Source organism: Sarcophilus harrisii, chromosome 1 (genome assembly GCF_902635505.1).
Source record: "Sarcophilus harrisii chromosome 1, mSarHar1.11, whole genome shotgun sequence".
Lineage (NCBI taxonomy): Eukaryota > Metazoa > Chordata > Mammalia > Dasyuromorphia > Dasyuridae > Sarcophilus > Sarcophilus harrisii.
This window is the reverse complement of record NC_045426.1, coordinates 583,084,645-584,118,961: the sequence shown is the minus strand read 5'-3', so window position 1 is coordinate 584,118,961 and position 1,034,317 is coordinate 583,084,645. Positions and strand designations below refer to the sequence as shown.

At 35.3% G+C, this 1,034,317-nt stretch overlaps 3 protein-coding genes across 8 annotated transcripts; 2 read left to right on the top strand and 1 right to left on the bottom strand.

The window, feature by feature from the left end:
- The first annotated feature begins 14,757 nt into the window (after positions 1–14,757).
- RRM2B (ribonucleotide reductase regulatory TP53 inducible subunit M2B) lies at positions 14,758–52,894 on the top strand. Of its 3 annotated transcripts, XM_012541744.3 has the most exons (10): positions 14,758–14,878; positions 22,374–22,529; positions 32,100–32,216; positions 32,608–32,741; positions 33,208–33,302; positions 37,518–37,651; positions 46,527–46,631; positions 47,307–47,420; positions 49,034–49,214; positions 50,904–52,894. In XM_012541744.3, the coding sequence occupies exons 1-9, from the start codon at positions 14,831–14,833 to the stop codon at positions 49,184–49,186; spliced, it is 1,056 nt and encodes a 351-aa protein (XP_012397198.1). In that variant the 5' UTR covers positions 14,758–14,830; the 3' UTR covers positions 49,187–49,214; positions 50,904–52,894. The 3 variants fall into 3 exon arrangements, with proteins under 3 accessions (XP_012397198.1, XP_031802926.1, XP_003760342.1); XM_031947066.1 differs by lacking the exon at positions 49,034–49,214; XM_003760294.4 differs by lacking the exon at positions 50,904–52,894 and having other exon boundaries at positions 49,034–50,180.
- A 244,923-nt stretch (positions 52,895–297,817) lies between these two features.
- On the top strand, positions 297,818–680,567 carry NCALD (neurocalcin delta). 2 transcript variants are annotated; one of them, XM_023496426.2, is made up of 6 exons: positions 297,818–297,851; positions 300,376–300,435; positions 453,197–453,277; positions 663,007–663,403; positions 674,274–674,379; positions 679,425–680,567. In XM_023496426.2, the coding sequence occupies exons 4-6, from the start codon at positions 663,026–663,028 to the stop codon at positions 679,520–679,522; spliced, it is 582 nt and encodes a 193-aa protein (XP_023352194.1). In that variant the 5' UTR covers positions 297,818–297,851; positions 300,376–300,435; positions 453,197–453,277; positions 663,007–663,025; the 3' UTR covers positions 679,523–680,567. The 2 variants fall into 2 exon arrangements, with proteins under 2 accessions (XP_023352194.1, XP_023352195.1); XM_023496427.2 differs by lacking the exons at positions 297,818–297,851; positions 300,376–300,435; positions 453,197–453,277 and adding an exon at positions 573,677–573,897.
- Positions 680,568–694,945: 14,378 nt separating this feature from the next.
- Positions 694,946–903,891, bottom strand: GRHL2 (grainyhead like transcription factor 2). 3 transcript variants are annotated; one of them, XM_003760308.4, is made up of 16 exons: positions 901,970–903,891; positions 846,015–846,210; positions 841,934–842,001; positions 834,326–834,719; positions 820,466–820,521; positions 818,434–818,590; positions 815,185–815,296; positions 778,420–778,514; positions 740,877–741,035; positions 725,149–725,236; positions 724,429–724,568; positions 719,897–719,928; positions 713,096–713,190; positions 706,619–706,704; positions 698,691–698,755; positions 694,946–697,395 (listed from the first exon to the last, which is right to left on the bottom strand). In XM_003760308.4, the coding sequence occupies exons 1-16, from the start codon at positions 902,410–902,412 to the stop codon at positions 697,281–697,283; spliced, it is 2,301 nt and encodes a 766-aa protein (XP_003760356.3). In that variant the 5' UTR covers positions 902,413–903,891; the 3' UTR covers positions 694,946–697,280. The 3 variants fall into 3 exon arrangements, with proteins under 3 accessions (XP_003760356.3, XP_023352193.2, XP_023352192.2); XM_023496425.2 differs by having other exon boundaries at positions 713,096–713,187; XM_023496424.2 differs by having other exon boundaries at positions 818,434–818,587.
- Positions 903,892–1,034,317: the final 130,426 nt, after the last annotated feature.

The following is a 1,034,317-nucleotide window of genomic DNA, read 5'->3' as shown; positions in this document are numbered from 1 at the left end:
GAAGTAATTCAGTCTACATTTTACAGTTAGCAGAGAATCCTGAATGGCATAGGCCAGAAAAGCCCGTACATTTTAAAAATTCAAGAAGGCATTTATTTCTGGCCCTTACATGAAATTGATATCTAGTCAATCATTCAATATTTATTCACTTAGACTACTTTAAGTAGAAATACTTTATGAAAACATATTTTAGTTAATAAGAGTGATTTTTTTTTTTTAATTTGGAAGCCCGAACATAATTCCATTCTTATAATATTAGAATTTTCATGTAATCGGCTATAGGATCTGTTTTGTTTTGTTTTTGTTTTTTTTCTTTTTTTAATTTCACTCTTTTTAAATGAGAATACTATGCTTATAATGTGAGAAAGTCACTTTACTTGTTTATAAGAAGAATAAAGGAGTTCAACTTTTTGCCTCCTTTGCAGTGCCCCTGTCCAGTTGAGAGAAATAATTAGTGTGACTTACTTTAAGCTGATAATTTGCCATCCTTTTCTTGCAACTTTATGGCACTTAATTGCAAAGGAGATCTTTATCAAATTCATTGCTTTTACTGGAAATACATATAATCTGCTGTGTTTATTTTTATAAAAATTGATCCAGAGTGATTTTATGAAAAGGGACACTTATTTGTGATTTTTGAATAAGTAGTGATTATATTGAGGGTAGGGTGGTAATCAATTTGATGGAAACTTAAGCTTTTTGACTAGAATTTGGTAGATAAAATTATGAGATTGGGCTTTTTTTTTTTTTTTTTTTAATCTCAAGTGAAAAAAATGAATTATCTAAAATAATCCACGATATCTACTAAGCCTTCCTAAAGCAAAAGTTTTGGTCAAAATGTACTAACAAAGGTTAACTTTAAGTGAAGTGTGAAAATTATTTATATTTAAATTTATTTAAAATGAAAGTTTCTTTGAGTCTCAGCTAAGCATATTTTAAAATAATGCGCTATTACTCTCTTTAAAAATGGTAAGTTATCAAAATAATCCATCTGTACAATATAGCTTGTTGGCACAGGTTTTATTGTGTATATCTTAGTTGTGTTATTGCAGGAGTATTTGGATCAGCAGTACTCCATAGCATTGTAAAAGTGCTAGATAAATATAAATTATTTTCCACTTTACATTCTAACTGGGAGCAATTCTTTAGATCCCTGTCCTCTGAAAGCCTAAGAAAAGGTGGAGATTTGTTTTGTTTTTTAATGAGAAAGAGGCAAGAATTTCTTCAGCTATGATCTTGGGTTTTTTTTTTTTTTTTTAATTGTTCTTCCCCTCCTGCCCCATACTTGTGGAATATAATTTATCAGTATGTAATTTCCTGCCATTAGTCTTGTCTACCTATATCCTATCCTAGGGAATATAGATGTGACATTCATTAAGTCTTGTGAATGTGTTTAGGTATACATCTTGATGTTTATTCTTTTAATGTAAGTACATTTAGTTTATTGCTGTTATGCACATGAGTTGAAATTATTTTAGTTGGTAATTATACTGAGCAAAATAGGTGAATATAAAAAAAGAATATACATAGGTTTGTTGTTCTAGTTATGTTGTTTACTGCACGAAAGTGCATGAAATGAAAATCATGGCCTTCAAGAGTTGTTTAAACATGGCATCTTTATAAAGGGAGCCCCTTGCTTTGGCATACTATGTGTCATTTTTCAAGATACAGTGGAAGAGAAAATTACTGGATTCTAATTACATCACTGAATATAGCAGCACCATATAATACAAAGCTCTTACTAGAAAAAATGTAAAAGCTTTATAAAAAATGAAGTCCGTGGTTAGAAATGTTAGAACTGTTTTCTACAGGATTGTAGAAAATAAAAACCACCACAAAGAATTACCTTATTTGAAATGGCAGTTTGATAAATTTCTGTTATAATTTGAAAAAGGGATTTTCTTGGGGCAGCTAGGTGGCTCAGTGGATAGAAGCACCAGCCCTAAGGTCGGGAAGACCTGAGTTCAGATTTGATCACAGACACTAGTTATATCACCCTGGGCAAATCACTTACCCCCAATTGCCTCAGCCAAAAAAAGAAAGAAAGAAAGAAAGAAAAAGGATTTTCTTATAATTCCTAAAGTTTTTACTAGGAAGATTTAGGACCAGAGAGGTGTATGGGGAATAATAATAATTATGTAGTTATTTATCAAAGCATACTCAAAACTCAACCCTAATTTCTGTACCAAATGCTTTTAAGTAGCAAGGACTGTTTATGATGAAAAAGTAATTTTCTGCTGAAATTTCCTCTTTCTGGTAAGTTTTGAAGGAATTTTCCAAAAGAATTGTATATTTTAATAATCAATTTGTTAAATCATGATTTTTCTTTTTTTGGAAGAATGTTGAATAGGACCTGCCGCTTAACAGGTAAGACAATTTTGTTTTCAGAACTGCTGGAGAACACTTCTCTGTGTTGAGCATTTTACTTGAGGTAAATGTCCAAATTTGTCAATGACCACAATGAAATAAGGCTGTTTCAGAAGCTTAAATGTATGTCTAATTTTTGGACAAGTTTATCTTAACCTTGCCTTGGATTCTGAAGGTTGACAAGTGTTATGAGTGTTTTTAGTCATAGCAGAGCATTTTGTAGATATAATGTGTGCTGCTGTTATGTAAAATGTCTATTTTAGAACATTGAGTGACATCATGAATATTTTCTTGACTTATGGAAGTACAGGTTAGTGATAACTGGGAGAATATTTATTAAAAAACACTGAATAGCAAGTTCATGACCTTATCAGTTTGAGGATTTGATTTCTTTGTTCCTTAAGTAAGCCAATTTTCCTTTTTTTTTTTTTTTTTTTTTTTTAATCCAGAGGTCTTTCAACTTGTGATCTTAAATTCAATTCACTTCTTTTTAGAGACTGTTGGAGGTGGAAGAGACTTTAGAGAACCAGTCTAATGAATTTTAGTTTGAACAACTATATCCATAAAATTGAATTATCATTTTCCCTTCTAAATCAGATTTTCCTCTCTCTCCACATTTTATAGAATGTGCTATAGCTTTCTCAGTCACCTCAGTAGCAACTCTAGCTCCACATAAAATCAGCTGTGGGACATTCTTTTTTTTTGTCTACTACCTAGTTTGTTTTTATCAGCTTTACTCTAAGACTGTTACTTTAGCTATCTAAGTAGCCTACCTCTTCAAGCCAGTTCCAGTTTCAAGATTTGTCAAGTTGAAAGGACTTGAGAGATCACTTGGTATGACCCTCTCATGTTCAGCTTCATCTGATTAATTTGATCATATCATATCAGGTCCTGTAATGATCTCTGAATTTATCCTTGATGATCTTCTCTACACTTACTTGACAGTCTTGTTCACGCCTATGTTTCCAACTGATATCTCTCTGTCTGCAACAATAAAATAATACTCCTGACTTTGACACTCTTCCAGCTAAAGACCTGCATTTCCAGTAGCTTGTGAAACAGATTTGATACCATCTAAATTCCAAATTCAACATGTCCAAAAACAGGTTTATCTTTGTCCCCAAACCTTCTGATAGCATTCTGCGTTCCATGTTCATAAACTTTGGCCTTAGCGCATTGATAAGGGGCTCAATAAATGTTGATTAATTGATTTTTCTCCCACATTTCTTTTTTTTTTTTTAATTCTCAATATACCTTGTTTTATGAATCATACTGGGAGAGAAAAATCAGATCAAAAAGGAAAAACTATGGGAAAGAAGAAAAGAACTGAGCCTAGCATGTGTTGATTTACGTTCAATCTCCACAGTTCTCTGTCTGGATACAGATGGCATTTTCTGTCCAAAGTTTATCACTGAATTGCTGAGAAGAACCAAGTCTGTCTTAGTTGATCATCACACAGTCTTGCCGTTACTATGCACAAAGTTTTCCTGGTTTTGCTTGTTTCACTCAGCATCAGTTCATGTATATCTTTCCAAGCCTTTTTAAAGTCAGCTTGTTTATAATTTTTTGTAGAATTATATTCTGTTGCCTTCATAGATTGCAACTTGTTCAGCCATTCCCCAATTGATGCACATTACTCATTTTCCATTTCTTTGCTACCACAAAAAGAGCTGCTACAAACATTTTTTGCACATGTAGGTGCTTTTCCCTCCTTTATGATTTCCTTGGGATACAGACCCAGTAATAGCTGAAAGGTGGTATCAGTTTTCAGTTCCCCCAACAATGCATTAGTGTCCCAGTTTGCCATATCCCCTTTAGCATTTATTGTTAGCTTTTTCTGTCATCTTAGCCAACTGAGAGGTGTTAGATGGTACCTCACAGGGTTGTTTTGATGTACATTAACCAACAGCGATTTAAGGCATTTTTTATGACTAGAAGTGACTTTCATCATCTGAAAATTACTCATATCCTATGACCATTTATCAGTTGGGGGATGATTTGTGTTGTTACAACAGAGTTCTTTGTAGATTTTAGAAATGACACCTTTATCAGAAACAGGGGCTGTAAAAATATTTTCCCAGCTTTGTACTTTTCTTTTAATCTTGTTTCTGTTGGTTTTGGTTTTGCAAAACCTTTTTAATTTAATGTAATCAAAGTTGTCCATTTTGCCTTTCATATTATTCTCTAGTTCTTCTATGGTCATAAATTCCTCTCTTTTCCAAAGATCTGATAAGGTAAATTATCCCTTGTTCTTCTAATTTTGCTGATGGTATCACTTTCTTTGCCTAAATCATGTACCCATTTTGATTTTATTTTAGCGTGGAGGGTGAGTTGTAAGTCTATGTTGAGTTTCTGACATTTTTCCCAGCAATTTCTGTGAAATAGTGAATTCTTATCCCAGAAGTGTGGAGTTGGGCTTATCAACACCCAATCTCCTTCATTTTTCCATTTCTTTGTATCATAATCATTTCTCCCTTTCTCTATTCCTTCTGTTGCCACTCCAGTACAACTGTACTTACCTGACATTTGTGATATGTAATATGACAATATTATATAATCTGGTAAGTCAACTTTCATGTGGTCCTCCTATTCAACCTTCATATTATTAACGTAATAAACTTATTTTTACACATAGATCTGGTCACTCCACTTATTTGTTTAAAAAAATTAATGTATCATTACTTTTGAATTAAAAAAATCAAATTTCTTTGCATGACACTTAAAATTTGTCTAACAACTTTCGTGCTTTATCATATTCATCTTTATAAGTTTTGTGGTCTAGACAAATTGGAATAATATCTTTCAAACATGCTTTTTACTTTCATCCCTCCATACTTTAATTCATTATATATAATTCATTCTATAAAATTACCTAAAATGCCATTCTTCGCCTTTAAAATTCCTCATCTTTCAAAGCCCTACTCATTACATCATAACTACAAATATTTTCCTGATCCCTTCTCATCTGTTTTTTCTTTAGACATTACCAAGTACCATTTCCTAATCAGTTGCATGTATTACATCTCCATGTAATGAGAGGCTTCTGCCTTTCCTTCTTCAACCACTCCCGCCCACCATTACTTTTCTCTACCCCTTAATTGAATTGTAAACAGTTAAAATACCTTATTGTCACTAGTATCCTAATTTGATCATGCCTCAGATAAACTTTGTATTTTAATAAATCTTATTATATATCTGTGTGCACACAGATGTTTAATAGTTTTTGTTTTGTTTTTTAAATAATTTTGTTATAGTCAGTCTCCACAAAAAGTCCTAATCCAGTGCCTCATTAAGTTGTGGAGGAAGATTTCTGGGTTCTCAAAAATTGTAATCTTTGACAAGCTCTGGCATGACAATACGCTGCTTTTAAATAGACTGCATTTTCAGTAGTAGTCTAATAAGGTAAGAAGCAATCAGTGAAAAAAAAATGCAAAAAGGAATCCCCACTGTATCTGCCTTTCACTTTTGTAGTAATAATGGCAGAAAGGGCAGGGTGTAGGGGGTGCTTAAATCAGATTTCTTTTGCAATAAATATTAGGTGTCAATTTGGAAGATCTTAAGCTTTACTGTATCCAGAAACTATGACAATTCTAAATATGAGATCCTTGTCCAATGACCAATGAGTAAACATACTATTTGAGGAACTGAATAATACTGCTTTTAAACATGGTCAATATAAATTAATTTATACTACAAAAGGAAGTTAAATGAAACAGTTTCACAGGTACTTCTTGGAAGTCAATCAACATTTATTAAGCACTATATTAAGGACCATGCCTAAGTGTGAAGAGGCAGGTCATTCTCCAAAAGCCCCCCCACAGCTGTGAATCATAACACCCCTGAAGGAATTGCAAATCAGTGTTTACTGATGCAGATGTTGCTTGTGGATTGGGAATGAAATAAGTGTGATGCACGAGGGAAGAGGAGAGAGGTCAGAGAACAGTAGCTGCCTCTCAGTCTCCTTGCATTATCATCATCCGTTCACACAACAGTTAAGGACTACACTTTTAAGTATGAAGGGGCAGTGGATTCTCCAAAAATCCCCACAACTGCGAATATAACACTTGAAGGAATTACAAATCAGCCTTTACTGTGGAGATGTTGCTTGTGAATTGATAATGAAATAAATTGGAGGGAAGAGAATGCAACTGCCTCTCAGGATGTATCATCATCTTCTCATATGAAGGGATCTGTTCTGCTATCAGAATCAGATCCACAGCAACCACTAGCAGGTTATTCCTGTAATACTATGTCCCGGAAACTGCCAAGTATGAAGAAATATTATTTTGGGTCTTCATTCAAGATAGCAAGACATTTCTTGGTATGTTCATCACTGAATTAATCTAGATAAAACATTTGCAAAAGGATTTTCATTAAAGGTAACTGCAGTTTATGTATTGTAGTGAAGTTTTTAATTGGCTGAATAGGTCTTCTGTATTCTAAGACTGACTTCATTGCAGATGTGAACATAGGGAAACAACAGGAAAGTTTTTTTTTTTTTTTCCATTAATTCCCTTGATATTCTTGATATTTCCCCTTTTGTTCTTCCAGATGAATTTTGTTATTTTTCCCAGCTCTGTAAATTAATTGTTTTTTTTTTTTTCCCAGCAATTTGGCATGGCATGTATTAGAATAAATTATTTATATAGAATTGTCATTTTTATTTACATTAGTTGTTGGAATTCTTTGTGAAAGTTTGAGAAAGGAACAGACAGCCTTTTCCCAAATAATATTCTAGAGCATATATTGTTGATTTGAATATTGCAAGAAATACAAGACCATAAATCTAGGCCCTTGTTATACAAGGGGCCTACATGATTAAATTTCTAAAATTCCTCATTTTGTAAAAGAAACAGTCTGGGGATAGGGGGGAGTGTGAGGGTGAGATTAACTTGCCAAATTTAAAAAGATAGTGTGCAATATATGACTGAGATGGAATTTAGAAGTCATATTCTCTGATTCCAAAATCTATTTTCTTTCCACTGTACCACAGTGCCTTTATTATCTGTTAAGCATTTGAAGAGCATTTGGTTGAACCAAAAGGTATAATGTTCTCTAATAAGGGGACCTCCATAAAATCCTAAAATATTATAAGCCTCATTCATTGAAAGATAGAACAAGATAATTTTGACTTGGTTCTAATTATTAATATCAGCATAAAATAGAGTGGTAAGTGCCGAAGATTTTTACCACCTCCAATCGGTTTTGTTTCAGTTCCAAATGGAAAAGGATTTCCAATAGATGATGAGATACCACAGATACTACTATTTTGATACTGATTATATCAAGCTTCCTAATATCACAAAATCTGGATGAAATCCATTATTTAAGAATTCAGCCTAACTTCCTAAATAGGAAGAAAGCAAATGAAGAATACTAATTGTCTAGCCTATGTCCAGAATTTGGATAGACATCTTGTAGAGGTCTTATCAATCAATACTTATATTTTGGATAAACAACAAATTTTATTGAGATATGCTAGATTGTATTTGGAGTATTTGTACAGTGCTTATAATATCTCTATATCCTGAAATAAAGGTCCATCTTCAATAAAGATTAAGTGATTAGTATGTGTCAGATTTTGTGCTTAGTGCTGAGGCAAAACAATTCCTGCCCTCATTTATTTTTAAATAACATTCTTCTAGTAATGTGGTGGTGTGGTTGTAAATCATAAAACAAGAGTCCCTGAAAAGTCAAAAGTTGTGGGTCACTAAAATGCAGTATAAGGTATGTAAGAGGCTACAACATATTACCAATAAGTAATTGTGCAAAAGTGGTATTGTAGATGAATTGAGTCATGCATGTAGCAAGTCAACTAAAGAGATAACCTTTAAGTTTCATTGGCTTCCTTTCATTTTCAAGAGATTTATTTGTTATAGGGTCTTCTGCATCCTGGGTAGACCCTCCCTGGAAGAGGGGATATGACCACGTGTTATACAGGATAAACAGTAGTGAATAAATTGTAATCTATACACAAATCCACAGAAATAATCAGCAAGTGTATTCAAGATTTTCCACAATCTAGTTTCAACTTTTTCCTTTCCACTCTTCATTTGTATTTGCCATGTGCACCTAAGCAAGGGCTTAACCATTTTGATTTCAGTCCATTTATAAAATTGGAAAACTGAATTGGATAATCTCCAAGGGTCCTTCTAAGTCCATGGCATTTATTAAACATCTTTGCCTTCAACAGCCCTTAACACTGCCTTTCCTCTGCTTCTCAGCTACCCATAGAAGTAGTCTCTTCTTTGAGCTCATGTTTGCCTCCAATTCTTCACACTTCTGAAATTATTGTGAATTGTTTATTATTATCACAATTCTACCTCCTACATCTTCCATCCTTTTTATTTATTTATTTATTTATTTTTGCTAAATCTGCTTTTTATCCTCAGCAATTTTATTTCTTAGTCCCTGTCCTTCAAGGTTATCAGTCAACTTTTTGGCTTAATTTCCTTTATATTGACCTTGTTTTTGACCAGAGGGGAGGGGGGTCTGGAGCCAGATTAAATGCACCTGACAGACCAGGCAGACTTATCTAAAGATAGTCAAATCAATATCTCTATAAAGGTTGGTTGAAGATAGCCAGAGGCTGGGGGGATAGACTATAGGGGCTGACAAAGAGTTCCTTCCTGAACAGTCTGGGAATTATCTGATAATAGCTTATTCTTCACTAAGGGAGGGAATAAATCTCATCACTTGGATCATTAATATTTTCTTTGCTATTTCAAAGTTGTTGAATGCTCTTGAAAGAAAGTCGAGTCTATAAGTAACTCAATCTGAGGCTTCCTCAATGGTATACAGCATTTTTATTTTCTAATTCACCATTAAATTTAGCAATTGTACAAGCTTCTTCTCAAGCCCCCAATTCTAGCTATACTTTATCTTTTTTTTTTTTTTCCCAAGAACAAATTTTATTCACCTAAAAAAATTGGAGAGAATTTTTTGGGAGAAAATTTTTGAATGAATGAATGAAAGGCATTTATTATATGTACTAATTATAGAAATACACAGGAAAATATCCCTTATTTATTTTTTATATTTTTTTTAAAAAATTACAGCTTTGGGTAATTTTTCAACATTGACCCTTGCAAAACCTTTTGTTCCAAATTTTTGCCTCCTTCCCCCTCACCCCCCGCCCCTAGATGTCGGGTAGTCCAATACATGTTAAATATGTTTAAAAAATGTTAAATCTAATATATGTATATATATTTATACAGTTATCTTGCTACGCAAGAAAACTCAGGTCTAGAAAGAAAGTAAAAAAAAAAACCTGAGAAGGAAAACAAAAATGAAAGCAGACAATAACAAAGAGTGGAAATGCTGTTGTGGTCCACACTCATTTCTCATAGTCCTCTCTCTGGGTGTAGCTGGTTCTCTTCATTACTGAACAATTGGAATTGGCCTGAATCATCTTTGTTGAAGAGAGCCATGTCCATCAGAATTGATCATCAGTATTGGTGTTGAAGTATATATAATGATTTCCTGGTTCTGCTCATTTCACTTAGCATCAATTCATGTCTCTCCAGGCCTCTCTGAAATCATCCTCTAGCTGCACTTTATCTTACCAGATATCTTGCTATCTAATTCACCAAGAAAATTGTGACTGTCCCTTATTTGTTTCCTCTAAGGTTCAAGTCTGATAGTCTGCAGATCAAAACCTGTGGATCCCTGTTGCCTATACAATAGAACAAATTCTTTAACCTGACATTTAAGTCCTCTACAGTTTGTTTGCAATTTACCTTTACACCTTTATTTTTTATCCCTTCATACACTATGATTCATACAAGAAGACTATCATCAGTCAGGGTTTTTCTTCATTCCTAAATCATTCTTCATTTTGTGAACATGTTCTCATCTTCAGTCTCTCAGAATCTTTTTCCTTAAGACTTACTTCACATACTTCCTATGAAGCCTTCTCTAATTCCTCCCAGCTAAAGAAGACACTTAAATTTTGTTTTGATGAATTCCCATCACTAATGAGATTATATTTCTGTGAACATGTTGCATTTTTTTTCATCCCATTCATACAAATATAAGAAGTTTGACAGTTGGGACTATTTCATTTTAATATTTGCATTATTTAATTTTATGTTTAGATGCTCTGAATAAAATACTTAATTTTTGTGGAATCAAACTGTAAGCAATTTTATTTTGGTTCAGGTTGCCCATAGTGCTTGCAGTAGTAGATACTACTATTGTTCAAGTAACAAGTACAAAGATGTAATTTAATGTGATTACTTCCTTTACTTATAAAAATACATTTAATTTTCCTGTGATACCTAATTTTCTTCTAATTTTTAGATATGTTGATATATTATGAAGATTGCATTTTCTTTGAAGGTAATTTCTTTAAATCTTAGCTGCTTTTATTAAGAATGACAGATTATTCTTTCAATCTTGTAATCACTGTCAAAATTGTTTTGGAATACATGTATTATTAAGGAATTATGTTAATATTCATTTTTCTTTTGGATATTAGAAATGAACTAAATTCATTTGTACTTAGGGAGTTCATTTCCCTAACTTAGGGAATGGAAAACCTGGTCCATATATATATTTCTTCCAAACAAGAAGATGATAGTTCTTTGTACTCTAGGAAAAAATCAGAAAGTAAAGGCAGCCGTGTATCTCACCCATATTCCTATCTCCAAGTAGGCTGTTATTAAGGTTTTTTCTTTGTATCTCTAACATTTAGCACAGTGCCTGGCACATAACAATGTTGAAGCATAAGACACACCCCAACAATGTTAAGGTCTCCAGGTTGTCACAAGTGTGGCGAAAGAATTTGCAAGTTTGTCTCCAGTTTGTCTCCAAGTTAAGGAGCAAAGATCTATTACATTGCTAACAGCAGGCTAAGTTCCAAAAGAATCTAGGAAAGAATCAGGAGCAAAAAGATAAATTTATAGGAAAAAGGTAGAAAGATCAGATGTTTCATGTCAACTGATAGGCTAATTTTCTGCCTTGGAGGTAAAATTGTAGTGTGCTCTTAGAGTTGAGGTGTGATCCTGGTATGCACCCCATTATTGAATTCTATGGCTTAAAATTTTCATTAATACTGACCAACTAGATTGTCATTTAACAGCCAGTATTGTTTGTGAAACGACAGCACTCCCAGGGCCAGGTGGTTTTAGGGTTATTGCTACATCCTCTCTAAGAGCTACATTAATCATTACCCCCTTCCTAAGCAATTGAGACACATTCATTTGAGGCAAAGGGAAGGTCTCATAATGCAACTACTTCGGGCTGATAAAGGATGCAGAGCTGGCCCTTCCTAGATGAGTCCAGACTGAGGGGGGGAGATGCATTAGTGGAATATGGTGGCAGAGGCACCCAGAGGGTACTGTCTCAGAATTAGGTACTCAGTGATTTTCAGGTTGAATAAGTAGTTGGAAACAAATGACCTGGAATGGGTAAAAAAACAAAGCTCACATGTTGTATGGGAGAAATTAACTTGGAAAAAATGGAGGATAATAACAAAAAAGCTAGGACGAGGAAAAAGAGGACATGGGCAAATTCACCCTTTTCTGTCTAGTACATTTCCAGTTTTTCTATAAGTCCTACAGAACAGTAGTTTTCAATCTTCTCTGGGTTCATAGGAATGTACAAGAAGGCCTGAGAGAGAAGAGGTAGCAGGAGTAGCCCTTTTAATTCTAGAAACATGAGTCCATTTGGTCCTTTCCATTTTATACCAAAGGGATTGCTACCTTGGGCTTCCAAGATTTCAGGTATACCACCAGCATCCAGATTTACTGGGGTGACAGTCTGAGCATTTGCATCTGCAGGTTGAGGGAGATGTTCATTGTTATATTCAGAAAAAGCCTTTCGGCTGGACTTGGGGGCGGGGTTAACAGCCCTTTCTGGATATACTTGGGCACAAACCTGGCACACCTGTCTAATGTTTCTCCTTGTGACCAGTGAAAATAGGTTTCACAAGAAGTGGAAGGCATTCCTTCCTAAGTGAGTAGCTTGATGTAGGCCAAAGAAGTTTCCAGTCTGGCCTCTGGGATTAGAAGCCAGCTGGAGGTGTTTGAAATCACTCACAAGGAGAAAGGGTGACCTTTCTTTGCTAAGGGCCTGTTCCTGGGACCCATAAGAGGGAATATAGGAGTTGGGGAATTAAAAATGCCATGGTCAGGGTCAAACAGGCAGCATCTGGTGGCTGAATCAGCAAGCCTGTTTCCTTTGGCCTGAAATGAATCCCCCTCTTGGTGTCCTTTACAAGACATAATAGAAAACTCTCTAGGTGCATGGATAACTTGCAGTAATTGTAGAATTTCCTCTGTATGTTAGGCTGCTAAAAATCCTGTCCATATAGCCCCATGAACATGCAAAACACGAAAGTCATTTTTGGAATCAATATAAATGTTCACTCTATTCCTTTCCTCAATCCTAAAGCTCTGGTGAGGGCGAGTTTGGCCCTCTGAGCAGAGGTTCCAGGGGGAGTGGCTTAGCCTCCAAACTGCTATTGAGACTCACCAGAATGACCTGCTTTCCTTTCCCTAATTTTCAAACTGGATCCATCAGTAAATTCCTGGATTGCCGAGGGGAATGTTGCTCAAGTCAGGTTGATTGGAATAAACAGAATCTAAAGCTTCCTCACAATTATGAAAGGGATTGAGTTTCTAGAATTCACAGTACTTTTGAGGTCAAACAGGAGACGTGATGAGCAAAGCAGTGGAGTAATGTAGTGATGGAATGATGAGTAGGCCAGTGCCAGGCCTGGAGCGAGAAAGACATTGGCATGAGTTCAAATATAGCTTTGAATACGAGCTTGTGTGACCCCGTGCAAGTCACTTTACCCTGTTTGCCTTAGCTCCTCATCAGTGAGATGAGCCCTGAGAAAGAAATGGCAAATCACTTCATCTTTGCCGAGTAAACTCCAAATGGGACCAAGAAGGGAGGAATAAATAAGACTTTTTAAAAAATGACTACAGCAAATTCTAGGTGCTAGTGTGTTAACAATGGAGCACCTTGAGAGAAGTGTGATCAGGTTTAAACTTAAAGGGAAATCACATATTGAAAAATTTTTTCCTTTACTCTGTAAACTTCTCTATTAAACCTTCTACAATGTACTTGTTGGCCTGGGGAAGAACTTGTACGGTAGACATCCATTCAAATCTTATGTAAGATTTTTCTTAAAACAAACATCTGCTTCGAACACCTGCCATAGAACCAGTTTTTGCCCAAATTTGACAACTCTTCACTACTCTGTATTTAGCTCCAAGACACTTCTGAAATATGTCATAATTGTTTCTATTATACTAAATTGTCTCTGTTGTGTTTTGTTATTTTTCTGATAGATCCCCAAGGTGGAGCATATAAGTAGATCTATCAAATTCTACTAGTTCTCTAGAGCTTGATTTTTAGTCACTGGTCTACTGACTTTACACATTAATCAATAAGTTTTTTTTTTTAAATAATATTCAATTTTAAATTGTATTTTCAGTTCCAAATTCTATCTTTGCCACTTCTGCATCCCCCCCCCCCACCGAGAAAGTAAGAATAACAAAACCATTACAAACATGCACAATCAAGCAAAACAAATCACCGAATTAGCCATGTCTGAAAAAAAAATTTTTAAAGAAAAAAATAGGAAATGCTCTTCAATCAGCACCCAGACTGACAGCAAGTTTAATCACAAGTCCTAAGATAAAAACCCGGCTCCAGCTCAGAGGGAGCCACATTCTAAAGAGAGAGACAGCAATAGGGGCAAAAAGTGGTTCCTTAGTCCTAAAGTTTTTCTAAATCATCCCAACCCAGGGAGAGACGAAGAGCTGCCCGAACCCCCACTTTCAGAAACAGGTCCAAGTGTGAAAATTGCCTTTCAGGGAGACTGGAGAGAGGTTTCAGGAGGGCGTCAACGTTAAGGACTTCCTGCCCCCCAGACAAATTCGTCTTTTTCCCCCACGAGAAACCCGGGGCCTCCAGGGGATAACGACTCGCAGCTCGACAGCTGCCAGCCCCAGACCGGGCCACACAACCTGCAGGCTAGGGCGGCCGTTGTGGTTCACCCCCGCCCCATCACTGGAAATGAACAAAACCGCAGACTTCTGCCAGCCTCCCTACTTCGGCCCCGGCTGCTTTGCATCTCCACCCCTCCGCGTTGGCCCAGGGGATAGTGGGCGAATTTCTTTTGAAGGCATGTGCGCATGTCTCATTTCCGTCCGGCTCCGAATAATTCTACTCCAGTTCTGAATAATACCAGTGTCCCGGGCCGGTACCGGCGGGGGAACTAGAAACCAGTGGGACCTACGGCAGCGCACTCGGGAGTCCCCGGGGACTGAGGGCGGGGCTAAGAAGGCGGGGCAGGGCCCAGACATGGGGAAGGGAAGAGTAGAAAAGGGCGTTCGGGGGCGGGGCCGAGCGCTGGTGGGTGGGGCCAGTCCCTGGGCCTCCTTTAGGAGTAGCGGCGCAGAGCGTTCGTGCGTCTCCTCTGGGTTCAGGCTCGCTCTGCTTCCGGGTGATGGGGGAGTCGGTAAGGCCGGCTGTAGCCGGGCCCCTGCAGGATGAGGTAAACGCTGTCTCCGGTCCGCCTACCTCTCTCTCTGCCCCGGGGGTAGGAAGGGAGCGCTTCCTGCTTCTCTTGGGCTCAGGCCTTTTCGTTTCTCTCTGGCCTGGAGCTCTTTGTTCTTCCCCGGGCTTCCCGGGGGGGGGCGGGGCGAGGAGGAGACGCTGGAAAATGTCGTCCGCCTCCTTCTCCCCGTGCGGCCCTCGAGGCTCCTCTACCGTGCTGTCATCTTGGGAACTTGAAGCCTTGGACCCCGAAACTGCGAGGACAGAAACGACCTTCCTCCCCCGGAGAAGGAACTTTTTGGCCCATTAAGCTCTTTAAATGCCGACCCTGGGAGGAAGTGGTGGCGGGTGGAGGGCGCCTCGGATTCTGGAAGACCCCGGGGAGCAGGGGGGAGCGGTGGTGCCGGTTCCTTCGGTCTGTGTGAGCCCGGGCAAGGCCTGCAGCCCGTCCTCCCCTGCCATTTCTAGCCTCTGGGGAACTTGGGGCAAACCACTTGGCTCCTCAGCCCCCGCGGGCCTTATTTATAGGGAATTGGAGTCCATCCGACCAAAGTAATGGGGATCTAAGCTAGCATCTCTGCTTTAGGAAAGGAAATCTCCCCGGGAGAACCTCCCGTGCTAGCCCTAGCCAATTGTTGCCCTCTGGGCATGCAAAGGCATGAATAAACAGGCCAGCTGTGGAGTTTTCAGTTTGGATGGGTTTGTTTTTGAAGCTGGGATGGGAGACCCTTTCTCCTCCAATTGAATCACATTCTTCCCCCTTTCCTCCAATTAGAGCACTCTCCCATTCCCTCAAATTAAAAAAAAAAAAAAAGAGAAAACTTAATAGCAAATATACACAAACGGAACAAATTCTCATGTTGGCCATGTCCCAAAACTTGCATCTCCTTCTATTTTTTCAGTCTGTCACTTCTGGCAGGAGGTGGGTATAAGTTCTGGTTTTGCTCATTTCACTCTGCGTCAATTCACAGAGATTTTGCTCTGTGGACAGCTAGACAGTTTCTTCTAACTCCATTTAATGAAAATGCTTGCTACCTGCTGGGTGAGAGGCAGGTTGGCCCAGTAAATAGGAGAGTCACCTGGAATCTGCATTCATGTCCTGCCTTTGACTGATCTGTAGGAGGTGACCCTGAGCAAGCCTTTTTGCTGTGCACTCAGACTACAAGACGTTTCCTCTTTAGGAGTTGTCCATCCCAGTGAAAATCCTTGTCTCTATAAATATGACAGGTACTAGGGATACAAAGAAGAATAAAATAGTCCCTGCCATTGAGAAATTTTCGTGTTAATTGATTTGTATTTCAAGATGAATTACTGATCAAAGAAATTAGAAGATTTGACAGTCACAGGATTTACTACTGGAATGTCCCTCAGTGCTATCTGTGCATTGCCAAAACTAGATTAAAGTATAATTGGGAGATGTTTTAACCAAATAAACTTTAAAAATTGCAACATAATATTAATTTGTGGTTTTCATAGGCAATATGTGGTTGACACCACTGATCTAAGTATCTTGCACCTAGCTGACGCTTAGTTAAGGTTTATTAAATTCACTCTCATTTTTTTTTTTTATTAATAAGGGTAGTGGGAGCTGATTTGTCCAAAATTGTCCAGTAGCTGATGACAGAGCTGAGATTTGAGATTGGATCCCTAAATGCCAAATTCTTTGCTTTTTGCATTACATATATGCTATGTTTTTATTACCATTATTATTATTATTTTTTTCTTATTATCCTTACCGCAAAGGAAAATTCAGGGAGGAAAGGCTAGATCTTGAATTTGATTTTTGATTGGACAGTTTGATTCTTTTAAAATCATTAGAAAACTTTTTTTTTTTTTTTTTTGGTATTTGTTGCTTTCATGTTATGGAAGAAAAGATCCAAAAAGTATTTGATTTAGTTGTAAGAAATGACTTCTATCTTGGTATTCTCACCATGCTTTTAGCTTATTTTATAAACATCTCTAAATCATGTATTGTACAAAGGAAGTAATCAGTAATTATGTAGCAGTTATTACTTAGGCATTGTGGGAAACACAGAAGAATTGGGAAATTGTAGAACCTTAGAGCTGGAAAGATCCTGTTGGTCTAGTTAAACCAGGTCAAAGGGATGCTAACATTATGGGCAAGAGATTTTTTAAAGCAAGAAGGGACTTAAAAGGTTATCTAGTCTCCCTGCTCTTACAGATAAGGAAACATCCAGAGAAGTTAAGCAGTCTGGCAAAATCACACAGTGTCAGGTTCAGAGGTTTTGATTATAGATATAGGAGAAGTCACATGAGTATACCATTTCAGAGGATTCTTTAACCCCACTTCTACACTTTTCCCACTGTCCTAGAAGAATACTTCCATTATTTTTTTTTCTGCTATCATTATTTAATACCTTTCATCCAAAGATAAGTTAGATTTGGGCCCAAAACTTGAAATTGATTACCTTAGCCATGTTTAGCCATGTATCCTTTTTAAAAGATGCTAAGTTTAAATTTATGGTTTTGATTCTGATTTTTATTTTTTAGTGTGTATGCCTTAATAAAAATGTGTTTTTTTTTTCTACTTTGGCTAAATACATGTGAATGAATACTTAGTTTCCAAAATCCAAAATAACTTTTTCTCATAATTTCCTTATTTTTATTAAAGATATGAACATTGTTCTATTCATTCAGTCTAAAAATCTATCATCCTTGATTCTTCCTTTTCCCTTGTTCCTTAAGTTTTATTAGTTCTTCCACCATAATGTTGGAAATTGTTTTCTTTTAATTTCCATTGTAGCTCAGATTGTACACTTCACTATGCCACTGTTATTAGTAACTGCCTGTTTTTCTAGAGTAAATACAAACTCCTTAGACTGGGCATTAAAGTCATCCACAATTTGGTTCTTTCTTGTCTTTCCTAGGCTTATTTATATTACTCTCCTTAATGTGCTAATTAAATTTCCAACTTCTCCAAGCAAACAGAAGTGAATACTTCTGTTCACACCACTCACTTTTGCCTTTTAAAATATTTTCATTCAAGGCTCAGCTTAGGTGGCACCTACTCCTCAAGCCTTCTCCAATTAATAGAATCACTGAATTTGAAAATTAGAAAGGACCTCTGTGGCCACTTGAATCTAAACTGTACTTGTAAAGGATTCCCACTATAACATCAATAAATAGTCATCTAGCTTTTGCTTAAACCAGCTAATTAAAATGTTTAATAATCCTGCTCAAGTCCAGATTTCAGGGGTGAACATTGTGCTGAAAACTGCCTGCCCCAATGATTTGAACCATCAACAACTACTCTTTGAATTCAGTTATCCATTCAGAACTTTCTATTTAGTCTACATCTCTCTCTTTTCCACAAGAATAATATGAGATATTTTATTAAAAGTTTTTCTAAAATCTAGGTAAACACTACCCATACCCATTCTCTTCATAAGCTAGTTTAGTAATCTTATTAAAAAAAATTAAATGAAATTAGTATAGCATAACTTGATCTTGATGAAGCCATGTGACCAGTCCCTCCTTTTTTAGATGTTTACCAACTATCTCTTTAAATGATCCATTCTAGAATTTTATGAGGAATTGAAATCTAGCTCTTTGGCATATAGTTTGCAGGTTCTTTTCTCTTTCTTGTTTTGAAAATCAAAACAGGAGTAGCTAGGTGATGCTGTGGATAGAGCACCAGCCCTGAAGTCAGGAGGACCTGAGTTCAAATCTGGACTCAGACACTTAACACTTCCTAGCTGTGTGACCTTGGGCAAGTCATTAACCCCAAGTTGCCTCAGCCCCCCCCCAAAAAAAAAATCACTGATAGAGTCTCATTAGTCACACATACTATTTGTTAATACATCTGTTCTAGAGCTATTCATGTTTTTACTCTTGTATTCATTTACCTAGGTACTTTTTGTACCATTCTAACAGACCATTAGATTGAAAAAAAAAATACTTGTTAAGCATTTACTATATAACAAACATTAGGGAATACCAATAGGAAATTAAAACAAAGATAATCTGTGCTTCTAGAAGCTCATTCTCTCAAACTGTATACATAGGAAGAGATCCATTTCAATAAGGTTGTAAAAGGCCTAGAAATCCTAAGTATTCCACAGAAAGGAGGATTGAACTCCTTAGTATGCCCCAAGGTTACTGTCTGGCCTGGGGAGTTGAAAGGGAATGACCTACAGCTACGGAGAATAAAGAAATAGGCCTAAGGGACATTGAAGTGGTGATTTGGGGTTCTAACTGGAGGAAACTTATAAGCAGAGATCACTACAACATGGACAAATGGAGGAGTGGTGGTGGATTCAAGGAAGCTGTCTAATGGAGCTATACCCTGGTCACCTCATTGGTCAGTTATTAAGCTAGGCATTGTGCTAAGCCTTGGGGATTCAAAAAAAGGCAACAATCTTCCCTGGAAGAGCTCAGAATCTAATGAAGAAGATAGTATAGAGAGAATAAATAGGGAATAATTGACAGAAAGAAGGTATAACAATTAAGAGAGATCAGGAAAGACTTCTTGTAGAAGGCAAGATTTCTGCTGAGACTTGAAGGAAGCTGGGAGATGGGAGACGGGAGAGAATTCTGGCCATGGAAGACAACCAGTGAAATGCCTGGAGCCAAGAGATAGTGTTTTGGTTGAGAAATAGCAAGGAGGCCAATTCTTCACTGAAGAATATATTGGATTTGTATTTGAATTGTATCAAATATTTGATCCTGGTGACATATTTTGAGTAGCAAGATAATATGGTCAGATTTGTGCCAAAAGAAAAAACATTTTGGCAGTTGAATGGAGGATAAACGACGGGGGAGAGACTTGAAACAATGAGGTCCACCAACAGGCTGTTGGAATAGTCCGTGTGTGAGGTGTCTATACCAGGGTTGTGGCGGGGTCAAAGGAGAGAAGGGGACAGGAGAGATGTTATAAAGATAAAATTGACTGGACTTGGCATCAGATGGGGTGTGCATTACCTAGGTTCTGAGTCTGGGGGACCACAAGGTGGAGGAGAGTTTGGGGAGAAAGTACTAAATTCTGTTTTGGACATGTTGAGCTTAAAATGCTTACAGGGCATTTAAGAGTTCCAATAGTCTGGTGGAGATGTGAAACTGGAAGTCAGAAGACTATTCTACCAATTCTCCCATTGTGTTCTAGTTATCACATTTTAAAAAGAATCAGGTATATTGGAGACTATAGAAGATATCAACCAAAATGGTTATAGAGAAGATTTTTTTTTGGGGGGGGGGACTATAAATTAAATTGAGGCCCCTTCCAGTTCTAAAATTCTGTGATTCTATTAGGTTATAAAATAAGTATTTGACGTTGTTGTATTTCAGGAATTTATACTCTCTTTACTCAGGTAGTATACATAAACATATAAAAGTTCAGACTGTGAATACACATAACTGATTTTCTTGAGCTTCAGCAGATGAATTTGGTGGCTGACTTCTGGGATAAAATATAATCAGTAATGAAATGATGATTAAATTTCAAACTCTGCCATAAATGGCAGAGATTTAAGCATAACTGTCCCTTCCTATTTGGGGATACTATAAAGGAAAGGGCCAGCTAGGATCAGCAGGATGCACGTAGCTGGTGAACAGAAGGTCTATGGGGTGAGCCCCCATTGCTAAATTAGGATTAGATATTTCAGTCCACTTTATGTGTTGCTATCCTCTTCAAGGCAAACATAATATTATTTATTGTATTACTTTTGACAAGGAACAGTATCTAGGAAAAGAATAAGTTCAAGTTAACTTTAGCTTAAGATTGCACTAAGACTTTGGGGACACCTTATATATTTGGTTTTTAACTTTTGATTAACCAAGCATTTGCTAGGGAATTAAGAATGTTAAGAGTTCACATTTTAATAGTACTTTGTGATTGAACGAGTACTTTCTTGGTAGCATTTGTTAAGTGGATAGCAACAGGAGAATGGCCATTGTACAAATTAGGAAACTGCGGCCTTTAAAGAATTAAGTCAACACTAGATATCTAGCAAGATTGTGTGCTAGGTACTGGAAATACAGAGGTAAAAAGTAGTCCTTGACTTCTAAGAGCTTAAGGCTTGTTTATATATATAGCTATAAACTATAGGACAGATTAGAGTGTGATAAATTACCTAGAAGGTTAGTATTTATGTGAGTGATTTGAAAAAAGAAGAGATTACTTTTGGACTGAGAGGGTTGGGGGAAGGAGGAAAAGATCAAGAAAAACTTAATGAGGTATTGTTATTATTTAAAAATTAATGTTCTAAGAAAATTATTGGTTTTTTAAAAGACTGAATTTTTAAATCATTAAAAAAAGATAACCAGCATACTAACTAATCAGTAATTATTTAGCATCTTTTATGTGATCAGTACTATGCTAGATATTAAAGAGGATATAAAAGTATCAGATGTGGTCCAACACCAATGATTTTTTAAATTTATTTTTAGTTAAATTTTTTTTCAATCAATAAAAATCCTCCTTAGGAGTTTACAGTTTAATTGGAAGAATAGCTCACATTGGGGAAGAAAACAAACAAACAGAATTAAGTGCTAAACTGTGTGATTCTGAGTAAAACAGGTGTGAGAAGATAAGAGATCTTGTGGAATGGAGGAAGTATGATTCGAATATGATTAAAATCACACTTAAAAGATACACTTTGTCTTTCCTCTTGTTTGTTTTTTGCCTCACGGTTATAGCCTAAGCCCTTTGCCCCATTCCCATCCTTGGTCCTCAAATTAGAGAGGTCTTGATAGGAGGAGTTAATGAAAGAAAGACATGTTAGCTAAGAGAGACTAGAAGGATAGACTCCTCTAAGACATCTTAAATACCTAGAGTTTCAAATTTACTCCATTTTCCTTGAGAATTTATAACCCTTTACCTGGATGCGGGGCCAGGTCGCTTAAGTTACTGATTGATGACAAAATCTGATAATACCTGAGACACTCTCTCAGAAGACTATCAATTTTCCAAATAGTATTGTTAGGGGAATATTTTAAAGTGAGAATTAGAAATTTTGAAACAATTATGGGAGACAGGAATCAATGTTCTAAAGCAGGATAAAATGGAGAACCTTATTCTGGGTCTTCTACTTTATCCTAAAATATTGTACATCTTTTCATTCTCTCTGAACTCTTTTATGAGTTATTTCTCCCCAATTAGGATGTGAGCTTCTTGAAAGCAAGGATTGTGTTCCCTTTTCTTTTTATATTTCCAATACTTCATATAGTGCTTGACATATGCTTTTTGATTCTTGTTTTTATTAACAAATAATACATTGCTCCAGGCCATTAATGCATTCAGTCTACTCTACTTCAAGAGGAACCAAGTGATATGTTGTAGGAGACCTTGCTAATTGTTCCCTGTGAAATCCATTAATCAGTCAAATATTTTTAAATGCCTACTGTGTGCTTTAGCACTGTGCTCAGTCCTGACTTAATTTACTCATCCCTAGTTTCCTAGTTGAGTTTAGAAATAATAAAAGGTAGGTGCCTGAAGTGCTTTTTAGAACAAAGTATTTGTGTTTCTTTTTTTAAAGAGATTATCACCAGATACTGCTGAAAATGGGTTGAAACCAAGTGAAGAACCACTTCTCAGAAAAAGTTCTCGTCGATTTGTCATATTTCCAATTCAGTATCCTGACATTTGGAAGATGTATAAACAGGCTCAGGCATCTTTCTGGACTGCTGAAGAGGTAAGTGCTTATAAGCCTTTCTACATGAGAGGTTAGGACAAGTTAAAAGTTCTTTACAATATCTCTTAACTTTAAAAAATATACTAAGAATAGACAGATGTTTATGCTAGCAGAATCTGACAAAAGAAAATGCCTTACTCTGCTTTTTAAGCATAAGCCACAAGAAACAATTTTTTTTTGATTTTCATTATTTTGGCCTTAACATTCCTGCTTAGAGAAGGGACCAAAAATGGACAGAGCCACCCCATAACTCTACAAATCTCTCTCACAAGCCATTTTGGAATTGTAGTATTTTTAGACAATAGAATTCACACTGGAATAAAAGTTACTTAACTCAAGGTAAAGTTCAGTTAATATTTTGCTTTATCAAATGGAACAATAGAAACCCTGAAAGAATAAGTTTACTAAAATCATGCAGTCCTACTTTGACTAAGGTTTTCTTCTTCCTAGCTGGTCAAAGATGAACTTGAGATATTTCCATTAATTGAAATAATCAGAGAAGTTACTACTTTATGTTACTGTGATCATCACCCAAATTCCTTCAAGGTAGATCAATCAGAACCCCCTTCCCCTTGCTTAGAACATTATTTTAGAACTGAAAAAGTCTGATACGATTTTTCTTTCTTATGTAAAAAACTTACAGATGAGGATAATTAAATTTTTTTTTTATATTTCTGAAAGAGAGAAGTGAAGGGACTTTAGTTTTTATGTGTATGCATATTTCTTTATAGGGGGAATAGTACATAGGATTTGAACTAGAAAGCTAGATGTTTTGGTTCTTATGCCCAACTGTGAATGCCTTAAACCTACTATAATATGAATTTTTACTTGTATCCTTGTTTATACATTAACTGTACTGAAGCAGCTGTGTAGGGGAAGTAAAATTATATCCTTATTATGTAATATAATGTAAATAGAGTTAAAGCTTGTCACACCTGACTACCCAACTGTTTGTGGGTTTTTTTTTTTAAGTTCATTACTTGAACTAAATGAACTGTGGTATTGAATTCTGCCCTGAGTTCACACACACCACTTTCCCTTTAAACAGCAACAAATGTAAGAGTAAAGAAATTTCATAATTCTATCTGTCAGTGTTAAAAACATATTCCTGATGTTTGGAATTCCTGAAATAGTACTCTAGTTATGGCATACTTATATGTGTTTTGTTATAGCAAATAATCATTACACTTTTAGCTTCTTCTAACAATGTATTTATAAAATATGTACTATTTTAAAAAATACATAGTATTGTAATTTAATCAGGTTCCTGTGATTTCAGTATTTTAATAGATCCATACTTTAATAATTTTGGGTACTCCCTTTAGTGCAGGGGTGGGGAATGTCTGGCCTGCAGGCTGTATGAGGCTCCCTATATCATTTGTCTGGACCTGCCAAGGTAACTGCAGGTAGCAATAACCCCCACTGCTTGAGTTCTTTAAGTTGATAATTTTGTATGGCCCATGAATGGTGTTATAAATATCTAAATGACTCTTGGCAGAAAAAAAGATCTTCATCCATGCTTCAGTGGTTCAGATTGTAGCTCATCTGTTCTCTATTCTTATATGACTAACATAGGTCCTCCAGTAAGTCTTTTATGGGATCTTCTCAAAACCTGTTGAAGGCCTTCACTTTAGATCTCCAGTCTTCACTTTAGATTGTATAGATGCTAATTAAACATATGAGTTGTCTTTTGGTTATCTCTTTCTCTTAATCTACCTCCTTTTATAGTCACATAGTCCTTTTGAGATTTTTTTAAAAAAATAACATTTCTCTTTTTCTTTCTTGGTAATATATTGTAGTCCATCTTGGTCATTTCAGTTGCCCTTTGAATTACCCAGAATTTTAAATATTTGGAAATTAATATTCCATGAATTGAAGCCACATAGCACACTGGAAAAATATTCTTGTTAAAAAGAGAAATCTTTGTTTTCAAGAGAATATCAGTCATTAAAACACTGTACTTTTCCAAAGTCAATCTAGCTTGCTTTCTTCTTTATCTTCAGTTCTGGACCTAGGCCATTGTCCCTGTGCACTCTATGTTTAAGATTTGATTCCTGATTGTCCAACTCTGTGGAATTTCCATCCTACTGCAAATCAATATATCCCTCTTGCATATCAATAAATCACATAATCTTTCTTGTCTGAGTAGTTAGATCGAACTCTATTGAATGGTTATGCATCTCATTTAAGAGGCTCTGCAGTGTTCTATGACTTGATACAATGTGCATGATAATAATCAAAAATAGGAACATTTGGAAGACTTCACCATCAATAGAAAATGCCTCTTTCATTTGGACTCTGTGCTGGACATTTTTCAGAATGATAGCAAAAACATTTTTGGTGAACTGATAGAAGTATTTAAAATATATTTTATGAAGAATTTACACAACTTTCTGTCTAAATCATCTTAACTTCCATTTAAATGATGTATATTAAAACTTGGCCCAACTTTTTCTTCAAAATTTGATCAATGGTATAGATTATGGAACTAAGAGTGCAGTTGTCCCTTCCATATTGAGATTTTTCCCATTTGCAGTTTTGATATATTGTAGGTCAGCATAAAAAATTAAATGGGAATATTGGGGGAGTTTTGTGGAAAGCACAGATAACATGTGAAACCAGTAAAAGGCACAAAAAAGTTTAGAAACTCAGAAATATATAAAATAAATGTATGGTATTACATGATATATCCTATGACCAAATATTTAATGCATATTTTACAATAAGGTGCTATGGACACCACACAAAAGAAAAATAATTCAAACTTCTCAAAGAACACCACAAAAACTTTATGCATATTTTATAGATTTCAGGAGGGTACCATGCTCCTACCCCATGATAACCATGTTTTTATGAGATCATTGTTCAATATTCAGAAAACGGGAATATTATTCAAATTGATATTCAGCACTTAGAGAAATTGTCTACTCCAAATGAATGAATGAAAAGTATTTATTAAATACGAACAATGTAACATGCACGAGGGATACAAAAACAAAAATAAAAAAAAGTTACTACCCTCAAGTAGCTTATTTTTTAATTGGGGATACAACATAGAAAAGGACCTGTTGGCCTTGTTGGTTCCTGTTGGAAATGTATTTTGGTTTGGAAAGTTACAAAGATAATGAATAGAAATATTTATTGAAAGGTTTTTGTTTGTTTTTTTAAAGGTAGGGTGTTAAGTCCAGAGTAGCTCCCTGAAGGCCCAGAATCAGCTAGAGTCAGGAGAAGTAAAAGTCCTTGGTCTTTAAGGGGAGAAGCAGGCAAACTACCAGGAGTTTAGCCAAAGATCTCTTCTCTATTCTGTAGTCCAGAATCTCCACCTTTCTCCTCATCCTGCTGCCAAGTGAGATCTCGCCTTTCTCACCCCACCCTCCAATCCTTGCCTATGATTATCTTAACCCCAAACATTGAGCTAGCACCCATGGTGAGAAGGTCCATTTTCCCAAACATATGCTAATAGAGTCATTGTCTTATATTGAATAGGTAATTAGCCTTAAGTGCTCTGTTGTCTGATTCAAGTATACCTTTTTTGGAGTTTCAGCCCTTTACATGTCCCCCTTTCTTTTGTTTTAGAACACAGGTGGTCACAAGTCCCTGACTTTTCAGGGAGGTGAGAACCCCCAAAAGGAGGTGATCATCTCCCCTCTCCTCACTTCTCAGGAAGAGAGATGAAAAACACCAAAAGGAAGTGAGGATTGCTAGCGGGTTTCTGGGCTGAAGGGTCTTTTTAGAAAAGGTATGCACAGACCCATCAGCATGGGGGGTATTACACAAGCACATAGCAATACAGCACAGGTTAGTGGTGATGACTCTCCCCACAGTCAGTGCAGGCTCGATGTGATGTTGTTATAGTGATATAACAAACAATATAAATCAACATGGTGTTGTAAAAGATTTCCAGAAGTCCTAGAAGGAGAGTATGTAAACAACAGTCACACATACGCCTTCTTCAGCAGCCAAGAGATAGTCCAAAACCAGTCTATTGTCCATGACTTCACATGTCAGGAAATCCAATGTTCCCTGCAAGTTTTTGAAGTCCTGCAACAGTCTTTTTATGTGTTAGGGAATCCAGTGATTCCTCTAGATTTTGAAGTCTTGCAACAGTCTTTATCATTTTTCAGAGAATCCAATGATTCCTGAGGGTTTTGAAGTCCTACAACAATCTTATCATGTCTCAGAGAATCCAATGATTCCTGAGGATTTTGAAGTCCAACAATTTTTGATCTCCATGAGTCAAACACCATAACTGCTAAGCTCTTTCTGTGGTGGGCAGTCAGCAACAGAACCACCTGATGTTTCTTGGTCTTCTCCTTCGTTTCAAGGGTCTGCTCTGTCTCTCTGTGATGGACAAGGCGAATACGGCTCGTTGGCACCTATCTGATTCCTTCTCCATCTGTAGAGATACAAGCAAACCCTCTCCCCCAAGCAGTTAACCTATCTGGTTTCTTCCACTCACCACTATCTGGGTTTCTCTATATCACCTGGTGATTATCTAAAGATAGTGGAGTTGCCAGTAGTGTGTAAAATCTTATACTGTGCACAAAAATGTGCAAAATGTTTAGAAGTATATATAGGTCCATTGTCTGTTTTTATTGCTTGTGGCACACCCATAATTGCAAATGCTTGGATAAGGAATTTAGTGACCACTCAGGCTGTCTCTTTTGCTGCTGGTATTGCAAAAGTGAATACTGAAAAGGTGTCTCCTACAACATGGATAAAAGACTGATGACCAAAAGATTTATAATGAGTCACATCCATTTGCCAAATTTCATTGGGTCTCAAACCACGAAGGTTCTTCCCTGGAGGGAGTGTAGGAGCATGGAAAGGAAGGCAAGCTGTACAGGTTTTTACTATGCTCCTAGCTTCCTCTCTTGTTATTCCAAATTGTAAATGTAAAGCTCGAACAGCCTGATGATATTTAAAATGAGATTCTTGGGCTTCTTGAAATAAAGGAGTATTGGCCAGCATATTTAGGGGCTTATCTGCCTTTGAATTACTATCAAAAAATAGGACCTGAAAGTCCACTATGAGAGTGGACATGCAAGATATAAATCTTACCTGGATGCTTTCTCACTTGCTCTTGAAGTTCCTTAAAGAGCTGATATATATAATATATATACATATATATATATATATATATATATATATATATATGAAGCTACAAATTTTATTGGGCTGGGGCAATTCTTTGTACCACACCTACTGAATAGACTGAATCAGATATTATATTTATATCTCCTGGATAAGAACTAAGAGTTAGAATGATTGCATACAATTCATTCTGTTGAGTGGACTGAAAAGGAGTTCTGACTACTCTCTTTATAGTTAAGTCACGAGAGTATACAGCACAAATATTATGTTTTGATGCATCTGTAAAGATAATTGGTCCTTTAAGAGGAATTTTAGAAACCTTTTCTTCAAGAATGCATTGCCAATTATGTAATAGTCTGGTTATCTTTAATGGAGACCCGTGTGTAAAATTTGGAGCTGGGGCCAATAAAATTTGCCACTCTGAGATGGTTTCACAGCATACATTAATTTGTGCATTGGTATAAAAGGTGTATATCTTGTCCCAGATAATTGTACTGCTCCCTTAATGGCCTTTAATAAAATTCTAACCACAAGCACTGGGTAAGGAGTAAGGCTTTGTTCTGGTTGTGCCGGGAGGTTCACCCACTCTATCACACTGTCTCCTTGATGAAGGACTCCTTGTGTAGCAAAAACTGATATTTCCAAGTGTTTTTGAGGGACTTTTTCAACCACATTGGATAAAGCCAGTTCATCTTCTCTCAAAGCCTCTTGAGCTTCTTTTGTAAACTGGTGTGGTGAGTTTAAAGCACTGTCTCCCCTTAAAATGTCATACAATGGTTGGTACAATAGGTAGTCAAGCCTAACACTGGTCGCATCCATTGGATATCTCCTATCAATTTCTGAAAGTCATTTAAGGTGTTTAGCTTCTCTGTTCTTAAGGACAGTTTTTGAATTGTAAGCACCTTAGGGTATACTTCATATCCTAAATATCGAAAAGGAGCATGTCTTTGAATTTTTCCTGGAGCTATGTGCAATTTGTAATTCCTTACTGTTTCTGTGGTCTTTTGTAGACATGCTTCTAACATTTGTTCCTCAGGTGCACATCCCAATATATCATCCATAATAGCATAACTTTTGGAAATGCTTTTCTTACTGGCGTAAAAGCAGCAGCAACATACATTTGACACATAGTAGGGCTGTTTTTCATTCCCTGTAGCAAAACTGTCCATTCATATCTTTTATAAGGCTCAGCTAAGTTAACACTGGGCACTGAAAAGTGGCCTTCTTCGTATCCTCCTTATCTAGAGGGATAGAATAGAAACAATCCTTAATGTCTATAATCCAAAGAGGCCATTCTCTAGGCAATTGAGTAGGAGATGGAAGTCCAGGCTGAAGAGTTCCCATAGTTTCCAATCTGTTCATTTACTTTTCTTAAATCAGTCAACATCCTCCATTTTCCATATTTCTTTCTTACAACAAATGCTGGGGAATTCCAAGGACTTAGAGAAGGTTCTAAGTGTCCTTGGTCAAGTTGCTCCTGTACTATATCTAATAAGGCCTGAATTTTATCACTACCTAAGGACCACTGTTCTATCCATACTGGGGTATCAGTTTTCCATTGGATAGGAACAGGTGAGAGTGTTGGCAGTACTTCAAGCAAAGTACTCGTTTGTAATCCTAATTGTTGTAAAATGTCTCTTCCCTACAGATTGATGAGGATTTTTTCAACTATAAAAGGAGTAAAAACTGTTTCGCCTTCAGACACCACCTCTCAAAGGGGTAGCACTAACTTCAGTTGCTATTGAACCTCCTATGCCAGACATTTAAATGTCTGCCCTAAACTTTGGCCAGTGACTGGGCCAATTGGCACCTCTAATGACTGTACAATCTGCACCTGCGTCTACCAACCCTTCTAATGGTATGCTATTTATATAGATAGTGAGCACAGGTCGTTCAGCTGTAATTGCTGCAGTCCAGAATATTTAATTCTGTTGCTTGGAGTCAGAATCTGGGCGACTATCACCAGTTTGCTTATTAGGAGTCTGTATCAGTAAACCTGATGCTACTACTTCTCCTGGTTGATAAGTCACACATTGTCTACTTGTATTAGAGACTGGGATATTATCTACACGTCCCCCAGTTTCCCACATCAGTGTATGGAGGGACATTGTTTTGTAAGTGCTCTCGAGAGGTGAAATGGTCAAGCCTACTGTGCCTGGAAGCAAGGGATCCATAGGCTAGAGAGGCACAGATTTCACCTTTCCAGGGGGTATCTCAGTTGTCCCAGCTGCATACAACTCTGTTCTCCCCAATCATAATCCCTTTCTCCCATCAGGTTGCTTCCTGGATGATTGATTGTATAATCCTTTCTCCCATCAGATTGCTTCTTGGCTGATTGGTCATGTCTGGGTATTGAACTTCTAAAGGCTCTCTGGGTGTAGTATCGGCTGCCATCGTTCCCCAAGTATTTTTTGTTTTGGGCCCGTCATCCCATTTCTTTGAATCAGTGTATGACAGCTGTCTGCAGACGTCCCACAAAATTAGCAAAGGGTTCATTTGGCCGTTGTGCTATTTTTGTGAAGGCCTCTCTGTCCTGTTTATCTGGGATAAAACCCCATGCTTTGATAGCAGCAACAGGCTCTGTACTAGGAGTTGAGAAGACAAAAAAAACCCCCCAAATATTCTAATCTATGCAACCAAAAGGGCATGCCTTCCTATTTGACTCTTAAAATCACTTGTATTTTAAGACTTTGGAGTAATTAGTAACACTCAGATTTTATCAGAATTTTTTTTCTTTTATGTGATTTTTATAAAGCTAGAACCTGAGTATTTTTTGTTTTCTTTTAAATTATATCTTAAGGGGCAGCTAGGTGGCGCAATGTATAAAGCACCAGCCTTGGAGTCAGGAGGACTCCAAGTTCAAATCTGGCCTCAGACACTTAACACTTCCTAGCTGTGTGACCCTGAAAAAGTCACTTAACCTGAATTGCCTTAGCAAAAAAATAAATAAAATAAAAATAAATTACATCTTAAAAGCTAAAGTTTTCTTTGGGAGCAAGCTTCATTTTTATAATGGAAGACAAAATATGATTCAATTTATCAGAGTTTACTTCCTGACTTACTCTTTATGAATCCCTATTCTACAAAATAAGATACACTTGTAATGTATTTTGAACACAAATAATTTTGTGCTTAACATGATTATGGGTTATTTATAAAACAGCACGTGGCAATGTAATAGTGTAAGTAAGTCATCAACTATTCCTATTATCAAAAACTAATTTGACTCTAGTATAGTACAGCAGGACCCACAAAAAGGATCATTACTGTATTTGCAATACTGTGAAGTCCTTATTAGATCTACCCATAATTTTAACTTCCATATTATTAGAGGTTTAAAAAAAAAAAGAAAGAAAAGAGAGATTTAAGGAAATTGGAGAATACAATTTGCTATCTGTTCACCATCATGTTAAACAATATGTAAATTAACAGTAGCTTTCTGCATGGTTATTATTCACTCTTTTCTTAAAATATCTTTGAAGACATCGTTCCTTTCCCAGATTGTAATGTGGCTAATTCCATTTTAATTGTTAAAATGCAGTTTTACCAAATAGTGTCCATCCTTCTTCCAGAAGAAGGGAGATTTTCTTTTTTTTCTTTTTTTTATTTAATAGCCTTTTATTTACAGGTTATATGTATGGGTAACTTTACAGCATTGACAATTGCCAAACCTCTTGTTTCAATTTTTCCCCTCTTTCCCCCCACCCCTTCCCCCAGATGGCTGGATGACCAGTACATGTTAAATATATTAAAATAGAAATTAGATACACAATAAGTATACATGACCAAACTGTTATTTTGCTGTACAAAAAGAATCAGACTCTGAGATATTGTACAATTAGCCTGTGAAGAAAATCAAAAATGCAGGTGGGCAAAAATATAGGGATTGGGAATTCAATGTAATGGTTTTTAGTCATCTCCCAGAGTTCTTTCGCTGGGCGTAGCTGGTTCAGTTCATTACTGCTCCATTGGAAATGATTTAGTTGATCTCATTGCTGAGGATGGCCAAGTCCATCAGAACTGGTCATCATATAGTATTGTTGTTGAAGTATATAATGATCTCTTGGCCCTGCTTGTTTCACTCAGCATCAGTTCATGTAAGTCTCTCCAGACCTTTCTGAAATCATCCTGTTGATCATTTCTTACAGAACAATAATATTCCATAATATTCATATACCACAATTTATTCAGCCATTCTCCAACTGATGGGCATCCACTCAGTTTCCAGTTTCTAGCCACTACAAAGAGGGCTGCCACAAACATTCGTGCACATACAGGTCCCTTTCAGAAGGGAGATTTTCATAAAATTTATTTACAATAGAAGTATGTCCTTATACATATTTTAAATGTGTAAATTTTAAATAAAAATTTCCCCTCTAACTCCTAAGGATGAATTGCAACTTGAGGTTTACCTTGTTTATTGGGAAACATTTTGACTTTGTCTAAGTTGAACTTTTGGAAACCTTTGAATTTCAGGTTGATTTATCAAAAGATCTTCCTCATTGGAACAAACTGAAATCAGATGAGAAATATTTCATCTCTCACATCTTGGCTTTTTTTGCAGCCAGTGATGGAATAGTCAATGAAAATTTGGTAAGAGTGATTTTCTTTGCTTTGATTAATAATCAGTAGCTGTTTGATAATGGTAGTAAAATATTTCATATTGATACTGAATATAGTATCTGGAAAGGTAAAGCTAGTAAAACTGAAGTTATGAGAAGGGGAAAGATCTTGAAATATTTAAGCAAAAGATACCTCTCCTTTATTTGACAAACATATTGTTGGACTGGCTATAATAACTGTTACTAATTAGAAATGCCTTTTAATTATAGCTATCACAAAAACCATCTTCTTAGTCTACCTGTGATAGGACAAGCTTAATAGAAAATATTCAGTTAATGATTTTGATATTCAATTTCTTATTGACTTGATAACTAATATTTTAAGGGTTCCCATTACATTTATATTTCCCGTTTTCCTTTAGGTGGAACGCTTTAGTCAGGAGGTTCAGATCCCAGAGGCTCGTTGTTTCTATGGCTTTCAAATTCTAATTGAAAACATTCATTCAGAGATGTACAGTTTGCTAATAGATACCTACATCAAGGACCCCCAAAAAAGGTACATCAGGATTTTCATCAGTCTTTTAAATTTATTTGTAGATATTTAACTACATTTGCATGTTTACAGTCAATCATTAAATATCATCTGATTTCCACTTAGACTAAGTGATATATTATCAGTCTTTTAGCCATTTGAATTTATGTATACTATGTTTTCTGTTCATTATGTGTATTTATCTTATGTTGAACATTCTGATCACTAAGTTTTAGAAAAAATGCTTAATGAAACTGTCCTATTTAGATATCTTTGATCACAAATACCTTGTCACATGATACCTATTTCATTTATCACTTTAAGGTTTGCTATGATTTTTACTTTTAGTTACTATTTTTGCAGGGCTGAAAAACTGTATTTGTATTGTTTATAGCTCAATAATTATTCTTGGTTGAGCTGTGAAAATTTTCTTTGATAAAGCTAGGTAGTAAAGTAAGAAATCATATTAGTTATTATTTTGGTTTTACAGGGAATTTTTATTCAATGCAATTGAAACGATGCCATGTGTTAAGAGGAAAGCAGATTGGGCCTTGCGATGGATAGCAGATAGAAAATCCACATTTGGTATGTTGCTTTATTTTATATATGTTCTAATTTGTCTCAGCCAATGTAAAACTATTCATTGCTGTATTTATCTCTTTAGATTGAGTCATTGTTAACTTCACTGGGTCTTAGAATTAATTATTGATCTCTGATATGATTATATTCCTTTAAACAAACAAAAATTATTCTGAATAATCAATGATATCTGGCTCAAGGAAAATGAGTGATTGCCTTAAATTTAGAATGGAAACATAAGATATGACAGCTAATTAGAAACTGAAGTAAACCTAATTTTAGTTGGTGTGTTAAGACACTAAAGGTTAAACAGGTATTAATGTAGACAGAAAGATAACTAAAAGTTAGTGTAACAGAATCTAATTGGGAATTTTCTAGTCAGCTACAACTTAAAACTGTTTTCAGTATTTTTTTTTTAACCTTTATTGACTCAAAGCAGATCAAAATTTCATTCTGCTGCACTGCTACAAATCATTAAACCATTTGTCTTCTTCAAAGAGACATTAGAGATCCCTATCCCTAACCCCAATCCAAGACATGGATCTCATCTATAACATCCTTAGCAATGGTGAATAATATCAGACTTAGACTTATCTTAGATGCTGGTAAATAGGGGGCAGATTTAGCACAAAGAAATAGAGGAAAGGTACCTCTTCTGTTTATTTTTGTTACAAAGTGAACTTTAAATGAAAACTGTCTGAAAAGCAAAAATATTGAATTGAATATTTATATGCAGGGAATATAAATAAAACAATGCCTACCTTCAAGAAGCTTACATTTTCTTAGGAAAAACAATATGTATATAAATAATTATATAAAACAACAATAACAACAGGATAATGGCATATGTTGGAATCCTTACAAAGTGATAAGCTAGCTACCCAAATCATATTAAAATGTAATTGAAAAATGTTTAAGTAAATAAATATATATAACAAAACAAAAATACAGTTAATTTGTAGTTTTCTAAGTCAATACCACACTGCCTCCATGACTTATAGATAGATAGATAGATAGATAGATAGATAGATAATAGATACATAGATACATAGATAGATGTCTTATAGATATTTGTTGAATGAAATTGAAGTGACTTACCCACCTTGGCCCATCTGCTAAATAAATTTTCTGATTTTCTGCCCTAATGTCCAGTTTTCTTTCTGCTATTTAAAAATGTTTCATTCCTGACTTACAAGTCACCAAGTTCTGTTTTTATTAATTTTCTTCCTTCAACCCATGTCTTCTATCTATCCCTTCTTTTTTTCCTCTGCCAACACACTAATCCAGGTCTTCATTACCTCATTCCTAGATTACTGGAAAAGCCTCCTCAAAGGTTTCCCTATCTGTTAGAATCTACCCACAAAGAAAGCTCTCACACCCTTTTCTCAGTCAGGATCAGAATATATTTGTGATTCTTCAGTCTCTTAATTCTCAACTGTGGTGTTTTTCTTCTTTTCTATAAAGAAAACAAAGGCTTGAAGACCTGTTGTTATAAAATATGTGAGAATGTGCCTCTCTGAACAAACCCAGGAACTATATATACAAAATTTTAAAAAAACTCTACAATACTCTAAACTCTAAAACTCTAAAATACAAATAAAATTGGATTTAAATAGTTTGAGAAAATTAATTGTTCTTGTATAGTCAGGGCCAACATAATAAAAATGATAATTTTACCCAAATTAATTTATATATTTGATGTCACTCCAATTAAAGTACCAAAATATTATTACGCTGAATTAGAAAAAAATAATAACAAAATTCATTTGGAAGAACAAAAGTCAAGAATATCAAAGGAAATAATTTTAAAAATTAAAAAGGAATGCAGTTTAGGAATACCAGATTTTAGACTATATTATAATGCAGTAATTATCAAAATTGTCTGGTACTAGCTAAGAAATACAAAGGTAGATCAATAGAATAGAGTAGGCATACAGTTTATAGAAGGAATTAAATGTTATAACCTTGTATTTGACAAGTGTAAAGACTTAAAATTTTAGGATAATAATTCATTATTTGGTAAAAATTGTTGCAAAACTGGAAATCAATTTGTCAAACTGGGCATAAACCAATTTCTTTTTTTTTTTTCTTGTTTATTTTATTTTTTTTTAATAGCCTGTTATTTACAGGATATATACATGGGTAACTTTACAGCATTAACAATTGCCAAACCTCTTGTTCCAATTTTTCACCTCTTACCCCCCCCCACCCCCTCCCCTAGATGGCAGGATGACCAGTAGATGTTAAATATATTAAAATATAAATTAGATACACAATAAGTATACCTGACCAAAACGTTATTTTGCTGTACAAAAAGAATCAGACTCTGAAATATTGGACAATTAGCTTGTGAAGGAAATCAAAAATGCAAGTGTGCATAAATATAGGGATTGGGAATTCAATGTAATGGTTATAATCATCTCCCAGAGTTCTTTTTCTGGGCATAGCTAGTTCAGTTCATTACTGCTCCATTAGAAATGATTTGGTTGATCTCGTTGCTGAGGATGGCCTGGTCCATCAGAACTGGTCATCATATAGTATTGTTGTTGAAGTATATAATGATCTCCTGGTCCTGCTCAATTCACTTAGCATCAGTTCGTGTAAGTCTCTCCAGGCCTTTCTGAAATTATCCTGTTGGTCATTTCTTACAGAACAGTAATATTCCATAATATTCATATACCACAATTTATTCAGCCATTCTCCAACTGATGGACATCCATTCAGCATAAACCAATTTCTTAAACCATTTATCAAGATATGGTCAAAATGGATACATGCCTAAATATAAAGAAAGATATTTCAAGAAAATTATAAGAACATGAAACATATTACTTATCAACTTAAGGATAGGGAAATTATTTATTAATAAAATAGAAATACAGAGCAAAGTGAGGTATAAAATGAATAAATAATTTAAATTACATTAAATTAAAAAGATTTTATACAAATAAAACAAATGTAGCCAAGATCAAAAAGAAATCAGAAAATTGGTAGGGGTATTTATAAACAGTTTCTCAGATAAAGATTTCAAATCTAAAATTTATAAAGGACTTTGTCAAATCTATAAGAATAAGGAGTCATTCCCCATTTAATAAGCAGTCAAAAGATATGAACAGGTACTTTTCCAATGAAGACGTCAAAACAATTTATAGTTATATGAAAAAATGCTCTAAATTATTAGAAAAATGCAAATTAAAACCACGTTGAGATAGCATTTTACATCTACCAGATTGGCTAAAATGGTAGAAGATGATAGTGACAAATTAGAGGGATGTGGGAAACATGGGACATAAATTCACTCTTGTTGGAATTTGAACTGATTCAACCAAATTGGGGAGCATTCTAGAATTATCTGCAAAGACTTTTCTAACTGCCTGTTGCCAAACCATTATTCAGTCTTTTTTTCCAAAGATGCTTAGGGAAAAAGAAAAGAGCTTAGGTATTCTATAATGTCTATAGCAATTCTCTTTGTGGTGGCAAAGAATTTGACACTGCAGGGATGCCCATCAGTTGGAGAATGGCTAAATAAGTATGAACACCATAAACAAGTGTTTTATAATTTTGGTTGAGTGTTACTGTGCTATAAGAAATAATGAGCTCAGTGATCTTAGAAAAACATGAAAAGATTTGTATGAAATAATGAAGAGTGAAATGAGAACCATGAGAACATTGCCTGTAAAAAGAATATATAACAGTAACAGCAATATTGTTTTAACAATGACTTTGAGCAAATAAGTTGTTATAAATATTCAAATTCACTATACAAATACTCAGATTGACTTTAAAAGATATAGGGAGAAAGATACAAACTTCATCCAGAGAAAGAACTGATAAATAGAAGTATGTATAAAATAATTTTACATATATATGTGTGTGATAGTGAGCAGGGGGATAGAAGGAAAAAAAGGAAAAAACATGATTACTTTGTTGTATTTTGAATGGAGTAGCAAATTGTATATAATAGCTTTGTAGTTTCATGTGCTGTCATCTTTTTTATTGTGCTATGTTACAGAAATGCTTGTATTATTCCATGAATTAAAAATAAAATAATTTTTTTAAAAAAGCCTCATGGCAAATACTTTTGGGTAAGATATATCTTCTTGTTCTATGTATTGGTTGATGTTTAATATCAGAAAATCTTTGAACAGGGTTTATTTCTGTTCTATTTTACAAGGAATTTGTGTTTTAGTCTGTTTAAAATGAATGCATATTATATAACAGGAGAAAGAGTGGTCGCTTTCGCTGCTGTAGAAGGGATTTTCTTCTCGGGTTCGTTTGCTGCTATATTTTGGCTTAAGAAGAGAGGTCTTATGCCTGGACTCACTTTTTCCAATGAACTCATCAGCAGAGATGAGGTAAGGTATAAATTAATTTTCTAATTGTGTTGTGTTGAATTATCGACAAAATTCATTTTTCATTTTTCCTTTGCTTTTCAAAAGGTAATGGTAACTCAGAATGAAAAAGAAAGATTCAAATGTTTTTGTTTTTTGTTTTTCCTAGGATAGTTATTCATCTTATACAAAGAAAAATGGTTCCCTGGACTAACTAATTTCCCTAAGATAACCTCCAAATATGGACCATTTGATAATTACTATCTCAATGTTACATGAGCCTCTCAATTACAATTAATAATAGAAAACCTAAAGTGACTTTTGATACTCTTGATATATTTTTAAGGTCATTTACATTATGTAAGAAAATCAGGGAAATGTCCAGGGAAATATTATTTAAAAACCTCTTTTAGTATATAGCAGATCCTTGGTATTTAAGAGAGTTTATGTTCTATTTCTGGTTTTTTTATTATTTACCAAATATTTTTATGCTTTTTTAAAAAAATTAATTTGAAAAAACAGTAAGAAAAAAAGAAAAACAGAAAAAGAAATACAAAACAAAATAAAGCAAAACAAAAGAAAACATTGTCATGTGTTCAGCAGAACATCAGGGAGTATTCAAAATATGTAACAACAAATTACCAGATCAAATAGATATATATATTAGTAGAAGAAATTATACTAATAAGTGTTCATTTTTTCTTTACTTCCTTATAAATTGTTCTTTGGTTCACTTTTGTGCACCTTATTTACTTTATTCATTTTTTCCCCCTTTCATTCCCACCACCATGCCCAAGCAAGCTACAGTTAAGAAAGCTATATTTATGTATACATATGTAGATATATACATACACTCCCCAACCCTGACATACACACATGTTTAAACTATTTCTGCTGCCTCTTTAATTAAATTCTGCTCTATAACTTGTTTTGTTATTACTTAACCTCCCCCCACCCAAGGTTCCCTCCGTCTTCTCATATTCTTTGCTTCCTCGTCTGCCCCTCTCTCTTCCCATATTTCTTTATAGATTTTGTAGGGTTCTATATCCTTCATGCAATGTATGTACTGTTGCCTATTGAACCCATTGTTAATGTGAGTAGGTTTTCAGAACTATGAGTCCTCCCCCCCCCCACCAATGCCTCTGTGTCTCTTCCTCTGCACCTTATTTGTATGATATAATTACTATTTTTACCTTGACTCTATCAATCTTTCTTTTGAGCTACCATATTGTTGATTTGAATCTTAACATATTTCCCATGTAAAATTGAATTTTAACATTTCCCCATACAAAAAAAAATTTGTCCATATTTAAATAGTTTGTCCATGTTAAGTTCCTTAAAATTGATATTTCATATTGATTCTTATATGTTAAATTTTCTGTTAAGTTCGGGTTTGGTTTATGAAAAGTTCTGAAAATCTGCAAGTTCGTAGAAGGTCCATTTTTTTCTCATTCAAAATTATAAATAATTTGATATTTTTTGGCCACAGGCCTAGTTCTTTTGATTGTCAGTAGATATGATTCTAGGACCTGTGATCTTTTATTGTATTTTGATAAGTCTTGTACAATTCTAATAGCTTCAGCATATTTGAATTGCTTTTTTCTTCTTTCCTGCAAAATTTTCTCTTTGATCTGGAGGTTTTGAAATTTAGCAATAATATTCCCGTGTGTTTTCCACAAAGGATCTCTGAGGTGATGATCAGTGGATTTTTTTTTTTTTTACTCTTTCTACTTTCCCCTCATGATCTGTCACTCCAGGACAATTTTCTTGGATTATTTCCTGCATTATTATGTCAAGGTTCTCTTTTTGGTCACAACTTTCAGGCAGTCCAATTATTTTTATATTTTCTCTTTATCTTTTCACCAGATTTGTCATTTTTCTTATAAGATGTTTTATATTCTGTTCTATTTTCTCATTCTTTATAATCTCTTTTGTTATTTCTTGGTCTCTTATAGTTTCGCTGGCTTCCCCTTTGTCCAATTCTAATTTTCAAAGAATTATTTTCATCTTTGAAACTTTGTACCTCCTTTTCTAGTTGGTTAACTTTTTTTTCCCATAATCTTATTGTTTTTTTTTAAATGGTTTAAAAAAATTTTTTTTTAGTTTTTCCTCAGTGTCTCTCATTTGATTTTTAAATTATTTTTTTGAGTCCTTCAATACATTCTCTCTGGGCAGGGAGCCATTTCACATTACTCTTTGGGATAGAAGCTTTTTTTTTACATCAGTGTCCTCCTCTGAAAATGAACTTTTTGTCTTCCCTGTTCCCATAGTAAGTTTCTATGGTGGGGTTCTTCCTTCTTTGCTGGTTCATTTTTTTTTTTTTTAATTAAATAAGAGGTATTAGTGTAAGCACTTCTAATTGAGGAGGGGGGTGGAATGATGCCTTAAGCTTCCCTTCAGTTCTCCACTCTGACCAGGAATTTCAAACCAAGAGTTCCCTGCTCCTGCAAGTGCCCACAGCCAGCAGCGTCCCTGCCTTCCTGCTTTTGTACTCATGGGTGTTTGGGTTCCTTTTCAACCAGGGCTGCGTCTCAGCAGCACAGGTAGGCCCTGCATTCCCAATCAGCCCAGGTTCCCTTAGTGTTCCCAGATTTAAGCCCAGACTGACAAACTGTCCCAGAGGTGAGTATCTCTGTGGGTTCCTATTAAGGCTTTAACCACACCTAGCTAGCCTGAGAGGTCCCCACTGGATGTTTCTGTGGAGCTAGCCCAGGGGTATCTGTATTTCAGATAGGTTAATCCCTAGCCCAGGGTCTTTCTTCAGATCCTCTTGGTTTGTATGAGGAGGATCCTCATTCTGTCCCAAGTTATCTTGATTTTTCATTCTGAGGTGTAAATTTGTTCTATTTGTGAGCTTGAAATTTACTAACCTATTCTGCCATCTTCCCAAAATTCTCCCTATGTTCTACATTTGGAATTATATGGAGTTGATGATAGTGGAAAAGAAATACATACATACGTCCTTTCCTCCCCTTTCTCTTTTCTACTTACTTTCTCTTAGTTATGGAAGAGAAATTAGATGTGAAGTTGCTAGATTAAACTAACCACAACTGAGAGACCCTGAGATTCTTAGCTTTTCAGATGAGACCTAATATTTTAAGTAGGAGATTCCATAGTTTGTCAGTCCTGAGCAAAAATGAGGCAATAATGCTTCTTTCCAGTGTCCAACTTTTTGTGGTGTTAGGATGCATTAAGAGAAGTAGTTCATTCCATTCAGAATGGAAATGATAATGTTCAGTCAGTTTTGGGCATCGAATTTTAGGAAGGCTATTAATAAACTGAAGAATATGTTATAGGGAGGGCAACTAAAGCTTAAGAACATTATCCAACCATTCTGGAGGTTGATGAAACCGGGGAAAGAGAATTGTAAGGAGTAAGTTATCAGAAGACTCAAACAGCAGAGGAAATGAGAAGACTTGGGAGAATACATTATGAGTGCTTAGCTATCTTTAAGGATTTGAAGTATTGTTTTATTTCACAAATTAAGAATAAAATAATTAACAACAAAAGCCTAATGGCATATACTTTTGTTTAGGATGTATCTTCCTGTTTTATGCCTTGTTTATCATCAGAAAATCATTGAACAGGGTTATTTCTGTTCTATCTTACAAAGAATTTGCATTTTAGACTTTTATATCACAGGAGAGAGTGGTTGCTCTTGCTGAATAGTGCTTGGTTTTGCTGCTGTAGAAGGGATTTTTTTTTTTCCTCACGTTACCTTTGTTTTGTTTGGCTTCAGAAAACAAATTTAGGAGCAATGGATAGACATTGTAAAGGGACCAACTTAGGAAAAACATTCCAATAATTCAAGTTCTCCAGAAACAGGTGAGCTTCCTCTAGTAGTAATTGGATCCCCTTTTCTTTGAGGCCCTTCTTTGTCTCCTTTGCTGGATCCTCCCCAGTTCATGCCCTCTTTTTTTCTGTTTTTTCCTTTTTTAAAAAGCTTTTTTTATTTTTAAAGCATATGCATAGGTAATATCCAATATTCATTCTTGCAAAAAAACTTATGTTTCAAATTTTTTTCTCCTTCCCTTTACCTCCTTCCCTAGATGGCAAGTAATCTAATATATGTTAAACATGTGCAGTTCTTAAATACATATTTCCACAGTTATCATTCTGTCATGCCTTCTTTCTATGTGTCTTTATGGTTCTGTCCTAAGCCTTATCTTTTCTCTATGTACCATTTTACTTGATCTTATCAGCTCCTGTGAACTTAATTAATGTTACTGTGTTGATAATTCTCACATCTTATCCAGTTTCTCTGCTAACCTTCTAATGTTGAATTTTTAGCTGTTTTTCAAACATCCTAAACCGAATGTGTCCAAAACAGAATTCATCATCATTTCCTCTAAATCTGCCACCTCTTACTTTTTCTGTTACTGTAAACACTGCATTATACTCTCAAGTCCATCAAGCTCATAACCCAGCTATCATCCTAGACTCTTCTCTCACCACCTGTGTTTAATCTGTTGCCACAGCCTGTTGATTTCACCTTTGAAACTTCTCTTGAAGACAGCCCCTTTTTTTCTTTTGATACTGTCATCAGCCTATTGCAATAACCTCGGGTGGGATCTCTCTTCCTCAAGTCTCTCCCCATGCCAGAGTGTTCTTCATTTAGCCTTCAAATTTTTCCTATTGTGTCAAATTCAGTAAGCTCCATTGACTCCCTGTCACTTCCAGGACCAAATCCGTTTGGCATTCAAAGGCTTTCATACCCTTGCCCTATCCTCACTCTACTGTTTGAGTCTTCTTACAGCTTATTCTCTGTCATTCTAATCTAGTGACACTGGTCTCCTTGTATTTTTTTCCCCTCATGTTCTCCTTTCTCAACTCTGCCTACTGGCTTCCTTACTCCCTTCAAGTCCCAACTAAAATTCCTTTATTCAGGAAGCCTTTACTTAACTTTTCTTAATTTTAATGCCTCCCTTCTTTTAGTTGTTTCCTGTTTATCCTTTAAGATAAGTAAAAATTGTAAAATGGTATGGGTGATATCTTTTGATTCATGCAAAAATTAGATTGAAGTGATCTAGATTTGCATGACATTTTCAGCCTCACTGTCCCAGAGTCATCATAGTCCAGTGTACAGCTCTGTATACCTTGGCAGGACACTTTCCAGGGCTGTACACAGTGATAATGAGATTGACGCACACATTGCTAGACAGGTTCAGTGTTTAGGAGGCTCTGAAGGAAAGTGTGAGAGAGAAGAGGTATTGGCTGCCTACCAGACTGAAAGTTTACAGAACCATTGTGCTGACCTCATTGTTATACGCCTGCAAGATCTGGGCCGTATGGCAGTGCCATGCCAAGAAACTGATTCACTTCCATTTTAATTGCTTCAGGAAAATTCTGGAGATCACTGGGCAGGATAAGACACCAGAGACTGAGGTCCTTTCTTGAACTAAGTTCCCAAGCATTCCAACTCCACAACAGAGAGGACAATTTAGTTGGGGTGGCCATATTATTTGAATGCCAAATGTATACTTGCAAAAAAGACTATTTTATGGAGAACTCAGACGGGACAAGCATTCACATGGTAGTTAGAAAAAGGGACCCAAGGACACTCTCAAAGTCTTCTTAAAATCTTTGGATTGGACCTCTCAGATTGGCCAAGATGTCAGAAAGAGATAATGATAAATGTTGAAGGTAATGTGGGAAAACTGGAACATTATCCAACCATTCTGGAGAGCAATTTGGAACTAAGCCCAAAGAATTATCAAACTGCATACCCTTTGATGCAGCAGTGCCTCTACTGGGTCTGTATCCCAAAGAGATCATTAAAAAGAGAAAAAGACCCACATGTGCAAAAATGTTTGTAGTGGCTCTTGTTGTAGTAACAAGGAAGTAGAAAGTGAGTGGTTGCCCATCAACTGAGGAATGGTTGAATAATTTATAATATATGAGTGTTATGGGATATTATTATTCTATAAGAAATGATCAGGATAATTATATAAATATGTACACATGTATTGGATTTAACATATACTTTAACATATTTAACATGTATTGGACTACCTACCATCTAAGGGAGGGGCTAGAAGGAAGGAGAGGAAAATTTGAAACAGAAGGTTTTGCCAAGGGTCAATGTTGAAAAATTACCCATGTATATGTTTTGTGAATAAAAAGCTATAATAATAATTTTTAAAAAATTATTAATAATAAAATATAAAAATTATAAATATAAAATATATACACAAATATATAATGTATATAAATATAAAAATAAAAATAATTTTAAAAAAGAAATGATCAGGAGGATGATTTCAGAGAGGCCTGGAGATACTTACATGAACTGATGCTTAGTGAAATGAGGAGATCATTATATGCAGCAGCAACAAGATTATACAATGTTCAATTCTGATGGTCTTGGCTCTTTTCAATAACGAGATGATTCAGGTCAGTTCAAATGATCTTATGATGGAGAGAGACATCTATACCCAGAGAGAGGACTGTGGGGACTAACTGTGGATCATGACATAATATTTTCACCTTTTTTGTTATTGTTTGTTTTTTTTATCTTTCTCATTTTTTCCCCCTTTTGATCTGATTTTTCTTGTGTAGCATGATAAATGTGTAAATATGTTTAGAAGAATTGCTTATGTTTAACCTATATTGGATTACTTCCCTTCTTGGGAGGGGCAGGGAGGGAAGGGAGGGAGTAAAATTTGAGACACAAGGTTTTGCAAGGGTGAATGTTGAAAATTATCTTTGCATGTATTTTGAAAAATAAAAAGTATTATTAAAAAAGATCTTTAGAATTGATTGTGTGACATGATCGACACTGGCATAGGATAGCCCAGCATGGAGTGCCCTCATCAGAGAAGGCGCTATGTTCTATAAGCAAAGCAGAATTGAAGTAGCGAAGAAATGCAAGATGTGCAAATTTAGAAAAACTACTCCAAATGTTCATGTCGACTGTGCACAACCTATGACAGAGCATTCTGAGCTCATGCTTATCTAATCAGCCAGTCAGCCACATTGTTACTTGACTCTAATGTAATGTTATTTTAATCATCTTTGAAAACAAAGGACAACCACTAAGCAATTTTGTATGTAGCTTGTTTGTACTTGTATGTTAGCATGTTATCTCCTCCATTAGATTGTGAGTTCCTTGAGGGCAGGGATTATCTTTTGCCTCTTTTGTATGTTTCGTGATAATCACAGTGGCTGGTACATATTAGGTGCTTTATAAATATTTATTGTCTAGCTGACTCAGATCTTTAGATTAAGGCTGAATGACCACTTTGGGTGTATGTTGTTGAGGAGATTATTGGTCAGGTATAGTTAGGCTAAATATCATCTAAGAATAGTTACGTTTCTCTCTTGCCCATCAGACATTTCGTGATGTGTTATTTTAGTCTCTCCTAAATGTCATGCCTCATATAAACCTTTTCCTTCAAATTTTCCTTTTTCATATCTTGGCCAAAACTCCTGTTTTTTGAATATTCAGATAAATGTAAACCTGATAGCTTAGTGTTTCTGTTTTTCTTATCTTAGTATGAATAATCCCCTAGTGATGAAATACATCTGGGAAATAATTTTTTTTTTGGAGGGAGTTAGCTTTCAAATGTTACTTGCCTCTTCTTGTCATTGCTTTTCCTGAGAATAAAATACATGGAATCAGCTTTGTAAAAGGACCCGTTAGCTTTCTTTATGTCTGGGTAGAACAAGGTATTTGTTTATAGTATAAAATCTTGTAATTGTATCAACATTTCTATTAATCCAAGCTGAAGGGAGGGAATGAGAGAACCTGAACAATACTAATGGTAAAAATGACTAAATTATGGGGAGAATCTGCTACCTATCTTTATTTCCCCAGCCCATTATCTTATCTTTCTTTAAGTATTTAATAAGTTAAATTACATAAGCCATACCCCCTTCAGTGATACCTTATGAAATTAAAACTGCAAGAAAGAAAACTTTTCTCAACTCTACCAATATTTGTTAATTGTAACATTCCCATTTCAGATTTTTCCCTCAAATGCACTACTTAACAAATGTATTCTTCACATTAGTATTGCTTTTGTCCTTTGTTCTCCAAGAGGACCATGGCATCAGGGAGGTGATGCCATGACATGCAAGTAAATGGGAGGGCTGTACAGGATCACCTGATTCATTTTCCCCTCCGGAACTATCTGGGTCCAGAGGCAAGATGCATATCAAGATGACTGGAGATGGCCCTGGATGAAATGGAAGACCTTGGCCTTTTTAAGCTAAGGTCTTCAACAAGTTTGACTAAGGTTGCACTCATTCAGTGATTAAGGCTAGGTTGCAATTGAGTCAAAGAATCTCTTCCTCTTTCACCTAGTTAACCTCAAGAAAATCTAAATAAATAAATGAATATGTTTAAGGAAAACCATATTGATGTAGAACTGTATTACTGTAGAATTTCAGGAACTTCTTGAAGGTGACTTTTACCTAACTATATATGAAAACATTATTGCAGAGCAAAGATTATTAAAAAAAAATTTCTGGAGGAATAGTTAAACTATTTAAGAGGACTATTTAATGACCCTAACTATCTTCACATACAAACAATAGATAATAAGTCTGCATTTTAAGCAACTCCTATAAGAACTTTGTAAGAAATCATTTTTGTAATCTTGTTCTAGTTATTTTATATAGCTTAAAAATAACAAAATTGCCATCATTGCAGGCTATTGTGTAGGTATTTTCATAAAATAAAACAGATCTTGCCTGGGTTTATGAAGTTTTACATGTTAGTATTGTCTCAATATTTATTCATCATTCTTTGTTCTTGTGTTTTTTTCTGTGTCCATAGAAATATTTCTGTTATATAGAGCTTTTTTTTTTTGGGGGGGGAAACCTTGTTCTATGTAACAAGCCCACACCATGTGAAAATAACTTTTGGAATATGATTTTTTCCCCCTTTGTTTTTCAGGGTCTTCATTGTGACTTTGCTTGTTTGATGTTTCATTACTTAGTGAATAAGCCTTCAGAAGAAAGAGTCAAGGAGATCATCATCCATGCTGTTGAAATAGAACAGGTAAACAGCAAAGTTTTTATCTCTTTTCACCATAAGGAAGAGCACTTCTTACGATACAGCATTAATAATTTGTCATTCTTATCCTGTATGCCTAATACTACTTTAATACGACAGTAGTAGAGCAATGCATTTTTGCAACTTTACATTAGAGCTGAATTTAATCTTGTAGGGTTTTTTCCTCCCTCTCCTTAATTATACTTCTCCCAAGTTCCCAATATCCTTTAATTTTCATTTTTAAAAATTTCTTTATGAACTTCCTCAGCTGCATATTTTTGTACTTCTTGTTCTTGACACCTTGTGTGACCAAAATCTCTGCAGATACTAGTTCATAATAACAAAAGGAGAATCCTAACAGAAGTAGTACAGGAAAAAGCAATTCCCTTTTCTGTCTATAGCATAAGTTCAATCAACCCGAAGATCATAGTAAAGTACTTTTTAAAAATATTATCGTTTTATAAGATAGCTACAAAATATTTTATCTTAGAAGAATAACAATACACCCAAAATAAGCTGAATAGATTCATTCTTTTATAGAAATGTCCATTGAATGATTTATTAAAATAATGGGCTTTCCTTTAAATGAGATCTGACTGGAACACTTTCTGATCAACACATAGCCAATTATTTAATGTTATGGATATCTAAGTGTGCCCCTCTTTTTGTTTTTTCACCTAGGAATTTTTAACTGATGCCTTACCAGTTGGCCTTATTGGCATTAATTGCACTTTGATGAAACAGTACATTGAGTTTGTAGCAGACAGATTACTTGTGGAGCTTGGATTCTCGAAGGTAAAGTATTTTTAAAAATTAAAAAACCCCCAACCAACTAACCAAACTATTAATTTGTAAAGTCTCTTAAGTGGTCTCTTAAGACTTTTACTTCACAATAGAAAAGGTAATAATGAATTGTGTTAGCCCCCCAAAATATGTGTGACAGATGCACAGATGTAATTTTTCCAAAATCTCCTATAATAACAGATGGAAATTCTCAACATAGAGCTATTCAGAGAAATTAATGTTGGTTTTAACAAGCACAATCCATATACTTAGTAATATATTTGCCTTTAGTTAACAAGGTTATCTTTTAGTAATTTCACTTGAATGAGTCAAACATGTGCGTGTTTTTGGATAACTTCTTACCTTAGGCAAATGTCACTGATCTTGAATTAATATATAACTCTCAAAATCACAGGTTTGTGTGAATATATATACCCATATTATTTGTTACAAGGGCCTAGTTTCAGTCAATATTTTTACACAAAGTCCTTAAGGTAGTCTTACTTAAGCCAACAAAATGATTATCTTCTATATAGACCGAACTACAAATAGTTTCCTTATCAACTAATTCTGATTTTGGACTTTGCTTCATTTTTGGTCTTCAGCCTCAATAGACATGAGGTGATTATAGAGGATCCTATTTAGTTGTCATTCCTTTGCAGTTTAAGCTTCTATTTGTCTAATTTGAAGCTTTGACATTTCATCAAAGAGACTGAGATGTCCTTTCTCAGAGTTGGCAACTCAATAGGTGTGCTCGAACCTTCCTTTGCAGCATTCACATCATATGTCTGTTTTATCTGTTATGGCTATGCTTGTCCTATCATTGTCACGGCATCACATAATCACATAATTCAGGAATTGGACAAGAACCCAGCGGCCAACTTCATCCACTGGGTAGACGAAGACTTCCAAAAGAGGGGCATATGTCCTATAGTTGTTGCTTTGACATAGTGGTCTCTTCTGATTGTCTCTTTCCATAAAATATTGCCGATATTGATAATTATTAGACCTTTTAGTTTCTGAGAATATGGGATCCTTTGTTAATTTTGCTGATAGTCATGGTAATGGAATGATTAAACAATCTGAATCATATCTGTAGCAAATTTGCATAAGCACCTATAAACTCTGGAGTTTTTTTTTTTTTTTTTTTAATTTGGTTGGCATTACATTTTGAGGTTTATCTTAAACTTAACTTGGCTTTTCATTTCTTGATGTGTCAGTGCGTCACTAGACACTGTACAACTGAGGTTGCAGAATTTAGTGCTTGGTTTTTATTCAACCTATATGTGCCTTCATTTTCCTGTTTTAGAGGAAGATCCTTTCATTTTTGTGCCATGTTTTAAGATGGTCAAGAGAGTTGAAGGGGGAGAAGAAAATTAAATAGTTTCTTGACTAAAAGCTACAGATTTTTTTTTTTTACAGATTTATTTATATAAAAATAAAAGCATGATAAGTTTTTTTAAGGTGAAAATTTTGTAGGCCAATGGTTTAATTTGCTGCATCTATCTCTACATGACAAAGTAGACATCAGTAATGGAAAGAGTCATGGCATATTAGAGCAGATTTCTTGAGAGATAAGATAATGCTTCTTCAGAATCTCTGATGCATTTTTTTTTCTTCTTCAGATTTTTCATTCAGATAATCCCTTTGATTTCATGGAAAATATTTCTCTGGAAGGGAAAACAAATTTTTTTGAAAAAAGGGTCTCAGAATATCAGCGTTTTGCAGTTATGGCAGAAACAACAGACAATGTCTTCACCTTGGATGCAGATTTTTAACCCAGTTTTCTAGATGTTCCTTCTGTTGGTAATGACAGTCTCTCCCTCCCCACTCCTTTTCAGTCTTACTTGTAAAACAAAAACAGAAACAAAACAAAACTCATATACAGTTTTAACAAAGAAAAAAGTGCTGTAATTTTTATTTTAAAAATTTGAATATGGCTTAGATACTTTTATTTGCAGTCATGGAGAAATAGGACAGCATACTAACATGTGCCTTAAGATAGATATTCTTAGTAATTCATGATTTACGGAGATGAGCTGGAAATAAGTGATCCAATAATGATGGGCAAGCAGAGCTGGGCACAACTAAAAATCATTTAGAAAACATCTCAAATAAATAGGTGATTCTATACAGGAATTGGGGTCAGAGCACTTGAGTTCAAATCCTACCTCAAATACTGTGACCCTGGGGAGGAGGAGTCACAACTTCTGCCTGTCTTGGTTTCTTTGTCCATAAAATGGGTAAAATAATGGCATTTATCTTTCTAGGTTGTTGTGAGAATAAAATGAGATTTATTAAGTACTTCACAAACCTTAAAGCAAACTATAAATGCTACTTGTTATTTTAAAATAGTATAGAAAAGATATGGAGTTAGGTCTAGTAAATCTGGAATATGTTAAATAAGAAGAGAGAGTTGTAGGATGGAAATGGGGAGATGAGATTCTTAGTAGGTAATATTAGAAGATATTTAAGATGCTGGTGAAATGCTACCTTCTCCCTGAAGCTTCCCTCATGTTTTCTTCCACAGTAACTATAAGTGATTATATATTATTTATGTGCATGGCTTGAATCTTTTCTAGATGTAAGCTCTTTGGGAGCAAAGACTTTGACATGTTTATCTTTGTGTCTTCCCCAGCACCTAACACGATGTCTTATACATGATAAATGTTCTTGATAAATCTTGATGTCCAAGCTAGCTTTCTGGAGGACCTTGGGACCAGCCTTGGTCTCAGCAGAAGAATAATTACCACAAGAATAGTCAGAAATAAAGTCCAAAGTCTTTATTGTCTTCAGTCTCCCAGTCTGTGCCAGCAGTGTCAGTCAGCTAGTCAGCAGTCTGTACATCCTGTCTCTGCTCTCTCATCAGTCTGACTCTGACTCTTAAATACTCTATGACAATTAAATCAATTCATTATACTGAATATAAGCCAATCATTACATCACTAGGAAACCAATTATCTCATCAATTCCACTGAGTTAATATCTTGTTGTAGGATTAACTCAATCATACTGAGCCTTAAGTATACCTTTTCAGAGTTCCTGCCCTCTACAATAAATCTTTTATAAATATTAAATGAGTTGTTGCTATTAGGACACCAAGTGAAATGGTGACCCTGTAAGAAGCAGTTTGAACAAAAAGCCTAAAAAGGAATGTTATCTGATGCTCAAAGAGAAAAAGATCTTCTTCCTCTAGTAACCAAAAGGGAGCCTGACAACTTCTTGGCTTGAATAGCATGTACTAAGTAAAGGAATAGCTCAGGGACTCATAAAATTCTTCAACCTAAACTTAGTGACTGGAAGCATCTGAATAGGAATACTTAATGCTTTTAAAACTGTTACAGTATAGACATAGTAGAAGAAACACTATTAGTGCATCTGAAACAAACTACCAAGAGAGAAGGAATGCCATGATGGAATTGGTGGAGAAGGACTGGTACCTTCAGTGGACCTTTGGGCGATAATCTTCTTCCTTCTCTCTCTCTTAACCTTCAGGTGGTAATGGCAAAGCGAAGTTAACCATGATCCATCTAGCATCAAGACAGGGGATATATCATCTTTTATTTCTTCTCATGAGTACTTTTTAAGTATCTGAAAAAACAAGTTGAATTTTGTCTGTGTTTGCACCTTTCAGAATTTGTTTTCAGACAAAATTCTTGATCTCTTGGTTTCTTAGGGGTCATCTGTAAAACTGATTTGTACTAGATTAGGGAAATTATTTAGCTGTTATTAGAAAGTAGAATTCATTCTTAGTTTTATTAAAATGTTGAAAGTGTTAATTTTATTAAATAAAGAAAAACTTTCAGCATCAGGTATGTTTTTTTCTGTTTAATTTATAGAGATGGTTCTTTGTATTTGTGGGACAGTTTGTATCATTTTATGTCAAATCTTTTGAGATCTGACTTTGTTTTGTCTTGTTCCATAGTTAAACTTAAGCAACATATATTTCTAGAATAATATTTTTAGTTTCTTCAGCAAAAATTTCAAGGGCACATATCTCCAAGATGAGATTTAATTTTAACCAGAAATAGTTTGCATGACTTTAAAATGAAGGAAGGAAAAGTTCTAAGTATTGAATTCGGATTCTTCTATTATGTTGGTGAATGCCTTATGTCAACCTTATTTATTTATAGCAGCAATAAACTACCAACGAGAGGGCAGGGAAATCTCATGCCGATTTTTAATATATTGGCTTTACAATAAGAAGCATTCTGTACTCCCTTTTCAGTACTCTACTTTGCATATATATATTTTATTATATTCATGTCATTTTATTCTCAGTTCTTAAGGAACTTCAATTCTACAACTTTCTGGAGTTAAAAAAAAGTTTATTTGTAGTTTACAATTTGTTATAGCTTAATTATTTTAAATTATGGTTATCGTTAAAACACATCTTATTATTTGATCCTATAAAATCTAGAATTATGGAAATGGGAGTTCTGCTTCAGGGAAAGATTTTGTTATGTTTATAAAATAAAAAGAATTTAAAATAACTTCCTACAATGTAGGAACCAGTTCAGTCATGACCTAATATTATGAGGTTTTTGCTGTTCTCATTTAATGATGTCTAATTCTTAATGTTTTGCACCCCTTTCACTTTTATTAGAGAAATATGATTGCTAAGAAAATGGCAGTTCACATACTGAAAAAAATTAATAATAATCAGAATTTAGAATTTTGTAGTATGACGTTACTGTCATAGCATTTTGAAATTTCTAATTTTAGGCTAAATGCCAATCACTAATTTTTTTAATGCTGTTAATGGGATGTACAACTTGCTACTACATGGTCATCAGTTTTCATGCAAGCCAAATTATCAGTATAGCTGCTATGCCATAAGTGTTTTAATTAAGGACAGTAAATTGGTGCCAGACTCAGGGACTCACACCAAAGCTGGCTGCCTTTCTTATAGGGACATTCAGGACCAACTGATTGATTCCCAAACAGGAACAGTAATATCTTGTTCTTCTAACCCTTTTAAAAAATAAGTATATATAGATTGCCTATAGATTTAAAGAAAGAAGGCAGGATTACTGAAGTCGTTACTATACTTGCTTTAGGAAAAGAGAGTTTCAACTTTAGTTCTATTGATTTAATCTTCTTTAAAGAAAAATGTATATTTAAATGCTGTGAAATATGTTGGTAGATTTTCTTAAATAAAACTATAGCAATTTTAGAATTTTTATTTAAATTGATGATGCTAATTTATGCTTTTGACTTTACTGTTTCATATAAAACTCTGTTTTTAATAATATCTGAGTTCAATCATTTTACAGTATTTAGAAGGTACTTCTTGTGTACAGAAAATACTCTATTGTGTACCTAAAACCCATGTTTTATTTTGTCTTTATATAAAACATTTTGTATTTGATCAGTCCAACTATTTATGTCCATAATTAAAGTTTTCCAAAGAATATGTTATGCTTTTTGGTCTGATTATTGTATAATTTAACATGATTGAAATAAACTGTATCCTAGCAACCTCAGTTTGTGTTGTTTTTAAATATTTATCTTCCTTAGGTCAACTTAGGTCAAGACCTTCTCTTTGCTGTTATTGTTGTTTTTGCTGAGGCAATCGTGGTTTAGTGCCCAAGGTCACACAGCTAGGAAGTGTTAAGTGTCTGAGTCCAGATTTGAACTCAGGTCTTCCTGACTTCAGGGCTGGTGGTGCTCTATCCACTGTTCCACCTAGCTGTCCTGACCGTCTCTTTTTCAAATGGAAGGGTTTTTCACAATTTCTCATTTGTATAGTCAGAAACACAGAACCTTAGATTCAAAAACACCTAAGAGACCAAGAAGAAGCCAGACCTCCAAAGTTGTAATCTAGAAACTGAAGTTGGAGAAACAAAAGCACATTCAAACACAAGAATGAAATACTGGACTGAGTAAAATGAGAAAAGCCCCAGTAGGTAAACTCAGAAGAAAGTTAATTTCAAAACAAGTCCAAGTTGAATCTCATAGAAAATATTCTGATCAAAAGGATAACAGAAGTATCTAAGAGAAAACAAAAAGGGGCCTTTTCTATCCTTTAATCGGTTATCTATTAGACATTACATCTTGTGTTTTTGATTTTATAAATTTATCTTGAGTTCCCTATTTTGGATATCTGGACTTTTATCAGTGATATTTGATGCAATTTTTTCCCTCAATCCTTCCTCTTCCAAATCTGTCTTTATTGATTGTTTTTTTTTTTTTTCTCATGCAAAAGCTTTTAATATTCCATTTTGCCAAGCTCTCTTTCAACAAGATGCAATCAGATATCATATTATCCCTGGTTAAATTGCAGGAATGTACCATCACACACTGCATTCAACACTCATTTCTTCAGTTATGACAATCACAGTTCTAACCAGCTACTTGTGTTCATGTAAAACCTGGTTTTCTGTGTATATCCGTGCCATACAATAGAGCCCTTGTTGGTAGCCTGCTGGGCAAAAGCTCTTATTCTACATATTTCATGGCAACACTGTTATGAGATTTGAAAACCTTGGATCGGGATGATCATTAACTCTTAGGCTAGTGAGGGCATTGGGATTCAACTCAGCCTTAGAATTCTGTATGTTTGGGACAAAAAGACCTACCCAAATTGATACTACAGAGATCACTCATAGAAAGCAGAATTATTTATTAGAATCTTGAGAAGCAGACCCCATCCTGGTTTGCCAGCAAAATTTCACAGCAGGATAGGGCCAGAGCCTTGAAAATGCTTACAGCTTTTATACATTTCAGATGAAGAACCTCCAAAATCCCACCCTCTGTATATTGTGATTGATCACATAAGTCTACTGTTCCCCTAGTTGGTCAATGGAATGCGGTAGACAAGGTGATACAAAGCTTCTTCGGCCATGTAATCCCTTCGTTGGACAATGGACTGCAGTCCAGGCCTTATCTAAACTCGTGTGACTCCAGAGAAGCGGAAACTGAGGCCTATAAGGCTTGATTTACTCTAGAATCTGTAAGTTCTTCACCTTTTCCCACACATGTATCCGCTAACTATGCTACCCTTGGACGAGGCACTTCTCTCTGCTTCTCTTTCCTTGCTGAAAAATGATGAACAAGGGTGGACTTGGTGACTTCCAAGATCCCTTTCAGTGATTCAGCTCTTCAAATTTTAATGCTGTGCAGGGGATCTTCAGGTCTTCCTCGTGGTGATTATCATAAGGCATGGTCATGGGTTTCTTTGTCTCAGGACAGATTTCTGGTACTTCTCTATGGGCAAATTTACCTTCATATCCTGACCATAGCAAGAGAGCTGGGTGGTGGTGGTGGGGAGGGATTGGAGAATCGCAGGATTTTGGTCCAAAATCTAGTTCACATTTGCTTACTAGATACCTTGAACAACTTGGCTGGGGACAGGTAGGTGGTGCAATTAATTGATAGAGCAGCCCTGGAATCAGGAGTACCCGAGTTAAAACCTGGCCTCAGATACTAGCTGTGTGATTTTGGGCAAATCAACTCTGAGTCAAAAATTGAGCTCTCTGTGTGTGTGTATAAAATGAAAGTAGCAATATTTACAATCACTTGTGAAGTTGTCAGGAAGCCACTTCTTTAATAAAAGTGGTTTTCTTTTCAAGGGAACAATAGCATTAGCCATCAAGAATTTTAAGAACTGGTTTGTGGAAAAGTATTTGACTTGTTTTATTGACTTAAAGGAAAAAACTAAATGCACCCTTGGTGGGAATTGCGGAGAAGCATATTTCAACTTAATATAAGTATAAAGACTTAGAGCTTTTCAGAATTGGAATAGACTGCCTCGTGGAGTAGCACATTCCCATTTCTAATTTTCAATCTTTTGATATCAGAGGGATATCCTGATGAAGGAAAGGATGCCAGTGATGTTGTAGGAAGAATTCCTCTTAACATATGGCTTGGATTATATTATCTCAAAGATCACTTCCAAATCTTGAGACTGTCTTCTTTTCCCTTGGCCTAAAGTTCCTAATGCTTTCAGCCAAGCCATGAATGACAGCTTTGAATTCCTTCTACAAGGTAGTAAACATAGGGCTTTTTATGTGTCAGGTACTGTATTAAACACTTGAATATAAAGAAACATAAAAACATGGCCCTGAACCCACATTCTAATGAGGGATATAGCATAAAAAATATGCAAATGAGATCTACAGAGTGAATCAATGATAATCACAGAAGGAAGATATTAAGTGGGATCTATGAAAGGTAGAATTTTAGTCAGGAAGGCTGAGTTGGAGATAAGAAGGGAGAATATTCCAAGCAAACTCTTGAAAATGTCTTCAAGGAGAAAAACCAGTGTCACTGAATTATAGAAAGGAGGAATAAGTTGGGAGTAAGGTCCCAGAAATCTAAAAACCAAATTAGATTTCATGTTTGATCCTGGAGATAATAGGGAACCTGTGGAATTTATTGAATAAGGTGGTGATATGGTCAGATCTGTGTGATCAGGAAATGGAGTGAGGACCACAAGGAGACCAGTTTCATTGGGGATCATTGTTATTGAATTGCAGAGTATAGGATTAAGAGAGTAATATGGTATAAGAAGACTGAAAAGGAAGGAGGAAGCTAGATTAGAAAGGGCTTTTAAAGCCAAAAGGAGTATTTTTATATCATCATGCTGAATGTGCTCTATTCATCTCAGTCCTTCCTGAAATATAGTGACTAGATTTAGATACACTTCTCCATGGGGACTAGGAGCCAAGTAAAGACTACCACCTCTTTTACTTACTTTATTGTATAGTTCTCCTAGTTCTTCGTGCTTCATAGGAAAGTGCTCTCTTATTCTCTTCTTATTTTATGAAGCACGAAGAACTAGGAGAACTATACAATAAAGTAAAAAAAAAAAAAAACAAAAAAACAGCTTTGAAAGGCTAGAGTTCTAATTAATGCAAGACATCACTATTCCCTATTTATCCTCTTAAACAGTTCAAGAAGAATGGATAGCAGAGCCTTGTAGTATCAAAGGCAGTATTTTCCTTATATGTGTGTCTCATTACCAATGTATCAGGGCCCATTATTGCTATAGATTACAAAATTGATAGATCATGTGCTTTTGTTTACTTTTATTTTAGCAATACATTTGATCAATTAATAGTATCCTTTGGCCAAGTAGGCAAGCACATTAATTGCATTTAAAACTGGTTTGATGACTATTGTTCTGTTGCTTTAGTCATGTCTAATTCTTTGTGACCCCATTTTGGGTTTCTTGGCAAAGATTAAACTAGAATAGTTGGCCATTTCCTTCTCCAGCTCATTTTACAGATGAGGAAACTAAAGCAGTTAAGTGAGTTGCCCAGGTTACACAGCTAATAAGTATCTGAAGCTGGATTTGGAAGACAAATTTTCCGGACTCTAGGTCTTCTGGCTCTTTAACCACTGAACTACCAAGCTGCTCCAACCTGTAGAATAGTCATTAATGGTTTACTATCAACTTGAAGGAGGTGTCTCATGGAGGGTCCCAGAGATCCGTGTTTGGTCCTGTCCTAGTTATTGTTTGAATAAACGATCTGATAATTCATTTATCAAATCTGCATATGACACAAAGCTAAGACAAATAGCTAACACATTAGATGATAGGATCAGAAGAGAGAAAAAGAACAGACATTGAGCCAAATCTAAATAAGATGAAACTTAAAAAGGATAACCAAAGTCTTACACTTGGTTTATAGCTTTAATTTCAAAGCACTTTACAAATATCATCTCATTTCTAGAATGATAAACAACCTTGAAAGGGAGATGCTGTTAATCATTTCACAAATAAGAAAACTTAGGCTTAGAAAAACTAACTACCTTGCTCAGGGTCCCTTAGCTACTAAGCATCCGAGTTTCTGAACTTGGGTCTTTGGGACTCCAGGCTCAGTGATACCTAATTACAAGGTTATAGTTGGCAGTGTACTTGAAAAAAATTTGAAGATTGAAGTGAATTGTAAGCTCAACGGGACTCAAGGACGTGATAGCTCAAAGATATATATATATATGTGTTCTTAGGTTCTATTAAGAAAGACACATATTCAAGATTACGGAGGTGATAATCCTGTTATTATCTGCTCTAATCAGACCATATCTGGAGTATTGCATTCACCCATGGGTGACAAATTTTAGAAAGAAAGATTGAAAGAACAACATGGATAGAATGCCAGGTCTGCAGTCAGGAACACTCATCTTCCTGAGTTTAAATCTGATCTCAGACACTTATTAGCTGTGTGACCTGAGCAAGTCACTTAACCCGTTTGCCTCAATTCTTTATCATTAAAATGAAGTGGAGCAGGAAATGACAAATTAATCCAGTATTTTTTTTGCCAAGAAAGCCCCAAAATGGGGTCATGAAAAGTCAGATGTGACTGAAAAATGCCTGAATGATATCAACAACCACAGTTCCAGGGAATGATGATCTAGATGGCAAGGGGGCTGAAAATCATACCATTCTAAAATCATTTGAAAGAACTAGGAATATTTAATCTAGAGAAGAAAAGACATTGGGGACATGTTAGCTTTGTTTTTGAAGAATTTTTCTCATAAAAGAAGAACTGCACCAGTTCTATTTGGTCCCAAAGGCAGAGTTGGAATTGATTGGTGAAAGTTGCAGGGAAGTAGCTGAATTTAAAAAAAAAACAAAAAAAAACTAACCATCACCACCAACAAAAAGCTAATAAAAAATGGAATGTCTTGGGAGGCATTGGTCCCCCTCCCTAGAGTTCTTCAAACAAAAGCTACATATTTGTCATTCTTTGTGCCTGGTTTCCATGTTCTTAGCTCCAAAATGTACCCCAAATTCCTAAGAATTAAATTTCCAATAACCCTGCTTTCACCAGGCATAGACTTACCCTTGGAGTAAACCTTGGAGCTCTGATTAGTGGCCTAAAAAGATTGGATTTTTCTACTGTCTGCCTTCAATATGGTAAACCACCTGGGATTAGGGGTTATCTAAAGAGGGAAAAACCATCTCAGGTTGGAAGTGGGTTCTATGTTAATGACTAGTTGGGTCCGGTGTGCCTTATGTTTCCCTGAATTGACTACTGTTCTCTCAAGTTCTTCATGTTTTTATGTTTAGGCCTGCTAATACCCAATAGGTGCTTCTCCCTTGCCCTCTCTGTGACATGACAAATACACATAAATTAAATAAGGCTAGCTCCAAGTTCATGGCACAAATTAGCTGTTTTGTGCTTCCTCCCCCATCCCTCCACTCTGAACTTCCATGGATACCTTTGGATCCCCCAGAAATAACCATGAACCCCGTCTTCCACCCTCGGTGTGTGGCACTCAAGTGGAGCTAACAAATGCAGAGATGAAAATAAGAATGCCGGCACCATGCTGGAAAGGAGATGAACTTTTATTTTTACTTCAAAATTTGCAGGAGTCATGATTCCTTTGAGACACAGTTCCAGGCCTAGAGCCAGGAAGACCTAAATTTAAATCCAGTCTCAGACATTTACTAGATGTGTGAGCCTAGGTGAATCACTTAATCTGTCTGCCTTAGTTTTCTCAGTTGTAAATTAGGGATGGTAATAATAAAACACCTATTTGGTAGAGTTCTTATGGAGATTCAGTGAGATAATAGTTGTAAAGTGCCTGACACATAGTAGTCACTTAATAAATGTTCCTCTCCCTCCCTCAACCCCAGTTGGTATAGCCATTGGTTCAGATCACATTCTCCTTATGATGGTTTTTGTGAGTCATTGTGCCTCCAAATAGTCATCTTATGACCAACCACGATGATTAATATCTCCAAATATAGCTAGTCTGGGCTTTGGACATTACATATGTGGTTGTTTCCCATCCTCCTTTATGGTAGGACCTACCAAAGCTTGAGTTCTGCTAGCACAGTTTTTGAAAATCCCAGGTCAGAGCCAAATACAATGATGAGATACCAGAAGACCTTATTGGGACTTTGGTTTCTTTGACCATTGCAATGGACAAGTGGAATCAACCCACCCCTAGGAGATATCCAGAGACCTTTAGATAAATAAGTATAAAAATCCAAATAGAGCCTTCACTTTAGTCTCTTTGCCTCTATTGACTTTTCCCAGTTTCTCAGAGGTGAGAAGAATGGACTGAGTTTCCTGAAATATCTGTTTCTAGAGCCAAGAATCAGATTATACACCTTAAAAAAACAAAATTGTATTCATGTATTTTGTTTTCACATTGCCTAAATTTCTACATACCTGTATGCATCTTCCTCCTTATCAGAGAGTCATCCTATAGAACAGATTTTTTTTTAAGAGGAAAGGGAAAAAACTGTAAAACTAATCAATGCATTGAAAACATCTGAAAATATATATATATGTAATGTTTCATATATGGGGGCTTCTTACTTCTGCAAAGGAGTAGAGAGAAATATTTTCTTATATCTTTTCTTTGGAGCCATGCCAGTTCTTTGTAATTTTGCAAAATCTATTTTTTAATTGCTTTTTGGTGGTTGATCTTACCATTCACGTGACTGTGGTAATTGTATGCATCATTTACTTGATTGTTTCATTTACTTTGTCTCACTTCATGAGCTTTGTAGTCATCATAGTCATTTCTAATAGCACAGTAATATTCCATTATATTGATATATCACAATTTGTTTAGCCATTCTCAAATCAATGGGCATGTACTTTGCTTTCAGTTCTTTGCTACAATAAAAAAATGCATCTATTAATATTTCTTTTTGTTGATAATCCCTCTAGTAGTTGAATCTCTGAGTCAAAGGATTGGAAATGGTAGTCAACTTTATTTGCATAATTCCAAATTGCTTTCCACTGTAACTGTACTAATTTATAACTCTGCCAACAACCTACTAATGTTCTTGGCTTTCCACAATCCCTCCAAGATCATTCCCATCTTTTGTCATCTTTGCCAATTTGGTAGGTATGAGGTAAAAGTCCAGCATTATTTTGATTTGCATTTCTTTTATAGTGATTTAGAGCATCATTTCGTGTGGTTGTTAATAATTTGCCATTCTTCTTTTGAGAACAATTTGTTCATATCCTTTATAAGTGGCCACTTTTATGTTCTCTCTCTAGCCAATGGGGAGAATGATTTTATATAGGGAAAAGAGGTTTTGTATAGAAGAAAGAATGTGCTGAAAATAGAATATAAATTTCTTGAGGGTGAGAACCTTTCTTTTTTGTTATTTTATTTTGATTTCCCTAGAATCTACTACAGTGCCTGGCATATAATAGATGCCTAATAAATATTTGTTGATTGTTTAACTGGAGTAGAGATCTGTATTCAAATCCTGCCTGTAACATTTGTAATTTATGTGATAGACAAGTCATTCAATTTGTCCCATTCCCAATCTCTTTATCTGTAAAATAAACTATAAAATAATAACAGTTGTACTTAATGATTGTTAATCAAATGATGTATGAAAACTACTTTGTAAAGACGAAAAAGACCTATAACTATAGAAATCTTCATAGCAGCTCATTTCATAGTAGCATGAAACTGGAACTGCTCACCTGTTGGGAAATGGCAAAGCAAATTATGGCATATGAATGTAATGAGATATTATTGTGCTATAAGAAATGACAAAACAAATGGTGTCAGAGAAACATGAGAAGAATGTATGACTAATGCAGAATTAAGTGAGTGTAACATCACACACACACACACATACACACACACACACACACACACACACACACACACACACAACTTGGAAAGCCTTTAGAACTCTGGCTAATGCAACAATAAGCCATGATACCAGAGGATTGGTACTGAAACATGCTACCTATTTTTTGACAGGTGATGGATTCAAATACAGAATGATACATACTTTTAAAAAATGGACATGAAATGTGCTTAAAACGATTGTACATGTATAACTTAAATGTTTTGCTGTTTTAGGGAGGGGTTGAAAAAGGGAGGAAGGGAAAAATAGTTTGGAACTCAAAATCTTATAAAAAGGCACGTTTAAAACTATCTTTACATATAATTGGAAAAATAAAATACCATTGAATTCAGAAAAACAAAACAACAACAACAACAAAAACATGAATATAATGCCAGAGAAACTGAGGCAAGATACAGATTAGAGAGTATTTAATAATTTATTTAAAAGGGAGAGATTTATTAGGACCAAATGGATCCATGGTTGGTCCCAGGGCTGAATGAGACTATCATCTCCAAGAATCCAGCAAACAATGTGAGTACTCAATGACCTATATACACATGGCTCAGACTCAGGGGATAGACTGAGGCAGGGGCAGAGTCAGGGTGCTGAGAGCGGGAACGGGACTCTGATAGGGTGGGGTGAGATGGGATGACATAGGAGATGGGATGACTTAATGGGGGGAGGAATCCCGGAGATGGAGAGAGGCATCTTGATAAGATGGTATCTGACATTCTGATAGCTTGGGATGGGGAGAGGCATTCTGATGTTCTAAAACATAAAATCTTATCCTTATCAAATATTCTGATTAAGAGGGAGGGGAGGTTTTGCAAGATTGAACAGACAATTATAAACTGAAGCAGAACAATTAGGGAAACTGAGTTAGGACTGGGTCAGGATAATGAGGGAAACTGAGTCAGGACAATAAAAGAGAACTGTGACATAACATGACTATGAGGAAATTTACTTTTCTTGACTATGCATATTTGTTGTGAAGTTTTCCCCCCCTAAATCTCTTTTCTTTTCTTTTCTTTTCTTTTTTTTTTTTTTTTTTTTTTTGTTCATTGTAGAGAGGGAGAAAGGAAGAAAAGCTTGTTTACTGGGAAAATGATAAAACTAAAAATGCTAAGTGCTTTCTAAATCTTGATGTTTATGATGATGATGATTAAAAAGACAGGAAAATAGACAAATGACTAATGACTTCTGACTAATGCAGAAGGAAATGATGACGGGACTGAAGACTGAATCCTGTTGGCAATTGGCAGCCTCTCAGAAATTAATAGGGATTAAGGACTGGGGAAGGACTGGGCAGAACTGGAAAGGACTGAGGACAGAATTCCCCCCACCCCAGCAGAGTTAATTTCAGCTAAATGTCCGGAGAGGACTACCCACAGCAGCTTGCCAGCTGCTACCAATTTACAACTCAAAGATACCAGTCCTATACATACCCAGCTATAGCCATCCCAAGCAGGCTCTTAATTATTTTTATAACTTCATTAGATCATGGAGTTCTTGCCTCACGCCAGGGTAATTTCATCTTCTGGGAAGCTTGCATCCATTTAGCCAGCAAAGCAAGGGAGGCCTTGGGCAAAGTGCTACACTATTGGATTTTGCAGTTTACTAGGTTTCTTCTAGGAGACAGATAAAATACAGCATTATTTCTTCACATTGCGAGATGAAAGGTTTCTTCTTGTTCATTACGTCCAATCCCTCAACTCCTTCCTGCTTCCATCAGCGAGGGGTTGTAAGGGTTCCCGACAGGTAGCATCTGTTCTGGGTGGTTGTGAACATTTGTAGCTTGCAGGTTTTCCTACATTCCTCCTCATGGTGGAGCACTTGAGCCAAGGAGACGGCGTTTTTTAGCGCGTAAGCTACGATATGGTTTCCTGTTCTTGAAGAACTCAGAAAACTTTCCACACCTGAATAAAGGGAATGCAGAGTTTGGTGGTGACTATAGCCAGAATGCAGCTTTTAGGTAAGCTTGAGGTAAGATTGCTTTAGTTGATATCTTCAAACACAATTGGAAATTTACTCTCAAAACTGGGCAAAAGAGCCTGGTTTAGAATGTACTTGTTGTAAATGATGGGAGAGTTAAGCCATCTAATGATGTTGATTATTTGTGAATGAAGGAACTTGCAAATTGGCTTTTGTCTTAAGTCCTGGCTACTCTGTCACTGAGAACCAGAGTCAGCCTATAATCTATAGTTGAGAGCATTGTGGTGCATTTGGTTCCTTCTCTACCATTCTACCTCCCAACTACTTGATACAATTACAGAAACTGAGGGGCAGATAACCAAAGAAATGAGATGTTACTATTGCTAATGGAGCATAAAGACATGACTACTCCCTAAAATGCCCTTTATACAATTGAAAGAGACAGAAGAGCCTTGTACTACCAAAGGCATCAGTTGTCTGGCCACATTTTCCATTTATGTGTGTCTCATTCCCAGTATAACAGCACTCATTATTCCTGTAGTCATGTGTATATTTATGGGAGATTATCCCCATATTTGTGGAGGGAGATGTTTTTTAGCTACTGTTCTTACTGAGCAAAATGGGAAACTGAGGACTTCTCAGAATAATCACTTAAAAATTCCAGATTTAGCACTAAGAACAGAGACTTTCCAAGAGAAAATATTTAAAAGATAACTGCTTAGAGAAGAATCTGATTATTTAATGACCTGAAGATATTCGAAAAGTCTTCAAACTGGCTAATCTCCATTTGTTGATTGAGAAAAGCCTGAAGTAAAACCAAGTCTCCTTAAACTATTTTAATTGATTATTAATCTTATAAGCAGAACAGATTCTTTCTTTCTTTTGGAACAAGTCTTACATAACCAAGACCCTAGTGCCACAAAAGCCCACTCATATTCCAGAGAGAAATAAAGGAATAAAGATCGTTTGCCAATGATTTTAGGAGGATTAACAAGTGGGTGGACGAATAGTTTCTGTGATTTTTTTTCTCACTAACCATTTAAATCATCTCAGAGCCTTTGTGAAGCCGACCCTCCTCTCTCTGGGACTCCAGTGAGAGAACAGTCCATTTCTCTCGAGATCCTAATAAAGCTTCTGTTCTTCACTTTGAGATATCTCTAAGTATTTTTGAATTGGGGTTTGCCATCCCACACATTACTATGCCTTTACTTTGAATCGATTATATCTACTGGCTTACTATTGAAGGCAGTCTCATTGGAAGGGGCTCAGGAGACATAGTTTTTATAATATAAATTACAAAGACCATTTGAGTTCTGGTAGTGGTCCTTGCCCTGACAAACTAATCAACTAACTTCCAAGTTTAAGTGTAAATAGTGAGAGTAGCTCCTAGAGGGAGCAGGAGGGGTTATACATATATTTATATCAGTTTTCAGAAATTTTAAAAGCATGTCATATATGTTATCTACTTCATATAGTAATCCTGTGAAATAAGTAGCAAAAGCATTATTATCCCCTTTTGTGATGATGAAACTAAGCAGGGAGGTCTTATATCATTACTTAGTATTTGTTGAGCATTCACTATGTGTAGAGTCTAATTATTACCTAATAATAATTTGATAAACATTCATTAAACACCTACTACAGTATATGCAAAATGCAGAACTAGGTTCTTGGGATACAAAGATAGATGACAGGAAGAACACAAAACAAGGGGGAAGTTATTATATAACACAATTTAACAATCAATCAACATGCACTTATTAAGCACCTATTGTATTCCAGGTGAGAATTAGGAAAACCTAGATTCAGGTCTCACCTCTGACTCTTGCTGACTAGTTGACTATAGTCAAATCATTTAACCTCTCAATGGCATCAGGAAACTCTAAATTGCAGAACAGATGAGGATCTGCTTTGATAAGTGAGTTCTCTATACCAATGAAGTTCTTATCAGAAGTTCTCTATCCCAGTGAAATTATAGATCTGGAATTACATCCTTTCCATACCTGGAGTATTCAAGACTCTCTGCTAAGTTCAGAGGATACCCTTCATCAGTAAGCCAATGAACATTCATTAAACATTTACTTTGTGCTTTCATTCTGCTAAGCACTGGTGATACAAAGAGAGATAGGTAAAAACATGATCTCTTTTCTCAAGAGTTCCCCTTCTCTTTTTTAATTATATATAATTATATACATAGATGTAATTTTAAAAATTGTAGCCTTTTATTTTCAAAATATATACATGGATAATTTTTGACATTCACCCTTACAAAACCTTGTGTTCTAATTTTTTCCCCTTCCTTTCCCCCACCCCCTCTCCTAGTCAGCAAGTGATCCAATATATGTTAGACATGTGCAATTCCTCTATACATATTTCCACAAATATTATGCTGCACAAGCAAAATGAAATCAAAAAGAGAAAAAAATGAGAAAGAAAACAAAATGCAAATAAACAATAACAACAAGAGTGAAAATACTATGTTGTGGTCCACATTCAGTTCCCACTGTCCTCTCTCTGGGTGCAGATGGCTCTCTTCCTCAGAAAACCATTGGAACTGGTTTGAATCATCTCATTGTTGAAGAGAGCCATGTCCATCAGAACTGATCATCGTGTGCTGTTGCCATGTACAATGATCTCCTGGTCCTGCTCATTTCACTCAGCATCAGTTCGTGTAAGACTCTCCAGGCCTCTCTGAAATCATCCTGCTGGTCGTTTCTTACAGAACAATAATATTCCATAAAAATCATATACCACAACTTATTCAGCCATTCTCCAACTGATGATGAAACTTCCAGTTTCTTGCCACTAAAAACAGGGCTACCACAAACATTTTTGTACATGTGGGTCCCTTTCCCTCTTTTAAGATCTCTTTAGGGTACAAGACCAGTAGAAACACTGCTGAATCAAAGAGTATGCAGAGTTTGATTAGTCTTTGATCAAAGTTCCAAATTGTTCTCCAGAGTGGTTGAATCAGTTCACAACTGCACCAACAATGTGAACATTAAAGTGTCCCAGTTTTCCCACATCCCCTCCAATATTCATTATCTTTTCCTGTCATTTTAGTCAATCTGAGAGGTGACTAGTGTTACCTCAGAGTTGTCTTAATTTGTATTTCCCTGATCAATAATGATTCAGAGAACCTTTTAATATGACTAGAAATGGTTTTAATTTCTTCATCTGAAAATTGCCTGTTCATATTTTTTGACCATTTATTAATTGGAGAATGGCTTGAATTCTTATAAATTTGAGTCAATTATATATTAGAAATGAAGTCTTTATCAAAACCCTTGAATATATAATTTTTTCTCCATTTATTGCTTCCCTTCTAGTTTTGTCTGCATTGGTTTTGTTTGTACAAAAACTTTTAAGCTTAATATAATTAAAGTTATCCATTTTGCATTCAGTAATGTACTCAAGTTCTTCTTTGGCCACAAATTCCTTCCTTCTCCACAGATCTGAGAGGTAAACTATCCTGTGTCTTCCTCTGATTAGCTTATATCATTTTTTTATATCTAAATTGTGAACCCATTTTGATCTTATCTTGGTCTAGGGTGTTAGATGTGGGTCAATGCCTAGTTATTTTCTCAGCAGTTTTTGTCAAATAGTGAGTTCTTATCCCAAAAGCTGGGGCCTTTGGGTTTGTCAAATACTAGATTATTATAACCATTGACAAGTGAACCAAACCTATTCCACTGATCAACTACTCAGTTTCTTAGGCAGTACCAAATGGTTTTGATGACTGCTGCTTTATAATATAGTTTTAAGTCTGGTACAGCTAGGCTGCCTTCATTTGCATTTTGTTTTATTAATTTCTTTGAAATTCTTAACCTTTTGTTCTTCCAGATGAATTTTATTATGATTTTTTTCCTTAGCTCTGAGAAGTAATTTCTTGGGAGTTTGATTGGTATGACACTGAATAAATAGATTAATTTAGGTAGTTTTGTTATTTATTTTATATTCATTTGCCCTACCCATGAGCATTTGATATTTTTCCAAGAGATTAGACCTGACTTTGTGTGGAAAGTGTTTTGTGGTTGTGTTCATATAGTTCTTGACTTTGCCTTGACAGATAGACTCCCGAATACTTTATATTATTTATAGTTATTTTAAATGAAATTTCTCTTTATATATCTTGCTGTTGGACTTTGTTGGCAATATATAAAAATGCTTATGATTTATGTGAATTGCAACTTTGCTAAAGTTGTAAATTGTTTCTAGTAGTTTTTAGTTGATTCTCTAGGATTTCTCTAAGTATACCATCATATCATCTGCAAAGAATAATAATTTGGTTTCCTCCTTATCCATTCTAATTCCTTTAATGGCTTTTTCTTCTCATTGCCAAAGCTAACAGTTCTAATATAATATTGAAAATGATAGTGGGCAACCTTGTTTCATCCTGTATGTCATTGGGAATGGTTCTAGTTTATCTTCATTATATCTGACATTTGCTGATGGCTTTAAATAGATGCTATTGATCATTTTAAGGAAAACTCCATTTATTCCTATACTTTCTAGTATTTTTAATAGAATGGATGTTGGATTTTGTCAAATGCTTTTTCTGCATCTATTGAGATAATTGTATGATTTTTTTTAGTTTGGTTATTGATATAGTCAATTATGCTATGGTTTTCCTAATATTGGACCAGCCATGCATTCCTGGTATAAATCCTACTTGGTCATGGTATATTATTCTGGGGATAACTTGCTGTAATCTCTTTGAAGAGCTCCCCTTTTCAATGGAAAGTTTGATCAGCTGTGTCTGACCCCATTTGAGATTTTCTTGGCAAAGATACTGAAGTGGTTTTTGCTATTTTCTTCTCCAGCTCATTTTACAGATGAGGAAACTGAGGCAAATAGGATTAAGTGACTTGGGATAAAAAGATAGATATATTTTGAGATAATGGATTCCTTTAGCTCTTGATTGGACTGATTTCATCAGAGCTATAGCTAGGAGATTTGTATCAGAGCAATAGCTAGGAGATTTTGTATCCAGGCCATAATGCCCAAGACAAATGACTCAAAAAGCTCTTTGAGCTGCTGGGGAGGGCTATAGGTAGAGGGAAGAAAGGTAACAAAATGCTCACCTGTGCTGGTGAGGCAGAGACACTTGGACCACCAGCATGAGGTTTCTGTTAGAGAGGCTACTATGTATGAAGGATGAGTGGAGAGCATAATTGCATTTTCCTCATAGGGTTGTTATGAGGATCAAATGAAATAAGATTTACAAAACACTTAGCATATAGTAGATACTATATAAATACTTATTCCTTTTTCCTGTCGTAATTAGTAAGAAAATAAACTTGAAACAAATTATTGGAATGAATTTAGAATAAAAGGCCATTTGAAATGCAAGAAATAGATACTGATGGTAACTGCTTTCCTCACACTACAGAGCAAAATATTGTATCAAGGTGGTACCACAGACATACCTTCTTTCCTCCCTACCTCCTTCCTTTCTTCTTTCTTCCCTCCCTCTCTTCCTTCCTTCCTGAAGGAGGCAAGCTTTAAAATAATTTCCAATTAAAATAAGTTCCAAATTCTTTCCCTCCTTTTGTCCCCTCTTCCACTTACTAAGAAGAGAAGAAACATGATATTCATTATTCAGATGAAATCATTCAAAATATGTTTCTGCATAAGCTATGTTATTAGGGAGGGATTATCTTTTTCCACTGTATCTTTGCTTATGTAATCCTTTTTGCATTTTTTTGTACTTTTCAAAAAACTAAATTCAAAGGAAATATTCTTGTGTAGTTTCAGATTTCTCTAGATGTATCCTTCCTTTCTTCTTCATCAGGATAAATTTGTGATTATATCAACAGAATTTTGTTGTGAAGAGCCTCCTTTCAGGTATGTGCTAGAAACACTTGAACTGACTTGCAAGAGCTGATTATTAAATTTTTAGCATGAGCATTTATACTTTGAAAATCAGCAAATGTTACAAATCAGGATTTGATTGTCAAGATTTAAGAAAGTGACGAAAATGTTAATAATGCAGTTTAAATTTTTGAGTCACTTGTTAAATATTTACCTGAACAGCCTTGCTCCCACTTGTCTTTAGATACCGTTACCTTTTTAATATTTGATTATGAACTTTTAGTTTTTTCTCAACTCTAAAGTAGATCTAATCAGAAAATCCCTTTCAAATAGAATTCTTGAAATGAATTTTTCTTTTTCCAGGAGAAATTTTTTTTTTAATCTTAAGCCATGATCCAAAAAAATGACTCCTGCTTTCCAATGCCATAAATATAACTAACTGTTTACTTCTAAAATAAATGAAATATTTCTAGTGCCTCCAAGGTCCTTCTGTTTATTCAGGAATTTTCAGAAACTAAAGATGAGTTCCAAGTTTCTTCTGGTGGTATTATTGCTTTTTATGCAAATCAGCATTCAATTGGTTATTTTTCTTTCTACTGTCACTTTTCTATTCTCCTCCAGTAGTTTAATATCCTTTGGTTTGATATATTAATACCGTAAGAGTTTAATGCAAGCATCATTTTATATCTATTCCCAGAATCTTTACTTCATGAGTCTAGGAGCTGGGAATACAAAGACAAAAACAGATATTGCAAACAGACATAAATAATCAGTTGGGTCTAAAAGAATTGAGAAGAAGGAGCATGGACTGCATTACCTTTGGAAAAGTACAAATTCCTTCTCCTTGAAACAAATACCTTTCTTTTTTTTTTTATTATTACAGCTTTTTATTTACAAGTTATATGCATGGGTAATTTTACAGCATTGACAAGTGCCAAACCTTTTGTTCCAATTTTTCCCTCCTTCCCCCCACCCCCTCCACTAGATGGCAGGATGACTAATATCTGTTAAATATATTAAAGTACAAATTAAATACAAAATAAGTTTACATGTCCAAACAGTTATTTTGTTGTACAAAAAGAATCGGACTCTGAACTATTGTACAATTAATTATCCTGTGAAGGAAATAAAAAAAAATGCAAGCAAGGCAAAAATATAGGGATTGGGAATTCAATGTAATGGTTCTTAGTCATCTCCCAGAGTTTTGTTTTTTTTTTTGGGTGTAGCTGGTTCAGTTCATTACTGCTCCATTGCAACTGATTTGGTTCATCTCATTGCTGAAGATGGCCAGGTCCATCAGAACTGGTCATCATATAGTATTGTTGTTGAAGTATATAATGATCTCCTGGTCCTGCTCATTTCACTCAGCATCAGTTCATGTAAGTCTCTCCAGGCCTTTCTGAAATCATCCTGTTGGCCATTTCTTACAGAACAATAATATTCCATAATATTCATATACCACAATTTATTCAGCCATTCTCCAATTGATGGGCATCCACTCAGTTTCCAGTTTCTGGCCACTACAAAGACTCCACAAACATTTTGGCACATACAGGTCCCTTTCCTTTCTTTAGTATCTCTTTGGGATATAAGCCCAATAATAACACTGCTGGATCAAAGGGTATGCACAGTTTGATAGCTTTTTGAAATGCCTTTCTTTTTAAAACCAATGTCGAACAAGTCTCCAAAGAATCAAATTTAAGGACCACCCAAAAACAATGGAAAGATATATGGTAGACAGTAATTAGCTTCAATGCATTACAAACAAGTAATTATTTAGGAGAAATCATAAGGAAAGTCATCAAAGGAAATGAGTAAAAGGAGAATGGGTTGCCTTTGTTCCTTAGCCCTTTAATGTCTCTTTCCTGGAGTCCAAATTATTTCCTGAGAAGTTGACCTTTTCAGCTCTTAGACAGAAGTTGCTGGTGTAAGGATTTCTGCATCAACTTTTGAGGGTTTTTTTTAAAAAGAGGCATTTGAGGTTAAGTGACTTGCCCAGGATCACACAGTAAGTGATAAGTATCTGAAACCAGATTTTATTTCAGGGCTGGTCTCTATCTCCCGCACCATCTAGTTGTCCCTTCTTAGAGGAAAAGATGACTATAGCCAGAAAGATGCTATAGCTGAAAGGATAAAGAAACCCTTAGTGATGCCCTCATTTACCAGATCTTGATGTGAATTGTTCTAGTGGTATGGGTCAGCATTGAATGTGAAATATCTGTTCAGCTGTCACATAAGGTGTCTTTATGTCCTAAGAAAGTATAATAGGTGATGGTGAATTGTTTTATGTTTTAAGTATTTGTTCTGAGTCTTTGGAATTTTCAACATTTCTTTTGTGGTGGAGAAAAGAAATAATTGTTCTATTCCTTTGTATATTGAATACCATTTCTAGGAAGGATTGTTAATTAGAGGAGGTTCTAGGCATGAGCCATGTTTAAACTTTATTTGAAAGATTTCCCTTGGAACTCTGGGGTAGGGAAAATAAAACAGAGTATGAAAAAATCCTTATCCTATCTTTGGAGTCAATCCTTCCAGAATTAAACCTAGTTCATGTTGATCCAGAGCTAAAGAACATTTTCTGTAAGGTCCTCTCTGGGTTATGGGTAAAAAATATACAATTGACTCTGAAGACAGACTGATCACGTGGGATAGCAAAGACCTCTATTAGACTGGTATTCTTAAAATGTCAGTCAGTCTCAAGGAAGATCAATGCATAGATCCTTTTTAGTGCTTTTATGGAAAGAAACAGACAAGTCATAAAGTATGAGCCGACACAGAGATTGTAATCTGCATCACTGAATGAAAATTTACAGGAATATGAAAGAAAGGCTCTTTTATGGGGTGGGAGAAGTGGAATATTGAGAAATGAGAATGACATGGAAATAAAGGTAATCAATGTAACTTTTTGAAGTTTGTTAAATTGTTAAATTAAAAGAGGAATGGGAAACAGAAAATTTCTCCCTTGAATCTAAAGGAAAAAAGCCTTTTTAGCAGAGCTAAAAAGGATATTTTACTTTAAAATTCTGTTTCTTGCAGTTTTCTTTGATCCCTTCTTTTAGAGAATCCAATATTTCATTCTTAATCTTTCCCCTCATTTTCCTCTCTTCCCCCAAGATCACTGTAATTTCCATTCTGATCACTGCCTTTTAAAATAAGCTAAATAGAAGATGCAATAATCCATTCCTTAGTACTTTACAGAGGCATTCAGAAATACTCATTCTCACAGTCAGCTTTGTCAGTCTGACATTGCTGGCTTTATCTGACAGAGGGAGTCAAAGTGCCATAGAGGAGGCAGAAGATATCCTTCCAGTCTTGCCCACAGCAGTCACTGTGTCAGAGGCACACTCCTGGACCCACGTCATGCTCATTTGGTTCAATAGCAGTAAGCCTTCCCAACTGGCTAATGGGCAGACTCTGCTTTCTTGTCTGTGACTGTCAAGGTTTTAATGAAGACCAAGAATGGAATTCCTCATTCTCAAGTCAGAATCTTTGTCATAAGGACATGAATGAAAGATTCATGTCTTAAATACAATGTACACTTAACAATTCATCCAGGGATGTGGCCAGGAACCAGTGATTTATAAATTGCTTTTCCTTGGGCAGGTAAGTTTGGACTGAACTAAATGTTTTATTGTATTAGGACTGAATGGCCAGTCTCACACTGTTAGAGAAAGAAAGATTAGTGATTTCAGTGTGAGAAACTTCCAATGGAATCATAGCATAGAATTAGAAGAGACCTAAGAAATCATCTATTCAAGCTCTCTTTTATAGATGAAGAAACTGAGGGTCCAAGAAGTCAAATGACCCAAGTCATGGTAGTAAGGAACAGAGCTAGCATTTAATCCAGACCCTATCTTTCCAAATACCATGTTTGTTCTACACTTCAATATTGCCTTTTCCCAGGCTACTGATTCATCCTCCACTCCCACTTTCTGCTTATTAACATGCTCAGACTTCCCCATCCTTAAAAAAGTCTTTGCTTGACCTTGGTACCTCTTCCCATTCACTGTGCAATTTCTGAAAATAATTGGCTATACCAGATTGACAGAAGAAATTTAGATACTTGCTGTGGGGAAGGAACTAAAATACAATTAGGCAGTGAATATCTCTGTCTAGTCTTCTAAAAGTAGCAAGGAAGAATAAGTCAGCATTATGACTAATAATTTAATTTTATCAGATCTCTTTCTCCTTAAGCAGTTATACAAGAGCCCTGAGCATGGAGTTAAGAATATGCATGTTGAATTAATGATTATTAGCAATATTTATATTAATGTATTTAGCAATATTTACTTAATATGCATATTATTATATGATAAGAGGACTATAAATGTATGCTCTCTATATATGATAGAGGACTATAAATGTATGCTCTATATACATAAATATTTATTTATACATAATATGTAAATTACATGCTTATATGGTAGGGGAGTAGACTTAGACTTTACTAGCAGCATGACCCTGGTCATTTATGTTCTCTTGGCTTCCTTTTATGCCTATTCAGACACTCACAAGGTTGCGAAGCTAAAATAATATGTACAGCATTTTACAAATCTTAACACATGATATGCATGCTAGCTATTATTATCATTGTTAGTCAACAATCATTTTTAAGTGTCTACTCCATGACAGGTTCAGAGATGCAAAAAATGTATCGGCCACAGTAATTCTGGATGGTTACAATCTGCTCATCTGGAGGGAGGGCACACTCACCAATGATCCTGGAAGGACTGAAATAGAGACACCAGAGGGCACTGCTGACTTATAGTCATTCGTTATAGTCATTCGTTAATATGGACAAGTGCTATTAATCCCAAACTGATCCTCAGCATTTATGCTTCCCTTCTAACACAAGATGTTATTTTGAGGGTAAGAAGAACATTCTACTTCACTCTCAGAAAGCTATTATTGTCTCTCTCCTTGGTTGCATATGTGGTGTGTAGTAATGCTTGTCTCCTTAGTCTAAGGTTGCAGCATCAATTTTTCCGGCCAGATTCTTGGTTCAGTCCCTATCCACTTAAGAAATTCTCTTTTGTCTAGTCTCTGTTGCATTTCAAGAGAAGTCACTCACACAGAATTATAATTAACTTTTTAAATCATACTATTAGAAAGGAGTAAAACAAATGTATGTTTATGCATATATACACACATAGATATATGTATGTATGTATATCTCTGCTAGAGTTGCTTTGCTATGGCCACACCTTCCAATTTATATATGTGTTCATTCTGATTACAGATAAGTCTTGCTGTTAAAATCTTATCTCACAAAAATGACTGGACAATTAGAGGTTGGACTGATTCTATTTTGTCCATCCCTTCTTCACCTTACCAAAGTTAGGCTAACTTGCCCAGCCAGACTACCTTATTCCTTCTTCTTGTAGGACCTTGCATTACCAGGTTAATGTCCTACAGGCTTCTTCCAAGATTCCCACAAGTTTCTTTCCCAGTTTCTTCCTTCTGCTTATGAGACGACTGATGTATTTCTTCCTTGTTCAGATACAGGTCAGAGAATGTTGAGTAAAGAGAAGAGAGGAGAGATAAGATTGGGTCTGTTAGATCTCCTCCCCCCCACATCCCTCTCAAAGGTTATGCCCTAGGTACCTCATTTATGTCATTGAGTTCCTTATTAACAAACAGGTAGCTCTAAGCTCAGATGGTTGTTAAAGGAAAATTTCTTGTTCGGGCATTTGCTCTGATTAACAAGGCAAAACAAAAGAGAATTAAAATAATTTGTAAAAAATACATCAAGTGGAGAGCAGTTTGGAACTATATCCTTTGATTCAGCAGTACCCCTACTGGATCTGTATCTGGATCATAGAAGAGAGAAAAAAGCCCCCACATGTGTAAAAATATTTGTAAAAGTTCTATTTATGGTGGCAAAGATTTGAAAAATGAGTGGATGTACATCATCGAGTGGGAATTGACTAAATAAGTGATGGTACATGAGTGTAATAGAATATTATTGTTCTATAAGAAAGGATGAGCAGGCTGACTTCAGAAAAGCCTAGAAAGACTTACATAGACTGATACTGAGTGAAACGAGCAGAACCAGGAAAATATTGTATACACCAGCATGATTGTGTGATGATCAATTATGATAGACCTAGCTCTTCTCAGCAATTCAGTGATCCAAGGAAATTCCAATAAACTTTGGATGGAAAATGTCATCTGCATCCAGAGACAGAACTATGGAGACTGAATTCTAATTGAAACATACTGTTTTCACTGATTTTTTTCCCCTTCTGTTTTTTTGTTTCTCATGATTTCCACCTTTTGTTTTGATTTTTCTTCCAACATGATTTATATGGAAATATGTAAAAAAATGAATATGCAATTATAACCTAGAAAATTAAATTTTAAAAAATAAGGTAATAACATGTTAATCTTAACTGGAGATCAGTTAGAAATTCAAAATAAAGCCAGCTTTTATTTATAACTTCCATAATGAGATAAAGATGTTTTAGATAGATCCATGTCAGTAAAAGTTGCATTTTAGCCTTTTCTCATTATCAGTACATGAAAGCTAGATACCTTATGTATAGCAGGTAACACAAAAGTTGCAAACCACAGCTCCTCCTCCAACAGAGCTCCTCCCTCAAGACTGGAAACAATGGGTCACTGAGTCAGCATAACTTTCAACAAGTGATAACAGTAATGCTTCATTGAAAACTTGACCTATATTCCACAATTTTCCATATGGTGCAACACAAATCCTCAGCACCTCACTCAAAGCATTTTAATAGATAGTTTAAACTAATTAGTAGATAAAATTAGTAGATTAGATTAGGAGATCAGATAAATAAAATTTAGTAGATAATTAATTCATCATTCACATCCTATTCCTAAAAATCTGAATTCATTATTCCTTTATACAGACTTTTCCTAGTTCTGTTGAAGTCCGCTTACTTTGACTCAAAAGCCCATCCTTATCATCAGCTATTCCTATTCCTATTTCCATTAGTTTGTAGCTATTTTGTTGTGGTGGTTAAAAGTAAGGAGATTAAGTTTGAATCTCCATTTGGAACAACTTAACTTTGATATCTTTCATTTTCTAAACTCCTAATCCTTATAAATAGTAACTTTGGCCACAAGGAACACCAGATGAAAGAAGTCATTAAGAATACATCAACACTATAGGAAAAATGTCATCTCTGCACATGGTCTACAGTCCATCTCCATCCCTATCAAATCAAATGCATTGCCAATGGTTTCTTGCATGGCCCTTTCCCTAATTTTGGTATTAGGAATTAGGTCTCAATGTATGTATTTTATAAACATATTACGTGTATAATATATGTATATGTACATTTACATATTGTATACATGTATATAAATTTTGCTAAGATGTTTATGGCATGCTTCCCACTACTATTTGCTGATTGCATCTGTCTTTCTCCCTGAAGGCATTTCAACTCAGCACTTATGTCCTAAAGCAACAACCATGAAAAGTATAATTTTGTCAGTTCAAATAATAAATTATTCAAGAATGACCTGCTGGACTAGTTCTGCTGTCTGCTTCCCACTCCTTTCTGTCTGTATATAAAGTCCCTTGTATTGGAGCAAAACTTGAATCACCAGGATCATCCATAGCTACTGTCACCCAGGTCCCAGAGAGAATTTGCTCACACACAAGAATTCCTCCTTCTTCGAAATTCCCAGGGCAGTTTCTTTCCACCTTTCCTATGTAATCTCATGACATCCTGAAGTAATACATTTATTTTTACCTCTCTCATTCTGCTCTACTAGTCTATAAGTTTTTTGAGAACAGAGGTGATGTCTTGTATCTAGTATAAGGAATTGCATGCAATAGGCACTGAGTAAATACTTATTAAACTGAACTGGTGAAGAGAAACTAAGTTTTCTTTTTTTAATTGAAGTTTTTTATTTTCAAAACATGCAAGGATAATTTTTCAACATTGGCCCTTGCAAAACCTTGTGTTCCAATTTTCTTCCCTTCCCTCCCACTCCCTCTCCTAGATGGCAAGTAATTCAATATATGTTAAATATGGTAAAAACATATATTAATCCAATATAGGCATACATATTTATACAATTATCTTGCTGCACAAGAAAAATCAGATCAAAAAGGAAAAAAATGAGAAAGAAAATAAAAATTCAAGCAAATAACAACAAAAAGAGTGAAAATGCTGTGTTGTGATCCACACTCACTTCCCACAGTCCTCTCTCTGGGTGTAGATGGCTCTCATCATCACAAGATCATTGGAACTGGCCTGAATCATCTCACTGTTGAAAAGAACCATGTCCATCAGAATTGATCATCGTATAATCTTGTTGTTGCCGTGTACAATGATCTCCTGCTTCTGCTCACTTAAGTTAGCATCAGTTCATTTAAGTCTCTCCAGGCCTCTCTGAAATCATTCTGCTAATTGTTTCTTATAGAATAATAATATTCCATATCATTCATATACAATAACTTATTCAGCCATTCTCCAACTGATAGACATTCACTCAAAAACTAATTTTTTTTTTTTAAGAAACTCTACCCTCTGCACCTTGGAAAAAGTGAGAGGAAGGAAAGACTCAAGTACTAAGTTCAATAATCCAGCTGAGATCACCCCATAATAATTCTTCTTATGATAAAGAATAATAAAGAGATTTCCTTTATGTGAAGGATTTATGATTGGTTCAAAGTATAGAGATGTCAATTAAAGCTATATTTTTCAGAATGAGGTCATAGAGAGCAAGAGGGACAATGGCTTTGGTCAGAACTTTGGGTGATAACTCATCACCCAAAATATCATTTGGGTGATATTTAGGAGATGCCAAGAAAACAATAAATTAGTAAGTGAGTCTTTGGGATAGTCAGAGAGGTGTGTATGTGTGTGGGGAAGAGAACACTGTCATTAGTATCCTGAAAAAAGATAAGTTGTCTAGGAGGAAAAGAGGAGGGAACCAACAGTGGTAAATGCTACACAAAGATAAACCAACAAGAGTCAATTCTATTCCATATCTGATTCTCACCAACACAAAGGAAATTATTGCTGGGTTAAAATTATAAGAACCTTGGGGGAAAAGTGAACACTTCATTTTAGAATATGTGATAAAGGAGGGGAAGATTAGGTACTTCTAATATGTACCATGGATATTGGGAGAGAAGATTCCAAAGTTTTCAGAGGAAGGATAGATAGGATGTCATATTTAAAAATTCTATAGAACATAGTCAGCACAGGAAATATGGTAAGTTCTCATGAGTGTAATTCTAAGGACACAGAGAAAAATAATTGTGATACTGAGGAAAAGGGGGAATAGTCTGAAGAGACTGATAGGTGTCTACAAGGAACTTTTGAACATTGTGTAAACACCTTTTTTTTTCTTTTCTTTGAATTATTTATTTATTGGATGAGGCAGTTGGAGTTAAGTAATTTGCTCAGGGTCAAATAGCTAGTGCTAATTGTCTGATGCTAGATTTGAACTTAGGTTTTCCTGATTCTAGGGCTGGTGCTCTATCCACTGCACCATCTAGATGCTTTAGGTTAATACTTTATAGAAAAATTATGTGATAATGGTTAAAAATTATCATCATGAGAAGGCATGGAGTAGGCTACAATCTACATTATTGGAGGTAGTATCCACATTAATGAGATTGTAGAACCATCAAAATATCAAAGCTTCGAAGGTTAGGATGGATTGGAGAAAAAAAAAGACTGGAGGCAGGGAGATCAGTTAAGTAGTTTTGACAATAATCCTGGAAGAAGTGACAAGCATCAAAATTAGAGTACAGCACCCCTCCTCTCTTTCCTGAATTGCTCAGCAGTGGAATTTACATTGAGAGGTATTGTTCCATTTAGAACATTTGTTCTAGTTATGCATTTCATTCCCATTTAAAAGTACATGACTGAGTATGCTTGTCACAGTGCCCAGGAAAAATGCAGTCTGTCACTTAGGCAGGAAAGACTTCATAAATCCATGAACTCTGAGTTTTGAATTAGACTCTTTGTTAACAGAATATTTTTCTGTTGTTTTTTAGTAAAAGAACTCCCAAGGATGACAATTCATTTGCTCTACAAACTCCTGAGAAATGTATTACAGTATGTGCCCCTTCTAAAAGCATGCAAATGAAATAGGGCCCTCAGAATTCATTTACACAGGTAATATTTCTGATGCATTCAGACAGATGTCTATTCATGTAAAGAACTGGGTTGTCAAAGTTTTGTAAATTTACTAGAAGGTGAAAAAGAAAAGGCTGATTTCTACAACAATGTTTCCATGTTGGGGAGTAGAGGTTTCCCCCTCCGTCTGGGTGATAATAGTGAAGAATTTTAGTTCATAAAATAAACATTTTTTATTTCTTCTTAATGAGCATAAAGATATCTGAAATATAAGGAACATTTCTCTTCTGCTTAAACTTTAGTTACTACTGAGTCTAATTAGTGAAAAATAATCATAATTTTAAATACTAGATCTAGTTTGGTTTTTCATGGCATGATCACTATGTGCCATGATTTTTTTGCCTTCCAGTCAAGACACTTACTTTATTTCTAATCCGTTGCTACTACATAAGTGTCAGTATGAATATATATGTATATATCTATATCTATGTATTTTATATGTGTATATATATATATATATACACACACACATACATGCACACACCCATATATAGACTTTTCTTTCTGTCTTTAACCTTCTTGAGGTATATGTCATATTACTAGCAGTAGAATCTCTAGGTAAAAGGATATGGACATTTTAATCACATTAAAATGACACATTTTGTGTGTCAGAATTCCAAATTGCTTTTCCAGGTTGCTCCAATTCATAGATCCATCAGTATTCATACACTAAACTTTCCTTAATATAGCCATCATTGACTAGTTTCATTTTGGTTATCTTTGTCAATTTCCTTGGTATGAGGTGAAGCTTCAAAGTTGTTTCCCTGTGCATTCTCTAATTTGTGTATTTGGAACAATCTTTCAACATGATTGTAAATAATTTATAATTCTTTTGAGAACTGTTTACATAATTTTATTGTTTACCCATTGTGAAATGGCTTTTTTTACTTAAAACTTACTACATATTTGTATTAATTTCCTATGCAGGCTATCAGACTCAAAATGCATTAAAATCACTCATCAGCTCATCAATAAGTCCAATCAACAAAACATTTCTAGCGAATTTGCAGCTACCTTATTTGAGCTTTCTGTGAAAATAAACTGCATTACCACAAGCTTCTCTAAGCACTCTATTTTAAAATTTAATGATTTTTTTAAGAGGAGGTTTAGGTAAGATTTTGGACAGTCTCCAATTCTTTTTCCTTTCTGTTGGCCCAGTTAGGTTCTCTGAGATTCTACTTATAATTAGGAAGTTGAGAGATTTAGGGATGTCTGCCCTTTCTATTTCTTGGGAATATACATTACTGATATATATCTACTGTCTCATGTTGCTATTCCAAGTTTTATCCAATCCTGAGTCCAGCTGACATACATAGTCCAAATGTGATCATTGCCCGAGATCTGTGCCAATTAAAAAGATTTGAGAAACATAGTTTCTGGGTAAGTTGATTATTTTATTAATAAGGACAGCAGTTATTAATAAAGGGATGGTAATTTGAATCTCTCTCTTAGACCAAAGACAGTCATGTTGGTAGGCTCATAGTTTATATACCTTTTGAAGAGTAGGTATTTGATGAAGGCCTGAGAGTGACATCATATCTGCCTTGGACAGAGAAACTATCTCTATACCAGACCACTTCCAGCCTTGGACTATTTACACAAAAGGATCCGTCTCCACTCAAGCTTTAGTAGAGCATAATGGACTAAATAAATGGACTAATTTAGACTAAATTTCTTGTAACTTTGGATGGGGTCAAACCAAGCTGAGAAGATCTCTCGTTATCAGTAATGTCCTTCAAGAGACTGAACTTTTGACTTATGATGAAAAAAAAAATGCTATCCATACTCAGAGAAAGAACTAATTGTGTCTGAATACAGATTGAAGCAGACTTTTTTTTTATTTTATTTTTCATGAAAGTTTTTTTTTGGGGGGAGGGAAAGTTCCTTTACAACATAACTTTTATAGAAATGTTTTGCATAGCTTCATGTGTACCTTCTTAATGGGAGTGGGGGTAGGAAAGAAGGGAGAGAATCTGGAACTCAAAGTTTTAAAAACAAATGTTTAAGAATTGTTTTAAATTTAACTGGGGAAAAATGTTAAATAAAAATATGCTGAACTTTTTAAAATCAAGAATTTGGAAGAAGGGGAAGGTTTTGAATCTCCCCAAAATATTGGTTATTAATGATAATTTCTCTTGATCTCTTTAATTTCTTATTCATAGATTAATAGAATCTTAGATTTAGACCTAGAAGGGATTATAAAGACAGGGCAATAAATGCTTCCCCCTCTCTCTAGGTGAGGACAAGGAGGAATTTCATGAGGAAACGGACAGCCAAAGACGTTAAGTTTTGTCTGAGGTCACATAGGTGGTAAGTATTGTTTCTTGTAAATAAACACTTTTAAGGCATTTTCATCAAGACATGCTCTTGTATATAATTTCTCTGTTAGAATTTTTCGAAATTATTAACACTTTTTGAATTGATGGACATGTTACATTTCTTTAAATGTGCATTTTGGATGTGATGTTGCAGGCAGTCAATTCCTTCACCTTGACCTAAAACAATCCTTGGAAAAAAATCACAAAATATGTGTTGATTTCAGAATTTCCAAACTCAATCTTACAATTGGAAATGTGTCTAGAGATTTATGGTTTCATACATTCAGAGCACAAAATGTTCTCATTGCAGGCTCATTTTTATCTTCTTTTTCTCATTAGTTCTCTTTATTGTCCTATTCTAGGCACAAGAACTGTCCATGGTAGTTCACTCTAGAAGCTGCACTTAGAAGTGGTTGGGTTAGGTCGGTTTAAATTATATGTTCATGGTGTTGTTTGTTTTATCTTTCTGCATTCTAACATGTCTTATATAGATTCCTACTTATGAGTCAATGTAGAGATTAGACAGAGCATAATGTAGGGATACTACAATAGTGTGGATTTAGAACTTATATTTTTCTTGTATTTTTAGGATTATTTCTAGGCTTAATGACTATTTGAAATATTATTGATCTCAGTAATAAAGCAGAAGTAAGGTTTTTATAAAAGTAAGGTTAAATATCATGTGCAGAGTGGTAAGGAGATGTGCTATGCAATTAAGGCATTGGAAATCTTTTATTATTTATCTTCTGAATTTGAAAAGGCATTTGTTCAATTCTCCCCTTTTCATTCACTGACCAGTGCTTATTAACTGCTATAAAGAATTTTCAGAATTCATCTGAGATACAGGATTGTGAAGATTTTGCATCCCATCATCCTAATGAGAACTTTGGGATTAATTTGTTCTAACAGTTTTTATCCACTCAGTACTCCTAAATCCTCTAAATTACCAGATTCAATCCTCTGCTCACTACTGTCATTCAGAACTACCACCTGTTTCAAGCAAAAATATCTTTTCTTTGGCTACCTCTCAATATATATTATCATTACCATCCAGTTCAGTCCTTTCTCTCCTCAGTCACCATTCTTCTGTGACTACTATTTTCACTATGTTCTCCTCAGGAACCTCTTTCATTCTTGTTCTCTTTCTCTTATACCACATTTCTTCTTGTGGCACTTATTGAAATGTGGCTTTATGTTGAAATATTATATCCTTTGCATCCCCTTCTTGAATTTCTCTTCTGCCCACTGATTCACAGAGTCAAGAGGAAGCAGGATACTACTTGTTCAACATATCTATTTCCAGACCCTTGATCTGCCATCATCACTCAATAAGTTCTCCTCTTTTGAAGTACATGTTGTTCAATGATATTGCTTAATCCCATTCTTTACCTCTTCCATGTCTACTTCACCATCTCTTCCCAACATATGCCACTTATTTCTTTTTTTATTATAGCTTTTTATTTACAAGATATATGCATGGGTAGTTTTTCAGCATTGACAATTGCAAAACCTTTTGTTCCAATTTTTCTTCTCCTCCCCACCCCCTTCCCCAGATGTCACTTACTTCTTTACATAGGAGAGACTAATTTGATCCTTGTAATAAATATCCTTGTGGATGTAAGGGGAAAACAAATATTTTTTCCATTTTCAGATAACAGTGCAGTCATATAGAATTGGAATTTTGATTCTAGAAAACATCAATTATCTTTTTATCTCATCGAGATTCTTTCATAATTTAACAAGTGTATTCCTAGAATCATAAAATCATAAAATTGAAAGAAACCTTAGAGATGCTTTAGTGCAAACTCCTCTCATAATTCAGGAATTAAAGTGGAAATAAAGTTGGATTTGGGGATGAGATGATTTGGATTCAAATCCCAATTCTGTAACGCATTACCTCTGTGAATTTGGGCAAGTCATTTAATCCTTTTAGGTCTAACTCTTTTTATCTATCAAATGAAGGGATTGGACTAGATGATCTTAAATGTTCAGTCAGATTATAAATATAAAACCCATGATCCTGTATATCTCACAGGTAATTATACACATTCTATTTGAACACTGCTGGTGACTAGAAATGCACAGGACAGTCTGCTCCTTTGTTGGACAGAGTCCCAGAAACTCAGAGCTAAAAGAGACTTCAGATGTCATAAAATCTAATTCAAATCTAAACAGAAATGTCTTTAAATAATCCCAACAAGTGGCCTTTACTGGAAGAGTGCCATCAGTTATAAGAAATATAACAATTACTTTCTGAGATAGACCTAATTAAAAAAATTCTTTCTCATAACGAGTTACTCTATAACTTCCATTCATTGATTATAGTTCTGTTAGAGCAGCTTAATCCCTCTTCCAAATGCTATTCTTCTAAATACTTGAAGATTGCTAACTATCACAGATCACATACTTGAAGTTGAAAGAGAACCTAAATGTCATTTAATCCAGCCCCCTCATTTTGCAGATGAGGCGACTGAGGTTCAGAACAGTTAAATTACTTGTTCAAAGCCACACAGAACTGTCAAAGCTGGGATGCAAATCCAGGTTCTCTGAAAACCTACAACTCTTTCTATCATATCATTATGTCCTTCCTAAGACTTCTCTTTTCTAGGTTCAATACCCTTAGATTCTTCAACTGTCCCTTCAGATCTTATATTATGCTGGTTACCCTTCCACAAATGTATTCTACTCTGCTAATTTCTCTATAACATGTCAAGCAGGGCTGGATGCAATATGGTCCAAGATAATAGACCATGGTACAACTATTACTTTTCTTGTTCCATACATAATCTTTCTATTAATGCTAACTAAAATTGCATTAACTTTTTTTTTGACTATCATGACACATTTCTGACATATAGAACTTGCTGTTAATGTAATTCCTAACATTTTAAAAAGTATTTGATATATCTGCTGTTACATTCACTTATAAAGATACCCCCATACATACATATAGTGGTTATCTCTTATTTTCTTTTAAAGCAATTCAGCAAAACCAGTTAACACATCAATCATGTTTGACAGTAGATACAATATTCCACACTGATAGTCTACCAAACTGTGGGAGGCAATTTCTCTTACTGTAGTTCACAAGTCCGCATTTGCATGCATCTTTTAAACAGTTAGTTTATAGACTTTATTAACTTCTAGCAAAGACATTTACTAAGATGGTATAGTAAGGATAAAACATTCCTTCTCCCAAAGGCTGGGATGCATTCTTCCACAAATAAATTCTATTCAATAATAGTGAAGCACATATGATAGGATATATATGTGACAAAGGGTAGCGTAGAACTACAGGTACTGTAAGTCTTTTTTTTCTTTGTAAAACCCTCAGAGAGCTCTTTTAGGGTGTGGCTCTCTATTAAATAAGCTGCTCATCTGGGCTGCCATGATATTCTCCTTTTTTGAGTCTATAGACACTGCTTTTCATCCCCACAAAGGGTCTTGATCCCTGAAGTGGCCTCCTCCCTCATATGATTATCTCTCCATAACCAAACTTATCTCTGGTATGTCTCTTTTCCTAACTGCATCTCTTTCTTGGTTCAGAAGTTCCAATGACATGACCATTTGGGGAGGGGTTGGGGAGAAGAAAGAAAGTCAGATTTTCAACTATTGGAAATTTGTTGCTCTCTATTCCCTCACCATGAAATTTGAACTAGTATTTCACATATAGAATCCCAAGATAAAAACCATAAGCATTTCTCAAAGACATTATCATGTGATAGAATAATTCAGAGTCAATCTCATGAAGTCCTTCTGAACTCTCTGGGAATTTTGCTAAATTATCAGTTAGGTAGTATAGAGAATAAGTTAACAAATTCTTGCTTTTACCTCCTAAAAGTAGCCAAGAACTTTTGGCTAACACACTCATCTCTTTTCCAGTGATAACCACAATAAAGATAAAGTTTCTATTCAGGTTCATATGACCCCATACCACTTGACGTGACAGATAATACCCTTGTTAGCTAAACTTTCAGCTCAACAAGCATAATTAAGTGATAGATGTACTAAGTGTTGGGAATACAAAAAAAGATAAAAAACAAGCCCTGCCCTAAAGGAGCTCACAATCAGGGAAAAAGTGCATACAAGATATCAATAGTATAATAGTTTGGCCATGAAATGTTCAATAATCAATTGGAGATGGGCTACTTGAGATCAAAAGACAGAGATTAGAGCTAGATAACCAAATTTGAGAATCAAAAATCATTTATATTATACTTGGACTCATTTTTTTCATCCTTTAGCTCACCCTGGTCTTTGGTATTCCTGCTATTATTACAGGACCATAACAATATTTTTCATTTATTCTTAACTCTGTGCCTATCTTTAACATTTTTAAAAAAATTGCTCATTAGAGTACTCCAGTGATGAATATGTAGCCATACTAGTTCCCTTTGATGCTTTACTCTTTTCCTTCCTTATCTCATTTACTTGTAATTGTGTTTCTTTTTGTGAATCCTATCACCCTTTCCTTCCCATCATTCCATATCTTTCCACATAAAATCTAGGAAGCATAAATGGCTAGCTACATTCAGTGTTCTGTTCCTTCCCCTTAAACTCTCTTCTCCCAAACTTCCTATTTCTGATTAAGGTACCACCATTCTTCTGGTCCCTTCTGTTCATAATGTTGATGCTATCCTCTATTTCATATTCTCATCATCCCATATTGCCCAACCTTGACATTTCTTCCTGCAGACAACTTTTGAATCTGACTCTTTCTAGTCATTCACACAACTACACCTTAGTTCAAGACCACACCATTTGTCAGCTAAATTTTTGCAGTAGCCTCCTACTTGATTCCCTGTCTCAAATTCATCCTTCCCACTGATAGTAGAGTAGTATTCCTCAAGAGCAGATCTGACCATATCACTGCCCTATTTTAAACTCCAGTGGTTCATGTTGTCTCTAGGAACAAATACAAATTTTTCTGCTTTGATTTTTAAAGCCTTTCACAGGCCCACATAGCTTTTCAGTCTTGTTGTATATCACTTCCTACTCTTTCTGATTCAACAAAATTTATGTTCTCTCTGTTTCTCACTCTTCCCATCTCTATGCTTTTGAATAGGTAGTGTTCCATGCCTAGAATACACTTCCTCCTTGCCTCCAACTCCCAGAAGAATCCCTTTCTACCTGCCACAGCCTGAGGACTATCTTCTATGTGAAGCTTTTCCTTGTATTTAACGATTTCCTATTCTCTTTACATTTATTTTCTATATACGTATGTAATTTTTTTGTCTCCCCATTAAAATGCTTTTTGAGAGTAGGAAGCATTTCGTTCTTTGTAATCTTTATCCCCAGAACCTAGCCCGGTGCCCAGATTAGAGTAGGCACTTGAAAAATGTTTGTTGATTGGTTCATCAGCTAATATAATTTGCTCCCAAGCCTCCCATCACTAGAATTTCACTCACTACTCCTTTCTTATTGCTCATGACTATATATTAGCAGTTTTTACTCTTGTTTCTTCCTTTACATCATACCTTCTAGGAAATGGAAATAGCCAGCAAGACAAATTAAATATATATCACTAATCCATTTGTAGGAGGATGAGACCTTTAACAAATATCTAGATCTATGAAATCCCCTTTCACTATGAGAGTTTTTCTTTGTGCCAGCTTTCCTGAGAAGTCACGTGTAACATTTTTGAAAGCTGAATATCTTCCTTCTTTCTCAAAATATAACTTCAGAGTCTGACTCAGATTATCCAAATAACTATGCCATTTATACCTCTTTCTTTGATGTTAGTTGGAAACTTTAGTTTCTTCTTCCATTGTGGAGAATCTTCTTGGAACATGTCAATTGACTGAGTTAACAAGTATCTTCTCGAGGCAGTTAAGTGACACAGTAGCTAGATCACTGAATTAGGTTTCAGGAAGACTTGTGTTCAAAGCCAGTCTTAGACACTTAGTAGCTACCTGTGTAACCAGAACTGAAACTATTACCTAAGTTTTGTAATCTGCCATCCAGTGTTCCTTCCATTATATTTTTCTGTAATTCTATACACAATTACAACTTTAAAGACATAATCCTCAGAGTATACCTCACAATCATCACCAGCAAATTACTACTGAATTCCTAGAGCATAGTTATCAAAATCAAGGACATAGGATGGGGGCTCTGTGAATCAGGAATTAAGTAGTTATTCCTAACACTGACAATGATGTCAGCCTCCCTCCCATTCTAAGGCTGCCCATAAAAAAACTAGGCTTGTGTTTAGACAAGTCTTCCAGACAGGGTGTCTCAAAAGTCTTTTAAGAAATTTAAAACTACACGAACACTTTGGGGATGCCCTGTATTCTACTTGCAGAGAACTATATATTGGAAGTAGTGAATGGAAGACCAGGTGAGAGCACTTTTTTCACTGTTCACTTTTGGTTTGTCAATTTTATTTTATTTTTAGTTCCCATTCTTTCTCTTCCCTTGCTACTTCCCCACCCATTGAGAAGTAAAGAAAAAATTAAAAATCCATTATAAACATGAAGTCATACAAAACAGATTTTCCCATTAGTGATGTTTCAGAAAAAAAAAAGAAAGAAAAAAATGTCAGAATCTATCAATTATCTATCTGGAGGTGGAGAACATGCTTCATTATGAGTCATTTGGAATTCTGGTCATTGTTGATCAGTTACCAAGTAAGTTCACTTCTTGGTTGAGGAGTTCTAGAGGAGATTTTCCTATGTGTTTGTATTTATACTTTCTTGTGTGTACTTTGCTGGAGAGCAGTAAAGGGCTGGAGGATGATCTATTTTACAACACCAATAATAACTGGGTCTTTAGCAATACCTTTTATCTAGGCTTTTCTGTATTCTCTTAGGTACCTCAAGAGCTAGAAGGAACCTTAAAGAATAACTAATCTAAATCATTTCTGAACAGGAAATTTCTCCCCAAAATCCCTGAGAGTTGATGGTCCAAACTATGACTAAAGCCTTTTGAGGGAGCGTATTCTACTTTTAGGAAATTCAAATAATTAGGAGTTTTCCTTATCAGGTTGGAATCTTCCTCTCTGAAATTTCTATTCCTTGATCCTACTTCCACATTCTGAGATGAAACAACACATATCTCATTGTTACAACAGCCTTTCATATACTTAAAGACAGTTATCATGTCAATTCTGCTTTTATTCAAATTGAACATACTCAGTTTTTTCAACCTCTATGGCTCCCATCTATCTTTTCAGATTTGTTTCAGATTGTTCCCCTCCATTTTCTCTCTGCTCCAATCAAACTGGGTGGCTTATGGTTCTCTGCCCAATTCCCTTAACCACTTTACCTCATAGAATCTCTGTCTTCCTTAAAATCATAGCTCAGATTTCACTTCTACACGAGGGCTTTCCTGATTCTCCTTGTTGTTAGTCCTCTCTTAGATGAAATGATTCAATAATACTTCAAAAATATTTTGTACTTATTGATTTATATACATGTCCTTTCTCCTTAATGAAACAGAAAGTTCCTTGAGGACAGTGATTGTTTTATTTTCTGTCCCCAACTCCAAGGATAATGTCTGGCACTTAGTAAGTGTTGTTGTTGTTTTAAATTATTTAATATTTCATTTTCTCCCAAATTACATGTTAAAAAAATAATGTTCATTTTTGGGAAACTTTGAGTTCCAAATTCTCTCCCTCTTCTAACCTCTCATTGAAAAGGCAAGTTATGTTATACATGTGCAATCATGCAAAACATATATTCATATTAATGTAGTAAATTAATATTTATGTAGTAAATTCATATCATGTAGTAAAAGAAAGCATAAACTAAAAAAACCCACCAAAATAAACAAGAAAAATAAAGAAAAAGTTTTAAAAATTTTCTTTGATCTTCATTCAGATGTCATCAGCTCTTTCTCTGAAAGTAAATAGCATTCTTTATAAGTCCTTTAGTATTGTCTTAGATAAGTCCCTTAGTATTGCTGAAAATTATTCATAGTTGATCATTTTACAATATTGCTGCTACTCTGTACAATGTTCTCCTGGTCCGGCTTCTTTCATTCTGCATCAAATCCTGTAAGTCTTTCCAAGTTTTTCTGAGAGCAACTGGTTTATTATTTCTTATAAGACAATAGTTTTCTGTCACAATCATATACCACAACATGTTCAGGCATTCTTCAATTGATGGGCATCTCTTCAACTTCCAATTGTTTGCCTCTTCAAAAAGAATTACTCTAAATATTTTGTACAAATATGTCCTTTTTTCTTTTTTTTTTTTAATCTCTTTGAAATACAAACCTAATAGTGATATTGCTGGGTCAAAGAGTGTGTATCATTTTATAGTCCTTTAGGCATAGTTCTAAGTTGTTTTCCAAAATGATTGAATCACAACTTCAACAAGAGTACATTAGTATCTCAATCTTCATAGATCTCCTCTAACATTTATCATTTTCCTTTTCTGTTATATTAGTCAATCTGATAGGTGTGAGGTATTATCTCAGAGTTGTTTTAATTTGGATTTCTCTAATAATGATTTAGAGCATTTTATAAGATTATAGATAGCTTTGTTTCATCTGAAAATAACCTGTTCATATCCTTTAACCATTTACCAACGGGAGAATAGCTCTTACTTTAATAAAATTGACTCAATTCTCTAATATGTTTGAGAAATAAGGCCTTTATTAGAGAAACATAAATTTTTTCACAGTTATGATAAGTGTACTCCTCCATTCTATTTCCCTGCCCCATTTATGCTACCTCTCTCCTTTCTTCTAGCCCATTCTCAAGTTTTGCTCTCTGACTACCACAGTGACCTGAGGGTTACTTTCCTTTCTATCAGCACCCTCCCATCCCCCTTTCCTCCTACTTTTTTGTAGGATAAGATAGATATCTATATCCAATTGATTGTATATGTTATTCCTTCTTTGAACCAATTCCTGCTACTTTCTCCTCTACTGTAAAAGCTCTTTCAGGCTTCTTTTAGATGAGATAATTTATTCCACTCTACCTCCTAATTTCCCCTTCTCTCCTTTTTCTCACCCCTAAATTTTATTTTTTAAAGATATTCCAATATATTCAATTCATACCCCTGCCCTCTGTTTATATATACTCCTAACTTCCCTAATAAAGAGAAAGTTCTTAGGAGTTACAAGAATCATCTTCCCATGTAGGAATATAAATAGTTTAACTGTATTGAATCCTTTATGATTTCTCTTGTCTATCTTTTTATGTTTCCTTTGAGTTTTGAATTTGAAAGTCACATTTTCTAATTCAGCTCTGTTTTTTTTTTTTTTTTAATCAGGAATGCTTGAAAGTCCTCTATTTCATTGAATCTTTATTTTTATGCTCAGTTTTTCTGGGTAGGTGATTATAGGTTGTAATCTTAGCTTCTTTGCCCTTCAGAATATCATATTTCAAGACCTCTGTTATCCTGACTATGGTTCTACAATATTTGGCTTGTTTCTTCCTAGCTGCTCGCAATATTTTCTCTTCAACCTGAGAACTCTGGAATTTTCATTTTGGAATCTCTTTCAGGAGGAGATCAGTGGATTCTTTTTATTTCTATTTTACCCTCTAGTTCTAGGATGTCAAGGTAGTTTCCCTTGAAAATTTTTTGAAAGATGATATCTAGGCTCCTTTTTTTATTCATGGCTTTCAAGTAGTCCAGTTATTCTTAAATTATATTTCCTGGATTTATTTTCCAGGTCATTTGTTTTTCCAAGAGATATTTAACATTTTCTTCTATTTTTTTCCTTGCTTTCAATTTTGTTTTATTGTTTCTTGATGACTCATGGAATCATTAAATTCCATTTACCCAGTTCTAGTTTTCATGAAGTTCTTTTTTTCAGTAAATTTTGTAATTTTTTCCAATTTGAGACATTTTTTCTCTCCAGTGGATTTTTGTGCTTCTTCTACCATTTGAGAAGATTTTTTCTATTTTTTTTTTAAAAAAAGTATTATTGTCTTCTTTACCAACTTCATGACTTTCTTGCATCACTCTTAATTTTATTCCCAATTTTTTGTACCTCTTTTATTTGCTTTTTAAAATCCTTTTTGAATTTTTTTTTGGGTGAGGCAGTTGAGGTTAAGTGACTTGCCCAGGGTCACCCAGCTAGGAAATGTTAAGTGTCTGAGATCAGATTTGAAGTCACGTCCTCCTGAGTTCAGAGCTGGTGCTCTATCCCCTGTGCCACCTATCTGCCCCTTTGAGATCTTTTAGGAATTATTTTTGGGCTTAAGACCAATTCACATTTTCCTTTGAGATGCTGGATGTAGTAATTTTCATTTTATGTTTTCTTCTAAGTTTGTGTTAATATTCCCTATTTCTATAATAACTTTCTATGGTCAATTTCTTTTTTTGTTGTTTGCTCATTTTCCCAGCCTATATTTTAACTTTTAACTTTATATATCAAAGGTATGCTCCCAGTGTGAAGGGGGAACTGTCCCAAATTTCAGGATTTTTGTGCAGGTGTTTTCAGAGCTAGTTTGGGGCTGCAAATTTTCAGCTCTTCTAAGATTGTGTGATAAGGAGAAAAGTGTTTATTACTATACTGGCCTGTAGTTTGTCTGTGAGTGACCACAAACAGTCCTTTCTGCCCTGGAACTGTGACCAGTATCATTGTGGTCACAGGCTCTAGTGTACTAGTATTCCTTCTTGCCTTTGGGACTATGATCCAGATCTGAGTATGGGCAATGCAACAATGAGTATTGCATCCAGTGCCCTTGTAATGTTGTTCTGACTTGTTGTCAGACTCCTCTCCATCTGTGGACCAAGAGTACCAAAAGCCACAGCTCCTGCAGTTGACTGAGTCACCTCCAAGGTTGGCTGCTTGTTTGCTGAGGTGCAGTCTGTACTGGTGCAGCCTGCATTTGGACTATGTTCTACTCTCACTCAGGTGCAAAAGAACTTTTCCGCTGACCTTCCCGAGTTGTCTTGGGCTGGAAGATTATTTCGCCCTGTCCTTTTGTACGTTCTACTGCTTCAGAATTCATTTTGAAGCATTATTTAAAGTTGTTTGGAAGAGGGATTTGGGAAAGCTCAGGAAAACCTCTGTTTTTTCTTCACATGTTGGCTCTACCTCTATAGTAGGTGTTTAATAAATGTCTGTTGAAATGAACTCAATTAAGAAAGAAGCATTTGTTAAGTATCTATTATGCTCTAGGCATAGTGGCCAAGACTATACATATTACAAGAGAGGAACCAAGTCCAAGGGAGCAGCTACGATTTCAAGGGGGATGTTTTTAGGTTGCCGTAGAGATAGAGTTTCACAGGAGAAGTCCCTAGCTTATGCAGCAGGTAAGATTACAAATTGCTACTAGTTAAATGGTCTCCATTAGGGTCTGAGATGAGATGATGGTCAAGGTGGTAGTTGTGGCTCAACCTGCTCAGTACATGCTATTTCCTCTATCCTTCCTTCCTCTCCCAACTGCCTCAGCTGGGCTAGTCTACCTACTATGTGGGAGGCAGAGGGTTGGCAGAGGATGCTATATGGATAGAAGTCTCATTCTCCAACCCTCTGCCATGGAGGCAGCTAAAGTTTCTTGTTTGAAACATTGAGCTCTGCACTAGTGACATGGTATCTGGTGACTCCTATAAACACATAAAATTGCCTTACTCAGGAACTCATTCCTCCTTAGAGATGATAAATCCTCTATATTATGTGGTCCCATACTAGCTTTCAGCTCTCTTTTCAAGAATTACATCCATGGGAGAAAGATAGACAAAAAGAAGTCTTGCTCTCAGAAGAGGGAGAATCAGAAAAAAAAGCAGATTTAGAATTACCAACATATATCCTTGCTCTTTATACCACATCTTTATTTTTATAAGAATACCATTTCTTGCATACCTGTGCTGCTGAGTCTCAGGACTTTGCTATCATGATGCTATCATTACATCTTCTTATCTTGGACTTTTCATCAGTGTCTGAGGTCTTCTCACACAAGGACACCCTTCTGCTCAAGCCCCTTTATTCCATTAATGAATTCTTTTCAGGGTTTCTATTTGGAAATGGGGCTCTGACTAGACCAACTTCATTCCCCTTCTGGTCCTCCAGACCCCACCACCATACCCTTGTAGCATTGCTTTCTCCCCAACTCCCTCCTTCTACTTTTTAGCTCCTCTTTTGGTTCTGATAGTGTTTAGTATGTGCTAAGCACTTTGCAATTTCATTTGATCTAACCCTATTATTGTTTCCTTTTTACAGATGAAAAACTAAAGCAAAAAAGGTAGCATGATGTGCCCAAGTAATATGTGTCTAAGGTCAGATATGAGCTTAGGCCTTGACTTTGGGTTCAGTACCCCCTAGATATCTGACACCTTGTAATCACTTAATAAATGCTTCATTGCCTTTTCTTACCTCTTGTTTGCATCAGATCAATCATTTGTGCCATTCAAAAATTACTGGGTTTAGGATATTTCCCTGAGCCAACTAACACAGTGATACCCCCTCAAAAAGCTTATATTCTATTTGGGAAAACCACATACACACATACACACACACACACACACACACACACACACACACACAAAGACAGACAAACACAAAGTAATTTAATACAAGATAGGGAATGAGATCCCTAGGATTTAGGGGAATCAGCAAAGTTTTCACAGGAGAAGGCAGATATCTTGTAGAAAGAGTGGGATTTGATGAACAGTGAGGAGAAAGGGAGGATCTATGTGGTTTGACTCTAGTCTTGACTTTGTTATTAATTAGCAATTTTGCCTTGGACAAACCATTTAATCTCTTTGTGATTCAGTTTCCTCCATAGTTTGTGATACCTTAATTCTGAAAGTTCCTTCTACCTCTGATCTTCTGGGATTCTATGCCTATTTCCATGTGATTGTAATCAATTAGTGATTCCAATGGCACATTCCCTACTGGTCTTAGGGACCTATTTGTCTCTTGGGTTTGTATGTTTTGAGAATTCCCAGTTAAAGCTTAACTTCTTTGCATCGAAATTGCTCTTTGGTTCCCTTTCTCCTTTTTTTGTACTAAACAGCAGAAACTCATACAATCATTGAGTTTGAAAGCTGGAAGAGACTTTCTATAAAATTAGGTGGCTCACTGGATAAAGTACTGCACTATAACCAGCAAAACCTCAGTTTAAATTCTCAGACACCTGCTAGTTAGCTGGATGATCTGGACAAGTCACTGAATCTCTGTCTGACTTAGTTTCCCCCTCTGGGAGTAGTAATAGCATCTACTTAGCAGAATTGCTGTGAGGCTAAAATGAAGCAATATTTTCAAAGTGCATTGCAAACTGTAAAACATTACATAAATGTTTGTTGTTTTCATCAGCCTAACCTCTATTTTAGGTTGCCAGAATTTGCCTCTCATTGTAACAGTCCTGAGGAATTCAATAATGCAATTCCCACTGAGAAAGAGATCACAAAGATTCACAAATAGGTATTTAAAGACTTGAGTGGGATGGGAAGACTGGGGAAAAGGGTCTCAGAAGCTTGCAGAGGCTTGGTGTCTGCCATTTTCCCTCTGGCTTTTCTATTGTATCTTTCTCTTCACAAGATAACTTCAAATTTTGAAAAGTGTTTTCCCGTCACACAAAGTAAGTTATTCCTGCTCTTTCCTGACCTATGGAAATCAAAGACATGGTCTCTCAGGACCAGCAATAGGGGCCACATTCAGGCAACTTAGGGTATAGGACCAAGCATCTAAGGGGAGATGAGAAAACGGTGTGGGATGGATTAAAAAAAAAAACCCCACAAAATCGTGAGTCAATTGAAAATACACGATTAAGTAATTAGCCATGCTATTTATGGAGAAAGCTGCTTCCAAGCACCCTCCCACACATTTGCTGATCTTTGGGAGAATTGCAGAGCTATTCTGGTGCTGGTTGAAGTAAGTGAGAGGAAGGGCCCTGAGGAGGAGGAGGAAAAAGGAGGAAAAGAAAAGGGAGAGTGAAAACTACTCCAGATGATCATTTTTCAGTCTTCATGAAAACAGGGGCCTCTGAATACTGAGAAACCTTTACTACATTATCATATGCTCCAATGAGTTTCAACATTCATCTTCTAATTACCCTTTTGTCTGCCAGGGGTAGGTAGGTAGCATGATACATAAAATATGACCTGAAATCAGGATTATCTGAATTCAAATCCAACCTCAGATATTTAGTAACTATGTGACTTCAATGCCTGAAATTCTCTCAATTATAAAATAAGGATAGCACCTACTTCCCAGTTTGTTGTGAAGATCAATTGAGATAATATTTGTAAATCACTTGATATAGTGCCTGGAAGTCATCAGATCCTTAATAAATTTTTGTTTCCTTCTTTCCTTCTGTCCCAGAGAGTGGTCTGTAGTTTGTCCCCAGGATAAGTTCACTTTTATCTCTTCTGCTGTTGACCCCCACTTACATGTTCTCTAACTTATTTTTTGTATATCTTCTCTTTGAATATATCTTCTTAATAAATAATGTGACAGAATTTGGTAATCTTTTCTGCTTCATAATAATGATATCTACTATTTTTACAGTGATTAAGATTTAAAGCACTCTACACATTCTCCTTTGAACTTTGCAACAACCCTAGGATGATTATTATCCCAATTTTATAGATGAGGAAACTGAGGCTGGAAGGTTAAGTGATGTATCTGAGGTAGGGTGCTAACTTAAGTCTTCCTGTTTCCTACCCTATCCACTGTAGTGCCCAGCTACTTTCAGAATTTACTGTCGCATCATACTGGTGACTCACATGGAACTTACAGTTCATTAAAATCTTCAGATGTTTTTCAGATCAATACCTATCTCATCATACATGCTTCATCTTTCACTTATAAAGCTGGAACCTAACTGTAAGACTTCAGCATTATCCCTACTGAATTTTGTTTTTATTAATTTCAGCCAAACACTGTCCAGGTGTCTACAAATTACTAAAAATATCAAATCTATTCTTAACTCACGAGTAATATAGAAGCAGGTGTCTAGTAATCCAGAGATGGCCCATGGACTGCCCTAGAAACCTGTCAAGACTTTTTGGATCCCATAATCCATTGTGTTAGTATCATTTGTTACTATTTTATATATACATATATATAAATATTAATATCATTGTACCAACTGTGTGTTATCTTCCAGTTTGATAAGCATACCATTTATGCCTTTAATCTAAGTCACTGACTGCGTAAAAATGCTCAGCAGCACAGGGCCAGCCACACGGATGTCCTTGGGGCACTCGTTTGCCAATCCCCCACCTCATTTCTGTTGGGACAGTCACAGCCGAGCCTTCGAGTCTGGCTGTCCTAACTGTTCCCAAGCCACTTACTTTTATTGTTGTCTATTCTATACTTATCCATCTTTTCCACAAGAAGGGCATGTGATTCTTTAGCCAATGCTTCATGAAAATCTGGCAAACTATCCTTTGTATTTCCCTGATCTACCAATCTAATAATGCTATCCCCAGAGGAAATATGACTTATCTGGCATGGCCAATTGCTGATGAAGTCATGTTGCCTCTTTATAGTCACTGTTTATTTTTCTAGATGCTCATTCACTGGCAATAAGTTATAGAATTTCCTTAGACATCAAAGTCAAGTTCACTGGCTTTAGAGTCTGCAGCATGTATTCTCTTCCTCTTTTGAAAATCAGGACAACATTTTGCCCTTCTGTAGTCTTATGTTGTCTTTCCTGTTCTCCAATGTCTTTTAAAGGAGACTGACCTTAAGTCACTCAGCAATCACATTTACCTCTTCTGGGTTAAGTGATTTAAAATAACAATCACCAACAATTATGTAGTTCTGTAGAGCTTGTAAAACACTTAACAATATTATCTTATTTTGTTCTCACACCAACCCTGGGAGGTAGATGCTATTCATATTTTCATTTTATAGATGAAGAAACTGAGTCACTTGCCCAGTGTCACTTATTTAGTAAGTATGTGAGGCAGGATTTGAACACAGGCCTTCCTGATTCCAGGTCCAGTGCTCCAGTCACAGCCTTGGTGTTCATTTATGATGAATTCATCAAGGGCAACAGGGAACTCTTTTACTATTTTCTTAACTTGGCAATCTACTCTGCTAACAGCCATTTTTGTTCCCATTATTTACAGTGTAAAGGTCATTTTTCTTGGCAGAGAGAACAAATTTTACTTCTCAAAAGGCTAGATTTTAAGACCTTTCATTTTAAAGAAGAGGAAGCTAGACCTAAGATAGCTAAAATTACTTTCCTAAGATCATATGGGTAGTAAGCAAAATAAAAATTGAGTAATTCAGTTTTTTCATTAACAGTTATTATCTTCTCATTTATCCAAAGCAGCAATTCTAGACCTTTAAAAAAATTCTTTCACTTCCACTATATCACCATCCCTAATCCTCCTGTTTGTTTCTTTTTTTTCAATAGTATTTTATTTTTCTAAATACATGCAGATAGTTTTCAACATTGCTTACGTTTTCTTAGTTTTTCTAGCTTTTCTTAGCTTAGCTTGTTCATTCTGAGGTTTAGCTGCCTGACATTTTTATGAGACTACTCCTACGTTCCAGCTCATCATCTAATCAGTTTTCAGACTAATCTTCCTGAAGCACAGATCTGCCACGTCACTGCCCTATTCAATAAACTCCAGGGGCTCCCTCTCACCTTAAGGGAAACATAAAAGCCTCTGTTTGGTTTTGAGGGAAGCCAGGAAGAGCTCAGGCAAAGACCTATCTACTCTCTGCCATCTTGGCTCTGTCCCCCCCTAAAAGTCTTTGTTTGGCGTTCAATGCTCTTCACAACCTGGACCCCTCTCCTACTTTTCTAGGCTTTTCACAGTTTACTGTCCCCATGTATTCTGAGAGACATAATGACACCGGCCTCCTAGCTGTTCCTCTCACAAGGCAATCATTTCCTAGCTCCAAGCATTTTCACTAGCTGTACTCCATGTCTGGACTATTCTCTCTCCTCATCTTCACTGTCTGGCTTTTCTAGTTTCCTTTAAGCCCCAGCTAAAATCTCACTTTTTTACAAGAAGGCTTTCTAGATCCTCCTTGTCAAGTTCTCTGTGTGGATACAAGTTTTTTTGTTTTGTTTTGTTTTGTTTTAATAGAAATTTTTCTTTTTTCCTCATGGCAATTGTTCTTTTTGCTTTCAGAACTTCAGAATTTCATTCTTAAGAATTTAACTATCCCTTCTGGGCCAACTTTTCTCACGCATTCTAGATTTTTTGAAATCATATGTCAAAGTGTTTAAAAGAAAAAAAGGTAAGATCCCATGTATTAAAAATTCAATGAAAAAGCAGCCTTCTACTATGATTCCCTGCTCAGATTTCTAGACTCATTCCCATGGTTATGTCTTCTTAGTATATCCTCTCTTTCTTACTATCTTGCTTCTTAAATAAATATAAACATATTTTTATAATAATTATATTATTTACAGAATAATATAAGGTAAATATAAATATAAATCCAGGATCATAAATAAATATCCAGGTCTATATTGTAGTCATGGTTTTCATCCTACTTAGTCTCAGTGATATCAGTGAAGCCAAATTTGCTTCTTTGAATTAAAACCTCTAGTTTTTTTGCTTGTTGCCTAAACTTCGGCCCTATGTGTATAGGCCTTTGAAGTCATGGGTTTTTATTTCTTGATCATTTTTTGAACTCTGTTCATGTAATTTTTTTTTTAGTATCTCAGCTTCTATTTTTTTCTTCACTTTAATTACTCTCTGATAGTGGTTTTTAAACTTTTTAGTCTTAGGACCCCTTTATACTCTTACACTTGAACTTCTCCTATCTCCAAAAGAGCTTTTGTTTATATGATTGCATCAATTTACATTTATCATATTAGAAATTAAAACTTCTTAGTATTATTATGAAAATAATTTTGACTGGGAGGATTTTTTTTTTTTTTTTTACTATATTTTGACTATAAGGAAAGCTAAATGCCACAGAATCAACACTTTCCAATTGTGATGCTAGAAAAGACTTTTGAGAGTGTCTTGGATAACAAGATCAAATCAGTCAATACTTTAAAAATAATTTAGATTACTCTCTGAAGAGAAAGGTATTAAAAAAGCTTTAATATTTTCACCATGTAGTGAGAAGATAGGGCTAATGCTGGGAAGGATTAAAGGCAAAAGAAGAAAGGGATGGCAAAGGATTAGAGGGGTAGATAGTATTATGGAAGCCACAAGCATGAACTGGGTCAGACTTCAGGAGATAGTGAAGGATAAATGGGTCTAACATCTATAGTTCATAGGGTAATGAAGAATCCAACAGCAACAAAAAAGGACTATCTATAAAGATCTTGAAGAACTTCAGGAGTCCCTATACTATATACCTTGAAGACCCCAGTTCTGTAGCATGGTACTTTTTTCCTTCTTTTTAAAAGGGTTTTTTCTAAACTAAAAGTTTTTAACATTCATTTTTGTAAGATTTTGAATTTCAAAATTTTTTTTCTCCCTTCCTCTTTTTCTTTTTTCTCCAAAACACCAAGCAATTTAATATAGGTATAATCGTTTAAACATATTTCCATATTAGTCATATTGTGAAAGAAAAATCAGAACAAAAGGGAAAAACCATGAGGAAGAGAAAGCAAACAAAAAACGTGATTCAGTACATATTCAGTCTCCAAAGTTCGTTGTCTGGATGCTGATGGCATTTTCCATTCCAAGCCTATTGGAGCTGCCTTGAATCACCACATTGTTGAGAAGAGTCAAGTCTATCACAGTTGATCATCACATAAATCTTACTGTTGCTGTGTACAATGTTCTCCTGGTTCTGTTCACTTCACTCAGCATCAATTCATGCAAGTTTTCCTGAAATCAGCCTGCTCAGTTTTTTTTTTCTTCAGATTTATGGCTTTTATTTTTATTTGACTTTGATACTTTTGAGGCACTGTGTTATACATAAAATATGACTAAGAGAATGTATTATTCATTTTATAAAAAAGACATAATTCCAAATATCAGGGTAATAGGATAGAATATTATGCATGGAGTACGATGATTACATTGGAAAATTATATAGTGCTTTGAAAGCTCAGAAAAAGAGCTCTTCTGTGTGTAGGATCAAGGTAGACTCCATGATGAGGTGTCAGGTAAGTCATGGTTAGAATAATAGGTTGGGATTTGCACATGATTTATTGAAAGTAACGTTAGACCAATTAGGTGGATATTAAAATAGTATAGGCAAGGAGTTTTGATATGGGTGATAGACAATGATTATGCTATTCATCCATGAAGAAGAAGAGATTTTGTGCAGAAACTGTATTTTTTTTTTATTATTAGCATTCTTTTTTTTGCATTTTTTTATTCAGCCAAATTTTAAGTTTCTCTTAACTTTTTGCCCTCCTATAGTATTAATCAGGATGTTTTTGTAAATCAAATACATCTGTAATGTCACTGACGTGAATAGTGACTCCCTTGATATGGATCTTTGTCTTGTACATTGTAATACTTTTTACATAAATCTTTAAAATGAGGGGTTTGGATTACACAATCTCTGCTTCATTTCAGTTCTGAGTCTATAATACTATAATTGTAAATCTTTCCAAGGTTGTCCAACCAATATGCTATTGGCATACCTTTATGCCTTCTAATATGTCCTAGATGTCTTTGCAGCACCCAATTATCTATCCATAATCTTTCCCATTTCATACAAATCTCAGTTCATATTTTTATGCCAATCCTTTTGCCCAAGACATCATGCATAATATAGATAACCTTTCTAATTCTCTCCATATTTAGATGAATGAAAAAACCTGAGAGAGAGTTTCTGGGTGAGGCTCATCATTTCTTATAGAAAAATAATAGTCCATTACATTCATATAGCATAACTTATTCAGCCTTTCTGCAATTGATGGCTCCACTTATTTTCCAGTTCCTTGTGGCACAGCATCTTGATGATATTCAATTTTCTTTTTCCACTATTTTTTGAATTTTGAAGTATATTTGTATATATTTGCAAGATACTTGCCAAACATTTTGCATACAGGCAGCTATCTCATAATTTCTCACCTAGTTACATTCCTCTGAGGAGTTACATCCCTCTCTCACTGACTCTTTCAGCTTCTTTTAATGTGTCATCTCCCCTCATTAGACTGTGAACTCTTTGAGGTCAGGAACTATCTTTTGCCTTTTATCATGTTTCCAGGGCTTAGCACAGTAAATGGTAAGCATTTAATACATGTGTATTGATTACTAATCTTTGTTAGGTTCACTCCCTCCCTGGCTAAGAGTCTATCATTCTTATATTTTAAATTGTGGCCTAGAAATACAAATCTCATTTTCACATATTATCTTGAGAAGTTATTCATTCCCAAGAAGACACAGAATTCACTTCTCCTTTTTATAGATGAGAAAACTGGGGCTTAAAGAGATGAAATGACTTGCCTGAGATCACACAGATAATAAATAACAGCTTGGAGAAGCTGTATTTGAACCCATTTCCTAAGGTTCCAAAACCTTCTTTATTTGACCAAATTCAACCATTTAAAAAAAACAGCTATTTGACAGAGTTCCATCTGATGACTGGAGGATAGGGAGGAATGGGTCAGACATTTCAACTCAATTATCTATAGACATTGCCTAAAATTAGAAAAACAAAACAAAACAAAACATTCCATTTTCCACTGGGAACAGACAGTGCTTTCAAGTGGCTCATCTGAAGGGCTAAGGTCAGCTGTTGCCTTGCTGTTTTTCTATTCACAGTCCTGTCTCTAACTTTTGGCCTCTGTCCGACTTCACAGCTACCCACACATAAATGTGGCTTTTGTCAATTTAATAAACCCTTCCTGTTAATCTTTCACCTTGAAATATGCACAAATCCTAATTCAGTGTCCTTTCTTCTTTGCAAGATATGGCTGAGTTTCTGGTTAAACCTAAATTTAATGTTTTATTGTTTAATGTTTCTTCCACTTTAGAATGTGTCACACCTGTTATCAGAAGAAACAGCATGATACAGAGAACAGACAAAATGCTCCACCTGGATTCAGGAAATCTGTCTTAGACACTTAAAAGCTGTGTATCCCTGGGCAATCTCTCTGAGACTCAGTTTCTTTATCTGTTAAATGGATAATAATAGCAACTACATGAAATTCTTGTGATGATGACAAAATGGCACAATATATATAAACCTTAAAGTATTGTATAAATATGAGCTATTATTAGGCTAGTTATATTTCCCAAACCCAAACTTGAAACACATGGTCTAATATGGCATTCTTCCCCTTCTGCTTTGTAAGTTTGTTCCTACTAAAATTTTTTACAGTTCTAACTTTTTAACATTTAGAGCTATCCAAAAAGTGGAAATAAACTGCTTTTTCTCTCATTGGTGCCTTCAAGGAAGGAAGGAAATAAAATATTTATTATGTGCCAGATATTGTACATTTGCTTTTAAAATAGTATCTCATTTGATCTTCACCACAATCCTGGGAGGTAGGTGCTATATCTCCATTTTATATATGATGAAACAGAGACAGGCAGGGTTATACAACTAATAAACTGTTTGAGGTGGGATTTGAAGTCAGACCTTCCTCAATCCATTTCCAGGACTTTATCCACCGGGCCACATCACTACCTTTAAGTATGATAAAGCAGAAAATTTTCTTGAATACTTTACAGAGACCTGTGTTTGAGTCTTAGCTTCGATACTTATAACCATGGATGTTCCCTTAGTGGTTCTGTATCTGAGTTTCTTTATCTATAAAATGGTTATAATACTTATATCATCTATGTTATCAGATTGTGGTGAAGAAAATATTTTGTAAACCACAAAAACATTTTAGCAACAGCTTTTTGGTTGTAGCAGAGGCTGGCCAATTCCTTGTTAGGGAGGGTTAGAGAAGGAGGTCAGGAGCAAGCCTCTGAACAATCCACTAATGTTGTTTTTGTGGTTAGGTATATAGCTAAGTAATAATCGATTGGAGTTAGGTTGAGAGAGGCCATGTAGAGAAAAATATGCTTCTCCTGAATGCAACAAGTAGGAAACACTTTGTCCTCTTGCTGGGGAGGAAGGACACAAGTGATAGTAAGTCATTATGAGTGTAGAGGACAGAGACTCTCTTTATCAGATATAAGTAAAATTCCTCCTAGAACCTCCAGGAGACATCTGGTGTGAACCAGGGATCAAGTACAAAAGAAGACATTCATGTGGCTACAAAGATGCAAGGAATCAAATTTGGGGAAAGTTGAATGGGTGCTTGCCCCCTTCTTTCCTCTGACCCTGTCATCATCCTTGTGCAAGCCCTCATCATCTTATACCTGGATTATTGCAGGAGCCTGCTGGAGTGTGTGCCTGCCTTAAGTTTCTCCCTACTGCAATCCATGCTCCGCTCAAAGTACCAAAGTGATCTTCCTACTGTATGTCACATTGGAGGAGTAGCTTTAATAGCAACATCCTCTTAGTTCCTGTCTGATTTTGGGATGAATGAAGCACTCCAAACTCATCAAACATTTAACAAGGAGGTTTACTTTGCCCCAAAACAGCCAGAACCTGCAATCAGGATACAAACTTATGGAGCATCTCTGGACATGGCTCATCACCATGTTTTAATGCATCTGGTTAGAAGATCCTTAGGAGGTGATGACTCAGTGGTCTTAAGCAACCATCTGATGTGTAAATGACTTTTTATGATCCTACATGACCAGGAAGCTGTGTCAGGGAAACTGAAATCAGTTTGGTTGGGGATAATCATGTCTTCTTTCAGATAAATCCTCCACGTGTTGTGGGTGGGAGAAAAGAAGTTGTTTTGGAAATGCTGGTCCTATCATACCATGTCAGTCCCTTTACTCAGTAAACTCCATTGTTCCCTATCACCTCTACAATGCAATATAAAACTCCCTACTTAGTGTTCAAAGCATTTCATAAGCCGCCCCAACTCCCCTTCCAGTATTATACTCCCTCTGCCCTCAGTAGTCTCATTCAACGCCACCAGCCTTCATGCTGTTTTTTGCACAAGAGACTCCATCCCCTGACTGTATTTTCACTAGCTGTCCCCCAGATCTGGAATGCTTTCCCTCCTCATTTCTGAAGGAAGACTGGCTTCCCTGGCTTTCATCTCAACTAAAAGCCCACCTTCAACAGGAAACCTTTCCTGGTCTTCCTTGACTCCAGTGCCTTCCCTCTGTCGGTTACTTCCCACTTGTCCTCCATATAGCTTGTTTGTACATAATTATTTGCAAGTTGTCTCCTCCATTTGACTAGGAAATCCGTGTGAGTAGGATTTATCTTTTGTCATTTTTTAATTACGTCCCCTATCTTTTTTTTTTTTTTTTGCATTCCTATCCTGGCACTTGTTGGGTGCCATTATTTATAAACATTAATAAATATTTATTGATTGTTCTTTCTCAATGGAAGCCTTCAAGAAGTTGGATGAGCATTTGTAGGGTACTTTATAATGTAGGTTCTTTTCCAGATATAAGTCAGACTGTATGGATACTGATGTTTCTTTTAACTCTAAAATTTTGTAATTCTATATTTGAGGTTGTAAGTTATAAAACACTCAAGGCTCTTTCAACATGGGCTAATAAAACAGAGCCAGTTCCCTGGAGAAGGAGGTTATTGCCATCTGCTGGAGAAGAATGGCAGAACTATAGAAAACTGAATAGGACTAGCAATGAAATAAACACTTGGGAGTAGTGGAGGAGAGTTGCCAGAATAAGAGCTGAGTTGATAGGGAAGAAAAGCATCTGAGAGCTTCAGGAAATAGATGCTGCAAAGAATGCCATACAGAGTCAGCACTGATTCAACTACCATCTGCTAAGAACCTAAAATTATCATAAACTTAGAGCTGAAAAAATCTTTAGACCTCCTCTCAGTGTGTTTACAACCTAACATCCTAGCTAGTTGTTTTCTCCCAAATAATATTACATCCTTCATTATAAATATTGCATATTTATACAATGGTGAGAGCTGCAGATTCATTCATTCAATAAACATTTATTAGGCACCTATTATGTTCTTGGCAATGTGCTAAGTGCTAGCGGAAACAATAGGTAAACAAATAAATACAAAGTAGGGATAAATAGGAAATAATTAAAAGAGGGAAAATGCTGGAATTAAAAGGGGGTATGGAAAACTTCTTATAAAAGGTGGGGTTTTACTTGGGACTTGAAGGAAGCAAAGGAAGGAACTCAGACATGGAAGACAGTCAGAGGAAATGCCTGGTGCTGAAAAATGGAATATCTTGTTCATGAAATAGTCAGGAGACCAATGCCATTGGACCAAAGAGTATGTATTAGGGAATAAGGTATCAGAAAACTAGAAAGATAGGAAGGATCTGGCTCATAAAGGGCTTTGAATGCCAAACTACATTTTGTATTTCGTCATGAAAGCAATAGGAAATCACTGGAATTTACTGAGTAGGAGAGAGTGGGTGACATGATTAGACCTGTTTTTAAGGAAAATCAATTTAGTGGCTGAATGAAAAATGAATTGGAGTGAGGAGAGACCAGCAGGCTATTGCAATAATCAAGGTGTGTATCTTGTACCTGTACCAGGATGGTAGGAATGTAGAGGAGAGAAAGGGGTATATCCAAGATATGCTGTAAAGGCGAAATTGATGTCTAGGCAATAGCTTGGCTATGGGGGTGAGAAATCCAAGATAATGAGTTCTGTTTTGTACATTTTGAATATGTCCACTGGACATCCAATTGGAGTTGTCCAAAAGGCAGGTAGAGATGTGAGATTGGAGGATAGCAGAGACATTGGGGCAGGAAATGTTGATTGGAGAGACATCAGCAAAATGATGATAATTAAATCCATGAGAAGTGATGAGATTATCAGGTGAAACAGTATAAAAGGAGAAGAGAAAAGGACCTAGGACAGAGCCCTGTGGACAACCACAGTTAGTGGGTATGACCTAGAAGAAAATCCAGCAAAGGAAACAGAGAAGGAGAGGTCAGACATAGAGAAGAGCCAGAAGAGAAAGCATACCAAATGTAGAGTATCAAAGAGAGTGTGATCAAGTGGCAAAAGCTGCAGAGTAGTCAAGGAGAAAAGCCATTGGTTTGGGCAACTAAGAGATTGCTAGTAACTTTAGAGAGAACAGTTTTGGTGAAAGAATGAGGTCAGAATCCAGATGATCGGGGGTTAAAAAGGGAATGCGAGGAGAGAAAGTGGAGACCCCTATTGTAGAGGACCTTTCTGAGGGGCTTAGTTACAAAGGACATAAAAGATAAAAGATGATAATTAGCAGGGACAGAAGGATCAAGTGAGGGTTGGTTTTTTTCAGGATGAGGAAGAAATCAGAATATTTATAGACAGTAGGAAATGAGCTAATAGAGAAGGAGAGTTTGAAAGAACGTGAAAGAGTGGGGTCAACAAAGGAGGCTATGTGTAGAAGGAGAAAGTATTGCTTGAACAAGTAGAGGGTTAACCTTGATAAGGAGTAAGGCCACTACATCAATTGAGAAAGGAGTAAAGGATAAAATTGTATAAGAAAGTTCCTGAATGATAGGAGATGAGGAAAAGGGGAAAAGATAAAGCTCATGGCAAATAGTCTCATTTTTTCCTCCATAAAATATCAGGCTGTGATCTCAGCTGAGAGGGGAGGGGGAGGGAAGCCACGGGAAGTTTGAGCATGAAAAAGTTTGGAAGAGCCGACATGGAGAGTGGGACATACCTCCTTGCTGACAAAGGAGGTATATTAGAATTGCCTATCAGCATTGAGAGCCCATTTGAGATTACGTGACATAAATATGTAGTGGATCCAGTCAGAACACATATAACACAGATTGGTACTGGTACATTTTTGTGAATAATTGTAATTTTTCTTCAGTCTGTGTCTCACTATCTTTTGTGACCTACATCTATTATATAATTATGATTTCGTTCCTTTATTTAATATTTGCCTAAATAAAAAAAGTTTCTGGGACATTTCTATGGTTTATTGTAGACAATTGATAGGATATTTGACATTCTGCCCAGAAACTCTATGGTCACTGTTATAAATTCTTTATACATTTCCCAAGCACTTTCACATATGTTATTATATTTGATTTGGAATTTTCTATCCATTAGGACAGTCATTGAATCCCCATTGTATTCAGAGAGCTGAATAGCAATCCAGATAATGTCTGATTACTTTTAGATGGAAGAAACAAATGAAAAAGAACCTAATCAATGGTTAACTTACTATAAATAAGATTGCCCTTACATTAAGTCTAGATAATAAAATTATTTGTATCATCATTCATAATTTATAAGAAAATGTTTATAAATAATAAATGAATAAAATGGATTCTAAATAGCAAATATATTAGATGTTTACTTTTTTTTTAACAGTTCTGCATATTAGAAACAATGTTGTAAAAAAATAGGAAACCTCATTCATGTTCCAATATAAAAAAAGTTATTATGATTACTACAGACATAATAATTTGCATTTAGACCTCTCTCCCCCCTCACTTCAGTTGCTCATTGTGTTTTTTCATACACACTGATGAGTAAGGGTATAAATAATGAATAGTCACTCTTTGCTCTCTAATCTATGGGGGTGCTGGAACACTAGAAGAGATGTCCTGTAATCTTTGGACTTCCTTCTCTGACCATCAGTGTCTTTCATGGTTTCTGACACAAATATGCCTGAGAGAATAGGGAAGTTTCAGAAAGTGTTGTCCAACTTGTCCTTGTGACATGAAATCATAATCATTTAATTTTTTGATTTTTCTCTCCATCCAAGGCATCAGGAATTATTTCCTAATTAACCTGATAACAGTTTTAGCCACTGGATGAAGGGATGCAGGGATGGTGTTTGGTAGGTTTGGGGATCATCAACACACATTGGTAGTTTTTAAAATGTAATTTGGTTACATTTTGCAGACAGTCAGCTCTGGAAGATGGACCAAGCCCCTGTAAATTCCATTTTCACCTTGTTTCTGGTGCCTCTTACAGAGTGATTGATTTTTTTTTGACTGTGTAATTCAAGGAAGGGGGGGAAGGGATGGGTTCAAATATTGATACTTGTGAGTGCTTTTTGAGTCTTTCCTGGAAGTTTCAGGATGTCTTTTTGGCCAGATCTCCTGGTCTGAGTAGACCAGGAAAGAGTAGAAATGACTAAAATTTTGTATTTTATTGCTATTTGTCATTTGTTTTGTTGGGTTTTTTTTTGCTGAGGGAATTGGGATTAAGTGACTTGCCCAGGGTCATATAGCTAGGAAGTGTTAAGTGTCTGAGGCCAGATTTGAACTTAGGTCCTCCTGATTTCAGGGCTGGTGCGCTATCCATTGTGTTACCTAACTACGCTGCTATTTTTCATTTAAAAAAATATTAGTGTATTGTTGTCTTTTGATTTTAGGTTTTCTTATCTTACTCAGACTGGAACAGCCACTCCTAGCCCAATTTCCTTATTGATCAAAAGAAAAGCTTGATTCTGCTCCATTTCTAATCTTAACAGGGCTTCAAATAGCCTGATAGACCTTTGCTCTTGGAGGTTTACTATACCTGGCACCTGTATGGCACCTGTATGATATCTAATCAGCTTAGCCAATTGCAGCTCAGAACTCCTGAGTTCAAGTGATCCATCAGTATATTAGTCTTAGCTTCTCTGGTAGCAGGAATTATAGACATGTGACACTACCACCATATTGGTCTATTTGTTATTTATTTATTTTAAAGCTTTTTATTTTCAAAACATGCAGAGATAATTTTCAAAATTCACCCTTGCAAAATCCCGTGTTCCAATTTTTTTCTCCTTCCTTTTCCCTGCCCCTTCCCTTAAATGGCAAGTAATCCAATATATATTAAACATGCAATTCTTCTATACATATTTCTACAATTATCATGCTGCACAAGAAAAATCAGATCAAAAACAAAAAAAAAAAGAAAAAGAAAACAAAATGCAGGTAAACAACAACAAAAATGGTGAAAATACAATATTGTGATCTACATTCAGTCCCCACAGGCCTCTCTCTGGTGCAGATGGCTCTCTCCATCACAAGATCATTGGAACTGGCCTGAATAACCTTATTGTTGAAAAGAGCCACGTCCATCAGAGTTGATCATTGTATAATTTTGCTGTTGTTGGGTACAATGTTCTCTTGGTTCTATTCACTTTACTTAGCATCAGTTCATGTAATTCTCCCCAGGTCTTTCTGAAATCATCCTGCTGATCGTTTCTTTTCTTTTCTTTTCTTTTCTTTTTTTTATTACAGCTTTTTATTGATAGAACATATGCATGGGTAATTTTTCAACATTGTCCCTTGCACTCACTTCTGTCCCAACTTTTCCCTTCCTACCCTCTACCCCCTCCCCTAGATGGCAGGCAGTCTCATACATGTTAAACATGTTTAAGTATATCTTAGATACAATATATGTGTACATATTTATACAGTTCTTTTGTACAAGAAAAATTGGATTCAGAAGGTAAAAATAACCTGGGAAGAAAAACAAAAATGCAAACAATTTACATTCATTTCCCAGTGTTCTTTCGCTGGGTGTAGCTGGTTCTGTTCATTACTGATCAGTTTGAATTGATTTGGATCCTCTCATTGTTGAAGAGGGCCACTTTCATCAGAATTGATCATCATACAGTATTGTTGTTGAAGTGTATAATGATCTCCTGGTTCTGCTCATTTCACTTAGCATCAGTTCATGTAAGTCTCTCCAGGACTCTCTTTATTCATCCTGCTGGTCATTTCTTACAGAACAATAATACTCCATAACATTCATATACCACAATTTATTCAGCCATTCTCCAATTGATGGGCATCCATTCAGTTTCCAGTTTCTGGGCACTACAAAAAGGGCTGTATAATCTTGTTTTGCTGGGTACAATGTTCTCTTGGGTCTACTCACTTTACTTTCATGTAATGTTCCCCAGGTCTTTCTGAAATCATCCTGCTGGTTCTACAGCATACAAGTCCCTTTCCCTTCTTTAGTATTTTTTTGGGATATAAGCCCAGTAGTAACACTGCTGGATCAAAGAGTATGCACAGTTTGATAACTTTTTGAGCATAATTCCAAATTGCTCTCCAGAATGGCTGGCTCCATTCACAACTTCACCAACAATGCATCAGTGTCCCAATTTTCCCACATCCCCTTCAACATTTGTCACTATCTTTTCCTGTCATCTTAGCCAATCTGACTGGTATGTAGTGGTATCTCAGAGTTGACTTAATTTGCATTTATCTGATCAATAGTGATTTGGAACATATTTTCATATGAGTAGAAATAGTTTCAGTTTCATCATCTGAAAATTGTCTGTTCATATCCTTTGACCATTTATCAGTTGGAGAATGGTTTGATTTCTTATAAATTAGAGTCAATTCTCTATATATTTTGGAAATGAGGCCTGTATCAGAACATTTAACTGTAAAAATGTTTTCCCAGTTTATTGCTTCCCTTCTAATCTTGTTTGCATTAGTTTTGTTTGTATAAAAGCTTTTTAATTTGATATAATCAAATATTTATATTTTGTGATCAATAATGATCTCTACTTCCTCTTTGGTCATAAATCCCTTCTTCTTCCACAAATCTGAGAGGTAAACTCTCCTAGTTCCTCTAATTTATTTGTAATTTCATTCTTTATGCCCAAATCATGAACCCATTTTGATCTTATCTTGGTGTACGGTGTTGTGTGGGTCCATACCTAGTTTCTGCCATATTAATTTACAGTTTTCCTAGCAGTTTTTGTCAAATAGTGAATTCTTATCCCAAAAGTTGGGATCTCTGGGTTTGTCAAACACTAGATTGCTATAGTTATTGATTATTTTGTCCTGTGAACCTAACTATTGCATTGATCAGCTAGTCTATTTCTTAGCCAATACCAAATGGTTTTAGTTTCTGCTGCTTTATAATATAGTTTTAGATCAGGTACAGCTAGGCCACCTTCATTTGATTTTTTTTTTTAAATTCTTAATCTTTTGTTCTTCATATGAATTTTGTTGTTATTTTTTCTAGGTCATTAAAATAGTTTCTTGGGAGTCTTATTGGTATAGTGCTAAATAAATAGATTAGTTTAGGTAGTATTGTCATCTTTATTATATTTGCTTGTCCTATCCAAGAGCACTTAATATTTTTCCAATTGTTTAAATTTGACTTTATTTGTGTGGAAAATGTTTTGTAGTTTTGCTCATATAATTCCTGACTTTCCTTTGGCAGATAGATTCCCAAATATTTTTTGCTATCAACAGTTATTTTGAATGGAATTTTTCTTTGTATCTCTTACTGTTGGATTTTGTTGGTGATGTATAAATATGCTGAGGATTTATATGGATTTATTTTGTATCCTGAAACTTTGCTAAAGTTGTGGATTATTTCTAATAGCTTTTTGGTAGAATCTCTGGAGTTCTCTAAGTATAGTTATATCATCTGCAAAGAATGATAATTTGGTTTCCTCATTACCTACTGTAATTCCTTTAATTTCTTTCTCAATTCTTATTGCTGAAACTAGCATTTCTAATACAATATTGAATAGCACTTTGTTTCACTCCTGATATTATTGGGAATGGTTCCAGTTTATCCCCATTACATATGATGCTTACTGATGGTTTTAAATAGATGCTCCTACTATTTTAAGGAAAAGTCCATTTATTCCTATGCTCTCAAGTATTCTTATTAGGAATGGGATCAATCAATCAAATTAATCAATCAATCAAATGCTTTTTATTTGGTTATCGATACAATTAATTATGCTAATAGTTTTCCTAATATTGAACCAGCCCTGCATTCCTGGTATAAATCCTACTTAGTCATGGTATATTATCCTGGGGATGATTTTCTGTAATCTTTTTGCTAATATTTTATTTAAGATTTTTGCATCAGTGTTCATTAGGGAGATTGGTCTATAATTTTCTTTCTCTGTTTTCAACCTATCTGGTTTAGGTATTAGTACCATGTCTGTGTCATAAAAGGAATTTGATAGTACTCCTTCAATCCCTATTTTTTAAAAATAGTTTATATAGCATTGGAGTAAAGTGTTCTTTAAATGTTTAGTAGAACAATAATATTCCATAACATTCATATACTATAATTTATTCAGCCATTCTCCAACTGATGGGCATCCATTCTGTTTCCAGTTTCTTGTCATTACAAAGAGGGCTGCCACAAACATTTTTGTACATGTGTGTCCCTTTCCCTCCTTTATGATCTCTTTGGGATACAGACCCAGTAGAGACACCACTGGGTTAAAGGACATACACAGTTTTATAGCCCTTTGAGCATAGTTCCAAATTGCTCTCCAGAATGGTTGATCAGCTCACAACTCCACAAACAATGCATCAGTGTCTCAGTTTCCCCATATTTCCTCCAACGTCCATCTTTATCTTTTCCTGTCCTCTAATCAATCTTAGTCAATCTGAGAGGTGTGTAGTAGTACCTCAGAGTATTGCACTTCTCTGACCAATATCTACTTGTTATTTTGTTGAAAGACAGAATAGTGCAATTATTAGGGAACTATCCTTGAATCCAGAAAGGCACAGGGTCAAGTCCTTCCTTTGACATATATTGGCTGAGTAGCCCCCAGAACTCTTAGTATGTGACCAGTGATGACAAACTTAAATAGAAATGAATCCCTGATGACATGTTGACTTAGAAAACCATAAATTACATTACCTATGTTTTATTATCTTTTTTATTTATTTTGTTAAACATTTCCCAATTACATTTTAATCTGTGGCAGCTGGTCTAAATCTTCTGGGTAACCTTTTAAGTCTATAAGTTGCCAAGAAGGTGACGACTTATATTGCCAGTCACTTTCCTCATTTGTGAGTTTTCTTTATTAATGAAACAATAAGCTTAGTCCCTTTCTCCTATCCTTATTATTTTGATATAGATCCATCCTAACAAATATATAAAGGAGTTCCTCACAAAAATATATAGATCCTAAAAGAATGAAATAAAACTGAATCAGAGAGTAGTGGTAGCTCCTTATTGTGTCACTTTCTGTTTTTGTAATGTTCTGTCTGTTAGTAGCAAGAAAAGCTCTGTGCTTTAATTATAATAATTTGATACCAACATTGAGGCATTTAACCTGAGTTTTGTTGTGATATGGTGTTGTCTTCATTGTCTTGTATAAATTATTCTTTGGGCTCTCTGTGATTAGAAATCAAAAAAAGCATACAACCTGTGTTCAGCCTGACTTTCCACTAACTACTCCTAATATCTGGCAACACTTTTCTTCCCATTCCCATTTCTTAAAATGCTGCTGCTGCTGCTGCTGATAATTAATATTTACGTAATACTTTCTATGTGCCAAACACTGTACTAAGCACTCTACATTGATTTTCTCATTTGAACTTTATAACAACCCTAAGAAATAGATGCTATTGTTATCCCATTTTTCAGATAAGAAAACTGAGGCAAGCAGAAGTTAAAGAATTCACCCATGAAAAAAAATCACCTATGGTCACATAGCTGGTAAGTATCTGAGACCTGATTTGAATTCAGGTTTTCCTGACCTAGGTCTAGACTTTTATCCACCATGGCATCTAGGAGTCCACATACTTTTTGCTCCCTACTGCCAACTTTCAGGCCCTTGTTCTGCCTTTATCATTCAACATTTCTTCTTTTGAAGTTATTGTTTCTGATCAAGCCACATTTTCTCAATCTTTTTTACTGACATCTATTGATCTCTAGAACAGGAGGTGACCTTTTCGATTATATCATCTAATTCAAAAGTCTTCCTCTTCATCCCCTCCCCTGTCAAAATCATTAAGTTTATAGATTCGCTAGAGAAGCTCAAATGTTTCTGCCTGTCACACAAGACTTTCTGCAATTTAGTGCCACCTTACTGTCTTAATGCAGTTTAAGTGAGATTCAGAATCTCAGGATACAGTAGAAGGAGGGGGGTGGTGGTACCACAAATAGAAAATGCAACAAAAGATGGAAGGTAACAGATAGAAAGTAAAGCAAGCAAACTTAATTGAGGGGAAATACCATACCAAGTATAGTCAGGGAGGATGAAAACAGGTTAGACCTTGTAGGATGGCCAATGGAGCAAGCCACCATAATTGGTGATGCCCTGTGAATTTTTAATAATTTTTTTATCTGGATTGAGCAGAATCAGACATTTTTGGGAAAGAACAGGGAGCCTACCTGTGTGCACGTCATATTTTCAAAAAACTGATACTTGTTCATATTGGGGGTGGGGGAAGAGAAAAGGGAAAATCATCTGGTGAATGTGGAGGCTAGATGATACTCAAACACTCAATCTGTGTCTTTATAAGGATTTTTTCCACATTATCCTTCCCCCCTACCCTGCCCATACCCTTGGTATGTTGTCCTTTCTTCTTTAGCCCAATGACTTTCTTTCTATTCTTTAAAGCCCAACCCAAAACCACCTAATCAAGGAAGCTTTCTCTCATTTATTACCCCACCTCATCTACAATAGCCCCCATACTTATATCCCAGGTAGCCCTTTGTTTTATACTTTTCTAAGGAGCTTATTATATAATAAAGTGTATTATAATACACTTCAAGTATTGGTACTGATGTCCTTCTTTCCACTTGTCTGTGAATACCAGGAGACCAGTGACTAGGTCTTTTTTAAACTTTACATCTCCCCAGGCACTTGGTCTAGGACTAATAGATACTTGGACATACTCAGTCTAGTGTCCTAGCCACATGACATTGAACAATCATTTAATCTTCTGAATCTCCGTTGAAATGAATCTAAAATAGAGACAAAATCATCTACCCTGTCTTGTTCAGAATTATTGTGAAAGTATAATTAGATACTGTTTGTGAAAGAGCTTTTTAACCTTGATTAAGACAATACAGGCCATGGAACCCATCAATCAATCAGACATTTATTAAGCACACACTGTATGTCAAAAACTGTGGTAGGTGCTAGGAATAAATTAGCAAATCCCTTCACTCTAAGAGCTTACAATCTAATGGAAGAGACAAAGACATAGGTAAGCATATGGAAAATAAATGCAGATACACACACACACAAATATATGGAAATTAAAGACAGATTGTTTAAGAGAGGAAGGAGAGCAGTTAAGAGGACAGGAAAAGTCTTCATGCATAAAGTCATGCTTTGAGCTTTGACGGTTTTGCATTAGAGGCATTAACATTTGCAGAGGATGTGGAGGTTGAGTAGCAGAGGGAGGTGGGCAGAGGATCAATGAAATTTTGTGGGCTGGTGGACATTTTTACAAGTCTGAATTAGGGGTTCTCAATCCTTTTATGTTATGTCTCCCTTTGACAGTCTGGTGAAGTCTACAGGCTCACTCAGAATGCATAAAATGCACAAAAATAAAGCAGGTAGAATTACAAAGAAAATTAATTATACTGAAACAGTTATAAAAATGCATGTTTGTTGTTTTTTTTAATAAATTCAAGGAGTCCAGGTTAGATGTGGTTGTCTGATTTTATATGGATCCTTGTTGTAATGAATAAAGGGATGGGACTCTGGCCAAGACAATTTGGCTGCTCTGCCATAGCTTACCCTGGCCAGACGTGTAGTTGCCAGCATTTGGGCACTAACCTAGAAATAGAATTCTACCTTGAGTGGGAGGGGGTAGAGGGTAAGGAAGGGCAAGATCAAAGGAAGAGGAGTCATCAGAAAGAGGATACTGAAAATTGAAGAGGGCCCAAAAAGAAAGTAGTGATATGGGCAAAGGGGTTGCTGGGTAAGAAGATGTGAGAATTCTGTCCATGGATCACAGATAATCTTTTTAATGTTCTGGCACAGCTTGGAGTAGTTTGAGACATATTAGGGAGTCATGTATCCCAGAAGTTCATTGATATTCTCTTATTAATCCATAAAAAATGCAAGGAATTTTTTTTTTTTAAGAAAAAGGTAATGCACTGAGAGAGAACAGCAATTATTCCCTTTCAAACTCATTTTTGACTCTGGGGCAATCAAAGAGAGTGGCAGATGCAGCTATAAAACAAAAGAGAAATTTTTTTAAAAATGAGATATTGAGTGTAACAATTGCTTATGTGTGTATTTTTCTCTTTCTTTTACTGCTCCAAGCTGGCACAAGCTTTTTTTTTCCCTGAAAAGAACTCTATCTTTATATAAATTATGTACAATTTACGGTCTCTTTAGTCTTAGAGCTTGAAAAATGGAGCCAGATCTAAGTAGCTGTTAATAAAAGCAGATCCTAGACATGAAAAGTGGTTTTCCCTAATCTTTTTTTGTTACTCTTCAAGGTATGAATTTACAGACTACTTTATTAATATCTGCAAGGTATGAGGAAACTCTTTTGCTCAGTGTAATAACCTAGTTTTCCCCTGACCCTCAGAGATCCAGCCATTCATTATTATACAATAGCATCATAGGGATATCCAGCCATTCTTTATTATACAATAGCATCACAGGGACAATATAAGTATACAGGGACAGTGCTACCATAGCACTTGTCTTCCAACTCAGTTTTAGTGCTGGTTAATGAGGGCACAACAGGTTAATAGATCCTGAGAACCAGCACAATATTACTAATACATAATAATAATAAAGCAAAGCTTCAATACTCTCAAAAACTATTAACAGTGGACTCAGGACCAGAAAGTATCTCTGGAGCTAGCTAGTCAAAACCCTTAATTTCACAAATAAGGAAACTGTGACTTAGGGAGGGGAAGGGTACAAAGGTAATAAGGGTCAGAGATAAGATTTGAACCCAAGTTCACTGACTCCAGAGCTGAGGTCAGCCTAATTGAGTGGTATGATTTTGATAAAGCTTGGACAATCTTTAAGGTCCTTTGGTAGCTTCAAGATTCTTTAATTCTATGAATTTATTAAAAAAAGAAAAAAAAGAAATCTCCCCTAGTTAAAAGTCATTGAGAAAACTCTTTTTGCGAAACTTTTAAATTAATGGTCCCTAATAAGAATCCTACCCACTCCTTGACAAAGAGGTAATTGACTCAAGATATGGAGTAAGGTATACATTTTAAAACATAGCCAATGTAGGAATTTGTTTTGCTTGATTGAATATTTATTATAAAAGCTTGGGCTTCTTCCCTCCCTTCTTTCCTTCCTTTCTTCTTCCCTCCGTCCTTCTCCTTCTCTCCTCCCTTTCCTTCCTTCCTTCCTTCTTTCCTTTTTTCCTTCCTTCCTTCCTTCCCCTCTCTTCCATCCTTCCGTCCTTCTTTTCTCCTTCCTTCCCTCCCTCCCTTCCTTCTTCCTTTCCTCCCTCCTTTCCTTCTTCCTTTCCTCCTCTTCCCTTCCTCACTTCTTTCCTTCCTTCCTTCCTTCCTTCTTTCCTTTCCTCCTTCTTTCCTTCCCTCCTTCCCCCTCCCTCCCTTCTTCTTTCCTTCCTTCCTTTCCCCCTTCCCTCCTTTCTTCCCTCCCTCCATTTCTTCTTCTTTTTTTATTAAAGCTTTTTAATTTACAAATTTACGAAATTACAAATACCCATATGCATGGGTAATTTTTCCAACACTGACTCTTGCAAAAACTTTTGTTCCAAATTTTCCCCTCCTTCCTCCCACTCCCTCCCCTAGCTGGCAGGTAATCTAATACATGTTAACTATGTTGAAATACATGTTAGATACAATATAAGTATACATATTTATACAGTTATCTTGTTGCATAAGAAAAATCAGATTAAGAAGGAAGAAAAAGAAAAACTGAGATTAAAAACATAATGCAAGCAAATAACAACAGAAAGAGTGAGAATGCTATGATGTATTCCACACTCAGTTCCCACAGTCCACTCTCTGGGTGTAAATGGCTTTCTTCATCATTGAGAAAGTGGAACTGATTTGTTCATAATATCATTCTTTAATCTAGATCATGAACCCATTTCAACCTTATCTTGATATACAATGTTAGGTGTTGGTCTATGCCTACTTTCTGGCTTACTAGTTTCTAATTTTCCCAGCAGTTTTTGTCAAATAGTGAATTCTTATGCCAAAAGCTGGGGCCTTTCCCACTTTTCTTCTTTTAAAAAATTTCTTAAAACAGAAGGATAGGAATAAAGTAATTTAAAAACAGAGACTTTTTAAAATTAAGAGAACTAAAGAAAGGCTAGAAAGACAGTCAGGCAGCTATGAAAACTATAAGCTAAACTTATTTTATATTTAAAAAGACAAGAAAGTTATATTGCCAAATATAACTAATAGTTTTCTGGTCCACTATGTGAAGAAATGATCATTTAAAAATTTACTATTTTTATTTTTCAATAGCAACTTTAAAAAAATCTGTTCACAGTACTACCCCTTCCCATTGAGTAAATAAAATTTTAAAATCAAGTCCCTCAAATATTTCTACAAAATGACAAAACAAATTCCTACGTTAGCCATGTCTGAAAATGTAATTTTATTTATTTATTTTTAGATGTAAAATCTGGGAGATGCTAATTTTATTTGTGCTTGTTAAGTTCAAAATAAACAAATTTAAATAAGATATAGGCATCCCTTCTATTCCTGCCCTACTAAGTGTAATATGCTGATTAGAAACAACAGAACCTGTTGTGATAACTGAGTCTGCCTTCAGAAGCATTTTTCTAAACATCTATTCTCATTGTACAGAATTATGTACAAAAGATATAGAAGCTTTAGGAGTTTGGACTGTGTCTCAGTATTCATTTGGAAAATCCTTTTTTAAGTAAGAGGCTAGGTGGTGCAACGTATAGAACACTGAACTCAGATTCAGAAAGATCTCACTTTTCTAGATCTCAGTTTCTAGGCTCAGTATCCATACTCTTGTAAATATGGATAATACTCCTTCTCCTGTACTTTACAAACTATAAAGTGCTCCATAAATGCAAGTGGTTTGTTTTCAAAGTTGACTCTGAAAGACTTCTTTTATTAAATTGAAGAAGCTTTGAAGCTTTAAGAGGAAATGGGAAAATTATGTAGGGAATACACAGCAAGGGAAGATGGAAAGAGTGCCAAGTCTAGAGGGGAAGACCAAAGTTTGAATCCTGGGTCCGTCATTTGTTAGCTGTGTGACCTTGGACAATGTATTTCACCTCTCCATGCCTCATTTTACCTCTCTGAAAAAATATGGATACTGAGCCTAGGTACTGAAGAGGGTGAGATGTCTCCAGCTTTGAGAGCTGTAACCACTCACACAGTCTGTGTTTATCCTAGAACAGGTCTGCAGTTCTAAGACACAAAGAAAGCAGGAAAAGGGGGGAAAAGGACCTAGGAAGTGATCCCTGAGGGTTATTCCACTCAATTCAATAAGATATTTTTTTTTTATGTAGAGCACTATGCAAGGTCCTCAGGTGGTGCATTTTTTTCTTTGTTCCTATGATGGTTTTTCCTTCAAGAAAAGCAGCAGGAAGAAGAGAAAGGCGATCTATATATTTTTAAATGTCTTGTTATCTCAGATAAATTATTAATGGAGTCAGCAAGGTAACTTTCGCTTATCACTTACTCTGCCTGAAAGGTAATCTAAGTAAAGCAGGCCACATTAAAAAGACACATTTTTAGAATCGAACTGAGTGCCTACCACATTTTAGCACTGTGCCAACTAGAGGAGATACAAATAACAGGTTCCATTGCCCCTGACCTTGAGGAATTTATGATTTAATTGGGAGGCAAGGCTATATGTATAATGTTTTGACTCATAAGCTTTTTCTCTCACATTTCCCTACATTGATGCAACACTCCAGCCAAACAGCCTATTTGCCATCTCTAACAAAGTTTATTCACAATACCCATAATACCCTGTTTAGAATTATGCTTAAAGAGTCAAGAGTCATAGTTTCTGGGCAATTTAATCATTTTATTGATGTCTAACATGTTCATTAATAAAAAAAAAAGATCAGTGACACTTTCAAATGCCAAAGACTCCTCATGGTATTGCTTTTGGAAGAGTGGGTGATCCTGAGAGTGGCAATCAATTCCAGTTGGTTAACAATTAATGAGAGAATGAATATTACACAGAGGGACTAGAATATATTCCAATAAGGGTCTCAAAGGTACATGACTTGGATCATACAAATGTTAGTTAAAGAGACTTACAATTTCCATGTCACCTGAATGACAAGAGGTAGAACCTATATTTTCCTAGACCTGTCTGCGCAAACACAATGAAGAGGAATCCATAGACTTTGCTCAAGATTTCCCACACAGGTTGACTTCTGGTTGAGGAGGAAGAAAAGGAAAAAACCTTGGCCCTAATTCAATAATTACTTGTTAAATATAAGAGAAATAATTGTTTCTCTTGGTGGGAAGTCTTCCTACCAAAGTATTATATGCTTTCCCATTTGGAGGTCTAGAGGACCCTTGCCTCTAACCAGTGCCTGTTGAAATCCTACTCATCTTTCAAGGTCTAGTTTCAATACCACAATTTCCTTGGAGCTTTCCCTGTCCCTTCAAGTTTGCTTTTTAAAATTTCCCTTCTGGGACTTCAAGAAGCATTTTATAACAGATATAATCATTAGACAAATTTCAGAAAAATCTGGAAAGATGGACTGATGCTGAGTAAAGTGAGCAGAACCAGGAGAACATTATACATAGTAATAGCAACATTTTGGGATGATCAGCTATGATAGACTTAGCTCTTTTCAGCCACCCAATGATCCAAGATAATTCCAAAAGACTCATGATAGAAAATGTCATCTACATCCAAAGAAAGAAGTATGGAGTCCATCTGCAAATTGAAGTATACTATTTTTCACTTTTTTGCTTTTTTCTTTCTCATGACTTTTTTCTTTTGTTATGATTCTTCTTTCACAACATAACTAATGTGGAAATATGCTTGTCATGATGGTACAGGTATAACCTATACCAGATTGCTTGCTGTCTTGGGAAAAAGAAGGGGAGGGAAGGAAGGAGAAAAATTTGGAACTCAAAATCTTATAAAAATGAATGTTGAAAACCATCTTTATATGTAACCAAAAAAAAATACTATGAAGTTGGGAAAAAATAGAGGTGCTCATAGAAATATTTCACAAGAGAATAAAATGGTATATGGGAAAGGCTGCATGGGTCTTGGACTCAGAAGGCAGTTTTGAGCCTAATTTCTGACTGGTCTATTTACTGGTGATAGAACCCTGAAAATGTTTAATTCTTCCCCAAATCTAAGTTCATAGAGTTACAGATTCAGAGGTGAAAGAGATCCTAAAGTTATTTGATAGATGAGGAAACTAACCCAGAAAGGTAAAAGTCATATGGGCAATAAAGTAAAAGATCCAGGCTTTCAACCCAGGGGTTCTGATACTAATGGTAGTGGTATTGCCTTGAACTTCTTCCTCATTTCTGTATTATATAAAGGCTTGTGAAAATCTTAAGTTATTATATAAATTACATTATTATTATTGTTATTATTTTAATATTATAATGGAAAGAACTACATAGGAGCCAGTAGACCTACCTTGTAGTCTGCAGTATGCTAGTAAATGTTTAACAACTGGGTCATTGGGGCGAGGGGAAGTACATATACCATAGTTCTAAGCTTAATTTGTATTAATATTTTCTCCATCATGTTCTTAATTCTAGATCAAGGCTTAAATTTTTTCTACTTGTGACTCCTTTTCACCCTAGAAATTTTTACACAATCTTGGGTTTATAGATATGTAAAATAGGTACACTAATCAAACATTTACTGATGATAAATCATAAAGAAATTTATTTTAAAACAATTCTTTGGCATACATATAATTTCACCATTTACTAAAGATGAAAGCAAATTTGCATACCAATGAGATGGATGTGTTTATTTTTACTCAAATTATTAAATCTTGGCAGAATATTTGATAGTGCAGGACAGAGCATTCAGAAATCTTTTACTGTTGCCAAATTTTCTGTGACCCCTACATTCAGTTACCCGACCCTGTATGAGATTGCAACCCCCAATTTAAGAGAATACAGTCTGGAAAATCAACAAAACAATAAGTCAAACTGATTTGTAGCGTTTGCCAATTTCTGAGATGCAAATGCTTAGACTGAAAATTTAATATTAGCTCTCAGGATCTAGTTGGAGCTAAGTTTCAACATACCCCTGGTTTTAGTTTGAGGCTATCACTTGCAAGTTGATAATCCATAAATATTTGTTAAGTTCCTATTATGTGCCAGACACTATGCTAAGCACTTGGGGTTATGAATATGAAAAAAAGAAACAAGAAACACTTCCTATCCTCAAGGAGTTTACAATGTAGGGGGGTAGACTACACACAAAGGAAATTGGGGGGTAGCCAGAAGGAAAAAGTTACCTAGGTCATGGTAAAGTCAGAGATGTCCGAAAATAGTGTAGTCAGGTGAGAAATGAGATGTTGAGCTGAGCTTTCTCCTTAAATGGAGATTTAGGAGTGCATGGCTCCATCTTCCAATAATAGGGGTAGGAGTAGTGATGAGGTCGAGATAAATAAATATATAAATAAATAAAATTTTGAACAATCTTTTGAGGTCTATTGTGTGAGTGTTATTATTTCCATTTTACAAATGAAGAAACCGGAGGTCAGAGAATTTAGTAACTTGCCCATATGCAGATTTGAGCAGCAGGAAGAATCATCTTCCTGAGTTCAAATCTGACCCTAAATACTTGCTAGCTATGTGACTCTGGGCAATCTACTTAATCCTGGTTGCCTCAATTTCTGTATCTCTAAAATGAGCTGGAGAAGGAAATGGCAAACTATTCCAGTGTCTCTACCAAGAAAGCCCCAAATAGGATTACAAAGAGCAGACATGACTGGAAGGACTGGACAACAACACGAGTCCTGACTCTAGGGCAACTGAGCTCTACTACACTCTGTAGGAGAAAATATCTCTGACAGGAAAGCCAATATAATATATTCTGGACACTTCACTTAAATACTTCTCTTGATTTCTATATGCCCTCATATTAAAGAGTTAAAGTTGTTAAGTGAAACTACAGACTATTTTGAACTCACTTCATAAAATAACAAGAACAAGCCTTAGCTAATAGTGTAATAAGTATTGCCAATTCCTGAGGGAGATTTCTCTGTGACTGCAATTGAAACTGACCTGACTATTCTTTTCCCTGAATTATTAGCATGCTAATTTTCCCAGATATTAGTGAGTAATCAGGCAAATTCTAAGGCTCATTGAATAAAAATCATTAGAGTACAATCAATAAACAGAAAAATTACTTGCTGAAATATTCTAAAGTCATTCACATCTTGTGGCTGGTCTGAGAATTCTCTTCTTACCACCTTTTTTTTTTTGGAGGGGGAAGTATGCTATCCTTGTTTACTCCTGCAGAGATTCAAATTACAAATATATCAAGTTAAAAAACTTGTGATTTGGATCCCTAATTTCTCCATAAAAATAATATTATACATAGTAATTAGGTTCCCAGGTTACCTCACAGAAAGTCCATTAGAACTAGTAGTTTCATTAGTCATAATAGCTAAAGAAGGCATCGGCTAGTGGACAATCTGTGTATGAATTTTGAATGTTGGGAAGAGAGGAGTGTTTGCTATATGACCTAGAGGCAGCAACTTTACATTTCTGTGCCTGATTTTACTCAGGAAGATGGTAATTACATATGATAATGTTATCTAGTTGCTTCTGATATAAAACTATATATGTATACATCATATATATGTACATATATGTATATATAAAAACTCTGGAGAGATAGATATACTAATACATTGTTGGTGGAATTGTGAAATGACTCAACAATTTTGGAAAATAATTTGGAAATATGCAAATAAAGTGTCTAAAATGCCTATATGCTTTCAACTTGAGACTCCATTAGGAAGTCATTGATAAGAAAATATTCCCCATATATTCCAAAATGTTTATAGCACCACTTTTTGTAAAAGCAAAGAATTGGAAATAAAAGGATGTCCATTAATTGGGGAATGACTAGACAGAATGTGATACTTGAATGTACATGAAGATTCCCATGTTGTAAGAAATAATGTGTATACTGTATGGATATGTATACATATATTGTATTTAACATATACTTTAACATATTTAACATGTATTGGTCTACGTACCATCTAGGGGAGGGGTAGGGGGAAGGAGGGGAAAAATTGGAACAAAAGGTTTTGAAATTGTCAGTGCTGAAAAATTACCCATGCATATATCTTGTAAATAAAAAGTTATAATAAGAAATAATGTGTGTAATGAACACAGAGAAGCAAGAAAGGGTTTATATGAACTGATGAAGAATGAAGTTTCAAGAAAACTATGTGCACAGTAATTACAACAATATAAATGGAAAGAACAATCACACACCAAAAATTCAAAAGTATATGCAACATATTTATAAAGATCCAGCAGGTTGTGAATAAAGAGATATGAGAAGACACCATCTCTTGGTGGAGGTGGGAGGTCCATGTATGTTATGCATTGCACATATTTAGGGACTTTTTCAATGTATTGGTCAGTTTTGCTGACTTCTGTTTTTTCTCTTAAAAAATCCCCACAATATTTTGCCATATGGGTTGGCTCTTTGGGAGGGGGAAAAGGAGAGAGACTTGGAATACTATATTGGTGTAAGAAACAGAAAATGTTAATAAAAACTTATTTAAAAACAATTTTGGCCCTTTGTCATTATTAGTGTGTTAAATAAATAATCAATAATTTATATACTTGGAAAGTAATGCAGATCACTTCTATCAAAAAACAGGATGCTGATTTCTAAAAACTCATAGACATACATGTAGCTAAATCAGGGCTTCCCAACTATTGTGTCATGGATAATAATTTTTAAAAGCATAAAATGTAATACATAGGATTAAAAAGAAAACCAATTATATTGAAATCATTATTAAAACTTTAAAAGTTTGTGGAACCCTGATTAAGAACTATGAGCTAAACTGTTTTCAGTTTGATTTTTCTTTAGAAAAAATATTTCACAGGACATTATCTGTTCATTTATTTTGAGATCTTCCTGAGATGCAATTTGCCAGTTTACAAAATGGCACCAAGTAGCTTGAATCTTTCTAAGTTGTAAGTACAGATTGAATGTGAGTAGTTATTGTTTGTGTTTATTAGTGCTATGAGGTAGATAATATAAGGATGATCATTCTCCCATTTTCTGGGTGAGAGAACTGTGGTTAGATAGGTTAAATGATTTGCCATTGGTTGTAGAGCTAGTGAGTCAAGATACAGTCAAGATACAAACTTTTGTCTTCTGCTGCCAACTCCAGTTCTTGATCCATCACACCACACTTTTTTTTTTTGATTGATATACAGATCCATTAAGAATTCCTTTAATCCATTTCTCTGCTTTTGGCATATTAGTGGGAAGAGTCCTGGAACATCTCTCTGCCATGCTAGCTTCCTTCTTCTATTGATGAATTCATTCTGGTGCTTCCATTTGGGGGATGAAAAGTTTTAGGCTGTTCATTTCTTTTCCTGTCTATGCTTCTGACTCTAAATTTTGATACCATGACTCAGTTTCCTTTTTATTCTGCAACCTCCCTCAGTGCTTAGGGCTTTCTCACTCTGCAACATTTCTCTATCATTATAACCTCTTTTCCAATTAATGAGTTCCTTCCAGGGCTTCCACTTTAGGAACCGGACAAAGTTGCCGTGCTACATTCCTCTCCCAGCTGAGACTATATACTCTTTGCCACCAGCCCCCAAACAAATACTTTCTCCTCCATACTCCTCTCCTCTTTTTCTATTGTCTTGTGTATTGTTCCATTAGGATGTAGGCTCCTTGAGGGTAGGACCTAGCTCTCTCTTTGCTTGTATTTGTATACCTACCCTCGGTAGAGTGCCAGGGTCCTAGGATATCTCCATCAAGTCTAAGAAGAGAAGGTAGTAAGTAAAAGATGGAAAGTAGTTTGACTTGCTTGACATATGATGCTTTTTGTTTCTTCTTCAGGTTGAGTTACTGTAAAGATTCTCTAATTAGTGAGTCAGTGCTTAACAAATACTGGATACTTGTGTGCCAATGGCTCCCAGTTTCTCCCTTTCATGATGACTTTGAGTCCTGAAGTAAAAACAGGACTAGTATCCTGGGGATACTTCTTTTCCCTCTACTGGGGACAGGATCCTAGGCTACCACCATCAAGATCTAAGGAGAGGAAGTGGTGAAAGGTGAAAGAAATATAGTTTGACTTGTACTGCACATGTTGCTTTTTGTTTCTTCTTCTGATTGGGTTACTTTTTAAGCAGACTTGCATTGTAAAGATTTTTCTTTAGTAAAAAAACATTTATTTAGTGCCTACTCTGTGCCAGGCATTATGTAAAATGGTGAGGATACAAAGAAGGGCAAAACCATTCTCTGCTATTAAGGAGCTCATAGTTTAATGGGGGAGATAACATGTAATCAACCACATGCAAACAAGCTATCTATATTTAAATTTATGAATATATTTATGTTTATGCTTATATATATGACAAATTATGGATAACCAACAGGAGAAAGGCAGTTGAATTAAATAACATTGGAAAAAGCTTCATGTAAAAGGTAGAATTTTAGCAGGAATTTGAAGCCAAGAAATCCAGGAGATTGAGATGAGGCAGTATGAAGTGAACAGTGCTTGGAGTTGGGAATGTCTTATGGGAGGAATACACTTTCTGCATTATTTGAAAAAGTAAAGGGATTAAAATGGACAACCTCTGAGATGTATTCCAATTATATAATTGATGATCTATGATAACTGCTTAATTTTGTAGATGAGAAGACTGAAGACCAAAGGTAGGTCCCAAAAGGTCCTAAAGGTAGGACTAAAGATGATTTGCTTAAAGTCAAATTTGCCAATTAGTAGGTGGCAGGGTTGGGACTGGAATATATAACTACTTATCAAATATTCACTATATGCAAGATAGTGTACTTATCACTGAAAAGACTAGGCAAATAGGTATTTAATTAAAGTTTGTTGACAGAATAAACAGCAATCTGCAATGTTTTTGGTAAAATCTAATTGTTAATAATGTGGTGATTTATTATTTGGTACAAACAATAATTTGATATGGCTTCATTTCATATGTACATGGGTTTCTTTTGATATGAGATCAATTCAAAATCTCTGAACTAAATCAGATGCAAATGAGCTTCTCTACCTTTAAGTTATTTTTCTGTCAATTGAATGTTTAATTTCATTCTGTAACATACTGATTTCACTGTTCTCTTTTACTGAATTTTTAATGTTTTGGTTTTACAGAATTTACATTATTCTGAGGAAATGTGTAAGAGTTGTGGCTCTTAAAGAGCACACTTCTATGACTTAGATAATACAGCAACTGTTGAGTTGGGAAAAGTTTCAAGGATCATTCAAGCCCCAAATGAAATAGGATCAGTTGCACCAAAAAAACAAAAGAAAGTGAAGTACAAACTAAAAACAATACCAAGAACTGACAAACTATTGCTGTCTAATCCCAAGAAAATGAAAAATACTTTCAGAGAGGACCATGAATTGGAGGGTATTATTGGTTACAGTGAGGTAGAGGTATCTTGAAATTGGAAGAGCATCAAGATTAGTTGTTGTTGTTCTAACCTTTGTCATAGGTAAGATCATACAAAGACAATCATTGAAATTTAGAAAAAGGCTATTTTTACTATCTCATTCATTTTTTTTTTTCATTTCAGGATATAACTAAAACAGTCTTAGAAGTTCAAGTTTCCCTACATAATTGAGACTTCTTAGATTGTAAAATATCTTCCCAACATTTTGGATGTTATGGAAGTTTTAAAATTTCTATGTGGCCTAGAAGTTAGTCAATAAATATTCATTAAGACCCTACTACATTCCAAGCACTATTGGGCTATAATGCTCAGCACTAGGGATACAAAGAAAGTAAAAAGACAGCCTCAAGGAGCTTATGGCCTAATGATGGAGATAGCATGTAAATATATATGACATATTGTAAATAATCAACAATGGGAAGTCAATGAAATTAAGAGACTTGGAAAAGTCATCCTGTAGAATGTGGGATTTTAACTAAGACCTGAAAGATGCCAGGAAAAGTCAGTAGGAAGATATGAGGAGGGAAGACCTGGAAGTCAGGACAAATATGACCTCTCATAAATATACTGATATACTGAGAAGTAAAATCATTCTAGGATGATAGAAATTCCTAAATGAAGATGAAATACTTAGGCTTTGACACTCATGATAAAAAATTAAGGAATTTGTACAAGAGCAACAGATTAACATGTTTCAATGACCTGATCATATATATATATATATATATATATATATATACACACACACACACATACACACACACACACACACCCTCCAATCCCCCATGCACACACATATATCTTTGCTGACTCTTTGCTTTAATTCTGCTCTTTAACTTGCCTTGCTATTATTTAACCTCCCCCTACTAGGATCCCTCCTTTGTCTTTTTCCCTCAGCCTTTACTTCCCCATCCACTCATCTCTCCCCCCATATTTCTTTATAGATTTTGGAGAGTGATATATCCTTTATGGTACATATGTAGTATTGCCTTTTTAACCCATTCCCAATGTGAGTAGGCTTTCAGAACTATGAGCCCTCCTCCTTCCTCTAATGCCTCTGTGTCTATTTTTCCTCAGTACCTCTTTTTACACACACACACACACACACACACACACACACACACACACTGGGCCTGGCATTCCTGATCAGCTCAGGTTCCCTCAGTCTTCCTGGACTCAACCCCTGATTCCATATCTGTCTAGGAGGTCAGAGTTTCTGTGGTTCCTGCTGAGGTTCCAGCCAAACCCCATTTGGTGTTCTAATGGAGCTAGTCCAGAGGTTGCGCTTCACACGGTTAATCCTGGCCTGGGATCTTTCTTCAGATCTTCTTGGATTGTACCAGGAGGACTCCTGTTATGCCCCAAGTCTTCTTGGTTTTTTGCCTATCTATGTTCACCTTGAGGAGAAAATTTGTTCTAATTGTGGGGGAAATCTGGAGAGCTTGAAATTCACCAACCTACTTCACCATCTTCCCAGAATCTTTCCAGAATTCCCTGGATTAGTTTTCTTAATTTTTTTCCCCTTTCTTTCCCCTCCCTCTGACTTATTACATTTCCCCTCAATTACATGTAAAAATAGTTTTCAACATTCATTTTTGTAGGATTTTGAATCCTAAATTTTTCTTCCTCCTTCTCTTCCCTTCTCCTTCCCTAATACAGCAAGCAATCTGATATAAGCTAATATGCACAATTTTGTTAAACATATTTCCATATTAGTTATGTCATGAAGAAAGAATCTGAATAAAAGGGAAAAAAACATGAGAAAGGAAAAAACCCAAAAAAGTAAAAATAGTATGCTTTGATCTGCATTTAGACTCCACAGCTTTTTCTTTGTCTGTGGATAGCATTTTTCATCATGAGTCTATTGGAATTGTTTTAGATCATTGTATTTCTGAGAAGAGCTAAGTCTGTCATAGTGGATCATCACATAATGTTGTTATTATTGTGGACAGAATTCTCCTGGTTCTGCTCAGTTCACTCAGCATCATGTTCATGTAAATCTTTCCAGGTTTTTCTAAAATCTGCCTGTTAATCATTTATTTCTTATGTAATAGAATTCCATTCTATTCACATACCACAATTTGTTCAGCCATTCCCCAGTTTATGGGTGTCAATTTTTTGCTACCACAAAAAGAACTGCTATAAATATTTTTGTACATGTGGGTCCTTTTTGATGGACTAATTTTCTAAGATATGTAATATGTTCAAAGGGCTAAGAAGGCTGGTTGGCTTCTGTAGTTTTTTTAAAGCCAATAACTGGACATTCTATGCTTCAGTGGAGAACATCTATATAATATCTCACATCCTATTACAACAAAACTCTAAATTCCTGAGTTATATGAGGATCTGAATCTATTTCTTGAAAGAAATGGATCCTGCACTAGGGCTTAGGCAAAAACTTTTCATCTCTGTACTATTAATTGTAGCAGAATTTTTATGTTTATGGGTGAGTCAATGATAGCAATTTTGACTCTGATTGGAAGTGTCAAAGTATCAAAGATGACATAAATTAGAGACAAATGAGGCTAGTGCTATGGTGTTTATTGAATTGGAAACCAGAGACTTGGGTTGGAAAGATTTTTGTATTGGAAACCTGTAGTTTAGGTTGATAATGCAGAATCTCTTCTTGGTGTAAAATAATAAGAATAACAATAAGCTAGTATTTATATAACATCTACTATGTGTTAGATGTTGTGCTAACCACTTTACATATATGTGGTCCTAATTGATAAAGTATAAATGACTTACCCAGGTTCACACAAGTAAGTGTCTGAAGTGAAATTTGAATTCAGATCTTCCTGACTCTAAGCCCTCACTCTATTCAATGTGCCACCTAGTTGCTGAGATTATAGTTCTGTGAAAATATCTAGGAGATAATACAATCTATGAGACATTTCAAAACTAATAATAATGCCTTTAATTTACAGAAGGGGAATTTTTTTTCAGAAGAGCTAAACTCTGTTTATACCCATCCCATTCATTTTAGTTGAACCTTCACATATAGCATGCTGTCTTACCCCAAATAGATGAGCAATTCATTTTCTCTAGTCACTGCATAGTAATTGCAGCATTTCTATTTAGTTACAAATGTCTAAGGTTCAATCCTATTATTCTTTAACATAATTGGAAAAATGTTATTCAAAAATTTTGAATAATGTATCAGTAGATTAGGAGATCTTTAGGAAACTAAGAACCCATATTTTGACATTTTGGGAAACACATTAAATATTTAAAAACCATGCTCAATGTAAGATATGTCGCAAAAGACAATGGCTTTTTTTCTTCAAAAAAAGATTAAAGCATAACTTAAAAATTAAAAAGTTCAGAAAGAGAAACAAGTACTCCAAAACTATTTTTTCTGTTATGTAGAATAACTGAGAAAAGGAAAATGATCTGAAGTTTCTGCCCCCCAAAATTGCCAAATCTGGCCTTTCAGGTTTCCCTTCTGCAGGCCACTCTGACTGAAGTGATGAGGGGCTCAGCTTAGTTATCCAATTCCTTCAGGCAGGAAATATCCCTTTTTTTCTACTGACTTTCTCAAATTCATCACTTCTTGGGAAGCTGATACCTCTCTCTTCTTTATAGGTGGCCAGCAAATCTACAGGAAGTCATTATGGACCAACCACCAGATAAACTGGAGCCATGCCTATAGAGCCATATTTGGAAGGCTAGCATAGGAACCATGAACGACAAATATGAGCTTGTGTCAAGTATGGAAACTGTCAGCTACAAAAAAGAGCTTGTCTCTCTTATTCTTTTCCAGAGATCATCATCTAATCATGCCCATAAAGAGCAATACTAATTGAGAAACTTTAACACTTCTGACATTTGTTAGCAAAAAGATATTAGAAAATTAGATGGAAAGGGAATGGAGAAAAGCTGAAAAAATTAGAAAAAAGGACTTATTTGTAAGCTTATGTACAAATTGACTCCTCCATTAGATTCTGAGCTCTTGGAGATATCCTTTTTAGTCTCTTACTCTAGATATTCTTCAGCAGTAGCCTTCCTAAAATGTGATTCCCCAAAGTGAAAACTATACTCCAAACCAGACCAATATGTAAATGAGCATTATCATTTCCCTAGTTCTGGACAAGATGCTTCTATAATTCAAACTAAGCTCCCATGAACTTTCTCAGATGCAATATCACATTGTTGACCAATACGAAACTCACAATCCCCTAAAACTACATGAATCTTTTTTTTTTCAGAAAATTGCTATCCATCCATTCCTTTCTCATCATCTATTTATAAAGTTGAATGTTTTTTAGAAGGTGACTTAGCAACAAGCTTGAGATGGACATACCAAGGCACAGATCCTTGGACTCCAGCAGAGAGTCATAACAAAGGGGAATTTGATGAGTCCTTTATAAATAGAGAAAAGGCCTTTAAATAACTAGGACCAATGAGGTACCCATTATGTATACCTCACTACTTTTGTATTTTAAGTCTGAAGTCACTCTTACCAAGGATCTTGTGTAGGGATGGGGGTAAATGAAGAATGTCCCTTCAGGTTTGGGGGAGTAATTTCTCTGTCATCTTATTAAATGCTTTTTCTAAGACTTATTGAAGATAATGGAAATACAGTGGTGGGGACTCATAAACAACACCATTAGAAGCTCTAGTTCCTAAGGGTGACTTCTGGAAATCTTTGGGATATAGTGATCACCTATTTTCTGGAGACTTGGTCCACCTATGCAAGTTAGAATTAGAGAAGTAACCCTAAAGGGGATACTGTACATATCCACGTATTCAGGTGATAGAAGCATTGATGTTGAATGAAAGAAACTATATAGACATGAAATATTAGAAATAGAAGGAACTTTAGAAAAAATAGATCTGTATTAAAGGATTTATGCAAGAAAATTATTTTGGAGATCATTTAATCCAGCCCATTCATTTTAGAAATGAAAAACTGAGGTCCCCAAAAGTTACCTGACTTGTTCAAAGTGACACAATTTGCAATTTTGCAAAGCTAGAATTTAAATCCAGATCCTTTTACTCTCTATCTAGCACTAACCTTTCCAGTGAACCATGCTACTTTCTATCTGGTTCTATCTCTTCATTTTGTAAACTATAGATGAAGAAATTGAGGTCCATAGCAAGTTAATAACAGAGCCAGGATTCATGCTAAAATTGCCTATCTCCTAGACCCATTGTACCACATTGATATTTGGAGGGTGACACATGATGGAAAACTGTTGTTGTTCAGTTATTTTCAGTCACATCTGAATCTTCGTAACCCAATTTGGGGTTTTCTTGGCAAAAATAATAGAGTAGTTTGCCATATTCTTCTTTAGCTTATTTTACAAATGAGGAAACTGAAGCAAACAGAATTACTTGAATTTGGGATGTAGTCAAAACAATAAGTAAGTGTCTTAGGTCAGATTTGAACCCAAGAATAGTCTTCCTAATTCCAGGCCTGGTTCTCTATCCCCTGTGCCACTTAACTCCCCCACAAGCTCTTCTCTCCCAACAAAGCACCTTTTGGTTGCCATTACAGACATATATTTTTGAATTATATAAACCAGGGGTGACAAATCATGTCTTTTCTTATGTTTTTAGGATAAATGATTGCTTGATGTCACTTGACCATCCTCACAGCCTTATGAAGAGGCAAAGATTTCTAGAAAATAAATTCCAACATTGGTTTCTGGGTACCTTAGTATACCAAACAGCATAGCAACACACACACAAACACACAAAAACTTTGATTAGAATTGTACCTGTTATGCATCCCTTCTCCTTCCCATTATTGGTGGGAAAGAAATAGGATAAAGTGCCATGAAAATCAAAGCAATCTTATAGATAAATGTTCTAAACTACAACTCTACATTGTTAAGAACAGGACTTCTCATGTCTCCAAGACTGAAAATGGTAGAGCCAATAGTGGTAGCAAATAGAAGAACCCTGCAAGTCTACCCCTAGCATCACTGGTTTCTGTACTCCAAATATAGGCTTGTTCATATGTCAGTGATGGTTAGAAACATTCGTGTGGTTCACAATCCCATTAGGGAAAAGACCAATACAGTAGCTAATGGAAACAGAGGGCCAGTGAGAGAGTTCATGAACCTTCTTATACCTTTCATTTTCTTGCTAAGAAGTATGGAGTTTTACATAAAGCTACATATGATGCTTGACCAAAATGCATGAAAATAAATATAACCAACCAAGCTTGCTTATTAACTCTTTACAATTGAATTATTAAATTCAATGAATAAGATATCACAATAATCACAACAATTTTTTATTTTCTTTCTTCAAGTCCCCATCTGGATTCTTTGTCTATTTGTTATCCTTCATTTTCCTTAATATGTGGTTATAATTAGTATGTACTATGTTTTCTATTTCTGTTTTTCTCACTGGGTATTATTTCATAAAGGGACATCTGGGTGGCAGAGTGAACAGAGTGTTGGTCCTGGAGTCATCTTCTTGAGTTGAAATCTGGCCACAGATGACCCAAATGGAGTCATGAAGAATCAGACATAATTGAAATTACTGAGCAACAACAACAGATATTTTGTAAAAGTATAACTACAAAATTTATTTTTGCATTTATTTTGTTCCTCAGTGTCTGGTATCTTATCCTGTCAGGTGTTCTTCAGGATATTCCTAGGACAATTCAAATGGAAATGATTAAATTTCCTGGCATGGTACTGGTATACTATCCAGGGTTCTACAGACATACAACAAATGAAGTCAACACAATACTTCAGTTTGGTAGCTAGTCTAATATCTCTCATGCACACACACACACGTGTGTGTGTGTATGTGTGTGTGTGTGTGTAAAACATGGTTGATTTGGAAATATATTTTGCATGTGTACATATGTATAACCTATATTAAACTTTCTTTCTCAAAGAGGGGGATAAGAAGAAAGGGAGATAATTTGTAATTCAAAATTTTTTAAATGCTAAAAAATTTTACATAAAATTGAAAAAAAAATAGCATCTTGAAAAAAAAAATCAGTGCTCATTACATTATGCCAGAAAAGGAAGGGCTATACTTAGGTAGAAGGGTGGCCTGGATAATTTTATAGGGGTAACAACCAGAGAAGAAAGAAATATTTGATTAGAATATCATTTCTTCTAGTTTATTGGAGTCAATATTGTATTCTTTGAGAAGAGTACAATAGTACTCTTCTCAATAGTGTCACAATTTAGTCCACTCATTGGTATGGACTAAGAGGTAGATAGTGTGTCTAGAACTGAATCTGAGTCTCAACAGAAACTCTCCAAAATTAGTAATAGGAGCACAGAAGAATAATTGAGAGATAATAGGAAGAAAATCTATTTGAGACATTACCAAGTTTAGGACTGGTTCCTTTGCCTGAACTAAGTCCCAAGGGAAAAAGAGGGAAATCTATATACATTATGCCAAGAAGATTAGAGCAGGAACATCTCCTGGTTCTCTAGAGACAGGAACCAGGGGAAATAACAGTGTCATAAGGAAGTCTATGAAAGTTATTATTTATCCAAAGGTTTCTGGGAACATTTGTTCTTTAGACTTGCCACACTCATGCAGAGATAATGGATCTTATTTGCCAGTGATAACAAAGGAATTTATATAACAAGAAAAGAGTTTCTAATTGTATTATAAACTACTTTCATTATTTTGGTATTTTTTCTGACTATATTTCATATATTTCAAAATACATTTTTATTATCATTTACAAAGTTACTGAGGTAACTAGAGGGCACAGTGGATAGGGTGCTGGACCAGGAGTCAGGAAGATTCATTTTCCTGAGTTCAAATTCAGCCTCAGAAACTTACTATCTGTGTGATCATAGGCAATTTACCTAATCCTGTTTGCCTCAGTTTCTCCAATTGTAAAATAGGCCGGAGGAGGAAATGGCAAACCACTCCAGCATTTCTTAAGAAAACGCTGAATGGGCTCATAAAGTGTTGGACCTGACTGAACCACCACCACAACAAAATTACTCTTATGTTTCTTTTAAACTTGCTTTGTTAAGAAAAAATGGCACATCTATTAAAGTTTCAAACACCATTCAAATGAAAAGAAATTGTTACAAACTGCTGAAGTCCTCTATCTAGTAGACACATGGAATAACTTCCTAAACAGAAGATGGTGAGGAAAGTAAACCATACAGATTTCTGATTTCTGGGCCTTTACATTTTTTAGACTATAGATCAAAAGAGAAATGCAGCATTTAAAATAACAATGATATGTCAAAGGTATATTTTGTGGTTTTAATTCCAATCTATAATCAACTATAGATAAAAGTTTGGTTCACTTATTTTCTATCAGGTTTTGAATCTTACCTTTGACATATGAGTCATGTACCAGGTCCACTGAGTTAATAAAATTACTTTAACCAGAGACTCTGTTGCTGTGGTAAAGGATGATCCAAAATGTCATTAATGAGACTGAGACAGTTACATGACTCTATAGTTGCACACTGTATTTCCAGAGACAGTCTATCTCAACCAAACATTTCTTCTTTCCACTAAAGTCTCAAATGGTTGCTAAGTTGTGAGGAAGGCAAATATACAATTGCTATGATACAAATCTATTCAATATCAGGGTTAAAGCCAATTAGAACAAAATAGAGAATTAATGCTATTTCCTTTTCTTAAGTTGAAGCTTCTGCCTCAATCATTGGAGAAAGGAAGGGAGACAAGGGCATATCCATTTACATGTCAGACCCTGTGCTGAGTGCTTTTTTCACATATTATTTCATTTGATCCTCATTACAACTCTGAGAGAAAGGTGCTATTGATGAGGCCTTCAATGTTGGGTGTAGTTAGCAGAGGAAATAATAAAAAAAAATTATTCCTGAGGCAGGCAGAGAGAAGGCACTGAATGAGATCAGTTTAGTACCTTGATCCCATCTTCTGGGGAGGTCTTCCAGTCAGAAATCCAAGTTATGTCAAATCTCTGAGGCTCATCCTCTGTAGGAGGTCCTGTCAGAAATCCCAGTTATGAGCCTGAAGTTATATTTTCCCTATAAAATCAACTTATTGGCCATCTCATGGTTACTGACTTCCTTTGGGACAGTCCACCATGGCACTCTGCCTTATGGTGTCTTTCTCCTTACTTTTCCCCATGCCATATGGTATCTCTCCTAACTCCACTATGCTTCTCAACCCCACTTCTCCTCCTTAGAGCTAACTAACTCTTTTATCTGCTAAGACCCTTTCAGGATTTAGCCTGCCAGCTAAGGGCTTGCCCCAGCCTCAGGGGGTGCCCCTTTCTACTGAGTGATTTTGAGTTCCCCTGAGGTACTTGTATTTCATATGTTCTCACTCTATTTCATATTTACCAATACTGGTGTCTATTTTATCCCTTCATTTTGTCTGTAACTTCTTCCCTAAATAAATCTACCTTTTGCCAAAGAGAATGGCTTTTCACATAAATATTCAGAAGGAAATAGTGTGATATAGAGCAAAGAATTATGGAGTCCAAAGACCTAACTAAATTCCAAACCTGGCTGTAACATTTGAGAACTTTGTAACTCTAGGCAAGTCTTAGAACCTCAATATCATCATCTGTAATATGCATATAATAATATTTATATCTCATAGGACTATAGTAAGTGAAGTGTTTTGTAATACTTAATAAACTATATAAGCATGAGTTACTAATTAATAAATAATTTTAAAATATCTACTGTATGCAGAGGATTCAAAATCTTTGAGACTTATTTATTATTCATTGTATTCAGTTAAATGAGTAATAATATGCTACTTATATTTCATAGGACTGTTATGAGTGAAATGTTTTTCTTTTTTTCTTTTCTTTTTTTCTCAATAATATTGTATTTTTCCAGTACATGTTTTTGTGTAACTTTGCTTCAAACTTTTCTTCTTCCTCCCTTACTTCTGCCCTTCCCAAAACAGCAAGCAATCTAATATAGGTTAAATATGTACAATTTAAACATTTCCCCATATTTGTTATGTTGCAAGAAAAATCAGACCAAAAGGTGAAAAAAAAAACCACAAGAAAAAAAGAAACAAACAAAAAGGTCAAAATACTATGTTTCCATCGACATTCAATCTCCATAGTTTTCTCTCTGGATGTAATTGGCATTTTCCATCCCAAGTCTATTGGAATTGCCTTGAATCACCTCATTGTTGAGAGGAGCTAAATCCATAAGTTGATCATTACATAATCCTGTTATTGATGTGTATAAAGTTGTCCTGGTTCTCTCACTGAGTGAAGTGTTTTTCAGAGGTTAATATATGAGTTATTATTTAACAGATAATTTAAAAATATCTATTATTTGCAGAGCAATATTTTAAATGTTGGGATGGGATAGAGGATTTAGGTAAGACGGGGTCTCTTCTTTCATGGGACCTTTAGCCTCACAGAAGGATTAGAGGCAGGAGAATAGGCATATGGGTGTATGGCATATTCTCACATACTGCTTTTGTCAATTAATAATTGTATGACCTTAGGCAAATTACTTTACCTCCCTGTGGCTCACTTTTCCCTGAGGTCCCTTGAAGACCCCTAGAATCCTATCTAGCTATGAATGTATGAATCCATGCCTACAAACAGAGATAATTCCCAAAAATATGGCATCTTTGGAATGTTAATACATAAGGTGCTTGGATAATATGACAATCATCTTACGCAATTTAATGGACTTGACTATACACTGAGATTCTAAAAAACTGGGATTCAGAAACTACTTTTTGTGTTCCAAGAAAGCTCCAAGAAAATGTTTCAGTTCAGAGTAATGGCATTATTCAATAGAATTTCAGAATTGTTCTGGAAAACCTTGAGAATCACCGGTCTTCCCAAAGGCAATAGATGCATGTTTAGAATTCATTGCTCACAAAGCAGGCCAATGGATGGAAAGGCTAGGCTTTACCCTCTTGCACCCACTGTTGTCACTACAGAAAAAAACAGTTTTACTCTTTGCCATAGAGAACAGTGGTCCTGTAGTCTGCATCAATTGCAAACCAAAAGCAGGAACATATGGATGTATGGGATAATCCACTGTAGTGAAAAGTTCCCTCTTCCTATATCATATGGCTTAGGGAGTTGTGTTTAGGGTAGCTGGGAATATTGAAGGTGGATTATAATAAAAAAAATTTCAGGTAGAATTGTAGACCTGGGAGGAGCTATAAAAATCCATGACTGGTGTAGGAGATGGAAGAGTTTTTTTTTTTTAAATGAATAGCATTTTCCCCCAATTACATTTAAAGACATTTTTAACATTTAATTTTTTTAAAAAAAGAGTTCCAAATTTTCTCCTTCCCTTTCTCTGTTCCCTTCTCCCTAAGAAGATAGGCAATTTGATATAAATTATACATATGCAGTCATGTAAAGCATATTTCCATATTAGTCATATTGTGAAAGAAGAAACAGACCATAAGAAAAAAAATGAAGAAAATAAAGTGAAAATAGTATGTTTTGATCTACAATTCTTTCTCTGAATGTGGATAGTATTTTCCAAATTAAATCCTTGATCAGTTCTTGGATCATGAGTCCATCATGAGTTTTGGATCATTGTATTGCTGAGAAGAGCTAAGTCATTCATAGTTGATCATTTTACTTTTACATTTACTATGTATAATGTTCTCCTGGTTCTGCTCAGTTCACTTTGCATCAGTTCATATAAGTCTCTCCAGATTTTTCCTGAAAGTATCCTGCTCATCATTTTTTGGAGTACAATAATATTGTATGAAAATTGTACAATACAACTTGTTTGGCCATTCTGCAGTTGATGGGCATCCCCTAAATTTCCAATTTTGGGCTACCACAAAAAGAGCTGTTATATACATTTTTTTTTAACATGTGGGTTCTTTTCCCCCTTAAATGATCTCTTTGGGATATAGACTAATAATAGTATTATTGTTGGATCAATGGCTATGTATAGTTCATTGCCCTTTGGGCATAGTTGGGAGATATAGTCTTTAACAGATCTTATGGTGGTGGAGAAAAGAGAGGTAGGGAAAGGTAAAGCGGGGAAGAAGAGGCGAGAGAGAAGCAAGAAATAAAAGGAGGAGAATAATTGAAGGGACAGTAAGGTATAAGGGAAAAGAAGTAAGGAATAAGAAGAAGAAAGGAAAGAGAGGGGACAAAGAAGGGGGAAAGGGAAAAGGAGGAGAGAGAGTAAGAAGGGAAGAAAGGAAACAGAAGGGAAAAATGAAGAAGGGGAGAAGAAAGGGTAGAGAGCATAGAGCGGAAGAATAGGAGGAGATTGTAGGTGAGAGAAAAATTTAGGAGATGCTAACTAATTAAGTTTAGGGTGTCTCAAGGAAATACAGTAATATGCTGTATTTTTCAGAATCACAGAAAAAGCACAGCAGGAAATTTCGGTGGGCAGGATCTAGAAATAATTATGAAGAATATACTTTCAATTTAAGGCCCAAAGGATGGAACTAGGTCCCAGAGGAAAAAGGACCCAGCTTCTCCAGGGACTTCAGAAGCTGAAAAGAGAGAGCTCAGCTCAGGGCAGATATTTCTTGAGACTAGAAGGACTGCTAGAAGTATTCTAGTTAAGAGAAATATGAGCTTGTGTCAATCAAACAGTCAACTAATATTTATTAAGCACTTGCTATGTACAAGGTACTGTGTTAGATGTTAGAGATATAAAGAAAGGAAAGTGACAATCCTTCCTCATATTTTAAAAGGGAGGCAGCATGCAAAGAGCTTTGTATAAAGAGGATATATATGGATAAATTGGAGATAATCTCAAAGGGAAAGCACTAAAATTAAGGAAGACTGGAATAAATATCTTGTAGAAAGTAGAACTTTAGCTGGGACATCTCCAAATCAAGAGGCAAAAGTTTTCATTCTTATAACTCAGTTGACAGCAGGTTAAATTTCAAAATGGGACTAGTGGAAAAAGCAGGGAACAGATATTTTTATAGAAAAAGATGAGAGAAAACCATCAGGTGCTTCATGTTACTGCTCTTAGAGATGGAATTGGGAAGTGATTAGATAAGGCATTTCATTATTGATATTCATTAGCTTCAGGATGTCATTGATATGTTAATTTTGTTGTTTATTGAAGGTGGAGTCAGGGTGTAGTTAGGTTAAGCATCTTATTTCAGGCATCCTATTATAGCTAGCCATGAAATGTAAACTAAACCAATATAGCCACAACCAGTATTCTTTTGGAGCCAACATTCTGGCCATAAATTTGGACAAGATAATCTAAAGGTAGAAATACTACATTTTCAAGACAAGACATTATCCTCAAGGTCATTATTTCCTGGAGCTAGACAGCCGGGTGGTTACAATCACATCAATCTCAATAGGTGCAGTCCAATTACCAAAGAGCTGTTGCCCCAGGAAGCCTTTTGGAAGTGTATTCTATTTGGTCCTCCCTAGGGCCAACAAGCTTTGCCACATCCCATCAACTGGTAGCCAATTCGATCCAGAAACATCATAAAAATTTGGTTCGTGAGAAGTTTACACAGGAAGACACTTCCTCCTTTGAGGAATAAATAACTTCAATCTCTTTTACTTCTTTTTGTGGAGAATGAATTTTTCCTGAATTTGGAGAAAGCTTTTGGGTGACTGTTGTTGTCAGAACCACTTCAAGTGGTAGACCGTAAAAGGCAAATACCAAATGGCAGCCTTTTCCATTTAAATCACCTTCACTTTGTTTTCTGAAAAACTTCAAGACCACATTTTAATGATTACCTTGTTCTTTGATTGTGTCAGAAAGTCAGCTGACCTTAAAAGTAGCCTAGGCAAAGGAAAAAGCCATATATATATATATATATATATATATATATATATATATATATGTATGTATATATTCATGGAGAACATTTGTCCCCCCCAAAATTAAGAAATTGTGTCCAAATATTGCAGTCAGTCAGTAAACATTTATCAAGTACTCATTATAGGCTAAGTACTAGGAATTATTGCTGTTGTTTTTGCTGCTATTATTTGGTCTTCTTTCTCAAAGAGTATCAATGATTTAAGAAGCTTGACTTGCAAGGGAATTAGCTTTAAGTGAGGCAGAGTTGCCTCACTCTATTCTCCAGAGTTTCTGGGTCCAGAGACAAGACATAGATCAGGGTGACTGGAGATGGAATGGAAGTCTTTGGCCTTTTTAAGCTAAGGCCTTTCCCTAGTCTCAGTTCCTTTGAGGCAAGACCTATTCAGTGATTAAGGCTAGTAAGAAATGAAGTTAAAAAAGACCTCTTTTTAAAATATTATCCTGTGTTATAGGGGCACTTACATTTTATTTTATTTTTATTTTTAATAGTATTTTATTTTTCCAAATACATGAAAACATAATTTTCACCATTCACCTTTGCAAAAACTTGTGTTCCAAATTTTTCTCTCTCCCACCCAAGATAGCAAGCAATCCAATATAGGTTAAACATGTGCAGTTTTTCTAAAAATATTTCCATAGTCATCAGCTGCACAAGAAAAATCAGATCAAAAAAGGAATAAAAAAAAGAGAAAGAAAAACAAACAAACAACAACAAAAGGTGAAAAAATTATGCTCTGTTCTATATTCAGTCTCCAAAGTTTTCTCTCTGGATTCAGATTCTACTTTCCATCCCAAGTCTATTAAAATTGCCTTGAATCACCTCATTGTTAAGAAGAACCAAGTCCATCAAGTTGGTAATAATCTTGTTATTACTGTGTGCAATGTTCTCTTCATTTTGCTAGCTTTACTTAGCATCAGTACAAGTGAGACTTAACAATCTTTTCTGAAATAAGTCTGCTCATTATTTCTTATAGAACAATAATATTCCATTACACTCATATACCATAACTCATTCAGCCATTCCCCTATCAATGGAGAGCCACTCAATTTCCAGTTCCTTGCCACTACAAAAAGGGCTGCTACAAACATTTTTGTAAATGTGGGTCTTTTCCCCTCTTTTATGACCTTTTTGGGATATAAACCCAGTAGAGACATTGCTGGATCAAAGGGTATTAGTTTGATAGCCCTTTGGGCATAGTTCCAAATTGCTCTCCACAATAGTTGGATCAAGAATGGCCTATTTTTCCTATTCAAAAAAATCAATCTTGTAGAGGAAGACCTTTAGGGTTTCTAGAACAGAAACAATTGTAATCAGAGTGTTTTAGTTTGTTTGTTTTTGGACTATACATGTATAATTGACAAAGGGACCCCAAAACTCACTGAAAACTCCTTCAAAGAGAAATTCTCCTTGAATCCTCCTCTGTGAGACCTACCCCAAGAAACCAAGATAAAGCTGTTTATCTTGATGGGACTAGTTGAAGTATTCAGTTTCAAGATTTTCTACCCCTATTGTTGGCTTAAAACCATTCCCAGTAAGTGGTCTCATCTAGGCAGGGGTGGGAGGGTGGAGGGTTGGGGAGGAGGGGCAGTGACAGCAGTGAGGGATTGAAACTGTCTCAGATTTCCTTATAAAAACGGCAATTTGGGGCTCAATCCTTGCAGAGGACCTAATATGCCAAGGAATCTCTCTTTCTGGCATAGCAAACCTCTGCCTGCTAGGATGATATTCTCTTTCAGCGTTATCCTCTCTTTATCCTCACCTATTTCCCTAACAAGACTTTATATCTTTCTGTTGGGACCTTGCCACTAAGGAATTCAGCCTTTCTATTCATGCATAGCAAAGGCTGACTTCCCAATGCCTATAATAAACTTCTTTTTATCAGGACCTTTGCACTGCCAGAAGGGGGGTTCCCCAAACTCCCTACCCATGTGTCAAATCCCAAGGGGATTTGGGGGAGCCAAACCTCTTCATTTGGTTCCCTGAAACCCAATCCTGCCACTAATCTCATCATTTAACTCCCTGACCACCAGGAACCCTAATCTCATCATTTGGTTCCCTGAATCTAATCTCATCAAAATCATGTTAAACATATTTCTATATTAGTGATGTTGTGAAAGAAGAATCTAAACAAAAGACAAATTCCTGAGAAAGAAAAAAAAAAAAATTAGGAGGAAATAGTATGCTTCTCTCTGCATTCAAAATCCATAGTTTTTTCTCTGGATGTGAATAGCATTTTCAATCATGAGTCTTTTGGAATTGCTTGAATCATTGCATTGCCCAGAACAACAAAATTATTCATGGTTGATCATCTTATAATGTTGCTGTTACTGTGCATAATGTTCTCCTGGTTCTGCTCACTTCATTCAGTATCAGTTCATGTAAGTGTTTCCAGGTTTTCCTGAAATCCCATCTGTTTATAGCAGTGGTTCTCAAACTTATGTTTTCAGTATTTTTTATACCATTAAAAATTATTGACTTTGTCCAAAAAGTTTTTCGTGGGTCATATTTATAGATATTTACCATGTTAGAAATAAAAACTAGTGTTGAATTTGTAGACCTTCTGAATAAGTTTCAAAAATCCCCCAGGATTCTCTGCTTTAAGAACCACTGTCTTATAGCATAATAGTATTCCATTCATATACCACAACTTGCTTAGCCATTCCCCAATAGATGGATATTTCTTTGTATATGTGGATCCTTTTCCCTTTTTAAAAAAATCTTTTTGCAACACAGACCCACTAGTGATATTGCTGGATCAAAGATTATGCACAGTTTTATAGCCCTTTGGCCATAGAAAAATGATTGCTATTTATACTTTAAGCCAACAAAATTCAAATAACAACCAATGGAAGTTTGGGTTGGGGCCCATTATTGGCCACTCAGTAAGACCAGAGTGATTTGGCAGATTTGAATCCTAATAATTTTATCAATGTTTGGTTTTCCAGAACCCTATTTCAAGAGACTTATACTCCTTGTAAGGTCCTTCTGAGATCTCAGTTTGTCTGAGACAATAACCATTCAGTGATTTAAGGTTGAGTAACCTTAATAGAATAGAATAACCTTAATAGAATAAAACAAGTCTCCTTTGCCTCTTCAAAAGGAAAAAGAAAAAAAAAAATCGGGAGAGAAAGACCCTCAGGATTTCTTGTTAAGAATATAAAGGTAAAAATCATTCTCTATCTTCAAAGAGCCTATATTCTAATGGAAGAAATGTAAATAATACAGATAATCTACAAAGTAATGAAACTGATCTAAAAGGGGAAGGAAGGGGTGGGAAACACCTCCTGCAGAAGATGGGGTTTGAATTGAGCTTTGAAGAAAACTAGGGAAAGAAAGAGGCAGAAGTGAGTGAGCATTCCAGGATAGCCAGCTCAAAGAAACAGATGAGCATCTTATTGGAAGAAGTAAGGTGCATAATCCAGTGCAGAGGTTTAAGGATAAAGTGACCTCTAGGTCACAGTAGAATAGGCTCTAATTCCTTTTCTTCTGGGGCCATCATCTCCTTCATGTCCCCAGAACCCTCAAGTTATTTATTGACTATCCAGAGTTATCCACTGCTATACTGAGAATCGTGGGTGACTATGCTATAGATCTTTTGTTCATCTCCACTCCTATCAAAAGTTTCTTGAGCAGTCTACCCTGAGCATTCCCATGGAGCTTCAATGACCTGACAAACAACATAATTTTAATAGGAGTATTAATGGGGGATAATGTATTATGACTCCCCATCTTTGCACTTAAACTAGCATTTGCAAGGATATCACCCAAAGGACCAAAATGTGGGAATTTCAGCACTGACAATTCAGTTAAATTCAAAGAGCACTTAGTATGAGTGAAGTACTATAAAGGCAGAAAGTTAGAAAGTGGAAGACAGCCTGCCTTTAAGAAATTTATATTCTTCTGGGGAGAGCACTTAATAGAAGCACTTAAATAAATAAATGAACAGAAGATAATTTGAGGAAGAAGGAAGTACTAAGGACTTGAGAAATGAGGAAAGGCTCCTCTAAGGAGGTTGCACAATACAGACCTTGTAAAGAGGGATCTGTTCCAGGAACAGGGAATGGTGTTGGAATGCTGAGTGTGGGGAACAGCAAGGTGGTGGGTTCTTGTAACCAGTACAATACATTGTAGAGTGGGGGGTGGAATTGGGGGTAGGGGAGTGTGACTGAGGATTTACCAATCACATATCATTAGAATTCACTCTCCAGGAGAGAATGTCACAGGATATGAATCCTACCAACAGGTTATTGAAAAGTCCAAACTGAACAATGGAAAGAGGACCAGTGAGACCAATAGAGTTACATTGAAAACCTTCAAATCCTAGGGAGTTCATGTACCAATCTCTCTTACATTCAAGCCTCCCACTAGATTGAAAACTCCTCCTATTAGATTGTAAACTACTTGAGGACAGGGGATGTTTTTTGCTTCTTTTTATATCTTCAACATTTTGCATGATGCTTAGTACATAAGTAGTAGGCCCTTAATAAGTATTTATTGAATGAATGAATGAATGAATGAAAATGAATCATCCTTGGTGCCTTCTAAAATCCTAGCCTCACCCCCAGCTGAATTTACCCTGGACACATAAAACGGAGACTGATTTGTGGGGAAAGACAGACCTTGGGACAAAGGTGCCTGGGACCAAGAAAGGAAGACTGATCTTAGTCTGGAATAGAGATGGCACATTGGAATGGGAAAGAGAGAGGTGAGACAGCCACAGTCAGTTCAGAAAAGGACCACAGAGCTCCAGGATTGTGTAGGGAACTGTTTTGAAGAAATAGGGGAACACAATGTCAGCATCCTAGGTCAGTTGTCCCACCATAATTACAGTTTTGAGAAACCAGTGCTGAGATACAGTAAGTAGGACAATTTGCCTGGAATATGAAGCATGGAAGAGTGCACAAAATGAGTGATATGTACTAAGGATCAGATGAGATAAACATATGAAAAATGCTTTGCAAACTTCAAAGCACTATATTACTAGCTATATACTATATACTAGCTATTAAGCCTGGAAAGGCAGGATGTAACTAGATTTTGATCAGCTTTAAATGTCAAAGAGGAACTTGTATCATAGTGATAGGGAGCTGAGTGACATGGTCAGGACTGTTTTGGGATGATAATTTTAGCAGCTGTGTGGAAGAATTGAAAAGGGCAAAAATTGAAAAGAGGATTAGATGTCAATTACAGTTGTCCAGGAGAGAGGTGATAAAATAAGACAGCGATCATGAGTGGAGGATCTTGTGGAGGAAGGATTGAAGAAACTTGGAGAAGGGGAGAAAGAGGTAGTGAAAGAGAGGGAGAAATACAGCATGACTCTTGGGTAAGGTAGAAGGACTGGCGTGTCTTTAATAGAAATAGAGAAATTTGGAAGAGAGACAGGCTAATGAATTCTATTTTCAGCATGGGGATTTCAAGATGCTTAGCAGATGTGTAGTTGGAGATGTCCAACAGGCAAGTAGGATGGGAAATCAGAGTTCAGGAAGGAGATTAAGACTGCATATACAGATTTGAAAGTCATCTGCATAGAATTAATCATTGACCTCTTGGGAGAAAGGGAGACCAGGAAACGTGAGAAAGTCTAGATAAGGGATTCATAACTTAAGAGTCTGTGAACTTAAAAAAAAGAGAGAGAATTGTCTTTTAATGTGATTGATTTCCTTTGAAAATCCTATGTATTTTATTTAATGCCTTTAACAAGATTTTTCTGAGAAAGGGTCCATAGGATTCTTGGATTATCAAAGGAGTCGATACCCTCCCCCGTCCCCCCCCAGAAAGTTAACTTCTGGGAGAGAGACAGAGAGAGAGAGAGAGAGAGAGAGAGAGAGAGACAAACACACACAGAGAGAGACACAGAGAGACACAGAGACAGAGACAGAGAGAGAAAGAGAGAGAGAGACCGACAGAGACAGAGACAGACAGAGACAGAGACAGAGAGAGACAGAGACAGAGACAGACAGGTATTTTTTACTCATCAGAGCATATAGAGCTCGAAGAGCTTTTAGAACTCCTCACTTTATAGACAAGGAAAACTGAGGCCTAGAAAGGAAGCAATGTGTTCAAGGTCACAGTAGCACTACTGTTCAAATAACTAAGTATTAGCAAGGGTGGCAAACTTTCCTTGATTATGATCTGAATTTCAGATGGCGCTAACCAGGCACCGGGCAAACTTGTTCTATTCCCCGTCGAGGGGAAGGTGACCACGGGAGAATTTAATTCCCTGCTCTCAGTTTCCCGTCTAGCCCTGGCTACATGGTGTCCTCAGCTCGCAGGTCTCCCGCCACTTCTCACCCCCAGAGGCGTCGAATGCTTGCGCCCTTCCAATGCGGCCCCTCCGGTCCCTGCGGACCCTCCAGCCACGGCCTGTCAGTCCCGGGCTGGGGCAGAAGATGTGGGCCTCTCTCGGCCCTTGAGAGCCCGAGCCCCGGACGGAGAGGGGTGCTGGGAGAGGGTCTGGTTGGCTGTTGGGAGGGGGCCCCGGCCGGGGCCTCGCGGGGAGGCAGGCGGGGGGAAGGCGCTGCTGCTGCTGCCGCCGCCGCCGCCTCTCTCCGGGGACACGGGCAGACGCCGGCAGCGACAGCGGGGGTGAGTCGCAGCGTTTCTCTCTTCGCGTCTCATTCTCTGCTTAGAGCGCCGGGGCAGAGCTGTGGCTGGGGCGGGTCTGGAGGGTTTGGGGGGAAGGGGCGGGGGGTAGCAGCGGCTGCAGCCGCCCCATTGTTCAGGGGTGTACAAGTAGGGGAGAAGCGCAGCATTTTAGAGAGGACCCTGGACCCCAGACCTACTCATCCGCAGCCACGATTATGCACTCACTTTCCCCCCGTTTTTTGTGGGGGGACAGGAGGAATGGAAGGGGAATGGGTATTGGCCAAGAAAGAGAAACTTTGAGGCGAGACGTGCAAAAGCGGAGTCAGGAAGGGACCTAGTGCTCAGAATCAACCTTTGGGGCGTAGCAGAGAGATCTCAAAGCCCTTGAAAGTAGGAGTGCATCTCTCAGGGGAGAAGGGGTCCAGGGCTCGGGCGCACAGCTGGTTTCCTTATCTCGGGAGCAGGAGCCTGAGGACAGTGGAAAGGGAAGGGGCGTCCTAATTCCCGTCCTGCCGTGGCTGAACGCGCACCACACCGCACCCAGTCGCCTTCCCCTTACGGCCCCCTATCAGGGGCCTGGCCGGGAGTGGGTGGCGCAGGGGAAATGTCAGAATTGGGGTGGGGGGGTGCTTTGGCTCGGGATGGAAAGGAGCTGGAGGGAGAGGCGGAGGAGGAAGTGTGCATTCTGAGCTTCTGATACAGGATTTGGAACGTTGGTTAGTAGTGCTCTTAGGGACCCCAGGGGAAGGGGCGTGTTGGGGAGTTGTGCATTTCATTGCACGCCGGTTTATTTTTAGGTGCTGGAGAAGCAGGATGTGTAAAGCGGGCTGTATCAGCCGAGAGGGTCAGGAGGTCTCTGTGTCCGCAGGAAATGGATTAGTTTCTTGCAGCAAATGAAAAAAAAAAATTAAGGGGCAAAAAGAAAGCCATTTGCAGTCAAAAGTTCCTTCTGTCTTCCCCGTTTACCTCAACGTGTTTGTGGCTGTTTCTTCTAGGGCTAAACTCTGGTTCCAGAGATGTGTTGAAGTGTTTTTCCTTCTCAGCAGTAATGTATATGTATTGTATAAATGAGGAGCAGCTCCTCCAGGGTTTGAAACACTTTGAAGGGAGTTACATCAGCTTGCTCAAAGTTTTCCCAGTTCAAGTTTAAAAAATAATGACGTCTAGCTGCATAGATACTGTCATTTATTAGTCCTTATTAGTATTTTTTACAAAACAAAACTGCTCTTCGTGTCTTTTTAGCCTGTTGATACATTTCCAGAAGTAGCTAGGAAAGGGATGAAGTGATGAAAAGACTAAATCAAAATCTTGAGGGAAGGGATTGATCAGAACTAAAATAACTTCCAATTATCTGTAAAAGATCCTCTCCCCTCCTTCTCTTTCCTTCCCCCCTCCTCCCCCCCCCCCCCCCCCCCCCCCCCATCTACATCTGGGTTTTCAGAATGTTAGGCAGTTTGGGTGCAGAAACTCTCAACACTGATAAAAGTGACTATCTCATCTGTAATTTAACTTAATTTGAAAGTCTTCCACAATGGTCGGGGACATGTAGAGATTAAGTAAATTGTTCAGGATTACTCAGCTGTTTCCTGTAACAGAACCAGGACCCAGATATGTCCTCCTGAGTCCCAGGATAGTTGCCCTCCTCTAACTACTACTACAGGAAGTTAGGTGGCATAATGCAGAGAGTATTGCTCCTGGAGTAAGAAAAATCAGAGTTCAAATCCCACCTCAGACACTTCTGAGCTATGTCAATTGCCTTAATTTTCCTCATCTGCAAAATGAGGGTAGTAGTAGCTCCTCCCTCCCAGGGTTACTATGAAAATCAAATGAGATATTTGTAAAAAGGACTTATCATAGCACCTATCAATAAGGCACTATGCAAATGTTAGTTATTAGTACTACTCCTGAAAAATAATATATTAAAATATGATTGATTAGTTTATAGCCATGCCAAGAGCAGAGAGATAGAAAAGGTGGCCCCTCCAAACCCATAATAGTAAGATTTTGTGATGCTTGTACAGCTTCTTTATTCAAAGAAGTATATGAGATGAAGAGATCTGCATATGAGTTCAGAAAGACCTGGCTTCAGATTCTGTCTCTGACACTATCTGTATGATCATGAGTTAGCTTTTCTAATTCTATCTTCTCATCTATAAAATAAGAAGATTGGGCTACCTGGCCTGAAAGATCTCTCCCACATTTAAATCTGGGATCTTGCAGTTTCAGGAATCAAAGTACATTAAAGAAAAAAAAAAGAAACTATTCTTTTTCCCCATAAAGAGGCAGCATGATGGAGGAAAAAAAGGAAGAGACAGCATTCAAACCTTCTGTGTCATTTACTAGCTATGTGACCTTGAACAAGTTCCTTGCCCTGTCCGAGCCTCAGTTTACTCCTTCATAAAAAAGGATGATGCTTCTAAGATACCCTTTTTCTTTAATTCCAGGATTCAAATATAATATTTATTGGAGCTCAGCTTTATATTAGCATACTCTGATTTGTATTATCATACTTTTTTTTATCATAGGTTTTGCTCCTGAGTAAGAAAATGCTAAACCCTCTCCCTCAAAGAGCCAATGTTTAAAATAACTTGTAAATATATGATTGGTTCTCAGTTCATAAAATCATAGATTTCCGAACTTGAAGGAATCAGCTAATCTCAAGCTCTCCAACTGTCAGAATGTTATTGCTTTTTCTCCTTCCTTCTTTAGAAGTCCAGTAATTTTCAAGCAATATTTCTTCAGAATTACTATTGCTATTGGAACAGTATATATTAATAGAGGTCTAGGAATAAGTGGGGGTAAAGACCAATATATATTAAAAAAAAAAAAAAAACACCTTTATAACCAATATCAAACATTGTGAACTTCATGAAAAATGAGAATCTAAAAATCCTAAGGAACTGAGAGTTTGTAATAAAATCATAATTTATTGCCCTTTTGAGGAATATTTCAGGGATATTCTGCTTATTATTTTTGTTTCAGGCTTATAGAGTTTCTCTGATTTCTTTCCTTCTCCTTCTTGCTTTCTCAGGCTCCTTTTTACCATAAAAGTGCCAAAGATTCACAGTCTGGAATCTGAGATTAGGCCACAGGGAAGTCCAGATCCAGCTGTTTGACAGAGCTTTTGGAATGGATTTAACTCAGGAAGCAGAAGTCAAGGTCACCAAATGCACTGGCTTTACAAATAGTATTTGGATTTCTGCCTTGCTGACTTTGGTCTGTTAAGAGGTTGTGCACTGATAATTTGGAGATCTTAGGGGATCTTAGAATGATTGAGAGTTTGTGGGGAGCTTTAGAGGATGTCTAGTTCAACTCCTTCATTATGCAGATGAGGAAATTGAGGCCCAGAGAGTGATTTCCCAAGGTCACACAGATTAAGCTGAGATTTAAATCAGGTTCCTCCTCAGTTCTTTTCACTGTCCTAGGTGCTGCTTAATAATGCCTTTGAGATATTTCAGTATCCTATCTAGCTCCTGATATGTTTCCAAGCATTCCAGTCCTGAGCATTCCTAGAAGTAATATGAATCCCTTCTGGAGGAGACAAATCTAGAACCAGATCTATTTGGAGCACTGATAAACATGAGTACTGCCTGTTTCTTCTATGGAGATGATATTCCCCCATTACCATGCTCTTCCGAAAGCATATGTAAAATATTGTGCTTATTTCTGTGTGGCACATTTTGGGAAGGATGTTGACAAACTGGAGAGTGTCCAGAGGAATACAATTGAGATAGAGAAGGGCCTTTGATTCATACCATTTGACTGAAGGAACTGAGATATTTAGCTGGGAGAAAAGAGAAAAATGTGTGTGGGGAGGACATACACAGCAATTTGCAGGTATTTGTAGAGCTGTTGGAATTGTTCTGCTTGGTCTTGGAGGATGAAAAGTGAAAGGTGAAGAGAGATGAATTTAGAATTCAGGAAAGGAAAAAATTTTCTAGTAATTAGAACTAGAACAATTTACTTCATGGAAATAATGGCATACTCCCTTTTCCCCCATTGGAGGTCTTCAAATAAAGTCTGGATATACACTTTCTGGGTATATTGTAAGAGTATTGTTTATTCAGTTTGGTTGGATTGAAGATGGGGTAGGGCTTGGAGCTTCTGTCTAATTCTGATATTATCATCGGAGTCTGCTTCATTATTCTTCTGCCTGACAACACTAGCCATGGTTACCAAGACCAAGGTCTTGAGAAAATAAAATTTTAATTGATTGTTGAGAAAATTTAGAAACTTCCCTAAAACAAAAATTCTGTGATTTGATTATAAAGTTGAAGATTGTAATATCTGAAATAATTTTAAATGAGACTTTATCTAGAACACCAGGTTCTCATTCTTTTAATTTCTAAGCAGAAAACAAAAAGAAAAATTGAAAGTATATTAAAATTCTGGCTGGTCAGAAAATGAAAGGAAGAAAACTTGACAGCTAGCTTAAATTCAATAAATCCCTTAACATTAAAAAAAAATCTTTTTAAAATTTTTTGTTTTTATTCATTTCAGAATATATCCCTTTCATAGTGAGTGTACCATCCCTTGCAACAAAAATAACAAGGGGTGGAATGGGGGAGAACAATTCATTCAAAGTGACAAACATTAACCAGATCTGACAGACTATGCAATGAATATGTATCTTTCAATTTGATAATTGAACTTTTCAGTTTAACAGAAACAACCCCAAATGCTCAGAGTAAGTAAAACGTTCTTGATAAAGGTCACCTTCTTCTGGGGTGGGGGAGAATTTCAAGTGAATAACCTGATATAATCAAAATATTATAGACTGTTAGACTTTCAAATTTTATATGTGAAGAAACTGAGGTCTAGAGTTGTAATTGCACAAGCTGTAGGAGCTGATAATTACCTTGCTTGAAAATTCCTTGTTCTGAGTGGAGATTATCACTTTTTTTTTTTTTTTTTTCAGCAGAATGACTTTGGAGATAAATGGGGATAAATGGATAGATGGATGCATGGTTTGATGAAAAGAGGTGTGCTGAGAAATAAGGCAATAACAATTCTAATTTTTTCCTCAATCCTTTTTATAGTACATTTAATGTCATTATCCTTAGTTTTCTTGAAGATATAGAATCACTTGTAACAGGGAAACAATTTAGTATGTTTAAATTCCAGGATCCAGAAAAAAAAAATGATAGAAAGGTGATTGCTAAAGGTTATTACCCAATAATGTGCCTTCTTCAATGTGTATATCTTTGTTGTTAACTCGAATCTTGGATTTGTGTTCTTAAGGCAAAGAGATGAATTGCTCTGGCTTATGATACTCAGCCTCCAGCTCAAATCCTTCTTTGTAAAAAAGAAAATCAGTTAAGCAAAAAACAACTGATACAGTTGCAACATTTTGCCTCTATAGTTTTCCATTTGTGTATCAAGAAGTAGGACATATATTTCATTGTTCTCTGGGATAAAGATTGATAGTACTGTTAATTATAATTTTACTTCCTTTGTGTGTTCTTTTCATTTATATCATACATATGTATTCATTATACATACACACATATATTTGTACATATACATCTATTTACATAGACACATATATGTATGCACACATTTTATATACAGCTCTATAATTATGTATGTATGTTTTCTTGATTCTTCTCACTTAGCTCCTCAATTGTCCACATTTCTCTTAATTCTTCATATTTGTTGTATCTAACTGCTCATTAATATTCTACTTCAGTTGAATGTCATAGTTTTTCTAGCCATTCTCTAATAGATGGACTTTTTAACATTGTTAGCATTTAAACCACTTTAAAGGTAGCATCCAAAATAATAGAGTCATTAAAACCAAGGAGAAAGAAAAGACTACATAAACATCTTCTTTCCTCTTTGTCTTCTTCATAAATGGATTATCTCTGTTAACAAGAGATCTCATGAAATAGGAGTAATGTGTACATGTTTGAAATATAAAAAACACAGCACATCAATAAAACTGAAAAAAAATCAAGTGGATTAAAACTGGTTGAAAAAACAAATGAATATATTAAATATGGTTTATGATAGCTTAAGATATAGTTGCTTGGTATAGGTTAATTGTAATGCTTATAATATTTACTATTGCATTCAGTGCTATCTCCTCACATGAATCATGGTAATGTTGTATAGTACTGAAGGAGGCAGAATAAACTTCTCTAGCCTTTTCTTTACCCCAACTTTCTCCAGTGTAGACTTTAGTTACTGCCTGGAAGGGAAGCAGGAGGATGGGGGCTAGAAACTTGGCCATTCTTCCCTCTTCAGAGGGAAAGGATAATAGTCTAGGATTCTATCTGCTTCCTTCAATATATTGGACTAAGAAGTATGGTTTTCAGGTTTAAGCTAAATGTCCTTTCAGTAATGAAAAGGAGGAAAGGAAAACTCAAGCTTTATATTTAAGGACACACACACACACACAGAAAATCAATCTCTCTCTCTCTTTCTCTCTCTCTCTCTCTCTCTCTCTCTCTCTCTCTCTCTCTTTCTCTCTTCTACCAAATACTAGCACAATAAGCTAAGGACAGGGATATGATGGAGGCTGCCAGTTCCTCTCTTGTTAGCTTCTCAGTCTTTCTTCATCAATTTGAAATAGAGCTGATGTTGTCCATCTTCTCTCTCAAAATTAAAACCAATTGCCTTGTCAGTGAGGGAGGAAAGAGTGGGAAGTGAATCTGAAATCCTCCAAAATTAAAAAAAAAAGAATGTTAAAATTATCTCTACATGTAATTGGGGAAATTAAAATATTAAATTATAGAAAAAGAAGCCAAAAGAGACTGAAGAGATACAAAAACCTGATGCTCTCTCCTTTCTTTGATTCTCATCAAATCCATCTCTCTATGTAAGCATGGGTCATTCGTCGCCACTTATGGGGAAAAGGTTTCATTTTAGACCTATAGGAGTCCAACTAGTTCTAAGGTTTGTAACTGTCTTTCCTTCTCTTCCTCCAAGAGCAAAAAAGCAAATCATAATAAAATAATAACTCCAATTTATATGGTGCCTTAAAATTTGCAAAACTCTTTCCTCTTGATAAGATAAGCAATACAAATATCTTTTCACCCATTTTACTGATTAAGAGGATCTGAAGAATTAAGTGGGAGGGCCAAATTAATTGACATGCCATTGTACTCACTACTATAGCTTTGATTCAGCAGAAGTAGAATGAAATGTTTCTTTCTTTTCAGGTATTCTGTGTAGATGGAAAAAGGAGATAATAAAACTCACATACTGCACCAAGACAATTCACCTTTCTCAGGCAATATTAAATATAAATATAAATACAATGTAACCTGAGTCTCAAAGCCTACTGGTATCGGATTTTTCATTAGTGGTGATCAATGCATAAAAAGAGAGATTTGATGAGAATCAAAGAAAAGCGAGAGCAATTTTACTAGCTCTTTCTCCTTCTTCATCCTCTATATCTTTCTTCTTTTTTCTTTTTTTATTTCTTTCTATTCTTCTATTTTTTCCTCTTGTCAGTGTTGTCATCGTCCTCCTCTTCCCTCTCTTCCTCCTCATCCTCTCTCCTCCTTCTCTCTCCTCTTTCCTCTCTCATCTTTCCTCTCTCCTCTCTCCTCCTGTCTCAATCAACAGACATATATTAAATGCCTGATTTGTGCTATGCTCTAGGGATACAAAGACGAAAATGAAGTGGTCCTTTCTTGACTTCAAAAAGCTTGCTTTTTTTGGGAGGGGAAGAATATCTGTGTGTAAGTATAAGATGTTCCAGTTAATCAAGAAACATTTTGGTGCCCACTATGTGCCAGACACTATATCAAGTCCTAGGTAGACAAAGAGAAGACAGTTTCTGTCCTCAAGGAGTTCATGCTCTATTGGGTGAGACTACAAGCAAACAAATATGTACAAACAAGCTATGTGTACAATAAAAAAAAAAATAATTACAATAGGGAAAGAACTAGGATTAAGAAGATTTGGGAAAGCTTCCTTAGAAGATAAGATTTTAGTTGGGACTTAAAAGAAGCCAAAGATGCCATTAGAGAGGAGAGAGAGGACATAATAGGCATAGAAACAGGTCAGAGGAAAAAAAAAAAAACTTTTGGGACATTGTGTGTTCATATAAAATAAACAGAGAATACTTTTCTTTTGGGGGGGTCAGGATGGCACTAATGGCTGATAGATCGAGGTTTTCTCTAGATGGTACCCTTTGAAACAGAATTTTGAAGTAAACAAAATAGCCTAAGGGGAGGTTAGGTGGGACAAAAAAAATGAAGACAGGATCAGATCCACTTTTTTCCATTTGTTTTCTTGTGCCTGACATTCTTTGACTTTAGTGACCATTTACATTCAGATGTGCCCTTGATACCTTCTTGTGCCCTATTGAATATCCTTGTCTGTCTCTTTGGTTGCCTGGGAGATCTTTTCAGGAGAATGTGTGCTGATCTTCTACTATTACAGTAAAGATAAAATAATTTATTTTTAGATCCTGCTAAACTTTTTGGTTTCTTTTTCAAGACAATCGATTTTTTTCCTCTAGCATTTGAAGATCAGACAAAATTAACTCTGATTGGATCTTGTGGAATTAATTTAATTAGGAGAAAAGATAGTCAACTAAGTAGTTTGATAGTAACATATTCAGAATTGGTGAATCTTTCATTTTAAGACTGAGCACAGGAGCTGCTCTTTCAAATGTCTATCCTAAATTCCACCAGATTAATTAATTAATTAATGCTCTTTCTCCTCATATTACCTTGTACATTATAATAGAAGATATAGCACAGCATTATGAAAAGAATCAGCCACCAACTTCTTAGTACCAGCTTTCACCTCTTCCACAAATTAAACTGTTTTTTTCCTTGAGGTATTTAAATCTCCCCTGAGCCAACTGATCTTTAAAGAGAGTCTCAGTATCTTTTAAGGAAAATTAGATTTACTTGCATGAGTGAAGGGCTTAAGGTATTGTTCCTACCACATCCATTCCCTGAGAGTCTCAAGATACTATCTTATTGCATTTATCCCTCCAACATCCCTGGGAAGAGTAATAATTAATAATTCCATTTTGTAGACATAGAAACTGAAGTTTCTTGGTTCACATATGTCAATGTTGAAATTTAAATTAAAATCCAGGTCTCTTGTTTTTTAATCTAGTATTAATTTGCTTAAGGCAGTGGAGTATAGTGGACAGGGAATTATAATCTGAAGAGACCTGGTTTCCTATCTTTAACATATTTAGCTCTTGGCTGTGGGCAAATCACTAAACTCCTCCGAACTTCAGTTTCCCCATCTGTAAAATGGGAGTAACAAAACTTGTAATGTGCTTCTTAAAAGGTTATTATGAGAAATAAATGAAGTCTTATATGTAAAGGTATTAGTGTTTAATTTTGGTAGTTTTTCACTTGGCTAATGCTATATAGCTAGGTGTTCTCATTCCCTTTATAATCACGAATCATTCTTTGTAACTAGTTCATTCTTTCCACAAGCATTTATTAGATGTGTGAATCATTTGTCTTAGAGTTTCACATCCCCTATTTTAAAAAAAGAAGGTAATACTTTTCCCTACTTAATTCATTGAGCTATTGATGGGGGGGGAGGGGAATGAGGGGAGAAACATTTTGTAAGCCTTTCAGGCCTATGGAAATGTAAGTTATTAATGAAATGATTGTATTTATTTCTTTTTGGACTGTTTTATTCAAGGTCTAAGAGGCTTTTGACAACTATGTATACATAATAAAAGACAAAAACTTAGAATGAGGGATTTTAGGTTCCAGATAAAAGTCTTGAAGCATTCTCAAATAACTTGTTTTGTTTCTGTTTTCTTATGCCTATTCATTTGGGAAACCAAGAGTGTATTGTAATTAAGGAAAAATTGTGACTTTTTTTAAACCAGAGAATCCCTACCTTCTATATGGATTTAAGAGTACTGCTTCTTCATGAGGAATTAAACAAAAGAAGTAGTTTCTAACCTTAAGTCAGATAGTTGTCTGGAATAATGGATTGGTTTATCCATAGACACAGGTAATTTAAAAGGCAGATCATGTTTATGGGATCTTTAACTGGCTACTTTCTCTCTCCTCCCAAACAGCTTGGCCCCTGGAAGCTAAGATTGAGGGGATTGACTTATTCTTCTCTTTTTTAAGCGATAAAGGCCTTTTTGTTGTTTGGAGAACATGGTTTAGATACATGAAGAAATTTTTTATTTCTACCATTTCTGCTTTTCTTACCATACTATTTCACTTAATAACTTAATTTTGAGCTATTTAGGTAGTAAAAGAAAGCACTTTCAGTAGGGGCTCTGAGCTACAATTTTGAGTAAATGCAAATCCATAGAGTACCTTGAACATGGGATTATGACTTTTTTTGTCAGGACACACATTTGAGGAAGTGTATTCCCCAGTGTCACATGTAAAACTTTTGTTTATGATGAAATTTTATGAGCTCCTAAAAGGCTTTGTATTCACAGTACCTAGAAGTGCTTAACTCATAGTAAATGCTTTATACATAATTATCAAATATGGGAATCACAGTATGCCTTCATTTCAATTTGTGGTGTGTTTTCCAGCTTGAAATGAATTGGCAGCCATAGAGTAATGGATTTGTAATAATGAGTTTTGAATTTAAATTCTATGTCTGTCACTTGTATAACCTTGAATAAGTTATTTTAATCTCCTCAGTTTCCTCATCTGTAAAAATGAAAGAGCTGAAATGGAAGATCTAAAGTCCTTTTAAGTTGCCAAATCTATGAAAGTTTTCACTTTGAATATATTTTCTCTGGTGATATTGAATAATGATCTATTTAGTTCAAAGAACATCAAGCAGCTGTTTAAATTTCTAGGAATTTGAATGATGTATCTTTTGAAAATAAAATTGGGCTCTAGTATCTAGGATATTGGCACTATGGGGTCCTCATTTACTTTTCTGCCGATATTTCTGCCTCACTTTTTTTCTTTTTGAATATTTTGATGACTGTCTTGGTCAACCAGAAATATAAAATAAACCTAGAAACTTTAAGATTTCTTTCATTGTAGATGTATTCGTAGTCTTAGCATGACAGTTATTTGTTTTTGCATTTATATACTGCATTTGACAATGCAAACAAAAGAATGAAGTGCCCATTATAATTTGTATACACTTGGATGTGAATATCCCCTGTTGCTGAACTTGACTATCTCTCTCCTTTCATGTCTTCCTATTACTTTTGCTTCTGGAATCTCCAATCCTATCCAAGATTGATAGCAATCTTGCCCCTCCTCCTATTCTCTCTCTCCTTCCTCCCTCTCTTCCTCTCCCCTCCTCTGCCCTCTTCTTTCTCTCTCTTTCTCTGTGTCTCTATCTCTTTCATTTTATCTCAGTGACAATTGGCAGAGATTGTGGTGATGGGACAGGAGAAAGAAGATGAGGAGACTTCTGCCCCATTTTTGTCCTCATTCATCCTCAGGACTGATCAAGCCAGAGAAAGACTTGCATTCTCCCTGTGGTTTTATCACTTAACTAGCCTTCTTCCCTCCTCCTTCAGTGCTTGGTCTTTATAGTCACAGAAGACATGAAAGGAAGACAAAGCATGACTGGTATGCCCCACCGCTTTTCTAGCTCATCAGCCTATTCAGAGGTATCTCCCTTCTTCACTCTTATTCACTCTTTATTTCTTTCTTCACCATAGTTGGACCCTTGTGTCAGGCAGGAAAGCCATTACCAGTGACTTGTGATTTAGAACTAGGGTAGTCTCTGCAGCTCTAGTTTGTCTGACAGAGAGTAAAAAAAGCTTTATTTTCACAGACATTTTATCAGGGCAAGATATATTCATGATTTTCCAAATGAGAATGATGAATGCTGATGAAATACTATACTCCATGGTAAGATATTATACTAAAGATGTAGTCAATATGACATAGTAGATAGAGAAATGGATTAAGTGTTGGGAAAACCTGGGCACAAACTCCATCTTACAAACTTAATACCTATGCAATTATGTACAGTCTTTGACTTCTTCAAGACTCAGTTTTTTGATCTATAAAATGGATTTAATAACTCTACCTCATGAGGATCAAATGAAATAAAGAAAGTAAAGTATTTTGCTCACCTTGAAACCTTATAAAATATTATTATTACCTGTGGAGACTGAGTTAGCACCCTGGATACCTTAGAATCAGCCAGAGTCAGGATAAACAAAAGTCCTTGGTCTTTTTTCTTCATCTTCATCTTCATCTTCATCTTCATCTTCTTCATCTCACTAGTAGAAGTGAATTGGATGGATGCAAGATTTCCACAACCTTCCTTTTCCACCTCCACCACCTAAGTGAATCTGGCTTGTCTTACTCCATTCCCTAATCCTTCCCACAATTCTCTGTATACACCAAAAGATTGAACCAGCACAGAATAGTGGGAAAGGCCATTTTCCAAGCAGATTCTAATAGAGTATTGTCCAATCAGTAGTTAGCCTTAAGTGCTGGGTTGTCCGACCTCAGTGCACCAACTCAAGCCCTTTCAGCCCTTTACAATTACCATTCATATAAAGTTTGTTATATTATGCGTTAGACTTTGGGAGGTTGCTCTTGGAACTAAGGTGCTTTTCTATGGGAAATGTGTTCCATGGTCCAAAGGACCAACTTTGTTGGAACACATTCCCAAATTAACTTTTGAAGTAAAAATGAAAATGAAGTAGGGGCTTCTGGGAAGATAAAAATGTAGCTTGTTTCTAAAGTGGATCATTTTAAGTCTACTCTTACAGACTCTTCCCAGAAGTACTAAAAGGGAATGCTTTCAGTCCATACTCTTTTAACTTTCTTCTCTATCAGCAAGAATAATTTATCCCCCTACTTAACATAGAGTAGGAAAAAAAACCCAATTCTCCCACTACCCAACAGCCGTATGTTTGAATTCTGCAAAGAAGGAAAAGAGAGACAGACACCAGAGTATGAGTTTTGTTGTTCAGATCTTGCCTTTAGCAAAAAAAGCAAAACTTCATATATTCAGCATTTTCTGATGGAAGAACCCTATTTTTTCCTATGGATGCTACGACCTGAGTTTTTACTTTCAGTGTTAATATCTTGGTCTTCTTGTTCTTCATAGGGAAATGCAAACAGAACTAAGGAGAAACCTTTCTGTCCTTTTTCCTTGCTCTGAAGTCTGAGGGAACATTCCAAAATATTGTGGGGGAGTTGATTTTATATCATCTTTCTTATCAGCAATAGCTTTAGAGACTGAAAGTTTGGCCTAGAAGTTCAAACAAGACTGATTGTTGGAGTAAAAGCAGGTTCTGAGCCAACAGATGGATCCTAAATTTTTCAGTGTGTGTTTCTGTGAGGCGAGGATAATAATCTTACTTAAATGAACTTGCTTCAAGGCTTGGTGCTTCTCTAATGAGTGTTGTGTGAAGATATTCATTTTTAGTTTTTTTATTCTTCAGGAACATTACCCTCCAAAGCCTTATTTTACCAAGTGTCTTTTCTGTCTGAAATGGTACCTAAGTCGGTTATCACTTAAACCAACTGAGAGTCTTGGATTTTATATAAAGTATTAGTAGTACCTGGTTTTGGGGACATGTTTGTATATTCTTTGTCCTTGGTGTTTGCTAGTATAACATGGATTTCAGGCCTGAGGCATTTTCTGAATTGTTGTTTAGGTGTAGTGACTCCTAATTTGGTAGAGAGAATAATGACTTCATCCACAGCATGACTATGTGGGAATGGAGTTGACACAGCAGCTTTGGATTGCAGAGACATTTTTCTTATTTTTCTTCTTTGAGAGAGAAACATGTTCCAGGCTGTCATTGAGGAAGAAACCTGAGTTACATTAGGAAAAAATGTTTTGGCTTTAGCTAATATCAAATGTCAAGAAATTTCAAACTAAGGAGGAGAAAACTACTGAATATTTAGGATTGTAGGCATAGGTTCAAGTTATGTAGCCCTATACAACTAAGTTTCTTTTCTTTCTTTTTTCTTTTTTTTCTTCTGAATTTGCTGGTTATTTTAGTCTTTTACAAACAAAGCTTTATTCAAGACAGGGAAGTGAGCTTCTATATTTGCTGGATACTTATCTTTACTATCTCCATTCTCTTCAATTGAACAAACTTTCATGGGCTTGTTATGAATATGGTAGGTGTCTTGAGAAGACAAAGGTAATAACTAGGTAATAATTTTCTTTTGCCTTCAAGGAATTTACAATTTAATACAAGAGAAGAACCTTACATAAATAACAACAATAATGGGCAGAATATGATCTTTGTTACTGGAGAAAAGCATCCTGATTAAGGACTTCACACTTATGAATCCTATTTCCTAATGGATAGGGCAGCAGTACATGACTTGGTCATTGTTCTTTTAGAACAACTGAGACACTGAAAAGGAGGAAAAGGATGTTGGTAAGGGTCCACCATTGACCAATAGGAAAGGGAACTACTCTAGGACATAGCAAATGCTATGCAAATGCTTATTCACTTCTCCTTAAGTTTGATCTGGATACCTGTATTTTGTTATTCAAAACTTTTTGTCTAATTGGGAGATGATGGGATATTCATTTTTCTGTCAGAGTGCTATGGTAGCCAGTAAGTAGCCTTTAAACAGTATTGGGGAATTTTTTTTTTAACATATGCCAAGGATTATATGAAAATTTATTTTAGTTTCATAAAAACATCCCATTTTCATTTATTCCTAGTTTCTCTAAATCAAGTTCCATTTGACTGATAGTCTAATGCCTTCCTCTGTTAATTACAATGGATCATCAAAAGGAAAAGTCTGGAAATGACTCATTTAGACTTAGAATTTGTTAGGTAACTGTGACAGCTCCACAAGGAGAAATATATTTTCCTTAATTCATGTTAGTGTAGACCAATGTCAGAAGCAAATATTCTTTGAGGTGTTTTTCTTTGAATGCTTGATGTCAATGAATCCTGGTATCTTCTCTCTAGGTTAATTCCTGAGTGATCTTGGACAAGCTATAATCTTCTCTGGGTCTCTGTTGAGGGAATTGGACTTTTAGAGCTCTAAATCTATGATTCATGGAACTCTGTGATCCCACTCTTAAAGTGTGTGTTGGGGAGCTCAGAATTCACTTTGTACAATGTTTCATCCTACAGATCCAACTCCCTAACTGGAGAACTGGTACATCTTGAAAAATGATTTATGAGTATTGTATTCTTATCAGGTGAATTCACCTAGTTGGTCTAAGCAACTGCAATAAAATTCTGGGCTGAGTCCCTATGCATGCAATATGTAGTGTTGTTTTATCTCTCTGTAGTCTCTGGTTGAAGATGAAATCCTGTTATTTTTGACTATGGCTGATAACTGATAATTATATATATATATATATATATATAATTATAAAAGACTTTAACATTTGCAAAGTATCTAATATTGAAATCTCATTTCAGCCCTACAACAATTCTGTGAGGTAGGAATAATAGGTTTTATTGCTTGTTGTCCAGTTATGTCCAACTCTTCATGATCCATCTGGGGTTTTCTTGGCAATGATACTGGAGTGGTTTGCCATTTCCTTCTCTAGCTCACTTTATAGATGAGGAAACTGATGCAAAAAAAATTAAGTGACTTGCCTAGGAACCCATGACTAATAAATATCTGAGGTAGGATTTGAACTCAGGTCTTGACCTGAATCCAGGTCAAGCATATTAGCCACTGCACCATCTAACTGCCCTGTACTATAGGCATTGCTACTTCTATTTTATATATGAGTAAACTTCAACTTGGGGAAGTTAAGTGACTCACCAATATTCACAACTCTAATATTATAGTGAGATTTGAACATAGTTCTTCATGATTCTAGTTCAACCCATTAATCATGATATCATACCATATTACACTGTTTTAGGTTTATGAATTAATTCTTTTGGGAAGTATTAACCATCTTTCCCAAGAAATGAGTGAACAAGAATATTAGAATTTTCAGAAATGTGAAAATTATGTTATTCTAGAATTCCTAAAATTGAATATCATTAATATTATGATTGCTACCAAAGGTCAAATAAGCCCAAGAACCACAGAAATAACAGTCTCCTGCTCTGTTCCCTTTTCCCCAAGGCCACTGGTTCTATTTCCATCCCAGGTCTCATAACCATCATGTACATGAGCATCTCCTGTGACTGTGATGTGACCTGCCAGCCAATAGCATCAACAACTAACATTTATATAGAACATTAATATTTGTAAAGTATTGTACAAACATCACCTAATTTCTCTCCTTATAACAATTCTGTGAAGTAGATACAATCATAGGAGAAAGAAATGTTTGCCAAGAAAATCCCCAATAGGGCTATGGAGAGTTGGATACTACTGAAAGGACCGAGCAACAGCAATAAAGGTGCTGTTATCACCTCCATTTTTCAGATGAGGAAAATGAAGCTCACAGAGAGGTTAGATGACTTGTTCAAGATCATATAGCTAGTGAGATAGGATTTGAACTGATCCAAAGCCTTTTCTTCTTCTACTACACCAACTAGCAGCCTCTGCAGGTGTTGCAAACCCAATTTCCTTTGCAGTCTTATTTGCAGTCTTATGAAACTATAAATGCAGAACAAAGTTCTCATTCCCAACGATTTTGGTATTTCCAATTTTGAATTTGAATTGAAGATTTTGAATTCCAATTTTTCTCCCCCCCCTCTCCTTTCCCTCTCCCCCAGATAATAAGTAATTTGATATAGATTATACATGTACAATTATTTTAATCATATTTTCTTATCAATCATGTTGTGAAAGAAAAATCAGAACAAAAGAGAAAAATCATGAGAAAGAAAAAACAAAAAAAGTGAAAATAGTATGCTTTGATCCATATTCAGCTTTCAGTTCTTTCACTGGATGTGGATGGCAGTTTCCATGACAATTTTTATTGCGATTGTCTTAGATCACTGTATTGCTAAGAAAATTAAGTTTATCATAGTTGATCATTGCACAATCTTCTTGTTACTGTGTATAATGTTCTCCTGGTTATGCTTATTTCATGCAGCATCAATTGACATAAATTTTTCCAGGCTTTTCTGAAATTTGCCTGCTCATCATTTCTTATAGAATTCCATTCCATTCATATATTACAACTTATTCAGCCATTCTCCAATTGATGGGCATCCACTCAAATTTCCAATTCATTGCCACCCCTTAAAAATTAAAAAAAAAAACTTTTGAAAGAGCTTGCTTTTAGATTATCATTTGGACTGAGATTGAACTAACTAATAAATAGTTCTAACAACAATATCAGTTGGCCCTTTGGACCTCCATATTTGCTTTTTTACTTTGTTTTAGTTTCTCCTGGTGGACAGATCTGTCTCTGATTATACTTACATTCTACAGTACTCTTGGATTGATTCCAGGACTTTGAGGATATTCTTGTTAGAGGAAACTAGATGACAAAGTGGGTAAAACGCTGACTTACAATGAAGAAGACTCAAATTCTAATCCCACTTCATACATTTAACTAGCAATATGATGTGGAGGAAATCATTTAACATCTCCAGACTTCAATTTCCTCATCTATAAGTGAAGATATTAATGATGAAGATTGAAATAATAATAATAACAACAACAACAACAACAACAACAACAACAACAACAACAACAACAACAACATATACCTTATAGCGTGGTTGTGGGGATCAAATAAGATAATATATGTAAACTGACTGGTAAATCTTAAAGTTCTATCTAACTGCTAGCTTCATTATTATTATAACCTTTTTATGGAGAGCTTCAGTAGCATTCATATGTGAGCCAGAGATACTTCAGGGCTCTGTACCACTAGGACTGTCTTATTTCTTCTTCCTTTCATCAATGAAAAGTGCTAGACCTCTCATAGCTTCATAGAATTGGGGCTGAAAGGGATCTTAGTTGTCTTCTAGGCCAATCCCTTCATTTAGTTGATAAGGAAACTGAAATCTGAACTTATCTTTGTCCACTGACCCCAGTTATCATTGCTGTTCGCCATATTGACTACTCTGGGTCTTCAGGGAGGACCGGCACCTCAGGTGTGAGGGCTTGGCAAGCCCTTTTAGAGCTGCTCATCCACTTTTGATGTTCACCTTTCACCCAAGTCTCACCTGTGGCTCCAAAAAGCTGTAGTGTGTGCAGTGGTCATACCCCAGGAAACTGTTCTGGCAGATTGGATAAGGTTGAGGATAACTGATGGGCCTCAGACCCATTGGGGAGGAAGGGGAGCATCTACCCCAAACATGTGAAAACTTCCCTGGCAGAATGGGTGGATAAGAACAGGTTATTCCAATAGTTATGAAAGCAGCTGAAGCAGGTGCTGTGGAGCTTAGAAATTAGTCGGACACTAAAAGATGCCAAAGTCATCCCCTGCATCCCAGACCCTCTCCAGCAGTCCTGATTTTTGTTTTGCCACTGGACTGCAATGACTCTGGGAAAGAGAGTGAGGCTGATGGGACTTTTTGCGGTTCTGCTTCACTTTAATCCAATTCATTCATGAGCCAAGAATCACCTTGAGATATCCTGGGTTTTTATCGAAAGAAAGAACAAACAACATCATTTACTTTTCTTTATATTTAAGAGAAGATGGAATTGCTGTTAATGTTGCTTAGTATTTTTACATTTCAGTTTGTGGCCCTCAAACTGCCTAGAAATGGATGTACTCCACTGCCAAGAGAGCCATTATGCAGCACAAATCTAAGATACTTTTGCATTTGATGCTTTCTTAGTTACATTTTCTGTAAAGATCATCTCTCTTGGCTTGGGTTTACATATATGTGTTTATTAACAATACATTTTTGTGTGGAAATCTTGAGCAAATTTCTCCCTAGTGATGCTAAATATTTGCTTTATCAGTTGGAATTTCTGAATACATCAACAATATTCTTACTATTGTAAAGGGCATGCAATTGAAGACAATTCCCTTCCTATTGGCTTCAGATGCAGAATTTGAATATGAAGGTAAGTTCATTTTGGGCTGTCTTCTTCTCAGTGATATGGACAAACTATTTTTTTCTTCTCCTTCTAGGGTAAAATAGTGAATAAATTGGCTGGTGAGCTGCGTCACTGGTCTACGTATGACCTGTGGTCTGCACCCAGCAGCCACTTCCTTTTCACATCTGCCAGATAACATCCTTCTGCATAATCTTTCATTTCTGACTCACAGCCCATCTTCTCCTGTATGTTTTCCCTGATTAAGTAGAAGAAGAAGATGCCCTATCAGGTTTAGCTTGTCTTCCGGCTTCTCTCTCACTTTTCAGTTCATGTTATCTGATCTAGGAGAAAGAATGTGGTGGTGCATCAAGAAGTATTTTTAGCTTGATCTCGGAGGACCCCCAGCCCTGTAGTTGATAATAGTACTTTTCTCCCAGGATTGTTGTGAGGATCAAATGAGATATTTACAAAACATTTAGCACAATCCCTAACATAGTAGGCTACTTCATTTTTCTGTTCTCATCTGTAAAATGAGGGGATTGGGTTGGATGGTGTGTTATGTTTCCTTCCAGCCATACATTTATAAACCTGTCATTGAAAGTGTGGAGGTTGAAGAGTGGGAGTGATTATTGAGAGAAAATGAAGAAAAGGTTTGGCACAGATGCAATGGGAGTTAAGATGGAGATGGTAGAGTGAAAAAAAAATTAGGCATCAGTAAGGGATCAACTGTAAAGTTAGGGAGTGGATGAAGTCAGCTTAATTGGGTAATTGTTTTTTCTTCCAGTGATGCTCAGTAAGTTCTAGGACAAAGAAATCACATGGTAAGACTTAGCCAGTGAGAAGCATTTATAGTTAAGAATGGCAGAAAGTATGTTGATGATTTGTCGCTTTTCTTCCTCATCAGATTTTTTTCTTTTTTCCTGTAGAATTTGAGTTTTGAAGTGTTCCATCCTTCCCAGACAGATTTCAATGGAACTTTAAACCATGGGGTCCTGCCTATTCTTTCTCTGAACACTCTGAAATGTGTCCTCTCTATCCAGGGGGTGTTTTCAAATCTGTTCAGCTTATCCCTCTTGTTATCATAAATTCCAAAATCCAATAGACTCTTCCTTCCAAGATATTATTATTTGAACTTTAGCCATGAATCATTTCTTGTTTATGAGACTCAAATGTGGAATAGTTACTCTTGTTGCTTTTTGAACCTTTGAAAGGATGAAATTGCTCTTAGAACAAGCTAAGAGATCATTATTTTGCTTTATTTATGACAGAGAGAGAATTAGACCCAATGCTTTGCTGAAATTAAACTATGTTATGCCTATGGTATTTTTCTGATTGGCCAAACAAGCAGTTCTGGACCCCGCTTAGGATCTAAGCTCCTTTTTTTTTTTTTTTTTTTTTTTTTAAATTATAGTAACTTTTTATTGACAGAATCCATGCCAGGGTAATTTTTTTTTTTTACAACATTATCCCTTGCACTCACTTCTGTTCGATTTTGCCCTCCACCCTCCACCCCTCCCTAGATGGCAAGCAGTCCTATATATGTTGAATATGTCCTAGTATATCCTAGATACAATGTATGTGCAGATCCAAACAGTTCTCTTGTTGCACAGGGAGAATTGGATTCAGAAGGTAGAAATAACCTGGGAAGAAAAACAAAAATGCAAACAGTTTACATTCATTTCCCAGGGTTTTTTCTTTGGGTGTAGCTGCTTCTATCCATCATTGATCAATTGAAACTGAATTAGGTCTCTTTGTCAAAGAAATCCACTTCCATCAGATTACATCTTCATACAGTATAGTTGTTGACGTATATAATGATCTCTTGGTTCTGCTCATTTCACTTAGCATCAGTTCATGTAATTCTTTCCAAGCTTCTCTGTATTCATCTTGCTGGTCATTTCTTACAGAACAATAATATTCCATAACATTCATATACCACAATTTACCCAACCATTCTCCAATTGATGGGCATCCACTCAGTTTCCAGCTTCTAGCCACTACAAACAGGGCTGCCACAAACATTTTGGCACATACTGGTCCCTTTCCCTTCTTTAGTATCTCCTTGGGGTATAAGCCCAGTAGAAACACTGCTGGATCAAAGGGTATGCACAGTTTGATAACTTTTTGGGCATAAGTGCTCTCCAGATTGGTTGGATTCGTTCACAGCTCCACCAACAATGTATCAGTGTCCCAGTTTTCCCGCATCCCTTCCAACACTCATCATTATTTTTTCCTGTCATCTTAGCCAATCTGATAGGTGTGTAATGGTATCTCAGAGTTGTCTTAATTTGCATTTCTCTGATTAATAATGATTTGGAGCACTCTTTCATATGAGTGGTAATGATTTCAATTTCATCATCTGAAAATTGTCTGTTCATATCCTTTGACCATTTATCAATTAGAGAATGGCTTGGTTTCTTATAAATTAGAGTCAGCTCTCTATATATTTTGGGAAATGAGGCCTTTATCAGAACCTTTAACTGTGAAGATGTTTTTCCCAGTTTTGTTGCTTCCCTTCTAATCTTGTTTACATTAGTTTTGTTTGTACAGAAGCTTTTTAATTTGATGTAATCAATATTTTCTATTTTGTGATCAATAATGGTCTCTAGTTCGTCTTTAGTCACAAATTTCTTCCTCTTCCACAAGTCTGAGAGATAAACTATCCTATATTCCTCCAATTTTTTTATAATCTCGTTCTTTATATCTAAATCATGGACCCATTTTGATCTTATCTTGGTATACGGTGTTAAGTGTGGGTCCATATCTAATTTCTGCCATGCTAATTTCCTAATTTCTAAGCTCCTTTAGGCAGAAACTATTTTGTCCTTCTTTGTAATCTACAACACTTAATATTGTGCTTGGTACATAGTAAGCCCTTAATAAATAATTGTTGCCTGATAAACTAGTTGTCTGAGGAAAGGGGTGGCTATATACAGATAGGTAGTGGTCCCATGATTTCGTGGCACTAGGAAATTTCCTCAATCTATTCATGTTGGCACCTTTTCTGAAATTTATAATCTTATACAGTTACCTCAAGCACTGCTATATTAAATGATTTGCCCAGAGTCACATAGCCAGTATGTGTCAGAAATAAGACTCGAAGCCATGCATTTCTTGCTCTGAGTCTTTTTCTCTTTCCACTATTTTGCACTGCCTTTCCATTGCCTGTATTGTGGCAGGAAATGCTTTGGGAACAAGTATGTGGAAGAGGAGGAAATAAATATTTATATTTTTATTGTTGAGTAATTTCAGTCATGTCTGACTCTTCATGACCACATTTGGGGTTTTCTAGTAAAGATATTGGAGTGTTTTTCCATTTCCTTCTCCTGTATACCACCTTGGTCTCTGGGGAGAATAGGCTCAAATTTAATGTGTTTCTATATAACATTTGCCCCACCAAATTCACTTCTGGAAGGAGAATGGCCAATGTATTCCTATATTCAATCATTTTTTAAAAGTTGCTTCTGATATTTTGTGTCCCCATTTAGAATTTTCTTGGCAAAGATACTGGAGTGGTTTGCCATCTCCTTCTCCAGCTCATTTTATAGATAAAGAAACTGAGGTTAACAGGGTGAAATGACTTGGCAGTGTCACAAAGCTAATAAATGTCTGAGCATGGATTTGAATTCAAATCTTGACTCCTGGCTTGGAATTCTGTCCACTGCACTACTTAGCTGCCCTGAATATTTATATAACACCTACTATATGCTAGGAACTATGCTAACTGCTTTGTAACAACAGCTTGGAAAATAGATAGTTATTATAATCTCCCTTTTACGGTTGAAGAAACCAAAGCAAATAAAAGTTAAGTCACTTGTCTGGAATCCTGTAACTAATAAGTATCCAAGGCTGGATTTAAATTCAGGTCTTCCTGATTTCAGGCCTAGCCCTCTACTCACCGAGCCACATACCTGCCAAAATGGAGTTTCTTCTTGACTGCAAGTTTTGAATTTTATGAGTCTCCCATAGATATGACTTTTATAAGACTTTCAAGGCTTAAGGAAATAAGAATATTTGAATAGATTGTAAAACACTATTTAAATGTGTCCTGGGTGACACACTTGAAATCCATGTCTTTAGTCTGCAAGATTCACTAAATTCTGGTTCCATAAACACACTATCTCTTCAGTGGCTGTGTCATGTTTTGCTAAGAGGAATTCCAACATCAGGCTAGGCTTTGTTTTGAGAAAGCTAATAAAAATTTCAAGGAAATCTGGGAAAATGGCTGAGTAGGTTGGTAAATTTCAAACTCTCCCGATCTCCCTCACAAATAGATCAAATTTGCACCTTAGGGCAAATATAGATTGGTTAAAAAATCAAGAAGACCGGGGCAGAACTTGGGTCCTCTTGAAACAATTTGAGAAGTTCCCAAGAAAGACTCTGGACCAGGGATTAACCCGTATGAAGTGCAAATACCTTGACCCCCTTGGGTGTATCTGGAGCCTCAGCAGGAACCACAGAGACTTTCACCTCCTGGACTGTTTGTGGAGTCGTGATCTGAGTCTGGGAAGAAGAGGAAACTCAGCTGATTGGGAACAAGGCTAGCTGTGCTGGAGGAACGTGGTCCTGGCTGAAAAGGAATCAGCACCAGAGGGCAGGGACTGCTGGCTGTGGGCACTTGCTGGAAGTTGGAGCTCTTGATTTGGGATTCCTGGTCAGAGGGGAGAGCTAAATGGAAGCTTAAGGTACCATCCCCCCACTCCATAATTAGTGGTGCTTATAGTAATATATCTTACATTTTTAAAAAAATGAATCAGCAAAGAAGAAAGAACCCAATCATAGAAACTTTTTATGGGAGCAAGGAAGATTGGGGTTCATCTTAGAGGAGGACACTAAAGTAAAAAAAAAGTTTTTACCCCAAAGAGTAACATAAAATGGCTCCCTGCCCAGAAAGAATTTATAGAAAAATTGAAAAAAATAATTTAAAAATGAAATCAGAAACATCGAGGAAAAAACTAATTAAAAAACTAAAAAAGAAAAATATGATTATGAAAAAAAAGTTAAAATAACCAGAAAAGGAGATACAAAATCTCAAAGATGAAAACAACCCTTTGAAAATTAGAACTGGGCAAGGGGAAGCCAGTGAAGCTATTAGAGACCCAGAAATAGCAAAATAGATTATAAAGAATGAAAAAATAGAACCAGAATGTGAAACATATAGGAAAAATGATAGATCTGGAGAACAGATCTAGAAGAGAAAATATAACAATAATTGGACTGCCTGAAAGTTGTGACTACCAAAAGGACTTTAACATAATAATGCAAGAAATCATGGAAGAAAATTGTCCTGTTGTGAGGGGAACTAGAAGAGGGGAAACTAGAAGAAATGAAAAAAATCCACCAATCATCATCTCAAAGAGATCCTTTCTGGAAAATACATAGGAACATTATTGCCAAATTTTGAAACTCGCAGGTCAAAGAGAAAAATTTGCAAGAAATAAGAAAAAAGCAATTCAAATACTGGCGCTACAATTAGAATTGTACAGGATTTAGCAGCAGTCACAATAAAAGACTGCAGGTCCTGCAATCATATCTACCAACAATCAAAAGAACTAGGCTGTAGCCAAAAATACCATATCCAACAAAATTATCTATAATATTGAATGAGAAAAAATGGACGTACAATGAATGAACTTGGAGATTTTCGGGACTTTCTATCAACCAAACCTGAACTTAATAGAAAATTTAACATATAACAGCCAATATCAAAGACAAATTTCAGAGAACTCAACATGGACAAATTGTTTATGTTTTTTTTTTTTACATGGGAAATATATAATATATGTTTAAGATTATTACCAACAATAGGGCAGCTCAAAAGAAAGATTCGGGCAGAGTTAAGATAAAAATAGTAATTATGTCATATAAATAGGTACAGAGGAAGAATAGAAACAGACAATAGAGGGGGAAGGAGGGCTTATGCTTCTGAAAATCTACTCACATCAAAACTACATATATACTACATAGGGTTTAGCACCCTCCAAAATCTACAAAGAAATAAATGGGGAGGGATGGGTGGTCAGGGAAGCAAAGGATTCAGGAAGACAAGGGAGGGAACTATGGATGGGAGGAGGTTAAGTAGTAACAAGGCAAGTTAGAAGCAGAATTAAAGTAAGGAATAGGATAGGAAAGATACATGTGTGTGTGTGTGTGGGGGGGGGTATGTGGGTGTATAGTATGTATATGTATATATCTACATATTATCCTCTTTTAACTAGAGCCTGATTGGGTGTTGTGGGTGGGATGAAAGGGGGGAAAAAGAATAGATTAAAAAAGGTACACAGCTCTACTAATATATATACTTTCATGAACTGGTTTTTATTATTATATATTTTGAATCCTCCCTGATGTTCTTCTGGGCACATGGCAATGTTCTCTTGTTTCATTTTATTCTGTATTTTTTTCTGTTTTCCTTTTTTTATTCTGTTTTTTTTTCCCTAAATTTATTTTATTTTAAAAAAGAATTTCATAATGGTTTGCTTATCACCATTACAAGAAATTAGACAGGTCCAGAGACAAAGTCCTGCAACCACTTGTTATTTTAAGTCTGGAGTCAGGCTTTATAAACGGATGTTCACAGAAGACAACTTATGTTTAAATTTTCTTTTACAAGCAGTGCCTCTTTTTAGTCCCCACTGTTCCTCCCACTCCTATACTTTTACATTCCTTCTCTTCTTACCAGGAAAAATTCACTTCTGTCAATTCTTGCTATTTAACTAATATGCTTTTTTTTCCTTTGAAAAATGGAGAAAGGAGTTGGAGTAAGGAGATAGGTTGTCAGTGCTGTGTTGATAAGTGTTTAATAACTGGATTTCTCCTGTAAAAAGTACTTACTACATACTTTCTTTCATTATTTTCTTAAACTTAAAGAATCAATAAATCAAGTCTTGATTTTGTAGCTTTTGCTGATTTCTGATGTATAAATACTCATACTGAAAATTTCACAATTGGTTCTGTTGGAGATCTCAACTTCAGCATTCCCTTGAATATAGTATCCCTAATTAAGAGTAAATTGTTATTGTTGATCTGAAATCTCTGGTGAGGAGTTTACCCATAGGCTGATTAATTATCAAAATCAACTCTAGGTTAGTAAAAATCAGAACTTTAATAGGATTTTATAGGATTAATAGGCATCTCTGATGATAAAGATTCATTTTCAGCCCCTTTAAAAGTTTACTTATTGCTTGGACTTGTGATGAGGATCTTATTTCCTAGAAAGATTGACCAAAAGGGAATGCTTATCTTAAGTATTTATCTCCTTGAAAATTTTACAGTTTTTCAGCCCAAGGAGATTTATGAAATACCTTTTGCAATTGATTTTTTTTTTTTAAATCAGGACCTCAGTTCACTGAAGTTTGTGCTATGGAAAGAATGAAGGATTTAGAGTTAGAGTTCTAATTTAGGCTCTGCCATTTATAGTCCATGTGACCTTGGGTACATCTATAAACTTCTCTTGGCCTCAGTTTACTCATCTGTAAAATAAGAGAATTGAAATAGATGACATTTAAGGAATCTTCAAGCTCTAAGATTACCTGGTATATGGTGGTTAAAAACCTATCCTGAGAGCCAGGCAAATCCAGATTCACTTCCACCTTTGACAAACACTAACTGTGATTCTTGGCAAATCATCTAGCATCAAACTAAATGTCAAACTAAAATGGAAACATAATCACTAAACCTTAGATAAGAGTTTTATTGTATACTCTAACATAGGGAGGAGTGTTATGATATTCAATTGTTTTCAGACATTTAGTTAGTTATATAAACCCAAGCTGCTACATAAGGTCTCTAAGGATACAAATTTACTAAGAAAACCACATTATCTGTGACATTATCTATGTTTTATTGTATTTTTACACACGTTAATGGGGACATTTGAGGAATCTCTGTGGTCAGGGTACATATACAAGGATAATGTGTATCCAGGACCACTCATACCAACAATACTGCAGGGTTGTTGTTATCCTACGATGATGTTGATTTTAGGGTTCAGCTTGGGGAGTTTCTGCTTTTACCTTCTGGGATTCATTACTTTAGAGCCATCTAAGCTCTATCTGCTATGGTACAGTGACTAGAGAGCCTCCATGATAAGCACAGGCTGATAGCTGTCTTAGTTTATTGTTAAAGTTGTGAGCCACCATATCCATTTGAAGATTCTGCCTAAAAGTTTAGTAAAAGAGCCTCCAAATTAACATTGAATCTTTAAACATTGAATCATTGAATCATGAGCCTTTTTCTCAGAAAATTGACTGACCAAGGGTTAGAACTTCTGTGTCCTTCTCATTTAATTACTCATGGCGATACAGTCCCTAAACCCACTCCATTATAACAGCGTAAAGCCCTAGTCTCTCTTTAGGTCCTCTGGTTTTACTGTACAAAGGAATGGGTGGAAGGAAAAACCAACAACAAAGGCTAGTTGGGACTGCAATAAGATTCAATCCTTGGTTCTCAGATTATTTGTTTTAAATTTCTATCTTTCATGTAGCCAGCAATAAGCCTTCCAGGTTTTGCTTTTCCTTGTATCAGCATTTGTTTGTAGTATTTTGGTGGGTGATATTTTAAGCAAGGATTAAGAAACCAATTAAGAAGTCAATCTGAGCTTTTAGAAGTTCATAATTTAAGATAGCTCACTGACACAGACAACCACAATGATCCTAAATGGGCACCTGAATCAATACTGTATATTAAATAATGTATTATTCAATATTTGAATACCTCAGCTATCTATCAGTGTGGGTATTCCTATTGATGCAACTCACAACCCACCTGCCTTTCTTATCCATGGCTTCCCATAAATCATCCACATGGCATTCACCTAATGAACTGAAGACTGGGCTTGGAATCAGGAAGACTCACTAGGTATGTGATCCTGGGTAAGTCACTTAAGCCTGTAAAATCATGTTTCTTGGAGGTTATTCTTTATAACACTTCTTGCTCATTATGTATTAATAATAGTTGTGACTGATTTGTATAGTGTTTTGTGGTTTACACAGCACTTTAAGTTAACTCATTTGATTCTCACAACTGCCTGTGGGTCATCCAGTTTTTAACATGAGGCAACAGCCTTAGAGGAGCAGTCACTTGTTGAAGGTGACAAAGCTAGTAAATAGGGGATACATTCATTTTGTTGACAGTTATGGAAGTCAGATGTTTACACCAAGGGGAAGAGAGTTGGCCTAGAAGGAATTCTTTATTTCTCTTCTATTATGTGAAGAAAGGTTTCCTGGGAAAATCAGTTTGTGAAATGGAAGCTATTTAATATGTCAAAGATGTCCCCACAGCTAAATTTATTTCTTAAAGTGTTATTCATTTACAATTCGAAGAAAACTCAGGAAGAGAACATTTTTTTTAGAACTGGTACTGATTATTTCTCATTCTTTTTGCCATCTTGGTCGTAGGGAGTAAACAATGCTGATAATTTGGTTGCATTAGCTTCTGAGTCACCATATAAACGATATTATTCTATTAGGAAAACACATTTCAAGAGTACATTTACACCTCATGCTCAAATCTTTCATTTTTCATTTTTCATCTGTAAAATGGGGATAATGATACTTATATTGTCTACTTCTTGGAATTGCTATGAGTGAAATGTTATATAAATGTGAATTATTATTATTAGGTGAGGAAAACAGGAAAAATCAAAGATAAATGTAAAAAGAACTTTAGGAGTTTGGTGAGCCATAGCAAAAAAAAAGATGATATCTAATCTTACTTATGTGTCCACAGAGCCACAGTTAAAAATCTTCATCCTGGGATAGATAGCAATAACTATGCCCAAGGCAAGCAGCTCAAAGCCCATATTCAGATGAGTGAAGAGGGAGAAAGAGGGAAAATGGGGGCGAGAACTCATACCAGATTCCCCTCTTATAGCTTCCTATTTTAGTGATTTATTCTCATGAAATAGGTCTTAAGCACTGTTGTTTCATAGCTTTGAAGTACTACAAGGTCTCTCCTGCTGAACGACCCCAAGGCCTGTCAGACTTTCTAAATTTATCACCTTGGTACCACTACACACCTTTTAGATTGACTAAGATGACAGGAAAAGATAATGATGAATGTTGGAGGGGATGCGGGAAAACTGGGACACTGATACATTGTTGGTAGAATTGTGAATGGATCCAACCATTCTGGAGAGTAATCTGGAACTATGCCATAAAGGCTATCAAACTGTGCATACCCTTTGGTCCAACAGGATCTCTGCTGGGTCTGTAACCCAAAGAGATCATGAAAAAGGACAAAGGATCCACATGTACAAAAATGTTTGTGCAGCCCTTTTTGTAGTGGCAAGGAACTGGAAACAAGAGTGGGTGCCCATCAGTTGGAGAATGGTTGGGTTAATTATGGTATATGAATATTATGGAATATTATTATTCTATAAGAAACGATCAGCAGGATGATTTCAGAGAGGCCTGGAGAGACTTACATGAACTGATGCTGAGTGAAGTGAGCAGAACCAGATCATTGTACACAGCAACAACAAGATTATGTAATGATCAGTTTTGACGGACGTGGTTCTTTTCAACAATGAAATGGTCCAGATCAGTTCTAATAGATTTGCAATGAAGAGAACCATCTGCATCCAGAAAATGAACTATGGAGACGAATGTGGATCACAACATTGTATTTTCACCTTTTTGTTGTTGTTTGCTTGTATTTTGTTTTCTTTCTCATTTCTTTCCCTTTTTTATCTGATTTTTCTTGTGCAGTATAATTGTGGAAATATGTATAGAAGAATTTCACATGTTTAACATATTCAATGATTGCTTGCTGTCTAGGGAACCTAGACAGATGGGGGTGAACCCTGAAACTGTCCTTGACTTTGGGGGTGAGACCTGAAACTCTCTTCTGACAGAGACCCACCTTTGGGGCAGTTAAGTGGTTTCATTAAGATTGGCCCAGGGCTACTCCTACTTAGCTCAAACTTAAGTGGTCTCATTTAGCTGGAGATCTGGACCTGATATCTCTATTGAACTGAAAACTGGCTCAGGATCACTCCCAATAAGTGGTCTTATTCAATGCGAATTCTAGGCGGGGGCCAGTGACAACATTGCATTCCACTGAAACTTCAGTCTCAGATTTCCTATTTAAAGGGCAATTTTGGGCTCATTTCTTTGCAGAGGCCTAAAAGAAGGACCACATCTTGTCAAAGAACCTCTCCTTGGCATAGCTGCCTGGCAGGACTCCTGCCTGCTGTGAAGACATTCTCTTCTCAGCATTAACTCCTCTTTATCTTTCTGCCAGGATTTCTACATCCCTTGTTTATCTCTCTGCCAGGACTTTGTTACTCAGAAGTCAGTCTTCCTAGCAAAAACTGACTCCTGCAGTGCCAACAATAAACTCCCCCCCCTTTTTTTTGCCACTTAAACTCTTTGGGTTCGTGAATTCTTTCATGTTGAACCTCTGCACCGACCAGGAGGGGTTTCCACAACTCTCTGCACTCCCACTAACTGCGTCAGTATGGGGAAGGTAGGGAGGGGGATTTGGTGCACCAGGTTTCATGGGGGTAAATGTTGAAGACTATTTTTGCATGTGCTTTGAAAATAAAAATTATTATTTATTTCAAATAAATCAATAAAATTCTCCCTTAAAAAAAATTAGCATCTTGAGTCAAAGCCCCAGTCCTTTGCCCTCATTATTATAGTATGTACCTACCAGCATGTGACATTCTTCTAGGCACAATACTAAAAAATCAAATGAATATATTTTGGGAGCTCAGATTCTTTTTTTTTTTAATAATAATAATAATAATAATAATAATAATAATAATAATAGCTTTTTAGTTTTCAAAACATATGCGTAGATAATTTCCAACATTTATCTTGCAAAGCGCTGTGTTCCAAATTTTTCTTTCCCCCTTCCCCTTTCTCCTCTCCTCTAGACAGCAAGTAACCCAATATAGGTTAAATATGTGCAATTCTTCTAAACCTATTTCCACATTTATCATGCCGCACAAGAAAAAAATCAAAAGGGGAAAAATGAGTAAGAAAAAAACAAGCAAGCAAACAACAACCATAAAAGGTGAAAATACTATCTGCAATCCACATTCAATCCCCACAATCCTCCTTCTGGGTGCAGATGACTCTCTCCATCACAAGTCTTTTGAAATTGGTCCGAATCACCTCACTGTTGAAAAGAGCCACATCCATCACAATTGATCATCACATAATCTTCTTGTTGCTGTGTACAATGTTCTCTTGGTTCTACTTCACTTAGCATCAGTTCATGTAAGTCTCTCCAGGGCTCTCTGAAATGACTCTGCTGATTGTTTCTCATAGAACAATAATATTTCATTAAATTCATGTACCATAACTTATTTAGCCATTTCCCCATTGATGGGCAACTACTCAGTTTCAAGTTCCTTGCCACTACAAAAAATGAGACTCTTTGCACATGTGGGTCCTTTTCCCTTTTTTATGATCTCTTTGAAATATAGACCCAGCAATGAGACTGCTGCTTTGATAGCCCTTTGGGCACAGTTTCAAATTGCTTTCCAGAATGGTTGGATCAGTTCACAACTCAACCAGCAATGTGTCAGTGTCCCAGTTTTCCCACATCCCCTACAATGAGATTGAATTCTTAACCAGCAAAGAAAACAGCATTGTTTGGTCTGGTGCTGTGAAATCTATGATTTTAGATACATGTCTCAAAATAATGATGGGGATTACCAATACTTAGAAAAATGTTCCTGTGAAATTGGGAACAGAGGTAGGAGCTAAGGAGTTTTGTAAGGCTTTTTTTTTTTTTTTTTTTTTGGTGATATTTATCCTTGAATATCTTTTATTTTATTTTTTTTGTTCCTAATAATAATTTGAGGAAAGAGGCCTGATCTGTGATTTCATTGGTTTAGAAAATTCCTGGCGAGTCCTCTTCTGGTAATGACCAGCTTTTGCTCCACAACTTGGAGTTTTAGAGTTACCTGGGAACTTTGGAGAAGTTAAGTGAGTTGCCAATATCCATTAGGTGGATAGAGATAACAATTAAATTTAAGATTTCATGGTTTAGTGATAGAGACCTTGCAGAAATCCTTCTACCAAGAGAGGCACCTCAGCACTTCTCTACATACTTAGAAAGTTGTTCAGAACTTTGAGATGTTGTTATTTATTTTTGGTTGCATAGACAAGATGTGTTGGAAACTTAAACTTAGATTTCCTCAAATCTGAGACCAGCTTTCTATCCACTCTTCCAAGCTGTCTTTTGTGCAAAAATAATTACTAACATTCATTCATTCATTTATATATTTATTAAAATGGTATTTTGTTTTTTCCAGTTACATGTAAAAAGAATTTTTAACATTAATTTAAAATAAGATTTTAAGTTACAATTTTTTCTCTCTCTTTTTTCCTCCCTCCTCCTTAAGACATAGGATATATGTTATATATTACACCTATTTATGTAACATTTTAAAGTTTGCAAATTTCTGTTCTTTCAACAACCCTATGAGCTAAGTAGTGAGTACTGAAGTTTTCCCCCACTTTACAAATGAACAAACTGAGGCTTAGAGAGTCGGAGTGAATTGCCTTTTGTCACATAGGTAGCATGTAGAATAAGATCTCATTCTTTACTCCTTTGACTAAAAAAAATCTAAAATTCTTTTTACCACATGATGTTGTTCTTACTCCCCAATGTTATGCCTTCAGAGAAAAGGGAATATAGAAGAGAGGACTGCCTTGTTGCATGGTAGGCATTTAATGAATGTTTGTTGATTTAATTTGGAAAAAGAATCAGTGGAGAGTATTTCACATATTGTTTTTGTTTGTTTATTTGTTTTGCCATCTGGTTATTCCAAAGCTTCTCCATGCTTTAAATAAAAATAGGAAGAAAATGAACAAAAAAACATTCTTAAGTGGTGATAACATCTGGTAGATGGCCTGGTTTGGACTGTGGTCTCAGTATTAATGAAAGGGATGACAATTGAAAGTGAATGTTTGAAGTTGAAAGTGAAAGCTTGAGAGCTTTCCCCTTCAACAGACTGCTCTGGTGGATTGACCTTGGCCTTTTCTATTAATAAGATTTAATTTGCACATCACATTTTAAAATGCCTTTGAAAGCCAGGGGTATTGTTGGGCATTGTTGAAGTATTGTTTTTATTTTCAAAGAAGCAGAGATGAATGCTAAAAGTGTGAAAGATTCCTTTGTTTATTGATCTAGAAGTTGAAGAACTGGCTGCCTGTGAAGGGGTTGACTAAGGGAATCATCACACCCTCCTCTGACCCTAAAATCCATTTTGAATTTATTGTGAAATATGGTCTAACATGTTGGTCTAATTTCTGTCTGCCTGCTTTCCCAGTAGTTCTTATCAAATAGAGAGGTTTTTTCCTAAGTTATTTGTTTTCAGGTTTATCAGACATTGAATTTCATGATTTCTGATTGTCTCTTGTCCAGTCTATTCCATTGATCTACTTCTCTATTTTGATTAATACCAAATGTTTTTGATGATTGCTGCTTTATTTTCCAGTCTGAGGTCTGAAAATGCAATTTCTTCTTTATTTATAACTTTTTCATTATTTTCCTTAATAGCTAGATCTTTTGGTCCTCCAAATAAATTCTGTTATTATTTTATGAAATTCTATAAAATATCTCTTTAGTAATTTGTGTAGTATTAAAAGTATAAATAAGCTTTGGTAGTATTGTCATTTTTATTACTTTGGCTCAGCCAATATAATAAATATGATATAAACTGAATATTTTTTCAATTATTTAAATTGTTCTTTATTTCTTTGAGGATTATTTTATAATTGAATCTATCCAAGAATCTGACTCAATGAAAATATTTTTCTGTCATTTCCTTTCTAATCTTAGATACATTAGTTTTATTTATGCAGAACTTTAAAATTTTAATATATTTTAAAATAAACATAATTAAACCTTTACATTTTATTTTCTATTTATTTTATCTTCCTTGATCTTCTTTATCCATTGTTTGCTGATGAATTCTTTCCCTATCTGTAGATCTGATAGTTTATTCCTTTGTTACTCTAATTTGTTTTTGATGGGATCTTTTAAATCTGTCACATATTCATTTGGAACCTATCTTGATACAGCTATCTCTTCCACATGGTGACTTTTTTCATAAGAAATTAAATGGGCATTTTGGGACAGTTTTTCAGAAGCCACAGATAACACATGAAGATGAGCAGACAACACAGGAAAAAGTTTAGAAACTCAGAAATGTGTAAAACATGTGTATAGCATTGTATAATGTCAATGTACTTTGCCTTTTAAAACCCTAATAATTTAGTCTTCTTCTCTTGGTATGAAGAGAGGGCCAAAAATTTTATGCAGATTTTCTAGATTACTGTGATGTAGAAGAGATAACTGAATAAGATGTGAGAAGTTCTGCCATACTGCTGTATCGTTTTCCCAGGAGGTTTTTTTTTTTTTCCCCAAATACTACCAGTTTTCACATTGCTGAAAACCAAATTACTAAGTTCATTTGTTGTATGCTTAATGTTATACTGAGATCTCTACTTTTTAACTAATATCAAATTGTTTTGATAATTATTCATAGTATAATTTGAGAGTACTTCTAAATCTTTTTTTTGTTCCCACTTTCCTTTCATTATTTCCCTTGTGATTCTTGATTTTTTTCTGTTGCATATGCCTCCAGATGAATTTTGTAAAACGATCCCAGGAAAGTTTAGTATGGAGCTGAATAAATAAATTAATTTGTATAGTATTGTCATTTTAATTTTATTATCTCAACCTACACAGGAACAATTGCCATTTCTCCAATTACTTAGATCTGTCTTCATTTCTGTAAACAGTGGTTTTATAGTTGTATTTATATGGTTCTTTTGTGCGCCTTGATAGGTGAATTGTCAAGTATTTTGAACATTCTGTAGTTTAAATAGAATCTCTATTTCTTCCTGCTGAATTTTATTGGTATTGTGCAGAAACACTGATGATTTTTATGGATATATTTTATATTCTTCAAGTTTGTGGAATTTATTATTTCAATTAATTTTTCAATTGACTTCTAGAGTTTTTTTTATTATTATAGCATTATCATATCATCTGCAAAAGTGATAATTTTGTTTTTTCTTTGCCTGTGCTTTTCTTTCCATTTCTTTTTCTTGTTTTATCTAGCACTCTAATAGAAATGGGTTACAATGGACATCCTTTTTTTTTTTTTCCTACCCTTGATCTTGTGGTACAGGATTCTAATTTATTCTTATTACATATGATATTGGCTCGATTTTAGATGTATGCCATTTTTCATACTAAGGAAAGTACCTTTTATTCATAGATTTTGTAGGAACAAGGAAGAGATTATCTTTGAGATTTATGGATAGGGAAGAATTCATCACAAAACAAAGGCTCGAGGAAATAGATTTTGATTACATAACAGTAAAATGTTTTTGTACAAGCAAATTTAACACAACTGGGATTAGAAGGGAAACAATAACTAGACTGCCATGTTTGCCATATGGGAGGGTGAAGAGATGAACACTCATTGTATTATATAAACAAAGGAGAAAGCCAGGCTAACTATAATCATATAAAAAAATGCTCCAGATTTCTACTAATTAGAGAAATGCAAACTAAAGCAATTCTGAACTTCAATTTCATACTATCAAATCATCAAAAATCTGGACATGGCTTTTTTCAACAATGAGATGATTCAGACCAGTTCTAATGATCTTGTGATGAAAAGAGCCATCTACACCCAGAGAGAGAACTATGGGAACTAAGTGTAGATCACAACATAGCATTTTCACACTTTTTGTGGTTGTTTGCTTGCATTTTGTTTTCTTTCTCTTTTGTTCAGCAAGATAATTGTATAAATATGTATGCATATATTGGATTTAATATATATTTTAACCATGTTTAACATTTATTGGATTACTTGCTATTTAGGGGAGGGGATGGGGAGAAGGGGGAAAAATTGGAACACAAGTTTTTTCAGTGGTTAATTTTGAAAAATTATTCATGCATATCTTTTGAAAATTAAAAAGCTTTAATAAAAATCATCAAAGATGGTTAAAAAGAAAAGAAAATGATAAATATTTGAGGAGCTTCAGGAAAACAAGCTTAATACATTGTTGCATTGACAATGTATGACACAAACAAACAAGCAAAATCTCTGAAAACTAAAAAAAAAAAGCAAACAAACAAACAAAAAAAACCCCAAAAGGGGTAACTGACTAGCACAGTGGATAGAATACCAGCCCTGGAGTCAGGAGGACCCGAGTTCAAATCTAGCCTCAGACATTTAAATTTAGTAGTTGGGTGATCCTTGGCAAGTCACTAAATCCCAATTGCTTCGGAAAACCCAACCCAACCAAACAAAAACAAAAAACTCTGAAAACTAGAAAAAAATGCCCATCAATTAAGAAATGGCTGAACAAACATAGTGCATGGATAAGATGGAAAACTGTTGCATTGTAAGAAGTGAGGAAAAAGACAATTTCAAAGAGATGTGGAAAGATTTATGGCCTGATGCAGAGAGAAGGGAACATAACCAGAAAAATAATTTATGCCATGACACCAATATTATAATGGATTAATGGGCAGAATAAAAGATGTTTTTTTTGTAGATGAACAATGTGGGAATATGTTTTGCTTGAGTGTGTTTATGTAATATAGTGATTCTTCATCCCTTTTCTCTCCCATGTGGCAAACATGGCAGTTTTTTACATACAAGACAAAGCCAACAAATAATTTATTAAGTGTCTATACAGGAATAGAGCTTCAATTGACCTTAGAAGTTGCCTAGTTTTTAGAACCATAGTTTTCTTCAGAGTTTAGCTCATGTTCCCCATTCTTGTTTCTGTCTCCCTTCAAATTCCCTTACCTAGACATGTTATCTCTTGACTCCCCTCTCTTTCCTCTTCTTCCTAGAGTAAAGTCACCTTGAGGGAAATAATTGGTGCATTTTATCTTTGAATCTTCAGCATTTAGCACAGTTCCTGACAGTTCCTTATAATTTATTGTTTAAGAAACACATTTAAAAAACAAAGACAAACAAAAGATAAAACTGAAGTAGATATATAATAAAAGACTTTTGTCAGTCAAGAAGCATTTATTAAGCTCTTACCATGGGTCAGGCCTGGATCAATACTAAGTTACAAAAAAAAACAAAACAAAAAAAAAAACACAAAACAACTTACATTCTAATGAGGTAAGGATGGGGAATGCAATATTTAAATAACCAAATACATACATTATATATATGAAATAGAAGGTAATATAAGGGTGTGTGTGTGTGTGAAGCACTAGAAACACTAGAGTTTGAATCCTGTCTTCCCTCAGATATTAACTAGCTGTGGGATCATGGACCAGTCACTTCAGTCTCTGAACCTCAGTTTCCTTAACTTTTAAATGAGGGAACTGTACTCAATGGGCTCTAAATTTCCTGATAGCTCTAAATCTGTTGTCCTGTAATCCCAGTAGTCCAATTTGGCTGGAATGTCAATTGAGTGAGATGATGTATGTAAAACAGTCTGGAAAAATAATTGGAGTCAGATTTTAAAGAGTTCAAAATACCAGACTTAGGCATCTGTAGGTATCCTTTGGTTTTAGTAAGCTGCACTAGGTCCCTGCTGTAGGTCAGGCTATAGGGATTGATATGGTTAGACCTAGCAGTTGTGAGGTGAGTAAATATTGAAATCCAATTGGATACTGTGAGCAGAAGGATTGGGGAAAGAGTAGATAGCATTGGTGAATATACAGGATGGTTCTTTGGTCACTTTGCTGTGACATATTTTTAAATGCCTGGCAAATAGTAGGCACTGCATAAATGTTACATGTAATAATACAATAATTTCTTCCATATGATGGGGTTTAGGAGTATAGAATCCCCGAGATCTAGAATATCCATGTAAAATTTTTTGGCTTTTCCTTCATATCAGAGAAGTCTGAACCCGGTTTGCCTCAGTTTCCTCATTTGTAAAATGAGCTGGAGAAGAAAAATCAAATCACTCCACTATCTCTGCCAAGAAATAAAATCAAAGAGAGTCAGATACGACTAAAAAACGATTGAAAAACAAAATGATATGGAAGGGTTATTCATATATGGAAATGGAGAAATAACAGGGGGATGGCAATGTGAATGTTGCATTAGTGCCCATAAAATGTCAAAAGGAATAGAGGAAGACCATAAAGTGTTAGTTAAAGCATTTATAAATGGGCATGAAGAAGAACTGGGCTGGAACTGAAGGTCTGCATTGGGATTACACGCTATTGGGGGTTTGACATATAATCTCTGGGATCAGGAAGCCATCAAAGTGCTGAAAAATGACTGAAGAACAACAACATGATATGACATGTGATAGATATTTTATTACTTAGCTTGGTAGCCTATCAACATCTTGACCTGTATGATTCTAGTTCATGTTCTCCTATAGATACCCAGTGGTACATATCTTTATTCATATCTATATATGATACTGGAGACCTCCCTCTTCTTTTTATATTTTGTGGATTCAGTGGACCTCTCATGCTGCCAACTGGAATCCCTTGATCATTCACATTGTGGGATTAGATACCCAGAGTGCTCATGTGTGATAAAAGCTCACTTTCACATAACACTTTTTACATAATAATTTTTTCTCCTCCCGTCAATTTTACTTTTTGTTTGTCTTTGTTTTTTAAATGTTTCTTGTAAGTAACAAATGGTAAGATTTCTTTTCTTATCTATTCTGTCATTCTTTTGTTTTATAGGATCTTTTAATCCATTCACATTTAAAGTTATGAGAATTAAGTTTATATTTTTCCTCCATCGATCTCTAATAAAATTTTCCAAATTATGCTATTTCCCCATCTTCTGATATAAACATAGTACTATCTTCCTTCAATTACTTTAATCTTTTTGAAAGTGGCCTCCTTCTCATTGGCACTTTTGCCCTCATCCTCTCATTTATTACTTCTTTCCTTTTAGGATTTTGTTAACTAATTCCCTTTCCTCTTTTGCCTTTTTGTGATTATATATTTCTTCCTCTTTATTTACTTATTTTTTTGCTGTCACTTAGTCAAGTAGATTCTCCGTTCTTCTTCCCCCCTTCAACTAGTCCTATTCAGTAGTTTTTAAATTTTCATTTTTTTGGTGTTCCCTTCCAAAAAGAATTTTTCTCATTGTCTTTATCCATTTTCTTTTTCTGTTTCTTCTAGACCTCATTCTCTAATTCATGACTTCATTGTATCTGACTCTTCATGGCTCCATTTGGAAGTAGTTTGTTTTTTCCTTCTCCAACTCATTTTACAGATGAGGAAATTGTGGCAAACAGGATTCAGTGACTTGTCCTGTGTCACACAGCTAATAAGTTCCTGAGGCTATATTTGAAATCAGAAAGATGAGTCTTCTCAACACCAGGACAGTCTCTCTACACATTGGGTCACCTACCTGCCCTTTAGTTATCTAATCTCTCTATTCTCTGTATTCTTCCTGCAATCAAAACTTCTAAGGTATCCATTCTAGATTTTTCTTTCTAAATAGCTTTTGCAACTGTCTTGTGGACCATGGATTCCCCTTTTCCTTTGTTCCTTAATCCTAGAACAGTGTCATATTCCTGCAGATAAGAGAGAAAATACTGTATCATGATAATACCACCCCACCATGATCCTCATCATGCAGCCAATCAAGGATCCAAACTTTCTTCCTTATTCCTTTTTCCTCATTATTTGTCTTAAAATTTCCCACTGAATACATATTCTTTTGTTCCTCTAGGTGCCAAGAGTTCCCAAGGGTTCCTACTCCCAAGTTTCCTGAGATAGGACAAGTAGATTCTTGAGGCACCAAATTACCCAGATCATACCATCTCCCTTCACAGACCTCACTTCATAGAGAATGCATCAATGTCCCATCATCCAAGCAAGGCTTCCTTCTTTTCTCCTTCTTTTTTCATCTTCCCTTCCCTTCCTCCTCAGTTACTCCACCATAGGTTTTTCTCTTACTAATAACACAGAGGTCACCTTCCCCTTGTTGTTAGGCTTTGATTTGATTCCTCTTTTATGTATATTACCATGTTTGTAATGTCCTATAATAAACACTGATTCACCTGTAGGCAGGGAGTAACTAAGTTCTATCCATAATGTCCTAGGGGTCCACTGTTTCACTGTGACTTCCACCTGACTTTTCCTTTCACTCTAGTCTCTTTATATACATTTACACTTCTGAATATTTGCATTCTTAATCTATTATTCTCTCTTTTGTTTTGAGACTTGTCATGGAACATTCCAGTTTTTCTCTTCTGCACATTATTTTTGCTGTATGGGCCATAAATTCTGTTGTTATAATTCTCATTCATAATTCTCATTTTTCTTTTGAACCACTCTGGAGGAGCAGGTTATATATTTTCTCATATTCCATAGGGTCTTCTGTTTCATTAAGTGTGGAATCATTTCTCTCTTTTTTGGTTGTATTTATTCACAGATGCCTGAACTCATTTACTAGATTTGGCAACCATATTTCTTTTTCCTGTTAATGATTTCCCTGTTGATTTATTTGCTTTTAGTCAAGGTCTTTGAGTTTTCTTGCTCCTGAGATTTTATTTCAATATTTTCCCCCTTAATTTCCCTATTACTCTGAGTTTCTGATTTGCTCCTCTCTGATGATGATTTCCTTGGTTGTTGAATCTCAAAGCACCTCAGCCTCCTCCTATTTTGGGGAATTCACAGTATGCCAGCTCTAAGTGAGTTTTACTTGGACAGAACTAGCTTCAGCCAGATGCTATGCATTTTTCCTTAGGCTTAGTAGAGTACTACATATTCACCACTCAAGCTGTGCCCCACATCAGTCCCATTCCCTCTGTCCTTCACTTCTTAGTCAAGAAGTTCTCTGAAAGTTCAGAGAGAGACCATGCTAATCCAAAGGTGCTGATTTTTGTGTCTCTGAAGTTATGGGTTTGGGAGGAGGTGAGGGGTGGGATGTGGTGTTGAGTGAGGGTGAAGGATGGGATATTGTGTTGAGTGATATATTTAATTCCAGACATGTGTCCTATTCTTTCTCTGTCTGTTCCTGGCTCTCCTGCAGAGATGTTTTGCAGCACAGATTCCTGCTGGTCATAGAGAAGGCTACACATAGAGTATAGCCCCAGTGGAATTCTATAATCCTAGTACACTCCATAATGAAATACTTTTGTGTCACTGGGTATTGGTCCTGACTCAAGTCGACTTCCACAGCCTGCCACTTGGATCTCCATGGCACTAGAAAAAAGAAAAGGAAACCAGATGTGTGCTTTTCTGTGGATTTGATACAGATCTGCTAATACAACTTTGATGGCTGTTGGTAGCTTGGGATGTGGCAGAAGAATGCTGAGTGAGATCAGTGTATGAGGTAGTTCATGGGTTGGTCTGTTTGCTTGTTTGTATTTTACCTTCAGCAACCCTGTATCATGGAGACAGCTAAAGTTTCTTTATCTTTGGCATATAACCAATCCTTTGGAAAACTTTGTGATGTTGAGGAGATCTGAAAAAATGTTTAAATCTCTATCTTGCATATCATGGGAGTGGGAAGCCTCACATATAGGCAGTTCTCACTAAGCAGACCATTCCACAGACCTCATTTATTTAATGAGAATTTGCCCTGGGATGTGGGAAAGGAAAGGACATGAGGAGGTCAGGGACAGAGAAACAAGAGCAGGAGGAGGAATGATATTCTGGGCCAGTCACTTAAGGACCTGACTAGAACCAAGAGAAAGAACATAGAGGAAAGTAGACATGTAGGGGTTGGAGAGGAAGGGCAGCTAGCAGTGGGTTGGGGGCAGACATTTGGTATGAAAGACACACAGACTAAATGAAGGTGATGGGGTGAGGGGAGGTGCTGGAATGGAGAATGGGGGGAAATGTGGGAGGGTGGATATGTAGAATGAGGCAAAGTTTTCCTATCTAGTAGGATGTATCAAGACAAGCTTCTGATCCTGCTGTTCTTGTGGTACACTCTCTGCAAGTCTGCAAATCAGTTCTTTTTTTTTTTTTTTTTTTTTACTTTGAGGGATATTTTGGGGGATTTTGTTTTGTTTTTGATTTTTTATTGGGGGTACTGGGAGGCTATGTAGTGTGAATTATGGGGCAGTTGTGGAAAGAGAGAGAGGACAGTATTATAAAGCTAACATTTCTTTCTTTTTTTTTTTTGGAGTGAGGATTTCTTTTAGAATTCTTTATGAATTTGTGTGATGCTTATTTATATAAAGTAAGAACTCTGTATAGTACTTTAGAAGTTAAAAAGCATTTTTACTTATGGCAACCCAGTGAATTAAATTATGTTTTATAGACTCAATTTTACATAGAAATCATACCTGAGTAGATAAGTGATTTGCTCAAAGCCACACAGGGAGGAAATATAAGGATAAGATTTAGGTTAATTTTTGTATTGCTACCTTTTGCTTTTTAAATCACTTACATTTCTCAATACAATACTCTTATTTCCTTTTCCCAGAGAGCCATTCCTTATGAAAAAGAATAAAAAAGTGTGTGTGTGTGTGTGTGTGTGTGTGTGTGTAAGACAACAAATCAATAATACTAGCCAATACATTATCCAAAGCTGATATTAGATATGGTGTTTTCCACACCTATAGTTTTCTACTTCTGCAAAGAAGGGAGGAAAATACTTTCTCATATCTCTTCTTTAGAACCAAGCTTGATCATTATTATTTTACAACGTTTAGTTTCAATTCCTTTATTGCTATTGTTCTTTCCAATTACATTGGAAGTAATCATATATGGTGTAGCTAGGTGGCACAGTAGATAGAACATAGAGTCTGGAGTCAGGAAAACTTTCTGAGTTCAAAATCTGACCTCAGACATTTATTAGATGTGTGACTCTGGGCAAATCACTTAACTCTGCCTCAGTTTCCTCATCTGTAAAATGAGCTGCAAAAGGAAATGACAAACCACTCCAGTGGCCAAGAAAACTCCAAATGTGACCACATAGAGTCAGACATAATTGAACAACAAAGTAATGCATATTGTTTTACTTGTTCTGTTTACTTCTTCCTATACTGGTTCATGTAAATCTTCCCATGTTTCTCTGTGTTCATTCAGTCAGTCAACAACCATTTACTGAGCTCCCTACTTCGTGTCAGTTTTTGTGCTAAGTGCTATTTATTCAAAGAAAAGACAGTCTGTGACCTCAAGGAACTTACATTTTAATGGGGGAGATAACATGCAGTAACTATGTACAAAAAAGCTATATATAGGATATGCTTATTCCTTAGGAAATAATCAACAGAAAACTGTTTTTGCCTTTCTTTGTATTCCTGAATGCTTGCTGACTAATTGTAGTTTTTGGCATGATTCTTTCCTGGGAATCCATTCTAGGTCTTGTTCACTTTCCAGTGAGGAAAAGTCTCTAGGGCAGGGATTCTTAATTTTTTTGTGTGTATCACAGACCCCTTGGCAGCCTAGAGAACCTAGGATCTTCTCCATATATTTTTAAATGCATAAAATAAAATGCATACAATTACAAAGGAAACAAGTACTATCAAAATACATATAGATTTTGTAAAAGTTCATGGACTTCAGATTTAAAAATCCCTGTCCTAGAGGTTGTCAGACATTAAGAAAATTCCCTACTTGGGAGATTGTAATGGATCACAAGTCTGTGTAATATATTCTGGACAGAACCACTAAGAAGTGGTTTAAAAACAACAACCCCAATGTAACTTCCAACTATAATTTTCTTTTGACTCTCAAACCCTCTATGTTAGATCTTTCTGAGTTTTAACGAACCCCAGAGAGGTAGAGACAATATGCACTTGTTTGTGATCTAGTCTACTGATGAAGTGAAACTTCCCAAAGGCTTTCCCTTTTCCCTGGTGGGAAACACCTGCTAGATCCCTTTCCCTGCCTGGCACAGAGCAAGCCCTTGAAAGCAGTTTTGGTGGAGGTCCCCTGAAGTTTCATGACTTTCATGACCAGCCCTGACAGAAGTGGAACAATAATATAGGCAGGAGCCAATTCTTCAAGTCAGCAGTGAAATATTTGGCTCTCCTTCCTGCTGAGCTGGGCTGTCTGAAAGAACACTGTGTAAGGGAGTATATTGTTTCTGGATAATCCTGTAGGTCATTTTTGAAGTGAAGTGCTTATAGGAAGCCATCAAGATGAACCCAATATTTAGACTAGAAAGGTCACCCCAAAGTGGTTTAAATAAAAGTATTTGCTTGGCACAGAATGGAAGAGTGGAAATCCTAAATTAGTAGCAGAATATTGTATATGTCCTTCATAGGTAGAATTTGGAAAAGAGATGAATAGTTTCTCTGGTAGGGTTTTTGGTTTTGTTTTGCTTAAAAATGTGGATGACAGATGGGCTCTATTTTTATTTAAGAAAAAACCACAAACTTTGAAAATCTGTAGTAGTATAGTAGACCTGGGTTTGTCAAATATTCCTCCCCCTTAATTGACAAGGTAGAGATTTGACAGTAGGAAAAAAAGAAGCCTTAGCATGATTTTCTGGTCCCAAAGTTTCCTGGGATGTGAGGTAATTGACTACTACCTTTGTGCCCTGATTTCTCACCTTCTGAGATACGGTTTAACTCCTGATGTCATGGTGAGCTTTTATTCAATGTTGTCAGATTGCTTTTGTGTGTTCAGATGTGTGAAGTGGAAATTGTACAATATCTTAATTACACATTACAAATAATATTCTCTTAAAGCTGTCAAATGGTTAGGAGTGGGAGGTGTGGGAGAAAAAGGACTATTAAAACAGCTCCAGTTGTTACTATAGTTAGTGACTTATTATTGTTATCCTAACCTTTTAAAGAGCTTTCATCAAGTTGTCATTAAAAAAAATCTCCTTTAGTGAAAATCATATTTATGGGTGGGCAAAGTAATTTTTTTTGCTTCTTTTTTTGGAACAGAGTTGGTAGATGGTGATGGAATTATCTTTCTGGTCAAGTTAATTAACACTTATTGTGCCAACATTTCACCAAGTACTGGGGACACAAACTAAAGCAAAAATAGTCCCTACTTTCAAGGAGCTTTCACTCTAATGGGGGAAACAATATGCAAAGAAGAGATTTACGGGGTAAATAGATGACTTCTCTGCAGTCCACTCAGAGATGCTATTTCACAATGGAAGTGTTAGGACAGTGAAAGGTTAACTTAGTAAAGAAGTGTCCTTGGCTGCTGACAGTAAGAGAGACACATACTCAACCGTACCTTTGTTTTTCCAATACCAAGAGACAAGTGGTTGTTGTCATTTCTGCTGGAAGAGGACCAAATTGGCATCCCTATGTAAAGGTCAAGATACAGTGTCAGATTATGGCTGGTCGACCAGTATGAGCTTGGAAGGCTTGGAAGGCCCAACTACAAGTTGGGCACAAATAGTCTTTATGAATGTTTGGAGTGGAGATGTCTTTAAATTGGTGCATCTCACATTTCTTTTGAGCTAATATTGCAAATACTGTGGAAGTAGAAGAACGGATGGGAGCCTAGATGCTCTGGGCTTCATCCATAAAACAAGAGGGTTGGAGCAGTTGATCCTGCCCTGTAACCATCTGGTTTTTCATTGTAGAATGAAGGAGTGAAACTAGATAACCTTTGAGATCTTTTTTGTTATCAATCTATGATACTCTGATCCCTAAGATCTCTCAGCTCCAAATTCTGTGATCTAATGTTCCTATGCCTAGTAAGTCAGTCTCTTAATTGGAAGCATTTTCTTTAAGGCCAGATATGGTACAAGCCAAAAAGGACAATCCTAGCGTTAGCTGATATTTTGCCAGTTTGCCAGACTTTGAGGGATCTTGCAAATTTTCCTTCTTTTTACCCTAACTTTATTTGGTTTTGATCAGGCCTTTCTAATGTCTTGTTAGTCCAAAGATCCTTTGAGGCCCCGTGATATTTGATTTCCCTTTTTTCAGTCTTTGAGATATTTGTAAACCACTTAGTACAGTACCTGCCACATGGTAGGCACTTAATAAATGTTGTTTCCTTTCTTTCCTTCTTAATCTTTCTTTTTTCTTTTCTTTAAAAAAATTTCCTTGCCCTGCCCTACCCTGCCCTACTCTGCCTTCCTCTCTTGGTCTGCCTCTGTACCATACCTTGGCATCTTAATTGAGTCTTTTTAATAGTAGTTGCACTAAAATACTGATTGGACAACTATTCCATATCACCGTCTTCCTCCTTCCTTTATTTGATCAACTGACCATTTTACAAATTCAGTCACAAGAAGGAATGGCTGGAAATGCGATTACTACTGGTAATGCTTTAAAATATATTCAGCATTTAAACTATATTATCTCATATGATCTTCAGAGTAACCCTATGAAGTAGGAAGGTAGTTTAAATATTATTATTCCCAATTTATAGATGGAAAAATTAAGAATCAGAGATTTGGTCCAAGGGCTCATAGCTAAGCAGTGGCAAGTAGTTGGATTTGGAATCATCATTGTATAATAAATATTTTATGATTTTTATTTGTCTCAGTCATGCCCTTTTCTTTCTGACCCCCTTTGGGATTTTCTTGTCAGAGATATTGGAATAGTTTGCCATTTCCTTCTCCAGTTCATTTAACAGATGAGAAAACTGAGTTTGTTCACTCATCTCTCAAGTGATAGGTACCCACTTCATTTCCAGTTTTATTAGCCAGTAAAAAATGATTGCTATAATATTTGGTGTCTTTGTCCTTAGTCATATATCACTCCTTGTGATCCCATTTGGGGTTTTCTTGGCAAAGATGTGGGAGTGGTTTGCTATTTCTTTCTCTAGCTTATTTAACATATGCGAAAACTGAGGCAAACAAGATTGAGTGACTTCCTCAGTCTGAGTGTCAAAGGCTTTATTTGAATTCAGGTTTTTTTTGACTCCAGACCTGGCTCTATCCACTGTGTCACCGAGCTGCCCTTCATTAATATATAGACCTGCAGGCCTTTTGATCCCAACTGTAGCATTTTCTATTAATAGCCTACTCTTGGTTACTTTAAAACCATCACCATTCTGTAGAACCCAAATAATTCATTTTGTTGTTGTTATTCAGTTGTTTCAGACATGTTTGATTCTTTGTAATGCCATTTGGAATTTTCTTGGAAAAAGATGCTGGAGAGGTTTGCCATTTTCTTCTCCAAATCATTTTCAGAGATTGAGACAAACATGATTATGTGACTTGCCCATAGTCACACAACTAGTGTCTGAGGCTAGATTTGCATTCAGGGAGATGAATCTTCCTGACTCCAGGTCTAACGCTCTATTCACTGTGATACTTAGCTGCTTACTCATGGTTTAGACAGGACTATAGAACATCAGTTTTCTAGTAATTAAGACAACTGACCAAGACTATTTGTATAAGTCCTTAGACAATATTATGGAACTACATACTGAGGGAGAAGTTACTAAGACCAGAGTCTGTGTTATTTTCCTTGTATGCATATGCCTGACATGCATACAAGCCCTATTTGGGCTAGTTCTTTTGTATATGCAAAGGAGGGGATAATGGAACTGACCTTTATCAGTCAGGTTATTGAGAATAATTCTCCCTCCCCCAGAGGTTTCAGGCAGCATAGCAATTAACTTTGATTCTGGGCCACCAGACCTGGCAGTTTTGTTTTGTTGTAGGTGCGTAGCCTTGAACAAATGTCTAACTGAACAAGGAAGCTGTTGAGAACATCCCTCAGGAAGTTGTGACTATCCCTTCTGCTGCAGCTGCACCTTACTATCATGGCTTTATTTAGGAATAATAAAAACAGTGGAATGAAGCTTAGCCAGTATTCCCTCGGCAGAATTTTGATGATACAATTTAAACTTATTTTATATGGATTTATTTTGTTTCCATAGCAGATATACCTCAGGCAAATAAGCTCTTTCCATTGCCCCTGGAATGTTTCCTAAGAACAGTTAAGCAAAATCATCTAATAGAGTAATTACAATCTGTAGTGCATGCCTCTTTCCCCTTTTATAGTTTATTGTTTGTTAGCAGAAAGATATGTACTTTGATTTCAGTAATTCAGTTCCAGAATCATCTATCGTATTTAATTTGGGTTTTAGTGGTGTCTGGGTTTTCAGTGTTATAGTCATTTGTGGCAATATTTTTTGGTCTGCTTTCCTTATTTCCTGTACGTTTTCCCATATCTGTCTGGATTCTTTACATTAATCATTTGGCGTAAAGCCAAAACTGAATTCCTATGTTCATCTATTCTGCAATTGTTGGACACATAGTTTGTGTCTAGCTTTTTACTGTTGCAGGTAATGTTTCTCTGTTTAGTTTTGTACATATGTGTGCTTTCTTGCCATCAGTCACCTCCTTGGGTGAGATTCTTCCTATGAATAGGATTTCAGGGTCAAAGATTATGAACAATTTAATACCTTTTCTGCTTGCACATTAGCAAACATTTTCAAGTCAACAAGCATAACTCGATTAAATGCTTCTTGCATAATTTCAAACTGTTTCAAATCATTTGATCTTACAAAACAATGTAATTTAAATAAAGAAAAAAATGTTAAAATGAGAAGATACACGTTATGTCTCTTAACAGTATTATATTTTTTGCTATTTTATGTTTTCATGTATTCCCAGTTTGATACATGCATGGTATTCTTGTCATGTACATTTAATGTGCCATGTGAATCAGCTGGAAGCTTCTTTCTCAGTATCTTGGTCATACTTCTACAAGGATAAGTGAGTGAAATATGGTCAAGATTAGATGTTTCAAACCATCTCTGAAGTGATAAGCAGTTTTCCTTGAAGGAGTAGTTGATATTATTCTGGCTCATGCCCAAACTTCTTCCCATTTGGAAGGAGGTCAGAAGAGTGTCATTTTGAGAGAGTCCTTAACTTAGCCAAAAACTTAATGATAAAAACCAGGGCAAAAGAAGATTATTGTCAGATTCCACAACTTGGAAAAGGGAATCCTTGTTTTAAAGAACCATGGATCTAAAGTAATGGGAAAATGAGAAATTTGAGAAATGAACAGAAGTAAAGAATTGGTCTTTTTTTTTTAAGTTGTCATTCCATCTTCTTACTATTCTCTTGGTTTCTTTCTCCCATTTTCTTGATATAAAATTCTTTTCTTCTTTTCTTTGTTTTCTTCTTTACTACAGGCAAAATCACTCAACCTGATTTTGAGAGAATTCAAGAAGGAGAGAGAAAGAGGGAGAGAGAGAGAGAGGTAGACAGAGAGAAACAGAGGCAGACAGACAGACAGACAGAGACAAAGAGATAGACAGAGATGAATAGACACAGAAACAGATAGACATACAGAAAGAGAGAGAGAAAGAGAGAGAGAGAGAGACAGAGAGACAGAGAGACAGAGAAATAGAAAGAGATGAACAGGAAGAAAGAGGGAGAAACAAAAAGAGAGAGACAGAAGCAGATAGAGACAGAAAAAATATATATGGAGACACACATATAGAGAGAGAAAAAGAGAGAAAGACAGAGAGAGACAGAGACAGAGACAGAGAAAGAGAGAGAGACACACAGACACAGACACAGACACAGACACAGAGACAGAGAATAAAAAAGATTAAGAATACACTAAGAGAATCAGAGAGAAGTAAGCAATAAAGGGGCTATTAAATGAGGATATATAACTGTTGAGATAGGAATTCTCAGGAAGATCACTACAATGTCAAAAAGGGTTTTGGACAATGTTAATCAGCTTTATAAAAGGAAATGAGCTCTTTAGAATCAAGGACACTAAAGCCAAAGCCAAGGGCAAGGAGAGCAGTAAAACATTGGGCATATGTCACCAGGCCAGATTTGCAAACTAAATAACCCAAATGGATGGGAATGCAGCTACAAAGACTATGTGAGACTAAAACCAGAAGTCATTTGGTTGCCAAGGCAAGGATAGAGAAAGTAGAGTGTGGATGGCAAAGCATGAAGAAAGAAAATACAATACAGGACCTTTGAGCTACTCTTGTCTTTTCTTGCCTGGCTACTGTGTTTTGGGTTGAATCCCTGCATACAAAGCCTTTTCCAGTGTTCTGGCAACTAGGTATGGAAAAAGCAACTTTTTTCCACCATAGACTTGAGAAACATTTCTTTAGAATGTATACCCAGGGAACTTTATTTTATTTTTAAGGCCAGTGAAGATTGAATACTCATTCACAAAAGATGTTATTTTTATTCTCAAACACACCAAGGAATTTGAAATAAATTTTAAAAATTCACATCTGAATTTTACTTTTAAACGTTTTAAAGTCATCTATGGCCCCCCTTCTCCCTTTCCAGTCTTCTTATACCTGACTTTCTTTTAAGTACTCTTCAATCTAGTCACAGTGGTTTTCCTTGTTGCTTCTCAAATAAGATATTACATCTCCTGACTCCAGGGATTTTCCCTGACTGTTCCTCATGCTTGGAATTTTTTGCATCTTCATCTCCTTTCTTTCTTCAAGGCCCCTCTAAATCCTACTTTCTACATGAAGCCTTTCCTGATTTCATTAATGCTAGTGTCTTCCCACTGTGATTACCTTCAATTTATCTTGTAGATTATCTTGGGTTATCTCCAATTTATCTGTTTATATCTTGTTTGTATACAGTTGTTTGCAAGTTATCTCCACCATTAGACTGAAACTATGAGAGGAGGGGCTGTTTTTTTTTTAAACCTCTATTAGTTTTTGAGGCCCTAACATGGTTCCTAGCACAGAATGGGCACTTATTAAATTCTTATAACTTGGTTTGAGTTTATAAACAAGCAAAATACTTTTTTGGAGTGGGGAAAAATATGAGGATATATCTGGCTGGACATGTCCCATACTCATGTGTGTATGCATGTATATGTGTGTGTGTATATATATATATATATATATATATATATATGTATAGACATATATATGTATATGTGTGTGAATATGTGTATATATGTTTTTGTAAAGTTAATATTTAGTTATATTGATTGCTTGCTTCATGAAGATTAGCCATCAAGTGATCATTTTCCTAGCAAATGAAGACCATTTGCTAAGATGTAGCAGGTTGTCTATATTGGTGGAAGAATTTACCAGTATAGATAAAGTCATGCATCCTTAAGGTATTGAAACAAGGAGAATCATTAAATCTCCCTAGAAGGGAAGGGAGCTTGTTTAAACATTATTGATGTGTAGGTTGGTAAAATCAGCCTGAGTTAAGATAAGCAAAAGTCCTCGGTCTTTATTCTTGGTCTTTAGAAGTAGAATTGAATTGGATGGAAGCAGAATCTCCATAACCTTCCTTCTTCCTTGTTTACCACCAAAGTGACTTTGGCTTGTCTTACTCCATCCCCTAGTCCCTCCTACAATTCTCTGTATACACACAATTATCGAGCCAGCACAGACTAGTGGGAAGGGCCATTTTCCAAGAATATGCTTATAGAGTATTGTCTAATCGGTAATTAGCCTTAAGTGCTCGGTTGTCTGGACCTCAGTGCGTAAATTCAAGAGTTTCAGCCCTCTACAAATTTTTATATGAAAATCTGAGATTTTGACAGATTGATTACTCTTACAAATAGACACACTGGCTACATAAAGTCTATCAACCAAAGTAGTGACATGCTTTATGTAGCCAATGTGCCTATTTGTAAGATTCTCTCTAGAATTTCCAAAATCTCACCTTTGACTAGCATTGAGTAAATGGAAAACTAGATCCAATACCTTCAGCCTCACTATCCCTATCCCTCTGTTGGAGCAAACAGTTTTTCTGCATTTTTAGCACTGCTGGAATGAAGCCTGGGAAGTTTTCAGTTGTGACCCTCGAAATTCCAGGGAAGTGGGCTATTTTTAGATCTGTGTTATACACTTGAAGACTGTGAGCAAAATGATTATTAAGGAAGCACAGGTCGCGGCTGGAGAGAGTGGGAGATAGCTGTGTCTTCAGTAGGAATCTACTTTTATCAGTTCATAGTAGTCAGTCATCTGGGGAAAGGGCAGATTCCAAGCCAAAAATGGCCCTCAGGGCAAGGAAAGCAAGGGCTATTGGGGCATTGACACCCATGTGTGCATTCCAGCTGCAGTGGGTCATTGCTGTTTCTTCCAGATTTCATTAGCCATATGGCTGCAAGAGTTTGTTTCTTAATCACTCGAGGTTCAGATGTTTCTGTTTTTCAGCAGAGTGAATGTGAATCCCTTTTAGGAAATTCACAGGCCAAGGATCCTAGATTTAGAACCAAAAAAGTTCATTTTTCAGATTAGTAAAGTGAGAGTTAGAGAGATGTTTACAGTCATACGTAGTTCTAGGCAGAAGTGTGATTAGAACCCAGATCAGTTGAATTCAATTAAATTCAACAAGCAAATTTATGAAGTATATGCCATATCTTGTGCTAGGCATTGGAGATACAAAGACAGAAAATCAAATGACCACTTTCTTTTTTTGCTGATGTGCATAGAAAATATACATAGATAAGCCAAAAAATTTTTGGGTGAGACATAAACAATTTGGGAAATTAGGAAAGGTCTCTTGTTCAAGGCAGTAGAAAATTAGTGTGAAGAAAAAAGGAGAAAGGGGCAAAACCAAAGATTTGCCTCTAGTCAGTAACAAAATAAAATTGTACATTGTGTGATTAGCCATGATTGACTTAGCTCTTCTCAGCCATGATCCAGATCCAAGACAATCCCAAAAGATTCAAGATGGAATACGCATCATCCACATCTAGAGAAAAAACTGATGAAGTCTGAATGAGGATTGAAGCATACCATTCTCACTTTATTTTGTGTATGTGGTTTTCCCCCCTTTGTTTTGTTTCTTCTTTTACAACATAACTAATGTGGAAATATGATTGCACATGTATAACATATATCAGATTGCTCACCATCCTGGGGAGGGGGAAAGAGAAAAATTTGAAATTCAAAATTTTTCAAAAAATTAATTTTGAAAAAAGTCTTAAAATGTAATTGGAAAAAATAAAATGCTATAAAAATATAGTTACATAGATTTATAATGTTATATAAATGTTATATAAATGATTTATAATGTTATATAAATGTTATATAAAAGTTTCTGCATTTTTAAAAACAAGATGCTGTAAATTTACAGTGACAACCTTTGATTGAAGGAATCTTCTCTTTTTGCACCTGGCAACTGACATGCCTTTATTTTCTATTGTCAACAACCGAGAAAATGAGAAAAGCTGCTAAAAGTAGAAAGAAATGAAATTATACAGATGTTGGCTGATTTTGGGGTTCTGATAGGCAGCAAACTTCTGAGCCCATCAAAGGGAGAAGCCAGAGGACAATAATCAAGGTGGTTCAGGAGAACTTCACAGATGGGTGAATCCTATTGGTCTACATAGAGGATTCAAAAGCTTTTCAATTGATTGGTTTCTGATTTTTTAGAGTGTAATTAGAAAAATTGTATCTTTATCAGTTTTTAGATAAGCACAAAGATGGACTACCTTTTCATTTTTAATAAAATTTTTGCAAGAAAACTATACTATTGTGTTGATAGAAGTCCAGAAATAAATGTGAGAGAATGAGGAAATGGTTTGATGAAGACCATACTTCTTAGTGGTATGTGATTTTTTGTGGCCTCTTCCATATATCTTCATCCTCATGCCATAGAACTAGAGTACATGTACATACACACACACACACACACACACACACACACATACACACATACACACACATGCACATACACACCTCATCCTTACCCTATAAGTAAGGAGATTCAGGCTAAATTTTTGGTGAGGAGATAAACTAATTCTATGTATGTGGCATAATGATAGAAACTGTGGGCGTGGAGTCAGGAAAATCCAAATTCAGATCAATACTTATTAGCTTTGTGATCCTGGCCAAGTCACTTAAAAAAAAAAAAATCTCTGCTTGACTCAGTTTCTCCAACTGTCATATGGGAATAATAATGGCTTCTGCATTCTGGGGTTTTTGTTATGAACAAATGACAAAATATTTGTAAAGCACTTAGCATAGTTCAGGGCACTTGTTCAGTCTTTCAATTGTGTCTGATCCTTTTTAACAAAAATCTGTAGTGGCTTGCCATTTCCTTCTTCAGTGTCTTCATTTTACAGATGAAAAACTGAGGCAATTAGGGGTTAAGCTACTTTTCCAGAGTCACAGCTAGTAAGTGTCTGAAGATGTATGTGAACTTAAATCTTCTGGACTCCAGGCCCATGCTCTATCCACTGTGCAACATTTTGGAATGGATTATAAAGCTGAGGAATTTGGGGCACTTAAAAAAGTGATAATACCAGAATTTAGTATAGAGTCCCTAAGAAGAAGATCTGCTGGAATAATCTAGTTTCTTTATTTTGTATATCAGCTTTACATGTATATCAGCTATAGTCAAAATATATGTAGATTTTATTGAATATATTGACAGTATCTATCATTCTATATATGAGATAAAGAAATGTAGACTTGATGCTAACACAAATTGAATTTTGTTCAGTTACTTTTTTAGTTGTGTCCAACTCTTCATATCTCCATTTGGGTATTTTTAGGCAAAGAGTGGTTTGCCATTTTCTTTTCTAGTTCAATTTGCAGATGAGGAAACTTGGGCAGACAGGGGTAAATGATTTGCCCAGGGTCACACATCTAGTAAGTGTCTTAGGCCAGGTCTGAACACAGGAAGATGCATCTTTCAGACTCCAGACCTGTACTCTATCCACCATCACACCTAGCTGCCCCATTAGATTGAAGAACCTTTCTTTAAAAAGGCTTTCTGTCACTACATCAATATCAACCTGGATATTTCTAGTGCTTTGTTACAGGAATTTGTTTTTAGCCCTGATACTTGTAACATTTTTTAATGAGATGAATGGAAATATGGAAGTATGCTTATCAAAATGTTTCTGGCAGCCCTTTTTGTAGTGGCCAGAAACTGGAAATTGAGTCTATGCCCAATCAGGTGGAGAATGGCTGAATAAGTTATGGTATATGAATGTTATGGAATATTATTGTTCTGTAAGAACTGACCAATAGGATGATTTCAGAAAGGCCTGGAGAGATTTATATGAACTGATGCTGAGTGAAATGAGCAGAACCAGGAGATCGTTATACATGGCAACAAAAAGACTATACGATGATCAGTTCTGATAGAAGTGGCTCTCTTCACAATGGGATGTATGCTTATCAGATTTGTATATGGCACAAGGTACAGTTAATTCTTGAATGATAGAATCAGGATTCAAAAGCTCATAACAGGCTGGAATATTGGCTGCATAATAGGCATAATAGGCTGCAAAGATTGCAGCATAAAATAGAATGAGGATCATCCTCACTGAATTTCAAGTAAGAGCTGCTAAATACAAGATGAAGAGAAAGGTAGCTTAACAGCATTTTGTATGAAGAAGACTGGGGTATTTTGCCTTCAAATTAAGCATGACTTAAGAATATGATATCTGGGGTATCCTTTTTAGTGTTATGCATCACATTTTAAGAGGAATGTTGAACATCTGAAGTGCATTCAGTAAAGGAGGACCAGGAGAGCCAAGGGTCTGAAAACAACCTAAGATGAAGAAGAGTTGATGGCACTGGGATGTCTAGGTTAGAGAAGAGGAGATTTTGGGAAATAATTCTAGATATTTCAAGTATTTGAAATGAAATGCTGTTATTGGAAAAGGAAATGCTATTATTGGAAAACTCTTTTATTGCTCTAGAGAGCTGAAAGACCAATGGCTAAAAGATCTACAGTATAAGATTTCTTCTCAAAAGCTCAAAAAATGAAAAAAATCTTAATAACTAAAGCTTCAAATAATGAAAAGGTAGTCTCTTTGCGTTCTAAATTCATGATCTCATAATTTTCTGAATGAGATAGTGAGCACTTTCATGGGTGAGTGTTCAAATAAAAACCAGACTGCCAGAGAGGCTGTAGAGGATATTTTCTTTTGTGGTTCAGTGGTCAGAGTAGATAACTTTGAAGAATTCTTTTGACATTGATTATTTGTTTCTCCTGGGTCTCCACAAAATTTGGGGTGATGAATAAAGTTCTATGAGACTAGGATCATGAGATTTAGTGTTGATTTCCTTAAAATGTATTGGAACCATTTTCCAGATTTGTACTGGGAAGTAAGGATTTGCTTTTTGGTGGCTCTCATATAAAAAATCAGCATGTGTGGGATCAATAGAAGAGGGATGAATCTTTCAGCCTTCTGACTTTCCAACCATTATAGAGGCAGGGAAACTATTCCCAAGTGAATCAATGCTATGTTCTTACTATCTTTTCTCTGCTCTGGCTAAGTAAATGCTCTTTCATTGTCCAATGGTTTATGATTGCCTTATTTAATAGCTAAGATGTATATAATGTATATAATACTTATTTTATCCTCGCAATAACTTAGGAGGTGATGCTATTATTATCTTCCCTCATTTACAGTTAAGGAAATGGAGGACTCACTCAGTCACACAGTTATTGTTTAAAACTAGATTTGAATTTAGGTATTCTTAGCTCCAGGACCAGTTCTCTAACCATTGTATCACTTGGCTGCTTCTAATTAACCACTTACCTTATGTCACACAGTTTTTATTATCTGAGCTCTCTGTTAAATTTTCTGAGCTCTCTGTTAAATTCTAATTTCCAAACAGAAATCTTGGTTTCACTTAGCACAGTGGCTCGTATATAGTAGGCAATTAATAAATACTTGTTCTCTTCTTCTTTCTTTTCTTTTAATGCTGCCTAAGATCATCTCAGTATTTTTGTCTTTCACATCAAAACTTTTATTCATATTGAACTTACTATCCACTAAACTCCTTAGACAAATTGCTGTTTACCCATTCCTTTTATAGTTGTAAAAAATCATCTTATTAGATTTTAAGTGAAAATTTGAGACTATTGAGATCCTCTTGGGTCCTGATTCTGTCATACAAATGTGAACCATCCCTTCCAGTCTTGGAGGGAAGAGAAAGAAATAATCATTTATATAGCACCTGCTACATGGCAGGTCTTATGCTAAGCACTTTAAAAAACAACAAATATTATTTCATTTGATCTTCACAAAAACTCTAGGAGATAATTATTATTATCATTCCCATGTTACATTTGAGGGAACTGAGGCAAACAGGAGTTAAATAAGTTACCTTGGGTCACACAACTAATGTCTGAAGTAACATTTGAATGCAGGTCTTCCTGACTTCAAACCTAGGGCTCTACTCCCTAGCTGCCTTTATATGATTTGCTAGTCTGATAAGTCTGTTCTCTTTGTGTTTATCCAAGAACATTTTATTTAGGAATTTTGTCCTATAAAGGAGCCTTTTTTAAAGCAGAAATTATTAAGCACCTATTATGTGCCAAGTATTTTGATAAGCACTTTACAAATATGATCTCAATGGATCCTCATAACAACGGTAGGAGGTAAAATGCTATTATTACTTTCATTTTACAGATAAGGAAACTGAGAGAGAGAGAGAGAGACGTCAAATGACTTGCTCAGAGTCACAAAGCTTGAAAGTGGTGCAAGATCATATTTGAACTCATGATTTCTTAATTCCAAAACCAGGGCTCTTTCCACTGTGCTACATAGCTGCATAATTTTAATCTTATTTGTTTCACCTAATAACAGCAACAGAAGGGGAAAAAAATCTCATTCCATAGACTCAGTTCTGTATACTTGTCTAAAAGTCTTATTTGAATTTGCGTTTGGGTGTTAATAAAAGATATGAAACCTCCATTAGCATGGAATGGATTTTATTTGAGCATTGGACTAGGAGCTAGATTTGTTTGTGTAATGCTTGAGAGGAGCTCCTCATGCAATAAAAATTACTTCAGTACTGAACTCATCAGCATCAAGAATGTGGATCTGTTTTCCCCAGTAAAAAAAGGCATTTCACACAGTAACATGTAAGGACAGAGAGCTTGGAAAAACATATCTTCAAAAAGTCATCTAATCCATTCTTGAAGAATTTTTTATTTCTGCCCTGGTTTGTTAAAGATGAACTATGGGTTTCATGGATTTTGTAGGAGTAGCAGTAATAGTTGTTTTTAAAGAATGGGTAAGATTGTCCTGTTTTTTATTGCTTGTCCAATATGTTGAAGTATCTTCTCTATATTCCTACAGTGTAGACTCTGTAGGTGAGGACACACTGTCAGTGGTTTTTAAGAAATTCAAACTTTTCACTGCTGTAAAATCACAAGGATAATATTGTAGTAAATCTGTACATATGGAGAAACTCCTATTCACAATGAATAGGAGTCAGAAAAATGGGTAACAGACTTATTAATTGTGTGACCTTGTTTGCTTTGGTTTTCTCATTGTAAAATGAGTTGGAGAAGGAAATGACAACCTACTCCAGTATCTTTGCCAAGAACCCCCCAAATAGGGCCACAAAGAGCAGGACACAAAAATGATTGAACAACAACAACATCTATGCAATGAGCATACATATATACCTATATATTTATACAGATTTATATGCCTAAAACATACACAGTACATATACACAGCTATGTATTAATTTATATATGTATCTTCATTGTATATGAATGCATATACAACATGTCATGTGTACATTATATAAAGATGTATATTATTTAATATAATTTTAAATATATTGTATGTATCACATGATATATCGCATGCAATATATTATATTCAATATATAATACAATAGAAATAATATGCCACATATAATGAATTATAAATTTTATGTAATATACATTATATCTCTAATAATGCTATATAATAATATATATCATTAATATGGATATATTGTTTTACATTGGTATATACTTTATGTCATTGTTGATGATTAGGTTGATGATAGATTGTAGATGGAAAGAAAGACAGAAAGATAAAGACAAAGAAAGAAAGAAAGAAAGGAAGAAAGAAAAAGAAAGATAGGAAGAAAGAAAGACTTTTAGGTAAAATGGAAGCCAGCAGTGATAAGATGACAATATAATAGAGTTAGATAACTGGTCAATGACTGCCTAAGAAACACTTTAGCTTGGGCAAGTAAGAAAGGGTTAGAGTTAGAAAATGAAGCTTGAATATGACTCTAAAGGGAAAGTTGAGTTCACAAATATCTCCTTCACTCTTTGATTTCATTCTGTATTCTGAAGGCATAGGCAGCATCCTATTCCAGTTTACCAGCAGGTTTGTGTTTCCTACTGTAGAATGGAGAGCATGTACACATTAATAAAATCATATCTGCAGGGAGGTATTGGGGTATAGCATTCCCCAGAATGAGATAAGGTTTCTGTAGATAATATGGCTCAGTTTGCCTGAAAGATGTACAATTAACTTTCTGAATCCAATTTCAATGATTCCAGAGAGCAATAATTACCATATTTATGGCATCAGGAATCAGTTCTGATGACTCAGAAAAATAACCTCTAATGGTACTTTAGTGGAAGAAGGCTACTTTCTTGGGCTATCCTAGTTATAAGACAGTAATGTCAAAGTTATCTTATGGAAGAAAAAAAAGATGAGATGCTTTAAGGATATGAAATTGTGATATATATTGGTGGTGGAAATGCAACTACAGAAATTGTGGTTATGTTCAATTATCTTCTCAGTCAGTTAATCAGTCAATGGGTATTTATTCAATCCCACTGTGGGCCATGCCTTGCACTGGGTATTAAGAATATAAATACAGAAACAACAGTCCCTGCCTTCAATGAGCTTATGTTCCATTAGAAGAAACATTCACATGTAAATAAATGCAAATGAATACATAATCAAGCACCTATAGAATCAGAAAAGGTCTCCTGCGGGAGCTGGAACTGGAATTGAGCTCCTTAGGAAGCTAGGAAGTTGGAAGTGAGGGGGATGTGTATTACAGGTGGGTGACTCAGACTGTGTAAAAGCCTGGAGACAGGAGATGTCATGTCATGTATGAGAAATGGCAAATGAACTAATTTGGCTAGACTGTTAGAAGAAGGGGCATAATACATAATAAACCTCAAGAGGAGGGCTGAAGTCAGATGATTAGGGGTTTTAAATGCCAAACAAAGGAATTTGTACTTTATTCTAGGGGCCACAGGAAACCACTGGAGCTTTTTTAAGCCAGATTGTAGTATGGTCACAGGATCATAGATTCTTAGCTAGAAGCAGTCTTAGAAGCCATTGGTTCTAATCCCACTTATCATTACAGATAAAGGATGTTAAGTGATTTACTTAGAATCACACAGATGATAAGTATCTGAAAGGATTTGAACTAGGTCTTTCTGATTTCAAGTTTATCATTTTGGCTATTGAGTGGGGAGACATGAAGTAGAAAAAACAATTATTATTATTATTATTAGTAGTAGTAGTAGTAAAGATGAGAGGTGATGAGGTCTTTAGCTAGGGTGATGCCTACAAACATACTAAGAAAGGGATGCATTCAAGAAATGTTGCTGAAGAACAAGACTTGGCAACCAACTGTATAGAATTATGTTAATAATGATAATACCTTTATATACAGCTTCTAGCACTTTACATATATTATCTTATTTGAGACTTACAATAATCTTTTGAGATGGATATTATTATTAATTATTAGATAATTATATGTAAAATAATTACATAACAATTTATTATAGTATGATTAATATTATTAATTTCTTCATTTTATAGATAGAACTGAGAGGTACAGAGATGGAGGTAGCAAAAATGAAGGGTAGAGATCGGGAACTTGGGTGACTCAAAGGATACTACTTAACCTTGAGTTGTACATTTAGGATAGACTCAAATACTCCTTTCTACTGAAAACCTTTACTGATTCCCCCCACCCATTACTGCCATTCTTTCTTACTACTTTGCATCTATTTTGTATATTGGCTGTTTTTTTAAAACATATGTATAGATGTATGTGGATATTATGTATGTTTTCGTCTTTCATGGAACTGAACTTTTTGAGAGTGGGAGTTGGTTTTGTTGTTGTTGTTGTTGTTGTTGGTTGTTTGTTTGTTTTTATATCTTCAATGCTTATCACAGTGCCTGTCACATTGGAGGGAAATAATTAATGTGTGTTTATTAAATAGTTGGTGAGATTCCAGGAGTGAATGAGATGGGTAGGGAGAAGAAAAGAGGAACAAATTAATGGAATATAGAGGTAGCCATATGGCTTCTGACCCAGCTTGCTGGCTTTTCTTTGTTTCAGCATCCTGACACTTTGATGACTTTTATAAACAGAAAGATTTTCTTCCACATATTGTTATCTTGTACATTGCATCTCTTAGAGGGATGGGTATAGTTGAAAATTCTCCTTACCTTTTCAGAGAAAAGAAACACTGGAAATAAATATTAGGAACAGTACTCTTCCTATTCAGTTGTGTTAATCAGCTGGGTCTCTTTTTCTTGTATGTAGATATGTATTTGAATTTAATGTTTCTTATTCTGAAATAGATGCTACTTCTTCTCTCTCCACTCCCTCTTCACCCCCTTCCACACAATAAGCTTCATATCTTAATCTGGAAGAAAAAAAAAACTTTACACAGATTTTGTTTCTTTAAAAAGTTTGAGTTTGTATTTCTAGCCATATGAAAAGATACTTCAAGTCATTATTAATCAGAGAAATGCAAATTAAGACAACTCTGAGATATCACTACACACCTCTCAGATTGGCTAGGATGACAGGAAAAGATAATGCTGAATGTGGGAGGGAATGTGGGAAAACTGGGACACTGATACATTGTTGGTGGAATTATGAATACATCCAGCCATTCTGGAGAATGATTTGGAACTATGCTCAAAAAGTTATCAAACTGTGCATACCTTTTGATCCAGCAGTGTTTCTACTGGGCTTATACCCCAAAGAGATACTAAAGAAGGGAAAGGGATCTGTATGTACATGAATGTTTGTGGCAGCCCTGTTTGTAGTGGCCAGAAACTGGAAACTGAGTAGATGCCCATCAATTGGAGAATGGCTGAATAAATTATGGTATATATTATATATATAATATTATAGAACATTATTGGTTCCGTAAGAAATGACCAGCAGGATGATTTCAGAAGGGCCTGGAGAGACTTACATGAACTGATGCTGAGTGAGATGAGCAGGACCAGAAGATCATTATATACTTCAACAACAATACTATATGGTGATCAATTCTGATGGACGTGGCTCTCTTCAATAATGAGATGAACCAAATCAGTTCAATTTGTTCAATAATGAATAGAATCAGCTACACCCAGCAAAAGAACTTTGGGAAATGAGTGTGAACCATTACAAAGCATTTCTAATCCCTCTATTTTTGTCTGCCTGCATTTTTGATTTCCTTCACAAGCTAATTGTACATTATGCTTTTGTAGTGATGGAGCAAAAAGAGCCTCAGGTGGCTTGAGCTATCCCAGGCCGGGGCAGGGATCAAGATCTCTTCCTAGTCCAAAAAAAAAAAAAAATAAAAATAAAGTCCAATAAATAAAAAACATTACTGCACCCTGTCTTCTTATTCATCTCACCTCTAAAGAGGTGCTTTAGACTGGGACCTGATAGGGAGCTCTGAAACCATCCTTCCTGGGAGCACATATCTGTGCTTATGAATCCAGCCCACAGCTGCTGAGGGAATTTTAAAGTTTTCAGTCCTTTAAATGGCTACTGCTCCTAGGCAGCCTGGATATTCTGCAAAGGCTAGGGAGAGGATGGGAAAGGAGGATGCTTCTGAACCAGATGTTCTCCCAGTTTTTTGGGAGCCAATCTTATGACCATTTTCTGGCCTAAAGTAAAGAAGGAACACTGGGAAAGCCAGAATCTAGCAAATTAAATGCCCTTTAGAAAGCCTGAGTAAGAGAGTGACAGCCCTCCCCAGAACCGACCGGAAGCATTGCTTGTGCAGCCAAGACTCAATTACCCAGGAGCTGATTATATCTGTGCCCTTTCTTCTCATTCTTTTCCCTACTGGCTTCGTGCTTTGGGGTCATTTTTGTGTTTATTAACATCTCCATGGGGATGAGCAGGCTCAAGGAATGGAAGGGAAAGCCAAATGACTAATATTGAAACTTGGTAGCAGATCTCCTTTGGTTGGAGAGGGAGAGTGGAAGCCAGTGATTGAAACATGGCCCTGAGGGGCTCCTTGAAGCTATTTTTCCTACCTTTTCAGAAGCATGAATACTTAATAATGCCTGTGGTTATAAACTGGGCTTCATTGAGAGCCAGAACAAAATGGAGGGGCAAAATGTTGTATTTAGTAGAGAGATAGCTTTGGAGGATGTGGTAGCTATACGACCCTGGGCAAGACATTAAAGCATTTCTCTAAGATTATAATTTATAGATAAATTGAAGTTCAGTGGAAGATGTCTGGATATTAGGAGTTGTCTAGAGCAAACAGGAACTTCTATATTTACTAATTGCCTACTACTATTGTCAAGACAATATGCTGGATGTGCTTAACTTGACTTAGCCTCAGTTTCCTCAGCTGTAAAATAGGAATAATAATAGCACGTATTCACATGCCTTGATTTGTGAGGATCAAATGAAATGATATAAGTAAAATGGTTAAGAAACCAAGGGCTAAGTAATATTAACTATTATTTTCTGTGTGCTCTTGCATTCATATCCAGGAATCTGGTTGGATAGGTCCTCAGAGAAAGAAACTTCATAATGAGCTGCAAGAGGAACATATTCAGAGAATAGATGCAAAGAGTTGTGTTCCCAAAGGGTACTGATTTGATGCCAGTAACAAATCATACCCTCAATCTCTGATTTCTCCTATTTTTGGTGACAGTCATTCTGAGCTTTTATTTTCGAGGCAGTGAAATTCTATGAAGAATGGCCCGATGGCTTTCTGGCAAACTGTGGGCCCAGATTTTATTCCCTGTTTTAACAATGGGTTTCCAGGCCCCTGCAGTCAGCCTTTCCTCTCCCCCCACCAGCCACCTGCCTCTTTCAGATTAACAAGGTAATATATCTGGGAAGCTTGAACAACCACCACAGGGAGAGGTGTTTCTGAGCATAGAGGAACAGTAACAAATGGAAGTGAATCAAAAGCTTTACTGATCCACCCAATTACAACCAAATGTGGTTTTTTAAATTAGCAGGTTGCAATCTCCTGAAAGAGCCTGGCATTTCTATTTAGGGCTGAGAGAACCGTGTTCCAACTGTTTCTTTCTCTCTCTCTTCCTTTTTCACCCTCCTAAAACCTCAGCAGTTTCTATTGCTTTTTTTTTTTTTTTTTCACTCTTATTTTCTTAGCCTGAGGTCTGATTTGTGCTGTTCCTTGTCTGAAGCCCATTTGATCTTGGGAGAGGGGATTATAGAGCATTATATAATTTAATATATCAGTTTTGTGTTGGACCCCAAGGTAAAGTAACTTTGCAGAGAACCCAGTGACCCCAGCATAGTATCTTGCATATATCAGGCCCCAATAAAGATCTACTGAGAGAGTTAAGAAAGGGGAAATAGTAGATTGATCTTTGAGGCATTTCTGGTCAACAGAGAATCAGGATTGCTTCTTAATTTCAAAGCTTCATCGTTAAGAAAAACTAAGATTTCATCAGTCTTTTCTTCTTTTTGTTTCTGACAAGTAATTATTTCAGTTTTTGCTTGGAGATCTCTAGTGATAGGAAATTCTGTTTATGAATAATATTAATAGGTAGGATACTACTCTGCAATTTTTACCTCATGCTAGAAGTTCCTATAATATCTTTACTTTAGATTCAAATGTTCTCCCTCCTTACTTTCTCCTATTGCATCATCTTGTTGCCTTTTCAGCTTTGGAACTCAAATCGTCTCTGCAGGGCCATGCATAAATTCTGGCTATCTTCCTTGTATTTGTAAATATAACTTTTTGATTTCAGTGACCTGTGATTTCAGTGATACTGGGAAAACTAAATGCCTATGAGAAAAATTCCTATAACATGCACATTTGCACTTGTTACATATTTTCTGCATTTAGAGATTGAGATGCATGCTGGGGCAACAGCCAAAGTTTGTAGGACTCAAGGCTTGAATGCTGATCTACACCTTCTTAGCAACAACAATAACAGGAATAACCCACAATAGTTGACATTATTGTAATGCTTTTAGATTTTCAAAGGACTCTACGTATATTATTTCATTTGGACCTCAAACAATCCTATGAGTTGAATACTACAGTATAAAATTCCTGTAGTACAGATGAAAAGACTGAGGATCACGAAGATTAAGGGACTTCCTTAGGAGGCCGCATCTAGAAAGTGGCAGAATTAGGATTTTAGTCCAGATCTCTCCTGACTCCAACCATAAGGTAACTGTGACTTAGAAATATTTCTCTTTTTTTCCCTCTTTAATGGAAAAATCCTGGCAGGAAGCCCAGAGATGAGAGCTCAATGGACCAAGGAAGTGGGTTTTTTTCTTTTTTTTCTTTTTAAAGGATTAGGAAGACATGAACATATTTTAATCAGACAGGAAGAAATGAATGGAAAGGGAAGGATTGAATATGTGTGAAAAAGAAAGGGTGATTGATGGAACAAAGCTGTGGTAGGGGTGGAAGTTGATTGCATTAAACATTCATTTTAGAGGCAGCTGCTGGTTCAGTGGATAGAACCTAGACTTGGAGACAGGAAGACCATAGTTCAAATCCTGCTTTAGACCCTTACTAGCTTTGTAATGGTGAGCAAATCACTTCCTTACCTTTAAAATGGGGATGATAGCACCTAACTCTCAGGGTTATTGTGAGGATCAAATAAAATAATATTTATAAAGCACTTATAATAGTGCCTGGCACACAGTAGGTGTTTGAAAAATGCTTGTTTCCTTCTTTTATCAAGCATCTTCTGTGTGCTAGGTGCTAGAAATGTAAAGAAAAACAGAACAGCCCTTTGTGATCCTCTGTCCCTGAAGCAATTCACATTCTCTCTGGGGAAAAATAACAAATGCAAGTAAATATAGAATATAGGTAAGGGAAAACTACCTTCTGGGAGGATCAGAGTAAGTCCTTACATGGGTGGTAACTGGCATCTGAGCTGCTCCTAAAAATCCCAAAAATGCAGAGACAAGGAGAGCAGGGATTACATTTATGGGAATAATTTGAAAGTATAGACAAAGGAGGTGGGCTGATATATTTGGGGAACAGCAGCCATCTTTGGTTGGAACATGAGAATGAATGAAGGAAAGTAAGATGGAACTAGCCTGGAAAGATAGGTTTAGGGTCTACTTATTATGAGCTATAATTGCCAGATGAGTTCCAAGCACTAGGGAGCCACTGATGGTTTTTGATTAGTTTAATGACATGGCCCAAGCCTATACTTCAGAAATTACCATTTGGCAGTTGTGTAGAGAATGGATTAGAGAGGGGAAGGGGCAGACCAATTGGAAAGGTATTGCAATAGCTCTTTGCCCAAAATATTCTTTGTCCTTTGTCCCAGTGATACCGGCCTCCTGGCCGTTCCACAAACAAGATGCTCCATCTCCCTGTTCTGGGCATTCTCTCTGGTTGCCTCTATGCTCAGAACACTTCCTTCACTCAGGAAACCTTGCCCAAACCTTAAGTCTAGTGTCTTCCATCTGTTAATAATCTCCTATTTGATTTCTTATAAATTTGAGTCAATTTTCTATATATTTTGGAAATGAGGCCTTTATCAGAACCTTTAACTCTAAAGGTGGTTTCCCACTTTATTGCTTCCCTTCTAATCTTGTCTCCATTAGTTTTATTTGTATAAAAACTTTTTAACTTGATATAATTAAATTTTTCTATTTTGTGATCAATAATGATCTCTAGTTCTTCTTTGTTCACAAATTTCTTCCTCCTCCACAGGTCTGAGAGGTAAACTATCCTATGCTCTTCTAATTTATTTATAATCTCATTTTTTATGCCTAGATTATGAACCCATTTTGATCTTATCTTGATGTATGGTATTAAGTGTGGGTAAATGCTTAATTTCTGCCATACTAATTTCCAATTTTCCCAGCAGTTTTTGTCAAATAGTGCATTTTTATTCCAAAAGTTGAGGTCTTTGGGTTTGTCAAACACTAGATTATTAAAGTTATTGACTATTTTGTCCTGTGAACTTAACCCATTCCACTGATCAACTAGTCTATTTCTTAGCCAATACCAAATGGTTTGGTGACCACTACTTTATAATATAGTTTTAGATCAGGTACAGCTAGGCCACCTTCATTTGATTTTTTTTCCCCATTAGTTTCCTTGAAATTTTGACCTTTTGTTCTTCCAGATGAATTTTGTTGTTTTTTTTCTAGGTTATTAAAATAGTTTCTTGGGAATCTGATTGGTGTAGCACTAAATAAATAGATTAGTTTAGGGATTATTGTTGTCTTTATTATATTTGCTTGACCTATCCAAGAGTACTTAATATTTTTCCAGTTGTTTACATCTGACTTTATTTGTGTGGAAAGTGTTTTGTAGTTTTGCTCATATAGTTCCTGACTTTCCCTTGGCAGATAGATTCCCAAATATTTTATACTATCGACAGTTATTTTAAATGGAATTTCTTTTTGTATCTCTTGCTATTGGATTTTGTTAGTGATGTATAAGATTGCTAATGATTTATGTGGATTTATTTATTGTATCCTGTAACTTTGCTAAAATTGTGGATTATTTCTAATAGCTTTTTAGTAGAATCGCTGGAGTTCTGGAAGTATACCATCATATCATCTGCGAAGAGTGATAATTTGGTTTCCTCATTTCCTCATTACCTCATAGAATTCGTTTAATATCTATTTTAACTTCTGATTCGATGACATCTAGGCAGTTCTCTTTGATGATTTCCTGAAAAATAGTGTCTAGGCTCTTTTTTTCATCATGTATTGCAGGGAATCCAGTAATCCTTAAATTGTCTCTCCTAGATCTATTTTCCAGGTCAGTTGTTTTCCCCATTAGGTATTTTACATTTTTTCTATTTTTTCATTTTTTTGGTTTTGCTTGATTGATTCTTGTTGCCTTATTGTGTCATTCATTTCCATTTGTTCATTTCTGAATTTTAGTGTGTTATTTTCTTCATTTACTTTTTACTTTTTTTTTTTACTTCTTTTTGTATATGTCCAATTGAATTTTTGAATGAATTGTTTTGTTCTATGGAATTTTTTTTTCCATTTCACAAATTCTGTTTTTTAGGGAGTTATTTTCTTTTTCTATTTCACAAATTTTGTTTTTTAAGAAGATATTTCCTTTTTCTTTTTCACAAATTCTGTTTTTCTGGGAGTTGCTTTCTTTTTCCAGTTTATCAAATCTATCTTTTAATGAGTTATATGCTTTTTCCATTTCACTGTTTCTTTTGTGTTGTCCTTTCCAGACTCTCTTGCAAGGCTTTCATTTCTAGCTCTCTTTTAAGATCCTTTCTGTTCTTCTAGGAGAGCCTTGTGTGATGGGGATCAGGTTATTTCACCCCTTGGAGCTTCATCTGGAGAAACTCTGCCTTAAGTCTCCTCAGGGTTTGAAATCTGTTCTTCTCTTTCACCATAAAAGCTGTCAATTGTTAGAGTCCTCTTTACTTTTTTACTCATTTTTTTAAAGTTGTTAAGGTCTGCCTTTAGGGTGGGAGAGGTTTTCCAAGTAATGGCAGCTGTGCTGGGTCAGTGCTGATTCACTCCTGATGCTAGCTCTGCTACATGGAATCATTAGCAATGCCCCAGGGCTCTGTGCTGTCTGCCCTCTGTGCTGTTTGTGGTCGGAGTCTGCTCAGGCACCCTGATACTGCACTACTCCTGGACTCTGAGCTGTCTGTGCTGGTGTTTGTGGCCAGCTGTCCCAGTCTCCCTGTCTCTCTCCCTCTTCCACTGAAACAGACCTCTGTTTCCTCCCACAAATTTCTGCCCTGGGACTCTGAGCTGCCTGGGTGCCCTGGCTGCCTTCCTTCCATTTCCAATTGAAACATCTTTTTTTTTTTTTTTTTTTTTTGGCGATCTTTGAAATTATCTTCTGCTGATAATTTGTTGCACTCTTAATATTTGTGGATTCTGCTGGTCCAGAGCTAATTCAGAGGCTGGATTTCATAGTTATTGTGAGGGCTGTAAAGAATGTCAGAGAGAAATGTGTGTTGTCTCTGCTATCTATCTAAGCTTTTTTTTTTTGTTATTAGTTTTAGATCATTTTAAAATCATTCTTTAATTATCTCTCCTTGATTTGTTTACCTTACATCATCTCTCCTTTATTCTACTCCATTCCCTTATTTTAACTCCATGTATATCTTTCTATTTCAAATATGTTTCTTGTAAATAAAATAGTGTTGGGTTCTAGTTTCTAATCCCTTCTGTTATCTTTTTCCATTTTTGGGTGAACTAATCAATTCACTTTCACATTTATAATTGCTATTAATTTCCCTTCATTCTATTCTCTTATAATTTTCTTTCTCGCTTTTTTAACCCTGTCTTCTAATCCAGTCTATATTGTTTCTCCCCATGTCCTTCTTTAATATTTTCTCTCTTTTACTATTCCCTATTTTCTCTTAACATCTTTCCCTTTTACTTCCCTATTGCATAAGAATTTCTGCACCTAATTATGTGTGTTTATGTATTCTTCCATCCTTGAACCAATTTAAATGAGAGTGAGGTTCAAGTGTTTCTTGTTTTCCCCTCTTCATTTTCACCTTCATTGTATAAACTTTTCTTTGCATATCTCACTTAGGTGAGATAATTTTCCCAATTCTTCTCTCTTCCTCCATTGTAGTGCCCCTCTGTTTCTCACCCCTCCATTCTTCTTTTATGATTGTACAATATAATGGAATTATACCTAAGTTCTCTGTCTCAGTAGACACACTTTAAAACTCATGCAGATGACAAAATTCTGAGATGTTACTTATATAATTTTCCCATTTAAGGATGTAAATTGTTGAGTCCCTTATGATTCCTTACTCATGTTTACCTTTTTATACTTCACTTAGATCTGGTGTTTAAATGTCAGATTTTTCTATCTAGTTTTTGTATTTTCATTAGGAATGCTTGAAAGTTCTCTATTTAATAAAATATTCATTTCTCCTCTGTAAGATAATACTGAGTTTTGCTAGATAGATACATTATTATTCATGGTTTTAAATTTATCTTCTTTCCTTCCTTCCATCTTTCCTTCCTTCCAAAATCACTTCTGATTCCCCTTAATGAAAGGATTGTACCAGGTTAGTGGCTGAGTCAAAGAAGAAAAGTGGGTATATATGAGAAATGTTACAAAGGTAAAATCTACCTGACTTGGTAATAAATTGGATATTGAGGATCACAATCCCCAATATATCCAATATTAAGGATACCTAGGTTAGGAGCTTGAATAACTAAATTATTTGCACTGCTCCCTTCCCCATTAGGCTGTGAGCTTTTTGACGTTTGTGATTGTTTTTGTTTTGCTTTTCTTCATATCCCCATTGCTTAGCATAGTCCCTGGCACACAGTAGCTGTTAAACATTTCTTATGGATCAGGTTAATTAGCTGCAGACTTGAATGTAGTTATGACTGAATGGGAGAAGTTTAAGACAACCTTGTACTGTATATATCTGGGTAGCTATTTGGGTAACTTTGCTGAAATAGTACTTATCTTTTTAAAAAGAGGCTTTGAAAATGCTTAAAGGGGTAAATTTACTATACTGTGCTATTTTTGAAGTGTTACCCTGACAGATTCATAGAATTTTAGAGGAATCACAGAATTATAGAACTCCTTAGAAATCATCCTATAGAGGATAATTCATCTTTATCTTACAGTTGAGGAAACTGAGGCATAGAGAAGCCAAATGATTTAATCCACTAGCCGTGTAACAACTGGCGAGTCACATTATAATAATAGTTAAAATTTATGTTGTGCTTTAAAGCTTACAAAGCAATTTATATATGCAGTCTAATTGGGTCCTCACAACAACTCTGGGAGGTTGTTACTATTATTGTCCTTATTTTTTATAAATTAATATTACTCAGAGCCACTTAACTAGCGTTTGAGGTGTCTGATCCTGAATTGAAACTCAGGTCTTTCTAGAGGCAGCTAAATAGTGCAGCACAGAGACCACTCGATTTTGAGACAGGGAGACCTGAATTCAAATTCAGCTTCTGATATTTACTAGCTATGTGACCTAGGACAAATCATTTAAACTCTTTTTGCCTCAATTTCCTCATCTGTAAAATGGCAACAATAATAATTTCTACCTCCCAGGTTTTTATGAGAATCTAATAAGATTATATATATAAAGCAACTAGCACAGTGCTTGACACACATGGTAGGGGCTTAATAAATGTCTTCCTTTCTGACTCAGATTTGCTTTCTAGCCTCAGGTTCTTAATTTTTAATATTGAGATATATCACTGGAATCCCCAAGTAGTGTGGGAAAAATCACTGAAAGTCTGCATTGAAAAATAGAAAGATGTGTTCAAATCCCAACTTTGACACATACTGACTGATCCTGGCAAATCACTTAATTTCTCAGTGGCCAGGGCAACTCTTTAAGACTATACTTTCTGGAGAGGGTACTAACCACATTGGTAGAGGGAGTTTTCCTATAGAGTTTCTTCTATATCAGTTAAATCACAGGCTCAGGTCCCTCTACTTCTCTGATTTCACAGAGTGCTTTGATGTTATTAAAATGTCATGATCAGAGGTGATGATGATGATGATAATGATAATGATGATGATATTATATGTCCAATGTCACAAAATCACAGAATTTTAGCATTGGAAGAGACTTCAGTGGCCACTGAGTCCAACTTATATCCCATCAAAAGAATCCCCATCCAACAGAATCAGCTACACCCAGAGAAGGAACACTGGGAAATGAGTGGGAACTGTTTGCATTTTTGTTTTTCTTCCCAGGTTATTTTTACCTTTTGAATCCAATTCTTCCTGTGCAACAAGAGAACTGTTCGGTTCTGCACACATATATTGTATCTAGGATATACTGTAACATGTGTATAGGACTGCCTGCCATCTAGGAGAGGGGGTGGAGGGAGGAAAGGGAAAAGTAGGAAAAGAAGTGAATGCAAGGGATAATGTTGTAAAAAAAAATTACCCATGCATATGTACTGTCAATAAAAAGTTATAATAAAAAAAAGAATCCCCATCCATTGGTAACTCCCATATACTCTTCTTACTTTTGTTCTATGAAATCAAGAAGAAGTTGTAGGAATAGGATTAGTACTCAAGTCCCTTAGCTTCCAGGCCAGTACTTCTACTTTTTACCATATTCTGTCTTCTAACTCCTTGCATTTTCACTGACTGTTCTCCATAACTGAATTGCTTTCCCTCCCCTCCTTTACTGGATTCCTTCAATTTCTAAGAAAAATCTCATCTTCTACTGGAAATCTTTGCCAACCTCTCAATTCTAGTGCCTTCTCTCTGATAATTATTTACTTCCTTTATATATAGCTTGTTCCTACATATTTGTTTACTTATAGTCATTAGATTGTAAGCTCCTTGAGGGTAGGGATTACCTTTTGTCTTTTTTTTTTTTTTTTGTATTTTCAATGCTTAGCCCAGTGCCTGGCACAAAGTAGGTGTTTAATAAGTGCTTGTTGGCTAACTCCATCTCAGAACCTCTGTAACAGAGGGGGAACAGGAAAAGGGATGGGTTGTCTGCTGCCATGTCACCACTGTTATTAAAAGGAAATATTCACTAGTATGGGAATTGCCTTTCTGACATTTTTGTTTTATGTCTAGAAGTGTTTAGAGCAAGGTCTTTAAAAAAGATGCAAAAAATAGGCACATCATCACTTTGTCTACCAATTTGTTGTTGAGTTGATTCTGCTTTTTCCAAAGTTTTGACTAGGCTCCACAACTAAAAATAATCTGCCTGTGTACGTGAAATTTTACCAGTGTAAATGGCTGCCTGGGTGTTTATATTTATCCTTGTCTGTGAAGATGCTGCCTACTCTAGGGGGCTCTGGTGCCTGTTTTGGCATGAGCATATTGTAGTAGGATGAGGAGTTGAGTAGGAAATTTGAATGCAAGGGTGGAATAAGATGTAGAATATTCAAATGACTGGGAAACATTAAGTGTAATATTTTTAGGACTGTTGAAAAACCAATAACAGAAAAAATTCATTTTTTTAAATTTAAAAAGCAGCACAGGAGAAAATGTCTTCCAGTCTCCCTGAAGACTTGAAAAAATGGCTTCAAAATTGCAAAGGCAGATTTGAGGTTTAATTTGTAGTTTATAGTCTTGCTTGTCAATAATAAGCATGGGGGTAAGTATTGAAGAGACTAAGGAATAGAGAATTCAAAAACAATTTTTATATCACTTCAAAAGCTAATAGTGAAAGAGAGAACATTCATTTTCCTGAAGCCAAACCCCAGATTTTCCTGTGTTTTTGTTATTGTTCAGTTTTTTTGGTCATGCCTTACTGTTTGTGACTCCATCACAAAACCATCTGGAGTTTTCTTGGCAGAGATATTGGAGTAATTTGCCATTTCTTTCACCTGCCCATTTTACAGATGAGGCAAATAAGATTAAATCCCTTGTCCAAAGTCACACAGCTAATGTGTCTGAGGTAGTCTTTAAATTCTAATCTTCCTGAATTCAATGCTCTATTAATTGTGCTATCTGGCTGTTCCTTCCTTTCCCCCCTAACATACACACACATATGTCTATGTAAGCATATTTTGTATTTATTTATTAATGCATATGCCATTTTGAGGGTAGGGACCGTATAATTTTTATCCTTGTGTGTCTCCAGTTCCACGCACATAGTGCATGAGAAATGTTTTTTGAATTGATTTGAATTGACCAGATATTCTAGGGGAGCCTTCTTCAGGTTAGAAGGACTTCATAACATAATATTTAGAGCCGTCCCAAAACAGAAAGGGCTTCTTCAGGGTGCTATTGTCACTGAAGACCTTCAGGATGATCACTTGCAGATGTTTATCAGGAACTTCCTTTTCCTTTCCCCTTCTCCTCTTTCTTTCTTTCTTTCTTTCTTTCTTTCTTTCTTTCTTTCTTTCTTTCTTTCTTCCTTCCTTCCTTCCTTCCTTCCTTCCTTCCTTCCTTCCTTCCTTCCTTCCTTCCTTCCTTTCTTTCTTTCTTCCTTCCTTTCTTCCTTCCTTCTTTCTTTCTTTCTTTCTTTCCTTCTTTCTTTCTTTCTTTCCTTCTTTCTTTCTTTCTTTCTTTCTTTCTTTCTTTCTTTCTTTCTTTCTTTCTTTCTTTCTTTCTTTCTTTCCTTCTTTCTTTCTTTCTTTCTTTCATTCTTTCTTTCTTTCTGACCACTGCGCCACCTAGTTGCCCCCTTTCAATTCTTTAGGGAAGAATGAATAGCATTGGATGAGCAGGCTCAAGTAGTTGTCCATTACATTCTCTTTTTCCCCAAACCCTACTTTGAATTTCTCAAGTTCTGCAGAGGGCCGTATCCTCTTTCTTATCTTATAGGTTCTCAGCCTCCTCCTTATCTCTAGCCTCTCTTAATTGAAATTGCTCTTTCCAAAGTTATCAGTGATTCCTTAATTATGAAATTTGAATCTTTTTCTTGATCTCTGAAGCATTTGGCACTGGTGACTTATTCTTTTCTCTCTATCTTGAATCTTCTTTCTGTATGTTTGTATTTGGTTGGTTATATTAGTTCCCATGGGTTTATTATTTGAGTGACTTTCAGAGGCAAGTACGTATCTATCATTCTACATATCATCTTACCTCTCCCAAACCTATCTGTCTGTGTCTATCTGTCCACAGGATTCTCAAGCTCAACATATCAGAACTTGTTATCTTTCCCCACAAATCCACCCCCTTCCAAACTTTCCTCTTTCTGTTGAGAATACCAAAATCCTTGTAGTCATTAGGGCTCTCAACCTTGACACACTTGACTCTTCACTTTCCCTCACACTATATATCCAATGAGATTCTAAGTTGTTTCTACCTCTATAGCATCTCTGATCATCCCCTTCTTTCCCCTCATACAACTATCACCCCAGGTACATTTAGAGCCCTATTTATCCACTAGCATCAATTCTCAATTGCTTGGACTATGGAAAAGTGAAAAGTTGCTCTTGTTGACAAAATCAAACCCTTCCTTCGTGTGACGAATGACCAGTTTTAACATTTTATCACATCTACTTTGGCAGGTTACTATTGTTTGTTGTAGATTCCAGTTAGCTCCTTAACAGGAGACAGATACATTGCTCTCTGTCAGAGCTCATTTTCAGGCTCTTAATTGTATTCCAGAAGTGGCAGAGAGGTACAGGTGTTTCAGGATTTCACTTTTAAAAGGCATTACTATTACATGGTAGTCTGATAGAATGAGGCTGATTTGGAACCATGAAGAGAAGAATGGTTATTCTATACTTTCTAGAGATTATTGGTCCAGGAAATGACCAGCTAGCAGGTTTTACTTATATTTCTACAGTTTCATCATTCAGCAAGCATGTGATCAAAGGAAATGCACTACACTGCAGGCTCCAAACATGGGCTCTGCAAAAATTGTTTGTGCCTTACAGATGTGTTTAGTATGACTCAGATTGACTCCAAGAATTTATGTCTAAGTTGCATTAAGTACAAAAAGGACACGCACTCCCATGCATCCAGATAGAAGGAAGACAGTATTTTCATTCCAAATCAACAGTTATCAGTTCATAAAATATTCATTATTTTTTTTTCAAATTTAACATTATCATACCATAGATGGGAGGAGGGGTCATGATGTCAGCATCACCAGTTATTTACTAAATGCTTACAGTCGGCAGAACACTGTGGCAGCAACATCTATTTGAAAGGACCTTGGGGAGCAATGGATTCAGTCTTTCCAGGCAGTCACTCTTGGGATATATATATATATTTTTAATGAGTGACGATTGAACATTAGACTGGCTGAATAAAAGGAGACAGTTTTGCTAGAGAGATTGATATTTAATGAGGACTTGTAAATGTATGGACTATGGATTTTTTGGGGGGGATGAGGAGAGGAGAAAATCTCTAGGTCGTCAAAGTCATCCAGATCCTTAGGATTGTAGCTCTATAGCTAGAAGTGACCTCAGAGACTTCTCTTTCAGTTTTTTCAGTTTACAGATGATAAAAACTGGGGCACAAATAGTAAATGATGGAGGTAAAATTTAAATTAAGTCTTCTGGCTCCAAAGCTAGGGCACATTCTGCTCTTCCTTGATGCCTCAAAACTGAATTCTGTAAATTGAGTATATAATTTTATCCTTAACAGTATCCATAAAATCTCAGTGAAGATGGTGATGTCAAAAGAATTGGAGAAATTATAGGATATTGTGAATTATTAGTAAGCTCTTGGTTCTATTTCTATACAGCTAAAGCATTCTCTATCTACCTTCTCCAGGAAGCACCTGTCTTATAGGGTTGTTGTTTGGAATGAATGGGATAATATGCATAAAGTACTTTGCTAAACTTAAAATCCTACAGAAATCTTAGCTATTATATGGCACATACAAAAATAACTGCAATGCAAGATGATATATGACAAATACGCAGGTATGAAGCAAGATCTCAGAAAATGCTAGTTAGGAAGACAGAAGTGCAGGATTATGGAATGGCAGAATAAAGGAACACTTTGTGAATGACTTGGCGTTTGATCTCAGTATTTTAAAGGATGGTTAAGACTTCAACAGGCAGAGATAGTGGGTGGCAGGCAGTCCAGACAGGCATGGGGTATGATTCCAGTAAAGGTAAAAAAGGAAGAAAGCACAGTGCAAAAACAGGAGAGAGGAAGCCAAAATTTGCCTCATTCTCACTCTACTCATGATCTCAGCTTTTTCCTTGGGGACCAAGTAGAACAAATCTAATCCTTCACACACACACACACACACACACACACACACACATTTAACAGATTTTTAATATGTGTCAAGAACTGTGCTAAGCATTTCACAAATGTTATCTCATTTGATCCTCGCAACAACTCTGGAGATAGGTACGATTATTATCCCCAATTTACAGATGAGGATATTCAGACAGACATTAAATGACTTGCTGAAAGTCACATAGCCAGAAAATTTCTGAAGCCAGCTTTGAACTGAGGTCTTCCTAATTCCAAATCCAAAGCTCTCCCCACTGAGCCTCTCTGATACCTCTGTTTAAGTATTTAAACGCTGATATCAAGTTCTTTTTGAGTCTTTTCTTTTCTACACCAATTCCATTTTGATTCCATCAATCTGTTCTCCTATGGCTTGGTTTCAGTTACCCTGGTCATCCTCCTTCTGATATGTTCCAGCTGGTCAAAGTCCTAACCAGACCCAGATCTGGTTATTCCAGTTGGGACCTGACCAGTGAAGAATAAGACACTACTCTCCCTTGTTGTGATGTGTTATCCTGCAGCTTCCTTTTGTGTATGGGTGGGATTAGATGGCCATTGAAGTCTCATCTAATTCTCAGATTCTGATTAAGTAATTCCAGCAGTTCTTTCATTGTAGATGGTTCATCTACACTTCTTTTAGTGCAAACAGTTATATTAGTTTTTTCTATCTATCCTGGTCCATTGTTGACATATATGAATCTTGTAATCCATATGCCTGGAGTGAGGGAGTGGCTCAGTGGATAGAGCACTAGCCCTAGAATCAGAAGGACCTGAGTTCAAATGTGGCCTCAGACACTTAATAACTGTGTGAACCTGGGCAAGTCACTTTACCCTATTTGCCTCAGTTTCCTCATCTGTAAAATGGACTGGAGAAAGAAATGGCAAACCACTCTAGTATCTTGAATTAGGATCTCCAGTTTATTTTATTTATTATTTAAATTGTACATTTACATGTAAAGATCTAAGAAGATAGTTCTTATTGCTGATTTTTATTGCTGATTCTCATCTTAGATGTTCCCTCCTGTGCATTTATTTTTCTCTTCAACTCATATGTATCTTATATTGTACCAGCTTTTCTTTGTGGTATCTGGCTTATCAGATTTGTGTGGGCAGTTTTTCTGTCTTCCTGACTTTTCAATATAAAAGATTTTTGATCAGATTAAAAAACTCAAGGCACATGTATGTGAGTATGCACATATATACATTTACATGTATGTATAAGAACATATGTGCATCTGTATACATACATACATTTATCAATTCTATTCCTAGCCATGAGATCAAAATTTTTAATCTTTGGCCCAGAAATCTAAATTCCATTCTCGGAATTCCTAAATATTCACCTCTTAAATTTATCATTCTTTCTGATGTCATTACTTTGAACCGGTAACTAAATATTTAAGGTGCCAGCTCTGCTTTTACTCTTCCATTTCTCCCCTATATTTTCATAATACTTAACAATGTCTTCTGATTTCTTTCTGAGGCATCATTTGTCCCAGAATGAATCACCAATTATAGATAGTGGATTTTGTTTTTGACAAGTTTCAAGAAGTTTTCTATTAATTTTTTATTAAATGCCTATTAAGTATAAGACTGTATGCTAGCCAATGGGGATGTAAAGATGAAAATGAGACAGGTCCTTTTCTTTAGAAGCTATCATTCTACTGCATACATGTTCAATTCTATTCTCTCATGTCCAAGATACCTACCCTCAGAACAGAGTTAATCTTCCCTGTTGTTCATCTAAGTACCTTCTTACCTCTTTTCTTTCTATTTCTGAATGACCTTGATCCAAATTACACTCCTTATCTACATCATTATTCCTTGGAGCAAAAGAATCTATTTCCTCTTGAGATGATCCAATCCCACTCTATCGTGAGCAACTCAGACCTATTAATGGCTCTAAATATTTGAGTCCTTCTTCCCTGCCTTCTCTGTGTCATATTCATCTTCCTAATACCCATTGGTAAAACTTAGAATTTCCTCTCTGCCTATTCATGCTTGTTTCTTCTTTGTTTTATTGTTATTTCTAGTAATCTTTTCAAAAGTTTTTTTTTTTTTTTTTTTTTTTTTTTTGTCCCTGATAATGTTGAGATTGGCGATTAGGTTTTTTTGATAGAGCTGAGTATCAGGTTTTGGAGATTTCTGATAGAAAAGGAAAACAAAAAATTAAGATCCCCATCGTCTCCTCTGGTCTCCATCTTTGTTATATAAATGTGCCCAGTATTTCTAAAGCACATCTTTCTCCTTCGATTGTGCAGAACTACCCCCTGGGCACTGCCCTTGATTTTCTGATCATGGATATAATAGGACAATGGAGATAATAGCAATGCTCAACAAAATCCATCCCATGTCTCAAGGCATAGATCTCTCCCCAACCTTCCAAGTGCCTTAGCCTCTTTTATGAACTCACTGCCTTGTTCAGGTTTCCAGAATAAGAGATAAGTGAGCTGGTCCCTCTAGGTTGCCCCTCCCTGCAAAGGCTAAGATAATAAAATCTATAGGATTTCCTTTGTGACTGGGGGAAAAACAATCCAACCCTTTGGCCAACCTGCCAAACTTGCTTTAGCCCAAGCACAAATAAACAAGGGCAGTAGATAGGTTTGGAATCATCTTTCTGAGTTCAAAGCTGGCTTCAGATTTATTAGCTATATGAACCTCTGCCCTCCCCCGCTATTTTCCTATCCCCTATAAGAATTCTTCATTGTGTACCTCTTTTATGTGAGATAATTTCCCACATTTTCCTTTCTCTTCTTCCTTTTCCTCTTTCTTGTCTATCCATTTTTTACATCATTCTAAATAATCTGCTCCTTCTCATGCCCTCTTTCTATATATAGAATTCTTTTCACTGCTTTAATAATGATATAGTTTTTATATATTACATGTATCATAATCTCATATAAAAAGGTAAACAGATCCTTTGTGATTTCTCTTTCATATTTACCTTTTTATGCTTCTCTTTTTTGAATATAAAAGTAAAAGTTACTATTCAGCTTTGATCTTTTCATCAGTAATGCTTGAAAATCCTCTATTACCTATTATTTCCCTTGAGAAATTTTACTCAATTTTATTGGATAGGCTATTTTTAGTTATAATCTCAACTCTTTTACCTTATAGAATATTGCATGCCAAACTTTCTGGTGGTTAAACATGGTAGCTGCTAAATCTTATATGATGCTGAGATTCCATACTATTTGAATAGTTTCTGTCTGGCTGCTTGAAATATTTTTTCTTTGATTTGGGCACTCTGGAATTGGGCTTTAACATTCCTGGGAGTTTTCTTTTGAGATCTTTTAGGAGGTGATTGGTAGATTCTTTTAAGTTCTATTTTGCCCTCTGGCTCTACTATGTCAAGGCAGCTTTCCATAATAATTTATTGAAATGTGATTCCTGAGTTCCTTTTGTGCTTGTGGCTTTCAGGTAGTTCAATAATTCATTTTTTTTTATTAAGGCTTTTTATTTACAAAACATATGCATGGGTAATTTTTCAACATTGATCCTTGCAAAACTTTCTGTTCCAAATTATCCCCTCCTTCCTCCCACTTCCTCCCTTAGATGGCAGGTAGTTCAATACATGTTAAATACGTTAAAATATGTGTTAAATCCAATATATGTATACAGTTTATACAGTTATCTTGCTGCACAAGAAAAATCAGATCAAGAAGGGAAAAAAAACTGAGAAAGAAAACAAAATGCAGGGAAATACAACAGAGTGAGAATTTTGTATTATGGTCCACATTCAGTTCCCACGGTCCTCTCTCTGGGTGTAGATGGCTTTCTTCATCATTGAGCAATTAATCTTATTGTTGAGGAGAGCCATGTCCATCAAAATTGATCATAATATAGTCTTCTTGTTGCTGTGTATAATGATCTCCTGGTTCTGCTCATTTCACTTAGCATCAGTTCATATAAGTCTCTCCAGGCCTTTCTGAAATCATCCTGTTGATCATTTCTTACAGAATAATAATATTTCATAATATCCATATACCATTAGTTCAATAATTCTTAAAGAACTCGGTGATTTTTTTTCAAGTCTGTTGTTTTTCTAATGAGATATTTCACATTTTCTTCTATTTTTCTTGTTGTTTGTTTCATGCTAGCTTATGGATTCATAAATTTCCACTTGCCCAATTCTAATTTCTAAAGAATTATTTTTCAGTGAGTTCTTGTACCTTTTTTTCCATTTGGCCAATTCTATTTTTTTTAAGATGCCATTTTCTTCAGCATTTTTTGTGCCTCTTTTATCAAGCTGTTAATTGTCTTTTCATAATATTTTCATTTGCTCTCTTATCTTTTCTAGATTTTTTTCTTTTTCATTATTCAATTATTCTCTAATTATTAGTTGAATGAGATTATTGAAAAATTATTGAAAATAATTTTTAGCTCTTTTAGGAACTCGTGTCCAATTTACATTTTTTTCTCTTTGAAGCTTTCCTTTTAGCCGTTTTGATTTCTTTGTCTTCTGAGTCTGTGTTTTGATCTTCCCTGTCACCATGATAATTTTTTATGGTTAAGTTCTTTTTGTTGTTATTGTTTGCTCATTTTTCCAAGTTATTTCTTGATTTTGAACTTTATATTAAAGTTAGGTTATACTCCTGGTGTGTGTGGAGAGGGGCATTGTCTCAAGCTTCTGGTTTTTTTATATTTCTGTTTTCAGAGGTAGTTCTGGAGCTTGAAAGTTTTTGGTGCTTCCAAGGTCATATAATTTGGGGAGAGGTGTGCTCATTGCTCTTCTGGTCTGCACTCTGGTCCTCATCCAGGAACGATCCCTGATCTCTTGGAATTGCAATCAGTAGTACTTCTCAGGGTCCTTGAGTCCCTTGGGACTAGAAGTGACACTGTTCTTCAGGGTCCTTGATCTCTTGTGACTAAAACCAATATAACTTCTTAGGTTTCTTGCTCCCTCTTTACTGAAAATGCTTCTCTCTGCCCTTGAATTTTACCCAGAAGTGGGTATAGGCAATAGATTTTCCAGACAGCATCTGATCCTGCATCCAGTGCTAACTAACACAAGAGTCCCCTTATTATCTCTTTCTGACCAGTTGTCAGATCCCTTTACTGTCTCTGGCTTGAGAGTTCCCAAAGCTGCTATTGTTTCCCTTCTCTTCTTCCCAAGCTCTCTTAAATCTTTTTCTTCTGCTGAAATTGGCCCTGATATCTATTTACAGTAGCTATTTGAACATGGGTAAATTATTTAACCTTGAAACCTCAGTTTCTTCATTTGAAAAAATGGAAATAAATAGTACTTATCTTGTAGGGCTATCCTGCAGCTCAAATGAGATTTTTGTGTAAAATACTTGACAAACCTTCAAGTGCTAGATGTCAATTTCTCCTCCTCCTCCTCTTCCTCCTCCTCCTCCTCCTCCTCCTCCTCCTCCTCCTCCTCCTCCTCCTCCTCTTCCTTCTCCTTCTTTCTTCTTCCTCCTTCTCTTCCTTCTCCTCCTTCTCCTCTTCTTCCTCCTCTTCCTCCTCTGTCTCTTCTTTTGGCATTTCTCATGATAACTCTTGTGGTGACTGTCTGTTTGCTAGTCAGTCAACAGTGTTTATTAAATATCCGCTATGTGCTAGGTATTATTATGTTCTACCTACTGCAGTAAGTAGCTATGGAGGGAATACAAGGACAAAAATGATATAATCTTTTTCCTCAAGAAGCTTGCATTTTTTGTTGGGATGATATATATCATTATGTAGATTATATATATTGATATATTGACATATAGATATATATATATATATATAAGTAAATATAAATTATACACAAAATAAATAAAAGATTATTTCAGTGGAGGAGAAAGGTACTAACAGCTGGGGAATTGAGGAAATACTTCTTGAAGGAGGTATTATTTGAATGGTTTTGGAAACTCAGAGTTGAAGGTCAGAGGGAATAATTCTAGGCATAAAGGATATGGAATATCTTATGTGAGGAACAACAAGAAAGTCAGTTTGGCTATATCATGGAGCTCATGAAGAGGTCATATCTGTTGACTGTGTCATGGGTTTAGTTGCTGGAAATTTTTGATCAAATCTATTTAATTTTATATCAGTTATTATTGTTGTCATTTTAAAATAGGCTTAATAATTTTTACAAGTTGTAATAGATAAAATGGATTATGATGACTTAATAGTACCAAATGTGAATTTGAGGGGGATGGTAATGATTAAGAAAGGAGATTCTGGCAAAGAGGAGTTGAGATTGAGAAAATAAAGTGAATTTTGAAGAGAGGGATGAGGGAAAGGAAAATGGTAGATTTCTAAAGTAGATTTCTACTTCCAAAGAGAAGTAGTTTAAAATCATTATAAAAACTGAAATAGTACGACGGAGGGACTAAAAGTAGAAATATATAATATTGATAAGAAACAAAAGGTTGATAAAGAACTGGATTTTAAAATTTTTAGTTGTAGAGTTACTTCTGTTGGTATGTTATTTTAAATTTCTTGACAGACAATTCTGTTACTTTAACCTTTTTCTGGGTATGGAGAAAGGTTATCTGGTAGCCACACAGGGCACTGATAAAGCTGAAAGTCAATATTCTTCCTTAATTTTCTCCTTATTCTCTTTATCAAAAAGCTTACTAGAATTCCAACTACATGAGGACAGGAGGTTTTATTTTTTCATATCTCTAGCACTTAGCACAATGCATTTTTATGAGATACTTATTAAATGTTTGTCAGCATTTTGTTTGTCTTAAATCAAATGTAACATCTTCACCAGTATATGAAAGTATTATATTCACTAGGAATGATAGAACTTGAATTTAGATGTAAATTTGGATCAAATAGAACCATAGGCTCAGAGAATTCAAAGACATCTCAGATACTCTTTAGTCCATTGCACATTGAACAAGAATATCCAGTCCCATTATGCCTAACAATTGGTCATTCTACCTCTTTTTGAAGACAATCCCTCCTGAAGAAGCACATTTTACTTTTGGAGAATTGATTTCTTGGAAGTTTTTTTTTTTTTTTTTCATAGAGATCTGAAATCTGCCTCTTATCAAGCTTTTCCCCATTGTTCCTACTTTGGCCATCTGTGACAAAGCAGAAAATCTCATCCTTCCATATGGTAGTCCTTTAAATATCTGAAAACATTCACCATATCCTCGATCACTTCCACTCCCTGCCTCTGCCCAAGTCCTTTCCTATTCATACTAAAGATCCTTATCTCCTATAGCAGGATTTCAAGATTGTTTACCAGCTGGGTCACACTTTTCTAAAATGTGGTATCTAGAACTGAACAGAAGAGCTCAGATATAATTATTTAATTCTGGAAGCTTTGCCTTTCCTACGGGAATAAGAGAAAGAAAAAAATTGCCTTGCCCTTAGTTTTTTCATTTTACTGCCTTGCTGTACTATTGTCTCATTATAATATGGGGGAAGGAATGCTGACTCTAGAATCAGAGGATTCTGCCTTTGGTATTTACCATCAATATACCTTTGGACAAGTCAGTCTCTCTGTTGCCCTCAATTTCTTCATCTGTAAAAGAAAGAACTTGGACATTATGATTGCCAGAGTCCTTTCCATAATTCTAAATATTGAATCTTAATGATCCTTAATTTGTGGTCCTCATTTCTCACTTGGCTACTTTACCACTTTAGGTCTTCTCTGACTGATCTCTCTATTATGAATAGGAAACTCATTAGTGGGATAACATAATTGGATAACATCTTATCAGCATTGGTATCCACATCATTACTATCCCGCCCTTCCCTCCCCTTCCCCCCCTCCCCATTGAACAGAGGGTGGGGCCATAAACTCAAAAACTGTTGTCAAAAATCATCCCCTGTCTGTACTACTCTGGGACTTCTTTGGCTAACTTTTCCACCATGACCCTATCTGGTTCTTTCTTTGATACCCTATTCTCAGTTTCCCACCCCCTACCTTTTAAGCTTCCTTTTGTGTTTTGTTTTTCCTCACTAGATTGTAGGTTTCTTAAGGGCAAAGTTTTCTTTCTTTCTTTCTCTCTCTCTCTCTCTCTTTCTTTCTTTTCTTTCAGATTAAACATAAAAGTATGTTGAGCAGATATTACTGATTGTTAAACATTTACCAGCACATCACTGTGATCAGGATCCTTCAATGAAATTTCTTGCAGAGATGGCCTGAATCCTACTTGCTTCTGAGCATTCCCTTGCTTCATTTTCTTGACCCTGAGTTACAATCAACCCCTTATTAATATCTAACTTATTGACCATAACTTCCCTGCTGAGATCCCTTTTCTTTTCTTTTAGTCTCAGCTTCTCAGCTTCTAAATTCTCAGTTTCTAAAAGGTGACTTTGATTATTGAACTTGACTTTGCCTGATCCATGTTCAGTCAGTAGATCTCTCTTTTCTTCTGATATTACTTCTGATATTACTGAGAATGGAAGGGATTAGATATTCAGCAAGACTTGCCATGTGCAACTGTGTGGTACCTCTGATTGATCTTGGGAAAAACCTATCTTTTGTTGCCAACTCCCATTGTTCATTGGAAGAGAGGAGTGAGGGAAAGTAGAGGGCTGGTAGATTCTAAAGAGAAGTAGTTTGGGGTAATCAAAGGATCATGCTATTGATATGGACCTAGAAGGGATCTCACAGACTTTATAATCCAACCAGATGAGAAAAAAATGGGGCCTGTGGAGATTAAGTAATTTTCTTAATTGGGATCACACAGAGGGAGGATTTGAACATAAAACCTTTCAGTCCAGAACTGATGTTCTTTCCACTACACTAAAGTTTTAACTGAATAATTACTATAGATGTCTCTTCAAATGTGCCATTTCACTCAGGCCCTTGTCTTCACCCTCAGCCTGCCAGAAAATTAGCTCCTAGAAGAAACTGGAAATTGAGTGGATGTCCATCAGTTAAAGAATGGTTGAATAAGTTGTGGTATATGAAGGTTATGAATTATTATTGTTCTATCAGAAATAATCAGCAGGATGATTTCAGAGTGGTCTGGAGAGACTTACATAAATTGATGCCAAGTGAAATGAGCAGAACCAGATCATTGTACATAGCAACAAGATTATACGATGATCAGTTCTGATGGATGTGGATCTCTTCAACAATGAGATGATTCAGACCAGTTCCAGTGGTCTTCTAATGAAGAAATCCATCTGCATTCAGAGAGGAGACAGTGGGAACTGAATATGTAGCACAACATAGAATTTTCACTCTTGTTGTTTGTTTACATTTTGTTTTCTTTCTCATTTTTTTCCTTTTTGATTTGATTTTTCTTGTGCAACATTTGTGGAAATTTGTATAGAAGAATTACACATATTTAATATATATATTAGATCACTTGTTGTCCAGGGGAGGTGGTGGGAGAAAGAGAGGGGAAAAATTAGAACACAAGGTTTTGTAAGAATGTGTATATATTTCAAAAATAAAAAAGCTTTAATTAAAAAAGAAAGTAAATTAGACCCTATTCCTGGAATTTCTTCAAAAGAAATTTTTTATTAAAGCTTTTTATTTTCAAAACATATATATGGATAATTTTTCAACATTGATCCTTGCAAAACTTTTTGTTCCAATTTCCCCTTCTTTCCCCCACCCCCTTTTCTAGATGCCAAGTAATTCAATATATCTTAACATGGCAAAAATATATGTTAAATCCAATATATGCATACATTTTTGTACAATTATCTTGCTGCACAAGAATAATCAGATCAAAAAGGGAAAAAAATTAGAAAAAAATAAAATGAAAGCAAACAACAAAAAGAGTAAAAAATGCTATGTTGTGATCCACACTCAGTTCCCACAGTCCTCTCTCTGGGTGTAGATGTTTCTCTTCAACATAAGATCATTGGAATTGGCCTGAATCATCTCATTGTTGAAGAGAACCATGTCCATCAGAATTGATCATCGTATTATATTGATGTTGCCATATACAATGATTTCTTGATTCTGCTCATTTCATTTAGCATCAGTTCATGTAAGTCTCTCCAATCCTTTCTGAGATCATCCTGCTGGTCATTTCTTATAGAACAATAATATTCCATAACATTCATATACCATAACTTATTCAACTATTCTCCAGTTGATGGGCATGCACTCAGTTTCCAGTTTCTTGTCACTACAAAAAGGGCTGCAACAAACAGTTTTGCACATGTGGGTCCCTTTCCCTCCTTCAAGATCTTTTTGGGATATAAGCCAGTAGAAATACTGCTCAGTCAAAGCACATGCACAGTTTGATAACTCTTTGGGCATAATTCCAAATTGTTCTCCAGAGTGGTTGGATCAGTTCATAATTCCACCAACAATGCAGTAGTATTTCAATTTTCATACATGCCCTCCTAACTTTTGTCATTATGTTTTCCTGGCATCTTAGCCACTTTGAGAGGTATGTAGTGGTACCTCAGAGTTGTCTTAATTTGCATTTCTCTGATCAATAGTGATTTAGAGCACCTTTTTATATGACTAGAAATGGTTTCAATTTCTTCATCTGAAAATTGTCTGTTCATAACCTTTGACCACTTATTAATTGGAGAATAGCTTGAATTATTATAAATTTGAGTCAATTCTCTATATATTTTAGAAATGAAACCTTTATTAGAACCTTTGAATGTAAAAATGTTTTCTCAGTTTATTGCTTCCTTTCTAATCTTGTCTGCATTAATTTTGTTTGTACAAAAACTTTTAACTTAATATATTAATATAATCAAAATTATCTATTTTCTATTCAATAATGAACTCGAGTTCTTTGGCCACAACTATCCTTTGTTCTTCTAATTTGCTTATAACTCTTTATGTCTAAATCATGAACCCAATTCGACCTTATCTTGGTATAGAGTGTTAGGTGTGGGTGAATGTCTACTTTCTGCCATACTAGTTTACAATTTTCCCAGTAATTTTTGTCATATAGTAAATTCTTATCCCAAAAGCTGGAGACTTTGGGTTTGTCAAGTACTAGATTACTATGGTCATTGACTATTTTATCCTGTGAACCTAATCAATTCCACTGATTGACTACTCTATCTCTTTTTCACCAGAACCATTTGGTTCTGAATGCTGCTGCTTTATAATATAGTTTTAGGTCTGGCACAGCTAGGCCACCTTCATTTGCATTTTTTTCATTAATTCCCTTGAAATTATTGCCCTTTTTTTCTTTCAAATGAACTTTGTTATTTTTTCTAGCTCTGAAGCAATTTCTTGGGAGTTTGATTGGTATGGCACTGAATAATTAGATGAATTTAGTTAGTATTGTCATTTTTATTATTTTATCTCAGCCTACCCATGAGCACTTGATATTTTCCCAAGAGATTAGATCTGACTTTATTTGTGTGGAAAATGTTTTGTAGTTGTATTCATATAGTTCCTGACTTACTTTGGCAGATATACTCCCAAATATTTTATATTATTGACAGTTATTTTAAATGGAATTTCTTTTTGTATTTCTTGCTGTTGGACTTTGTTGATAATATATAAAAATGCTTATGATTTATGTGGATTTATTTTGTATCCTGCAACTTTGCTAAAATTGTGAATTGTTTCTAGGAGTTTTTTAGTTGATTCTCTAGGGTTAAGTATACCATCATATCATCTGCAAAGAGTGATAATTTAGTTTTCTTATTACCTACTCTAATTCCTTTAATCTTTTTTATCCTTGAACTCTCCATGGACTTTGATAGGGCTACTTTATTGTTCTCTTGCTTACTTCCAGATACAATGCTGTATATGAATCCTTAGCCATGTTATTTTCCATTTTTTATTTGTGCTCTTAATGTTTTTTTAATTCTTAAATAGCTCAGTGCCTGTCATATAATATATGCTTAATAGAATATATCTACCTCTTTGTCATCTATCTATCTGTTTGTCTGTCTGTATATCTATCATCTATCTAAATTACCTGTTATCTATCAATCTAGTTATCTACATATCAGCTATCTGTTTCTAATTATCTGTTATCTATCTATGTTTGTCTATCAATCTGTCACCTATGTATCTATCCATGTCTGTCTATCTATCATCTGCCTACCTACCTATCTATCTATATACCTTTGTCATTTATATATCTGTCTATTTCTAATTGTTTATCTATCTGTCATCTATGTTTGTTGAGTAGTCTATTTATTTGTCATCTATCTATCTATCTATCTTTCTATCTATCATCTATTGCCTCATATGTTAAAAATAGAGTACCATAAAGAATTGATGTATTTCTTTGGATACAGGGCTCTGCTTTCCTTTCTAAAGTTTACTTCTCTTCCTCAAAGGGAAGTAACTTTCCTTGAAGTTGACTAGTGAGGAAAGGGCAGTTAGGCAGGCACATGAGGAAGTCAGCTCTTTTCCATGGATTCTAGACTGAACCAGATGCCCTTGAAAATAGAGAAAGGCACTGCTTGGCTTGTTTTACTATAATGAGAAACTAGCACTTTTCCTTTCATCTCTGATACAGACTAAGGCATGATGCTGACCTTTTCTGACAAGTGAGGATAAGAGCAGAGAAACTTGTTTGAGCATTTGGATTATAACTAGGAATCAAAGATGATAAGGCCAAAGAAAGTAAGGACAAGAGTAAGATAGGCTGGGGAGAGGAACAAATCAGATTTTGTCTCTATTGGTTATAAAGCTCCTCAGAATAGAAGTAGCAATTCTAGTGCTTGGGTAAAATATCACAAAAGCAAACTTAGGAAAAGTAGCACAAATGGTGGCCTCAAATAATTTATTAAGTCAAATTTGGTTAAGACCTCAGACTTTGAGACTCAAAAATTTGAGGAGCAGAAAGTGCAGAATACCTAAAGCTCCTGCTGAGACAGCTACTGTGCCAAGAAGAAAGCAGGGTTAGATAAAGATGAGCTTTTCTATCTTCCCGGTAGCCTTGCTGCAAAATTATCTGCCCATCATTTTTTGGGGGACCACCATTAATTCTCAGCTCTCTATGGCCACATAGCAGGATACAAATAATCTATTTTGGTTATAAACTCTTTCTGAAGCAAATAGTTCAACAAAACTGTTGAATGGTAGCAAAAGGGATCAGTAAATTTTATCTTCTTTTCAGAATCTTTTTCATCCTTATGTGAAAATGCTAATAGATAAAATGGCCACAAACTAAGAAAAATATAGAAAAAGAGAAGCCTAAGTGATAAATAGATGTCTATTATTCATGACTTTTATTAGGCCTCATGTTGTTACCTAGAAGTAACAATGACCCAATAGGAGAACTTTTTCTTATGTTGTCAAATTCTCAAGTATTAATTCTTCCAGTTGTCTCATAAAATCAAATCAATAAGTCAATAAGTATTTAAGTTTTATTATGTGCCAGACATTAGGCTGGGAATGCAAATAAAAACTAAAAGAAAGTCACTGTCCTCAAAGAGCTTACATTCTAATGAGAGAAGACAGTCCTGAAAAGGGAGTTGAAAAGCAATGGGCAGGACAGAAAGCACCCTCCTCGTGGCATGATGGTAAAGTTCAAAGAATGAAGGGTGACTAGTCTGGGCCTTCCTCAAAAAGGAGTTTCAAGACATATTTGCTATAATTTCTGAGATCTGTGATGTTTGTCATTGCAATATCAGAAAATTATCTTGAGCTGCCATCTGTGAAATAATTTTCCCCCCTTTATGTTTCGTAGCACATCATGGCACTGCTTTTGAGGGATTTATTATGTTATTTTGTCACTGATAAAAAAAATCAAAGAGGAAGTTGCATTTTGTTTCTGATGAGAAAGAAAAATCCTGATGCATCTAATTTTCTGAAAGGGGTGGAATACTGCCATTGGAAAAACTGTCTTTGCATCTCACAGAATTTTTCTCTTTGCATTTTATTCTATAATGTTTTCTTATGCTGTTGAGTAAAAGAATATCCCACTGGGCCCTGGTGAGTCTGCCTATAAACTCTGCTATCTGAGAAGCTGTGGCTAGAATACCTCTTTTCTTTGAGAGTTCTGTGCTACAGTAGCTAACTCAGTAAAGTGTCAACATTAATATGATGAACCCTTAGAAGAGAAGATACTGGGTCCCCTGAGAAGGGATAAGCAAGTCTGGATCAGAGATGAATAGGATTTAAGCTCCCATCCTTAGGAGGAAAGGAGAACCAGTCTTGGGAGTAGCCTTTATATTTCCAGTCTGGATTAATTAAGGAGATTTAATTTTAGAAGTTTTTAAAGAAAGAAAGGAAGAAATGAAGGTAGAGAAAGAGGGAAGGAAGGAGGGAGGGAAAAAGAAGAAAGGAAGGAAGAAAAGAAAGAATACGATATCTTGTTAATAGTATACTTTGATAGCTCTGTGATTGTCACCGATGCTCTCCCATAAACCCAATGTACTGGGGGACTTTTTTTTAGTTCTCTTGATCCTGTGAGACTACCAGTATGGAAATCAAACTGTACGTTGATTGCTGCTTCAGCTTGTCATATCATTCACTCAAATTAAAAAAAAAAGTTTTGGCGATACCCTTTGTCTTTGTTTTTTGTTTTTCTTAATCTGTATCAGATCTTAATCTGTAGAGATATACCATTCCCCTTTGCCAAAATTAATATGACCCACCCTTTCTGACAAGGAAAAGTGCTTAATCATATTAATAGGCAATCACAATGTCAGGAGACCTATGTGAAAACCAGGTTTATTACAAGAGAAATGCATTTAAAATGCAAAGAGTTCACAGTTCTTACAGAAGTTTACATATTTATGGCCACTGTAGGATCTGCTTACATGCAAAGCCTGGTACAGAGTGATTGGCACCTGTCGCCTCCCAAGGACACACAGGGACTCTAGCTTGGGTGCCAACAACAAATTGTGATTTAGAGGAAGGATCATCTTTGACACATTTTGGGTTCAAGGGATCCCATAATAATCCTTAACAGCTAAAAACTACTGATTAAGTGAAATCTCTTGCCTGTCCTCTGATATAAGGGAAGCATGTTTCCATGTCATCCTCTGGCACCATTATTGGTTTTTCAGTTATCCAGAGCTCAGTCTCCCCTTGATGGTCTTTTCCTTTACATTATTGTCGTCATTGCCTATATTGTTTTGCTGGGTTCATAATAATAATAATAATAGCTAACATTTATAACCTGCATACCATGTGCCAGGAATTATGCTCAGTACTTTACAATTATTACCTCATTTGATCTTCAAAAAAATCCTGGGAGGAATTTTATTATTCCCATTTTACAGATCAGGAACTAGGAAGTCTGAGGCCAGATTTAAACTCATTTTCTTGACTCCAGGTCCAGTATTCTCTCTATTGCCCCACTTAGCTGCCTAGCTGTGTCAGTTTATCAAATCAGATTGTTTCTCAGACTTCTTTATATTCATCATTTCTTACTTCATTTAATAATATAACATAAATAACTTTATATTATATTATGTGATATAACATGGAACATATAATGTATATAATATGATCTAATATGTAACATAAAACATAATTATGTAATATAATACAATATAATGCAATACATCATATAGTACAATGCAATGTGATGTTACAATATAGCATAATAATACCATAAAACACAATACAGTATAATAATATGATATGATATAATGATAGTTCTATTACCTATCATAGTCTATTCAACTTTTCCCTAATCTATACCATGCCTTTCCTTCCTCTCCCTCCTCATTAACGCATTTTCTTGCTGATAGTTAATAAGCATTTATTACTCCCATGTGCCAGAACTGGGTAGGATGTAAACTCAATGAGAGAAGGGTTTGCCATAGTGTCCCAGGACGTAGTACTGTGTCTTGAATATGTAAAGCCCATATTTATTGATTAATAAGTCCTTTTATGATACTTACCTGCACAATTCTTCTATTGTAACTTGTCACAATCTGTGCCCCCACTATGTTCCTTTTCAGTTCCCCATAGGTGAGAATCACCTTGTTTTTCTGAGGATGTAGTTTTTCATGACTCATGCCTTTATACCACCATCTGCAGAATACTGGGTTAAAATGATGGGTTTTTATTTTAGGGGGAGTCTCAAGATAATTTTAATCATTGATACAATGAAGTCATACTACATCATCTCATTTTGCATGTGTGTGTGTATGGACTGGATATAACATAGGTGCTACAGTTTACATTCAACTCATTTTAATTCAACAAATATTGATTAGGCATCTATTTATCAGGGAGAGATAAAATTTGGAGAAGACATAGGGTTTATAGGTTAGTAGGGGTGATGGGAGGTTAGGGGAGGATGACACATACACAGATATATGTTTGTGTATAATGTAAGTGCATTAATGACAACACTTCTTCTCCCCTAACCCTCCCACTACTATATCAAGCACTTAGAGGTTACACAGTCAATGTGTTAAAGGGTGAGATACCCTAACAGTGATGGGGGTCTCAAAGTCAGTGTCGTAGGTTTTGCAAAAGAATTCTCAGTCCCAGTCTCCAAGTGAGGTTTGACAAAAATGGGTTTATTTTCACTGAGAAACTCTTTCTCTCGGTGGGTCCCCTCCTGAATAGGAGATAGCAAAGATTGGAGTACAGAGTTCTGATTTTATTTAGCTTTCTATGGCTTGGAGCTAGGGAGCCATTTGAGCGACTAATTTCCAAATCATTAAGGGTGGTGATTGTTTCCCAGGCCAAAGTGATTCCCAGATCAATTGGAGGTGGGAGTTTCCCATGGGAACCAGATAGGAGGGTGGGGAAGGGTTGATTCAGGGTTTTTCCAACCCAGGCCCACCTCTCTAAAAATCAGGGAGACACAGTCCTATTGATAAGGTTTAGATTTAGGGAACCAAAATGAGATTAGGATTTCTGGTGGTCAGGGAAGTAAATGAAAAGGTCTAGTGGCAGGTTCGGGGTTCAGAAAACCAAATGGAGAGGTTTGGGTCCCCTGCAACTCCTTGGGATTTGGTGCAAGGATAGGGAATTTTGGGGACTCCCTTCTGGAGGCACAGAGGTTCTCTGTAAAAGAATTTACAGACCCAAAAACCTAGATTGATAAAAGAGGTTTATTATGGATATAGGAAGTAAGGTTAGAAATCCTGACAGAGAGGCATGAAGTTTGGTTAGGAAATAGGGAGAAAGGATGGCACTGGAAAGAGTATTCCAGTGGACATGCCATAGCATGGCATGTTTGGAACCTCTGCCAAGAGAGAGTTTTAGTTTAGCTCTTTTATAATAGGAGTTTTGACTACAAGCTGAAGGGGACTCATGGGTAAAGTCCCAAGTTGGCTCCTGCTGGGTTTCAGCTTGAGCTGGAATTTGAATTGAATTCAATGAGTTTTAGGACTGGGCCAATCCCACCCAAATAACAAGGATGAAACTGTTTGTTCCTTGGGGCAGGGTCCCTCACTGAGACAGAGTTGAAGGAGATTTTATTCTTTAAGGATTTTTAGAATTTTGGGGTCCCCTTTTAACTATTACATCAAATGGCTGAGGAAGAACTCACACTTAGATGTCTTTATCAAGTCTAGAGTCCTTTCTACTGGATACACTTGAACTGACTACATCAAATCTTTTAATCACTTTCACCATTGTCCCTTATCTTTATTGCCAAACTTGAACACAGTGCTCCTTAGGAGGAAAATTCCCTCTCTTGGACACAAAACTTGGTTTTTTAAAATAGTATCTTATTTTTCCAAATAAATGCAAAGACAGTTTTTAACTTTCACCTTTGCAAAACCTTGTGTTCCAAAATTTTCTCTTTCTCTCCCATTTTCCCAAGACAGAAAGCAATCTGATAGAGATTAAACATAAGCAGTTCTTCTAAATATATTTCCATATTTGTCATGCTGCACAAGAAAAATCAGATCAAAAGGGAAAAAAAATGAGAAAGAAAAAACAAACAAGAAAACAAAAAAGGTAGACATGAAACTTGAATACAGAGTCAAAAGTATTTAATTTTGCTCAAAGGAGTGCTGCTAAAGTGGGCATTAGGGTGAAAAAAGTAAGCCAGATAAGAAGTGGGGTTAAAATGGCAAAAGGTGACACATGTACAGATTTGTGTTTGTATGTAATATAAGATAAATATATGCTAAATGCATTAGTGAACCAAGGAACTGCATAGCCAAAAGAAAGCAACAGGAGGTTGATTTTATGGGAAGGGACAAAATGACACATGGTCTCTTCAAAACAGTTTGGGTGATAGACTGCAAGGGGTATGAGATTAGGAAGTAATAAGTTCTTATTATTTTATAATTAGATATTTTTATTTAGATAATTATATAATTATTTTATAATTAGAATTTTATAGAGTTTTGGTGTTAAATTTCTTTCTTTCTTTCTTTTTTTTTTTTTTTTTTTTTTTTGATAAAAACAGTATTTAGTTAAACACCAAACTCAATTTTAAATTTGGTTTCTCACTGGATTTAATTCTGCATTTTGATTTTTAAAAAGAGAATAAAATGAAAATGCTCACTCACACAAATATATGGCAGAAAATGGTAGGAGAATTTTATAAACTTTCTTGCTAAGATATGGAAATTCATTTTTAATTTTTAAGACACTATCAATTGATGAAAATTAATTGCTGATTATATTATAAAATGTTTACTTTTCTATTGGCTAATGAAAAACATTATATCAAATGGAAAATGTACATAAAATTTGGTTGCATATATTATTTTTTTTTTAAATGATGTTTATATACAAACTAATCTTTGTAAAAAAAATCTCTTCAGATGGTACTTTCTTTCTATTTTATCACAAGCATACTGGCTACATTCTCAGAGAAAGGCTACTGAATCACTTACTAGCAGTGCCAACAAATTTATTGGAAAATCCCCCAGGTAGAAGAATAGTAACATATAGGATAAGTTGAAATCATAAAATGGCCTTAATACTGCAATGAGATGCAATATAAGGTTTGTTTCTGTAGAATGTTTGTGATTGTACATGATGATTTTAAGATTTCTTGTAATATACATATCCAGCAATCATAGTATTCAGACAACCTGACTTTTTTATGGCGATAATTCAAATGCCAGTAACATCCTGATTACATGATTGCACAGTTGATGAGATATGATTATAAAGTGACATAGGAATATTAGATAATTGTTCTTTCACAGCGTACAGAATGCCAATGAGGGAATATGTATGAGCCTGACTATTCATTGGAATCAGTTTGTATTTGAATGTTAAGCCCTTGAGCAGTTTGGAAACAATTTGATGATAGACTGAGAAGTCACAAAAGCATACTGTATTTCATCAAAGATGATCAGTCATTTAATAAGCATTTAAGCAGCACTTTATTGTTGTTGTTTGTCTGTCCTTCATTCTCAAAGAGGACTATGACATCAGGAATATGATATCATGATGTGCAAGTAAATTGAATATGTGTGAGGAAGGGCTATGCAAAGTCACCAACCTCTTTCTCCTTCAGAGCCATCTAAATCCCATGGCTTGGTCCCAGGGCTGAATGAAACTGTCATCTCCAAGAATCCAGCCACGATGTCAGATAAATACAAAGATTCTTTTATGGGGTAACAAGAATGATGACATAATGGGGGAACACACCTGGGATGGGGATGACATAATGGGAAGAGGCACCAGAGAGGGACAGGCACCTGATATTCTAATTGGGATGGGGAGAGGCACCAGACATTCTGATGATGTCTAAGATAGGTCTTTCTCCTTATCTGGATCATCATGATTAGGAGGGAGGGGTGGTTTTGCAGGATTGACCAGAACAATTAGGAACTGAAGCAGAACAATTCAGGGAAACCAAGGCAGGACAATTTAGGGAAACTGAGTCAGGTCAATTAGAGAAACTGAGTCAGGACAATAAAAGAGAATTGTGGTACAACAGTAGCACTTAATCTCACTGACCTTTTGTCATGCTTAAAAGAGAAAATCTATATAAAAGCAATTTGTAAATCTTGGAGTGCTATCTAAATGTCTTCTAGTCTTTTTTATCCTTGGTTTATTGGCCTCTTGCATCTACAGTGTTGCTCCTAAAGCATGGTTGATCTATTTTTAAATGTTTTAGTTATAGCCAGACCGAAGCACCTCAGGTAATTTCTCTCATGTTAAGTGTCCAGAGGCCATCCAAGCTCTGTATTTTCTGTTCTTTCTTTTACTGAAATGATCTAGGAAATTGGGGATAGAAGGGAAAACCAACAATGTAAGTTACTTCTGCCAAGGGCCTTGGGTAGATGGGATGATTGTAACAGTTTGAGAGATGGAAGGAAGCAGCTTGATTTTTCTCTTTAGATAGACAAGAAGCCTGAGGTGACTGGGGAGGGGGAGGAGGGAATCAATGTTGTTATTCTATATGTTACATGGCTTTAAGTTGATTTAGAAGCCTCAATTCCAACTCCTTGAGGATAGAGATGGCTTACGGAATGAAATTAAATTAAATATATGTAGCAGTAAGAATAGTTCAGGAAGTAGAGTTTCTATCAATCAGAGCAGAAAGGGAATATAATTTCTGCTATGAAAGTTGTAACTTTCCTTAATAGCAGAAACTGGGTCCATGAAGGTTCTAGGCTTAGGCTTTAGAGCTACTGACTACATCTCTTCCTGAGGCCCTAGCTCTTTGTTAGTCAGGATTAGTACCAGAAAGCCCTTATATTTGACTTATTATTGGGCAAGCCAAATAACCTCTCTGAGCCTGTTTCCTCCTGTGTAAGAAGGGGATAAGAATTCTTTTAGCACTTACTTTGTAGAGTTATTTGTAGGCACAAATAATAATGTAAAATACTTTCTGAACATTAAAGCCCTACATGATTGCCCTTTATTCTTGTTATCATTTTTACTGTTATCATCCTTATGGCATCCTCATTCCAGAATATTATCTGCTAATTTAAGTTTTTTCCAAGTAGCTGTTCTCATCTATAAAATTTCATAAAAGATGATGTCATAATACCATCCTTCATTCCTATCTCTCCCACCCCCCCAACCCAATAATAAGTCAGTCAATCAGCATTTATTAGGTGCCTACTGTGTGTCAGGCAGTATGTAAGGCACTAGGGATTCAAGTATAAATAATGAAACAATTCTTTTTCACAAGGAGCTTACTTTTAAATGCAGAAGTACATTTAAAATATATAGGGCATAATTATAATTATAAAATTATATATGAATATATATAAGTTATGTATAAATATAAAGTTAAATATAAATATGAAGTTAATAAGTACAAATATATGCAAAATAGTTAAATACAAAGTACTTTGGAAGGGAAGATATTTTTTGGTTAGGGAGACTAAGAAAACTCCATATAAAAGACCATGCTTGAGCTACATATTAAAGGAAGAAAGGGTATCTGTGAGATTTTGGTGAGGAGAAAGGAATGCATTTCAGGTGGATGGGATGGGTAGTGCAAAGGCATGGAGAATAGAGATGGGATTTCTTGTGTGAAGAACAGAGCAAAATTCAATTGGCTTCATAATGCAACTTGACATCAACTTCATCCCTGCTCTCATCCCTTTCAATATAAGGATATCTCTCAGGGACATTTTCAGTATCTGTTCAAATGGAATATTGCTTAGTGCTTTAGAATTTATGAAGGGTGTTTGTTATAACAAACCCAGAAGATAGGTACAGCAAATAAGATTATTCCCATTTTTCAGTTAAGAAAATCAAGTATCATTAAATGATATGATGATAGTCACCACACCTCTAATAGGTTTGAAGCTGAGATATGATGATTTTCATTCCTAATTTGCAATCCTTTCTCTTTGCCACTGTTTCACTTTTTTCTCTCCATATACCATAGTTCCCAGTTCTCTCAACATTCAATCTCTCTTTCTGAAATCACTAGAATCATTTAATATTACAACTGGAAGAGACTTCAGAAATCATTTAGTCCAGCTCTTAAAGTGTGGTCCAGAGACCCTTGGAGATCCCTGTGACTCTTGGAGAGAGTATTTGAGGTCAAAATTATTTTTATAATAATATCTATAGCATAAAGTCATGCAAGCAAAACCCCTTTGGTAGTCCTCAATAATTTTAAAGAGTATATATGTGTCTTGGGATGAAAAAAGTTGAAAAGTACTAATCTTCATTTTACAAATGATTAAAGTGTGCTCTAGAGATGTAAAAGGAATTGCTTCAGGTTATTGAGCTCATTAATGGGGAAGTATGATTATTAACTCTGCTAATTCCCATTCTATTTCAAAACTTTCCCATTCTCATTCAATGAAATGAAGAGTGAGCCTTGAGGACAATTAGGAGACAATGTGTTATAGGAAGACCTATCATTGAAATAAAAGAAAAACTGTCCTACCCCAAAGAGTAATGTTAAATTGCTACTTACCCAGAAAGAATTTATAAAACAACACAAAAAAGACTTTAAAGATCAAATGAGAGAGATTGAGAAAAAAAAATAAAGAACCATCAAGAAAAAGAAGATTAAGAAAAGGAAGTCAACCATCTAGAAAAGAAAATTCAGCCTTTGAAAATTAGAATAGGGGAAGGGGAAGCCAGTGAAGCTATGTAACCAAGAAATAACAAAATTATTAAAGAATGAAAAGATAGAGAAAATGTTATGAAATTCATATAACAAGAGATCTAGAGATTAAGGAGAGAAAGCTTAAGAATAATTGAACTACCTTAAAGCTGTAAACCCCCCCCAAAAAAAAACCCTCCAATAATAATACTTTGACATAATAATTCAAGAAATAATCAAAGAAAATTGTTTTGAAGTGATAGAACAGGAGAGGAAAGTAGAAATAGAAAAAAATCCACTGATTACCACATCAAGGAGATCCTACAAGGAAAACATATGGGAATATTACTGCTAAATTTTGAAAAACCCAGATCTAAGAGAAAATTTTACAAGGAACAAGGAAAAAAACAATTAAAATATGTTGTAGATACAATTAGAGTTGCACAGGATTTTCAGAAGCTACTCAAAGATAACCGGTTCTGGAATATTATATATTGACAATCAAAAGAACTAGGCCTGCAGACAAAAATATCATATCCAGCAAAACTAAACATAATATTGAATAACAAAAGGACATTTAATGAATTCACAGTTTTCTATGATTGTCTCAACAAAATCTGAACTCAAAAGAAAATTTAAAATATAAGAGCCCAACATCAAAGACTAATTTCAAAGTACTCAGCAGGGACAAATTGATATAATAACATATATAGATATGTATGTGTATATATGTATATATAGATACCATGACAAGTAAATCATCCTCCAAAATCTATAAATAAGAGGGAAAGGAATAGGATAAGGTGGGGTACAGAAAGATATTATAGATTTAAGAAATGTAGATTAATGGGAGTGGAATAAAGAGGGGAGAGAAGATCAGGGAAGGATTCATGGGTGAGGGAAAATAAAGTAATAAGGTAAGTTAAGGAGTAGAACTAAAGTAGAAAAGTTAGCAGGGATAGAAAATAAGAAATATGTACAAATATGATAAGATGAGGAGTAGAATTTATTAGAAAAATAAATAGGGATAGTAATCATTAATCTTAGACAAAATCAAAATTAAAGATTAAATCGAGAGAAATCTATATTATATGTCAGTTATATTAATACTTTTAGATGCATGTTTATGTATGTGTGAATGCACGTATATGTATGTATGCATGCATGGAGGTGTATGTATATATGTACATAGATTATATATATATGTCTGTGTGTGAATATCTATTTATCTGTTCTATCTAGGTTTAACTGTGACCTGCTTGGGAAAGTGAGGGAGATGAAAGGAGGAAAGAGAATAAAGTAAAAAATGTGCAGCAGAGAACAAAAGAATAATCCACAACGAAGGAAAGAAAAGATGGACAGTTATGAATATAATGTCCTTTATTATTATATATATGCTTTCTTGAAATGGAAATTCATTGTTACATATTTTGAATCTTCCTTGATGCTCTGTTGGGGACATGACATTTTAAAAGATATTTTCCTTTTTCTGTCTTTTTTTTTCTATTTTTAAAAATTATTTTGTATTTAGTTTTAAATTTAAAAAAGAAATAACTGCAAAGTCTAACTGCAGATTGAAGCATACTATTTTCACTTTTTTTTGTTTTTTTTTCCCTTCCAGTTTTCCCCGTTTGTTCTGTTTCTTCTTTCATATTAGGACCAATATGGAAATATGTTTAACATGATTACACATATATAATCTAGAAAAAAAACCTATTTAAACTATGATCTCTTGAAGATCTTAATACAAATTCCTTCTCAATGGCTCACTAATTATATAATCCATGGCAAATTACTTACCTCTGTGGTTTTCAGATTCCTTACTTGGATGTTAAATGATGGAGTTGATCTTAGTGACTTTTAAGGTCCCTTTCTATGAAAACACTTGCAAATGACATTGTGATAATCGCTATAATCAACATTAGTATTTCCCACACCTTGATTTCTATGTATTATGCTACAAAATGTTTTGGGATGAAAAAAGAACAAAACATTCTGGTCAGTGGATGGGAGAGACTACTTATTATTTAATAAAATCAATAACATGATTTTATAATAATAAAATCAATAACAATAAGATTCATAATGTTATGAATTGTATTCTTTTTTAATCTTATGAGTAGAAATAGCCCAGCATCTGCATAGAGCATATAAATAGGTGCACAATTCTAGTAAAGCAGTAAGAGAATATATGGAGAGTAACAAGCACCAAATGAAGCTATTTCCCATCTTAGCAACTAATTGGACATATTAAGAAACTGGCAGACTCCATTATGCATGGCTGTCAACTCAGCAGGTGATTTTCCTAAATACTTTTCATGTTATTAGGAGATTTCTACCAAACAATAGATTATTTTAATGTAATTAATTAATTACTACTATATTCCAGATTTGTTTGAGCAATAAAAGTGAAAATAATGAGCAATTTTATATAGTTGTAGAGTATATTGACTTTTCTAGCAAATAGTTATTTTAAAGGAAGGCAATATTATTTCAGAATTAATCATATTCTTGATTATAGAATATAAGTTACTTGAGAGCAGGGATCCTCTTTCACTTCCCTCATTGTTTCTCCAGGACCTAGTACAGTATCAGTGAGCACATAGTAGGTACTTAATAAATGGTTATTGATTGCTTGAGGATGGTGAAGAGAGAACTTACTGGCTTTGGAGTCAGAAGACCTAGGGCTGAAGCTTACTATTTGAATGACCTTGATCATTTCATTGACCTCAGTTTCCTCAATTGTAAAATAAAGGATCTCAATAGTTCCTTCCAATTCTTCATCCTATGACTTAACATCATCTGCTTAGCCTGCCTCCATTCAATTTATCACTGTACAGCTCTTCCACCAGAGGGCAGACTGGCCAAAGAAGAAGGAAAAAAAAAGAAATTCATCATTTTGAGGCATTAATTTCTGAATCTTGAGTCAGTAGCACCACCCCTGTTTGGATGCTTTTCTGCATGATTGTCATATACGAGTATCAAAATTCTTCAAAACCTGGCTTCATTGTTCTAATTTATAGGAACTGTATCATTCAAAACTGGGCTTTCCCTAGCAATTATGTTGCCCAGTTGTCGCTTTTCTATTTTGCCATACCAATTCCACTTACTGAGCATTTATCCCACAGACCCTCACTATTGTGGACTTCATCCTGTTACCACTTCTAACTCTATGTTTGGATTTTGTAGAGGGAAAGTATCTACATGTCCTCTTATTCCTAGTTCTATTTCACTGGGTCCTCAGATATTTTGTGGGAGGGATAGAGAGATAAGCATTAGATTTGTTTCATTGATATAGGGAATTCTTAGATGAATAAATTTCCTTTACTAAGACAAGCTGATATCTTCTCTAAAGCTCATAATTTTAGAAAATTGCCTAGAGTATCGAGATATTAAATGACTTGCCCGATATCACTTAGTTTCTATAAGCAGGACCAAAAATTTCCCTTCTCTGAAACTGGCTCTCTAGCTACTACATCACACTTTATGGCAGACTGCTTTTTAAAAATAATTGTAATTTCTTTCTTTTCCTTCCCAGACTATGGGTTTGTCATTTTCTTTCTAAAGAAGAACAATCAGAAAATTAATTAATTAGGATTTGGTTCATTGTATTAAGTAAGGAACCTTATTTAATTAAAAAATATTGATAACCACACTTGAATGAATTTTTACAACAAAGATCCAAGGGCTCAATTAATATTTCAGTATTCCACCACTCAGATTTAAGATTCCTCAAATTGACAAATGATTATGATTGACAGTAAAAATATAAATAGAACTTTGATTCTTATAATTGTTTTTTCTCAATGTGGTCATGTGATGTGATTACATCTTCCAGGTTCTTTCATCTAATTCTACCTTTTAATTCATATAGGCAAGTAGAATATGGAAAAGGTAACAGGTAAATAAGCTTATTTTCTCTCAAATCTCTCACTTTTGCCACGCCTCCAAACTTAAGGTCTTTTTGTCCATCTTTAGTTAATACTTGTAGAATTGATGGAGATGGTTACTACCATCATCTATAATGCTTTGTCGTTTATTTAATGTTCCTAGAGACCATTCCAAACTTGAGGTTTGTCTACTTTAAACCTAGGTTTTTGCCCATCTTTAGCTAATATTTTTAGAATTAATGGAGATGGTTACTACCAGCATGCATAATGCTTTATCCTCTATTTAATGTACCTAGAGACCACTCCAAACTTGAGGTTTGTCTACTTTAAGCCTAGATTTTTGCCCATCTTTAGCTAATATTTTTAGAATTAATGGAGATGGTGACTACCAGCATGCATAATGCTTTATCCTCTATTTAATGTACCTAGAGACCACTCCAAACTTGAGGTTTGTCTACTTTAAGCCTAGATTTTTGCCCATCTTTAGCTAATATTTTTAGAATTGATGGAGATGGTTACTACCACCATCTGTAATGCTTTATCCTTCATTTAATACACCTAAAGATAACTTTCAAGTCATTTTTGACAGCGTCTTCATTGCCTAAAGCCACACTTAATTTTTACTTGATTTGCAATCCTAACCATATTTTCAGCCTGTGATAGCAATTCAGTTTTTGAGAATACAGATATTCTTGGGTTAGTTAAGGACAAGAAAGTTAGTGGCTTTTCAAGGAGAGGCTATAACTTTACAAGAGGAGCGTTTGGCTCTTCAAGGGGAGCCATTGACTTTATATAGGCTCTACAAAGGAACATCTTAGAGAAAACAGCAGAAAGAACAGAAAGCATCTTCAAGGAAATTGAGAAAGAAAAAAAATCCACACAAAATTTTTCATATCACAGAGCAGCTGCCAGAGCTTAAATTTCCAGTCAAACCTAAATTGGCTTTACAAATGTAAGTGAACATAGTGTCAAAGGATCTTTCTTTCTTTCTTTCTTTTCTTTTCTTCCTTCTTTCTTTCTTCTCTCTCTCTCCCCCTCCTTCCCTCCTTCCTTCTCTTCTTTCTTCCTTCTTTCCTTCCTTCCTTCTTTCCTCCCTCTCTCCCTTGTCTCTCCCTCTCAGCCCTCTGTTTCTCATGTTGATCTCTAAGATTTTCAGCAAAAAGTTGTAATAGGACTAAGTTGGTGTAATCATTGCAATTTAAATTCTTTGAGCCACATAACAATGCATTCCATAGAACTCTGGGAGATGACTAAGAACCATTACATCGAATTCCCAATCCCTATATTTGTGCCTGCCTGCATTTTTGATTTCCTTCACAGACTAATTGTACAATATTTTGGAGTCTGATTCTTTTTGTACAGCAAAATAATGGTTTGGACATGTATACTTATTTTGTATTTAATTTATACTCTAATATATTTAACATGTATTGGTCATCCTGCCATCTAGGGAAGGGGGTCGGGGGAAGAAGGGGAAAAATTGGAACAAAAAGTTTGGCAATTGTCAATGCTGTAAAATTACCCATGCATACAACTTATAAATAAAAAGCTATTAAAATTAAAACAAACAAACAAAAATAAAATCCCAATGCATTCTACTGCATAAGCATTGCAGACATGATTATTCCCATTTTACAGATTAAAAAGATTGAGGCTTGCAAAATTGAAGTCACATAGTCATCTAATTAACAAGTGTTAAAAGTCAAGCTAAATACTAATGCATGTCAGAAATATCTTCATGTTTTAGTGAATTGTGAGCTCCTAAAGGGTTAACAGGTAGCATGGCATAAAAAGAAGGAAAAAGGAATTTTTCTCAATTAATGCTAGCATAATGTCCAGAACTAGGGAGATGACCATTTTACTGTATTTTGCCTTCTCTAGTCTAAATCTAGAGCATTATTGCTGTCTTCTGTTTTGGGACCACAGGTAAGAAAGAAACTGTAAGGCAGAACTCATCCAGAAGAAGACTTCCAACACTAGCTTGCTCATTGACTAGGGGAGCAGGAAATGAAGGAATGGAGGACATTTGATGCAGGGAAGGTAAACTTAGGTAGGAGTAGGAGAATGGGGATCAACATGATGATTGTTTTCAATGCCAACATGTTCTGCTTAGTCCCAGAGGGCAGAACTAGGAACTAGAATGAGTAGAGAGTTAGACTTTGGTTTGTTATAAGAAAGAGTTTTCAAATAGTTAGGGTTGTCCAAAAATGTAATGGATTGCTTTAGGAGATAGTGAATTCCACATCAATGGAGAGATTCCAATGGAGTTTGGATGGCCTCTCGCTTGTCAAAATTTTTGTGGAGAAGATTACTGCTCAGGTGTGTATTGATCTGATAATCTATGAAATCCCTTTCATCTCTTAGATTCTTTTCTAAGTGTGGATCACCAAAGTGAAAACAGTTTTGATCTATTTTCTGATCTGACCAGGGCAGAGTATTGTTGTTTATCTTTCATTCTCAGAGAGGACCAATGAGATCACAAGTGAATTGGATTTAAGTGAGGCAGAGCTAGGTTAAGTCATCAGCCCCACTCTCCATAGTCATCAAAGTCCAGGACAGAGTATAGATTGGAATAGGTAGTAACTGAGACCCCTTCCAACTCTGAAATTCTGAGAATTTTTTTCCTTCTGCAAGTCTATAACTCCCTTCCTTCTAGACAGTATCATAATTCTTTTAATTCAGCCCAAGAAATTTTTATGACTGCCATGTCATACTAATGCTTCATAATGAGCTTTCCATCTGCTAAAACTCTTAGGTGTATGGTGCCTTCTCTACTTCATAAGCATTTCTGTTATAGACACTAATTATATTTTTTTTTTGTAAAAAATCAAATAGGCCTGAAAAGAACTGCTTTCCTGTTTCTAAGAACCCTTAAAAAGAATGAAATGGAGGAAGCAGCTAGGTAGCACACCAACCCTGAAGAAGGCTCAGGAGGACCTTAGTTCAAATGTGATCTCAGACACTTAATGCTCCCGAACTGTGTGCGCTATGCAACCCCAATTGCCTCAGCAAAAAAAAAAAAAAAAAAAAAAAAAAAAAAAAAAAAAAAAAAAGAAAAAAAAAGGAATGAGATGGAGAAGAAAGGAAGTACTCAAAAGAGAGTAAGATTTTAATATGCTATGAGAATATAAGGTGATGATGATAATAATAATAATAATAATAATAATAGACATATAGTGCTTTGAAGTTTGCAGGGCACTTTACAAATGTTATCTCATTTGATCTTCACAACAGCCCTGAGAAGCAGCTGCTATTATCATTCTCATTTTACAGATGAGAAAACTGAGGCAGAGAGAGAAAAAGCAGACCAAAAAAAACTTATGAAAAAATTTCAAAAAGTGAAAAATAATACTTATATCTGCATTTAGACTCCATCAATTCTTTCTCTGGAGGTGGATAGCATTTTTCATCACGGGTTCCTTAAAATTGTCTTGGATCATTGTATTGCTGATAATAGTAAATCATTCACAGTTGATCACCTATCACATTGCTGTTACTGGATACATGTTTTCTTGGTGCTGCTCACTTTACTTTGCATCAGTTTGTCTAAATTGGTTTTCAAAATTAAATCAAATAATCTTATACATTATATCTATTTAATAGGGTTGTTTTGAGAATCAGATGGTATATATATACATATAAATAAATGTTATATATGCAAAATTTATAAATATATAAAATCTACACCTGTAATTTCATCAATCTCTCTATATGATTAATCTATCTCATATCTCATCATATATATGATAAACACATATATGTGAATATATTATAGAATTGAAAGTGGAAGGAAACAAAGAATATCTAGTCATACATAATGCATTTTTTAAAATAAAAATGCTTGTATTTTCTCTTTTTGGTGAGACAATTGGGGTTCAATGACTTGCCTAGGATCATATAGCTATTAAGTGTTAGGTGCCTGGGGCCATATTTGAATTCAGGTCCTTCTGACATCAGGACTGATGCTCTCTCCATTGCACCATCTAGCTGCCCCAACATAATTTTTTTGCAAACATTATTTGCATTTATTTAATATTTTCCCCAGTTGCATGCAAAACAATTTTTTTGCTTTTTTTTTTTTTTTTTTTAAGATTTTTGTGTTCCAGGTTTTCTTCCTTAACCTCACCCACAATTAAGAAACCACATGTGAAGTAAAACATTTCCATAAAAATCAAGTTGTGAAAGAAAACATAATTCTCCCATCCTAATGGAAATAAAAACCCTCAAGAAAAATTAAATTAAAAATAGAGAAATAGAGAATGCTTCGATCTGTATTCTGACACAATCAAGTCCTTCTCTGGGTATGGATAAGATTTTTCATCTTAAGTCCTTCATGGTAGTTATGGATGATTGTACTACCGAGAATAACAAAATCATTTACAGCTTGTCATCCCCAAATGTTGCTATTACTTTGTGTGTGCGCGCGCGCGTGTGTGTGTGTGTGTGTGTGTGTGTACATGTAAGTTTCACTTTGTTTATCAAGGACTTTCCAAGACTTTTTTTCCCTGAGAGCTTCCTGCTCCTCATTTCCCAAAGAACAATTTTTCATTAGAGAACAAAAAATTTGAATTTTTTTTTACAATTATTATTGCTAATTGTATTTACCCCCATTTGTTCTCTCTCTTTTCACTCTCCCTCCTCAAACGTGTTTTGCTACCGACTACTGCTTCCCCCAATATGTCCCCTATTTTATCATCCTCCCCAACTCTTCTCTTATTCCTTTCCACTCCTATTTTCCTGCAGGCTAAGATAGATTTCTATATCCCGATTGAGTATGTATGCTATTTCCTATTAGAGCCAGTTTTGATGAGAATCAGGTTTACTCACTCATCTCCTCCTCCTCTTCCTTTCCCCCTCCACTGTAAAAGCTTTTTCTTGCCTCTTTTTTGTGACAGATAATTTGTACCATTCCACTTCTCCCTTTCCCTTTCTCCCAGTACATACCTCTCTTGCCCCTTAATTTTACCATTTTTTTAAAAAAGATATTATCCCTTCATATTCAACTCACACTTGTGTCCTCCTCCTAACTCCCATAATAATAACATTCTAACATGTTATAAATATCATCTTCCCATGTAGAAATGTAAACAGATAAACCCTATTAAGTCCCTTATGATACCACTTTCTGATTACCTTCCTATTCTTTTCCAGGGTACTGTATTTGAAAATCATATTTTCTATTCAGCTCTGGTATTTTAATCATGAATATTTAAAAATCTTCTATTTCATTGAATGACCACCTTTTCCCTTTAAAGGATTATACTAATTTTTGCTAAGTAGGTGATTCTCGGTTGTAATCCTAGCTCCATTGCTCTCCAGAATATCATATTCCAAACTCTCCAGACCTTTAATATGGAAGCTGCTAAATCTTGTGTTATCCTGACTAAGTCCACTATACTTGGTTCTTTCTGGATGCTTGCAATATTTTCTCCTTGACCTGGGAGTTCCAGAATTTGGCGCCTGAAAACACTGAAAAAAAACTCCTGGGAGTTTTTATTTTGGCATCTCTTTCAGGAGGTGATTGGTGGATTCTTTCAATTTCATTTCAATTTCTATTTTGCCCTCTTCTTCTGAATGTCAGGACAGTTTTCCTTGATAATTTCTTGAAAGATGATTTCCAGGTTCTCTTTTTGATCATGACTTTCAGGTAGATCAATACTTTTAAAATTATTTCTCCTGGATTTCCTGCATTTTCCAGGTCAATTGTTTTTCCAGTGAGATATTGACTTCAAGAACTCTTTTCTGTCCTGGAGCTGAAAGAAGTGCCCTGCCACTGCTGGCCAGAACTAATGGTCCTCTGATTGGGCAGCATCCCAGATTCTCACCTCATTGTTATTGACCCTCTCCACTGACCTTCCGAGTTCTTTCCTTTCAGGCTGAAAGCTCCAGAAATCTCCAGCACTGCTGCTGATTCAGAGATCCTCCTTCACTAATACTGGGGTCCAGGATGGAGCTGGGGCCTGTACTCAGATTGCATGCTGAGCTCCCACTCTGGTTCCACAGATCTTTCCTGTTAACCTTCTAAGTCCTCTTTGGGGTCTCTGGTCTGAGAGGTCTGGAAGCCACTAGTACTGCCATTGATACAGAGGTCGGGCTGAATCTGGATCTGGTCTAGGGTTGCATGCTGGGCTTCTACCCCAGTGTTACAGACCTTTTTAATGGAGCTTTTAAGTTGCCTTCAACTGGAAAATGTCTACTCTGTCTTTTGGGTATTCTGATGCTCTAAAATTTGTTTAGAGTCATTATTTCAAGGATTCCAAATCGATCAATCAATCCATCAATCAATCCACAAATGTTTACTAAGTGCCTACTATGTGCTAGGAATTGTGCTAAGTATTGGAGTTCATGGGGAAGAAAAATACATATAAAATGTTTATAACATGTTTTGTAACTGTCTAATATTATTGGTACTTAAAATGGATTGTGTATTTATCATTTTCTAATTGATGGTATGCATTAAAAAAATTATTTGCAAGGAATTCTTATTTCCTTGAGAGAGCTCTAAGTTCAGAAGTCAGTCAGTTAAACATTCATTTCAGACAAAGCAGTCCTTGAATTTCAAGTCCATGTTCACATGGAGCAATAGCTAATTATTTTTGTCCTGATCCTGACATCACAGTTTGATGTTGGAGTAATTGCTTAGTGTAATGATCAATGGTGTTATTTGAGGGAAGACTCAGCTGTTGTATGTAGCAGTCTGTCTCTTTTGCCTCTGCTAGTGTACAAGGCAAGAATCAGGCTGACCTTTTCTTGTGGATGACTATGTCTAAAGGGATGATGAAAACGGATGCCAGAGGCATTCATCACTTTTGCTCTCTTTGGAGGCTGGTCTCCAGTCAGAAGCTGACCACTATTTGTCACTCTCTCGGCATACTTCATTTTCCATCAGGGCTTTTTTTTGGTCATGTTTCTACAGCAACAGTATAAATTTGCAGTATAAATAACACTTCTTGCAATTAGTGAGGGAAGGAGCTGCTGTGAGCACCGCTCTAAAAACCCTGCAAGCAAAAGGAAACCCTTAGCACTATCTTGCTCCTGCTTCAAAAATCAATTTGACTTTGTAGGCTTTTGTGAATGAAATTTCATTAGCAGTGATTTTCTCCTTTTGTATCTTAGTAAATATTATGACTCCCCCAGAGGGATGGTTTTTGTTTGATAAGGAGATCAGTTACCTAATGAGAAACAGTTGATAAGACAGTAAAAAGGTAGAAGAATATTTATTTTAAAAGACTTTAATGTGCAGTATTTCTTAGTAGCATGCGCTGAGTCATTCCTTTTAATTCATCCTTGGAGTATCACAGAACTAGAGCTGAAAAGGGCTTCAGTAGACATCTAATTCAGCCCCTTTGCTTATTTTACAGATCGGGAAACTGAGTTTCAGAGAATTTAAGTGACTTGCTCAAATTTGCATAAGTTTTAAGCTTAAGATGTAGAATTGGCATATCCTTTGATCCAGCAGTTTCTCTACTGGGCTTATACCCCAAAGAGATACTAAAAAAGGGAAAGGGACCTGTATGAGCCAAAATGTTTGTGGCAGCCCTGTTTGTAGTGGCCAGAAGCTGGAAAATGAATGGATGCCCATCAATTGGAGAATGGTTGGGTAAACTGTGAAATATGAATGTTATGGAATATTATTGTTCTGTAAGAAATGACCAGCAGGATGAATACAGAGAGGATTGGCGAGACTTACATGAACTGATGCTGAGCAAAATGAGCAGAACCAGGAGATCATTATATACCTCAACAACGATACTGTATGAGGATGTATTCTGATGGAAGTGGATTTCTTCAACAAAGACAAGATCTAGCTCAGTTTCAATTGATCAAGGATGGACAGAAGCAGCTACACCTAAAGAAAGAACACTAGGAAATGATTGTAAACTGTTTGCATTTTTGTTCTTCTTCCCAGGTTATTTATACCTTCTAAATCCAATTCTCCCTGAGCAACAAGAAAACTGTTCGGTTCTGCACACATATATTGTATCCAAGATCTACTGTAATCTATTTAACATGTATAGGACTGCTTGCCATCTGGAGGAGGGGGGTGGAGGGAGGGAGGGGAAAAATCGGAACAGAAGTGAGTGCAAGAGATAATGTTGTAAAAATTACTCTGGCAGAGGTTCTGTCAATAAAAAGTTATTTAAAAAATAAATAAAAAAAATAAAGTAAAAAAAAAAAAGATGTAGAATTGGAACTTGAATCCTTTGACTCTAGAACCAATGTTTTTCTCTTTGTCTGTCTTGGTCTCAGTTGCTTTACAAACAAAATGAAGAAACTCAACTAGAAAATCCTTTAAGCCTTCTTTACAGATCTGAGATTCGAGCTCTGTAATTGTATGGTAGGTAACAAAAGGAACTTCCCATCCCCTTTTTCTTATTTTTTGAAGGTTATTTTAAGGCTCATTCATAATCAAAATAACAAAGTGTGTGTCTGTGAATGTAAAAGCATCCATATAGAAGAAGGAGTGGACTTGTTCTGGGTTGTTCTAGAGCTGCATTCTGGAGCTATGGTCTTCAAACATTTTTCATCCTACACTTTATGAAAAAAATCAAGTATCCATTCTCAATATTTTAAAATAATATGCATATACCATTGTAATAATATATTTATATGCATTATAAGATATGTGCAAATTAAATATCTAAAAGATGTGATTAAGATGAACAAATATTTTTATTTATTAATGGTACAACCCACTTGTGCCCAACTTTTATTTTTTTTTTTCATGGTAGCTACTATAATGTGGGATGGAAGGAATGAGGATAGGGGTTTAGGATTGAGTGAGCTATAACTTCCTGACTTCAGAGGATCACAGATCTGACTGCCCAGTAGCTCACATTGGCTGCAGGCAGGGAAGATAGAATAGGAAAGGGAGATGGTGTGGCTCTAAACTGGACTGCTCTTGTTAGTTCTAATATTTAATTTGTACATCCACAGTGGATTATCCAGAGCACTCCCTGGAATGTACATAGCATCCTTTTGGAGGATATTTTTCTATAGGATAGAAGTAGTGCCAATCGTTGGAAGCAACAGGAAGGTAGATTTTAATTCTTTGTAAAGGATCCTGTAACTATATCTACTTGTGATTATCTTTGGAAGTATTCAAGGATAAGCTTAAATACTTCTCTAAGGAATGTGGTAGAACGGATTCCTATTAACTTCCAAGTTTTTAATTTCATAAGTGTAACAGGATTATGGTCATCAACTTTACTCAATTTTAGGTTATCTTCAATCTGCTACTTGACTTGTTACCATATTCATTTTCATCATTTTGAGTTCTAGGATTAACCTGTCAAGGTTAATGTTATCTAATCTTTGAAGACCTACAAAGTGATCTGATATAGTTTCACAAGATATATTATTTGTCTGCCTGTCATTGTATACTTAGGAGAGTTTAAAAAAATCTTATATTTGATCCTCTACCAGAGGTTATAAAATGTGTATGGACTCCATAAAATAATTAACATTCTTTAATTGTTGGAGAAAGATGGTTATTAGCAGCTCTCCCCCCCCCCCCCATGGTTGTTAAGACTACTTTTCTTAAAGTAACCAATCATGTCTCTACCCTTAGTATACTGTCTACCCTATAACTAATTGTATTTTCTTTTCCACCTATCCAAATCTGTATTTGCCCAAAGTATATGAAAGCTGATAAGTTCTTCTTCAGAGTCTTTAACTATTGGGGGAGGCCATTTATTTGATACTGCCAATTTAATTAATAAAAATTTATCCTATTCTACTGTCTTTCAGTTTAACTTGTTTTCCAATATAACAATGATAATCCAGGAATATGTTTAGCTAGTTCCTTGTTAATTATCAAAATGATCAAATTATCAAATTGCAACATTTCTCACTAATTAACCAATTAAGCTTTTAACCCCCATCCCAGTTCATTGTTATTTAATAAATTAGAGCAACCTTCTTGCCCTTAAACAATTGCTTATATCTTCTTACATATAAAAATTATTAATATCTTAGGATTAAATAAATATTACTCAATATATGAATCATGTAATAAATATGAGAAATGTTATTATTTATAGTACTTTAGCTGTGAGAAAGACCATAGCCAATGTCATTTCTACACATTGTTGTAACCACAGAATATTTTTTTAAAAATATGCTCTCATCATTCAGTTCACTCAAGATACTAAATGAAAACTGTTTTCAGGAGTTATCTTTTCACAAGATAAAGGTTAAATATATCTTTTAGGAGATAAATTTTCTTCTTTCTGTCTCTATTTTTCTCTCAAATCACTAGCCTTAATAGTTACTTTCTAACCTTATTCCTCATGAAATTCTGTTTCTTAACTGTATGAATTTAACAGTTCTCCCAAGAATGACATTTTTCCCTATCTTTTTTTAAGTTCTAACTTCTCCAGTTTCTTTCAAATCTTTTTTCATTACCTCTTCTCAGTCTTTCATAAACTGCCTGTCCAACTGCAAACTGCACACAATTCCATCTGGCTCTTAAAGTTAAAACAATACTAACTATAGATTCTGTAGGAAAGGCTATTGTAAGTGATAGTATTTATTGAACACATATGCTATACTAGAAACTATGGACTATGTACAAGTATTAGAAAGGACTGCTACCCTCGAGGAGCTTATAGTTAAATAAGGATTTCTAAGACTCAATTCTGTAATTGTAACAAATGTTTAAAAATAATAAAAAAATACAAGGTGACATGTTGGAATTAAATGGTAAAATTTGACCTTGGGCAATTGATTTAACTTTGCTAAAGTTCAGTTTACTCATCTGTTCCCTTCCAGATTTAACATTCTGTGACCCTATAATTAAGTGCTGAATTATATGTTATAGAGTATAAATGCCCTAGGATCTCAGCTGACAGCAAAGGTTAATTTTGGAAAGTCCAAGTATCTTCAGAACTCTTATGTAGTATTTTGCTGTTCAGTGATTAATTTTCTATTTTAAGTCAATATTAATAATTTTTATTGAAGTTTACATAACCTAGCTAAGAAACTCACTGACTGAAAGCTGGAGAAGTGGCAGGTGGAGTATATTTTGTTGGATTTTTAAAAATATTCTATATATTTTATTTAGGTACTAAGTGGGGTCAGACTTTTATAGCTTTTCCCCCTCAGGCTGCTTTATATAGTTCCTAATATATCTCACTTTATAACTCATTTACATTCAACTTTAGCCTTCTGACAGATTAACTTCCAGATGGTAAGGGGAGGCAATAGTGAAATAGTGTAAAAAAGCTTCTGTGATTAGCAGCCAGGAGACCTCAGCTCTTTCTGCTCCTATCTAGCTGTGTGACATTGAGCAATTCACATCACTCTTCTTTGCCTCAAGTGCCTGTGTGAAATCTGTAAAATAAGTGAATTCTGTGAAAACTGAACAAGGAGATAAAGCTATTAATGATTTTAAAAATTAGATTGTTAAGGATATATGCTTTCTTCTAATCCAATTCCGAATTAGTGCTGGAATGGAGTAAAATGGAGAGAAACTAGAAGAAAAAGACTAGTTAGGAAGTTGTAAAAATCAAGGCAAGAGGTAATGAAGACTGATCTAAGGGAATGTCAGTGTGAGTGAGGAGAAAGGGTCAGGTGCTAAAGTTATTGTAGAAGTAGGAACTGCAAGATTTTGCATCTGATGAGAGTGGAGAGTTGATGATAATATCAAGGTTACACACCTGACAAATGGAAAGAATAATGGTAACTTCTACAGAAATAGGGACAATTGGAAGGGAGCAATCTTTAAGGAAAAGAAAATGGGCTCTATTTGGGAATTGTTGGGTTTGAGACATCTCAAGGACATTCAATTTGAAATGCTCGTTAGACATCTGGTGGTTTAGGGCTACAATTCAGTGGAGAGACTAAACTGATATAAATCTTTGAATCATCTACATAGAAATGGTAAGTAAGCCCAAAAAGAGAAAATATAAAGAGAAGAGAATAAGGCCTGAGACAATACCTTTGTTTGGGGTTATGATGTAGATGATGAGCTAGCAGAGGAAAATGCGTAGAAAGAAAAAGAACAAGGAGAGAGTGACACAGAACATAGGCTGCTGCATCTGAAATTAGGAAGACTTGAGTTCAAATTCTGTGTAACTCTGGGCAAATTATTTAAGCCTATTTGCTTTAGTTACCTTATCTGTAAAATGAAATGGAGAAAGAACTGTCAAATCACTCCAGAGTCTTTGCCAAAAAAATCCTAAATGGGGTCATGAAGAATTGGATATGATTGTAAAATCATTGAAAAACAAAATATCATGAAAATCAGAAGAAGAGAGGGCATGTGGGATGAGAAAGTGGCTGGTAAGCCATGTCAAAGGCAGCAAAAAGGCTCAAAAGAATGAATAGTGAGAAAAGACCATCAGCTTTGTCAATAAAATTATTTTGAGGGATTTTGGAAAGAATAGTTTCAGTTGGATGATGAGATCAGAAGCTAGATTGCAAAGGGGTGAAGAGTGAGTCAAAATAAAGGAATTGGAGGCAACATATGTAGACAGTTTTTTCCCTCCCTAAGATTTTGGTGGAGAAAGGGGGGAGAGACATAGGACTATAGTTACCTCAGTTACCTATAGTTACCACAGATGCTGTCAGCATCTCTTCTCAACTGTGGTTCTTGGAGATTTTTTCATGAATATAATTCCTGAATTTATTTCATCCCTCATTTCACATATTTTGTTTCTTTTCAATTAATATTACATATATCCCAGTACATATGCCATCAAGCCTCAGTGACAACAATGTGCTTAATCTTACTTCCTTACATTAGGAGGTAATTTCAATGTTCCTTGGTTTTGTGTATTTAAAGGTAAGAAATTTGAGGACTTAGGTTTTTGTTTTAGGTCCTTTTCAGGCTTTTTTTCCTACTGTGATCTGTGTGTTTAAAATGCCTTCTTGACTGTGATTTCTTTCTATGAAATCTAACTTGGTAAATACATGTGGGCAATTTTCTTCCTCCATCTTCCTTTTCTGCTTAAAGTCCTTTTGATTATGCTTACAAAACCTTAGATAAATACATTCTTACAAACTTTTGTTAGGTGTCAGGTTTTTAATATTTTTATATTTTAAGAAGTGGCCAAGAAATCTGTTTTAGGCAAATCATTTTAATCAGCTGTTTATTTCCCAAATCTATTTTTCTCTTCTGTATCCTTGGCTGAGCAAGGGCAAGAATAATAAAAACATTCTTTGTGCTCCATGGACTAATTTTTAAAAATTTTTTTGGGGGGTAAATTCCATTTTCAATTACATGTTAGTTTTCAACATTCATTTTAATAAGATTTTGCATTCCAGTTTTTCCCCTTACCCCAAACATGAAGCAATCTAATATAGGTTATGTAAACATATTTCCACATTAGTCATGTTGTGAAAGAAGAAACAGAACAAAAGGGAAAATCCACAAAACCCAAAAAGCAGAAAACAATAAAAAAAATGAAAAGAGTTTGCTTTCATTGCATTCAGACACCATCAGTTTTCTGAATTTAGATATATTTTCATCTGAAAATTATCTGTTTGTATTCTTTGATCATTTATCAATTGGAAAAAAGTTTTTTTCTTATAAATTTGACTTTCTATATATTTGAGAAATGAAATGAAACCTTTATCAGAAAAGCTTGCTGTAAGGACTTATGTTTCTTGTTTAAGACTTCTCAATTTTGCAGTGCCTTCCAGGATCTTTCTGGCAGTATTATTTGTACCCTTTTGAATCATCAGAAGTGGGTAGCAATATCTTTTGACATCTCTCTTTGGAGGATCTTGTTGTGTTTTAAATAAATGCTCTGGTAAAACAATAAATCATTCTTTTGGCTATCAGATTGACAAATACTCCCTCAATCTCTTCAGTAGGCTAACACATTTCTTCTACTCTCTTATTTAAAAAAATTAAAAATTAATATCTTATTTTCCTTAATTACTTGTAAAAACAATTTTAATACATTGTTTTGGGTAATTTTGAGTGCCATGTTAGTCATGTTGTAAAAAAAAACACAAGAAAAATAAAGAAAAATTATGCTTCAATCTGCATTCAGATTCCATCAGTTCTCACTTAAAGATGGATACAGTTTTTGTCATCAGTCCTTCATAATTGTCTTGGATAATTATATTGCTGAGAATAGTTAACTCATTTACAATCATCATGCAATATTGTGGTGTTGTCTATAGTGTTCTGGCTCCATTCATTTTACTTTGCACCAGTTCATGTAAGTCTTTGCAGATTTTTCTGAGAGCATCCTAATCCCCATTTTTATTGTATATTAGTATTCCATCACAATCATAGAAAACTTGTTCATCCATTTCCCAATTGATAGACATCTTCTCAATTCCCAATTCTTTGCCACCATAAAAGAGCTGCTGTAAATATTTTTTTATATATGAGTTCTTTTCCTTTTTGATTTTTATCTCTTGAGATACAGACCTAATAAAAGCATTGCTTGGTAAATATATTGGTAAATATGCATAGTTTTTATAGTTCTTTAGGCATAATTCCAAATGGTTCTGTAGAATCATTAAATCAGCATACTACTTCACCAACAGTGTATGTCTCAATTTTCCCACATCCCCTCCAACAATGACCAATTCAATGATCAAATGATCAAATGACAAATTCAATGATCAATTGAAGAATGATCCTTAATTGTGTAAATTTGACTCAGTTCTCTATTTATTTGAAAAATAAGGTCTTTATTAGAGAAACTTGTTGTAATTTTTTCATAGTTGTGATTACTATGTATTTTCTTCCATCCCATTTCTTTCCTATTTATCTTAGTCTCTCTTTTCTTTCACTGTGTCCATCCTCAAAAATAGTTTTTGCACTCCCTTCTATTAGCCTCCCTCCCCTCTTTATCTTCTTATCCTCCAATTTTCCTTTAGGACAATTGATTTCTATACCCAACTGCATGTGTATGTTATTTCCTCACTTAGTCAATTCCAGTGACAATAAGGTTCACACACTCCCACCTTCCACTTTCTCCCCCATCTTATTTTGCATTGTAAAAGCGCTTTGGTGACTCCTTCATGTCAGATAATTTACCCCATTCTAATTCTCTTTTCCCCTTCTCCCAGTGCATTCCTTTTTCTCACCCCTTAATTTTATTTTTAAAAATAATTATTTCGTCACATTCAACTGACACCCATGCCCTCTGTCTATGTATATTCCTTTTGACTACCCTAATAATGAGAAAATTTTTTAGAGTTTATTTTCCCCTTTAGGAATGTAAACAGTTTAGCCCTTATTGGATCCCTTATGATTTATCTCTCTTGTTTACCTTTGTATGTTTTTCTTGAGTTTTGTATTTGAAAGTCAGATATTCTATTCAGCTCTGACCTATTCATCAGAAATGCTTCAAAATTCTCTATTTTATTGAATTCCACCCCCATCCCATCCTCCCAGGCCCTCAAGGATTATACTCATTTTTACTGGGTAGAGGATTCTTGGTTGTAATCCTAATATCTTTACTCTTTATAGTATAATATTCCAAGACCTTTACTCTTTTATTATAGAAACTGCTGAATCTTGTGCAATCCTGTCTGTGGTTCCATGATATTTTAATTGTTTCTTTTTTGGTTGCTACTCTAAATTATCTTGGACTAGAAAATTGTCTTCTTCCATCATTTTGTAGGTCCTGCTCCTCCAGAATTTATTTTGAGGCATTATTTGAAGTTGTTTGCAGTGGTTTTGGTGACAGTTTAGGCAAATCCCTGCCTTTTTCTCTGCCATCTTCTCTCTATTCTCTTCTTGTGACCTATATTGGTTGATCTCTTACTTGGCAGTCTGTGAGTTAACTTTAATCATTTCTTGGCATTCTAAAGGTGTTTACAACATGGCCTCTTGCCATCCCCTTCACATACTATTGATCAGATGAGTTCAGATTTGTAAACTTAGCACAGTGCCTAATGTGTAGGAGATGATTATTTAATCCATGCTACTTTCCTTCCCTTTCCCTCAGGATGCTCTGTTTCCCATCTCCATGCTTTGGCACTGTTTTTTCCTCATACTTGGAACACTCTCTCTTTTCTTCTCCACTTTTTAGATTCTTTGACTTTCTTTCAAATAGCTGAAACTTCATCTTCTGCAAGAGGCCTTTTCAAGTTAACTTAGTGACTCATGTCACATTTCCCTATGAATATCCCCATGAATTCCCCTTTTAGAATTCCTATTTTCTTTCAAAGCTCAGATGTCATTCCCTCAATCTCTACATCAAACCTTTCCCAACACTCCTTTCCCCTAACTTAATTAGTGCCTTGCTCCCCAAATTATTTTGTATCTGTCTTGGACAAGCCTATTTAAATATCTTATATTTCCTGAGATAACATTAGCTTTTTGAAGGTAATCTCTTTCATTTTATCTTTAAGTCTTTGGTGCCTAATATATAGTAGGTGCTTAATAAATGTTTTTGATTAATTGGTAATTTGATTAAATTTGATTAAAAGTAATCTGATTAATTAATTAATAAGTAAATTTCACTTTATTTTTTAGGAGAGAGATGGGACATATAGAAATTTTGAGAGAAATAGTTTCAGGATAATTAATTATTTTATTAACTATTGCTAATGAAGAATTAATAAAAGGTTTGCCATTTGACTATCTCTCATGAAACAAAGACTCATCATAGGGGCTTCTTAATACTTATGTGTACATGGAATAGTGGATATTCCAAGCAGGTGTCAATCAACTTTGATTGATTAACAATGAATGAGAAGAATTAATATTATAATGAAAAGTGGACTGATTCTAATGAGATGCTGGGAAATGTGACTGATTAGTCACTCTGGCTTGTCTCAGTAGAACACAATGGGCTGGATTTCACCTAGATTAGATTTTCTTTGTAAGGTTTTCCTAGTTAGATGGCACAACAGCTCTACCTAACTAAAATGGTTTAGGGTTAGGGAGAGTAAATTTTTGAGTAAAGTCAGAGATCTCCTTGAAAGACTAGACTGTGAAAGATGATAAGGAAAAAGAAAAAGAAACCCTGGATCTTCCAATAATTGGTTATTTAATATAAGAGAGAAATAATAATTTCTCTCAAGAGACCAACCTACACTTTGAACATAGATAATAATCACTTGAAAATGCTAGCAATATACTAAACACAAGTTATCACAAAATTCACCTTACTTTCTATTCTTATTTTATTATTGAAGTGTTCAGGGTTATTATTATTTTTGTTTGCAAGGCAATCAGGGTTAAGTGATTTGTCCAGGGTCACACAGCTAGTAAGTGTGGAGTGTAAGGCCCAGTGCTCTCTGTATCTTTCAAATATTATCATTGTGATAGTGCATTTATTCAGTGCTTACTGTGCCAGGCATTATGCTCAAGAAAAGGTTGGATTATATTTGTTTACTAATTTAAACATATCTTTTTTTCCTTGGAAAGGCAGTCAGAGTTAAGTGTCTCATCCAGCATCACACACCCAATGTCTGAGGCTGGATTTGAACTTAGGTATTTCTGACTTCAGGACCTGTGCTTTATTCACTTTGCCCCCTCATTGTCCCTAAACATATCTTTTAGTACAGAAGTGCTTAAAGTTGAAGGGAAAGGGACCTGTATGTGCATGAATGTTTGTGGCAGCCCTTTTTGTAGTGGCTAACAACTGGAAACTGAATGGATGTCCATCAGTTGGAGAATGGCTGAATAAATTGTGGTATATGAATATTATGGAATATTACTGTTCTGTAAGAAATGACCAACAGGATAATTTCAGAAAGGCCTGGAGAGACTTACACGAACTGATGCTGAGTGAAATGATCAGGACCAGGAGATCATTATATACTTCAACAACAATACTATATGATGACCAGTTCTGATGGACCAGGCCATCCTCAGCAACGAGATCAACCAAATCATTTCCAATGGAGCAGTAATGAACTGAACCAGCTATGCCCAGAGAAAGAACTCTGGGAGATGACTAAAAACCATTACATTGAATTCCCAAGCCCTATATTTATGCACACCTGCATTTTTGATTTCCTTCACAAGCTAATTGTACAATATTTCAGAGTCTGATTCTTTTTGTACAGCAAAATAACGTTTTGGTCATGTATACTTATTGTGTATCTAATTTATATTTTAATATATTTAACATCTACTGGTCATCCTGCCATCTAGGGGAGGGGGTGGGGGGCGTAAGAGGTGAAAAATTGGAACAAGAGGTTTGGCAATTGTTAATGCTGTAAAGTTACCCATGCATATATCCTGTAAATAAAGGCTATTAAATAAAAAGAAAAAAAAAAAGAAGTGCTTAAAGTTAACAAGTATTTATTAAAAACCTGCTAGGTGTTAGGCATTGTGCTCAGCACTAGGGATATCAAAGAAAGGCAAAAAAGGGGGAAAACAGGAAAGAAGTATTTTCCCTCAAGTTGCTTACATTCTAAGGAGTGAGACAATGTGCCAACAATTATGTGCACCCAAGAATATTCAATGTCAATTGAATATTTGACATTGTAAAATATTTGTGAGTGATTACAATTAACTTAATTAGGACCTTGTTAACACTTTTATATGCTTTAATTGCCTCTTTACAGCTTTGTCCCATTTTATCATCTCTTAACAACTCAGTACCTAGAGATTACCTTTTCTATAATTTTCCATAACCACTCCCATCCTCCCTTCCCTTCTATTATTAACCTCTTACTCATGAGATTTACTTACCTGTTTTTGAGGACTTTTTTTTAATCAACTATTTCTCAGTTCTTTTCCTCCTTCTGATTGAGTCATTCTCTTTCAACTTTCCCTCATACTTTCTCAAAATTATATTCCTCTTCAAATTTACTTTTTGGCTCTCATAAATCCAAAGTTTTCCAAATCACTTTCTCAAATTCCTTTCTCTCTTATGCAGTTGGAAAGCTTTCTTTCCAACTCCTGTTCCCATTCAACTTTCTCCTTTAGAAGCTGGAAATCGAAATCTAGTTTTGGAATGTCATTTTGTCAAGAGGACCCACATTTTTCAATTTCTAATAATAATAGCTGAAAGAGATGTAGTACTTGAAGGTTTTTAAAGTGTTTTATGTGGAGAGGGTGTCTGAAGTTCTAGAGAAGTTTAAAGTTTCAGGATACTCTTTATTATCTTATTTGAGACACACTACTCCAGTGAGATAAGTATGCCATGTGTTTTTATTCCTATTTCTTTCTCTCTGATCTTTCTTACTTTCTGTTTTTTCTTTTCTTTGCTTTCTCTTCCCTCTTTATTTCTGCCTCTGTCTTTCTTTGTATTTGTCTCCATCTATCTGTCTCTGTCCCTATCTCTTTGTCTCTGTCTCTTTCTATCTCTATTTATCTGTCTGTCTATCTCTCTCAGAAAAGAATCTTTTTGTCTCTCAGGGAAATTGAATTTCAGGGCTTCCAGTCACTAACTAGTAAATGTCAGATGTAAGATGTAAACCCAGGGTTTTTGAGCTCCAAATCCAATAGGATAACATTACGGCTTGTAAAGTAAATGTTTCTGCTTGGGTTATTGACTTTTAAGCAGAGTTCAAAATCTTAAAGCAGAGATATCATTTCGTGATATCAACTACTATGATGAGGAGGCATTTGGTGGGTCTGGAATCTTCCTGATAATGATCATAATCATAATCATATAGTAGTTATGTCATTTGAGTTGTAAGCAGCTGTCTAGTCATTTCACTGTTCATGCAGACCACGAATGTGCCTTAGAATAGACCAAGGAGGCTGCAGACAATTTGAGGATTACTGGAAGAAAGAACAGTGTGTGGGAGCAAGAGAATGATAACAATAGCTGACATTTATATAGCGCTTTATGGTTAGAATGTGCTTTACATAAATTATCTCATCCTAATTCTAAGAAGATATTTTTATTTTGAAGATAAGAGGCCTGAATCTCAGGGACTGGACCTGTAATTTAATGACACAGGGAGATAAAATTCCTTCTATCAATGAAGGTCTGAGCCTTCTCTGTGACTTATAATCTTCCAGACTTACCTAGATCACTGAGAAGGTAAGTTCTCAGGGTCACTCATTATGTGTCAGAAGTCTTTTTGGCTCCAAGAATGGCAGTGTATCCACTATATCACACTAAAACTGTATCTTTATTTATTTATTTATTTTATTCATAAATTAGCATCTAATGATATGTGTGTATGTTATTCTCTGCCTTCCAACTCCAAATAAAATAAGCATCTAGGAGAGCAAGGTCTGTTTCATTTCATCTCTACTATCTCTAGCTACTGAACAGTGCTTGCTACATAGGAGGTGTTTTATTAATGCTCATGTCGTGTATAAATGAATGGACACAGCTGCTAAATGTTAGATAACATCTATAACCTTCACTTTGCTCATCTGTAAAATGAAGTAATGGATTAGATGGCTTTTAGGAAGCATTCCAGCTCTAATCTATGGTCCTATGAAAGCTCCTCTCTCCTCTCTCCCCATTCATTGTTCTTTTCCCTGTTCTGTACTGGCTCTTGAAAATGAGAGAAAAAGAAAGAGAGAGGGAGGGAGACAGGGAAGGAGATAGAGATAGAGAAACACACAGAGAGACAGAGGCACAGAAAGACAGAAAAAGCAAAAGAGAGAATAAAGAAAGAGAAGTGAGAAACAGGAAAGAGAAAAAGAGAGAAGAGAAAAAAGGAGAGGAGAGAAAGATAGAGAGAAAAGAGAAAGAAATAATAAATAGAGAAGAGAGAAGGAAAGAGACATATACACACATACAAAGATAGAGACACTAAGCGAAAAAGAAATAGACAGGCAGAAAGGGAAAAATTGAACAGAAAGAATTTCAGGGATTTTGAGAAGGGCACTTCCTTAACTGAAAGTAGGGAAGCAGAGAAAATGAATGGAGCTGGTCTCTGTGGTCATTTCCTTAATATTAGCATAGTGAAGAGCATCAGAAAAGCCTTCCCACGTCAGTTTTGTTAGTTATTTACTTGTGAAGAGGAAAGATAGCAACATCATTTGTGCTGATGTGGGGAAATCAGTATTTCTTGGGCTTTTGCTTTCCTTTTTGAAATGAACTCTCCTGTTTTTTTTGTGTGGGTAAAAAAAAGTTCCCTTTCTGGCTGTAGGAGGACATTACGTTTCTGAATTGCTACCAGCAATTTCTCTACCTTCTTCACTTAAGACAAACAAGTTCTTTATATAGAAACCAACAAGTGCACTTTAAAATAGTTCAGAAAATTTGAAAGGAAATATTTTTAAATTCTGTAGCAAAATTGTATAGTTTTTCCTTTTAACAATACCAGCTTTTAGTCATTGATCCACACCTAACACCATATAGCAAGAGAAAGAAGAAATGGGTTCATGATCTGGACATAAAAAAATATTATAAAGAAATTGGGAAGAACATAGGATAGTTTACCTCTCAGATCTGTGGAGGAGGAAAGAATTTGTGACCAAAGATGAACTAGAGATTATTATTGATCATAAAATAGACAATTTTGATTATATTTTTGTACAAACAAAACTAATGCAAACAAGATTAGAAAGGAAGCAATAAACTAGGAAAGCACTTTTACATTCAAAGGTTCTGATAAAGACCTCACTTCTAAAATATGTAGAGAACTGACTCAAATTTATAAGAATTCAAGCCATTCTCCAACTGATAAATGGTCAAAGAATATGAACAGACAATTTTCAGAAGAAATTGAAACTATTTGTAGTCATATGAAAAGGTGTTCCAAATCATTATTGTTCAGAGAAATGCAAATTAAGACAATTCTGAGATACCATTACACACCTGTCAGATTGGCTAAGATGACAGGAAAAGATAATGATGAATGTTGGAGGGGATGTGGGAAAACTGGGACATTGATACATTGTTGGTGGAATTGTGAATACATCCAGTCATTCTGGAGAACAATTTGGAACTATGCTCAAAAAGTTATCAGACTGTTCATACCCTTTGACCCAGCAGTGTTACTACTGGGCTTATATCCCAAAGAGATCTTAAAGGAGGGAAAGGTACCTGAAGTGCCAGAATGTTTGTGGCAGCCCGTTTCGTAGTGGCCAGAAACTGGAAACTGAGTGGATGCCCATCCATTGGAGAATGGCTGAATAAGTTGTATTATATGAATGTTATGGAATATTGTTGTTCCTAAGAAATGACCAGCAGGAGGATTTCAGAAAGGCCTGGAGAGACTTACATGAACTGATGCTGAGTGAAATGAACAGGACTAGGAGATCATTATACATGGCAACAAGAAGATTATACGATGATCAATTCTGATATATGTGGTTTTTCTCAACAATGAGATGATTCAGACAAGTAGAGAGAACTATGGGACCTAGGGACCACAACATAGCATCTTCACTCTTTCTGTTGTTGATTGCTTGCATTTCATTTTCTTTCTCATTTTTTTGATCTGATTTTTATTGTGCCGCAAGATAACTGTATAATTATGTATACATATATTGGATTTAACATATATTTTAACATAATTAACATGTATAGGACTATCTGCCATCTAGGGGAGAAGGTGGGGGCAAGGAGGGAAAATTTGGAACAGAAGGTTTTGCAGTGTTGAAAAATTACCCATGCAGATGTTTTGTTAATAAAAAGCTTTAATTAAAAAATTAAAAAAACCGAAACCAATACCAGTCTTTAATTAGGAAGTATTTTCTTTCTAGCTTATATTATCATAGTGCTTCATTGTTTTGAAGGAAGCCTCACTTGGATTGAATTGAATGGCTAGACTACATGTCTGTATGGCAAGTTTGCAGCAAGATCATGTGCATATCATCCCATTGTAAAGCAACTTCAAAGAGTATTTTTACACAGGTGTGTGTGTGTGTGTGTGTGTGTGTGTGTGTGCTGTTTCTTTGGGAACAGTAACTTTTTGTTTTCTTCAATGAGGAGTGTTGCTTATTTGTGAGCATTAATTCAAAGTGAAATGCTTAAAAATATTTATCTTGTTAGAATAAGCTGTATCTTTTAAATAACTCATTAAAAAAACCCTGGATTTTGAGATGACATACTAGTTTGCATTGTTTACCATGCTGTAGTGCTCTAAGAACATTATTTAAAAACAAAATAAACTTGGATTACATTTTTAAAAAATAGTTCAGAAAGAGAAGGCAAGAAAGGAAATAAAGTATTATGTTCCCAACAATTTATTTTTATTGTTAATTATGCAACCACTAGCAATGTTCCTGCTGCTTAAGAAGCAGCTATAAGGCTTTGGACTTTATGTAGCCTATTTTTTATAATAATTGTTTTATTAGATTTGTTTCAGGCTTCATATGAAAATCACAGGCACACCTGCCCTGCTGCAGAAAGATAATAACTTCTTTTATCAAGTCACTTGAAGCGAGTAAATCTTCTTTTTTTTTTTTTTTATGGTAAACAGGTATTTTATGTCGGGAGCAAGTATTTTGTATAGTTAGAAAATGTTTTCTATAATAAGCAATTTGTACTTTATGTAGCCAATAAGGATTTTGTAAAAGCAAGCAAAGATTTCAGAGCAAGCATTTTATGTAATAAGTATTTTATATAGTGTGAGAGGCAAAACAGAATTGTAGATTGAAGGCCAATCTCAGAGTCAAGAAGACTTGGATTCAAATTGTGTTATCCTGGGCAGGTCTGACTTTTCAGTGTTCCAGCAAACTCTCTAAATATAAAATTTGAAGACCAATTGCTGATCTGCATCTGTGAAGTGAATTTCTTCACTAAAAGTTCCCTAATTAATTAAGATGCCTTGTATGTGCTAGGTGCTGGCCCTAAAGGAGCTTACATTTTATTGGGGAAAACACCACTAATATATCTATATCTATATAGGTATATGCAAAATATAAAGAGATAAATACAAAGTAATTTGGATGGGAAAAAGGCATTAAAATGTGTGTGTTTGTGTGTGTGTATCTGAATATAGGAGATCAGTAAAGCCTTTATATAGAAGGTGATATTTACTCTGTCTACGTCAGTATAATCACAAGTTCATATCCCCTCCTCAAATTATACTGTTAGAAAACATTTTACAAAGGGAGCAAAAATATATATTAGTCAAACTCTTTGTCTAGAGAATATGTATTTTATATTATTTACTATATCCATGACTTCACTGATGTAGTTCCTCAATTTGTAAAATCACTGATTCTATGTTTACCTTCCTCTATAATCTTTTTTTCTATTTCTCTTTCTATTGTCTCACTAGACTTTCTAATGTCTCTCTAGAGTGGATGGACTCTACCCACATGCTAGAGATCTTACTTTTGTACTTTTCCTCTAGGAGTATATGGTATTAACAGTTGGTCTATGATCAGGATTAGTTCAGTGATTTTTTTTTGTCACGTTTATCTTTGATGATAGCTTTTAAGCTGCTTCTCATATACAAGTAAGTCACTGATGAAAAACTGCCATAGCCTGTATATAATGTGTCTTTCCACTGCCATTTAGGCAACTAACTTGTAATCTTGGTTTTTTCCAAGATTCTGTTGATCTATGATCCACAACAATAAAGATAACATTAAAGTGATGTGCTTTTGTAGCAATGAGCACATTCTGGGCAGTTTCCAAAATGTGATCTGATCTTTCTTAATCTCCTCTTATACTTGTTTTGGGATGCAGATTATTGTACTTCTACAATGCCTGTCCAAGATGTGTGTGAATATGCATGCTCATATCTGTATACCTACAAAGGGTATGTAAGGGTGGTGGAATATTATTGTATTGTAAGAAAGACAAGGGAAGGGCATAAGAGAAATCTGGGAAGACTTGCATGAACTGATGTAAAATGAAGTGAACAAAACTAGAACACTGCATATGATAATAACATTATAAAAAAGCAATTACAAAGTTATTACTAATTAATGAATTACACAAACACTATTTCAGAGGATTAGTAAGAACAGAAACTTCCCACTTCCCAATAATGAAGTGATGAAGTCGCTGTGCAATATTTACTCAGAGTGCAGAGTGAGACAACATGGGGATTTGCTTTTCTCGACCCTGCAGCTTTGTTATACAAGTTTTTTTCCAAAGCTTTATTTTTTTGTTTTGATTTTTAGGGTGGTATGGGAGATGGAAGAAAGGAGAGGAAGCCTAGTTAAAGTGAGGAAAAATTAAGAAAAGAAAGAGGGTTACTGAAGCATTTTTAAAAATTCATAGAAGAAAACAGAAAGATTGGTAAGAAATAACCAAGACAGCTTTGAAAATAGCATGTTGATGTCATTGTATACTTGAAAGGAAAAACAAGCTATATGTGGGACAGATTCACAGCAGCCTGCACAATCATTTTTTCCTCTATGCTTTCTTTGTAGAAATGTTCATCTTAATGGGTGTTTATTAGTTTTAGAATTTTTAAAAAATGAAATTAAAGAAATCACAGGTCCAGATTATTATCCTACCTAAATCCACACATATGCTTGCTGTATCTATGTAGTAATAAATCTCTATTTACCTTTATGCCTCTATCTACGATATTTCAATCTGTACCTTGTATCTTGTGTGGGATGTTCAGGGAAGATGAGCACTTTTGGTATGAGGACATGCTGGGCCCTTTTTAGGATCGCTCATCCATCTTTGTACCCAACTCTCATCTGTAGCTCCAAGAAACTATAATATGCTTAGAGGCCACACTTTGGTAAACTGATAAAATCATCCTGGTAAACAGGTTAACTCAGGTTGATGAGGGTGACTGAGGGGACCTCAAAGCTGTGGGGATGGGCAGATGAGAACAGTTTGTGCCAATGGTTATGAGTGAGCTGAAGCAGGCACTATTGATTAGATATTGAATATAGATACTGAAGATGTCAAGATTGCCCCCCAAGCCATCACCAGTCATCTTGCCACTGGACTTGATGACTCTGGAAGACAGAGTGAGATGACTTTGTGCAACTCTGCCTTACTTAAATCCAAATAATGTGCAAGTCATAACATCACCCATTAGCCATCTTTTTACCCCAAATATAATAACGTCACTGGTCCTCTTTGGAAACAAAGAGCAACAACAATCTGTATTGCTCTCCCTATATAAATATCAATGTATATATTTAATAATACACATAAATTATATGTTGACGGATTAATTCAATACCATAATCTGTGCTGCCTGTTTTTTTGTGTCCTTTTTTTCTGGGTTAATTTCTTAGAAGAAATTCTGTAATCTTCCAGTGGTTGATTATTGTAATGTCATTTGAAAATAGGGAAATTTGGAGCATCTTACCATTAATATGGAGTCTGTATTTTGGTATAGTAGATAGAGTACCAGGGTAACTAACTACCTTAGGCAAGTCTGTGTCTTCAAGTTTTATATTATGCTTGATGTGAGTGCTCAATAAATCACTGAACTCTTGTAATCAGTGTTGTTACATCTGTGTTAGAATCTTTTGTGTTATTTTATTGTATTCATAGAAGATTTCTTAGTTGAGTAGAACCTTCAAGTTATCATTTTGTTCTATAATAACAAATCCTATGCTTTAAAAATTAATAAACTTCAAATGAATAATAGATACAATTATTTTTTAAAAGCATCTTGAATCACAGTCTGAGAATTGGAAGAGATTGCTAAGGCTATCAAGTCCAACTCACATCTGAACAAAGAATTCCCACTACAGCATCTCTGACAACTAGAAGCTCAACTTGCTTAAAGATGTCTAGTAGGAGGGAATTTATTCTCTCTCAAGATAGCCTATTCCACTTTGGGGAGATAGAGACTAAAGGGGTTGAACTAGGAGATCAATTTGCTTGAAAACTGCAAAGGGAAAACTACCATTTCCTAAGACAGTCTGTTGCACTTTGGAACATCTTTTAATTGTTTGGAATTCCTCCACCCCACCGCCACTCTCTGACATTAAACCTAAATTTACCTCTCTGCAGCCTCCACCTGGTTCTGAATTGGTTCTTCCCTCTGGAGCCAAATAGAACAAGTCTAATCTTTTTTCTACATGACAGTTTTTTGGACAGTTGAATAGAAGAACTTTCCTGGCCTGCTTACTAATTCTTCTCTTCTCCAGACTAAACATTCCTACCTCCTTTGACTCATTCTCATATATGGCCTGCACTCCAAACCTCCTTGTTTTTTTCCATCTTATTTATTTAATTTCTAAAATGTGATGCCCAGAATTGGATACAGTATTCCATATGTGACCTGACAAGACAGAAGAGAGTGTTCAGAATATTCTTTCTTTGTTAATGCAGTTCAGAATAATATTAGCTCTTTTGGCTGCCATGTCATTCTGTTGATTGATGATTGAACTTGAGGTCCACTAAAACCATCAGATTTTTTCCACCAAAGGAATTATCTTCTTAGTGATTATTAGTTAATTAATTCTTAGTTAATTATCATGTCTGTCTGTATGGCAGAGGAATTAGAGATTCAATTCAACAAACATTTATTAAGCACCTACTATGTGTCAGAAACTGGATTAATACAAAAAGCTAAAAAACAGTCAAGATGATTTTTCTGTTTTTTTGATCTTTTGATTTTGATTACTAGTTTATACTTTTTCTGAGTGACAGTCTGTGTCTTTTATTTTTTGATTTCCTTTTTTTGGGGATTGGAACTTCTATAGTTGTGAACTATCTTTTACTTACCTGTAGTTTCATAGTCTCTTTTAATTTGACACTTATTTTGACTTTTGCTATATAAACAGTTGATGTAATTATACATAGAAGAATGATTATGAAATGACTGTTAAGCCACTAATTTCTGGTCATTATTTTCTATTTTGTTTCTGAATCTTAAGATCATAAAATTATAGAAATGAATCTGGAGTGGCTTAGAAGACCGTTCAAACCAATCCTTTCACTTTATAGTATAGAAATTTAGGAAAGGAAGATGAAAATAATAATAGTAAGAGAAAATGAGAGTTTTATTATATATTATTAAAAAGCAACTTCATGGGTTATTGTGATGTAAACTATTTACCATTGGTAGCAAATATTCTGTTGATTAATTTTTCTCCATTCAGCTTGGTACTAGAGTAGTTTTTGAATATATTATGTCCCTGAGATTATATATTTTTTATTTGTTTGAAGGAAAACAGGGTCAAACCAATAATAACTGTTTGAGGCCAGATTTAAACTCCAGGGCTAGCCTTCTGTGCCACCCAGATGTCTCTCAATACCTTTCTTAGCAGATACAACTTCCATTGGTATCTTCTCCAAGAACCTCGATACTTCAAAGAACAATGGCATAGAACTCATTATATTTTATATAAAGAATCAATAGTTTACGTAGTGAGCAAATTTATAGCTAGTGACACAGAAGGCAGCACAGAATTTACATAGTATTTTATATAATGAGCAAATATTTGATGCTATAAGCATATTGTATGATAAAATTGGGATTTGATATAGCAATAATTTATATGGTGATCAACTATTTTTGTATAGATATAACTATTTATGAAGACTGAAACAATTTATATATTAAAGATTTTCCATAAATATTTCATGTAGCTAAGTAGGTATTTTATAGAGAAAACAAATGTATTGAAAATATTATTTTACAAAGCACATATTTCCTATAGCAAACATATTTCATGGAATATGCTGACATTTTATAACAAGCAAGTATTTATGTGTAAAGCAATAAAAACAAGCAATGAAGGAAGCTTTTCTCTTAAGTGGGAAAATGGAGCAGCCTACATTTAAATAGTTAGAAACGAATATGGTCTGATCATCATTATGGGAACAGAAACCTTTTTTTTTGGAGTTATTATGGCACGCAGACTAAATGCTTAGTTTCCAAATGGAGAGAAAGAATGAATATGATACTGTGCTTTTTTCTTCTTTAGTAGGGGACATCCTGTGCTTGTTTGTTTGTTTTATCTTATGATTGCATGGTTCAATGGATTTGGAATTTCATCATTGAATAATGGTACAACATGCATCCCATGTGTCTTTGAATCTTATGTGACAGTAGTAGACATCCTCCTGTAAATCCTTCAAAGGTCGTCCATCCACTGTAGACTTCCTCCTAAATCTCTTAAAATTCTGTGAGCACCAGTCTTCCATGTTGTTTGATTAGCTGGCATCCTTTGCTTTTACCACATGCATGGTCAGCCTCCTTATCTGGTCATTCATGAATAGGAAGGCTGTTGGCAGGGGTATGCTGGTAAATGGGTGTGCATGCATGAATGCAATGCACTCATGACACATTTTAAAGTTGAAACCACATTATTAACATTTTCTCCATCTTCTTATAGGTAAACAATAAATTGAAACAATACAGCAGGCTCTGATTTGTATGTGACATTTACCTATTTCAAGGTGTCAATAATCACTAAAGCTAGCTAATTGAAACTGGCTTAATCTAGGCGTGCTGTGAAATTTAAGTGAGATAATGAACGTAAAGCATTTTGAAAATCTTAAAACAGGCAAGCTAGGAGTGCAGTGGATAGAATGCTGCCCTTGTGTCAGTAGAAACTGAGTTCAAATCTGATCTCAGACACTAAATGTGTGTTTCTGAGCAAGTCACTTAATCCTGATTGTCCCAAAATAAAAAAAAAACATTATATAGATGCCAGTTATTAGTAGTCTAAACTCATCAGTTCCCAAGTCTGGTGATGACTTTGTTTCATAAGCATTTGACCATCCTCCTACTGAGCTTAAGCAAGGTTTATAGAGCAATACAGGGGAGCTGTGGGAAATGTTTAACAACGGTGGGAAAAGGTATGTACCCCCATTTTCAAATTTATTAACACTTTATTAAGCCTAGACAGTCAACAAAGCAATAAATGACGCTCTGAGTTGTAACCACTGCTGATTTCCAAAGTGTGAATACTCACAATGAAAACTTAAAGATGGTTTTCATTTAGAGCTGGCAATAGCCCACTTCTAGATTGGATAGACTAAACAGGTTATTGTTTTTATTGTTGTTGTTGCTTTTACCTTTTTAGTTTATTGTTCTGAGGTGAGTGAATCTGTACTCCAGAAATAAACAAAAGTGATTTGTGTGTGATTAATAAATAACCATTTATTAAATACCTGCTGTGCAACAGGCATTGTATTAGTTTCTAGGGATACAAATACAAAACTGAAAGTCCTGCCCTTGTGGAAATTACATGCTTTAGGGACAAACAATTTCTAGCCATGTAAGTATATATGAAGTGTATAAATAATACATTATAATTTAATTTAAGTGGGGAGGTATTCACAGTTAGAAGAATCAACTTGGCTTAACGTTGTTGTTCAATTATGTCAGTCCTCATGACCTCCATTCTTAATGTGGAAGCTGACATTACTGAGAAATAATTTTTTCCTTTGGAATACTTATACATATGCTTTCATTAATCTGAATAACTGAGAGCTATAATTGTAATATTCCTTTAAAAAAACCACATTGGTATTTATATATATATACGGTAAGTTCCTATTTTTGTTCCCACTTTCATGCTTTTTAGCATGTTTAGGATATGGATGTTGTGAAGTACCAATTACATTTTTCCCTGGGATGTAGGAGTAGTATTTGTCTATTTTAAAATGTCAATAATAGTTTGATATCCAAGTGACTGCCTTGCTTGGATTTTAACCCTTTAGTAACTAGGAGAAAACGCATTATAATTAGAGAATATCTTTTTTTCCCCTCTGCCTTCTGAAAGGCTAAATCAGTTCTCAGCAAGCATTGTGGATGTTATAGTAAAGGAAATCTGTGCTTAATTATAAAATAAAAGCAAACAAACAGCCCAAAGCCTCTTCTTCTCTTTGTACTGAGGAAGCTGGTATTGATTTGCATTAATAGGAGCAGGAAGTTTATGTGTGGTTATCAAGTTGAATTTTTCCTCTGCCCCCTTCCACCATCACCACCTGGGGCACAGTGGAGAGTCCGGCAAATCCCCAGCTTTCATGCTACGCCATATTATTGGCTGCTTCTTCTGAGCTGAATTGGTTGCTGGGATGCAGGCCACCAGAGTTGCCTTAAAAAATTATAGCAATTTCACTGAATGAAGCTATAGGAACAGAAGGCTTATAAACAAAAGCAAAGATGTAGACAAGGAGACAAACAAAAAACCAAGAGGTAGAAGCCCTATGAGCTCATGTGAATTCTGTGCCTTTCTGACTTTACTGTATGTCAATAATTTCTAGCTTTTTTCGGTTCCTGTATATCCCGGCTTATAGTAGACCTGCCCCAATTCCATATGAAAGAAAATGAATTCTAGACATTATCATTTATGTGCTCATGAGAAAAAACCTTCTTCTGTTCCATATTCAGTATGCAAGGAATTACATTCTGTCCTATAATAATACCTAACATTTATAAATTATTTACTATATGTCAGATACTATGCTAAGCATTTTATAATTTTTTACCTTGTTTGATCCTCACAATAACTTTGAGAGATTTTTATTATTTCTATTTTACAGATTTGAAAACTGAGGTAGAGGTTAAGTGATTTGCCCAGGTTCACATAGCTAGTAATTATAATAATAATGTACTAAACTTTATGGCATAATTTACTGAATGTTCACAGAATCCTTCAACAAAGTTCTCTGGTGAATATGGACTCCTGCTATGTGTTATTAGGGAGGAGTGTTTAATGATTAATGGTATAGTGCTATCTAGTGCTTTCGTGTGGTTTCAACTATTTTTTAAATTATAGGTTTCAGTACCTTCTTCGGGTCCTGGGGACACTTCTCCTGTGGGGCAGTGGGCTAAGCAAAGCAAGGGTATTTAATTTATTTGATGCTTCAAGGTTTTCAGAGTCTTTACTTCCTCACTGTAACTATACTAGATGATAAATAAAATCCCACTCCACCGAAAAGAAAGCTGAACTTGTAGAGAGGTTAAGTAAGTTGTCTGATCACATGACTAATGAGTAATAGAGAACACCTTGTTCCCAGGTCTCCTGGCTCGATATCTACCATGCTTTCTACCAGATGGTGCTATCCTTGACCAGTGATTGAGCTGGGATACTCCGGTGTATCCAAATGCTCCTTAATGTAGAGAGGCACTTCCTCTGAGATCCCAAACCATCCTTACCGTCTCATCTCATGATGTGTTTTTCAGTCAATTCTCTGGGGAAACCTTCCCAAAGTTCTGGGTTCCTGTCTCTGTTTATTTTTAGTTACTTCAGTTTAAAAAGTGAAATCTTTTAAAAAAAGCTTTTAGAGGAATGTGTGCATTTGGGATTTAGGAGGTTAGGGGGGAGAGGATGGAAGATACTTTTGGAGAAGAGTGTGTTTGGATTGAGATTGGGGGTGGGGAATGGCATGAAGGGGCACTCAAAGGGGTGGGTGAAATGGGGGAGAAGATAACGTAACAGGATCTGGTAAAAAGAGAGGCTAAGAAAGAAAATAGTGAATAAAAATAAGATGGAGAGAAATTCACAAAAGGAATTATAACTTTGGATGGGAATGAGATGTTTATTGCAGCTCTCTTTGTGATGGCAAAGAACTAGAAATTGCAGGAAATTGCAGAAATATGTATAGAATAATTTTGCATATATACATATATATGTGTGTGTGTGTGTGTGCCTAATGATAGCTATCTCTAGATGGGGAATAAAGAAAGAAAAAAAGAAATTTATATGATAAATTTGTAGCATATTTGGAAGGACTAGAAAGTTGTACATGGCATATTTGTAGTTTCATATGCAATCATCTTTTTTATTGTACTGTGTTATGGAAACACTTGTTTGGTTCCATGAATTGAAAATAAAATAAATGAAAAAAAGACCAAACCTTGCAGGAATCTTTAGGTAAGTTTCCTTTCTCCTACCTATTCTATCTGATTATGGATTTTAGGCATTTGTTGGACATTTACTGAAATCAATATCCGGCTCCCATTTAACATAGTTTGTATCTCGTTTTCCCTTCTACCTCCTCCAGACATGAAAGAAATCAGAATTTCTTTGCTGCCAAGAAGAGAGAAATTGTTAGCAGCACCTTTTCTTTGTTAATTAATCTCTTCTTCCTTTGGACTCCTACACCTCTTCTTGTCTGTAGCATTCATTGGACACTTTAGTAGTCAATAGTTTGTTCCTTCATTCAGTGTTTAAGTTATACTTCCTTGTATTGTTATTTATCTTATGTCAAATAGGTTTCTCCTCAATAAACTCCCTGTGAATGAGAATCACATGTATACTCTCCTGTTCTCACAGTGCATAATATTATGGTATACATGTCATGCATGTGGATGTTTGTGGTGATGATTCAATGATCAAATAAAAAAGCTTCAGAGAACAGAAATCCCCAATTCTATCCATCTTGTAAGAGATGAAGAAACAATATGCAGGATAGAAAGGAGATAGTTAAGTATATGGAAATTTTAAAAAATATCTAAAAGTCATTTTCTAGAAGTGTTCAACAAGCATTTATTAAGCACCTACTATATTTCAGACATTGTTCTAGGCCCTGGGTATACAAGTACAAAGAATGAAAGTCCCTAATTATAAGGAGTTTATATTCTAATGGATGGATTATATTTGTCTAGAACAACTTTTGTTTTTTCAGTTTGTTTAAATTATATTTACTTAGAACTTTAAGTGTCTTAGACATTTTGATGATGTTAGGAATATCTACCAAATGGGAATGGAAATGTATTCTTTCTGTTTATAAATGTTTTTGGCTTTGTCTTTAAAGTCCGGATCTCTGACTTCCTTTTTACTGTTCTCCACTGGAAATCAGTTTTCTCTGCCAGAGAAGCCTACCTTTTCCGGAAAGATTTGGTATTAATAGTTTTCCCTGCAATGACTTACTCTTCCTTAGGATGTTCATTTTGTCTGTGTCTCTGATGGGATTTAAAATATATTTAGTGACCATTTTCAATTGAAGTGACATCACTATTAGTGTTGTTTTTTCCTTATAAGTACTGTACCTAATAGAGTAAGTACCCTCAAATTCATCTCTAAAGGAAAACAAAATGTAATTAGTCTTAATTAAGTGAGTGACTGGTTCATATCCAGGCCTTTTTTGTGTGTGTGTAATAATGACTTTTATGAAAATGCATTGTCTTCAAAGAGGATTTTAAAATTCACATAAAGAGACTCTTTAGATCTTGATCCCCTTTTGATAGTCTGCCTTTTGCCTTGGACATTTTAACTTTAATATTTTTACTTTGGGGAGAGCAGACTCAGATGCCCATGATACCTTTGAATATATCTGTTAGAGTAGCTGACTTAAGAATTGCATTTGAGTAAGATGACTTTTTCTGATTCTAAGCTCTATCCACTGTGCCACCTAAGTGTTATCCACCTAGAAATCCCTGTCAAAACATGTCATTAGGTTTCAGATTAAAGACTTTTATTCATTTGGGACTCATGATCCCACTCTTGAACAGGTCTGATTATTAGGAAATTTTTCCTTATATAGACTACAAACTTTCATTCATTGGACCTGATTCTACTCTGGAGTTAAGTTTAAGTCACATTTCATGTGATAACTTTTCAAATATGTAAAGGTGAAGATCATGCCCCCTGAGATTCCTCTTGTCTCTTAGGGAAAAAATCCATTCTTTTCAGTTGATCCTTATTTTCTATAAAGAGCTGTCTCTTTAAGACCCTCCTCAAGGTGTTCAGTAGTTAATGTTCTTTCTGAAGTATTTGACCTCCATTTGAACACAATGTTCTAGATATCCTCTAACCAGGGCAGGGTACAAGAGAGTTCTTACCTTCCTTGTTCTGGACAATGTATTTGGTTAATGGAACATGAAACTACAGAGTTATTTTGACTGCTGCATCAGTTACTCTGAGGTCTTATATTGAACTTATCTACTGTCAAACTCCCAGAGTCTTTTTCATATGGACCACTTTTACCCACATCTTCCTTTGTTTCCTGTTCATTTGATGGAATCCAGCTGTCATGACTTCTCATATATCCCCATATATGAGCTTTTTGTGCTTAAATTTTTCACAGTTGTAATGTGGGTTCTTGTCATAGCCAGTGGGCATTTTTTGAGAACATTATCTATGTTATGTGAGTTTAACTCCTTAGTTTGACCTTCAAGGCCCTTTACAATCTAAGACCCACCTATTCTCCTAGTTTTATCTATGGTTTCTCCAGTGATCCTTCTAGCCAAGGTAATCTTGGATTCTGTCCTAAAGTGAACTATCACACACCATAGGTTCTTTTGCCATAGGAAGGATATAGTGTTCCTGGGCAAATTGAGGAAGGTTTGAATCAGAATCCAAACAAGCATAAATCAAAGGGTCAGTATCAGGATTTCTTTGAAACATTAAATCCAAGAAATTGAAGTGAAAGTGATAAACTGGTTGTGGGGACAGAGAATCAGATCAGATAGATCAGCTTCTCCTTATATCTCCAGCACTTTGGAGTACTTAATAATGCCTGCTAATTGATTGGTCAGGATGCAAACTATATACTTGAATATTACATTGAAATTGCTGAAATATTAAAATGCTTTGCACCAAAATCTGTGGACCTAATTTCACATTGTTCTTCTGGTGTTTACGATATGTATGACTGGGCAAATCACTTAATCTCCTTCAACCTCATAGTTCCCTCAGTTGTAAAAGGAAAGTGTTAGACTAATTGGTTTCAAGGTCCCTTGTAGCTCAAACTTTTGAGCCTATGATCCAAATGTCTTGAAAAATTTAAGTGAATGTTTATGAAGAATATATGAGAATATTTGCATAAGACTCTCATGGGAGAAAAAAGGCTGGATGGGTTTCAAGAAGGGCTTTGTACTCATGGGGGGATTGTTCACAGTAGTAAGATCTTAGGTATATCAATATGTTGAAGGTTTGGAAAATAGTAAACTTGCTGAATTTTCACTTCCAAAGATCACATAGTAGAATTAGTTCAGTGAAGTGGATGCAATCCTGGATTTAGAGTAAGGAAGACTGATTTCATTTCAGATACTTACTAGCTGTGTGACTCTGTCAGAAATGTGCTAGTACCAGTTTGAGATGGTTAAATATTCAGAGAAATCTTCTATATCTTTTTTTTTTTTTGTTTGGTTGCTTCAGTCAAGTTTGACTCTTTGTGACCCTATTTGGGATTTTCTTAGCTAAGATCCTGGAGTGGTTTGCCAATTCCTTCTCCAACTCGTTTTACAGTTGAGAAAACTGTGGCAGAGTTTAAGTGACTTCCCTAGGGGCACACAGAGATCTGAAGTCAGATTTGAACTCAAATCTTCCCAATTCCAGATCTGGCGCTCGATCTATTCATGACATCATGACATTTAGTACTCTATCCAGTACTAAACAGGGAGACTAGCTATGACAACAAAAGGATTGTACTATGTCAATTGGTAGATAGTTCCCTTGTGGAGCGGAGTGTAGAATTCATGCCATTGATTTAAATCTAATTCATAACTTTATTGAATGTTTTACAATTTACATTTGTATTTTGTGCAAGACAGTCTCAAAAGTTGAAATCATGTATGCTGATTTACTCATGAACTTTAGTGTGTGTCTTTTTGTTACAAGGTTTGTTTACTTGCCATTCCCTCTTTTAGATTGCAAATTCTTTGAGCTTGAAGTTCATGCCTTCTCCAGTCTTAAATCCTTCACCTCTGTAGGATTAATTAAGGTCTTGCAAGATGGTTTCTCCAAAAGGGGATAGCAGGAAATCTCAGTGAATATTATTTTGCACCAGGACAGATGGTATCTAGTGAGAGAATTGGAAGCATGCAGAAGATAGTCAAAATAGTTCTTGAAAACAAATAGAGCAGTCTGATAATTGAAATAGGTCGACCCTGGAAGTAGCGAATGCCCAGTTGCTGGAGGTGGTCCAGAGGAGGCTGGATTAACAGTTGGCTGGGATTTTTTAAATGGGATTCTTCTTTTTTGGATTGGGAATGGATTATGAGGGGCCCTTCCAACTCCTAAAATCCCATGATTCTGAGATTACAGATTGCTTTAGATTGAATTGCATCTTTTTTTTGTTGTTGTTTTTAAAGAATTTAGAAGACATTTTGGCTTGGTCAAAGTACTGAAAATATGTCAATTCTAGGATGTTTCATTTTTAAACAGATAAATATTGCAATTAGAATTAGTATTTGTTTTCTTAACTTTTTTCCCTTCATTTTTCCTTTAAGTATACAAGTATAACATCTGGTATTTTTCTTCCTAAGGACTATGGGAAAAATTCAGCCTTGATTAGGACCAGCACTTGACAGATCTTCTAGTTGTAATAATCTGTCTCTGTATTTGTAATTGAAGGCAGTTGTTGACTAAAAACTGCTATTTCAGGAGCAAGACTGTTCAGTGTTATAGAAAAATACTCTGGCAAGGGAGCCTGCCTTTTAAGGTAATGGACATTCTTAAGATACTCCATGGACTAAATCAAAATATATGGAAATGGGTAAAATAGCTCTTTAAATCAGTATCTTCTGATAGGGGAATGTAGTAATAATACTTTTAGAGCACTAGAAAGATAAAAGCCTTTGAAAATTTATTTCCCCTTATCTGCCAAATATACAAACTAGTAGTGTTGACTGTTTTATGTTCCTCTATGCAAGACATTCCACTAGGCTATGATATAGAGCTTCCCTGTCCTCAGCTTGACCATCATAGGCTGGGAAGCCTTCTTTGGATTTCTTCCCAATCTGTTCCCTTCCCCACACTGAACTGAAAGCGATACTTTCTTTCTCAAAGCGTTTGCCATCATTTCTCTTTTCTATTAATTTTATGATTCATAAATCCATAGCTTCCAACTACAGGGATCTAGGAAGTCACTTGGCCCAATATACTCATTTTACAGATGAGGATCCATAGACACAGTTAAATGACTTACTCAAGATCACCCAATTAATATCAGAAATATATGGTAATATAGTTATAACATAGTAATTTGTGTCTTTTCTTCATTCTTTCCTATTAGAATGCAAACTCCTTATAAGTACTTTATGTGCCATGTTAAAATTGAAAGGCACTTTTAAAATCATCTAGTCCTGCTATCATTCTTTTACATGTGAATAATTTGAAATTAAGTGATTTGTTCAAGGTTACATGGTTAATATATGGCAGATCCAGGATTTTTTTTGTGTGTGTGTGAGACAATTGGGATTAAGTTAGAATAAGATGTTTTATCCACTGTGTCATCTAGCTGTCCCCGAGTTAGGATTCTAACTTATTTCTACTGTTGAATTTAGTGCTTAATCTATGTTTGTATATTTGTATGCCTAGCACAGAGTTTTATAATATTTTAAAAACTGGAGACATGATTTCATTGGGATGGGGAGCTCCCTTTACCAATCTTGATTGACGTCTAATTTGCAGATTGTCCAAGTGTCTTGGGACACTGAGAGGTTAAGTGATTTACCTAGAGACATTTAGTAAATATATATCTGAAGTGGAGTTGATTTATGAGTATGTTGGTAAATGTTTAACAACCAGCTCTCCTCCCTCACCCCATGTACCCATGACATAGTTTAAAGTTTAATCTGTATTAATAATTTTTATCCATCATTTAGAGTTAGGGTTAAGGTCACTTCTTAAGTTTAAACAATCAACAAAACAATAAAACAAGACCTGATTCATAGCATTTGTTGATTTTGAAGTGTATCATTAAGTTTTTATTATTAATAATACAAATCCATCATTTCTTATGTATAAACAATCAACAAAACAACAAAGCAGGATCTGCTTCACAGCATTTGTTTATTAAAGTATAGTTTTAATATCTGGCTGGACTTCTTCCTGACTCTGAAGCTGACTGTCCACTATGCCAAGCTAAGCACAATTAGTATATACTTAATAAAATAATCATGGAATAATTAGCTCAGAGTTATGAGGGAACTTCTAAGCTCTCCTAAGCTCTTCCAACACCTTCATTTTCCAGATGAGGAAACTGAGGCCCCAAAATATAAAGTGCCTGTGCAAGATCTCAGAGTAATAAGTAGCAAAGTTGGGACAGTTAGGTGGTGCCATAGTCCTTAGAGTACCAGGTCTGAAATAAAGAAGACTCATTTTCCTGAGTTCAGATCTGATCTCAGACCCTTACTAGCAGTGTAACTTGGGCAAGTCACTTAACCTTTTGTTGCCTCAGCTCTTCATTTAGAAAATGAGTTGGAGAGGCAAATAGCAAATCAAACCACTCTCGTAGTTTTACCAAGAAAACTCCAAATGTGGCTCTGAAAAGTCAGACATAACTGAAATATCTGAACAAGGAGCAAAGATATGATTTGAATCCTGGTCTTCTTTCTCCAAATCAAGTTCTTTTTGCTCTATGAACAAAACAACATTGGAATTGAATCTGACTTATTTTCACCCTCTAATTTTTATTCTTGTTAGAAGGTGAGGAGACTTCCTTGGTTAAACTAAGCATTTCCCAAAATATCCTGTCTAGCTTGTTCCAGAATGAAAAAAAAGTTTCTTCTGTAACATTTATTTTTGTTTTGCAAAATAGAATTTCTTCATAACTCAGCATGGTTCCCCCATCTCTGGTTTGAGAAGCTTTCACAGCACAGTGGGAAATCTCAAATAGTAGGCATTGCACAGTTTGAAGTCCTGATAATGGTTCATGTAATATGTGGAGGGCTTGTGAATGTGCTACCTCTTCAGGATTCAGGAGGAAAGGACACTTAAAAAAAATAACAGTGAGCCCCACTGACTCTATTATGAGTCAGTCTGGATGGCACTAGTGCCATTTTTATCAAAATAACTCTTTGTAAATGTCCTTAACTCTTGAAACTAAGAGCTGGCTGAGCCCAAGAGGGGGGTCCTTACTTTCGATATGAGGCTAAGATGTACTTGTGGACATCACTGGTAACCACTGATAAGCTGGAGCATATATAGGCAGGGGAGGATTAGAGAAAAGGAAAGAAGAAAAAATGGGAAGAAAAGAAAAGTAGGAAAGGAGAGGAGAGAAAACAAAATATCATATTATATTATATTTATTATAAGATATATAAAGCTTCAGTAGCAGATAAGATTAGAACTTAGGCTCCAGGGCCATGAGAATTAGACTATAAGGAAAGAGTAAGACTCTAATTTTCCTTAATAAAAGTTTACAAAGCGACTGACAATTAGCTAATTGTCTAATTCTCATGACCATATATTATTACTGTAAAAAGCCATAGTTTTTGACTATCTAGACCTTTATCATACAGGTGATATATCTACTTTTTAGCATGCTATCCAGATTTGCCATTGCTTTCTTTCCAAGAAGTAAGCATCTTTTAATTTCAGGGTTGCAATTGCCATCTGCAGTGATCTTTGAGCCCAAGAATATAAAATCTGACACTACTTCCATTTCTTCTCCATTTGCCAGGAAGTGATGGAACCAGTTGCCAAGATCTTAGTTTATTTTAATGGTAAGTTTCAAGCCAGATTTTGCACATTCCTCTTTCTTCTTTATCAAGAGGCTTTTTAATTTCTCTTTACTTTTTGCCATCAGAGGGGTATGATCTGCATATCTGAGATTGTTGATATTTCTATAGCAACCTTGATTTCAGCTTTTGATTCATTTAATCTGTCATTTTAAAAATGTGCTCTGTATATAAGTTAAATAAATAAGGTGACAATATGCAGCTTTGTTTACTTTCTTCTCTCATATGGGAGAGAATGGAGAGGTACATAGTGGGAGAGTTCCTCTCAGATTTTTCATTTAAATTAATATAAACTAAGATCTTGGCAACTGGTTCCCTGGTTCCAGGGAAATTGCAACCCTGAAATTAAAAGAGACCTCCATATAGTTGGAACAAATCAGGAAATACTGGGGTGTGACATTTAGCCAGTCCTAGCCACTGCACTATATTATCTCCTTGCCATCCTGTTGCCATGACAAAATGGCAAACAGCTTCAGTATTTTTGCCACGAAAATCCCATGGTCAGGACTAAAATGATTAAAGAGATGACATCAGAAGATAAACCTCTTAGGTCAGAAGGTGTCCAATATGCTAATGGAGAAGAGCAGAAGACAACTACAAGTAACTCCAGTACTAATAAGTAAGTAGGTGGAAGCTGAAAGGAAGCTCAGTGACAGATCCGTCTGGTGACAAAAGAAAAGCCTGATTACATAAAAATTACTATTGCATAGGAACCTGGAATATAAGATTTATGAACTAAAACTAAGCTGGATATGGTCAAACAGGAGATGGAGAGATTAAATATCAATATCTCAATTGAATTTATTTCAGGTGATCACTACATATAGTATAGTGGATAATAATTTCTTAGAACAAATGCAATAGCACTCATGGTTAATATAATGGTGAAAAAAGCAGTACGAGGGTATTATGATATCTGTTCAAATCCAAGCCAAACCACCCAACTTCACAGTAAGACAAGTCTATGTTCCAACCACTGATGCCAAAGAGACCAAAGTTGATCAGTTTTATAAAGATCTATAATATTTTCTAAAAATAACATCAAAAAAGATTGGGGGATTGGAATGCTAAAGTAGGAAATCAAAAGATAATTGCAATAGGTAATTTCACCTCAAAGTACAAAGTAAAGCAGAGCAAAGACTAATAGAGTTTTGACAAGGTAACTTAATAGTTATAGCAAAAAGTCTTTTTCAGCAACTCAAAAGATGACATAATGGAGAGCACCAGATAGTCAATACAGAAATCAGATTGATTGTATACTTTGTAGCCAGAGGTGGAAAAGCTCTATATAATCAGGTAAAACAAACCTAGAACTGACAGTAGCTCATATTATGAGCTTCTTATTATAAAATTCAGACTTAAATTGAAGAAAGTAGAGAAAATCATTAGACTGTATAAGTATGAACTGAATAACATTTCTGTCATTAAGGATTTCACAGTTGAATAGAGGATGACAAATGTGGGAGGAAGGCGCCTGAGAAGGGATCGAGGTTAAGTTCAAGAACAATATACCTGGGTGGGAAATACAGCAAAGTTTACCTTGGAAGCTCTCCTTAAATGAAAGATCTGAGAGGAACTACCCCACTATCTACCTCTTCACCCTCTCCTATTTCAGAGAAAAAAAAGGCTCTGGAGCCAGGGGTTCTGAGGAAGGATAAATTTCAGGGTTGATAGGATCTTGTAGAATGATGAGATTCTAGGGTGTGTAATAAATTCCCAAGAAGTATAGCTGGGTACAGAATTGAAGAGAAAGTTGTCTTGGGAGCCTTCCTTCAATGGAGAATCTGGGAGGAATTCTCTACTATCCACTCTTCACCCTCTCCAGTAGTTGGATAAGATCAAGTAACACTGGTGTGTGCTATCTAGCCAGTCCTAGCCACTGCACTCTACTATCTCCCTGCCATCCTGTTGCCATGGGCATCCTGTACCAGGAGTCAAAAAATGACTAATACACTTCTGCAAAGGAAGAATCAACAATTAATTACCCAGAGACTCAACTTATCCCCCACTTTGACTTCATCATTTTCTGGCTACTATGCCCCTTTATATGTTGTCTCCTCCTATTAGAATGTAAGCTTCTTAAGCGTATGGACCGTCTCTTATTACTATAGCACCCCTTCTGGCTTATTTCTCTAATATCTACTAATACTGATAGTAGAATCCCCAAAGGAATGATGACATCCCTAAGGGGAGATAACCTTGAAGAATTGGTATTATCTAGTTATTCACAAATCCCTATCTAATGTATTTTTCATTGACTATTAGCCCACATCTATTCCTAACTCTTGATTCACATGGTCCCCATTCTAGTTGACATATTCATTACCTTTGGCCTAGACTACTATAAGAGTCTCCTAATTTGTCTTCCTGTCTCTAGTATTTCTTATTTGCAGGCCACTCTTCATACAACTTCCAAACTGACATCCTTAAAACATAGTTCTGCTATGGGAAACATAGTTCATGCTATGGGAAAAATATCTTCTCTCTGAGTTCACATGGTAACTGCTGCTAAATATATATTCACTACAACACAGAAATTATAGAGGTAAAAATCTAGGTTTTATTATTAGATTCAAGCATAGGTTCAGGCCTCAAAAAAACCTGAACCATGATTAAGATTCTAAAAAGACTTATGATAAGCAAAATTGTGTCAGAGGGACAGAGAAATTATTCTTTTATATATTGCAATGTTGTACAGTACTCTTATGCCATAAAAGGTTATATATTTGTCGGTATAATTTTTGTCTCTCTGGATTCATTGTAATATAAGCACATTGAAATTAGCTACTGTTTTTCTTTTTGTCTTTTCATATCTAGCATAGTTTTTGCTATAAGCATATTTTGCTTATAGTAGTTGTTCAATGTGAATAAATTTGCAGTCAGTTAAACCAGTCTTTATGACATGAAAGACAGCATGATCCAATGAATACAGAGCCAACTTTGAAGTCAGTAATTAATACCTGACCCTGGAAAATCCCCTAAATTATGTGATGACGGAGGATCTCACTTCCTTTCAGGCAATTATCTTAAAAGTGTAAATTGCAAAAGGAATGCTGATCTGAGTTGGAAAAGGAAGTTTCTCAGTAATGAGATCTGTATATTAATAAAACCACACATACAAATTAGCCCTTAATTCTGTGCTGTTTTAGATTATTCACATTTGTCTTTCTAGCTGCTGGAAGACAGATATCATACCTTATGCCTTTTTATATCTTGCCACAAGGAGGAATGTCCTCCTCTTTCCCTGAGGCTGTCAAGACTCCATATGCAGTTCCTGGGTAGGAATAGCCTCCAGCAGAGGCCCTTCCCTGGCTTAAGCTGTCCTAACAGTACCTCTTCTTTACCTTTTTCCTGGCTGGACAGTTATTTCCATTCCTTTGGGAGAGACCCTAAAATCCCTGTTTAACTTCCACTTCCCAATGGATTCCTCCAGATGAACAACTTTGAGGAGCTCACATGGAAGAGCTAGAATCACCAAATAAAATTCTTCTGGTAAGGATCAACATCCCATCCTAAGGTCCTTTGGCCTTAACCTATCCTCTTCAGACCTCTGGATACAATCATCTGACTGAGGATGCACCCTAATGAGCCTGAATCTTGTCCTTTGCAATTATCATACAGTTTTAGGACTTCAAGGTCTTTTAGGTATGATAACACTTATTAAAATGTTATTAAATCTTTTGAATCTGTTAAGACCAGGCAATCATAGATAACTTTTTTTTTCCCCTATGGTGATATTACAGCACAATTTATCTGTTGAATTCTCAAGATATTTTGGAATTTTTATTTAAAGTTCAGTAATTTATCATGTGTTAGTTTATATTAAAGATGTCAAGCTTCTAATGTGTAATTCTGGCCACTTGATTATGTCTTTCTAAGTATTTGACGGGTGTTAAATTTTTGCAACCTGTAGTGAAATGGTGAACAGTTTCTTTTCCTTGCAAAATATGCTTTGATCGAGAAATCTCAGGTCTTTAAGAATGACCTTTCTGAAGTTTCAGGAAGCAGTTATATAGTCTTATGACATCACAAGCCCTCTCATTTCTATATACATTTTATATTGTAGTGTTAATCAGTTGACCTTTATTAATGATACGATACATGCTTGTTACTGTTATTATTATTTCATTCTTATCTTGTGTAATAGAGTTCATAAAGAAATGGTCCTGGGACAAGTCACCATCCTGATATATATATATATATATATATATATATGAATTATATATACACATACATACATATATATGTATATGTGTACACAGATAAACACAACATATATATGTGCATACACACATAATAATATTTTATAGTTTAAAAAAATAGGATATAAGACAATCATTTCCAGGATCCGCTACTCTCAAAATCTCTCTGTCTCTGTCTCTCTCTGTCTGTCTCTATTATATTAGCTTTGCTTATTCTTGAACAATTGATATTTTTTTAGTTGTTTATATTTGACTTTATTTGTGTGAAAAGTATTTTGTTATTATGTTAATAAAGTTCCTGGGTTTGTTTTGGCAGATAGACTCCAAATATTTTAAATTATTTACTTTTATTTTAACTGGAATTTCTCTCTATCTCTTGTTGCTGAGATTTGCTGGTAATATATAGAAATGCTGATGATTTATGTGGGTTTATTTTATATTCTGCAACTTTGCTAAAGTTGTTAATTGTTTCTCGTAGTTTTTTAGTTGATTCTCTAGGAATCTCCAAATATACCACCATATCATCTGCAAAGAGTGATAGTTTGGTTTCCTCAATGCTTGCTTTAATTCCTTCAATTTCTTTTTCTTCTCTTACTGTTAAAGCTAACATTTCTAGGACAATGTTGGAAAATAGTAGTGATAATGAACATTTTTATTTAATCCCTGATTTTATGGGAATATTTCTAACTTATCTCCATTACATATAATGATGGTTTTATATAGATGCTACTTATCACAAAATCTCTGTCAAGTCTTCATTCCTTTATAGGCCCTAGACTCTAGGAATTTTCTTTTTTTTCTTTTCTTTCTTTCTTTCTTTCTTTCTTTCTTTCTTTCTTTCTTTCTTTCTTTCTTTCTCTCTTTCTCTCTCTCTTTTTCTCTCTCTCTTTCTTTCTCTCTCTTTCCTTCCTTCCTTCTTTCTTTCTTTCTTTCTTTCTTTCTTTCTTTCTTTCTTTCTTTCTTTCTTTCTCTCTCTCTCTCTCTCTCTCTTTCTTTCTTTCTTTCTTTCTTTCTTTCTTTCTTTCTTTCTTTCTTTCTTTCTTTCTTTCTTTCTTTCTTTTTCTTTTTCTTTTTCTTTTTCTTTTTTACCACATTCTGACTCTTTCCCCAGTGTTTACCTTCCTCATTCCTTGAGGAATATGTGCTTGTATTTGTAATTCTTGCACTTAGCACAGTGTTTGTAGGCTTACCTTGACCCTGTAGACTAACTGAAAATGTCTTTTTCAGTAGCATGCATCATAGGGATGATATGTACCCCATTCCATTTCCACCAGATTTTGATCTCTTAATTATAATAATTAATATTTGTATAGTGCTTACTATGGGCCAGACACTACTAATGCTTTGTGAATTTTATCTCATTTTATCCTCACAATAACTTGGGAGTTAGATGTTATTATTATCTCTATTTTAAAGTTGAGGGAAGGTTACAAGCTAGGAAGTGTTTGAAGGTACAATTGAACTCAAGTTGTCCTGACTGCAGGAACAGAACTCTGCACGCTATAGCACTACTTCCTCTTCTGGGTCTCTATATTTGAGAGCTTTTTATTTCATGAAACATGGAGATTGAGGGTGTCTGATATGAGTACTGGATATGCTGACATTTATTGAAAATATTATTCATAAAATTTTATGGATCAATTATATATCAAGCCAATTGTGGCCAAAAGTTTCTTCTGTGATGATGGCCTGATTCCATGACTGAGTCCTTCAGATATTTGCCAGTCTCTATTGTTAATATGGTGACAGCTAAATGTTGTAGTGGAGAGAGTTTCAGGTCTGGAGTCAGGAAGACTCGTCTCCCTGAGTTTAAATCTCAGATACTTAGTACCTGTGTGATCCTGGGCAAGTAAGTTAACCTTGTTTGCCTCAGTTCCTCATCTGTTAAAAAGAACTGGAAAGGAATATGGAAAACCCCTCCAGTATCTTTGCCAAGAAACCCCAAATGGGGTCATAAAGAATTGGACATAACTGAAAAAAAAAAACTGAACACATTGTTAATATAGGGATTTATCATCTTTCAGTTTGTGAAAGCTAGCAAGCTTCTGTTGGGTAATTGTAACCACCAAATAATGTCTCCTAAGTATTTAATAGATGATAATTTTGACAACTTGTAGCACTTTGTATGTTTATGATTGTCTTTCTTTTGGTTGGCAATATTCTGTTCAGGAAAAGCAATCCCTGTACTAGTTCTTTGCATAATCCACACTTGGGACATTTTAAGGTAACTTTCCTATAATTTCTGGTGATAATAATCTGATTTTCGACCACCGTCACAAACCTTTCCATTTCTACCAACAAATCCACATTACTCAATCATTTGTTTAGTCTTTTGTTGACATATTGCTGATTGAGTTCATGGCACAATATCACCAATGAAAAACTCTTTAATTCTATCCCTTCTTTATGGTTGCTTGGCAATGGTGATATCTGCTTGTACCAAAACTAGATCTGTAGATTTTTGATCTGTTACACACATAGATCTCTAAGAATGTTTATCAATCCTCTTCTTCCTTTTTAGTGAATTAATACTTCTTCACTATAATTTCTTTATGCTGGAACATTGATGCATTGTTGGTGGAGTTGTGAACGAATCCAACCATTTTGGAGAGTAGTTTGGAACTATGCTCAAAAAGTTATCAAACTGTGCATACCCTTTGATCCAGCAGTGTTACTACTGGGATTATATCCCAAAGAGATTATAAAGAAGGGAAAGGGACCTGTATGTGCACGAATGTTTGTGGCAGCCCTTTTTGTAGTAGCTAGAAACTGGAAACTGAATGGATGCCCATCAGTTGGAGAATGGCTGAATAAACTGTGGTATATGAATATTATGGAATATTACTGTTCTATAAGAAATGACCAACAGGATGATTTCAGAAAGCCCTGGAGAGACTTACACGAACTGATGCTGAGTGAAATGAGCAGGACCAGGAGATCATTATATACTTCAACAACAATACTATATGATGACCAGTTCTGATGGACCTGGCCATCCTCAGCAACGAGATCAACCAAACCATTTCCAATGGAGCAGTAATGAACTGAACCAGCTACGTCCAGAGAAAGAACTCTGGGAGATGACTAAAAACCATTACATTGAATTCCCAATCCCTATATTTATGCCCACCTGCATTTTTGATTTCCTTCACAAGCTAATTGTACAATATTTCAGAGTCTGATTCTTTTTTATACAGCAAAATAATGTTTTGGTCATGTATACTTATTGTGTATCTAATTTATATTTTAACGTATTTAACATCTACTGGTCATCCTGGCATCTAGGGGGGGGGTGGGGGGGTAAGAGGTGAAAAATTGGAACAAGAGATTTGGCAATTGTTAACCCTGTAAAGTTACCCATGCATATAACCTGTAAATAAAAGGCTACTAAATAAAAAAAGAAAAAAAGAAAAAAAAGAAAAAAAATAATTTCTTTATGGTGTTAGGCCATATTTTTTGTTAGTATTATACAGGTTTTTGTTAAGATAATTTCTAAATCTGCTATAGTCTATTTTATAGATTGAATACTATACACTAAGAAGAACCATATTTCAATGTGTTGATGGCTTTAAATATTTTTCCCACTCAATTTTGACTTGAGGATGCCAATTATTTCTTATAACATTCAGCTGCAGCCTACTCCTTCATTTCTTTATGCATACTGTGACTTGCCTAGAGGAGAAGAAGGTTTTTGTAGGTATTACCTTATTCATTATTCAATGTAATCTCTGGATTCAAGCTTGATGCCTTCACTCTTTCTCTTTCCTTAGCATACATTAAAAAGTTGTATGAATATTGAATTCAGATGTCATTTTTGTATCATTGGAGAGAATCAGCAAGTAGTAGGAGCTATTTAATGTAATTTTTCAGTGCTGGCATATAATTTGATATAACCCATGCTTATCAAGTATTTAATAAAATGTGTTGATTTTCCTATCCTTAGTTATATCTAAGAGAATTAGAATGGATTTAAGAGTATACAGAACAAGAAGTGGTTTAAACTGTCTTCTTGAAAAAGCTTAAATATCAATTGTCTTGGCATCTTTATGTTTTAAATATAAACTAGTTTTGCACATGGATATTAAATACTAATGTGGAACTGAGAGGCTTTTTTTAATGATTGAAAAAATATAAATGAAGAAGATAGCTTCTTCAATAATTACTAAATTGATAGTAAGTTGCTTTGTATACTTTTAGGATGTTGCTGGCTTTTTGCTTTTTATACATCCTTTTTGCTAGCCAACATATAAAGGTTATTTTTAATAGAGCTTTTTAATTATTTAAACTACATTTTTTATATAAATTAGCCTAACTTTTATATTTCCATTTTTTATTAATGGACATGTGATTCCTTCTGTTGAGAAAGGTGGGACCTTATTATGTGAACAAGCTGATGAGCCTTGTTTGTAATTTGTGAAGCACTGTGAAGCATTTGGACCAATGATTATAGATTTTGTCTAGCTCTACTGCTTTCCACTTTACAGACATAAAGTTTCACTATCCTCCACTAAAGTTAATTGTTCTGTTGTATGTTTTATGAATGGTGAGCAGACTTTCTAGTTTTCAATTTATTTAACTTCCATTTATTTCTTGTGGCCAGGTCAATGGCCAGAAGATTTCTCAAGACTATAGTAAAGTTTTTGATTTATCTTGAATTGTTTTTGTTCTCTTTTGTTATCTTCTCTGGTACTTAGACTCCTTGTACCTCCTTTACTTAAGGGAATCTAAAATTTTGGATATGCTGTTGTTTTTCCAATTCATTTCATTTCATTTTTCTTGCCTTTAATTTTGCAATATAGCATTCATATTTTTTCCTATGCTCTAACAACCAGATCCTGATGTAATCTTATGATGCCTTTCTGCATATCTTTAAAGCTCTCTAAATTTACTTCTGAAAAGATATTATTTGCTGCTTGTCCTTATTCTTGATAGAGCCTCCTTTTTTCCTTAGATTCTTACTATAGCAATGGCTGTTACAAATAAGATTGTGTAGAAGTCCTGAAATGTTTTTCACATTATGTTAATGACTATAAGAGAATAATGTATTCATGATAGTTAAGACAGATATCAGCTTTTAAAAAATTACTTGGTTTTATTATGATACAATTTACTAGTTGAATTCATTCCATCAAACTTAAAAAAAAAAAGACCTTTTGAAATTCCTTACTTAAGTATGCTCATCTCCTTTTAAAAACTGTTTGAAATATTAATGTTCTTTTTGTCATTTGTCTTATTAGGTATAACTTCTGGAGCTTGCATTTTAACATTAAGATTTTCAAATTCTCTTCATATTTTAGCAGGTTCTAGATTTTACTTCTTATTAATCTAAACTCATTTAATCTTTTCATGATTTAGCTGTGTCTAGATTTACTTCTTATTTAATCTTGTTATTTTTTATGATTGTCTTTTACTTGCTTGGCTATCAGTAAAAAACTAATCCTTGCTCATAACTGATAAGATCTGTTTCTAATTTAGTTGAATTGTATTGGTACCTAATGAATATACATTAATTATATATGTCATCAGCCCCTTTTATACTCCTTCCTGGTTTGTCTGCTTTAGTGGTCAACATCTTTTGTGCAGAAGCATTTCTCCCTGTTCAAAATTGGGGGGCATTGGTATTTCTAAGTGTTCTGGTGTATCTTCTCCTGATACTAGATAATGAAGTCCTGCTATTTTCTTTGCTGTTTCTTCTGTGATAAGCTATTCATTGTGATTGTTTGTAGGGCCAGTTTGCAACCTTACTCTGCTCTTGTCATTTTATTAGACTCTGAGGAGAACTTGTATCACATTGATTAGGCTAATAACCTCAGCCTGAGCCCAAATGACAGAATTAATCAGAATTGTCCATGCTAAGCATTAGATTCCCTATTCTAGTTCAACAACCTATCTTTCTTTTCTCCTTCCAATCTTGATGCATATCCTGGGATTTCTAGTTATGCCATTGCTCCCATGGGGGTATTTTGAATTCTAATGCCTCCTTTGTTATCTTTGGCTTTCTTTTGCTGAGTGCATCTGGTCCGTCCTATTGAAGCAGAAATTCTTTTAAATATTCTATAGGAATTAGAAAATTGGTTTGGAATTGAGAAGTGGAGTTGATTTTAAGTATCCTATAATAATGCAAGCAAAACTAAGAGAAACCCAAATTTCTCATCATTAATTATTCTGTTTAATTCTAGTAATTGTTGATAAGCTAATTCATTTTTTTTTTAAACAGAGGAGCTCATTCTGCCTTGTGGAATCTACAGTTTGCTGAGATCTGGTTACCAATATACAGGTAAGTAATCATAGAAATTCCTTGCATTGATTTATCTTTTTTTTTTTTTTTTTTTTAAGAGCTCAAAATACTTCTAGATTTTTGCATTCATCTAGACCTCTTAAAGAGGCAGGCCTAATTATACCTAATTTTCAAATGGGGAAACAGATATAAAGCATTTTCTCATTTTTAGTGGTATATGGTAATTGAAGCCTGTCCTTCATTCACTGAACATACAATACTGCATCAAAAAGAAAATTGTTGATACTGATAGCTGGAGAGAAACTACAGGGATCCCCCTCAACTGGAGAATGGCTGAACATATTGAGGTTTATGGTTGTGATACAATATTACTGTGCTATAAGAAATGATGAGCTGGCTGATTTCAGAAAAACCTGGGAAAACTTAAGTGAACTGATGCTGAGTGAAGTGAGCAAAACCCGGAGAATATTGTATACAATAATAGTAAGATTATGTGATGAGCAACTTCAGCTCTTCTCAGAAGTAGTATGATCCAAGACAACTCCATAAGAATTGTATTCTTATACAGAATACAAATGGTGACAGAAAATGCTATTCACATCCAGAGAAAGAATTATAGAGCCTGAATGTAGATAGAAGCATACTATTTTCACTTTTTCCCCCTCTGATTTTTCTTTCACAACATGACTAATGTGCTAAAATGTTTAATATGATTGCATGTATATAACCTAAATTAGATTGCTTGCTGTCTTGGGGAGGGGAGAAGGTAGGATACAAATTTGGAACTCAAAAATTTTATAAAAATGAATCTATCTTTACATGTAATTGGAAAAAAATAAAAAATCTATTAAGTGCAAAGAGTTCAATGATCTTAGAAAGGCATGAAAAGACTTCCATGAAATGATGAAAAACAAAGTGGGAATAATCAAGAAAACTTGTATGTAGTAAAATACAATAATGTGATATTATTTTAATAATGACTTAGAGACTTCACATGTGGTTTCTTAATGGGGGCTGGAGGTGGGGATAAGGAAGAGAATCTGGAACTCAAAAGTTTTAAAACCAAATGAAAAAAATTGCTTGAAATGTAAATGGAAAAAATATTAAATAAATTAAGAATGGCTTTGAGTGACTGAGTTATTTTGACTATTATAAATAACCAAATTAACAATAAAGAGCATATGAAGAAAGATGCTATCCAGAAAAAAGAACTGATAAAGTGAAGTATGTATAGAATAATTTTATACATATATTCCTGTTTGTGTCTAATGATAACCACTTGTAAGGTGAAGGGGGAAAAGAGAAGGAAAAATTGAAAAGAAATTTACACATAATTCTTGTATTTTTGAAGAGGTAGCAAGTTATATGTAGTAGATTTGCAGTTTCATGTACAATCATATTTTAATTGTGCTATGTTATGGAAATACTCATTTTGTTCCATGAATTGAAAATAAAACAAATTTGCATTATAAAAAACTACAAGGAGTTGTTAAGTGAATGGGAAATGAGAAAATAGAGGCAATAATTTCAGATAAACTTTTCAAGCAATTTAATTGTGAAAGAGTGAAGAGATAATTTGAAGGGATGGCAGTGTCAATTGAAAACTTTTTAAGAATGAAGAAGAGCTAGGAATGCTTATTATATGTTCTTTGGAAGTCTGGAACCATCCAGATTATATGGTTATTAGGGATAATATTTTATTGATCTTTAAATTTATAATATAGTGGTCACTGTCAATATTGTACTGATTCTGCCATTATTCCTATGTTTCTCAGAATTACCTCATATTTGCCCTGCTTTTTTTTTTCTGGGGGGATGGGTTACAATGTTATTCCATTACTTATATGTATCACAATTGATTTGATTGTTTTCTTAATTGCTTGATATCCACTTTTTTCTTTTGTTACTAAAAAAGATTGCTATGCTGAATGTTTTGGTATTTGTGTGACCATTTTTCTATTTTTGGTGCTTTGTATGATTTTAAGGTCAAAAGATATCAATAGGTTCAAATTGTTTTGTCTTATTGTTGGATTGTTTCACAGTCCCACAGCATGGTATTGATTTCCTGTGTTCCCACTGTCCCTTCAACATTGACTATTTCTTCTTTTTTCATATTTGCCAATTTAGTGGATATGAGATGAAACTTCAAGACTGTTTTACTTTTCATTTCTGATCATATATAGCATGTTTCAAGAGGATTTAGACAATCTTGGGAACAGCTTGACTTTAACTGTCACCTTAAGAAATTTCTATCAGCTAAAGTAATAGTGATTTCCCATTTATTGGGGAAGAAAAAGGCAAAGAGAGAAAAAAAAATAAGCATTTTATAGCACTTATTGTGTTTTAGGTGCTATACTGAGTACTTTTTTTTTTTAATGTATATTATCTCATTTGGTCCTCACAACAATTCTCTAAGACAGATGCTATTGTTTCCTCATTTTACAGATGTGGAATCTAAAGTAAACAGAAGGTAGGTGACTTAGTCAGGGTCACATAGTAAGTGACTGAGGTTAGATTTGAATTCAGGTCTTTCTGATTCCAGGCCCAGAGTTCTATCCATTGTGCCACCAGCTGTCTCTACTGACCATAAACCCTCCAAACTTGAGAATGTATAATGCTGATGTATTTCTGAATTATGTTTTTAGTTCCTCTTACAAATTTCCTATATCCTGGTATATTCATGCCCTGAACATACGACTGAGTCACAGTGCAAGAATCAATTTTGTTCTAGTAGTTTCCTGTTAAGTCAGATATACTTTGGAAATAAAATGGACTAATAGATTCAGAAGATGTGGTATCTAGTCCCTGTTTCTCCACTTGTGTAAACCTCTTCTCACAATCTATTTGGATCATTTTCCTTGGTGGATATCAATTACTTTACTTTTGTGATGGATAGTGACGAGGTCTTGTATGGCTGGGTTTGGTTGGTAGAATTACCTTGAGGCAAACAGGGAAAGGCACTGACAGAGATCAATTTAACCTGATAGTCCCATCTTGCTGAGACTATCTCAGTCATGTTCCTGAGGTTAAATTTCCCTTAAAAAAAAGTCTGTCTATGACTTATGCCAGTGGTTCTCAAAGTATGGTCTAGAGAATCCTGGGGATCTCTAAAACCCTTTTAGAGGGTCGACAAATTCAAAAGTAGTTTTTATTTGCAATATGGTAAATGTCTATAAATATATTCCAGATAAACAAAAACTCTTTGGAGAGAGCCTCAATAATTTTTAATCGGATAAAGATACTGAAAACAAAAGTGTGAGAACCACTGACCTATGCCATCTTTGCTGAACTCATTGGGTCAATCCACTACAGCATTCTATCTCATAGCTTCTTTCCCTTCCCCCCTTCCCCATGTCATATGGTATCTTTCCTCTTATCCCCTCACTGTGCTCTCCTCTCAATCCCCACCATACCTTATGGTGTCTTACTCTTTTAGGGTAACTAAAGACATGCCCCAATCTCATGGAGTGTTTCCTTTCTCCTGGCTAATTGTGGGTTCCACTAGGGTACTTACTCTTTCCATCCTTAATTGTTAAAACTCCTTTCTTGCGAACTATATGTTTTCCCACTCTATTTCGTGTTTACCACTCCTGGTGTCTATTATATCTCTTCATTTTGTCTGTAACTTCTTCTAAATAAATCTACCTTTTGCCAAAAAAATGGCCACTGTGAATTCTTCACATGACCAAACCCATCTGGTTTACCACATCAGGTAGAATTGGTGAGAGGTGGGAAGAAGCAAGATTCTGGTCTTTTATCTTCTAAATTTTGGCACAGAAGATGCATAATTCCAGATACTCTTTAGGAAAGAAAGAGAGAGACTCTGAGAAACTGACATGACATAATGAGGTGTGGAGGTGCCAACTGCTCTACATAGTGGTTCCTTCCTAGTTTTTCTTCTGGGACTTTTCCCCAGAGACAATCGGGAATCATGTGTCTACTCTCTCTCAAGGCTGGAGGCCAGAAGGTCTACTCTCTCACCCAAAGTCTGATCAGCTCTGTCCCTCATACAGAAGAGAAACATTGATTTTCCAATCTCCACCAATGAGGAGAGTCTTATGCTAATAGATTTTGGTAAATGGACTTTGAGCAGAGGGTTACTCTAGCTTAAAGCAGCATATGAATAGAGTGGATAAGTGGATAGATAGAATGTTAAACCTATGGCAAAGAGGTCTGAGTTCTATTCCTGCCTCTGAAACTTTCTAGATATGTGCAACCCCTTTTCAAGCCCTATTTCCTCAGGGTAATACTGAATGTTACAAAAAGGAATAATATTTGTGTATTGACAAGCTCAGATATTTATTCTTCTTCCTTCAGCCTTAAAATATTTCTGCTCCCTTCTCCTCCCATCAAGAGTTCCTTTCTAAAATGAACAGGTAGAAATAAATAGGAACAAGTTCATGTTCAGCAACATAACCATATGTTGTATATTTGAAGTTTAGTTCAGTTTCAAGTTTTGCCCAATATTGCAATTCATCACCAGAAGGTTGGCCACTGTAACATGATAAATTTTTTTGGACACAGTGACTCATGAAGTAAGTAGGCATTGTGATACCTAAAATACCACACATAAAAAATTATTTTTAGGTAATTTCCTAAAGCAATTTAAAATATGACTGAAAAATTTTCCAAAATGTTACTTTGAATTTGTTTTCATTAGTTAGGGAGAAAATCATTTGTTATTTCCTACCCTATCAATAGGGAACATAGTTCCTTGTGGGCTACCCACAGGGATCTTTGCTTTTAGACTCTGCATTAGGCACATTTAATCTGCATAATAATGTTATCAGGTTTGTTTGTTTGTTTGTTTAGTCACATGGGCTTTAATAATGAACTTAAAAGTCATTCCAGGTCAGTGTATTTTGTAGGAATATTAACCTAAGTTAAAAAAGCACTTATAAAATAAAAGCTACTCAAAGAAGAAAGTGAAGGCCATTTTTTAATTGAACTATTCAGTTGAAAAAGTATGCAATGAACAGAGCTATACTGGCAAATTTGACACCTGGGGTTTAATAAAATAAATTGCTTTCTAAAAATCATTTTTAAAGACAAATTTAATTGAGGAATAGGTAAAAATTATGAGACACAAAGCCCTGTGGAGAAGAGGAGAAGAGACCCTGGGGACATTCCCTTATATAAGGGACAGCAGAGACCTCTTGATACCACAAACCCATTGCTACCACTCAGGTCAGGAGGAGTAGAGAGCAGAGTAAATCACTTAAAAGAGGAGCTTACTCATGGTGGGATGATTAAAAATTGAGGAAAGAGGATGATGTCTACTAATTTCCTATTTTTAACTAAGTATTTTTGCTAACCAGGGACAGCTAGGTATGGATATGCTATAGAAAAGTGATGCTATTTGTGTGGTCTAGATCCCTAGTGGTTATAAGAAAGTTATCAAGAATCCCCCATTAAATCGGCTGCAGGTTCTAGGAGTGAAAGAATTCACTCATTCCCAAAGATTAGTTGCAAAATGAAAGTTTATTGTTAGATAGAAATCAGTTTAACCAGAGACTGACTTCTATGATGGCAGATCTATGGAAAATGGAGTTTTGCACTGAGAATGCAGTTCTCAGTGAACAGAAAGTACTGGCAGCTGAGTGAGCCACCAAGGTCCATCTGTAAAAACTTTAGTTGATGGAAGCTTATTATATTGGTTGTCTTTGTGGGGCTTGGGAAGCCTGAGCAGATCAGAACCAATGGGGGCTGGGACAACTAGAGCAGATCAGAACCAGTGGGAGCTGGGACAGCCTGAGTTGGCTCAGATTCAGTGGGGGCTGGGACAAGCCCGGATATCCTATTGGAATTCAAAGGGATGCTTTTGATCAGGATGTGTGAATCAAAGGCCCTGGTATCCAGGAAAGACAACTTTGTCTGGGGAGGATATGCCTCAGCCAGGAGGGCCTGGGAATCTGAAAGGAATCACAGATCAATACGAAATAGTTTCTTAAAGGGACCACAACTCGCTTCAAAAGGAACTTTAATCAGTCCAATGTCAAAATTTCAATCCACCCATCCAGTCTTATACAGTAGTAGGTTGAATCCCTTAGACTATATTGTTAGCATATCTAAAAAGCCTACTCTGCTTCCTTAAGTCATTGTTTGCCTGGTCACATAGATGCTTATGCCAGTTTGTTCTCAGCTAAGTTTCTCTCTGGACCCTCCCTAACACTTCTCCAACTCCTCCCTAATTTTTCTCTAACTCCCAAGACCCTGCTCTTATTTCCCTCCCTCTCTTCTCCTACTTTAAAAGTCCACAACAGCAAAAGCATCTTGCTTAATCATATATAATCCAGCTTTGTTTAATCATATTTGATTTAGCCTGTGAGCCATTTCAGGATAATAAATGGCATCCTTTTTGGATATGATAAATATCTCTCATGTTGAGTTCTTCATATTTTGAACTGCTTTCCCACTTGGAACATGGGTACTTCATTTATATTATACTTCTTCAGATAGAGTACTGAGCCTGGAGTCAGGAAGACTTGAGTTCAGATTTGAACCCAGCAATTTACTAGCTCTTTGACCCTTGGACAAGCCATTTAACCCTTTTTGCCTCAATTTCCTTATCTGCAAAATAAGTTAGAGAAGGAAATGGAAAACCATTTCAGTATCTTTGCCAAGAAAGCCCCAGTTGGGTGACAATGAGTTGCAGAGGATTGAACAATAACAACAACAGCATTCTTGCTAACCAAATGCTAAACTCAATTGTGACTATGTGGTAGAAGTATAAATGGTAAAAAGTTGACCTATTAAATTGTAAGTTTCTTCAGGATTGGAACTGTTTTTGTTTTTATTCATATTTGTATCCCTAAAGTATCTTAGCACATAGTAGGCACTTAATAAATTACTGTTTATTTATAATAAAATGCTGTTTATTAATTGAGGGACTCATAGTGACTTCTAATTTGTGATGCCTTGAGACAGTTGTTTCACATTAGTTAGCCACTTCTTAATTATAGTAGAAAGAAAACATTTGCTATGTTTTTCAAGATGAGGTTGTTTTTGAAAGGTAATTTTTCATTGCCCTCAATTTTGCTGGAAGGTATTTCTGTTAATACAGATATAAATGACCTATTTGTTGCTAAAATAGAATGTAGATTCCTTGAGGACAGAGAATATTTCATTTTTGTCCTGGTACTTCTATTGACTGCTATAGTGCTTTATCACCAAATCAGGCACTTTAAAAAATTCTTGTTGAATTTGCAATAGAAAGTATACTTATTCGATTTGAAGTCAGAGAACCTGGGATCTAATTTTTGTTTTTCCTTTTTACTATCTTTATGGAAAAAAGTAAATAAACAATTATTATGTATTTACTATATGTCAGTCAGTGGCACTCTGCTAAGAATTTCACAAATTTCTCCTTTAATCTTCAGAATACCCGTATGGGGGTAGGAGATGCTTTTAAGAATACAAGACAGACTCTGACTAAGTCACCAGATGGGTGGGAAAGACTGCAAATGATATAAGAGCTGGGAAAAGTTGGAAATCAGAATGAGCTGGAGTGGGCAGGCAGGTGGTATAATGGATCGAGCACTGACCTGAGGTCAGAAAAGATTTAAGTTTAAATCTAGCCTCAGACACTTACTAGGTGTAGGACCCTGGCTATATCACTTAAACACATTTGCCTCAGATTGTAAACAATAAGGTAGAGAAGGAAATGCCAATCATTCCAGTGTCTTTGCCAAGAAAACCCCAAATTGTGTCATGAAGAGACAGACATGACTGAACAACAACAACCATGAGTTGGAGTAATGAAGGCTTCACGGTGGAAATGGACTGTGAGCTAGGAGGGATTGGCAGAAGTTGGGTCAGCAGTGAGGAGAGGAAGGGAGCTCTGGGTAGCTAATAATAACAAGAGCCCGTATTTATATAATATAGGTTTGCAAAGTGCTTTATATGCATTATTTCATTTAACCCTCATAGCAATGTTGTAAGGTATTTATTACAGATATTATTGTCTTCATTTTATAGAAAGAAAGCCCAGAACCTGAAGCCAGGAGTTTTATGTTTACTCAGACACTTACTATTGTGATCCTAGGCAATCATTTAACCTTTATTGACCTAAGTTTCTCCATCTGTAAAATGGGGATAATAATATCAACAATAGTAACAGTTACCTCCCAGAGTTATCGGCATTATTATTAGTATTGTTATCATTATTATTTGTTATAGGCCAGAATTCTGTACTTGAAACAAGGATTCTTACAAGGTGTTAAGTCAGTGGAATTGATAAGACAATGGTTATCTAGTTTAGCATGGTGCTTAATAGTTCTCTAGTTCAGTATGATTGACTTAATCTTATAACAAATAATGGTTTCCTAGTGATATAATGATTGGTTTATACTCAGTATACTGTGAATGATCTAATTATAAAAGAGCATATAAATTGGGACAAACTCAGCTAGGGTGGAACTCAGAGACACATTTTTTCCATTTCCCACCTTTGTAGTGGCTGGAGGCTGGAGCACAAGCCCTCGGACTCAGAGACAGATTCACTCTATCTCACACCACCCTGATGGCTGGCCTCCTGCATTTCCTTCACTGAGACCAAGCTAGCCTAGGCCCAGGCAAGGAGACAATAAAGAATTTGAACTTTAACACCTGGGTATTCTCGTGGTGATTACTGAAACAAAGGCTGGTCCAGAGACTTCCAGAACCAGAACATTATAATAATAATAATTATTATTATTAGTTTGAATGTACTTCCTCTTCATTTTATAGAATTTGTTGTTTACTTCAAAACACAGCTCTATTTTAGTAGACTGAAATCCAAAGAGGTTAATGATTGACTGGAGGTCATACATCTAGTAAATGTCAAAAACCCTGAATCCACGTTTTTTTTTGTTTTTTTTTTTTTTGTTGTTGTTGTTTGTTGTTGTTTTTTTGGTAACTCTGAGCAGAGTCCTCAACAACAGAGGGCATCATCAGCAAAGTATCCTATGTGGATGGGAATGTGAGATAAATTTTGAGGACTTCTTGGTACTTCTGAATCCTGGTCCCCTCAATTACTTTTTTCAATAGGTGTTCCTGTGAAATATATATATATATATATATATATATATATATATATATATATAAAATCAATATATTCCTACTGACCCTGGCCTGTAACTCTCCTCATTATTTTGTTATTACAGATGCCCGTCCTGAGGCAAACCTCAAAATTTTAGAATAACCAATTCTACAGCTCCTTTTAAGAGCATTTTTTTTGTCACTGGTCTTCCTGGCTTGGCTGACAGAAACCTGTGCCTTGTCTTGTTTTTTTTGAGAGTCCCTTAATTAGATAAGATGAAATCAGGGACTGTCCAAGCAGCTTCTTGCCAGATATTATTTTGTGGTAGAAAAGTCAAGTGACATTCAGGTTGGTTTCTCTAAATTTGATTATAAATCTTTCTTGCCTCTTTCATGCCTGTGCCAAGGGATTGGATAGCTCCGTCTCAGAAGAAGAAGAATTCTAAAGTTCTTCAATTGGCCTTTGCACAACCAGAATAATTTCACTGACATATTCACAACCTGGAAGTTACTGAAATATTTCTTTATTCCATTTGAAATGGGGTCTTCCAAGATCATTTGGACTTTTGCTTTTCTATTGAATTTTAAGACCCCCTTTTATTTTCCTATACTGCCTATAGACGCACATGCACATTCTCTCTCACACTCACATAAATACATCTAAAACAGAACTCAAACCTCTATATCCTCCAGATTTCCCAAATCTGTTTGACAACATTACTATCCTTTCAGTCACCCAAATTCACAACCTTTGAGTCATCCTTGAATCTTCTTTCCCTCATACATCCTATCTAATCAGTTGCCAAATCTTTACGTCTCTGAGAATTGCTCTCTTCTCTCTACTCATATAGTATCTCCCCTGGTTCAAGCCCTAATCACCTTTACTCTGGATTATTTTGGTAGCTTTTTAATTACTTTTCTTGCTTCCAGTTTCTTCCTTCTCTGATCCATCCAGCATATAACAATAACATTGATATTCTTTTTAAAAATAGTATTTTATTTCCCCCAAATACATATGAAAACAGTTTTGAACTTTATTTTTTAAAAAATTGAGTTACAGATTTTCTCCTTCTCTTTCCTGAAACAGTAAGCAATCTGATATTGGTTAAACATGTACAATCATGCAAAACATATTTCCATATTAGTCCCATTGTGAAAGAAAACACAAAACCCAAAGGAGAAAAGAGCCATAAAAAAGTGAAAAGTAGTTTGCATTCAGACTTCATTAGTTCTTTCTCAGGGGATGGATAGTATTTTTCATCTTGAGTCCTTTGGAATTATCTCAGATCATTGTATTGCCAAGAATAGCCAAATCATTCACAATGGGTCATAGTACAATATTTATGTTACTGTGTATAATGTTCTTTTACTTCTGCTCACTTCACTTTCCATCAGTTCATGTAAACTTTTCCAGGTTTTTCTAAAATCAGTTTCCTTTGTCATTTCTTATAGAGCAGTAGAATTACATTAATATACCACAAATTATTCACACATTTCTCAATTGATGGACATCCCCTTGATTTCCAATTCTTTTCCTCTATCAAATTGATACTATTAAAGTATCGATTTGATAATATCACTTCCCCACTCAGATATCTCTAATTTCGCTATTTGTCTCCAGGATAAAATACAAAACCCTTAACTTAGCATATAAATTTCACCAAACATGGCTTCCATCTATTGTTTCATTCTTATTTCATAGTCATCTCCTTCATATAATGCTCTATTCCAGTTAAACTGATCCTGTGCATGACACTGGATCTTTCAACTCTATGTTTTTCCATAGGTGGTCCCCCATGTTCAAATATACCTCCTCTTCATTTTATAGAATTTCTTGTTTATTTCAAAGCACAGCTCAAGTACTTCTTCCAATAGAAGGCTCTTCCAGAGATCTCTTGTCAAATTAATTAGTATGGTTTAAGTCTGACTATCCATCTAATTGTATTATGTTTTGTCCACATCTCCATCTTCTCTACCAGAATGGGAGGAAGTACTTTAGCAAAAAAAAATTGTTTTTTATAAAATCTAAGTGAACCATATCTACAGAATTCCCTTCTATTCCTGGTTTATATAAGATTACATTTTCAAAGGACTCATGCAGTCCTCTGTGAAATGTAGTCTATAGAAATTTTCTCAGTGAATTAAGTTCTCTAATTTCTGGGAAATGTGTAAAATGTCCTGGAAACATCTTCTCCCTTTCCCTCCCCACTCCCTAGTACATACATATATAGCACAGAATTATAGTATGTTTGAAGAAATGCAATTTTGAAATTTGCATCTTGTACATAATAATTGTTCCAGTGGAGACATTTCCAAGTACAGGGCTTTTGGAAGCTGCTTAAATAAGTAGATTAGACTGATTTGTTAACAGTATCTGTATAGATGAGGAGTATTCTAGATAATTTTCAAAATCTTTTCCAACCCTAAATCCTGTAATCCTAGGATAAATAATGGACTTAAATCCTTAATGTTGGATCTGTTTAGATTAAGCTAGCTTCCCATCCCCTTTACTGTCATTTTGTTTCTGCTATTAAATCCATGCTCATATTGGTCTGCAGAGCATGAGTTCCTATTGGTCTAATTTGCAAAAGTCTGACACAAAGTAACTCAACTAAGATTGTGATGTCATTTTGGTCCTCTGAGAATGAAGGACAGCAACCTAACCTAGCTGTTAATTCAATTCAACAAGTATTTGTTGACTATATTGATTCCTTGCAGGATATATAAGAAATACAAAATACATTTACTAATTATTCATAGATGGATTAATTTCCTTAACTTATTTATAGTTTAATAGAAATAAATTGAAACTGTCATTATAGCAATGCTATGATGATAAACATTCTTATCTCCATTTTACAAGTTAGAAAATTTTTCTCCTTCAAACTCTAGATCATGTTTCATTTCAAGGACCCAATTGTTTTAGTGTTAATTGATTCTCTCTTTTCTGAAGTTTTATGTTAATTATCTTCTTTACTCTTTTTTACATTTAAACATATGCTGCTTTGTATTAAAATTTAACAAAACATTCCCTGTTAAAGGACAAGAGACAAGAGGAAAATGATCAAATACTTTTGATCTTTTTAGACAAAACTGCAAGGTCGTTTGTCCAAGGACAGCAGATAGTTGTGACAGCAGATAGTTACAACAGTGGATGAAACCATCTGCTTTATGTCCTTGCATAGTTTGTTAATATTTTATTTTTCTTTCAATAGGAGTTGATGACTTTATACCATTAAGTCACTAGATAGTTGAGAGGATCTCCACATATTTTTAGTTTGTCAAGATGTTGCAAAATGATTATGATTTCTTTCCCCCTCTTCCGCACAGAAAGGGGGGACAAAAGAGATTGTAAGGGAGAAATGAATTGCTTTTATCTAACTTTGCTTGTATATGAGGAACAGCAGTGTCATTGTAGAGCGAGGGCTAGCCTTGGAGCCATGAAGCCCTTGATTTAATAGTTGCCTCTGAAACAATTTTTCTGAGTCATGTCACCATGGACAAATTAACTTAATTTTGGTGCTTCAGGAAAGTCTTTAAGGTTGTGAGTTCAGTTGTTGGCCTGCATGACTGGGAGAGACTTTCTGATGTGGTAGTAACCACCAGATATGGGATCTAGGGAATAATGACCTTACAAATGCAGCCCTTCGGGATGATATGATGCAGGCTTCAAGTTGTCTGTCTTAGAAAAGCTGCATTTCAGTCTTTAGATTACCTTGTACTAATTTACATTTTATGGCCAGGATGCTGGCTCCCAAAGAACATGATTGTCTCTGTCTTGTCTTAGTTTACTTTTTATGGCCAGCTATGATAGGGTGTCTAGTGTGAGATGCCTAATCTAACTACTCCCCAAGTTTATCTCTAAACCATAAAATTAGCATATTAGTGACATCCTGGGGTTAATGAGTAGCAGTAATGTTATTCTTAACATAACCATTCTACAATTTCACTCCTAAGACCAATGATATGAAGTCTCCCTTTTTCCTATAAAAACACCTTTTTGTCTCCTTTTTCTGTTAATTGGCTTTCTTCATCACAAGATTATTGGAACTGGCATCTCCTACTTCTGTTCATTTCACTCAGCATCAGTTCATGTAAGTCTCTCCAAGCCTTTCTTTAGTCATGTTGCTGGTCATTTCTTATAGAACAATAATATTCCATAACGTTCATATACCACAATTTATTCAGCCATTCTCCAATTGATGGACATCCACTCAGTTTCCAGTTTATATGAAAAGGGCTGCCACAACATTTTTGCACATGTTGGTCCCTTTCCCTCCTTTAAGATCTCTTTCGGATACAATCCCATAAGAAACACTGCTGGACCAAAGGATATGCACAGTTTGATAACTTTTTGAGCATAAGAAACCCCAAATTTTTGGGCTCAACTCTTGTACCCCAATTTTCCACATTGGTTTTTCCTTTTACTGATGATGTAGATCATGGGCCTAGACTCTCCTCACCATAAAAATAAAAAGAAAAATTGTATACCTGATTTGTTTCTCCATCAGATGACAAACTGTGGGAAGTTAAGAAGTTAAAGAACCCCCCCCCCCTCTCTCTGCAATTGGGGTTAAGAAGTGACTGGCCCAAGGTCACACAGCTAGGATGTATTAAATGTCTGACACCAAATTTGAACTCAGGTCCTCCTGACTTCAAGGTTGGTACTCTATTTACTGCACTGCCTAGCTGCCCTGACTCTCTCTTATTTTAAATATATATTGACATGTTTTTATTTATATTTATGTTTTATTCATAAAATTAACCTTTAATATATAAATAATATATTCTAAACCTATATTATTTATCTATGTTTTAAAATGTATATATGACTTGTTTTTTTCGGTGAGAGGGTAGGGATCCTGCCTTTTAAAAATCACATTTATGAAAATATGTGAATTTAGTATTTGTTGCATAAATTCAACTGTGTTTGTTCCAATTACCAAATTTCTTTGGAATAATTATGGTAAGGTCTTCCCAAAACACCAGGCAGAAATGAAACCTTCCATATGTTGATTGAGCTTTTTAGATTAGTCTGTGGTTTAAAAATCAAATGCTAACAACATTCCTCAGACAAAGAAACCTATACCTGAAACTGTTTATGCTGTTCACTAAATACAGGCAACCTTTTTAGAGATGCCTGTGTATGTGACTGATTTGGATTCTGTTATCTTTCCTTGCAAATGCAGAGTGAGCTGGGTATACTGCTTATTAGTTTGCATTATATTGGAAATAGGCTATACCCGGTTAATGAGTTTCTTTTGCCTTATAATGTCCCTCTTATAGACAAGCCCAGAGCCTTTCTGTCCTCCCATAAATATTCTTTTTTACAAGCAGAGAAAGCCAAGCATCAGATGGAGGCTAGGTGTTAGATTAAGAAATAAGTTCAAAGTTCAGGGTTAGAAGTAATTTAGCTGAGTTTCCTTTGCTTTTAGGTGAATTTGAATCAGAGGATTTTTTTTAAGAGCTAAAAGGGATGATGTAGGTCATTCAGCTGAATATTATTTTACAGATGTGGAAGCTGGAATTAGAGAGGGTGACTTATTTAAGCTCAAGATCCCTTGACCAGTAAGTAATAGAGGAACCTGGAAAGTTCCTCAGCACCTCCTCTCTCAGCTCCTTTAGCATGTTCTTCTAGGAACCTCCATTTTGGGGAAAGGTCCCAGACTAGATATCCCTCCTTCTTTACACAGCCATCATGCCCTCATCCACTCTTTCCCTCCATTCCAATTTTCAGCTCCCCTTTTGTATATTGTCTTCTTTTATCTCTTTTTTATTTTTCTGGTTATACATGTACATTAATTTTTTTAAATGCACATTTCTTTATGAATCATATTGGGAAATAAAAATCAGAACAAAAGGAAAAACCCATAGGAGGAAAAAAAAACAAGAAAAAGAAAAAAAAGTAAAAATAGCATGTGTTGATTTACAGTCAGTCTCATAGTTTTTTCTCTGGACGCAGATGGCATTTTCTTTCCAAAGTTTTTGGGATTGCCTTGGATCACTGAATCGCTGAGAAGAACCAAGTCTTTCATAGTTGATCCTCGCACAATCTTGCTCTTACTGTGTACAACATACTTGTGGTTCTGCTTGTTTCTCTCAGCATCTATTCACATAAATCCTACCAGGCGTTTTAAAAAACTTGTTCTTTTTTTTTAATAGACCAATAATATTCCATTACTTTGATATATCATAACTTCTCCAATTGATGGAAATTTACTCATTTTCCAATTCTTTACCACCAAAAAAAGAACTGCTACATTTTTGGCACACGTGGATCCCTTTCTCTACTTTATAATTTCCTTGGGATACAGACCTAGTAATAGCACACTGGAACAAAGTGTATGCACAGTTTTACAGCCCTTTGGGCATAGTTTAAAATGGTTGTATTGTTGCCTTCTTTTATTAAAATTTAAACTCCTTGAGAATGGGCACTTTCTTTTTCTTTATATTTATATCCCAAGCACTTAGCACAAAACCAGACATGTAGTATTTCACACATGATTGCCAACTGACTGACTGCCAGTGTTGGATTTACTGTACTAATTGGCCTCTAAAGGAATTCTTTCCTATATATGTATATGTGTAAACAAACACACAATTCACTTGCATATGTATATGTGCACATATATGTAAAAGTATACTGTGTGTATATATGCACATGTGTTTATTTGCATATATGCCCAGTATGTGTATTTATGTGTATATATATATGCACACTTTTCTATACATATATACTCTTATACATACAAATACAATACATACACACATATATTTTTACATGATAATAAGCCTATTTGTGTGTATATTTACAAAACAAGACAAAGTCATTTTCCAAGATATCCCTTCCCCTCTCCCAGGGACACCGCCTTTCCAGGAAAGCAATACAATTAAGTGAATTCTAATTTCCACAGGGACTTCACCTGACAAGGTTTGCCACATTCTGCTTCCACAGACCCCTTACTTCTTTCATGAGGAGGGAAAAGATCATCATTTGTTCTGTAGGTCTGTGATTTGCCAACTTAATGCATTCTTATTTAAAATTACCATATCTAACTCTGAGACTAATACCCCAAATTAAAATCTTGCTATTAGAATGGAAGACTGAATTAACTTTAATAACCACTCCTACAGAGGCTTATCTCTATCTTCTTTTGGCTTTTGTTTTTCCAGTCACAGCATGGCCACCCTTGTATTTGAATGACAGTCATTCATTTATGTACTTCTACAGTAAACATGTATATCTCAGGTTCTAGTGAGGGCTAATTTTCTTGGTGGCATTTTAAAATTTCTTAAATAGTGTCTTGGAACCAAATGGTTATAAAGAGCAGTATACCATGAGGTGGAAAAGAAACCACTGACTCAAGTCAGATGATCTGGGTTGAAATCCTACCCTGACACTCACCTCTGTGACCGTGGGCCAATAGTTTTGTTATTCAGACATTCAGTCACATCTGACTTTTCATGGACTACAGTAAGCCAATACTGTCCATGGGGTTTTCTTGACAAAGATCCTGGAGTCGTTTGCCATTTTCTTTTTCAGTGAATTAAGGCAAACAGGGTTAAGTGATTTGCACAGGATCACACAGCTAGGAAGTGTCTGAGGCCAGATTTGAACCTAGTTCTTCCTGCCTTTTGGGCTGGTGTTCTACCCACTAAGCCACCTTGCTGCCTTCAAGTAACTTTATCTCCTTATAAAATTAAAAGGTTGCAGATAAATACCTAGATTTATTTCCATGGCAATTAATAGGAAACATTTGGTACTGTGGGGATTGTGCATATCTTCTGAAGAAATAAGTGAAGGTGAACAAGGCAGATTCCCCTCAATAAAAGAGCTTTTCTCGTTTGCTTTGAAAGAGAAAGAGACCGAGAGGAGAAAAGAGAGGGGAGAGAGGGTGTGGGAGGGAGGGAGAGAGAAGAGAAGAGGTGGGAGGGAGAGAGGGGGAGAGAGACACAGAGAGAGAGACAAAGAGAGACAGAGAGATAAAGAGTGAAGGAGGGAGAAAAGAAAGGAGAGAGGGAGAAAGAGAGGAAAGAAAAGAAAAGAGAGAGACACAGAGAACAAGAAAGAAAGGACAGAGACAGAAATGGAGAAAGAGAGACAGTGAGACAGAGAACGCTTCCCTATACCTTCCATGAAGAGGGAAGAGTACATCATCATTTCTTTTCTAGGTTTGTGATTGGCTACCAATGCATTCTTGTTTAAAATGACCACATCTAACTCTGTGACCAATACTCCAAATTAAAAATCTCCCCCCCCCCCCCCAGGCAATTGGGGTTAAGTGACTTGTCCAGGATCACACAGCTAGGACCTGTTAAGTGACTGAGACCAGAATTGAACTCAGGTCCTCCTGACTTCAGGGCTGGTGTTCTATCCACTGTGCCGTCAAGCTGACCCCCAAATTAAAATCTTGATATTATAATGGAAAACTGAATTAACCTTAATTATCACTCCCACATTGCTTCCTCTAGCTTGAGAGAAGAGAGAGACACACACAGAGAAACAGAGACAGACAGAGAGAGAAGGGGGAGAGAGAGAGATAAAGAGATGGAGACAGAGATAAAGAGACAAAGACAGTGTGAGAAAGACAGAGAGATACAGGCAGAGAGAGTCAGAGAGACAGAGACAAAGATGAAGAGACAGAGAAACAAATAGAAATAGAGAGACAGAGACAAAGAGAGACAGAAAAACAGATAGAAACAGGCAGAGACAGGGAGAGAAATTTTGTGAATGTTTCATCTACTTTCTCACTTGCACCTGGTGTGTATCTCTACATCTGGCGTGTATATTCTAGTTTCTTATTTTGACTAAGTACAACAGGAATGTTGGCTACAAAGCTACCATATATACCATATGTCCTGAACTCTGGAGGATGACTCTTCCACCTGGCCCTGTGCTTCACACACAGTAGGCACACCATACCAGTGTTCTCTTGTTCCAACTCACTTTTACTTCTAGTTAAATTTCTTCTTTTTCTCCCTTTCTTGGGAAAGGATAAAAAGTGGAAATGGAAAAACACTCTTGCAAAAAAAAAAACAAAAAAAAAAAAAAAAAACTTGATTTAGTTGTTGAAATGACACTGAGTTAACTGAGCTCTCTCCCGTTTGCTCAGGTCAACCCTCCTAGGAGTGAAGAAAACCGTCGTTCAGCATGAACACAATTATAGCCTGCTTGCTTTCTTGGGGGCAGGCTTTTTTAGTTCTGAGGCACATCTTTGATCTTTCATTTCCATCTGTTTTTTTTTCTGGTTGAGAGCAACAGATCTCAGCTCTTTAGGGGTGAAGATCAACAGCCATCTACTTCAGGTTCTTTTCAACACAACAAGAAAGCTCTATAGTTTTCTTACAATGAAAAGGGACATGGTGACAGAAGTCTTTATTCAGTTTTAGAGCTGGGATACGTGGACTCTCCTAAGGGACATCCAACTACACTCAAAGGCCTGGACATGGGCTTCTCTGCTGTCAGGGACAAAGAGTGTATTTGCTCACAGTACGAGAAAAGAGAAAAGGAAAAGTCCATTAACTTGCTTCTAGAATCAGTTCTGTTCCCTTCTCAATGGATCAGGGATTCAGAGATGGAAAAGGTCTTAGTGTCATCCAGTCCAACCAAAGAGTGCTAGGTCTAACTTCAAACCCATTGTGCTCAAATCCCACTTCTGATGCTTATTCTGATGACTGATGGTTGTCCAGTTCCATTTAATCAATCAACATCAATGAGCTTTTACAAAAATATATTTACTCTGAAAATATAGCAAGAACAAAAGTACAAACGTTTCCTTCCCACATTTTCCTCAGCTGTGTGCGTGTATGTGCAAGACAGTTGGGATTAAGTGACTTGCTCAGGGTCATACAAGTAAGAACTATTAGTGTCTGAGACCAGATTTGAACTTGGGTTCTCCTGATTTCAGACCTATCCACTGCACATGCCCCTTTTTACAAATGGGCAAACTGAGAGAGAGGTTAAATATGCTAAGCAAGCATCTGAGGCAGCATGCAAACTCAGGTCTTCCAAATTCCAAGTCTAGCTCTCTCAGACTTCAAATCTAGCACTTTTCTGCTCCCCTGAGATGCCCTGTCCTTTGATTCAATTCAGCAAATAAATTAATTATCGGCTTTGCTCCAGCCACTTTGCTGCATTCTCTGGGCAGGAAAAGCACAGCATTTAAAAGATTGACATTGATAATGGATAGTAAAGGGCTAGACAGATAGTAAGCAGAGTGGCTGGAGGGGAGGACCTACCTCCAGTTGGAAAGACCTGAATTCCAGTCCTGTGGATTCATAATATTGTTCTATGATCCATAGTCAGTCACTTACCTTCTCAGGCTCCCAGGCATCAGCTTGCAGATAAGTTGCTGTTCTGCAGACAGGGTAGGAGTTCCCATAAGGGGGGCTCCCTACACTAATGAAATCATAGGTTAAGACCAAGAAAAATAAAAAGGATTTTTGAGTAATGGCAAATGAGTAATTCTTCAGTCATTTATTTGGTTTCCACTATGGAGTCTTAGAGAACACAGAAGAAAAAAAAACAACCTTTAGTACAGTTGAACAGAGCCCACCCTGGGGAGAAGCCGATAAAGCAGCCTACCCATCCTGTGGGCTGTACTTTCTAGGAAACTTGAAATTGAAAAAGGTCTGCTTTTAAAATATCCTCATCTCAAGTGGAGGAGGAAGTAGAACTTGGCAGTCATTTTCATTGTAATCTAAATAATACACCTTTTGTAGTGTTTATAAACCAGAGTCTGACTTCAAAATCTGGGTTGTGAACCCTATTTGTTCTTAATGGAGAATTATTCTAGTCAAGTACAGGCAATGGACTATTCAAGATTCTGAATTTAGGTTGATTCTTCCTCTTACGTTACTTAAATAACTGGAATATAATATAGAGACCTTCTGCTGATTCCATTTACCACCATTACCATTTTTCACATGCCCTGGATCCAGCCAATAAAGTCTTCAAATAACTCATTTGCCCCAATCTTATCGACAAGATCCTTGTAATCTGTGATTTCCCAGAGTAATTAGTGCTAAAGATATGGTGCAAAGAGGATGAATTTCCTTTATCCTATTCCTGATTTCCCCTAATTGTTAATGTCTTGAATATGCTTTCTAACTTGCTACCTCAGAGTCAGGCTGCTGTGTTTCTTCCTTGGGAGTCTTTGAGTTCCTGGGAGGTGTATGTGCATCTTTTCTCTAAAATATTGCCTTGAGCTCCTACTAGTTGTTTTTCCCCTATTGATAGCCAAGACTTACTAACTGATCCTCCAGTTCCATTTGACCTATTGCTCTCAATTAGTTTTTATAAAGAGGCATTTGCTTGGAAAATAGAGCGAGAACAAAGATACAAACTTTTTCCTTCCAACCTTTTGATGATGTTATATCCTTCCCTATCCTACTTTGGTTTCTGAGTGAGTGGTCTCAGACTTAGCACAGTTTCTACTTAGCAGTAGGTTCACCAAATGCACTCCAAATGCAGCATTAATACTTAATAAGTCCTCATTTCAACTAATACTGGACTGAAATCTGAAAACTCACTCCTAAAAGTCACTCCCCAAATATGGGATGGACTCCAACTCCTGGACTCCCAAGTTTAAGGACTTCCAAATTACTGGAAGCTTATTTTTTAACCTTTTAAAATTCAAAAGGTTAGAGCCTCCAGATTATTAAAATAAATGGTTAGTTGAAAAACTGAGTTCCATTTTCATGGAGCAATGTGTCAGCCTTGGAAGGAGAAGGTTCATCACTTTCCCTTCATAGCATTGTTTGTTTTTTTTTTTTTTTCCCCATGTGCTTCCAAGGAAGAAATATTAAGAACCAATCCAACTTCTGGTTTTACAATTCCAGTCAATGAATTCACTAGACCAGTTAGTTTCTTATTGCCATTAGAACAAAATCTTTAGCACAACTTTTAAAGACTTCTAGAATATAACTGCCCTCCCCATCATACCCCACTTTTCTAGTCTAATTTCATTTTTCTCCTCCAGGAATTCTTCTTTTTAATCAAATTATCTCTTACAAACTTAAAAATAAAATAGTTTTTTTATTTTCAAAATACATGCAAGATAGTTTTTAGCATTCACCCTTGCAAAAACTTGTGTTCCAAAATTTTCTCCCTTCCTTCTCCCACCCCCCCACCTCTAGACAGAATATATGTTAAACATGTACAATTCTTCTATACATATTTCTACATTTATCATGATGCACAAGAAAAATCAGATGAAAGAGAAAAAAATGAGAAGAAAAAAGGCAAACAAACAACAAAAAGATGAAAATATTATATTTGTCTCCACATTCAGTCTCCAAAGTCTCTTTCTGGATGCATATGGTTCTCTCCAACACAAGACCATTGAAATTGGCCGGAATTACTTCATTCACTCAAATTATCTTACCAGCTACAGATTTGTATAGAAGAAAGAACACAGCTTCAGATTCCAAAGATCTGGCTTCAAATCTTGCCTGTTATTAAATATATAATTTCTTACCCTTTCTGGATCTTTATAAATTAAAAGTGTATTAAATGGCCTCTAAATCTGTAAACTACTTCTTAGGAGCTTCTGTCAGCTTCTAATAAACCTGCTTCCACCATCTTAAAGTTCTCTGTGTGATGAGACTCAGAGAAAGTAGGCTAAAAATAGAATCCTTAGAGCAGTTTCAGTTGATAAACCTGAAAATGTTTTCTTTAGTGGTGTGTGTGTGTGTGTGTGTGTGTGTGTGTGTGTGTGTGTGTTTTCTGGGCAAAATGGCAGTGCCCCAGAGATTACCTTCCTGGGAAAAGAAATGCCCTTTCCTATTTTTTTCTTTCTATTTGCGTCTCTTTGATGGATGGTGACCTGAAGAACAGACACATGGCATTAAATGCATTTTGTGTGTTGTTCTGTGATGTTTTCAGATTCATCTTGGCTGTGGTATCCCTGTCCAATTTAACCCTGCCTTCCCTTACACAGCTGTTATTTCACTGGGCATAAATCCCTTTTCTCTCAGGAGATTCAGGAATAAATATTAAAACAAATAGGGAAATGAAGTCATTTTCTCCTAGCACCCTCAGACTTGAATCCTTGCTTTGCAATTCCCCAGGCTGGCCCAGGCTGGAAAAAGAGATTGGCTCTGTTCTGCTCTCAAACTCTATAGTAGCAGTATTTATCTGAGCAATGGTGAGGAACAGGCTCAGAGAAATGCTAATGGAAAGAGGGCAAAAGCAGATAACAGGATGTTTACTGTAGTGGACACAGCTTAAGGAGCTTAGAGTAAAGAGTTTTTAATGTATAATTTAATTGAGTTTTATTAAAATTTTGATCAAGGAAATCCGGAGATCAGACTTTAACTGGAAAAAATCACATATGACATCATAACTTTGTAGACATGGAACTGATATTCTAGACTCTTCATTTACTGTTTTTTAAATCTTGATCTGTAATTTCATTAGAAGGGGGAGGAGACTCATGATAAGAAAACTTTACATGAATGCTGATCCACTTAGGCTACAGTGGAGGCAGAAAGAGACCAAGGGACTGAGCCAGAGATACTCAGGCAATATATCTTAATAGAAAGACTTAAAATCACATCCTTCTTATTTACAAAGCTAGCTTTTCTCTGTATATCACATTTCCCCCACCTCATCTTATGAAAAGCTGTATTACATATTGAGTAGAGAGGTGGTTTCAGAGATAGGAAGTACTAGTTTCAAATCTTATGACATATCTTGTCTACTCTCCTGTCTTTGATGTCTCTCATCTGGCTCTCACTTGGGACTTCAAGAAGCTATGGGCATGTACATCTTGGGAAAACTGTCCTGGCAGATGGGCTAAATCAGGTTAAAATTAACTGATAGTCCTCAAACGTATTGATGATTTAGGTGATTGTCACCCCTAAGCATGTGAAGACTTCCTCTGATGAAATGGGAACATAGGAACAATTTGTTTAATGGCCCTGAATGTGGCTGAAGCAGGCTCTGTGGTGTGCCTAGAGTTGGTCAGATATCAAAGATTCCGAAGCCATTCACTGCACCCTGGACCAGCACTCGTAGTTTTGACTTTTGTCTTGCCACTGGACTTAGAAGGCTGATGATTTTTTGTAAATATTTTACTCAAGTCCAATTCACATGCAAGTCAAGATGTCACCACTGATGTCACTGCACCTCTTTGAAAACAAAGGATGAACAATCAGCTAACTACTGTGTTGATTGTGATCCAAGTTATTTAACCTCTGGATTCCATAGGTAGCACTCTAAGAAAAAAAAATTGCAGAGAAGGTGCCAATTTGCATTAGTAGAGAGAGTTTCTTCATCTGGGTGTTCCCTGTATCAGTGAAATCACAGTTCTAGTCCTTATCCTTATTGATAATATTAGACCTTGCATTTGAAAAGGAATACTAAGACATTCATTTATATGAAAGGCTATAACAAATCATGTAAACATTAACAGAAAGTATTTATTTTCATTGATGGTACTACCAAGTCTTGAAACCTGAATTACTTTTAACTTCTCTTCCCTCACTCACAAAATATGTATGTACTGAGTTACACCAATCCTTTTTTCCTGATATGTCATATAGCAGAAAGACCATTAGACTTGAAGGGAGAAGACTGATGTTCAAGAACTGTCCCATATTGGTTTTATGATCTTTAATATGTCATTTAATTTTTCTGTGCCTTGTTTTACATATATGTAAAATGGGGACAATAATACATGTATTACCTTTCTATTTCATAAGGAGTTTTAAGGGAATTGATATGTAAATCTTATAATGCTTTGAAAATCTAAAATAATGATGATGATTATGATGAAGAAAAAGGAAGAAGAAGAAGGAAGAAGGAAGTAGAAGAAGAAGAAGGAACAAGAAGAAGGAAGAGGGAGAAGGAAGAAGAAGAAAGGAAGGAAGAAAGAAAGAGAAAGAAAGAAAGAAATGGTAGAAGACTTGACCTCTGATATTTATTAGCTATATAATTTTGGGCAAGTGACTTACTTTCTCTGAATTCAGTTTTCTCTTCTTTAACGTGAACATAATGATCCTTTTATTATGAACCTCAGGGGTCAAATGAGGTAATTTATCATTACCAGAAGAACCAAATTATTTGTAATTAAAAAGTAGTGTGTTGTTTCATTTTTTTTTTCATATTGTTGTTTTATCTTTTATATCCATTGCCATGGCCTCTGCTCTAACTCAGGACTTTTTTTATCTTGTTCATATATGGTAGATTATTATTCCCATTTTAAAGTTGAGAAAACTGAGGCTTAAATATGTGACATATTGATATATTGAATAGAGAGGTGGCTTCAGAGATAGGAAGAACTAGGTTCAAATCTTATGATATATCCTGACTGCTCATCTGCAGCCTCTCCCATACTCTCACCTGAGACTCCATAAATAATGTCTATTCTACTAATTCTTCTAATGCTACCTCTTCCCAAGATATCTTGTAATTCCTCTTTTAGAGCGGCTTCAGGGACATTGAGCTAAGGACAAAAATATTTAATTCTTGTCTAGCAGGGGGAGAGCTCACTCCATGGTTTCTGGGATATTAGCAGAATAATATATAATGATAATAATAATATTCAAGAAAGTTTTCATTGACCATTTTTCCCAGTCTAAGTGATTTATTTACTTAATTAATGGCAGGTATTTTAGGAGCTATTAGTACATCAGAATGGTATTTATTGAGTCTTGATATTCTTTCTTGTATTTTGGCCAGGACCTACAATGACAAGAACCTGCTTGTGGAAGCCTTTGGATAAGCGGTAGATGGCAGATAGTAAATAGGACAGGACCCTCGGCTTCTATAAATTAGAGGAGTGCCATTTTTTAGAATATGTATGTAACTTAATTAATGAATCATGTAGATGGCTTGATATGATTCCAAGGGATTTTTTTTTTATGTTAAGCTTACAAATAAAGAATTGGGTTTTTTTCTAATCAATACCAAACAGAAACTCTACAGACTTTTTATGCTTCAATTTTAAACTTAGTATATTTTAAAACTATTTTTTTTCCTATAAGGACACAAAACAGCAGAAACTTTAAGTCTTGAAGTTTTTAGGTGAATGGGAAAACGTAGGCAATAAACTCAGGATCCCTTTAATTCATAATTTTCTTCCTGTATTTCAATTCAAAGGACCATATCTTTTATGGAACCAAGTGTCATAGCTGACATTTACTACTCCTGGAGAAATCAAGACCTCTTGGGTAATTAGTTTGTCATTGTTGCCTGCAGAGGGCTGTGTCAGCCTTCAGACTTATCAGGCAAGTGGCAGATGTAACATTCTGGGGCTACTCACCAGTCCATCACAGATCAATATGACGTGGTTTTTTCTATTAAAAATAGAATGTTGTCTGTTCTGTGCCAATGACAAGAAGATGATTCAGTGTGACCTATACCCTTTTAAAACACACACACACACACACACACACACACACACACATATTGCTCATCATGGAAAAATCACACACTTTGATGCTTAAAATAAGGGTACTGATGTCCAAAGCTATATTATAATCAAGCATCATTATAAAGAAAATTTATTTTAGATCATTCAAAAAGAAATCAAGGCTGTTAGAATAACAGTGACCTAGCACCAGAAACCATTTTTCATGGTTTATTTGTGTATCTGGTTTTTTCCCTAGATGAACAAGCAATAGACTTGGTTTCTAATCTTAGTTTTACCACTGAATTGTTGGTTGTTCAACATTCTTTTTCATGGAGGACCAAACACATCATGAGGTGATGTCTTGATTTGCTTGGGAATTGGATTTGAGGGCAGAGGTTGCACAAAGTCATCAACCTCACTCTCTCTTTCCAGGGTCATCAAAGTCTAGGAGTAAGACAAAAATCAAGATGACTAGCAATGGTTCAGGATGTAGTGGATGATACTGAGTCTTCAATGTCTCACTAAGATCTAAGCTTTCCACAACACCTGCTTCAGCCACCTTCATGGTCTTTGGAACAAATTTTTCTCAGCTGCCCATTCCATCATTCCCATGCTTGGGGTAACTATCCCTCTATTTCACTGAGAGCTGTGAATTATCCTCAATTTGGTTTAGTACCAAAGAACAAATCACCAAATATATGTGTTCCTGTTTTATTGTTTGGAAGTCATCCTCATAACACTCTCTATTGAGTTATAGTGAGGTAATATGTGTGAACATACTTTATGGTCCTTGAAAGAACATCTATTTAATAGGTATTGGTTGGTCCAACTTGGGGCTTACTGAGGTCCTAATTCAGTGTACACATCCCCTGCTGTTCTTTTCCGAAAGCCCTTTAATTTATTCTACTTGAACTCCTCTCAATGACCAAAACACGCCTTACAAATATTTGCCTCCAGACTCACTCAAGGCATTTCCCTCTGCTTAGAATTCTCCCCTCTCTTCTCTCATCCCTCATGCTAAAATCAAGCCCCATTTTCAAGACCCAGTGAAAATGTGGTAGAATAGGAAATATAAATTACTCTATAATCAGAAAACCTGGGTTCAAATACTGCCTCTTCATGACCTTGGTCAGTCCCTTAGTTTCTCTGAGCTTCAGTTTCTTCATCTTAAATAAAGAACTAAGTAGCCTCTAAAATATTACAACTCTAAATTTATAATCCTAAAATGCTGAGTCTACCTTAATCTTCCCAGTTGGAAGGAAATCTTATCTCCTTTCTGATTCCTATAGTTCCTGACATAGTATCACTCTCATGGCATTATTAACTCTTTTTAGTCATTTCAGTCATGTCTGACTTTTTGTTATCCCATTTGGAGTCTTCTTGGCAGAGATCCTGGAGAAATTTTTTTTTTGATTTCCTTCTCCAGCTAATTCTACAGATGAGGAAACTGAGGCAAATAGGATTAAGTGACTTGCCCAGGGTTACATAGCTAGTGAGTGAATTCAGAAAGATGAGTCTTCCTCACAAGAGGAGCTTACACATCTGCACACCTTCACACCCAGCGCCCTTTCTTCCTCTATTTAGATGGTTACTAACCTGTTTAAGAGCAGTCAGTCCCAAGCAGGTGAACGAGTAATGTGGTAGAAGGAATTACCCTTCTTTCAATCTTCAATGTGATTCTTTGGTTCTTTAGATATTTTCTTCAGTGCACTGAATGTTAGTCACTCAAAAATCATGTTTTAAGTATCTACAAGGTGCCCAGTACTGTGCTAAACATTGGGAATACAAAGAAAGATAAAAATAGACTGCTCTCAAGGAGCTCACATTCTAGTGGAAGATATATGTAAATAACTAAACACATTCAAGATATACAGACTAGATGGGAGGTAACTGGATTAATAGGGCAGCTAAATGGTGTTGTGGAGAGAGGGCTGAGTGCAGAACAAGGAAGACTCATCTTCCTGGGTTCAAATCTGGCTTCAGACATTTACTAGCTATGTGACTCTGGCAGACCTTGTTTGCCTCAGTTTCTTTATCTATAAAATGAGCCAGAGAAGGAAATGGCAAACCAGTATCTTTGCCAAGAAAACCCCGAATAGTGTCACATAAAGTTGTACATGACAGAAATGACTAAACAACAACATATTGTGTGAATACAAATGAATAATGCTTTTCTTTAATTCCAATCACTTATTCATTTATTCAGCATACATTTATCAAGTTCTTTACATTTCATTTTAAGAAATATGGACTTGAAGCAGCTAGATGGTATAATACATAGAGTTTTGGGTTTAAAGTCAGGAAAACTTTAGTTAAATGCTGCCTCAGACATTTATGTGCCAGCACTGTGCTAAGTGATAAGGATATAAAGAGAAGCAAATAAGACAGTTCCTGCCCTCAAGAAGCTTACATTCTAATAGGGGAAAACAACATTTAAAAAGGAGCAGTGGTCAAGGGGGAATGTTTCAGACAAGGAAGTTTTAGACAAATAGTATTTGGAGTTAGAAAGTAAATGACTGGCATGTTCTTCCTAAGAATAATAGGATTGATTTGATTATAATAATCATAGTTAAAATTTATATAGCGTTTACTATGTGTCAGATATTGTGCTAATTTAACATTTATCTTATTTGATATTCACAACAACCCTAGAAGGGAGGTGCTATTTTATCCCAATTTTACAGATGAGAAAACTGAGGCAAATAGATTTTAAAGTGACTTGTCACACAGCTAATAAGTATCTGAGACTTGATTTAAACTGAGATCATCTTGCCTCCACACCTACTTTTAACTATTGAATTATCTAACTGACTGGTCTACTCATAATTTGGGTTAGAAAGTGGAGGGGCAGAAGGTGAGAGTATTAGCTGGGAACCTGACTTCTGGATGGCACTGAAGATTGATGGTTGGGAGATTCCATGCTAGGCTACCAAGATGAATGCTCACCAAGGCCAGGGTCATAGGGGTGGGAACCTGGGTCCTCCTTGGGATTGTAGGCTGGAGAAGAGGCATTATGACATGGAGGTGAGTGGAAAGAAATATGGTAGGCTGGAGAGAGGGCATGATATGATGAATTCTTACCAATCAGAACTATTTCATAAGTGTACTTACTAGTCTTGCATTTTCTAACTTTTGTCACCTGTATGTGGCTCTTAATCTATTTCTAAACAGTCAAATGGAAAAATGTTTTTCTCTCAACGCTTTCCTAGAAATTTGCCTCTAACTAGGACTCAGACATTTTTCTCTCTCCTTTATCACCATCTGCTACTTTGAGTGCACTCCCTGTCATCCAGAGCCTTTATATGATGTTAGAATTTTCTGTTTTATTGGTTAGGTCCTCAGGCAGAGACAAGGGCTATTTTGACCCATGGTACAAGGTTAATTGTTGTTCAATTGTGTCTTTTTTTGTGATACTCCATAAGAAGAGAAAAGGACTTGCCATAACCATAAGCTTACCTTTGGCAACATGTGCTTTCTAAATTGAGAGTAGAGAAGTATTTTAAAGGAAGCTTTACTATAGAGGATGGCTAGAACAAGCCTGGGACCCTTTGTATTAGTCTGCATCTTCTGTAGAGATTCTCCAAGCAAGTATGAGTTGGGGGAAGTAGTCCTAGTAGAAGGAGCTACAATCTAAAGGGCCCAGGATTTTGGGGGGGGGTTATTTGCATTTGCAAGAACCACTGGAAAGAGTCTCTCTCTAGGATTCCCATCCTTAATTTATTCTAATTTTGCCTTCAGGTATCCCCTAGAGAAAAATGAGCATTTTTTGGTTTTCCTTTTGATAATGATTTAAGTCTTGTTTTCCAATGTGCTTCTTTAAAAGTCAGACTGATATCTTTTTGATAACCTTTGCTTTTTTGAATGCTTAAGTACTAATACCTGTTATATTATTGTAACTTAGTAGGATAGAAGCTAAGATCTGTACAGAATTTTACATTCCTGAAAAACTGTTGCTCATCACTTTGCTTGGAGTTCAACTTCTTAAACTATGGTTTGTGACCCCGTATGGGGTCTTGTAACTGAATGTGGGGGGTTTACAATATTATGATTTATTATCAGTAATTGATTCATATACAGATTTTATATATTTATATATCTGGAGTAATGTAAAAATTCCTCAGGCAAAAAGGGATTGCAAATGGAAAAAGTTTAAGGAGTCCTAACTCAGAGCACATTATGGCCAGCTAGCAATGGATACAGTACCAAGGCTGGAGACAGGAAGAGCTGAGTTTGGATTTAGCCTCAGACACTCCCTAGCTGTGTGATTTTGGGCAAGTCACTCAATATTTGTTTGCTTCAATTTTCTCAACTGTAAAATGGGGATAATAATAGCAATAACCCTCCCAGAGTTGTCTGAAGATGAAATGAGATAATTTTTATAAAGTGCTTAGCACAGTCATTGGCACATAAGTAGAATTTAATAAATTCTTATTTTTTTCTTCTCCTTCCTTTCTTCCAATGATAGTTTACATATACTAGGGTTTTTTTCTTTTTCTTTTTATGTATATCCAGGGCTGGGTCCTTTGTGTATAACACACAGCTTGCCTGATAGCCTTATGAACTCTAATTAGTACTAAAATCCTAGTAATCAATTGTAAGGATGTCATCTCTTTTTTTTAGGAACTCCCTACCTCTGATGCTTTTTGGTGGTTTTCCTTTTAAGTTAACTTGGTTTTTCCTTGTGAAGTGTGAATTAGGAAGACTACAAATTGTCCTAATTGTCCTAATGTCTTATAAGGAATTATTTGAAGAAATATCAGGGTATACCACAAAAATATTGTGGTAAAGGGACCCAGAGAAAATTTATATCTAGCTCTCCATTGTGGTAATCTTATTGGAGGGAGCTAAGTTGGGCAATGGATAGATTGCTTGTTGTACTTGGTATTAAATAAACCTTTAGTAAAATCTGACATCAGACAATTACTAGTTCTTTGACTCTGGACAAGTCTCTTAATTTCAAACTACCTCAGTTTCCTCAGCTGCAAAATATGTTTGTACTTATCTCCTAGTGTTGTTTGAGAGATATCTTAGCATGGTACTTAATAAATGCTTATTTTGTTTCTCATAGGAATGAAGGTCAGGAGGGTTAAAGCCCCTAAAGATCTGATGCCTACAAATGAATGCTGAAATTTGAAAAAATAAAAAGAGGGGAGATCTTTTCTTGGAAAGGTTCTGATGATAAAATACTTAGAACAGATAACTGAGGATAGAACTACTCAAAGGAGAATGATTTTTGGTCAGAAAGCATAGATCAAAGATGTTTAACAGAGGATCAAAGTCTGAGATAAGTGAGCAGATAGTATTGTTGCTGTTGAGTCATTTAGTCTCTGACTCTTCATTATTCCATTTTGGGGTTTTCTTGGTAAAAATAGTAGAATGGTTTCCTTCTCTAGATCATTTGACAGGTGATGAAACTGAAACAAACAGGGTTAAGTGACTTGCTTAGGGTCACATAGCTAATGACGTCAGATTTGAACTCTGGTCCTCCTGATACTAAGGCAGGCCTTCCATCCACTGCTCCAGCTACTTTTCCTGAACAGATAGCAAGAGAGCACTTAGCTTTCCTCAATGAGTTCAAATTACTGTATTTTAGCTGTATCCCAGGTTTTAGATGGAATTTGCAGATAATAATACTATCTAGCATTTATATTATGATTTAACATTTGCAAAGCACTTTACTAATATTACCTCATTTGATCCCCACCTTGAGAGGGAGGTATTATCATTATCTTAATTTTACAGATGAAAAAAATTAAGTGACTTTCTTATAGCCACAAAGCTAAGAAGTCTCTGAAGCTGAATTTGAATTCAGGTTTTCTTGACTCCAGGCCCAGGACTCTACCAACTGCCTTACCTAGTTGTGAAGATTAGTATTACTTGCAAGAATCATGGAAAATAAGGCTTATGCAAAAGAATTGGAAATGGATAAATGTTATCTTGTTTTATAAAAATGAGGTGGAAAATATAGGAATAGGAGGCAGAGATTGATTTCCATTTATGACAAAATGTTAATGACATTGTTAAAGGGATAGTTTGTGAACGCTAAGAGGAAAAAATCCCTGTTATGAGGCAGCATGGTTTCATCAAGAACAAATCATATCAGGATAATTTAATTTTCCTTTTTGGCACAGTTACTTGATTGGTAGGTCAGGAGATTGCCATAACATAGTGGGTTTCCAACATATTTACTGAGGGGGAGGGAAAAGAGTTCTTTCAAGGGCTTTGTGAATTTATCTGTCATTTCAAAACTAAGCAAACATATCTTCCATACGCTGAATGAATAATACCTACATATGTATTGCTGTTCTTCAAATATATGTAGATTATATTCTGATAGATTAAGTATAAATTCACTTACTGAATTCATAGTAGCTTTTTGTTATTTTGTGTTTTCTCAATTAATTCTAAAGTACAAGTACAATGTAATGGGGATTGGGGGAAGGTTTGACTTTTTTTAATAGTAAGAAAGTTAGGAATTATTGCCATAGACATAATTGGTAAGACATTCATGAGCACGTTTCATCAGTCTTGTGGACATGAGATTAAAGCTAGATTATACAGGTAAGAACATTCAGAACTGGATGAATAATTAGACCAAAAGAATATCTTTCATCAAAAAGTAAGTTTCTAATGGACAGCCCCAGGGATCTGTCCTTGGTCCTGTTCTTTTTCACAAAATTTATTAAATCCTTGAATGAAGTCTGGCATACTTAGCAGATTTATGAATGGCATGAAAACTGAGAGGAACAGATAATTCATTTTAAGACAGAATCAAGATGCAAAAGATTCTATAGATAGAACAATAAAATTAAATTTATACTTTGAAATTCTGATGGATCCATTATCTCACTCCTTTGGGCACTTCTACTGGTTTTGATTTAATCCTTTCTATATTTTTTTTCATTCTGTACTATTCTTGTCCTCTTATAATTCAGAGGACTTTAGTATCATAGATTTACTGGTCCCAAAGAGTTTATTTAATTCAAACTCCTCATTTTAAAAATAAAGAAACTGAGGCCCAATGAGATAGTTAATTGCTTAATCATATAAGTAGTGACTGGCAAAATCAAGATCCAAACCAGAATCCTCTTGATTCAAGTATAGAGCTCTTTCCACCAGATCACACTTTACTTAGGGGCATTCCTTTAGGTATTTAACATCTTATGGATAGCAGTGCAATAACTGGACCATCCATTTGTTATCCCTAATTTTTGTTATGATTAGATTGCTATCTCCCTTTTCTGGACATAGTCTTGATTGTTTTAGGTAGCTTCTTATGCATAAATCATAATTACCAATATTTCTGCAGCCTGCTCCTTTCTTAAATCTTTTAATCTCTCCATTGAACTTTGGGTCATTATTTTGACATTATGGTACTGCATGAGTCACACAGAGTAGCTTATAATTATAGAAAACACTGTATAATTTCCAAAAGGCAAAATGATCCATTCTCTTCCAGATCTCCTTTGGGCCTGTTTCATTTTGTATTTATAGTTTCTATCCAAGATATACATACTAATGAGTCAATTCAATAATTTTATACAATATGGAATTTCATCCATCTTTTCCTCATTGTGAATGGATGATGACTCCAATTTCTTTTTGAATGACCAGGTATTTAATTAAGAAGACTTGTAACATTCTGTGACTCAATATAAATAGTACTTTTTTTTTTTTTTTTACATTTTTCTATTTCTGTTCTTTCATTAGCATATGAAACTCCATGAGATGGAAATGTGCTCTACTGCTATAGACCAGCAGCTTGCCTATAATTTATAGTCTTAGAGAGATGCCTGGACTCTGAGATAGTAAGTGGCTTCAAGATAACACACCCATTATGTGTCAGTAGCAAGACTTTAATTCAAGTCTTTCTGACTCCAAAGACCAGCCATCCACTTTCCATATGGTATTTATTAGCATAATGCCCTCTGAAAATAGGAACATATTGGGGACATCTATTCAGGCAGGGTTTACATTAACATAATATGAAAGTACTTCATAAATATAACCACAGACACAACTTTGATCAATGAATCCTTTCATTATCTATACAAAAATGAAAGGGCACTGATTTACTAAAGATTTTCACCAATGTCATGGAGAATTCATGCAATTTTACAGGCATAAATGTGAAGTTCTATGTTCAATATGAATGAGATATGGATAGACACTAGTCTTTGTGGAGAAAATAAAGATCTGAGTGTTTCAGTGAATGAAAAGCTCAGGAGAAGTTAATGAAGAGACACAAAAGCCAAATAAGAAAATGAGATTGGCACAGTGGATAGAGTGTCAGCCCTAGAATCAGAAAGGCACAGACTCCCAAGTTCATATGTGATCACAGACATTTACTGGCTGTGTGACCCTGGACCAGTCACTTAACTTGTTTGCCTCAGTTTCCTCATCTGTAAAATGAGCTAGAGAAGGAAATGGCAAACTACTCCAGTATCTTTGCCAAGAAAACCTCAAATGGGGTCACAAGGAGTTGAACATGACTGAAAATGAGTGAACAACATCAATTTTCCAGAATTCCATTTCCCAAACTTCCTACCTTTTAAACATTAGACAAACCATTTAACCTCTCCAAACCTCAGTTTTCCTATAAAATGAGAATGATATTTGTAGTACCTAACACAAAAGGTTGTTTTGAACAAAATGAATCATGAATCTTAGTTATAGAAATATGCTATTAAATATAAATTTAGTCAGAGGATATTTGCTATTAATAAATTACTGACAGGATATGATTAGTGTTCCTTCTTTTAAAAAAGGCATTTCTAATTTCAGTTACTTTTAGCAATTCCTCCAGTAAATAGTTTCTGCTATCTGGGTTCTGGCATTGATTTGAATGTGTGACCTTTAATCTTTTATTTTTCAAGATATATTTCTTTTTTCTGGAGATTTGGACTGATTCATTGTTTCATTCCAAAACAGTATATGATGCAGTTTTTCATCTGAAATAGTATTTGGGGTTACAACTTGAACGCATCATTTGCAGTTTCAGAAAAAGAGCAAAATTTTATTTTTTCTTTGGTAGGACTTTGGCTAGGAGTTTCAGTGTGGTGTGGTGGATAGCCCACTGGGTTTGGAGTTCTAATCTTGCCTCAGTTGCTCATTAGTTACTATGTACTACTATCAACAAGTCAATTAACTTTTCTGAGTCTCAGCTTCTTCATATATAAAATGAAGATAATGCCAACACCAACTATTCCATAGGCAGGTAGCAAGGTTTCATTGAGGTCATGTATCTAAAGATTTAAAGTACCATAGAAATGTTGGTTATTCTCCTAAAAGCCAAGCATCTCCTAAGCTCAATATTCTTCTTTGGTAAGCAAAAGAAATTAGGAAGGAGCCCATATTTTAGAAAAGAATGGGATCTTAAAGATTATGCCCTCCACTCTCTCATTTTCATATGAATGGACCTTTGGCCTGGGCAAGGAAGACCTGACATAGCAGCTAGGTAGTATGGTAGAGAAGGAAGACCTGAATTAAAAAAAAAAATCATCTTACTATCTGTGTGACCTTCAAATGACCCCTCTACCCCGGTTTTCTCATCTGTAAAAATGGAAATAATAATCGTACCTACTTCCCAAAATTGCAGTGCTTTGCAAACTTAAAAGCAATATACAAAAGGTAGTTATTATTACCATTATTATTTAGGAATAGAAGAAACCTTGAGAGAAAGTGACAATATTATTGTTGATAGCCTAGGATAATCTGATAGTCAAGGAAAATGATAGACATATATTTAAGATTTCAGGATTTATCCAGGTATCCAAATAGATTCATCCAAATAGGATAAAAAACATAGAAGAAATGTCCACATAGAATTGAAGAGCATATCTAATTTCTCTAACAAAATTTAGAGCCTAGTATTCTACTTTATGTGCAAAAAATTCCATACAATCTTTGCTCCAATGAAAAGTGCTTATTGAAGAAAGACCCAAAGCCTGATGACTGTGGCATGAGGAAGAGTATTGAATTGGGAGTCAGAAGATTTGGCCTTTTTACTAATTAATTATAAGATTTTGATGAAGTTATTCATCCTAAGTGGCCCTCAGTTTCCTTATCTGTTAAATGAGGGTTTGGACCATAGACTGTTTCTGTGATTCTATGGGTGGAGGTACCGCAAGTCATAGTTTGTAACATCACTCTCATTTCTTATAAATAATTACCTACACCCCATAATTTCTGGGGATCCTGAAAACACCCTCCTGCTCTAAAGAATCACCTTCTCCTGAATTAAAATTCAATGGAGAGTAGTTAGGATTTTTGTATAGGACCTAGAATGCTAAACTTGAAGGCAAGTAGATTTGAGTTTGAATCTTGGCTAAGATCCATTAGTTATATGAGCCATGGTGATATGCTTACCTATATTTTCTCATCTGAAAAATGAGGAAGTAGAGTCCATTCCAGTCCTAAATTTATGATCCTATGACCTTTTTTTGGCATATTTTTCCCTATTAAAAACAACTGTACACATGAGAGTATTCATTATTCATTTATATTGTAGTAAATAATTTACCAAATAATAGTTATTAAATAACTGCTAGGTTTGCAGCTTCCAAATGCTGGCATATAGATACAACTTATTCATCTTTGGAGTTAATTTTAAGGAGAATAAACATATCTTTTTGCAGGATAAGTGAAGTTGGAGAGCTACTTGTTAGAAATGTAAAGAGGACTAGTGCTTCAGGTTGGTGTTGTTAACACACTAGAAACTTAAATCTTTTCCCTTTGATTTTGAGATTTTATTAGGTATAGAATACTGCTCTGGCCTGCTCTGTAATGGAAATTCTTATGTTCTCATGTTTTAAGTTGTCTCTGATATTTCATGACCCTCTTATACAAAAGCCATAGAATTCTGTGTTTATTGCTAGGAGGTTACAGAAAGGGGCAGTAGCTGATGCCTCAGATTGCATTCTGGACAGGGGGAAAAACACATTTAAAACCATAGAAATAATGATAAAAATTTGATGGGTGGAGTTGGCCTACAGCTTCACCATATCTTAGTTAAAATTTCTATAACTGTTTTTTGAAAAGTCAGGAATGGTTTTCAGTTTCCCTTGATTGCTTTTAAAGGAAATTGAACCCTGTCAGTAGATCAGAGTTGCAGAGTTGTGGGGGACATCAGACATCTGTTAATCCAAATCCCATCCAGATATTAAATTCTGTTGATATATTAGACAAGTGGTGCTTCAGCTTCTGCTCAAAGATCCCAGGTTCATTCCATTTTTAGACTGCTCTCATTGTTGGAAACTTTTCTTTATAACCAGCTGAAATTCATCTCTTGTAATGTTCACCCTCCTCTTAGTTCTCACCTTTGGGGCCAAGCAGGGTGAGTATAATCCCTTTTTAACAGTTCTTCAAATACTTGAAGATATTTCTATCATTCCTCCTTGTAAGCTTCCTCCTCACATCTTCTCTATTTCTGCTTGCATTTAGCTATTCACTCTTGCCAATATGAGAATATTGTAGTAGTCTGAGCTTTTCTTCTCCCAAGTAAGGAGCTTTGCATTCCTAAAGTCATATGCAAGACAACTCAAATCCCACTTTCATCAGGACATCTTTCTCAGTCTTCTCTCCCCCTCCGCCCCTGCCAGTGCCTTCTTTCTGATATTACTTCTCATTAACACTGTGTATACCATTGCTTACATGTTGCCTTGCTGGTTAGAATGTGAACTCCTTGAAAAGAGGGACTGATTTTTGCCCTTTTTTGTACCCAGTGCTGGAGTAGCTAAGTGGTACAGTAATTTGAGTGCAAGCCTTGGAGTCAGGACCTGACTTCAAATCCAGCTTCAGTATCTCTGCCAAGAAAACCCCAAATGAGGTCACAGAGAACTGGACAAGACTCACAAGACTCAACAGCAAAAATACCCAATGCTCAGCACAAGTAAACACTTAATAAATTGTTGTTTATTTATCCTTTGTTTTTGAAGAGGACCACGTCCACATAGGATTGGTGATTGACTGACTAATATAATAGTTTATGATCTATGTTTGATACTACATTCGGGAGGAGAGAGGATCTATTTGGAGAGGCTCTTGAGTTCCTCTCACTGATAGAAAGATGTATTGCCTTTATTCAAGATGGTACCAAAAGTGAAGAGGGAAGTCATTGGGCCCCCCAGAACAGAAGTTAAATCCAAGTCCTTGAAGGCCAAAAAGGTGGTGTTGAAGGGTGTCCATAGTCCCCCAAAAGAAGATCTGAACATCCGCCACCTTCCAGTGACCCAAGACACAAAGACCTTGAAGACAGCCTAGATACCCTCAGAAAAGTGTCCCTTGGTGAAACAAGCTTGGTCACTATGCCATTACTAAGCTTCCTTTGACCACTGAATCTGCTTTGAATAATTTGAGGACAATAACATCCTCTTCTTCATTGTGGATCAAGGCCAACAAGCATCACGTCAAGCAGGCAGGGAAGAAGCTTTAGGACATTGATATGGCCAAAGTCAACACACTGATCCGGAGAGAAGGCCTATGGCTGCCTTGTTCCAGACTACGATGCTCTAGATATTGCCAACAAAATTGGAAAATCATCTAAACTGTGTCCAGCTCTCTCACTTCACCTACAATAAAAAGTTTCCCAGTAAAAAAAGAAAAGAAAAGGAAAGAAAAAGTGCATACTTCTATAGCTGATTGAGTATCCAAGTTCAGAGGCAATATGGTACAGTGGAGAGTTCTGGAATGGGAGTCACAGCTATCTTGGATTTATTCCTAGCTAGATTGCCATCCCTTTGTGACTCTGAATAACTCCCTTAACTTCTCTGGGCCTTAGTTTCCCTATCTGTAAAGTGATCTGGATGAACTAAGAAAGGGATTTACCGACTTTTCCTGACACTCTTTTAAGTTTGATTTGCATCATTAAAATTGTTTCCATTTCTTTCTTAAATTTAGTTTATCAACAAAGTATAAAGTACAAATGATCATACTGAAAATTAACCATCTGCTTTCCAAAGCTGATCAGAACTAGTTCTATCACACCATATAATCTGAGGCCACTTTTCACTAGAAATCCAGGATTCTAAATTACAGTTTTTTTGAGTCATCTGGGAATGATCAAATTCAATCCATCTTAAATCCTGAACCAAGGTTCAAGCCAGCTTTATAATAACAGGAGGAACTTACCACCCCTTCCCCCACTCCATGTCAGCTATTTCATTTCCTTTCAAGATGATATCAGTTTCCCACTTCTTATAGAGCAGGGGAAACATTGGCTACACATATTACTACTTGGTGTTGTACAGACTTATATATATTTTTTCATGGTGTTACAAAACCATCTGCTGAGAGAAATGTGTGCCCTTATCACATTGCTCCTGCAGGAGGAAGTCAGTTTCAACAGCTCGAGTGCCTGGATTGATGATGATGATGATTGTGAGATGGTTTGGTTAAGTGGAAATTTTTAGCTTTAAAAACTTTATTTAGAAAGGTTAATTGAGTAATTAAAAACAGACAGGAACTGTCCAAAGAGCAAAGCAAAAACTATTCTAATAAACATGTAAACATGTCATGGCTTGTTGATTTCTTCCCCACCCCGCAGTTCGTGATTTGTAGAAGCCAATGTGATGTCTCCCTTAGGAGTTTCCAAAGGATGCCAGATTGGAAGCAGATTTCCAAGGTTAACTTTTGTTTTCATTGTTGTTCTTTCACTGTTCTATTATCAATCAAAACAAACTCACTACTCAGGTTTGCACAATCAGGCAAAGCTTGTCCCTGTGAGCCTTAGTTTCTCTGTAACAAAGTGAAGATAGAAATGCATTGCCATGCTGGTAGCTTGAGGCTAAACTAGTAGAATTTGATGTGCTTTCTTCCTGTCATTCTTCTCCAGGTTATGGTACAATATTTGGGGATTAGTGACTTTAGTCTCTTTTTTACTTGGGTTAGCCCAGGCAGAGGACATGTTCTGTTGATCCAGATTTCCCTTAAAAAAGGAATACCCCATTTGTCTTTTGGGACAAACCATGTTCATATAGGTAAGAAGGTACTTCCATTTTATATGGTACATATAATGGTACAATTCATTTTATAAACAACAATCAAATGGATATTCCTAAAGCATAGTTCTTATCATGTCATTCCCTTGCCAGTAGATAGTGTGTTGGCCCTGGAATCAACAAGATTCATCTTCCTGAGCTCAGATCTAGCCGCAGACACTTATTAGTTGTGTGACCCTGGGCAAGATACTTAACCCTATTTACCTCATCTATAAAATGAACTGGAGAAGGAATGACAAACCAGTCCATTATCTTTGGCAAGAAAACCCCATATAGGGTCACAGAGTCAGATAATACTAAAACAACTGAACAACAAATAGTACTATTATTATCCCTATTTTGCTGTTGAGAAAACTAAGGCAAATAGAGATTAAATCCGTGGTAGTAAATATCTATGCTTGAAAGCAGGAGCTTTGTTTTGGTCTTTGTATTCCTAGTGTCTAGTATACTGTATTTTAGGATCATACTTGTAGAGCTGGAAAGGTTATCAGAGTTGATCCATGAGGAAAATGAGGTATAATAATGTGCTCAGGATCACATATCACCCATTAGAAGAGGGATTAGGACCCAGGTTCTCTGACTCTAGGGTTAGTAGTCTTTCCACTGTAGCATGCTGCTTTCCTACAAGTGTTTAATAAATGTTCATTGAATTTGATTTGTGTCAGATTGGTGGCAGAGGAAGAGAAGGCCTAATAAATGGTTAGACCATAAAGGTATTGGAGAAGGGATTTGGCTTTGGGTGTTGCCCTGAGTCAATAAAATTTCTGTTTTCTCAATGAAATCAGAATATAGTCTAATCTATTCCTTCACAAATCAGTTCCTCTTTTCCCATCACAGATCCTGATTACTTTTCACCTGGAAAAGTGGCCTATCTACCTTACCTTCCTTCCACAAGTCTTCCTCTCCTCCCCCAACCAGCCTCCTTATCCCATTTAGCCTCTACTCTGGTCAGTAGCTCAAGTGGCTCCCTATTGCAGGATTCTTCCTCTTTCCCTCTTTCCCTTCCTCCTTCTACTTCCTTTACCCCTCCTTCCATCTTTCTCTCTTTCCTTTCTTCCTTTTCCTTCCTCCCTCCCTTCATCCTTCCTTTCCTTCCTTCCTTCCTTCCTTCCTTCCTTCCTTCCTTCCTTCCTTCCTTCTTTCCTTCCTTCCTTCCTTCCTCTTTCCCTTCCTTCCTTCCTTCCCTCCTTCCTTCTTTCCTTCATTCCTTCCTTTCCTCCCTCCTTCCTTCCTTCCCTCCCTCTCTCTCTCCCATCTTCCTTCCTTCCCTTCTTCTCTCCTTCCTTTCTTCCTTCCTTCCCTCCCTCTCCTTTCTTTCTTTTTTTCCTTCCTTCCTTCCTTCCTTCCTTCCTTCCTTCCTTCCCTCTTTCCTTCCTTCCTCCCATTGCCTTCCTCTGTCTACATAGGCATCATGCCATTACCTCTGCCCAAAGGAATATCAATTTTGATTACTAAAAACTCACAAGATATAACAAATGGTTCATGGATAAGATTTTATTTTTTAAGCCCATACCTTAAACCCAAATCCTTCTGCCTGTCATTGATTGGCCAACAATAGTTCCCAGCTCAAGCCTCATTTGGTCATTGTTTGGGCTCTGATGGCTCAGAGTAAGTATAAATTGCAGTTGTTTCTCTTTTCACCAGAAATCCCGATGGTCTTCCTCTTCCAGGTTGATTTTTTTTTAACTAGGCAAAAGACTGGACATTACATTTTGGTGCCCAACTTGGGGCTCAAACCCAGGACCCTGAGATTAAGAGTTGTCTTGTTCTAGGGATCTTCAGCCATCCTGAATTATAATCTTGCCCACTGGACCTAAGCGACTCTGGAAGAGAAAGTAAAGCTGGTGACTTTGTATACTCTGTTTCACTTAAATTCAATTCACTTGTAAGTCATAACACCTAGATGTCATGGTCCTCTTCAAGAAGGAAAGACAAACAATAACAATGCTTAGTACAGTATCTTACTTATAGTAAAAGTTTAAATAATTCCTGTTGATTGACAGCATTATTTATTGAGCAGATTTTAGACTATTGCAGGTATTTCTGCTTCATATCTCTTGAGTTATCCCCTCACTTTTTGGGGGGTTGTGGGTATTGTTCACAAATTAAAATCTTAGATTATTTACAAAGTAGGATCTGCCAAATGACTTTTGTTTTAACCTAATCTTGATAATTACAGAACTGTGCAAATTGTGTTTTCATAAGCCTAACTAGTGAGGAGAAATGTCTTATCACCAATGCTACATAATGGAACAGATTTCATCTTCAGATGAGTTTGTCATAGATCCCATTCAATGTAAGAACTTTTAGAAATGCAACCCTATAACAGAATCTTATCAGATTTTGAAGGAAAGTTGTTGAATAATTCTCCAGCATATGAGAAAGTTGACTGCATTCAGGAATATATGCCAAAAACTTCTCTTGGAAAAAAAGAAATGCTTGTTAAGATAAAAGTGTTCTAGTTACCAAAGGACCCATCATCAGTGAGGATTAAGTCATTTAAATGAACTAAGCAAGATGAAAATTTTCTCATGGTTATTTAATTGAAAGTTCATCTTACTTTGATATTAATGTTTCAATTCAACATCTCATGCAAGAGTTCTCTGGAGTGGGAGATAATCAGTTGGAGATAATTGAATTTGTTTAACTATTAGAAGAGTTAATTATGTTAAAAATAGCTAGTTTTTCAAATGAAATATTTTCTTCAGCTGAACTCTTTTTGTTTAGGAGAGAAAGACAAAAATTATTAAAGTAGAAATTTTTTCTTTTAGAAATAATAGAAATGAATATTTTAATTCAAAGAATTTTTTAGTTCAGTAAAACTGAAGAGACACTGAGCACAGTCATTAAATTGGATAACTAGAAAGAGACATCTCTGTCATTAATTATATGATCTTGAGTAAGTTACTCTCTGTCATTGGAGAAGTCACCGAATATCAAAATTTTTGAAGAATTGAAGTCAATAAAAAGATATATGGCATTACAGCATACTAACAATGAATGAATGAAAAATCATTTATTAAATGTTTTAGTTGTTGAGTTGTTTTTTAGTTGTGACTTCATGACTTCATGACTCCATTTGGAATTTTCTTGGCAAAGATACTGGAATTGTTTCCTTCTCCAGCTCATTTTCCAGCTGAAGAAATTGGCAAACAGGGTGAAATAGCTTGCTCAGAATCACACAACTAGTGTCTGAAACCATATTTGAATTCAGGAAGATGAAACTTCCCAATTCAAGCCCAGTACTCTATCCATTGTGCCATCTAGAATTAGAATTAAATGCTCATTATGTACTAGACACTGTATTAAACACTAGGGATACAGATACAAAAGAAAAAATATCTCTGACCCCCAAGGAAGACAGCACAAATGAAGGGAGTATGATTAGGAGGGGTGTTTTGATCTGAGGAGTCACAGGCACAATGAATGAAATTGTATGTCAATCAATTTACTTATTCTTTTCATCAAGGTTAGGATTGCTTTAATTATGGTTCTTATAGTAATAGGTGAAAAATGAGGATGCAGCAGAAAGGGTAGAACAATGCATATGTCATGGTAGGAAATGTAGCATGTAGCATGGTGGATCTGGGGACTTACCCAGTGAATGCTTACTGATAAGGAGCAGAAGACTCAAGGGTATTAGGGGTAATTCTAGGTCTGAGGAGGACAGAGTGAGAAGATATGGTGGGAAACTAATTGCTAGGTAGAGGAACACCTACCTATGGTGAAATCTCATTAGATCCAGAAGATATGGCTCCAGGGCAGGAGCTAATTAGAATGCCAGTTCAAGGTAATGAACCAGCTTTTGACAATTCCAGGCATGCACTATAACTCCTGCATGTTGATGGCTCCTGGACACAGTGTTTTGGACTCTCCTGATCTTTCAAAGCACATATTGTCATAGTTATCTTAAACCTCCTTAACTTAATGCAGGAAAAAGTAAACACAAAAAGACACAAAAGTCCTATTTTCATTGAGGAGCACCTAGGACCACTCCCCCTACATCATCACCATCCTCACTAGCCTCATAGCTACTGTTTGCATAGTGCTTTAAGGTTTGCAAAGGATTTTTCAGATAGACAATTTGATCTTTACAAAAGCTCTTGGAGGTAAATGCTATTATAATGCTCATTTTATAGAGAGGGAGATTGAAGTTAAATGACTTATTCAGCATCACACAAATAATTTCTAAGGTTGGATATGAATTCATCTTCCCTTCTCCAAGTCCAATGCTCTATCCATTGTACTACCAAGCAAAATAACAGCTAGAGAGGAAGATCCAAGTCAAAGGAAAAGATTTATTTGTTTTTAGTTAATGATTTGTAATGTACTTCAATTTCATCCATGTAGCCAATCAACAATTTGTCTTCTTACCTGTGTTTAATGACCAGAACCAGCTACAAAAGAGCTTGATTGGTATGTTCCAAATCTGGGAGCAGGGCACTTCCACAATATTCAATTAAATGGAAAATCCATGGAACAGCTGCATGAGTACACACATACACACACACACACGTGTATATATAAGTGTGTGTGTGTGTGTATATATATATATATATATATATATATATATATATATAATATGATATATATATATATATATATTTGGTGGATATCATGAATAGACATTGAACTGACCCACAAATTGAATAGGAGGATATATTGAATTTGTTTTGAAGTAATGCATAGTGCTTTACTGACTCTCAATATTTGCTCTAAAACAGTCATCATTTTAATATCAATACTCTTTCAATTATGCTGTTTGGTTTCCAGCCATGAAACAGTGAAGTCTCTAAAGAATTGAAATTCCAGGTCATTTCAAGGGCACCATAAACATATATGGTAAATATGAATACATTATAGCATATTATCAACATACAACATATTATCATTATGTGAGAGAAGTAGCATATGGCCAGAGAGAAAGATGACAACAAAAACAGTGGGCAAGACATACAGTAACAATAAGAAAAAAACAATAAATAGTTTATATGTTCCTTTGATATCTACCCAATATAAAGAGATCTAGGGATAAGCCCTTTGCATGTTTAGTGGACCCCTTGTGGAAGATTGTGAGACAAAAGGAATGGGACCCTTACCCCCTCCTCATTATTTATATAGCACTTTAAGGTTTACAAAGTACTTTATAAAACATACTGTCTTTACAACAGCCCCTAGGAAGTAGGGACTATTGTTATCCTTTGGGGGCGATTGAGGCAGATAGAGGTTTAATGAGTTGTCTAGGATCACACAATGTCTGAGGGTATTTTGAACTCTTATCTTCCTGATTCAAAGACTCTATCCATTGTGCCATCTAACTAGTTAGGGAAGTTCTTTCCCATTGCAGTCGGCAGTTGTGATTCTCTTTTCCTATAATACCAATACCGTGTGTACTATACAGAAGTATGGATATCAACTTTGAAGTCTATACGTCTATAATATGAACATTATACTCACCAAACTGAGGTGAGCTTTCAATTAAATAGCCCATCCCAGCCTTGCACCAAACAGATATATAGATCATCATGATGTCTCAGAGCATGTAACTAGCTATTTCTGCCCTTGAGGCAAATGGCACAAAATATAACCACTGGAGTTGCAGGAATGAAATAGTTCTGGAAAGGGCTTACATTTGGTGTGATCAGAATGAGCAAGTACACACCATTGTGTAGCTTCCTATTTTAACTCATTGATCCAAGTGCTAAACTCAGTTGTTTCTAGTCCATTGAGGGATCACAAGTGCTGAGAGTGTTCTTTAAATTTTGGCACCCTGGGGAAAACTCATGTGCCCCCTTCTCCCCCCTAGAAGCTATATCAGTACAACTGTCACACTTGAGATCATCCAAGAGAACGGTCTTGACTGCCTGGGCTGTGATAGGATCAGAATCAGTGATAGGACCATTGATCACCATAGAAAGCCTCCTTTTGTTAAATTGTGCATAAGTGATTTCAAAGCAGAGGAGCATTGGTAGAACGTGTGTGTGTGTAAATAAAATTCAAACAGAAGTTGCACGATATAGTTTGATATATCACACATCTATATGTACACCCAAATCTTCTTACATAAATGGAAAGAGATACATCAACCCTGTAATTTTGAAGATATTATCTGCCTGCCAGCATCCATTTCCCAGGTGATGCTGATAATGTAGATGTCTTAAAATAGCTAAAAACAAGTTGTTCTCATGAGGAACAGATTACCAGCGTGTCTATTGCTCATCATTGACAATCTTTGGCAGAGTGCATGGACTGTGTTGAGTTCAGGGACACTAAATTATAGCTTGTCATTCCTCTGAACCCCATGGAATTGAAGGAAAAACAATGCGATCTGCCCTTTAAATGAGCCAAGAATAGTCCTCAATATTTCCTGCGTTTCCCACCTAATGCAGTGGCATTTTCCAGTACCTGTTTTATCATGAGATGTTGTTGTGGTCCCAACTTCCCTTCTCTCATATAGGAGAGGGAATATGGCACAGACTGCTAGTTTGGGATGAAAAAGACCTGATTTCAAGTCCACACATTCTTACTGTGTGACCTTGGCCATTTGCTGAGCCCTTAAGTGTAGGCAGCTCTCTAAGATATGAGCTCCAGAGATGGGAGGGGGCTTGCATTGGTAGAGGGAGCTTTCTCATTGGAGAGTATGCTATAATAAAAATAATCACAGGTTCAGTCCTTATCCTAGTCTCTGTTAGATAAAAGAGGCAGTATGCTGTAATGAATGGTCCTGAAATTCTGAAAGGAAGACCTGGGTTCAAATGTTGCCTCTGACACATCCTAGCTGAGTGACCATGGACAAGTCAGTTTACCTTGGAATGCTCCAAGTAACAGCCAGGCTGTATTGATAAAGGAAGTTTCCACACCAGGAGTTACCCAAACCAATGCAATCATAGATCAGTGGTCCTCAAAGTGTAGTCCAAAGAATTGTTGGGGTCTCTGAAACCCTTTCAGAGGATCTACAAATTTAAAATTATTTTTTATTTCTAATATAGTAAATAGCTATAAATATAACCCAAGTGAACAAAAACTCTTTGAACAGATCCTCGATAGTTTTTTTAAACAACATGAAGATACTGAGAACAAAAGTTTGAGAACCACTGTCACAGATCCTCCCTCTGACCTCCTCCACTCCCATCCCCACAAAATGTTGAACAAATCTCTCTTTAGGTCTTCTTAGAACTGACTATAATAAGAATGATTCTCATAGGCATTGTTTCCCCCATTCCAAATGCATATCATAGGATCATTTAAATAAGAATGCATTAAGTACCTAATGTGTACCATTTATTCTAACTATTCCTCATACCCAGAATGCTTTCCCTCTACTCTAATTACTGATCTCTCTGGCTTCCAACTAAAATACCACTTCCTATAGGAAGTCGTCTCATTTTTAATTTCAGTGCCTTCCATATTTAATAATCTTCTATTTATCTTGTATACATTTATTTGCATATTGTTGCCCCCCATTAGATTGTAAGCTCCTTGAGGGCAGGCTCTATCTTTTGTGCATTTAGCACAGTACCTGGCCCATAGTAGGTCTTTAATAAATGTTTATTGAATTTAATTATTTGTGATGTTTAATTTATTAAGTACATATCATGTACCATTTATTAATTACCATGTGCTACGCATAGTGGATAGAGAGCTGGTCTTGGTGCCTGGAAGATCCAAATTAAATTTTTATCTCTTGTTATACCTTATGGATTCTGATGATGTGATCATTCAGAGTTCATGCACTGACCATGGGTCTAGATCCACCACCCTATTCTTGTCTTGTCTTATCCCTATGGACCATGCATGGGGAGAAGTACTAGATATCATAGATTATTAGCATCATACATAAATCAATAGCTGAAAGGACCTCAGAGACTGCCTAGTCCAATATTATTCTTTTACAGATGAAGAAATCTGAAGAAATTAAGGGATTCCCTCATTGTCATACAGAGAGTAAGTGACAGAGCCTGGATTTGATCCAGGTCTTGTGATTATACATTGAGAACTCTTTCCATTGTATCATGGTGCCTCCATATTAGGACCTGATTCTTTCAAACTTGGGTTCTTTTTGGAGAGACTAATGAAAGTGATTCAAAAATCTGGACTAGATTGTCTGGCAGCTGTGACTAATTTCCCTCATTAAGAGCCAATAATATTTGGACAATTGCCTTTAGTGCTCCCAGTGTGCCAAACCTCCCAAGATAAGGATGTCCTTTGTGGCATTTAGGCCAGTTGGGAAAATAGGTTAGAACTGCCAGAAAGACACATCACCAGAATGGTTCTTGGCTCATTCTCAATACCATTCATCTTTCCACTTGTTCCCTTTAGTTCCTCCTCATCTTATTATTTGAACTGTCAGACTCTAGATCCTTCCTACTCAGGTATTCTTTTACTAAAAGGAAAATATGAATTTTTCTCCATCTGTGAGTGAAGCAAGTGTGGTGGGGGACAGCTCTGACTCTGCCAAGTAACGGAGAGGTAAGTTAAGAAATTTCAAAAGTCTAAAATTTGTAGCAGGGAGAAAACCTTTGGCAAAGTTATTTTATGCATGAAAAACCGACCACAGAACTCATTTCAAATAGAACTCCTATGTATAATAGAGCTAGAGCCAGGAATGGGACCTGTTACTTTATTAGTATGGAGCAGAAGGGAAAGGGATCAAACATTTAGTAAGCCCCTACTATGTGCCAGGCACATCCTAATTAATTTACAAATATTATCTTACTTGAACTCTCTCTGATGTGGAAACTTAACTATAATGGTGGATATCTTCTCTTGTCCTGGAGCACTGCCAGATCCTTCTCTCCCAAGGTGAATTCTCCTGCAATTCTACAATTGATTTATGGGAGGGTGACCTGGGGGCTTTGGAGATAAAATGATTTGCCTAGGGTTACACAAATCTGTCAGAAATGGGCTACTAGGTTGGTTCTCTAATCATTATATTAACTGCTCTACCTAATAACAATAGTAATTACTACTTACATTTTTTACTGGGCTTCAAAGATTGCAAAGCACTTATCATCTCATTTTCTCACTTCCAAGTTACATTTCCTTCAGACTCCTTTGCTCTCTGGGAAGCCCTTATTAATAAAGGAGAGGCCAAACAAATCATTTAATGAATAGTTAAATCTTCAAAGCTAGCAAACATCCCACCATCTCCTGGAGACCATTATGTCAAATCTAGGTTAAGCATTAGCTTCTTCATTAGGCAAAGATAGCAAATTATCAGCGCTTCAGAGGAAATAATAAGAGCTATCCCTGGGGAGGCTTCCTTTAACGCAGACTAAGTTATGGAAATCAGCCTTCTTTGCTGCATTCCCTGAGAGTATGAACTTCCATGTAATTTGATTTCTCTAGACAATAACCTCTTTGTAGGCAATTTCTTATGAGTTTGACTCCCCCCCATTTTAAATGCCCATTTTATGTCTTAATTTGATTTCTAGGGGATATAGAAAAACAGATGTGAACATATTTTTCATTGCAAACCGGTTCAGTTGCTGTGCCCCTTAAAAGATGGTGATTTCCTATTTGTCAGGAAAACTTAGGTCAAGACTGCGTGGGATTTTTGGAAGGGAAAATATTCTCTCACCTAAAAGCATTTAAAATATCTGTCACCTTGGATACCTTTCATTTGTGGAAGATTCATAAGTATGGAAATTGATTTGAAGCTTCCAGCTTCTGAAAAACATTTTATAAGAAAAGAGATCCAAACATAGTAGACTTATTTCTATAGAAGAGATGTGAATAAAATTCCAGGAGGCTCCAGGGAGATACCAATCTGACCAAAACATAGTCACTTGGATTGTGGGTTTAGGCCTTTTCCCACTAGATGGCTTCTCTTGGATGAAGTTATTTGTGCATATAATTCAAGGGCGTTTTCATCAGCTATCTTGGAACAAAGGTAGGAACAAGAGAAAAAGATTTATGGAAGGCAAAAACATATTTTAGTGAGATCTCAAAGAAGGAGCTAAGATAATAAATAACACTCATATCAGGATTTTTTAAAAGCTTGTTGAGTTAAATTTATTTAATTTTCTGATTCTGCATTTACATTCATTAAAAAAAAACACTTTTCCTTATGAGTCATGTTGGAAGAGAAAAATCAGAACAAAAGAAAAAAAACCATGAGAGGAAAAAAAGACCAGAATAAAAAGGGGGAAAAAAATGAACATAGCAGGTATTGGCTTACATTCAGTTTCCATAATTTTCTCTCTGGATTGCAGATGACATTTTCCATAAAAAGTTTATTGGGATTGCCTTGGATCATTCAATCACTAAGAACCTCTGTCTTTCATAATTGATCATCACACAATCTTGCTATTATTGTGTGCAATATTTTCCTAGTTCTGCTTGTTTCATTCAGCATCAGTTCGTGTAAATCTTTCCAGATATTTCTAAAATCAGCTTGCTCGTCATTTTTATAAAACAATAATTCCATCACTTTCATATACCATAACATATTCATCCATTCCTTAATTGATGAGTATCTACTTATTTTGTTGAGTTAAATGGAATGAAAGCAAATCTGCTATATACTTCCTAACTGGATATCACATTATGTTCCTTTTTTTGCTCTTTCTTTGTAGCACATGTAAGTTTGGGATTGACTCTCCAAAATCCTTTATTAACACTGCTAGATTGGTCTCCATAGTTTGGCCACATCTCTATATATCTTCAGGATTCTAGGAGTTGTAGGATTGTTCTTTAATACTATAACTCTGAGCTCCCACCCACTATTTCTTTTTCTAGATCAGTTAACCAGTTAATATCAATATCATCTAAGTAATGTTTAGCACCCCAATATAATTCTTACCATTTATTTTAGTTTCAATTAATTTACCAATTAATGTCAATTAGCTTTTGCAAATGGATATTTGCTGAGAAAATATAGAAAGGACAGGAATACAAATATACTCTCCAAAACAAGGACACTGTCCCTCCATATCTCAGTTTCTCTAGAGTGTGGACTCAGATAAAATAGTGACTAGAAGACATTCAACCCATGAAATTCACTTCTGATTGTGATACAGTTGTATATTGCCTTCAGAGCCCACTGTCTCAACTGCTGAGTTAATTCAGTGCTGGGTTGATTCACTGGTGAGGTGTATCATGCAGATCACTCTCCAGGGCTGCTGCTTTGGGTTATCATTAGCTATGGTCTGTGTCATAGGTTCCTGTCACTGGACTCTGATAACTTTTTTAATCTTTTGAAATTAACAAGGATGTTCTATTCCTGATATTTGTTTATCTAGGATTAGAAAAGGCTAAACACAATAGATACAGGAAAAAATAAAAATACTACATGTTTAAGGCTATATGGTGACCAAGTGGAAGAGGGACTACTCATGTAGAATCTTGCAGAATTCCTTTCTCAGTGGGAGAGAGAAGAGAAAGAAGAGAGAGAAATAAGAGAACAGAAAAGAGAAAGAAGAAGGGGGAAAAAGAGATGAGAGAAACAGAGAAAAAAAGGCAGTGGTGGAATTGAGAAAGGAGGGAGAGAAAGAAATAGAGAGAAAATTTTGCCTATTTCTGTCTATAGTATGCACACCCAATTCCAATCCAATAGTTAATTATAAAATTTTCTTTATCACACAGTAAACCACCAGGAAACAACCATAGAATACCTGTGCATGCTCTGAATGGTAGGCTTCTCTAATGTGTTTCATCACATATTCCTGGAATCAGTCTCCCCAAATTTCCTCAGAGGCTGATATCAGACAGAAAAGATGATATATGTTTGAAAGGACTGGCTGGTTCCCTGTTGATCAGTCCCCTATTATACTTCCTTTCTCCATTTCCAATTAATCACATGTCAGTACTCAAAGGCTTGATCAGAGATACCGAAAGGCAGAGAGTCAGGAATGTAGTGGTAAGTGAGCCAGTCTTGGAATCAAAAAATCTTGGGGCTAATCTGACATATATTGTTGGGTTAGTTCATGTCAACTGACCTATGTCAATTCATCAGGAAATTCTACAAGACCATATATTGCAGAACAGTTGCTGATGTTCATTGGTAGAGGGCGTTTGCTTATCAGGAACATCATATACCTATAAAACTATAAGTTTAAGCCTTTCTGTTCCTATTTAAATGAAAGAACCAGGTCAACTCCTCTCAGACCTCACACGCTGCTTTCTTTTTAGATGTTAAATATGGTACTACTCTAAAGGAAAGTGAAAGGTAAAGGAAAAAGGGAAAGATATACCCAACTGAATGAAGAATTCCAGAGAATAGCAAAGAGACATAAAAAAGGTTTTCTTAAATAAGCAATGCAAACAAATAGAAGAAAACAATAAAATAAACAAGACAATGGATTTCTCCAAGAAAAGTGATATTAAGGGAATTTTTCATGCAAAAATGGGGCATGATAAAAGTTAAAAATTGTAGAGATTTAACAGAAGGTAGAGAGATTAAAAAAAAGTAGCAAGAATACACAAAAGAACTACATAAGTAGGATTTTAACATCACTATAATGGTATAGCCACTGATCTAGAGTCAGATACATTCAAGAATGAAGTCAAGTGGGCCTTAGGAAGAAATGCTAACAATGCTCTCCAGTATTAATGGAAGTGATGGAATTCTGGCTGAGATATTTAAAATACTAAAGGATGCTGCTGTTGTGTGAACCAAGAATTATCAGAAGTACACACTGGCTTTTAAAAAAGGCAGAACTGGAGAAAAAATTGCCAACATTCACCGAATTATGAGGAAAGCAAGGGAATTCCAGAAAAAAACAAAACAAAACATTTACTTCTGCTTCATTGACTACCATAAAGCTTTTGACTGTATAGTGCCCAACAAAATGTGTCAAGTCCTCAAAGAGATGGAAGTACAAGATCATTTTATTTTCTCCTGAGGAACTATATGTGAGCCAAGAAGCAATTGTTAGACCTGAACCTAAAACAACTGATTGATTAAAAATTGGAAAAGGGATATGGCAAAACTGTATATTGTCACATTATTTCTTTACCTTATATGCAGAGCACATCATTTGAAATGCCAGGATGGATGAATCAAAAGCTGGAATTAAAGTTTTTGGGAGAAATATTAACAATATCAGATATGCAGATCATACCACTCTGATGCAAGATGGTGAAGAGAATTAAAAAAAAATCTCTTGATGAGGGTGAAAGAGGAGACTGTAAAATGCAGCTTGAAGCTTAACATCAAAACAACAACAAATCCCTCTTGCAGCAAACTAAGATATGAGTAACTGGTATTATTACTTCCTGGGAAATACAGGGAGAAGAAAGGGAAGCAGTGTCAGATTTTGTATTCTTGGGTTCAGTGATCACTGTTATGGTCCAGAGGATCAGAAAGAGTCAGACATAACTGAACAATTGAACAACAGAAAGATATTACTCTGACAGCAGCGCAGCCTTGCTGCAGAAGAGACACACCAATACATCCTTGGCAAAGGGTAAATGTGACAGAAATGATAAAGGGTTCAAGGAATATCAATCAAGAGTTTTTTTTAAAAAGCAGAGATTCTGAATTGTAACAGCAGGTCACATTTTGGCCTCATTTGCTGTCATTGGAATCTGCTTGAGAACTCAAGAGCAGAGATTAGCTCAGAACTATTTTGATAATGCTTTCTTTATTCACTGAAGCTAAAAATATTCTGGTGGCTTGGTTGATGGAGAGCTTAAATTTAGGATTCTGGGGTCTAGTTCTGCCTCAGTGCTATTAGCTAGTTAGTCCCATGACCACATACTTAACATTTTTGAGCCTAATTTGATTTATCTGCAAAATGGGGATATTGTTATCTTCTCTACCTTTCTCACAGGCTGCCTGTGAAACTCAAAGGAGATAATATAAGGAAATATTTTGTGAACTGAAAATATAAGGCAGTATAATTATAAAAGAAAACTATTCTTTTCATCCTGTAGTTCACTTAGAATGGCCCTGGGACAAATTTCTATTCTGCTATTATTCTTTTATACTTAAGGTTCCGAGAATTATTGCATAGCATAAAATCATAGCTTTTTTATAGATGATTAAAAGTATCATACTGAAAGCTTGTCTTCTGGTAGACTCCTAGAAAGTGTAGAACTGTAGTAGCAGACAGGATGATGGGGAGCCCTTCTAAGCTCACCCCCATGCTGCTAACTCAATCCTTGATGAACACACTCATATCAACCTTCTCTCTGTTTGAAGTGCTGGAGGGCAGAATACCAGAATATTCTTGATGCTTTCTTTTAAGAAGGGCAGAAATGGAGCTCTTAGTTATGTCTATTTTGTTTCTGCTACTTTGCCTGCCTGCTTCTGCCTCCACAAGATGCCTTGCACGAGTACTCCCTGATACCTCTCTCTCATCCTTCTTCCTTTTGTGTATTATCTCTTTCTTTGGATCAAAAACTCATTGAGGGCAGGAACTATCTTTCTCTCTATTAATTTTATTCCCAGAGTTTAATACAGTGTCTGCCACATCACAGATGCTTAATAAATGTTGATTGATTTGGATTGGATTAGATGGAAGACACTTCATCCTGCTCCCAAGTGATTTTGATTTCTTCTGCTGGGACTCTTTATTTTGAAAGCTTTTTGCCCAGCACAACTTGTAGGTGAATATTATTTTTTAGGCCATTATGACATGTATTAAAAACAATATTTTTAACTTTTTATGGATCAGTGTTATATCAAGGCACTTATCATTCATTATTGTCTAATAGGATCTATTTGAATAAATCTTTTATACTTTATTTGGAGGGTGGAGTGTGTGGTCTTTATACACATTATGAATTTAACTGTAAGAGAAATAACTTGGCTTTTCTATAAGTGAAAGTGATGGTGAATAATTTTTACATTTTACCAGTTACCCAAGAAGGGTCTTTTCATCACAATAAAATTCTATATATGTGTATTTATGTGTGTGTGTGTGTGTATGTGTGTGTGTGTGTGGGTATCTATCTATACATACATATATATATATATATACAGTTTTTATATCCTTTAATTTTTTTCTTATCTGTCTCCTTTGTCTCCTTCCAGAGAGCCATGCCTTATAACAAAAAAATTTTTCTTAAAAAAGGAAGAGACAAAATCTGTTAAACTGCAACACATTGCAACAATCTGGCATTATGTACAATGTTCCACAATTGTGGATTCTCTCACTCTCACCCTGTAAAAGAGTAGAAGGAGGTATATTCGCATATCTCTTCTTGGGGGCCATGCTTGCTCTTTATTATTTTGTAACATTCATTTTCAGTTGTTTTATGGTTGTTTCCCCCATTATCCACTTTTATAGTTGTCATTGTTTATCTAGCTATAATGCCTTGACTTTGCATCACTTCATATCAGGTTTTCCATTATTTTCTGATTTATCATATTCTTTATTTTTTATAGCATAAGAGTATTCCTCAGTTCCTCAAACAAAATATATTGTTTCCTAGAATTTTGCCCTCAAAAAAGTGCTGCTATAAATAGTTTGATATAAATAGAGACTTTGTTTTTGTCAATGAACTTGTTGGGGTATATCTTAGCATAATTATACCCCTCTGGGTCAAAACATATGAACATTTTACTTACTTTATTTGAATAATTCTAGATTACTTTGCAGAATAGATGAATCAGTTCACAGATCCATGAGAAATACATTAGTGTGCCTGTCTTTCTACCATCTCTCTAGCACTACCTATTTTTATTTTTTTGTACTCATTGCCAGTTTTCTAGATATTAGCTAAAATCTTAGGATTTTGATTTATTATGAGTGATCATTATCAGTGATTATCATTCTTTCACTTAATTTTTAATATTTTGTGATTCTTTTGAAAATGGTTTGTTCATATCTTTTGACCATTTCTCTATTGGGAAATGGCTTTTGGTCACATATTCCTGTTAGTTTCTATATAACTTAGATTCCAAGCTCTTACCAGAGATTATTTAATACAAAATTTTTTTCTCTAGTTCCCTGTTTTAAGGAAGGTTCTTTTTATCTGAATAAGTAATATCATCTAAGGGAAATAGGAAGTGGGAGCTTCCTCCCCTCCCCACTAACCCATAGCATTTAGCATAGCAGGAAGATTATATTGTGAGTACAACAAAAGTGAGATTTAGCACATTAAATGAAAGAGGATACAGTTGAAACTGAGAACTAGCTTGGCACATTCAAAGTCAAAAGCAATGAAGATTCATGAATTTGGCAGAATCAAAGCTGCAGTAGATCCTCCCATAAAATTCCATATGTGAATGGCCTTTGATGGACCCGACTATAAAATAGAGAATTAATAATGTGATTAATAGGCAAAGTTGGAGTGCATGCTGTCAAGAAATGTGCTTTGCCAAACTCTTTTAAATCTCATTAATCTGATTGATAGCCCTTCTCTTAGGAACTGGAGCATGCTTTATAACTTCCTTCATTTTTTTTGTGTGATAATTATGTTTAAAATGGTTACTTGTGCCAAATAGTAAATGTTACCTAGCTGGAAGCCTTAAGAGGAAGCAGTGTACCCACCCTGGGATAACCAAACTTTTCTATCTTGCTAAAAGTCACCTTGTATAGGATAACGAATCTACCACCAGAATGTTGAGCAAGGTAGCAGAGGACCTGACTTCAGAAAGACGCTTTTTTTTTGTTCTTCAAATTCCATCCCTAGAGAAAAACTTCATTTGTCCCACCCTTGTCATGGTTCTTGATCATAGCACAAAAGCAAGCTTAAAGCCATCTAAGAAAAACAATAAATAAACATCACAAGGAAAATGTTTTTCAATTACTTAAAGTTTATAAAATATGGTACATAGTGAATGTTGGATAAAAATAGTTCAGAGCTAAAAATAGAAAAAAGACTAGCTCCTATTCGTTGAAAGAGATATAGAAGAAAAATCACATGGACAAAAAACATTAATTAGGCTATAAGATGCCTTTGGGAGGCCTATCCATTGGGTTAGCACATATAACTGGGACAATACCTGCAGATGGAAAGCCCATTGGATTTAGAATTAATAAATTAGTCATCTAATGACTATAAGGCGCTATGCTAGTAGTAGCTCACATTTAATGCTGACGGAATTCAGGACCATGTCTTTTCTGTGATAAAGTCTCATGCAGGCAAGTGATGTGTTCATCTTGGTCCTCAGCTGCTTCCCTCTCATGCAGGGAATATCCACACCACTAAATTACAAGTTGGTTATATGACTGGAGTAGATGGAGGGCTTTCATCTTTGCTCCTTTCTCTGTCATCGCCATAGTACGTGACCCCTGAGTTCAGAGAGAAAATGCCCTTTTAATTTGTGTGCAATGGTACTGACCCAGAGTGGGAAAGATATTTCCTTGTGCTGGATGGGTCTCAAAGTATGAGAATTTGGTGGACGTATGGACCAAAATGTACATATTGATTTACTTATTCTATCTAAAACAAAAAGATAACTTAAAAGTCTCTGGAGTTACTTGAAACAAAGGGGAACAATTTAATCATGAAGCTTCTCATCCAGCCCTCACTGGAAAATATCGGAATTTCAGCAACCTTCCATAGCAGCTACATTTGCTGGATAAACAACTAGAATGTTTAAGGCTCTAGTAGATATTATTTTGTCACTGAAATACGTAGGAAAGGGATGTAACTTCATAGTAGTGCATGCTATCACATCATATCTTCTCTCAGAGAGCTGTCAATTTGTTGTGGATTTTTTTTCTTCTTTTAAGTGCTTTGAAAAATTTTTCCATCATAGTCACTTATAGAGAATGAGAGAGAATGGGAAACTGAAAGAAGAGAGACTAAGTGTTTGGTAACTTGGCAACTTTTTGTGAATGATTTCTTCTTTTTACAAATATGATATCCAAACATCACTGAGAATAAACCAAATTAATATCCTTACTGTTTATAAATAATTCAAGCATCTTTGAGTTACAGAATCTCTGACCTAGAAGGTACCTTTAAGACTATTTAATTTGGACCCATGAAATGAGGGACTGGCCAATGAGGGTCCAGTTCTATAAGTTCAGGGAATCTTCATGGAGTTTTGGTGAGCCTGCTTCTAGATATGCATGACAATGTGTAATGCAGGGGCCTGGATCTCCATTTCAGAGAATACATAGTATCCTCTAAATAGTTCCTTTTAATAATAGCTAACATTTAAATGACATTTACTATGGAGAAGGGACTATGTAAAGTGCTTTACAATTATCTCATTTGATCCTCACCACAACCGTTGGAGAAGGTAGATGATTTTTATCATCTGTATTTTACAGACGAGAAAACTGAGGCTAATTAAATGCTATTATTCTTCCCATTTTAAAGATAAGGAAACTGACGCAAACAGGTTAAGTAATTTTTCCCAATTTTCCCAAGTGACAATTTCTGTGTCACTGGTAACACAGAATGAAATCAATTTTGAAGTAAAATCAATTTGGGGTTTTTTTCCCACAGCAGAAATGTGGTAAGATGGAGATGAGAGGGATTTGAGACAGAGATTAGGAGGCTTCTGGAATAGTCTAAAGATAAAAAGTTTACTCATGTTGAAATTTCCCAAATTTCACTTGGCTAAGGTGTCTGAGACTGGATTTGAACTCATCTTCCTGGTTTCAGATCTGGTGCTCTAATCACTGTGCCATCTAGCTACCTTTTGCTTACAACATGGTAAATAACAAGACTTTTAATTGATGGATGAGCTAGAATTGAATGTGAATGCAAAAGACACTAAATGTCCACATTCAACCAAAAAAAAAGAACCCTACTTATTCTACATGAAAAATAATACCTTTTGTAGAATATTCAGGAAATGATCATCCAGCTTTTTCTCAAAAACCTGAGAGCAATTCTAATAACTCAAAGGCATTCCGTTTTTGTATAGTTCTAATTATTTGAAAGGATCTAAAAAAAAATTAAACCAACCCCAAATTTGTTTCTCTGAGGCTTTTACTCCTTGATCCTCTTTCTGTTCTCCAGGACAGAGAAGAACAGAATGGGTTCATAATAGTCCATCAGATAGATACCTTTATGATATCTGTTATGGTCCTAAGTCTTTTCTTCTTCTGATTAAGCATCCCAAATAATATTCTAACAGTTTTCATATGGTATCAACCCATGAAGATCCCTTCACTATACTAGTTACCCTTGTGTGGATAATATTCAGCTTTCAATATCTTTCTTAAAATTTGGTGTCCAGGAGAGAACTCAGTACTCCACAAATGTTCTAATTGGAGCACAGTACAGTGAGAATATCATCTCCCTAATTCTGAAACAATAAATGAACAAGCTTTTATTAAGGACTGCTATGATATACCAGTCACTGTGCTAGATAGTAGATGTGGAAGACATATAGGGAAAGGTTCCTGCCCTCAGGACCCTTACATTCAAACTCAGGAAACAATGAGAACATATATAAGTAAATACAAACTATAGGCAAAAGAAGTGTGGGGAATATAACTGGGAAGGTCAGAGAGGCACTAGTAGCCAGAAGAAGGATTTGGAGGGCATCAGGAAAGATGGTTAAAAATGGATGCTTGAGATGAGCTCTGAAGGAAGCTGGAGATTCTGTTAAGCAAAGAGGAGGAAGGGGAGACATTTCTATCATGGATTACAATGTGAACAAAGAAACAGAGATAAGAGATGAAATGTGTGTGAGGAATGAATGACATTGGCTAGAATGTAGTATGTGGGAAGACGAGTAACCTGTAATGAGCCTGGAAAGTTAGAATGGAATCTAATTGTAAAGGATAAATAGGAAGTTTTATTTTATCCTGAAAACCATCTTACTCAGCAAGAGAGTGCCATGATCAAATCTGTGTTTTAGAAATATCACTTTGGTGTGTTACTACTTAAAATGAGGCATAAACTTCCAAGCACAAATGATTTCTTAGCAAAGCACAAATTTGCAAATAAATAAGGTCTCAACCTCTTCATCAATAGGTGAGGCTCCAAGGGGGAGCTTGTTTATCAAAAGGAAGAGCATCCACAGAAAAGGCAATATCATAGATAAGGAAAACAATACAATTGGCTAAAAGGCTTATAATGTTAACATGAGGAAAACTCCACAATTGGCTGGAGATCAGGGATATGGGGCTAGCCTTCCATCTTTTTGTTTATTGATCTTGACCACTTACAAGGTTAGTTAGTGATTTATGGATAACAAATACTTGAAAGGTAGAGATAAAAGATCAGACTTCTTTGAAGGACAACTCCTGGGATAGAGATAGCAGATTTCCTTGACGTTAAATAGACCATTGAGGTAGTCATCTCTGGGGATGAGGGGGAGGGGAAAAGGGAAGAGAGGGAATAAAAAAAGTTATATAACTGTTGTATATTTGGAGGGAATAACTTTCTGTTTGTTGCTATTGTTCTACATGATAGATTTGCCGTTTCATGTGTAATCATCTTTTTTTTAAAATTATACTGTTATGGAAATGCTTGTTTTGTTCCATGAATTGAAAATAAAACAAATCTTTTTTTAAAAAAAGAATAAAACAAGTCTTTAAAAAAAAAAAGAATAAATTGATTTCAAAGAAAAACTGAACTTCTAAATTTAAGTCAGAGACAATAAAACATGACTTAGGTAATTACAGAAATGTCACTGGTAACACAGAATGAAATCAATTTTTGAAGTAAAATCAATTTGGGTTTTTTTCCCCCAGCAGAACTGTGGTAAGATGGAGATGAGAGGATTTGAGGCAAAGAGATTAGGAGGCTACTGGAATAGTCTAAAGATAAAAAGTTTACTCAAGTTGAGCTTACAGTCTGGTCTATTATTTTTCTCAATTGAATTTGTTTCTAATCACACTTCCCTTATCTTATACTTCTTTCTAAAGCAGATTTCAACAACTAAGCAGAACCTTCTTTCAGGTACTTAGAAAAATGCATTTAGAGAAGATATGGCTCTTGTTCTTAAAGAGCTTATAGTAAAGGGAGCAGAACTAATCTATGGGAAAAAAACACCACCAGAAAATAATAAAGACACTAAAAAGAACTCCCCAAGTACTATATGAGATGTGAAGGGAAAAAGATCGTTACTGATTATGGAACAGGAAAAGATTCTATGGAGGAGATGTCATTTGACTTGGGCTTTACATTCCCTCTGAGAAGTGGGCATTAAGAATATACTAATCACAAAGTAATATTCTAGGCAGAAAGAATAATGTGAGTTAACTTATCAAAGTTAAGGACAGGATATAAGTGTTTTCTTTTGTTAATTAAAACTAATAGAATCAAGGAATTTAAGAGATTAATGCTACCTTAAATAGTATCTTCAAGCTTTATTTTACAGATGGAAAAAAGTGAGGCCCAAAGAACTTCATTGACTTGCTGGTACTTCAATCATCTTTCATCTCCCCTCTGAACCCATCACTTTCTATGTTCCTTCCTGCAGCACCCCTAGGCTGAGCCACATGATTTATATAGTTTTATTTTGCTTATTCATTGTTTCATTCATTTGCTTATTCATTGTTTCACAGATGTTAGTTTTATATCCACAAAGTTCTGTGGTCCTGTAAGCAGAGACCATTTCTTAAAGTTTTTAATTTGTTTGTTTTTTGTTTGCTAGAGCTTAGTTTGCTTTGAGAGAAATATCTTTCCCTAATTATATTTCCTGATCTGCTTTTTGTCTGATATAAACTGTTATGCCTTTCTTATTCCCCATCTAAATATTTTGTATTTTTACACAGGAAGCAATGGGTTATGGAGAGAACATGTGTTTTTATACATTTTCCTGATTCTTATGCCTTCTATCCAAAAGAGAATGCACGGGCTAGGACAAATAGATGGTGTCCTATCTCTGTTTCTATATCTTGGCCTTCTCCCTTCCCTGAAATACTTTCTCTCCTCACTTCAACCTCTTGTAATATCTTGTTTTCTTCAAGACTTTACTCAGGTGCAAACTTGCACCTGAAACCTTTACTAATCACTGCCTTACTTCCTTGAATAATCAAAGTCACATTTTAATGGGGGAGACAACAGGTATTGTAGGCTTCAACTGCAAATGAGATGGAAAGGCATCCTTATCCTTAGGGAACAGCAAAGCAGATGGTAATTTTCTTTAATGTTATTTCCATTAATAATAGCATAGATTATAAGCTCCTTGAGAGCGACTGTCTTTTGCCTCTTTTTGTATCCCTAGCACTTATCACAATGCCATAATAAGGACTTAATAAATGTTTATTGATTGATTGATATTTATTTCTGTTAGTGCCAAAGATTGCAGTGACAAACTTTTTTTTTTTTTTTTTTTTTTTGCCAGGGTGGGGAGATGTCCAGTAGTCATGGCTTCATTGAATGATTGATTGATAGTTACACATTCATTTATCTACATAAGGAAAATTTAAGAAAATCTTAATTTTTTTTAAATTTAAGATTAAATTAAAATCTTAATTTTATTTTAAATTAATAAAATTTAATTTTTATTAAATTTTTTTTAAAATTTTTTGGATGGATGCTTGAGATGAATTCTGAAGGAAGCTGGAGATTCTATTAAGCAAAGAGAAGGAGGGGAGGACATTTCTATCATGGATTACAGTGTATACAAGGGAACACTTGTTCTTTCTATTGGCACTTTCCTACAGTGGATAAGGTACAGAATTTGAATTAAAAAAGACATAATTTTGGATTCCAATTAAGACATTCCCTAGTTTTATAAAATTGGCCAAATCACTTAATCTTTGTAAGCCTCAGATTTCTCACTTGTAAATATTTGTAATACATTTCCCTTGAGGTTGTTGAAAGGAAAAAAAAAACTTTATAAAACTTAAATTTATTTGCTACAGTGACCTGTAATCTTGGACAAAAGAAAGATTTTCCAATCTTTTTTTTTTTTTTTAATTTGCTGTGGCAATTGGGGTTAAGTGACTTGCCCGGGGTCACACAGGAAGTGTTAAGCTTCTGAGATCAAATTTGAACTCAGGTCCTCCTGACTTCAGGGCTGGTGCTCTATTCACTGCACCACCTAGCTGTCCCTCCAGTCTATTTTTAAACTTTGTTTTCTGGATATTTTGTCTTGGTTGTGCTGTCATTTTCCTTAGAATTTGATATTTCCTGAAGCTTTCTGTATTGCATATGCTAGGTGGTCTCTGAGGTCCCTTTCAGATCTAGATCTATTGATCTAGGAGTTGTAATTCTAAGAGTCTCACCCATGATTTATGTCCTGAGAGTCTGTAGGTCTCATTGAAAAAAAAAGAACTAATGTGAACGCAATATAATATTACTGTGCTGTTAAAAAATCCCATGAATATAATATAGAGAAGCACAAAAAATTATACTAACTGATGCAGGATGAGGAAAATAATATTGTCCATAACAATGTAAATGGAAAATACAATAAATACAAATAAAAAATTGAAAATTAATGTTGCCAAATTACAAAGAGCAAAGATGGCTTGAAAAAATATTTGAAGATATCTGTTTTCATCCTCTTGCATAGATAAATGTCCACAGGTGTGGGAACATTTCATATATTGTCACTTTTAAAAATATATTTGTTTGGCTGATTTTTTTCCTCTTCCTCTTTTTTCTTTTTTTTTCCTTAAAAACTCTTTGTTATTTGAACTGTCTTTCTGGGAGGGGGAAATGGAAAGGAAAAAGCAAGAAAAAATAGACCAAGTGGGCTGTTGAACAGCTTTTGTGTAAATCTCTTCAGTCAGTTGCTCAAAGAATGTTTTGTGATGCCAACTGTGGACCATTTTTGGCTGCTCTGCTGCTTTACTACTTAGCTGCTCATTGCATATACCTCTGAATGCAACTGAGTGGAGTCTGGTTTTGGTTTGATTGGATTTCTTCAGAGTAAGATTGGTTCATACCTGAAATATTGTTCAGCATCCTCTCTAAGAAGGATAGAGAGTTCCCAATCTGATCTTCCACATGTCTATAAGGAAAGAGCCAGGCAAAGACCTTTGATGCAATAGAATATACGCTTTTTTGGTGAGGACTGTCTCACTTTTGTGACCGACCTTGCTAGCCCTATCTAGAACATATCAGGTGCCTAATAAGTATTTGCAGATTGAAAACAATCATCAATCAATCAACTAACAGTATTTAATTTCCTCCTACATTCCTAGTATGGTGCTAGGCCTGATGGAGGATAAAGAAGCAGCATAAAACATGGTCCTTGATATTAAAAGGAGCTGACTTTTAATAACTGACGAACATAACTACCATGATTAGAGATTAGATAAATGTGAAAATAGGGCAGTTAGGTGGCACAATGGATAAAGTGACAGGCCTACAATCAGGATAGCCTCATCTTCTTTAATTCAAATCTGGGCTCAGTTATGTACTAGCTCTGTGGTCCTAAGCTGGTCAGTTTACCCTGTTATTCCCTCATCTGTAAAATGAACTGGAGAAGAAATGTTGAACCATTCTAGTATCTTTGCCAAAAGACCCTAAAAGGAATTATGAAGAAGTGGACATGACTTAAAAATTACTGAACAACAACAACAGATGTGGAATTATCTAGTATTGACTGTGGGGGAAGGAGGAAAGGTAAACATTTTTAGAAAAAAAAGATCAGAATGGACAGAAAACACAACATCAAGCTTCATGTTAGAGGTAAATTAGAGCTGAATCTTGAAAAATGAGTAGGACTTGGATAATATAAGGTCATGGGATAATATTCAAGGTAGTAAGTATTGTATAGACAAAATAAATGGAGACAAATGAGTCCAACATCTGTGAGAAACTAAGACCTGTGTAATTAAAGTAGGGATTGGTTTGAAGAAAGTTGTAAGATAAAAAGAGTGTTGAGGGAAATGGTAGCAGCTTGCAGGCTTTATTGGAGAAAGGGGAAATACTGAAATGAAAACAGATTTTCTAAATTGTTTCCATTTTGCCAGACCTCTGCTTTGAGATTACTTATTCCCAAGCAATTTAAACAAAAATCAGGGAAAAAAAACTACTTAAAATTGTAATCATAAGGCAACCCATTGTGTTATAGACCACTGATAAGTGGCAAGCCTCACAAGTGTCCTTGCTTGATTGTTTCAGAACAAGAATTAGAAATTAGGTTATTCTAACAAAATAGAGTTAACTTCATTATCTCTTACTGCACTATTGTGATAAGCTTCCTAACTGACCTAGTCTTGAATTTCTGTGTTGGATTGGTTGGCATCTATAGCCTTACCTCTTTCTTCATTATCAGCTATAAGCGGGAAGGGGAGGAGGTAAATATATTTCCAGAGTACTGCACATAACTATTAGGTGGAATCAGGAAAGGCACTGGGGCTAAAGAAGGAGAATCAATATGGTCCTTGCCCTGATGAGTTTATATATAGATAGATAAATAAAAATACAAGATAGAAGAGTGATAGAAACAAAGGGAAGATCCAAATAAAAAGATCTTTGCCTTAATTTTTCCTTGTGAACATGGATATCTCTGTCCTTAGAAGGAAAGCTGAAAGATATTTCAGATATAAACCAATCTCCCTCTGTTCATTCATCAAGGTACAGTGGCAGTGAATGTTGAAAACTATCTTTGCGTATATTTTGAAAATAAAAGGCTATTCTTAAAAAAAATATACTCAAGAAGGAAAAAACAAGATTAATCCTAATGTTGTTACTCAATTTACTATAAATATATACATAAAAACTTAACAGTTAAAAAAAGATACAGTGGCCATAACATACAGAGATCCAATAAAACCACTTGCCAGTGTCTCCACTCACCAATCCTTCCTTTATACAATTACCAGCTCTTTTATTTATTAAGGCATGGCTTTGACTATGCTACTCTCTTCTTTAAAATTTTTCAATGGATCCCACTTTCCTCTCCTATAAAATCCAGATTTCTTAGGTTGGCAGTAATGATTGGATACCGTCTGGTTTTAGTCATGATTCACATTATTCTCTTTCATTCAACATCATCATACAAGTCAACACACTTTTACGAAGTGGCTACTAGTTTCAAGGTACTTCATGCTACATTGTAACACAGCTATCTCTTCTTTTCTTTTCTTTCTTTCTTTCTTTTTTCTTCTTCTTCTTCTTCTTCTTCTTCTTCCTTTTTTGCTGAGGCAATTGGGGTTAAGTGACTTATCCAAAGTCATATAGCTAAGGAGTGTTAAATGTCTGAGAACAGATTTGAATTCAGGTCTTCTGACTTCAGAGCTGGTGCTCTATCCATGGCACCATCTAGCTACCCCCAGAGCTCTCTCTTAACTGTGCATGCTTGCTTCCACCACTGCCTATTTATTTCATGCCTGGAATTCTAGGCAAGTTCCCTCAAACTTTACTTTTGAAAAATCTTCATCTTTCTTTAAGACTCAGCTCTGTTTACTTCATTCTCTATGAAGCCTTCCCAGAAACCCTAGCTGAAAATGGTATCTCCATCCTCAAATTTTCTCAGAGTATTGTATTTGGCTTTGCTCCTATTATCCCTACCATATATTTTATTTATCTATGTGTACACTCATCAGAATGGGAAGCATATTTATTCTCCTCCTCTAATCCTAGTGTCTTTCTTGGTGCTGCTTAATACCTATGTGCACTACTATGGAGACACATTTAGTCTCTCCCCTTCCCTCTTTTTATTTATTTATTTACTTAATATTTTTTCACTAGTTACATTAAAAACAATTTTTTAATATTTGTTTCTAAAATTTTTGAATTCTAAGTTTATTCCCTTATCTTCACCTACAATTAAGAAACCACTTGTGAAGTTTCCATAGAAGTCAAGTTATGGGGGAAAAAACAGATCTCCCACCCTAATGAAAATAAAAATCCTCAAGAAAAATTAAGGAAAGAGAGAGAGAGAGAGAGAGAGAGAGAAGGAGAAGGAGAAGGAGAAGGAGAAGGAGAAGGAGAAGGAGAAGGAGAAGGAGAAGGAATATGTTTCAGGCTATATTCAGACACAATCAATTCCTTCTTTGGATATGAATGGGATTTTTCATCATAAATCCTTCAGAGTAGTCTTGCATGATTGTACTACTGAGAATAGCAAAATCATTCTCAGCTGGTCATTCTCAAACATTGCTATTTACTTTGTATACAGTACATTTCACTTTGCTTGAGTTCATGGAGGACTTTCCAGGTTATTTTTTCTTCCTGAGAACATTCTGCTCATTATTTCCCATAGAACAATAATATTCCATCATAAATACACACCATAGTTTATTGAGCCATTCCCCAAATGATGGGCATCCCCTCAATTTCCTTTTTTTTTTTTTTTTTTTTTTTTTTGCCTTTAGAAGAGAACTGCTGTGAATATTTTTTGTAATATAGGTCATTTTCCTTTTTTATTTGAATCTCTCGGTATTCATGCCAAGTAGTAGTGTTGTTAGGATATGCGTGAATTTATAGCCTTTTGGGTGCAGATCACATCTTTTGATCATTTATCAATAGGGACATGGCTCATTTTTTTTTTTTATACATTTGCCTCAGTTCCCTCAATGTTTGAGAAATGAAACCTTATCAGAGAAATTGCTTTGAAAATTTTTTTACACTTACTATTTTTAACTATATTTCCCCCCCCCCCCCATTTATTCTTTCCTTTTATCCTGTCCCACCTTAAAAGTATTTTGGTACTAATCACTTCTTCCCCCAATATGCCCTCATTCTCTTTCCCATATCCCATTTTACTGCTGTTTTCCTACAGAATAAGATAAATTTTTATACCCCTGTTGAGTATGTACATTATTTCCTTTTTGAGCCAATTTTGATTAAACAAAGGTTCAATTTCTCATCCTCTACTCTCCTTCCCCTCTACTGTAAAAGCTTTTTATTGCCTCTTTTTTATGGCAGAGATAATTTGCTCCATTCCACTTCTCCCTTTCCCTTTCAGTACATTTCTCTCTCACCCCCTAATTTCATCATTTTTACAAAAGAAAAAGATATTTTCAATTCCCATTTAATTTATACCTGTGCCCTCTGCCTATATATACTCCTTCTACCTGCCATAATAATGAGAAAATTCTAATAAGTTACAAGTATCATCTTCTCAAGTAGAGATGTAAACAGATAAACCTTATTAAGTTGCTTATGATATATCTTTCCCAATTATTCCTTCCTGTATTTGAAAATCAAAATTTCCCTTCACTTCTAGTCTTTTCATCACAAATATTTGAAAAGCTTCTATTTCATTGAATGATTACCTTTTCCTCTGAAGGATTATACTCAGTTTTGCTGTGTAGATGATTCTTGGTTTTATCCTAGCTTTACTGCTCTCTGGAATATCATATTCCAAGCCCTCTGGTCCTCTAATGTAGAAGCTTCTAAGTCTTGAGTTATTTTGACTGTGGCTCCACTATACTTGAATTGTTTCTTTCTGGATACCTAGAATATTTTTCCATGACCTGGGAGTTCTGGAATAGTCTATACTATTTCTTGGAGTTTTTATTTGGGGATCTTTTTTAGGGGGTGATCAATGGATTCTTCCAATTTCTAACTTCTAGAACCCTTCTAGAACCAGGACAGTTTTCGATGATAATTTCTGAAAGATGATTTCCAGACTCATTTTTTGATCTGACTTTCAGGTAGACCAATAATTTTAAAATGATCTCTCCTGGATCTATTTTTCCAGGTCAGTTATTCTTCCAATGAGATATTTTACATTTTATTCCTATTTTTTTCATTTTTGGTTTTGCTTTATTGTATCTTGATTTCTCATGAAGTCATTAGCTTCCATTGCTCAGTTCTATTTTTTAAGGAGTTACTTTCCTCAGTGAGCTTTTGTCTCTCTTTTCCCAATTGACTAATTTTGCTTTTTAAGACATTCTTCTCCTCATTAGCTTTTTGCATTTCTTTTTTGTACCACTCTCAGTTCTTTTTCTAATTTTTCCTTTATCTCTCTTGATTATCAGAATTTCTTTTGAGCTCTTCCATGGCTTGAGTCCAATCCTTATTTTTTCTCAGAGGTTTTGAATGTAGGAACTTTGACTTTGTTATCTTTTGAATGCGTGTATTGATCTTCCTTGTCACCATAATCACTTTCAATGGTTAGAAACTTTTTTTGGCTGTTGTCAGCTCATTTTTCTAGCCTGTTATTCAGCTTTTAATACTTTGTTAACGTAGAAATTGTTTTAAGGGTGGAGGGTGCACTGTCCCAAGCTTCAGGGATTTTATGTAACTGTTTTCAGAGATTCTTCTAGGAATCTGACCTGGAGCTATTAGGAGTATTCTGTCTCACTGTACCTGTAAGAGCTAGTGGAATGAATGAACAGAATTCTGCTTTGTTGATGCTTGAGCCCTGAGATTGGGGCCAGGGCTGTACTGTCATAGCCTGCACTGGGAATGCACACTGGACTTGCACTCTGTTGCCACAGACCTCTTCACTGACTTTCTGAGTCCTTTCTAGTGTACCTGGAACTGAAAGATCCAGAAGCCTCCAGGACTGATGCTGGTTTAGAGGTCCTGCCTTGTTGACCCTGGGGTCCAGTGGAGTCTAGGCTTGGGATCAAGATGGGACAGGATCAGCACTTGGCTGGGGCTGCACTGTAATTATGTGCTAAGCTCCCATCCTGGTTCCACATACCTTTTCTGCTGACTTTCCATGTCCCCTTTCGTGTCTCTGAACTGATTCAGAGGTCTGGCTGGGGCTGGATCTGAGTCAAGGGCTGGGGCTGGGGCAGTGCTGGAATGGTCTACACCAGGATTGCACACTGGACTCCCATCCTGGTGTCATGGACATTTCCTGCTTGATCTTCTAAATTCTTTTTGGTTGGAAAATGTTAGTCCGTCTTTTAGGGTGTTCTGGTGCTCTAAAATTTGTTCAGAGTTACTATTTAAAGGCATTTGGACCAGTTTGGGGGAGAGGTTGGGCAAGTCCCTACCTTTACTCCACCATCTTGGCTCTGCCTCTCCCCCTTCCCTCTTATAACTGCTAATGAAGGAAGCCATAAGCATATGGATGCCAGCCAGTCTAAGACAGAAATTCAAGAGTAGGCAGATTCCTTGCCACCTCTCAAGAAAAGCAAGAAAAGCGACTCAGAGAAAAGCATTATTAAGGAGAAAGGAATAAATAGTTCTTAAAAGGTTACTATGTGCTAGGGGAAATGCTCAGTATTTTACAATTAATATTTCACTTGATCTTCACTACAACCCTTGGGAGATCGAAGCTGTCATTATCATTTTTTTACAGTTGAGGAAACCGAGGCAAGTAGCAATTAAGTGTTTTGCCTAGGATCACACAGTTAGTAGTTGTCAAATTTCTAAGGCCACATTTGAACTCAGATCCTCTTGACACTAGGACTGTGCTCTAACCATTGTGCAATTAGCTGCCCCACTTTTTTAATTTTTAATTTTAAATAATTATAATCGATTTATTGTAATCTGAGGGAGGTCTTCTGGAGGAGGCCCTGGAGGTCTAGGGCCTTACTCCATCCAATGTATCACCTATCTGCCTCTAATGAAACTCTAACTATGTGCTACAAACAGTGCTTGTTAAGATAGTTATCTGGAATAAGTGAAAACTTTCTCCTTCAAGTTTCTTTGAAACTGTCCTGCTTGACCCAAACACTGGAAAATATGTTCTGGATAATTTAAGCCTGAATAGATTAGCATTAGCAGGATCTGTTAAAAAAATTTTTTTTTAATTCAAATTCAATCAAGATAGCTATCTGAGCTTCCTGTTGAAGCTGTTCCTAGCTCCCAAAAAGAAATCAGGTAAATAGACTGTATGAGGGACTAAATATAGGTTGATTGAAGTTGGCCATTGAATAGAATGTCCACCTGAGAGAAGTAGGACAAGAGAACTGGCCTACCTGCTTAAATTTACAGATAAGGAAAATGATGATGTCAGAACAAACTAAACAGATATGGATTTATTTCCCTCTTCAATTGAATTCTGTCAATTTGTGTGTGTGTGTGTGCGTGTGTGTGTGTGTGTGTGTGTGTGTATGTGTTTTGTGTAGATGACATTTGGCTGTCTATAAATGAGGTAAGAGATGTCTGTCTACAGGTTCTCTGCTTTTAGTCCACAGGTTTAGCTATGAATAAACCAGCTTTGTTTATATTATACACTACTTTTTTCTTTTTAAAATCTGTGACCCAGGAGGCATTTTTCAAGGGTAGGTTTTATAGTTTCAGACTTCAGTGTTGCTGAGAAGTCTATGAATGGTCTTTGTCTATGTAAGTATATACAGCATGTACCAAATGTCCCAGTGGGAGTTTCAAGCTATTTAAGTTCAAAACTACCTTGAGACTTTTGGGACACTGTGTATGCTTGTGGGTTGAGATCTGAGCTTCTTATGGAACTAACAAATTGAATTCATTTCCTGCCTTTAGTATGTTGCAAAGTAAAGATAATAGTTCACATTTATATCATATTTTATAAACCACTGTCTCACAATAATCCTACTTATAAGTCTTATTTCCCACATTTCACAGATGAGAAAATTGAGGATAAGGGGATAAATGGCACAGTCTAAAACAGCAAGAAAGTGTCAGAGCTAAGATCAAAGATTTGAAGGTTTTCAAAATGCTTTGCATATGATCTTTATATCAAACCCGTAAAATAAGTTCTGGTTGCTTGTTGTTTTTTGTTCTTGAGGACCAAAATGACAGCATTATGTTGGGATCAAGGTACTTATATATATGTCCAGCTGTGACCAATCGGACAAAACAGATTTGGAAGACTCTACCAGGAGTCAGGCACAAACAGTCCATATAAACAGTTGGAGTGGAGATGTCTCTGAATTTGTGCATCTCATTTTTCTTTTGAGCTATTGCAGTTCTCCTTTGTCTTCTTTAATGCGGGCACAGGGTGCTAGGTAGTCTAGTGCCAGAGTCTCCCATGATAAATGCTAGTATTATCTCTATTACAGAGATGACATAAGTGAGTCTAAGAAAGTTTAAGTGACTTACTCAACATTTCACTGTGAGAAAGTTTCCTAACTCCAAGTCCAGCACTCTGCTACCTACACTGCCTGTCCTTTGTATATGGAAATATTCATGTTTGTTGATATTTAAATTCATAATAACAATAACAAAAAATAAGAAAAGTGGTAGGGAAGAGAGAATACTTAGAGATGGCCCAAAGAGTTCTCTCCTTCAGCTTCCATTGGAAGAATACCCACCATATGATTATTTGAGTTTTCCAAGGAAATACCAGTACCTCCCTTACATGTCTTAGCAGTTCAGTTTTTTTTTAATTAATTAACCATTTTTTTTTTATTTTGGGGACTCAGAAAGAAAAACTTTACCATATTACTTAATATCCACCTTTTCCACTACCTTCACTTTTTATCAAAGGCACTACCATCTTTTCATTCATCCAGGTCCCCAATTTTAGAATCTTCCTTGATGCTTCACTGACCACCACAATTACTTGTTCAATTGAACTGAATTGAAATAAAAAGCCTAAGGTGACATAGTTAAAGACAGACTCAGGTCTGGAATTCTGGACTCTTGACTTCCAGTAGTCTTTTCCTGTATCATGAGATAACAGGAAATATTGGCTCAAAAACCAGCAATTCCTCATCCAACTGGTCACTTAAATGTAGGGTGATGGTATATTTCATCTTTAAATGAGTTTCATTTTTTCCCTTGTAGCAAAACTGGGTCGATGACATCGTTTTTCATAGCCAGCTGCCTGTGGAGGGGGTTTGCAGCTAACTCTTCTGAAGGTCTATTATTATGTATAAAAAGCTTCCAGATTGCAATCTCCAGCAATTTTCTCTGCTGAGCTTTTTGTTCAGCCTAGTGCCCCATTCTCCCCACCCCCCTTTTTTTTTTCAGTCAATGGCCATTATGCTGTGAAATAGCAAGCATTCACCATAGTGAGCATCCAGTACTAAATGAACTGTTTATAGAATGTCATTGGAACCCTTAAAAATGTTCACTAACAGAGATCCTAATATCTTAGTAGATGGAATGATTCCCATTCTCTTTCCCCTCTTACCTCCCAAAATCATTTACATTATTACATTTTCCTTTGTAGCTTTCTCAGAGAACTTTATTGGTTATATTTAATTCAGAACTTAGATACAAGGCTGTTTTTACCTATTTAAAAAAACAACTTTGTGAAATTTTGGTATTTAAGCTTTTAGTAATTTGATCTTCCTGGATTATTTCTAAAATAGGCTGCTTTGTGCTGATTTCCATATATTATGTACTACAAGGTTTATAGGTTCACATTCTTGGAGTGGGAAGGGCCTTTAGGAATCTAGTCCAATCATTTCAATTTGTAGATGAGAAAATGGGGTCCCCTAAGGTTAATTGAATTCCACAAGATTCAAAAGATAGCAAACAGCAAAAATGGGTTATAAAATTAGTCTTCTCACTTCAAATCTGATATTATAGGGTATGAGTTTAATTAAAAGGATCCCAAATTTAAAGTTGGAAGAGACTGTCAAGGCCATCTAATCTAAAGCTTTCATTTCACACTTGGGTAAAAGGGGGACTAAAAGGGTTAAATGACTTGCCCACAGTTACATGGTTAGTAAGTGATAGTTACAGTACTTGAACCTAGAGGCTTTGTCTCAAAATCCAACACTTAGTCCATTTGAGTGTTTTTCAGTATGTTGTTGTTCAGTCATTTCAGTTTTTTTGTGACTCTATTCAGGATTTTCTTGGCAAAGATATAGAGTGATTTACCATTTCCTTTTCCAGCTTATTTTACAGATGAGGAAACCAAGGCAAATAGGATTAAATGATTTGCCCAGTGTTACACAGCTATTTTAGCTTAGGAAGATAAGTCTTTCTGACTCCAGGCCCTGAGCTCCATCCACCGTGTCACCTAACTTCTCAAATATATCATGAGATATTTAAAGTTGTTTGAATAAAAAGAATTGAAAAACCTGAAAGGATTGTGTGATTATGGCCATTACTCTAAGAACTTGTGGGGAAGAATAGCAGTCCCTTAGCTAAGAATGCCCTCCTGTGAATTTGTTTAGCCAGAAAATAAATAATGACTAGGTTCTAGTATAAAAACATAGTACATATAAAAACAAAATTCAGTGAGGAGATCCAAATGAGACTGGCAGTGACTATGGTAGGTAAGACTGCTCTGGGTACATTTAAACAAACAAAAAAATTAGTAAGAATGTTCTTCCTTGCTAATGGGTAAGCTAATTTCTCAAGTCCTCAAGTTACCTTTTTTCCCCCTATTCTATAACTTAGGAAAATCAAATTGTTTTTGGTTGAAAACAAATATCCTCCAGGTAGATAAATCTGTGTGCCAAATATATCCTGATTCATCTCACAATTACTGAAATAACAAAGCCCTAGAAATAGAGGGCATACTTTTTTGTGTTTCAGTTAGCATCATGATTCCAAGTTCATTTTTAATGCTTCCAAGCAGTTATGGAAAGAGGCAGTAACTATGGATTCCTAGAAAGTGGAAGTTGAAAGAAGGCCTTCTAGCCCAATCCATGCATGAAAGAAATTGCCACTAGTGTACACCTGATAAGTATACCGAATCTCTGCTTGCAGATCACCTCCAAGGAAGAGGAGCCCACCATATCTTGATACAGCACATTATTCTTTGGAGTGGCTCTGTAATGAAGTTTGTGGCATAATTTTTTTCCTGATACAGAATCTGAATTTTTCTCTTTTCAGTTTGGGCTCATATTCCCAATTCTACCTTTTGGGACCAAGTAGAAGTTTAAGATCTCTTCCGATGATAGTCTTAAAGTTGAACTAGTCTTCATGTGATGGACTTCACCATTTTGGTTGTCCTTTTTAGTGGACAGCTTATTAGTGGAGACAGAAGGCAGAGTTCAAATCCTTGCTCTGACAGTTAATTGTGTAACTTGGATATTCAAACTCAGTTTCTTCTTCTGTTACAAAAGGCTAACTATTGCATTACCTACCCTTCACAACTGTTTTTAACAATTGTCAACAGGCAATCACAACTTCACAAAATTTATGTTGAAACTTGGTTTATTAGAAGAGAAATGAACATGTATGTGGAACCTAAAGAATTTATAATTCACACAGAAGTTTGCATTTTTATGGCAGCAGGACAAAGAAAGAATGCCAGAATCTCCACCTAAAGGGGCTAGTATGGGGCGGGGAGGAACTGTAGTTAAGGTAGGAAAAGGACACAAGCCCTCTAGAAAGGGAGACACAAAATGATAGCAAAAGCCACATTCTTTTCCCTTGGGAATAGTGAGACCTTGTATTTATGATGATTTCCTTCTCTACAAGGGTCCCATCTGCACAAGCCTAATGCAGGCTATCTGGTGCCTGTTGCCTCCCAAGAACATGTAGGAAGTCCAGTTAGGAATGTGAACAATATGCATTATGTCAGCTGGTGGGGAGGGGGAAAGACCATTTTTGACATATTCAGGGCCTGCTGCATGTTCTGGATCCAGTATTTCTGGAAAATATGGCAACTCAAAAAGACAAGTTCATCCCTTAACATCCCTTAACAGGATCAAATGATATAATGTCAATCAAGTAACTATGTGTTATTAACATTGAAAAAAATTATTGATGATAGTGTAGGTCAACTCTTTGAATGAAATTTTCCATTTGAATATATTCTAATAATAATAACTGCCACAGTAATATGTGCTTCATCGCAAGGTGCTATATAACCACAAGCTGTTGTGATTAGTATATTGGTACATTTGCTATTTATTTCCTCGGCATTATGCTCTTTGCCTATGGAAAGCAGCATCTCATTTACCTTCATCTCTGTTTGGCTTTAGATTAGGGCTTTATGCTCTCAAAAGTATTAATTTTTCTTTTCATCACCCATCTGCTTAATAGTTATTTTCTCATTTCTGACAGGCTTGTTATGCTGACATGCCTGTATCTAAATAGAATGTCTATATTTGATTGCATTGTTTGCCATTTTGTGTTTTTCCCTATTTGTTTAATTAGAATTCAGAAAGCGCACAGAACCTGAGCCCTCTCAATAAATACTGTAATCAAAATCAGTTACAAAAATTGCTATAAGCCAACCTAAGCATTTATATCTGGCACCAAGATATAATAAGAAATCTTTTCTGTTCTAACAAGGTCTCACATATTTATTTACTTATTCTGATGCCTATAAATGATTTCATCATGTTGATTTGAATTCCCAATTTAATGTTTACATAAGGGTCTTAGCCCATCCATACTGTGTGAGAGGGCCAGTTCTGAAGTGAGAGAAACCTGGGTTCAAATCCTGCCTCTCAACATATTAGCTATGTTACCAAGAGTAGGTTACTTAGATTCTCAATTGTTCTAAGATACCCGTTAAGATACAAAATTACAGCCAAGTTGCCATACTGTATAAATGGAGGAAGTTTCCATACTGTAAGTTTACCATACTCATAAAATCACAAGTATAGCCCCCATAATTCTTTCAGAAGTACTGCGTGTAATATATACATATAGGTAGAGACATCCACAATTTATTTATAACTCCTTTGGAACTTTTCGGTTGCCCAATTCATTGATCCAATAAATATTCTCTATAAAGTATGAACTCTATGCTAAGCTTGTACTACTACACTAAGAATTCAAGTGGAGAAATCTAAAAAAAAAGTTTGCATGTGAAGATACACACACAAACAAGAATATATAGAATATTGTGTATTTATGTTTGTATTTTTGCATGTGCATTTATTCAGAATAGGGACTGGAACTATAATTTCACCAATATAGGGAACTTCCAGGTAAGGAATCTCCTTCTACCAAGGCAGGTAGGCATCTTCTCTCCAATTTAATCTAGAGAGTGGCCTGGAACAATGAGCCAAGTAACTTTTTTTGTGATCACATGGCCAGTTTATGTCAGAATCAGGACTTGAACTCAGGTTCCATGGATTCTAGCCATTTTGCCATACTGCTTTTCAGGCGTGTGTGTGTGTGTGTGTGTGTGTGTGTGTGTGTGTGTATAATAGTATCTATTTAGTACAACAGTATTTAGTTGTATGCATATACACATATATTCATACCTATTTATTTCTGCATGTCATTGTCTTCCTCTCTAAAATGAGTCAATGCTAAATTATATCTTCCATTCTATTAATCTCTCAATAAATACAGATAGGGTGAGACTATATTATTTTACACTGGTATGCCATCAGTTTATTTAAAGTAGACCAGGGGTTACTAAGGCATGAATCTCTGTTCCTATAGTTTTGGCTGTTGTGGAATCTGCTACATTTCTAAATACTCCATTTCATTAAGTAGTAAGTTAATTAGAAGATTGCCTGCAGAGTTTAACTTATGAAACCATTTACCCATTATTGGCACCTTGAATTCATTCATTTTTACATTCATTCATTCATTCAAAAATGCCCATGACATTATTTTTAGCTCTTGAAGATAGGGTGTTTTTGTCTGCCTTTCTCTCTTTCTGATTTAATTAAGGAGTTCTGAAGATACTACTATTGTCAGTGAGCTGTCTACGGAAGAGGACATCCTTGTGTTGTACTATTTTAGCCTAAGAGAACTACAGAATTTCCAGTTGGTTTCCACCATGTCTGTATATCATCAGGATCTTTTGATGACCTTTCAAATCATGCTTTGGGTTATTTGGGGTCTAACATTGTAGTATTGAAATCCTCATTTCTGAGTGAGATGAATCACCACCAGCTGTATTTAGATAAATCCATCTAGAAACTGGTTTCTGTTAGTCCTTTGTTTTGATGTACCCATTTTTCCTTCCTTCCCAAAGTTGCTCTGCATGGGAATTGCCTTCTGTTGTATATTTTTGTTTTGTTTTGTTTTAAACAGCATTTCAGAAAACTTCTCAGTAGGAATTGACCTTTCAAGACAGAACCTCTTTCCAGGGAGGTTATGACATTAACATCTGCAATTCATATCACCATCCATCCTATCATTTGTACTGAAACACCACATTTAATTTTTTTTTGTTAAGTTTTTCAGTTATGTTTGACTCTTGCTTAGGGTAATACAGCTAGTCTTTAAGCAAGATTTGTTCTCTGGTCTTCCTGACTCCAGGCCTTAGTACTCTAGGGATTGTGCCATCTAGCTCCAAGCTCTGAAGTGTCTTCCAGTTTAACTTGTGCCTTCTTAGTGGTTACTTATATATCCAACATTTCTCAATGGGAGCCTTTTGAGCCTAAGTGCTACTTTGAATGATGTCCAAGCTTTCCTCCCTTCTACCTTACCTGAACCTGGACCAGGTGCACAAAGAAGTTTATACTTCTTTTCATTCCCATAATACTTAGCATAGAGTACATCATCAATAAATCTTTGTTGATAGATTGATGGAGAGTGATACTACATAGAACAAGGACGATTTAATTTTTTTCATCAATGACTTAGATGATGGAAGAAAAAGTTTCCTTATCATAATAGCTCTCTTGCTGTGGATTGACTCTTCTATGGATGCTCTCTCTTCCATCATCCAAGTGATTCATATTATAGAGAAAAGGATTAGAATTTTAGAAGACTAAAAGAAAATTCAAATAATTTAAGGAAGTGAGTAGACTGAGAACCTGAAGTTTGGAAGAGAGGGCTATTGCTTGGGGAGAAAAATTCAAGATTAGGAATGATAGCATCTGTTTATAAACAACTGAGAATTTACTGACTTAGGGCTAAAGTGAACCCTGAAAGCCATTCAGTTCAGTCCTCTAATTTTATAGATGAGAAAACTGAGGCCTAGAGAAGTGAAGTGATTTGCTACTTACTGTAGTATCTAGAACTTGATAATTGACTTATTGTCCAATATCACCCAAAAAGTTAGTGACAGAGTTAGTGTTTGAACCCAGGTTCTCTGAGTCCAATTCCTGAGTTCTTTCCTATGCTAATTTCTATATTTGCATATTTTATTCATTTTTCCATTTATCAACTTTTGGGACCTTTCTGCAAGGAGAAAGTTGAGTACTCAAGCAGAATGAATCCCAGTCAATAAAACAGATGTAACATAAATTTAGGTATCTATTAACTCAATTAAACTTGGATCTCTACAAGCCACATGTTGACTTAAAACTCACAAATTAACATTATTTATATATATTATAGTTTAAAAAACATTTCCCAATTACATTTTAATCTGGTTAGAGAGAACTCAAGCTTTAATTTAGCAGTAAACTGTAACTGCCCACCAAGGCTACTGATTGCCAGGGCCATACATAACAATCTTCCCCAGATACACATGAACATGAGCCAATGTTAAAGTGCTAAAAAGCCTTTATTTATTGATAATCTCAGCAGGGGTTAGCAGGAAGTATGAGCAAGTTTATGTATGTCTCTGTGTCTCTCTCTCTCTGCATCTCTGAATCTCTCTATTTCTCTCTGCATCCTTTGCCTATGGACTCAAAACCGGCTATTTATATCTACTCTCGTCTGGAATTACCCTGTACCTAGCCCACTCAGCACTGTGTAGGTGGATCCGTAGAAGGGAGACACCTGGAGTCAGTGCTGCATCCTAAGAAAAGATCTAGCAAGAGGACCCATCCCTTGCCATCTCAAGGAACCTTTAACACCTATAAGACACAACTTCCTGCCTCAGAGGCCAAGCCCCTTTTTACCTCCTGAGTCCACCCTACCAGCTGACATGGCATACATGGCAATTCTCAGAAGGAAAGTCCCTAACAATAAACTATGAGTTTGAGATCTCTGACTTAAATGGGAAGAAGAGAAGAAATTCTAATTCAGAAAAAAACTTGCAAATCCATTAAAATGAAATTCAGAAAAAAACTTGCAAATCCATTAAAATGAAATTTTAAAATGAAGGGTACACAAATCATAAAGAAGAATATGCAAGCATTCATTCTTGTGGGTTGGTTAGAGTTAGATCTCTTGATGCAGAGTGCCATTTATAATAGCTTTTCTTTCAGAGCCACCAGGAAAAAGAGATAGAGAGGGGGAGGGCAAAAGGAAGGAGGAATTGTCTCTAGGTGATCCTTTGTGCATTGGAGAAAAGACAACTTTCCATTATTTCAGTTTTGTTGGGTTACAGGTAATATTATCATTTGTCTAATTAGAATCCCTATTGCCTGCTTCATACCTATTCTTGAAGACTGGATGCTTCTGTATTCCAAATTCCATTTTATATTTAACTGTCATTAGCTCCATTTTAAAGGACTAGCTAGATTAGAACTGGGAAGGTCTGGCCTTTTTAACATCAGAAAGCTGCATCCTCAATCTGGTTATATGGTCCATTGCAACTTCTTTTTTCTAAAACCTCTTATTTTAACTAGAATTTAGAAACATGTAATGATGCATGTAATCAGTACATTGATAATGACAATATTGGCTATTAAGGAGCCAAGGGTCTAATGTTCTTTAAAATAGTGACATATAAAGATAGAAGCAACAGTAAAAGAGTTTATATTTTACTTGAATGTTTTAACATGAGCATAAATGCACATAATCCTGTGAATAAGAATGAGAGCAGATGAAAAGGTCTAAGAATATGTTAGGAGGAGAGAGTACTAATTAATAGCTGTAAGCATCGAGAAGAATACTGAGATGATTTATGAACTGAGCTTTGGAGCAATATAAAGAATTTTAAAGGTGGAAATAAGGAAATAGTGAATTGCAGTCATGAGAAATGGCTTGTACCTGAGAACTCTGTATAGCAGCGGTAAATAATAATAATAGTAATGATAATGGTTACTATTTGCATAGTGTTTTAATGTATATAGAACACTTTACAAATATTATCTCATTTGATCCTCACAACAACCCTATTTACACATGGGGAAACCAATGCTTAGATAAGTAGGGTGACTTGCCCGGAATCACACAAATTAATTAGTATATGATGAAAGATTTAATCTGGGCCTTTCTGACTTCAGGTTTGGCATTGGATCCCCTGTGCTACCTTACTGACCCTCAGTAACACTTCATCTGAATTATTATTCTGATTTTCATTATGGCACAGAGGTGATCTATGAATTCATGTTCTGTTTTTTGATGTAGTTGTACTGGTTTTTTGTAATCCTTGCTTCCTTTTCTAGCTATTCACTAACCATTCCTTTAATAATATTTCATGGATTTATACCAGGAATCAAAGAAGTTTAATGATTTGTAGTTTGCAGACTCCATTCTCTTCCTAAAAAGAAAAAAACAACCCAGAAAACAGATTTAAAACACTTCACTATTGTTGACTTCATGTTCATCTTCTATCAGATGACTGAATTGGCCTGGCTGATCATTGAGGCACCTCTGAGCTTTATAACTGAGATTGACTAGATTGTTCCATGTTTGCAATAAAGAAGGAAATAGTAAGCCACTCCATTATCTTTTCCAAAATAAACAAACAAAAAAGTCCAAATGGGATTATGAAGAGTCAGACAAGGCTGAAAAGGCAGACCAAGAAGCAAAATGATCCTGAAGGTCAAATATTTGCAAAGAAAAGGCAGTGTGTAGGCTTGGTAGCTTTTCATGTGGTCTCCTCTAAAATAAAAGCATATTTGTGACATAACCTGTGAAGTGCTTAGTGATATTAGAGAATAAATTATGAAGACTGATCCCAGTGTGGGTTAAGCCTGCATTATAATTACTATTAAACTAGTAAAATCCAGCTCCTAGTTGTCTATGGAGAAAAAGGGCAAAAGTTAGTTAAACCTTCAGAGCCAATGGATGATGAATGTCCTAGTATCACTGATCCTTAGTTTCATCTTTTTTTCCCATCCATCCTTTTATCAGAATTTCAAAGAAGCCAGAATGGTTACTTTCCCTCCTACCCCTTTCCAACCTCCAACCGCTTTCCATCCTCCAACATATTTTCTTCTCTTCAGTTCCACTCTCCGAAGGAGGGAGAATCACCAGGGCTGATGTGGTAAAGAGGAAGGCAGGTAGAATAGAAACAAAGACTTTAGATAATCTATAAACTGTATAATCTGTCCCCCAGCCCTAATAATTAAACTTGTTAGCACAGCAGGGAAGGCAAAGCAGCTGCTCTGAAGAGGCGGAAGGGAGCAGGTGGGCCATTTAGCTAGATCAAAAAGTTGACATTACTGCCTACACAAAGGCAGTGCTTAAGCAGAGTTTTTAAGGTAGAAAGCAAGCACTGAATTTTCTGGTATGTTGGAACTTTTTTTTTTTTTAATTTGATAAAACCCTGTTGTTCCTGAGTAATTACAGGCAATGAGAAGAGAAGGTTTTAAGCCAGGTAGGAATAAGACACAAAGTGAAGTGTAACTGCAGTAATCTTGAGGTACCTAGACATTCCCCATTTTGGGGGGAAATGTGTTTGATCCACTGGTTCATTGACCCCTTTGGGAAAGTTGGTAATAGAGTGAGATAAACATCTCTGCTATTTATTACTTGGGTGCTCTCTCTCTGTGAAAAGATATTGATAGTCAGATGACACTCATTTATCAAAAGCTCTAGTATCCTATACATTGAGAGCACAATTCCTGTCCTTGAGGAGCTCACAATCCAGTGTGACAGACAGCATGCCAATAATTACATACAAGTGAACTATCTAGAAGTTATGTTGGATGAGGCAGCCTATGAGCTCCTTTTGGCTCTAAACCTTGATGCTATGATCCCCATAAGTGCAGTGGGTTCAAAGCCACACTAGAATGTGGGGATAAGCCACCACCTCAGTCTTAGAATATTCTTGGGTCAGAAGTAGATAGGTTTTCTCTATTTTCCATGCCTTATCTTGGTTTCTATTCAACTTTTACATTTAAAAATTTTTTTAAATAAGTTTTATTTTTATTTTATGAAATAAAACAAGCATTTGCATAACATAGTATGATAGAAAGATGATTGTACACATGTGTGTGTGTCTGTATATATAAAATTATCCTATACATACTTCTATTTATCAGTTCTTTCTCTGGATGCAGATGACATCTTTCTTCATTTGTCCTTTCTAATTGATTTGGATATTTATAATACACAATAATTTATTCACGCAAAGTCATTCTTAAAACAATATTGCTGTTACTACATGCAATATTCTCCTGGTGCTGATCAGTTCATTCTTCATTATTTCTTGCAAGTCTTTCTAAACTCATTGAGCTAATTTCTTAGAATGAGAAAAAATAAAAAAATAAAAGCAATTCAAAAAAATTATGAGTTCTACTTACTTAAGTTTCAATACTTTCATGCTAGAGCTGTCTTGTAACAGCTGGTCAAGGTACAGTTGAGTGGCAGAATGCATCCTGGAATCAATTATCTTTGCTTATATAATTGATTCCGATATGGTAAAATTTCATTAATTCAAAGCTGTCATTCTCAATTTGTGATAATTAGATTGGAAATGAAGTTTACATTTTTAACCATAATTATAATGATTTGCAAAATGAATTAGTAGAATAAATGAGAGGTTTTGAACTGGGGTCTGTGAACTTGTCTTTAAAAAAATATTTCATTATAATTGAGGTAACTAAGGGGCTCAGTGAACAAAGAGTTAGGCCTGGAGTCAGGAAGAGCTGAATTCCAATTCCACCTCAGGCACTTAGTGGGTTTGCTACGCTATGCAAATCCCTCTGCTTACTTCAGTTTCCTCAACTGTAAAATTGGGATAATAATAGCTCCCACCTCACAGGATTGTTGTGGGGATCAAATGAGATATTAGCAAAGTGCTTAGCACAGTAATGGCATGTAATAGGTATTATATAAATTCTAGCTACTATTGTTATTATTGTGTTTCCTTTGTCATCCTATGTGTTTTATTTTATACAATTAGAAACATTATTCTGAGAAGGGAATACATAGGCTTTACCAAATGGCTAAAAGGGGTGCATGGCACTCAAAAAAACTTCTTGGTATTAGAAGTATTGTTCATTTACTTAAAAGAACAAAATTTGAATGAAATCTTAAAATCTTAGAGTTGGAAGAGGCCTTAGTTGTCGTCTTGTTCAAACTCTACCCATCTACAACATTCTCATGAGTGATTATGTAAGTTGTGTTAAATACCTCCAGTTAAGATAAACTCACTGTCCTTTCTGTTTCTGAATGGTATTTATTGTCTGGATTTAAAAAAAAAAAGAGTTGTTTTCCTTTGCACTAATGACATTATTAAATATGTTAACTCCCCATTCTGTTGACTTCAATCTGTAGAAGTTCATGTAAGTTTTCCAAAACTTTCCAACTCTTCATGACCCCACTTGGGGTTTCCTTGGCAAAAAGAACTGGAAAGGTTTGCCATTTCCTTCTCCTCATTTTACAGATGAAGAAACTGAGGCAAATAGGGTTAAGTGACTTATCCAGGATCACACAGCTATTAAGTAAACAGTCATCTTCCTGACTACAGGGCTAGCAATTTTTTCTTTTGAACACAAAGAAATCTATCCATATTTTCTCTTGTAAAGAACTATATTATACCTTGTAGCCTCCACCAGCACCAGCACTACAAAAACCCACTCAGTGATCTAGAAATCTCAGAGAAATCATAAAGCTACTTTTTATTTACATCTTAAAGCAAAGACCCATCTCTTTGCCCCAGCCCTGGAGTAGCAGTAAGGGCTGAATCCCAGATGATTCTGATGAACCAATCCCATTCAGTTTATAAGGATACCCAGTGCCCTTCATACCCCACAAAGAGCATTCTCTCAGGACATAGGCACCAAGATTTTGAGTCCGAGATGCCCCACTGCTATTATTTACCTTCATTATAATGGCAGTGTGATCATTTGACCCATGTTTACCCAAGACTTGAGGGAATCTCCTTTTGTCTTCTTGGCAACAACCCTTTGGTGCTCATACCCCAGTGGATCAGCTCATCCTTTTACTGTTTGGGGCCCATTGTTGCTATATTATCCTTCTGGTTTGCTTCCCTCGAGTTAGTATCTGGTCAGTTAACTGGGTCATTCTATCCAGGTCCTATCCTGAATCTTCCTGTATTTATTGAGATAAGATGCTATGAAGAAGAAAGCTCATTTTTTTTCCCCCCACCATAAAAGGTAAAGAAGGCAAGATCACCTTCTTGGCCATCTCCATGCCATGTTTTCTCTATTGGGACCAGCATTTTCAACTCCTACCCACCTCAACTTTAAAATCTTAAACTCTGATTGATGAAACTTTTTCTTCACCCTGCCTGGAACTAGGCGAACTAGTCCCCTACTTTACCTCCTGACTTTTTCTATCATCTTCTCCTCAAGCTTCCCAAACTTTTGAGTTTACTTCTGTCTTCTCCTAATAGGATATGAGCTCTTTTAAGTCAGGGATTGGCTTGTTGACATATATATATTTGTTGTTGCTATTCCTAGAACTTAACAATGCCATATAAAGATTAGCTATTATTATTAAATCTGTCTCTGGATTGATCACTTGATTTTTCATTGACTCTACCTTTACTGACACTACTCTAAGGGGCAGCAAGGTTGCACAGTGGATAGAGCATTGTTCTGGGAGTCAGAAAGTCTCATCTTTCTGAATTAAAATCCAGCTCTATAGGAATTTGTTAGTTATGTGACTTTGGCAAATCACCTAATCCTGTTTGTTTTACTTTTTTCCTCTGTAAAATGGACTGGAGAAGGACATGGCAAAGCACTCTAGTATCTTTGGCAAGAAAATCTTAAAAGGGATCAGGAAAAGTTGGACATAACTGAAATGAGCGAACAAAATAATCAAGTGTAAAAAAAGCAACCAGCATATTGTTTTGTTTTGTTTATTTTTGAAATGTTTTGTGGGCTCTGTTGTTACACGTTTAAAAATGCTCTGTCAGATAAAATGGAAACAAAAAAGAAAATCCAAAATCAAACAGTTTTGGATAGCAGCAGGGACAGGTTTCTGATCTGTGGGCTTGTCAGGGAAAACTAGCCCTTTAGGGAACATACTAAAAAGTACCACCTGACATTCTTGAAACCTTAATAATCATTCTCCTTTACCTAACTCTGAAGCCTCTTTGGCTTTTCCTGGGAGACATTCAGCATTTGTTGCTGGATAGAGGAGACAAATGAATTTCAGGAAATTTGATGAAATGATTATAGGGATTCTAGGCTGACTCACCACTCAGTTTGGGCTGTCACTTGGTACACAAAATGTCAGCCATAAAACAAGCCCTTTCTGACTCAACATGAAGCACGATTCCATTTTTAAGTGGCTACCCATCAGTCCAAGATTGTACTCCCTGGTACCTTCATTCCAGGATACATTAGAGTGTGTGTGTGTGTGTGTGTGTGTGTGTGTGTGTGTGTGTGTGAGAGAGAGAGAGAGAGAGAGAGAGACAGACAGACAGACAGACAGACAGACAAACAGGGAGGGGGAAGAAGAGGAAGAAGAGAGACACCCAGAGACAGAGAGTCAGACAAAGAGACAGAGATAGACACCCCCACACATACACAAAGGAAAGATTGAGACGGAGACTGAGAAAGATAGAGAAAGAAAGAGAGGTTTTGTTTTTGTAACTGAAAATATTTTAGAAATTGTGTTCATGATAACATGAAACTTCTACTTTTCCAGAGATGGAAATAGAACTTTGTTAGTCTGATCTTAAGACCCAGGAGTGTGTTCATTCAAGTCAACAAAAAGAGGAAACATGCCCAGTTTAGTAAACGAACGAGAAATTATTTTTGGCACTGGAGATGTAAAGAAAAAACCCCAACCCCTACCCTTAAGGAGTTTACTTATGCATTTAGAGTTGTATACAAAATATGTACAAAGTAGATGTGAGATAATCTTAGATGAAAGACTAATGTAGCTGGGGATCAACAAATGGTCTTATGAAAAGACGTCCTTGGCCTAAATCTTGAAGGAAACTAGGAATTCTAGGGCGTTGAGATCATCATCATCCTTTTGTTCTTGTTATTGTCCAATCACCATGTGACTTAAATTTCTTTGATTTGGTTTCTTCATCTATGAAATAAAATGTTGTGCAAATAGGAACTGTAGTAACTAACCAAAAGGCTTATGCTTTTCATAATTAATGAGACTTTAGAAACATCTATTGACACATTTTTTTCCAGCCATATCTATGTACACATGGAATATTCCCGTTTGGTAATAATCTCTGGGAATATAATGGATAAACATGTAGATAATATACTTAATTAATAATATCGCTTTAAAATTTAAAAAGTATTTTATTAATGTTATTTTGTCCTCAAAACAACCCTAGGAGGTAGGTGCTATTATCATTCCTATTTTGTAGATAAGGAAAATGAGGTAGACTAAGTTGTCCAGAGTCATAGAGCTATTAAATGCCTGAGGTTGGATTTTAATTCATGTCTTCCTGATGTTTATGCCCACAACTCTATCCACCTACCTCCTCTTAGAAGCTGATATTAAATATTCATAGGCTCACACATTCTGAAGGGATGTTGCATCTAACCCAAACTCATCATTTTACAGATAAGGAACCTAAGGTACAGAAGTGACTTACCTGAGGCCATACTGTTAATAGGTATCAAAACCAGAACTTGAATCCAGTCTTTGTAAATATGGAAAATGTTCTTGACCTGAAGTCAGATTGTTTTTGAATCCCATCTCTGACTTTCTTCTTTTGCAGTTATGGACAAATTACTGAACCTTACTGAGACTGTTTTTTTCATCTGTACAACTGGAATAATGACATCTAACCTGTTTAATTCATAGAGCTGTTGTGAAAAAGTTACTGCTTTGAAACTCTGAATGCACTTTGGTAATTTGATTATGAACATCTTATGTAGTGTATATAAAATAGTCTATTAACCTTAAGCTGTATATAAATACAAGCTATTATTAAACACAAAGAAAAATTGCTTTCTCTTCAGGAGTAAAGTTTTGTTTACCAAGGATGGCACAACAGACTACCTACAGAATATGTTTTCTATAATTCTTTTTTACATAAAAAAGTAAGCATCTTACCTCCTCAGCCTAATGTTGGACATTAGCCTATGGTATTCTATTATCTCTAGTGTAGACTTCAGAATGATTGGTGATAGTGAGTGATGATAAAACATTTTATGTAGAATTGTTTCTTAATCTATAATGGCTTTTTGGGGACACAGGGAATGCCTTGTAGTTTTTATCTATTGTCATGGAGAAGAGACAGAGAGTGCACATAGCATTTTCTGAGATTTCCTCCACTTCTGTTAGAGGCATATAACTGCCACATTGTTGTAAGTATCCAAAAGGAGAAATGGACTAAAAGATAACTTCACAGAGATGTGTGAGTGGAAAGATGGGGATGCACATGTGGTCAAAAAATAGGGATAAATTATGGACAACTCATGCGCTCCACAGGTATCCTTATGAAGTATGCAAGTATGGATGAAAAAGCATATAATGAGCTATTAGTTTGTTCATTGTTAGAGTGCTGAGGATTCATATAAAAATGTCCCTCCTCTCAAGGAACTCACAGCAGGGGTCCTCAAACTACTTCCCACGGCCAGATGTGGCAGCTGAGGACGTTTATCCCCCTCACCCAGGGCTATGAAGTTTCTTTATTTAAAGGCCCACAAAACAAAGTTTTTGATTTTACTATAGTCTGGCCCTCCAACAGTCTGAGGGATAATGAACTGGCCCCCTATTTATAAAGTTTGAGGACCCCTGAAATACAGCATATCAAGAGAAAGCAAAGAAAGTCTTACCCTCTCTGCCTCTCAGTGGTCTTATAGGAAGATATATTATAAGGTCTAGAATGGGCAGAAAAGAATGCATTATCATCTATATTGTTGGAGGGAACATCTGCATTGTTGAGATCAATTTTTTTTCAGAGATCAATTTTTTTCAGAGATCAATTTAAATAAAAATCCAGAACATGTCTAAACAATTCAGTTGGTGACTTGAAAAGTAGTGCATAATATCTGGAATAAATGATTTTAGCTTCTTATGTTTTCCCCTTTTCCTGCCTGACTCATGGTAGAGAAGAGCTTCACTAAAAGAATTGGAGTGGAGAGGAGAGGTGATCCTGTACAATTTACAAAGTAGGTATTTCTTCACAAAGAATGAAGAGTTTCCTCTGTTGTAAAGTCCTCTTGTTTTGTCTAACTACTCTCCCCCTACAGTTTTGATGAAGCATTTTAGAAACCTTTTTTATGGTTTTTAAATGTTGAAATCAAATGAAACTCAAAAGCTTTGAAGATGGCAGCTAGTTTTTGTTTAATTTTTTTTGTTTTGTTTTGTTCTCTCCCCCCCCCCCCCCTCCAACCCTTCCCCCTCCAGTCAGTTATTATTTTTTTTGGTAGGGTGGTGGTCTGGCTTTTGTTTCTGTAGAACACATTGTTAACACCCTGTGGTTTTCTTTGTTGTATGCAGAGTTCTCAAGTAGACCAGCTGCCTCTCTTTATAACTCCTGTCACCAACTCGATATTTTCCATAGGAACTGGCTTCACGTTTATTTGGGAGAAGTGAACTTTCTTTTCAGGGTAGTCTGTATTCTTGTGGTCTATAGACTCTCTTCCTCTCTTCATTCTCTGAGTTCAGTGCCTGAATGTTAGCTACTTATCAGAATCGGATCAACCCAAACCAGTATGTTCTTTGGTGTAACAAGTTATGCAGGTTCAAAGTTCATATTATCAGCCTCTTTGCGCAATGCTGAGTTGCTGCATAAAACAGATAGCAGCAGATGAAGAGAGAGTGCACTCAGTCTTTTGTGTGCCATTGAGGTCCGGCTTAAAACACGAATTCCGCTATTTAAAATTTCAAAAAATGAGAGATGTAGTTTTTGGTTTTTGCCTTCTACACAGAAATGTTGAGATATATTTATGGAGTCAGAGGTTCATAAATTTGGATCTGGAAGGTACCTTAGTTTTACTCACTTTGCCTTAAGCATATTGAGGTATTTTTGTCAGGTACATTATAGATCAACTCAGCTTAGCAGTAAAACCATCTCTGCAAACAATAGTTTTACCAAGAAATTTTTATGAATAGTTCCTGAAATAGAAAGAGCAAATTGAATTTCATAGTTCCAGAGTTGTGAGTTATTTCTAACATAATAAGTTTTTTTAATTTAATTTTTTAAATAATGGCACTTTTCCATTTGTTTCTATCCAGTGTCTCCCACAGATATTTTGCACTACTGTGAAAGTATGAACCAGAGTTCTGTGTGGATTGTGATCTATTTATTGTTTCTATATTTGCTTCAATATGTGAATGTCTATAATATTTCTTTTGCCTTATTGCTAAGTGAATGGTTATGTTTAAGATATAAAAGTGTCATTGTTAAAATGGCTGAGCTTGTGTGAGTGGGAAACATATTGGTAGGAGTTCTAGACCCAAAGTTAGAACATATTCCCTCACAGTACAGTAATTCCTACAACTCTTAGAGTTTGAGTGTAAATATGTGAAATTTTCAAAGAGAGAATCCCACATATTTACTCTTGAAACCTCTCTTTGAATCTAGACCTGCCAAAGCAAGGATAGTTTGGAATCAAAAAGCCAGCCAGAGAGTGATTTGTTGTCCACTAATCCCTTTGGATTAGTGCTATATAACATAGGCGCCCATTCCTTACACCTATAACATGACCTTGAAAAATGTTTTATTTGTTTTTTTCCAGCATGGATCTTTATTTTCATGAGTGAAATGATTTAATCTGTCCATGAGAAATCTTAATCACATTAGATAAAGAAGCTGATGTTGAAAATTAATTTTAGTGGAGATTCTTGTATTTAAGGCGAGAGACCATTTTCATTAAACTCATTTGTCATACTTTTACTCCTTGTCCCCTAAAGGGCACAAGTTAGTGTGATGAAATGGAAAGAGTACTAGACTTGATATCAGAGGATCAGGGTTTGAATCCTAACTTTCTCTTACTATCTGTATGAGCTTTGATGATTTTCTGTGTCTCAGTTTCCCCATCTACAAGATAAAAGGTTTGGGTCCTTGGATATAATGTTAAAGATCCATTAATCTCTACAGCTATTGTTAAAGATCCATTAATCTCTACAGCTATTCCTATGCCCCAAATACATTATGAACAATCCTGTTTGCCATATTATCCAAAGAACTTAATGTATACAGGTATATTATTTTTTCATTTTGTTCCTAAATTTTTGCTGCCCTCTTTAATATTTGTAAGAACCATAGACATCAGTTGATATTAAAATCAGATGACTTTTCTTTAAATCCTCTGATAAAAGGAATATTCTTTGGGTTTAACCAGAACTTTAAATGTATGAATTTAGCAGCAATACATTGCTATTAAAATAGCAATTCATTCTGTTCCATTTATTATTATTCATGTTTCATTTAAGATCCTAACTGATGAGCTCATTTTAGGGGGGGAAGTTACTAATCTTCTTATTAGAAAATGTTTTTTTCTTATGCTGTAAGACCATTTCTAACTATTATTTATTTCATATGTTTTTCAAATTTCAGAGTTAGAACATTTTGAGCATTTTCTCCCCTACAAAAGCCACTTAGCAACAAATAGACTGAATTGTTGAAATTTATGAGCAGCCCATCCGTGCTGTCCAGCTTGACCCTTCATTCATCTAAAGACTGTGTTTTCTGCAGCAGCTGACCAATTAGGCCCCACACCATTTATTCTCTATATTGTGGTGTTTTATACTGTCCTTTGTCTGAACCTCAGGCCTGCCTAATTCTGGATTTGGATTATCTCCTGGTCTAGCAGCTGTTCTTATTGTGTGGTGTTTGCCCTCCTGGCTTCTAAAATCCAGCTATGTTTATAGTGTTGACATAAGCTATTAAAAATAAAAGCCTGTTGAGGGTACTGAAGGAGTGGTGGATGCTCAGGTAGAAGAAGAATCCTGTGAAGTCAGTCAGAGTTACCAAGTTTGGCTTTTAGAATCTTTGGTTGGAAGGGTTCTTTATGCATGGGGGTCCCTCACTATCCTCAGTAATTCATTACAAAGTTGACCTCCCCTTAGTGTCAGGAAGTTCTTTTTAATATCAGTCCCAATCCTTTCCTTTTGTAGTCTACAATAATTTCCTCTGACTCTCTTCTATTCTCGAGGGATCTTTAAATCAGTGATTATTACCATTATTTAAGAGGTGCTTGTGGATTTCATTTCCACCTGCAGTGTTCTGAATGCTCTTCTGAGTATTCTTACTTTAAATAGTAAAATGGAACAAAGTCTTTTGTGCTCAGGGAGTTAGGTAAGTTTTCAGAGAAGTGTAACTTCATCCTTGAGCTCCACTTTGCCTGGAAAATGTCCAAAAGCTTATGACAGCTCTTTTCATACCTTTTCCTGTAGGCAGTCTTTTATGTTGTCAGTTTATTTTCCTTTTCTAGTATGAATATTGGTGCCTTTGCATGCCTTCTTAACATTATGGGGTGGTGATTCAGTATTTTGATTTTTTTCTAACTTGGGCATATGATTTTACCAGCAGAGGTGGGTCACTGTCTCTATCAGCCCTTTCTCTGAAATTTTTAGTCCTACAGAGTTTACTGGGGACACCACGAGGTAAAATAACTTGCCTAAGAACCTACAGTGATTATATATCAAAGATGAGGCTTGAGTCTGGGTGTTTTAGGTCCCAAATGTCATTCTCTACCCAACTCACTATATTGTATGTATGTGTAAGTGATTTTAATTTCTTTGCCCAGTCCTATTTTGATTTTACCAATTCAGAATTTATGATCATTTGGTCATAGTTTAATTTTTTTGCTAATTAGGACCTTAAGTAGGTTGAGGCAATCAGGGTTTTGAGCCAGGAATCCATGGAATTCATTTCCTTCCTAGAGCATTCCAGAAGAGCAATACTGTCTGGTGAATGGACTGCCTCTTTTCAAGACTGTACGCAATTGGGGCAAACTGAATTCCTCGCCAAATGCCCCATACCCAAATAAATTTAACCTGAATGACAGAATTCCTAGTTAAAGCTTTAAAAGTTTTCTTATTTAATTTCATTTCCTATTAAAAGTTATTTTTTTAAAAAATGTTTTGCTAAGAAAATTGATACTTTAAACAAGAATGGGATTATTAGCAATGTTAAATCTACTTAATTTTGGGGGTAATCCAGCATCCTTTATAATATATTAAAATTGGAAGGTTGATAGGGCTCTGTAGTCAATCAATCACTCAATCAATAAACATTTATTAAACACTTATTACATGCAGGCACTGTGCAAAATATGGGAGATATGAAAAAAGGCAAAAGACAGTCCCTGCTTTTAAGGAATTTACTATTTAATGGGGGAGACAACACACAAATTCATACAAAGCAAGCTATATAAATAAATAATTTATTTAGGAATATTCTAAATAGGAATGACAACTAGGATAAGTTTATCCTAAACAGGATAAATAGGAAATAATTGAGAGTGGGAAGGTATTAAAATTAAGAGATTGGGGAAGACTTCCTATAGAAGGTGGAATTTTAGTTGGGATTTAAAGGGAGCCAGAGAGGTCAGTAGTTGGAGTGGAGGAGGGAGAGTATTTCTAGGCATGGGGCGTAATGACAGAAAATGCCCACAGCTAGGAGATGGAGAGTGTCTTATTCTTGGAACCATCTCATTTACCAATGAGGCACAAAGAAATGTAATTTTTTACTGGACTTACTTGACAGTTTCACACAGGAAATGACTGAGCTTTCAGTACTTGTGTCTTGGTCTTTTAATTCTAAGAATAGTGTTCATTATGTCATTATAGACATAACAATCCTTAATTATGACAGTACATTTAATAGACTGCCCAGGTGTAATTCCCCCCCCCCCCCAATTTATTGTCATGTTACTGGAACTTTTAAAAGTGTACTTTTAAAATGTCCTGTAATTCTGACATGTAACTGCCTTTAAAAGCTTTTCTTCAAGGGGCCTACATCAAAAGAGGTTTTTATCACAGTTCAAAACATTGTATTGAATTAACTTAAAACATTATTGTTATCAGAATAGAACACTAGTGGTATTTTATATACCACTAGTTTGGAAATTTCCTTTGTCTGTCCTTATTTCTGGCTTCTTGGAACTATTTTGCTGATAGTTGAATGAGAATAATCAGCTATTCCTGAGCTTAGTGACTTCCTTTATTAATATGATCTTACATTATAGCTGTGCTCTCATTCACTTTTATTTGGTTATGGAAATGTAGCAGGTCATCCCTGCCATTTATGAATGATTCTGGCAATGTTTTATAGAATTCTAAATCTACAATTGCTGGGAGGGATCTCAGAGGCTACATAGTCCAATATCCTCATTTTCCATATGAGAACTTGGATGCCTCACAGAAGTAAAGTGACTTATTCAAAATCACACGAGTAGCAAGTTCCTTAGTTGAGATTTCAATCCAGGACTTCTGCCAGAGCTATTATTACTATATCACACACACACACACAAAAAAGCTTGTTATGGTTAATTGTCACAAGGAACATGATGATTTCAATCACCATCATATAAAGGAGTACCTGATTTAACAAAGTAATTTAAAAACATTTTATGATTCACTATAATCTGTTTTTACCCAAATCCCTGACATTAATTAATTGTGTTGGAGAATGAAATCAATGATAAAGCAGTTTGGCAAGTCCTGCTTGACTGGTGGATTCAGGGTCATGTCCTCAGACTGACGTTTGTTATTCAGCCTATGAACGACTGATCTCTTCCACCCCAGGAAAGAGAATACACAGTAGTTTATTATCCATTAGGAAATTCCAGGGTATGAAATTACTTACTGACTATTCTTATTGGTACCAGAGAATTTTTGCCATGATTTTATTGTCAATAAAATAATAGCCTGTAATAGCCTAAAATGAAAAGAGTTGGAATTTTTTTTCTTTACATTTCTTACATTGTAGACTTACATTGAATTTTTCAAATACTTTTCAGGATTATAGTCTCTGAAATAAGAAAACAGTGCCACTTCAGAAATGAGAATGGGAAAGATATTAAAAGACTAAAGATAGACTGAATTTAACAACAATAACAAAAAGAGTATAAATTGGAAATTGTGGATTAAGTCAGCCTGATGATAAATTCTTTTTTTAGATCATATTAGTCATATTGTGAAAGAAAAATCAGGACAAAATGAAAGACAAAAATGAGAAAGAAAAAACAAGCAAAAAAAGATGAAAATCATTCAGTCTCCATAGTTCTTTCTCTGGATGCAGATGACATTTTTTTTCATTCCAAGTCTATTGAATTATATTGACAGAGAAGAACTAAGTCTATCATAATTAATCCCAATGATAAATTCTTAAGGAAAAAAATCTAGAATGTATTATTAGAAAGATTCAGTCATCACTTCATTTTCTTCTATATATATTATATGACTATATGTATGTATTTGTGCATTTTATATCTATTCTCCTACTAGTGGAATCACAATATCCACAGTGAACCTCAGTGAAACAAATATCCTCAGTGAACCTACATAAGATGAACTTAGATCTTAATACCATTATTGTTGTTTGTTCTTCATTATCAAAAAGAACCAATAACATCATGTGAGTGATGACTTGCAAGAAAATAATTAATCTTAGAAGGAAGATGAAGTAGGGTTAGAAACCAAAGTCTCCTATAAAAGAGACTCTTAAAGAAAGCCAGGAAAAGGAGGTAAAACAACAGAGCATTACAAACATAGTGAACAAAAGAGACACACCTTGTTTTTGGTTAGGTACTTACAGTAAAGATTCGAATTATTCCCTAATATTATTTTTGGATGTAGATGTAAATGTCCAGATGAATTGAGTAAAATGCTTCATAGTTTTTTTTTTTTAATTTTTTTTTTTTAGAACTTGATAAAATGACAGTGAAATTTATCTGGAAAAAAATCAGTTGATAAGAATACTGAGTTTTGTTTTTTTTTAAAGAAAACAACAATAATAGGTAGATTTGTGCTGCCAAATTTTAAAATGTAAATAAGTCTACAGCCTTCAAAATTAGGTGATATTTAGTAAAATACAAAATGAAAGAGATAACATGACAAGTTCAAAATACCTTTGTGTAGCACAACAGGAAAAGGAATCATTGCTTACTTACATTACTTACATTTGGGACAGTGGAACTGATTTTTATGCTTCACAAAACAGTCAATAAATTCCAAATGGACTAATGTGATTACAGGTCATATAGCCTTAGAGCTGGAAGGAAACTTAAAGGCTACCTTAAGCTCATCCTGTCATTTTTTGCAGATGTGGGAATTGAGATCTAAAGACAGATAATATTTATAAAATACTTTGAAAACAAAAGATCACACAAATTCCTATTATTACTGTTTTATCAAATTATTAAGTTTTAGGTCACATGGTGACAAGAATCAGTCAAAATTTGCCCCTTAATCTTTTGATTCCACTGATAGAAGGTAGAAACCAAGCAAGGACCATTAAGCAGCTTAAGAAAGGCAAACCAGCCCAGGTTAGAAATGTAAAAGGTCCAAGTTCCTGTGCCAATCACTACTGAGTAGTCACTGATCATCTAGCCCAGAAGAGATACAGCTACTAGCCTCAAAAAAACCTCAACAACAAACCCTCAAAATAACAGCAGAACATTGTTCTTAATATGCTGTTCAGGTGATTGTGAACAAAGATTTTGTTTGATAAGATTCTAGTTCCAGTACAATTTATTTGCTGAATTTTCAAGAATATTTTAGGGTTTGATTTTGTAGTATAGGATTTGTCATCTCAATTTACAAAGGATGTAAATCTTTTTTCTAAATTTCTTCTAGATTATAATTTTGGTTCTTTTACTGTATCTTATTAAATATTCGGTAGATACTACATTTTTGCAACCTCCTGTGACACACAGATAGACACATGTGAATATATATGTAGGTGCATGTATATATGTTTGTATACATGCATATATGTATGTAGATGTACACATGTGTATGTATAGATATAAATATGCACGTGTGTCTCTTGTGTGTATATGTAATATATATTTATGTCTATCTATCTGAGCTCCTTAAAGATAACTTCTTTATAACTTCTGTTAGCAATGTCCTGGTATTGAATTTATGGCATAAACTACTCTATTTCTTTAGCCAAAATCTGCATATCATCATTTGTTTGAAATGTCACTTTTTGACAATGTTTATTGATTATATGTGCATGTCTCCCATGAAAGATCTTTTGGTCCCTTTCTTGGATCTTAGACCTTTATAGATTCTATTTGGAGGTGAATGAGAATTGATTGCATTTGATAAGTTCAATCATGTATACTTATAGTCAGCATTGCTGTCAGCAATACCTATTGCTCTGTGAAGCATATCTGAAAGAGAAATATTTCTCTAATTTTTTTTTACCTGTTGTCATTACTATAATTATTTCTTTGCTCTCATCTTTTTCAGTGGGATTCATAAGGGAGTCCTCTTGGAATAAATCACCGTCCTGCTATTCTTTAACATTTAATATTATGGATTGTTGCATAGGTACATAAAATGACTGCTTTTTGAGGTCAATAATAATCTTAGGACAAAAACTCATCCTTTGTAGGATGCCCTAAAAATATTCTTCTTCCAATATTAGGAGTAGAAAGGACAACAGGAATGATACACACTTCATCTTCTTCCTATAGCAGGCATAAGAGATATAAATACAAAGAAATGAAAATGTTCTTAATCTCAGGGAGCTCAGATTCTATTGGGGGGGAGACAAAATATACACAAGTACACACAAGCACACACATACTTAAAATACACATAGAATGAATAAAAAATAATTACAAAGTGGTTAAATCAAAATAGTTTTAATCTCTTACCACATGCATCATTTATATACCACTCTAATGGTGACAAATGATTTTGCAAATATCTTTACAATTCTTGCATGCAGGTGCTATTAATACTCATATTTTATTATAAGAAAATGGAGACTGAAGATTATCACAAAACTGGTAAATATCTTAGATAGGGTTTGAGCTGAGACCATGAGTTTTTGCTCACGTTGCTTGAGGATAATAAGAAGTGGGACTGTGATAACTATTATACACATTTTTCTTAAGTTTTTATGGATCAATATTATGTCCAGATAATTGTGAGAAGCAGTTTGGCCTGTGATAACTGTTCATATCCAGTACAATTCACTGTTTGAGTTCTCCAGGATAAACTGAGGTCTGCATTTCCAAAATCTGGATTTTTTGTCATTTGGTCTGTAAAAGATAATGATTTTCTGATATAGAATTCTAACTTCCAGGCCTAATCTTCTTAGGGATATGGCTACATGCTAAAATTTCAAGGTATTTAGTGATGAGCTCCAGAGTTTCAATTATTTCTTTGCAATAATAATAATATCAGGATCTTCTGCATAATATGCTACCATTCCTCAAGTAAATAGGTAGGCAATCTACTGTCTTGTGGTCAACACCATCTTCTTTCTTATATTTGTAGGATCCTTAGGAAAAAATTAGCACCAGAGAGTAGCTTCCCCTGGACTCCTAAAATCAGTCCACATGACAGGAGAACTCTGCTGAACTCATCACTACTGTTCTGCACAGGGACCTTCAGCCCTGAGGCATGGAACCCATGTCAGTGGCAGAGGAATTCCAGCTGTCATGGAGTAATTCTCAGGACTCTTGGTTCTTCTTGAGCCTCAAACTATAATCAGTATTTTTGTTGTCATTTCAATATGGAAGTAGCTGTCAGAACTTAGCTTGAGATATGTGTCTTTTGCTGCCATATTCTGAGCACACGCTCTCTTGTACTCCGTGATATTGATTGATTTAAACACAGTGGATTAAGTGCCTTTTGGGTATAAGTATACACATGTATTTGTGTGTATGTTTGTATGTAGTGTATCGTATTGTTTGTGTATGTATCACAATGCATATTATACTCCATTTTTTATTATATGTATACCCATGCATGTTAATGTGTATTGTCACACATATGCTTATATTGCATTGCAGTCTATATATATGTTATGTGTGTGTCATATATAATATGTTCTCTGTATAGCATATATCCACACACATACACAAAGTATGTACCTGTGTCCCTACCTGTGTCTTTAGCACTCCTCTTGGTTCTGGGGACACAAAGCTTTCTGACACAGACTTTTCTCTCCAAAAGCTTACATTGTAATAGATAATGATGACAGTTAAGATCATTAAATGGTCCATGACAACAGGGGAGAACACAAATCACAGACTGCCTGCCTAAGAGATGATAAACCTGTTGCAGGGAAGACTCTGATTGTCCTGGTGATGAATGGCTCTGTCATTATCATGAGAATTAATTAAGTATTATCATTAATAATAAAACTCATGGTAGAAATGCAAACCAGAGAACAGAGAGAAAAGAAAAACTAAAATTGTTTGGCTGTTATACAATTGCTTGCCATGTATTTCTAATTACTGTGCAGCACAATAACAATTATGCATGTTGTTAAATGTTTCCAATGAACTTTGTTCTAAGTTACAAAAGTAAACTCTCTAAGTGTACACTTAGTCTGCACAGGTTGGGCCAAGAGACTCCTGTAGAGTGGGAGGCAGGAATATAAATAAAGTCAAGTGCAAGCAGCCTGAGCCAAGCCCTGCCCTGCCGTGGTTCGGCATCAGCAAAGCTGTCAGGGTTGAGAGAAAAGGAAGCCACAAGCACAGCTGCAGCAAGCTCCCTCATGAACTGCAACTGCTGTAACTGTCTTTCCCCTTTTCCATGTTGCCCAAATCAATTACCAGCCAGGAAATAAAAGCCAGTGGACTTTCAGGTCTCTGCCGGTGATCTCCTGGTTGAGAGAGGGTCCTTTTCTCTGCTGTGCCAGAGACTGCATCTTGCAGCTCTAGAGCTGTACATTTGTCATATTCACTGAAGCCTATGACCTGTGGAACATCCTCTCCCACAGCTGGCTGGGGTTTCCCTTCTTGCTTATTCTTTTGTGTAATTGTTATGTGTCCCTGGGCTCTGTCTAGCATGGGCTTGTTCCAAGGTAGATTGTCCTGTTTGTTTGTTTACCCAAAGTGGGATGATTTTCTGATAGAAATCTATCCATTTATATTCATGTATATTTGAAAGGAGGAGGAGGCTGGGGATTGGCCAAAGCTCAGTCAAATTAATGTGGGCTTGAGGTGGTTACAAAACTGTTGTGTTTAATAGTATATTTCTGGGATTTCTTGTTTTGTTGCTATGAAAAATCTAAATCTAGGGAAGTAGATCACAGAAATAAGAGTTGTCAGGGATCTCAGTGACCATCTGATATAAATTATGCTTGAAAAATGCAACAATATACTGACAAACGGCCATCCAGATCTACTGGCAGAGGGGAAATCCACCAACTACCAAGGCAGCCTGGACTATTTTTAGAGAGCTCAAATTGCTTGTTTTGAGTAAGTTTAACTTTTGGTGTTTATTCACCTACTTCTATCTTCTGAGGACAAGCTGAACAGCCAGTCTTCTACAATCTTTCTGCAACTTTAAAGCAGCCATTATGGCCCTCTTCCCTACCCCTAGTCTCTTCTCCACGCTAAATAACCCTAATTCCTTCAACAAATTCTCACTGGTCATGAAGTCAAGGCTCTTTGCCAAACTTGTTCCTCCCTTCTAGTTATTCCATCTTATCCATGTCTTTCATCACGTGTGATATCAAGAACTGAACATAAGATTGAACCTAATAGTTTAGTTTCACTAGAACAGGATAACAGGATTTTTACCTCCTGAATCCTTAGTGCTATAATGTAGTCTAATATGGAATTAGCCTTCTGGATTGCCATTCACACAATTGACTTTGTGGTCTCTTTCCAGTTTGTTGATCATTTGATTTTATCTTCACTTCACAACTTTAAAAAACAAGAGGGAAAATTGGTATTTAGCAGCTTCTGAGATATGTAATCCTATGGATAGAATACTGTGCCTTAAATCAAGAAGACTTCTCTTTCTAAGTTCAAACCAGATCTTTAACACTTACTAGCTGTAGAACCCTGGGAAAATCACTTAACTCTGTTTGCCTCAATTTTCTCATTAGTCAAATGAACTGGAAAAGAAAATAGCAAACTATTCCAGTATCATTGCCAAGAAAACCCCAAATAAGTTTATGAAGAATCAGACATGACTCAACTGAACTTGACTGAAACATTAGGAAGAGAGAGAGAGTTGGGGTTTGTTTATCATTCTGCTGTCCTCTATGGAGAAATAAAGGGATAGAGTACCTAATTAAAAAAAAAGAATAAAAAAGATTCTCTAGGTGAAAATCCTCTAGATTTTTAGATCATAAAAATTTAAATAACCTGAAATCTTTGCTCAAAAGCAAAGTAAACTAATAAAGAGCTTGCATGGTAATATGTGCAAAAGGAAGGGAAGAGGGTGATTGAGGAACATTTGCCTAAGAGCACGTTTTGATCAGTCAGCTTCTCATAACTAAGGAAACACTGCAGACTCATAATGAAGAAAGAAGACCAGAAAAGGGAAAAATTTAGTTGATTTGGAGGCAAGAAATTAGAAATGAACAATGCACAACTTCTTTAAAGACCTAAATCAAAAGATTCATGTGGTTCCTCTTGGACTGGGTATTTGAGATTTTGATCTCTTAGTTTAGGAACTCCCATCTTTGAATCATACTATTTAGCCCTTTCCCATGGAGGAAACAGAGCAAACATATAGAATATTTCCTCATGCTCCAAAATCCCTATAGGGATTATATCAAGATAAGCATTTATATATAATCATACAGGCTATTTGAGACTTGGAGAGTATGTTTTTGTGTCAGCCGTTGAAGTCAGTCTTTTCTAACCAATGGCCTAGCATAGGTCATGACTCAGGAGGTAAATTTATGAAAATGTGTCATATTGTGGTACATGCCATTAAGATTTATTGGTTTGTAATTTGGACAAATGATAAATACTTTAGATTAAGTTTTTCTGTAAAGTTTACATTTCCATTTTCAAGTAAAGCTTTTTGAGAAAGAAGCTCACTTTTTAAATGCTACTTGAAAGGTGGATAACTCATACTGAGCTTATTAAGATTAGGTTAATATCATTTCCTAATATAAAAAATTTTCATTTTTATGCAAAATTCACACAGGGGGTGTGAAGCTTGATGTTATATTTGATTATGCCATTTATTCTATAGTTGAGTCATGGCCTCCATTTCCTGATTAGGTGCCATCTGGAATCCTGGCACTATCACTTACTACTCATAAGCCTTTAGATAACTTAACCTCTCTCAGTTCCAATTTCTTATTTGTAAAAATAAAGGGTGAAACTAGATGGTTACTATGAAGCCTCCTAAGTTTAATTCTGTGTTCCTATATCACCTGACCCCTAGGATTTTTGTGAAGATGAACTGGGAAAATATATGCAAAGCATTTTGTAAACCTTTAAAAAAAATTTTTTTTATTAAAGCTTTTTATTTACAAAACATGCATGGGTCATTTTTCAACATTGACCCTTGCAAAGCCTTCTGTTCCAAATTATCCCCTCCTTTCCCTCACCCCCTCCCCTAGATGGCAGGTAGTCCAATGCATGTTAAATATATATGTATACATATTTATATAATCATCTTGCTGCACAAGAAAAATTGGATCAAGAAGGTAAAGAAAAAACTGGGAAAGAAAACAAAATGCAAGCAAACAACAATAGAAAGTGTGAGAATACTATGTTGTGTTAAACACTCAACTCCCATGGTCCTCTCTTTGGGTATAGATGGCTGTCTTCATCATTGAACAATTGGAATTGGTTTGAATTATCTCATTGTTGAAGACAGCCATGCCCATCAGAATTGACTGTTGTATAGTCTTGCTGTTGCTGTGTATAATGATCTCCTGGTTCTGCTCATTTCATTTAGCATCAGTTCATGTAAGTCTCTCCAAGCCTCTCTATATTCATCCTGCTGGTCATTTCTTACAGAACAATAATATTCCATAACATTCATATACCACAACTTACTCAGCCATTCTCCAATTGCATTTTGTAAACCTTAAAGCCCCTCATTAATGTTAGCTATTTGCTATAATCCTGTATATCTAAATCGGAAGTGAGAGTCACTGTGGAAAATCAGAGAGAGAGATTAATCCAAGGATAGGAAGCTACAATATCATAGTAGATGGAAATAAAAGGATCAAAGATCAGAAAAATCTATACATCTTACAGCAACTCATTCCTGGCCCTAACTGCGTAGGCAATGATATTTATGTTCTGATAATGAATGGTTATGTTATGTTACTGTCCTTGACAAAAACTCTGTTTTAGTCTCCCTCCAGTCCTGGTCTTGGGATAAGCTAGATAGTAACAACTCCATGAGCCTCAGAGATTTGGGGCATTTCTGGGCTCTCATGGAGTTTTTTATTTGCCCCAAGGTTATAGAATTGCCTCTGAAATCCTACTCAGATAATCATTAGGCAGAAGAAAAGACTACTTCCCTAGAAATTTTCCTTGCACTTAAATATTTTAAAAATGAATATAGATGATGCTTTTTCCCATGGTAAGATTGTATGGGAAGGTTGGAACCTATTAAAAGGCAAAACTCGACAGCAGAATTCTGTTGGTACAACTCAGTTCTCTGGGAGAAACTTTATCTATTATTTCTGATCTCTATTGTCTCAGCTTCCACCTTGGTTTTCCAAAGTCAAACTCAACTATTGAGTATACTTTTGCTCTATGATCTGCCCAATCTTGGTTCCTAGTTATGGTCTTCCTATGACTAATCAGGCTTCATGCCCATCTGTATTCAGAAACTACGTCTCCTGGTTCCCTGACCATTGTTGCTAATGTATGTGTGTGTATTTAGAAACACACACATATGTGTGTTGTGTGTGTATGTGTTATGAAGAGTTTTAAAAGTGAAACAGTATGGAACCAGAATTAAGCTAAAAAAGTCTGTAAACAGTCAGCTGATCAATAAATAGATATTAAAGACCTATAATATATGTATTATAGGTCTTTAATATCTATTTACATATATATGTATATATATATATATATATATATATATATATATATATATATATATATAAAGGATATATAAAGAGGCAAAAGTCAGTCTCTGCCCTCAAGGAACTCATAATCTTCTAGGGGAGATAACATGCAATATATATACCCAAAGCAAGCCATATGCAGGATACATAAGAGATAATAACATAGGGAAAGCATTGAAATTAAGAGGGGTTGGTGAAGGCTTCCTGTAGAATGTGAGATTTTAGTTGGTACTTAAAAAGAAATCAGGGTAGTCCAATAATCAGAGAAAAAGAGAGATGTCACAAAGACTATGAATTTACTCCTTTGCAGTGTTCTCATAGGAAAGTTTCTCAGCTCCCTCATTCAGAAGCACTTTATAGATATAGCTATATAAGTAGATATCCACAATGCACATACATACATATTTACATATAAACATATATTTTATACATATACATTAAAATATATGAAAATATATAAATGTTAAAATAACATAGATTTAAATTTTATTTACATTTAATTGAATTTTTTTTCAATTAATAAGCATTTATTTTCTCTCTTCCCCATCTACTTCCCCCAAAGAAAATAAAAAGAAAAAAAAATCTTGCAAAAATAGGAATTTGGACATTTAGTGTTTCTTAAAACTAATTCTAAGCATTTTAGTTATCTGGCTTCCATACTTACAATTTAGAAACAGCAGGTTAAATACACAAGGGTATATCTTCAAGTAACAGTCTTCTCAGAAGTGTATTTAATTAGTTTTTGTACCATTATTGTTTCAGAAAAATCTATGCAGACAAGAAAATACCTACCATGAAATCACAGATTTAGATCTGGAAGGACTGTGAAAGGCCATTTAATCCAAAAAAATTTGTCGTTGAGGATATTGAGATCTAGGGATTGAAGTGACTTGATCACAAACATAGGCACCCTCAGTGGCAGAATGGGTCTCAAATTTATATTGTTTGAGTCAATGCCCTTTTCATTATGTCTTTCCATTTCTTAGACTCAAGTATCTTCTAACACAAGGATCCTGTGTTTTGACCAGGAGTGGTAGCCAAGAAAAGCTGATCTAAATATAGTTCCAAATTCCAGTTCTAATGGGCTAGCTCTTGATTTAGGATCCCATAAAGGCTGCACTGACCTAGCCAACTTCTTGAGGTGTGCACTATTAATCTTCAAATGACTAATAGAGGAAATTCCCTGACCAACAAAAGCAGTCATATTACAGACAGCTATGAGAAGCTAATAATCTGAGAGTGGTAAGAAAAATATTAAATATAAGCTTCACAACTCAAAAAACATAGCAACCAGGAAAGTTTGGGGGAACATTGAATGTAGCTGTAAAGAGTCGTAATTGACATTTATTATGACATTCAAAATAATGAAAAAAAGGTCTATTTTGTAATCATTTTTATATTCCCTGTTTAAAAGGAGAAGGGAAGTAGGGAACCCAGTTTTACAAACTTTTTCAATCAAAAATCTAGACAGCAGAAAACATTCAAGAAAACAAGGTGACAGTGTCAAATACTTTAGTGAGATGAGGAAGGATCAGGGTAGAGAAAAAAAAAACCCTTAAAATTTGACTCTAAGACCTGTTTAAGATTCACTACTTTACTTAGTAGAATAGTAGAATGAAAAGAATAGTTAATTTGGAGTCATAGAAAGCTTGATTTCTTGCCACTATATGACCTGACTTGAAAGTTTCTATTTCCTTATCTGTAAGATTTATTAGGATGTAAACTTCTTAAAGGCAGGGACTGTCTCATTTTTATTTTGTATTCCCAATGCCAGTCTCAGTATGTAGAGTAAGCACTTCAGTCCTTGTTGAATTGTATTGAATCAAACCTTTAAAATAAAATGGTAGGATTAGCATTTTCTAAGGTCTTTCTTTTCTAAACCTGATCCTGAGAATATTTATGTTGAAAATGGAGAAAGGAGAGGTAGCTAAATGGTGCAGTAGATAGAGACCAGCTCAGGAGGACCCGAGTTAAAATCTAGCCTCAGACACTTAACACTTCCTAACTGTGTAACCCTGGGCAAGTCGCTTAACCCCAACTGCCTCAGCAAAAAAAGAAAAGAAAAGAAAATGAAGAAAGGAGAAAATTGCCTACATAAATCCACTAACCTGAATACCATGAAGACCATGGGAAATAGGGTATCCATAGAGTATATCAGCAATTCACAAGGAACAATAAGAAGACCATTGTCAATAATCACAATCTCAGATTGCTATAAAGCTAAAGTGTGGGAAATAAGGTGAACCGGAGACCTTTTCTCCCCCCAAAAAACCCAATTTGTTCTCATATATATTTGTAATTTGTATTCCCCAGTGCTCCCTCCTACCACTGAACAAAAATAAAATAAGACTCTCACCATAAATAAGCATAGTTTAGTAAGACAAATTCCTAAATTGGCTGCACTCAAAAATGTCTTTCTTTTCTGCATCCCAAGTTCACCATCTTTCTAGTAAGAAGTGAAAAATGTTATATATTCAGTCTTCTGGAGTTGTGGTTTATCATTGCATTTGTCAGAGTTATAAAATCTTTCAAGGCTGATTTCCTTTCTAATATTACCATTGTATAAATTGTTCTGACTCTTGGTTCACAGATGTCTTCCCGGTTTTTTTTCTGAACCTGTACATTTCATTTCTTATGGCACAATAATATTCCATTCATTCACCATAATTGGTTAGCCATTCTCCAATAAGAGAAAAGCCCCTCAGTTTCCCATTTTTGGTAATTATGAAAACAGCTGCTGTAAATATTTTCTTCTTGTTTTGATATCTTTGAGGTAGAGGTCTATTGTTTGTCCTTTCTTCTTAAAGAGGACCATGATCTCAGGGAAGTGATACTAAGACATGCAAGTAATTGGATTTAAGTGAAGGAGGGCTGTGCAAGGTCACCTGCCACACTTTCCCCTCCAGAGCCATCTGGGTCCAGAGGCAACGTATAGAACAGGACAACTGGAGATGGCCTTGGATGTATTGGAAGGTCTTGGCTTTTTTTAAGCTAAGGTCTTTAATAGATCTCACTTTGACTGACAATGTCCAATCAGTGATTAAGAGTAGGTAAGGATGTGGCAGAGAATGACCTCTTTTACCTAATCTGTCTGTCAGTCTGTCTGTTTAGAACCACATGGATGTATTTGTGTGTGTGTGTGTGTGTGTGTGTGTGTGTGTGTGTGTGTGTGTGTATAGAGTTAGCTAAATGACAGAAACCTTAGGGTTTCTAACAGTAGCTATTTGCATTAACTCTGAGCCAATAAGGGCCCAAATAATGACCAATTGGGGTTTGGCCTAGGGACTATTGTTGGCCAATATAGTTAGGTTAAAGGATGTATTCAGTTAATGGACTAGAAAATTATAACACAAAGATATAAATTCTTCCGCATCAATATCACTGAAACTTTGTGGAATAGAACTTATTTTTTATTTTAAAATATATTTTATTTCCCCCAATTACATATCAAAACAATCTTAAAAATTCAAAAAACAGTTCCATGTTCCAATTTCAATCCCTTCCTTCCCTTTCTCTCCTCTACCTCCAGCAATGGCAATAAGATTTAGATAGAACGGGAGGAAAATGACTAGAATATACCAATGGAAGGGCCACTACAAGGGATTAGGTAAAAGGGATATTGAAGAAGCAAAGAGGATGTGCTTTTCTGAGGAAATCCAAAACTCAATAAGGGTAAACATTTAAGTGAGAGTAAAGATATATAGAAAGAGAAACAAAAGTGTCATTATGGTGAGTGTATAGCAGAGACCACTTGACCACAAGTAGGAAATAATGTTGCAAACTGATCATAAACTTATCATGCAGGCATAATATTAGAATAATTAGAATTAATTTTCTGAAAATACAGAATGGGCAGTATCCTCACTTTCAAAAAAAATTGGTCTTTTCAAACTTGCAGATAAATTCTTTTTTGATCCCTGGAAAACTTCTAGAGATAATATCTAAAGAAATGGTTTCTGAGGACTAAGACAGTAAAGCAATGATTACTGTTAGACTGGTTTCATCAAGAACAATCTGACCCAATTTTTCTTTTTTCTTGAGTATGATAACTAAATTGGTAAATTAGGCAAATACCATACATGTAATAGACCTAGATTTTAGCAAGACATTTAACAAATTCTTATTTATTTTGGGATAGAAGATAGAGACATGTCAGCAGGGCTGCTTAAACTTTTCCCATTTATAACCCCTTTTTTGTCAGAAATTTTACATATAGTTATATAAAATAAGCACACAAATTAAACATTTACTAATAGTAAATCACATTTTTTTTCAACCTCCACATTCAGTTATAAGACCCTGTTTGGTATTATGACCTGTGGTTTAAGAAGTAGGGAGCTAGATAACACAATTAAATGAACTTGTAAATAGCTGAAAGACTGGATCAAAAGGGTCGTGATTCAGGAAAGGATGCCAAGTTTGAGAGACACAATGGAATGTCCTCAAGAGCAATTCTTGACACTATTTTATTCAGAATTTCTATTGGTGATTTGAAAAAAGGCATTGATGGCAGGCTTATCAAATTTATAGATGGCACAAACCTGGAACTTATAGCTGACATGTCAGATGACAGAGGCAAATTGTGAACATTATGTTTTTGGAAGATCATTGACAAAGAGGATGATGCAGGTACAAGCATATGCAAAGTTGTGAGGAGACAGCAAATTATGTTATAGAAAAATCAGTTGGAGGAACTGAGATGTTTAAGTGGAAAGTGCACGATCAGGAACATGATAGTTGTAAGCATTTGAACAGTTGTTATGTGAAAAGGGGATTAAAAGCTTTATATCTAGAGTGAGAGGGCAGAAGTCAGAAGCAATATTAGTATTAGTGTCAGAGTTCAAGATTCCTATTTAATGGAAAGAAAAACTTCCTAAGAATTCAAGCTGCCTGAAGTCAAAAGAAATTGCCTTGAGTGGTAGTGAGTTTCTTATCAGGGAAAGAGATTATGTGATTTCTGCATCCTATTTGACTATTCCATTATATATTTGTTGTTGTTCAGTTAATTATGTCAGACTTCGTGACCCCATTTGGGATTTTCTGAGCAAATGCACTAGAGTAGTTTGCCATTTCCTTCTCCATTTCATTTTACAGATGAGGAAATTGAGCAAAACAGAATTAAATAACTTGTCCAGGGTCACATATCTACTAAGTCTGAGGCTATACTTGAATTCAGGTCTTCCTGACTCATGACCTAGTACTCTACACTGCCCCACCTAACTGACCTCATTAGGTGGAGAGTGAGCTAAATGACATGTAAAAATACTACTCCTCTTAGTTTCTACCTTTTCTGATTCCTTAGTCCATTTTAGCCTATAGGCTCTAGGTTGTTAAGTACCAATTTGTGATGTCTGATTTAATAATAATAGCTAACATTTATAAAGTGCCTTAAGTTTTACAGATTGCTTTACAAATATTACAAATTGCTTTCCAAATATTTAATGATCAAAACTCTGGGAAGTAAGGACTCCATTTTACAGAGGAGAAAAATGAGATTGAGAGAAGTTAGTTAAGTGATTTGCTTAGGATGACACAGCTAATAAGTATCAGAAGTTGAATTTGAATTCAGATCTTTCTGATTCCAAACCTTCTTCTGTATCCACTATACCAGCCAGATGCCGCTATTATTATTATTAGTGTTACGAATCTATTAATCATTATTATAACTGGTGCTAGTCAAAGCATTTTTTACAAGATTATTCCTGCTTTATTTCTAGTGTGTAGTTGATGTCTCATTATCAATTAGGCCTTTTTTTTTTTATCATTCTTTAAGATAAATGAATATAGAAGGAACTGCAGTTTCTTCTATCTGGAAAACCTGGATCTCCAAAGCAAACTTTTTATTTAGCAGAGAAGTCCCAGCCAGGTAACTTTAGGCAATAGTATAACAAGGTCATCTTACTGGAAAGTATCAGAGGTTGTTCTTCTGGATGTCAAACCTGGCAATTTATCTAGTAGGCCATATTATTCTATTTTTCAATCTATGATCTCTGAGTGGAATAATGGCTCACTGTGGTTCTTCTTTTGTATTGTTATCACTATTCAGTCTAGTGCTGTTCCTGGATATTTGCTGGAGAAATAGCAAAGAACTGGGTCATATACAATTTCTTTCTACTGTCATCTTTGCCAGTCTTCTTATCCCTATTTCTCAAATTATTAAATCTACTTGGAAGGGACCCTATAAGTCCTCTAATAACCAGTTTTTTAAACTGTGGTTTGCAACACCATATGGGGTCTTATAACTGAATGTGGAAATTATGATGTTATGATTAGTGTGTTCAGCAAATATTATATACCTATATACCCAAGGTACATAAAATTTTCTCTGGTGAAGAGAGATTATGAGTGGAAAAAGTTTAAGAAGTCCTTATCTAATCTATAGTAACAGTTTGTAAGGATTCCAACAGTACCTATTTTGCATTTGAGAAAACTGAAGCTTTGATACATTGGATGACTTGCCCAAAGTCATACAGGTAATATGGCAGAGTAGCAAAGCCAAGTTTCAAACCTGGGTTTGAATGAATATTGAAATACTTACCTTTAAAAATTTTTTTATTTATTTAATATTTTTCTGCTGTTACATTCAAAAACAAAATTATTTTTTTACATTTGCTTTTAAAATTTTTGATTTCTAGGTTCTCTCCCTTATCCTTACCCACAATTTTTTACAGATTTAAAAATTTATTAAAATACATTTCTTTACGAATCATGTTAGGAGAGAAAAATCAAAACAAAAAGGAAAAACCACAGGAGAGAGAAAAAACAGAAAAAAGAAGTGAACATAGAGGGATAAAAACAGAAAAAAGAAGAGAACACAGCATGTATTGATTTACATTCAATCTTCACAGTTCTTTTTCTGTATTCAGATGGCATTTTCTATCCAAAGTTTATTGGGATTGTTTTGGATCACTGAACTGCTGAGAAGAACCAAGTCTGTCATAGTTGATCATTGCACATTCTTGCTGTTATTGTGTACAATGTGTTTCTGGTTCTGCTTGTTTCACTCAACATCAGTTCATATAAAACTTTCCAGACCTTTCAAAAATCAGCTTGTTCATCATTTTTTATAGAACAATAATATTTCATTACCTTCATATACCCACAACTTATTCAGCCATTCCCCAACTAATGGGCATCTACTCATTTTCCAATTCTTTGCTACCACAAAAAGAGTTGCTACAATCATTTTTGCACATATGGGTTCTTTTCCCTCTTTTATGATTTTCTTGGGATACAGATCCTGTAATGGTGCTGCTGAATCAAAGGGTATGCACAGTTTGATAGCTTTTTGGGCATAGTTTCAGATTGCTCTCCAGAATGATTGGACCATTTCACAGCTCCACCAAATACATTAATGTCCCAGTGTCCCCACATCTTCTTCCACATTTATCATTATCTTTTTGTGACATCTTAGCCAATCTGTGAGGTGGTGCCTAAGAATTGTTTTAATTTGTATTTCTCTAATCAATGGTGATTTAGAGCAATTTTTCATGTGATTATAGATGACTTTAATTTCATCAACTGAAATTTGTTCATATCTTTTGACTATTTATTAGTTGGGGAATGATTTGTATTATAAATTTGACACAGTTCTTTATATATTTTAGAAATGAGACCTTTATCAGAAACACTGGCTGTAAAATTATTCCCCATCTTTGTACTTTCCTTTTAATTTTGTTTCTGTTGGTTTTGTTTGTACAAAAACCTTTTAATTCAATGTAAGAAATATTTGTGCTTTTTTTGCTATTTTAGATTAATTTCATTTGACATCTTACTTTATAGTAAGATAATGGAAGAACAGGCACATTGGAAAAAGGGAGGAAGAAAAGCAAATCTTTTGATTGTTATTGTTCAGTTGTGTCTGTGACCTCATGGACCAACTACCATGAGAAAGATATTGGAGTGGTTTGCCATTTCCTTCTCCAGTTTTAGGCAGGGTCTCTTAACCAGAGGATGGATTTGAACTCTGATCTTTTTGTTCTGTGTACTGTGCCACCTAGCTTCCCCCAATCTTTTGTTAAAGAAGCACAAATGAAGGTAAGGCAGATATTTGGAATAAGAAAGGTCGCTGCTATTTAGTGTGTGGTAGGCATTGAATGTAAGCTAGTAATATTTAGAAGCAAAGTAGCAGCAGTGGTGTTGAAATCTACCCAATGCTTGCCAGCTGGAGAAGGCTCATTGGCATCACCCGTTCCTTGCACCTGTTTTAGTTCTTCTCAGTTGACCTAATTTCTTGCCTTTGCCAAAAAAAAAAAAAAAAAAAAAAAAATCAGATAGCATGGGGAAAAGCCTTGGAAGAAAGTCATTGTAAATCAAGGATTGCCATCACCTAGTTTCAGAGAGATTCCTTCAAAAGGGGGAGGGGTTGCTCATTGTCCTGCTTAGAGAGACCTCTGGATTTCTCTAGTGAACAAACAGAGCTGTGTAAGAATGTGTTTTCAGGCTAACTCAGTGCTAAAGCATTCCAGCATTAGACTGACCAGTTCAGAAGTCAGAAGTGGGTCAGCAGCCAGCCATTTCACATGAAATTTCAAAGTGTTAGTGTGATGCCTTCAGCAGCACTCCCACCCCTCATCTGATTTATGCAGTCTTTTCTTTCTTTTGTACTCTGATCTTAGAGACCCTTGAAACTCAGACTCCTTCGAACAGTTTAATCTGATTTTGTACCTTAAGAACTTTAGACCATCTCTAAAGTAGATCTGATATTATATAGCACCTTGGCCTGAGAGCCTCTAAATAACCTCCTATTCTTAATGAAACCCACATTCTGCTGTTTGGATAACAAACTCACTTTCAATCCTGCATCCTCTACATTCATCTTGGACATAAAAATTTCCTTCCATTTTGTGGCCAAGATTGGCAATCAAGACCATGTTACCTAACCACGGTCCTAAATTACTGTTCTGTTAGGAAAAGAGATCTTGGCTGAGGATCTTCACCTCCTTGAGAAAGGCAACATCCACCTTCAACTAAGTAGCAGGAAAATTCCCAACCATTAGTGTTAACAAATAAGATATTTCTGAGCTTTCTGAGTCATCTGTCTTTCCACCTGGTCATTTTTAGAGTTCCAGGCCAATGAAAATAAAATGATCCCTAAATACCAGATTTTAAATGCAGCCTCCTTTCCCATGGCTCTTGGGCTGTAGTTTAATTTGATTGAATCATGCTGTTCCTTTAAAATCCATTTCCAGCTCTTGGCACCAGTAGCCCCTGCAGCTTTTTGCTCCATAATGAAACCCATACAACATAACTTGCACATAACTCTTTTTAAAAAGATGTATATGCATGTTTATATATGTATATATCCAATACAGATGATAAATTTATTTTTGTCATTTTCTAATTATATTTACATTTTTTAAACAATCACTTCTTAACATTTGGGTTCCAAATTCTCTCCTTCCTGCCCCTCCCTCATCCTTTAGAAAGTATACAAAACATTTCCATAATAGCTATGTTGTGAAAGAAAACACACACACACACACACACACGAAAAATAAAGTTTAAAAAGCACGCTTCAATCTGTTCTCAGAGTTCACCAGTTCTTACTTTGCAGGTGGATAGCATTTTCCATCACAGGTCCTTTGGAATTGTCTTGGATCATTATCTTGATCAGAGTAGCTAAGTTTTTCGCAGTTGATCATCATTACAATACTACTGTTATTCCATGAGCTTTATTCAGTGAGCAAGACCCTAAGAGCTACCACAGTTACAAAAGATCCATAAATTCTCATAGTGCGTGAGGAGGTATGGTCATAACTTCAAAGGGAAGGCTTTGATTCTTTCATTTGTTGTGAGCTTTTCCCTTTTGGAAGGGCATTGAATTCCAAGGACAGAAAAGATGGTTTGTGGTTATTCTTTAAGTAATTTTTAGCTTTTCCTCAGCATCGTTTCAATGGATTTGTTCAGGATTTTCCAAGTACAGTTTTCTCTATTAATATTGTCCATTTTCTTCTTGACCAACTTTTAATTCAGTCCCTGCCTTAATTAAACCTATCATTAGGGTTACACATTTTAAACTGCATTGAAAATTATTATATTTTTTCAGCCTGTATCCCAGGTTGATGCTTTGGGAGGGAAATTTGGTCATCATAAAGCATTATATATGATATTATGTAGTGAGGAACAGTTACAAGATGAAAAAAGTACAGCCTAATTGACCAAATGAGGTTTTGTTTAGGTCTCATATAATCAGTCACTCTTCTTTGATCTTAACTGAGTTACTTTGTGCTCATTTAAGTTCAATTAAGCAAACATTTATTAAGGATACAATGTATTATGATACACTGTGTTAGGTACTGGTCAGTTCAACAAACACTAAAAGATAACAACATTTATAAACTCTTCCTGCTTCTTCACTTCCCTCATCCAATCAGTTATTTAGTTTTGTTGATAGTACGTCATCATTTTCCTTCTCTCTCTTCACATTACCATCATTTTTTTGTATAGGCTCTAGTCATCTCTCTCCTGGACTATTGAAACAACTCCTTAATTCTTTCCTCTCTCCATTTTGGAACTGACAAAGTAATTCTTTCCTTTATCCATTTTATAATCTGTTGACAAAGTAATATTCAGAAAACACATGCAACTCCAGCAGCTCTCCATAATCTCAAGGTTCAAAGACAAATTCCTTAGATTGGTTCTTCACAATCTGATTCCAATATACTTTCCAGACTATTTTCTATTACTTTCCCTTACCCACTCTATATTAAATTGCAAAATCAAGGAATTTGTCTAAAATCTCAGTAGCCTAAGGATGCCCATCAATTGGGGAATGACTAAATAAGCTATGGTATATTGTAGAGGGCCGGAACTCTGGAGAAGAATTGATGAGATGATGGTTCTCTAGTTCACACATACATAGTGTGCTGTAATGATGTAATCATACCAAGGTATTTAAGGGCTGAGAAGGACTGGAAATAGGACATTCCATTTTTGATCAGCCTCATGGTAGCTCTCCTGTCTTCATCACTTCTCCACTAAGACCAAGGACCTGAGATGATCCTAACGACCTTCAGAAAGCTAGCCCAAATATTACAATATATGATTGTGATGGAATATTGTTGTGCTTTAAGAAAATGATGAGCAAAATGACTTCAGAAAAACCTGGAAAGACTTATATTAACTGATGCAAAATGAAGTGAGTAGAACCAGGAGAATAATGGATAAAGTAACAACAATATTGTATGAAGAATTGTGAGTGACTTAGCTGTTATCAACAATAAATGATCCAAGACAATCCTAAAAAACTCATGAAGAAGCATGCTATTTGCTTTCAGAGAAAGAATTGCTATTGTTTGAATATAGTCTGGAGTGTGTTATTGTTTAATTTCATTCTTCTTTTATTTGTCTTCTTGTACAATATAACTAAAATTAAAATGTTTTACATGATTGCACATGTATAACCTATATCTGATTGCTATATTTGATGATGTATATATAACATATATACATATACATAAAATTTCAATACTTTCTTCTTTCATTCCAACTAAAATAATCTATTTATTCTTCTCCATATAAAATATTCTTTCTCCAATCTCTATACCTTTGGATAAACTATCTGCCATGTCTGGACAGCTCTCTCTCCTCAACCCTGCCAGTTATAATCTCTTGGAGGGTACTACCTTCTATATCAGGTTCTTCTCCTAATCTCCCCAATTGTTATTAGGCCTTCCTAGAATATTTTAATTTACCTTGCATTTTTACACTTATTTATCAGTGTACATATTGTCATTTGTAAATAGGATGTGTCCTTCTTGAAGGTGAGGAGATTTTTAGTTTTTGTCTTTGTCTCAAGCACCTAGGACAATATACTTGGTACATAGGTACTTAATCAGGAACACTTGGTGAGATTTATTGTTTGCTATGTACAAGACTTTGTGTTGGGAACTAGGGATGCAGAGCCACAAAAATAAAATAATCCCTTTCTTTTAAGAAGACCACATTTTACTGAGGACAAAGGTGGGAAACAGGAGTTGAAAGACTGAGTTTAGAAGGAACAGATAATAAGCCAATTTGGTTGTGATTTAGAATATAAAAAAAGAATAATGTGAGATACACAGCATGGTTTTGTGGATAGAGTGCTAATCCAGGAGGAAGAAAGACCTGGACTGTTACTTAAAAGCTGTATGGTCATGGAGCTACTTAGAAGCAGGATCTGTGTTTTGCCTTTGAGGTATTTAGTAAATGTTTATTGAGTAGCTGTTAAGTCAACTAGTGTGGAGCAAGCATAAGGACAGGGTATAAATACAAGAAAACCCCAGTTCAAATCTGATCTCAGATACTTACTACCTGTATGACTCTATGTAAGTCACTTAAACTCTATTTACTTCAGTTTCCTCAGCTTTAAAATGGGAATAATAATAGGTCTTATTTCCCCGTGGTTATTGTGAAGGTCAAATGAGATATTTTATTAAAGTGCTTCGTATAATACCTGGAATATATACTAAGTGCCATATAAATATTGATATTATTATCATCGTGTTATTATTATTATTATTATTATTATTATTAGTAGTAGTAGTAGTAGTAGCAGATAATTTTTAAGGTTATCCTAAAGCCATTTTTAAAAAAGCTTAGAAAGATAGGTTAGAGTCTTATTTGGAAGGCTGAATTGTTTGTATTTTTTAAAACACCTTAACTGATATCTTGCTTTAAATCACTACATTTCCCAATGTGTCTCTATCTCTCCCACTCCCCAAACCACCTCTTATGATAAAGAATAAGAAAAAAGAGCGTGGAATCATTAAGGAAAACTACCTTATAGGAAAGTTTTGACACTAAATTCAGTGTGTCGAACTTAGAGTTTCAAAGAAGTGGTTGGGGGAGGTGCTTTTTCAAATCTCTTCTTTTGGACCAAGTTTATATACTATCAAAGGTAGGATGGAGTCATTTTTTTTTTTTTTTTTAAGAAAAAGGATGATAGAGGGGAGACTGGAAAACAGTAAATCAGTTAGGACTGTTCTATTAAAGTAGTTCATAATAACTCTAGTACTAAATAGTTAGCTCATGGTAAGTACCCTGGCAAAATTTATACAGAATAATTTAAAAATTTCAAGGACAAAGAGGTAAGATTAGGAAACACTACCTGGAAGACATAGAACTTTAGCTAGGGAAAGGAAAAGAATAATTTTTAATAGTTGAAAAGTTAGAAGGAATCAGTTCTGGGCATGCCAGATGATAAGTACAAAGGAGCAGATTCTGGAAAAAGCCAAGACATTGTGGGGGAGAGTAGGGTAGCTTGGGTATCATAGAAAACAATGGCTCCTGAATCATAGGATCTAGACTCAAATCTACCTCTGATAATTATTAGTTGGAACAAATCATTTAACCTTCCCAGGCTTGGAGATAGAAATGAAATTAGAAGAACTCTTTCATAACTTCCAATATAATCCTCTTTGTATAATTCCATGTTGCTTTTTTAAAGTTATGATTTATTGTCTCTAAAGCTTAAAGAGACCTTGGGAAGAAATCATTCTATCCAACCTCAATTTTACAATTAAAAAACTGAGTCTATGCATATAAAAGTGTGAATTGACTTATAAAAATAGAGTTTATATTCAACTCTCAACAAATATAATCTTTGTGCAGAGAGAGGGACACAAAGCACTCTTCCATTTCTGGTTGCTACATTCAGATATAACTCCCATCATTTTGAATTCAGTCCTCAGATAAGGGAAAAATGGTAATAAGGTTTCTTTGAAAGTCATATTTACCTCAGTATTCCAATGAATAAATATTTACTGAATGAATAAATGAAGAAAAGGAACCAAACAGCTTCTCCTAGTGCCTTCTCCTATGTCCTTAGGACCAACCCAGTTTTTTTTTTTTTTATTTCAGCCATTATTTTGAATGAAAATTAACAAGGCAAGTTTTATTCTGTGGAGAGAAATAAGACTTAGTTTCTGACTGGTCAAAATTGACTTTGTAATAAAAAAAAATGACTTTTTAGTTATCTCAAGAAAATTCTATTTTAAAAAAAATTTGGCCAAGTGCATTTTCCTATAAAAATAGAATATATGAGCGTTTTATCTAATACTAATAAATAATAATTCTGGTCTTAACCTCTCAGTGTCCCAAAATAGTTTTTTAAAATTAGAATTATTTAACTGCATTGGAAGAGTCTGTTTCAATATTTGCAAAGAGACTATAGTAATATATTAAAAAGGATGTAAATTATGATGAGGTTGGATTTATACCAGAAATTTGGGGTCAGTTCAATATTAGGAAAACTATAAACATAATAGATTACATTAATAACAAAATCAATGAAATTATATATCTGCCATCTTCCATATTGACATATCTGTCAGTTGGTGAAAATTATTTTGACAAAATATAACACTTCTATTAAAACATTAAAAAGTATAGGAAACAAAAAGAATAGGAATAAATAACAAATAACATCCACTTAAAGTTAACAATGTAATGCTATAATGGAGAAATGCTAAGGGACTTTCTAATAAGACCAGGGGTAAAGTAAGGATACCCATTTGTCACTATTATTATTTAAGCTATAATGGACTGTCAACTACTTGATACAATTTTGAAATGGTTTCATTTTGTGACAACTAAACTAAGCTGACTTGTAACTTCTGACCTTGACTAAATGAAACCAGAATGAACCAGTTTCCTATCTTGTACTCTGTCAATTGTAAGCTGGATTTTGTGCCATACACATGTTTCAGTGCTCTTGTTTGTTATGTTTTGAATTTCATGGTTTTTAAGAATAGATATTATTCTAAGGAAACACACAAAAGTTTCAACTTTTAAAGAGCACATATAAGTGACTGTTAGAGATATTGCAGTCACTATTAGTTTGAGGAAATCTAGCATCTCAAGGATTACTTAATCCTATAATAAAAAAAGATTAATCACAAAGACAAGAAAAATAATATTGAAAATGAAGAAAAATGCCCCAAATTGACAAATAATTATTGTGAAACAGCAAATTTATGATTGGAAAATAAGCAAAACCTTTCAGAGGGACCTGGCAGCTCGAGAAGTTGTTTTTGACTCTGCAACAGTATAGAACAGGATTTTCAAAGTTAGAAGAGCAGCAAAAAGTCCAATTAAAAAACACAGAGAGAGAGAGACACACACAAAACCCAAAATCTACTAACTTTACAAAGAAAAAAATGTTATAGGTAAAACAACATGGTACTAGGTGGCAAAGTGGATAGAATATTGGTCCAGCAGATAAAAAGACCTGAGTTCAAATCCAGATTCAGACATTTATCAGCTATGTGACTGAGCAAGGTACTCAACCCCTGTTTGTCTAAAAAAAATCCTCCTGGATCACTGCCTTGTTGTATCTGAGGGGCCTTCACAGCTCAATGAAACTATGAACTATGTCATGTAGAGAATATGTGAGAACATATTCTCAAAATGAATAGATCATAATGAATATCACTTGACAAAAACCGTGAAGATTGAGAAGAGTCAAAAATATAGGGATACAACTGAGAGAGAACAATGTTAGAAAAATTAAGGGAGAGAATATTCATGATGAATTAACAGTGTGTCTTCTGCCTCCATCCTTGATTTCTCTAAGACTTAAAATCAAAACAAAACAAAACAAAAATCACTTTGAATTCATTTTTTACTTAAACGAGAAAGTTCTGAATGTCACTTTTCAAGTTTATAATAAGTTTATTGTTGAAAAAAGCAATCTTAAAGACAAAAAATTTATTTTAACTACTTCACAGAACTCTTTGATTTTTCCACTAAAAGAAAAATTACATTTCAAGGACTACAGTAGCTGTGTCTATTTCTGTTTTTCTCCCAAAAAGCAATTTAATACTCAAAGAAAATAATGCTTTGAAAAGCAGACAATCCATTAAGCTAGAGGTACTTTTTCTCTTTGACTATATAACATCAACAGATTCACAAACACTTATTAAGCACTTACTGTGTGCCAGGAAATGTTCTAAAAATGTTCCAAAAAAAAGCAAAAACTGCTTTGAAGTAGCTTCTTAAAGTATCTTATATTTTAATGGAAGAGACAACTTGTATTATTGAGAACATGCAAAATAAATATAGAATGGATAGGAGGTAACCTGGGGGAGGTGGCATTTATAGCTGGGGATAAAGTGCAAATGGTATAGAAGCTCCTTAAGGGAAGTCAGAAGTTGGGAGGGAGGGAATTCTAGGCATAAAGAGAGATGGTATTTCATACCTGAGACCACTGTGATTGGATTATCGAGTGTATAGAAGAAAGTAAAAATGTAAGAAAATTGGAAAGGTAGGAAAGAGTCAGGTTTTAAAAGAGCTTTGGATGCCAAATAAAACTATTTAATCTTGGAGGTAATATTGGAGTTTATTGAGTGGAGAAGTTAAATGATTAGACTTTTACTTTTGAAAAATCACTTTGACACCTGAATGGAAGATGACCTGGGGGCAGGGTAGAGATTTGACGTAAGGAGCCTGCCTAGAAAATTACTAGAATAATCTAGGCAAGAAATTATTAGGGCTCACACGGTTGTGTGAATAAAGAAAGAGGATATAAGTGAGAGACATCGTAGAGAAAGAAATGACAAACTTTTTCAGATAATTGGATATGAAGGTGAATGAGAGATTAGAGCTAGGATGACTATGAGGTTTTTACCTGGGTAATTGGAAGGAATGCGGTACCCTTGATAATAATAGGGAAGTTGGAGAAAGGGGGAAGGTTTGGAGGAAAAATGAGTTTTGCTTTAGACATGTTGAGTGTGAAGTGGCTATGGGACATCCAGTTTGAGCTGTCCAAAAGGCAGCTGTGTCTCATAAAAGAGACTGATAATCAGTTGATAATTTAACTCCTAGAAGTAGAGGAGATCTTCAAATGAGATAGTATAAAGAAACAAGAGAGAAAATTCTAAGCAACATAGCTTTGGACTTTACATTCCATAATTGACCAGGACTCAGATGAAGAACCAGGAAGAGGGACTGAAAATGTGTGATCAGACAGATGTGAGAAAGGTAGAAACTTTGAAATTGCATCAATTTGGCTTGCAGATCATACCAATTAAAGGAAAAGGGAAAGGGTTTTTCTTGCGTCAATGTTTGCCCTTTGTATAATATAAAATAACAGAGTTAATAGAAAGCTGGGTTTTGTCTATGCCTGACCATAGGAAGAGAGTTATCAATTCAATTTTGCCCCTTTCATGATGTGGAGTATATGGGGTATTCAGATAGAACTAATACCTATGGTGTGAGCTTGCCAAACTCATTTCAGACTACTTCTCTACCTATTACACAATTCTAATTTGTGACTTCAAGAAACTATAATAACATCACTATGGCCATACCTGGGTAAACCATCTAAGCAGATATACTAAACCCGGTTGATGGTAACTGACACACTTCAAGCCCAACAATGAGTTAGGGGATTGTCTACCCCAAGCAGTGCTTAAAAGGTTGGTCAGTCATCAAAGATGCCCAGCATCCCAGGTCATGACCAGTTTTGTTCTGTCACTGGACTTTGATCACTCTAGAAGATAAAGTGAGATTTACAACTTTTGCAATTCTGCCTCACTAAAATCTAATTTATACACAAGTCAAGATCTTCCATTGTCTACTGGACATTTTGCCCCATATTATGTTGACATCCCTCCTCTTTGAAAATAAGCATCAAGTAATAAAAGCAATTAGACTTTAGTTGAACATTATATTATATTATACATTGAGAACATTATATTATATATTAGAGAACATATAATATTAGAACATTCACTAATATTATATATTAGAGAGTATTAGAGAGAGAGAGAGAAATACGAAGAGGGAGAGAGAGAGAAATACGAAGAGGGAGAGGGAGAGACAGAGAGAGACAGAGACAGAGAGAGGGGGGGAGGGAGGGAGGGAAGGAGGGAAACACAGAGTGTGTGTACTGCTAACTGAGGAATCAGGAAAGACATGATGGAAGAAAGCCCCTGAGCTGTGTTTTGATGGAAGCTGGAGAGTGCAAGAGAAGATGAGGAGTGGACACATTCCATACGTGAGTGGCTAACACCTGTGTAAAGGAGTGGAGGTGGAAGATGGAAATTTTTTGTCTAGGAAACAGCTGATGAAATGGTTCCACCTAAGGAGAGAGGGTTCAGAGGGGAGCAATACACAAATAAAAATGGAAAGGTAGGTGGATGGCATATTGTGGAGGGCTTTCCATTCTTGGCAGAGGGATTTGTATTTTATTTTAGAGGTATTATGGAACAACTGAAAATTTATAAGAAGGGGTGTGACATGTTCAGATCTATGTTTTTAGAAGTATTGGTTTGCAAGAGAACATTGTGCACCACAAGAAGATGATTATGTGATGATCAACTGTGATATGGCTCTTTTCAACAATGAGGTGATTCAGGCTAGTTCCAATAGATTTGTGATGGAGAGAGCCATCTTCATCCAGAAAAGACTGTTGGAACTGAGTGTGGATCACAATACAGTATTTTCACCTTTTTTGTTGTTGTTTGCATGCCTTTTTTTCTCATTTTTTTCTCTTTTTGGTCTGATTTTTTCTTGTGTGGCATGATAAATGTGGAAATAGTTTTTTTTAAATAAAGTATTAGTTTGACAACTATAAAGAAAATGGATTAGAAAGTCAACAGACTAGAAATCTGGGAAACATAGGATACAGTTACGGTAATCCAGAAGAGAGAGTCTCCAATATAATGAAGGGTAACTAGAGTAGAAGCTATGTATAGAGGAAATAGCAGATGATGGAAGAGATGCTACATAAATATGTATAAGACTTGACACATTGATCCTGGAATCAGGAGGACCTGAGTTCAAATCGGGCCTCAGACACTTAATACATACTATCTGTGTGACCCTGGACAAGTCACTTAATCCCAAGTGCCTTGCAACAAAAAAGTTGAAGACTATTCAAAGTAGAATCTATAAGAATTTATGACCAATTGGATAGGTATAGTGATGGTGAGGGATTTGACTCTTGTCAAGGATGGTACCAAGATTACAGACCCAGATCATCTGCCGTCAACAGAATTAGGGAAGTTTTGGAGGCAGGTGGATTGTGAGTAAAATATAGTGAGTTCTGTTTTGAAGTTGGTAGACTTGAGCCACATTCAGATGGAAATATCCAGTAAGCAATATAGTTCAGAAGAGAGATTAAGTCTGGATATATAGATTTGGGGATCCTCTCCATAAGATGTCAATTTAACTTATGGGAGCTTCAGAATCTACCAAAGAAAAGAAAGTAGAGAAAAACCAAGAAGTGCCAGAAGAAAGCATTGGGAAATGATTAGTAATTGGGAGAAAGAAGAATGCTGAGAAGAATGTTCAGTTAGGCTGGTGAAGAACTGAAAGCAATGTTATGAAAGCCAAAAGGGAACCTGGTGTTCAAGAGAAGGAAAGGCAACATATCAAATAATTCAAAGAGGATGAGCAGAAGCAGAATATTGGCTGAAAAGACTATTGGATTTAGCATTAATAAGCAAGAATAAAAGGTAGCCAATATGCATTTTCTTCATTCAAATCAGTTGTCAGAATCTTTTCAAATTCAGTTTAAAAAATAGTCAAAAGGATTCCACCTTAAAAGTATTTAAAATATTCTACTTTTAAAAAGTATTCAGACCAGTAGTATTCCTTTGACCAGCAGGCATACTTTAATACCAAGTGATGATACTCCTGCTGACTCAGTGAAGCCATTTTGTGATCCATTTACTCTGCTCCAGATATGGAATCATTTAAAACACTGTAAGAATATAACTCCAGAACTAAACTAAATATTGGATTATTAAATATTGGATCTGGAAGAGGGACACATTTTAACCACTGTTTTTTTAAAAATATCACATAAATACGATTATATTCACAAGGAGTGGCATTCATCTACTTTAATTAGTCAATTAAACAGCTATTTTAATTAATTAAAAAGTAAAAGGAATTTGCCCTCCAAATGGAGACCTGGTCACACTATGGGTAAGGTCTAAGCCTCCAATTGGTCTAAAAGTCTCTGGAACATGAGAAATGTATGCAGCAGGAATCAAAAGGGCTTCATGCTTACTCATAGTTGCAACAAGCATAATTTCTTATCATAGTCCATCCTGGATGAAGTCAAATATAAAAGGAAAATGTGTGGGGTGACGTGGTTCTAACTAACCAATGCATTTGGCTCAGTGGTACCCAAGAAGGTATTGTAAGCACTAAAATGAGAGGGGATTAGCATTACAGAAAGACTCTGATGGAATAGTAAAACCTCTATCCACATTACAGATGGCCTTACAACTAGTATAAACATCAGGCAGGGGTGAGGCAGGGCTTCCTTCTTAGCCCCATAATTTTCTAAGTTAACATTGGAACTTGTAATTTGTGCCCTAAGAAGGATAGGACAAGGGCATGATTTGGACAGTAGGAAAATTAGTGTCCTAGCATTTCTAGACGAGTTGACCAAAGGGGATGATACTTTTGGCTTCCTAACCAAATTGCTAGACAACATAAGTAAAATTGCTTCATGGGCAAGACTACATTTTAATGGGTCTAAACATTCATTCTTTTTAATTACTGGTCAGAAGAAGCTACTTGCCATACATTTCCAGTGATAAAACCAGGAAATGTCAATACCATCTGAAGGAAATACCTATTCTTAACTTGGAATCTCCATGGTGTTCCACACTACTAATTCTGCCAAGAATGTGATAACTACCATTGTGGATAAGTCTGAATTGTCTTGAGGGGAAAATAGACACAGTAAATATTGTCATCCTGTGTCTCATTGAACCCTAAGAACAGTGTGGTCACAAAAGTTCCTCCAAAAACTTAATATAATTCAAAAAGATGCCAAGAAATGGCTTTCTTAAGGAGCCAGTATCGAGGTCTTGAATCTTCCCTATAAAATGGAGGATGCTACTATTTATAGCAGTAGATATCAGTCAGGTGACTTATTGGAATGAGACTTCTGGCATCAACTAATCTGGACAAAGTATCTCACCATTCTCTTACAGCCAAGGGGAGGAACAGAATGCAATATAACACTCAACTAGAAGATCTCATTATTTATTTTTAAATGGCTCTATTGAAAGAGAATTTTGATACAAGGGCACAGTAGCATCTAACATCTGGCCTCAGCTACAGGTAGCTTTCTGATGATTGCAAACTCAAATGTCGATTAAGAGGGGTCATATATCTATATATCTATATCTATCTGTCTGTCTGTCTATCTATTTATTCACAGAGCTAGATTGAACTGTATCTCTTTGAATAGAGTTAGACTCTGAATAGAATTGGCTCTGGAGATAAGTATTGTCATTGGTGTGAAGCATCAAATAAAATATTCCCCTATCCTACCAAATAAAACGTCCTCTGCCATTCTGGTCCTCAGTTAAGTGAGGCTGTTCCTTAACAGAGTAATGTTATTTTAAATAGACACGTTTAGAGCTATTAAAGTGACTGGGGAAAAACAAAACAAAACCAAGATTGGGATAAATTCAATAGTTTTAGGATGAAAGAGACCTTAAGATTAGATTTAATAATCTTGGACAATCAGAATTGTACCACCACTGTCATAGATATTACCTTATCCTTTGAAAAAATATTCTGCCTTTCAATGTGCCAGGGTTGTCAAGATTGAGAAATGTCAGCTAGTCTGTCAGCATCTGGCTTAGGAAGGTTGCAGAATATATTATAATATGTTGATTTTAGGGAGACTGGGATTGGGATAGCAAGTATGCTTGCCTGATGAAGAAACTGAAGATACAGTATAATTCTATAAGTTGTGGCAGGGATATACATACATACCCCCATATACACACATGCATATATGTCTGTCTGTCTGTGTGTGTGTGTATATATATATATATATATATATATACACACATGTACATATATGTGTATATTAGGCATTATTTAGAATGAGCTCTTGAGAAGGATATAGTGAGAAATTATTTTTAAAATTAACTTATATATAAGGTTCTATAATGTTTCCTTGTGGTATATTTATGATCAAATTATATATATGTGATATTTACTTCTTTAGATTTTATATAGTACTCTTTACATCATCAGATGTTTGATTATTTTTCCCTGTAAAATGTCATAGGTGATCAAAACTATTTTTAAGTCTGTTCACTTAAACATTAGTTGAATAAAGTGAAAATATCTTCATCTAATGCATCTGCCAGCATCTTTTCAAATTAAATGTCATTCACTTCTAGAGGCATTTATTCAGAGCTTGTACTGCACTAGGTGCAGGCAATACAAAGACAAAAATTAAATAGTTCCTGCCTCATAGAGTTTCCATTCTATTGAGGAAGTGAGAGAGGAGGGCAATATATACCCAGAGAAGTAAAAGTAAAATGAATATAGAGTAATTTGGGGGTAAAAAGACATTAACAACCAGGGAGTCAAGAAAGGCCTCTTCTAGGATACTGCAGTTGAAATCATTCTACTTAGGGATTCTGAGAGATGATATGAAAAAGGAAAGCATGAAGTCATAGAGGGGTTGGTTACACAAAATCACAGAGCAAGAAGCTAAAATGTTATATATGAGTATAAATGCCGGCTAATTTAGCTTAATCGTAGAAAGCAAGCAATGAGTTCAGTATAATCAGTCTAGAAGGTCAATTTAGAGTTAGGCTGTGAAAAGTTGCAAATGCTTAGCAGAGGAGGCTGTATTTTATTCTAGAGATGATAATCACTGAGAATCCCTAAAAGAGTAATAACATGGATGTACTTGAACTGTAAGAATTTCAGTTTAACATCAATATGGAGTGTGGTTTGGAGAGAACTGGGTGTAGAAAAGACAACATAGGGGATTTTAAAATACTTGAGGCAGGAGATGAAGAGGAACTGAATTGGGATAGTTGTGATATGAATAGAATGAAGGGACAGATCTGAGAGTGTTATAAAGGTAATCTACTAAAGCCTCCTCCTGGATATCCAGATGCATCTTTAAACATCAGCCTCCAATGACATATTTCAAAAAAGAACTTGTTAAAGAATTATTGGGAGCATTGTAACTTTACAGAAAGAGAAAAACATCTCAACAGAATGTTGTCTAATCTTTGAGACTAATATACTAGTAATGAGATTTTTTCCCTATGTATTTCCGAAAAATGAATGTAACTCATAGAAAGTTGGTTCATTAGCAAAGGAATGCAAAATATGGTAAACTGTGAATAATAACAATATAAATAATATCTTCCCCAGAACTCCTAATTATCATATCCTTCCACAGCCTTAATTTGTCTCTCATTCCTTTCTCCTTTCTCTAAACTTCAGCATTTCTTTTTTTTTTCCTTACTTTACCATCTCCAGCTTTTTTTTTTCCCCACCTAAGTCACCTAAGCTACAATCAGATACTGCTTCCCTGAGCTGTTTCTGCTTTCTCCTATTCTTCCAAGGTATTCAGACTACTGAGGACCTAATTACCTATGGCTTCTGGGTAAAACATCTCATTTAATAAATAAAGGTCAGAGCTTTTTTCTTCTCCTCTTGGTTTTTTTTTTTTCTCACAGCAGTTGAGTAGATGGGTTCTTTCTGAATTCAGAACAAGTCAGAGTAAATAAAAGTAACCTTTTCTGTTTTTGCAAGAAACTGTTAAGTGAAAACACAGAACAGAACATTAGCTTTTGCTTGAAGGTCACAGCACAGGGCCAATTGTGATCAGAGTTGTGACTGGAAGTAGGTACAGGCACTTTTCAAGTGGCAGTAGAAAATAGTGGCAATCAAATCCATTTTTCTTTTTGTCATAATTAGGTTTTGGCTAAGCATTTTGGGGAAGATAAGTTTCCTATAATGTTTTCACTGAGATCAACTTCAAATATGTCAGAGTATATACCTGGTGTATATCTCCATGTAGACATACATGGGTTTCATATGGGTAGATCCCAGGCAATTAAAAATCATATGAACAACCTTTTTTTTTTTTTTTTTTTGATCCAAAGAATAATGTTGAAACTCTTTTCATAAGTTATTATAAAGTGGAATCATTATCCATTAGGTTCAATAATCCAGTTTTTTCAGTGTTTCTTAAAGTTCTTACTTTGTACAGGTTTTGGGTGCTGGGGAAAACAAAAGATATTCTCTGTTGTCAAGAAGTTTATAGCTTCTCAGGGGAGATGATAAAGTGCTTGCTAATATTTGGGCCTTGGAACAGTTTCTTAGATGATGAATCAGGATCTTAGAACAGTCATTTTAGAAATACATCCTGGCCATCAATTGATATATGGCTGAGTGAGTTGCTGTATATGATTGTAATGATATTCTATTGGGCTATAAGAAATGATGAAGAGGTGGTTACAGAAAACCTGAAAAGACTTATATGAATTGATGCAAAATGAAGTGAACAGAACCAGAAAAACATTATATATAATAACAACAATAGTGTAATGATGACCAACGGTGAAAGACTTAGATATTCTGATCAATACAATGATCTGAGATAATTCCAAAGAACTCATGATGAAAAATATCATCTACCTCCAGAGAGAGAACTGATGAACTCTAAATGAATATTGATCCATATTGTTTTTCCACTTTTTTTCTTGACATTTTTTGCAACGTAGCTAATAAAGAAATATTTTCTGCATGAAGTTCACATGTATAATGGGTATTGCAATTCTTCTTAATTGGTGGGAGAGGGACTGGAGGAAGGGAGAAAATGTGGAACTTACAATTTAAAAATTGAATGTTAAAATGAATTTAAAAAATAAAAAGGCAAGAATAAGTTGTGGTATGTGATTGTGATATAATATTATTGTTCTGTGGAAAATGATAAGTAGGATGTTCTCAGAAAAACTGGAAAGTCCTCCATGAGTTCATACAAAGTGAAGTATCCTGTATATAAAATAACAATAACATTGTGGGATGATCAGCAGTGAATGACTTTGCTATTCTTAGCAATAAAATGATGCAAGACCACCCTGAAGGACTTATGGTGAAAAATGCTATCCATATCCAGAGAAAGAGATGATTGTGTTTGAATACAGATTCTTTTTTAATTTTTATTTTTCTTAAGGTTTCTTTTTTTTGGGGGGCAGAGATCTATGTTTTCTTTCTTCTCAATGTGGAAGGATAAGGAGGGAAGAAGGATGACAGTCTAGAACTCAAAGTTTTAAAAACAAATGTTAAAAATTTTTTATATATAATGGTAAAAATAAAATATTAATGAAAAACAAAAAAAGCAAATTATTAGGTGAAAAAGAAAGCAAGAAAAATGCATCCTGTACTATATGAATGGCTTTATCATCACAGACTCAGACATTCCAAGAATTACCTCTTAATACCAAAGGAAATCACAAGTATGGCTGTTCTTGTGATTTGTCCTTCATTCTCAAAGAAGATCAATGACATTATGAGAGTGAAGCTTTAGCTTGCTAACGATTTGGATTTAAGTGAGGCAAAAGTGAGCAAAGTCATCAGCCTCACTCTGTCTAAAGTCATCTGAATCCAGTGGCAACATAAGAGTCGAAATGATTGGTGATGGCTCAGCCAAGCATGGCTGTAGCATGACAAAATTCCAAAAGAAGGAAAGACAAAAAACCAAACCTCATTCCTTCCCAGTAGTGAATACACTGGGAAAGATAAACAGAGATATACTCTTATTGAGAAAACTTCAGCACCTGTTCTCTCCCCAATTCCCCTTTATATCCCTCCCAAGCATACCTGAATCTGACTCGTGTCTTAGTCTACCTGTTCTACCTGAGAGCAATGGGATGGGCAGCCAGCCAAACTAACTACCCGTTAGCAGCACGATTGCTCATAAAGTCTAGCAATTGGTCTCTTCAAATCTTCTCCAATTACAATGCTAATAATGTTTTTATTTTGATGGATCCCTGATTTCACTAGTGTAGCTATTCCCTGCAGACTACAACCTGACCAGACCTTTTTATTCTGAACAATTTTTATTTATATCTTTTCATAATGAATGAAGCTCTAATGGTGAAATAACTGGTACCAAAGTAGGTAGCAAGGGATCTGTCTTGGGAGAAGTGGGGTAGGGAGAAGGAAGGAACAAGCATTTATTAAACACCTACTAAGTTCCAGGTACTATATTAAATACTTTACAAATCTCATTTTATTTGATCCTCACAACAACTCTGAGGAATATATGCCATTATAATCTGCATTGTACCGTCAAGGAATTGAAGAGGGACAGAGGTTAAGTGATTTGCCCATGATCATTTGAGCTAATGTCTGAATTTGGATTTCACTCCAGGTCTAGCACTTTAGTCATTGTGCCACCTAGCTCCCTGAAGTGCCTGGTAGGAAGCCCAGGCAACACCTCCTAATTCGTATCATTTTGTTGTTGTTCACTCATCTCAGTTGTGTCTAACTCCTCATGAATGCATTTGGGGTTTTCTTGATATAAAGATACTAGAGTGGTTGCCATTTCCTTCTCCATCTTATCTTATAGATGGGGAAACTGAAGCAAACAGGATTAAGTGACTTGCTCAAGATCACACATCTAGTAAGCCAGATTTGAACCCATGATTTCTAATTCAAAGTTCTATCCACTAAACCACCTAGCTGCTCTCCATTCATATGAACAAAAAAGCCACCATTTATTTCAACTTCTTGAAGTTTTGATTATCCTTGGCAGTTCCCAAAGAAATGTTTTCTTTCACCTCCAGTTAATCAGATATCACATGATACTCATGTACTGTTTTTGGATTTGTGTGTGTGTGTGTGTGTGTGTGTATGTGTGTGTCTTAAACTTCTACCAGTTCTATAAAACAAGTAGCTCTTCTCACTCAGCACATAGATAACTGCTATTCCTGCTTCTGTTGAGAGCATCACTATTCTTCTAGTCACCCAGAGTCACAACCCAAGAGTCACCATTATTTTTTCCTTCCCTCTTACTCCTATATCCAATACAGTTGTTCCTGTCTTGTTTCAGTTTCACTAATTTCATTGCCTCTTCTGAATTTCTCTTCTCTTTTCTCTTCTCTTCCCTCCTTTCCCTTCTTCTCTCCTAATTGATTCTACCTCTACAACACCTTTCAAGTATGTTCCCTTGTCTCCACTCATGCTGCCACCATCCTAGTTTTAGTCCTTGTTACCTCTCTCCTAGACTATTCCAACAGCCTAGCCTCTTTCTTGTAATCTCATCTTCTAGTCTATCCCTTTCTAATATATCATCCATACAGCTACTAACATAACCTTTGTGAAGCAGAAGAATGTCTGAACAGATCAGATTTCCTACTCAGTGACTTCCTACTGCTGCTGTCGTTCAGGTGTGTCTGACTCTTTATGACCCTGTTTGGAGTTTTCTTGGCAAAGATACTGGAATGGTTCGTTATTTCCTTTTTGGTTCATCTTATAGATGAGGAATTGTGGCAAACGGGGTCACACAGTTTGTAAATATCTGATATCAGATTTGAACTCAAGTCTTAGATTCTAATCCGCTAGCATTTACTGTGTCCCTAGCTGCCCCAGTTTTCTCTTACCTCTCAGATAGAGTACAAATGCCTTAGCTTAGTGTTTAAGGCCCTTTACAGAGCTCTCCAGTCTATCTTTCTAGATTTACTGCCCATTATTCTTTCTGAGTTTATATTCCATTCCAAATGCTGTTTCCTCTACTTGATAGATACTACATCTCCTGTCTCCTGTAATACACAACCCTTTCACTTCTACCTCTATCTCTTAATCAAATTAACCAAAAGTTTATCTATTTTATTGATTTTTTTCCCCATAAAACCAGCTCTTCAATTTGGAACTATGCTCAAAAAGTTCTCAAACTGTGTTTCTACTGGGTTTATCCAAAGAGATCCTAAAGGAGGGAAAGGGACCTACATGTGCAAAAATGTTTGTGGCAGCCCTGTTTGTAGTGGCAAGAAACTGGAGACTGAGTGGATGCCCATCAGTTGAAGAATGGCTGAATAAATTATGGTATATGAATGCTATGGAATACTATTGTTCTGTAAGAAATGACCAACAGGATGATTTCAGGGAGGCCTGGAGACACCTACATGAATTGATGCTAAGTGAAATGAGCAGAACCAGGAGATTATCATACACAGCAATGAGAAGACTATATGACGATCAATTCTGACAGACATGGCTCTCTTCAAAAATGAGATGATTCAAACCAGTTCCAATTGTTCAGTAATGAAGAGAGTCACCTACACCCAGAGAGAACTATGGGAACTGAGTGTGGACCACAACGTAGCATTTTCACTCTTTCTGTTATTGTTTACTTGCATTTTTGTTTTCCTTTTCAGGTTTTTTCTTTCTTTCTAGGTCTGATTTTTCTGGTTCAGCAAGATAACTATATAAATATGCGTATATATGTATATTGAATTTAACATATACTTTAACATATTTAACATGTATTGGACTACCTGCCATCTAGGGGAGGGGGTAGGAGGAAGGAGGGGAAAATTTGGAACAGAAGATTTTGCAAGGGTCAATGTTGAAAAATTACCCATGCATATGTTTTGTAAATAAAAAGCTATAATAATAAATAATAAAAATAAAACCAGCTCTTAATCTTATTTACTGGTGAAATAATTTTCTTTCAATTTTATTAGTTTCTCCTTTGATTTTCAGAATTTCTAATTTGGTATTGAATTAGACTTTTAAATTTTGTTCCTTTCTAGCTTTTTAGCTATATGCCCAATTTATTAATCTCTTCTTTCTCTATTTTATTTGTCTCTACCTCTTAGGATTTCAAGTTTCCTTTAAAGTTGCTCATAAAGTCTGTATTGTATACTGTATATATTGTATACTTTAGAGCAGCTCTTCTTGACTTCCTTAATTATTAGATCTTATTTCCTCTTCTTCAAATTATACTGTTTACACAATGAGGAATGTAAACTCCCTGAGGGAAAGGGATTGTTTTTCATTTTGCTTTTATCTCTTCCTATGCCTAGTGTCTGGTATTTAGTAAATGCTCTCCTGGTTGACTTTAGGTGATGTCCCTCTCTTGACCGCCTAGTTTCTTCATCTGCAAAATGAGGACACTGAAAGTGCCCTGCAACCCTAGGTCTGTAGTCTCTTCCCTCCAACTAATAAAGGTCTGTTAGACTGAATCGGATGGATCTGCAGCTATCTACCTTCCTAGGATTTTTTATTTTGTGCTAAGGACTTTTTCATAGTGGGAAACAACCAAGTTCAATCACAGGTCAGGCTCATTCATGCAGTTATTGTACAGCTGGGGAATGAAGATTGATTCTGTCTTTATCTCTTGAGGGTGGGAATCTTGAAGAGAAGATTGTTGAACTGTTTCTGCCCTTGGTTTACCTACCCACACCACAAATTGAACTATAAAAAGACTAAGAACCGGCCAAGATACAATCCAGAAATGGGTTATGTGCTTTCCTGCATGTGTGGGTCCAGGAGGGAAAAAATAAAAGAGAAATATTTTGGTTTCCAGGGAACAATGCTAAAAGGGCAGTTCTGAAGGATTGGCAGTTATTTGTGAAAATGATGTGATTTTGGAAAGTTGGGCAGGCAACAGGGTGTTTGCAGTGGAGCATGAAAGGAGGAAAAACTGAGGCATAGATAGATATTAGGAAAAGAGTTTGCAAAATGTCATCAGATGCCAAAGCGGGGAGGATTGCTGGCAGAAGGAAAGGGATCATAGCAAATTGGAGCAGCCACCTGGTTTTCTGGTTTAACACTTGTCAGAGTTCTCATTGTTCTGTGTTATGTTGTCCTTACTTGAATCCTTGTTGAAATTGAGAGCTTTAAAAAAAAAAAAGGCTATATATCTTCCTTCTGTTGCCGTTTAAGCAGTGCTTCCCTGCTGTTCACAAGATTGGTCCCTCTCACTCTTTGTAGGGGGTCTTCCATTTCTGAGTATTTGGAGCTGTAGCAGGAGTTCTTTGGACTTCAGTGCTCCCCTGTGGAAACTGAGAGCTTTATAATGTTTCCTTAGGGAAAAAGAGAAAACAGTCAACTGGATCCTGTCGAAAGCACATAAATTGTCCACTTTCAATAATTAGGCATGATTGAGTGCCAGCTACGCAAACTTCACTTATAAAGATAGAAAGCCCATCCTCATTGCTTATCAGAACTGTCCTTCCCTTTCTTGTGCCTTTGAACAGACTGTTTTCTATTCTTACAATGTACTCCCTCCCTATTGACACATCTTAGCATCCTTGCTTTCTTCAAGATTTAACTTAATAATTTGGAATTATGCCCTAAGAGCCATCAAACTGTGCAAACCCTTTGATCCAGTAATACTGCTACCAGGCCTGCGTCCCAACGAGATCATAAAAAAGGGGAAGGGGCTTTCATGTACAAAAATATTTATAACAGCTTTTTTATGGTGGCAAAGAATGGGAAATTGAGGGGGAAATCCATCATTTAGGGAATGGCTGAACAAGCTGTGGTATCTCAATGTTGTGGAATACTGTTGTGCAGTTGGATTTCAGAAAAACCAGGAAAGACTTAAATGAACTGATGCTGAATGAAATGAGTGGAACCAGGAGAATGTTGTACAGAGCAACAGCTACATTGTATGATGATCTGCTATGATAGACTTGGCTCTTCTCAGCAATTCAATGATCCAAAACAATTCCGAAAGATGCAAGATAGAAAATGCTATCTATATCCAGATGCAGATGAAAACATGTTATTTTCACTTTTAGGGGATTTTCCCTTTTGGTTTGTTTCTTCTTTCACAACATGATTAATGTGGAAATATGTTTAACATGATTGCACATGTATACCCTATATCAGATTTCTTGCCATCTTGGGAAGAGGAAAGGAAAGGAAAGAGAGAGAAAAAAATTTGAGCTCAAAATTTTATAAAAATGAATATTGAAAACTATATATATAATTGGGAAAAAATAAAACACTGTTTATATTAAAAAAAGACAACTTAAGCACTACTTCCTACATGATAGCTTTTCTAGATCCTCCAGCTGCTTCTGCTCTTTCCAGTGAAATTATCTTTCATGCACAAGGTCCACTGTTCCTTTAGCACCCTTTATTATTAGTTTACCAATAAAAGGATAGAAAAATTTTTTGGTAAAGGGAAAAGTTTATAGTAATTATCAAATGAAATAAGATCACTGTTATAATGAAAATTTTGGTGCCTGATAGTAATAGGAAGAGGTCTTTGTTTAATAAAATAATAATTAGCGTTTATAGAATGTTTTAAAGTATATAAAGTGCTTTAAATATGTTAACTTATATGATTCTCACAACAGTCCTGTGAAATAAGTTAGTATTGTCCCTATGTTACAAATAAGAAAACTGAGGCTTAGAGGTTAAAGGTTAAAAGTTAAAAGTAACCTAGGTATTACATAACTAGTAGGTTTCTGAAGCAGGCTTTGAATTTAGGTCTTCTACCTCAAAGTTCTATTTTCTCCTCACTGTGCCATCTACTGCATCATTCACTAGAATAAATTGCTAATATATCTGTATGAAGAAAAACATAAAGACTAAATTTTTTGCAAATGATGTAGAATTATAAGTGAATTGCTTGTGTGGGAATAATTTGACATTTTAAACAAGCTGAAAAAGATCTTTATCTATTAAAAATGGAAAATATGAATGTAATAAAAAGTTTTAAGAACATAATAAAGTGGACAGCCATGTTGAAGCTTTTAGAGCTGCAAAGCATTGTCTAATATGTACTTTATTGGCATATGTATAGTTCTTTCTAAAGAGGATAATGAGAATTCACATAAACATTTAGAAATAAAGTGTATTTTTAAAAGGATTAAAAAGGGACAGCTAGGTGATGCAGTAGTTAGCCTAGAATCTGGAAAACTCATCTTCTTTAGTTCAAATTTGTGGGGGCTAAAGAGCTACTTTCTTCAGAGATGTGGATAATTAAAGGCAGTCATTGGACAGAATAATTGAGAGATTGCTGATTAGTCAGAGAAAGAAATGATTTCACTGGCGGAGAGCTCCAGTAATAGCTATTGTCTTTCAGTACTACCTAGGTTTGGAGAAAATTGGGAACTAGTTGGAGAATGTACCATCCTGATGCATAAATAACTGACTGCAAGAGCAGCTAGATGGCTCTGAAGTCAGGAGGACCTGAGTTCAAATTCAGTCTTAGAATTTAACACTTACTAGCTTTGTGACCCTGGGCAAGTCACTTAATCCTAATGGTCTCACCCAACAAACAAACAAACAAACAAATAGATGAATGAATGAATAACTGATTGGACTAGTTGCGTTGCCCAAGGTTTGTTAAACTTTGCAGTTATTTGACTTAAAGAGACCTGATAGAAAAATGTCTTTTTTTTAAGGCTCATGGAAAATTGAAGAGCCTGTAAATGCTTAAATCAATGTGTAAATAGAGAAAAAAAATTCCAGTTAAAACTTATAAAAAAAACCAATAATAGTCAAGCAGGGTGTATTCCTGTGTGGAGGAATAACATTGAAAGCTACACTCCAGAGTACAGTGGTTAGCACAGTGGTTTTCTTCCCTTGTAGACTTTCTTTAGACGTTCCTGTAAATTTGTATGTACTGTTGGAATAGGATGATCTGAGTTTATGTGTGTACTCTGATTTACATTTTTATATATTCTTCTGACTTAATGTGTTAGTGTCTATGTCATTTCTTTAGTTTTTTTTTTGTTTGTTTGTTTAATGGTTATGTTGGATATCTAAAAGTACTATTAATATAAGTCGTTAAGTGTGCAAATGGAACACAGCCATTTTACCTTAGGAAAGGCAGATTATATAGATTAAAAAAAACACATTGTATGGGGACTCCATAGCAAGAGTGATGAGTAGGGGAAATGTATTTCCCTTGAACAAGATTACCTCTATGAAAGGTAGAGGTAATAGATAGACCTTCCTGTCTCTAGGAACTTAGACCTGAAATGTTTTTAGTTTTGATACTCAGCAACTCCTCAGTGCCTCAGTTGTCTCTCTTCTCTCATTGAAAGGCTGGAAGATGGAGCAATGAATCAGACCTTTCCAGCTAACTCATTATTTCCCATCAGCTGCTCTACTTGGTTTCAACTCCACAAAAATCATGGTTCCCCTCTCTACCCTGCCCCTCAACCCTAACAGATACCCTCTGGTGACTCTCTGTCTTTCCAGATTCTCTTGTATATTCTCCCATTAGATCATAAGCTTCTTGAGGACAGGGATTATCTTTCTTTTTTTTACTTGCCTTCCTAGTACTTCACAGAGCCTGAGACATAATAGGCTCTTAATAAATGTTTCCTGCATATTGACTAGATCTGCTAGTATGAGAGCAGGTTGGAGTGAGAAGGCTTACCCTGGGAAAGGAATAGCTGGCGTGCCAACAGAAAAATATGGGACCCTTGAGACAGGGAGTTTGAGTGCACCTCACTATTATGATGACACTACTTCTGTTGCATTGATTGATTGATCTTTATCCTTCTTGTGGCATCACTATGTCAGGGTAAAGGTATAGTGTGTCTGACACCTGCTGATCAGAGCAATATGAACTTAGAAGACTCTACCAGTCACGCAGAAATAGTCCAACAATGCCAATCCTCCCATATTATGGGTCTTCAAAAATAGGAAAACAACTATTATTTTCTCCCTAAGACTTGTCCATGTGAAACATCCCCAGTTCCTTGGGTTTCATATGATACATTCTCCAGTTTTATTCCCCTTCCTGGTTGTCTGTGTTGGTTGGTTGTTGTCCATTCTCAAAGGGAACTATGTTGCGTTTAAGATGTCTCTAAGCAATTGATGATGTGGACAAAAGTTCAGAAGAGAGCCTGGAGTTGCATAGATATATCTTTGTGTCATCTACTTACAGATAATAACTAAACTTATGGGTTTTGATGAGATTAACAAGGGAGTTTATGTAAGAAAGAAAGATTAGGGAAGATCCACGTGGTTTGGTCAATGGGACAGCAGAACAATTGGAGAAATGGTAAAAAAAAAAAAAAAAAAAGTAAACAAACAAATAATCCCATAGAATAGAAAATAACCAGCAGAAATGAATCAATAGTATCAAGTGACAAGTTGAAAAGGATAGGGACTGAGAAAATGTTGCCAGACTTGGCATTTTAAGCAGTCTTTGGTAACTTTGAAAGAGTAATTTCAGTTGAGTAATGAGTTCAGGAACCAAATTGAAAAATGTTAAAGGGTGAATGAAAGTAACGGTAGTGAAGGCATCAAATATAAACTGTTTTTTTTTTCTGATTTGTCTGAATAAAGGAGAAAAGATAAACGACAATAGTACAAGGGGGTGGTAGATTCTAGAAAAAGGTTTTTTCCCCTCAAGATAGGAGAGAATTAGATATGTTTGAAGGCAGTAAAAAGAGAAATAAAATTCAGTCAATAAGTATTTATCAAGCTCCTATTATTTAATAGGTTCTGTATCAAGCATTGGACATGTAAAGAAAGTTTCTCCTCTCAAGAAACTACATTCCAATGAAGGAAAAAACTCACAAACACCTATGTTACAAACAAGTTATTTGCAGGATATATTGTAGATATAATCAGAGAAAAAAAATAAGATTAAGATAAGTAGAAAAGGCTTCTTTGATAGGGAAGGATTTTAGTTGGAATTTGAAGGAAGCCAGGGAAGCAAGGAAAAAAGAAGAGAAAGGAGAGCATTCCAGACATAGAGGACAGTCAGAGAAAATTTCTTGAGCTGGAAATGTAGTGTCATGTACAAGAAAGTAACAATCAAGCCAATGTCACTAGATCATAGGGTATGCAGAGAAGAGCAAGACTGAAGAAGACTGGAAAGGTTGGAAAGGGCCAAGTTATGAAAAATTTTACCAAGCCAAACCAAGGATTTGATATTTGATCTTGGAGAAAATAGGAAGCCACAGGAGTTTATTGAATAGTGTAGTGACATGATCACTCTGATAACTGAATAGACAATGGACTGGAGAAGGAAAAGATTTGAGGAAGAGACCAGACAGTAGATTATTGCACAGGTCCACCATGAGGTGATGAGAAACCAATAGGTAAGGAAAATTTAAAGATTAAGATAAAGAAAATATTAAGAGAGTTTAATCTTCTGGAAAAGACAAGAGAGGATGCAATCACGTGCACAGATAGATATTAGTCTTAGGCAGGAAATGGGTAACCAAAAGAGTGTGAAAGGATGCAAGGGATTTTGAGATAAAGAGGAAGGAAAAAGAAGGAACTCACATCAACTGACTTCAATTTCTCAGTAAAGAGGTGGGGTCCTTAACTGAGAGAGAGGAGAGGGAATTGTTGTGAGAGGCTTTGGGAGGAAGCCAAGGTTTTGAGAGGGAAACTAAGAGTTTGAATGGGTTCTGTAGGGAATGGGACTGGGAATCTACTAGGAAAGAACATTCAAAGGATATGCTCAGGTAATGTCGAGTCCTATTTGACTCCATTAATGAGGACTATTTTCTAGCATTGATGATACCTGCCTGTATAAAGAATAAAAGTTAATGTATTATTATTATATACTGTTATATAATCTTGATGAGATTTTTGCTCTGGCATAGATGATGTCTCTTTTAGCCTTGTTCTCCATTGTCACTTTAAGATCTCTCCTTTCTTCCACCACTCATAATCTTTCTTTCTTTGAAGCTCATCTTATTTACCACACAATTAAATTCCTGATAGCTATTATCTACAGATCCTCCAGTCATTTCTCTTCCTTCTTCAATGAGTTTGATATCTGGCTTACCAATTTTTCTCTCCTCTCCAACTACTACCCTCATGTTGATTCTCCCTTAAATACCCTAACCAGTCAGTCCCTCAACCTACTCTCTTCTGATGAAATACTACTCCATTCCACCTCCGCTACACACAAATATGGTCATACCTTTGATGTTGCCATTGTTCACAAATATATCACCTTTTTGTTCAAGAATTCTGAAATCTTATCTTACATATATCCCTCTGCTTTTCTTTATATAACTCTACTCTTCAACTGCATCATGACTAACAGTCCCTTGATCCCTCCATTCTCTCTATCGTACCATCTCTTCCCCATAAGCCACTCATTTCTCTTTTCACCATTTTGATCCCTGGTGAACTGATTCAACTCTGCACTGACTTGCTCTCTTGAATCTTCACCTTCCTTATTATATCACTGATTATACCCAGGGAAGTCTCAACCTTGAATTACTCCCATCATTTATCACTGTTGTGACTTCACATGTGCTGGTGAATGAAGGTGAAGAAAATCACCATTCTGACTTGGTCCACCACAAATTCATGTTGTATAATCTCAACTGGATCCTTCCCTCTGCTACGAAATCCTACTCTACTTCCCTTATCAATTCACTATCTCACTCTCCAGAGCAACTCTTTCATACTTTTCATCCTTTCTCAAACTTTTCATGGCTCCCTCTTCAACCCCAATCTCAGCTGAGAATTTCAATTTTACCAAAAAATGAGGCCATTTGTTATGAGCTCCCCTTTCTCCCCACTTCCTTATCTCTTATTACTCAGATGCCTTCTGTCATTATCTCCTTGTTCCCTTTTCACACATGATGAAATGGATTTACTCCTTACCAAGACTAACCCATTTCCTTGTTCAACTGATCCCACATCATCCTGTTTCCTCCAAAAGATTTCTATTTCTGTCATGCTCACTCTTTTAAGTTTTTATTTGTAATTTCTTCTTATCTACAGGCTCATTTCCTATTGCCTACAAACATGTTCATATTTCCCTCATCCTGAAAAAAAAACCCACCTCACTTTATCCTTCCATGTTTGCTATCATGCTAAATGTATTCTGTACTTTGTAGCTAAAGTCCTCTACAAAAGTCATTTACATAGCTGCCTCCACTTTGGGTCCTCTCACTCTGTTCTTTATCCCTGACAATCTGGCTTCCATCTTCATCATTATACACAAACTACTTTCTTCAAAGTTACTAATGGTCTCTTAGTTGTCAAATCCAATGTCCTTTTTTCAATCTTCATTCTCCTTGATTTTTTTCTTTTGCCTTTGTACTGTTGATCATTCTCTCTTCCTTGATTCTCTCTTCTCTCTAGGTTTTTGGGATATCACTCTCTCCTGGCTTTCCTCCTACCCATCTAATTGTTCCTTTTCTGTCTCCTTTGCTGTATTCTCCTCCAAATACCTCCCTCTAACCATAGGTATCCCTCAGGTTCTGTCTTGAACCCTCTCTTCTTTTCACTCAATATTGCTTCATTTGATAACTCATAAGCTCTCATTCAATCACAATCCCTATGCTGATGATTTTCTTTTTTCTTTTCTAAATTAGTCAATCAATAAATTAACTATTTTAGTTTTCAACATTAATTTTTTGTAAGATCTTGAGTTCCAAATTTTTTTCCTTCTCTCCCTTCCTTCCCCTTTTCTCAAGACAGCAAGCAATCTGATGTATGTTGTATGTGTGTAATCATTTTAAACATATTTCCATATTAGTCATGTTGTGAAAGAAAAATCAGAACTAAAGGGGAAAGTCACAAGAAAGAAAAAAAGTGACAAAAAAGATGTGAATAGAATGCTTTTATTTGCATTCAGTCTCTAGAGTTCTTTCTCAGGGTGTGGATGGTGGAATTGTCTTGATCACTGTATTGCTGAGAATATCTAAGCCGATCATAGTTGATTATCATACAATCTTGACAATATTATATCAATGTTCTACTAATTCTGCTTACTTCAACATCAGTTCAGGTAAATCTTTCTAATCTTTTCTGAAATCAGCCTGCACATCATTTCTTATAAAGCAATAATATTCCATTACATTTACATACCACAAGTTATTCTAAGTTGATGATTTTTAAATCTATTTTTCATGCCCCCAAGCTCTATACTGACCTCCGATCTTATATCTCTAATTACCTTTTAGACATTTGGAATTGGTTGTCCAGAAGATAGCTTAAATTTAATATATCTCAAGCAGAACTCAATAATTTTCCCCCTAAATCTCACCCCTCCTACCTTTCCTATTACTTTACAGGGCAACACCATCTTCCCTTTCCTTCAGGTGCTAGATTCCTCACTCTCCCCAAACTGTTGCCTACACCTGCATCATCACTTTGCAACATCTCTCTTAGACTATACTTTTCCTCATCCTAGTGCAAGCTCTCATTACTTCACATGTGCTGGTAGGTCAGCTTACCTCCAATCTTTTCTCTTCAGTTCTCCATTCAGTCACTATAGTCATTTTCCTAAAACACAGGTCTAATGGCTCCCTGGTTAACCTCCAGAAACAAATACGAAATGTTCTATTTGCCATTCAAAACTTTTTATAACCTAATCTGCTTCTATTTATTCAGATCCTCATCAAGGATATAACAGTGGTTCAATAGGATGCAATTCCCCTTAACCTCTACACAGTTTCCTATGGAATACACCTAAGCTAAAGGGTATGTTGACTCACATGAAAGTGGGTAGTCCTTCTAGGCTACTGGATCTTTATGTCTTTGGCATCTGAGAAGTTATATGAGTTGTTCAAGTCTTTATCCCTGAACCAGTTAGATTTTTAAGAGACATTTCTTTCCTATTTGTTTATGCATCTGTTCCCCCTTTTATGTAACAGAAAATTAGACAGCTACCAAATCCTTTTCCATTGTGACCTAGGAGGAGGTTTTACTTTCTCTAAAGAGACTAGATATACTATCCCTATTTCAATGAGAAAGTATACATGGAAAATGGAATGGAAACTGATACCATTTGAGCATCTCACAAGCAAGAGAGATGTACCACTATCATATTCATGGGCAAAAAGTAGTTTCTCATAAACAGGAAAGCAGAAAAGCAGATACCACAAGAGACAGATTATCTATCTGTCTATCTATCTCTGAATCCCCCCCAACACCTTTGACCTAACATAGACAAAGCTTTGAGATGAATATGAACTCAACTTTCTGTTCCTTGGGACAATTCTATTACAACTGGGACTATGCTCCTATACATAGATTAGTCAAGGAACAAAATGAGAGGATACTGCAATATAGGCAGAAGGGCCCTAAAATGGAGTTGAGAAGATCTGAGAGACCAACTTTAGAATTTTACATAGGGTCATCCTAGCCTAGGGTTCTCTCTAGCTAGGGCTATTGGCTCATGCAAGAGAGTTAAGAGTGAACCTTATTCCTAGGAGAGCAGCTATAGAGATGCCTGAGTTTTTCACAGATCAGTGTTCCTCCCTAACCACCAGCAGAAGGAACTGTTTCATGATTATTGAAACTATAGAATATAATCTCCTTGAGGACAGGACCAAACCTTATACTTTTTCTCTTTCTGTTCCTTAATCTAGCTGAATGCCTTATACATAATAGACAATTAATAAATATTATTAAAAATGAGACAAATGCTGTTTCTTGATAACAATTATTAGTCTTGCAGCATTGTCATGGGGGATGAGGTTGATATTGGGGTTGAAGATTTGTTAAGCATAAGTCTTTTAGTAGTAGATGCTTAGTTCAGAAATAGTGTACAGGAAGTTGGGGGTGGAGTTGGGGAAAGGAATAAAGCTCTGAGGCTGGAAGTAAAGCCACGGTTTCCTCTAGAGAGCCACACAGTGGGAGGAGAGAATCAACAGTCCTTTATGGGTGTGTTTGTATATTCATGTGCTTTCAAATATATGTATGTTAAAGGGAGAGAGGGGAAAGGGAGGGGGATTATGCCTTTCTCCTTGTCATTGAAACATAGTACTCCCTTGCTCTGTCTCCTCCACTCCCACCATACTCATTGCTGGCCAAGCAGTACTCATCAAGTTACTGATTCTCAGAAACCATCTACTCCAATATGTCCCTAAAACAAGATTCTCCTTTAAAATAACACAATAAGTGATTTCCAGTTCCCTCCTGGAGATTTCCAGAGATAGGAAACTCATTACAATACTAATCAGTCTTTGTGACTGCTCTAATTATAAGGAGGATTTTTTCCTTTTTATATTTTTTCCCTTAATAAATGCATTGTTTATTATATATCTAGAATAACTTTGTTAGTATCTTCATTTAAAATATTGGTGCAGATTGACAGAAAATAATGAAAATATTTCCAGTTATTTAGAAGTTTTTGTGAAAAAAAAGTTTTACTGTTTTATTTTTTCCTAATAGTATTTTATTTTTCCAAATACATGCAAAGATAGTTTTTAACATTCACCTTTGCAAAACCTTGTATTCTAAATTTTTTCCCTCCCTTTCTTCTTCTCCCTCCCAAGACATCAAACAATCCTTCCAAACATATTTCATATTCATCATGCTGCAAGAGAAAATTCAGATCAAAACTTTCCCTGACATTAAATCAACATCAGCCTTTCTGTAGCTTCCATGTACTGGTTGGTCCAAATTCATCCCTCTGGGATCAGACATCACAAATTTAATCTTTTTTACACATGAAACCTTTCACATCATTTAACTACAGCTCCAAATCTTCTCACTTGTTCATTGTTCAGATGTTAGCTGATAATTCCACCTTCTGCAAGAAGCCTATCTTAATCCCTATTAATGCTAATGCCTTCTTTTTGTTGAATACTTCCAGTATCCTACATATGGTTTGTTTATGAATACTAATTTACATGTTCTCTGCCTTTAAAAGTGATCATTTTTAGGCTTTAAAAGCTAGAAATTTTGTTTATCTTTGTATTTTCAGCATTTAGTAGAGAGCCTAGCACATAATGGGTGCTAAATTAGTGCTTATTGATTTGAATTGACTTGGCTAGACCTTAGCTTCCAAATTCTTTCACCATTAATTAAAGCAAAGCTAGGCAAAGTGTTTTTACACAACACTCACCATCAAGATGAAAATTTACCATTTTAGTCACTAATCCAAATGTTTCTTCCAGAAGTTTATAAAATAAATATTAAAATTTTTTTTAGCTAAGATGTTTATGTAAGCATGACAAGCAAGGAAATGATAAGGAATTTTTTCACCAATGATGGAGAAAGAGGAAATAGGATTAAATTGTAGTTGGTAAAAATGTCAGTCATCTGGGGAGAATGTCCTTATTAGAGACATAAGGTCATTTATGCTCTCACAGTAAATTGAAGAATCTTCTATGATTATCAAGGATGAGATGCGTTGTGCTAGCAGTGATAGTAGATGGCAAGCAACTCTGTGCTAATCCTTTTTTTTTTTTTTTTTAATTTCATCGTTCTCAGTCTTAATATCACTGTCCTTGACAGAAAACATACAGAATAATAATTCAGTAATCCTATCCTTTTTCTCATTATCCATTATTATCCTTAGTTGTTATATTATCTACCTTGTCTGTGATACGCTTTCTTTGCTCTTTCTCTTGTCTCTAACATAGCTTAAAAAGCTTTTTTTTTTTTATCACCTGCCTCAAACCATTTTCAGTTCTAACAATTCTGATGCTATTCTTAAAAAACCATGCCAGTCATTATTATAATGATGGTTATTATTAATTCTCAAATATCTTTCCTTGCTTTCATTTTCTCTATATGTCTTTTAAAAATAATCTAAGTTGTTCAGTGAGATATCCATGCAATCATGTCAGTCTCTAGAAAATGTTTCTTTTTCTCCTTTATAAGATTTGTTTTTCTTTGCGTCTTCAGAATTTCACAGAATTTCAAAATTTGAGAGTTAAAAGAAGCCTCAGCACATATCTCATGCAATCCATACACAAAAGATTTCATTCTCAAAAGCTTCTTTTTTGATATTGACTTTCTACTGTAGAGTAAAAAATAATTAATGGGACATAGGATCATAGATTTGGAGCTGGAAAAGACTTGTAAAGGCCATCCAATCCAGCCTCTTCATTCTATAGATGAGAACAATGAAACCTAGATACTTACCTGTCCTTTCCTTAATCTGCTTTCCTGAATCTAGGGTTCATGTCACACTACTCCTGGATTTAAACCTTCCTTGTCAGAAGTTCTAAGGTAGAGTGATCACTTCTCAGATGTCTTATTATTTCATTATTAGGAACCAGTTTCTCTTTATTAACAATTAAGTCCATAGCAGAAGTTTCCCTTGTGACTTCTTCCACTAATTTTTATTCCCCTTTTGCTATATTTTAAGAAAACAAAATAAGGGACCTGGAACCTGGCAGAGGGCCAAATCCCACCCTCACTGAGAAGGCATATGTGAAGTTATGCAAAACTTTTTCCATAAAAGTCAGACGGTGAAAGAAAACATAAATCTCCTCCTTCTTTCCCTCCAAATCAAGAAAAATAAAGTTTAAAAAGCATATTTTAATCTATATTCAAACACAATCAAATGTTTTTAGGGTATGAATATCATTTTCCATCATAAATCCTTTGGAATTATCTTGTATTACTATATTACTGAGAGCAGCAAAGTTATTCACAGCTGATCATTCAACATTGCTATTACTTCCTCATGGAGGTCTTTCAAGATTTTTCTGAGAGCATTTCCGATAGAACAATAATATTCCATCATAATCACACACCACATTTTATTCAGTCATTCCCCATTTGATGACATTGACTCAATTTCCAATTCTTTTCCCAGGGAAAAGAGCTGATATATTAGGTCCTTTTCTTTAAAAAAAAAATCTCTTTTGGGACGCATGCATCATAGTGGTATTGCATAATTTTACAGCTATTTGGTCATAGTTCCGAACTGCTTTGCAGAATGGCTGAATCAGTTCATAATTTTCACCAACAATGCATTAATGTCCAACATTGATCATTTCTCCCCCAGCCACCTGCCCCTTTCTTTAGTCATTTCAGGGTTAATTTTGGCTTCCTCTTGTTGATGCATTCTCTGGGAGTAGCTAGGTAGTACAGTGGATAGAATGTTGGACTTGGATCCAGGAAATTGAGTTCCAATTCTGCCTTGGACATTTATTAGCTGTGTAATCACAGACAATCCATATAACTGATGTCTGCTTCAGTTTCCTCATGTGTAAAATGGGGATAATAATAGTACCGATCTCCCAAAGTCATAGTGAGAAATCAAATAACACCTACAGTACAAGGCATTCTGCAAACCCTGAAGCATTTTGTAAATGCTAGCTATTATTAAATTGACATTTTAATTATTATTAAAATGGTAATAATTTATCTTCATTGCTCAGTAGGAAAGGAAAGAGGAAGCTGAGTTGAATAAGGTTGGAGGAAGATTCTCTTTTTAACTTGGTAAGAACTGGCAGCAAAAGAATTGCCATCAAGCCATACAATATATGTAGTCCTTCAAGTAGAGGAGTTCAGAACTAACAAATTGGGAAACTCCACCCAGAGATTTCCTGATATATTTGGAATGAGGGTAAGTGGTGAGGTGAAAGGAACTAGCATGACTACTTTTAACTTCCTGTGATGCTCTCCCAAGCCATTTAATATTTCCCTAATGGCTCTGCTTTTATTCATTTTCAGGCACAGATATATCCATATAGGTTCCCAGGTACACACAGGCTCTGACAGTGCTTGTTTGCTCTCTCACTCTATATATAACTCTTTCCTTGTCCAAAGCAGAGGTCAGGAAGCTGCCTTTCCATTTTGCAAATAGCATGGATGGGGGAAGGTGATTAACAAAGCAGGTTACTACCATGCAACTGAATTTTCTTTTTCTAAAAGAAGAGGAAGTTTGCTGCTGCACTGAAAGATAGCTATTTTCAGTGAACAGGAAAAGAAAGGAAGGAAGGAATAGACCATTTGGAAAGCAGGGAGGAGAGTTATATCAACTTAAGGAAGCTGTTCAGATAAGATGACTTTAGAAAATTTTAAGAGCATATATATATATATATATATATATATATATACACACACACACCCAATTGAAATTGGTTATGATCATAGATTTTAATACTTATTGAAAGATTGCATGTTAATCTACTTTTAATCTTACTTTGATATATTGGATTTGGGACAATATGAAACATTTGGAATACACACATGAGTTTCTCACTTGAGAGAAAATGCATATTTTTAAAGAGAGAGGGACCTTGCTTCCTTTCATCTCTACCTATTATAGCATCAGCTTCCAGAAAAGGTAACACATTTTAAATTTCATTCATGGCCTAGAGAGTAATTAATGTGTTTATAAAGTAATGGTCTTGAAATGTTTAGTTCTTTGATATCACTTTAGGACATAGCAGAAGGCACCTATGAGGAGGCAATTTTGATGATACGGAATATATATTACATTCAAAAATCAGGTGAACAATGGGCTAATGGTCAGACGTGCCAATGGATAGACCATCCCCACATCATAAGGTTCAGTGCAATTTAAACACATCATCATTGAATAGACCCTCCACCTTCCTATCTGCCTTCTCTTTCTTAGGTCTCTTTTGTTGGGTCATCTTCAATGAATTAATTAATTTATGCATGAATGAAAAAGGTCTTATTCAATACTTACTATGTATAAAGTCCTGTGGAATACCAGTAGAAAAGCAAGACAATCCTCACCATCAAGGAAATCACCCTAATTGGGGAGGGGAAAGACAGAGATTAGAAGGGCAAGAAAAAAATCAAGCATTCATTAAGCACCTGTTATGTGCTTTGTTAAGTGCTTTAGATATTCTGTATAAGAGGTTTCTGCTACAAGTCAGATGGAAAAGTCCTTGGTCCTTAGAAGGCAATGATCAAGCAAAATGGTAATTCATCTTCTTTAATGTTATTTTCACAGACAAATACACTTCCATTTCATCATATTATAGTCTCTAATTGGGATGATCTCATGGCTCTATCCTGGGCCCATTTTTCTCCTCTTTTTATATTCTCAGTGACCTCATCAGCTCCTCTGGGTTTAATTATCATTTTTTATGATGAGCTCAATGATCTCAGAAAAACTTGTACAAAGGCTTGCACAAAATGAAGAATGAAATGAGGAGAACTAAGAGAACATTGTATACAGTAACAATAATATTGTTTTAAGAATGACTTTGAGTGAATGAGTCATTTTGACTATTATAATCAAATTATCTAAAAGGTCATACAAAGAAAGATGCAATCTGTATCCAGAAAAAGAGCTGTTAAATAGATTGTGTATAGAATGGGTTTATATACATACACCCACACTTGTGTGTGTGTGTGTGTGTGTGTGTGTGTGTGTGTAGATATTTGTCTAATGGTGACAATGGGGGAAAGAAAAATTTTGTATAATAAATTTGTTATATTTGGAAGGAATAGCAAGTTGTGCATGATGGATTTGCAGTTTCATGTGCAGTTATCTTTTCAGGTGTATAGCAATACAGAAGGGCTTGTTTTGTTCCATTAAAATAAAATAAAATAAAAACTTATCATTCCCATGTTAATGAGTTCCTGATCAATATTTTCACCCAAAGCACAGGTGCAAAAGAAATGGTTCTAATTCTACTCAGACTCTTCCTCTTTGTTTAGTAAATTCCTACTCCCTCTTACTTTCCTATATACAATGTCATTGAATCTCTACCTATCAAAAGATAAACTATCCCTTCTTCTCAATTCACTAATCATTTTCTCAGCACCATTGATATCAACATCATTCCTCTTGTGACACACTCCAGTTCTGTTTGTCTCTTGCAACATGTCTTCTGTAATTCCCTTTCCATAATTAACAAAGTTCTCCCTGTCCCAGTGAGATTGAATGTGTTGCCATATTTTTCAATATGGTCACATCATTTCTCATGCTCCCCTACTTTACTCACTAGTCTACCATTATAACTCTCTTCTTTGACATTCTCTTTATTAAATTTTTCTTTCAGTCTAGATGCTGGTGGCTTTTATTTCCTCAGCCCTCCAGGTCTTTATTCTTCAGTCTTAAAAACATTATCTGGCTCAAAGTCTTCCTTGACACCATGACTCTTGCCTTTATATGAAAAGACTTCACCATAAACTTTGATCACTCAGTTCCTCGGTGTACTCAACTTCCATGGATATATTCGTCCATTCCATTTAGCTACATGCAAGGATGGTCATTTCCTTCATTTCATCACAAGCCAGTATTGTTCAACTTCTGCAATCAAAAACTCTGAAATTACTTTTTAATGATCACAATCTTTCCTCATTCTTTCTTTCTCTATGTCTGATGTATCCCAAATTATTCTTCCACCTCATTGTAGTTTCTATTTTCTTTATATTTTCTAAGGCTATGGCCACTGATTTGCCTTCATTTTTGTTTCTTTTTAATCTCATACTTTTAAAAAGTTCAGTTCCATACTGTCTTCTACTTTTAAGCATCATATTTTCATGTGCTATTTTCCATTCAAGCCATATTATACCCCAATCCTGGATTACTCCCAACATCTTCCTCCTCTGATCCTGCTCATATGCTACTGAATGGAACTGAAGAAAGCCAAGCAATATGTTGACTGGATCCAATACAAATTTATGTTATCTAATCTCAAACAAGTCCTCACTGTGTTGAGGAAAAAGTTTTATTCCTCCCTAATTGACTCTCTGTCCTACTCTCCATGATGATTATTGCAAACCTTCTCTTCTCTCTATATATCTCCCACATCACCTTCTATATTGACTCTTACATCTAAAGACCTTGCCTTACAGAGATCAGTCTCCACAGGCTCCTATTTTTCCTCCATTTCTTCATCTTACCAGTGCTTGACATCATCTCCCAGCCTTTCCTTTATTACTCCAGTCTCTGTTGAAGAAGATACCCTTTTGCTTGCCAAGGTCATCCTCTTACATGTATCCCTAATCCCATCCATTTTTTTTTTTGCCTTCTTTAGTAAATTTATTATCTCAGTCATCTCTTTAATCTTCATTCTTTCCTTTTGTTCTGACTCTTTCCCTGATACCTACAAATAAACTCAGATTTTTTCCCTCCTTGAAAAAATCCAAACAAAAACTCGCCTCCTTAGACCCTATTGTTCTCTCAAGTTATCATCTTGTATCTCTCTTTCTTTTCTCAACCAAACTCCTAGGGGAAAAAATACATATTCATACTCATTGTCTCCATTTTTTCTACACTTAAGTCTTCCAACGTTAGCTCCAAACCACTATTCATTGAACCACTTAAATGCCATATAGTCCATATTTCCATAGAGGCCATATAAATACAATTTCATAATTTTGCATTTGTGGACAATGAGACCTGGAGACTTTAGTTTTTTTTAATTTAATTTCTTCCTTTTCTTTCTTTCTCTTTATTTTTAAAAAATTAATAATAGCTTTTTATTTCAAAATACATGCAAAGATAATTTTCAACATTCACCCTTGCAAAACTTTGTGATCCAGAATTTTCTCCCTTACTCCCCTCCATCCTCTTCCCCTGGACAGCAAAAATCCTATATATATTAAACACGCGTGATTCTTCTAAACATATTTTCATATTTGTCATGTTGCACAAGAAAAATCAGATCAAAAGGGAAAATATGAAAAAGAAAAAAGCAAGAAAACAACAACAAAAAAGGTGAAAATACCATGTTGTGATCCACATTCAGTACCCATAGTCCTCTCTTAGGATAAAGATGACTCTCTCTATCACCTATTGGAATTGTCCTGTATCACCTCACTGTTGAAAGAGCCAAGTCCACCACAGTCATCACATAATCTTGTTATTGCTATGTACACTATGTACAATATTCTCTTGGTTCCACTCACTTAGTTTAGTATTAGTTCATGTAAGTCTCCCCGGGAAGCCTGGAGATTTTAAGTAACTTGTCTATATAGGTCAAAGACAGGTAGTAGAATGCTAGACCTGGAGTCAGGAAGACTCATCTTCCTTCAAGTCTCTTCTCAGACACTTTCTAAATGTGCTACCCTAAGTAAGTCAGTTTCCTCATTTGTAAAATGAACTAAACTAAAGAAGGAAATTGTGAACCATCTAGGAATCTTTGCCAAGAAAACCCCAAATGGGTAACAAAGAGTTGGACGTGACTGAAAATGACACACATACCAGGTTACCATCCTGAGTAAAAAGAAAGACAGTCTCTTCCCTCAAAAAGCTTACATTCTAATAGAAGAAAGCAACATAAAATGGTGCTTCAAGGAGTAGGAAGGAGAAACTGGAGATGAGTGATGTTTATTAAGTCCAAAGAGTGAGGAATGGTTGGCTTGGGTCCTTACCCAAAATGGAGTGTCTTGGAAAAATTCACTATTGGTACAAGAAAACCACAAGATCAGAGCTAGTATGTATCAGACATAGAACCTGAACGCAGGTCTTTCTAATTTCAAGTGTAGAAAAAAAAGACAACAAAACCAAAGAATGTGTGATTAGCACCCTAACTCCATTTGGCCTATGTGATTTGAATGACAAAAGCATGACATCAAAATATGCATGTCTTGAGATGAAAATTACAGATACTCCAGCCTCTGCCTTCTCTGCTGTTTGCAAAAATAAGTCCCACTGAGCTGAGAACGGTCAGATACTCTAAAAGAAAAATCCCCTCAGCCATACTTCTTGTCTTTGAAGGAGCTAGTCTAGTTTTTAATTGTATCATTTTTTTTCTCCTTCTGGTATTAGCTCAGTAATTTGAAGCAATCGAAGTCCTTATATGCCTTTGCAAATTCTCTGTCTCTGTCTCTTTCTCCCTTCTTTCTCTCTCTCCCTTCCTCCTTCCATTCTTCCATCTCTCTCTCCCTCTCTCCCTCTCTCCCCCTCTTTCCCTCTTTTTTCTTCCCCCCTTTCTCTTCTTTCCCTCTCTCTGTCTCTCTCTTTCCCTCCCTTTCTCTATGTCTCTCTGTGTTTCTCTGTCTGTCTCTTTCCTTCCTTCCCTCCCTCCCTTTCTATCTGTCTGTTTCTGTTTTTCTCTGTCTCTCTGTGTGTGTCTCTTTCTGTGTGTCTTTCTGTCTCTCTCCCTTCTTCCCTCTGTCTCTCTCCCTCTCTCTCTCTCTCTCTCCCTCTCTCTCTCTCTCTTCCTCTCTCTCCCCCCCCCTCTCTCTCTCTCTCTCTATCTCTATCTCTTTCTCTCTCATAGACACAAATAATTGTTGAGATTAATATATGTGGGTCTCTTGGCAAGAATTTTGCCTTTGGGGAAAAATAAATTTAAATAGGTCTTCATTTATTATTTTATTCGTTAGCTACAAGGGCACCTTCACATGAAGCTTTTTCACTGTGCTTCCTCTTACAGTTTATTTTGTATTTATTTTGTTCATATTTACTTAGTAGATAGAGAGCTGGCCTCAGGGCCAAGAAGACTAGGTTTCCAGTGCTTCCTTGACAAATACTGACTATGTGATTCTGGGAAAATTATTTAGCCTCTCAAAGATGTAGGCAGCTCACTAATGACTGTGAGTTGCAGAGAAGATACTTATCTGCAGTGTTAAAGAGACAGTCCTTACAGGAAGGTCTCTATGCTTGCAAAATCAGACTCAGTCTCCAGCCCTGTGTTTATAGTAATAAATAGCATTTATATGTAACTAGGTGATAATGGATAGATCAGTAGGTCTGGAGTCAGGAAAACCTGAGTTCAAATACAGCTTCAGATATGTACCAGCTGTGTGATCCTGGGAAAGTCACTCAATCTTGTGGGCCTCAGTTTCCTCATGTGTAAAATGAGCTGCAGAAGGAAATGCCAAACCATTCCAGTATCTTTGCCAAGAAAACCCCCACAAGGCTGTGTAGAGTCAGACTTGACTTGATTGAAACATGACTGAATAACTACAACATTCACATAACTCTCTAAAGCTTACAAAGTGCTTTGCATATATTATTTCCTTTTATCTTCACAATAGCATTGTAAAATAGATGCTATTACCATTCCTACTTAATAAGTGAGGAAAATGAGATAGACAAAGCTTAAATGGGTTATATAGCTAGTATCTGAAGTGAGATCAAACTCAGATCCTCCTAATCTCTAGTTTAGTTCTCTATCCACTATACACCAAACTGCCTCCTTATAGTTATTTGAATATGTTGAAATCCCCAATATAATATAACCTTTTCAAGGTCAGATGTTTTATATCTGTCTTTTTATCCCCAACAGCTTACACCCAAGTGTAGGGTCTAATCAATAATACCTCCTTCCCTTCTCTATTCTAATCAATAAAATTTCTGTTGATTGACTCCGATAAAGGACAGGGGGTGGGAGATACTAGTGATTAATATGCCATTCTTATAATCTAAGGACTTTTTTTGGGCATTTGTCTATTAGGTATTAAGCCCTATAATCATTTTGAAACTAAATTTTTATTTATTTGGCAGATCAGTATCCATTAATCTCTCATAGAAAAATGCACACTAGAACATTTAGAACTAAAATGTCAATTCTATTGGTATATGTGTGTGTGTGTGTGTATGTGCTTTTTATAGGTATATTTCCTGTTTCCTGTTTGCAGAGCCAAGTTAAAAAAAAAGTTATCACCCTTACCTCACCTTTTTGTTTCTCTGTCAAATGATCAAGTAGAAAATATTTATTGATTATGAGTGATTTTGATTTCAGGGTTGTCAAGCTGCCTGTTGTGAGATCCATCTTGACATTGGAGAAAGCTTTGCCTGCTGTAGACCTCTGGGCCCAAATCTTGTAAGTCTTCAGTTTTTTTCTTAATTCTTCTTTAAAATTGTCAGTTAAAAAATCTTTTACATCTTCGAAATTCAAAAAATGCTTTCTTATCACCTGTGGAGTGAAGGTGGGTTTTGTTTTTGGCTGTTTGGAGCAAGAGAGGGTTCCTTGCTTGACTTGATGTTTTGACATGGGGTTTCAATTTCCATTTTCAATCTTTGAGTACCATGAACGTGGCTGTTAGGAAGAGTCTCTCTTTACTCTCACCCCTGAAACTCCTCTCTAGTTCATACCTTTTCTACAAGAGTTTGCATGAGGTACAATTGATATTTGGAGCCACCATAGGCATATTTGTGGAATCCTTTGCCTACAGCAATGGTTCTTAACCTGAAGTCATGAACTTTCAAAAATATATATTTTGATAACTGAATTTCAGTATAACGGGTTTGTTTTTAATTCTCTATATTTTATTTTAAATTCTAAATGCTGAAATGTGGTTCATAGTCTTCAATGGACTGCAAAAGAGGTCCAAGTCATAAAAGGAAGGTTAAGAAATTTTTCTGCCTGGTTTTTTCCTGGATAAAAGGACTAACTAATTTGTTGTTAGTTGTCTACCTTTTTATTTTCCAAGTTACAAAAAAACTAAAAAGAAGTGGTGAAATTTTTACTTTCTTATTAAAATCTTTCTGAAATCTCTTACCAGAAATATTTAATTCTCTATCAATATAGGAACAATATTGATTCCTTGAAAGGGAAATATCATTCTAAGGGCCCATGCTTTCTGTATGTTTTTCTTGACAAAGATGCTGGAGTGGTGTCATTTCCTTCTCCAGGAGATTAAGAGAAATAGAAGATAAATGACTCGCCTAGAGTTACACAACTAATATGTGTATGAGACTGAATTTGAATTCAAATTGTCCTTACTGTAAGCCCCAAGTTCTATCTACTGAGCCACCTAGCTTTTAAGACATGGGGAGACAACCTATAAATAACTAGATGCATACAAGATATATAATAAGTGGAAGGTAATCTGAAAGGGAAAGGACAACTGGGGGGGAAAAGAAAGGCCTCCTGAAGAAGAAGGGATTGGAACTGAGTCTTAAAAGAATGAAATGAATATTTTAAATAAGAGGATTACTTGTCTTTTAAAGGACCATAAAAAGAAAACTAGTCTGTTTGGTTGGCTGACCACTTTGGGGAAATGCTCTAGCCTTTACCATCATTTTACCTGATTATCAGGAGATAAAGCCTTTGTAAAATGATTTATCTAATGAATAACTGGGCTAGACTTGTCGTACATGTGGAAAAATGAAATATTTGCTAAAAGTGAACATAAGCAAAAACCAAATGATGTATTCTTTTGTTACATTGACATTGGCAGTTGAGAGGGAGAAAGTTAACAGAAAAAGAAACTTTAACGGCTTAGCTTTTCTTCTATTTGGTCCTTCCTGGCCAGGTCTTTGTGGCTTCATTAAATATTTATTTGGGAACAACCTAGATTTTCCTTAATATAAGGTGTAGATTAAGCAATTCTGATGTAAATTTTGGAGGCCAAGTATTTGATAGGAAACCTATTTCAAAGTTATTAAACATCTGGATTTAAGTTATACACAAAATTCTGCTGTTAGTTGATTAGCTGACTCTTGCAATGTAATTGCAGTGTATACAAAGCTTTGGTCTCACTTCTGAATCCATATTGATTGGGAGCTTAAGAGGAAAGATAGATGGATTACACTTTAGAAGAGAACTAAGCTAAGCTTTAATTAGGAAGGACTACTTTAATCAAAAAAAATCAACAAAGCATTTATTAAGCACCTATTCCACATCAGGAACTAAGAGCTAGCAATACAAAATCAAAAATGAAAAACGACTTTTGGTCTCAAGGAGCTTAGATTACCTGAAGGAATAGATGACATAGCCTAAGTAATTATGAACCAGATATATTACAGATAATTTGTGGTATGGTTGGAGTAAGCTTTGGGGAAATCAAGAAAGACTCCATGTTCAAGGTAGGAGTTGAGATGAGCTTTGCAGGGAATTAGGGATTCTAAGAGGCAAAAGGGATTTGACTAAAATGAAATGAAAATGAAATAACTAAACTAGGGCCCTCCAGAATGCCCTCTCTTAGCTAACTCTCTTTGTCTCCTTTAGTGCCTTCAACAGTGTGGTACATACAGGTGGCATTTAATAAATGTTTGCTGTTGCTACAGTAATGTTCATATGTGTTTTAATTCTTTTAAATCTTGTTCCTTAGTATTTTATTTGCTTATTCTTCTCCTATAGGTTACAATGAGTCTGAAAAGCAATCTACTTTCAACTTATTTCTTTTTCATATTTGAACTGAGTTGTATATTTCTCAAAGTCCAATTTGCTAGCTTTACTTCTGCCAACTGGTCCATTAAATTAGGTAGAAAGGGAAAGGAGAAATGGCAGAGATAGTGGGGGGGAATACACTAGAATCAAAAAAGTAGCTAAATTTAATGTCTTGAGGTCCACAATTTAAAACCAGTATTAGGGATATGCTGTGGCCAGCTTGAACTGATACATGAAAGTCATTTACTAAATTTTCAGTGTAAGCATTTATACTTTGGAAATTAGTAAACACTACAAACCAGGACTCAATTTATTGTCTTGCTGACTATGTAAATTTAATAAAAGATTATTGAGAAAATATTTATAAAAATATGTAATTCTTTTCAGAGAGCCAGTTGTTAAAGATTTATCAGCACACCTCTGGGACCTTAGAGGTCATTACTCTCCCCCCTTCATTTTACAAATGAGCAAAAGCTTGGAAAGATTAAAAAACTTGCCAAAGATCACACAGGTAGCAAGTCACAGAACTGGGATTCAAAGTCTGATCTTCAAGTTTAAAAGCTGCAACTTTTGGGGCAGCTAGGTGGTGCAGTGGATAGAGCAACAGCCCTGAAGTCAGGAGGATCTGAGTTCAAATTTGGCCTCAGACACGAAACACTTCCTACCTGGGTGCCCCTAGGCAAGTCACTTAACCCCAATTGCCTCAGGAAAAAAAAAGCTACCTCTTGAAATGTTATTGAAAAGTGAACTGAGATCCAGAAATGTTAATTGTATGAGAACACAGGAGACTGTGTGGCCTTCAGTGAATAGTGTAAATTATAGAAATCTATCACCATAGTTGGCCAGTGGTAAATATTTAACTCTAAATTATGATATTAGGGGGAAAACATAATGCTTTTGATATTTGAGAATTAGAGGAGAAAGAATCCATTTTTGTCTCTCGGGGATGGATCAGAAGGTCCTGCCCCATGTAGGAAGATTTGAGAGCATTAAAGCAACCTTTGTTCTTGTTTTTGTTTAGTTGTTTCAGTCATGTCCAGCTATATAGTGAACCTATTTGATGTTTTCTTGGCCAAGACACTGTAATGATTTGCCAGTTTATTTTACAAATGAGGAAAGTAAGGCAAACTGGATTATGTGATTTGCCTAGGGTCACACAGATAGTAAATGTCTGAAGCTGGATTTGAACTCAGTCTGACTCCAGGCTTGGTGCTGTACCACTAAAGTGATGTAATAGTGGCCAATCACCGTTGTTGTGACCATGTGATCACTAAGGTTTTTCCCTAGTAACTAGGAGTAAGAACATTGCTTTATTTTTTTAGAAGAACCATCCAGGTTTTTTTTTTTTAATTGTTATTATTTTTTTTATGAAAGCTGTCTAAAACATATGCACAGATAATTTTTCAACATTGACCCTTGCATAACCTTGTGTTTCAGATTTTTCCCTTTTCCCTTTCCTCCTTCCCCCTTCTAGATAGCAAGCAATCCAATATATGTTATACATATTAAAATATATGTTAAATCCAATATGTGTAAACATATTTATACAATTTTCTTGCTGCACAAGAAAAATCAGATCCAAAAGGAAAGAAAATGAGTAAGAAAGCAAAATGCAAGCAAACAACAACAAAAAGAGTGAGAATGCTATGTTATGGTCCACATTCAGTTCCCACAGTCCTTTCTCTGGGTGTATATGGCTCTCTTCATCACAAGATCATTGGAATTGGCATCAGTCATCTCATTAAGAACATTGCTTTAAATTGTCAACTACAGGCAAAAGTAAACTGGGTCAACAATCTCCTTTTGCAGAGATCACTACTCTCTAGATGTCTATCTGACTTGTCTTTTAATAGGGACCTTAGCAATAGAAGTTTATAATATATAGCAGTTTCTAACTACCACTCATTCAGATTTGTCTTTTTATCCAAGAATATGAATTCTTTGGTGAAGGGAATTTCTCAGGAAGAAACTCATACATCAGTGCAGGTCTGAAGTTATTCTGCTACTAAGATTATTAGAAAGTTGCCTGGAAAAATAAGAGATAAAGTGACCTGACCAATATAAAACAGTCAATATAAGATGGAGCCAGTATTTGGACCTGAATCTTCCTGATTCACAGAAATTAGTCTTCTATCTAATATATAGCTGAATGATTTTCACCCTTTGAAATAGGTGGTATTAATATTAATATCCTCATCTTAACAGTTATTGAAACCAAGGTTCTATGATTTTCCCAGGTAGATGTAAGTTAATTTCAATTTAGGTAGATAAATAGATGAATGGGTGGATGGATGGAAGATTGGTAAGTAGGTAGATAGATGATTGGTAAGTAGATAGGTATAGATAGGGAGAGAGAAACAAAAACAGAGACAGACATACAGAAAGAGACACAGAGAGACAGAGAGAGATAGATAGATAGGTATAGATAGGAAAAAAGACAAAAACAGACACAGACAAAGGGGCAGAAAAAAATATGATTAGTAAGTAGATAGATAAAAGATTAATAGGTAAGTAGACATAGATAATAGATGATTGATAAATAGGTAGACAGAGAGATAATTAGGCAGATGATAGAAAAATAGATAGATGACTTTATTAATATGTCACTATACTAAGCTGTGGGGATACAAAAAAAGACAAAAGATATTTGGGTACAGTCATAATGAAGTCAATCCAAACTGTGACTGATGGGGAATGAAAAGCTCTCTGTGCTTCTGAGCCCTCTATGAATAGGAGCTTTGGGGGGAGATTAAATTTTTTTTGGTACTACCTTCCAATCCTCTAACTTCTGTCCTCTAAAGGACAGAGAAAACTGAAGGTTCTGATGAACTGATTTAATCTGTATAATGAGTTTTCTAGTGATGAGATTTTCCTAGTCAGAGGGAGCATGATGATGGTTTGTTAAAACCAAATAAGGTACTTGGTAAGAAATGAAAATTTCCTTCAACAGAGAACTCTTTATGTTCTCCTGCTGCTCTGATTACTCTTTATTTCTTTCCTGAATCCCTTATCCTCTTCTTTTAGACCATAAATTTCAGTATTTATACTCAATTCTTTTCTCTTTTCTATCTCATTCAAGTCTCAACAAGTCTTGCACTATCTACCCAGCTGACTCCCAAATCCAGATTTCCAAATGAATTTCTCTCTTGAGATCTGGTATAAATTTCCAGTGGTCTGGTTGCCATCACTTCAAAGTTAACATATAATGACTTTTACATTTTTGTCAATGGTAATGTCATTAGGAGAAAGGGAAAGGCAGGAGGAATTGGTTTCAGATTTTGATTTTGATATTGGATGTGTTTGGTTTGAGGTACCAATAAAACCTAGAGAATAGAAAGCTCAGAGCCATCTTGAATTTCTTTAACTAACAATCTTACCTCTAATATCAAATCAGTTACAAGTTCTTATTGATTTTGCTTCTTAACTGTTTTTAACTGACATTATTTAATTTCTAATACCATCACTTTAATTAGACTCTCATTAGTCATTTCTTGAATTACTTCTCCAGTTTTCTAGTTAACCTCCCTCTAATAGTGTTGCCATCTTAATATTTCTAAAACATAGCCCCAGTGACATTATTTTCAAATCATCAAAAGTTACTTCAATCAAAAAATTTTAATGGCTGTCTTTGGAATAAAGGTTCAAACTTCAAAACATATTAGTCAAAGCAGCTTCCCAAGTCATAAATGGTTTGTGATATGCATTGTGGAGAGGACTACCACACTGGGATCTCCCCTAAACTGATAAAATCATAGATACTTTTTATATTTTCAGCATAAAGATCAAAGGACTATAAGGACTTCATGAGAGCAAGTGATCACATATTTTGTAAGTCTGTAGAAACCTTAGAGATCATCCTGTCCAGAGAATCATAATCCTGGTGTTATAGACCCCTTTGGCAGTTTGGTAAATCTAATGGATTACTTCCCAAAATACTGTTTTTAAATGCATAAAATAAATTACATAGGATCACAAAATAAATTAATTAAATTAATATAGAGTTGCTAAAAAAAGAAAGGTCATGGGGTCCAAATTAAGAGTCTTTGATCTAATCCAGTGCTTTCATTTTTATCAATGAGGAAATCAATGAGGAAGATATAAATTCATTCATCTTCAAGGTCATACCTTGGAGTAAGTAGCAGAGCCGAAATGTGAACCTTGGGCATCTGAATACAAATCCAATACTACATTGTTCTCATTATTCAGTGTGGATAGTCCACTGACCTACATGACAGCTCTCTTAATAAACGATCTTAATAGGTGCTGTGGCCAAACAAAATCAATATACAAATGGCAAGTCTTCTTGTGATGATCCCTTAAGAATTTCAAAAGGCTTGTGCTCATACAGCAGGCTCCTTTTGCATTTGGCAAAACCCAGTTGTGTCTCCGTACTATGATGAAGCAACAGAATAAATCTGTCAATGAAGGAGAGTCCTTTTGTATAAAATAAGACTCAAGAATTCAGAATTAGTTAATGGTCTATTTGGTATTCTTTTTAATCTGCACTATGTATCAGTATATTCAGAGTTCAAGGCCCTGAACATTTGGTTTGAGGATAGAGGCAGAAACAATAAGAATCAATCATTCAATAATAAGTAATAAATTTATTAATATATCACTATGCTAAGCTGTGGGGATAGAAAAAAAGGCAAAAGCAGTCCCTGTTCTCAAGGAGCTTATGTTCTTCAAGGAGAGAAGAGGAGAGGAGAGAGAGACAAAGACAGAGACAAAGAGACAAAAGGATGAATGGATAGGTGGGTGGGTAGGTGGATGGATGGATAATGAATTGATGGAAGGAAGAATGAGTAGATAGACAAAAAGATAAACAGTCAGACAGACAGATAGATAGATAGACAGAAAGAAAAGTAGCCTTAAAAGAAAAGGCTTTACTAGTTGGGAGGGTGGAAATAGAGTAGGAAGTACTTTCTGTAAAAGGTGACACTTGAACAAGTCATGAAGGAAGCAGATTATTCTAAGAGGTAGAGGTTAGGAGAACATGGAAAATAGTAGGTTTAAGGCACAGAAATGGCAATTTGGTATAATTTAGTGCTGTGATTTGCTGTGTTTCCTCTGTAAAGAACTATGACAGAAGATGAATGCTTCCCCTCATTCCAGGAATTGTTGACCCCAGATTATAAACAGCCAAGTGTTGTTTGCAAGAGAGTAAACTCTAATAAATATAATGGAAATTTTTGTGAGTTGTATTTTTAATAAATTGGACATTTAAAAAGATGTATTGCTTTAGCCATTGTTTAGAATATATGCATTTAGCTGTAAAAGGATATATTCAGAGTCAGATATGGCTACAATTCTGAATGAAGTCTATGGGAAAAGTGTGTTTTTCAAAAATGTAAATGTTCTTTGTCAGACTGAAGTGAACATATTTTTTCTTTTGTGTATAAATTCTAAATTTGGTTTTGTACATAAATCACATTGGCCTATAGAGTTTTTCCTCTAATTCATTTCATCTTTTTCTTTCTAACTTTGGAAAAGTATATTTCAGACTTCGGATATTTTGGAATGCTCCAATCTATGCCCAAATATGAGAAATTTTATAGTCCAGGATTTGATAAATATACATTACTATTCTAATGGTACTAGGGGATAGTATTCAAATCCTGGTATAAATTAATTTTACTTAGTAAATGACAAATCAAATAAATATATTTCTATAATCTCTACCCCATAAAATTTTTAACAGCCCCACTAATTCAAAACAGGAAAATAATAAGAATATTCATCTTCCTGTTTTTTCTGCTATGAATGGTTAGACTAAAATCTTTGGAATGATTATGTATCCTTTTTTAGAAAGCACTGCAGTATTCTGGAAATTGATACAGTAAATACAATGCGATTTACAAACAGAAACATCTGGAAACTCTCATTGTCTATATGGAACTTTTCTCTCTCTTTTAAAATTAATTATTAATTTTTTTAGGTTATGCATGTACATTCAATTTTTATATATTTCCATATGACTCCAAGAACTAATGTTGGGAGAAAAAATTAGAGCAAAATAAAAAACTGTGACCAAAAAAAAAACACAAAAAAGAGTGAAAAGAGTATGTGTTGATCCACACTCAGTATCCATACTTCTTTCTCTAGATATGAATGGTGTTTTCCATTCAAAATTTATTGGAATTGCCTTGGATCACTGAATTGCTGAGAAGAACCAAGTCTTTCAGGGAGAGAGATAGCTAGTTTTGTATATTCTTGGAGATAGCTTTTGTTTGTCTAGTGTTTTTCTCAGAGCAAACAGTACGTAAAGCATCATCTAAGACTTCTCTGAAGAATCTATGATGAAAAATCCTATCCATACTTAGAGAAGAAACTGATTGTATCTGAATACAGATTGAAGCATTCTCTCCTTCTCTCTCTTTCCTTTTTTTTAACTTAATTTTTCTTGAGAGTTTTAATTTTCATTAGGGTGGGAGATCTATGTCTTTTTTTCACAACTTGATTTTTATAGAAATGTTTTGTATAATTTCACATGATTTCTTAATTGTGGGTGGGGATAAGGGAGAGAACCTGGAACTCAAAAAATTTAAAAACAAATGGTAAAAAATGTTTTGAATTGAACTGGGGAAAATATTAAATAAATAAAAACATAAAAATAAATAAATGTTTGTTGAATAGTGGTAGCAAGGTGAATAGAGAGCTGGACTTGGAGACAGGAAAACCTGAGTTCAAATTTGGGCTCAGATACTTACTAGCTCTGTGACCCCGGGCAAAATTCTTAACCCCCTGTCTCCCTCAGCTTTCTCAAGTGTAGAATAAAGATAATACTAGAACCTGGTTATCATGAGGATAAAATGAGATAATATTTATAAAACATTTTGCAAACATTAAAGCCATATAAATGCTAGCTATCATCATGATTATTATTATCAAGCTATTGTTTAAACTATAGGAAACTAGCAATCATTGTAGATTCTCAGAGTCAGAAGAAACCCTAGAGCCCATCTTGAACAAGAATCCTTTTCATACTGTCCTCGGGAAGTGATCATACAACCTTCCGTTGAAGAGCTCCAGGGAGGGAGAGCCATGACTTTCTGACAGCTCATTCCTCTGAAATAGCTCTGATTATTAAGAAGTTTTATCCTCCATCATGAAATCTGTTTCTGTGCAGCTTTCATACATTGATTCTGGTTATGACTTCTGACACAAAAAACGTCTAATTCCTTTTTTAGCAACCATTTATTTGCTCAATCAATAATTTTTTAAAAAGTGCTTACTATGTGCCAGACACAGTGCTTATCTTTTGGATACTTGAAAACAGTTATAATTAGTTCTCTGTCTCTACCCCACACTACTTGAGGTCCATACCATGTCTTTTTCAGGCTAACAATTCCCAGTTCCTGCAACAAATGCTCATATGATACATTCTTCAGTCCTCACCTTTTTGGTCTTCTTCTGGATACTTTCCAATGTATTTATGTATTTTCTAGAATGTGTCACTCAAAAGTGAACTAATATTCAATTTTGTTAATAGACTTTTCCTACTCAAATGAACTCATGATCTCATCAATGTGGGCCATCCTTCCAACAATACAGATGCTACAGCCTTGCCTGCATGTGTGACTTACCTATGTCCTCTGATAAGTTCACCTGAGGACAGTCGGCTGAACATGCTGATATCCTGATACCCTAAGTAAACTAGTGGATAACATAGTCTGTCCATGGTTCTTGCCACCTGATCAACCCATCTTCTATTCTAATCATATGCTCCTTTGATGGCAGAAATGCTGTGGAACTTCTTCCCAAATCCTTTTTTTCCTAAAGGACTGCAGTTGACTTACGTGGATGCTGCAACATATTCCATTGTTTCCCCCATGGTTGACATATAGCTCATTTCCTAATATTTTTACTGTTATACATCATTTCATTGTAAGTATCATCCCATTTTTATTCTTCAGAAATCTCTTGCTTCTGATGCTAAGCTTCTGTGATAAGGGTGTTGAGTCATAGTGATCCTTTCTATATTTTCCAGAAGTGTCTGATGTAAGATGAATGATGGAAGTGTTTTTAGTTTAATCCTTGAGTTACACTATAAGTAGTGACTCACCAAGCTTTAGCTGTGACCTTGTATTGAGAATATACCCAATTTTAGGCATAGAGTTCTCAATATGTCTGCATAAGCTTAAATCTGACCTTAGACACTTTCTAGCTGGGAAAATTACTTAATCTCTATCTTTTTCAGTTTTTTCATTAGTTAATAATAACATCTACTTCCCAGAGTTGTTGTAAGGATCAAATGCAATCACATTTGTAAAGCATTTAGCACAGTGCCTGGCATCCAGTAGGCATTTAATAAATGTTCAATCCCTCCCTTCATTCCTTTATCAATATAATTCTATAAATATTAAATCCTAAGTAAAAGTAACAAAAAAAGCAGAATTAGGAAATAAATCTTTGTGGGAGGAGGGGGGAAGAAGAGATTTTCAGGAAAACCTATATAATAAATGTATCAGTTGGGGAATTTCTGTTGTGAAAACTCCTTATACCAATTCCCCTAAAACTTATATTCTTAGAATATTAGGTAGGACGTCAAAAGTTTAAATAAATGGTCCATAATCACACAGCTATGGTGTTTCAGAGACAGAGCTAGAACTGTGGACTCCCTGGTTATAAAAGTCAATCCTCTATTTCCAGGCTCTTAACAATTGTTCTCCCACATAATTAGGTGTGCTTAAGGCTAATGGAGTGATTTACTTACCCAAAGATTATATAACACATAAACTTGAGAATTCACTTTTTAAAAATAATTTCACTATAGCATAGGAGTTTAAAATATCACTTAGGTAACCCAACAAATTATTTTTATTAAAGATACAATGCTGGAGCCTTTAACATTTCAGAAGTGGATGATTTAGGCAGCTGCAAAAATTAATCATCTCATAGTGGCAGGCTTAATGAATCCCATTCTTTCTTCATAAGAAAAAGAAAACAACATGGAGACAAAAGTATTGCTCTTGGATCCTCTAATTAACATTTTCATGTAACTTATTACAATGTATATTGGTCTAATGTTCTCCTAATATCTGTGGTTTAATCAAGAGTTTCTGGAAATGGGAAGAACATGTTCTTCTGTCACTGTAGTGCTGAAAAATGGCATTTTAAAATTACTTTAATCTTTTGATTAGATCTTCTAAAAAGGGCTGTACTTATGTTGTTGTATTTAGGAATACTTAGAATCCTTTCTCTTAAGTTTACTTGGACATGAAACTAATATTTGACAGGACTAAGATAATTTTAAAAATCTCCTTTTTTGTGTTCATTTCTGAGTGTAACAAAAACTCTTTAAGTGTCACATCTCAGCTGGCAGGCACAAGTGTGTGAGTAATGAGATTGTCACCTAATTCATTTTCTTTTTTTTTAATGTCTGATAGGAGAGTCCAGCCCTGTAAGCCTTTCATCTTCAAAATGTCATTGGCTAAAAATATGAAAATAGGCCCTTTTGTAAAAGGACTTGATTTTGTATACTTCTTCACACTGTTCCTGCATAACCCAGATGAACTAAGGGTGGTTCTACTTTCCCTATTTCCAAATAAAATGACATACACTGTACTGTACATGTAAAAAACAAATTTGCAAAGGAGACTCAAGCTGGTCTCTGAGATTGCATAAGCAATTATCACATTTTTGTGTGTGTGCACAAATGTAGTAACTATATGTGTAATTTTAGCAGATGGGTTTAAAAGATTAGCCTTAAATGGAATATAGACAGGAAAACTAAATATTGGAAAATGCCAATATTTTATAAAGATTTTGAATCAAGTAATGGTGGAATTATTATAATTCACTTCCTTTTTTTTTTTTTTTGGAATTTCAAAAGTTTTCAGTGATGCTTTTTGTCTTTGCCTTATGTAATTTTGGGAGGTAAATTTTATTATTTATTCTAAACCTAAGTACAAAATAATAAAAGAAAAAAATTGCCATGGACACAACAGAACATAAGAGAGGATTCAATAGAAAAATAATAAATTTCCATTTCAAGAAATCTTACATATTAAATGTTAACAGATTGTTTTCAAAGCTGCCCAGTTTTTCTTTGCTTCCTTGTAGGTTTTCTTTTGTTCTCTGCTGTGTACTTTTTACTTTATTTCCCCCTCCCCATATTCCCACTACTTCCCTATCTATCCTACCTAAAGAAAGCTACAATTAAGCACATATGTATTTATGTGTATATAAATATATATATATATATATATGTATACACTCATAATGTATATAAACATATATATATATATATATATATATATATATATATATATATATAGGCACATAGACACACATATATGCAAAAGGATACTGTATCTATTGTTACTTGTTGTTTTTTGTACTCTGAAAGTGGGTAGCATCTTTTTTCTTAAGTCCAAGTCTTCCCATGCTTTTCTAAATCAACCAGGTCATCATTTCCTACAGCCCAGCAATATTCCAATTTAATCACATCCTATTTGAGAAATTGTCTATGAAAATTTCCCTCATTTCCTGTGTTCCTTCTGTTCATTGTTGTATAGATTTTATTTATACAAGAAAATTTAATTTGAAATAATCAAAATTTTTCATTTTAAACTTAATGCTCTCATCTTATAATATAGTTTAAGGTTGGATACTGCTTAATCTGCTTCCTTTACATCTGGTTTCTTTAAAGTCCCTGACCTTTTTATCTTTCACATGAACTTTATTATTATTTTTCTGATTCACATAATTTTTTAGTAATTTAATTTAGATGATATTTAATAAATAGTTTGGCTAGGTAAAATTGTCATTTTTATTATATTGGTTTTACTTACATATGAACAGTAAATATTTCTTCAGTTATTTATATCTGACTTTATTTGTATAATAACTACCTTATGTTTAGATTCCTATAGTTCTTGTGTCTGTCTTGGCAGGAATCCTTTCAGCTACTTTATACTTAGTTATTTTAAATGGTCTAAAACAATAGTAAATAGCATTGCTGACACATAGGGTAGTTTACCCATTTTTCTCTTTTGATTAAATCTATTTTTAATTTTAATTTTGTTTGAGATCATGATTATTATATCTACTTTTTACATAATAAATTCTACTCCTGATCTTTATTTTATCTTTCTATATATCCCTTGTTTTTTGGTTGCATTTCCTGAAAGCAATATATTGTTGAATTAAAATTTTTAATCTGCTATCAGTTTTAATTTATGGGGAAATTTATCCCATTCTCATTTAAAATTATAATTCCTTGTGTTTTTTTCTTCCTTTCTAATTTTTTCACTTATCCTTCTCATCCTAGCTAAATTCACTTTCAAATAGATATTTTTCTCAACAATATCCAATGAAATGAAAGCTTGTTTCTTTTTACCTCCGATAAAAACTTCTAATCAGAACAAGATCTTGCTGCTCTTGGCCCAATGGCTCATTTTTCTTTTAGTATGTTCCCAAAACATTAGGTGAACCGCATAATGTGAACAAACTTTTGGGAGGAGCTAGATGAACTATATAGAACTGGAGCTAGAAGAAATATCAAAGATCTCTTTCATCGAACTCCTCTCATTTTACAGATTGGGAAACTAACTGATGTTCCCTACATCAGTTCAGTCATTTTTTGTCATGTCCAATGTTTTATGACCTTATTTGATTCACAGCTCAATTTCTCTGCTCCACAGGAGATGCTTCCATCCAAGTCTTCCTTTATATTTATTTCTTGTAAATTAAGGATTTTTTTTTTTACTGTAAGCTTGCCAATTATCAACAAATATGAAAATGTCAATATACAAAGAAGGACAGAAAAGAAATCATGCATTTTATGGAGTTCATTCTTTGTAAGAAAACTATATAATTTCTTATTTGTAACATAGAAGAATTTGACAATGCCCCTCAACATTATCCATTAGATTATCAACTACAGTTTTTTAAATTGATATCATTATGTTTTTTGCATTTTTTCTTTAAATAATTTCTTTAAATTTTTAAAAAATCTTCTCTCTTTTTCTATAACTCCTTTTTATTTTCCCTCAAATATTCAAATGAATCCTCAATCTCATGAGTTTGGGAGATTCTTTTAACAGAGCTGATCACAACACATTCATACCTTCTCAAGATTGCTTGTTGTTTCAATAATGCCTTCAGCAAGGATGCTGTAAATCATACATGGATGATTCTGATAAAGATTTTGTATTGATGGAAGAATATATGATTGGGTAGTTATTTGTATTTTCTTAGTCTTTTTTCTGTATTAACATAGTCTAAATTTTTTTCTACCTTTTTAGTATCTTACTCTCTTTCAGTCATCTTATATATTAACCTCTCAGTGTCCTCACAATTATATCACTCCCTAGTATTAATACCGTCTCTATATACTTGCCCTAGTCTGACTGGCTTTCCCAACTTTGTTCTGTTTGGTGCGATGTCTAATATATTTATAAACAGCTGAGGAATTGTGATGTTAAGGGCTGAGTGGAGTGGTTCTGTTATCCCTGATGAAGTTTGTTAAAATGCTTTCTGTAAATATTTTCCATTTTTCTTCTATTTATTGTTGTCTTCCTATTTTCTTCTATGAAAACCTATGAGATACCTTTACTTAATTGGATGCCATTCCAGGTTTTCTTTAAACTAGTTTTATTCTCCATTGCTCTTCTGTGTTTTGTGAGATGATAATTGCTCATAATTATATATTGCTCTTCTTGATCAGACTTTCCAGATGAGCTTATATAATATTCTAGATTAGATAAAGCATTTGTTAAGTACTTACTATGTACCAGAAATAGTGCTAAATTTTGATAATAAAAATACAAGCAAAAAGAAAATTCCTGACCTCAAACATTCTACACAGTGACACTGGCCTCCTGAATATTCCATGAACAAGATATTCCATATTTTTGTCTTTCATACCTGGAATGCTCCTCAACTTTATCTACTGACTTCTCTGGCTTTTAATTATATATTCTACAGTAAGTCTTTTCCAGTTCTTTCTAGTTCTATGTCTTCTTTTAATTATTTTCTGTTTTATTAACATTCCTGTATATGATTTGTTTTTATATAGTTTGAATATTTTCTCCCTCATTAGATTGTAAGCTCCATGAGGGTAAGTATTATCTTTTACCTTTTTGTATTCCCAGCACTTAGCATGATATCTAAGCCCATGCTTAAAAATATTTATTGATTAATTATTTGGTCTTTCCTTAGTCAACAAGCATTTACTAAATGCCTACCACATATTAGGCACTGTGCTAAATTTGGGGGATACAGAGAAAGATAAAAGACAAATAATCCTTACTTTCAAAGAGCTCACAATCTAGTGGGGGAGATAGTTTGCAAAGAATTATCTACAAACAAGAAATAGACAAGATAAATTGGAGGTAGTGTCAGAAGAAGGTGTGACTTTAGCTGAGATTTGAGGGAAGCCAGAAAAGTTAGAAGTTGTAGATGAGAAGGAATAGTATTTCAGACAAGGCAGACAGCCAATAAAAATGCCTGTACTTGAAAAATGAACTACCCTATGTGAGGAGTAACAAGATGGTTAGTGTCACTGGATTATAATGCATGTGATAAAGTATAAGGTGTAAGAAGAAGGGAGGAAGGAATCAGGTTACAAAAGGTTTTGAAAGTTAAATGAAGAATTACTTTTGATCCTGGAGGTGACAGGGTGGATTGGAGTTGTTCAAATGGAGGAAAGGTGACATGGCCATTTCTCCCTATTGGGTAAGTCAATCTAATGTTGGCTAAGAACCATTATGGGTTTTTTGTCTCCTTATTGTGGATTTAAATTTATATTGTTTAACCAGATGGATGAAATGATTATGGTTGCTGTCAATATCAGTTTTGTTATCTATTCCCTATTTTGAATTATTTGCTTAAATAATTTAGAGTTAAATTCAATTTAATTGTATTCTGAATCTTCCTTTAATATTATTTTTGCTTTGTACATCTTAGTATGATGAGCTAATGATCTGACAATACACAGATAGCTCTCTCAGAAATGACTCCCCACATCCCTAAAAAGTCTTTTTTTTTCTGACTATTAAAATAGATTCTATTTCATTTATTAGGCAGTTATATTATACAGTGAATAGAATGAATGGGCTTGAGCTTTAGAGCCCTATATAAATAGATTATTATGTTTTTTTAATGGGCCTTGTTTCAGAAAGAAAAATGTAGTACCAAAGAACTGCAAGCTTTCTCAAAGACCATTCTACTCTCTTCTCTTTATTCAACAGCAGCTGCCTTTAAAACCTGAAAATAGCCAGTTCACACACTGCACCCCAAAATGGAGTGATTCAGGGTCCCTTTAAGGAGAGAGTGTGATTCAGACTGAAAAATAATAGGAGGCAAAATAGGAATAATAGTAGCTGTGGACCTCTTTGCCCCTCTCCCTCCTTCTACTTCCCACCCAATTTTCATAAAAGTGAGCCCTAAGTATAGCTAATAGAAAAATTTTAAATACTATTTTAAAAATATGCTTGGCCCAAGATTGGGGCCAGACTCCCATTCTGGGATATTTGGGGGAGTTCCATTTTAATGTTAACATTGTGGTAGATGTTTTTTAATAGTACCTTTATTTCATGAAAATATTCCATTAGGTAACCAAATATCAGGGTATTTAATGTAGACTTTCCCTTTGGTTTTCCCCTTTCACTATACCATATTCTATCTCCATACATTTCTTGTCATTTCTGTAGAGCACAGGGCCAACTCCCAGAGCTGTAATTAGTGATGATCTGATATTGTGGTTCTGGAAACTTATTTGTTTCTGGTTTCACTGGAACATTGGGAGCCTCTAAAAGGTAAAAACAGGAAATATGGACCCTAGTAATTTGAGAGGGAGGGAGCTGTTTGTTTGAACTTAAAAAAATAAAGTGAATGTCAGATGTTATTCTAGTTTTCTGGTGAGTGGGAGAAAGGTTTCTAGGAATCTTTTATGTTCTAATCAAACCTGACAAAAATCCCATTGTCTAGGAGAGAAGAGATGCTAAAAAACTCATTATCTGATTCAGTGTTCATTCAGTAGCTGGACTAAATTAGTTTGGCACTCATCAGCCTGGTGAGCCTTCTCTCTTTTATGAGCTCACACAACTAGAGGGCTTTAAGATTTAAATAAGATTTTACTTACAATATCCCTATGAGGGAGGTAATAGGAATGCCGTGATTCCTATTATAGATGAGGTAACTGAGGTTTAGACAGGGGGAATGAAGAGCTCTGGTGGCCCTGTTAGCAAGGAATCGGACTAGACTCTTTTTAAGTCCCAGGTCCTTTGTACTGCACTGGTCACTTTGAGGTAGCTAGGTGGCTCAGTAGACAGATGGCTAGGCTTGGAGGTAGGAACTTCTGAGTTCAAATCCAGGCTCAGATTGTGTCTATGACCTTAGACAAATCATTTAGCTTCACTTGACTTCAGTTTCCGCATCTGTAAAATGAGGGTAACAATAACACTTATCTCCCAGAGGGTCTGGCACATAATAGACATTATGAAAATGTTAGTTATTATTACTATCTTCATTATTGATCTAAAAAGTGATTCTGGCTTCTAGCTGATGAATGATGGTAAGGATGCTGATAGAATATAGGAGCTCAGTAAAAGTATTTCTCAAACTTTCAGAATTGTTCAGTCTGATCTTCAAGGCAACATTTGAAGCATTTCTTAAATGGATATGACCATGGTCTCTGCTTACCTCTCTCTTTTGAAATGCTTCTCTGTGAAGAGTCCCTTTCCTGGGCAAAATACTCCTTGCTTCCCACTTTTTTACCCACCTATTGGGGGAAACATGTATTTGCTCAGATTAAATGAGGATTTATTCTGAGGAGCCTCATTCCTCTCCCTACTTTTGAGGAAAAATGCACACCACAAAAATAATAATGATTGACGTTTTCATAGCATTTCAAATTTTGCAAAGTGATATATTCATGTATTATCTCACTTTATCTTCTCAATAATCTTTTAAGTCAGAATCTGCAAGTATTTTTACCATCAGCACTACCACTATTACTACTACTAATAATCTATCTACCGCCTACTTACCTATCTAGCTAGCATTTACATAGTACTTTTAAAGTGTGCAAAACTCTTTGCATGTATTATCTTATTTGATCCTCTCAAAAACCTTGTGAGTTAGGTGCTGTTGACATCTATACTTTATAGATGAGAAATAAGGCCAAAAGAGAGGTTGAGTATCTGAGGTAGAATTTGAACTCTGTTCTTCCTAGCTCAAATTCTTGGAATTCAGGCTCTCTCCACTATTATTCTCTGCAAGGAAAAGACACTATTTGAAAGTTTCTTTCATTTTAGCATCCTTCTGGGTTTTAACCTAGCTCAGTTTTTTTGTCACTGGAAGGATGTCTTTTATTGATTTATGCTATAGCTCTGGAAAAAAAGGCTTAGGGGAAGAGGAGCAGAAAGTCATGGCTCCTGAAAAAGCTTAATACCTAGGGAAGCATCACAGATGCTGGAAGGGAAGAGGGAGCAACTTCTGCAGGCAATAACAATAGGAGGGGGGAAGCTAGGTGACCCAGTGGATAGAGCACCAGCCCTGAAGTCAGGAGGACCTGAGTAAAAATCTGGTCTCAGACACTTAACATTTCCTAGCTGTGTGACCTTGGGCAAGTCACATAATCCCAATTGCCTCAGGGGGGAAAAAAGAGCAATAGGAGGTAGAGTACTGCTAAAGCAACTACCAGAAAAGCATTGTCACTTGAAGGGGAAAATCTCTTCTTCTTGAAAAGATTAATAGTTGATCCTAAAGGGGTATGCAGATCTGGGAGAATAAATAAATGAATTAAAGAAAACCTTTTATTAAATAAATTATATGTCCATAGCCCTATGCTAAATCCTTTAGATATAAATAGAAAAAAACAAGCTAGTCTCTGTTCTTGAGGAATAAACATTTCAATGTCTCTGCATCCCAGAGTTTTGTTTCAGTATTTTTGTATCACTTTCCAGGTCCTAGGCTTTGACTTTGCTTTATTTTGTTCTGCAATTACTAATGAATGATGGGACCTAGTCTAGCTAATTGAATGTTTTGGAAAATAGCTCCATGCTGATTTCAATAATGGAAATAGAATTAAAAGGCTGAAGGGTGCTAGAAAAGAGAGAGATATTACAGTGGCAGAGAAATATAGAAGAAATGAGGATGGGCCATCAGTTGCCTCAGTAACCAAAAATGAGAGAAAGAAAGAGAGGATAGAGGAGAGGAAGGGAGGCATGTGAGGGAGGAAGAAAGGGAAAAAAGAGGAAGGAGTAAAATATGGAGAGAAAGAATGCAGAGGGAAGATAGAGAAGAAGGAAGAGGATTAGAACAATGGAATTGGAAAAGAGAATGAATATAATGAGCTAATAAAGAAATGATACCTCTATTAGAAGGAACTATTTTGAGTCCAGGGAGCAACATCTCACTTGAAGGATGCTTAAGTTCCATCATTACTGCTGGCTAATGCATGTTAAACTCTGAAAGGAGCATGCTATTCAAGAATCACTGTGCCACCCCCATCTTACTTGGTTTTTTCCCCTGTAGCTCTGTCTCACTTAGGGAGAGAAACATTTTTCAAAGTATAAATGGGTAAACTTTGAGCATACAATGGGGAATCTCAAGCTTATAGACTTTTAGCTAGAGTACAATTATTGAATATCTCCAGGAACCATCCAACACCATAACTTGAAAGATCTTTTAAGAAGCCAAGAGAATATCAAGTATCTCTCTATTTAGCTAATATTTTTCCTATCCTTCCTTCCTTCCTTCCCTCCTTTTTTCTTCTTTTCTCCTTTTCTTTCTTTTTTCCTTCCTTTCTTTTTTCCTTTTCTTTCCTTATTTCATTTTCTTTCTTTCTTTCTTAATTTCTTTCTCTCTCTCTCTTTCTTAATTCCTCTCTTTCTTTCTTTCTTTCTTTCTCTCTCTCTTTCTCTCTCTCTTACTTTCCTCTCTTTCTCTGTCTCCCTGTCTCTTTCTGTGTGTCTCTCTCTCTCTCTCTCTCTCTCTCTCTCTCTCTCTCTCTCTCTCTCTCTCTCTCTCTCTCTCTCTCATTTTCTTTTCTTCCTTGCAAAGATGCATGGGATGGTAGAGACCATCTGAGTCAATATCTCTCTTTGAAAACTAAAGAAATTAAAGCCCCAGGAGGTTAAGTGGCTTGTGAAGTTACTCCATTAGGTGGAGAGTTACTCCATTAGAAGATGCACTTAGGCCATCTGACTCCAGGGCAGGGGTTCTTTAGCGGGGTTCATATATATAGGGATCTCTTTATAGATTTCAGGATATCTGTGAGAATTTTTTAAAGTAATTTTATAAGGGTTGGTTCCCTTTGTAATGTTATGTATTTTATGTTATGCATTTAAGAACATTATCCTAAGAAAGAATCCATAGGCTTCTTCAGACTACCAGAGGGGGTAATGATTCCCAAAAGTTTAAAATCTCTTGCTCATAAGGTAAAGCTTTTTCACTTTCACATTGTCCCTATGTCACCCTTTCCCAAATAGAGGCAAATAATACCAATTCAAAAAAATTGTTAAGAATATTCTGTGTTCAGAGTTTTGTAGTACAATACAATGTATAAATGAGATATAGTTCTTGCCCTCACAGAACTTAAAATCTGATAACTATAATACAAAATAGAACCTGTAAAGTACATGAAAAAGGTTTGATCACAGTGCTTTAGAATGTCTGAGGGAAGATCTCTCATTTCTAGTCTGGAGACATGACTTCATGGCAGATGAGTCATTTGGTTTAATCTTTGAAGAAGGGATACAATTTCAACAAGCAGAAAATTTCAGTGGAGGAGAGGCTCTTTCAAAGCATAATGAATAGTCAGGAGAAAAGAATGGCAAATGGACCAAGTTTTCTGGTTTCCCATTAGTACATGATGTGCCTAGTGTACCTGGCCATCACTGTAGTTCAGTCTTCATCCCCTCTCATCTGTAAATAGTCCTCTAATTGATGTCTGCCTCAAGTCTTTTCTTGAGCACTAAGATCTTTCAAAACTCAATACACTCTAATGAGACTCTGATTCCTTTATAATTAAGTACAAACTTCTCTTTGACTTTTAAAGCTGTTTATAATCTGGCTCCAACTAACTTTTCTGTCCTTATTATACCCTCCTGCCCCATTCCCTTAACATATTCTTTGGTCTAGGAAAATATTGGCCTTTCCCCCACCTCATATTCAATGCACCATCCCCATTTCCTTGCCTTTGCTCTGGATATTCACCATCTCTGGAATGCAACTTCTCCTCACTCCTGACTCTTACAATCCCTTCTTTCCTCCATAACTTAATTCAGGTGCCAATTTTTGAACTAGACTTTTCTGATCCTACACTTGATTGTGACTTCTCATCCTTCAAAAATAATTACTTTGTGTTTATATTGTCTATCTTCTGTCTATGTTTCGATGTGTACATAGTATCTTGTTCCTAGGAATGAAAGTTCCTTGAAGTCAGGAGCTATTGATAGTCTTTGTATCTCTATTACTTAGCCTTAATCCACTGCCTGAGAGGTGCTTAATAAATCTTTGTTCATTAATTGATAATAATGTGATATAAGGTTAGGGTCCAGTATCAAACTGTGAAAGAATGCCATACTAACTGTGTGACTTAACCTGTTGCTGCTTTGGTTTCCTCATCTATAATATCCAGCATTATTGTGAAACTCTAATGAGATGATATCTATAACAGTACTCTACAAGCGTTAAAATGTTGATGTTTTAAATTCTGATCTAGGGGATCCTGTGTCTAGTAGTCTTGGAAAAGAAGAGCTGCTTTGCACATCTCTATTATCCTTGCATAGCTGTAAAGATGTTAATCTTATATTGACCAATTTACCAGACTTAGGTGACTTCTAAGAATAGTTGAGAAGAGTTCCAACCAACCTACTGTCTTACAGAGAAAGCATGCTCTGTTTCCTCCTCTTCCTTTTCCTTGTCTTCTGTTTCCCACCCAGATTTTCTCCCTCCCCTCTTGACTAGCTAAAGAGAGCGTAACTAAGAGAAGGAAAGTATCCTAATAATTGCTACCAGGGAAGGGTTTATCCTTGGAGCCTTCTAGACCTTTATCATTAATAGCATATCCCACTTTGGGGGTCTCACTGTCATTAACTTCCCAACCCTTTCCTTCAATGATCTCAAGGCTTAAATGAAGAACTAGAAACTCCTTCTCAGCAGGATCTAGAGGGATAACATGGTAGAAAGAGCATTTTATTTAGAACCACTAGAACTGGTCTTGAATTTTGACTTGGATATTGTGTTTTATATGACTTTGAGCAAATCACTTCTCATCAATAAAATGGGAAGAATAAAAATACTTCTGCTCCTCAGAGGGTTGTTGGGAGCAAACTGCTTTGTAAGCTTTAATGTATAACATATGTAAATGTTGACTGAATTGATCATATAACTTGGGAAGCTCTTCCTCCAACAGGTTAGAAATTATTTGATTTCCTTTAGTTTGACCTGTGTTGCCAATGGGACTCTAAACAAGGTCCCTTTGAAAGTGAAACCTAATAGGGTCTTAAAAAGAGGAATGAAGAGACATTTATTAAGAGATAGGAGATTATTTCAGAAGAAGTTCAGGTCAGTAAATGCATGGACTGAGAGGAAAAAGGGTCAGAAAAAAGACAGATTAAAAATTAAGAAAAAGATCTTTTGATCCCAATAGAGGCACACAGCACTGGATTTAATATGTGATATTTTTTGCCTTTTCTGCAATGAAGAGAATCTGAATTTAAATCCTGGAATTGTCACTTATTGCCTGTGTGATCTTGGCTGAATTACCTAAATCTCTTTGGGACTCAGTTTCCTCATCTGTCAAATGAAGAGATTAGACTAGATAAATTCCAAATCTCTGATTCTATGAAATGAAATGTTTTAGTTTAGAGAACAAAAAAGGAAAAAAATTAGAGATATTGAAGAAAAAAGATCATTAATACCATGTATTGTGATCAGGAGCCCAAATTTGGTCTCAGTTTTAGGTCTGTTCATTTGATTGGATACTCCTTTATTAGAGTGAGAGGTTCCCCAAACCAGAAGCTGCCATTGACTTTGTTGTAAGCTCCCTCAAGTACAAACAGATAGAGGTAGAGTAGACTTGGAATCTTAAAGTACTGAGTTCAAATCTATCCTCCAACCACTTACTAATAGTGTGACCCTGGGTTTGTTCCTTAATCTGTCTCATTTTCCTTATCTGTAAAATAGTGGAAGCATTAGAACCTATCCTAAGATTTCTGGGATGGTCAAATGGGATAACCTATATAAAGCACTTTGCATACTTTGGGATATATAAATCCAGACTATTATTACATTATCCTTATTGTTATAAGGAGATATAAAGTGAAGATATGATATAGCCCCTTCTCTTGTAGAGCTTAGTCTGGTAGTGCTATATGATGCATTTACAGATATATATATGTATATATATATATATATATACATATATATATCTGTAAATATATATATATATATATATATATATATATATAAATTCACAATCTAACATGGGAAATACATTTGAGAAACACAAAACAAAATGACAAGTGAGATTAGTGGGGAACAGTTACAATTTTAGTATCTAAAAATCAGGAGACCCAGAGCTTTAGAAATCTAGTTCTTTAGAGATAACAAAACCAAAAATATATATTTTACTATCTATTTCTTTTGATTCTGAACAGAACTGGAGGAAATAATGCAATGGTACTGAGTAGATCCACTCAAAAATTTCCATTAGCTAATTTCAACTTGTGGGATAGCTGGGTAGTATAATAGATAGAGCCCTGGGATTGGAATCAGGAAGATCTGAGTTCAAATCTAGCTTCAGACACTAGTTATATGACCCTGGGCAAGTCACTTAACTCTGATTTGGCTCAGTTTCTGAGTTTCTGTAAAATGGGGACACACTGAAGAAGAATATGGCAAACCATTAGTATACTTGCCAAGAAAACCCCATGGACAAAGTCCATGCGATCGCTGAGTCAGATGTGATTGAACGACAGCACTTTCAGATCACAGCATTAAGCCACCATTGTCCTTCCTACTGGATTCCAAATGTTCTCTCAACCTCTTTATTTTTCCCCACAGAAAAAAGAAAAAGAAAGCACTTAGTAGATTCCTCTAGTTCACCATTTTCAAATACATAAACTCAAACCTAAGGTTGAGACAGCAAGCTTTGTCATGCAAAAGTGTCTGTTATAACTGGTGTTCCTGTACTTATTTGTATAAGTCCCTAATACCCTCTCCTTTCCTAATTCTCTATAATGCTATTAGTAATTTCTAGAATTACTTAGAGCAATGGACACTGGAAGTTTTTGCTATAGCAATAGACCTAGAAGTTTCCTTCATCTATTTCCTTGAAGTTTATTCAGCTCTTTGCCAAGAAAGACATTTCCAACTAAATGCATCTTAATCCTGTTGAATTAAGGATTTACTTCACAGAAGTCCAGACTCCTGGAGTGAGCTGAATTTACTTTGATAAGGACTTGCAGCAGTGTTTTGTTTGTTTTTTTCTAATCTCCCCAAGACAGTCTAGGAGCTGGTATTTCTAATGTCTAACACCTACAGTAACTTCCTTATATCTGGCCACTCGAATGCTTTCTCTTCCTTACCACTTCCTCCCACTTCTTCTGGTTCTAAACATAATAAAATGATGGAGAAAATGTTAACAATGTATATTAAACTTAAAAGTGCATCTAACATACATCTTTCCCTTGGAGAACCTTTTTTAAAAAATTGCCAGTACATTCTTTAACTAATGGGAGTTTATGAAATCATCCAATGAAACAGTTCAGTGAAAAAAAAGAAAGAGGACCATGGACAGAGCCCTGGGGGACAATTAATGGTGGTGTAAGCTGGGCAAAGATCCAGCTTAGAAGAGTAAGGGGATTGGTCAAATAGATAGGAGGAGAAACAAGGGTGATCAGTATCACACTAGAAAGAAGTAGAAGATAATTGGCAGTGCTGAAGACTGCAGTGAGAAATGAGAATTGAGACAAATTCATTTGATTTGGCAATTATGAGATCATTGGTGACTTTGGAACTGTGAATTTAGGTTAACTTATATCTATATGAGTTTATATGGGAGTTTAAAAGAATGACAGCTTTATTTTTCTTACTTTTTAAAAAAAAACAAGGTTAATATGGAAATATGTTTTGCATTATTTTACACATATAATTGATATTAATCATACTGCTTGCCTTCTCAATGAGAAAGGGGTAGGAGGGAAAGAAAATTGGGAACTCAAAATTTTTTAAATTAATTTTTTAAAATAATAAATTTATTAATTTTTTTAAAGAAGAGAGTAAAAAGAAAGGAAGTAGAGGCATTAAGTGTAGGATTTTAGTGACAACAATGGAGTAGAGGGTGGGGTAAGGTGGAGAGATCCATGATGATAGCTAGCCAAGATTATCTGACCAAATGAGAATTTTTTATGTATGGGTATATTTGTCAGCAGCAGGGAAACAGCCAGTTGATAGTGAATGTTGAAGATGAGAGAAAATAAGAATAGTAGTGATAACAATATCTAGAGAAAATTTGAGGGAATGGGATCAAAGGAAGCTGTACTGACAGAACTTGCTTTAGGAAAGAGAAGGGCCATCTCTTCATTGGAGAGGAAAGTGAAGGAGGAGATATAAGAAAACATGTCTGAATGCTGTGACATTCAGACATGAATGTTATGTGACATCAGGGACACCAGTTATAACAGACACTTTTGCATGGCAAAGCTTGCTGTCTCAACCTTAGGTCTGGGTTTATGTATTTGAAAATGTTGAACTAGAGGAATCTACAAATACTTTCTCTTTCTTTTTTCTGTGAAATAAAAAAAGGTTGAGAGAACAATTGGAATCCAACAGGAAGGACAATGAGGACAGCCTCCAGAATTTGGTTCAATTCTTGGAGTCAATAATCAGTCAATGAGCATTTATTAAATGGCTACTATATCCTAAGACCTACTGATAATACAAAGAATGACCAAAAAAACCCAAAACAAAAACAAAACCCAAAACAAAATGCCTGTCTTTGAGGCACTCAGAAACTAGTGGTAAAAACCTAAAAATCCAGAAACTGCTGGTATTATACCAACCTGTATCAAGTGGGTCATTAACTATATTTCCCATATTTTACATAATTGTACATGTATAACCTGCCTTCTCAGGGAGGAAGGGGGGGGGGAGAGAAGAGAGAGAAAGCATAGAATTTTTAACATATATTATTGGAAAATTATTATTATTATAAACATTATTATAAAAAACTGCATTTCCCAGCCTTTTGCTGCTACCCCAAAGTCATTTTAGGAAAATGCCAAAGATTCACTTTCATGCAAAGCCAATAGGATACATTCACACACTCTTTTAGATACTGCTGTTGGGGTGTTTATTGTGGTTTTTCAATTTATTCCCAAAGCTAGAAGAGAAGACTCAGATACAACTTTTTTTTTTTTTTTTTCAGATCAATTTCTATCAGATGTCACCTAGATAAATTCTGAGGATTTTCAGAGACTTATTTCTTTCTCCTTATCCTTTGGGGAGGGTGGAGGGAATTTATTTTCTCTTTTCTCCTTAGCATATTGATGTCTAATGACAGGCAGATAGTGGTCATTTTTTTTTATACATGCATTCCCATCCCCATCCCTCAATTCAAATACCAAGTGAAGTCTTTGCATAGGGCCCAGCATTTCTGAGCTTTTGCTACAAAGTCCCAGAATACCAAGTTGAAAGCCCTGTACATAGGCAGGCAGACTAGCAGGCAAGCCATGAATCAAATATAGCAGCAGGTTTGTTTGCTTTTTCCAGAAATGCATTTATCACCTGGGACAGCTCTTGTGTTAAAGTGAGCTTGACAGATTATCATCACTCTCCCTCCCTCCCCACCCCTTGGCTAGTTGAGTAAGTGATTTAAGCTGCTGTTAATTTAGTACTTTTGAATAATCATCAGACCAAAAGCAATTAGGGGGTTTCTTAGTCTTCTTTTTCTCACTTTTCTTCACACAATCTCTTCTACTCACCCCCAACTCCACTTTTGTTGCTGCAGTTTTAAGTCAACAAAGTAATTGTGTTGGTGAGAACAGGTGGTTTTTAATGATGAAGATTCATTGTGATGAAGGTGATGAAGATGAAGAAACTGAGACTTAGAGAAATTATGGCACTTAGACCAAAGTTGCCCAGGTAGCCAGTAGCTAGGTCTCCTTATTAGCTGAGAAAATGGGCATTTTACTTGAGAAGAAACAATCAAATTCAGAGCCATGTGTGATGGAGAAAAAAATAAAATAAAATCATGTCTAGTGCTGGAAATAGAAACAACAAGAGACACAGAAGACTGAGGGAGGCACCCATGCTCTACACTCTTGGGCTCTCCCTGAATTTATATTGTACCCTTGTTGATTAGATATGATTTTCTGTCTTTAATTTCCTGAGTTTTTTGAACAGTAGTCTAATATAATATGCCGCCTGTTTCCTGGGAACAGAAAACACATGTAAATATTTGAGAAACTCAATATATAGTAATTTAGTTTGAAGGCTGGCAAATAAGACCAATGAAACCAGGCCCCCAGTGAGTTTTTGTTTTTCTCTGCCTCTGATTTGCCATGATTTAATGGGATTATTTGCTTCCCACCTAAAGTAATTTTGTATCCTGCATAGAATTCATGATTTGGCTTATTCAATGATCATTTTATTAAGTACTTACTTGTATTAGGTATGCAAATATATGTTTGTGTATCTGTATTATATAGACATATGTGTATATGTTTTTGGTTATTAGAACTAAAAAAATTAACATTTGATAAAATAATGTAAAGAAAGCAACATTTAAAAACAATGATTTGGCAAGGAACTAGAAACTGAATGGATGTCCCTCAGTTGGGGAATGGCTGAACAAATTATGGTATATGAATGTAATGGAATATTTTTGTTCTTTAAAAAACGATCAGCAGGATGATTTCAGAAAGGCCTGCAAAGACTTACATGAACTGATTCTAAGTGAACTGAGCAGAACAGCAACTAGAAGATTATTTGATGATAAACACTGATAGACTTGTCTCTTTTCAACAATGAGGTGATTCAGACCAATTCCAATACACTGTGATAGAGAGAGCCATCTGCATCCAGAATGAGGACTATGGGGACCAAATGTGGATCACAACTTAATATTATCACCTTTAAAAAATTTTTAAAAATAAACAACTATTGCCTCCAAATTTATATATGTATGTATACATTTATATATGTGTACATACACATGCACACATGATATATGCATATATAATATACATACACATTTATAGTGTATATCTCTGTGTATATACTTGTATTCATGTGCATGTACACATGTATATATATATATACACATATAGATATGCATACACATTTATAGGTATATATTTGTAGGTGTATATGCATGGGCATACACATTTACATGCTTATATATACACATATGTATGCATACATGTGCACACGTGTATATACAGCTATATGTATATTTGTGGACATAAATATATAGTTGGATGCATGCAGATTCTAGGGAAACTGGACACTTTCTCAGTATCCAATGGCCTCTGTCTTCCCTCACAATCCTTCTTTCTCCTTAATATATGCATTGAAAATGTTTTGACAGCTATACAGCTTTTCAAGTAACTTGTATTGTCAGTTTGCCAGGTATTGCAAATATGTATTACTCTTTGATATATGTGTATATATATATATATGTGTGTGTGTGTGTGCATGTATGTATCTAGATGTCTACACTTATCTGTATATCTGTACATGTGCACGTGTACATCTGTTTTATTATGCATGCAATAAAATGTACACACACAAGTTTTTATTCTTTATTTTAAAAAATATTTTATTGCTCTTTTAAAAAAATGTCACTACCAATTTCCATATACTTCTTTCTCCTGCTCTCAAATAAATATACTCAAACAACACAAATCAACATTGGACATTTATGAAAAAGTATATAGCTAATTCCTCATCTTCAATATACCATCTTTATGCTGAGAGACAAAAGACATGTTCACTTTTAGACTTCTGAGGTTATGATCAGTCACTGTATTGATTAAAGTTCTACCATCTTTAACATTGCTTTTCTTTACATTATTATGAGGGGGTCATTCCTAAATAGGAGGGAGTTTAGGAGATGATGCTGCAATTTTAGAAGCCAAATATAGAGACATTTATTAAGTGATGTTCAAAAGCTGGGAGTGAAATACAGTGGCTTATGGGAAGAGACTGTTACAGAGATTACCTTACACCAAAGTGGTACAAAGTTGGTTATCATGGTACAATGGCAGGGATCATCAAGGGCTCATTTTACTTTTTATTGGAGACCCATTCAGTAGTGTTTGGGTATTGGGTACATTCACCCCCAACAGTTTCTCCCCAAAAAATGAGTCCTTTGGGGTATGGGGCAATGGTGTCATCTTCTACATCTACTTTCTGCTGGGAAAGGGCAGAGAACAAAAATCCTTCCTATGGGATCCCAATGTAAGGGATCAGGAGTTGTTTGAATTAGCATCCAATGGATTCTGAATCAGATCCCCAAAGTTGGTCAATACAGAAACTAGTGCTGATCATTTGAAGATGAATTGACCAAAACCTAGATGAAAGCAAATCTAACAAGCAGGGGCTAGGAACATATCACTGGAAAGTGTGAGGCATTTGGCAGAGAAAATGACTAGTAGAGGGGAACTTCTATAAAGACATTCCTCTTTTTAGGGCCAATATTCTTTAATTTCCCAGAAGATAGAATATAATAGGTAGATCAGATGTCTTTAAAGAGATGGATATAGACTATGTTATCTGTATAGAGAGATCTAATACTCAGTTGATGAAGAAAACCCAGAAGTAATATTTAAGAGGAGAGGGGATGGAGTAGAGTCTCCAGAGATCTTCACTTGAGGTAGGACTGTAATCAAAAGTCCACTGAACAAAAAGCGTACTTGAGAACAAAAGGCCCACTTGATGATTAAAAGGGGGATGCCAAGCAAAGAGAATTGTCAAGATCCCCATGAAGGAGCTTGCTTTGGGGAGTTGAAGTTATATTTAACCTTAAAGCAGTTTTTAGGAAAAAAAAAAAAGTAACCAGCAAGACTAACAGCCACAAACCCTTACAGTCAAAAGCAGGGAGTTTGAAATAGAAAGACCTATACCCAAATGTAGTCATGAACAGTTGGAAATAACTGAAACCCCTAAAACATATGTAAATATACACCAGAATAAAAGATGTCATCAAAGATTTTTTTGATTAAAAAGAAAAGACAAGAAAAAGGGATGACAAAGAGACAACCATAGTGCTCTACTAATACCTTTGCAATGTCAGAAGAAAAGGAAGATGGCTCATAGCACATTGCGAGGATCCCATAGGGCAAATTTAGAGAAGATATGGATGAGAATAACTTAGGATCCACAAGAAAAAAATGAGTTCCAAATGTTGTAGAAAGAAATTTTAAAGTTGATGAAGTCACAGAATATTTGAATATTCAAATAACATTGAGTAGCTCTATATGTTATTTCTCCTTTCTTATTTCATCTTTTTCTTTTTTTTTCTTTTCCAATGACATTCATGAAATATCTCATTTTAATTGCTGTCAACTGCAATTTTAATTATAAGAAGGAACTCTGAAGAAGAAAGAAGGAAAAAACCACAGTTATTAAAAGGCTACTAGGTACCTGGTAGTATGTTACTTTACAATACTGATTCATTTGGTTCTCACAATATCCCTGAGAAGTAGTTGCTGTTATTTTCAATATTTTACAGATGAAGAAACTAAGAGAGAGAGAAGGGTTAAACGACTCACTTAGGCTCCCACAGTATCTGAGTTCAGATTTTAACTCAGTTTTCTTGAATCCAGGCCCAGTATTCTAACCATGACACCACCTAGTTGCCACTAGCATAAAAATAGCAGTGCCATGCTAATAAATGTTTGAAAATGAGATCCCAGAGGAAAAAAATGCAAGAAACACTTTTCCATTTTATTTTGCATCATTAACATATTCTCCATCACCATCTTAAGTCCACAAATAAACAAAACAATAAATCAAGCTCTGATTTCTAGTGTTTGCTGATTTCTAAATGCTTATGCTGAAAGTTTAATAATCACTTCTCTTAAACCAGACCACCTGCATATCTGGGTAATATAACAATAATCAATACATATAGAACTGATGCCCACAACTTCACAGATATAACACTTACTCATAAAAATTTAAGAACAATATTTTTAATAGCTACCATTATCCTAAGTATACATAGTCACTAAACTATATAGAATGAGAAACTTTCAAAATATAGAGACCTTTGGAAGAAATGTTTTAAATTATGGAGGAACAGGTCAAGGTAAGTGTCATCTTTTTCATATTATCTGCTAATGGAAAAGTTCCAAGCCATTTTTAGTGAGAATCTAGAGGAGATGAGCTTCTGTCCCTATTCTTACTCAGTTAGCAAAAGCAGGCATTATCCGCCTGCACAACAGCTCACAGAACATTTAGTAAACAACAGGATAATGACTTGTCCTTGGACAATTTCTATCTGAGGCCCATCAAAAAAAAACTGAAAAATGAGAAATCAGCAATAATAATAATGATGATAGTACTGACTGACATTTACATAGTACATTAAAGTTTGCAAAACACTTGAGTCTCACAACAGCATCATGAATAGGTGCTATTGGTATTATTTATCCTGGAAAATTATCAGGAAATTGAGGCTTAAGGATAAATGACTTCTCCTGGAATCACACAGTTAATGAGTGCTGAAGCTAGTATCTAAAATGTGATCATTGATCCAGAGTTGGGCCTGGAATCCAGAAACCCTAAATTTAAATGCATCCTCAGATATTTACTAACTAGACAAGTCACTTAATCATTTTCTGCCTCATTTTCTTCAATTGCAAAACAGGAGTAATGATATCACCTAACTTCCAGGATTGTTATGAGGACCAAATGATATAGTATAAGTAAAGGACCTAGCACAGTGCCTGGAGCACATTAAGTTCCCTTCCTTCTTTCAGTTGGAAGGGATCTCAAAGGTCATCTAGTTCAACCTGTCCATTTTCTAAATGAGGAAACAGATATAAAAGGGATGAAAGGATTTCCCAAAATAATACAGATGATAAGTAACATAGGTAGGCTTTGATTCCAGGTTCTATCATTCCAGATCCAGATGGTTTAGTTTTCCCCATTGTAATGCATTGCTGTTCAATAATTTTCACTTGTGTCCAACTCTTCAGTGACCTATTTGGTGTTTTCTTGGAAAAGATACAAGAATTGTTTGTCATTTTCTTCTCCAGCTCATTTTCCAGATGAACAAATTGAGGCAAACAGGGTAAATGATTTGTCCAGAGTCACATATCTATTAAGTGCCTGAGGTAAGATTTGAACTTTAAATGAGTCTTCCCAATTTCAGATTCAGAACTCTACTCACTGCACGATCTAACTGTCCTCTAAAAAAAATAAAATAAACCCACTAATGTACTCAGATACATCTTGATTTCCTACCCATTCTAATGATGATGCCTTTGTTCAAAATATCTTTGGAACTTATCTTTTGGAATTGCTTTTGGAACCAGCTTAAAAACTTCAGAAAAGTATCATTCTGTTACTGCCAACTCACATTCCAACTTTGCTTACCTAACATAGTGTAAACATTCCTTTTTGTGCAGTATAACTGAAGAATCGTGACTAACCAATGCATTTCTCTATTTTTGACTTTCCTTAGATGTTCTATGCTATTGTTATCTATAATATATTCCTGATCTTTTCTATTTCTTTAACCTACCACTTCTTAATCTAGTCATCCTTCGTAAATGAAGACCAGTCTGAAGTATCCCAGTGGGTCTCTTTTCTTACCTTCACATAGTATGTGGATTTCTGTCCTCTTGTAAAGGCATGATTTTGTCGTGGTTAGTATTTATTTCCAACTTAACCTTTTCTTCTTATTTTCTTTCCTGTCACATCCCTTTGTCATTCAAAAGATTTGCAATCAAGATAGTGTCATCTGCAGACATTAGTGTCTCAGTACGATACATGTTATTATTTCTTACACAGCCTTGCTCATGAGCAATCTGAATGTTTCTTCCTGTACTGAAATTAGCATGTGGAACATCCTGTGATTTTAAGGTTATTTGCATCTCAGATGGGGTTACTAAGCCAGTAGGAGATTGACTGTGTGGGCTGAAGGTGAGAAAGGACTGCTTTAATTCCATCATGGGCAGGATAAGATAATTTACCAAATGTCTTCTTTCAGTGATGTTGTTGGTATTGCCAATGTCTCCTCATTTTGGAGATTAATATTCTAGGCTGATCCACCGGTTTGGATAGATTTGTCTTCACTCTCTTTAGGTTGGGAGACTTTTTAGAAGTATGGTATTGTAGAAAGGACACTTTTTAAGGGGGAAAACAAAAGAGCAGTGCTAAAATCCTGATTCTGGTACTTTGAATTGAATTATTTTTAATCTTGTTCAACAATTTGTGATCCTTTTTGGATTTTCTTGACAAAGATACTGGAGTGATTTGACATTTCCTTCTCTAGCTCATTTTATAGATGAAGAAATTGAAGCCAATGTATTTATACAGCTAGTAAGTGTCAGAGGCTAGATTTCAATTCAGAAGATGAGACTTACTGACTCCACATCCAGTACTGTTCCACTGTGCACCTAGCTGCCTAATTATGGTGCTTATTAATCTTAGAGAACTCAATCTCTCTGAATTGCTCTCAAAAATGAAGAGGTTAGCCCTTTCTAGTCTTAAATATATTTTGTATGTGTGAGATTTCTTTAGGAATTTTGAGTTTGTGTCATGGGTTCAGTTTATAGAATTGTGAGTGTGATCCTAACAGGCTGAATACAGATAGCACCATATTCACAGTGACTTGCGAATTGGTCTTCATCATGATGACTTTCATCCAAAAGTCCTTCCTGTCCTTCCAAAGGAAAATAAAGGAAGAATACATTACTTAAAGGAAAAGAGCTATATTTATTCTCAGAGATTCTGACCCCATTCTTGCTTAATGATTGCTTAATAATAACTCACAATTATATAGCACTTTGAAGGTTTAAATAGTGATTTGCTCATAAAAAACCTGGTCAAGAAATAGGAGTAAGAGTATTATTTTATAACCATTTTGCAGACTAAGAAATTGTGGCTCTGAGAATTCGACCATACCATGATAATACGAAAATGTTTGAAATAGAATTCAAATCATCTTTCCTGAGCCCAGCTCCAATCTTCATGCTTCTTACTAAACAAGACTAGACTATAGTTAATTCTCATCATTCATGGTAATTGAGGAATTGAATTGAGGAAAAGTCAACTATAGGTCCTTAGTGAAATACAAAATTATGTTCTGTGAGTTTCTGGTCACAGCATTTACTTTTGTCACTTTCTGGAATGGTTTTACATACATATAGATGCATTTCTTTTTTTCTTTTTTTGAATATATCATGTTATTGATTCATTAACATTGAACTTATAACCAATAGCACTATAATTCATGCCTGAAAAAGCTGAAAGTTTTTTTTATCTAATACACATATTTCCTATGCAAGGTACATTGCAAACTTCTTGTGCCTAGAAATGTAGGGAAGACTCCATCTGTATTCAGGGACACACACACACAAACACACACATACACACGCTCCCTGTGGCAAGGTTTGAATTTGTGTTGTTTCAAGGGAAACAGAATAGTTATCACTAGCTTCTTTCCCCACATTCTTCTTCAAAGCAGATGTTCATTAGGGTCCAAGACTGCTCTGTTCTCCTCAGAGACAGAGGAAGTACCAGGCTAGAATCATGTCTTTCTGCTTCCTTAAATATTATTAGTCTGTGAAATATGATTAGTTTAAATCTAACTTCTGATCACTTTGTTGTACAGGAAGCAAAGGGAAACCTAAACTCTATATCCAACGCTTGATTCTTTCATCACATAATGTCAATGCCACAATAAACACACATATTGAATAATAAAGAAACCTATTTATCCAAATTGTAGCATAGCGGAAATCAGAGAAGGTCATAGGAGAATATATACTAGACAACAGAGTGAAGCAGCTGAGTAAGATAGCACAGCTCAACCAAGAGAAAGAGAAGAGAGAGAATGAGCTCTAAATTTCATCCAAGGAGAATATTCCTTAGTCTTTAGTGTAGCAAGCTAGGAGTAGAAACATGATAAAGACTGTTGGATTCTCTCCTATCTTCCTAAAGTCTTTTTCTTTAGCAACCTGAAGTGGCTTTGACCTCTTCCATCTTCCCTCTCAAAGCTGGAAGCCAGAAGCAACTTAATGCTTAAAAATGTCCTGAAGCTTGAGGAATCCTGAAGAAGACTGCAGAAGGCTGAAGTTGATCCACTAGCCAATATCACCCTGTCTCTCATGCAACAGGGCATCCATCTCCACAATAAGGAGAGAATCCCATACCAGTGGACTTTGGATCTGAAGTTACAGTAACACTAGACAGCATTTCAGCATTATTCTTGAGGAATCCATTTAAACAGTAAAATTCAGCAGCAGAAATATAAATGTAACACTAAATTGGCCAGGGTAAGGTGCCACAAGTATTGATTTGGGAATTCCAATACATTTTAGTGAGCAGGTGAATTGATAAATATGGAATCTATAAATAATGAGGATTATATGCATATATTTCTTCCTTTAAATTGCTTCTTTCCTTGCTTTTCCTCCAACTTCAAATCAATTTCCTCTCCCTTGAAAGTTATGTACAACAAACAGGAGGATTTCTGTACTTTATTGATGATATCAAAGAAGGAGGATTAATTAAAGTCAACTAACATTTTTTATTATTTTATTTTTTATTAAAGCCTTTTATTTACAAAATATATGCATGGGTAATTTTTCCAACATTGACTCTTGCAAAATCTTTTGTTCCAAAATTTCTCCCTCCTTCCCCTACTCCCTCCCCTAGCTGGCAGGTAATCCAATACATGTTAAATATGTTAAAATACATGTTAAATCCAATATAAGTATACATATTTATATAGGTATCTTACTGCACAAGAACAATCAGATCAAGAAGGAAGAAAAAGAAAAACTGAGAAAAAACAAAATGCAAGTAAATAACAACAGAGAGAGTGAGAATGCTATGCTGTGTTCCACCCTCTATTCCCATGGTTCTCTCTCTGGGTGTAGATGTATCTCTTTGTCACTGCACAAGTGGAACTGGTTTGAATCATCTCATTTTTGAAGAGAGCCGCTTCCATTAGAATTGATCATTGTATAGTCTTGTTGTTGCCAAGTACAGTGATCTCCTGCTTCAACTCATTTCACTTAGCATCAATTCATGTAGGTCTCTCCGAGCCTTTCTGAAATCATCCTGCTGGTTGTTTTTTATTCCATAATATTCATATATTATAATTTGTTCAGCCATTCTCCAATTGATGGGCATCCACTCAGTTTCCAGTTTCTGGCCACTACAAAAAAGGGCTACCACAAATATTTTTGCACATGTTGGTCCCTTTCCCTCCTTTAAGATCTCTTTGGGATATAATCTCAGTAGAAACATTGCTGGATTAAAGGGTATACACAGTTTGATAACTTTTTAAGCATAGTTCCAAACTGCTCTCCAGAATGGCTGGATCCATTCACAGTTCCACCAACAATATATCAGTGTCCCAGTTTTCCCACATTCCCTCAAACATTGGTCATTATTGTTTCCTGTCATTTTAGCCAAACTGACAGGTGTGTAGTGGTATCTCAGAGTTAGTCAATAAACATTTTTTGAGGATCAGCATTATATAAGCCATTTTATCTAGTCCTTGAGGAAAGCACATAATTAAATAAAGAGTTAAATACTATAATGGAAGGACATTTGGATTTCAAGTTAAAGTACCTAGTTTTGTATTCTGATGTTATAAAATTTACTAGCCTCTTTTAATTAACTAATCCCATGAGATTATCTCATACTCTTCATTTATTGATTCACTCATTCTTTCATTCTGAAAAGTCTAATACTTAACGTATACAGATAATCCTTTGAGAATTTGGAGGAGATTAAAAAGTTTAGATAAATTCGAATCCTGTTCTCATATACTTATTGTTCAGTCATTTCAATCCTTTCAAACTTTCATGATCTTATTTGGGGTTTTCTTGGCAAAGATACTGGAGTGGTTTACTATTTCCTTAACTAGTTCATTTTTCAGGTGAGGAAACTGAGGCAAACAGGATTAGGTGACTTGCCCAGGGTCACATAGCTAGTAAGTTTCTAAAGTCAAGTTTGAACTTAGGAAGATGAGTCTTCCTGACTTCAAGCCCAACATTCTATCCACTGTGCCATCTAGCTCATAGAACTGATCATCTCAAAGATGATAAGACTCAAACAGATGGCTGTGATATAGAGCTTATGTTATGATACATACATTAGAGATGTGGTGGAAAGAGCTATAGGAAATCTGAGGGGAGAAGTTCTTTTCAGCAAGGGGAGGACAGATAACAGATTTTAGAAGTAAAAATGTCATTAGAGGCATCTGGTCCCAACTAGAGGTTCAGAGAAATTAAATGACTTGCCTAAATTCATATAAGATAATGTCAAAAGTAGGGTTTTAACCCAAGTTCTTTACCTCGAAATTCAGTAACCTTTCCATTATAGCATGTTGACTTTCACGCAAGAGGTGGGATTTGAACTGAGTTTTAAAAGGTGGTTTGGTATTCAATAAATGAAGAGAACAAAGGAAGGCATCTCAGAAACAGAGAACAGTATTAACAAAGGTGCAGAGTTTGGAAAGTAAAGGATGTATTCAAGGTATTCAATTGGGCATGAGAATAAAATGTATGTAGGATGGTAACAGCAATAAGTGATATTATATAAGGTGTCACTAGATCATGAAAGGCCTGAAAAAGTATTTGTGAAGACATATATGAACAGATGTATGCAAAATAAAGTAAGCCAACCCAGAACACTTTATGCATTATGAAGAGCAAAAGCTTTGAAAAACTAAGAACTCTGATCAACAGAGTAACCAACCATAATTCAAGTGGACTGATAATGAAGCACACTGACCATCTCCTGATAAGGTGGTAATGGACTCATGGTTATAGGACTTTGAACTTTACTCAGTAGGAAGTTATTAATTATTTTTTTCATTAGAAGAACTAAGGCACTATGATGTACACTGAGGTACACTTTATCTCTGTATAGGTGATGAGCATATTTTTTCTTTAATTTCATTCTTTGATATGAACATATTTATGTTTTCATAGGTACATGGAAAGATTATAGGCCTATCTGAGTTCTAATTGGTTCATAGTTAAAACTAAGAGATAGAATAGTAGAATTAAATTAGGTAGATTAAAATAGGTAGAAATAAAAGCATTTAGGGTTACAATTAATGCTAGAATACAAGAACTTTTAACCCAGGGTGCCAAATTTTTGAGAATTCTGATAGCACTTCAGTACTACAGAAACAAACAAACAAACAAAAAAACACTTGGCACTTCTTAGCAAGAGTTAATTAAAATAGGAAGCTATCAGATGAGATTAACTCCTCCTCTTCCTGTTCTACTTTCCTACTCTGTACCTTGCCTCAATCATGCACCTCTCCTTAATTACAATGTAGACCCAGAAACAGAAAAGACCACACTAATAATAAAATAATAAAAGGCCACTCTTCTAATATCAGCCTTATATGAGCGTCCCAAGGTCTTTCTCTCTCTTCAAGGGATAGAGTTCCATCTGTCTCCACATCCACTCCTCCTTCAACTGAAAGTCTCTTTCATATACTTTCCCTTTAGTATTATCTATGGTGTTTGTCTCTGACATATTCTGGGAATGTTGTTCCTTTGTTTCAGTCGTGTCCAACTCTTTGTGATCCTATTTGGGGTTTTCTTGGCAAAGATATTGGAGTTTGCGGCCATTTCTTTTTTCAGCTTATTTTACAAATGAGGAAGATGAGGCAAACAGGGTTAAGTGACTTGCCCAGGGTCACAGAGCTAGTAAATGCCACATTTGAATTCAGGTATTCCTGACTCCAAGTCCAGTGCTCTAGCTACTGTACCACCTCGCTGTCCATTCTGGAAACAATACGTGGTAATGACTGAGAGACAGATTTTGTCTTGACAAAGAAAAACCCGTAACAATTTGAGCTACCACAGAATGGATAGTGGATGGATCTTTGTAATTAATTGAATAAAATTTACAGCTATACTTTGTAGCAAAAGATATCTCATTCCCTGGTTAATCTCAGAGTGTATCCTCTGTCATATCGGCATCTGAATCTCAATTTTTAACTTTTCTTTATAGACTTTAATAGGGGAAAATATACCTGTATCTATAGATATCTATATCAATATCTATTTACATTTATAGACCTATATATTTTTGCAGGTATTAATTTAAGATAGTTGCCCTTTATACCCTCCCCGCCCCAGTTCTATCTTCTTTTGATTTGTCATTCTGGTGGCTTTCTCTACACAAAGCATTCATAGGATTTATCTTAAACATCACTAACATAAAAGTTCTTTTAGGACAGGAAACATCTCCTCTAAATTTTGCATCTTCCTCAAAGCCTCCTACAATGTGGAGTACATAGCTAAGGTCTTTAAACATGAATTAATAAATGTTATGAGAGTCATTTGCAGGAACACTTTGGATTATATTTCTGAGGTTCCTTTAAGGTGTGAGACTTCATGATTCAGTGTAATTTTCACAAGGGTATATAACATGATCAATAATTGACTATGTTACCCTGGACAGGTTACTATGTATATTTTATCCCCCATAAAATTAGGATTATAATACCTGACAGACCTATCTCAGAAGATTTCTTTGAAGATCAAAGTACACCTGACACATAATTGGCATTTAAAATGTTTACTGACTGATAATATTGCACACAGAAATTACTTTAACAAGTATAAAATGCTCTCTAAGTGCCAAAAGAAGGCAATATTACTAATCCTGCCCACTGCAAATTGAGGACTTGAAAAATGTTGCTGTTTATAAATAATTTATTAGATGTGATCAGGGACCTTTCAAAAAGAATAAGATCAACATGCTTAACAAATGATCATCTTCTAAAAATAAAATAGAGGTAGGGATGGATGGGTATTTTGTAAATAATTCAACAGAATCTATAGATGTACTTTCTAGGAAGAAGTATTGTACACCCCAGTTTATTAAAGAATGTATTCCATATCACATCAGTATATGAATTTTGATTTGTAGCTTTTGCACTATAGACTTTCTCAGAAAAAAAAGAATCTTTTCCTCTCTCCCTCACCCCTCTCTGTAGATATATATATATATATATATATATACACATACACACACATGCACATATGTATGTGTATGTATGTATGTATATAATAATATTTAATATACAATGTATGTTTATATATATTTACATGTATATATACATATTATGTGTATATATAGATACTGATGTTAGATCATTGGTTTCACATCCCTAACACCCTAGTTCTGTCATCATTCATTTCTGTTATCAAGATGACTTCCTCTTTATGGCACCTACATGAAGCATTTATAAGACTTAATTCATTGTGCACATTCTCTAGGTATCTTCTGTGAGACAAGCAGAATGGATTTTATCCCACTTCATAGGTGAAAGGATAGAAAGGGAAGCAAAAGAATACATTCCACAATCTCACAGAATATTCTAGCCCTTAGTCCCACGATTTTCTATTATGTCTGGTTCCTTAAACCAAAAGAGTAAATGCAATATTTATCTTTGGTTCTTTTCTCCACAGCTAAATTTGAAAATGCAACTTATCTTAGTCACAGAATGAGGTAATATTCTTTTTTTTAAATAGTATTTTATTTTTCCAAATACACACAAAAATAGTTTTTAACATTCACCTTCACAAAACCTTGTGTTCAAAAATTTTCTCCCTCTCTCCCTCTTCCCCCCTCCCTGAGACAGCAAGCAATTCAATACAGTTTTAACATGTGCAGTTCTTCTAAATATATTTCCATATTCATCATTCTGTGCAAGAAAAATCAGATCAAATTGGAAAAGACATGAGAAAGGAGAAAAAATCAAGTAAACAAACAATAACAAAAAGGTGAAAATATTATTCTCTGATCCCCATTCTGTTTCCATAGTTTTCTCTCTGGATATAGATGACTCATTCTATTGGAATTGCTTTGAATCATGAGGTCAAATCGTGATGGACCTTTTTCCTCTTGCTCCTAAAATACCAACTGACTTAACCCATAGAATCCTACACTATTAGAGTTAGTAGTGACATTAGGATCATGTAGCTCATATGTTTGGCTTTTGGAATCCAAAGCCATTGCTCTTTGGGATCATTGATCTAATGCTAGAGGAGATCCCAGACATTATTTAGTTCAACTTTCATTTTACAGTTAAAGAAACTAAGGTCCATGGAAATTAAAAAGAATTTTCTAAAGTCACACAAGTGGTACATTTGCTGATGAAGAAACTCAGGCTTTAAATGGTTGAAGTAATTTATACAAGGTCACATACATAGTTAATCAGAGAACTAAGACTGTCAGTCAGATACTGCTCTTTCCTGTTAGAAGTGTGGAGGGATTATTTTTCTAGTATATTAAGACCCAATTACTAAATTAAAATTAAGGCTTTTTCAAAGACCAGCCCCTGTAGGCCACTCACTCTGACTCTGAAGAAATTGAACTGTATGGTAATTGGAGTCCTAGCTAGCTGTAGCTCAATGATCCCAAAGATCGATGTCTTTGGATCCCAAGAGCCAAAGGTCTGAGTTCCATGATCCTAATGTTACTAGTAGATCTAACACTGTAGGATTCTAAGAATTAAATCAGTTGGTATTTTAGGAGTACAAGAAAGAAGTTCCATCTGATAGATAAGATTACCGAAAGTCTCCCAGAGCAAACTCCTCCATCTTGGTCAGAACTCTACCCGAATAGAAGACCTTACTTCTATTTAGAGAGTAAATAGAATCTAATCTAGGTGAATTCCAGCTCTAAAACATCAAGTCTATGCCTTTGTAGCCCACCATTGTGGTTTAGAGTAACCCAGTTCATGAAGAAGAAAAACAACTGGAGTTGTCTGTGTAGAAATGGATTCCTTTATCCAGATTGCTGAAGCCAACTGAGTCTAATAATCAAGCTATGTTCTCAGCAGGAGAAGCTTAAGCCATTTTTTTTAGCCCATCTCCTCATTAGTATGTTTACCCTTTCATTAATTTTTCACCCATTAGGATTGACTTCTCCTGTCAGGGGCATTCCTTTACAAAAATATTTAAGGCATTTAATATTTCCACTAAGTGTTTTAGTTATAAAGAGAAACCCCTGACCATCAATTTATTGATTATAAGCTAGCTTAATTAATAAATTGATTATTAATTATCTCTCTCACACAAGAGTATTTTCTACCACAATCAGTGGCCAAAAAGTCTATCATTAAATGGACAAACATATTGTCCTTTTATATTTAAGATTTAGAAATTTAGAAATTCAGATAAAAGGACTGATTTGGGGAGGCAAGTGGATAAAACAGTACATAAAATAGTACATAGTACTGGGAGCACAAGCTGAGCACTGCTGAGTTGAGGAAACAAATTCTACATGAGTTAAGAAACATTGTAGCATTGCTAAATCAAATCTATCATCAAAGCATACACAAGGGATATGTGGGATTTGTTAGGAACATATCCATGTCTTGTTTATTGTAAGGAAGTAAAGGTTTTTAAAGCGAGAACCCACAGATTGATATATCTTTAGGAGAGTACCATGTTTGTGGATTTAAAAAATGTGGAAAGTTAGTGTTGCTCTGAGAAAACCACCTCTAATCACAGTTTGAAAACTGCAGATGTTTCTTCATTCTATAGATTGTATTTTCAAATAGAAATGAGATGAAATAGAGGAATCTGGACCCATTTAAAAATAAAATGTAAAGTACAGCTCCCTGGAGGCCTCAGGGTCAGCCAGAGTCAGGATGAATTAAAGTCCTTAGTCTTTAGGGGGAGAAGTGAAGGAGGCAGCCAAGCAGAATCCTCAATTCTGGAGTCTGGAGTCACCAACTTCTCTCCTCCAGGTCCTGCTGCCAAGTGACTCTGGCCCCTATTCCCCTGCCCTCTAATCCTTGCCTATGATTATCTTAACACCAAACATTCAGCAAGCACCAACCTTGAGAAGAGCCATTTATCCAAACATATGCTAATAGAATCATTGTCTCACATTGAATAGCTAATTAGCCTTAAGTGCTCGGTTGTCTGATTCAAGCACACCTTTTTGGAGGTTCAGCCCTCTACAAGAAAAGAACATGCCTTTTGCAGAAATTATAAAATGGCAGACGTATGACTTAGTAAAGAAAAGTTAAAGGAAAGAAATCAGTTCTTTGTACAGAATCCTTCAATTCTGTAACAAATCTTTGATCTCAAGCATATATATGAGTGATACTCCACCAGTGTCAATCATAAAACCATCCATGCTTTCCCTTCTTTTATATATCTTTTCCATATGAGAGGAGCTATTCATATGCTGGAGGGTTATCCAACCATCTATGATTACCACTGCTGTGTTTGGTCTGGCTTTTTCTTATTGCCCATTTTCACAACATGACCAGCCTACTTCCATTTCTGGCACATTTCAAATTAAAAGACCATAGATTTAGAGATCATTTTCTTCTCTATTTTACAGATAATGAAACTGAGTCCCAAAGAATAAGTAGTTTACATCAGATTACAGTAGAAAGTGTCAAAGCTAATACTTGAATTTAAGTCATCTGAGTTTAAACAGAGGACAGGTATTGTGACTTTTTAGACATTTCCTGGATTGTATTTTTAGTCATTCCTCACATTTCAGTGGTAATTGGAAATATGCTATAACCTCTGGTTTTGTTTCTCTACTATCCTTTGTGTTAGCTGCAATCCTGATTTTTTTTTAAAGATAATGATCTATTAAGATTATGATGATTATAAGATTGTGATTTTATAATCATCATAATCTTACTAGATCATCATCTTATTTTAAGATTTAAATTTTATTGTTTATTATTTAAATCTTAATTTAAAATTATGACATGGAAATATGATATTTTTAAGATTATGATATATATGCTTTTAAGGTTATGATATGCGCAATCATGAAACAGGGAGAATATTGGTGTTTAAAAAAAGATGAGCTTTTGTGTAAAGGAGCAGCTTGGGATCATTAAAAGCACATTGTCATTTCCCAAATATAATACAGTCTGTTCTGTTCTTCCTATGAAATTCTTGGCTCATTATTTATCTGCAGTGTCTATAATGAACTAACTCTGTGATCATACAACTTCCTATTACAGTCTGGACAATATGCCTTCTACATTCGTTTGTTTTTGCCTGCTTGGAATGTTTGGCTAATCCCTTTTGAGTGACCATGATTTCACTGAGGAGACCATAGGTTTTGATGTAAACATCTCAGTATCATCTGCAAACAGGAACATCTGAAAAATCTCACCACCTAGTAAAGAAGGCAGTTCCCTGTGGATATTGAACAAATATCAGGAGAAAAGGGAATTCAGAAGAAGTTGGTAAATCTTATCACCAAGGAAATGTTGATATTAGAAAAATAAAGTCATGATCTGCAGGTGTTTTCTAATTGCCTTCTTCCTGTTTAAGTCACAGAGGGTAAAGCCAGTTTCTTTCATTCTTCCCATGGATTGTTAGCTATCAGGAGGGCTTTGAAAACAAGGGGAGAGTGACAAAATATGTTAGTGATTTTTCTTTAAGGCTCTACATTGTAATGTTCTTGTTGGTTTTCTGGAGGTCTTGGAGCAGCCTTCTTTTCAATAGAATAATCACCACAAGAATAGCCAGGTGTTAAAGTCTAAATTCTTTATTTTCTCCTTCACAATCTAGTTTCTTTACCTGGGGCCCAAGCTAGTTTTCTTACAGCCTTTCAGACTGGCCTTAGTCTCAGTGGGGGAAGTGCAGGAGGACAGGCCAGATGATGAATCTGTCTCTCCTTGGCCCCGAGAGCTTGAGCCCCCACCTCCAACCTGCTTGCCTTCTCTGGTTCTGAGTCCCAGCTTATATGCTGTACACTGAGTATAAACCAATCATTATATCACTAGGAAACCATTATTTGTTGTAAGATTAAATCAACCATACTGAACTTAGAGAACTATTAATCACCATGCTAAACTAGATAACCATTGTCTTATCAATTTCACAACTTAGCACCTTGTAAGGATCCTTGTTTCAGAGTTCTGGCCCATAAGCCTACATAGATTAAAAAAAAAAAAAAAAGCTTTTAATAAGGGATTTTGATGATAAAGCTACTCTGAAGCATCAAGGGCCAGAGCCAGAGGTCCTTAAGAATCATAGCATCATAGAATTGCAAGACTGGAGGAGGTATCAGAGTCCAGTGAAAATCCAAAGCATGAATTCTATCTACCATTCCTTGAATAAAGAAATCATCTACCTAGTCTGCTTTTGAAGATCTCCAGGAAAGAGCTCACTGTACCTGAGGGACCCAGTACTTTCAAGTAGCTCTTCATAGGTTTAGATTAAATAGCGATTCATAACACTTTATGTACCTAGGTGATTATATTTATTTACACATATCTTGTTTTAAATTTTATTAAATTAGAGTAATAAATTCATTAATATTTATCATTAGGTTACTTTGAGTTTTTTTTTAAAAAGCATTATGGTATAAAATGTGGGCTGTTTTTTTGTTCAGTTTTATGAGCCTGAGGAAATTTTATTCAGTATTGCCCAAGCAGACATAAAAAGCTAGCCTTGAAAATTGAAAAGATAAATTTACAATGGAAATCATAACATCATAATTACATCTTTTTAAAACATTAACATACACATCTATTTTGTAGAATCAATATTCAACTTTGTAGAATCAAACTTCAAAAGTTGTGTGTAAATCATTTATTTAAATTGAATCATTTCCCCAACTAACTTCTACAAATATTTCTGTAATTCATTACTTTAATTTTGGGGTTATTTTCAGTTGTCAATAGCATCTCACATTTTTTTTAAATACTAAAGGTGAAGACCTATGAACATTTCACCAGTCTTGCTTGCTGCTGTGGAATACTTTTGAATACTGAATAATAGAGTTATTGGTTGTGTAAATAGTTCCTAGATTATTTGCTTCTCAAGGTTATTAAAACAGGTCCAATATTTGTTTTCTGCTTTACTCCCATAGGTTACTAGCATCATTCCTTGGATTTAGACATTATTATTAGTTGAATGAAAAATTGTCCCTAATTTAAGAGATCTTTTAGATTTGAGTTTTCTTCAAGCAACTTGACCTCTGCATTGGGATTTGTATTCTCTTCCCCCTCCCCATATATATATATATATATCATATGATATATTTATTTTGATTGTTTTGGCCTGCAGTCAGTGTTATGCAAACATAAATTCTTAAGCCTAGAATGGACTTCAGGGGTTACCTTGAGGTCCAGCCTAATACACAAATCCCTTCCAAAGCATCTTCAACAAAAAGTCATCACAGCTTTTCTAGATATCCTTCTGGAGCTGTCTCTTCCACTTTGAAACACCTCTAAGATCATAGAGCCTCAGGATGTGATAGGGACCTCAGAGGTCCTCCTGATTGAGTCAACTCATATCTATTTTTAAGTTCTTTTTTCAACACTCCCAAGGAGGCATCCAATTTTTCCTAAAAACTTTTAGAGATGAAGAATTCAAAATTTCCTGTGGTAGCCTATTTTATTTTTTTAGTCACTTCTTTCTGTTGCTAAGTTTTTTCTTTCAATCAGTCTGAAATCTGCCTCTCTGTAATTTCTCCATTATAATCTCTTTTTCTGTAACTTCCTAATATCCTCTTGATCCCAAATGGCCAAGCCAAAAAAAAAAAAAAAAAAAAAATCTCCCTAAGTCTTCTCTTTCTAGTGATGTGATCTTAAGGCCCTTGATTGAGTTCTTCTGGGCATACCTGAGTGCGTCATAACTTCAGAAAACTGTATTCATATTAATATTTAACCTTACATGTTAATTGATCCATCACTATCTAATTAGTAGAAGGGACTATAATTCATCCAAAATCTAGTATTCTGATTTTTTGGGAGGAATTCATTAAAAAGAAATGTTTCATGTGATGATGTCCTTTCAGCCATTGAAATCTTAGATTCTCACTACTCAGATTAGATTTGGACAGCTTTTCTATGGCTCTGGTGTTTTATATTGTCTTTCCGATCCACTGCTTCAGCTCTAATCACTTAACATTACATTTATGCAAAGTATTTTTTGTATCTATTTCTTTTATTACACTGTAATTGACATCTACCTCATCTTTATTTTCTTGTTTTGACTGGCTTTTTGTAGGGTGAAGCCTTGAAGTTACCTGCAGTTACATACACAAGACACATACCATGTGTAATGATGATTAATAAAGAGAACATTATCTTCATTTTTATGAATTTCATTAAGAAACGTATGGCATCATAATTAAGAACCCAGCATGTTAAATTTCCTTGTGTTTCTATAATGACATGTACAATACTAAAACAGTTTAAAGTGGGTGCACAAATTAGTTCTCACTGAGAATTGTCAGACTATTTTTAAAAGCCAAGCTTTCAAATCAACTTTTTAATTAAAATTGATGGAACCAAAAATTTAGTGGTATTATGGACAGAGCAATAGTCTTGGAATTGGGAAAACTCAGGTTGAAATCTTGCTTGTACTTTCCTTACTAGCTACGTCTGCATGGGCTGATCCCTCCAAATCTTAGTCATCTCATTTGTACAATGCAGACAATGATGTACATACTTCAAAGTATTATTGGGTGGTCAAATTATACATACATAAATATATACAATATATGCAATTATATGCAGAGAGAGAGAGAGGGAGGGAGGGAGGAAAGGAGGGAGGAAGGGAAAGAAACTAGGTGGAGCACTAGTTATACAGTGTACCTGAAGCCAGGAAGACATAAAATCAAATTCACATTGAGATACTTCCTAAGTATGTGACCCTGGGCAAGTCATTTAACTATTGTCTAAATTAGTTAACTTGATTTTAATAATACCTAGCTTGCATGGTTGTTGTATCAAATTAGATATTTGTAAACTCCTGGCACATGGCATTTAATAAATGCTTGTTCTCTTTTGTCATTATTGTTATTGCTATAATTAATATTTGCAACAAATTTTGCATTTATTTGGAAAATTTGGGCAGTGGATCAAAATTATATTTTCAGTTTTCTTTTTGAGATGCACAGAGAGAAGATTTAGAATTGCAACGTGTGAAAATGTTATTTACCGCTGCTTTTTTTTTAACATAATAAATAAACATAATAAATGGGAGCATCCTGCTCATCATTTCCCATAGAACAATAATATTCCATCATAATCACGATTTATTGTCATTCCTTAATTTATGGTTATTCCTTCAATTTCTAGTTTTTTGACTTGAGAAAAGAGCTGCTATAAATGTTTTTGTACATATAAATCCTTTTCCTTTAAAAAAAATTATTTTTCGATACATGCCTAGTAGTAGTATTGTTAGCTCAAAAATATGCATGAATTTTTAGCCTTTGGGCATAGATCATATCTTTTGATCATCTGTCATTTGAGGCATACTTTTTTTTTTAATTGTCTCAGTTCTCTCTATATTTGAGAAATGAGGCCTTATCAGAGAAATTTGCCTCAAAATTCTTATTGCAATTATTGCTGCTAATTGTATTTCCCCCTCATTTATTCTATTCTCTCTCTCCTTTTACTCTGTCCCTCCTCAGCAATGTTTTGCTTCTGATCACTTCCTTTCTTATCTCTCTTTTATCTCTCTTATATTCCCTCTCTTTTATCATCCCTTCTTCCCATATCCTATTCCCCTCCTACTTTCCTGCAGGGTAAGATAGATTTCCATACCCATATTGACTGTGTATCTTATTTCCTCTTTGAGTCAATTCTGATGAGAATAAGGTTCACTCACTCACTCACCCTCTCCTCCCAGTCTTCCTCTCCATCGTAAAAGCTTTTTCTTGCCTCTTTTTATATCAGATAATTTAAACCATTCCACTTCCCCCTTCTCCTTTCTCCCAGTACATTTCTTTCTCATCTCTTAATTTCATTTTTAAAGATATTATCCCTTCATATTCAATTCTAACCTGTGCCCTATGTCTATCTATGCTCCTTCTAACTGCCATACTAATGAGAAAGTTTAAATGAGTTATAAGTATCATCCTTCCATGTAGGAATGTAAACAGATAAACCTTATTAAATCCCTTATGATATCACTTTCTTGTTTACCTCCTTATGCTTCTCCAGAGTCCTCTATTTGAAAATCAAATTTTCTATTCAACTCTGATCTTTTTATCACAAATGCTTGGAAAATTCTCTATTTCATTGAATTTTCATTTTTTCCCCTGAAGGATTATACTTAGTTTTGCTAGGTAGGTAAATTTTGATTGTAATTCTAGCCCCATTGCTCTCTGGAATATCATATTTTAAGCCTTCTGGTTCTTTCATGTAGAAGCTGCTAAATCTTGTGTTATCCTGACTGTGGCTCCATTATATTTGAATTGTTTCTTCCTGGATACTTGCAATATGTTTTTCTTGATTTGGGAGTCCCAGAATTTAGCTATAATATTCCTGGGAGTTTTCATTTGGAGAGCTCTTTCAGAAGATGATTGGTGGATTCTTTCAATTTCTATTTTATCTTTTTGTCCTAAAATATCAGGATAGTTTTCCTTGATAATTTCTCGAAAGATGATGTCCAGGATCTTTATTCAATCATGAATTTCAGGTAGACCATTAATTTAAAATTTATCTCTCCTGGATCTATTTTCTAGTCCAGTTGTTTTTCCAATTAGGTATTTCATGCCCTCCTTCCATTTTTTCCATTTTGGGGGCTTTGCTTTATTATATCTTGATTTCTCATAAAGTCATTAGCTTCCATTTGCTCAATTCTAATTTTTAAGGAATTATTTTCCTCAGTGAACTTTTGTACATTCTTTCCTATTTGGCCAATTTTGTTTTTAAAGGCATTCTTCTCCTCAGCTTTTTGTATTTCTTTTTGCACCACTCTCTATTCTTTTCCTTAATTTTTTCTCTATCTCTCTTACTTGATATTTAAAATCCCTTTTGAGCTCTTCCATAGTCTAAAACCAATTTTTTATTTTTCTTGGAGGCTTTGAACATGTAGGAGTTTTGCCTGTTATCTTCTACTGAGTGTGTGTTTTTATCTTCCTTGTCACTATAGTAATTTTTTAAGGTCAGAAACTTTTTTTATTGTCTGTTTATTTTCTTAGCCTATTTAACTTTTAACTCTTTGTTAAAGTAGGACTGTGTTTCCAGGGTGGAGGGTGCACTATCCCAAGCTTCAAGAGTTTTGTGCAGTTGTTTTCAGAGATCCTTCTAGAGACGTGACTACAGGTCCTCTTTTCTGCCCCAAACTGTTGGGAGTGTCTCGGCTCCACTGTAGCTGCAAAATCTAGTGTGCTAAAACAACAGAGATCTTCCTCAGTAGTTGCCACCACTGCCACTGCCCATGCCCACTCTTGGTTTGCTAGTTTCCCAAGGCCCTCTCACCCTACTGACAAACCTGCTGATCTTCTAAGTTATCTTTAGTGTTTGGGCTGGGAGGTCTGGAAGCCACCAGTACTAGTGCTGAGGCAGAAATCCCTAAAACAGTTTCTGCTTTGCTAACATGGGTCTGGGGCTGAGACCAAGCAGTGTTGGCATGGTCTGCACTGGAACTGCATGCTGGGTCCCACCCTGCTGCCACAGACCTTTCCTGATGGCCTCCCTTTTTGTCTACAGCTAGAAAATGTTCTCCTCTTGTCTTTTGGGGGTGTTCTGATGCTCTAAAGTTTGTTTAATCATTATTTAAAGAAATTGAGAAGGGAGGAAGAGGTCAGGTGAGTTCCTGCCTTTATTCCATTATTTTGGCTACACTTCCAGTTCTCCTATTACTTAACCCAAACCCTCTTCTCTAAGGATCTTTTCTTTGTCCTCTTCTTCAACCATTTCCCCTTTCCCTTTTGTTTCTATCTGAATTAGAAGACTTTTATAGCCTTTGAAACATATGTGGAGAAGACAAGTGGGAGGGGTTTCTTTAACCTATTCCTGTTAATCTACATACCCTTTTATACTTTCCCCTTATCCTATTCACTCATTTTTTTCTTTTCTTTCTACTTTCCTTTTTCTTTCTTCCTTTTTCCCTTTCTTTTCCTTTTCCTTCCCTTCCTTCTTACTTCTCTTCTTTCCTTCCTTACTTCCTCCCTCCTTCCCTCATTATTCTAGCCTGTCAAGAAATTTGGAGATGGTAAATTGTTTTATCTAACCCTTCAAGCTTTGGATCATCTGACAAACATGTGATCTGTGTCTTCTTTTAAGCTATTTACAAAAATATTGAACATAAGACCAAAAAAGTACACTTATGATTTTCTTACCAATAAGTATCAACTTTGACTGCTTGAACAACACCTGGACTATTCTAACAGAATGCAGAATGCAGTTACAGAGGGTTGACTGTGACTGATTGGACCAATAGAATCTCAGAATGCTCCTATAAACATTTGGGGTAGCTTCTCTAACTGTGCATCTAGCATTTCTTTTGAGTTAATTCAATTCTGTTTTGTTCACAGAGCATAGCATCTTTTCTGATGAGGGCAAGCCAAACTGGGTGGAACTGTGTCAATATCTCCCATGTCATATAATCAAGTCTAAAATTCCTAAGAGAGATCTTGAGAGTATCCTTGGATTGCTTTTTCTGATTACCACATGAATACTTGCCATTTGTGAGTTCTCCATAAAATAGTCTTTTGGGTATAAATATCAGTAATTATTATTTTCAAACGTAGGCTGTTATCATTATTGATTTAAAATTGATTTTGTCATTGTTTAGATTCATGTTGTATAGGCAAAATCTTTTTCTTCATCAAAGGACATTCTTTTCCTATTTTGTGATTATAAGAATTTGTCTCAGAAATAGAATCAATAAAGAATCCTTAGAATTTCATGCTTAGGGTTGTAAAATTTGCTATTTTAGTTCATAGTAAAGTCACTGATGGTGTCATAGCAATGATCACAGCAAGTATATCTATGGACAATTAGACATTTATAATTCATAAGGTCAATATAAAATAGATGATCTAGAATTTAAACCTATATAAACAATTTGTACGCCACTTATAACCCAATAATCATGCATTATACATTTTCCAACAAAAAGAACAGGGAATTTCAGACCTTAGCCTATTACTTTAAAAAGGGAATATAATTCTTTTATAGTAATTAGTTTTAAAATGATACCTTAGCTATAATTCAATTAAATAGACATTTATTAAACATCTATTGAAGACAAGCATTGAGATAGAAGCTAGAGTTACAGAGATGAGAAATTAGATATTCCCTACCCTCAAGGAATTAGATGGGAAAAGACATAAAATAAAAAAGCTATTGAGAAGAATATGATAATGGCCAATGAATGGCCAAATTCCTTAAGAAAGTTTAGACATGAGAGATGATTTTCAACTGGGGTGAAGGCTTTCAATGGGAGGTGTTAGCTAAGATGAACCTTGAAGATAGAAAAAGATTTCAAAAGATTAAGGTAGGAAAGGATTGTATTTCAGTCACAGGGGAGGGTCCAAGAAAGAGCAAGATAGTAATAGGGGATGGAGACTAGTTTCTCTTTGGTAATAGGTGTAATATTTTACTGAGGAAACTGAAGCAAGCAGAATTCAATGATTTTCCCAGGATTAACAAGCTAGTAAATGTCTGAGGCTGCATTGGAACTTGGGTTTTTCTGATTTCAGATCCAGTGCTCTATCTACTCACTAAATTGACCCATTGCAAGTCTACATGGTAGAGAGAGTTTTTGCACTGGGTCCTCACACCATGGAAATCATATATTACAAATGTCATATTCCAGGCTATTAACTGTGCTAACTTCATGTATAATCAAAAAGTGAATTCCCCGGGTTTTGGCAGAAAATTAAAGAAGATAGTCTAACAGTAAAATTGACCTATTTATTTCATTTTGGTAGCTTGCTAATCCTGGGGAAATCATTGAACTCTGCTTGTTTCAGTTTCCTCGGGTGTAAAATGGAGATAATAGTAGCACTTATCTCCTATGGTTTTTGTGAGGATCAAATGAGATATTTGTAAAGCACTTAGCACAGTAACTAATATGCAATAGGTATTTAATAAATGTTTGTTCCCTCCATTTCCCCCCTGCTCTATAAGTAATAGTCTTAGAGGGTTTTTTTTCTGGGATACTGAAAAGTCAAGTGATTTTCCTATAGGAACAGTCAGTTTGTGTCAAACACAGGAATTGAATGTAAGTTTTCCTATTTTTAGATCTAGTTTTCTATTCACTTATCATGCTGTTCCTCGACAGTAGAAGAGGGACTCACATGTTTAGTGGTACCTGTAAGGCTATCATTGTGTGGGGTGCAAATGGAGGCAGACATTTCTAGATAGTGACATCTCCAACCCTTTCTCCCCTCACCCTTATCCAAGGATTATTTTCATTCCTGTCAAGAAGAGAAGTAGGAGTTTGGGACCAGAGGCCACTATTTTGCTCTCCTCAAGGAGAAAGGATACTATGCTAGAAGTATATCGAATGTATCAGCTTACATAAATATTATTTGTCTAAGGGGTATGATTGGGTTCTATCTAACTTTTGATTACTTTGTCATTTTGGGAGAAAAGGATGACCCTTCATTGAATATCCAAAGCTTGACTCCTTTTCCATCTAATATCAATTCCACATCAAAAATATATAAAAACTAGCAAAGAAAGTCATTTGTCCAAATCATAGCAAAACAGAGCAGAGAAGGTATACATATAAACAATACAGAATTAAGGAGCTCTCCTATTGGGAAGATGACTTTACTCAACCAAGAAAGAGTGTCTAGATCTCAGTTGAGGAGAAACTCCCCCAAATCTCTACTATATCAAGCCAGGACTGGAATCATGATAAAGATGGCCAGCTCCTCCATTCTCTGCCCATAATCTTTTCCTTCAACAACCCATACTGAAGTTAGCCTCTTCTATTTTTTCTCTCAAATCTGGAAGCCAGAAATGCCAGAAATTACTTGACCTCACCAAGACCTTCAAAGAGATCTTGAAAGGAATTCTTGCTTGGAGAGTTCCAAAAGGACCTGGCAAAAATTGAAGCCTTAGCCTCTCACTAGCTCTGCACTGGTCCTAACATAGGGCAGATCCTTCATGTCCATCAATAAGGGGAGAGACATAGATGTATGTATAGATATGGGCCTATATGGTAAAACCCAGAGTATATCCTATATCTATCTCTATCTAACTATATATAAATATCTTTATCTCTATATACACTCACACATATATATACAATACAATTTTATTATAATGACTACTAGTCATTATATATATATATATATATATATATATATAAGCAATATTACATATCAAAGAGGAAAGTTAATTAAGGAAGAGAATAGAAGACACAGAATTAAAGGTAAAAAATAGGGAAAAAAGGTAGATAGGAATGGTGATTCAGGAGTGAAAATGAATAATGTAGGAGTGTTCTCCAGGGTCAAGGACCACTCTTCCTTCCCTAGACTTCCAAAGTAGAACTGAAATTGGGACATTCCATGCCCCACTTGTTCAGCCCTAGCCCTGGATCCTGAGATCACCAATGGGATTTGGCTTATATTTCAGAATCAGTTTGACTAGTAGTTAGTTAAAGTCTTGTCTCCCCTGCCCCTCCACACTGGTGTGCAGGTGGTGCACTGAGGCACCATTCCTTCTCTTCAAGGTTGCAGGTGACTCGGGTCAATCCCAGCTATTTTCATTTAGATGCCTTGGAAAGACCACTTCTGGACAGCAGAATGCTTTTATTTCCTCTAAGCAAACAAGAAGGAAGCAAAAGACTTCATTTTTATTTCTTGTTATTCTTTCCACAGTTTTCCTTCTCTATCTTCCTCTTCCACTCCTTGCATTCCAGGAAAGACCAGAACAGATGTTATATCTCTCAAGCCTAAGCCTCTAAAGTTCAGTTGTTCTGATAAGTCCTTCTTGACCCCTTTTTGTTCTACCACATCTTGTGGGATGAACTCCATTCTACCCAAGTCATTTAAGAATCTTCCCAACTCTTGAGGCATAAAACCTTGGATCTGGAATGGGTTTTGTGTTTTGTTCTAACTTCACAATGGATTGTGGAAAAAAGGTTAAGTGAGATATTATGGACTCTTCACAGATGATGAATTGTCTCCTTAGAAGAGCAATGACAATTGAGCATTTCTTAGTTTGTTGCTGCATTTCCATTAACAAGGAGAATGAAAGTACCTAATTATTAAACATTAGTTGCTCTAAGATTTGTGCTGTATATCACCAGGCAAAGAGATCCAGGGAAATCCAGTCCAGGGCTAAAAAGAGATTTTTTGTTTCTTTTCTCCTTAAGATTATTTGCTTTTTCTCTTTTAAGAACTCCAAAGTAGTTATTAAGGAGTTATTAAAACTAAAAAGACATTTTAATTAATACAAACCTCATTTTTACATAAAGTCTTCAGCAGTAAGCATTTATTAAGCAACTACTATGTACCAGGGACTATAACTATCTCCTCCCCCAAAAAGGAAATAGCAGTCCCTACCTTCAAAGAATTTAGTCTCATGGTGGAGGAAAGATAATACTGTGAAGGAAGCTGAAAGGAGGCAAAGGAGACAAGGAAGAATGATGGGCAAGTCCAAAGGAGTATTTCCAAGTGATAAATGAAGAGATACTTATTTGGGAACCCTCCTTCTCCATCTCCATCTTCTGTAGTCAGAGGGAGAAGCACAAAAGGGTCAAAAATGAAGAGATATCTTTGGTTTCTGACTACTGAAATGTTTCATTCTCTCTGTCTGCCTCCTGAGCCCTGCCACAAAGAGAGCTCATTCTCAGACCTGCTCTCTTCCTCACCATCCCAGAGTGGTCCTCTTCCACTGTACACCGGAAGGGATGATGGATGACAATGTGATAACTATCATTGTCAGATTTTGTTCTCCATAACTGTTGCTGTCCAGGAAGTCCAGCAGTTAGCCTTGGCAGTTTTATTAGGGGAGCTTAGTCAAAATTGTCCTGTCATCATTGACCTCAGATGTTGCACAGGGCCTGCTCCCAGTTCTGTCGTAAAGTTATAAATATTGGGAAAAGGAATGGGCATGTTTACCACAAGGAAGAGAAGGTTGAGGGGTAACATGAAAGCTTGTCTTCAAATATTTAAAGGGACTCTTTATATTGAAAAGGCATTTATTCTGTTTGCCAAGGGCAACACCGGAAACATTGGGTGAAAGTTCTGCCGTATACCACTGGTACCTGGAGTGCTTGAGCCAGGTATTTCTTCATACCCATTAGCCCTTCCCCTCCTCCATAGGATTTATCCATAACTCCATGGATTTACCCCATTTATCAGCTCTTCCCAGAGGGAAAGAAAGGTCAATGGGAATCCTCCCAGAGCATGTACCCATGCTCTATCCATTATTTCACCCACCCACTGAAAGACCCATACAGGGGTAAAAGACAATTCAGTGAAATGAAAATGCTGTACAATGGTTTCAGGCTACCTGGGATTGCATCCTGACTGCCATTACTTAGTACTTTGGATAAGTCAGGATTGTGGGCTTAGAGTTAAAAGGGAATTTAAAGGGTATCCATTTGAAATCCTCATTTTAGAGTTCAGCTAACTGAGGATCTGAGAGGACAAAAGACTCACTCAATTTCATACAGCTAATAAGTAGTGGAGCCAAGATTTGAGCAAAGATCTCTGACCCCTTCTACTGTTGTTACTTAACCTTTCTTCATTTGTAAAATGGATGTAACACCTGAACTACTTGATCCACAGTGTTGTAAAGTTGTAATTCAAATAAAGAGCCCCTCAAATTGATTAGATTTGCACTATTCAAAATTACTAGAGAATTCCTGAAGCCATTTTGAACTGTCTTCTTAAAATACGCAGTATAAGTATTTACACTTCAGAAATTGGCAAAGTTCATAAATCAGGGCTTGGTTTATTATTTTGTTGATTAATTAGACTTAAGAAAGTGATAGAGAAAAATGTTAATAATTCAGATTAAGCTTTAAAGTATCTTTTTTTTTTAAATAGATAGCTAGTGGATGAATACTTGCCAACATACATGGTTATAACTATGTAAAATATGGTAACTGGTTTCAGACCAATAGAAATATGTAGGACAGATAGGGCCCATTTTAATATTCATGTTAATTGGGACCTGGCTAATAGAGATCAAATAATAATACCTGCTCTCCTATCTTCTATCTGTATGATCATAGCTAAATTACTTTAGCCTCTCTGAGAATTCATTATCTCATCTGTAAAGTGGGAGATAAAATATGAAGATAGGGTTGAAATCACTCTATTTCATTTAGTTCAGATTCCCTATTTCCTTCCATTGTTTACTAGATCTAGCAACTAGACTAGGAACACCTTCCTCAGTGTAATAAAAAGTCTGTTAACATTGGCTGAGGGGCTGGTTCCCTCTATGGAGTCTATATTAAATTTTGAACTTGAGAGAATTGGACTTTTCAACTTGTAGCAATCTAAAAGAGAAGGTTCCAGCCAATATCCTTGGATTCAACAGGAAGTATGTTTCTATTCTTTAATATGGTTTTACCTGATGAATCTGTTAGGACTGAATGGGATAAAATGATCTGGAACCACTTACACACAAAACATTCAGTATCTATATACCTACTTCACCAATTCTTGTGAGGACTGCACTTTTAAAACACTATGTAAATGCAATTTTTTTAAATGAAAAATTGATCAAAGTATAAATATTAACTAATAATATTTGAGAGATTCCTAATCAATGCAGAACAGTTGCCAGAATGAAGAAGCTGAAAGCCTTACATAGTAAACATTTAATTTCTTTTCCAAGAGAAAAGAGATGGAAGCTGTTAATTTATGATATAAGCCTATTTGCATGAGCTCAGGCTCTCAACAACTGTGGGCTCCTGCAAACTGCCTCAAATTCAAGGCATGCTTTGTGTCAGCATCTGTTGAAAATTAGGGATCATGAGCAATCATTGATATTTCTGTTTTATCATACCAAACCAAACATTAATTCAAAGTAAAAGTCATAATGTTAAATAGAATAATAAGCTAAATACACAAAGGCAAATGCATACACATACCCACACTCACACATACATGCAACACATTCACATACATAAAAGATGACACATTCTCCCATATACTTTTTCATCATCAATTTCTTATTGAAAAATAAGAAAATGGGAAAAAATAGAAAAAAAAATAAAGAAACTTTTGCATATAACTAAGATATCTTAACATTTCCAGGGCTATATGTATGGTTGTTAAAATTGTTCTCTACCTTCTAAACTGCTATTTGCTGATCTGGCTACACTATTTTTCAGCCTGGTAAGGTCATTTTTTTCTTCCACTGAGCTGCAAACTTTTTTATCTCTGCTGAGATGCATGCTGCTAAGGTCATCTATTGGGTTATTTTCTTTATTTTCTGTCCTGAGTTGTAGGCTTCTACTAATTCTCCACTAAGCTGCTGTCATCTACTGGTTCTCTATTGAATTACAGCTACTTATGGGACCCCTTCCCCTTAGGGAAGTGGTCATAATTCTTTTTTTTTTTTTTTTTTAACTATCTACCAGGGGTCCTCAAACTTTTAAAATAGGGGGCCAGTTTACTGTCCCTCAGACTGTTGAAGGACCAGATTATAGTAAAAACAAAAACTTTGTTTTGTGGGCCTTTAAATAAAGAAACTTCATAGCCCTGGGTGAGGGGGATAAATGTTCTCAGCTGCCGAATCTGGCCCGTAGTTTGAGGACCTCTGAATTTAACCTTGAGGTGCTATTCCAACTCCTTGTAAGTCAGACTCACAGCCATACTCAGATAGCCAGTAAAACCCTTAGATCATTTCTATCTTATAAACTGCCTTTTTTGGGGTGGGGGGGTTGGGGAGAGATAGTAGGGAGAACTCAGTAACAATTGCCATAGATCTACCTACTATTAAGGTTGAATGGAGAAAATTCTTTTCAACTTCTATTATGTCCCCATTACTAGTTTCAGAGCCATAAAAATTACCCAGATGCTTCATTTAGCAGGCATAAAGGATAGATGCAGACCTGGAGACTTCTGTCCTACATTTCTGATAGCATCAAAATTTCTGCTATCCTTATGAGTATGTGGATAAACATTGCAGATAGATTATGAGCTAATCCTGTAATTAAATAAAAGTAGGAGGTCAGTATGTGTTGTTTTTAGAAAACTACACTCTGCTTTCAATGATTTGCACATTGCTAACTACTGTTAATCCTGCCTCTTTAACACTAATACTGTGGTGTTGCTATATACTTAAGGCATGAACCATCATGATTTCATAAAAATTTAAATCACAACCCAAAGGTGATAAGCAAATTCCTAGTGGATTGAATAGGCAAATACCAGCATATTGTTAATATTAACTTTATATGCAAAGTAGCATTAAAGAAACAGTACTGGAAATTTTAAAGACTAGAAAAGGAACTAAAGCAGTCATAAAGCAAGAATGATGAACTAGGATATCTATCTCAGAGAACTTGCTAACTCTGAGAAACTAAGGGGAAGGAAGGACACAAACATTTATGAAATGCCTACTAGGTGCTGTATTAAGTGCCTTATATGTATTATCTCATTAGATCTTTACAACAATTTTGGGAAGTAGGAACTCTTATGTTCATTTTGTAATTGAGAAAACTGGGACAGACAGAGATGAAATAACTTGCCCAGAGTCACATGACTAGTGAATGTATAAGACTGTACATGAACTTAAGTGTTTCTGCCTTTAGGCCCAGCACTCTATCCACTGGGCCAAGTCTCCTAGTTTATTGTAGGCAGATGTTCTATATTGGATTTATGGGAAAACATGAACAAGAATTGCATGGGATTTTGGAATCACAGAATCTCTTGAAAATTGAAAAGGATCTCAGAGATTACTTAGTTCAATCTGATGAGAAGATGAGGAAGTTTACATGTGGGGGAGAATACAAGTGAAATCAAGGTCCAATCAAAGGCAAAATAGAACTTAACTTATTTCAGTAGCCCTTGAAGATTTACAAAGTACTTTTCTCCTACCAACCCATGGAGGGAGATAATGCAAATGATATTATCCCCATTGGGTATATGAGAGGTTGTCCCAAACTTGTCCTAAAGTTGTAGCCTAAGCTAGATAATCTTGAAGGCCTTTGTCAACTCTTTAATTCTATTATACAATATGTCCAGATTGCACAGTGATATGGGAGTGCATCTTTCTTGCTGGAATGTAGGAATCTCCTTGATGCAATTATTATCTTCATACCCTGACCTTGAGTTCAAGAAGTTTACATTTGAAATGGACATTGAAGATATATAAGAAGAGATATAATCTGAAAGGAAGATTTTTTGCTATTTTCTTGGCTTCTTTGCACAACTGGAGATTACTTGCAGCTAGGTGGTACAGTAGGTAGAGCCCTGGACTTGGAGTCAGGATGACTCATCTTCATGATTTCTTGTCTGGACTCAGACCTTTACTAGGTATATGATCCTGGCCAAGATATTTAGCCCTATTGCCTCATTCCTCATCTGTAAAATAAACTGGAGAAGGAAATGGCAAGCCACTCCAGTATCTTTCCAAGAAAACCCCCAAATGGGGTCAGCCATGACTACAACAAATCAAATAGCAACAACATCAACCATTGCAGTGTTGGTGATTATCTGAAGGATTTCCATGATCAGCCTATATACTAAATCAGTCTTTCCCAGTGATGATTCAGTCCAATCTAATCCAATATAACACACATGTTTTAAGTATCCACATTGTGTTAAGTTCTAGGGATATTAAAACAAAACTAGAAGAAATTCATATCCTCGATGAATATATATTCTCTTAGAACATGAGCTTTATGAGCTTTATAAACTTGGTTTAAAAAAATATTTTGATAAGTGCATTTCATCATGATTGGCTTCCTTTGTAATCCTATCCGTTTCATTTTTTGCAAATAAAAAAATTATTCTAGGATGATGTTCACAGACTTCACCAGATCACCAAAGGAGTCTCACACACACACACACACACACACACACATCACACATATGCAAAATTAAGAACCCACATCCTAGAGGGATGTACTTGATAAACAGATAAGTACCTCAGTGGTATTATGAAGGAAAGAGAACTATCAGGAACTTTTTCTCATAGGAAGTAGCATATAAACTGAACATTATAAAAATGTATAAATTTTAAGAGGCAAAGGTTAGGAGGACATGCATTTTAGGTATGGAGGATAGCTTCTACAAAGACAAAGGTGAGAGATAGAATGCTAAATTCAGATAATAAGTTAATTTGGTTGGGATATAGAATGTATAAAGAGGAGTAATGGACAGTAAATCTGGAAAGGGATCAAACTGGGAAGGACTAAGGAGTTTGTATTTTATCCAATGGATAATAAAAAACCACTGATGAGTGGATGACATAGATTTGTTCTTTAAAAAGATGCCACAATTCAGCCATCTCAGTGAAATAATTTCTACAATAGTCAAGCATTTCCAATAAAAGCATCCAAAATCATATATATTCCAGATGGAATTCTGTGTGCATTCAGCACATAAGAATTTAAGGTTTGACAAGTACATTGCTAATCAGCAATGGTGAGAAGTCAGATGTGGAAAAGTATTTAGAAATAAGAGTGTCTGTGAGAACATTTTTTTTCTTCCAGATTCCATTCAATGTCAGAGAACTTAATGATTTACACAATCATCACTACGATCGCCACCAGAAAAAAAAAATTAGTATTGTAGTCATTGTGTTCAGAGGCTATCTCTTTTTTAGCTCTTTATTTCATAGGATTTGTCGATTACAGCTATGAAGATATAGTCTGGTGGGTCTGTCTTACCCCAGCTCTCCTTTAATGCTTTTTGAAAGAGAATTAAACAGACTATAGAATGATGACTTCAGCCAATTTTAGAAAGAAGAGAAAGTAAGTGATGACTTCACTTCTTATACTAATCAACCAAAGCCTTCATAAATACAGGTCATATAGGGCTGTTATCAAACTGTATTTACTGAGAAATCATGGCATATATACCATGTCTATGTGGAGTAGGTTTAAGAAGAACTAGGTGAAAGTGATTCAAAGAAATTCATTTATCTTGGTTCTCCTCAGCTTGTTTCTCAAATGGTGGTAGAAATAATGATGTAGGATTTCCAGGAAATATTGTAAGAAACTTTTTTTTTCAATTCCAAATCATGATTTAATCAGCATGGGAAATTTTTCTGTCATTTAGATTAGTTAGTCCTCTATAATTTAGGTGTAAGAATGTTCCTTGATATATTTAGAATTTAAGAGACTTGCTCAGGGTCACACAAATAGTATATGTAAAAGGCTGGACTTGAACCCAGGTCTCTCTGATTCCAAAGCTAGTTGTGTAACCTTTATATCATACTGCCTATTATAAGAAACAAATTAATCATTGTAAAGAAAGTAGAGACTCAAGTTATATATTATTACATGATTTTTTTAGATTTTTAAAAAGATAGTTACTAAAATTCTTAATGCTCCCAGGTCATGCAACTATCAGGTCAACAATTTCAGGAAATGATTCTACAAACTGGAATTTGCCTTCCTCATTTTTTAGAGAAACAGATAAATTTGAAGGTCAAAACTATTGTCACATTTTCTTTCAATCCAAAAATAAAGCTAACAACAAGTTTAGAAAAACCTTGATTATAAATAAGACTAAGAATACTTAATGATAATAAAAAGAGGTCACAGTCTCCCATGGTGTTTTTCTTTATAGAGTTCATAGATAATCCAGTTATGGCCTTAGATCACTTCCTTTCTAAAAAATAATCTCCATTCACTTAGGATCATAGAGCATTGTCAGATCTATGGGGTAAGAGACATATATTAATATTGTTTAAACCACTTTCTGAAAAAGTTTAACCATGGAACTAGGAGAACCAAAGAGTTTAGACATCATTTTAGTTAATCTACATTAAAGGTATGAATGCCTTAGGCAACCTCTTTATAGTTTACCACCCTCAGTGTTTTGAGGTTATACCACCCTGGGGAAGGGGCACTTTTGGTTAGTATTAGGTTAATGAACTTGAATGGGAAAGAATTTTATTTTTTCAGCACATTTAGTTTTCCTTTTAATCTTGTACATTTTATTTTAGTCATTTAAGAATGTTGTTCTGAGAAGGGTTTCATTTGCTGCCAAAGAGGTCCATGATACATAAAGAATTAGATAGAGAAGGAGCATTCGAATTGAGCTTTGAAGGAAATTGATAACTCTAAAAAGTGAAGGGGAGGAGAGAGTACATTCCAGGCATAGAGCACAGCCAGGTCAGAAGCGTGGAGACAAGCAATGGAGTGTTGTATGTGAGGAATAGCAGGAAGGCAATTTGGCCTGATTGGAAGCTGTGTGAAAGGGAGTAATACATTATAACAGTACTAGAAGGGTAGATTAGTATTACATCATGAGGGACTTTCAAGGACAACCAGAAATCTGTACTTAATTTGAGAGACAATGGCATTTATTGAGCAGAGGAATGACATGATCAGTCTTTAAGAAAATCACTTTGTCACATAAGCAAAGGCAATGGAAACTGAGTCTTCCAGAGATTTCTACAAGAATCTCACCACTTCTTGGTATCTCATAAATCTGTTTTCTCTCACTCATAGTGTAAGGGAGAGGAGTAGAAGGATCTTTGGCTTTTAAATGACCCCAAATTGCTGCAAACACCTGCTCTATAATGATTACCAGAATAAAATCTTAGATTTCTTTTCCCCATCTGTCCAATTCCACAGGTATTTATTGAACATCTGCTATGTACCCTGTTGTCTTCACCCTGTCAATTTTGATTTACTTGATGCTACCAAAGTGTTTATTATTGAATAATTACTTGTAGTAATTAAGAACTCACTTTGTCAGCATAAATAATTAGGCTAAACAAGTAACTTAAAGGTCCCATAAATTGGGAGCAGACTATTAGAGATCCAGCCATTATTTAAGATGGTGGTCTTTTTTTAGTAAAGCTTTTTATTTTCAAATCGTATGCATGGATAATTTGACAATATTGACTCTTGCATAGCCCTGTGTTTCAGATTTTCTTCTCCTTCCCCTCACTCCCTCCCCTAGATGGCAAACAATTCAATATATGTTAAACATGTTAAAATATATGTTAAAATCCAATATGTATAAACATATTTATATAATTCTCTTGCTGCATAAGAGAAAACAGATAAAAAAGAAAGTAAAAGAGTAAGAAAACAAAATGCAAGTGAACAACAACAAAAAGAGTGAGAATGCTATGTTGTGATCCACGTTCAGTTCCTGTAGTCTTCTCTCTGGGTGTAGATGGCTCTCTTCATCACAAGATCATTGGGACTGGCATCAATCATCTCATTGTTGGAAAGAATCACGTTCATCAGAAGTGATTGTTGTATAATATTGATGTTGTCGTTGTACAATGATCTGGTCCTGCTCATTTCACTCAGCATCAGTTCGTGTAAGACTCTCCAGGCCTTTCTGAAATCGTCCTGCTGGTCATTTCTTACAGAACAATAGTATTCCATAACATTCATATGCCACAATTTATTTAGCCATTCTCCGGCTGATGGACATCCACTCCGTTTCCAAATTGCTCTCCAGAATGGCTGGATCCGTTCACAACTCCAACAATAATGTATCAGTGTCTCCTAATCAATATACTAGTTCATTCTCACTTAGGAGCACCAACCAGAGAGTAAACTCACACACACACACTCTCTCTCTCCTTTCTCTCTCTCTCTCTCTCTCTCTCTCTCTCTCTCTCTCTTTCTCTCTCTCTCTCTCTCTCTCTCTCTCTCTTTCTCTCTCATACACACACACACATTTCCCATTTCTCTCTCTTTTTCTCTCTGTCTTCCACTCTCTCCCTTCCTTTCTTTCTTTTGTCTCTCTCTGTATCTCAATCTATTTCTTTTTTCTCTCTCTTCATTTTGCAGAAAGAGAAGCTCAGGATGAGAATGAAAGAATACATTTTGACTCTTCCAAAATTTATGCTACTTCCAAATTTCCTTCTTTCTGTTGAAGGTATCATCCTTCCAGTCTCACAGATTTTCAATTCCCTCATTATCCTTGATTCTTCATTCAATCAAAATTACTTTCTTCAAAGTTATCAGTAAACAGTTACTAAATCTGGTCTACTTTTCTCTATCTCCATCTTTCTTGACCTTTCTGCAATACTGGCCACTATTGTTTACCCATTCCTGAATATCTACTTTTCTTTGGGTTTCCATATCAGTTCCTCTCTCTCTTGGTTCTTTTGGTTTTTTGACTACTACTTCTCAATCTCTTCTCATTATCAGTTTCCTTCCTCCCAAATATGGGTGTACTTCAAGGAACTATCCTCTTCTCTCTGTATACTCTATAATTTGATGACTTCATCATTTCTATGCTTGATATAAACATATCCACACTCACACCCACATCTACACATACATACATACATATACAAACACACACAAAGAGGAAGAAAGACAGAGAGACAAAGACAGAGAGACAGAAAAGAGAGACAGAGAGGGGAAGGAAGAAGAGAGAGAGGGATGGAGGGAGGATGGGAGGACGCATGTTTTGAACTGTTGCATATTTTGAACTGACTTTCTATAGGTATCTCAAACTCAACATGTCCTAAGTAGAATTCATTATGTTGTCATTCAAATCCTCTTCTTTCCCCAGCTTCATTATGTCTATTGAGGGTATCATCATCCTTCTGATCACTCAGGTTATCATCTTTGTCTCCTCATTGTTCTTCACCATCCCATATCCATTCAATTGTTAAATCTTAGCATTTTCTATACCCACAGCATCTTTTCTCCTTTCATTCTGCTCCATTCCTTGTTAAGGTACTCATCACCTCTTACCTGGATCATTGTAATAGTCTTCTAATTGTTTAGAGATCACTGATCCGAAGTACTTAATTTTAGGTATAGAATATTTTTATAAACTTAGTTTTATGCTTAATATGTGAATATATAATTTATTGATACATTTATTCTATAGATATAGTATATAACTATCATATATAAACTCCAAAATGTATAATGCATTGTTTTTGCTTAATATATAAACTTAGTTTTATATATAATCACAGAATCTTGAAGCTGGAGGAGAGCTTAGAAATCATATAACTACTTAAATGTTATTATTCTTCTAAAGAAACAGTATGAGCAAATTTCGAGACTGCAAAGGATCACATAACTTTTAAGTGACAGAAACAAGATTGGAATCTAGTTCTTTTGATTCTTACCTTGGTATTTATTCTCACCATGTAGCATTCTACATGGCTTATTCAGAGAAATACTTATCTACTTATGAAAAGGGTGATATAATAGAATACATATGTGTTTCTTGCCTTGCCAACAATAATAGCTAGCATTTATATGGTATTTTAAGATTTGCAAAGAGCTTTACAAATATTATCTCAATAGCCCTGCAATTTCCATTTTCAGAATGAACAGGAGATTAAATGATTTTCCCAGTCATTATGTTTCAAAGACAAGATTAATACCTACCATTCTGCTTTCAATTATTTAAAAAAAATTTTATACTGATTAAAAGACCCCAATAACAGACATCTATCTGTTAAATCAGAGGTGTCAACTATGAAGTTTGCAACACTCCTAAGTGTAGCTCCAACTTTGGAGTTCCTATTTGATTTTTATGTGTTGTTGTATTATGTGTGTGTGTGTGTGTGTGTGTGTGTGTGTGTGTGTGTATGTGTGGTTTCCTAAATCAAAATGTAATCTGTAGGAATCCTTATATATAATTTAGGCTTCCTATTTCTATTTGAGTTTGATATTAGGTTTTGAATCAGGTTGTTGAATAATGTAATAAGTTATCATGGGAAGGTATATAATTCTTTCTCTTAAAACAAGAATCCATTTTTATCTATTTAGAATGTTTTAATGAATTGGTGAGGCAATTTCCCACAGCATCTTAATGCCAGGACCCTATAACTTTTGCCACAGAAATGCTAGAGAGAATAAGAGAAGGCTGAGAAGTTGTGTAGGACGCAACTTCTTAAATTGTGGTTCACAATGCCATATGGAGTCTCATAACTGAATGTGAGGATCATGAAATTATGCTTTATTATCAGTAAATGTTTTATTTATATGCCTCTTTTATGTACCTATATGTCTAGAGTCACACAAAAATTTCTTGGGAGAAAAGGGATTGTGAGTAGAAAAAAATTAAGAAGCCCATATCTAGGGCACCTAGAATTGACCTTGTGATACAGTCCCCATACACACTTCTTTGATCTCTCCAAGTCTCCAGGAAATTTTAAGCAGGGGATAATATACAATATTTCCCCAGCGACACTCACAACATAAGGGATCCTAGTCTCTGTTACATTAAATCCTGTAATTCTCTGATATGACAAGGTTTCATTTAGTGCCTTTCTCTCTCTCTCTCTTTCTCTGTATCTCTCCCTCTTTTCCTCTTTTCTTCTCTCCCTTGCTCCCCTTCTCCTCCTCTTCTATAAACAAAAAATATATAAGCAACAAAATAATGGGCCAGCCTAAAATACCAAGTTTAGACTGTTCCTGCTTTTTGTCTGCTGTCTGCAGGCAGCCTCAAAGTGCTGATAGAGTCCCCGAGTCTTGGTGGGCTTTTACTCACATCGACTATTCTTGACCCTTTAGCTCGGTAACTCTGGCTTCATTACATAGAAAGAAGTAGAAAGTGAATTTTTAAGATTCCTGGGAGCTTTTCAGATCAATGATTTTGTATTTTTATACAATATTTAACAATGGTTGCAATTTTCCCACTTCCTTATTTTCCTTTTCCTCCCTTCTCTATCTTCCATATTGTGGTTTTGAGGTGATTAAGTATCTTTTTTTTTTTTTTTTTTTTTAAATGCCTGTCTTAGGGTCAAGAAATAAAAATCATATCTTTGTCTGCTGAATATAATTTCTTCTCTATTATAGGGAAAACTTCAAAAGTGAAATTAACATCTTGTTTAACAGATGACAAGGTGAGATGATCTACTCACTACTAATAGGAACATTCCCAAAGCCAGATCAAAGCACCTAATCCTTTAGTTAATTTTTAAAGCTGGTTGCTAGCTGAGAGCCCTGTATGTCCCTTTTGATAAATGCTCTCTGCAGCAGGCAGAATTCAGAGGAACCATAAAGACATTGCTGAAACAGCCATTGCAGCCCAGCAATTTTCAGCTTCATTTGTACAGGAATCATTTCAAGGGAAGGAAGGATGCAGTAAGTTTGTTCTTTATTCCAATTGATTACATTTTTCTCTTTAAGAAACTTGCTATGCAATTTGGAACTATGCTCAAAAAGTTATCAAACTCTGCATACCCTTTGATCCAGCAGTGTGTCTACTGGACTTATATCCCAAAAAGATCTTAAAGGAGGGAAAGGGACCAACATGTGCACCAATGTTTGTGGCAGCCCTTTTTTGTAGTGGCCAGAAACTGGAAACTGAGTGGATGCCCATCAATTGAAGAATGGCTGAATAAATTATGGTATATGAATGCTATGGAATATTATTGTTCTGTAAGAAATGACCAGCAGAATGATTTCAGAAAGGCCTGGAGAGACTTACATGAACTGATGCTGAGTGAAATGAGCAGAACCAGGAGATCACTGTACACAGCAACAACAAGACTGTACAATGATCAATTCTAATGGACATGGCTGGCTTGAAAAATGAGATGATTCAAACCAGTTCCACTTGTGCAGTGACAAAGAGAGCCATCTACACCCAAAGAGAGAACCATTGGAATAAAGGGTGGAATACAAGATAACATTCTCATTCTCTCTGTTGCTATTTGCTTGCATTTTGTTTTTTCTCAGTTTTTCTTTTTCTTCCTTCTTGATCTAATTTTTCTTGTGCAGCAAGATAACTGTATGAATATGTATACATATATTGTATTTAATATATATTTTAACATATTTAACATGTATTGGACTACCTGCCAGCTAGGGGAAGAGGGGAGGGGAGGAGCAAAAAATTTGGAATAAAAGTTTTTGCAAGGGTTAATGTTGGAAAAATTACCCATGTATATGTTTTGTAAATAAAAACCTTTAATTAAAAAAAAAAGACTAGGGTTGCATAAATTATAGCAGGAATCTGGGTTTTGTTTCATGGAGCCAAGGCATGAAAGTGACTTCTGTAATCCCTTTGGGAACTCAGATTCCCCCATTCTATCCTCATCTGGACTTTTTTTTTCTGTATTTGCTTACCAGAGACCAATACATGCTCTTGATAATGCAAGCTCATCTTATTGCTTACGTTTCTGGCCAATTGTCCGTAGTCACAAAGTTCACTTTATCAAGCCTCAACTGAATCACTGAGGTTAGTGCTGGTTGGAATAGGAGGAAAAATTCCATTAGTCTGAACTATGGCTTGATATGGTTATTCATGGCCTCATGAAAACCAGTGCAAAGACAAGACCAAAAACATAAGTGAGACATCATCTCCTCAATTGATTGCATATTCTAATGCCATCTGTGAATCTGGTGATGGTCAAGGACATGTAATCTATATGAAATTATCTTGGATTCTGTTTTAAGTCATTGATAGACATTATTAAGCACCAGTGTGAGATGCCTAATAGGTAGTTGGAGTTATGAGTTGAGATTAAAAGGGATGTTAAGGCTGGGTAAGTATATTTGAGTATCTTCAGCCTAAGGATGATAATTGTAATCCATGGAAGTTGATGAGATCACCAACTGAAAGAGTTTAAAGAAGGGGAAGAAACTAAAGGACAGAACCCTGGGGAACATCCATGACTAGTAGATGTGATCTGGATGAAGATCCAGCAATGGATATTAAGATGCAAAAGTCATATGGATAAGTGGAGGACCAGGGGAGAGAAGTATAATAAAGAGCTTGAAAGAAGAGAATTTCAAGGAGCAGATGGTGATCAACAGGTGTCAAATGCTTCAGAGAAAGATGAGCACAAGAAAAGGCCATTTGATTTGGCAATTAAAACATCATTGGTAACCTTGGAGATAGCAATTTTCATTAAATGAAGAAACAGGAAGCCAATTTTTTGGGTATTAAAAAGAGAATAAGAGAAAAAGAAATGAAAGCATCAATTCTAGAAAGCCTTCTCAAAAAATCTAGCCACCAAAAGAGGGGAGAGGTGAGATGATAGCTACTGGAGATTGACAGATAAAGTTAGAATGGGAAAAATAGGACTTTATTTGTAGGTAGTAGAGAAACATGTAGTAGACAAGGAGAAATTGAAGATAAATGATGCATTGGGGAAATGGAGAGGGAAATTTGCTAGACAAGATGGGATGGAATAAGGTTACTTGTACATATAAGGGACTTTGCCTCAGTAAAGAGAAGGGCCCCTTCTTCATGCGAGACAAAAGTGAAGGAGGAGTTAGTGGCAGTAGCTGTTTGGATTATGTAAAATGAGGAAGATGGAGAAGAGGGAGCTCTCAACAAATGACCTCAGTTTTTCAGTAAAATAAGAGGCAAAGTTTTCAGAAAAAAAGGACGAGGGGAGACCTAAGGAAGGTCTGAGTGATGATCCCATGTTGTGAATGGGATAATTCAGTTAATTAGGGTTGTTTCAAGTCATTTATTTACTCTATATTTGTAGGATTTGGGATAGGAATGGAGGAGGGGAGGGAGAGGATAACTTCAAATGCATTTGACTAAGTCTACTAAACATCATAGATAATTTATTGATCTTTGGTGTCTACTCATTTTGAAATTTTCCATTGAGAATGAATACTTTCATGTGAGCAGCAGCATGAAATGTAAAAAAAAGCATAAGCTTTCATGTCACTTGTTGAAGAAAATGCTATATTCTATATTTTTGTCACAAATTGCAGGACAAATTTTATAAATTAAATTTTAGGATTGTATCTTAGAGAAACAGAAATCCAAAGTGGCAAAGATATATCTTGTGCTTTAAAATTTCTCCAACCTAAATCATTGCCACTCACAGTTTATAATATTCTGCAATAAAAAGACAAAATTCTACAAGAAGATAAAATTTTAGCTTCAAAGTTCAGATAGACATTTTGATGCATCAAATAGAATATTGATGACAACTTTTGATGTCTCCTGGAGAATCATTTTTTTAAAACTACTGATACCCTCTTTAAGGATTTCCTTTAAGGAATCTCCTTTTTACCTGGTCAAAGATAAAATCAAGATATATTTGTCTTAATTGAATTAATCAAAGGGGCTCTTAGTCTGATCATTAAGTTAAGAAGTTTTGAGAAAGATTCTTTCTTGATCTACTTCTCTCCCTAGAGAAACTAATTAGGCTTTTAATATGAAGGATGTAAATAAAATTTCAATAGAGGATATATAAATGGCTATAATTAAGATATAGATATATAGATGTATATATGTGTTTATATGTATACATATGCAAATATACACATATGCATGTATATGGATATTATGTATGTATATATGTATATATACATATGTATGTATGTATGTATGTATATATAAGTGTATTTATAAAATAAGCACCAAGTTATCTCTGTTGGAAGTAGAAAAACACTAGCACATGGTGAAGGTGGAGTCAGGAAAGATCTTATGTAGATGGTGGTGCTTGAATTGAACCTTTCAGGAAACTAGGGTTTCTAAGAGGAGGTAATATGTTCAAAATATGGGGGACTTGGAATAGGGGGGTTAAAATCAATCCCAAGATATAGAGATCGGAGATGGAGTGTGAAGAACATTAAAAAAAAAACAAACCAATTTATTGGGAACAAAAAGTGAAATAAGGGAAAATAATGTACACTAAGACAGGAAAGGAAGTTTGGAACCAGGTTTTAAAGGGCTTTAAATGCCAAGCAGAAGAGTTTTTGTTATTTGACTTCAGAGGCAACGGGCCAGTGTTGCAGCTTTATCTTTCCAAGTGTTTCCCTTGTACAGGGAAGACAATATACATTCCCCAGTAGCACATCTGTTAAAACTTTACAATCTGGCTTCAGCCTCACTTTCTGAGTTACTTTTCTTCACCCCACTCCATGCCCAGACCAGCTAGTCCATCTTGGGGTAAGAGAGAAGGAAATAAGCATTTATTAAGGATCTCCTATGCGCCAACATATATGTATATATATAAGGACAATTAATTCATTTTTGTCTTTGTATATCCAGTGCCTAGGGCAATACTTAGCAGCTAGCTTATGTTATGGATAGAGTACTAGACATGGAGTAAGGAAATTATTTGGTTATTTCAGTCATGTTCAACTCTTTGTGACCTCATTTGAGGTTTTCTTGGCAAAGATACTGGAGTAGTTTATCAGCTAGGTAGCACAACAGATAGAGTACTGGGATAAGAAAAACCTGAGCTCAGCTCAGGTCCTTACTATTGTGTGACTCTGAGCACTAAGTCATTTATAACTTCTGACTTGGCTCAGGTTCTTCAGCAGTATGGTGGTATAATAAGAGCACTTACATTTCAAGATTGTTGTGAATATCAAAATGAAATAATATTTGTAAAGTACTTAACATTATTCTTATTGTTATCAAGATTATCATTGTTATAATGGAAGGAGAACTTTCTTTGAAGTAAAATACTTTGGATACATATCTCACCTTTGATACTTATTGAGCTGCATGACCATAGACACTTATTAATCTTCATGCTCTTCTTATATAAAAAAGGTGGGTTGCACTAGATAACCTTTGAGGTTCCTTATAATTTTAGATAATAGCCCTCTATTGATCCTTATATTAAATATCACTTTAGGATGTTTTTTTTTTTTTTCTGGCTTAATCCTCTTAAATATTCTCTTAAAAATTAAAAATAAATATCTTAAATTGCTCCTCAATGATGGTGAGTTTGTTTTTCAAATTTTACACTTGACCTCTCCAGATATCTATACAAATAACTCTCAAATGGATGAATCTGAATGAGCCCAGGTGAAGTTTTCTCAAAGAGTCTGTGAGAGAGAGTAGATCAGACTAGGATCTGATCCCTATTCCCAGAGGTCTGCAGATTAGGAAGATCAGGCCTTGGACCCAGGTTGCAGGAAGTCACATGATCTCAAAGCTTAAGGCAAGGAGGATCAGACCTTAGGTCCCAGCTTCAGGAAGGGGCAGAAGTGACATGACCCATTGGTCAATAATAGTTACTTCCTTTTAGTCTATCCAATGAAAAGGCTTGGGTCTTTTGCTATTTAACCAGATTTACTGTTTCCAGCTTGTCCAGTCTGGCACCTGGTGGGAGCTGGGATGGCTCCCAGGTGTGTATCTGGGCCTCTTTTTGCAGGGACTACATAAAAGCTTTCTCTTTGTACCTGAAGATGCCTCTGATTACTAATTTGGGGAAGGGGGTCTAGCACCTGCCCCACATAAATCTTTTCTCTTGAGCTTCAGTTCTATACAACCAGCTAGTTGTTGGACATATTCCTTTCACATTCTATCAAAATTTGGAATTCAACTTCTCCAAAATAGACTTCATCATTCAATGAACTCTCACCTCTTTCTGTTGGAGACATTGCTACCCTTTCAGTCAACTTGATTTAGGTATTCTTGGAGTTCTTCCTTGTTTCTTTTCCTGCCTCAAATATTTATTTATTATTATTATATTATTAGTTAGTTTCCAAGTCCTAAGTTTCCATTTTCATTACCTTTTACATATCTTTTCCATTGTCTCTACTTTTACTGCCATTAACATGGCTCATATTTTCATTTCCTCCTGCCTCAAGTCAAGCAGTGGCCTCCAGACTAGGCTCTATGCCTTGAAAGGAATGTAGTGGGTGTTAGTTAAATCCTTGTAGCCTACAGGGACATATTATTCATTTGCCCTGCAGATGCTTTCAATGAGCACAGGGAAAAGGAACTTAGATCCCAAATTGGATATTTAATTACAAAGAGCAGTTATTGTATCTCCTGTGTGTCTGTAGATCATAAAATATAAAAGATGAATAGCAGAATAGTCCCTTGTCCAGAATTATTTCTAGTTGAACTTCATGGGAAAAGAGGAGGATGAGATGGAAATAACAAGAATAAAATAAAAGAAGGATTTTTTAAAAATTTACTAATTCACAGGTGTCATTTACAAGTTCATGAATTATTAGAGATATAGAATTTCTAAAAATTCACTTGAAGTTCATAAGACTAAGATTTTTAGAGATAAGATGGGACTTAAAGATGGTTGGAAAACAAAAGAATAGATTTACAAGTAAAGAAACTGAGGCTCAATAGATGGTGTTATTTACCCAAAGTCACATATGGCCAGAATGCCAACTCAAGTTTAATGATTACAAATTTTGTTACTCATTAAACAACACTTCTGTAGAATATATTTTTTAATTCTTCTGTCTGCCTATTTCAGGCATATTATATGTTCATGTGTGTGTATGTATGTGTATGTATGTGTGTATGTGTATTTTCCTTAGAAGGACAGCAATAATATTATTAATAAAGCTTCCCATCATTTTGTCTGTGAATAAAACCAACCTGTCAGCTATGCAAAGAAAGATCTGTCTGCACATTTATTTTTCAACTGAGCAGCCAAAAGGCATTCTCTATTTTTCCACTTTTACTTTGAATAAATGAGCCTTGGACAGAATGTTGAAATGTTATGACTTAACTTATAAGGTATAGAAATCCTCTCCTTTCCTCTTTTAGCCCAATTAGTTTGCCTTTTTTTCTTTCCCTACTTATTCTATTGAAAAGAACATTGGTTTTCTGGGAAGAAAAACATTGACTATGAAAAGTGTGTATTGTGTGACTATGAAAAGTGTGTAGTGGGTTGCATGGATCCAAAAAAATCTTTGAAATTTTCCTTAAATAGATTTTTATCTTCTTCTAAATCAGGGAGATTGTCATTTCCAATTATGATTCCATGATAATGCATTAATACTATCAACCCAAACACAGTACCTTTGTGCTTCTAAGGTCTGTCTTAAAGATTAATTTTTATTTGAGAGGCCTTACAGTCTCACCAAACAGAAGAACTGGTCCAGACCACTCCATATTTGTTAGTAATGGTACTACTGATGAGATTAGATTTAGGGAACCAAAATGATGAGATTAGGGTTCCTGGTAGTCATGGAGTTAAATAATGAGGTTAGTAACAGGTTTGGGTTCAGGGAACCAAATGAAGAGGTTTGACTGCCCTAAATCCCCTTTAGGATTGGAGCAAGGTAGGGAGTTGTGGGAACCCCTTCTGGCCCGAGCAAAGGTCCTTCATAAAGAAATTTACAAACCCGAAAAGCTAGACTGATAAAAAGAAGTTTATTATAGGTATTTGGAAGTCAACCTATGCTATGCTATGCTATTCAGAAAGGCTGAATTTCTTAGTGGCAAGGTTCTGGCAGAGAAGTAAAGTTTCTAGTAGCGAGATCCCAACAGAGAGGTATAAAGTCTCATTAGGGAAATAGGTGAGGATAAAGAAAGGGAAAACACTCAAAGAGAATATTGTTTCAGTGGGCAGAAGTTTCCTTGGTATAGCATGGCAGAGCATGACATGTTGGGTCCTCTGCAAGGAGTTTAAAATTGGCTCTTTTTATAATAGAAGCCTTAGCTTCAAGCTGAGGCCTGCTCCTGATTGTGACTGGTCAGCTTGAGTTGGAATTTGAATCGAATTGAATGGGTCTTTCTAGGCTTGATCTTTAATTCAATGGGAAGCTTAATCAGTAGTGAGTGTTATCAATGGGGGTGGTACCTGTCTCTCAGGAAAAGAATGAAGCTGTTAGGATGTTTCCCTTAGGTGGGATCCCCTACAGAGGCCAGATTCAAGGAGAATCTGTCCTTCAAGGAGTTTTAGAGTGTTTAGATGTTCCCTTGTCAGTACTCCTAGTAGTTAAAGTAGTAGTTGTAGTAATAGCGATCATTTGAGAGAAATGGCTATTTCTTTCTTATGTTAATAACTAACTACTGAATTAAGATTAAACAATTTTCCACTTCCCTATCCAGAAACCTTGAGGAAAAATTTACCCAAAGAGTCTGAGAGAATTGGTAGATTCCTGTTCATTGTGTTTCCTTAGGCAAGTCTCTGTATTCCCTCTTTGATTTTATTAATGTCTCTGACCAAGATTTGGGTGATACAAGTCATCCTGAATACACAAGATTAAGGGCACAGCTCATTGTATTATTCATTATCTCACTAATTATTAACCAATCAGAATTTATTATCATCTTCAGGAACCCCCTAGCTTCCAAGGGCATATAAACTGTGATCCTAGCACCATAATTGGTCTTTGGCATTCAAGAGCATCATCGACTCTTTTATTAATAAAACAATTAATCATCCAGAAATTATGTCTTAAAATTTTTTAACATCACACATTTACATAGTACTTTAAGATTTGAAAAGCACATTGTATAATCGCATCTCATTTGATCCTTACCACAACTCTGTGAGAAATATATAATTATTATGCCATTTTACAAGGGAGGATATTATGACCCAGAGAAGTGATTTGCCCAGATCACACAACTAGCACGCCTGAGCAGTAGAGTTTGAACCAGATCTTCCTGTTGTCATAAGGATTTCTATTTCCCATGTAATGCTGCATCATGGTGATAAAGCTAGCGGGGTTATATCCTGTGAATGCCAGAATATTAGATGAGGGAGAACTGAGATACTCTTCTGCATGGATTCTAAAACTTGGCAGTCTCTGAGGGATGCTAGAAGCTAAAGAAAAAAAATCATGTCCTTGTCCTAAGTCCTCCAAAAGGCAGATGCAGGGAAGCCATCAATGAAACATCAGTAGTGTCTTTTTTGTTTCTTTTCTGGGTTCAGCTGCCTGGGAAAAAAAGCTCATTTAAAAAAATTAATTTTTGTAAGAATCCAAATCACAACACCAACATTGGACTGAGGGTGATTTCTCTTACACCAAGAAAAAGATGACTTAATGGTAAAGGATTCTGTCTTTGTCCATGTCTTGTATAAATTTATGTTTACTGCCCATGCCTCATACTATCACTGTAACTTTATTTTCAGGGAGAGCAAAGGAGAAAACAAGTACTTATTAAGTGCTTTTATATATTATATATATACATACATACATATATATATATATATATACATACATATATATATACTTTATCACCATCACCTTATCTCACCCCCATTCAGATACAGTGGCTGACTTGCTCTTCTTTACCTACAAAGCTGCTTTAGCAACTGTGCATTGAACTAGTTGTTCCCCTTCTTTGGTTTTCCTGACTTCCTTCAAGAATCAGATTAAGTCCCACCTTCTGCAGAAAACATTTCCTGCTCTCCAGATGTTAGTGCCTTCCCCTTTGAGATTCCCATCAACTTTGTAGAGATACTATATACATCTAATTATATATATGTTACTTCTCCCATCAGAACACGAGCTCCTTGAGATAAGGGAATATTTTTTACCTATCTTTGTATCCCTAGGGTTTACTCCAGGGGCTTGTATATGATAGATGTTTGATTAATGCTTGTTGATTGGTTACTCAGATGATTATTTTATTAAAGGGGGTGGGTACATTGTGCCTTCTTGGAACAGATTCCTTTTGCTACTTTGATTACACCCAATATGGAACACACTGAAAATAGGTTCTAGGGGCAGCTAAATGGCGCAGTGGATAGAGACTAGCCCTGAAATCAGGAGGAACTGAATTTAAATATGGCCTCAGACACTTGGCACAAACTATTTGTGTGACCATGGACAAATTATTTAACTTCAGTTGCCTTGTCAAGAAGGAAAGAGAGAAGAAGAGAGAAAGAGAGAGGGGAAGGGAGGAAGAAAGAAGAGAAGTAAGAAAAAAGGGAAGAAGGAAATTAAGAAAGAAAAAAAAGAAATTGGGAGGAAGAAAGGAAGAAAGGAAGGAAAGAAGGAAAAAGAAAGGAAGGAAGGAAGGAAGGAAGGAAGGAAGAAAAGAAGGAAAGAAGGAAGGAAGGAAGGAAGGAAGGAAGGAAGGAAGGAAGGAAGGAAAGATGGAAGAAAGAAAAAAAATTAGGTTCTAAAGCTCACCTGATGCATATTTCTGCACTCCTCTATTTCCCTCAGGTTTTGTGTGGGCCAGGTAAAACAAAGTTGTAAAAAGCATTTGACAGTTATGAAATCATACCCTCAAGGGAAAGGAGAAGAAAATAAACATTTATGAAGCACCTACTCCTTACTTACAAATATTGTCTTATACAATTCTTAACAATAACACTGAGGTAGGTGCAATAATTATCTCCATTTTACATATGAGGAAACTGAAGCAAACAGGTTAAGTGACTTGTCCAGGTTGCACAGCTAGTAAGTATCTGAAGACAATTTTGGTCAGAGGTCTTCCTTCTTCCAGACTTAGCATTCTGTCCATTGTGTCATGTAGCTATGGTTTGATTTTTAACTCTTTGAAATGAGGTTATGAGAATGTCAGAATTCAGCAGGAGAAGAAGGGTGCAATGAAAGGATCTTTGGCTCTATAGTCAGAGTTGAAATCCTGCTCTAATGCTCTATGATCTTGGGTAGCACATATGCCCCCTAGGCCTAGTTTCCTTGACTGTAAACTGAAAGGATTAGACTAGATGGTCTCTGTGATATGGTCCCTTTCTGCTCTTGATCTGTGATCATACCAGGAAGTTACAGCTATTTATGTCTGCGTCTATGTCTTAGAGCCAAATACTCCCCCATATGACTGCCATGTCCTGGAGCTGCTCCTGTTTAAGCCTTGTATTAAAAAAAGTAAACACCTTATCCAAGAGGAGCAAAACATTAATCTATAGCCATTTATTTTCATTATATTTGCTCAATGTCCACAGATAATAGGTAACTGACATGGGGCCAAGGACAGACAAGTTTTAATAAGGGAAAGGAAGTTAGGAAAAACTCCAATGCTTCACTGAAAGAAGAATAGTAGCACAAAAGAGGGAGGAATATAGCAACAGGAAGTAGAAAAGGCTCCAAGACAAACTTTTACTATATTCACAATTTTGCTTAGGGGATGTCCTGTTGAGTTGTTGTACTAGTACACTAATCTTTACAGCCACACCCAGGCATACAAATAGTTGTCACAACCTAAAAGCTTCAGACTTTTAGGAGGAGTAGAGAATTTATGCTTGGTGCAGAGAGAAAAGTCATATTGAAAAAATGGGATAATAAAAAATAAATTAATCAATGAATAAACAAATATAAAATATTTGCAGAATTTGAACTATTTTTTTCCCTAAAAGTGAAGAAGTTTTAAGGTGGCCTAATAAGAGCAATTAGAATGAAATTTCAGAGCAAAACAAATCTTTGTTTTTTAATGCATCACATGCAGTCAGAATAGGAAAAAATTATCATTCTAGGCCTTTCACTATCTGAACTTATTTATCTTTCCAGTCTTATGTTATATAATTGATTTCCATTAATTCTATATATATATTCAATGAAATCGTTCTAAATCCAGTCTTCTAAATGTGCAAAATCAGAGAATGTTATGTGGCAGTGAGGGCCTAATTCAATTAAATAACATGAACTTATAGTGAACTCAGTCACACTCCCCAAGGAACATGGAAGTAGGAGCAAAGAAAGCTGATAATGGGGGTGACACTGAGTTTAGTATTCACAGGCATGGACAGTGGAAGGACAAGATAGCAAAGGATTCAATTTGGAACATTGTGTGTGGTTAAACAATTCATCTGGAAGGTCAAAATTGAAGGGAAGAAAGTGAGACCCAAGGGGAGGAGGGGGAAGGGAGGAGAAAGGGAGACAAGACAGAGGGAGAAAAGAGAGAAAGAGGGAGTGAGAAAAAGGAAGGGAGAGAGACAAGGAGAGGGAGAAGGAGAGAGTAGAAGAGAAAGAGATGAATGGAGAGATGGGTAACTAGAGATAGATAATAGATTAGAGGGAGAGATAAAATGAGAGATAGAGAAAGAGCATTTATTAAGCATAATTGTATATATTATTTCTCTATTAGAATGTAAGCTTCTTGGGGATAGTATTTCATTCTTTTATTTTTTAATTTTTACATACATAATAATATTTATTATTTTTATTTACATACATAATAATATCATTTATATTTACACACATATTTATTTACATACATAATATCATTATTATTACAGGTATTTACTATGGTGACTGACACTTATTTTTTCAGTTAACAAATGCTCATCCATAAAAAAAGGATATCATGATCATAAGGAGACTTTTAGTCAGAGATGATGATAAATCTAAGGCAGGAGCTTCCCTATGAGGGACTGTAGTTAAAGGAAGATGTAGACCATGAGAACTGAAGATATTGTTGGGCTGGGAGATCCTATTTAAGAGAACAAGAAAATGTACATTGAAATTCCCAAGCATAAGGACAGAGGTTAAAGGTGGGGAGGAAGATGAAGAGCCAAGTGTTGACCTCCTTCAGAAAAGATGAATGACTTAGGGTATTGTCTATGAGATAATAGCAATCAGGATTCAGATGGATTGAGAGTTGAAAAGAGAAAAGATACCAGACATGCAGGACACCAGGTACAAAGAAATGGAAATAGAAGAAGGAATGTTATGTATGAAGAACAGCAAGAAGGCTGTTTTAGCTAGGTCATGAAAAGTAGAAAGTTGAATAGTGTAACAAATAGCTGTATGACTATATTAGGGCCAGTCTGGGGCTGTACAAACCAGAGGAGTTTTATTCTAGAAGCATTAAAGAGTCAAGGGAGTTTGTTGGGTAGAGGAATGTTATGGATAGACCTGTATTTAAGGAAAATTAGTGGATGGAAGGTGATTGGAGGGACTAGAGACTCAAGGCACCAAAGTAATGGTATATTGGGGTGTGATGAGAGTTTGAATTAATCTGGTGGCTTTACAATAAGAACATTATGTTAAAGATGGTGTTAAGGGAGAAGCATCAAGATTTAGCTATTGATTTAATATATGAGGTGAAGTTCCAGAACTGAGGAGTTGAGGATGTGTACCTGAGAGACCAAAAGAATGGTAGTGTCCTTAACAGAAATGAATCTTCAAAAAAGAATGAGTGTGAAGGGAAAGATAACGTTCTGTTTTCCTATATTGAAGATGAGACATATGTGGAACAACTGGTTTGAAATATCCAGTAGTAAGCCTTTGCTTGAATACCTTCATTGCTGAAAAACTATCCTTTTTATCACTTGGAAAGAGGGGTAAGAAAGATTTTCTTTTCATAGAGTTTGAAGTTTTCTTTTTGTAATTTCCACTCTTTTCTCTAAAGCCAGTGCTCTATCCCAGTGCCACCTAGCTGCCCAACCAGAGAAGAATATGCAGAACCATAATCTTATTCATCTTACTCATCATAATCTTCCAGTATTGCATGTTATCTCCTTACTTGTAAGGGACATTCAACTTTCCTGGTTTTCCAAAATTATGAAAGGAAGAAGGGAATTTCATTCCCTAGAAATCTTAAAAGGGTCGGAGAGGAAAGCTTGGATCTCTGATCATCTGTACTTGGTCATTTAGATGTCATTCTGATGTAAGGCACAAATTAATTTGAGAGAGGGAATTTTAAAAATTGAGCCAATAGGAAAAAGAAAGACTGTATCTTCATTATCTGCAAATGCCATTCATAGCAGCTATTTTTTTCTAATATGAATACTGCTTTCCATGAAAAATTGAAGGCTGGGCAAAAGGCAGATCAATTAATCAAATCTCTTTAGGAATCCCATGGCCTCTTTTAACCTGGGATTTTCACAGGTTTATATATTTTATGTCTTTCAGGTTAAGAAACTATTCCTGTGAATTGAGTTCTGCACACAGATTGTCAAGAGTTTTAAGATATTCTCTAGTTTCATGAAACCTGTGAGCTCAAAAGACCACAAAAATGCTATCATAGTAATTTGCTCAGAGATGAACATTTATATGAGTTAGAATGTATGTGCATTTTATCTTGGGAAACCACATAGATCGTTTTTCATAGACTTAAAGTAAATTAAAGATAGTTATTGCTAATAGCCTTGGTTAAGAAAATTTGTATGGTCAACTGGACTTAAAACCTTTTGGTCTACAAGAAGTGAAATTGTTCTATATCATTATGTACTTCATTATTTGAGAAATATTCTTCTGTGATATCATATGTATAGGTTCTTGCCTCACCAAATAGATTGTTTGCAACCCATATGTGAGGGTTATAGATTATGCATTAAAAAATCATTCTCCCTATTATTATTTTCTATGATAATCTATAAATCTATGTGTAATAGAAACTCATTAAATTTGTGGTGACTGACCAGTATCTGTGCAAGTTGAATAAATTTTATAACTTGGGTCAGTTTTCCAGGATACTGAAAAATGCTAGAGCTCTTTTAGGTATTTTGACTTAAATATGCTCATGGGGGAAAATGAAAAAAAAATGCTAGATGTTTAGTCAAAGAACAAGGGTCCAAATTCTGGCACTATTACAGCAGATCTTTCCAGTCTTCAGTTTCCTCAGTTATAAATTTGGATGGGTAGGCATTGAAGAGCTCAAAGTATCCTTCAAGGTCAGGAGAAAAATATGCATGTGATGGCTAATGTTTCACTCAAAGTTAATATAAAAATTAATAGCCTTACCTACTAGCTGTCCTATGTTTCTGGTAAATCAGCTATCAATTTAAAGCATATGTCAGATTGACACTTTGTGACTAATTTTTGGAGTACACTGTTGCCTGCTGTTCTTGCCTGGTAGTTTTAGCTATAGTTGAGATAGGCTGGTTAACATCAGAAGTTCATTTGAAAAAATACACATATATGCATGCCTGACAAACTAGCTGCCGCTGACCGGAGAGCTTGTTTTTATTAGAGCAGCTTATAATGTGCTCTGAAACTGTTGTCTATCTCTAACCATACTTAATATGGTCACAAACTCAGAATCCTAAGAGATGCTTCTTTAGTGAGAAGTTTTCTAAGTCTATCCCCAGGAATGTAAAAAAGCTTTTACTTTTGTAAGTAAAGTGAGGGGCTGGCAGGTTGATTTCAGACCAGGCAGGTGAAGAATGAGTCACCTATGTATGCAGATGGCCAATTGTGAATAATTTCCCCTGAGGTGTCAAGGATACACTCATCCACTGTATAAGGAATGGGGAGGTCAGGAACCCTCGATATTTATACTGGAAACCTTACTGTTTGTATGAGGAAATATCCTTATTAATCACTAGCCTGTCTGGTATTTACCAGGCCAGTGAAAGCAGGTGATGGCCTAAAATAATAAACATATTCTGTGCTTTGTATTTCATCTTTAGTAACATTAGGAGCCTAGCTCGTTGGGACAGCTTCAGGCTCTATTTCTGGGAAGGAGGGAGTGTAATAAGTCTCTATTAAGACAAATGATATTTAACTATGAATTAAAAAGAAATAGCATATGGGATCTCCTTGGACAATCATTGGCAAGTTTCAAAGGCAGCAGGTTACAGAAAGACCATTGGCTCTGAAGTGTGAGACCTGAATTCATATCTACTGGGCAAATCATTAACTTGTCTGAGCCTCTGTTTCCTTTTCTGTAAAAAGAAAGGGTTGGACTAAATGACCTCTAGAGTTCCTTGTGGGTCTGAATTGGGAAAGAGGTCTCTATATAGAAGAAAGAAGCTTTTTTCTGAAATCTGATAATCTGAGTGCAAAACTTGTCTCCTACTGCTCGTTACCTTTATGACTTTAGACAAGTCATTTATCCTCCCTACAATACTATAAAATGAGGACTTAGATTAAATGATGTCTGAGATTCCTTTGGGATCTGTATCTATGATCACTGACTGTCCTCCATGCCTACACAATTTTTTTCTTATTTCTGCTTCCCTGGCTTCTTTCATGTCCCAGTTAAAATCCCAACTTCTATCACAAGCTTTTCCCTATCCTCTTTATTAAGGTCCACATCTTTTCTAATCATCTCCAGTTTAGCCTGCATACAGCTTGTTTGTCTGTAATTATTTGCATTACATTCTGAGCACTTTGAGAACAAGGACTACCTTTTGCCTTTCTTTTGTATCCCTATCACATAGCACAGTGACAAGAATATAGTAGATGCTTAATTAATATCTATTAAGTGACTAACAAAAAGAGTTTGGGGCAGCCAGGTAGATAGAATACCTTGCCTAGCATCAGAAAGACTGCTTTCTGGGTTCAAATCTGGCCTCAGATACTTATTGGCTGTGTGACTCTGCATAGGTCATTTAACCCAGTTGGTCTCAGTTTCCTTATTTGTAAAATGAATTGAAGAGGGAAATAGCAATCTATTTCAATAATTTGCCAAGAAAACTTCAAATGGGGTCATGAAGTGTTGGACATGACTGAAAATGACTGAACAGCAACAACAAGAGTTTCAGGTGGGGCAAGTGCAGAATGAAAATGATTCACATTTAGATGAAAATGATCCAAGCTATACCTAGAAAGGATAGTCATGAGAAATAAGTGAAAAGGACTCATAAAAGATTTCTGTGGACATTGTAGGTTTTTTCCTAAAGATAGTAGCCCAAAATGGTTCTGTGGACAATGCAGGACAAGGTAGACAATGAGGAAGAGTATTAGAAATAAAATGAAAGGTAATGTAGCATAACAAATAGCTTGCCTCAAGTCAGGGAGACCAGAGTTCAAAATCTTATTTTTGACATATCCTATGTGGGTCAATCTGTTAAGAGATATTTATTAAGTTCCTACTGTGTACCAGATACATTGCCAAGAGCTAGGGAGATCCAAAGCAAGGAAAAAAAAAATAGTTCCTTTTCTCCAGGAGCTTACAGTCTAATAAAAGAGGCAGTATGAAAAAAAAAACCTATGGACAAATCTCTCTCTCTCTCTCTCTCTCTCTCTCTCTCTCTCTCTGTTTCTGTCTGTGTCTTTCTCACACATGCACACACACACACACACATACACACTAAAATGGAGGCAATTAATAGGAAAAAAAAAAGCAGTAGCATTAAATGGAACCCTGAACAAATCACTTAACTGCTCATTGCTCTGGAAAACTCTCTAATACAATGTACAATGTCAAGAGGGTGTCATTCTGTGTGATGACTGCATTAGCACCCAGGATACCTTAGAATCAGCCAGAGTCAGGATAAGCAAAAGTCCTTAGTCTTTATTCTTGGTCTTAAGGGGTAGAAGTGAAGGGGATGGAAGTAGGATCTCCGCAACTGCCTTCTTCCTCATCCATGGCCAAAGTGACTCTGGCTAGTCTTACTCCACACCCTAGTCCTTTCTACAATCCTCTGTATACACCCATCATTGAGCCAGCCCAGAATAGTGGGAAGGGCCATTTTCCAAGCATATGCCCATAGAATATTGTCCAATCGGTAGTTAGCCTCAAGTACTTGTCTGTCCTGACCTCAGTGCATTGACTCAAGAGTTTCAGCCCTCTACAAATCTGAATTCATAGAAAGACTATCTTCATACAACAGTTTCCTACAATAATGAAATCATCGATCCAGCCTCAACCTCTAGCTTTGTAATAGACTTCAATATGCCCCAAATCCAATACCAATAGCAATTTTTGCTACTACTCCTCAAGAAAGGAATAACAGAAGTAGAAAAGATCTAAAGAAAGGCAAGAAACAATAACTCAAGAGTTAAGGAAGCTTCTATCTTTTTAAAAATGGATCTACAGCCTAGGATAATGATGTATTAAAAAGGGGAAGAAAAAAGTTGATATACCCAGACATTTAAATGGACATTAACTTTTTCATCAAATTCCCAAGTCCTAGATTAAAGTGGCACCTATTGATAACAACTCAGATGTTATAAAATAAAAAGAGAGTTTTACTTGGAGTTTTTTACTTGAAGTCAACCAACAAACATTTGTTTCATACCACTGTGTGCCAGAAATAGTAGTAGGCATGCAAAACCAAAAAAAGGGCAAACCTGTTTTCAAGGAAATGAAATTCTAGTGGAGAAATAATGTATGCAATGAACTGATTAGAATTCTTATATCTTTTGAAATTATTTTCCTATAGTGTTGTTGCTACTAAATAAGTGATTTTTCTAGTTCTGCTCACTTCATACTTCATTGATGAAAGTTGTTATGTAAAAGATGACAGATTCAGGGTGTAGAATGGCACATTTTTTGAATATAGTCAATGACAGAATTTGTTTTGCTTGACTGCGTATTTGTTAAGAAGAATTTGTTTTCCTTTCCCCCCATGGGAGTAGACATTAGGAGGAAGAAATGTTGATTTCTATTAACTAAAAAATCCAATTTAATTTTAAAAAGAAACAACATGTTTGTATAAGTATGTATAAATAATAATAACAAATAATAAGTATGTATGAAACAACAAAGTTTTAAAAAGGTGATTAAAGGAGGAGATAGTAAGCTGGCTATGTCAGAAAAGACAATAGTACCCTCAGGAGCATTGTAGATGGTAACTCTTGAGCTGAGTTTTGAAAAATCCTAGGGATTTTAAGACAGAAATAAAAAGAAGGATATTTGAGGCAGAGAAGACCTTATAAATGCATAGAGATGGAAGATAGAATGTTTCACTGTTTATGAAAAAAGGCAAAAAGGACAGAAATGAGAGACTGTAGAATGTGACCCATGACTGTAGAATGTGTAACATGTATCCCATTCCATCAAGAGGTGTTTTTGGTTGAAAATAAAAAATAAGTTCAAAAAGAATTTAGGTAAATAAGTCAATGACATCATGAGATGCTAACAAGGAAATGTGAGGGATTTGGAGGTCATCTATACTTGGATGGCAAAAACAAAGAGGGCATCTGTATCTTTCTACTACATATCCCTATTTTGAAAGACAGAACATTACATAGAAATGGAATCCTAATCTCAGTGTGGCTATTCTTGATTTATGTTACAAATATAACAAAATATTATATGCCTATCCACCCCACCCCACCCCCAGTCCTTAGAAGCTTTACTTTCATACACAGCAAAGTAACAATGCAATCCAAAATTTATATAATCACATGCTTATCAAATAACAAGAGTCTAAGATTACCATCATGTGGCTGAGGATCTCAGACCAGATCCTTAAAGGAGGCTGGAAGTTTAGCTTAAAATGTTCTCTATAATCTGGCCCCTTTCTACATTTCCAGTCTTCTTATACCTTAATTCCTTCTTTATCTTCAATGATCCAGTGATGACTGATCTTCTTCCTGTTCTTTTCAGAAGGTACAACATCTTTTCAAGCATTTTCACTGTCTCTCCTCCATTCCTGGAACTCTGTCCCTTCTTATCACCACTTTTTGGCTTCTCTGGCTCCTTCAAGCCTCAATTTAAGTCTTACCTTCTACAAGAACCCTTCTTCCCTTCATCCTGTGAATTTCTCCAATTTCTCCTGTTTATATCTTATTTAGTAGTTTTCCTGTGGTGTCCCTTATTAAGCTATGAGCTTCTTGAGGACAGGGACTGTTTCCTTGTATCTCAGTGTTTAGCACAATTCCTGGCACTCTTAATAAATATTTGTTGATTCAACTTGGCTTAGTTTGACTGAGAGACATATCAGTTTGACTTGCGAACATAGTAACTGTGAAGAAGGTCACTTCTCCCCTGAGAAAATGGCACAATATTGTCAATTTTTAAAGTCTTATTAAGGGAATTATTCCATATATGACTTTTTAAAAATTATTTTATTTTTAATTTATGGAATAAAACAAGCATTTCCATAGTGTAATACAATGAAAAGATGATTGCATATGTATCTACAAATCTACGATTTACTATTCCTTTCAAATATACAAGAAAATTATCATGTAAATTTCTTTAACCTCCTTTTTTTTTCTTCCTTATTGCCCCCCCTGCCCTAGCAACGACTATCATTACATACAAATAGGTATATATAGATGTAAAATTATTCTATACCCACTTCTATTTATTGAATTCTTTCTCTGGATGTAGATAGCATCTTTCTTCATATATCCTTTATAATTATGTTGGATATTTATAAAAATCAAAATGACATATACTCAAACTCATTTTTAAAACAATATTGCTATTACTATATTCAGTGTCTCTTGGTTTTGTTCATTTTGCTCTTCATTATTTCATGAAATTCTTTCCATTTTTTCGAAAATCATTAATCTAACCATTTCTTTTAGTATAATAATATTCTATCACAATCATATACCACAATTTGTTCAACTGATGGGCATCCCTGCCATTTCTAGTTTTTTGCTGACTTTTTTCCTCCCTACCCTCCTCTCTTTTGAAGACAATAGGCAGTTTGATATGGCTTATACATGAACTCTCATGTAAAACTTATTTCCATATTTAGTTACAGTTGTAAAAGAAGAAACAGATCAAAAGAAAAAAAAAAAAACATGAGATAGGATAAACGAAGAGAAAAAGAACCAGGTCTACTGATGTCAGCCTTTGGGATCAGGCTATCTGGCATCTAACTTAGCTGGTTTACCAGGTAGCCTACACATAAAAGTTAAATTGTTGATGGTATAAATTTTTGCATATGATTAATTTATTTGATTGTTACAAATGTATCTATTATGTAAAAGTATCAGGTCACTTACTTATGCATCCTTTTTTTCTCCAGAGAATGCAGATTGAGCCAAAACTCATTTGCCATTTAGGGTATCATATATATATTAGCTCTAGTCAGAAGTTACTGGGAGATGCGGTCAGTTTGGGATCTCTTTAATTCTTAGATGGGCATCATGAAATAGCCGAAGATTTAGGATTAAGTAGGAGAAACAGTGAGACTCCAAAGTATCATGGCTAAGTCAATAAGAGGGCCAGACTTGGCACCAAAAAGACCTGGGTTCAAATTTTACCACTATCTCTTACTAGCAGTATGACTCTGAGTAAGTCACCTAATTGATGATGATGATGATAGCAGACATTTATGTGGCATTTATTATATGGCAGGCACTGTGCTAAACACTTTACAATTATTATCTCAACAACTCTAATCAATAAATGCTATCATCATCCCCATTATAAGGATGAGGAAACTAAGGTAAGGAAAGATTAAGTGACTTACCCAGGGTCACACAGTACATGTATGAGCTCAAATTTGAACTCGAGTCTTTCCAACTCCAGGCCTGGCACTCTAATTACTTTTTCACCTACCTGCACCTGAGCCTTAATTTCCTTAAAAGTTAAAAAAGAGGGAATTGGACTTGATGTTCACTTCCAGCTCCTACTCAGTGATGATATAATTACTGTCCACTACCTCTTCTTATCCAGATTCCCAGGATATCCCAGATCTAACATAAATCCTCAAAGATATTCCAGAAAAGGCTATTCTGAAAAGATGAAGGTGTTCCCATTTGATTTCCCCTTCAAGTACCATCTGATCCCGTTTGCTTATTTTCATAGTTCCATATTTGAATGCCTTGATTGTCCAACTAGATTTCAAGATCTTCAAAGGAAAAGCATTCCTTTTTTTTTTTTATTTTTTTTTATTTTTTTTTTTTATTTAATAGCCTTTTATTTACAGGATATATGCATGGGTAACTTTACAGCATTAACAATTGCCAAACCTCTTGTTCCAATTTTTCACCTCTTACCCCCACCCCCTCCCCTAGATGGCAGGATGACCAGTAGATGTTAAATATATTAAAATATAAATTAGATACACAATAAGTATACATGACCAAAACGTTATTTTGCTGTACAAAAAGAATCAGACTCTGAAATATTGTACAATTAGCTTGTGAAGGAAATCAAAAATGCAGGTGTGCATAAATATAGGGATTGGGAATTCAATGTAATGGTTTTTAGTCATCTCCCAGAGTTCTTTTTCTGGGCATAGCTGGTTCAGTTCATTACTGCTCCATGAAATGATTTGGTTGATCTCGTTGCTGAGGATGGCCTGGTCCATCAGAACTGGTCATCATCTAGTATTGTTGTTGAAGTATATAATGATCTCCTGGTCCTGCTCATTTCACTCAGCATCAGTTTGTGTAAGTCTCTCCAGGCCTTTCTGAAATTATCCTGTTGGTCATTTCTTACAGAACAGTAATATTCCATAATATTTATATACCACAATTTATTCAGCCATTCTCCAACTGATGGACATCCATTCAGTTTCCAGTTTTTAGCCACTACAAAAAGGGCTGCCACAAACATTCGTGCACATACAGGTCCCTTTCCCTTCTTTATAATCTCTTTGGGATATAATCCCAGTAGTAACACAAGCATTCCTTTTTTTTTTTTCCTTCCATTACCTGAAATTATAAGCTTTTAGGATCATGTATTCAAAGCTTAAAGAAACCTCAGGGTTTCTCAGGTCAATGCTTTCATTTAATTTTTTTCTCAATAGTATTTTGCTTTTCCAATACATGTAAACATAGTTTTCAACATTCATTTATATAAGACTTTGTGTTCCAAATTCTTCTCCCTCCTTCCTTACCTTCCACCTCCCCAATTCAGCAGGCAATCTAATATAGCTTAAATATGTGCAATCTTTTTAAACATATTTCCATATTTGTCATGTTATACAAGAAAAATCAGACCAAAAAGGAGAAAACCAGGAAAAAGAAAAAGCAAAAAAAATTACTATGCTTCAGTCTACATATAGTCTCCAGTCTCTTTGGATACGGATGGCATTTTCCATCCCAAGTATAATTGTCTTGAATTGCTGTATTGTTGAGAAGAGCCAAGTCCATCACAATTGATTATCACATAATCTTATAATTACTGTGTACAATGTTTTCCTAGTTCTGCTTGGTATCAGCTCATGTAAGTATTTCCAGCTTTTCTGAAATCAGCTTGCTCATTATTTCTTATAACATAATAATATTCCATTATATTCATATACTATAACTTATTCAGCCATTACTTAACTGATGGGCATCCACTCAATTTACAATTCTTTACTCACTACAAAAAGAGCTGCACATGTTATTTTTGCACATGTTATGTTTCACTTGATCTCTTTGGAATACAGACCTACTAGTGACACTGCTGGATCAAAGGATATGTAGTTTTATATTCCTTTTAGCATGGTTCCAAATTGCTCTCCATAATGTTTGGATCATTTCTTAACTCTACCAACAATGCATTAGTGTCCCAGTTTTCCCACATTCCTCCCAACATTAACCATTATCTTTTTTCTGTCATTTTAGCCAATCTGAGCTCTATGAATGATACCTCAGAGTTGTCTTAATTTGCATTTCTTTAATCAATAGTGATTCAGAGCATTTTGTCATATGTTTGTAGATGGCTTCAGTTTCTTCATCTGAAAAGTGTCTGTTCATATCCTTTGACCATTTATCAATTGGGGAATGGCTTGTTTATTACAAATTTGACTCAGTTCTCTATATATTTTAGAAATGACACTTTTATCAGAAACACTGGCTATAAAAATTCCCCCCAGCTTTCTGCTTCCCTCCTAAACTTGACTGCATTGGTTTTGTTTGTGCAAAACTTGGAAATTTATTGCAATTAAATTGCAGATTATTATTAATTGCAATCAATTGATTGCAATTAAATTGATGCAATCAAAATTGTTCATTTTGTGTTTCATAATATTTCCTAGTTCTTCTTTAGCCATAAATTCCTCCCTTCTCCACAGCTCTGACAGGTATACTATCTCTTAAGTACTAATTTGCTTATAGTATCTTTATGTCTAAATCATAAACTAATTTTAACCTTATCATGGTATAAGATGTGAGATGTTAGTCAATGCCTAGTTTCTGCCATACTGTTTTCCAAATTTACCAGCAATTTTTGTCAAATAGTGAGTTCTTATTCTAGAAGCTGGAACCTTTAGGTTTATCAAACTATAGTCATTGACTACTGTATCTTGTGTGCCTAACCTATTCCACTGGTTCACTGCTCTATTTCTTAGCCAGTACCAAATGGTTTTAATGAACATTGCTTTATAATATAATTTTAAGTCTAGTATGAACACCTTCATTTTAAAGGTAAAAAAGGAAGGTTTGTAGAACTGAAACCCAGAGAAAGTATGTGATATGCCCAAGGATAATACAGCTAGAAAGCATAGGAAGAGAAATTTGAACCCTTATGTCCAGATTTAATGCCCTTCCCATTATACATTAATAGCTCCTCTTAATTCCTTTGATAAACTCTTAATTATCTCATATAGAGCTAGGGATAATTGATAAATGTTTCTGGAACAAACAGTGAGACAACTTTCATATCCAAAAAAATTGTCAAGAAATGTGATTTGCAATGTTTGTAGTGGCAAGAAACTGGAAACTGAGAGGATGCTCATCAGGTGGGGAATGGCTGAATAAGTTATGGTATATGAATGCTATGGAATATTATTTTTCTATAAGAAATGATCAGCAGGATGATTTCAGAGATGCCTGGGAGAGACTTACATGAACTGATGCTAAGTGAAATGAGCAGAACCAGGAGATCATTGTACAGGGCAATAAATAACAAGATTATACGATGATCAATTCTGATGGACATGGCTCTCTTCAACAGTGAGATAATTAAGACCAATTCCAGTGATCTTGTGATGAAGACAGCCATCTACACCCAGAGAGAGGAATTGAGTGTGGATCATAACATAGCATTTTCACTCTCTTTATTGTTGTTTGCTTGCATTTTACTTTCTTTCTCGTTTTTTTCCTATTTGACTTGATTTTTCTTGGGCAGCAAGATAATTGTATAAATATGTATGTGTATATATTGGATTTAGTATATATCTCTACCATGTTTAACATATATTGGATTACTTGCCATTTAGGGGAGAGAAAACTGGAATACAAGGGTAAATGTTGAAAAATTATCCATGCATATGTTTTGAAAATAAAAAGCTTAAATTAAAAAAAGAAATGTGATTTGCCTGGTGATATTCCTTGTTATATACAAGTGTCTAATAAACCACTTATTTTCATTCTGGAAGACCCAGATTAGTTCTGAGTATAATATAGAATGGCATTTATATATGATAGGTTGTAAACCCTTGAGGGAAGGGACTGCTTGATTTTTGTCATTGTATTATCACCACCTAACACAGTGCCAACACATAATAATACTTTAGTAAATATCATCACTAAAATAATTTTCCTAAAACTCTGATCATATAATTCCCCCTCCCCACCTACCCCACTCACCAAGAAAACACAGGTACTCCATCAGCCAGCACCACATCATCCATATGTAAAAACATTAGTTACAGCAAATGGAGAAGTTTTGAATGCTGTGTATAAATTCACTTGGCAGTATACTTTCCAGGGTTGTATATACATTGACAATAAGGTTGACATACACATTACCAGAGCTCAGTGTTTGAAAGGCTCCGAAGGAAAATGTGGGAGAGAAGAGATACTAGATTGACTAACAAACTGAAGATCTACCTGATGAGTTATGGATCGTGGCAGGAATATGGGTTGGTCTCCTAGTTCTCCAAAACACCAAGTTATGGTGGGTTCACAGTGAGAAACACTACACAAAAGGCTATGATAAGAAAAGGCACTTTATTAAAGAGAGAAAGACACTAAGATGTTCACTTAGTGGGCAATATCAGAGAATTGCAAGGAGACATTTTCTCAAGCTTATTTATATACAGAAACAAAACAATTTGGTTTTTTGCATTCCAAAGGAACGTACTTGGGATGGGTTTGCATCCAAAAGGTGCATAGGTTTTACATCTGAAAGGGACATACTTGGGCTGGGTTTGCATCCAAAAAGGTGAGCATCTGAAAGGAACATTTTAATGCAGATGCTCTCCAGGGCGAGGCTGTATTGTCCTCATCATACCTAGCATTCAAAGACTTTCATAATCTAGTCTCCTCTTACCTTCCCAGTCTTCTTGCTTTTTACTTTCCAAAATATAATCCTCAATTCAATGACATGGGTCTTCTGGAAGTTGTGTGAACAAGACACTGCATCTCTCAGTTCTGGGCATTTTCTCTGTCTATTCCCCATACCGGAAGAGTTCTTCTGCTCTTTGAATAATGATCTTTCTGGCTTCCTTTAAATCCCAACTAAAATCCCATTTTCTACAGGAAGTCTTTCTAATCTCCCTTAATTCCAATAATTTCTCTTCATAAATTGTTTATAAATTATGTATGTATATATATATATATATATATGTGTGTGTGTGTATATGTATAAATACATATACATATATATGTATATAAATGGCATGTTCTCTCCCACGTTAGGTCGTAACCTCCTTGAGGAAAGAAACTGTCTTTTGCTTCTTTTTTGTATCCCCTGTGCTTAGCAGCACACAGCAAACAACTAATAAATGTTTATTGAATGAATGAATTACAGCAGGCTGGTCAAAATGACTTGCAAGTTCTAAGAATGTATGCTCTTTTTTTTTTTCCACAAAAAAGGAAATAAATTTAAATGATGACTGAAAACAGTCCATAACTGTCTCCACGGAAAAAGCCTATATTACATGTCTTTCTAATATATTCCAGTGTCTAATAATGCAAACAGTTGGGAAGATTGTTCCAAAATAGTCAATTTCCAGTGTCTTTTGTCTAAAATGAACAATAGTGTTCTTTCTAACTAAGTACTACATTGTATTTATTGCATTAACAGATCAGTTACTAATTGAATGTTTGGAAATGGTGGCCTGTTACATACAATAATAATAACAAAAAGGCTTTGTTCACAAAATATTCCCTAGCTGAAGGCATTCAGGGCTACATACGCATTTCAGTGATAGTGCTATATCTCCAAAAACTTACTACATAAAGCTTAATACCAATGAGAATGGCAAGAGTATCTGGTGGATACAAAAGGGCTGGCACTGCTCAATAACAATATCATTGTTAGAATTAGAATCAATTCCCGCTGCTTTTCAAAAGTTGGAAATGGAAGATATGGTGGATGGGCTGGAACTTGGGTCTTATGCTCCATTTATGAAGGAAATTCCCTGGCTCTGTCCTTCCTTCTCAAAGAGCTTAAGAAACCTGGCAGGCTAAATGAAGAGTTTTACAATGAAGAAAAATACTGATCACAGGGCTTCACCTGTTCTTTCTTGACAGCTCATCAAAAGCACAGCCAGAGTCCTCAGGACAAATTGCTCACATCAAATTTGTGCAATGAAATGCCAAACTTGTTTCTCTGCTTCAGGCTTTAGAAGGTAAAACTTCATATCCTTTCTGGCAACAGAGGAAGAAAAAAACTCCTTCCTTCTCTCTCCCTAATCCTCTAAGATGGATGGCCTTATCTTTGGCTTCCCCAGATAATTCCTTAACCACTGCCATGGGCATGCTTTTGAGTGAATACCAAATTCCAGAGCTGTTAAAAAAAAAAACGGCTAGAAATTCATGTGCAACAGACTTAACCCTGTGGTTTTTGCCCTGGAAGCAAGCAAAATCAATTGCCAAAACATTTAGTAGTAACTGGCCTTCTAGATTCTCCATCCCAAGCCTTTGTACCATTTTAAGTGGCTCTGAAGAGAAAAGGAAGTGGGTTGGGGATGGGGAGACATTTCTACAGCTCGAGTTCCCTTTTAAATGAACAGAAAATAAAAGAGATCACTGCAGAATCTTTCAAATACTTAAATACTAAGATTGAGATTACAGCAAAGGCCAGAGTTCGCAAAGTATAGGACAAAAACCTTTTCTGAAAATAGAAGGCTAGAGTGGAGTCCTGTTGCAAAGTTTGCCACTAACTCCTAGAATGTGGACTATTGGTAGGAAGGCAATCTGCTCCTACTACTTCTATTTTGAGTCTATGGCAAGTATTCCACTAAGAGTTTACTAAAGTCTGCTTATAAAATCCAGTTAAAATGCAATGGATTCTGAAAGCATTTTTTCATTTTTTCAGCCCAAAGTTACAGATGGATATTTTGGAATCCATCAGTCACCAAATGTCCACTGGCACTTTCTACATTTTTTTGTTGCCATAGATATAATGTTTCTACAGGTCTAAAGATAACTCTAGCAGTCAGAAGAATGTAAGCACCTAGAGAGCAGGGAACATTGAGTTTTGTCTTTGTATTCCCCAACCCCTAGAATGCTACATTGAATGAAGTAGTTAACATCTATGCATTCAGTAGTCATTTAATATATACTTATTGAATTCATTCATTTAAATTAGTGCCTGTGGTTCTGTTGTCAGGTACATAACTACCTCTGGTTAGAATTTTTTGGTTCCATTAATAATTTACAGATGGTAGCAGTCTCCATAGATTGATCCTTGTACAAGAACGCTCATGCATGGTTTGAATGGCATTTCATAGAATCATGTTTAGAAAAAGATCAACTAGTCCAATCCTCTACTTTTACAAATAAGGAAATAGACTCTTAGACGAATGAAGGCAAGAGTGTTTTCTGAATCATGATCCAATATTCTTTTCACTACAACATTGATTCCTGACTCCCATAGGACTACTGCCACTTGTTACTGAGGATCTATATCTTGGTTAAGGATTTCCTATTTTCTTGTCACTAATTGCTAATGTGTGTGGCATTCCTGTTAATGGTATAAGAGAATTTCAAATGGGTTATTTCTTTGAAATTATTTTTCCTCCTAATTAGATCCATTTTTATTATCACTGCTTAGGTCTTCTATTAGTTGGTAATGTCCTGAAACTCATAGTTTCATAGTTTCATAGTCAGACTGAACCAACCCGGACCCAACCCAGATGAAAGGGTGAAACTGTTTGTCCCTTGGGGCAGGGTCCCTTATTGAGGCAGAGTTGAAGGAAATTTTCTCCTTCAAGGATTTTCAGTGTTTCGGGGTCCCCTCTTCATTGGTTCAGTCTTTTTTTAATTGTGTCTGAGTCTCCATGATCTTATTTATAGTTTTCTTGGCAGAGATACCTCAGTGGTTTGCTATTTCTTTCTCCAGTTTATTTTGCAGATGAGGAAACTGAAGCAAACAGGATTAAGTGACTTTCCCAAAGTCATACAGCTAGTAAGGTTTGAGGCCAGATTTGAATTCAGGACAAGTTTTCTTGCTTAATAATCTATTCATTGTGCTACCTGCTGCTCATGTAACATTTATGTCTATATTCAAGAAATCATAGAATTTCAGACACAGAATAGAGCTTAGAGACTGCAAACTGAGCCCCAAACTGAATGAATATCCTCTATACATCACATCTAGCAAGGGGTCATCCAGCCTTCACTTGAAGCCCTCTAGTAAGATCTCAGCAGTCCATTCTACATGGGCATAGTTCTAATTGTTAGCAAGTTTTCCTTACATGATTCCACCTAGCTATACCTATTTCTGTGGGACTGTACCAAAGGCCTGCTTCTAAGTTGATATCAAACCATTATTGACTCTTCTCAAATCCAGAATACATCTTTAAGATCAATCCAAGGGATTTTGTGAAATGTTTTGATACAATCTAAGAAAACTATATCTGCACTATTTTCTCTCTTTTTAAAAAAATAATGTTGTTTATTTTTTCAAATATATGCATAGATAGTCTTCAATATTCACCCTTACAAAAGCTTTTATTCCAAATTTTTCTCCCTCTCCTTTCCTACATAGCAAGTAATCCAATATAGGTTAAACATGTACAATTCTTCTGAAAATATTTTCACTTTATCGTGCCACACAAGAAAAATCTGTCTGCACTATTCTCTTGATCTAGCTGTCTAATCTAAATCACCCAATAACTAATACATTGAGCCTAGATCCAGGAAGATCTGAATTAAAAATCTAGCCTTAGCAGTGTGACCGTGGGCAAGATATTTGACTTCTACCTATTTCCTCAAATGTAAAATGACGACAATAATAGCACATACCCCCCAAGTTTGTTGTGAGAATCAAATAAAATAATATTTGTAAAGTGTTTAGCGCAATGCCTGGCCTAGGGTAAGTCCCTAAAAATGCTTAGTTCTTTCACCTTTCTTGCCTCTGTCAAGAAAAGAAATGAGGTTAACTTGATAAGACACATTCTAGGCTAATAATGATAATAACAAACATTTATATAGCTCTTTAAGGTTTGCAAAGCATTTTACAATTATTATCTCATTTTCTCTTCACAATAACTTGGGAGAAAGGAGTGATTATCATCTCTATTTTCCAGATGAGAAAACAGAGGCTTTAAAAGGTCAAGTGACTTACAGTCTTACAGCTAGCTAATAAGTGCCTGAGTCTAGTTGAACTCAGACCTTCCTGACTCCAGGACAATGTTCTATCCACTGTGTCATCTAGCTGTCTTTCTTCATAGTTTTTCAGAGATCATCTTTTGTGATTCTGCTGTGTTTTCAATACCTTAGAATCTCATTCATATGACACTGAAATAAACTCATTAAGGGCAGCTAGGTTCTCTTTTACTATTTCAGATTTTATTTGGGGAACTAATTCCATATTTGCCCACTTAGTTTTGTCCTTTCCAATCCAAAGGTCATTTTCCTTGGCAGAGAAAATTGAAACAAACTATGAGTCAAATAATTCCTTCTTTCTGTGACCTGTTTGATCCACCCCAAAAACCCTCCTGTTTCCTCTTTGATCATCTGAAAAGCTAATCAAGAAACTACTTAAATGAAGTCTTCTTAAATACAAAATATGGCACGACATTTTTATATCCTGACAAGGTTTACAGAAAGCAATTGTGTTTTATTTCTTGAGTGCTTGGGGGTTGAGATGTCCTTGTTCCTTGTATGTAAATTGATCATGGAACACTAAAGTGAGGCTTCTTCTTCCATTAGTGACAAGCCCTTTTGGCTTAAATTGAGGCAATGGATTGTATTCATTAGCCAAGCTTTTGAGTGAATAAAGGGACATTTGAGCTTCTTCTCAAGGACATTTTCTTAAAGAGAAGTCCCATTTTTGAAAGTCATAGGATGAGAAATATCTGAAAATTAAACTGTGCAGTCATATTAGGAGTATGTAATCTTTTCTTTACCGAGTAAATCATTTTTTCCATGGTCTAAGGCTTCTTTAGCATATACAGTATTTCTGCCCAAACTGAGAAAGTTCATTTCTCAAGATCAGTGGGTGGCTGTTCTGTGCTCAGGTAAGAAAATTATATCTAGAAAAAGGATTCCAGGGACTCAGGTTCTACAAGGTAAGCAGACATTCCTATTGCTCTATGCTGCTAACTTCCTCCCACTGTTGTCAATGGCCATAAAGAAAAAAGAGAAAAATACCTGAATCCCCCCCCTACTCACACACACCCCAATCCCTCACTGGAAGTCTAAAATTTGCATAAGCCCTGAATCAGTCCCCAAACTGATTCTGTTTCTTCCCTGTTATTCTTTTAGATCATTGAGTGGGTGGCTCTTCCTGATTCTATGATCCATCACCTTTAATACAATCCCTGCCACTAGTGACCAATCAGGTGCTATCTCATCTCAACAACATGCATGTTTTTCAAGAAGAGTTCAGAGTATATACTGCACAAAAAGGGACCCAAACACTTGCCTCATACCATGGGAGGGAAAACTGGGGATTTCCCCAAGCACCTGTATTACATGTGTTACTTGCTTCATTATTTCAACTGTGCTTTCATCAGTAAGGCTACTCCTTCCTTTAGAGCAGAGTTCCACTTTCTACATGTGAGTGGATTATTTTACAAATTCTTTTGGATTGAAAAAAAGATGTTATTATTGCTAAGAATCATTTATATCATGTGTTAAGGTTTAGGGTTAGTATTCCAAGACTTTGGGCACACCCTGTATATTATATCATATGATTAACTGACAAACTCCTGAAGATCATAAGCAATGCAATTTACATCAGAATCAATAGGTTAAGTATCAATTGGCATATCATAAATATTAATATTAGAAGAAAACAATCTGTTTTCTGGACCACTTACAAATCCATTGCTGCTTCCACTGTTACTACCTGCTGCTGCTGCTTCTTCTCCTCTTCTTCTCTTTCTTCTCTTCCTCCTCTTTCTCCTTTTCTTCCTCCTCCTCCTTTTCCTTCTCCTTCTTCTTCTTTTCTTCCTCCTCCTCCTCCTTCTTCTTTTCTTTCTTCTCCTCCTCCTTCTCCTTCTCCTTCTCCCTGCTTCCTCTTTCTCTTCCTCCTCCTTCTACTATTACTTCTCTTATTTCTTCATCTTTTCTTCTTTTTTCCTCTCTCATTCTTTTTCTCCATCATTCTGTCTCTGCCCCTCTCCAGAACCATGTGGTCTTAGAAAATTGGCCTTGGGACAAGGAAGACCTGGGTTCATGTCCTGACTCTGACACAAAATGACTGTGTGACCCTGAGAAAGTCATTGAATTTCTTAGTGCTGTAGTTTTCTAAAACTATTTGCAAAGGAAATTCTCTATGCCAGCAGTTCTCAAAGCCTCAAGACTCTTTCAGCGGGTCCATAAATTCAAAACTTTTAAAAAATAATAATATTGAAATAAAAATAAATAAACAAAAACTCTTTGGGAGGGTCCAATTATTTTTAAGAGCATAAAGGGTTTGAGAATCACTGTCCTACACCAGTGACATTGCTATCTGGATCCTAACCCAGATAGATAAGAAAGATCAGAGATTTAGAACTAGACAACAGCTTAGAAGCCAACCCCTTCATTTTACAAGTGAAGAAAAAGAATCCAGAGAAGTGTTAAATGACTGACTCCATTGTCAGAACATTTTCAGCTATTTGATTAAGACTCGATGCTGTTATGTCATTAATGCTGACAAAGTTCACAAAATCTTGTCAATGAAAAATTAACATGAGAAGGTTTACAGAGTGCACCAGAGTGGAACTGTGTGTGTGTGTGTGTGTGTGTGTGTGTGTGTGTGTAGAGACTGAGTTTTTTTCTAAGGAATTATATCTGCGATGTCATTTCTTACCTAAGGCATATTTTATAAATAGTAATGCCATATGTTAGGTTCTTTATCATGAATGCCTGGGTTTAAAAACAACAATAACAACAACCTATCATATTTTAAAAACCTTCTTCAATTCTCATTTCGTTTCATGTATTCCCTGTGGTTGAACATTTTCCACTTCTTGGTAAATCACAATTAGGTACAGGGTGACATAGTGTATGCTGGTGACAAAAGAAATTTGTAGTCCACATGGCAAAGATCAGGCACATTGTTTAGGAAAGTCTGGGAGTAAGAGACAGTTAATCTTGATATTCATAATAAATTCAAACTCAACCTGGTTGTGTGTTATCCCAGCAGAGACCCCCTTCAGAATACATCCATTCCCTCAGCAAAAATTTCTATTCATCAACACACAGACCACTTTGGTGTAAACTGACATCAAGGGATTGTACCACCACTTGTTAGGAAATATAAAAACTGAAAATGATTGTTTTTGTTTTCTTCTATCTTGTTCCAACACCAAAATACAATTTGAAAAAGCAACAGCTTGTATTACTTCTAAGTCACAACATGAAATAATATTGTTATGGATTTTTTATTTTTAATTCAACAAGGAAACAATTTTCCATAATGTTTCTTAAAATTACCATTCAAGTCAACAATATTATTAATTGTCTACTGTGTGCTAATCTCTGGATTTATTAATGGGGGAAATAACATGCATACAACTCTGCACCCTATGAGACCCCATTTCTCCTTCCTAATTCTACAGTTTCCTTATCCTCCCTTTCCAAGTCTTGTTAGACTTTTTCTCATGACCTGTAATATGATGATCACAGTTAGTATACTCTTTATTCCATGACTTCCTAGCTCTCCCTCTACTACCATCACTCAACAACATTTTTTTCCTTTTAGGTTCATTCAAACTGTATTTATCACTCAGTCAAGATTCTGGAATCCAACTAACCTCCAGGATGTGCTTCTTCCTTCTTCCACAAGATCAGTGGCTGGCTCATAGCCACTGTATTCTCTCCCAACTCCTGCCCTCATAGTAAAGGATTTCAACATACATGCTGATAATTCTTCAAATATCTGACCTCCCAATTCTTCTTCAGTCTATTCATCTTCTATAACCTATTATTTCTCTCCACAAGAGATACACACAAAGATGATCATACCTTTTGCCATCACCCAAAAGTGTTCCACATTCAGGTTTGTGAACTTTGAAATTCCTTTATCTAATCATAAGTATCTTACCCTATGCCTCCCAAATCTAATACCTGTTGTTCATCCTTGTTGTGACCTCCAATCTTTCCGCCCCTCATTGCTTTCTAAGACTACCACTGGCATACTGGCTGTATACTTTTTCTCATTTTGATTTTTCTAGTTCAGTTCTACGCTGTCTTCTACTCTTTGGTCACTTTTACCTTTATCCATTTGAAGATCTTGCCTTGCCAAACCCCTTGTCTTGGATTACTATCACCATCTACTAGTTTTGCTCCTATTAATTTGCTCTTGAAACTAAAGAAAAATGACAAAAATCATGTGCCCATCTAACTACAAATTAGTGTTAACTAATCACAATTAGGCCCTTCTGTGGCAGAGCAATTCTTCTATACCTCCCCAATTGACTCACTCCCACTTACCACTTTTCAACTTTTCAAAACTTTTTCAACTCTCCTCAAACTCCCATGGTTCCCTCTCTCCTAAACATTTCAGCAAGAATCTTGCTTAATATTTCACTAAAAATTTTGAGGCCATTTGCAGGTATCTCCTCTTTTATCCTTGTCTCACACACACACAAAAATAACCTCTTCTTACCAAGGCAAACTTCTCTATGTGAACGTTATTCTATTCTATCCTATCTTCTCCTGCAGATTGCTCTCTTCATCATCCCCACCCTCTTACTTATCTTCAGTCTCTGCCCATTTATTGACAGCTTCCCTGCTGCCTATAAACACACCTACATCTCCCTTATCCTCAAAAAACTTTCATTTGATCTATCCAATTCCCACTAGCTATAGCTCTATAACTCTCTTTTTTGTGGTTAAACTCTTTGGGATCATCTACAATTTGGTTTTCTACTTTCTTTTTTCATTCTTAATTCTTTTCAGTGTGGATTCTGAAACTCATTGTTCAACTGAAACTGCTCTTTTCAGAGTTACAAATGATCCTTGATTGGAAAATCAAAAGTCCTTTCCCAAATTCTTATCCTCTGTGCAACTTTTGACATTGTCAATCACCTTCTTTTCCTTGATACTCTTATCTCTAGATTTTTGTGATATGGATCTATCCTGTTTGACTCTTTTTTCTGTCTCCTTTGCTGGGTCTTTGTCCAGGTGTGCCCATTAACTGTAGATGTTGCCCAAGGTTGCTACTGGTCCCTCTTCTATTCTCTATCTATACATTTTATTTGGTGATTTCATCTGCTCTCATGATTTCAGACATACTAGTATAGTCCCATTCTCCATCCTTACCAGCAATCTCACATTTCCAATTATCTAATTGACGTCTTATTGTTCCATAAGAAATGATGAGATGGTGGATTTCAGAAAAACCTGGAAAGACTTACATGAACTGATGCTGAGTGAAGTAAGTAGAACCAGGAGAACACTGTACACAGTAACAGTACAATTATTTGGATGATCAACTTTGATAGACTTAACCCCTTCTCAGCAATACAAGGATCTAAGAACTATTCCAAAAGATTCATGATAGAAAAGGCCACCAGAGAAAAAACTATGGAGACTGAATGGAGATCAAAGCATATACTATTTTCATGTTTTTGTGGTTTTTCCCTTTTGTTCTGATTCTTCTTTTACAACATGACTAATGAGGGGTGGGGTAGGAAATGATTTTCCTAAAACTTCCTAAACATAGGTCTAACCATGCATGTCACTTCCATTTTAAGTCAATTCTGGTATCTCCCTGTTGCCTCCAGGATCAAATATAAAATTCTCTGTTTGGCTTTTAAAGCTCTTCATCACCTGCCCAACTTCCCATCTTTCCAATCTCCTTATACTTTGTTCCTTTCAATGTACTGGTCCAATCCAGTGATATTGGCTCCTTAGTATTCCTCCTGACTCTGAGCATTTTCACTGGCTGTTCTTCATGTATGGAATTCTCTCTTTCCTCATCTGGCTCTTCTGGTTTCCTTCAAATCTCACCTAAAGTCCTGTCTTCTGCAAGAAGCCAGTCCCCATTCTCCTTAATCTTAGTGCTTTCTTTCTGCTTACTACCTCCAGTTTATTTGGTATGTACATATCTTATTTGGACCTAATTCTTTGTATGTTGTCTCCTGTATTATTAGACTGTGAGCTCCTAGAGAGTAGGAACTATTTTTCCCACTTTTTGTGTATGTAGCACCTAGAATATAGTAGGGACTTAACAAATCCTTATTGACCCACTAGTACCAATAAGAAAAATACAGGATACATCGGACATAATCTTACAGTAAAGGAAATAGTATGAAGAAAGACTGGGAAAGACTTCTGGCAGAAGGCAGGATATAAAATGGAATCTGCAGGAAGCCAGAAAAGCCAGGAAATAAGAAGGGAGATGATTCCAGGCACAGGAGATGACCAGTAAAAATTCCCAGTGTCAGGAAATAAAATATTGTATGACAGCAAAAGCATTGAAGTGAGTGTCACTGAATCATACATTGAGTAAGATGTAAAAAACAAAAAACAAAAAAAAAAATTGCAAAGATTGGAAAGGGCTAGATTATGAAAGGTTTTAAAAGCCAGGCAGACAATTTTATATTTATTCTGGAGACAATAGGGAGCCACTAATGTTTACTGAATAAGAGTAGTGACATAGTCTGATTTTAAATTAAGAAAGATCAGCATTCTAGTCATGAACTGTGGTAGAATTTCCAGTGGAGAAGTTCCCTCCACCACTTCAGAAGTAGCCCATCTATAAACCTGAGTCTGAGAAATGCCTGGGAGCCAAGGTCACATAACTAATACATAGCAGAGACAAGACAGGTGTTCCTGTTCCAAAGCTAACCCTCTATCCACTACTCTGCATTCCCATAATATTATATTAACTCATTTGAACTTAGCACTTAAAGGCTTCAAATATATCCTTGAAATTGTGGCCCATGAACTGCATTAATTCAATTACAGTAACAACACCTGCATGAAACATGTCTTTTGTCGTTGCCTCTCAACCACAATCCCTCTTAATAATATAAAATCAAATCCAAATATTTACCCTCACTTTCATTGCTGTGATGTGGACAGAGAAACATTATTCTCAGAAGCTGATCTGACATTGACCAGTTACAGAACATTATATCCTCTAGATGTTGCCAGGTTAGCTACTTCCACATGTTTGGAGAGAGTTTTTATGATTTTTTCTTAAAACTTTTTTATATAGTTGTTTTTTTTTTTATAATTCACATTTGCCAGATAATTGTGGCTGGTCATGATGATTCTGGAGTTAAAAATAAAGCTGTCTCAGATACTTACTGGACACGAGACCATGGGCAAATCATAACTTCTACCAACCTCAGTTTCCTCATTTGCAAAATGAGGATAATAGCACCTGACTCAGAAGACTGTTGTGAGGCTCAAATAAGATAATATATGTAAAGTGCTTTGCAATCTCAAATTATTTAAAAATGCTAGCTATTATTGTTGTTGTTATTATTACCATTTCTTATTATATCCTTCCTATTATCCTTCCCACAGAGTAATCTCTTATTATTACAAAGAGAGGAGAAAATAGTTGTGGGCAGGGGAAGTATAGTAAAATAAATGAACAGAATATTCCACAGTCCTCCAGCTCTGCAAAGAAAGAAGGAAGAGGGCACAGTTTTTCAAAGTTCATTTGGACTAGGTACTTCAGTAGAATGTCTTCTGATTGGATCATGTTAGTGGCAAGGAATGAAGAATAATATTTAGACATTCTCACTCCTTAGAGTAGAGAAATGGAAAAAGAAGATTTTGTCAAGTCAAATCTGCTCTGAAATTGAATTAATAAAGCATTTATTATGCATCTACTCTGTGTCAGGGACTGTACTAGATACTGGGAATACAAAAACTAAAGGAAACAAAAATAGTCTCTGAGTTCAAGGAACTTATATTCTCCTAAGGGGATGGGAAAAGACATATCACTTATCCAAATAAGGACACAATATAGCTTGAGGAGTTAGTCCTGGTGCTTAGGGAGATCAGAAAAGACTTTTTTTTCATTATTTTGGGTCTTTTAAATGTAAATAATATTTTATTTTTCCAATTACATGTAAAGATAATTTTCAGCATTCATTTTTATGATTTTGAGGTTCATATTTTTCTCCCTCCTTCCTTTTCCTCCCCCTCCCCAAATGGCAAACAATCTGATATAAATTATGTATGTACAATTGTATAAAACATTTCACATTAGTATTGTTGTGAAAGAAGAAACAGAACAAAAGGGGGAAATCCATTTTTTAAAAATTGAAAGGGTATGCTTTGAGGAAAAATTTCTTGAAAGTAGAATGTGGTCCCTGGATTGATCCTTAAAGGAAACTGAGGAAGAGAAGACTGAAGTCCAAAGATAGGGCATTCCAGGAACAAAGGATAACCTATCTTTCAAAAGAGAGCCTCCCAATTCCCATAGATTTGTTATGGAGAGAGCCATTTGCATCCAGAGAGAGGACTATGGTGACTGATCATAATATAATATTTTCATCTTTTTTGTTGTTTGCTTGATTGTTTTTTTCTTTCTCATTTGTCTCCTTTTGATGTGCTTTTTTATGCAGCATGATAAATGTGGAAATATGTTAAACGTATGTTTAACCTATATTGAATTCCCTGCTATCTAGGGGCGAAGGGGAGGGGAAGAGAGGAAGAAAGATTTGGAACACAAGGTTTTGCAAGGGTGAATATTAAAAAACTATTTTTGCATTATTTTGAAAAATTAAAAGCTATTAGTATAAAATAAATAAATTGAAAATTTTACACACACACACACACACACACACACACACACAGAGAGAGAGAGAGAGAGAGAGAGAGAGAGAGAGAGAGTGAGTCAGTCAGAGTCAGTCAGTTCCAACAAGATTGCTTAGCATAAAGGGTGGAAGAAATTAGTGATTTTCTTCCTTATTTATATCCCAATATACATTGCTTAAAGAGAAGCCCTAGTGGTTATTATGCCAATGGTCTCAAATGAGCAACCACTATTAATAGAATCACTTTTTAGTTCTAGTACTAGTAAAGCAGTCCTTGATCACTTAATCTCTCTGAATATCAGTTTCTTCTCAGGAAAATAATAATAATAATAATAAAGACTAAGAAGGAGGAGGAAGAGGAGGAGGAGGAGAACAAGAAGAGAAAGAGAAGGAGAAGGGAAGAGAAGGAAAAGAGGAGGAAGAGAAAGAGAAGAAGGAGGAGGAGGAGGAGGAGAAGAGAAAGAAAATTTATATAGTGTCTGCTATGTTACAGGCACATTAATCTATAAAATGAACTGGAGAAGGAGATGGCAAACCACTCTGGTATCTTTGCCAAGAAAATCCCAAATGGGGTCATGAAGAGTTGGATACTGAGCAGCAAGTAGACAACAAAAATGCACTAAGAATCGTGCTAAGTACTTTACAAAAAGTATCATATTTTATCCTCTTAGCAACCCATGAGAATCTAGTCATGGGAGAAAGCATCTATACTCACGAAATCACAGATCCTTGAAATGGTGAAATAAAAGAACAGAATATGAGCAGGACTGAGAGGTCATTTAGTCCAATCCCTTCATTTTATAAATGAGGATACTGAGACCCAGTTAGGAAGTATCCAAGTATTTAGTCATCTTGGAAAAACCATGATAACAAGCACATTTCTATGTGCTTCATTCATTAGATGGGATGTGGTTTATACTATTCTTAGATCACAGAGGAGAGTCCAAGTGACATGTTCAAAAGCAAGACCTCAAAAAGTCACACAGAGAATGTGTCAAAGGAATCATTTGAACCTAGATCCTCTGGGTCTAGAGCCATTGCTCCTTCTGCAGTGCTACTCCTTCTCCTTAGTTCAGCTATGAAATGTTAGCCCTTTCTGAACAGCCATAATGTGGGCTTCAAATGGGACTGATTATATCCTTATCCTCTGAGAGTCTATTTTCAGAGAAACTGCTATCTTAGATGTCTGATCATCCCACACCTGTGAGAATATATTATTACTCACTGGGAACCAAATTCTATTTGAAATTTCTGGTGCCAGAGGTTCTAAACAGACACCAAAAGGGCTGGCTTAGTATTTCCTTATAATGCTGCATTCATGGCAAATCATCTTCCACCTGATCTGCCTGGAACAATGGCTCTTTCAGCTGCCAGGCGGCAGTGAATAGGATACTCTGAATGGCATCTCTTTAGTATGGTTGTTCTTCTGAAATCACCATTATTTACAGGCTTTCTGGGCAGCTGGACAGTGAAACACATCTTCCTATCATTTTAGCCTTTTCCCACTTGGCAATCAGATTTATTTTTTTAAGTCATATGGTTTTTTTCCTTTAAAAAGAAAAAGGAAAACCAAAGGCAGCCAGAGTTGATTCCTACACACCTGCATTATTTATGCTTCCAGAAACACGAGACTAAAGACTGAAACTGTGATTGTGAATTGTAAGCAGGGGTAGTTGGGGGATGGTGCAAAGGGTCGAAGGAATTTCTTTAATGTCAGTGACATGAAATTCAAGTTATAGTTTGTAATGAAAATTTTCCAAAAAATGAAACCTTTAAAGTACCCACTAACTAGCTGTAAAATGATCATCCTCCTAATTAAATATCTTCCGTATTTTTCATAGTCTCTATGCCATGCCTATTTATTGCACTGATTAGTAAGAAAATATTCTGACTTTCAGCACCACCAACAAAGTAATTATACAAGGGAAACCTTTTCTAGTTTTTTAATCATTGTGGTAAGGATATAGTATTGCTGAGCATGAGACAAGAAAGATTGTATAGCCTTCCACTGAGTTGATCATTTTTGAGATGTACCATTTGAATGCAGTGGTTAAAATGGATAGAGTAAGCAGAAAAGGGTCATGAACTTGGGATCTTCCATCTTTATTTGTGTGTGTGTGTGTGTGTGTGTGTGTGTGTTTATATTCAGTGAAAGACATTAAATGTACTTGGAATTACATTGAACCAAAAGTGATGAGGACCAGAGATGCATCCTGAATGCTATCAATATTCCATATTGATAGGCAAATCTACACACTGACTCTTTACATATGCATACTACCAGGCTCAACATGGCCAATGAAAATTGGAATACCATGTGTTCAAAGGAAAAGAACATTAAAAATAGAAAACTTAAGGAAAATAGAATGCCTGTGCCATGGAGGAGAAAACATGATGTTGAGAGAGAGAACCCCAGGACAAGTGGTGAGGATAATTTTCTCAATCATGTTTAGTGACTAGTAGAATGTAAACTCCTTGAGGGTAGGTACTATGTTTAGATTTTTGTCTCTATAGCTCCAGAGCCTAGCATGGTACTTTGCATACAGTCTGTGCATAATAATTGGTTATGACTTGTATTTCATTGTTTGATACCTTTGCACATCAACTGTTAGGAATCAATCAAGTATTTTTCCATCTTGGTAAAGCCATGATAACAAGCACATTTCCATGGGTTTCTTCCCAACTTTATTCATTAGATGGGATATAGTTTGTACTATTTGTAGGTCACAGAGGAGAGTCCAGATGACTAATGTTTAAAAGTAAACCCCACTTTTTATTTTAACCAGATCTCTGGTAGTTAAATTTGCTTCTGATATTCTCCTGGCTTATTCCCCTATCCTGATCTCTGCAAATTTTTTATCCTCTTCATGGTAAATTTGGCCATTTCCTTTATCAATAGAAGAACTTTATATAACTGGAAGGAGCCTTGTGAGGCAATTTAGATCATTTCTCTGTTTTCAGGCAGGATCATTCTCAAAGCACAGCAGACAGGTGATAATAACTTGTCCCATGTTAAAATACCTTCAGAAAATGAGTTTTCTTTGTTGAACAACTTTCATTGTTAGAAAATCCTTCCCTATGAACTATAGTTCATTTTCCCATTCAAATCCAATAAGTTTATTTTTAATAGTATTTTATTTTTAAATTACATGTAAAGATAATTTTAACATATATATTTTTTAAAATTTTGAGTTAAAAATTTCCTCTTCTCCTTTCCCCTCCCTAACACAGCAAACAATTTGATATAGGTTATATATGTTCAATCATAGTAAAGGGTAAAACATATTTCCATATTAGTCATGCTGTGAAAGAAGAAACAGATCAAAAGAAAAAAAAGCCACCAAAAATAAAGTGAAAATAATATACTTTGATCTGCATTCATATTCCATCAATTACTTTCTCTGGATATGTATGGTGTTTTCCATCATAAGTCCTTTGAAATTGTCTTAGATCATTGTATTGCTGAAAAGAGCTAAGTCATTCATAGTTGATCATCATAGCATGTTGCTGTTATTATGTACAGTGTTCTGGTTCTTCTGATTTACTCAGCATCAGTTTTTGTAAATGTTTCCAGGTTTTTCTGAAATCTGCTTGCTTGTCATTTCTTATAGCACAAGAGCATTACATTACATTCATATAACACAACTGGTTCAGTCAGTTGGCTGAATTGATGACATCCCCTCAATTTCCACTTCTTTGCCACCACTAAAATAACTGCTATAAATATTCTTGTACATGTAGCCAATAGGCATTTATTAAGTTCCTACTTGTAAAAGGCACTGTGATTGAAAAATAAAACAAAATGAATCAATCAATCTTTGCCCTCAAGGAGTTTGTCTCTATAGTGAGTAGTAGGGAGAAAGAACATATTATAATAGAATTAATTATAAGGGCTACTGTAGTTTATCCTTGGTTCTTAAAGAGGACCATGACATTAGGGAGATGATTAAGGCTAGATATTAACTGAGGCAAAGAATCTCTTTCACTAGTTAAAAAAAAAAAAAAAAAAATCTAAATAAATAAATAAATCTGGAAGAAAAAGACCCTCAGGGTGTCTGGCCAAAGCCAAAATGGTTGCTGTTTACATTCAATATGAGTCAACCAGGACCCACACAACTACCAAATGGGGCTTGATGTGGAACCTATTGATGGCCAATTAATGAGAATCTGAGTGATTTTGGTTTAAGGCATAGAACTTAAGAAAGAAATCTCTTCTGTAAACCCCATCATATCTTGGGAAAGTTCAGAGATTCAAAAGAAAAAAAAAAGCTTTTAAGAGCATCTAGGTAAGGGTAGACCTTACCCTATGTGGACAAAAGGAAGGAAGGAAGGAAGGGAGGGAGGGAGGAAGAGAGGGGGGAAGGGAGGGAGGAAAGGAGAGAAAGAAGGAAGGGAGGGAAGAAGGAAGGGAGATGGGAGGGAGGAAAGAAGGAAGAAGGGAGGGAGGGAGGAAAAAAAGCAGGAGAAAGAAAGAAAGAAGAGGAAAAAGGGAGCAGAGGAGGAAGAAAAAGAAAGAAAGAGGAAGGAAAAAGAGAGGAAGAGAGAATGAAAGAGGAAGGAAGGAAAAAAGAAGGAGGAGGGAGCTAAAAAAAGGAAGGAAAGAAAGGAGGAAGAGAAGGGGGAATAAAGGAAAGAAGGCAGGAAGAAAAGAAGCAAGGAGAGAGAGAAGAAGGAAATAAAAATTTATTGAGCAACTATTGTGTGCCAGGTACTGTGCTAAGTGTTTTGCAGATGTGATTTGTTTGATCCTCACAATTCTGGGTGGTAGAAGCTATAATTATTTCCATTTTACAGTTGGGGAAACTGAGGTAGACATTGGTAAATGACTAATTCAGGTTTATACAGCTATGAAGTATCTAAGATCAAATAAAAAAGATTAGAGAAATTCCTGATTCTGGCACATAGTTGACAATAGGATGTGATGCAGAAAAATTTGTGCTATGTGATCTGTGCTGCTAAATGTGGCTGTGTGGAACCTTAATGCTATAAGTAGTGCTAAAAGCAACATTTTATGTTAGGACTTGTAAGAATGAGTAAAGGCAGACAAAGAAGAGAGTGTTGTTTCCACTTTACTATGGAAACATGTGATTCTAGACAATTTTTAACACTTGCCCTCCTCCATCTCCTACACAAATGTTTTACTCTGAATTCATAGATTCAGAAATTCTTGCCAATGATGCAGATCCCAATCTATCCATGTCTTCCCCAACCAGTAAGTCTTGTCGATGGTCTCCCATCAGATCCCCATAGAGAAGGCCCAATGAACTAGAAGCCTTCCATAATTGCTTCCAGCATCATGAGGATACCAGCCACCTGCCATCTTTGATTCTCAAAGTATGACCAGCCCATCTTCCTTATTTCTTATATAATTCTTTGATAGCTTTTTTTGCATGACAAGTGGGGATTAAGTGACTTGTCCAGGCAGCCCATTCCACTTTTCAATAATTCTAATTGTTAGGAAGATTTAAAAAATAATTACATCAAGCCCAAATCTGTCTCATTGCCACTTGAATGAAGGAGAAACATTTATTGAGCATTTATTACATGCCAATTATTGACCTGAAAGACCAAGGAAATAAGTACAAAAGAGTGACAGCATGTGCCCTCAAGGAGCTCAACATTCTAATGGGGAAATAACATATTCTAAAGAGTGATTGGTGGTTAGAGAAAGAAGTTTTACAGGGAGTCACCAGAATAGGGAAGGAGCATATGCCAGACAAGGAAGACATTAATGATAGGTAGAAGAATACTAGATTAAATATGAAATATGGTCTGACTTACTTGTTGGTCTGACACCGGCTAGATATACAGAGCTGCTTATCAATCAAGACAACTTTGTCCCAGGGTGGGAATCACAAAACTAAATGTATTCACTCTCCTCTGGAAAATGAGAACATTTAGCCCATCATGAGATCCCAAAGTGCTTCCTATTCCTGATGAGGGGGGAAGTGAGATAGCTGAAAGGTAGATGGCAAGAGGAGATGATTGAATGGATGTGAAGCAGGGTCTATAGTTTGGTCATCTGGGACCATCTAGATATGGTGAACTAGTTGAATCTACCTTAGCTTCCACTTATTATGGATATACTTTCCACACTCCAATTTTTCCCATCATGCTTTTGATATATTGAAAGTCAGCATAAGAAATTTGGGGAAGTTTTATAGAAGGTGCAGATGACATATGAAGGCCAGCAGATGACACAGAAAAAGTTTAGAAACTCAGAAATTTAGAAACCCAAATTTTATAATAAGGTACTGTAAATGTTCCATAAAGGAAAAAGAAAAAAAATCAGATTTTTTTTTTTTCTGGTACAGAGGGAGGATGAAAACAAATTTACCTGGATTTTCCACATCGTAGCTAATGGGGTGGAGGGTGCCATGCTCCTAACTTTACCTTTTCCTACTACCTTGAGAAATGGAAGGAATAACTGTACACCTTAGAGTGCTTGCTGAACCTGGAGTCAGGATGACCTGAGGTCAAAGTTTATCTCACATAATTTTTAGCTGCATGACTTTAGGCAATCATTTCACATCGTATGTTCGTTTGCCTAGTTGTAAAATGGACATTCTTCCCAGACTTATTGTGAGGATCAAATGAGATGCTTTTTGTAAAGATCTTAGCACAGTTACTGGCACATAGTAGACAGACATTTAATAAATACTTGTTTCCTTCCTTCCCCTGGGACCAAGCAGAGCAAGTCTAGCCTCCCTTCTTCCTGTTGTCTTTCCTTAAAAACAGTTGTCATATTTCCCTCTAAGTCTTCTCTTCTGCAAACTTGCACATCCTTCAACCTACCTTGATATGGATGACATGCTCTTAAGGACCTTCCTCTTTTAAAAATATTTCTAGAAATACTGTTTGATATTTTTTTCATGAACAGGTCAAGTCTTAAAACAAAATCTTCAGATTTAATAACTAAAATCTTATTAGTGGGTGAATAAGAATAATATCTCAATCAATCAATCAACTAACAAATATTAAATGCCTAATTTGTGCCAATAACTCTAGTAGGTGCTAAGGATACAATGGCAAAAATAAGGCTTTTGCTAGCTTCAGAGAATTTACCTTGGAAAAATTTCCAGCAAATGTCCAATTTTGCTATTCTATTTCTTTCCCCATTCACTCTTCTCTCTGTCAGTAATAGGGAACTGGACATTAAGCTAAGATTTTCTGTTGATGTTGCATTTAGTTAAAAATCATAAGATGCCCAAGTTGATAGTAACAAATATGAAGTTCTATGTTTTGAGTTTTATTAGAAGGAAGAGCACTAAAGTGTGTGCATTTTCACTGAATATGGTAAAGCAATTGAAGTATCATTAGTCATCTTTTGTAAGAAAAACAAACAAACTACTAACCCTACCACTAATTAGGCTGATTATATAACAACATTAGGCAGCTAGATATGTGGGTGTTGGTAGTGGATAAAATCCCTAAATCAGAAAAACCTGAGTTCAAATCCAGCCTAAGATAGACTTAGTAGTTATATGATCCTGGATAAGTCATCTGATCTCTGTCTGCCTGTAAAATGGGGCACCTACCTTCAAAAGTCTTAAAATGGTACAACAATGCTAGCTATTATTAAGCACCATCTACATGCCCACATGTGCAGAATATTCTGTTATGCACTGAGTAAAGCACAAAATCTAGATAGGACATTATCCCTGCCTTTGGGGAATTTACTGTCTAGTGGAGGAAAAAATATAATACCTACATTTCCATAAAAAGTGTGTAAGAGATCACTGGTTTAGAGTGGGAAAGGATCAGAAAAAGTACTGTAGTCCAATCCCTTCTTTCTATATAAATTGAAATTCAAGGAGATTAATTGATTTGGGCAAGGTCACATAGTTAAGAACCGTGTTTTCTTGATGACTTCAAATCCAGGACTAGTGTGTCCAATGGTACCAAAATGTTAAGTCAGATTTGAAAAGAGAAATATCAATAGCACTGTACTTATAACAGACTCCGTGATGACCAGGTTAGCACCCTGGATGCCTTAGAATCAGCCGGAGTCAGGATAACCAAAAGTCCTTGGTCTTTAGAGGTAGGATTGAATCGGATGGAAGCAGAATCTCCGTGACTTTCCTTCTTCATCTCACGCCCAGAAGTGACCCTGACTAGCTTTACTCTACCCCCTAGTCCCTCCTACAATTCTCTGTATACACCAATTATTGAGCCAGCACAGGATAGTGGGAAGGGCCATTTTCCAAGCATATATCCATAAGAGTATTGTCCAATCGGTAATTAGCCTTAAGTGCTCATTTGTCTGACCTCAGTGGATCGACTTAAGAGTTTTAGCCCTTTACAAGACTCAGTTTAAAATTCTTCCCCTCACACATATTAGTAATATAATCATGAACTTGTATGACGTGGGAAGTACTTGCACAGGACCTTGCAGCATGGAGTGCCTTTATCAGTGAAGGTGCTATAAGCAAAAGCACAATTGAATTAACTCAGAGGAAACATGAGATGTGCAAAGTAAGAGAAGCCACCCCAAATGTTCATAGGGACTATTTGTATTCAACCTGTGGCAGAGCGTTCAGAGCTTATATTAGTTTGATCAGACACACTAATTTGACTTTAACATAGTAATGACATTTTTGGCCTTCTTTGAAAATGCCCAAGCAATTATTGGTAAATCACTTACCTGCCTTCTGACTCACTATCCTCCTCTGTAAAATAGGGATCACAGCACCTACCTCAAAGTGTTATTTTGAGGCTTAAATAAGATAAAGTATGTAAAATGCTTCACAAAGCATAAAATGTCTATAAATGTCAAGCATTCATTATTACTAAAAGCCATAACTGAATGAAAGAAGATTTCCTAGAAGGGATGATATTTGCATTAGATTTTAAATGATAGGACAAGAAAAAAAAAAACAGTTGGAAAAAGGAAAAATGCTATTCTAAGCACTAACTAGTCTAGGGAATAACAAAAGGCAAAAATACAGACAGAAAGACACAAGACTTATTTAAGGGATAGAAGGAAGTATGAATAAAGCTGGATTATATATTAAAAGCTAGAAGGAATTCTGGGGCTATGTAGTATAATCCTTTTGCTTTACAAATGAGAATATGAAGCCCAACGTTAGGTTATTTATTTACCTAAAGTCATACAAGTAGTAAAAGGGCAGCTAGGTGGGGCAGCTCTGGGTCCTGAATCAGTTAAACCAGAGTTCAAATAGGGCCTCAGCCACTTATTAGCTGGGTGACCCTAGCCAAATCACTTATCCTGTTTGCCTCAGTTTCCTCATCTGTAAAATGAGCTGGAGAAGGAAATGGCAAACCACTCCAGTACCTTTGTTAAGAAAAACAGAGATGGGGGTCACAAAGATTCAAACATGATTGACAAAGACTGAACAGAAACAATACATAAAAGGGAGCTGAAAAGCTGGGGTGGCAAAGAATACAAGGTGGAGAAGTCGAAACAGTCCAGAAGAGAAATGAAGCATAACCATTCTAGGTCTTTTCCCAAAAGGGAAGCCTTCTCCCACCCCAGTCAGTATGGAAGAGGTACACCCCAGAGTGAGAAGACTGAGGGAAGTTACAGGGAGAGAAAGCAAAGGGTCAGATTGAACACATCTTTGAATGTTAAGGATAGGAACTTGAATTTCACTTGGTAGACAATGGGGAACAAAGCCATAGTCCTTTGTTTCCCTTGTAGTTTTCCTAGCTAACTATAGTATTGTGGCAAAAAATTTGAACTGGGAGAAAACTGATTCTAATCCTTGATTTCTAATTAAAGTGCTATCTTACTTGAAGCTGGACTCAGTTCGTTCATATCTTGGATCAAATCATTTCCAACCTTCCTTCTAGCTCTAATTTTTTTTTAAATTTTGGGAGTTCTTGGTTTAACCTCAGGTCATTCTACTCCTTATACAGAACACTCTGATTCCCTATTTATCATTGTTCTTTATAGCCACCAATGCTGATCTTTTAACGTCTAATCCTTTCTTCCTCCTAAGGGCCATAGTACTTTGACATTGTTTTGGGCAACCAGTTTTGGTTTGTTTGTTTTTGAACTTTTTTTTAATTTTAGGATGAAGGGCACTTGTTTTTATTAACATGTACTTGTTTCAGACAGTAGGATACTCTCAGCTGATCAGATAGCATATGCAAATTGGCTATGTAGACATATTGGAGCCATCTGTATCAACTCTGTCTGTGTTCCAAAAGCACCCTCATTCCCCATCCTCCCATCTACCCTCAGCCCTTCAGGAAAATTGCCATGATTTTCATACCTGAACAGAAGGCAGATCTGAATAATCCCCCTCCCCTCCCCCCCCCCCCCAGCAAGGTTGAAACACAAGAATTAAAGCAGTTTTTCTAAATCTTTCCATTGTCTGTCTTAGACTCCAAACATCTGGCAGCAGGTATTAAAAAAAAAAAAAAAAAAGAACAAAAGGAGAAGCACTGTGTTGTTCTGCCCCCTTAAATAATTTATTTGAAAACCTGAGACAAATCCAACCTGGCAGCTAGAGGGTGGGAAATTAATGAAAAGTGGACTGCTTACTAAAGTCTTGCATAAATGATATTGCACCCCAAAATAGCTATAACAGAGGAAGGAAACTTCTTGAATCAAGGTATATCATTTGTTCTTAATGGGGTACAGGAAGGAAGTGGGCAGAGTGATGCTAGCATAAAAGATTTCTGTGGCTGCCCAATTTGGTTAGTAGTCCCATTCCCTGAAGTGACAGTTTCTGACTCAGCAGAAGTTGGGTCACTTGCAGTAGCATTACTTAGTTTCCCCAGCTGCCTTTGTGCATCATGTCCCAAACAATTTTGTTTTAAAGAAAACCAGAACTGGGCATTTTGATTCTCCTTGCCCCACCCCAGAATGAAAAGATCCTTGGGGTTTTAACAAGTTTTCTTTCTCCCAAACTTGTTGATCTGTCATATATACTTATACACCATGTGTTCTCCTTTAAAACTCACTAAAATGTGGGTAGTTGGATGAGATGATTTCTAAGAAGGTCAAGGGACAGTGGGGTACAATGGAAGGAAAAATGGATCTGCAGTCTAACAACATGGATTTCAGTTCTCCTGGTTTTGTCTCTTGTGACCTTGGTTGATCTTGAAGAAATCATTTATGGATCTCAGTTTCTTCATTTGGGATATCTGGGGGTTGAATTTAGATGATATGTAAGGTCCCTTCCATCATTAAATTGCATTTATGAATCTGTAGGGTCCCTCTTGGGCAGGTAGGTGACTTAGTGGATAGGAGTTAGAAAGACTTGAGTTCAAATCTAGACCCAGACATTTATTGGCTGTGCAACTCTGGATGAGTCACTTGATCTCTATGTACCTTAATCCACTGGAGGAGGAAATAGCAAACCACTCCCATAAAATTTCCAAGAAAATTCCATGGAGAGTATGGTCCATGGGATCATGAAAAGCCAGACATAATTGAACAATAACAAGATTCTTTCTACTTCTAAATTCTGTGACCTGCTCAGAAAAACTTGACAAACATGTCAAGTTTGGAGGAAAGGGAAGAAGAGAGAGAAGGGAGGGAAAAAAGCAGAGAATTAAAGAAAAGAGATTTGTATTTTGTCAGGTTACACACATACACACACACACACACACACACACATTATGAAACAACTTTCAGTTACAAATTTTATGTGTAAGATAAATTTGGTGCTATGATCCTTGATGAAAAATAACATGTAATTTTCTTTCCTGCTTAACATTTCTTAATGTAACATATCCTAGAAATACATAGCTATCCTAGCAATTTAAATGCATATATATGATATATATTTTATCCAGTACCTAGCCAAATCAATCCTCTGTACACATAGTTGGTGTTTAATAAGTGGGGTTAAACTGAAGGTCCTCATCATGGGTTAACTTTCATTTTTTAAATACATACACAAAAGTCTCTTTCCCTTTCCTTCCTCCCATCTTACTCTCAAATACTGATAAACTGTAAAACCAAATGAGAAAGATAGGTGTGAGTAAAATTAATGCAAATACTGCATTATTCTTTTAATTCTTTTTAGATAATCTGATCTGACCATTTTTTCCCTGAGGCAATTTGTCCAGGGTCACACAGCTAGGAAGTGTTAAGTGTCTGAGAACAGATTTGAACTCAGGTGCTCCTGACTTCAGGGCTGGTGCTCTATCTACTGCGCCACCTAGCTGCCCCTATATCTGACAATTCTTGAAAGATGATCTCATGACAAGACTGTCTAAAAAAATTCAGTGTATAGAACAATTTTGCAATGTGTATGTATGTGACAGCAGTGGTGGCTACTTCATTCCTCTGCAAACATTTTATAAGATAGGAATACATTATCATCAGACTTCCTTCTCCTAGTTGGAAACTCAAAGCCACCTGCATTTTTTTCATCATTCCATGTAGCATATTCAAAAAAAATTAATAAGATCATAGCTTTGGAATTGGAAGAAATCATTCTTGTCTGGGTAACAATAACTAGCATTTCATATAGTACTTTAAGTTTTGCAAAATGCTTTATGGATGTTATATCATATGTTCCTCATATCAACTTTGGGAGGTAGGTACTATTATTGTCCTCATTTTACAGAGGAAGAAACTGAGGCAGACAACAGTTATGTGACTTGCCAAGGGTGACATAGCCAGTAAATGTATCTGGCTGGATATGAATTCAGACCTTCCTAACTTCAGGTCCAGTGTCCCATCCACTGCACCATCTAGAGACAAAACATTCTTCCTTCTTATCCCTTGAGTTCCAAGAGAAGGAATTTTGTATTCTTTTCTTCTTAATATTAAATTAATATTTTCTTCTTAATATTATCGATATTTTACTTGCACATCAATTTGGGTCAATTTCACTGTCTCTTTGGGCACTCTTTCCTTGGTTTCTTCTTTCATAAAACAATGAATGGGAAAGTGAGATAAATTTTCTAACGCACTTTACAAACCCTCAAAAAGCTTCATAAATGATACCTGTTATTATTACAACAAATTTAAAGCCATGACTAGAGCCTTTATATGACATCTCATTCAATTGCGTGGCATTATGGATGAAGAAGTCCAGGATCAAAAAGAAAATGTGACTTGCCCAGCATCACACAAGATACTAAGTGACTGAGGGAAGAGTCCCAGAGTCTTCGTGATTCAGAGAGAGAGAGAGACAGAGAGAGAAAGAGGCAGAGAAATAGAAAAGAGAGAGAGAGCCAGAGACAGAAAGAGCCAGAGACAGAAAGAGCGAGAACGAGAGAGAGAGAAAGGCAGAGAGAGAGAGAAAGGCAGAGACAGAGAGAGACAGAGACAGAGAGAGACAGAGGAAGACAGAGAGAGAGACAGACACACACACACAAACAGAGACAGAGAGAGACAGAGGCAGAAAGGCAGAGAGACAGAGAGGAGAGAGAGACACACACACACAGAAAGAGAGACAGAGAGAGACGGAGACAGAGAGAGACGGAGACAGAGAGAGGAGAGAAAGAGACAGAGACACACACACAGAGAAAGAGACAGAGGGAGAGAAAAAGACAGACAGAGAGAAAGATAAGACAGAGACTGTGACCGAAAGACAGAGGCAGAGAGACAGAGATTCAGAGTGAGTTCTGCTTTGAAAGTTTAGAGTTTCTTGTTCTGTTTTAGAAAGGGACACATGTTGCAGTCTGCTCAAGGAAAAGTTACAAGAAATCCACGAGTTACGACTTCTATTCGTTCAGGTTATCAGGAACTAGCTGCCAGCGATAGCTGTGCAAACGAGCGTGAGCGCACACTCTCTTACACACACACACACACACACACACACACACAGTGTGACAGATGACCTATTGAAATAATTTCAGAGCAGCTCCGTGGTTGCTACGACAACCAATGCTCTCTTGGCTTTCATCTGGCCATGTGACAGCGACTTTGACGTCAGCTGGAGGCTGAGTCTGTGGTTTAGTCCACCGAGCCAAAGACTTGTGAGAATCTGTTGGATGCTGGACTTATCTCCATTTGCTGCCGCTGCTGCTGTCTCTGCTGCTGCTGCCGCCGCCGCTGCAACCGTCGCCGCCGCCACAGCCGCCGCTGCCTTCCAGAGGTTGCCGGAGCATGGACTATTAAAGTCCTGCATTTCTTCCGTGTGAGGTAACCACTTTACTTTACATTCTAGACATATTTTTTAAAGCTTACTGTGGTGATGTTTCACCCCACACACCCCCCACCCCCGGCTGCTGCAAGTTTGTCTTGATGAGCAATTGAAGGAGTTTGTCTTGATGAGCAATTGAAGGAGTATCATTTTTTTTTTTAACCGTGAGACAATTTCCAGTGGCCAATAATATGTGCAGCCTCAGAGGCTCAGTTCCGTGGGGTAGGATGGTCTCAGCCAAATCATCCTTCCTGCTCCTGCATTTGCTCAAGGACCACACTGCCCCTCGGGGAGCAGCTGGTCCAACTTGGGCCAGATCGCCCTCTCCTGCATTCCAGCAGTCGTTTTCTCTGACATTGTTCGGGATTTCAAACTCCGACTCAGCCAGAACCGCAGCGTCTCTGGTTTGTTACTTTACCGACCGCTACCCTCCTTCGCCAGCTCCGGCGGAGGACACTTTGAAACTCGGTTTCTATTTTCGTTTGCAGGGTTCATAATTAGCAACAATGGGAACAGAGCGAAAGGAACACCAAACACAAACAAAAGTTTGTGTGTGCGTGCTTCCTTTTAAAATAAGGTCCCTTTCAGTGCACATTAGGTTTGGACAATAGGAGGGAGGGCCTTTATCAGTTCCTTAGCTGGTCTGTAAACTGGAGTGTGTGTGTGTGTGTGTGTGTGTGTGCATGTGTGTGCCCTGTACTGAGGATTGTCAACAGCTTCCTGTTAAAAAGTCACAATTGTGCCAAGGAAATGGTGCTGTGTATAACTGATGATGGGTGCCCAAGCATTTCCTTTCTTTTTTATCATGGAAGTGAAGAATCTTAATATTTCACTATCTCCCTACCCCCTTCAAAAAAAAAAGATTGGGGTAATAAATTCCAATTTCTTTTTTAAAAAGTAACATCGAGACTTTTTTGCCAAAGGGATTGGTAAAGCTATTTGGATCAAAAAAGAGAACTGATTCCTTATATAAGAAATGGATAGTTCTTATCCAAATCTAAATGTAAAAGTTTTTACTCAGATGTATTAATGTGAAGATCTATCCATTCAAGAATACATTGTACTTGACACCATCACAACTATAGCTTTTGGAAGGTAGAGGCAGAATTGATGATAGCTTATAAAAGTCCATTTCCTGATAACTTTCATTGCACCTGGGTACAGTCAATGGTTTAGGTTCCTTTTCCCCCCCATACTGTTGTTCCTTTCCCTTTGAACCTTGGTATTTCTTAGCAGTTCTGTAAGTGCCACAAGTAAATGATTTTTTTCAAGTTATGAGGGAAAAAAAAAACTGGTCTTGGGAATTCTTTAAAGTTGTGATTTTAGTGTTCACCTGACCTCAGAGTCTTTTAGCAATCCCACTTAATCTAATAGCATCATACCTAAATGCATTTTATGTTTCAAGGTTCGCATAAAATTTAAATGACTCATAATATGAAGAGAAAATGCTTCTCATCTATTTGTGTATGCTTTGTGAAATGTTAGATTTCACTGTGCCTGACTTGTTAGCTGGATTTTTAATGATATTCTGTGTTGTGAGAAATAGATTAATGATACTGAACTGTACTGATGAATGAGACACATTAGTATTTAGAGTAATTTTCACTGAGACTATGTTTGTATGTATTCATGCATATAATACATATATGCATATATAAAATACATGTGTGCATCATTACATAAATGTATATATGCCTACACGTACACAGCTAAGTGTAATGGCTAGAGAACCAGGACCCAAGTCAACAAAACTTATCTTTGTGAGTTCAAATTTGGCATCAGTGTGACCCTGAACAAGTCACTTAACCCTGTGGTCATGAAAAGTTGGACATAACTGAGCAATAACAAAATTATATGTGTGTGTGCGTGTATTCACATCACTCATTTGGTTTTAATATTAGCTCCAGACGAGGGTCAATCATGCAGGAACTTACAAATAGTATCAGGACATTCAAGCCTCATCTACAAAGACAATATATTATGAATTCACCATTTTTATAAATATAATAAACTATAAGTTAAACTCTTAATATTTGTAAAAATATATATTAATTGAAATGTTATACTGCAGTTCAGATTGGACCATTAATTTTGTCATTTAAAAACACAGTTAAAAATCCTATCATTGAAAAGGGTTTGCTTGATTTTTAGTGAGGGATTTAGATTGATTTGAATGAGAGAATTTTATTCTTCTGAATTTCAAGGATTCCAGATTGTTCTGAACTGTTGCTACTCTTTTCTTCATTTAGAGAGAAAATAAAATAATGAAGGAGTATGAATTTCAGAGGCATGAAATAAGAATACAGGAGAAGTTAATCAGTTTATCCTATGGATCAGTGAAAAAGTTTCTCTTGTTATGGACCAGCTACAAAGATATTTGTTGTTTTTTCTTGAGTCAAAAATAAGAACATTAGAGTTTAGAAAGCATATGAGAGATCATCCAGCCCATTTTTTTTATAGCAATGAAATATAGGTGTATCATGTTAGTGTCAAAAGTATTAGTTCAAAAGACATCAGATAATACCAGAGGCACTTCATAGAATTTCAAATCTCAATAGGCCCCTAGTGGTTATATTGTCCAACTTATATCTATCTAGGAATACTGTCTACTGATATCCCCAACATTCAGCCTTTGCTTGATCATTTCCTTGCATATATAAGTTGGTGAGAATGGTATGATTTATTCTGGAAACTGCTATGATTTAAACATTTGTATACAGCTAATTGAATTACATGTTGACAAAGCCAAAAGAGTTCATATAGCTCTTCTCCCTGCACTACCCTGTCATTTTCACCATTGCCAACATCCATTTTGATCCTCAGAGTTTATAATAACTTGCTCCCTCACATCTACTTGGAAATAAACTTGTGTGAATACAAGATTATTTTTTTTTAAAGTCCGCTCTTTTCTGAAACTCAGCCTTGCATACCTGTGGCTATTTGGAACGAAATACTCCTATTCAGTTGGATGGGCATTAAGAAGAACGGTGCTAATGTTTTAACTTAAGACAGTCGTTTTCAAAGTGTGGTCTGGAGAGTCCTTGGGGGAAGTAAGTGGCAAGGAGTCTCTGAAACCCTTTTAGAGAATCTACAAATTGAAAATTAGTTTTTATTTCTAATATGTTAAATATTTGTAAATATAATCTACATAAAAACTCTTTGGACAGATCCTCAATAATTTAAAAAATATAAAGATCCTGAGAACAAAAGTTTGAATACTACTGACTTAAAATATGAAAATCAATCCTGTAGTTGTATGTAATACACTCAAAAATATCTATAACTGTTCAAAGGATGCTGGTACCTACACAAACAATTCATCATGATAGGTGAAATCTGGACAGACAACATGAGAAAGGCCTCTTCTTTTCATTCCAATAAAACGAGAAATGAGCACTAAGGAGCTCAGTTGATAGCCCAGTTTTACATAACACACATTCATCTGATTAAACAGGTTAGCGGCCCTCAGTGCTCACTGGAATTTTACATACAACTCATCCAGAGACAACAATAGTGAAATTAATGGAAGTTGGGACTATGATTTATTTGTTTCAGTAGAATCTGAGGTTAGGACTGCATAGTTGCAGATAACAGAAAAATTCAAATAATGTTCAATATAATCCAAATCTTAATTCTTCCTCTTCCTCTATGTCCCTCCAAAACAATTTGTTTCAGTTATTGATAAGTCTAAGTAAGATGGAAGGGTTTCTTCTGAATTGTCTAGAGTCAATTCCATTGAATTCAGTTTATTAACTACCATTTATTAACAGTATTCTCTTTGAACTTATTGTCATAGCTTTGCACCTCTTTTCCCTACCTTATTCTGTGTGAATAGACAGCCTGAGTTTTTTATTTTTAAACTAACTACCCAACTTTTCAACTGGTTGGTCTTTGGTGAAGCCATCCTAAGCAGGGTGTCAGCCTTAACCCTCTTGATATAAGTACATGGAATGAGAGCTGTGACATTTTGCATAAGCTGTTATTTCAACTCCTTCCAGATACCTAACATTTGAGAATGGAAGCTTAGCAATTTCCCCCTGGAAAATTCCCTGGAGGATTGCAAGAGTGTTTCCTAAAATGGTTCTCATACTTTGGGGATAGAAAATCGCACCTGCTTAATGGGAAATGGATGTATTAGGAACCACTTGCTGAGGGAATTTGGGAAAGGGCTCAGAAGCTTGACTATTGTAATCCTGATTTTTAGTCCCTTACAGGACAAAGAGTCAGATTTAGGATAGGCAAAAGAGCATTTAATAATGGCACATGTCACACATTTCTTTTTAAGTAAAAACTGTGTGATTAAAAGTCAACTAGAAAATGTTTTGAAATAGAAGTACTCTCAGAACTCTTTCTAAAAGGTACCATGGAAAGACAGGGATCATCTCTGCCTGATATTCAATATTCATATAGATCTATGATCTTAGCAACCGGGAAGCTCTGCATGACTGATATTAATATTATATTCAAAATCTCCATAGTGTTAAGGCTTTCTCCCTCCCAAATGACATTATACATACATATCTGTATATATCTATCTACACATACATACATATATGTATGTAATATATACATGTATACACACATATATGAAGAACTATTTTTCTGGGTTTTTTTATCTTTTTATCTTCAATTCATATAACTTTACACATAGTAGGCATTTAGCATGTGCTTATTGAACTGATAAATTCAGAACTCAGGGGTAGTCAAGTCCTTTCCTTTAAAGACAATCTGCCCTTTTGGCTGTGCTGAATTTGAGCTGTTATTAGGACTTATGTCTTTTAAAAGCTTTTTAATAGCCCCCATTTAACACTGACCAGGATTTTTGCAGTTCTCTATGGTGCAGCAGGGTGAATAGAATTTGAAGGTAGAAAATGCCTAGGCTGGAAGTTACAGCATGGGAGGCAAGTGCACATTTTCCAGGAACTGCCTTGATCACCCCAGGAAATTTTTCCGTTCCCCATGACTTTTTGTTTTGGTGCAAGGATGACATTTTCTAGGGTGATTGGGATTTTACTTGCCTTCATGAGCTTAATTCCCATCCTTAGGGGGATAAATATTAAGCACTGTGTTTGCTATTTCTTGGCTCTTCTTTCGATTCTGTGACTCCCACAGCCTTTGGGATGATTCATGCTGCTAAAACCACGATCCAGACTCGGATGATTGGGTATTTACAACAGCTTTGCAGATAGATCAAAAAAGACCAGCCTACAAAAGTCATCCCACACCTGCTAGTGATGATGGGTTACATAGTGAACATTCATAGCCTGAGGTATTATCAATCAGCCCAGCAACAATTTTCTATTAACTAACTAGCTCTGTACTTTATGACACCAACCTGTTCTTTCAAATTTACCATGCTTTCCGAACATTACAAGCTGAATAATTGTATTAATAGGCATTAAGAAGTCTGAGGTTCTTGATTGGGGAAAAAGAGCCCATTAGTTTTGAAGAATCTATGTATAATCTTGGGGAAGTTAGTTAAGGTCTCAGGACATTCATTTCCTCATATAAAATGGATTCTTTAGACCAGATGTTTTCTAAATTCCCATCTTTTGAGTCTATGAAGTTTTATGATGAAATGGAGGATGAGTATGAATTTAGTAAACTATATTTTCAATTTTTTTTAAAATGTTACTTTTAAATTCAGATAACTTACATTTTAAACCCTGAAATTATAGGTTTGAAATTATAGCTGAATCAATAGATGGATAAATTTAAACAGAGAAGAGAGAATGAGAGGAAGGGAAGGAGAGAGGGAGGGAAAGACAGAGACAGAGATAGACACAAAGACAGACAGAGACAGAGAGAAAGAGAGAGAGAGACAGGAACGAGTGAATGAGAAAGAACATTTATTAAAGATATATAAAGCAAAATAAATATAAATAAGGAAAATAGTCCCTGCTCTTGAGGAACTTTTTTTCCTTTCCTCATTCTTTTTTTCCTTCCTTCCTTCCTCTTCTTCCTTCTCCTCCTCCTCTTCCTCCTCATCCTCCTCTTGTTCTTATTCTTCCTCGCCCCCCACTCTGTCTCTCTCTCTCTCTCTGTCTCTGTGTGTGTGTGTGTGTGTGTCTGAATCTCTGTTTTTGTCTGTCTCTGTATATCTGTATCTCTGTATCAATCTGTCCTTGTCTCTGTCTCTTGTCTCTGTGTATTAACCTATCTCAGTCTCTCTGTCTTTGTCTCTGTCTCTGTGTCTCTCTCTTCTATATTTACCTCAAAGAGTTCTCCTCAACACTTGGGGGACATAATCATTCCTCACCACCCCAGTCTCTGCCAAGGAGAGGGGCATTAGATTTACAGCTTAATTCAGTCCTCAAATAGCACAATCTTGCCAAGTAACCAGTTCAATGTCTGATCTCACCCCACCCCCCCCAAGTTTATGTCTTGGCACCCTGGCTTCTCAGGGTTTCCCTCTTGGGCTGGCAGCCACATATAGTCTGGAATCCTGTCTCTAGAGTTGCCAGGGCTGAAACTACTAAACTCCCAGATCCAGGGCTTCTGCTGCCTGCAAGCAAGTAGAATTGAAAAGAACAAACAAAAAGGACCAAAACCCCAAGCCTGAACCTCAAGGCCACATGGCTTAAAGGATGAGAGAGAGGGTACCTCTTTCAAGTGTAAGATACCAATGTTTCAGGTAGGTAAGATCCTCACCCCCTGGAAACAGCTGGAAAAAAAGAGAAAGGAGTTATTATTTTAATAGAGGAAGACATTACATAAAGCTAGTAAGGACTGTAGCATGATCTAGTGATGGTTGAAAAATGGTATGAAGGCCTGGCTCCAGGAAAGGTAAATAAAATTCACTTATCAGAGAACAGGGTGGTTCCAAATTTCCTGTGGGAAAGAGATAAGAAGGATATTTGGAATGGAAGCAGCATAGTATAGAGATGCACACAGTGTTTTTCTCATTAGAGATGTTTCAAGTTTTTAAAGGGCTAAAGAACAGCTCCAATCCCTTATAATCAGTCAGTCAACACACAGCAAGCATTTATTAAGTGCCCTTTGAGTGCCTCAGCACTGCAGTCTCTGTGATGAAAAATATTATGCCAATGGCCTTTTTGTGTTTAGTTAGTTGATATTTTTGGAAATCATTTATACAAAGGCCTTTTCCATTTACAGTCTTAACTTAGTGGAAAGTCCACTGAAGTGGGAATTATTAGCTCTATGTTCTAGTTCCAACTCTGTCACTAACTCATTGTGGAATTATGGACAATTCATTCACTTCTCTTAACCTCAGGGTCCTTTTTGTTAAAAGATGGACCTCTCTAATACCTCAGTAGCCTATATTTCAGCAATTTCTCTTTTACTAGAATTGAAACAACCAGAAAACAAAGATGATGACATTTTCCTTCAAGGACTTGCCTAGTGGTTAATGGAGGCTCATAAGGATAAGCCTGAGGCACTGTAGTAATCTAAAGTACTTTTTTGAATCTTCTATGAAAAATAAAATTAGGTTCTATATGGTCTTAGTTATCTCAGTATGTTCTAAGTAGCCCAAATTAGACTCATCGGACTAGCAGAATTCTGGAGTTACAAGGAAATTTAGAATCAATCTGTCTAATAATGGTCTAGATTTCACTTTGAAAAGCAAGCTGTTATTAAAATACGCAATGTTCATCTTTATAAACTTTTATCTCCTTTCCAACTCTAAAAGCTCAATCAATTCTCTTTTGGAAAATGGGTGCTGTTTTCTTTTTTTTCCTTTCCCAGGCCACAAAATTTTTTCATATACTATGACCAAAATGTTGGCATCCTAATAACTGGTAACATTCCTTAGTCCTTTAGGACTTTATGTATATTGCATTTCCTTCTCATAACTACCCTGGAAGGTAGATGCCATTATTATTCCTATTTTACAAACGAGAAACCCAAGGCAGATGTAAGTAATTTGTCCAGGATCATTCAGCTAATAAATGTCTAAGACAGAATTTGTTCTCAGATCTTCCTAGCCTCAGTTCGAACATTCAATACAATGTAACACCAAGCAGCTAGGACAAAGAAACTATTAACCATTTAGGAAATATTACTCTGCCAGCAAAAAAAAAAAAAAAAATCAGTTTGCTTTGGCAAAATAAAGAAATGCCTTATAAAAAACTCAAATAAAAATAGTCTCTTAGCCTCAATAAAGATTCTGGAAATCTTCAAAAGGAAAACTTACAGAAATTAGAGGCAGGTAAAGTGGTACAGTATATCATATTCCTCTTAAAATCAGGAATTCATATCCAGCCTCAGATATTTATTAGCTGTGTGATCCCAGGTAAGTCATTACCTTTGTCCCATTTTCTGCATCTGTAAAATAGGAATAACAACAGCACCTACCTCCCAGTGTTGTTGAGAGTATAAAATGGAGATATTTGTAAAGCAGTTTGTAGACCTTCAAGTGTTCATTTTTATAAACTTATAAATCCTTTGAATAACTAAATATTTTTTCTTACATGACAAGAGTAAGTTTTAAAAGCAGAAATGAAAAAAAAAACTCTCTGGTATCCTCTTTCTCTTGCAGAATTTCTATAATTAATAAAAGTAGCCAAAGAGTTGACCGTGGGGCCATGATGGTTGTATTCAAAGATCTGAAAGGCTATCATGTGGAAAAAAGATTAGCCCTGTTTAGCTTGACTCCAGAGAGCTGGGAGCAGGGGCTAGAAAATGCAAAGAGACAATTTTAGATTTACTGTCAGTAAAAACCTTCCTAAAAATCAGAGCTATCCAAGAATGAAATAGGCAGTCTCAAGATTCTTCAAGCAAAGGGCTGACTCTTCAACTGTTGGGTATGTTTAGGGGTATGCTGGTAAATGTTTAACAATCAGCTGTCCAGAAAAAAAGTATATAATACACATTTTCAAGTTTAATTTGCTTTATTAAAATTTACTCTATTGTTTTCTTAAATTGAAACAATTAACAAAATAATTAATCAAATCCCAATTCTTAGTATTTGCCATTTCCAAGGTGTAAATGATCACAATGAAAATTTAACAGCCAGTTTAAGTAGCTGTAGCACAGACTTGGGTATGTTTTAGTGTTATTTTTGTTATGGTATAGGTTAAGCTAGACATCCTCTAAGTCCCTTTTAACTAGTGAGATTCTGTGATTCCAAGCACCTACTTCTACTGGATTTTAGCCTTAGATCCTCATCTCCAAAACTGCTTAAGCAGCTTACATGCAAGTCTCAAGAAGTAGAAATTAGAGCTAATTATCCCCATACCACAAAAACTAAATATATACATACACACACACACACACACACACACACACACACACACAGGATAAGGGAGAAAATGGGAGTGAGTAGAAGGATTTGTTTTCATCCAATCTGGTTGCCTCTCCTCATCTTTATCCTTCATTCTGCCTATCTAGTCATCTCTATTTAGTGTTTGACTTATACAAATATTCTTACAGGATTGAGGCATGGTTTCCTTGGCAGGTAAAATCACAGCCCTAATGATTCTGGGATCAACATCTCAAACTCAACAAAAGTCATTGTAATATAGAGAGGGATGGTATTTTCAAAGTTAATTGTTCCAGCCTACTGTTATTCCTTGTTGTTGTTCTTCCTTCTTTCTTGAAGGGGACTAATGACATCACTTATCACAATGACAAGTGATATCTTGACTTGCAAATGAGTTAGATTTAATGAAGGCAGAGCTGCACAAAGTCATCAGCCTCACTCTCCCTTCTGGAATTGTTGGAATTCAGTAGTAAGACACATTGAAAACTCCTGTCAGTTTAATAATGTAGCTGACATTCTCATAGGGCACTAAGGTTTGTGAAGTATATATATATATATATATATATATATATATATATATATATATATATATATATATATATATATTATTTCCCTGTGTCACCCTATGAGATGGTTGCTTTTATTTTCGCCTTTTTATATATGGGAAAACTGAGGTTCAGGGTGTTAAATGACGGCCAGGGTCATGTAGCTGATAAATAATTGCAAGATCTGGACCTAGATCTTTCTGATTCCTCAAGCCCTGTGCTATCTATATAGCATCCCATTCTGCCTCTGAGATGAGAAAATTGAGACCCCAAAAGAAGAGGAGACAGGAAAGGGTTCACTGATTTGAAGTCATAGGCCGTGGGTTCTGGCTTACATGTCTTCTGATTTGGCAAATCATTTAACTTCTTTTGGTCTTAGTTTCTTCAACTATAAAATGGTCTGGATGATCCATCTCTGATTCTGTGATTTTATGTGATCAAGTGACTTGTTCAAGTTCATTCATTACTGAATGACAAATTAGGGTTTAGTCTTCCTCTAGTCTTTGACCACACCCCATCCTGGCCAGTCATGTTATAAATGCATGGTCTAGGTTCAATAGGATGGCACCAAGCAAGTTTAATGGGGATAGTTGCACACCAATCCATCCCTACTGCTGGGAAAAAAATACTTAAAGCATATTCCCTACTGAGAGCAGGAGAAGGGCTTCATCCTCAGATATGAAAAGCGGGACACTGATTCCGTAAGAACTAAATCTAAGTTGTTGAGAAGAGAGAAGAACATGATGCTTTTGATTATTTGTGCAGCCAGCTTCAGTCTCTTATCACAACCCCTTTCTTTTCTGAGTGGCAGTCTGATTACTGGGTTCTCACCAGCCTTGCCAGGTCAGTGAGCACAGATCCAATTAGGACAATTAGATTTCAGCAGAAACGCTGGTAGCTGTATTCTGTAGGTGTCAATCAAACGTCTGTTCCCTGCCTGCTCTGTGTGTTCCTGTGTTTGTGAGGGACTGTGTAATTAGAAATCCTTACTGGCCCTGGTTTTGGATTCATGTTACAGACTTTGCAAGTGCTTGCATAAAGTGCTACCGAGTGTTCATAACCCAGAAGTTGAAAGAGTGGTCAGAAACCTCAGATCCATAAACAGCCTCAAGGCTGTTGTGGTCAGCTTGTCATAGGTGATATATGAAAATCGTCAGTTAGAAAATCTTGACGCTCCCCCAAACCCACCAGCTCGCCACTTCCTTGATAATGTTCTGATATAAGATCTGTTGCCTTACAAGTGCTCCTCAGAGCCCTGTGGAACTTCTATTTTGAGTAGTCTGATAACCTTGCCTTCATTCCAGGGAATTTGGAAACACAATGATTCCTTAAAGCAGTTTTGAGGCAGCAAAATACAGTAGTAAATAGAAGATTAGACTTAAAGTTATGAAGACCTGAATTTAAATTGTGCTTTAAACACTTAATGGTTATGTGACTTTTGAGTAAGTCATTGAACCTCAATTATTTTCAATTTCTTCATTTGTAAAGCAGATATAATAATAGCACCTATCTCAAGGATGTTGTGAGGATGTTAAGAGATAGCATAAACAAAATGCTTTGTAAACCTTAAAATGCTATCTAAATGCTAATTATTATCAACTTTATTTCATTGAAGAACAAAGTATTTTACTAAAAAAAGACATTTTATAGAATTACAGATTTATTGTTGTTCAATTGTGTCCAACTGTTTTGTACCTCATTTGGCAAATATAATGAAGTATTTTGCCATTTCCTTCTCCAGCTCATTTTAAGATAAGGAAACTGAGGCTAATGGGAGTGAGTGGGATGCATTCCTATAATAAGTCTCAGAAGCCAGATTTGAGCTCACAAAAAGGAGTTCTTCTGATTTCAGGCTCTGTGCTCTCTTCACTACATCACTTAATTGCCCCAGTCAGGTACTTTAAGAAAATCATTTTGGTAGCTGAATGTGCAGGAATATGAGGTAGAGAGAGGTAAGATCAAAAACTTATTTCAACAGTCTAAGTGAGAAGTAAGGAGGGCATATACTAGGATGGTAGTCACTTAATTAGAGAGAGACACATGTGAAAAAATGTTATGATGGTAGAAAAGCCAAGATTTGGCAACGTGTTGGATGGGTGGATGGGTGAGAATAAGGAATGAAGGTTGATATCAAGTGGTGAGTCTGAATGACTGGAATGATAGGGGCAATGCTCCCAGCAATAATACGAATTTGAAAAAGGTAAAGTTTGGGATGGATGGAAAGATAATGAATTCAGTATGGAATAGTGCCAGACACATAGCATATGCTTAATAAACATTCATTCATTTGTTCATTAAATATGTTGACTTTAAGATACCTAAAGTACATCCATTTTGAGATGTCTCAAAGATAGAGACTAGAACTGGCTAAAATTACCTGAGAATGATCGGTATAGAGAGAATAATTGCGATTTTCTATAACTCTCACATATCAATTTTTTAAAAAAAATTTTCATGTAGTTCCTTCCTTTTTTGCCATGTTAGCTTTCCCCTTCATGTTTTGTCGAAACACAGCAGTCTCCCTGGTGTCTGTGGTCTTATGGTAATGTCACCTTGCTGACTGAGCACGCTTGTTAACAGGAAGAGTCGTTCCTCAACTGCCAAAGTAGAGACCCCACTCTGAAAGGAGTACACCACATCAGTGGCCCTAAGATTATATGACTAATCACTGCCTAGGTCCTGAGGAAGCCATAGAGTAGGGCAACTAGATCAGGAAATACATTGTAGTCCCCAGCAACCAAGTGATCATAGGCTTCTTGAGTCTAGGGTCTGTGTTTCATTTAATATTTTTTCTTACCTCCTAATATATAGCAGATACTTGGGTGACTGGTGCAGTGGATAGAGTGCCAAACTTGGAATCAGGAAGGCTCATCTTCTGAATTCAAATTTGACCTTAGGTACTGATTAGCTGTGTGAATTTGAACAAGTCATTTGACCCTGTTTACTTCATTTTCCTCATCTGAAAAATGAACTGGTGAAGGAAATGGCAAACCACTCCAGTAATCTTTTCCAAGAAAATCTCAATTGGATAGCATCATGAAGAGTCAGACATGACTGAACAAGAACAGTAACAAACAAAGATGCTTATTGAATGATTGAGTGAATGGACAACTGCAATGTACTCACGGAGTCTCCTGATTTTAATTTCAAATACAGAAAGTAGAGACTTAGAAATGTTTCGGGTTGCCTATGAAAGAGCCATATGTAGTTGTGGTCTGAGTCCAACATGTTATATTTCCACTCAATCTGTGTAGTTCATCTGGGAGATGAGGGTGAGAAAGAGCTTGTTCCATTCCTGTCCCAAACTGATCTGGGCAATTGTAGCAAGGTTTAAGGACTACTCAGCTACTTTGGCCTTGCGAGGCAGAGAAGGGCACAGAATCTGGCATCTAGTAGGCATTTAATGAATTTGTTTTGACTTGATGGAAATATCTCCCCATACAAAGCACCCTGGATGCTAAAGATGTGATTTCTTCTTCTGAAGCCAGGTTCTGAAGCCAAGAAAAGAATTCCTAGGCACCCAAATAATAGATAAACCTTTAAGTGCTATGCTTAACTTTGTAAAACCTCCATGTCACTAATTAGATACCTGGAAATATCATTTCTTTCCTTTGGTCTCAGCTGGCATTTTATTGCTCTTTAGCACTCTTACTAAGTTCTGTTTTGTATTCTAGTTTCATATATTTATTGTATTGGATTGCAAATGAGGTAATATATTAAAAGTACTTTATAAATCTTAAAAAGCCATATGTTAGCTTATTTTCCTGATTTCAAGTCTGGCCTCAGATACTTATTAACTGTGTAACTCTGAGCAAGTCATCTAACCTTATTTGCCTCCGTTTAATCATCTATAAAATGAGCTAAAGAAGGAAATTGCAAATCACTCCAGTATTTTTGCCAAGAAAACCCTTAATGGGATCATGAAGAAACAGATACAAATGAATGACTGAACAATAACTACAAAATAAGTGTGTGTATGTGTGTGTGTTGTATTTCTTTCCCTCTTCCCTCCCCCTTGTAAGAGCAAGAACAGTGTCTCAATGAACTCTGAATCAATCCATCAACATGCAATCAGACAATATTAAGCATATTTTATGTACCATACACTGTATTAAGTTCATAAAAAGAGGCAAAAGACATTCCATACCAGAAGGAGTTCATAGTGCATTGGGGAAGACAACAAATAACACATGTGCAAAAAAGGTATATACAGGATAAATAGGAAATAATTAACCAATAGAAAGTACTAGAATTGATAAGGATTGAGAAACATTTCCTATAAAAATGGGATTTTAATTGGCATTTAAAGGTAGTCAAGGAAATCAGGAAAAACTGAGAAGAGAGAGCATCTCAGGCATAGGAGACAGCCAGAGAACATGTCTGGAGCAAGAGGTGGCTTATCTTGTTCATAGAAGAGCAAGAAGCTGTTGTTACTGTATTGAGAGCATATACTGGGAAGCAAGATGTAAGAAGCCTGGAAAGATTGGAAAGGAATAGGTTATGAAGGTCTTTGAAACCCAATAATTGACTTTGGGGTAATAGGGAGCCACTGAAGTTTATTGAATGGGGGTAGTGGTGACACGGCAAAACGTTGTTTTAGAAAAATGATTTTGTCAGTTCATTACAGGATAGATTAGAGTGGGGAGAGACTTGAGGCAAGCAGATATGGCCATAGAATACTATAGTAGTCCAGAAGTGAGGTGATGGGGACTTGCTATATTAGAAGAGAGGAGACATATTCAAGACATGTTGAAAGTTGAAATCAAGAGGCTCTAGCAACAGATTGGATAAGAGGAGTGAGAGAGTGAGAAGTCTAGAATGACATAGGATTATCTGGGATGGCCAGATCTGACCTCATAAAGACATATCTTTCTGATACCAGGTCCAGTGTTCTACACACCACCTCTAAAGTACTGAAGATTAATGCCTTTTCTTTAGGAAGCACAACAAATCAAAAAAGATAAACAAAGAATGTTGTATGGATAACAATAAGAACAGCAACAACCCTGGTGATTCTTGGTCCCTGGACAAAGACAATAAGTGCTGTCAATTTGGTTTCTAAATACAGGTGTGTGTATTCTATATACTGATACAAGTAGGCCATTCACCTGGAACTTAAAATCTCAAAAAGTTGCCCCAGGAACTGATAGACTAAAACAATGGTTCTCCAAATATGTCCAGAGAATCCCAGGGGTCTCTGAAACTCTTTCAGAGGGTCTACAAATTCAAAATTAGTTTTTCTTTCTAATATAGTTAATATATATATATACATATATAAATATAACCCACATAAATAAAAATTCTTTGGACCAGCTCTTTAATCGATTGATTTTAATAGCATAAAAATTAATCAATTAAGGAGCTGGTCCAAATAAATTTTAATAATATAAAGATACAGAGAACAAAAATTTAAGGATCATTGAACTAAAAAACTTACCTTTAATTATATTTAGAACAATTCAGAAACAGCCCTGGAACCCAGGTCTGTCTATCCCTGAGGCTGATCATACTTCCTGACATTTGCCTAGTTATGCAAATGTTATTGTCCCCATTCTATAGATAAAGAAACTGAGAGTCTGAGAAATTACTTTTCCAAAGCCTTATATCAGATTTAAGAGCCAGAGCCAGAATTCAAATCCAGGGATCCTAAATCGAAGTCTATCTCTGTTCCTAAAGAGTTTATATCATCAAAGTACATAGCTAATACAGATTCATATATCCTTTATTTTCATTTCCACCAGAAATATGAACAGAAACCTTAAACTAGAAGGACACCTCCTATGATTTATCATTTAAAAGCATCTGTTAGTAACCAGGAAAACCACTTAACCACTCTTAATTTAGCACTTCTGTAAATTTAGATTTCCTTAAAACTTCGCATACTTAGCACTTAGTCCTGTGTCTGGCACATAGTAGGTACTTATGAAATGATTATTGACCTACACACTTGTATTTTTAGAAACCCAACTGACCTTTCCCAGGGTACCAGAAACCACTAAGGTTTGTTTTTGATGCTGTTCACAACATTCTTGCTTTTCTTTTTGGATTTATTTTTCCTAAGTGCTTCCTAGAGAAAGAATGCTAATAACAGCATTTAAGAGGAGGCAGGAGTATATTAGGCATTAAGTTTTTTAGATTTAGATTTTAGACCTTGAAGAAAGTTTTCTAGTATAACCTTTCATTTTGTGCATGAAGAAACTGAGACTATCAAGATAGTAAATGCTTTGTCCAAGGTCGTTATATTACAGATGCATAATTTGAACCCAGCTCCCCTGTCTGGAGCTATCACACTTACGGTTAGTAAGTAGCAGTCCTGGAATTTGAACCCAGGTCCCCTGATTCTAGCCAGAGCCAGAATTCTTTACACAGCATACTTACATCTACTCTACTTAAATTCCTTTCAAGCACTTTATTTATAGTTATTAGAGTTTTTGGCAATGTTAAATGGGATGATGTCTCAAATCTTTTTGCTTGTCATTAATAATAATGTTTTAAGTTTGCCTATTCAGTGCTCCAAGGCCATCTGAATCAGCCATTCATCATCACTTTGAAGCTGATTAGTATTAATTTCTTTTTGATAAGAGGAGAAAACAAAGGCTCCAGGAGGGGGCTGATTTAGCTCTAGGTTAAAGTGAGGCTCTTTTATGTAATCCTAAATCCAGCTAGAATGACTATTGTTATTCCTAAGGCAAATACCACAAGCTGGGCCTGGGTCAAGTGAGAATGAATGACACCTTCTCCAGAGATCTGGGCAGAGGAACAAGGGTATGACTGAATAGGCCACTAGTGAGGAGTTGGGAAGGGAAAAAAACATCTATTAAGTGCTTAGTATGTGCCAAACACTGCACTGAGCTCTGCAAGTATTGTCTCTTTTGATCCCCAATAACCCTGAGAAGTAGGCACTATTATTCTTCCCATTTAAAATTAAGAAACTGAGGCTAAATTTGGTGCATCAAGTCAAAGTCCTTTGGCTGTATTCTTCTTCACTGTAGCTTTGATTTTAAGCCCATTTGAAAATTGTGTCTGAGAGTAGGACACGTACATGGAGGGAGGGCAAAGAGAATGCATGCATACTTCATTAAATTCTGCAGCTTTTTTGTTCTTTCCATACATCCAACTTACTTGTTAAAAGTATAACTTGCAATATTTGGCATTTGTGTTACCTTGTTTATGTAGGACAGCATCCTACAGCCAAAGAGGATGCTCTTCAGAATGTCTTTATCTTTCACTGACTTATGCCCCAAAAGACTGTGCTCATATAATGTAATATGTTAAAGTGTTGTTCATTTCACTCCATGTTATTTACCTCCTTAGGTGGCTGTCCACATTGCCAGCCCTTAGTCACAGCTCTTCTTTAGTCCTTAGTTTAGTGGACTTGAGCTGTGTTTCATCCTGATTCTGAAGATGTTGGGGTCTTTCACAGACCTTGAGAGTTTATGCAGACCAGATTGTTTTTCTATCTTTAAAATGAATATCAAATTGTTTAATTTCTCAGTTAAAAAGTGCAAAACACATCCTTGTGTTATAGCTGCTCCATGTACAATATCCCCTGAGCACGTAAGAGAGATGGGCACTATCTTAATTATGCTATACAAAATCATAAAGGCAACTGTGCTGTCCAAGTGTTAATACAGAGCATGGGTTGGGAGAGTGAAAGAGAGCAGCAAGAAAATGAAGTCCAACTTCATTGGTGTCTTCAATTTTTCTATCATGATCTTCAACTTTTGAACAAGTTGTGTTGACAAAAGTTGGTTCCTAAGTTGCTTGGAACACGTAGCTCTATTTTTCATTGAAGCATCATGCTTGGTGGTTAGGATCCCAGACCAATGTGCAAAACCTTTTTTAACTTCTAATTTACCAAAAAGTATAGGACAGTATTAATAGATATATGGAATCTCTGACAGCTGCTGTTTCATTCTGCCTCTCCATCTGCCAGGGATTTGTAGGGCCCAAGAATTAACATTGTGTAGGCTCATTTCCATGCCCATACCACTCAAGACAGTGTGAAATCATAGACATCTTAGAATCTGTGAGCTTAAAGAATTGGTCAAGATCACCTAATTTAGCCCAATAATCATCAGATAAGGAAACTGAAAACAAAATTAGAAAGGATTTTATCTGAGTCATAGCTGTAACTGGGTTAGGCAATCAATGCATTATACAAAAGTGTCAAAATATACAGGGTATTGCTAGCACTTGTACTTCATCTGGTTAGAATTAGTAATTAACTTAAATATGAGAGTATCAGATGGCTCATTTTCTCTATCTACCAGCCCTCAGTCTGGGCCAGCTATACCCAGGTGAACTTCTTACTGACTAGGATCCACCATGCTCTCTTTCCCAGAACTGTCTTCTGCCACACTGTCCTCATTGTATCTTATACATAGAATTCTCACAGAATTTCATATCTTATAGAATTCCAGATCTACAGCTGAGAGAAATCTTAGAGGCTATGGTGAAGTTCAACAATCAGTATTTCATTTAGTTACCTATTATGTTCCAGGCACTGTACTAGCTCTTGGGATACAAAGATAAGGGAAAATGTTTCTTCTCTCTAGGAACTCAGTCCATTGGAAAAAACAATATGCAAACAACTATGTACAATTAAGTGTGTCCAAGATAAATTGGAAATAATCAAAAGAGGTTCTGCTTATTTCATTCTTCATTATTTTGTGAAAATCTTTCCATGTTTTTCTAAGATCCTTAAGCTCATCATTTCTTAGAGTATTCCAGTAAATTACTGGGGTTCGTTCATTCTCCATTTTAGAAAAAAAGGATACAAGTTTGGGAGTCAGGAATCTCATAATGTAGGTCTTGTTCTACCCCTGAGTTTATGGTGTGGTCTTGGCTAATTCACTGAAACTCCCTGTGCCTCTGTTTCCTCATTGGGCAAATAAGGAGGGTCATAATATCTATCCTCACAGGGATGTCGTGAGGATAAAAATGAACCAAGAAGTGTGAAAATGCCTTGAAAAAATTAAAAGTGTGATAATAATGGAAGGCACAATTCTTGTTACCACCTCCAATTGTGCCTTCTCGGGTCATTTTTTGCCTGGGCTTTTTTGGGGAGCTGGAGACTGAGAGTGAATATCCTACTGAGTCTGACATAGGAAATTACTGGATGTGAGGCAATAAGGGCTACTTCATGTCATTTGTAATTGCAGATGTTGCAAGTAAAACAAGAGAGGAAAAAATATGGGAGAGAAAGAATTGGAGATTCTCCTGATCTGTTTTTGGAGGAAGTAACATTTATTTTAATTCAGCATCTGATGAATTTTTAAGTGTTTTTCATCCATTCTTCATCCTTGCTGTAATTGAGCAATAAGGACTAGGTAATTGGTTATTTTAGAAATTGAAAATACCCTCCTTCCACCTCTTCTTTCCCTCCCTGCACATGCTTATTGACCCTCCCATACCCAAAGGCCAAAATAGGATTCAGAAAAAAGCCCTGGACTATATCGTAGTGCAGAAAAGCCTGAGGAAGCCTCTCACCACAGGCAGATATAAGACAGGGCCTGGTAATGGCTCTGCTGTTTGTCAAAATCATAAATTGTTGCTGCTTCCTCTGTGGTGGTTTCTTTCTCCTGCCTCACCCTCTAGACTTCCTGGGTGACTTATTGGAGGGGCAAAAAATAACCGGTCCTTCTGGGACCTGCATCAGGACTACTGCAGAACTGAAGAGAAAATGAAGGTCTTGGCTGTGCTTGCTTCTAAATTAATTTTATTTATGCAGATTAAATTTAAGGCCTGCATTACAGAAATTCCATATTATTTCTTTTATATATAGATGAAACAGAGTATATCCTATCAGAAATTTGAGTCTGGGAACCTTTTCTTAATTGATCATATTTACCTGTTAATAATTATGATAATAACATTTATATACATATATGTATTATATATCTGTATTAGAGAGAGAGAGAAAGAAAGGATAGAGACAGAGAGATAGAGATAAACAGAGAAAGACAGAGATGACAAAGAATCAGAGACATATAGAGAAAAGACACAAAAAACGGAGAGAGAGAAAAGATACAGGAGACAGAGAGAGATGGAGAGAAAGGAAGAGGGAGGAAGGTAGAGAAAAAGAAAAGAGCAAAAAGAGGAGAGAGAAGAGAAAGAGAAGAAAAAGAAGAGAGAAACAGGCAAAAGAGCAAGAAAAAGAAAGATAGAGAGGGAAAGAGAGAAGAAAAAAGAGAGAAAAGTGGAGAAGGAATAAATGGAGAGAGGGAGAGAAACAGTGAGAAAGGGAGGGAGAGGGGAAAAGTGAAATAAAAAGACTAAAAGAGGAGAGAGAAGAGAGTGAAAGAAAGCAAGAAAATAGAAGGGAAGGAAAAGAGAGAAGAGACAAAAAGAAGAGAGAAGAGGAGAGGGGAGAGGGAAAGAGTTGAGGGAAAAAGAAGAGGAAAAAAGAGAGAGGAAGAGAGACAAAAGAAAGAAAAGAGAAAAGGGGAAGGAAAAGAAAAAAAAAGAGGGAAGGAAAAAAGAGAGAAGAGAAAAAGAGAAAAGAGAGAAGGAAAGAGAAGAGAGAGAGACAGATACAGAAACCCACACAGACAAATTGATTCACCCAGGAAATTATGCTTCTTCTCACTTCATAGGATCATATTTGTAGAGCTGGAAAGGACAAAGATAATACAGGTTATGTGATCCAATTCCCTTGATTTATAAATTAGGAACCTGAGGCCTAGAAAGATTTGATGATTTGAAGGACACTGCATGGTCCAATGGATAGAGAATCAGCTTTGGAGTCAAAAGGAGCTGAATTCAAATGTGATGCCAGACACTTAACACTTTCTAGCTTGTATGTCCTCAGGGCAAGTTACATAGCCCCAATTGCCTTACAAAACAACAACAACAAAGAAACACACACATCAAAAAAAGAGGTTCAATGACTTGTCCAAGATCACAAAAATAATTTCATAGAAGGGGATTCAGGTCCTCTGATTCCACTACAGTGTTTTTTCCATGTATAACAGCTCTGGCAGAATTTGTTCAATTTTTTGGGCAAACGGCTGTTGATACTTTTGATTTAGCCTGACAAAGAACTGCAAAGTGTTGACAAAGGTACTTTCCCCACAGAAATGCTACAAGGAATAAAATTAATAAGCTTGGCATTTTCAATCATTTCCCCAGAATTAACTATTATTACTGTCAGAAAAAAAGGTGGATATTTTTGGAAAGATGAGCTTGAGTCTATATTAATTCTGGCAAATAATTTCTTGAATTAATCTCATTTCTTGATAAATATAAATGTACTTAGGAATGGTGATGATGGTTTCTGTGCTAACACAGTACAAATTCAGCTTTATAGTGGATTCAATATAAACAGCTGTTTTCGGTCAGAGAATACAAGAAGTCCAATGTCATAAAGATAGCAATAATAATTCTTTATATAATTCTTGAAACGTTACCCTTTCCCAAATGAAAGATCCCAAAACCTGGGATATCAAGATATAAGATTGATCTGCATCCATTCAAAATAGCTCATAAGCCCCCATCAATGGTTTATTTCTACTAATCAACCACAGGATACAATTAGTTCAAAGAAAAAAAGACAACAATGAAATAGCATAGTAAGAAAAATAACAATAAAACATGTTATTCAGTTGTTTTTCAGTCATGTTTGGTGCTTTATGATCCCATGTGGATTTTTCTTGGCAGGGATACTGGAGTGGTTTGCTATTTCCTTCTGTAGCTCATAAATGCAGTTCTTCTGTAGTTCATAAATGAGGAAACTGGGGCAAAAAGAGCTATGTGAGTTACCTAGAATCACATAGCTTACTTAATAAATGTCTAAGGCCAGCTTTGAACTCAAAAAGATGAGTTTCCTTGACTCTAGGCTTGTCACTCTATCCACTGTGTCACTTAGATGCCTGAAAATAAAACATCTCCTCCTCCAAAACTTGGAACGTATTTTCCCACAAACACAAATGTACATACACATCATCATCATCATCATCATCATCATCAATAGGGATCATATATGACAAATAAACATGAAAACACAATATGACCAAGGCATAAGCATGGAGGGCTAACTACTAAGATGCTGAGGTGTTCTGGATATTATCTTGATGTTCCTTTTGGTACTGCCCAGTGAACTGTGCTAGACTTGTATTTTCATGTCATTCACCCCCAAACCCCATCCCATATATGCACCCCCTCCTTTTTTTTCTCTAGAGCTTTACCAAGCATCCTAAGCAGAGATTCTACTTTCTTCAAAGCTAAACTAAAAGAGATTTGAATAGAATATATACAAATATAGGCTTCAGGAGTGTAAGGTTTTTGTTCTTGCAGTCTTAGTGTCTTGAATGTTTTAGGTGCTTAATAATGGTTGTTGAATGAATAAATAAATGAATAATTCTTGACCTTTTAAAGCAGAATACTCCTGCTGAGTCATAATGCTATAAAGAAAAAGCAAAGCTGCATACCTGCTCAGTGGAAGCTGTAGCAACATCCAACAGGTCTTTGAGAAAATCAAAGCTTGCTTTCTGAAATTTGTAATGATTTCCCCAGGAATCTCAGTCTTTTCTAGATTTTTAAAGTTGATAAACAGGGGATTCAAGATTTTGCTGGAAGTTCAGAAGTTCATTATGCTTTGTCTGTCAGAAAATAAAAAAATGCTGCCTAGTTTGATAACCACTACCTGTCCTTCTGTTTGCATTTAATTCTTGGATCCAGTTAATAATTGCTCTTTGATTACCATGTACCCATTTCCTGGACAGTCCCCCCATGAAGCATGTGGTGGAACTCAGACCCCTGAGCAAACAGTGCCAACCTCTCTACTTTGTTAATTAGGTTATCAGATTTTTTTTCATGTGGCTAATTTTGCTGCAGATTTCACAAGGCTTCTAAATGTGTGCTTGTAGACACAGAATGGCAGGTTCTTCCCCAACTTATTTCATAAGAACTAAAATTAGGCAAGCCCTTGACCTTCAATGTTATGAAGAAGATTAGCAATGCTTTTGTAGGTATATGCTGAAAACTTTCACAAATGCTCTAGCATAAAATAATGGAAATACTCAAGTCCTTTTGTTGGGTGGGTCCTTCAGTGTTTAATCTTGACAAGCTGATTTTTTTCCGGTTTATGAAAGAGAGTACATATTTCATTGCCTGAAAGATCTGTGATTTCCTCTATGTGACTATTCTCTCTACCTAAGGAGACTGTGACCCCACTGAAAGTCAGCCAGGTACCCCTTAGTATAAATAATGAATTCTGTAAAGATGTCACAGGTATTCAAAGTACTGTCTGAAATTATAATTATGTAAAATATAGTCATTGGCATCAGCACAATGGAAGTATATAGTGAAATTCAAATAATGCAATCATTTAATTCCTTATTTGTACTAATTGGGGCCTTGCTATAGACATTTTCTCTGAACAGAAAAATGAATCTTTGGGCTTTCAGGCAATGGGATCCTTGAAATTTAGGTGGCCTGGCCCATACCTGGAACTTTTCCAGTTAATAGGACCTTGAATTCTCCTGGCATTGAATTTGAGAATCTAGTTTACCCCAGAGCCATCACTGAGAATAACATCTGGGCAAATTACAATTATTTTCCCATTTATGGGATATAACAAACCATGACTAGAGCTCAAACAAGGTATTTGCCTATCTTAAATAATACCCTTGTCTTGTTTCTGACTGCTAGAGGCTTTGAATGATTCCCTAATGCCTTTGGGCAATAGAAATCTTTCTCTTTATGAAGCATCACAAAACATCATTTTATAGTTCTTCATTGCACTGATGATTTTTAATATAGTATATTACAGTTATTTGTACTTATGTTTTATCTCACTAATAATTGACATAACATTTTATGTACATTACCCCTAACAACTGTGTGATTATTTGGGGAATAATCTAGCAACATCTAGTAGAAATTGAATCTGGGTTCAATAATGTGGCTCAGTGGTTAAGAGAAAACTTGACTTCAAATACAGATTCAGATACTTAAACTAGTTTTTTTATAACAATACTTTTTTATTTTTCAAAATACATGTAAAGATAGTTTTCAACATTCACTTTTGCAAAACTTTGTGTTCCAAATTTTTCTCTCTTATTCTTTCCCCTCCCCTAGATAGCAAGTAATCCAATATAGGTTAAACATATGCAATTCTTCTAAACATATTTCCACATTTATCATGCTGCACAAGAAAAATCAGATCAAAAGGGGGAAAAATGAGAAAAAAATCAGGCAAACAAACAATAATTACAACAACAAAGCTGAAAATACTATGTTGTGATTTCACATTCAGTCTGCATAGTTCTCTGTCTGGATATAGAAGATTCTCTCCATCACAAGTCTATTGGAATTGGCCTGAATCACCTCATTGTTGAAAACAGTCAAGCCCATCATAAGTTGATCATCACATAACCTTCTTGTTATGTATGTGTCTTCTTGTTTCTACTCACTTCACTTAGTATCACTTCATGTAAGTCTCTCCAGGCCTTTCTGAAATGAGCCTGCTGGTTGCTTCTTATAGAACAATAATGTTCTATATTGAACTACTTGTCATCTAGGGAAGGGCATGGAGGAAGGGAGGGAAAATTGGAACATAGGATTTTGCAAAGGCTAATGCTGAAGAATTGTCTATGCATAGGTTTTGAAAAATAAAAAGCTTTAATAACAAAAGAACAATAATGTTCAATTACATTCATATACAATAACTTATTCAACCATTCCCTAACTGATGGACATATTTTCAGTTTCCAATTCTTTGTCACTACAAAAAAAAGGCTGCTACAAACATTTTTGAATTGCTCTTTTTTCCTTTTCAAAGGGTATGCACAGTTTGATAGCCATTTGGGCATAGTTCCAAATTACTCTCTAGAATGGAATCAATTCACAACTCCATCAACAATGTATTAATGTCCTAGTTTTTCCACATCCCCTTCAACATTTATCATTATTTCCTGTTGTCTTAGCCAATCTGAAAAGTGTGAAGTGAAACCTCAAAGTTATCTGTTCATTTCCTTTGACCATTTATCAACTGGAGAATAGTTTGTATTCTTATAAATTTGAGTCAATTTTCTATATATTTTAAGAATGAGGCCTTTATAAGAAACCTTGGATATAAACAGTTCTCCCTAGCTTTCTGTTTTCCTTCTAATCTTAGCTGCGTTGGTTTTGTTTGTATAAAACTTTTTAATTTGATATAGTCAAAATTATCCATTTTGTATATCTTAATATTTTCTAGTTTTTCTTTGACCAATTAATTCCTTCCTTCCTTCTTCACAGATCTGAGAATTAGACTATCCCTTGTTCTCCTAATTTGCTTTTAGAGATACTTACTAGTTATACAACCCTGGACTGAACTCTCCCAAGATATCTTGAGATTTACTGACTATATTTGTTTCTTAAGGATCATACCTTAAACCAAAACCATTCTGATTCTCCTAGATCTGAGGCCAAGTCCTATTTGGTCATTTTTGGGTCTTGATTGATTTAGACTGAATGTAAATAGCAATCATTTCTGCTTTGGCCAGAAACCCCGAGGAGAGTCTTCCCCTCCCAGATTAAATAATTTATTTATATATATATATTTGACTGTGAAAGATAAAAGAGGAGATTCTTTGTTTCAATTGTTACCTGGCCTTAATCACTGAATGGGTATTGGCTCAGTCAAACTGAGACCTATGAAGAAGACCTTAGCTTAAAAAGATCAAGGTCTCCCATTGCATCCAGGGCTATCTCCAATCAACCTGATCTATATCTGGCCACTGGACTCTGATGGCTCTGGAGGGGAAAGTAAGGCAGGCAATCTTGCACAGTCCTCCCTCACTTAAATCCAATTCACTTACATGTCATAGCATCATTTCCTGGCATCATAGTCCTCTTTGAAGGACAGTGACCCAGGACATGTAACTTAGTCTCTTACTGTCTTGTTTTCTTCATATGTAAACTGGGAATAATTTATAAGATCTTTTCCCAGACCTGTTGTGAGAATCAAATGAGATAATATTGGATTTAAATAAGGGTGCCATGGAGAATAGAATTTTGGGGAATATTTTTTCCATTTATGATAGGTCATTATATAGTATTCTCCTTCCTCTTCCTCATTCCCTCACTTATCTTATATATATATAGAGAGAGAGAGCTTACTTTGTATGTTTTTCTCTTTGCATGTTGTCTCCCTTAATAGATTATATGTTCTTTAAGGACAGGAACTGTCTTTTTTCTCTTTTTATAATTCCTAATACTTAGTAAAATATAGGTGCATAATAAATATTTGTTGAATTAATTGTTAATAATGTAGATTAACCTTTAAAATGTGGGTAGCTAGTTTTTTGAGACAGAATCTAGTTTTTAAACAGTTATCAACACTTTCCTATGCTAATTTGTAAATATTGTTTGAACTTATCAGGTATGCTCAGGGAATGAAATTATTACCAGATGAAGACCTGGAAACTGTAAACTAATAATAACAGACAAATATAGTAATAATATTAATAGTAACTGGTATTTATATAGCTCTTTAAAGTTTATAATCCATTATCTCAATTGAACATTATAATACTCCTGCATTAATTAAGATTATGAAAGCAAATATAACCATGTTATGTGAAAAACTCTTAGGTAACCCACAATAGTCTTTCTCTGTTCTTGGCAGAATTCAGTCAGTGGGAACAACAGTGCTAAAGAGTATTCAGTATAAAGATATAAGTAAATTGGGTTTGAGGAATTCTAGAAGGGATCCTGAATAATTTAATTATATTCTCATAGCGAGAGCAACATTGACATCATCAAATTAATTTTTTTAAGTTTTCTGCTAAAATTATCTTTCATTGTGTTTCTCATTAGCTCTTCTTATAAGTTAGAAGACATTAATTAGATAATCTGAATGCCTAAAATTTGACCATTTAGGAGGTAGATGATTTTAGGCACAACAGAGCCCTTTCCCAGTTGCTTTTAAGGAGAAAGCTTAGCTTGACCACCCATGTGTAATGCTTTGATCAATCAATCACTTAAACAACAAACATTTATTATCTACTGTGTGCCAGGTGCAATTCTAAGCAATGAAGATATAAAGATACAAAAATACAAATACCTTGCCCTCAGGTAGCTTACAGTCTATTGCAAGAAAACAATAGTTATGCATGTAAATAAATGTGAAGTATATACAAGATAATTTTTATAAAAGTAACTAAGTCCTTAAGGGTAGAAACTATAGAGAGAGCGGCAGGTAAGTAACATGGTGAATAATAACACTAAGCTTGGAGTCAGAAGACCTTGGTTCAAATTTGAACAGTGTTTTGGATTTGGAGTCAGGATGATCTGAATTTAAATCCAGTTTCACACATTTAATAGCTATTTGATTCTGAGTCAATTGCTTAAACTCTGCCTAACTCAATATCCTCAACTGTAAAGATGGGGATAATAATAGCACTTTTCTCACAAAGTTGTTATGAAAACCAAATGAGATAATAAATGGCAAAGGAATTTTAAATGCTTGTTTTCTCTCCTATAATTAAAAATCTAGAGCCAAAAATAGCCTCCTTACTTTTTAGATGAGTAGATTGATGAGATTTAGATGAGTAGGAAATTGACCAAGATCACATAGGTAATTAATGACAGAGGAGAGATTTGAACCCAGATCCTCTAACTCTAAAGCACTTATTGTTTTTTTTCCTATTGTACTGTGTTGAATACTTGCAAAGAAAATATAAAATAATTTGACCTTTTCAGGAGCTGGGGAAATTCTCTGGAGGGGGTTTCTACTTGAGCTGAGCTGTGAAAGGAATAGGGATTCTGAGAGGTAGAGATGAGGAGAGGAAGAATATCCCAACTTTAGGACTTTGTACAAATGCTTGAATGTAAAAGATGAAGTGCCAAATTGATGCAAAGCAAGTATATCAGTTTAACTGGAATTTAAAGGACATGAAGGGGATTTGTGAAATTAGTCTGGAAAGATAAATCAGACCTAGATTATGAAGGACTTTAGATACCCCAAAGAGATTCATAAGATGTGAAAAACTGTAAAATCAGACAATTAACTGCTACAGTGCTTCGAATAGGAGACCCAGCATGGAATCAGAAAGATAGAACACTGTGCTCAGAGTCAGATAGTTCTGGATCCAAATTCTCCAAAATAATTTAATTTAATAATTAGTTAAATTATATTATAAATTATTAATTAAGTAATAATTTAATTATATTTATATAAACCTTAGTTTTTCATCGGAAAAATAAATCAGCAAGCCTTTGTTAAGCATCCATCATTGGGAAGACATTGTGCCCCATGTGTATCTAGAGATACAAAGATGAACAGTTCATACCCTGAAGGTTACATTCTATCAGGTGACTCAGTATGTACTCACATAAATAGATCCAAAATTTATACAATGTAATTTTGTGCCTTTACCACAGCCTTTCATACCCAAAGTGAGAAAATCAAGAGAGACATTCATAGAGACCTTGGTGCTTGAGCTGAACTTTGATACAGATGTCTGTGATACAGATGTTATATTAACCTCTAGTACTTCCTTCACAGCTTTGTGAGAATCAAGTGCACCAATTTTTATAAAATGTTTTGCAGACTTTAACGAATAATATAAATATCAACTATTGTTATTTCTTGGCACTTTTCTTTAATTCTGAATGAAGGACAGATCTTTTCCCTCAGATAATAGCTTTAGTTAGAGGCAATTAGGTAGTAAAATGGATGAACCTTTGAACTTGGAAACTGAAAAACCTGAGTTCAAATCCTGAATTAGGTTCTTACTGAATCTTACTGGTTGTGTGAACCTGGGAAACTTCTGTCTGCTTAGTTTTTCTTATCTGTAAAATAAGGATAATAATAATCCGGTAGGTAGAGCACTAGATCTGAACTCAGGAAGAGCTGAGTTCAAATCCTACCTCAGATACTTTCTGGCTATTCCTGGGAAAGTAATTTTGCCTCTTTTCTTTTTAGTTTCCTCACCTGTAAAATCAGAATAATAATAGTACCTAGTTCCCAAAATTGTGAGAGCAAAAGAGATACTCTTTGCAAAGCACTTTGCAAACTTAAAGCACTATGTAGTTAGTAGTTAGTGTTATTAATTAGGGTCATTGGAGAGAGGAGCAGAATCAGAGTTCTTGTTCTGAAAGGGACCTGACATGCTCAATTTATAGATGTGAAAACTAACGTTCATAAAACATAAGCAGTTTACTCAAGGTCAAACAGATAAAAGGTGAGAGAGAAATATCAGGAACAGCTTTTTGTGGATAGGCATGAGCCTATCATTTAAGATTATAGCTGAGAGTGCAGCCTGTTAGCTGTTCTGAAGATGGATACTTATGCTTTCATGACAGTTTAAAGTACATTCATTTTTACTTTAAAATTGGAGCTAGAAAGCTGCTTATTTTTTGTTCCCTGATGGATGGGTTTTCACAATTGAGAGATGATTGCAAAGGCATCTCCCGAGAAATTTCAAAGACCTTCTCTTGGTTTTTAAGCCAAATTGCCAGATTTCTTTGTGCACACGAACTTTTATAAAGTTTATAATAAGAAGAATGAGAGAATGTCAGGGGGTGGGATGGTCCACAAAAATCATTCTTGTCACCTTAATGGGAATAGAAACTTTATAGAATTACTTAACATGTGCAGTATGTATTCAAAAGAGCTTCTGAGGAGTGGGAAAATCAAAATGGTCTCTATGGCTGATTATTGCACCTTGTGAGGGTTAATTAGGTTAATGCTACATTAAGAAGGAAAGAATAGAAAATGGATTAAAAATATTTACCCATATATAATTCATGAATTATCCTGCTGATTGGGTTAAATCCCACTGAGACCTTTTGTTTAAAATTACCTCTTAAAACAAAAACAAAAACTCATTTGACAAAAACTGCTGGGAAAACTGGAAAAGAGTATGGTAGAAACTAGGCATAGACCAACATCTCATACCATATGCCATGATAAGGTCAAAATGGTTACATGATTTACACATAAATGATGATACTATAAACAAATCAAGAGAGTATGTAATATTGTTCATCTGTCAGATTTATGGATAACAGAAGAATTTGGGACCAACAAAGATATAGAAAGCATTGAAAAATGCAAAATAGAAAATTTTGATTATATAAAATTAAAAACTTTTTGCACAAACAAAATCAATGCAATCAAAATTATAAGGAAAACAGAAAACCTGGGGGGGGGGGAGAGGAATTGAAGCAAATATCACTGATAAAGACCTCATTTGTCAAATATATAGAAAACTAAGTCAAGCTTATAAAAATACAAGTCATTCCCAAATTGATGAATGGTCAAAGGATATGAATAAGCAGTTTTCAGACAAAGACATTAAAACTATCTTTAGTCATTTGAAAAAATCATCTAAATTGCTTTGATCAGAGAAATTCAAATTCTTATAACTCTAAGTTACCACCTCATACCTATCAGGGTGGATAATATGGCACAAAAGGAAAATGGCGAATGTTGGAAAGGATATGAGAAATGTAGTATTGATGGAGTTGTGAACTGATTCAACAATTTTTCAGAGCAATCCAGAGCTATAGAACTGTGTACCTACCTTTTGATCCAACAATACCACTGGTAGGTATACATCCCCCCAAAAGTAAAAGGACCAGCTTAAATAAAATATTTATATCAGTTCTTTTTGTGGCGACTAAGAAACAGAAATCAAAAGAATGCTCATCATTTGGAAAATAGCCAAACAAACTGTGGTATATTATTGTGATGGAATATTATTATACTATAAGAAATGACAAGTGGGATGATTTCAGAAAAAACCTGGAAAGACTCACTTGAATTGATGCATAGTGAAATGAACAAAACCAGAAAAACATTATACACAGTAACAGCAATGTACAATGAAGAACTGTGAATAACTTAAATATTTTCAACAATATGATGATCTAAGACAATCCTGAAGAACTAATGATGAAGCATACTATCTGCTTCTAAAGAAATGACTGATATTGTTTGAATACTGACTGAAGCATCCTATTTTTCACTTCATTCTTTTTTCTTTTATTCACTTATTCATGTTTAAAATGACTAATATGGGGATATTTTACATAATTTTACCTGTATGATATGTCTGATTGCTTATTGTCTCAAGGAGGAGGTCGGAAAGGAAGGATTAGAATTTGGGGTTCAAAAATTTAAATGAAAATGTTTTAAAATACTACTTAATTTTGGAATGGAAAAATAAAATAGTAGAGATTTTTTTAAAATTACATTTAAGACTAATTTTGGCTTGGCTTGGCACTAATTGTATTGCTCTTTCTCGTGTTTTCTAATGTTTAAACTAACAGCTTATTGGTACTCTTGACCTGCTCTGCAGGGCCTATTTATAAAGGCTAGATCATCATCTTACATAGGAAAAAAAAAATGTCTTTAATGAATTGGGGATAGAGTAGTGAGTTGTTCCCTGCCTATTGGTTCCATGATAAGTGAAATAAAGATTGTCTGTGGTAAGAAAAAGGCTCCCTCTGTCACTGTTCAGGGTTCATAGTTTTCTTTTTCATTCATAAAGGAGTTTTGGTTCTGACTTATAAAGGGGAATTCTTGTTGTGACTTATATGCAACAGTCTTGATTCTGGGCACTCACAGATGAAACGGAGTAATCCCTGCCTTCAAAAGAATTTACATTCTATTGAAAAATCTGACATGTACATATACTAATATATAAAAATAAGGTAATTTTGGAAAGCAACTAGACATATCAGGAAGGACTTTATATAAAAAGTGGGGCTTGAATTGAATCTTAAAGGAAGTAAGAAATTCTATGAGATGGAATTAGTCAATGAATATTTATTAAGCACCTACCATGTTCCCTGGTACTGTGCTAAATGCTGGAGATGCAAAAAGAGGTAAAAGATAGTTTTGTCCACAAGAGATATATTGAGTTTGAAATGCCTATGGTACATCCACTTTGAAACAACTAAGAGGAAGTTGGTGGTGTAAAATTAGAGCTCAAGACAGAGACTGCATCTAGATGTATACATCTGAAAATCTGCATAGAGATAATAATTAAACCCAGAGAAGTTGCTGAGATCACCAATAGACTGTGTAAAAAGAAAACAATGGGCCTACATTGCATACATCTTTTGGATACATCATTTGGAAAATGATGCATACATCTTTAGCATACATCTGCCATTAAGGAACCATGTTATAGTTGATGATTCAACCAAAGAGTTGGAGAAGGAATAATCAGAAAGGTAGGAGGTAATAGGAGAGGTACGAGCTGGTAGTGTCATGAAAATCCAGAAAAAAAAAGAGAGCATTTGGGATGACAGCATGATTAACAGCGTTAAATACTGCAAAGAGATCAAGGAGGAAGAAGAGTGAGAAAAGACCAACTGATTTGGCAATCAAGAAATCCTTGGTAATATCCAAGAGGCCAATTTCAGTTGAGTGACGAGCTAAGAAGATACATTACAAAAGATGAAAAAGCGAGGGAGATGAGAATAAGTGAAATCAGTGACATTTTTTAAAGAGTTTGTCTAAAAAAAGTAAGAGAAATATGCAGCACTAATGTAAGGAAAATGGTAGAAGTGAAGTTTTTTTAAGCTGAGAGATTTTGGTATGTTGGTAGGAACCAATAATTAGGATGAGATTGAAGTAAATAGAAAGGAATGGTTGTGAGGAGGAAATCTGCTAGAGAAGATAAGAGGGAATGGAATGAAGGACATATACAGAGAAAAGATATATTTTATCCATGAATAAGTCCATATTTTTCTGCTTTATAGGATCATAGCTTTAGTACTAGTCCACCTATCTCATTTTAAAAATGGAAAAGAGATGGCCAGAGAATGAATTAGCTTAGTTTATACAGTGATAAATGGAAACTAATATCTTCTCTGTAGCTTTTGGGATACCATTCTGTCCTGGTTCTCCTCCTATGTATCAGATAACTCATTAGTCTCCTTTACTGGATTCTTATCCAGGTCATGCTCTCTAATCATAGGAGATCTATAGAGGGCCCATAGAGGTTCTAAGATCTCTTCTTTTCTCCTTTGTATTACTTCACCAGTGATCTCATCAGCTCCTATGGATTTAATTACTAAATCTATGTAGATGATTCTCAGTTCTACTTATCTTGCCCTAAGTTCTCTGATGACTTCCAGTTTTGCATCTCCAAGTGCCCTTCAGACATCTACAATAAAATAGATGATAGAATAGATAGATGGATAGATAGATAGATAGAATAGATTGTATATAATATAAACACAACATACCAAAACTGAAATCATTATCTTTCGCCTTAAAATTCCCTCTTCCCTACCTCTCCTGTTACTATAGGAGGCAATATCACTTTCCCAGTTCTTCAGGCTCACAATCTGAGTCATCCTGGATTCCTCACTATCTCTCACCCTTCACATGCAATCTGTTGCAAAATGCTGTTGGTTTCAATCTTTACATCTCTCCAGTCACTCCCTTCTTTCCTCTGATGCTGGCCCCACTCTAGTACAAGCTGTCATCATCTCACATCATCTCACACCTGGCTGTGAAATAGCCAGTTAGTTAGTGGATCTGCCTATCTCTAGTTTCTCCTCATTCTAATCTATCCTCCACTGAGCCACTAAAGTGAATTTTTCCTAAAACACAAGTGTAACCTTAGCACTTCCTCTGTCTCTCTGTCTCTTTCTTTCTCTGTCTCTGTCTCTCTTCTCTTTCTCTTCCTCCCCCTCTTTCTCTTTTTCTTCTTCGTCTTCCTCCTCCTCCTCCTCCTTCATCTTCTTCCTTCTTTCTTTTTTCTTCTTTCCCCTCCCCTCTCTCTTCTCCCTCTTCCTCTCCTCCAATGGCTCCCTATCATCTCCAGGATTACATAAAAAATGCTCTGTTTGACATTCAGATCCCTTTATAACCTCCTCTTGTTTCTAGTTTTCTTATATTTTACTCTCTCCTATATACTCCTTAATCCAGACACTGACATCCTAGATGTTCGATAAACAAAACATTTCATATCCTGATTCTGGGCATTTTCTCTCCTCATGCCTGGAATTCTCTCACTTTTTTATCTTTATTCACAATCTTCCCTGGCATCCTACAAGTCCCAGATAAAATCTTACCTTTTTTGAACTCTTTCCAAACCTTTCTTAATCCTAGTTTCTTTATTGATTATTTTTAATTTTTCTGGATATAGTTTGTTGTTTGTTTGCATGTTGTCTCCCCTTTTAGATTGTAAACTCCTTGAGAGCAGAAACTGTTTTTTGCCTTTCTTCACAAATACAGATAAGTACAGTGTAGAAGTTAACCACGTGGTAGGTGTTTAATAAATGTTTATTGACTGATTAAGAAAGAGGTTTGAAGCTATATTCTTTGAATCTAAATATAGTAGTCTTTCCACTGGTCCACATATCTTCCATCAATGGACTTTTTCTTAGATATAGCTGTGATCATAAATAATAAATGATAAACAGTGTGTCAGCCATGGAGTCAGAATAACCTGTGACCTTGGAAAAATTAATCACTTAACCTTTCAGTTCCCTAGACAGCTCCAGAAGATTTTAAGTTTTAAAAGAATTACTGACCTGCACTGGTAGGAATTCATTAATCAAAGAGCTCCCTGTTCCAATGAAATTATAAATAAAAATATTATTTCATTTTCTCCTTACATGAACCATGTGAAATAACATAGTAATGTAATTATGGTATAAAAATGTGAATCCTGTGAAATACAATAGCAATTTAATTGTGATATGATAATACTATTATTAATATATTTATAATTGTATATTATGATCAACTAATAGAACTATAACAATATTATTACTATTATAATTATAAAATAATTTATTATGCTGTCTTACTATTAATAGATAGTTATATTATCACTGATTAGTATGATTATAATATAATTATAATGTAATAATAATTATATAATAATATTATTACTACCATTTTACAGAGGAGGAAACTGAAGCTGAGAGTTTCTGTGACTTGTCTGGGACCACGTAGCTCACTTCCACACAAGGATCATGTAAATAATCCAAGCCTTCTCTAACTTGTTTTCATTATTTAGTTTAGTTGCCATTCTTATCTGGTAATTCTTATTCCCTCACAAAAGGTGGAATACCATTTTTAGTCCCCCAAAGGAAATACTAATGTAGCCATTCAGTGATTTTTGTGTGGGTAAGTGCTATTGTAGGATTCAACAAAGAACACCCAGTCCTTGGGAAGGGAGGGCAAGGGAAGGGAACTGGTATTTCTATAGCACCCACTATGTGCCAGGTATTGTACTAAGCTCTTTTACATTTATTACCTCCTTTGATAAAGTGCCTGGAGATTCTCTTATCTTAGTTGTTCTCACCCTCTTTCAGTATTCTACTCTTATAGCAAGTCATGGATGCTAATTAGTCTCTGTCTATTGAGATAGAAAAGATAGTTCTAAGTTCTAAATGGTGAAGTAGATAAAATACCAGGCCTGGAGCCAGTGAGTTCAAATCCAGCCTCAGATACTTACCAGCTGTGTGACCCTGTCCCTCACGATCCCTATTTGCCTTAGTTTCCTTATTGGAAAAATGAGCTGGAGAAGGAAATGATAAACCACTCCAGTATCTTTGCTTTTGCGACCCAAATGGAGTCACAAAAAGTTGGGCAAAAACTGAGCAACAATAATAAAATATACAGCTTAACAATCATAGTATACCTGGAACCAAGGAACTAACATTTCCTCTACTCTAGTATAATATAAGTTTCTTGAAGATAGGCACTGGTAAATTTTTTAATCTCCAGGTTCTTGCACATTGCAAGCATCAAATTAATGCTTTGTTAACACTTTATTGAATTGTTTAAAATCAGTATGTACATATAGACGTGATACCTGTAGGTATTTTTTATATACTGTTAGATTAGTTTTCTTCAGGACATGAAACTGGAGAAACAATTCTTGGACTACAGTAAAGCTACCCAGACACTTTCTCTGGACAGAGTGAATCTGTACTCAAGGTCATCAGATTGAGATGCACCACTAATATAGTAGATTAAGCTACTATACCTGCAAATGCTGATCTAATTTTGGAAACATTTTAGAATTAAGTAGGGTTTTCAGGCAAAATGAATTCCTTTCTAAATTCATCATATTTCCTGGGAAAGGTTTAATACTTGTCCTTCTCCCAGATAGATGAAAAGCATAAGGATGGTATCCTTTCTGATATCTAAAGAAATGAAAATAGAGCCTTCTAGGCAAAATAAATAGAACACTAAAGATTCTTCCTTGTAGACATGAACATCTGCTTTAACTTTCTACTGTCCTGGTGAGGTTCCCACAAAAAGCAAGTCTGGCAGCATATCATGGGATCTTTATCTAGGTCATACTCCAAATGATTGTCAGATTTATCCAGCACCAACCTCTCTCCTTACCTCCAACCTTACATTTCTAACTGCATAGTTAGACAATGTCTAACTATGACGATGTCCCATAGACATCATAGGTATGTCCAAAACAGAACTCTATCTTTCCTGTCAAACTGCTCCCTCTTCCTAATTTCCCTAGTTCTATTATGGTCACTACTATCCTCCCAATCACCCAGGATTTCAACTTAACTGCTACTGTCACTCTTGCTGCTCTCTAGCCAATCAACTGTCAAATCCTGTTGATTCTACTTTTACAACATCTCTTGTATATCTTTGTTCACCTTCCTGATGTGGATACTCATTGCCTCATGCTTGGACTACTACAATAGTCTGCTGTTGGGTATGTCTGACTCAAATCTCTCCCTGCTTCAATCAACGTTTTGTCCAGCTACCGAAACAATTTTCCTAAAGCACTAGTCAGACCATATAACTCCTCCATTCAATCCCTATTGTCACCAGGATCAATTGTAAAATCCTGTCTGACTTAAAAAGCTCTTCACAAACTGGCCCATTCCTATCTTCCCAGTCTTTTATATTCTCTGTGGTCCAGTGATACTTTCTTCTTTGCTCTTCCTTTCACAAAACATTCTTGTCTCCTCACTGTGTATTTTTTCTGACTGTCCCCCATGTCAGGAATTTTCTCCCTCCTCATCTCTCCCTTCTGGATTTCTCACTTCCTTCAAGTGTCAGCTAAAAATCTCATCTTCTGCAATAAGCTTTTCCAAATCCTCCTTAATAATAATGCTTTCCCTCTGAAATTTCTTCCAATATATTTTGTCTATATCTTATTTTTATATAGTTGTTTGTGTATTGTCTACCCCTTTAGTTTGAGAGTTTCTTTTTTCCCAACAGTATTCTGTTTTACAAAATACATGTTGTTGAAAACCATATACATTTTTGTAAATTTTGCATTCCAAATTTTTTCCTTCCCTCTTTTATCTCCCCCCTCTCTTAAGATAGCAAACAATCTGATATAGGTTAAACGTGTACAATTCTTTTAAACATATTTTCACATTTGTCAATATGGAGAAGAAAAATCAGATCAAAGGGGGAAAAACCCACAAGGAAGAAAAGAATAAGCAAACAAGTAACAACAATAAAAAGATGAAAATACTATGCTTTGATCCACATTCAGTCTCCATAATTCTCTCTCTGGATTTGAATGGCACTTTCCATCCCAAGTCTGTTGAGAATGCCTTAACTCACCTCATTGTTGAAAAGAGCCAAGTCCATCGCAGTTGATCATCACATGATCTTCTTGTTACAATGATCTCTTGGTTCTTCTCCCTTCATTCAGCATCAGTTTACTTAAGTTTTTCCAGATTTTTTCTAAAATCAGCCCACTCATCATTTCGTATAGAACAATAATTTCCCATTACATTCATATACCAAAACTTATTCAGCTATTCTCTAGCTGCACTCAATTTCTAGTTCTTGCCACTGCAAAAAGAGTTGCTACAAATATTTTTGCACATGAGGATTCTTTTCCCTGTTTTATGATATCTTTGGGATACAGATTCATAGATTGGGAGCTTCTTAGAAGTGGAAATGGATTTTTGCCCATTTTTTTTTTTTGTATCCTCAGTGCTTAGCAAAGTTCCTGACACATAGTAGGTGCTTATCTATGCTTGTGAACTTGAAGTCAGTTATGCTGAAGCCTCCTTACCATGAAATTTGTCATCATTTGTTCTACATAGGATCATAAGGAGGTACATTTAACCCGAGGGCAGCCTGGCATAGTGAAGTCATGAAGACCAGAATTCAAACTGCCTCTGAAACTTATTCATTTTGTGACCATGGATAAGTTGGTTAATCTATTTGTGCCTTAGGCAACTCTTAGACTTGATAACTATGTGGTAGACTGGCCTTGATCTCTGTGAAAACTGCTCCAGTGAAAGAAATCATGTTTAACTTCCTTATGACATAAAGTAGTTAAGGACTAGAGTACACTTGTATATAAATGACTACTGCTAATTAAAAAGGAGCCATCACTTCATTTAGAAAACAGTCCAGTGGGGCTGTTTAAGTAGTATATAGTTATAGTATACCTATACTTTAAGATTTTTCATGTAATTTTATTAAAGCAATTAAATGTATCTTTCACCATACTTATCATGAATTATCTACTAATCAGCCTATAGTAAGTATTTTGAACTAATAGCACTCCAGGATGGAGGTTTTCAGCTGGAACTTGAGCAAGCATCCCTCTCTCCTACCATCCTAAACTTACACTGTAGTTGTAGCCTGATTTTAATAGTGATCCCTATTAGCCTAAATGAAGTAGATTTTATTTAGCATATCTCACAAAATTACAGCATTTTAGAATTGGAAAGAACCTAAGAGGCAAGTGAATAAAAACCATACCTGAAAAAAAGACTCCTCTTTACAATTCACTGAGCAAGACGTCATTAGACTTTTAATCCAATGAAAATATCCAGTGTGGGTAAATACAGCCCTTCCTAATGCATCACCATTCCACTCTGGAATGCCTTTCAGTTTTTCAGTTTTTCCTGATACCAAGCCTAAATTCTTATGCGTGCAACTTATATGCATTTTCCCTAGCCCTTCTCTCTTGGGACAAACAAAATTAGTTTAATCTCTCTTCCATATGGCTAGCCTTCACATGCTGATGATGGCTAGCATGAAATGCACTGTAGTCTAGGGGACAGGATGCTGGAACTGGAATCAGGCGAGTCTGGGTTTAAGTCAGGCCTCACACATTTACAAGCTGTGTTTTCTGGGACTCGGTTAACTTTAAAGGTCACTCACAGCTTATATGCTTGTTTCTATGTGTCTCCTCTGACCCACTCCTGAATCTTCTCTTTTCCTGACTAAAAAAGTCCTCAGGTCCTTGAACCTTCCTCATAAGACAGAAATCTAAAGCTCTTTCATTATTATGGTTGCCAATCTCTAGGCATTTTCCAATGTATCAATGTCCTTTCTAAAATGTGGCCCCCAGAACTGAATACAATGGTCCAGATACAGTAGGACATAGTAGTATAGTAGAATAGATATAGTAGTATAAGTAGAATAGATATAGTAGGATATGTGTAGTAGGACAAGCATAATAGAACAGGTATAGTAGGACAAGTATAATAGGTTGAGCATAGTAGGACAGGTATAGTATAGTATACACTATACAAGTATAATAGGTATATTAGGATCAGCATAGAATATAGTAAGAGAAGTATGTAAGACAAATATATATTGAACAAGTATAGTAAAATAATAGGTATAGTAAGATAAGTATAGTTAGTAGGACAAATTAGTAGCAAAGTATAGTAGGTATAGTAGGACAGGTAGAGTAGATACTGTAGAACAAGATATTGTAAGACAAGTATAGTAGGACAAACAGAGTAGGACAGGTAAAACAAGTATAATAGGTATAGTAGAAGGCATAGTATAGTATAGTATAGTAGGACAGGTATAGTAGAGAAAGTATAGTAAGACAAGCATATAGGACAAGTATAGTAGGGCAGGTATGGTAGGAAAAGGACAAAAGAAGGATCTTCATTTCCATATTTTGCAAGCTTTACTTTTTTCAGTATAATCCAAAGCCACATTTGGGATTATTTTTGTTTGCTCACTTTTGGCTACTATATCATATTATTGATTTAAATCAAGAGCCAGTTGTTAAATTTTCAGTGTGAGCATGTACACCTCAGAAATCAGCAAACACTAAAATCAGAACTTGATTTAGTATGTTCTTGCTTGTCTATTTAGTTATCCTTTCCATATTGCAGGGGTTAGGGATGTGCTACCAGAAAATCCATGTAAAATTTTTTGGCCCTTCCTTCATACCAAAGAAGTCAGAATTATTATGGTATTAAAAGATAAAATGTGTTGATATCATATAATGAAACACATGTATTTTTAAGCTTTTCTGAGTTTCTAAACTTTTCTGTTATTTGCTAGTCTCCACATGTAATCTGTGGCTTCTGCAAAACTCACCCACTTTTCCATTTAATTTCTTATGCCAACAATGGAGAAAATCACTATGTGGAAGGGATAACTGTACTTAAGAAGGTGGTGGAGAAAACAATCATGGTGCAGATTAAACTTATAAGTGGTCATGCATAAATTTTTTTTTGAGAGCTAGCTAATAAATATTTACCAATCTATTAAAATCTCACTGCTTAGATTTTTTTTCTAGGCTCATTGTTAAAGATTTCTAACTATGTCTCACTCAAGTGAGTTTTTAAAACTCAATCATAAGACTTTATATTTATTCCTACTCAAATTTATATTATTATATTCAGACCAGTAGTCTAACTTTTCAGGATCTTTTTGGATCCTGACCCTATCTTCTAATAATTTAGTAATTCTTGAGCAAAAAGAAAATGGTATTAGTTTACCATGACATGTTGTTTTTAAAATTATGTTTTATTTTTAAATTAATTCAATGTCTAATTAAATTAGTTTTATCTTTTAATTAAATAGCATTTTTTGTCTCCCCAAAAGAAAGAAAAATAAAATCATCATCATAAATGAATACTCAAACAAAAAAATCCCCATATCAATCATATCCAAAAATGTGAATCTCCATTCTGCATAGTCCTTTATCTCTCTGTCAGGAATGGATAACATTCTCCCTCTAGAATCATGGTTGATCATTGTATTGATCAGATTTTGTTCAAAATTACTCAGTTTTACAATTATGTTGTTATAATAAAAATTGTTTTCCTGTTTCTGCTCACTCTGCATCAAATTATATCAGCCTTCACAGGTTTTTCTGAAACTGTCTATTTCATTATTTCTTATAGCACAATAGCATTTGATTCCATTCTTATGTCCTAAGTATTTAGTCATTTTCCAATAAATGGGCACTCCTTATTTTCCATTTCTTTACCATCATCAAAAATAACTGCTATATTACATATAAGACCTTTCCTCTTTCTTTGCTCCCTTGGAGTAAATAACTGATAATGGTTTCTTTAGAGTATGCATAGTTCAGTGATTTTCAAGGCACGATTTCAAATTGCTTTCCACATTGGCTAGGCCAATTTACATCCCTACCAGAAGTACATTAATATGTCCATTTTCCCACAGTTCTCCTCTACCATCTGTCATTTTCTTTTGTTATTAACTTTTAAAATGTGATATTTGTGAAGTAGATCCTCAGAATAGCTTTAATTTGAATTATAAATTTTTGAAGCATTTTTTTTTCAAATATATGTGTGTGTCTTTTTCACCCCTTGAGATCTGCCCTTTCATTCTTTGACTATCTGGGGAATTACACTCATTCTAAATTTAAATCCCTAGTTTAAAACAATCTAAGCATTGATATCTTTTTTTAGAAAAACTTATTGCAAAAAAATCCTCAGGTAACTGTTTCTCTTCTAATTTACCTATAATGATTTATTTCTGCAAGAACTTTAAAAAAATTGATGTATTCAAATTATCCCTTTTATCTTCTGTCAGCCTCTCTTCTTTATCCCTCATTAGTTCAACTCATTTCTTATCTATCAATCTGAAAGGTAATTTCTTCCTTATACCTCTAATTTTCTTATGGTAGGACCTTTTACATCTATGTAACATGACCTATTCTTAATGAATCTATAGCTTCATCATGATCCCCGGTTTCTTTTATTAGACTATGAACTCACCATTTCTTGACACTTTATTGTAATTTTGACCCTACTCTGATCCAGACTTGGGTTAAGTATTGCACAGAGGTAACCCTTTCCCCAACCCCTTCACCATCTCCAACTTTATTCTCCCAATATCATTATCTTCCATCTTTTAAGACAAATCCACATGTTCACATCTGGTCAGATGCTGTTCCCTTTATCAAAAGAGAAAGTGTGGGTGATGCTATAGTTCATATGGCATCTCTGCTGAGCCTCATGCTTTTCTTTCCTTCAATTGCCTGGCCCACAATCTCTAAAGACAGGTTTGTCAAGCTAAGTGATGAATACAGTGTCATAACAAACATTGTAAAAACAGTACTGATAAGCTAGATCAGGACAAACTGTGACATGGACAGTCAAGGGGAAGGGAAAAACTGTGATTATATATTCTTGGCATTGAAAGTTATAAGTAGATGAGATGACCCAAATAAAAATCCAGGAGGACACATATTCTCCTGTTCTAGACTAATTCTGGGAATGTTATCATTCTCTGTAGTAGTCATGTTAGGCAATAAAAACTAGAAAAAGTGCATTAGAGCCAAGGCTCTAAGTGGTATGTGGCCAACTTTTTTCTTACGCCTTACCATTCTGTCATTGTGAGATATAAGTGAGAGTGGCTGGTTGACAAGTTTATAAGGGTAATATTAGCAGTATTTTTTATACTAAATGATTATGTGGGATCCCTTAATCCCATAGTTGGAAGGATCTGTAAATATTATCTAATTCAAATCTCCCATTTTATAGCTGATAAAAAATGAAGCCCAGAGAAAGGGATATAAGAGTCCTACTAATAAAAGCTAACATTTCAATTTTTGCAATGTTTTACATGTTATTTGACTTAATTTTCACAGAAATCCTGTGAAATACATGCTATAATTATCCACATTTAATAATCTGAAAGAGGGGTATCCATAATTTGTGAGGCAGGATTTGAACTTGGGTCAGCAAACCACTCTAGTAACTTTGCCCAGAAAACCCCAAATTGGGTCATAAAGAATCCAACAGAATTTAAATGACTCAATAGCAGCTTATTGATTCCCAGTCTAATATATTCTAGCTTCTGTACCACCTTGCTGCTTCCTAGTTAGGAAAGGTGAGACAACTAGGTAGCGTCACAGTGCAACCATGATAATGAAAGAATTGTGGTCAGCTCTTCATGATCCCATTTGGAGTTTTTCTTGGCAAATATACTGGAGTGGTCTGCCATTTCCTTCTTCAGCTCATTTTACAGATGGGGAAACTAAAGCAATTCTAGGGTAAAGTGACTTGCTCAGAGGTATCTGAGGCCAGATTTAAACTCAGAAAGTTGAAGCTTCCTGAACAATTGGACAAGTTAGGAAATAAGAGCAGGAGCATTTGTCTTCCGGTCATCCTTTATGTAGTCCCTAAATTCCCTGCTCCTGCTCATCATTATGTATAACTCTTGACTATAAACTTGAACACTCAGCTGATGATGGGGTAATTATGCGTTTTGCAGTTTCTAAGAGAAGATGAGCAAAATGGCTCTTCATCAAGTATGCTGATGAAATTTTAACAACCAGCTCTCCCAGGACCCATTTTTAAATTCACTCTGCTTTAACATTTTTTCATCTCTTTCTTAAGTATAGGCAATCACAAAATAATAAACTGACTCTTAACAGCTGTTTATTTCCAAGATATAAATGTTCACATTAAAAATTTAGCCAAAAAAATAAAAAATTTAGCAATCAGCTACCTTAAACCTATGCAAGTCAACTCCAGAACACCCCTACTCAGAATCCCTAAAAATTCATTCTGTGTTGGTGGATGCATTCTGTTTGCTTTATTTAGGTAAGCGATGGACCAGAAGCAAGTTGCAGTCTGCCCCATGGGCATTGAACCTTGACATCGAGCTCATTTGCTAGCTCCCTAGGAATAAAGGCCAGTTGCCTTCCCATTGGTGCTGGTGTTTGCTTCTCTTGACCAGGGGAGCATTGCTTCCTCTCTTTTGCCTCTCAGCTGCTGATATTCCTTCCATTGAGCACTAGAAATTAGACCCTTTCTAAGTTTCTTCTGGGCTCACCACTGAACACTTTCTCTTGGAAAAAGAGGAAAAGTTCTATGGCCATTTGTGGTAAGTACTGTGTGATATTTATTGTTTTCTTGACAAATATTTGGACTTGGGGGATGTTGTGTGGGTGTGTTCATACATGTTTTTGTACATTTCGAAAATGGTTCCAGATTATGGACTAATGTGTCTGAGTGTTTTCCCTTTGAATGTTGGGTCAATGTCAAATAGTTAAGGATGATAATGAGAAGTCAATTTAATTGAGTTAAAATTTGATGAGGCAGTCTGGAAGACTGGGCAGTCATGCCCAGCTTCTTCTAGGAGCTCTTCAAAAGGCTGAGAATCCTTGAGTCCTTCATGAAGCCATTGAGTTGGGAGTAGTTACAATATAGAATGCCCAGATAGAGAATACCATAGATAGAATACTAAAATTCTTTTAGGTTTTTAAAGCACTTTTTGAATATTATCTCATTAATTTACTGGCAGGTAAATATTATTATCCCAAATTATAGAAGAGGAAATTGATGTTAACAAATTAAATGACTTGCCTGGGATCACATGACTTGGAAGTATCTGAGAGAGGTTTGGAAGTTGTCTTCCTTGCTACAAGTAAGGCAGCTAAGTGGCCCTCACTATGACCAGATTACTTAATTTCTCTCTACTTTAGTTCCCTCAACTTTAAAAATGAGCATAATAATAGTACCTACCTCTCAGGATTGCTGTGAAAATTAAAAGAGATAATATTTGTAAACGCAGTCTGTGGGATATAGTAGACACTTAATAAATGTTTGCTCCCCCTTCCAGTTCTGGGAAAGATTTCTTAAACTTTTTTCCACTCACAACCCCCCTTTTACCCAAGAAATTTTTGTGTGACCCTGGATATAAAGGTATATAAAACAATTTTACAAATTAAACATTTACTGATAATAAATCATAATTTTGTTACTTCCACATTCACTTACAAGACCTTGTATTGGATCAAGAACTACAGTTTAAGAAGCATTACATTACCACGTGGGTTATTGCATTTTGAAATGGAAAGTTGAAAAAAATAGGAAACTGGTTAGCTACTAGTGTTTATCATGGTGGGGCCTGCACATTTCTCACTTGTCTCTCTGGTCAGGTAGATGTATCTGAATTTATTGCCAATTGTAAACAAGGAGAAGTAGCTTTATATTGGACCCAGTGAAGCTCCTGCTATCATGGATTTGGTAATCAGCAAACAATCTCACCTGTCAGAGAAAGAATCTGTGTGAAAGCTTCTTAAGGTCAGGTGCTTATTACAGAAGCACAGATTTTAATTTTTTATGTATTTGATTGGCCTGGCATACTTCTCTCCTCCGTCAGGGAGGAGAACAGATCTCTTGCTGGATAAACAGGTCTTAGCTCTAGTACTGAAGTCTTCAGGTATCACTCTGAAGGAGCATTGGGCTTCATTGGACCTTCCTTGGAGATTTCAGTTTTAAATTTAGCTGCCAGCATGTGGTGGAAAGTTTTTTTAAAAATGGATACCCTTGATTTTAAAAAAGCTCATATCTCAATTTATGTTTGGGAAATATCAGGGCATATAGATAGTGCTGGGGAAAGGTTCTTTGTTTTTTCCCCCGTTTTCTTTTCTTTATTTTCTAAGTATACATTATACATGTACATTAATTTTTAATACACATTTCTTTATGAATCATGTTGGGGGAGAAAAATCAAAACAAAAGGAAAAATCACAAGAGAAAAAACAGAAGAAAAAAGAAAAAAGTGAAAATAGCATGTGTCAATTTACATTCAGTTTCCATGGAAGAAAGTTCTAAAGTGAATAGTGATGATATAAGGAGAAGGGGAGGAGAATAGAGGAAAGATACAGAAAGGAAGGATCCTGGGATATTGGAGAGAGATGGTTGATGAAAGGAAGCAGGCTAGTGAAGTGATGGGAAGCAGAAAATGTAGAAGTTATGCCATTCTAGAACTAAATCTGGTCTTCTACAGATACAACTTTCTTCCAATGAAGTAGCTGTTAATTTTAAAAATCATGTTTGTTTTTGCATATATTACCATTCCAATATGCCTCCTTCTTCACCTTTTCTTCCAAAGCCGTTCTTTATAATAAAGGATTTAAAAGAGAAAAAAAAAAGTTTAGCAAAACAAATTTATTAGAAAAATAAAAGTCTGAGAATAAATGCAGCTAGAGGGTGTAGTGGATACAGAGCTGGGCCCACCATCCTTAGGGACACCTGAATTCAAATCTAACCTCAAAAATGTATTACCTGTGGTGAACCTGGAGAAGTTATTTAACCCTGTTTGCCTTAGTTCCCTTATCTGGAAAATGAGCTAGAGAATGCAAACTACTCCAATATCTTTGCCAAGAAAACCCCAGATGGGGTCACAAATAATCAGACATGACTGAAATGAATGGACAACAATCTTTACCCATATTTCTTACCTTTCCAAAGAGCAGAGGGAGACATGGCTGTCAGAGAGACCAGTAGAGAGGGATTTATTGAAAAAGTTAGAAAAAAAAGTATTTGAATGAATTAAACAGCATTTCTGTAAGAAAGATAAACAAGATTTTTGTTTGTTTGTTATCGTTGTTGGTAATATTTGGAAGACATCTCTGGTCCCTTTTTTCAAGGTGATTACTATCACGAGGGTAGAATAGAATCCTCCTGGTTTTTTGCCTACTGTCGTCCATTAGCATTGTAGAAATTTGAAAGCATCTTGTCTGTGGGTCTGAAACAAATGGTTGGAGTAAAATGATTAATTAATAGTAAATCAGTCCACTGTAATGTTATTGAGCATCTGCCATGTGCAAAGCCTGTGACTCATTGATACACAACATCCTTGTGAAACAGAATTAGAGAATTGTCCGAAATACCGAGAGGGGAAATCACATGATCGGAGTCACCTAGTCAGTAAGTAAGGATTGAAATTTGACCTCAGATCTTCATGATACCAAGGTCAGCTTGCTTCATTCTTTGGGATTAGTCTTTGGGAGGGTCTTTAGATCACTGAATTGCTAATAATAGCTAAATCATTCACAGTTCTTCATAGTACAATATTGCTCTTACTCTGTACAATGTTCTCCTGGTTCTGTTCACTTCACTTCTGCATCAGGCTTTTCTAAAATTATCCTGCCTGTTATTTCTTATAGCACAATAATATTCCATTACAATCATATACCACAGCTTGTTTAGCCATTCCTCATTTGATAGGTATCCCTTCGATTTCCAATTCTTAACCACATCAAAAAGAGTTGTTATGAATATTTTCATCCAAATAAGTACTTTTCCCTTTTTTGTGTTTTTGAGATATAAACCTAGCAGAGTTTAAGAGTAAAACAAGACTAATTAACCCAATGACTTTTATCTAAACCTTATTCTTATTAAAGACAAACCTTATTCCTTCTGTAATCCTATTCCTGTCTAATTCACCCTTCATCTATCCCATTTCATGCTATCCTTTGGAATTCTTACTTTTAACAAACTTGTATCCGTGAACTTTTCCTCAAATATTCTTTCTTCCTCTTTGCTTTTACTGAGTAGGATGTTTTCTAAGAATATCACATCCCTTTCAACCTTCTCCATTCGTGGCTCTTCCTTCTCCAGCTCTCTTAAATTCAGAGCTGTTTAAACACTCATCCCTTGGCAAATATTTAACAAGATATATGAAAATACAATAAAATAGTAATGTTACATTTTAAAGTAAAATCATTATGCTGTCTGCTAGATTCTTTGTGTATAGATTAGTGACCTCTCTCACTATTTGAATTTGATACCACTTCTCTCAGAAGAAGCATATTCATATTTCTTACTCCTCAATATCATCCCCAAATCATTCTTTAACCTTTTTCTTCTAAGTCCATGAAATCCATTTATAATTCAGGGGTCCTCAAACTTTTTAAATAGGGGGCCAGTTCACTGTCCCTCAGACGGTTGGAGGGCCAGACTATAGTAAAAACAAAAACTTTGTTTTGTGGGCCTTTAAATAAAGAAACTTCATAGCCCTGGGTGAGGGGGATAATTGTCCTCAGCTGCCGCATCTGGCCCACCGCCATAGTTTGAGGACCCCTGAATATCATTCAATCCATATACTCGCTATTATAATTCAGCCTTCCAAGCACTTTCCTAGTTTTCCACTATCTAAATATGATGGAAAGAGTGCTAAACTTAAAGGCAAGAGAAATTTGTGTTTCAGAGTATTGTTATTATTTCACATTGGTTTTAACAGTTGGCTAATGGGTTTTTTCCTACCTTATCTCAGCCTCAATCCCTGAAGTCTTCAAAATCCATGTTGAAAAACATTCTAAAACTATGACCACAAAATCTATCAACCTGCTTAACTCAAGTGACTTGTTTTCTTAATTCAGTAACACATGGGCACAGTTTAGAGATTGCTGCCCCATGGAACATGAGGTAAAGAAAAAAAATATTAGTTGTTGCTTAGTCATTTCTGATTCTTTGTGACTTCATTTGGTATACCAAATGTCAAAATTAGTCCAGTCAATTCCATTCATCACCAAAAGTAGTGGATTGGACAATCAACAAGCACTTATTAAGCAGATGCTGTATTCTAGACATTGTATTTTATGAAGGAGTTACAAAGAAAAGCAAAAAACATGACCCCTGACCTCAAGGAGTTTACAATTTAATGAGGAAAAATGCAAATAATTATATATATATACACACACACATATATTTGGCAAAGATACTGGAATAGTTTGCCATTCTACAGCTCATTTTATAGATGAGGAAACTGAGGCAAACAAGGTTAAGTGATTTGCCCAGACTCACACAGCTAGTAAGTATCTTTGGCTAGATTTGAACTAGATCTTTCAAGCTTGTGCTCTATCCACTGAGCCACCTAGCTGCCTCCTAAAGCACTAACTAGAACTGTCAGGAAATGAATTGAGTTTCGCTGTAAGACAATGCATTAACAATTCAAGGTCTTTAGGCAGAGGCTGATGGATCATTTGTTGGAGATGGGCTCAGCACTTCTGAAATACTGTGATTCCTCTTTGCCCTGTCATATTTTGAATGTTCTGAGCAGTCTTAGACAGCCTCAGATTACTTTAGGAAGAAGTTCTTCTTATGTTTTTCTTACAGAACTCTGCTATAATTTGATGCTCATGTTTCATACTTTGCCTTTGCTTCTATCTTTAATTCTTGTCACTTAAAAAGTCTTCAACAATTCATGGCTCATCACTCATCAGAGTTATCAGTTGTCTTAGATAGTGCTTCTTTCCTCCTCACTAGAATTTTTTTCTTCTCTTCCCATACTCAGAAATTAATTCTTCTTTAATTCTAATTTAATTCTTCTGATCCCTCTTGGAATGACTTCTTTTGGAGAGTTTTAATCCGCGGAATCCTATTTTTTCTGATTCCTTTGGATTTTTCCCTCCCAAAATTAGGCATGGCAAATTATGCCTGACTTTTCTTCTCATCTATCACAAATGCTGTGATGGGCCCCCACATTCGTCTCATTTTACTTTAGCAACCAGTTTCTACTGATTTGTCAAAATCACTTCTGGAATAATAGATCTCCTTGTTGCTTCTTCTATCTTTTGAAGAAATAAATGATTTATCTCCAGTAACAATAATCATAGCTGTATTTTATATAACATTTTAAGGTTTGCAAAGTACTTTACATGTGTTGTCTTATTTGAGCTTCACAGCCTCCTATGAAATGGGTCCTAATGGTATTTAGAGTTCCATTTTACTGATGGGAAAACTGAGGCTTAGAAGAGTTAGGTGATTTGCTCAGTGACCACAGTGTCAGAGGTGGGATTTAAACCGAGTTTTTCATGATTCAGAGTCCAGCACATTGCTTACAAAGTGTTTCTATTTAAAAGTATCCTCATCTCAAACTCAGTGAGTCCAAAGCCTTGTTTATCTTCCTCTGCAAAACTCTTTCTTTTCTTATTTCCCTATTTCTGTCAGTAGTGTCATCATTCATTGCTATGTTCAAAACATTGGGGTTCTTTGATTCTCCCCCATCCATTACTTCTTATATTGGCTTTATATCCATTTGTATTCTCTACTTTCTTTGTTATTTCCCTAATACTGAACTTTTTTATGAGCCATCTATGTATTCTTCACAATAGCCCTTCTGGATTTCTCACTGTCTGATTTCTGTCCCACATGTTTTCTATTAGAATATATGCTCTTTTATGGCCAGGACTAATTTTCTTTTTGGCATTCTTAGTATCCCCAGTGCTTAGCACAATGCCTGATGCCTATGAGAACTTAATAAATGTTTACTGACTGTTGATTCCCCATTTCTGCACCTACACTCAGTTTGTTTCCTCTTTTTGAACTGCCCAGTCTTCCTTCCTTTCAAGCAGTTGAATTTCTACCCAGATTTTAAAGTCTAGCTCAAATGCCATCTACAGTAGAAAGGTATCCCATTTCCCCATCCATCTGCCCAAGTCAGGAAGAACATCCTGAAGTATTTTGCTTACACTTATCTCATTAATGATATTGTATTATATAGGGAATACCATGGTGTATGGAGAAAAAGGTGGCAAGTCTCCTCTGCTACATCCTATATAATTCTGGAAGATTCTCTCAGTGCCCCAAAGCAATCCTCAAAGACTAGAAGATACCAACCATTTAAAAGTGCAATCTGCCTTAATAGAGAGTCTTCAAGCTCCCCTATACCAATAAAATTATAGGTTCCATTACTACCCCTAAATACTATAGTTATCAGTATTATATACCTGTACTTTGGTCATTTTTCAGTTGTGTCTGACTCTTTATGACCTCATTTAGGGTTTTCTTGGCAAAGGTATTGCCATTCCCTTATTTTACCAACTTATTTTACAGATAAGAAAACTGAAGCAAATAGGTTTAAGTGACTTTCCCAGAGTCACACATCTAGTAAGTGTCTGAAACTAGATTTGAATTCAGGAACATGAGTCTTCTTGACTCCAGACTCAGGACTTTATGCATTGTACCACCTGGCTGCCCTATAACTGTGCTAGATAATAATAATACTAAGTAATATTTAGATAGTTATTTAAAATTTGCAAAGTACTTTCCATATCTCATGTCATCTCATCCTCATGACAATGCAGGTGCTATTATTATTCCTATTGTGCAGGTGGAAAAACTGAGACAAACAGAGGTAAAATGATTTCTCAGAATCACCCAGCTAATATGTATTTCAGGTAGAAAAAACTGAGACAAACAGAGGTAAAGTGACTTCTCGGAATCACCCAACTAATTTGTATTTCAAGTGGAAAAACTGAGACAAACATAAGTAAAGTGACTTGTCAGAGTCACCCAACTAATTTGTATCTCAGAATTTGGATGCAGTCTTCCTGACCCCAACTCCACTACTTTACTAATTTAGTAGGTCAGGGATAATTCCTTAACTAAACTGTATTTTGTCATGTATCTAAAAGTATAGTCTTCACATAGTAGACAATTAATGTTGTTGTTCAGTTGTGTAAAATTCTTCATGACTCCACTTTAGGGTTTTCTTGGCAAAGATACCAAAGTAATTTTCCACTTCCTCCATGGCATCCCATGCAGGAAGAACAGCATACACAAAGGTCCACATATGAGACTGAAAAATATATTTGGACGACAACGAGCAGATTATTTTGGCTAAAGCAGAGGATTAATGGGGGAGAAAAATAGAAGATAAGTTTAGAAAGGTAGGTTGAGACCAGAAGAGGGAGGTCTCTGAATTCTAGTCTAAGGATATAGGACACAGTCCTTTCAGCAGTGGATTCCCACTAGAGATTTTCCAGCTATCCCTTGTTTGCTACTATTTCAGCTTAAGAAGCATGGTGATCTTAGTGTAAATGGCCTTCGAAGGCCAGAGGATTTGGGAAACCATCCAGATCAGAACTCATTCCTCTAGGGACTTCAAAAACACAACCAGCCCAAGACTCCATGGTCTAACAATTGGAAGTACAAGTGTGAACTACAGATATTTTGGTTCCATTACTTAGCATCTCACTCCTTCTTCTACATACACACAACTGTGATCAGAGTGAGGAGCTGATCACTAAAACGAATTGCCTTCTCTCTTAGATAACATCCTATCTCCTCTACATATATCTACATTGTATCTGCCTAATTCATTACTGGTCATCCCTCCCATGTATGTGAGCTCCTTGAGAGCAGGGACTGTCTTTTTGCTTTTCATTTTGTCCTTAGTGTTCATTCCTATGCCTGACACATAGTAGGTGCTTAATAAATGCTAACTAACTTCCAAGTTTGTCTGTAGTAATTATATAAATATTAGGCACCTAATAATATTTGTTGTTGTTTGTCCTTCATTCTCAAAGAGAAAAATGGCATCAAGGAAGTGATGCCATGATGTGCAAGTGAATTGGACTTAAGTAAGGCAGGGCTGTGCAAGGTCACCTGCCTCACTTTCCCCTCCAGGGCCATCTGGGTCCAGGGGCCAGATATAGAATAGGACAACTGGGGTCCTGGAAGCAGTGGGAGACCTTGACCTTTTTAAGCTAAGGTCTTTCAAATCTCAGTTTGACTGAGGCAATGCCATTCAAGAGTAAGGGTAGGGGTAAATCAATGCAAAAAATGGCCTCTTTTGCCCAGTGAAAAATAAAATCCAGTCTGATAGGAGAAGACCTTCAGGATTTCTGGCCATAACAGAAAAAAACTGCAATTTACATTTATTAAATAAATGAATGAAATGCTTTGACTCCCTAATATAAATTGTGTTAGATTTGAAAGAACTCATGTCCATAGAGATCACAACTTCTGTTTGCCTACCAGAAGTGTCACTGTTTCTCAGTTCCAAATATGTAGTATATGATCTTTATTGGACTCTTTCTAGTGCTGTGAGTGTTCCCTTGAGCTATTGAAAAGCTTGAGAATAAATAATGAAAAATACTGTCCACCTCCAGAGGGAGACTGGTGAATTCTGAGTGCAGATTAAAACATACTTTTAATTTTTTTTTAATTTTCTCCTTTTTTTCCTATGTTTTCTTTTGCAATGTGACTAATGTGGAATCATGTTTTATATGTCTTCATTTGTAAAATCAATCTCAAATGGATTACCTTCTCGAGTAAAGGGAGTGAGTAGGATGGGAGAGAATTTGGAACTCAGAAATTTTTTAAAAAGAATGTTAAAAATGTTTACATGTAATTGGGAAATATTTAATGAAATAAGCTACATGGGGGGAAAACATTTGGGAATAGTCCTGTGATACAGTTAACTCAAGATGTGATATGATGATGAAAAAAGAGTCCACTAACTGAAGGAAGAGAAGGGCTTCCACTTTAAAGTCTTGATTAACTTTTTAAGGTTTACTGGTTTTATTTTAAATCTCTGAGACCTCCTATTTCAAAGCAAACCATGGGTTTTGCATTTTGCTCCATAGTGTCTGTTACCATGACAACAATCTTTAGAAAATTCTATTTTTTTTTTTACAATTGTTAATAGGAATAAAGGAGCCAGAGGTATAATTACTCCATTCCTATTCAGTTCCATGCAATTGCAGCTGGCAATCACATTTTTTCCACAGAGAAAAAAATATATATACATATATTTTTAACTAGGTATTACTTTTATACTTAGGATTATTTGAGAGGATTAAGAAAATCTACTTAGTCTAGGAAGCACTGGGGTAGAATTCACATATAATGGGTATATTGGATTAAAAGTCCGAGTTTATTTTTAATATTTAGTGACCAGAAATGTCATAACTGTATTTCAAGTAACCACAGAAAAAAATGTTATTGTTTCGGGTAATCATTTTCAAAGAGAGACTTAGAGGATTTCTAATCTAATGTGCTAAATACCGTGAGAACCGTAACATTTGTGTTCATAAATCATACACTGAAAATAAGGGAAAGAATTGTCTGGTAAAAACCCCAGAGGTGAGAGGGCTCAAGTGGCCTTTGAAAATAGGACTTCTGATTGAAGCTTCTTTTACTCTGGGGCATGGAGTCCCTGGGAATAAACAGAAACAATCGCCATGTCAATTATTTTCTAAGTAGGACTATTGTAATATGCTCTATTTACTGGGTTTCAACCACAGTATTGTTTCATTTGCTTTTATCTATTATCCTTTTCTGAGATAAGTCATAGCACAGTGAGTGTGCATGAATGAGTGCCAGATGTAAGAAGGGCTCCCTGAGGCACATACATGCATTTAAGAGGAGGGAGTTCCATTCAGGTGCTCTGCTAGTTCTTGTGGTGGCTTCATTATGCTGGAAAGGGGGGAGGGAAGGGGAAGAGGAAAAGAATGAAAAATGGCCTCGTTGGTATTTCTGGAAAAGGAACTGATTCTAGTGAGAGAGTTAGGAAGACTTGTATGACTCGAACTCACGAAAAGTGAAGAGAGCGTGTTCTTTGGACAATAGGTACGATGAATACTCTGCTAGAAATCATTGATTGGTTGTGGTCCTTCATTCCTGAAGAGGACCAAAATGACATCAATATGTCAGCATCAAGTTACAGTATGTCCAGCTGTGGCTGATCAGACCAATAGAAGCTCAGAATGCTCTGCCACGAGTTGGACACAGATAGTCTCTATGAATATTTGGGGTGGTTTTTCTAACTTTGCATTTCTTCTGAGCTAATTCAGTTCTGCTTTGCTGAAATAACAGCACCTTCTCTAATGAGGGTCATGCTGAGTGGTCCTGTGTCAGTATCTCCTATGTCATATAATCAATTCTAAAGTTCTTAAAAGAGACTTTGATTTTCTCCTTGTATTGCTTTTTCTGACCACCTTCCCTGGTGTGAGTTCTCCATAAAATAATCTTTTTGACATTTAAGTATCACATCTGGTATGTTTGGCATTCAAGAACTACACTAAAAAAGCAGCTGAACTCAGTTTAATTGCAAAAACCAACTTGATGTTTCTGAAAAGGTAATGTAACATATTTACCACATTTCCAGAGGTGGAGTGGTGGGGTAGATAATAAGGATTATGGGTGTGCCGTTCTGCATACACTTTCAGACCCAACAATTTCTATTGCTTTTATAACAATCACATAGCTTATTTAGCATGAAAGCACATTTACAAAGAGCTTACTGTGTGCAAGGCTTAACACCTGTGCTTAGCACTTTCTAATAATGATCACATCTGAATCTCACAACAAGCTTTAAGGTAGTTACTGTTATTATTTCCATTTTATTGATGGGGAAACTGAGGCCAATTGGCACTGTGCTAAACGCTTGATGTTGTTCAGTCATTCATTTGATCCAACTCTCTGTTACCACATGTGGGACTTTTCTTGGCAAAGATGCTGGAATGGTTTGCAATTTTCTTCTCCAAATCGTTTTACAGATGAAGAAACAGACAGAGTTAAGTGACTTGATTAGGGTCACATAACTAGTAAGTGCCTGAGGCCCGATTTTCTTTTTACTTTTTTCCCCCTCTCCCCAACTTTATTAAGACGTCACATGAGAAGTTAACCAAAACATTTCTATAAAAGTCATGTTATAAAAGAAAACAGATTTCCCCCCCCCCAAAAAAAACTCTCAAGAAAAATAAAACTAAAAAAACCAATCTTTAGTCTGTATTCAGACACAATTAGTTCTTTCTCTACATGGAGATAGTATTTTTCATCATAAGTCTTTGAGTAGTCTTAGATCATTATATTGCCGAGAATAGCCAAGTCATTTGCAGCTGATTATCCCACAGTTTTGCTATTACTATGTATACAATATGTTTCACTTTGCTTGAACTTTTAAAGGACTTTTCTGATTCTGCTAAGACTAGATTTGAACTCAGGAAAATGAATCCTTATTCCAAGCCCAATGCTTTCTATCCATTGGGCCACCTAGGTAATCCCATAATTATTTTTTCATTTAAATCTCACAACTCTTTGAGATAGCTGCTATTTCTGTCCCCATTTTGTATATGAGAGAAACTGAGGCAAATTAGTAAGTATCTAATGTTGGATTGAACTCAGGTCATTTGAGGTGCAGTGCTCTATTTGCTCTATATACTTTACCACCTAATTGCAGGTTTACTTAACTGGTTTTTCTTCTTACAAGGGAAAGTTCAGTGTATGTGTGTGTGCTGCCAAAGGCAGCAATAAAACATTCTAAACTGTTTTATTGGTGCCTTTTGTCTTCCATAAAACTTTTTTAAAAGGTCAAGTTAACTCCAGATGTTATAAGCTTTCCTGTAAAGTGAAATTCTGTGTACAAAGAAGCCTTGTAGGGGAGATCTGTCAGTAGAATAAGCCTCAATCAGTTGCCTCTGGTTCAAATCTAAATGGATCCTAAAAAGAAAAGCATTGCTTTCCCATATGTGAGAAGACTAAGTGATGCATCTCTGTATTTCCGTAGCATCCATTTTTGTTGAGAAAAGCCCTGATGGAAACTTTTGATGAGTATCTTGGCAAAAAACTCTTTTCTATCTATCTATTTATCTATCTTATCTATATACAACTCTATTTATCTACATATATCTATAGCTATCTACCTAAATCTGTCTGTCTATCTGTCTATCATGCCACAATGCTACTAGGTTACTAAGACAATGAGGTAATTTCAAAAAGAAAAAAATGAAAATAGGGTTGCCTCAGAGTAGATATCATATGAGAAGTTCTAACAAATCACTCAATTTAGGTAAATGCAACAATGTATTTCTTCTACTTACATAGGATCCTAGAAAGACTTTATTGAAATATCTCTCTTTCTCTCTCTCTCTCTCTCTCTCTCTCTCTCTCTCTCTCTCTCTCTCTCTCTCTCTCTCTCTCTCTCTCTCTCTCTCTCTCTCTCTCTGTCACATACACACACACACCACCCATTCTTTTCTAGAAGGGAGACTTTATGAGTTTTCTAGGGAGTCTCTGCTGTCCGTGGTGCCGATGCTCTCAGAGCCACTAGTGAGACTTTATTTAGAAGCATAATGGAATCAATTATGAAGTGTAAATTGGTTCTAAGTAGAAAACCCAATGACCTCATTTTCAGGGTAATTTAATTAACATTAAGAACTCTCTTTAATCAATCCAAGATTTGGGTACCAGACATGAGTATTCAAGAGCAATGAAACTGGCATGGAATGTTTTTGTTTTAGTTTGTTTTTATTGAAAAGCGTTAGTTTAAAGAAAATAAGAGTTGATGTGGGTTTTTAGGGGAGGAAAAAGGGGAGTTGTTCCTTGACCAGTGTTTTAATATTGTCAAGAAATCCCTACCTAATCACCCTAGAACATAAAGAGACAAAATAAAACTCATCTATGCTATACAAAGACAAAGTGTGCATTCAGACAGAATCTTAAGAAACATCAGTCCAGCCTGGACAGAAAACAATTATATCCCTTTAAGGAATCTTCATCAATACTATTCCCATTCCTTCTACTTAGGATCCACTTGGTCTTCTGTCTGTCTCTATCTCATCAAATTATTTTTGCATACCTCAATCTCTGATAAAGCCTTGGAATATCAAAAGGTCATTTCAAGGAGCCTTGCTTCAAGATAAGTTACTCCCCAAGCAACATTGAATTCAATTCTTCTCTACTGGGCCATTTTTCTGAAATATTCACAGTTACAGTCAGAAGAAGCATAAAGTGAGTCTCAATAAATATTGATTGATGGATTAATCTAAGAGGACAATACTTGGTTCAAACAATTAATATCAGAGACTTCTGTTTTGTTTTTATAGTTGTTGAACTGAAAAGCTCTATGCAACTATTACTTTAGAATATTCTATCCACTGAGGATTGAATTTGGAAACCTTAGGATCTGGATTAAAATATTGTCTCTGTCACATGTGTAACCTTGAATAAGGTCATTTGCCCACTCCTGTTCCCTTATCTATAATATGAAAAAACTCAATTAGATGACATTAAAGGTCACCGCCACCTTTAAAACTTGTGATCCTCAAATCTCCTTTCAAATCTTCAATAATCAATAAACATTATTAAGTACTTACTATATGCCAGATGTGGTGCTAAATGCTGGGGGCACAAATAAGAGAGAAGAAAGACACTCTCTGCCTTCAAGGAGCTTACAATGTAGTTGAGGAAGACAATACATAAAAAAGAGAAGACCCAAGGGGATCCAGCCATGGCATGATGTCTACTGAATCACACCAAGCAGAGTAGCTGATGGAAAGTGAAGAATCCTCTATTGAAAAAGACTTTGGAGGTTTTCATTTAATTGTGAGTTTTTATACTAGAAGCTGGGGATCTTTGGGTTTAACAAATACTAGATTGCTAAAGGCATTGACTATTGTGTCTTGTAACTCCACCCCCTGTCTTCCAATCAGAGGGAGAATCATTGAAACAAAGTTCATGATGAGATTCCTAATAGTGAGCTTATCCTAGGAGAAGCAGCAGAGCAGGTAATGGGAAATGAAGAGTTTCAAAGAGATTTCTATGGAAACTTAATTAAGGAAACTTTTGGCCAGATGGTCTTTAAATACAGATAGTCATAGTCTTTAGTTAGGTTTCTCCTCATAGCCTTTTAGATCTCATTTCTGTAGCACTTCTCAATTTACCAACAGCTACACTGCTTTTGGACTTCTATGGTATCTATCATACCTCTTCAGGTCCCTTCTCCCCCTTTACAACATTTTTGTGTATTATGTTCCCCCATTAGATTGGAAGCTCCTTGAGGGCAGGAATTGTATTTTCCTTTATATTTGTGTCCCTAGCACTTAACACTGTGCCTGACACATAATAGATGTTTAATAAACATTTATTGACTGATTGACTTTAAGATTTACAAGCTCTTTGCTTTTACTGTGAGGAAGGTAGGACGCATTATTATCCCTATTTATAAGTTAGGCAACTACAACTCAAAGGAGTTAAATCTCCCTATATACTCTCTAAAGGACACAGAACTAATAAGTGTCAAAACTGGGATTCAAAGCCAGGTTTCCTGACTCCAAGGCTACTCTTCTCTCAACTATACTATTCTATTTTTAGGATGGCTTTGATTAGATAATACCAACTTTCATTTAAACAGTACTTGGAACATTTTCTCAGTTGGTCCTCAGAACTACTCTATAAAGTAGATAATGAGCGTCATCATGGCCATTTTACTGATGAGAAAATTTAGGCTTAGAAAGGTTAAGAGATATCTCCAATGGTACAGAGGGAATAAGGAATAGTGCCAGCTTTCAAATCTAGATCCCAGAATCTTAGAGTTGGTAGCATTGGCATGTATTGGGTGTACTTCTCATCTTGTCTTAATTGTTTACTCCAACTCTTCCACTCACTGTCTATACATTGCACCCAGACTTAGACGTACTACTTATCAGTTGCGCTTTCCCTGAAGGCCAACAAGAAAATTATCATTATAAGACCAAGTTAGAAATCAGTAAGATTAATTCAGAATCTATTCCTTTTTTTGGAGGAAAACAGGAAAGAGAGTCTGAGAATTGATTCTGAATGACCTTAACTGACAGCAAGGAAGTAAGTGAATCTTGTATCTCTTTGTTTAACCTATAGAAAACCTACCTGTGTCATAAGGTTTCCCAGCATTCCATTAATGGTCTAAATGGAAGGGAAGGACTCCAGGGCATTTTCCATTAGTGACTCATTTTCAATAGATGAAAAGAGAACCAGAGAGAAATATAAGTATGGGGTCAGAAAGATCTTGTTTTTACCCCAAAAGACCAAGATTGAGCCACAGGATGAGTATGTATGTAGCAAATTGTAAGAATCTGCCTCTGTATTTTGTTCCTTAGTTCTTTGTGTATTATGGATGTCTGGATGTTGCTAATATATATATACCTATCTGATATGTTCTTCAGTTATGAAAACAACATATTAGCATGTTGTTGATGTCCAACATTCAGGAATTTATTTTGGATGTCTTTTTCTTATAAAACAGAGGGTTCTTAACAAAATCTCTGCCCAGGAGATCTTAGTCTCTGATACCGAGAGCTCACTTAGAGGTCCATGGATCCTAATCATTGCAAGATACATCCAAAGTTTTCTCTGGAAGCAGATGAGGGCAGTGACCATGTCTTACTCAAACTCTCTAGATAGTGCTCTGCATTCAGTGTTTGGGGTGTTCAGAGAGGACTAATACCAGTTTCATCTGAGGGCTTGCCAAGCCCTTTATAGGGCTGCTCAATTACTTTGGTGTCCACTAGTCTGCCAACTCTCACCTGTGGCTCCAAGAAGTTGTAGCATATATAACAGCCACAGTTAGGAAATTACAACTCATCCTCAGTAGTTTGGCTAAACCAGGGTGAGGGGAGCCAATAGGCTTCAAATTTAGGGGGATATTTAGCCCAAGTAGAAGACTTCCCCTGGGAAGATAGGTGGAAAAGAACAATTTATTCCATTGGTCATAAAAGCGGCTAAAATAGACATTGTGAAGTCCTTGGAAATCAGTCAGATATGGAAAATTCCAAGGTCATCCATTGCATTGCAGACCATCACCACTCGTCTTGATTTTTATTCTGCCACTGGACTTCAATGAGTGAGGAAGAGAAAATGAGGCTGACAATTTGTGCAACTCTGTCTCACTTAAATCCAGTTCACATACAAGTCAAGACATTGGTAGATCCTCTTCAGAAATGAAGACCTAACAAGAAACAACACAAAATAATAAATGGTGAATGAAACTTTGCAAGTTAGATAGATGTACGCATGCTTAAATGTATATAATCTCTCATTTGGAAATGCTTCCCAGATGAACATAGTATCCTGTGTTCATAGATCTAGAGTAAAGAGGGACATTGAAAACAATGTAGTCTGACCCCCTCATTTTACAGATAAGGAAACAGAGATCCAGAGAGTTGAAATAATGTGCCAAGAGGTAAGAAGAGGCAATCTATATGTCTGAGCTGACATGGAAGAACTTCTGTATTTATGGATAATCTGCCATATTTAGCATTATCTAAGTCAGAAATAAGAAAGGTTTTCTCTTTCCTCGGTCCCCATTCTATTTGTAGTTTTTATTTATTTAATGGACAGGAACATTTATTACAAAAGAATAAGTTTGCAAGTTTTAACAGAACATAACATTCTAAAGTTTCAACTTATTATTTCTGTATCTCACAAAGGATTAGGGAAATGCTTAATGTCCTTTTTCTGGGTTATAACAACTGTGGAGTTCAACCTGATAGACTTTATTGGTTCCCTTTATGTTCTTTCATTTAGCCTCAGATCCATTCTCCATGTCATAGTATCAAAGATCTAAAACTGAAGTGGACCTCAAAGGTCATATAGTCTAACCCTATTATTTTATAGATGAGGAAACTGAGGCTCAAGAAGGCTGTGACTGGTCCAGAGTCATTCAGATAGTGTCAGTTGCAGGACTGGAAACTTGGGTGCAGATTCTGATTGAGAGTTAGTGTTTTTTCTACTATCTACCAAGTAAATACCAGCTCAGAGAATTGATGGACTTCTCTATACCAATAAATGGTTGAACTGGGATTTGAATCCATATATTTTCCCCCCTTTTTTCAATAATAGTTTTTTTTTATTTTCAAAATATATATAAAGATAGTTTTCAATATTCACCCTTGCAAAACCTTGTGTTCCAAATTTTTCTTCCCCCACAGTAAGCAATCCAATATATGTTAAACATGTGCAATACTTTGATATGTATTTCCACAATTATCATGCTGCACAAGAAAAATCAGATCAAGGGACAGATAGGTGGTACAGTGAATAGAGCACAAGCCTTGAAGTCAAGAGGACCTGAATTCAAATCAGGTCTCAGACACTTAACATTTCCTGGCTATGTGACCCTGAGCAAGTCACTTAACCCCAATTGCCTCTGAAAAAAAAAAAAAAAAGGAAAAATCAGATCAAAAAAGAAAAAAAATGAGAAAGCAAAAAGAAAGCAAACAACAAAAAATTAAAAATACTATGTTGTGATTTACATTCTGTCTCCATGGTCCTCTTTCTGGATACAGATGGCTCTCTCCATCACAAGTCTATTGGAACTGACCTGAATCACTTATTGTTGAAAAGAGCCAGGTCCATCATAGTTGATAATTGCATAATCTTGTTGTTGCTATGGACAATGTTCTCTTGTGAACCTGTCTTTCCCCTCCAAATTCATTCTCCAGCAGAGATAAGCATAGACAAAATAAACAGCTGCCTATGGGCAGCTATCTGACGCAGTGAATAGAATATTGGGACAGAAGCCAGGAAGCTATTTTCCTGAGATCAAATCTGGCCTCAGACACTTATTAACTATGTGACCATCAAAGAGCAGACTAGAAATCCTTTATTGAGAAGAGAAAGCATGGAGCAGTGCTACAAGCTTTGAGCTGGCCATGGTAGTACTCCTTGATTGGTCAGTGACACGACCCCCAGAACTCACCGTCTCCAGGTGGCCATCCATTATCCTCTCACTTCTATGGCCTCTTCTCTCTAATAATCATTGTTGGTACTTTCTCTCCAACTTGAGCCATCTGTTATTTTCATCTTGCTGCTGTTTACTTTAAGTCAGAAATAAAGGAGTTAATTGAAGCCCTCCCAGACTTCCTCTTCCAGTCCCCTTCCTCATTGATTGTGGCCACTGAGAATCATAGCTTTTTTTGGTGGGGAAGGATGCTTCGTGCCGTTTGTGGCCTTTTATTAAAGGCAATGGAAACATATTTGATATGTACATGATTATGAGATGCTATATCTGATGTCTCCATTTCCTCATTTGGTTTATATTTCTAAGTGGGGATAGACCTTTTGGGACTGCTTAGAATCAGTTATCTTTATCTGAATTATTAACATTTTCCCCTTCACTTTCTTGATTTGTAGAGTTCCTTGTTCTTCTATACTTTCCTTCTAGATTTCCCCTTACGAACTATTCCAGCTGAACTGGCCTTGTTAGTCTGCTTTGTGGGTGACGATCCATCTCCTGCCCTGTGGCTAGGCTGACCACACGCAGTGCTCGGAATGCATCTTCTGCCACCTCTGAACACTTGGAATCCCTGGCTTCCCCTTAAGGCTCTGCTCAAACTTTACTTTCTAGTATCACCCCAGTGCTTAGTATCACACAAAAATTACTTGATATGAATTTTGTGTTCACTTCTTAGAGCACATTTTGTCTGCCCTTTTCAATACCTTCTCTTCAACACACACTCATACATCTCTAGTAGAATTCAAGCTTTTTTTAGTTTTTTTATTAAAGCTTTCTATTTTTCAAAACATGTGTGTGAACAGTTTTTCAACACTAGCCCTTGCAAAATCCTCTGTTCCAATTTCTCCTCTTCCCCCATATCCTCCCCTAGATGGCAAGTAGTCCAATATATGTTAAACATGGTAGAAATATATGTTAAATCCATTATATGCATACACATTTATACAATTATTGTTCCACACAAGAAAAAAAAGAGAAGTAAAATAAAATGTAAGCAAACAACAAAAGAGTGAAAATGCTATGTTGTCAACCACACTCAGTTTAAGGGTATAAATGGCTCTCTTTATCAGTGAACAATTGGAACTGGTTTGAATCATCTCATTGTTGAAAAGAGCCACATCTATCAGAATTGATCATCGTAGACTCTTATTGTTGCCATGTACAATGATCTCCTGATTGTGCTCAGTTCACTTAGCATCAGAGGATAAGTCTCTCCAGGCGTCTCTGAAATCATCCAGTTGATCATCTCTTACAGAACAATAATATTCCATAACATTCATGTACCATAATTTATTCACCCTTTCTCCAACTGATGTGTATCCATTCACTTTCCAGTTTCTTACTACTATAGAAAGGTCTGTGAATTCAAGTTTCTTGAAAAATGATACTATTTATTTTCATCGGTGCCATAGTCCAACCTTCCAAAGTTCTAAGTTGCAAATTAGATACCAATTTGCATTGGGAAAGAGAATTTACTCTTTCAATAAAAATACAAGTTTGATCCCCAACCCTACCCTCATACCTAGCACAGTCTACCCTAGAGTTAACACTTAAACAATGCTTATTTAATTCATTAAATCATAAACCTGGAAGAGATGTTAGAGCCCACTGAATCCAACCCCTTCATGTTGCATGATGAAGAAACGGAGGCATAGAGAATATAAAGCAACTTATCCAAGATGACACAAGAATATACAACAACTTTGTATAAATAAGTTATATTCAGGATAAAGTGGAGATAATCAACAGAGAGAAGGCATCAGAGTTAAGCGTTATCAAGAAAGGCTTCCTGGAGAAGGTGGGATATTAGTTGGGACTTGAAGGAAGCCAGAAGGCAAAGAAGAGGAAATAAATCACATTTTATCTTCCCAACAACTCTGTGAATTACATAGAAGCTGTATGTATCCTTATTTTACACATGGGGAAACTGAGGCAGACAAATGACATTTTCTGTGTCATATAGTAAGTGTTTGAAGCATAAGTAGAATTTGAACTGAGGTCCTCATTCTCTAAATACTGAACCATTTGCAAATGACAGAGCCAAGATTATCCCAGGTCTTTTGGCTATGTCTAATCCCTTTTTCACTGCAGTGCTTAAAACATATATTATATATATGTGTGTGTGTGTGTATGTGTGTGTGTACATGCATGTGTAAATATTTATGTATATAAAATATATGATATATAGATTGTGTTGTGTATGTATACATACATAGGTTTTTAATCTTATAATAATTTACATATTCCTGTGGCATGTAGGTACATGTTTAATAACTGGATCTCAAAAAAAAGTATGGGAGACCCGAACTTAAATTTAATCTGTATTATTAACATTTTCCTTTTCACTTTCTTAAGTCTAATTAATCAACAAATTAATAAATGAATTCCCAGTTTGTAGTGTTTGCTGATTTCTGAGGAAATTTAAAGGAAGCACACCCAACTTTTCTCTGTGAGAAGGCTTTTGTAATAAAGTAATTAAGGAGAACTTACAATACAGTGATTTCATCTGAAAGTATATGCAACATTCCACTTCTGAAGCCCTGTTCAATTATTTAAAAATTTGTTTTTCATTGGCAGAAATTTATTTTATGTTCTTTGCATCCCCTTTCCAAAGAGGAAATAAAAACAAATTTCTTGTAATGCATATTTAGTTAAGCACAACAATTCAGCATATGCTATCTTGTATTGTTATTTGGTGTTTACATGTTTGTTCTTTTGGCCAGACTGAGGCAGTCAGAAGGCTAGCATTTAAGGAGCTGCACCTGGAGTCAGCAACAACTGACTTCAAACTTAACCTCAGACCCTTGTAGCTGAGTGACCTTGGGTAAGACATTTAATGTCTATCTGCCTCAGTTTTGTCATCTATAAAATGAATAGCACCTCTCTTCTAATAGTGCTTTTCTCCCAAGGTTTTGAATAAAATTAAAATCTTCTTTGTAAAATACTGAGCACAATGCTTGGTATATAATAGGCACTTAATAAATGCTTATTTCCTTCCTTCCAAAAATGAGCTCCTTGGATCTTAGTACAGCATGGGGAGTACATGGCTATTGTTGAATCATTTACCATGTGGAGTTGAGTCATATGTCTTACTTTTCATGACCCCATTTGGGTTTTTCTTGGCCAAGATACTGGAGTGGTCACCATTTCCTTCTCCAACTCATCGTACAGATGAGGAAGCTAAGATAAACAGAATTAAGTGATACACCTAGGGTCACAAAGCTAGTAAATATCTGAGGCTGGATTCGAACTCAGGGAGATGGATTTTATCCATTCCAGACTTGTCATTCTGTCTACCGCACCACATAGTTGTCTATACTTGTCTTTTGAATTAGGGGAAATAGGAATCTTTTTTGGTAAAGACATTGCCTGTGCTCTTGCAAGCCTAGCTGAACAGTCTCCAAGTTTTTTCACCTCCCATAGTTTTTTTATTTGGACCAAGTTTTAAGTTTAAGTGATTTTCTGTTTTATGAACTTATTTCAGCATACATTTTTATAGATATCATATGAGTATCACATTATAGACACAATATGAGCATTGCCACATGGTGATTTAATCCACACATTATTGATTAATTAACTTAAGATTAATTAAATCCTAATTTAATATTCAAGTGTTCTTAATGCTTATAACTAAAGAAGCGAATCTGATTGAAACCACTGAACTGTTTAAAGCTAATAAGTGCTCTCAGAGCTTCATTAATTTTATTTCTTTAGTTCATTGAACCTCTCTGTGTAAGGTTTTCTGCTAGAAACTAGGGATGCAAGAACAAGAAAAACCAATAGTCTTTGTCACTGCCTTTAGCTTGTCGCCTACTGGAGAGATAGAACAGAGACACAGATACGTAAATACTGGATAATTAATTTGATAACAACTGGAGGGTTCCCTTCATAGAGGAAGTAGTGCTCGAATTGTGCATTAAAGGAAATATGAAGATCCTGATAGGTGAAGGGGGAAGAGGGAGTGTGTTCTAGTTGTGGGTACAGAATGTGCAAAGGCTTGGAGGTAGAGTGCAAAGGTCAGGGGATCATAAAAGTCCAGTTTGGCTAGAATGAAAAGTACTTAAAGAAAAGTAATGTGAAGTAAAACTAGAAAGATGGTGGTGCCAGATTGTAGAGTCCAAGTGCTAAATTGTTGAATTTAGAGTTTATCCTTAAGGTAGTAAGAAACCACTGAGGTTTAGAGTAAGACAGCAACATCTCAATGTCTTAAATGTAGTACAATTCTAATTTTGCAGAACTCTTCTTCCTGTGGAAACTTTTGGTCTTAACAGAAACAAAATGATCAATATAAAAGGTTTTTAACAATATTTTTATGTTTATTTTTTCCCCTTTTCTGAGACAGGGTCTCCCAAACTAAAAGAACAGAGATTATTCAAGGGTCCAGTCCCACTGATAACTGGTATAGAAACTCCAGCTTAGGCAAGTTCACCCCCTCTTTAGGTATTCTGATAACTCACCATTAACAGCCTCACTTTCAGAGACTCCCCATATTGGTACCCAATCAGCTTAGCCCAGTGTAGCTCAGAACATCAGAGTTCCAGCAATCCACGTGCCTCAATTTCCCCAATAGTAGGAATTGAAAGGGGGCTCAGCCATGCCTGATTTCTTATGTGTTTTATTAAACTTTTATGTCATAATTCATTCATAATGGGAATAATGAAGACAACTGCCAGGTTTGTCTCCTGTAATCATGTAATTATCTGATGCATATGTGTGTATGACAAGATAAGTAGATAAGTTATAATTAGATAAATTATAAATGTATATTTCAATTGGGGGTGGAAGTGACAAGCATTTATTAAGCATCTACTATGTGTCAGCCACTATGTCAAACTCTATAAATAATATCTCATTTGATAATTCATCATATTCTCTAGGAATCATACTAGTCCAAACCATTCCATAAAATCAGAATTTTGTAGTATAACTAAATGCATTTGAGAATATATATGTATGCATGCCCATATACATATATATCATATATATGTGTAACATATATACATATGTATATATATATTTGATATAATTTAGGTTAATTTACCTAAGGAGAATAGAGTAGTAAAAAGTATTTTGGACTAAGAATGTTGTTCTGGAGACCTACTTTCTCTTCTGTGCTTTTCATTTGATTCATTATATGACTTTGATTCAGCTACTTTCCATTTCTAAGCTTCAGTTTTCTCAACTATTAAATGAATATGTCTATTACCCCAGTGAAACTAAATTTCTTTTAAGGGACAAAGCCAATAGCCATCAAAAATCATAATTTCAGTGATTAACATGCTGCCAATTTGATGCTCATAGCTTCTGCTTTGGAAGGAAAGCCATATCTATGTCTCAGTGAAAATCAAGATTGAGAATAATTTATATTCGGTCCAAAAAACTCACTAGAGAATTCATATCCTTTTCAGAAAGAGCCACAGAGGCTTTCTTGGATAAACCTGCTATATTGACTATTAACAAAAATGTGTTGGGATAATTATTGAATACTACCCTATAAGCAAAAAAAAAAAAAAAAAAAAAAAAAAAAGACTCACTTAACAAAATAATTTTAAATTATTATTATTAGTCCTTAATTCTGATTCTCCCCATGATTTCCAGCAAAGGTCATCATAGATAGATTCTGACATAAAAGGTTCTAGGTTTCCTTGGTTGTAATCTCTTCCTCTAAGATAAACTAGAAAACTCCACTGAGTAGGATTCTCCAGGGGTGTTGATGAAAAAATGAAAATGTTTCAGAGACAAAGAAATCTATCACAATGCAAAAAGTCCATGGAATATTTGGGTTTTTTAGATGATGGTGATCATACTCTAATTTTAGGTGACTCTAAGGACTTAAGTAATTTTTCTTCTTTTTAACTTAAGCTGGTACTCTTATACTTGAACCTCACAGGAAGGTATTCTACAAGAACTGGAGAAAATAGCATAATGTAAAGGTTTTTTTTTTTTTTTCTTTCTCTTCCCTCCTTCCTTCTTCCTTCCTTCCTTCTTCCTTCCTTCCTCCTTCCTTCCTTCCTTCCTTCTTCCTCCCTCCCTCCCTCCCTCCTTTCTTTCTTTCTTTCTTTCTTTCTTTCTTTCTTTCTTTCTTTCTTTCTTTCTTTCTTTCTTTCTTTCTTTCTTTCTTTCTTTCTTTCTTTCTTCTTTCTTTCTTCTTTCTTTCTTTCTTTCTTTCTTTCTTTCTTTCTTTCTTTCTTTCTTTCTTTCTTTCTTTCTTTCTTTCCTTCCTTCCTTCCTTCCTTCCTTCCTTCCTTCCTTCCTTCCTTCCTTCCTTCCTTCCTTCCTTCCTTCCTTCCTTCCTTCCTTCCTTCCTTCCTTCCTTCTTTCTTTCCTTCTTTCCTTCTTTCCTTCTTTCCTTCTTTCCTGTACTTCATTTTAAATTCCATGTGGTCTTTGACTAGCATATTGTCCTATATATGTAACTTAACTGTTGGTATTGGATGACAAAAGGAATTATTAGAAGAAATGTCAGTGTAATTGGACGGGGAGATGGTAGGGGAGTTGTGAGGGGCAACATGGTTCAAGGACTGAATTCAGTCAGGATAGATTCAGTTGAATCCTTTTGGTGACACTTACTAGCTAAGGGGATAGATAGAGCATTGAATTCAGAGTCAGGTTAGAAACAATTAGAATCTTTCCTATAATACTTAGTAGTAGTTCTATAATTTCTCTGTACTGCTGACTCCTTGGTTCCAAGGCATAAATTATGAGGATAAAATAAAATAATGTAAGTAACATGTTTATAAAAATAAATGCACTATTAAATAATAATAGCTAGTATTTATAGAGGGCATTAAAATTTGCAAAATGTAAAATATCACATTTTTCCTCACAAAACCCTGGGAGGGAGATATTATTATCATCTTCATTTTCTAGATGAAGAAACTGAGACATACAGAGATTAAGTGGCTTGTCTATATTCACACAAACTTGTACATTGAGGACAAATTTGACCTTCCTGACTTTCAAGTTTAGCATATTAGCCACTGTATAATCTAGCTGCCTCAATTAAATATCAGTTAATTGTCAGCCATTATTCTTAGTGAGTGAAGGACAATGCAGCAGATTTAGAGTGTTGTTATTAATGTATAAATTCATCTCCTGATTTACCTTACTTCATTCATCAATTTATTCAAGTCTTCAAAACTTAATTAAAAAATATTGTTATTATAATGTAAATTGTTCTGATTCTGCTTACTTCACTCTGTGTGAATTCATAAATATCTTTCCATGTCTCTTTAAAATTTTCAGTTTTTTCATTTCTTACAGTACAATGGTAATACATCACATTCATGCACCACAATTTGTTCAGTTATTCTTCAATTGATAGGCAAACCTTGTTTCCATTTTTTTTTGCTACCACAAATAGAGCTATTAGACAAATAGCTTTGAAAGACTTTAAGAACTTTGATCAATGCAGTGATCATCTATGATTCCAGAGGACTGACAATGACGCATACTACTGCCTGTATCCTGACAAAGAGATAATAAATTCAGGATGCAAAATAAGGCCTGTATTTTTCATGTGACCAAAAAAGGAATTTTATTTTGCTTGATTATGTATACTTATTTAAAATGCATATACATATACAATATATATATATGTATATTTCTTTTTCTTTCCAGTAGGGAAAGAGGAAAAGAAAATACATTTGCTCATTAAAAAATTAAATTAAATTTAGGAAAGTATTTAGATCAAGCTAAGTTGAAAACATCAAGTGCCTCAAAGAAGTCCATGCTTCTTTTTAGTTAGATGCTTGTGGTACAATTAGATGTACTAAATTTGCAAAAAGGCAGGGTTAGACTTGGTGCTAAAAAGCAGACTTAGACTTTCTAGCAATCGAGAATAATCAGTCAACAAGCATATATTAAATGCTTAAGATGTGTCCAATTCTGTGTTAACAGCTATCCAAAAGAGAAATGAATGAGCTTCCTCGGGGATCAGAGGAAAGGGAGAAAGAAAAATGATTTCTCCTATATTGAACACCTTCATGTGTTCAAACAAAGACTAGTTTGATCATTGATTGTGGATATCTTGGAAGAAAGGATTTTCATTCAGATCCCATTTGGTGCTAGATGGTGTTTGAGGTCTCTTCTATCTCTGACCTTAAAATGAAGAAAGAAGAAATGGAAAAAATTATATGTTCTTTTTTATTTCCCGGAATACAAGTATGCAGAGAAAATCAAAAGCACAACTCTAAAACCATTACTAATATTAAATACTGACTTCTGAGAAAGGTCGGTCCCAGAGAGTGGTCTCAGTTATTCCATTTATTTTGCCTGAAAGCAACCTACATGGTTCAGTAGTTAGAACGCCAAGTCTAGTCAGAAAAACCTAAGATAAAATCCAGCCTCAGATACCTAATAGCTGTGTGACCTTGAGCAAGTTAAGTAACTTACATCACATTCATGTATCATAATTTGTTTTTCTTATTCTACTGGAGAAGGAATTAGCACAGTAAGTACTCCAGTATCTTTGCCAAGAAAACTCAATGGATAGCTTTGCTATGCTGTGGTTTATAGGTCACAAAAAGTCAAACACAACTGAACTGTACTTAACTAATGACTGAACAAATTGCATCTAAATGTGAGGAATATTATTGTGCTATAAGAAATTAAGTAATTGATTGCTTTAAAGAGACATGGAAAGACTAGCATGAATTGATACAGAGTGAAGTAAGCAGAATTAGAAGACTTTATACCACATCAGTATTATTGGAGCAGCTAGGTGATACAATGGATAGGGTACTGGCCTGGAATCAGGAAGGCCTAAATTCAAATCTAGCCTCAGGAACTATTTAGCTGTGTTACTCTGGGCAAGTCCCTTAACCCCTATTTACCTCAATTTCCTCATCTGTAAAATGAGTTGGAGAGAGTCACATACAACTGAAATGACTGAATAGCACAATCAATATTATCATATTTCTTATAGACAATTGCTTTCTGAAGGAGTGAATGCCTGAAGGAGTTATTCAAGTAGGCAACACCCAGAGGACGTTGGTCTTTGGAATAAAGCCCTCCCCCTTAATTCTGTTAGTTTATCATTCTTATTCAACTGCAAAAGGGGATTTACAGTAACAAAAGTCTTTATAAAGGTCCTCTCTTGCCCACCTTCTTGATAATTAGCTCTCAGAAGAGTCATTTCTTCTCAAGGCAGAGAGAATTTAGAATTTCCCATCAAACCACTTAGCAAATATTTGTTTTTAATATACTTGTTTATGATTCTGTATGAATCAGATAAATGTGACTGCATAGTAAAAAGGGATAACTGTTAAAAAAAAATAATTGAAGCAATCTTCAAATCTCTGTAGGACTCAAGTCTTTTTGCATTCAGACCAAGACTGTGTTAATGGTATTGTCACATAGACTATTCACTAATTGAATTGAATTGAAGTTCAATTGAAACTATATTTCCAGGTCTTATCCAAATAAATGCACTGGTCCCATCCAAAACTTCTTTAGTTTGGATCAGCTTGCTTTAAGGCCTACTAGGGAGAGCTCTTCCCTTTGAAGTTGGTCCCAGAATGATGGATACATTTTCAAAAGTCTTCAGGCAGAGGAAACTATTCAGTTCATTTCTACAAATTCCTTAAAGACTAGAATGGATTCCTTTTTTTTGAGTCATTTTTCCTCCAATTTCTGGCACATAGTAGATCCTGAGAGAAGGACCTATTAGATTGTGAGCTCCTTGAGGTCAGGAACTCTCTTTTGCTAGTGATTAGCACAGTACCTGGCACATAGTTGGCACCTAATAAATGCTTTTTGGCTGACAATTTAAGAATATTTCAAAGGATCAGACCGTCAATTTTTGAAGTGCATTTTTTATCCATAAAACAAAGAAAATAAAGATAGTAGAATGAAAAATTTTGTTTTAAAGTAAAATTATAATGTTTATTTTTAATTATATTCTAAGTACAATAAGAAATCATTAAAATTATAAACTAATTTTTCATCAATTCAGCACATGCTTTATGATTCTGTATGAATCAGTTAAATGTGACTACAGCACAGAGAGGGAGAACTGTTAAAAAAAATGTATTAAGTTCCAAATCTTCAAATCTCTGTAGGATTCCAGACCTTTGGCATTCAGAGCAAGATCCTGTTAATGATACTATTTCATAAACTACTCAACTAACTGTTGAGTTCCTTATAGTCCTTATCATGTTAAAAAGTACTTGTTGAGTGATCTTCTACTACCAAATAAGTATACATAGACACAAAGGTGTTGAGGCTGGAAAGAATGATACCCTACTTTTACTTAAGTTGTTTATAGACTACTAAAGAGAGGCAACTAGGTAGTGTAGTAGATAAAGCACTGGGCTTGGAATTAGGAAGTCCTGAGTTCAAATTTAGCTTCAGATACTTACTGGCTATGTGATCCTAAGTAAGTCACTTAACCCAGTTTGCCTCAGTTTCTCCCCTGTGAAGTGAGTGGAAAAGATAAACTATTCTAGAATCTTTGCCAAAACAAACAAACAACCAAAAAACCCAACTCAAATTGAATCACAAAGAATAGGATACAACTAAATAAAAAGACTACTCAGGATACTCTGTCATCTTTTGGTCTCCCTTTCAGTCATCATTTCCATTTTTTATACTCAGGTTGCTATTTGACTGGGCTAGAACCCAGATCTGGTTTGTTTTTTGATAGTTTTAAGTCATTCCTGCTAAGTAGTATGATAGATGGAGGTCTGGAGCTAGAATCAAAAAGACATGAGTCTGAGTTCTTCTGAATCAGGTACTTACTAGTTGTGTGGCCTTGGGACAATTCCATATTTTCTTGGTCACCTTCAGTTTCCTTATCTATAAAATGGAAACATTACCTGCAACACATTTCACAGTCATTAACAGATGAGATAATATATGCAGAGCATTTAAAATGTCCTAGTGCTGTATAGATGGAATTTCATTTATATTATATTCCATAATAATAATAACTCACATTTGTGTTGTGCTTTAAGATCAGCAGAGCAATTTTCCTCTATTGACTTTGTGAGGTAGGTAGAATAAATACTATTATGTCCATTTGCAATTGAGCAGCCAAAGACTTGGGGATCTTGGATGAACTTTTAGCATTGTGTAGTTGTGGAACCTGGCCTACAACCCAGTGATGACAATTCTAGTGAAAAATAAGCTCTAGCAAATCCAGTAAAGCTGAGTTTCATCTAAAAGATCAGGGGGATTTGCTCTTGGATATAGATTGAGCCTAGTCTCTAATGACTCTCAGTGGGATTTCTCACAGGCCACTTCTCTCTGAGACTCAGTCGCTTCACCTGTCGAATGAGGGGATTGAATTAGGAGATCTCTGCAGTCCCTTCCAACTTGAACACAGCATGTATGATTCTATGTTCTTGAAACAATATCTACAGCATCTAGTCTCATGAAGGGGCCATTAACACAGAAGTCTTCTAATCATCAACAAAAAGAGATTAGGGAGATAAATGAAATCCTCTTGTTTTTCTATTAGCTATTTTCTTTGCTGTGCAGCAAAATCATCCTGGTCAAATAATGCTGAGTTAAAGGAATGATTGACAGCTTGGGGACAACATTTAACACATGGGAGTGCTGGTTGGAAATACTGTCTGTAAATGCACAAATATCTGATCAACAATTAAGAAGTTACAGGCAAAGGTCACCTGCATCTCTCATTCCCATCTTTTTTTCATACTTTTGTCTCATTCTTTCTCTTACACCATATTACATACATATTTCTATTACACCATACATACACACAAGTAATTTAACTACTTGGTACTCTAAGAAACTGTGTAAAATTCTAAGTTTTAGAGAAGTTGCAAATCTGCATTGGTAAAGGGAGTTTCTCACCTGGGATTTCCATATACTAATCAAATCATACTGTCCCCTAAATAAGTAAATGTGTATATTTTGGGAGTAAAGACCAACCTTTTTTTTTTACTTATAGGTTGCAAAATCAAAATAGTTTGGAGACTCCTGCTCTAGAAGGAACCCTGGAGCCATAGAAAAGACAGAGAATGGGGCTCTACTAGGTCATTACATTGAGTTCAGATTTATTCTCTTCCATAGTTTATACTGTGTTCTATGCTCTGATCTGTGGATGCTGGTCCTTCATTCTCAAAGAGGACCAATGACATCACAAGGATAATAGCTTTTACTAAAGGGTCTCATGAGGAACACAAAAGCATGGTGTTGGCATGTGGTAGTTACTCGATAAATCTTGTCTGCCTTGGAGAATGAATTGATGGATTAATGTCCCCTTAGATGACATATGCTCAAACTGGAATTTCTCAGCAATTTTACCTTCTTTCTCCTTCCTCTCAATCTCACCAAAGGTATAGTTAATATAATATGTATGTTAATTATATTATACTATATTATATATTGTTACATTATATTAGATTATACTATATTATAACCATGCAATATAGTATAATATCATATAATATTCATTATATTTATTCATAGCCAGGTTTTTTTCCTAGCATTAACTGTTGGAAACTCTTGCCATGTCCAAAACAGACATCTGGCTTGCTACATCATTCTGTTCATCTTCATCTGAGATTCATGCTCCCGTAACATACTCTAAAGGACATAATTGTTTTGGAACATTTGATGATACAGACAGCAGGATGTGCAATGAATTCTAAAGAGTTTTGGATGTGTACTTACTGCTATTTCTATACTAGGTTGTTTTCTGAGTATGCGTGTTTTTTTAATCACTGCTAATATTCTGTTTTGATTCACTTTAGAAATATAGTGTTTAGCTTTGTATGTACAAATTTAAAAAACATAGTCATGCCTCTTTTAAAAAATAAATCTTGCTTGAGGGCCTAAAGACTGGCCCTCTTCAGCCTGGAATGCTTGCTTGCTGGCAGAACCGATCTTGACAACATTCCAAAGTCCTTGGAGACCCTACTACTATTCCAATAATTCTGAGCAAATCTAATGGATTTTCCACAGGCTCAGTTACAGAACATATTGATAAGACAGAAAAAAAAAGTCCTTCCAGCTGAGTAATTTTTTCATGCTAAAATGGCCTTTCATCCATTCCCACCCTGTTTTATCAGTAGAAGCACAAATGCAACTACCTATTATAGAGTTCACTATTAGAAACATTACCTCATAAAGAAGAAAAGCTATTTCAAAGAATTTATATTGAAAACTTATAGTAAGCAGGCAGCAAACACTATGAACTGAAATAAAGATATGGTTTGAAAAATCATACAATCCAATTACCAAGTCCATGATTTAAAAGGTCATCTTTGTGTAGCAAAGCCATTCTGTGTCTTAGAGAAGCTCCAGAGAAGTAATATCAATTATATTAAATTACCCCACTTTGAAATCTCTCTGGCCAAATGGGAACATTTTTCTGTTCAAAGTACATAATCATAATACTTATGTTTGCCTTTTCTTTCCTAATTTGTATCTAACTTTTCTCTTTGTGTGTAACTAGAGTTGTTTTATTTTATACTTTGTAATCTATAAACGTGTGTCTTCATAATATACAGGGTGTCTCAAAGTCTCAGTGCAGGTTTGTCTTAATAGATGAAACTTTCATGAAGACTCTTTGAGAACTTTGTATAATATAGACAGATATGCATTTACTTATTAACAATGGACTATGCCTGTTGTCCAAAGAATAGCTTAATTTACCATTTATGTAAAAATTGTAACCAAAAGATGATTTTTTTTGGCAATGAAGATGTATTTATATTGATATTGATATTGCTATAGCCAAAAATTAGAAGCAACTAATGGTACAGTGGAGAGAACTCTGAGCCTGGAATTAGGGAATTCTGAATTCAAATTCAGCCTCAATCACTTACTAGGAAAATCACTTAACCTCAGTTTCCTCATCTGTAAAATGAGGTGGAGAGGGAAATGGCAAATGACTCCATTATTTTTGCCAAGAAAATCCCAAATGGGGTCACAAGGAGTCAGACACAACCGAATAACTGAACAACATTATGCATATAATATATATATATATATATATATCACACACAAATGTATATACATATATACTCATATCTCCCCTATCACAACCCTTTGGGAGAAACATGTTCCAATCAGAAAAATTTGCTAAGACATTTTCAAAATTTTATTTAATCCATTTTGGGGCACACAGAAAAACCTCTATCTAACTTAGAAATTGATGAATTTTAAACTTCCTGTAAATGTTACATACCTAAGACAAGCCAATGCCCAAGTTATCCCAGGTTAACAAGTGATCCTCTTTGCCTGTGTCTTTTTTTTTTTTTTTTTTTTTTTTTTTTTTTTATAAATTTCTTCATTTAAAAACATTCCATGAGATGAAACTTCAAGTGGAATGTTGGGCAGCTGAAGTGCTAATGATCTGTCTAAACCAGTCTGAATGAACTAAAAGATCTCCTTGAACCATTCTCTCTCCAGGCTCATTTGAATCAAAGTTATTACCAAAATCTGTTTGCAGCCAATAGCATTTTGTGAAACTCAATTTAGGAGAATCAGAATCTCACTATCACTTTTATTAGTTCATTACCTCAGATGGTTACTAGATTGTCCAATGTAAGTAGTAGCCTTTGGCCTGCGAAAATCTAACTCTTGACTAGAAGGAAATATTCATAGAGCTTTTAGCATCCTGTGAGTCATCGCAAATATGAGGAGCACTAAACATCTCACTGAAAAAAAGAGAGAAACAAAGAAAACAAAGACAGAGACAAAGAGAGACATATACAGCGATATACATAGAAACAGAGAGAGAAAGGGAGAGACAGAGAAAGAAAAAGAGAGAGAAGGAAGGAAGGGAGGGAGGGAGGGAAGGGAGGGAAGGAAGGGAGGAAAGGGAGGGAGGGAGGAAAGGGAGGGAGGAAGGAAAGGAAGGGAAGAAGAAAAACATTCTAGTGGCTCGCTTCTCAACCTTAAACAGTCATTCTGGGTTGGTATTTTATTTTCTCTTTGTAACTGGAAAGTTGCTAAATACTTTAAATTCTTGATCATTATTGGCATGTTGTAGTTCATCATATTGTTTCTTTTCTTTTCTTCCTTTCTTTTGTATTTGTGGTTAAATTTTGCATTCATATTTGAACAGTAAGCTGATTATATGTGACCCATAATAAAATAGAAGGTCTGCTGCACCTGTCTTGGACTAATCTGCTCTGTAACAAGATGCCATAGCTTTAGTGTAGTTCGCTTCCAGAAACTCCAATGTGAACAAATATTCACTTTGTAAATGAATTCACTCAAATTTCTTTTAAATGATGAGATTTTTAATATGACTAGTTATTTTACATAAACTTTTCAGGAATTTTTTTTCCCACTCTGCTTACAATTTCATTCTTATATAGGAAGTGTTAAAGCACTCCTCCAATGCAGGTTAACACCTGGCCCAAAACTTCTAGTCATTATCCTGCCCCTGGTCACACAGCTAGGATGGACTCCAAGTCATTGAATAATCAATCAATCAACAAACATTTTTAAGTACCTCTTATGTGGCAAGCACTATGCTAGATGTTAGAAATATTAAGAAAAGTTAGAGCCCTCAAGAAGTTTACATTCTGTCAAATGAGACATAGGTATATATTATATACAAAATAAATACAAAGTATTTTTTTCTTTGATAAAATGGGGGTGTATGTGGAAAGAGAAATAGTATTTGGAGAAATCAGTAATGACCTCTTGTAGGAGATGATGGAAAAGGACATGGCAAACCACTTCAATATCTTTACCAAGCAAATCCCAAATGAAGTCAAGAAGAGTCAGACATGACTGAAATGACTACACAATGAATAACAGATGATATGTGAGCTAAGTTTTGAAGGAAACTCACGATTCTTAGAGGTAGAAATTTGGAGAGGCACAGTCTGTGCAAAAGGAAGTAGAATTTTGTAAAGATAGTAAAAACTATTCAGCCATATGTGGAAAAGAGATATATATTCTCAAGAAAAATATAATTCATACTGGAAATGTAGGTATAAAGAGCTTTAAGTGCTATTTGTTACTTCTAGGTAACAGGAGTAAGGTAAACCCACATAACATTAGTGTTATGGGCCAGAACTTGAAACAAGGTCCTAAGTCAGTGGAATTGATAGAGACAATGATTATTTAGCATAGTGCTTAACAGTTCTCTAGTTCAGTACATGTACTTAGTACTCACTATAGTTCTACAAGATTCACACCTTTAAGAGAGCATATATAAGAGAACTAGGAGTCTCAACCAGGATTCAGTTGGGGAGATTCAGAAGCCAAAGAAGGCAGGCAGGAGCAGAAGCTCTTGAAACCAAGGAGAGAGATAGGCCTCCAGAAAAACTACCCGAGCCCCAAGCGAAGGAGACAAGACTTTGAGGGAGACAATAAAGGATTTGAACTTTAATACCCGGCTACATTTGGGGTGATTGCTGAACTGAAATGAAGGCTGCTCCCAGAAGCCCCCCAAGAAACCTGCTCCCAGAGAACATTACATTTTAGAGAAGAATATTACACATTAGTTAATATTACATTAAATGTCATATGTGTATACAAATACATACAAATACATCTATACACCTATACGTATAGATATATAAAATTTTAAGGAAGGCTAGAGGAAATCTTGAGGGAGGGGGTTATTTTTGAGAATACCAGTTCCTGTGGTTCAGAATTCTAAAGAACAACTTACTCTGATTTTTTTAAAGTTTTATACACACACACACATTTATATTTACACAAATATAATTATGTGTCTGGCTCTCTAAGGAAGGGAATGTTTCTGTGTATCTATACATGCATGCCACACACATACTAAAGCATTATATATACTTTTGTGTCTCTGGATATTTCAACAAATGGTCAGATATTTTCAACAATTATACTAAATAATTTAAATAATTAGAACATCTTGCCTAGATGCTCTAGATAGTTTCTGGCTGTCACTGATATCTTATTTACTGTTGCTTAATAGTTAGGCACATTGTCATTATTATAATTGCTCAGGACATCAAGATCCTGTGTGGTTTTCTGAGTGGCACATAATGCCTGAGAGAATTTCTGTGGCACTCATCCTCATTAATATCCCAAGGGAATGGTGTAGATACTTACAACCTCTAATCTACTGAGTATTCTCAAATTCCTTTGGACATTTTTGATGGCTCCAGTGAGGAGGGTATGGTGTTAGAAAAAAGAAGTGATTTATGGTTGTTCTTTCACATATAAGCATGGTTGCCTTGGATTATTGTCAGATGTGACAGAGAGATAAATGTATAATAGCTGCTTTGCCTTGTCATCCCCTTTCCTTATTCCTTTAATTCTGTCTCCACTCCTTTCCTCCAAAAGGTTTCTCCTTTTATCATACCCTTTCTCCTCCTAATTTTCTTGTTACTATAAAAATAATTTCTTGGTACCTTCTTAAAAGTCACCTTTATCTCTAAATGAGAAAGCATAAATGGCGCAATCGATAGAGAACTGTTATTTGAAGTGAGTAGACCTGGGTTCAAATATTTCTTTTTCCACATATTGGCTATATAATTTTGCTGTAAATAACTTAAGCTCTTAATGCCCCTGGACAACTCTTCAAGATTCTAAGTTGCCAAGAGAAGCTGGTGGAGAGTAGTAGACAAATTTTCCCATGAGGAGCTTTTTATGAAAATCAGTGAATCACAGGACTGGTCACAAGCAAAGAAACAAAAAGGTCCAAATATATTCCTTACTCTCTACTTCTCAGAAAGCTATCTCTTATGACAAAGAATAAAAAACAGGGAAAATAACTTTGACCAAAAATAATCTGTATTTTTATGTAATATATATATTATATATATATATGTACATACATATATATATACATCTGTGTATATATCAGCTGAGTTTAAAAGTATATACAATGTTCCACATGCATAGTCCCTCACTTCTATAAAAAAGCAGGAACAAGACACATTTTCTAATCTCTTCTTGGAGACCAAGCATATTTATTTTAACTCTGTAGTTTAAAGTATGTGTGGGGAATTGTTTTTCTTTTTATTTACATTGTTTCAGGTAATTGCATATGCTGTTTTCTTGATTCTCTTTACTTCACTTTTCATCAGTTCATAGAATTCTTCCCATACTCCCCTATATCTTTTGTTAATAGCACAATAATATGCCACCATATTTAATTACTATCAGTTTATTTAGAAATAAATAGTGGATAGAGAACAGATGTAATGCTGGAATGAATAGTGGATAGTGCATAGTGGTGTAATGGATAGACAACAGGGTTTCCTCAGACACATACTGACTGCTCAGTTTGGGACTAGTCACATAACCTTTTAATGGTCTAAGGCTTTAAGCTACATTGGTAGATGAAGCTTCTTCACCTTATGGCAATGAAATAAGATCCTATCCAATTTGTTTAGTAATTCTGATTCTAATTGGCCACCAACAGGCCAATTAGACCAAGCCCCATTTGGTTATTTTTTGGGTCCCATTTGATTCAGATTTAATGTAAATAATAGTTATTTCTGAGTCTTCCCCTACTAGATTCATTCATTCATTTAGATTTTTTTTAAATCTAGGTGAAAGAGGAGATTCTTTATTTCAGTTGCTACTTAGACAGTCAGTAAATGGATGCAGCCTCAGTCAGACCTATTGAAGGCACTTAAAAAACCCAAGGTTTCCCATTTCCTCCACAGCCATCTTCAGTCATCCTGATCTATGTCTTGCCATTGGACCCAGATAGTTCTGCATGGGAAAGTGAGGCAGTTGTAAAGAATTAGAAATAAGTTAAATACCCATGAAGAGGTTGTGGTTGCTATCCACAATCTGTTCATGGGTATTTAACTTATTTCTAATTCTTTACAACTTTAAAATAAATATTGCTATATATAAACTTTCTATCTTTAATTTCCTTGAAATCTGTGCTTAGAAATGTGATCTCTGAGTCAAAAGAGATGTTGGTTATTTTCTTAATATCATTTCAAATTTCCTTTCAGAAGTTTGTCCAATTCACAGCTATATCAACAGATTTTTTTTAAGTAGATTGGTCTTTTTACAACCATTGTAACACAGACCTGTCTCTCTTTTGTCACCTTTGCAAATTTTATGGCTATGAGGTGAAGAATTATTTTGCTTTTTGCAATTCTCTTATTAATGATTTGGAAAACTCTTTCCTGCCAAATCAGAAAGCACTTGTTAAGTATTTACTTCGTGTTCGGTACTAAATTAAGTCCTGGGACTACAAGGAAAAACAAAAGTCTATCCTTTTTCTCAGGAAGGTTCAGCCTATTGGAAGAGACAACAATGAAAACAACTGTATGTAAACGATTTATTTTTAGACTAAATTGGAGATAATAGAGGAAAGGCACCAGCACTAAAGGTGGTCAGGAAAGGCTTGGAGTAGAAAGTGGGATTTTAGCTGAGACTGAAGGAAGCTTGGGAAGCCAGGAGCTCTGCATGAGGAGGGAGAGCAATCCAGGGATAGGGGACAGTCAGTGAAAAAATGCCTAGAGTTAGGAGATAGACTTTCTTTTTTCCCAGAACAGCAAGTGTTACTTGCTCACAGAATGCTTGGAAGGGAGTAAGGCAATGATCATTGAAAGTTTGTAGCTGATAATTGTTATATCCTTTGACCTCATATCTATCAAAGACCATTAATTCCAGCTTCTTTTTATCCACCAGCTTATTCCCTGGTGCCTACAAGAACAGCCAGATTTAGTAAATTTTAAATTTAACATTAGCAAATTTTTGGTAAATTTAGAATAATTTTACATATACATATATACATATGTGTGAATATGTGTGTGGACACATATATGTATATACATATATTTACATATCTTTATTTACAGATATTTACCTATTTATACCTAAAGGCAGCCATCTTTAGGGCTGGAGAGGGGGAAAAGAAGGAAAAAACTTTATTAATATTTATTATGTTATATATTATTACATACATGTTAATTATATATAAAATGTTATATTATAATATTGATTACATATAATTATATTATACAATATTAATAACTTTGTACACTTAAAGGGAATAGTACGTTGTACATAATAAATTTGCTGTTTTGTGTGCAATCATCTTTTTAAAAATTATACTGTCATGCTTATTTTATATCATTAATTTAAAATAAACAAATATAAAAAAAGAAGAAGACATGAATGTGGACTTGAAAAATGGTTGATTTCCCCTATTCTTAAAAAAATTCAGTTGATTCTACTATCCCTTCAAGTTATTGTTTTATTTCTCTTTTACTTTTTACAGCTCCAAATGCCTCTTTAAAAAAAAGTTTCATGTGATTCTTTTCTCTTCTTTCTCACCTGCCTCTCACATTCCCATCTTTTTCCATTCTGAGTTCTTTCCCCACTACCTATTAGGTTATACAAACTCCTTCATTAATCTAAACTTCTCACAGTGTGGGAAAAAAAGTAGGCACTTAATAAATGCTTGTTGACTGAGTCTCTGGGACCATTAGTGACCTCTTCATTGTCAATCCAATGTTTTTTACTTAATCCTCATAGTTTTTCTGCTTATTTTAATCCTGTTAACTACCTCCTTCCTTTTAGATATTTTATTTTCCTTGGCTGCTGGTAAAATTTCCCTGTTGGTAGGGCATTTATCTGTATGGCTAATCTTTGTCTCCTTTTTAGCAACACCTCCATTATTCCCTCTACTGAGTAGGGATTTTCTTTCCACCTAAAACTTCATATCCTCCTAATTTTCCTATTTCTGCTAGAAGCCCCACCATTCTTTCAGTCACTCAGGTTAGTCATCTAGGAGCTATCCTTGACCATTCTTTATTACTCTCTATTCACCCATATTCAATCTGGTGCCAAATCTTATTGATTCTACTTTCAGGGTTATTGTGGTGGCCTCCTTGATTGTTCTCCTTACTTCCAGTATGTATCTTCCTTTTTGAATCTAACCTCTATACAATTACCAAATTGATATTCTTCAAGGAGAAGTCTGATCATGACCAACCATGTCACTCTCCTAGTCAAGAACCTCTGGAGGTTTCCTATTTCTAAGTGGTTCACAATCTGCCTCCAGCCTCCTCTGTCTGGGCACCTTCTAATTATTATTAGAAGGTATTATTAGCATCCATTTTTCAGAGTTGTTGTGATTGATGTAATGTTACATTAATTCATAATAATAACAGTAAGAGTAACAACTAGCATCTGTATAGTGTTTATATAATGTGATATATTAAAATATTTAAGCATAGATTTAACTGGATGGTTTCTGAAGTCCCTACTGACTGGGAAATGCATTGAACTTTCTCTCCACTGACATTTACTGATCAGTTCCTTCTTCTGTATTTGTTACAGGTGACTTTTTTCTGGACTATATCATGGGGTGAAGTTGGATTTTACCATTTCATATCTTATAAAATATGCAAGATCCACTTCTCTCAATTCAGTCCATCGAGGCAATAAACATTTCATATTCCAGTTCTGATGCTTGTGTGATCCTGGGCAAGTTATTGAATACTTGTGGGTTTTCAATTTCTTTAGCTATAAAATGTAGGAGTTTGGACTAGATAACATGTAAAATCTTAAAACAGGAAGATAAACAATTTAAGCAAGATACTATAAGAATTCTTAAGACAGAGAGATTGTTTTGAGCTTCAGGAATTAGAGAAGGCTTTCTTAAGATGGCTATTGCCTGTGGTCTTAAAGGATGGCACTTATAATCAGAAGATCTGTTTTGAATCCCAGTTTTGCCATTTTTAATCATGAGCAAGAGTCTCAACTTCAATGTGCCTCAGTTTCCTCATCTTTAATTAATGTTAATTATTAACATGTAAATATAAAAATGCTTAACATGAAAACAGTAGTAACAAATAATTTTACAAAGCACTTTAAGGTTTGCAAAACTATACAAATGTATATATAGCATATATTGTGTATATATATATATATATATGTGTGTGTGTGTGTGTGTGTATGAGATTAGTGCTATTATTACTCCCATTTTGCAGATGAGGAGACAAGTATAATTTAAATGACTTGCCCAGAATCATACAGATAGTAAATGCCTGAGGCAGGATTTGAACTCAGGTTTTCTTGGTTTTAAGTCAGTACTGTATCCATTATGCTAACTTGCTATCCTCTATAAAAGAAGGAGGTTGAACCAGGTGATTTCTCAGGTCTCTTCTACCTACAGTAGGTCTGTACTTCTATAACATTTGAACTAGGGTTCCCCATTTGTACTCATATGGTTTAATCTTAGCTGTCGTTTAATCATTTTTCAGTCATGTCTAACTCTTCAAGATCCCATTTGGGATTTTCTTGACAAAGACTGCAATGATTTGTCATTTCCATTTCCCACTCATCTTTCAGACAAGGAAACGGAGGCAAATAGGGTTAATGTCATACTTGGGGTTACATAACTCAAGTGTCTACAGCCAGATTTGAACTTAGGAACATGGTTCTTCCTCAAAGTCCGACACTCTATTCACTGTACCACCTAATTGCAAAACCCAAGTCTTGAACTCAAATAGGTAGTTTCTTTCTATGGCTTCTCATCTAAACCTTGAGTTCTTCTGGGATGAGAGCAAAGAAGGAAGGAAGGGAAATACTTTTAAGACATCTTTTGAGTAGAATCCTTTAATGCCTCCATACACTTGTACAAGAGAGGCAGAAATCATATCTCAAAAAAAAAAAAATAGTAGGAAAGAAGAGGGAAGACTAGATTAAATATCCACAGAGATTTTTGTCATATAATCTGATAAAGTCCACATTCTTTGCTTGTTAGAAAAATGTGTGTCATTTTAGCATGAAATAATTCTAGATCTAATCACAAACTTATTTCCCAAGTCATATGTTCCATTCTCATAAGTTTTGTTGCTATAAGAGTCTTTCTTTACTAATGAATTTTTAAATGGTTTTTAAATACTATTTTTAAAGAAATAGTTCTACATAGTTCAGTCAAAGTGAAGGATTTAGTCAAAATGATGGGCAAATTGGAGATCAGTGTGGGCATTGTTCATTAAGGAGAATTACTTTTTAAAAGAGCTAAGTTCAGTTTGGTAGAAATAGTGTTTTGAGTTTCAAAGAAAACCTAATTATATCCTCTTTGAAGGCAGAAGATTTAAATATAAAATGGGTAATTTGCATTTTTTTAAAAAAAAACTATGATACTGATGTACCAATTAAAAAAGGCAGGGAGATTAAGAGAAACTATATTCTGATTTATTTCCCCAAAACAAACTCAAAATTCCTTTAATATTCCACAATTGGTGCTCTATTAATCTGTGAGCTATATCTTATCTAGGATTCAGAGGTGAAGTATGGATTCCCTGTTCTAGTCAACTTAGCACTGAAAGACAGTTTTAAATTCTAAGGAAAACAAATAAAGACATGTTTAGCTTGAAGGTAAACGAGTATTTTTCTAGGTCATAGAATCCCAGCATTGGAAAGGACTAAAGACATGTTTAGCTTGAAGGTAAAAGAGTATTTTTCTAGGTCATAGAATCCCAGCATTGGAAAGGACTTTAGAGACTATCTGTTCCAAATTAGAGCAACAACAAAAGATCCATTTTACAGAATTCGAATAAGTATTCAATCATCCTCTGAAGTGTAAATCTGCACTGAGGGAGATCCCACTCCTTCCTGGAGCAGTCCAATAAAGTCCACTTTTCAGTTCTACTACCCAGAAGTATGCAGGTAGATGGCGCCATAGTGTTTAGGATGCTGGGCAGGGAGTTAGAAGTCACATTTCTAAAGTCAAATCCAGCCTCAGACACTTTTTAGCTGTGTGATTTAGCAAAGGAGACAAACGAAGTAGTCAGAAGAATAAAAGAAATTCAATAAAGAGCAGTAGAGCAAAAATGTAGGGAAGAATGATATGAAGTAAGAGTTTCAAATACTATAGACAATTTAAACAGAATAGAGACTGGAAAAAAAGACAATGGATTTACTAGTTAAGAGACTTTTAATAAGGTCAAGGTGACATGGCAAATGACCAAGGAAAGGATTCTTGGAGAACAAAGTGGAATTTAAGCTAGTCCTTGAAAAAGAGATGGTTTTTTGTTTGTTTGTTTGTTTTGAGTCTATGTCTCTATTTCACCTGGGCTAGAAGTGCAGAGAGTATTCAGTCTCTATCCCAATATGAATCCCTACAGAAACTTTAACTTGGTCTGTTTTTCTGAGTTGGAATAATCTTCCCCCCCCCTCCCCGCCCTTAGGCAGCCTATTGGACTTCAGCTCCTCAGGATTCCTCATATTGGTACCAGCCTTGGTACAGACATCTATTGACTTTAGCTCTACCATAACTCAGAACTTCTAAATTCAGATGATCCACCAACCTTAGTCTTATTAGTACCAAGGATTATAGGTTTGTCCCTCCCACACTGGTTGACAGGAAGGATTTCAAAAGGCAAATATGGGTAATTCCCAGAGGTGGGCATCCCAGACATAGTAGAGATATAAAAACTAAAATGTATGGGACATGTTCATAGAACAGTGATCTAGTTTCACTGGAGCATGGAGTATATGAAGGAGAGTAGTATCAGATAAAGCTGAAAAGGATAGCTAGACCAGAGCTTCTTTTTTAAAAAATCATTTTTCCTCAGTTATTTATTTAAAAAAACTTTAACATTTTTTTTGTTTTGAGTTCCAGATTCTATCCCTCCCTCCCTTTCATCCTCTCTCTATGAAATGAATAGTATATGCAAGAATTTAAACCTTTTCTATATTTTTCATTTTGTGGAAGGAAGGAAGGAAGGAAGGAAGGAATTCTTCAGTCTGAATACAGATTCCATTAGTTCTTTCTCTGAATGTGGACAGCATTTTCTATCATCTGTGTTTTGGAACTGTCTTGGATCATTGTATTGCTGAGAGTAGCTAAATCCTTCACAGTTGTTCATCATACAATAATGCTTTTACTGTGAGTAGTATTCTCCTGGTTCTGCTCCCTTTAATTCTATATCAGGTCATGTAAATCTTTATGGATTTTTCTGAAATCATCCTGCTTGTCATTTCTTATAGCACAATATTATTCCACTACATTCATATACTTACATACATATACATACAACTTTTTTGTCATTCACCAATTGATGGACATACCCTCAATTTTTAAATCTTAGCTACCACAAAAAGGTACTATAAGTATTTTTGTACAAATGTATGAATTTTCCCTTTTTTGTATATTTTTGAGAAACAGACCTCCTACTGGCATTGTTGAATCAAAGGGTATCCACAATTTTAAAGTCCTTTGGGAATAATTCCAAATTGTTCTCCATAATGGTTGAATCAGTTCACAACTCTACCAATAGTTGCATTAAGTGGCCCAGTTTTCTCACATCACTTCCAACATTTATTATTTTCCTTTTTTGTCATGTGTGTGTGGGACATAAAAGGACCCTTACCCAAAATGACTACTCAGAGATCACTCAAAGTAGAAAGCAGAAAGATTGTTTGTTGAATTCTCATGAGGATGAGCAGTCCCACCACTATATAAGGGAAAGAGAAAGCTCAAGTTAAAAGGGCCAAAGAAGTAGTAAAGATACACAGCTTTTATGCAAGAGATTACATCACAAGTAAGAGAGCATTGAGAAGGAGGGGGGGCATCTAATTGATTGTTGCTATCTGGAAAGATTGGAATGGAACGTTTCTGTTTCCCCGAAATTACTTGATTTCTGGGAAACAGAAAATCAGGCCTTCAGGCTTTAGATAATCAAACAGACAGTAGTCAAGCTAATAGACTAAATATCGATCAATGTCAAACACTAATAAATGTCAGCAACTTAGGTTAAATAAATATAGGCCTGCACATATTGTATTTATGCAGGTCATAGGGAGACACAGAAATAATGAAAATAAAATACAGAAAAAGAGTTCACACATTACTGTAAGTTCTTCATCTTATCTCTCCATTCCACACAGTTATATTAACCAATCTGATAAGTATAAAATGGTACTTCAGAGTTGTTTTAAGTGGAATTTCCTTAATTTGTAATGATTCATAGCATTTTTAAAAATATAACTATAGATCGTTTTGATTTCTTTTTCTGAAAACTTTAGAATAGTGTTTCTTAACCTTTTTTTTGTCACGGACATCTTTGACAACCTGAAGAAAGCTATGTGTTTCTCAGTTATATTTTTAAATCCATAAAACAGAAATTCATAGTATTACAAAGGACATTATATTCAAATAAAGATTTTTTTCCTATCCCAACTTGATGAATATCCTGAAATCCCTAGATTATATTGGAGATATATGGACTCCATGTTAGGAAGTCCTGAGCAAGTGCTATATTGTGAAGGGCCCTGTATACCAAACTGGTGTTTGAACTTTATTGACAAAGTGACAGTAATAAGAGGCTATTTTAATTAACAAAACATATTTGCCTTTTTACAAAGTCCAGTCTTTAACATTCAACTTTTTCACTCAGTGACTTCAATTATTTCTCCTGATTTGATTTAGTTAACTGAATTTTAAATGGATATTCTCTGTTTGGCCCTTCCATAGTCTTGCTTATTGCATTCAGATGTTATTTGAATATTACCTTATTTGGAAATATTGTTAAAAAGTAATGAAGGGACAGGTGTTATTTTTTGTCATATTTTTCTCATCCTGGATTAAATATGAGCCGGTTGAGTGTTCTTCATTCTTATAAATTGATAGACCAGGGTTATCTTTTTTAGTGCATTGATAGCTCTTTAGCTTCACACTGTTCCCAAAGAGAATCCCAGAGATAATTCTTGGCAGGTCTTTGGTTAACCTTTTTAGATTAACATAACCTTCTGTTCCTTGAGCAAGACACTCCATTTTCTGACTTCTGGCATTTTCTCTGGCTGTCTCCCATGCTTGGAATGCTCTCTCTCTTCTCAAATCTGCCTCGTTGCTAAAATTTTGCCATCTATAGGAAACCTTTTCTAATATCCCTTAATACTAATTAGTAGTAATACAACAAAAAATACAACAAAATTCATCTTGAAGAACAAAAGGTCAAGAATTTCAAAGGAATTAATGAAAAGAAAAGCAAATAGAGGTGGCCTACCTCCCCTCTATCTCAAATTTAGTTTGCATATGCTATATTCATTGAATTCTGAATTTTTTAAGAGAAAGGACTATTTTTTTTTGCCTTTCTTTGTATCACTAACACCAAGTATAGTCTTGATATAAGCACTTATGTACTTAATGTTAATTGACTAAAACTTAAATGATCTAATTTTTCCCTTTCTCCATTTGCAGCTGAACTTCTGACACCAGGATGGGGAAACAGAACAGCAAACTACGCCCAGAGGTGATGCAGGATTTGCTGGAAAGCACAGACTTTACTGAACATGAGATCCAAGAATGGTATAAAGGCTTCTTGAGAGACTGCCCAAGTGGTCATTTATCCATGGAGGAATTTAAGAAAATATATGGGAACTTTTTTCCTTATGGGGACGCTTCCAAATTTGCAGAACATGTATTCCGCACTTTTGATGCAAATGGTGATGGAACAATAGACTTTAGAGAATTCATTATTGCTCTGAGTGTAACATCAAGAGGGAAACTGGAGCAGAAGCTGAAATGGGCCTTTAGCATGTATGACCTGGACGGGAATGGATACATCAGCAAGGCTGAAATGCTGGAAATTGTTCAGGTAGGTCTTTTTTTTTTAATCTATCTGCCCTCCTGAATTCTTGAACTTACACAACATCAGGAGCACCACAACCTAAATCATGTCCCAGATCAGAGGCAGAATGGAATAATCAAAGAGCAGGATTCAAATCTTGCCACACTTCCTAGCGGTGTGATCCTGTACAAGTCATTTAAACTAAACCTCAAGTTTTCTCATTTATAAAATGAGAAGGTTGGATTCAACAACCTCTGAGATCCCTTCCAGTTTTATAATACTAAAAGAAACAAGAACTATGAAGGTTTTTGAGATTTAAAATGTTTTGAGAAAGATCCTTTTATTTTCAGAAAGCTATGTTTAAGGGATAAGGGAGTATAGTAGCAGAGGAAATAGAGAGATGCTTATTACAAAATGTTTAAGGAAGCCAAATTCTTTCCTAAGTATCTGGGAACTCTAGCAGACACCAGAAGGTGAGGTAATGACATTGTAAAGCATCTCAGTCTAGCAGGAGATCTAGGAACATCACAAAGTTTTAGAGAGGAAAAAGTCTGCAAGAGAGGGAAGGTAATCAACAGTGATAAATATAGCAGAGATGTTAAGAAGGACAGATAAAAGAAAATCAACTCTGGCAATTGAGCAATCAGTCACAACTTTGCAAAGAGCATATTGAGTATTAAGGTCAGAAGTCAGACTGCAAAGGCTCACAATAATGTGAGGAGACTTAAAAGACAACTGAGTCCAAACTGTAGGCAAGAATTCTTTAGAAGATTAAAATCCAGCCTTAGGCACTTAATAGCTATATGACTTACTAGCTGTATGTAAGTCACTTAACCCCAATTGCCTTGCCAAAAAAAAAAATCACTTAGAAGAAATGGGATAGCCTTCGTAGAAAATAAAAGTAAGAAAAAGCAGTACTAGGGTATCATTTCAAAAATGATAGGATGATACCTGTTTCAAGCCATTCAACATCAAACTATTCAACACCAAAAGGCTGTGCTCTAGCCTTTGATGTCAAAGGTTAAAGTTATCTAACTCCCCTAATGTTACATTCATTGTAAGAGATTGAATGTTAAAGTAGGAAATCAAAAGATAAATATAATAACAGGCAAGCTTGGCCTTAGAGTACAAAATGAAGCAGTCCAGAGACGAATAGAGTTTTGTCAAGATAACTTGCAGGTGGTAACAAACACTCTTTTTCAATATCAAAATTAGATTGATTGTATACTCTGAAGCCAAAGGAGGAGAAGCTCTCTAAGTCAGTTAAAACAAGACCTTGAGATGACTATGGCTCATATCATAAGCTTCTTATTGCAAATTTCAGATGTAAATTGAAGAAAGTAGAAAAAAACATCAGACCATGCAAGAATGACCTAAATAATATCCTTTATGAAAATGAAGTAGAAGTAAAGAATAGATTTAGCTATTCAATCTGACAGAATGCCTAAAGAACTATGGAGAAAGATTTGTGATATTGTGCAGGAGACAGCAACAAAAACCATCCCAAAGAAAAAGAAGAGCAAGAAAGCAAATGGCTATCTGATGAGAAAAGAAGGAATGCAAAAGGAGAAAGGAGAAAGGGAAAGGCATAACCAGCTGAATACAGAATTCCAGAGAATAGCAAGGAGAGAGAAGAAGACTTTCTTAAATAAGCAATGTGAAGAAATAGAAGAAAACAATGGAATGGGAAAGATCAGGGATCTCTTCAACAAAATTTTTGTGATAAAAGACACAAATGGTATGGACTTAACAGAAGCAAAAGAGATTTTAAAAAAAGTGGCAAGAATATACACACACATAATAAAACAATGTACAAGAAAGATCTTAACATCACTGATAACCAGGATGATATAGTTACTGATCTGGAGCCACACATCCTGGAGAATGAAGTCAGGTGGACCTTAGAAATCATTGCTAAGACTAGAGAAAATAATTACTGACGATATGACTAGAGGAAGACTAACTAAGTCTAGAAAAATAGAGATGCCTGATGATATTCTTTCCATTTGGAGGGGATTTATTGGTGGATGGTTAAGGATTACCAATGAGTGTTATTGAAGTGTTTTCTAAAACTACATACGAAAAAAATATAATGAATGTCAGTAGGAAGCACAGATAAGATAAGCTTTGAAAAATATGATGAATTTATTATATATTTTACAAGAAAAGCAAGATGCTTATAATACAAAATCAACTGCCTGTGCAATCCTTCCTGTCCTACTTTGCATCTGGAAATGCTTGACTCATTTGCTGTTAGTGAAATTCAGATTTTTTTTAAAGAAAAATTAATTTTCTCTGCCCTTTAAAGGCTGAAGTTAAGACAATATAAAGCATTAGCTAATTTGCTTTTGGCAGAAGGAGCTTCAGAAGGTACCTGGATAATCAAAAATGTAATATCACTATTATATCATATACTTATACTAGGGTCGTGTTCCACCTTCCAAATTGCTTATCCAAGTTTCTTGTGATTAAGTTGTCTTTAGTATACCTGCATAATAATATCACCTCTCTGCTTCTGTTGATCTTCACCCAAATATACTCCACTATGTTTTCTTTCTCAGATTTCAGCACTTAGCACAATGCTTGACAAGTAGAAATACTTGACACACACTTTATACTTAACAAATAATAAATGCCTTTTTATTCATTCATTACTTTATTATTATTATTTTTATTTATGAAACATATGCATAGGTAATTTTTTCAACATTGATCCTTGCTAAACCTTCCGTTCCAAATTTTTCCCTCCTTCTCCACCATCCCCTCCTCTAGATGGCAGATAGTACAATACATGTTAAATACATTCATTACTATTTAAAATTTTATTTTATATTCAATTCACAGAACAAAACCAGCATTTTTGTTAACATACATAGCAAAAATGATTGCATATGAAATTTCAAATCTATTATGTACAATTTTCTATTTCCTCTAAATATGCAATAAAGCTATCGTATAAATTATATCCCCCCTTCCCTTCCTCCTAGAAATGACTCTTATTTGACACAAATAAGTGCATATATACACACATGTGAAATTATTTTATACATACTTCTATTTATTAGTTCTTTATATACAGAGAATGTCTTTCTTCATATTTCCTTTATTTTTAATTGTATATTTACATAGTCCAATTGACTTAGTTGCTCAAAGTTGTTTCTAAAATAATATTGCTTTCATTATACATGATGTTCTCTTGATTCTGCTTACTTTACTCTTCATTTCATGCAAGTCTTTCCAAGTCTATCTAAGACCATTGAGCTTGTCATTTCTTATAACACAATAGAATTCCATCACAACCACACTGTAACTAGTTCAGCTATTCTCTAATTAATGGGGATTTCTGAAATACATTCATTCTTATAGTATAGTACTACTTTAATCTTACAGTATAGTACTACTGCAACTCCATTTTTCCATTGAATAAGGTATATATACCCTTTCTAGAACTATAATCTAATCATATGCTCTATCCCACCCGAGTTTCAGTGACATCTAAGAAATAAAATTAATTTCCTTACATTAAGATCCCTTGTCACCTTGTTTGTTATACGTAGTCTATGAATTTATAAATCTGAGGACATGGATTTTTATTTCATTTGGATTTTGCTTCATGTAGATTACTAGTCATTTCTACTGTTGTTCTTTTGCCTACAGTATATTTATTCTCCATATTACCTAATTTGGTAAACATCCATAAGCAGTCTTCTGTTCCATTCCTTTTCAGTGTAAAACATGTTAATTAGATTAGAAAGATTCTAAGTAAGTATTTTACCAACCAGTTTAAGATATGTTTTATCTCTGATCAAAGGTTTGTAATGATCCAGAAAGCTAGATGGTATAAAAATACTAGACCAGATTCCTTGATGTCCACCTACATTCCTCAAGGATAACAGAATTCCTTGAAGGAAGAATAGAAAGTTGGCTAATTAGCAGGAGAACTGAACTTCTAAACTTACCTTCTAAGCAAAGAGAAAAAATGTGGCTTAAGCAATGGAGCAATATGGGGCAGTAATAAAGAATAGGATTACTTATAGAATAGAATCAATTATAAAATGATAGAGAATAAATTAAATTTTTTCACTATTGAGCATCAGAGCTGCCAGTTCACACCTGTTTCTTCACCCTACACAAGTTAGGGATCTCTTCTTGCTTATCCTTTAAGGGTGTCTGGTTTGCAATCCAAAGAAGTCTGGTCCATTATATAATTTTTCAGGTGAACTCTAACAATAAATATTTCTTAGTCTCAGGAGGGAAGGAAGGGGTTGTTGCTAGTGTTCCATTTCTAATTTCTTGCTAATTGTATTATCTCCCCAACCCTATAATGTTGCCAATTCTGTAATCAATTGAATTATTTCCCTCATTCATTTAGTTCTCTTCTTCATTCTGTTTATTAAAAGAAACTATGTGTTCTGTTCTGGGTCATTGGGCTAACTGAGGTAGCTCTTTATTGACAGGTTTGTGACCTGTTAATAAACTGATAAAGCTCAGAATTCTGTACCTCTGTTTGCTTTAATTAAATTTACATGAGACACCACCAAGTTCTAAGTCACAAATCTATGCTAAACCAAGGAGGGGATCTGCACCTAGGGATGGTGTTCAAGGAAAGAACTGGGTCACCACAGGGTCTAGGCTGTTTAGGAGGCTGTGAGAAAGATCAAAAGCTAACAGCAGCTCTAGAATTCAGACATCAGGAAAAAAACGAGGTCTCATCTCCAGCTTCTAACCCAGTCTAAAGCTTACAGAGAAATAGCCAAGATAGGAATCACAGACCAAAAGGAATCCTACAGTTCTGACACACTGAAGGAGAGCATATCAGCAGGTTGATAGCAGTTGTAGACGTCTAATAGCAGCTTACTAGAACTCCACACAAGGCAAACCCACAAGTTTACTGCTGAGACCCAAACCTAAGACTGAAATCAGACTTTTCCCTGGATCAGATTACTTTGGAAGCTCTGAAAATTTGTAGGTCCTCAACTTGAGCTGTCCCTAAGGGCTGGGAATAACCTAAGAAAGCAACAACAAGGTCATCCCAGACTTAACCTCAAGAAATATGCAGAACCCAACTCTAACATCAAGTCTTAATTTAAGAATTCAAAAAATAATTAATTTTTGTGTTTTTTCCCTTTTGCAAACTGTACATTTTTAATTAACTGTTTCTTCTCTTACAACATGACTATATGGAAATAGGTTTTACATTATTGCATATATATAATCTATATCAAATTGCTTACTGTCTCAGGGAGGGGGAGGGAAGGAAAGACAGAAGGAAATTTGGAACTCAAAATCTTATTAAAAATGAATGTTTAAAAATGTCTTTACATATCATTGGAAAAAGTAAATGCTATTAAAAAGGCTTTTAAAAAAGAAGTAGAATAGGAAGAAGATTAATGAAAATCATCTTACACAATCAGAACACACATATAGAAGTCTACATAAATAAGGAGAAAAGAGAGTGTATAGGAGAATAGGAATCTCACTTTTACCTGAAATAATCAAGAGGGAACACACACACACACACACACACACACACACACACACACACACAAAGTTGAGTATAGAAATATATTTCACTAAGTGAGGAAACAGGAGAAAAATGGAGAAGGGACATGGGAAATAAGAGGGAAGATAGATTAAGGGAGGGATTGCTATTTAGTCATTACAGTCACGTCTAATTCTTTGTGACCACCATTTGAGATTTTCTTGGCAGAAGTCCTGGAATCATTTGCCATTTCCTTCTCTAGATCATTTTATAGATGAGGAAACAGGCAAGCAAGGTAAGTGGCCTGCCCGGAGCCAAATAGGTTCTGGTTTGAGTCTAGATTTGAATTCAGGAAGGTGAGTCCTTCTGATTCTGATCCAGTTTCTGTTCTCTGCGCTTCCTAGCTCCATATTCAATAGTACTCTTGTATTTGACCAGATTTCTCAGGTTTCCTGATGTCCAGTGGCATACATCTGTCATTCATGTGGCCAGGGCTTAAGAAAGCTGTTGGCAGGAGCAATGGAATAAGGTGTCTGTCTGTCTATCTGTCTCTCTCTCTCTCTCTCTCTCTCTCTTTCTCTCTCTCTTTTTCTGTTTTTTTTCTCTCTCTCTCTCTGTCTCTCTCTCTCTCTGTGTATCTCTCTCTTTCTCTCTCTTTTTCTCTTTCTCTCTCTCTTTTTCTCTGTTTCTCTCTGTGTGTCTCTCTGTCTCTCTCTCTCTTTCTCTTTCTTTTTCTCTTTCTCTCTCTCTTTTTCTCTGTTTCTCTCTCTCTCTGTCTCTCTGTTTCTGTCTCTCTGTCTCTCTTTTTCTCTTTCTCTCTTTTTCTCTGTTTCTCTCTCTCTCTCTCTCTCTCTCTCTCTCTCTCTCTCTCTCTCTGTCTCTTTCTCTCTCTGTCTTTGTCTCTGTATGTGTATCTGTCTTTCTCTGTCTGTGTGTGTGTGTGTCTATGTGTCTGTCTCTATGATAAGGCAAGAGATTAGTGTTTAATTATAAAGGACAATAAGGTAGAAGTGCGCTTCTCAATTTGCTGGTTTTCAGAACTATTAGAAATTCTAATCTAAAGGAGCCCATTAGAGCCAATGCCTTTGATATGGTACCAATTTAATTCATTCATCAGAAAAAAGAAATGAAAACAATATGCTACCATTTAGAAAGCAGTGAGTCAGTAATGCAGAGAATCTTTCTGGTCCTTATTTGAACAGTTTTTGGCAGAATTTGGCAGAAATTCTTGTCCAAGAGTTAGTACAGTGGATGTTCCTAAAGCCAAAGTTGTGGATTAGCTCCCTTGATGAGATGGTTACTAACATGATGCAGGAATTCCTCTGGTTTGCCAGAAATGAGACTGTGCTTTCTGTCACTGAGCTCTGCTGTCTTAACAGATACAAAAATAATAGACAATGCTACCAAAATTGAGTGACTCCAAGTGAGATGGGCAGAGGTTAGACGGACTAGAGGAATGCCTCAGAGCAGAACCCTAAATCTGATGGGAAAGAATGTAAAGTCTTTATATCACTCAGTGATTAGAATGTAGTAGGTATTTAATAGGTGCTTAATGAGTCTAACTGAATTGGATTAAAATGAATTAAAAGTTCTTTGTAAACCACAAGGCTCATGCAGTTACAAGATATTTCCTCCCACCCCTCAACATATGGTGATCAGCTAGGCTTCTGTCAAAGAGAAAGACTGGGACTTGACTCTTAACTTTGGCTTGTTTATTTCATCAGTTTTGAACCATATTCATGTTGATTTGGCCTGGAATGCCTTTCGTGCTCAGTTTCAGGAGTCTGTTGCTTTGGGGATGAAAAAAACAGAAAACACAGGGAGAAATCGTGAAGGGCAGGGTACATGAAGATTCCCCTCCACATGCTTCAAGACTCAGTCTAAATCTGGCTGGACAGGGGTGAGTTAAACTGAGCAGAGAAGACCCCTATCACCCCACAGGGCTTCATTCACTCAGAGACAAGAATAGGATATTTCAAGTTTAATTAAAAACAGGATATCCGTGTTAGTCCTTTTTATTGGCATGGCTAAAAATAAAGTAGGGAAGCAGCTTGGCTCTCCCTTTCTCTCTGTGTCTCTCTATTTCTCTGTCTCTCTTCCCCCCTCTCCCATGCCTTTCTCCCTCCTTCCCTCTATCTTACCTTTCTTCTTTCTCTCTTTCTCTCTCTTCCTCCTTCTCCTCTTTCCCTCTCTCATTCCCTCCTCCTCCTTCTCTCTCCTTCTCCCTCTCTGTCTCTTTCTTTTCCTCCTTCATCCTTCTTTTATTATCTCTTTCTATCCCATTTTCCCTCTGTCCCCTTCTTGCTTTCTCTCGTTCCTTTCCTTTCTCTCCTCCTCTCCTTCTCCCTCACCCTCTCTTTCTTCCCCCTCACCTTTTTCCATTTCACTTTATTTTTTCCCTCCCTCCTTCCCTTGCTCTTTTCATGGTTTGATTCCATTAAAGTTGAAAAAAACCTGAGCTAATGAAAAGCATGATTTGTTTCATATTACTGCCTGGGGTTCTGTCCTTTCTTTTCTAGGATCTTGTAGCTATCACTTTTGAAGTCTTAATACAATTGTATCTCAATTATTTTCACTGTTAGAAGAAGAACAGAAGCTCAAATTATCCCCAAGTCATTTCTATTTGGTTTTGTAGAAAATAGTATGGACTCAAAAGGTTTCAAACTTGGAAGACTGGCTAAGTGGTGATGCCATTGACTGAAGGACTGAAGTTAGAAGGAGAAATGGATTTCTAGGACAAGATGATAAGCCTAATGTTGGGCATAAATTCCTACCTAGCCTCTACATCTTAGACCAAATGCTTTGCCATCCCTGAAACTTACCTTAACTTTTTGCTGAGCAATGTGGACTCCAAGCCCAAAAAGTACTACCATGTGTTTGTCTTATTCCTAATGAAAGTAATAGTAATGATAATAATAAAGATTGTAAGCTTCATTGTGAATCTCACTTGAATTTTATATCTTCCCAGGTACTTGGGGGTAGGTTCTGCAAAGAGCAGGCATTTAGGTTGGGTGAATTAAATTTGAATTGAGTTAAATTGGACTTTATTAATAGCAGCTAATTAAATTGAATTTGAGGTACTGATGGGATATTAACATGACTTGTACTATAGGGCTTGGCTATGAAAGCTTCATACTCAAAAATTCATCACATTTCTATTCCCATCCCTTTTTATCAATTGCAGTGAAGCTGATTTTTGTACCTGGATCCTATGATGTGAAATTTTAAGAACCCCAAATCCTAGAACTTAAATTAGATTTTCAGGAAAAACTCAAAGGCATTCGCTCTCTTTTTTTTTAATGGTATGACATATCTTTGAATATCTTTTTTTTTTATTTGACCTACCATAGACCAGTGCTTCTTAAACTTTTTCCAAGAAATGTTTATGCAACTCTGGTTGCATATAGGTATTTATGTAGGCATATAAAATAGTATATAGGTATATAAAATAGTTACACAAATAAAACAATTACTAATAATAAATCATATAGAAATTTATTTTAAAACAATTCTTTGGTATGCATATAATTTTGCAAATAAAATAAAATAATAATTTATGAATAATAAAAGCAAATTTCATACTAATGAGATGGATGTGCTTGTTTATTTTTCCATAAAATATTAATCTTTGTGAAAATTTGATACCTTTTATTGTTGTCAAATTTTTCACAGCCCCCACATTCAGTTACATGACCTCCTATAGAATTGAAACCTACAGTTTAAGAAGCTTTGCCATAGACTAAGAGGATGGAGAATGCCTAAATGCTACAGACCTCATCTGACCACCCAGGACATTTTTTTCCTCTGCTTTCCAGCCCTGTTCTAGGGGTAGGGGATAGAGATAGGGAGGCCATTGTCTCTTTAGATTTTCTTCCATTTTAAATAAAACCGACCCAGAGTGGAGGAGGGAAGCAAAAGTACTATTCAGTACTTAATCACAGAGCATTATTATTATAACACTGCCTAAAGAAAGAGCTCTCCTATTTGTGCTTCAAGTGCAACATCCACATCACCTCTGTCACTTCAGGAATCTGTGATCTATTGTTCCTTGATGAGAGACTGTCTGAATGTGAGAGCTGTGAATTAGTCTAACCATTTTGGAGAATAATTTGGAACTATGCCCAAAGGGCTATAAAACTGTGACTCAATAATACCATTATGACCCGTTGATCCAATAATATGACTATTAAATGTATAACCCTCTCCCCAAAATTCAAATTAAAATGAAAAGAATCTGTAGGTAAAAATATTTATAGTAGCTCTTTTTCGTATTGGTAAAGATTTGGACATTCATGGGATATCCATCAGTTGGGAAATGGTTGAACAAGTTGTATATAATTGTGATGGAATACTAATGTGCTGAAGAAATGAAGAAGTGAGTGGTTTCAGAAAAATATGAGAAGACTGCTAGAGTTCTCAAAGAATAAGTCTAAGATAAAAAGTAGTAGCTAGCATATATATGGTACATTAATATTCACAAAATTCTGCTGGAGAAATATATGAGCTGCGGCAAAGTGAAGTGAACAGAACCAGAACACTGTATATAATAACAGCAATGTTGTAGTGATAATCAACTGTGAAAGATACTACTTTGATCTATAAAATGATCCATCACAATTTCAAAGGACTCATGGTGAAAAATGCTATCCATCTTCAGAGAGAAGATGGATAAACTCTGCAGAATGAAGTATATTTTCTTTTGCTTTCTTTATTATTCTTGTGGTTTTTTTTCTTTCACAGCATGGCTATTGTGGAAATATATTTTTCATGGCTTTGTATGAAAATGGATATCATATTTCTTTCTTTCTCAATAGGTAGGATAAAGGGAGAGAATTTAGAACCAAAAAAAGCATTTTTAAAAGATTTTTAAAATTATTTACATATGTTATTTTCTTTGAATCCTACAACAACACTATGAAGGCAATAGTACATGTATAACCCCCCACCCTTTTCAAATGAGACTTAGTTTAGGTGATTTGACTATAGCCAATAAGTAGCATAAGCAGAATTTGAATCTAGTCCTCCTTACTCCAAGTCAAGCATTATCCTAAATCACATTTTCTGTCTAATTGGAAAAAAAAAACAATCTTTATCCTCATCTTAAATGTGGTTTGATATGACCTATACTACTATTCTCTACCCAATGGCTGCTTTCTTTCTATGACAGCAAAGCCTAAACTTAGGTAAAAATGAGAACACTCCTTTTCAGGGTAGGGAAAGAGTACAGGTATTTCAAGATTGACAAAGAAGTTTTCACAACCAAGGGTCAGGTAAATGGTTATATTAGTAATTTTCTGTGTTGAATTACATATAGTCAATCATCAAGCATTTACTAAGCATCTACAATGTGTTGAGCACTATGTTATGCAGAATACTTTCAATAAGCTTGCATTTTCTCTCCATTTTGTCAATTAGGCAATCTACAAAATGGTTTCTTCAGTAATGAAAATGCCTGAAGATGAATCAACACCAGAGAAAAGGACAGAGAAGATCTTTCGTCAGATGGATACCAACCGAGATGGTAGGTTCAAGATTGCAATTTGTTGACTCAATCCCAAGTGTGCCTACTGATAGCCTACTGATAGAGAGGATTGATTGGGTCCAACAGGAGAAATGGACCATGAATGTTTATGGCCAAACTTGAGGAATTTAAGACACAAACAAACCCCAAAGTAAACCAAAAACTGAATATGAAAGTCGAAAGGGCAGTCTTGATTCCCTAATTGCAATCATATATGTCCTTCCAGAAAGGACATTTTCTATCTGAATTTTAGAGTTAGAAGGGATTTGTATATAGGAAAAATGGAAAGGGGGAGAAGGCACTAACTTATTAAATATTCCTGTTATGCCTTCATCAAAGGGAGCCTTTTTTTTCTTTTACCTTTGGGGAGGTGTTCTATGTCTTGATTTTAGCCAATGATGATTACACGATGATGATTACTCAAATAAGTTGCTGGTTTTTCTCCTGATAAATGAACAGATTCATAGGGAAGAGCAGCTGAGTGGGCTTGTTGCTGAAAAGGGGTAGGTGGGAACAGAAAACCCATGATAAATCTCTTGGTTCTCTTTCTCCTAATCTGAGTCTGACCCTTAATCAAGAGATTTTTGGAGCAGATGATGCCTAACATGACTTACAGATCTTTCCCCCCTTCCTATGAGAAGTGCTCTATCAAAATCCAGCCCTCCACCCCACACATATACCATTCCATGATTGCTACAGTATGTGCCTTGATCTTTTCTAGGACACTACTTTGCTCTTGAAATTGCTATTCTTAGCTTTATTTTAGACTCAAATTTTATTCTACCTAATAAATTGTGCAGAATCAATAAAGATAACTAAACCAATAACTTCGTTCCTTGATACCTTAGCTTCTTAAAAATTAGATGATGCAATGGATAGAGTGCTGAACCTGGAGTTAGGAAAACTTGAATTCAAATGCAGTCTTAGTCACTTAATACCTTTGGCTCTAAACTGTGTGCCTCAGTTTTCTCATCTGTAAAATGGGAATAATAATAGCACCTACTTCCCAGGGTTGCTGTGAAAATCAAATGAGATAATTTTCTAAAGCATTTTACAAACCTATAAGTATTACATAAATGCTTGTTACCATTATTAATTTCAAAAAGGTTTGTAGTTTCCACTCTCAGACTATAACCTAGGAGTAGTTCAGATTTCTAGAAGGCCTTATCCTTTTAAGCACAGAATCATTAACATTATAGACCTAGAGAGGCATGAACTCAGAGACTATCATTTCACTGATGAAGAAATTTAGATTCAGGGGATCCAGGCAGTGAGACTTATAGATTGAGAACTTTAAGGGACCTTAGAAGCCATTTGTTGCATCCCCTTATTGTAGAGATGAGGAAACTGAAACCTAGAAAAGTTAAGAGCACACAGCTAGAAATAGCTGGTAAATAGCAGAGCCAGAATTTGGACCCAGCAAAGTGGATAGAGTGCCATGCCTGGAGTCAGAAAAACCTGGGTTCAAATCTGGGCTTAGACACTTATTAGCTGTGTAACTCTGGGCGTTAACCCTGTTTGCCTCCAAATGGAGTTAAGAAAAGTTGGACACCACTGAAAAGCAACTTAAGGACTACACTGATTCCAAATTCTCCACACTTTCCACTATAAGGAGCAGAGCAGATTGCATAATCCAGGTCCTCTCTCTCCAAATCTCTCACTCTGCTCTTTGGTACCTTTTGGAGAAGACTAGATCAGTCATGTCAAACTCAAGTAGAAATGGGAACCACCAATTCATACATAAGGACCTCTGCAGGCTGCATATTAATTGTAAAATGCAATGTCCTCCAAGTGTTGTTGTATTTTTACTATTTTGTTAAATATTTCCCAATTACATTTTGATCTTTTTGGGCTGCATCTGTTGCTGGGGATACGGGTCTGCCAGTCCCCAGTTTGATGCCTCTGGCTTAGATGAAAAGTTCCTTGTAATGAGACTGTTCGAGACTCATTTTTTTAGATTTTGAAGGGACCTGCATGCAGAAAAAAATGAAAACAAAAAGAGCATTGATTTATGAAACATCTCTCTTGTACATTCATCAAAGGGGGCCTTTTTTGCCCTTTTCTCTTTGGAGAGGTGTTCTGTGCCTTGAATTTGACTGAGTACATATTGATCAGTCAACTAAGCTGCCAGTCTATGTTTTTGCTTCTTCTCTTGGTTGATGAATAGACCCATAGGGAAGAGTACCTGGAAGGGTTTGGAGCTGAAATGGAGGTAGGAACAGAAAACCTAGATAACAACAATAAAAAAAATTCAAGAACAAAAAAAGACAAGGACTCTGATCAATATAAAAACAATTAGCCATAGTTTTAGAATTCTGATGATAAAAACATGCTATCCACTTTTAATGGAAAAATATCTTGAGACATGGCCAATGTGGGGATTTAGATTTTTTATTATGCATATATAAGGATTTAGTTTTTCTTTTTCTATTCTTTTTTTAAATGAAAGCAAAGACATAGGAGAGAGAGAAAATAAATGTGTGTTCATAAAAATGTTTTTTTAAATTAAAGAGGGACCCAGTTCATCCTTTTTTATACTTGAATTTTCTATTAGTTAAAATTATTCGGGTTGTTCGTGGAAAACAATTTTCTTTTTTTATTATAGCTTTTTATTTATAAAACACATGCATGGATAATTTTTCAACATGGACTTTGATGTCTTGAGTCATTCATTTCCATTTGTTCAGTTCTGATTTTTAACAAATTATTTTCTTCATTTACTCTTTTTTACTTCTTTTTATATTTGTCCAATTGAGTTTTTAAATGAGTAGTTTTGTTCTATGGAATGTTTTTTCCATTTCACAGAATTTTTGCGGAGTTATATTCTTTTTCTAATTCACAAATTCTGTTTTCCTGGGAGTTCTTTACCTTTTCCAATTCACATATTCTGTTTTTCAGGGAGTTGTTTTCTTTTTCTGATCTATCTTTTAATGAGTTATATGCCTTTTCCAAACCCTCTTGCAAAGCTTTCATTTCCTTTCCCCATTTTTCTTCTAGCTCTCTTTTAAGATCCTTTTAAATTTCTTCTAGGAGAGCCTTTTATGGTGGGGATCAGGTTATATCACCCTTTGGGCTTCATCTGGAGACAATCTGCTTTTAGTCTCCTCAGGGTTTGAGATCTGTTCTCTTTCACCAGAGAAGCTTTAGTCTATATGTCTATAGTCAGAGCTCCCTTTGCCTTTTTACTCATAAAAAAAAAAAAAAAGTTGGGATCTGCTTTTAGGGGACAGAAGTTCTAAGCTTCCTTTACAGACACCCAGAAATGGCTGTGCTGTGATCCCACTGAGTCATTCCTGGTATTGGGTGTGGCCACGTCCCATAAGACTCCAGTGCTTTTGGGTTCACTCTTTACCTTTTTTGTTTGTGTTGGAAGTTTTATAACTTCTCTGCTGATTTTTTGGCTTACAACCAGCGCAAAATAGCCAACACTGTGGTAAAGTCCTCCCTATAGATTCTCCACCCCGTAGAGACCACACCCCATGCCCCCGAGGCTCAGCATATGCTGACCTCCATGCTCTGTCTCCCTCCCTGAGCCTGGTCTTCTCCTGTGCCCCAGCCCGATCAAAACAGACATTTTCTGGCGCACTCCCAATATTCATGGATTCTACCTGTCCAGCACTATTTCAGAGGCTGAATTTTGTAATTAGTGTGAGGGTAATAGGAGAGCTCAAAAAGAAGTGTGTGTCCTCTCTGCCATCTTGGTTCTGCCCTGGACAAAGATTTTCCATGTATTTCCTTAACTGAGAAAATTACAGCATGAATTTTGGGTAAGGAATGAATAAAGATTAAGGTCTAGGGAAATTTTTAGTCCTTGACCCAACAACAAAAAGATTGCGGTTGTTCAGTAGTGTTTGACTCTTTGTTACCTCATTTGGAATTTTTCTAGCTAACAGACTAATTGGTTTGCCATTTCCTTCTCTAGCTCATTTTATAGATGAGGAAACTGAGGTAAACATGGTTAAGTGACTTAGCCAGGATTACACAGCTAGTTAGTATCAGAGAACAAATTTGAACTTAAGATGAGTCTTCCTGACTATAGGCCCTGCACTGTATCCATTGAATGACCTAGCTGCCTGTGCAAAAAGAAATTGCTTTACAAATCTCAAAGTGTGGTTTTTTTTCTTTTTTTTCCCCAGAGTATCCTTGCAGAATCTCAGCAATTACCAGATTTAAATCCCCATATTCACTGGAAGTATTTGTATATTAAATGCATAAATTATTTAATCCAGTCAACTTCTCAATATGCAATATTTTCTTATCTGAGCAGGAGAGAGGGACTAATGACTTTAAGAGCAAACCCACCATGGTGACCTTTGTCAAAAAGATCTTTTTTGTGTTTCCAGCAGCCCTAAAATTTCAGACTTGGCATCAGGAAGGCCAGGTCATTATTGAAAACTCATATAACAGCACCTCTAGGCATTGTTGTCTTCCCTATTCCTAGAATAGTTTTCCTCCTCTGCTTTGAATTTGGACCTTTCTGATTTCCCTAAGTCTCAACTAAAATTCCATGTTCTACAGGAAATCTTCCCCACCCCCTCTAAATTGTGGTGAATTTCCTTTGTTATTTTCTGTGTAGCCTGTGTATAGCTTGCTTTAATATGTTTATTTGCATGTTGTTTTCACCATTAGAGTTTAAGTTCCTTAAAGGCAGAAATTCTTTTCCTTTTTTTTTTTTTTAAAATGGGGGCAGTACCTCTAGGTTTAGCATACTTCTAGAAACACAATTGGTGATTTAATAAAAGTTTATTGATTACCTGATAGAACAGTGGGTGGGAATGTATAGCAAAGCTTCTTAAATCATGATGGGATTGTGTAACTGAATGTAGGGATTACAAAATTATGCTTTGTTATCAATAAATGTTTGATTTGTATACCTATTTCATATACCTATATACCCAGAGGTACATAAAAATTTCTGGGGCAAAAAAAGGAATCATGGGTGGAAAAGTTTAAGAAGCCCTGGCGTAAAAATACCAGGATGACTATGAGGTAAAATCTGTTAGAGAGCACACATTCTCATCTAATATTTTCTTCTTGTTTTCCAGGCAAACTTTCCCTGGAAGAATTTATTCGAGGAGCTAAAAGTGATCCCTCCATAGTGCGCCTCCTGCAATGTGACCCTAGCAGCGCAGGCCAATTCTGAACCCCATTTCCATTGTCTGGATGAATTCTATAGAGCTGCTTTTTTTTTTCCTTTTTTTCTTTTTTCTTTTTTTTTGCCAAACATTGGTGGTGATGTTGCCTCTGTATGGCCAGATATTCCTTCTTCTGTGACACCTTTTAGCTTCTTTTGTGGATGTGTTCATGGGAATGCCAATTGCTCTCATATGCTTGTCAAGAGCATGGACAATACTGTTCTACACAGATTTTGTGGTGTTTATTGTTTTGAGAGTTTTTTATTATTGTTGTTGTTATTTTGATTTAACATGTCTGTCCTTAAAACTAAGGATCATGGATGCCAGTTTAAAAAGTATATGACCCTGGAGCATCATGCCTGGGGGCTCTAAGAAATTTAAAAGGTATTTTAAAAAAATCAAAAAAAAAAAAGAGATTTAAAAAAAAAACTTCCCTGATGTCTATTGCTGAATATACTTAAGTGTTCCAAGTATAGATGTAGTTAAGGACTGTTCCCCAATAACAAGTTGTACCTTAGGCCCCATGTGTAGCCACTGAACAGGCCTGAACAATCAACCCATGATGGACCACTTCCAGTGTGGGCTGTAACTTCTAAGCTGTGAACATTACTAAGGATGAATGAGCAGAAAACAGGGGCAAGATGACTCAGCTGATTTAAAAAAACGAGTTTACACTAGTCGACATAGCTTTATTGAGGAAGTGAACAAAAAGCTCCCATAATCTCTTTCAAAACCAGGCCTATATTAGTCACTCTTTGTGTTAATAGACAAGAATGTTGTAAATATACAGTGATGGATGATGAAGACAAAACAGTATTCTGGAATGCTGACAAGAGATGCATGTATAATGAGACCTTGGGAAAAGGTGGTAGTGTTCTTCCAGTCTTGCTACAAAAGACTGTTTTTGTTTTTGTTTTTGTTTTGGTAGTTTATTGTGAGGTAAGCCAGCTCTAATGGATGTCTGATATCGTGTTTTGAAGTCATATATTCTGTCTGTACAGATGCACCAGTCAATAGGTGTATTTTATGTATTTAAAAAAAAAGAAAAAAAACTACCAAAAGGGCCCAGTTCTTCGTTTTATGTTTCCAAGTAAAGGACATTTAGGAAAGGGAAGGAATTTGGATTTAGCAGAGATGGGAAACTTGGGATATTACCAGGACCATAATCAATCAGAGTGGAAACCTAGTGCTTCTTTCATGCCTTGGAAAAGAAGAAAATGATAGATGCACATGTCCTTGGGATTTCCAGAGTCTTAGACCTAAAATCTGTGACACTTTCTGAGATGCTTATCTTCCCAGGTCAGGGATGTCCCTGAAAGGCAATCTCCAGTATCTTTGGCTCGGGCAATCACCTAATTCTTTCAGTAAAGTATCTGAAAGCACTGAAAAGGTTGGCAGAGGTAGTGATGGATGGGATAAGAACCTGGGAACTTTTGCCATTACCAAATACAACCAGAATCCTGATTTTGGTTTAGGAGTGATGCAAGTTCTCTACCCTTTTATGCAAACTACTAGTTAATTTAGATTTCAAATTAAGAATTTGAGTTTAACCCCAAGGCATTAAATATCAGTGAACAGCAAAGGAGGACTTCATTCTTCACACCGATTAACTGGTTAGTAGCTAGAGTTCTTGGGGAAAGACATCAAGCATGGCCCACCAAAGGGACAGGGTCCCAAGTCCAACACAGACTGCCTCTATACCAGAAAGCACAGAGGGCAAGCAGAGACATTGCATTTGGAAACATTAAGAAAAGCTATATCTAGGCAGCACAATGAGCACATAGAAATGAATGCCATCCTATATCATTAGCAATTCAAGAATCCATTCAAACCAGTAACCAAAAATAATATATATATATATATCCAAATTCATGCAGCTGGTGGAAATGGGCTGAAAAATCTCTGAATAAAATTTTCTCTGTATTGAGGGTATTTTAGCTAGATGGCTTTATATCCCATCTTGACCTCTTCAATGTGCCAGTCACTGTGTACTAAATATTGAAGATACAAAGAACAGTAAATAAAATAGTCCCCTGCTTCTAAGTTCACCACTGTCTAGTGGAGAGACAATATTCAAACAACTTTTTACAAATTAAAGAGAGGATAATTCAAAGATAATCTCAGAGGGAAAGCACTAAGATTAAAGAGAATCTGGAAATACTACCCTGAAGAAGATGGAAATTTAGCTGAGACTTGAGAATCTAGAAGTAAGAAGTAAGCCCCCCATCGGATGAAGGACAACAAAAGGAGAAGATAGGAGAGGAGTAATATGTTGTTATTTGTCTTTCATTCTCAAAGGACCAATAACTGGAAATGTGGGAAGGGGTCAGATTTGGAAGGACTTTAAAAGTCAAACAGAAGATTTTATGTTTCTATTCTTGTTAATTTGATTATACAATTTCCCCTTCTCCTTCATCCCAGACTAGAGATTAAGATCAAATTAGATAATGGGTTTTGGATTGTCTTCCACTCAGAAATCTCTAAAGGTTTTCTCTAGTCTAACTTTCTGTAAACTTTAAATCCTGTTGACAATTGAGCTTTATCTTTGAAAGGAAGTTCAATCCTGCCTCACCAGAGCCCTTCCCTGAGCTTTATTTTCATGATTTTGCAGAAGTTGATGTTTTTCTTTCCTTCTCCAAGAGGACCATGACATCAGTGAGGTGATGCCATGACATGCAAGTGAATTGGATTTGAGTGATGGAGGACTGTTTACTGTCATTTTCTCCTCCAGAGTCATCTGGACCAAGAGTATAGATCAGGATGACTGGAGATGGCCCTGGATGAAATGGGAAATTTTGGCCTTTTTAAGCTAAGGTCTTTAACAGTCTCAGTTTGATTGAGGCAACTGCCCAATCAGTGATTAGGGCTTCTCCAGAAGTACTTGTGGATCAGTAAATGTGTTTCTTTCTTTTAGTTTCTAGTTATTAATCAATGAATGTACTTGGCTCTTATAACTCTCCTTTCCAATTTCTTCCTATTCCTCTGACTCCTCTGAATCAGAAAAAAAAAGCTGGAGAAAGGTTCCTACGCTCTGTCAGAATCCAGAACCTCACCCCCCCTCCCCAGTACCTACTCCCTTCTACCCCCTGCCTATCAAGAACAGGGAGATAATATTCCTCCTATATCCTTTTGCCTTTCAAAGACCAGTTAAAGAAAATGGCCAAACTTCTAGTAAATAAATACAGAAAGGCTTGTTTTCTGCATAGAGTTGATCTAGTGCCCCGAGGATCTGACACACATTAGCTGAGAGCCTTTAGAGAAATCATTTGCCTCTTTGTATTCTAAGCAATCCTCTTCATAATCTAAGTTATAGAGAAAGTGCCAGCTTGCAATGGTAAAGGGTGATTCCTTTCTGAGAGTTCCCTGTATTAGTGAAATCATAGATTTAGTTCCTATTTATATCTCTGTTTCTACAGAGAACTCATTGGAAGGGGCTACCAAAAAACAGCTTCTACCTTCAATGTAGCTTTCAACTCTGGCCACAGCGACCCCAAGTGAGGGGTGTGAGGACATTGAGGGAGCAGGGACCACTCACCTCATTGTATACTGAACAGAAACCCTCAGAGAAGGGATGGGATTTGTTAAATGCCTTTGGCAATGCCCTTCACTCAATTGCCTCTTCTGTAAGAAAGACCTGTTTCTGTACAGAGATGTGCTAAGATGAGTAAAGCGCTTGTTGGGGAATGAATACCACTTGCCCTAGCTTCCATTATGGAGGACCCTTGGTAGCCTTGCCTGGTTTAAGAATTACAGAACCTAAAACTTCTTCTATTGTTTTTTTTTCTTGGAGAGGACATGATCAAATCAATTATTCTAAAGGACTTTAAAAGAGATGATTGAAAAGGTCTAGGTCGTGCCTCCTTGGCCACAGACTCTTACTAAATTGCAATTTTTTTTCTTCCAATGAAGCCCAGTGCTGGAGAGTATGGTACCTCAGCTGTACAGGACAGAAATAACTGGACATGTGGTGATTGTGGACACTCAACCAAATGTATCAAAATCATCTTCTCCCTTGCTTGCCACTGATTATTTCTGTTGTTCACATGGATTATATTTCTCCTTCTCCATCCCAGAAGCTACCAGTCAGTATTGTATGTAGTTTAATCCAATGCAAAGGGACTGTGTTAAAGGAACATCAGCATATTGAAGCCTAATAGATTTTGTTCAATATTTCTGCAAAATAACATTGAGTCCTGGAATCTCTGGAAAAGGAAAATGTCCAATCCAAAATAAAGATGATGTATGATGTTTGAGGGACTGGAATAAAATGGCTTACAACTTGAAGGACTCCAAAAGTGCTGTAGCTTTATTCATGAGGTGGGGAGAAGGGGGTAAAGGATGAGTCAAAGAGTGTCTCATCAGCATTATCTAACAGTTTATTTGCCACTAATGGATTCAACTAAACTGGTAGTTGTCGATCGTCTTACTGAATTGGCACTGCATCCATAGAAGATGTGTAAATCTCAGCTGGCAAGGATGCATTTTTGCAGTTAATAAAACCATCTAAAATCTGTGATCCAAAACCCATTCCCCCCTAACATTGGTACCTCCATCTTCCTGAGCAAAATGCTAATATTTCCACCAGAGGGTGAGAGGGATAAGTCAGTACCAGCCAGTTCACTACCTATGACCTACATGGAAGAGGAAGAATCATCTGGTTCTTATGAATTTGAGTGCTAACTCTATCTGCCTTTCTAAAAGAATGGATGGGGGGAGGCTGCACAGCACAGTGCTGACCTTGGAGTTACAAACACCTAGATTAAACTTTGCCTCTGATATTTAACTAGCTATGTGACTAAGGTCAAAGAATTTAGCTTCCCTGAACTTCAGATTTTTCATTTTTAAAATGGGTATGATAATACCCATAATACCTACCTCACAAGCTTGTTGTGACATTCAAAGGACACAATGCATGCAAAATTTATAGCAGCATATGAATGGCAATTATTATTTCCCACTCTGTGAGTAAATTCCCTTATCCTATTCATCTTTATTGCAAAGCTTCTATGTCTCCTCCCTTTCCAGGGCTTTTAGCAAATGCTAGCCCAGATATTTGATGCCAAAAATAAGACCTAAGCAAGGTCTTTTTTTTTTTTTGTCTGTGCAACATGCATTTGTGCATCACCACAAGGCTTCAGATATATTCCCATTCCATGGGAAAGGAATTTGGTGGAACCTTGTAGAATTCCCATCTTCAATCCAATCCAAGGCTGCTATTACTGAAATATCCAAGAAATTACTCATTGGGATATGTCCTTTAGCTACTTTTTCACAACTATAAAGAAGTCCATTCACTGAATCAATAGCAACTTCTCTTTTAGCTTTGTTTCTAGAATCACATAGCTTGATTATTGTGCAAACCTTATACTGGACTATCTCCCTCTAGCAGAAGAAAATTTTTATGTTAATATCAACGGAATGAAGAATTGAAGAACAAATGTTGGTGCATAGCTATAATCCCTGATGCCACAGGAAACTGAAACAAGTGGATAGCTTAAGTTTGATAATTCTGGGCTGCAGGGGAGCTAAAGTGAATCAGGCATCCACACTAAGTCCAGCTTCAATATGGTAAGCCCCTGTAGAGAGAGAACACCAAGTTGCCTAAAGAAGAGTAAATTGACACAGATCAGAGAACAGATCAAAGTTCTGTTGCTAATAAGTAATGGAATCAAGAGTGAAGGTCCCTACATTTCTACTTTTAGGCAAAATAGGGAGACTCACTTTCAAAAAATAAATGAATGAGTGAATAAACAATTGAATGAATGAATGGACAAGATATATATATATATATATATATATATATATATATATATATATATATTTTTTAAATGAATGAATGAATGTCAACAGAACCAAACTAATAGATATAGGAAGCTACAAGCCCAAGGCCTTGATCTGTGAGATGATGTCCAGATTCTCTGCTTCAAAAACAAAGGGTCACTTTTGATCTAATGAAGAACAGAGAGCCAAAAGAAGTTAATTTATAATGATGTCACCTAAGAAAGAAACATCTCATATCTGAGGTTATTATGTATTATATAACCTAATTAGTTTCTGCTGGAAATATATCTCTACCAATATCTTAATCATTTCTGTTATCTCCAGATCTGTAAAGAGGTGAGAGAGGGAAGGGGAGAGACAGACAGAGAAAGAAAGAGAGAAAGAAAAAAAGAGAGAGAAAGATGAGTTAGGCAAGAGAGGCAGAAAGAGACAGAGACAGAGAGACAGAAATTCAGACAGACAGAAACAGAGAAACAGAGAGAGACAGAGACAGAGAACAGAAGTTAAGTCCCTGCTCTATTAATTCCAAAGTTTGATAAATTCAGGTGAAAATATCATCACAACAAAAATCTCCAAATAGCAGAAAAATTTCCAAGTCTTCTAAGCCTCCACCAATGACTTACTTGTGTCAAACAATTTTCTCCACAACCAAATTGACAATAACAATCACAAATCACATTTCCACAGCATTGGAAGATAGATAAAGCCCTTTCCTTACAACAAAATAAAGAACTAGAACAGCCTCCTGGAGATTATTGTATTCAGAGTACAATTAGAATCTCAACACCTTTGAGTGAGATGGGGCTTAGAGATGATTCCTATCCAATCCAATCATTATGAGGACACAGACACAGAGAAGTTAAAAGATCACGCAGGTAGCTAGTAACAAAATGAGGAGAACCCAGATATTTAATTCAATAGTCCCAAACCACAGATTCAGAGACTCACAAGATTTTCATGGAATGTCCATATTTTCTATACCTTATTCATTTAAATGAATATCAAGGAAAAGTACTGATAAACATTTAACAATCAGCACTCTGGATGAATATACATGTATATACATGATACTTAAAATTTTTATTTGTGTCCTTTACATTTTCTCTATGCCTTCCTTATTTCTAGAATCTCACAATGATTAACAAAATGATAAAACTATGATTTATAGTGTTTGTTGACTTCTGAAGTATAAATACTCAGTAAAAATTTAACAACTGGCTCTGCCTTGAGCTATCTCTTGCACCTTTCCCTGTATGTATTTGGCTGTAGTTTCTCATTTCATGTCATTTTCACAACACAATTCTAGGAAATGGCTTTAGCTTGGTTAATCATAGGGCAATTAGGTGGTTCAGTAGATAAAATACTGGACCTGAAGTCAGAAAGACCTGGGTAAGATCTGTAGTCAGATACAAGTCACTTAATCCTTTTTGCTTCAGTTTTCTCATCTGTAAAATGGGAAGGAAATGGCAAACTATTCCAATAACTTTGCCAAGAAAACCCTCAAAATGGGAGTCATGAAGAGTCAGACATGACTGAACAACAATAAGAAAAATTTATGAAAAGACTTCAGAATTTCTGGAGCCAGTATATTAAATCAATTTCTGGCTTGTTACTTCTCTCTCATACCCTTTTCAAACAACAAGGAATGACTGTGTAATTAGTTTGAAGCTTTTCCCATGGTGTTTAGTATAATTTCAACCACCTGATAAGACTATAACCTCAAAAGAAAATAAATGGAAAAGAATGGTTGTAGGGTTGGGAAAGAGCTGGATCTGGATTTGTTGTAACAGATTCTGACTCTAATATTGATTCCCCAGGTGACCTTGGGGAGGCAATTAGGTGGCACCATAGTGCATAGAGTACCAAGCCTGGAGTCAGGAAGACTCATCTTCCTGAGTTCAAATCCATCCTCAGACACTTACTAGCTGTGTAACTCTGGACCACTCACTTAACTCTGCCTCAGTTTCCTCATTTGTAAAATGAGTTAGAGAAGGAAATGGCAAATTACTCCAGTATCTTTGTCAAGAAAATCCCAAATGGGTTCAACAAGTAATGGGGCCACCAAGGCTTGGACAAAATTGAAAAATAGCTGAACAACAATCAACAAAGATGATCTTGGATAAATTCCTTCATGTTTCCTGAACTCTGTTTGCCCACATGTTTTTTTTTTAAAAGACATTTGAATTGGATGGTCTTTGGGGTCACTTCTAACTCTTAGTTCTACAGTTTTATTATTTCTCCTCAAAATCCTATACTCTCATTGAGCTTAGATTTGGGAAATTCATTTTTTTAAACAATTAAAACAAACAGTAATATAGCAAAATATCACTGCTGGTGAGATCATATGATTCCAGGGAGAGTTTTGTTTGTACTGATAGAATTTTAGCCGTAGTACAGGCCACCTTCCTGACCCCAACCTCTGGAACATTATCATTTCACTTGATATTTTGATGTATCTTATTGATGTAGGTATCCCTTCCTATACAACCCACCTATAACAACATCATCTCTATCTCTCTGAATATATGCCAAGCAGGACTACCCAAGCCAATGGAGTACTTACTACCAAAAATAAAAGATATCTGATATTCTCACCCAGACAAAGACCATCCTATTTTTTCATGGAAATGATCCTCCAGGATGCCTCCCAGGTAGAACTGGAATTATTCCAAAAAAAGAAGCCTTTAATGTACTCTAGCATTTGAACAAATTATTAGGTTTCCTTATTCAAATGCACGGAAGTGATGACTTTGACCTAAATATTTTTCAGGACAGATTTTATCAATCTACTCCCTGGATGAAGGATTAGCCTTGTACTGCTTGGCCCAAAAGGCTATATTAGGAAAAATGGATCGAATTATAGAGAGCAGATTTTAGCTTACTATAAGAGAAAACTTTCTAATCAAGCAAAATCGGTCTGAATGAGAAACTTCCTCATTTTTCATTTGCCAGAGCTTTTCAGGCAAAGGCTGTATGACCCCTTCTATCTGCTGTAGAGGTAATTATTTTTCTGCTATGTGTTGGACTCAGTGGTTTCTAAAGTACCTATTGTATTAAAAGATTATAGGACCATATAAACATCTCAGTCTGGTATCTATTGAAGTCATATAGAGCTAAATGCTTCCTAATGATGTTGCAAGGGGAATTAGTAGCAAAATGTAGGTTTAATCAACTGAATGAATTACCTTTTTATTCTTATACTTGGGCTTGATGGTGCCATTAAGGAACCAAACATCTTGTATGTGTGTTGGAAGTCATGATCACATGAAACATTTATGATTTAGTGATGATGTTACCTAGATGATACTGATATATACTCACTGTCCTCTAACCTAAGGCATATATATATATATATATATACACACATATATATGTATATGTATAAGTATATATGTACGTATTATTGAAAGTAACATTACTGAGCCAAGATAGAGGCAACCCAGATGAATTCTCTCAACATTTCCCTTCAAAGAACAATAAAACAATACATCAAGTCACAGTTTGGACTGGCAGAGCCAACAAAAGGTTAGGATGAAACATTTTTCGGATCTAAAAATCTTAAGAGGTTAGCGGGAGAAGTTTGTGATAATAGGGTCTGGCACCGTCTGGAGTCCACATATCTGGTAACAGCAACAGTGGCTACAGCAGCAGAAGCAACTTCAGGAGCTCTCAACCCAGAAATGCTAAGAGGGTTAGACAGCTGCTCAGAAAAAGATACCAGGAGAACCTTTGCTGGCATTTGGTATAGCTAGCACTGATTGACAATTCTATTGCCTTATGTATTTCTGGGTCATCATTCCAGGGTAGAAAGAAGTGCTGGGGGTTGGTCACAAGATGGCAAGGGTCCTGATCACAATTCGAAGGAAAAGAGAGTGCTGATATTATGTTATAATCAACTATGACAGACTTCGCTCTTTTCAGCAATGCAATGATCCAAGAAAATTCCAATAGACTTGGGATGTAAAATATTATCTGCATGCAGAGATAAAACTATGGATACTAAATATGGATTGAGGCATAGTATTTTCACCATTTTTTGTTTGCTTTTTTTTCTTGTGGCTTATCTCCTTTTGATCTGATATTTTTGCAGCATATGACAAATATGGAAATATGTTTTATAACATATCAAATTGTTGTTTTGGAAAAGGGAGGATGTAAGGGAGGGAAGGATAAAATATTTGAAACACAAAATCTAACTAATATTAATGTTGAAAACTATATGTATTTGAAAAAATAAAATAATATTGAGGGGGGAAAAGGTTTAATTTTTTTTTAAAGGCACCTTTTAAATGAAAAACAAAAACACAAAAACACAAAAAGTGCTAGTACTTGTAGGTTGCAGGAAACCAGGATCTTTTTCTGGATAAGAAAGAGCGTAGCTCAGGAGAGCAGTGACCATACATCTCCTAAAATCTAACCACCATAGAAGCACCAAAAACTTGCAGACCTCTAGAACTAGCTCTGGAAATAGCTGCATGGGAAAAAGCTTCAATTTTAGGACAATGCCTTCCTGCTCTCAGCTGAGCAGAGCTCAATTTTAACATAAAGTTCAAAGTCAAAAAATAGACTGGAAAATAAGCAAACAACAACATAATAAGAATTTGACCAGAAAAATCTACTATAATGAAAGGGAAGACCAAGACTTAAATTAGAAAAAGACAAAAAAGTAAAAATAACTACAAGGAAAGGCTCAAAGAAAATTGCTAATTGAACCCCAGCCCAACTAGAATTCCTAGGAGATTTAACAAAAGAGATGAATGGTAGAGGAAAAATTGGGAAAAAGGAATGAGCAGTGACAAAAATTATGAAAAAAAGAATTAATAAACTAATAAACTAAAAAAAAAGAATTTTACCTCTTGGTAAAAGAGGTCCCTCTCCCCCCAAAAATGAAATCACCCTAAATAACAGAATTGGTTATTTGATTAAAAAAAGAGATACAAAATTTCCCTGAAGAAAAGAACTCCTTAAAAAACAAAAGAGGACAAATGGGAAAGGAAGTACAGAAATTCTCTGAACAAAAAATAACAGCAATAATAATAACAAAAACCTTTTTAAAAAATAAAATTGGCCAAAATGAAAGAGAGGTACAAAAGCTTATTGCAGGAAATAATTCCTTAAAAACTAGAATTGGACAAGTGAAAGAAAGATAATGACTCCATGAGATGTCAAGAAACAATAAAACAAAATCAAAAGAATGAAAAAAATAAAAGAAAATGTGAAGCATTTCATGAATGCTTCAAGAAAATAAATTAAGGAGAGATAATTTAAGAATTACTATATTATCTGAAAGCCATGACCGAAGAAAGAGCTTAAACATCATTTCAAATTTGAGATGTCAAAAAATATCAAAGAAAAATGCTCCAATATCTTAGATCCAAAAGGTAAAATAGAAATTAAAAGAATTAACCAATTATCTTATAAAAAAAGATCCTAAAATGAAAATTCACAGGAATATTATATCAATCTCCAGAGCTTTCAGGTCAAAAAGAAAATATTTTAAGCATCCGGAAAGAAAATATTAAAATACTATAAAGCCAAAGTCAAGATCACACAAAATTTATAAGACATTAAAGGAATGGAAGACTTGAACTATGATATTCCAGAAGGCAAAGGAATGACTACCAACCCACTACCTAATTATGCAAATTATAATCAATTACAATCAACAATAACCTACCAGCCAAACTGAGTATAAGCTTTCAGGGGAAAATGTATATTTAATTAAATAGCTTTCCTGGTGAAAAAAAACGGTGAACTAAAAAAAAAAAAATTGATATTCAAACATAATACTAAAGATAAACATAAAATGATAATCATAAAGAGTTAAAATTATTTATATACCTATGTGGGAAAATGAGACATGTAACTCCTAAGAACTTTATCATTATTAAGGCAATCAAAAATAGTTTACATAGAAAGAGGACATGAATGTGAGTGATTAGGTTGAAAGTATCTCCAACAAATAAAGGGGTGAAAAAGAGGGATGCACTGGGAGAAGGAGGAAGGGAGAAGTATAATGGAAAGTTTTCTCACATAAAAGAGGCATACTTTTACAGTGAAAGGAACAATCGATGGGGCATGAAATGCTCTACCCTTACTCTCTTTGGAATTGGCACAAAGAAGGAATTATATGTGTGTATGTTTTGTGTGAATATGTATGTATGTGTATATGTGTGTGTATAAATACACACACACACACACACACACACACACACACACACTTAGTTGTATATAAAAATGTAAAAAATGTAATCTACCCAGTAGGGAAATGGGGCAAATGAATAAGAACAAAAAGAGGATGATGATGAAAGGAAGGACAGGTTAAAGGAAACGGTGGTTAGAAATGAAATGGTCTTTTGAGGAGAGATGGGTTAAGAAAAGATAGAAGAAACAGATGAAATTGGGATAGAGAGAAATACACAGTAATAATAATTGTGAATATTAATGGGATGAGCTTAACCATAAAACAGAAGCAGATGGCAGAATGGATTGGAAACCAAAAATCCAACAATATGTTGTTTATAGGAGCCAAATTTGAAACAGAAAGATACACAAAAATAAAGGGCTGGAATGGGTTCCGATATACTTCAGATGAACTAAGAGGATAAGGTGGCAATTATGGTCTCAGAAAGTGAATGCAAAAATAGATGAGATTAAAGAGAATGATCAGGAAAGCTGCATTTGAGTAGAGTATGTCATGGACAATGAAATAATATCAAAAAAATATTTACAGCAAGTTTCTTTGATAAAGGCTTCATTTTTCAAATATTTATTGAGTTTATTTGAATCAAGTTTATAAAAATAAAAGCCATTACCAAACTGATTAATGATCAAAGTCAGTTTTTAGAAAAAGAAATCAAAGCTATTTAAAGTCGTATGAAAGCAAAATGAAGTGAGAAGAACCAGATCACTGTGCATAGTAACCACAAGGTTACTCTGATCAGTACAATGATCTAAGACAATTCAAAAGAACTCATGATGAAAAAATATTATCCACCTCCAAAAAGAAAACTGATGAACCCTAGGTACAAAATGAGATGTAATTTTCTTACTTTCTTTGCTTTGTTACTTTTTTGAAATATGACTATATGGTAATATATTTTCCATACTTTCACATGGATAATTGATATCATATTACTTGCCTTTTCAGTAGATAGTACTGAGAGAGGGAAAGAACATCCCAGAATATAAAAAGGATGTTAAATATAAATAAATAATAAATTGAAATATATTGTGTGAATATATCTATCTATATGTATGTATACATGTATATGAAAATGACATTTCTAAGGAAAGGTTTAGAGATGAATTTTAAGCTGGGGTTCAAAAGAGATAGAATATAAATGGTACAGAAGAGGAAGGGGCAGAAATATGCAAAATATCAATTAAAGACTTTTGGGATGTGAGTTTGCCTAGAGGGAAAAACAGCAAGAAATAATTCTAAATAGTTACTAGGGGAAAGTTGATAAACAGTTTAAAGTGCTGAGCTGTGGAGTTTTGATTTGTTTGAAAGACAAGGAGATACTGGGGGTTAACCAAATCACAGATTTAAAAGCAAAAAACATCCTAGAAGTGATCTAGTCCAACCCCCTTACTTTATAAATGAGAAAATTGAGGACCAGAGAGGTTAAGGTAGCTTGCCCAGTAGTTAAGAGTGCTGGGATTGAAGTTAGGAAGACTCATGTTCCTCAGTTTAAATCCAGCTTCAGACATTTACTAGCTGTAGGATTCTGAACAAGTCACTTAACTATTATTGCCTAAATTTCCTCATCTATAAAATGATCTGGAGAAGGAAATGGCAAATCACTTCAGTATCTTTACCCTCCCAAAAAATTCCAAATTGAGTCATGAAAAGTCAGACATGAAAGAAACAACACAACAATAACTCAGTGGGTAGTAAGCATCAAAGACAATGTCCCTGAGCAGAGAATTGATAGGATGATCTTTCCTTTTCAGAAACTTTATTCTAGCAACTGGGTTTCATTGGAAAACATTCTGGATTGAAGAGACAGTCCTGCTTTTCAAACCCAGTTCTGAAGTTTACTATTTTTGTGACTTTAGGTAAATCATTTAAACTTTCTCAGCCTCAGTTTCCTCATCATGAAAGAATTGGACTATATACCTTTGAAGGACCTTTCAAGGTCTTCCATCTATTATGCTATAATCTTTAAATAATGACAGAAAGAATATTTAGCAGGGTATCTCAGTATTCTAAGAAGGAGTATATTGTTGCTTAGACTAGGATGATCCTGGGAGGAATGGGGATGAAATGATAAAATTAAAAAGACCAATGTCTTTGAATTGAGAAGATGTGTTATCCAGTTAGAGGGGGAAAAAATAACATCTATATGATGAGATTATACATAAGTGAGTGGCAGAATCTAAGCTTCCTCCTCCCTGTCCTACTTTCTTCAGTGCCTTTTCTGTGTACACCATCAGGGAGGAAGCATTTAAAAGAAATTTCCTGATTGTGTCCATGCTGTGACCTGCCTCTGTGGGAAATCCAGGGGCAACTAAATACTCACTGCATAGGGCAGTCAATCTCCTGCCAATGGGCTGAAGAACCCAAGGCCTCACTGAAAGCACCAGACGCTTCTGTTCACTCTTACATTATGAATATTTATTTTTCTTCTTAAAAATGTACAAAAAATAAAATAACTGTATTTTTAGTTTATAGATTCCCCCTCTCCCATTTACAAAACTATTAAGTTACATAGGCTATTGGTGTGTTTTGTTTTATTTTTTTTTAACATGAAAGCAAATTGTACACAATGCTTCTTTTGCTTGCCATGAAGAAAGGGCCTTTCACAGAATTTGGCACAAACCCTCCTGTTTCTGTTGAGTTCGAGCAATTTTAAATAAAGGGAAGAATTTAAACATTCCATCCATTTCATCCACATCCTGCATCTCTGCAGAGGCTGATATGAAGGCATATGTGCCACCTGGGGGATGGCTCTGAAGGAAAATCAGATGGCATTTTCCCGACAGTCCCACTTCCAAACCAGCTGTGGCATAGGTTTAAATAGCTTAGCGTAAACAAGTAAAGCACTTATTTGAAGTGTCTCCATGGTCCGCGGATCAAAAACTTAATGTCTGTTTTAAAGTGACAAATAAGACAAGAAGAAGGGTCAAGTTCTTCTGTGTTTCTGGAGTGCATTTTGCCCATAAATTTCTGACACTTGGTAATTTATCAAAGCATTGCTAATGTGCTCCATAAAAGGCACATCAAAGCTAGTCCATGAGCTTTTCCTTCAGAGGAGGAAGCAGCAGAGAGTCTGCGGCATGGAGAAGAAGGAAAGGGATGTAGAATGGATGCAAGGAGGGAGGGAATTGGATGCTGATGGCTGCCTGCAGTAGGCTACAATGTCTAGGGAAGGAAATGGAACAAGCCCTCGGACCCACTCAGCACCCCTGAAGAGATACTGGTCACTATTTCTTTGGGGAATAAGTGATACAAATTTTTGCCCAAGAATAGTTACCATAAGGATATGGGCCACATCTCACCAACAGGAAATTATCACTAATACTTGCTAATGATTATACTGGCAGCAGGAGATGGTATTTGGGGAATTTTAGAACTGACTAGTCAAAGTCTTCACCACAAAATGGGAAAGGTGAATAGCAGGTAGATTCTATTTTTCCTAGAGGAAACTAGTCACTAAAGTGCCAGGAGTGGTTAGAACAAAGCTACTACTTCCCTGAGTTTGGGAACTATATCTTAATGCGGACAAGTTAGATGGATGTGAAGTAAAAATCACATCTTTTTTCATTTGGAGTTTTTTCAGCAATAAGTTTAGAAGTATTCAGGTCAAACCCATGAACATCATGGTGAGATGGACCAGGTGTGACATCAATCAGCTCCCTGTGTTGAGTGACACTGCGAAAAGTCACTTGGGAAAAAGGCGGATGTGATTTGACCTGTTGTATAAAAAAAAATTTGTTTAGGGTGTAATGGTACATTTGATCACAGTTTTATTTTCCTTCCTCTGGATGACCACAGAGAAAGAATAACAGATTTGCAAGAGAAACACAAGTGAATTACCACTTTATCTTCCTCCCTACCTACTCCCCATTTTTAGGCAACTTCTGGATTCTCTTCTATATTCTTCTAAGTAAGAGGGGCTTGGAGACTATCCAAGGGAGGAAACTTAAATGGGAGCAGATGATAGTCCAGAGTGGGTCTGGATGCAGATTTGGGGCAGCTCCATGGAGGGGTTAGATCTTCCTTGTGCTGATTTGCAATGCTCATTGCCAGCGCTTGAAATCCAGGGTGCCTTCCATTGAAGACCTCAAAGTGCTTTGTGTATGTCATCTAGTGGCAAGATATATTCTAGACAAAGGGGAAACTGAGGCAGGGGAAGACTAAGAAATTCATACTGGGACACAAAGCCCATTCTTCTCATTACAGGGACTCGATGCCCTGGACTCTCTGGCCAATCACAGAGAGCATGTTTATTGAAAAATGTGGTCAGATTCCTTTGCCGTTTTAAGAGATCATCTACAAAACATTTCTCTTCCTCTTCATTTCCCAGGAGCTCTCTCTCTAAGCCAGATCATTGTTTTTGGAAAGGACTCCCAAAGGAAAAGAGTGCAGCTCTGGAGGTACAGGGACCCTTTACACTTTCATTTATTTTCTTAGCATCTGATGCCAGTGGAAGGAGGCTGAGTTAAATTTAACCCTTGCAAGTGCCTATGTTAATTAGATCCAGTTATACCTAAGAGCTCATTGCAGTGGTCAGGCCCCAGCATGGGTAATTTAAATTTTTAAAAAATTAACCAATAAGGTACATGGAAAGCATGTTACAGTCTGGTCCAAATCCTGCAGTAACTTGATGGGATATAGAGTTGGTACCGAGAGGGACCCTCAGATGCTCACAGGGTTTTTGGCATCAGCATACTAGAAAGGCACAAGGAGCCCCTTTGATTTTTCTTGAGAGAAAACCAGTAGTAAGGGGACATGAAAGAACATAATCAGGGGATACATGCAACAGGTCCAATGAAAGGGAACATAGTAATAGAGGGGGAAAGGGAACTCCCTGAGAACAGGGAAAGAGACCCAGGGGAGGGGCTGTCTAGAGACTAGCCCTCTCCACTGGCAGCAAATTCTTAGGCTCACAGCCCAGGAACACTAGCTGACTTCAGGCCAGTCTGCTGCCCAACACTGTCCCTGGGGGAGGGGCAGGACGAAAACTCTTGAAGAAAAGTGAATTTCAGGGCATGCACCCCACCCCCCAAATACAGTGGCAGTAAACATGCCCACATACAGTAGGTAAAATATATTATTGCAATATTATAAACATTATATACAGATGCTAAAGAGGCATACTTTTCAGGTCACTTACAAATTACACGGTAGCTGAACATCTTTCTGTACAAGTCCCCATGGGCTACTTGCTGGGAGCTTCCAGAGGTATTTGACAAGATTGCCTTCCCCAGGACAATGACGGGGGGTTTCTCACTGATGAATGGGACTGTTGGACTCTCTGTTCCACCTGGGTTAGGTCTACCATGGAGTAGCCCACTTTGTCCGGCCATTTAATGGGGAAAGAGGAATAACTAAAACGTTCCAGCCTTCCCCAACTGAACCATTCAGATGCTTTTCCCTCAATGAGGAAGGCCCAAAGCTGTCTCATGCTGAAGATGCATCACTCCATACCCAGGAGTGATCTCTAGAGCCCAGACACTAGCTGGCTCTGGAGAGTGGTGGGCAATAAATAAGAGCCAAGGGGCTTTCCAGCTGGGGGTCTATCAGAAAACCAGGCCTCCCTCAGCTCTGCCCCAGCAACCTGATTAATGGGCCAAAGGCCCCACCACACTAAAAAGGGCATTTTTTTTCCTTTTTCCCCCTCCCCAAAGCAGTCTTGTAACAGCATTTCTCAGATAGGTGACTTGGGTCTGCAGGGTTCTTGGGGATGGAGTGGAGCATGTTTTTCTCTGGGAATGAAATGCAATGACAGTTCCTGCAGAGGGGGCTTGCAGGGTCAGTCAGATTTCCATCAGAGTGATCTTGAAGCCATCCACCATGCTCTCCATGTTAAGAATGAAGGTGTCCTCATTGGAATAGTGCTCGATGATGTTATCATCCATGTTCACCAAGATGCTGGAGAAAAGGGGGAGAGAATGGCAGCTGTGAGAGAATTCAAGAGCTCAGCACAAGGGGTGCAATTATGGAGATGTAAAATGACATCTTGATATCTTGAATCCATACCTGGCCTCTAAGAGAGGAGACAGGCTTTCTTTATGCTCTCAGGGCATAAAGAGCCACAATTAGGGTTTAGAAGCTTTAATATAGTCTGTCTTTTCTCTTAAAACAAGGATTGTTTAGTTTGTGGTCTGGGAATTAAAAAAAATATTGATAATTGTTATTTCAATGTAATAGCTTTTCTTTGTATTCTATTTTATGTATTTAAAAACATTATTCTGAAAAAGAGTCCATAGGACACCCAAAGGGAAGCCAGGAAAACCTGATTTCAAATATCACTTCAGATACTTACTAGCTACATGACCTTGGGCAACACTTAGCCTCTGCTTGCCTCAATTTCCTCAATTATAGCATGGAGGTAATAGCTCCTACCTCCCAAGGTTATTGAGAGGATAAAATATATAAATATTTATAAAACCCATAGAAGGCTTTACATAAATGATAGGCATAGTGATGGTGTCACAAAAAAGTTAAGAACTCTTATTTTAAAATCATTTAATAAATCCTTCCTTTTTCTCCTCTCTCGTTCCCTCTATCTCTCCTTCTCTCCCTCCCTCCTTCCTCCCTTCTTCTTTTCCTTCCTTCCTTCCTTGCTTCCTTCCTTCCTTCCTTCCTTCTTTCCTTCCTTCCTTCCTTCTTTTCCTTTTTTTCTCCTTCCCTCCCACCCTCCTTGCCTCCCTCTCAAGAGAAAGGTCCAGGAAGAATGTTTGGGATTTACTTTTTCATCCTACCTATCCTCTCACATGAGTAAAAATTATTAAATTTTTGGTGTGAGCAATTACACGTCAGAAATCAATAAACCCTACAAATCAGGCTTGATTTATTGTTTTAGTGATTGCCTAGATTGAAGGAAGTGATGAAGAAAAAGTTATTAATGCAGATTCATAGATTTATAGATTTATAGCTGAAAGAGCCCTTGGTAGCCATTAAATCAAACTTTTCATTGGTGAGCAAACTGAGGTACTGAATGATTAAGTGATGATTAAGTGATTTGCTCAGGATCACCTATACTAAGTGTCTGAGGACAGGATTTGAACTTGGATCAAAGTGACTTCAAGTGCAGTGTCTCAGGCAACCTTTCTAAATAATTTGAGGGTGTGTGCATGTGTGTGTGTGTGGGGGGGGTTGTTGTTGTTTTTGTTCGCTTGGTAGAAGAGAGAGATTTTATGAAAAGTGATCATATTTTTCCTTACCCTTTTTTGCTTTTCTTGTAAAGTTTAGTAATCTTCTCCACTGGCAACCCATATTTTTCAGATATCTGTAAACGCCAAAAAAAAAAAAAAAAAAAAAAAAGGCAGAAAATGAGTAAGTAGAGAAGAGATTGCAGTCCAAGATTAGGTGATATATTTAAGACCTTTTGATTTCTTTCCACTGGGATTTCTACTGAGATGTCAACATGCTCCATTAATGAGACATTTTCAAACAGCTCCACTTAGTGCAATTTAGCCCAGGGGCCGGAGAAAGTGAAACATTCAAATCACTCAACCAAGGTCTTTTGGGGAGCAAAGCCCAGGGCATTTTCTCAATCCCTTCTTCCAACAAGTCAAATTTTCAATTCATTTCATGTCAGGAAGAAGTTAAAAAAAATTCGAATGTCTTCTTTGGGCACTATTCACAAGCTGAAATGTCTCTTACCCTTGGCTAAGGTATAAAGGATTATATCCCCCATGACACCCCACTCCAGCCTCTGCCCCCAGCATTATTCAGATCTACTGTTTGATGTGACAATGAATAAGTCTTCACTCCCTAGAGGAGAAAAACTATTCTGAACACATCAGCATCTTGATTGATTTTAGTCCGGGAAGGGAATTTAGGGGAAAAACAGATTATTTTAGATTTTGAGCCAAAACAGACTTCAGAGTTTATCTAACACAACCTCATTTCATAGATGAGGAAACCAAGGCTCCCATCACCCAGGTGAAGCTCCCATTCCTCTGAAAACACAGTATCATTTCCATTACTAATTAAGGAGGTTATTGAAACTATAGTAATAACTATATCCCAAAGTACTTCAGCACTATTTTCTCTTCTTTTGCTGAAGTGGTCCTTCTTCAAAATATTATCCTTTCTTCTTGAGCCCCTGAACACATCCCCTCCTATTGCCTTTCTTTAAGACTATTCCCCTTCTCCCTAATTTTCAATATTCCTATGCCTGCTGAGACCTTCATTATTGCTTACAAACATGACCAAATATACCTTCTTTCGATCATTAAACAACCTTCACCTTTTCTTATCATCCTATAACTTTCTTCCATTCATATCCAAACTTTTAGGAAAAAAGCTATTCTTGTTGCCTCCATTGTTTATCTCACACTCACTTCTCAATCTCTGCAGTCTAGGTTCAACTTTGTTATTCAGCTGAAACTGTTCTCTCTACAATTATCAGTCCACAGATGGTAAATGACTACTTTTCCCTCTAGCAGCAAACCTGAGAGGTTTGAAGATTTCTAGTTCCAGGACTCATGAATCCCTGTGCTCCCTGAAGACTATCAATTAGCCATCCAGAGTTAATCAACTTTTAGAAAGTAGTATTTAATTTTAAAAAAAAGTATTTGTCACAGTCTCCCTACCCCAAAGCTAGGGGGGCATACTCTAGGCTGAAACTTAGATCAAGTTGTCTGTATCATTTTCTATATTCTTGTTACATAGTATATACTTAATAAATCTTTACTGAGTATTAATATTAAGTTGAAAAATTTTTCCCTCTCAAGAAGAGATCCAAATATAACTTTAGGACTTTTTCAACAACTTTGGTAAGCTGGTACCTTCATTAACAGCTGAGATATATCATTCAAAAAGTACCTAAAATTTGCATCTGAAACCTGAGGGGATGGAACTCTGTGATAGAAATAGTTTGACCAGTAGAATTTAGTTAATGAGATTTGTCACATTGTTATAATAGCATAAATGACATCATACGGGAGATGTACAATCAGAAAAGGAAGTAGTTCAGTCATACAGTAAGCAGAGATGACAGATTGTTGATACATATATAATGTGTTTTTTAATTTGTTAATTACCTATTTTATTTTTTAATCACATACATCTTTGTAGTTTTATTTTCTGCAGTTATTTCTTCTTTTAATCATTTTTTCTCAATAATATTTATTTTTTCCAAATACATATATAGTTTTAAATATTCATTTCTGAAAGATTTTGTGTTCTAAAATTTTTCTCTCTCCTCTCTTCCCTCCTTCCCTCCCCAAGACAGCAAGCAATCTGATATAAGTTAAATACGTACAATCCCTTTAAACATATTTCTATATTTGTCAAATACATGCGTAATGTTAAAAGACTAAAAAGAAGAAACATCTTGTTCATTAGCTTTACTGAAAGGAAGGCAGGAAGGCAGGAAGGGAAGAAGGCAGAAAGAATGAAGGAAAGAGGGAGGAAGAAGCATTTCTAAGTACTATGTGCCAATCACTACATTAAATGTTGGAGGATACAAAGATACAAACAGAAAAATTGAGCCAGTCTCTGCCCTGAAGGAATTCACACTATATTGGGGAAAACAACATCTAAAAAAAGTTCAATTATAGAGCAGATGAAAAAGCCTGGAAGGTCTAATGGTGAGGAAGTGGTATGGGTGGCAAGAGCCAAAGTCATTTGGTCCCATAATTAGGACAAAGAGTAGTGTCAGAGAGCTTCAAGGAGCAGAGGCAAAGCAGATAGTAAAGTCTGAAGAAGGTAGTGGCAGGACAAGTGGCAAGAAACATAATATGTCCATATATGGACAAGTAGATAAGAAAGTATGGATGGATCATAATCTGCACCTTGCAGAGAGCATATGCATTGATGAAGTCAAAAATCCATTTAAATATTGAAATTTAAATAATACTATTCATATTTTAAAATATGAATAACATTTCCATATGCTAGAAAAAATCTTTCCTAAGTCTGGGACAGATGCTAGACCTACTTGAGACTGCTCTCAATATGACATCCCACCACTACCACCATCCAATCACTACCATGGCAGCAGATATTATGAGGATCTTTCTTCTTTTATACAGGTGTAATCAAATTAACTATCTTCATTAAAACAAAATACTGATAGTCAAGGTTAATACATTCAAAGCAAACACAAAATGTGAGTTTGATGGTCAGTAATTTGATGTGAATATTTTACCAAGCAAGGACTATCCTCACTCATAGTAATGATTTAAAGCACAGTTCAGCCTCTTTTGAAATACCTTTAAATTACCTAGATATGCTCCAGATATTCAACATGGGAATTCTGTTCATTCCTTCAGCATTTCCACTCTCAGCAGTTAAAGATTCATAGACTTCAGGTTGTCAAATTTGCCCTATGGTCTATAATTGAAAATGGGTTGGTCTAACAGCTGAGGGTGCTATTTTGCTCTTTTGATATGGAGTTCTAATGTAAATTTCTAGCTCTTGGACTACTTGCATCCAATAATCAGATAAAAGCTATTGCTTAGGAGGGCCCATATTTCTTCCTAGTTTGTCAGCAGATATTTAGTGTTCATGGCTCCATGGGATTCTCTATAAAATCTCAAAGAAACTCTCCACTGTCCTCAGAAATCAGCAATAAGAGCTTAAATATCACCATCAATTCTACAGATCTGATCCTTTTCTAAATTTCAACCTGAGCAAAAACAGAATCTTTTGGGCAACACTAATAGTAATTATCATTATCTTTATTTTTGTTGTTATTCAATAACTTCAATCTTGTCAGAATCTTGTGATCTCATTTGTTTTTTGTTTGTTGGTTGGTTTTGACAAAGATATTGCAATGGTTTGCCATTTCCTTCTCCAGATCATTTTACAGAAGAGGAAACTGAAGCAAATATGGTTAAGTGACTTGCCCAGGATCACACAGCTACTAAGTGTCTGAGACCCAATTTGAACTCAGGAAGATGAATCTTCCTGACTTCAGGCTCCGCACTCTATCTATTGTACCATATTTAACATTTTAATATAAATTATGAAGTGATTATTGATAAGGTAAATTATCAAGAATTTATATAATCCAATAAAACAATTTCCTGGGAGCATGGTCTAGTAGACAGAGAAAGTCAGCCTTGGACTCAGGAATATCTAGGTTCAAGTCTCTTCTCTGACATAATGACTATGTGACCTTAAACAAGTCACTTAACTATTCAGTATTCTTATGCAGCTCTCTAAAACCATAAGATGCAAAGCAGATGCCATCTGCATTGACATAAAGAGTTTTTCATTATGAGTTCCCTATATCAAAGAAATTAGAGGTCTAAATGAATAATCTTTCTACCTTATAGTCCAAATGTACACCAAAAATCCAGACATTGATAGGACACTCAAAATATATAATGGGAAATTCATAGTGCAACACCATGTGTACATTGATCATACATTTAGAGCTATTAGGAAACCTTAGAAGTCATCTAGTCCAACCCATTCATTTTACAGATTATAAAACATAATCCCGGGTAGGTGAAGTGACTTACAATCTTAGATGTATAACTTTTGGCTTTAGAAGTCATTAAGAAGTCCTCTGTATCTGTTGGGTTAAGCCATATACCTATCCAAACATCTATCCATTTCCAGCCTCTAGGATAAGAATATCCAGAGTAAGGTACTCTGATGCCAGCCTAAACATGTGATGAAAATGTTTCTGAATGGAACAGGTCTCTAGGTTGGCTTTATTCAGTCCTTTTGCTTCTTAGGTGGAAGACTGAGACAGCATGGAGGAATAATAGAGAACCCCTAAGAAACAAATATTCTCTAATACATGCCACAGTGGTATCTGCTAACAAAAATGTTACTAGACAGTATTTTGTGAATTTCTTTGGAAATATGCCATTGTTATGAGCACCATCATGACTAAGTAGGAATTAATAAGTAGGACCAAAAATAATGAACATTATACCACAAAACCAAGACTACTGAACAAGATAAAAATCACATAAGTCTTGTGAGGTAGAGATTTTTCTTGATTGGTGTGGCTCTGTATTAAGAGAGTCAATATGATAGAAGGGAGAAATGTACTAGATTTAGAATCAGAGGTCCTAATTTTGAATGCTGATTCTGCTAGTTACTTAAGTCAGCATAGTATCATAGAAAAGATACAGTGGAACCAAGATTTGGAGAAGCAAAAAGAAATACAAAGGGCTTCCTCTCAAATTTCTATAAATAGATCTTGAGAAATGCATCAGAATACATCTGGATGGGGAAAACTCAGAAAAAGTCATAGCGAATCATTTTCCCAGCCCAGGTCAGTATAGGGAGATAGACAGAGAGGTCTATAGACACTGGGGAGGAAATTTAGACTGGACAAACATTCCAGCAGAGGAAGGAATTGTACAGTAGAACACAAGTAGGTCCCAGACCCTTAACTGGGCATTGTGACAAGAACAGATGCCAGTTTACAACTTTATCAATCACACAATATCCATTTCCAAGTTGCAAACCCAGAGTAGACTAAGGAAGGGATTTGTGTTGCCTAGGATGGGCATTGCAATTTCAGAAACAAGTAACAGAAGTGTGGCAGAGGAATAACCAAGACAAGAATCCCAGACCAAAGGAGAATCTGCAGTTTTGTGACTCTGAACTAGTTGCTTAGACTCAAAATTAGGTTAAGAACTTGATGAGCACTTTGCCCTGGATCAGACGACTTTAGGGACATTAAAATCTTGTAGGTCCCTATGTTAAACTGTTTTTGAAAGCCTGGAATAATAGAATAATCAATACCCTAAGGAAGAAGTTAAACAAACTCAGATCTTTCTTCAAGAAGTACACAGCGTTCAACCTCAGTATAAAGTATGAATTTAGAAAATAGGCTGGAAGAATGAGCAAACAACCAAACAAGAGAATTACATCATAAAAAGCTATCTATTATGGTGACAGGGAAGCTTAAAACGTAACCCAGAAGGAGAGAATGATTCTAAAACATTAATAACCAAACTTCAAAGAAAAACACTGCTTGGACACAAATTTAACTACAGTTACTGGAAGAAATGAAGCAAACTTTTTTTGAGTTGCATTTTTTTTTTCTGGTGAAGAATCAATTAAGGTTTATTGACTTGCCCAGGTTTCACAAAGCTAGGAAGTGTTAAATGTCTGAGGACACATTTGAACTCAGACTCTCCTGATTCCAGAGCCAGTGCTCTATCCACTGCATCATTTAGCTGATTTGCTTGAAGCTTGAATTGCAAATATCCTTATAAGTAAAATGGGAATACTAGAGGAAAAAATTGGAAAATAAATGAAAGAATTGGAAAGGGAATTAATATCTTATTTAACACATCAGATGCAAAATCTTGCCCAAGCAACAAATTCCCTAAAAATCAAAGTGGATGAAATAGAAGCCAATGATTCCATGAAAGAACAAAAATATTAAAATAAATTTAAAAGACTAGAAAAAATTAGATGAAAATGTAAGATATTATGATAGCAAAAACAACTGACCTAGAAAACATATTGAAGGAAAAATTTAAGAATTTATCTATCATAATCCTAGACATCATATATCAAGAAATCTTGAAAGAAAACTTCCTAGATTTCTTAGAACCTAAGGGCAAAGTAGAAATATAACTACCAATTACCTCCTGAAAGAAACTTCAAAATGAAAACTCCCAAGAATTAGGATATAAAATACAGATCTTCCAGGTCATCTAGAACTGACTTGTATTCTCTACAACACAATAGCAATTTTACTTTATTTTTAAATTGATGAATACCACAAAACATTTCCATATGTAAAATAGAATAGAAAAAGTAAATTATTACACATAAAAATGCAAACAGCTTACTTTTTAAAAAGCAAATAAAATTCAACATTTTTTGAAAGGTGCTCTGCTTTTCTGTGTTTTGCGTGAATAGTCACACTTCACAAAAATAACAAAAACAGCAGGATGTATAAAGATTATTTTTTTTAAAATCTTTAATATGATTACTTCAACAAGCATTTATTAAGCACCTACTAAGTGCCAATCACTGTGATTAGTGCTAAGGATTTAAAAAAAACAAACAAACAAAAAACCCTGTCCTTTAAAAGCTCATAAACACACTAATGATTATGACCCACTTTTCTTCTTTTTTATTGACCACTCTATGGTTAACTTCCCTATTTTCCTCAAATGTCAACTTCTCTTTCCATTAAAAAAGGATATAAAAATAAAAAATAAAACAAACATCTCCTCAAAAATCTTTAGTGATGTCACAAATAATGCCTTCCACAATCTGACATAGTTGATTTTCAAACCTTGCCACATCTTACTCCTGTCATGTATCCCAGATCTAGGCAGATTAATCTCTACACTCCAAACACACCCAAGTCTTTCCTGCCTTGATATCCTTGCTCACATTTTCTACTCTGCCTGAAATCTGCTCCCTCCCCTTCTTCACCTATTGAGTTCCTGCTTATTCTGAAAAGTCAACTCAGACAAAGACTGCATCCTTCCTGAAATCATCCTAAATCCTACCTTTGGGGCCAGATCTCCCAGAGTGCTTTGCAGCTCTTTAATGTCCTTAGCATGTGTTACAGTTCCTTTTGGATGTGTCAAGTTCTTACTAGTTTAGCACAGTGCTTATCACTGTATCCTACACTTAAAGAAACAAACAAATTGCATTTGTGATTTCATCGGGGTAGAAAGTAAGGAGTTCTCTCTATTAATAAAGATCTTCACCTACCTTGCAATTTGTAGACTTAGAGAGCTACTCAAGGCACTGAGAGATTAAATATAGCAAACGTGTCAGGAATGAGATGTGAACTTAAATCTTCCCAATTCCAAGGCCAGCTGGCTATTCACTATGGTACACTGTCTTGAATACAGATAGTAGCCCTATGAATAGTCTGCATTTAATTAAATACCTGTTGACATAAAACTAAAACTAAATGGTTCTCCTTTGGTCTTTTGTAAATGAGCATGTACAACTTCACAGGCTAGTCATATTTTGTATCCTAACATTGTCTCAATAGTCATATATTTGGGAACTGTTCATTCTTCCAGGTTTTCTCTTTCTCTCTATAAATGGGAAAAAGCAAAGCCTTTACAAAGCTTGATATTTCTGATAAAATAGTTTCCAAAAATTGCCAAAGCTGCATTTTGAGAAATGGTTTTAAGTTAAGAAAAATGTAATGAGGTTTCCTGGTTGTTGAAAAGAGCTCACTGCTTACCGCTTCCATTAGTCCTTTTACCGTGGGTGATTTTAACATCAAAGCATCAAACACATCATCTGTCTCTTTCCTCACGTACAAAAGTACTGCAAGAGAAGGGGAGAAGGGGAGAAAGTGATTAGATTTGCAAGGAAATGCTACAGATGAATGATTCCCACTAAACAGACCTTCAAATGTGGATTGTGAAGGAACGATGCCATTTAAGGTCCTGACCCCTCTTCCAGCCACCATTTTGCAAGAGCAAATAAAGCATTCATATAAAGTTTGTGCAGCAGGAATCATGGAAATAAATATTTAATGCCAAATAACCTAAGCATGTCTCATAGCATGAGCTCATGAAAGGCTGACATCTTGTTTTCTATGCTTTCAATACTTACTTAAGGGCAGGAACCTCTCACCCCAACCCCAATCCTGGCCCAGCACAGTGCTTTGCTTATATTCTAGAAATGGTACAGTATAATGGTAAAAGTAATTTCTGTTGTTGTTATTGTTCATTTACGTCTGACTCTTTATGACCCCATTTGTAGTTTTCTTGGCAAGGATACCTGAATGGTTTATCATTTCCTTCTCCTTTTCATCTTACAGATGAGAAAACTGAAGCAAAGAGTTAGGTGACTTGCCCAAAGTCCCATAGCTAGTAAGTGTCTGAGGCCATATTTGAACTAGGTCTTCCTGACTCCAGGCTCAGTGCTCTATCCTTTGCCCAACCCACCTGCCCAAAAGTACTACTCAATTATAAAATGAATGAGTTGGACTTAATGACATTACAGGTCACTTTCAATTCTAATACTGTATGATTGAACATTAACAGAAATGTGTTTTAAGGATTACTTGATCCTTATGATGATAATGATAATGGGCAGAGGAGGGGGGAGTTATGGTAATTAAGAAATAAGGCAGCATGACCTAGCAGAGAGAGTTGGCTTTGGAGTAAGCAAGACATGGATTCAAATGCTTCTAAAATTTACAGCCTGTATGACCTTGGGCAAGTTATTTATTTCTTGGTGCTCCAGATTGCTCTCTGTGGTATAGAGATAGTGACAAACATTGGTAGAGGGACTTCTCCTAATCCAGGAGACTCATCTGTCAATGAGATCACAGTTCCAGTCTTTATCCAATAATAAGTACAACAAGTATTCACATTTTCATGGAACTTTAGTATTTACAAAAGTTATTTCTTCACAACTCTATGAAATAGGAAATGAAATGTATCATTACTTCTAATTTGCAGATGAGGAGATTAAGGGTCAGAGAAATGAGAAGTCTTGTCAAGGTCATATAGTCAATAAATGACTGAGCAGGGTTTATTCAAATGCAGATCTGTCTCCTAAGCCCAGTTTTCCCCTCTAGATCATCCTGATTTTCCAAAATTATAATCTATGAAAATGCTTTGAAAGCAGTAAAGTACTGTATCATATAAGTTATTGTTATAAAACAGCTTTGTGGAATATGTGCTGACATATTCTGGGGTCATATATATTTTTCAGGATTGATATTAGTTTTGGTTAGAGTTTTCATGAAAGACTATACAGTTTTATCCACCACTTGTGCATTAATCATTAATTAAAACCTCACATTGCTCTTTGGCACAGAGACCCTAGGCAGGATCATGAGCTACATGAAATTGGGGTTCATTCCTAGGAAGCTTCCATATGTTCATTATAATTTTCCTATGTTCCCAATAAAGCTGGAATTAATATAATTTTTTTTCTTTTTGCATTAATCAATTGGCTTTATTATATTCATATTCACAGATTATTAGAGGTAGAAGACTATCACAATCAGATTCTAGTCCAAGCCCCCATTGTACAGATGAGAAAACTGAAGTCTACAAACTAAGCAATTTGGCCAAAATCAAACAGCTATTTAGTGGCAGAACTGGGTTTGGAACCTTAGTCTCCTCACACAGTTCAGGGTTCTCTCCACAATACCATATATTTCAATCCATCCTTCTATGTTTCAAATTCAGCAGTTACACTGTGGCTCAACTCTCCCAAGATTCTGGAGAATTTGATTTTCAGATAAAACTTACTGGTCCTAAATTTATTGCCTTTATTCTCTTCCCCAGTGATATGACTCATGCTTCCTATTTCAGAAGAAAGAAGAGGTGAAATTAAAAAAGAACAACAAAAAGTACAAAAATCAGTAGTATGTACAATTAAAAAAAACTGTTCAGGTCCTAATCCCAACTACAATGAGGACATCACTTTGAAAGTTATGAATGTCCCTAGACCTGTCATTAGAAAGGGGTAAAGGAATGAAAAGACTCAGAACTAATATATAAATTCCTAAGTCCCAACATATAAAAGACTAACTTTGGAAAATGGAAATTTACTTGAAATACAGATGGACCCTGCTTGCATTTTATTCTGTTTTATACAGGATACTATATAGGAATATTTTTGAATTACCATTAATGAAAATTTATTTTCTTCTTCAAACAGAAAAAAAATAAGACAAATTGCAATAGACAAATCACACTTTCCCTACCACCTCCATCACCAAATATACACAGATTAATCTCATCAACAAATATTTTAGGAATATCATTTCATTTATTCTAAAAAAAAGGATCTAAGTAATTATGGAAATATGTATAGAAGAATTACACATGTTTAACATATATTGGATTAGTTGCTGCTTAGGGGAAGGAGATGGGGAGAAGGAAGGAAGAAAAAATTTTTTTGGAACACAAGGTTTTTCAAGGACCAGTGTTGAAAACTATTTATGCATGTGTTTTGAAAATAAAAAGATTTATATAAAAAGATCTAAAAAGATTAATTAAACTAATGATTAGTGAATTAAATAAGGGGAGCCAAAGGAAACAAGTAGTTACTAAGCAACTACTATAAGCCAAGTACTGTGTTAAGGAGTTATCAAATATTATCTCATTTAATGTTCACAATAACTCTAGAAAGTAAATGCTGTTGTTATTCCCATATCACAGATGAAGAGACTAAGGCAAATAGAGATGACATAATTTGCTTAACGTCTAGCAAATGTGAGAGATCAGATTTTAATTCAAGTCATTCCAACTCTAGGTCCAACTCTTTATCCACTGCCTTGCCTAGATGCCAATTCACATTGAGTCACAGTTCACAAACTGTTAGGGGTGGATGGGAACCTTTATAATCACCTACTGGTCCAAATATGTCTGTTTTATAGATGAGAAAACTAAGGCCTTGATCAAAGGCTGAATTGTTATTGAAACAGAAGGAAATAAATACACATGTAGGTTATAGAAGGCATTTAATTAAATCACATGAGAAAATAACTTGAAAACTAGTTTTGAATAAATGGGAGGTAAAGTCATTATATGCCTATTGAAGGGAACATTTATGCTGATGCATTCCTTTGGGATTTATATGATTTCCTAAATCGTAACAGACCCACAAGGAAGGTTGTGGGCAACAGGAGAAAGGCAGTATCTTTTTGAGTCGAAGGATATGAATTCAAATTCTGACTTTCCTACATACTGCCTCAGTCACTTTAAGTTTTATTTCTCTCTCTTTTCTCACTGTAAAAAAAAATGAGGCAGTTGAACTAAGGTTTCTTCCAGCTTTAGATCTCTGATCCTAAGACAGAACACAGAAATGATGCCCTATCATAATGGACAAAGTTTCCTCTGTTTTGACCAGGGGTCTTTTAAAGCCTCAGCCTCTAACATGCCACTGTTAATACTATCTCTGGTGTCACTGTAAAGGGTTAAATGAAACATCCAATCATTGAATCTAATCATCCTGCTCAGTTGGCACAGAACCAAAGAGCAAGGTTGTTCAGATGTTCTCCTGCTGAGTGTGTTGACAGCTGAGCCTTGACATCCTGGGTCTATGAAGCTCTCCCTGCTGTTTTCTTAGGGAGCTAGGGCTTTATTAACTAGGGTTGTATGACAGGATAATAGCCATAATGACAATTCTAACAACAACAACAACATCAGGAAGAATCCCTCCATCATGGGACATTGGGCACCACAGGCAACTTCATCCTGCTCAGTGGGAAAGGATCCCAGTTGTCCTAGAAGGAACCATGCCTATAAGTAAGTATCAAGACAATGCTAACAATAGCTACAATTATGATAATAGTTCCTTTCAGAACTAATCTACACTCAAGAGTTTCCAAGGGGTAAACAACAGATAACTTCATGGAGCCTGGCCAGGGTAACTGCACATTTGCATGAGGAATGAGTGGCCAACCTGTTCGAGAGTAACAGTCAGACGGTGTTGCTGGCAACCAGCTGCTGGAATTTGTTCCTATCCATACTCCTCCCCTTCCTTCAAAACTTTTCTTGCTGTGAAAATATTTTTCTCCTGAGTGTTGGTTATGGTACCCACATCTGTGATGCTGAAGATTTAGGGTTTCAGTCTTTCTCTATCTCCATCACTTTGACAAAACATTTTAAAAATTGCATCAATACATAACACAAAGATGCTTTTTTACCCCTTTGTGTTTGTTTCAGGGTTTATACATGAATCTCTAGTGGGTCAAATGATGATGTAGGCCTCCCCTTTACAGAAAGAAGCACTGTATGGGGATGAATGCCATGGTTAAATTCCTGTGAGTGACCTTTATAATTACAATAGTATAACTTATTTTTATTAACAATAATTATCAAGTATTTGTTTTTTATTTTAGATATATTTGTTATTAGTACTAACTCATACCAGAGGGGATATAGGTTAAACAGGTCTGTATGACCTTTTTGGTAATCTAATGCCCCTCTCCTCCAATAGGTATGTTGCTCTGAGATTTTAACCAACTATACCATTAAAATGTATTATATTACATGAAGAAACAAACAAAGACCTTCTGATTGTAAAAGCTTAGGATAAAAAATGGCAGATTTCCCCCCTTAGGAACTGGAACAAACAGTAGGTCATGTTATGGCATTAGATTTTATGGATCATAGGCTTATGGAGACTGAAAGGGATCTTACAGATCATGAATATATAAAATGAGAAACTGAGATCCAGAGAGTTTAATGCTATATAGCAATAGAACTAGTTACAGAGCCAGGTTTAGGATCCACATATCTGGTTTTTTAGTCTAGAGCTATTCTTACAACATACTGATGTAAACATTTTCAGGAGTCTAAATAAAAGGTGCTCAGCTTGCCCAGTTCAGGAAAATCACAAGAAAAAGGGCTTGGTTTGTCTGTCAGCAAATCCCCCTAAATTTATCTAAACAGAATTGGGAAATTTAGAGAGAAAAGCTTTGCATGGGGGAATTTTTGAGCTTTCATTGTTAATCCCTTCACAGAACAGCAAAAAGGAGAAGTAAATTAAGCTATAAATAGCACCAGAGTTTGGATAGTTACTTTCCACAGTTGGAAAGAAATCACCAAAAGTTGAGTAGTTCTCTTTATTAAACATGCTGAATCACAAGGACATGGAGAGGTCACCTAGTCATGACTGCCTTAATGTCCTCATACTGGGTTTATCTATATGATTTTTTAAAAAGGCAAAAAATATCCTTCTGTAACTTCTTTTGAAAATCAGTTTCAGAACTGACCAGCTTCCATTGTCAGGAATGCTTCATTAAGACTAAGCTAAACCCCACCTGCTATAGTGGTTCCAGAAAATCTCTACAGCAAAGTTTCTTAAACTGGGGATCTCGTATGGAGTCTCATAACTGAATATGGATGTAGTGAAATTATGATTTATTATCAGTAAATGCTTGGTTTGAATTCCTACATTATATACCTATATCCTCGGGGTCATATAAAATTTACTCAGGTGAAAAGGGTCACAAGTAGAAAAAGTTTAAGAAGATTTGCTCCACAGAGGTTGTGATTCAATTCACAAATGACCACCCAAAAGTTGTAAGTTAAGAAACCAATATTCAAATACTATAGGCAGAGGTCAAAAAGCAAAGACCAAAAGTCAATAAGCAGAGACCATAACCCCAGTGGCAGGTTAAAGATATTTTGGTATCTTGGACTTGAGTGAGATTAGGCTTGCCTCCAGGGAAATCAGGTCCATGGGGTGACCTGCATATTGAATTATTACTAGAAGGAATAATCAAAAGCATTGTTATGGACATAGTTTGAAACTTTCCAATTTGCTTAAGCAACTTTGAGTCAGTCAGATCTATTTACAAATGATATTCAGGTCCCCTGAGACTGAATTTTTCCCCATGTTTAATACAGATGAATACTTTAAGTGTTTTTGTTGTTGTTGTTGTTGTTTTCATTTAAAAATAATTAGCAAGTTTAAAATCCTGTTGCTTCATATAGTACCATAGAATTTCCCTAGTGTAGATGTATGTGTAATGACAGTTTTATTATATTCTTGAACCTATTTTCCTTAGGTCATCCTATGTGGCCCAAGTGGTCAGTGTTTTACTAAGAACCAGACCCATAAATGACTGAAAAGACTGAGCTATGGTGAGTGTTGTTCCTGGTAAACTCAGATGGGTGAATGTGAACTGCTATAACCATAGTGACGATGATGGATCATGGTGTCTTTATCTGTCAAGTACCTCTCTTCATTCCTTCTTCTTTCATCTGCTTAGAAGGTGGTGGTCCAAACTCCTCCTCCATTGGCCGGAACATCCTTTTAACAAGGACACTGCTACTAGAAAAGAACATAAGCAATTTATTGATAAAACATACAGAGAATGATTAAACAAAAGCATTTGAAATGATAATATCCTAAGTAATAGGTTTGTTTTGGGATTTTTTGGTATCCCTCTCCATCTCCATCCAAGGATGAGGAGCAGGACTGCCAAAGGGATGAAAGTTTCATTTCTTTAACAAATGGCTGGTATGAAAAAAAAGGAATTCAATCCTCAGCCTTTTGGGAATTCTTGGGATCAGGCACAACTAAGAAAGAAGGTAGAACATGTTGAATGCAGGAGGGGAAGAGGACAATGAGGAGAAAGAAGAGCAGGGACATATACTAACTAGTAGAGAGTTGCCATTTTGTGCATAGCAGAAACACACGCCTATTGCAGCATTACATGTAGCTCAGAAGCCAGAGTAGAAAAGATTGCTCCCAGAATGGGGTCTTTTTGAACATTACTGGTACAAAGAAACCTACAAAAAGCAACAATCAAACCATGGTAGTAGAAGTGGAACACTAATGTAAATTATATCTAGGTATGCTCTAAAAAGTATTCTATTAGTATTAGGACTCAACAATGGTACATGGAAGGTCCTCAATAATATGAAATGATGGTGAATGATAATAATAGAAAAAGTCATTCTCTCACTTCTTAAGTAAGAAATTGAAAATTAAGGCTCAGAAAAAACATCAATGATAGATAATAATTTTCATTTATAGATAGCACATTAAAGTTCACTAGGTACTATGCTCTTAACAACTTATGAGATAGGTAATAATATGAATTCTCTTATTTCTATTTAATAGCTAAGGACAAGGCTCAAAGGTGGATTAAGAAATGACAAGAATAGCAAATATATAGACCCAAGATGTGAACCCAGTTTTCCTGACACAGGACCAGCATTCATTCCATGGTGCCTGTCACCAATATCAGAGAGCAGAAAACATCAGAAAGTCCTGATTGGATGAGGAAAGTTTGCCCCATTCTCACTAGCAGTCAGAAATATAGTCACAAGGACAGGCTTATTCCATCAAATAGTTTGAAATCAATCTGCAGAAGCCTAGTAAGTTACATAATTACCCTTTTAAGATATAGAAAATCCAGTCTTATGGTTATTAATGGTCAATCAATTTCTTGTTGCTAAATAGAAAATTTATTCCTTGATGCTTTTCTTTGCTGGTTGGGATCTCGACTTTTTAATAATTAAACCTGCTTTATACTTTCTTAGACCTGCTGATTTCTGATCAATTTTTCCAGATATAAATATACGGTTTTCCCACTATCTGGATTTTGCCAACTTGTTATTACAAGAACATCTTGAATTATTATTATGAATAATAGCATTTATATAGCATTTTAAGATTTACAAAAACTCTACATGTGTTACTGCATGTAATTCTCAAAGCAACCCTATGAGGTCAATGTTATTATTATCTCTATTTAGAGATAAGGGAATTGAAGCTGAAAAACATTAAGTGGTTTGCCCAAATTCACACAGCCAATAAATCTGAGGCAAGATTTTAACTGAGGACTTTCTAATTTCAAGTCCTCTCACCTTGATACCTCAATGTGCTTTTAATTTGTCATATCTTTAATCCTTCAAGATGCTTGCTAGACCTTCAAAATCTACTATCCTGGGCATCCCAAGGCATTGCTGCCTCCATTGTAAAGGTGCAAAAACTTAGGATCTGAGAATTTTAGGGTCTTATCAATTAAGAACATAGTTAAGTCAGCAAATAATCCAGGATACAGTTCAAGCTCAGTCTTAGATGATTTTATGATTTCTGTGATTCCAAAAAGTATTGTTGGTTTTATAGCCTTACAATGTTTTCCCACTGTGCTCATGATGAAAGAGGTTAGGCTTAATAAAATTTTAATATTTTGCATCGTGGCTTGCTGGTTCTTAATTTTAGTTTTTCAAAAGAAAATGTAATTCTAGGATTAAGGGGATGCCACAGACACTTTTACAACTGGATTTCAGCAAGGCATTTGGCAAAGGCTCAGATTATGTCCTTATATACAAGAGAAGACAAATATAGACTAGATGATAGTATATTTTAGTGGATTTGAAGCTGACTGAATGACTGAGCCCAAATAGTAACCATTATAGATTAATGCCAATCTGGAGAAAAGTATACCATAGAGTGCCATAGGAATCTGACTTCATTTCATTCAACAATTTTTTTCAATGATTTTCAGGAAGGCTGAGATGGCATGCTTATCAAATTTGTGGATAACAGAAATTCAGGAATCATAGCTTACCATATTGGATAACAAAGTCAGAATCCCAAAAGATCTCAGTAATAAGTCAAATCTTATAAGATAAAATTTAATTGTAATGAGTCTTATGATCTTTTTTTTTAAGAAGCAACCATACAAGTAGAAAATGAAGGAATTATGACTGGATGACAGTGTGGTGGAGAGCTAGGTTGTTTTAGTTTTTGGTGAGTTATAAGCTCAACATGATTAGTAGTGTGACCTGGAAGTCTAATATCATACCAGGCTATGAGGAAGGGTATAATATTTCTGTCGAATAACTGAGGAGATACAGTATTGCTGTACTTAGCCTTGATTAGATCACATCATAAGAACTGTGTTTAGTCTGACATTCTAATTTGAGAATGACACTGAGAATCTAGAGCATATCCAAAGGCAGGAAATCTGGATGTGATGGGGAGGTAGTGAAGACCATGCTATTAGTAGTGTAAGCTCCCTATGCAGTCAGATTTTTTTTCTTTTTCCACTCTTTTCCTTTTGCTTATTTTTTTCTACTCCCCTTCTTCTCTAATGTGGTAGAGGTATTCTGTAATGGCTCAAAAGAGTTAATCTATCTTCTCCATGAGTAACTTAATACCCAGATGGAATTTCTGCATTTTGGAGAACCTAGCTCATTAAACTTAGTAGGGCAAAAAAGCTAAGGCTGGGATTCTGTAGGAAAAGTCAAACTGAGCATTTCCTGTATTATTTCAAAAAGCACCTAACAATCCTTGGTGATTTTATTAGGGTATGGGTGACTGGTTGCCAGTTGCTTTCCACTCCCATGTCCCCTTGAATTTCCTTTTTTAATTGCATTCATTATTGCTGAAGCATCTGTGTGAACAGCATTTTCAGTGATGAGAGAGTCCCTACGTTATGACAGTGCCTCACTAGGAGGTCTCTCGGGGAAAGACTTGAGTGTTCTGGTATGGGAATCTCATATCACCAGCTGGAAGTAAGGCTGGGTGTTAATGCAAATCATAAAATGACATGCTATAATTCATGGAGATTGGTGACAGTATAAAACATAGCATTTTGTTCTCATTTTAATGATAGTATTGTTGCGTTTAACAAGGAAAGTCAAATATAGAGAATTTGTTAGGAAAGCTGATTTCAATACCTTTAAAATAAATGTTCTGCTCAAGCCAGCAAAGGCCTGGGTTTTGAAAGATTAATTCTTCAGGTGGCCACCAGACTGATCCAATTGTAAATGTCAATAGAGAATCCCCAACATTCTAAGAATTGAGCAAGAAAAGTCCCAAGTCTCTGAGATTTGAGACGTGATATTTGAGTAAATCATTGAACCTCTCAATGAAGGAGAATAAAGTTAACCCCATGGTGTGGAAATAAAAGAGAATCATGTTTGATGTCCACTTTTCTGATTTACTGATATGAGCTGCTTGATCAGCCTCTGGACATTTTTTATGAGGAAGTTTGGTATAATAGAAAGAAGTGTGGGACTTGGAGGCAAGGGAAACCTGGGATCAAATCCAACTTCTTCTATTTTTTAGCTGTGTAACCATAGGAAAATCACTTAACTTCTCAGATCCTGTTTCCTCATTTGTAAAATGGGTATGATCATAATTTTTAGCATCCAACTCCTTAGGTTGCTTTAAGTATTAGTGAGAAAATGTAAAATGTCAAATATCTATAGAGCACATTAGCATGTGCAGAAGAATGTGGATGGAGATTAAAACTAAATATGTAAAGCACCTTAGCATCTAATAAAAATAGGGTGAAAGCAACCAGGAAACTCCAGGGTGACATAGAAAAAGTGGTTGATATATCTGAAAATGGTCTGATGTTCTGAAGCACAAATTTCAGAGATAGGTTTGTATCCCTCATGCCTAGCACAGTATGTAGCACAGAGAAGGCATTTAATAAATGTTTATTAATTAATGAGAGATAAGACTAGGGGCTGGGGGAAAAGAATAGATGTATTCACAAAGAATCCTGAGTTTATTTCTCAGAGTACTGAGAGTGAGGCAATAGTAAAAAAGAATATCCTCTAGGTCCAGACCTAAGATTTCATTGGATCATTTAATTTCTCATGAGCAAATCCAACACAGATCTGCAACTTATATTCTTTTAAAGTTTTTTAGGAAAGAGGATTACTGAAAGGTTAAATTATTTGTCTGAGGACTCACAAGCCAATAGATAGAAAAGACAGGACTTGAACTCAGATCTTCCCATACCTATTATGGCTCCTAGATCCTATTCTCCATTGTTTTCTGCATCAAGGGTGTTAACAGTACTAATCACACTTTGCTATTAAAACTAATCATAAATAATGGGTAAACAGATAAGTGGATAGAAAATATAGATACCAAACAGATAAACTTGGATATAGATTATTGATGAAAGCCCTAGAGGTAAATAGCTAGAGGTCTGTGTACAAATCTTGACTTTGTAACTAACTAGATGTGTGATTTTAGTCATGTCACTTAACTCCAGTGAACCTCAATTTCTTCATCTGAAAATAAGAATAATCATATCTGTCCCAAAACTCAAACTCAATTTCAATTCCAAAATTATAAGTTGGATAAAGTCATGTGGGGAAAGACAAGGAAAATGAGGTAGAGATTTAGTTAGCATAAGGTTATTATGGGCTGAAATGTGATGGAGCTACTGAAAGCATTAGAATTAATGGATATTTCTTTTCTAGATCACAGAAACCAGAAGTACTGTACCTAGTTTTGGTTATCACGTTTGAAGAGAGGTATTGACAATTAGCCACAGTAGGAAGGTAATCAGGGTGATAAGGAGTATGCAAATCTCCTCTTAGAAGACTCCAGTTACAGATGTTCGTCCCCAAAGAGAGAAGGCTTAGGGTACTTAGGATAGTTTTTTGCAAATATTTAAAAGTTGTCTGGCAGAAGAGTGATTAAGCTGATGGTTTGTGGATTAAAAGGGCAAAATGAGGACAGGAAAGGTGAGAAGAGAGACAGACAGATAGACAGACAAATACAGAGACATAGAGACACAGGGACAGAGAGAGAGATAAATGAAACAGACAGCAAGAGAAAGACAGAGATGAGAGATAGAGATAAGAAAGATACATGAAAGAGCAAGAGAAATGAGACACACAAACACACATACACACACAGAGAAACAGAGAGACAGAGACAGAGAAAGAAAGAAAGAAATATTGTATTGTGGCTATACATAAGAAAGAACTTTCTCACATTTATAGGTCACCAGTATTATAATGTGCTGACACATGAGGAAGTGATCTCCACTCCTATCAGTGGAAATCATCATGCAAGATGCTAGATGATCAGAGATGCAGAAATGATTCCTCTAAAGTCCCTTCCAACTTTTAAGCTTCTATGGTTCTAAGAAATGAAATAATGAAGACTATGGTACTTGGAAAGTATAAAATGCTATATAAATGCTATAATGGTAATAAATGATAATAATAAAATCTGGAATTCTTTGTTACCACTACTTGCTTTTTCCTCTCTTCAAAAAAAAAAAAAAAAAAAAAAGTGAAGCTCCTTCCACTCTCTTACTGACTTCCTGGAAACAGTCATCAATGAAAGTCTAGAATCTCCTAAAAGGGCAAAGAACTAAGTTCACTTGCCCAGGATCTTGGCAGAAAGAGAAGAGTTTCTCTGCTTTTGTTGCCTTTGTAGAACAGAAAATTAAACTATGGCATGGGTGAAATAGACAGGTACCTTTGTTTTTTAGTGACAAATAAAAATACTTAAGACTATTTCCACTCTCTAACTTTACTTTATCCTCTTTTCTACTTCACCCACAATTCACTAATTAATATCCCTGAAATGGAGGGTGCTTATATGTGAGAGAGATGTTAAAGATAATCTAATGACTATTTGCATTTTAAGAAGTATTATTCATAAAGTACTTGGCATTCTGATTGTGCAGGAATGACAAATGCTTATCCCATGCTCAAATAAAGTAGGGTGGATGAGCTTAGATGAGCAGAAGATCCAAGTGATTCCCTTCCTTCCTGTCTTCCTTTGGTACCATGAAGTGTCAGTCATAAGCAACTTGAGGCCAGGGATTGTATTTTTTTTTTCATCTTTTTGATTCAGCACCTAGCACAGTGCCTTGCACCAAATAAATAATTGATGAAATCTACAATGTAATCTAAATACCATTCAGAACAATCACATTCTCTGCTGCCTCTTCATTTTCCTTTAAGATTCTATTTGAAGAAGAAAGGCTGAGAAATTAGATCATCCAGGATAAAACAATAACAACACCACAATAACCCCAAGTTAGAGAGGAAAATAAGAAATATAAGAGTCAGAAGAGGAAAGGCTTGCCTCCCAAATGGTCATTAGTATCAACTCCATCAAAACTGGGAATCAAAAGCAAGAGTTGGAGAGTTTCCATCCCCTGCTAGAAATACACAGATGGAGCATTTTCACTGGCATGAACTAATTGTCCCTTATTTCCCTCCAAGCTTTGAAATGAAAGAACTAAATGTCTTACCCTTCTCGTTCATCATCAGTGTTGTAGTATGCCTGCAGAAAAAAAAAAAAAAAACAGGTTTACTTTACCCCAGCCCTATTATCCCAACTGAAAGAACATCATTCAGAGAAGAGAGATGAAAATATGTTGTGTGAACCTCAATCTTCCCTAAAATTCTCTCTCTTCCCCTTTCTCATAAAAGGCAAAACTTAAGCATAGCATGTATACATGTTTTTCTTTAAATATAAATCTAAACAGAACGATAATAATTACCCTCCCCCTGAAAAAAATTATATCTTAATGAAAAAACATTTAAAACCTAAATATTTTATACTGTACAGAATTATTTTAAATGGATTATCTCAAACTATCTTTTCTTATAGGGTTTATCCAAAGTAGTTCTGGTTATGTTACCTAGAATTCTAAACAAATATTGTTTCAGATCTACTCTAGTCCAGATATTACTTGCTTTGTTAGGAGACTTTTTACAGAACAAGGTCTGTAAGCCACAAAAAATGGTAAAGTGAAGAGACTTTGGGTAAGTGTCTGTATACTCTGTGAGTAATGTATTTAAAAATCAATACCTGAAGGAATTGACTTCTGTATCAGCTGTGATTTGGGGTGAAAATGAAAACATGGACAGAAGGAGGGGCATATCCCCTGGACCCAGAGCATCAACTGCTGGCTTCTTAGATTATTCCTCAAGGAGAACAGAGGTTCCTGACATTCCTCAACAAGAAAAGCCCAAAGTCAGTTGCATTTGAATTGAGCAAGTTGACACTTGCACATGGTCTTCCTAATCACCAAGGAGACCTTCTAGATTAGGTTTGAGGGAAAATCAATTTTATTATGATGCTCATGAAAAAACAAGCAGAGTAGAAATGTCAGTGTATCATTAAAAAATTATGACAAATACTCAGATGGTTTTGTTTGCCTTTGTTGAGATTCTCTTTGTGAAGCAGAAATTATCATATGTGCCACAGATACTTGAGCTTTCAGGACCAAATAAATTAATGAAAACAAGACTACTTTACACATCCACTTCCTAATGATCTGTGATCCTTTTAACTGAGATATGACAAGATGCTTGCACAGGTCATCCACTTCTCATCTGATACCCAATCTACTTGTCAACTAAATCTACTTGAATTCTAGAATGCTTAAGTCACTGCTCCCTCATCAGCATTCTGGAAAGGGAAAGTCAGTGGTGGTTTGGAAACAAATCTTAATAATGGCTAGCAAGCCTAGAAGTTGTTCCATAACAAAACCTCAGATATCTTGAAGCTTTAGGGAATAAATTATTCATGATGATATTTTCCCCAGATAACTAAAGGTTATCCCTTTAAATGCTAGACTTTTTAAAATTTAACTTTTATTTTTTAACTGTTATCTTTTATAAACGTACACTATTCTTTCCTACCATCTTAAATAGGGCACATGGAACATAATTTAACTTTTTCTTGATGATTCAAGTTCCTTCTAATAAGCCTGGATCATTTTAATGAATCAAATAGGGCAATGAAGTGATCCCTAACAACAGAAAAGCTCCTGATATGAGCTTGCCTTGTGGCAGGGGATGATAGATTATCCTCTGTCATAAATGTACAGTCAAATAACTTACTAGGTAAAAACTCAACAATAAACAGACAACCTGTCCATCTCTATGCAAAATAAATTTGTAAATAAGAGAAACATCCTTTTCCAAAAGAGTCTTCTCACTCTACAAAAAAAAGTTATAATTGTCTATTTATCCTAATTATTCATGTTCTTAGATTTGTCAATTTTAAAACATTATCTGTGAATACTGCACTAAAGATCACAGGTACCTCCTAGTCATATTCACCAACTTTGTTCATGGAGTGTGAAAGGGAAACACTTGTCACCACTCTAATAATACCTGCTTGGGAGAAGATTAATTATAGAGACTGATCATTCTTTATCATTACCTGATAGCAAGTTGCAAACATGACACCAAGCCAAAACTTTCTCTAAAATTTTTGGTCACTTCTAATTCCCACTGTTCTCTTCTTCCTCTTCTTTCCTCCTATTTGCTTCTTTTATATTTCTTGTCTTCTATCATTCTTCCTATGGTTCTTAATTTTCATAAAAAGGTTGGTCTTCTATTGACATCACCAATTATATGCTCATGGCTTACATTTAAATAATAGACTATATAATATCTCTATATAGACTATAAACAATATTTTATAAATATTATAGCAGTATATACTATAGTGAAGTATATACATGTATACTATACTACTAATATATTGCTAATCTGCTATAAGCTATTATATACTATATAAACTATAGATTATATAATCTTCTGTAAACTATAATCTATAGGCTATTACCAACTATTGATTATTATATGTTTTATATATATGTTATACTATATAATATTTGTTATACATATTGCTCATATAATATTATAAATAATGTATGTTAGTATATTATTATATTATAATATATACCATTTTATATATACTATATAAAATAGAATCTGTGATATATAATATATACTATACTATAGAAAGTATATACAATTTTAATAATATACTACTAACCTATTATAGATTATAATATATAAACTGTAATTTGTAATCTACAGACTATATTTTATGTGTGTGTATATACGTGTGTGTGTGTGTGTGTGTGTGTGTGTGTGTATGTGTATGTGATATAGGCTACATAATATAACAATTTATTTTTCTGACTGTTTCCTGTTTTGTTAGTTTGTGCTTATGTGCCCAAGATCAGTTCTTTCACTACCACAGTTCTTCACCTCCCTGCTCCTTTCCCAGTTGCTTCTAGGGTCTAGGCTTCTTTTGGAAGCCTGAGGGTTGAAGAAAGTTGGTCTCAAGAGAATTGATGTGTTATGACTTTGTGGGTTTAGTCTAAAGAACCACAGCTTTAGTATCTGTGATCACTAAAATATTCTAAAGCTATTGCTGTCTCATCTTCTCAGAACTTTGATTACATTGGGTTTAGGGAAATCAAAAGAGGTAGCAGCTACAGCATTGCTTTGATGTAGAGGACCGATAGGCATAAGGGGTCATGTTTAGCCAAAATGTTCTGCTTTCCTTCTATCCCCAAATTCTTAATAATGGTCCCAAAACTATATCTTCTCCAATCATACTCTTGACCTACACATAAAAAATAAATTGTCTTTCTTCCTTTTACAATGCTTTATGACTTTTTAAATTACAAAGGTAAGTTGTCAAGGTAAAAGCTAGTATTTAGGGTTTTAACAGGAAACCAGAACTGTTAGTAAATAATAATAATGACAATTTCCCCACAATTGTTCCCTGTCTTAGACAGCATGAAGTGAGATTTTGTGATGGCAAAAAGATTGCAAACATGGACAGTCATTCTTTGTTTTAGTGTATAATATACTTCTGTCCTATACAGAGTCATGTAACTGAATTTAAACAATACTTAAGATAGGTTTAGAAAAACTCAAGAATGATTAAAAAAATTTTTTTAATGATTTATTTAAAAATACTGAATTCTTTTGTACCATTCAAACATTTTCCCTGATTAATAAATGAGCACCTGACTGGTGATGATGAAATGGATGATGATGAAAATGATAAATGATGAAGATGGTGAATGATGAAAATAGAAGCAAAAGTTTTGTTTCAACCTGGCTCTTTGCTTCTGAAAGACTGATACTTCTCTTTTCATGAGCCAACTCTAAACCTCTTCACTCCATTTCTAAATTCTCACTCACAAGGTTACCGTGTCATATAACTTAAAATGAGGTTTGGTGTGAGGATTATTTTGTTAAAGGCCCAGTATGAACTGTTGTGCTCCTATATTTGATTTAAAGGGCTCTTTATAATTGAATCTTCACTAATATCAGCTTGGTAAGGAAGAATTATGTTTCTAAAACATTTGGAAGACATATCCAGAAGACAAAGAATCGTTAAAAAAAAATAGTACACATTAACTCCTTCTTTCTCATTAAAATGAATTTTTTTTCTCATTAAAATTATTCCATTAGTCTGTGTTTCTTATAGTAACTATCTGTTTGACACTTTGGATTCTGACCCACTTACTTATGAGAAGAGCAGGAATTAATGAATGAAAAAACAAATGGAGAAATGTTCAGATTTCCATACTGAACTTGTAGGCTACTTCCTTAGTGTGCTAAGTTGGAAGGCTGTGGTCATGTCTTCACTTCTTATCACTAGGTGGCATTCTATGGCATCAAGCCAGTTCAGCAAGGATCAGAAAGTTTGTTTTTTTTAATCCTCCCAAAAGTCTTCAAACATTTTTATCTTTCATTGTTCTGTCTATTCTTATCCTTAATAGAGTAATTTCTATTCTTATGCTCTTCCTCTCTTCCCTTCCTCATTTAAAAGGAAAAATTTACTTTCAGTAAACAGAACTATGTCCTTTTATCAAGTTTGGTACTTTAAAATAAACAAACAAACAAAAAACAAAACAAAAAACAAATCCCCAAACAAAAACCAATATATTGTTATAGTTGATTTCCGCTATCTTCAGGTTTTGTGACTAATAACCTACGGATCTCAGATGCATCGTACCTGCCCAGTCCTCTGTAAGTTTCCAAAATGAACATCTGGTATGAAGAGAACAGGCTGAGAATCCAAGTCTGTCATTGTCTTGAAGTAGGTGATATCACTCTTTTTTTGTAATGGTATTGCTGTCAATTTCCCATCAGTGGCTGAACAGAATTGCAAAACTATTAGTAATTGAAGTTTATATTTGATTTAGAAATCCCAACCACAGCCCTAGCCCTAGATAAAACTTATTAACTTCCTGCAGAAAAAAAATGCTTCTCCAAAAAGTAATATGGATTAAGACAAATATGAGGTACCCATTTATCCATCCTATGTAGATTATGTCTTTAACAGGGATGAGGTAGTCAGTAGGTGGCTAAGATCTAAAAAAATTCAAGACACCCCTAGTATATATATATGGCTTTTTCTAATATAGACTCTTTTTTCAGCATCTTAATGATTATAATTCTCATTACATATATTATCTGATTTGAGCATCAGAACAACTCTTTGAAGTAAATGGCAAGTTAAAATTGTCTCCATTTTACAAGGAAAGAAACTGCAGCTCTGAGATAATAAGTAATTTTCCCACTACCCTATCAGCAAGTGTCATATGCAAAATCTGAACCTAAGTCTTCTTAATCCCAACATATTCATTATATCACACAGTCTCCCTTAGCCTTCCTTTCCTTAATGAGGTCCTAGTCCTTAATGGCAAATACCAAGTTTTCCAGTCAAACTCACAGTTGTTGCACTGCGTTTGTGCTGCTTGGCCTTTTCCTTTCTTTCTGTTCTGCTTCCTTTCTTCATCACGAATTTTTCTTTCTGCTCCCTGTCAGTGAAAACAAACACAAACAATTCCAGGCATGTGAACAAAACACCCAGAGCTATCATCTCCATTACAAGTCATGGTGAATGTGAAACAAGCCAGAGGAAAGAGAGACACAGAGGAGTCCATCCCATGTCCATTATTCAGGAGGGTCCAGGGTTTCAACTAGAAAAGCTTTATGACATATTAATGATCCTTGGAAATAAGAAAATTAATTTGTAGACCACATTCCTGACCTCTGCATCATATTGACACTCATCTTCTTATTGGGAGCCACCCCATCCTTTCTCTTTTATTTTGTTTTCTTTTTTTGTGCTTTGCAATTTGGAATCCACCCAGAGAAATAGGTTCAGTTTCATAACCCACTGGACAATGATTTGTATGAAATGTATTCGTCTTAAATTATGTTTTAGTTACTGGTAAATGTAAGTAATGCCAGTAACTAAAACATAATTTAAGACAAATACAGATAGCAGATTAACAGAAACGATAAAAGAAGCAGTGGGTATCAAGTATCACACTTGTTTTTAAGTGGCCTATAAACATTATATTAACTGATGGTACTCTAAATATAGGCTGTCTAATGACAAGTGAGTTAACGGAATTGTAAAGGAAACAAATTACATTAGTATTGATATTTTTGATATAAATGAAACATGAAAGTACAAGGAAGTTTCACATGGCTCACAGATTTCCCTCGGTACATCAAATAAAGAAGTTGGCAGTGGTAGTTACTCAGGCAACAAGAAATAATTTTACAGGATACTTGGTTATTAAGAACATAAGCAAAAAAAACCAACATAAAGATAACTGAAGTTTATAACCTAATACAGAGAAGAATACATGGAAATTCTACAAAGAATTGAATAACTTCCTTAAAATTCAGCCAGCATACATTTTAATGTTTAGTCACTTCATTGCAAAGCTAGGCAAGTATATGGAAGTACAATGAAACTATGATTCAGAAACAAGAAATAAAAACCAAAGTTTTATTGATTTTACAAACATCAAGACCCTATACATTAAGAATAAGAAAAGCATAGGGGTTGGATATGATAAACACTAAATGATATCACAAATATTTAACTGGCTATGTCTGAATAGATAGGAAATGAATGGTTACTAACGTGGGAATCCTTCCTGAAACAGCTATCTATATCAGGTTGGATCATTAATTTTGGAGCAAAGATCAAAATCGTCATATATTAGAAGAAAAAATAAACATGAGAAGATATAACTAATATAATTTTAAAAGCCTGAATGTGACATATTTAAATGAGTTTTCAACACAGGAAATATCCAGTCAATAAAAGAGCATGCATCAATGTGGATTAAATCATTACCTATTGAAATTCAGCATATATAAAGCAATTGATACAATGAGGAGGCCAAAAGAATTCTGAACCTATCTCAATCAAGAAACACTTTATTTCTTTGGCAATATAAGGCAGCCAAAGGCAACACCAATGATAAATGTAAAGTCATTTGCAAAATCTGATGGGAGAATTGTTAGAAGCAAAGTCTTACAAAAAACAAAACAATTAGTTTATAATCTTATTGAGAAAATAAGATAATCCTCAGAATATTTAAGGATGACACTAGAAAGACAATAAATGGATGCAAAATGGAAATAACTTAATAAAATTTCTATAATGAGCCATTATCTATATCAATGATAATAGAACCACCCATCTGAACTCTAATTCTTTGTCATTGGAGGGATTTTCCATATGAGAAGGTTTTAGAGCAGTTTTATTTATATATTTACACACACACACACACACACACATACACACACACACACCTGGATCTTTGACTTAATCACTATAGGAAATTCCTAGTGAAAAATTGTATTCTTTAATACATTCCTACAACTCATCTGTGATTTATAAAGTTTGGGTGATTTGTCTGTGGTTACCTAGCTAATATGTGCCAGGGCAGGTTTTGATAAAAACAGGTCTTTCTGATTCCAAAGGCAGCTCTCTATCCAATCTACCATATGGCTTGTTGAATAAATAAATGAAACAATATCGGGAATCATAGACTTGTAAAACTATAAGAGACCTGAGGGAAATAAGAGCCAAGAATTGAGTCACCACAGCATTTCACAATAACAGTGAGTATTTTGGGGGACATACCTAAATTACATAATTGTGCTTTATTCTTCCTCGTCCCAAACATTCAGATTTTACTTTCACGACAACAATTGGAAAAAAAAGATATACATTTTCAGATAGAACCAGTCAAATAGTAGTTTACTCTCAAGCCTGCCTTTGCTCACTTAAGGGAAGGCCAATGACATCTGAGTTAAAACAGGCTTAAAAACAGCAGAGGTACATGGATAGTCTTCCATTTCCCCCACTCCAGTCTTTTCAAATATCCTTTAAGACAATTCTATTAACCTATATAACAACTAACTTGAACTTTAATGATTTAACACTACCAAATCTATTAAATAAATACATATTAGGCTACTATTTGCCATGAATTAGAGATGAAAAGATAAAAATGGAAAGAGGCCTCAAGGAGTTTGCATTCTTTTGGAATTTAAACCAATGACACTTTTCCTCTTGTTTTTCTTTCCTCATAACTAGAAAAATGCATCTTGTTCAATGTATGAAATGGTTCCCAGATCTAAAATTTTGCATATCAAATTTTGTCTTAGAAATTTTTAATCTAAGACAATCTCCCTTTTACAGGTAAAGAAATTGAAAATCAAAGATGCTAATAGTATGAGTATGAGTGTATATTTAAAAGAAGCCCCAAGAAAGTAGAGAGAAATAAGGGAAAATGGCTTTAAGAAATGAAAATGAGATGGGGCTTTGAACCATGAGTAAAATTAGAAAACTCATCACATGTGTAAATAGTTTGATACTTTAAAATTAGGGTTATTATTGATTTACACAATTTCTTTTTGTGGCTAGAGGGATCTGTTGTATACAATAAATGTCAGTAAAGTTCTTGAAAAAATTAACATGATATTATTAATGCTTGAAAGACTGGAAATTCATATAGAGACATAAGAGAGACAGCACTATGTCCTTAAACATGTATTCCCAAAAAAATTGTTTCCACCACTTTTGTGCTGAAAATAGCAACAAAAAAATGAAAGCATCTCCACTCTTTCAGAGTCTTTTATTATAAGACTAGCAGAGAATGCTTGTGGCAGCCCTGTTGTAGTGGCTAGAAACTGGAAAATGAATGGATGCCCATCCATTGGAGAATGGTTGGGTAAATTGTGGTATATGAATGTTATGGAATATTATTGTTTTGTAAGAAATGACCAACAGGATGAGTACAGAGAGGCTTGGAGAGACTTAGATGAACTGATGCTAAGTGAAATGAGCAGAACCAGGAAATCATTATATATTTCAACAATGATACTGTATGAGGATGTATTCTGATGGAAGTGGATTTCTTCGACAAAGAGAAAATCTAACTCAGTTTCAATTGATCAATGATGAACAGAAGCAGCTACACTCAAAGAAAGAATACTGGGAAATGAATGTAAACTGGTTGCATTTTTGTTTTTCTTCCCGAGTTATTTTTACCTTCTGAATCCAATTCTTCCTGTGCAACAAGGGAACTGTTCAGTTCAGCACACATATATTGTATCTAGGATATATTGTGACATATTTAACATGTATAGGACTGCTTGCCATCTGAGGCAGGGGGGGAGGGGTGGAGGGAGGGAGGGGAAAAGTCAGAACAGAAGTGAGTGCAAGGGATAATGTTGTAAAAAATTACCCAGGCATAAGTTCTGTCAATAAAAAGTTATAATTATTAAAAAAATAAGACTAGGTGAATTAAAAGAAAAAGAAGAGCCAAGTTATTAAGTTCATAAATATTACCATAATTAATTATCCTGAGAACATAAACAATAGTCTCCAGAAAAAAAATCAAGGTTACTTATTTGCTCCATCTTTGGTAAAATGCCAATGCTGACACATGTTTGATGGTTCTCTTAATACAACTCTCATCTTCTATCTAAGTCTGCGTTTTTACTTATATATTTTTCTAAATCACAACCTGGACAATGAAAGAGATATATGAGAACATTTTATTTGCAAGCAAAGTCTTGTTCTGCATTATAAGTGGAGAAAGAAAGTCTGAAATGTATCTGGCTTGATAATTTATATGTAAATGATATAGTTAAATCTTTTTTCCCCTTTGTTAACTAATTTCAATTCAATTTGATTCAAAAAATTTTTATAAAGTACTTACTCTGTGCCAGCCACTGAGCTAGGTGCTGTGGATTCAAAGACAAAAGTCAAAGTCAATGTTCTCAAGGCACGTATAGGGAAGAAGCAACAAGTATACAGATAAGCACACATAAAATCAATATGAAGCAATCTGATTAAAAGAAATGGGAAAGGGGTCTATTAGGAAATCAGGAAAGGTCTCTAGGGACAGCTAGGTGGTGCAGTGTATAGAGCACTGGACTTAGAATCAGGAAGACTCATCTTAATGAGTTCAAATCTTGTCACCCTGGACAAGTCACTTAGCACTGTTTGCCTCAGTTTCCTCATCTGTAAAATGAACAGGAGAAGGAAATGGCAAATCACTTCAGTATCTTTGCCAAGAAAACTTCAAATAGTGGGTCATGAAGAGGTGGACATGTCTGAAAGAACTGAATAACAATATGAGGCAGAACTGAAGCTGAGTTTTGAAGGGAACCTGGGAATCCAAGATGAGCCCAGGAAGATTTCAGATATCAGAATAGCCCCTGCCAAGGTGTGAAGGTTGGAGAGAACATAAATAAGTCAATGTAACTGGAAAGTAGAGTGTGTGAGGGGAAATGATATATAATCAGTCTAGGAACATAGTTTGGAATTATATTGTGAAGGACTCTAAATGTCAAGAGGAATTTTCTTTAGTTCTAGCACTAACAGGAAGTCCCTGAAATTTCTTGAGAGAAGGACTGATATGGTGAGGCTTATGTTTCAATAATCAGTCTGGCAACCATGTAGAGTATGAATTAGGAGAGAGGCTGTTCCCAGGCTGTCTGTCTAGGGGGCTTTTGAAGTAGTCCAAATGAAAGCTTGAATTGGAATAATTCGGTATATAAGAGACTTCGTAAGAGTTGTAATCCATTCACTCAACAGCCCTTGCCCCTCTACAAGATAAAAACAAAATTCCAAAAATCTTTTAAAAAATAAAACTACCTGTTTACATCAAAGGGGACTTAATAGTGTCCTTATACATATATATATATATATGTAGATTGTTTATATATACATATATGTACATACTTACAGATTTCTATTACATATATTATATGTGTAATAATATATACTACACATATATGTATATATTACATATAGATAGAAAATTCTCCATTCCTTACTCACCACTACTATTGGATATTACTTAATCTGAACAACTTAATCTGGATATTAACCAAACATCCTTGGTTTTAGATTTTATTTTAGTTCCCTTTTTTACTCATTTGGAAGTTTCTGACTTCTCAATCCTAAAAAGAAAGATGCTAAGTTTTGGACATGATAATGCAAAGGAATGTTGGATTGGGTCATTTCAAAATTTCTTTTTTTGTAGGATTACATGGCATATATTATAAAAGCAAATTGTGAAATGAAGTTTCTTTTAAAAAATTTCTTTTTCAATTGTCCTTAAAGAACAGAAGCACATATCTCTTTCATGTGAGTACAATTTGCTATAAATACCAAATACATTTATCTGAAAATAGCTCTCCCACTCCAAAATTCACTCTAGAAGGTGGGAATACTTTTTGCTATAATTCCTTTTTTCACCTCTTGAGAGGTGAGAGCTTTTTTCCTTGCTTGTTAAATGAGTATTCTGTTTGCCTAGATTTATTTTGAGAAAAAATTTCAACTTGTATGTAGTATATACCTACTAGTTGCTGTAATTACATATCTCTTATCCTTGGGTGACTATGAAATTGATTCAAATACATTTTTTTTATTCTGAAGACATATTTGTTTGCTCTAAGTAACAGTATCAAATGTATAAGATTTTTAAAAGATAAAAAGTATGCAAGAGCCTTATGATGGGAATCTGCTGGTAAACAAGAAATCAAAATGAAGTTTTGAAAACAGGGGGAAATTCAATTTTCCTTAGATACAACAAAATGTAGAAAACCAGCAACTTTAAAATAGAAAAAAAAAAGCATTCTGACTTTTCTGCTGCTGCAAATAACTATAAATGGACTTTCTTTTTTTAGACTTTTGAGTTTAAGGAGTCACTAAACAACAACATTTTGACAAAACCCCACTGCCTCTTCAGCAGTGTAAAGAAACAACTACATAGGTCTTAATTGACTTAGAGCTAGGGAAGTCCTTATTCCATGGCAATAGAGGAAGAGGAAAACTCAGCTTCCTTCAGTTCTGCCTCTATTGTCTTCTTTACTATTGTGCCTTCTACCTTGAAACTCTGTATCATACAATAAGCAAGTCAAAAAGATCATTTGCCTTTTTTTGGGGGGGGGGGAGATTCAGGATTCCTCTCTGTTCCTGGTTTTCACAGTTATGATGATTACATATGTAATGTAATTGCTCATAATGAAAGAAGAGGAAAAATATTTTACTATGTTTAGGGAACTTAATGCCCTATATAATATCAATTTGGGTAATATAGGTTCTTTCTTCTTCCAAGGGTGGTGTCTCTTACTTTTCAGTAATTTTTCCTCTTAAAATGTCTAAGTGAATGAAAAGACAATGATTTGTATATTTAAATCACCATTTCTATGTGAAAGTTCTCTGATGGGATGGTTCCAGAAAAACCTGGAAAGTCTTACAAGGACAGATATAAAGTGAAGGAAGCAGATCCAGGAGAACATTGTAAACAGTAACAGCTAATGACTTAATTATGCTCAACACAACAAGATAATCCCAAAAGACTCGCGATGAAAAATGCTATCCACCATCAGAAAAATAACTGATGGTATCTGGATATAGACCAAAGCATATTATTTTTCAGCTTCTTTTTTTCTTTTTGGTTCTAGTTTTCTTATACAAAATGACCAATATGGAAATATGTTTTATATGATTGCACATGTGTAACCTCTTTCAGATTGCTTATCATCTCACAAAGGGGAGAAGGGATGAAGGAAGGGATAGAATTTGGAAATCAAAACTTTAAAAAATATGAATGGTAAAAATCATTTCTACATGAAACTGGGGGAAAATAAAATATTAAAAAAATTATCTGAGGCAAGGATATATAATTATGGTTCTATAATGATTATTTAACCCAGTCAGGGATAAGTTACCCATGGAATTTCTGACAAGAGAAAATCAATTACTATTATACATCAATGAGTAGAGGGAGCTGTACAAAAGCCAAAGTTTCTTTGTTTTCCCCTCCTATGCCCTTGCAAGAGATTTATTCAATTATTTGCTTCCATGTGGCCAGAAGGAAAAATGAAGAAGGAATAATGACCTAAGTTGACTGTTGTTGATGCTGCTAATGTCACCAATGTTACTGAGACACCGTTGCCCGAGATGGGGCAGATCCTGGAAAGCTGTGGTGACTGAAATGGAAAACCTGAAATGCAGTTGAGACCAAGGCACCATGATGACAAGACAGAGCAACAAGTATAGACAAAGACAAAGTAGGATGGGATGGGTGACTGCAGAATCTGGTAAAATGAGGTCAGAAAATAAATCCCAACCCCCCAGTGATTCTTTCACTTCCTTTGCAGAAACCCCAATTCTCCCTTCTTCCTAATTTTACTATTACTGTTGAAGAAACTACTATTTTCCATCTCATCTAGGATCAAAAACTTAGGGGTCATCCTGGACTTTTCTTCATCTCCTTCTTTCTTACCCCTGCCCTTCCCACCTACACCTCTCCCCCCTCCTCCCGCCTCAATCACACTGTATACACTGATACACTAAACACATTAACAGTTTCTGTTGCAACTGAGTGACTAAAGATAGGATGAAACAATGTTTAGCAATTTCAATGTAGTGCCACCTGCTGGCAAAATGTTGTACTATGTCCATTCCTGATTAATTCATTAATAAGTAATAATATACATCTATACAGATTTGTAGAAAAAAGGGACACCATATGGGTATGGCATTCCACTATTATTGAAGTACTTTGAATGGGACCTAGTTCATCCACCAATTCTAATATACCAATCAACAGACACTATGTTCAAGGTATTGTGCTCTGCAATGGGAAACAGAGAAAGGTAGCATAAACTCTGTACTTTTCTTGGACACGTAATCTTTTCCAGTCTAAAACAGCAGGAACAACAAATAATCCAGAAGCAATCCTGATCTAGCTTTTATATTCCACATCTGATTTAGTTACAGGGCACTTATAGAAGTGACTTTGCTGATTATTTCAGAGTATATTTGTAAACACACACACACACACCTGCATATATATGATGCAAGAGGCAATAGTAAATAAAAATCCATTTAATTTTAGCCATTTGTGGAAATCCATCTAAAATATATCTTTTAAAAGCAGGTCCTTCCCTTAACAATTTAACCTTTACTTGTAACTTAAGGCATCATTAAAAGCGTCAATGATTTACTGCTCATAGCTGTAGCTTCAAACATTGTTAAAATGGATCAGATATAAACCGGAATTTTCTTTCTGATAAGGGTTGTTCCCCTCTCCTGACTATAAATAAATAAACAAATAACAAAATAAATGAATGAATGAATGAAAGAGCATGCACAGAAGTGAAACGAAGTTCAGAAGAAACCCAGATAAACAAGACAGCTTTGAAAGTAGCACTAAATTTATTGTATTTTATATAAAGCATACTGTACATAAAAGATTTGCATGTTCATATATAATCCTCTTGATACTCCTTTCCTGCTTGATTTGGCATAATTTTGCATGTTCATTACATTCAGAATAAAAATACAATTTAAAATGTTTTACAAAAAAGGAAAAAAAAATCCCTGATAGCACATTTTTTTTAATCCCCCTTTTTTTCATTCAAGTGAATGAAGGGTATGCATTTAGGAAATGGAACACGGGCCTCATTCTGCACATTTAACTATGGAAGTGAATGCTCTAGAAGCTATTTGGCAAGAGGCTTTCCTTCCCCCAACAAAGTCTTCTTTATTGTCTGTGTCTGAAGGCCTGAACCACAATTTCTGGGTCACTGATGCTATAACAACCTCTCTATCAGCCTCAAACAGCACTAAGCTCTCATTTATAGACTCTGTTCATGAGGTGTGGAAGAGTCCTTCACCATTTTGAAAAATAGGCATAAATCTATTTTGAGGATGCCCTTCTTTGTACAACAAATTTTTCATTGTGATTGTCTGAAGGACCCTTTGCAAAAGTAAGACTAGCTTTGATTTTCTATGAGTTACCTCTGCTATTTGATTTCTAACATAATTCTATGCACAAACTGTATTTGAGTCTACATACCTCTTTAATGTGAAAAGGAAATTTAAATGATCATGTAATGGATGTCTGAGAAATGAACTTTCTCCTTTCTACATAAGTATCTCCTACTGGCTATAATAATATTTGATTTAGACTACTAAATAGCCTAAATCAACGAGGCAACACTGTCAGAAAGTTGGTGAAAATGGGACTAGACACAAATTTTGCTCCCTTAAGAATGAGGTTGATAATAGGTTAATGATAAGAGAATTTTGTTATGCTTTGTTAAAACTGGGGATATAAAAAATTCTTCTACTTTAAGTGCAAAATATGATAGAACCCAGATGAAAATAATTTATCTGTCTATCCAGTCAACATTTGGTATTCTGGAACTGATAAGCAAAGGATGTCTTTGAATGAGCTGTCATTATATTTTCTAATCACGAAATCTTTTATTAAATTGTATCATATCTTGAAGGGCAATTAAGTAAAAATCTAACCTTAAATTCTGATGCTGCCTACTATTTCTAGGGTCATATAAATTCATCTATTGCCATTTAAGGTCCTTCCCACACTGGCTCCAAATTACCTTTCCAGTCTTTTTATAGAATTTTCCCTTTTTTGAACTCTATGGTCCAGCCAAATTGATGTTCCTCATCCATCTAACACTGCTTCCCATCCCTATTCCTTTGCAGAAGCTACTCTCCACATATGGAATAAAATCCCTTTTTACTTCTATCTCTTAGAATATGTCCCTTCAAAGCTCAGACAGAGGGTTCCCCTCTGATACCTTTAGCAGCCTCTCACCATCAATGACATTATATTTTGTGCGCGCGCACACACACACACACACACACACACACTCATATGCTTGCTTCTCATTAAATGTAAGTTCCCTAAAGCCAGGACTGTTTCATTATTGTCTTGGTGCTGAATTACTTCATTAATACTTAAGATAGATGTATATAAACCTAGGAGTATTTGATTCACAGGTACCATGAATTTTATGCTGCTAATGAAACTGCCAGAAATTTATTTGGCTGTTCACAAATTAAGTTTTCTTTAAAAAAAAAAAAAAGGCACAAAGTTTTTTTTGAAAATTTTGGAGTTAATGATTGTTTTTCCATGGGTTAATAATAATAGTTTGACATTTAAATAGTACTTTAAAATTTATAAATGATTTACATATTTATTCCATCTAGATTTCTGCTACTGTATCATTTATTTGACTTGACTGGAAAAGAAGCATGGCCTTTGCCAAAGAAAGAAGAGTGATTCTGGAGTTGGTAGATTGGAGTTCAAATAACATCTAGGGTCACATAGTTAATATGTTAGAGAGAAGATCTGAATCCAGCTGAAGGTCTTCTTCAATAATATTCTATGTACCATGTCACACATATTTACTGACACCTACCATCTAAGTGATCTTGACCAATTTCTATGTCCACAATAAGCCCCAATTTCCAATTTTTATTTATTAAAATAAAAATAAGAGAATTAGACCTGCCAATGTCTTTTCATTTGTGGCTTTCAAATCTTATTCTCTGGTTTAAAAAAAAAAAGATTACTCTTCAGAAAATATACCCATCTTAGTCAAGTGCACCCGACTCATAAAAAATATTTTGCTTTTTCAATTAACAATGAGTCAGAAATAAGGGGATATTTTTATTTTTGAGGCACCATGAATAGAATGTTAGTCCTGAAATTAGTCAGACTGACTTCAAATGTGGCTTCAAACATTTACTAGCTGTTTGATCCTAGAGAAGTTACTTAATCTCTAATTGCCTCACCTACGTCACAGGGTTTATATGACAAGTAAGCTCTTAGCTTACACATGGCTAGCACATAAGAGGTGCTATGTAAAATGCTTACTCTCTTCTCAGTCATCTCCATATCTCTCCAGCAAAGTTAAAGTCACATATCCCCTTAAAAGAGGCACACATTTATCTAGGTGGTCTTGATAAGGGAGAAGAGGAGGGGGTTATTTCTACTAAGGAGCTTGTAGTATGCCTTATGATTAACAAGGAGGGGATATGTTAAGGAATGTTTGTTAATTTATCTTAATATGATAGTGTGAGACCAAGAAGAAAGAGGCTACTGAGAAACCTCTACTAAGGTTTGAGATAATAATAGGGAAATCCTGTTGACAAATTATAGGAAGTAGGTAGTGAATGGGCCAGAGATTGCTTGATTCTTGGTAACATAGAAGCCCTGGTAGCTTACACACACACACACACACACACACACACACACACACACACACTGTCCATAATGTAAAGTCCTGTGGCATAGGGATGCAGGCTTGTCATCATTACCTTCTGCTCCCCTTCCTCCATTTTCATTCATTTCATTTAGCTGGCTATGAATACCAAACTCACCCCTTTCTCTATGACCAGAGAACATTTTAAATTCGTCTAGGTCTCCAAGTAGGAGACACACCCTAAAGTAGTCCCAGGCCCTATTGGATACCCTAAGATAAAGGTACTCTAGTTTAGCCATATTTACTTGCCCAGTAATTTGATAATGCCTCCTAACATTGAAAACAATTTAAAAGCTGAATTGGCCACTATTAGAGGTAGAGAAGTCAACCTTTTTCCATGATCAGTGATATATACAAGTACAGTCCCTATGTACAAGATTCACAAGTACTCCTGATGTTTAAAGTTCTGGACCTCTGAGCACCAGGTAAGTGAAGCATTGTCATAGCTTTAGAATTCTAAATAGAATCTGTTTCAGCCTTTTTTTTTTCTTTAAATCACACTCACTTCTCATTCTTAAATGCCTAAAAATAAATCCTTTCTTAAAATGAGATTTTTTATTAGGAGACAATCTCAAATGTCCATGTGGGTGCTATTTGCCTTCCTAGATGACATCTATACATTTCTGATCATCTCTAAGTGATTTTGAGAACTAGACTAACTAGTCAAACCATAATTTAAAGTCCTTAAAGCAATGTTTTATCACCTTAATGACCAAATAAAAATGTTGTATAATTAATAAAATTCCTCCTGCACAGTTGGAAATAAAGACATTTTAAAATTGCTGAATTACCCATACCAAATTCAATGAGGTTAATTTATAATCAAAATTATCTCTAATCAGATCAACCCTTTCAAGCCCAGACTTTGAGAAAATTAGACAAGATAAAAAGAGTTTAGCCCAGAATCTGGAATCCTATCATGGCTAATTATTGAGGGGCCACTTGTTGACACAATGAATAGAGCACTGTGTCTGGAGTCAGGAAGATTTGAGCACAAACACAGGCTTAGACACTTATTAGCTGTGTGACTTTGGGCAGGGTCACTTAATTTCTCTTTTCCTCAATTTCCTCATCTCTAAAATGGGGATAATATGTAGCATTTCCCAGAATTCTTGTGAAGGTCAAATGAAACAATTGTACCATGTCTGGCACAGTGTCTGACACACAGTATCCAACATATAACTGTTAGCGATCATTATTTTTATTTCTAATAAATGTTTTCAGGTGCTATCTGTTTTGGGTCCAGAATGATTGGCTTATGAACTCTTCATTCCTCTGTCCCTTTCCATGGCTGTTATTTTGAGTTCCTGTAGCTCCATGTTGAGCCCTCTAGGTACTTGCCACTATTCTAGACTGCCTTTAGCAGGTACTCTCTAGAACACTTTACTACCTGGCTCCCTCCAGCATGGAGCTTCTATCCAGGAACCTTGGTCACTGTCTATTTAACAACTTTGATCCCCACCCTCCTATCTTCTACCTCCTACCTGTCACTGTCTAGATATCCTTTCTCCTCTCAGTCTCCATGTTCGGTCTCTGAGTTTTAAAGACTGAGTCCAAGATTGCAGCCTGGGTTTATAAACTAGTTATGAATCAATCAAATATTCTCAATCTATTATCAAATTGAGCTGTCACGTTTAGGAAAGGACATCCATTTCATCAAGGAGTTAAGATTATCAAGGGAACTGATATATTACTAATGGTACAACAAAGTATTCATTGATAGAAGAAATGTAGACATTCAATCCTTTTTTAAGGAGTTTAATACCCAAACCAAAGCATTGCCAGAGTACAATACACTATCTATAAATAGTAATAATAATTATAAAATAGTATCTATAGGATAGTGATAATAACTGGCATTTCTGCCAAGTTATAAGATTTATAAGGTACTTTTTCCATCTTCGTGGTATTTCCTATATTATCTCATTTGACTCTCATAGCAATTTTATTAGGTCTATATTATAAATATTATTATTCTCACCGTGCAGATGAGAAGGCAACTAGGTGGTATGGTGGACAGACTGTCAAACCTCGAGTCAGGAAGATTCATCTTCATGAGTTCAAATCGATCCTCATATACTTACCAACTATGAGATCCTGGGCAAATTATTTAATACTATTTGCCTCAATTTCCTCAGCTATATAATGAGTTGAAAAAGGAAATGGCAAACCTCCAGTATTTTTGCCAAGAAAACCCCAAATAGGATCACAAAGAATCAGACAAGACTGAAAGAACTGAACAGTCACAGCACTTAAGAAAATGAAAATTTTGAAGGCTTAAGAAACTTGACTAGGATCATTAAGTTAATTAATGTTTGAAGCAGGATTCAAATCTGTTTTCCTGACTAAAGAACAATACATGAACACATTAGAATATTTAGAGTTACTGTCCCACTCGAGCATTCCCTGGTCCCAGCTAGAAGTACGTCTTCTCCAATCCCCTGCATTTGGACATTTTATCATTTAAAGAAAAAAAAACAAAAAACTAAGGAGGCATGGTATCTTTTCAACTATCTAAAGGGTTGTTAAGTGGAAGAGGAAAAAGACTTATTCTGCTTTGTGTGACCATGGGATTCCATTAGAAAAGACTCATTTACTTAAAAACCACAAACTAGTGTTTGGGATATTTAAGTGACTGAAGCACATCGGATTTGCAGATGACACAAAGCTGAAAGAATAGCTAGTACAAAGTTTGATAGAATCAAGATCCCAAAATGATGTCAGAACACAAAGAATTTGGATCTAATTGAATAAGATGAATTGAATATGAGTAAATTTAAAGTTGACACAGGTTCACAAAAGTAGTTTCATAAGCGTAGGTGTGTAGAGAGAGTCAGTATTTATCATATCATGCTTTCATTCTTGACCCAGTTCTATATATACTTATGCTCACAAGTATATCACTGGGGAGGTTAGATATCAATTCAAATGAAAAAAATCTCTACTTTTAAGTGGACTGCCAGGTCAATTTAAGGTAATAGTATGATATGGCAGCCAAGGAAGCTAATGGAATAATAATAATAACTAATATTTATACAGTGCTTTAAATTTTGCAAATTATTTTATACAGCATCTCATTTGACCTTCACAACAATCTGGGAGGTAAATGGTATTATTATTTTCATTTTAGAGATGAGTAAACTGAGGCCAAAAGTGACATTTCCCAAGGTCACAAAGCTAATGTCTGAGACTGGATTTGAACTAAGGTCTTCTTGATTCCAGCACTCTAATTATCTAGGACAATGATAGCACTTCTGAAATCTACTCTGGTCAGACCACATGTGGAGTAATGTGTTTAGTCCTTGGTGTCACATTTAGGAAGCACATAGATTAGTCAGAGAACCTCGAGAAGACAATTAGAATAGTTAAGGACCATGAGTTCATGCTGCATTAGGGTCAGTCAAAGGAATTGTGAACATTTTATCATTTGAAAAAAAAAAATAGAGGGGGCAGGATAACATTACAAATCTCATATGAGAGAGGGAATAGACTTGTCCTGCTTTGTGCCAGAGAGTAAGAAGACTAGTAGAAAAGAGGCAGAATTTTCAAAAAAGCAAATTTAAATTTTACCTAAGAAGAAAATGCGTAAACAATTAGAGGTACTTCTGAGTGGTATGAGCTTCCTGAGGAGGGCTTCTGCTCTTTTAATCTAAAGGCTTCTATGTACAGACTGGATAACCAATCATAAGATAGGAGACAGGAAGGATTCTTGTTCAAGCACAGACAAGTTAGCTTAATTGGCCTCTGATGAACCTCTCAGCTCCTATACTGGGTGAGTCTGTGGTTGAATAGAAGCCAGTCATTAATGGAGCTACAATAGTGACTGACCAAGAAATCAGTTGATCAGTGAGGGTCTTTATTACCACATCCTGACATTTTGTAAAGTAGTAAGCAACAGCAAAGCCTATTGTCACAGAAGGACTGTCTGGGAGATTACTTTGACACCAACCTCTCAGGGGTAATAGGAAGGGAGCGGAAATTCCATCATGAGTAATATTTACATGCAAAGATTTCTCCTGTCAGATTGTTATCTCCACTCACCTTGTCACAGAAGACCTTGATCTGGCAGTAAGCTCTGTGAATGGGTTTATTGCTTCGATTGTTGTAACTGTACGTGTCGATCTGAATCATCAAAGGAAGCCCTTTCACTCCTTTTTGGGAGGAGAAGTCTGTACTTAGGCAATTCACAGTGATGAAAATCTGAGGGAGAAAGAGAAAAAGAAAGAAAGGGAGAAAGAGAGAGAAAGAATGCATAATGAGAGAGCACAAGTTACCACAAAAATACATACATATCTAGCCTAAACTCAAAATGCCAGACAAACCTATGAGAGGCAGTATGTCAAAGCAAGACCTGAGTTCAAAACCCCACCACAGAACTAATAGCTGTGTCATCCTGGGCAAGTCACTTAACCTTTCTTTGCCTCAGTTTCTTCATCTGTAAAATGAGGGTGTTATTATACTCAACATCTAAGATCCCTTCTGTCACCTCCCTCCAAAGGGTTTAGAAAAAGATAATAGGAAATCTCTGAACTTGAAAGAAAAAACCCTTATATCTTTACTCTCATTAACCTCTAACTGACATTTAGTATTTCCTTCAATTATTTAAAAATACTATTTTGAGAAAGGATACATGGCTTCACCAGATTTCCAAAGGAGTCCAAGGAAAATAAAAAGATTAAGAACTCCTATTCTAAATCTATTATTCTATGAATATACTGTATCCTAATTTGTTTAACCTGATCAAAAACAATGTCTGACATTTACATAGCTTATTTATTGACATTTATTAAGGCACCTATTATGTGATTAGGTAAAAATTAGATACTATAATTATTACTTTATCCATTTGATACATGAGGTTATAACTTAAGAGAAAAGAAATATTGTGACTTGTCTAGGGCCATAAACTCAGAGCCATGATTAGAGCCCAAGTCTCCCGAGACTCCAGAATCACTGTTATCATGCTGTCTCTCTTAATAGGACAAGATGACTTATATTTTTAAAAAGTTAATGCTCTAAAATAAAAAAAAAATTTGCAAAGGTCCCCCTACTTCTCCCATTTTGAGTCTTTAAGCTGGAAACAATATTAAAAAAATTCAATCTAAGATTGTCTTTTACATTATATCAGCAAGTTCATATTCATGGAGCTTTGAGGGGGAGAAAGAAGGGAGAAAAATAAGAAAGAAGTTATTTGTTTTCTTTAAAAGCACCACAAATTATATTTTCTTTCACAAATGGATTCCAGTCCCAGTTTTGTGACCTTGAGCAATGATCTTAAGTAAAATAATCTATTCTCAGAATATTATTTTGGTATAGACAAGGGTTTTTAACCCCTTTTTCTATTATGGATCTCTTTGACAATCCATTTTCATTTTACATATGAGGAAACTGAGATAAACAAGGTTCAGTGACTTAGCTAATAAGTATCTGAGGTCACATTTGAACTCATGAAGTCTCTTCCTGATTCCAAGCCCAGTGCTCTATCTACTTCACCACATAGCTATCCCCAAGGAAGACTATGGACTCCTTTTCAGAATAAAAATTTTAAATGAATAAAAATACCCATGTTCACAAAAGAAATCACTTCTATTGAAAAGCAGTTATCAAAATATTAAAGCACACAACACCACCAGCAACAATAATCCCCATTAACAATTCTTAATGGAAAGGCAAAAAATACTGGATTTGGAATCAAAGAACCTGGGTTCAAATCTCATCTCTGCCATCTAATGACTAGTCATTGTGGCCAAATTATTTTGCTTCTCTAAGCCTCATCAGTTTTATCACTTGTAATATGAGGACATCCAATGACAAGATGTCACTTCTGCCTCTAAAACTAAGATCTAGAAAATGATGATATTGGTGACATGGATTTTTAAGATATTTTTTCCATATCTTGATTCTATAAATAAACCTTTAACTTACTAGCTTAGCTTTATTTAGTTGGATCCTATTTCCTATTTTCTTTGTTATAAATAATCATGGAGAAAAAATGTAAAGGCATTATAAGTATTGTCATAATTAATAATAATAATGTCATGTTTTCATTTCTTAACAGTAAACTACTGATATTATTTTAGCTTATAACTTGAAAATAAAGAAACATATTCTGTTAATATGTGTTACATAATGGGCAAATATCACCTATATCAAATTACTTACTGTCTCAGAGAGAAAGGAGACGAGAGAGAAAGAGACAGAGACAGACAGAAACAGAGACAGAGTGAGAGAAGAAAAAAAGAGACAGAGAAACAGAAACAGTGAGAGAGAAGGAGGTGGGGAATAGTCCCTATCTTCAAAAGGCTTATATTCTAATAGGGGAAACAACATGCAAATAAATAGGTACATATAAGATATACAAGACACATGCACAGGAGACAGAAATGAACCAGAGTGGGGAGGGCTTTAATTGCTGAGTGAACCAGGGAAAAAAGTATACTTGAGATGATTCTTAAAGAAAGTTGAGATTCCAAAGGTAGCGGTTAAAAGGAGTTGTAATGAATAGAGAACTGAATTTTGAGTCAGGAAGATGAGTGGATTTTATGATTCTGGACAAGTTATTTAAAATTTAATTTTTTAGTTTTCCTCAACTGCAAAATAGAAGAGTTAGACTTAATGATTTTAAGGCCCCTTTCATTTCACTAGTCTATGATTCCATAGCTTTATGAATATGTTTCAGGCAGGGGAGCACAAAGTCTAGAAATGGACCTCTGTGTGCAAGCAACAGAATAAAGGCTAGTGTGGCTGATTCATATAGAATATGGAGAAGAGTACAGTGTTAGAACAAACAAAAATAACCTATGATTGAAAGAAAACAGATTGTAAAGAGCTTTAAAGTATCATACAAAGGATTCTATATTTGATCCTTGAGATAAAAGGGAATCACTGGAGTTCCTTGAGTAAGAGGGGTGATATAGGAGACAAACTTGAGGTAAATCATTTTTTGGCAATAGTCGTTATAAATCTGTTTCACTTATATTCAACTTTTTGTGACTCCATGTGGTTTTCTTGGCAAAGATACTAAAGTGTTTTGCTCTTTCTTTTTCCTATTCATTTTACATATGAGAAAACTGAGGCCAGAAGGGTTAAAAAAAAAAAAAAAACTTGCCCAGAGTTCATAGACCTAGTAAATATCAAAGATTATATTTGAACTCAGGTCTTTCCAACTCCAGGTTTGATTCTCTATCTGCTGTGCCACCTAGCTGCCCTATTTTAGCAGCAGTATAGAAGATATATTGGAGTAGAGAGAAACTTGAAGCAAAAAGACAGATTAGAAGACTTTTAGAGAAATAGTGTTATAAATAAAAAATGGGGAATGATACCCATATCAGTCACTGTTGTACCCAGAGTCCAGGTTCTGCTGCTACTTCAGTTCACACTATTATTACCACAGTGCTCAATAGAAAAGTTAAAGGATGCTAAAGAACAGTAAAACAAATATTAAGGAAATTAACACAATCTGAAGCCAGAACACAAACCCAAAAAGCCATCGGCAAAAAAAGTGGGAGTTATTCAAAGGGAAAGGTAGATGCTGGTACAGATGGGAATGACTGCAAAAAGCAGAGACACTACAAGAAATGGTTCAGAAAGCTTAAGAAACTGAAGTTGCCAACTGAATTGTATTAATTTTTGTTAATTGTACTTCTAGCAATGATACAATTTGAAATATCTTTATCAAGTCTTGTCAAAATGCAGAATTTTGCTTCTCTTTTTGTCTAAGTTATGCTGTTAGCAGAGAGAACACTTACTTTGAGAACAAAGAATATGTGTCGCTAATAGGATGACTCAGAAGTATCCATTATCATTTTCTGTTGAAATGGACAGTAATTTCTTCCCTTCTAGTTCTTGAGAAGATTTCTTCTGGACACCAGGAAAAGATTCCCTGACCCTCCCACATATATGCATAATCAGATGTACTCGTTTGATTACTGATGCCCCCAAATGGCTGGTGGGGATAGAAGTTACCTACTTCTATCTAAAATTAGCTTGTACTTCTTCTCTAATATCATCATAAATTTATTTCTTAGAACTTCTCAGGACCTGCCCTCATTTCCTTCCCTTTTTTCATATACTGCATCATCACATTGGGTCCCCTACCCCCAATTAATTCTGTGGGATATTACAGTCTTTTAGGCAATCTGGAGTTAAGTAACAGAGCTGAGATGACTTTACCAAAAAAAGTGACAGCTCCTTTCTCTGATTTGGGGGATTCTGAACAAGAATTTCTTCAAAGTTAAAATAGACTTATGAAAAATTATTAAACAATATGTGCTAAATGTAAAAATGCCCAACTTTACTCCAAAATAAATCAAATCAGATAATATGTGCAAAGCAGTAAATAGAATGCCTGGCACATAGTAGGCTCTATATAAATGTTTATTCCCTTCTCCCCTCCCTTCCCCTTCCTTTCCCTTTTCTGCTTAACTTATAAAATGAAGATTTTTTCACTGTTTTATAATCACTTTATATTTTGGGTAGTCCATGGAAGAAAGGAGTTTGAAAGTTATTGTATACTGTTGCTAATAATAATCTATGTCTGCCTGAATTATTGTGATTGTTTAGGAAAAGAATTTTCAATAAACCTGAATATAGTTTGAGGGTTGGGAGGCGGATGACTATTGTAATCATCCAGGCAAGAAGTGATGAATGCATAATTTAGGATGGTGGTTTTGTGAGCTGAGAGAATGGGACATATAAAAGAGACATTGTAAAGATAGTAATGACAAGAGTTGGCAGTCTACTAGATCTGTGAAATAAATAAGAGTAAGGAGGTGGGGGTATCACTAAGGTTATATACCTGAGTTGCAGCAAGGATGGTTAAGAACCTCAGTGACTAAGAAGGTGGTAGTGGCCTCAACAATAATAGAGAAATTCAACAGATTGTAGAGTTTAGATTCTAGAAATTTGTATACTATATTTACTAAAAAACGAATTATGCTTGCAACAGAAATGAGTATAGTCCTAACAAAATGGGAATGTTTGGGGGGAAAACAATTTTAACTATATTACAAGTAAATTTAAATGTTAAAAAAATAGGAACTAAATGGTGAAGAAATTTAATTTGCAAAGTTATCAGGTATGACATGTGCCCATTTGAACTCCGAGCTGGAATCCCAGAGCATGTCTCTGGGGAAAACCTTTGTTCATGATTAACAGAAAAACATCAGAAGCAAGCAAAATGTACTTGATCTCTTCTGTCAAGGCTTTGATTCTTCATAAATCAAGAAATCCTTTCAATCAACAAATTGAATATCTGCATCTATTTTCTAACTAAGGTCAGATGTTCAAAAGCTCAGATGCAGAGGATATTTTCATGTAATAGAGTCCATCTGTCTTTTCATTTTGTTTTCAGAGAAAACCAATTGGTTGTTTCAACACTAAACCCAATGGCTTATTGGGGGAAAGGCAAAATATATGGTGAGCATCAGGCTGACCAAGTTATGACAATATCTATCTTATAGCAAATAACATAATTCAGAATTTCTCTAACTGGGTTTATAATGCACGAGAGCACATTGGGAGGTTTCAAAGGCAAAAGCTAGTTAGAATCCTAAGTGTCACAGCTATGATTTAATTAATACAGAGCTGGCCTCAGCAAGAATACCTGGGTTTAAGTTTTGGCTATGACACAGACTGGCCATGCTAAGAAGTCAAGTCAATATGTTTATGATGGAATATTCTTGTTCCATGGGAAATGATGAGCATGATGTTGTCAAGGAAAAAAAAAAACCTAGAAAATCCTCTACCACTTTAAGCAAAGGGAAATGTACTGTATACAAAATAATACCAATGTTCTGGGATGATCATTTATAAATGACTTTGCTATTCTCAGTAGTACAAACTGAAGGACTTTATGATGAAAAATCCTTTTCCAGAGAAGGAACTGATTGTCTGAATATAGACTGAAGCATTCTTTCTTTTTTTAATTTAATTTTTCTTGAGGGTTTTTAGGGTGGGAGATTTATGTTCTTTTTCACAACTTGACTTTTATAGTAATGTTTTGCATAACTTCACATATGGTTTTTTAATTTGGGTATGGATAGAAGAGAGAACCTAGAACTCAAAAATTCAAAAAATAAATGTTTAAAAAATTGTTTTGAATGTAATTGGGAGAAAATATTAAATAAATAAATACAAAAAAGAAGGAAGAAGTCAATAAGCATTGCCTAAGTGCATATTACGTGCCAGACATTGTACTAAGACCTGAGGATACAAAGAAAGGTATTTTCTTTTCTCAGTATCTTGGGTCAGTGACCCCAAGGGGCCATTTCAAGACCATAAGAATTGTATGAGCTTTCTGACCCTTGAACACCTAACCACCATATCAGTGCCCCTTTCCCCTTGATGAGTTCCTTCTAGAAATCTTCATTTTGAAGACACAACCAGACAAGACTTGCTTTACTTCCCTCTATGTGTGCTCCAAATCACTAGACTTCACGACCAAATCTTCTCATGGATACCTTCTCCCAATCCATCTTTTCATCTCCCTCTTTTGTGTTATCTTTCTGCATCAGGATGTAAACTTCTTGATAATCTTTCTTTTTGCCTTTATTTGTATTCCCAGGATTTAACACAGTGTTTGACATGTAATAAACAATAAATGCTTGTTGCGAACTGATGCTGAGTGAAATGAGCAGGATCAGGAGATCATTATATACTTCAACAACAATATTATATAATCATCAATTCTGATGGACCTGGACATCTTCAGCAATAAGATGAACCAAATCAGTTCTAATGGAGCAGTAATGAACTGAACCAGCTACACCCAATGAAAGAACTCTGGGAGATGACTAAGAACCATTACATCGAATTCCCAATCCCTATATTTTTGCCCGCCTTCATTTTTCATTTCCTTCACAAGCTATCTGTACACTATTTCGGAGTCTGATTCTTTTTGTACAGAAAAATAATGGTTTGGTCATGTACACTTATTCTGTATTTAATTTATACTCTAATATATTTAACATGTATTGGTTATCCTGCCATCTAGAGGAAGGGGTGGCGGGAAGGAGAGGAAAAATTGGAACAAAAGGTTGACAATTGTCAATGCTGTAAAATTACCCATGCATATAACTTGTAAATAAAAAAAAAACTATTAAAATTTTAAAAAATAAATAAATGCTTGTTGCCTATCTGCCTGCCATAGCATGACCAATAGGAGTTCTCACTTCTGCCATAAGCAACAACCTCTTTGCCAATTAGCATACCAAACTCTCTCCTTCTGTCCCTTCTCAGTTGCTGTTCCAGTTCTTATACTCTCTCCTTCTCCACCAGTTCCCAGCTAATTCAAAGTCAATTATAACCTAAACATATCTAAGGTACCTATACCAGCAGCTGTATGGGACAAAGTCTCTTGGCCACAGTGTGCCCCATACTCTGTGTCTCAAATCATTTCATGGTTGTAGCCTGGCAACCCCTCAGAAGAAGGGTTTGTGTGTCAGGGTAATACTTAGTAATAACCATGCTCCTCACTCCCCCACCTCCTAACCTTCACCCTCTTTTCTTTTCAATGGGAAGGAGTAAGCCACACTGAATAAATATCCACAGATAAGTACCAATCTTCATTAAAAGATCTTATCACACTGGCTTTCCCAAACACATCCATCTTCTTAACTTCCCTATTTCTATATGAAACACCCACATACATACAGTATCTAAGCTCAAAATCTTGGTATTAGTCTCTTCTCATTTTGTTTCTCCCATATATCTCAACTATTGCCCAGTACTTAGTGCAGTGTTTGAATGTAGTAGGCCAGGCTTAAAAATGTTTGTTGATTGATTGCTTATTGCCAAATCTTGTTTCTGTTTTAAAATCTTTTACATCTGTCCCTTTTCTCCATTCATACCCCCATAACCCAGTTTTTGAAACTAGACCATAACAGGCTCCTAATTGGCTTCCTTGTCTTTCAAGTCTCCCATTCCAATTGATTCTCTACATAGCTGCCAATGCAGTTTTCCTAAGTTCAGACCTGAGCACATTATAGCCTTTCTTAATAAATTCCAGTGACCCCCTATTACCGCTAGAATCAGTTATTATTTCACCTTTTGCTTAGCCTTTTAAAAATTCTCTTTTTTGTGTAAGTTACAAGAATTATTTTCACAGAAAGGCATTCCCATAAATTAGCAAATGGGCACATACTAGAGATGCAGGATCATCATGTTTTAATGATGGGGTGCACATCTTTTAAAAGTCAGGGGATCAATAGCACTAGCAACTCTGTATGACAAGTTGCAAAACGAATAATTTCTGCATTGGCAGAAATTACCTCACTGGAAATTTCCTCTGTCAGTGTAATCACAGATAAAACTTTAATGAAGAATCCTACAGTATTTCCCAGGTCTTTTCCATCCATACAATACTTGTGAACTTATGTCACATTTGCTTCCATCCATCCATCTTTCTAGAGCACTATCTATACTGATAATATGAGAAATTATGGTACAGGAATTGGAAAGTGAGTATCAGATCTGATACCATCTTTTGCTTATTGTTGATGAGACTGGGCTGGGGTGAGGAAGCCAGAAAAGAAACATCACCACAAACAAGAAATGGTGGAATGGATAGTTTCTGAGAAAATTTGCGTGAATGATGCAGAGTAAAGTGGAGCCAGAAGAACAATCACAGTAACAATATGGAAAAAACAACAACTGGAAAGACTCTGCTCAATGCAATGACAAGCTGCATTGTCTAAATGCAGGACTAAAGATGACTGCTCCTCTGAAAATTAGCTGAATCAGTCCAGTGATACTTGTTTTCTCTTAAATACTGAGAGGACAGTAGAGTTAAAGGGAATTAAAATGCAGAATGAAATATATATTTCCAGACATGACCAATATGGGTTTATTTGATTATGCATATTTGTGCATCTTTTTCTTTTTGTGTATTCAGTGGGAAAGGGGAGAAAATAAATTGTTAATTGAAAAATAAATAATTTAAAATTTTAATAAAATGTTAAAATATATATAATAAAATTTACTAAAAAGAAAACATTTTAAAAATCTGTTAGCCTCACTGAAATTTTTATTAATCTTCAAAATTAGTGTTTTACTATTATTAAAATTAAAAGGTCATAATTAGCAATAGCCCAGCAATGTCAGAATAAGCAGAACTAGTGGAAAAAGTAAAGTACTCCTAACCATCCATGGTATTAAATGCTACTGAAATTTTCAGTGGTCCTAATTTTCTTAGGACTAATCTAATTTATATTGAGACTTATTCTTCTTGGCCCATGTTAATTTGCTTAGCTGTAATTTGTTGCTAGCTCTGCCCTTCTGTGAAAATTTTATTTTAGGGAGAAATCAGTTCATCACTTGGGAGGGTGAAATAATTGATAGAACAGCATATCAACAGACCACCAGTGATGAGTGAAGGCTCTAATTGCAAACAACTCAGATGAGCCAACTCTCGTTTAACCCTGTTAGAATGCCTTATGAGGTAACAGTCAGCAACTGCCTTCTTTCATCAATGAGAAGATGGAAAATTAAGATTCTAAGTTACTCAGGCCTCTGCTATTTTAGCAGCAATCATAAAACACATGTGATTGACTGGCAAAATTGAGATTTCAAGTGAATATGTAGAGATGTACAAAGTACTAGGCCTTTGGTGTAGTCATCAAGTTATTTTTTTTTACTTCTGTCTGACTTTTTATGATCCCATTTGGCATTTTCTTGTGAGAGATAATGGAATTTCTTTATCCATCTCATTTTTTTTAATAGATGAGGCATTAAAGCAAAGAAGATTAAATGACTTGCCCAGGATGACAAGGCTAGAAAAAGTCTAAGGGCAAATTTGAACTCATAAAGATGAGTTGTAAATCAAATGTTCTATTCACTGGGCCACCTTGCTGACCCAGGGCCTCTCTGGTAGATACTTAATAAATCAATGTATTTGGTGATTGCCCCATAACTGAGGAGAGGTTTAAAGAAATCTCTAATCAGTTTGGGTTCCTCCTCAATTGACATGACAAGATTTCTGTGCATTAAGTTTCCTTTGGAGGCAAGTTAAGGAAGGATCTTTTTTTTTTAATGGTGTGATTTGAGCATACTCATTAGCACCATATTCATTGGGTTCCAAAGACTGGACAAACCATGATGTTTGATTGAATAACAATCAGACAACCTCTCCCAGGTCTATAAAAGCTCTTGGCTATTGCAGTGTACCCACTCATACTCTTTTCTCTCATCCTGCAATATTTTGTTTCTAACCTTCAGAAAATGGACAACACAATAGTGTGGGCTGGGTCCATGTATACCATTTCTCTTTTTTTTTTTTTATTTAATAGCCTTTTATTTACAGGATTTATACATGGGTAACTTTACAGCATTAACAATTGCCAAACCTCTTGTTCCAATTTTTCACCTCTTACCCCCCCCACCCCCTCCCCTAGATGGCAGGATGACCAGTAGATGTTAAATATATTAAAATATAACTTAGATACACAATAAGTATACATGACCAAAACATTATTTTGCTGTACAAAAAGAATCAGACTCTGAATTATTGTACAGTTAGCTTGTGAAGGAAATCAAAAATGCAGGTGTGCATAAATATAGGGATTGGGAATTCAATGTAATGGTTTTTAGTCATCTCCCAGAGTTATTTTTCTGGGCATAGCTAGTTCAGTTCATTACTGCTCCATTAGAAATGATTTGGTTGGTCTCGTTGCTGAGGATGGCCTGATCCATCAGAACTGGTCATCATCTAGTATTGTTGTTGAAGTATATAATGATCTCCTGGTCCTGCTCATTTCACTCAGCATCAGTTCGTGTAAGTCTCTCCAGGCCTTTCTGAAATCATCCTGTTGGTCATTTCTTACAGAACAGTAATATTCCATAATTTTCATATACCACAATTTATTCAGCCATTCTCCAACTGATGGACATCCATTCAGTTTCCAGTTTCTAGCCACTACAAAAAGGGCTGCCACAAACATTCGTGCACATACAGGTCCCTTTCCCTTCTTTATAATCTCTTTGGGATATAATCCCAGTAGTAACACTGCTGGATCAAAGGGTATGCACAGTTTGATAACTTTTTGAGCATAGTTCCAAACTACTCTCCAAAATGGTTGGATTCGTTCACAACTCCACCAACAATGCATCAATGTCCCAGTTTTCCCGCATCCCCTCCAACAATCATCATTATTTTTTCCTGTCATCTTAGCCAATCTGACAGGTGTGTAGTGGTATCTTAGAGTTGTCTTAATTTCCATTTCTCTGATTAATAATGACTTGGAGCATCTTTTCATATGACTAGAAATAGTTTCAATTTCTTCATCTGAGAATTGTCTGTTCATATCCTTTGACCATTTTTCAATTGGAGAATGGCTTGATTTTTTATAAATTAGAGTTAATTCTCTATATATTTTGGAAATGAGGCCTTTATCAGAACCTTTGACTGTAAAAATATTTTCCCAGTTTATTGCTTCTTGTCTGCATTAGTTTTGTTTGTACAAAAACTTTTCAGTTTGTATACCATTTCTCTTAAGAGAAAAATGGATTTCCTGTTGTAATGTGTCCCTTGGAGAAAGATAATAAATCAACAAGGTTCCTGTATAGGATTTTACCTAGAAAGCAAATCTACTATGATACTCAGGTTTGATTCAGGTTTGATGGGAAAAACAATTCAGGTTTGGTGGGAAAGGGGTTTGTTTGTTCAGCAGCTCTCAAAGTATGTACATCTTTGTCTAAACTACTAAACTACTACAAGTCTTAAGAGAATTTATACAGGACTTTGTGGGAAAGTGAGATTCATTTGAATTACAAAGTGCTGTCCCAATAACAACCCCAATTTCAGTTTCTTTCCAAAGAGTCCTCTTAGGTCACTTGCTCCCCCTTACCAATTATCTCCTCACCCCTACCTTTTTTGCCCTAGAGGAACTTCTACCATTTTTGTGCTGATCTCCTGCTCCCAGAACATATTTTTTTTTTATTCCCTCCTCAAAGGTCACCTCCTTTACAATCTCCTCTCCAATTGTTTATCACCCCACCTCCAAACTGGATATTCATGAACTATGATCTAAAGAATTCTTTCATTGCTCTTGGATAGATTGTCAGTCTACTCCCCTATAGCCAGTAACTTTCAGAATAAAATTGTCCCTTCTCACCCACTCTACTCTGTTGTTTCCCCCATTAGAATACAGGGAGTTTTTTTTAATATCTCCAGCACTTAGCAAAGTGACAAATTACAAGAGATTAATACATGCTTGTTTTCTAATTTAATTATTATAAGTCTCACTTTCCTCCAAAATGCAGTTTGAGTCAAGAGTTTTCTTCTAATGAGATAAAAGTTCTTCCATATTACCTATTAAGTAGTCATGATGAAGATGAGAAATTATTCAAATTTGGGAAAATCTAGAGATTAGCCTTATTTTTGTAACCATCCAGGGCAAGGAGTAGGCTTTTGGGGATTTGTAATTCTTCCTATCTGGGGAGAAAAGAAACTAATGAAGGTGGGGATTGGGGGGAGCAGAGCAGAGGCCATATAAGATAGAGAGGCCTTTCTTAATAAAATGTTAGATGCTAAGATTGTAGCCCATTGTTAAAAACTCTGCTCTGTAATTGGAGGGACAAATATGAGTCATTTTATAAGAGTAAAATTACTATAAATCTGAGTCCTGTAGCATAAATTTACTTCACAGATATGAACCAAGGGTGCATTTTCAAGATCTCCAGAAAGTAAAACCCCTATAGTAGGAAATGAGCCAAAGAGAGAAGAAGCTCTCCTTTGGATCAGACTATCAAACCCCAAGAATAAATCCAGTTCATATGAATAGGGACTTGGAGGGGTACCTAAGGGAAAAGAAGGGTGAGAATGAACACGTGCAATTTGATTCTATCACTTGGGTTATAATGGGAAGTAATTTAACTTCAACAGTGACAGAGAGGATGAAATAGTGTCTACTGATTCAAGTTGGGAGAAGAGGATCAATTTCCCCCCCAAGTATGGAAACCTTCAAAGATTGTCCTTTCAATGTTGTAATGACTGCTCCTCATAGAAGCAGGTGAATTAGTCTAGCAATACTTGTTTTCCCTTAAATACAGAGATTGTCAAGTTAACAGTCCCAAAAGGTCATTTGTGTAAAATGTATCATAGGGGAGAGGAGGGGGCTGGAGGAGAGAGTAAGGCTTTGCACAACTCTGCCTCATTTAAATCTAATTCATTGCAAGTCAAGACATCATCTCCCTGATGTCAGTGGTTCTCTGTGAGAACAAAGGACAAACAGAACTTATAACAACAGTCAGCTCTGATAAACTATATTGATGGGGGGGGGGAGTTGGCTGTGGATTTCATAAATAAAGAAATTATGGAAAACCAGAAAAAATGGACTTTACATGAAGATCCAGCTTCAAGTTATGTTCCTATTACCTTAGTAACTCTGTGACCTTGAGAAAAATTACTTCAACTCAAAATTCCTTTGCCTATGAAATGGCATTTTTGTATCTCCAAATCTCTTGGCATAGTTTTTTGCAAAAAGAAGAGACAATGTAGATATTTCTTGAATGAACAAGTGTTGAATACTTCTAAGAACAAGTGACAATATGCAAAAGTTCTTATGATCTAAGTAAGCAAGCAAAAGCCAAAAAAAAAAAAAAAGGCATTTAAAAAAATACCTGAAGGCCACTGAAACTCATCAAAAAACAATGTTTAAGAGGATACAAGCTTCAAGTAGGGGTGGGATTCATCAAAATCAAAGGAATTTGGTATCAAATAAGGTTTAAATCCTGGGTCTCCTCCTCTCAGTTTCCTCTAAAATGCAGAGTTTGAGCCAGGAGTTTCTGAGGTCCTTCTGTGCTTTTAAGAACTCCTAGGACATTTCCAATTTGATTCTATGGTTTTATGAATATTAGCACTATCTATCTCACAAAATCTAATAATATCCACATAGTCTGTCTAGTTAGTGAGATCAAATTGCATGGTGATTTATAACTGTGTAGCCCATTATAGATGTGAACTATTATTTTGATAAAGAACTTTGCTTACTGGTGGCAGCTGGATTATAGGCAGTCAGACGTATAGGCTTAGGTTTTTTCCACTTGCTGATATCAGCCTCACTCTACAGGGCCTGGTAGAGTTCTAGTGGATATTTCCTAAACCATTATAATTCACAGTTGGCTCCCTGATTTATCCATATATCAAATTAGGCATCCATTCTGATACACAGAGAAGGAAGTTAATTGTGTACTCCTCACCTCGAAGCTTAAACTGCAGGACATAGGGCAATTGATCATAAATATTTACTAAGACTACTTTTCTGAGAGAGGCACAGAAAAGCATACTTAGTGAAAATATACCATGAGAGGAAATGCAGCCTTAAAGGCACTATAAAAATCAGTCAAGCTAGAAGATGGTCTTTAAAGGTCAAACCAAAAGCATTTGGGAATCTACCCTGAGACCCTTGGGGTAGAACAAAGGACCCTAGTGGAAAGATTGAAGTAAAAGTGAGGGTCCTCAGTATGTACTGAATTGATTATAGCACCTACATTTTATATAGAGTAAATAAGCCTGAATCTGAGTTTAGCCTCTCCAAGATTGTAAGGGGAGGGGTGAAGTGGCAAAAGTTAAATGGTGTAGAGCTGGGTAATTAATGGCACTCCTGGCACTGGTTCTCCCTGCTGACTTGCCTGCCTGACCTTCCAGCACAGTATGATATTAGTCCTTGATGGTATCAGAATCTTGGTGAGCCAAACCTACAACCAAATGGTTAAACGTTAACTGAAGCCAGAAGGTGGGGGATGGGGAGACAGGTAAGATACTAAGTTAAACCAGGACTTAGAAAACCAATTAAAAAGGATTCTGCTACATCTCACAACCCTAGCTGAATCCTTCACTCCCTATGCAGCTGGCAAATCTTTTGAAAATGTATCTAGTATGTTAAAAATTGTCTTTACATGTAATTGGAAAAAAATTAAATAGTACTTAAAAAGGGAAAAAAAGAATTGTATCTAACCAAGTCTTACAGTTTTTTTAAAAAGAGCATCAAGTTTACAGAGTACCAGCCCTGAAGTCAGGAGGATCTGAGTTGAACTCATACACTTAACACTCACTAGCTGTGTGATAATGGGCCAATCACTTAACTCCAATCGCCTTCCCCCCCTCCAAAAAAAAAAGCTCATTAAGTTAATTGAAGTCAGGGGGCAAATACCCAAATCCACATGCCTTCAATGGTCCTCCTCCAACAATTTCAGTCTGGGACTCCCTATATCTACTTGAGCTCTCTGAATGTCAGTCAGTTATGAGTGTGTAAAGAATGAAATATGAGTCTGTCACCTAAAAGTTTTTAAATCACGCTTGTAGGATCAATTCAAATCCACTATTATTTTCCTGTATTCTCACCACTATATCCCTGCCTTGTAGGTGACATATTCATAGAGAGGTGTCAATTGTGACAGATGAAATATACAATTTATTTTTAATACTGTTGAAGATTTCTCCAGCTAGAAACATTGTTTCTATAAGCACAAAAATAGATGTTTCCAAAACTCTTCTCCTATGAAAATTGCCTTTTACATCTCCTTTGAGTTCTAAATCTATGATCCCATCTGCTTACAAAAATGATATAAATGTTTTAAGGCATTATTTGAATGAAAGTTTCAAAAACTGAAGAATTTAGTTAGTAAATCATATATGTGTTTAAAAGATAGGATAGTATAATGATGAGAGAGCTAAACTCAGGGTTAAAAGTCTTGGTTCAAGACCAGTTTTTGATATATAATATGTGAGATTGAACAAGACATTTTATCTTTCATTGTGTCATGTATGTCTTCAAAGCTAAATTTTGCAACAATTGTTTTCACAGGTAGAGAAATTCTCCACTTATAAGTTTCCTATAGTAATGAGTTCAGTCTAAACCAAAAATAAACCTTCCCCAAAAAACCTTTTTATTTTTAAGAATATGACAAATAGACTAAGGGAATGCACAATAATACACTGGTGCCTATAATTTTCCAACATATGGAAAACTGTTTTGCAATTAAATTAAGACAAAAATGGACAAAAGTATTGGATAGTTGGGATCAAGCCCTGGATAGCTGTCTGGGTTTTCACAAGTCACTGAATCTTAATATGCCCATCTCTAAAATGTTTTGCTGCCTCTCTGTCTTTTTCTCTATCCAATTTCAGTCAAGCACCAAAATAGTTACATCTTATGATTCACCATCTATTAGAATAATATCATCATTAAACCCCAAAATTTGGAAATTACATTCTCTCTGCCCATTGCCTCCTAACCTTTCACCTCTCCCAGACATATTATTGTGACCTTCATTTCATTTGACCCATCTATATTCTGCCAATCTGCATCCCTTATTTTGGCTTCCCTTACCTTCGTGTCCAACATTGAATCAATCCATAGTTATGTCACTTTAATGTCTCAGGAGATAAAATCATTTACTGCTCCAACCTACTATTTCTAAATGGGAAATCTTCAGTGTTAGGTAATCCCCATCATCTGATATTTTTGCTCCTGCTCCAGGTCTCTTCTAAGTGGTGATAGAAAAAGTCACGATTTCTAACTACTTTCTCCCCACTACCACACTTACACTGAGCAGGGTGTTCTTTGTTGTCTAACAATACTCTTTCTCTACCTTTTTCAGCTCTTTATTTCATATGGCAAAGTTTTTCCAAAATTTTTCTTCTTCCCTCTTATCTTCTTCTTTTCCTCCAACTATTACCAACAATTTATCTCCATATTTATTAGCAGGTATCTCAGCTTCTTATTAAGACCACCCAGTGTGAAGGAACTCTTTTCACAATCCCTCCTCCATTTACTAATACTTTTTTTTTTAGCATCATCTTTTCCTCCTCTTTCTTTATTGTCATTGTTATATGACACATCCCCCACTATCCACTTAAACTAAACCCTCTGCCCATATCCTTAATCTCAAACCTTCTTGTCTTTTTTAGAACCTTACCTTCCAAATAATCCCTTCTTCCTCATGCATATCCAGTAACTTTTTTCCCCCAATGGTTTCTTTCCATTTGCCTACAACCTGCTTAAGTCTCACCAATCCTTTAAAAGCCCTGATAACTATCTTACATCTTTTCTCCCTTTTACTGTTAAAACTTTTTTGAAGATTTTATCTATATAAGCTCACTATTTTAAGGAGGTAAGATCAATAACACATTAACAAATCAGGCTTCGTAAGCAGTTCTGTTCTAACATAGAAAACATTTCTTCAATTTTCACTTTTCTAAGTCCTTTGTATTTCTGGCTTACCCAACCATTATACTGAATTTGCTTTCTCAAAGGTCACCAATGATCTCCAAAATAACTACTACAATGACCTTTTTTAAATGTTCATGCTCCTTTTCTTTGTAGCATTTAGCACTGTTGACACTACATCTTTCTTTGGTTTCAGAAATCTTCTACTAACTACTAACTATTCTACTAATTCTTCCCTTCATCATTTCTCTCTGTTTTCCTCTTCCTCTTCCCTATTAAGGTTGTGCTCCCTCTCATTCCTTTCTCTTAGAAATTCTTTGCATTGTTATTAGTTCAGCTATCACTTCCTTGTAGATGGCTTCTAAATCTAAATTTTTTTAGCAGGAACCTGTCTATTTCAAAATCTGCTAGCTGAAATTCTGAGCTTTTTTTAATATTTGGCTCAAACACTACCTCTCCCAGAAGAATTTCCTAATGACCCTACTTCATCCAACTTGAAAATTTTTTTTCCTTCCTTGGACATCATACACTGCTCTGTTTGTTAAAAACAAAAACAAAAACAAAAATCCTCTTTATTCAGTCAACTTTGTAATATCTGGATATATATCATATTTTCTTACTATACTATAAGCTCTGTGAGGAAAAGAACCATTTTGTATTTAACTTTTCTATAGCCTTCAGGCACAATGTTCTGAACACATTAATAATGGCTCATATTTACAAGGCATTATTTTATTTAGGAAACACTTTCCTTATAACTAACATGTGAGGTAGACCATATATTATTATCTCTATTTTAAAGATGGGGAAAAGATAAAATAATATGTCAAAGGTCACACAACACTAATTTATATAGCCAAATCTTGATTCCAAACCTTCTGACTCCAATTCCATCTTTCACTTCATAGAACTGTTCTAACTTAAGTAGGTATTTATAAAGTAAAAATAAAATAAACATAGTTAGTGCTTAGTCAATATTTGATGATTTGAATTAGAGATTGAGATACAAATAGACCTAGAGTTGTTGGGAATTTCAGAGACTACTTGGTTCAACCTTTGTTTTATAGCTGAGGAGACCCCAATCCAGACTGAGGAGACCCCAGTCCAGACCCCAGTGTCCGTTTCCTCAACTGTAAAGTGAGGTAGAGTAGAAAATGGGAAATCACTATCTTCGCAAAGAAAACCTCATAAAGAATTGGGCATGACTAAAAATGGCTAAACAATAAGCAACATTAGGAGTGCTAGCCACTACAGGTATGTACATTTTTTAAGAATAGCAATACCATGTTGATGAAATGAGAAGACTAAAGATAAAGGCACATAAGAAACACATTTCCTATTTCTCTAATATAAAATAAAATATATAATATGATCCCAAAATATATAATGAGGCCATTTATTCACTTCCCACCAGCTGTACTTCTTGGTCTAGACTCTACCATACATAATTCTCATCATTCTGTGAGATTGCATTTTGGTATTTACCCTTCATTAATCCTCTCAATGACCCTGCCTCTCTTATTTGAAGGGCTGCTCAAAGAACTTCTAAAGATTCTATTTAAAGGGGACTCTGAGGTTGTCTTCATTTTCTACCAGTTGCATTTTGGATTGGATTATATCATGCCCCTGACTCAGGCACCTTCTTTCAGGCACTCTCTTTTTCACTTTCCTTTTGTATGCTATCTTCTCTGATTAGATTGTAATTTCTGGTGAAGGCAGAAACTATCTAGTGCTTAGCACATAGTAAATACTTAATAAATGTTTGACCAACTTTTTTTATTCCTCGAGCAGCATAAATGTTCATATTTTTGCAGACCACTTATGAGCTACTACTCAAATAATATCATGTTCTAATAATTCATCCAGAGATTTCCCCAATACTAGATGATTATGTGAGTTTTGAAAATTCCTCTGAGAAGGGTTATAGCATCTGTAGGGGAGTTCTATACCCAGTAGGAACAAAATAAATGCTCTTTACTAACTGAATCCAAATATATGTGTATATATTTCACTCAATGTAAGCTTATATTGAATAAGGATGGCTTCATTGTTTCCACTAGTAACCCCAGAGTCTGGCACACAGTAGCAATTTGTAAACACTGACTAATTGAACATACAAGGTGTCCCAAAACTTTCAATGTGGATTTAAAGCTGAATCGCTTAAAACTACATTAAGACTTTTGACAATCAGTATGTGTGTATGTACACACACACACACACACGTACACACACTTAATTTTCATGTAGTACTACCATTCAGCCAGGAGGGGCCGACACAAGCCCCTAGCAAACCATGTACTAACAAATCTTTTAAGCGCTTTGTATATTTAAGTCTTGAGACTGAAATCAAACATGAACCACAAAAATTTAGCACGTTATATACATTTTTTAAATCAATTTTTACTTTCTCTTTCTTCTTTTCCATTTTAGGAATGACAAAAATTTCAGGAAGAAGCTCTCCACATATTTATGTATGTGTAGAAATCTGAATACATATTTCATATGAACACAGATTGCATTAGTATTAGTATGGAAGAGGCTTGGTGAATGTACACAAGCAATTCCAGTGCTGCCACAAAGATAATTACGATACTGATTTAAATTTACAATGTTTTAGTTTTTACAAAAGATCCCAGAGACATTATCTTTTTTAAGCCTCACACCAACCTCCAGAGGCAGAATATACAAGTATTATTATTCCTATTACAAACCACTAATACCTACTGGGAGGGTAAGTGGATTGCCCAAAGTCACAAAATTAACCAAGTGGTAGAATCAGAATTTGAAACCAGTTTTCTTGACTCAACTATAATAATGATCTTGCACAAAAAGGAGCATGGGCAAGTCATTTAACCCCATTAAGATTCTGCTATCAAATACAGATAGTAATAGCACCTATATCACAGGGAAGTTGTAATGATCATATAAGATAACCTATGTTAAAGGGCTTTGAAATTCTTATAAAGTACTATATAAAAGTTGTGATAGAATACTATTGTGCTATAAGAAATGAGCTCAATAACCTTAGAAAAACATAGAAAGAATTATATGAAATAGTGAAGTGAAATGAGCAGAACAAGAGAACACTTTATATAATAACAACAATATTGTTTTAAGAATGACTTTTAGTGAGTAAATTATTTTGACTATCATAAATATTCAAAGTAATTATGAAGCACATAGGAAGTTGTGGAGATATTAAGTGACTTTCCAATAATCACATAGCTAGTAAATGCTCAGTAAAGAGAGAGCTTCCTAACTTTAAGTCAGTCACTTTGCCCTAACCACACACTAGACCTTTAAGCTTTCAGGAATGCCGCAAAAAAAGATTCTGACATTGGGTAAGAGATTGAAGAAATGACATCGGAAAGTGCCTTCTAATGCAAGACTCCTTTTCTGAATCATGTGCTAGGTACTTGGCTCATTATAAGAACAAGTGAGATGAAGATGTAGGAAGAAGTCAGATGAAGACATAAGCTATTCTTAAGGAGATAAAGACACACTGCAAGTAAAGGGAACAGAATAAAGTCTGTAAATTACATAAAAGAGATACAAAGAATCTAGTCAATGTTTTGGTTTAGGAAATATATGAAATCCCAGACTATGTCATCATTTCTCTCCCCAAAACCAACAAGGCAAGCATGTCAGATCAAAGGTCTTACGTCGGAATCAGGTGGTGAGCCATGGAAACCCCACGTTCTGACAGAAGTTCAAGCTCTTGTTCTCCTCTGTAAGATGACTTCTGAGATCATTCCTTCCATATAAGGCTTAAGTCCAGCTTAATAGCTTCTCTTGCTATCCATTACCACATAAAACCTGAACAAAGGCATGACTTTGTTTTAAGTCCAATACCAGCAGGCTCCAGCAAATGTTTACATTTCCCTTCTGAAGCTTCCTTAACCCATACCACACCCTAGCAACTACATAAAATACCATTTACCCTGACTCCCTATTGTATGCTTCCAGAGTACTCTGGGTGGCTTTTAAACTTTAAGACACTTTTTAGAAGCATTTGTCTCCCATTTCAGTCTCTTTGCTTCTAATTCATAATTTTAATCCAGACATTTTATAGGTTAGTGTGGTACAAAGAAAAGAACAATGGATTTAAATTCAAAGGTAAAAATCTTTCCTCAGAAAATCATTTAACTTCTCTAGATCCTAGTTTCCTTTTTTTTTTTAATTTTAAAGGGAACTAGATCCTCATTCTAAGTTTTTATTATTCAATTGTATCAGCTTCTTGATGGACCCTATTTGAGGTTTTCTTGGCAAACATACTGGAGTAATTTGCCCTTTCTTTCCCCAGTTCATTTTACAGATGAGGAAACTGAGGCAGACAGGATCAAGTGATTTGTGCAGGGTCATATAACTAATAAGTGAAGCCAGATTTGAACTCATGAAGATGAGACTTCCTGATTCCTAGCTCAGGGCTCTATCCGCTGCACCAATTCTACCTAAGCTACTTTTAAAATAACGAGAAACTAGAAGTTGTGGTGCATCACATAGTCACTTTTATAGTGAAAAGTCAAAATCTAAATTTCTGTCTAGGATAAATTCAGGCTGACCCACATGAGATGATTTAAGTTATGTTTCATGACATAAAGTAAAGCTTCTCAATCACTGCATCATTGAAGATATCAAAACCAAGAACAAATGCCAAAGGCATCTAAAAGGAGAGTTCTCTAATAGGGTTTGTGAGTTTCAGAACTGTTAAGTATATAGCTCTCCCATTTCATCCATGGCCATTTTCAGTCATCTTGATCTATATCTTGCCACTGGAGCCAGATGGCTCTGGAAGGGAAAGTGAAATAGGTAATTTTGAACAGCCCTACTTCACGTAAATCCAATTCATGGCATCACCTCCCTGATATAATGGTACTCTTCGAGAAGGAAGGACAAACAACAATGAGGTGGAAACAACAAACCTTAGTACCTAGTTAGCAATGATGATTTGTTAGTGTTGATTAGGTGTTTCCTTTTGTTCAAACTCATTCCAACTCCAAGCTTAGATTCCTTTCCCTGACTTCATCCTATTCCCAACCTTTAGACAAGGAAGGTGAGTAAAGGAAATTTTCTCCTTACAAATGACTTTCTAAAAAATTATCTCCATGCTGTTGATACTCAGTTTAATTTTTCCACCCTAAGATTTCATTAAAATTTCAGATATATCTTCAACTGCTTTTCAGATCTTCCAAACTGGATTCCCATAGATATATTAATCTGAACATGTCCAAAAACTGAACTCATTATCTTTCCCCTCAAGCTCTTCCTTTTTCCTTACTTTCCTGTGATTGTTGAGGGTACTATAAACGTCCTAGAGATCCAAGTGTATAATCTGGATATTATTCTTGACTCCATTCTCTCTCAAATCCCCACTTTCTCCATCCTACTCAGCTATCAGAGTGATCTTTCTAAAATTTAGGTCTGATCTCACTACTAAATATACTCTAGTGGCTTCCTATCACCTTCAAAATCAAATGCTGTCACTTCTGTTTGAAATTCAAATCATTTATAACATCAATCCCAAACAAACACATCTTTCCAGTATTCTTATACCTTTACATCTCTCCACATATCCTCACCCTGTCTTCCTTGTTATTTCTTACTTAAGACATTCCATTTCCCAACTAAGGACATTTTTACTGACTGTCCTCCATACCTGAAACACCTTCCCTCTTCTTTTTTGCCTCTTGGATTCTCTGGCTTCCTTCATGTCCCATTAAAATCCTGTCTTCTAAAGGAAGTCTTGCTCAATCCCTAATCCCCAGTGCCTTTTCTCTTTTGAGTAGCTTCCATTTATACTCTATACACCTTGTTTGTACATACTTGTTTGCATGTTTTTCTGTGGAACCATGCTGTGTTCCCCCAGATTGTAAGCTCTTTAAGAAAAAAAGATTGTCTTTTGCCTTTTTTATATCCCCAATGCTTGCCACAAGATTTGGCATATAATAGGTACTTAATAAATGCTTTTTTACTCCACTCACTCTTGTGTCCATAAGCCTGGGCTTTCTTGAGTCCTCAAACACACCCTAAATGAATGTCTTAAAATAATGATTAGAGGGAGAATTTGGCCTTTGGACCTGTTTGTTTTTCTGATTCCAAGGCCAGCATTTCATTCCAACACGCAATCCTAGGTAAGTCACAATTTTTCAATGTCTCAGACAACTCTCTATTATTATAAGTTGCAGAAAAAGCACTGATTTGCATTATTCTAAAGAGTTCTTCACTTTTCACCAATGTTCCCTACTGGTGAAATCAGAGATTGAGTAAATATATGTGTATGTAAATTAGGATATAGAATATAAATATGTGTAGGTATACATAAAACTATATACATAATTTGTATGTGTATATATATATGTGAGTGTGTAAATACAGATTTATATATATCTTATATATATATATATATATATATATATATGTTGTTATATATGTGTATATGTGTGTGTATGTGTGTGTGTGTGTGTGTGTTTCTCCTGATAAGAACATAAATTCTTGGAGGACAGGAGCAGTTTCATTTTTGATTCTCTATTCTTAAAGCTTAATATAGTACAAACAAATAGAAGATTCTTAATACATGTTTTTTGATTGACCAACTGATTATCTCATGGTTCATTTTATAATTCAAATCCAGGTCAGAATTTCCAGTTATGCTCTGAATGAGTGTATGTGGTTTAAATAACCTTCATTTTCCTCTTTTTATAATGAATTTTAAAAAATATTTTAAAATATAATTAACAAACCTCATCCTTTGTTTTCCTCTCTCTAGATTCATATTCATTTCAACTGTCAAATAGAACTATTGTACTTTAATTACTTTTATTCAGAACTAACTCAAGATCAGATATTGACTTGATATACACTGGCAAACAAGGAACTTTTTTTTGCGTAATAAAGGAACTTCTAAAAGTTATATGGAAATTCAATCATATTTTAAACATACTAAGACAGTCTCACTACTTAAAGAAAACCAAATTTTAAAAATCCTTCATAAAACTAACAGACACATATACAGTGGTATAGAGCAAAGCACAGATGACCTGACTTCTTCTGGTCAACTACTTGTTCTAAATTCCATTTTTGAACATTTGAGCAATGATAACATCCATAGACATTTCTCAGCTGTCTAGGTGTGTTGAACTTAGAGGTCCTTAGAGAATGATGAAGCCATTCTATTATTGATAATTAATCAGGAAGACTCAGTGGACCTCAAAAAAGGAGTGACCCAGCTTTATTTGCCTCTTCTTTTCCTAGTGTAAATCATGTTAATACTATTTGGGTCCAAAATTGGAAGGTTAAGAGAACATGGTTCTTCCTTTCATTCTGGCATTCTGGCACATAATTCCACATGGCAGGCAGAATATAGGGACTCGGGAATCTTTGAATCTAAGCTGCTGGCTGCCTTTTATTTGCTTTATGTTTTTTTTTCTCATCTGAGTATAAGTAACCAAACAATAATCCTAGATGATCAGTTTTTGAGTCCATGAATCTGACCAAGAGGTCCTGGGTTTATTAATTGGAATTGACTGCTAGAAGGGGAATTTCTGCATTGGAGAATATACCCCTGACAGGAAAAGTTTGACCTCTGGACTACTAGAAGATATGGAATTGGAAGAAATTCTACAATAATGAATCCCAGAAAAATGTAAAAATACTATTCAAGTATCCTATAAAATGTTTCATGTTTGTATTATGTTAAATATAAGCCACTGGGAAAGGTGTAACAGTAGTTATAAGCTACTGAATCTTGCTTATAAGTTTTTCCATCAAAACATTCTTGTGGGTCTTGGATTTGTTAAGCATTTCTTTTGCATGTGTGAAGAAATGAATAGCTGTCCTATAATTGGTTCTTATTGCACACTGAATGATTTTCAGCTTCACCCTTTTAGGGAGACTCTAGACATGGGCCAAACATAAACTTTCAATAATTTATCTTCAAGGTACAAAGATAAAGATGTAAAGGAGCCAAAGAATGAGAAAAGGTATATAGCCTTTCCTTCAAGATCCCCCATGGTTGAATATAGTCAATATATGCATAGGTCCAGAATAGAAGTATTCCTGTGGTACATCAGGTGAGCTTACAGTGCATCAGCCCCTTGGTTCTGGCATAGGTTATTATTGATCAAATGTATTCATATAATACTAAAGCATCAGCTTGAAAATTGGGGTGTTGAGATATGGATAGATATAGATATATCTATATCTATAATATATGCATGATTTTTCATAAAATAACTTGTGTGTCCTTGGCAGACTTTGCCCTCTCTAACTTTCATTCCATAGCATTAAAAAAGAAAAGGCACCTGAAAGAAATAGGTGTGTAAAATAGGTGCATATAATTGCATAGAGCTGGAGGTAGAAAAGGAGGATTAGAATATCAGGTACAAATGAAGAGAGGACAAAGATGGCCTTAAATTAGTATTTTAAATTTCTCTGCCTGTTTGTTATTCTGAATTGGGGACTTAAAGGAACACAAAAATGTCACTTACAGGATCATAACCTTATAGTAGTAAAGAGATGGAGAGAGAGAAGAATCACAGCAAGGAAAGAGACAAAGGGCAGGTTTTGGAGTGACAAACTGATTTTAAGTCTAAATGTAAAGGAAGAGAACAGATTCTTTCATAAAAGTGATTATGCATATAAAACAAAACTTCTTCCCCAAATACACACTCTGCTGACAGGGAGAGTGGAAGCAGTGCCCATTACAAACACCTGCCCCTTCCTGTTGGCTAAACTAGAGGCATGATACATGATGGGGAGGGTGTTCTTGGCTCGCTTGACTGACAACAGCTGTTATTCCAACAAGCAGAAGCATTCCTGCAGAGGCAACATGCTGTTAATCATTGTTTGCAGCAAACAAGCAAAGAATAGGAATAAGAGTGAACTGTGCTGGCTAAAGAGATGTGGCTTCCTGAATATTTACATATTTTCTTGCCTGTTGGCTCCCTTCAACAATCATTTAGTAACAACCTACTATGTGAAAAACATGTGCCAGATGTGAGGGAAGGAACAGAGATTAATAAATCATCATTCTTGATCCCAAGGAGGTCACACAAAAGAAACATTTAACAAACCAAAAGCCCACAAATATGCAGGTTCTGTAGAAGCCTAGGAGACCAGAAGCCAAGATTTGAAGGCTTTTAGCTGAGTCCTCATACCTTATTTGCCATATGGGATCAGGCTTAATGGCGCCTCTTATCTTGCCACTGGACTTTGATGACTGGAGGAGAAAGTAAGTGATGCTGACAACTTTGTGCAGCTCTTCCTTATTTAAATCCAATTCACACACAAGTCAAAACATCACCCCATGATATCATTGGTCTTCTTCAAGAACAAAGGAATAATAACAACAACAATAACAACCAGAGTGGAAAGGAGAGCCATTTCTCTTTATTCCTCCAATGATAGACTAAAATTGCATTAACATAATCAAACGCTACTACAGTTAAGAAGAGAATAGGCAACTTGTCGGTCACTCTCTTTTAGAGATCCACCAAATCCTCCTTATTAGTAGGCAATAAGGGAATTGCTTCATCATTCCCTAAGAGCCTGAGTTATTCTTTATACATGTAGGCAGACTTTCTCTGGGGGGAGGGAAGGAAGAAATCATAACATATTTTGGTCTAAAAAGACAAAACATTGCAACAAATATCTGGTGTGTCAATGTCATTTGCTAAATTAGTTTTTCAAAAAGGATGAAGTCATATCACTCTTCTGTGCTAAATGACAGAACTGAAGTAGATTCTCCATTCCAGTTCCATTATATATCTTTTAAATTTTTTTTAAAAAATTTATCTATTTTTAATTATTTATATTTATTCATTTTGAACATAAATATAAAAAAGATAAAAAAGAACATTTCATGAACAGAGCATGACATGAAAACAGGCTTCAATATAAAACTATGAATTTCCACTTCACAATTTTTATTTTTTTAAAAACTATGTAATAAATACCAGACATTTTCAAAGTTAGGCCACTTTTCTGTGCTTCCTTGTTTTCTTTTATTTTCTGCAATGTACTTTTAATTTTTTTCTCCATGTTTTATACACACACACATTTTTCTTCCTATTGAAATGTGTCAGAGCTGTACTTCCATACCAGATAGAAATGTCTGACAGGAAACTACTTCTACTTTGGAAAAACAAATAAACAGATAAATATGGATGATACTTAGAGAAATCTATTATGTTTTCAATTGCAATTTTTTTCCCATCGGTATCATTCATTTTAAAACTTATTTTCATCCATATCCAAGTGAAAGTTGCCCATCTTATAAACACAATACAATAGAAACAGTGCTAAAAGCAAAGGAACCATTTTCCAAAGAAGGCCCAAAGCTCACAGGAAATCAGACTGAAAATAAACACATTATCCAATAAAATAACAATATGACAATCTGCAAAGTTTTGCTTATTGTTTGAAGCTTGTATTTCAATTAGTAAATGATATTCCTTAAAAATCAGTGATTCCAATTGCTTCAAATTTTGCCTTTAGCTTCCCTATGTGTGGCAAATTTAATATGAGGGGACAATAATTTCTTCATAGTCACTAGTCCAAGGCTTTGTTCCATCGGAAAAAAAAAAAAAAAACTTTTGTTTCACCTTTGCCCTCACAAATACCTTCTCAATTATGACATATGCTAAAAAAAAGAGGCAAAGCTTTATCATTCTTAGTTCTTGTTTCAGATTTACTCTAGAATATCTCAAAAGAAGATAAGGTTAGCACCTTTGGAAGTATGCCTCAAAGGAGTTTTTCATCAAAATGTTTAAGCCAAATAATGTGGTATAGTATAATTCAGAAGTATTCACATTCTGTAATCTAGCCTTTCTGTTTATAAATGATGATGAAATTCACACAGAAATAGTTCACTTACTCTAAATACCACCAATGCTAATAGCATTGTGATTTTACACACACAAACACACATCTCACACACACACACACACACACACACACACACACACACAAATGCACAAAGTTTTCCAATTAGGCTATAGATTCCTTATTTAACTCTCAGCCTCCAATTTTAAATATACCTTACAGTCTAAAAGGATAAGGAAAATTGTCAGAAACACTGGAAAAAAGTATGACTAGGTGATGTTCAAGTGAGTAATTTTTCACTATGATTTGCATTGAGAAGAAGGATATCAAGAAGGACATTCTGATTATTCAAACACAAACTATTGTGAAACATTTCAAACTTTGTAACCCCAGAGCCCAGCACATTGCCAGGCATGGAGTCAGTACTTAATACAATTTTGATGATTGATTGACTGATGAGGAAGAAAAGAGGAAGTTATCTAAACAGAAACAGGAAATCCACTGCCAAGTTCTTATTAGAAGATAGTATGTACAGGAGACATAAAAAGACTGAATGAAGTAAGAAGAAAATAGGATGACTAGGGTTAAACATCCAGCCTCACACAATGGCTATAAGATCTTGAGCTAAAAGTTACTTAACCTCCCTAATGCAGATCTGCATTGGAAGAGTGGAAATTTTTCCTTGGGAGCTACTTATACCAATAAAATGACAGTTCTGGTAATAATAATGATGACAACAACAACAATAACAATAACAATAGTATGCATACAGACTATGTGAAATGCTGGAAATAACATTAGCCTTTGAATTCCAAAGACCTGGATTCAAATCCTGTTTCTGATATTCCCTGAATAGTCAATAACTTCATATTTGTTGTTAAGTCACTTCAGTTGTGTCCAGCCCTTTGTGACAATATTTGGAGTTTTCTTGGCAAAAATATTGGAGTAGTTTGCCATTTCCTTCTCCAGCTTATTTTAATAGATGAGAAAACTGAGGCAAACAGTGTTAAGTGACTTGCCCAAAGTCACACAACTAGTACGTGTCTGAGTAAAACATATTTGAACTCGGGAAGATGAGTGTTCCTGACTCCAGGCCCACCACTCTATTCACTATACCACCTAGCTGCCCCTTAAGTCCATATGCCTCAGGCAAATTTACTTAAGTCATGTATGTTGCTGATCAGCATTGATAGAGGGAATCCTTGCCCTAGGAGAGTCCCATACTAAATGAAATCCCAGTTCTCTGAATGAGTCACATTCTTATAGTTATTAAAATTTTACAAGGTACTTTCCTTACAACAGTCCTATGTTGTGGTTAGTGACTATATTAGTGTCCCCATTTTGCAAATAAAGTGACTGAAACTCAGAAGGATTAAGTTCCCTGGCTGGTATTTGTGACCTAGAGACAGTAAATGATCCTAAGTCATCTGACTCTGAGAGTTAAACCTCTTAAACTGCCTTTTTGATCAGAATGGCATAATCATAAAGAAAGACATCAGGAAGGTGAAAATTAAATGAAATTTAAATGAAGATTGAATGAAAAAATATTTATAAAGAACACAGCACAATGCTTGGCACATAGTAGGTGTTACATGAATGCTTATTCCCTTCCCTCTCCTCATAAAACTTAGTAAGCACTGAGGTTTGAATTCAGGTGCTAATAACAGAAATTTTTTAAAGATATGTTGAACTATGAACCAAGAGAGAATTCCAGATGCCCAACACTGGATAAATCTAGCAACGGTCTACTGAGACAGCAAATACACAAGCCTGCAGGTCTGTTGCTCAGACCCAAATATAAGTCAGGAACTTAGAGAACTCAGACTAGAGTGGAGCGGTGGGAGGTAGAGAGAGGGAAGTCAGGATCAGACATTACCCTAGATCAGACCCCTTTGAGTACACTGAAAGCTTATAGGTTCCTAGCCTAAGTGGTACCTGAGATCCTAGAATAACTCAGCATTTAACAGCCCAAGAAAACAGGAACAGAACTAGCCCAGATATTTACACCTGGTTCTTATATCAAGCCCAAAGTCAGGAAGTAGATTGAAAGAATAAGTAAAAATAATTATAATAATTCTACTATAAAGAGTTATTTTGGTGATTAACATCTCAAACATAAAAGAAGAAAATGATTCCAAAATATTTATAAACAAAGCTTTAAAGTGAGTTTTCAATTAGTATTCCTTGAAGACATGAAGCAAAAGTTTTTTTTTAAACTTTAAAAAAATTTTTTTAAATGAAATGAGAGTACTAGAAGGAAGAAATGAAAAAGAAATGAGAGTATAGAAGAGAGAACTGGAAAGAGAATTGTTTAGAATAAAACTTTGCCCAGAAACAAAGTCATAAAATTAGAATAAATGAAAGGGGATCTAATGATTCCATGAAACCTAAGATATTAAAAATAAATTCAAGACTGAAAAAAATGCAAGAAAATATAAGGTATCTCATGATTTTAAAAAAATTTGACTTTGAAAGCAGAGGAGAGCTAATTTAAAATTTCTTGAAATCTGTTTTCCTTGATTAGACATGTTTGCAACATGGGTTTTATTTTTCTTTCTTTCTAATTTGGGTTTGAGGTAGAATTTTACTTATTGGAAAAAAAATTAATTAAAAAATAGTATAAACCCCTCTGAATGTCTTTCCTGATCCTCACACTTTCACTGACTTCCCTGTCTTAGATTACTTTTTATTTATACTGAATATATTTTATATGTAAATAGTTATTTGGTTGTTGTCTTCCCTCTTAGAAGGTGGGCTCCTTTAAGGATGGAGGTTTTTTTTGTTTTTTTTTTTTTTGGTCTTTTATGACCAATGCTTAATCAATGCTTGTACTTGCTTGCCTGATTCTACCACTGGACATTTTCAAGTAGAAGTTGAAAGGAACACCCACTATGGGTGATGTTGTAGACAAAATTCATGTCCCAGGCAGGAATTAACTTTGATGTCTTTTTAAAAATTATCTTCTAATTTAATTTTTTAAACTTTGATGTCTTCTGGAGTACCTTTCAATTCTAAGCTTCTATAATCTGTCAGCCCGGGAAACACCAGATAAACATATTAGCTTTGTCATTTATTGCCTTCAAGCAAGTTAGTTTTCCTCTCTGAGTCTCAATTTCTTCATCTACCAAAGAAGGAAGCTACACTGGATAGCCTCTAAGATCCCTCCCAGTTCTATGAGACTATGATCCCATAAACTTGAGAATGAAAAAAGAAAACATTGCTTAAAATTGCATTTTGATACTTGAAAAATCTCAGTGATAAAGGAACATATTAGTGAAGTTTTGGTGCATTATCATTTGATAAAGGCAACCTAGAGGACCAAGATGGAGAGGAAATAAAAGGCATTCCTGGAAAGATGATTTTTTCAATCTGGGGCAGCTTATCAATCATGGGAAGGGTGGGGCATGGGACCAAATTGAGGGGAAAAACTGATATAGAATTACTTTGAAAGAACACAAAGAAGGTGCTTGTTCCTTGAATTTTGTGAAAAAAAAATCCTAAGAAGCATCTTACTGCTCTGGTAATGTCTCCTCTTTTGGTATTCTATCTGGGTTGTATAAGAGAGGTCTTTGTAGCACTGAGGTTAGTTTAATCTTGAAATTATTGTGAAGAGAGTAAATGACATTGGGTAGAAACAATGGGTCCAGTTTTAAGAATATCCTTAGAAATCCGGAAGAAAGGAGAGTCTGTAATTAGGGTTTGAAGCTCCCCTGCTCTCCAAAATGATGTCATTTTCAAGTGAAAAGGGAGCCTTCAGTGAGAGGAATCTGAGCCTGCTAGTCTTTAATAGCTCAATAGGGTCTTGTGTGAAGAATTCCCTGCCTTTGGTATTAATGAGCAGTCAACAACTTTATTTATTCATTTTTTTATGTGAGCTTGTTTAAGGGGGACAATGAAATAAAAGTTTTTTTAAAGTACGGCTTTAAGTAAGCTGAAGAAAGCTTTTCCTGGAATCATAGAACTGCAGAAATGAAGTTCTACAGGTGGGAAGCACGCCTTCTTTTTACTATTCCTTGACTACTTTGCACATGGAATCTGCTTGATAATGTTTAGTGAACTCAATCATGATCTCTGAGGTTCGACTCTAAAGCTCTAGAGTTCCATATTCCTTCCAATTCCACAGTTCCATGATTTATGATTTCAATAGGCAATCTTGCCCTAGCCCCCTCACTTTACAGATGAGAAAACAGTGGTCCAGAGAGGTTCTGTATTTTGCCCAAGGTCACTTAGCTAGGAGTAATAATAATATTTTTGGCATATAAAACTTGAAGATTTTCAATATACTCTCCTCAAAATAATACTTTGAGGAGGGGAATTTTACAGAAAAGGAAACTTAGACTTATAGAGATCAAATGACTTGTCTTTAATCACATAGGCCCACTGTAACATCTGGCACATTTTTTATTCTTGTTCAGTCATTTCTAATTATGTATGATTCTCTGTGACCTCATTTGGGGTTTTGTGGGCAGAGATAACTGGAATGGTTTGCCATTTCCTTCTCTAACTTATTTTACAGCTGATGAAACTGAGCCAAACAGAGTTAAGTGACTTGTCCAAGGTCACACAGCTGGCAAGTATCTGAGACTAGATTTAAACTCAGGAAGATGAGTCTTCCTGACTCCAGGTCTGGTACTAAAAACACTGCACCACTTAGCTGCCCTCTAGCATGTACAAGGCACCTAATGATTTTTTGAAAGAATTGAATAAATAAAATATTGAAGACTGAACGTCATATCCAAATCTTCTTCACTTCAAGTTCATTATTCCTTTCATTACACGAAATGTAATTTTGTGCTGCCTCTCATATTGAAATTAGTGTTGTCCTCAAAACAGATACTTTTGGAGGCTAACCATTCATTCAAATATTATTTTCATTACTCGCAGAATTTCTGAAATTCTTATATGGAAACTATCTCCAGAGCCATGAAATAATAATAGTCTCATTGCATTCTAGTCACACTTAGTGTGGGGGTTAAGGAAAGAAAGAAAGAAAGGCTGACTTTAAATATTTAAAGTTACTTATTTAATTTCTCAAAAACTATTTTATTGCTACTGTTGTCTTTACCACAAGTCATTTCCCACTTTCCACCCACACCTAGATTTTAGCCAAAATTCTTTTTTGCAGTTTGATCCTTTTTATTTAAATAGTTATCATTTATATAGTACTTTGGTGTTCACAAAATACTTTTAAAATATAATTTTATTTGATCCACACAATAACTGGGAGGTCAATGCTATTACTATCCCCATTTTATAGGTGAGAAAACTGAGGAAAACAGAGGTCAATTGACTAGACCAGGATTACATATCTCGTAAATGTCTAGTTACATTTCCCTCACTCCAAGTCCAAGTATAAGAAATATTCCAACTCAACTAATGAAATGAGGGGAATGAGGGAAGGTGCAAATGGTATTGGAACAAGTGAGCAAGGAGGCTATGTCACTGAGGACAGTCAGATTTCTGTAATTAGCTAGAAAAGATTTAGCACAAAGAGAAAGCTGCTGTCTATGGAACAGGCATTCCAGAGGGCACAACACAGAAGAGCAAGGCAACACTTGGTTGGAACTTCAGGGTTAGAAGGTTGAGGGAGATGGGAATAAGGAATTATATGGTAAAAGATGGGGAATGGGCTTTGTATGATGATGTCTTAAGGTTCAGAATCATTGGGAAATAAAGATCTCCATATGACTTCCAATCATGGAAAACTATCATCTCAGAATATCTAAAATTATATATAACCTCAAAGGGCAATGGAAAAACACATGATGAACATAAACAGGCCACAAAATATCAGCCATGGCTTGCAAATGAAAAAAGTCTAAAAGCTTTTATATGACTAACTCATCTTCATTTTTTTTTAATCACATATATAATGAGAATGGCATATAGACTATCCCAAACTGATATTCCCAAAATAGTAAAAGAATGAAAGTCTTATGTAGATCTTCTAAGAGGGGGAGGGGGTTATGAGAAAACATGGGCAGGACTCATATGGGATGAGCAAGCTTAGAATGGATGCCATCTATATCAGACATAATGAATATGTATATGATATGTAATATAACTATCAAAAGATAGTCAGAACCAACAGTTTTCTTTTTAACTCAACCCTCATTGTCTTAATCACTCTGGAGGGAGGACCTAATGGACATATGCCATTGTAAATATTGAATAAAGCTTCAGTAAGTGGCATTTTAACAAATTTTTGCTTCTTCTCAGAGGAACTCAAGGCACTTATATTCAGATGTTAGCAATGGAATTAGAAAAGGAAACAAATGACTCTAGGGGAAAGTACTGCAATATTAAAATCACACCCAATTCTAATATAAGGAAGGGAGATTTTCCATCTGCTTCCTGCATTTCTATAAATCTATTTTCTTTCTACTTCCAGATTGTATTTTTTATAGAATTCATACTATGAAGTCAGTAACATTTTAAGGGAAAGACTTTAGCTCTGCTAATCTCCTTAATGAAACAGATTTAATTTTTAGGCCCTTTTAGGAGTTTGAAGAAAAGTTTTCTGTAGCCTTTTATTATGTATTGATTCAAAGATTCCTTGCAACTTCATGCATCAAGTAACAGTGACTATGAATGGATAAAACAAGCACACTCACTGATCAGAATCAGGATAAGCAAAGAAACAAACTACATAAACCTTCCTCCACTGTCATATACCAAAACATATGGGCACATAAACTTGTTTTCTGTGAATAATAAGTTGCATAAGACTGAAACAAGAAAAATGAACATAATTTTCTGAAGGCTTCTAAATGGAATGCCCACCCCTCCCTCAACTGCAAGAGGAACAAGTCAGAACTAACTACAAACTAAAAAGTAATTTTCAACCATTTGTCCTATTCAATTTTCCCCTCCTCCACTTTTTATTTTTCAATTTGGTGAATAGAAACTAACAAATATGGCTGTCTTCTAATACTATCAATTCAGTTTTAAAAATAAAAACTATATGCCACTAGTTCCTTTAAATAATATTAAACTTGATGCGCAGAGACTCTTCATCCAAATCCAAATCCAAATCCAAAGATTAACTCCAAACTCTATTATAATTTTCAAATTTCATAAACCAAATTGAATAGGGAATCCTTGAAGTATTTATAACATTATACTTCTTTTTTTTAACTCAGAAAATTTTGCCAGTTCTGCCTAGATATTACAAGTATCCTTGACTTTGCAGAGTGTCATGACTCTAAAGGGAAAAAAAAATATTGTAAAAATCAGATTTTTTTAAAACACTGGAAAAGCTAGTCATTTGCATAAACCCTTGACTCTGTGAAATAAAAAATTTACAAATATAAATTTATAATGATGAGATTTCAGTTCAAATCCCAACTTTGGCATTTACTGCTTCTGTGAATTTGGATAATAGCTAATATTTACTATGTAAACATAGTAAATGAAACATTTACTATGTTTCAAACATTATGCTAAGTGCTTTACAATTGTTATTATCCTGTTTGATCCTCATAACAAAACTAAGATGTAGGTGTTAATTATTATCCCATCTCATAGATAAGAAAACTGAGGCAAAAATTAAGTGACTTATCCAGGATCCTACAGCTAATAAGTCTCTGAGGCCAGATTTGAATTCAGCCCTTTCTGACTCCAGGCCTGGCACTTTATCCACTGTGTCACCTAGCTGCAAGTCATCTCATCTCTCCTGGCTTTAATTTTCTTCTCTGTAATAAAAGAGGGATAGACTAGATATAAGTCTCTCACAATTCTTTCTATTTTAAACTATCCATTCTCTATGATTTATCTATCCTCTGATTTTTGCCACCATGCATTAGTCTTTTCTTTCCTCCCCATAGTCCCTTTCCCCACTAGTGAACCTCCATTTTGGAGAAATCTCCAGACCTATGAGATCCAATTCTCCAGGCTTTGCTACCATGTCCCTACTCCACCTTCTTCCCACTTTCCAGCTCCCTTTTTTGTTTTACCTTTTCCTATTATGTAATATGTTATATTATATATATAATATAATAATATATATTAATCTCCTTGAGGATACAAATTATCTTCCTCTTTCCTCAATGCCTCATACTCCTTTAATACTAACCCTTCTGGACCTTTTTTTCAAGGACATACCAAGATAAATAGTATAGTATGCTAGCAGAGAGTTCACGCTAATGCCTTTTGGGCCATAGAAGAACTAAAAAGAATTTGTATGGAAAGAGGTAAGTAAAATAAATAGCAAGGGTACTATAGACACACTTTTCCTATGCTATTCTTTTGCCTGGGATCTACTCTGTAACTGCACTACAAAATGTGCTTTGCATTAGAGTAAGTGCCTAATGAATGTTTACTGAAATAGGAACATTCAGTCACTGGAATAACTCAGCATATTTCTCCAGGTGCTGCTATGACTTATTTTGGGGGTTGCCTTTCCTGAGCCTAAAGCCATCTTCTATACACAATGAAATAAAATACTCTGCAATTCATGTTTTTTGATGTCATGCCCTCAAAATTCCAATTCTTCTTCTCTCAAATATATTTCTCTCCTTTATAAACAATACCATATTGAATCAGTTATTAAGCTGTTCTCATTTGTTTTAAGACAATTCTCCCTACAAAAGATTGATTATTTAACATTTTTATAGAAATTATACAAGTAACCAAATTTAGGTGTCACTCAGCACCCAATGACAGTCTATAGAATGGTTAGGAATTTGGAATTGTGAACATTTGGGTGAGGGAGAACAGAAAGAATAAATATAATTGAATATGATTATGAAATGTACAATTTTCATGAAATCCTGGAAGGATTTTCAGGTACCACACAGTTCACTCCCTTAACTAAACTGTCAGACTTAGCTAATATGTTGGTTAGTTTTATTGAACTGCTTTTTTTCTTACAAGAAAATGGCTATTTGGGGATGGAGAAATATTTGTAATTAAAAATTAAAAGACATAATTTTTTAAATTAAAAAGAATAATATTTTAACATATAAAAAAAGAACAAAGAAAAAATACTAGCACTCAAGAAAAAAAGAAAAGTATTAAATGAGCAATGAGAAAATAATCAGCTGAGTTCTCTCCTGGACATAGGGTACACCATCACATCCTGTGGAGGGAAGAAAATCTGCCCATCTTCTTCCTCCTTCCCCCTGCCCCCAGGTTCTTTGTGTCTTAATCAAGTAAAGTAACACTCTTCCATAGCTGTCAAATTATACATATTTTGGTTAAATTATTCCTCTGGAAAAATGCCCACAGGGCATTGTATCCTGCTACCAGAAGAATGCTCTGCAATATAGTTAGACAACCCTGCCCCAGCTTGAGGCCCCCCATAAAGCCTCGAGACTTGGGGAAATCTGGGATGTGGATCTGCTCTGATAGAGGAAGCAGATTTCCTGTTCCACTTCCAGCATCCTCCAAATAAGGAAGGAAATGAATTACTGAGTTCTGAAAGGAATAACAATGAGCCTGTTTTCCTATTCTGTTGGAAGACTCTCACCCCATTGGTCCTTTGTAATAACAACATTGCAGTCACCTTGTCAAGGAAAGAAAAGAAACTTTTGAATTCCTATGAAAGAATGAGCCCAGTTTAATCAACCCCTGCTAGTCTTGACACTTTTACTTACTTTTGCCTCTTCGTTGACATCCCAGGTGAAAGAAACAGCATTGTATGCAATTTCTTCAATGTTTCCAATTGTATTAAAACTTTCCTTGTAGTCAGCTGTAAAACACACACAAAAAAATTAAACAAAATTTGAAGAAATGCTTTATATAATTGAATTCTGTATCACTCTTCCACTGACTAGAACAAACTTTGCTTGTTCTTCCATCTCTATGGCAACAGGAAAAGGATTTTTTTTTCCTTGCTGATATTCCATTATTGCTACAAAAATGAAAAACACATTGCACTATTAAGGATAATAAATGCAAGCAAAGCAATATTCTTAGCCAATTTTCATAAGTTTTGTTTCTTCACTCTAAGTTTTTATTATGATCTATGAAGATTTTTTTTTCTATTCTTCTTGACCTTGAATTTTCCTCCTAGCTACCCACTCATGCTGCAACTCCCACTTTCTTACAAGCCCCATATGGATTTCTTGACTAAACCAACTCTTGTAGAACTATAGACTCAGTGCCAGAAAGGGTCTTAAAAATCATCCATCCCAAGTTTCAGATAAGAAAACAGAGATTCAGATTGTTTTGGAGATTTGCCTAAATCTAAAATCATCCAGCTTAGATAATGGAAGAACTGAGATTTCAATCCACTCTCCTGCTCCCCAATCTAACACTATCTCCAACAGTATCCTGCTTCTCCCACCAAAATTTGTGTTAACTATAAATACCATATGCATCATATGAGAATAAAGCTTCCCTGACCACAATAATCTCTCAATAATATCTTTAATATATTATAACTATGTCCTACTATAATATTATTCAATGACAACTTGATTTCTATGATCCTAAGACATCATTTTATTTAACACTGTATTGTCATGGAATCAGTGAAAACACTGAATGGGAGAAACCAAAGGATTTAAGAAGTTAGAAGAAAATGGCATGTAAGTACACTATACTTAGATTCAGGAAGATAAAGTTTCAAATCAAAGTTTAATTATGTGTTCTATACAAATTCCTGAATCTTCCATTTGTAAAATAGGGATAATCATTTGATCCTGTTGTAAGAATCAAATGAAATGATGTAAAAAAGCCTTTTGTAAACTGTAAAATATCATCTAACTGGAAGTTCTTATAATTATTGCCATTACTAAAAAATTATAGAGAAAGAAAATATTTAAGATTAGATGAGATATATCTCAGCAAAGGAAGACAACCTTTTGCTCATCTGTGACTTGGAGAATTAGAACACAAAAACCTTTCAATTTAACTATAAAATAAATCATTGCTTTTGATATCTTCTATCCTTGAGTGGCTAGATTCAGCATCCAGGCACATTTTCCCTGAGACCAGAACTTTAAGGTTCTCCAGGGAGCAATATTTAATTTCAAGAAAGCAGTTGCTGAATTTTACCACTGTTTGGTTTTGCAGAGATCAAACCCATTCCTTTTTTTTATTTTATTTGCAACTTTTTTATACTATCATAGCAAAGAACTAAAACATTGTTAAGGCCAAAATATAAGATAGTATTCCAGGGTCATTTTAAGCAAGGAAGCAAATAGCAAAGTTTTAAATGAGGATAAAAAACAATATGGGTGAGTTCAACATTCATGAGGGATATCATAATGCTTACTTAGTATGTTGGGGTTTTCTTTTTCTGAGTTGCTCACCCTGAAATATTCTCCCCTTTTCCTTTTAAATAACTATTGCTCTAAATCTAGGACAAATACAGGAGAGAAGTTAAACATAAAAACCGTTTTATAGAAAGGATAGTTACTACAAGGGTCATCCATTGTGTTACTGAAAGGTTGCCCATTAATTAGAATTCAGATGCTAATGTGAAAAAGAAAATACAACTTAATAACACTTAAATTTTCTTCTATAACTTTCCAAAGTTCACATATATTGGCTTCTTTGATCCTCAAAGTAATTTTCTGATAGATAAAGCAGATATTTTGATAATCATTTTACAAATTAAAAAACTGAGGCAACATATTACATATTATATTCTTTATTACATAGATTACATAGATTCTTTATTGGAAACATCTCTTTTTTTTTTCATTCTCCCTTCTGCCGCCATCCCCATGCAGTTTCTTATTGCTTCACACCTGTATTATTTATTGCATCAAATTTCTAATTGCCCTTTCTGATTATAATCTCTCTTCTTTTCAATAAACTCTGCCAGATTAATCATGTTTAAACACTACTGTCATCACAGAACTCCTCAGCTCAAAAAACTAGCTTTCCTGCTGCCCATCCTATCATGTCTAAATTTGACTTTGAACCCCTCTGTATAATGTTATGTCTCCCACTATGCTCAAGCATAGTTTTTCCTCTCCAGGAACAAAAGTGTTTTACAATCCTACAATTAGATCATTTCTTTTCCTGTATTTATTCAAATTGATCGCCTAACTGGTTCTTAGGCCAAATATATATACTTCCAAAATGCCCCAGTCCTTGCCAGTCTTCGAAGTTCACCTTATCCCATCACCTCCTTGAAATCTTTCTTGGTTCTCTCTTTCTCTGAACTTGTATAACTCATATAATCCATTCTCCACAATTTTATATTTAATTATGTATCCTATCTTGTAGCAGTCACTAATCATTTCATATGCAATTATCCTTGTCTCTGGCTAGACTGCAAATTCTTTGGAGGCAAAATCTCATTAAGTACTTATACTTCCACATCATCCATAACAACCAGCAGCAAATACTTGTCAAGTCAAGTCAACCAGCATTTTCTTTGTACCTACAATGTGCCAGGCACTGGGCTAACCTCCAGAGATACATAGAAAGGCAAATGTATTCCTAATTCTCAAGAAGCTCATGTTCAAATGAGGGTTAAACATGTAAACAACTATGTACATGCCCATTATTTTGGTGATGATTCTGGTTGCCTTGGGAAATTGAGCCAACTCATTCAGAGAATCATGTAAAATGACCTGCAGGTATCTTTTGGGGATGAAAACATAGTTCAGAGTCCATCATCCAAAAAGTGTTGGGTGGATTTTATTTGTTCCTAAACTCAGTACTTTACAGAAAGGCATTGTGGTAGCCTTAGAGCCAGAGTAAATTAGAGTTAATCTCAGAGTATAGATATCAGCATTGAGGAAGATTGGGAATGTTTATTGTTGAAGGTTGTAGCCATCTCTGGGATGGGGGAGGGGAGGAGAAGGAACAGGGAGGGAAGAAAAAAAAAGAAATTTACATGATAATGTTGGACTTTAGCTAAAATTCAAAGGAAGACAGAAATCAGGAAGATGGGGGTGGGAGTGGAGGCAATTATTTTTGTCTTAGAGAACAGCTAATGGAAATAGAATAGAGAAATAGAAAGAGCAAGGGAGGGCAGTGGGTCTTAAAGTCACTAGATCAGAAAATACATGGAGGCAGTAAGAGGTTAAAAAGACCAGAAAGCTGAAAAAGTACTAGGTTATGAAGGGCTTTAAAAGCTAAACAGAGGATTTTATATTTGATCATGGAGATAACAAAGAATCATTGGAATTGACTGAATAAGAGTGGTTGATGCAGATATATGTGGGAATGACATGGTCAGTGTTTCAGGACTGATCTATTACTTTGGTATTGAGTGGAGGGATGGACTGGAGTGAGGAGAGTGGAGAGATCCACTGGGGATCTCCACTGGAGGTGGAGAGATCAATTAGAAAACTATTGCAGCAATCCAAATAGGAAGTGAAGATGGCCTGTACTTGCTGGCTGATTACAATTACTTTGCCTGAGTTGAACAACTACTCAGTGAGACATACAAGTTGTACCCAAGCTCTCCTAATTCCTAGTTCAGCACTCATCCCATTATATCACATTTGCTCTCAGTGTTTATTGGCTGTGAGATTGCATAGTATATTACAAAGATAAAAAGGTGTGGTAGATGGGGCACTGGAGTCTGGAAGAGTCTGGTGAATTATTTGTTTCCGAGCTCAGGACCTTGTAGAGAGGGAGTGGATAAAGAGTTTGTTTTAAAGCCAGGAAAATTTGGGGTCAGGCACTGCCTCTAACACATCTTGGCTGTGCAATATAAATCACTTAAATCCTCAGTACCCTGGTAGCTGTCTAAAGCTATAAATGGCAAAGAAGGTGTTAACCTGTATCGACAAAGGAAGCTTTACACTGGGAGAGTCCATCACTAATAAAATCACAGGTCTGGTCCTTATTCTTATCATTACATTGTAGTTACTCAAAATGAAAATCCATCTGTAATATCTCTGCTTAAGCATGTGGGCTTGAACATTGTTCCTGAAACTTATTCGCATTAGTATAATGTTTTGCTTCTTGGAAGAATTTTGTGTCATGCAAAAAAAGTGATAATTTTACAGGGCACTATCTCCTCCAAAAATCTTTGCATTTTGGCTTCTGATTTCACTATTCAACTGAAGCTGTTCTCCCCAAGTTAGCTTTGATTTTTTTATTGGAAAATTTTATGCTCTTTAATTCACTGTTATCCAAGCATAATGCCAGGCACAGGGTGGGTGTTTAATAAAATGCTTGTTGATTAATTTATTTAAAAAATTAAATAGAACTAAGTTTACTATTTATTTCTAGGGTCCCATTCTTATAATTTTCCATTAAAAGAAGTTTCTATACTTCTAAGTTGCTCTTACTCAAACTAATCAGGAACTTGCAGAGAACTCAAATCGAAGAAGGACAGTGAGCTAACTTTTCTCTGAATCAAAACACTTCAGCAGCACTAAAAGCTTATAGATTCCCAACCTGAGATAGTCTCTGAGAATCTGTATTAACACAACACACAATATCCGAAGAAAGAAACAGCAGGATCAACTCAGACATTCCTTCTAGAAGCATGTATATAGAACCTGACACTAACATTAATTCTAAAGTCACAAAATAGATTGGAAGAATGAGAAAACAATAAACAAAAAAGAACTTCACTATAAAAACATATTTTAATGATAGGAACACTTAAGACATAAATCCAAAAGGAAAGAATGACTCTCAAACATCTACAAGCAAAACTTCAAAGTAAAAGACAGTTTGGATACAAATTTAACTAGCGTTCCTGGAAGAGATGAAATAAAAGCTTTAAAAAAGAATTAAAAATATTTTTATAAATGCAATGAAGACACTCAGGGGGAAATGGAAAAGAAATGAGAGCTATGGAAGAAAAAATTGGAAAGAGAACTAATAGTTTGACACAAGGGGTACATACCCTTGCCCAAGAAACAAACTCCCTGAAAAGTGTAACGGATCAAATTGAAGCTAATGACTCCATGGAACAGCAAAAAATATTCAGACAAAGGCAAAATACTAAAAAACATAGAAGAAAAGTGTAAAATATCAGATAGCAAAAACAACTGAGCTGAAAAACAGATCAAAGGGGAAAATTAGAATCATTGGACTACTTGAAACTCATGAGAGAGAGAGAGAGAGAGAGAGAGAGAGAGAGAGAGAGAACGCCTAGACATTTGATTGCAAGAAATCTTAAAAGAAAAATGCCCAAGCCCTCTTTGTAGTGGCTAGAAACTGAAAACTGAGTGGATGCCCATCAATTGGAGAATGGCTGAATAAATTGTGGTATATAAATATTATGGAATATTATTGTTCAGTAAGAAATGACCAACAGGATGATTTCAGAAAGGCCTGGAGAGACTTACACGAAGTGATGCTGAGTGAAACGAGCAGGACCAGGAGATCATTATATACTTCAACAACAATATTATATAATCATCAATTCTGATGGACCTGGACATCTTCAGCAATGAGATCAACCAAATCATTTCCAATGGAGCAGTAATGAACTGAACCAGTATGCCCAGTGAAAGAACTCTGGGAGACGACTAAAAACCATTACATTGAATTCCCAGTCCATATATTTTTGCCCACCTGCATTTTGGATTTCTTCACAGGCTAATTGTACAATATTTCAGAGTCCGATTCTTTTTGTACAGCAAAATAACGTTTTGGTCATGTATACTTATTGTATATCTAATTTATACTTTAATGTATTTAACATCTACTGATCATCCTGCCATCTGGGGGAGGGAGTGGGGGAAGGAGGGGAAAAATTGGAATAAGAGGTTTGGCAATTGTCAATGGTATAAAGTTACCCATACATCTAACCTGTAAATAAAAGGCTATTAAATTTTAAAAAAAAGAAAGAAAGAAAGAAAGAAAAATGCCCAGATATCTTAGAATTATAAGGGGAAAATAGAATCCACAACCATCTCCTGAAAGAAGCCCCCCAAATGAATATACACACAGGTACAATATAACCAGAATCTAGAACTTCCAGTTCAAAGACAAGGTACTGTAAGCATCCAGAAAGGAAGTCTTCAAGGACCAAAAAGCCACAGTCAGCATCACACATGATTTAACAGTCACAATTTTGAAGAGAAGGACAGCTTGGAATACAATATTCCAGAAGACAAAGTACATATGTTTACAACCAAAAAGAATCTTATCCAATAATCTTACATGGGGAAAATAAAATTTTAACATAACATGGTACTTCCAAGAATTTCTTTTGAAAAGACCAGCTGCATAGAAACTTTGAGGGCAAATATAGGAGTTAAAAAGAAACATGAAAAACACGAACATGGATAAAATAATATCTTACAGTAATATCCTAAACAAGGATAAACAAATTATATCCTAATATAGGTAGATGATGTATGTGCCATCTTAACATTGTCAGGGGTAAAAGAAGGAGTCTAATTTAGACAGAGACTAAGAGTGTTTTATTACATTTTGATGATTTTTTTTTCAAAAAAGAATGGAAAAGGAGGGTAAGAAGAATATACTATGAGGAAGTAAGAGGAAGAAATATTAAAGGAAATTATCTCACATAATTGTGATGTATAAGTAGAAGTCCATACAAACAAATAAGGAAGAAGTCGAGGAACAGGCTGACACTTAAACCTCACTCTCATATGAACTCCTCAAAGTGGAGAAAAATATACAATCAGATGGTTATACTTCATCAACAGGGAAATGAGAGAAGGCAGAAAGGAGAATAAGTAGAGTAGATTAAGCTATGGATTAGCCCTAAACAAAATTAGCTAACAAAAATTATATTAAAATATTTAGTTCTTCTTAAAGAAGAAAAGAATTATCTGAAGTCATAGCCCATCAAATGTGGAATGGCTGTACAAGTTATGGTTTATAAATGTGATGCAATATTATTTTGCTATAAGAAATGGTTGAGGATTATTTCAGAGAAACCTAGGGAAAGGTATGAACTAATGTGGAGTGAAGTAAATGGAACCAGGAGAATAGTTTATGTGATGACAATGAAGGATAAAGAGAAATAATTTTGAAAGATTTAGGAAATCTGTTCAGCATAATGACCAACCATGATCCCACAGAACTATTGATAAAACATGGTACCAGCCTTCCTAATAGAAGTAAAAAAAAATATCAGAGTGCAGAATGAGACATATATAAGAGAGAGAGAGAGGGAGACATAAATATATAGATAGATATAGCAGGGATTTTTTTTTGCTTGACTGTATACATATATATGTGTGTAGGTGTATGTTCTAATATCAGAAGATGACAAATGGATTACCTCTGAACCTTATTGACATCAGAGGTAACAGAGAAAGTCAAAGTTAAACAGAAGACCCAGGAGTAGTTCTATTACGTTTTGAAGATCTAAACAGAAGAACTTCACACACACACACACACACACACACACACACACACACACACACACACACTTTATATCTATATCTATGTGTTACAGGTTTTGTTTTTCTTTCATTGTCAATTTGGAAGAAGCAGATCTTTTGCTAATGGAAAAAAGTTTTTACTAAGGTGCTGATGATCAACAATAAATTACTGTGTTGCCCCTCTGAGGGATATGTGCATTTTAATGTGGAGGGAGTGAGAGTAAGGCCTCCATTCAAATTTTTATCAAAAAGTTGAATCAAAGCAGAAATAGTAGATTTTATTTACTCATGATTCAAAGATGGAGAAAGAGCCAATATGAAACAAAAGAATCGGGAATGATTGAATGTAAGAGAGATAAATGTAAAATCCTGGATTTGGTTTCAAAAATATCAGTTGCACAGATATGAGAGTCTTTGTTAGTAAAACTTAAAAAGGAAAAAAAATATGGGTTCTGATATATTATAAAATCAACTTTGAATAAGAATTTTGACGTAGTAAAGAAAAAAAGTTAATGTGATTTTAGACTACATGGGGTTTTGATTGTATACAGAGTAAAGGAGGTAACAGTCCTCCTATAACATATCCTACTAAGACTATATATCTATTCATTTCCTCCTTTATATGAGAAGATGTGTTCCTGAAAAATTATGTGTAAACTTATATTTTGCTAATGTTCAAAATGTATGAGGGAACACAACACCAAATTCTTTTATGAAATGAAGGATCCTTTTGTAATGCAAAATATTATTCTATAGTTTGTTTTTTAAGTTCAGATTTTTATATATTGAGTTTTTTAAAGAACTAGTTATACATGGATATGTAATTCTGAAATGGCTTAAAGGAAAGGTTAATTCCTGTGCTTTAATTAAGTGTAGCATGAAATGTTCTTTGTAAATTATTTATAAGTAATGCTGGCTTTCAATTCTTTTTTGTATATCTTGTTGGAGATTTAGAAGAGGAGTATAATTATAATAAAATTATTTTCCCTTCTGAAGGGATTCTGTCTGGACTAGTGGAGCAAAGTGCTTGGAATGCTTAAAATGGCTTAGGGCTCTGTTAATAATTCAGTGAGCATACTCCACAACTCAGTGAGATGCTTCCCAATTAGCCAGACTGAGGAGAGTTTATGTATTATAGTCTAAATGCAGAAATCTCTTCTTTTCCAGAGTTAAGATCCATCTACAAATGGTCAGATGAGCCCCATCTAGATTCATCTGAACAATTTCAAATGACTTAAAATCATTAGAATGATGAGCTTTAACTTGAGATAAACAGATTAATAAGACTTTTACAGAAGTGGATTTTGTTGATTTTCTCCTCTGCTTTTTAAAGTCATAAGAGCAGTGTCCAAAGCCTGAAATATCTCACAAGTAACTTGAAATTGATTATTTTAATCCTAAAACTTATCATATTGTCAAAGGTAATCTGATACTGATATAGCTAATAGCTTTTTTTTTTTTAAATATGCTTCTCTGGGCAGCTACCTGGCACAGTAGATAGAATCCAGGGACTGGAGTCAGGAAGATCTGAATTCAAATCTGACCTCAGAGTATTAGAAATATGTGACCCTGGACAAGTCACTTAATCCTCTTTGTTTCATTTTCCTCATCTATAAAATGAGGTAGAGAAGGAAATGGCGAACTATTCCACTATCTCTACCAAGAAAACCCCAAAAGGGGTCATGAAAAGTCAAATAACTATGACTCAACAACAATAACATCTTTATGCTTTTTACCTGAATACCAAATCCTGCTTTTGAATTGGGTGACTGTATGTTTGGAATCCAAGAGTAGGACTATACATTTATCCCTGCTCCATTTTATATTGTTAGGCTTCCCAAAGCCCATAGGAATTCTGGCATATATTGGCTGTACCTCTCAGCTTTGTGTCATCAGTAAACTTAGTAACTCTAAGATATACCACTATATTTTTCCCTTCTCATGTCTAAAGAAGAGACTGAACTGATAGTATAAAAGGTACCAATTTGGTGTGTTATTGAACACAATATGCACTATGCCAACAGGATGTCAATTTAAGTAAACTGGAATGGATTTGAAATGAGATCTTTTGTTTCGTGCTTGTTCCTATACATCTTGATTGTTGAAATTTAATTCTAAATCTGTTTGTCCCTGATTCATCCATTTTATTTGGGCATTCCTCAAAGACGGTACTTCTGGAAATAATTTATAGTGATAAAGGCAAGAAATTTCTCAAACTGGAAAGCATACCCCATGGATTCAACAACAAATGCAGTTCACATTCTAATGAAAAACAAAAGTACCTTTCCATTTATCCCATCCTTCATTTCTTGATTTGACTACAATTGACCTTAGGGGCATAAGGTATGGAAGAGAGGATGGGAATGAAATGGCTCAGAAGATTATAAAGCATAGTAAATCTACTTTACCCAATAAGCCCAATCTGTAACAAAAATTTAATCCCCAATAAGTATTCTCAACTATCTTGGTTGCTTCCAGGTTATCTCTAACTGCAAACCATTTTCCTCAGTAGAATTCAGATACTAAGTCACATAGACTTTAAGAATTTTAGTAATGGAAGATATTTTAATATCTAGCAAAATATAAATAGGAATAGCTGAATACACATAAAGGGCATTATAGTAATAGATACTTATTTGATTGATGTATAGAATATCTTTTGTCCTATATGTTGTTTTGATTTATTGAAATGACTTTCTTTCATATAAAGGATGTAGTCAGGTACCTAGGTAGTGGAGTAGATAAAATGCTAAGGCTAAAGTCAGGAAAACTCACCTTCTTGAGTTCAAACCTGGCCTGAGACACTTACCAGCTGTGGGATCATGGACAAATCACTTAACCCTGTTTGGCTCAATTCCTAATATGCAAAATGAACTGGACAGTGTCACTACTGGGTCTGCATCTCAAAGAGATCATAAAAGAGGGGAAAGGACCCACACATCTGCAAAAATGTTTGTAGCATCCCTTTCTATAGTGGCAAGGAACTGGAAATTGAGTGGATGTCCAACACGTGGGGAATGGCTGAATAAGTTATGGTATATGAATGTAATGGAATATTATTGTTCTCTAAGAAATGATGAGCAGGCTGATGTGAGAAAAGCCTGGAAATAATTACACAAACTGATGCTGAGTGAAGTGAGCAGAACCAAGAGAACGTTGTATATAGTTACAACAAAATCATATGATTAACTGTGATAGACTTGACTAGACTCTTCTCAACAATGTAATGATTCAAGCCATTTCCAATAGCCTTGGGATGGAAAATGTCATCCGCATCCTGAGAGAGAATATGGAGACTGAATGTGGATAAAAACATATTATTTCACCTTTTTGTTTGTTTGCTTTTTTCTTTCTTGTGTTTTTTTTTCCTTTTGGTCTGATTATTCTTGTACAACATGACAAATATAAAAGGATTGTATATGTTCAACCTATATCAGACGGCTTGCTGTCTTGGGAGGGGAGAAGGTAAAGCAGAGAGGGAGAAAAACTTGGAACATAAAAATCTTATAAAAATGAATGTTGGAAGCTATATGTACGTATATTAGGATAAATAAAACACTATTGAAGAAAAAAATAAAATAAAATGAGCTGGAAAAGGAAACTGAACCACTCCAAGAACTTTACCAAGAAAACTCCAAATGGGATCACATCTAGTCAGACATAACTGAAAAACAACTCAATAATAACAAATAGATGTAGTGAAATGATTTAGAATGAGAAGACCTGGGCTTTCCTTCCTACTCTACCATTTGTAGTTGTGTGCCTATGGTCAACTCATGTAACTTCCCTGAGCCTAAGTTGACTTCCCTATAAAATAGAGGCATTAATTATGCAGATAAAGGATATTTAAATGACTTGTCAACATGCAAGGAATTAATTATAGATCTGGGATTTGAATCCAGGTCCTCTGATTTCTGGTTCAACATTCTTTCCTCTACACTTTACTCTCCTTCACAACCCTGTGAATTTAAACTTATGGAATATATATTCCACTTACATTTCTAGTTGCTTTTTTCCAAAAAAATCAAAGCTTTATGGGTTTATTAATCTGTGTACTATGAAATTATATATAATTATATGTAGTCTTAAATCATTTCCATGTCTTTTCCTAGGACATGATTGCTTTTATTATTTTCAAGTAATTACAATGAAATATATTGAAAATATAGTTACATCACCATTATCCAAACTTGCTAATTATATATGACAAAAATTAATCCTGTATTAATATTAGTGGTATTATTAACAATAATAAAATATATGTTATACATATAGTAGATGTCAACAAATGATATATTAATATTAGTGATATTAATATCAACAACAATAATATATTATATTTTTGGTCACTGACAAACCATGAGGTTAGTTAATAGTCCAGCTTTTTAAACTGTGATTCACAACCCCATATAGGGTCTTATAACTGAATATGGGGATCATAAAATTATGATTTACTATCAGTAATACTTATTTTATTTCTCAATTTTCTTTATTTTTTCTTTCTTTTTTTGGTGAGGCAATTGGGATTAAGTGAATTGCTTGGGGTCACATATATACCTATTTTACATACATATATATCCAGGATGACATAAAAAAATTTTGGAAAAAAGGAGTCATGAATGGGAAAAGTTTACGAAGCCCTGAGTGCTTAAAAGGTTCCTTTCAAATATCTGTCTTTTCAACAGCAGAAAAAATAAAGAACAGCCTTACATTTCTGGAGAATGTTCAAAGTGTTTTGTTTTTTTTTTAAGTTTTTTTTCTGACTGGCTCTACCTTATTTTGGCCTTTATAACCTTAAGGTGTTTAAGCATATTTTGGGAAAACTTTTTCTTGGCAAGTTTTAGGCTTTGTAAACAACAAAAAGAAATTTAGAATTTGCATAATTTCATGCCTGAGTGTGTTGCTGGCATTTAAATTCTTTGTGTTGAAAGCTTTAATGAGAAGACTTGTAATAACTGCTATAAGAATAAATCTGTAATTTTAATCAATATATTTCATCATGGTTCCAGAATCTAATAAGATACAGATAACAGACCATAAAGACACTATGGACCCCATTAATTATAATCTATTTAAAGATAATTGGACCAAGACCTGTCAAAAAATGAACTTAAATGGGACTAGTGAAAGAAATAAAAGTATTTTCCATGTGATTGAGAGTAATGAGACAACTTATCTAAAGTACGTTTAAAGTATTATGAAGAAGAAATAATATGTGAATATTTCTCTGAAGAAAAAATTATGTTTACAGAAAGTGAATGATAATGAAAAAATTAAAAAATACATTTTAAGAACTAGAAAATTATCCCACTGGATCATTCTAGCTAATGAATTTTTTCATCAAAAAATGATCATTTGCAATGTTCTAAGCCAACAAACTTCTGAAAGACACTTTACTACTTTGTCAGAGAGAAACTTAACAAATTATAAAACCATAAGCCTATGAAGAGCACAAGACCTCATTTGGGAAGATTTGAGAGAGATATAAAATAAAAAGAAAAAAAAACATAAAATAACATGAATTTCTGTTTTCTATGTTCTAATATAACATATATTTGAAAACCTGGTATTCACCCCAAATCCCCTTCCTTATTTTTTTGCATCCAAACTGCTTTAACATTTTAAAAGATAAGTTTTTCAGTATAAGCATTCACCAATACAATTTGCATTCTGTTCTTCCACTATTCTCCAACTTAGTACCTGATTTTTAGGTACTAAAAACTTTATCAATCTGGTGCCAATCTAAGCCTTGGAAAACAAAGCTAAACTAAACCTGGGTAAGTCAATATACCATCCACCACTTGTTCTATACTGGAAATCTTTCCAACGTGTTAGAACCTGACAAAGCTTGTACTCTACCTTCAACAGCCCAACTTTATAGTTATAACACCATGGATGATGAGAGGCTTCATTCTAAAAAAAGTAGCAAAAATTTGGTGATACTGCTATTTTTAAATTGTCCTCCCATTAGTTTTTATAAGAGCAAATAGGTGGTACAGTGAATAGAACACCACCCTTAAAGTCAGGACGGTCTGAGTTAAAATCCAGTCTCAGACACTTACTAGATGTGTGACTCTAGGTAAGTCACTGAACTCTGAGTTTGCCTCAGTTTCCACATTTGTAAAAGAGTGGAGAAAATGACAAATCATTCCAGTATCTTTGTCAAGAAAACCCTAAATGTGGTCAAGATTGAAATTTCTGAATAACAACATTTTCTTTTTCCACATGATAAATTTGTCTTTTTGATGTAGATAATTTCCTAAAGATGGAGGATGCTCTGTTGGGGGAACTCCCCTTACAAAGGCAAATTCTATGTTATATATATATATATATATATATATGTGTGTGTGTGTGTGTGTGTGTGTTATATATATATATATAATATATATATGTATATATTATATATATATATATATATATGTCTTAAGATGGTGGCAAACTCAAGTAGAAATGGGAACCACTATTACAGAACCTTCTAGGTCACATATTGACAATTTAAAATATAATGTTCTCTATTTTATTATAGTTTTATCTATTGTATTAAATATTTCCCAATTACATTTTAATCTTGTTTGGTCATATATTTGATACTCTGCTTAATAGTAAGTAGACAATACCTTGGGAGATAGTTCTGATCACAAGTACATGCTATTCACTATATTGAGAGTTCTAAACCTTTTTTTGTGACATGCCCTTTTGGTAGTTGAGTGGAACCAATAAATCTTTTCTCAGAATAACATTTTTAAGTAATTGAAGAAAATGTTAAATTTCAATTGGACCTTGAGAAAAATAAAGATGTAACTTTTTTCCCAATCCAAGATCACTGACCCCATTCATGGATCCTTTAAGAGTCTATGAACTCCAAGTTAAGAATCCCTGCCTTCCAACATGTTGCTTCTAATTTTCTTACATTTGTGAAATTGGCTCACCAAAGAAGGCCACAATACATTTTTTTTGCTGAGACAATTTGGGCTAAGTGACTTTTCCAGGGTCACACAGCTAGAAAGTGTTAAATATGTGAGACCACATTTGAACTCAGGTCCTCTTGACTTCAGGACTAGTGTTCTATCCACTGCACCAACTAGCTGCCCCCACAATACATTTTTTAAAAGAAAAAAAGAATCAATAAAATCCAATTATCCTGTTCATATTCAATAGGACACTATCAACAATGGTTCTCTTTTCCGCTTCCTTTTCTTATGCTTGTCCTGAGATATTGACTGACCATTGCCTCCCCAAAAAGCTCTCCTGTGCAAGAGAATTCTGAATATAATAGAAGTTGGGATGGCACTAATAGCACAACCATTGGAATCATATACTCTCCAACTTCACTCCTCTCTGCCCTGAAATATTCTGGATATCTCTTCCTCTTAGGGTATCATGCTCTGCCAAAGTTTGGTAGCCAAGCATACTTGAGTCTCAATGGTATAGAGAAGACATCAGGGAGTAATTCTCCTCAACATGTTCTGTTCTTCAATTAAATCTGGATATACTGAGATACACACACACACACACACACACACACACACACACACACATATATATAGGTTGATGAAGCTGAATTGTGTTTTTCCTCTTAAACTAATTAATTTTTAAGAACTGCATAGGTTTTTACTACTTCTTAAAAGAAATCACTGTTGCAACCTGTTCAGAGTTGACTGTGTAAATGTTTCCTCAACCAAATGAGAAGAAAAGGAATTTTTCCTTGTAATGGCCATAATATTTCTCCATAAATCAGGACATGCTTTACATTATGCACAAATGTGATAACAGGGGGTGGGGAAAAGGTGATGAAATTTAGGGAGAGCAACAAACTTGCTATTTGGTAGTTCCTGGCCATCCTTCAGATTCTCCATCAAGTTCAGTCCTGTACAGATAGTAGCGATAAGCCTCTTTTTCTAATTTGGTTGTGACTCACTACTATGAGTTATCAGTTAGTCTACAATGTTTTGTTTTGTTTTTTGAAATGTCAGGGACCTTCAAGAGTTTCCGTTTTTAATCATGAATTGTCATTAATCACTTCCAGTGCCAATATCCTAGGATTCTATTAGTACATTTTTTCTCTGAAAAAAGGCACAGAAATCATCTAAGAAAGAAAAATGTGAACATCTAATTCCTAGATGTTTTTTCCCCCCAAAGAAAAGCCTAATTTTCTTAAATCTAAAGAGCAGGAAAGCTATTGTAACTCTGGGAAGGGTTAACTGGTTCTCTGGGGACTATTATTTTGGGGGAGAAAATGTAGATAACATGCTGGAGAAAGAATGTCTGGTCCTCTTAGGGAAAGTGCAGAAGACTTACAGGCTTTCTTCAGCTGACATGAGGTCAGTGGTACCTTTTGTAAGGGAGGGGGGGGCTCCTTGAGTGTAACAACACAGTGTTAGGACTGATAATTGTACAGAATGCAGTAGAATAACCTAATCAATAACCTCCCAGATGAGATCATGGAGGAAAAGTGGGTATAAAAGCAAATTAACTCATAATCACAGTTCCTTTCATGGGACTGAAAGAGTAGATACAATAAGAAGAGAACATGGACAGAATTTTTTACAATGAACCTAACTGCTTGTCAATATGTAAAGGTTTAGAGAATCACAGATTTAGAGGGAACTTAGATGCCACCTAATTCAACCCCAAAATTTTATAGATGAGGAAAGTGAGATACAGAAAGATGTGATTAAGAATCACAAATCATAGGGGCTATCTAACCCAACCCCTTAAAATTACAGATAGGATGAAAAAATTAGAGCCAGTGACTTATGACACTTGTCCAAAGTGATTCACATAAAAATTGGCAGATCCAGAAGTCAAACTGGGGATTTTTTTTACTCTAAAAACAGTACTCCTTCTATTAATATTGGTATTTTAAAAGTGTTCAATCCCAGAAAAAGAAAAATAATGGAAAATAAACTTAAACTATTAATCCTTATGTTATAATGTAATAATAGCTTTTCAGGACAGGAAAACTTTGCTTTAAAACAGCTAGAATTTATAGAGTACTTCCAGATGGACTATTGGCATCCATTAAGATAGGGCAGAATTTATTTGTGTCTACACTAATCTGCCTTCAAAGGAAAACAATTTTCCCAAAGATAAGCTGCTTTATAATTTTACCTTTATAACATCACTGGGAAATAAATGCCATTATCATTACTATTTCTACTTTACAAAAAGAAATTGAGGCTGACCAAATTTAAATGGCCTACCCAGGGTCATACAGTAAGTGTCTGAGACTGGATTTGAACTCAATTATTCCTAACTCCAGATCCATGCTTTATCCAGGGATTTATTATAGGGCAATAAAGAAAATTCCATAATTTCATTGTGTTAACTATACTAGTACTATATTACTATAGAAAAAAATATGATCATTATTAGACTAATATATCCTAATTCAGAGGAAGATTATTATGAGCCCAAAACAAAAATGATTATGTGAATCCTTTACCCAATTAAAAATAAATTAAATTCAGAAAGTACATTAGTGAAGGATTACATAATGTTATTTGTTATAAGAGTAACAAGTTTCCCTTTTAGATGTGGCTTATAAATGAGTTGCAATGTATTAGAATAAATTTTAATAGATTTTTTTAAAAATCAAAAAGTGTGATTTTCAACAGTTTGCACTCATTTACGTTTTCAATTAGTTTCTAATTCTTGATCAATTCAGTAGAGGGAGGACATATGAATATGCTATAAAATAATGCATCTTTGTGGTTTTTATAATAACTCATACTTAAATAGGAATCTATATGCATTACCTTATCTTAAACTCTCAAGAATATTGTAAAGCAGATGTTACAATTATTCTTATCCACATTTTGCTGATGAGGAAACTAAAGCTCAGAGTGATTAAGTCTTTTACTTATAGTAGCAAATATTAAGACAAGAATTTGAAATCTTGTCTCTTTGAATAAACATCCCAATACTTTATCCATCATACCATGATTCTTCTCAGGCATTGTTAAATTAGTTTCCTTTTATAAATGATAACAGGTTACTATGTAGTGCACTTGCATACAAGTGTAGCGCACTTTCTATGTAGTGTGGAAAGAATCAGGTTCTATCTAACTCCAAAGTCAGGTAGACCTGAGTGCAAATGTGGCCTCAGACTCTTACTAGCTGGGTATACCTAGATAAGTCACTTAAGCCTCATTTCAGTTTAACATGGGGGAACAGTGGAGAAGGAAATGGCAAACCACTCTACTGACTTTGCCAAGAAAACCACATGAATAGAAGTCACATAAACTTGGACCGATCAAAACAATCACATAAAAAAAGTGGGATCTTATTTATCAGTCTTATTTGAAAAATAAAATTTAAAAAGAAAGCTATCTGAAGGAAATGGTTTTTGATTTATCTACTTATTTCACCCCCCCCTTCTATTAGCATGGATAAGAAAAAGTTAGCTTGACCTCAAGATTATTTGGGCCTTTTTTTTAATAAGCTAGAAAATGGCAAATTCTTTAGAAGATGCTGTATACTTCATATGAGGTGGCTGATTAATGAATCATGTCTTTGGGATTCACAGTACTTACATTAGAAGCAAAATCCTTATGATTCAAGGGATCAGGGAACAAATGGACACAACTGAAAAGAATTCCACAAAGGGTGAAAATATGGTTTTTCCTCTGGTGATGTCCCTTTTGGATGGCACTCAACTTCATTATAACTCCATGCTATGCTGTTGTATAAATTTAACATGTGGTATAATCCTGAAATGAATTTTCTGACGTTGAAGACTTAAGCAGGAGGTTCTTTTCTAATCCAGTGTGACTGGACCAGAGAAGTGGCATCCATTTAAGACAGGACCATATTTTTTTGTCTTCTACTAATGTCTTCTACTTTGTCTACTAATGTCTTCAAAGGAAAATAGAATATTCCCAAAGATATGTCGATGGCAGGCCTAGCTAAAGGAAGCCCAGAAGTTTGTGGAGAAATAGAATCTCAAATCTTATCTCATTTTCAAACTCTCAGGAACAAGCTGGCTTCTGAAGTGCAAGGTAATAGAGAAAGAAAATCATTAAGTAACTAAAATAAACCAATTAAACTTGGTCTCTCAACTGAAAACCAAGGAAAGGGTAAGAGGATCTGACTCACCTTTATCTTTTTTGGCCTCTCTCTACCCCTAGTAAGATCAGAATATTTTTTTTGTTGTTATTGTAAGCTAGGGTATATGAACTTGATTTTTTTTTAAAAAAAGTTTAATTATATAAAATGTCACTGATTTCCTTCATAATCCAAAGAAATTTTATTTGATGCATTTAAAAAACATTATGCTGAGGAGGGGTCCAAAGGCTTCAACAGACTGTCATAGAAGCTCATGTCATACAAAAAAAGAAAAATCTGAGAATTTCTGTTGTAGCAAAAGGACTCAGTTTCTCCTATCTATCTACTTGCCTACCTATTTATTTATTTATCTGTGGATCTACTGATCTATTATTAGTTCAGTAAATGCATTCTTCTGGTTTCAATAAGGGGGGGGTGGGGAACGACAAGAAGACAGACAGAGTCAGAGGACAGAGAGATAGAGAGAGTTAGAGAGCCAGAGTCATATACAGAGGCAAAGAGAGAAAGGGAGAAAAAATGTGAGATTTAAATCATGTCATCTATCAAAATGGGTTATAGAAAAAGGAAAGATTTCTTGGGTTTACAGGATAGATCTAGAGAAAATTTGATCATGTCTATTTCTATCATCTCAACCTGGACTAAAAATGTAGCAAATCAAAGAAATCTTAGGACCTGTAGTTTGGAGAAACAGAGGAAATAGGTGAAGAGGTGATTCCACAAAGTTGTTCTTAAAAATATATATATTATATGTGTATATACATATATGTATATGTGTATATGTATGTATATATGTGTATATATATGCATATTATATATATATATATATATATATATATATATATATGGAGAGAGAGAGAAAGAAAAGTGTAATTTCAAATATTTGTTCTGTACCCTGAAATCACCTTAATGTTTCAACTATTCCTAGGTTCAGTTACCTAGTTGCAAGCCCTGATAAAAAAGAAAATTATCAGGTATTAAAGAAAGGTGAACATTATTGAGGTTTTCAAAGTGACTATTCAGAATTGAAATGTTGATGAAAAAAGAGACCATACATATTTGTTAGATACATTTAATTAGAAGGGATCTCAAGTCCAAGACTCTCATTTGACAGAGGAAGAAACTAAAGCTAACAGAACTCAAGTGACTTACGTAGAGAGATAGCACTGCTAAATGTCTGAGAGAAAATATGAATCCATGCCTTCCTGACTCTCAATTCCAGTACTTCATCTACTACCCAAGCTGACTTTCACATAAAAGTAAATAATTTTATGTGGGTAACCAACATAGAGAAGTTAAAACCTAGGTACACTTTCCTACAAAACAAATACAAATTTGAATACCCTGTAAATAGCAATATATTCTTCCTCAAACTGGTGCTTAAAAAATGAAGCCCTGTTATTAACACAGTGTCTTATTATATAGAGGTTTTCACTTTTAAAGCCAAGTCAAACATAAATGTATTCTCAGTGGCTGCTTGACAATGGAAGTTGCAAAGAAATGTTGCTAAGGCTACAAGAGGTGGTAAAGATGGCTGACCCAGAATGGGTAATTGGGATGCTCCTAATTTGACTTCCAGGGGAATTTGGAAAAATAACAACAATGATAGCACAGGATTTGAAGTAGAAAGGACATAAAAACTCATCTAATTCAAACTTGGCATTTCACAAAGAAACTGAGGGACAGAGAGTTGAAGTATTGATTAACCCCAAATTATACACAAACAGTAGTCTATATAGCAAGTACAAGTAGCAGACCTCAGGCCATTTGATTCTATTAATCAAGCATTTATTAAGTATTTATAATATATATCAGGCATTGTGCTCCAGATGCTTGGAATACAACTACAAAAATAAAATTTTTGCCCTCTGGCAGGTTACAATCTATCCAGTGTTCTTGCTTTTGTATCCCTCAAATAGTCATCACTACCTAAAGTGTTACAAAGATTCTTAGATGCAGGAGGAGGGACATTCAACTGTGGGTTTTGTTCAGAATTCCTCCCTCACATCAATGAGCCTCAATAACCAATTCTATTGTATAAAGACCAGAGACCATATCCTACCCCTTTAAAACCTAGGCTAACATAGGTGAGCTTTTATGTAACCTAGACTGGAAGGAAGCCACACTGCCACTTGCAAGTCAGCTTCAAACCTTGCCATGGTGTGCATACCCTAATCCCACCCATTTCCACACAAGCTCCCCTATATGAATTCCATGAGGGCAGGGGCTATCTTACTTACTTATATTTGTATCCCTTGTGCTTAGTATAATGCCTGCTTTAAAAAAGTAATATCCTATCTCCTTCCTTCCCTTGAAACTTTATCTAAGTTGTTAGTTTTGTTTTGTTTTTAAAGCATTGAAATGGTCTGTGAGACTCAATTGGCTCAGGCTCTAGATACTGATACCAATTCCTGAGGGCCCGAGTACAAAAAAGCCACAAGGAATTTTAGGTGCTTTTTGATAGTTGCTTGGTTGACAACAATAATAGGAAGAGGAGTTATACTTAGCTGAATCAACTTAGGGTGTCCTCAGTGTGTATCCTTCCTGAAAATTCTCTTGATATGGCTAAACAAATCTAGGAATAACCCTACCATGAAGGATACACATCTCATACTTGATACTCTTATCTCCCAAGCTCCCATTGGATGGTTTTCCAATTAAATAAAATCAATTACGAAGATATCACTGATGCTTAAAAAGGAAATATTTACTAAAGGCTGCCATTTAAGCACAACTAATCATACAACTTACTGAAAAGAAGGCTAAAGCAAGAGCAATCAAAATATAAATTATCCACTCAAAAACCTGGATTACATTCTCCCTTAAATGTATAGTTTTCACAAAGGCAGACTGACCACAAGCTTAAGAGAAACCTAGCAGTAACGAACATCAATAGAGATGATGCATAGTTGTAGCCTGAAGGTTATGAGATCTGATGATCTTTTTTAGTTAACAATCTAAAAGTGTCTTCTGGTCCTCTTTCGAGGTTCGAGGTTCTGGTTAGACAAATTTACTTCTATGTTACTTTACATTTCTCAGAAGCCCTCAAAACTGTTTTAGTCTTTTTTTTTGCATAAAAATGACATTTTTTCTGTCCCTTTCAGTAACTAAAAGTTACATATTAAAAAGTGTCTTGGATTTCAAAGAATACTTACTAGATAGCACATTTCAAGGCACAAATTAGTATATTTAAGTACAGCTTTTTCTTAGCACTCTTTACTTTATATTCTCTCTCCAATTTCATTCACTCCCATGCCATCAACTATTTCAAACATGTGTATGATTCCAAAATCTATGTCTCCAAAATGAACACAAAACAACTATATCCCCAGCTTTGACCTCGTTTGAGCTTGACCCATATTTTTAATTACTTAAAGGATAACTTTACCTAGTCATTCTCAAAAATCAACGTTTATGAAATCCTAAACTTGTTCCCCTTCGATATTTTTACTTTTATTGTTCTCAGGATTGGTTTATTTTATGTTTCTTATCCTATACCTTTTGTTTATAACTAATCAGTTACCAAGCCCCTTCAGTGTTATATTTATATCATCTCTTGAATTGTCCCATCCTTCATACTCCCATTTTTGTTACTCTTATAAAGGTCTTTATCACTAGATTCCTGCACAGTTTCACTAGCCTCAAAATATGTATTCACTTTTATTTAATTTATAAGTGAATTCAATCACTGGAAATATTATTTGGTATAGCCAAGGTAATTTTAGGGGGAGGGAGAGATCATATGAGCATCTGAGGGAATCCTGATGGGTAGGTCCTGATTGGAGTGTTGAGGCAAATTAGTAATTCTGCAAAGCTAGAATGAGGAGGGAGGTTGTGCCAAGCATAGGGAGCAGGCTAGACAAAAGTATTCAGACAGGAGATGGAATGCCAAGTATGAAAAAATAGAGCTGACCATTTTGGCTTGAAATAGAGGTATGGAAGAAAAGAATGTGTGATAAGCCTAGAAAAAGTAGGCCACAAGCAACTTTTTTTCCCTTTTATTTTGTTTTTTCTCAATTACATGTAAATTTTTTAAAAAATATTCATTTTTAAAGTTTTGAATTCCAAATTCTCTCCCTCCCTATATCCTTTCCCCTTAAGAAGGTAAGCAATATGATATAGATTATACCATGGAAGTCATACAAAATATATTTTCATATTAGCTATGTTCCCCCACAAAAAAGGGAAAAAAAGTTTAAAAAATATACACATTGATCTGCATTCAGACTCCATCACTTCTTTTTTTGGAGATGGATAGTATTTTTCATCATAAGTTCTTCAGAACTGTCTTGGATCATTGAATTTTTGAGAATTGTTAGTCATTCAGAGTTGATCATCACACGATTTTGGGGTTACTGTACACATTGTTCTTCTTCTTCTCACTTCACAACAGTTCATATAAGTCTTCTCAGGTTTTCCTGAAAGCATTGTACTCATTTCTTATAGCACAAAAGTATATATCACAACTCGTTTAACCATTCCTCAATTGAAGGGCATCCCTCAATTTCCTTTCTTTGCCAACAAAAAAAAGAGCTGCTACAAATATTTTTGTACACATAGATTTTTTCCCTTTGATTTCTGGGATATGGATGTAGTAGTGGTATTGTTGGATCAAAGGGTATACAAAGTTTTATAGCCCTTTGGGCATAATTCCAACTTGTTCTCTAGCAGTTCACAACTCCACCAAAAATGTATTAGTGTCTCAGTTTTTCCACATTCCCTTCAATATTTATCACTTCCCTTCCTAGCTGTGTGACCCTGGGCAAGTCACTTAACACCAGTTGCCTCAGCAAAAAAAAAATATATATATATATATATATATATATATATATATATATATATATATAATTTCCCTTTTCTTTCAGATTAGACAATTTGATAGGTTGATAGTTATTTTACTCTAATCAATAATGATCTCAAGATTTTTTTAAAATATAGTGTTAATTTCTTCATCTAAAACCTGCCAATTTTTATCCTTTGATCATTTATCAACTGGGGATTGACTCATATTCTCATAAATTTGACTCAGTTCTCCACATATTTGAGAATTGAGTCTTTATCCAAGAAACACCGTGTAAAAATCCCTTCCCAGTTTCCTGAATTCTTCTTTATCTTGGCATCATTGGTTTTATTTGTACAATGCTTTTTTTATTTAATGTAATCAAAATTATCTATTTTATATTCTATAATTTTCTCTATCTCTTGTTTAGTCTTCCCATATTCATAGGTCTTACAAGTAAAATTTTCCATGCTCCCCTAACTTGCTTATGATTTCACCTTTTATATCTAAATCACATACTCATTTTGACCATATCTTAATATATGGTGTAAAATATTTTCCGCCAAACTTTTTTCTGGTTTTCCCCACATTTTTGGTCAAAAAGTAAGTTCTTGTCCCAGAAGTTTGAACCATTGTTTACCAAATGCTAAATTACGACAGTCATCTAATATAATGTTTTATGTACTTTATCTTATTCACTGATCCACTATTCTATTTCTTAGGTCGTACCAGATTTTTTTTTTTATAATTACCATTTTGCAATATAATTTGGGATCTGATATGGCTAGGCCATTTTTCTTCACTTTTTTTTTCATTGATTCCCTTGATATTCTTGACTTTTTGTTCTTTTGGATGAATTTGGTTATGATTTTTTCTAACTGTGTAAAATAATTCTGTAGTAATTTAATTGCTATGAGACTGAATAAATAAATTAATTTTTCATTTTTATTGTATTGGCTCAGTCTACCCATAAACCATTAATATTTCTTCAGTTTTTTTTTTTTAAATCTGACTTTATTTGTGTGAAAAGTATTTTGTAATTGTGTTCATGTAGCTTCTGAGTTTTCCTTAGTAGGTAGATTCCCAAGTATTTTATGCTGTCTATATTCATTTAAGTAGAATTTCTCTATCTCTTCTTTCTGGACTTAGTTGACAATATAATAAAGATGCTAATTATTTATGCAGATTTATTTTTTAATCTTGTTAATTATTCAACTAGTTTTTTGGTACATTGTCTAGGATTCTCCAATATAACACCTTATTATCTGCAAAGAGTGATAGTTTTGTTTCCTCATTGCTTATTCTAATTCCTTTAATTTCTTTTTCTCCTCTTATTTCTATAGCCAAGATTTCTAGTACAATATTGAATAGTAATGATGATCTTTGCATTACCCCAGATTTTATTGGGAAGGCTTCTAGCTTTCTCCATTACAGATAATACTTGCTTACGATTTTAGGTACATACTACAAAGCATTTTAAGGAAAGGCCCTTTTATTCCTATACACTTTTTAGGAATGGGTGTTATATTTTTTCAAGAACTTTTTCCACATATATTGAGATAATCATGTGATTTTTCTTGGTTTTGTTATTGATATGGTCAACTATGCTGATATTTTTCCTAATATTGAACCAGCCCTACATTCCTGGGATAAAAATCACCTGATCATAGTGTATAATTGTGATATATTATTGTAATCTTTTTGTTACATTTTATTAAATTTTGCATCTATATTCATTAAGTAAATATAATTTTATTTATCTGTTTTTTTACTCTTCCCAATTCAGGTATCAAAGTCATATTTATGTCATAAAAGAATCTGGTGAATCTACTTTTTTGCCTATTTTTCCAAATGATTTAAATAGTATAGGAAATAGTTCTTTAAATGTCTGTTAGAATTTCCTTGTGAATTCGTCTGATAACTTTTTTTTTTCTTAGGGAACTCACTGAGTTCAATTTCTTATTCAATTTCTTTCTCTAAAATAGGATTATTTAAGTATTCCATTTCCTCTTCTGTTAATCTGAGCAACAGATTATTAACAGACAATATTTTTGTAAACATTCTTCCATTTCACCTGGATTTTAAGATTTATTGGCATATAATTGGACAAAATAGCTCCAAATAATTACTTTAATTTCATCTTCATTGGTGGTAAATTCACTCCCTTTTATTTTTGATAACTGTTAATTTGGTTTTCTTCTCTCTTTTTTTAAAGTAACATTAACCAATGGTTTACCTGTTGTGTTTTTTTTTTCCTATGAAACTAGCTGTTATTTTTATTTATTAGTTCAAAGGGATTTTTTTTTTTATTTTCAACTTTGTTAATCTTGTTTGGATTTTCAGGATTTCTAATTGTTAACTTGGTGGTTTGAAATTTGTTCTTTTAATAGTTATATTTTTTAAATTAATTCCTAATTCATTGATCTGTTTTTTCTCTATTTTATTGATACATCTGTTTAGAGATATACATTTTCCCCTATATACTTTTACTAAATACTACACAAATTTGGCATATTGTCTATTGTCATTCTCTTTAATGAAATTATTGTTTCAATTTTGATCCACTCATTCTTTATTTTAGATTGCTTAGTTTCTAGTTTATTTTTAATCTCCATTTCCACAGCCCTTTATTGGATGTACTGTTTTCGTTTATTTTTCTGATTTAGTTCTGAGGTTTTTAATGCTCTCATATATAGTTCATTTTTGTGAAGATGCCATGTACAGCTTTTTTTTTTTTAATTCTTTTTTCTACTGTATAATTTTCTCCAAAGGTCTATGATAACTAATGTTTATAAATTCTGTTCATCTCCTTAACTTTATTTTTGATTATTTTATAGTTATATTTTTAAGAATATAGATGCTATGCCATTTGATGCAAATATGTTTAAAGTATTGCCAAAATGTAATTTTCCTACTTGTTTAAAAAAAAATAAATCTATCTTTGCTTTTGTTGTGTCTGAGATCATGATTGCTACCCTCTCCTTTTTTTAAAACCTCAACTGAAGTATAATAGATTCCACTCTCACTTCTTATTTTTATTATCTGTGTCTCTGTGTTTCAAGTGGGTTTCTTGTAAACAACATAATTAAGGATTCTGGCTTTTAATTCATTCTGCTCTCTACATCTATTTTATGAGAGAGTTCATACCATTTGTGTTCACTATTATAATTACAAATTGCCTATTTCTCTCCATCTTATTTTTTCCATTCATCCTTCTCTCACTCTTTTTACTCTATCCCTCCTCAAAAGTCTGTTTTGCTGCTCTGTTAATCCTTCCTCCCTTCTATAATGCCCCCTCCCTTTTTTATCCTTTCCTACTTCCCTGTTGGGTTAAGATGGATTCCTGTACCCAATTGAATGTATGTTATTCTGTCTTTAAACCAATTTCAGCAAGAGAAATCTTCAAACTTTGCCCATCTCTACCTTCATCTTTCCCTCCACTGTAAAAGTTTATCTTTTCATGACTCTTTTATATGATATAATTTTCCCATTCTAACTTTTCTCTCTCCCTTCTCCTAGTATATCCCTCTTTTTCCTTATTTTTATATTTTTGAAATCATCTCATCATAGTCAACTTAAACCCATGCCCTCTTAAAATGTAAACAATTTCACTTTATTGAATCCTTTATGTTTCTTCTTTCATTTTTACCTTTTTATTTTGCCCTTGAAACTTATATCCAAAAGTCAATGAATTTTTATTCAGTTCTGGCCTTTTCATCATTAACAGTTTTCATCTTTCTTCATTTCATTAATATCTTTTCCCCCTGAAAAATGATTGGTATTGTTTGATAGATTATTCTTGGCTATAATCCTAGCTCCTTTGTCTTCTGGAATATCATATTCCAGATACTCTTATCCTTTAACGTAGAAACTGCTAATCTTGTGTGCTCCTCCTTATGGCTCCACAATATATTTGAATTGTTTCTTTCTGGCTGTTTGCAATTTTTTCTCCTTGATCTAGAAGCTTTAGAATTTAGCTCTAATATTCCTGGGAGTTTTCATTTTGAAATTTCTTTTGGAGATAAATGGTGGATTTTTTTCAACTTCTATTTTGCCTTCTGGTGCTAGGATATCAAAGCAACTGATTGATAATTTCTTGAAACATAAAATCTCTGCTCTTGCTTTGAATATAATTTTTAGATAGTCCAATGATTCTTAAGTTACATCTCCTCAATCCATTTTCAAGATCAGTTATTTTTTCAATAAGATATTTCACAACTTCTATTTTTACATTCTTTTGATGTTGTTTTTATTGAGTTTTTTTGATGTCTTATGGAATCATTAACTTCCATTTGCTGAATTCTAATATTTAAGGAACTGTATTCTTCAGTAAACTTTTGAATTTCTTGAATTGGGCCAATTCTATTTTTAAAGGAATTCTTTTTAGTGAATTTTGACATCTTTTCCATTTGGTCAATTCTGCTTTCTATGGAGTTCTCTATGGAGTTAGTAGTGGATTTTTGAGTGCTTTTCACCATTTAGCCAATTTTAAAGTGTTTTTTTCCCTAGTATTTTTGGTGCCTCTTTTACCAAATTATTGACTCTCTTTTGATAACTTTCTTGCATCACTCCCATTTTTTTCCTGGATTTTTCTCTCTCTTTCTTATTTGTTGTAGAAATTATGTTTTAGCTCTCCCAAGAATTCTTGTTGGACTTGTGTCCAATTCACATTGTTTCCCCTTTGATGCTTTGTGGATAGCTGTTTTAACATCATTTTCTTAGTCTAAGTTTGTATCTTGATCCCTATCATCATAAAAATTCTTCATGGTCAGGTTCTTTTTTATTATTGTTCTTTTTCCAAACCTATTTCTTGACTTTTAATTTAATGTTAAAGTTAGGCTGTCCTTCTGGAGTAGACGGGGCACTGTCCCAAGCTTTAAATTTTTTGTACAAGTGTTTTCCAACCTAATTCTGGGGCTCTGGTTTTCAGGGTCCTGAAGATCATATAATTTAAGGTAAGGTATAGTCACATTATAGGTCTGTGCTCTGGTCTTTACTTAAGAAGGAACCTTGATTCTTAACGACAAGTGCTGGCACTCATGGCCCTAGAAATGTGATCAGGTCTCTTGTTCTCTAGCAGCCACAAATGCTAATGCTCCTTTCTGCCTTGGAACTAAGACCAGTATCCTTTTGAGCAATAAGAAGTGCTCCTCTCTGCCCTGGAACTATGTAACTCAGAGTCCAGTTTCTCTATATCCACAAGTGTTGCATTCCTTTTAACCCCAGAAATGTGACTCAGGTCCTTATTCTCTTACTCCTTTCTTTTTTGGAATTGAAAACAGTGCCCTTGCTCTGTTGTAAGTAATGACAAGCACTCTTCTCTCCCCAGACCTGCAGTCAAAATCACCAGTACTCTTCTTCACCCTGGGACTGCAACCCCAAACCATGACTAGGCAATGCAATAGGGTCATGAATCTAGCACCAACAAAGAATCCACTGTAATCTTTCTCTAACGAGTTGGCATACTCCCTTACAACTCTGTGAGTTGAGCTCTAGAAACTCCCAGCACCTCTGATTTAGCCAGCTCCAAAACCTACTGCTAGTTTTGACAGGATAGAGACTGCACTGCATTCTCAGGCTGACCACCACTCCAGTGTGATAGATCTTTCTTTTTTTTTCTTTTTGTGGGGAAATTGAAGCTAAGTGACCAGCCCAGGGTCACACAGCTAGGAAGTGTCAAGTTATCTGAGGCTTGATTTGAACTTAGGTCCTCCTGATTCCAGGTTCAGTGTTCTATCCACCTGGTTGACCCTTGATGGACTTTAATTAATGACTCCTATGTTGTCTTGCCCTAGAAAATTGTTTTATTCCAACCTTTTGTTGCTTTTGCAGCTCCAGAATTTGATTTAAGACATTATTTTAAAGTTGTTTGAAGGAGAAATTGGGAGAGTTCAATTGAGTTCCTGATGCTACTCCACCACCTTGGCTCTGCCTCTACAAGCAGATTTTAAGAAGTGTTAGGTCAAGGAAAAGAGCCTGTATTTTAACTTTATGGAAAAGGAAGACAGGGGAACTATTTGAGCAGGGGAGTACAAATGTATTTCAGAAATACCAATTTGGCAGTTGTGCTGAAGCTGGGTTTGAGAAAGAAGAGACTGAAAACAGGGAAACTAATTGGAAGATTATTGCAGTCATCTAGGCTAAAGGTGATATAAAAGTCTGTGGTAGTACAATTGGAAGAGAAAAATTGCACAAAGACAATCTTTAGAGGTGGCATTTACAAGACTTGGCAATTAACTAGATAAAGAAAGCTGGGGGAGAGGGAAGGATGTTTCCTTGGTTGTGAATGGAGTTGAATAAAATCATCTCAACCAACACAGGAAAGTTGGGAAGAAGGGAGTATTGATTTATAGAGAAAATAATGAGATAGTCAATTCACTAGCATTTATTAAGTACCTACTATATACATATCTCATGTGGTAAGTTTAAAAGATATAAAACTACAAATGGATGTTTTTTGTTTTTGTTTTTTACATCAAGGAGTTAATTCACAGCTGTTCATGACCTTGGACTCAAGCTCTAACTCAATGGACCCCCAGCCAAATAGTAAATCAGTGGTAATCCTGTTTTTAAAAAATAAAATCATGGAACAGGGGTAGAGGAGAGGGTAGTGAGAGATGAGAATGGGGAGACTAGATATGAAAGCCTGTGAAGTCAGTATAAATGTTCTGGTGTTAGGAAAATAAACCCTGTAATAATATAAATGTTGAACCAACAGACATGTAGTTGAGATTCATTCACTTTTTGACTTATTTGGAAACAATCCATGTTCCCATTTAATTGCTTCTCTTATTTTCTTGAGTAATAATTACAATGTTGTATTTTCAAATAAAAAAGACTTGTGCCTCTGTTCTACAAAAGTTTATTGGTTCTTCAACAGGTTAAGGCAAATAGTCACAAATTCTTTGTTTAATTAGCATGCACTAGGAGCTGTAGTAAGAAGAGTTCTAAACTATATGCCCAAAGATACAAGTTTTATTTCTCTTTCTAAAAAGTTCTATGACCTTGAATCTCTCTCACTTTCTCTTCCGTAAAATGAAGAAGCTATACTCAAAATTTTCTGTAAAATTATAAAAATAGTTATCATGGAGAAGAATTTTTTTTAGTGAGTAGATATATATTTTGAACTGAAAGAATTTTTTAAAAGACCATTTTTCTTCTCACAATTTTTCAGATTACACAAGAAAAATAGAATTCATTCTAACCATCATATTCATAGTCTACCTCCAAAATTACAATTGTTAAATCCAGAGGTCTTTTTGAAGTCCATCTGATGCTGTTGTTGTTTTTCACTCATTTTTCAGTTGTATCTGAATCTTTATGACTCAATTTCCTTCTCTAGCTCATTTTGTAGTTGAGCAAACTGAGGCAAAAAGAGTTAAGTGACTTGTCCAGGATTGCATAGCTAGTAAGTGTCTAATGCTAAATTTGAACTCAGGTTTTCCTGACTCCAGGCCTGGTGTTCTATCCACTGTGCCATCTAGCTTTCCCACACTCTCTGTTATGCCATAGTTATTGTTTACATGTCTTTTCTTCCCCCATTGAATTGTAAGTTTCTTGAGACTAAGGTCTGAGCAGTAACTTTCACTGAATCCTGATTGTGTAACATAGTACCTTTAACAGAATAGATCATTTAATAAATGTATGTTAAATTAAATTGAATTGATATGGATACAAATTGTATCTTTAAACTCCTGTCTTTATTTAAAATATGATGCAATCAATCCATTTTCGATAAAAGTTTTCAGCAACTTTTTTGTACTAGCAATGATGTGAATATTGCTTCAAAGGGACTTACAAGAGCACATGGATATTTCAGTAAAAATCCATAGCCAATACTGAATAAGAAAAAAAAAAGAGCAAATCCCCTATTAAGGGAGAAGTTATATTCTTTTTGAATTCAAAGAATAGCACATTGTAAATCTAAGTAATAGATCTGCTTCTTCTCCTTTATCCTCAGTTTTCTGACCTACAACATAGGTTAATAAGTATTTTTAAACAATAACTCCCTCATTATTCTTGTGAATTCACAAATAAATGAACTCTTATCCTGTGCCTTAAGTGGAGAAAAATCAACTTAAGACACTTGTTGAATCCTACACTTTTCCCAAAATACCAGCTGACATTAAGTGTTTAAAACAATATGAAAAGGAGCTTCAAAGGATCCTTCAAGCAACAGCACACTTATTAAGCACCTACTATGAGCTCAACATTAAGTTAAGCACGTGGAATACAAAGATAAGCAAAAGAAACTTCCTCCTCTGATGGAGTTCACAGTATGATGGGAGAGATAATGTGCAAACAATTATGTACAGACAAGACACAGTGCATGTAGGAAAAGTTGAAAATAGAAGGAATGCATTAGCATTTAGGGAGGTTGAGAAAGGTATCTTGCAGGAGGTGGTGAGATTTTGGTTAAAAATCTAAAGAAAACTAGGGAAGGCAGGAAATAGAGATGCTCATGAAGTTCAGACCCTACTATATAAGCAAATATAACTGGGACTCTATTACAATAAGCTCTAGATGAGCCTTTTCAGTAGAGAAAGAGAAAGAATTCATTAACATGAAATTCATTGTTTTTTTGTGCTTTATGAATTAGGTTCTATATGTCAAAGGGTCCCTTATTACTCCCAAATTATATTCACAGAGATGGAAGAGTAAACTCAGACTAAACTGTCTTTGAATAGCCACAAAGAACTCAAAACCAAAGATTTTATTTTCAACTGCAAAGAAAAGTAGAGCATAAAGACTTAATATGACTTGCCAGGATGGTGGTCTTCCCTGCACTCATTCTCATAGTGAAATAGTCCATATGAGTAAACTCATTTATATAATTGAGAAGAAACTATTTTATTAGAGATCATGTGTTTTTAAAAAGGTTAAGAAAGAGAAAAAAACCAAAGATTAGATACCCAGCTTTAACTAAATATCTAAAGAGAGAAATAATAAAAAGGTAAAAAATGCATCAAAATATTCAAACCAACACTTTGTATGGCAGAGGAGGGAAAAATTTCACAATTAGAAACAAAACTGGTGTCCATCAGTTGAGAAATGTCCAAAGTATGGTACCTAAGCATAATATGCTGGGGGGGGGGGGGAATGATGCAAAAAAAACTTGGGAAGTATAAATTCAACAAGTATTTACTAAGAATCTAGTATGTGTCTGGGACAAAAAAAAATGAAAACAAACAAACAAAAAAAGCCTAACCTGAAAACAGAACAAAAAGAACAGTATAAACAATGGCTACATGAAGACAGCTTTAAGAAGCTGAACCACATTGAACAACTAGGTGGTGCAGTTTACAGAATACCAGACCTAAAAAGAACTGAATTCAAATTTGACCTCAGACACTATCTGGATAACCCTGGTTGCTTCAGTTTCTTCATTTTGTCAAATGAGTTGTAGAAGGAAATGGCAAAGTCCCCCAGTATCTTTGCAAAAACAAAACAAAACAAACCCAAATGAGGTCACAAAGAGTTGGATACAACTAAACAATAAACAAATTAAAAGCAATGACCTAACTTGTCCCCTAATGATAGAACATTTGGTAGACTGTGGGGGACCAGAGGGACAGAATGTTTTATGTGCAAAGGCTATTTTTCTCCATATATAGAGTATACTTGTTGCTTATCTCAATCTCTTATAATATCTTGCTTTCTTCAAGGTTCAGTTCACTTACCACTACTTCTTTCAGGAAGTTATTCCTAACCTTCCTTAGAAAAGTTCTCTCTCTTTTAAAAAAAAAAAATCATCCTGCATTTCCTCATCTGTTTACTTGTTTTCTACCAGAAGCAAATTTCTTTAGAGCCAGAAAATTTTGTTTTTATATGTTGCTTTCTCATCAGGAAAGGACTATGGGAGAGGGGAGGACAGAACATTAAAAAAGTCACAAATAAAATTTTTAAAAAGAATCCAACTTCAAGTGGGGATAAAACAAGAAGAATTAGCAAAAATTGTAAAATGAACAGTCACATCAATAGTAGCATGGTAATGTCTGTAGCATTCCAGCTCAGTAAATTGAAGAAAAAAATAGTTTAACCATAGCATCAAATAACTTTTTTTCCCTCCTTATTTTAAGGAATGATCAAGATGAGAATTGTAGATGGCAGATTTGTCCTACATTCATTGATATTCCCAGGTCTTTCTGTTATGAACAGTTTTTAAAAATGAAAAAGTTTCTTGGGAAAATGGGTCCCAAAGAGAGAATGATGCCATCAGAGAGCTAAATAAGAGTCCTCAGATGAGATACATAACAATCAAGTTTTCACAAGTTCTTGTAGGACTGACAACATAGCTGCTCTAGAATCATAGGATCTTGGAGCATATACTATGGAGAAGGCTGGTTACGATTAACTTCTTATTAACAAGGTTAAACCCATAAAACCTTTGTTCTGAGTTGTAAATATCTCCATTGACACCACATTTTCACTCTGTTGTGGAACTCAGGAATAGCTGACCTCATCTTGGCAGAGTTCACAGGTAGTTATCGCCTAGTTAACACCTCACTGCAAATAAATTAATGACAGAGACACCTTGAACTTAGCTTTTAAAAGAGCAAAACAGACAAATGTGAAGAAAGACACAAGGAAGGAAAGAGAGAGGAGCTATATTCAAAGAAAGGAGCTGGTGGGAATGGGGAATGAGTGGGGAGTGAGAAATGGGAAGTGGGGAGTGGAGAGTGGGGAGTGGAAATTGAGCTGTGACCTAGCTAAGTCCAAAGTCCATCACAAAGAAATTCTTGGTAATAGAAATGGCAAGTAAAAAAGTTAAAATAATAAAGTAGTAAAGACATTCTTAGATAAGGAAATACCTGAACTAAGAAGAAGTTAGAGGGAAGGCACATCAAGGAAGAGCCATGAAGTGAAGGAATAAACTAGGACCTTACACTTCATATATTGTGAGTTATGTACATTATTTGGCTCCAAGGGGAAAGGGATGAACTGTTTAGTTACTCCCAAACATTTCCTTCATCCAAAGGTCCTCAAGTCTAGAAAATTGCATATATTGCTGGGGGAAATGAAGGATCTCTAGAAAAATAACTGTTTACTATTTACAAGCTCAAGATGAGTCCTTCTATGTTAATTGATATAGAATACATCAATGTCTTTTCATGTTTTCATGTTTCTTAAGCTAGATGCTCTCTTGGGAAATGAATCTTTTTGGGGGGGATTGGGTGGGATTTAAACATAAGCCAACTTCTAATGTACCTGAGGTCACAAGCCAAAAAGAAAAAAAAGTGATGAATAAGAAGCCCCAATTAGTTCATATAAACCCACAGCTATAGTCCTGGGCTATGGGCAGTGAGATTATAATTTAAGAGTTAAAAGGAACTTTAGATTTCATCTAGTCCAACAAGGAAACCGAAACCCAGAATTAGGGAAATCACTTATCCAAAATCACACAGCTTCTTGTGTGGAGGCAGAATAGAGACCAGTTCATAGGTCTTGACTTCTACTTCAGGATTCTCTTCATAATATGACACCACCTTATCAAACAAAGCAGACAGAGCCAGCAAACAGTGCTTGAGTCATGAGCAAGCTGAATATCGTCCTTGAATCACGAAGGCCTGGAAATCCCTAACTCTTGTTACTTACTAGCCATTTCACTATAGACAAGTAATAATAACCAATCTAACCTCATTTCTTTTCTGTACAAATGAGATTAGATGATCTATAAAGTTGTTCCAAACTAAAAAGTCCATGAGGCATCATTATGTAGAAGAAATCATGCTAGATTTAGCAACAGGAAAATTTGGGTTAGAATTTGATTGTTGATACTGAGCCTCATTTTCCTCATCTGTAAAATGGAGATAAATAACCTCAGCTGAGGTGGTGCTTTAAAGTTTGCAAAGCAAATGGCCTTCATTAACATGTGATGTAATATTGATGGTCCTACTCACAAGGGTAGGAGGCACAAATGAAATGGCCACATAAATGTCAAATAGGATTATTGTCCACAAGCAAAAGTTAATGTGGAGAGGATGTTCTTAAGTTTTCTATTACTTACAATTCATTTTTGGCTCTTTTCTTATGCTTTTTTTTAATCCAGAGAAAAATTGGAATTTAGTGACTTGCCTAGGGTCACACAACTGGTAAACATCTAAAGCTACATTTGAGCTGATTCCTTCTGATTTCAGGGTCAGTGCTCTAATCCACTGTGCCACGTAGGTGCCTTACTTTGTATTTTTTGAAAGTTTGACTTTCCATTGTAATGGTTGGTTAATTTATTTTAATTTTATTTTAATTTATATTTTCATTTAAACATTTATTGGCTCTTGAATTTTATCACATCTCTTAGTCATCCATGCCAAAAATAAAAAATAAAACAAAAAAATATATAGACAGTGAGGTTATAGAGAAAACAGAAGCACCACAATCTAACACATAAAAGATAATCAAGATATAAGACCCCAGAAGAGCTAATCAGATTCTGGAGGAAAGACATGAGTTACAGCAGGAACTTATTAAGCTAGGGTCCATGAACTTGTTTTTAAAAATATCTTCCATTAATAACATTAACAATAAATGTTATTTCTATAATACCTTAAGGTTTTATAAATATCATCTCATTTTATCCTCACAACAACCTTGGGAAGTAGGTATTATTATTCCCATTTTTCAGATGAGGAAAATAAGGCAAGGATTAAATGATTTAATCTTAGTAACATTTCAATGTAATTGATTTCCTTTGTAATCATATGTGTTTCATTTTATGTATTTAAATAAAGTCAAATCTACAAGCATTTATTGAGTGCTTTCTATGTGTTAGGCACTATGCTAATTTTTTTTTTTTTTTTTTTGAAAAGGAACATATAGATTTTACCAGATTGCCAAAGAAAGTACTCTACATCATAACTATCCCCAAACTGTGACACCTTCTGTTTTACTGGGTCACATACAATGGGTTCTCAAAGTGTGGTTTGAAAGTCCCTGGGAGTACCCAAGACCCTTCCAGGGGATCCATAAGGTCAAAATCATTTGCATAATACCAAGATATTTTAATTTCCAATACTGCAAGTAGTGATAGGTACAAGTCATATAAAGACAAGCTCTTTGTGATTCTCAATTTTTAGGAGCATAAAGCTGTACTGAAATCAAAAAGTTTGAGAACTGCTACTTTGCATTAATAAGTGATTGTGAATTTTCCTCACAAGGGAATAAAAATGCTTCCTTCTTTCAGATTTCTGAACTGTCAGTGTTTGTTACCTGTTGGTATTCATCCTAACTTCATTATTACAGCTCTCTATTTATCAAAGCCACTTGAAGAACCATCACCTACTTACCAATGTCAAGTACCCTCTGCTTAGCTGTATGTTGCCGAGAGTGCCAGTATTTCCAGTACTTCAACTGCTCGTCTCGATTCTTATCTTCACTGAAAACAACCATTACCACACTCTGTCAAGTCAAAGAATGATAGAAATTACTTCTTCTACAGGTGGGAAAAAAGAAAAGAAGGAAGGGAGGGAGGGAAGGAGGGAGGGAAGAAGGAAGGGAGGGAGGGAAGGAAGCAAAGAAGGAAGGAGGGAAGGAGGGAAGGAAGGAAGGAAGGAGGGAAGGAGGGAAGCAAGGAAGGAAGGAAGGAAGGAAGGAAGGAAGGAAGGAAGGAAGGAAGGAAGGAAGGAAGGAAAGAAAGAAAAAGTTCTAAAAGGAACTGGAAATTTCATTTATCACTAAAGTCATAAACAACTTGGATTACCTGAATACATCTTAACCCAAAGAATCATAGACTATCAGTATTGAAAGGGAATTTAGAAATCATCCAGTCCCACCTTTTCATTTTACAGGTAAGGAAATTGTGAAGTCGCTGAAGTTCTATATGATGAACTATATCCCATAACATATTTTTAAAAAATAATCCCTTCTTTAGAGCATAGTGGCAAAAATATAGCTTCTGCTATAGTTTTTATTTACTAATAGAGAAATCATCTGATATCTAGTCAGCAATACCATGTTCCCTCTATCTCTTGAAATTACTTTAACTACACTTTGAATTCCCTTATTTTTACATATGTTGTAGTCCCTCCTCCCCAGTAGACTATAAATGCTCTAAAAGCAAGGTCTTTTTTGCCTTTGTAACCCCAGCCCTTGGTAAAGTCTTTCCCTGGAGTAGGCACTTCTAAAATGTTTGTTGGATTCAAAAGCTGAGTTTTCTTTCATGCATTATGGTTTTTCTAACTGTGCTGAAAGGATATACCATTTAATATTTTCTCCCAAGTTTCCATTTGAACTCTGGCCCAATTTCAATCTATTTTTGTACAATAGGAAATACTGTACAAGGAAACAGATTGCTCTGACTAAAGGTTTGTATTAGTTAGGAAAGCTTGCTACGTTAACACAATTTAAAAATAAACATTACTCCAGCTCGAAGGCAGAGCCTATTAAACTTAAAAGAAAACAGAAAAATTACAAAGAGAAGTCAACATGTGGTAGGTTATTCAATTTATGAGCCTGCCAAGCTTCTTGTTTTCCCTTTGCATCTCAAAACTCTGTTCTTTACACATAAAAGTTTACTGTGTGGTGTTTCTGTTTCTGGCTGTTCCCAAGTTAAAGTCTCATTGCAAACAAAAACTCTTCTACTAAATGAATAAAGTAATATCAATAATCTTGTATTGCTGATCTAGAAATGTATTTGAATTCCTTACCCAATCTGAGGATTTTTTTAAAAAAGATATCTGAAATTTTTCTTTAGTTATAAATGTTACCCTACACTTTTGACTGGATTTTATAGTCCAAATTAGGTTAAATGTGATCCTAAGGGAAATATTGCCAGTGATTGAGGAAAATATCCATTCTTTTCCTCTTTACCATTGTATCAGATACAAGTAGTAACTGTTAGATTTGTCATCTTTCAGCCAAGAAATAAATAGTACATTCTGAATATAAACTTGAGAGTAGGTACTATATTCTTTTTTTTTTCTCTACTTCTTCAATGCCTAACATAGTAGGCACTTAAATAAATGTGAACTGGATTGAACTGAACTGAAATCCTAATGTAATATTTTATATAGAACATTTTTCTCCTTGTCAAAATATAGCCCACTATATTCAATTAAACTTTAATCTGAAAATAGGAGGTAAAAGAAATCAAAGAGTCAAGATTAATACTGGGGAAAATGAGTAATAGTACCCTCCACAAAAGGAGAAAGTTTGGTAGAAGAAATGATTTGGGAAAGATTGTGAGTTTAGTTTGGACATGTTGGGTTTAAAATATCTCTGGGACAATCAGTTTGAAATGTCTAATTGGCAACTGGTAGTGTGGGATTGAAATGGGGGTGGGGTGGGAAAAAGAGAAGGGGACAGATATATAGATCTATGAGTCATCTGCATAGTGATGATAATTAAACCCATGGAAGCAGATGAGTTATCCATGAGGGGGTGTATAGAGATAAAAGAAGGCACAGGACCAAAGAACATCCACTGTGCTGTATAAAGTAGATAGGTGCTTAATAAAAGCATTTGATTTTTGATTTGATTTTTTTGGATTCGATTAGATTACCCAGAGAGAAGTTGAATAAAATAATATGGAGAGGAAATGGTCAAATTAGTAACCTTTCCTAATTTCTCACACTAAAATAAAGCAATTAAATACAATTATGACATTCAAGTTTGTGCCTTGTATCAAGAAAAACAGAATAAACTTTTCCCCTTTTTAAAAATAATGCAATGATTGGATTTTCATGGGTATTTTTTATTTTAGATAAACTCATTCTATAGCTATTTGTATTATAGTAATTTAGATATTAGCTATAAGCATGTAATAGTGTTCTTTTATTCCAATGATTCTTCCAATGACAGGTTAAAGGTATGAATAAGATAGAATTGGGAGGCAGTAATTAGTCACGACTGATAAAGATGAATAACGATTTTACCAGAAATCCTGAAGATTTTTTGCAACTTTCTTGGTAGGGGGAGATTTGATACAATATTCCTTTTCAGTACGAAAAGACTATCAGTCATTTACCTTTTTGGCAGCATTGTGGATTCTAGAAGTTGGTAGTGTTCCAGTGTGAGGCTTAAACTCAAATTACATTTTTTACTGAAAGGACTGAAATCCCCCAAATAATTCAGACATATTTGAATCCCATCTCTTGAAAAGGGACTGAGGCCATGAAACTTTTAGATGGAACTCCAAGTTCCCAAATATATTGACTAAATCATACCCTCCCTTTCTGAATCTAGTAGCAGTTCTTTCATGCTCCCAAATAGGTTTCAACTTTACAGCTACACACCTAATAAATTAAGATTAGTTGATAAGAAGCTATGCAATTCATATCTGACTAATGAAGCAGGGAAAGTCCCTCTGATATATTCTAAAACTATGTATGTTGTAGATCATAGTCCTTCCTTGGAGTTATTTTGGCACCTGACTAGAATGATAAGCCAAAATCCTCAGTTTTCCTTTTATTCAAGGAAAAAAAGAAAACAAAAAATTAAAGCAATGCTCCCCCCCCAAAAAAAAAACACATTAAACAATTCATCTCTGACTTTTAGATATCTGATTTCTTTGTCTTTAATATGAGAAATATTCATACCCTGACTTTACTGATGGGATGTCTGAAGCACTTGTTGTCTCCTGTCTCACTCAGAGTGATGGCATAGAATTGTCCTTTGTTTAAATAGGTCATGGGTCCCTCTCCTTGCTTCTGACGAAGGGATTTGGTAGCTTCCAAAGTATACTGAAATGTGCTACTGAGGAAAAGGGGAAAAAAAAGAATAACAATTAGTATTCCCACCTCCATTTTGTTAATGTTCATTTTTGGCACTTAATGAATATAACATCCCTTCTTATGAATATTGACTTGAATTTGTTTAAATTTGACCCTAAAAGTCAATGGGAAAGAAGATGCCACTTTAGGATGGAAAAGGACAAAGGTCATTTCTAATACTGTATATATTTCTTTTTTAATTCCCAATAGGAACTTATCTGGCAAATTTTGTTGTTGTTGTTAGAAAGAAAGTCCATAATATACCTGGTTGCTTGTGCATGCCTCTGGTCCATGGGGAATGCAGACTACATCACATGACCAATATGATACAATATCTAAGCTTCTTTAAATTTCACTAAGCTCATAAAATATAGGTATGTCCCACTTTAAGATAATACAATATACAAATATAAAAACTTAGAAAATAGATACAGTAGAAGATAACTTTTCCTATTATAAATTAATTGTTCACAAAACATTTTTTTCACAAAAGAAATCATGACAGGGTTTCTTCAAAGAACCAACTTTTCTAAGGCATTTGAAATACTGTGTTTATATTAAAAATTATTTATAGCACTTTCAGGAAGATATATATTTTATTAAGTGAAATATATTAAGGTAGTCTTTTTGAAGTATTTTTTCTGCATTGTAAGCTAAGTGTAAGTTGAAATTTTCTGCCTTAATCTTTTCAATGGGGCCATCTGATTTTTTAGTTCTTTATTTCATGTAGGCTTAAAAAAGCCAGGCAAAGAGGTGACTTTCAAAGTTAACTCTTAAATTGCCTTCTTGGGACAATAAAATCTTAAACCAAAGTTCATAATAAAGAGAAATCCAAAATAAATTTCTAAGAACATTAAAGAACAAAGAATATGGTTATTAAATGTGCCTAGTAGAGTGACTGGTACATAAGGCATTTAACAAAAAATTGTTTATTAATTGACATGTCATGAAATCAAGGAGCTCTCATTCCAGTAAAAGGGCAGTTAGGTGGCACAGTGTATGGAGTGTAGTGCCTGAAGTCAGAAAAATCTGAGTTCAAATCCAGTCTCAGACACAATATGACCCTTTGTATCTATTTCCTCATTTGTAAAAGAGAGGAGGGACAGCTAGATGGTATAATGGATATAATATTAAGTCTAGAGTCGGGAGTTCAAATCTGGCTTTAGACACTTCCTAACTGTATGACCCTGGGCAAGTCACAAGACCCAATTTATCTTAGTTTCTCATTTATAAAATGAGTTGCAAAAGGAAATAGCAAACCACGACAGTATCTTTGCAAGAAAATCCCAAAAAGTGGTCAAGATAAATTAAACACGACTGAATATGACTAAATGGTAGAATGTAAGCTTCTTGAGGACAAGAATTATTTTTATTTTTGTCTTCATATCATGGCACCAGGTACAGATTAGACACAATCAACACTTACTTAATTGAGAGGATTTAATTTTGTTGCAATGAATTGAAATGAACACATAATTTTTTCCTGAGAAAACAAGAACATGGTATCATCATAGAATGACAGAATTGTAGAAATGAAGGTGAACTTGAAGATTTTGTTTTCCAACTCCATCATTTTACAGGATCATAAAACTGAGTCCCTGGAATGAAGGGACTTGCTCCAGATCACACAGCCAGCTGAAACTAGAACCCATGTCTCCTGACTTCATTGATCAGCACTCTTCCCATTCCATTTGAAAAATGATTAAAGTAATTGCCCATTTTAATATTAGACATAGTATGCATTTTAGTCAACATTTCATCAGATGATTAGAAATTATTTTGTTTCCACTAAATGTCCTATTTTAATCTTAATCAGTTTGTTAAACAGTTCCTGTTAGCTCATCTCTCATCAACCTACCTTGCTGTTTGTTCATAAATGTATTCTTCAGCCCCCACTGAAGCACTCCGATATTTCTGAAAAATTTAGAAATGTTTAAAAATTTAAGTAAATAGATAAGCAACATTATAAGCAAACCTCAGGTTAAAATAAAATTCTTTCAAAATATTCCCAATTGTGATAGTCCCAGGAAGAAATTTTTAAAGTTGTGTGGATCTCTTTCAAGTGTAGAGGAAAAGGTGCCATTTGTACATGGAATTTGCATACAAGCTTTGACAGATTTCTCCATTTTGTGCAAGCTTCTCCAAGTATAATGGTCTAATTAGACACATTTAATTTTTCTTAAACCAAATTCTCACTTATTTTGGAAAGGAATATTCCTATGCCACTGTAAATTGAGACCCAAAATTCACTAAATCCTGGCAATCTTATTCATGATTCATCATACCTCAGACAGGCAAATTCTTAGAAGTGATTTATTCTCTTCACACTTTTATTTCTTCTATTCTATTCCTTTCTGCAACCAATCTACAACCAATTCAGGCCCTCATTTTTTCTCTACTGTATTAAAGCAATAGCCTTCTAGCTAGTTTCCATGTCTCATCACTCTCTCTGCTCCAAATTATAAATATACAGCTATGAGAATGCTCTTCTGATCACATCATTCCTGTGCTCCCAAAATCCCTATTGTTAACTAAATGAGATCTCAAGCTCCTTTCCTAGCATTCAAGGTTCACCACACTCTGGCTCTAACTTCTCTATCCAACATATTTTGTACTGCTTATTTCAGTCAAATTGGCTTACTCATCATCTCCTAATGTCATCTTTCTTTTCTGCTTCTTGTTCATGCCATTGCTTAGATATGGAATACCTTTCCTTCTCTCCCAAATGTCTCTCTGCAAAATTTATTGCATCCTACCTAGCTTAGAGAATAGCTACAAGAATGTACTTTATAAACTACAAAATGCTACATAATTCTAAGACATAAAAAAAATTGATCATTTTTTCATGTCTGGACCTGAATACTTCTTTCAAGAATTTTTTTATTTATGACAAATATTCTATCATATCCCATCCTATCCAACCCCACTCATAGATACCAAAGTAGACTCACATGCCTGAAAATTTTCTTTCACATAAGTCATCAATTCCACAAAAATGTATAAATGTCTATTATGTGCATGATTCCATGTTAGGATACCAAATATGTTTTTAAATGACAAAGTCCCTGCACTAAACAGAACTTTTGTATTCTACTTGGGGTGGAAAGGATATGCCATGTATACAAGTGAACAGAATGTCCCCAAGGTCTTACTACAATTTTAAGCTTTAATAGTTTTTTGGGACACCTCATTCATAAAACGGAATTTGACACCCCATAGCACATAAGATGGAATTTGAATTCAAAGCTTTCTATTGCTACCTCTTCTGTGCCTTTTATCATATTCTAATTCATATTGTAATACAAATTATTATATATAGTCATATCTCCAAAGCCAGATTATAAGCTATTTTAGATCAGAGATACCATTTTAAAAAAATTTTTCAATAGTATCTTACTTTTCCAAATACATATAAAGATAGTTTTCAATATTCATTTTTGAAAGACTTTGTGTTCCAAATTTTTCTCCCTCTCTCCCTAACCTTCCCTCCCCAAGACAGCAAGTAATATGATATAGGTTAAATATGTATAATTCTTTTAAACATATTTTTCATTTTTATCATGACATGCAAGAAAAATCAGACAAAAAGGAAAAAAAACATTAGAAACAAACAAAAAGGTGAAAATACTATACTCCAGTTCATATTCAGTCCCCACAGTTCTCCCTCTGGATGCAGATAGCATTTTGAAATTGCCTTGAATCATCACATTGTTGAGAAGAGCCAAGAATGACATTCATTTCTGCATGGCTAGTCCTTAACAGAGCCCTTCTCTGCAATTAGCAAGGACATAAATCTTGAATCAATAAGAATATGACAGAGTTATGAAATTTCCAAAGACCTAAATTAAAATCATTCCACTGATGCTTAATACCTATGTAACATTGGGGGCAAGTTAGTTTTCCTCCTCAATCTCAATTTCCTCATCTATTAAAAGAGGGAATAAGAGTTAATCTAAATAAGCTTTGATAACTTTTTTACCTGTAGATCAATGACACTATGTTCTCTGAAATCACATTTCACTCCCCCCCCAGAAAAATGAGAGCTCACATTTATAGAGTATTTTAAGAATTACAGAATACTTTCCTTGTAATGATTCTACAAGTATTAACACCTTTATTTTACAAAAAAGGTAACAGAAATTTAGAGAATTGAAATAATCTGCTTATGGCCACACTGGTAGTTGGACACCAATCTCCAAACTGAGTGCTTTTATTAATTATATAACTGATCTTTCTAATAATTTACAAAAAGCTTAACCTTCACACTTGCACTTTAGAATAATTCTAATGCCCTTTCTCTGTTATCTCCAACTTACCCTGCATATATCTTGCTTGTAGGTACGCACATACACACACACACAGAGACACATATATACACACTGTATATATGTCTAATGTATATATACTTTGTATATCGTCTCCCCATTATACTTTTTGAGATTTACTTGAAAGCAGAGGCAGTTTTTTGTCTTTCTTTGTACTCCCAGTGACTAACATAGTGGTACATAGTAGTGCATAACAAATATTAAGAAATGCTTTTTTAGATTGAACTGAATAAATTCATAACCTCAGATGACAATAGGTAGCATGTATAAATTAGTTTACATACACTAACTCTTTTGATTCTCAGAACAACTCAATGAGTTAGATACTATTTTTACAGATGAGGAAGCTGAGAACAAGTAATTAAAGCTATTGTCCTAGATCATATACCTAGCAAGAGTCTAAGGCATAATTTTTTTTTTCTCTAAGGCAACTGGGGTTAAGTTTCTTGCCCAGAGTCACACAACTAGGAAGTGTTAAATGTCTGAGGCCACATTTGAATTCAGGTCCTCTTGACTTCAGGGCTGGTGCTCTATCCCTTGTGCTACCTAGCTGCCCCTAAGGCATAAAATTTTAACTCCAAACTTCTTGACACAAAATCCATCCATGGTGCCAAGTTGGAAGCAAAGCTGTGCTAGAGTAAGCTGAATTTACTTAAGAGAGCTAATTATTACATTTTCCATGTGAACCTCAGTATTGATAAATGCTAAAATCAGGGCTTGATTTATGATTTTGCCAATTGTCTTAGACTGAAAAAAATAACATGGAAAATGATAATAATGCAGATTAAACTTTTAAAATGTGTCATGCATCCTTGTTGCATGCTTGTTAAATATTTTACCAGTATGTCACTGGAAGGGATATCAATGGCTAAGTCAACTAAAAGTAAACAAAAATCCCTTATATAACATAAGAGTACTTATCCAGTCTTTGCTAGAAAATCTCTAGTGAGGGGAAGTGGATCACTTCTGTGGATTGCCCATTCCACTCTGAAATAGATTTAGTACCATATTTTCTCTTACATAGAACCTAAATCAACCTATATGAAACATCCAATTGCTCCTAGTTTGGGACTAAGCAAAAATACTTAATTATATTATCATCTAACTCACATGATTTTCCACAGGAATAACATGAGAGGACAGAGAACTTTGGAGAATGAATGTGGATCAAAGCATATTTCACCTTTTGTTGTTTGTTTCCTTGTTGGGTTTTTTTTTCTTTTTTATGTTTTTTCCCTTTTGGTCATATTTTTCTTTTGCAGCATAATGGAAATATGTTTAGAAGAACTGTACATGTTTAACGTATAACCAATTGCTTGCTGTCTTGGGGAGGGAAGGAAGAAGATAAATTTGGAACACAAGGTTTTGCAAAGGCGAAGGTTGAAAGTTACCTTTGCATGTATTTGGAAAAATAAAATACTATTTTAAAAAAAGTATGACATGAGAGATTTGGGGTTGCTAAAATCTAATTAAACTATATCCATGCTATTTTTCTGATATACCATTTTAGTAACCCCAACAAAACAAAGGAAGCAAGGGTATGATCTGACCAACTTGATGCTGGTGATAAGTGTTTGGACAAATGCAAGTTTCTTGAGGGCAAGAACTATTTGTCACTTTTCCCCTCTTATTCCCACTGGCTAGCATAGTACCTTACAAACAACAATAAAAAGAGTATTTATATGTCATTTTAAAGTTTGCAATGAGTTTTACATTATCCTCTCATTTTTATCCTCCCCAAAATCCTGGTAGTATTATAATTTTTCTTTTATAAATGAAGAAACTGAAGCATACAGAAGTTAAATGACTTCTTCAGGATCACAGAGCTAGAAAATGTCTTAGGCACAATTCAAAGTAGAGTCTTCTTGATCCCAGGATTGATGCACTATCTACTACCCACTCACTGATTCTTTTTTTTTTTTTTAACTGTAACTTTTTATTTACAAGCTATATGCATGGGTAATTTTTCAGCATTGACCCTTGCAAAACCTTTTGTTCCAATTTTTCCCCTTCTTCCCCCCATCTCCTCCCCGAGATAGCAGGTAGACCCATATATGTTAAATATGTTAAGATACATGTTAAATACAATATATGTTTATATATCCATACAGCTATTTGCTGCACAAGAAAAATCGAACTTAGACATAAGGTAAAAATAACCTGAGAAGGAAAGCAAAAATGTAAGCAGACAAAAACAGCCACTCACTGATTCTAAAAGAGGGAAAACAACTTTCCAGGTATGGGAAACATGGTTCACCAATCTCATTTCAATCTTAGCCTTAATGCTCTAATGCTCAGAATACTATTCTTAGATTTGAACAGTCTCCTCCCCAGCCAACTCTTCCTTTAAGGGAGTTATCCACCCCATACTACTAGATTTTTAAATCTTCAGTTCTGAAAGGACTCCTTTCATGCACACATACACACACACACACACACACACACACACACACACACATTCTACAGGACGTGACAAAGTCTTCTCAACCAATTCAATCACATTTCCTGTAGATCACCAATATTGAGGACATCTAAATTGATAAAAGGTTATCAAGAAAACCCAAAATGAGATTAGGAAGAGTAGATTAGAAATCAGGATTAAAAGGACTCTGACAACAAAAGCAACAATAATGAAGTTTCTCACCTGGTTATAGAATCAGGGTCTAGCATCCTGTCTCTTACTTTAAATAGGAATGGAATGATTGTCTAGGATGACTCCATCTTTCTATGTAGATAGACAGATGAAACCCTGAGCTTCATTTTCTCTTCTTTTCTCGGACTTTGTCTCCTAGTTTATGTTATAACATTGTAACCATTCTTTATGGCAGAATTCCTTAATCTTTTCTATTATAGGCCAGTTTAACAATCTGATAAAGTCTACAAACTCCACAGAAAAATATTTTAAGTGTACAAAATAAATTGGATTAAAAGAAAATAAATTATGTTGAAATAAAATAATTTCAAAGTATGTTTTAAAAACAAGTTTACAGATTGTCCCCCTTAGAGTAGCTTCAATCTTTGGTATCTTGGTATCTTGGGAATATATGAGTTTGAATCTTATCAGACATTTAATAGCTGTGTAACCTTAGACAAATTATATGAACTCTCTTGGCCTTAGTTCCTTACATTTAAAATAAAGACAATAATAGCATACACCATGCAAAGTTGTGATGATCTGTGTATCTGTGTGTAGTAGTTGTTGCTGTTAAATAGTTTCGGTCATGTTCAACTTTTCATGACCATGTGGTCACACAGTAAGTTTCTGAGGTGGAATTTGAACTCGGGTTTTCCTGATTCCAGAAATAGCACTTAATTCACTATGCCAACTAGCTGCTACATGCTTATATACATTTCATAAACATTAAAGTCATTTATGATTTAGATGGTAGTGGTAGTGGTGGTAGTAGTAGTAGTAGTAGCAGCAGCAGCAGCAATAATAGTAATATTGTTATTATACATGGTCACTTTTCCTCCTGCCTTTTCCCCTTTTTTTTCTATAAATTTAAAATACTTTCTATCAGATTTCAAGACTCCAGGCAAGTATATTTTTACTAGCCAATCCATTTTTGGATACATGCCATCCTTAAGCAAAAGTTTGTTATTACTATATTGTATGTTGTGATTTAGAAATCCAAAATCTAATTTTCAGATCCTATTTTCATTTTTAAAAATTGAAATTTATTTTTATCCTGAATTTAAACCCTAAATAAAATAGACACTTCCATATACATAGTAGAACAACAAAAAAAAAATAATGTGGAAATGGAACTGTGAATATCATTGCTTTTAAAATAAAATATATAATGAATTTAACCTATACCCTTCAAAACCTGAGAAATCATCTTCTGGATCTCTTATTCACTTTTTATGATCAATTCTTCTGGACTTAGTGACTTGAAAAACAATTCACGCTCATAAACCCTAAATTAGAATTTGTTTTATAGAATCCTGAAGATTGATGCCACCTTCTTTGTCCCTCCTGTTTTTAGGTCTTTCTACATGTTATTACTCCTTAGCTTCTTTGAAAAATGAACAAAGGAGAAATGCATCTAATATCCAACAAAGACAGGCTTTCCTTCTTTGCATTAGTCACTTCATTGTACTGTATTATTATGGAGTAGGGGGAATGATATGAACTTGAGGAAAGCATATTCATTCCATCTGTCAGTTACAATTTACCTGAGTTTGGATACAGAAACAATCATAGCAAGTGTAGATAGCTTAATAAATACACTAAATAGAAAATCTTTTTAAAAATTATGAATTTTTGATTATCCAAAAGACCTGGCACATAAAAGTGTTCAATAAATGCTACTAACTGCAATAAAAAAATATGGATTTTCTTGACAAAATGGAAAGGGTTTTGGCCACTAAAGATAAGTTATTTTAGGGAAACCTCACTTATCAATTAATAAATAAAATGTCTTCTGCACATACTATGTGCCCACTATTATGCTAGAAGATAATTAGAGGAAAGTCAAATTTGAATTTGTGAAATGCTGACCCAAAGGATATTGGTTCAGGAAACACAAGTTTATTATTGTTACATCCATACAATATCTCCAACTAGGTTGATACATTTTTTTAAAAATTCATTCAAAACAGTCACTTTATTAAAATGTCTTATGAGAAATATTTGAACACATAATGCTTATTCATAGGATATAATTTTCATGTAAGCAGGTGTTTTTACTATAATAATGTTAGCTGATAATTATATGAAATGTTAATGTTTGCAAAATACATTACAACTCTGATCTCAATTGACTCTCATAATCTTCCTGTGAAGTAGGTATTCCGGTTATTTTTACCCCCATTTTACCAAAAAAAAAAAAAAAAAAAAAAATTGAATCTCAGAGAGATTGTGTCATCGGAGGCAGAATTTGGATTTGGAATTTTAGGACTCTAATTTTAGCTTCTTATCCATTATACCACATTGTTGCTTTAAATATTTTAACACTGTTCTATAAGTTTGTTTACATTGGTCATTTGTACTGTTTGTTAGAACAAACAGGTAAGCAACATCAATTTCAATTACTGAAAATTCTAATTTAGTGAAATCTGCAAAAATTCATTCTTATTTTTTTTAAAGAAATACTATTACAAATAATAGTAATGTCTGGAATTTAATAAAAGCTTCTTTCCAAAAAACTTTAATTCTTGCAATAGTCTAATAATAGGTTAATAGGAGTACATGAATAGCCCAAAACCATATGAAAAAAAAAAAACCCAAATTAAAAAAAAAAAAAAAAAAAACTTGAGATCTTCCTAAATCACAAAATAATATACTAATGAAGCCTAGTTACCAGTCTATTATTTATTGTTATTGAATTTATTGAGAAGAAATATATTAGATTTTTTCCAGAATTCAAAACATTAACAAAAGCTTTGACTCAGGTTCTGAGAGAAAAATACATTGCAATCTGAATTTAAAAAAGAAAAAAGAGAGGGTGCCCTAAATATCTGGGCTTTCCTCTTGACTTTTAAGCTTTTTTCAAAATTGTTGTTTGCATAATGCATTTACATAGCTTTAAGGTTTACAAAGCACTTAACATATTGTCTTATTTGATCCTGCCATCAACCAGGCTATATGACCCCAGACATGTCATTTTACTCCTGCCTGCCTCAGTTTTCTTATCTGTTCCATTTTATAGATGAAGAAATTGAGGTAGGCAGGGGTTAAATGACTTGCCCAGAGTTACACTGTCACAAAAGCATTTAAGGCAGGATTCAAACTCAGACCTTCTTTCTAGCTTTCCTGCTTCTTTTCAAAATTCAGCTCAGATAAATCTCACCTTCTGCAGCGCTTTCTCTAAAAACTAACATTTTCCCTTTCAGCTACCTTCCATTTACTTTGTATATATGTTGTGTGTACATAGTTGCTCTCTTTGCAACAGAGTTCCTTAAGGACAGGGTCTGAATTTTTGTCTTTGAATCCCAAGAACTTAGTGCCTAGAAACTAACAAGCAATTAGTATATACTTGCTAACTCACACTATTGTTTGAGGTAGATTGGAAGGGTAGAGCAATTATTTATCTCTCACTTAAAATAACATGAGCAGAAGCCCTTTTTTGAGGTCTCCCTTGATAGAAGACATAGGCTGGTAGCCAGTGTCCGTTTATGACAGGCTGCCATTAAAAAGCACTGACTTTACTGAATTGACTAATAATAACAAATAAAGTGTAACTTGAGGAAAAGACATACTAATAAAACATTTATGCAGGCCCATAAATTCTTCCTTGCCAATCAATTTACAAGGAGATACAAGAAAGTTTTGGTGCAATACAGGGTTCTTTCTACATTTAAGATCCTCCATAATTTGGCTTCACCTACTTTTATAATTTTATAATTTTATTTCCTATTATTCCCCAATCCACATACTCTATGTTCTAGTAAAATTGTACCACTTGTCAGTCCATTTTGGATCATACATTCTCTTACATTTGTATATACCTTGGACCTAGAATTCACTCTACCTTCATTTCAAACTATCCTCTCTTTCTATAAAGATTAATACAGATATATTTTTGGACATGACCAATGTTTTGCTTGATTATGTTTATTTGTTACAAAGATTTTTCTTTCCTTTTTCTTTTCAGTGAAGGAGGACATGAGAATGCTTAACTGAAAAACAAATTACTCAACAAAATAAAGGATAATTTATGAATTGGAATATTGAAGCCTTTTTTGATTTCCCTGCCCCTATCACAGCTGAAACTATGTTCTCTCACCCTGGATATTCCTAGTGTGGGAAATCTTTAAATCTCTCCTATGCCACTTGTTTGTTTTTTAGTTGTGTCCAAGTCTTAGTGACTCCATTTGGAGTTTCCTTGGTAATTCTTAGATTGGTTTGCCGTTTCCTTCTCCAGCTAATTTTATAGATGAGGAAACTGAGGTAGATAAGGTTAAGTGACTTGCCCAGAATCACACTGTCACCAAGTATCTAAGGCTAGATTTGAATTTAGAAAGATGAATCATCATGATACCCTGATCAGTGCTTTATCCATTGTGCCATATAAGTACCCCATCCCTATTTTATTTCTTTTTTTTTTCATATTTATTGCTGGAAAGCCACATTGAACAGAGCCATGTCCATTCATCATATAACCTTCTTGTTGCTGTGTACAGTGTTCTCTTGGTTCTACTCACTTCACTTGGCATCAATTCATGTAAGTCTCTCTAGAACGCTCTGAAATCATCCTGCAGATTGTTTCTTATAGAACAACAATATACCCTAACATTCAGGTACCATATTCAGCCATTCCCCAATTGATAGGCATCCATTCAATTTTCAGTTCCTTGGCAGTACAAAAAGGACTGCTACAAACATTTTTGCACATATGGGTCCTTTTCCCTTTTTTTATGATCTCTTCCCACAACACATTTTAAACCAATTGTGGCTATATTGGCTAATCCATGCTTGGAATGCACTCTACTTCTAGCTCTTGAACTCCTTAGAAATTCTCCCCTGATTCAATTCTGTATGTGTATATACACATACATAGATACATATATACACATATAATATGTCTAGGTGTATATTACACATATATACATATGCATACACACATGCTATTTCTCACAAGATTGTAAAAATACAATGATTTTGCTGCCCTCCTGGGATATTCATTTCTCACTGAAAGATTCAGAGGTATGCAAATACGAATTTTCTCTTTGTGATGACCTTGCATAGGGTTTGTGGTGCATATGTTTTGAAAATAAAAAGCTAAAAAAAAAAAAAGAAGAAGGTGGGAATTTAGCTGAGACTTAAAGGAAGCCAAGAAGGCCAGGAGACTAAAGTGAAGAGGAAGAATATTCCAAGCATGGGGAGAACCAAGTTAAAATTGCCCACACAGGTATTATGGCTTAAAGCTAAGTTCTGAAGGCAGATCTTCTAAGTCAGGAATTCTATGAAATATATTACACTGTTTGTTCTTTTTTTTTTTTTTTTTGAATGTATGAACTTTTTCCCTAAGCTGAGAACAGCAATTGGATTTTTAAACTTCACTATATTTCTCCCTCTAACCATTGTCCATGTCTAGCACAGTGTGTTTAGGTACTTTATTAGGTAGTTTGATAATGGTTGCCTTTTTTCTTACTGGAGAGAAGGTCAGTAAAGGATCAAATTTTCTCATAAATTGTGCCTGCATCATGTTGCCATCTGAAATATTTGAAGCTTATGTGATTATTTATGTTCCACTGTTACTGGTTTGTTAAAAGTTATTAGTTTGACGCTACAGAGAAATAACCCTCCCATTTACCTATCCAGGCTTAGCAGAGAGCCAGGGAGATCCAGTCTCCCTTGTATATATAGACTGAGGCATGCTGCATTTAGCAGTAGTCTCCAAACAATTCAATAATCCACTAGTAAATGTAATAGGTTTCAGTCAAGGATTTATACTACAGGGATTTCCTTAACAACATTATACAGAGGTCACCTAATCATATGACCAGCTGGCAGTACTATAACAAAAGATTATAACTAGAATACATTTAAAAAAAAACTCCCATCAAAATAAAATGCAGCAGGCAAGCTAAAGTCGAATGCAAATACTGATTTTAGCTGCAAAGATTAAATCCCACATTGCAGTTAAACCAAAAACATTGGTGCTGAACCCAAACCCGGTCAAAGAATTTCTTTACTCCCCTTTCTCCACTTTGAAATAAAAAAAAAATACAATTACCTCTTTTCAGAGGACTTTTATCTGCAACACAAATACAGCTGATAACACACCATCTAGATATCATAACCATTCCATTGCCATTGGACCACGTGCTCAAGTCCTTTTGAAAGGCAGTGTGGGAAAGTGGTTAGAAAAAAAACTGAACTCTGAGACAGTGTTCCACTGCTGCCTTCACTAACCAGTAGATTATGTCACCTTGAGTTTAATCTTTTTCAAGCCTGTTTCCTCACTTATAAAGGGAAGATATTCATAGTTGTACTACCCAGAGATAGTGTGGTGGCCCAGTAGACAAATGGTTGGGCATGGAGACAGAAAAATCTGTGTTCTAATCTGATGTCAGGCACATGTAATATCACACTAATGTATTATTACATCTGGGCAAATAATTCCACTGCCATCCGCCTCAGTTTTCTCAAATGTAAAATGAGGATAAGAACAACATGTACCTTTCATGGGTGAAATGAAAATCAGATGAAAGAATGTTTGTTTAAAAAAAAAGTGCTCAGCACAGTGCCCAACACATAGTAGATGCTTATTCCCTTCCCCTACCTCACAGGGCTATTCTGACCCTCAAATTAAATAATGTATGTTAAATCATCGTAACTTCAAATTATATAAAAGCCAGCTATTATTAATATGCAAGAACCAAATGAAAAGATTCATCTAGGGTCTAAAAATATTGAATATCTAATAGAAGTAAGGGTCTGTTTCTGTTTATCACTTTTCTCATAGAAACATCTGCTACAGTAGAATATGTATTAGATGTGAAATCAGAGGAGTTGGATTCAAATTCCAGTTCTTACTACTTCTGTGATCTCTGGCAAATTATTCAATCTCTATGGACTTCAGTTTCCTCATCTGTAAAGTGGCTGATACAGATGATCACAGAAGTAAATCCAGCTCTCAAACTATGATTTCTTTTATTTATTGACAATCAACATTTATTAAGTGTTTATCAACATTAGTTGAGTCAATCAACCAAGTAGGCATTTATTAAACACTTACAATGTGCCAAATACTGTATTTTGTGTCAAGGATACAATGATAAAAATAGGAAAATTACATTCTAATATACTGAATGTCCATAATGACTGAAACCAGCACAGTCTCTTCATTAAAAATTTTTTTTCAATAAGTACTATTGAAAACATCAGGCAGAAAAATAATTTTAAGTACATTATGTTAAAATTAGGTTAAGAATCTCCACAAGAAGGAGAGGTAATAATTCCCAGGATAGAGAATGAAGTCACTGAATTCTAGCTTTACTATATATGCATACAGTGGCCATTCATGACCATCCTCATGCAAAAAGAATTTCTTTGGGCAAATCAATGGACAGGAACAGCCAGAAGAGAACCTTGGGGTATGTGGGGCATGACCTATGAAGTCTCTGCATGTACTCATTCAGAAGTAACTTTTGCACAAGCAGATCTGCCTCCCACATCTTGTTACCCCTATATTGCATGCATCTTCTGGAATTAATAAAAAATTAACAAGTACCACCTTATACACCTGAGTTACTACAAATAAGAACATTCAAAGGTTCAATTTTATGCATATTAACTCAATCTTGTCTTCTTATTCAAATAGTAAAACAATATGGGAGTTTTATAAAAAGTTTATAAAACTTTTGAATACAAAATAGAGAAAAGGGTAAAAGTCTCTCTAGTTGAAAAAGGTAAAAAATCTCTCTAGTTGCTTCTGTGAGTAGAAATGACCACCCTGCTACATTGTATCTCCCCTCTGCCTAAAAGTTTAGGTAAATATCTGCTAGAGTTTAAGACTTATGCTGTTAGTCTTAAGCTAAGGTTGGAAAATCACAGAAATACTCTCACAGTAAATTAATCTTTAGAATTGGAATGGGAAATTCTGGCAAATTCATTTGGTGTTAGGGTGTCAGGGGTACAAAGGTAACCTGTTCTTCAATTCTCAGCCCCCAGCCTCCAATCCTTCAGGAGGAGAATGCAAGAAAAATAAGGCGACATGTGTCTTGCATAGGGAATGGGAGGAAAGGTGATGAATATTAGAGTATTAAGAGCCCTATGATAATAGGAGATAGGCCACAAGAAGAAACATAGGTCTCTAGAAGAAGGGTTGAGGAGAAGAGAGAATAGAGATTCAAGGTTAGCAACAGACCTCATGGGACCTTGAACTGGCAGGGCTCCAAGGCACACCCCAATCATGTTGTTCTTCAAATTGTCCTAATATTAATCATAACCTTGGTGGTCTTAAAAGCAATAATTTTTTTTCTGAACTTTAAAGATATCTATTTGATTTACTTGATAAGCACAATCAAATACAAGTCAAAAACCAGGTAGATAGCAACCTTAATTCAAGCAACATTTGGAATGCTTAATAGCAAACTATAAAAGATAACACAGATTTCATATAATAGTCCTAACCTTAAAAATGAGTATTTCTCATTTCCATAAATAATATATCTAAATTTAAAAGCTAAAAATCCAAATTAATTTTTAAAAAATGAATGGACTAAGATTCCAGAAATAAAAAAAAAAAAACAATCTCTCTCAAATACACACACACACACACACACACACACACACACACATACACATACACATCAAGTTTATTCCAATACTGAAAAATGCAAAATACTCAGTTAATTGTGTACCTACCATTTGCCTTTTGAAAACCTAAACTGGATGTCCACTAATCAGAAATTCATTTACTAACTTGTGATTGACTCACCTCTGGAGCTCCATCTTTGAAAGTCTCACTGTAAGTGCTGTCTGGTGTGCTTCGCTGGTCATCCTTGAGATAGTTGGCATGGGGAGCCATGTTAGGTACTTCATATTGATTTTGCTCAAAGATGACACCACGGGGCTCCTCACTTTCTCCTCTGGGGTAGTGCACAGATGGGGCCATGAAGACTGGTGTAAACTCTTCAGCTTTCACCACAACTACTCCTGCCACACAGCCTGCTGAACCCTCAGACACATTTGCACTGTATTGTTCCCTTTTTAAAGTCTCCAGGTGATCTTGATTCAAAGAAAGATTAACTGGAACAGTCTTTAAAACCTGTACTCGGTTTTCTCCTCCTCCACTGAGGTTGTTCTGGGCTTCACTAGTCCCAAGGCAGTTTCTGTTCATGCCAAACCCAGAAAAAGAGGGGAAATGGGGGGGGGAGGGTGGCAAATAAAGAAGGAAAACATAGTGAGTGACTCATTTTTTTAAAAAGGATTTTTTTTCTTTTTCTAAAGATACCACTTAGATGAAAAAAAGTTGATAGTTGGGCACAAATTTTTTTAGCTAAACCAAGGAAACAATTATGGATGATTAGGGAAGCCTGAGAGTAAAGTAGTTCCCAAAGTTTGGAGAGATGACACAATAAAGCTTGATTCAGGAAGAGTCTCAAAGATCTCACATATAATAGATATCAGGCAGAGGGAAGGAGCTGATGAAAGAAACGACTATAATGTGAGTATGAAGGACAGGCTAATGGGAAATTTAGGAAGCAAAGAGATAACTGGGAAAAACTGTTGGAGTCAACTACATTATAACCACTAAAGAACTTTTATTTCCCAGTGAACTACCCATGAATGTTGAGAGTCAGGAGCAGCAAATTGATGTTTTATGAGACTGAGCCAGGTAAAGTGCCATCTACTTCATAAAGACTTTCCCAGTCCTCTAACTATAAGGCATTTTTCCCTCCCTGTATTTCTCACAGCACATTTTCTTATCACTCCTATACTCCACCCACATCCTAAGCTATATTATACTTATTTGCATTCCTGTCTTACTGACCTTAATAGATTTAAATACCTTGAGGTCTAAGAGATGTGTTTATTTATCCTCAGCATGACATCCCCAGCTCAATAAAATCCAGTGCTTCCTTTTTAATTCCAGGAGCAAATATAAAATCCTCTTTGGCTTTTAAAGTCTTTCATTCATAATGTAGCCCCTTTCTACCTTTGTAGTTTTCTTCTGCTTTGCTCCCTTCCACATTCTCTACAATCCACAACAATGGTCTTCTTGTTCCATACTGCATGCTTCATACTGACTTTTAAATCTTCTTCTTTCTCAATTCTACCTCCTGGTTTCCTGGCCTTCTTCAAAATTCAATTCAAATTGTACCTTTTGCAAGATGGATCTTTCTCATTTATACCTTTCCACTTATTTTATCTTCTCTCTGATAGTCCATCTCATTTACACTGCTTATATCATGTGTGTACAAAATTGTCTGAACTCTTAACAAACATTTATTAAGCAACTACTTTTGTACTAGGCACTGTCCTAGGTGAAGAAAATACAAAGAGGCAAAAGATAGTCTCTGCCCCTATAGGAGCTCACAGTCTAATGGAGGAGACAATAAAGCTTCCTGTAGAAGATGTGATTTTAATTGGAACCTAAAGAAAGCCATGGAAACCATGGCAGAGATGAGGAGAGAGAGGCAGGGAAATAGGTAGAGAAAATTTCAAGAACAAAGAAAGAGATTGTCTTGTTCATAAAACAGTAAGGAGGCCAGTGTCATTGGTAGTGTAGAGCATGAGGTATAAGAAATCTGATGAGAAAGTAGTAATAAGATTTTAGGTTCTAAAGGTTTTTGAACACCAAGAAGAGGATTTTGTATTTGATCCTGGAGATAATAGGGAGCCACCAGAGTTTCCTGAATAGAGGAGGTGATTGACTGAATAAAGGATGTATTAGAATATAGAATGAATTAAGACTTGAGTTCTTTGAGGATATGGATTGTGGGTTTTGTCTATCTTTGTGTCCCAGACACCGAGAATAATGATAGCACATAATAGGAGCTTTATAAATGTTTGTGGACTGAATGACTAACCCAAGTCAAGTGGGTACTGGTTTTGACTCCTGTCTCTTGACACTTACTAGCTGTATAACTCTGGTCAAGGACTATAAGTCTGATTTTTTTTTTTTTTTTATTCATTTTATAGAGTCCATGTGGTATAGAGAATAAGGAGCTAGTCAATTCTGACGGATTGGCTGGCCTGATGCTGTGCATGTCTCAGGGTTCTAAGGCAGAAATTCACAATCTTTGGTCCCAGGATCCAAATTTTACACTTTAAAAAATTATTGAAGACCCTCCCAAAAAGCTTTTATTTGTGTAAATATTTTATCTATCAATATTTACTGTATTAGAAATTAAAGTATCTTAATATTATTTAATTTTTTTTTATTTGCAGACTCTTGGAAAGGTCTTAAGAACCCCCAAAGCTCCCCAGACAACATTTTGAGAACTATGCCCTAAGACATTAAGTTTCAGAGAAGGTGTAATTCAGCATTGATAGAGGAAATGATTCTTCAGATATCTCCATTTCAATTAAATTGTGCCTCACAAGGAGGTTCATCCTGATTGTGAAAAATATTCTTAATGGAATCTCCATTATATGAGTGCCTTTGAGAGTTGACTAAAACTCCCCTACTTCCCCCAATCTACCTCCCACCCCTATGGTTTTTGGAAATAAAAGGCACTTAAGGGTTCTTTGGTCCCACTATCAAGTAAAAGGAAAGGAAGAGGAAGGAAAAGGGGAAAGAAGGGAAAAAGTAATTCAAAAGGCTCAGTCCCATTAGAACTCCCACAACATACTATAATGTCTCTGAAAATAATCAAGCTTCTTCACTAATGTGACTTACTAAAGCTGTGACTACATAGCACACATAGTGAAGATGTGGAAATGCACATGTCTAACTTGATCAACAGAGACAGTCAAATGGGATAACTGGAGCCAAAAGCCTCAAGGAACTGCCTACTCTGATGAAATTAAGAACAGACCTGCCCAACCTCCACTTTCACATGTACCATGTAGAAACAAGCCCTAATTGGATTTGCCCAAACATTCACCACAATTGACCATCTTTTCCACAAACTATACGAGGGCCCAGATGAAGCTAACCTTCACTTTCTCCACTCACATATCCCAGACTCCCCAGTTCTATTGAAATCCTAAAAGTGCTGTCTCTTTGGCTTCAGTTTGTGTGAAGTTTGCTTTGACATTCCAAATTTGTCTAATGCCAGAATTCTCCATAAAGAAAAATCAAAAATTTTAAAATCTATTTAAGTAGCAAAAATCCAGAGAAATAGAAACTGCTGTGCTCAGTTATAGCTGCCTTCAAAAAAGATTAGACTAACTAATTTTATAAATCTAAACCAGGAAGCTGCAAGAAGACATTTGAAATTTATTAGAACTAAGGAGATTATTTAAACACATTGACTCAACCTGGGATAGAATTAAAAATTTACCTAAACATCATACAAGTAAAAGAAACCAAACACTGGGGAGATGGGGGAGGTTTAAGAGTAAAGAGAATGAAAGTTAGCTTGCCAACTGGGTAATGACTGAACAAATAATGGTAGATAAATGCAATTGTGTTATATCATAGAAATGATAAATAAGAAGAAATTAGAAAAACTTGTGGAGACTTTCATGAACCAATGCAGAGCCAAAACAATTTACATGCTGTCCACAGTAATATAAAGAAAAATAATAATGGAAAGACTTCAGAATTCTGATAGATGTGGTACCTGAATTATAACTTCCAGGATTTGATGATGAATTATGTCTCCTGCCTATCTGTAAAGGGTTGATGGGAAATTAAGTGCAGAATAAAGCATGCATTCAGAACTAATCAACACAAGGATATCTTTGGATTAACTACTTTTTGGTCATAAGAAAGAATTCAGTTGTTTCAGGGAAAGGAGATATTTGGAAGTAAAAGTGATGTTTTAAAAAGGGGGAAGTCAATTAAATATTTAAAATAAATTAACATTAGAAATAGCATATTATATCTACTATTTTCAAAAAATGGAACTATATTGCTCCAATTTCCTATTATTTTAACCAAAGGAGATCTTAATATGCAAATAGTTACAATATAGCAAAATCTTATTATAACACTACTCATTATTGAATGGACTTATCTTTAGTTGACAAAGCACTTTTCATCCATTAATTCATTTGAGTCATACAACAATTCTGTAACATAGAGATTATTGTTCTAATATTATACTATTATTACATTATATATTATATATTGCACCTATTTTACAGATGTGAAAATTGAAGCTTGGAGAGTTTGACTTGTTCATGGGCACATAGCTTATGAGTGTTAAAGATGGAATATGAACCTAAGTTTCTTCTGGCACAAAATCCAACATGCTCACTAGTCTTATGATATGCCTTGCTTCGATAGGGGCAAACTATATTCTCAAAAAAAAAATAAAGAGCTATACCAAAGTCCATTATAATAAGAATTATGTCACTTTAAACCCCTTTGGACATCATTTTTCCTCATCTGTAAAATGAAGGTTTGAATGAGGTATCCTGTGAGGTCCCTTTCAATTTAGGATAGTAAAATATTATATTGGGTAATATATAGTATTTCTGTACTAAGCACTTTCCGATTATTATCTCACTTGATCCTCAATAACTATTCAAGATGGGTATTTCACTTTACACATGAGACAACTAAGTCAAACATGGCTTAAGTGACTTGACCAGAGTCAAATAGCTAGAATGTGTTTGAGGTCAAATTTGAACTCAGATTTTCCTGACTCCAGGGTTGGCATTCTGTCCACTGAGCCACCTAGCCATGAGTCTTTGAAGTGCCAAATAAAATAGTATTGGTCTCATCCTCCAATACCAGTATTAAAAGGTTTCCTTTGTAATTTTCCAAATAACACTTACAATTGAATTGATGACACGGATATGCTTTTAAAAGATATCTGAGAAGTTAGGGATGCATAAAATCACCTCTCTTCCTCCTTAGTATTGACATACCTTGGTGTTGCTATGGTGCTTTATGATTTATAGAATCCTTCCCTGAAGATCATTTCATTTGATTCCCATTTTACAGAAAAGGAAACTAACAAAGAAGTTCTAGAAAGATTAAATATTTTGCTAGTGATAGAATTGGTACACAAATTCATGACCTCTGGCTTAATCTCCTTAGGCTCTTCCTACTGCTTCACAATTAGGACTTATAAAACATATCCTTAATGTGTTTTACATTCCTACACATGTATATAACCTATGTCAATTGCTTGCTTTCTCAGTGATGAGGGAGGGGAGGGAGGGAGGGAAATGATTTGAAAAAAAGAATGTTAGAATTATTTGTATATGTAATTGGGAAAAAATAAAATATTAAATTAAAAAGAAGCATAATAATGTATTAATCTTTCCCCAAAATGTATCTCTTTTCTAAACCTTACAATGCTAATTCTAAATGTAGGTTTTAGCAGATTGTGGCTCATTTAGTACAGGATCAATAAATATAGATAGATTGGTAGAAAACATCACAAACCTTGACCCTGACATGATACTCATATATAAGATAGAGAAGGTGATTTGTCTTCACTGAGAACGCATGGCCACATAGAATTTCCAAATGGGGCAAAAGAGTTAGATTCACAGAATGTATAACACAACAAGTAAGATAATTCAGTAGGGCAGAACAGGCATTCTGTATCCCAATAGCTAAGTTTTGGTGGGAAGGGGTCTTATGTATTATTAAGAGAACTGCTATCTGTAGAAGTGAAAATATTATGGAGATGTTATATTGGGATCAGAACGGCTTCTAGCCAAAACTGTGAAATAAGTGAAGTTTGTCTTTGGTATCACTCCATCCTAATTCAATGCTCACTACCTGCTTATCTTTCCTTCCTCAGAGGCCCAAAGTGCCCTCCCAGGTTTCTAAGAAGTCCCATATGCCCAGACACTGAAGTGTCTCATAAAACCTGGACAGTAATGGAACATTAAATATCTTCAACCTACTTTCTCTCCTCTTCATGACAGGATCAGAGATTTAACACAGGAAGGGACTTTAAAGACTATTTAATCCAATCTTCTAACTTTAATGATGAGGAAACTGAGATACAGAAAGGTGAATTGATTTTCTTGAGACCAATCAGTCATAAAGCTGAGGCTTGAACCCAACCCATCTGATTCCAAATGCAATATTCTTCCTTAAGTTGTGTCCTCTTCCTTCGGGGTCTTCCTCTTGTAATAAAATATAATTGAGATAATCTAATCTCAGTTGATATGTCATCCCTCTTAGGACTGAAGCTAAGGCTGGTAATCTCATATGACAGGAAAGGGAGGACAATATTGTGGGTCAAGAAAGTCTTTCATTACCTTTCTCCACTTAAATGGGCAGTTCTGTTCCCAAATGAAAAAGAAAAATAAAGGAGAACAAAACTCCAATCTCTATTCTTTTCTCAAGAGTTTTTTTCCCATTGAATACTGCTCTTTTCAATTAATATGGATCAAAAGTTCCTATAAGAGTATTAGGAAGAGCATTGGACAAAAACAGAAGTTGAGAGCTGAGCTCTGCCTCTGACTTGCTGTATCACCTAGTGCAACATCCTTCATCCTCTTTTATTGCCTTAGTTTCCTCATCGGTAAAATGAAGCTAGTACATTATATGTACAAAAAATATTTATAGTTCTTTTTCTTGTGGCAAAAAATTAAAGAGTAAGAGAGTACCTATACGTTCAGCCAATGGCTGAAACATGAATATGTTTATGAATATGTATATGAATGAATAGAATGGAATATTATTGTAAGAAGTAATGAAAGGAATGTGTTCAGAGAAAATAGGAAAACTTGTGTAAACTGATGTAGAGGGAAAGGAGCAAAATTAGAAGCACAATTTGTATAATAATAACAATACTGTAAAGATGAACAATTCTGAAAGACTGAAATATGCTGATCAACCCAATAACCAATCATGATTCCAGAAGATCCATGATCAAACATGTTACCTACAAAGAGATAATGAACTCAGGGCTAATGTATATATTTTTTGGCCTGAACAATTCTGCAATTACTTTTGCCTGACTTTGTATATTTGTTTTGTTGTTGTTCAGTCATTTTTCTTCCATGTCTGACTCTTTGTGATCCCATTTTGAGATTTTCTGGGTAAAAATACTGAAGGAGTTTGCCATTTCCTTCTCCAGTTTATTCTATAGATAAGGAATTGAGGCAAATAGTTAAATGAATTGCCCAGAGTCACACAACTAATAAATGTCTGAGGCCAGATTTGAACACGGGAAGATGAATTTTCCTGATTCTAGGTGCTACTATTTGGGGGATAGGGGAAGAAGGTTAGGAGAGGTGAAAGGGAAAAAATATATTTTTGTTAATTAAAAATGTTTAAGATAGCTTTTTAAAAATTTTTTTTTAGAATTAGGAGAGTAGATTAAATGATCTCTAAGTCCCTTCTAGGTCTGAAATTCTACTTTTGAGAATTTCTAAACTCGGGAAGTATATATGTTTATAATATATTACATATAATATAACGTAGAGAATATCTTATTATAATAAGATAATTCCTTACCTTTTATCTTGATCTTCTTGATTGTCTGTAGTTTTGCAAACAGTCAGCAACCTTTTATCTCGAGGAACCTGCAAACAGTATCATCCAGAGATAACATGTGACATGGAATACTAAGTACAATCTAGCAAGGAAAAAACTAAACTTTCTTTAAACCAAAATGTCTCAACCATATGTCAGGCTGACTTTTTAGGGGCAGTGCTATAAGATACAGTAGTGCTATCTGTGTCACTAAAAGAAATGGTAAGACCAATAGTCAGATTCGCAGCTCAAGGATCTGCTACTTGCAGTCATAGGTAGCTTTGCTTAGGCCTGGATTCTCTCTCCTGTTAACCTCCTCTCACATCCCCTTGACTACTTCAGAATGGAAAAGATAAGAAAGGGGAAAGTGCATATTAAATTTGGGTGGCTCATTTGTATTTGACACACTTGGAATTTTTTTTTTTTTTTTTTTTGCTGAGGCAATTAGGATTAAGTGACTTGCTTAGGGTCACACAGCTAGGTGTTAAGTGTTTGAGATCAGATTTGAACTTAGGTCCTCCTGCTGACTTCAGGGCTGGTGTTCTATCCACTGCACCACCTAGCAGCCCCCACACTTGGAATTTTTATTAGAGTACCTATCCAGGAACATATATGCATCCTCTCTTCCCTACTGTTTGAATTCAGAAGGGACCATTTCATGTACCTGTGTTACTTATGTATCTTCCCCACAATTTCCAGGATATTGCTTTACACATAATAGGTACTCTATAAATCCCTTTAGATTGACAGACAGATTTTTGGAGTGGAGGGAGATTCAAAACATCATGGTTTAGCATAAGCCAAACATAAAAATCTTTTCTAGACAGGTAGACCAAATATCTGACTCACAAAGCTAATTGTAGTTGCCTGACCTAGAATTTAATACCTACAGTTTTGATCAATCTTTCATTTATAATCATATACACATAAAAATAAATAAACATACATATATCAAATATTTAAAATGTGTTTGTGTGTGTGATCTGCAGGTACAGTCACAAAGAAAACAAGTAGTTATGATATACCCAATTTGTAGTAGAAGGCATACCAGATTTGGAGACAGAAGTTTGAACTTTAAATTCCACCTCTACTATTTACTAAATGACCTCAAAAAATGATTTTAATAAATACAGAGATCTGGATGAGATGACAATAAGCAGCTTTCATAGCTGGCTGAATGGCCCAAATCAGCATAGTTGCTAATGGCTTAATGTCAATGTAGCATAAAGTCTACAGAGAAATACCCCCAGATTTTGTACTTGGTAAAGAGAAAGTCCTCAAAATAGAACAGTGGGGTGGATTGCAATGCCCAGAGCTGTTATATAGGTTTCTAATTAAGGAGAGCCTGGCCCATGCCCAGTAGGAAAGGGAAAAAGACTTGCGTATGCTGATATAGTGGGGATTCTGAGTTTATTTTGAAGTGTCAAAGAATTGGAATCTGGAGGTTGGAGGGGACATACTCCTCAGTTTGGGGAATAACTAAACAAATTATGGAATATAAATGTGATGGAATACTACTGTACTATAAGAAATGAGGGGAATGGTTTCAGAGAAATTTTTAAAGATTTCTTTGAACTGATGCAGAGTGAGATGAGCAAAACCAGGAGAATAATTTTTACAAAGACAATAATATTGTAAAGACAAACTACTTTGAAAGACTTAGAAATTAATTAACATGACTAGCCATGACTCTAGAGAATTTGGATGAAACATGCTACCTACCTTCTGATAGAGAAGTTAAGAACTTAAGAAAGAGGCTAAAAAGTGACTTTTTTATGGCCAGTGTAAAAATTTGTTTTGTTTGACTACATATGTTTGTAACAGGGTTTTGTTTTTCTTTATTTCTCAATTTTGAGAGAAAGGGAAAAATATCTGCTAATTGAAAAATATTAATTAATTAATTAATTTGTTGATCATTTTAAATCACTGCACAACGTTTCTTCCCTTGCATTTTAAAGAAACCTAAAGTAGTATTTCATGTGAATAATTAGAATGTGTAAAAGTCAGTGCTAACAAAAAAGCAAAATACATAAAAGTCAATGCTAACAAAAAAAAAGCAATAATAAAATTTCCACAATTAATATGTGGAAATTTATTAAGTTGGTACATAATGTTTTCGTGTGTCTTGTAGGATTTATTGTCTCTGTCTGAACTGAAAGTTAAGCATTTTATGATCATTTCCATTTTAGATAAACAATATGTTCTTTTCCCTGGCAAAAACTCAGAGGTCATAGAATTAATTGGTGCCATTCCTTAAGAATTCCTTATGATTCTTCTCAAATCAACATTTTAAGGAATCATTTCTCTTTTTAGAGGGCAACTAGGTGACACAGTAGAGAACTGAGCTTGGCTGTGTGACCCTGGGTAAGTCACTAAATTCTGTTTGCCTCAATTTCCTCATTTATCAAATAAGCTGGAAAAGGAAATGGCAAAGCACTTTAGTATCTTTGTCAAGAAAACTTGAAATGGAGTTAAAAAGAGTAGACACAACTGAAATGATTGAACATACATATATTCTCTTTTCAGAAATAAGTTGCAATCAGAGATGTAATCAGATTGCTTCTGCTTTGAAAATGCAGAGGATACAGTTTTTGAAAAGCTGAATGGCAAAAATAAGGCTTAGATCAATAACTTAAATGTTATATTCCACAACAAATGCAAAATGGACATATGTATTCTGATTATTAGAAATTGTTACACATATATACTAGCAGAGAAGTCATATATTTTCACAACTATGGATTAGAGATTAATTCTTACCCAAGCCTTAAATAAGATAATAAATTAAAAATACAACATCTGCTATTTTTTCCCACCTTGATGCCTTTGTACATGTGGTCTCCCAATGGATGAAATGCAATATTTCTTCTCCTCTACTACTTTCTTCAAAATTTGGAACTATTTGGCACCATTTCCTATGGAAAGGTTTTCTGATTCTCCATTCTTGTTGGTGTTCTCTCCCTTGAGTTATTATGTATTATGTATTAGTTTACATGTTGTATCTATGCAATGTTATTACATTATAACTGTTATAATGTTATAATGTGTTATATCAATATATTGAATTGATATTATATAAATGTTATAATGTGTATATTATATCAATATATTGAAAGTTCCATGAGATCAAACACTATTTTTCTATTTGCATGCTCAGACTTCTAGTTTTAACAGGCACTAGACTTGACTTAGGGACGTTTAACCCAGAAAAGAGAAAACTTGAGGAGATTATGATAGTTAATTTTGAATGTCACATAGAAGAGGGATCAGACATGTTCTGGAACTAAGATCAATGGGCAGAGTATTTCAAAAATCATATAGAGGTTATTGAAAGGAAAATAGAGCTTTCCAAGAGGAAAAGGGGCAATCTTGGATTTTTTTTTACTAGAGTCTTTCAAGCAAAAGCTGGATAACTACTTGTCAGTAGCATACCCTCTTCCTCTCCTAAAAGTTTATATGACATATTTATTAAAGGCAATTTTTTAAAAAATTGAATTAAAAAAAATTAATTACATCTTTGTTGTGAAAGTTTTCTGAAATGACAAAGAAAGAATCATAGAATCATGGACCTAGAGCTGGACCTCAGAGGCTTTCTTGTCCAAATGCTTCTTTTTTAAAAAGGGGGAAACAATTCTAAATAAATTAAGGGCCTTCCCCAAAGACAAATCGATAATAAATATCAAAGATGGGGTTCTCTGTCTCCAGAACCAGTACTCTTTCCACTGTAACTATGTTGCTTACACACCTTGCAATTTCACAAATCAAAGTTGGGGATCATTGTGCCACATCAAAACCCTGAAAATAGAAGTTCACCAGGAAGAAAATAAGGAAAAGAAGGAAGGAAGGAAGGAAGGAAGGAAGGAAGGAAGGAAGGAAGGAAGGAAGGAAGGAAGGAAGGAAGGAAGGAAGGAAGGAAAAGAGAAAATAAAGCTTACATCTCTAAATTGTGGTGTTCAGCCCAGAGTGATGAGTACTCAAGGAAGCAGGAGAGAAAAGGTGAATGTAATTTTTTTTGTAGTAAAAAAGTAGAAACAAATTGAGGAATAAGAAATATGTTATCTACCTTATAATAATCATACAGTAAGCCCAAAGCAGCAGCACTGTCCTCATCTCCATTGATACTCATCATTGCCTTGGTGGCAGCAGTCAGGGGATTTTCAAGGTAGGATTTCCAGGCTTCATCTTCACTGGTGTAGGCCCGGCGGGTGTGGAATGGTGTGTCATTTGGCATCGGCACTAAAGCAACGAGTCGTTTATTACTGTAAAACATAAGGTGTGTGATCATCATTCATGGAAATTTTTCTTTTTTCTTCTGAGCTTCATATATCTCATTGAATTCATAGTCCTCCATTAGTCATGGAATAGGAAAATTATGCAACATAAAACTCACTATTACCACTGAATAAAAAAAAAAAAACAACAGTAAGAGCTTTATTGACTGATTAATTGACTGGCTTTCCCTATCTCACAAAGATTGAAAAAAAAAAAGCAGCCACCCATGGGTCTATTGCAATATTAACCAGCATAGAAGCTTTGATCTGCTCTGTTCTTACAAACTGTGCCAGTTTGTTCCTCCATAGGCAATCTGATGGCCCTCCATACCAAGGGGTTCACCATACTGGTGCTAAACTCAGCTCTACTTAGCTCTGCTAAAACTCAGAATTCCTGAGTTCAATGGATCCACCAGCCTTATTGTCCCTCAATAACAGAGTACAAACTTATACCACTATGCCCAGCAAGAAGATATTTAAATATATATATTCCTTTCTTATAAGGAATAGCTCCAGGGGAGGGGGAAAAACAGGGAATAAGGAGAAAATTTAAGCTACATAAAAACATAAAAAAAGAATAAAAACTTGAATAAAAAAGAAAAGAAAGAGCAAATGATCTGTCTTTTAAAAATTGGTTAGCAATCTTTTAACAGCAGTATATAAAAATATCAGTGTTACTATGTAAAAGAGCAGGTTTCACTTAACTTCATTTTCCCTGAGTTATTAAAAATATTCACTACATTATATGTAACATCCCTCACTTCCTTCAAGTGTCAATTAAAACCCAATCTTTTGCAAAAAATCTTTTCTAGACCTCCTTAATCTTAGTACCCTTCCTTATACCATCCCCAATTTATCCTGTATCTATCTTGTCTAAACATAGTCACTTATGTTATATCCCTCATTAGACTGAGCTTCCTGAAATCAAGGTCTATTTTGGCTTCTGCATCTCCAGTTTTTAGTATGTATATCTAGTATATAATAGGAGCTTAATCAATATTCGATGTATTAAATTGGTAAATAAAACCTTTATTAAAAGCAGGGTTTCATATCTATTCTAATTTAGACTAGAAATCTGTAATAAACTATGCACCAAATTCAAATCTTTTGATTTACACAAAATAAAACCATTTTGCAAATGCTTAGAAACACATAATAGTAGGGAACAAATGGATTGAGATAGGTTTTCTAAGGATTTTTAATGTTTTTAGTTCATGAACCAGATTGTATTTTAGCTCTCCAGTTATCTTTTTAAATTGGACATCAGTAGAAATAGAAAAGGTGGTTTGGTGGAGAAATTTTTACAATGAGAGAGAAGTTATAAATCACCACATATATAAATGGTCTCAATTTGACTCATTAAAAAAAAAAAAAATCTGTGGCAAATAATAGAATCTTACTGCATTTAATCTCTTCTGATTCCTGTAAGTCTATGAAGTAGTTCCTTAACCTCCAGCACTAGTGAACTACAACGGATTTCTGCTGTTGCTCAATCATATATAAACCACAGGTTAAGTGCATTAGGGAAGTAGTGAATAGAAAATTAGGGCATCCAGTGTACTTTATATTTACACAGTGTGAGGTAAGAGAAATTTGTCACTCACATTGGCCAATTGGGCAACACAGGCTCGTGTGAAGTGGAGATGGACAATGGAGATTTTTTTCCCATAAGGATAGACAGACAAGGATTTCTCTTTTGGTTAAATGAACATTGGTGTAGATAACATCACATGTTATGAGGGTCTCATAACAATAGTTTCCTAGCCCTGAAATTTCAGCTACCAAATAAAAGACAGATGTAGATGGAAAGTTCGTTGGCACTCCAATCCCTCTGCTGTTTTATTTGTTCAGTGAAATGGAACTGAAAAAGAACAATAACACATTGTATTTCAGGAACACTTGTTAGCAACATAGTTCACATGACAGGCATATGGGACACTTTTCTTGACCTATCTATGTGACTATCAACTATTAAGGAACTTCTTCTGCATCACAAATGGTGGAACTTCTCAGTCACAAATGACTTTGTAAAAAGCTCCTCCCTTCCCTCTTTTTTTTTTTTTTTTTGGATAGTTGTTGGGCCTTTTAAAATGTAGTGATTTATAAGCTGATTCTCTCCTAAGAAACTGGTAAAGTGTCAAGAAATGGCAAGGTCTTTGCTAAGCCCTTGTTTGATGAAAAATACCAAGGTAGAAAAAATATCCAGACAACACATTTTCTTCATTTGCCTTTGTTTTGTTCATGTGTCTTTTGATTACATGATTATGTAGAAAATATAGAAACTATAAGACTTCCCTGTAAGGAGGTCTCTGAGACTCTACAAGAAGAATGGTATTTTGCTTACAGAGCATACCTCCACACTCTGTCTCTCCGTGTAATGGTTTTTCAATTTATGTTATTGAATTTCTTTAGTTTCAAGTACTACTTCCTCTTAAATGATTGTTCATGTTCTAAATATTCCTTTTCCACCCCCTCTGAGTTTATAAATCTCCTAGACCACTTCAACACTTGCTTTTTCTCCTTCTTCACTCCTTCCTCTCTACTAAGGATCTCTCATATCTTACAACCTTCTTTAGTCAAGTCAACAGATACCCATTAAGTACTTCCTATATGACCAGGCCCTCTGCTTGGTGCTGAGGACACAAATTCAAGCAAATTGTGTGACAGTCCCTATTCTTAAAGATCTTACATTCTTTTGTTTTTTATTACTTATTTGATTTTTTTAAAATTTCATCATTTTATTTTTACTTTGGAATAAAATAAGATAGCAATATCCTTCATATGTCCTTTGTAGTTAATTCAGGTATTTTTAATAGACAAAAAAGATAAAGTGCCAGGCCTGGAGTGAAGAAATTCATCTTTTTGAGTTCAAATCCAGCCTCAAACATTAAATGATTATGTGACCTTGGGCAAGTTCTTTAACCCTGTTTGCCTCAGTTTTCTCATCTGTAAAATGAGCTGAAGGAAATGATAAAGCACTCCAATATCTTTGCCAAGAAAACACAAATAGGAACATGAAGAATAAGACATAACTGAAAGTGACTGAACAACAACAACAACAACAGAAAATAAAAATAAGGAAAGGTAAGAGGAGATAAATACAAAATCTTATCATAGCCCTATAAGAATAGCATCAGAAATACTAATGCTCAGAAGGAAATGAGACTTCTGTAGAAAACAAAGATTTCTAAATATGGTGTATTGTTTGTTGGTCATTTTGCTATATTAGTAAAAAAGGAGTTCAAAGAAAAGACATAAATGCTACTTGAAGTAGATAAGATGATTTTAACTAATAAGAAAGAAAAAGCAGAATTCTTCAGCTCTTATTTTGCTATTTTATTACCAAGAAGAATGCTTGCCCTGAAAGCAATAATGCAAAAAATATTTAGCAAGGAGTTGATACCCAAGGATATAAAGAGAGTAAGAAAGCACTTAATTGCCAAGAGGAATTCAAATCATCTGGTCCAAAAAAGGGCATCACAGAAGACATGTATAAATGGATCATCTCATGTGTTAAAGAACAATTAATATCTATGCTATAAAAATTATTCTCATTACTATAAGGCACTCTAACAAACTCCTTTTATGAGACATATATGTATATATATATATATATATATATATATATATATATTAATAAAGAAACTGTGGAAAGAAAAGTAGGGGAAAAGACTTACAGAGTAATGTCACTAATGAATATAGATGTAAACATTTTAAATAAAAAGAGGAATCCTACAGAAACACATTCATAAAATAATTCACTACCACCAAGGTGTATTCATGCTAGTTATACAAGGTTGACTCAGTATTAGAAAAATAACCATCTTAAGGAATCACCTAAATAATAAACATTACAAAAATCACATGATTATTTTAGAATATTTAAAATAATTTAGAAAAACATAGACTTCATTTATTTTTCTCTAAAAAAGCATAAATATGTTGTTCACTCATTTCAGTCATGTCCAATTCTTTGTAGCCCAAGTTGGGTTTTCTTGGTAATGATACTGAAGAGGTTTGCAATTTCCTTCTCCCTGTCATTTTACAGATGAGGAAACTAAGGCAAACAGGGTTAAGTAACTTGTCCGGGGTAACACAGCTAGTAAATGTCTGAGGCCAGATTTCAAATCAGAAAAGTGAGTCTTCCTGATTCTAAACCTAATCTATACAATGGACCACTTAAACATCTTCTAAATGAATATGGAAAGGCCCTTTCTTAAGAGGATCAAAAGTATATATTAAAAACAAAGAGCTAATATTATTTGCAATGAAGAAATAATAGATACTTTGCAAAAAGGAATAAAATAATGCTGTCTCCACTCCTCACCATTATTTGATATATTCCTAGTCAAGAGAACAAGATTAAAAGTATAAACTATAGCAAGGAAAGAATAAAATTATTCATCTTTGTAGATGACATGATAAATACTATGGAAACCCCAGATAATCAGCAAGGAAGCTAAAGTAATTGCAATAGAATCATATCAGAATACAAAATATATCCAAAATAATCATCAACCTACCTATTGTTATTACAAGAACCAGGAAGAAATAATAGTAAAAGAAATCATCTAAAGTAATTATCAAACGTTAAGAAGATAATCAACTAAAATACATGTAAGGCTTATACAAATATAAATACAAAATATTCCTTACAGAAATAGAGACAAATAATGGGAGAAATATTTTATTAATGATTAGACTATACCCATATGTTAGAGTGAACATATTACTCATATTAGTTTACAAATTTGGAGTTGCATAAGTCAAATAACAAAAAGAGCACTTTGTATAAACAAAACAAACAAAATCAAAATTCATTTAGTAATTCCCAAAGGGCTAGACTTGAAAAGGATATAGTGCAAAAAATACAATAGCAGATAATAGCAAACCCCAAATATTTGATATTCATTCAAAACAAAACGATCAGTGGAAAAGACATTATTACATATATTGTAATAATAAGCAATAAACAAAGTAAAAGCAGCCCAACAACACACATTAATGGGTAAAGGAGTCCATTTTGACAAAAATAGCTTGGAAAATCAGAAGACAGTTTGACAGAAATTAGAACCAAGGGAATAGACTGTCATGGAGAGAGAGAGAGAGGGAGAGAGAGAGAAAGAGAGAGAGAGAGAGAGAGGAGGAGGAGGAGGAGGAGGAGGAAGGAGAAGGAGAAGGAGAAGGAGAAGGAGAAGGAGAAGGAGAAGGAGAAGGAGAAGGAGAAGGAGAAGGAGAAGGAGAAGGAGAAGGAGAAGGAGAAGGAGAAGGAGAAGGAGAAGGAGAAGGAGAAGGAGAAGGAGAAGGAGAAGGAGAAGAGGAGAAGGAGAAGGAGAAGGAGAAGGAGAAGGAGAAGGAGAAGGAGAAGGAGAAGAAGAAGAAGAAGAAGAAGAAGAAGAAGAAGAAGAAGAAGAAAGAACAAGAAGAACAAGAAGGAATGGGAGGGGGAGAGGGAAAGGGAGAGGGAGAGGAAAAGGGAAAGGGAGAGGAAGAGGAAAAGGAAAAGGGAGAGGGAGAGGGAAAGGGTGAGGGAGAGAGAGAGGAAGAAAAAGAAAAGGGAGAGGGAGGAAAGAAGGATAGAGAGGGAGAGGGAGAGAAAGAGGGAGGGGGGAGGGAAAACAAACCTCAAACACAAAGTGAATACTAGATCATAATATGAAAGACCACATCATTAAAAAATAAATTAAAAGATATTTAGAAAAAGAATGGTTCACACTTAATGGCTAGAAAGTGAATTCTTAACCAAAAGAATGTTCACAGTCAATAATCAACAAGTATTTGTTAAAATACCTTCTATGTGCTTGGTACTAGAGTTAGAAGTAGAAATAATGAAATGCTCCCCACTGGCAATGATCTTCTATTCTAATGGGGGGACAAATACATGAAAAATATATACAGTGTAAACATAAATGGAATAAATACAAATAAATACATGTGTATATATAAAAGAAATACATATTAGGTCATCAGAGAAAGAGGACACTAGCACCTAGGGAATCAAGAATGGCTTCATACAGATAACACATAGGCTGAAACTTAGAAGGATTCTGTAAGGCAAAAGTAAGACATACTAAGCACGAGGGACCACCAATGTAAAGACACACAAATAGGAGATAGAATGTTCTACATGAAGAACAAAAAGAAGACCAGTTAGGTATCCCATAGCATAACAGAAGAAAAAAAAATCCAGTGGACTTAGAAAGATGGATTGGAGGCAGGTTCTGTGGGTTTTAAAACTAAGCATAGGAATCCATTGGAATTGGTTGAGTAGAGGAGTCAAAATTGGCACTTAACGAAAATTATTTTGGCAGCAGTGTGTAGGATGGAATAAAAGATCATTTCAATTATATGAAATTTGAAAGTTTTTTCATGAAAAAATTCAATCTTTTTATACAATTTTCCTCCACACATTCTATGCATCAGACAAACTAGACTACTTTTTCTGCTGAAAAGAATCTATTCTCTTCTGATGTTTATACCTTTCTTCACAATGTTTCAAATGACTTCCTTCCCTACTCTTCTTTGTCAAATTTCTCTCCATACTTTAAAAACTAATTGAAATGTCACTTCCTCTTCAGTTCCCCATTGGCAAAAAAAAAAAAAAAAAAAAAAAAAAAAAAAAAAAAAAAAAAATCCTTAAAATTCACCTAGTATTTTATTTGACAACACTGCAATGGACTTATGTAGTACCATTACTTTGACAAGTCTGCTTATGTGTTAGAGCTCATAAAGTATACATTTTGTGATGGTTCCATGAGAGCAGAAACTATTTCTAATGTAAACATTTTATCTCACAGGTTCTACTAGCTTGTGCTCTACAAAAGGTAATAAAAAGTCAGTTAAGTTGTACAATGGATAGAATGAGTGGCCTAGAGACAGGAAAATGAAAGTTCAAATCCTGCTTACTACTTTTACTAGTTGTATGATCCTGAACAATTCAGAATCAGGATCAGGAACAAATACCTTCAGATTTTTCATCTGTAAAATAGGAATAATATTAGAACCTACTTTCTAGGGTTGTTGTAAGGAGTAAAAAAAAAAGAAATTTGTAAAATGCTTCAAAAATTTTAAAGTATTTTTAAATGCTAGCTATTACAATTGTTGTTGGTTTTCAGTGAAAAACAAATGAAGAAAAAGATGAAAACATTGTAGTGGGAAAAAATGCCAAGAACATCTGATTCTGAGAACTCCCTCAAGTGCAGCAATTTGTACAAAGATGTTCTGTTAGAAAGAACAATGGAATTTTTAAAACAAGACAAATTGATGATGAGTAAATTTATAAAAATTTTTAAAATATAAAGTAATCCCTAAAGACTCGCCAATAAAATGTTAAAATTCAGGGAAGTAAGGATAGGGAAGACTACAAAGTTTTATACTGTATCTCTTTCATATTTCCCTCTTACTGTCAAGAGCACTGCCATCTTCTCAGTCACTCAAAACTGTACCCTCAGAGTAATCCATAACTCCACACTTGTATTCATTCCACAAATAAAATCTGAAGTCTCTTTCCTAGTTTTCTTGTTTGCATCATCACATCATCTCTCCTATATATTACCTACCCTCCTTTCAATAAAGTTGCCATCTTGATGTAGGATCTCATCATCTTACATCTGAACTGTTCCAATAGTATTCTGGTTGTTCTCTCTTTTTCAAGCCTCTCCCTATTCCAATTCATCCTGAAGTCAACCACCAAAATAATTCCCTAAAAGCAACGATTTGACCATGTCCCCCCACCCACACACACACACCCCTTCATTTAATAAATTCCAGGGGTTCCCTAATATCTGCAAGTCAAATATAAAATTCTATTTGGATTTTGAAGCCCCACACAACTTGGTTTCTTCCTACCTTTCCAGTCTTCTTACGCAGTATTCTCTGACACATATTTTATATATTTTATATTTATTTATTTTGGCTTTCTTGCTATTTCTACTCCATTTAGAGACATTTCCATTCTAAATGTTCACATGGACTATTTATAGCAGACCTGTGGCAGAACCTTCTGAGCTGGTGGGATCAATCACAGTCAGACACATCATATCTAGCCCCAACATGATGATGTCATTTAGGTACTCTTTAAGTACAAAAAAACCAGCACTGTCCCCCTTGGCTGGAGTGCACTTCTTTATCTCTTGGCTTCCTTCAATACTCCATTCAAATCCCACTTTCTGTAAAAGGCCTTTCCCATTTCTTCCCACTCTATTTCCAGAATGCCTTACCTTAGCTTATATGTATCTTGTGTGTGTATATATTTATTTGCATATTGTTTTCCCTTTTGGAATACAGGGTTTAGAATCTTTTTTAGATATAGGCTTTGTTTTGGCCTTTCTTTCTATCCCCACCCCTTAGTACAGTGCCTGGAATATAGTAGGCATTTAATAAATTCTTGCTAACCCATCAAAACACCATGTCCTTTTTCTTTTTCTAAGTTTCTGAAATCTGGTTCTCATCTTTCTGGGTTTTTTCCACCTTCTCTTTCTCCTCCTGACTTCCTCTCTCTGTCTTTATTCTCTTTGCCTATTCCACTCTATTTTTACTCTGGTAAACAAAATCAGCTAATAGTGCAATGGAAAGAGTGCTTGGGTTCAAATCTGGCCCCAGACACTTATTGTGTGATCCTAGACAAGTTATTAATCCCTGTTTGCCTCAGTTTTTTACCTGTAAAATGAGCTGGAGAAGGAAATGGCAAAACACTCTAGCTAATATATTTGCCAAACAAACCCTAAATGGGGTCATAAAGAGATGGACATGACTGAAATGAATAAACAACAACAGTCCAGACAAGAGATGACAAAGACCTAAATTAGGTGGTTATTATGAAAATAAAGAGAAAGGAATGTATATGAGATGCTATGAAGCTAGAAACAAGATATGGAAACTAATTGGAAATACTGGGTGAATGAGAACAAGAGTCAAATATGATGCTGAGGTTATGAATTTGGGTTATTGGAAGGATAGTAGTATCCTTCTACTTTGATGGGAGTGATAATAATCAATTATTATCAAGTGGTAATAATGGGGAGGTTTAGGAAAAGAGTCGGAGGTAAAGAGAGAATGAGTCATATTCTGGACATGTTGAGTTTGAAATGCCTATGAATCATCCATTTGAAAACATTCAAAAAGTTACATAAAGAGACAAGCCCCAAATATATAAATCTGGGAGACATCTGCATAGAAAAGATAATTGAATCTCTAGTAGCTAAGGAGATAACAAAATGACAATGTGCAGACAAAAGAGAAGAGTTACAAATGGAATTTTCTGACAGTGGGAATACACTTGTATTAATTTTTGGTATTACATTAGGATGATGTACTTAAGAGATCATAATGATAAAATAATATTTTTATAATTTAATAGATGTTTGGTCTGCTATCTTCTGTATGATTATAGAATTATATCAGAAGGCAAAGAAAGTAAGAATATTTCAGCGTGGGGTGGAGAGGAATTGGAATAGAATAAGGAAAACCAAAAAAAAATGGGGAGAAAGGAAATAAAAGAATGAGTAAGGGGGTGAGAAATGACAGTAGATCTTCCAAACTCATAATCATTTACTTAGAAAATGTTTTTAGATACTTACCTAGATATCTAAGGCTGCTGGATAAGCTGATTGATTCCAAGTAAATCAAGATTTTGATCTTTATGCCGTAGTATGGATTTGGAAATCAAGCCATTTGATTCAAATAGCTAGCCTTGGTTCTAATCTCCAGACTTAATACTTTGGATAACTTACCTATAATTTCTTTGAGCCTCACTTTCCATATCTGTATATTAGAGTTTTGAACTACATAATTTCTAAGGCCTTTCTAATATTAAATCTGAGGGTCATATGAATTTATTTAGGCTAAAGGAAGATATTCCTCTCACTCCAACTCTAATAGCTTGCTGTTCAATGGCTAACTCTTTCACAATGTTCCCATAGTGAATGATCTATTATCTTGAACAATTTCAGTAATGAAAGAAAACAAAGAATTTCAAAACAAGTTCATTCTACAGGTGTACTGTTTAAAAAGTGTCATTTAGTTTTTTTCTTGTGTTATACTTTCCAATATAAATAAATACAAACAGGGAGGTCATTATATTATAATTATCATTTCCCATACACTGAGAAGCCAGCAATTAGCTAGCAAGGCAAACCCAATTGTAGGCTTGATCTAAAATATTTCTGGGCACTTCTCCCTCAACTTCCTTTGCACATGTAAGGGATTACTGGTTTGGAATACTACAGATGTCAGATTTTTAAAATTATATTGGTTAGTTTTATTAAATTCCTTTTTTTTCTTTTTTATTCTTTGTTATAAAGAACAGCTCTTTAGGAAGGGGAATGGGAGGGATACATTGGAAAAGAAAGGTGATTTTCTTTAAAAAAAAAAAAAAAAGAGCACCAGTAAAATGCTAATAAAAACAAAAATAAAATTTAAAAATACTTTCCATTTGATAAATGTTTACTTGATTTTTCTTGTGAAGGAAAAACTGCCTACTCATTCTTGCTATCTACTGGATTCAATTCATTTGAAGTCCACAACTCACTGATATCAAATTACTTTAATATTATAGGTCATAAATATCTTCTTGCAGGACAAATCTAAGTGATCCTGGATAATGCTAAACAAATATTGAATGAATGAATGTTCATAAGCCTCTCTAAATTAGCTAATCAATTTTTAAAACAGCAGGGGAGGGGAAGAGTAGTAGAGAGTAAAAAGGAAGAAACCTGAAAAAACAGTTTCAACCATTCTTTTCATCTTGTTTGATGACTAAAAAATTTTTTTACTATTATTTTCTCTTTCTGTGTATAACTTACAGTTTTATTCATGGATTATAATCTCTCTGGAGCACAACACTGTTGACAGATGTTTTCTAATGAAAATGAAGCAGTCTTTCTGGTTATAATGAGCAAGAGTGTTGGGAGTTATGGGAGAAAAAAAGAATATTCAGAGTTGTTTTTACCAAAGTTAGAAAAAGTCATTGAAGTTATCATCTTTCCATCTATATTTGGTGTGCTAGAAAGAGCATTGGACTTAGAATTAGACTCAGGAAGACCTAAGTACAAATTCCTGATAACATACATGTAATATAATTCACTAAGTTCAGCTTTCTTATCTGTAAAGCAGGCATAATAATATAATGTACTATCTATTTGACAATATGAGGAATTCAGAGGAATTTGGGAATATTTATATGGACTTATACAGTCCAAAATGAGCAAAATGAGGAGAATAATATACACAATGACTACAACAATGCAAAGAAAAAGCCAATAAAAAGAAGATGAACATTGAGTAATGGGGGAAAACTAAATAAAGTGATAATGAGGCAAAAAAAAAAAAGTCAAGAAAAGAAATCAATGAAACATTAACAACTATACTAAGAAGAGCATAAGGAAGTTCAGAAGGGGTCATAATAATTTTGTTCTTATCATGTTAAATTTAACATACAATTCAAAAACTATACTATAAATTTACATTTTCATGTATAATCTTTTCTGTTTTTCATTTTATATTGAAATGTTGGTTGGTACTTGTTAAATTCATAATAATAACTAAAGTCTTAGAAAAGAGACAATAAAACATGTCTTCCCTGTTATCAGAGAAATAAAGAACTACAAAAAGTAACATACTATGTTTCTGTTTGATGATCTTTAATTTTGCTAAAAGATTGTCCTCCCAGAAAGAAGGCTTCATCCTGATGGAGAATAACTTCAATATAAAGACAGAAAACAAGCACACACACAAAAAAAGAATTAATATAATAATCCTGATCACACTAACTTTTTCTCTTAGGAAAAAAATGATGGCTACCATGTAGTTCAGAAGAGTGTTTAAGTCATGGAGTCTCAGTTCTTACACCCTTTTCCTTTAGATCACTCACCTGAAACTTATACATGGGAAAGGAAAGGAACAAAACAGATGTATACAACTGGCACAGTACAAGGAAATTACTTTAAGACTTGAAATGACCCACAAACAGCTACATTTCATTGCACCAATATCACCATCTTGTTAAAAAGCATTATTTAATGTCTAGTAAGATGACACTATTTGAGTAGAAATACAAAAAAGAACTTTACAGATTGCCTTCTAAGAATTTATGCAATAATCTAAGATAAATACTGACATAGATAAATATATAAAGAATATTCTAATTACAAAGAAAATCCATACTAAAACTTAGACCATTTCCTTAGTACTCATTTCTTCCGTAAGCCCTTGCCAACTGGCTTTTGTCCCCTATGTTCTAATGAAACTATGTTTTTCAAGATCACACTGACCACTTCTCCAAATCCAGTAACCTTTCCTCATTCTTCATCTCCTTAATATTTACTGCATTTAAGAATTTTGATTAGCCCCCTCCTTTGGGAAATGTGCTCATTTTGCTCCCATGACATTGCATGTATCTTAGTTCTCCATCTATTTTCTGATTCTTTTCTCCTCCCCCTTCCTAAATTGTGGGCATCCCTTCATGTTTAGTCATTGATCTCTCTGTTCTCTCACTACACATCACTAAACAGCAAGAGCTATGATAATTCATATATATCTTAACAGTTGCCAAATCTTTGTATCTCTAGATAGTCATCTGACTGTTTCTCTAAGAAACTGTGGGGCCTTTTTTCACACCTACTATAAGAAGACTAATTCCCCAAAGAATCAATTACTCTCAGCAAATCCTCCCAGAGCTAACAGGGCTAATTAACAAAATTGCTTAATAAGCAAATTCAATTACAATTTATATTTTTAAAAAATATGAAATACACAGAATTCCCTATGTCATAAAATAGTTTTACCCCCCTATTAAGACTTTTAGTATTATTGAGGAATTTAGAGGGGGAAAGTCTTATTTTATTTTAATTCATTTATTGTTTTCATTATTTTTCCCTTTATTTTTGTTTTTTTTTTTACTTTATTGTTATTTTTCCCTTATCACATTTATTTTATTTTGAAAAGGCAATGTTTCTAGTCATCAAGATAAAGTTTCCTACCATTTCTGCCAATGCTTTGGGAGAAGTACAAAAGCCAGGGACCTGAAACAGTGCCATGAAAATGATAATTGTTCCTCTGTCTATTGGGTTCATCTACTTCCTGTTTGGGTGGTTCATACCAATTGCCAAATGCTTGCTATTTTTGATGTTTAATATTGCCCCAAAGCAGATAAATTTGCTTTTTCAAAATCCAAAAACTTATAATCCACAACATAAGACCTTTTTAAATGAAAAGAGCTTTGAATATATACTAATTTTTTGCAGACAATGGTAAGACAACAAAAGAGGATAAAAATATGTTTTAAAAACAACTAATACTATCCTGCTATTATTAAAAATACTTTTAATTAACAACATAGAAATTATATGCATGTATATGCTCTTAAGCAACTTGACTAAAAAGACAGATAAGAGTTGGGGTCTATGGATTATTCCCACCTCATTTAAAATAATACCTTTGTTACATGAGAATACTTCTATACTTGAATCAATTAATCAGGGTGTATAAATAAGATGTAGTTTTCCCCAAATAGCCAATGAGGGAATTGTTTTGTTTGAATATGCATTTTTGAAAAATTAAAACTTTAATTTTAAGAAGATAAATGCTAGACTTAGGAGTCAGAAGAGACTTGAGTCTGAATCTTGCTTCTAATATTTGCTACTTGTGTGTGATTAAGAAAATAACAAAGTGTTGCTGAAGCTGTGAAATCATCCAACCATTCTGGAGAGCAATTTGGAACTGGAACTAAGCCCAAAAGGCTATCAAACTATGCATACCCCTTGATCCAATAGTGTCTCTAATAGGTCTATATCTCATATAGATCATAAAAGAAGGAAAAGGACTCACATATGAAAAATGTTGTAGTAGCCCTTTTTGTGGTGGCAAGGAACTAAAAATTGAGTGGATGCCCATCAGTTGGGGAATGGCTGAATAAGTTATGGTAAATGAATATAATGGAATATTATTGTTCTATAAGAAATGATGAGTAGACTGATTTCAGAAAATCTGGAAAAGACTTACACAAATTGATACTAAGTGAAGTGAGCAAAACCAAGATAACATTGTACACAATAACAACAAGATTATGTGATAATTAACTCTAATATACTTGACTTTTCATCAGTGAGGTGATTCAAGGCAATTGCAATAAACTTGGGATAGAAAGTACCATCTACATGCAGAGAGAGAACCGGAGACTGGATGTGTATCAAATAATAGTGTTTTTATTTTTTTGCTGTTGTTTGCTCTTGAACTAATTTTTCTTGCACAAGATGATGAATATGGAAATATGTTTAGAAGAATGACACATGTTAACCTATATCAGATTCCTTGCTGTCTTAGAGAGAGGAGAGAGAAAGGAGAGAAGGAGGAAAAAATGGAACACAAGGTTTTGTAAAGGCGAGTGTTGAAAATTATCTTTTCATGTATTTGGGAAAATAAAATGCTATTGGAAAATATCAGAGAATAAATAGTTTAAAAGGAAAGAAAGAAAGAAAAATACCTGTCTTTGATAAACTCCAGTGAGCACACACAGATAAACTAGATTCACAAATATGAAAAGAACTAGCAGTAATGATTAATGAGCTTCAATCAGTGATCTTTGAGAAATGAAAAATAGGAGAGATTGTTGTTTTTCATCCTTCATTTTTGAAGAAGACCAATAGTACAAGATTAAGTAACGGAAATTATCTTTCTTGAGGGTTTCGTTTAAGTGGGAAGATCTATGTTTTCTTTCACAACATCACTTTTATGGAAATATTTTGCATAACTTCATACATGTTTTCTTAATAGGATCTGGGGGTGGGGATAAGGGAGAGAATCTAGAATTCAAAGTTTTAAAAACAAATGTGAAATGTTTTAAATGTAACTGTGAAAATAAAAATATTTTTAAATGGCATCCAGTCAAAAAACAAAAATGAGGAGATAAAGCTAGTGAGTCTGTTTCCAAAATGAGGAGAAACAAATATAAAGTGTATTAGTCAAATTTACAAAAAACGTAAGTCATGCCCCAATTGATAAATGATCAAAAGATATAAACTATGCCCAAAGGGCTATAAAATCATGCATATTCTTTGCCCTAACAATACTACTACTAGATATGAATCCCAAAAGAATTTTTTAAAGGATCTATATAATATTTATAGCAGCTCTCTTCTCAGGACAAAAAAAAACATGGAAATTGAGGGAATGTTCATCAAGTGGGGAGTGGCTGAATAAATTATGGTATGTGATTATGAGCAGGATGGTCTCAGAAAAACTTGAAAAATCCTACATGAACTCAAGCAAAGTGAAATGCACTCTGTACAAAGTAATAGCAATATTCTGGGATATCAGCTGTGAATGACTGATAGTCTCAGCAGTATGATGATCCATGACTACTCTGAGGAATTATGATAAAAAAATTCTATTCATACCCAGAGAAAGAACTGATTATGATATAGATTGAAACATTCATTTTCTCTCTCTCTCTCTCTCTCTCTCTCTCTCTCTCTCTCTCTCTCTCTCTGTGTGTGTGTGTCTGTGTCTGTGTGTGTCTCTCTGTCTCTCTGTCTCTCTCTTCTCACTTTCTCTCTTGTCTCTTTTAACTTTCTCGAGGATATTTTTTGAGGGAGATCTATGTTTTCTTTCATAACATGACTTTTATAGAAATGTTTTGCTTAACTTCATATGTGCTTTCTTAATAGGAGCTGGAGGTGAAGATAAGGGAAAGAATCTAGAATTCAAAGTTTTAAAAACAAATGTAAAAAATGTTTTAAATGTAACTCGAAAAATAATTTTTTTTAAATGGCATTCAGGCAAAAAACAAAAGTGAGGAGAGAAAGCTGGTGAGTCTGACTTTAAGTCCTGGCAAAATTCTGAAAATAATTTTAAAGAAATGGTCAGCAAATGTCAAGAAAACCAGTGGGTATAACAAAAAATAAGTATGGTTTCATAATAGGCAATGCTAGACTAGCCAAATTTCCTTTTTGACAAGGTTAATAGTCTAGAGTGCAGGAATGATATAACTACAGTTTCCTTGAATTTAGTTATTCTCATATACAAGAGATATAATCAATACAACAGTTAGGTGAATTTGAAACTAGTTAAATGCCTGGATCCAAAGAGTAATGTTTAATGGTTTAATGTCAGCATGGAAGGAAGATTCTAGTCATGTGTCCCATGGCTATTTGATTAGCCCTATCCTGTTTAATAATTTTTACCTTAGAAAAAGGCAAGGATGACTTACTAATAGACTTTGCAGATGACACAAAACTGGGAAAAATAACTGACACATTGGATAGTATGGTAAGGATCTAAAAAGATCTAGCAATTTAGAACCTGGCCTAATGAATTAAGATGAAATTGAATAGTGATACATTTGTGATGTTTTTTTTAATCCACATCACAATTATAAGGAGTAAAGTGGCTAGAAAGCTGTGCATCTGAAAATAGAAATAAATTTTTTATAAACTAGAAGCTCAATTCAAGTTAATACTGTAATAAGATGACCCTTCTTCCCAACAATAATTGATTCATTAATTACTGAGTGGCATATTATCCAGATTAGGAATAATATAGGTTCACTCAACACTACATTGGTCAGATCAAATCTAAAATATGTTCAGTTCTGGATGCCATATTTTAGAAAGAACAGTGATAAGCTGGAAAGAAGCCAAAGGAAGAAAATCAGGATGGTTAAGGGCTGTGAAATCATGTCATATGATTATAACCAAAAGGCCATCAAATTGTGCATTCACTTTGATCCAGCAATACCACAAATAGGTCTGTATCCCAAAGAGATCACAAAAAAAGAGAAAGGAACCATATGTACAAAAGTATTTATAGCAGTTCTTTTTGTGATGGCAAAGAACTGAAAAGCAAGGGGATGCCCATCAATTTGGGAATGAATGAACAAATTGTGTTATGATTGTGATGGAATACTGTTGTGCTATATGAAATGATGAGCAAGCAGATGCCAGAAAAGCCTAGAAAGACTTCCATGAACTGATACAAAGTGAATTGAACAGCACCAGGAAAACATTGTTCAGAGTAACAACAACAACATTATGCAATGATCAAATATAAATAACTTAGCTCTTCTCAGCAATATAATGATCCAAGATAATTCCAAAGACTCATGATGGAAAATGCTATTCTCATCCGGAGAAAAGACAAATTTAGTCTAAATGAACATTGAAGCATACTATTATCACATTTTTTTTCTTTTGGTCTGTTTCTTCTTTCACAAAATGATAAATATGGAAATATGTTTTTCATGATTGTGCATATATAACCTATATAAAATTGTTTACTGTTTAGAGGAGAAAATATACAACTCAAAAATGTTTCTTAAAAGAATGTTTAAAATTGACTTTACATGTAATTGGAAAAATAAAATAATATTTGTTTTTAAAAAATGAGATCATATCATACAAGGACAGATTAAGAAATATTCAGTAGTGGATATGGAGTTGGACTTTGAGTCAAGAAGACCTATGTTCAAATCTTGTTTCAGACACTTACTGTGTGATTCTGAGCAAGTCACTTAACCTATGGGTCTTAGCCTCCTCATCTGTAAAATGAAAATATTCTCTCTCTCTTCTAAAGCTACCACACAATGAATTTGGGGTCATATAATAGAAATGTTAAGGCAGATAATGCTTGTTCAAGTATTTAAAGAGCTGCCAGGTTTTCTTGTACTTTTTCTAAAGAAAAACAACTAGAAGAAATGTTTTTAATATTCAGAGAAGTAAATTTAGGACCACCAGTTGCTAGCATCTTCCCCTGCAGAATCACCTTGAATTTGCTTTGTATGCTTTATAAATGTCTCTTTAATAGAATGTAATATCCCTGAGAACAAAAACATTACTGACTTGTATGCTTGTAGATTGAGATCTAAAATCAGAATGTCAAGAAAAAACTATATTCAAAAACAGCAGCCAATCTTCCTAGAGGCATCTTGCAGTTAGCAGTGATCTTTCCTATTAGAATTTCAGCTTTTAAAGTAGTTAATCTAGCAGTGAAGAAAGTCTCTCAATTGGAGACTAATGAAGCATTTATCCCAGCTCAGGTTAATGTCACAGGGTAATTATCACAATTTAAATGCCAAGGGTGTTAATCATTTTACTGCTGATTATCATCAGTAATCTCTTTCTGATGTGCTTGCTAGGGGTAAACCACAAAAAGGACATAGGCATGTTCTCTGTTGGAACGTGGACAGGAACTTTATTCCAAATTCACCCTTATGCCTGGCAGATAGTCCTTGATAATTATAACCTTTTGCCCTTGATTTTGTCTTAAAACAAGGTAAACAACTGAGAGAGACTTCTCCCAATGTGCATAAACAAGCCCCAGAGCACTGGTTCCCCATTTATAACTTTTCCTTTGTCATCTTTATCACAGAAAGCTGATATTAGTGATTGTCACTTTCAAGAATCTTTCTTTTAACGATTAGCAGAATGATTTCAAAAAGACTGGAGAAACTTATATGAACTGATGCTAAGTGAAGTGAATAGAATCAAGAGAACATTGTACACAGCAATAAGATTATATGATGATCAATTCTGTTGGATGTGGCTCTTTTCAACATTGAGGTGATTCAGGCCAGTTCGGATAGACTTGTGATGGAGTCTATTCCTAGAGAAAAGACTGTGGGGACTGATTATGGATCACATAGTATTTTTACCTTTTTTGTTGTTTGCTTCCTTTTTCCCTTTTTGATCTGATTTTTCTTGTGCAGCATGATAAATTGAAAATATGTGTGGAAGAATTGCACATATTTAACATATATTGTATTACTTGCTGTCTGGAGGAGGGGGGCAGAGGGAAAGGAGGGAGAAAAATTTGGAACATAAGGTTTTGCAAGAGTGAATGTTGAAAACTATATTTGTTTTCTTTCTCAGTTTTTTTCCCTTCTTGATCCGATTTTTCTTGTGCAGCAAGATAACTATATAAATATGTACACATATATTGGATTTAACACATGCTTTAACATATTTAACATGTATTAGAATATCTGCCATCTAGAGGAGGGGATAGGGGAAAGGGGAGGATAATTTGGAACAAAAGGCTTTTCAAGGTTCAATGGTGAAAAATTACCCATGCATATGTTTTGTAAATAAAAAACTTTAATAAAGTTTAAAAAAAGAAAAAATATTTTTGCATGTATTCTGAAAACAAAATGCCATTTTTTTAAAAACTATAACTGGGGAAATATTAAATAAATAAAAATTTTTTAAAAAGAAAAAATAATCTTTTAAAGGACACAAGACAGATACAATTATAGCAATACAGCAAAGCTATTTCTTCTAAGAGGGCAAGTAAATCTCTGCTTCTGCTCATATTTACTCTCTTTCACGCTCCATTCCTGAAGAAGAAGGGAATAAGATAATAATGAGAGAGAAATATGAAAAGAGAGGTAACTGAAAGAGGTAAGACAAGAGAAATTTTAGGAAAGATGTAACAATATAGAGCAAAGGACCAAAACTATACAAAAATGAGATTCAATTCAACAGAAATATATATATATAACACCTACTATGAGCAAGATAGGCAGATAGGCAGCACAGTAGATAGTATGCGAAGCCTGAAATCAGGCATACCTGAGTTCAAATTCAGTCTCAGACACTGCGATCTTAGGCAAGTTACTTAACCCTGTTTCCCTCAGATTCCTCAACTATAAAATGAGCTGAAGAAAGAAATAGAGAAAGAAAGATACTCCAGTATCTATGACCAAAAAAAAAAATGGAATCAGAAAGAGTTGGAAATGACTGAACAACAACAATTTGCTAAACACAATACCAGGCACTAGAGACACAAAAATAAAATTGAATAGTTCTTGTTTTAAGGTAATTTATATTACATCTAGCCCTCTTTCTGCTATACCCCCTCAAATGTCACTGAAAGCTTGTGAAACATTCCTACAAGTCTACATAGAGGGAGAAGTAGTGATGTCAGTGACCAGAAGATACTGAATTTGTTAGCATTCCTTTCCCACCCCAACAAATCTTAAAGCCTTTAGATTATTTTATTCAATCAGTCATTTCATTAAAGAACTCCTCTAATAGAGTAAAGGTAAAAGGCTGGAGCAAAATCTATTATGCTTCAGGTGAAGTCAAAAAAGCAGGGGTAGCCATCCTTATCTCAGATCAAGCAAAAGCAAAAATTGATCTAATTAAAAGAGATAAGGAAGGAAACTACATCCTGCTAAAGGGTAGCATAAACAACGAAGCAATATCATATTAAACATATATGCACCAAGTGGTGGCACTCAACTTCCTAAAGGAGAAGTTAAGAGATTGCAAGAAGAAATAGACAACAAAACTGTAATAGTAGGAGATCTCAACCTTGCACCTCAGAATTAGACAAATCAAACCACAAAACAAATAAGAAAGAAATTAAAGAAGTAAATAGAATATTAGAAAAATTAGGTATGTTGATCTTTGAGAAAATTGAATGGAGATAGAAGGGAATATACTTTCTTCTCAGCAGTTCATGGAACCTATTCAAAATTGACCATATATTAGGACATAAAGACCTCAAAATTAAATGCAAGAAAGCAGAAATAGTAAATGCTTTCTTCAGATCATGATGCAATAAAACTACATTCAACAAAAAGTTAGGGAAATAGACCAAAAAGTAATTGAAACTAAACAATCTCATCTTAAAGAATGATCGGTGAAGCAGCAAATTATAGATACAATTAATAATTTCACTCAAGATAATGACAATGATGAGACATCATACCAAAATTTGTAGGATGTAGCCAAAGCGTAATAAGAGGGAATTTTATATCCTTAGAGGCTTACTTGAATAAAACAGAGAAAGAAAAAGATTAATGAATATGGGCTTAAACTAAAAAACTAAAAAGACCAAATTAAAAATCCCAATCAAATACTAAATTGGAAATTCTAAAATTAAAAGGAGAAATAAAATATTGAAAGTAAAAAAAACTATTGAACTAATTAATAAAACTAAGAGTTGGTTCTATGAAAAGCCAATAAAATAGATAAGCCTTTGGTAAATCTGATTAGAAAAAGGAGGGTGGAAAATGAAATTAGTAGTCTTAAAATGAAAAGGAGAACTTTCCACCAATGAAGAGGAAATTAGAGAAATAATAAGGAGTTATTTTGCTCAACTTTATGCCAATAAATTTGATAACCTAAGTGAAATGGATGACTACCTCCAAAAATACAGACTTCCTAGACTAACAGAGGAGGAAGTAAATTGTCTTGAATAGTCCCATTTCAGAAAAAGAAATAGAACAGGCAATTAAACAACTCCCTAAGAAAAATCCCCAGGACCAGATGGATTTACATGTGAATTTTACCAAACATTTAAAGAACAATTGGCCCCAATGCTATATAAATTATTTGATAAAATAGGAATGAAGGAGTCCTACCAAATTCCTTCTATGATACAGACATGGTACTGATACCTAAACCAGGTAGGCTGAAAACAGAGAAAGAAAATTATAGACCAATCTCCCTAATGAATATTGATGCTAAAATCTTAAAAAGATATTAGCAAAAAGACTACAGAAAATCATCTCCAAGATAATACACTATGATCAAGTAGGATTTATACCAGGAATGCAGGGCTGGTTCAATATTAGAAAACTATCATATAATTGGCCATGTTAATAACCAAATTAACAAAAACCATATGATCATCTCAATAGATGCAGAAAAAGCATTTGATAAAATCCAACATCCATTCCTATGAAAAACACTTGAGAGTATAGGAATAAATGGACTTTTCCTCAAAATAATCAGCAGCATCTATTTAAAACCATCAGTAAGCATCATATGTAATGGAGACAAACTGCAACCATTCCCAATAAGATCTGGAGTGAAACAAGGTTGCCCACTATCACCATTACTATTTAATATTGTATTAGAAATGCTAGCTATAGCAATAAGAGCTGAGAAAGAGATTAAAGGAATAAGAATAGGCAATGAGGAAGCCAAATTATCACCTTTGCCGATGACATGATGGTATACTTAGAGAACCCCAGAGATTCTGCTAAAAGTTATTAGAAATAATCCACAACTTTAGCAAAGTTGCTGTTATAAAATAAACCCACATAAGTCATCAGCATTCTTATATATCACTAACAAAATCCAACAGTCAGAGTTACAAAGAGAAATTCCATTTAAAGTAACTACTGATAATATAAAATATTTAGGAATCTATCTGCCAAGGGAAAATCAGAAACTTTATGAGCAAAATTACAGACCACTTTTCACACAAATTAAGTCTGATCTAACCAATTGGAAAAATATTAAATGCTCTTGGATAGGACGAGCAAATATAATAAAGATGACAATATTACCTAAACTAATCTATTTATTTAGCGCTATACCAATCAGACTCCCAAAAATCTATTTTAATGACGTAGAAAAAATAACAACAAAGTTCATATGGAAAAACAAAAGGTCAAGAATTTCAAGGAATTAATGAAAAAAATCAAATGATGGTGGCTTAGCTGTACCAGATCTAAAATTATATTATAGAGCATCAGTTACCAAAACTATTTGGTATTGGCTAAGGAATAGATTAGTTGATCAGTGGAATAGATTAGGTTCAAGGGATAAAACAGTCAACAAATATATCAACCTAGTCTTTGACAAACCCAAAGATCCCAGCTTTTGGGATAAGAACTTACTGTTTGATAAAATTGCTGGGAAAAATTGGAAACTAATATGGCAGAAACTAGGCATTGATCCATACTTAACGCCAGACACCAAGATAAGGTCAAAATGGGTTCATGACCTAGGCATAAAGAATGAAATTATTAATAAATTAGAGGAACACAGGAAAGTTTACCTCTCAGACCTGTGGAAGGGGAAGGTCTTATGACCAAAGCAGAACTAGAGATCATTACTGATCACAAAATAGAAAATTTCGATTATACCAAACTGAAAAGTTTTTGTACAAACAAAACTAATGCAGACAAGATTAGAAGGGAAGCAATAAACTGGGAAAATATTTTACAGTCAAAGGTTCTGATAAAGGCCTCATTTCCAAAATATATAGAGAATTAACTCTAATTTATAAAAATCAAGCCATTCTCCAATTGAAAATGGTCAAAGGATATGAACACACAATTCTCAGATGAAGAAATTGAAACTATTTCTAGTCATATGAAAGATGCTCCAAGTCATTATTGATCAGAGAAATGCAAATTAAGACAACTCTAAGATACCACTACACACCTGTCAGATTGGCTAAGATGACAGGAAAAATAATGATGATTGTTGGAGGGGATGCGGGAAAACTGGGACATTGATGCATTGTTGGTGGAGTTGTGAACGAATCCAACCATTTTGAGAGTAGTTTGGAACTATGCTCAAAAAGTTATCAAACTGTGCATACCCTTTGATCCAGCAGTGTTACTACTGGGATTATATCCCAAAGAGATTATAAAGAAGGAAAGGGACCTGTATGTGTACGAATGTTTGTGGCAGCCCTTTTGTAGTGGCTAAAAACTGGAAACTGAATGGATGTCCATCAGTTGGAGAATGGTTGAATAAATTGTGGTATATGAAAATTATGGAATATTACTGTTCTGTAAGAAATGGCCAACAGGATAATTTCAGAAAGGCCTGAGAGACTTTACATGAACTGATGCTGAGTGAAATGAGCAGGACCAGGAGATCATTATATACTTCAACAACAATACTATATGATGACCAGTTCTGATGGATCAGGCCATCCTCAGCAACGAGATCAACCAAATCATTTCTAATGGAGCAGTAATGAACTGAACTAGCTATGCCCAGAAAAGAACTCTGGGAGATGACTAAAACCATTACATTGAATTCCAATCCCTATATTTATGCACACCTGCATTTTGATTTCCTTCACAAGCTAATTGTACAATATTTCAGAGTCTGATTCTTTTCTACAGCAAAATAACGTCTTTGGTCGGGTATACTTATTGTGTATCTAATTTATATTTTAATATATTTAACATCTACTGGTCATCCTGCATCTAGGGGGTAAAGGTGAAAAATTGGAACAAGAGGTTTGGCAATTGTTAACCCTGTAAAGTTACCCATGTATATATCATGTAAATAAAAGGCTATTAAATTTAAAAAAAAAAAAAAAAAGAGAAAAAAAAAAGAACTCCTCTAAAAATGAATGTACACTAAGAAAGGTGGCAGGGACCATGATATTTCTCTTGAGTGACAGACTACTAGATTCCCTTTTAATGTACTGGGTCATTCAGGTCACTACTACCTTTAGTATGAAATATCAAAGTTTACCTTTAGTAGAACTTTGACAAGCCTCAAGGATTTCCTATGCTGAATTTATTTAAAATTTCATTTCATTTAATTCTTTCCTTCCTACTACTACTCCCACATCCATCAAGAAAAATAAGGAAAATTGGTTATAAATATTTATAAAGTCAAGGAAAATAAATTCTTATATTAGCCATGTTCAAGAAAAAAATGTTTCAATCTATATTCTAGGTCTATTACCTTTATCTAAAGGTAGGCACTCTGGAAGTATGGTTGGATATTGTGTTGAACAGATTTTCTAAGTCTTTCAAAGCTGTTGCTTTTTTTTAAAAAACAATACTGTTGTTATTGTAAATATTGTTCTCCTGATTTTGCTCATTTCACTTTGCATCAGTTCATACAAATTTTTTCTGAAACCATTCCCTTCACTATCTCTTATAGTACAATAGTGTTCTGTCACATTAAGGATAAATTGACAGTCCTCAAACCTATTAGTTAATTAGGGGGATGTCTACCCCAAGCACGTGAAGATTTTTCCTGATGGAATGAGTCTTTCCAATATCCATAAAGGTGGCTGAAGCAGCCACTTTGGAGCACTTAGAGTCAAGGTCATCTGCTACATCTTGAGCCAGTCATCTTGACTTTTATCCTTCAGTGACTCAGGAACATGGAATGAGGTTGACAACTTTTGCAACTCTGTCTCACATAAATCCCATTCACTCACAAGTCATCACTTGTGATATTACTGGTTCTCTTAAAAATTAAAGGACGAGAGACAGCTAGATGGCCTATCAATTGAGCATCTACTCATTTTCCAAATTCTTGAGCAAAGTATACTTCATTTTAATATGACTTTCTACTGTCAGTGTCATATCTTCAAACTATGATGAGAAGGGTCAAGATTTGAAAAGAGGAAGAAAGGTCAATATGAAGTGACACTGTGTCTCTCTCTGACAACGGAGTATGGAATACTTAACAATGGGAATTGATTATGACAGTATGAACAATTGTGAAGACCGTGTATTTTTAAATCAGCAGGAGTCAGGAATTCAGGTTAGGGGAAAATCGTCAATCTTTATTCTCAGTGAAGAAGGATCGGAGGTGGAAGAGAATTGGCGATAGCAATGTGTGCAGCTGAGTCAAGAAGCTAGCTAGACCCGCAGCCACATGACCAGCAGCTAGGAGAATGGAACCCAGGCCCAATCTCTCCCAGCTTCTCTTCCCGTTCCTCTCTCTGCCTCCACCCACCAAAATCGTCATTTCCTGTACAACACATCAAGACTTGCACAGAGAGTGGGCAGGGACCATTCTTTATCCAATCATGTATATTAATAGAGTATAGTCCAATTACTATTTAGCCTCATGTACTTGGGACCTCAGTGCATCAACTCAAACCTCAGCCCATTACAAACAATGACTTGAGCATCTGAAAATGAAAAATATGCAGGGATGTACCTGGAAGAAGTGTTCTCTCCATTACTAAAAATGCTAAAAAAAAAAAAAAAAAAAGATGAAATGCAGCTCTTCAAAACTACCAGGAGCTGAACTAGATCTAAAAAGAGTTGCAGAATAATTAGTATTCTCATCACCAACCCAATGGCTTACATGTAGAAGCAACTTGATGTTTGTTGATTGAATTTTCAATGACTGATTGATAAGTCATTTAATTTCTCTCTCTCCCTCTTTCTCCTTCTCTCTCTCTCTCTCTCTCTCTCTCTCTCTCTCTCTCTCTCTCTCTCTCTCTTCCCCTCTCTCTTCCTTCCTCCCTCCCTCCCTCTCTCATACACTCAAACATATACACATTCACACACAATCTTAGAGATGGATGGGGCTTATATCTAAATAAGAATCCTCTTTACACCATTTCCTACTTGTTTTAGCCAGTCTTTATTTGAAGACTTCCAGTGAAGGGGATCCCATTGTCTCAAAGAGGCAGGAACAGACAGACAACAAACATTTAATAAGTCTTTATTGTGTTTCAGGCAACCCAGACCAGTTTGGAATAATTTTATTCCAAAAGTTTAAAAGTTCTTTCTTTCACCAAATCTAAATCTTTCTTTTTAGAACTTTTTGTACTATGCAAGCCATTCTCCAATTGATAAATAGTCAAAGGATATGAACAAATAATTTTCAGATGAAGAAATTAAAGCCATTTCTAATCATATGAAAAAGTGCACTGAATCACTATTGATCAATACAATTCTGAGGTAGCACTACACACTTCTCAGATTGGTTATGATGACAGGAAAAGGTAACTGGAAATGTTAGAGAAGATATGGTGGATTGGATAAATTCACAACCAACAAACAGGTACATCCGCCAACTGTTGGTTGGTTGTGAATTTATCCAATCTTTCTGGAGAGCAATTTGGAACTATGCTCAAAGGTCTATCAAACCATACATACCCTTTGATCCAGCAGTGTCTCCACTGTGTTTGTATCCCAAAGAGATCAAAAAAAAAAGAGAGAAAGGGACCCACATGTGCAAAAATGTTTGTAGCAGCTCTTTTCATAGTGGCAAGGAACTGGAAACTGAGTGGATGCCCATTAGCTGGGGAATGGCTGAATAAGTTATGGTATATGAATGTTATGGAATATTATATATCCATCATCAGCAGGATGATTTCAGGAAGACCTAGGGAGAATTACATGAACTGATGCTAAGTGAAGTGAATAGAACCAAGAGAACACTGTGATGATCAACTGTGACGGACTTGGTTCTTTTCAACAATGAGGTGATTCAGGCCAGTTCCAATAGACTTGTGATGAAGAGAGCTATCTGCATCCAGAAAGAGGACTATGGAGATTGAATATGGACCACAACAAAATATTTTCCTCTTTTTTGTCATTGCACTTTTTTCCTCGTTTTTTTTTTCCTTTTTGATCTGATTTTTCTTGTGCAGTATGATAAATGTGGAAATATGTTTAGAAGAGTTGCACATGTTTAACCTATACTGAATTATTTGCTGTCTAGGGGAGAGGGGAAGAAGAGAGGGAGGAAGAAAAATTTGGAACACAAGTTTTGTGAATGTTGAAAACTATCTTTGAATGTATTTTGAAAATTACAAAAATTACAAAAATTTTTAAAAAATTCTTGTTCTATACCTTGAGTCCAAACTGAGCAAGTCTGATCTCTCCTTTTGAGAGCTCTTCAAATGCCTAAACAACTCTTTAGTCCTTGAAGTCTTCTCTTACAGATTAAACATCCCTAGGTTAAGCACTTCAACTATTTCTCAAATGGCATAGGCTTGAAGCCTTTCATTATCCTTCTTAGCTGTAAGTCTATGTTCTTGTTATTTTCATGGAGAAGTATTAAACTGCAAATACAGGACTTAATTTCTGTCATTTAAAAAACACTACTACACAAATCCTGAAGTCCAAATGTTGTCACATAACAGTGCTCTTCTTATCCAGAGCAAGTATACTTTCTACTGTCAGTGTCATATCTTCAAACTATGATGAGAAGGGTCAAGATTTGAAAAGAGGAAGAAAGGTCAATATGAAGTGGCACTGTGTCTCTGACAACAGAGTATGGAATACTTAACAATGGGAATTGATTATGACAGTGTGAACAATGATTTGAGCATCCTCCTGAAAATGAAAAATACGCAGGGATATACTTGGAAGAAGTGTTCTCTCCATTACTAAAAATGCTTTAAAAAAAAAAATGAAATGCAGCTCTTCAAAACTACCAGGAGCTGAACTAGATCTAAAAAGAGTTGCAGAAATTCAATCAAAAATGAAAGAAATATTTCATAAAAATACCACCCAAGCTGATTTAGGCATTAAGCAGATAAGCCTGTAAGGAGAAGAGGCTACTCTATCATCACTTGGGAGATGACTTTATTTAACAAAAACATAGAGAGAATCAATAACACAAAAAGTTCATGGATGACTGAAAATCATTCAATAGGATTCTCTTTGAAATGCTTTTATCCTTGTGATTCTTTTTCCAGGGAGCCTAGGTTTTTTCACATTTACTTTTTGAAAAGTGCAAAGATCTTTTCAAATAAGTAGAAGTGCAGTGATCAAACATAATTTCAGGGAACTAATGATGAAATATGTTATCCAACTCTGAACAAATAGCTGACAGATCCAAAATGAATAAAAGAACAAGCCATTTTTAAAAACAGACAATGTGGGAGTTTGTTTTTCTTGACTATGCATATTTGTTGAAAAGATTTTATTTTTCTTTTTTCTCCCTCTCAACATAGTGGGAAGGTGGAAGCAAGAGAAAATAATTTCTTTTTTTGTTTGTTTTTTGTTAAAGCTTTTTATTTCTCAAAACATATGCCTGGATAATTTTTCAACATTAATCCTTGCAAAACCTTGTGTTCCAATTTCCTCCCCTTTTCCCACCCCCTTCCCTAGATGGCAAGTAGTCCAATGTATGTTAAACATGGTAGAAATATATGTTAAATCCAATATATGCATATATGTTTATACAATTATCTTGCTGCAACAAGAAAAATCAAATCAAACTGGGAAAAATGGGAAAGAAAATAAAATGCAAGCAAACAATAACAAAAAGAGTGAAAATGCTATGTTGTGAACCACACTCAGTTTCCATAGTCCTCTTTTTTGGGTATAGATGGCTTTCTTCATTACAAGATCATTGGAACTGGTCTCAATCATCTCACTACTGGAAAGAACCACATCCATCAGAATTTATCATCATATAATCTTGTTGTTGACATGTACAATGATCTCCTGGTTCTGCTCATTTCACTTAGCATCAGTTCATGTAACTCTCTTTAGGCCTCTCTGAAATCATGCTGCTGATCATTTCTTACAGAACAGTAATATTCCATAACATTTATATACCATAACTTATTCAGTCATTCTCCAACTGATGGGCATCCACTCAGTTTCCAGTTTCTTGCCACTACAAAGAGGGCTGCCACGAACATTTTTGCACATACAGATCCTTTTCCCTTCTTTAATATCTATCTCTTTGGGATATAAGCCCAGTAGAAACACTGCTGAATCAAAAGGTACAAACAGTTTGATAATTCTTTGGGTATAGTAATGCTCTCCAGAATGGTTGGCTCCATTCACAATTCCACCAACAATGTATTAGTGTTCCAGTTCCCACATACCCTCCAACATTCATCATTATCTTTTCCTGTCATCTTAGCCAATCTGAGAAGTGTGAAGTGGTATCTCAGAGTGGTCTTAATTTGTATTTTTCTGATCAATAGTAATTTAGATCACCTTTTCATATGACTAGAAATGGTTTCAATTTTATCCAAAAATTTTCTATTCATATTCCTTGACCATTTGTCATTTGGAGAATGGCTTGAAGAGAAAATAATTTCTTAACAAAAAAGTATCTTAACTACTATATCAAATAAATCATCATTTACAAATATTTCCACTTAACAGAAAGCATATATTTTTGCTAAAAACAGCTCAGCTGACTCTGTTAAGCTATTTATTAAGACTAATGAAAGGGAAGAAAGGGGTGGATATTAGAGAGAGAAATTCGCTAAGGAAAAGGATTGTAAAGAAGATGAGAGAATATATGCAATGTAAATACAATCTACCTAATAGGCGAATTTTGTAATATTTATGAAAAATTTCCCAGAAAATTATACCATTCTAAACAATGGCTTCAGTCCCACATCCATTTCCTCTAGAAATACTTCTAAGAAAATTAATTTTAGAGGCCAAATGTGGGCAGCTGGGGGAAAGCAATTAGTAAAGGGGGAATTTAATCTCTTCAACAGTAAAATGTTAGTTACAAAAATTATTTTCCATATTTTTCTATATTTTGTCTGTTGTACCTTTCTAATTTCATCCTCAAATACCCTTGAAATGACTTAATTTTACTGAGCTCTATCAAGGCTTTCTTTTTAAATATCTTCTGTCTCCATTCTTCATTGTTTTATGAGGCAATGTTATTCATAACTTTATAGGATAATAATCTTATAGAGACAGTGTTGGCTTAGAAGATAGAAAACTGACCTTGGCCCAAGAAGACTTCACTGTGTGACCCAAGGTTAGTCATTTATTCTCTCTGTAATTTAGAAAACTCTAAGAAATATAAAATGCAGAGAAAATGCTCAACTCCTATCAAACTGTAGCTGATCTAGAAGGTATATTGCTTTCCTCTTTAAAAAATCCAACCTTAACCCACATTGTATTTTCTGTCTAATTTCCTTTTTTCCCTCCATCTATTTCTTTTGAAATCCTATCAGTCCTTTACATGAACTGATGCTGAGTGAAATGAGCAGGACCAGGAAATCATTGTATACTTCAACAACAATACTATATGATGACCAGTTCTGATGGACCTGGCCATCCTCAGCAAGGAGATCAACCAAATCATTTCCAATGGAGCAGTAATGAACTGAACTAGCTACGCCCAGAGAAAGAATTCTGGGTGATGACTAAAAACCATTACATTGAACTCCCAATCCCTATATTTATGCCCACCTGCATTTTTTATTTCCTTCACAAGCTAATTGTACAATATTTCAGAGTCTGATTCTTTTTGTACAGCAAAATAACGGTTTGGTCATGTATACTTATTGAGTATCTAATTTATATTTTAATATATTTAACATCTACTGGTCATCCTGCCATCTGGGGGAGGGGGTGGGGAGGTAAGAGGTGAAAAATTGGAACAAGAGGTTTGGCAATTGTTAATGCTGTAAAGTTACCCATGCATATAACCTGTAAATAAAAGGCTATTAAATTAAAAAAAAAAGAAAAGAAGAAAAAGAAAATGCTCAACTCCATTAATTGATTAAAAAAAAAGAAGTTTCCTCATAGGATCACAGATCTAGGGCTGAAGGGGACCTCTGAAATATCTAATCCAAAGAGGTCATTTTACAGAGGAAAAAACTGTAGCCCAGGGATGTCGTGGCTACCTTGGGGTCAAACAGAGAATAAGCATAGGGATGAGAATTTGCACATGAATCTTCAGACTCCATAGTCTCTTTCCATTGTATGTGTTTGCCTCCCAATATCATCATTCTCTGTGAGATTTTATAAACCAGTTAATACTCTAAACTGATGGTATCTTTGGCTGACATATATCTCTGGTTAACATATAAGAATCTGTGGTTGAAGAAAGTTCTCCCTTATGTACAGAAATTCTAAATGGAAAATTAAGTTGTTGCCAAAAGAGTTAAACTGGAGAGAGAGAAAGAGCAGTCTAAATCATTTTTGATGAATTGCCAAATTAGTTTAATTATTCCAAGTTTTTCCCCAAAACAAAGAGCCAACTTTTTAACACCAATAAACTTCCCCATGTATTGTACAGCTGTGAATAATGGAACAATACAGTCTCGAAAGAAAGGAAGTTGATAATGAACTAAAGAGCAATGAAGAGGCACACAATATATGTGATATATATATAGCTTGTGTCAATAGAGCAAGCCATAATACATGAAAAAACAAGTAATTACAAAGAAGTAGTGTTAATGATGTCATCAACAACGTGCACAACTGAAAAAGAAAGACAGGTTGGGCACATGTCAATCATAAAGAATTTTGAAAAATCAGTATTATATGACATGGTTCTCTGGCAGGATTTAGGGGAAAGGATACAAGGGGAAATTTAAGTGATATAAAAACAAAAGATATTAGTATACATTATTTTTTAAAAAGTGATAGATAAACTAATGCATAGCCTATGAATTCCACTGTTATCCCAATGTCAACAAAATGAAAGAAAGACACACACATATACACAATCTATTGAGTGGTATCCTTGTGGCAGACTAATAGAGAATTTATACAAGAGTTGTACAATATACAGAGGAATGGATGAACTCAGATCTGTGTCACTGAAGGGAATACTTGCATTGATAAAATCACAGATCTACTGAAGTACAGAGGTATAAAAATGTTTTAACATCACCTGCTAGGCGGTTCAGTGAATAAAATACTAGACCTAGAATGAGGAAGACCTGAATTCAAATACAACCTCAGGCATTCACTTGCCGGGTGACCCTGAGCATTAATTTTACCTCTGCCTGTCTGAATTTCCTTATTTTAAATGGGAAAAATGATAGTATATATTTCTCAAGGTATAATGGGATAGTGTATATCTTAACAAACTATATAAATGCTAGATATTATTATTTACATGACATATCTATAAAAATTCAAAAAATATATATCCTTCCATGAATGTGGTCTACTAAAGAATGGAGTATTAATCTGCATTGTTGGAGTACCCACAGAAATGAAATATTGTATCCTTTTAAGTATGGAAGTTTTCATAACCAGACACAGAACTTTACTAAAAGAGACTAAGTCAATAGAGAAGAATCAATATTTCCTGGCCATCCAATCCCACATGCATTGGGTAGCCAAAACATAGCTAGTGACTTACCCTTTTTTCACTGTGGTTGCAATAGCTTTCAGAATTTATGTGGCTTTGCTTGGTTACTTTAAAAAAAAAAAAAAGTGATGCAATTACACAGTGCCAAAGCAGTAAAGTGGAAGATTCAGGTACATTCCATCTTCCCAGCTGTTTTACTTTATGTGACTACACTCTTAAACTTAGATGCTTGATCAGCCTCAAAAATCCTGCAGAGCAAGTAAATTCATAGGAAAATCCCCTGAGGCTCACTGCCTTCCATAAAATGGGTTGGTAAGACTGTTGATACAGAAGTGACAGTGTGAGGTTGGTGGTGGAATGAGTCCTATACATAGAGTCACTGGACCAGAGTTCAGATATCCACATCTCCTACTTACTATCTGTATAAACTTAGTGACCTTTAATCCACTTACACTGGACCTTCCAGCTCCTGTACTCCTAATAGCCTCCTCCTTTACCATAAGGATCTTTTCCAAGACTTCTGTTACCAAATTAGAATATCCAGATTCAAGTCTTAATCCCTAATCATCAACCAATTCTACCACTCCACCTCTGTTTTAGAGGTGCCAAGAACAAATGAAACCCATTCTAGCTTCCCTATAAGTTCATGGTATAAGTCAAATCTCAGATGTCACTTTTGATTTTAGATATCAGGTTTCTACTGTCCCTTCTTCTGCCCAAGATGTTAGAAGTATGTGCTGAATAAACCTGCTCATTTGATCTATTCCCTTTCTTCTCATGTCTTGCTAATGTCTAAAGAGTTTAGTAGAAATTTCCCAGGACATACCTGAGCTCTGTCTCTGTAGCTAGGAAGTTCTCCCTGATCCCACCCACCAATCTTCTAAACCAGCCGGGAGGGGTGAGAAACTTCTCTGAACCTCAATATTTCAGCCAGTAAATCAAGGAAGTTGCACTGGGTTATCTGAATTCATGATCTCAAAATTTGTCCTGGTAGTTCCTGATATTATGATTATTAGTAGTAATCTCTGGTGAGTTTACATCCAATTAAATCCATATGCATAGGATTTATCTGAATGACACTCAAATATTATTTCAAACTCCTTGGATGGACATCTTTGCTTCATAAAAAGGTTCAGTAAGAAGGAGGAGGAAAAGAAAAAAAGAAAAAAGAGAAGAGTGATTTATGCACAGATACAAAACTAATGTCAAGATCTGACCCAAAATGTGCCTTATAAGTGAATATTTGATACCATAAGCCAATAGAGTGAGAATGGATGCCAACCTCAGAAGGTAATAATATTCTATGGCAGTATTCATATTATTGCTGACCCAATAAATAGGAAGTATGAAGTTTTGTTAAGAATAGTCTACGTATATGAGAAGAGAGGAGGGAGGAAAGGATAGAGGAAAGAGAAAGGATGAGGGAAGGAAGGGAAAAAGAGGGAAGAGGAAGAAAAGGAAAAAGAGAAAGAGGGCAAAAGGAATGAAATGAAGAAAAAAGAAGGAAAGAAGAAAGGAAGGGAAGAAGGAAAGGAGGAAGGAAGGGAGGGAGGGAGGAATAAAGAAAGGGAGGGAAGAAGAAAAGATGAAAGGAAGGAAGGAAAGATGAAAGGAAGGATGAAAGGAAGGAAGGAAGGGAAGGAGGGAGGGAGGGAGAAAGGAAAGGAACAGAAGGGAAGGGAAGGGAAGGGAAGGAAGTGAAGGGAAAGGGAGGGAAAGGAAGGGAAGAGGAGGAGAGGGGAGGGGAGGAGAGGAGAGGAAAGAGGAGGGAAGGGAAGGGAAAGGAAGGAAAGGAGAGGGGGGGAGAGAAGAGGAGGGGAGGGGAGGGGAGAAAACAATTTTTTTAAAGTAGCATATTGTATATTTATTATCTTCCAAAAAGTCTACCCATCTATATTATATTTATCATAGAATAGCATTTACCAAAATATATTCAATGAAACACTGATATTCCACATGATGAGAGTTCCACAAGAACATTAAGATAATGATAAATGTTGGAGGGCATATGGAAAAACTGGATTCAAATGCTTTGTTGATGGAGTTGTAAAATGATTCAACATTCTGGAGAACAATTTGGAACTATAAGCAAAAGGCTAAAAAATACTGGATCCCTTTGATCCAGCAGCCTCAATACTGGGTTGATATTCCAAAGAGATCATAAAAGAGGAAAAAGGACCTACATATGCAAAAATGTTTGTAGCAGCTCTTTTTGTAGGGGCAAGGAACTGGAAATTTGTTGATGCCCATCAGTTGAGGGATGGCTGAATAAGTTATAGGATATCAAGGTCATGAAATATTATTGTTCTATAAGAAATGATGAGCAGACTGATTTCAGAAAAACCTGGACTTACATGAACTGATGCTGAGTGAAGTGAGCATAACTAAAAGAACATTGTATGTTCTAATCACGATAAGATTATGTGATGATCAACTATGATTAAGTTAGCTCTTCTCAGAAATCCAAGACAATTGCAATAGACTTGGGATGGAAAATGCCATCTAAATCAAGAAAGAAAACTGTGGAGACTGAATGTGGATCAAAGCATAGTATTTTCACCTTTTTGTGTTTGTTAATTGGCTTTTTCTTTCTCATGGTTTTTCCTTTTTGGTCTGATTTTTCTTGAATAATATAACTAATATGAAAGTATATGTAAAAGGACTGTATTGTATAACCTATATCATATTGCTTGATGTCTTGGGGGGGGGAGTAGATAAGGCAGAGAGAAAACTAGACTCAAAAATGAGAGGAAAGAAATAACAGAAACAATAAATACAATTCTCAGAAGCAAAGGTGGATTTCTGTTATACCAGATTGAAATGCCTGTGGATTGATGTTTGTTGACAGCCAGTTTAAGTTCACATCTCTGATTTATTTAATAATCTGTATTCTCATGTGATAAATCACCTTGTGAGTATGTGGATGGGAGGTGGAAAGTATTGTAGAAGATAGAATTATTACTTGACTCAACCTACTCTCACCATTATGCTTGTAACTAAACACAAAAAGTATTGGGAAAAAGACATTGGAAAAGAAGATAGATGTGGTTTATAATAAACCCAGAAGTCATCTAAAATTGCATCATTTGATGCAATAGTTTCAACCTCCTACTCCCAATATTTTTTTAATGTGAGAAGCCAATAAGAATCAGAACTTGAATTAAAAGCTATCTTTCTTGAATGCTAGTATTCTTTTTTTGCCACTCCCCAATCCAAAATGCATGGCAAAATTGGCACAGGCATTGTTCCCCAGGGTTCCTTCCAGACCTCACTCAGCAACTTCTGCTTTCATGTTCTTCCTACCTGTCTATACCATTCTCTTCTAATCCTTAACAATGTCTGTTCTCTATCAATCTCCTAGTTACTCTTTCCTCTCTTCATGTAAAATACTTTAAAATTTTGAAATGCTGCATAAATTTCAGTTTTTAGAATGGTTTTAGGATAGCACAGCAGATAGAGTGCTAGACCTGGGGTCAGGAAGATTCATCTTCCTGAGTTAAAATCTAGCCTTTAGACTGCTCTAACTATGTGTCTTAACCCTTTAACTTAACCACTTAAACTTATGTGTCTCCAATTCCTCATCAGTAAAAGGAACTTGAAAAGGAAATGCAAACCAAGAAAACCCCAAATGGAGTGAGAGAGTCAAACGCCACTGAAAATGACTGAACAACAGATTTTTATTTTGGTACCTGGCCCACAGTTTTCTTTTTCTTTATCAATCCCTCCACTCAGTAGACTATATCAAAGTAAAGGAGTGGTAAGCACTTTTAGTTTGGTTATTGATATAGTCAAATATGCTAATAGTTTTCCTAATATTGAACCAGCCCTTCATTCCTGGCATAAATCCTACTTGGTCATAGTGAATTATCCTGGGGATGACTTTCTGTAATCTCTTTGCTAATATTTTATTTAAGATTTTTGCATCAATATTCATTAGTGAAATTGGTCTATAATTTTCTTTCTCTATTTTTACCCTATCTGGTTTAAGTGTCAGTACCATATCTGAATGTCATAAAAGGAATTTGGTAGAATCCTTCTTTCCCTATTTTTTCAAAGAGTTTATATAGTATTGGAATTAATTGTTCTTTAAATCTTTGGTAGAATTCACATGTAAATCTATCTGGTCCTGGAGATTTTTATTTAGGGATTTGATTAATAACTTATTCTATTTCTTTTTTTAAAATGGGACTGCTTAGATCATTTATTTCCTCTTCTATTAACCTAGGCAATCTATATTTTTGTAGTTATTTCTCCATTTCACTTAGATTATCAAATTTATTTACATATAGTTGGACAAAATAAGTAGTAGACATTTTTTAAAACTGTTTCACTATTTTCCTTTTTCAGCCTGTTCTCCTGGACTTGGAAAAGGGGATTTTTATATCTAAAAGAGGAATTGAATGAGGAAAGAGAAACCAAGAGTCTGGATAATGAGCAAACAAAGTAATAAGCTCCTGATTCATCAATAATCACAGAATCTTAATATCTGGAAGCAACTTCTAAAACTATTGAGGTCCACTTGTACATGAATAAAAGTTTCCTCAGCCATAACCAAAAGAAAAAAAATTTTGCACAGCTGGTCTTCTCTTGAAGACTTCTAAGGAAGATCCAACTCTTTCCCAAGGCTACTCTTTCCACTTTGGTATATCTCCAAACATTGCCTTTAGTGAGGATGTTTTACATTAATCTAAAATCTGCATCCCTTTAACATTCTCCTGCCACTTGCTCTACTCTCTCTACTACAACAGGCTTAATCCTTCTTCCAGATAAAATCTATACTTGAAAATAGTTATTGTGTCCACCGTGAATTTTTTCTTCTTCAGTCTAAATATTCTGCATCTTTCAAACAATCCTCATATGAGATGGTATTGAGGCACTCCCCCCCCCCCTTATTGCTTTCTTCTGGACACTTTCCAGTTTAGTAAATGTGGCAGCCAGAACAGAACACAATTCTCTAGGTGTGGTTTGACCAGGGCAAAGTGAAACAAGCTTACCATCGCCTTTGTTCTGAACACTATGTTACTCTTAATGCAACTTAAGATCACAGTAGGTTGGTATTTTTTGTTTTTGTTTTTCTTTGTGTTTTTTTTTTCTTTTTGTTCCCCTTGTACATTTTAACTCATATTGTAGCTACAATCCACTAAAACCTTCCAAATCGTGGAATAGGAGAAAATAATGGATTTGTTATCAGGTCTAAATTCCAATCTTGGTTCTGGCTTTTACTATCTCCTGTGAACAGGGAAGATGTCAACTCCCCAAGCCTCAGTTTCTTCATCTGTTGAATGAACAGGGTGTATCCCTAAGGCTACTTCCTACTCTAAGTTTACTAATCTTTTGATCTGTTTTCAAATACAGCCATGTCTCCCTAACAGGAACCTCTAAAGATATTCCTTGAACTCTAAATATTGGGCTCGGGCCCAATATTCTAATCTGAGAACTCAAGGTTAACCAAGGTAGTAAGTAGCAGAGATAGAAGTTAAATTCAGGTCTTTTGGATTCTGTAACTCATGCAGATCCACATATCATGCTGCTTATCAATAGTTTGTTTTATTTAGGGCAAAAATTCTATTTTTGTTTAAAACAATACAATAATGATGGCTACATGAATAGTTATGTTTCCTCCTAATTTAATTCTCAAAAATTCAGAAAGTTGAATGCTGAGTCCAAATCATGACTTTCACTAGCGAAGGAAGAAGGGTGTGAATCAGGTACTGTTCTCTCACAGTACGAGCTGATGTCTTGGAAAAACAGAAAATTGACATTCTGAGATAACAAGAGAATTCACTAGATAGTATTAAAGTTTGAAGCCCTGAATTCAAATCCTGACCTAGTTACTAGCTGTATAACTCTGGACAAGTCACTTAACCTCTATTTGCCTCACTGTCTTCATCTGTAAAATGAAGATAATAATAGCACACATCTCATAGAGTTCTAGGAAGGATCAAATATATGCCAAATGTTGGCAAACCTTAAAGCACTACATACATGGTGAATTTATCCATACCTACCTCTAACTCCAATCCTACTTTTCTCTAATATGTGTCTTTTGAAGCTTTAGATTTGTTCCAGTGGGAAAGGTTAGTCTGAAGCCTATATAGGTAGGATAGATTAAAAAAAAAAAAAACCTAGAGTTCTCCTGGATCAAGGAAAAAATGGTTTTACCATCTATGTATGCATCTTCCTTTCTTATTCTTTTTCACAAGAACAAGGATGTAAGAATCAGTAGGAAGACTGGGCCCAAAGCTTTCTAGATAGCTTCAAAAATCTAATTTGTATTGTATCATGACTTCAATAAAACCATCACTTCTACACCTACTTAAAATAAAGAGCAGGATTAATTTGTCCCTTCTCCCCCCAAAAATCACCAGACTGATCCCAGTCCTCACCCTCCAATGTTTTCTGGGTTTATTTTTCTTTTGAAATCCATCCAAGGAAGATTAGACTCTAATAAATCTAAAGTTGAGGTTTTAGACTGTTATTCTTTTAAATCTGAGACGTAAGGGAGCAAGAATAAACTTTATCGAAAGAAATCATTACTCTCACATTTGAACACATATTTAAAGAGGGAATGTTCTTTCCATGTGTTATATAGGTGCTCGGTGTTACAGATTGTCATTACATTGCATCTCTGTCCCTGCAGGGGATTTTTATTCTTTAATTCCAGATTCTTTTTCTATCATGAGGTTTCTGACAACATCTAGGCTGATTTTCAATGCCAGGTCTTTAGTGGGCTCCAATTGTGTGCTTTTGTACCCCTAGTATGTACTTTACTATGGATTTTTTTTTAATGACTTCATATACACAAGTAATTGGCAGAGATATTGAAGTAGTTTGCCATTTCCTTCTCCAGCTCACTTTACAGATAAGGAAATTGAAACAGAGTTAAGTGACTTGTCTAGCTAATAAACTAGCAATTGTTTGAAGCTGGATTTGAATTCAGCTTTTCCTAATTCTAGGCCTGACACTATGCACTGCCCCATATACACTTATAACGCCATTCAACATGCCTACATCAAATCAAGTAATAAAATACTAGCAAGGTTTATAAACTAAGAGACACAAACTCAAGTGTGACTTGATTTGTGCTCTAGCTTATAGGTTTAGCAGCATGTCACTTAACTCTTCCTTCAAGGTAGATAAGCCTACATAATATAAAAACTATTTTTCCTTAAACTTCACAGACAATCTGCCTTATGCCTTCCAATCATCTTCATCTTTTCCAATTCCCAACCAAGCAAAGTTAGATTGCTTTCTAAAAGAATTTCATCTTAGCTCTATGATGAATTTTTTTTTAAAAAAGGAAGAACACAAGGTCAGTTTTGCAAGAAAGGTAGCTAAAGTACATATCAGACTAATGAGTAGAATAGAGTGGAATGGAATGCTAAATTTTCGTTTCTAAGCCATTCTCCAGATTGAAATGCTATGAGTTTTTGGAAACTCCCACACATATTCTAATTAAAAAAAATAATTGGTTTCCCAAATTGCATTCCTTGTATACAAATTATAGAATAGCATATAGAATATAGAATGAGCTGAGACAAAAAAATTGAGACGTATTCTAGATAGATTAGGCTGAGTGGAATTTAACCTGGCCAACCAAACAATACCCCTAAATTACACATTTCAAAAGGAAAAGGGCAAAAATCTTTTTTTTTTCCTTGAGTCAAAAAAAATCTAGAACAATAGAATAAATCAGGGTTTAGATTGGTATGTAATATGTGTCCATATTTTTAATGCTCCCTGAGCTGAATATCTTTTTTTTTTTTAAAGCTAACATCAAAAATATAATGAAGATGGGTAAGAAATTACTTCCTATACAATTGACATAATTGCTACTTTGGCCATTCTGAGTCATGTACCAAATTCCACCTTGAAGAGGTACTTTTCAGTGGGTAGGGCCCACTGTCTTAGATATCTGTTGCCCTCCAAGTAAACAGTAAGACAATATTGTACTGGACAAGGAAATTTTATCCTGAACATAGTAAATGATCCCTTGAGTTTTGCAGTATAATAACAAGTGAAATTGTGGATACTATTCTTTTCCATTGAATTTTCTAATCCCTTTTCTGAAAACCTGAAAAAGCAAGTTTACCTCACTAATATCCACTAATAATAATCACTGATATTAAGGTTTCCTCAAAAGATGTCAAATTAAAAATAATTTAAGGACTTCCTTTCAACTATTTAAGATTTGCAGCTTTCACAATTATATTCAACATTCCCTACACTCCTTGCATTGCCTCACTTTTAATTGCAGGTGAAGAGAATCAACCTTAAGCAGTCCACTTCCCAGGCTCTCCAAAGACAATAATTTGCCAACTTTTTTCATCTGATTTTGTTGCTTGTTCTATGAACTCACCCTGGCCTGTCCCAAGAACCTCTTCTGTTTAAACAATTTATTTTGTTTTCTATTTTTCTTATGTACTTCCATCTGGCCCTCTTAGTTTCTCTGAAATGCCAATGGAAATTGTATCATGAAGACTGACATGTTTTAGATTTTCAGTTTGTAATAGGAATCATAGTTTATAGAGTTAGATTGGAAGGGATCTTAGAAGACTTTTAAACTTTTTTTAAGTTATTTTACAGATGAGGAGGGAGAAACTTAGGAAGGTTACGTGACTTGCCCACAGGCTAATCAGTATCTAAATCAGAATCTGAATTTAGGACATCTTTTCCAGCTCTATCACTTTATCCACTGAACCACCTAACCATTCCAAAAGATCAAAGAATCATTTAGAAAGAAATCTTGCAGACCTAAAGACAATCGATCATCTTTATTTTAGATTCTCCTGACACCAGGAGAGGTTAACTGAGGCAGTTAGTAGTAGAACTGGGATCTGAACAGAGATCCCAGGAGCCTAAACTGAACATTCCAAGTTCAATACTTTTCTTACTGCATTACGATTCATAAAGTAGGAGAGGAATCAGAGAGAGGAATCTCTGATAAAATCATGGATTATCTAACTTGACCTAGGTTTATCCCCTCAGTCATTTTCAATCTCATTTTGCTTTTTATGACCCCAATTGGGGTTTTCTTGACAAAGATACTGGATTTGCCATTTCCTTCTCCAGCTCATTTTACAGATGAGGAAACTGAGGCAAATAGGGTTAAGCGACTTGCCCAGGATTACCCAGTTCATAAGTGCCTGAGATCAGATTGGAACTCAAGAAAATGTCTTCCTAATTTCAGGCCCAGCACTTTATCCACTGTATCACCTAGCTGCCTCTAGTTTAAGCAATGAAAAAACTGGACCCCTAAGGCAAATTGAATTGTCCACTACCTAAGGTTCTCCTAACTCCTCACTCTTATGTGTGAGAAGGGCTTGCTATATTATGCTGACTCATGCTTGCTGATATTCTCTCAAATAGGCTACAAGTGATATTGCTGATCAAGGTTTCAAGATGAAAAAAAAAAAAAAGAATGTATCTGATCTTGTGTTAAGTATTCAACTTGTCTTGCAAAAAAAATCAACAATGAGCTACTCTTTTTTTCTTCTTTGAAAATGGTGCATGTATGAAGTATAAAAAGCAAGTGTTTAATAAAACTTATGGAACTCAAAATAAAATGTTTTAATTGGGAATTAGGAAAGGTAGAACACATTGGATAAGAAAAGCATCTGTATCAACCATTTTTACCTAAATAAAATAGCTGTGTTTTAATAAAATTATTTTAATAAGATTACTATGATAGCCATCTCCAGAGTGGGCAAGGGGAAGGAAGAAAAAAAAAGAAAGAAATTTACAAGCTAACTTTATTATATATTTAAAAGGAATACCATGTTGTGCATACTAGATTTGCAGTTTAATTTGTAATCATCTTTTTAAAAAAACTTTTGTTATGGAAATAATTTTTTAAAAATATCAACTACAAGAAAAAAAAGACAGAGTATATCATATCATTTTCATACTTTTTTTAAATGCCCAGTTCTCTTTATCCTTTAGAGAAAAAAGGTCTGACAGCCAGAGGCAGAAAGCAGAGGGGTTGCATTCTTTACCTTAAGACTAGCCACAAGCTAAAACCATGAGGTTATCAAGGCAAGCTCACTTATCCTAAGTATAGCCTGACTCCTGATACAGAATTTGGGAAGAAAAGCCAGGTACATTTCTTCATCCATATCAAACACATAGATCTAAACTTTTGTAACCTATCAATCAGATGATTCAAGACTTTGAAGAATAATTAACCCCTCCTTCTCCAAGCAATTTCTGGCTGACCAGGGCCTAAGAAGGAGATGGAGGGCAGATAATTAGGGACAGATACGGTACAAACCCCTCTGGGGTTACAAGGAGAAGTGCTTAAAAATCAAGACAGCACAAGATTCTCCTTTCCTTTTTCTTTTTTGGAACCTAAGACAGGCTATAGGCTGGAGTCATAGAATTCTGATCTAAAACTAGAAGTTATTGGATCCAATCCTTTTATTTTACAGATGAAAAAACAAAAGAGCCAGAGAGATTAAGTTTATCAATCATTAAACATTTAAGTGCCCACTATGTGCCAGACATTGTGCTAAGCCCTGGAGATACAAAGAAAGGCAAAAAGTTGTCCCTGTGGCTCCTTGTCTAATAGAGGTGATAACATGCAAACAACTATAAACCAACAAGATACACAGGATAAATTGGAGCTAATCAATAGGAGAAATAAAAGACAGTTTTAGCTAAGTGAAAGCTATGTGAAAGAGATGAAGAAGGGAAATATTCCATGCAAGGAAGACAATCAGTCAATGGAAATGGAGAAAGTTGTTTGAAGAACAAGAAGAATACTGGTGTCACTAAATCGGAGTATGTAGAAGGGATAGGGGAATGCATGGTAGAAAACTGGAAAGGTGGGGGTGGATTGGGGATCAGAGATTATAAAAGAAGATATAAAAGGAAGATTATTTAAAAATCTGAATGGCTGATTTTATAGTTGAGCCTATATAGGAACCATTGTTGGGGAAGAAGTGGGAAAAGTGATATTGTCAGACTTGATCTTTAGGAAGACCTAGTTGAAAGGAGGATGAATTGGAGAAAAGATAATAGACAGGCCACAAGATGTGAGGTGATGTTTTAAAAAGAGGGTTTGATGTTGTGAAGGTAAAAATCAATAAACCTTGGCCACAGATTGGATATGGTGAATGAGAGTAAGGAGTCCAGGATGTCACCTATGGTACAATCCTGGGAGACTGGTATCCTTAATGGTAATAGGGAAGTTAATAGCAGGAGGAGGAGGTGGGATAATGAGTTCAATTTTGGACATATTAAATTTAAGATGTCTACAAAACTCCAATTTGCGATGTTCAAGAGGCAGTTAGAAATGTGAAACTGGAAATCAATAGGTCTTTGTTTTTGCTTAATAACATTTTTTTAAGTTGTGTCCAACTCTTGATGGAATTCCACTTGGGGTTTTCTTGGCAAAAATACTGAAGTCATTTGCCATTTCCTTCTCTAGATCATTTGATAGATGAGGAAACTGAGGATAACAGGGTTAAATGATTGGCCCAGGGTCCCTAGCTAGTGAGTGTCTGAGTAGAAATTTGAATTCAGGTCTTCCTGACTTCAGAGCTGACATTCTGTTCACTGTATCACCTAGCTTCCTTAACAGCAAGTCAGGACTGGAAAAATAAATTTCAAACTTATCAGCTTGGAGATAATTGAACTGATGAGATCATCAGGTGACAATACAGAAGGAGGACAGAGGGGTTCAGGATAGAACCTAAGGTTCCTCCTTGCTTCAGATTCATAAGTATACAATTAAAGTTCTGGATGAAACCTAGAGGGAGGCCCCAGGGTATAATGGAAAGATTATTAGGTTTAGGTCCCTACTCTGCTAGTACAATTAATAAGACCCTCTAGGAAGTCTCAATTATCTTTTCCATAAAAAGAGAGAGTTGGACTAAAGGATCTCTAAAGCACCTAATGCCTCTAAATTGATGATCCCACAAAGTACTTATAAAAGAGAGAAACCCCCAGGTCCTGCTTTCCTTTTCTACTCCGGGGGTAAGTAGGAATTCGCACTTGTAAAGAAAGCATTTCCAGGGAAAAGAATTCGAAGGAACTTTACTTTAAAAGTGCAGTCTTCCGAAGGTCATTTCCATGTGCATCACAAAGTAAAATAAAACACTTTATATCCAACAGGCTGAAATTCTTTCTACTCAATACCCATTCAAATGCAGTAACATCTCCATACTCCTACTCTCCAACCAAACCAACATGCATAGAAATCCACTGAAATGTGCTTCCTACAGAATTCTGAAAATACTGCAGCAGATTCCAAGAGTCCGTTACCATGTGCAGGATTTATGCAGACACTGTGAATTCAGCAAGCCCTGAGAAATAACTGCTCTCTATATATACTTCATGGAAATACAATGTATATTTTTAAAGAAGGAAAAAAGGCTAAACTTTTGCCCACCCCCCTCCCCTTTTCCTTACTAGCAAAAAAGAATACATCATTTTCTTAGCCTTCTCCCTGGTCTTCAAACGTTCACACAATCCATATCTTTAGTTAATTCACAAATGCTAGAAGAAGGGTAAAAATCTCACCAAAGGTTACCATGCAAGATATTAACTTTTTTCTTCTTTTGATGAAAAGGTTTTCATTATAAATTTTAAATTCACGATTAACACAAATACACTAAATAATAATAAAATTGTAACAAATTAAGAATGACACATTTGCTCTGTGGTTTCCCAAATCATCTACATACTCATGAAACTCGTTTCAATTACTTTTAAAAATATAGTTGGAATCCCTTCAGAGTTGACCTTATTCAGTTAGGCTGTCTTTGTGTCATGGTGTATTTCTCTAATCATTTCTTTGTAGTCTTCATATTTGCCTTTTTTATGGCATCTAGATATCCCATTATATTATTATACTATACTTTATTCAACTATTTCCCCAATATTTGAACAGAGTTTGTTTCCAGTTTTTCACTAATACAAATAAAGCAATTCTGTTTATATAGATTTGTTTTTCTTTTTTTTAACATAAAAAATATCTTCTTGATGGCAACTCCTATGATCCAATGGCATTCCAGTCCATCTCAGTTTTGTTTTTTTGTTTTTTGTTTTTTTGTTTTTTTACCATTTTTATCAGTAAGAATCCTAAAGCTAAGCTAATTCCCCAATGGGGAAGAAAATATAATTTTAATCGAGCAAGAAAAAAGTCAACATCAGAAGTAGTGAGGATAAGTTCTAGTCTAGAAAAAGTAATGTATCTAATAGGGACACTATTCCTCTTAGACACTAAGGTATCCACTCAGGAACACTGAGACTGGAGAGAAGCCTTCTAGGTAGCAAAATGAAGTCAACTGAGGGACTCCAGTGTAGGTGTTATTGTTGCCAAGCAACCAGGTAGGCCTCCAGGGTGTGTGGCTAGAATTCCTATGGAGCCTGTCTCTGCTTGCTCAAGAATTCTTACTGGGACATACTTGCCAAATCTATGGGAACCTTCTCTCAGTTTAGACCTAGTGTTTTTAGAACCCGTAAAATTCCCATAATCCCCTTGAAAAGAAATAGAATATTTACAACCATTTATTATGTAGAAAGACTTCCTTTATTTAATTTAAAATTTGCCATTCCAGACTTTGAGAAAAAAAAGAAAATGTTTCCTTTGGAAGTTTAAATTCAACTTTGAGCCTAGCCATCTCTTGCTGAATCATACAACATCTAGTTTGGAGAGCCGGGATTGACTTATGAAGAGTCTTTAAGATGAATCACCCTCAAAAGCCAAAACAGGAAAGAGTACAGTACCTCAGGTGAAACATGGAGATGAGAACAGATTTTGAATTTATAGGCAGACATCAACAGGGTTCTACAAAATGTAATCCTCTCTCACCCCCATGCAAACAACACATTTTCACTCAAGTACTTTGGGGGGAAGGGAAGAGTTAGTTCAAATGCTTGACATCACAAAAGCTACCCTAAAAACTTGTTTCCTATTTTTTATCCTGTTAGGAATATCTCCAAAAGAAAAAAGCTCAGCTGGTATCATATCTCACCCAACTCCTTTTCTAATCTTTCAAATTGCTGGTGCCTCCCATCCTTGTAAAATTACTTAGAAGGATTTTTGTTGTTTGCCACCTAGAATGTAATCTCTTTGAGGGCAGGAACTGTTTGATCTTTGTTTCAATTTTTTTGGGGGAGGAAGGGTCAGTTTTATGTTAGGTGTACAGCAAGTGTTTAATAAATATTGATTGTAAACCTAAGAACTGAAGCAACTGTTTGAATTATCTAAGTCCCTCCCTCCCAAAGGAAAGTGGATTTCTATTGATTTTATATTATATTCTCAGGTAGCTAGGAGACATGGTAGAGTTTTAGACTTTAAGTCAAGAAGACCTGAGTTCAAATCTTGCCTTAAAATCAGCTTTGTGACCCCTGACAAATTTTACTTCTGGCTCCATTTCTTCATCTGTAAAATGGGGATAATAACACCTAAGTCACAAGATTGTTGTGCTTTGCAAAACTTAAAGTACTATATAAATGTTAGATATCATTATTAGTAAACCCTTTGCTTATGTAGACAGCAAACATTGGCTTATGAGTGGAATACTCTGTATTCTGTATTTCACATCCCATTTGGGCTGAATGGTACTAAAGGACCCTCACCTATCTACCCACCTATTCAAATCCATGCTTATCCACAGGTTTAGAGAATGACAAACAACATCCTCTTACTGGGCAAAAGAACTGAACTGAAACCACCGAGTCATTTAATTAGGAGCAGAGACCAGGCAGGAACTGATTATTTTTGACAGAGAATGGTATCATTGTCCTCAGATTACAAAATGGTATCTTGATGAGATGAATGAAATAGCAGCCTTTAGAAATATGAACAGCTAGCTTTCTTGTATAATGTGAGACAGCAGAGGACTGGGCTGGCAGTCTAACTTTAGCACAGCTTTCTCCAATGTGTAAGCTCCAAGCTTGAAACTTGAGCCTGAGCCTTTGCTGCAGCCCTGGCAGTGAGACATTCAGGTGACATCACTCAGGAATCAGTTTTTTAGGGAAACTCTTTTGGGATTAGGTGACTTGTTTGAAAGACCCTTCCTCTTCTAGAGAGGACACTTTAATATCACCTGTAAGGAAGAAGGATTGAAGAAGCTTCTTTGGGATGGGTATAATAATAAATTTGAGAGTCTTGAGAGATCCTATGATCTAGACAGTGAGTCCTTTCAGGCATTTCTGATTCTTCATGACTTCATTTGGGGTTTTCTTTGCAAATATATGGGAGTAGTTTGTTATTTCCTTCCCAGCTCATTTGACAGATGGGAAAGATGAGGCCAAAAGTTAAGTGACTTTTCCAGTCTCACACAGCTAGTAAATATCTGAGATTGGATTTGAACTCAAGAAAATGGATATTCCCAACTCCTAGCCCAGTGCTCTATCCACTGGGTCACCTCCTGCCTCAATCTGGAAGAATTCAAACACAAATTAAATATACCAAATTAAATATCCAATTGTAGACATATCTCTGAAGAATTATGAACTAATCATTTGAAACATTCAAGTAAAATTCAGGGCAAATTAATTAACCTTTCAGTTTCCTCATCTGGAAATAGATTTTAAGCCTTAATTTCTTTGTTTCAAGAAAGAAATGTGTATGCTACAAAGTTTTATATAAATATGAATCACATATCAGTTTAAAGTGATTTAGACTTCTTGCTATTTTTGCAGTCAGTCAACAATTATTTAATGAGCATCTTATATATGCTAGATACTATGTTAAGCACTAAAAATACAAAAAAAAGTCAAAAAAAGTCACTGCTCTCAAAGTGGGAGTAACCACACAAAGAAGTGTATACAAATAAACTACACAGAGGATAAATTGTAGATAATGTCAGAGGGAAGGCATAAAGATTAAGGACTGAAAGGCTTCTGACAGAAGACAGGAGTTTTAGATGAAATGTGAAGGAAGGGGTGGGAAAGACAATCAGAAAACAAAGATGAGGAGTGAGAAAATTCTAGCTAGGCATGAGGCATATTGAGGGCAAAGTCCTAAAGTTGTAAGACTGAAGTTTCATGGGAGAAAATAGTTAAGTAAAGGATGTTCTCAAGTAGGGAAAGACTGGGCAGAAGACCAACCAGAAGAACTAGTGAAATAAACCATGTGTAAAGTGAAGGCCTGCACTAACATGGTGGCAGGGTGAGAGAAGAAAGAGGGAGAGTATTAAATGAATATTGTAAAGGTTGAAATGGCAGGGCTTGGTAACCAATTGAATGTGAAAGTTGAGAGTGACCCTTAGAGTGCAATCTTGGGTGACAAAGAGAATAACGGCAATCTTGACAGTAATAAAGTCAGGAAGAGGGAAGGAGTAGGATGGGAGAAGAGGAATTCAGTTTGGGGAAGGTTAAATTTAAGATATCTACCAGATATTAAGCTGGAGATATGCTAAGGCAATGAAAGACGTGATATAGGGGGTCAAGTTAGTTAGGGATAATATGAGATTCATCTGCTTAGAGATATGGTATATGTTTTACCTTTATGTTTACTTTATATATCCATGAGTGTACTTCAATGCAGAGGCAATTAAGGGCAATTAACCAAATCACATTATTTATATAAAGTCTTTCTTCTAGGAAGCTGGGAACTCTTTGGAAATACTATCTTGGTCTTGGTTATTTGACCAATGGAACTGTTAGGGTGGGGAGAAAAACAGAAAGATTTATTTGACAAGAGTCTAATTTTAAGCTATTTTGATATGGAATAAGATATGGGTAAGAATAAATTTAGTTAAGAATTATTTGGAGAAGGGGACAAGTTCTATGGTTCCCATTTCTGGTTCCATTGAGTGTCTTTAATCTCTTTATTTTTGGTTTGTTTTGTTTTTTCTTAGGTTAGCCGGAAATATAGTTTATTCCATTCTTCAAGGAAACCAGTGTCTAGATATTAATTGGAACTTAGAATGAGTCTGACAGAAAAAAGGCTATTTAGGCTAACATTTTATACATTGAATATTTTACAATCTTTTGTCAAGATCTTAGGCAGGTAAGTAGTACAAGAGAGAATAGATGCTGGAAGTGGATGAAGAAAACTCATCTTTTTGAGTTCAAATCTAGCCTAAGACACTAGTTGTATGATCTTAGAGATGTCACGTAAACCTGTTTACCTCAGTTTACTCATCTGTAAAATGAATTGGAGAAAGAAATGGCAAACCACTTCAGTATGTTTGCCAAGAAAACCCCAAATGGGATCACAAAGAGGTGAACACTGCTGAATAAAGTCTGAACAATCTGAAATCTGTAAAGTGCTTTGCAAACTAGAAAGTGGGATATTTTTATATTATTATTATTATCATTATGGCAATTGATATCTTTATGACTACATGGCATTTCTCTTTTATAAAAAGAATATTATATAAGTTTCACTAACAGTTACTTTGATTTTCTTAGGAGAGGGGTAAGATATGATGAATTATTTAATATTTATTGTTTCAAAAACTATGTACAATAATACTAACACACATAGTACTTTGGGAGTTGCAAAATACTTAGATGTTATCTGTTTAGAATAATTGCACATGTTTAACCTATTTTGAATTACTTGTTGCCTAGGAGGGGGAAGGAAGGAGGAAAGGGAGAAAAATTTGGAACAAAAAGTTTTGCAGAGGGGAATGTTGAAAACTATCTTTTGCTTGTATTTTGAAAAATTTTTTAAAACTATAATTATTTTTTAAGTTATCTCATTTTTTCCCTCACAACAACCCTGGGAGTTAGATATTAGTATTATTCCCATTTTGCAGATGAGGAAACTGAGGCAGATTAAGATTAAGTGGCTTATCTAAGGTTACACATATGAAGTAGTTGAGGCCAAATTGGAATTTATACTCTAGACTCCACGAATATTTTACAATCCTAAAAATCATCTTCTTGAGTTCAAATCCAATCTCAGACATTTACTAGCTGTGTGATTCTGGACAAGTCACTTAACTTTTGGCCTCAGTTTTCCCATTTGTCAAATGAGCTGGGAAGGAAATGACAAACTACTCCCATATATTTGCAAATACTAAATGTATAACAATCAAATGAAAATAATTTTTTTCTTTAATTAAGGACTTGAAATTTTACAATCCTAAAAATCATGTTTATATGAAATAACATCAAGATTACCAATTTGGGTTATTTTTTAAAATACATAATAACTGATGCTAAAAATATGCTGAATAATTAAAAGTAATTATACTTACTTATAAACTATGATGTAAAATCATCACATTATATAAACTGATGGTGCTATAACACTTTGTACCATTCGTATGATAAAAATATGGGCATACTCAGATCATGGTTGAGAAGTTAAAAAAAAAAAGATGCTCTTTAGAAATTACAGACTATAATTATTAAAGCTATTCACAGACAAAACAGCCTTGTTCTTCTACTAGAGGGCAAACTTCCAGAAGGCAGGAACTTTTCTTTGTGTTTCTGCATTCCCAGACTCATTAATATGGTGCCTTCCTCAAAGAAAGTATTCAACAAACATCTGGTGAATTAAAAATTCTTTTTACTAGCAAGTTTAATATTTTGCTATATTTTATTTCTTAAATTTACAATAATGAGTGTTTACAAATATGTGTAAAGATGAAAATTAAGAAACTGAACAGAAAAATACTTTGAAAGAGTCAGGGCACATACAAGCAAGGATGTACCATGGATGTAAAACATGAAACATTTTTTGGTCAGGAATTGTTATTTTATTGGTGTAAAGTAAAAGTGTCAAACATCATCCCAATTAAATTAAAATGTAATTGGGAAATATTTAACAAAATAAATCAATAGAACAAAATACTGTTAATATGTGGTTTTCTAAGTCAATATGTGGCAGGCAGGGATCCTTATGTACATATAGGTTAATAGCCACTATTTGTATTTGAGTTTGACACTGCTGGTGTAGGGAACTCCCAGTGAGTAAACTCCCCTAATGAATGCAGATTGGTAACTGTTGGACAATTTATGGCCTTACAAAGTTGCCTAGGGCACTGATAAACCGAGTGACCTGCTCAAGGTCACATAGCTAGAGACCAGACCTGAAATTAGGTCTTCCTGACTCCAAGACCAGATCTTTATTCACTAAATTCCACTAGCAACTTCTGAGAACACATCCTTTTCTTTTTTTCTTTTTTTTTTAATTGAAGAGTTTCTAGTCATAAATGTTTATGTATATACACTAGTTTGGATCCAGAGTTGGCTTTTTGTTTTGTTTTGTTGTGTATTTGTTTCTGTTGATGTTTACTCATTTTATAAACTAAACTTGATCACCCAAAGGGCAAAGGAGAAGACTGGTGGGCATGACCAGGCTAGAATCATTCAGGGGGAACCCTTGTAAATAAGATTATGGGAGAAGAGAGTATGAGCCGCCCACAAAGCAAGAGTAATGAATGATAAAAAAAAAATTAAGTAGAATGGTATTCATGCTATGTCAGATCAGGAGGAGTACAGTCCCCATCTCAATACGTGGATTTTCCTCTCCTGCTCCACTAGATTTTACAGTAGAAAATAAATATGATTTGAATATAATGGATGTACATGGATGGATTTCAAACTGATAATATTCACATAAATTAGGAGATCTTTTATATAGAGGCAGTAGAAAATGTTTGGAAATATACAAAAACATAATGTCCTCAAAAATACTGTTTTATTAGTGACAGCATCAGCACAGCAGAGTATAAAAACAGAACATTTCAATCTGAAGTTTACAACCAAAGTTACTTAAATGCAACTTTCCTAACTGGAAGGGTCAACTGTGGTATTCAAAGACTTTCACAGATTATAGCAAATATCAATCAATCAACAGGCATTTATTAAGGGTCTGCTTTTCAAAGGTGATTCAGTTTCTTTCTCAAGGAGCTTAATCCTACAACAGAGTTACAGATACAGAACTTCTCTATCAAGGAGGGCTAACACCTTTTCAGCAACTTAGCCTCAGAGACTCCTGTGGAGAAAGAAATTAAATGCTTCACTGACAGTCATCCAGGAGTATCAGAGACAAGACCTGATCCACATTTTCCTGGTTATGAAACTGGCTCCCTATCCTGTACACCATTCAATAGCCTGCGGCCTTGTACATAAGGACTGGGCCTGGAGTCAGGAAGGTCTGACTTCAAATCTAACCTCAAACACTTACTAACTGTGTGACCCTGGTCAAGTCACTTTGCATGTCCTCAATTTTAAAATGAAGGTAATAATAGCACCTACCTCCTAAGGCTGTTGTAAGGATGAATTGAGAAAATATTTGCACATAACAGGGGTTATGGCATATTCCACCCTTCCCATGATGTCTCTCAAAGTGTAATACACAGTTGAGATATAGAGGAAGTGGCAAAGGGAAAAAGAAACCCTACTAATTGGGAAATCAGTGAAACCCTAATGAAGGAAGAAAATAGAACTGGTTAGAGCCTATGTACTGGTTCTAAAACTGTCCCTCTCACCAAAGGTATACAGGCCTACTTTGAAGCATTCTCCATTTAAGAGAGAAAGAAACAGAGACAAAGACATAAAGACAGGAAGAGATACATTATCAAGAAAAATTACTTTGCTGTTGAAAAAAAGTTTTTTTCTCAATAATTCCAGTTTAGAAACACATTCATAACATGGTTTATTGCTTTGTCTTCATGCAATATTGTTTGCACAATTAATTTTCTCCAGACAGAAAAGAATTAGAAATTATCACCCTACCAAGTCCCTGCAACAGCCCTACACATAGTATGTGCTTAATAAAAGTATGCTGAATTAATTTAAATCCCACTGAAAACTAAAATATTAAAACATTCTGCAAAGCCAATCAATTTGTTTTGAATAGTAAACAAAATGTCCTTGTTGGAACTGAATATAATTTGTTGAAATAAGTCAAAATGTTTTCATTAAATTTCTGTGACTCACACTAAATAACAAATAAAACCAAGTTGCTAGGCGAAATGGTCTTCATACCACATAAATAAAAGAACTACAATACAATAAAACACTAAAGTTGGATACAGCAGACGTCAAAAATCCTACCCTCCTACCACAAATTGGTAAACATTTTATATACATATGTGCATACACACAGACACAGACTCAGACACACACACACACACACACACACACGGCATTTTGATCCCGGACTAGAAGTTTTGAAATCCAGGAAAAACTACATTCATCTGCATGAAACTGGTATTTCCCTAAAGGCTGCTAAGAAAGAACTAATTTCAGACCAGACCCATTCCAATACATATATACCAATCTACACCCCCACAATTTACCTGCAGCTACAATAACTTGCAGTCTTTGGTGCCCAATATATTTGTGCTATAAATTTAATAAATATTATCATTTATTCAGTGCCTGTGGTTCACGTCAGAGACGACGATTAACAACTACAAGACTGCACATATGTCCTAAGGTGAGGTCACCATTGCTCTAGAAAGTCCTGGCTCAAACTCTTTCAACTCTCTCCTTCGGAAGTCTCTCCACACCCCCGCCCAACCTCACCTCCCTCCAGGGTCCCTAAGCAAGAGTGGGGCCCCTGGCAAATTCTTCCAAAGAGGTGCAGGCAGCTGGCGGCCTCCAGGCGCTAAGCTGCTTGGCCCCTTAATGACACAATCAGGAAGGTCTCTGCTTCGGCCACAACACAGGGGTAAAGTTACCAGCGAAAGCAAAAGGAAAAAAAAAAAGGCACCGCGACGCTTTTCCAATTGGATGAAGATCTTTCTAAGTTGGGGACGCAGTGGGGAGGGGAGAGCTGCCACCCAAGCCAATGAAATGTACCTGCACCAACCCCCAGCTCCCTTTCTTTCCAGCTTCCCCCTCCCCCTTCCCATCACAAAGCCTGAAGAGAGGGCGGGGAACAAGCTGGCTAGGGAGAGGCTGCAGCGACCAGCAGCGCGCACTAGTCTGTGTGTGCTGGGCCATCGACCGCACAGGAACCCAACTGGAAGCCCCCGGGACTTTTTAGCTACAGTCTTCAGTTAGTTACAGGCTGTCTTAAACACCCCCACCCCTACCCCGCCAGCGGCCCCACCCTCGAGGTGTCACAAGAGCCATTTCTTTATTCTTTTTCTGCAAAGCAGACGTGCGTTTCAACTGCAGGTTTTAAAGGATATTTATTGTTCTCTCCTTGATAATAATACACCTGATTCACTTCCTTCGGGTCTTCCAATTCTCTAAAGCGGATTTCTATTTGTACAGGCATGAAGGACTTTCATGAAAATAAAAATTGAATTAAAAGAACAACGCAAGCACCTGGTTTTTTAAAGGCCTCCTAATCTATAATCAAAAGGTAGCAGGGACTTAAGTTGAGCAGCAGGTAGTTTTGTGGTAGAAGTTGGACCGCAGGGACATTTGGGGAAGGAGGTTTGGGGGAAATACTTTGCTTTAGTGATTTCGTGTTGACAAGACGTTTAGGGAAATAGGAGTCAGTGCCATCGGCCACTGCTGGGAAGCAGGTTCTTGTCCGGAATCAATGCCTCCCACTTTTGAAAGGCCCCATTCCCAGGGCACAAAGCAGAGAGGGAAATCATAAAGGGAATTGGGGCGGCGGTGGGGGTGGCGGGGCGGGGGGAGGAGGTGGAGAGAGGAAGATTTAGAAGTGGGGGAGGAGATGGCGCCATCCAGTAGCACCCCCTGGGGGGAGGTTGGTCTCCCCAAACTGCTGGCGGCTTCGGAGAGATTTCGGAGAGTGCACGCACTCACGCACGCGGGCTCACGGTCACAAAGCACACACGTACACACACACATACACACATACTCGGGGTGAGGGGAAGATGGCCGTTAGTGCTTCAATATAAAAGCTCTTTGTTGCTCTCACACAAAAGCGAAGAACCTCTTTTTGTGGCAGGGCCTTCAGGCAAATCGAGGAACCTCAGCTGAACTTTCAAAGGGAAAAAGGGCCCCCCAAAAAAGTTTTCGGGGAGGGGGCGAGGAAGGTTTATCAAGTCAGGGAAAAGACCATTGTCCCACCACTAAAAACCCTGCAAATGTCTATAACTATTTTTAAGGGAATGGAAAATATTCGTTTTTAGAGAAAAGCAAAAAACTAATTTCGTGAGCAAGGCCCAAAGGAGTTCTTAACTTTCCTATATTCTTGTGGCTTTTTTTTTTTTTTAAATCTTTTTCCCCCTCATTAGGGAAGAAAACACAATCCGAAATGGTCCGGAGGCACACAAGAGGGGAAAAAAACCAAATATAACAACACACAACAAAAGCCCCAAACGACAAACCAGTTGCCATCAGCCCAGAGTAGTAGGAGCGGCGGCAGCGGCGGCGGCGGCAGCAGCAGCGTGTGATCCACTTACTTGTCCGACTCTTGTGACATGTTTGATCCAATGAACTCTCTCCCCTTTTCCTGGTGCCTCAGTCTCTGGCGAAACTGGACTTTCAAGTCTGTGCAGGTGAAGGTGTGTGCGAGCGCCCGAGATGGCAGAACAAGAGGTACAGGTAATTCTGCTTTTCCGTTCCCCCTCAACCACTCTCGCTCGCTCGCTCCCTCACCTAGCCGGAAAGGTGGGATAAGGAGCGGGCCCCCCTCACATGTGGCAAGAGCTCGGAGGCGGCGGGGTGCTGCTAGGTTCTCCTCGCTGGTGGCAAAGGGGAGGCACAGAGCGGGAGAAAAGTGGCGGACTTGGGCGGCCACAGGTAACTTTCTCGCTAGGAGCCGAATTCTTTCACTAAAGGGTACAAGTCTGAGGGACGAGCTGCACGCTGATTGGCTGCGGAAAGCCCTCAGGTGAGCTACCATTGGCAGATACGCGCTCAGGTAAGGCCCCTCTCCAAGAGCAGGTAACTCTCCAAAGTTTACCTGAGCAGTAGCAGCAGCCGCAGCCGCAGCCGCAGCCAGGGCGGCAGGGGCAGCGCCGGGCTCTGGAGCAACTTCAGGAATACCTGATTGGGTCGGGGCGTTTCAAGTCTCCTTCATGCTACATTTCCCTTGTTCCTTAAGGCCGTGGAAGAAAACAGCCAGCACCTGCAGACTCGTGGAATTGTCGGTCAAACTAAAGACAAAGAAAGTTAATAATACTGAATTCAGGTATCCTAGGTCAGCTCTGAGCAAAAGAGCAGACAATTCACAGGGGAGTTACTTTAAGGCCACATTTAGAGAGCTGGTTGACAGAGGCAGAAAACAGGGAAGGGGAGAAGATACTTTATTCTTTCAAAAAAAAAAAAAAAGACGAAAAAAAACTAAACAAGGAAAAATATTTACTTTCTGCACAACTTTGTCTTGAAGAGAAGAGACCAAGAAGATTATGGAACTAAACGTGTGCATCATATTATTCTTGGCTTTGATCAACTTGAGATGGAGTGGAAATATTGTTAGACATCAGTGTGGGCCCCTGAGTGAAGACTTGGATTCCAGTACAGCAACCACTACCAGATCTGGGTTCCCCAAAGCCTCTCCACAGCACCCCAGCACCTTGTTGTCATTTGATGTTTCCCAGGGAGACATCAACATTTACATTGTAATTCAATAGAAGCAGCCACTACAAAGGTGCTTTATCCCTTCAGCTTAGTAAGGTTGCTATGGTAACAGTTAAGGATGAAACTACATTTTTCATAGCAAGATTTCTAGAAGCGGGAAATAACTTTGTACAACAAATACGTAGTGCACTACTGTATATTGTTAAAATGTGACACCTTTCATATGGACTTCTTTGTAGGTGGCTTGGGTGGTCCAGCAGGAAGAACTCAGCCAAAAAAACATGGAATATCTCTAGATAAGTATGAAGAGCATTAGAAAATTCATCCTTTTATTTCAGGCTGTAGTCAAAGCTTGTTTAAGAAATTATAATTTTATTTTATCCTTCTGGATGATATAGTCCTTGGAAAATACATTATGGACATTGAAATAGGACTTCATCCTACGAAGAAATATAGATTTACATATAACATTCTAAATACTTTGACTAAATTGTTTATGTCAAACATAGTGATGCACCCAAACAAGACTTTATGACAGGCAAACTTTATTTCAGTAAACTATAATAGATGGTCAAGCTTTCTTTCCCTTCCTGTCTCTGATGTTTCTGCCCTGCTAACATTCAGCTGGTTTTCAGGAGATTCATTGTATTTCTTATCCAATTATTATCATTTTCAGCTAGCCCTATGTAATCTGAATAAATGGAGGAAAATCAAAATGACTTGTTGAAATTGAAAATTCAAAAATTTAATGCTATCGAATAAATTAAACTTTCTCTGTTACTAAGTAATTTGAAAGTTAATAGTAAGTACTAAAAGTGAGTGTTTATTTAGATTTTGTCTGTATTTGGTAGTCCATACGAAGACAAAGATAGTAAACCATTAGTGGATCTGCATAATCCCCAATCTAAACAATCTAGAGTTTGAATTACATTCAGTTAGGTTTCATTTCTGAGAATTTTGCAATTGTTAAGAGGTGATTTCCAATTTATCCCAAGGAAGTGGGGGAGGGGAGAGGGAATGAGAGGGAAAGAAATAACTACTTATTCTTAATCTGAAACAATTTAAATGAAGCAGATTTGTTCCAGTGGGATGCAACAGGTAGAGTTGTGAATGGGCTGGAGAGAGTGGATGCTATGGCAATGTATTTGCAAACATTGTTCAGATCTCATTGAAAAAGTAAGATTTAGGTTTGCTGACCACACGTGCCCTTCGAAACAAATAACTGAACAGCAGTTTATGTTGAGAATATTCCCCAAAGAATGACTAAGGAAGCAGATCAACATATTATAATCATTAAATTTTGTATAGTTTTCTTCACTTAATGGAAGAGAGGCAATGCTGTTTTGCAAAGAATGCTATAAAACAAATTTATGGAAAATGAATCCTAATTTTTCATCAATTTCAATGATAAAATCAAAGATAGATTCCATTAAAAAAAAAAAAAAAGGTTAGAATCATACTTAAGGCTGTAGCAAACCAAACCTTTGAAGATTAAGGGGAAAGAGTATTTTTTAATAAAACATTTAGAAAAAAAAACAACAGTACTCAAAATATTGACCATCAAATAAATCACATTTTTTTTTAAAAATAATAAGAGCAATGTGTGAGACTCAAAGAAAATGGAATTCTAACCCCAGTTTTGCCATTACTTTGTTCCATGATCAAGTTCAATAAATGTCATCTCTCCCAGATGAAATCTCTACATCTGTAAAAATGAAGGAGAATGGGCTAAAAATGATGTTCTCTAAGTATCACTCCACTATTAATTAGACTACCATTTCCCATTGTTGAACTGAAAAACAATACTCCTTGTTGCCTCTATGATCAAATAGAAATATAAATCAAATGTAACTATCTTTCTTTGTCCTTTAAAACTCTTTCCAACCTGACTACTTCCAAAATGTACTCTATATAGTCCAGTCATACTGGTCTACTTGCTGTACTTCATACACAATGCCTCATCTACCATTTCTCAGCTTTTGCACATTACCAATACCTGAAATAGTCTCCCTCTTCATTTCTAATTCTTAGAATCTTTGGCTTCCTTCAAGACTCAGCTCAAGCCATCTTCTGTAGGAGGTTTCCCAGTTGTTAGTTCCTTCACTTCTAAGGTTGTCTCCTATCTACTCTGCATGTATCTTATCTACATATGTGTTTTTCTTCAGCCGTATCTGACTCTTCCCATTTCGGTTTTGGTTTTTTTGTTTGTTTGTTTGGCAAAGATATTGGAATGGTTTGTCATTTCTTTCTCTAGCTCATTTTATAGATGAGGGAATGAGACAAACAGGATTAAGTGACTTGCCCAGGCTCACACAGCTAGTGTCTGATGTCAGATTTGAACTCAGGAAGCTGAGTCTTCCTGACTCCATGCCTATCACTCTATGCATGGAGCCACCTCACTGCCCTATATATATGTTGTCACCCTACATTTGAATGTAAGTTCCCTGTGGGCAGAAACTTTTTTTTTCTTTTCTGCCCTCAATATAGTACCTGATATGTAATAAGGCCTTGATTAATTATTGTTGATTGACAAATGAATCAATATTTTGGTCAACTTGATCATCAGCTTCATGTCATCTTTATACTTCTAACTTAATATTTAATACATGGACTCCAAGTTTCATCTCTTGAATCTTCTGATTCTTTGAGACATCTTCACCCATTAACATTTGGGGACACAAGACAAGATTTCTTCGGAAAGAAGAAGATACTAAAAGAATGAAGCTCATCTTGGAAACTGAAGCTCATTGTAAAAACCTATGCTTATAGAATCATCAATTTCAAATGGAACCTTAGATATCATTTAGCCTAATCCTCTCGTTTTAGAGATAAGGAAACTGAGACCCAGAGAGGTTAATGGACTCACCCAAAGTCACTAGAACAACCAGAATGGTGAAGAACCTCAGGTCTATGTTGAAAGAAAATCAGTTTTTAGCCTGGAGAGAAGTAAGACTAAGAATGGGAAAATGATGATTACATTCAAATATTTGTGAAAGAGAGATTTTACATGTGTTCTTTTTGTCCCCAAAAGGGAGAACCAGAGAGAAATGAGTAAAATTTACAAGGAGATAGATTTAGGTTTGATATATGAAAATCCTAAGAGCAGAAAGAGTTATCCAAAAGAGGAATTCCTGGGGAGGCAATAAGGCCCCCCTAATTGGAGATCTTTAATTAAAGGCCATTTAGGTGATAAAGCTGATAGAGCACTAGACTTGAAATCAGGAAATCCTGAGTTTAATTCTCAATCATCATCTGTGTGACCCAGGGGAATTTAGTAAACATTCTGACTCAATTACTTCCTCTGTAAAATGGGGGTACTAATAGGACTACCTCACATAATTGTTGGGAGGAATAAATAAGATAATTCTGTGATTTATTCAAGTAGTACATGGCAAAGCCAGTTTCTGAACCATATTCTGCCTTTCAAGCCAGTGCTCATTCCACTATATAACATATATAAGAGCCTTCAACCACTAGCTCCAAACTTCCTCGACATTATCTTTGCACACACTTTGGGTTTGTCTGGCAATCAATTACAACCAATGGTCATCTGCAAATTAGAAGATTATACCAACAGTGACTACTTCATTCTGTACCCAATCTAATGGTTTGCAGACCTAATTTGTGGTTGAAGAACTCATTAGGAGCTTTTTTTAACACTTCAAAACAGTACTTATTGAACCTGTCAAAGATCACCATTCACTTGGCAGGTGTGGTTAGAGTGTGACAATTCAGGCATTTAAGATGATAGGATATGACAACTGGTCTCATAGCACCCCCAATTAAACATGCATACAATGTAATGTTCTTTGGACTGAATCTATAATTTTGAGTTGGGAATTTTGTTAATTGGTTCTTAAATAAGGAAGGGACATTTCCATTATTGTTTCCTATGATCTAGTCCTGTTCAAGCTCTAAATAATAAATGTGTCTCATATGAGTTTATATTTAATCCCAATGGTTTTTCAGAGATTAGGAAAAAGGAGACAATTGATGTAGCATCTAGACAAAAAAGTCAAGATAAACTGGATTGCAGAGCAAGTCCAACAAGTCTTGTCTGCTGCTGCAACTTTTGCCACTCATTCTCAAGGATAGAAGATTACTCTCACAGAGCTGTTTCTGAATCCACTATCCAAACTGATTATTTGAAGACACTTCATTACAATGAAGATATATTTCACTATATAGCAGCATATTCACAAAAAAACAAAACCTAAAATTAAGTCCACATAACGGTTTCTCTTTTTAAAATGTCTGGTAGATTTGAAAACTTCACTGAGTTATTAAAATGACCATTTCCTTGTTTTGAGTAGCCTTTGGTTTTCATAGATACTTGGAGCTACCTGTTGCATCAACAGCTTCTCATTCTCCTTTGACACTTTAAAATAACTGGAATCCATCTGGTTGATATTAGGTATTTTCTTCAGAACAGCCAATATTTCATTTGCTTGGGTTTACTAGTGTTAAACAACAACAAAAATAAACAAATAAATTAACATCTTTGATATCAGATTGTATTCCACACTGATGCTACTCTTTTTCAATCCCTTTATACAAGGTGCAATTAGAATCTGATCTCCTCAAGAGGAGGAAGTAAGTGTCTTTTGCCTTTTGTGTGTGTGTGTGTGTGTGTGTACTTTCAGTGCTTAGCACAATGCCTGACACATAGAAGGCACTTAATAAATGTTTACTGAAATGACTGTCATCCAGTATTTATTTGTATTCCCAAGACTGGGAAATTGTGGAAGCAGAAATCCCGGTTGTTTTCTTGAGCATTTCCATCAACCTCACCTTTTATTGTTGTTGTTCATCCATTTCAGTTGAATCCAACTCTTCATGACTGAGGTTGGGGTTTTTTTAGCAAAGATAATGAATTGGTCTGGAGAGCAATCTGGAATTATGCCCAAAAAGTTATCAAAAGTTATCAAACTGTGCATACCCTTTGATCCAGCAGTGTTTCTACTGGGCTTATACCCCAAGGAAATACTAAAGAAGGGAAAGGGACAAGTATGTGCCAAAATGTTTGTGGCAGCCCTGTTTGTAGTGGCTAGAAGCTGGAAACTGAGTGGATGCCCATCAATTGGAGAATGGTTGATTAAATTGTGGTATATGAATGTTATGGAATATTATTGTTCTGTAAGAAATGACCAGAAAGATGAATACAGAGAAGCTTGGAGAGAATTACATGAACTGATGCTAAGTGAAATGAGTAGAACCAAGAGATCATTATATACGTCAACGACGATACTGTATGAAGATGTAATCTGATGGAAGTGGATTTCTTTGACAAAGAGACCTAATTCAGTTTCAACTGATCAATGATGGACAGAAGCAGCTACACCCAAAGAAAAAACACTGGGAAATGAATGTAAACTGTTTGCATTTTTGTTTTTCTTCCTGGGTTATTTCTACCTTGTGAATCCAATTCTTCCTGTACAACAAGAAAACTGTTTGGATCTACACACATACATTGTATCTAGGATACACTAGGACATATTCAACATATATAGGACTGCTTGCCATCTAGGGGAGGGGGTGGAGGGTGGGAGGGAAAAATTGGAACAGAAGTGAGTGCAAGGGATAATGTTGTAAAAAAAAAAAAATTACCCTGGCATGGATTCTGTTAATAAAAAGTTACTATAAAAAAAAAAAAGATAATGAATTGGTTTGCCAATTCCTTCCGCAGCTCATTTGACAAACAAGGAAACTAAAGCAAACATGATTAAATGACTTGTCTAAGGTAATACAGTCAGTAAACATCTGAGAACAGATTTGAACTCAAGATGAGTCATTCTGATTCCAGGATTAGTCACTCTATGCTGTCACTTAGATGTGCATTAAGATTAGCCAAATTCCCCAACAATGGAGCTCCAGACCCCCATGTTCGACTAGTCTAAGGTAATGTTTGTTGTGAAACTCTTTTTCTGGTCAACCACTAAGCTTAAGAAAGATAATAGAAAAATAATCAGCCCTCTTCTTTACTAAACTCTATGTTTTCCAATACATGCTGCACATTGCTCCGTGAATAATATTGAACAATATATAGTTTATATAACAATTTGCAGTTATAAAGGGCTTCACTGAAAGTGCTCTGTATGAGATACATAGTCAATAAATCTTCATGTACTTTTTAGATAGGAAGATGAGGTCTTCTGAGCTCAAATATGTATAAAGTTCTCTCTTCTTCACTGAGCCATCTTGTTACAATAAAGGTTTCTTCATGTGTTGTCTCCAATTATATGAATTTGGGACAATTCATATAATGAATCCTTCTTGAGGAGCAGGAACTACTTCTCTTTTTATCTGAATCCCTGTCACTTATCACAATGATTGACACGTAATGGTTCTTAAATGTTTTTTCATTCAGTCACTGCAGGCTGCCATCATCATTATTAGTAAATTAGGGAGCCTAGATAGGTGCAAACTATGAGTGTGGAAAGTTGCATAAAGCATCAAACAAGATCACTAGGTTGCTTGGTTTTGTTGGACTGTTTTTCTTTATTATCAGGGATGGGTAATTTGAGGGAAGGAGATCATATTCAGGAATAACTGTAATATAAAAACAAAAAACATTTTTAAAATTATAATTGCAATAAATCCCTATTAAAAATAGGGAACCAAATTTCAAATTCCTCAAATAGATTTTCAGGGTCCTTCATAATTTGACTTCATTCATAAAAGAAGTCTATCTTTATCTCCTACTCAGCAAATTGAATCCTAGGCTACATAGAGAGATCTCTTTCTCCACTTTCCTGTGAATGGGCCATGATTATTCTCATCCTCTCTCCCATAAATATACTGCCTTCCATGACGCTTTTCATTGCCTGCCTGAATATTGCTTATCCTTCAAAGCTCATCTGCTCCCAGAAATTTTTCTCAATATCATCATTCAGAATGGATCTTTCCCTTCTCTGATAGCCAGGATTTCTGCCTCCACACACATTTTCTAGTCTTAGGAATACAAATGCAAAGTATTATTCAGTCAACAAATATTTATTAAGTGACTTCTATGTGTCAGATATGGTGGTAAGCACTGAGAATACAAAAAAAAGACACTCTATAAAATAGATTATTAGTAATATTCATTTCAACCCAGTCTTAATGGGCATAATAAATTACTTCATTATTCTGTGTCTGCCATGAATTCCCAGCTAGTTTCTTGAAAGTAGGGAATTCATCTAAAATTCTCTTCCTGCTTTAAGATTTGAAGTTCTTCCCAGAAATTGTAGCAGTAGAATGAAGTTTTAAAGCATTGTCAGAAATGCATTAGGTTAAAGGGGGAGGAAGGACATTCCAGGAATAGGGAACAGTGTGAACAAAAGGCTCAGAGGTATGTGTCTGAGATGTAGGGAACTTTGGATGGAATGTAGTATATTTGGAGGGAAAGAATAATAATGTGATGGGAGTAATAATGTTGACTATTAACTAGTTTCCGAGTCCTTGTTTACATTTTCCTATTGTCCAGTTCAATAGGACCATGGTCATTCCACTCCTCATGTTATGGTAGGAAATGTTTAGTTGCAGCAGGTAGATGACTAGAGTGATAGATTGGGATTCAGGAAGACTTATCTTCCTGAGTTCAAGCCTAGCCTCAGACACTTACTTGCTGTGTGATCTTGGACAAGCCACTTACCCCTGTTTGCCTCAGTTTTCTCATCATTAAAGTGATTGAAGAAGGAAATGTGAAACCATTCCAGTGTCTCTGCCAAGAAAACCCAAAATTGGGTCATGAAGAGTCATACTAGAAGGAATGCAAGGAATCAAATGGGAAAGAGAGGAGCATTCTAAGAATAAGGAAGAGTATGAACAACAACCCAGAAATATGTGCTTGAGGAGTAGGGAAATTTGGGTGGAGTGAAGTATAAATAAGTGGAGAAACAGATTTCAAGAGGCACTGAATGTAAGGGAGAAGAATTTACACTATATGTATTTGGTAGTACTAAATAATAATATTGATTAATGAGTAGTTTCTCAATCTTTGTTTTCATTTTCCTACTGTCAAGTTCAACAGGATATGCTCATCCCACTCCTGTAGTGTATCCCGAGGAAGATGACCAGAATAGGGAAGGTTCTGGAGATCATGACATATGAAGAACCACTGAGGGAATTAGGATATTAGTCTGAAGAAGAAAAGATGATTATCATTGGATATTTTAAGGACTAAGATATAAAAGAAAGATTAGAACTGGCCACAAAAACAGAACTAGGAATAAAGGTTGAGACCATATGGTGTAATATTTTGGCTTTATATAAGGAAAAACTTATTAGAGCTGTCCAGGAAGGAAAGAAGGAAGGGAGGGAGGGAAGGAGGAAGTTAGAGAAGAAAGGAAGGAAGAAAGAAAGGAAGGAAGGAAGTTAAAGAAGGAAGGAAGGAAGAGGGAATTAAGGAAAGAAGGAAGGAAAGAAGGGAGGGAGGGAGGAAGTTAGAGAAGGAAGAAAGGAAAGAAAGAGGGAATTAAGGAAGAAAGGAAGGAAGGAAGGAAAGAAAAAAGAGGAAAGGGAGAGAGCAAGGGAAGGAAGGAAGGAAAGAAGGAAGGGAGAGAGGGAGTTAAGGAAGTAAAAAAAGGAAAAGTAAAAAGGAAGAAAGGAACAAGCAAGCATTTATTAATTGCTTATTATGTGATATGTTCTGTGCTTAAGCACTTAACAGATATTCTCATTTGATCCTTACCTTTGCAAATCCCCTTTATTTAATCCTTCTATTCCCCCTAATTTTTGTGCTATATTCTTGAAAAGGCCATAATAAGTGCCTCCACTTTCTCTGCTCTCACTTTCTTCTTATCCCTTACAATTCAGCTTCCAATATTATCTCTTAGTTGTCCATCACAATGGCCTTTTCTCAGTCTTCTTTTGCCTTGACTTTTCCATCAATTTATATTTGATACTCTCTTTTCTCTTGGTTTTCTGATACCACTCTTCTCCTTGTTCTTTCCTTCTTAGTTTCCATTACTATATCTTCACTTTTTAGCTCTAGGTGTCCCTTAGGGTTTTGGATCCTCATCTCTTCTCACCCATACTACTTCACTTGGTGATCTCACCAGGTCCTATGAATTTAAGTACCATTACTAAGCTGATGAGTCTGCAATCTGCCTATGCATCTTCAAACTCTCTGCTGACTTCTAATCTCATATGTCCAACCACCTTTCAGGAATATTGAACTGAATGTCCAGTAAATTCAACATGTTCAAAATAGAACTCATTAACTTTCCCCCTACACCCTCCCCTCCTCCTAACTTCCTATTACTGTGGAGATCAACACTATTCTCTCAGTTCCTCAGATTCACAACCTAGCAGTCATTCTGGATTTCTCACTGTCTCTTTCTCCTACATCCAGACTGCTGCCAAGGCTTATTTATTTCACCTTTGCAACATCTCTGAAATATACCTCTTTCTGTTCTCTGACATTGCTACAATGATGATGCAAACCCTTATCATGTCATTCCTGGATTATTATAATAATAGTCCAATGGTAGATCAGTTTACTTCAAGTCTCTCCCCTTTCCAATCTATTCTCCATTTAGCCACTAAAATTATTTTTGAAAAAATGCAAATCTAATCATATTACCCCCTACTCAATACATTCCAATGACTCTTAGTGAGTTAATGTCACTTCAGATGAAAGTTGTGGTCAAAAGGGTTCCAGTAAATGTCCTTAGACCTGAGATTTTTAACATTATTCTTAAAGCTTTAGATAATGGAATAGAGGCCATATTTGTCAGATTTGCAAATGACACAAAGCCTGGAGAGCTAGAATGCAAGTTGAAAAAAAAAATCTGGATTCCAGAAGATTTTGACAGACTAGACTGATAAGCCACATTTCATTAAATGCAATTTAATAGAGTATCAACACAGATGCAGAATGCCGCCACATTGTTTCATTATTCTATCTTTCTCTTATTCTCCAAATGCAAAAAGGAGGCAAATTATCAAAATGAGGCTGCTCATTAGGAACATTAGAAAGTAAACGTGATTTTCCCCATATTATCATTGGGAAAAGACATTTTACTAGGGTAGACTGAGCTGCCATCATTAAGAGAAACAGTCTAAGATATGATGATGTCAAGTCAAGTCTAAAGGTGATGCCTGATTGCTAGTAAAAGATTTGATGGCAAGCTCAAATTCAAGATCATTTGACAAAAGAAAATCGAAGGTTATGAGAAAAGTACCATATTGTACCACCTTAAACTTTGTTTTCAAAAGTTGCTCCAAATATTTGTGTTTAATAAAGGTTTTTTTTAAAAATACTTAAATTCAATAAATAAATAAATTCTAATAACTTTTCTTTTACCACTAGGATCAAATATAAAATGCTCTGTTTAGCCTTCAAGGTTTTTCATAACTTAGTTCCAGGTTTTTTCTCTCTAACCTTTCCAAGTCTTTTCATATCTTACTCCCCAATACATTCTCTTTGATCTAGTGAAACTGGCCCTTTGGCTGTTACATCACCAAGATAATCTATCTCTGGACATTTTCTCTGTCTGTCCCCTATTCATGGAATGCTTTTATTCCTTGGCTCTGACTACAATCTCCTTAGCTTCCTTTGAATCCCAATTAAAACCTCACCCTTTTCGGGAAGCCTGCACTAAACCCTCTTAATTTCAATGTTTTCCCTCTTTTAAATATTTCCTGTTTATCTGATACATAACTTGTTTGTACTTATATGTATGTGCCTTCTTTCCTCCTTTAGATTGTGATCTCTTGGATATCAGCCTGTCTTTTGTTTCTTCTTTTTTATCCCCCAGGGTTTAGCACATCACCTAGTACGTAGTAGGCATTTAATTAACATTTATTGACTGATTTAGGCGCTTAAAAACCTAAAATATAGGTACTTTTATTATCCCCATTTTACAATTGATTTTAAGTGACTTTTCCAGGGTTGTACAGGACTTCCTCAGACCAGGTCTAGTCCTCTATATCCACCAAGGTATCATTCCAAATGTGGAAAGAACTGTCCAGGGATTTAATAGTTTTGCCTTCCCTGGAGGTCATAGGATTATAGATCTAAATCTAAAAGGAATCTCAAGGGTCATCTAATCCAGCCCCTCTTTTTAAAGGTGAGGAAACAGGCCCAGGAAGGGCCAATATATTAACTAGAAAGAATCAGAAATAGGTGAATCTAAATTAGCTGAGTTAAGAACCAGCAATATTTTTGGAGTACCATGCTGCTTTCCAGGGAAGGCTAGATCACCACTTGGGCATACTACATACTCTTATTCAGCTATGAGCCAAAAGAAAGGACTCTTGGGGGTCCTTTCTAACTCTGAGAATATGATTCCCCAGAAAACCAAGGATCCCCTTTGTAAGCTGGTAATAATATGATGATGATAACTAGCACCTATTCTGTGCCAGGCGATGTGCTAAGCACTTTCTCAATATTATCTCATTAATCCCCAACAACCCTATGAAGTAAGGACCATTGTTATCCCTATTTTATGGTTAAGGAAACTGAAGTTAATAGAAATTAGGTGCTTGACGAAGCTCACATACAACCTGTAAGTGTCTGAGGCTGGATTTCAATTCGGCTCTCTAAATGTTCCACAGCTAACTCAAAGCTTATGTCTTTGAGTTAAGATCAATAAAACAAGCATTTATTCATCATTTTTTGCGTACAAAATTTTTTTTTACAGTTTCATTAAAGTGTTTTAGTAGTCCCTGATGATCTTGAATATCTGAAGAATACAATTTGCTGGAATGGCTCGTCAGGATTCAACTGAAGGGCTACATTCTCCAGAAGATCTCTCCTAGCCCCCTGGAAAAGATGCTAGGGCCTTTCCATCACTTTTCCTCCTCCAAAATTCACTTGTATTTATTTTATAGGTAAGTGGTATAGTGTATTAAGTGCTAGGCCTAGAATTAGGAAGACCTGAGTTCAAATTCAGCCTCAGACACTTATTAGGCAAGACACTTAATTTCTCTTCGTTTCTTCAACTATAAAATGGATATGATGATATTATCTACCTCAAAGGATATTTGTGATCATCAAATGAGATAATTTTAAAGTACCTAGCAAATAATTGATATTATATAAACGCTTAGTCCCTTCTCTCCTCCTTCATTTTGGTGTATATGCACATGCTAATTCCCTCTTTTCAGCTATATTAAACATAGATATGCATACATTTTTCCCTAAATGTTAAACATTTATCAATACACTCTTGTACTGTTTGAGTGCAGCAAAAGAAAGGAGAAAGTTAACATAATGGAACTCTCATCACACAAGCAGCTTGGTGATTGAAGGTAGGTAGGTAGATAGACAGACAGACAGACAGACAGATAGATAGATAGAGGGATGGGTGAATGGATAGATGGATGGATGGAAGGACAGATAGAGAAACAAGTTGGTATTTCCATAGTGCTTTGGGGTTTACAAAGTGTTTTTATCCATTGTCTGTCTTTCTACTTGTATTTGTATTCCCAGCACTACCAAACAAACTGTATTTTCTAGTAAAATAATAAATGCTGGTTGGTTGACTGATTCTGTAGGATATAAGTTCTTTGAGGGCAGGGATTGTTTTTTTAGTCTTTGTATCTCCAGTGCCCAGCATAATATAGGTACTTAATTTAAGTGATCATAGATTGATAGACTGGTTGGTTGTTATTCAGTTGTGTCTGACTTCTTTTGAAGTTTTCTTGGCAAAGAAACAGGCATAGTTTGTCATTTCCTTCTCTGTCTCATGTTACAAATAAGGAAACTGAGGCTAACCGGGTTAAGTGACTTGCTTGAATATCACGCAGCTAGTAAATGTCTGAGGCCAGATTTGAAACAGAAAGAGGAATATTCCAGACTCCAGGCCCAATGCTCCCTCCACTGCACCATCTATTTGCTCTGATTAAGTGATAGGATAGGTTGAATCTATTGGTGTTCTAGGAGTTTCTAGGAACTCCTTGACTAAGGAAATCTAACTATTATAAGGGTTAAGAGAAGTCTGTGTGGAGGGAGCACACACTCCAATGAATCATGAACCTCTGGAGGTATCAAAGCTCAATTACCACATATATGGAACTCTACTAGTTACTTTGGACCACTCATTTTAAACCATATAAAAATATGCCTTACCTATAATTTAAGTATTTCACATATGTGTGACTTGAATCCCCATACAAGTTTCTTTAGGAATAGAGAAGCGCTACAATTCTTGTATATTCTTCACAGTTCCTGATTGTGTTTATTGACTGGCCAAATAACCAACATAATCCCTGGAAGAAGTTCTCAATTTGTTCAGTCCCTCAACAAGCATTTATTAAACACTTAATTATTTGAAGTACCAGGAAAACAAGGTGGATAGAGTGAAGACTCCTCCTCTTCGTGAGTCTAAATCCTGGCCTCAGATGCTTATTAGCAAGTATGATCCTATGTAAAGTCATTTAACCCTGTTTGCCACAGATTCCTCTTCTGAGCTGGAGAAGGAAATGGGCAAACTATCCCTGTATCTTTACCAAGAAAACTCCAATAGGCTCACAAAGAGTCTGAAAAAACTTAGTAACAATTCAGAATAATCTTATGGTTTTGAGGTCCTTTTAGGAAAGAAACTTCTTGCTTTTCTTTGTAGCTCCAGTGCTTACTGAAGTGCCTGAAACATAGTAAATGATAGGTGATTAATAAATATTTATTAACTTCTTGACTATGTACTAGACACTCTAAGCATTGCTAATCCAAAAAAGACAATTGACAGTCTCTCTTCTCAAGAACCTTATAATCTAATGGGAAAACAACATACAAACAAAAGTAAAAACATACTTGGAATAAATTGGAAAAAATTCTAAAGGGAAGTCACTAGTATTAAGGGAACTTGGGCAAAGCTTCCTATAGATGACAAGATTTTATCTGGGACTTGAAGGAAGCCAGGAAAGCTAAGAAGGTAGGGATGAGGAGAGGGAATATACCACGCATGAGAAACAATCATGGAAAATTCCTGTAGTGAAGTTTTATGTCTGTAAATGATGAATATTATTTTTCAGAAGAGTCTTTGAAGGCACTCCACTTGGAAAATATAAAGAACAACAACAAAAATTATATGCACATACAAATACACACACAAAAAATGACTCTCTAATCTATAAATAAGAGCGAATTTAGCACACAACAACAAAATGCCAAAACGAAGTAGGGAGATGGAGTATGAGGAACAGCCAGTAGGCTTTTGTCACTAGATCACAGAGTATATGGGGGAGAGTAAGGTGTAAGAAGACTGGAAAGGCAGGAGGAAGCCAGATAGTGAAGGGTTTTAAAAACCAAACAGGATTTTATATTTGATCTGGGCAGTGACAAGAAGTCATTGATGTTTATTCGTTTTGTTGAATTGAATTTAAAAATACAAAAGACGTGAAAGACATAATATCTATCCTTATATAACTCATTAATTATGCTCATTAGCAACAGAGATATTTTGAGTTTCATTATTTTAGGTAATTTCTACACAAAGGAAAACTTGGGAAAATGGATAAAGAGCTAACCTCAGAATCATGAAGGCTTCTAGCCCAGCCCAAGACAAATGCTGCTGTGTGGCCATGAATAAGTCATTGAAATGCCCCTTATGCATACCCCCAGGCAAATCTCTGAGAATACAGATTTCAACTCTGCATAAATAGCAAGAGTTCAGTAATAAGGAATCCCCTATATTAAAGAAATCACTGGGCCAGATTAAAAGAAAACGTCTATGCATATAAAATAATTTTTGTCCTTGTCCAGTTAAGTCATATCTGACCTTTCATGACCCCATTGGAGTTTTCTTGGCAAGAATACTAGAGTGGTTTGCATTTCCTTCTCCAGGTCATTTTACAGATAAGGAACTGAGGCAGACAAAGGTTAAATAAGTTGCCCAGGGTAACACAGCTAGTGAGTATCTGAGACCAGATTTGAATTTAGGTCCTCCTAAATCCAGGCCTGTGACTATCTACTTAGCTCATCTAGATTCCCCCAAGAAACAATATAAAAAATACAAGGAAATACAATTAATCTTTATTTAATTTAATAATATTTTACTTTTCCAAATACATGCAAAGATAGTTTTTCAACATTCACCTTTGTAAAACCTTGTATTCCAAATTTTTCTCCCTCCTCACAAGCTAGCAAGCAATCTGATATAAATTAAACATGTACAATTCTTCTAAACGCATTTCTATATTCATCATGCTGCACAAGAAAAATCAGACCAAAAAGGAAAAAACCATGAGAAAGAAAAAAAGAAAACAGATAACAACAAAGGTGAAAATCCTATGCTTTGATCCACATTCGGTCTCCACAGTTCTCTCTCTGGATGTGGATGGTGCTTTCCATCCCAAGTCTATTAGAATTGTTTGAATCACCACATTGTTGAAAAGAGCCAAGTCCATCACATTTGACCATCACATAACCTTGTTACTTTGTATAACTTTCTCTTGGTTCTGCTTGCTTCATTCTGCATAGTTCATGTAAATCTTTCCAGGCTTTTCTGAAATCATCCAACTGATTGTTTCTTATAAAACAATAATATTCCATGACATTCATATCCCATAACTTATTCAGCCATTCACCTACTGATAGCATCCACTCAGTTTTTAGACACACTTAGGTAACAGAACGTATAGAGCACTGAATTTTGATCTAATCTAGCTACGTTTATTACCTGTATGAACCAAGGAAAGTCACTTAACTTCTCTCTGTTTTAGTTTCATCATCTGTAAAATGGAACTGATGATACCATCTAGCCCATAGGTTTATTGTTAGGATAAGATAATAGCCTGGTTGTAAAGCACTCTGCCTAAAAGCACAATAAAATGCTAGCTATTATGATTAAGTGCTTACTATACGCTGCATAAATTAAAAATAATGTTATAGGAGGGGGAAAGTGCTTATATACGTAAATGCAGCGGAATTAGGCAGTATGGTAAAGTCAAATGGCTTGGGTTCAGCAGCTAGGGAGCATATGGATAGAGCATGCTGGGTCTGGAGTCAGGAAGCTCTGAGTTCAAATCCATTACTCTAAGCATTGAGAATACAAAGAAAGTCTCCTTTTCTCAAGAAGCTTATAGTCTAATGGAAGAGACAACATACAAACAAATGTAGATAAGAGAGATAAATGGGATAAATTGAAAAAATTTTTAGAGGGAAGTCACTAGCATTGAGGGAACTCAGGAAAGGCTTCCTATGAATGGTAAGGGTTGTAGTGAGGATCAAATGAGAAAACATTTGTAATACTAAGAGTATAGTGTCCAATATATATTAAGTACTATATAAATGTTAGTCATTATTTAGCCTCTGTGAGCCTGTTTCACATCTATGTGATAAGGAGGTTGGACTAAAATGACCTTTGAAGTCCTTCCAGATCTAGATTCATATCCTAAGAGGAAAGTTTAGCACTGGGTTTAGGAGAAGTAATGGATTTAAATTGGAGAGGGAAAGGGGAAGGATAGACCATCGATGCCAATCAGCAATGTATTATTACTCTTCAAGCTTTTTAGTCCTTAGACTACAACGTACCTTAATTTTAGATATTAGCAAATTAGGACTCGGGGATTTAAATTTGAGGTCTCACAAGCAAAGTTGGATTTAATGCCTTTTTATTCCAAATCTGGTGACAGTGTTAATTGGTTCATAGCTGGAAGGTACCTTAGAGGCTACTAAGTTCAACTACCCCCCACCTTTTACAGATGAGGAAACTGAGGCTGAGTTTGGATTTTTATGTATCTGTTTTATCATCTCTGCGTTGCTTAGAGGTACTAAGACTAGACAAGTGAACTGCTTGGTTCCAGAGGGAGCAGAGCAAGAAAATGCAGAGACACATAGAAGTCTGATGTAAGGAAAAACAGCACAACACAGATTTATCCACAAAGAGGTTGGATCAATGGTGTAAAAGGGATTCTTTTATAAATATGGGTTAACCTAGATGACCACAGTGGTCCAACACTGGAATTATTTACTCTAAGATGGATTAGCGTTATTACTCTCATTCTAAAGAAGTGGAAACTAAGAGAGAAGAAAGTATTGGTTCATACGCACATTAGAAATTAATTAGAATAAAGACAGAACAAAATTAGAAGCCGGAGATCAGAAATCAGGCCATAGAGGAACAGAATGTTTCCTTGGAAGCATTTAATAAGGCAGATGTATTATTTAGTTTTTCTTAAAAAAAAAAAAAAAAAAAAAAGCCATCCTGAAAAAAATTCTCATAAATCTAAATTAATTACAACTTCCTCACCTGTTTGAAAGCTTTTTATTTTTGCAAGGCAGAGTTAAGTCATTTGCCTAGAGTCACATAGCTAATAAGTGCCAAGTGTTTGAATCTGAATTTGAACTTAGGTCTCCCTGATCTCAGGGCCAGCACTCTATCCATTGGGGCATCTAAATGCCTCCCCCCACCCCCATTTGAAAGCCTTTAATGATTCTAATGAAAGCTTTTTAATGATTTTAATGAAAGTGAAGTCATGACTGAAATGGACTCTAGAAGCTATCCATTCTGACGCCTTAATTTTAGATATTAGCAAACTAGGACTCAGGGATTTAAATTTGAGGTCTCACAAGCAAAGTTGGAATTAATGCCTTTTTATTCCAAATCTGATGACAGTGTTAATTGGTTCATAAATTTTGAGCTGGAAGGTACCTTAGAGGCTACTGAATCCAACTACCCACCACCATTTTACAGATGAGGAAACTGAGGCTGAGTTAAGGGACTTGCCCAGGGTCACATAACTAGTATAGTTATCCCACTACTACACATACTACCTAGCTTCTCTACCATCTAACTCTAAAATGTAGTCTCATCTCAGACTGCGCACCTATATCAACCTTTCTATTCTAGGCTTACTTATGGTCAAAAACATTCTCTGGTTTGGGGGTCCCAGTGAGATCCATAAGTCTGCTTTTTGATAAGCTGTTTCCTCCATCTAACGAGCATCTAATTTCTCTCCTCTTCTGTACCCCTGCCTTGCCCTTGCTGGAATACTCTATGCTAGAATCTTCCACAATGAAAATTCCTCTACCTGGAAACTTCCAATGATCATATCTGAGTTTCTAACACAAACACACCCCAAGCTCACAATCTAATGGGGGAACAACATGCAAATAAGTATATAATAAGGTGACTAGGAAATAATTAACAGAGAGAAATCACTGGAATGAAGAGGCATTGGGGAAGACTTCGGAGACATATTGATACTGTTTTATAATCTACCTCCCTAGTGATTGCTGAATATGAAAACTATTCTGATATCTGACACCTGTGGCTTCAGTCAAACTGAAACCTGCTGAAGACCTTAGTTTAAAAAGGCCAAGGTCAACCATTTCATCCAGGGCCATTTCAGTTATTTTGATTTATGTCTTGCCACCAGACCCAGATAGCTCTGGAGGGGAAAGTGAGGCAGATGATTTTGCAAAGCCCTCCCTCACTTCAATCCAATTCAGTTTTGCATGTCATCGCATCACCTCCCTGATGTCGTGGTCCTCTATGAGAAAGAAGGCAATACAATCTTCCTAGTCCCTTGGGTTCTCAATTTAGCCATCATCCTTAATCCTGCAGTCTGTCTCTTTGTCTGTCTGTCTCTCTCATACACATACACAGAGCCAATCTGTTGTCACATTCTTTTGTTTTCTCCTCTGTAACATCTTTTTGCTGACATGGAAATCACTCTAGTGAAGGACCTTAATCACCTCGCACCTAATCACCTCACACCTAAACTATTACAAAAGCCTGCTGGTGGGTTGACATAGGTTAAGTTCACAAGACAAAATAGTCAATAACTATAGCAATCTGGTGTTTGACAAACCCAAAGATCCCAACTTTTGGGATAAGAATTCATTATTTGACAAAAACTTCTGGGAAAACTGGAAATTAGTATGGCAGAAACTAGGCATTGACCCACACTTAACACCAAATACCAAGAGAAGATCAAAATGGGTCCATGATTTAGACATAAAGAATGAGGTCATAAATAAATAAGAGGAACATAGGATAGTTTACCTCTCAGACTTGTGGAAGAAGAAAGAATTTGTGACCAAAGAAGAACTAGAGATCATTATTGATCACAAAATAGAAAATTTTGATTACATCAAATTAAAAAGCCTTTGTACAAACAAAACTAATGCAAACAAAATTAGAAGAGAAGCAACAAACTGAGAAAACATTTTTACAGTTAAAGGTTCTGATAAAGGCCTCATTTCCAAAATATATAGAGAATTGACTAAAATTTATAAGAAATCAAGCCATTCTCCAATTGATAAATGGTCAAAGGATATGAACAGACAATTCTCAGATAATGAAATTGAAACTATTTCCACTCATATGAAAGAATGTTCCAAATCACTATTGATCAGAGAAATGCAAATTAAGACAACTCTGAGATACCACTACACACCTGTTAGATTGGCTAAGATGACAGGAAAAAATAATGATGAATGTTGGAGGGGATGCGGGAAAATTGAGACATTGATGCATTGTTGGTGGAATTGTGAATGAATCCCACCATTCTGGAGAGCAATCTGGAATTATGCCCAAAAAATTATCAAACCCTTTGATCCAACAGTGCTACTACTGGGCTTATACCCCAAAGAGATACTAAAGAAGGGAAAGGGACCTATATGTGCCAAAATGTTTGTGGCAGCCCTTTTTGTAGTGGCTAGAAACTGGAAAATGAATGGATGCCCATCAATTGGAGAATGTTTGGGTAAATTGTGGTATATGAATGTTATGGAATATTATTGTTCTGTAAGAAATGACCAGCAGGATGAATACAGAGAGGTTTGGAGAGACTTACATGAACTGATTCTGAGTGAAATGAGCAGAACCAGGAGATCATTATACACTTTAACAACAATACTGTATGAGGATGTATTCTGATGGAAATGGATATCTTCGACAAAGAAAAGATCTAATTCAGTTCCAATTGATCAATGATGGACAGAATCAGCTACACCCAGAGAAGGAATACTGGGAAATGAGTGTAAACTATTTGCATTTTTGTTTTTCTTCCCAGGTTATTTTTACCTTCTGAATCCAATTCTTCCTGTGCAACAAGAGAACTGTTTGCACACATATATTGTATCTAGGATATACTATAACATATTTAACGTGTATAAGACTGCTTGCCATTTAGGGGAGGGGGTGGAGGGAGGAAGGGAAAAATCAGAACGGAAGTGAGTGCAAGGGATAATGTAAAAAATTACCCATGCATATGTCAATAAAAAGTTATAATTATTTAAACAAAATAAAATAAATAATGACAAAAAAGAAAAAAAGAAAAAAAAGAACACAAGGTTTTGCAAGGGCTAATGTTGAAGAATCTTCCATGTATGTTTTGAAAAATAAAAAGCTTTAATTTTAAAAAATTTAAAAATAAAACAAACAAAAAAAAATCCTCTCTTCTATAGAAATTCTTCCCCCATCCTTCCCAATTATATGACCTTGCCTCTGTTAATTATTTTCTGATTATCCTGTATATATATTGCTTTGCATATATTTGCATATATTTGTTTTCATATTACCTCCCCATTAGATTGCAAGCTCCTTGAGAGCAGGCACTGTCTTTGCCTCTCTTCATCATAGGACCAGTATGTATTTAGTAAATGTTTATTAACTGATTAATCTGATTAAAAGTCACAGCTTTTCTATCATTTTTACCCTTTTAATAAGTAACATTCCTTTCTCCCTTTAAGATAATAGCACTGAGCCCAAGCATCTTTGGTGTCACTCTATAGAAATTCTATAAGAGTAACTATAGTCACTCTATAGACTATAGTCTATAGTCACTCTATAGACTAAAAAAAGAGTCCTTTCCTTCATAAAGGTTCATGACCTGCATCTAAGTAGTGCCCAGAAAGTTGAACTCCTTTCCTCCTATGCACACATACCTAAGCCTGGCTTCAAAAACCAGGAAAAAGGAAAACAACAATGATCATATCAACATTTGGGGTCGTCACTATTTAAAAAATAGCGACACAAAATAATACAGTTGAAAGAATGGAACTAGCTTGAGTTAGAACACCAACTTGGTTGGGTCATCCTCTTGAGGACTCAGTTTCATCTCTTGGAAAAAAATGAGGGGATGCTAAACTTCTAAATTTGGTCAGTATTAAATCTATAAAAAAGAGTAACAATAAGGACCAGATTGATCATTTCATTAATATAAGGAATTCTCAGGAGAAGAAACCTCCTCTATCATTGTAGCTTATAATCTTAAAAGAGTTACCTAAAAGGGTCAAGAAGTTTGGTGACTTGACCAGGTCACCTAGTCAGTAGCTATCAGAGAATAGACTTAAAGCTATGTCTCTATTTACTGTGGAAGTTTGCCCATGAAGAAGTAGAAGGAAGAAGAAGAGGAGGAGGAGGGAGAGGAGGAGGAGGAGGAGGAAGACATAGAATAGGGAGGTTTGAGAAGAGCTAATCTCTTACAGAAATATCTTGCTTTTTAAAATCTCTCACCAGAGATGATAATAGCAGGAATTCAAATAGAAGAAATAAACTACAGAAACAGTTCCTAGTTATAAGGATTTCTCCTTGTTTTCCTTTCATTGTTATTATATCCTTCCTGTAATTAATGTATATTCCAAACTAAAGCTGTCTATAATTCTATGACATATAAAGTTTAGTATTAATCCTTTGGTTTAAAAGAGGGTTTAAGATTTCAATGTAAGAAAGAATGAGAAATAACATTTTTAAGAGAAATTGGGTTTGTAATTCTGACTACACTAACATCTATGTTCCTATGTAATGGGTGGATTATAAATCTTTAAGTGACTTAATTCTCCTAAAATTTATTAAACAAATATAGGTTCTAAAAATATGTGTCTGATAGTTTGAGTTGTCAAGAACCTTGTGAACTATGTAGGTGTGTTTGTATCTGTTCATGACATGTCAAATTAGTTATAATAAGAGTATTCGGAATCAGATTCTGTCTTTTAAAGTGGTTAGAATATTTGCATTAATCACTTATTTGTTAAATTTGCTTTATAATGTATAACATTCTCTCTCTCTCATATATATATATATATGTATATGTGTATATATATATATATAACCTTAACTTGATCTATATCTTGCCATTGGATTCAGATGGCTTTATTTTTTTTCTTTTTTTTTTTTACATTAATTTTTTTTTTATTTAATAGCCTTTTATTTACAGGATGTATGCATGGGTAACTTTACAGCATTAACAATTGCCAAACCTCTTGTTCCAATTTTTTACCTCTTACCCCACCACCCCCTCCCCTAGATGGCAGGATGACCAGTAGATGTTAAATATATTAAAATATAAATTAGATAAACAATAAGTATACATGACCAAAACGTTATTTTGCTGTACAAAAAGAATCAGACTCTGAAATATTGTACAATTAGCTTGTGAAGGAAATCAAAAATGCAGGTGTGCATAAATATAGGGATTGGGAATTCAATGTAATGGTTTTTAGTCAGATGGCTTTAGAGGGGAAAGTGAAGCAGGTGACTTTACATAGCCCTCTCTCCCTCACTTAAATCCAATTCACTTGCATGTCATGGCATCACCTCCTTGATGTCATCCAAGAACAAAGGACTAATAACAACAACAACATACATATATGATATAGAGATAAAAATAAGTGGATATAGACAGTCAGATAGATAGATAGATAGATAGATAGATGGAAGGGGAATAATTCCAAATTGTTCTCCAGAATGGCCAGATCAATTCACAGTTCTGCCAACTGTACATTAATGTGCCTATTTTCCCACAGTACCATCAACATTCATCATTTTCATTTTTTTGTAATCTTTGCCAATCTGTTGGATATGAGTTAGAATCTTAGAGTAGTTTTAATTTGAACTTATATAGAGGTATGCATAGTATGATTTCACACACATATATGTATACATGTAGATATGTACATATATGTACAAATTTGATTTCATTTCAAGATGAGATAAATGTATTATTAGTATTACTTAACTGTTTTACTTTGTTATAAGGGACTTTTCGTGAACTGCTAGATAAATGTAATTAAAAACCAGACACAGGAACAATGAAACTGGGGGAAAAAACCCAAAAAATGTCCCAATGAGGTTTCTATGTTGGTTTTTCAACTCCAATAGCTCTCTAATTCTTTCTGTATAGGAATGAAACTATTCCATGTTAGATTCATGTGTGTACTCTGGGAATCCTTTAGTTTTCTCCATACTGCTAGGAAAAACTTAGACTAGAGTCAAAAACAAATTCTTCTGAATCAGAGGTAAGTATGGAATTGGAGCCTAATTCTCTTATAAAGAAGACAATTAACCACAAAGCAATGAATCTAAGGCAAATAATGAGAATTGGCAAAGGTTGAAGGTTGCCAATCCCTGTGACTTTAGTAGTACCAGGCTAACCTGAGTGCTAGGAAAATAGTATTTGATATGTGTGTTCTTTCTTGCTTAGAAGAGCCCTAGAGGAGGGGAATATTAGAAATCCAAACCACATCATGAGTTTGAATTAGAAAGAAGTTCTCTCTTTTACCTAATTCCTTCCATGGCAACAAACTTGCAGGCAAGAAGCTTTCCTCTTTAGATAAAGGTAATTTCTTTTCTTTTTTTCTTTCTTTTTTTAGAAGCTTTAGTCAATTTAGATAACAGCTGGACTTGACAAAAGAATAATAACTAATACAAATATAGAATTTTCAGTTTTGCAAAGTATTTTACACATATAATACTATTTTGACTCTTCCAACAATAGATATATAGATCTGTATCACAACATTTATTATCCTGATTTTAAAGATGAGGAGAGTGAGAGCCAGGATGGGTTAAATAACTCACCCAGACTTAGAGAATAACTAATGTGGCATTCAAATTCTTTTACCTGTGACCAGCACAACATCCACAATGCCTTGGTACCTCTCAAATACAAACAGAAGAAATCTTTGCTGGAGGTCACACAGATCTTAAGATAACAAATCGGGGAAAGAAAATGAATGATTGAAAATAAGTCATAGGTGGTATTACAATTGAGAAGAGGCAATTAGGGGAAGAGGCAATTAAGGGAATATAAATAACTTGCTATCACATCTATTTACTTTTTCATTTCTACAAAATCTTTGTAGTAATGTTCTTAGCATATGTTGAAGATATTATTGATAAAAAAATTATCATCAAGGAACACACAGATTTCAGCAATTTCTTCCATCAGATCTTCATAATTACCATTGTTGAATGAAAAATTCAGAGAATACAAAATACAAAAAAGGTAAAAAGGCATTTCACTTGGTAGATGAAAATCAACATTAAAGGTTTACTTCCAACAAAGTGTCTCTTATGAATATATTAAAATCATAGTATAGTCCCTCATAGATGAGGCCTCAAAGATTCAAATATTTTCTGATTATTTGTATCAACTGAAACCTAAAACAGGAGACATATATTTATGAAAAGTTTGTTATTTTAATGGAGGGTGTCTGACACATAATCTGAGAACAATTTCTTATAGATTATGATATCCACCTGATGCTTCTGTTCCTGATTACATTATGCTAATTGAGTCAAGTTCCAGATACCTATATAGTAAACAATTGATAAATGCCTATTTCCTTCATCTTTTCAGAATACTGTAGTCTTCTATAACTCAAAGGAATTCTATCTAACCATACATAAAGGAAAAAGCAAATGGATAAAGAATGCCTAATGATTGAATTATGATATTGATGAATAATTCATTGTATTGATCTCTCAATATAAAAATTTTGGATTAATGTCATAGATGGTCATTGAGTTTGTTCCAGAATTAAACAAGAAGAACAAAGTGGGTGGAACTGATTTGGGAGAAATTGTACAGTTAAACAAAAATCTATCTTTTTAACACCAATCTACATACCTATGAAAAATTGGACATTGTAATTTCTAAAAAATCTAAATTACTAGTGAACTAAAAGTCAATGGAAATAGTTATAGGCCTATGAAGCAGTGTGTCACTAATGGTGATACATATTTGTGAGAAAGATTGTAAATGGCATTTTCAGGAAATGTAGGAATGGAAAAAGAGATAGACTGGCCATATGACAAAAGGGAAGGATAACATATAGAGGGATAATTTCAGTGTTACTCTTCTCCAAAATGTTAAAAGATCTAGAGAAAAGTCAGGGAGGACCTATAAAAGATATGGAAAAGAATCATGAGTAATGAAGTCATAATGCCCATTGAAGGGAGTACCAATGTGGGAATGTAAATCCACTAAAATATAAAGAACCAATGTTAAAGTAGAACTCTATGGTATTATAAGAGTCTTAAATAGCTAATTTATTTATACTATATTTTTATTAAAGTTTTTTTTTTATTTTCAAAACATATGCATGGATAATTTTACAATGACCCTTGCAAAACTTTCTGTTCCAAAATTTTCCCTCCTCCCCACCCCCTCTTCTAGATGGCAAGTAATCCAATATATATTAAACATTATACTATATTCTAAAGGAATTGGTTTACAAAAATATTGTTGCCCATTTGTACAGCTTTACTACTTAACCAATTTTTGCACGTTATTCCATTTTACTTAATGACCATTTATTAAGGACTTAACTTTGTCTCAGGTACTCTGCTAAAGAAAGAGTGGTGATTGAGGAGATGATGATAACAATCGTAGTAATGATTGTAATTGTAATAATAATAACTACACCATACTTTATCAATGTTTTAAGGTTTACAAAGTGTTTACAAACATTACATTCTCACACAAAAAGGTAAAAACAATTATTACCCCCATTTTACAAATGAGGAAACTGAAACTGAGAGGTTAAGTAACTTTCCTAGAGTCATACAGCTAATAAATGTGCAAAACTGGATTGAATCAGGGTCCAGTACTCTATTCACCCTTCTAATAGCTCCTTGAGAGAGGAATTGTTAGCATAATTAACCTCATTCTCTAGATGAAGAAAAAGACAGAACTAAAGCTAGAATTCAGATCTTCTAACTTCAGGTCCAGCATAACTGGCATAGTCTTAGATGATAAATGCCAGATAAACAATTCCAGTTCCTGTATTTTCCCTGGATGTGTCTATTTTTAACATGTGACTTATGTATTAGGAGATGGCTTAACATTTTTTCTGAAAGAAAAAATAAGCCCTTTCTGCTGATTGCTCAAACTCTAAAAACTGCAGGGAAAAGCAAACTTTTTCTAGGAATTTACTTTGTTCAATAAAACAAGCAAATTTATAGATTTTTTTTTAAAGTTGATATTTTAAGTTGATATTAGTTAAGCCTCAATTTCCTTCCAGCACTTTAAATTTATTATTTTAAATCACTGAATTAGGTTATTTTTATACACACACACACACACACACACACACACACACACATACCCCTTGCTTCTGGGTCATTCAGCAAAGACAGAATGGTCTGTCACCTAGCTGAGATAGTTTGGTGCCCAGGAGTGTTGGATTCTTGGATGGCAAGTTTTGTACAAACTATGGAATGGGAACGTGGTATATTTGTGATGTTGATACGGTATTGTAGCCATGCCTAAGCAATGCATTATTTTTCATTAATAGATGACTTTTGTATTGTTGATTTGCTATTTATCACAAATTATTTTTATTGATGTGTGATATATTATTGAGTTGTGCTTCTTGCATACATTTTTATTATAATCCCTATGTATTATCCAATGTATAACTGCAAAATTTTAAATTGTTAAAACAGATATATAATTTGTTTGATTTCATTTTTCTTGCAAACCTTTTGTATTGCTAATTTGTTATGATCACATGTTAGGTTTTTAGTCAGTGATGTTTTTGTTAATGACATATTTTGATTGTGATATATTGGTGACTGATTCCATATACGACTATCATCTTTAGTTATAAATATTTTTTCTGAAAAATACAGTTTTAAATCTGTTACTAGTTTAATCTTCAACATATATTAATACATTCAAGGCTGTAAAGCTTGCATTTGATGATTCAAATCTAAAAACCAATTTTCACAATTTGGCATTTAATTTTAAATTTAAATATACATTTCAGGAAATTCAGTTGGATTTAATGTAGCCAATGGTGGGGATAACCATTTTCCCAAATAAGCCTCTTAAGTAGTAATTCCATAGATTTTTTTTTTTTTTTTTTTTTTGTTCAGCTAAAACTTCTATCCTAGCTCCTCCATGAAGTCTTTTTAATCAAGGTACTTCCCAGCACTTTGCAGTTTTTTCAGTCCAGAGAACATGAAGGATGAAATCTAAACAAAAGCTTATTTACTTTTTTCACACTTCAGGAACCAGAGTAAATTCAGTCCAAAAAGCCCTAGGGGAAAGAAGAAGAAGAAGAAAAGAGTGACCTTTCATTCAGCTCAATTGAAATTAGCAAAGAGGGCTTTATTTACACTGTACATTATCATCCTAATTAAAAAGGTAAGGCAATACATTGATAATGATAGATAATTGCTCTCCAGAGTGGGTATTGCTGAGATATGGTAATCAAATTGTTGTTTGGGACTATTTAGATGTTAATAGGTAGGATTCTTTGAGCAGGCCATTTTTTTTTTTTTTAACCAAAGGTAGCTGCATTCAGGTGGAATGAGTTTCTGAACCTATCCTCAACAGCATTGCATTGACTGTGCCTATAAAGTTTTTCCCTTCTGTTACTATTTTTCAAAAGATGTTGCTGAATGAGAAAGGGCACCATATTCTCTCCTCTTCATTTCCCCTGTCTCAAAGTTCTCCTCCTCGATCAGTTTTTTAATAAATGTTATTGATATCTTTTGTCTTTACATGATCAAAATCCCTCCCAGCATCCACCAGCTCCCAGAAAGCCATTCTATATAACATTTTTAAGAAAAGAAAAGAAAAAAAAAACAATTAGAATATCGAGTCTGAATGTGTGTGATGTTTTATACTCAGGAACTTTCTATCTCTACAAAGAAGTGGGAAAGGCAATTTCTCATATCTGAAAAGATGTCTGAAAAAATCCCTAATGGTTTTAAAGGGTTAAAGGTCTAAATACAAACTGTATTTTTGGACAAATATGCCACCCAATATGGCTTTAGCTTCAGCCCTCTGAAAGACTTTCTATTGATTCTTATTTTTTTTTCTCCCTGTTGTCTTTTGTGTTAATGTAATGTAATGTCATTAGATTTGAGTTTTCTACTTCGTTGAACACGCAGATCCTACCTCTGTTGTCTTATTTTTCAGACTTAGTTTTAACTCCCCAAATACTTAGTCTCCATCTATCTTTGCACAGGCTGTCTCCCAAGTTTGAAATCCATTCCCTTCCCTCTTCTCCCCTCTGCTGTCTTAGAATGCCTATTTTTCTTCAAAGCTCACCTTCTACCGAAGACCTTTCCATCATTTATTGATGTCTCTTCTTCCTCAGATTACCTTGTATTTATTTTATATACACTTATATTTGTACAGGTAGTCTCCCTCTTAGAACATAAACACCTCGAGAGCAGGACTGTTTCACTTATGGCTTTGTATCTCCAATGGCTATTTCAGTTCCTGATCCATAATAGGTGCTCAATAATGATTCCTGGTCATGACTTTAAAAAAAAAAAAAAAAAACAACAACTTTTTTTTTAACTGAAAGGTTGGATTGGCTTTCCTTTTTTTTTTTTTTTTTTTTTAACAGAAAGACTGGGATCAATAATTTCAGAAATGACCAGAGTCTTAATGGATTTCACAGGTTCTAAACAAACTACAACATCCCCCTACCCTCTTCTTGATCCCAGACTTGGCTAAAAGTGGGGCTGCTGGGAAGGCCATGATGGGTACACATCATGGGAGTGGAGAGAAGGGGACACAATCCAATGGTCTGCCTCTGCCTTAATCTCATTGTCTTCTGCCCTATAGGCTGCAACCAGCTCCTATTTCCAGGGAATGTCTGAGGTAAAGGATAGAGAAGGAGAAACAGAAAAGAGGAAGGGGAAAATTGGAGAATGATATTGGCAAGAGGAGAGGAATATAGTCCCACCACAAAGGCAGAAAGATAGCCCTGCTTCTATCCCCAGGAGGAAATTTCTGCTTAATTGGGCAATATATACACACATATACATATATCTTCACATATGCACATACTTTCATATATACATACATATATACAATATATCTATATATACACATACCATGTGCACATATATGTATGTGTGTGTATATATGTATTGTGTTATACACACATATAAAATCTTCACAGGTCTAACTAAAATGAATGTCACAATGCATAAGAGGAGAATCAAAATGGGTAGAAGAGAAAGTGAGTATGGAAATCTAGGCACTTTTTATTTCTCACTTCACCTCTAGAATTCCAGATTTCATGACAGACTGGAATCAAGAGGACCATAGTTTGAGTACAAGCTTGGCCAAATCACTTGAGTGTCCTGGGCTGTATTTTGCTCACATGTAAAATGATGGGGTTGGACTTCAGGAGTTCTTAACTTGGGATCTTTGAACTATTTTTTAAAAATTGATAACTGTATTTTAATGGAGTTGGTTTTCTCTGTGATCTTACATGATTTATTTTATACATTTAGAAACATTGTATTGTATTGTAAATAGTAACATTAATATTATAACAACAGTTGACTGTGATTCAATCACTCTGCTTAATACAATGATCCAAAACAATTCCAAAGGATTCATGATGAAAAATGCTATCCATCTCCAAAGAGTTCTGAGGGGCTCTGAGTGTAATTTAAAATATACCTTTTTTGTTTTCTTTAATTTCTTTGTGCTTTTTTCCTTGTAATATGGCTAGTATGGAAATAAGTGTGCATGACTTCCCATGTATAATTGATATCCTATTACTTGTCTTCTCATTGGGTGAGGAAGGAACTCGAAAGGGGAAAAGTATTTGGAATTTAAAATTTTAAATTAATGTTAAAAATAAATAAAACCCGGGGCAGCTAGTTGGTGCACTAGATAGAGCACCGGCCCTGAAGTCAGGAGGACCTGAGTTCAAATGTGACCTCAGACACTTAATACTTCCTAGCTTGTGTGACCCTAGGTAAGTCACTTAACCTCAATTGCCTCAGCAAAAATAAATAGATAGACAAATAAATTTTTAAAAATCCTTCTGAGAAGAGATCTATACATAGCCTTCACCAGCCTGCCAAAGGGGTCTTCAATTGGGGGGGGGGGTAAGAATCTTAGAACTAGATGATTGGTTTCTAAAGTTCAAAATCTTATGTTCTTTTGTTGCCAAGAAATTAGGCCTTATCTATAGGTTTAGGATTAGGGGGGGAAAGGATTTGGGGAGTGGAGGTGGGGTTGTTGAGGACCACTTTTAGGAAACCAAACATTTTCAGTCTATAGAATTATTCATAGGAAAGTGTTTTTCTTGCCTTAACAATTATCTCCTTCCTCTTTTTTCCTTCCCCTTCCCCTCTCCTTCCTTCCTCTCTCCTCATCTGCTTTTCTCCCTTCCCCTCTCCCCCATCCTTTCTTTCGCCTCTTCTTTTCTCCTTTGGCAGCACTAAATTCGGAATTAGCAAGATTTTGATTTAACTTCTAACCCAGACATTTTCTTGTTGTATGATTTTAGGAGTCACCTAAATTATTTTGCCTCCAATTAATTCTCGGCGAATAAAATGGACTCAATACCTGTAGCACTTATCTTAAAGTTATTGTAAGGATCAAATGAGATTATATATATTCTTTACATACCTTAAAATGCTATACAATGACAGTTGTTATTTTTAAAAATCATTACTCTTGGATGAAAAGTATATAGAAATGGTTCATTATTGCAGAATATCCCAGAAATAGGTAGGATTTGTAAGAAATTGGACAGTACAGAATCAAATAACCAGGTTATAAAAGTAAGTACTGAATTACATTAGAGAGGTCAGAATCTTTGTGAAAACACATATAAAAGAGGTCTGCTAAAATGTTAACTGCAGAGAGCTATGCAAATGAATAGAGAGCAAACAAAATTAAAAGGGACCAAGAGGAAAAAAAGGCTGAGCAATCTTCCTATCACTTATCTCAATCTACTCTCTTCTCATGGATTTCCACCTTAGAGAAAAGTGGAGACTCCCTGCTTTAGATGCTATCTCAGATGAAGGCCTGGGGGAGGGGAAAACCACCTTTCATATAAGCTTACATCCTATTGAATATCTTGTGCAGGCAAAACTCAGTTTAAAAAGATCTTTATAAAGGAAATGAGAACCACTTCATTTCACTTGTCATCACATTTTGATTGGAAATATTTCACTTGCTCGATTTTATAAGAGCAGTAACTATTTCTACCCTACTGTTTAGTTTTCTAGAAGGTGAATTAGGTATTGAAAAAAGTCAGTGGACTCTGGGGGATTCCTGAAGATTCACCATAATTTCATTCCTGTATTTCTGTCCGGTAGAGTTGCTTAATTGTTGTCAGTCAACAAGCATTTATTAAGTATCTACTCTGAAACAGGCAGTCTACTAAGCCCCTGGGGCTATAAAGAAATGTTTAAAAGAGAAAAAAAATATATGTAGGAAATGATGAGCTGGTAGGTTTAGGAAAAAATACAGAAAGACAGCCTTATGAGGACACTATACACCTTCAGAAAAACCGAGGACAAATGGAAATAAATATAATATATGTGTATAGATGTGTATGATTACAGATATCTGTGTATATGGTATGTATGTGTGTATGTATAGCTATCTATATCCATCTCTCTGAGTTTAATTATAGTCTTCTGTGGGGGATAGAAGGTGGGAAGAAAAGGGGGAAATAAAGTAAAAAGTGCACCACAGAGAACAATAGAAAAACCTATAAGGACGCTAAAGATGGACAGCTCTGAGAACAATGGGTAGAATTTATGATTTAAACTTTCTTGAAATGGAAATTTATTGCTGTTTCTTTTTAATCCTGTCATGTTCTGCTGTGCACATGGCAATGGTTTTTCTTCTTTTCTTTTTTTGTATTTAAGTTTAAAATTAAAAAAAAAAAAAAAAGAAAAGATAATCTATGCACTCAAACTTACCCAAAACAGAGAAAAACATTCAGTCTTTGTTCTCAAGGTGAGACCTCTCAAGCTCTCAAGGTTTACTAATCTAATGGGAGAAGATTAAATTGAGAACTGAAAGAAGTTTTAGAAGTCACCTAGTTAGACCTTTTCATTTTACTATTTAGAAAACAGACTCAGAGAAGTTAAGTATGCAGAGTACTTGGTACATAGTGTTCAGTTATAGCCAAATCTTCATAATCCTGTGGACCATAGCACACCAATATTGTCTGGGATTTTTCTTGGGAAAGGTACTGGAACCATTTGTCATTTCTTTTTCCACTGGATTGAGGTAGAGTTTAAATGATTTGTCCAGGATCATATAGATGTTGGGTGCAATTTGAACTCAGGTCTTCCTGACTCCAGGTCCTGTCTTATTTTGGTGCTTAATCAATGCTTGTTTACTTAAGTGTTTTTTGTAATAACAGAGGTAATACTGGTTGAGGTGAGATTTGAACTAGGGTTCTAGGACTCCAGGTTCTCTTTCTATAATCTCATATTGTTTACCATTTTTTCCTATTCATTATCATAAGGGTTTTTCCACATAAAAACTTCCTTCCTTCCTTCCTTCTTTCCTTCCTTCCTTCCTTTCTTCCTTCCTTCCTTCCTTCCTTCCTTCCTTCCTTCCTTCCTTCCTTTCTTTTTTCTTTCTTTCTTCCTTTCATTCTTTCTCTTCATTCTCTTCATTCTTTCTTTTCCTTCTTCTCTCTCTTCCTTCCTTCTCTTTCCTTCCTTTCTTTTACTTCTTTTTTCCTTTCTTTCTCTCTTTCTTTTCTTTCTTCTTCCTTCCTTCCTTCCTTCCTTCCTTCCTTCCTTCCTTTCTTCCTCTCCTCCACCATTCTCGATTAAATTATCTTCACCTTCTTTATTGTTGTCATCTAGATAGAAAGAGAAGTAGCTAGGTAGCACTGTGGATAGTGTGCTGGGCCTAGCATCAGAAAAATATCTTCCTGATTTTAAACATGGCCCAAAACACTTACTGGCTATATGATCCTGGGCAAGTCATTTCCCCTGTTTGCCTCAGTTTCCTCATAAGTCCAATTAACTAGACAAAAAGACAAGGAAAATGGCAAACCACTCCAATGTCTTTTTCAAGAAAACCCCAAATGGGGCAAAAAGAGTCAATTACCACTGAAAATGACTGAACAATAATAAAAGCTACAAAAAATGAGTTGCTCATCTTTCTTGCCTGTCAAATTGGGTAGAGAACATGACTTTCTTCATTAGCTGGTCTATGGCAAGAGGGAATCCTGCCTTAGAAAATGTAGCTGTTTCTAGGATCTCCTCCTCAATCTTGGGGAAGATGGGATCTTGCCTGAGGTTGGACAAGCCTTCTAACTGGAGGTCTACACATTTTAGATCTTGTGGTTGGTTGTTTATTTTGGGGAGGAAAGGGTGATTAAAAGCAGTCTTGCTCATTCTCATTCCAGAGCCACCATCTCCAGTGGAGCACATTTGAGGATGTTTTGTTTTGATCTTGCTTCCTTCGGATCTTTTTCCCACTTCCATAAACCTTGGATGATAAAGAAAAATACTGCTCTTGTTATGGGGGTAGGAGGAAAGAGAGAAGAAAGAAATAATTAAAAAAAAAAAAAAAAAAACAAAAAAACCTTGGGTGCTTGAATGGCTGCTTGTTGATTCTGTGAACATGGGCAGGAGGAGCTTACATTCTGAGCTTTTTCTTTTTCTTTCTTCACCTCTTGCATCTTAGCAATTTCCCCCAGGGTGGGTAGATTGACTCTCTTAGACTTTCATTTTTGACTGAACTTTACCTTTTGATAACAAAATCTGCCTTGGGAAGGGCTGTGTGTGTGTGTATGTACGTGTGTGCCTGATTTTTCACTTGGAGGGAAGCTGAGTGCCTTAGAGTCTGCATGCCTTAGCAAGCCAATGTGGGAAGCGGTGGCCGGCTGGGAGCTGTGTATGTTGAAATCAGGTAGCTTGCCAGTGCCACCTCACTGTGAATTAGACGGGCACAAGCCAACATACATATAAAAGCATGTCATTCCTCCCCCTCCCTCCGCCTCTTTACCTGCATTTAGAGCTTGTGAAATATGTGGATGAAGACTGGCATACAGGAGTCTCTTTATGCACTTGAATAAATAGCACAAGAGAAGAGCAGCAAGGCCCACTCCCTGTCTTTGCTAAGATGCCAAAATCCTGTTGAGAAAGGACCACCTATTGAGTGAGAAATTCTTGTTTATAGCCAGATGAGCTGCTGGGTTGCTTGATTAGTTTGCCAATTTGAGGATGTCCTGGCCAGTGAGGGCCTATTACTCAGACCTACTTAACAATTGGAGGGTAGGGGACAAGAGAGTGTGAGATAAGAGAAGGGAGGCTATTATTTATGCAGTAGTTGGGCCTTAAAGTTTGCAGAGCACTTTACAAATATTATCTCATTTGATCCTGATGACATCCTTATGAGATGATGGTTGTTGCTGTTCAATCATGTCTGACTCTTTGTGACTCCATTTGGGGTTTTCTTGGCAAAGACACTGGAGAGGTTTGTCTTCTCCTCTCCCAGTTCATTTGACAGATGAGGAAACTGAGGCAAACATGGTTAAATGACTTACTCAGCGTATTCTTCTTCAGTCATGTCAGACTATTCAAGACCATTTTGGGGGTTTTCTTGGCAAAGATACTGGAGTGATTTATCATTTCCTTCTCCAGCTCATTTGACAGATGAGGAAACTGAGGCAAGCAGAGTTAAGTGACTTGCCTAGGATAACACAGTTACTAAGTATCTAAAGTCTAACTTGAACTCAGGTCTTCTGGACTTCAGATTGGGCACTCTATCCACTTGTCACCAAGCTACCTTGTGAAGTAGATATCATTATCCCTATTTTACAGATGGAGAAACTGAAAGAGGTAGAATGTCTTGCTCCAGGGTCCTGCAGATAGTAAGAACCTAAGGCCAAACTAGAACTCAGATTTTCCTACTCCCAGTCCAGTACTCTAGACACTACTACCTAAATATTTTAAAATTTTGTTCCAATATATAGAAAGACAGAATTAAATTATTTTAAAAATCAAATACCTATTATATAAAGCAATACTATAAAGATTAGCAGTAGATTCTTAAGCACTTCATAAAAATAACATTGCTTTCCCTTTGAGAAATAATTAAAAATTGTATATCTGAAGATATATATCTTCTCTGTATATATCTGGTGTATACCTAGTTATTTACATACTGTTTCCCCATTAGAAGTCCTTGAGGGCTGAGACCAAGTTTTTGCTTTTATTTGTATTTCCATTGCTTAGCACAATGTCTGGCACATAGTGGATCTTTTAATAAATTGATGTTGTTGATGATTTGATGATGATGTAGTGGAAAGACCTCTGTCCAGGAGATTAGAAGAGAACTGAGTTAATATTTTGCCTCCTACCCTAGCTGGGTGACTGTAGATAATGACTTAATCACTCAATATGCATTTATTAAATACTTTGTATGCTCTATGAACTTGAGGACACAAAAACAAAAATGCAAATAAAAATACAAGTACGACATAATTGATTTACCTCTCTGTGTCTCCATTCCACAAAATAGGGGATCAGCTGTAAAGTTCTCTTATTTAAAACTCCATATAATCTGACTTGTTCCTACCTTTCTAGTCATCTTATACCTTACTTTACTCTACATACTCTACCATCTAATTATATTGACCTACTTGCCTCCAAGCAGACACCTTTGCCGAGAATGCTCTGGAATGCTTTTCATGGATGGCCAATGTGGAATGGAACCATTTTGGGAGCAAGAGGAGAAGGACAAAGTAGAACAGAGCTGGAAGGGACCCTAGAGGTCTTCCAGGCTAATTTCCTCCTTTTATAGATGACCTAAAATAATGCAGAGATTTGCTGTATAGTACCATATTTATTCCCCACTGGGAGTTGGGAAGATCTTAAATATGGATGATTCATAAGTCATCCAATTTCCTTCTACCTCAGTTTCCTCATTTAGAACAAAATGGAGGAAACAGTGGAACCTACTTCACTGGGCTGTTGTGAGGATCAAATGAGATAATTTCTGTAAAATATTTTAACACTATGCCAATGTTAATTATAATAATGTGACTTGCTCAAGGTCATATAGTATCAGAGGTAGAAGGTGAATTCAGATTCTTTGACTTAAAGGCGAATGTTCTTTCCATTGTATCTTGTTCTTTCCCTATGAGTTAGTTCATCTTTTTTTTTTCTCCTTTTAAGTAATATTTTTCTTCCAATTATATGTAAAGACAATTGTTAGCATTGAGTTGGTTCATGTAATTGCCAGAGCACATATCCTGTTCTAGGAGACATGAGAAGCAGAGCTAGAAAAGAGAACTTTTCTCCTCTGTGGAATCCTTAACAGCTGTTTTTGTAGGATATAGTTATTACAGTAGTTTCGTAAGGGTAGTTGTCAATTCCAGAGGAAGTTCACTGCCATGAACACAATTTTAAGGAAGATTCTGAAATACTACCTCATAATTCCAACATTCATTGCAACATCCATCCATCCATTCCTTCATTCATACATTCAAACATTTATCTCGTGACTACTACTTACTTGGAAGCCTGTGCTGGATTGGGACAGAAAGACAAGCTTTGTCTTCATCAAGTCTACATTCTATTGGCATCTGGAAGGTCAGATGCAACATGAAACATGGAAGTGTAATGAAAAAGTGGTACAAAATGAGAGAGAGAGAGAGAGAGAGAGAGAGAGAGAGCACAAACACCCATGTGCTTAAGAAAGCCTTCTTCAGGAGGTAGCACCTGAGCAAGGCTTTGAAGGAAGAAAGGTACTTCTGGGGATGGAGTTGAGTGACACAATCAATAAACATTTATTGCTGCCCACTATGTGACAGGCATTTTGCTAAGTGCAAGGAATACAAAGAAAGGCAAAGGGCAATCACTGCCCTCAAGGAGCTTGTAGTTCACTGGGGAAAAATATGTACACACCTATGTATAAGAAAGCTATAGACTAGAATTGAGGACAGAATGATTCCAAATGTAAGGACTCACTCTCTACTCAGCACTAAGTAAGTAGTAGCCCCAGACGGTTGTTCCATAACATTTTCTCATGTATCCCTTCAGTTAACATACTGGAAAAGTTTCACATTTCACTTTTTGCCATACAAAAGCACTTGTATGAATCTAATGGAAATTCTATTGGAATATTCTATTGGAGTTCATTTTATGTTGTCAGTGTTTACACAGCTGCAGGTGTGGGTGTGACCACATGCTCCTCTGCATTTGTCTGCACCAAAGTCATTCCCTGAACCATTTCTTTCAGATTTTCCTTACTATCAACATCCATTGGGTGGATGCTGATCTACCAGGGGGCCAAGTACAGGATGGATTTCCAAAATGATTATCTCTTTGAAAGGGAAACAAACGTTAGGTATTCCATGAAATGAACAATAGTTATTGACCATCCTTGTTTTTATAGACTGGATGTGTAGGAGAAGGGTATAACCTATATTTGGATCAACAACCTCCTTGCTTTTTGATGATCAAGGAGGGGTTCATCACACAATTCACAGGATAAAATTCAGCAGAATAGAGAAGGAAATTTTCATAAGTTATTTAGATGTCACTGGAGAAACTATTCCCCTCAGCACTATAATAATAAAGGCTAGCATTTGTAGAACAATTTATACATATTATCTCATCTGATCTTCACAACAATCTTCTGAAGTTATGGTTTGATAATTTTCAGTCATGTCTGACTTCATGACCCCATAACATGACACTCTCTTCTCTCTTCTACTATCATTCACAGTCTGTCCAAGTTTACATTTGTCCTTTCTATGACATTATCTATCTATCGCACCCTCTGCCATCTCCTTTTCCTTTCAATCTCATCAGAGGCTTTTTTTTTCCCCTCTTTTTAAAAATTTTTTTAAATTTTAAAATTTTTTTTATTTTACATGACTAAACCATTATTTTGCTGTACAAATAGAATCAGACTTTGAAATATTGTACAATTAGCTTGTGAAGGAAATCAAAAATGCAGGTGGGCATAAATATAGAGATTGGGAATTCAATGTAATGGTTTTTAGTCATCTCCCAGAGTTCTTTCGCTGGGCGTAGCTAGTTCAATTCATTACTGCTCCATTGGAAATGATTTGGTTGATCTCATTGCTGAGGATGGCCAGGTCCAATCAGAACTGGTCATCTAGTATTGTTGTTGAAGTATACAATGATCTCTTGACCCTGCTCGTTTCACTCAGCATCAGTTCGTGTAAGTCTCTCCAGGCCTTTATCAGAGGCTTTTCTAATGAGTTATTATGTGGACAAAACTTTAGCTTCATTTCTTTTGACTTTCCAGTGAATAGTCTGAGTTAAATTAATTAAAGCAAAAACTTTAATCACTTTTAAACCCAAAAGGAATATTAAAGGGATCATCTTAACCAACTCCATTGTTTTAGAGATGAGAAGAATGAAGTACAAACTTGTGGTAAGTTGTGGCTGGCTATTCAGTACTGGAATTGGGATTCGAATGAAAAAATGGAAAGAACAATGTCTCTACAAAGTCCTGAATTCAAAACCTGCCTCTGATATAACATTGAGCAAGTAGTTCACCCTGGGCCCCACCTTCATTAATTGTAAAATGAGGGGTCTGTTAAGTTAAATTAGATTGTATTATAGTAATTGTTGTATTGTAATCATATTATAGTGTTATAATTAATTGTATTAGATTAGATAGCTCAGATCTTTAGATCTATCTCCCTAGATCTCTAGAGCTTTGACCCAGGTCCCTTTCTTAGAGCCATTCTTTTTTCCTAATTGTTTTAAAATAATTTGAAAATGGAACGGGCTAAGTAGTGTGTTTCCAATCATGAGAGGTGTTCAAGCAAAAGCTAGATTTCCACTTGTTAAGGATGCTTTCGTTAGATGCTGAGTTAGGATTTGCTGCAGCTGTTACACTTTGCACTCGGCTCTTCTCTGTAGCTTCACACAAGTTAACGGGAGAGAGAACCAGTTCCTCAGTACTAGGTATTGTGAAAGTCTGTTGTCACAACTCTATGGGACCCGCTGGAAAAAGGGGGAAAAGTCAAACTGAAAGTGGGTGTGTCCACACTTGATGGCAATAAGAGCTATTTCGACAGCTATTTCGATGAGTCCAGGGGTGGGGCTCTCCTGGGCTTCCCCATCAAGTATCTAGAATTCAGCCATAGTGGTGGTGAGAATTTAAACAATTCTTACAGCTGCCAGCCCTTCCTGGAGTCAAGGGAAAGTATGGACATCTGTATCTGTGCTCCTTGAGAGGAATGACAGTGAGCTGAAGTCACCTAGTCATTTTTCTCAGCTGTAAAGGAGGGGCAGGGTAAAATGTCACATTGCATACTATAAAACCTATGGACACCACAGGCTTCCAAGGAAATAAAGAAGGAAGCAGCCCCTCCCTCCCCACTGAACTGTCAGAGTCCAGGGCTCCCATAACTACTTGGGCTATATTTTTTTTCCCTGCAAAAGTCACATGTTTCAGTTCTGTTTGCCAAGAGGCACTCTGGCATAAGGAAAAAGGATTCACTTGAAGTTGGAGTTAGGGAATCTGGAACTGAATCTGGATTCTGCAACTATGTGAGACCTTCAAATTTTTCAACCTCACTTTCCTCATCTAAAATGAGGTGTTTGAATATCTGAACTCTTCACAAACTGAACCTCAATTTACCTTTTCAATTTTCTTACACATTAGTCTCCATTCATAGATTCTATGGTGCCCCCAACTGACTGTTTCTCATGCATGATGCTCCACTTTCCACCTCAGAGCTTTTTGCAATGTTTGTACCTCATATGTCCAATGCTCTCACTCTCCACTTCTTACTCATCTTCCTCCTAATTTCCTTCATGACTGAATTAATGCACTCCTTCTAGATGAAGTCTTTCCTGACTTCTGCAGCCCTTCAATTGCTAATGTCTCCCTGAAATTAAAATGTATGGACATGCACTGCTTTGTATACATCTTTGTATTTTCTAGTAGTTAGCATACTTTCTATCAAATGATAAGCACTTAATAAATGCTTGTTGATGGGATTGCTACCTATTAACTAGGAAGATCTTCATTCAAATATAACTTCAGATGTACTAACTGTGTGACCCTGGACAAGTCACTTAATTAGATTTGCCTCAGTTTCTCATCTGTAAGATGAGCTGGAGAAGAAAATAGCAAATCATTCCAGTGTCTTTGCCAAGAAAACCCCAAATGGGGGTCACAAAGAGTGGGGTATGATTGAAAACAAATGAATAAACACAATGACAATTTCTGTGCTTTCCTTCTTTTAATTACTTCCTGTTTATCCCATATATATAGCTAATTTGTACAAATTTGTTTGCATAAGGTTGTGAGTGCCTCCAGGAGGGGACTGTCTTTTTTTTTTTTTTTTTTTTTTTTTTTTTTTAATAGTGGATTTTAGTGATGTGGATTTGAATTTTCACATTGTCACTTAGGGAAAGAGAGAGTGAAACCGTGATTTCATGCGGGGTAGGGAGCTACTGGAGAGGGACTACCTCTACTGGGGCAGGTTGATACCTTCTGCAATATATAATCCTAGGGAGCTCCCTGGAGCACTGAGATGTAAAATAACTTATCCAGGGTCTCACAAACAATATGTGTCTAGAGGCAGAGTTTGAATCCAGGACTTCTTGGCTCCATTCATTTCCTATATTGCTACTTGGTATCATCAAATATTAACTGGAAATATAAATCATATATTTCCACTGAGCCTACAGTTTAAAGTATTCCATTGGTAATTCTTTTTTTTTTTTTTTTTTTTTTTTTTTTGAGCAGAAGCCAAATACTCTCAATCTTGTGTGACTTCTGGAAAGCTGCCTAATTTCTCTGCCTCAATTTTCTCATCTGATGGACTTAAACTAGATGACTTCTAAAATTCCTTTCTACTCCTTTGATCGTAAGAGATGTGGCTTGTAAGAATTAAAATCTTCCTCTCTCCCTAGTTTACATTTTTCAAAAAGGCTAGACATTGGGTCTATTTACTTAGAGAATTATTGAGCATTGCAGTAACCATATTCATGAGCAATCTTTAAGAGTCCTTTCATCTTTAAAATTCAGTGATTGAAAGATCTTCTAAAGAACTGAATACTATGATAAATCCTGGTTTAATTTCAGTGCAAAATAAAAATAATGTTGTTTAGTTGTGTCCGGTTCTTTGTGACCTCTTTTGGGATTTTCTTGGTGAAGATACCTGAGTGGTTTGTTATTTCTTTCTCCAGCTCATTTTATAGATGAGTAAATTGAGGCAAATAGGGTTAAGTGACTTGTTCCATAACTCTACTTGGAGTTTTCTTGGCAAAGATTTTGGAGTGGTTTACCATTTCCTTCTCTGACTCATTTTACAGATGAAAAAACTGAGATAAGCAGTGTTGATGATTCCCCCAGGGTCACATAGGCCAGGATCACATAGCTACTAAGTATCTGAGGCCAGATTTCAACTCAGGAATATGGATTTTCCTGGATACACTGTGCCACCTAGTTGCCCCCAAATATAAAATAATACAATAGTGAAAACAATAGTAGCAGTATTTGAGATGGGGGAGGGGAAGAGATCTATACCTGTGATTTCATTCCCAACATGAAACATTCTTTCCCTTACTCCTTCCTTTAAGTCTCAACAAAAATTCCATTGTTTACAGAAGTCTTTCTCAAAAGATCTAGATTTCTGTGCTTTCCTTATTTTAATTACTTCCTGTTTATCCCATATATAGCTAATTTGTACAAATTTGTTTGCATAAGATTGTGAGTGCCTCCAGGAGGGGACTGTTTTTTTTTTATTATAGGTTTTAATTTATAGATATATGCATGGGTAATTTTTCAGCATTGACAATTGCAAAACCTTTTGCTTCAATTTTTCCCCTCTTTACCCTACCCCCTCCCCTAGATGGCAGATTGACCAATACATGTTAAATATGTTAAAATATAAGTTAAATACAATATATGTATACATGTTCAAACAGTTATTTTACTGGACAAAAAGAGTCGGACTTTGAAATAGTGTACAATTAGCCTGTGAAGGAAATCAAAAATGCAGGCGGACAAAAATAGAGGGATTGGGAATTCTATGTAGTGGTTCACACTCATTCCCAGAGTTCTTTTGCTGGGTGTAGCTAGTTCTATTCATTACTGAACAATTGGAACTGATTTGTTTCCTCTCATTGTTGAAGAGGGCCATGTCCATCAGACTTGATCATCATATAGTATTGTTGTTGAAGTATATAATGATCTCTTGGTCCTGCTCATTTCACTCAGCATCAGTTCATGTAAGTCTCTCCAGGCCTTTCTGAAATCATCCTGCTGGTCATTTCTTACCGAACAATAATATTCCATAGCATTCATATACCACAACTTATTCAGCCATTCTCCACTTGATGGGCATCCACTAAGTTTCCAGTTTCTGGCCAGGGCTGCCACAAACATTCTTGCACATACAGCAGGCGACTGTCTTTTTAAGATTTCATTCCCTATCCCTTAGCTTAGTGCCTAGTTCATAGTAGGTGCTTAATAAATGTTTATTGATTGACTAATATGATTGATCAATTCATCTGCAACTTGTAGGTTTAGAGAGTTGCCTAAAACATTGAGAGTAATTTAGGTTTTGTATAAATAGTTTAACTTCTTTGTCTCAATATGTAGCTTCTTTTGATTATAAAATCAAATCAGCATATATTTATTTAGTGGCCTTCTGTTATGTGCTTGGAACAGATAGAATGACCCAGAGCAAGAAGAAAGTCAGTTGAGAGTTGAGTAATTTGTTCATTTGTCATTAAGGGTCGGTTTGTCTTCTTGACTTTGAGGTCAGTTCTTTCTTCCACCAAATCAGTACTGATTCTCTTGGTATTAAGGATATTTTACATTTATAGAGTACTTTAACTTCCAAAGTTTTCCCATCTCTTACTGCATTTGTCCTCAAATATCTCAGTGAGGTGGTTAAGTGACTTAGTCACTTCCCCAAGGTCACACAAATTTAAGTCAGTGCTTGAACAAAGAATAAATCTGTCCTCGAAGAGACTCCTTTTCTGAACTCTATTAAATTTCATAGTTTCCTTGGAACCAACATCTGCTCTGGGGTACATAGTGCATATAAGTTGTGGGTGTGTGCAAGCCTGTGTGTGTGAGTGTGAGTGCCTAAACATTCTCAGCTAGCAATAGTAAATTTCTGTTTATACTCTAGAGAGAAGCTTAATTATCCTTGGAATTTTTCTGCTGGAGTTGTTTGGGCGTAGACTTCAGCTCCCTGTTTACACAACATTCTCTCCTCCTAGCCTGAGGGGAGAATGGGGCTAGTCCAGGAGACCCAGGCCAAAGAACTCCCCCTGTTTTAAGCACTTTCGAGCATGATTTCTTTCTCTCCACTCTTTCCCCTCCTCCAATTCTCTGGACTGGCTGTATTGACATAACTCCTGCTGTCTGAGTCGCCAAAACCATGGCAGATAGGGCCTAAGCATTTTCCCCCTCCCCTTTCTTATGCTATGAGAGCCTGGCTCTCTTGCTCTGGGTCATTCTTTCGGTTCCAAGCACATAGAGGAAGGCCACTAAATAAATACCTGCTGACTTGATTTTATGGTGAAAAAAGGAAGCTCCAAATTGAGACAAAGAAGTTAGATTATTTACACAGAATTTAAACCTCCTGAATTTTTCAAGAATAGGTACTATAGTTTCCTGCTAGGTTCAGCTTTTTTTTTTTTTTTTAGTCTACCTGAGGCCTTTCCTAACCTGCTCCAATTGCTAATATCTCCTTTTATTAATTAATTTTGGGGGGGGGAGAGAAGTAAAAGGAGGGAACCCAAACTATTATTTTATTAGTGTAGGGAATTCCCAATGAGGAAGGACCCTTTACTTGTGCAGACCCTCTCCAACTCAGTCAGAGGCACTGAAAAGTTAATGACTTCACCAGGTTCACACATTTTGGTTAAGATCCAGGTCTTTGTGACTTTAAGGTCAAATTCTTTCTGTTCACAATTAGATTGTGAGCTTCTCCAAGGAGGGGACTGACTGTCTTGTGCCTCTTTTTAAGGTTTGATTTCCCCACCCCTTATCTTAGTGCCTAGTACATAGTAGGTGCTTAATAAATGTTTACCTATTGACAGATATATAAGAGGTCAATTCATCTGCATTTTATAGGCTTAGAGAGAGGGTGAGTAATTTGCTCTTCCTCCTTTTTTTCCTTTATTTTTTGGAGGTGGGGGGAGTATATTTTATTTTTGGATTTTCAAACAAACCTTCGATTTCATTGATGCTGGGAATTTCTTTGAGTATAAATAAGCTCTTTGAAGGGATAATCTTTTCCCTCTTTTCCTATCTTCATCTATAAGCAGATGCCAGACACATAGTAGATGATTGGATAAATGTTTATTGATTGATTGAACAGCAGCTACTCAGCAACTGGGCTATGTAGTCTTCCAGACTCTGAAACCACATCTATGTTAACCTCTATAGCATGTTGTCTCTCATTTATTTTGTACCCATATTTCTGAAACTATGTGTTTTCTCACCAACCGTTGTTAAAGTTCATTCATTTCAGTTGTGAATTCTTTTGACTTCATTTGTTTTTGTTCGTTCATTTGTTTATTTTGGCAAAGACACTAGAGTGGTTTGTCATTTCCTTCTCCAATTCATTTTACAAATGAGGAAACTGAGGCAAACAGGGTTACATGACTTGTCCAAGGTCACACATGTCTGAGGTCATATTTGAACTCAGGAAGATGAGTGTTCCTGACTTCCAGTTCAGTGTTCCAATCACTTAACTGTCTAATTGAGTTTTATCCATATAGAATATAAACTCTTTGAGAGCTATTCCTGCTTCCCCTCTGTCATTGTTTCCCTCTTGTGTCTAGCACAGTATTCTCATTAGCAGGCCTTAATCAAGGTTTGCTATTTGATTATAGGGATAGCTAGCTTAACAGATAGACAAGAAAAGTGATCTTGCAGGAATTAGGGAACTCTTAAGGAAATATTTTGATAACTATGTGTGTTTTTCAATGTAATTATTTTCAATATTCTATATAATTATTTTTCCTTTGTTAGCCAGCAGATGAATATTAAGTGACTTTACTGTGCCAGGAACTGCTAAACGTTGAAGATGCAAAGAAAGGCAAAGTCAGTGTCTACTTTTAAGGAGTTTACTTATAGGAGAGAGGGTAGACAATACACAAAAGGCAGCTAAAAAGCAAGGATTTGGGAGGAGGGAGATGATGAAGTCAAGAAGTTATGTAGGAAATAGAGATGGCTGGCCTGGGGGCCCTTCTGGGAGCCTCCTTAAATGGAGGTTCTGGTAGAAGCTTTGGATTCTCTACCTTCCAATGAGAGAAAAGGTCCTGTGGAGGTGTGAGTTCCAGGGCTGAAGTGATTTTGAAGGATGAAGAGCTTCTAGAGGCCCACAGCTAGATGGAAAAGAAAGCATTTGTGATGTCTATGTATTTTATTTTATGCATTTTAGAACATTCTTATGAGCAAGAGTCCATAGACTTCACCAAATTGCTAAAAAAAAAAAGGTCCATGATAAAAAAATAAAATGATGATGAACTCCTGGACTAGTGAAAAGCTCATGGTCTTCAGTCTCACAACATCTTTGTTCAAGTCCTGGTTCTACCATTTTCGAATAACACATTTCATGTCCCTGGCTTTCATTTCCTTATCTGTAAAATGGTAGATGTGACTTTGGGGATCACTCTGTTACCCATGAGAAGGGCATGGTTTTTTTGCACTAGGTACATCCTTTTCTCCTACCTGACTTCCTGTCTATCTCCATCAACTCCTTTCTGCCTGGGATTTCATTGGTATAAAGAACTCTCTGTGAGGAAAACTCCTTTTTGCCAAGTAGATCAGCATCTACATAGGAGGTTGCCTGGAGAATTGCAAAGTTAATGACATACCCAGTTATACAGACATTATATAATTGAGATAAGATTTGAACTCAAGTCTTCCTAAATTTAGGATCAACTCTGTTCAACCACTGTGATAATCTCTGTTTCTGTTTCAATTTCAGTTTCTTTCTCTGCCTCTGTCTCTTTCTTTCTTTGCGTGTCTCTGTCTCTCTGTCTGTCTCTCTGGGTGTCTCTTTGTTTCTCTCTCTTTTCTTCCTGCCTCTGTCTCTTTCTATTTCTCTCTCCCTTCTCTCTCTGTCTCTGTTTCTCTTTCTTTTTCCTGTCTCTGTCTCTGTCTCTGTCTCTCTCTCTCTCTCTCTGTCTCTCTCTCTCTCTCTCTCTCTCTCTCTCTCACACACACACACACACACACACACACACACACACACTTCATAATGGTGTAGGGAATTCCCAATGAGTGACTCTTTTCTAGAATCTTCTATACTTTGAAATTTCTTCACTCCAGTTTTCACAAATTACTTAAGCCCTATTGATTCTCTGTACTATTAGAGATGTACTGAAGAAAGAATCTACTCTTTCCTAAGCACATAGTTAGTCACCCTGGTATGGAAATAATGAAGATTGACTTGCCCAGGATCACACAGCTAGCAAGTGTTTGAGGATCTATTTGAATTCAGATTTTCTTGACTCAAACACTAGCACTCTATCCACTGTGCCATCTAGCTTTTCCATTCCCTATTCCTTTTGCATACTCTACATTCTAGTGTAGTAGCTTGCTAACTGCTCTTCATTTTTCACATGCTGTTTTCTGCCTCCATGCATTGACATAGACCATTCCCTATGCCTGGAATGCACTTGCCCCTCATGGGTACTTACCAAAATCCTTCAAGACTCACTTTAGATGCAATTTCCTCTATAAAGCCTTTCTAGTTTTCCCCCAGCTACAAAGCTCTCTCCTTTCTCAGACTTTCTCGGTGCATTTTTGTTTACATTTCTCTTGTTCCTCCATCATCTCTGTATTATATCTAGCATTGTAGGATGAGAGAAGGGAAGCTAGTGGGGACCATAGAGAACAATGAATCTAGCTCCTCATTTTGCAAATAATACTTTTTTTATTTTTCAAAACATATGCAAAGATAATTTTCAACATTCACCCTTGCTCCAAATTTATCTCCTTCCCTGCCTGCCTCCTACCTATCCTAGACAGCTAGTAATTCAATATAGGTTAAACATGTTTAATTCTTCTAAACATATTTCCACATTTATCATGCTGCACAAGAAAAATCAGAACAAAAGGGGAAAAAATGAGAAAGAAAAAAAAAAAGCAAACAATAACAACAACAACAACAAAAGGTGAAAATATTATGTTGTGATCCACACTTAGACTCTACAGTTTTCTCTCTGGATGCAGATGACTCTCTCCATCACAAACCTATTGGAATTGGCCTGAACCACCTCATTGTTGAAGAGCCAAGTCCAACCTAGTTGATCTTCACATAATCTTGTTGTTACTGTGTACAATGTTCTCTTGGTTCTACTCACTTCACTTCACATCATTTCATATAAGTCTTTCCAGGTCTTTCTGAAATCATCCTCCTGATTGTCCACTAAAGGTTTTTGAATGAGGGCATTACACAGCTAGTATTGTGCACTAGGAAGATTATTTGACAGGCATACAGAGGGTAGTTCATAGAGGATAAAGACAGGAAGTTGAGGCACTGAAATGTTAAGTGATTGCCTAAGTTCACATAACTAGCAAATGCTTAAAACAAAATTTTAACGCTAATCTTCCTGGCTTCAAGTCCAGCACTGTTTCCTATATTTCCCTGTATTAATGAATGACATATATGTATGTGTATATAAATACACATATATGTGTAGACACAACATACGTATATTTGTGTGTATGTATGGTATGTATCTTTAACCTCGTTCTGTCTTCTCGGTTTTGGTCATTTGTCAACAATTGCATATTGTCTTTTCATTATGGAGCAGGAAATGGCACAAATATATTTTAAAATTCATATGAGGAAAGATTATGTCTGGATCTAAAGAAATAACTGATAAATAGAAATATACATAGAAAAATTTTACATATATATACACACACATATATATATCCATCCAATTTGTATGATGTTATCCCTATTAAAGACAAGGGAAGGAGATAAAAATTTATATGTCACCTACTATGTGCCAGACATTGTGTTGAGCACTTTTTACAAGTATTAGCTCAATTGAGCTCCACAACAACACTTTAAGGTAAATGTTATTATTATTTCCACTTTTATAATGAAGGAAACTGAGCTAAACAGAAGTTCAGTTGTTGTTCATAACTATGAAAACAAAATAAATGCCGATTCATTTCTCACAATCTTCACACATACCCCTTTTAAAAATAATTTGGTTTCCACATCCTTTTCTAACTCCTTAAATTTGGCTAATACTTTTAACATCCCACTTCATAAAAAGTCTATTAATCTCTGCACAGATCTTATCCAGGATGGATAATTAACCCCTCAGGGATTTGTCCAGAATCAAAAGGCTAATAAATGATCTGAGACTGGATTTGAACTCAGATCTTCCTGACTTCAGGTCCAATGCTCTAGCCACTGTACCAGCAGCCACTTTATTAACCAGTGATTCCAAGAACAAATTTGGAAGAGAGTACATTCTTGGTCTGCTGTACAAAGACACAAAGGCAAAGTGAAAGGCTGTGTACAAGTAACTCAAATGGCTAGAACAAAGAGCTTCTGAGGAAGGGTAATATGAAATCAATTTGGGAAGATAAGTTGAAGATCTTATTTGCTAGAAGGAAGATTTGCATTTGTTTCATGTGGACAATAAAGAACAAAAGTGATCATATTCTACCCACTTCTGCTGACATTCTGCCCGTATCTGTTGAATCCTAAAACTGGAAGGGGCATTAGAAATGATTTAGCTTAATCCCCTCATTTACAGATCAGGAAACTGAGGTTAAGGGACTTTCCTAGAGTCATGCAAAAGTTGGGATTTAAACTCAGGTCCTGTGACTAACTCTGTCTTTGGTGTTCCAAGTCCAGCAGTCTTTCTACTGAACTATGGTGTTTCCATAAATCAACAACCTGATGAAGAAACTGAAGTGGGAGAAGAGGGGGACTGAAGAGATCTATTCATGGTCACATAGATAGTACTAGTAGCAGAGCGAGGATTTGAACTCCTTTACTAATTCTAGAAAGAAGATATTTAGAGTGGGTTGGGGTTTTGGGGATTTTGGGGGGGGTTGAGTGGGAGAGGAAAGATACAACTTATAACCCTTGCATCTGGAAAAAAATGCACATAGTTTACTGTACATGAAAACAAGAGAACATGCAGAGAGGTCCCTACAGCCTTCCTTGTCTAATTGTGTGATTATAAGCATTTGCATGGATGTGTGTACATCTGCAGTTTACGGGGGTAGATGGGGTGAGGAGCTATGTTCATAGCTGCCAGACAGAAGGATTGTTTGAACTAGGCTGGTTGGCAGTACCAACATAGTGAACTTGAAAAGAAAGATAAATATACAGTCACTGTTCAAAGCTTCAGGTGTTATAGATGCTAATTGGGAAAGTCGCTCAGTGATACCTGATGATGTGTAGGAATTTCATTCCCAGAGGATTAGTAGCTAATTCTCACTGGAACTATGCTTCTAGGTATGCCTACTTAATGAAAATTGAAATTGAACAGAGCTGTTTTGGTTAATCAAGCTCCACTGTCATTGTTAAGAGAAATTCTATACTGTATAGAGAAAGTATTTCCCCACCAAATACCCTAAAATGGAGCATTGATAACCTTTTCTCTCCATCTTCTTATTTCTTCATTTACACACACAGACAGTTAATTCCTGGATCAGTTGCATAAGTTATTTTACATTTATCATTTCTACATTACAGGAGTTAGGAGTACAGTGCTCCTGTGACGTGGAAAATCTTCATAAAATTATTTAGTCCTCCCTTTATACCAGAAAAGAAATCTGATTTTTTTCCTTAATGAGTTGTTTATAGTAATAAAAAATAAAATATATTGGTATTAAACAATATTATGTGTATATTTTATACAATTCTGAGTATCTAAATTTTTTCTGTCATCTATTGGCCTTTGCATGTCTTCTGGAACTTCTACAAAACTCTTACAAAGTTATCATTTCTGAAACCATGAGGAAAACTGAGATGTCAAAGAGATAACTATATTTCTATCATATTCCCTGCTCAAAGTCTTTTCTTGAACTAATAGAAACATCTCCTCTAATATTTTTGCTTCTCTTTGAAAATGAAGGATGAACAAAAACAATAACAGAGTTCATTCATTCAGTCAGCATGGATTTATTAAATGCTTACTATGTGACAGGCACTTATATTTAGAAGCTTCTCAGTTCTAGTTTATGCAGGTTCTCAACATCATTGGCTGGACCCAGTGGGATTCAGTTTATCTGCCATTAATGACTTTAATGACTCAGACTGTCCCTTGGGAAACTGATATTTCTAAAATACAGATCTGACCATATATGTTATTCCACTGATCAATAATATCCATTGGCCCCCTACAACTTTTAAAAAACAAACATATGTTGCACATATTTTTGGACATTCTTAATGCACTGATCAGTTGTGCTGGCTCTCTCCTCACCTCTTTTCTCCTCCTCCTCTTCCTCCTTTTCTTTCTCCTCCTCCTCTTTTTCCTCTTCCTCCTCTTCTTCTTCCTCCTCCTCCTCCTTCTTCTTTCTTCTTCTTTTTCTTTTTTCTTCTATTAGGTAATTGGGATTATGTGACTTATCATAGTTTCACAGCTAATAAGTGTTAGTATCTGAGGTCCCTTTGAACTCAGGTCCTCCTGACTCTGAGGCTGGTGTTCTATCAGTTGTGCCATCAAGCTGCTTCCACTGCCCCTGCTCCACCCCCTTTCTTAAAAAGAAAAACACATATGAGAAGAATCTTGGGAATATGGATCTGTATATCAGTACAAATTGACTTGACATAAACTCTTTTATATACTATATTCCACCTTTGATCTCTAGGTTTTTGAACCTTTAGCTGTTCCCAGTGTGCTCCCTCCTAATTTCTTCCTTTTAGATTTTTTATTTTGCTCAAGATTCAGTTTTTATGATCTTCTATATGAAGTTCTTTCCAAATTTATCTCGCTATTAATTCCATTCCCTATTATATTACCTTATATCTTATATCACACAAAATATGCACACACACATGTATACACAGATGTGCACATATGAAATTATATATGTGTACACACACACCATACATATATATGTCTATATCTATGTAATTTCCCCCAGCAGAATTTAAGATCCTTGAGGGTAGAGACATATATTTGTCTTTGTGTCTCAAATATTTAATATAGTACTTAACAAACAGACAAGTAGTGGGTTTTCTAAATGGTGAAGTAGATGGAGTGCTGAATCCAAAGTCAGGAATACCATAGTTCAAATCTAGCCTCAGACACTAGCAGTGTGACCCTGGGGCAGCCATTTAGCCTTTTTGCTTCAGTTTCCTCATTTGAAAATGAACTGGAGAAGGAAAAGGCAAACCTCTCCAATATTTTTGCCAAGAAAACTCTAAATGGGGTCACAGAGTCAAACATGACTAAAATGACTGAACAACAACACCCATCTCAAGCCCCCAGAGTTATAAACATGATGGGAATGTAGCTTCGTCCCAGGCAGCCAACACCCAGTGGGGCATGTTTCTTCCCTGAGGCAGACTCATATTTTCTTCACTGTGACTGCTATCTCCATGCCTTGTTTCCTGGTTCTCTGGTGGGATGAGGCACAACTGTTTATTATCACTATGGCTGGATTCTTTGGGGAATGAGTTGCCCACTCTAAAAATGACTGCATTGGGGTAAATTATGGGTCTGCAAGCCCTCTTAAAAGTAACTTTTTATCATCTGGAATTCTGAAATTTGCCTAGTCTTTTTGTTCTATTTATTCTCTAGACTTTCTTCTCACCCTCTTCTGAATATTTGTATCTTTCTACTCATTTACCTTATTTTCTGCCATTGCCCACCCTGACTGTGTTCTTTATTTCTCATTTATGGAAAAACAGATTGGGGTGGGGAGAGAAAAATCAAATTTTATTTAAAAATTTTTGTATTCATAAGTTTAATGATGAGAATCTGAATAGTATAGTGTAAATAAATAACCAGTCTGCAACTAGCCATATGGGTGGGGAGAGAAAAATCAAATTTTATTTAAAAATTTTTGTATTCATAAGTTTAATGATGAGAATCTGAATAGTATAGTGTAAATAAATAACCAGTCTTGAACAAGCCATATGACAATGTGAAAGTCTCTTTACCTCTCAGTCCCCATGTAGTTCTCTAAAATCATAGATTGTAGACTAATTGTCAATCTGAGGAATTGGCAGGGGAATTCCTGATGTATTTCAGGTGGCAGCAAGGACTTTCTGCTTCTAATAAAAGTTCCTTCTACTTTCTTCCATATTTTTTAACTTTTAATTTTGAGTAAAATCTCAAGCTCTAAAATCTTATAATTTTGTAATAAGGCTTTAAATCTGCATTGATATAACTAATACTGAGATATATTATTGGGTTCAAATCTTCCTTATCCCCCCAACCACCTTCCCACCAAAAAAAAAAAAAAAAAAAAAAAGACAGAACAGGAAGGAGAGCTCTAGGGCATTTGAAAAGTGCAAGAGAGTGCTCCATGAAGGAGGAGAAAGGATGGAGAAAGCAGCGTAGGTAAACTAAAGATGAACCTTTTCTATTTCACAATTTTGCCTCAGGCTGTACCTGTTAAAAAGATTCTTGTGTTATTCTCCTCAGCCCTTCAATCCCTGGTGATCTGGAAAAAGTCCCTAGTCTGAGGACGCCTTAACTAGGCTGTCTTTTTTAGATGGTAAAGATTACAAGTTCTGTCTGGGTGTTTAACAAATATTCTCCTGCTTTGGATAGTATAGTCTTCCCTCCACCCCCACCCCCACCCCCACCCCCCACTTCTTTTTCCTTTTCATTCTTTTAAAAATTTTTTTCTTTTTCTTTTTATTGTTCAGGTAAATCTTTCTCCTTTCCATCCCCATCTCCCCACCCAGGTTAGTCATCATGGGGAAAGTCTTACAACTGATGTTATGGACACCCGGATTTTTAGATGAGGAAACTGTGACCCAGAGAGATAATTAAATTGATAAGGATCATACAGGTTTTCTAGTCATGTCATGTCATGTCAAAGGCCAACATGTTGCTTCAGTTTTGGGAATGGAATGAAATGATATATCTGAAGACCACTGAACTTTTAACAAGCAAAACAAAAACAAACAAAAAAGGAGGTTTACTTAATAGCATGGTAAAAGATGTTCAGCAAGGATACAGCATTGGTTCAGTTGTGCACAACTTCCAGCTTCTGCATTGGCTATCACATCAGGCCTATTTAGCAAGGAATATCAAGTCCAAGGAGATCCAATGTAGACAACCAGGAAACCTCAACAATAGTTTAAACCTGGGTCCCCTGTGCCAATTAAAGAGGCATTTCATTGTCTTTTAATGAAAAACCTAGCACAGATAGCATGGGGTATCACACAAGACAGGAACTGAGGGAGAGGGAAGAGCCAAAAATCATAGGATCATAAATTTAGATCCGGAAAGAACCTTACAAGATATTGAATCCAACTCTTAATTTTAAATATAATGAAATTGAAGTTCAGAGAGCTTAAGGGATTTACCTAGGTAATAAATAAGAGAATCAGGATTTGAATTCAGGTGTGCTAAGGTCCTATAGATTTTTTTTTCCCCTACTGTCATGCCAGAAGATTGGGTATGTAGTGATTTTTTTCAAGCCTTTATTCAATTCCTAGGCTTGTTACCCCAGAGAATTATGGGTCTTTAATTATTGGTCTCTAGTTTCTTCTTTTGTTTGGGGAAACCACATGGATAAACCTTAATAAATATGTGGATGGACATTGGCTGAATATATAATATGATGCTTATTTTTTCCCTTTCAACATCCTTAATGATCCTTTGCTCTTAATGAAATTATATATATCAAGACAAAAGCAAGGGTATGTGGAAATTCTCTTTTTCATGCCAGAGTATATTACAAATAAGGGCATGGAAATAAAGGAAAGAATTGATAAGTATGAAGACAAGGGGAAAGAAGAGCATCCTGTAAGCTTAAATCGCTACTATGTGTTCTTCACTATCCTGGGCTAAAGAAAGAGCCCCCATTTTACATCCATTAATCATATACATCAATGTATTTTCCATGAATAGAAAATACAAGAATTACTCAACCAACTGAGAGTTTTCTCTTGGATTATTTACATTTTGGTACAATTACTCAAAAATCTTTGGTATCTCAGGTACAGTTGTATAATGGGGGGGGGGATATTTCCAAAGATAATTGCTGTTTTTAAAAATTTATAATTTCTGAAATAACAATGACATACTAGGCTTGCTATGAAAACAAAAACCAGTGTAGAACATCCCCATCGTCATAGGAAAAAACCAAACCCAAATAACAAAAACAAACCTGAGAACTGAGTAACTCTACTTCCAAGAGTCTGGTTGGATTCTTTTGGAAGGAGGGGCTATGATCACAGTTTCTTCCCTCCTGCAGAAATTAGTGGATTCCTACCAGAGAGATCCCAGATGATTTCAAAAAGGTCCCATTCACTAGTTTTCTCCCAGAAAGAAGAAAGGGCCAATAAAAGAGAGTTTCTGACATTAAAAGTCTGATTCCATCCTTTTTACAAGTTAAATTAGGAGCACAGATGAAATGGAGATCAAGCAATCCAATTGCATACATCAGCTCTTCCTTGACAAAACTAGGCAGAATCAAATGTTTCAATTTGGGAAGGAATGATACCTTGCCAAAAGTATGCTCATTATAAACAACATCATAAGCTGAATGGAATGTTGAAAGATGATTAGCAATTTGGCTTTTTTTCTTTTTAACATTTGTGGTGACACTAGATGACTTAGAAATGTCTTCACATAAATTGCTTACCTTGGACAATTCACATATCTATCAATCAATTAATATATTAAATGTCTAGTATGTGTCAGATAATATGCCAGTTGCTGGGGAAAACATATGTATATACCGAATACCTACAAGGAAATATATTTAGCATAGGGAAAGAAAGAAATGCTAGTAGTTTGGGGAAATAAGGGAAGGCTTTATACAGAAGAAAGTGCTTGAGCCAGCTATTGAAGGAAGTTGTTGTTTAGTCATTTTTCAGTCTCTTAGCAAAAATACTGAAGGGGTTTGCCATTTCCTTCTCCAATTCATTTTACAGATGAAGAAATTGAGGCAAACAAGGTTAGGTGACTTGCTCAGGGTCACACAATTTGTGTCTGAGATGAAATCTGAACTCAGGAAGACGACTCTTCCTGACTCCAGGCCCAATATCCCATCCACTGTACCACATGGCTGCCCAATGACCATCAGTGCAAACTAATAGAGATAGAGTGCTCTATATGAGGAAAACCAAGAAAGCCAGTTTGACTGGATCAGGGAATGCAAGGAGAAGAGTAAGGAAGCTGGAAGAGTAGGTTGGGGACAGGTTTGTGAGGGATTTTTAAAGTCCCTGCACTCCAGGAACTTACTTCTTTTTTTTAATAGCTTTTTATTTACAAGATATATGCATGGGTAATTTTTCAGCATTGACAATTGCAAAACCTTTTGTTCCGACTTTTCCCCTCCTTCCCCCCATCCCTTCCCTCAGATGGCAGGTTGACCAATACATGTTAAATATGTTAAAGTATAAGTTAAATACAATATATGTATACATGTTCAAACAATTATTTTGCTGTACAAAAAGAGTGGACTTTGAAATAGTGTACAATTAGCTTATGAAGGAAATAAAAAATGCAGGTGGACAAAAATAGAGGGATTGGAATTCTATGTAGTGGTTCACACTCATTTTCCAGAGTTCTTTCGCTGGGTGTAGCTGGTTCTATTCATTACTGAACAGTTGGAACTGATTTGTTTCATCTCATTGCTGAAGAGAGACACGTCCATCAGAAATGATCATCATATAGTATTGTTGTTGAAGTGTATAATAATCTCTTGGTCCTGCTCATTTCACTCAGCATCATTTCATGTAAGTCTCTCCAGGCCTTTCTGAAATCATCCTATTGGACGTTTCTTACCGAACAATAATATTCCATAACATTCATATACCACAAGTTATTCACCATTCTCCAATTGATGGGCATCCACTCAGTTTCCAATTTCTGGCCACTACAAAGAAGGCTGCCACAAACATTCATGCACATACAGGTCCCTTTCCCTTCTTTAAAATCTCTTTGGGATATAAGCCCGGTAGTAACACTGCTGGATCAAAGGGTATGCACAGTTTCTTACTTCTTAAAAAGTTTTCCTATCAGTTAACCTGAGTACAAAGGATTTTCTGGGTAAGTAACTCCAGTTTTTGATTGTGCTCTATCCTTAATTACTTCTTTGCTTTAAAGAATACCCAGCTTCAATGTTGTGCTGGTAAATGTTTTACAACTTGTTCTTACTCCCCCAAAAAGTTGCAAATGGAACATTAAGCATTATAAATTCTACCACTTAAGTCTATACAATCAACAAAACAATCAATCCAGCTCTGAGTTGGAGAGCTTATATTTCTGAAGTGTAAATGCTCACACAGAAATTGAGCAATTGAGCTTTTTAGTGGCTCCAGCAGACAAACGCTTGCTTAGTTAGTTTCCTGAAAACACTATCCAAATACTATTTCCTCCATGGTTTTTCCTGGTTATTCACTTTATCCCATTTAGTGTTCAAAAGAAGGGACACCTTCAAAAACTACTTTGGCTATAATTGGTATTTACTTATCTGTGAACATACTCTATAAAGAGAACACAAGTTTCTAGAGGGCAGGGATTATGGTTACAAAGACAAAAATGAAAAAGATTTCCTTTCTCACCCTAACTTTCTCTCTGAATTCCCATAGCATTTAATTCTTTACAATCAGTCAGTCAATAGTCAATAAACTTTATTAAATGCCTACTATATGCCAGGCATATATCAAAGAAAGGCCAAAGACAAACTTATACATGACTGCATATTGCCTTAGACTCCTTTCTAATTTTATTCTCTTTCTCCTCATCCATCTAGCCAAGAAGTCATAAGGTTGGGACCTTCTTTTTTTCTATTCCCTTGAAATATGTAACAGGATGACAAATGCTTAGGAGCTCAGTGTTTCCATATTCATCTAATCTGGTCACCCTGAAATAGTGCTACAGAAATATATTATTTTAATATGAATTATAAACAAGACTCAGTAACAATTTGAGCATGTGGAAGTTTTCATAATGAACTGACTTCTTTTCACCAAGAAGTTTAATATTTATGTTTAGGTGTCCTATTTTGAAACATACCCCCAATGGCACACACTAATTTTCTTTTCTCCATTTTCAGTGGCAAAGTGAGCATCCATTTGTTATGCACATCTGTCTCATCATTTCCTTCATGTAGGGGTTTCTTTTGAAAGGAGAATACAATAGATCCTCTTCATGTTTTCAGTACTTCAGGATTAAAAAAAGTTACCTTTAAAATAATTTCTTAACAATTTATTTTCTGGTTTTGCATTTATTTTCAGATGAACTTCATATCTTATTATCATATATTCCCATGAAACACCATTACCTTTTACAGGTTAAAAACTTGGATGCAATTCAATTGTTCCACTCAACAGCTAATTGATTCAGGTAGTTTTCTGACATTCAAGTTAAAACACATTGCTTCCATAAACATGAGTAATGCTTTCCATTCTGGGGATGTGGCCATCACATTCTTAAGGTATCAGCCCTAAAGCAGAGGTTGAGTTTTTCTCATGAGTTTACTGTTCTTTTTCAGGGAACATCTGTGAGTGAAGATTTTGCTTTTTCTGCTTTTTTTTTTCACTCATTCTCTCACTCATGTGATGTTTTGATTTCATTTCCAAGTTTTAATTCTGTATTCTTATACCCAAGAGAGTCTTTGAGAGCAATAACACTGTTTTTATTCCTCATTCTCAATCTCATTTTGTTTTTTCTAATTTCTGCTTGTTGATATATCATTCATTCACAATTGAGGTCTACAAGGTGTTCTAATGTTCTAAACATTTGGTTCAATCTTTAAATTCTTTCCTACTTTGAAGAAAAACCAAAGCCCTAAATACATGGCAACTATGGCAATTCCTATAAAGTCTAGCAGAGAGGTGAAGACCCCAACACTGGGAACCTCCTCCAGTCCTTGGCTATTGTGATTTGCCTGGGTAACTGTAGAGAATATTTGACTTTTCAGGAAGTAAAACAGGCTTCCCGTTTTCACAGTCATTGACTTATCAGAACTACCTTTGATATTCTGGAGGATAAATCTAATTTTGGTTTCTGCATAGAATTTCTCCAAAAAGGGGAACATAAAATACATTTATTCACACACAAAAAATCAAGGATAACCATAAGAGAATTATTACATGTATTAACATATCAATTTAGGTAGCATTCAGTATCTTAATTTTTTATTATGGGAATTGCATTCAAGCCTTGATGGGCATAAAATAATGTTTTCAAGGTTTCTACTTAGCCATGTTACATTTCACTTGCATTGATATTATCTAATTAAAACAGCTAAGTTTGATTACAGCAATACTAATTCTTTTCTTGGTGACAATCCATTCCTGTCACTATTTAGGCACTGTCTACTTCATGCTGCTTAAGTATCAGGGAAGAAGACAGCATCTCTAGGCCATTTTGGTGCTCACAAAATAAATGCTAAAGAAAGAAATCACATGAGAGAGGGAAAGGAGCCTGCTATAAACCAAGTTAGTTGAGTCTGTACTTCACATGGGGAATGATAGTCTCTGCTACTATTATGTTGGAGCAGAAAAGGATTATCTCTATTACTAGAATCACATCTTATCACCTATTGAGCTACTTTTTTTTTTTATTGCATCTTCTACTAAGTGTGGCACACTGTGTCAATAGTTCTTTCACTTCAGCAGTCAGGAAATGATTAGCAGATGAGTCATACATCAGAAGATGACCTTCCCCAAATCCTCATGGTCAACATGAATAATTCCCAATATTCAGGAATAGAGAAAAAGAGAAAAGACAAAAAGAATTATCAGATATGTTGTTGTTCAGGCATTTTTCAGTTGTATTCAGCTCTTTGTGACCCCATTTGGGGTTTTCCTGGCAAAGATACTGGAATGGTTTGCCATTTCCTCCTCCAGCTCATTTTACATATTAGGAAACTGAGGCAAACAGAATTTTTTTTTAATTTAATAGCCTTTTATTTACAGGATATATACATGGGTAACTTTACAGCATTAACAATTGCCAAACCTCTTGTTCCAATTTTTCACCTCTTTACCCCCCCCACCCCCTCCCCTAAATGGCAGGATGACCAGTAGATGTTAAATATATTAAAATATAACTTAGATACACAATAAGTATACATGACCAAAACATTATTTTGCTGTACAAAAAGAATCAGACTCTGAATTATTATACAATTAGCTTGTGAAGGAAGTCAAAAATGCAGGTGTGCATAAATATAGGGATTGGGAATTCAATGTAATGGTTTTTAGTCATCTCCCAGAGTTCTTTTTCTGGGTATAGCTAGTTCAGTTCATTACTGCTCCATTAGAAATGATTTGGTTGATCTCGTTGCTGAGGATGGCCTGATCCATCAGAACTGGTCATCATCTAGTATTGTTGTTGAAGTATATAATGATCTCCTGGTCCTGATCATTTCACTCAGCATCAGTTCGTGTAAGTCTCTCCAGGCCTTTCTGAAATCATCCTGTTGGTCATTTCTTACAGAACAGTAATATTCCATAATTTTCATATACCACAATTTATTCAGCCATTCTCCAACTGATGGACATCCATTCAGTTTCCAGTTTCTAGCCACTACAAAAAGGGCGAGGCAAACAGAATTAAATGACTTACACAGCGTCATATAGCTAGCAAGTGTCTGAGACCAGATTTGAATTCAGGAAGAAGAGTCTTCGTGACTCCAGGTATACCACTCTATGCATTGTGCCACTTGTATAGCAGATAGATAGAAGTCTACCAGATATACTTCTCTTCAAATGTAGTTATTTCATGCTTTTTTAGTGCTTTAGGATTAAGCTAAGTACAATGTTTACTCTCATTCTAGTTGAGAGTAAGGCACTGGACCAGCTGGGTTTTTGTTTTTTTTTTGAAGTCCCTTTTAACTCAAAGATATATAATTTGTGATTAGAGATGGTGAATTGGGGAAGAGGTGAGTAGGTATGGATAAAGTTCTCAGAAATAATAGTTCTAACAAAGAATCAGAAATACCCAAGCCATATGTTGGGGGAAAATCCATTATCCCCAGTTTTTATCAGTAATTGCTCTAATTTCTATCTCTTAGAAATCCATTTTTCTTTGTCCTTTTCAGTCAAGCTAAGTTGCTTTCTTTCAGGGTACTTTTTTTTCTTTACCTCCTCTCTAAGTAGACATATCAATCCTTGGTTCTCTGGATAGATGGATTGATTTATTCCTTTGTCCTATATCAAACTCAAACTCCCTTTTCTGATAAAGGTAGTTCTCGTGGCTTTTGCCTTGACCATATTTACATTCCTTTCAGCCTTCTTTTATTCTTCCCTACTCCTTCAGGTTCCTTTTCCTAGCCTCAAGTCTGTGCCTTCTTTAATGCTACTTGAATGCCACTCCCTACAGTTCTATGTTTGGAAAAGACTTACTTCATTCACATGCCAATCCCCTTTGAACCTTTGGTCTTCTCTGAAAATTACTGCTTGTTCCTATACTAAAGAAACAGGTAAGAGAGAGAAAAAGAGAGAGAAAGGGAGAGAGAGAGAGAAAGAGAGAGAGAGAGAGAGAGAGAGAGAGAGAGAGAGAGAGAGAGAGAGAAGAGACTGAGTCAGAAAGACACAGAGACAGATCCAGGGAGAGACAGAGAGAAGATAGTACACAGACAGTAAACTGTAGGGCTTGGGAGGGAAAGGTGACTCTCAGCTGGACTTTTCAAAGTTCTTACAGATTGAAACTATAGTTTGCTTTGGGATTCTTAGGGCTTTGGCAGAGGTCTGCCAATATATGGATTATTCATACCTGAGACTAGATTAGAAGAAGAATATTTTAAGAATACCTTTGAAAATCAGAATTCTGTAGGCTCAAGCAACAGAGTCCATGGCTCAGCAAAGAAGCTGTATAAGCAGGTAGTTAAAGCAGGTAGTTAATAATAGCGGATCTAAATTGTAGCAGGTATGGAATTCAAGAGAACAATATTCCATTGACCTGAAGAGATAATGCTGTGTTTATGTTTCTGCCATAGTCAATCAGCAAGTATGATGCTGGTGTATTTGCTAAAATAAAAAGAATAATGGGCAGAGGAACTTCTTTCTACTATTCAATTTATGATGGGAGGGTAAATGGAGTGTTTCTTGGAAAAGTGAGCCAAAAGATCCAAGAAGGAAAAAATACATTAGTATTTTATATTTCCAAATACATGTAAAGATAATTTTCAACATTCATTTTTTAAAAACTTTGTGTTCTAATTTTTTTCCTCCTTACTTTACCTTCCCTCTTCCCAAGATAGCAAACAATCTGATATAGGGTAAACATGTGCAATCCTTTTCAATATATTTCTATATTTGTCATGTTGTGTAAGAAAAATCAGACCAAAAGGGAAAAAAATACAAGAAAGAAAAAAAAAACAAATGAAAAGGTGAAAATTCTATGCTTGGATTCACATTCAATCTCCTTAGTTCTCATTCTGAATGTGATTGAAATTTTCCATTCCAAATTTATTAGAATTGCCTTGAATCACTTCATTGTTGAAAAGAGTCAAATACATCACAGTTGATCATCACATAATTTTGTTGTTATTGTGTACAATGTTCCCTTGGTTCTGTTTACTTCACTCAGTATCATTCTTTCTAAGCTTTTTTGAAATCAGCTTGCTCATCATTTCTTATAGAACAATAATATTGCCTTTCCTTCATATACCATATCTTATTCAACCATTCCTCAGCTGATGGGATTCATTCAATTTCTAGTTCCTTAACATTATAAAAAGGTCTGCTGCAAACATTTTTTCACATATGGCTCCTTTTCCCTTTTTATGATCTCTTTGAGATACAGACCCAGTAAAGACATCGCTGGATCAAAGGGTATACATAGTTTGATAGCCCTTTGGGCATAGTTCCAAGTTGTTCTCTAAAATGGTTGGATCAATTCACAACTCCACCAACTATGTATTAGTGTTCCAGTTTTCCCACAGCCACTCTAACATTTATTCATTATCTTTTCCTATCATCTTAACCAATCTGAGAGGTATGTAATAGTACCTCAGAGTTGTCTTAATTTGTTTTTCTCTGATCAATAGTGATTCAGTGTATTTTTTCATATAACTAGAAATGGGTTTAATTTTTTTGTCAGAAAATTATCCATATCCTTTGACCATTTCTCGATTGGAGAATGACTTGTCAGTTCTCTATATATTTTAGATATGAGGTCTTTATCAGAAATATTGGCTATAAAACTCCCCTCCTCCCCCCCGGCTTTCTGCTTCCTTTCTAATTTTGGCTGCATTGTCTTTGTTGTGTAAAGCCTCTTTAATTTAATGTAGTAAAAATTATTCATTTTGCATTTCATAATATTCTCTAGTTTTTCTTTGGCCATAAATTCTTCCCTTCTCCACAGAGCTGACAGGTAGACTATCCCTTGCTATACGAATTTGCTCATAATATAATCCTTTATGTCTAAATCATAATCCCATTTTGACCTTGTCTTGGTATAGGGTATTAGATAATGAGCAATGCCTAGTTTTTGCCACACTGTTTTCCAATTTTCCCAGCCATTTTGGTCAAATAATGAGTTCTTATCACAGAAACTAGAGTCTTTGGGTCTATCAAATACTGGATTACTATGGTTATTGATGATTGTGTGTTGTGTACCTAACTTATTCCATTGATTGACCACTCTATTTCTTAGTCAGTACCAAATTGTTTTGATGACTGCTGCTTTATAATATAGTTTAAAACAAAGAAAAGAAAAAATACCCTAAAGAGACTAAGAGGTGAAGAAGTTAAAAAGCAAAGTCTAGAACTGTTAAAATGATGGTGCTGAACTAGATGGTTTCTTCCAGTTCTAATAATCTATGAATATTAAATAACAAGAGTAAAGAGAGTTTGCATTCAGAAAATACTTTGACATTTCCTTAGTATGATCTTTTGAGCTTTGTATAGAAATAGGTGATCCTTAAGCAGTCAATCAAGACACCTATTTATTTCTTTATCCATTTATTTATTTATTTAAGGATTAGAATCTTTATTTAAACTTTAATTAAATTCAATTGAATAAATGTTTATTGAACAACTAGTATTTGTTTTTATAGTTATTATAGTGGGTTTTTATTTTTTTTACTATATTAGAGACTGAGGAATTTTTTTAAAAAATTCCTTTTCATTGAAAATGGGGCAGTCATTAACAATTATAAACTTCTCAAGACACAAAAATGAAGAGAATGAAGACCATACAGGAAATTGAATTTGTTTCCCATACAATGTTTTAAAGACATGCATATATTTGTACACACACATATATGTTAGGAAAGGAAGAAAAGAGTAATATAGAAGGAGTCAGAATATGTACTTTAGCTTGAAGACACTCATTTATTAAGTACCTATTACATGCTAGATAGATAGATAGATAGATTGGGGGCTAGAGAAGCATAACTTTATTTCCCATTAAGACTTGATTGAATGTTTTTTTTTTCAATAGTACTTTATTTTTTTCCCAAGTATGTGTCAAGACAAGTTTTAGCAATCATGTTTATACAATTTTGAGTTCCAATTTTTCTTTCTCCCTTCCTCTCTCCCCATTTCTCCTCCCAAAATGGAAGGCAACTGTTTGTAGTGGCTAGAAGCTGGAAAATGAATGGATGCCCATCAATTGGAGAATGGCTGAGTAAATTGTGGTATATGAATGTTATGGAATATTATTGTTCTGTAAGAAATGACCAGCAGGATGAATACAGAGAGGATTGGAGAGACTTACATGCACTGATGCTGAGTGAAATGAGCAGAACCAGGAGATCATTATATACCCCAACAATGATACTGTATGAGGATATATTCTGATGGAAGTGGATTTCTTCGATAAAGAGAAGATCTAACTCAGTTACAATTGATCAAGGATGGACGGAAGCAGCTACACCCAAAGAAAGAACACTGGGAAATGAATGTAAACTGTTTGCATTTTTGTTTTTCCTTCCGGGTTATTTATACCTTCTGAATCCAATTCTCCCTGAGCAACAAGAGAACTGTTTGGTTCTGCACACATATATTGTATCTAAGATATACTGTAACCTCTTTAACATGTATAGGACTGCTTGCCATCTGGGGGAGGGGGTGGAGGGAGGGAGGGGAAAAATCGGAACAGAAGTGAGTGCAAGGGATAATGTTGTAAAAAATTACCCTGGCATGGGTTCTGGCAATAAAAAGTTATTTTAAAAAATTGAAGGCAATTTGATATGTTATACAAGTGCTATCATGTAAAATCTATCGCCATATTAGTCACAGTTGTAAAAGAAAAAATAGATCAAAAGAAAAAAACACAAAAAAGAATAAAGTATGTGAAAAAATTTGCTTCAATCTTCATTGAGATACCAGTTCTTTATGCCCAAAAGGTTATCAAGATGTACATGCCCTTTGATTTAACAATGTCTCTACTGGGTTTATTCCAAAGAGATCATAAAAAAGGGAAAAGGACCCACATCTGCAAAAATGCTTGTAGCAACTTTTTTTGTGTGGTAGCAAAAAGCTGGAAACTGAATGGATCCTCACCAGTTGGGGAATGGCTAAATAAGTTATGTTATATGAATGTAATAGAATATTATTGTTCTATAAGAAATGATCAGCAAGATAATTTCAGAAAGGCCTGGAGAGACTTACGTGAACTGATACTAAGTGAAGCAAGTAGTAGCAGGAGAACATTTTACACAGCAACAACACCACCATGTGATGATCAGCTCTGATGGAGTTGGCTCTTTTTAACAATGAGGTGATCAGGCCAATTCCAAGACTTGTGATGGAGACATCTGAATCCAGAAAGAGGACAATAGGGACTGAATGTATATCACAACATAGTATTTTCACTTTTTTGTTGTTGTTTGCCTGCTTTTTTCCCTCATTTTTTTCCTTTTTGATCTGATTTTTTTCTTGTACAACATGATAAATGTGGAAATATGCTTAGAAGAATTTCATGTTTTAAGCTATATTGGATTACTTACTGTCTAGGGGAGGGGAATGAGAGGAACATAAGGTTTTGCAAGGGTAAATGTTGAAACTATCTTTGCAAGTATTTTGAAAATAAAAGGTTATTAAAATATTTTAAAAGATCTTTATCTGGATGTGGATAGCATTTTACTTTGTGATTCTTTTGTATTTGCCTTGGATTGCTGTGTTGCTGAGAAGAGCAAAGTTATTCATCATTGATTATCACACAATATTGCGATACTATGTACAAATATTTTCCTTTTTCTGCTCATTCTACTTTGTGTCAATTTGTATAAATCTTTCCAGATTTTTCTGAAATCTGCTTGTTTATTGTTTCATATTGCACAATAATATTCCATTACATTCCTACCCCACAGCTTGTTTAGCTGTTCCCTAAATGATGGGCATCTCCTGAATTTTCAATATTTTGTTACCACAAAAAGAGTTTATATAAATACTTTAGCACATTTTTTGGTGATCTCTTTGGAATATAGCCCTAGTAGTGTTATTGCTATATTAAAGGGTATATATAGTTTGGTTGCCCTTTGGGCATACTTCCTAATTGCTCTCCAGAATTGTTGGATAAGTTCACAACTCCCCCAACAAAGTATTGATGTCCATCAGAATTGATCATCATATAATCTTGTTCAATGTTTTCTTGGTTTTACTCACTTCACTTAGCATCAGTTCATGGAAGTCTCTCCGGGCCTTTCTGAAATTATCCTTCTGATTGTTTCTTATAGAACAATAATATTCCATAATGTTCACATACCATAACTTATTCACCATTCCCCAGCTAATGAGCATTCATTCAGTTTCCAGTTCCTTGCCACTACAAAATGGGCTGTTACAAACATTTTTGCACATGTATGTCTTTTCCCTTTTTTTATGAATTCTTTGGAATACAGATTCAGTAGGGACAATATCGGATCAAAGGGAATACATAGTTTGATAGCCCTTTGGGCATAGTTCCAAATTGTTCTCCAAAATCGTTGCATCAACTCACAATTCCACCAACAATACATTAGAGTCCCAGTTTTCCCACATCCCCTTCAACATTTATCATTGTCTTTTCCTGTCATCTTAGTCAATCTGAGAGGTTTGTAGTGGTATCTCAGAGTTGTCTTAATTTGCATTTCTCTGATCAATAGGGATTTGGAACAGTCTTTCATATGAGTGGTAATAGTTTTAATTTCATCATCTGAAGAATAGACAATTTTCAGATGAAGAAATTAAAACCATTTCTAGTCATATGGAAAGTTTGTTAAATTTTTTTTAGCTCAGTAATTTCTTGACATTTTGATTGGTATGGCACTGAATAAATAGATTAATTTAGATAGAATTGCAATTTTTATTATATTAGCCCAGCCTACCCATGAGAACTTGATATTTTTCCATTTGTTTATATCTGACTTTATTTGTGTGGAAAGTGTTTTGTAATTGTGTTCATATAGTTCCTGACCTTGTCCTGGCAGATTTGACTCCCAAATATTTTATATTATCTACAGTTATTTAAAATGGCTTTTTTGTATGTCTTACTGCTGGACTTTGTTGATAACATACAGAAATGATAGTGATTTATGTGGATTTATTTTGTGTCCTGCAACTTTGTCCACTTTTTATTTCTAGTAGTTTTTAGTTGGTTCTCTAGGATTCTCCAAGTATACTATTGAATCATCTGGAAAGAGTGATAATTTTGTTTTGTCATTATCTACTTTAATTCCTTCAATTTCTTTTTCTTCTCTTATTGATAAAACTAATATTTCTAATACAACATTGAATAGTAATGGTGATAGTAGGCAACTTTGTTTCATCCCTGATTTTATTGAGACTGCTTCTACCTTATCCTCATTATATATGATACTTGCTGATTGTTTTAAATAGATGTACTTATCATTTTTAAGGAAAACTCCATTTATTTTTATGCTCGCTAGTGTTTTTTAATAAGGAATAAGTGTTGGATTTTGTCAAATGCTTTTTCTGTATCTATTGAGATAATCATACAATTTCTGTTAGTTTGGGTATTGATATAATCAATTATGCTATTTTTTTCATAATATTGATCCTAATATTCCTAATATTGAAATAGCCCTGCATTCCTGGTATAAATCCTACTTGATCATGGTGTATTATCCTGGTGATAACTTGTTATAATCTCTTTGTTAATATTTTATTTAAGAATTTTACATCAATATTCATTAGGGAAATTGGTTTGTAATTTTCATTCCCTGGTTTGACTCTACCTGATTTAGGTATCAGCACCAAATTTGTGTCATAAAAGGAATTTGGCAGGACTCCTTCTTTCCCTATTTTTACAAATAATTTGCATAGTTTTGGAATTAATTGTTTTTTAAATGTTTGGTAAAATTCACTTGCACATCCATTTGGCTCCAGAGTTCATTAGCTTTTTGTATTTCTTTTTGCACCACCCTCAATTCTTTTCCTAATTTTTCTTCTATCTCTGTTACTTGATTTTCAAAATCATTTTTGAGCTCTTCCATAGCCTGGGACTAATTCTTTTTTTTTTTTTTTCTTGGAAGCTTTGAATGTAGGAACTTTGGATTTGTTATCTTCTTCTGAGTGTGTGTTTTGATGTTCTTTGTCACCGTAGTACCTTTTTCCATTCAAAATCTTTTTCTGTTGTCTTCTCATTTTCCTACCTTTCACCTCTTTGTTAAAGTAGGGCTCTGTTTTGAGGGTGGAGGATGCACTGTCCCAAACTTCAAGAGTTTTGTATAACTGTTTTCAGAATCATTTTAGGGATGTGACCACAATCCCTCTTTTCTGCCCCAGAACTGTTAGGAGTATACTCACCCCACTGTAATTGTGAGATCTAATGTGCTGAAGATACAAAATCCTGCTTTGCTGCTACTTGAAGCCAGGATTGCACTTGCACTGTCTGTGCTGGGATTTTGTGCTAGATTCCTACCCTGTTGCACCAGATCTTTTCTGTTGACCTTCCAAGTCCTCTTTGGTATCTCTGGGCTTAGAGGTATGGAAGCCACAAGGACTGCCCCTTATTTAGAAGTCCTTTCCTGCTTTGCTGGCCTGGAGCCAGACTGAGGCCTATAAACTGGACTCCCATCCTGGTGTCACAAACCTTTTCTGCTGACCTTCTAAGTTGTCTTTACCTAGAAAAAGTTCTACCCATCTAAAATTTGTTTAGAATCATTATTTAAAAGAATTTGGAGTGGTTTGGAGGAGAAATGAGTCAGGTTCCTACCTTTATTCCAATATTTTGACTCTGCCTCTTATCATGTACCCATTTTGATCTTATTTTGATATAAGATGTGAGATGTTGGTCTATACCTAATTTTTGTTTTATTGTTTTTCAGTTTCCCCAGCAGTTTTTGTCAAATAATGAATTCTTATCATCATTGACTACTATGTCTTATATACCTAATCTATTCCACTGATCCACCACTGTATTTCTTAGCTAATATCAGATAGTTTTGATGATTACTACTTTATAATATAACTTGATTTCTGGTATTGTTAGATTACCTTCCTTTGTATTTTTTCCCATTAATTCCCTTGATTATCTTTTGATTACCATTTATTCTTCCAGATGAATTTTGTTATTTTTTCCTAGCTCTATCAAATAATTTTTCTTAGTTTGATTAATCTAGCATTTGAATAAATAAATTAGTTTAGGCAGAATTTTCATTTTTCTTATAATGACTTGGAATGCCCATGAATAACTGATATTTTCCTAGTCCTTTAGATCTGACTTTATTTGTGTGAAAAACCATTTTGTAATTGTGTTCACATACTTCTTGTGTGTCTTGTCAGATAGACTCCCAAGTATTTCATACTGTCTATGGTTATTTAAAATGTAATTTCCCTTCTATCCCTTGCTGTGAGGCTTTCTTGTAATGTATAGAAATGGTGATAATTGATGTGGTTTATTTTATATCCTGTTACTTCACTAAATTTGTTGATCATTTCAAGTAGATTTTTTTTAGTTTATTCTTTAAGGTTTTCTAGGGTTATCATTATTATCATGTCATATGCAAAGAGTGATAGTTTTGTTTTTTTCATCATCTATTCTAATGCCTTCAAATTCTTTTTTTTTCTCTTATTGCCATAGCTAACATTTCTAGTAGTATATTGAATAATAGTGGTGAAGATGGGCAACCTTACTTCACCCTTGATCTCATTGAAAAGGCTTCTAGCTTATCCCTATTATATATAATTTTTGCTGATGGTTTTAGATAGATACTTCTTATCATTTTAGGGAATACTTCCTTTATTCATATGTTCTCTAGTGTTTTTTATCAGGAATGGATGTTAAAGTTTTTTTTTTTAGCATCTATTAAGGTATTCATATGATTTCTATTATTTTGCTATTGATTTTATCATTGATTTGGTCAATTATGTTGATAGTTTTCCTAATATTGAATCAACATTGAAATTTTGGTACAAATCTCACCTGATAATAGTGTGATATATTGCTGTTATTTCCTTGACAGTATTGGTCTAAATTTTTCTTTCTCTGTTTTGGTTCTTCCTGGTTTAGGTATCAGCACCATATTTGTGTCATCAAAGGAGTATGGCAGGATTCCTTTTGTACATATTTTTTGGAAATAGTTTATATAGTATTGGAATTAGTTGTTCTTTAAATATTTGGTAGAATTTCCTTGTGAACCCTGGGGCCCTGGAGATTTTTTCCTACAGAGTTCCTTAATGACTTGTTCAATTTCGTTTTCTAAATTTAGGCATTCTGTTTACTGATTTGTTAATCCAGGTAACATATTTTCACAAATATTCATCAAATTTGCTCAAATAGTCAGATTAATTGGCAGATAGTTGAGCAAAATATTTCCTATTGATTGTTTTAATTTCTTTTTCATTTCATCCTTTTTTTTTTTTGATAATGGATATTTAGTTTTCTTCTTTCTTTTTTTTTTTTAAATCAAATTAACCAATGGCTTATATATTTTGTTGGCTTCCCCTCCTGCTCCCCATAAAACTAGCTTCTAAATTTATTGATTGAATCATTTGTCTATGGTACTTTTCAGCAAAATGTAGTTTTCTTCCTTGTATCTTTTTATTCAGTATATTTTTGTTTTTACTTTGTCAGAGATTGGGATTGCTATTTCTGGTGTTTTTTTTTTTTTAACTTCAGCTGAAGCATAATAGATTCTGCTCCAGTTCCTTCTCTTTACTCTGTATGTCTCTCTGCTTCAAGTATGTTTCTTATAAGATAGATTGTAGGATTATTGATAAAATAATATTGTATGATTTTGGTTTTTGATCCATTCTGCTAGCTGCTTCCATTTTATGGGAGAGTTCATCTCATTTACATTCACAGCTGTGATTACTAATTGTGTTTTTTCTTTCCATCCTATTTTCCCTCCTCTTTATTCTCTCTCTTCTTTCACCCTTTCCCTTCTCACCTGAGTTTTGCTGTTATCTACCATTTCCCCTTGTCTGCTCTCCCTTCTGTCGGTCTCTTCCCCCTCCCTTTACATAATCTTTTCTCTTCCTACTTCCCTGTTGAGTAATATATAATTCTAAATTCAACTTATTCTGTATATTATTCCTTCTTTGAAAAAAAAATAAATAAAATAAAAAAAAAATATTATTCCTTCTTTGAACCAATACTGATGGGAGTAAGGTTTAAGAGATACCCATTGCTCCCCCTCTCCTCTTTTCCTTCCCTGTAATAGATCTTTTTATCCTCTTCATATGAAATATTTTGTCCCATTCTAACTCTCCCTTTCTTCTGTACCCAGTGTATTCCTATTTTTCATCCCTTAATTAATTTTTATGTCATTCCCTCAAATTTACGTTATACCTGTACCTTCTGTTTATATATATTCCTTCTATAATCACTATTAATGATACAATTTTAAAGAATTACAAATGTCATATTTCCATGTAGGAAATAGTTTGATTCTATTGAATCCCTTAAGTTTTCTTTTCCTTATTTTTTTTAAAAACTGTTTATGCTTCTCTTGGATCTCAATATTGAAAATCAATTTTTTGGTTTAATCCTGGATTTCTTTTGAAACTTGAAATTCTTCTATTTCAATGAGTGAACTTTTTTTTTCTCTTGATATACTATGCATGCTTCATTTCATCAGGCAATTCTTGGTTGTAGTCCTAAGTATTTTGCCTTCTGGAATGTCATGTTTTATGATCTTTTAATGCTGAAATCACTAAGTCCTATGTAATCCTGATTTCTGTTCTTTAATAGATGAATTGTTTCTTTCTGGCCACTTACACTATTTTTTTCCTTTACTTGATATTTTTTGGCTATAATTTTTCTCAGTTTTTATGTGGTGATTTCTTTCCTAAGCTGATCAGTTTATTCTTTCAATGCCTATTTTTACCCTCTGGTTCTAAATATCAGGGCAGTTTTCTTCAATAATTTATTGAAATATTGAAAAATGTTGTCTAGGTCTTCCTTTTGCTTATGTCTTTCAGGTAGTCCAAGGATTCTGATATTTTTCTCTTCAATTTATTTTTCCAGGTCAGTTGTTTTTCCCACGAAATATTTTTCATTTTCTTCTATTTTTTCATTTTTTTTGAATTTGTTTGATTGATACTTGATATCTCAAAGAAGCATTAACTTCTATTTGCCATATTCTAATTTTGAAAAGTTGTTTTCTGATAAGGGACAGGTCAATTCTTCGAGAACTTCCACAGCTGTGGATTATAACATCTGAAGGAGCTGCAAGGCAGCCTTTCCTGACACAGGTGTTACAGACTGGGAATGAAATAAATTGGAGGCAGAGGGAATAGCAGAGAGGTCAGACAACGCAAAGGCCTCTTAATCAGAAAGGTCAGAGAACAGCAACTGACTCTCAGTCTTCTTATATCATCTTTTCACAAGAGAAGATGCATTCTGGGTTGGACCTCCAAGCAGCCACTGTCAGGCTGACCTCCCAGGTCAGCAGTTCTCCTATGTATTCCAAAAGTTTTTCCTCAGTTAGATTATGTACTTTTTTTATTTGGCCAATTGTACTTTTAAGAATTTTTTCTTCAAAAAAATTTTTTTTGTATATCCTTTTCTATTCAGCAAGCTCTAACTTTAAGAAGTTGTTTTCTTTTTCAAACCTTTTTACTATATTTTCTATAAATTTCTTGCATAATTCTCATTTCTTTTCCTGATTTTTCTCTTTTTTTGATTTGTAAAGCTCCTTTTTGAACTCTTTCTGGGCTTGAGACCACTTCCTATTTTTCTTTGGGTTTTTGCTTTGTTTCACGTTGTTGTCCTTTTCTGAGTTTGTGTCTTGACTTCCCAGTCACCATAATAATTATCTATGATCAAATTCTTTTTTGTTGTTTTTTTTCTCATCCTTTTTGGGGCCTTTTTCCTTTCTTTGAAATTTGAGCTCTGCTTTCAGGGAGAAAAGGCACTGCCTCGGGCTGCTGTTAGGGGCTGTAGGCCCTGGCTGTTTACTTGCAGCATGATATTGCCCTGAGGTCACGAGGAAGTTTTGTGTCTGGTGCTCTGTTGAATGGGTGGGGTAGAGATTGGTTGCCACTGCTGAAGACTGTGGGGGTCTGGCAGTTTCTCTGATACTGAACAGGGATTCTATTGCTGGTATTTGATGTGTGCTGAGGCCAATGGGATGTTTCTATATTTCTGAGAATACATTGAAATACCTATGGATTCTCAGAGCTGTAGTTTGCCCATTCCCCAGGCTATGCTGAAGCACCTGGCTGAGGGGTCTTGGTGTTGGTATTCACATATTCCATTGAACTGGGATGCGGGAAAGGTTTGCTTAAGTAGGGTTTGCTAAGATGCTTTCTCTCTTAGACTGGGATCTCTTTTTATCCAAGTGAGACAGATCTTTCCTGACAATCTTCCAAGTTTCTTTGGCTCAAAATTTGTTTCACCCTAGCTTTTTACTGGTTTTGCTATTCCTGGATTTGTTTTGGGGTGCTATTTTATAATTGTTTGGAAATAAATGCAGAAGAGTTACTGCATTTTGCTGCTTACTTTGCCATCTTAGCTTCTGGAAGTGAACTTCTTGAATATAAACTTGTGAAAATTAAGGTTAGGAAAAAGAGAAGTAACCCTGGAGTAGAGAAATATTATAAAATTTCAGGATAGCTAGAGGAAGTGAATAATGGATTCCAGAACTCATCTCAAAGCTGGCATTGAGGCAAAAAAAAAAAAATTGGTTATACAGACATCCAGGCATCTATCAGACATCTATCTATTTGTTAAAAGCAGAGGAACTGAAACATTATTGACTTGGCTTTATAGATAATTTTATCTATAAAGAAGATATCTTCTATTTTGGATCTGATTTTAACAAATATGGAGGACCTGATGAAGTAGAAATGAGGTTCTGTGAATTGATCAAATCTCTCATGGCATCTTGGTGAAAGTTAATTGTATAGTTATATGGATTTTGAAATGGTTGACTAATTGGATTAAATGAATGCTAATCTAGGAATTTCTATCAACCATAAATGAAATATCACATGTTTATCCTTTGTTCTATTCTGCTAAATATTTTAATCAATTTAGATGATAGCATTTATCCTTTAACACATCTTCATTTTAGTACCTTAAAACCTTAGATTATATTGTCCTCTATGGTGGAAACATTCTCCTTATTCACTGTGGAATTACTACCTATTGTTTAAAATCCAAAATTATTGATATTCAGGGGATTTTTCCCCCCTGTTAACATTGTTTGTTTTTGTGATCAGCTCTGTCTCTTGTTTGGTTAAGAAATTTTCCACTAGCCAAAGTTATATTGTCTCTTTTCCATTTTTTATGATATAATTTTTAATATTTAAATAGAATATTCATTTTGAACTTACTATAACTGCTGGCCTAAAACAAATTTCTGCCAAAGTATTTCTCAGTTTTTCCGTAAGTTTTGCCAAATCAGGAGTTCTTCTCTCAAGTAATTTATGTTGTGTGTGTGTGTGTGTGTGTGTGTGTGTGTGTGTGTGTGTATATATATATATATATATATATATATATATATATATATAATGCTGTGATACTCAATTTTTCTAACTCTTCATTATCTAGTCTTTTCTACTTAATTTACTAAGAATAATGCCCTTTAAAATAATCAATCATAATGTAATGAATTAAGAGTATATAATGATATAGACACTTCTATTTCTTAAAATAATTTCCTTTGTTAGTGATGTTATAAGTTTCTGAATAACACGAGAAATGTATAATGAAAGTAGTTCAAGATAATTTAGTAACAAGAATCTTAATTCCCAAATATTCAATTTAGGATTTCTTGACATTAGTTCCTTAGATTTCTATTTACTTAATTACCAATTAGGTGGTTAGGGGAAGGTGGGGAAGATATGGCTAGACAGATGCTTTAGGAAGATCATTTTGGCAACTGAATAGGAGGGAGACTAGAATGGGGAGAGACTTGAGGTTGGAAATCCCTTGGAACAGTCCAGGGATGAAATAACAAAGGTCTACATCACAGTGCTGGCTAAGTGAGCAAAAAGGAGCTATACATACAGAGATATGTATATATCCTTTTTGTGTGTGTGTGCACATGCATGCACATATTTTCATATATATAGATCACTTTTGTATATATAATCCATATATACATACGCATATATGTACATGTATATTTCCAAGTCCAGTGGTAAGATTTGAGACACCTCAGATACAATAGATGGTCTTGGTGTCTTTGTTGCCTAACCCAAATTCTAAGTACTCCACAGGGTCTGCTTCAGACATCTTGAGAAAATGGTGGTACTCTTGACAGTAATAGAATCTGGAAGAAAATAATGACTGGGGGAGATGAGTGCAGTTAGTTACATGATAGATAAAAGATGTCTAAGGTAGTGTCAGTGGATAGAAAGACTGAACTGAGAGTAAACTCACTAAGAAAATATCCTGGGCAGTGGTAGTCCTAATTTACAGTTACCAGACTATGTGAATAATAAATGTGGATTGAATGAATCCACAAAAAAGAAAAGTAATTTAGTGATAATGGTGGTTGTTATTTCTTCTCTTTTGAAAAGGATCATGACATCAGGGAGATGATGCCATGACATGCAAGTGAATTGGATTTAAGTAAGGAAGAGCTATGTCAGGTCATCAGCCTCACTTTCCCTTCCAGAGCCATCTAGGTACAGTGGCAAGATATATATCATAAGACAGAAATGGCCCTGGATAAAAAGGGAGACCTTGGCCTTTTCAAGCTAAGGCTTTCAACCTTAGATCTCAGTTTGGTTGAGGCAATGCCTATTCGTTGATTAAGGCTAGATTACGGCAGAGAATGGTCTCGTTTTGCTAGTCAAAAAAAATCATTCTGGGAGAGGAAGACTCTGAGGGTTTCTGCCCCAAACGGAAATAATTGCTATTTACATTAACTTTGAATCAATCAGGGCCTAAACAGTGAGCAAATAGGGTTTGGCCTGTAATCTATTTTTGGCCAATCAAACCAGACCCGGAATGATTTGGGTCTAAGGCATGGTCCTGATAATGGTAGAACATATTCTAAAAATGGAAATAGGTAGCAAGGAGTATTTCACCTTCTCCACTTCAGCATGAGACTGAGTAAGAGGGAAAAGAGCAGTCATTACTGAAGAGGATGGCCAGGGATCTGGTGTCATTTGAAGCTAGCTAGGTCTTGGAAGTGTCAGAAGATAAAAAGAACAAGAGAAGACATAGCATAAAATGAAAGGTCATTTCTTATGGAACAGGAATTCTAGAAAGCACAATGGAAGTAGCAGAAAAATTTAAAGAAGGGAAAGGGATGAAGGGAATGCCGAGGTGGATGGTGATAAATGTGGGATTAGAAAGAAGGCTTATTTTTTTTGGTATTTGAGATTCAATATTTCTAGGAGAGGAGAAGGAGGAAAGGGCAAGAATATGCTAAGCACTGGGGAAAAAAGTTCAGGTGGAGGATTAGGGATGGACATTGAGGAAGAATAAGTGATTAGAAGTTTTACATTTGAGGTTTCAATTCCTGACTTCTCTGTAATGTGTGTGACTGTGTCTCAGAAGGCATCTGAAAGTCTGATTTCACAAAAAGCATGAATAGAATGTAAAAAAAAAAAAAAAAAAAAAAAGTTCACAGGTAAAAACTGTTGGATCCTGGGGCTGAATGGGGAAAGAAAGGACCTGGCAGGCCTGACACAGGTGTGGTCCTTTCTGAGAAGTTATGATTTTGATGAGACAATTGGTGGTATGTCCCAGGCTATCTCTCAGCAACCATAAATGGGACCACTAAGCCAAGGACTGTTGTGGACCAGAAGCCTGGCCAAGCGGCAGGAGCATCAGTGTCCTGGGCTTGCCTTATAGCAACAGTGTGGAACTTGGTGATTTTTGTGGCCAGTAAATGTTTGATAGATGAATAACTGAATGAACGAATATTTCTATTTGCAATGAAGTTTCATTTTTTTAAATTGAATGTTATCATGACTTCCTTACAAAGATCGCTCTATAGCAAGACAATAAGAACAATTTAAGCACTGACAAGAGGTGGTAATAGTGCAGTAGATAAAAAGCTAATCTCGGTAAGAGCTCCTCTGATACATACTTGCTATATGAAACTGGTTAAATCATTTAATTGCTTAGTGCCATAGGCAATTCTCTAAGGCTAAAGTACAGAGAAAATACTGACTTATAGGAGTATAGAAGGGGAGCTTCCTCATCCTAGAGCTCCCTGTATCAATGAAATCACAATTCTAGTTCCCCCCCCATTTGTCTGTCACAAATGATGATGGTGATTCCTTTGTAATAATAGGTTGTATAGATACACTCCAGAGGGTAATTTTGCTGTCATGTGCATGGAATTTTGAGTTATTTTTTCACAAGACCTTCATCCCCTGTGTACTGGGACGAATTAAGAAAATGAGGTGTGTGTGTATGTATGTGGGGGTGGGGGGGAGGGAGAGAGGGAGGTGGTCCATTTATTCTACATGTCCATGAAGGAGCAATCAAAAGAAAACGGACTTTAAAGAAGGAAAAATTGTATTGGAATATAAGAATTTTTGATTGTCAGAATAAGAATGATGAAGGAGCTCTTCAAAGAAGAGAGAAGAAAAAATAAAATGTCTTTATTTTAGGAATATTCTGGAAAACTGGAAATTCTGTTATAGATAAGTATGTAAAATAATCAGAAGAGAAACTGACCAGGAGGATAAAATGGCATATGAAAGTGAATAAAAGCAAAACAACAAAAAAAGAAAAAATAATGGAAATAAGGATTTATTATTTATAAAAATCATTATATGACCAGTTAAATGTTTGTGATAATAATAGAAGTTGTTTGGTAGAAAGAGAATTATAAATTATATATAATGTATCAATGTATTAAAAAAAATTTTAAATTGTAGTCTCTGTCCAAATCTTTCAGAAGAGAATCGAGAGTTTTTAATTAAATTCAATAAACAAGATCCTGGAGAACTGAGGCAAAAATGAAATCATTCCTACACTCCAGCAGCTAGCTTTCTACTAGGTATATACATATAAACAAAAATGTAACATAAATGTAAAGTATATACAAAGTTGTTTTGAGAGGAAAGTGTTAGTAACAAGATGTTCTCCTGGGGATATGCTTTGAAGGAAGTAAGGATTCTTTGAGGGGGAGGTGATCACCTAAGTGTATTCCTGACTTGTGCAGGAATGACTTGTGCACTGCTGTGCAAAAACTAGAGTTTGGAGAGGAAAGTACCTATTCTTTAATCCTGGATAGTTTACTTGCACCGGAAGGCAAAAAGTTGAACTGAATAATCTCTCTGATCCTTTTACCATTCTGTATTTATGTGTATACCTCAAAAAGTTAGTTATTCTTCTTCATTTGTAGCTCAGAACTAAGGAGTCTTTGTTAATTAATAGCATTTACTATTGGATGCTGAACAAGGCAGTGTTCAGATTGCACTCGACCTCCTTGGGAACCTCTTTTGCATCATTCTACACTTTTTGCTTTTCCTTGCAATTTTCTGAACAAACCTGTCAGATTTCAGGACTTCATCATCACCAAAGCCGGATTTGGAGATTCTCTTGTCAGGAGCAGGCCCATCCTGTTTGACTGTATCAAACAAGCCTGAACTAGATGAACTGAACAGGAAGTGCCAGTTTTACCTCTTCAGAGAGATCTGAGGCTCTTTGTAGAATAACTTGTTCAGCCACAGGAGGAGAAGGGGGGAAAAAAAAACACACACACATTTACTCAGTCAAAGTTCCATCAGACATGATGTTGCAGGACCTGCTTTGGGGATAACTGTATGTTGCTGAGATGATTGAAATTCCATTATTTGGAGCAGTTTTTTGAACAGCTTCTCCAAAGTGACCAGCCCACAAATAATTTGACTAGTTCATACTTTTTTGCCTTAACCCCCCACATATGCTCCATTGTAAGAAATCCCATGGGGTTCTAATAAAACTCCTTTACTCACATATAATTATCAGTGTTGCAAAACAATCCCCTAAAATCTACAAAACAGAGCTCATTAAACATGGAAGAAGAGCCAAGGTAAAAAGAAAAAAAATAAGAGATTAATGGGTGTGAGCCAAATATAAGTGTCAGCTTTGTTTTAATCTGTCCTGGGTTAGAAGAGTTATGGTTGTTTTATTTGGTGCCAGAGAGGAGAAAAAAAGAGGCAAGAATGGCAATTGAAAAGAAATGGATTAATGCAGGATATAAGGAAAAAACTTTTAAAGAGCTATTCCAAAATTGATTCAGATTCTTGGAGAGGTAGAGATATAGTTTCTCCTAGAGATGTCCTGGAGCTGGCTTGACTGGGAGGATAGTGGGAAAAAGTCTCAAAGTGTAAAAGAGTATTCATGTTATCGTTATTTGGTCATATCTGATTCTTTGGATTTTGAAGGACTTTTTTGGCAAAGATATCTGAGTGGTTTGCCATTTTCTTGTCCAGCTCATTAGACAACTTAAAAAAGATTAAATGACTTGCCCAGGATCACACAGACAGGAAGTGTCTAAAGTCAGATTTGAATTCAGAGAAATGAATCTGGCTCCAGACCTACCACCCTAGTCTATGTACCACCTGTCTCACCTCTAATGACTTCTTATAAGTAATTTTTTTTTCTTTTGAGACCTTAGTTTCCTTATCATATGAAGAGATTGGATTAGATAGTTGGTCTCTAAAGTACCCTGCAGTTATTTAGGTATTAAGATAAGCAGAAAAAAAAATTTGTAACCAGTACCCTATTTTAAATATCTTTTCTTTTTCCCTTTTTATTTTAAATAAGAAACTCAATCATCAGTAAACACGCATATCAATATGCAAAGAACAAAAACAAGAACGGTATACCAGACTGTAAGCTTCTGTTTTTTAGACCATCTCCAGGCTTCCTTACACATCCAGGGGAAATTCCCCTTCCCATCAAAAGAAGACAGATTTAGAGAAGTTAGGGAATGAGTTTCATCTCAGGGGGCCAGCTGCAATAACCGGGCTCTAGGCCCACTACTTTGCCATAGGAGATACAGGAGAAAAAGCACACTATCTTCCCTCCAGTTAAAAAGTCATGGTCAGGAATTAAATCAGTCTTTAGTTAAAATAATCGCTAAAACTTAGAAGAGGTCAAAGGTTGGCAGGTTTAGGATTTCGTGGGAACATGCGCTTGTTTGGGCCTGGCCCAAGCGCTGAGTTGACCTGTTTGACAGGTAACAATTAGAGAGTAATAGCTTGCTGGGCTGGAATGTGGCGCTGAGGCCCCGTGGAGGATCTGGTTTACCTGTTCGGCAGGTGTGGGCTGCAGAGCCCAGATAGGTATGTGCACGCACAGCATTCCAGAGAATCGGTTTTCTCTTAAAGATGCAGTGATGACTGCAGGGCATGAAAGGGCTGGGTTTAGCCCTGGCTAGAAGCCGTTAGCTATTTGCAAGGTAAAGAAGGAAATATATATATTTGTATATGGACATATATATATATATATATATATGTATATAGATACATAGATAAATATAGATATAGTGATATGGAGATAATCAAGAAAAAAAACTACAGATGTTCGACTATTTCTTTCCTTCTTCCTAATGAGTGCTTCTTATCTGAGGGATTGAGGAAAAAATGGAATAGCTGCATGCAAGACTGAAGGTACTTGAGCTGAAAATCACCTTTTTGTTTTGTTGCTTTTTGTCTCCCTTTCTAAAGAAAACAGTTGCTGGATAATAATTCAGTACAGGCTATTCAAAAGGCTGGACCTGCTTGTATCTATCAGTGAAAATATCTTTGCAAGACTATATAAAGATTTAAAGTGTGCTGAGGATTATTTCTCCTCAAATTCAAAACTGGTACATCTTTATGCTTTGGAAGTAGAAGGTGGATTTTAAAGCCAGAAAATATTGTTTTGGTAAAATGATACCTTGGCAGTTAAAGAAGCTGCCAATGGATCTGCCCCTGTTGTAGATGTTGGGAGATACAGATGCTATTCCATATGTGTATGCTTTCTTGATACACAGCATCTGAATGGTTTACCTACATCAGTCAAATTATGATAGTTCCCATGTTATTTACATCTTTGTTGGCAAATTCAAAGAGGAAATGAAAAGGAAACTGGAAGTTGCTAAAATTAGCCTTTGACAAATACTGAAATTGGGAAGAATAATATATCACTAAAGGTATTTTTAAAAATTTGCTAGTGATCCTATGAAATAAAATCTCTTCATTTACCATGTTAGATTTCTAAAGGAAATGACTCTTTCTCCATTCACATGGTTCCATTTCTCTGCCAGTAACCATTCAAGGTGCACCAAATAGAGTTTTTTTTTCCATTTTTCTTTTTCCTTTCAGGACCATAAAATGTTATCCTAAAGTTATTTCTACAACAATCTAGCACCAGGAGAAATACTATGTTATATCTCATTGAATGGTGGCCTTGGAGTCAAAAAGACTTAAGTTCAATCCTGCCATGGGCACTTACTAGCTATTTGATACCTCTTACACCCTACCCCCCTCCCAAAGAAGTTAATTTCCTTGGGCTTCAGATTTCTGATATAGAAGCTGAGAAAGATTTATTTAATAATCTCTAGGTCCTTTTCAGGTTTAAGTTAAGGATCCTATTTGGAGTGACAGTGTAACTTTCCTAATAAGGAAAGAAATAGAATTATGAACAAGTGATTACCTTGAAGATGAATTACCATTTACAGCACTAGTTGTACTTTCACTCATACTTTCTGATTTACTAGTCATATGGTAGGAGGATTAGATTACTCTTTGCTTTCCATTGCCTTTTCCATGCTCTTCTTCTACCACACTCATTCAGTAAACTCTCCTTTGAGGTTCATTCAAACTATATATTTATCTCCCAATCTCTGGGTGATAAAAGGCTCGGGGAGCTGATGTCTACAGACCTGAAGGATATTCTCCTTTCTTTATCAGTGTACATAGTGCCTGAATCATGGTCTTTTTCTCCTCCCCAAATACTTGAGAGAATGCCAATATTCATACTGATATTCCCTCTAACACCTTAAATTTCCAATTTTTCAACTTATTCATTTCCTATGACTTACTCCTTTACTACAGCTATGTACAGAGACCATTGATCATACTATTGATCTTGTAGTTACTTACAAGCATTTCACATCCATATCTTTGATATTCCTTTATCTGATCACAATCTGTTGTTATTCTCCTTTTCCCTATGCCTTACAATTCTAAATTTTGTTCTTCATTTTCACTACAGTCAACTCTCAGTTCTTTCCCACATCATCACTTGTACCCTGACCCTGTTCTTTCTTCTTCCCCATGGGAAAAGATCCCTTGATCCTTTTTCTTATCAAAGATCTTGCTCTGCCAAACCTCAGCCTTTGTCCATTGCTCCTAGTCAAGTGCTATAGAAGGGGAATAGAGAAAATCAAAGAATTACTGGCTGGATTCATTATAAATTTGTTTCATGGGCCCTCCCTGTAGCAAGGATTTTATAACTCCTTATTGATTTACTTCAGCTTTTCCAAATCTTAATTCCTCCTTCATACTTTTCATAGCTCTCTTCTTCTTTTACTAAGAACCTTGCCTCATATGTCACTGGAAAAAAAATTGAAGTTTTTGCCAAGATCTCTCTCATTATCCCATTCTTAATCTCACATAAGATGATTTTTACCACTATCTCCTCCACTTCTGTTTTACATGAAGAGGAGGTCCTTCTCCTTGCAAAGGCTAATAATAACTCTATGCCCAAGTGATGCTTTTTCATCCCAACAGATTGGTACCTTCTATCATGCCTACTTTTTCACTAATCTTCAAATGTTCTCTTTATATTGGTAGTTTCCCTGCTGCCTACAAACATGCTCAAATTCCTCAATGCTCAAAATACCTTCTCTTGATCCATTCATCCCCTCTAGCTATCATCTAATATTTCTTTCTTTTTAGAATTAAACTACTTATGACAATCATCTCCAATAAATAAGTTCCTCTGCTTCCTTTCTTTTTGCAGTCTGGCTTCTGACCTTATCATTCCACTGAACATATCCTTATCAAAGTTACCAATTTTATTGGCCTGTTTTCACTCTTTGTTCTTTTTGAACCAAATCACCCTTTCCCACTTGATACTCTATTCTCTTTATGTTTTTGTTTCATTGCTCTTTTCTTGTTCTTCTCCAATTACTCCTCTGTCTCCTTTGCTGAATATTCATTTGTTATACTTGCTAATTGTGGGAATTTGTCCTGAGTCATCTTCTCTTTCTTCAATTTCACTTGGTGATCTTATCAGCTCCCATCATTTCAAATATCACCTCTATGCTAATGACTTTTAGATCTACTTGTCCAACTGTAATCTTTCTCCTGACTTCCAGTCTTAAATGTCCACCTTCCTGTTAGACATCTCAAAGTTTATGTTGCATTGATAATTTGAACACAGAATGCCTAAAACTGAATTCATATTTCCCTGAAAATATTCCCTTCCCTATTACTCTTGGAGGTTCTCCCCAAGGCACTCAGACTGATAACCTAGGGATCAACCTTGACTCCTCACTCTTTCCTCTCCCATAACCAATCAGTGTTATTGTCTACTTTCATAAATCTCTTGTAGCATCTCTGCAGGCATCAAGATGGCACAGTGAATAAGTCTGAAGTCAGTAAAAATTTGAGTTCAAATCCAGCCTCAGACACTTAGTAGCTATGTGATTTTTAAGTAAGTGACTTCTGGAAACTTGCCTCAGTTTCCTCAACAGTAAAATGGGAATAATAATGTTTCCTTCTCAAGGTATGTTTTAGTGTGTTTGGAGGAATTGGGGAAACCACCAGTATAAAGTGGAAAAGTAGGGATGATAGAGGGGACAATCTGTTGAGATGGAATAGCTCAGGATCAAATGGAATATTTATAAAGTACTATGTACAGTGTCTGGCACTTAGTAAGTGCTGTAGAAATATTGGGCAGTTAGGTAGCTCAGTGGATAGAATGTCAGGTACAGAGTCAGGAAGACTCATTTCCAAGTTCAAATTTGGTCTCAGACATATGTAAATGTCAATTAACTATCATTTATTTTGTGCCTACCATGTGCTAAAACATTGTATTAGAGAATATAAAGAAAGGTCTTTTTTTTTTTAAAGAATTCAGTCTAGTAGGGAAGATAGCTTATCAACAACTTTGTACAAACAAGATATACACAGGATAAAAAAAATTACTGAAAGTTACTAAGTTTGTTGCTGTTTCATTCATGTCTGAATCTTCATAACCCCATTTTGAATTTTCTTGGCAAAGATACTGGAGTGGTTTGCCATTTCCTTCTCCAACTTATTTTATATATGAGAAAACTTAGATTAGCAGGGTTAAATGATTTGCCCAGCATCACACTGTTAGTACCTGAGGCTAGATTTGAACTTATGTGTTCCTGATTCCAGGCCCACTTCATCATTCATCTGTTAATAGTTTAACAACAGCTAACTTTAGGAAAAAATGTCAATAGATAATGTCACTTAATTTTTATACTTGGAAATTGGGAAGATTGTTCTGTGCTGACTCATATGTCAAAAGAGCCATACTGATCTTAATTTAAGATGACACAATTCTGAATTTCATTTGTATTTGTTTTCATTTCTACCTGCAATTTTATTGCAGTATTACTGGAATCACTCCCATTAGGATTCTTCTCTCCCAATGCAGATGAGCACCTGTTCTGCAATTTACTATTTTAGATATATGCTTTATTTCCTCACCAAGAAACTAAATGACTTGTCCAGGGTGACATAGTCCATGTGTATCAACAATGGACCTTGAACCCAGATCTTTCTGGTTCCAAGGTCAACTCTTTATCCTTTATACCACATAGACTTTTTTTACTTTGTGCATTTTATTTCCCCCCTACTAAACAGTATTTTATATTTTCCAATTACATGTGAAGATAGTTTTTAACACTTAGTTTTGAGATTTTTATTTTCATTTTTCTTCTCCCTCTCTCTTTCCTCTTTTTCTTCCTCAAGACAGCAAACAATCTAATATAGGTTATATGTGTACAATCAGATCAAACAAATTTCCACATTTGTCATTTTGTGAAAGAAGAATCAAAACGAGAGAAACCATGAGGAAGAAAAAACAATAAAAGTCAAAATAACATGAGTCTAAGTGCAGATTGAAGCACCCTGTGTTATTTTTGCTTATCATGAGTGTTACAAAGTAAGATGATCAAGTATTTCAAAAAAATGCAAAATAAAGTTCAGAGACTACTTCTAGTGACAACTAAGTGACACAATGGATAAAGAATTGGAACTGGAGTCAGAAAGACATGAATTCAAATGCAGTATCAGACACTAGCTATATGACCCTCAGAAAGTCTCAACCTCTGCTTACCTCAGTTTCCTCACCTATAAAATGTGGATAATAATAGCATATATCTTCTAGGATTATTGTGATGATATTTGTCAAGTATTTCATACAGTTCTTGGCACATAGTAGGTGCTTTTATAATGGATGTTTCATCCTTCATAGCTTATAGTTTTTTTGGTTACATTTGTAGAAAGGAAATTAATATTGATATGCTTCACTTCTTCAAGAAATTTGTTTTTTAATTGATCACTGAAAAATAAAGTCACACTTAGGATACTAATGATCAAATTAATGATTTTAGATGGTTTAAAAACTGTATGATTTTTAGTACCCTCTACTCCATTTTCTTTCTTTAGTTTTTTTTTTTTATTTTAATAGTATTTTATTTTTCCAAATACATGTAAGGATAGTTTTCAACATTCACCTTTGCAAAACCTTGCATTCCATATTTTTTCCTTCTCCTCCTTCTTTACTCTCTCCCATTCAGTAAGCAATTCAATATAGGTTAAACCTGGGCAATTCTTCTTAACATATTAACATATCGTATATATGACAATACTATGCAAAAAAAAAAAAAATCGGATCAAAAGGGGAAAAAAACAAGGAAGGAAAAAACCAAGCAAACAAACAACAACAAAAATACTATGCTTTGATCCACACATTCAGTCTCCATAATTCTTTTTCTGGATGTGGATGATACTTTCCACCATAAGTGTATTGGAACTGCCTTAATTTACCTCATTGTTGAAAAGAACCAAGGTCATCATACTTGATCATCATGTAATTTTGTTGTTACTGTGTACGATGTTTTCTTGGTTCTACTCACTTGACTTAGTATTAGTTCATGTAAGTCTTTCTAGATGTTTTTGAAATCAGCCTGCTCATTATTTCTTATAGAATAATAACATTCCATTACATTCATATGCCATAACTTATTCAGCCATCCCCCAACTGATGAGCATCCACTCAATTTCCAGTTCCTTGCCACTACACAAAGGGCTGCTAAAACATTTTTGCACATGTGTCCTTTCCCCCTCTTTTATTATCTCTTTGGGATATAGACTCAATAGAGACACTGCTGGATCAAAGGCATGCACAATTTGATAGCTCTTTGGATATAGTTCCAAATTGTTCTCCAGAATGGTTGGATAATTTCACAACTCCACCAATGCATTAGTGTCCCATTTTTTGCACATTCCCTCCAACATTCATCATTATCTTTTTTCTGTCATCCTAGCCAATCTAAGAGGTGTGAAATAGTACCTCAGAGTTGTCTTAATTTGCATTTCTCTAATTAATAGTGATTTAGAGAACTTTTTCATGTAATTAGAAATGGCTTTTATTTCTTCATCTGAAAATTGTTCATATCCTTTGATCATTTGTCAATTGGTGAATGACATATAGAAAATTGACTGAAATTTATGAGAATACATTTTAGAAATGAGGCTTTTATCAGAAATACTGACTGTAAAAAATTTTTCCCCAGCATTCTGTTTTTCTTATCTTAGCTACATTGATTTTGTTTGTGCAAAACCTTTTTAATATAATGTAATCAAAATTATCCATTTTGCATTTCATAATGTTTTTTAGTTTTTCTTTGGCTATAAATTTCTCCCTTCTCCACAGATCTGAGAGGTAGACTGTCCCTTGCTCTACTAAATTTGCTTATAGTATCACCTTTTATGTCTAAATCACGAACCCATTTTGACCTTATCTTGGTATAGGGTGTTAGATGTTGGTCAATGAGTAGTTTCTCTTCTGTCTCATTTTCTACTATTTTTTCATCACCACCATAGAAGTGAAAAGTATCTGTACACATTATATTTTAATTTGTTTCATAAGTTCAATGGTAAAATAATTCCTCACCCATTTTCCATTACTAATGCCGAGAGTCTTGACGTATGGTTTTAAGGGTCCTTAGAAAGTATATATAGCATTTCATTGAGATCATGCTTTAATCTTTTACAGCATAGTATATAACCTGCTGAAGCTTATTATACTCTTATAGCAAAGCCTCAAAGAATCTGTGGTCATCTTGATACTATAATGAAGCATTAGAGTAAGACTTTTTTTTTTTTTTTTTTTTTTTTTTTTTTTTTTTTTTTTTAAGATCAGTCTAGTAACTTTGTAAAAGAAAACTAGGTTAATTGGGAATAACTTGTTCTTGATGAACCCATGTTAACTCCTGATGATCATCATTCTTAATGGTAATCTACATGATCATCAACTATCCTTGTAATGATTTGTAATCTCTTTGTGTATGTATCTGAGCAACCTCTTACATGCTATCATGTAACCATACCAAATCTCTATCTTCTCTCTGTTTTTGGCTTACTTCCTTATTTGTTTCTTTCCAAATGCAAAGGTAGTCGGGTAAGTATGCTCTAGAACAGTGATTTCCAACATTTTTTCTTCCATGAAGCCCTTTCAACAACAAAAATATACTATGAACTTCTATATTCTTTTAGTTTTATTAACTGTTCAAAGCAATGATAACTTTTGTCCCCAAAAGTTTCAAATTAAAATTTACATTAGTTATAAAATAAAAAAATGCCAAATACAAAAACTCTAAATATAAAAATATAAAACCAATTATATAAAATAATTATGAATATTTTATGTGGAATATTTTGTAAGAACTAAAAACAGTCCTCCAAAATTTTATATGTTTACAATTGCCTATAAAACTTCATATTCAATTTATTTGATAAATTTGAACAATTATAAAATAATTTAAGATTTTATAAATCAAGAGTCTAGAATATTTCAGAAACTTTCTAATTGGTTCAGCTCCTACCCTGTAGTAAGCTGAGAAATATCTCATTTCCCATAAGCTAGTTTTCCTTTTATCACTCCCAAACCATGAACTCATAGGTATAGTCAAAATCACTGTTAATGGTCCTGTAATTTATTAGCAATGTCAAATAATAAAGAAATTTTGATAACCATTTATGTAAGATATAGAAGGTTATAATGGGTCTCGGGGCTAGAGGTCACTTTGAGCTTTGGATGAGGGGAAAGACCTACTGATTGGATTTGACTCTAATGGGTACTTTTATGTGTTTGGCTTGATTTTAGCTCCATTCCACTCCTTTGCTATTCACCTCTCTTCCCTCTTCTTGCTTTCTGTTTTGCCCTGTGTATATTTTGCTCTGACATCTCTACCTCCTCTCCTGTATCCCAAAACTTGGGTATAAGTGTCTTCCTTAAAGCCACCAAAACACTAAAGAAACAGCTCTCCTGAATGTCTTCAAATGACACAACCCAAGAATTCTCAATAATCTCAGTGTCTCTGTGATCCCATTAAAAGTATCTTGTACACAGCTGACTTTGCACGCACACACACACACACACACACACACACACATATATATATATATATATATATATATATATATATATATATATATTTGCATGTTGTTTCTCCTCTTAGATTGTAAGCTCCTTTAAATCAGGGACTATTATTTTACTTTTCTTCATATATTCAATGCTTAACATAGTAGACATTTAATAAATGTGTATTGATTACTTGACATTGGTATCCAGCATCTCAGTTATCCTGAGTCTTAGCACCTTGGGACTACATTCACATTTTAGAATTTTGTCAGTAATCTAAGTTAAGCTCAAAGGTTTATGGTTTGAAATATCTAATTTCTTTCCCCTTTTGATAAAGATCATATTTGCTTTTCTTATTTGAGATACTTCTCTATTATTTTCCTCAAAACCAGTTAACATTAATTCATCAATTACATCAATGGGTTCTTTCAGGACTTTGGGAGATAATTCATCTGATTTTGGTAACCTTGTAAGCATCAATGTGGCATTTTGCTGTCTTCTCACTTATCATAGCTTTCAATTTCTTTAATAAAATTTTTGTTATGCCCAACCCACAAAGTATTCTCCTTGGTACAGAAAAACATAAGGAAAAAAAAAAAGAATTGTATAGTTTTACCTTCTTTCTCTCATTTGTTTTCATTATCACATCTATTCCAAGCAATATTATATTATTTCCCTCATCTCCCTCTTGTTCCTAGAATCACTTGAAACAGATGGAGTAGAGATTTTCCACATGGGGGGGATTATACCATTGTTGAGGTTCTTTCCCATTGTAATATGCTGTGATTCTTAATACAGACTTCAATCCCTTAAGTACCTTCTAGCTTCTGTAATTCTATGAAATTGCTGATTATGGTACCTTGCATCTAGGACATGGCTTACTACATGTTTATTGAATTTATTGTTGAGTCCAAGATCTCTGAGGAGGTTTCCAGGTAGAATAATACCAGATAGGAGAAGGATCTTTTAAGTTGATCTACTAAACTAGACTTGTTATTTAATCTGTGTAGCACTTGGCTTGTTTATATCTGATTTGTACCCTGAGAAGTTTTTCCTTAAACTGTAGTAACATAGCAACTGTGTGCTCTAATCAGATGACCAAAGAATATGTGACTGTCAGCCCCTTGCTCCTGAGGAAGAATTCAGGAAGTAAGAGGAGAGTTTCCTTTGGAGTTCCAAGTCTCAATTAACAGCAGACAAGGCAGAGAATTACCTGTTTTACCACAACCTCACAGAAGTCATGGGTCATGTGATTTAAAAAGCAAGCCCAGTGATGAACAGTGGGAAAAGTACTGGATTTGAAGTTGGAAGTCTAGAGTTCAAATGCTATCTCTGCCTCTTATTACCTGCACTGTCTTGGGTAAGTTATTTCACTTCTGGGCCTCAGTTTCCTCATCTGTAATATGAGAAGATTGGGCTAGATGACATCTAAAGTTCTTTCCAGCATTAAATCTAAAACCTAAAATGATGTTTCAGTCTTTTTGTGTATACTCTAAGTATATAAAACTGTGAGTCTCCAAAATGACTTGCTCATATCTTCCCAGAAATTTGATTCACAAATGTCTCCTAAAAATCATTAACAAATACTTCTTTTTTTTTAACAGCTGCAGATTTTGTGTATTACTCATAAATCTCAGGAGGCTGGGCCCATCCACCTAAAATTTAGGAAGATGAATAATCCATTTTCCTCTAAGGAAGGTATTTTATAATGTTTTTTGTATTTGGGCCCTCTTTGACATTCTGGTGAAGCCTATGGATCCCTTCTAAGAATAATGGTTTTAAATGCATAGAATAAAACATGTAGAATTTTAGAAGAAATCAGTTATCATGCAATATATATATATATATATATATTTTTTTTTTTCTCTATCCAAGTTCACAAATATTCTGAAATTTATTTATGGAATGATTCATGAACCCAGGTTAAGAGCTCCTGTTCAAAGTGATTTATTAAGAACATTGTATATTTAGTACAAGTTTCTCATAGGTAATTCTTTACTCTGAGAATCAGCTAAGAAAAAGTTCTATCCCAGACCCAGTTCAAGTCATTTCATCTCTGTGAGATTCTAAAGATCCTAAGGGACTTTTTAAATACAGCTATTCAGTTGAAGGAATGGAGATATTAGACTGATGAAGCAAAGACTCTAAGAAGACATGATAGCTGTCTCCCAATATTTGAAAACTGTTCTGTGAAAAAAAGTTTAGTCTAAAGAGGATAACATCAGGAGCAATGAGTAGAAAATGCCAAGTATCAATTAGGCTTGATACTAGGAAAAAAAGAAGCTTTCTAACTGTGTAAAATTAGAATGGCAGTCTTAAAACTCTGAAAGTAAAGATTGGATGATCACTTGAGTGTGTTGTAAGATAGGGGATATTCCCTATGTATGTATGTATCTATGTAAAGTGCTTTGTAAACCTTAATGTAGCATGTGAACATTAGTTACTATTAGGCAGCTAGGTAGCATAGACAATAAAGACTGGGACTTACGATAAGGAAGTTATTGTTCAGTGATGTCCATCTCTTTTGATCCCACAGACCACAGCACAACCCATATTGTTGATGGGGTTTTCTTGGCAAAGATATTGAAATGGTTTGCCATTTACTTTTCCAGTAAATTAAGGCAAACAAGTTAAATGACTTGCCCAGGATCACATAGTTTATAAGTGCCTGAGGGTATATTTGAACTCAGGTCTTTCTGACTCCAGGTTCATTGCTCTATCTACTCAAACATCAGGCGGCCTTAGAAAGACATGACTTCAAATCCTGTCTCAGACATTTAATAGCTCTTTGACCCTGGCAAGTCACATAAACTCTTTCAACCTAGATTTCTTCTTCTAACAAATGGGAATGATGATGGTGATGATGATAGTGATCATAATACTATCTCACAGGGCTAAGGATCAGATGCTTTAATATATGTAAGGTACTTTCCAAGCCTTTAAGCTCTCTATTAAAGGTAGCTATTATTATGATTACTATCAAGTAAAGACTGGACTAATGGCTGCTAATATTCCTTCCAATTCTTTCATTTAATTATTTTGTGACAGTGAGGGTTGACTTATTTTGGAGTCTCGGATGAGATTTCTGAAACCAGGCTGTGGGAAACTAAAGTTTCCCTTTCAGGATATTATTCATTCTATAAAAACAAAATGTATTTGTTCATGGTAAACATGTTAGAACAGCAGCTGGATAGGGCAAGTATGGACTGGTAGCTGCTCTGATCAGCCAATTTTCAGATAAAAGGCAGGATCTGATAAGTGACAGATTATGATGAGAAAATTTTTTCGTTGGATCTTTTCTGATTTCATCATCTCTCTCTAACTTCACTCTTTAGGGCACCAGTAAAAGTTTCACACGCAGCTTCTCTTTATTTGAATTGTTAATATGGAAAAAACAACAATGCAATGATAGATGTTAACATCTCTAGAGTAGTTAGAATATCTATACTCTTGGAATATAGGAAAAATCTAGAATCCTGGGTTTTCCTCACTCACAGGATAACCTTCTCACATCAGCTATTTATGGATCTATCAAGTGCCCCAGTTTTCCCATTTATAAGATCAATGGAAACTGGTGGCTGAGAGAGAAAAGGAAAGAAATAAATTCCCTGAGAAATTCTTAAGCAATACTGAATCCTTCCTTCTGCTTTAGCCTGACCAACATACCTCAATTGAAGTTAATTTCTAAACACCTCACAGTTAATGGAAAAAGAAAAAAAATCACAGTAAGGACTCCAGAAATTCTTTTAATGATTCTTCTGGCTTGGTATCATCCGGAAGGAAAAAAAGGAGAGAGAGGGGAAAAAAAAACCCTTGCTTTTAGAACAATCCCATTTAAAGACACGGGAAACATGAATAATAACAACAGAAATATATTATTTATAGTAAAGCATCACACCAGATAATTGAGATTTGGACAGAAAACTTCAGTTTCAAATTTGACTAAGATCTGAAGCTATTTGGTGACCCATTGCAAGCTACTTAATTTCGCAATCTCTGGGTAACTCTCTAAGACTCTAACTGGTAGATAAAGGTACTTATTTACATTGGCAGAGGGAATTTCCTCATCTGGAAGTTCCTTATGCCAAGGAAATCACAGACCTAGTTCCCTATACTTATTTCTAATTAAGTTATAGAAAAGAAACCTAACTTAGTGTGTAGAGCACTAGCTTTAGAGTCAGGAAGACTTGAGTTTGAGTTTCTGCTGTCACTCACTAGCTATATGACTCCAGGCAAGTCATTTAATCCCTCCATGCCCAGACAACTCTCTTGGATTATAAACTACAGAATAACAATAAATCTGGATTAGTAAAGAGAATTTTCTCATTGGGACCTCCTTATGCCAACGACTGTAACCATAGATTTAGAGCATACATCTAACCCCCTTATTTTACAGAAAAGGAAACAGACTCGGGCTAAGTGAATTCTCTGTGGTCACAAGTAGAAAAGGATTGGGATTTTAATTTGTCTTGGATCTCCAAAATTGGCAATTAAATAAAAATCCTATAGTTGCTATTTTTCTCCACAGCCAAACATTCATGTAAAACCATAGTTCTGGGAACAAAAAAAATTTTATATTATCTATATGTCATATCCTCTTTTTGTACTATAGTCAATAAACATTTATTAATCATCTATTATGTGCCAGTTTCCTTCAAGGAAGAGAAACTGTCCTATCTGAATCTTTTCCTCCAGGACTGGCACAATGGTCTGCAATAAGAGCTACCTTATTAATATAATTGAATTAAATGAATTGGAAAAGCCTTATTTTGGAGAGCATTTAGAAAAATCTATAAAATAATATCCTGAGACTTGAATGAAATCTTAGAGGTCAGCTAATCTGACCCTCTCCTAGATGACCCTTAGGACCAGAGATCAGTAGAAGGTCTTTTAGATATCAATGGGTTTGAACTCAGCTTCTGGATTCCAGAACCAGGACATTGTCCAGTGTTATACTACGGAATTTCATTGGACTCAATGGTAGAAGGACACTTTAATTTTAGTGTCTGTTGTTCAGCTGTGTTGACTCTGTGAGATCAACTGTGATTTTCTTGGTAAAGATAATGGAGTGATTTTCTACTTTTTTCTGACTCATTTTAAAGATGAGGAAACGGAAGTAGATAGTCTGAAGTGACTTTGGGTCACACCGCTAGTAAGTTGTCTGAGGTCAGATTTGAATTCCGGAAGAAGAATCTTCCTTACTCCAGGACCAGAATTCTATCCACTGTAAAATTTAGCTTCCTCATTATAGAATGGGTTAAAAGGTGGTTGGTAGAAGACAGGGTAGGGGTAGGAGGGAGGAACAAGATGGAAGGTGATTAACATGCAGCCTAAGAACCAAGAAAATAACACACATACACACAATCACTACGATGATGTAATGAAACCAACAACCACACGCAAAATTATTAAAAATGAATGTAGCAAAAGCATAAAGATCAAGCATGACTCTGAAGAAGAGATTAAAAAGGGATATTCCCAACATACTCTTCCTTGAGTGGAGAAAAATGTATGTAATGTTCATAGTACATATTTTTTGGACTTTTTCCATTGTATCATAAATGCTGTTTTTCCCCCCTTTTTTTGATCTTTAAAAATACTGTTATACAAAATAGTTCTCTGGAAGAGGTGAAGAGGAATACTGGAGAAAACTGAAGGAAAACCCAAAATACGTTTTTCCACCCTCAGAAATGCAACCTAAACATGCATGTGTATAAAAGCAAAACAGTCTCTAGTTGAATGTCTTCGTCATAGTATTACTTCTTAACTGGAGGCACTGTACCTTTAAAAGAGCCAGGCTCAGCCCTGCAGGAGGCAGGTATCATTATACTCTGCTTGCTTTGTAGAGATGTTGGAGGGATTAATGAACTAATGTCTTGCAAAGCTCTCCAGCATTGCAGAAGAAAAGGGAAAAAGTACTACAACATATTATTATCCCTAACTCTTCCTTCTCCCACAAAGTACTTGGCCAATACAGAATATTGCAGTGTTGCCTCTCTCATTTTAAAGGTTTAGTCTCACTATCTAGGAGAATGAATGACAATCTTAGAATTGTAAATGATATATCTCAGAAATGAAATACCTTTTTATACAAAATCATCCTACCTTTTTTCAAAAAATATAATTTATACAGAAATTTGTGGTTTGCAAAGCATTTTACAAATGCATCTTATCTTCAAACCAGCCCTTCTATCACTATCCCAGTTTTAGAGATGAAGAAACTGTGGTAGACTTTCGTAGAGTCACAGCCTGAGTGTCTGAGGCTGGATTTGAACTCAAATCTTCTAGTTTTCTCTTTTGCTTGAACAATTTCAGTGAGGGAGAACTCCTTATTTGCTAAGGCAGTCCGTTATACTTTGGGCTGGTCCAATTGTTAGATTTTTTTATGTTAAACTAAAATCTATGTTCTTCCACTTCTAGCCATTATTCTCATTTCTTTTTTTTTGGGGGGGGGGCAGTAGATTAAAGTCTAATCTGATTCCTACAAGATAACCCTTCAAAATATTCAGTGGTAGCTCTGCTTCTTTTCTCTAGACTAAATATCCTCAGTCTGTTTAATACTCTTTTATTCATTGAAATATTTTATTTTCTTTCCCTATCAATTTGTCATAAGATTCTCTACAACATTTTTTGCTGATATATTTATTATCTGTGATATTGGGCACATGGTGACTTCTCAGTATGGGAACTTTTCCCACTAAGGTCAATATAACCCTTCCAAGTCCTAGGGAGTTGTCTGACGTACATGATTTGTCCAGAGTTAGACAATAAATGTCAGAGGTGAAATGTGAAACTTTATCTTCTTGATTCCAAGGCCAATTTCTCTGCTGCCTCTTCTCTAATTCTTCTAATTACCCTGATCACCTGGGTCTAACTGTTTAAATGTATTTTCTTCCCCTTTAATGAAAACCCAGTATAGATTGGAGAAATATATTTTAGGAAGGTGTCTGTCTTCATTAAGCATATATGATACACAGATGATAGAACATTTATTATGTGCTTTTTATTCATTTTACTAATTAATTATTAAGCAATCTGCTAAATGTTATGCTAAATGATAAGTAGCTAATAAGTAGCTAAATGATAGAAGCTAATAATATAATCTTGATCTTTAAGATTATGTTCTAATGGCAGTAATGACAAATATAAGAAGAGGAGTTAATAACATGGGGTAAAATTATCTGAAGGGGGGCATGGCTTGAGTTCTTCCTAAAATAGTAGATCTGATGAGGAAATTACATCAAGTAGGAAAGGATGATCTCAGCAAAGAAGTGTCTTCAAGGTTCCAATTCACCAGCCATGAGGATGCTGCTGCTGGTGGGGGGTGGTAGTGGGTGGTATTGGGTGATGGTGGTGATATCTATAAAGCTCCTTTTTGGACATCTAGGTGGTTCAGTGTATAGAGTGCCAAGTCTGGAGTCAGGAAGACCTGGCAAGTTCGGCCTCAGATATTAGATGTATGACCCTGTGCAAGTTATTTGGCCCTGTTTGCCTTAGTTTCCTCATCTGTACAATGATCTGGAGAAGTAAATGACAAATCACTTCGGGATCTCTGCCAAGAAAACCTCAAATGGGGTCACAAAGAGTCAGATTTAACTGAACAACAAAATAGAGTTCTTTAAAAGGTTTAAAAAGACCTTCATATCTTGTTTCATTTGAGCCTCAAAAAAACTGTAATATAAGTAATAGTTATTATTTCATAGTTGAGGAAACTAAGCCCTAGAGAAACTAAATGATGTACAATTAGTGGGTGAGGAGTGACAAGGACCAGTTCTTCCTCACTCCAAGTCGAGTACTTTATACACAATAACACCTTGCCTTATCAATACTCTTTTATTTCCATCTTCCCAAGAACTGTATGGACCAGGTGACAAGGTCAATAATTAATACTATCTCCATTTGGCATATTAAAAAAACTAGAATAAAGAATTTCAAGATTGGCTCAACAAACTAGAGCAAACTAGTGGAGGACCCCAGAAAATAACTTCATTCACTACTCAATTGCCATTTTCTCTCCCTGGACTTTCTCACATTCAGTGGAACCAGCAGGCGCTATTAACCAGTGTCAAAGCAAGCAGATGCACTCTAAGTCTTGTCAGAATGGACAGTGCTTCCTACTGTTTCCCCCTGGAAGAGCCTGGAATGTCTTCCCATCTGGAGCCTTTCTCACACTCTGCGTCTCCCACCCTTCCCATAGGGAGCAGGCCCTTTAATGGAGCTGTGGTGCCTTCCCCCTGCTCAGCAGGCCCATCAGTGCCAGGTCTGTAGAATGGAAAGGAAGACCTTTTGACAGATGATTTAGAGCACAACAGCAGGGCTGTCCTTCCAAACAAAGGCCGCATCTCAGTGTCGGGGATGAGATACTAGCATCACTATCCTTCTTGGCTCGAAGGAACGAGGGCTTGGAACAAAGTAAGTGGGGCATTGACTACGAGCCTGCAGCTTAATTCATGGGGAGGTATTTTTCTGGGAAAGGCAAACAATGTCATCTCCACAGCTGCACTACCACACGTGTCCCGGAGGTAAGAAAAAAAAGTCAGGCTACCTGCGTCTAATCTATATTTGGGGCTGCTTTGCCCCAGAGCTGTGACTGAACCCATTCGGGTGATGGATTTGAAGGCAGTCACTGGGCTAAGGTCTCAGTCCAGCCCCACAATAGAATTACTCCCTGAAGGTACCTCACATAGGAAAGAGCTATTCTTTTCCCTGTAAAAGGAAACAAGCAAGGAGTTTCTAAATCTTTTATTTTATTGCAAACCAAATAGAAACAATAGAAACATTCAAATATGCTGCAAAAAAACAAGAAAGAGGAATATATAAGAAAAATGGAAACTTTTGTAGTTTGTTTTCACAGTTAGAGCAATTAGGTGGTGCAGTGGACAGAGCTCCCCATCTGAAGTCCGGAAGACCTGAATTCAAATGCAGCTCAGACACATTTTAGCTGGGTGACCCTGGATAAGTTATCTAACCCTGTTTGCCTTAGTTTCTTATATGTAAAATGAGCTGGAGAAGAAAATGATAAAATACTCCAGTATCCTTGCCCAGAAAATTCAATATGGGGTCACAAAGAGTTGGACATGATTGAGAAATGGCTGAACAATTTTAAAAAATTGTCTCAAAGGAAGGCTTCTATGGGCGTGGGGCAGGATAGCTTAAATGGATAATGATACATGTGCAAAAAAAAAAAAAGACCATCAATAAAACTTTTTTTTTTAATTCACAGATAAAGAAAAAGAAAATACTTCAAATTTGTTCTCCCCCACCCCCCAATTTTTTTTTTTAAAGTCCTTGTATTTTTCAGGCAATTAATGTTTTACAGGCATGATTCCCCTCCATCTTTCCACTAGAATCTGTCATCATACTTTTTCTTAGGAGAGGAAATGTTTCCTTCAAAGAAGGGTTGGTTGGTTAACGGATCGCTGAGAGATTCAAATTCCAGCCTGGTTATGTGTGGTCATGGGCAAGTCACTGGGCACTACAGGATCATCTATTTAGAGCAAAAAAAAAAAAAAGGATTTCAAAGGCCATTTAATCTAAGCTTATCATTTTACGGAAGAGGGAGTTGAGACCTAAACAGGTTAAGTGACTTAACCCATGTCAAAGTGGTAGTGAATATCCCGGGAAGTTTTGAGCCCAGATACCTGATTCCAGAGCTAATGCTCTTTCTACAGTATTATTGCACCTCTTTATTATACTTATGCTTACCTTTTATATGTCATGAGGTAGGCAGGTTTATTTTGGTAAGTGCCAACTGGAAGAGCAGGTACCCTGAGTGATAGCCAAGGGATTTGCTTTGACTGTTCTGTCCTGTGAGCCTGCGCTTTTGTGTTTACTCAACCCCTCCTGACTCTGCCAGCCTCTGTCCTGTTTGTGGCTGAATAGCCTGGTTCTTACTTTACTACTTCTTTGCTATGTGTTCTTTTTGGAATCGGTTTGTAACCACATCTTCCTAGCCTGACAATGATGTCCGATTATTCTCTTTTCTGGTTGGTTTGATTTTGTCATTCTTGAAGTAGTAGCTCAGTGGAAATATTTCAAGCTTCCTCCTTGTTGTGGTGAAAAACCTCCTCCCCAGTTATCTAATGTTATAACCATTCTCTTTCTTACTGTAGGGGAAAAAGTCTTGTGTATGACTATGATCTTATTGCTGATTTATATAAATGCAGACTTTAGCACTTTTCCTTGACTATTCCTCTAGGGTAATAACAAGAAGGGTAGGGAAAATAGGTCTTCAGCTACTGGGATTATATAAATTTCCCAGCTCTAACACTTCCCTTCACCCCCACACACATAACAGACTTCCAGTGATTCTTGAAAGCTCTTGGGGAATAGGAGAAATGCTCCATACCAGGGATTGCAGAATTGGAGAAGAATAAGTGTGCTTTTCTTTTTTTTTTTTCCAAAAACAGAAAGAAAATGGAGGCTGAACACTCTGGACTCTGAACATTCTACCCAAAATTTGATCCCTGGTAGCACAGTGGATAGAGCACCAGTCCTAGAGTGAGGAAGACCTGAATTCAAATCTGCTTTCAGACACTTCCTAATTGTGTGACCCTGGAACTTTTTGCCTCAATACCTCATTTGGAAAATGACCTGGAGAAGGAAATGGCAAACCACTCCAGGATCTTTATCAAAAAAATCCCTAGTAAGAATACAAGGGATTGGATATAACTGAACAACAACAAAATATTTTAGAATATATTATATTATATATTATGCTCAATATATTATACATAATATATATGTACTATATGTCATATGATATATATGATATGATATTAGAATGTATTATGAAGTTGATGGGTAAATCTTTGGGTGACAGTATGGGTTCAAATCCTGTCTTTAATAATTACTAATTATGTGATCATTGTCAAGTGCCCTGACTTGATTAACTTCCTCATCTGTAAAAGAAAATAATAAAAATTATCATTTCTATCTCTGTGGGTTGTTATATTGAAGGAAATAATTTATGTGAAGTGTGGAGATTGGCTAATAGCATCCAGTCAATTTTTAGAGTAGGCTTGAATTTCCTTTTCTGGTAGATTATATGGAGAATACCCAAATATTCCTTATTTAGATCAAATCTAACACAGGGAATTTTGTGGAACCAGTTTCAGTGATTGAAGAAACTAGTACTACATGCTGAACAAAAGTCTCCTAATTGGCTCCAGAGCTTGAAGCACTGATGACTGATGAAAGAACTGAGCATTGTAATTTTAAGTAGAAAGTCTTTTATTCTATTCCCTGGTGGCTTTTCAGCATCAATGACTGACTATTGTAGTACTATTGACTATATCAGCAAGCATCAAATGGCTTCTTTTGCCTGATTACTATATGTCTATTAGTATATGTTATAACTATTTCTATTATATTGATCATTCTTTCCCAGTCTCACAGGCCAGATGCGGCAGCTGAGGACCTTTATCCCCCTTACCCAGGGCTATGAAGTTTCTTTATTTAAAGGCCCACAAAACAAAGTTTTTGTTTTTACTATAGTCTGGCTCTCCAACAGTTTGAGGGACAGTGAACTGGCTCCCTATTTAAAAAGTTTGAGGACCCCTGTACTTAAATGAATAAATATCCTGAGATGACAGAGCCTAGGCAACAAATGAATTCTGATCTTGAAGTCCCATCAATGATTAGGAGATTCATCAGTGCCAAAATAGATCTCACAAGAAAATGGAATTAGTAAGCCCTGATATTTATTAAAGAAAATTAAATTAAATAAGATATAAAGAAAAAAATTCTGTTCAGACGTTTAAAGGTAAATTCTATCAAATATTTCAAGAACAATGCATTCCTATATTACACAAATTATTCTAAAAAATTGAGAACATTAAGGACAGTTAGGTGGTGTAGTTTGTAGAGCACCAATGCTGGAGTCAGAAGGACTTGTGCTCAAATCTGGCTTCAGACACTTACTAGCTCTGTGACTCTAGATAAGTTACTTAACCCCAATTGCCTCAAAAAATAAAAAAAAAAAATTGAGAACCTTGAACTTCTTTTATGAGACAAATATGGTTCTAATACCTAAACCAAAAAAATAAATAAATAAATAAAACAGAGGAAGAAAATTATTGGCCAATATTGGGAATGGATCTTACAATTTAAATAAAATAAAGGGAGAAAGATTATAGCTTAGTCCCAATTAGTAAAAATAATATGTCTTGTGAAGTGGCCATGTGTATTAGATTTTCTACTATTTGATTATAGTTCTCTCTCTCTCTCTCTCTCTCTCTCTCTCTCTCTCTCTCTCTCTCTCTGTCTGTCTCTGTGTGTATGTGTGTGTATGTGTGTGTGTGCATGTGTGTGTGTATATATATATATTATGTTGTATATATATAATGTTATAATTGTACCATTTAGGTAGTGGCATGTGTTGTGATAATGTTAGTATATACCTATATATACACATAGGTATATATGGTTATATACAGCTAAAGTTGTATAGCAATATATCCAAAATTATTTTACTATGACAAAGTGAACTTTATGGCAAAGAAAATAATGATTCAACTCTAGGAAAACAATGAACATAGTTAACGATATTTAAAACAAAAACAATGAAGACCACATAATTGGGTGCCTTTGACAAATTATAATAATCATTCATACCTTGCCAAAAATACCTAAAAAGAAGAGATACAGAAGAATCATTTAAAAACATTATTTTTAAAAAGCATAAATCTAAAACTAAAAGATAGCATTGGAGAAACACTAGAAATGTCCTCAACAAATAAAGGCATAAAACAAGAATAACTACTTTCATTACTAGAATTTGACATATTTCTTAAAATGCTAATGATGTAATAAGAAAAGAGAAAATTAAAGACATAAACTCTGGTCAAAAGTTATACCTGTTTGCTTAGAAAATTTCATAACATTAGTAAAAAAAAAATCTAATTAAGACAATAATTTCAGTAAAGTAACAGGATACAAAAGTAAACCCATAAAAAGTTATCTGTAAAATTATCACTTATAGGCAGCAATGACAAAATCTAAAAATAAATACAAAATGAAAACTCCCATTCAAAATAACCACAATTTACCTAAACTAAATGGGAAGTGGTTTACCAGAATACATTTAAGACATGTAAAAATTCAGTTGCAAATCTCTTTAAAGAAATAAAGGCTAAACTAATAATTGGAGAAACATTCATGATTCATGGTTATTTTGTGTCAATGTAGTAAAAAAATGATGTGATCTAAATTAATAGACAGATTTAGTGCTAGCAAAGGGTATACACAGGTGTTATTTTACATTTGTTTTTGTTTTGTTTTTTTGGCAAAGACACTGCATGGTTTGCCATTTCCTCCTCCACTTCATTTTATACATGAGGAAATTGAAGCCAACAGGATGAAGATGATTTGCTCAGGGTCACACAGGTAGTCAGTTTGAGGTCATATTTTGAACTCGAGTGTTCCTGACTCTGGGGTCCACCATTTTATTCATAGCTCCACTTATCTGTCCCCTTTATTTTACATAGATAATATAATATTTATTAGAAGGAACAAAAGGTCCAAAATCTTGAGGGAAATAACTTTTTAAAGGAAGAATGAAGAGGGAATTTCTAAACTTCAGATTATATTATATCTGGTACTATATTAAAAATACAAAAGTACATTTGGGGCAATAGACTTAGCAAGCAACCCAATTCAATTAAAAAGGCAATTATTGAATATCTAATACATGCAAGGTATTGTAGTAGATCTTTGGAATTCAAGGTCAAAGGAAAAAAATAGGGCTTACCTTCAAAATGCTTATATTCTGTTAGGAGAAGTACATCATCTATGCAGAAAGTAAATGTAAAATACCATCAGAATAACTGAACTCCATGTTAACATAAAAAGTATGAGGAAGAATTCCATATATGGCAAGAATGGGTGGGGGAAATGCAAAACAATTAAATAGAAATCAATTTTAAACCACCACCTTACAAACTTTACAACAATAAGCCCCAAATGCAAACTCAATTATGATATTAAAGGTAACATTATTTTTAAAAACTGGAGGAAAATGGATGGAAATATTTTTCATAATGATTGCTAAGGGAAGATTCTTAGCTAAATATGAGAGAGAAAAGACAAATGAAAAATTATTTTTTAAAAAAGATAACTTTGGATACTTTCCCCTTCAATCATTTTAGCCGATCTAGTAGGTATAAAATTTTTTCTCAAGGTTGTTTTAATTTGCATTTCTCTAATGGATAAATGATTTAGAGCAATTTTTCATTTGATTATAAGTTGTTTTGATTTCTTCATGGGAAAACAACCTATTCATATCCTTTGACCATTTATAAATTGGGTAATTACTTTCATTCTTACAGATTTTTCAAACTTCTTTATATATTGAGATATGAGACCTTTATCTGAGAAATTATCTATAAAATTCCACCCCCCATTCTCCACCCCAGTTTTCTGCTTTCTATTGATCTAGTACATTCTGCCGTTCTTGATAAGTTTTGAATATAGCTTTAATAACAGTCCAAGTTTGTTTTCTGAGGTCCAATCTAGTTGCTATTGAGAAGAACATCATCAATAGAATGGTCACTTGTCAAGGCTGTGCTTTCTTTTTTTTGGTCAGTCAGTCAATAAACATTTATTAAATACCTATGATGCGACAGACACTGTAGTAAGTGCTGGGGTGTACATGCAGAGAATGATCCCTATCCTTGAGAACATGGTCTAATGGTCTAATGGGCAAATTCTAGTCATGCATTGATGCATTGTTGGTGGAGTTGTGAACGAATCCAACCATTTTGGAGAGTAGTTTGGAACTATGCTCAAAAAGTTATCAAACTGTGTATACCCTTTGATCCAGCAGTGTTACTACTGGGCTTATATCCCAAAGAGATTATAAAGAAGGGAAAGGGACCTGTATGTGCACGAATGTTTGTGGCAGCCCTTTTTGTAGTGGCTAGAAACTGGAAACTGAATGGATGTCCATCAATTGGAGAATGGCTGAATAAATTGTGGTATATGAATATTATGGAATATTACTGTTCTGTAAGAAATGACCAACAGGATGATTTCAGAAAGGCCTGGAGAGACTTACACGAACTGATGCTGAGTGAAATGAGCAGGACCAGGAGATCATTATATACTTCAACAACAATACTATATGATGACCAGGTTCTGATGGATCAGGCCATCCTCAGCAACGAGATCAACCAAATCATTTCTAATGGAGCAGTAATGAACTGAACTAGCTATACCCAGAAAAAGAACTCTGGGAGATGACTAAAAACCATTACATTGAATTCCCAATCCCTATATTTATGCACACCTGCATTTTTGATTTCCTTCACAAGCTAATTGTACAATATTTCAGAGTCTGATTCTTTTTGTACAGCAAAATAACGTTTTGGTCATGTATACTTATTGTGTATCTAATTTATATTTTAATGTATTTAACATCTACTGGTCATCCTGCCATCTAGGGGAGGGGGTGGGGGGTAAGAGGTGAAAAATTGGAACAAGAGGTTTGGCAATTGTTAACGCTGTAAAGTTATCCATGCATATAACCTGTAAATAAAAGGCTATTAAATAAATAAAAAATAATAATAATTTCTAGTCATGGACCTAAATTTTTGTAACCTATTCTTGCTTTTCAAATGGAGTGACAAAGTCAGGGAAGGGAGATAAATGCTGAGGGATAAAATCAAGGAGGATGCTAAGAATCATAGCTTTAGATTTGTTTATTGGTACTATGATGTGAAATCCTTTTATAATAACCAGTGAATGGATATGTTGCCGGAGAATTTGAATCATATTAATCCTGACATTTTTACTGTCAATGGAAAGAGGGAAAGGTACCTAAATGGAAGATGTCAATTTGTTCTCAGAGAGACAAAGAAAGAAGTTGAAAGAATTTTTTTTTATCATATACCTATAAGCAACAAGAAACATTATTTCACAGGAGGTATTTTGTCATTAAATATTGCCACATTAATAAAAATATTTTTAAAAGACAAGTATAAAATGATTATAATTTATATACCAATATTAGCTGCTGAAGATAATACAGTAAAATAATTCTATTAAGAACTTCATAAGATGTTCCAAATAAAACCGGCATATACTTGGATACTTTGTGATTTCAGTGCAGAGATGGGAAAAGGTGAGTCTATAGAGAAATACATGAAAGAAGAGAGAATGAGAAGAGACTAGTACCTTATAGGTAACCTAGAAACTCAAGACCCCCAATCATGAATACGTGAACAAAGAATTGTTAAACCCAAATCATGGTTAATACCAAATAACACCATGAAGAATGAAATAAATTATCTTGTAACAGATAATAAAAGACTAATTACTGATGTGAAAATATTTCCTGAGTCAGTTATCTATATAAAGTCAAATCATTAAATTATCAGAGCTGAGATCAGAATAAGAAAAAAAAGACAATGAATAATAATGGCAAAAATATAGCAAAAATCAAATTATTGATATTTGTCCTGTTCTCAAAGACCATGACCTTGGGGAGGTGATGTCAAGACATGCCAGTGAATTGGATTTAGGTGAGGGTGGGCTATGCAAAGTTACCAGTCTCCCTTTCTTTTCCAGAACCTTCTGAGTCCACAGGCAAAATATAGATCAGAACAACTGGAAATGGCCCGGATGCAGTGAACACAATTGAATCAAATTAATCCTAAACTATTTATATAAGTGGTTGAAATTTTCAGTCAGTTATTGAGGTTTTTTCCTGTTTTATTTGATTCTTAATGACTCCATTTAAAGTTTTTTTTGCAAAAATATTATAGTTGTTTGTCATTCCTTCTCTAGCTCATTTTATAGATGAGAAAAATATTTTTAAAAAAATGAACAACAGAAATTACATCACTACCTATGATAAAATTATCAAGAAATTTAATCAATGTAAACTAAATGCAAAACAGGTAGGTGGCTGCTACAGGCTCCATTGAGTAAGAGTACTGACTCATTTGTAAAATCTTACAAAGAAGGATAATGAACAATTATGAGCAATATAATTTTAAATTTTTTTATTATTTTATTCTGAACTTAAGAAATAAAACAAACACTTCTGTAACATAGTAGAATAGAAAAAGATCACTGTACAAAAAACTGAAACTCTCTTATGTACAACTTGCTATTTCTTTTTTAAATACATAATAAAGTTATCTTGTCACTTTTTTCTTTTTTTCTTCCCGCCCCTCCTTACTTAGAAATGGCTACCCCTAGACAAATATGTATGTATGCATGCATGTATGTATATAAATGTTAATATATACATACACACACAGTATCTCTCTCATATACACCCATAAAACTATTCTATACATGCTTCTATTTATCAGTTCTTTCTCTGGATGCATTGTGTCTTCATTTGTCTTTTGTAGTTAATTTGGGTATTTAGAATAGTAAAAATGACTTAGTCACTCAAAGTTTTTCTTAAAACATTATTGCTATACAATTTCTCAAGGTTCTGCTAATTTCATTCTTCATTATTTCATGCATACCTATCCAGGTTTTTGTTTTTTTTTTTTTTTAGATCACTGAGTTCATCATTTCTTATAGCACAGTAGTTTCCCCTTACAATTGTATATTACAACTTGTTCAGTCATTCTCCAATTGATGGGCATTCCCCAAATTTCCAGGGTTTTTTTTTCACTAAGAAGAGAACTACATAGCTTCTTTTCATTTTCCCCTAATATCACTTTTAAAGCAGAGGGAAGTAGAAGAAAATTAAGTCAATTTAAAGGAAGCATGGCAGGTAATCAATTAAGCAAAGCCATCTCAAATGCATTTAAAGATGATAGTGAAAGGACAACAAAAAGAAGAAAAAAGATAAAAATTTGCAAAAGAACCATTTTTAACAAATTGATTTCTTTGCCAAGGAGAAAAGAACCAACATCTTTGAACCCTCACATCTTAGTCCTAGATGAGCTCAGGGGGAATTTGAAATGGTACTAGATAAGGAGAAGGTACTAGATGAAAAAAGGAAGAAAAGTAACTGGATTAAATCAATGCATTAAAGAAGTAGTTTGTCTTTGCTAAAAAGCATCCATTAAGGAAGGACTTACAATGCCCTAAGGCAACCCCATTCTACTTGTTACTGTTGTTCAGTTGTTTCATACCTCTTGTGACCTCATTTGGGCTATTTTGGCAGTTACTGGTTTGTCCTTTCCTTCTCCAGCTCATTTGACAAAGGAAATTGGGGCAAACAGTTAACTGATTTGCCTAAGATCACAGCTAGTGACTATCTGAGGGCAAATTTGAATTCAGATCTTCTCAACTTTAGACAGCACTCTATCCACTGCACCAGCTAGCTGCCCATTCTACTTTTGGAAACTTGTAATTGTTAAAATTATTTTTCTTACATCAGCTCTTCACCTGACCCTTGCATCTTCTACCCCTTGCCATTTCCTCTATAGATAAGTAAAACAAAATTAATCCCATTCCCACACAACAGTCCTTCAGATAATTGAAGATTGCTCTCATGTTCCTCCTGAGTCTTTTCTTCTTTAGGGTGGACATCCCTAGTTCTTTCATCTGATCACCATATGGCATGATGTACAACACCTTCACCTTTCTGATTGATCTCTTCTGTACATTCTCCAACTTCTCCATGCCCTTCATAAAATGTAGCATCCAGAGCTAGATTCAAAGAATCATTTCCTCATCCTTGAGAATGACAAGGTGACTTAGAGTATGTCCTGCATCCAAATCATGCTAATAGTGTCATGGGAGACCCTTTCTTGATTTCATTTTTGGCCACTGAAATTTTTTCTAGCCATTTTAGAAGTAATATAACACTCAGACAATTTTTAGAATTGGGATGGTCCTCAAAAGCCATAAAGTTCAACCCATGCTGGGAAAAAAGTGTTCATTCTACTAGATGAAAAATTATTCAGCCTCTGCTTGAACACATCCAATGATGGGGAGTCTACTGCCTCTCTTGGCAACCCATTTCACTCCAGGACAGCTCTAATTGCTAGGAAGTTGTTCATGATATTAAACCTTCTAATTAGCTTCCAAAACCTCCCCAGTTGCTCCTGTTTCTACCCTCTGGGGTAAAACAGGACAAGTCTAATCCCTCCGCTTGACAACCTTTCAAATATGGGAACACAAATATCAAATTCCCTTTGAGGTACAGAACTCATATCTTGCCCTTCAGGTACTTTTAGAATATTTTAGGTGCATGAATTCTACAATTAAACAACAAAGTATTTGACTATCTTGGATTTAAAAGACTTCATGATTCTATAAGTTATTAGTACCATTTAAGGGTACTAGTTTATCTGTCTCATTTAGTGTCACTTCTCTCATTCTAGGCATTCTGTGGATCAGTATATATGAAATCTTAGGAAAGAGGTACCTATTTCAGACTTAGAAGGCCTCGAACACTCAAAACTTGTCTACTTCCTTATGAATGAGAAACTAGCCCAGAGTGTTAAATTTTGTCTGGATTCATATCATGCAATAAGAAATCCAGAAGGTATGAGCACACATTCTGACTTAAAGAGAATTAGAAATTTTTTCTGATACTACCAGAAGCTCTATTCTTAGTCCATTTTATGAATAGAAACTAAGACTCCAAGGACATTTCTGTAATTTTATCTACAGGTTCATATACAGTATAAGATACTCTATGATTGATTGGCCTTCTCTTGAACACATAATTCTTCTGATTAGGAAAGAATTGAATATTACTGTTTATCGTTCTTGACTTGAACCAAATCTATCATTGCCATAGTTCTTAGTCCATATTAATCTAAAACCAGAAGCTTCCTTGAATAGACATTTTTCTGTATTTAATGATCTTTCCTCTTTTTCTGCTCATAAATATTCTATTATTATATTTTAGCCTTCTTACTTTTAGTTTCAATAACTCATTGCCAATTCCATGCCTTGTTGTACTGGAAAGAACATGTCAATATTACTCAGTTCATCAGTTCTGTGACTCTGTAGACCAAATTATCCCTTGGCCATTATTCCTCTGTATATAAACTCTTAAAGATACAGAAGCATTCCTTGAGAATAGACATTCATTTCTGTTTTTGAATGCAGGATCTTTATTTCTTTTTTGTTTGTTTTAAATGTTTATTTATTTTTAGTTTTCAGTATTTACTTTTGATTTCCAATTCCCCTCATGCCCCAACTCCATGCCTTTGTTGTCAGTAAGAACATGGTTTATCTGTTAGTCCTCAAGAATGTTGAGCAGAATTCATTTAGCCTTTCAGAATTGTTTGTCTTTATGATGTTGTTGTTCTATAAGTTTGTTTAGCGGGTTCTGCTTATTTCACTCCATCAGTTCATTCAAGTCTTCCCAAATTGCACTGGAACTGTGAAGAACTGTTTTATTTTTTAATTTGTATAACCAATGTTTGTACAAAGCATTTAGTAAATGCTTTATAATTCATTATCTATTAATTAAGTGGTTAATTAATCCAGGCTTAACATCCATAGTTCTTTCAACTGATCTGGTTTTCTCTCTTAGTTGCCTTCTTCTGGGCAATTTCTAGATCTCTATTGTGCTCACTAAAGTGCAGTACCTAGAACTAAGCATAATATTTTTGATGGGGTTTATAAGTGCAGAGTGTGGAGGAACCATCATCTCTCTATTCCTGGAAGCATTGCCTCTTAATATAATCCAAGATTGCATAAACTGTTTTTGGCTGCACCTTATGTTGCTGACTCACATTGAGTTGGCAGTTCACTAAAATCTTTAGACTTTTTTTTAATAAGAAAAACTGCTGTCTGCCATTGTCCCCCCTTCCCATAATTGCCAAGTTAATTTTTTAACTCAATGCAAGAATTTACATCTAGCCCTATTGAATTTTATCTTACTAGTATCTGTCTAATATTCTAGCCTCTCAAAATCTTGACTCTGTTATTTAGTGTTCACTATCACTCCCAGCTTGTCTCATCTGCAAATGTGATAAGGGCATCTTTGTCTCTATTCAAATTATTGATAAAATATTTAAAAAGCAAAAGGTCATGTCCAGCTCTCTAAGTCACTCCCCTGAAGATCTCCTGCCACATTAATATTAAATGACCATTGACTACTCTAATTCTAGTTGTTCAATCAGTTCCAAATCCATCTAATGTATCATTACATATACTACAAATCTTTTTCTTGAGAAAAGTTTAGGATACTTTATTAAATGTGTTGCTAAAATCTATTTTCTATAAAATTACCTTACAGTAACCCTGTCAGGAAAGGAAATAACATTAAATTGGGATGATCTATTCTTGATGGAGGTTTAATGAGTTCTATTCATCTTTCCTGATACAAAATTATATCATCTTACTACAGGATCTTGGTGAAAACAGGTTTTGCTGAAGAGTTTGCTGGGTAGATGTTTACAGTATGTCAATTCTGACAGACAATGAAAAATTTCTCCATGAAAAAAATTGACATGATTTTCTTCTAAAGTTACAGAAGCATTTTTCCTATTTGCGAGATCCCATCATGGCCCCTTGGGCAGTTACATCTTTAATAATGAGTGATCTCAACGACGGGTTGACTTCCCAAAACTACGGATGATAGACTTCCTCTGAGGATGGAAAATGATTTGACATGTCTCAACCTGTACCTGACAGTAGATTGAGCAAGTCAAGGTAGAATGGAAATTAAACCCTTCTTCCAGAGCTTCAAGCCAATATAGGCAGCAAAGTCTCAGTTGAGAAGGGGGAAAGAAGGAGATGTGGAAAGTTTCATTTGCATGAAAGCACAAAGGATTTGGGACTCTTAAGTAAGAATGGGAGGTTCTTAGACCCACATAAGTCTTGTTAAGTTTCTTTGGCAGAGAACCCCATACTAATCTCTCCTCTGCTCTGCCTAAATGAATTTGAGGGTATTCTACAAATGGGAGTGAACAAAAAGCATTTAATAGGAATAACTAAGACTTTATCACCACAAGTCAGATAAAGACTTGGGAAGAAAAAAGGGTCTTTTTAGCAGAAATAAATAAAGCTTTTAAAAATTGTTTAGTTTTAATCTTTGGGCACTCTGCTTGATGTTTGCTTTACCTAGATGCGAGGGTTCATGTCACCTCATTCTTATCAGAGATCATAGAGAGTAATATAGATGCTATCCTTTAGCACAAAGCTCTTAAACTGTGGTTTGAGACTCCATATTGAGACTCATGACTGAATGTGGACATCATGAATTTATGATTTATTAGCAGTAAATGTTTAATTTGTATACCCATTTTATATACCTATATGCTGGGGGTCATGCAGAAATTTTTGAGGTAAAAAGGGATCACAACTGGAAAAAGTTTAAGAATCACTGCTTTAGCAGATGGCAGCAAAGATGTCTTTTTTTCTTTTTTAAAAAATTTATTTATTTTTAAAGCACATTGCTTTAGGAATCATGGTGAGAGAGAAAAAATCAGAGCAAAGGGGAAAAACCATGGGGAAGATTAAAAAAAAACAGAAAAAGGAATGAACATAGCAAGTATTGATTTACATTCAGTCTCCATAGTTCTTTTTCTGGATGCATATGGCATTTTCTGGCCAAAATTTATTGGGATTGTTTTGTATTGCTGAAACACTGAAAAGAACCAGGTCTTTCATAGTTGATCACACATTCTTGCTGTTATTGTGTACAATGTATTACTGGTTTTGTTTGTTTTGTTCAGCATCAATTTGTATAAATATTTCCCGGCCTTTCTAAAATCAGCTTGCTCATAATTTTTATAGAATAATAATATTCCATTACCTTCATATACTACAACTTGTTCAGCCATTTTCCCACTGATGGGCATCTACTCATTTTGCAATTCTTTGCTGCTACAGAACGAGAAGCTACAAACATTTTTGTACATGTGGGTCCTTTTTCTTCCTTTATGATTTCCTTGGGATACAGACTCAGTAATGGCACTGCTGAATCAAAGGGTATGCATGGTTTTATAGCCCTTTGGATATAGGTCCAAATTGTTCTCCAGAATGGTTGGATCATTTCACAACTCCATCAACAATGAATTAGTGGGCAGCAAAGATGTTAACCATTTATTTAAAGTGATGAAGTTCAGTTTTTGGCTCAGTTGCATTGAGATCAGAACTTGCATACTCCACGAGTGATATAATATTGCTCTGAATGCTAAACTAGGATAAAAATAAACTTTTAAGAACATCCTTCATCTTTTTCATGCTGTGGACTATTTTGGTATTCTAGTAAAGCCTAAGTCTAAGAACCCCTTTTCAGGATATTGGTTTTTAAATGCATAAAGTAAGATAAATGCAATTTCAAAGGAAAACAATTATATTAAAATATAGTTATCACAGTATTAAAAATAAGTTTCCAGGCTCAACGTTAAGAACTTCTGCTTAAAGGCCAATCACCTTGATTGACTTGCTATGGTCTGAGGATGACTTATCTTGAGAAGGAAATATAAAAGACATGGCAGCCTTCCCAGAGGTGTCTTGGACAATCTACTTGTGAGAAATAAATGGAAGTTCAGCCTCCAAATACACCCTTGGGGAAAGGGTGACCTGGGCATAAAACAACCTTTCACATGATGCTTAATAAATGTTTATTTAATTGAATGTCAAGTAGAGGAAGGGTTAGCCCAAGGTACAATCATGGCACAATAGATGGAGTGTTGGGCCTGGAATGAAGAAGTCCAGAGTTCAAAACTGACCTCTGATATTAGTCATGTAACCCTGGGCTAGTCACTTAAATCTATTTGTCTTAGTTTCTTCATCTGTCAAATGAGCTGGAAAAGAAAATGGCAAATCACTCTTGTATCTTTGCCAAGAAAACCCCAAATTAGAGTCACAAAAATAAAATACAGTTGAAATGATTGAAACAATCTAGTATTTAAGATTCGTTAGTCACTCTAATAACGAGCTATCTTTCTATCTTTGGATCAGTATAGGAACTAGAGTCATAGTTTCTTTGATATAAGAAACTCCCTCCATCAAAACAGGTCAGCACCTTCTCTACAGAAGTTCTTAATGTTTTTTGTACAATAAATCCTTTTGGTGGTCTGGTGAAACCTATGGACTGCTTTTCAAAATATTTTTTGTTGCCTGTATGTTTTCAATTTCATTTAGAGAGGAGTTAAAATAAAGATGTAATCATTTTCCTATAGAAGTTCATGGGCCCCTAAAATCTATGGACGCCATATAAGATGCCTGTCTTAAGGATTTGCCCAGAGCATGGAGAGATTTAGTGATTTATTTTGCATATCTATATTTCTCTCTCTCTCTCTCTCTCTCTCTCTCTCTCTCTCTCTCTCTCTCTCTCTCTCTCTCTTTCTTTCTCTCTTTACCTATCTCAGTCTTTGTGACTTTCAGGGCAGCTCTCTGAACACTACCACTTGCTACCTCCCTGGCTTGGAGCGAAGCTAAATTTGTACGCTTCCCTTATTTTTTCTGACTATGACTTTGGCTGTTCCCTATACTTGGCAAAACTGACTTTGGCTTGACAATCTTGTTTGTTCAGTCTGCTCCTCCTAGATCCTGATCTATGTGTCTGACCCGGATCTGTTAACCTGATCTCTAATTCTTGGTAATATGATTTTGGATTTTTGAATAGAGAAGAAGCAGTGGAGAGAGGGCCAACCTGGGAGTTGGGAAGAGTTGAGTATTGGGGCCACCTCTGATATATATGCATTAATTATGTAATGAAGTGCTATTTAACCTTGTAATAATCTCTTGAATGATTATCAGAGACTATAAATTACAAATAGTTGCTAATTTTCATTGGCAGAGAGAGTTTCCACACCAAATATTCTCTACATAGACGATATCACAGATATGAACCAGGAAAAAAATATTAGCCTAAGATCTGATTCACCCTGGCAATGGCACACCTGGGAGGGCCTCAATTTTTCTTCTTTTTATAGTCACTCTTTTTCTCTGCTGAAATCAGTGGTTACTGTTCACTGAAGTATGAACCAATACTAAGAAGATATAGATAGATAGACAATAGATATGTACATATGGATATAGACACATATACATAAAGAAAGAGATAGCTATATATGTATGATATAGAAATATAAATATGTAGGTATAGATATATACACATATACATATAGATATATAGATAGTTATACAGAGATAAATAAAAAGATTTATCTCTACATATACATATATCTATTTTATTTTATTTCATTTTAATTGTTTTTTAAATAAGCTTATTTATAACATTTAAAATTTTTTTTTGAGTTCTGAATTTTCTTTTTTCCTTCTGTCCTTTCGCCATCCATTGAGAAAGTAAGAAGTGAGATATCAGTTATGCATGTAAAATTGTGCCAAGCATTTTTCCTTTTTGAAGCTAGGAAGAAATGGATAATGTGATATTATGGGAAAGTGCTGGACTTACCTTACAGAATAATATAAATTAATGGATCATTAATTTAGAGCTGATTGCAATGGTATATTGGTAAGTGCTTAATTGGCTATCTGAAAAAAATTTATATGTTTATTCTGAATTATTAACATGTTCTCCCATCACTTTCACGATTAATGAAGCAATATGTCAAGCATTAATTTGTAGTATTTGCCAATTTCTGAGTTGTAAATGTTCACATTGAAAATTTAACAATTGGCTTCACAAAGTTGTGTGTGAAGTTTGAGCTGTTCCCAACAAACCATTTCCTGACTGGAACCTTGTGGAACATCTAGTCACACACCCCTCCACCTTTATTTTACAGATAAGTACATTGACTTCTGAGGAGGGGAAATGACCACACACATGATAAATGCTAGAACCAAAATATAAGGTGGGGAAAGCAACAAACACTTATTAATCTCCAACTATGTGCCAAGCACTGTATGAAGAACTTTACAAATCTTTTGTCATTTAATCCTCCTACTAGGTGAGAGAGGTGCAATTATTATCCTCATTTTATAGAAGAAACCAAGGCAGGTATCAGCTAAGTGATTTGTCCACAGTAACACAACTAGGAAATATCTGAGGAAAAATTTGATTTTGTATCTTCTGATCACGAGACTCTATCCAGTGCACCATCTAGCTTCTAGGATTTAAATCATCTGGATGGAGAGTTATCACTTCTTCCTGGTTGTTTTCTTTTTAATGGTTTACAGATATTTATTTTATTTTTTAACATTGTCTGCTACTCCAAATATATCTCACCTTTCACCACCCCAGAGAGTCATATTATATTACAAAGGAAGAAAAAGGAGGCAAAAAAGCAATTCAACAAAACTAATATACTGATCAAATATGATAGTAAATGCTATGTTCCACATCCATTCTCACCTCTGCAAAGAAAGGAAGAAGTTCTAGAATTCTCCCCACTGTAAATTTGACTTACCCTGTATATGACCTTCAGTAAAGCAACTAACCTCTCTGATCCAGTTTCATCATCTGTCAAATAGACACACATACTTAAACTAATTTGCTTCACAAGGTTTGGTTTTGTTAATTAGTCCTCCTGACTCTAGAACGCTAGTTCTAGTGCACTTTATCCACTTTGCCACCTAGGTGCATTCACAAAATTACTATCAGCATCAAATAAGGTAGAGCTTTGGGGTCTGGAGTCAGGAAGAGATCAGTTCAAATGTGGTCTCAGGCTCTTATTAGCTGTGTTTCCCTAGACAAGTCACTTAACTCTGTTTGCTTCAGTTCCTCATCCACAAATGACCTGGAGAAGAAAATGCCAAACCACTTTAGTATTTTTGCCAAAAAAAAAAAATACCCTCCAGAAGGAATCACTAAGTGCTAAGATGTTGACTTCACAGCTTTAACGAGGGTGGAATGATGGGGGATTTGTCCCAGGATATCATTATCTAATATCAATATCTTTCACTTAACAATTTTTTTGTCCTGCTGAACATGTACCTCAAAGTCTTTATCAGACTTGTGCTATGGTCACTTGCTGTGACAATGCAAGTGTCTCTTATTTCCTCATCCAAACCTGAGCCAATATTTCTGAGGGTTCTGTTGCTAATGCATTCTGGGTATCTAAGGTCTACCATTTTTCCTATCACTACCTTCTTATAAGATGAGAGTTAGGATGCAATTATGGAACTCTTATTTTGGAAGTGAATTTGTCCTGTCACTGAAATTACTATAGTTATCCCTTTCATATCATACCTTTCCCCGTTGTAGTTTTGATATATCATGGATTGTCATAAGAAATTAAATGGGAATTTTGGGAAGTTTTGCAGAAGCCCAGAGGACACAGAAAAAGTTTAGAAACTTAGAAATTCATAAAATATGTGTATGATATTATAGAATATCAAGATATTTTACCTCTTTTCATATTTTGCCTTTTAATACCATAATAATTCAGACTTCTTATCTGTTGTGAAGGGAGGACCAGAAAATTTTATGCAGATTTTCCAAATTTGGGTAGAGGCATGCTATGTCCCTAACTTCCCTTGTTAGGGAAAGGACAACTGTAGTTGTAACTCTGAAAGGTTCAGCCCTTTTCCCTCCTGTGGATACTTAGGAATTTTTGATAAGCAGAAGGGAATAAGAAGAGGACTAGAGACAGTAATCCTGGAAAAAGATTAAGAGTCAGAACGAAGACTGGTTCAAGTAAACCCTAGGGATAGAAGAGAGTCTTAAATCTTATAAATCTGTTCATGTGGACATCCATATTAATAGTCAAACCAGAAAAGCATGATTAATTGGTTCATGCCAGAATATATATTTCATCCCCTGAGGTTCAGTATTGAAATTAATCCAATATGAATTAAATTGATTAACTTTGAACCAAGGACTATTCTTCTAACTTTTGCAAAAAAAAAAAAAGTAAATTATTTTTAAAATGTGTATATTTGTTTCAAATTCTTTAGATGATTCAGGCTATTAGATTATCAGTTATCATGATGGAAGGGAGCCACATTACTCGATGAAATATGTTTCAACTTAAAACAAAATAATACTATGCTGGCTACACTTTTAAAGAAGTGGGCGGATTTGCTATGAGCAAGTGGATGCCTTTTTGGAAGGGCTTTTCCTAATAAAGCAAGAAGGTGATTGAAAAGATCAAGAATTTTTCTCTTGATCATAATGATCTGAAGTCAATTTTTTCTTAAAAATTAATTTTAAAAAATAGAGACATTTATTATATTTTTCTCCCTGATTTCTCCATCCTTAGCCCCACCCCCATTGAACAATAAAAAAGAAAGCCCTCAAAACAAACATGCACACACCATGGGGAAAAATACCACACTGGAAAGGCTAATTTTTTTTATCTACATTTCTTAAATTTAGTCTAAATGTACGACTGCTTTGATAATATTGAGTGATAATATCAAGTGAGATTAATTAGGAATTTCAAAGTGATCAAGATGATATCAGTAAATGTAATATAATCTTTTTTGTTTTAATATTTTATTTTCTGCTGTTATATGTAAAACAATTTTTTTACATTTTTAAAAAAAATTCTGTGTTCCAGAATCTCCCTCTTTTTCTGCACATCTCCCCATTGAGATCATGTGAAACTGTGCAAAACATTTCCATAAAAGTCATGTTGTGAAAGAAAAAATAGATGTCTACCCTTTAAAAAAAGAACTCTCAAGAAAAAAAGAAAGTTTTAAAAAAGTATGTATCAGTCTGTATTCAGGAACAAGCAATTCTTTCTCTGGATATGGATGGCATTTTTCATCAGTTTTTCAAAGTAGTCTTGGATCATTGTATTGCTAGGATTAGTAAAGTCATTCACACCTGCTCTTCCCACAACTTTGCTATTACTATGTACACAGTACATTTTACTTTATTTGAGCTCATGGAGGACTTTCTAGGTTTTTCTGATAGCATCCTGCTCATCATTTCTTATAGAACAATAACATTCCTTTATAATTACATACCACAACTTAACTTAGCCATTCTTTAATTGATGGATATCCTGTCGATTTCCAATTTTTTGCCCAAAGAAAAGAATTGGCATAAATATTTTTATACATATAGATTCTTTTTCTTTTTGTTTTGTTTTTTCATCTCTTTTGGGATTCATATTTAGTAGTGGTATTGTTAGATCAAAGGATATATATGATTTTATAACCCTTTAGCATGTATCAAATTTTTTGATCATTTATTAAGTTGGGTAATGGCTCATGTTTTTTTTTCATAAATTCGACTCAGTTCCCTATATATTTGAGATATGGAGTCCTCATCAAAGAAACTTACTTCAAAATTCTTTTCATAATCACTAAAATGTAATACAATATTGATAGAAAGATGGGCCCTGGGAATGGACTGTTCTGGATCTTGGAATTTAGAGTTTAAATGAAAGATAACTAGTATATCTTTTTAGTTCTAGCTTGAATATTCAATTATCAATGTCAAGCCAACAAACATTTATTAAGTGCTTACCATGGACCAGGCACTGTGCTAAGTGCTAGGTACTGTTGTTGTTGCTTGTCCTTAGTTCTCAAAGGGAACCATAACATTAGATCAAGTGAGTTGGATTTATGAGTGTGGGCTATGCAAAGTCAACAGCCTCACTTTCTCCTTCTGAACAATTTGTGTCCTTTGACAAAGATATAGATCAGGATGACTGGACACTAGAAATACTAATACAACTAAAATGATTGACAACCCTCTAAATTTTATGTAAGGATAGTAGAGTTACTGAGAGTTTTTGAGCAGAGCAGTGACAGTCAAACTGTTGGATAGGTAAGATTATTTTGGCGGCTGTGTGAAGAATTGATTAGAAAATGAAAGAGAAAAGTGAACAGAAGAATAAATTAGAAGTCCTGGCAAAAATCACTCAATCAATAAACATTTATTAAACACCTATGTACCAGGGATTATGCTGGGCATGAGAGATAAAAAGTCAAAAATTGAACAGCTCCTGCTCTCGAGTACCTTATATTCTACTGAAAGAAGATAGGAACTTGCCTGATACAAATTCCCCACTTGGTGAAGGAGGGAGAAACCTGCTTCTGCAAGAGTGATAATATGATACAAACATATAATAATGATCAGGAGTAGAATTATAAGAAAAAAAGCATAGGTAGTAATCATGGATCTCAAAGCCAAACAAAGATTCTATCGAGAAAGAAATCTACATTATATGTCAGCCATATTAATGTTGTTTTGGATGTGCATGTATACATGTGTATATGTCTATGTGGAGATATATGTATGTATGTGTGTGTATATAGATGTGTATGAATACATACACACATATGTATGTATGCATAAATATATCCTTACTTAACTGTTGCCTGCTTGGGGAAGGGAATGAAAGAAAAAAAAGAATAAAGTAAAAAGTGTATAACAGACAACAAAAGATGGACACTCATGGATATAATATCTTATTACTGCACATGTTTTCTTGAAATGGAAATTTATTGTTACATATTTTGAATCCTCTCTGATGTTCTGCTGAACACATGACAATGCTTAGTTGTGTTTTTCCCTTTTTCTGCCTATTTCATTTTTCTTATCTTGCATTTAAGTTTTAAATAAATAAATACATTTTTTAAAAAGAGTGATGATGTGAAATGCATAACTTGGGCTTATGTCAATATTGTGTTACTGATTCCAGTCTGCCTATTACATGGTTTGGAGGAAGCTGTTCAATTGACTATCTATCTGGAATTGGAAATATTTTTTAAAAAGACCATTGTCAGCCTCAGCTTAGGCTCTTATCAAAAGTCTCTTGGCAGTTTTTCTAGAGTTTAGAGCCCTCTGTTCATGGCTTCCAGTGAAAGATAATGTTATAAGGGGAAAATGCCATAGGTCCTTCCAACCAAAATGACTCTATCAAAAGTAGACTTTAATGCTTAGGTCCAAGATGTCAAATATGAACCAAAATGTAATTGGAAATTATTTAACAACAACAACAAAAAAAAAAACCACAAAAATTATGCTGAAGCCTGGAGTCAGGAAAACTCATCTTTGTGAGCTCAAATCTGGTCTCAGATTCTGTCTAGCTGTGTGACTCTAGGCAAATTACTTAACCCTATTTGCCTCAGTTTTCTCAATTGTAAAAAGAGCTGGTAAAGGAAATGGCAAATCATGCCAGTATCTTTGGCAAAAAAAACCCTCAGTGGGGTCACTCAGAGTTGGACATGACTGAATAACAATAAAATGTTAGCATGTGGTTTTCTTATTCAATGTGCCCCAGCAGGTTCCTTATTATGGTTTAGTGCCTCCCATTTCTGAGTTTGATATCGCTATTCTAGGAGAAGGGATTGGAATCTCCAGTCTTGTGATGTCATTGCCCTGGCTCAATGAGAATGAGCCAGGCCAATACTTAATATGTGAGTACATATAGAATAATTGTAAAAAAGGAATATGAGGTAGTTTGGAGAGGGAAGATTAGGGACTTGACCTAAGGTGGTGATACTGTGAGTGGAGAAGAGGGGTGAAGCCGAGAAATATTGAATAGAGAGAACCAACAATATCTGGCAACTTATTGGATGTTAAAGGAATATGGAAGTGAGAGACTGATGAAAATCAAAAATAAGTGAAGATTTGAAGCTGTAAATGAGGAATATGTTAATGCCTTCATTTGAAAAAGGAAAGTTGGGAGGAGAAGGAATTTAAAGTAGAATACGATAAGTTTAATTTTGAACAAGTTTAAAATATTCCTAAAATGTATTAGTTAAGGAAGCAGCAAAGAAATGGCTATAATTTAATTACTCTTTGAATTTTTTAATCATCTTTTTATAGCTATTCTGAAGAATAGGCCTTATTTGGATGATTCTGGCTGTAGAAGGTATAAGTAATTGGGCTGAAAAGTTCACAAGACATCTGATTTTTAAAAACTTTCTATTATCAACTTTGTTTCCTTGTCAACGACCCCTGCTTTTTTTTTTTTTAAGAGAAGTAGAGGAAAGAGAAAAATTACTTGGTCAAGAAAGTATGGATCAATTTCCTAACAAAGAAAGTTGTCCAAAATTGGAATGGGCTTTTACAGAAGTCAGCCAACTTTCCTTCTTCATGCAGAGGCCAGCGTGAACATTTAATGGGAACATTGCAGAGGGGATTTCTCTTCTGGTGTGACTTAGGGTAGATAACTACAGTGATGTAATGAAAATTGTGATTTTGGAGTTGCAACACCTGGTTAAAATCTTGTCTGCTACTTATTATTTACATGACCTTCAGCAAGTCACCTAATCTTTCTCTGAATTTTGGTTTCTTCCCTCATGTAATGGTTGGGTTGGACTACATGACTTTTGGAGTTCCTCATAACTCTTAACCTATTATGATAGTCAGTAGCCATTTATTAAATACCTACAATGTGCCAGGTACTGTGCTAAGTCTTAGGAACATGGAAAAAGGCAAAGGATAGTCCCTGGCTTTGAGGACCACACAATCTAATAATAGTCCCTTTCACTTTTGAAATTCTATGAATTATCATACTAGTTCTTCCCTACCTCTGAAAGGATTCCTTCCTCCTCCCAATGACAATAGTGAAACAGTTTTCCCATCCCTTTGTCCCTCAGCTCTTTTTCAGGCCATCTTCCTCTTAACTTGTTGAGACTGAATATTGCAATTCATCTGAGTTCAGCTGTTTTTAGGGTTCTTTTTATATAGTTGTGTATTTTACTCCCAAAATTTCTTTGCTTTGCATCAATTCATATAAGTCTTCACATTTCTCTCAATTTCCATTTCTCTATTTCACGTCATTTATATGTTATAATTTGTTTATGGGCCCATTCCAGATTAGGAATCCAGGCAAGGAGAAAGACAGAGCAAAAAAAAAAATTAATGACCAGAAAGATATCTGGATACTGTGAGCCAGAGTTTTTTTTTAAGGTTATTGAAAAGGTAGGAAGTAATACCAGTATGTCTGGGTTTAGACTAAGGAGATTAAGGATACCTGACTCAGGCTGAAGGTATGTGGCCTAGGGAACATGACAACTTCTGGTAGGCAGATCCCACGAATACTGATGGCATTTTAACCTTTTGTTGATATCTTGGGGATACAATGGTAAATGTTAGATATTGTCCTTTGTTATGTCTGAGAGAGAGAGAGAGAGAGAGAGAGAGAGAGAGAGAGAGAGAGCGTGCACCCTATCAGGTACCATTTCATGTTGGTTACTGAACCATTTCCTACAGTGTAAAATTTCACCTTCTTTAGGAAAACTGTTTAATTCCAACCTCTTTTAATTCCTGTGTTTTGTGGCTTTTGGTTATTTCTTATTTATGCTATATTTACATTTTGCTTGCTTTGTATATGTTCATTTATAAGCTGTCTTCCCTATTAGATTGTAAAACCCTTGAGGGAAGGCTGTCTTTTGCCTCTTTTTGTATCCCTAGTACTTAGCACCAGGCCTGGCACATAGTAGGCACTTAGTATATGTTTGCTGAATGAACACTTAATAGTGGGAAAGGAAGAGGAGAAAAGGAGCAAGGAGAGAGGAAGGGGAGAAAGAAGGAAGGAAGAGAAGGGACAGAGCCATGTCAGATCCAAGAAAACCTGTATTCCAATCTCACAACTGAGTTGTACTGACTGTGTTCCCTAGAACTAGTTCTACTCATTTGCTGAATGTGCTTGGTAGTCTTTTTATGAAATGCAGAGAAGATGCTGATTTATCTTGCTAGAAGTTCCACACCCAGAATTTCCACTCCCTGCATCAATGAATAATAAGCTCTATATTTCATGTGTCTTTATGTCATAAGCAAGGAGTAATCTTTAATATATATAGGTGTTATTTTGCAAGTTTTATATATTCTTGTTTCTCCATAATATTCAGAGAAGCATTTTTCCTGTGAAAATTGTATAGGTTAGGAAATATTGAATTCAAGGTTTCTTCTTCCCGTTGACAGATTATATACTACAGTTTTGTATCAAACTAGCTAGGGCTGGTCTCTGCCACTGCAGAGGCTGAGGCTGATGGATTGCTTGAATTCAGGCATTCTGCACCAATATGGCAAGCTCCTAACTATGGGAGGCTACCAAATTTACTAAGGAGAAGAAAATCAGCTAATGTTGGTAAATGAAACAGGTTAAAGATTCTTTGCCTATTAGTATTAGCTTGAGCAGCTACACTGCCAGCCTGGATGATGACATTTATTTAGCCGTTGAATGTCACAAAGCCCTTTTAAGAAATTATTTCACTTGATCCTCACAATTCCGTCCTTGTGAGATAGGTATAGTAGATGTTACTGTCCTCAGTCTACAAGTGAACAAAGGTAAGACACAGAGCGGCTTAGATACCCAAAGTCACATAGGAAGCAGGATTTGAATTAATTCACTTGACTTCAGACTCAGCATTATAAAAATAATAACGCTTCATAATTATCAACAATACATTTTAGGTGCATTTTGGAATTGTCATTTGCATCATCTGAATCAACAGAAGAATGTAATTGTTGTCTCTTTTAAGAAGCTTTGGTAGGTTCTCTCATGTCCTGAACACTGGATTTGGGAAAACAACAGATCTCTGAATCTGGGTACTGAGCAAGGAATCATCAGTTATGCTTCCTTGTCTTGTATGTTGAAATATTAACAATAAGTCATAATCAAAGACCATCTGGATTATCTCTGGGGCTTTAGTGGTTATGAACTACTTCTTCCTCAGAGGATCTATTTTTTTCTTCTACAGAAAGAACCTCAAATCTTATTTTTTTAATCTAATAGATTTTTTGGGGGGGGAATGAAGCAATTGGGGTTAAGTGATTTGCAGCTAGGAAATGTTAAGTGTCTGAGATCAGATTTGAACTCAGGTCCTCCTGACTTTAGGGCTGGTGCGCTATCCACTGCGCCACCTAGCTGCCCCTTTTCTAATAGCTTTTTATTTTTCAAAATACATGCAAACTATTAGTTTTCAACACTCACCCTTATAAAACCTTGGATTCCAATTTTTTTTCTCTCTCTTCCCACCTTCCCATTTTCCCTAGATAAGCAAGTAATCCAATATAAATTAAATATGGGCAGTTTGTCTAAACATACATTTATCATCCTGGATAAGAAAAATCAAATCAAGGGGGAAAAATGAGAAAGAAAAAACAAGCAAGGAAACAACAACAAAAAAGATGAAAATACCATGTTTTGATCCACATTCAATCTCCATCTATTCTCTCTAGATGCGGATGGCACTTTCTTTCAGTCTACTGGAATTACCTTAAATCACCACATTGTTGAAAAGAGCCAAGTTCATCACTATTGATCCTCACATAATCTTCTTATGTGTAAAGTGTTCATTTGCTGCTACTCACTTCACTTGGCATCAGTTCATGTAAGTCTCTCCAGACCTTTCTGAAATAAGCCTGCTGATCATTTATAGAACAATAACATCCCATTACATTCATAAGCCCTAACTTATTCTGCCATTCCCTAACTGATGGACATCCACTCAGTTTCCAGTTCTTTGCCACTACAAAAAAGAACATCTACAAACATTTTTGAACATGTGGGTTCTTTCCCCCTTTTTATGATTTCTTTGGGTTACAGACTCAGTAGAGATACTGTTGTGTCAAAGTGTATGCACAGTTTGATAGCCCTTTGGTCATAGTTCCAACCTGCTCTTCAGAATGGTATCATCAGTTCACAACTCCACCAACAATGTATTGATGTCCCAGCTTTCCTACATTCCCTCCAACATTTATCATTATCTTTTCCTGCCATTTTAGTTAATTTAGAGGTATGAAGTTCTTTTAAATTGAATTTCTCTAATCAATAATGATTTTAGAACTTTTTTTCATATAACTAGAAATGGCTTTAATTTCTTCATTTGAAAATTGGATGCTCATATCCTTTGGCCATTTATCAATTGGAGAATGGCCTGTATGCTTATAAATTTTAGTTTTCTGTATATATTTTAGAAATGAGGCCTTTATCAGAAACTTTGGATGTAAACATTTCCCCACAGTTTTCTGCTTCCCTTCTAATCTTGGCTATATTGGTTCAAATCTATTTTCAACCTTCAGTTGTCCTTTTATTTCCTTTCTTCTCTGCGTTATACTCTATTCCTCATCATAATGACAAAAGTTAAATCTTCCCCCCCCCCCCCCCCCATTCTCCTTTACTTCTATTTCCCTTTGGAACACATCATTACCTGTTTCAACCTGGAGTATGGAGATAAGTCCTTAGAATCCCATAACTTTATCCTTCAGGAGGGAGAACAACAATTCATACTTGAAAGCAAATAATGGTAGCTAGGCTGTGGTATAAATACTAGTTGCTACACAATTTTCCCTTTATAAAGATTGTGCCTTTTTAAAGTGATTTGTGGATATTTATACCATTTCTTACCCAACCCCCAAACTCATGATTAAAATTTTTTACAGCCAAGTGCCTCTTAATAACTTGATAGCTCCCCTCAAATTCCTTTGCTTTTGTTTCAACAACTCCATATCCACAATGACACATACTTCCCTGTCTGGTATTAGCTTTGCAGTTTCAACATTTTCCCTCACTCACCAAAGATACACTCTCAATTTACTTGACCTTCTGACCCATGTATCTTTTCTTCACTATCTTGTCTTTCTTGTCATCTATTTTCTTCTTTAATCAGTCTCTTTAGGTTCTTTTTAATATCTCTTGGTCCTCCTTAATTCTCTCTAGTCATCTTACGTCTTCCTTAATTGTTTTTGATTCTACTATTTTAATCTCAAAGTAGAATCTGGATAGGTATCTGGGCTTAGAGATTGTTGTCCTTCAAAATTTTCTTCAATTTTGGCAGATTTTCTTTCTTCTTCCTTTCCTTTTCCCCTTCCTTTCTCTTTTCAACATTCTTCCCCCTATTTCCATCTCTTTCTGTTTCCCTCCTTCTTTTTTCCCTCCCTCCCTCCCTTTCTTAACTAACCCTAACCAAAAATATTGCCAGAAAGCTCTCCTCCTTCTAATCCATCCATTATATAAACAAACTATTGTATCTTCAATAGTTAGTACAGTGCATGGCAAATAGTGGGTGCTTAATCAATGTTTATTGATTTATTGAAGAAGAAAAAGAAAGGAGTGAGAATAGATTGGAAATTAGGTTCCTATAGTCAATCTCACAGATAACCTCAGAGTCATCTGCTATTTGTAGTAAGGCACCAGGAAGAATCTGGTCATTGCTCATCCATCACATATATCTGATCAAGTATTACCCAATAACAGGGATATGGCGGGAAAGCTCTCTATTTTTTTAAAGTCATGTTTCACAGGGGGCAAAAGTCTATTTGCCAAAGCAATTAGCCATGAGGATTATCAAGTATGAAAGGCAAGGGGAATATTTCACTGCTTGAGAGGGATTTCTTCATGTTTGTTTTTCTGCAAATTCTAAGTAGTAATTGCAATTTGATTTCCTTACTAGGGAACAGTACGCTGGTAAAAGCAAGAGTTCCTAATCTTTTTTTGGGTCATAAATGCCTGTGGCAATCTGAAAAAAAAAAACTCACATACTCCTTAGAATTGTATTTTTAAATGTATAAAATAAAATACATCAGAATATAAAGGAAGTCAATTCTACTGAAATACAGTTATCAAGATATGCTTTAAAAAGTTCACAAACCCAAGATTATGAAACCCTAAACCAAGGAATAAACTATGGATAAATAATAGTTCTCAAAGGAATAGAAGAAGTGTTGTAAATGGAAAACAAAAAGCAAAAATAATTCAAAGAAGCATAGAAGAATCCAATCCTGTTTTGGGAAGCTGGCAGCTGGAAACTTGTGACTCAGAAGAAACAAGAAGGATAATAGAACCTAAAGAGCCAAATAGTGGGTTTGAGTGTCTTTGTGCTACAGGTGATCTGGACTGTAGGAGGAGAAAGTGAATGTCTCTTGTAACAAATATATATAGTCAAACAAGTAAAAAAAAAAAATGATCACATGACCACATCTAAGAATACATATCTTATTTATTCTTTTGGGAGAGATATTTCAATATTAGCATTTTGAAATTGTGACTGGTTAAGCTTTGGCCAGTTTGGAAATTTTTTATGATTATTTTCTTGTCTACTAATGTTGTCACTGGTCTGCTGGTTCTGCTTTAATAATAATAGCAACAATAATAATAAATAATAATAAATCATTTATGCAGATTTGCAAATTACTTTTCACTCAAGCTAATTTAATCTTTATTTTACTAGATCACTCAATTCACAAAAGCATTTCCATATTCCTCTGAATCTGTCAAATTTATGATTTTTTGTGACACAATAAAATCCTATGATATTCATATATTACAACTTGTTCAGTTAATATCCAATTGATAGAAATCGATTTTGTTCCCAAAGGTTTTTTACAACAAAAAGTCCTGTGTAAATATCCTTGTACATATATGTCCATGTACGTAGGTCCTTGACCTCCTTGGGTGGAGTACATATGTCCTTGGGTCATAGGGTATATATGATTTTGTGACTCTTCAGTGTAGTTCTAAATTACCTTGCAGAATTGTTGGACAGCTCCAATAAAAGCATATTAAAGTGTGTGCCTTCCCCAAATCTTTTCAACAGTTCCTGTTTTCCTCCTTTGAAATTATTGTTTATCTGATATACATGAGGTAGACTCTTCAGACTAATCTGACCAGTGATCTCTTAAATGCCAAACAGGATGGACTTTTCTTAATCCATGTTCTTCTTGATCTTTTTATAGTATTTGCCATTTTTACCATCCTTTTCCTTGGATGTTCTCTGCATTTTCATGATCCTCCTTTTTCTTGGTCTTCCTACTGGTTATTCTCTCTTCTGTCTCCTTTGATATTCTATCTTTCCCTTTACTATAGGTATACCACAGGATTTTTGTGTCATACTATTTTCTTTCTATTCTCTCTCACTAAGTGAGAGGAAAAAATCCCATGGATTTTTTTGTATCATCTACATTCATAAGATTTCCATGTCTATAAATCTAATCCACATGTTTCTCTTGAGGTCCAGTCCCAAGTCACTAGCTATCTAGTGTTTAGATGTTCATAGACATACATGTGCCATAGATATGTCAAACTTAACATACCCAAACAAAACTCACTACTTTCCCCCTTCTCCCCAAACTCCCACATACACTTCCAAACCTCCTTGTCAAGGGCACTATGCTCTTTCTGTCTTTCAGCTTCCATGTCATCCTCAATTCCACCTTTCTGTTTACTCACATGGCCCACATAACCTCTCTCCTGGATGGACTGTTGTCAATCTCCTAATTGACCTTTGTACCTCTAATTCTTCTTAGGGCTAATAAAGTGATTTTCCTAAAGACTGACAGAGCTAACCATGTCACTTCCCTACTCAATGAACTTTAATGTCTTCTTAATACTTCTAGGATAAAAAATATAATTGTTTGGCATTTAAAATTTTTCACAACATAACCCAATCTATATTTTTGGCCTTATTGCACAGTCATCCCTTTTCCATGTAATAAAGTATGGGACTAGTGTGATGCTTCACTGGATCCAGAGTTCAAGTTATGATGACCTTGTAGCAAGGATTCTAGGCAAGATGTGTGGCTAGTTAGACCAGCAGAGAAGCTCTGAAAGGTCAGAGAGCCTAAGGGGGCTATCACCTTGCTTTTCTTTACGTAGTCTGTTTCTAATTTTCTTGTCTTTGAAGAACCTGTCTTTCAGTGCTTAGACTGTACTCCCACCACATCTTCATCTCTGAGAATTCCTGTTTCCCCCCCCCCCCCACAAGATTCAGATCAATTAATATCTACATTGAGCAGCTAGATAGAACAGTGGATAGAGGGTTGGGCTTAAAGTCAGGAAGATTCCTCTTCCTGAGTTCAAATCTTACTTTTTATACTTACTATCTATGGGATCTTGGACAAATCACTTAACCCTGCTTGCCTCAATTTCCTCATCTAAAAAATGAGCTGGAAAAGGAAATGGCAAATCACTTCAGAATCTTTGCCAAAAAACTCCAAATCAGGTATGAAGAGTTAGATATGATTAAAAAATGACTGAACAACAATACGTACATGAAGTTTCCCTCCTGGCTTCCAGTATCTTCCCTTTCAAAGATTTTATAGTTATTGTATGTTTATTATGTATATACTTACTTATGTACATATTGTTTCCTCTTTCCCCAACTGTTTCCAATATAATGTAAGTTCTTTGAGGGAAGAAGCTATTTTATTATTTCATTATTTTGTATCATTAGCACTTGAAACTGTTCCTTGAACACAGTAGATACTTAAAATTTTTTATCAGTTGATTGATTAAGGCATATGTACTAATACCAGACTTGGGGTAATAATTTCATTATACTCTTTCTTTGTTAATGTACAGCTGGAATTTTGTGTTTGATATAGAAACCACATTTTAAGAAGGACATAGACAAAGTTAAATATGTCCAGAGGAAGGCACCCAGAATGTTAAGAGTATTAGAGATCATGTTGTAAAATAATTAGTTGAAGGAACTTCAGATATTTAGCCTGAGGAGACTTAGGGAAACATATTGACTGTCTTTATATATTTCAAGAGCTATTATAGAGAAAAAGAATTAGCTTTTTGGCACTAGACTTAGCCTGGTGGCTCAAGAAGTAGGACAGATTGAAGCTCAAGGCAAGAATACATTTTGTAGCAATAGAGTTGTCCACAAATGTAATTGGTTCCCTAAGTAAATGAGAAGCTCTTCACTAGACAACTTTAAGCAAAGGCTAAATGTCTAAGATTATTATAGGGGGCTTCCTGGCCAAATATGAATTGGAACCAATAGCCTCTTTCCACTTGGAGATTTCATGACATTTTAAATCTTTTGCTGTGGTAATGGGGTTTTTTGGAGGCCTATGTATTTTTTTAAAGTGTCCTTTTAAGGAAAAATTCTTTAAGAAATCACTTCTGAGGAAATCGTTAGTTAAGTCAAGTTGTATCTAAAACATATTTTTAAACAACTTTTTACAAAGGGATATTTATACTCCAAAAGGTCTAGTCACAAATTTACTCCATAACACACTTCCTTACTTCCTCTCCTTTCCCCTTTTTTTCTTTCCTCCTCTCCCACCTCATCTCATTCTCAGGGAAAGGGAAGATTAACTTAACTCAGTTTCTATAAATCAGGGTTTCTTAAACATTTTCCATTTGTGACTTCTTTTTGCTTGAGAAGTTTTTATGTGACCTAAGCATATAAAATAGGTATACAAATCAAACATTTACTGATAATAAATCATAATTTTGCATCCCTATAGTTTTAGAAGCTAAACTATAGCTTATGGTCCCATTTCTAAGTCCAAAATCCTTCCTTGAGCTTGAATCTCAAGAACTTTGGCTTTCTCAGGGCTTGTTTATTGGGCTGACTGCCTGCAATTTCCTGTCTGGAATCTTAACTCCAAGGTCTTCATGGCTCAGTCTTTGCGGTCAGTAAGAAATCACCACTGTCATCTAAAATTGAGAAGGACAAACAACACAGACCAGAGACCCCAGCTCCATTTCTTGAAGCCAGGGTAAAAGAGGGGGAAGAGGGAACAAAGTATTTCCTTTCCTTCTACCACCTTTCACCACATTTCAGATCATGGCACCCAGGCTGTGAATAAACTATATGTAATCTTTCTCCTCTAGAAGCAGAAGGAATATGTGAGCAAGAGAGACATTGTCCCAGTCTGACCAGTTTTAAAGATGCAACCTTTCTGACAATGTAATCAATCAAAAGAGGCTATTCTTAACCATGTGACAGGGTATGTAAGGAGTTTCCATATTAAGTGATTTGGAAATGCCTAAATTCCCAAATAGGGGCAAGCCCTATTATACATTTTCTCCATTTGAAATTTACTGTTTACAACAAATAAGCAGAAGTGCATTTTTAACAATCTTCACCCCAAATTCACAATAGGTCTCTGTGTTCTCTTGGGAGACATAATGTTCTTGTATATGTTGTCCCAACACTATAAAATAAAGTCTCAATACAGCCACTTATACATGATCATATGCAATCTTGTCTATATAGATGAAAATCGCTATGATCCACATACACAGTCTTGCAGATTCATAAAACAAGGGAGATTTAATTAAGTTTACCAAACATCTCTAATTGCTAATCTTATCCTTACAGGGCTTTTCTTAATCCACAAACCAAAGAAAAAGCAAAGAAAAAGAGACTTTTCCCATTTATGATAGAAATCTGATCCATTAAGCTTTTTATACTTCTCCCCACAGGAATTTGGGGCCTGAGGTTAATTTGACAGTATCCCGTTCTCAAATAAGAAAACTGTCCCTGAGTTGAAATTCTTTCAATTATTCCCTAAGTTCATAAAGCATCCAACTGAGGACTGTGAAAAAAATATTCCTTTCTACACAACTCATCAAAATTTTTTATAAGTTTCTCTAGTATAAGTAATTCCCCGAGAGGTCCAGACAATCTTTTCTGGGTCTCATTGTATGCTTCTTACTGCCAAGGTAAATTAATTGGAATTATAAACTTTCCCCAAGAAAAATAGTCCCAGTTAGAGAAATAGAAAAGAGTTTCAACTATTTGTGCCTTTTAGACACAAGCTTTCGTATTCTACACAATTGTAGAGCATTTAGCTTTCAACAAAAGGCAAACTATATCTCTATTTAAATGCAAAAAGAGCAATATGAATATTTCACATAGACAGAAGCAATCCTGTGTACCAGATTTCTCACATTAAACAATATCAGTACTCAAAGAGGGCTTGATAATACAGAATGGATTAATATATCAGTACTTTTATAGCAGGGGTCCTCAAACTATGGCCCGCGGACCAGATGCAGCCCCCTGGATTATGGCAAAATCAGACCAGAAATGATGTTCGACCTAAACTTGCGTTAGCAATGCACACTTCTGGCACTGGGCTGAGGCAATACCGAGGTGAGGTGAATTCCCAGGTCGGGGTATGTGGTGTGGGGAAGGCAAAGAGATGCAGAAGACGGAGAACTGATGGCCTGTGGCCTTGTACAGTAACAGCAGCTACCACAACAGACAGACGTGGGGAATGTACAGTGCATGCTGCACATGTCACAGCCACTGAAAGGGGAATTCACTACAGCAGCTAAAGTTGAAAGTGGGAGCTCGAAGAGCAGAGCAGAAGAGAGAGTGTGGGAAACGGAGGTATCCACAGTTCAGGGGCAGTTTGGAGGAAGTTGGGCATTGCAGTCTGAATGTCTCTGTGTGGGCAAAGTTATTGCTGGTATATTGTTTTTGAAGTGTGTATATATATATATATATATATATATATATATATATATATATATTGGTATTTTACTCATAGCAATTTGGAATCCCTAGGAAATAATGATGTCAACAAAAAGAAAAATTGACTTGGAGTGTTGGATATTCAAAGAACAGTGGACTTATGATTACTTTTTCCATGCAGTACAAGGAAAGAACTGTATGTCTGATATGCCAGACACTATATTCTGTGTTCAAAGAATATAATTTGCATCAACACTATGAAACTCAACATAAAGAAATATGATTGTTTGGTTGTAGAAGTGAAAAAAGATAAACTATTAA

Coding starts and splice junctions, on each gene's coding strand:
- NCALD (XM_023496426.2), top strand. CDS start 663,026: ATGGGGAAACAGAACAGCAAACTACGCCCAGAGGTGATGCAGGATTTG. Junction 663,404..674,273: donor AAATGCTGGAAATTGTTCAG/GTAGGTCTTTTT, acceptor TTTGTCAATTAG/GCAATCTACAAAATGGTTTC. Junction 674,380..679,424: donor GATGGATACCAACCGAGATG/GTAGGTTCAAGA, acceptor CTTGTTTTCCAG/GCAAACTTTCCCTGGAAGAA.
- RRM2B (XM_012541744.3), top strand. CDS start 14,831: ATGGGGGAGTCGGTAAGGCCGGCTGTAGCCGGGCCCCTGCAGGATGAG. Junction 22,530..32,099: donor CTTTCTGGACTGCTGAAGAG/GTAAGTGCTTAT, acceptor TTTGAATTTCAG/GTTGATTTATCAAAAGATCT. Junction 32,742..33,207: donor ATCAAGGACCCCCAAAAAAG/GTACATCAGGAT, acceptor TTGGTTTTACAG/GGAATTTTTATTCAATGCAA.
- GRHL2 (XM_003760308.4), bottom strand. CDS start 902,412: ATGGTAGCTCACCTGAGGGCTTTCCGCAGCCAATCAGCGTGCAGCTCG. Junction 741,036..778,419: donor ATGTCAACGAAGAGGCAAAA/GTAAGTAAAAGT, acceptor TTTCTCCCTCAG/ATTTTCATCACTGTGAATTG. Junction 713,191..719,896: donor ACTGATGATGAACGAGAAGG/GTAAGACATTTA, acceptor GTTCTTTTCTAG/TAGCAGTGTCCTTGTTAAAA.